Source organism: Dermacentor andersoni, chromosome 11 (genome assembly GCF_023375885.2).
Source record: "Dermacentor andersoni chromosome 11, qqDerAnde1_hic_scaffold, whole genome shotgun sequence".
NCBI classification, from domain to species: domain Eukaryota; kingdom Metazoa; phylum Arthropoda; class Arachnida; order Ixodida; family Ixodidae; genus Dermacentor; species Dermacentor andersoni.
Genome location: NC_092824.1, coordinates 110,097,493 through 111,184,296, shown reverse-complemented (window position 1 = coordinate 111,184,296; position 1,086,804 = coordinate 110,097,493). Strand labels below are relative to the sequence as shown.

Sequence of the window (1,086,804 nt, the reverse complement as noted above, 5' to 3'; positions counted from 1 at the left end):
TGAAAGAAAAAAACAAATAACGGAAAATTCTATTTTTACTACAGAAAATTTATTTGAGTGAAAACAAACACATTGTTTCATTTCAAAAAATTACCTTTCCTGCTTATTGCCAAACACAGCTTTTGATATTGTGATAAGCGAATATTGTGATAAGCAAGGCACATAGATAGGATTATCTTTTTTAAAAAAAAAAGCTCATCATAGCAACCGAAAAAAAGAAAAAGAAAACTCGCAGAAACAATGGACGACGATTGCGAATGCAAGCGAATGGCTGAACGCTTCAAGAAAGCTATTCGCTTTACGAAAGAAATGGTGTGCTTCAGCCACATACAAGGTGTTTGTCTGTTTCTTTATTTGAGCCAAATTTTTATAAATTGCCTGTGGCAAATTGCACAATTCTAAACCTTGAACTAAACTATTCGATTAGGCGGCCATTACTTCTACGGGAAATGAAAATGCTCAATTGAACAATTAACAGAGTTACGTTAATTACCCTTTTATTTAATTACTTTACGGCGCATGTTTCAATCTACGAATTCTAAGCGGCGAGTTCGCAAGGCAAATCCAATTGGAACGAATTCGAGATAGTTTCGAGATATCCACTTTCAGTGTCCGACGAAATGCATTGCGTTACAGTTGCTTTTGTGCTTCAATGCATAGAAGAGCTTTTTCTTAAAGAAAGTAAGTGGACCACTAATGCATTTTTACTGCAAATCTGACAGCGCGCATATCTCGGAACCTGTGCAATATAAAAACTCATCATAAATTAGAATTACGTCGCATTCGTGCAAAACACATAATATTGTTTTCACTTCAGTTCAGTTTATTGTCCTTAAAGAACCCCGGAGGGGGTATTACACAAAGAGGGGGTGAGGGTTACATAAGTTCCACGTTATGTATGCATCATTGGCTAGACGCAAAGTGATCAATCACACGCTCTTGAAACAAGGACGGGCAAGCGACGCCAACAATGTCAGCAGGAAGGCCGTTCCAGTCTTTAGCTGTTCGAGGAATGAACGGGGCGGAACAAGGAGCAGAGTTCGGGCACGCGGGCTGCGACTTTCTGCGGATGACTGGTGCGGTGAGAGATGCGTGCTGCGGTAACGATGTATGGCGCGTGATGAAGGGTGATTGTGCATTGGTTGATTGAATAGGAAAGATTGTGCGATTCGTTTGATTGTGCATTGATGACCAGGGTTGTTGAATTTAATGATCTCGGTGTGCTTTTTGGTAGTCCGCCAGAGCGCGTGACTTACACCGTCATAGAACTCGGAAACGGTCGCCGTGCCGGGTATCTATCGCACCTCGCTTCGCCTGAATCACAAGCGCTGCAGCATCTGACATCGACAACCCACTGGACAGCTGACACTTACACGTGCTCAGCTGGCATGGGTCAACGATTTTGGATCGCCGGCCAGTCAAAGCACTACACGAACAACTAGTAACTATAAAACTGAGCGTTCCATAAAGATCGGACGCAGTCCGGCGGAGCGCGTGAGCTAGACCTAATCGCCTTGTTCTTCGTGTTAGCTAAGAACAGTTGCCTTTGAATGTCGGTTTTTGTAGCCTATCTCCGCCGGCCTGACTGCCCTTAGTTTTGGTCGCTGTTCTTCTGAAGTTTTCCTCAATAACCATCTCTAAATTCTCTTTAGTATTTATTCGCTGTTGCGCTGAAGTCCTTACGGCGAAGCTGTATGTGGCTGGGTTCTGGAAAACACTGCGTGCGTCTATGAAACCGTGTAGGAAGAGAATTCCTTCCCATACGTGGACCGATCCCGAAGATAGTGCAATACCGGGCCGACCCGCGGCGGAGGTGAAGCAGGCATTTCCGCCAACTTTCAAAAATAAGTTTAATATCTTCGGTCCAAATACAAGCCGTATCAGATATTAAGCTGATCAGAACAGATACGACACTTTGACCTGCGTCGGCCATGTCTACGTTCGCGCCGACCTCTCTTTGTCGGCGTTCCAAGCCCTTCCGTATCTCCTTTCCTTTCCTTCCGCTCTCCCGTGGGGGCGGCCCCGTAAAAGGCTCACTCACTCTATAGGCTGACGCGACGCAGACTTCGGTCTGCCGACTGTCGGTGACAGCGATATTTTCCTTCGTGTCGGCTCCTCTGTCACACTGTACCGGGGCCGAGCTCTCCGCCGACCGGCAGATTGTCGGCATCGGTACAGAGGCGCCGACACGAAGGAAAAAACGCTTGGAACGTTTCAAAGGAGCGACGGCCAGGTTTCAGATCGAGTTTGTGGGGAACCAATTTTGTGCGGCCTTTGTTGTGTGCGACCTCCTGTGGTTTTCGAGGGGCCTCACAATCATTATTGCACTGCGGGACGTCGGCTATAACGCACAATCGCCTTGGCTACGATAAATCAGCGTGTGCCCTCGGAGTGCAGCGAGGTGCGTATCTGTTCCACGTGCCGGGATTCGTTAGTAAAAGGTGTCGTGCCGCGTTTTGCAACAATGCATGGGTATGTATACCCCCCAGTGCCTCATCATCTTCCGAGGCTCAAAATCGTGGAGGAGCGAATAGTCGCGCCTCGCCTTCCAAATATGTCCATACGGCGTTTGACGCACGGCAATTGACAGTTTGCCATTAAGGAGCCCCCATAAACAGCTTAGTCAACCAAGGGAGCAGGCTGGCTTCAGGAAATGTTACTCTACAATGGATCACATCCATGTCATTAATCAGGTTATGGAGAAACCCGCAGAGTACAATAAGCCTCTCTATATGGCTTTCATAGATTACGAAAAAGCATTTGATTCAGTAGAGATACCAACAGTCACAGAGGCATTGCGTAATAAAGGAGTACAGACCGCTTACGTAAATACCCTGGAAAATACCTACAGAGTTTCCACAGCCACCTTAATTCTACACAAGAAAAGTAGGAAGATACCTATAAAGAAAGGGGTCAGACAAGGAGACGCAATCTCTCCAATGCTATTCACTGCGTGATTGGAAGAAGTATTCAAGCTATTAAACTGGGAAGGTTTAGGAGTAGGGATCGACGGCGAATACCTCAGCAACCTTCGGTTTGCCGATGACATTGTTTTATTCAGCAATCCTGCGGACGAGTTGCAATAAATGATTGAAGACCTTAACAGGGAGAGTGTAAGAGTGGGACTGAAGACTAATATGCAGAAGACAAAGGTAATGATAAATAACCTGGCAAGGGAACAAGAGTTCAAGATCGCAAGTCAGCCTCTAGCTAGAATCTGTGGAGGAGTACGTTTACCTAGGTCAACTAATCACAGGGAACCCTGACCATGAGAAGGAAATTCACAGAAGAATAAAAATGGGGGATCGCATACGGCAGACATCGTGAGCTCCTAACTGGGAGTTTACCGTTATCATTGAAAAGGAAAGCATACAATCAGGGCATTTTACTGGTGCTGACATACGGCGCAGAGACTTGGAGACTGACAAAGAAGCAAAGATCGATGGAATGAAGAATGCTAGGCATAACTTTAAGAGACAGAAAGAGTTGTTTGGATCAGAGAACAAACGGGTGTAGACGATATTCTAATAGACATTAAGAGAAAAAATGGCGCTGGGCAGGTCATGTAATGCGCAGATTAGATAACCGTTGGATCATAGGGTGACAGAATGGGTTCCAAGAGAAGGGAAGCGCAGTAGAGGACGGCAGAAGACTAGGTGGAGCGATTAAATTCGGAAATTCGCGGGCGCTAGTTGGAATCGATTGGCGCAGAACAGGGCTAATTGGATATCGCAGGGAGAGGCCTTATATATGGTGCGACGAAACTAGGAAATTTGCAGGTGCTAGTTGGAATCGGTTGGCGCAGGACAGGGGGGTAATTGGAGATCGCAGGGAGAGGCCTTCGCCCGGCAGTGGACATAAATAGGCTGCTGCTGCTGATGATGATGATAAACAGCTTCGCCGGCCATCCACCTTCACAGATTGGAATGGTACTGAATTTTTTTTTTTTTTAATTCGTGTAAAGATGTCAAGTTCTCAAGAATGTCTTACTTCCATGAAGGTAATCTTGCCTGAGGGTCAGTGGCTTGTGTGCTCGAACTGTATCGGTCGATAACATTTTGGGAAATGCTCCGGTGTCACGAATGTCTTAAAAGCATGTCACATGATGATATAAACTCATGGTCATGCCAGACATGCATATGGTGAGAGTAGATCACGACTGACGCAGGATCACGTGGATATATATATATATATATATATATATATATATATATATATATACAGTGAACTTGAAGGGACCGAAAAAAATAGTTCACTTAACTGAAAGTTCACTAAACTTAATATTCACTAGACCAACATAAGACATGGCATACAGAGTCAAAACTTTGAAGTGCAATTCATGGAGTAAAAGACATGGCATCCATAGTGTTAAAAATGTGTGAAATGGAATTTGTACATATCAATGAAAAACACACCACGTGGGTCGTTTGTGTGCACACGCGGAACCGACGAGACTGGAAAGAAAGAGACGACGAATATGGCACGATTAGCCGGTCGGGAAAAAACGCACCATGTGGTTTGTGGTATGAGAGATCGCCGCTTTGCTTTGGCGGGGTTGTAAGCACCAGCGATGTTACTTTGTTCATGGCCTCCGAGATTGCATGCTTGCTCGTTTTGTGCCGGCGATCTTGGAGGCCATGTCTCGTTGTCGTTCGTTTTCCGCGCCGCCGCTTTGCCCCAGGGGCGCTGTAGCACCAGCGACGTTACATTGCCGCTGGAGCGGCGGTTTGATGAGGGCGGGCATCGGTTGCGCCTGCAGTGCAGTGCAAGCGTTGGTCCTCTGAGCGAGTTCGTTAAACTGAAATATTGACTGTTCCGAAATTCATTTAAGTGAAACATTTTTGCATAGAATCTGTAAGAAAACTGCCGGGGATTTTTAAAAAGTTCGTTATTCTGAAATATTCGATAACCCGACGTTCGTACAAGTGAGAGTTATATATATATATATATATATATATATATATATATATATATATATATATATATATATATATATATATATATATATATAGTAATAATTCCAACAGGAATTGTTACTATACAAACGGGACTCGACGCGAAAATGGAGATGCCCGCCAGTCTTTACTCATCGTTACTTCGAACTGCCGGGGCAAAATAACGTGGAACGGCGAGCTCTGACGTATTTATCCCTCTCGGCTAGAACGGCGTCGTCGTCCATAGCATCCACCAAGGCTATTGGACAAACATCACTTCAGAAAGGCCTGCGCCACAAGCGAACACGGCTACGCGGGTTGCGCGGCGATGCACCGCACGACTTCGAAGAGCGTTCACTTGGCGCGCCGTATAACAGCGCCTATTGTATCTTTCACGTCAATTAGCGGATAAGCAGAGATGAAATGTTCATTGCGCACTCGCGCCACACAAAGTAATATAGAGGGACTGTGCATAATTTAACGAAGGGAGGAAGCGCGATTGACGAAGCGTCCCGCTGATATCTTTTCTCAAAACCTGCGGAAATAAATCGACGCAGCAATATTATTTTGTCGACAACAGCAGCACGCAAGTTCGGACTGATATACTTCCTAAAGGGGTGTCTTTTTTTAATTCTTCGTCGGGGAACCGTAATCAAAGCGAGCGCCGCGCGTATACCGCGACCTCCTGTGCTAGAGATGCGCTCTTTTGCCTCTAGAAATATGGCCGCTGGCGGCTTCACTCGCTCCCGTAGGCGGCTACTGGGACTGCCACTCCAGAAGCTTTATATGACGTCCTTGATATCGCCCTCAGAAATTCGAACCAATTTCAAGGACAATGATTTTGCATTCGGCAGATTTCAGAAGTCGCATAGCATCATATTTTGAAAGTCCCGCCGCATGCAACCAGCAAAACATAGCCTTCAAGATCTGCATATGTTTTTCCACGCTGTTCAAATTCTGGATAGATGGATGGATGAATGGGTGGATGGATGTTATGAGCGTCCCCCTTAGAATAGGTTAGTGGGTTGCGCCACCACGCCCTTGTTATTTTATTGCCTAATGTCCTACCTATGTCTAAAACAAAAAACCAACGATGAATTCCCATAACAAAAGTTTCTAAGTCCGTATTGTGAACATTATTTTTGTACGACTTCACTTTTTGTCGTTTTTCTACTTCCGCCAATCTTCCAATCGCCTCTTGCTCATCTTTCTTGCGGAAATGTTTACTTTCCTCCTGCTCTCGCTCAATCCAAGAGTTTCAAGAAGTTCATTGGTGCCTAAATTGACTGCTGGACAGATATCCTGAACCCATAGAATGACGCCCTCTATATTTAAAACGCAGATCTTAAAGGCTATGCTTTTGCATGTTGAATGTGCCAGATGGGACTGTGGGAGCCAAAAACACGTCACGGACGTCAGGTTTTAGGCGTCCAAAACGTGACGTCTATGACTTATTTCGACTCTTGATGTCGCACTCGGCGCATTTGACAATAGAAAGTATAACCTTTAAGACCCGCACGGTAAATAAGAGGGCGCCCCCTTATGAGGCATGAAATTGAACGCCACCTAATTAGACACCACCGATAATTCTGTTACCATGTGACGAGTCATTCCCTGGCAATTTTTGCATGCGATAGCGCCACTAAAAAGACCCCATGCGGTTTGCACACTACTTACACATAACTTCCAAAATGCTTTCGACATTGACCTCGGAGGCTTTGCTAACTTGGGCCTCCGAGATTGCGCGCACTGGCACACGACACGTTGTGTTTATCAGACGGGAGAGAGCGCCACATGTCGCGCGCTGCGCCAGAACCTGAACGCGTGTCACGTGATTGGAAGGCGAGGGGGAAAAAGGGAAAAGAAAAAGATCAGTTGGTTGCAAGTTGCGAGCCGGCGGTGGTTTTCAGTTTTAGCGTCGGTTCCGTCGCGCTGCTGCGCTGAACCGACAGGCGGAAAAGCTCGCGCTGTGTTGTGTGCTTTCACGGGCTCCCGTTCGGTCCAAAGGCCGAAGCCGCGCAGACGACCATTGGGATGCTGCAGAGATGAGAGGACTTCTACGGCGCTGACCAAGGCTGTCGCCACGGGCTCGCTTCCACCGGCATAATGGGCGACGACACGAGCGTTCGGGTGGCCGTCCGGTAAGCTCTTCGCCTTCCGTTAGCACCTGACAGTTCGCTTCGGCGAATCTCGGGCGCAGCGTGTTTGATGGAAGCCCGCCGTCTCTTCTTGTCCGAACGTCGTCCGTTATGCAGAGCCGAATTTTAGCCACCGTTGCGGCGAAGCGAACCTCAGTTCATGACTTTAAAAGGGGAGAGACCGTCACCTTCATAGTACGTGCGTCAATTTGCGCGAGAGCCGTTTTCCGCGTAGGTTGGCGCTTGTAGGCTGGCTGGAATCGAAACCAACCCACGCCGCCGAAAGACTCAAGGACTAATAGCAGGAGCGGGTAGAGCCAGTGGCGTAGGGAGAAATTTTTTCGCGCACACACTTGACCGGGGACGAGCAGGTGAGGCGAGGGGGGGGGGGAGTGCAATATTTACTAACGTCAGTATTTAACTGCACTTGTGCCACTGCCTGGCTATGCCACTTGGTAACAGCTAGCGCAGCGGCCGAGTTCCAGCTTGATCTAAAGGAACTCTTCCATTTATATTTCGCCTTTAGTAACGTGATGCGTACCGCGGCTGTTTTGATACTCGGAACTCTGCTGCTCGCATTTGCATGGACGTGAAAGGGATACTGGTGCTTTGCTTAGTGCTGTTGGTGTTTTAGAGTAGCCGGACGCGACCTTTGCGCGTATAATTGTTGCGGCTAGCGTATTATATGCGACCACGAAACACGAGCTAGCTGGCAGCCCGCATCGCAAGCAGCTTTCAATTGTTGTCCGCTGGCGTCGAGGGGGCCTCTACACGCGCGGACAATAGCTTCCTTTTGTGAAACGTTGCGGGAGTTTCTTCTTGCTTGCCTAGATGCTCAAATGGCGTGTTATCCCTGGGGGCAATCTTGTGCCTTGCATTTTGCCTTGTAGCACGTCTGCGGCTCTCGTATTTGTCGTTTGTGTTTACTTGCCGCCTCCGAGGGTCACCTATTTGTTATCCGGCCTTTGCGAGCACGGCCCCGCCGGAGGTCGGCGGAGCGTGAATCTGGGTTTGGTGGGAAAGGTGCGGGCACCGGCCCGACCCGCCGTTATTACGCTGTCGGGTTTATCGCACTCTCGTACGACACACGGCGCAGCGCGGTGTCGGAAAAAGAGCAGACGACCTGCTCGCTCGACACACCTCACGGAGCGCGTTCGTCCTTTGTTTGCACTACCATTGCGCCACCGCTGCCGCTTTCGTTTTAGTTAGGTAAGGGGGAAAATGACGAAAAAAAAATCACAATTAGTTACGAGGGGAGCTACGAAACATGCTCGCGTTGTGTCCCCATTCCTTGTGCGGCCTCCCTTGTCTGTGTTTTTTCTAGTGCGGTAGTGTTGTGTACACTAGAGCGAGCGCATTTGTTTGCGCATCAATCGGCGTTGACGTTGATTTGTTATCAGAGACCGAAGGGGACCAGATAAAGCGCTCGCTTGGCGCTGAGAGTGGTTTCCACACCAATGCGCCAAACAAATTGGCTTCGTGCGATTTCTGTCGATAAGGCAGTAATCCCCTCGCGTGACGCACTTCGACGTATCGCGTATCTTTGATTGATAGGTGCTCATATCGTAGCGCAATTATACTGTCGGTCTCTAGAATGTGGAATACGACGAAATAAACTGCGCTGTAGCCAGGAGTTCATATAGCCGATTATCAAGCTTGTGGGTGGCCGAGAATGTATTACCGTAGGCGGGAAATGTGTGCAATAAAGTGACAATCCTGGAAGCGTCGGGAGGAAAATTGGCTGCTGAAATTTTTGTAGGATGATGAGTCGACAGCATGCAGCTTAGAGTAGTTTCGGAATTGCTCATGTTGGAATTTTATGCTGATAGTACGTACAAACCTGCTTCTCAGAATGTGGCATACCACGATAGCAAGCCGTTGAAGGGAGCCGCCCACGTGATCGCTCGTTTACAGTGTAGCTACACAAAAATGATGTCACATGTGTTAGTGAATTATCCTTCTACAGATCAATGAAGCGACTTCTACCATCAGAAGAGGCCTGGTAAGCCAGAAAAGCCGCAAAAACCAAAGACTGGTGGCGACGCCGCATTGAATTTCCCGCACTAAATCGCCCTGACGGCATGGATTCTTATGGTGCCCGTTGAGGCTTAGTTGTTTATCCTTAAATATGGGGCAGGGATGCTTTAGTGCCACGTTGTGTTGCTTGCGAAGATATGGTGTACGGGCGGATTTCTGTCGCGCCCTTTTGGCTATTCATATTCACATAACCGCAATAGCTTTATTTTCTTTCTTTTTTTTCTTCTTGGCTTTTTTTCCTCTGCTCCCGGGAATTCGCATGCGCCCTACAACAGCAGTTGCTTTTCATAACTGCGACGATCCTTTACGCACTGTGGTTTGTCTCTTCTCGGTTTGGTTCCTCGTAGAGGGGCACCTGCCCGCGTGTCTCCTGCGGTGAAACGGAAAGGATTGGACAAAAAAAAGAGAAAAGACGACTGCGTTCTTTGGTGGGAGCGGCGGCGACATACATTAACATTAGTTTTGCAGGAAAAAGGTGGGGGTGGGGAGGGTTTGAGCGTGGAGGAAAGCGAGATGCCGCTCGCTTTGCGCAAACGTGCAGGTACGATGCGAATGTGCCACGCATACACGCTCACCTGCTCGCCGGGCGGCGACATCAACGCCATCAACGGGACCAGCAATAGGCCTTCGCGATAACGGGGCCAACAGCGCGTAGCGCGATCCACCCGCAAGACGGACAGGAAGGAGCACGTATTCGTGTTTGTTTACATTTTTCTTTAGCTGCTTATGTCGAATTGCGTTTAGCTTACTACAAAAAACTGCTAGAGGGAACTCCGGCGCTGTATTCTCTACGGTGGAGGAATTGTGGTGGTTCAGTCGGCATGAATACAGGAAACTGTAGAATGCAAAAAAAAAAAAAAAAAACCTTAGAACTCTGGACTAAGTACAACCCTCCCCCCTCCCCAAATGTCGAGGATCGCAGCCAAGAAGACGAAGCTGCCGACTCGCGTTTTTTACTTTTTTTTGTGTGTGAAGGACAGTCTTTTCTTTCTCCTCCTTCTATAGCGTGCGAATGATATGTATTACATGAATTTACTGTCATTATTTGGCATGTCGCAAGAAAAGACTTCGTCCATCGTAGTTGTGTCTTGTTTGCGCGGGCACCTGAATTGCCCCGCCGCCGGGACAAGGGGAGGGAGGACAGCTTATAGTTAAGCATGGATTTGCCTAAACTTCGTTGTTCTGTCCTCAACGGCATTGCGAACTCAGGAAAATATTGGGTTATACGTGCGACGATTCGCTATCATTATGTGCGCAAATACCTGTTGCCTTGCTGTGCTTACGAAATTTTGTTTGCTCGGAAATTTTGAAAACTGACACCCGATGAAGATATTGCAGTCACTGGCCAAGCCACGGAAAAAAGCCCTGGAACTTCATCCTCGTCTTACCTGACCAGACGAAGTTTCGTCAAACCCCAATTAAAACATAAGTAAGATCGCAAGAACATCTGAAGCCATGAGCACGAAGATAACACGAAGCAATGTACTTCCACTTCATTCCCGTGGTGTAGCAGTAATTTTCGTAGGAAACAACAGAAATTTCAGATTGTCTCGGAACTCTCGATTGTATACTTGTTATTTGAAAGTCACGTTGAAAATGATTTGTATTGCATGAATTAATTCGTTCTTGCTTGTCGCTTCAGACGTTCTCGGTGTTGCTTATTACTGTTTCTTTCTAAATTTCAAAGCAACCGTATTTTTCCAAACACAGCAGGGCGAAAAATCTGCGCACATGCATACTCATTCCGCGTTGTTGTACTTAAGGCAATGTTTTGTCGAAAATGATCAATTTGCGAAGAAAGCCGTTTGTAGCGAGGTCAGTTTATGCAAATTCATATACTACCTCTTATTCCCATTTTAGCCACTAGCATATGATTCCCATGTTGACTGCAGTTGCAGCTCCCCTAGACACTACCGCAAGAGTTCCCTCTGTTTTTTTGTTTTGTTTTTCTTGTATATAGAAACTGATGTAGAATCATGGCCTACGAGATCAAGGGACGCGCCCTTGCGATGTCGGAGGCCTCTGTCGAATCGTCAAGAGTGTTGTGTGCCAATGTGATGGCCGGATAAGTTGAAATCAACGCTAACAGCATAGCGCACGTTGTGACAGTGACTGTCTTTGTGTAGCCATATACAGAAATTCGCAGCGCAAGATGACTTACCACGTATGCACCAACACGGTACAGATGCAAGTGTTTTATTCGATTACAACCAGTTGCACACACCGTCGTCTTTCTTCTTGCGCAAACGTCATGTATAGTTGCCGGGGCCCGGAAGCGTAGGACATATCAAGGGCTACATCGTTAAAGAAAGCACTAAAAAATTACAGCACGCGTCTGACGCAGGTGTTTCACTTATACTGATAGTCCATAATGCTATGTACGCCCCACACTCGACGAGGCGTTTTCGTCGGTTTCGCTGACCGCCGATAAGGTCTGTTACATTGCCCATTTCAGAGGCATCGCTAACGTTTATTCGAAGGCGTCGTAAATTATTTAAGAATGAGCTGGATGTCCGTATAGCGCGAGAACGTGGCCGATTGTTACGATTGGTACGTCGGTGTTTCGTGAGCTAGAATTTGGTTATAGGCGGCACACTGCGCGCTTAAATTCAGTTTTGTCGTCCCATTCTCGATGGTGCTGGAACAGGAGTAGAATTTTGAATTAAAGCGAAGAAAGCGTACAGAGACAATACACAGAACGTGAAAATACGCATTAAAAATCAATTTGAGCTGTATTGCTTTGTCAGTCCTTATAATACCTCAATGATAGCCCTCGACATTTCCATCCCCCCTCGCTCTCTAAAATAAATAAATACTTTAATCGTGTCAGCATGCTTTGTAAACCCAGAAAAACGCAAGAACAACACGAGAAGCGACGCCGGATTTAGCCCCTTCCGTGCCACGCTGTATCCACAATTCTGGCCAAAATTGGTCGAACTATTTTCAAAGATCCGAGTTTCGAACGTGTTTACTTCCTCGGAAAGGATAAATTTTCTGCTGCGCTGTCTCACGGACTCTGTGTTGCCATCTACGAGAAGCACCGGGCTAAGCGCTGAGGGGAAACTATAGGCTAGTCAATGGCTAGAAAATACCAAGTACCGTTGACGAGCTGAGCCCGTTCAATGGCCTTTCTTTTTATACCAGAGACGTGTCGATGAACCCAGCACGTCTGAGGCACGAAAGTTTACAAACTCTCCGTCACGTCATGGATTGTGACTGCGTCAGCTCAGGCCTCCTCCTTTGACTATACTGTTTTCTAAAGCAGTCAAAATCTGAACTTCGCAAGTTTCGTGACCTTTTACTGTGCCAGAACAGGTAAAATAACAATATTGATACGAGGCAGAAACATATTAAACAACGCGCGCAGCTTCGTGCGCCCCGCAAGAGGACAACGGCGTATTGGAGGAAGAAACGACGAAATAATGGCACGTGTTTTCGCCGCACGCACTCGCATCGTAGGTGGCCGTTGTCGGCGTCTACAAGAAGAGGTGAAGCGACGCTCGAGAGAGGTCATTCCTGATCTCCTGTTTAGAACGCGGCAGTCCCTTTTATTTACCCCCAGGGCACAAGTTAGCACACAATGAATAGTTGTCTGGACTCCCTTAGCTGTTCGTTACAATTCTGGCGGAGGTGTGCTGGGTAATGATTTCCAGCCCAATTCGAGTTGGAGAAAGCAGCCCGGAGCCACGCCATCTCAGATCCAACGAGCTCACGCCTGTCCACCAGCGCACGAGCCGTCGCCTACGTGTTGAGCCGCCTGAGTTTCCTCTTTTGCCAGAGCAAACTATAATAGCAGCAGCAGACAATACTGAAATGACGTCGCAGACAGCCTCAACCCGCATCGTTGTTGATCAGCCGCGGACGCCCGAGCCTTTTCACGGCGACACCTTCGAAGACGCCGAAGACTGGTTGGAAGGCTTCGAGCGCGTCGCGGACTACAATGGATAGGACGAAAACCGGAAGCTCCGCAATGTTTACTTCGCGTTGCAAGACTGTGCGCGAACGCAGTTTGAAAACTATGAAGCTGTCCTCCGGTCGTGGCATGACTTCCTACGAGAGCTGTTGGCCACGTATCCGAGCGCAGGCCGCCGGGAAAGAGCTGAAGCCGCTTTGCAAGCAAGAAGCCAACGAAACAACAAAAGCGTGGCAATGTATCTCGAAGATACGTCCCGCTTATTCCGCCGGGCTGATCCGCACATGAGCGAGGACAAGAAGCTTTGACACCTGATGCGCGGTGTGAAGCAGGAGCTTCTTGCCGGTTTGGTTCGCAGCCCTCCACGCACCGTCGCCGAATTCCGCTCCGAGGCTACAACTATGGAAAAGACAATTCAACAGCGAGCGAGACTCTACAACCGCGATATGAACGTCGCCTCTATGGATGCGATGTCGGCAATGTTCGGGAACAGCGTCGAGGTCTTACGAGAACTCGTAAGATCTGTGGTTCGAGAAGAGCTCCAGAGGCAGCGGCTGAACAACGGCCCCACAGCGGTCTCTTCGTTCGCAGAAGTGGTTCGCGAAGAAGTGAGACAAGCAGTCTGCGAACAGCACCCGCAAGCACAGCCCCAAGCGTCGTCACCGGTACGGCCGACGGTATCGTACGCCGAGGTATTCGAGGGTCCACAGGACGTACTTTCGTCAAGGCAGCTACGCCTGTACCCGAACCTCGGTTCTTGCCGTCTCCGCCGGAGACGAAATTCCGGAAAGCTGACATATGGCGCACTCCTGATAGAATCCCACTGTGCTGCCACTGCGGCGAAGCTGGTCATCTCTACAGGATGTGCAAAATGCGCAGAGCGGGACTTGGGGGGTTTTCCGTAAACTCTCCTTGCCCAAAAACGGTGAACGCCCTTTTGAAATCCAGGAGTATTTGTCAACGCGCCAAAGCCCGCAGACTTCACAGCAACATCAACCTCGGTCAACAGTTCCGCTGAGGTATCGATCACCGAGCCCGCGTCCATCCTCAAGCTCCCCAAGGCGATGCCCCTAAAGCCCACGTCGGGAAATCTAATACCGGCGACCTGTGGAGGTGAGGCTGCTGTCGACGCAAGAACAGAGCCTCCAGCGCTGAATCTGAAATATAACGACGGACGCGAGAGCAGTTGCGGAAAGAGTGACGTTGCTTCCGATTTGTGTGTTTATAGACGGCGGCGAAATTACTGCTTTAGTAGAGAGGCGTAGACCATTCCGTTATGTGTAAAGTACTTGCCAGAAGAGTGAAAAAAGTGCTGACTCCTTGGAGAGGACCGCAAATTCCAACCGCCGGAGGAAACCTTATCAACTCGATGGGCAGGTACACTTCTAGAATCGGAATACGCGGCTTCACATGCGTCGCCAGTTTCATTGTCCTGTCAGAATGCTCAAGGGATTTAATTATTGGAATGGTCTTTTTGCAGCCAAACGCTGCAGTAATCAACTTGCAGCAATCCTGTGTGTCGTTCTCAACGAAGCACGCCATCGTGACGTTCGAGTGTGAAGAACAATTTGATGCGCTTCAGATTATAGACGACGACGTCACGATACCCCCAAGATCCAACCTAGCTGTCGCCGTAAGAAGCACCGTATTCAGCGAATATGAAGGAATGGCAGACAGTAACACTGGGCTCTTACTCGAAAATGGGATCTGTATGGCAAGGGGTCTTGTTCGGCTGCGTGACGAGTGTTCGAATGTCTTCCTGACTAATTTTGGAAATGAAGTCCAGCATGTTGCGACGGGAACCGTCATTTCCCGCCTTAACGATTAAGAACAGATTACGGAATTGAGCCCTTACGATGCTGCACTACTGGATTCTGACAACGTAGACTCCATACTTGCATCCGTCAACATCGAAGCAGCACCATCACCGAGCCAGAAACAGCAAATAGAGAACTTTGTACGAGAATTCGCCTCGTGTTTCTCAACGACATCGAAAGTCCAGAGAACATCTACCGCCAAACACCGTATCATTGTCGACGAAGCTGTGACTCCTATTTGCCAGCATCCCTACCGAGTATCACCGAAGGACAGACAGACAGACACACAGACAGACAGACACACAGACAGACAGACACACAGACAGACAGACACACAGACAGACAGACACACAGACAGACAGACACACAGACAGACAGACACACGGACAGACAGACACACGGACAGACAGACACACGGACAGACAGACACACGGACAGACAGACACACGGACAGGGACAGACAGGGACAGACAGACAGGGACAGACAGACAGGGACAGACAGGGACAGACAGACAGGGACAGACAGACAGGGACAGACAGACAGGGACAGACAGACAGGGACAGACAGACAGGGACAGACAGACACGGACAGACAGACACGGACAGACAGACACGGACAGACAGACACGGACAGACAGACACGGACAGACAGACACGGACAGACAGACACGGACAGACAGACACGGACAGACAGACACGGACAGACAGACACGGACAGACAGACACGGACAGACAGACACGGACAGACAGACACGGACAGACAGACACGGACAGACAGACACGGACAGACAGACACGGACAGACAGACACAGACAGACAGACACAGACAGACAAAGAACTTTATTAATGGTCATGAGGAACCGGCGTTAGGGTACCTCCCTTTTTAGTGAGTTCCCGTAGCCGTCGCGGGCTGCACCCACGTCGGGGTCGGAAGATCGTGGTCCTCCGCCCTGTCGCAGGCCCTCTGGACAGCCCGTAGAGAGATCATCAGCAAACAAATCGAAGAAATGCTTAGAAACGACGTAATTAAACCATCGACTAGCCCGTGGGCTTCGCCTGTGGTGCTGGTAAAGAAAAAGGATCTGACCTTGCGCTTCTGCGTTAATTATCGAAAGCTAAATGTCGTCACAAAGCGGGATGTCTATCCACTTCCGAGGATCGATGACACCCTCGATAGACTACGGGATGCGAAATTCTTTTCCTCTCTCGTCCTCAAAAGCGGATACTGGCAAATAGAAGTGGATGAACGAGGTCCTGAGAAGACAGCATTCCTCACAACAGACGGACTATACGAATTCAAGGTACTTCCGTTCTGCCTCTGTTCCGCACCTACCACCTTTCAGCGGATGATGGACACTGTGCTCTCCGGGTTAAAGTGGCAGTCCTGTCTGGTTTATCTTGATGATGTCGTGATTTTTTCTACCACCTTTGCTCAGCATGTGGAACGACTAAGGACTGTGCTCAAAGCTATTAGTTCAGCAGGGCTGATGATAAAGCCGCAGAAATGTCACCTTGGCTTCCACGAGCTCCTTTTCCTCGGCCATGTGATTAGCTCCGAAGGCATCCGTCCTGACCCTGAGAAGACCGCAGCAGTAGAAAAGTTTCTTAGACCAACCGATAAAAAGGCCGTTTGGCGATTCCTAGGACTTTGTGCCTACTACAGGCGTTTCGTCAAAAATTTTTCGAAGATTGCCGACCCGTTAACGCGATTAACGAAAGAAGATATGCATTTCGTCTAAGTGAACAAGGTGCATTCAATGAGCTACGACGGCGACTTCAAAACCACCCGGACCTTGCGCACTTTGATTAGGAAGCGGAAATAGACATCCACACAGACGCCAGCAATTTAGGACTCGGTGCCGTCCTCGTTCAGTGGCAAAACGGAGAGGAAAGAGTGATTGCATACGCTAGCCGCACTCTTTCGAGGGCTGAAACCAACAATTCAGCCACAGAAAAATAATGCCGCGCAGTAATATGGGCCTTAGGAAAATTCCGACCATACTTATACGGTAGACCGTTCCGAGCAATCAACGACCATCACTCATTGTGCTGGCTTGCAAACCTGAAAGATCCTTCTGGACGACTTGCTAGATGGAGTCTGAGGCTGCAGGAATACGACGTAACGGTCGTGTACAAGTCAGGTCGCAAGTACAGTGACGCTGATTGTTTATCGCGTGCGCCGGTCGAATCTGCTCCTGTGAAAGATGGACACGATTTTCCGTTTCTTGGAGCCGTGACAACATCTGAGATGGCCAAACACCAACAGTCTAACGCCGAGTTTCTCCTACTCATCAGGCACCTCGAGGGACACTCCGTCTATATTCCGCGAGTTTTCTGCCGGGGCTTGTCATCGTATGTGATCAGAAATGGCGTTCTGTACAAAAGAAATTTCGCGCAAAGCACAGAGAAATTTGTACTCGTCGTTTCTTGAGCTTTGCGATCCGAAATTTTGGAAGCGATCCGAAATTTTGGAATTTTGTCCTGATGACCCATCAGCAGGACATCTCGGGGTGAGCAGAACGTTCGTCCGAATTCATGCTAAGTACTACTGGCCAAAGGTATTGAATTCAGTACAGCTTTATGTATGAAGATGTCGGGGTTGCCAAAGACGCAAAACGCCTCCATCAAAACCAGCACGCCTCCTTCAACCAATAGAACCCCCAGGAGCCCCGTTCGAACAAGTAGGAATGGACTTGCTCGGTCCCTTTCCGACATCGTCATCAGGGAAACGATGGATTGTAGTAGCGACGGATTACCTAACCCAATATGCCGAGACATCATCTCTAATCAGTGCAACGGCCGTTGAAGTGGCTGAATTCTTTGTCACCAGGATGGTATTACGACACAATGCCCCTGCAATTATCATGGACCGACAGCCGATTTGACGCAATCCATTATGAAACTGACTCATACCAGCCACAGGAAAACAGCTGCCTATCACCCTCACTCAAATGGGCTAACCGAGCGATTGGACAGGTCGCTGACCGATATGTTGTCAATTTATGTAGACTCATTGCACCGTACATGGGACAAGGTACTACCATATGCAACATTTGCCTACAATACCGCATTGCAAGAGACCACTCAAGTAAGGCCATTCCAGCTTGTTTTTGGTCGAACAGTTACCACACCCTTGGATGCAATGCTGCCTGTCAGCGACAGTACAGAACAGAACCCTTACATCAGTGACTTTACACAGAGGGCCGAAGAAGCACGTCAGCTGGCGCAACATCGCATTCAACAAAGGCAGCGCATCAACGCGGACCGATACAACCTGCGGCAAAGGGAAGTCGAGTATGCACCAGGCGACAGAGTATGGGTGTGGACTCCCGTTCGGACGCGCGGCCTGTCCGAAAAGCTTTTGCGCCGTTATTTCGGCCCTTACCGAGTGCTTCGCCGCATCAGTCCCCTGAACTACGAAGTTACGCCCGAAGGACAAATGAGCTCATCACGATGCCGGCGTCGCACAGAAACTGTACATGTGGTCAGACTGAAGCCATATTATGACAGGCAGTGAATATTCTACCAAACATCTATTCTGTGCCCTATACCACTTTAGTATGGACAACAGCTTGCGAACGATTTCGTCGCTTTACGCATCGGGATGATGCGTTTTGGAGGGGGGATAATGATACAAGGCAGAAACATATTTAAACAACGTGCGGAGGTTCATGCCCCCCCCCCTTCAAGAGGACAACGGCGTATTGGAGGAAAAAACGACGAAATAATGGCACGTGTTTTCGCCGCATCGCGCTCGCATCGCACACGCACACTCGCGTTTCGCCGCTAAAACGACTTTTCTTTCTTTTTTTGTCTTTGTGCATGCGCCGTTTTGAGGTTGTGCTCACCGTTAGCCGAGTGTCTGTTCAATGTGGGGTGTATGAAACATGTGCACGAGACGTTATTGGTTTCCGTGTTGTCTGCCCGCGCCATTGTGCCCCCTGTACAGTGGTCACGTGGGCTGCGAACGTGTGACGAATCTGCGTCGTCGCGACTACACCAGGCGCCATCCATCTTGTCATTGCCGAGACGCTTCAGCGGAGCAGTAGACACCTGCTGCGCGAGCAACCGGTTTCGAGTGCGTAGTGTAACACGCGTTTGCACGTGCAGCTTCCAGCACGAGCGAGTCACGCGTGCGCGGTTCGTCTGCTTGTGCGGGGCCGCTAGCCGATTCAGGTGTTAGTGAATTTCGTCGCTACAACAACAAGCAAGCTGCGGTAAGAGGAGCCTCAAGCCAGAACAAACTCCAACGCGAGACTGGTGGCGACGCCGTGGTGAAATCCAGTGCGCCGTGACGTCACTGCTTTTTGACGGCCCCTTCTGGGGCCTAGTCAATTTTTGCCTGTAAAGATTGACTTCTGTTGAATTGTTGAAAAGCAGGTAGGGTTGTTTGAAACCAGTTGTAACTAAACTTCTAACCAGTTACGCGCGCGTGGTCTCATTTCCCTCGGCGGTACGCTCGCTCAGCCCACGCGCTATAGCGGAGCAGTAGTTGTTCTGACATGTTGAAGCATAAGAATTAAACGGCGTAAACGTACGGTGTATTTCATCGTCTTTTGTTCGCATCGTTTAGCGATTCGACTCCAGCGATCCCCACACGTTTGCATGACCTCGACCAAGCTGAATTCCACAAGCCAGCTCTATCCACTTCTGTCGATGTCACGCAAAAATGGCTGAGACTAGGTGACGACGGCGAGGATGATGATCTCGTACCGGAAGATCAGATGCAGCACGGTATAAGCGTTGCTTGGTTAATCTGCAGGGGAAGTACTACGTAGTGTTTGAAATAGCTCTTGCAAAGTGGTCGAAAGCGGGTGACTTTGTTACGCATTTTAAGTGATACGAGAGTGCAGTTAAGAGGAAGCTTTAGCTCGGGCCCAACTCCGACGCGGCCTATTCAAATACATGTAAAAACGCAAAAACGTTTTTATGAGATAACCCCTGGACCAATTTTGATGAAATTTGTTGCATTTGAAAGAGAAAGTTAAATTCTAGTGACTGTTGGAAGCGGAATTTCGATTTAGGGCTTGAATTTTCTTAAAACGATTTTCAAATATTTGACCGTTTGAAAAAAATAGAAGCACGAAGTTTACAAATTCATAGCTCTGCATCAAGAACTGATATCGCGGTTCTGTAAACGGCATCCATTAGATCATTCAAAGCGGACAAATTCAATATGTCATTTTACATCTTACGTGAATTTGTTACGTTGGTTACAAGGGTTTTGCAAAAGTTGTGTTTCTCTATGATTAAATTTTTTATATTCATGTGTAACATATCAATTTTGTCCGCTTTAGATGTACTATTAGATGCAATTCACAGAATTGTATTATCATTTTTAGTGGTTGAGTTAGAGTTGTAAACTTGATAGTTTCGTTTTTTGAAAATTTTTAATTTTTGCCAATTTTAATAAAAAATTTACGACCCAACTCAAAAATTTGAAACCAACAGTCACTAGATTTTAAGTTTTTCTTTTAAATGCAGCAAACCCCGTCAAATTTGGTGCAGTGGTTGGCGAGAAAAACGAATTCTCCTTTTACATGTATTTAGATAGGAGCACCCGAGCTAAAGCTTCCTCTTAAAGGTAATCGCTGAAGTTCAGGTTATCACTGAATGCCACGCTTACCTTCTGCTACCAACCTGGGCCTCCAGCTTTAATGCCCTGTAAGCAAATGGGGATTTTTCACAGACAGACAGACAGACAGACAGACAGACAGACAGACAGACAGACAGACAGACGGACGGACGGACACACTGACGGACGGACGGACGGACGGACGGACACACTGACGGACACACTGACGGACGGACACACTGACGGACGGACATTTTGCTGGGATGCGGTTGTACGAGATCATCATGTATGTGCAGATGAGCACGCTTCGTAGAAACACCATATGTCTGGCGCCAGGACACCCGACAGTACGCGACACATTCGAGTATTCATTCTACGAGTTAATTTAACTATGCCCTGAGCTGGACGAGTTGCCCTGATTGGCGCAGTATAATCTTATTCAGAAAGACCAATGCATCCCGCATACAAGGCATTTCTGCTCACAAATGTAAATTGAGGATACTAAAGAGACGGGAAAAACTCATTTTGCTCACAGTATTGATGGCACATTTTTCACTTTACCATATAAAGATAAAATTTGTTAAAATTCAGAAAAATGTTATTGGCCGTAGGTCAAACTTAAAAAAAGTACTTTAAAGCTTTTCTTCCATTGAAATTTCTGTGGTGACGTCGTCTTCGGATTTTTTTTTTATTTTTCACATTTATTTTTTGCAATGTGTATTCTACTTTAAAGGAACCGAAGTCTGAAATCCTACAGTGGCCCAAATACGAGACAATACTCCGAAATCCATGACGTCGTGCTGACGTATACTGGCACCAGGGTTTCTGCGCGAAATTGAGAAAAGCGAAACGTGGGTCGTCATTTTCTTACAGCCAGCAACCTCTCACCGCGAAATCGGCGGACGCCATTTTGAAGGAGCGCTTCGTCAGTCTAAACTGATTCATCAGTCTCGAACCTCTTCGAACTATGTATGATCGCCTGAAACACCTCGCACGCGAACTGCCTCGTGACTTGAGCGCTTAATGCCCCGCAGCTCGTTCGCGGCGCTTGCTGCTGTGCTGACTTTCTCTTGATCCGGTGTCGCCAGGGGAGATAAAAAATATACGCCCGCGTGAAGCAGGCACTTCTGACATAAGGGTTCTTATTCTGGGCGCTCGGAAAGTCGTCGCACGTATACATCGGTTGTTGTTTTCCTCCTGTTTCCCTGCCCGACGCACTTTCCTCGGTTTCTCGAAAACACACACACAGTGCGCGCGCGCGTGCGTGTGTGTGTGTGTGCATGGAAAAGCAATTGCGTTGGAAGATTTCCCACTCAAAAACCACGCGTGTGTTTTCACGAGGGAGAATTCGTCGGCCTGCCTATCAATCGATCACCTCCTTAATCGAAATGCGCTCTAAGCGAGGTAGGTGCGCAGTAAGATTAGGCATGTTCGTAGTGATTGATCTTAGAACTTCAGCTCAGCGACCTCTCAATACAACTTTACCGGGCTGCCTTCGGACTGATTTACTCTTAGATTTGTCATTTGGTTTGTCAAATACACTAGGGGGGGGGGGGGGGGGGGGTGCGCAGACAAAAATTCTTAACAGGTCTGACTTTCGGTATAGTTACGGTTCACACATTTCCGAATTGGTATTGCCTGCATACCGTCTATAATACACTTCATACAGTCTTCTACTCGAGCTTATTAGCCTATAGTTTTTTAGTGTAGAGCTTTCTTCGTGGTAAGGGAAAGCATACGTCGAAGGCGAAAGGAATCTACGCACATGCAGCTGCTTCTCACAAAACCCAGACATGCATTCAGCCGCGTGACGTCCGCGATACAAATTCCTTTCGGCGACGAAAGGAGAGATGGCCGCGCACAGTTGTGCGCGCACGTTCACTATTGCCATAGGAAGCTCCCATCAGTCCGCGCGTCAGCTCCTGTGTCGGTAAACGAAATTGCGACACAACGCCACGCCGGTTACCACAGACCGCCGCGATTGTCAGGTGCGGGTACTTGGTCGGGCGAACGCGAGAGTGTTTCCTTTGGGCAGGTATTAATGCGCAGAGCCGTTTGTGGCCTGTGTAAACACAGCGACACGATAACACCGCACCGTCGCTGTGTTCGAGTGTGTGTGGGCGCGCGCGTGGCCTCTCAGAATTGCGCGTGCACTTGACCCGGGGGGGGGGGGGGGGGGAGAGGAGATAGGCAGTTATCGTGTTCAAGTAACCTGTCTATTGCCAGCACGGTTTCAAGCATGTTTCTTAAATTACAGTGAATAAATTCTAGGGTTTTACGTGCCAGAACCGCGATTTGATTGAGTGGCACGTGGTAGTGGGGGACTCCGCATTAATTTTGACCACCAGGGGATCATTAACGCGCCCCCAATGCATGGCCGGGACACGAATGTTCTGGCATTTCGCGCCCATCGAAATGCGGCCGGCCCGGCCTGGATTTGATTGTCACCATCGTTGTGAAGCAGTACGAGGGGCAGTCAAATCAAAACCCTCAATTCGTTGTACATTTCAAATTTTCATGCCACTGACGTGTAAGTTGTCAAACTTGTCGCCGGTATATAGTCCATAACATCGTCACCGTCTCGTTGTAAAGATAGCCGCCCCAATTAAGATATGCACTGTGCTGGCAATAAATCCTGGTATCAAACTTTTCACAAGCTTGCACGCGAAACCTATTGAAATTCATTAAAGGGGGAAAGATTAAGTGCGCTAATGCACGTTTACCAGCACAACAGGCGTATGGCGTCGAAAATTCGCAAGTGGCGTGACGTCTCTCCCGTCACTCGGGTCAGGCACATCGAGTTGCGACGCCAGAGCAGAATGCTCGTTCTCGTATCACTGCCCTTGTAACAGTTGCGGCCATTCACAATCTACGCATTGAGTGTCCACCACTTTCCGTATTCACAAGATGTCGTACCGAGTGACTGCCAAATGTTTTTTCCGCTCAGCGAGATACTGGCGAAAACAAGTTCGGTCAGATAAAGATCAACCGGTGGGTGCACGATTGCGCAGCCAAAAATATTTTCTGCCGCCGGGGACCTTCTCAATCGGCGTCGCCACCGCTGGAAGGCAACTCTCAAAATTTCGGAGCTGGAAGACCAGCTCTGGGCCGTCCGGCAAGCCGAAGATGTCGCCCGAGTCCAAGGACATGGAGCCGCCGCTTGAGGCCTCTATAACAAAAACTGCCGGACCATTCTTTTTAATAAAGTTTCCTCTTCTTCTCCACGGGAATTCAGATGCTTCGCATACGTTGGAAAATTGTATTGATCGCGGGGAAAATTGCGTGTAAAATGATGCTAAAGTGTTTCTCATTCGCTCAATAAATTATCTAAAAAATAACCGTTTTCGTTCGACTGACCATTGTATAAAAGTGACACTAATGGCCATGACAGGTCAGCGTGCGAAGGTAGACTTGTTTAGTTGCAGACAGGGGCTCGAAAGCCTTTTGTTATACGGATGCCCTATACCTGTATTCTATGAGAACTGGCACTGTTTATAGATCCTGGCGTAATCGTGAGAAATCCAATTGTAAATAGCAGTGCTTTCTAGATTTGTCGCATTCATGTCACCGTTGCTTGTTTATCTGCAACGAGCTACGTCATTAGCTATTATCAGTGGTTCCGCCATATGTAATGTCCCTACCGGGCCTTTTTGGAATAACCGACCATAAGCACGCACTCACGTCTCTCCCCCCCCCCCCCCCCCCCCGCCTCTCTCTCTCTCTCTCTCTCTCTCTCTACACATCGTAGTTTTGTAATGCGTGGCGTCAACACAGCGGTGACCTGCACGCACAAACGTGACGCGGAACGTGACATTTGTGTGTACACGACAGCAGCTCGACGCAAGCGGCGCCCCACACCGCTGTCGCGACCCATCCGTCACCGCGAGACGAAGGGGAGGGGAGGGGGGGAGTAGGCCAAGCGTGTCTGTCTGTAGTTAGGCTACTGAGACGGGACCACGGCTGCTTGTTAATGCCGCGGCGTGATCCAGACAGTGGTCGTCCGTCCCAGCTTGAATCGATGTAATATATACACTATAGTCGTCAGCGTGCGTTTCGTTGTCTCTCTCTAATTGGGCACGTGGTGCCAGTTATTTACATTATTTCGTTGATTTAACACTCGCTTTGCTAATCCGAGTTTATTTTCATAGCTGTACGAAGCGTCTGGAAGGAGACAATGCGTGGCTTGTCGCTAGCACTTCGGTGGTTCTGAACCGTGTTCTAGCTTGGCAATTACCTCAATGATATAGCCGACTTGATTAGTTTAATTGCAGTTATTGGCTCACTGGAAAGCGCTACTTACGACTGGCACGCGTAGCTGACTCCATTCGCGCATATATAGGGCGGTCTGGTGTACGTTTTCACTTGTTTTCTCATCTCCGTTACGTTTCCGTGAATCTGTCAAGCAGCCTGTTCTTATGCTGTTCTATGTGTATGGCTTGTCTCTCTTCGTGTTGACGGGCTGTCGCTCACAGGCAGTCCGATTTTGTTCCGATCCCTCGTAGTTATCGCCACAGCACTTGCACGTGCCGTAAGTACACATGTAGTTCAAGAAGGTATGCATATGCCGCTCTCGGAAGCAAGACCAAACTTTGTTGACAGGGAGAAATAGTCAAGGAGCAGTATACATGCTCTTGCGAGTGTAAAGCTGGCACTATAGTTAGTTTTGGTTACACCGTGTTTTCAGTTTGAACAAAATTTGGTATCCACAAATATGTGGCGTTAAAATTAGCAGCCCCGTGTATTGCCGCGGCTCTGGAATAACGTGGTAAGCCTATTGTTAGGGCTCTATGAAGGTTGAGAAGGCAGTTTTCAGTATTGCATGCAATATATATACCGCGCCCTGCGGCATATTCAGCAATTTAGTCGAGGGCTCTATTTGCTGTCCGAAACTCGCCTTTGCGTGAGCGTAGGTGCCGAGAGCGTATCGGATGCCAACCCGGAACCAGATTTGCTCGTTCAACGGAAAATTTCGTTATGCGGTTGCGATGATTCAAAGAGCCTGGTCATTTGCGCTCGTCAGAGTTAATGTAACGTACACTAGAACCGTTCTACTGTTAAAGCGCTCGATGTGCGGATCGCGGCAACAGCTGTTCTCCATATGCCGCGGTATACTTGTGTCGGTGTTTTGCCCTTTATGCAGCTAATGACCTTTCTCCTTTTTTTTTTAACTTTCCGTAGCGCCGGTGATGAATGACTGTTAGTTCGCTCCTGTTGACGCAGGCACAGCGTCGTCAAATGCGCGTTAAGCGCTTCTGTCTTGCGTGCTGAAATTGCGGCGGCTTCTTTGGGCTTTGCCGACGCACAAAGGTTTAACGAGCTGTATAGTTACGAGCACAGCAGCAGCCATTTGATAGCACTGACTGCGCAGTGAACAATGCCCGTTGTTTCGTCGTGGTGCTTGCATCCCGGACGCTGCCTGCAGCACGAGCTGTCTCGTGGGGGAGACTGCGCACCGGGTAAAGAAATCTGCAGACTTCGTAAAGGCCTCTTTTTCTTTGACCGTATCTGCATCAATGCACTTGGAGTTGGAATTAAGTTACGTTATGTTGGCATTAAGTTATGTAAAATAGATAACGGGGAACGTTAACGGTAAGTAGGCTTGATTGCTTCGCTAAGCAATGTAATCAAGTTTTATTAACGAGAACCACACAGGACGGGAGGCTTCGCCAGTGGGGCATGTACCAGATGTAATATAGGCCCAACGCGACGAGTACCAGGTACGCAAGAAAAATCGGGGAGATGTCATGATAAAGAAAATAGCGCCAAGGACGAGCCCAGGGAAAGTAAAACAAGACAGTGCGCAGTATTGTATAGCTTTTGCGTCATTGTGCTCGTCTATTGGCGCTGTTCACCACGCCGACTCGCCCAGCTGTCCCTAATTTCGCCGGAGGATGCGTTTCACGTCGCCCGTGCCTTCGAGGTTTGACGGCCCCTTTCACCCGAGGTGTGAGTCGGCCTGATGAGTGCACGGCCGGGTACTCGTGTTCACACTAGCGAGTGGCAGGTGACGAACCCACGACTTCCCGCAGCCGGGGCGGCCGCCATGCCGCAGGGGGAGATGCAGGACAAGGGGAATACGTACGCACAGGTACAAGTGATATGCAAGGCTTTCATGGAAGGAGTGCGCCTTCTTTCCACGGCAGACTTAACAGAGCGGCCGATCACGGATATTAAAGTCGACCAGAGAAGATTCAAAAGTGCACGTTGGTCTCGCGGTACGCCCTTGCTATACGTCGTCCACAAACGCATACTATACGTCTACCGTCGGCGTAACAGGTACTGCTGAAGTTTATACGTGCCTATTTTCATCTTGGTCATGCATATAGTGACGCTTGACTTGCGCATTACATTTTGGGGTGCAGCCGATAACGGCGAGGCTCTCTGCAAAGCATGCGTTGGCATCGATGGCAGTGCCACCGCCGATTGCCCGTTGCCTGTTCCTCGAGTTCTATTTCTGCTGACCAACAACTGGTCTGCCGGCCGGCTTTGTGTCCAGCTCCGTAAAAGGCGCGTCGTATACGCCGGCGGCAGGTGCGCGTGCACGCCTTGGCGCGCAGTATGGGCACGCAGCTGAGGACGCCGGAAGCTGCGCGTCTCTGATGACGCGCGGGTTCCCAGCGGAGAGGTAGACAGGGGGGTTATTCGGAGCCGCGTTCCGGTCGGCTACACTGCTTGAAGACGGGGGGTGGCCTCCGCTAAAGCAAAGCACGCTCTTTGTCACTCCTTTGCCCGTCTTGGCTCGACCGACGGGGTCGTCGCCCCTTTCAGCAGGCCTTCGGCTGTACGCGTACTTTGTCGTTTGTGCGGTAACTCTTGGACCGGTATAGTCTCGAGAGCTGGTGCCATACCAGTAGGAACGTGCAGGTATAACACGCTATAACGCGTTATAACAAGTATAACACGCTATAGTGAACAAATGAAGCCCGAGTAGGAAGTTAAAATGAGGTAAAGGGACAATATTAGCATGCTTGGTTAGAAATACGAAGTGTGACACGCAATTCCATGTAACAGGTGAACTAATCTCGGATGTTAAACAACGAAATTCACGCACTCCACGCCCACAGAAATATCCAGTGCCAGCCGGCAATGACTGGCAACACCATGGTTACCGGGTTGGTAAACATGAATGCGTATACTCACGCATGATGCAACATTATGAATACTTCAGATGCAGTATTAATAGTGCATCTGCATAGCGTTTGTGCAGAACTATGTCAGCGGTCTGACATTTCCTGCGCACCGGAGCACGCGTTCACTTCTCTCCCGCGTGTCTGATCTTTTTCTCACTACTACGCGATCAACGACCTCCAGTATCGATCCGGGCAGGCTTTGTACGAGCTGTGCAGAGCGCGAGCGTTTTGAATCTTGCCCTCCACCTCATCTTTCGGATCTTACTTTGACCGACCTGTTTCACTTCTCTTAACGAGGTTCAAGCGCGCTTGCCCTCATTCCTTTGTGTTCTTCCTTGAGTGTCTTATAGCGCGAGTGTCATATTGGGCCAAAGAAGTATCGGTGAAGCGGCCCCTGCAAATACATGTCGCCTGTGGCTGTTACATGCTTCCTGTGTATAATTCCACCGTATATAGTCGGGAACGGTGTCGCACGCCTGAAAGGTCAGGTTGCATGCACAGGCATGCTAAAAGCGTTGGCGTAAACGGCGGAGGTGAGTCGCACTGCCGTAGCTAATCTGGTGTAGCATTGCGCACAATTAAAAAAAAAAAATAAGAGGTTCTCCCCCAACCGACCCACGTCAACTGGGTTCACCTTATACATTAAACGTTACTTGCCCCTCTACTTGCACACTACACTTTTCATACCTCACTCGCCATCTGCCGCATGCAGCTACCTTTCTGTCCAGTTATCTACTGATAGACGGCCCGCTATCTCACTGTCCGGTATGAGATCGCCGTGTTTTTTTGTTTTTGTTTTCCTTCTCATTACTGTTCATTGCCTGTAGTTATTCCTACCTCCACACATATCCTTGCCAACATACTTGTCGCTTTCAACCTCTAAATTTTATTCGTTGCAGTTGTTTCAGTTACATTTTAGGTTCTCTCAACTCTTGTCTTAAGCCACGCTGCAGATCCTGTGGAAGTAATCGGCTGACTCTCAGCTCAAGCGTACGTAAATCCACAAGTTCGGTCAATCGATTAAAATGTTCCTATAATTCTGGTTAAAAACTTTTATCGCTGCCCGCATTTTCATTCCTTCGCGCGTATGTGGCGCGCTGCTGGCTCTTCACGCGAAGACCGGTGCATTTTACGCGAAAATTTTTTGTACCGGTGAATGCAAAGCCGGCAGACCCACGCTATATTCATAGTGCGCTAAGCTTTCACCAACCTATTGTGCAATTTGACCAACCTATTGTTCCTAATGTGCAACTGCAGCGCGATGTGTATAGCATGCTGTAAATAAATAGTGGAGGCGCTTTTGGGGACATCGCGATGCACTGAGCACACAGTGCTCAATTATGCATGGTGCTTGGCGGAACGGTCCCGGGCATTTTTATTCCCTTTTTATTTTTTCGAGAAAGAGCCTTGCATGAAGTAAATGTCCAAGGACGCCCAGCGACCACCGGCGTTGAGTCTGCGGGCCGTAAAACGTTCTCACATCTTGATTGCGCTCGTCATCGCCAAGAATTAATTCCCCTCCCCCCCCCCCCCCCCACCCTTCTGACGTTGGTCCACGTTGGGCCCGTGCAGCGGAAGACCAGGGGCTTGCATAGTCGCTTCTCGTATATGGCTGAGTAGGCGTATGTTTGCCGAAGGCTACATGACTGGTGCACGGCTGCCTTCGGCAGCGGCAGCCCGTCTCTCGTCTAGTACCGTGCAGCATTACGGAAACGTTGCCTGGCGCCAGCGAATGCGCGAAGCTGCGCCTCGCATGTGGAGGAGGTGTTTGATTGGACGATGCATAGGCCGCCCCGTTCCGTTGAAAGACGTAGCGCGGTCACACGAGACCGGAGTGAGAACGATATTGTTCGTTGTTTTGCTGTGTAGGCCCGCTTTAGTACGTCCATGCAAAAACGTTCTAGTGTACCGGAACAGTCTCGCGTTGCATTGATGTCTAAATATAGGCTAGCCAATTCCTGCGCGCAACAGAACGCCAAAGCTATCGCTGCGTTTTGTCTGCGTCTCGGGTGTCGCAGTAATACGGTATGTCGAAACGTATATGCCCCCGTCTAGAACTCTGTATTGTCCCTCTCGTGTATTATGGTTGGCGTACTTGTTTGCCTCTCGAAGCGGCGGGACTGTAGTGTCTCTAAGAAAAGAGTTCCGCCTCCATTCCAAACAGTGCGCAGTGAAGGTTTTGCCGACGTGAAACAAGCACAACCGACGTTGGACAAGTACCACCACCCAACCCCAAATGACCTTAAACGACGTCAGCACGTGTGCGGATGTGCAGCATACATCCTAATTTTCCTAGGCCCTCCGCCAAGCACAAGTGTACCCGCCGTGGTTGCTCAGTGGCTATGGTGTTGGACTGCTGAGCACGAGGTCGCGGGATCGAATCCCGGCCACGGCGGCCGCATTTCGATGGGGGCGAAATGCGAAAACACCCGTGTACTTAGATTTAGGTGCACGTTAAAGAACCCCAGGTGGTCGAAATTTCCGGAGTCCTCCACTACGGCGTGCCTCATAATCAGAAAGTGGTTTTGGCACGTTAAAACCCATAATTAAAAAAAAAAAGCACAAGTGCCTCATTGAAGTAAGTGAATATTTAAAAGTAAATTATGTCAGAAAATACGCAAAGTACGACTTACACACCAGCTGCAGACAGGAGAGTTTAGGATTGTAATACGAATATGTAAGAAAACGTAATTTTACGCGGAAACTGAGACAAAGCCCTTTTCCAGCTGCTGTTTGTGTCTGAGTGACCTCCGCTAGGTGGCGGTACTGTATTTTGGTCAGTGTTTGCCTTAATGCCGATTACGGCCGCAGCACAGGTTGTGCGACAAATCCAGTGTACACACGTTCGTCACGCGCGCGCGCATGTTGGCGCAAGTGCCGCATACATCCTCATACGTGTGGGGCCTCCGCCTATCGCAACTTCGTTATTTCATTAATTGAATTTCTCGGAAGTAAAATGCTTCAGACACAAGCTGCAGATATGATAGAATCGGATTGTAATTCGATTTTACAAGAAAACAGTTATATTATGCGGGAACTCAAAAAATAAATACAAAGCCGCTTTTCTAGCGGCCATTTGAAGTTCGAGTGGCCCCAGCCGCTAGGCGGCGGTACTGTTTTTTGGGTGAGCACGACACGAAAAATTCCGACCAACTAGAGGCTAACAGCTTCGCTGTTAAAAAAAAAAAAAAAAATTCCTTGCACGGTTTCATGCAAAGCATTTAGGAGGCGGGTTGAGGGATTAGAAAGTTACTTGACGCTGGCTCGGTAACGTCCGTGTGTTGCACGGTTTTCCAGGCGCAAAGCATCGGAGCGCGTCTGCGGAGGCCACACATGCGTGCAGAAGTGCCCCCGGACGTCCTTCGTGCACTCGTGGGTCCTTTATGGACGGCGCTTTTTTTTATGTCCCCGTTTTATTTTTCCTCTTTCCGGTCTGTCGCCGCGGGGACCGCCTTTTGTTCTCTTTCATGCCGCACCAGAAATAAGTGCCAACCGCTCTCGGGAGGTCCCCGTTATCTGGCGAATCTGTGGCTTCGCTGCCCGCGTCGCCGTTCAGTGCCGCGTTTATTGACGCGTGTTGAGGGATCCCAATCTTGGGGCACGCGCGCGCTCACTTATTATATATATATATATATATATATATTGAGTCGAACTGCTTTCGCTGTGCTGTTTCGATTCGACCCGAGTACGCGAGGAATGTAGGCGCGCTCCGTGCTCCGTAACTGGTATTTGTAATTTGCATGGTACCATTAACCGGTATGGTGGCGTGCACACGTGAATTCCCGCATATACTGCCAGCTGCTCGCTCAAGTGCGTACTCGTACGCCTAATCAAACTGCAAATGCTGCTCAAGTGTACCTGAGAACTGCTGAAAGTCGAGCAAGTCGGTATCCGGATTGGTGGTATGGGGAACCAGCGCTGGATAGGCGGCGCGTCGAAGAGTGCATTGCACGCCGCCCTGGCGACGAAACGCGGCATATTCCTGCCGCTCGACCAGACGACACGTCCGCGGCCGTTTCATAGTTCGCACATCTGGTTCGCATGTTTCCGTTTTCGCGCCGCTTCAAGTGGACAGTTTTTGTAAAGAAGCTATCGCCATGAAGTGAAGAAATGACGAAAGAAGCTTAAGCTTTGTTTTTCAGTGTGTCGCGGCGAGCACGTGCGTTTATTTAACTGTTGCGCCGTGTGCCGTTCCCATGCTTGTGTGGCAGCCTGCCTCGCAAATCTAGTAGCTACGGCGCCGGTCTTGCTGCGCTATGGTTACGGAAGTATTGGTTGGCCTGAAGACATTCCATACTTCTCTGGCTAGACATAAGAAATTCTGATGTTACTTCACCACAGCAGTCAACGGAGAAGAAAGCTTTGTCGCATCAGCTGACTCGGGCAAGCAAAGGTTTGAGTGCTCCGCTGCTTGATCCGTAACAACCCTGGCTACATTTACCGGATGCATCTCAGGGCCGAGTCCTCATCCGCATTTTAAAAAACACATAGGCGGCTTAGTCGCGCGTGCGCCGGCAGTATGAGTACACAACTCGTATTACAAGGCAGCTTCCCTGCCACATAATTCTTGGCAATGAATGGAAACTATTTACCTGTCGTATCGTTCGCTTGGTGTGGTGGCATTGGAAGGAGCTTGGCGGTGGTATTGTGAAGGAAAAATGGTTGGTACACATGCCGGATGGTGCATGCTATTGCTCATTTTGCTTCCGACGAAATGCCGACTGCAGATTCTGCTGTTTGGTACTGGCTGCCACGACTGTCCGTCTTCATTATCCAATAAACCAAGCACACACGCGAAATTCAATTTAGAAACCAGCCCGACACCGCTTGACAAGGCGACAAGACGAACTTACTCCGCTCGCCTGACTGCTTGGATCCAACGCCGCCTCCGTTCTCGTTCGTAGGGTTTAGATGGAAAGACGCAGGATACATCCTCCCTCATTCCGACGTAGTTGTGACACTTGTATACGCAACAGTACCGTCGGCGTCCTTTTGTTTTCCTTCGACTTTCAGCGCACGCAACGCCGCTACCAGCAGCAATTTTCGTCCGCGGGAGCGGCTGCATTGTGCGCGTTCTGACCGCCAGGGTGGCGCTGCAGGCGTTGTGAAAACTCCAGCGCTGGTTCCCCATACGGGAAGGCAGGCGTGCAAATACGGACAACCTGCCTTTCCATATCGAGTTTGCAGTTATCCGCAAATTTAAACGCGAACGGGAAATAACTTATCAGAACGCGTGTTGCAGGATGCAGTGCAACGAGTTATCGCTATGTAGCCGGTTTCTAAGCGTGGTGTGCTCCCAAGTGTGTACGTTTGGAATCTGAATCAGCGGGATCTGAATTATGCCACTGTTACGAATGCAGGTCAAACCGGAAGCAGAACACAATGCATTGGAGCATAGTTTCGAAATTGTTCGCGCTTGAATTTATGCTTATAGTACCTATCTTCTCATCTGACTTAAACTCTGTGCTAAGATATTAGTGTAATTGATAGGCGTTCGGGACCACGAAGGACTAAATTGAGGAGAGAGCGAAACAGTTGCGAGATAGACCGTTTGTGGTTACTCCCAGAAGACGCGGCGCGGCGCCTGTATACATGCAACTTAACGCCTACTTTTCAGCGTCGCACTAAAGTGAACGTTCAACCTAATGAAAAATTGTGTCGCTTTCGATACTGTCCCGTCCCAAGCGTGCCGCTGCGACTATAGATTATCACTCGCAATTCCATTTTTTAAAACTACATTTAGTTCTGTCCAACTTTCAGTAAAACACGCCTGTCGTAATTTTCGAGTGCGAAAGGTACTAAAGTGTTCCCGTCAGCGTCTCTCGTTATACCTGCGAACAACGGCGTGAAAAATAAATGGTGAACGCCAAGTAGACTCCCTAATGGCATTAGTTTCAGAGCTTCTGTCATAAGTGCAAATTTCATTTGACACGATGATGACGACAGCTGTCCTTTGAAAATAAATTAATGATAACTTAACAGTAGACCTGCATATGCGACCTGAAACTTCATTTACTAATATTTCATTGTAATGATCCCTGATCTACAGTTATTGTGGTCTGCCTGGGTTGTCATTCACAACAGATCATTTGAAGCCAAGAAAAAACGGCGCCGATCGTATAGAGCGGGTGACACAGGGTCGATCTGATGCTATTCGCGGAACAGCATGTTCTTATCCCTCCGCTCTAAGCATGGCGCGAACTCTCGCACCAACAGCAGTATGAAATGAAGTGCAATGTGCATGCAAGCTACGGCGTCGACAGTACGTATTGCCCGACCGAATGAGTTGGTGCGAACGTACTGGATAGCCGGTTATGTTAAGGCGAATGACATAAAGTTCGCCCCTCTTCTGCGCACCTCTTGAACGGCATTAAAATTAGAGGCGTAAGCTATTTACAGTGTAATTTTGTCTGTAGGGGGCCGAAGCAGTCATGGGATGAGGCTGCATGACAGCGTTACCATTTGAACTCGAAGCACTATACGTAGCGATACTTTTAACGACGCTTTATGTACCTTTCTTTGGCCAAACTTAACCTTAGCGCAAAAAAAAAAAAAAAAAGGAATGAGAAACTACAGATCGAATCATCTGTGTGGCACGGGGTGTACATTTTATTAGACTTGCTCTTTACCCTGGAGCAAGTTTGCCCACGGGTCAAAATAACTTCGTGGTAGTGGCACCCCAGGCCTTTCTGAAGGCCTTACTGGTAGATGCGCCTCCCCACGTTCGAAGACAGCGCCACCTTCCGTCTCGGTCCGCTCGGCCGAACCCGCGTGCGCGCAAGGAAAGCGCAGTGCGACGGCGATTTTCGTCGTTGCGCGGCCGGCGTGGCGGTGCCGGCGCGGCCACGTTAGCGTGACGCGACCCTTCTTCGGCGTGTGTGCGCGCGTCCGAGGCGAGAAGGAAAGAGTAGACGGGCGCCTCGTTCGGCCGCGCACCGCAGCGAAGCCGCGCGGTGTTTCTTTACCTTTCTCGGGCGTTTCTCTCAGCCGTGGTGAGAGAGAGCGTGTAACAAAAGGGGGCAGGCGCACCTGTCGGCCCATTTAGCGCGAAGAATGCCCGACGGCGAGCCTCTCTCTCTCTCTCGCGGCGAACAACGACCGCCGTTGGGTGGGTTCGTCGCCTCTTTGAAGCCTGCGGTGTGGCCTTGCCAAGGGCCGGACCTATACACGGCGGAGGAGGCCGACTCGGCATTGGCGGCTCGAAGTATTTTAGAAGACCTGTTAATCGGGTCGAAACGAGCGTACCCAGCAGTTTAGCGTGCCATGGATGCTCATCTGTCAAAGTTGACAAAGGCGACCGAAATGCGAGGCAGTGGCACCTCCTCCCTATTCCTAACGCACATTTTGTATACTGAATGTGGAATCATTTAAAATCGCAACGCTCCTATATCGGTCTGTATTTCGGCATTTATTTCTGAAAAAAAAAAAAATGAAAAAGAACGTGGTGGCAGTTTGACGTGTCAAATTTTCAGTTGTGGAACAGGTGCGCCCTTCTGCGCCAAAACGGCATTTTAGCGGAAAATTGCGTCGAGCCTGCGCCAAAACATGCACGAAAGGGAAACCCTTCTTCCGTCGATGCTTCGCAGCTAGCAAAACTGAAATCTAAACCAACAGCACGCTATCATAGAAGGAAGCAGAGGTCTGTCCATAGTTGCTCACTCTTCCGGTTGACGATCATTTGCGCATTGTTCTCACGGACGTACAATGTAGTACCGCTGTACCGTCTTGCTGGCACTTCATTTTGGTATTCATCGAACCCGCGTGGTACCGCGGAGCTTATAGCGGGGCTTTGCAACAGAGCCGCTGCGATCAGAATCGCACATGGTGCATAGTTAAGAATGGTATTAGCGAATGAGGTACACGGCGAGAGGCGCCACTTCGATGGGTGTCGCCATGTTCCTTGACTCAACTTTTGCGTCGAGTTTGTGTCACTGCGCTATTTCGCTGAAATAGCGTCGTTGACGCAAACGCAGAACCGTACTTGCGTCTCGCGCATGCGCAGTGGCACTGAAGCTGTTCTCTTCTTTAAACATGTGCGGCCCCTATTCGAAAGCTCGCTAATGTGCATGGCATAAGTAAATTGCATGCTGTCATGTTCAGTGCAGTTTCGCTTGCACGACTGGTCTTGCGGTGAGTCCTTGCTCACAAGCCGTGACTCGCACTGTGCTCCATCCTGGGTTAATAAACATGCGTTTGTTGATGATCTGTGGTGGCATCTCTGTGCGCTATCGACGAACCTGGCCGTAGCGCCCTTTGTGCGTCGCGGTGTGGAGGATCGTTACGTCCTTTCCTGACCGCGTTTGCAGGGTAAGCCTCGCGCAAACCCGTCTCCGCAACATATCGACTATGTCAGCTAACCTTTGCATGGCATATATAAGCACACGTGCGTTGAACCTTGCGCCAAAAGTGCTTGCTGCTGCTGCGCCAAATCGACTTTTTGCCGGCGCCATGACTTGCGCCGGAAAGTGAAATGGCTGTTCCGCCACTGAGCTTTGCAAGCGTTCTAGAAATCGTACCGCTGCTCACCGCAAGCTCTGAGCCCACAATTAGCTGCTAAAGTATTATACATTAAAATGGCAGTCCTGCACAAAGCCCTGCACGATGCAAACAGCGCTTAGAGCAAAATGTAATTGTTCCTTATAATTGGAAACTTGCTTTTCCGGGTCAGGAAAAAAAAAAAGAATATATTGAGCACTTCTAACGGACCTTAGTACACGTCGGCTGTATTTAAGGCATAATACACAAAATTAAGCTCACACGAAAACGTATTGAAAAAATTAGCTCCTAAGCTTGTACGCTAAAAAAAGAAAAAAAAATATCAGACAGATATGCATTGCCGCAGTACAGCCGTCGCTCAGCGGGATGTGCCCTCTCAGAGGGTCCCATTCACTTCAAAATTGCCGCTGGACTGGCAGCTCGAGGCACTGCGTGTATTCGCGGGCTTCTTTCGGGCTCGGAAAAAATTTTCATGTAGGACGTATCGAGCAACAAAGCTGTATCGGGAGTTTTTCGTGTCACTCTACAATTTCCTCGTCGAGTTTTCATCGAATTATAATATTTGAGAAGTTGATTAATTAAGACTAATTATCTGATTAGGCGGAATGAAAAAATAATTTGAGCATCTCCAAGCGACGGCAAACATCACCTTTGTTCTTTCTAGCTACGTGGCATATCACATATTTTAAAACTCTGACTAAAGTTATCTGGGACACCCTGGTAATGGATGCCCTTGGTTTGCTGTTTTCTGCTGGGCGCTCTGCGTCGCTTGCGATGACGCCAGGGGAATATTCCGGAGAGAGTCTCCACGAGACTTTCTTCCGCACCTTGGTTTGTTCGCTCTGAACTGAAGCAATATCCTTTTGTCGTACGGCGAATCGGTTGCTGTCGTCTTCCTACTGCTTTTCTTTTTTGTTCAACCTGCAGCCTCGCGCACATGGGTCATCGTCCATTGTTTCTTCGTTCCTGCCTATGTTACCTGCCCAGCTGCCCGCCTTCCTGGCGTCTTATTTCCCCTCGGTTCGCTTTCTCCAGCATCGTCCGCGTTATCGCTTTCTCAGGCCCGGCACTTTAGACGAACGCGCAGCACTTCCGTCCGATGACGATGATTTGTGTGACCTTCGAACTGCAGAAGCAGCGTTCTCGAAAACTCGTTTCCAATTTCGTTATGCATAAGAGCCGCGCGTTGCAAATACGTGTGACGTAAGAGAATCTATTTTCGGCGGGCAACTAAATCCACGGTAACCTTTTAGATGGCAACCGAAGGACTCGATTTAGCGAATTACCCTTTAGTCCTGAAACCAAAGAAAATTTTGGGCGTAAATTCGGTGGATTCATTCATTCAAAGAACATTAAAAGGAACGCAGTTAAGGAGAGAACGCACCACGACTGCAATATAAACTCGCAACCTGGGCATTACAGACGTCATAAGTACGTCACTCCACTTTCCGGAAGTTCTTTTTTCGAAACCTGGTGTTCAAACCTGTGCTGAAACCTGTGTTCAGAAAATAGTTCACCAGGAAAAGTATATTAAATGCGAGAGGCGGCGGTCGCGCGTCACCGCCCGTATTCTGGCTGTCTTCGTGTGCTTGCATCGCGACGCTGAAGACGTGCCCTTGGCCGCACAGGGCCGGTTCGCGTGGGACGTGTCAAGCAGTTCGATATACGCTGAAGCGTGAGCGTTTTACGGTGCTGCGATTTCGGCATTTTGCGCCGTCGCCTCGCGGTGGCACGTCGACGCGTCGCATGTCCCGTTTTGACGTTGCACACCGAGGGCATGCGCGGAGCTCCTTTCCGAACGATTAGCGTCGCTTTTGGACATCGCGGTTTTCAAGGCGTTTTACGAGACAAGCGTCGCGCAAGACAGGTGACGCGTCGTCGGCGGAACGCACGAGAAACGCTTGCGTAGCACCCTCGAAGGCGTGACGTACTCTTCTTTTTTTTTTTTTCCCACACCTGCGGTGAATCTCACTCGGGTATTTTTTTTTCTTCGAAGAAACGCGTTCGCGGCCGCGCGTGATAAAGCTCGCAACGCGGTCACGCGCCCTCCCTGATCTAACGCCACGGGCGTGTTGGATCGCAGCGCTGCTGGCGCGAGACAGCCGACTGTTGCGAATGTCGTGCGTTGCATGTGTGCACGGCGACCTCGGCGGAAGGGAGCAACCGCCGGAAGTTGAGGCTCCCGCGGCGTCGACCTTAGCGTAAAAGAAAATGCGGAAATGAAAACGAAAGGTACCTGTTTGGTGGAACGATGATATATATAATACATATGGCAGGGGGCCTTGTTTTGGTTCTGATGGAGCGCGCGAGGAGCGATACTCCCGCCTGAATGTTCTCTGCGTCATTACGTTTGAACAGACAATTCGAGTGCGATTCCTGAAAGAGGAACACGCATTAAACGTTATGTATTGCGTTTGTGGACAAAGCGCTTGTCACTTCGAAGCGTGTCATACGCTTTCCAAAATCGCATCAAGTGTGAAGTTTGTCACGCACCTTCTCAATATCTAAATTCCTTGCTTTTATTTCTTTTTCCTTTTGTAAGTGCAATCGAATGCACAGCGTCGCGTTTCCGCGGCATGCATCTCCTATCAAGCTACAGTACTTCGCAAGTAGCGAGAGCTGGGCGAGTTGGAAGATGTTAATAATCTGCATGTGAGCGCGATTAGACAATCTCGCAGTACTTCCTACAGTAACGATAATCTACACAGAAGTTGTCTGCAAGACGGTCTGCAAGATATATAGGTCATGGAAGTATACTGCCAATCTGCACCTTTTCGCACCTTGTTTTAGCGCTCGTCAGTCGTTGACTATGTCCCTGTCAATCTCGCTCTGCGTGTCATAGTTGCGTATGAGAAGAGGTTTATTGGCGGCTCCTAATGCAAAGGCACAGCGACCGGGAACGGCGAGGCAGCCCGAAGCACTGTCCAAAAAGGACGCCAGCAATCAACAGCGCGAGCCGAAACAGAGTCGCGCGTTGGCGATGCGGCTGTGATTCGTGATTGACCATTGGGATAAAGGCGGCCAATTGTGATTTTTTTTTTTTTTTTTCGGAAGGGGAGTAGGCGGTTATCGTGCGGACGACCAAGTTCCAATCAACTGCAATGCTTTGACGAAAAGCACTTGTCGAATCTCTGCTGCGTCTAAGCGTTTGCTGTCTGGTGAATGACGGTACCGGATAACCGGTGGACCATTAGATTTACAGAATGGGTGCGAAGGGAAGCGCTGTCGAGGCCGGCAAAAGACTATAGGTGAGATGATGAAATTAGGAAATTTGCGGGCGCAAGTTGGAATCAGTTGGTGCACGCAGCACAGGGGTAATTCGTCCTGCAAAAGACAAAAATAGGCTGCTGCTGCTGATGATGATAAACGACAGAAATAGCTCGACGGAACTTCGCATCGATGGCGGCAACGCAGGGTTTGCTAGCGTTGCACGCCGTCTGTGTTGTGGTTTCGGTTCAGGTTTTGTTTTTCCTCGGCGCGGCCCCTTCGCGCGCCCAGTTATGGCGCGTTGCCCTGAGGGGGTGAGGAGGCGAAGCTCCAACCCGTTTGTAGTGTTTGTATTCGGCGCTTCCTCCTCGCCGCGCAGTTTTCAGCGTTCGATAGAGTGCAGTGTCGTGGAAGTTGGAAGCACGCACTCTGCCTATATCGGGAGCGCAGCAAGCGTGGTTCCTCCGTGACACCTCCCCACCGTGATGACGCCGTCGTCTGTTTCGCAGTGGCGCAGAGACAGTGGAGAAACACCTAATCAGTTTCACCTGGTTAAGGATTAAACCTTTCGCTTAAGTCGATCTAACGCACAGGAAAGTCCTAGCGAGAAATTATACATTGTCATAGAAAGAACTCGTTTCATTCGAATGCGAAAGCGTGCCGTTCCGGTTAATTCAACACCCACCGGCGCCCCACGTGCGCGATTCAGTTACTATAAGCTTGAAAGCACAATAAATTCAGCAGACCGCTTTTTCTAGGCGTAAACCTTATTGTCTTTCAGTGCCTGAGGCTCCTTGCGCCTGTGAAGGGATCCGTTCCCGCTTGTGCAGTGTAATGTCACGCCCACGTAGCACGGCTGTCGCACGACCATTACACGGCAGTATCCATGTGGGGGTCAAATTCACCAGGATATAGTTTTTCTGATGTTGAAAAAAAAATTTAATTTCGTGCCATTTTGCCGCCGTTTGTTGACTCGACCTTTCGGATAACTCGACCAAGGCTCGCGGTCCCGCGAGGGTCGAATTAATGCGCGCCGCGAGTCAACGTGTAAGTAAAACATGGCGGGCGTTTCTTACGCGCCTATACTAAAAGCCCGCGTACGTGCTTTTGAAACTTCGCACTCTTTTCTTCGGCGCACTATTATTCTCCTCTGCCCCCTCCCCCGATCCTTCTCCCCGGTATGTCACGCAGCGCTGCACAGTATTTGACGAATCTGCCCGGGCTTTACGAGCTGCTGGCCGCACGTCCGGTCTGACGGGTTCTCGGCGCCACGCGAGTGTATACCGCGGTGCGATGCGATGCGCGCCAGCGGGGGCTCCAGTGTTTATAACACCGCGCCGAGCAGCGGCTCGCTTGCCCAACAGTCGAGCGAGCGAGCGGAGGAAGTGATTTGCATTTTGGTTTCCTTCTTGCTCCCGCGCCGCCGCGTTCTTCCCTGCCTTCCCCGCGGTCTGGGTCTTGCCACAGCCTTGCCCCGAGCTTATTCGATGCGTGTATTATAAACGCCAGTGCCTCGGATGCTTCCTGCCTGCGACGCGTGGTTGTTTGCATCGCAAAGCCGTGCCGGGCTTGCCGGCCACCCCTTCGTGTTTAGCGATTTCCCGCCCTACAGGTTCGCCGCTTTCCTATGGCGCCCTGTCGGTTACTGGAAACACGACTCGCGCTCGCTGAAGGTAGTGCTTGGTCTGGGGATGGGGCGGCTCCCCCTCCATTCTTAGAGCGATTTGCCCTCCCGCCCCCCACCCCCCCCTCGGCAGGTGAACTGTATAGTACTACGGCACCCATCCCATTCGACAAGAGATGGAGGTGATTTTGATACTAGTGATGTCTTCTGCGGCGCAGTTCCGATTCTCGATTAATGTTTTGAATCACCCCTAATCGGTTGATGTCGCATGAGCAAAAACAGAAAAGCAGGTAGGTATTCTCATACGGCTGCATGCATTTCCCCCGAGGCACTGCACATGACGGTCGCCACCACTGAGATTCTTGGCACATCGTATTGTTTTCTGAGCCACCTTGGTTTCACCTTCGTTTCTTTAGGTTACCAGTTAATTTTCATTCGTTTCGTTGTGCATTGTTGTGTTATACCAAAGATACATGCATTTCGTCCACTTTTGTGGTTAAGTAGGTGTGAAGCCATCAAATAGTGTATTTCAGCGAACACTTTCAAAAAATTTTTGGAAGTTGTCTGTGGCAGATAGCACAATTCTAGATAGTGATTCTAGATAGTTATGATTCTAGAAGAGGAGATTTTAGGTTATAGGTAGCACAGGCGGACGTTTGCACAAATATTGGTATGCATAATCGACTACTTAACATAAATGCACCAATGAATTTTTAACTTATTACCTTATGGCACATATCGTAATATAAGAATTCAGTGAGTGAGACTGCAAGGCACATCAACTTGGAAAAAAAATTGTGTGGATGACACCATTTACGAGACATGCGCAGTCAAACTAGCGGTAAAAATGCGCTGTCGTTCCACCTACTTTAACAAAATGTCGCTTTGTGCATTGAAGCACAAAAGTAACTGGAACGCCAATGAATTTCTCCGCAACGTTCGAGAATTAATATATCGAAACAGGTGTCATCCTGAGAACTCGTTCCAAGTGTATACGCCTTGCGAGCTCCCCGACTAGAATTTGTAAATTGCAATGTGTGCCGTAATTGCTAAATTTTTGATAATCAGTCGATTGTGCACTTAATTATTTTGTGCAAATGTCCGCCTCTCCGAGTAGACCAGCTCATGGACTAGAACTCTGCTAGCTGCCACTGACAATTTTCGAAAAAAACCTTGAGTGTTTGCTGAAACATCCGGTATATTGTTGTCGTGCCTCAGGTTGCGCCAATGAAACAAGGCATCTAATGTAGGGTGTTGCAGCTAGACTTGTTTTCTTTGAGTTCACATATCTTAACCTCTTACCTTCCGAATTACTTTTGAAAAAAACATTTCCAGAAGCCAATTTCCCAAGTGCTCGAAGAAGGACTTTACAATTTCTTAAATTTTAAATGAAATGATCCGAAATACAATGGTCCAAGCAGTTCGCAAACACATTTTTGCTTGGCGCGTGAATTACGTAGGGTGCCCTAGCCGGGGTGTCGGAACGAAATGTTTTTCGTTCTGCTTTTAGTTTCGTTCCACTGAAAAATGTTACATTCTGGTTCTGTTCCCGAACGAGAAAAAAAAATAAGCTAGCGGTTCATAACGGTTTTGGTTCACATATACAATTTTCGAAGCAATTGTAACAATAAAAATTGGAGGACGCTTAAGCTTCGCCTTCAAGAGTGGAACGCGGTAGCGTTATCGCACCCCGTTCGCACCGCCTACTCAAACGCGCTACGCCAGCCAAACGTCGCGATCGGCAGAGATAGCCGGGCCCCGACGCGCCATGAAGGCGGACGCGGTCATGGGGCGAGTGGCGCGCCACGTGTCAGGGCAGCGCCGTACATTGCGAGGAGGGGCTCTTCTGTGTTTGCCGCAAGATGGCTCTGCGTGTGCGCAGAGCGCAGAAGAAATTTAGCGGAAACGTACTTCGCTACTCGTGAAACTGCGACTTCTGTAAGTTACATGGTCATAATTACCGATATACACCGCAGTATACCTTTCTACGGCACGTTTCTAAGGCAACACCGCATTCACTAGAGGTTTTGTCCCGTTTTGAAGGAATGAACTTGTGGCTGAGTGGTAGCGTCTCCGTCTCGCACTCCGGACACCCTGGTTCGATTACCACCAGCCCATCTTGCCAGATGTTTTTTATTTATGAAGTGCCTTCTGGGATTTATCGCTCACGGCCAACGCCGCTGACGCCGACACCGACGCCGACGACACCGGCTTTTCTGCGACACGAGCTCCTTAACGCTGTCGCGTTAAAAACGCAGTATTTATATTTCTCAATGAGTGAATTATGACCTGCGATCATGCTCAGTGCCACGATTGAAGGCACTTACAAGATCTCGGAAGCAGTATGTCATCGTGTGTACTCGCCGAAATGCGAGACCGCCGTTCTGATAAAACGAACTTAAGTGAACGATCAAACTTCGGTAACAAAACGTTGTACCCGCAGAAAACGAAACTATAAGCTCTTCAGCGCGCAGGCCCCGGGTATTGCTATAATGCCGATCTGCCTGAGATAATGCCTGAGATACGCGCTAATGCGGAACCCTAAGATAAGAGATAAGGCTGGTGTTGCCTAACTTCGGTTGTTTCGGGTTCCCGTTGTTCCCTTAGAACCAACGACCAGTAAAAAATGTTTCACTCCGAAACAAAATAACGTGTCGTTTACGTTTTCGTACCGGCTGAAATTAACGTTTTTTGTTTGTTTGTTTTCCTGTGTTTTCGTTTTGGTTCCGTTCCGACACACTGGCCCCAGTTAACGTTAACTAAGCTGTGAAAGGCTGGAGACCCACACTGTAGGTGGTATTATAGTCAGATCTTGCACCGCGTTTTTATTATTTGACCTGTTTCAATGCGGAATACTATGTTTCAGCGCCTGAATATATACAGGGTGTCTCCCACGTAACTTCAGCCAAACATCAATATATGCAAATTCCACGTAGCTTGACAGAACCAAGGTAATGCTGTTTGCCTTCGCTGGAGATTCTCATATCTTTTTTTTTCATTCCGCCTAATTAAATAATCAGTCCCAAATAATTAATCAACTTCTCAAATATTGTAATTAGATTAAAATTGTCGATGAGATCATTGTAGAGCGACATGAAAAACTCCCGATAGAGCTGTCTGTTGCTCGATACATGTTACATAAGTGTTTTTCCGAGCGTGAAAGTAGCCCGCAAATGCACGCAAAATTGCCCCGCGACTGGCCGCTCGAGGCACTTTGCGTTTATTTGCGGGCTTCGTTCGTGCTCGGAAAACACGCCTTTGTGTAGCGCGTATCGAGCAACAGAAAGCTGTCTTGCGAGTTCTTTCATGTTGCTCTACAATTTTCTCATTGACACTTTTCATCTAATTACAATATTTAAGAAGTTGATTAAGGCTAATGCTATCATTAGGCCGAATGAAAAAAAATAACCGAGTATCTTCAAGCGACGGCAAACATTACCTTGGTGCTTTCCAGTTACGTGGCATCTGCATATTTTTAATGTTTGGTTCAAGTTACGTGGGATACACCCTATATATGAACTGTGTGCGAGTGGGCGCGCCATATTGGTCGATAGCCCTATGAGGGCCTCCCGTGAACTTCGCCTTGGCTGACTGCGAGCTTCGCATGCAGTCGACGTAGAGTGGGAAGTATTCACCGTCCGCGACGGTGAAACGGCGACATCTTAATTGTTGTGTTCGGCGTTTCTATGAGGCTGGAGATAGGGCAGGTGTTGGCGCATGCTATATTTGTCTGTACACATTTACACACGGAACGAGATGTGAACAACCAACCAGGCACATTGTAGTAAGCTTGGATAAGCCGAAAATCTGCACCAAGAAGCATCCGCGGGTCGGTCATTACGCAACGAGCCAGAGTTCGTGTGTACGACGTTCCGTTGTCGGGCGACGAGACTTACAAATTCGAGGTCGACCTCGTTGTAGTTCGATGTGGGTACCGTTATATACCGGGTGTTTCAGCGAACACTTTCAAACATTTTTTTTTTTTTTTGTTAGATTGCCTGTTGCAGATAGCGCAATTCTAGTCATGGGCTGGTCCACACGAAAAGGCGGGCATGCACAAAAATTTTCAAGTTGAAGGATTCGAAAAAGAAAATTGCAGCATGAGATTCATGAGACGTCCTTCAATAAACGAGAAGAACGGGAGTTAACCGAGGGACCCGCTTTTTATTAATCATATCATAAAAAGCCAACAATGACACCAAGGAAAACATAGTGGAAATTACATATACTTACTAATTCAATGAGAGAACAGATCAATTAATTAAAATGAAAGTGGATGAAAAAGAAAACTTGCCGCAGGTGGGGAACGATTCCACATCTTCGCATTACGCGTGCGATGCTCTACCAATTGAGCTACAGCGGCGCCTTTTCTCATCTACTTTCTTGGGTATTTGTTTTTTACTACCAGAACTAACCCTGGTAGTATTAGCCAGCGCCACCACTAACAAACATTGGCGGCAGATGTGGAACATCCTTTTCTGCCACCACCACTATATCTCCTTTTATAGTGAGACAATTCTCCGAATAGTTAGGAAAGTGTATCAGAGCTCCGTTAAATTGCGTAATCAAAAGAATACTGACGAGCGGCTCGGCAACGGAAAGTCCCGTCTCCAGCAGCACCGCTCGCAGAACGGAAAGCTGGAAGGAGCCAATTGGCCGGTTTAACGGCCGTCTTGTCCCTCTCGTTCGTGCATTGTTTTTCGTGTTTCGTCCAGTTTATATCTATTAAGGAATCAGTGGAAACGACGACGGAAGCGGTGTAACGTCACTGTGGTTGTCGTCCGGTCGCTGTGCCCTTTGTCGCGCTGATGTGTGACTTAGTGTGAGCCAACTGGCTTATATTAGCTCGGATTACACCAATCTAGCCCCGCCATAGACCTCGTCACACAACCGTGTTTCGTTCGTGGGAACCCGCACAGCCAAGCAGCGCCTACTGAAGCAGGGTGCCTTAAGTGCACAACTATAAAGAAAGTGTAATAAAAAAAACTAAAAGCAGGAACGTCGTTGATTCGTATGCAGTCTTCCTTCGTCGGCGGTTCCATTAAATCCGCGCCCTCTGAAGTAACATCCTTCCTGCTCTTGAGCGAGCCAGCTTTCGTGTAGTCCCCCGTAAAACTGTGCAGCATACGTGGAAGCCAGACGGAGCGTAACGCAATCGGACAATCCAGTACGCCAGTGCACTAAGCGTTCTTTTCTGCAGTGTTTTCAATGCGTATCGGCGGAAATATCGTATCGGCCATTGGAAATATTAACGCCACAAGCTGCTTGTGACGCTCACAAACTGCCTTGTTACAAGCATTCTGGTCAATCCTCGTATGATCGGGGTGGTCAGAATACATCGCAACTATGTACTAAAGCCCCTCCATACACGTGCAGGGGCTTTACTATGTACCAAGCTCTGTTCAATCTGCGCAATCAGGCCCCTGTCGCATGTTTCTGGTGCCTTCATAATCTCATGACCTTCGGTTTGAACGCAACTTTTTACCCTCACGGCAGTCACGCCTTTCACGATTTTTATGTAATAGTTCGCATAATTTCCAAAAATGCGTAGGAACCCTTGATGACGTTACGTTATTTGCGAGGAGAGATCGAGTGCTTCCCCCCTAGTTGTATTAGCCTTCTAGTTTACTTAAGTTGCTAGCAACCTAGCAAGATATTCGACGAACGCTTACTAAGCTGTTCAGCTTGTGCTTCCATAATAGTAAAAACGTATTAGATTTTTTATTATTTTGAGGACGCTGTAACTCGGTGCCCTCAAATTTAAATACATGCGAAATGCTGGCAACCACTGAACCAACCTGTACGTGTCATTCCGTGTCCGTTCAGGAGCATATGCTTATTCAGCAGTTTCAGCAAGTAATTTGACAATTTATAAATAAATAAATCATGAAAACGTGAAGCGCCATCTTCTAGCAAATCTGTAAATCAGCTCCCTGAACAGATATGGCATCTGTGAGAGCGTCTAGCTGACGTCGACAAATTGAGTGCATTCAGTTAAAAAAACTCGCCTGTGAGCGAAGTAATTATTCAGAGTTATCTTTACCATCCCAGTAAATGCAGTCGAAGTTGCAATACTTCTCTTTATTGTGGTATTAGAGGCGACAACGTAGTAACTTCGATTTGCCGATTTTTTTTTTTCGATTTACGAACAAACAGCATTGACCTTTAAAAAACTATGCTCTCTACAAAAAGTCACCAGAATTCTTTCTTAGGAGAAATTCGAATCTGTTCTGCGTTCTCCTCGGCGGTTCCTTAGGCGCGCTCTGCCCGCAGCTTCACGTGTGCTGCACGGTATTGCGGAGACAAACGAAGGCCCGCGTCGTGGATGTTACGCAGTCTAGTCGCGGCTGAATGCTGATGCGTTCTGCCCCGGGCACCTTTCTTTTTTGTTGCTTCCATTAATTCTTTCTGGCGCATATAATTTTGCGCGATTTATGTCCATTTCGCCGTAAAACCGCGTCCCTTCAGTTCCCAGCTCGGTGGATTCTACTCTTGGCGTCGCACCTCTGCTAGCTGTTCGCCGATGCGTACAGCTTTATTCCTAGCGTTGTGCCCCGAAAGCTTTCTGGAAATTAAACGCGAAAACGCCCCCAGAACAACCGGCTTGATTAGAGGCGTCGCAGTTGACTTAATTTGAAGCCCGCTCCGATTAGGCTTAGAGCCTTGACCTGAAAAGTCGTGTGCTGCATTTGCGTTTTATATAGAACTCTTGTCACCGCATTTATTTTATTATACAATCATCGTGACGCCCCTGACGGTTACAGAAAGTGCTATTGTGAAACCGTTACTCACGGCAAACCGTAACATTGGGTACCTTATAAACCGTAGAATGCAATTTATACATATCTAAGGTTGGAAGAATGTTTCTTTTTTTTTTTTTCATTAGCAGGGACGCTGTAAATAGGAATATAAAGCTAACCTAGATTCGTAATTACACTCTTGAAATACGAATAAATTAGTTTTACCATGCACGGATCTTTGGTAAGTGAGGAGATACGCAGGAACAAACTTTGCCGTTCCCGCGCTTAAATTCTCGTGACGTCACGGATTTTCACGGAGCCGTTAAAGTCCGTAGTTTTTTTCGAAGTACTAGTACGTATGCCAACCACGGCCGCTCGAATGAATGCGTTGTCAAGGGAGTTCAAGTTGGCGCCAAATTCAAGAAAGGAAACTGGCTTTTACTATTTCGGCAAGTAATCAACCTTCTCCCGCCTCATAAAGATGAAGCGGTCTTGTAGGAATACGTTATCTGGTTTAGCGTCGCCCTTTAGTGTACCTTTAAACGGCTTTCCGATCGCTTATGCATTCGCGAACCGTTGGGCGCGGCTAATCGTGCGCGTCATGATCGCACGCGAATCGAGTACTCGCGCGCGCGTACACTGGTGCGTACTTGCTTGTTTGAAGCTCGCATGCCCCCCCCCCCCTCCTTGCTCCTCGCGTCTAATTCTGATCGCTTGCCGATCTCTCCGCTCGCATCGGCAGCGTCGGGACCGCGAATCTTGCGATCGTGAGAAACCGCGCGCACGCTTCTGGCGCACGCATTTCGTTATATGCAAGCTCGTTCCGTGAAGTTCCTCGATCCGTGGCCACGCGGACCTCAAAGGCTCGGGTCAGGCACGTTCGGCGCCTAGCCTAGCCCGGCGCGCCCCACTCCCATGTCGGCTTCTTTTCTCGTCTTCATTTCTTCGATCGAGCTTGCTTGTTCTGCGAGCTGAGCGAGGGCGGGGTTCTGCGGCGCGTAATCCCCGCACCTGCGGCATCAGCCTTGTTTGCTCTTCGACTTTCCTGCTGGCTTCTTGCGGGGGAGGCGTCCACTTCGTGGCTTGAGATGGACGCGCTCCCAGCTGCTGTCCTGCTTTGCCTTGCACTTGACGTGGCAGTTGTCTTGACGCACGGGCGCGTCTGAAGGGGTTTCGAGAAACCGGGCGTCAGGAACGTTACGTAGAAGTACTCGTTGCAGAGAATGGGACTGGAGGATCCTTGCAGCCTTGTACTCTGGTGCTTGCAGATTTGAATTGCGTGTACTTCGCGAGCAGCATCTGTCAAATCGACATAGTGGGCTTACACAATCCATGGTTCACCTTAACCCGGTGATGCCCTAACAGTTCCACACCTAGGAAAATTGGAATGTGTTCGCCATTATTTCTGACCGTGGAGAAGACATTTGTACAAAAAAAACAAGGAAATGTTATTTGCATTAAGACTCGGTTACTATAATAAGTGGTGATTGGTTTGCTGAAATATACAAGTGAAATTCACTTGTATTTCTATGAAACTCTCATGAAATTCACTCAAAAGCACTCCTATATGCAATGTGTCATGTTCTCTAATCTTAAGTGAGTATTTCAAGTTGTCCAACTTGGCTTAGCAAAAATTATGTTGGACTTTAGAGGGTTAATGAACAATCACATGCACAAAGGGCATTGCAGTATGATTCACAAAGTATTGGGCTAACTCACATTACATGTCCAGTGGTGTAACCTCTAATCATTAGGTTGTCAACATGGGCACACCGGGAATCTTGCATAGAACATAATTCGTTCTGGCATGCTCATGTGCAAACTTGTGGTAGAGGTTTGTTGGGGATAAAGCCGAAATGAGCTGTTGTCCTGTCTTCACATCTTATGTTTAATATGTATAGCTAAAATCCTGTTGACTTAAGCGAGATCTACAGTAAGGTAACTGCGTGGATTCTCACAGAATCTGCTGCAAACAACTTTACAAACTCTTGGCTGGTTCAGCTTTTACAGCTTTTGTGGTTTCTTTCTTGCACCCAAGATCGTGTTGAGGCCACATATCATAAATGTTAGTTCCTGTGACAAAAGCAGTTCAGCTTTCACAGCAGTACTTGTTTCAACTCGCTGTAAAAACATCAATTTCTGCTGTTTGTTATGTAGCAATCCATTGTAAGACAAGGATGTTTTCTGATATGGCACCCTGTAGTGTGCTCTCAAATTTACGCCTGCATATGTTCAGAGATCTTTTGCTTGCCAGTTTCGTTGCGACTTTTGTAAAAGTTAGGGCTGATGAGTGCTTCCTCTTGTCTTTCCAGGGTGCGACCATTGATCTCCCGGGAAGTGATAGACATGTGTCATGCCTGCACCAGTGTCACCGCCGGCGAGCCTCAAATCTGGGTGGGCAAAGAAAAGGCGTTCACCTTTGACCACGTCTTTGACTGCCCCTCGGAGCAAGAGACAGTGTACAACTCTTGTGTCCGCCAACTTATTGATGGGTGAGATAGTTTCTAGTGCATCTTTTAGAGCACTGTAAGGGGCTTGCAATGTGTAAGCAAAGCTCTACACTTTTTATAATGGCTTTGTGATAGCTCCTGCTGCTTAAGATTATATAGTCTATGTCAAGGCCCCTGTTTTGCAGTGTACAAGCATTTCCATGCCTTGATAAACTGTATTTAGCAGTAGAAGTATTGCTATAGCGAGCATACCGTGCTCCTCCTTGCATGTGCCCAATAAGGTTGGGCACTACAGCTGAACCTGCTAGTATAATGGCTGATCGTTGAGTCCGTTTAGGAGTTACATTGCAATATGCACAAAAACTTTGAAAATTATGCAGCTACAGGTTTCATTTATTCCTAATATGTACCCCATTTTGGGCTGTTTAAGATGTTTCTCAATTTTGTGAGCATGTTCATGAAATGACCATTTTTACGTACTGCTATCTTATGCATATACAAATTAACTAGTAACTTGTATTCCTTGTTATGGTTACAAAGTTCTTGTGTTAATGGCTCGCAATTGCAGCACTTCACTTTTCTGTAAAAACTTTCCCAGTTGCAGTGAGTGACTGGTGCACTTAAATAATTAAACAAAGGCTATTTGCTTTCATGTGCTGATCAAGCAGTAGTACCTATGCATTTCACATACTGCTTATCCATGCTTTACCATGTCCATCTGTAGCTTTCAGTGTATGCCTATGTGATTTCCAATTCATCTTCACTGGCAGTAGAGGTACTAGTAGTGAATAGAGGTAGTAGGTTCAAACTTGCATAGGAGCCATGGGACAGTAAAATCCTGAAGCCAGTCATTAACAAAGTGGCAAGGAATCTTGAAGCTTGGGCAGACACGTTTACCTGCACCCAGTGGATTTAAACCACAGAGTTTTAGATGGCTCCACAAGTTAGTTCTCCTGCACGGGGTTAATGTGCGCTATCCTCACCCCATAATTACCCCTTCAATACAAATTACAAAAAGATGCATATCTATCAGTCATCATGGGGCATGCGAGTTTTTATGCTGGCACACATTGCACCAGTTGGTCTTTCGTGGCAGTCTTCAAGTAACTTTCTTGCTGTGACCTAAGAATTCTCAGGTAACAGCTAATCGGCACCATCCTGGTAGTCAATTTCTTTTTAATATAAAATATGGCAGAATTCAAGGAAGTTGTATTTTGTAAATGAATTCCATTAGTCAAATTGTGTTAAATATCAAATTGCATGCTGCATTGAAATTAGAGGTGTTTTTATTGGATTCAGTATAAATGGGTTTGGTTATAATAACATATTCATATTTATGTGGATTCAGCTGTGTGGTAATCATGTATTCACTTGAATTTGAAAATTAAAATTAAAATTTGGTTGACAGGTTTTGCAGATGTGGACCAAGCAATCAAGGTTTTGAATTATTTGCTACGAAGTGTGCCTTGTTAAGTTGTCCTGAATGATGTAACAAAACTTGCAAAGTGTTCCTTACCTCTGTGCTTCACGAGTCTTCTTTTACCCATTACCTTTCAGGTGCTTCGAAGGATACAATGCCACAGTACTTGCCTACGGCCAGGTAACCAATTCTGTTTCCCACGTCTTGTTTTTTTCCCTTTGCACCCTATTTTTCCAGTCTCACACATAATTTCACACATAATTTTTTTAGACCCATAACTTTGTGGCCTTTGCACTGAGACTGTGTACATGTGGCAGTGTAGCTGTTGGGAGAACTCAGCATCTGGAAATGTCAGCACCCTTCCACTCTGTGAAGGATGACCAGCGAAGCTGTGTATGTGGGCCCCTTGATGGCAAACTGCACCTCTGCTGTGGGTCGGCCCAGCATTGCATTATCTTTGGGATCGGCCCACATATGGGGAGTGCTTAACACCTGTGTAACCTCCGCTACAGGTCGGCCTGGCATTGCACTATCTTCGGGATTTCTTCCTACACACAGACATAAAGTGGGGAAGGTATCCCTTAACAGCTTTGCTGTAAAACTCCTAACTCAAAACTAAAACTGGCAAGAAAATTTTTTGTTGGCTGTAGGTGAAAAAGATGTTCCAAAAGCCAGGGGAACTTGTACTTCAACAATCATCACTGGCTTTACTCAACAAAAACATAGCATTTTGCCGCCTATGCGGGTGGGTCTATACAGAAATTGCAACAAATGGGTGAATATATCCTATTTATATACAATACTGCCATAAACATCCAGCAAGGGGGCACAATTTGAATTGCATGCATATCGATTGCAACAGATAAACTATGATTCCACAAATTCTCTTGGGCCCTGAGGTAAAGTTTCGTCAGTGGCAGGTGCAATTTGGGGCAACAGTATTGTGTAGCTCGTCATGTGGTCAAGCTTGGGCCATTGTGTTTAATGACAAAACTCGGAAGCATCATTTGAATGTCATATGCCTTTAAAAAATTAAGGGGAGTCCTAGAGTGTCATAGACAAAGAGCTTTCAGACATAACACCCCCTTTGGCCTCCATCAGTGCTGTCCTCTTTTATGTAATAGCATGAATGGTTGCTTTGCCACATCATGGACTGTCATTGCTGGATCTCCTTATGCAGACTGGATCTGGCAAGACTTACACAATGGGCACTGGTTATGACCTGCACGTAAATCCTCACGAGCAGGGAATTATACCACGAGCCGTGCAACACCTCTTCGATGGCATCACTGCTCGCCAGCAAGAAGCACGAGACCAAGGAAACCCTCCTCCAGACTTCAAGGTCAATGTGCAGTTTATGGAGGTGAGCATTTTTATTCATAACGGGCAGTTGCAGTAGAATACAGCCAACTAGCCCGTAGAAATTTGTGGCTGTTCGAACAGCAATAAGTGCACCCACCATGGTATCTCGGTTGCTGTGGCATCACACTGCTGAGTTCGAGGATGCGGTTTCGATCTTACCGGCGGCAGCCACATTTTGATGAGAATGAAATGCATAAGTGCTCCTGTACTTAGAGTTACGTGCACATTAAAAACCCTCAGGTATAGCATATGCTGCTGTGCATATCTCAGCCAAGTTTTACAATCGTGTGCAGCACATGGAGCTCACAAGCACAGCACAAAGTCTCCTTTATTTCATATGATCTCTTTTCAACAGAAGCCTGCTTTTCACTTTTCAATATAGCAGATCCCCATATCCAGCTGCCATTGGCCAATAGCCGACATCAATCAAGAAGAGCGTTTGGACCAGTGCGCTTCTTCCTACTGTTACTGTGTATATTTATTGACGAGGTTTCATAAACGGGCTGAAGTAAGCATAAATGTGCTTTCAAACTTTAGTAATAATTACGTACTTCCTGAAGAAGTTGACTATTGTCTGCTCACGCTCGGCAGTGGCTGCCCATGTTGGAATTAAACTTTGGCCACCTTGTTTATCGGTGGCGTAGCCATCGAGTCTCTGCAATTTTGACTAATTCTGAATGTTCAACTAGCCTCGAACCACGTGAAACTTAAGGTCTGACTACACGCATGCTTGCCTGTGCCGGACTGGAGCATAGGAGCATGAGCACGCACACAAGCCCTGTTGTGCACAAAGCAAACACTGTGCCAACACACTACAGTTACATGTACCTGTGGTCTGCTACATGGCATAGATACAGCAGCTGCCACGGGGTGCCGCAACGAGTCTGCGGGCTGAGCACACTGTGGCTCGCTGAGGACAACCGCATCCAGCTTAGGTTTGACACATTGTAGGCACCAAAATCTGAAGTATTAGTCAAATTTGAACTGCATGCTAATGTTCAGTAGGCAAAGCATTGTGGGCACGTCTTGCTCCGTTGTAGCCTTCCAAGTGCAAGGCATTATAGGAGTGGAAGCACCGTGAAGGGGTTGTTTGATTGCCAATAACTCTGCTTCTGCAGAGTTATTTTTGCGGCCCAGTATTCCTGAAATAGCCTATTTTAACTTCATATCCATTTCTTGACTTCAGTACAAGTGGTTCAGGGCCCCTTTAAAACCTCACAATTTAGTCTTTCTTGTCAGCTTTGTCATCATAGTTGCTGTCAAGCAGAAACGTGCTTCTTTTAATAGCTAGGCTGGCTTGCTTACTTATGAGCATGTTAAATCTGCATTGCTTTTTCTTGGGCATCTTTGTTTTTGTAGCTTTACAATGAGGAGATCTTTGACCTCTTGGGCCCTGGCAAAGGCACGCACGATCCGGTAAGTGACACTTTAGTGTAGTATCCATAAATTCAAGCACGTTGTGTTGAAGATCTAATTGTTTCACTTATTTATCATTACTGCTCCATCAGGGTAGGAATTCCGTAAAGATTCACGAAGACTCAAAGGGAGAGATCTACACAGTTGGTGTGACGGTGAAGGCTGTACAGAATGCAGAACAGGTGAGCAATTCTTGTTGTTCTCTACCTTGTGTCACTACTAGGTGTATGTTTGGTGTTTGCTGCTTTTGTGGCATTTCATTTCAAACATAGGATCTCGAAACATGTTTTCTAAAAGGGCACCAAAAGGAAAATATTAAGTCGAAGTGGATCGATAGATTATTAGTCCAGAAGTCCGTCATTGTTTTCTGTCTGCCAGTATACGATATTGTTGCATAGACAGCTTACACCTAAGGTCCCACTGCTGCTGCTAAATTTGAGCCACCTGCGCCGAAATGGGTGAATTGACATAATGTCCATGTGACCTCCCTCTGCCGCTCTTTGTGAATCAGCCAGTGCTGACATCACATAAGTACCATAGTCCACAACAGATGGCACCAAACTGATTTTTCATTCTTGCTGTTTTCTCTCTTGCAAAAGCTCTGCTCTTGCTGTGAATTGCAAATCCATAATTAAAGAATCCTAATCTTCTAACCTTGCTTTTTTCTTTAGATCCGCTGTGGTGGGAAAGAGAATTTGGTGTTGTGCTGTGAATCTCAAGGTCGCAGGATAAAAAAATCCAGGCCGCGGTGGCCGTATTTTGTTGTGGGCAAAATGTATACTCCTGTATACCGTGAATTGGGTGCTTGTTAAAGAACCCCAGGGTGGTCAAAATTAATCTAAGGTCCCCCTCTACAGTATGCCTCATAATATCGTGGTTTTGGCGCGTAAAACCCCAGAACCTTTAATATATTTGATTTAGTGTCCATTTATACTGTTGCACATATATAAAAGAAGCTTGCAATGAGTGCACTTCTGTCTAGCTTTAGTGAAATATAAAAATTGTTATGTTCACCAGTGACCTGGCCATGCGACAGCTTTGGGGCTCTAATGCCAGCTGCGTTGTTGTCTGTTCTTTGGCAATTCGATACTGACCACAGGGCCACACAGCTTGCTGCAAAAGGCCGTAGAGGCATGGCAGTGGCAACGTTTCATTGCCTGTGAAACTGCTCTCATACAAGACTGAAAGAACTGTTGCTGGAAAAGGATTGTGTGAAATGCCAGACACATTCCATACAATTCTTCAGAAGAATCAGGGCCCTTCTGAGTTGTTCATTCATCTGTAAAATGTGGCTATACAAATGCTTTGTTGTGTGCAGGTTATGAAGTGCCTTGAATCGGGGGCTCTCTCTCGGACAACAGCCAGCACCCAGATGAATGTACAGTCGTCTCGGTCACATGCCATCTTCACCCTGCACATAAAGCAGCAGAGGGTGGTTCAATTAAATGTGAGTGCATCTTGTTGATGGCTACCTGACAGTGTGCTTGTAATGCAGGCTCCCATAAAAGGACAGTTGTGGTTGGGTACATTGAGTACTGAATGTGAGAGGGAAAGAAGAGCATTGGTTCGCATTCACAGTATTTATGCTTGCATATTTAGGCGTATTGTCAAATGAGCTTATTGACTTTCGGCCTTATTTCATTTATTTTGTCTGTGCTTTCATTACTATTACCTCACTTTTCCTTTCAGGAAAAAATTCCTATTGTACCCTTGTATTTAGATACGCACCTTAACTTGAAGCCACGACTTGACTCCGTCAAGCCCAGTGCAATGAGCATGTTGGGCATGTTGATGTCAGGTGCAGTCTCTACCCATACTTGACAAGTCAAGCTGTGCCTTCAAGTAAAGGTGCATTTCTGAGTAAATGGGGTTAGTGTACTTGCAGTGTATGTATGTACTTCCATGTATGTTGCAGAACCATTTGAACTTTTCTGCTAATCTAAATAGACGTCTATTCTTCCACAGGTAGAAGATGGTGATGCAGAGGACGAGGAGGAGGACAATGCCCTTGCTAAGGTCAATGGGGAAGGTTCATCAATCAACGAATTCGAAACCCTCACAGCGAAATTCCACTTTGTAGATCTGGCTGGCTCAGAACGACTAAAACGTACCGGTGCCACTGGGGACAGGGCTAAGGAAGGGATCTCCATAAACTGTGGCCTTGTAAGTTGCATTGTCTGATCGGTCCATTTTCTTATGTCTTTGTGTCCTTTCTCTTGCTATAGAATAAAGCATCCATTCAGTTGCCTAATCCACTTTCTGAAAAAGTGTGCTGCTGATTAGAAATTATTGCTCATTCGGACACCGTTTGCTTTAGTAAGCAATTGTTATACAGAGAAGTGGATCTAACTTTAGTGCTAGTTATAATGCCTCGTTATAATGAAATCGCTTTACTCGAAATATCGCTTTATTCGAAATTTTTTCCTGTCCTGACCCAAACGCATGCATTTTAAGCTGCAGAAGAGTACGCATTTGGGCTGGTTGGTTCATGATTACGAGCAATAAAAAACGGCGCTAAACAGTGCTAAACAGACAACAGCGCTGATGTCTGTGTCCCTTCACTCGTCCTGTCATCTAGCGCTGTTTTTTATTGCTCGCAATCATTTTAAGCTGCATTACTTGAAGTGCACGAAAAGCTTGGTCCACTTGGAGCAAAGTGGCGAGCGGAGGCATCGCCGCCGTTGTGCATGCAATGTCAAATTAATACCGCCGACGAATTAGTCGCATGCAGGCACAGAACAGGCCACAAAAGTACCAAACCCACGACCGATGACCGCCTAGTAATGGGTACCAAGTGGGTGCCGAGTGCTCCCAGCTGTTTACTGCGAAGCGAACGGAAGCTGTCAAATTTCATGGTGCAGCGCGCCCAAACCGTTATTCTCGGTCGTAATCTCATTGCTGATTTCCCTTGTGATAGAATCCACACGGAAATAGTTTCCCTGACACTTTGCGATGCCAGAAAACAGTTCTCTTGGATGCAGAGAAGTGGCCAAAGGACCACGGGCTGACTTGCACCATAGCATTCCATAGTGTGCGCTTGATGAATAAAGTTTTACTGCTCTAAAGAGCACTTCTGGTGCTAAAACATGCTGAATCCCTCCACTTTTAAGTGCCATGTTCGACGCGGGGAGCTACGTTAACAAATCAGGAAGACGACTTTGGTTAAGCCAGTCTAGAAATTTGCTTGCCGCTTAGTATAATCGGCCTGCATTGCAATAAAACATCTCCTCTAGCTTCGTTGCACTTCTGACGGTGCAAATCAACATATAATTTGCCGAAAACACGAAAAATCCGAGCGTCGCTAGCAGCTAGTCAGGCTGTCAACCTGGTGGGTCAATGCAAGCAGGTGTTTCCCTGTGCGATTTTCTTGAGCTGGTCATGCTCAATTGGCGCCATCCGACTTCAGACAAACTGTCTAAATGTGTGGTAGGGTCATTGAATGTTTCCTAGACATTTGTCAATGGTGCGGATGTGATTGTGCATGGACAGACACTCGAACCATAGAATTAGCACAGTTTCGTCGACAATGGTGCACTGAAAAACTCATTTTGCAAACTTCACAGCTGCACACAGTGGTAAAAAATTGCACAGTGATCATGCAAAGCCCCTATTGCAACACCGTTCAGTTTTCACGTTCGCGTTGCGTACCCACAATGAGCAGCTAATCATTTTTTGAGCACAACAAACACAACCTATGACTCGAGCCACAGCACTTACGGCACTTTCCAGCGTGATCGTAGTCTTCTGTGACCTCCACACCCCTTCCCCTATAAAAGCAGCCATTGCCTTCCCCTCCTCATTCGCTCTCCAGTCTGCAAGCCATGTGGACGTCAGTCACTCCTCTCACTCGCCTTCATGTCAACTCCTCGCCTCCTCACTGCCAGTTTCAACGTCACTGCTCCTTCAAAGCTTCCCTCTACTGCTACTTGGTCTCCACAACTCTGATCGCCTTTCTTCCTCTTATGTGAAGTCGATGCTAAGCCCACAATTGTAACCGTCGCCATCACCAGCACGCACTGACGATGAAAGTGAGATGCCCTGACAACATTTTGAAGCTTCTGCCTTCTGCGTCACCTGTTGTGTTTAGTCACTTTAGTGCCGATAGTGTGTGCATTTGGATCTGTGCTGCAGGCCATGTGATTGTGTGTTATTCGGAGTGCTCCATTACGTGTGCCTCGTGTGTGCTTTTGTGGTCTACAGTGATAAATGACTCCATCAGTCTCCGGGCGCAAGTGTCTGACTTAGGAGCAGAAAGTTCTGCTGATAAGGAAAGTGGAAAAAGGCGACCAGCGAAAAACTGACATCGCGGAGGAATTTGGCATACTGCCGTCTACTTTATCAACTGGATTCAAAAACAAGGAAGCTTCTCGGCGAAGAGAAAGAGGAACCGCGATTTGAAATACCCTGAAGTGGAAGATGCACTTCTACAGTGGCTGAAGAATGCCAGGAGTGCAAATCTCGCCCATACATGAACTTGCACTTACTGCAAAAGCCAAAGCTCTCGCCTTCCAAATGGGCCTTAAGTATTTTAAGTGCAGCAATGGCTGACTTGAGCGGTTCCAGAAATGACATGGCGTGACCTTGTAGTTTATTGTTGATGAAAGCGCAGCTGTGAACTGCGACACTGTAGACGTATGGTGCCAACATTGGCTCCAAGCTCTATTTCATTTCATTTCATTTATTTCATTTATTGTACCCTCAGGGCCGAATCATTACAGAGGGGAGTGGCAAAAAAAAAAAAAAAAAAAAATTCTGTGAAAAGATACTTATACATGGAGTTATATAGTGTACCAATGCAAATACAAATACTCTAATTAACAAATCAAGTCAATACAAATCACCAAACTACAAAACAATGTAAAATGAGTAGATGATACAGGCAAGCACAAGCAAACAAGAGAAAAAACTAGAAATAACATGATGTAAAGAACTAATTAGTTACTGTTAAAGCATTTTTGAAATGTTGATGGTCTGTAATTTCTGCAGTAGTGGTAGGTAGGTGGTTCCACTCTTCACAAGTCCTGGGAAAAAATGAATACTGAAAAGTAGAAGTCCTGCAAAAAGGAACGGCTACTTTATGTCGGTGGTCAAAGCGTGGTGATACGTACTGGGGAGGAAAGATGAAATCATCGTGTAGAGAACGATGCTCAAATATGCGGTGAAAAAGACACAAGCGATAAAACTTACGGCGAGATGCTAGTGATGGTAGTTCAAGGCTCGATTTCATATTAGTCACACTTGCGGTTCGAGCATAATTAGACATAATAAAAGGTGCAGAGTTATTTTGAACCATTTCGAATGAGTAGATTAGATTGTCATGGAAAGGGTCCCAAACAGAGGCGGCGTATTCCACCTTCGAACGAATCAGTGTTTTATAAAGTAAAAGTTTAAGAGCCTGAGGAGCGCGTGAGAAATTCCGGCGAAGATATGCAAGTGTTTTGTTGGCGCTGGCGATTATGGATTCAATGTGATCATTCCAGGTTAGTTTTGAGGATATAGTGACGCCAAGATATCTATATGACGATACTACTTCTAAAGGAAAGTTATCAAGATGATATGAAACATTTGCATTAGTAGATCTAGTTACACGCATGACTTTGCATTTTTTAGTGTTTAATTCCATGCACTGTAGATCAGATCAGACTGTAGAATAGTAGTATCGTTAGGACTAGTTATTTCTCGAAATATTACACAGTCATCTGCAAACAAGTTGATATGGGAAGAGACGCAGGAAGGTAAGTCGTTAATGTAGATTAGAAAGAGGAGAGGGCCAAGCACCGATCCTTGTGGTACTCCTGAGGAAACGGGACTCTGAGGAGAGTCAGTGTTATTAGTAGAGACAAACTGGGAACGATTTAGTAAGAAACATTCGAGCCATGCAAGCAGTTTGGAATCCAAATTTAGTAACTGCAACTTATATAAAAGGAGATTATGGCATACTTTATCGAAGGCTTTTGAAAAATCTAAAAATATACAGTCAGCTAAAGAAGAACGATCGAGGATGGCATGAAGACGGTGAGTGAAACATACGAGTTGAGTATCACACGAGAATGTCTTGCGGAAACCATGTTGTGAAGGCGAAAAAAATGAATTCGATTCAAGAAAAGAAAGAAGATTTGAAAATAGAATATGCTCGAAAATTTTACACGGAATACTAGTTAGTGAAATGGGGCGATAATTTAGAGGCGAGCGTTTATTGCCAGACTTGTGAAGCGGAACCACCCTCCCTATCTTCCAGTCAGTGGGGAGGGAACTGTTCTCTAGAGACTGTTGAAAAATTTTTGTTAATATAATTGATGAATAACAGACTGTATTTATAAGAAACCTAGGATTAATAGAATCGTACCCAGGTGAGGAGGATGCTTTTAAATTTTTTATAGCTTCGACCACGCCATTGTAGTCAATTATAATGGGAGACATTACTATAAATCCTAAAGGCTTAACATGAGGTAGCATTGTTTGTGTTGTTGTAGAGAAGTTGCTGACAAAGACTTCATTTAACACACGGGCACATTGTGCATCAGGTATAGCATTCCCTGCAGAATCAACAAGGCTGATTGCGCTATCACTTTTGGGATGAAACACCCGCCAGAACTTTTTGGGATCGGATGCGAGCATTGACGGTAACGTGTCATTAAGAAAAGTATCTTTAGCATTCTTTATGGCTGCTATGTATACGGCGGAAGCTTGTTCGTAGGCTGCCCAGCGGTCGTCATCTGGGGATCATATTGCTGAACGGTATGTGCGTTTTTTCTTATTTGACAAACGTTTTATATGGCGGTTATACCATGGTGCATCAGCGTTTACAATTATTGTACCAGTAGGTATGTATTTATTTGTTAATTCTTGAACCTTAAATAAAAATAAATCCCAGTTTGATAGTACCGTTCGCTCTTCAAAACCATCGAAAAAACCGTCAAGAAAAGTGCAAAGTTCCTGGTTGATTAGTTCGAAATTCGCATTTTTATAATTTTTTTATAAAGGTATGAAGACGACATATACAACCTAGATGAGGCTGCATTTTTCTACAAGATGCTACTGAATCACACATTCACTACCGCTGGTGGATCCTCATCCGGAGGAAAACAGAGCAAGGAGCATGTCGCAGTGCTGTTTGGTGCCAGTGCAAGAGGCTGGTACAAGAGTCCCTTGTTGAAGGCAGAGTAGCGGCCTTGCTTGCGCAATGTTACTATTCCAAAAGGAATGCATCTACAGAAGTACCAAGCTAGCATGGATGACTGCTGCTCTTTTTGAAGACTATGTGCGCCTTCTGGATAGGTGGTTCAACACAAAGAATCGGCAGGTGCTTTTCGTAATTGACAATTGTCTGAGCCACGAGAAGATCGACAACCTCAAGGTGGTCGCTGTGAAATTTTTGCCTGCAAACACAATTGCAGTACTGCAACCGATGGATCAGGGCACCATTGTGACCACCCGGAAGCTGTACTGCAAGGCTCTTTAGCAGCACATGCTCAGTGTATGATGCCAGCAAGCGGTACAACATTGATTTGCTTGGTGTGATCCATTTGCTGAACTTTTCATGGAAAGACCTCGCACCTTCGAAGGTCGCCAAGTGCTTTGCACATGCCAGCTTTTCCCGCACCTCCCGCGACCCTGATAATGACCAGCCTGACAATGACCGGACTTGCAGCAATCTGTACGAGGCTGTTCATAAAAGTGCTGGCCAATAGGTAGAAGTCGACTTCGAGACATTCACATTGGCTGACGCTGCTGCTCCCGTGGTCGCCCCAGCCACAGATGCAGAGGTACTAATTGACACTGTTGGTCGCCCCGATGAGGACAAAGAGCCAGTGTATGAAGAGAGATGTGAAGTGCCAACTAGGGTGCCAGACGTGGGAGTAGCTACATCTGCTGTGAAATCAAGGTTGAATGCATGGGCAGCAACCACTGCCTCAGGCAATGCTCGGTCAAATTAGAGCAGGGGTTGCGTGTGCCCGGTAAGAACTTGAAACGGACAAAGCTCACTGCTTTTTTTGCACATGAATAAAGTTTTGCTTCACTGAATACATTGTATTTCGACTTCTTTGCAGTTGTGGTGCAATTAAAGCTCGACTGCTTTAGCTTTTCTTAAGTGGTCTCATATACTGGATTACTGCTCATAACAAATTTTGTCGCCGTCTCGTTGACTTCGTTATAATGAGGGACTACTGTATGTACAAAACAGATGCTCAAGTAGAAACATAGCATTTGGTAATTTGCAGCTCCATGATTAAAATTTGGGTGCTGTAATGTTGCTTACACTCGGCTAGTGTTGCACAGCCGAGGAAAGAAAACTCTGTTCAATTGAAGGTTAGCACTATTTCTTACGTTTGCTTATTGCAGAACGTGGCGGAACAGGCCTGCTGCGAAACACTGCTTTAATATTTTTCTATGTAGCCTTGCCACTTTTGTTTTTTCATGTTTGATGATGCCACATCTAACAGTAGTTATCTGAATGGCTATAAGCATGCTAACTCAGTGCAATATATACTCTGAAGAACATTTAATGTTTTGTTTGTATTGAGAGAAGACTACAACACTTCTGAACGGGACAGGATGACAGACATAAGCGCTGACTATTCAACCATAATGTTTATTTCTCATCTTGCACCATTCAAAAGGGCTGTATTCTTTGTCCAAGTAATAACCACCTGGCTCAAATTAGCATGCTCTTCTTAGCATTAACCAACCACTTCTAATGCCAAGATCTTGGTTGTGTCCTGAGCCAAATGTGCATGCAAAGAAAAATTGAAGTGAGCATGAATTTTTTATTTAGTCAGTTAATACACCTTGGGCTCTATCCGTTTAATTTGGCTGGGAACTAGCGTAGTAGCTGTTCAGTTTTGCAACAGATATGCTGTACAACCGCAGGCTCATCTTGCTTCTTTTCACTTGTCACATGCCTGCAGACCAATCCGTTGAATTCTGAGCTTGCAACTTGTGTAGCATTTGCAGAAGAGGTCAGTTGGCCTTCTGTGCAAGAATAACAGAACCCAACTCTAACCTTTATTTATATCGCATCACAAGAATGTTTGGGGGCATCAACAAAGATCTATGGAGGCTTCACTACAGGCCACGCTGACTCTACAAGCATGTACAGACACTTAGTCTTTGGTGCACACAATTATTTTAATCGCTGAGCTTCACTTGTCCTAGCTTTTTGCACCAGTATCGCCATACATGAGCTGTACTTGCCCATTCCATACATTTTTCTGCATCGCGACTGAGCCTAAGGATTGTGGCGAAAAAGAAAGCTCCTTATTTTCGGATAAATATGTTATGCTCGACCCTTTCACCTGTGCTGAGAGAGTCTCTTTGAGAGCAGATGTCTTAATATTTCGGGTGAACACAGAAGATAAATTGTACATGTAATATCTTCATCAAATGAGGATAGCATATGCAATAATTTGCTGTAATAAAACGGAAGTAAATTTTCTGCACCTTCTTGCAAAAAGAAACTTGGGATTTAAGTTGAAGGCCAACTGCAACAAAATGTTTTTGATACCTAAAAGGCCTAGTTTCAGATGCTGTTTATATAGAGCAGCCTCCATGCAAAATTTTCCATTTGAAATATGAGTGGACGCATCGTGAAAGACTTGCAACAGTAATTTTTATGTACCAAAAGTGAAAAAAAAAATGTTGCCATTACTGTTCTCTGGAAGTGATACATGACTCCTTGGCACGACCTTCATTATTAGCCACTGCCTGCAGCGCACTGAACAAAACTCTTAGGAGGCAACATGCTGCGACTTGCGTATTATCTACTAACCACTGGGTGGACGTGTGGTTTGCTTAGGCACTATTAAAAGGCTGCTGATGTGAAAATCGGAATTACCAGCCCTAAAGCTTTGCCAAGATTGCTTGAGTAGCGTATGCTACTCATTTATTAGTTAAATTTTGTTTCAGTTGGCCTTCGAGAGATGTCCAGAGGATAGTTGTCAACCAGACTACTTCCTTCCTTTAATGTGGCTCCTCTCTCGCAGCTTGCACTCGGCAATGTCATCTCTGCCTTGGGTGATGCATCGAGGAAAGTGCTGCACGTCCCCTACCGAGACTCCAAGCTTACGAGGTTATTACAGGATTCGCTAGGAGGAAACAGGTTTGTGCACAGTGTGTTAGTTTGTGCTTGTCATGCTCGCAACAGGCATGAAATGTCTTGTGCGGTTTTGGCACAGGAAGCCACAAAGGCACAAATTTGCCGAGCAGTGATGGTGCCACTGTATAAAAACTTAACCAAACACAAGGTGTGTTTGTTCCACTTATAGCAAACAATATCCAGTGGTACAAACTTTTTTGATGTCATATGTACCAAAACATTTGATAGAGGTGAACATGTGCTATAGGTGTCGTTTATCTGAGAAAAGACTTCCTTTGCAGCCTGTGCACACAACAAATTTACTGACTTGACATAAAGAGCATCCATACCAATGTACATACTACTGGTTTTGTGATTGCATCTATGTTTGTAGATTAAGCAAAAATTGCAACATTTTGATGCTAAAGTAACTTCTGTCAGCTAGGGGTAATGCTTCTGAAAAACAATTTTGTGCAGAATGAAATTTTTCGTAATTTCACATCCTTGTCTCGAGCTATTAGAGCCACGACAATGAAATGTGCTTGAAATATAGATGTGTCCCTTCTCTGACTGTTCACTTATACGAAGTCCCATCCATGTACAAGCTGTCGGGCAAAAAACGTAAAACTTTGAAAATCAAATAAAGAAGGCCATTTTTGATTTCCTTTGAACAAGCAGATTTTAAAGCCTTTGATATGTTCTACGAAAAAAAAAAAAAATTCGTTCCCGCATTTTGATGTTTTTTTCAATCTGAATGGCAACAAACGCTGCTAACGTTTTGTTTCTCAGGTGCGTACAGTTTGTTCGGCGATGTGCAACACATACCTAACAATATGTGGTTACGACTGTTGAACAAATTGAGATGTGTGCGCCCAAGAAAATCGAACCCTGTAAACTGATCTCAACTATTCTAAATGAAAGCAAGTGACTATGTGCCAATTTTCAGAATTTTTGGTTGAAATCTAAAGCTTTCTATAGGAATTGCTTTTTGAGCACACTTAATGATTGCTTCTGTATGCTACTGTATTTCATGTGCGCTTTGCGTTTTCATTCGACTGCAGTATTTTTCATTCCTGTTCCTGTTGCATGTTCATTCATGTGCAGTTCCCCTCGGGTAACATTCATGGCACAATTTCTTTTCAGTCGTACCCTAATGATCGCCTGTGTGTCGCCATGTGACCGGGACTTCATGGAGACATTGAACACCCTGAAGTATGCCAATCGAGCAAAGAACATCAAAAACAGGGTTACTGTGAATCAAGACAAGTCAAGCCAGACCATCACAGCCCTTAGACTGGAGATCCAAGAACTGAAGTTGGAGCTGATGGAATACAAGCAGGTGAGAGTTCTTTTCCAGTAGAGTTACTTGCTTACCTTTTAATCTGTAAAATCTCGATGAAACGGAGAAATGTTTTTATTAACAAGAGTTTCATTTACTGAGAAAGATGAGCAGGAGTACAGTACTATGTAATATACCTTCTTAACACTGTTGCCTGCAATTTTATGCATCAAGTGAACATAGCAGCTAGTTTTTACAAAAAGTGACCAGATGCTTTAGCACAGCATCTACAAAATTTATAGTCCATCAACTGCACATGCTATGCATTAAAAATGTATAAATTCATTCTTCAGACCTTGCTGCCACTTTTTGAGGATGGCTTCCTCCATAGAAAAGGCAGTGTTGCAATAAAAATCTGGGTTCAGGTGTTTCTGCCATTTCACTCACAAAACCAACCAATTCACAAGTGTTTCGTGTCAGTGGCAATTCTGTGTAAACGATTTTCTTTTACTGAAGATTTGCTGTAAGTAATGTGAGGCTTTCTGTTCATTAATGGCTGGTAAGACGTGCATGTAAATGGCAATTCTACTTTGTTCACTTTGAAGCCCACACTTTCCTAAGGTCATGCGTTACATGATGCCATCGTGCAAAAAATGATCTTCCACATCTACCCAACTTGGCTCTGAGTGGCGCTAGCCAACACTCCTGGGGCTAAATCTAGTAAAACATAAATACCCAAGTTGGTGGGCGGTTTGATAACCATTGCCAGTAGCATAACTGGCAATGCCCACCAGCTACACCCACCGGCTACACATTATCTTTTTGTCCACTTTCATTTCCCTTTATTTGTTTTCTACATTTCAATTTCAACCACAGCTAATATCCAAATGCTTTCCTTGGCTTCATTGTCTGTTGCCTTTGTATGACTTTGTTCACTTTGTATTTTAGCTCCAGTAGTATTGGAGATTGTTTCGTTACGGGCTGGTTTCAGAAATGTTCATCCTGTCAGCATTTGGGTGGATGTATTCAGTATTCATGTACAGTGCTCACGGATTGAAATAGGACACGGGGCATTTAGTACAACCCTACATATGTGCAAAGTACGCGAGAGCACAATGTCATGTCGCTAGGAATTTGGTCACCAAAGGTGACGAGGGCTCCGATGTAAGTGTAAGCGCCAGAATTACGTCGATGTGACACAAACTGCAGCCGGTTGAAGCGAAAGTATGCGCATTACTTAGCCCTAAATTGACGCGTTTCATTCCGTGAGCACTGTACATTATACTGTTACATTGCTACTTAACATTAAGTGCCACAGCACATAGTACAGTTGGACCTCACCATAGTGAATTTGGATTCTGTATGAAAATTCTTTTGTTATATCAGGTATTTTTTGTTAGCACATATTCATTACATGCTGGCAAGGAAAATTTTACTTTGTTATACAGTAGAATCTTTTTAATTTGAGCCCACCTAATGCAAACTTCATGTTTATTTGAACTGACGCTGTGGTCCTTTCAAAATTATGTGTATTTCAATGTATGAAAACACCTGGCAGTTGAAACGTTTGTGACGCTTAAGTCGAACATAGCGTGTGCTGCCTACCATGCTCTCAGTAGCGTGCTCACGCACAGGCAGCACCTAAGATCCGGCAGTGCACTGGCTGCTGCTCCCATCTTTAGTTGCAAATACTATTTTGTGGTGCAAATTTATCAGTGTGTATGTTATTTGCAAATTTTGCCTCGAGGTTTGGTTTCACGGCAGTATGCACCACGCTGCTGTGAAGCCACACTTCCGGAACTAGTCGCTCGTGTTACTTCAGTGCATGTGCACTGCCTAACGCTGCACTGCATGTAAGTTTGCCATTCAGTGAGCTTCCGTTGAGTTGAACTCCGTCATTGAGTTGAACTCCGTCATTGAGTTGAACTCCGTCATTGAGTTGAACTCAGTCATTGAGTTGAACTCAGTCATTGAGTTGAACTCAGTCATTGAGTTGAACTCCGTCATTGAGTTGCACTCCGTCATTGAGTTGCACTCCGTCATTGAGTTGCACTCCGTCGAGTTGCACTCAGTAGAGTTGCACTCTAAGCTATGGCTTAGATGTAGACCAGCTGCCTCAACTGTGGGAGGTTGTAGGTTCGATTTCTACCACTGCCAGGCACCCACTGGTTCTCAAATGGGCACACATCCACCCTGGCCTAGCCTTCGGCTTTCTTCAGGGTTGATATGCTTGGGAAAGGAGCCTGCATCCTAAATTCCCACCAAAACCTCCTCATAAGCACAAAAAAGACCATGTCAAGTTGAGCTCTGTCAAGTTGAGCTCCTCCAAGTTTAAGTTTCACTCCTTTAATTATCTATATTCGACTATCTGGTGGTTATCTGCAGTGCACACCCTGCTGGCCATTGATGATCACTTGTTACCTTGCAACCATTAAAAGAATTATACTGTACATGAATAAACCTTGTTGTTGCTTCCTTTCTTTGCAGGGCAAACGTTTGGTTGGAGAAGATGGCACAGAGCAGGTGAATGACATGTTCTATGAGAACACCATGCTCCAGACAGAGAACAACAATTTCCGCACACGTATCAAGGCCCTTCAAGAGACGATTGAGCGGCTCACTGTTAAAAATACTGAGCTTCTGGCTGAACAAGCGGCTGGGGCATTCGTTGGCCATGGGGATTCTGACAGTGACGACAGTGTCAAGAACCTTATCCAGGGATACTTGAAAGAGGTTGAAGAGCTCAGGTATGCTGTCTTCTTGCAGGCTGCTTAGCTATAAGATAACTCGGACAGTTTCCATTGAGCTGCTGCCAGAGAAAATCGGCTGATGTTAAGTGCAGCCAAAAGTTCACATACTGTGAAAGATGCGCTACACTGCTTTCAACATGGCTGTTTTTAGTTTTATGCTAGAAGGCTATGGTTATGGAGGATATAGTAGCGGTTCCAGCAGAACTTTCTGTTGGGCTAGTTGGTGCATGTTACTGAAGTACTAAAGCGCCAAAGAGACGACACAAGAAGAGACATGGACGAGCGCTTCGTCCGTGTCTCTTCTCGTGTCGTCTGTTTGGCGCTTTAGTACTTCATTAATATGGTAGAGGGTTTGGTCTGTGTTTGGTGTGTACCATGATCCAAAACAAAACAACTTCATTAACAGCCCATTGTCTTGCAAGATGACAAGCATAACGATCTTAGTTGGTGGATGCTGCCGCGTAAAAGTGCACATTTGCTGTTGCTCTTGTGTGCAGGACCAAGCTCATGGAGTCTGAAGAGGTGTGTGCCCAACAACGAAAGCAGCTTCAGCGCTACCAGGCTCGCCTCAGCATATCTGGCAACACAACAGTTGCTGTGAGCGGCATCTACGACATAGGCTGTACTGTCGAAGAGACCAGTGTAGAAGACGTGCTTGCAGAGGCAAAGCGTGATGTTGAGAACCTGAAGCGAAAGACGAAGAATTTGTCATCCAAAGCGAGCAAGTATGTGTACATGCTATTGGTACATGCCATTAGACGCAGAATTGAAACACCATAGATGAGGTTGGCCGATTCACGCCTCAGTTTTCCAAATGCCAGAATGCTGCCTTTGTTGTTTGCCGAAGTTAGTCTGTGTTCAGCAAGCTCACTGCTAAACTCCCTTTCCCATTTTTCTTTTTGCTCAACAGTAAGCCGTTGTCGAAACTGTTTCTGTGCCACAGTTTAAGCCACTTGATGTAAAGAATGTGAAATATTGCTTGGTGTTCGTGCTTCAACAAACGTTTCATATATACCAAGCATTAATCTTTCAGTTTCAAAGAACATAATGCCTTGTCAATTGTTCTTACTTAAATATCATGAGGCTAAAGTCATATAACACACTTTCGCGCTGTTTCCCTCACCCACTTTGTTTCAAATGCATCTGCGAGATTTCTGCATTTAGATTGTTGTATGTTATACTTGGAATATGTGTACTCATAGGACTGAGTAAGGGAAAATAGCAAAGGCCTATAGATGAAATTGAAACCATGTAATGTTCAGTCCTCAGCAGTGTAACACCTTGGCATTCTCATAATGTAAACTGTGTTTAGAATCGGCAAAATATTGACATGTGTGCATAGTTCAGCTTCATTTGTTGATTATTTTTCACCAGCTAATAACCGTTCCAAAATTACTACTTTGGACAAGAACCATCTACATGGAGCTAAAATTTCTTGGAATGTCGCTGATTCTATAGCTTTCTAATCATATTGTGCACACGGCATCAATATTGGTGTACCTTCTCGAGCGTACGCAAGCACCGGCGCTTATTCTGGAATGTTTGACGAATCGTGTATAAATAGCCGGCGCACTTGACCCATAGATCGGATTTCAATGATTGAGTGTGCTTGCCACTGTCATTGTGCTTTGGGTGTTGCTTGTTTACTGGGGACAAGTTCACCCAATAAAGTTTTGACTAGCACTTTTGGCAGTTCTTCACCGTCTATTTGTGACAGTATCGAATGATCCGCTTGACATGTTTGGTTTGTTTGCTTGTTTGTTTGTCTAGAGAGGAGGAGGACAGTGAGAAGAAGTCTGATGCTGATGAGGACACTGCAGAGATCAGTGGGAACAATGAGAGCTCAGACTCCGAAGCCGAGGAACTAGAGGAAGATGGTAAGGTTGGAAAGCGCCATGGACAACCATTCTGACACTGATGTTCAGTCCCTCCTAAGAGCACATCATGAACAAGGTGCTTTTTAGGAATACGAGTGCCTCGCAGTGAAAGGGTGGGGTAGCTGATATTTAGGGAGAACAAGGCAGTAACGATAACATTTAACTGCAGCTGTCATCTTTCTGAAGGTGCATTATATGTTGCCAGACAGACAGCTTACCATAACTGTTTTAAGCTAAGGAGAATAATAAATTTAGTTAATTGGTATTTTAGTTTTAGTGGTAGCTGATCATTCCTACAGTGTTAGTTGCCCTGAAGTCCTAAGCAAGTCCTCACCCGATCTTCTCTATAAAGGCATACATTTCTGACAGTGCTACTGATTCCATACACCCTGACGTAGTTGGGCAACTTGAGGTGAGAAACAAAGGGTGCTTCATTTTAAATCAACACCATATTTAAAGTCCTTGTTTGTTTCCTTTGCATTATGTATCCAGCACTTAAAGACACAATATGCAACGCAGAAATGATACTAGGTCCTCAGTTGCTCTGCTTTCCTGTGCATTCTTTCCTTCATTACAGTTGACCCTTGATACAGAAACATATGTTTAATTTGCTATATCCAATAATTTGTTAATCCAACATTGGTCTAGACTGTTAGCTTGTAACAAATATGTGCTTATAATGAATTTTGGATAAAAAGGGCATTTTCATCTTGTATGTGAGTGTTATGTTTGGCCATACTGTTTACACCCCATACCTCTTGCTTGGGTAATTGCAGCTGATATTCTTGAAAATGGACGAGATTTCTCGCATTAGTCGCAACTGTCGCTAGAGCCGACTCCCTCATCGACCGTCACAGGTGCACAAGCGAATATGCTCGAACTGCATCAAAAATGCACATGAATGTGTGTTTCTGAGTTTGTGTACCAACAAGGCCAGTTCCCCACCGTGGTTGCTCAGTGGCTATGGTGTTGGGCTGCTGAGCATGAGGTCGCGGGATCGAATCCCAGCCACAGCGGCAGCATTTCGATGGGTGCGAAATGTGAAAACACCCGTGTACTTAGGTTTGGGTGCACGTTAAAGAACCTCAGGTTGTCGAAATTTCCGGAGTGCTCCAATACGGCGTGCCTCATCAGAAAGTGGTTTTGGCACGTAAAACAAGGTTTTTAACAAGGTCTGTTCTCCGTGCTTCTGCGCAAGTGAACACTCGTGTGAGCCAACTATTTTTATGCTCAGTACATCACATTTCGTGTCTTGATCAACCGTGCTTTCTTTTTTGGGCATTCTGTGCTACGCAGAATCGATTGGCAAGGACCTGGCGACGCTTACCACCGAGATCTCATTCAAGCAGAAGCTCATCGACCAGCTGGAGCAGAGCCAGCGCAGGCTACAGACAATGCGCATGCACTACGAGGACAAGCTGATGCAGCTGCAGCAGAAAATACGCGAGACTGAGATAGAGAGAGATCGCATTCTCTCCAACATGAGTGAGTTTGCCACAAAATGGCATGTCTGGAGGCTTTCCATTTGTTTCCTTTTTGGAATGAGGGTTTGCAAACTTCTTAGCCACCATTACTTTGACTAAAATTTTAAAATGTGCAAAAAAAGGAAATACCAGTGTCGTCTTCTCCCACATACTGGTACATAAGTATTCATCACCATTGGCCTATTTATGTCCACTGCAGGACAAAGGCCTTTCCCAGTGGTCTCCAATTGCTTCTGTCTTGTGCCAGCTGACACCATCTTATACCTGCAAATCTTCTTATTTCATCGCACCACCTAGTGCTCTGCCACCTCCAGCTATGCTTTCCTTCTCTTTGCACCCATTGTATAACTCTTAATTCATGGCTGGTTATGAAAAAAAAAATGACAAAGAAGCACACATCGACAAGACGGGCGTGATTTTTCATTGCGCACACAAAAAAAAACGTAGCACAGAATGATTACCTTAACAGGATGGGCACAAAGCAATACCAGATAAAGTCGAACCCGTATAACGAACTCGATAGTTCCACCAAAAATGGTTGTTGTATCAGTAGTTCGTTATATGTGGACTTGCCCTTCAAAATGTGGAAAAATTGACACTATCGCTGATGACAGCAGTTGCGATTCGACACCACTTTGATATGAAGATTACTTTCATTTCTTTTCCTTCTTCCCAGTACTTTTCCACATCTAACTGCAAGTTTCCGTTAAAAACGTGATCTAAAGAACGAAATGTGGCGTTGTAGCTCCTTTGAAACTGCTCCTGGCCAGTTCCGATCGCTTGCCATTTTGCAATTATGAGCACATCCACCGCCATTTCTTCGAGAACTGTGATATACATTACTATTAGTGGGACGCGAGTGGATTCTGAATGGTAGGCAAGCATTCTAGGTGGCTTGAAGTGGAAACTACTGCAGCATGCCGGCATTTTTCAAAGGTCTTGCCATTATGGCTGCAGCAATGACATGTGCGCTTTGGTGTAGAAGTGCGAAGTTCAAAAAGTAGAATGCGATCTTGAACTGTTATCAGCAACAACGCAAATGAAGTGTTGACGAACCCTAACTGCCGACTCGGGTCGCATGAATATCGATAGCAATGTTTAGGTAACCGTTCGTTCAAATTGGTCCAGACTGTCCTAATAGCGTGCATGATGTTGTGCACGCATTGCCCTAAGGAGAACTGCACGAGAACTGTTATGTGCCCAGTTAGATTACGCTTCCTTGCTTCACGTGTGCCCTCCTTTTACAGCGACCGCGTTTCAAATGTTCATTGTAACAGTATGGCACTTTTGAAAATGTTTGTTATATCTGGACGCAGTTTCAATAGGCAGGACGGGAAAATCGTAAATGCCATGATATGTCATAACTGATAGATCGTTGTATCTGGGATCGTTATAAGTTAGTTCAACTCTGCTGGTACTATTAGACTAAACTGGTTGGCTAGACATACTGGCAATCAAAAGCTCTGTTCCCCTACATGGAGAGCAAGAAATTAGTGCATGAGAACATTTCACAGTACACGTTTATTCTGTGTATTGGGTGTTTGCTTAGATTTAAAAAAAAAAGAAAAGCTCGAATGTTTTTAACGGGGAGTAACATTAACAAGCTTTCTTTCTTTTCCAATTTCATCATCATCAGCCTGATTACTCCCACTGCAGGGCAAAGGCCTCTCCCATACTTCTCCAACTACTCAGTCATGTACTAATTGTGGCCATGTTGTCCCTGGAATCTTCTTAATCTCATCCACACACCTAACTTTCTACCGCCCCCTCCTACACTTCCCTTCCCTTGGAATCAGTTCGTAACCTTTAATGACCATCGGTTATCTTCCCTCCTCATTACATGTCCTGCCCATGCCGATTTCTTTTTTCCCAATTTATAGGGACACTAAAGGCAAATACTGAGTCGACGTGCACTATTTAAAAACCATTCCGGAAACCTCGCCACAGTTATGGTCTGAATACCATTTTAGAAATTCAAATCTCCCGCCACCCAACCAGGGGAGTGGTGACGTTGCATACACTATTACCACCCTTTGCTGCCATCGGTGAGTAAAACGGCACCTGTGAGACGGCGGTACCGAGTTGAGACAGAGCTGGTGGATTTGCCGCTGCAGCTGATTTTTGGTCAAGTGTCGTAGACCGTTTGGGCATCCCGCAACATCACATGGAAGTTGAATTCTCTGCTACTAGCAGTTCGTGAGAGCTTCTCAAGCCAGCAAAACCAGCGCAGCAGTACGCGATAATGAAACTACTGAAACGCAAAAGCATGGGCGGCGCAGAGTCGAGCGAAAATGAAACCTTTTGAATGCCCGCATCATTGTCTAGAGTAGTTTCAGCAAGTTTTCTAAAAATAAACTGGAACTGGACAAGTAGCATTTTATTTCATCTTGTAATGCAATACAAGCATGTTTTTTGCATCAAGTGGTTCGCTACTAGTGACAATTTAAACGAGTGCTTTTGTCATCGGGCAAGAAATTGAATGTCCCGGGGGAGTCTCTAACCATGTCCTGCATTTTCCTCAATTTCTGGATTATTAACTAACTGTATGAGAATACTGATGCCTTAGAGATTCTTGAGCACTAATCTGTCACTTTAGCTTGACTAAACATTTGCCTTTAGTGTCCCTTTAATCGATGGTCATTTCAGTATCACTGCTGCACATATTCTCACCTACTCCTCAGGTTATGCTACTCAGAATTGACATGGTAATATAATAACGGTCAACCTTCCAAATGAATTGTTTCAAGAACATTTTCCTATATATACTGTTGATTGGAATAAACTTACTAATGATAATGCAAGGTACTCATTGCTTGAAAGCCAAATCACTTGATCTTATTTTGTATGGATTCAAGATTTTTTTTCTGCCTCTCTGTTCTCCTTCACAACCCCTTTCTGCACCAACCCTGCTATGATGTTGTACTGGGTTGCAGTAGCCATAAACATTTACACAGTACAGAAAAATGGAAACCCGTACAGTACAATGAGCATGCATGAGGTCATCCTTATGCAGTGGATGATGTTGATTTGCCTTGTTCCCATTAAGTGTTTAGGCATGTGTGTTCAAGAATGCAGTTGGTCTCATCAGTGACTTCTCATATTCGTGTGCTGCATTCTGTTCAGGCTCGGCTGGCGCATCAAAGGACACCGACGAGAAAGTGCGCAAGATTAAGAACGACTTTGAGCGCAAGCTGAGCCATCTGCAAGGTGAGCTCAAGAAGATGCAGTCAGCCAAACGTGAACATGCCAAGCTCATGAAGAACCAGAGCGAGTATGAGCGGCAGGTTCGCAAGCTCAAGCAGGAAATGGCTGAGATGAAGAAAGCCAAGGTAAGCACCACCTGTGGTGTGCTCATATCACTCCTTTGTACCTGTGCCACACGTGCTATGTTAATCGACAAGGATGGCAATGTGGGCTTGTTGCTACAGCATGGCTAAAGGTGGTTGAGGGCAGAAAAACGCAAGGACAAAAGAAGGCACATTGGCTGCACAGGCACTACTAACAACAATGATGGTTAATTTCCTCGCCGGGCTGAACAAACCTGTCTTCAGTGGACAGCGTCACAGATCACGCGATTCATGTTGTCTCGTTCGCACAGTGCACGATTTTGCACGCAGTTCACAAGGAAACATGACTAGCAGTGTAATTCAATGCTACACGAATACTCAGGCAGAACAAGCGCATCGCAGAGCAAGATCAAGCGCTGGAACATGGTAGAAAATGGCATAGTTTCAGTAACTGCGCACGTGACCGCACGACCGTGGGAACAAGCAGACAAAATGGAAGTAAATCTCTCTTGCTTCGGTGCGAAGTAAAACAAAAAACAGACATACTGTTTGTGTTTTATTATTTCTCTAAACTTCAATTTGTCAATTCAAGCAACAGATTGCACACATAACAAGTGTTGTCTTGAATAATTCTCGAAGTCACGTGTCAATATGAGCGACGTCACACTGCGGACACAACTACATAGGTGCACGGGCACGACTATGTCATCGTTCGGCTTGGAGCATGGCAGCCGCAAGAAGGAAAAACGGCGATCAGTTTGAAATTTCAGATCTTTCTGCGGTGCGTAGCGATGTAATACTTTGCAGGCACAATTGTTATCGCGCAATGTATGCTCTGCGCTTGCCAGCTCAAAATGGCCAGACCTGGTGAGGGGCCCTTTAAATGGGACTTCAGAAATGTTTGGCTGTAACTGCCAACATTGACAGCAAGTGACCGCGGTGTTCGATGATCAAATTAGTTGTGAGAACGCACTACACCACAAGCGACATCAAATTTTGATGCCATTAAGTGTATCCGTCTGGCACCACATGAGTGGCATTATATGTTGATACAAACGAATTGATTCAAAAAGCGACATAAATGTCTATACCTTTCTCGTTAAAACCATTCAATTACTTGTTGAACCACTTTTCTTTAATGAATCTGTGTGGTCTTTAACACTCTTTAAGAAGAGTGTTAACACTCTTTGAGAAGAGACTGGCTAGAAGCCAGCCTCTTCTCAAAGCAGGTGGAACTGTAGTGCACACTCTTTGCAAATATGCCTTTCTTGCGAAGCGGTGCTCACCTTTCTGTGCCTTATTACCCTCAGGTCCCAATCTATGCATGAATAAATGTACATGGTGGCTTTTTCCCACCAGGGATCTTGGTGTTACTTGTGTAGAAGCGGCTTTGCTGTTCAATCACGAACTCGCCAACCTTTTCTTTGAGCTCTGGATGCCAGCCATGACGAGGTCCACGAAAGCCCTTCCAGTCAATTCGCATTTAAACAGTGCCTCCCTCTGGCCCCGCCATATGCGTATAGTTCCCTGCTTCATGTCAAGGTGCCGAGCGACGGTGCAGTTTCCTAGCTCCTCAGCCAACAAAATGGCTCGTCGTTTGAAGCGAGCATCATACTGAGCACGCTGCATCACCATAACTTCGCGAATGAACCCATGAAATAAAAAAAAGAATGCAGGTTGACTTTGCTTGGCTTGTCCATGGATTGAGTCGAAATGTATAGATACAGGTTGCCAATCTAAAACTAAAAACCGCGAAATTTGAAATAACATATATTTAGCAGTCAATTTTGGTGTTATTCAAATGTAATGAGAGTCAACTTCAAGCAACGAAAATCTTTTTAAAAAACTCGCGTTACAATCGAGTAAATATGGCAGTTCGTTTGTCTCCTCAGGTGGCCCTGGTGACCAAGATGAAGGAGGAGAGTCGGCGGCACCAGGAGGCTGAGAAGCGCCGCAACCGGCAGATAGCGCAGATGCTCAAGGAAAGCCGTCAGCAGGAGAACAGAATCCGCTCCCTCGAGGCCCAGAATCGCACCAAGGAGACGGTCCTGAAGCGGCGGCACGAGGAGATGGCCGCCCTGCGCCGCCAGGCACGGCCCATGTCACAGCGTGTTGCCGGGCGCGTTCCACTGCAGAACCAAGGTAGGGCAACCAACAGCACGTACACACTTCAGGTGGCTGAGGTGCGTAGTTTAAAAGGGCTACCCTAGCGATTGGTTTGTGATGTTGGGGAAGTGGTCGTTTCGGATTTCGCTGCACCTACTGTGGTGCCTTAGGTGGCCATGGTGTCGCACTACCAAGCACAAGGTTAGGGGTACCTGCATGACGCAGTGGCTTCATTACGGTGTGGGTGGAATACAAAAGTGCTCATGCACCATGCTTTGAGTGTATGTTAAAGGGACACTAAAGAGAAACACTGAATCAATTTAGATAAAGTATTCTTGAAGAACTCTGCTTTTTCTTATTGCAGTGTGGGGTGGAATATTAAAAGAAGAAATAAAGTTTGGTTTAGTTTAATTTTTGAAGTAAAACTCATTTGAAGTAAATGTCATTTACTGCCCGCCTTCCAACTGCGTGCATTTTGAATAACATGAATATTGAAGTTTTTACTGCATACATACCTTGGAATCAACTTTCAATCCTTGCTGAATTGTACTGTGTTTCTGATTGATGTGATTTTCTGATTGCTAGCGTCACTGATAAGTAGAGCTCAGTTAGAAAGCTTATCACATCGTCGCAAGATCGTGAGTCTCACTCTTTCACTAGCCACCACGGCAGGTGCAGAAGAATTGAATGATAGTAAATATCATTCAATTCTTCTGCACCTGCCGTGGTTGCTCAGTGGCTGTGGTGTTGGGCTGCTGAGCACGAGGTCGCGGGATCGAATCCCGGCCACGGCGGCTGCATTTCGATGGGAGCGAAATGCGAAAACACCTGTGTACTTCGATTTAGGTGCACGTTAAAGAACCCCAGGTGGTCAAAATTTCCGGAGTCCTCCACTATGGCGTGCGTCATAATCAGAAAGTGGTTTTGGCACGTAAAACCTCATAACTTAATTTTTTAATTCAATTCTTCACAATAATGTTTCCTGCAGCCATTTTTCTATGCCATAATCACCCGTGCAAATATCAGCGCCAAACATGCCACTCCCATCGTTTTGCAAGCTTATTCATACCATGCACTATTGTGGATTGTAATAATCTGCCATTGCACATCGCTACTGAAATTAACATAAGCAAATTACAGAAGCTACTGCACACCTATCACTGCACTATCATCTGTCTGTCTGTCTGTGTCTGTCTGTGTCTGTCTGTGTCTGTCTGTCTGTGTCTGTCTGTCTGTGTCTGTCTGTCTGTGTCTGTCTGTCTGTGTCTGTCTGTCTGTGTCTGTCTGTCTGTGTCTGTCTGTCTGTGTCTGTCTGTCTGTCTGTCTGTCTGTGTCTGTCTGTCTGTCTGTGTCTGTCTGTCTGTCTGTCTGTGTCTGTCTGTCTGTCTGTGTCTGTCTGTCTGTCTGTCTGTCTGTCTGTCTGTCTGTCTGTGTCTGTCTGTGTCTGTCTGTGTCTGTCTGTGTCTGTCTGTGTCTGTCTGTGTCTGTCTGTCTCTCTGTCTGTCTCTCTGTCTGTCTCTCTGTCTGTCTGTCTCTGTCTGTCTGTCTGTCTGTCTCTGTCTGTCTCTGTCTGTCTGTCTCTGTCTGTCTCTGTCTGTCTCTGTCTGTCTCTGTCTGTCTGTCTCTGTCTGTCTCTGTCTGTCTGTCTGTGTCACCATTTGTATTCACCGAAATTCATTTTTATCCTCTTTAGCGATAATTTAATGTTTCTGGCTATTCTTCTGGTTATTCAGAATAGTCTTGTGATCCTTGATTATATATATATGCTCTATACTAATTTTTGTACTTGTACCATAACTTCATTCAGTGCACATGTATCGGATAATGTTTTTTGCTAATTTTGTGTTATGCTTGAACCCCGCAGGGGCGTCTGCGCAAGCAGGCGTTTGGTGTGTTGCGACACCACGTACCCGAGCACACGAGGGTTGGACCCTCCCGCGTGTAGCCGTGCGCGGCTTAGCCGTGTCTGGGGAAAAGGGGATCCTGGGGGTTGAGCCGATGCTGGGTGTCTGGACCTTTAAGGCCCCCCGGCGGAGGCAACACACCCCTTTGGCCTCGGCTTCACATAGACGGCACCTCCAGGCTGACCCACCTGGAGGACATCGGCAGTCGCCTTTTCCTGTCTCTCTCTTCCTACAACCTTCGTCTTTCCCTTACTTTCCACCTTTCCTGTCTCCTCCTCTCTTCTATTTACTTCCTTCTTCTTGGCGGCAAGGGTTAACCCTGTGTGGCTATCCAACCTTGGGTACACCATATTCGGTTATAGTGACGGCGTACGACTGGCGTCGTGCAGACTTGGATGCAAGCTCTGCCGCGTTCCCTCGTTGGGCTCCGTGGTGGGTGGTCGGCGCTGTTGCCGAATTGTTATATATTTCATGGAAACTTCTTTCCCCAAACTCCCTGATCGCCCTCACAAACGAGGGCGCACCGAAGATCTCTTTCAGTTTTTCGGACGACAAGTCCTTAACTTTCCCCGATTCCACGTGATTCATTCAGAAAAACCGGACAAACTAGTGCGATCCATTTCACCGTTCCTTGTCTCCAAGACTCTGACCGAAGTTTTCGGTACAGGATATAAGGTGTCCAGAATGTCAAGTGGCGATCTCCTTTTGGAGCTCCAAGATCAGAAGCAGTATGAGAAGCTGCCGAAACTTGTGTCATTTGGAGAGACCCAATTAACAGTAACCCCGCACCGTACCATGAACACAAGCCGCGGTGTTGTCTCAGACGACGACTTGCTGGAGCTCACTGAGGATGAACTCTTGGAGGGCTTCAGTGACCAGAATGTGTAATCAATGTTAAAAGAATTAAGATCAGGCGTGACAGTAAAGAAATCAAGACCAAACACCTTATATTGACTTTCGGCTCAAGTATTCTGCCAGAGTCTGTAGAGGCCGGGTACACCAAGCTCCGTGTTAGGCCATATGTGCCAAATCCCCTTAGATGTTTCAAATGCCAACGCTTCGGCCACAGTTCGCAGAGCTGCCGAGGCCGTCAAACCTGTGCGAAGTGCAGTGCCCACGAACATAATTCTGAAGCTTGCAAAAACACTCTCCACTGTGTAAACTGTGAAGGCGAGCACGCCGCATACTCGCGTGCCTGCCCGTCCTGGAAAAGAGAAAAAGAGATTGTGACAATCAAAGTCAAAGAAAACATATCTTTCAAGGAGGCACGTAGGCGGGTGTCATACCTGTCTAAGAGTAGCTTTGCCGATGTGGCGCGTAAGGGGGCAGCGTCACAACGGCCTCCAGCGGCTGTCCGACCCACAGGCAGTGAGTCGGCAGTTACGCCATCTGCCCCCGCGGCGGTTGCAGCTAGCGCTGCTCCGTCTACCCAGCAGACGGGGCCATCGACCCCGAAGGTGGACGCAGCCGAGGCTGCCCCAGCCTCCGAGGCCCCTTCCAGCGCTGGCAACGGCCAGCGCAGCCAAATCCCTCTGGGAGCCCCATCGACCTCCGGGCTGGTGGGCGCAGGGGTCTTGCCCTCCAAGGCGGGACTCCCTCTGAAAACTTCCCGCTCGCAAGAGCACGTGTCCGGCACCTCACAAGAGGCAGTGGACACCACACCTATCCTCAAGGCGCACCAGGCGCCTAAGGAGCGTCGAGAATCACTCGAACGCTTCAAAAAGAACAAAACACCAATTACAGGGCCTCGAAAGGGCTCTGTAATCTAAGGCATCTTTCCGTTTCCGTACACACAGCACTAATTTACCTTAAATATGGATACACAAATCATACAATGGAACGTCAGAGGTCTCCTTAGAAACCTTGATGATGTACAAGAACTGATCCACCAACACAATCCAAAAGTGCTGTGTTTACAGGAAACACATTTAAAATCTAAACACACAAAGTTTCTCCGACAGTACATAACTTTTCGCAAAGATCGCGATGATGCTGTCGCATCATCGGGCGGTGTCGCCATTGTTATCCATAAGAACATTGCGTGTCAACTTTTACACCTACAAACTCCTCTCGAAGCAGTGGCGGTTCGAGCTGTTCTCCTAAACAAACTCATCACCATTAGCTCTCTTTATATACCCCCACATTACAAATTAACGAAACATGAATTCCAATCCTTTATAGATCAATTGCCAGAACCTTATGTTGTTCTTGGCGATTTCAATGCGCACAACTCCCTATGGGGCGACTCGTATCGATGCGCGAGGTCGTCTCGTTGAACAGCTCCTTCTTTCTTCCGGTGCGTGTCTGCTTAATAAGAAGGCACCCACATATTACTGTCTTGCCAACAAAACCTTTTCTTCAATTGATCTCAGCATAGTTTCTCCTTCTATTTTTCCTGAACTCGCATGGGAAGTTATAAACAATCCTTACGGAAGCGACCACTTCCCCATACTATTAAGAACACCTAAAGAAAACGAATATCCACCACAGGCTCCCAAGTGGAAGATTGATACAGCTGACTGGGAGAAATTCCGAACTCTCAGTAAAATTTCATGGGATGAGATGTCCTCGTTAGGAATTGATGCTGCCGTGGAATACTTTATAGCCTTCTTAATAGATGCCGCATTTAAATGTATATCACAAGTAAATGGCTTGGCATGCAAACGGCGTGTCCCGTGGTGGAACGAGGACTGTAGGATCGCTCGTAAGAAACAGAACAAAGCGTGGGGATTGCTACGCGCCTCTCCCACTGCGGAGAATCTGTTTAACTTTAAGAAAGTGAAATCGCAAGGCAGGCGAACACGCCGACAGGCTAGAAGAGAGAGTTGGCAGACGTTTTTATCCGGTATCAACTCGTATACAGATGAGGCCAAAGTCTGGAACCGGGTTAATAGGATAAAAGGGCGACAAACATATTCACTTCCTTTGGTAAACACACAAGGTGAAACACTACAAGATCAGGCAGATTCACTTGGGGAACACTTCGAGAGCGTGTAGAGTTCAAACCATTATTCGCAATCATTTTTGAAATACAAACAAATAGAAGAATGTAAGCCCATAATACGAAAATCCAGGCAGAATGAACCTTATAACCGGCCTTTCAATATTGCTGAGTTGAGAGCTGCCTTGACCACATGCAGGGGCTCTGCGCCTGGACCTGATAGGGTCATGTACGAAATGATCAGAAACTTACACGCTGACACCAAACTTGCACTACTCACGCTTTTCAACGCTATTTGGGCTGCGGGAAACCTCCCATCCACATGGAAAGAAGCGATTGTGGTCCCTGTTCTTAAACAGGGCAAGGACCCTTCCTTGGCGGCAAGTTACCGTCCGATAGCCCTTACAAATTGTCTTTGTAAGCTTTTTGAAAAAATGGTTAACCGCAGACTTGTACATTACCTTGAACTCAACAATATCCTCGATCCCTTTCAGTGTGGCTTCAGAGAAGGGCGGTCCACAACCGATCACCTTGTGCGCATTGAGGGAAACATTCGCGACGCCTTTCTACATAAACAATATTTCCTATCCGTATTCCTCGATATGGAGAAAGCGTACGACACTACGTGGCGCTATGGAATATTGAGAGACTTGTCGGGAATTGGCATCCGTGGCAATATGCTCGTCTTAATAGAAAGCTATTTGTCCAACCGTACATTTCGCGTGAAAGTCGGCAATGTATTGTCGCGACCTTTTATACAGGAAACTGGTGTACCTCAAGGAGGTGTACTTAGCTGCACGCTCTTCATCGTGAAAATGAACACCCTTCGTGCCTCGTTACCGCCAGCCATCTTTTATTCTGTTTACGTAGACGACATACAGATAGGATTCAAATCCTGCAACCTTACAGTATGTGAGAGGCAAGTTCAACAGGGCTTGAACAAAGTGTCCAAATGGGCAGAAGAAAACGGATTTAAAGTCAACCCCAACAAAAGTTCTTGTGTGCTTTTCACAAGAAAGAGAGGACTCATTGCAGAACCCAGTATCGAAATGTATGGTCAGCGAATTCCTGTGAACAAAGAGCACAAGTTCTTAGGCATCATACTTGATTCGAAATTTACTTTCATTCCACACATAAAGTACCTCAAGGTCAAATGCTTAAGAACAATGAACTTACTTAAAGTGTTATCCCACACAGCATGGGGCAGCGACAGGAAATGTTTAATGAATCTTTACAAGAGCCTCATCCGATCGCGGTTGGACTACGGTGCCGTGATCTATCATTCTGCAGCCCCGAGCGCGCTAAAGATGCTAGATCCGGTCCACCATCTAGGAATTCGACTGGCCACTGGAGCTTTCAGAACAAGTCCCATAGAAAGTTTATATGCTGAATCAAATGAGTGGTCACTACATCTGCAGAGAACATACATCAGCCAAAGATATTTCCTGAAAGTCCACTCTAATCCTCAACATCCATGTTTTAATACCATTAACGATATGACATATGCTACGCTCTTTCATAATCGTCCTTCCGTAAGACGGCCTTTTTCTATGCGTGTGAGGGAGCTTAGTGATGAAATGCATGTCCCACTCCTCGAGCTCCGCCTAATGCAGCCAGCCAAGCTGCTACCTCCTTGGGAGTGGCAGCACATAGAATGCGATATATCTTTCATGCAAGTTACAAAACACGCTCCAGAGATTGAAATACAAATGCATTTCCGGGAACTCCAATACAAACACTCCTGCACGGAGTTCTACACAGACGCATCGAAGTCACGCGAGGGGGTGTCCTATGCAGCCGTCGGCCCATCCTTCTCGGAATCCGATGTACTGCATCCGGAAACAAGCATCTTTACGGCTGAGGCCTACGCACTGTTGTCGGCTGTAAAGTATATAAAGAAATCAAAACTCGAGAAATCAGTTATATATACGGACTCACTAAGTGCTGTGAAGGCCCTAATGTCATTTTCTAAGCACAAAAACCCAGTAATCAATGAACTCTATTCCGTCCTATGTAAAACGTATATATGTAACCAGCATGTCACCATATGCTGGGTGCCGGGTCATAGGGGCATCGAAGGCAATGCTCTGGCGGACCAGATGGCCACATCAATAGCATCGTATTCTGTAAATCCTACCGCAGCAGTCCCTGTCACAGATCTGAGGCCCTACTTGCGCAGAAAACTGCGGAACTACTGGCAACGCTCGTGGGACATGGAAACAAATAATAAACTGCACGTAATAAAGCCACAATTAGGGTTCTGGCCTTCTGCAACAAAATCACGTCGGACAGATGTCCTACTCTGCCGGCTAAGAATAGGACACACTTTTGGCACACATAACTTTTTGCTCACGGGAAACGAGCCTCCAACCTGTGGTAGATGCGGGGAGAGGCTGACCGTCCTCCACGTCCTCCTGGAGTGTCGGGAAGCCGAACATGACAGAAAGAAACATTTTCCCTTAGCATACCGGCAGCATATCCCCCTTCATCCTGTTATGTTACTCGGAGCAGAACCGCTCTTTGACACTAACGCAGTCCTAGGTTTCCTGAAAGATGTTGTATTACATGTAATTAGCCCATACGTTCGTAGCGCCTCCTCTCTATAGAGGATAGCGCTGTGATAGTTTTTCCGTATAGCACATGCCTCTCGTCCCTTGCGTGTCAAGGGCTCTGGCGAGGCAGCAGTGCTACAAGTGATTTTACCAGCTTATATATTTTCTATTTTGCATCACTCGTTCACGATGGATTTTATTGCACATAGAACACGTCATTGTCATCGACATATTCTTATTACAGATAGATTTTACGCACTCTAGAGCGACTATTTTTAAGGCCCCTATACAGCCACTTTACATTAACCCCATCGATGTCATAACTACATTGCAAACTCATCACCACTGCCTTGGCGCTCTTTGGCCACACTTGGCCCTTGCGCCAGTAAACACTACATATCATCATCATCATCATGTTATGCTTGAAGTGTGCTTTTCTTTGTAAACCTTCTTAATTTCTGTTATTGATGGATCCACAAAGTGTTGCGATTCCACTATAATATGTTTACTAATTGTAATACTCATGTATTGTATTAGCGCCACCCCCTATGTACCCTCTCTAAGGCCCTTAAGATATTTTTCAAATAAAAGTGAACAGAGAGAGAGAGACAGAAGGAAATGGATGAAGCGCTTCGTTAGTTTCCTTCTATCCTGTCTCTTGCACTGTTAAGTTTCACTTCATGTACCAAATAGTCCAAGTTGGAATTCTGTTGCGGCTTATTTTTGAAGCCATTTTGTGCCGAAGCGTCGGCACTGCTACATCAGTGCGACGTCTCGGATTGCAAAGCATTTTTTTCACATTTCAATTGTTGTTCACTAAATATTCATCAGCAAAGCTCACAGTAGCGTTTTTAATATGCTTGAAAAAACTTGCAGATAACAGCACAGGAGTTTAATTACTAATTTGTTCTAATAATAATTTTACTGTTATATCATTTGGTGGTAGGTGTTTTGTTTTTTCCAAGGTACTCTCCTTGACCAAAAATAATGATGTGGAATGATGTTTGGCTGTTCTGGGATTAAAACCTTACAAAAATCTGACGTTTTCTATGAACCCATTTGGCCTGCTAAAGGCTGCGTTGATATATCGGCTAGTACAGTTATGCAATTTTTGGTGCTCCAACACTATCTCTTCATTGCAGCTGTACGAAAGGTCCTGTTCTCTCCGAAAGTCGCTAAGCAGAGGTGGCAGACGCTTGAGAAGAATGTAAGTCTTGAGGTAGCATTACGACAGAGACAAGGTGTGATTGTACTGATTTTTCATCCACAGATTGACAAGCTGGTCTTGACAAAGCAAAGTGTCTACACCTTGGAGAAGGACATGGAGCGATCACTCCTGGTGAGCTTTGAAAAAATAGTCTGTTGGCTGTTTTATTTAGTAAAATTACAAGCTTGTCACCTGGCCATTGAGCGCAGTTGTTGCACAATAGATCTACTGGCACATTTGACTGGGCACTTTCGAGTTCTCTAGAGTGCTCTTTCGTTTTGCTTTGAAAAAATGAGAAGGTATTTAGTCCAGGAATACAAGCATGGGCATTCTAGAAGTCTGGCACATGCAAAGGTCAGCGTGTAGTCGCTTTGTTAGAAAACTGATAGTGACTTCAGTACTCGGTATATTGCTGTGAAGTGTCATGCTATCTTGCATACGATGAACACCATGCGCCGATGCTGTAGAAAGTGCAGTTTCATTAACAGTATTTTTCTTTTAGTGGTAGGGTGAGTAACCAACGGCACTCCAGCATTTGAATTAAATCAGAACTGCATCAAATGTATTGTGATATAGTTTTGATACTTTCAACGCTGCAAACATGGCTGGAGCAATGTTTTGGCAGCGCTTTAGGTTTTTTAAGGCTTCTTGTGACTTGTATTTGTGCTGACTGAGCTGTTCTAGATTGAGCCCATTTGTCTTTTTTTAGGAACGAGAGAAACTAACTCGCTACCTGGAAAAAATGGTGCGGAAGCGAGACAGAGCACGTGAAGTCGGAAGAGTAAGCTACTCCTTTTATATTCTGTATAAATTTTTTTTTGCAATATTTTAAGAACGTGTTTGTGTTGCTGGAGCAACCCTTGACCTTATCTACTTCAGTACTGATAACGGTTATCAGCTAGTCCTGAAAACAGTGTATTAACAGCAAAAATCACAATGGAAAGCTGAACCTTCATTTTTCACTTAAATCACAACTGCAATGATCTCGTAATGTGTCATTACAGGCTGCTTCATATATTTAATAAATTTTATGTTCTGCTAGTTCCACTGTCTCATTCCTACAAATGGTTTATTCCTGCTCCTTCTGTCGGAAGAATTTGTACAGGTTGTCATACAGAATTATTTAATATCTGAACATGATTTCATTGTTAGAATAACCGACTTTAAACTAGCGTTTACCAATTGTTCCTCTAGTTGCTTAAATATTGGGGATTAAAATTATGAGGTCCCTAAACTATGTTTCGTGTGCAGTTTTTCAGTACGGAATAGCTGCAGAGCTTTAGCATTTTCTACTGAAGCACATGGGGTGCTTCAGTATAGGAAGTAGATGGCTATGCAAAACTGCGCAAGGAAAGAGCTGTTTATATGAACTGTAAAAAAGAAATTGATATAGTGTAACTCCAGAAAGCCTGAACATCATTCCACATCAAGAAAAATTAGAACTTGTTTGTTTTTATTTTGCGATTGCAAATACATTTGTTTGCCAAAAAAAAAAGTGAAGATTAGTTCAAATAAAAATTAGCATAATTAGTAAATGGCTTACTGAACTATCAATAACTGAAGTCAAGTGTATTTGAGAAGACAGCTACGGACTTTGCATATAGGTCATTGTGCTTAAATCTAAGTTTTGAGTTATCAAGCTCGGCGTATCAAGAATGTTGCGTTTGGCTTTGTGGGGTTAAGAAAAGAAAAAAAAAATGGAAGCCCTGTAGACTTTCCACCATTCGAGGCCATTTGTTCAGCCCATGTTGGCTATCGCACAACTTCCTGCAATCCTCAGGAGCAACCTAAATAGCTTGAGAACCCCTGCTATTTCTCTAATTCCGGGTGTTTTTGGTCTGCGCAAACACCTGCTGCAAAAGCCCAGTGGATGCGGCGTTGCACTGCTGAGCTGGACATCGCGGGTTCAATCCCGGGTTCAGCGGCCGCGTTTTAGTGGGAGAGAAATGCAAAAATGCTTGTGTGCTTCAATTTAGATGCACATTAAGCTCCAAGTGGTCAAAATTTAATCCAGAGTCTCCCACTACAACATGCCTCATGATCAGATCATAGTTTTAGCACACAGTATCGCAATTTTAATCTTAATGTCGACGTAAACCCGAGACTTCAGAGCTTCATTGAGTTCTGTGCATGTGAAATCAAGGCCCATTATTTCTTAGGGTTCCCAAAGTGCTTGGGTTTCCAATTTTAAACATAGCATTTCAATTTGTCCTTGCTTCATTTTCCAGCATAACAAAAGCATGGTTGCAGTAATGGTGGCCTTATTTGCTGCTTCAGCAAGTGTAATCTACCACCTTAGCTTGACTATCTTTTCCTTGATTGCTCTTGTGCCCAGTGATTTTATTTGAAGAGAGAACATTGGCTGTAAATCCTAATTTCCTTTCATTGTATACAGGACATCCAGGACTTAGATGACCAGATTGAGAGCATGAAGGCAAATCTGGATTACCTGAACGAGAACATCCGGGAGTGCCAGGCTAGCATCCTCCAAGTTGAGGAAACCAAAGATGACACCGAATGCCTGGAACTGGACACTGTTCTCAGTGGCATGGTGGACACACAATCTCGCTACATGGTTGAGAAGCTGCTGCACATGGCAATAAACCAGGTAAACAGCAATTTCCTCTGCACACAGCAAAGGCTGTTTTCCAAACATGGGGCTAATGTTTAAGTTCTAGCAGTAGGTATGGAGGCTGAGAAGTGAGAAAAAGCAACTACGTAATCAAATGTGTGGGACATGCGCTGTTGCAATGCCATGTACAGGTCGGTCCACTGTTAGAGGGAACACGCGAGCGTGTGGCTCATGCCCCGCACAGCACCATCTATGGGAAGCGGCGAAAATCAAGCGCATGCGCGAAACAGCTCGGGAGCAGTGCACGCCACGCATGGTCTGATGTCCCGCATCACTTCGCCTTCACTCAGTGTGAGGCATGGTGTGCGGCTGGGTGATCACTCATCTTGAGCTGCAATTGGGATGAATGCAATCTCGGGAGCAAAGTTGTGCTTCACTTTCCAGCCGTCTGGATGCTAAGAACATAGAAGTGATTGATCTTTCAGAACATTATAGGCGACATGAAGCACTGTCTTTCTGGAGGATGCTTTGTGTTCGGACGTTTTCGCACAACAGATTGAGACACATTCACTTTGTGGATGGAGCATGGCGATTGAATCAGTGAAATGAGCACGAGTGACACCGAAGTTCGTTTTCGACACCGTTGCGCATGGCATGTCTCAGTGATGTCTGTCTACAACGGGCATAGTCTGTCGAATTGCTGGAAGATGAAAAGCACCGTGTGAAGCTACCGTTGGCAAATCAAGAAATGTGAACATGTATGCAGTCATTCGAAGGTATCGCTGTTTTCTTCCAACATGATAGTGGAGTAATACTAACGTTCAAATACCATCCAAAAATACCATTCCCCAAAACATAGTTCTGCCGCTGCTTATTCGCATTCTACACCACTGCAGTAGAAGTGAGTGTCATTATGTGCTTTCTGCATCTCATGGGTCGCACTGCACGAAATAAAATGTTTCTCCTTAAAGCGGGAAACTTTTGACGTGCAATTGCATGGCAGGGCAGCCACACGCTTCGCAAAGCGAAGAGGCGATTTGCTAGCAGACGACTCACTGCGCCATATCGCGCTGCGCAGAGCATGAGCCACACGCTCGTGTGTTCCCTCTAACAGTGGACTGACCTGTACATTACCCATCAAATTGCAGTAAAGGACAGTCTTGTGATATTTATGTTTGACTGCTTTTAATGTTGTCTAGACTTCTGTCAACCAAAGGACCAGGCAGGATTCAGTAAAGGCTACTCAACAATAGACCATGTTCACACTATCAATCAGGTGATAGAAAAATGTGTGGAATATAACCAACCCCTATATATAGCTTTCATTGATTACGAAAAAGCATTTGATTCAGTCTAAACCTTAGCAGTCATGGAGGCATTATGGAATCGGGGTGTAGACGAGCCGTATGTAAAAATACTGAAAGATATCTATAGCGGCTCCACAGCCACCGTAGTCCTCCATAAAGAAAGCAACAAAATCACAATAAAGAAAGGTGTCAGGCAGGGAGATACGATCTCTCCAATGCTATTCACAGCGTATTTACAGGAGGTATTCAGAGACCTGGATTGGGAAGAATTGGGGATAAGAGTTAATGGAGAATGCCTTAGTAACTTGCGATTCGCTGATGATATTGCCTTGCTTAGTAACTCGGGGGACCAATTGCAATGCATGATCACTGACCTGGAGAGGCAAAGCAGAAGGGTGGGTCTAAAAGATAATCTGCAGAAAACTAAAGTAATGTTTAACAGTCTTGGAAGAGAACAGCAGTTTACGATAGGTAGCGAGGCACTGGAAGTGGTAAGGGAATACATCTACTTAGGGCAGGTAGTGACCACGGATCCGGATCATGAGACTGAAATAATCAGAAGAATAAGAATTCGCTGGGGTGCGTTTGGCAGGCATTCTGAGATTAACAGCAGGTTGCCATTATCCCTCAAGAGAAAAGTGTATAACAGCTGTGTCTTACCAGTACTCACGTACAGGGCAGAAACCTGGAGGCTTACGAAAAGGGTTCTACTTAAGTTGAGGATGACACAATGAGCTATGGAAAGAAGAATGATGGGTGTAACTTTAAGGGATAAGAAAAGAGCAGATTGGGTGAGGGAACAAACGCGAGTTAATGACATCTTAGTTGAAATCAAGAAAAAGAAATGGGCATGGGCAGGACATGTAATGAGGAAGGAAGATACCCGGTGGTCATTAAGGCTTACGGACTGGATTCCAAGGGAAGGGAAGCATAGCAGGGGGCGGCAGAAAGTTAGGTGGGCGGATGAGATTAAGAAGTTTGCAGGGACAACATGGCCACAATTAGTACATGACCGGGGTAGTTGGAGAGGTATGGGAGAGGCCTTTGCCCTGCAGTGGGCATAACCAGGCTGATGATGATGAATGTTGTCTAGAGCTGCTGTGATGACTGCACTATATAAAGTTACTCCTTTAAGCATAAGTAAACCATGGCATTAAATCTGTCAGCTGATGACTATACTGAGTCGTGTTGTCATAACCAAGCTGTCATCACTGGCACATGACAGTAGCTTGCACATTGTTGTAGGCAGGATGTGCTCTGTGCATCTACTTGTCCTATGATGTACATTTGCTTAAAAGTTTACTTATGTGATTTGAGTCTTCTCTTATGCTTCCCAGAGTCTTCAGGCAGCGCAGAGCAAGAGCAAGGTCCAGGAGTTGGAGGCCAGGCTGGAACAGCTGGAGGTTAGCGATGCCATTCACCAAGACCTGCTGCAGCACACTATGAACCGGATACAGCTAGAGACCTTGGCGCCACCAAGCTGGTCAGAGGAACCGGGTGAGTGGGTGTTATCAGATACAACCAGCCTGGATTTGTGACGAATGTCTCGGGCTCAATAAGGCTGCAGCTCTGTCTGCCTTAGAAGAGTTGTGCACCAATCCCTTGGAGATGCAAATTTGTAGACGATAATTAAATGAACAAAGGTGTACCTCTCATCCTAATCAGTTGTTCATTGTCTTTTGTGTCCGATCCTTGCAACAACCAAGGTGTGGTCTGAAGCCTCATTAGAAAGCTGTGTGTACCCAAGTGGGACCAGCAAGCAAATTCATCTGAATATAGTGTTCTTTACGTATGCTCTTCATATAAAGTGACAGGTGCATGATTATCAGTCGCAGTACCATATGCTTTGCATTATCAGTGTAACATCAGATGTGAACAAGGCCTTGTTTCTTGCATCCTTGTGTTTCTATGTTAGCCTGCAGTTGTAGTAGCAACCTGATTCAGGCTCCAAAACAAATTCTGGACTAGTCATACTCAGAAACTGACTGCTCAGTACTGGCATGTTGCACTCTGATGCAATTATGTGTAAAACATACACTGATCCTTCTTTTTCTGTTCATGTTTCAATTTATGCTCATGGCACATGCACTATATTGCTTATGCACTCCTCTGTACATTAGCATGAAGGCATGCATATCCTTGAGAGTTTTCAATTGTAGTGTACACTGCAGCTGTTTTGTCTTGATTGTAATGTATACAGCCTGCATTTACTGCATCATGTTGCCAGATAGCGTAGAGCTGCCAGGCTGGCTCATTTACATAAGCAGGGCTTGTTCAGCTTTTTGAGTAGCAACTTCAGAAAAATATTTACTGCGACACACAAATGTTGCTACAGGAATGCAAAATGTTCAGCACTGGTATCCTTCTCTGCCATCACAGCACCAGTTAAGCAATTGTCTAGTATAGTCCAACATATGGCAGGTACACAGTACGGGTCAAGTATGCAGTTTTATGCCATAGAACTTTGCATGTAGCAGGTTACATGGCTATGACTCTCAATGTATACATGCATCAAACCTCTATTTATTGAGCACAAATATAAATGATCAGGTATGATGAAGCAAATGTCATTTTTTGTGCAAATGTGTGTAAAGAATATATCAGCTTATAAGGAATATTTTGGCATTTTCAACTTCGTTATGACTTTCGTCTAAAGTAATGAGGCTGAAATGCTTGGTAGCCAGATTGAACGGCTTTTACGATTTGCAACTATTGTCCTTACGTGTTCGGCTATTCGAAATATTTAAATCTGCATAACCACGCTGTTAGCAGTGATATGCCTAAGTTGCAGCCTCTATTCAGCTTGGCCTTGACAACTAACGCTTGTCAGCGTATGTATAGTGTCATGTTGTAGTGACATTGCAGAATCAGTGTCAAAACTGAGTTGTGAATCTAATTCTTTATTGGGAAAGAGTAATCCTTATTGGAAATCATCGAATATAATTCCATAGAATGCAACATTCTGCAAACTTTTCTTATACTGTGGCGCATGAGGTTGCGGAACCAAATCCCGGCTGCGGCAGCTGTATTTGCAAAAATACGTCTCTGTGCTGAGCATTGGGTGCTGCATTGAAGATCCCCAGGTAGTCAAATTTAATCCAGAGTTCCCCACTGCAATGAGCCTTATACAGTCGATTCTCGATAATTCTAACTCAAAGGGATCCAAAAATTTGTTTCAGTTAAAAGAAGTTTGAATTAAAGGAGGACTTGTTTTTGAAGCACTTCTGCACCATAGCACAATGCACTCACGGTGTGAGTCGTGAAATATTGTGGCACGCAAGCAAACAGCGAGCAAGGACCATGAAACTGCCCATGCGAGCCAGCGCTCTCTTCCTGATAACGGCATAAAACGAAACTTCAGGGAGAGGGCTAAGCTTGCACCAGGCTGGCCCGGAGGCGGGCGTGCATGAAGACCACCGAAGGTGAGAAAGTTACGAGGGAGTTGAGAGGCAGGGCAAGGGGTGTGCAGTTGCGAGGAGGGGCAGGAGGGAAGCACGTTTGCTTTCCCTTCCAGCTTGCTGGATGACGCTAATCACCTCTGCTACCTACTGCCACCGAAGTAGCGAAGTTGCCGAAACCAGGATTAGGCCTCCGCTGCTGCTTCCCTCTGCATGCTCACCTGCTTTTTCCTTTGTCCGCTGACAGATCAGCACAGCGTTGATGTTCTTCATCCTGTGTTCTTAATGCGTCATGTCTTATGAAGATGACAGTCATTGCCTCTGATCATAATCATGTTGGGGTGCTCCCTTCTGTTGCAATGTTGCCGTGTGCAAAAGATACTGAGAATGAGGTACTGGGTGTCACCTGTGGTTCCTTGTATTCAGGGTCCGTCTTGTACAGAATCGGATGTGGTGCACCGTCTCCGACAGCCTTTCCATAGGGACATCTCGGTTTAGACTCATCAACGTAAATAAAAGTCACAGTTTTGCTCGAAAGGCGAAGCATTGGCAAAGCAAGAATAGTAGTTTTATCGGCAGTATAAACTTGTAAACATAGGCATGCTAACTAAATAAACAAGCATGGTATCAAGCATGCGCAAGCAAACATGAACACATCTTACTTGATCACCGCAGAAACTTGCTGTCAAAACGCGGCACAAGCAGCAAGTGAAGTGACATTCGTGCTGTCTATCACTGCAACAAAAAGTGAGCACCAAAGACACGCAGCATGCACAAAGCTGTGAGCCACCGACTTACTTATACTCTGCCCCCAACATAGATCGCTTTGAAGATACGACCACGCACAACCGCCACATGCGCAGTTGCAGCCGGAGTAGAATGCCACCCCCACTCCCTCCCCTGCCCCTGGTGCTTCGCAACATTGAGTTTCTCACGTCCCACGGAAAGCGGCACGCTTTGTCTTCACTTCCGTTCCTTTTGCGCGGGCGAGATTGAGCCACGATTGTCGGCTCTCTTTGCACGCTTTCACTTGCACACACAGCATAAGCGTAGGGCATGCAGCGACGGTGTTATCGCCCTTGGGCTTTATACAGAACCTCTCGCGTGCTGCGTTGAGGGTCTCTCTAAGCTTCTCCTCTATGGTGGGGTCAGAGCAGTGCTGGTCGGAGGCGCCGCCATGGGATTTGGCGCACTGCTGACAGCATTGTCGGAATGCAGTATGTTCGAATTAACTGTCGCAAGTGCTTATGCGTCCGAATTACCCTGCATTTTTACCTATTGGAATACACATAACTTTGACATTACTACAGCATCAGTTCAAATTGAGAGCGTTTGAATTAGCGAGATTCGACAGTAATCAGATTGTGGTTTTGGCACGCAGTATCACAGAAATTAATTACACATAGGCATATCTTGTGCCGTAACAGCATAGCCTTGTAACATTGGCTGGACAGCAAAATACCGTATGCGGAAAAAGATAAATGATGTACACGTAAATATTGAAGCACATGGTGTTAAGACAAGTGAAGTGACAAATTACTGATTTGCTTCCTAAGCTAATGATGACATATTTGTTGCATTTTGCAGAGAGTGCTCCCAGCACAAGGTCATCATCACCAACCGACATGTAAGTGCTCGTTCCCACTTTTCTGCAAGCCATAGACAAGTTCTTTGTAAGCGAAGAGGAGACCTGTTCACTAACCATCAAAAGATAATTTCTTGGAAGTTTGTGTTCCATATAATTACTTCATGTCGGCTTTCAAGTAACAAATGGAGTAGAACCTCAGTATCATGAATATGCATATAACAAATTACGAGATTTGACAATGTTAATTGCCTATACCAACATATAATGAAGGCATCTTCATGTCAGATTTGACTTCGTTTGACTGTACTTCTCTTGCTAAAATTTTAGATCGAGCTTAACCAGAGCCATTCCACACTCATATTAATAAACTCTTTAAATTTTACTCTTTAAAGTTCCTTAACTAGGCAAATAAGGACATTTATGTTAAATGAATTTTTCTCTGCACTTGGGGGCAACATAGCTTTGTAGCCTTTTACCTATTTTTGTCTTCTGTTTTGTTGCTTAAAGGGGCCCTGAATCACCTCTTGTGCTTCGTGATAGAAGTCCGTGGGTCACATATGCCGCAATGCCAAATTTCAGTCGTGCGCGATGCGTGGAGCTCGCAAGCAGAGCACAGTCACCATTTTCTCACCAATTTTGACTAGCTTTTAACACTTAACTAGCCTCGAGCCCTGCGAAACTTATGGTCAGACCACATGCATGCTTGCCAGTGTGTGCTCACTCCTGGCCACTCCTGGTTAGATGCCTTGGCAGACTTTGCTAATATCCGTACATCAAGCTGCCGCAGGACAAAGCCAGTCCACACCACATAGCACGGCCAGACTGGAGCAGATGACCACAAGCTTGCACTCAAGCCCCGTCATGAACAAAGCAAACGCTATGCACATGCTATACAGTTGCATGCAGCTGCAGTCTGCTACATAGCGTGGATACCGTGGACGCCACGGGATGAGTACTCTGGCTGTGTGCCCTGCGGCTTGCTAAGGACAACCACATTTGGCGCATCATACAGGACAGAATCAGAGGCAGTGGTGACGGCTTGAACATCCAAAATAAAATTTCAACTGCGCGCCAGTATGTGGAGCATTGTGGGGACACCCTGTTCCGCTCATATCCTCCTGTGATGAGATCAATAATTCTACTTCTGCTGAACCCATTGAAGTACTTTTTTGCAGCAAAGTATTCCTGAAATGTTTTAACTTGAAATTCATTTCTCGACTTCAATAAAAAGCCATTCAGGACCCCTTTAAGGCATGTCTACAGTTTTTTAGACACTTTTGAAACCTTGGGTTCTGTATCCACTCCTGCGGGAGCACTTTCTGGGCTGCAGTATTTTCGAATAAATAAAATTAAATAAATAAAATGAATAGGCAAAAAGATATAAATGGGTTAACTCTTGCTGTTATGTCTTTGCCCACAAACACCTGCGCGCATGTCACTCAGTGGGCAGTCTATTTCATCTACAGCAGTGATGATTCCAGGACCATTGCATCATTGAGATGTCCATACTGTTAAGTGAAACACATGTGCACCAGTATGTGCACCACTTTGCCGTAAGAACAGAGCTGCTCCAGAAACATCTAATCGTTTTGTCACCTTTCAGCAGCTAAAGAAAAGTAGTCGCACCATTGCAAAGTGGTTTTACTGAATGATGTGAACCATGCAGTGCAATTTTATTTCAGTGTGAATGAAAAAAAAAAAAATTCAGCAGTGAGCATTTTGTTTAATGTAGTTAAAAATAGGAACACGTTTCATAGTAGATTGTAACATCTGAAACATCGTCTTCAGCTGACAGTTGCATTTTATTTCTTGCATTGGAATACTGTCATTCTTGCGGTGTGCAAGAACTTTCATTACGAATGTAAGCTTTGGCCAAGGAGAAAAATATGGAGACTTTTTCCTGTTCTTGCAACAGGTCAACATCCGATGCTCTATCCCAGTGCACGACGGCAACATTTGCGAGGAGTAAGGCAAGTATTGTAAACCATTCTGCATGTTTATGCCGTTCATCAGATTGTTATCTACTGACTGCCTAGATTTCTCGCTGTTCCCTGCAGCCTCTGAACAAAATCTGATAGTATTGAGCATTGAGGATTTCTATGACAAATAAAATTTCACATGCTTGTTTTATTTGTTGGTGGCATATTAATAGGTATCAAATATATGAGAACTGTTGTGGGAAAAGTAATGAACATTGATTAAACGTGGTTACAAAAGCTAGTGGTGTTTACGGTCATTCATGCAGCACATTTGGCACCCAACTGCTTCAGGCAGAGCATGTTGCTCAATGTGACAGACAAGGTATTGTGGCTTTGTCATTGGCTTAGTATCAGTTGTAGCCTGTTTGGTTGACTTGCCGACGAGCATTCTTGAAACAAAGCTGCTATCAAGAGTTTTCTGTGTTGCAATCTTCTATCCTGCGACTGGTTATGCAGCTGTACCAGTTACACTAGATCTGCTAGTCAGATTGCATCATCAGGTTTAATATTCCTCTATATAAGACCAGGTGCAGTTACACCTCGATATAACTAACATCAATATAACAAAATTCTTGATATAATGAATTATTTCACTTTTTATATCTTGTCCTTAGAACACCATGCATCTAGAACCTCAATATAACAGTGTGTTTATATGCTACTTCAGCATAACAAAATTTCGTTGCTGCTGCAAAAGAATACTGAATAAATGGCAACTTCTACGGACACACATGGTCAAATCATTGAATTACAAGCGGCTGCTTGCAAACGCACCCCTCTATGTGTGCACTGAGCAGCGTCATGTTCAGTATAAAGTCCAAGTGTGACAAGATCCTATCGCACCCTGTGCCAGTGAAAGTGTGCGAGTGAAAGCCGGAAAGGATGGTGGCTTGAGTGCCCTCTTCCCATGCAAGCAAGGGGAAAGGAGCGGAGGGAAGCAAGCTTGCGATAAAGCAGCCTAATGAGTGGTGAGGCAGGTTGGTGCGAGTCTCCTCTTCTAGCGCTGCTGTGGCTGCACGTGACTGTCAGCATGACTGTCAGCGCGACTGTCAGCTTGTCCCGTTTTAGAGGTAATCTACCACAAGTGCAAAGAGTGGGCGTGCGAAAATGGCATGGCATCATGTGCTGTCTTCCAGTGTGTTTAGTACTGGAGGTTGCATAATCTAGAGCTTTGGAGATGCATTGAAGTGAGAGGAAAGTGAAGCACGCGCTCCCCGCTGTCAGCTCTTTTCATGATAGTGTCATCCTAGAGGGGCAGATTCGTGCCAAAGTGTCAATGGCTTTGCTTCATACCGCCAGTGTGAAGACATTGTCGACATGGCATGAAACCCTATTTAATTATTTTTTAAATTCAAATTTGCTTTTTTCGATTGCCACATAACTTGCAAAATCTTATGACCCCTCGCATGTAAAAAAAATCCATGGGTAACTGTAGTTATTTGCATAAAAGGTGGAATTTCAATGCAACAATATTTCGATATAAGGAAGCAAATTTCTCATTTAACCGGATTCGTTTAACCTTGCTCCCCTTGCAGGCACGTCGCAAGACGGCCACACCTCAAGAGCTCCTCTACTACCAATCCCCACCTGTCGACATGTCGCTTCAGTCTCTCTCAGCCACCACAGAGGGCACTGGTAGTGACATGACATCATCTCTCATGACTTCGTCTGCCATGACTTCATCAGTTTTTGGTGACATTCCGGACTCGATGATCATGTCTCATCCTGATGGCGGCTGCCTCAACCTTGGAGTTGATGGAAATCTCCAGCGGGTGCTCAGTGCCCCAGGATCTCTAAAGTGAGTAGAAACCATATTATAAGCACCCATTTTGCTCTTTCATTCTTGCGCTTAACTCCTGCTTCTGTGTGGCTTTGGGACTGTGCTGTGATGCTCCAAGATTGTTGTAGCTTAACTCCTGCTTTTGTGTGGCTTTGGGTCTGCACTGTGAGGCTCCAAGATTGCTATAGCTTCACTCCTTCATTGTGCCTTTGCCTCATACCTTGAGCTTATAATTTAACAATGCTTTGCACTCGCTCTTTCGTGTGCTTGGGCACTGGCTGAGATGAGTCTGGTTCATTTGAAATTCTCAACAATGCTGCTACCACATAGTCTCTTACTTGAGGTTTTCAAACTATGCACAGTATAAGGATTTAGGCCAGAGAACTTCTATAAGGCTTTGCACAAAGAATTCGGTATAACTGCAGCAGCCATACTTCTATCTTGAGGTACAGTAGAATATAAATGGCCTGATGATGCAGCTTGATGGCCTGATGGTACACAGCTTTTGCCAAGATGATGTCTTCCTGAATAAGCATAAATGTGCAATTGGAATATAAATGCTTATTTTATTGTATAATCACCTGAATTGTGCATATCCAAATTTCCCCTCTTGCAGCTATTTCACTGTGTTGTATTTAATTTATGCTGCATTACTCTGTATAAGGGTAAGCATAAGAAGTGAAGTGAATTAAACAGATTCAATAGCTCATGCGCACATAAATTGATGCCAGGTGTAACTTGCATGGCTAGATTGCAATGGCAGTATCGCAAAGGCACTGAGAGCCTTGAAATTGGTCTCAAACCAGTATGCTTCACGTGCCATGCAAACCGGAACCCTGACCATTGATTTTTGCAAGTCTAAAAGGTAATTGCAGATCTCCATCCAGTACAAGCAACAGAGAGCTTTGCAAAGCTTTGATTGGTCTATAGAGTGAGGGGAGTTCCGCACGTCACGTAACGCAGCTGTGTCGCTGCCTGTTTGAACGCAGAGAAGTGGGTGTTGACTCAATGCCGCCTCCACGAGGTGTGCCCGGACTTCACCGGACCAAGCCTCCCACCAGGCGCTTTCCCCCCGACCTCTCTCCTCTGCCTAGGAGGAAACTCATAAATGCAAACTCTAACCAACAGTTAAGAAAGTAGGTGCCGCTCTGCTCTACTGACCTATGTGCTGCACCAGTGCTTGCTTCATACTTTTAACAGTATAGCGTGAACGAGGAGCATGCAGTTGTACTTGCATGTCCAGAAACTAGTGATGTTCTCTGTAAACCTGAGCTAAAGGCAACGGCAGCTCAACGCCTTGCAATACCTCCGACATGCTTTGGTTTTCAGTGTACAAAAGTGCATGACATAGCAATTTATAAGCTAGCATTAGATCATGTTTGCTTTGTGAAAGACATAAAACTAAGGAACAACAAGGCTCGTGCTTTGCAGTTTAGTGTTGCTTTGAATTTACTTTTACGAGGTTATTGCTTCTATCGGACATTGGTGCATTTGTTTCTTTCGGGAGTGCATGTCACTACTGCGCAATGCCTGCCCTTTTCCTTTTATTTACCCCTGTTCTCGGTGCTTGTCCCTCAGCATTGCCTCCCGGCATTTTTCTTGAGCAATTGCACTTTGACTGCTGCTTGCAATCGATAGCCCCTTTTTGCTGTTTTGGGGCTGTCAAATCCTTCCTTAATATAATATAAATGTTTCTGTGATGCATATTTACGCATGTTTTATTTCTGAATTGAGCTACTTTTAGATTTTTAAATGGGTGTGCGAGTACTTTAAATTTCAAATACAAATCGAGTAGCCTCGGCTAATCGAGTCAAGAGTTACTTATTGGAAGCTGCCAAATAGTATGTATCCATTGCTGTTTGAATAGGAGGAATAAGACGGTTGCAAGTGGGGACTGTTTTAGCAAACCCACCCAGCAATTTGCTCCTGAATTGTTTCAGTCTCTAATTAGAATACCTTGCTTAACCAATTAATTTTTCATCTCTATTTAGGCAAAGCAAATTGTTTTACATTCTTGCCATGTTTGCATCACTTCAAACAGTGTGCAGTGCCATAATATACTACACAAATCTCCTTCAACAAACTCTATGTGCATCTGGTGAAGTTGCATTTCCTTGTTCCGTTACTGAATGTTATGGTACGCCATATATATGGAACATCGGTAGACGAGATGTCCAGTCGCACACTGCATTACATTCTAATGATATCTTGCTTACTGAACAGACTCCACTTAAACTTGTTGTTTCACTATATTTAGAAATTGGAAGATATTCTATTCGATTCTGAGATTTTTCAACATAGTAGCACTCCTCTGTGATGCTAGTCAGTTGCCAGTTGCTAGTTAGTGCATGGAGAGGTAGACAGATCTTGATTTCTAGCTTGGAATACCACACTAGTCAATACGTTAAGAAGCACTGCACTTGCATGAGAGAAATACAGTGGTATCTCATTGATACGATTTTTGCGAGAACCGAAAAATCATTATCCAATGCAATCTCCAAAAGTATGAAAATAGGCACACTCGGTGACAGACTCAATAGCAAAGGTGTGTGTGGCATCAGCTGATACTCCTCTGTATAACATGTTATGCATAGCAGCATCACTCGACGCCACACAAACCGCAGCCAATGCACTTTTATTTAGCAGCGTTGAAATAGCTCCTCAGCTTGCGCTGAACTTTTTCCTTTTCAATACCTGTGAAAAAATTCTGGAAGTTAAAAAAGAAGGTGCTGTTTCCACTGCCATTCGGTGTGGCCGCATTACTGCAACAGCGTTTTACCGTCGGCAGCGCGCCGCATGCATTTTCCCTCCATCGTGGCTAGGCCTCAACACATTGTTCGTGGGTCATTGGAATGTTATTTAAGCTAATACCCTGGAATATAAAGTTAGGAGTTAGAAATACATGTAGAAGCCCACTTCTGCAGTCGCATTATCCAATTTCAGATGAATATGCGGTCACAATAATCGTATAAAAATACATTGCTCCTATGGCATGTTGGCCAGGAAAAGAAAAAAAAAAAGCATCCCAAAAAATGTATCTTACAGAATCGTATCAAAGAGATTCCACTATACTTGACTGTATGGTTCATGCCATGTAATTTTTATGCTCCCAGAACATGTTTGCATTATAACATTTATTTGATTGTTGCCTTTCTTTTAAGTTCAGTCCCAGAATATAATTGTTTTAATGAGTTAAAGGGACCCTGAAACGATTTTGACGATTTTCTACAAACGTACCGAGTCGTTAGGGTAGATCCTTCTAATCATTAATTGACACATCTAAGTGCTCCGCATAAAGCGTCTAATTTATAAGGTTTTAAAAATGTACATCGCTGCCGATCGCAGCAGCCGCACCTACCCATATGACATAAATCACCCGTATTACATAAATCACCCAATTGACATCAGTAGGGCGAGCTATCCGATTGGCTGCCCAGGGCACGTCATCGATAGTTTTTCCACCTTTCTGGTGGACAAATCATGTTCGTAATAGTTGGAATGTTAGTTCATTTGTTTCTATAAAAAGAAAGTAACCGAAAGAGAATGCACAAGAACAATTTCTCACTACACTTAAGCACTTCTGGCACACAGCAAGCGTCGTCTGCTTGTGTTACGTGCTCAGTCTTGATGAGAGCTTCGCAGTCAGTGTTGGTCTTTCTTTTCGTGTGCACCATGAATCGACTTTGTTGCGTTGTGGGCTGCAAATGAAGCGACTGTCAATATGTCAAGCTGTGACATCGTGTCCCTCTATAAGGCAGCAGATGAGCAGAGTGGCTGCAGTGCATCTGACTGTCGCTATCCGATCGGCGCCAGAATTTGTGCATTTGCGGCCGTCCCTTTACACCGGAGGATTACTACCATGATAGCGTTTCGTGAGTCTGGTATTCCGGTAAATGCAAGCGAGGGGACAGGGCCTGGCCGCTTGACCTTGCCGTTTCACGGGATGAGTAGAAGCGCAAACGTGAATGATCTGCACGGTGCAGCCACCTGGTGGCACAGAGCTCCACCAAACCACAGTAGCAGTAACGAAATGTATTCTTTGCTGCTGGTGTAAATTTTTCGCAGGAGCGTAATTTTAACATGCTGTTTTTGTAAATGTCTAAAATGTTTTACACTTGGTTAGAGCAATATTAGCTTTGTTAGGCTGGTTAAGCTTTGCACAAACAGGTGGATGGAAACCGTGCAGACCGATCAGGCCACTCAAGTATGTCTACGCTAGAGTTGCTTCATCAGCTTGAGTTTATGCCTCCACCCATCCGTCAAAAGGCCCAGCCTGCCTGTGGTTACTAGAATACCAGACACGTTCGGCACTGCGACAGAATGCTCACAACGCACGCTGCTTGGATAGCTCTCGCTTGGCAAGCAGCTGCCGGAGAGGTTGGAGAGACTTTGCGCACTCACTCCTAGAGAACCGGAAGTAGACGACACGATGTGCCATCATGACACAGAGCCAGTGAAGGCAGAGCTTAGCCCCGATCACTCGACGAGCGAGTTGAGGAGAAAATGCGTGGCTATGGAGGAGGGTAACTTGTAATTGTCCGTAGCCTTCTTAGTGAGACGCTTCACACAAGTTGTGGTGCGAATGATTAACTTTAGCTGTACCCTATGCATCTGCAAAATTTGTCCAAACCGTTTCAGGAGCCCTTTAACTTGAAGCAACTTTTTTTGTTATGTCTTGTTTCTGATATTTTTGTTTGATTCAGGTATGTTTATGTTAGGAATAGTTTTAGTGTTCACATGTGTACAAAATAAAGATGTCAATGCTTTTAAGCCTGTTTTCGTTTCGCTTCTTATTAATGTTACTGTCTTCAGCGCCTTGCAGTTCGGCCATTGCTCTGCAAGGCAAGAGGCTCAGTCAGTTCCTTGTTTGGCAGTTTACAATGGACATAGCCTTAAAAGTGTTATGCAAGTGACTGTCTTTCTTGCTTGGCCGTGTATGTTTGTTTGAAAATGTCCCAGTCCCAAGCTAACCTTGTCTTACTTGTGTGTGGCGTAGTCTGCTTAAAGCATTGCTTCACTGACATCTTTTAAGCCACGGTAAACGTTAAGCTAACTTGAAATACTCTGAATTTAGCTGTTCAGCATTAAAACTGTGCTGCAATAGTAGTGCATTGCTTTCATTTTGGCTCACTGGCAAAATCTGCATGCTGTTTGTAATCCCCTGTATTGTAATTCAGTAAAAAAATTCTGGACAAAATAGCTGTACAAAAACAGTTGTGCAAAGCCCTATAACAACTCTCTTCTTGCTTTGTGCTTGTCGCTATGAAGTGTAGCTACACAGCAGTGGAGAATGCAGTGTCTGAGAACAAGAACCATAGTCCATTAGCCATGTGCTTGCAAGACTTGGCGAGCATTGTTGTAGCCGCCACTGATTCTTGTGCCATGGGCATAATAAGATTCGTGGCAGACTGTGGCTTCGCTTTGATTCAGTGCAAGCTGTGCGATGGTGGCAACAAACTTTGTGGAAGCCATTGGCCAATAACTGCAGCCTGCAGCTAGTGTCACCATTTGGGCATCATATTGAAATAAGTGTGGGTCAAACAAGATGAGGACAGGGAAGAAAATATGAATGCAGTGTCTGCAAGTTCATGTTCTCTTCGGTGTACAGTGGTTTATTCAGAGATGCAGCTTTCATGCTGCGTTAAATTTCGTGACCACATCGCAATGAACAGTTCATTGCCAGCCATCTCGCCATCTGTTTATTTGGAGAAACACGCATCTTCATTTAAAAGCACATATATAGATTCACTACTGAGAACTCCAACCAAAGTTAATTTTAAGAAATGATTTAGAGCCTGACCGGCAGTGGTTGTAGGCGTTTTTGGTGGTTCCCACATATCTGTCATCGAATAAACTTTGGTTGAAATTTTCTCAGTCTTGAGTCAGCTATTGCTCTCTGCTGCATGTTTTTTCAGGTGTGCTTCTCGCTGCTGTAAGCATCTACCGCTGCAGCTTCACTGCCAAGTAAAGGCACTTGTTACTATGGGTGCCTATCATTACACTGGAGGATGCATATTGCGGTTCTGTCATGCATCTCATTCAAAATAAACTTGGGTGATAGTTCGCAACCTATGGGCACATTGATGCAGCAATTTTTTTTCCCTTTTTTTGGTGCAATTGATAGTTTGATCATTGTTTCACAGCTCTTAAAATTCAACCTAAAATATTTACTGTTCTCTGTTATTATGAGACAGCTGTTATGTACCTCACAGACCTGTCTGTATAACCATGAAAGCTGTCTGTGAGCCATACAACAGGACGACAAGGTTGGACTGTGAAGGGACAACTGCTAGTCTGTCTCAACATTAGTGTCACATGCTTGCTTGCTATGCATAAATTTTTATTCAGAGATGCTGGCATCGATGCCACACCACCGCCGTCACCCCCTGTAAATCGGAAAGTGCGAGACAACAATGTCTTCTCCAGGCTCACCAGCACATCCACGAATCCATTAGTCAAGCCAGACAGGTATTTGTCCTACTGCTTTTCTCACTTTCGGTATTCGTAAGGCGGTGCTTGCAAAACATGTGGCTGCTATTGCAAAAAAAAAATTGTTTGTGCCGTTAGCCTCCTCAGTCCCTCTGTACCCATTGATTCTTTTTCGGAACTTGGAAGCAATTATGTAACATATTCATCCCAGATATAAAGTCAGATTCATGCATAACAGTATGGAAGTGGTTGAAAGGAAATCATTGCGATCAGCTTTTAAAAAGATTCTCCCTAATTTAGTCTAGACCACTGTGCCTTCACTGGTCTTTGGCTCTCTGGATGTCAAGTGGCAGTTAATGGAACATTTTGGCCTTGTGAAGCATGAGTAGTGGAAGGGTATGCGAAATTGCCATCACATCACAGACAGCAGGTGCAGATAGGTGAGAAAGTGCTGTTACTGTAATTTTGTACCCAAGCAGCCATCTGAGCAACAGCAATAGAAATTGACACTTCCTTTAATTGTGTGTTCTTTCAGCCATCTTTCATAGCTTGCAGCATTACTGGCACAAGCTGCAACCCCATGTCCACCAGGCTGTGAAGTGAGACTGGGATAGTAGTCAAACTTCGGCACAACGACTTATGGGATATAATGAATTGCTAAATATCATGAAGGAAATCTAGAGTGTTTGCCACCCATGTCAGCATATAACACTTAGACATCCCTGGTTATATTTAGCAGCAAAACATAAATACCCCAGCAAATAGGTGCAAATATTAGATCCAACAGATATTTGCATCTTGCATGCAACTTTGTTAAATGAGAATCGAGTGTGTTGTTCGGTAGTTTTCTAGTGCCTCTAAGAACACTAATTTTATTCCAGGAAGTAACTAAGAGGAAGCTAAGAAAATATGATGGTTTGATGTGTTTTTGAGAGAGAAGATAAAATGAAAGGGAATGAAAGGAGCTTTGGGAGAACAGCCATGCAAGAACTATGCCACAGGGCAAATTGCATATTGAGAGAATGGTGCGGAATTGTAGAATAACATTTGCGCTAGCTACCTCAACAGGTCAGCATAGCACGTCCTGTGGTTGCTTTACTGTTTGTCCTCGTTTACTGCAACACCAACTTGCTTGGCTCTTATTACTCTGGCTTGTCTCCATTCCCTTGCCATAATTTTCCAGAATTTTAGCTCTTAGGTAGCTGAGCACGGTGGCTGTACAGCCATTAAGCCTGCTGAAAGCGTTCCTGATTGTTCTCTGATGTGCGATGTCAGCATGGGTGCATGTGTTCTTTAAACCCAGAGGTGTGATCAGCGTGTTTGAGGGAAAGCCAGGCTACTCGCGGAGCTCTCCTCTGGTCTGCACGCACGTGGCAGAGGGCCACAGCAAGGCTGTTCTCTCCCTGGCTGTCACAGATGATGTCCTGTTCACTGCTTCAAAAGGTGAACTTCTAAATATGGCTAGCACTCTGCTTGCCACTTTACTGAGATCTACAATGTGCATACCACAATACTATTGTCTTTCATAAACACTTAAGATGCAATTTCAGACTACAGCAAGCCACACAGTTGCTGTAATACCTTGAGCATACTTAATCTTGTTTTCCTTGCAGCCACACTTGGCATTCATTTGCATTCAACAATGAGTGTCCTAGAGAATAAGAAAGGTGTTTAATTAATGGAATGGGGCAATATACGTTTTCTTTTGCAGTACATGAAAGGTATTTCAATCAGCAATCCGTTTGTTACATGTTCACCACTACTGATGTGACAAGCTATTACATTTCTTTTGAATAAAATCATTATAAGTTGCCTTTAATTACTTCACATGTGCTGCTGTTTAACCCGCCGTGGTTGCTCAGTGGCTATAGTGTTAGGCTGCTGAGCACGAGGTCGCGGGATCGAATCTTGGCCACAGCGGCCGCATTTCGATGGGGGCGAAATGCGAAAACACCCGTGTACTTAGATTTAGGTGCATGTTAAAAGAACCCCAGGTGGTCAAAATTTCCGGAGTCCTCCACTACGGCGTGCCTCATAATCAGAAAGTGGTTTTGGCACGTAAAACCCCATAATTTAATTTAATTTAATTTAATGTGCTGCTGTTTGTTAATTCAGCTGCAAAAAAAAGCTTCGAAGGCATATATTTTCATGCTCTTATACATTGCTCTTCACGGCATTATATCGGCTTGGTAAAAAAATTCCGTGCTCTCTATTAAGCTTTCAGTACACTATATTTGCATAATGCAGGAAGGTGGTTGAGGTTAATTCAAAATATTGCCACATTTTTGATGAACCATAGTTGTAGTGAGGTTCGACTGAGTGCATACACATTCTATTTGAGGGAAAGCCTGTGCCTTTAATTTCAGCCATGGTGACGGAATTTCGATGCAGGCAGATTGCAGATATTTCTACATTACTGATATTGACAGGAAGTTGCAATGTTGAAAGCTGTAACCTTCGTCACTGCCAAGGTGGGCCGTAAAGGCAGATCACTTTGTTTTCCCTCAGACCGCACAGTGAAGGTCTGGAACCTGCACACGGGCCAGGAGATTCACTGCCTGCGAGGCCACCCAGACAATGTCGTGGCCGTGCGCTACTGTGAATACCAGCGCCTTACCTATTCAGTTTCCACGGCCTTCATCAAAGTGTGGGACGTGCGAGAAAGCCCCGCCAAGTGCATCCGCACCCTCTTGTGAGTATGCAATGCTGCATGCCTTTCTTGCATCACTATCAACTTACAATAATTCGGCACTGGCAAATTTGGTGGCCTTCCTGATAGCCCAAGTTTTAGTTGAGCCATGGATTGTGCAGAAGTTTAATAAACCCATCATTGTTGTCATAGCGCCTGCCTTGTTGGATTTCTTGATGTAAAAAAATTAACTGTACGATGCTTATGGAATGAAATATGCCACTTTAAAGCTAACTAAGCTTTTGTTTATACCATCTGCAGACCGTGTGACATCGGAATAATTTTAGCTTATAAGTTAGGTCACAGTCCGCATGATGTGACATGGTACTCTCAAGTAATTGCACATATGGATTGTTCTTAGTTTCCCTGTGGCATTACATTCCATGAGAACTGTGTAAGGAACTGTGTGTGGATGAAATCATAGGCGTATCTACTGGGGCAGGGGGGAGGGAGAAGGGGGGCTTTTGCCCCTCCCCCCACACACACGCTTTTTAAAGCGGGCACTTTGGCTGCATGCTGGTGAGTCCAAAAAAAAAATACAGCTGAAGCTAGATTTTCTTTCTTAACAGAGAGCCCACGTAAGTAATTCTCTTCTTTACTATGTATCCCCTGCTTGGGCAGCAAGGATTGCCTTTTGTGCCTCCTCACGATGTGCTGTAGGGAGCGATGCGTGGCATGTGCCACATGCACTCTCATTGCAGATAAGGCCTGGCACTGCACTGTTCCCGCCCTAACAGGTGTCGACTTGAGCTATTTGCACAGTGCCCAGTTCCTTGGGACCGCCTAATTGTATTTGAAAATATAATCGGCTTGCTATATGTAACCTGCGTGCGAGGGGATGGAGAGGTCTGGATAAAGTATTATAGTCAGCCAAGCTCAACGATTGGTGTGCCTTCTATGGCATGAAATGGTTGGATTATCAAATGCTGCAACTACTGAATCTCTGTCCAGAGATAGTTTATACAGCATTGTCACCATCAAAAATATCACCATCAAAAATCTAATCAAACCATTTACAGGTCTGTCGAATTTCACTGTGTATTTTCATGAAAATGACCTTAGCCAAACTTGCAGAGCCATTTCAATACCAATAGGTCACTGAACCGAAGCTTTTCTAAAGGCATGTGTACTGATTTTGTCGGCTTCGTTTTCAGGCTGTTCCTAAATAAGAGCTACACTATTGCTCATTTCCCAGCAGGAGTAACAGCAGATATTTCATATTTCAAAGTAATGAAGGCCACTTTCACAGCATAAGCTTTTATGGACTCATTCCAATATTCGATTGTGTAGTAGTTTGTGAGCCTGTCTAACGAGAGGGGCAGAATTGAACCCGCCGCCCTGGCAGAACTATAAACGCCACTGAGACAAAATTTTGTGAAAATTGGTGGTACCCTATGAAAGCTCTCTGTGCAAAGTTACATGAGATTGGGTAAAGAAATCTCTCTCCAAGTGTTAGAGCATGCAATATGGCCACTTTAAGCGGTGCTTCCTAGTGTCCCGACACAGCTGTTCGTTAACCTTTTACATTTCGTGGAAAGTGTAGGGGGGTCATGGTAAGTACAATGTGATACACAATTTTTACGTTCCTGGTTTAGGTATAAGCGTTGCCAATAATTACTGAGTGGTCGTTTTTTTTTCCCTTTTTCATGGTTCATAAAGCATTTATAGTTGGTTTCAGTGATGTCCTCTGTAAACTAAACAAGACACATTGTTTATATTTGGAAAACTTAAAGGGCACAGTATGGCCACTATGTAAGTAAACTTAAGAGACAGGGGACTAACTATATTTGCAGTAAATTACACAAGCAAACTATCCAGAGCTTTGTGAAAGTGTTTTACAAACAAAGCAGAATTTATTCTGCCACCCTGGACTATATATATATATATATATATATATATATATATACATACATACATACATACAGGAGAGGGGAGTGGATTAGTATTGGGAGGAAGAAAGTACACCACAGTAAATGTTATGGCCAATTAAAATGTATGCTAATAAATTACTGGCTTTTTTTTTTTTTTAATTTCCAACAAGTGCTCCGAAGCATTATGTGTGGAGAAGGTTGCAAACAGAAGTCTTATAGGGGCAACTTTTTAAACTATGCAATATATTTACAGTAAACAAACATTTATTGAAACTGTTAGAAAGAAACAGCTTGGCTGGAAAATTAGTTGTAGTTCTCCAAGGTCGTACACATCTGCTGTATTTTCTTCTTGTGAACACTGCTAGTCATTTATGGTAATTGTACTTTGTTGTGTATAACCTTGACAATACTACCTTAACTAGCAATAAATTTGTGCTGTATAGACTTCAACATGCAGTACAATTCTGTTTAATTAGCAAAACTGTCGAACAAATGTGTATCTTTTATGTGCACTGCACTGCTACTACTGGGCAGGATCGGTGACCTCTGGGCACTTCCTGCCTTTTGTCCCTGTATCATATATAGAGGTTTTAGTCTCCAGAAATAAATGCAAATTCACATTTTTCAGGCTTTCATGGTTCACCATGTGTGATTGCAGGGTGTCTACCAATCGGGAAAACCGGGAATTCTTAGTGATCTTGAGTAGTCTGGAAAAACTCAGGGAAAACTCGGGGAATGTGTGTCTCTATCGGGGAAAATTAGCTGTAATTTTGTTGAAAGGGTCGAAAGTCGCGGTAATGCTGGCTCGAGTAACAGACAGGAATCGTAATGAATCGTCTTTGACACCCTGTCGTCGGCTAGAGGAGTTGCCAGTGTACAGTCAACGACCAACTTCCTGGACTCCCGATAATAAGGACGGCTTCGCGGCACCACCACGTACCCCGCCATAGAGTCAATGTATCAGAATGTCTGAAATTTCGGACGCAAGAACTCTTCGCCGTCCGATTTTCTGGACGTTTTGCCGTGACCGCAGGTCCAAAACGGCATTAATCAAAGCCACCACTGCTGCCATTATGATTACCTCACCGCCTCGAACCGGCGCTCTCGCATGCACATCTGCTGGCAGCTGTAGCCGCCACTGCGGCAATGCTAGGCCTAGCTGCTTCGACGTTCGCTGTGAAGCTTCTTGCTGTTAGGTGCCATGTTTTTTATTGAAAGAATTCGCTGCTGTCAGCAATGGCACGGACTCCGCCTTTGTGGTCTAGAAGCTTGGAAAGCACGGTGCGTTGCATAATTCCGGTTCCTGAAAGTCGGCTTCGCCTCTGTACAGAAATGTTACTTGGTGAAGCGTACGCAAAATTATTGTAGTGAAGCATAACAAGCGTGGGAAGGCGCTATTGCCATGGGACACAATATGTATTCCTTAATTATACACGCGTTCTTCCAGTATTTCCTGTATGAGCACCGATATGCCTAATACGTGTACCGACAGGCCTTTAGAGCGTTTTCGAATGTGACTGTGGCGGTTAGAGCCCTTAAGGGCAGTAAATGACAGGGATTAATTTTTTCAAATGACCGATTTTTCGGACGTTTTCACGGCCCCTAGGGAGTTCAAAAAATCGGATGTGGACTGTGCAACTGACCAAGAAGTTGCTTCAAATGGTCTGTGGGGGAACGAGTGGCGGAAGGACAAGAACAGAAAAGGACCTACGCATTGAGGAAAGAACGGGAAACGAAGCGTGCTGCCACTGCTTTGAAGGAGCTTGAGCTCAAAAAAGTGTTGGCTGATGCCGAGATGCAGGTGTACCTCATTCAAACCAAAATAAACTCCTTAAAGCAGTGAAACACAACCCTGAGGCATCATGCGCAGGCTGATGGTATGCCAGGACAGTTGAGGTTGACTTACAAGCTGTTGAGAGAGAATCTCAATTGTGACAAAGTTCGGGCCTCATACCACTGAGCTTGTGATCAGTTGATAGAAATAGCTCATATTCGAAAATATTTGCTTCTATATGCATCTCCTTTTTATTTCTATTTGAGAATATCCCACTCAATTTGCAACTTTTTTCGAAGACATTTTATTTGCTGTGCATTTTACTAATTCCTCCCTTCTATTCCCTTTTTTAATAACGTAAACACTACTCCTTAGTATTCAAATTGAATTAAGTTGTTCTTCTTTAATTTTTTTCATATGCTTAGTAGAGAGCGACAGCATCGGTCGATATGGTTTCAGCCTGTTTTGACATAAAACATAGTTCTGCATCATTCAGGGAATTTTGCAAAGGCACTCGGGGAGAACCTGGAAAATTTAGGGAATTTGTAAGTGTCAACTTGGTAGACACCCTGGATTGATAAATAGGTGGCTGTTAAATATAAAAATAACTGACAGATGCATTTCCGGGCTTTTCCTTGGCGTGTGTCACGATTTCTGATGCGTCTCTCGGCCGTGGCTATGCATGGCTGTAAGCACGGTTGAGTGCATAAGCAGCCACGCACCTTGCTTTAGAGGTAATGTGCCGCGTGTTCAGAGTGGGCATGCCGAGACAACGTGACGTCATGTAAGCTGTCTTCCTGCACATTTAGTATTGAAGGTTTCGCAATTCGGTGACCCGTTGGAGCAGATGGAGCATTCTCTCCCCGCCGCCGGCGCGTTTCATGATGGCATCGTCCAAGTACGGGTGACGCTATCAGCCACAGAAGCGGAGTGTACACGAAAGCATGCTTGGCTTCGCTTCATTCGTACCGCCAATGTGAAGATATCGTCGACCTAGCATGAAACCGTACCATTCGTTGCAGACTCCTAAATCCATCAAAACGAATTGTTTTGTCTATCAAATTTGCTTTTTTTGGTTACCCAATAATTGGGAAAATTCTGTGGCCCCTTTTCGTGTAGAAAAAATCAATCAAGGACTGTACTTATTTGCATAACGGGTCAAATTTCTACACAACAAACTTTCGATATAACGAAGCAAATTGCCAATTTTACCTACTTCATTATATCGAGGTTTAACTGTCTATAGTAAGTATTTCCTCGTGCAAATGCACTTTCCATTGCCAGAAATAATGATGGCGTATTGCTACATGTTTGGTACTGGTTGCAAGGGATGTGGGCTATAGTTCTCTCTACATAGCTTATGTGGTGTACACGAGCTTCGCAAAATTAATCCAAGTATGTTTCACTTTTCCACTTGATTTTGCTTGATTTTATCCGTTAGTTTTGACCTGTATTTTACCGAATTTGCCATGCCAAAAACCTTCGTTCCTTGATGTTTGTTCACTGGTACATTTAGCGAACAATTCTTTAAAGAAATAATGGAGTGTAGACATTAAGTGGTCTTTCGTTTTTATCTCTGCCAGCTCTTCAGGCCAGTGTAGCAGTGGGCCTGTTGTGGCAGAGTCAGCATCTCGCAGCCTTCAGATTCCACAAGGGGAGACGCGCATCAATACCATAGAGTTGAGCCCATATGGTACCCTGCTTTTCTCTGCTGCTTCAAATATTGTTCGCATCTGGGACATCCGGAGGTAAGCATTCCCTTGTCATTTTGAAATGTGTGCGATTCATGCGTTGATGAACGTTGCATTTGTCCATACAGCCGAACTAATGACTGTACGACAAGGAAACATTTTACGTTTACTTCTTTGTATGTGATAATTGACTGTATACGTGGAGCTTCAACTTCCAAATTATTTTATTGCAGTCTTTGAGCCTTTATTATAGTATGCCGTAAAGTTACTCAGTTATGGTCTGTCTAGGACTTTGTTTTGATTGGCTGTATACAATTGCATGGCAAAGTATTTCTTTTTTACAAAAGCTTGTCTATCAGTTACTTTTGACTGTTTCTGTCCAAACTCTTTTTAGTTGTTGACTGGGACTGGCATCTAAGAAATGTGGCGGTTTTGATTGGAGAATTGTTTTTGCAAATAGTGGCACATGGCTTTCCTTCACTTCTCTTAAAACCACCATCTATCAAGTACAGTAGAACTTCAGTATAGGCCTTTTAGGGGACCGCGGAAAGAATATATGATCGAGGCAAACAATTTTGGGCTTTAGGTACATATCCATGCTGATCGCATTGATTGCATGTACACACCATTTGGAGAGTGTTAGTCGTTTGTGGCTGTTTGCATTTTTTTCTATGTACCAGATGTAACACTGCCAATGAAACAGAAAGCTACTTTCACACAACCTTATTTGAAGTTTAATAGGAAACTATCAAGAATGTGCTTAGTAAAGCTAGAAAATGCTGCCTAGCAGTTTGATTAAATGTTACACACTTATTTAGAGCAGTCATAGCCTTGAATCATACTGAATATTTAGTGCAATTCACAGCTATGACCAGCAGGTTTGATGCCTTCAGGTAGTGTATGGGGGTTTATTGGCCAGCTGCCTGCTACTTGTGTGATGCCATCTGTCAAAAGGATGTTCTACGTCTGCTGCCATAGCCATGAGCAGTGCGGGCTAACACTCCCAGAGTTAGATCTTGTATGCATACATAAACACCCAAGAATGTGGGTGCAGGAACAGTTGCCTCTGTAGCTCAATTGGTAGATCAACTTGCATTTAATGCGGAGGGTGTACATTTGGTTCCCACTGGTAGCTAGTTGTTTTTTCATCCACTTTCATTTCCGTTTAGCTTATCATTTCTACGGTCACTTCAATTAAATACTACAAATTTCCCCTATGCTCTCCTTGGCTTCATTATCTGCTGGCTTTATATGGTTGTGACTAACAAAAGTTCTTCTCATTCTTTAAATGAATATTGAGGTTTCAATCTGGTGTCGAGTTTCACATACCAGCCCTTTTCCAAGCACCTTGCAGCATTTTTTTTTTCTTTTTCAGTTTCCACAGACTTCTATATAGCAGTAATTGTTCAAGGTTCCCGAGATGGTGTCCATGATTGTGGAGATGTGGAGTGAACTCCTGTGCCTTTGTCCATTTCCTCTTTGCATTCGTCCACTTCCTCTTGGCTTTTGAAATTGTGAGCAGTGCCGAGACTGGCGATAGTCTGAACACAGCGATGGCAAATCATCTGCTTCGTACAGCAGGTTCTGTGAAGTGACCGTTTTCAGTGATGACATGTGGCCATCAACACAAGGGCCGCTGATGGACGACGCTGTGTCGCTGGTGCATCGTACCAGTTTTTGATGTAACAATAGGGAAGAGAAACCTAACAAATTGGAAGCTAAAACACATGACCTTATGGAAACTAAAAAGGACCAGTGCTTCAGAGCAAAATATGGGAAAATATAACTACCAGGGATGTAAAGTGATTTTCTACAGTATATGAACATCTTTACTTTCCCAATAGTGCCAAAGCTTTGTTTTTGCCTTCTCAGGTTTGCCTGTGTTGGCAAGCTGGCAGGTGGACACCAGGCAGCAGTGATGTGCATGGCAGTAGACGAAGTGGATAACGACTCCAGTCTTGTGATCACAGGCTCCAAGGACCACTATATTAAGGTCAGCGACATGCTCTGCAGCCAGTTCTTTTTGATTCTCATGCAACAAAGTTGTTGCGTTGCACAGGTTTGGCAAAAATGGCAGGTGGGCTGGTTTCTTTCTTTTAATTGTGCTGTTTTCAATTCAGGAAACATACAGCTAATGGCCTTTTCAATATAGTTACATGCCTGAAAGCTAATTATGCCTACAGTGCAAGGCTTCACATGGGCAAAAGAAGACTAGGACACAGTCAGCGCTGTCAATGTCCTGGTCTCTTGCATCCACGTGAAGCCTTGCACTGTGTGGGGATGCGCGACTCTCGCGCGTCCCCTGATATGCTGTTTTCCCGCACGGCTCGCGTGGCCTGGCGCCCGCGGCGTGGTACAAGCGCGGTGCGAGAGATGGCGCGACTGTCGCGGCGGGGTTACTCGGGCGCCGAAAGGGAAGGCGCTTGGCCTCTTGGGTTCGAGACAGCAGGCCGCACGGACCTGCCGCGCGTGCAGCGCCCCTGTTTCCCGGCGGGTCGGCGCGCGGCGGAGGACGTCTCCCGCGAGCGCGCGGCGACCGATGCATCTGCGAGACCGCCTCGCGTGGCCGCCTTGGAACGCGCCACGATTCGCGTGACTATACACGCGAACGACCAGGCGTTGGGATCCAGCATGGAGCGAACATATTCGCTCGCGAGGACGCGGTGAGTCGGACTTCTAGATTTGTCGCGCGCCTATCGGCATGTTTTGGGGATATGAACTCGGCTAGCAGGCATTGATCTATGAAAGGTGCAATAAATGCCCTTGTGATTGTTTGCACTACTGTGTTGTCGTTCCTTTGTCCCAAGAGTACGGAGGAGGAGAACCCTGTATCTCCCACATCTGGCTGCCCAACGTGGACCTCTTGGGGCATCGGACGATAGTTAAACAGTTTTGCTTCGTTCGAGAGCTTTGTTTGAACCGAAGCGTAGGCCTAGCGTAGATTTTGATCGCTAGCGTCGGCGGCGTGCTTTCTTGAGAGAGGCGACGGTGGCTGTAGTGTGTTTGGACTTGTCAACATGCTAAGCCTTTTCGCAAGTGTTTTTTCTTAATGACATTCGTCTGTACGAAAGCCACGTGGTCTTCATCCTGGGAGAGCGAGGCTGAGTGCCCGCGGAGCAGTGGCAAGCCTGAAACGAGTGAGTACGGAAGCCTCGTGGGTGGTCCGAATTTCTTATGTAAATAGCTTCTTCTATCTCTTTGACTCGGATGAAGTCGCGGCTCTGGGAGCCGGGTGGCCGCGGGCCACGGGTGCCATGACGGGCTGACTGGTATTGCGGCCTGGCACCGGGCGCTCCGACACCGTCTGGGACGGTGGGCGCCGTCAACTCGGATGCTGTGTGCACCGAGCGGAGTAGGACCACCTCACAAAGCTAACGTCTCCTCGCGGCTGCCTGTTTTGCGCTCATTTTGAGTGTTGTTTTTGGATGCCGGTTGTTGTCAGAGTAGCGACGCTTTAGGCCTAAGGCTTTACGAAGCTGCCTGTCGCACGTGGAGGGACACAACCTGGTGGACCGTGGCGTTGAGGTGTTGCAAGTTGCTTCCCTCATTCTAGTTAGCCTCGCACGAATTGAAATTACTCGTTCGACTCAAGAAAGCGAGCTTCGTTCACGTGAACTTAGCATCTGAGTAGCTGCCCGATCTTTTGCTAGCCGAGCTGAACATCGTACCACGTGGGCGATGCGCATGCAGAATTCCTCTCCCTTGCACTACTGTAGTGTTTGCCGAGTGTGTTGAGTTTACGCAGCGTGATTGGAGTCACCCCTGGCTTGCTGTCACCTGCACATCGTCTGCGCTGCTGCCCCGGACTACGATCGAGTCACCCCGGGCGATGGTGATGCTGTGGCCAGTTCGGCGCAGCGACTTCGGCGGCCTCCTGCATCCAGCTCACAACCCTCGGCGGCGGACAAAGGAGCCAGCGGTCACCGACAGCTACGGCGGCTCTTGCCAGCAGGGCGCGTCGGCGCGAGCGACGCTTGCTCGTACCGACTACTGCGTCGTCGTCTCCGGAGTCCTGGCCTGGAATGATGCCGTCGAGTCTGCAAAGCTGCTGCTGTGACCGGCGGACGCCAGCGGTGTACCCCAAGGACAGTCGGCTCGCATGTTATGGACAGCGTGTGGACATTTCCCCGGCGCGGCCACTGTTGCATGTACCACCTTGTTCGCGAAGCACGTGTTGATGTTAGACCGTGTGACATGTTTCGCCGGAATAAGAAGTGATTTAAGGTTGGGGGGATGTGGGGATGCGCGACTCTCGCGCGTCCCCTGATATGCTGTTTTCCCGCACGGCTCGCGTGGCCTGGCGCCCGCGGCGTGGTACAAGCGCGGTGCGAGAGATGGCGCGACTGTCGCGGCGGGGTTACTCGGGCGCCGAAAGGGAAGGCGCTTGGCCTCTTGGGTTCGAGACAGCAGGCCGCACGGACCTGCCGCGCGTGCAGCGCCCCTGTTTCCCGGCGGGTCGGCGCGCGGCGGAGGACGTCTCCCGCGAGCGCGCGGCGACCGATGCATCTGCGAGACCGCCTCGCGTGGCCGCCTTGGAACGCGCCACGATTCGCGTGACTATACACGCGAACGACCAGGCGTTGGGATCCAGCATGGAGCGAACATATTCGCTCGCGAGGACGCGGTGAGTCGGACTTCTAGATTTGTCGCGCGCCTATCGGCATGTTTTGGGGATATGAACTCGGCTAGCAGGCATTGATCTATGAAAGGTGCAATAAATGCCCTTGTGATTGTTTGCACTACTGTGTTGTCGTTCCTTTGTCCCAAGAGTACGGAGGAGGAGAACCCTGTATCTCCCACAACTGTAAGCATAATTCAGGATAACCCACCAACTAGCCCAAACTTTTACATTCCTGAAAACTAATTTAGGACTTTGCATATATTGCAAAATTCTGCCTTGGCATGCATAAAGTATTGTGTAGTTCTATGCATGGTGCAACTATTTCTGTGCTCTAGAAACTAGGCATTTGGTAATGGCAGTGCATGCGATGTGGCGTGTACTCAGTAGGCACCAGATAGTACCTGGTACCGGTAAACTGTCACCACATCATCAATTATGTTTGAACTTGATGCATTTTTATACTGCAGGTTTGTACTTTGACAGCACAGGGTGGTTGTTAAAAGTTATCATAGACAGAAAAAGTAGGGTGGTCGTATTTTGTTGGTGTCGCTTGTCCAAGTACATTGTCACTTTGTGCTGCACAGGTGTTTGAAATCCCAGAGAGTGGGAGTGGGGTCTTGACCCCCAAGGTGAACCTGGAGCCACCCCACTATGACGGGATCCAGTGCCTTGCTGTCTACAATGACTACCTGTTCTCTGGCTCACGCGACATGTGCATCAAGAAGTGGGACCTTGCCAATCGGTGCCATGTTCTGGTATGTCCTGCCCATTACAAGATGCAATTCATGCCACTTGCATTGACTGCATCATTTGAAGAGAGTGGCGAATGCTAGTACACTCAAACCTCGTTATAACGAAATTGGATTTAAAAAAGTAAATGAAATTTCCCTTCAAATTCGCATAGAGATCCATGTATTTGAAACCTCGTTTTAGTGAAGCAAAATTTTCATGCCAATGGATGTAACAAGCTAGATTAACAAGCTAGATGTAACAAGCTAGGGTCACATGCAGCCACGTGTGGTGGTGCAAAAGAATAGTGCATTCGCTTCTCCCTCCCTACGAGATGATGCGCGGGCAGGTAGCTGGGCATGGTCTCCGAGATCACATTGCCTCCTCAACCACAGACATTGCTCGACATTGCTGCTCGACCACGGCGAGCCAATTGGAAAGCAGACGCGAAAGAGCATCACAATTGAACAGAAGGCAGCTATCTAAAGGCTGCCGCGTCAAGTGCTAAGTCATGTGTCAAACACTCCAAAGATTCTTGTGTTGTTTTATTCAAATTTTATTGCATGTGTGACCATGTAGCAGTTACGCTGCCACAAGGCCGTCTTTTTAGTACCATGTTTACAATTTGGCACCCCATTGGGCATATATTGCACTAAATGGCAATGACTGATATAACGAAGTAATTTAGGCTCCCCCTTCAACTTCGTTTTAACGAGGATCAAATGTACTTATTCCTCAACACAGCTAGTTGTGTAAGTTTGTTGAGCATTGTGAAATGGTACAAAATTTTAGTCATTAGCCAAACCATTAAATATTTGCACACGCCTATTCTCTAATTATCTTCCCAAGATTGCTCCAAGATGATTTATTCCCTGCTGCAATTTCTCTGTAGTCGCTGAACCAAGCCCACAAGGATTGGATCTGCGCTCTTAATTTCATGCACAATGGTACTGCCCCACCCGTGCTACTGAGTGGCTGTCGTGGAGGCACGCTGAAGATGTGGAACACCGAAAACTGCTCGCTTGTTGGCGAGCTTAAGGCACACGGTTCACAAATCAATGCCATTGCCACAAACTCGTCCTGCGTCTTTACAGCATCCAAGTAAGGGTTTCAGTCCTTTCTTAAGTTTGGCAGTTAAAAATCCTCCTGTTTGCTCTTAATGTGCGCTGTATGTTCTGTATTTGGGACACTTGTGTTCTCATGTTTTAATGTAACTGTATTGTTGCATGTTCGTTTCACTTGATTTTGCTCGGAAGCTATAGTATGGCAGCCAAAGTAGTTACCCATTGGCTGCCAAAACTGGCAAACTGCTGGGCATTAAAATGGGGGCCATAATGCCAAAGGTGGCGATTCGCTTTTTATGAATGATGCTACAGCCAATATGAGCTGTACTAGTTCAGAAATGTCAACAGATGGCACTATCTCCACCTCAGGGGTGTTTTGATCTTTTTTTAGTTATTTGTAAAATGTGTACACACATCCCATATTTCCCATGTCTTATCCCACCAGACCTTTCCAAACAAAATCAGTCATGGCAGAGCAAAGTTTGCAGTGCAAGAAGGGGAAGAAGACAGTAGCAGTTGAGATGGTGATAACTGCATTGTGCTATCTACATGCCTCAGTATTTGAAGCTTTTCCACATAAAAGTGAATCTGTCTGGTAGTTAGGGTGCTGAACTGAAAAAAGCTGCTTCATATTGTAAAAGCTTATTTGTTTGCATTTTTCTGTGTATATTAATGTAGATAATTATATAACGAAAGTGACAGTGGAAGTTAGTGCAGCGCATACCGGGAAAAATAATCAGAACCGAGGGCCTCTTGGCATGTATATTTGGCAGCCAATGGGTTAATTTGGCTGGTGCAATATAGACGCTGTTGAAGTAGTACTATATTAATATTAAGAGAACAAGGTATTTAGCGAGTGTGATTTGCAGATCTGTAGGTATGTTTTAAAAAGATGCGCACATGCCGCACAGAAAGCCAGGCAGAATTATCATTAGCACACGTACATTGAGAGTGCACTTCAACACCATAAAGCCGAACTTGTCATATTTGATATGCTGAGTTTGATACCTTGAAATGCTGATTTATGCACAGGAAACTTAATGCAAATACTGTAGTAGTGTTTTTAAGCTGGAGCAAAGTTTCACTTGCGTATAGTTCAGCGAACCAAGTATTAATTACAATAGTAACAACCAAAATAAATTTCATAATTTCAGGCCATGAAGAGAACATTCATACAAAAAACAAAGGTGATAAAATTCACAACATTGTGATGCAGAATGGTCCTCTCAGGGTAAAGCACATAAAATATGTCATAGCACACAGAGATAAGGGATGAACTGTCCAGTGAAATATGTGCCTTCCTTCAGGTTCTGCATATAATGCTACCTGAAAAGGTCATTAAGTTTTTCTTGCTTCTTGTGTGTTGCGTGTTCATATCAGTGGCGCTAAAATTTCTCGAGCCCAGATTCTCATGTGGCACTGTTCAATCTGGGTTCCACTCTGTGGCATGTGAACTTTGCAGCAACAGCGACATTAAGATATGGCGAACCCCGGGCTACTATCTTGAAGCAGAGGTGTGCACCGAAGATGCAGAGGGCAACAGCACCAAGTTTGGGCCTGGGACAGGCTAGGCCGCCTGCAGTCCGCTGCATGTCAAACAATAACGTCCGCATCCCGTCCCAGTTTACTTTTGCTTATGTGACACCTCGCACGAAATAGCCAACCTGCACTAGTTATATTTAATTTTTCTCATTTGTGGTTTAGCAGTCCTTGCTCTTGTTTGTATTTTACATTTATTTCATGCGTTATATGCATTAACTGCTCCATAAATGCAGCACATTAGCATTGTGCTTTACGAAATCTGATTTGGGACTAAGTGCTTTTATGCAATATGCTCCCTTTGCTGTGAAACTCCCCAACCCCACTTTTTCTTTTTTTCTGAGTAATGTATAATAGCGCATAAGAAAGTGCGTAGATTAACTATCTTTGTTACTTCATTATGGTTCCCAGGCTTTGCCATGACAGTTTAAAACTACCAACCATAACAGTCAAATTCCTTACAATGGTAGCTATGCTGTGATGACGGTGGAAAATGTGGATTATTCAAACATTCCCATAGCAACATTGCCAGCAACCTTTTTTTTTGTGTGTGCTAGTACTTCGAATTCTGCGCAGCGTAACAAGCTGCTTAAGCATTCATTTCACACGCCTTCATATTTACTTTCGACATCATTTGATCATTCCCCAACTCGGCTGTTATTTTAAATTTTTTTTAATTACGCAAGAAAATGCCCTCTCATCTTTCAGTTTGTCTTTTTAATTTTGCCATTACATCCTGCCTGCACGTTTAACCACAACAATCTGCTTCCTTTCCATCCCTGCCGTGCCCGCTCCCCCATCTCCCACGCCTGCCACACTCTTCAATTTGTGTCAATGTCACCACCAACCAGCGACAACACCGTGCGAGTTTGGCAAGTGCGGAACAGCCTCGAAATCTCTTCAGACCTCCCCGACTACTAGCGTCCAACGCCACGAGGATATGCCGGACGCTTAACCTACCTCCAAGGATGATGGCAACAACATGCACCAGAGCTGCGCTGTGATCGAAGTGGACTATTGTTGTAGCGACAAGGGTTGTCGTTGCAGCAGCGCCCCCTGTCATCCTTAAGTGTTTTTCATTTTCACACGAACCATTCCAAATCAAAAACGCTTGAGGCAGCCCCCTTTAACACCTTTCTTCCACTTCCGCAAGTGCATTTCGACTGCCCCTAGTCTTTCATTTATTTATAGTTTCCTATTTAAAGCGTCGTCCAGTTATAATAACTTTTAATGTTTTTAAGTTTATTAAGCTTTTAACGAGTTTGTTCCAATATTGACCAAAGCTGTTCTTGGCTGCCTCAGGATCTTAGTTTTTCCTTTTTTCAAAATGTTGCCGATTTGTAGGCATACATTTTTAAATCTGTGCAAGTTTGTGCTTTGGTTAAAAGCAAGAGCCTTTTATTTCTCTTGAAGGGGTCCTGAACCACCTATTATCAGTTGAGAAATGCATTTGAAGTTATATTTCAGAAATACATTAGACTTTTTCATAACTACTTTGCTGCAAAAAGTTCTTCAATGCGTTGAGCAGAAATGCAGTTATTGGCAATCAAACATAGCGTTTGCGATGCTTACACTCCTTAAATGATTTGCATTGCAAAGGCTACGGCGAAGGTTGGGTGGGCCCACAATGCTCTGCCTAATGAACGTCACCGTGGCGCGCAGTCCAAATTTGATTTCGCTCGTTCACGTAAATGTCACTACTTCCAATTTTGGCCCCTATGACGCGTCAAGCATTGTCCTCAGCGAGCTGCAGTGCACTCGGCCAGTGGGCTCATTGCAGCGCCCCGTGGCGGCCGCAGTATCTACGCCATGTAGCAGATCGCAGCAGCATGCAATGGCAGCGTTTGCTTTGTGCATTGCAGGGCTATATTGCACGCTCGCACTGATAGGTCCTGTCTGGCTGTGCTATGTGGTATGGAGCAGCTTTGCCCTGCACCAGCATGATCGACAGATAGTAGTCACTTCCAACTTGCACATTTTGAAGCTGATCATGAAACGAAGTCTGCCAAGGTGTCTAACCAGTAGTGGCCAGGAGTGAGTGCGCGCTGGCAAGCGTGTGTGTGTGTGTTCTGACATTTAAGTTTCGCATGGTTCGAGGCTAGTTGAGTGTTCAAAACAAGCCAAAATTAGCGAGACCTGACGGCTACGAGTTTAATTCCAACATAGGCGGCTGCTGCCGAGTGTGAGAAGACAATAGTAGGCTTCTTCCGGAAGTATGTAACTATTATTGAGATTTGAAAGCAGAGTTATGCTTACTTCAGCCTGTTTATAAAACTTCGTCAGTAAATATACACAGTAACAGTAGGAAGAAGTGCACTGATCCAAACACCCTTCTTGATTGATGTCAGCTACAGGCCAGTAGCAGCTGAATAGGGAATCCGCTATATTATGAAATAAAGCATCCAGAAAAGAGTGAGGAGCAGACTTCTGTTGAAGAGAGTTTGAGAGAAAGGCGACTTCGTGCTCCGCTTGCGAGATGTATGTGCCGCGCGCAACTGCGAAATGTTCACTGCTGAGATGTTCACAGCAGCATATGCTAGCCAGTGACTTTCTTTCACTAAGCCCGAGGTGTGGTTCAGGGCTCCTTTAAGATATTTCTAATCAAAACTTGTGAATTTCATTCTTTCAGCAACCTCACAATTATTTATATATACTTCAACTATCATTAATTTATTAATATGTCATAATGTGTTGTGCTTATTAGGCTGCGAGAAGAAATCTCATACTTAGCAAGGCTGCGCATGCTGTGTGTGAACCAGATGAATCTTATGTGCGAGTGGCTGCTTGAATGCTAGAGAAAGTAGGTTATTTTTAAAACTGCAAGGGAATGTCTTGATATAGGAAGACCTATGCCCACTAGCGAACGCCAGCATAGGGTAAAATTTCAGTGATACATTCCAGACGTGCATATTTTATTTTATTGGGTGAGCTATTTATTAAGCAATATATTTCATCATGTAGCCATTTACACTCTTTTACTCCGAATAAGTGTTCCCCTTTTATATTTACAAACCGCGACAAATTTTAGTGCCCTTGTAGTACCTGTCGATGTAACGTCTGTTTTCTTGAGGACTTCAAAGACGTGAAAAGTGTTCTGTCTTGGCCAACATTCCAGTGCTGAAAGTTCCCTACATGTACAAAGTGTAAGTAGTCGAATAAAGAAATGAGGACTGCCTGTGGGTCCACTTGCTGACTCTGCATACTGTATTGAATCCACTGGCAGCTACATGCAACATTTGTTATTGTCCTAACATGTGCTACAATAAAATTTAAATTGTCTTATTATCTGTCATGTACAAAGTACACTACAGAAGGGGTGGGAAACCTGTGTCTATTGCGCAGAACGTGTGCAAGCACAGTGTTTTCTTTCACTGCGTGAATTATGGGCTCGTTTCAGTAGCCATTTCGGTTACCTACGTAGTCCGCCGCCGTCGGTGTCGGTCACAGCTATCGCCAGGGTTGAGAATGCCCAGTTCCTTAGTTCTCGCCGGGATCGAACCTGGGTCCTCTGTGCGTGAGTTAGCTACTCTACCACTGCGCCATGCCAACGCTTGCTAACTGCTGTGGAAACATGGCATACACAGGCGTCCTAGCATGCGAGGATTCGCTCATTGCCTGTAAACTTTGCATTGCAGTTGCGTTGTATTCAACCAGATGTTGCGACATGTAGCAGTTGCATCGTATAATGCCATGCGTAAAGGGATGTAACATATGTGCCTTGTAGTCTCGGTACCTGTGTTTACTGGTACACGTTATGGCTTGGGTGTACACGCTTGGTGGACAGTTCAGTTCGTTCTCTTGAAAATGATGCGAAGAGCTGCTGTCAACGTGTGCTGTCGAAAATGCAGCACAACAGCTTCTCCAAGGGTATTGTGGTGGCCTCAGTGTGTCGCCAGATGCTCAACATAGGAAGATTGTGGACTTCTTGGCGCAGACCTTCGTTCCTGAACACGATGTGCCCCAAGTTTTTATGGGTGATCCTCTCAAAGCCTGGTTCATACAGTGTACAAGAAGACCTTGGCATATTTTTGTCCAATACACAGTGCAGCTATTTGTGCACTGGGTCTTGCTCGGACTTCATATCTATAAACAACAAAGTACCCGTAGTGCCCCGCTGCATGTCCTTCGCGACTTACTTATTGGATCATAAAGCATACCCGAGGGTGTTTCAATAAATGCATGCAAATTAAAATGCTGCTTTCTATATACTCAGTACTTGCAGTTACTCTTTCAAAGGTTTAAGACTGTCTCCTATGAGCCGCTCTACAGCTTGTGCTGTGACTGTGCTGCAAGTGCCATGCAGGCCTACGGCTTTTTTGACTCGCGCCGGCACCATGACAGTTGCTCTTGATCACGGTACTCAGTCCTATGATTGCAGCAATCGTGAATCCTGATCTCGCGTCATTCGCATTGCTTCAGTGTGATATCAGCAATCAAAAAGTGCGAACCGAGAGTGAGCGAGAGTGAGGGAAGGTGCGTGCAGCGAGGACTCTGGAAAGGAGAGGCCAAGACAGGAGGAATGTCATTCTCCTTAGCTTATTCAGCGAGCTTTCACCCAATCAACGTGAACTCCAGGTGTCTAGGTGCTTCTAGAGAGTGGCAAAGTAAGTCACATGTAGAATCTCTGTTTCAGCTAGTTAATGCTGTCACATTACCTCGAAATGTCTTTGAATAAGCCGTTGTGGTGTTCAATAACCCTAAACCCTAGCTTTTTCACAGCTTCTGTTGGAAAACACCTCCAGTCACTTAAACAGCTATTAATAAAAAAAAAGGTATGAAAAATGCCTTTTGGCTGCTCTTCAACACTTCTTTAATGTTGAAGAATGCAAGGTGTTGCAGCTGTTACTCCACTTAATTACAATAATGCTCTAATTTTAAGTTTGCATGCTCCAGACTGCTCCAAAAAATTGCTTCAGAATGACTCCCACCCTTGCTGCAGTTAACTGGCACAAATCTAGCACAAAATGTTGCTGCAGTATAAATTTCGATGAAGCAATTTAAGGACGACAGTCTTGAATTGTTGGATAGCATCGTCTAGTTGCAATGACAATATGCGATTTTTGTGGGTTGCAAGTGTAAAAAATTTTCTTTGGCATTTAAGAAGCACATTCAGGTCCACTCAGGTGAGAAAATGTCAATATTTTACCAGAACTCCATGGGCTTTGGGAAAAAATTGCTGGCTCTCGTAACCGAAAGTAGATGTAAGCATGAAATGGCTACTGGCAAAGCAGGTTGGTTGGAGGTGATACTAGCTACAATCTGAAGATGGGTGTAGTGCATGCTTGCAATGGCAGACCCCACCACACTGCACCATGCCGTAATGTGCACCATATTGTGCACTGGTCCATATGGATGTCGTTCTTTGCTGTCGCAGACAGCGACGGGAAATAAATGCCTTTATACGGCGGCTTCTGCTGCCTGTGGTGCCGCCACCTTCAACCGCTTTTCTTCTTCCAACAGTGCAGTGTGCTCGGCGTCTGTCGGTGCTTTTTCTTGTCGGCTGCAAATGTGCAGCCTTGGGTATGTGGCCGCAGTCCGTGGCAGTGTTGTCACCTTCGTGAACGGCTGCGTAATCCTGACATTGTCTGCCCAGTTGAGCAGTCTTCTGCTCTGACGTATAACTCGCTAAGTGATCAGCTTCTGGAAAAAAGCTCCCTACCTCTCCTTTCATTGTGCTGCATTGCTTGGCTTAAGAATTTGTGACAGCAACCTCATTGCAATGAAAAACTCTGCTAAAGCATATGCGGCCACCACGCAGGCCTGAAAGCTTACCCTCGCCAAAATTAGCCTGTTTTGAACTGAACCTCATTGCAAGTCTTGTCTCTGCCCAACAACTATGCGTGGCACCCCAGACACTGCCAGTGTGGCCATGCAGCATGGAGCCATCTCTCGAGGCGGTGCAAAGCCCGCGCCATGGAACTCTCAGACCGCTGGTATTTAAAAGAGCACAGGCAACCCTGGCTCAGCGCCAAAAGGTGGCAATCAAGTGTATGGTGCCTTGTATCTGCCTTTTGAATGTCACTATTGAAAAAGACAAATTAAACTTCAGTATACTAGAAGTTGCAGCTTGACTGATAGTGTGGGCAAACATTAGGAAGAAATCTGAAGCAATATTTTTGTAACTTGTTTGGGCAGTAACTAGCCTATCTAATGTGGTCCTGTACAAAGGGTTGGGGGCCAGAGACTGCGTTGTCTTGAGTTTGGCTGGTTGCCTGGATGATCTTTTTGTTCTTGACCGGATATTCTTGTTTCATTCTTGATCCATTCTTATCTTGAGTGCCCAGATAACTGCTTTGGCTTCTGGCTCAATTTCTCTTGGAGGTTGCCAACAATGCAAGCTAAAAGCATTTCATGCTTAAAATACTTCTCGCCACAGAACGGTGTCTTCAATTAACAGAAAATACCACATAGACTCGTGTAAGGGCCGCACTTTTTTTCACAATTCGGCAAGGTGTGGCCCTGACACGGGACCGAACCTTTTAGTCAAAATGGTGCCGGTGCGACCAGTGACTACTGCACACCCTGGATCCCCGAATGTACCAATTCCTTTTCCCAAATTTTGGGATGCCAAGTTAGGCGTGCGGCCGTTATAGGAGTCTATACAGTAAGGGTAATGGAAAAATCGCAGCAGAACCAACCGCGCGTTGATGTATTTGTGACTCGTGCATTAAGACAAGAGCAACTGCAGATTTCTGTGTCTCTGGGGCACCATGGTAGACCTTGCAGGGAGATACCTTTAGTCAGTATTAAAGGGGCCCTGAAAATGTTTTTACGTTTTTGAACGTAGTAAGAAAACGTTGCTGTGAACATGCAAGCCAAATATTACTGCACTGCATGTGATAGAAAATTTACAATCTTGTGTAAAAACTGTGAAAAATAGCGTGCTCTTGCTTCCACTATGACATGCAGCATTGTCGAGAACAGCTGGACCCACCAACTCTATTGGCCTCTAGCAAGAGCATTCTTGCAGATACATAATAGCTAATTTTGAGTTAAATAAATGAGAAATATGTATGCCTGCAATCTCTAAAAAGACAGAAAAATCATTTTATCTTTGCGCTGAACATATTGGAGCAGTGCATCATTTCTCAAGCTCGCCTAAATCACAATGTGGATTTCGAATATACGTACTAGTAAAATCAGTATAAATGATACTTGTAAATGCTGATGCTGTTACATTGTTTTCCAATATACTGGTTAGAGTTTGGTTCACTCTGCTGCTATTGCTGCTCATATTGCTGCTACCTTCAAGTTTATATAGCAGGCTTTATTTCAAAGCAACACTTAATTTTTTTTTTAAAGAGTGACTTGTGACAAGGTGTCTTCAGGTACATGGCCAAAGCTTGTGCTCATGTCAAAGAACTGTGTGCATATGGGCCTGTTATGCACGCACAGCTCTTGCAGCAAGTCTTGCTGCTCTACCAGAAGTTCTTTAACTTCATCGCGGGACATTTTTGGTGGCATTTTGCGAACCATTCTTGCTGCTTCCTCTCTGAGCAAAGCCACTGTCCTGGGCAGGCGGCAGGTAGCCACGGTCACAGATGGACATGACGAGGCCGTTTTCAGAATCTCCAACAGCTCCGACAGTGCCTGATCTTTGGGCAACTGCACGATTTCTGCTTTACTACCTGCATGTAAAGGGGCATGTAAAGGGCCCGCATGGCAGCCAGAGCTTTTTGCACCCATGAGCACTGTGTGATCATCAAGGGGCCAAATTCAGTCGCAAAGGGCCTCTCTTTCACCATGTACCAGAACGCATCAGCTCGGCGTCCCCAGCACCCCCACCGGTGGCACAGAGAGTGCTGGCTGCCATGCGGGCCAATTATCAAGTGAATCGCTGAGTGCTGTACAATGCCATGTCAGTCTGACGCAGCCACACAATTTATAACTTGTAAGGAGTTGCGCACACAGTGCTCAGACATGCAGGAAAAGAAAGGAACAGCAGGCTTGCAGCATGAAACAAAAATTAATCTACAGCCTGTAGGCGCGGGATCAAATCTTGGCTGTGGCCATTGCATTTTGATACTATTGAAATGCAGAAACACCCATGTACCGTGCACATTAAAGAAATTGTGGTTTTGGCACGTAAAACCCAAGAACTTAATTTTTTTTTAACTTAAAAGCAAATTTGTTTCTACGCAATTCTGTGGCTTTCCTTAGGCAAAGGTAATATTTTGGCTATCCTATCAGTCTGGAGGCCTGACAATGGTAGCATATCTGCTATGTTCTGACTATGTTGAAATCTGGGATGCACAGCAGTTCACTGCATGAGTGCCCAGATGACACTACTGACAACAGGATACACCTTCTGCGAAGCTATTATAGAAAGCCAGTCTATAAACGCATTAAAATTTTGACACCCTTTGTAGCTTATCTTGTCCCCAAGCTTTCTCTGCTTTTCCTTTCTTTAACACTGCATGCCCAGGTCACAAACAGCAAGTTTGTTGCTGGCGTGACAGCATTCCTGACAGGAAAGTTGTGAGCAAAGAGTTTTCAAAAGAGGAAACGCAAGCAAGACATGATGTTTATTACTTGGGGACAAGATGAACAAAAGTTTACACTCCTTGGGGCACTTGCAATATTGAGTGAACATTTACAATATTGGAGATCTAGGAATAATCATTTTGACACTACTATTGAAAGTCCCTCTACACACCTAGCAGAATTCTGATGTGGAAGCCATTGCTTGTGAGAAGTGGATCTGTCACATACAGGAATCCAGATGTGTCTCGGGCTTCATTCTTCATATTGAGCAGTGTGTTCCACAACAGGTCGCCACCTAGTATGCTGATTTAGAAAGAATATATTAGTTGGTTACTTTCTGCGAGCCACATGAAAGTCATTGAAGATTCTGAAATGCAGTTGTAAAAGCTAGGAATGTGAGGTAATGTTACCAATTTGATTATAGGAGCACCTATCTGCTCCTGTAATCAGAGCAGCAGTGGAACAAGTGACCCACGCTCAGTAAGGACTCATTATACATTAGCAGGAAAAGACTACTATAGAACTAATCTGAGACAGTCAACATAAATTACTCTGCTATCAGGCAGAGGCTTGTCTATGCAGCTCACTAGTGCTTTACGATACAGGTTTGTTTAGAGAGCTCGTTATTTATTAGTGTTGAAGATTGGGCAAGTTAAAATTGCATTCTAAAACTGGTGTGGCGCAACATGGAAAGGAAGAAACAAGCCGAGCTAGCCAGAAGAAGGAACAGAGCGCTGGTGCCACAGAAAATGGTTAGCAAGAAAAAAAGTACACAGATTGCATAATATAACTTCGGCATTTGATGATTAACATGCATTCATCTAGCACTATAGTACTTGTCCTGTGTACATCTTGCATGTCCATTCTTTTTATTGCATATTTATGCTTGGAGACTAGACTAAGGTTGCAAGCGAAGCGATGCTAAACATTCACAAAGCAGTGATACTTACGCGGGTGTTACAGTTATAGGGGGATCAGCCTCTTCTGCCGAAATGGGATATGAAGCCACAAGTCTCTTGAATGTAATTGCTTCTTGTAGGCGCGCTGTATTCAGTGTGCAAAGCCTTGCCTTGTGCCAGACGACCCAAGCATCACTGGGACATCCACGAAGCGGTCCAACGAGGGTAGTGTCCAGACTGAGTGGCTTTTGGCTGCAGAAACCAACATGGCCTTACAGTTGTACCATACACAGACTGGCTATTGATGTTTGTTGATCTGCTTAGTGGCTATAACATTCTGGGGCAGTATTCTCAAGCAATCACTTTCAGAGAATTTCATGTTGCTCTGCACTGAATGCGTTGGCATCTACACCTGACAGCATTCCAGGCACTGTGCCAGGCATGCTACTTTCACCCACAGATGTCGATGCGTGCTGTGCCAAGTCTCACAAAAGGTTTAAAAAGTGATTGCATGCCCGAAAGTGACCATTCGCCAACACTGCTGATGCTGCACAGCATGCATTTTGTCATTTCCTGGCTGTGGTTACTGCACCTCAATAGATGCAGAATGCAAAAACACTGTCGTGCTAACATTTTGGCGTGCGTTAAAGGACTGCATGCTGCCAGGATTAATCTAGACCTCTCTGCAGCAACATCAATAAAAGGAAACTATGCACTGACTAATAACTCTCACCATCGCCAGTATGCGGTCGTCTCTAAGTAACAAATGGCAAGTGGATGGGGTGACATGGCAGACACGTATCCAGCTGTGGTAGACACAGCTGGCCAAGTTCACATCACACGCAAAATAAAGCACCTAAGGTGGCAGTAATCCTCGAAGTGCTCCTTAATGGCCTGCATGGAAAACTGCAGCTCCACTCTTTTCCAGGTTGACATAGACTCCTTTGGTGGACCACTTTCTTTTGCCTGCTGTAGCATACCAGATGGCTTGTTGCTGAAAGCAGTTAGTGAAAAGACAAAAATTTTGCTTGGTGCACCTCAAAGCAGCATAACACATTTTATCATAAGGGACTATCATATCGCAAAATTTATGACATGTCATAATAAATGCACAGGTGAGCAATGCGAGACTCAACCCTCGAACAGTGTTTGTGCAGACTCTCTGCTGCAAGCTTAGACAGATGAAACTTGAAAGTATTGGAAGCAATGAACATGTGGCACCTGTTATTCATGAACATGTGGCACCTGTTATTCAGGGTATTAATATTCACTGAAATTTGTGCAAAAAACTTGACCATTATGGCAGGCACAAACAATGCTAGCTAGCATTGCACAGGTGCAAAGCTGGAGCATCATCATAACCTTTTGTTTCAAGCTTTATAAAGAACAGCATGAAATTAAGTAAATTTGGATAAGTCAATTTGTGATTTAGAATTTGGCTTCAGGAACCGTACAAGAGCATTGTATCCTTGCAATAAGTGGACAAAATTTTGCTTTACTGTTATGGATAGTAATTATGATGTTGAGTTTTTGCTAACAAAACACGACTGACTCCAATGTTAGGTTTACTTTATCGAGTCCAATAATTTACTTTGTCAACATTCTTCATGACAGATTCGATGGTACTTTCTTGAAAGCAGCACTTACCAGTCCATCTGAGCTTTTTCTGTCTGTTTTTCATACTGCTGCTTTTCGTCGGGCGTAAGTGAATTCCACCCTTCTTCAAGGAGCACACTGAGCTCCATCAATGGCATTTCTGGCACCTGTGACAGGACTGGAAAGAAACTGGGCAGTTAAGGAGAAAATGGAGAACTTCATTCCCCTAGTCGAAACATTGCCTCCAATGTCATTCCTTGTTCGACCACTGTTAATCACTTCATTCCCTTAAAGCACCACCAATGCCTGTCGCAGTGCCGCCAGTGAAGGGTCGATGGTAGTGGAGGAAGACGACTGTTAACCCCCTCCCCCTCTTTTCCTTTCCCAACCTCGCAGCCGCTACAGGAGCACACTTGCGCAAAAGTGGCAATACAACATGTTTTCAATAGATTGCATGCTTTCACAATTCTCTCCTTTGGTTGCATTACTGCATTATTATGGCGAAGAAGATAAACATGCAACACTCACTCTCTTTCTTCCTACGAGCGCAGTATGTTTCCTTGGCCGAGTACTTCTCAGTGCTCAGCATGTCTTTCAGCCAGCTGTGAACTCCCGAGGGCCTCGCTGGCATCCGCATTCTTTTGCTAGGTGTCCTGTCTTTCAGCGGACTGATCATGGGCCTCTTCTCTGCAATGCCTCCTCCCACTCTCGTAGGCTCCTGCCAGAGGTTTCCTTCAATGAGCTACAGTAGCTGTTACTCAACTGCAGAAGGTGATTAGCGAGAGAAGCCCAGAGCTGATGCTACAGTATTTGCTTTGATGATTACGTGCAAGTATACGGCAAGATACGTGTAGTGATGATATACCTTTATGTTCCAGGAAAGGCGAAGCATGCAGAAGAATCGGCGTTAATCCTTCAGTTGCCTCCTGTAGTAAGCATGTATAGTTGGACATGAAAGTTTAGATTGCGTGTTCACCAGATAATGTAGCAGCGAGGTGGTAATCTGTGAGAACTACAAACAGCAACACCTTCAAAAGTGTACATGTCTCTATGTTGTAACATGTCTGAACTTTGCTTTTGCAAATGCACTAGCATTTACACTCTCCTTCTTCTCTTAGCTTCCTGCACAAAAGACTGTCTGTGGAAGAGCCTTGTTTAAATCAGTGTAACATGGTGGAGAGGCAACAGTGCAGAGGGTGTGCAAGCACAGAGGGCACAAGTATAAATGGGCATAATGATCGTATGCAAAGTGATAAGTAAACCGTGTTAAATAAGCCAAAGAGAATGTCGGAGGAAGCCAGACAGGAAAGGGTGGAGACAGAATGATGGAGTGCACTGCATTCAGAAGGCAGTGAGAATGGTCCACAATTGAAGAATGTGTCACTGAGTCAAAAATAATGAGCAGGGATATGAAATTTTGATAGCTTGCATTGGCATGACCCTAGTGTATTGCATAATGGTTTCATTTCCACACAAATCGCAAAACTGCTTTGCAAGCAAGTGTGCACACATTCTATAGTAGGCAAGGCTAATCCAAAGGGATAATTAACAAGTAATGCAAATAAATAGCACCATGACTACCAAAGCTTATGCTTTGAGTACCAAATGAAAGCAGCTGGCTCATCCAGGTACATTGCATTGGTTATTTGCAGGTTATTGCATCCAGGTACTTAACCATAATCACCTACAATCAAATTTAAGCAAGGCTGAAGGTGCAAGATGTGACTGAAATAATGCAGTTGTGCTTCAGCTGTGTTAGTTGCATTTTTCTCTGCTGATGCCAGTGGACTTTCTCTTATTCTTTTAATCTTTCCGTTCCCTTTTCCCTTTCCCCAGTGTAGGGTAGCCAACCGGGCCCAATCCTGGTTAACCTCCCTACCTTTCATTTATCATTTGCTCTCTCTCTCTCTCTCTCTGCCGATGTAGATGTCACAAGTGCAATCGATGTTGTCACCACGCTATTCCTCTTTGGTGCTTCTGTTCATATGAGCCGGAAATTTAAGCTCGCTTTAATTTTAGTTACCCCTGCACTTTCATTTTTCACACTAACATAGTTGTTAAACCAGTTTTTCTGCACTGAAATAAACCACAGTTGCAGCACATCTTTTTAATCAGTAAATATTTACCAGCTAGTGTGTTTTATGCGGCAAAAGAGGTTTTTTTTTAAGGAATAGCCATGCACAGTTGACAGCTTCTCAATTATGACTTATAACTGCTGCCACCATTAGCTGGACAAAATTCCCAGGAGTAAATTTGCCAACTAGGAAAAAAGTTGCAGCCATAGGAAAATATCAGACTACAAAAGATCTGCTTACCGTCACTGTTTTCCCTTGGGTGTTCTGAAGGATACCGAGAGACCAAAGTGATGCTTGTCTTTCAGGCATACGTGGTGGTGTTGGGATGGTTTTTGAAGGTGTCAAAGTTTTCTGAGATGGTACTTCTGGGAGATTTTCACACGGAGCACTGGGTTTATCGGGAGGAACTGCTGCTTTTGCACCATGTTCTCCTTGCACCATGTTCTCCTTTTGCACCATGTTCTCCTTGTTCCCATCAGGAGTGGCAGGGAGATCTCGGTTTATCTGGCATTCCAAGTCTTCACAGACATCATCAGGCATCACAAAGTCTTCAAATAGGCCATCCAAATCATCCACTGCTTCTAGGTCCTTCTGATTCTGAGCTGCTGAATTGTCCGAAGAAAGCGGCACTGTCGTAACACTTTCTTCAACTGCATTGGCAATGACGTTCTTTGCAGATGCACTGCTGAATGCTTTTCTGACTAAATCTTCAAAAAGCTCGACCACTGCGTCCTGTTTGAGACAGACATGATCGCAACAGTCACTCCAAATTATACTCAGGGCCACCCCTTTGTGAGCACAACACATCAATAGAGCTACTGGGTTATTATAATGATTACATATGATGATTCCATGGTACACTGTTCAGTTGAATGAGAACCATCTTTCAACTGCATTTTTCAACTGGCTTCTGCCATGACATTGTCCTTGTATCAACTTGTTTTGGCAACAGTAGTACAAAACAGGCCTAATGCTTCCACAGACTAATATTCGTGCAGTCAATGCAGTGAAAGATCTATGTTTTCAGATAAATCTTATCAGATTATAGAACCCAGCTGTCGTCTAGCGAAAGCTCCTCCACGATTGAGTCCAAATGGCACACTTTTCAACTACTTTGTTGTAGTAAGTTGAACCTTGATATATCAAACATGGATATAACAAAATATCAGATACTACATTGAATTAAAGCTAGCGAAGCTAAACTGTATCTCGGCGATATCAGTGTGTAATAAATATAGGCTCATAATACTGAATATCACATATAAAGACTGTATTTTAAGTGTCAGATGCAACTTCGTTACAACAAGGTTTCACTGTATAGTATAGCAATTGCCTTAATGGAGCACAGTTTGAGGCAAAGTGAATTAGAGATACAATAACCTCTACTGCTTCTTTGAAGATGCTACTTTCCACAGTGCATGATAAATAAAGCCACTAGATAGCCACCCAATTACCATCCATAATTTTGTTTATTTTCAATCCTCTTTATAAATGCCAATAAAGATTGATTCAAGGAAGGCTGAAGTCTCTGATGCTCACCTTGTTACTGAATACAACAGCAGTCTTGTCTGGCTCCAAGTTCACGTCAAGCTCACTTGGTGGAACATCAAGTGAGATGACACAGATGGGATGTTTTGTTGAACTTCCATCTTGAATACCGAGTGCTGAAGAAAATTCCTTTTGGAGGAACTGCAATAAGTGGAGGTCACAAGACTCATTGCCTGCGTCATGGTTAATGTTAACTAGCACTAACATAACAGCTTTACTCCATTCAGAAAAATGGAAGCCTGTATGCCACCATGAATTGACGTGACGGAGAACTACACAACCGAAACCTTGAGGACAGAGGCATACGTGGCAACATTTATGCAAGCCTACCTACTCCAGGCTCTGAAACTTTTGCCAGGTGCATTTTTAGTACAGTTCATTACTTCAGAAAAAAAAATCTGCTTATTCTACAAACCAGAACCTTTCTTTTCTCATGTACCCACGATTGGAGCCAGTGCACTTAATGTCGACCTAAGTTGCCATCTGTCCGCATAGTCTGCATAGGGACTGCAGGTTCGATGATGCGGCAGCTGACAACAGAGCCATGATGAGCGAATACTGGCAGCAAGCATGTGAAAAGAACGGGCTAAACGCTATCTTGGCCATTCATTTTTGCAGTTCCTGCAGTCCCCAACAAAATATTGCTACCACGTAGAAGCACAGAAACTATAGTCTATATGCATGAATATGGTATCTAAGAAGACTTGCAAAATCTATAGCCATTTACAAAACAACATCCTGAATGTTACTCACATAGCTTATGCTTACAAATTGTTTTGTTAGCACTCTGACAGCTTCTATGATCCACGAGCACAACCCTTTGTCAGAAATTATTTTAAGAAGCACCGGGCTGACAGCCTTGTCGAACAATTTATTTTAATCTTTCTGATCGAGAACAGAATACCTGCGTCATCTCCTTGATGCTGACAGGTCTCCCATTTACCAAAATTATACTCCTATCTGGCTCAGAACTGCTGGGCAGTTTTTCCTTGTCCGTTGTTGACATGTCAGGAACAAAGAGCTTTATAGCCTGCAAAACAAATCAAGCAACAGTGAATGACAACAGCCTGCTGAAGAATGAAAACAGCACAACAGTAGTGAATGAAAGCTCATGTTGAAGGTAAACACACGGCGACGGAGCATTTAAGCTCTTGCAAGAACTGAACACAAGAACATACAGGACTACACCCCGGTTCTGTGCCTAACTAACGTTGACATTATGCCATACAGATTTAATATTTCTTGCAATGTTGGCACACACCCATTCTAATTTAATAGATTGAGGTGTAAGTGAGAGAGAACCGCAGACCGCAGCATTTGTATTGCTGAAGATCTCTATTATTCAATTTCTACACATGCTTAATGCAAAAGGTGTGGCTTTGTTTTCTAATAAATGCTTTTGTTTTTACATGGTACGACACCCTGGAAAAAAGAAAGAAGAATGCAAGAACCATGCAATGCATGTTTTCAAACATTTCCGATTAAGCTTCCTTAATAAAAGTTTTAGTTTCAGATAAATTATGAACAAGTTGTTTCAGTGAAGAGCATTTTTGCCACTCACAGTGCCTGAGTTGTCATCATGTGCTTCACTGTAATGCAACATCTGCAGTATGCCGATGCCGTACACCTGGCCAATGGCCTCCCGCATGGTTTTCACTGGCACTTTTGTCCAGATGACACTTTTGTTGTGATGGAGGCTGAGGCCGATACCTGTCATGAAAGGAGTGTTGCGAGAAACATGTAGCAACAACATCACTTCACTGACACAAATTTTGCAGAGAATCCAATGTATGGGTATTTACAGTTGCTAAAAAAATGAAGAGGTCAAGTTATGATGTGAAAAATGGCCTGGATAAAGAAATTGCACATAAATAACTGAACATATAATGTTTCAACAAGAGCCAAAGAATTACCTGTGTCTAAAATAATGTCAAACTACTCATGAACACTGGCATCATTACCATACAGCACTTTAGTAATGGTTTTCGAGAGCATGTCTAATATATATTGCACACGACAAGTTCCTTTTGAACCCAAGGGAATGCATTGGCTTAATTTTGCAGAGCCTTCTCTTATATCATACAATATTGTGGTCTTTTAACTGCATCTGGCAACACTAAGCATTAATAATCAGAGAAAGATATGTAACACCAAATTTTCCTCTCGGCAGAAGAATTGCGAAACATTGCAAAAAATATCCACAAACTGCAATAAGACCTCGTAATATAGGTTTTGCAGCACACTTACTAAGCATAAATGAACAATACTTTCACTTTTTAAATGAAATATTAATTTTAAAGTAATTTCCCAACTGAACGTTTTAGTCAACAAAGCAAATTCCAAATAGTGAAAAATGTCGAGCATTGTTCCAGCTGAACCAAAGCACAAAGAAATTGCTACAACAGCATTTGAAGCAAGCTATGTACAGAAATAAAATTCTGCACACAACCTTTGAATGCAGCTTCTCTTTTTTAACTCACCAGGACAAGCAATGGCCATGGCATGAAGAAAATGTTGAACTTTTTTAAGCTGTGCCGATTTTGCCTTTACTGTGTCCATGTGTTTCCTTCGCACTGGAATGTTCTTGAAAATGTCTTCTATGGTCACTCGTGTCCCTGAAACATATGTTGCGTGCACATGTGTTCAAGTGTTTTGTTTCAAGGTTGCAGCACTAGCAATGTTAATCTCAAACTAAGACATGCTAGTGTATTCATAGACAACATGCAACTACCACCTACATTTGCATATGTTCTTTAAAGAATACTCCATCTTTAATTTATAAATTTAAGCTGACTTCGGTTTCTATGTCACCTGTCACGGAAGCCACTGAGATTTTCAACTGCAGGAGTTACACATGTATTGCAGATGAGTTACACATTGTCAACATATAAACCTGAACATACTGTGATCAGTTACCTGAGTGCAGGAAAAAAATGGATGCTTGAAATAGAGGAAGAAGTTCTACACCCTTTACAGTACAATTTTTATAAGGAATGCACATCAACAAGCTCTGCCTTGTGACCTTCTGCTATAATCACACTATGGTTTATGAGCCAAGCAGCACAATTAGCAGTGTGTCACCTCCATTCCAAGGCAAAACCTTTCGTGACACAATGTTTCCTTGCGAGTCAAAGCACAACGCCAGCCCTTGTTCGCTGTCTTGGGGCCCACTGGCAATGGTGACTCTGGAAACAGCGGCAACAGCTGCAAGCGCCTGGCCACGAAAGCCATAGGTGGCAAGAGACAGGAGATCCTCCGAACTTCTTATCTTCGACGTGTAGCCAGGAAGTACGACCAGTGGCAAGTCGTCTTCTCCAACACCATAGCCATTGTCAATCACCTCAATTCTATCGAGTCCGTAATCAACCTGCAAAGAATGGGAAGCGAGGATGCATAATACAGCAGTGAATTAGCAACATGCACTTACAAAGCGCTCATATATCCCCTGAACAAAGCACAAGTAGCCAAGTGTGTGACATACAGGAGTCACTGCAAGCAGCCACTCCCCAGCAGTTGGGGATGTCTGCCACTGTGGATATTATCGTGTCGCTCAGTGAAGGTAGGCGACCACTGGCCCACCCCTCTTTTGCACGTCCAGCCAATAATCATTTCCGATGTCCCCAAGGGGAATAATCAGCACAGCTTGACGTCCATGCAAGCAGCTGTGTATGTGATGTGTTGCTCCAAGAAAAGGCATTATGTCAATCTGTGTAACAACACCCAAGAAGATTAACTGCTTCACCAACTTTTTCTCCTTCCTTTGTTTACTGTTCTCATTATTCTATATTTCATTCTTTTCACTCACAATTGTGGTGACCCTCTTGTTATGAGTGCAACGTTTGTCACAAAAGTCCCTATTAAGATTTGAATCGAAAATGCCAGCATCAAGTGTATGTTTGAAATATGTTGAAATCAGAAGAAAGTAGGCATATAGTCATTCAACTTAAAACCTGCTCATGATTTTATCAAGCTTACGTACTCCAGCTAAAATATGAAAGTAATAAAAGTAAATTTCTCGTTATTATGACTGTCACATCACGCCCTGCAGTCGCTAACGTACCGCTGGCGATCAGCCTTTAATGTCAAACGCAGAAATTGACAAAAATGCACAAGCTGAGCCGCGTTGAGGTGAATCCATTAATTTGAGTAGTCCACATGTTGCTGCGCTGATTGCTGTGATACTAACGTCGGCGATCGCCGCGTGATGGCATCAGTGTGAAGCGTGCAGAGAATAGAGGCACACTACTAGTTTGGCCAGTTTGGCTCTCAAGCCGAAGATGTCGTGTGTGATGTCATGGTCTGACAAACTCACCAGTTTGACGACGACGTTCGTGGCACCTGCATCGAGTGAGTTTTCCACGATTTCTTTCACAATGCTGCTAACTGAAGCAACTGACTGGCTGCTATGTAAAAGCCTCGCGGTGCGCGAGTCCAGCTTCTGAATACTTTTCATTATTTGGCTTCTAGGCGAGCGTTTCGGGCAGCCTTAATAAAAATCTCGCTAATTAACTAGTATAAAGTACTGCCTGTGTCTTTCATGTTCATTATTTCGTCAATACAACGGCAACTGCGATGCCGTAACAGCGCAGCCTGCGGAAGTCGGTCGTCTGCTAACAGCGGACTGCAGCTGTCGTACGTATCTGTGCATCACGTTACCATGTTACCTTATTTTCATTACGGGCGTGTGCTGTTATATTGCACATCGTTTACAGAACTCGCTTTTAGAGTTCTTCGTGAACCTTCGACGTGATTGTGAGTTTGCTCAAGTACCAAAAGTACTCCACCGCTACCGACTTTTGCCGCCTTTCTTACGTGATGATCGGATTGGATTGTCTCCGAAAGTGACTAGGTATTATGGGTAGTAGGCTAGTTCGCATGTATGTACCAGATTGAAGACCACCATTCACGAACCATACAATTTATTATGAACTCTTAAAACGTTCAGATGCAGTTAATATTGCATAATGTCACGCTGCATTGAACCAGTGCGTTGAACTGGCAGGATGAAACAGAACATGACAGAACTGCCACGTGTCCACAATATCGATCGAACCTTACGCGTGTGCTTCACCAGTCGCGCATGTTCTTCGGTGCAACAGGCACCGTTAATAGTCAAAACTATACTGTAGATACCTTAGAAATTGCGTTAACGTTTTGATATCAAGAAGTACATATAAAAGGGAAATGCTGATTTGCTCGGCTGGGTCGGTCAGCTAGGTCGGAAGAGGAAGAAGTCGGGGCTTGGTGGCACGTGCCACGTGGAACACGCGCAGTCCGGCCGTTGTTCGACAGAACGGAAAGAAGATGAAGAGGCACGGATCTGCTGACGTCCTGCACGCCGCCGGCGCCCCGACGCCGAGCGCCGAGGTCGCCTCGCGGACCACCATGGCCGCCGCACCTGCCACACATCTTCGGGTCTTCGCCGCCGCTGCCACCGCCGCAAGTGCGGTGTGACACACGCCAACTTCAACGCTCTTCAGTTGCATTGTGCGTCATCGGCCCCGACCTGACTTTGTTCGGCGCGACCGACGTGCGATCCCTTCGTAAACATGGCTCCAGCAGCGCCATCCAACCTGCACGACCGACCCGCCTCACGGGCACGTTCCCTCACGGGAGAGACTGGTGAAGTGGTGCAATATTCGCCGCCCGTCGAGCTTCGAGCCAATGTGCCTGTGATGGTGACTGATACTGGTGACTTCGAGGACCATGTTGTGGTGTCGCACAGGCAACAGCGGAGTCGAGCGCCAGGCGTGGCAACGCCCGCACCGACGCGCCGTAGCCGCCATGAGTGGGAGGAACAAGAAAGTGTAGAAACTGCCGGTGCTTCATTGCCTTCGCCTGAAAAGTTGTCGTCCGTGCCGGACCTCACCTGGCCAGAGGCACAATCGACGCTCCCGGCCAGGACCGAGCCGCCGGGATGCACTGCTGAGAGTGATAACTTGCCTGCTGTCCCGGAAACAAGTGCTTGGGAGGACGTGAATGGTTTTCCGCTGATACCACGGTCTGATGCCGCATCACCTTCGCGTGGTCACGCTTCCCCTGTCTACGACGCTGGCTGTACTTGTGTCGCTGTTACGCACTACAAGCGCAATGCAAAGAAGACCGGCGACGATTTGCGCGTATGGGAGCGCGATTCTCGAAGCGCAGAAAACAACGAAGAACACTCTTACTGTCGGCTTAACGCGAGTTGCAAAATTTCTACGGACGCAGGGCGCGGCAGGGAATATAGAGAGCGTCGTGACTCAAGGCCAGCCGACGACCGAATCAGCGAAGAAATTCTAAATTTTAAAAGAAATTGCGACTTCAGTAGTTGTCAAAGTGGTGGAGGAGTCCCCATGAGAGGCCAAGATCTGAGAAGAGACCGCCAGTCTAATAGAGGAGCTGATTGGAGAGATGTTTCGGAAGAGGATTTCGACCAATACAGTAGAAAAGGCGGTAGAAGACGACCGAAGGAGGACAGAAGGGCGGGGGACGTATATCACGATTACAGAAGGGTGCACTGGAGTTGTGACAACTATGACGACCGGAGAGCGTACAGGGACGAGAAATTCGGGACCGATTTCCACGAGCCCGTCCGTTTCCACCATCGGCTAGACCAGTGGAGAATGGAGAGAAGCCACGACAAAAGAAAGGAACATCGGTTCGTCCGCACTAGTGACCGTTACAACGAAAGACGTGACAACCGTCGACAACCGCCCGGAACGTTCCCGGAACCCTGCCTGAATGAACAGGACCGGCGAACCGAACGAACACACCTCAAACGTGAGCCCGACTATTCTTCTGGGGATCCACGAAAAGCATATCGTGTTAGCAGGTACCCAAAATTCCATGGCGATGACCTGTCCACTGGCGCTCTCCACGACCGGGGTTGCGTTAACGATACTACTCGCGATTACAAATACGGCGCCTACGGGAGAAAACGCGACGGCTGCAGTCATTACGAGTACGCACCACGTTTGGGCCACGAAAACATGTATTACGATGAGTTATACCGGACAAACCCAGTGTACAAGCAACAAGTCGATGCATACTATTCCCGTTTTGGCTACAGCTCTGCGCAGCAAATTGACTGGTGGAATGTGCGCGCTGGACCATTGTCCGCAGACGCGTACTTGCGCTGGAACCAAAATTTTGCCGACGGCCATGTCCACGACAATGCACCCCAGCTACAAGAAGTGCTGAAGTTCCCACGACCACACCCCATTGTCAGTTTCTGCGGCCTCAATGGCCTGGTCAAGCTGGTTCCCACTATCAGTGGAAGTAATCCGCCGCAGCTCATCGAGATTCACAGCCTCAAGCCCTTGTTCCAGAAGGAGCCATGTTTCCGCGAACTAGAGGAATTCCCGGGACCTCTGATTAGGTCCGAAACGCACAAGCACACCGTGATCCACTTTTGCAAGAAGAAGATCGCGTCATTTGCCAAAATCCCCGACTTGCCCGATCGGTCCTCGCACATTCTGCTCTGGGAGCTGCTTGTGCTCCTGCTCCGACAGAACGGGCTGGTCTCGGGTTCGGAAATTGCAGAGCTGTTGGTTAAGGACCATGAAATGTTGGAGCCGACACCGTCAATGCTATGTTCCCGGCCAATGTGCGATGGAGATGCGGATGTATCATCCAAAAGCTCTGGTGTGTGCACCGGCTCGTCGTTTGATGACATCGTGGTGTGCGACGGCAGCCAGCTCGGAACCGTTACCACTAGTCACGCGGTCGCGAAGTTCCGCGAGTTCCTACTCTTTGGACGCAAAAAGTGCGCTTTGGAGTGGGCAGAGAAGCACGGTCTCTGGGGTCACGCGCTGTCGCTGGCCTCAAGGATAGACAACAGAACGCATGTAGCCACGATGGCTCGCTTCACGAACGCTTTGTCCCTGAATGACCCTCTGCGTACGCTGTACCAGCACCTGTCTGGACGACAGCCCGCTGCTGTCACTCTCGTTGCCGCCGAGAAATGGGGCGAATGGAGAGCTCATTTGGCCATGATCCTCTCCAACCCATCGACATCTCCGGAAGCGGACGCCCGTAGCGTCACCATCCTTGGCGACGCTTTAGCCAGGCATGGCTGCTTATCGGCAGCGCATTTCTGCTACGTGGTTGCACATGCCGAGTTTGGGTCGTATTCTCGCAAGTGTAACAAGCTTGTGTTGCTCGGGGCCAGCCACCAGACGCTCCCGTTTCGCGAGTTTGCGTCCAACGAGGCCATTCACTGCACGGAGATCTACGAGTACGCCCGCTCTCTGTCCGACCCCGGCTACACGCTACCGCACTTGCAGGCGTACAAGTTTCTTCATGCCATGCGGCTCGCTGAGTACGGATTTCCGGAAGAGGCGCTTCTCTACTGTGAGATTCTGGCAGAGGCGATGGCGCAGCACTGCGTGTCGATGCGCATAGCAGCGCAGACATACGAGTTGGCCAACCGATTGAAGTACCACGTGCCACAGTTTATCCAAGAGCAAACGGAACGACACGAGATCGGCGAGGCTACTTGGCTGGATGCTCTTGCCCAAATGGTCTCTGAACATCGAGTCACTGAGAATAGCGCCGTGCCCCAGGCTGGAGATCACTGCACCGTTAGAAGCGATGGAGAGAGTGATGGAACGGGGTTCATGGCTGAAATATTGAGTGCGGACAGCGGTTTCCAGAGTCAGCCAAATGTTGCCAGCGCGGATTTTTCGGGGTGCGACATCGACGGATATGTTCTGCGGCAGCCAGAAAACTACTTCAGGTCTTACGTAGACACTTCTGTGTGCAAGAATATTTCACCGCCGCCAGAACACTGGAGCTCAGTGGCGGATACACATGCTGCAGTCTCAGCTGCGGCTGAGCAATGCAGCTCGATGGCGGAGGACGCCGCCCGTGAAAACTCTCAAATTCAAGCGTCGGCCGATCTTTCATTCCTTGCGACAGCTCCGCCAACTGTCGAAGACTGTCGTCAATCAACACAGCTTCACCTATCGACAGTGGCACAGCCTTCGAACGAGTGCAACTTAACGGGTGCAACGAGTTCAACCCAGTCGTGTGTAAGCAACAGGTCACCACAGACTGACACTTCGGTACCACCATGTCCGCCTGCCAGCACGGAGGCCGTGCGATTCGACTACTACAGTGCTTCAGTTAATCAGCAACATCCTGGAACTTTGACTTCGCAGGATTGCGGTAGCGGCGTCAGCAGCAGCACGGACGTTCGCGTCCGGCGAGACTACGTTGACGACACGACCGCGTCCTCTGTGCACAGACGTGTTCAACCAAAGCGCCCAACGTCTGGATCGGAACGTGCCAGACCGGCTACTGATAAGCCACGAGAGGCTGCCAGAAAGAGCTGGCTGGGGGCCATCTTTGAGAAAATAGCTCCGAGGCAACCCAACCAGATCATTCTTCCGGATGACAATGACCCCTGCATTGTGTGGGACGAGGATAAGAAGTGTTGGGTGGACAAAAATGCTGTGCCCGGTGAAGCGGACGGGCCGATGGCGGCGCCTCCAAAGGACTCCAGTTTTGGAGGCCAGAAATCGTTCAGCGGTAAGCCCGGACAGAGCCAGTTTCACCTGAGCAAGCAGCGCTCTCTGCGCAGACGCTACGTGGATGTGCTTAACGCAGACAGTAGTAAGGCATCTGGTGACTCTCCCTCAACGCCGACGCCGTTTTTAGAAGAACAACCGGTTTGCACGCAAGGCGCGCCCAAGCTTTTCGTTCCCCAACTTTCGACCCAACAGAGCGGCAGCTCTGGCTATGACTTTGTATCTTGTGCTCCCGTGCCAGACCAGACAGCTACTCCGGCCCTGCCGTTATCACCAGTGACATCGGTACACTACTGGTCATCACCTATGCCCACGCCAGCGCCAATGATGTTCAGCACGACATCTAGCACTGCAACCGGATAGACACCGGAGACATCAGCTTCAGAGTTCCTTTTCATTTTTTTTTTTGCAAATACAGATCATTAGTTGTGGCTCTCCTGCACACTGAGTGGTGCTATTTGTTTTCGTACTTTGTCTCTCCATCTATCCGATAATTAAACTTAAAACAAACGACGCGGAAGGATCGGTATATGGGTTGGCAGAATTTGGGCAGATAGCGCCATGAAGAAATCCTTAGAAATTATGCTTTGTTTAGCGTAGGAGTGTCGCTGAAGATGAGCAGTACAAAGTGCTTATCTATGAAATTCGGCCGAGCCTTAGCAGTAAATATATGAAAGGCAGCATCTGAAGTTCCCAAGCTTTTGTATAAAGAAAAGATGATACGGCCGGAATCGGATGCTACGAGAAACGCGGCTAGGCCGCTGGTCGCCGACCGGAATGGGCTACTGTGCTGTGTTCATTCAGGCCAGGTGTTAGTTTTGATCCGCTGCGAAAGCAGCTGAACATCGCTTCAAGGAGAGGACGGCAGCGGCAGCTCCAGTAAGCACTGTTTTTGGAATCTGTGTCAGAGTTTAGTACTATCGGTGCATATTAGTGCACGTACTCTCATTTTACTCCCATTTGAATCCACTTTTACACAACTGTCATCTTCAGTTTCGTGACCTGTGCAGCTGCAGCTCATTGTTCTGCCTATGGAGCTTTGGCATACGCTTCTAGCCATACGCTAGAAGCGCATGGCTGGAATACGCTCCTAGCCATTGTGAAGACAACTACTTAGAGAAAGTGTCGAAATTTTGAAGGCATTGCCACAAAGGACCCAGGGAAGTCTCAACAAATTGGGGCGGAGGGGGAGGAGAAAGTCAATTTTGTGAGCGCGCAAGCTGCCGGCATGCTTGGGAAAAGATGAGGGGATAGTGGCGTTGATAGGGCATATGAAACCACTTGTAGCGATGTCAGCAACACAAATGGAGCGTGCGGAAATCGATTCTTCGTAGATTTCCTATGGACGTTCCGAAGCGCGCACCTTCGCCGGTTGAAATCTGGCGCCACATTGATAGCATGCTACGACTTGCCGCCCGCAAAGGGGGCGCGTAATTTAAAATCAACATAAAGAACGAGTAAAAAATAAAATATATTCTGTTCAAAACCAGATCTATGCATTAAAGTTGTTTTAAAGCGCAAATATGTAAGCATGAGAAAAAATCAGGCAGTTTTATTCAAGCGCAGCGCCAGCACAGAAAGTGGCGCCACATACAACAATCCCGCCAATTTTGAAACTTTTGGCGGCTTGGCAAGTTGGTTCATTATTCTATGGCTCGGCGGCGGCTATGGGCGGCTGTGGCGGTTCGTTCGCGCTTTCGCTTGCTTAAAGTGATACGAGTTTTCGAGTGGAAAACTTCGAATCGTGTTTTCAAGAACGACAGCCACAACACCTCTTGATTTCGGTTTGGTAGTGTTGTGTGATTTTATATATGATTGAATGGTTCCTACTTTGCTGGAAATCATTTGCACGTTTCGTTCATGCAGTTGTTGACACAGCCTGTTTGAAATTGCAAGTTTTTAAAGGTTCGTTAGTAGCATTTCCTCCTCTTTTGCCTGTTTGCAACTTGAATATGATACTGGCTTTCAGGCTACGATGGGAGCTGTGTAATTCCGTTACTCGCTCGATGTGCGGTTGCGATACTATGCATTCATCACTGTGCACTCTAATGAAACATGATCGCGTAAGTAACACTCGCAGGCTGCGGCTACAGACGAAGAATAAGTGAAACCACAAGAAATATCGCATGAAATTCGCCTCAACACCGTTCGTTGACCTTCCAAAACGAAAAAAAAAAAAAAAAAACAACCCTGCTTAATGGTTGCGCATTTAGCTCGTAGAGTATCCGCTCCACCATTAGACATGAAGGAAATGCAGCTAACACCAACGGCAGGCAGCAAACAAGTGCGGTCACCAAAGATAACGGCCGCCTGCAGCTGATGTCCCTTTTGTACAATATGACAGTAAAGAGCAGAAGATTATGGTGCTGTTTCAATGGAAGCCACAAGGGAGCAAAACAAGATCATCAGCAGGTCATAAGCATACATGTGCAACATTTCATGAAAATTCAACATTTAAAGCGGTTCGAAAATCTGACGACACTGCATGCTATATTGAATGAAAGAATTGTCACTTTTACACATTAGCTAAATGAAACTTGTAATTTTAGTGTTCCTGTGTGTAATGTAAAAAGCCTATCCGCAAATTATAGTGAACTTTAAACTACTTTTGCATGTGTTGTTTTGGTTGAATTTGTATAATTTATTTCTTAAAAATTCTTTAAGCAGGATACCTTAACCGTTAGTTGGCCTTTATTCTGTTTTTGCTGAGTGGTTTCTGCACTGCACTATCACATGTGACTGTCAAGACAGCTGTGTCACTTGAAGTGCTGTCACAGAGTAGTGTGTAGTCAATATAGTCTGCATCTTTTTCCATTTTTGTTGTTCCGAACATATGATTTTTTTTCCGGAGCACCTGTCTTGATTTGGAGGTCGCATTCGAAGTGAAAATATGACATTCTATCTTTCTCACTGCAAGAGGAAAACCTTGAATGAAGCGATTCATAGCTGTCATGGAATGTGAGCTCGAAGTAATGTAGGGTTAATTTGGCTGCAGAGAGAAGGCAATACAATAAATTTGAGAAAAGAAACAAGGCTAAAACAAGATCCATTTTGTTGGTAAATAGTGCGCTATCACATTTAAACTGTTTCCTTGACATAAGCGATTGCATGCTGTTAATAATCTTGGAGGCCACGAGCCGGCCGAGCCAAGCTGGTGCGGCTACGTTCACTTGCTTCCTCGATCAAACAGCGAAGCGCTGCGTTGTGTGCCACATGCTGCTCGACCGCGACGAGTCATGTGGGATGCAGAAGCGAAATACCATCACAGTGGAACAGAAGGCAGCTATCTAAAAGCTGTCGCGTCAGATGCTAAGAAGTCGCTTGTTGTATGTGCTGGAGGTTCTTTTATTCAAATGTCATCGCATGCGCGGCCGTGTAGTGGTTACGCTGGCCGCAAGGCTGTCTTTTTATTGCCATGTTTACAAAGGATATAACACAGTAATTTCGGATCCTCCTTCTACTTCGTTACAATGAGGTTTGAGCCTAGCGTCGATAATCTGCTGTCCAGCGTCCAGAGGAACACAAAAAAGAAAAACCCCAAGCAAAAGAAAAACACTAAAAGAAAAAAACTTGCCTTTCTACAATACCGAAAAAGGCACTCTTACCATTGCATGAGGCTTCATAATCCAGAAAAGGCACAAGAATGAAAGATGGGTGGCCACGCTGCTGTGAAGTTCCTGCTACACCTCACCATGACGTCATGTATCTTGACGCGTCTGCTTGGGGCTAGTTAATTATAATTAAAAATTGACTACATTGTGCTCTCAAAAAGCCAGACTAAACTGGCACGTTTTGAGAACTTTTATTGTGCCAGAATGTCTCAAACATGCTGATTTTGTATTTCTCTGTAGTGCCTTTCTAAGCTATTTTCAATGCGGTGTTATATTTTGAATCAAGACTCGAGTGTGCAGTCAATGACTTGATTGCATGAGCGTGCTCTTGCACAGAAACCGTACGAGACCAGCGTCACACTTTCCGTTCTTGTGGCTGAGCAAAGTTTTGTGTTGATTGCGCTGTCTGGCATCCCATAATCTCATAGCCAATTCGTTTTCAACAGCTCTCACCAGCACGTTGTAATGAAGGTGACTTTGAAAAAGGCTTAACTGCTCAACACGTTTCCTAGAGAGAACGTTCGTGAGCTCATGACATGCAGAATGTGTCGTGGCACATTTGCAACAGACATTGCGACATCTACCGCAACCAAGAGGCATGGGTGAACGAAATCCTCTGCAGCATGAAGACCTTTCCCAGTGATCTCTAACTACCCTTTTCTTGCATCATATGACTTCATCCTATGTTTGCAAACTACTCAATTTCATCTTACCACCTAATCCTCCAAGTGAGTAGAACTTTATTGTTAGGGATTTTGCTTACTGACCTTCGCCTATCCTGGTGACTGCACCGCACTTTAATTTGGTTAGTGAACAGCTCATTTCCTCCATGGTTTGCATTAATGCATGTTTTCTCACTGATGCTCGTTAATGTTCACCTCAGTGTTCTGGAGCCTGTGAAGATGGATTGCAATCTTTGCCAGAAGGCAATCTGATGGAAGGCTATTGCTCGGGCTTCTGTCGTATGGTAGTTGCTAGTTTCAGTTACTTTCTTGCATCTCGGCCCTTCTTCTTGTATGAAAAAATCACAAGTGGCTACAGTATAGCCGACACTCATGTCTTGAGTAAATTTATTGAACCCTCACAAGGGACAACCCAATCTTATTTACAACCAGGTAATGCCACTTGTGCTTTATTGCGCCACAGTATCAAAGTTGCCTGAAGCAGTTGCAGAAGTGGAAGTGAAATGTTATATACTCTACTAGTACAGTTTTTGTACACGGCACATATTCAAAAATGGTCATGTACAACAAAACTAACAGGACCCATAAAAAAAAGGATGGTCTACCTTGCATAACATGATTCATGTCACGCTTGCCAGAACCACACGTAAGCACAATAAATACGGTAAATTCAAAGTACATTACATTGCACTACCAGATGCAAACTTCAAGAGCAGCCTCTCGCACCTTAATAGAACACTATATACGTGTGTTGCCTGCATTTACAAAATGAAAGTTCCACGTTAAGCACCTTCAATTTGTTTCCTGCACCTGCAACTGCAATTTTGAGGTCTGAGTATCAGACACACAATATCTTTAACCTTACTAAGACTACTTCACCCAAAGCCCGAACTTAAGCAACACACAAAATCAGTTCGCCTAGACACCGAATAGCCGCAACACAAAGGATCAAATGACTGACCGTTATCACAAGCAAAAGCAAGAAATGGCAAGTTTATCCCCCTAATTCTTTCAAACTGAGCTATATTAATTATAATAATAATCATAATGACAAACACCTCTGGTACAGCTATCTAATTCTGCACCAGAAGATTCATCACTGCATCCGTACACAAAGCATCTAGACATATGTACACACTTCACTGCGGAGGTGAAAACAGGCCACTTAGGTTCATCCAGAATTGTGGCAGTGTCAAAGATGAAAAGCACTGGTTCACGAAGCTTGAAGGAGATGCACTTTACAACTTGGCTCCCAAACGTTCATCATATCCGCCTCCGATGGATTCTGCACCATCACAGCGTTCTTTCAGTCACAAGGCTCACTCACCCACTCGAAACTTGAAACACTGTTTTGCACAAATGCCGAAAATATTTTCACTGCATCACACCACGTAACGTCCCCGCGTCTTCTCTTGTGAGGAGCCACAGTACTCGTTATAGATGAGCTTTGCCAGGAAAAGGTGAAAGACCACAATTAGAAAAGTGATGGACACCCAGAAGAGAGCTGGCAGACCACCTAGTTGATGACCGTGCCGATGTAATGCAATGACGTGGTGTTCGTGCGCCGGTGCTAGAAGAAACAGAAAAAGGAAAGGTCTTTATTTATAACTTAATTTTACACTTACATAGCTTCTGTTTGTTAATGCACAGCATTAAACTTTCAGACCAAATAATAAACTGCATATTTAAGCTTGTGATTTTGGTCTAGTGACTTTCCTTCTAATATGGTATAATATGTGCCTTTCAAATGGCTGTGCGCACAATTGTGCATGTCAAGATAATGCATTAAGAGCAACATCGCTGATGTATATAATGATATTTAAAATGTGTTGCATACACCTTGAAGTACTTATTAGACCTGTGCTGCAAGTTTGTATAATGTGCGCAAAGTACTTCAGTAAAATGAGTTGGAAGGTAGACACCAGGTTGTTTGCTCTCAGTGTCATTATGTTGTTGTGTAGCAGGTTCACTTCCTTCATAGTTTTTCATTATGTTTTACACCAGGCATATTTTTCAAGTGACTGGATAAGTGCTTGGCAAGTGTGAAATAGTTGATGTTCTCATATCTTACATTCGTGTAAAGGATTTTCGCATTCTGTTCACATTCACACAAGAGTTCACATTCTGTAAGCTTGACAAAAGGTGCTGAAGAATTTAAAATTTTTAACCTGTTCTACAACTGTACACTTCTCACAATTATTAAGATGCAAGAAATGTTGTGAAACAAAATTTTCACTGGACAGAATTGGCACTTTAAAGGACATGCGACATGCTTTTTCCTTTTCACAAACACTTCAAGGGGACAATCACGAGACTCTGATTCCTTTTCTTTCCATACATTGTGTTATGCAGCAAGTGATTATGAATCACAATGCTGAATCCAGCAATGCATTTATATTTATGCCACAGTTGCCAGTAATTTGGTGATTGAAAGTATTATTACTGTATTAAATATGCATTGGTACAAATGGCCGCATGCTCTCGCACACTTTCGACCGTCTCACATACCTTCGACCACCTCCTTGACATGTATGGTTTGACTGAGCTCCTTCATATGCTCTAGGTCCGAGGTAATGTACAGAACAGCTGTTACAGGCTCCGTCACTTTTACCGGGAATTGCTTTGCCTTGAAGCTGCACAAAAAATACGATGCACTTCAACAATGGGCAGACATGCTGATGCACAATTGTCTTGAACATTGCAAGTAAAAGTGCAAAGAGAGAGAAAGGCATGGTTCCTGCTTTACACAAGGTGATCCAAACACAGAGCATAATAACAAGTGGAAAATGTAACTCTGCTCAGAGGGTTTCCATGAAAGGCATTTCCTTCAACTCGGACATCAGAATGTTCGTGGTGCACATGGTCGTTGCGGTGCTAGAAAATAGTTTTATTGTGCCTCCTAAGGTAGATGCTAACAATTCATTAAAGTTCAAAAACGCCTTTTCTTATGCAAACTTCACTTGAATACTGCAACCGAACACGCTAAACTTATACTTTGGAAGAGAGAGAGAAAAAAATTATATTTCTGAATGCGCATTACCTCCCGTGACTCTTGGCTCCTACAGTGCTAAGTAGAACTGCTCATACGAAGTATACATACACTGCATTGGCACATTGCTACAGAAGTCAAATGTGTCATGAAGTGAGAGGCTGGTATGACTACCAACCACTTAGTGCGAGTGTACTAGGCATTCCCAAACCATGCTAAATACATTGCAAAACTAATGGTCATAGCCTGGCCTATGACATTTCACAAGTGGGCAAATCCAAGTGTAATACTTTCAATGAAAATTGTTCTGCTAGTACAGCTCTACTACCAGCCACTATGGTAGCATTGTGATGGGAGGAATGTATTGATACTCTGACATGCATTACAGAACTGAGCATAGTCAAAATTAATCAGTTGATCCATGGTGTGCTGCTGCAACACTGCCACCCCCATGGACAGAAATGTAAGACATACTCAAGTTTCACTGGCGGGTCCAGGCATCCACCATCGCATGCGTAGTAGTCACGGTCGCTTCGATCGAGCCAAACCCGCAGGAGAGCCTTGTTGTCATCACCCAGAACCACGCTCACATTGAGGTGCGTGGCATTGCCGTAGCTGATGCGACGGAAGAAGAGTTCTCGGTGCAGGTCCTTTGGCTGTATGTTGAGCTCTAGGTGGCTGTCCTTGAAGAGGAAGGCACCCAGACTCAAGACCACAGCCTGCAGCACGCCTTCCGCACCTATTGGTATTGGGAGTTGAAGCAGTCAAATCTCGTAAGAGCCTATGGCCACAGGTACTTATGAGACAAAGTAGTGAACCAAGGCATATTTGCCGTATGCTGTACAAAACAAATAATGATTTGGTCTTCATCAGTTTGTGCAAGCCCTCATTTGTAGTTTGCGGCAATGCCACAAGAATGTACTTCTTAATAGTGACATTGTTAGTCATGTAGTAATTCGCAGCATAAACTATGCCACACCACAGAAAAATAGGAGAGTCATAAACAACAAGATATCTTGCTTCTGCAGTCAGCAAACTTGGACGACATCAGTGGAGCTAAACTTACTAAAAAAAATTTAAATAATTTTTCATGTTATAGTACTAAAAGCTTGTAGATATATGTTAGTATAGACTTATAAAACTCCCAGAAAAACTTCAATGCTGACTCAGAAGAGCGTCTTTTTTTTTGTGTGTACGTGTGCGTGCGACGTTTCACAACTGATGCTTTAGGGTATACAGCACAATAAGGTTGGTCTTATTGTATTTCTTGAATCATGCGCTGATACCCTGTTTAGTGAAATCTGAGGAACTTATTCTTTAAGATTTTTTCAGACAACAAAGTAATGGAAACTTGCATAAAAATAGAACCAAATGAGCTAAACAAAAGTGAACTTCATATTCAAGATGAGTTTGTAAATTTACATATACTGCATCTACGAAGCTTTCAGTCCCATAACTTCAAGAAAACAAATTAAATTAATTTTTTTTGTGTGTGTAAGACTGAACTTTCCCTTTCAGTGAGAAATCCAGCCCAACTACCCACTTATGGAACATAATATTCAAACAAAAATTCTCTCCTTTTCTAATGTTAAGCATAAGAAACTGCCACATCAGAGTACCCTTGCCTGCAGCGAAGGAAAATGCCTTATACCTTACAGCCAGGATTTCGACTGAGGTTAGAGAAGAAAACAAAATTTTTATTTCACGATGAAAGCAATGCTGAGGAGTCGGCTACGAAGACTCACCAGTTTTAATAAGTTTCGAGCATCCCTGATTTTCCAGTGTCAACATCCACAAGTTAACAGCATTTGTAACTGAAGACAGGCTTGTCAGGTCAGCCCATAAGGTTGAGGCTTGCCTGCAAGTAAAGGGCAACAATTTAAGCTGTTCTGCCATGGGTTGCACAGTAACATTGAAGTGTATATATTGTAAGTGTGGAATTGAAGACAGCCAAAGCAGAAGGCACATGGTAAGTAGAAGGTCCTCAGATATGCACAGGCACTAAAGTCCTGAAAATATCAGAGCTCGTGCTCGAGGGCATTCCTAGCAAATGAATGCTAACATTTGCCGGCAACATTCCTACCTTCAATTCTTCGGTTACTATATGTTTTTAAAAGTCACTAAGCCAAAATTTATTTGATTTTTTTTTCTCTTTAGGTTGATAATTAATGCACATCAGGCACTTCCTGGCATCTATGGCTGCCAATAGTACTGCATTGCTTAAGAAACAAAGAAGATCCCTTTATCTTTACTGCAATGTGTTTGATAATTTCATCTGCATCAAAACACATGGATGGTATAATGGGCATGAAATGGGAGCTTTTCTAATGACTTTTTTATTCAGCACCTGAATCGCCAGTAAGGCCTGGCGTTAACAGCGCAAAATGTAAACGAGACACAAGACGAGAAGACGACACGACAAGTGCTGGAAAGACGATACCACAGTGCTTGTAGTGTCATCTTCTTGTCTCGTGTCTCGTCTACGTTTTGCGCTGTTAACACCAGGATGGAAAACCAACAAGCCCAAGCTGCTATTCTAGCCAGTAAGGCATTACAGCAGGAGAAGATTACATATGAAATACAAAAGTTTATAGAAGTGTATTCATACTCTCAAAGTGTACTAAAAAGTGTTATCAGATGTAATTTGTGTGACATCAGGCGGAAGAAGATTCCAGGCATGCACTGTCTGGACAAAGAAAGAATACCTCAGAATGTCACCTTTAAAAGCAAGTTCCTTGACTTTCAAAGGGTGATCATTTATTTGGGATATATATGAAGGTAGTTTCATGTATTTCTCTTGACTACTGCCAGCTTGGGAATGATATATGCTATAAAAGAATTTCAAGTGCAGGTTCCTTCTGCAAGCCTTTAGATCCAGCCACTGGAATATATGTTTAGCCTCTGTCATGCTGAGTTTTGTTTCCAATGACAAACCTGGCAGCCCTGTTGTATATTTTTCAAGTTTGTTAATTATTTTAAGGTGTAATGGTCTCAACATACACATGCATACTCGAGTGTTTATTGTACAATTGTTGTTTCAAACCAGTGGGTAGGGGGCTGAAATTTCGCCTCAAAAAGCCGAGAACCGATGCTGCTTTATTAGTAAGATGAGAAAAACACCTAAGTATTTGAATTCCTTAGCGACAACTAAACTAGCTTCACGATTTCGATACATGTGCTCTTGGTAGGAGCACTCCCTCGTAAAGGCGACGTGCATACATTTGCTCACATCCAACGACATCTTCCAACGTGCACACCTTGTAGTCACAATGTCCAAATAATTCTGCAAAGCTACGTAATCACTACGACCGTTAATGACTCTGTATAAGATACACTCATGATAAACATTAGTACCAATGAGGTGATGCCTGTAGTGTCATTAATAAACAGTAGAAATAAGAGTGGCCCCAGTACTGATCCCTGGAGTACCGCAGAAGTGACTAGGGCATTGACAAAAAAAAAAGAAACAACGTTCAGAGCAAGAGACTGCTGCTGGAAAGAGAGGTGTTCAGCAATTCATTTGAGCACATTTTCATCCAGATTATAAGCTATAAGTTTTGATATAAGCGAGCCATGTGCAATGACATCAAATGCCACGTGAAAATGCAAGACACAGTCAACAACTAGCTACCTGTCAATAGCCAGAGCCAAATCATGTGCGACTTCTACCAGCTATGTAGCATGAAAATCCATGCCGAAGTCCGTGCTGTCTGTCATTTAGAAGATATGCTTTTCGAGATGTGACATTATAGAACAATAAATTAAATGCTGCATTATTTTGCACGGGATACTTGTTAACGACACCAGTCTGTAGTACTGAACATTGTTGCGTGGCCCACTCTATTTAACAGTTAGAAGGAGAGGTACCCATGCGTGACCACTCACAGGGTGTGATGGCCACCGTAGCAGTGTTCTGGATAGGCAAGAAGTGCTTGCAGCTCCCGGTGTTCTGCCGGGCCAGTGTTCCACTCGGAGGCCAAGGCGCGCACGTGGGACAATATGTAGTAGATGGTGCCGTTAATGACATCCCCGTTTAGTGCACCGTATGCCTTGGACTGACTGATGCCAAAGCCAGTGCTCCACAACTGGGGGACACAAGAGGGAAGGTGGTGGCACTGTAAGACTTGCATTTCACATTACTGTACAGACTGATTAATGATGGTTCACCAGGCTTTTTCTAATGGATATCGTTGTCATCATCAGCTTGTCTAGGCCCACATAGAGGTGTGAGGGCTTGGAAAAAGAAAGAGCGTGAGTATTTGGAAGAAGGAAGAAACTGCACTTTCTTCCAGGGACATAAAAAGGGTAAAAAAATCAAATGGTCCAAATTTACCCACTAAAATGGAGTACATTGACATAAATTATGCAGAAATGATTAGTTTCACTTTCAGAGTATAACAAATCAGGCGACATGATATTTTATCCAGTTTGTGTAACATTTCTGATAGTGATGAGCAAAACGAGAACAAGGTAAAAGCAGGAGCCAACATTTTGATGGCTTCAGTTTTCACCCTGTTCTTGTTTTGCTCATAGTCTTGAATTTCCATCTCCCACTTTCCCCCTGTTCCCTGGATTCCTGACGGTGGTAGTGTGCTGCATCTCCATCGTTGGCTGCTCAGAGCAGGACAGAAGATTCAATGTTTTTCTCATTAAACACAACAGATGGGTAAATCGCTCATTCACAATGATCCATAAGAGAATGGCTCTGTAAGCTCCTGAGATTTTTACTAATTTCTGTGGTTTTATGTGTCAAAACTACAACATAATTTATAAGGCATGCTGTAGTGGGGTACTACGGATTAATTTTGACCACCTGGGGTTCTTTGACGTGCACCCAGTGTATGGTGATAGTTGATGACCACCACGTCCGCTTTCAGTGGTAAGAAGAGCCTCTTTTTCAGGTCCAAAGCCATGCTGCACTTGTTGTGCATTTTGACCTGGTTGCATAGGAGGTGCTGTAATTAATTATTTGTGGCAATATAGACTAATTGAAGCTTTGTACCATAATTTGACAACTATCTAAAAACCACTAACAGTGGAACACAAAAATTTAATGGCATCAGTACTTTGGCACACCTTTGACCTAGTGTAAAGTGCACATGGGCTGAGAGGGTAATTTTTACTTCCGAAATACACTTAAGAAAAAGGTTAAATTGAGCAGTATTAGCATATTATGCCTCCGAAATTATAGAAAGCAGAAGTAATTTTTACTTATTTAATTTGTTACCCACAGTGCCTGCATGGCACTACAGTGGGAAGAATACAAGTTACCAAATGTAGTAGCAGGTGTAAGTAGTGCAAGCAATATATGTTACACATAAGAATGTAGAATGGAATAAAGAACTAAGAACAAAAAGAAAAGTAACAGGAAGAAGTGGAAAGAAACACCATAAACGCAGCAACAAAACTCAAGGTTATCTTGGCAACCTTTTATTAAAAAACAAGTGAACAATGAAAACACATTTCAACACATGAATTGAAAGTCCATGTACTGAAAAAGAAAGATGTAAACATTGTTGCTAATTTCAATGTGACAGAGGACAATTGTTACAGGTGTACATCAACATAAAGGCATGTGGAATACTAGGCATCCCAGTATATTTTGTGTCAATACGTTGCCTGCACTCTATAGTCACAATAGTTGAAGCCAGTTGATTTCAGTGACAAATCGTTTTCGGAAATAAAGCTCTACTGAAGGCGGTAGTCCCACATTTATATTCCCTTATCTTATTGCAACGGTCAATGCGTGAGGCACAAGAAGATGAAGATTCACATGAAATACTGATGTGTGAGCAATATATTTCATGCAATAACTTTAAACAAAGTTCTGCCCTGCAGTTCTCTGGTATCTGCCAACCCAACACTACCCTCAAATTAATGGCAATGCAACTAATGCCCTTAGGAGGCACATGCAACATCCCTGTCACACAGGCAAACTTCACCGCTAGTGTCATTTGCAGACTTCGACATAGGAACGCTTAGTGACACTTACTGCAGAGCGCACTCATCCGCGAGTGTGTAACCTCGTTAGCAATGCGTCAAAAGTAAGAAAAGGAACATGGAAACCAGAGTCGGGGGTAATTTTGATAAATAATGGCCGTGCAGTTGTTTGGCAGGACACGCCGTTTGGAGTGGTACTGGTCAAGGCTTGTTGTCATGTCTTGACTCGTGATGATTAATCTCGTTACTGAGGTTGCAATGAATTACTTCACTTCCACTTAAGTTGATTGTAAGTGCTGTTTCTGGCAATAGCAAACTGTTTTTGTGCATGCATATTTAAGTCAACGAACATATGCTTTGCCTTCTGACTCCCTATTGCTTTCGCCACCAATTTGCAAGAACACTATCTCGTGCAGCAGCGCGCTGCCGAAATGCCCCTCAGTGCGCTGAAGTGCACTTTTGTTTGCCTGTGTGACAGGGGTCATTATCATCATCAGCCTATTTTATGTCCAATGCAGGACGAAGGCTTCTCCCTGCGATCCCCAATTACCTCTGTCTTGTGCCAACCGATTCCAACAAGTGCCCATGAATTTCATAATTTCATCGCTCCACCTAGTCTTCTGCTGTCCTCGACTGCGTTTCCCTTCTCTTGGTATCCATTCTGTAACCCTAATGGTCCAACGGTTGTCTAACCTGCGCATTACATGACCTGCCCCACTCAATTTTTTTCCCTGAATGTCAGTTAGAATATCGGCTATACCCGTTTGCTCTCTGATCCAAACCGCCCTCTTTCTGTCTCTCAATGTTACGCCTAATATGCCTAACATTCTTTGTTCCATCGCTCTTTGCGCGGTCCTTAATATGTTCTCAAGCTTTTTTTGTCAGTCTGTAGCGTAAGCGTCCTGTATAATGCATCTATGACTGCTGGTATCTCAACTGAATCAAATGCCTTTTCGTGATCTATGAAAGCCATATAGAGAGGCTGATTGTACTCTGCGGATTTCTCGATTACCTGACTGATGACATGGATGTGATCCATTGTAAAGTATCCCTTCGTGCAGCCAGCGACAGTGACAGGGGTATAAAACGCAAAATCCTGCCATGGGCTGCATTTGTCTACAGTCGTTAAAGGGTCTCGCATGGTAAAAGTGTAATCCAGCATCAATATTATGTTCAATTTATAGAAAAGTTCTCTTTAACTCTCAGGAAATGAGCGCATTTCGAAGTAGATAACCTAGGCATTTATATGCTTGACCAACAGTATAGTCGACGTGTCAATACCAGGATAAAAAGGCAGTATAATTAGACAGCCAATTACTTGTATTTCGAAACTTGTTCCATGGTAACGTCATTGAGGGTACAAGTAGGAAAGCCTGGTGATTTTCTTTTTTTTTTTTGTAAACCTCACACATACTGTTTTCTTAAAATTTAGTGTCATTTTTTATTTTTTACACTATGTTTGTATCATGTTCAGATCACGTTAAATTTCGCAACAGTCATTATCAGTATATATGTTATTAGTATACGATTGTCGGCGTGACTAGGAATCTTAAGTAGGAAGCTTGGTAAGGCATAAAAGAAGCAAAAACGAAACCCTGGTAGCAACGCTGCGTGCACTGGCTTGTTAAGACATCATGAATTTCGATAGCATCTGCACAGACCCATAGCAGAATGCTTTTCATTGAAGGACTACACCGCATGCTGAATGAACCAAAAGCTCAACCTAGGCAGTTACAAATAAAATATGCTTATTTGGCACCAAAACGACCTAAATACACAAAAAAAGAAATTTGCAATTCATGATGACACTGAGGTCTGAACAAAAAATTTTGGTGTGAAAGTTTTTGGTCTTCATTTCTTCAATTGTTTGCCAACATTCCTTTTTTTTTCATAGAATAAATAAAACCAGTTTTGAAAGACCCATTTATCATCTTTAACTGGTATCAAGCGGGTTGCAAAAGAACATCAATATACTTATGGATGCTCCTTTTCCATTGTTCCGTACATCTAAAAGCGGAAATGTTTGCCCTAGTTTTTGCCACTGCTGGTGATGTAATTGACCACATGGAAAATACGCTCCGTCCACAATCAGACAAACTTAATTTGCAGGTGCATGCAGACAATTCACACCAACCTCGCTTGCCCCAATACAGTAAAAGGGCGCGGCTTTCATGGTCGCTATACGGGAAATTCGGAAAACTACCAAGAATCTCCAAGCAAATAAAAAAGTTATTTGTTACAGCATGTCCATATCTTGCCAAAACATTGCATGCACCCTTGTCTGCTGTTATTTTTACTTCTATAGGCTAAGAAAGGTTAGTGGTATATTTTTTCCATTGTTTCCTAAATTTCCGGGAAAAAACTGTTTTCATGTCTTTTTTTATAACTTTAACATTCAGAAAATTTTATTTCACTGGGTCCACTACAGCATAGAATTTTCTACAATATGTGAGAGAGGGAACCCAGGTGCTGCGATTGTTCAGCTGCCATGGGAATAAAAAGCACACACCTTTGTGCTTATGGCTTCAGAAGTTCTTCTGGCATTATTTAGTACGCTCTATCTTTTTAACTTTCCAAGAAATCCCAGTTTTTCTAAAGGCATGAAGGCAATAAGCCTCTACGCACATGCATAATCCTTGCAAAGTGTTTCATTTATAACGCAACATATTGTTGAAATTGATGAATTTTTTAAGTCGCAAAGCAGTTTGAAGCCTGAAGGACAAAGTTTAGGCAAAGCCACATACTATTCCCATGCTGGCTGAACCGCCATACATGCAGCTCCTGTGGACACTAGCAATATACTTTCTCAAGCAATTTCTGTAGGAAACTGTGCTGTAAGGTGAAGGCCTCTCCCAGAAATTTCCTGTAATCCCAGTTGTCAGCTTATTCTATCCTGTGCCCAAAGATTTCACGTTCTCAACACTCCCTTTGCCACCCTCGGTCCTCAGCTGCGTTGCGCCACCGTTGGCACTCAGTCTGTTCTATGCATTACATGACTTACCTAACTTCACTTGTTCCTCTTAACTCGCAACTGTTTTAACATCAGCTACGCATGTCTGCTGTCTAATCCATACTGCCAAGAACAATGCTAGAGAGAACACTCAAGCAAATAGTAATCTAATCCATACAACACAGAGAATCACAGGAAGATGGAAGCTCGAAGTTATAGGCAGAGTCAATCAAGGAATGTCAATGCAGCTAATGTTTCGACAAGGGGGCCTTGTCTGTGTCAGGGCCCCTTGTCAAAATGTTGGCTCCAGAGCCATTCCTTGAACCACCACTGTTGATCATGCAAGTATGCGGTGATGCACCACGGCCACATGCTCTGTATGCATCAGTTAAACCAACACTACATCACAAGGAAACCTGATATTAATTACTTATTTACTGGTGTCAGATTCTGAATTACAATCCACGTTTAAGTGAAATCGCATGCACTACTCAAGAAAACGTGACTGGAATTTTGGTCTCTCTGCTCCCCCAAGCTTGTATAACTCTTTGTTTGCCATCCCACGAGGGCGTAAATGTCTCACCTGGCTCCATGCGTCAACGTGCATGTTGCGCAGAATATGGCTTTCAATGCTTACAACCCTCTGCATTTCCTGCAAGGTGAAACAACACAAACACAAAGATTACCTATGCACTGTAAGCTGAGGCTAGGAATACAATGCAGTCAAAACTTGATATAACAAACAGATGTAACGAATTATGGGAAATAACAATTTAAATCTAATTTTTGCAATCCCCCCCCCCCCCCTACATTAGTGTGTATGCTTACAATGAATATAGAATATAATGAAGCTATTTTCATGTTAGATGCTACTCTGTTATAACAAGGTTTGACTGGCTTGACTATATACAAGGGAAATGGAAATAAAGCGCGCATATCACAGTGAAACATGTACTCGCCTCTCTGAGAAAAGACTGAAGCTGCGAGACTGCAGATGGATAGTCCTTTGACTTCACAGGCAGAGAGTAATCCACCAGGGTTTGCACCTTGAGGACTGTGGAACTGAAATGAGCATGAGGCAAGAGTAGTACACATTAACCATTTCTCACAATACCTTTATTTATTCTACACCCTAAAGGCCCATGCCAAGCATCACATCGGGGGGTTACAGTAAAGGTAATGTGTGGTTGTTAACAGCAGGACTAATAATACATCTGTGATCTATTCCCTCAGGGTGTGGGGATGCGCGACCCTCGCGCCTCGCCTGATGTTTTCCTGCATGGCGCGTCCCCTGATGTGCCGTTTTCCCGCACGGCTCGCGTGGCCTGGCGCCCGCGGCGCTCGGAGTGGTGCAGGCGCGGTGCGAGAGGTGGCGCGACGGTCGCGCCGCGGCGGGGTTGCTCGGGCGCCGAGGGACGGGAGGCTCTCTCTTCCCCGGCGGGTCGGCGAACAGCGCCGGACGTTCCGCGCGCGCTGCGACCATGCTTTTGCGAGACCGCCTCGCGTGGCCGCCTTCGAACGCACGACCGTTGGCGTGACCGAACACGCGAACGACCAGGCGTTGGGATCCAGCATGGGGCGAACATATTCGCTCGCTCGCGGTGAGTCGGACTTCTAGATTTGTCGCGCGCCAATCGGCATGTTTTGTGGATAGCCACTCGGCTAGCAGCCATTGATCTATGAAAGGTGCAATAAATGCCCTTGTGATTGTTTGCACTACTGTGTTGTCGTTCCTTTGTCCCAAGAGTACGGAGGAGAGAACACCCGTATCTCCCACAAGGGTTAGTGTTGGTACTGTGGCTTGGGAAAGATATGTGTTCAATGCTCTCCTGTCTTTTAAGAGCTGCAACAGAACTCTATGGTGTGCTTTATCACCATAAGATGTACCTATTGGAGGCTGGGCTATAGGGCAGAAACAACAACAATGCTTTCTTCCTTTCTTTATCTGCTGATGCTTCCATGAAGTGCTGTGTACATTTTGTCTGTTACAGTGTCATGTTTTGGTGAATCCAGTTATTTAAGAATGCCTTGGCAAGCTATTCCTCTGATATAAGCCTACTATTGTTGTTATTATTTTTTTTTGTGTGTATATTTTCCAATGCTTAAGGCAAATATGACTGCTGTGAAAGCATGTAACTTTCTCATATTTTCCAAGGTATGAATTTTTCCAGTCTCTGCGATAACTAAAATGGTTGCTTGAAATAAGATTCACCTGTGAGAAAAAGCTATACAAACGACGGTTTTGACAAACTAATTTTCTTGTGGCCTACTCGCATGGCTCCAAATTAATGGTAGCAGTGCAGTGTTTGTACAGCAACAAAGTTCAGGTTTCATTTATCTATCCTATGCTGTGTGCATATTTTTGTTCACAGGCTTGCCTATTGCCAAGGCTGCACATGTAACATGCACACACAAATGAGAGGATGAAAAATAAATCAGCCATAGAGCTGTCTATACACCTTGGATATTACAAATGAAAATGGCTCACCTCTTTGGCTCAACTGTGACAGTGTTTGGAAGCTTCGGAGTAACGAGTGCAAAGGCAATGACGGTGTCCTTGCTTGTGCCTGTCGAGACCTTGCCATGCCAGATGATGTTTTCCTGGCCATAGCGATCCTTGATCCTTCAACGCAAGCGGAAAGCACATAACTCGATTTCAAAGCAAAGCACTAACACAAATACTGTACGTTTTTGCAGTTTGATGGTGAATTAGAACTAGCAAAGCGTAACTTTGTGCTTCAAGTTTCCGAGGGCATCGGACAACTTAGTTCACCACCGTGCATCATGTGCACGCTATGGTTGATAGTGATCATGTGCTGCGCCATTTACTATGTTGTGGTTAGCAGCAAGATGCTCCTCGATATACACGGGCAAATACAGTCCAGTCATTTCCTAGGGGCCTGGAACTAAAGTGGGGATGCTATCAGGGCCATGAGGGCCCTGCAGTTATAATTACGCCAGTCGGGACTTACATTCTTCGACCTTTTGTCATCTGGGCTTTATTTATTTTATCTTATTGTCCTTTTCGTCAATTCAAACACCTCATCTGAAGTAGCAAGCCCTGCAGGGTCAATGCCCACAGCTTTCATCAAATTGCATTATTTATCGTTCAAGTTTACAGGGCAACGCAAGGCAACAAATCTTGAATAGTGATTAACATTTAAATCAAATGATGTGCCTTTATGTACCCACTATAATTGAATTAGAACTATGTGAATCAAGTGATGTGCATTTAGGTACAGATTTTTTCAGGACAACTGCATTATAATTAGTAGTTTTGGTTGTGACATGTGCTAGTCCTTGTACATGAACAATTAATGATCAATAATTAACTAATTTACTCGTATGCACTGACTGCCACAAACTGCATGCAGTCTACCAAAAAGTGAACAAACCCAAGAGGCTTTGCTTGCAGATTCTCGGTAGTAGAACCCTTCTGCTCGATGCCAAATGCAATTGGATCCGACTGCAAGGTGAAAGAAAGCAAACTGAGTGGCTTTGCTAGATCATGCCAAAGGAAACGTGTAGTTTCGTTAAGTGGGAAGTCAAAGTGCAAGAAAAGCACGCTTTTGAACTCACCATAGGGTTGACAATCTTGATGGTTTGTACGAGTAGAGATGGTATTGTTCGATGGGCATAGTAGGTGTGACTGACACTGATTGTTTTTCTCCTCTGTAATGCAAGGTACAATGTCTAAGAAAACGTATGTCAAGGTAATAGAGTTTTGAATACTTTCTGAAAGAATTTTTAGCTTTTTTTGAGACACTCTTAAACTTACTCCAGCCAAACGTACTATTTCGCACAATAAGCTGAATGCGTGTTTGTAGGTGTATTATTTATATTACAACCTTTTAAAATTTGCAATGTTGCAATTTCATTTCCTCAACATTAGGTCTGTTATTAAGTTTACTTACTAGTTTACAAAACTGCAAACTCCATACAGGAGGTCAATGAAAAGTGGCAAGCCGAACAATTAAGCCAAGAACAGACCGCAACACTCTCAGCAACAATGTGCCCACACTCAACATTTGTCAGTGTTCTCATCCGCTGCCTAAAAGGCACAAAACAGGATGAAGAAAAATGCATACACGGCACTTCTATGAACTGCCATGCTAGTTTTCAGCCATGCAAGTGTTGAATATGTGTTCCCTTTGTTCTCTAAGCAGCACTTATCAACTATACACTTATGTCCCACTGACAATATGATACTAGGTAACTCTAGTGAATTTGGCAGCCCTTGAAAGTAGAGCGCTTACCTTGTTGAAACACTGGTACCTGAAAACAGTGCCTTTCACAAAGTGTACCACGTTGCCTTCTGAAAATGGCACAACAGAGAGGATCAGAGGGGTTCAGTCCAACTGCACAACAAAAGCCTAATCGTTGATTATCCCCACCTTGATGAGATGCCTGAGGGTACATGATCTCAACACCAGGATGAAATGGCAAGGCAAGGGACAGGGTTCGGTTGTTGAAAACAAACAGAGTGTTGTCGTCGTCAATGGAAAAGCCTATTTTGCCATTTCCTGTGGGAAAATAATAGATGAGGCACAATTTTTTTTTTCTGTTACAAAGCACCACCTAGATGACAGCGCAGAGCCAGCATTTCACCCAGCATCAAAATGTCGGAAAGTTCAGACATTCAGTTCTGCCTGTGGCTTAGTATCCACTGTGTATGACTGTGCAAGCACCCTCTAAACCAACAAAAATGTGGAATTAGTAAAAAGATCCCTGTAAAGCATGCTGCTAAGTTTTTCACTAGGTAGGTAGCAAAGGATGTGAAGTACTGCAGAGTTGAGAGATTTCAGGTGCTTGTTAAGCTATCCTTCTGCGTACAAGGATGATCTCTAACGCAGCATGCTATCAGGAGATTGTGCTATTAATGGTGTATGGAATCGGAACACTAGTACATCTGCATGGCACTAAGGTAACAATTCTGAATTGAGAAGTTATGACAAAGCAAAAGCACATCAAACTAAATGAACCGAGTCAGACTTAATTCACACTAGATTCCACTAGTCGATCACAAAACCATAATTCCTTCTTTTTAACTTCTATAAAGCTTGACAGCAGTGTTTCCACGACACCTAAAGAAAATAGATTTTTTTCATGAAAAATCAGTAGAAATCAGCAGATATTTTATTTCAGTTTTTTCACTCAGTTCTTGAACCCACGAATTCAACTCTTATGTTAGTGCTAAATTGTAGTATTATGGTGCCTTCTAAGAAATTGTACAAAAACGACCTCGAGACTTTTGGTGATGCTATTGAGAAGCCCGGGGTTTCCGAAACCCTTACTCAAGCACGAATTTAAAAACATTCAAGACCAGGGGATGGCCTATTCGAAGGTGTCAGATCGTACTTAGTACCTTTAGTGTTGGCGAGCTCTAAATGAAGTGCGCACGCTAAAGTTGTCCGGTTAATGCATGAACTGATGTGACACGCAGGGTGATGTTCCCTGTCACACGTGGCATGGGCAGCGCACGAGTAGCAACTGACAAGCTGACTGTGTTAATCAGACCTAGTAAGCGCGAGTGCCTATTCCCCTTAGGAAAAGGGTAGGTGCTCAAAGTGCCACAGGAAAAAGCGTCATTGGTTGTGTTTTCATACTTGTTGGATAGGGTAGTGCCCTCACTTCCACCGATTCGCCGTCTTGCCCTTTCCTCATCTTTGCTCAGAAGACATAGGTAGCGTGAGGTTTGAGAATCAACAAACACAAGAATGTGCTCATCTCTGAGCTAGCCCACTTTTTCTTTTTCCCCGTTCATGAGCTGGCACGGCATTAAAATAAACTTGGTACTGGAAAAGTAGCAGCTTTTGCTTCCGTTTCCAAAGAACAGACAAAAAATCAGTGGATTCAAACACCTTGTCACTGAATAAACAGAGTGTTAAATATCTGTAGATCTACTGATAAATCGGCAGCCGTGGCACCACTGCTTGACAGCCAATAACATCAAGTGCTCTTCCCTCCTGACTCACCGACGAATGAGAGAAGTCGCTTGTCAGTGGAGCTCTCATAGCTGCGATATAAGCTGGCATCAAACTCTCCTACATCTTGCAGGAATGGGTCAACGTTCAGCGCCACACATCCAATGCTCGGATCTGGAAGCAAGGCACGATGGCATCAAGATGAATGCAAATAACCAAGTGACATTGGACACTGCAATGCATTGCTGCTCACCAATCATAATGGGTGTCTTTCGCCTCACCCATCGAAACAGGGAAGGTCCGATGTACAGGACCAATGCAAGGACCATCATAACAAGCAACAACATTTTTCTCGATCTGTCAAGCGAAAATAACCAAAAGTCATCACATCACGAATTCGTCAGGCTTTCGGCTTAACACTTTACATGCAAATAATCACCCATTGAGTGTAAACAACTCAGAAGCTATTATAATGCCATTTTGAGTTATCCCAACTCAGCGGAATAAGATCGGTGCGGTTATCTTGCGAAAAGAGTGAACCGAGCGCGCAATAAAATCGGTTGTTTCAGGCTCATACAACGAAAGACAAGCGTTACTTTCCTCTACATAAGCACCAGTGCAGTGCAACAGAAGACAAGAAAAACGCATAAAGAAGCGAAAAGAAAACAAAGCACAGAACGCAGTAAGCATATTGTACCTCTTAAGCACGAGTTTCGGGTGGTAATGAGCATGCCTAAAAACAAAAAGACCAGCATGAACTTATTAGGAGAAAAGAAGGGCGCTACGGAGAAACGTGCAGCGACAGGCTGTGCAGTGGTTTCGACACTTTTTTTTTTCTTTGCTACTCACGACAGGTAGCCATCGCAAAGCCGTTTGACCCTCCGAAATTTCTCCCCGATATCCATGGCTCTGGTGTTCTACCTGCAATATATTACAGAGCGCATCACCGCCACGCTTCAGCAAGTACGTAATCACATCTTGTTTGCATGGCGCGTAAGTGAAAAAAGACTTGTCAACTTCACATATTTCACTTCATATAGCCGCTAACTTCACTTATTTCACGTGCTTACGCAGCACTGCTGCGTCTAGTTGACATTTGCTGCAGTGACGCACGTAAAACCTGCAGTACCGGCGGCACTAATGTTACGTGGTCAACCAATGCAATCAGTGTCACAGGAAGCGATCCAATCGCCACATTGCAATTCTTGTTCCTTAACTGCTGAGTGCACGGGGCAGCCGCTTAGCTATAAATTGTTATCGCTGCCCTACAAGCACTGGGCGTTCCCGAAATCTCGGTGTAAACGCGTGATCTCGGCACACACACACACAAACACACACGCAAACTTTGAAGAGTTTCCGAGGCGATCTTGGATACCGTACCCAAGCGAGCAATCATGTGGGCCTGCGTCGTCGGTGTTGGGGTCGGTGCACTTGGCTAGCGCTGCATATGTTCTTCGTCCATTCGGGATTTCGCGTTGTAATAACTTTTAAACTTTTGCCACCTCTGCACCATCACCAAACATCTGATCGGCAAACTACACGCAGTTGTTGACGTCTCGCAACACTGAGACCGTCATCTCGCGGTGAATGTTTGCGTGGCTGACAGTCAATAGATAAAATGTAAAAATTGGCAATACGCAATTTTTTGTTAGGTTAATTTGCATATTGATATCATTTTGTTTATTTGAAGTTTATTGTGTCTTTTTGACATTTTATGCGGAGCCGTAATGAGTGCTTTCGTTTATTACGTTGCTGTGCCTGGCTACGCTGCGTCAAGGGCTACCCCTTTAATGCCCCGGTTTTACAACACAACCGGATTTGTTTAGTGCTCGATTTCAATTAAAGAAGTATATTGGAATTATTAAAATAATTATGGTGACAAGCTCTTTGTAGTATTATTGCATTTTTAATATTGTGTCCATTAAGTGCTCTAGAATGTGGTCCTCAAGATTGCCATGAAATCGTTAGGAATCTCGGAGGCTAACTTTATATTTTATTTCTGCATCATTTTTGTCACAGCGTAGTGCAACAATTAAAAGCGCAGCACGCCAAAGAAACCGAAGGCACCCGAAGCCGCTATGGCGTCTGGCCAGCGCGCGTTTGTTCAGAAACTGAGCAAGTAAGGGCGTGCTTGACGATTTCCCGGATAATATGCCGTCGAGCTTGCTTATGTTTTATGGTGTGACGTACAAAACAATGCTTTTGGTCCTATCTGCTGACACAGAACCTGTGTTAATAGGGCTGGGCGTTGGGACATTGTGCTCTCTCCCGTGGCACTTTGCATTCGCTTTGGCGTGACACTTGTGCGTTATTTCCTTTGCAGACAAGCGAACGCGGATGTCAGACGCCAGATTGCGAGTACTGCAGCGGAGAGAGATTTCGCTCATGGATTTGGCGGAACACAAGGCAGTGTCTGTATCTGCATGTTGCCTCGTTCTTTCCAGTGACGATTGCAAAATTAAACTGCTGTCAATCCATTATACGTTCCTAACAAGGCGCACATTGTATTTTTGTAATTTTAATCACATCTTTCTCGCAATGTAGTGTTCAGTTTTGTATTCTCTTGGAGGGTACCGAGAACGGCGACAAATAGAAATAAAAATGACCATTTATATATTGCATGGGAAGTGGTGCAAATTTTACATTGCGTGTGTGTGTGTGTGTGTGTGTGTGTGTGTGTGTGTGTGTGTGTGTGTGCGTGTGTGTGTGTGTGTGTGTGGATATATGTAGGTATCCCCTTCAGGCACCGTGGGCACAATTGGGCAGGGCAATATAATGTATCAAAAGGGGAAAAATAAAACATGAAAATAATGATGTGTCAATCTGTCGCATAGAACACTTCTGATTGGACCTGTGCAGAATTTTGGACTACAATATAAGTTGTGAATAAAGGGAAAATCAGACATCCACCCGTTCGTAGCAATTGCTACAAAGGAAACCCATACGGGTTTCCTTTGTGGTTCGAACAATTTGTGTGGAGTGTTTCAGTAAAATAAGTTGGAAGGTAGACACCTGGGTTATTGCTTTTAATATCACTATGTTGTCATGCGTAGCAAGTTCACTTCTTTTGTTTTTCAGTGTTTTACATCAGGCATATCTTTTAAGGGGCTTATAGGTGCTTTGCATATTCAAGTATGTTAGACAGGAAATAGTTTACATTCTTATATCTGTCGTTCCACATGTAGTTCACATTGTGTAAATTTTGTAAACTATACAAAAGCCACTCAATAATTCAGAATTCTTAAACTGTTCAGCAGCTTTATGCCATTAACGCAAAGATGCAAGAAATGTGAAACTAAATTTTCAGTAAACAATTATTTCTTGACTTGCCAATGTTGTAAACTACATGATATCGACTAATTAATTGAATGCAAGAAGTTAACTGTATTCAAGCTCACTTCTACAAACACAATCACTACAACATTAGTGCACTGAGTTGTAGGGGCATATCTGCTTTAAGAAATGCTGTTTGGCCAATCTTGAACATATGCTTTAAACACAACTTTACAGGTTCCTCTCACTGATGTTGTTGAGCCGCTAGACTTTGAGGAGTTCCTTCAACAGCATCAGGATTTGTCTGATCGTGATGCCATCAGTGACTTGCTAGACTTTCCCCCTGATGATGTAGAAGTTGGTATCCTGCCGAGAAAATGTCGAACCATAGAGCCCATTGTGCCAGAGGAGAACCCGTAAGACCATTTCCCTCTGTTATTCTTGTTTCTTAAAAGACATTCATGATATTTTGAAATACAGTAAATGCAAACAAAAATAAACCCTTGCTTTTATATGTCCTGCATTATTTATGCAAAATTTGCTATAGTACATGTCTCCACATGGAGTACCTTCTGTGAAAATGTAGCCACTTGAAGCTTATACAAAATCCAGCCTGCTTGCCATTAGAACAAGCTTTTCAATCACAGTTTTTGTTGCTCGCCTTCCAGTGTCATCCGAGGCTATAGTATGGACATTTAAAAAAAAGCGAAATGCATGAAGTAGAATATTTTCCGTCTTCTAAGGATTTTCTTTTGCATGTAATCAGCTTCCCACTTTATTGGTCACTGTGGATGTGAAAGAAAAGTAACTATTGCTTAAAGAATCAACTAATTATGGTTATCCCGGCTGTAAATGTCACATAATAGCACACAGTAGTTATCAAGTAAAATGTGTGGCAGTCAACCTTATTGTAGTGTAGTAATCAGCCTTATATAAAAAAACATTGAAAGCACACAGTGGAGAAACCTTGAAGATGAAAGAAATGCATAGGGTATTTGGGATTCTTCATTGAGCTCTGTGGTTAGGTGTGCTATCTATTGTTGTTAGCTGAAAAAAACTTTTTTTAAAAGTAATTAAAGAAGAATGGAGATTTATGCTTTAGATGGGGCGAGATGGTTACCGCCAACACTGATGCAGGGAAGACCTGGACTTCCACATGAGGCAATGCCTGCACACCTACACCTCGGACTGGGTAGTGGTGAGTCGGTGCTACCAGGGCCACAGCTCCAGCGTCATCGTCAGGGAGGCTGCACTGGAGAGGGCAGCCGTTGTGCGCACCACACAGAAGCAGGAGTTTGAGGTGGACGTTTGTGACGAGTTATCTCGCCATTCACAGCAGCCGCCCCTTTCTCAGGGAGAAGACGTTCCGGTAAGACCATCATCCTCCCCTTCTTGCTTATGCTCCCAGAGCCAGCTGCAGAAAAAGGGAGACCTCTCCTAAAGCATTCCATTTACCCCTTTCCTGTGCTAGCTGCAGCCTCGCACTACCACAAAATGCCCTTATTTAATCATTGCTTCTGATCTGTTATCATCCCAGACTTAGTATACATTAACTGTTACTTCAACTGACCACTGTATATCTGTCTCAAACATCAGATGTTATGACCATGTTCACATTTTTCTCCCAAGCAATGATGTCATCAGCTCTCTGCCAGTCATTTCGCCCTTGTTCCAACTCTTAATTAAAACTAGGTTGGGAATCGCCCCGCATTCATTTAATCTGTCACGGGGGCTTACCACTTGTATGCAGGAGCTGAAAACATTTTGCTATGAGACTTGAAGTACCAAGCTGGGGCCCATGACAGTTTTTGTGATAACTAATGGTAGATGTGCAACCAAATTGCAAACATTGTATAGCTTTGCATCACTAATGAACTCTCATGTAGAAACTGGAAGTCAACTTTGAAAATATAACACTGCATGAGCAGCATACTGTCCCATCCATTATTCTATGAAGGTGTAGGTTGGCACATTCCTTCTTGTACAGATCATGTGTCTCCATGCCTCAGCCATATGTCCTCATTGTGACCCATTATCCTCTTCTTGCTCTTACTTCCCCTTTACCGCCTGGAACAGAGTAGCTCACTAGAGTATTCTGCTCTAGGCACACGCCTGAGCCTTTCGTTGTAAGCAAGTATTCTCCTGCACGCAGCCCTCACCAGCGGACAGCATTTCCTCTGTGGAGTTCCGGTGTGCCAGTGCAGCTGAGACTCCGCGTGGGAGTTGGGCCAGCAGCGTCTTCGACCTGCGCAATTCGGCGGCCGATCCACTGGTGCCATCCCTGCTTGAGCGCACGCCTCCTGAGGAATTGGATCACCGGAATGCAGCTCAGCGTCTCGAAAGGCGTCACGATGCCCTGTTTGAGCTGTACCCTCTCCAGGATGAGGTAAGCATTTGCCGCAGTTTCTTCTGTTACTGTGTCGGAACCCTCGAATTACTTGCAGATGTAGAATTAGATTTTGTTCTTAGCGATGTGGCTGTAACTGGCAAAATAAAAGGTCAGATTCTTTGCAGAAAAAGACACGATGAAGTTGAGTAACTGGTGATTGCTTATCTGTGGAAATCAGACGAGCAATCCTAAACAATGAATTAAAAAAAATCATGTTACATGGAGTATTCACAAATAAACAGTAAATTTAACAAAGACTTCAGTAGTATTTCAAATTTGCACTGTAAATCAGCGTCTTTCACTATGTGAAGGTCACTATTAAGTTTTGGAGTATTCCCCCATGTCTATTAATACAATAGCATTAAGGGCCCCGTGTTGCAGAAAACATGGTGTTGGCGTCAACGTCCAGCGCCAACGTCCCCATGAGCAAAAATTGCCATAGACATTTAGGTATATATATATGCCACGCCTTGTTATATGACATGCGGTATGTGCAGGTTATATTGCCACCCTGTTCTAGTTGCATTCTTGACAAAGTTATTCCTTGGAATTTTGAGAATGACAGCCTACAAGCAAATGTCATGAAACAAAACACCAACAGTGCATGACTTCTATGTTACATCTTCTCAGAATTAAATATTAAACATGCAAAACAATAACAAAAACCAGAAAATGATGTAATTTTATGGGCACGGCTGTGCACTATCTTCGGGATCGGCCTACGCTAGAGACCGCGTTTCTACCAGAAAGCTTGCCTTCGTACACAGCATTTGCCGCCAGCGTTTCCTCATAAACATTACAGTTACATAACCTGCAGTTGCCGTAAGCGTGAGAAGCAGTCAGGGATCTTTTAATGCTCTCTCATTCCAATCTTAAAGGCAAAGCTTCAGCGTCCTCCAAATTTTGGATTGAATGCTTACATCAAATCTATACTCCCTTCAGAAGCCAGCTAATCATGATTTAGCTGTAGTTTATTATGAACATGTACTGCATCCACTGCTGTCATAGACCGCGAACTGACGATTTTACATGAAAAGGTTTGAAAATGCCAACACCTAGCTTTATGGTTATCAGTCCACTAGACTAGCTGCTTAATTATACACTAGCTGAATTATTGTTTAACATCGGCAACTTCATATAAAAAGCATTCTCTACAGGTATTGTGTGTGCCCACATGCATGTTCCTGCATTGCCTCTATATTGCCTGCAGGTAAATTCCTAGTAATAATTTCTTGACTTGTAGGAGGAAATCATTGAAAGGCGGATGCCCGCTGAGCCACCACGTGAACACATGGCTCACCGAATTCTGGTTCGATGCCTGGCTCTCAAGTATGTTGTCTCTCACAGTTTTCTCTGCTAGTACTTTGCTGCTATGCCTTTTCAGTGCTGTAGTGTTGCTGCCTATATTTTCTGCTGGCTTTATCTTTTAGCTTTTATTCACATCTACGAATTTAAAGTTCTTTTCTTCCTCTTTTTAGTCTTTTTTTGTTTTTTTATATTTATGTAATGGTTGTGTAATGTGCAGTGTGCTTTTATTAACCCATTATAGACGAGTGTTGCCTACAGGCAACATATCAAAAAAAAATTTTTCTTGCCGTGTTTAAGTATTGAGTACAACGTTTCTGGTTAAATGTCTTGGACCACACTGAATGACACGCAGCAAGCACGACTCACTCTCTTTTCAAAGCAAGGTCAGAGGAGGCAGGCTGATGCAACGTATCCAGCTGCACTAGTATCACACGTGTGATGCAAAGCAAATGAAATGTACACCTACGGTTCCCATACGATGAGAGCTGTCTATATAACGTGAAAATGAAGCCTTAGGTGGCTTGGGGTGAATCGCACTTCCAGTTTCCTGCTTAGGGTTTTCCCCCTACTGCTGAAGAAGTTTTAGTAAAATTGTTGATTTTGCTTTTTCTTGATGTTTTGCATATTTATTAGACAAACAGTTTTGGAGGGTATTCATATATCTCATCATCAAAGGGTACAAAATGGGCAGACATTCAGGCATGACCTCATGGCGAATTAGAATTCATTCAGACCCCACCATTGAGGAAAAGCTTAGAAGCACTTCAACGCCACTACTAAGGAAAAAAAAAAAAAAAATGTGGCAGAAATTTTATTCTTTGTCAAATGGCAAGGTTGCTGTTTTTGCGTCGTGCCGTAATGCCCCAAAACCTCTAGCCGCAAAGGCTGCTCCGGCGGCAGTGTTCAGCGCCATCCATCAAGCTGGCAGGAAAGTAAATCTGCCTCCCTCTTGCCCTTCCTCGCACCCACGTTCCCCTCACCCTCCCCCTCAAATTCCTCGTAACTCCCTCACCTTTGACGGTCTCTGCTCACGCCTGCCTCTATGCCAGCGCCGCCGGCCCTGCGGCAGCTTGGCCCGCTTCCTGAAGTTTCGTTTTCTGCCGTTATTGGGGGGGGGGGGGGGGAGCGTGCATTGGTTGGTGTGGGCATTTTCGTGGTCCTCGCTTGCGTGCGTGCTTGTGCGCCGCATTTTCACGACTTGCACCGTTCGTGCATCATAGTATGGTACGCGAATACTCCGAGGATAAGTCCTTTTTGTTTATTCGAACAAATTTTCGGGCCCCCTTGAGTTCGAACGATCTACATTTGACTGTACCTTGTCTTACATGCTTGATAATGTTATTCCTCGGAATTTTGAGATTGACAGACCAGTAACAGATGTCATGAAACAAAATGCCAACAGAGCATGCCTTTTATGTTAAACCTTCTCAGACTGAAATATTAAAAGTGCAAAATAATGAAAAAAAAAAAAAAGATTGGCCCTTACAAGAGACCGCTTTTCTGTCAGAAAGCTCGCCTTCATGCATAGTGTTTGCTGCCAGCATTTTCCGGTAAACATTACGGTTACATAAGCTGCAGTTGCCAGGAAGTGTGAGAAGCAGTCAAGGATCTTTGACTGCTATCATGTTCCACTCTTAATTAAAGGCGAAGCTTAAGCGTCCTCCAAATTTTTGTCAAAACTACATTAGTTGAGACTGCTGTTCGATTTTGCTGTGATTGGATCTCTACACAGCACCTTGCTAAGGATGTGTGCATACCTGCCAACCCTCCCAAATTTTCTGTTTAGGATTTTCGGCTCATCTTATGGTTTTACAAATGTTCTGTCATGTGTTGGGAAAAAAAATTCTGTTTCGAAAAAAGTTTCGCTTGTCGATCTCCGAGCCTACTGCTCGCAGTTTTCTGATGATAAAAGCACGCCAGATGAGCACTTTCTTAGAGGAAGTTTATACAGACAAGTTCTTGAAGCAGGCAAAAATGAGCATTAGCACAGTTAGTGAAAATGTTACATACTAACTGTGATCTAAAAACAATCAATTGCCTGTCAGTCTCTGCTGATCCATGTTTGCTGCTGCTTATATGCTGCAACTAAAGGCCAGTCATTGTAATAAATTGCATACATGTCTCATAAAAATTGTCTCTACAGCAACCTCTTAAAAAAAATTGTGCTATCCCCTCCCTCTCTGCAGTGCTGTGTCTGCTGTTTTTTTTACAAATTGTTAAAATTCACAGGTTAGCAGGTATGGGTATGAATTCGGACGCATTGGTTTACATTACGGTTGACTTCCGTTAATTCGATCCTGCCAGGACTGACGAAACTGGTCAAATTATCAGTTGGGTTGGATTAAACAAAAGGCAGAAAAAAAAAAAACGCCGAAACGCTGTTAATTCATTTAGTAGTATTGCCTTTAAGGTTAGCTTTAGCATTCACGTGGTAGTATTGCCTTTAAGGTTAAAGAGCCATGTTGTGCGGTGAAGCATACCAAGCCGGTGAAGATGCTACTGTTACAGGACATAGCAAGTGTTCTTTAATCTGCACACGCACATGTGCTATCTCCGGTCACAGTATGAGCATCGAGATGCCTAATAGGTTTACTGGCAGCCCTTCAGATTTTTAGATAGACCCCCGCTCTTTTGTTAGTTTTAAACGTCTCCTTGACTTTCTGAGTTTTTACAGCCAAGCTGTCAGTCTCAAGTTGGTTGGGATTTTTCGCGGTGCATCCTCACAGAAAAAAAAATATCTTCAGCGATTAAAAAAAAGAAAGCATCAGTCATTGTAGTGAAAAGTGCATACACTCCTTGGTATTATGCATACAACATACAGCACAGCATTCGTTTCAATAAAGAACAAGCACAAAACAAGCATCCAAACCACATCATTGATGATAATAAGCTCGTGATAACAATGCGAAGTAATTAGCATTACCCACATGCATTTCCTGGTAAAGATTACTGTTGTGCGAGCTGCCGTGGTGAAGGCAGCTTGCAACTTGGGTGGGGGGGTGACATCAGTAGTCTTTCATATACCAAAGAACCAGCCTAGCAACTGATTTTACTGTTGTTGCAGCACTGCTATGGGTAGTCAACACATAGTTAAGACTCCTGAGGAGCAGCATGAATACGAGGGGTGGCAAAGGGAAAAGAAACGGCAATATGACCAGTGGCTGCATGCTGCCAAAATGACCATTACTCCCATTACTACCATTACTTTAAAGCAGTAAAGCATTGCATAACCCTCTCAGCACATGTAGTAGTAGTTTTCAACAGCTTCACTGGACATCCACTTTTGCAGGCTGGGGATGGCAAGTCAATTTTTTCATTTTACAGCCTCCCTTTTCGCTAGCTTTCCGAAAACACAGATGGTTTTTCTCCACTTTTTGGTGCATGGTGCATGCACGCGTATATAATCAAGGAACGCATATGAGGCCCCATTAACAGTCTCATATCATATACGAGACACACATGTTGGCCAAACAGATGTTCAATTCGCCATAGCAACGTCAGTAACAGCGTTGAATGGATGCCAGCATGCTTATTAGGTGTCTAAATGCATGTACTGTCACCGGAGCTGGTGCGTGCGCACCTGCATAATTAAGAAATGTGTACTATGTCTCGTGATAATGGCCCCTTTCCATTCTTCCTATGCATCAACGCATAACACGGCTGTGTTGCGGTGAAGCTGGCCAGTCAAGTTCGAATTGCATATCAGGCAAAGGCAAATTTTAAGTTAGAAATAATGGCAGTTAGGGCCAATAGAAATGCGTGGGTGCTGGCCTGGACCTTCGGTCGGGATTGAATTAACCAAAAAATTGAATTAATTCGAGTCGAATTAACAGAAATCTACTGTAGAGCCTAATGGGTCCCATATTTATTGCTGCTTGTTATATTCTGTGTGATGGTCATATGTATAGATACAGCTTTTCCAGCAATTTTATTGCTGTGCATGTTGTACTTACACTTCGATGCAGCCTGCCTGTGCCTTTTTGTCTCATTTTTGTCTTCATTGCTGAACATGTTTGTCGTTGTTCTTTAAAGACTTGAGCTGGAGGTTGAGCCAATCTTTGGAAGCATGGCCATTTATGATGCCAAAGAGAAAAAGAAGGTGAGCTGGAGCTGTGATTTTCGAACTCACACACTTCCTATGTGCTTTTCATTTCCCTCCCTTCAGGCTCTTTTGATCGTGTGTTGTTTCCATTCTCTTGTGCTGTAGGGTTTCTCAGAATGTCCGTCTCAGTAATGCCACTGCCGAGCAGTTGGGCCTGCTCTCCTAATATGGCTAAGGTATTTTGCCACGATGAAATTGAATGTACGGCAAAAGAAGAAAAAGCAAGAGAGAGAGAGAGGGGGAGAGAGAGAAATGCATCTGCATGCTGCATTAAGGTCAAGCCTCAAGATAACAAGGTTGTGTTCGACATGAAAATACTTTCATTGTAACTCGTAATGCAAGCATAGATTCATGACATGCTCAAATTGGTGAGAAAAATTTAAGATTTACTTCATTATACCCTATAATTTGCTATTTTGAAGTTTGTATAATTTTCGCAGAAGCCTGTCACAGTTTGCAAACATTTGATTATATTTGTAATCACATCAGTGGAGAAGAACTTGCTTTTCTTGCTGTTGCATCTCCACTCATTCTGAGTTCAGTTTTTGCAATGCACTATTGCTGTTGGTCGCAAGTTTGCAGCATCGCCAATGTCCGTACATCTTTAATTGAGGGTATGCACATATCTAATAACTGTGTTTAAATGTTTTTCGTGCATCTTCTGATAAATTGTGGTTATAGACACTCTTGACTGGTAAGCTTTCATTTGTGCAACGAAAATATGGGTCCCTTGTTTACGGCTAGCGACCTTAGCTACACACATAGACATTGTTGGTGCTCGTTAAGCCTTCATTTTTAAGTAGTTCATCTTGTACTAGTTTGCAGTGCTTGTTAAACTATAGTAGCTGAATATTTGGGGTGTGCGAATATCAAAATTTTTGCATGCAAAGAGAATATGAATACTTAGCATTGAATATCGAATTGAATATTAGATAATGATGTGCATGCGCATTTATTAGCAAGTTGCTTTATTTTAACATGTTGAAACATTGCAATTACATTGTCATTGGTAAAAGAATTAAACTAGTAAGCCATTATACTAAAAGATTGTGTATTTGGCTCATGTTAGCTTTGGAAAATTGAATAATTTCTGCTAGTTGTCTGTTCTTGGCAACCTGTGCCTTAATATACCGCATCAATTTCCCGTAGGCTCAGAGGCATTTGACCATGTGCCAGTTGTCACTCATCGCATTTGCTATAAAGCAATAAGCTCAGAATTGGGGGTGGAACCTGCAAGGGAGTGCACCCTTGCTACTGAGGGGCTGGCTTTTCTGCAAAGCTTAGATGTACAGCAGCTAAGCGTGTTTACAGGTGAAATTTCGGAGCAGCATGAAATCATAGCAAACTTCAGCACAAAATCAGACACAGTTTCTTAGGTTAGATAGAAATAAACGTTAAGAACCATGTTTGCTCCCGCACAGCCAGCAATATATTCGATTCGTGTAGAATATTCTTATCCAATCGTATATTCGAAAATTCTTAAATACGTAGTTTTCGAATTCAATACGAATATTAAAAATATAATATTCGATCATATTCAAAATTTGCTATTATTTGCACACCCCTACTGAATACGTAAAATTTCACGTTTGGTTTCTCTTGTCCTGCCTGCTCTCAGGTTTCGGAGAACTTTTACTTCGACATGAACTCTGAACCTATGAAGAGGATGCTCTCTGACCACATTCCTTACCATGACATCTCGACGCTTTGTCGATCTTGCATCTTCAACATCACATACCCATCACCTGACCTCTTTCTAGTCATCAAAGTAAGGAATAACCTTTTACAGTGGAGTATGAGCTGGGATGTGTTGTGTCTGAATCAATGGTTACTGATTATTATATTTGTTCGTTATAACACTAGGTTTTATTTTAATTTCAGCCTAATAGTCCAGGTCGCACTATGTTTAGAACTGCGCTACAGTAACAGTGCAAGGTTTTCTTTTGTCCTTTTTACTGCATTGGGCGTTGCTGCTATAGGTTGCTGAGCTATGGAAGAAAGACAGTTGAATATGTTATTCCATATTTTGCGGTCTCCTCAGACATCTAGAATGGAAAATGATGTAGCACAGTGCAATAACAGCTTATGGATGTGATTAGTAGGAGGGACCTGATTGGGTCTTAAGTTATGCTGCTCGAAGCAGTGAAAATAACTAACCATGTTAGCTAAGTTAGGCATATCATTGGCATCAGTGGCAGTTGTGAATTTTTTGTTCACTGTTATGAGTGACACATGTAATTTCTAGCCAACTGAGTTCTAACATTGGGAACTTTACAGGATACTAAAGGGGCCCTGAAATACTTTTCTAACTAATCATGGAATGACCTCACTGACCTCACTATTAAAGGACATTGCCTCACGAATCTCCTTCCACAAAATTTCTGAATACTTCAAATATAAGAAGTGTTAGAGGTAGTTATTGTGGTGTGCAAGTGCTCCGGTATCACCGAATTGAATCAAATAGTGAACATTCAAATAATTTGATTTCTGAATTGAATATTTATTATTCGATTTTTTGGATATTGGGTATCTTCAATGTGGAGACCTCTGCAGTGCCACGTGTCATGTGCACCTCAGAGCCCCTCATGCTCAATGCCACCCAGGTGAGCGTTTCACTCCATTTTCGGCATAAAAGGAGCACTGAGTGCACCACGGACGGGCTTCTCCAACTGACATGGTCACAGACTTTGGTCACTGCGAGCACTCCCCGACGTCGGCCCTATGCAGGATCGTACACGCAGTGCCTGAAGGCCACATTTCGTACAATGGCACCATGTCGGCCGGGCCGCCTCTGTCGATAGTGTTCGCCCGGGTAGACAGAACCGATTGAAATGATAATGCGACGCAGACAGAGGAAACGGCAGCAATAGCATTGTGTATATTGCAAAGTGCGAAAGCATGTGCGAAGGTCGGGCCGATTAGCCGCCAATAGACACGCAGATCGTGTTGTATACACGGCGACAAACTTCACAATGCTTCAACTGCCATCAATCTAACCCACATGCGTGATCTTGGGACCGAGCACTGATGAGCTACCCGTATGAACATATCATCGGCAAGCATTCCGCAACAGATTGCAACCCGTTATCACATTGGCCAGTGGTGAATTTGCAGCTAACACTGCCTGAGTTGTTAGGCCTAATCGGCACAGCTTCATCAGATGTTCGTGACTAAAGTTATGGGGGTGCTGAATCAATGCAGATCTATTCACAGCAGCTGCACGACACTCAGAAAGCTGACCAACTGCCTCGCAAACGAAAGTGAGGGTACAGGTTGGCATTGCATGGAAATTGTTCATGGCTGCCATCAATGCGACGCACTGTACCGCAGCCTCTCATTCCTGTTGCCATTCGTAGATGAACATTGGTGGCTTCTTGTAGCTTTGAGCAACCTGTCGCAAGATTAGCCTTAGTTTTAGTGTTATGGTAGTGAAAGTGTGATGACCCAGTTGCATGCATTTGCGTGGATGGTGGATGAACGAGGCAGGTGGGAGGCTGCTGCTAACGACATTGTGAAAGAGAGAACACGCGATTTTTGTTTATTTTTGGCATGTGATTGTAAATTTCTTGCTACATGCAGGGGAATAACATTTGGCTTACATGTTCACAGGAGCCTCGTTTACAGATCGCAACATTTTCTTATGTTCAAAAACCATTTCAAGGCCCCTTTAATGCTTGATTTAGTCGTGTTTCCGTTGTGCATGTTCACATCTTTATCTTTGTAAGGTTGGTTATGTTTTCTTGGTCATTGTGCCTACTTTTACATTGTGCCTGCTCTGCCCTCAGCCAGTGCCTAATAGGAAATAAGGTTGTTTCTTCTTTGCTTTCAGCTTGAGAAAGTTCTACAGGGAGACATCAATGAATGTGCAGAGCCTTACATGAAGGACGAAAAGGTAATTTCGAAAGTTCTTTTGAGTTTGAGCAGAATTCTTGTGCTATACTTATGCTGCATCAGTGCCTTGCTTTGATATTTGTTAGCATTGACTGGAAAACTATATGACACATGCAGAACAAGGACAAGGTTCGTGCCAATGCTCTGGCAACATGCAAGCGCCTGGGCAAGTACCGCATGCCCTTTGCGTGGACAGCAGTCTACCTGCTCAATGTGCTGACAGGGGTCAACAGCCTCGACAAGGACAGTGGCAGCGATCGAGATAGCATTGGCTCAAATAACACCCTAGGTGAGGACCTTGCAGATAACATGTAATGTTTAAATCACTGTGTAAATTCTGGACTTAGCTGTGTGGAATTTTTCCTCATGGTGTCAACAAATGCCTAGCAGTGGCCATTGCACACCATTTGTACAGCTTTGAAACAACCCTGTTTGTTGAAGAGCAAAAAGAGGTTTGGTGTGTTTTTGCTTGTAGCAAGTCTTCTAATATAGTACACATCTAGCTTGTTTAGTTTAGCATAGTTTCTAGTTTAGTAGAACACAGTCTTACTGGGGCCAAACTTGATGCTGGGTTAGTTGGTACATAACTGGTGTAAAATAGATATGCAACAACCACAGGAGGAAGACAACGAAAAAAGGGGGCATCTCTGTAGTAGAAAGACAGGTACAGAAGGCAAGACCTGCTATAGGAGAAATATAACTTAGTAAAACTTGCTGCTGGGCTAGTTCGTATATTATAACTGGTGTGAAACAGAACAGGTGCACAACAACCCATGGAAAGAAGACTCGAAAGTCTTCCTTCTGTGCAAGAAAGAGGTGAGGCGCGCAGACAGGACACAAGAGTAGAGAAGTGGACAACACGTCAACAACCACTTCTCTACTCTTGTGTCCTGTCTGCACGCCTCACCTCTTTTTTGCATAACGAATCCTTACCAACTAGCTCAGCTTTCTGTCGTTCCTTCTGTGGTTGTTGTGTATCTATTTCACACGAGTTTACTGTGCTATGTGTGAAGGGCACAACTGATGTAGTAAGCACAATTTGCTAATATTATGCACACTACTTTAATGTAGGATTAGTAATGGTTAAGATTGCTTTCAAGTATCATCTTATTCTGATGGTCTGTATTTTAGCAGTTTCAATCGAAACTACTTATATTTTATATTTTTTATTGAATTTGTGTTTTCCATCCTGCGTAGACAAGTTTGTTGCACTGTGATGCATCACGTTATATGCACTTTTGTTAATATACTCTTGGGTCTATTTGTCAAGCAAACCTTGGAATCGTTGTCGGTGAGTTCACCATTTGGATGGTATGGAGTGGTATGGCATATGCTTTAGTTTGATTGGTGGCATTTTGTTTTTATGTGTATGTACTTGCAACCGCTGAACTGTCACGCTTCCTGATAGTTTGCATAATCTTAATGTCTTTCTTTATGCATTGCATGCTTTTGAAATGTGTTGTGAGTTTTGTGAAACCGTGTTGTCATCATGCAACTGTGTTTGCATCATATCTAAGCCACAGTCTGGTTTCTGCCTGCTGTGTGCATGCTGGAAATTATCTACTGTTTTTGTCATGTACTGTTTGCATGCAACTGTAAATTGGTATACATTCGTCAAGAAATGGCTGTAGCATGGTTACAAGATGAGATTAGTCTTCAGCGGTTGATCCAAAATGCTCTCAGGTCGACGTGGCTCTCTGGAACGACGGGCTGGATCCGAGAAGCGTCGCAGCTGGTCTCCAGATGACTTTGCTAACAGCCTTGACACTTTTCGCCCAGTTACCCTCACTGTGTCAAGCTTCTTCAAGCAGGTGAGGCCCTCTACCCAACAGCTCCGAACAGAATGTATTTCACCAGCTTGTGCTGGATCTTTGAATCATTGAGTTAGGCTTGCTTTCTAGAATAAAGGTTCGCTGTTGAGTGAGAGTCGTAAGTTTATTTTTGCAGCTCGGGCCTAGCCTTGATTCTTCATTTTTGGATGTTCTCAAAAGAAGATACCTATCACACTCATTTTGTAGCCCTCACTTACAAAATAAAGTAGATTTCAGCACAACGCATAATTTTATGTAAAAGACCTGATAGGCAAATATTAATAAAGTAGGGTGGTAGAGCTAAAATTGCTCGTAATGCAGATTTCTTTTTCAGCTTTGCTGGATAGTAACAGTTTAACAAAGTTCCTCCTATGATCAGCTGCTTTCCCATTTACACATGACGTTGCTGTTTTTGATGTTCCTGTCACATTGTTTATTGATTTACTGATTTCATTTTTTAGTTCGAAAACTGAAACAAATATCAGAAGGACATCTCATTGTAGGCACTAGCCATAAGTACTCGTCTCCATTTTCGCTGTGGCTTTTTTTTTTTTTTTTCTATTGAAGATAACTCTGATATATATTTTTCTTCCTTTGCACAGCTGCAGACATTCACATTCTAAGCTGCTGGGAATATGCATAATTATTACGGCATTACACACTTTAATAAACAGTCTAAATACACTGCCTTACCAAAAAGCTAGTTATTTTTTTCATTTCTTTTATTGCTGTAATTATCAGTTGTTCACATCTTTTCTTTTTTTTTGCATCTCAGGAAAGTGACAGACTGAGAGATGAAGATCTGTACAAGTTCCTCGTGGACCTCAAGCGGTCAGGCTCAATGCTGAAAAGACTCAAGAGCATTCCAGGTATGCTGCCTAACTTTAGTTGCATCCTAGACTATTAGAAATCTTCAGCTTTGACAGGTGTCTCTGTCTGACAGCATTGTGCCTTTTCCTGGGCTTTGTTAGCTTTAGTTGCTTATGAGACTGAGTGTTTGTCACATGCTGGAACTTGCACAATACAACATGCCATCTGCAAGCTTGAGCATATAGTAGCAGCATCTTTCTGTCCTTCCATACTTCCCATGTCTGCCAAACGCACTGTGCTGAGCGAAGTCTTCGTGGCACAAATGTATTTCCTAAAGTATAATGGTATGCTATATTATAGTTGGGTTGACTAGCAGTCTCCTTATGGTTAGACCCGAATATTTAATGCATGGCACTAGACACATAGTTTCACTGGATGTCTGCTGATGCGAGTTGGATGAATTTGTTGAATTTAAGGGATATTTGCATTTAGAGTTTCTTTTAACACGCTATTGATTGTGGATGCTGAATTTGACTTTAAGCCTCTGCTTTCCTCAAACACAGTTGGAAATCACAGAATTCAGAAATGTTTTATACTACCGTAACGCTGCAGCTGTTCTGCAAACACACATTACAGTTTTGCAAGTTACTGGGATTGGTGTTAGTTTAACTTCTGTTTTATTAATTGCAGGACTTTGGTCTGTTACACATTGGTTAATCTGTTGTTTTGATTTATGTATGTTATATTTGAAAATTAAAGGGGAGGCAGAACTACACATTTTACGTAAGACTTGAAATTCTCTTCATAGGAAAGTCATGGACAATTGGGCACTTAGAATGGACTCTGTGTATAGACTGTGGCATTTACAAACAAACCACCTTCTCATCTTTCTGTAAGCTCCCTAGCCATATAGTTGTCATTGTATTTACTAAAGTTGCTGTCACCAAACAGAAAGGACAGCTGCAGTCAAAAATATCTTGATGCCATGGAGTGTGCGTAAATTTAAGCACAGAAATAATGCCCAGAAGAGTGCATGCAGAATACTGAAAGGTTTACATTAGGCTCCATTGATTCATGACACTTTAGTTTGATTAGCCAGTTACAAAGCATTAATTGATTACCTTAAAAGTGAGTATAGTATGATTACTCGATGATACGAATCTCACGGGGTCACAAAAAATATTCATATTAGCCGAAATTTGTATAATCTAAACACAATTAATTAAAGAGTCAGAGGTGAACTCACTCAGGCACACGTACGTAAAAAGCATTTATTTCTTGAAGAAAACATCTCTAATGTCCTTCTGCTTCTTTTTCTTTGTCAGGTCACTTAGCAGACTTCGTTCAAATCCATAAAAACGTGTGCACGTGTCGTCGCTGATTTCATCCACGGCCATAGCATGCCTCAGAATGTTGAGCGCGTGTAGTGTTTCAGCCGCCGGTGGTGGTCCTTCGCTGTTGCCCACGTCTATGTCGTCGCCATCATCGCTAGAATCAGCAGCCTCGCATGTGGCCTCTTCGACAATGTCTTCTACCGTGCGCACACCACAGGTGGCGAGATTGTCATCTGCAGTGCAAAAGTAATCAGCTATGCACACGACATTAAGCCGTTCCCAATCCTCAATTGTATCTTCCGGCTCTGGGGGCACCCCTTTCTGGACTCCCGAAGAAGCCGCATTTGCTGAAGCAGTTAGCTATGGTAGTCGGAGTTACCCGATCCCATGCCATAGCTATAAAATGGATGGCGTCCAAGAGGCTTATTCGCAGGTCGCCTTCGTCCTTTCGATCAATTTTACAAATGGGCAGCGCACAAGAAGGCTCTTGAAATGGTGTTTCGCTTTATTTATAAAATCTCAGCGTCAAGGGGTTGCAGGTGCGTTGTCGTGTTCGCGGGTAAAAAGACAAGTGTGACGTTTTGATGCATTACTTGCCTCGGGTGGGCGGCGCACTGGTCAAGAAACAGAACAAGCCGTCCTCCTGTCAAGGAGCAACAGAAACTCTTCGAACAGCACCGCCGTCATCCACGCCTTTTTGTTCGCGCAATAGACGCACGGCAAATGACTCTCGCACTTGAAGCACCGGTGCTTTTGAAACTTGCCAACTACTGTGTGCTTAAGTTTCTCCGATCCATCGGCGTTACAGCATAAGAAAACCGTAATGCGGTCTTTGCTCTTTTTGCCTCCTTTGCATGCTTTGCCTTTTAAACAGAGGCTCTTCTCTGGTTGCAGGTTAAAAAACAGACCTGCCTCATCAGCATTAAAAACATCACGAGGCTCATACTCTGCTATGAGTGACGGCAGCTTCGCTAGCCAGTCGCTGACCACTGCCTCATCAGCTTTTTTCGCTTTGCCGCAAACGCTTTTATAAATGAAACCGATCCTAGTTTTAAAACACTGAAGCCACCCACCTGAGGCCTGGAATCCATCGATGTGCAGAGCAAGTGCGAACTCGTCGGCTTTCTCCCACAAAACTTTACCGTCAATATTTACACCAGCTGCGGTTACTTCTTAAACCAAGTCAGGAGAGTCTCCTCAAGCTTCACATGCTGAGCGCTCTTCGCTTGCTTCGCGTCGACGTTGAACGAAAGCACGTTTTTCGTGATAGTCTCTCCCTGTGCAACAATTGTGCTCAGTGTTGATGTTACGAGGCTTAGCTTCTTAGCCAACTCCGTCCGCTTCCTCTTGTGATCCTCATCGACCTTTCGAAGAATGTTTAATTTCTCTTTAAAGGAGAGCGCTTTCCGCTTGCGAGACATAGCTCGCTGTGACTAGGCAAAATAGCACAAGCACAAAGCACGCAGCCTGAAGCACAGCAGCCACTCCGTCCGATGGCACGCGAAAAAGGAGGGAAAGCACAAAAGCAACAAAAGCACCACCGCTTCAAACACTTCCCGCCCAGTCACGGCCTTCGCGCTGTCCGGCGCCGCATCCACACCTCCGCACCAAAAGAGAAAGGGAGAAATCGCATGACTGCGCGCTGTTCTCTTTCATGGCCGTTGATGAGGCGGCGTTTATTTGTATCAACTTACACGGGTCGAAAATGGATTCGTAACAACCGTTCTCTAGCATGTTGCAAAGTAATGGGGCTCGGCCAGGACCACAGAAAAATTTGTATCATCCGGAAATTCGTATTAGCCGGGATCATATCATCGAGATTTCACTGTATAGCACAGTAACACAAAACGAACAGGAGTTAGACACATACAGTGTCTAATCATGAATCACCAGCAGGCCTGACTTTTCACTATTTTGGAATTGATAGAGTATTTTAGCATGGTATAACCATTGTACCATTATTATTACTGGTACTTACTGCTGCTGGACACACAATCATGTGGTTTACTACAGATTCACAGTTGGGGGAACTGGTACTGGTAACAGTAACAGCATAACGCGATTGCGGAGCTAAAATACTCTGATACAGTCGAACCTCAATATAAAGAACACACATATAGTGAGTTATCAGATCATCATCATCAGCCTAGTTACGCCCACTGCAGGGCAAAGGCCTCTCCCATACTTCTCCAACTGCCCCGGTCATGTACTAATTGTGGCCATGTTGTCCCTGCAAACGTCTTAATGTCATCTGCCCACCTAACTTTCTGCCGCCCCCTGCTACGCTTCCCTTCTCTTGGAATCCAGTCCGTAGCTCTTAGTGACCATCGGTTATCTTCCCTCCTCATTACATGTCCGGCCCATGCCCATTTCTTTTTCTTGATTTGAACTAAGATGTCGTTTACCCGCGTTTGTTGCCTCACCCAATCTGCTCTTTTCTTATCCCTTAACGTTACACCCATCATTCTTCTTTCCATAGCTCGTTGCGTCGTTCTCAATTTCAGCAGAACCCTTTTCGTAAGCCTCCAGGTTTCTGCCCCATATGTGAGTACTGGTAACACACAGCTGTTGTACACTTTCCTTTTGAGGGATAGTGGCAACCTACTGTTCATGATTTGAGAATGCCTGCCAAACGCACCCCAACCCATTCTTATTCTTCTGGTTATTTCAGTCTCATGATCCGGATCCGTGGTCACTACCTGCCCTAAGTAGATGTATTCCCTTACCACTTCCAGTGTTTCGCTACCTATCGTAAACTGCTGTTCTCTTCCGAGACTGTTAAACAGTACTTTAGTTTTCTGCAGATTAATTTTCAGACCCACCCTTCTGCTTTGCCTCTCCAGGTCAGTGAGCATGCATTGCAATTGGTCTCTTGAGTTACTAAGCAAGGCAATATCATCAGCGAATCGCAAGTTGCTAAGGTATTCTCCATCAACTTTTATCCCCAATTCTTCCCACTCCAGGCCTCTGAATACCTCCTGTAAACATGCTGTGAATAGCATTGGAGATATCGTATCTCCCTGTCTGACGCCTTTCTTTATAGGGATTTTGTTGCTTTCTTTGTTGAGGACTACGGTGGCTGTGGAGCCGCTATAGATATCTTCCAGTATTTTTACATATGGCTCATCTACACCCTGATTCCGTAATGCCTCCATGACTGCTGAGGTTTCGACTGAATCAAACGCTTTCTCGTAATCAATGAAAGCTATATATAAGGGTTGGTTATATTCTGCACATTTCTCTATCACTTGATTGATAGTGTGAATATGGTCTATTGTTGAGTAGCCTTTACGGAATCCTGCCTGGTCCTTTGGTTGACAGAAGTCTAAGGTGTTCCTGATTCTATTTGCGATTACCTTAGTAAATACTTTGTAGGCAACGGACAGTAAGCTGATCGGTCTATAATTTTTCAAGTCTTTGGCGTCCCCTTTCTTATGGATTAGGATTATGTTAGCGTTCTTCCAAGATTCCGGTACGCTCGAGGTTATGAGGCATTGCGTATACAGGGTGGCCAGTTTCTCTAGAACAATCTGACCACCATCCTTCAACAAATCTGCTGTTACCTGATCCTCCCCAGCTGCCTTCCCCCTTTGCATAGCTCCTAAGGCTTTCTTTACTTCTTCTGGCGTTACCTGTGGGATTTCGAATTCCTCTAGGCTATTCTCTCTTCCACTATCGTCGTGGGTGCCACTGGTACTGTATAAATCTCTATAGAACTCCTCAGCCACTTGAACTATCTCGTCCATATTAGTAACGATATTGCCGGCTTTGTCTCTTAACGCACACATCTGATTCTTGCCTATTCCTAGTTTCTTCTTCACTGTTTTTAGGCTTCCTCCTTTCCTGAGAGCCTGTTCAATTCTATCCATATTATAGTTCCTGATGTCCGCTGTCTTACGCTTGTTGATTAACTTAGAAAGTTCTGCCAGTTCTATCCTAGCTGTAGGATTAGAGGCTTTCATACATTGGCGTTTCTTGATCAGATCTTTCGTCTCCTGCGATAGCTTACTGGTTTCCTGTCTAACGGCGTTACCACCGACTTCTATTGCGCACTCCTTGATGATGCCCATGAGATTGTCGTTCATTGCTTCAACACTAAGGTCCTCTTCCTGAGTTAAAGCCGAATACCTGTTCTGTAGTTTGATCCGGAATTCCTCTAGTTTCCCTCTTACCGCTAACTCATTGATTGGCTTCTTGTGTACCAGTTTCTTTCGTTCCCTCCTCAAGTCTAGGCTAATTCGAGTTCTTACCATCCTGTGGTCACTGCAGCGTACCTTGCCGAGCACGTCTACATCTTGAATGATGCCAGGGTTCGCGCAGAGTATGAAGTCGATTTCATTTCTAGTCTCACCATTCGGGCTCCTCCACGTCCACTTTCGGCTAACCCGCTTGCGGAAAAAGGTATTCATTATACGCATATTATTCTGTTCTGCAAACTCTACTAATAATTCTCCTCTGCTATTCCTAGAGCCTATGCCATATTCCCCCACTGACTTGTCTCCAGCCTGCTTCTTGCCTACCCTGGCATTGAAGTCGCCCATCAGTATAGTGTATTTTGTTTTGACTTTACCCATCGCCGATTCTACGTCTTCATAAAAGCTTTCGACTTCCTGGTCATCATGACTAGATGTAGGAGCGTAGACCTGTACAACCTTCATTTTGTACCTCTTATTAAGTTTCACAACAAGACATGCCACCCTCTCGTTAATGCTATAGAATTCCTGTATGTTACCAGCTATTTCCTTATTAATCAGGAATCCGACTCCTAGTTCTCGTCTCTCCGCTAAGCCCCGGTAACACAGTACATGCCCGCTTTTTAGCACTGTATATGCTTCTTTTGTCCTCCTAACCTCACTGAGCCCTATTATATCCCATTTACTACCCTCTAATTCCTCCAATAACACTGCTAGACTCGCCTCACTAGATAGCGTTCTAACGTTAAACGTTGCCAGGTTCAGATTCCAATGGCGGCCTGTCCGGAGCCAGGTATTCTTAGCACCCTCTGCAGCGTCACAGATCTGACCGCCGCCGTGGTCAGTTGCTTCGCGGCTGCTGGGGACTGAGGGCCGGGGTTCGATTGTTGTATTCATATAGGAGGTTGTGGCCAAGTACTGCACCAGGGTGGCCAATCCTGCTCTGGTGAGAGAGTGCGTTACCGGTTCTGGTCACCGGGATCAGGCCGCACTCCAGGCCTGTTTGTGCAATTTTCTCAACACACGGTTTTGTTCTTTTGTATTTTCCGGTGGAGAATAGCGCGGCACCGGGATTTGAATCACGGTCCTCTTGCACTGGAGACGGATACTCTACCGTCCCCGTAGGAGTTAAATTAAAGATTAATTTATGGGGTTTTACGTGACAAAACCACTTTCTGATTATGCACGCCGTAGTGGAGGACTCCGAAAATTTCGACCACCTGGGGTTCTTTAACGTGCACTTAATTCTAAGTACACGGGTGTTTTCGCATTTCGCCCCCATCGAAATGCGGCCGCCGTGGTCGGGGTCCGATCCCGCTACTTCGTGCTCAGCAGTCTAACACCATAACCACTGAGCAACCACGGCAGGTCCCGCAGGAGTTGTACGCCTCATTTAACCTACAGTGGTGCCCTACTTGGTCAGTCAAGGTGGACCAATCTGAGCTCGGTTATACCGCATGGATGGCACTCGGCTAGAGAACCTGGTATTTATGACCTGCACATGTGAGTGTGAGGCCATACATATTTGAAGATATATATCTTTCTTTCTTTTTTTTTTTTTTTTAGGAGGGTTCCCGTACAGTGATAAAATAAAGGATAAGACATTAAAAGAAAGAAAAAAAAAAGAAAGAAAAAGGGGCGGAAAAAAAAAAAAAAAAAGGAACATAACAGGTGATTTGAACTCGTGACCCTTCGATGTTGCCCGGAACGATAGCTCAGTCGGTTGGTTCGTCAGGCCCCAGGCTACTTTCAAGCGCCACAGCTCCTCCTCCGAGCCTCACACTTACGTGGAAAGAGACTCATGTTGTCCGCGATAGTCGGTTTTTGCTGATTCCGAGTAGTTGGAAGGCATACTTTCTAGGAAAAATGGCCGCTCAAGGAGAAGAGCGAACTCGAGCGGCTTTAGAGGCTAGGAAAACTGCTTTAAAATATTTAGACTTGAGGGAAAGCTTCGTTAACAAACTATAACACGGCAATCAGCACTCGAATACGACGAGAGAAATTACTGAGACGTGGAAAATTCCCTTGAAAAAAAATCTGGTTTGCTAGACAAATGCTTGTATGTATTGAACCTCTTAAAAGATGAGGGGTGAAATATGCGCTCACCGAGAGGGCATCTTCAGCACGAGACATCCACAAGGCACCTTACAGAGATGTGGAGAGCTTCGCGGCCGGAACGAAGCATCCCTTCTCCGCCGGCCAAGAGGGGGAAACGCGCTTTCCGATCGCTCAAGGTTGCGCGGACAAAGCATAGCTCTAGCGTCTAGGAAAAGCTTAACCAGGTGCGATGGCGGCACGCATAGCGTGGGAAGCTAGCCGCCAGAATAACTATACCAAGGACTGCTGCTGATGAGGGCGAAGTACCTTCGTGTAATTATAATAACCCTAATAGGACTACTTTCGAAAAAAACAAAAAAGGAAACGGCCCAGAGGGCTATACTACGAGAGCTATGACTGATAGTTTTCTATATACATATATATATATATATATATATATATATATATATATATATATATATATATATATATATATATATTCATCTCATCTATGGGATCGCATTCGCGCGCTGTTTCTTTGTCTCTGCGTGTAGTACAGTTAAGAGAGCCAGTTTAAGGGCGGAGAAGAAGAAAGAAGAGAAAAGCAAAAACTGCAGCGCCGTGGTTTTAAAGCGCACCCGTGGTAGAGAAACGGAATGCGATATAAGCGTGCGTAGCCATGATACGCACACGACAAACTGCCTTAAAATATTTAGACTTGAGGGAAAGCTTCGTTAGCAAACGATAGCACGGCAATCAGCACTCGAATATAATTATAACCCTAATACTAATTGTAAATATTCATCTCATCTATGGGATCTAATGCGCGCGCTGTTGCTTTGTCTCTGCGTGTAGTAGTTGAGAGAGCCAGTTTAAGGGCAGAGTAGTTGGAAGGCATACTTTCTAGGAAAAATGGCCGCTCAAGGAGAAGAGCGAACTCGAGCGGCTTTAGAGGCTAGGAAAACTGCCTTAAAATATTTAGACTTGAGGGAAAGCTTCGTTAACAAACTATAACACGGCAATCAGCACTCGAATACGACGAGAGAAATTACTGAGACGTGGAAAATTCCCTTGAAAAAAAATCTGGTTTGCTAGACAAATGCTTGTATGTATTGAACCTCTTAAAAGATGAGGGGTGAAATATGCGCTCACCGAGAGGGCATCTTCAGCACGAGACATCCACAAGGCACCTTACAGAGATGTGGAGAGCTTCGCGGCCGGAACGAAGCATCCCTTCTCCGCCGGCCAAGAGGGGGAAACGCGCTTTCCGATCGCTCAAGGTTGCGCGGACAAAGCATAGCTCTAGCGTCTAGGAAAAGCTTAACCAGGTGCGATGGCGGCACGCATAGCGTGGGAAGCTAGCCGCCAGAATAACTATACCAAGGACTGCTGCTGATGAGGGCGAAGTACCTTCGTGTAATTATAATAACCCTAATAGGACTACTTTCGAAAAAAACAAAAAAGGAAACGGCCCAGAGGGCTATACTACGAGAGCTATGACTGATAGTTTTCTATATACATATATATATATATATATATATATATATATATATATATATATATATATATATATATATATATATATATATATTCATCTCATCTATGGGATCGCATTCGCGCGCTGTTTCTTTGTCTCTGCGTGTAGTACAGTTAAGAGAGCCAGTTTAAGGGCGGAGAAGAAGAAAGAAGAGAAAAGCAAAAACTGCAGCGCCGTGGTTTTAAAGCGCACCCGTGGTAGAGAAACGGAATGCGATATAAGCGTGCGTAGCCATGATACGCACACGACAAACTGCCTTAAAATATTTAGACTTGAGGGAAAGCTTCGTTAGCAAACGATAGCACGGCAATCAGCACTCGAATATAATTATAACCCTAATACTAATTGTAAATATTCATCTCATCTATGGGATCTAATGCGCGCGCTGTTGCTTTGTCTCTGCGTGTAGTAGTTGAGAGAGCCAGTTTAAGGGCAGAGTAGTTGGAAGGCATACTTTCTAGGAAAAATGGCCGCTCAAGGAGAAGAGCGAACTCGAGCGGCTTTAGAGGCTAGGAAAACTGCCTTAAAATATTTAGACTTGAGGGAAAACTTCGTTAACAAACTATAACACGGCAATCAGCACTCGAATACGACGAGAGAAATTACTGAGACGTGGAAAATTCCCTTGAAAAAAAATCTGGTTTGCTAGACAAATGCTTGTATGTATTGAACCTCTTAAAAGATGAGGGGTGAAATATGCGCTCACCGAGAGGGCATCTTCAGCACGAGACATCCACAAGGCACCTTACAGAGATGTGGAGAGCTTCGCGGCCGGAACGAAGCATCCCTTCTCCGCCGGCCAAGAGGGGGAAACGCGCTTTCCGATCGCTCAAGGTTGCGCGGACAAAGCATAGCTCTAGCGTCTAGGAAAAGCTTAACCAGGTGCGATGGCGGCACGCATAGCGTGGGAAGCTAGCCGCCAGAATAACTATACCAAGGACTGCTGCTGATGAGGGCGAAGTACCTTCGTGTAATTATAATAACCCTAATAGGACTACTTTCGAAAAAAACAAAAAAGGAAACGGCCCAGAGGGCTATACTACGAGAGCTATGACTGATAGTTTTCTATATATATATATATATATATATATATATATATATATATATATATATATTCATCTCATCTATGGGATCGCATTCGCGCGCTGTTTCTTTGTCTCTGCGTGTAGTACAGTTAAGAGAGCCAGTTTAAGGGCGGAGAAGAAGAAAGAAGAGAAAAGCAAAAACTGCAGCGCCGTGGTTTTAAAGCGCACCCGTGGTAGAGAAACGGAATGCGATATAAGCGTGCGTAGCCATGATACGCACACGACAAACTGCCTTAAAATATTTAGACTTGAGGGAAAGCTTCGTTAGCAAACGATAGCACGGCAATCAGCACTCGAATATAATTATAACCCTAATACTAATTGTAAATATTCATCTCATCTATGGGATCTAATGCGCGCGCTGTTGCTTTGTCTCTGCGTGTAGTAGTTGAGAGAGCCAGTTTAAGGGCAGAGTAGTTGGAAGGCATACTTTCTAGGAAAAATGGCCGCTCAAGGAGAAGAGCGAACTCGAGCGGCTTTAGAGGCTAGGAAAACTGCCTTAAAATATTTAGACTTGAGGGAAAGCTTCGTTAACAAACTATAACACGGCAATCAGCACTCGAATACGACGAGAGAAATTACTGAGACGTGGAAAATTCCCTTGAAAAAAAATCTGGTTTGCTAGACAAATGCTTGTATGTATTGAACCTCTTAAAAGATGAGGGGTGAAATATGCGCTCACCGAGAGGGCATCTTCAGCACGAGACATCCACAAGGCACCTTACAGAGATGTGGAGAGCTTCGCGGCCGGAACGAAGCATCCCTTCTCCGCCGGCCAAGAGGGGGAAACGCGCTTTCCGATCGCTCAAGGTTGCGCGGACAAAGCATAGCTCTAGCGTCTAGGAAAAGCTTAACCAGGTGCGATGGCGGCACGCATAGCGTGGGAAGCTAGCCGCCAGAATAACTATACCAAGGACTGCTGCTGATGAGGGCGAAGTACCTTCGTGTAATTATAATAACCCTAATAGGACTACTTTCGAAAAAAAAAAAAAGGAAACGGCCCAGAGGGCTATACTACGAGAGCTATGACTGATAGTTTTCTATATATATATATATATATATATTCATCTCATCTATGGGATCGCATTCGCGCGCTGTTTCTTTGTCTCTGCGTGTAGTACAGTTAAGAGAGCCAGTTTAAGGGCGGAGAAGAAGAAAGAAGAGAAAAGCAAAAACTGCAGCGCCGTGGTTTTAAAGCGCACCCGTGGTAGAGAAACGGAATGCGATATAAGCGTGCGTAGCCATGATACGCACACGACAAACTGCCTTAAAATATTTAGACTTGAGGGAAAGCTTCGTTAGCAAACGATAGCACGGCAATCGGCACTCGAATATAATTATAATTATATCTGATAATTATATAATTATCAGATATAACGAAGTAAATAGAATATATGTGTCTCCAATATTAACACATAACAATATAGTATGCTTATAATGAATATAGGATGTAACGAAGGTATTTTCATGTTGGATGTGATTTCGTTATAACGAGGTTGAACGGTAGATCAATCACCCACCCCTAACATGTGACAGCTACTAGATGCCACTTGTACATATTTTGCCAGGCACACTGCGCCTGGACATATCCCCGTGTGCGGAGGAAGTACGGTACTGCCTAAGCCCCGAGTTGGCGCGTCTTCATCCATACCCGGATGAGAAAGGCCGCCCAACGAAGGAGATGCTCGAGTTTCCCTTGCGTGATGTCCTCAGGCCAGAGTACATCTACCGGAACCTCCTCTACATCTACCCTCGCTCACTCAACTTTGCCGGCCGGCCAGGCTCAGCGCGCAACATTGCTTGCCGTGTGCAGCTCCTCTGTGGAGAGGACGAGGTTACCTGCGCTCTTCCTGTGAGTGTCTGTTTTATTTATGCTGAGAACAGAAACCATGTTGGGCCAACATAAGAGACAGACTGCACAGAAAGTGAGGTGCAGTCGCATTGGCTTTTAAGTAATTATGGATTTACAAATTTGTTTATGTTTGTGCCTTGGGACTACGCAAGTTTTTGCTCCTTCGCAACTTCATTAAAACCCCAGAGGAGATTTACCAATGTCCCAATTGGAAGGCGCACTTGATTGTGTCTTTGCGAAGGGTGTAGACATGGTAAATGTCAAGTGTTACATTTTCTACTTCACAGTACATGCACCAATATTTGAAATTCTACTTACACTGTGAGACGAACAGCTTCTTGGTGTTGAGAATGTGATGGAAGCCATTACGGGTGTGGAAATCAGTGGCGCAGTCATGGGGGCTACACCGGTTGCGTGCGAATGGAAGTGTGAATGGAAGTTATTTGCGAACGCAGGTGAGTGTTGGTAAGTATGAATGGGCATAAGCATTAACTTGAGTGAGTGCTGGAAAGTGGGAGTGAGCACATTACCTGCGAAAATATTGGTGAGTGAGTATCAGCTTATACAGTGCGTGGGATCCATTTAATCTTTTGTTTCTTTGCAGGTGCTCTTTGGTAAATCAAGCTGTCCTGAATTTGTCACCGAAGTCTATACCACGGTGACATACCACAACAAGTAAGGAGGCAGCAGCTGTTCCCCTTGCTCATTTCTTTATTTCTTTTTTGATTGAGAGGAATGAAGTACTTGTCTGCTCAGTACTGTGCTTTGTATGCAACCACAGTCGAAACTCGCTATAACAAAATCCCGCAACGACGAAATTCACGCGACAACAAAATATTTTCGTATCCTCGGCGAACGCCCATAGGATTCAATGCATTTCATACCTCTCGAAAACGAAGTGTCGCTGTACAACAATCCCGGATCAATGAAATTCGCCGGAACATAACCCCGCATATTACTTACTCGCGCAAGGGTAGCAGGCTCCAGAATGTCCTCAAATGTGATTGCTTTGCACTAAAATTGTGTAAAATACCACCACATGACAATTGGGGGCGCCATCATTTTTGTTTACAAAAACAACCAAGTGCTGGAAGCGATCACATGTGATGGAAATACATCATAGCCACCATCTTGTTTGTTGAACGCCCGTTTGAAGCGACACAGCATGTTGCTACCAACATGTGATGACAGTTTTTGCTCACCTAGTGCAGTGCATAATGTGCACCTTGGTGAAAAAAATGCAGCAAAAGCAAGGAAGTCCACTTCCCACTGACGTAGGATTGTTTATGGCACTTGAGATGGCGGTCGCAACATGGAATGCGATGCATCTGGCCGCGATTGAGCAGTCGTCTGGGAATATGTATCCCTTGCTTCAAGAACGCTGGTTTTGGTGCCACCCAACAGCCATCATGTGCAGTTTCAGTGCCGGATGTAGATTTGCGGGATAGGGCCGTAATCTCGATCGATTGCCTTCAGGTATACAGGATATGATCACTTCCGTGCTTGGCACCAGACGCGTGGTCACTTACAGGTGAATTACAGGCCAAAGTGAATTTTTTCATGTTTGCCGTCGATTTTGTTATTACGAGGTTCAACTTCTTTTTGATGACCTGTATTTGTGGGTACTTAGGCGCATACGCAAGGCAGCAAGCTTGTACAGCTGTCGCAAGTAAAGTGTGCATAAAGTATAGTACTTCTTTTGCTGAAAGAGGCGTTATCAGCTCTTCCCTTCATTTTAAGTGCTGGCTTTGGTGGTTCTCATCATTTTTGTTCACACTTAAATAAAATTTAGAAGCCCGTCCAGGATTTTCTTGGATTTGATCCTGGATGAGTCAAGTAGTGAAGTGAGTGAGCTACCACCTAACCATGGTAGTTGGGCACGTGGGCCTCTTGCTGCACTTGCTCGATGGCTACACGCTACATTAGTCTTGTGTCGCATTCATTGGTGGGTGGTCTTCTGTGCAAACAAAACGAAAAGTGCGTCATTCTTTGAACAAACATTTTTGATGACTTCTCTGCTTACGGTGGGAATCCTGGTTGAAGGAATGCAAAGCTACACTTGCCATCGTAGCAAGGAAACTACAAGTTTGTAATATGGAAAAGCACAAAAGTGTTAAAAGCTGCAGTTCACCTTTGTGGCTCAGAAAACAGTGAAGTGCATATGAGGGCAAGATGAAGAAATTTTGCCTTCATGACTCCAAGGTACTTAAAAGAGGCCCTATGAATTTGTAATTGTAAGGGCACCATAGGTTTTCTATAAGATGCACAACAACGCCAATGGGTCTTGAAAGGGGCAGCAGCTATTGCTTTGACAGTACTATGGATTTATAGAGGACAGAAAAGGTACTTTGGCCGCGCATGATGGACATAAAAGTTGTTAAAATAAAGGTAGCAAGCCACATATAGATGCAGTATCACTGACATGAGCATCTGCATGCAACACATCTGCTCCTTGGCTATGATGGCTGCTGTTCTCATGTTTTCAGGTCTCCTGACTTCCACGACGAGATCAAGGTGAAATTGCCGGCCAAGCTCACAGACAGACATCACCTGTTCTTCACATTCTACCACATAAGCTGTCAACGCAAAGTGGAGCAGACCACGCCAACTGAAACTCCTATTGGCTACACTGTGGGTTTGACTGAATGTGTGCACCTTGGAACTATTGGCCACATGCATGAGTGCGCATTGATGTGAAACAAATCTGTACAGCACATAGAAAAGCCCTTATTGAACTAAACATAATGTTACTATTGCATGTAATCGTTATTATAACTTGCTGATTTGACAGCATGGAGCTCACTGCAAGTGTCTGGCTATTACAATAATTGAACAGGCAACACATATAAAGATGCTGTAGCTTTGTATTTACTGCTCCCATTCCCGTCTACCTTTCATAATGCAGAATGCAGGCCTGCTTCCTTTTGTCTTTAAGTGTGTCTCTTTTTGCAGCAGAACATCTTGATTAAGATGTGTTATTAATACATTGCATAGTGAAGAGCCTGCGATGGTGCAATTGTTTCAAGTCGACCAATTTCCTGCAGTGGTTGCCGCTGTACCATGACGGGCAGCTGCAAACGGGAGACCAGTTGCTGCCAGTGATGCTGGAGCACCCTCCAGCAAGCTACTCCTTCCTTACACCTAGTGTCCAGATTCCCAACACCAAGTGGGTCGATGGCCACAAGGGGCTCTTTGACATTTCCTTACAACCAGTCTCCACTGTCCATCCTCAGGTACATAAGTAACATCATTCCTCTTTCACTTGAGTGCAATGTAATATACGGATTAAAATGGTGTGGCATGCTGCCTACTTTCCAGGAAATTCATAGTCGCAGTAGTGTGAACAAGCCAGCAAAGAAACAATTGGTCCCTATATCTGCAGCATTATCAACTAAGGACGCCTTAGTATGGGGAAGTGACCTTCTGTAGTGAGTAGTTGCTTCAGGATTACTTCAGTTAAACCATTAATATCCTTAATGCTTTGTGCACCATACCTTTTTAAAGTACAATTTCAGGCCTTCACATTAACAAAGTTTAAACCTACAGACCGTAAAAACAGTCAGAATGCAATAGCATTACAAAGAAATGGGCAAATTATAAAGAAAATTTCTTGCTGCATCATTAGGAAAATGTAATGGGCCATATTTCTGGTCATATGTTACTAGAAAGAAACTTAAACAAAAAGAAAAGTAATATTGGAAAGGCAGTGAAAATACAACCTCTGATTCACTGTTAACATATATTAGATTGTGTTAGGTGCAGCACAAGTATATTGTAGACAGTGAGTAGTCCAGGCATCTGCACAAGGCTTGCAGTGTACCCAGTCGGAGCACATAAATTGTTGCTTTTGTTGTTTTTTTGCCTTGTGCAGAGAGTCTTCTTCATCCTTTTAGTAAACCTAAAATAACGAACATATTTTAGATATCGTGGCCATCCACTTTTTCATAAACCAGTGCTGTTACTGCTAATGAATTGCGATGACAAGGTGATGTTTAACAAGTGAAATTCCCCCAAATGTCATGCTTGTTACCACGTGGTGAAAACAACTGCAGCAGAAGTGGAGCAACATGTGTAGCATACAGTGGTTACCTGTGAAAGGTATTTTAAGCCATAACCGGCTGGGCTTGTCACTGGTTTTGTTATTGCAACTCACAACAGAGTTGGTAATGAGATCATGCAGGAAACAGTGCAAAAATGAAATGAGAGAAACAGGCAGCATAGGTGTTGTGTCTAATCTAGTCCAATTTTTTAGCTGTTTGTCATGTTATGCCATCATACCAACATGCTTGGCAACCAACCATTTTGAAAGTTGGTGACGTTCTAATCTAATGTTCTGATCAATGAAAACAAAACTGAGTTTCCAGATGACCATCTTTGGATGTGAATTTGTTTTTGTCCTTTCCATCTGGAATTTTGGAAATCTTATTTTGACATTTCCAAATTAAGCAGCTGTAACTCAGCGCCTGTGTATGTCGAATGTGGGCCATTTGTTGTCCTGTCATACTTGCACGGGGATGCTGACTTTCATTAGGAAAAGATTAATAGCTCTCTGTGGCATACCCTGCATAACTCTTGCTCCTGTGGTAGTATCTGAAGATTGTTACTCTCTGGTCTGTCCCAGGATGAGCACCTAGACCGGTTCTTCCAGCTCTGCACTGCTGTTGAGTGCGGCCACGTGCCACAGCGTCTTCTCAATGGCGAGACGGCAGAGACCATGCTACGGGCTAGCCTTATGGAGCTCGTAAAATGCAAGCCGGGCCCGCTTGTCCGTTTCCTGCCAACCATTCTGGATGCACTCGTACGGCTTCTTGTGCAGCCGCCTCGGCTTGGGGGCCAGCCATTCAACCTTGGGCAGGCTGCGTTCCAAGCACTGGCTGCTGTGGCTGATTCAGTAGTGGTTAGTGCAGCAACTGTACCTTGCAGTTTCTTTCAAGGAAACAAGTTCTGCGGAAATCCTTGAGGTGGACAAAGTTTAATGAAAGGGAATATAGTGTACTGGGCAAGAGTGAATTAATATACAAACTTCGTAGCTTAGTGCCACGTTCGGGTGGATGACTGTTTTTCCTGTCATGAAACTTTCTTCATTTTACGGATTTCCTCCCAATATATTTGCTTTTCCAATGTTGTGATACTTCGAGTTCTTTATTAGTATGAGTTCATCAATATTTAAAAATATTATTTATTACCAACCCGTTCAGCTTACTTTTGTTTTAACTAATCTGCAGTTTGCTTGGAAGCTCAAATTTAATGTTAAATCATGAAATCTGTTTTGTTGGTAATGTAATAGTTCGTAATTCTGTATTATGGATATATTGAAGCTGGGTATATCAGATTACTCTCTATATCGAACAGTTGTACTATCCCCTTGGAAATCCCGTGCAAAAGTATAGCACTGTACTATGTGTGTATCCCTCCTGTTCACCACCACATCTAATATATAGAGCACTTCAGCGTGCCCCTGAACGTGGGCTCACTTATAATTTATCGTATTTTCGGAAATGTCCATGTTGACAAAACGACAATGTTTTGGCAGGTGCTGTCCAGGCATTGAATATGAAAGGCAGTGCATGCCATGGAGAAAAAATGAGCAAGGTGCGCGCCTCAAAATACAAAGGGCTCGTGCGGCAAGGGTCATATTCGCACTCCGTAATGTTGTGTTTGCTTTATTATCCTTCACCGTGTCATGTAATTCGGTGAAGCTTACTAAACATGGAAAGAATTAACCGCTGTGCGGTGAAGTGTACTACCTACAGCCAGATGTTATGGGAAACTAAGAGGACCGTCACCCTGTTTCAGGAATGGGAAGTTATCCCAGTCTGATATATGCGCTGCACAAGAAATTGATGGCACTCGATCTTTTCACGGAGTGGCTGCAGGCATGGGTTAGGTAAATTTCTGCTTTTGATGTCCTTGGGAGAGTGACCAAGTTATGCGGAGTTTTCAGATAAGCTTCAGATAGGCATATTTTATGTGTATTTCATATGATCAATATATCAAACTCTTTCACAACCCTCTTTGCCTTCGGTATATCCACATTCAGCTGTAATTGATCGAGTGTACTCGGTATATTACATGTAATGTGTTGGCATTCTTAGGGTACTTAACGCACTTTCTGGGGGCTAGCTATATATGTTTGTATATTTGTATGTTTGTATCTATCTGTTTGTGTCTGTCTAGGTATTTGTAAACGTTTTCCTTCCTACCTGGGTCACTGGATAGTCCGTGGTCGAATGGGTAGTGCATCAGGCTGCTCTGGTGAGGGAACAATGTTCTAAACCAACCGTCGAACCAACTTGTTTGGACGACCAAGTTGGTTTGACCGCCGCAACCAAATGCAGCTTGAGTCGCAGCAAATCACAGCAAAACTGATTTTCACCTGCCGCCATGGCAGCCTTGCAGCAACAGCATCCTAAAACTCAGCAAGACCGCAAGCCATTTTCTCCATCAGGCCCCACTTCTCTGTGAATGCCCTCATGATGGTCAATGCACTAGCCGCGCCAGATATAGAAGCATCATCCACATTGTCATCCATGACGACGACGTAGAAGCGCTAGAAACAATGGAATCAGGAAACACATCTGGGTACCATGTTTCAGCGTCACTATCGGTGTCGACTGCAGTCCGGGAAAGGTCCATGTACTGCAATTTCACTATGAATAGTTTCCGCGCATAACATCTCACCAATTCCATGCTTGTATGTGCTGAAAAATAAACTAAATACTACACACTAACTATTTGACTTGCGTTAAGTGACTATGACTTAATAGGTCAATCAATGCTTTAGGTTCAAAGGTGACAGAGTGGGAGGTTCATTTTTGGCGTTCCCTTTATTAAAAGCAGACCATACTGTACATCTTGATTACTAGGTACCTACGTTATTGATAGCTTGCTACATTCTTGTTATGCAATGCTAGGGGACTCCCGAGCATGTGCCCAAAATTTATAAGCATTAAATTTTCTGAAAAATGTTCTAATATTCGATTCAATGTTCGATTCAGAATCAACTATTCATTATTTAATCATCATCTTAATAATTTTAACTCTTTTGAAAACACCTCCTAATTTACCCTGTTCTCTTGGAAAAAGAAAGTGCATTCAGTTAACAGTAAATACAGTATTTATGCAGAAATAAATATTATATATACTAAGTTTGTCTGTCAAAACTGTTTACGTGCTTTGTTCTGATCTTGCTTTCTACTTCAACGTAATGATTTTCTGCACTGGAGGTGCAACAGTGTAAGTAGAGAACTTTTTAAGGCAATCGGGTGACATCTCTTTCTGTTCATTCTCTGCAGAAACTTTTGGATGATCGCAATGACATTCATGGACGGAATGCCCTGCTGGCCACCTACATCCAGTACCAGTGCACCTTGCCCCATCCCGAGCCATACCTGCCGTCACCTTCCAATGACGGACCTTCACCTCCATTTCCTGGATCTGCATGCAGCCCAGCTGGGCATCCAGCATGTTCTGTGCCTCTGTCGGTGAGCTCTCTTTTCTTACTGCCTGTTGGTTACCATGAAGATACCTGCCAACTCCAGGATTATTCATAAAGTTTATGAATTCAAGCTCGTTCTATGATTTTACGGATCCTTCGTCAAGTTTCACGAAAAGTAAATCCTGTTTGCGAAGCACGTTCGCTCGTCTGTCTACAACCGGTATGGTTGTATCTTCTGAATTCTAGATATCAGCGGGGCGTGAAAAAAGAACATCCACAACAGCCGTTGGCTGCAACTTGTGCCATGTGTCACTACAATGCACAGTTTATAATGTTTACTTGGTGAGAAAGTCGCACATGGTCAGTTTTCTGATATTGAAAAGAGGCAAGAGGCATGCTTTCATCAAGCAATTTTATGCTAACGAATTTCTGAAGCAGGTGAAGTCAGCAACAGGAAGGTCATTGAAAAAGCCACTGAGTTGTAAAAACAGTATGTTGCTTATCAGTTTGTACTGTTACAAGTTTGCTGCCGCTTGTGGGCTGTGCCTAATAATGTGTGTATATATTAATCAAACAGCATGTGCTCAGGACAAACTAAAAAGAGAAATGCGGGCTATCTCCCTCGTCTCGTCTCCCCTATGCACTTGTCATGTCTATAGCATTTTAAAAATTTTTTTAATTCTTGAAGTTCTCAGGTTAACAGGTATAAATCAGTTGCTAGATGAATGTCAGTGCTGTCATCGGTCTTGTGCATGTTTTGTTTTAATTTTTTTTCTTGCACTTTTGTGACTTGCTCAACAACACATCATTTAACTTTTCGTGTGCCACTTTTCTTGCACCTCAGTGACATAGTCACAAGAACTCCAAGTTTTCTGTTCCACTTTTTCCAGAAATCTCCCCATGGTCGCAGCAGCAGCAACCCAGACCTTGCAAGCTCGAGTGCTTCGAGCCTGGCACACATTGAGTCAGACTCGGACGTCAGCACAGTTGTGGCACGGCCCCTAGACCGCACTGCCAGCATGCGGCCCGCCAACGGGACGGCCTCATCACCCCTGAGGTCACCTCCACCACGGAAGTTGGTGCACGAGGAGCTCGTTCTTCAGTGGGTGGTATCCAGCGGAACTGCACGAGAACTGGCGCTCAACAACACGTGGTTCCTGTTGGAGCTTGTGATCAAGAGCATGACTCAGCACCTTGCTGCCACGGGCCGACTTCAGGCACCACGCAGGGCGAGATTTAGCAGTCGCTTTGTGGACGATGTCACGACCTTGGTGAGAATCCTTGCAAAACTTTTTCTGTGGTTGGTATAATGTAATAAGTGCTATTTTGTTTGAGTGCTGAATTTATGGAGTAGAAATGTGGTTGGACTACTTCCTAAACACTAGTAGTCTACTTTTATGGCCTGTATACAGTAGAATCTCGATGATACAAAACTCTTCGTCATCATCAGCCTGGTTACGCCCACAGCAGGGCAAAGGCCTCTCCCATACTTCTCCAACTACCCCGGTCATGTACTAATTGTGGCCATATCGTCCCTGCAAACTTCTTGATCTCATCCACCCACCTAACTTTCTGTCGCCCCCTTCTACACTTCCCTTCCCTTGGAATCCAGTCCGTAACCCTTAATGACCATCGGTTATCTTCCCTCCTCATTACATGTCCTGCCCATGCCCATTTCTTTTTCTTGATTTCAACTAAGGTGTCATTAACTCGCGTTTGTTCCCTCACCCAATCTGCTCTTTTCTTATCCTTTAACGTTACACCCATCATTCTTCTTTCCATAGCTTGTTGCGTCGTCCTCAATTTAAGTAGTACCCTTTCCTAAGCCTCCAGGTTTCTGCCCCGTACGTGAGTACTGGTAAGACACAGCTGTTAAACACTTTTCTCTTGAGGGATAATGGCAACCTGCTGTTCATGATCTGAGAATGCCTGCCAAACGCACGCCAACCCATTCTTATTCCTCTGATTATTTCAGTCTCATGATCCGGATCCGCAGTCACTACCTGCCCCAAGTAGATGTATTCTCTTACCACTTCCAGTGCCTCGCTACCTATCATAAATTGCTGTTCTCTTCCGATACTGTTAAACATTACTTTAGTTTTCTGCAGATTAATTTTTAGAGCCACCCTTCTGCTTTGCCTCTCCAGGTCATTGAGCATGCATTGCAGTTGGTCCCCTGAGTTACTAAGCAAAACTCTTGGGATGACATAAAAATTAGTATCACCAGAAATTCGCAAAGACCGAAAACGTAAAAAAACAAACAAACAAACAAAAAAGAAAATTATCAAATACGTAGCAGTGGAATGAACTTCTTGCTAAAAGAATTTTTTTCCCGCAATACTTTATCTCATGGCAAAATATTTATGAGAAATATGCAGCAGAATTTTAGCAACTTGCACTTTCTTAGTGAGCTGTCATTGAAATTGATGAGAAAATTCAGCATCTGAAGTTGCCAATCGCTGGAGTGTGGCTTTTCGTTGATGCAGTGCTGCCATCTTCGTGTAACTGTAAACACAAGAGATCGGATACTCAGATAGCCGGAGTGCTGTATTCATGTACAGTGAAATCTCATTAAACCGTAGTTGGCCGGAGCTAGGAAAAAAGTGTGTACTAAACGGTTGTACTGTTTAACCGAAATAGCATGATATCGACCACTTACCTGTCAAAAATGGGACTCAGAGAGAGTGCAATGAAAGGGGAAAAAGACATGCAGTATTTATTCACTTCACGCGGCAAAAGTGCTATTTTCGTTTGATGTCGCGGCAGCCTAGCAGTGACGACAGCGGCCTCAAGCTTACTGAAGCTGCGAGCCAGCTTTTCAGCCAGCCCCCTCTTCTCGACAAACACTTGCATGTCAGATTCCTTGTTGGCGTTAGGTATTCTCTGCGCACGCGCGCGGTAGCGCTGCAGAAGTTGTGGGGTGGCTTTTTCATTGCGGGTTGCTGTTCTCTTCGCGATGATTTCATTCACGAGGCTGACGTAACGCGCAGCTTCTGCCACTGTCAGGCCTGTATCGCCTGTGCTGTCGCTTTCTGTGTCGTCCTCATCATTGTCGCTAGCCGACACTGCAGCAACAACAGAGGCAACGATGGCGAAAAGTTCCTTCGCAGTCCCTTCGCAGTCGCAGCAGCGCTGCCAAGCAACTTCTTTGCATTCCAAATGCCACACACCGCAATCAACAGCAGATCCCTGTCGTGTGCCAGCGCCAACTTCTTCGTGTCACGTTCGATAGCATGAACGATGTCTAATTTTTCTTCTATGCTGAGCATCCGGCGTCTTTTTCTATCCGAGCTTCGGCATGACGCGAGTCCTTGCATGCACGACGCCACAACGATCTCTGGCACGCCACCGAAATGATGTTAATGTTGATGTGGCGTCACGCGCGAACGCACAGGGCGCTTGGAGTCCGTTGTTCCAATCTCTGAGGCTTGTTGTTCTGCCAGGCCGTCCGATGGAGACGACGCACCGCCGTGTTTGTGCGACGAAAAGTTGAAACACTACTTTTTAAACAATGTTTTGCGCACATTTTGGCAGCAGCAAGCTGCACACTTCATTTGTTCAAAGGTCGACATTTCAAGATCTGCCTGGTTATCTCGAGTTCCTTTCATTGCGGCATCCTACCTACTGCCCGATGGTGATAAGGACATAATTTGCGCAAGGGAAACTGGTTTAGTTTTCTTTGCAAGCGAAGCAGCTTTGTATTGTGCAATCAGACTGGTGCAAAGGTAGAAAAGTTTCGAATTGTCTTGGGGTGCCGAGGGCAACAGAAGGCATGAAATACAGAGAGAAGGCTTCCCATGGAAGCAAATGCAGCCGATCTTGCTGACGCAGGAGGACTTGGTCGTGTGTCATTGCTGACTCCTAATAAGGTTACAAGGTGTTTGAAAACAGCCGACAAGTTGCACGATACTGCACAAAGCAAAATGTCTTTTCTTGCCGCTTTTGTTGCGGTGGTTGGGGTTGGAGTCATGACAGGGTGACTTAGGTCACCCTAGCAACAGGAATGCGACTGGCGCATCGATGTGGCCACTCTGCTGGCCTGACAACGGTCAATATCTGGTGCTACCAGCGACTTCTCACTGTCTTCGCAGAGGAACACACAGTGGCTCAATTATTTGTATCATCCATCGCAGCATAGAATTTGTGCCTTGACTTTTTAAAAAATTGTGTCATCCCGAAGTTCGTACCAGGCATGATCATATCTCCAAGATTCTACTGTAGTGCAAATATGGCACTAGCAAGTGACAGAGAAAAAAGGCAAGTCCTTTAATCTATCTTGTGTTCTCCAGTTGCACTATGCGATGCGGAACAAGCTAGCCTCTTAGTAGTCTTTTGTTTTGTGCCATTGTTACAAATAGATGGTGAAAAAAAAAAAGGAAAGGTATACTCACTGGGGACTGGAAATGATTAATGATGCACTTTAATTATGGGTGCACATATCTCTTATGAATTTTTTTGGCATATACAGTCAAACCTCATTATTGCAATGTTGCAGCTGACACGTAAAGACTTTGAGTATATGAGATATTCGCTAAAAGCGTATGCGCTGATATTGCTGAAAAAAATTTCACAATTGTGTCTATGTGAAACGAACGCAAGCATGATGCCTCCAATGAGCCAGCAGAGGGTCCTCTGCAAATTTTATGGCCTGTTAATGGCTTGGCATGGCATGGCAGTACATGTCACGAGAAAAACAGTGCATGCTTTGCGCTATCGCAAATATGCAACCATGCAGTCAGTGCAATCACACGATTGCCAAATTGGCTTGTCGGCTGTGGTGCAATAAAGCCAATCTATGGGCCGAAACGAGCACACGCGTCCAGAATGGGCCATTTCAACGAGGAAAAAAACATGGCAGCAACTTTCTTTACAGCCGCCATTTTTGAAGCATCACCCATGCGGTTCATGTCTGAAAAATTAACAGAATGCTGTGCAACGTCCGAAATTGCGGTTGCTGTTGTACTTTGGTTCTAAGGCCAAGTGGTTGTGCCGCGGGGAAATTCACATAAGCACACAATTCCAAAAAATCGGGTATCTAAAAAATTTGTTGGTGACTGCATAGCTCATTTTTGCTACCAGAATACATGTTTTTAGTCATGTGCAAGCAACTTTGCTTCTATACTGGCACCTTGTCGGATTCCGCATTTTTGGTTTCGTTATGGCATGGCCAACTAAATGTTTTAGCTACTTTATTATATCCATGCTTGTCAAATCGAGGTTTGACTGTATAGCATGATATGCTTGACATTTGTCTCTGGCACCGTGGGAGTTTGCATGGTCTTCTTAAGTTACTTTCATTAATGTCATGAAAGGCGGATTAAGAAAGAGCCATCAGCTGAGGCTGCTGTGGCCTCTGATACAATCCCCCAATATAATAATGTGGCACAGGCACACAGGGTTTCTCACTGAGACATTGAGGCAACCTTATTGACTGGCCACACATTTACTTTATTTACTCGATTCTAACATGCATATTTTATCAGAAATATTTGTGAAAGACGTCAGGCATGTTAGAATATAGTACAATAAGATACTTCAATAATGACAAACTACTCTCATGATTAAGCCAACGTTTGCTTGGTTTCTAGTGCTCTTGCTAATGTAACTTTTCCCTAGAGTAACAGTAGTTGAGCACCAGGAGCTAAGCGAATAGGCATTATTGATTTTGCAAATTAAAGACCAGTAAGAATTAAATTGGGTGTTACTTTTGATTATTCTTTACAACTTGTGCTTAAGTGCTTTAAATAGATTATAGTAGTCCGAGTTTTATCAATGCACTTTACAGGAGCATCAGAAAGAGAATTTTTACTTCATTGCTTGACAGGCATTGCCGTGCCCAATGCTGTTCCTACATAGTTTTTGTCACTTGAAGAGGATACAGTACTGTGTGCATAATGATCCAGAAGTGCAAGGTTTTGTTTGTAATACATTTCAAATACTTATGATCGCAGTGAATATTACATGGCTGTTGATGGAGTCCACTTAATGCATGGGGTAAACATCACCAAATCTGTGGAGATGTCTTATATGTGAGAATATAATAGGTCAAGCTTAGCCTGTATATTTACAAGGCTTTCTTTTTCTTTTTCAAGCTCCTGTTGTTCGCAAAATGAAAACCACAACGATGATGGTGTGCACAGATGTGTTGTGCAGTGCTCTGGTGTAGAAACTAACGAGACACGATGAAACCAGAGAGCTACTCATTGTTCCAACTTTTTCTTCTCAGTGCTCGCCTCCTCACTTTTATTCCTCTTTTGTCTACACACTCCCGTCCCCCAGTAGCGCTGCCCAATTGGAGCTTGTACAATTTCTGTACTGGCCTTCTTATAAACTTTCCATCTTGAATTTTCATGCCGGAGGCTCAGGCTATTCCATCTTGAACAGGGAAGATGTCCATAACTCATCCCAGTAGTCAAATACCCCTAGACATGTTAGGCTCCTCGATGAGGACCACATCACCTACTTCTAGACTTCTATTAGGATGCGATGAGTAGAGGTGAAGTGCCCGCAGCTCGAAGAGCTACTCTTTCTTCCATCAGATCCACAGATGGCAGGCGAGCTTCTGGTGGTATCGCAACTTCTCGCTGAGGTCACACCGAGTAACCTGAGCACTTCAAGCTTTGTAGTCGCTGTTGGTTCTCTCTGGAGAGGCAAAAAATAAATGCCTGAGAAGGAAATGCGCAGGACATATTGGAAAGGGCTCTCTAGTGTCCACATATTGAAGTCAGCCACTAAGTCGAAGTTGCCCGCTTTGATCCAGGTAAGGGTGGAGATCGCACAGTTTGGAGTGTTTCTTGACAGCATCTCTAAGCCGAAGGGCTGCAATGTCAGTCACGAATACTTCGAGCTGAACACAACAAATGCAGAATATTTTAGCCTTGTTTAGCTACTCTGTCAAAATAGTGCCACAAAGCGACATTTGAGTATGATGCCATCTATCTGCAAATCGAAATACTCCAGTGGTGAGGTGCAGGAGCTTCTGCAGGTTGCTAAACTTCGATAAGTCAATCAGGGCGTCCACTTTTCTCAGTATTTGAAGAAGTACATATTGCATGTCACATACTGGCTCTTCATTGATCTGTGTGCTCACGTCTGACTTTGTAGGCCAGGTTGATGTTGGCTGGGATGACCATTCAGGTCCGCTCCACCAGCTGCGACGTGCACATGGAGTCTTTACCGGTACACCCCTACTCAATAAATCTGACGAGTTGTCTTCTCCTGGGCACTAGTGCCACAACAGTGGGTCAGCAACTGCAGTGATTTCAGTCACCCTAGACTTTACAAACTGACCCAACTTGTTATGGTCCCTCCTGATCCAGCTTGGTGTGCTCATTGAGTCTGTCCACATGGCACAGAGAAAATGCATTGAATCCCACGATGAGCGTAGTCCTTGTAGCAACTCTGGTTGAGGTTTAACCTGTGGTGACGAACGACCACGTAGACCGGTAAAGTCTCGGGCTCTCGCTATGAAACCTCAACTACAACGCCTGGCGTTTGCTACTACCACCGTAGTTTCGGAAATGACGCTCGTCACTGTCGGCGTCCCTGCGCTTGGCAGGGAAACAGGCCGGCTGACCTCTAACGGCGATGAGTGGTCCGGCTCAACACACAAGTCGCCTTTTCTACGTGACGGACTAAGTTACGGGACAACGATTCTTAGTCGACACAGGAGCTGACATCAGCATTCTCCCCGCCGAGCACTCCGACCGAAAAGTGACACCCGTGTCGTTTTTGCAAGCAGTCAACAGCACCAGGATTCCAGTTTTCACGTCACGCTTCATCATGCTAAACCTTAGCCTTCGACGAGCGTTCCGCTGGATTTTCCTGGTTGCAGACGTCCGTCATGCAGTCATTGGAGCAGACTTCTTGCATAACTACGGACTCCTTGTGGACATCCAACGACGGCGTCTAATCGACTCCGTGACCCAGCTATCCGTTCCCGGCGTCCGACCATCAGGCACATCGCCAATTGTGCCTATTTCTGCCATGTTTGACGAACCTTTCGCCGAACTCCTACACGAGTTTCCCACTTTGATGCGCCTGCCGGACTGGACGCAACCGGTGCAACATGACATGTGCCATCACATCGTCACCTCCGGCCCACCGGTCTATTTCCGACCCCGGTGTTTGTCCCCAGAGAAACTCAAGATCGCTCGCGCGGAGTTTGAACACATGCTGCAACTTGGCATCATCTGCCCTTCCTCCAGTAACTGGGCATCACCACTTCACATGGTGCCTAAGAAGACGGGAGACTGGCGCCCATGCGGTGATTACCGAGCACTAAACAACGCCACAGTTTAGTGACGCCCAGTTACTGGTGGAAGGGCGGATGATGCCAAGTTGCAGCATGTGTTCGAACTCCGCGCGAGCGATCTTGAGTTTCTCTGGGGACAAACGCCGTTTTCGCTTAGCAGAATTATGTTTTTTTGTATATTCAAATTGCAATTCGAGAGCTATCATGTCTGTAGGTTGTGTGTAAGTCGTAGTTTACGATTTTTTCGTGTATTTTAGCTTGAAAAATGCAATTAGTTCAGTGAATTTCTTGCATCACATGAACAGCCTGGGTATGTGTGGTTCTAAAATCCTTTTGCCGATGCGATGCCTGATGCCGGACACTGGACACTGACGCAGGACGTCGTCGCCAGATTTTCTACTACACAGGTTCCTTAATGCTATCGCGTTGAAATGACCATAACACCATATTTTCGCAGTGCAACCTATCTCACTGTGTTATCTGAGCATCAAACTACCACACTGGGAAATATACAATCTTCTCTGAATTATTATCAAGACTGAATGTTGGGAACTGCTAGTACTATAATTTCTGTTTGTACTGTTATGTGCACAAATATTCTGAGCTTAATGTTCTTGCTAGTTCTTTTTTTCTTGTATACTTTCTCTGTTGTGAATCTGCGAAATGCGGCTATAGTGATTTGCCCACCTTGTGCAAGTAAAAATATTATGGTCTTTGGATAAATTAAGCCTTCGAATACATGAAATAGTGCCTGTGACTGTTTAGTTTCCTGTGCTTGCCTTAACACAGTTTGTTGCAAGATTGCTATGATTTCGTTTGTTCACTCATATGTAATTATTTTGAAATTAGGTTTTCTGATTTAAATGCTGCAAAATGTTGCTTTGACTGTTTCACTATTGGGGTGCAGGAAATGGGTATACTATAGCCATTATTATCAAAATGGCCTCTCAAACATTTATGTCCTCATGCTCAAAGGACTTGGATGGTCATAAGAGAACACGAAGCTCCAATTTAATTGTTGCAGGTGACCTCACTGACATCTGATGTTATTAGCCGCTGCCACCGAGAGGTGCGGGATTTCCGGAACGTCCAGAACCTTAACAACAGCCTGGCCTTCTTCCTACATGACCTGCTGTCTGTCATGGACCGTGGATATGTCTTCAAGCTGATCAAGGTGCAGTTTGCAGGATGTTTCTTTGAACTTTCTTGTATTGCAGATTCTTCATTGCCAGTTTAGTGTGCCTAGTACTGATGGTTAATGCACCTGCCTGCAGTTTGTAAGATATGAGCTAGAGAAGTCTTTGTGGAACCAGTATAGTTGCAACCACGTTTCATCTTTTTATCATTAACGTTAGGTCAACATGCTTCTACTAAAAAGCAGGAGAATGAAAACTGGCCAACTGTCTTTTTTTTTTTTTAATTTCAAGATAAATTTATTTACAGAAAGGCGGAGAGGTCGGCCTGAGCTATAACTTGCTCTCGCCTGCTAGTTTCAAGCATTGGCTATGAGTACTGCCTTTCAGTTAGGCTCATTGTGTCATTCTTTTGCTGACCCAAACAGAGTGGTGGTAAAAACTGGCAGTTGATGATTGCTTTCGTGTTTGGTGCTTTTATATTGCTGTATTAATAATGAGCATCTCTGATTGTAATGTGTGTGGTGCAGGGCTACAGTGATGAAATGGGAAAATTGTCATCCACCTGAATTGTAGCATTAAGTACAAACGAGTCCCTTGTGGGCTTCTTGGAAAGAAAGCCTCACAGTTGGAAAAAAAAAAAAAAAATTGCCCTAGTCCTGGATTTTTTCCCTTTCAGTACTTTCCTCTACCTTGCAGGCCTCCACAGAACTGATTTACCAGTGTTACAGTGCATATGCAACAGTAAAACACCTCCACAAATCCATTTGACATTTCAAAAGTGCCACTGTGTGCTACAGCAAGCAAATGTTCATAGCAACAGCCCAGTACCTTCACAATTGCACTGCCAGTTACAGAAACTAATTGGACTAGTAGCCATGCCTTGTAGTCGCAGTTTTCACAGCACACCATACTTTTGGTAAGAGTGCAAAACGAAGAAAAGCACGATAAATAGCATGGTGCGTTTTTCTTCCTTTTGTCTATGTTGCTTTTGCGCTCTTACCAAAAGTACGATGAATTCAAACCAACTCGCCCACCTTGCCATCTTGCTTCACAGCACAGACTGTTGCTTCTTTGCTTACAGGCCTTCTGCAAGCAAGTCTCAGCCAAGATCCAGTCTCTGCCTGATGCAAGCAGCCTGGCATCATTGAAGCTGGACTTCTTGCGTGTGCTGTGCAGTCACGAGCACTTTGTGACCCTCAACCTGCCCTTTGCAACCCCGCTGACCCCTTCACCGGCGACGTCTCCTTGCCCAAGCATTGCATCATCCCAGGGCTCTGTGGTGTCCAGCTCTACTCTCACAGACCGAGGCAGCGCCTTCGCTGAGCTGTCACCCGAGTTTCGGCAGCAGCATTTTCTTGTGGGCCTGGTTCTGGCTGACCTTGCAACTACCTTGCAAACCAGGTTTGAACTGCCATTCATTATATGTTAAGCCTATTAAGAGGAGATGTGCCATTCAGATCCACTTTCGTTAATAATAAAGCTCACTGAATGAAGTTTATACACAATACAGGCTCCTATTTTCGAATATATGTTTTGTTTTTCAATATCTGATCTAGTTAAGTGTCTGTAACCCCTTAAAGGACCCCTCACCAAGCCCCATAGCAAATTTTGGTTATACGCAGGAAGTTGTTGCGTGTCCTCTAGGAAGTGTTCTGCCGCAAAAATTTTTTCAAATCGGCTCATTAATAGCCAAGATAGAAATATTTTGCTGCAAACCCATGATTTCAGGAAGTGAGCTCCATTGCCATGAGATACACTCTCTCCACTTGCCCCGTCTAGCCTTTTTAAACGAAATTCCTTCCCTGCAATATTCTATACCGGACCTCGAGGTTCGCGGGATGCGTACGTCACGGGCCCCACCTTCATTTTTTTTTCCTCCGCGCTTTTTTGCGGTGCGGCGCATTTATACTGACAGCGTCGCGTGCAAGCTGTTGTGATTGTCTCGCTTTGTGCAGCGCACGATTTTGCGCGCTAGTGGATACCTGACTAGCAGTATAATTCAATGCTACACGAATACTGTGGCAGATGCAAGCAGATCACAGAGTCTGATCACGTGCCAGAACACGGTAGAAAATGTCATAGTTTCAGTACCTGCGCCCGTGACTGCACAACCATGGGAACAAGCAGGCAAAGCAAAAGTACATCTCTCTTGCTTCACTGCGAAGTAAAACAAAAAACACGCAGACATTCTGTGCCGGGTGTTTTAATATTTCTCTAAAGTTCAATTTGTCAATTCAAGCAACAGATAAACAAATAATAGATGTTGCCTTGAATAATTCTCGAAGTCATGTGTCTCAATTATTGACGTCACACTGCGAACACAAGTACGCAGGCGCAGGGACACGTCTACGTCACCGTTCGGCTTGGTGTGCGATCGCCATGAGGGAAAGAGAAAAAGGCGTTCGGATTGAAATTTCAGACCTTTCCGCAGCGCGTGGCAATGCAAGACTTTGCAAACACGATGGTTAGTATGCATTGTATGCTCTGCACTTGTCAGCTCAAGATGTCCACATCTGGTGAGGGGCCCTTTAAAACACGATGGTTAGTGTGCATTGTATGCTCTGCACTTGTCAGCTCAAAATGTCCACACCTGGTGAGGGGCCCTCTAAAGTAGGAAATGTACGGTCTCTATTGTAAAGTTTCGGGCTCATACCAGGCATTGTAAAATAATATATATTGTTTCTTATGGACAACTAATACCAAATAAACTCAAAAATAATTTTCTTCTTGCTTTAATATTTAAAGAAAATAATTTTAATATGAACTGTTGTTATAGAGAACATTTATAAATGGTTTTTTAAGAAGCACATGATCGAAATTGTTGAAAATTACAATAAGATATAAATACTTCCATTCTACATATCCTTGTGCATGTGAATGCAAAATTTGGCTCAGATGATTTCACATTAAGTAAAAGAATTTTGGTGCACAAGCAGGGAACACCGAAGAAAAAAAATAGAAAAACGATGAAAAGTTCTAAATGGGCTTTTTTCTTTTGAAAATGGTCAACTTGCATGGAATTTGGCGAGAATGCAGGCCAGTCATTGCGGAAGTGTAGAACTTAAGAATTCTGCTGCTGCATAGGTAGTACCCTCATAACCCTTGTACGCTTCCACCTCCAGGCAGACTGTTTTTGCTGCACTGTGACGACAAGATTTAGCTTCAGCTGTCTGTGCAGCTGTCTATGACATTCTTCCGAAACAAACTAAATATCGAATACACACCAGTCATTTTAGCAAGAAAAGTGTAGCATGCCTCCATTTTTGACAATAAAACAAATACAAAAGCAAGTAACCTTACCTTTACAGAATGGAAATTTATTTACCTAATGACCATTGTCATCATTCTCAGGCAGCACTTTATTGCTGTGTGTGGAGAACCACGGCAGGTCTTCCTCCGTACGTTCCATAATGCGCTTGATAGTCTGCATTTATCAAACAACCATGCAAATAATTGCACATGTGGTATGGCTGCTTGCGCCTAGACTACCACTTCACTATTTCGTCCTACAATGCATGTGATTCTCCAGAACGCCAGGAACATGCGATGCAACTTGTTGTCGCTAGCCTAACATATGAAATAACTTATCATTTCAATGTTCTTTCTTAATCAGACTGAAAGTGTTGTGTCGTCGTCATTATGCTGTGCGGGAACTTATGTTGTCACTGTCCATGGTCACCATCTTGTGATGGTAATGGTGATGATGCTGGCTTAGATGGCTCTGATGGTAGGCTGTCACGAATGCCGCGAAGATGGTTTTGGTTTCGTATCAGTCTGCATCGCCCAAGTAATTTTCAGATGAAATTTACTGGGGGAAAAAAAGCAAGCGTTATAATCGAGCAAACACTGTAATAGTTCATTGTGAGCTACCGTTCTTGCTTTAAAATCTTCCTGGGGCAGGCCAAAAATGCCGTAGACGTTTTCAACAGAAGATAATGTGTGTTTGACGCATTCACTGTACCCTAAATTGCGCCAAGACAGATGGTGCGACTATTGTAGTCACCACTGTGGTCACCATTATGGTTTGTGTGATTACCATCCTAGGTCGTATTATCTGGCGAAGGCTAATTTTAGGATCAAAATAGAAAAAGTTTGGTCCCATAGAAATGTATGAGTGCCGGCCGGGACTTTCGGTCGGGATTGAATTAACTGGGGTGGAATCAGCGAAAGTCTGTTGTAAGTGCAGCTGAGCAAGTGTCATGAGCAAGTGTGAGACTGTGTTTCTACAAAAGCGCGACTCAGCACAACGAAAGAGAAAAATAGTGTGTTCTATATAACCATTTCCATTTCTAGTGGAACATAACAACGCAGCCAAGTTATTTGTCCCTTGTTTCTTTCGGAATTTGTTCTTTCTTGCAACCAATCCTGTGTTATTCCGGTTTATGGACACTGTGTTTTTTAGTAGTTCCTCACTAATGAATAAGTGTCAGAGTAAAGATTACACACTATTTTTTAGCTGTGAGGCTGCACTATGGTAGAACACTCTGGTGTTCTCATGCATTTACCAGCACTGCAGCTACTGTTAGGTGAAGCACAAATAATCAGGTTATTAATTGACTGTGTGGCATAGTTCAAGTGATGAAAGCTGCACTTATCATATCAGTGGTAAAGAAGAGGTAAATATTATCTGAATATAATACATCATCACTGAAAGCGATGTCACAATTGCACTACTGCCACAGTACAGATGAAGGGCTGTAGTGGCCCTTGCTGATGTGTTGAGAGTGGGGTTGTTAAATAAATTTAAAACAAATGTGAAAACAACTGCAGTTCAGGGATTTTTAACAGTATTGACTAGCTGGCATGCTGTTGGCCACATTTCAGCACTAGCTGTTTACGAGAGTGGGTGCCTTTCTTTTCCTTTTTCGTCCTCTCAGCAACTCACACCTACAGGCCAAGGCTGTCAACATGGCTAGAAACCTGCTGACAGTGCATGATTGGGACCCACGTTTTACCGACCTGGACGTTGTCCGACCAAGGGTCGCTGCCCTTTACTTGCCTCTAATTGCCGTGGTGGTGGATGCTCTACCATGTCTGTTTGAATGGCAACCTGAAGCAAGAGGTGAGCTCAGATAGGCTTGTAAAGAAGATTGCACTAATATAACTTTGCTAGTACTATCTGCTCTGGAAGGAACAAGAACAAGACTAAAGTGTAAACAAGAAAGTATCATGCTGTGCTATTAGCAGCGATCACATTAGCGTCTTGTATTAGCTGGACCTCAGCCGCAACAGCTCTCATGTATGTGGGCATTAGAATAGCAAAGTTATACTGTAGTGTGTTATTCTAAACACTGCATTCTTGTAAGAACGTTGAAAAGTATTTTGCTGTGTACTGTAGACAGCAGTGAGCTTAGTTTCAACGCAAATTATTAAGCTAATTTGTCTGATAACCTTGACAGTCCAAGGACGGTTACCTGGTTTTTGTGGATAGATGTATTTACTTTTAAGTGAACTTCTCATTAAGGTGAACAGCTTTCCAGGGCCCCTTCATGTTTATTGTAACGGCAGCCTATCATATACTCGCACACCAAAAGGAATGATATAGGCACTACTTGATTTATAAGCTCCTCCATTCATAAATTAATGGGAACTCTGCCAGCACTTGAAAGAGTTAGTTCTCTTTGTGCTAAATGATCACTAAGCTTCCTTCATAGAGCAATGAACACATTTTCTCTTTCCTTTCTTCTTAGTTCGTTTTGCAGAAAGTACAGAACCAAATTCCAAGTGTCGTCCGCCGTCCATTCATCAAGCAGTTGCCAATGCAATTGCTGGTTCATCTGTGCCTTGGCGGGATAGCCCTGAACATGGAAATGCCTATGCTCAGGTAGTTTTCTTTTTGTAGTTTGTATTTGTCTTTTTGTTTTTTATGCACTTGACCATTCTTGCAAAGTGTATGTAATTGCAGCTCCAACTGTAAACATTGCTAAATTAATGATGTCATTCGGGTCTTCTTTTTTTTTTAATTGGACTTATTTATTTCCATATTGAAAAAAAAAAAAGTAAGCGTACACTTGTTGGACCTGTAACCAAAGGCTAGTTGGAAGTCCTCTAAACAGCCAGTGCAAGCAGTTCCCCTCTTTCCATTTCTATCAACAAAGGAGGCTACAGGTTTGGAGCTAACAAGCTTTGTTCAGTGCAGGTTGCTGTAGTGTTCAGTTGCATGTCCTTTGCTGCTGCCACTTGTGACAGAAGTTTATTACGCATCCTGGTGTGGTATCCTCATGCTGTGCGCAACCTTCTCTCACAGTTTCTTTGAACGAGTTGTGCTTTTGGTGTAAATCTTGGTGAGAAAGGTGAAAAGGTTGCGTGGCCATTTGTTGTGGTCAGGGCCAGCAGAGCCAGCTGAAGGAAGAGGCCACCAGGCACCTGTTGGTCTGTTTCCTGTGGGTGCTCAAGAATGCCGACCAGCGCACGCTGCGCCAGTGGTGGGCCGACTGGCCTCTTCACCGCCTGCAGCGCCTGCTCGACGTCCTCTACATCTGCGTCTCCTGCTTTGAGTACAAGGTGCGGCCCTGAGTAGCTACTTGCCCATCTGTTATTGTTTGCATCCATTAACAGGAGTAAGCAGCAGCAGCCACGCTTAGTTTGTTCAGGCTGTGCTTGCAGAACAGCATCAACCCCTCTGTTCACTCACTCACTAATCAATGCAAAAGAGCATTCCTTGTGGTTGCAAATTTAAGCAGCAATTCCAAGGAGTCCCGTTTGGTCGTGAGTTTAGCACGGGTGCCACACACCATAATGTAATCATGCTGAGGTTGCTTTAAAAACACGCAAAACATTTTCTATGAGTGCCACTTTCTGTCTTTAGTGTAATGTGTTTCGTAAGATTAAATTTACCAGCAAGGTCACACATGCAGATTTCAAGGATTAAAAATGACAGAACGCAGACATCAGTACAGATTCTGTAACTCTAATGTATTGAGCAATAATTTGTCACAGGTAGCCACAAAACAAAAGGATATTACATTGGCCCAGAGGATAAACTATTAGATCAATAGTGATGACAGTGAGAAACGTCAGGCATGAAAAAGTGCGAAGATGCCCAAAATCCAAGACTTGCCTTATGTGCAGAATGACGAAACACTGACAGTGTATACAACCTTCAGGAGAGAATCCATAGAGGAACTTTTCATTGCTTGCAACATATTCATCTTGGCTATTATTGCACTTTTTTAAAACATTCTTGGGGAGAGTCACTACTGCTCAGAATCACCTATAAAGAAAAAAAAAACAAGTATGTTGGAATATGGTAGGCACTTCTATGCTGTAAAAAGAAAACTGAGCATGTATCGCAGTGTGGTTGTTGATGTTGTTCCATTTTTGTGCTCAGGGAAAGAAGACAATGCGCAAGTTTGCCCAGCAGACACTGAGGAAGACATCGGACATCAAATCCAAGCTAGAAGATGCCATCCTGGGCCACTCTAGTGCACGCAGTGAGATGATGATGCGACGCCGTGGAAACAATGCTGGTGTGGTTGGAGGAGGTAATGCCCTAGTGACACGACCAGAATTTTGCATTGTCTAGCAGGCCGCTCTCAGCCGGATCAAGGCTATTAGTGGAGAGAAATTTAAAGAAGGAAATTCTAGCCTATGGGGCAACTTTATGGACCAAGATTGATTCATTACTCCATGAAGAGTAAATAGTCATGCTGTATCAAAATGAAAAAGTGAGTGAAAAGAAAAATTGTTTGAAGTTTTTCTTCAGTCGTTTTTGCTAACAAAACAGCTCCTCATAATATGGAGTGTCCGTTCTTCAGCAAGAATTTTCACATTAATGATGAGTGGTATCATCTTTACCAGTTGACCGCCTGTTCTGTTTTTATTTTGTCTTTTGCTTCTTTCTTCATACTGTTGATCAAGTGATTGGAGCTGCGTTTTCTGCTTTCTAATGATTCTAGGGAATGATGTTAGACAGTGGCTTGCACTTAAAGGCCAGCTGCAACAAAATTTCGCTTTAGCTAAAGTTGTTATAAATGAGTATGGTATGTACCACTAACGCAATCTTGGCAATCACAGGGCTGGTAACTGCATAGTTTTCTTGTTAGAAGCCTTTAAACAGCGCCTAAGCAGGCTATGTGTATACCTGGTGGTTTTTTGCTGTCATGTAAGCCCAACACACCGCTTCCGAGATTTTTCAGTACGCCGCAGGCAGCTGTAGGCACTGCCTTATCTCCAAGGTCATGCCGAAGAGCTTTGTGCTCTAGGTCAAGTGTCACTTCCAGCAAGCGGTAATGGCAGCATTATTTTTTAAAATTTTAGTATCACCAAGCAACTATCTTTGCGAGCTTTCCATGATGCTCCCGCGCATATTTCAAACTTCAAATTTTCCATGGAGGCTCCTCTATATCTATGCTATCGTAAACTAGGCTTTTTACATGACCTAGTTGCAGTTGGACTTTAGTAAAATTGTTCTTCTCCTAACCTCCTATCCTTCAACTGACGGACTCACTGGCTTCTTTTTGTTGCCTCTTCAGAACGTAGTGGCACACCACAGACACCAGCACAGGGTGACCGGCTGAGGTGGCGCAAGGACCTAACACAGTGGCGTCACGGCTCAGAAAATTACGACAGGTGCAGCGCATCTTGCATACTCAGCGTCACTGAGGCTCATGCTGTAACACTGGGGCTAATGATGGCATTTATAAATCCATGCTTCATTTTAAAGGTGTTTCTAGCATGATGCTTATGCTCTGCTAACCCTATGCTAACCTTTACTTCTAGACCGAAGGTTGAAGTTGAAATGGAGGCCCACATTGAAGGGAACCTGTCCACTGAAGCGACAGCAACAATCCTTGATGTGCTTGAACTGATCATACAGGTGCAGTAAAACTAATTACCACTCTCGAGTGACATTGCTTTCTTCTTGCATGTTATGGTGGCTTTTTCATATAGTACTCCTGTTACCTACGGAAGTTCGAAACTACTTGTTATAAGCAGGAGCTCCGATACCTTTCTACATGATTTGACATTTCAAAAGTGACGCAAAAGCCTTGTAACTAATGGCTGTACAATATCACTGTGCACTTGTATGCCAGCACAAAGCTTTAAAGGCTTTTATTCATTGACCTACTTGAGTTCTGTCGTGATTGCAACACTTCCTGTGCATTCATGGCCACATTCAAGTGTTCATAAGCTGGCTCCTTTTATTTATTAGTACTATTTACATTGCTCGAGTGTGAAGAAAAGCACTCTGAGCTAAGAATGACCTTGCTGCTTCACAGGTGGTATCTCAGTCGGATGCACAACAAAGTGTGCTAGGCACCGTGCTGCGTGTCCTGTTGCATGCCCTGGACTGCAACCAGAGCACTCTGGTGCTTCAGAACCTGTTTGCTACACAACGATCACTTGTCTTCAAGGTGTGTGTGGCCTCTTTGATTGTTGCTAGCTGCCTTTCTTGCACATGTCAGTGCTCCAGTATAAAAAAAAAAAAAGAGCATATCTCTGCTTGGAAGCTCGGCCCTGCTATGCAGTTGTGATTATCACATATTAAAATTACAGCTTGGAATACTGGATATGGGCGTGTCTCAAAAAGCGAAGCTCCACAAGTAAAGGGTGACCCTGTATTGCATGCTGTTCTTTTCTGTTTTCCTTTGTATAGGAAAGGCAAGAAAAGAGAACCTGTTATTAAAGCACAATCATGCAGAATTGTGTGTGGAGCTTGCGCCCCTTCATCTCATTTCAGTCATGTCTCATGCTATGTGGGATTTGGTATCTTTAAGGAGGTACAGTGCGGTCCTCTGTTAATGAAAACACTCTTAATTGGTGGCTCTCACTTTGCTGTCACTGTAGCTGGCTAGTGGCATATGAAGCTGTGTCCATGCACTGCACAGTTGAGCAGAAAGGTGCCAGCGCCACGAACCATTAGTCACCATCCTGCATAGCTGGGCAATTGTATACGGCAGCTGTATACATTTGTCAGAGAGGAAAATTTACACGTGCTCTAAACTCATGCATTCCTTTTAACAGTGGACCACATTGTACATTCTAATAACATTAGGGGAAAGACTGAAAGGACAGGCATCATGAAATGTGATAGTGTCAGGTTTGGTGAAGCAGCGCACCAAGTGAGCCCCCATTTCTTTGCAGTTTCCTGAGCTTCTGTTTGAGGAAGAGACGGAGCAGTGTGCCGACCTATGCCTGCTTCTCCTGCGGCATTGCAGCTCCTGCATCAGCAGCGTGCGATCCCAGGCCTCCGCCTCACTCTACCTCCTGATGCGCCAGAACTTTGAGATTGGAAATGTTAGTAGCGCCGTCTTTTATCTCTGCTTCCCTCTGCAGGTTTTTGATTTGTTTCTTTGTGACAGAAAGTGAATGCATTTAACCTTTTCAGTGCTGAGAAAAAGGACCAGAAGGCTTTTGGGAAAAAAAAGTCTTGAATACTTTTATTTCTAGCGTCCCTAAATATATATATATATATATATATATATATATATATATATATATACATATATATATATATATATATATATATATATATATATATATATATATATATATATATATATATATATATATATATATATATATATATATATATATATATATATATATATATACAGTCGAACCCGACTATATTGAACCCGTTTACATCGAATTATTCTATATATCGAACAATTTCTGGTCACGGTATAGTTACAACGAGTATATATAGCAAAAATTACGCTTACATCGAACAAATATTGCAGTGACTCCCGATATATCGAACGTCAAGCGGCGGAAAAGTGCCCCCAGAAGTTGGCTTTCCCTCGCGGTAGCGGGGAAACCCGGCGGCGCGGCTCCATCCAACCGCTCTCCCTACCGTGACCGCACTGCCTCGGGCTGTTCGGGCGAGCCGTCGACACTCCCCCTGTCGCGCATAGTGGAGTCTATTAGGCCACATCCTCCCTCTTTCTCTATCATCTTTCACCTGCCACCCCCTCTCCCCTGAAGACGCTTCGCCGTGCTCCCTCACGGGTTGCAGAATCAAGCGTCCTTCCTTTCTTTAGATCACTATCTAGCGACACTCCCCAGCAAAAAATGATCCTGGCCCGCCTACAGCGCTTGCTCAGACAGCCAATCAGAGGCTCTTGTGCTCTCTTCGTGCAAGATGGCGAAAGTGCGAGTTCTCTGGCTGCTTCTCTGGTTTATCGTGTTTGCGCCTTGTGGGCCTTCTCCCGCAGTGTTGCCGTGATGATGCGGCAGAATTCGCCTTTTGTCGTGAAGCTCGAAATCATAAATCGCGTCGAACGCGATGAGAAGTTGGATGTCCCCGCAGCGTGCAAGATTCCGAGGAGCACTCTCGGCACGATTAGGGCTAAAGTGGCCAGACTCGCAACCCGGTTCCCATGGCGCCCGACGCGTACGCACGGCCGTGTACGAGGGGTTCTTCATACGTGCCGGTTTCCGCGTGCTCGGTGAGGACTGTAAATTCTGATTAATGCGACGAAGCCGTTGCCGGTGTTGCCGAAGTTTGGAGCGAGCTGTCAAAATTTTCGGGACATTCGAATCAACAGTGGACGAGTTTGTGAGTGCAGATGATGGTGTCGCGACCACGGTAGAGCCCGGAAACGAAGACTACATCGCCGACATCGTACCGAGCACAAATGAAAGTAGGCACATTGAGGAAAGCAACTACAATCCTTTGCCCACATCCTCCGAAGTGATTGGTGCACTCGCATTAGTCCGGCGCTTCTGCGCGAATGCGGAAGGTTGCGGCCTCAGCTGCTCAGACTCCTGTACAACGTGGGGAAGTGCGTGCGTCGCAGGCAGCGAAATTGCCCAAGCAGACGAAAATGCAGGACTAATTTATGCCAAACTAAACTAGTTTCGTTAATAAAGTGATTTTATAAATGACATGTGCTCAAATGGTGTCAAAATTAACAAATCTAAATTTTTTGTTTTGCTTATGATAGTCTGTAATGTCGTTACGCTTCTTTGTCTTGAAGTGTGACTCTACCAGCACATGGCAAATAGAACCGGTATGTTGAAATTCTGCCTCAGTGCGACATGACACGAAACAAGCGGCAACAGATTACTTAATGGACGAAAGTAGCATAGGCCACTAAACGATAAAAATAAAGCACTTTCGCACCTAGTGAAACAGTAGTGCTGTCTCCTGAATTTCTTGGTGTTTTCACACTTTAGTAACTGCTGTGCATGTGACGAGACTTCAGTGGGGGTCGAATTAACCAAGGCGGCATGCTTTTGCATTCAAACTAAATGAGTTTTCCTTCCATATTAATGTATGATTTCTCGCTGGTACTTTCCAGTGAGTTCGAATTAACCGTGGCTGAATTAACGGCAGTCAGCTGTAGTGAAAATTCTCCCACTAGAGCAGTTTGCTTGGCTACTGTCCATGGCTCTGTAAAAGCACACAGTGCAAGTTTCATCATGGTATACATTTTGTTGGTACATTCCTGGGCACAGCTTATTCGAAATAAAGCTCTACCACCTCAAAGGCAAGTCCATTCCTAACATGAAAAAAAAAAGGGTGTGTTTGGAGCTCTTGCACATTTATAATTTGCATTAAGTGCGATAGGCCTTTACCTACATGAGCATGGATGAAGTTCATGTTACCACGTCATGTCGTGTCATGTCATGCTCATCAAAAATTAAATGTACTTCATTCTAGCTGCCAGAAGAACTTCTGAAAGTGCTTGTTTTTTTCCTTAGTTTTTTTGAATGTAAGTGAATATAACAGTGCTGTCTGATGAGGGCACCATTCATTGCAGGATGGGGAGTGGCGCGAAGGGGTAGCTGGTGTAGCCATGGTTTATTTAGGCTGGCCAGCCATGATGCAGCAGGATCTCAGGAGCAGCCGAGGTTGAGTGTGCTAGCGTATTCTGCTCTCATGCTACCTGCATGTGAACCCATCTTCTTCGTTGCCTGCTTTGAAGGCGACAGTTGCGCCGCTACAGGGTCCCCCTCCTAGTGCGAAACGCGATTGAAATAAAGTTGAATGGTAAAATCCAGGTAGAGTGTGCAGATGGTGTCGTTGGTAGTGCCAGGTTCATGTAATCCGAGAAAGATGTACTAGGCAGCACCGGCAGCGTAGGTCGTGAGTGAGGTGCAGCCACAGTGATGCCGCAGTGCGAAATCGCGACCTGCCGCAGCTTCTTGTAGATGACCAGGCCTGCGCAAGTCGGAGCTCCAAAAGTAAACTGCCTGGCAGTTCGGGACTTGCGTGGAGATAGCGCAAGTGTTAATCGTTCACGATGTAGATGTACAAGTGATGCTCGAGCTGAAAAAAACAGATGTCAGAACTGCTTCTGTAAAACTTCAGTTGGCCATGTATCTGCAGAAGGTGTGAGCACAGAACGTGGGAAGGCTCGCCTGCTGCTGCTTACGCTGAAATCTCGAATGCCAATAGCATCAGGGTTGCGGTGGTGGCTGAATGAATCGTCAAGGTTGTGCTTGTGGCGTCGCAGTGCCTGCGAATGCGAAATTTGTGCCTAGTGGAGCCAGCGGGAGACCCTCTGAATTGATGATGAGTGAGGTGCCCCTGAATGGAAAGTGGACAGCTTGCGAGAACTTCCAAGGAAGGAGAGTGGCGGGCCATAAAAAGCACAGCTGCCTTTGAGCAGGGAAGGATGCTTGGACCGGCGCGTGTTGACGATTGGCACGGGTGGTCGCAGGCGATGTGGGACGGCAAGACGTGGAATGACACGATGGTTCAGATGGCAAGAGCTGTTGTGACGATGCACCAGCTGGAGGAGACAGCACTGGAGGTGATGTAGTGAGCAAGGACGGCTGCCTACAAGTCCTTGTAGAAGTCAGGACTTGGGGTTTGCCACTGGAGTCTGGAATGCAAGCGGAACCTGGAACCTTGTTGAGAAGGAAGTGGCTGTCCAGCTGGATGAACCAGATGTCTAGGATGTTAGTGTAGAATTCCAGAACACCCTACAACCGCAGGACGTCTGCTGAACTGCGTGAGGCCACGTCACTCGCTTTGGTAGAGTTGGTGCACTGACGCTGGCATGACTGGGCTCTGTCGTCCAGGTCACCAATTTGTGGGTTGACGCTGGCAAGGCTGGGCTCGGTCATCCGGGTCACCAATTGGTGGGTTGACGCTAGCATGGCTGGGATCGGTCGTCCGGGTCACCAATTTGTGCGTTGACGCTGGCATGGCTGGGCTTGGTCATCTGGGTCATCAATTTGTGCATTGACACTGGCATGGCTGGGCTCGGTCGTCCAGGCCACCAATTTGTCAGTTGACGCTGGCATGGATGGGCTCCGGTCGTTCGGGTCACCAATTTGTGGGTTGACGCTGGCATGGCTGGGCTTGGTCGTCCGGGTCACCAATTTATGGGAGGCGGTGCGAGGAGGTAGCCGCGGTAGCCACGATTTATTTAGGCCGGCCAGCCATGGTGGAGTGGGAATAAGTCTGTGTCATCAATTGGCCCGGTGTCGACTGCTCCAAGATCCCACTGCATCATGGCTGGCCGGCCTAAATAAACCGTAGCTACAGCGGCTACCTCTCTGCTCCACCCCCTACAAGGATGAGCGACTCTGTTTTCATGCAGCTAGAAACATGAAAATGTGATGCCTGCTGCTCAAGTTGTATTATGAAACATTTACACAAAGGTGGTGGTGCCGTGTAAAGACTACTGTAGGGCCTCCACTGTTGCTGATGATGGACCAATCTTGAGCTCCGTGGGACATGCGGAATTTCTTTGAATTGCCCAAGGGCTGGTAAAAGGCCCATTTGAAGTGCCCATCAGACTGCACCTTCTTTCATTTCACTTGAATTCCCATTCATAACTAGGTGCTGTGTATCGTCTATATTGCTAGTATAGTCAATTTTCATTATCTTGACATTTTTCCTGCCTTTTAATTTTACCACATTGAATAGTTCCTAAAGGCATCCTTGCTTTTTGAAGACTTCCAGATTAACTTTCGGATTATTTGAACCAAAATTAGTTTGCTGACACTGAATTCATGGAAATTAACAAATATTCATACCAATTTCTTAGTATTATCAATGCTGGCAAAGGATGATGCTGATGCTGCTATAGTATTAGCAGCAGTCAAAGCAATTCAGTAACGAGAAGCTAAACCTTTTGGCCTCGAGTTTGGATAGAGGGGACAGAGAGAAAGCAACGAGATGACACTGTTTGTGTGACAAGCCTTTGTGATTTGCTGTGTTGTTTGACACTTCACAAATCGCCCTGCATATGTCGTCAGAGCTTCACCCTCACATCGTAAGTTCCAGAAAAACTTACTGGCATGCAGTGCGGCGTTCAGAATGCAGTTGCCGTTATATGCTGGTCCTAGAGGCAAGTCGCAGTGCCACAGGGATGTCCACATAAGCAAGCAATTCCGAAAATGCAAGCATCTGAAAAATCTCTCAGCAACTGTGTTTGACATTTTTGCTATCGGATTACATATTTCAAGCCACATGCTCACAAATTTGCTTCTCAAAGCCAGCAGCATGTTGGTTTGCACATTTTCCGTTTCGTTATACAGTTGAACCTCACAATAACAAAATCGGCGGGTAACGCAAAAAAAAATTCGCTTTCGTGAGAATTTCGTTGTTGCAAAAAGATACAGCAGAGATAGGTAATGCATTGCAGAAGAAACCCTTACCGTCAAAGTTCGGTTAGCCTACTTTGCAAACTTTACTCGAGGATATAGAACCGCATTGCCGACAGTACAAAGTGCGCCGCATGTGTCGACCAGCAGTGGCAGCACTACCGTAGCGCAGTATTCTCGTTCAATAGCTTTTGAAGATGCGATCACTATTGCGAGATTTCGCGTCGCTCGGCACTAGGAGCAACAGCGCATGCAGCAGCATTTCTGCAGCGCATGCTGTTGCGTGTAGGCGCCGATGCGTCCGGTGCCGAGTGCAAAAGTGATCGCATCTCGTGTACCCGAAGGCAAACTATCGAGATAATGGCCTTTTCTCGCAAATCAACAGATGGCACTGAATCCGCACGCGATGCCTGTCGGGTGGCACCAAAACTAGCGTTTTTGAAGCAAGGGATGCGTATTTCTGGACGATCGTTCAATCAAAGCCTGATTCGTGACGCTCCATATGCTGCGACCACCATCTCAAGCGCCGCAAACGATTCCATGTAGGTGGGACGTGGATTTCCTTGTTTTTTCTGCATTTTTCTCACCGAGGTGCACATTACGCAGCGCACTGCCGCAATCGGCGATTGTTCTTTGAGACGCACATTCAGTTTGCGTTCAGTTATGCCTCACGCGATTGGCCTAGGCCTCGCCAAATCGTCCGCCGTGGGGAACGCAAACTGAATGCGCGTTTCTAACGTCAATCTACATCTTGCCTATAGTAGGTGTGCAAAAACCGTCGTCACATGTCGGTAGCAACATGCGTGCCGCTTCAAACGGGCGATCAACAAACAAGATGGCGGCCATGACGTGTTTCCAGTGCATTGACCGCTTCCAGTGCTTGGTTGTTTTTGTGAAAAAAAATAGCGGCACCCACACAAGTGTAATGTGGTGGTATTTTGCGCAATTTTAGTGCAAAACAATCACATTTGAGTACATTTCAGAGCCTTCTAGCCTTACGCGAGTAGATAATATGCGGAGTTGTGTTCAAGCAAATTTCGTTGATGCGGGATTACAGTACAGCGACATTTCGTTGCCGAGAGGTACGAAATGTATTGAATCCTATGGCCGTTCACCGGGGATATGAAAATGTTTCGTTGTCGCGAGAATTTCGTTCTTGCGAGATTTCGTTATCGCGGATTTGGACTGTAGTAGTTACTAAAATAAAAGCATGGCCGGCCATATTTTTTATTTACCTCATTATACTATTTGTGTTCGTTATATTTAAGTTCAGCTGTATGGCACGGCACCTGTGAAGCTTGTAACATGAAAGGGGGATTAAGAAAGAGCCATCGGCTGAGGCTGCTGTGGTCTCTGATACGATCCCCCGATATAATGATGTGGCACAGGCGGTCAGGGTTTCTCATTGAGACATTGAGGCAACTTTATTACCTGGCCACACATTTACTCCGTCTACTCGATTTTAATGCGCACTTCTTTTCACAAATATTTAGTACTATAAAGATGACATGCACATTAAGATATAGTATGATACCAAAACTGCAATAGTAACAAGCTACCATCATTGGCATTCAAAATTGCTGCAGTTCAGTCCAATTCGCACGTTGGCTGCAGCCATAGGAGCTGTGATAGCTGGTAAACAGTTTGTGCTCCTCCATAAGATTGTTTGGTTGTCATCGTGGGCTATCCATTCAACAAAAGCGGTATCTCAAATGTCATGAAGATAGAAAGCCATGAGCTGTTAATAATGATGAGTTTTTCAACAATAATTATGTCCACTGTGCCTCGGATGCAGTTAATTTTCTTTTTTTCAAGTGTGAAAAAATTACTGCTGTTTCTTGTTATGTATTCAGCAAAGATGATCTCGTGCAAGTAACCGCGTTTTCACCTTTCGTTTATTTATTTCTTATGTTATTTCTTTTCTTTGTGTGTGTGTGTGTGTGTGTTTCATAATGACCATTCTGTCATTTTGAATGGTACATTCAACAATTTTGCCAGTAACACAGCCTACCACAATAGCCGAACGTCGGTGGGATGAGGAAAGGCACAACTTGCCGCATTAAAAATGCGCGTAATGTGTGCGCCAGTGATTCAAATTTACGTCGGCCAATAGGAGCACTTCCTGTCTGCATGTGGCAGCTTTGACAAATTGTGATGCCATTTTGTTTTTCTTTTTGCCTGCCTTCTTTTGCTTGTAGTTTTACATGACAAAATACTCTTGTGGCAGTCTGAAGGTCCAGTCTCTCCCCTTTATGACATTACTAAGATGGAGATGTTGCATCAATGCAAAACTGCACAATTTGTTGTGCAATGTCACCTCTTAAGCTTTGTGTTATCAGTGCGGATAAAGGATGCTGCTGCTACGGTATGGGCAGCAGTCAAAGCGGTTGAATAACAAGACACTAGAACTCTGGCTTGGGGTTTGGATAGAGGTGATAGAGAAAAGCAACAAGGTGACACTGTTTGTGTGAGAAGCATTTGTCATTTGCTGATGCATTTGACACTTCACAAGTTTTCTTGCTCATATATCCAGAAACTCCACCCAAGTTTCGCGACAAGTTTCAATGGTTGGTCTAGCATGGCTAATGCACTTGTGTACTACCTGTCACCAATTCTTTCTTTTTATGCATGAATGAAATAAAATAAAATTTTATGTTTAAGCTCACGAACCTTCTTCGGAGTAATGATACCTCTTTACATAACTCACCTTCCTCAAGTTAGTAGGAGTTGACATCATTCACAGATGTTCAGTGTTATTTTCTAGCACATATGCAAAGTTGATTTCTCTTCTTCTGGCAAAAAAAGGGACAGCTGACATTTTTGGTAGGCATTTCTTTTAAGTTCGCTTGGGAAATCTTTAAGAAGAAAAACGTGCTGGCTATAGGTCTGTTCCTGTAGCGGATGTTAAAAAGTAACACATTGTTTGTAGTCTCACTATTGTCTCTAACGTACTGTGTTATGATGCTACTGTCACTATATTAAATAAAACAGGGACAAGAAAGTGCACAAAACCGGTGCTTTACCCATCTTATATGCGCTCATTTTTTGTTTACAAGCATGCACCAACTTGCACAGCAGAGCTTTTTGCCAAGACTAGAATTTTAAGGGCTACTGGAATTAGTGACTTTATGTACAACTGTTACGTAAATAACACTCTCTTATCACTGTGCCATGCAGAACTTTGCAAGAGTCAAGATGCAAGTGACAATGTCACTGAGCTCACTTGTTGGGACAAGCCAGACATTCAACGAGGAATTTCTGCGCAAGTCACTCAAGACTATCCTAGTCTATGCCGAAGAAGATGTGGAACTCCAGGAGACTACATTCCCAGAGCAGGTTGGTTGACTGTGCGAGAGCCTGGTGAAGGAGCTGTTCACCACTTCTCACGTCTTAGCGACCCTACACTGCTGCACATGAACGGCCACTGGATGTTGGCATCAGTGGACATCTGAAACTGTGGTGCCATTTAACATCCAATTGGTGAATGGCTGCCGTTGCCTCTAAGATTACAGTGCATACCTTTGCACCTTTTTCCGCTGTTGCTTGCACTCATATGACGTACAAGAGGCTTCACACAAGACAACAGGAACCAGCGCCAACACAAATTAAAACTTTGTATCGCAGTATAAGCCACAAGTAGCATATAAAGCAGTTGCAGTTGGAGCAGCTGGGAAACATAAAAGTATAATAAACCTGTTGTTGTCCTAGTGTAACCAGAGCACAGGACATGAGCTTTGATAATGAAGTACAGATTCACCAGAGCTAAGAGGATACATATTGACAGTCATCACTTATATATAGCAGTGTGGTAAGGAACAGGATCGAAAGCCAAAGACACAACATGGAGTGGTTTGTGCCATGTCTATATTCTTCTATCTTTGTATTAAGAATGAGGCAACACTGAGCAATGTCATGCCAACTTAATATGCAGAGATATTTCTATAGATGTGTGTCTGCTAGCTTAGGCTTTGACTAGAAACATTACTGGTGCAGTTTGCGGAGAACCAGCAGTCAAGTGATGAGTGCTCAATCATTCCTGTATGCTTCATCGCCTTAGTCTGGTGAAAAAAAAAAAATCAGCGGGTCCACTGTTATCAGTCACATCAGCTACATTTTATTGAAAAACTCAGGTTCGGGACCTGGTGTTCAATCTGCACATGATACTGTCGGACACGGTGAAGATGAAGGAGTTTCAGGAAGACCCCGAGATGCTGCTTGACCTTATGTACCGCATCGCGAAAGGCTACCAGAACTCGCCCGACCTCCGACTCACCTGGCTTGCAAACATGGCACAGAAGCACACTGAGGCATGTAGTTTGCTTTCTTTTCTTTTTATTTTAGCTAGCTATGAAAAGGTTTGTTCCTAAGGCACTAGGTACAGGTGAACCTTGTTATTGGCCGCGAGATAGAGCACTGTCACTGCCTGGCATACACTGGCTGAGTCATGCATAGTGTGGATGGCGTGCTGCATCGCCTGCTAGCTACTACGCATTTGCATGTGCGTGTATGGCGTGCGTATTCTCAAAATGCTGTTTCCTGTGGTTGTAGCGCCATCGTAAGTGCTGGTACACATTCTTTTGACGATGTGCAGTTACATTTGACCTTCCACTGCACTTTTCGTGCTGTGAAAAGATCAGTAACTGTACGTATTGAGCTTGCGATATGTGACCATTGCGCCCTCCTTTTGCCAAGATCATTTAAATTTTGTTGCTTTATTGTGTTTCGAGAACATCAGAAAAGGCATTTTGTATTGTTCCAAGCAAATGAATTGGTTGCAGCGAGGCATGAGTGCAGAAGTTTAGTGACGTTTTTCTGTGCTCTATTGGTGATTCTTCAATCTTTGTGATATCGCGAAACATGAAGTGACGTGAAGATCACTCAGCAATAGAAAAAAGTATATTAAAGTATCTTGCATACTCAAATTGTATCATGGGGTACACTTCATCTTAGGCTTATAATTGCGCGACTTTTGCTTAGTGGTTACATGAACAACCTTCTGTCGTCTGTCGGCAAACTTGAGGTTGGGAGCCCAATGATAACAAGAAAGACAATAGGACAAGTGGTTAGACAACAGAGCACTTATCCTGTCATCTTCCACGTCTCCATACTTATTTTTTTTTGTGCTGGATTTTTCTGTTCATGACTGTGACTAGTTCTTTCTGCTATATATACTGTCATGTTACTCATTGCTTGTTTTTATTTGTTGAAAATCACTGTGTTTATAAACAGTACACAGAAAACACTTTTGAGGCAGTGTTGTCTTCAAACACAAATGATGGTAACATGTGATTGTAAAGCTGCATTCAAATACAAGAATTTGTTGCAGTAAGCATTGTTAAATAGGATGAGTTGCTTACAGCAAGAAGTATATGAACATGTGGTAGTTGTAATATACTCTAAAATGCATGACATGTTAGTGAAAGAGTGTTACAGGGCTTCACACTAGCCTTAACCACAGAGTAGCGTTTAATCTCATCTTCATTTTTGTCCCACAGAGGGGTAACCACACTGAGGCAGCACACTGCCTCGTTCACTCAGCAGCTTTAGTAGCTGAGTACCTGCACATGCTGGAGTACAAGCCGCACCTGCCCATAGGATGTGTTTCCTTCGAGGTGCGTGGCAGCCTATTCTTCGCTCTTTCTTTGTCATGAATTGCCTTTCCTGCACACTTGCACTTTCATCACAGCTGCTCGTGGAAGAAAGGTCTTTGCCACGAGGTTCAGTGATTGGTTTTTAACCTCCCAAAGCTGCCGTAGCCTTCTATAAATACGCTGTAATAGAGGGCTTCAGTTTAGTTTCGGCCTCCAGGGCATTAACTTTATGTAATCAATGTAATAAAAAAGAAAGTTGATTTCAAAGCTTGATGGGACATGTTTGTGCTCCGAAGCACAGAATTTCATCACTGGTGACAAAACCCAGCTACAACAGTGCACTAAAAGGAACTCTGGAAAGGAAGGTTATGCGAGTGGAACTGATCAAGTATCATGGGTCTTGCATGTATTGATGCTCGTGCCATGACATGAGTGGCAAAGCAGCAGAATAATAGTTGCATGGACCAGAGGTGTTGCATGGTTCCTTCGGACAGTTTGCCAGTCATTGTGTGCATGCAACACATTATGCAACAGTTTTCGTAAGGAGTGGCTCATAAAGAGCTTAATGGGATGTGGGACAACTAGCTTCATTGAGGGTAACATTACCAGATTGATAAGATATGGAAGAAGAAGATGTATGAAGCTGCAAAGAGTGCTTGATACTTAAAACCTGCATAGCATATTGACCGCTAATAAAGACAAAGACAGGGGAAGATAACACAAAACAATGACACGAGCGGTAATATGATATGCACTAAACACCAACTAGGCCAAACTCAAGTTCTTCTGAAACATAATACCTCATTCCACTAATCATGCACTGTGAAATATAGACTCGGCCAGAAGTAAAATGCCATGTTAGTGAGAGGCACTCACTTGCATTGTCTGCTTGATTTCTGATCTTTCAGTGGCACAGCTGGTATTAATGAATGAATAAATGAATTAATAAAATTTTTATTTAGAGAGGGAATGGCTCTATAGCCTGAGTAGGGTATGGGGGTTGTTGGGTGAGGTTTATGAAGTAGTCTCGCTAAACTTGCTGAAGTCCAGTCAGGTCAGTCTGATAATGTTAGTCCTTGTGTCGAATTCCCATATTGACATCAGACAACGTTTCTGCATTTCCAGAAGGAGATTAGGCAGCGGGGAAATCCACTCTTCGTATCTGGTGTCCCACATATAAATAACCTGGTAGTTCGTGTAGTGTTGATCAATCACTTAGGGATGTCAACTACAGCAACTACAGTGATCGAGCCCCGTTTTAAGCTATAGTTCATCTCAAGTAATATTTTAGATAGAATCATTAACCTGACATTTACTTTGACCAGGAGCTGTTTTCCTGACTGTGAACATATGGCAGGGTGTCAGTTGACAATCTCCTGTCTTCATTTTCTGTTCTTTTGTTGTTTCCAGAATGTGTCTCAAAACATCCTGGAAGAGAGTGCAGTGTCTGACGACGTGTTGTCCCCAGACGAAGAAGGCATATGCACTGGGAAATACTTTACTGAGAATGGGCTTGTCGGTCTGCTGGAGCAGGCAGCCAACTCGTTTTCCTTGGTGAGTTTGCATAGTGTTCGTAGCGAGGGGAGCAATGTAAAAGGAAGTAGCGTGCTAAGGTAATGCCAGCTGTAGCATAGAAGTGAAGAATTAAAAAGGTAAGTTAAAAAGGTAAGTGCTGAAGGTACCTGAAGGCACCTTCTGCAGATCTGTGAACTATCAGAGTAGTGCAACAGTTCTAGTAATTGTTACTTTTACATTTTTACATATAATACAATGAGAGGTGTGCTGAGTCATCCACAGCATCTTGGTTGCAGAAAATTAATTGTATCGCCTCACAAGATTTTTGTCAGACATAATATATAGAGTTCGTTCTGTAGAGTGTCCTACAGCCTTCACAGTTACTGCTTTGTTTATTTCAGGCTGGTATGTACGAAGCAACAAACGAGGTGTACAAGATCCTGATACCCATTGCTGAGGCGCAACGAGACTACAAGAAGCTTGCCAACATTCATAACAAGCTTCATGAAGCTTTCACCAAAGTTGACCAGCAGGCAAGTGAAAAGCATGGTGACTGCTGTAGCTGTCATTGCTGCACAGCCTGCATTTCAACTACTTCCACTCTGAACGTGGGAAGTGTGTAACAGTGCATCATAGTAGAAACCCTACTTCAGTGTGTTGCGTGACTTCATGGCATTCCTATTTCATGCCTGATAAAATCAGTAGACAAAGGCAAATTGGCATTACTACAAATCCTACATTGCCTCTGTAAATATTTTTGCTAAATTTCTGGTACTTCGTTGATTGTTAAAGTTGGAGGGTTATCTTGTAGATAATGTTACGAGCTTAAGTGGTAATACTCATGAGTAAAATCTAATTTATTTTATGTGATCTGTTATTTGTTTTGTGTGGTATCTGTGATGTTTATGCGAGTTTTATGCATTGTTCTAGTGTACTGGTCGTAATCAAAAAGGACTCACCTGTCAAAAGCAGTTGAAAAGAATTTGGTAACCTTTTTGCTACATGAGATTCATGAGATGACATAGTTGAATAGTGAGGCCATTCTATGATTAGTTTGGAAGGTGTTTCACTGGCCCCTTTAAGATCAGCTTTTTTTAAAAGAAATCGAAGGTGGCCTTTATTTTAATATGATTTTCAAAGTTTTAATTTTTTGCCTGACTGCATGTATATGGGTGGGGCTGCACATTGGTGTGGATGCTCTTTACATTGAGTCAATATATTAGGAGTGCTCATAGGCTGCAAAGGGAGTCCATCTTTCTTTTTCTCAATTGAAGTGGCCCCTGTAGTGCATGTTGACAAATATTTTGGTACACATGACGTCAAAAAACCTGTACCACTAGATGTTGTTTGTTATAAGTGTATTCAACAAGCACACTTTGTGCGTGGCTAGATTTCTTACAGTGACACCATTACTGTTTGGCAAATTTGTGCCATTGTGGCTTCCTGTGCCAATACTTCACAAGGCAGTCGATGTCTGTTGCGAGCATGGCAAGCGGCACAAACTAATACACTGTGTACAAATCTGCTTCCTCCTAGTGAGTCCTGTGGTAGCCTTGTAAGCTTAGAGCCTTGGTAGGGTGCGTGAGCACTTTCCTTTATGCATCACCCAAGGCTGAAGTAGCATAGTCTACCGCAGCCACCACGGGGTGCCACAATGAGCCCTTTCGCCGCCGTAAGACTAAACTTTTGGCCGGGGTTTTCGCCCTCTTGGCTTCTCTGCTGTGTAGCTTCAAGCACTCTAGTGGAGGCAAAAGGAGAAAAAGCCGGGTATTGGTGCAATAAGTCCACTTTTAGTTGAAGGGTTTGAAGGATTTTTGCCACATGAGATTCATGAAACGACATCCTTAAGTAGTGAAGCCATTCTATGATTAGTTAAAGATGTGTTTCAGGGCCTCTTTAAACTAATTAACGTGAAAATAAATGGATGCCAACTAAAATGTATTGCATTGTCGTGTTTCTGGACCTATGGTACAAAGCATTTTGAAGCTGCTGGTATTGCGCAACTGTGATCCCTGTAATTGTGCCTATAAATCCAAAAGCTTAAGACTTCATGCATTTTTTCTCATCAGGCTGGCAAGAGAGTCTTTGGCACATATTTTCGTGTGGGGTTCTACGGTCCACGGTTTGGAGACTTGGATGGTGAGGAGTTCATCTACAAGGAACCCACTCTGACCAAACTGCCCGAAATTTCGCACAGACTAGAGGTAAATTTTGCAGTGGCCTCCGTTGTGACCTTGGTGCTTTTTTATGTGCATATTTCTTGTTCAATCATCTGATGATTTATGCCATGCTTTTGAAAAAATGGGAACAACAAAGGAAATGTGCAGGACAAGTACTTGTCCTGTGCACTTACTTTCCTGTTGACTTCATTTTTTTTTTTTTTTGTTAGGCACTGCACAAATCACAAGACGAATTTAATACATAGCAACTTTCTCAGTATTCAGTCCTGATAGTGTTTCTTAATGCTTATTACACTGATTCTCAATTATCTATCCCAGAACTTTTACTCGGAACGGTTTGGCTCCGACTATGTGGAGGTCATCAAGGATTCAAACATGGTGGATGTCTCAAGGCTTCATCCAGAAAAAGTATATATTCAGCTTCTTCTTTCATTTCTTTGCTTAGAGAAGTGGTCTGCTCATCATTTGCTGGTAATAATGACGTGTCACTGTGAACTGGGCTAAAGAGCTTCTAGGATGAGCACTTGGCAATGTTGCGTCTTTTTTACGTGCCTTCATTAGTTGATACTTGTGAACTTGGTAAGATTGTGGTGAATTCGTGCTTGATGCAAGGAGCCTATTTTTACTTTTACACAAAGATTACTCTGTCCTCTTTTTGTTCTTTACAGGCGTACATTCAGATAACCTATGTGGAGCCCTATTTTGACATGTATGAATTGCGAGAGCGGGTGACACACTTTGACAAGAACTACAACATCAGTAAGGGTTACTCTAGCACATTCCTGTGGCACTTCATGAAAGCTCTGGCGTTCTAACTTTTATGTGTGGCCTTGCGCTCCTCGTTTGGTTTTCTGTTTTCCAGGGCGCTTCGTCTATGCCACACCTTTCACAACTGACGGTCGAGCCCACGGTGACCTCCATGAGCAGTTCAAACGGAAAACTATTGTAACCACAGCAAATTCTTTTCCATATGTAAAAACGCGCATCCAGGTCATTGAGAGGACACAGGCAAGACTCTCAGCTTGTTCTTTCATGTTGTAGTATGTTGAAGCATTGCAGTATCTTAATTAAGGAAAGTTGATAAAGAAAAGTATGCATGTGTTGTTTTAATAATTGCATGTAGGTGCATGCCATAGTGCAGTGTTGTTAAAGATTTTACTTTCTGAGATAAAGTAGGAGATAGTGCACATCGTTATTACATTTCACATAGCATCTATTGTGGCAACCAGATTGCATTTGAAGTAGAATGTGGAACAAAACCCTTTCCTGAGTGGCCATCGTTACGTCCAATGCCTGCAGGCATTCTTGTCGCTGTATGCGGTATTGTTATGGGCTACGATTACATGTTGTAGTACATGTTACGATTACATGTTGTAGTACAAGCAAAAGGGGATGAAGGCAGAGTTCTAGAAGAAGCTAGATTAGAAGCAATGGGGCATGTAACTGCCTCTTGCTCCTGTATGAAGCACTTGCTGCATAATGTACCTCACTGCTGCATAAAGCATGAAGATTCTGGGTGCTTAGCTATTGAGTTATTTAAGTTGTCTAAGTTAACCAGGAACCCCCCACAAGATTATTGTGCATAGCCTGAGCTGTGAGTTGTTTGGAGTGCAGTCTCTCGCCCATGTCAAAGCTTTGTGAAGTTGGCACAGCTAACAGAAGCATTCCAAACCTGCCAACAAGAAACAAACAAGCATTTGCTGCCTAAGGATCACCATTCCACCATCACCATCAGCTTTGCTAGTCTTGTTATGTGGCACAGGGATCTCCCAACTGGGGTCAAGGTAGTTGGAAACTACCACACTGGGTGCGCGGCCTCTGGTCAACAACAGTGACGCAAGGCTTTGTGCACCTTCGTGTGCTGGGCTTATTAGTATCAGTGTCCGAAATATATTTCCCTAGGGTTGCTGTGCAAGGGATTCCATTAGGGAGCCCTTAAGATGATGATGGCTGTATTGTCGCACAGATTGTCCTTCGACCAATTGAAGTGGCCATTGAGGACATCCAGAAGAAGACGGCCGAACTATCGCGGGCGACGCGGCAGGAGCCAGCTGACCCCAAAATCCTGCAGATGGTGCTGCAGGGTTGCATGGGCACTACCGTCAACCAGGGGCCTCTCGAGGTGGCTCTTGTCTTCCTCGCTGACTTGCTCGACCCTTCACGTGTCCCCACACCACCACAGCACAAACTAAGACTCTGCTTCCGTGACTTCAGCCGCAAGTGGGTGGCCTTTTACTTTCTCCATTCATTACTCTCAGAGTGTCCTGATCAGTTACGGTATCAGATGAAGATGGGATGATGCAAAGGTTGGCCTGCTTTCCCTGAGCATCTTTTTCATGTAACATATTTTAACGTATTGGCACGTGGGACAGAAAGAACATTGTGGCCTCATGCAATTGATGTCTCTATTTATAGTAAAGTATTTTGCTGGGTTTCATGTCACATGAAAGTGCAAAGTACTGCCGAAATTAATCAGTTTAATATGTTCAGACTCTGGAAACAACTTTGAAAGGGAGCCTCGAAACATTTGCTTCCCCACTGAAAAAGGTGAAATTGTACCAGTATTACCTGTCATTTTCTCTGTACTGCCAGCGCCTTGCTAATTTAAATATAACAGTGAACCATGACATGAAATCCTAAAGCAGGGAAATTGCCATCACCATCTGAAAATAACTGCAACTTGAAACAAAGCACTGAATTTAACTTATCAGCAATATGCTGTGACATACATTATTGGTAATGGGGCAAAATTAGCGACGGGTGCACCTCGTCGTGACAAGTGTATCATTGCTGCAGTGCAGTAGAGGGAGAATAGATTTTCACATCTGCAGACATTATGGGTTGAAATGTCGGTTTTCTGTATCAATATTTTGCTTTATTGATCCATTCTTGGGCTGCCTCACTGATTCTTTTTTCCATGATTAATGGTCTTTCAAACACAATAGCACTTATTGAATTCATGGTGCATTTTCTGTTTTAAAACTAGAGGGAAGTTGCAAGAATTTTGTGAGGACATTGTGAATTTTGTTGATAACTCGGTGAGAATGCATCTGGCCTTGAGTCTGCTAGATAACTAGGTTAGAATAAGCCTTCAATCTTTATACTGGTGTCACAGCGCTGGAATAAGTTTACTGAGTCAGTGATTACCTCTAACATGATTTTTCCAGGAAACTGAGCATGGTGGAGTAATTATGCTTATTTGTACACTCTACATTTTTAGGTGCTTTGAGGCATTGCGTAAGAACAAGACCCTCATTGGACCTGACCAGCGGGACTACCAGAAGGAATTGGAGCGCAACTACAATCGTTTCAGCGAACGGCTGCAACCCATGATACGGAACAACAGTGCCTCTCCATTTTGGTATGCAAGATTCATTCTTTAGTCATCACTCTCCATCACTTTCACATCTTTCTTCCATGGTAGTTTAGTCTATGCTTGTAGTGAAGTATATGTATATATGCTAAGTACTGCAACGTTGTGATTGTACCATTAGCTTCATTTCAATAATATTAGTGGCTATGTTGACTTTACACTGATGTTTTAGTTTGTTCTATTTACACTGGCCCCTTCAAATCAGAACGTAATTACTTCCTTCTTTGTTGTTTTTTCGAGGGGTGTGCGGATATCAAAATTTTCTAATACAAATCGAATATGAATGCTTAGCATCTAATATTGAACTGAATATCGAATAATGATGTGCACATGCATTTATTAGTAAGTTTGGTTTATTGTAACATGGAACATTGCAGTTACATTGTCATTGGTAATAAAATTTAACTAGTAAGCCGTTATATTAAAAGATCGTGCATTCGGCTCATCTTAGCTTTGGAAAATTGAGTAATTTCCGCTAGTTGTCTGTTCTCGTCAACCTGTACCTTGTTACACCGCATCAATTTCCAGTAAGCTCAGAGGCATCTGACCCTGTACCAGTTGTCACTCATCGCATGTGCTGCCAAACAGTAAGCTCAGGATCGGGGATGGTCAGGATTTCGGGTGGAACCTGCAAAAGAGTGCACCCTCGCCGTTTGCAAACCCGTGCCCCTTGCTACTGAGGCTGGCTTTCCTGCAATGCTTGTATGTCCAGTGGCTAAGCGTGTTTTACAGACAAAAATTTCGAAAGAAAACGCAAAATTCAGCACAAAATCACACTTCTTTAGATTAGATAGAAATAAACACTAAGAACCATGTTTGCTCCCGCACAGCCAGCAATATATTCGATTTGTTTCAAATATTTGTATCCACTTGAATATTTGAAAATTGTCGAATACCTAGTTTTCGAGTCAAATACGAATAATAAAAATATAATATTCAATAATATTCGAAATTTTCAAATATTTGCGCACCTCTAACTTTTTCTTCTCACATGCCCATCTTTAAATGTATCTTTTTGTATTCCATGTGCACTTAAGCACGAAATATCTTTATAACTATTCCTTCTGTCTTTTTCATTTTTGTTCAAGCTTTATGTCTGTGCACACTTTGGCAATGACATGCATTTTTTTTTTCGGTGCTTATGGGGGAACATACAAAACTGCAGCATACTTGCTGAGTCTAGTTCTAGAAGCGTGAAATTTTTTTATGAACTGAACAATTTGTTGTTTTTCCAGGGCAAAAGGAAACTTACTGCGGCAACCATTGCAAGAGCCCTGATGTGCCGCAGGTGATGTTGTAAACAAGTAACATATAACAGTGATGTCGGCCTAGGTTTTAGTTTAGCCATTGAGAGCATTTTGCCAAAGCCATTCAGGAACCAATAGCGCAGCATTTTTTAAATAGCTCCAACCACAATCCATTTTCAAAGCAACTGATTGTGTGAAATTTGAGTGCTTCTCATGTGCCTACTTTGTTGAGCATGTAAGGATGTGCAGTGAGGTGTGTGCCTTGTGAAATGTTTCATTTGTGCATCTATGCAGTTCAAGTTTCATTACTACCATTGTGCAGTATTTCCTGTGATCTCTTAAGTAACCAAACAAAGTCGTATGGAATACATACGCTTTAATTTCAGTGAACATAAGTGCTCGCACAATGGTTCTTTCATTTGCATAGAGGCGATCATGCTGAGCCGTACGGTTTCGTTTGTTTACAAGTTTGCTTTAATGCTCATTTTTAGTTTATAGCAGTAATTGTCCTTAATTTTGCATTTCACATTCTTTAGCTTTGTTTGGGACCACTGGGTGTACTACTTAAAGAAATCAAGTGAGCACAAGTTCCAAGCACTGCCATAGCCAGTTTTGCATTGCTTCAGAAATACAAATGCTGTTAAAACACATCTGTATTCTGCATTGACTCCAGGTACTGTGCTTTGACTGTTCCATCTCCTGGTGCTAAGAGCCGGTCAAATGGCCAAGCCATTCTCAATATATTGTGTTATACTGCCATTCTTGACTCAAAGCAGTGGAAGCATGCATGAATGGATAGTCAATGCAATTTTACTGAGAAGCACACTGGAGAGCTCAGTATTGTGTAACACGCTTTAACGTTCACGCATTTATTTCTGCTTGGGTTGAAGTTGTTTAACTTTAGCACTTAGGAGAATAATGTGTTCATATTTAACTGACTCAGGCTTTCATTTTATCTTCAGACGTATTGTACACTTATAGTTCTGTTTTGAAAGCGTTCATTTCACTGTGTTAATGGATTTTATTGCAGTGTAATAAAGAAAGTAAAAGAAAATAATGTCTTTCGTGCTCTTCACCAATGAATAAGCTGAACACCTGGCAAAAGGAGGGAAAGGACTGTTGTAACTACTGGAAGACCTCCTTGTTGGCTCTGTATGGCATCTGGCCCCACAGAGTCACATAGTACCTCTCGTATTCAAGCCAGGTGCTGTTTTAGAGAGCACACTTTCATCTTGCTGATTTCGTCAGTAACTTAAAGCAACAACCATTGCACCTTTCAGTGCCGTCGGTGCACATTTCAATTTAATGTTCCAATTCAGTGGACATGCTGAAGATGGTGAGTTGTGCAGATTGCATCATCAAATGTACAGTTCGCATCAAATGTTTACAGATTGTGTGATCTGAGAACACATTAAATTTCGGAGCTGCTTGTAACCATGGCCAATAAGACTGTACAACACTATGTTGTTAGCTTAAACTAGTACAGGGTGGAAATATGAGTACCAGGCCGCCAAAATATTCAGCTGTTTCTCCGATTGTGTGGTTTGTACACTTTTAGCACCGACTGTACTAGGAGGGGTAAGATGCAACATAAATAACATTAACACAACAATATCAGTCGTTGCAGCATCTGCAAAGTGTTGTCTTCATCCATGTCACTGCTTCTTTGTTTGCTCAAATTGCTATTCAGCAAAGGAGCGAAGATACTCATACATGCGCTGCACTTACAACTAATGAGCTGGTATTTCTTATTGTTTAAGTCGTAAAATGTTCAGGCATTCTTGTTTCTTCATTGTGCAGGAGCCATTCTGAAATAACACGCTGAAGCGTACAGACGGCGGCTCTAATTTAATAGAATGCTTTGTCATATCTGGGGGAAAAAAAATCCCAAAGCCCCTCTCTGCAAAAGCTGATGACAGGCTACTGCCATCACTGGAAACAAACATTGCTGCAGTATATTGTAGCTGGGTAGGGCTGCGGTCGCATGTGGACTGTGTATGTCCTAGCCATGCGAGTTAACTATCTCCCATACCTGGCTCAATACTTAAGACCATGGATGTATTTGAGTTCATGGGAAGGTGGGACCGAGTGGTAAAATTAAGCAAGCAGCTAAGTGAGATCTGTGCAAAGCGTATCGAATGGAAGCCATATCGAATGGCTTAGAATTAATAAATTTGGTGCGGTGTTAGTAGTAGTAGTAGTAGTAGTAGTAGTAGTAGTAGTAGTAGTAGTAGTAGTAGTAGTAGTAGTAAAAGACTTTATTGGGGTCCTGAGGAGCTAAGCGGGGGCCTGCAGGTCCCTACCCAGCCTTTGGCTTGTCCCATGTCGCAACAGAGAGGCCATCCCTCTCCGCTCGTTCACGGGCCCTCTGGACAGCCAGGAGCTGGACGTCCTGTCTCGGGTCTGTGATGGCCTTCATCCAGTCTTCTTCTTTGTTAAAATCCTGTAACACAGGACACTGCCAGAGCGTGTTATTTAATGAGCTAAAATCAGTGCCACAATCTGGGCAGAGTGGGTCAATCTCCGGGTGGAGCATGTTCAGAAAGCCCCTGGAGGGGTAGGACCCCGTCTGGAGCATGCGGAGCGTGCTAGCTTGTGGCCTGTTGAGCTTATGATGGGGGAAAGGAAAACTCTGCCTATTCCCTCTGTAATGAGAGGTGATTTCATGAAAAATAACTAGTGGATCACTGTCGACGAGCTCTCCCGAACTCGCCCGAGACACCATCCCATTTTTGGTGTTAAGTATTGTGCGCTGTGTTAAGTATCATATCTTGTACTCTTTAAAGGTGAAATGTGTATGTGAGAGGTCTGGCTTCTTTAGGGAGAATATGCGAAGTCATTTTTTTTTTACTGTAACACTGAATGTAAAGGTAATGCAACATTGTTTGGAGTTCACAAAGCGCTACCAGGTTCACTAATGTGTTTGTATGTGTGAAGTGAGTACAGTGAACTCGAATTAAAGCTTGAGTATGTGTGTGTGACGACACCAGCAAGGACAATGATGATAGTAACAGTGATTGCGTGATTTCTACAAATGATTGAATTCATGTGAACGAGCGGCATGGAGGATCAAGATGGGTAAGAAATGCAGAAACTAAATTCTCACTGAGAGCAGCATGTAATATCACTTGGAGGACACAAACGGGTGACTTGACAGCGGTACTGCAGCACAACCTGAAGCTCGTGTCCTTTTATAGCCATTCGGACGAGTGGCATGGTCGGTCTCGTCACAAAGGCGGGAGTGTCGGGAGGCAAACAGGAAAATACCGGCATGAGTATCACTTCCAATGCCTGTGGAATTTTCAGTGTATTGCTATCCATTTTCCGCAGTTCTTTACATGCAGTGTGCGCATTTTCGAGTCTCGTGATTGCGTTTAATAACACGTAAGCATTTGATCGCCCCATACATTTATTGCATCTGTCTTACGACACTATGCAATGCTGTAGCAAATTTCACTGAGTATTCCACTGTTAGAAGAGAAAATGTTTGCTTAAGAAACGATTGTGTGTTGACGGTTCCTGTGTTGTCATCTGTGACGACAGATTTATGACGTGGCGATTCTAAACAAAGATAAACAAGCTCGAAACTTGGTACCAGGATGCATCACTGTTGTTGCAGTCCGCACCTTGGTACCGCTCTGTTCCGCCCCACTACAAGTACAAACGAGCAACCACAGATTTCACAAATAATTGTGAATTTAGTGATGAATTTAGGGCCAAAAGAACGATCACAGAGTGCAGAGGACATAAAGACAGGACGAGTGCTTACTTTCAACTTTTTATTTTTGCAGATAGAAGGACAGTAGGCATATAAAAAGTGAACTAACAAACACTTTCCAGATAACGCATTACTGAATCAAACAAGTTTACTGATGTGTCACAATTCTTGCTAGTCTTTTTGTTAGGACGCTTCCAAGTTTTCGCGAGCTACTTTGTTCCTAGAATCCATACCTATGCAAAGTAGTGCTCACATCCATGCACGCTGTCCTTATTCTTGACATTAAGTCCAAATTCCCTCCCCCTGTCTTTATGTCCTCCCTTCATTGTGATTGTGCTTTTGGAGCTAAATTCATTGTTATTTAGCATGCACCAACCAGCCCAGCAGCAAGTACTACGCACATTTCGAATTTCTTCGAGCAGATTTTCTGCCTATACAACCTTTACTTCGTGGCGAGCTGGACCGCTCTTCTGAAAGATTTACAAGACAGCAGTCGCATATATAAAAGCAACACACCAGATCAATTGGCGCAGGCAAATTTTGGGACGCTGCAACGCCACATCCCCTTGGGAAGACGACGACCAGTGGTGTGATGCGGATTTGAGTCGCTCGATAGTTTTCTCCCTGTTTCTTCCGCAATGTTGACGTGTCCAGAGAGGCACTTGTTCCAACTACCGCTCCTAAACTGGGCCAACCACAAACATGGCAATGTGTTTTATTAAGTGACAGAGCTAAGACAATGCATAACAAATAAGTTATAACGTGCGGGCGAAACAAGCGCCCTCTGACGAGGCTTGCGAACGGCAGCGAGCAGACATCTTCTGGAGGAGGCCACAGGGTGGCGGGCCGCACAGCAGCCCGGCGAGCGCGAAGTTTTCTAGAGTGCCACTGCAGGGTTCACCTGCAAAGGAAGCACGAAGCATACGTGAGCAGGTCGTTTAGAAAGCGGGCATTTCTCATGTATAATTCTCTCCCTAATCTGCGTATACATCTACCAGTCATTGCTTATTTATAGTGGAGCTGTATAATTGTGTAGATTTCATCTTATCCTCCACGTTTCTGAACTGATACATTTGTTACATTATTTGTACACAAATTTGTGCAAAAGCTCGAAAATTTGGCAAGAGCCATCGGAGGATGATTGTCTAAGCAATGGCTTGTGGTGTAAACATGTTAAGATGTCCATAGGTACCACAAAAACAACATACAGCAGAACTTCGTTGGGATCAAGAAAAATGTTCACTATATCGGTAAGTTCACTGTTGCCATAGTTCACCGTTGTACGTTTCTGTAATCACGATACACTTTTTCTGAGCACAGTATAGTTGATTCTGGTTCAGAAGAGCCCAAGTCTCCCGTTAACCTAAACACAGACTTTTAACGTATAGATGCTGCCACCGTTTCTCTGATAGGGAAGCATGACGCCCACACTAATAAGAACTCAAGGAGGCGGCCAGTGCATGCACCAGTTGTAGTTGCTGAAACGGTGTACTGAAGCCATGGTGTGTGTGGTCATTATTTACTGTATCGCCAACAGGATAAGTCGCAGTTTATCATTCATGTATATATGTTTTTTTGGCACAACCATTCAAGTCGTTTCGGAGATAGTAAACAAATGTAATATTTTGCTTTTCTGGATCCATTCACTTTAGCCATCTTCACTATGTCGGTAACACTGACGAGTACGATACTCCATAATGTGAAATATGAGCGCAGTTTAGGTGTTTTGAATTCGCGATATATCGAGGCAAAGAATTTGAATCTGAGCGGTAGGGTCTGTGGTGGCCGTGCTGAGCCTCTGCTCGTGCAGCTCGCGCACACTGTGGCGCCATCTTGTAGCGGGTCGCCGCCGTGAAGCACGTCTCGTTTGGTACTCTGCTTCCTCACCTTTTCGCCGTACTCATCCTTCGTTCCGACGCTCAACGCAGGAACAGGCACCTAAAAGCTGTGCTCTAATATAAATATAGATGCCTATGGAAGTGTAATCAGGACCAGTGTTTCTCGTCGCTAGAGCCGTTAGTTCACAACATAAAGGTACACTGTAACGAGCTTCTATTCCGCCGCGACCTCGGGCGTGGCCTTCTCTCGCACGCGCGCCTCCTCACTTTGGTGGAGCTTGACTTCAACCAGCTTTTCAACGCTTGCGTTAACTAATCCCGGCACTGTTATGCGCCCGGCTGTTTTCCACCGCCTGTTCTTTGTTTCCTCTCCGATAGAAATTGAGACAGGTCCAAGCGGTGGAAGCAGACATGGACATACTAAAATTCCCTGGTCTATCTCCCACCGCTCACTCGCACGTGCACTGTGTGCAGCTTCCTCGCAGCACGCCCTCAGCTCTGCCTATTCAGCTGCACTGTACCTCGTTCTCCCCTCGAGACGGCACCAACGGCACCACATGTGATGGATGCGATTATCAATGCGATTTAAAGTCCCTTGATAATTTGAAAGTAGCGACACTCTTTGAACTCTGCCACCGTCGCGGGAACTCCTCGCCCCTTGCGCGTTCCCCCGCGGCAACCAGTTTTGCCCCCGTTTTTTTTGCACGATGATTGGTCCCCCTGCCGTTGCCCTTGGAAACGCGCGGATCTTGAGTTTTGCTTGTGTTTTTCTTTTTCGTTCGCGCCATTTTCCTCCTGAGCACGGCTGGCTCAGCGCTATAGCTCAGCGTAGCGAACGTTGTGCGCTGTGTTTCCTGCTCTTTGTGCTAGAGCTATGCCAGGCTGTTGCGCATATAACTGCAGCGAGAAGCCTTAAGATGGTTATGCCGTTTTTATGATACCACAAGGAAAGCATGACGGCTTGCGCAGGAAGCAGGGGCTGCATGACATTGGCCGAAAGAACTTTGTTCCGACAAAGAACAGCGTTGTTTGCGAGCTGAGGCGTCTTTCTTATAGCTCGTAGCAAAGCATCCCGTAATGCTGCATTTTTTTTTTTTTCATTCTTCCGGCCTGCTCACCAGCGTTTTTGTTGCGGTTGTCCTCAGTATGCTCAATATTCTGGGGCGGCTCCATCACCTCGCACTTCGCTAACTGTTGTTATTCAGTCAGAAGTGCAGCATTATAGATTTTGCCTTGCAATTTTAGATTTGTGGCAAGTATACCCGTGGTATTGCAGGTGATGAGCGTTAGCTAGTCAACATTTAGTTTTTTTTTTTTTAAGTTTTAAGGCGAAAGCCTTTAGATCTCTATGTTTCAAGGTCGCGTTGTAAACTGGAAGTATCGCGTGACCCAAGGAAGGCCAGAGGTGACCCAAAGCATGTCCATCCCTGTATAATGATTACCCAAGTTAATTAATCATTAGTGATTGACATAAGGTGGATTAGAGAGGATTAAGGTTGATTATAGAGTGTTAAGGGAGATTAAGGTGGATTAGGGTGTATTAAGGATTAAGATGCATGAATAGAGATTAAGGTAGGTGGAGGAGGATTAAGGTGAAGAGTTGATGAAAGGGTATTAAGGCCAATAGGGTGCATGAACAAGGATTAAGGTAGATAAAGATTAAGGTCGATTAAGGTGAATTAGGGTTGATAAAGGAGGATTAAGACCAATTAGGGTAGATTAAGGTGGATTAGGGACCATGGAGCTGGATTAGGTTTGATAGAGGTGGATTAGGGTGTATTAAGGTAAATTGGGACTATTACGCAGGATTAAGTTGGATAAAGGGGCATGAATAAGGATTAAGGTGTATGAAGGAGGATTATGATGGATTAGGGTTGATAAAGGAGGAGTAAGACCGTATAGGGTAGGCTAAGATGCATTAGGGGCGATGTAGGTGGATTAGGTTGTATTAGGGTGGACTAAGGTGAATTAGGGTTCATTGAGTATTGAGACCGATTAGTCTACCATAATCCTCCTAATCCACATTCATCGACCTTAATCCTCCATTCACATTAATCCACCAAAGTCCTTAATGCTCCCTAATCGACCTTAATCTACTCTAACCCTCCTTAATGCACTTTAATCCTCCTTAATCAACCCTAATCCACTGTAATCGTCCTTAATTCACGTTAATCCACATTCATCTACCTTAGCCCACCCTAATCCTCCTCCATTCACTTTAATTCGCCCTAGCCCACCATAATCCTGCTTAATGCACCCTTATCCTTCGTGCACTTTAATCCACTATAATCGTCCTCAACGCACCTTCATCCACCCTAATTCACCTTCATCGACCTTAATCCAACCTAGTCCTCCTCTATGCACCTTAATCCACCTTCATCGACATTAATCCACCTTAATATACCGGAATTCATCTTAATCCAATCACTAATCAATCATTACTTTGCTAATCATAAATCATCTCTTATACGCGGCTGCGCATGCTTTGGTTCGTTTCCCGCCTTCCTTGGGTCACGTGATATTTGCTTAATAAGCCACACACAAAAGAATGTGTCACGAGCAATACTAGATCAGACGCACGAAGTAAAGCATCTGATCATGTGGCAGAGAAATTGTCTGGAGTATAGAACTCGCCTCAAAGCTCCCTTTACCCGCCGTGGTTCCTCAGTGGCTATGATGTTGGGCTGCTGAGCACGAGGTCGCGGGATCGAATCCCTGCCACGGCGGCCGCATTTCGATGGGGGCGAAATGCAAAAACACCCGCATACTTAGATTTAGGTGCACGTTAAAGAACCCCAGGTGGTCGAAATTTCCAGAGTCCTCCACTACGGCGTGCCTCATAATCAGAAAGTGGTTTTGGCACGTAAAACCCCATACTTTTTAATAAAGCTCCCTTTACATCGGTATACCCCGTTCATACGGCTTTAAGAAAAAGCCAACCTCCTCATAAACGTTGCCTCCGGCATTATCGATGATGTTATTAGCATTTCTCAAAATTTTCAACCCCACTGGGGCGCGCAACTGGCCCAAAATAACACGCCTCCATAGAATCCTGCGGCCCGTCCGCGGGAGCCCAGGAGGAAAAGCGCGCCGTGCGCAGCCGGCGGGCGAGGAGAATCGAGGAGGGAAGCGCCGTGAGGAGGAGAGTGTCGCTACTTTCAAATTATCAAGGGATTTTAATGCGATTCAGCTCGGAGCTCCCCCTATATAGCTCCACTACAGAGCAATTCGTGCACCTTCGTCTACGGGTCATGGAGTAAAAATGAATCGGTAAACAACATTAGAATGAAGGTTCAACGTCGATCGACGGCTGACGTCTGGTAGCGCGGAGTGCAATGTTTTACCGTTGCACCATTACAAGGCATGGTGAACAAACAGCGCCTGCACATGCCTTGCACACGTGTACGGTTTATCGAAATTCACCACTGAATGTTCTTTTTTGCTACGTTTGTTTCCGCTCGTACGGTATATATTTATCGATGCGTGCGAAAGTAAAATCTATAGTTGAAAGTGAAGCGCTGTGCCTGTGTATCTGTTTATTCCTACGTCCTCGTACCGTCGCGCTTATACACTCTACCATGGAAACAGCGCAAACACGTCCCGGGACAACTACTAAGAGTCGCAGCGCACAACTGCACAAACAATCTTGTCCACACCTGTACAGCAACGGACGTCTTGTGAACGTCACGAGAAGCCGGGCAGTAGCCGTGGTGACGAAGCGGCGATCGTTCGAGGCAGTGATGTGGCGCCTTCTGCCGGCGGTGGCGCGCACTTCCTGAGACGTGTTGGACGGGGCGGCGGGCAGCGGCCGTCGGGGACTAGCGAGAATAAAGATGATGGCGCCAGTGGCTCCACGCACACCACCAGGCGGCTCTGCAGGACGCCGCGCACGCAGGCACCCCATGGTTCCACGTGCCACCTGCGGGGTATTTCGATCTTGCAGTGCATGCCACAACGACCTTAGCGGTTTTATGCTTTGCGTAAGCGTAACCGGCAGCGCTGGCAAAGCTACGCAATTGGCGCTGTCGTTGAGCATATGTCGCTCTGCGTGTTCCGTCGTCGAAACACGCCATAGGCGATTCTGAAACCTTACGCGACTGTAATATCGCGATTGTTTCGTTTTGCAGTTCTGTTCTGTTTGAGGTTTCATAAGCGACATCATACATCGTGAAAATTTAGCCTTTTCTACGGTTAGCTTAACTTTCACGACGCTCTTGTTCAAGCTAAGGTATACCACGACTTCGACAAAGCGTTCCAGTCATATAAAGACAAGATGGCGACCGTCCTAGCTTATTTTCATCACAGCCTGTTCCGATCTCAGTTGCCCACAACAGCGCACGCGAGTGCGTTACTATAACCCCCTCACCCCTTCTTTTATGAACAATTTCTAGTTCTATGTTTTATTTCCTCAACTCCCTGCACATTATAATGAAAACCAATCTCCCTTCGAAAACGCGTGAAATGCTTCGAATATAAAAAAATGGTGTAGCTGATAATAGTTGACTTATGGCAGTGCGTTCATCTTGAGGCATGTATGTAGTCTACACACGTCGTCATAATGGCTGCTGCTTTCATATTTAACTGGTGTGTGTATTCCCAACTGGGGAGGCCGAATTCGGGAGCGGAATGCAAAAGCGCACGTGTACCCACCCCGGCGGTCAAAATCCGGAGAGCTCCATTATATGGCGCCTAGTCTTTGATACAGTCTAGGCGTTGCCTCGAGACGCTGAACCCCGTCAGCAAACCCCACCATGCCTTGCTTACTGCATGCCATCTCTGTTCGATATTACGCTTCTCACGTGCGCCTTGTCTTGAGGTGTGCTAAGTGTTTATCGCGCCTATGCGGATGTGATCAGAGTGCATTGAACTATACGGAACATCGAAGGCAGCATATGCGTGTGAATCGTAGTCGAGAAAAGCGGCTGTGATTCAACTAACCTTCCTGTGCAGGGCTCCGTGTTGCAAGCGAGCGGGCCCGTCTTGAGCGCGGGTCTCCGACCCTGGTCGCAGCGGCTGTCATTCGGGTGCGTTCTCGACGCACCGCACTGGATCGTCACGTTGTGTGTGCCTGCACAACGAAACAATGCGCACGGCGCCGTTACAAAGTAGTTCGGCTCGGGCACGTGTTAATACTCCTCCGAATGAAAGCATGATCCCGAGAATTATATTTGCGGGAAAATGTTTTCAATACACAGGAAACGAAATTCTGATGTCTCCCATTTACACCTTAGTTCCCTCATGGTTTCATTGGCTCAAATGACTGTCCGGTGGTTATATATTTGCATGGGCCATATATATGAGCATAACCGAAGAATTAAGGGGGAATATTTAAACGCGAAGTTTATCACTTCGCGACAATAAACCTAGAGAGAGACAAACCTTCATTGCGGTTTTAGGAGGTTATCAGAGACCCTCAGTCCTGGGACTCGCTTGCTGCGTTCGCCACAAAAACAGGTTTCGCGGGTGCATAAACTGCAACTTATGAAAGGTTTGGTCCGGAGAGAATAAACTCGTGTTAATATGTAGTGCCTAAAACTCTTATTGCGGTTACGTCATTAAAATATATTAATATAGTGGACTGTGCAGAGACATGCGTATATGATATGCCAGTACTGCCTGCTCTAGATGTAATTTACACCTGCTGTGTAGTTTACACAATTTTGATATCCGTCCATTGCGGACAGCCACAATTAAGTCAGATTACTCGCATGAGGCCTCGAAACATCGTGCTTGCTTGAATTTCACAGTTTGGTGAGCTCCAGCCGTTTCAATCACTGCAATGTATTCATTCTCTTCACCAAACGATAAAATCGGCCACTCTTCTGACCCTGACTACACGCATTCTTTTCGGGAACTTTCGTTAGCCTTTTGATAATACACCTGATACACGCAGCTTCTAAAAGTGAGCCGCTTCCATCGTGTACTCATACCTCCGCCACAGGGCAATGAGCAGTCGGACATGTGCACGTTCCACCAGTGCGAAACCTCCGAGGTCCGATTCGTGTCCGAAAGCGTTAGCGCCGCCTGGCGCTCGGCGCCCCACCGGACGTCGCCTTCCTCGACGGCTGCATTCCTTGCCTTGTTTCCTAGCGTGGGCGCGTGGCGCTTGATCCTGCGCCGTCGACGCTTCCTTTGCAGGGCACGGGGCGTCACACTCTCTGCGTGGTTAACAAGAGACGCTGATACGTCGCCGCACATATTGGTCTAAAAAACATTAAAGAAGCGCAGAAAAGAAAAACGCGCACTATATAGTCCGTCACTTGCTGTTCCCGTGTTTCGCTCTGTTGTGTCGTCTTCACCATAAAGTAATTTACACCCTTACAAGTGAAAAAAGGGTGTAAATGTGTCTATAACTCGCACCCTTATGGTGTGCTTTATGTAACAGACAGCCTAAAGGTGTGAGTTATAAACACATTTACACCCTTTTTCACTTTTAAGGATGTAAATTATTTTACAGTGTTGGGCACAGGAATCCGTGTCAAATAAGAAGCTATCGTGACTTCCCGCTGCGTGAATCACGCGCACGGACATTTCACCGAAAGGTGAAATGGCTATTCCGCCACTGCTAATGTTCCCTGACTGAAAAAAAAAAAAAAAAAAAAAAAAGACCTGCTCTGACTGATCTGGTGCTGCGTCCTCTATAGGTCACTTTCTGTGACGCTTTCACGTGACGTTGCCATGCCTCACTGAAGCGACGTCCACGCATTCTGTCCCCGGGCTGAGCCAATCAAACTGCACTGAGAATGATACCCCGAAAGGTGATTGAGCGAGAAAGAGGCGTGTGTGTATGTATGTGATATATATGTATATATATATGTATGTGTATATAATGTGTGTATATATGTGTGCATATGTATTTTACTTTCTTTCTTCTTAGGTATTTTTGTAGTTTCACCTTTCGTTGACTAAGTCGAAGCCTTGTTTTTGTTTAATACGTAGATATGCTGCTTTTCTGTTCATTTATGCCCTGTCTCCTTAAACCTTTATTCCTAAATTTTTCATGTTGCCATTGTTGTATGTATTATTAATTCTAGTCATCATGCACAGGAGGTCCCATTTCAGTTTCTAACTACGGGACCTCCTTCTGTATATACTTATGTTGTAATTATCCTCATTTTGTCATGAATAAAACTGATTCTGATTCTGAGGCAGTTCGCTGGGTCCGTGTAGCGGCTGATAGAAATCAACGATCTCACCTTCATCGAGGGGCGTTCCTTCTTCCGTAAATTTCTGGGACGAAGAGATAAAGAAGTGGAAAATCAGGTCACGTTGATGCGGGGGCACCGCGGGAACGGCATCCATTTGCATGCGTACTGCTACGTGCGTGCACATATCGAGCATGTACGTGTATACCTGGCATCGTCCAGAGACGCAGAAGGCCCTTCCCTGTCCACCGCTGCAGTCGGTGCCGAAAGGGAAGCGTCCTTCCTCGAACACGTCCATCTGGTAGTGAGTGTCCTTCCACACACGGTCCTGGCATGCCACCACACACGACACGTGCGGGTTGCCTGCAACCACGGGTCCGGATGCGCACCACTTTAGTATCCGTGTATGGGCGTCGCCATTTCGTGCACTTTCTTTCGGGGACAGCCGACCTCTCTGGCAGAACAGCCCACTTATAGTGAGCAGTTTGTTTGTTGATTGTTCTCGTACCAATCCTACGCGTAATACATGCCAAACTGCTTCCAGCTTAGGCCGAATATACATATACCATGTGTCTCTTACCGGTTTGCAGCGGCAGCTGCCTTCCTCGTCCGCTGAGTAGGCTGGAGTATTTCCGCCGGTACTTCTCGCACACCTTGGTCGCGTACTGGTCTGCTGTCACCATACCCCGACACTGCACGGATTAGGGCACAGAAGTCACGGATTAGATCTTCGCATAACACAGCCGAATTTTAACATATATACGTTTTAACCGGCCTCTTCGATTCTCCGACACAATATCATTAGTACAACTGCGAACATCGGTCGCGATTCGCAAGGCCATTTGTACATAAGAACGGTTCGTAACAACGAGAAGCAGCCTGTTGTGGCCGCAAGCGAGGTAGTGCGGAGAAGATGCTAGTTAACGAAATTAACATGCAGAATTTACGAATAGTTTTCTGTAACTGGCTTCTGAAACGCTCCAGCCCCACTGAACATGTCTCGACTGCAGCATCTGGGGCGTTTTCAGCGCCCACTGGCGAACATCGTTGCCTTGGTAACCTGGTGCTAAGGGTGCTTCGAGGCCTGCTCCTGGCTATTTAATGCCGAACCTTCTTTGCAGTGAAACTCAGCCTTTTGGGACGCTTTTGAGCTCGCGCCCTAGATGTAGCACTTTTTTGACAACAATCAACGGTAACTGCTAACGCCGAGTTCATGACCTCCTAGATCATTATATAGTGATCTCGGAGGTCGTGCCAGACCGCGTCGCCAAGCGCTATGGTCCCAATAATCTTGCAGAAGTTTGCCGCAGTGTTCTACACGCATTTAAGCACGTAATCGCGTCAGCGCTCGCTATGAGACTCACCTTCCGTGTGGAGTCGCAGAGCTTGTAGGTCTCTTTCTTTCCAGTGCACCGCGATCTGCAACAAGGCAGTGAAAACAACGTCAAGGCAGTGTCGACCAGCATCGCTGTAAAATACTTCTTATCCACAGCGAAGTAGCGAAAGTGTGTAAATCACTCCCTGTACTGACAGCTTTCAGTTTTTATTTTCTGCTCGTAGCATGCGTTTTTGTTTTGCGAATTTCCCTTTTCAACGTCTCAAGCATTTTGCGAAATTACTTGTGATTTCCTCATTGACGTTGGCTCATTTCGGCTTCGACATATAGCTTTCATTAATTTCCGCGGCGTTTTCCCATTCTTGTTCCCGTTGTCCTTGTCAATAGGCACCTTTACATTGTTGTTTGTGCCAATATTTAGTTTGCTATATCTAAGCCTACTGCAAAATTAATTAGGGCTCCGCCAACCACGAGAAACTTAGTGAGCATTAACATAATAATTGGATTGGCTCCAACCGCGGGCCGACTCGGTAGCCATACCGAGAGACCTGACGTCAGAGGTGTTATGTCAAGTCAAGTTCCGCCACATTGGCGTTTTGAGCCAATCAAAGAGGGCGTAGCTGCCTTGCTAGCCAATCAGAGCTGACGAGGGGTGCTACTCTGGACACTGTCTAGTTCCGTCATCTTGGCGTTTTGAGCCAATCGGGGAGGGCGTGACACCCCTGTTGGCCAATCAACGCTGACAAGATGGCGGAATTCTCCAGCGTTCAAAATAGCACCCCTGGGCTGACGCATGGAGAGCTGCTGCGCACAAGATAATGCGCGAATGGCGTCTGCTCACATGGCGTTGCACTCTCGAGCGACGAGCTGGAAGCCCGAGCCGGCAGCGAGGCAGGAGTGTCGGCACTCGCTGACCGCGTGCCATGGTCCCCAGCCGGAGGGTACAACACCGCGGGGGCTGGCCGACGCGGAGGCTGCCATCAGGGGCGACTGGCGGACGGGACACGTGGCCTCGGCCGAGTCGTTCTCCGTGCTGCGGCCGTAGCAGTCGAACGCCTGCGAACACGAGCCGCTCACCCGTGACCAACGTTTCCCGTGACACAAGGATCGCGTCACTGCGCATGCGCACAACGGGCTCCGTCATTTCATATTTAGATGCGGTGACGTTTGCTGCGTGAATAATTGCGCGAACCTCGTGTCTTCAACGTTTCCGCGAGGTGTCCGTGTTTCCGCAAGGTATTTCTTGAGAGAGGAAAATCTAATATGGCTTAATGCGCTGACGCGTCCTGGGTCGGTATAACGTAAGGATTCCTTTCGTTAGGTTCTATTCCTTATCATCCATTGTTCACGGCAGGACGATCTCGGTGGTAATGAGGTTCGAGCGCCGCTCGGACCTCTGAGACGAAGCGCGAAAAGGAATAAAGTAATATAACTGTTACGTTGCCCGGCCCTGGCTCTCATTCGACGCCATTGCATCGAATGCCCCACTGGGCGACAGTCAAGGAGTTATCCACTTGCTTGCTTCCGTGCTTATATTTGGAGACGAAAAATAAAGTCGCAATTTCGCCGCGAAGCATTGATAGCGATAGCAAAGTATTACACAATCTCCCGAATTAAGGCTGATAGGTTTATCAGCCGCATAAATTGCAGTAAACGTTCGGTTACTAATAAGGAAGCATGGTGTGACGCGCTCACAGGCAAGCTTAAAAAGATACCATTCGATGACCGCCAGCACTCGCTGTCACAATGACGGCGTGGTGAGCGCCGGACTCGGGAAGCGAATGCTTCGTGCGTGAGATTGCGCGAACTCCAACACTAAGCACGCGGGATGACCACGCGCATAAAAAGATTAGCTATCTCGGCTGGCCATACCATTAATCCGCCGCAGGTTACTTCCAAGATAGGCTGTGCTGACAGCCATGCGCATCCACGGGCCGGCTAAAGGAGGGGCCGCGCCGCTCACCTGACCTCCCCCCCCCCCCGCCCCAAAGCGCACGCTTTATCACGTGACCTCCATCCAACATTGGGCGCGCTGAAGGACGGCGCGCATCGGGCCACCATCCTTCTCGGTGCACATACGCCTTTCCTCGCATTCACAACGCGCGGGGCGCGAACTTCATCTACCCCACTTTTCCTTCCCAAACAACGAGAATTTCTCTCAATTTATCGCACTTGGACTTTATACGGAACCTCATGGTGACGACGACGGCGAAAATTCGACTTGAGTGTCCATATTATCGCTGTCGCAGTGGAAAGAGATAGAGAGAGACAATATCCTTTACTGTGATCGACGCAGAATCGAGGCGGACGACGCACCCGGTGCCTGTGTGCCGTAATGGTGGCCGTTGCAAGCGAAGCTCATTCCGGTGATCGCGAAAAGAGTTGTGTGGTCTAACCACAGATCTATTTGATTGATCCAGTACGTCAAGCATACCTGGCACTCCCCGTCGACGCAGTAGCGGTTGGTGTTCCTGGCCTGCCTCCTCTGGCTCAGGCTCCAGCAGGGTGTGCCGTCGGGGATACGCCAGCCGTGGGTCATGTAGCCGCCTCCGCGCTTGCGGCACCACACGTAGCATGAGTGCGTGTCTGCGAGTGAGCGCACGCAATGCACGACCGTGGTGATCATATTCAGTTGGGCGCACAAGGAGGGACTCTAAGGGAGGGCTCTAAATCCTATGCGCCTCCTGGGTAAAAGCGTACGAGCTGCCCTATAGCTTTCCATTCCGATCAACGGACAATAACTGCAACTGGTAGAGCATCGCCTCCAAGATCGGGAGAAGTGCAGAAGAAAGATGCGCGGTCGGTATAATGACCAAGGGTACAAACGGAACTGTAGAGCAAACGCTAGAAACTCGTGCCTTTTTTTTGTCTTTTTCTGAAATGAGTATGAAAGATAGAGATTTATAATTTAGTCACCTTATAACTGTGACGTCGACTCCTTGTCACATATTAGCAATAAAAAAAATTCTGTGGGATACGAAGAAACGTCACAGGCCAGCACATAGCCCTTGGCACACTGGAAGATGCAGAGACTAGAGGCTATAGGACAAGTTGCAGCACACATTATATTGAGTCCCGACATGTACGCATATGCCGAGTCCCGAAAAGACACAAACGGCGCAAGTGGGTCACGCTTACCTAGCCTTGCCCAGTGCGCGTGTTGTTTGCACAAGTGATAAGTTGCGAACCTGGCATAGCTGAAAATGGTCCTACTTGCATCAGGCGGGCACACAGGAGGAACGCAACATTGTTGGCAAAAAGCAAGATGAATCCCACTCTCCAAGTTTCTGTTCATCGCATCTCGCGCTTCCCTTCTCAGTACATCCGACACATTCATGTGACGTCGCAAACACGTGATTCTGAAGAGCGAAAAGAACGTGCACTCACAGTCTCTGCTGGGGAACTGCGTGCCATACGGCTCGATGCTCTTGTCTCGTGCCGATGCCTGGCGGCAGATGCTCAGCACGAACTCGTCCAGCAGGCGTTGGTTCTTGGACGTCGTGCACAGCTGTTCGAATCGGCGCAGAAATAGTCAGTTAGTTCAAATAGTCAAACCCGCGGTATAGTCAATCAGTGCTCCGTTAGTGATGACGGCGAGAGCATGTTGACGCCCTGATGAATTCATCCTTTAGGTAAAACTCTATCAAAAATAGCTTTTAGAAAGTAATGCACGCAAGAGGGGTGGGGGGGGGGGGGGGGACACACATACACAGAGAACGACAGGCAAGACGACCGTTCGTCTGTTTGTATCGTCTTTGTATATGTGTATTATTTTCCGTCCCTCTACTAGTAATTGTGTTTAACCAACTGGCACGACAAGAAGTACTTCCTGAAACCCATGGTGACATGGCCGCCCCTCCACATAGCCGGAATCCCAGGTAGGATAGGATCCCTGCATTCGATATCTTAGGATATCGAACGGAGGTCACCATCAGGGCCCTCATTCCTGCATCACCTACCACAGGCATCCCAGCCTGACGCCCCATTTCCCTGTCCCTCTCCGGGCATGGTTGAATAAACCAAAACGGAAGTATCTCCAAAAAGCATAATAAAGAAGTTTTTCAAATTAAAAATTAAATATACGGGGTTTTACGTGCCAAAACCACGATCTGATTATGGGGCACGCCGTAGATGGAGATTAATTTTGACCACCGTAGGGTTCTTTACGAGCATCTAAATCTAAGTACACGGGTGATTTTGTATTTCGCCTCCGTCTAAATGCAGCTGCCGTGGACGTTTTTCAAACAAACAGACTCGTCGCATGCGAAGAAGGCAGTCGAAGCAGCCTCCTTTCCGGCGCGTCTTCTGACGAAACGGATGGTTTTGACGAACATGCATTTCGCGATTGAGTACTCGTTTGTACAGCTTATACTCCGTTATGTTCCGCACATATGCACGGCCGCAGGCAGTAGGAGTCGGATAAACTTCATGTAAGACAAATTTAACTTTATTTCGCAAACCATATTTACACCCGTGAGAAAAAGTATACGAACCACAGGGTCTCCGAAAAAAAGAAAAGCAGACTTTCTACGTAATTACCACGCATAAACGGAAATTGACCAGTGAACTAGAAAATTCATAATTCAAATTCATAAGTTTAGACTGCAGTCTTTTAATTTCAAGTTGCATTCACGGACACAGGAGAAAATAAGTTTTATCGTGTAATACCTGGTCCGTATACTTTGCTCACGGGTGTGCAAAACTCGTCACGTTAGGATGGGTCCCCATACGACGACTTGACTAGGTCTATAACTGCCAAATTAATACTCTAACGATCCTATTAATCTCCGCCACCGTTAGGAATTCGCGCCATTGCGAACGATCTGATATTGTACGCTCAGCCGCGTATCCGCCGCTACGGCGGAAGATTGACGGGAACGTCGACTTGTATGTCTCGCAACGCATTTACCGCGTCGATTGCAACTGATGTCCCGTCGATGCCGGTGACGCCAAGCTTCGGGGGTGTTCTCGGCCCGTTCGCCCCTTCTCGTTTCGCCTTCGTAACGTGCTCTTATATAGCGATAACAGCCCTAGGTGGACCTTACTTAGCGCTAAATGCGTGGCCCGCCGTGTACAGATTGGGAAATGACTTGCGCTTGAGAACGAGCGGTGACAGTCGGCCAGTGCTGACGTCGCGAAGTCTGGCGGCGTTCGCGTGAGAAGTGCGTCATCGAATTGTCCCACGTCGTTGTGTGCAGCAGGAGAAAAAAGAAAAGTAAACGCGCGACAGGTTACGTATTTGGTGATCCGAAAGCATTGCACGAGGGGCCACGGACTCCGCGCACGCGCGGCTGTTGCTCAGGGTATATAGAGCTTATAGTTAGTCCTAATTTTAACGATACTCTCATGCGTTGCATGCACCATGGAACTCGAATATGCTTGAATCGGCAGGACGCGCCAGGCGTGACCCAGTGCAACACCACCTAGAGAACACGAGGCCTTTTCACTCCGATCCATGACGTCATGCTACCTGGCCCGACTGCCATAGAATCTAATGGGGACGCTCCCAACTAGGCAACAGTGATTTTGACGTCACCGCTTTCTCCGTCATGGATCGGAGTAGACAGGATTTGTGCTATCTAGGTCGTATTGCCCGGCGCCGTGAGACGCATGTTCTGTCCGCGCGGCCGACCATACCGGATTGACAGACGCATCACACGCCGGCTAGAGCATCTCAATGCGGCGCGCTGACAGCAGATAACAGAGCATGACGTAGCTGTTCCTGCTCTTCGGAAGCCAGCGCCGAGCTGTTAGCCAAGCCTTCATGAGAATTCGAGCCGGACCTTGAGGTTCGCGACACAGTCGCGCAGCTTCGCGTGCGCTGCATACCCCATGCAGCTCTTGACCAGGACGTGGTCGCGATGTCAGGGACACAAATATGGCGTCAACATTTACCGGACCACTCTTGCCTGAAAAGAAGAAAGTGACATGGACACCGTGGAGCTCCGGTAAGATAAGTTTTATTTTTTGATGTCGTTTCTGCAGGCTAGGTATCCAAAATTGAAGTCTGCGTTTTCGTTGACCGCACGATACGCCTTCCGCGTGATTACCGAGAATGAGATTTCGCGGAAACCTCGAGAAAACAAGACGTTGAGGCTAACTTCGCAACGCCGATTTCAATGAAACTGTTCCACGCGCATTCCCTGTTGGTGCCGATTCGAGCACACTTGATCGCAGAAGTTCCACGGACACGTGGAAGCTCTCGCGAACGTGCCGTTGCGCAGCCTACAATGCAAATGCGCAGTGCGTTGCTCACACGCAGGACTATACACTGCGCATTTCAGTTTTGTGACGTGTGCAAGTTGGCAGCGAGTAAATTTCGTTCTCATGGCTTCGCTGTTACGCTTTCTCAGTCAACAGCGCATACCTATGTTTACGTGACTGTGGTTATTTCTAACGCTGCGTTTCAAGCCAAAATTGGTTCATGGTGCTTAACGTTCGAAAACAGCACTGGGGCTAAGAGATGCGCCGGTACGGTAGGGGGCTTCGGATTGATTTCGACCAGCTGGGGTACTTGAACGTGCAGCCAATGTTCGATACACGATAAACTTTGCGCTCTGTCCCCACGGGAATGCGACCGTCAGGGCCATGAACCGAACCCACGACATTGTGCTGAACAGCAAAACTCCGTAGCCCGTAAGCAACCGCGATGGGCTCGTGCGAGTGATTGTACAAAGCATCGCTACCGGACCTTTTACACTGTGCGGACAGAATCGAAACAAAGCCTCACCTCTTTTCCGCAAGAAGCCCTTGCACCGTGTTCTTTTACAAAAACCACAATAATTTGCAAAAGTCGGCTCACCTGCGTTGCATCACAGATTTGCACTCTCTTGTCGGAGCCCTCGCAGAAACGGCCCCCGCTTTGTGGGCTGCAACCGAAGATATCGCGCGAATTGACGAGTGTCGGTGACAAAATTCATGGCGCTCTTTGTCTATACCTAGCCCTTGCGCCATAAGCACCCATGTGTCATAATAAGTTGAGCAACCGAAAGTAACAAGCAAGCACAAATAAGGGTCAGTGAGCGGAGGATATTGGATATATTGGGTATACACACAACATGCACAAGTAACAGGCACAAGCTGTAAAAAAAAAAGAAACATTTGAAAAAAACATGTATAGAGCGTTTGTTTCAGGCCAGTGTCCCATATGAAGACAAATAGCGCCTTCGTTGAGCGCAAATCACTAGCACCGCTGAAACAAGTGCACTGAACTGTGTATCAGGAAGCACCAGGCCTAGCTGTGACTAGCGGAGTACATTGATTCGAATCTGGAGTGGTGGCATCGCAAGCTCCAGATATAGAAGCTTGTTGCGTGCTTATTACGACCACCGTGCAAGCAGTATACCAGTCGGACAGACACGTTAAACAAAACAGCTGGCGGTCTGTACTTTTCTGTACATCTGGTGGTCCCCAGGTACAGAAACTACAATAGCCTATTAACGTGTGGTGTGCAATCCGCCACATGCATTCAGTGAAGTCAGCTGGTACAATCTTATTTTTAAATATGTGACAGTATACTCTGGTAGAGATCAACCGAAGTTATTTCTGAACAATTCACATCGAGCGTAAAAGAAAATATTATCGGCTGCATCGCACTGCCTTGGGATGGAGTAAACAGGCTGTAGCCAACAGCTTCTCCGCAGCAGAACTTTCCACTTCGACTGCCTTTAATGGATTCGTCCAAGTATTTGCCTTTTGGTTATTATAATTTTGGTTATTATTTGCCTTTTGGTTATTATTAATGGATTCGTCCAAGAATTTGCCTTTTGGTTACTGCCTTTTCATATGCATCCGTTACACCTTCACTTTTTTTTCTTTCTTTTTGTACGCTCAATTGTTGCACGGCTACTTCATTACTGAAACATTGCGCAATGCATCGATGTGCAGCATACGCGATGCGTGCCGCACGCTGCGCCATGTGACATTAAATCGGATCAAAATAACATTGCCTTTGACGTCCCTGGGCATCATACGAGCTACGAGGGTCGCTGTTAATTTCAACCACCTGGGGTTTATGAACGTGCAATAAATCGACACTGGCGCTGTTTTTTAACTTTTCTTTCCTTATTCTTGCATTTTACCCCTCTCTGAATGCGGCCTCCGCGATCAGAAATCGAACCCGCGGCCTTGTGCTCAACAGCAGAACGCCATAGCCGCTGAGACAACGCGGCGGGTCGACATTAAATCACTTTAGCACGTGCAGCTACTGGAGGCCCCGACGGCGCTGTAACCTGTTAAACCTAAGAAACTACGCAAGTGGGCTTCACCTCACATATACCTTTATTGCGAGAAAGCCAGCTGTCACGAATGGTTTTAGTGAACAACCCGCACATACGCCCGCGCACGGACAGCTGTATAGTTGCGTGACATATGTAATAGCGTCAAAAACAAGACTCACCATGGTAAGGTGACTACGTCTCTTTCTTTTATTTTCATTTCAATAAAAAAAAAGACTTAACGGCGCATAAGAGTGTTGCAGCCTCCCACGTTACAGAAAAAAAAGTAAATGATTACAATTACTTCATTTAATAATGTAATTAATTGCAGTTATCAGTTACTTGCGCATGAAAGTAGCTGAATAATTATTTAATAGTAATCGGTTACTTCTACGTTATTTTCCTCCAAATTTTTTTCCGTAGGTATAGTAAACAGAACGAGCTGGCCTGGCCCTTTCAGTGCATTCTCTGCAGCCCTTCATACATTGCTTATCTGAACTAACAAGGAATCTTAAAAAGTTTCCTTGGTCACCGTCTCTCGTTTTTGTTGTCAGCAGCGACACCGAAAACTTGCTCGAGGAGGAAAAAAAATAGGTTATGCTCAGCACTGGGTCCTAGCACAGCGCGCTTCATTGTTGCTAGAACTTAGAGAGAACGCTCCTGGTCGGGCAAATACACCCCCCCCCCCCACACACACACACACACACGCACCGAAAAAAAGTCGTCCATATATGAGTTCCTGTCATTATCGTTCTTCGCTATCGAGCCGTACTAGTACCTGCTCAATTCATCGGCCAACATCTGATGGCGCATACCGAGCCCTCGGGTGTTCCTGTCTGAACATGCGCATTCGCGCATGCGCGTGGAACGATTTCGGGCGTTCTATTGCGTTTGTCGCCAAATTCAGGTTCTCGAAGATGCACCGTTTGTTACAGCTTGTCTTGTCAATAAAGTAACTGTTACATGTAACACGTTATATGTTACAGAAGGTGTGTGGAGGAGTGTACTTGCAGGTTCCGAATTAAAAAAAAAAAAAAGGTAATTACGGTGAGCCTTACTGAGTAAACAAAGAGATCGTTAAATTTATAAATTACCAGAAGACGTAGTTGATTACAAGTGATTAATAACGTGTAAATCATTACGTACAAGTCTGGTCTGCAGTCTCCTTTCTCCACTCCTGCTGTGGCCATTTTTTTTCTTTCTTTCATTCCTTCAATAGCGCAAAAGCCAGCCCATATGGAAAGTTGTTGGCGTAAAAATAACGCGTCACGAAATGGTCGTTTTTCCAGAGTTTTAACCAGAGAGAGAGACAAGATTCGCTATGCATGGTCATATGGGAATAATCGCAGTGAGGCCACCAGTACACGACTCGTGTATTGATCGAAAGGAGCATAAATGTTGTTCGATAGAGGCTACGCACGATGTGAGAAAAATAAGCGTTCGCAAATCGGCGCAAGGAATTGCAGCTCTGGGAATAAATCCAGCTTTAGTTTAGGCCTGCGGGCGAGATCCTCGAACGATCCCCCCCCCCCCCCCCTTTCTTGTAGGTAATCTGTCGCGGTGGAGAAATCACGTGCGCGAACGGGCGATAACATACCTCGGCCTGTCGCATCGGCGTCGAGACACCTTGACGCCGACGTAGGCGTAGTCACCCCTTGCCACGCAGTCTGAGCGGCAGGTGCCGAATGCCGACCAGGGTCCCCAGCCGCCGTCGACGGGTGGGTCCCGCGACCGACGCCGCTCCAGCTCGTCCCGGCGAGCCACACAGTAGCCAGCCCGGCACCACTGAATAGGTAGAATAGACGGTGCAGTGGATAGTCTTGTTTTTTTTTTGTTCTTCTTAACATTTATTTACATAGGTTCTAAGGGGAGGACTGTGAGTGCTCAGTCAATGTGCGTATCATAAGGGACCGTGCACGATTTGCATTGCCGCGTAGAGGGGTTGGCAGGTTAGCAATGAATAGAAACAGTGAAAAAAAAAAAAGAAGGAAAGCAGCTTTGAAATGTCACAAATACCCATTTACATGTTCATACGTAACAGAAAATATAAGGCTCAGAAGAGGCTTCAAATCATGGACAAAACATCGTGGTGATAAATGGATACAGTGTCATTTATCGTGGAACATAATTCACGGCCTGAGGAGCTGTGGGATAGAATTCGCGGCACAAAATTTGTAAGGTTTGGAGCAATGAAGGTTCCGTAGGGGTACTATTATGCTGACCATTGACATGTCCAGTTACATGCACAGTTGCTTTGACACTTTTAGCGAAGATTGGAAAATAACTGAACGATGCGTTGCACTCGATCCTTTGAAGCTCTTGACTTCGGGACAGGCGCTCCCTTACCGATTGTGCCTTAAGGGCATGGATAACATGTTTCTTTGACGTAATAAGCAATAATGCTTACGTCTACATCCGGGCATAAAATGGACCGTTACCTTTCTCCCTTTCGCTTTCGTTTTTGCTTTTCAAGAGTGTACTGAATTCCACTGCAAACTTTTGTAGAGAAGATATATAGGACGACAAAGAAAGTACAAACGCGCACAGAACGAATGCGCCTTCGTAGTACTTATAAAGTGCTGCTATTGTGTATTCATTCATTTGAAGTTTCCTTTTTGTGCGGGAAATACTTCACGGGCTTACCTTCCGAGTTTTTCTTTTATTGCGATAAAGACTTGCCCTTTTTTTTGTTTTTTGTTTTTTAGTTTTTTGTTTTCCTAATTACTTCAATTGTATGATGCATTTGCTTACGCGACGTTGAACTTCACATTGTTGTGGTTGTTAAACTTTTGTGTTTTATATTTTATCTCATATCCATGCGGCTGCAGTGCCGACAAATTATTTTATGTGTCCACGGCTCTGCGAAGACGAAAGAGATAGCTTGGCAGATCAGGCTAGTTTTTCCATGACCAATCCCCAATTGTGGATATGCGTCAAATACATTCAGGACAACAGCAGCAGCATCTTTTACTGTGACATCCTCGGCTATTATGTCATGACAAAATAAAAATAATTGAATTGAATAGTACAGCTTTGTTGAGTGAAGGTAGTGCGTTACCATATTCTCAGCACACGGTGTTCCTTCAAGAGCAGGGTGCGCTGCGAACGAGACTGGCGTGATGCCACGGTTCATCTCGCACCGCAGCATTCGGCAGATGTCCTGCAAGGAGGATTATTATTAGTTCGGTGCACACGGCATTACTGTAGACGTGAGGTGGTCAATGTGGAACAAGCAGGCAGGGTTCCGCTGAACAGGCGCTAAGCGTCGCCGCCGAGTATGAGAAGAAGTGGTGGAAGGCGAAAAAAAAAAAAAACGAAAAAAAAAAATAAATAAAACGACGCGCACCAAACATAACAGTAACGTGAACCAAAGTCTGCGCGACACCAACTGCAGAAAAAAAGAGAACTTGCCACTCCGTTGTGGGCCGAAGGCGGTTTACACGGTTTAAAATACATGCAGCTTAGCTACTTAGCCGCACCATTAGCGCTAATGTAATAACTAAGGTCAATCAACAGTGTTCGAACGAGAGACGATTCTGCAGGAGGCCACGTTTCGACAAGAGGACTTGTCTTCGCCACACCCTTTGTCGGAATGTTGTCACCAGAAACATTTCTTGCGCGAACACCGTTAATCTCGTCGTCTCCATCTTGCTTTGAAGGTCTGTCCAGTTTCAACATTGATAACGTTAGAAAGTCGAAGGCCGAATTTTATGTCTGAAGATTTCGTAATCTGGCCGTGACGGCCTGTGGCACATGCGTTTTACGTTCGGTCATTTCAAGCCCGTCCGTAGGATCGTGACACGACAAGCAGACTCGCCTGAAGCGGTTGTTGGGCGGTGCGGCGGCTGGCGGAACCGAAGCGCAGCGCGCACTGCCGGTCGGCCGAGAAGATCTCGCCGGGCAGCAGGGGCCCCTTGCGCGCCGCGAGCAGGTTGGCGTCGACGTCGCGGGTGCCCCGCTGGAAGACGCAGGAGGCGGCCGGCAGCCGCAGGAACTTGGTCACGTACTGGCGCGAGCAGGACGACCAGCTCGTCTTGCCGGCTCCCAGGGTCGGCGACATCACGTAGTTGTCCACGTCGCACGGGTTCCCGTCCTGGGAGCCGTCGTGCTCCATGCCCAGGCTGCGGGCGCCATTTCGGTTTCGACACGGCTGCCACCGACGCTTTCGCGAAGGGTTAAAGGCTATGCTTGTAAGCCGCCGGCAGTATAGTCACGTTGCTTCGGGAGCGGGTGCTTTGAAGTCGGTGTAAAAGAAGGGAATAAGGAATAAAGCAGCGTCTGCATTCCCCAAGTGTAGGGTAACCAACCGGGCACGTCCTTGGCGCGTTCCCTCTTTGTTTCTCTCTCTCTCTCTCTCTGTGTGTGTGTGTGTGTGTGTGTGTGTGTGTGTGTGTGTGTGTGTGTGTGTGTGTGTGTGTGTGTGTGTGTGTGTGTGTGTGTGTGTGTGTGTGTGTGTGTGTGTGTGTGTGTGTGTGTGTGTGTGTGTGTGTGTGTGTGTGTGTGTGTGTGTGTGTGTGTGTGTGTGTGTGTGTGTGTGTGTGTGTGTGTGTGTGTGTGTGTGTGTGTGTGTGTGTGTGTGTGTGTGTGTGTGTGTGTGTGTGTGTGTGTGTGTGTGTGTGTGTGTGTGTGTGTGTGTGTGTGTGTGTGTGTGTGTGTGTGTGTGTGTGTGTGTGTGTGTGTGTGTGTGTGTGTGTGTGTGTGTGTGTGTGTGTGTGTGTGTGTGTGTGTGTGTGTGTGTGTGTGTGTGTGTGTGTGTGTGTGTGTGTGTGTGTGTGTGTGTGTGTGTGTGTGTGTGTGTGTGTGTGTGTGTGTGTGTGTGTGTGTGTGTGTGTGTGTGTGTGTGTGTGTGTGTGTGTGTGTGTGTGTGTGTGTGCATTACGCAGAGATCGCACTTGTGTCCTTTAATGAGTCTGCAAGGACGCTGATGTGGAAGTCAGCGGACAGATCTTGTCGGTGCAAAGGTTTTATATGCGTTTGCAGGTATAAGCTATGCCTCACCTATATTTTTTTAATAAATAGGAGAGTAACGCTTGAAGACGTCTTCATAGGCATTGGATGGAATGTTTGTAGGTACACGTAACTGCAGAACTGAGAGCGAATTCCTGCTGGAATTTTCAAACATCCTTTGTATAGCCGTGTGAGGTTACGTCCAGCCAAGCAAAACTGACAAAAGAAAGTTGATACCAAGGAAATATTAATTTAGAAGTACATACTTTTGGGCTAGTTGGTGTACTGATACTGGGACCACAGCGCTGAAGAGGCGACAAGAAAGACAAGGACGGTGCACCAACTTTAAGCTAACTTTCAGAGCTAAAGTTAGCGCGTCGTCTTTGTCTTGTTTGCGTCGCAAAAGTGTTGTGGTTTCAGCATTAGTTTAAGGAAAATGGGACTGTTAAGGCGTTCAGGTCTATCTAATGCATGAAGGGCACTCTACCTTCCGCATGGTTCTATATGACAAGGTATGTTAGCGCCTGCCCTCACGGCGGGACCGGGAAAAATCTGTGGCCTTACCTGTGTCCCATCTCGTGGCTGGCAACATATACGCTCTGGAAGCTGGTTCCCTCGCTGATGGTGCAGCTGTTAAGAGAGTTGCACATTCCGCTCACCGGGGCGAGTCCTGCACACACGCCCACACCGAGCAGGCAAATACTGTGTCAGACAGTCTGTCGAGACCTCACCATCACTGGTATTTTTTGGCACAGTTTACCAGGAACTTTGACACCCCTGCCCTTAAAACGGCAAAAGCAATCGCAATTCTGTAGTAAAACCACACTTGTATCTCTAGGTCACAAAAGAAAATTTTGTTCGAATGATTGCGCGGCATATATGACTGGTGTCAGCAGCGTTCTCCCGCAACGAGTATTATTCGATAGCGTTCTAAACAACGCAACGGTGAAAAATGCATATTATGCATATTGTCGAGTTGTAGTGGCGGTGAAGGACCAGTTAATGCCAAAACTGTGACTCACAAATCTAATCTAACTCTTTACTACGAAAACGGTCGCCGGAAAAAGATAGACGATGTATGTACGCGTGTAAATAATATAGGAAGTGAAAGGGGCCCACAATGGGCGAGTTTATTTCTTTCAACCTAGAGTTACTTTATATGCTCATTCAACCTGTCTATTTTCTGTCATCTCTCTTGCCCATGCTTTGCTAACATCCAGTAGGCAGCACCAGCTAAAACGCATGTTCGCTCCAGTCGGGTTAGTACCAAGGCCTCTGCAATTCTGAGCGCTGCTACAATGCCAACGATGCCCGTAGTTAAATTTTTCCACTCGAGTCTCAACGCATTATGTCTATTTTACGTCGCTTCTACACCATGACAACTAAAGGTCTCACCGACGACGTGTCTTTTTCGCAGTCCTTTCTCGTCCACGACGAACATGTTGATCCTGAAAACCAGCAAGAGACAAATTGATCAAAATGCTTGCAAATCAAAATGATTTATTACGATCACTGATCAAAATGCTTGCAAGGGATACGGGTGTGTCTCACGCGAGAGGACACGCTATTCGTGCGTCAAAGAAGTCCCCGAGAGTTCTGTTATACCTTATGCATCGCCAGCACGTACCCTGATAAGAGAAGCGCGTGGTCCCATTTTGGCGTGCCCTGGGCAGAGGCGGCCCTTCTTCTCTGGTGTTGCCACACGCAGAAGTTGGTCAGGTACGTGTCGATGTTCTCCGATGGGCTCAGGTCCTGCATCGTCAGCGACACCACGACCAAATGCCTGATTTGGAGACTGTTTAGACCAGAATCAAATGGATGAATGACGTTACTTGACACTATATACAGAGGCACACAAGATGGAGACGAAGTGATCGACGGTGGTTAAACAGGTTATGGGTGTACCGATTCTGGCCAGCATTGGAGATAGTTTACATTGACAGCTAAGAAGACGTACAGCTTCGAGCCCTAGGGGGAACGCACCTGGAACCGTCTGGAAGACGTTTCAGTGCCATGACACCACCTCGCGTCGACAAGATAGAATTAAAAAAGAAACACGTGTCACAGCTGCATTTTAACACTTCGCGTGTGCGAACCTATGGACATGCAACGTAGTTAACTCTAAGCGCATACGAATTCGTGAATACGTTTTCATTTGAGCAGCCGACCTTCACGTCGACTTTCCAAGCCTTCTTCTCAGTCATCTTGTTTGGACAGCAAATAGCGGGCATATTTTTTTTACTGCCGCGATGTTTTCTATAAGCTGTCTCTTTTGCCGGTTTCGTCAGAATAGGAATGAGACTTGAGATTACCGCTGTCCGCTTAGCTGTCTAGTTAGCCGTCTACGGCGAGTACTAGAACGCAGCCTATGTCTCTGGAGCTGACATTTCTACAAGGGGACTTGTCTGTGTTAAGGCAACTGCTTTCCTTTTTCAAGTGCTGCTGAGGACAGTGAGCTATCATATAAACGGTTGTCAAAGAAATTAGTTGTCGCCCGGACCATGACAAGTCCCCTTATCGGTACGTTGGCTCCGGAGACATGCATCCCTTGTTTGACTGGTGTTGTCCAAATAACAGCAAAAAAGAATTGACATTAACTTACCCTTGGTTGGAGTTTCAGTACTTCCAGCTCGACGACAGTCACGTCAATGTTCTTCCCTAACGATTCATGCTTGAAGAGCATTTGTACCTAGAAAGTGGAAACATAGATGCTTTAAGGCAGCAACATTTCTGAACCTTTCAGTGCAGTTTCGCGTACACAGCAAAAATAAGTCATTGAGACGAGAGACCAAACTGATTTTTTTTCTCGCGTCATTAACGACAATCTGTCAGGGTTATTTGGTTCATCGCGGAAGAATAGAACGCTGCGTCATCTATTCAGTGAAGAGCATCGTGGACTCGGTTCCTGTGTTTGAACGGCGAATGACATTCGAGGCAGCTGGTGCTCCCGCACTTCCTATTCAAATGAACGTGAAGCACATCACTAGGCAACCGCTTAACCAATTTAATTTAATATAAAGTCATTGCTTCTAAATTAAATATATCTCTCGGCAACTATAGATACCAAGGATATATATATATATATATATATATATATATATATATATATATATATATATATATATGTATGTATGTGCGTGTGCGCGCGCGCTCGTGTGTGTGTGTGTGTGTGTGTGCGCGCGCGTTTGGAAGGCGTTTGCAACATACGAAGTCATACTTGATGTGCGACGTATATAATTATTAATATAGACAACGGTCGGGTAGCGAGTGAGTAGACGTGGCGTACCGCGTTCATGATGGTCAGGACGTATGTGATCAGCTCCCGGTCGGTGTCCTCGCCCGGGAAGGCCCTGGCCATAGCCTGGTACAGCGCCTGGTCCACGAACACTGCGGTCTCGACCAGGGCCTCGCCTCCGTCCCGGTGGTTCCTCCGTCGGCCGCCACTGTTGGCCGACGGCGACGGTCCCCCCACCCGTCGCCTGGTCCTGGTCCTCCTCCGTCGGGACTTCCAGTCGTCGGCGGGAACCCTGGCCGAGCGCGTTCCGTTGTCCGGCCGAGAACCCCTCTCGCCTGCGTCGCAGAAAGTAAATGACGGATTCGTTTAACACGCGTTCAAAGTCCAGCTGTAGTGCGTTCGCAATACCATTACTGTAAACTCGTGAAGCACTGGCGTTTCAGGGGATGCTATGCGACCCGCCGCGGTAGCCCAGTGGATATGGCGTTGCGCTGTTGAGCTCGAAGGTCGCGGGTTCGATCCTTCTTGCTCCGGCGGTCGCATTTCGATGGGATGGAGGCGGATTGGAAAAACGCTCGTGTACTTGCATTTAGGCGCACGGTAAAGAGTTCCAGGTGCTCAAAATTAATCCGAAGGCCTCCAGTATGGTGCGCCTCGTTCGTGGTTTTGGGCACGTAAAACGAAATAACATAATTAATTAATTAATCAAATAATTAATTCACATGCTGTGTGCTTCATGTCTGCATACGCGCACGAATAAGAGCGCTTGAGCGGGAGTTGCTGTTGACTTTGTTAATATAGGGGTTCATCTTGGAAGAAATCTCACAAGAGAGAGAGAGAGAAAGAGAAAAGCAAAGGTAAGGCAGGGAGGTTAACCAGAGGAATCTCCGGTTGGCTACCCTGTACCTGGGAAGAGGGAAAGAGGAGGTGACACATTACACTAGCCAGCAGGGCATGCAACATGAACAACTTCGTTTACTGAAGTCAGTCTAAGACGTATATCCTTGTACTGTCGTCTAGTCCTATGTGTCAAGCTTTTTGTGCCGTTTCTCTCATGATGGATAAGGGCGCGGCCACGCAAGCTCGCACACACAAAAAAGCGTACAAACACACTGATTGTGGTGGTGGTGCAGCAGGCGGGATCAGCCTGGTATTCATAGCCGGCAACTGTTCCGCCTGAGCCTATGTGCGTCACCAGGTGTCGAAAAGCCCCGTGTCTCACATGAAGACAATCAGCAGTCGTTGCACTCTCTTCCTGATTGCCGCGGGGCCCTTTGGGGAAAACACACTGACTTATAGATGTCAGAATTCACTTTCTGCTACATTTTGCACATTAATCAGATAGAGTTCTATACTTCAAACTCCGGCATAAGCGCCATCTGAACCCATTGGTAGACTTGCCAGAGGATCTATGTACAGTAAGGCCTCAACAGAAGGCCGCACCAAACCGCCCAATGAGACGTTCGTTCGAGCATAGATGCGGTGTCCGTGTCTGAGCTTGCGTGCGTACTCACAGTGGCCGCAGCGTAGCGGTTTGTGCGTGTCCGCCCGGGCCAGGATGTGCGGCGACGAGGTGGCGTTGGTGGCGGCCCCTGCTCCGACGCCCGTCCGACGGCGGTCGCTGGCCAGAGGGTAGATGGGGTACACGAAGTACGTCGCACCCGGCAGCTGGATCAGGCCCCTCTGCGAGCGAGTTCCAATTTCCTCTCTTCTTTATTTATCGATATAAGGAGATGCTGACGCACAATTTATGACGCCTGCTACTCCTTAGTTCTTGGATGGGTCTAGCCTACAACATACGGGGTTCAATATTACATATCAAATAACCTTTTCATACAAGCACCAGGACCTGTCAAGCAACGTTTTCACAGTAACACTATGACGAAAGAAACATATGGTATACATACAATATACAAGTTAAATGACGCCGCAGGTCTGTAGAAAAAAAAGTCTCAAAAATACAGATGATACCTGTCGCCTAATAACACAGTCTCTAGTCAGCGGGTGGTACATACATCGTGTAAATTCATTATCGCATATAGTCACAACAGCGCACTCAACATAACATAATCCACAAACACATACATATATACAGCGACATTGAGGTGAAAGAAACAACAAAAGCGTTAATAACGGCCAACAATGCCGTTATCTTCTCAACTGTTGCGTGACAGCAGTCCACGAGAAATGATAACTGAGCATAAATATCATGTGCACGAGCCATTAAACTAGGACACTGCTATAGCTCAAAATCGGCTTCTATGAAAAAGACCACGGTACAAGTGTCCGAAGCAGCAGGAATCGGGATGCCGAGCTGCAAGTTTGCGGGGAAGAGGAGAGATGTAGAGGAAGTCAAATTTGGACTGGTCGGTAGCGATTCATTGCGATGTCGTCGGCGTCAATCAGAACATAAACTGAATAGGACAGACAATGGCTTCTTCGGTGTTCTACTTGGCGCCTAAGACATCGCGATGAAAACAATATGGAGTTCCGAATGGCTCATGTTCGAGCCATGTAGCAATAGTGTGAAGATCACCGCTATTGTCGCCGGAAGGCACTAGATTTTGGTGGTCGCCGACGTTTCTTAGCAGCGAACTTGAATCCCATTCTCGCTGCCGCAAGCGCCGCCACGTTCAGCACCAGCACAATGGAGTCGGTAAGCTTGGGCTGCGAAAAGAACTGTGGCCTTTCTACTTTTGCCAAAGACTGTATTCGCGAAATTGTACTCTAACAATCACTGTTCAAAACTCGAAACTCAAATGGTTTGACCATTTCATTCGAATAAACGAGAACAAGAACATGGAGCGACAGGGTAATAAATATTGGTGTTCAATCCATGGAGAAATAAGGATCGCCATATGTTTGGGTGGGGGGCACGCTGAAACGTTGGTGCTTCTAATGCTCATTTTCTCTCGAAAGACAAAATTAACAATCAGTGCCGAGTAAACTTTCCTGTCGAAAGTTATTTTTTAGAATTGCAGGCAGCATAGAGGCAAAACAGTATTCCGTTCCTGTCTGCCTTCCCCCCCCCCCTTTGTTCACTTAGGCGTTTCTCCAAAGTACATGTGGCAACGCCCCATTTGTTTGCGAACAGGCAGCTTGACCAAAGTGGGGCTCAGGCTACTGCTGTGTCATATTTTTGCAACTTAAGAAGCGGGATGGGAAGGGCGCAATTTGCAGCTCGGTGTTAGATCAAAAGAAACTGGATGTAGTGTGGTAAATGTATACTTGTGCGCTATACAAAAATACTCCGAAGTACACTGATTCAATTACACGAACGTCTATTCGTTCCTCGTCGGAATGACAACAGCACCGCATGCCATTCTTGAAGGTGGGACGAAATTATGTACAACACATTCTGTGCCACTCTCCGTCCTTCGACTGTCAATTATATGCTCCGCGTACGACAGTCTCAGCCGCTTAGACGACAGACTGTTCTCGGAAGTAAAGATCCTGGTACCGTGGCCGAATAACTTTAGCGTTTTCAGGGCCACCAAAGCGCTAGCGCTTCTCAAAGCCGATTGCCCTATACAAGCGCTTGTGACTATCGACCGCGAACACTCATCTGCCCGGATGTGGGCACACTGATTTATCCTTCCTCCTTCTTATCTCCCTCTTCCTCACATGTAGGGTAGCCAACCGGGTGAAACCCTTCTGTCTTTTCTTCTGGATCCTCTCTCTCTCTCTCTCTCTCTCTCTTCACAGTCCCGAAAACCTTCGCCGTCGTCCTTTGACGTCCTCGTTTAAAACAAAACGATGGGGTGCCAGCACATTATTTTTCTTCTTACAGTTGCTGCACTGTCTCTACGCTTGCAATTTTTGACGTCGCCAACACTGTTTTCGTTTTGTCTCCCACAGAACGCGATGATAAATAACAGAGGCGCTACTGTTGCGTCAGCAACACGTCAGAACTCGACTCTTAATTGGCACTTTTGCCGACGTCAAGCCGGTAGAAGCAAGTAACGCTGGCTGACAAGTCTAAATTGAAGAAGGTCGCTTCTCTGCAAGCCCTCGGCAGCCAACTGTAGGAAGTAACACAGGACACAATTCAGCAAGCAGCGAAGAAAAAAGAATCTCATAATCACGGCTAGCCGCGGTTGCTCTGTTCCGACGATCATGCTGCATCCAACAAAGTTTTAGATTTGATTCTGAGGACTAACAACTACCACTCTCGCACTTATATTCACGCTGTAGACGACCTATTAGAATCTTAACTAGTTTCGTTCATTAACGCTGTTCGTTCACGTGTTTATCGCCGATTTTTAGTGACAGCGAGAGCAGACGACTGCAGAAGGCTTTCGCCCCGTAGAGGAAGAGATGTCCTTCAACAAATTAAAGGTGGAGCGTTTTATATCCATAGGTGCTCGAAATGGGCACACGTTTAACTTCAGCTAACGTGCTGGGTCGCAGTATGACCTTACCAGACCCGAGCAGACTGACAACGCCGCCTTGCTTCGGGCGATCCCCCGCACGTGCCCCTGGTAGAAGCAAGAGGCGTCCGGTAGCTCCTCGCCGGAAGTGACGTCTCTGCGTCGGCGCCGCCTTGCGCTGCTATTCGAGGCGCCTTCTTCCACCACTTGGAATTGGCTCGAGATGAGCTCCTCAGTCTGCGTGGAGGACAGATGATGCTAATGGAGACCGGTGTGACATGATGTGCATATATTATAACTGCAATTTTCATGCTCGTATCTTCTTCCGCTTTTTGTTATTGAAGCGTATCTTATGTGCATGTTGCCGCTCAAATATTATGCTGCAACGTCTCGCAGAGTTCTGGGCTGTAACTAATCGTGAGTTACGAATGTAACTTACCGTGAGTACGTTTTATAGTCTTGCTGACTGGTTACAAGCATTATTCTGAACGCACACGTATAGAGTACAGCATAAGAATTTTTGCCCCTCACGCCGTAGGTACCGAACAGAAAGATGTATTGCCATGCGTGCACACAGTTGGACGTACTAGACTTCCTCGCTCTTGGCTTGTACTAAACGTAAGCTGGTGAGAGCTGATGTGAGGTCAGGCTACAGAATCGAGCCCAGTTATACAAAATAGAGCCTTTTTTATTTGGACCATTTTGCTGTTTCCCCGTATAAAGTAGTGTAACTGCTTGCAATGGCGACCCCATATAGATAGGCGTGGAATACTAAAACAACCGTTTGGTGAGACTTTGGTGTTTCGTAATGCAGGGGATCAACATTGTTTGGAACATTCGAACATAGTGTCAAAGCACTGGTCAGTGCAAAGACGTTATTATAATTAAATCATTCAATCAAATTGAGCAATCAGCGCTCTGCCTGCCAAGGACATCGTCCATGTGCGTGTAGGGTTCTTCGTAAGGTGGGCCAAGCTATCGTGCAGCGTCCCCCCCCCCCCCCCCCCCGCCACCCGCTCCCTGTGTTCCCATCTACTTTCTTTTTCACGAGCTATGGACCCTGTGACATCACGCGGACATTCAACAAGAAATGAACTGTCACCACAGAATATATTAGTTATTCCATAATCGCTCATCGCTCTCTACTTTGGAATGCGCTAGGATGTTGTGCAATGCGTATTTTGTTCGTAGCTTATTTTACGCTACCTGCAGCCATCCTCCATGCACTATAACACAAACTCATGCAAAGACACAACATTAGCGACTTTCTCTCTTTGTACAAGAAAATCCGTAAGGTGTTGATTTTCGCACAGCCATAAATGTGCTTCTTTTGAAAACTATCCTTAGCACAAAGACATTTATAAAGTGACATCCTACTTGAAATGAAAAAACAACTACCACATTGATTTCGCATTGCGCTTTTCAAGGCAACTGGTGTTAACAACGCAGGACGCTAACATGAATAGTATAGGTAAAAATTTTAGCGGTCCATGTCCTCACGTATTTAAAGCAAAAGCCTACATTATTTGTAGCAGTACTGAATGATAGAAGCACAGCAGGTAGACAGAGCAATGCTCTGCTTCAACAAAAGGCTAAATGCCCTCCATCCCCTCCCACTCCTATCTCTCAACAGGCCAAAGGAGGCCATGTTTCCCCGGCCCCACCCTGTGAGCGCGCCTAAGATATCGACATTACGAGAGAACTCCACCTGGATTTCTTGAGGAGCATGAGGCGTTTGATTTGATGCTATATACTCACCTCAGAAAAATTGTGTCGAAGGCTTCAAATTGGAAATTTTCAAGTTAAAAAAGAAAGCGTAACGCAGGCAGCCCCACGCACGACTCATCATCGGAAAGCGTCTCACCAAGAGCATTGCCAACGGCAAAGCATTTCATTAAACGAATGGCTGGCCACGGATACGCCAGTCTCAAGACTCCTGAAATGTGAAACACTTGTTGACCCGTGCGCGCGTGTACACAAAAAATACCTGTCCGAGGTCCAGCCTCAGCGTCTGCCCGAAGGCCGGCAGCTCGAGGCTCAAGTCGGCGGTGCCTCCACCGCTGCCTTCCTCTAGATGTCGCCGCCGCCGCCTTCTTTTCCGACGACGTTTGCGCGTCGCGGGCCGCAGGTCCATGTGCGGCTCGAACACCTCGTACTGCAGCGCCTCTGCAACGACGGTGGTTGGTTCGTTGTTCTTTCAGAAAGAAACGGCCGAACAGTGAACCAGTCGTCGAACTCTGTCTCATAGCGTTAGTATACCACCACGTGATGGGTGGTGTCACTAGGTATGGTGATTACGGTGGCGAATCCAGTGCCCCTGCTCTCCCCACCCCCGGCCCTCCTTCTCCTTGAGGTTGACGTAAATTATGCGTCCCTGAATTATGCGGCCCGAGTTAGAGTCAGCGCTCTTACTTTGCATGACTTGCCATGAAGCCACTGTACACACCTTCCATGTGCAGACATCGATGGACAATGAGAAAACTGCAGCGCTTCTTTGCCGCGTTCTTTTACTCTTGTCTATACAGTCTACCTGCTTGCATCCTTAGCATTAAATTCTGTACAGTGGCAGACACAATTAAAAGTACTCTTATTTTAAATCTGATTATATTTGGCGATTTCTCCCAGTGCTTTCTTTCAATTGCAGTCCCTTTTCATTGCATAATACGGGAAGTGACGTCCTGAAATTGTAGAGGGGCTTTGCACGGCACCCCTAACTCGCCCGGATGCAACTTCTCGTTTAGTAGGGACTACCAAATGTTGTGTACAAGTTAAGGCAGCGCAAGTATAAGATTTTTCTCACCTGTATTCCCCGACCCGACCATGAGCAGCTTCTCTACTTTGGCAACGACTTGGTTGATGAACTGGGCTTCCAGCTGTCGGAAATATGCAAAAAGAAAGACGTTGGTGTCAATTGATCTGAGCACACAAGTAAATGTGTACATATACATGTGCTTTGTAAGTGTGTTATTAGTGTATTACTTGTATGTCCTAATCAAACTACTAAAGTGTCTGCAAAATAATTTTTATGGCATATATAAGCTTTCTGGCTTTCAGACTTGCTTATAAGTGATAAACGGCTGGTGATACTTTATCGTTTTTATTGTGTGAGGCCTAGTAACCAACACCATTAACTGATGCCAACATTTAAAAAAATTAAATTATGGGGTTTTACGTGCTAAAACCACTTTCTGATTATGAGGCACGCCGTAGTGGGGGACTCCGGAAATTCAGACCACCAGGGGTTCTTTAACGTGCGCCTAAAGCTAAGTGCACGGATGTTTTCGCATTTCGCCCCCATCGAAATGCGGCCGCCGTGGCCGGGATTCGATTCCGCGACCTCGTGCTTAGCAGCCCAACACCATACGCCAACATTTATCTAAGCTTTTATTCAGTAAAAATAAAAGAAAATACAAAGGCAATAAGAGCATGCATGGAACTCCTGCTTTACAAGCAATGGAAAACTCCACGGCTGGCCCGATTCTCGGGCAGCTGACCGAGGAGCATTGAATCGGAGTTCACCGGGGCACTCAAAAATCGTGCGTCCTCTGTTTCAACAATGCCGAAGTAAAGAGATCAGAAAAGTGAGCGTATACGCGGGAATGCGACCGCAGCAAACAATGACACAAAGAAACCACGCGCGCGCCACATCACTGGCGCGGCAACCATCCACAAGCGACAACAGCGCACGAAGCAGCTGCTCTGCCTCGGCAAAGCGGTGCAGTGTTGGGAAAACTGTACACCGCACCGTCGCAAACATGCAGTGCTGGTGAGCAGCATCGGTAGTGGCGCCTACTACTGATGCGTACCGTTAACCGTTTAAACTGGCTGTGTCGGATAAAAGCCGTAGCGCTTGACGAGCGGCATTTTCACGTGCTCACCACGCTACCTAATGCCTCAAAGATGCAAGAAAGCAAGATTGAAAGGCGTACTTGTCTGATTGAAGAAACCCTGTTGGCAGCAAGTCGTTCCGGCAAGGAGCTTAAGAAAGGCCAGTGGAATGAATGACGCCAATGGCGCCAATGACAGTCGCGATGCTATATGTTCGGCCCATCTTGCCTACGTATTAATTAGCTAGTGACATCACAGATACCTTGAAAATCAAAAGATACGGCGTGGCAGTCCAAAGTGTCGCTCCGCAACGTTCCTGTTCTGCATGCAACTGAGGCAACCGACTCGCGAACTCCCGCAATAGAGACATAATGAAGGACTAACAGAGAGAGAGAGAGAGAGAGAGAGACAGAGAGAGAGAGAGACTGATAGACAGAGAGAATCTCTAGAAACTCAGCTGTAATTTCTGCGACGCACTATAGCGAACGGCTCAGCATGGCAGGTGTTGCGCTTCTTGAGGGCCTCATCATAGCACCCGTCATAAAGCAGTTCCCTATTTCTGCAGTTTCTTACGTCTCTTTATTGCTCGTTGTGAAAATCGGAAAGCGAGCAAACGAGGTACGTGACACCTACAGCCACGTAATGTTTGGCAACATAACTGAGAAGCTTCCTCCTTGTTGCACGGTTTTCTTGAGACACAGTATCCTAGGTTTCTCGTGGACTCAAAGACCGAAGGCGTGGCGACCTCGGCCCCGCCGTAACCATTATGCTTAGCGGGAGGGAGTTTTGCGGAAGAAGAGAGCTTTTGACGGCTGTATAGTGGGCGCACGATGCACGCCGCGGTCGTTAGTCAGTTTACGGCGGAATCGTCGCGAATGCTGTTACGTTTGCGGATCGCTGCGGTCCGAGTAGAGAGACATTGGGTCGCGAGCGCACGACTTCTGCGGAAGCCCATCGGTGTCGACGAAGGCGGCTTCCGGTCGGCCTAGAAGGAGCGTGACGTTGATTTCACGCTTTTAAGCCCAGAATCGCGCGGCAGCTTTCGCGTTTTCAATGAAAGGCGTGCTGTCGACTTCACGTTATGCGAATGCGAAAAACCAGACGCGTCGCCAACGGCCGAGATTCAGGCCGGTCAGGCCATGCATTGCGGACACCACCTGCTGCTCCACCCAAGAGGCCAGCAAGCAACTATGTGTGCAACAGGGACGCAGAACGTAATTAACGATTTGGAAAAGCCTCCTAAAGAGAGAGAGAGAGAGAGAGAGGAATACCTTTATTTGAACGACTCGCTCTGAGACGGAGTTTAAAGTGGGAGGGAAGGTTTCGTTATAAGTACTATACGGTGTGTTCTAGATACGACAGCGGTTGAGGTTGCAGACAGTTCAAATTTTATTGAGCTATAGTCAGAAGGTTTGGCGTCGTCATTAGCGGAGACGGGACTTAATCAGGAAGAAGTCGGCGAAAACGTCAGCGACTTGTTTTGTTTGATCAGCTATTTGTTTTGTTTGGAAAACCGTGCTGACGACAGTTAAAGGGATCTACCTGCTTTACCGACACGTATTACTTTCTAAAAGATAATAATAAACTTTCTTGACTTCTTAGGAACGGTGTTGCACTGGTGTCGCTTATGTTCTGCTGTGATTATTGTCGAAAAATCAGAAGCTTGTGAAGGAATCGATAAGAGGTCAGGGGGAAGAGGTGGAAGAGAGTGGTCAAAAACAGAAATCCTTTGCAAGAATTGCCTGCAGCTCTGGGAACATAAAGACGAACGACGAAGTGCTCTCACTTGCGAGTTTGACTCTACCAAGACAGTCGAAAACATAGCCTCGCCTGCTTCTACTCGATGCTTCCGGTAGCTTTTATATTTGAGTCAAGATGACCAACGCATCCTTTTGCTCTAGCAGTGCGCGTATCTCCCTACACATTAAGGACACCTTGGGTTGTTTAAGCAGTGAAGTAATCGGAGGTCGCTGGGAGGGGCATTCACCCTCCAGATGGACGCAAATACACCGACGATGAGCTTAAGCCGCGAGAGTGGTAACTGAAATTACTCGGAGCTTAAAAGTTACGACATCGCCCTGTAGGGTGTGTACCACTCTAGCAGATCATTAGTGCAGTACCGTAGACTATAGAATGCAACAATCGTTATAAGAAGTGGTTATGTGTTGTATCTTATCACTCGCGTTTTACTGCGCGACAAGAACTACAAGAAAATAATAATCGGTCCCTCGTTTTAAGCTTGCGTACATGTTGCGTCGGTCTTTTATTGACGGCGCACGCAGCAAACGTGACTTCTGTGTGAATGCCAGGTTAGCGTTTCGCTCAACCGCGCTCCCCGCGTTTCTTCCCACCCCTCAATGTGACGTGCAAAACGGCCGTTGTGTTATGCACGTTATATACATCACCCCTCGACTCGTTCCGCTGACCGCCTTTGTTGCCACCTCTTGCCCCGCTCGTTACACGAACGAAATGAAAGAAGGTGGCGAAAGGAAGGAGGCAGGGCGAATAACCGGAGCTGACGTGGTTGCCGGAAGATAATCGGCGCGTCACCCAGTTTCGCAAAACCGCACAACGCGGCGCGCTGCGGCACGTGCTCCGTTTAAACGGCGTCTCATTTTGCCGGGCCGGCTCGCACACGCTGCTTCGCACTCACTCCGGTGCGCAGGTTGATTGAAGACTATATAGGGCGTGCTGCGGCATCGCCCTGTGACGTCACGGGTGAGGGTGGCATCGGCGATGAGAATGACGGTGGTGACTGTGCCTTTCTTCTTGGTGATTATGGCGATATAGATATTTGCTAAGGGATCAGTTGGAGAGGCTGTAAGCTTGGGCTTCCTGCCCTTACAAGAGTTAGTACATAGAGTCTGTTGCGTTTCTGTTCATTTATTTTTTTTAATTGTTGTCCTCAGTAGACATTCTGTTGGGATGCAATTGAATGGTCTGTGTGATTTTTGTAATGAAGCTACCAGGATAGGCCTACCGCGACCGCTGTTCTCACTCACAAAGAAATTATCCTAATGCTCTAGAACTTGGGCAGGTGTGTCTTGGCATATACGTTGTGTTTTTAAAAAATTGTCTAAATCACAGGACACTTCTATAAAACGTAGAAGGTATATTCAAGGTTCGTTCGCATCTCTTTAAGTCTTACTTACAACATTATTTCAGTGTGTAACCATAGGGGAATGAAGGTCTCCTCTTGATAAAACAGCCACCGGTTTTCCGCGAGGTAGCACCATTTCAGGGCCACTCCTGTTCGTTTTATATATTGATCGCATTACATCAATCAATGTATGCCGACTTACGATACATATGCTGAAATCATATCGTCCATTCTTCACGAGCAGTATCATACGGAGCCTGACTGATTCCTGAAGTTGAAGCCAACGTCAACAATATATTGCAGCGGTTGGGTGCATGAAGCCAGTACATTTCATTAAGGATAAATTCCGCGAAATTAAGCGAAATCAGTTCTCTTCCATTCGCGTAAAAGTCAACTCGCAATAAATTGTAAACTATATCTTGACTGTTCCGCAATCGAGTTTGTAGATACAATAAGAAGTCCCGGTGTTCTCTTTCATAAAAACATGACTTGGGATTTTCGCATTGGTTATGTTCAGCCACAAGTGTCCAAATGTGTCGGCGCACTGGCTTAACTTTGTTACGCTCAATCAAGTTAATGATCTACAACACTATTCTTGTCTTATATAAGTTATTGCACTTTAGTTTTGGGCAACTCTACAGAGAAATACATTCGCAAGGTGTATCTGTTCCAGAAAGGTGTCGTTAGATTATTTGCAATCGTATGTTATCGTGCCCACACAGAAAAGCTGCTTGCATGTTTTGACATTATACCATCATTTAACCTAAAACGAGAGAGAGAGAGAGAGAGAGAGAGAGAGAGAGAGAGAGAGAAGAGAGAGAGAGAGAGAGGTTCACAGCACGGTGTGGTTCACAGTAACCTGGATGCTTCAAGTGATTAACAGTAGCATAGAACAAGACATGTAGCTGAGGCCAACGATTCTACAAGGGAGCAAGGTTTTCTTTATCATTATCATTTATTGTCCCTTAAGGGCCCCTTTCAGGGTATTACATAAGGGGGGGTGGCAAAAGTATCAATAACCACTATGGTCATTATTATACAATGGTTAACTAATTTGCACAACGGTAAACAAAACTTAGTATACATGCTAGTAGACGATGGGCAAGAAAAATTAAAAACAAAGCAAAGTAACGTACGAACCGGCACTAGAAATGGCAACACAACCGGCACTATAACAGAGCAGTAAAAAAAGTTAGGCGTAAGAGTAACAGAGTAGTAGTGGTAGGTTAAGGGTTTAAGAAACATGACAATAGGTGCCTAAATTTATCTGGATCACTTTCATCGATTATACTGTTGGGTAGCGCGTTCCAAAATTCAATAGCTGGTTCTTTATGTCCGCAGCTTTGGCTTCTATGACATTCCTTGTCCTTCCGCTGTCAATCACGATTTAACCTGTACTATTCGAACTTAATTGTCAAATACAGAAGGTTTGTCCATCAGAAACAACATACCTTGATAGACATTGCTTAGGTAAGCACTAACATAAGCAGTTACACTTTCAGGAACCTTGGTGTGTATCATATTGCCGGACGGAAATTTGAAGACAAATGATCTGCTATGATTTGCCGCGAATTTTGAACACATTAGGAAATGGCAATATTATTGTAGAGAAATGTAGCATGCGAGTGATCAAACGCCATTTTTATTTACTCTATAAATACATGTATAGCATTCGAAACTACTGTCACCAGTTATTTCTTTGTGTCTGATATGTTATATATTTTGAATTATTAATTAACTCTGTCCGATAAGCGTTGGAAAAGGGGTTTTTGTACACTTTGTTTTATGCTTACATTGTGCCGTACTCATTCGCTTTATAGGCACATTTGGTTGCTTACATACTGGCGTTCTTTTTCTCGTGTACAGTCGGGCGCAAAGGTCTACAGACCATGGCTTTGCGAAAATGTATGAACTTCTTTTAATACAGCCGTGAGGCACGTTGCATCACGTTGGTCGAACAAGCGTACATAGGCTGTACGACTTTATTTCAGCCTGCATGTCTAAGCTGCGAAGAAAAACGAGGTTTTTACGGCATCTTCGCCCTCCAGACTTTAACTCGTGACTCTACAAGCGGGACTCGCGTTTTCTTAAAGCGAACTTGGCGCTTTCTTGCCTGCCTAGTTCCACGTCTTGATGAGGTGAGCAACTTAATCAAGTCCTATCAAATCGAATGAAAGTTGTGCTCAGAAAGACACTAAAATTGCAACGATAGCAGCGAGCATGGTCGTCGAACTTGATCTCGCTGGTCAAGTATGTCCGTTATTTACACCTGACTCATCGTACATTCCAGAGTAGTCACTGGTGCTCGCGTACATCCGAGAATGTGCAACCCTACTTGCGTCTCCAGCGCAGCTTTATTGAGCAAGTATCTTTCGCTACAGAAGTGGCGACAACGTTTAAGAGATTTCGGATACTGTGGGCGCGTCTGGCGCCGAGCGACAACTTGATAACAATGATAATCAGGTGATAATGAACACTGGCACAAAGGAAAACTAAACAAAAGGAAAACAAAGGAAAACGACGTGTGTCAATCTTATTACTAATTCGTGGCTGATAACAGCGCGGTGAAGCCGAAGGCGAGCGACAGAGTTAACAAAAGCGCTATGTTCGCCGCAGACACATAGATATTTGCAATGGACTCCATTTGTTTACAGACGCATCAAGTCGGTTAATTTTTCGTTTGTGTGTCCAATCCCTCGGGTGTGTGCCATATTGAAGAGGGCCCAACATCAACTAGTGTTGCTTGCTGCAGCGCTTGTATTGTGCTGCTTGCGTTCGTCTTCACCGTTCTTATTATTATTGGCATAAACGAGCCCGCACTTTCCCTGTTCTCTATCATTAATATTGGAGGGAGTCGTCGATGGAACTCCTCGTATATGCTCGAATATACAAGAAAAAAAATACAAGAGCTGCAGTCGCTGCTTTCCTTGACACGGCTACAAGTGTGCCAGGTGGCCCGAATATTCGGCCTGTTTATTTCTTCTGCGCTTTCGCGTGCCTTCAGAATTGAACCCGGGCCAGCGAGTGCTTTAATTCCGAGCTCGCCTTTGAAGATTGCGCTCGGTACATGTCAAGCGGGCGCTATTTAAAATGCACCTCGAAACTTCGTAAGAAATAAACACGAAAGAAAGCGCCAGCTCAAGAGATCTTGGCTAACCGGGCAATCGGACTTCTTTTTGGCACCGAAAAGTTTTCATCGCGTCCGTAAACAAGCGCCTTCCTTGATCCCCCATTTAGATTTCTGTGAGGACGCTATCAAAAGGCAGGGCGGGGGCTCTCGCTTGTGTAAATCGTGTTGCGTTTTTACGTGCGTTTACGCTTGTCAGTGTGCCGGCATAGCTCCTTCGGGCGCCAATGGACCTCTCCCGGCCCATGTCACGCCGAGTCGGTCACAGGACTTAGCGGTACACGCGGGAGTGTTCGGTGGGTAAAAAGTCACGCTCAGTCACGTGAAAAGTCACGTAACTCAGTCACGTAAAAAGTCACGTGCGCTAGTATACGTGCTGACAGCTTCGTATATCGCGGGTGTTCTTCCTTTTTTCGTGCGTACGTTTTGCGCGCATCCGCCGAGCCGGTTGGTCATGCCGGCGGTTTGTCGCGTAATCCGCACGAAAAAGAAGGCAGTGGGATCGGCGTTCTCCGTTTCCCAGAAAGACGAGAAGCGGCGAATAAGCGGGTGCTGGCAATGCGCGCCGCGACGAATGGCATCCGTCAGACGGCGACGACTTAATCCGCGGAGCTAACTTCCTCGATCGAAACGGCTGTTGCCTTGGCAATGTCCTGCTGCCTTCATGCTGGATGATGTCAATTTGGAGAGCCAACACAGGAGGCAACAGCCGGGACAAATGCGGTCACGTTCGCACTTACGTGACGAAAATAGCATATGTGACATGGCTCCCTATTTGACGTATTTTATTAGATTAGTGTGAACTATAAGACAACAGCGCTTTGCTACTGTTGCAGACAGCATTTAATCCTCCTGCATCATTGACTTATGTTCCTGTCACGCGGCCACGTTAGATCGCGGTCGAGCCAGCTCCGGATTGAGGGCTGCTGCACGGGCGCTGCCGATCGCAATATTGCTCGCCCTGGAACCATTTAATCGTGATCGACCTTCTTAGTCGCGATCGTGCATGCCAAACGTCCGCACCCTGAATGCACAGTGAGCTTAACCATATGTCTGCACATGTCTCTCCTTGGCAAGACCGTATGCTTTTTCACCGAAAGGTGGTATTGCTCCCATGGTAACCAGGTGTTTTTATATAGCAGCAAAAAAAAAAAAAAAAAATAAGTTGCCTGTGACAGTTAACGCAATTCTAATCGTTGAGCTAAATTACTCAATGAGGCGGCCATTACTTCTACGAGAAATCAAAATGCTTATTTGAGTGAGTTGTAACATTACACTAATTAACTTTTTAAACAATTACTTTACGGCATATATTTCAGTTTACAAATTATAGCCGGTGATTCGAGATTTCGAGATTCGTTCCAAGTCGATACGCCTTGCAAACTCACTAGCTACAATTGGTAGAGTGAAATATAGATGGTAAAGTAATTGAAAAAATGTAACTATTCTTGTTGTGTTAATTATATAATTAAACATTTTGATTTCTCGTAGAACTAATGGCCACATCATCGGGTAATTAAGCTCGTATATGTCGCTGAATCGCACGTTCGGCCAACATTTCGGATTGTTTTCCAGCCGGCTTTGAGGCAATTGAGGATCAAGGTACTGATCGCCCTAGGTGATGAGGTTTTCAACGTAACCGCCGTATTCAGAAACGAGCGTCGAAGCTCATGCTTCACTTGCCCAAGATGACGCCTGTCGTGAACACGCTGAAGGAAAGGCAATGAGCATCTTGGGCACGTTGCCACCGGGAGTCATCTTGCCAATGTCAAGCATGGGCTTAAATTAAGTGGCATCTTTAAATGCGGGGATAAGGCTGAGAGGCAGCTTCTGGCGGCCAACTCACGCGTACTCTGACAAATCCATCGCAGCAGTTGCCAGGATAGCCTTGACGCGAGGGAAATGTTTTGCCCACCAACTCCTTGCACACGTTTCGCACTTCACCTTGTGCACGCACCGTGACGTCACGTTGTTTACGAAAGGGAGAGGTCCATTGTTTCTTTGAACTGAAAATTCAGTTTCACCAGATTTCTTGCATCTCTATATATAGAAACATGAAAAGCGAACAGCTGCACCGACGCATTATTAATCTTCAATCCCTCAGCGAGTTTTTTTTCAGGTTTACAGAACGCAAACTCCATGCGGGAAGTTCCTACAGGATCGTCAGATGTAAAAACAATTAACTGCTTCGTGTCGGGCATACTTGAAAAGCACCTCTCCAGCCACTTGAAAAATATGCCTGATGTAGAACACCGTGAAAAACAATAAAAGAAGTGAACCCGCTACGTTACAACTTATTGAATACGAGCGCAAACACGCAGCCGTCTTCCTTACAACTCGTTTTATTTGAAACACTGTACGCATGTTATTAAAATTTGCAGCACAGGTATAATCAGAAGTGCCTCAAGATGTCTTCGAGTTGTTACCAATACCTTCATAATCAGTGCTCTTGCTTTTGATGCGTATTCCTGACGTGCACATGCAGTTGTCCACACGTCACATGGTATAGCACAGTCCGCTAGATAAGGCACATGAGAACATTGTAAGATAAGCTTCATTGCTGAATTGAACTTCTGCAATACCAGAAACTGCACTCCTACCGTTAAAAAAAAATTATGGGGTTTTACGTGCCAAAACCACTTTCTGATTATGAGGCACGCCGTAGTGGAGGACTCCGGAAATTTCGACCGCCTGGGGTTCTTTAACGTGCACCTAAATCTAAGTACACGGGCGTTTTCGCATTTCGCCCCCATTGAAATGCGGCCGCCGTGGCCGGGATTCGATCCCGCGACCTCGTGCTCAGCAGCCCAACACCATAGCCACTGAGCAACCACGGCGGGTCCTCCTACCGTAAGCAACGTTTTGGTAAGCCCAGAAAAGTTACAAAAAACAAAACGCGTGCTTGACGTTCCCTCGCTAGGTGGCCGTAACGTCAGGAGATTTGGATACAATCTGATCGAAACTATAGTTGATAGTTTATCCATATACGAGGATTACATTGGCATCCTAGAAGAACCGACGACTCAGGCTAGTGAGTTCTTAGAGCTACTCCTGAACTAAAATTGTCCAAATATGCGCGAATACGTTGAAATTCGTGGCGTCGTACAAACGTGCCGACGCTATATGGTTTCCAAGCGTAATTTGAAAAGGGAATGTTTTGCCCTTAATCTTCTCTACGTCTTGTCTAGGAGGCTTAGAAAAATGCAGGAATGCAAGACGGTGTATCAGACCCCTCATGCCTTGTTCCACCACTCTTGATCACGCCATTCATTCATTCATTTTCGGACGACAACAATATAAAAATGGAATTTGGCTTGTCTAGAAGGCAGACAAAAAAGGCAGGAATGCGTGACAATTAAAGTATCAGACCCCTGTCCCATATACACGTTACCCAGTCAACAGATCTCCTTAACGTCTAACATCAATGAAAACACAATCAATGTACAAAATAAATTGCAGGAAAGATACACATGATTTTTATTTCGTTTTGTAATGTTTAAACGCGTAGCGTACATGCGAACGCATACATACGTGTTCGGTTCCCGTGGTGTAGTGGTTATCACACATACATACATGTGCATGCAAACAGTTTTGAGTACTCTAGGCTTGAATTTCACTATCATACATCTTCCCGTGAAATTCTGTCTTACATCGAGCTTCGCCCGCTTCTGGATCTTCTACGGTGCCTTCGCTGCTAAAAAAAGGACTGCCGGTATAACGCTTCCAGCGGACGCGCGATCAAGAGACACTGACGCGTCCGAGTGCCGTAGCCTTGCCGCGTGTGTCACAGCTGTCATCGATCAAAGGCCTTCCCAGAGTGACGCCACGCTGTCTGGTGGTTCGACGTCCGGCCCTTGCAAAACGTCATGTCACGCATCAACTAAGAGCGCTCTGGAAGCTATATTTATTTTCAATATTTTTTGCCCTAAATATCGCATGAGCATTACATAGGGTGGAGGGAGAGAACACACAAGCACAGAAAATGCAGCATTTATTATATAATAATGATGTGTCACAGTGTAAAAAGAATCCGAGATACTAAAATAAAAGTTGCGACTCCAAATGCGCAGAAGCAAATGCGCGTCGTAAATGCATTCAAACAAGTAAAACTATACGTATTAATTAGTGCCCAGCTTCAAAGAGCACACTTCAAGTGTGGTTAGTTTAATTATTATCGTCTTTGGAATCTCCAAGCTTGTACATGAACGCGTCGGGCGCAGCAATAATATATGCACAAGAAATTTTGGAAGGGGATTTCTCTATATGATGGGCAGGTTAAGAAAAGAAAAAACGTGCACAGTTCCGCGCGCGCATACAGTGGCTGAATCTTGAAGTTGTAATGAAGGCGCCGAGATATAAAGTGCGCTGCTTGAATTAATGCTGTTGTATGGATAGTTAGATTGTCGTAAAGTTTGTGCAAGAATGCTAGCCTGGAAGTTTCCCTTCCACTTTCCAATATTGGCAGGTCGAAACTATTCTTTATAGCTGAGGTGCTTGAACGCGTGAAGAAAACTGCATGTTTGTGATGAACTTATGCAGTTATTATTATTATTTTGCAAGGCTTACTATTTGTTTATAAACTACGATTTGTAAGGATGTTCATGTAAATGACGCTTATTCAACTTTTGATCGTATGATAATGGCACATGAAAGCAGGCTGGTGCGCTTTTTAGCACGGCGGAGTGTGCGATGAATATCGAGTCACGCTGAGACATTTCCAAGACTCCACAACAGCGATGGCGAACTCGTCATACGTGAAGACTTACGCCATTTGTCGTTCGCCCAGTCTTTGTGTGTTTGGCATTTTCTCCTATAGTGCTAAAAATCAACCTCGTAAGATGATCTCTGTGTTTGTAGACACGTCGATACATTTCTATAACAAAAGCTAATGTGGTCGTGAGCCTTTGTTCCCGAAATGCTTCGTGTCAAGATGCAGATATCATATTAGATAAGGTTGAATATTGAAGCCGCAAAAGACAGAAAAATAGAGAGAAATGAGATGGTAAAGGAAGCAAGGTTAACCGAAAAATCACGAAGAAGCATCGTTGATGAATATATATTGGTAATGGGATAGCATTTTAAGATAAGCGCTCACGATGGCGCGATGTTATGCTTATCGTCGTGGACACAGTTGGTGACTAGATTTTGCCACGTCTTGCTGTAGAATTATGTCGCCCTTTAGACGTTCTAGTGCTCGTGACAGTTAGTATAGGTGACCTTGTATAGTAAAGCATCAAAATAAAAGTACTATTAAGATACTGAAGTACCCAAATCTTCCCAATTTTGAATTTTATGTGCCTCTTCTGAATATGTAGCCTTTGTAACCCCCTTTCTGTAACGTTTTAAATCCACTTCCCTCTGTGTAATACCTTTGTGGTCTTGAGGATGCAATAAATTAAATTAAAAAATAAAATGGGATTGATTACACCCCAAGCACCGTACACGAACGTTTGTGCGTTATTACAACAAAGATACGCTTTCTTTGCCCCTATGGTGAGTGATCGACTATATAGAAAATGCTTTACGTTTCGCTTATACGAGATAAGCGGTAAACAGCGACTGATAACCTTTTTTATGTTGTTACAAAGCGTCTAAACTCAAGAACGTAGAAGCTACAAAAGGTATTTCAGCTCTTTCTGTAAAACCATTGGCACAATAATGCTATTGAATAAGAAGCAATGTTGTTTTTTTGTATAGTGTTTCTATACCTCTTATTATTGAGTGTTTATTTGTTTATTTAACGCGGTGCTTTCTTTCTGTCAGCGGCTATACTGTTTATTTTGCATATGCTTTGTGTTGGTTAACTTTGTCATTTGTGCCGACCAAGCACGTTTCCAGTACATTCGTCAAATGTATGTGCAATGGTAGTACCATTATTGTTTCAGTTGCTCTTCGCAACCTTTTACTCATATTTTCCCTGCTAATCTGCGAAATTTGGTATGTTAATTGCTCTTCGCGTTGATTGTTTGAAGGGTAAGGGCCTGTCATGCTGGTTCCAGTTTCTATTTTCCGACCTCCACCTTTATGTATGTATAGAAACTGAACGAACGATAGTAAACAGTCGAGTCAAAGGATGTTTGTAGATTTTTCAAAACATTGCCATCCTGACCGCTTTAAACAATCCCAAGTGGATTTCTCGGCAAGTATCAGTGCCGCCTACTCCAGTTTGTTGCCTTGCAGGCGCTTACGTCGCCATTGAGTTGGCTTTCTGTCCTTGGGCGTGCTCGTGACGCAAAAGAATGCAATAACTCATTCGCACCCGCCGACCTTTCTTGTTATTCTCGCAGCTCGTAAGACTGCAATAATCCGTTAGCGTGCACGCTTGTTGCTTCCCAAAACCTTTCACTTCTCACACGTTGTCAGGGAGCGGCACTTTCACGGCGTTCAGCCGACCGGAGGCCGGACGTCACATTCGTCAGAGTGAGACGAAGTACTGGAGCGAGCGACAAGGCGATGACCTTCCATTGTACAAACGAAAGGTCAGTGTGCGGCCGGTCGATTGACCGCCGGCCTTGGAGGTCACCGAACAACGCGCCCTGCGCGTTTCAGAGCCGCGTGGTTATTACGCCAGTTGTCTCGTGCGAACTTAAGGAGCTGGCTCGCATCTTGCACGTCCAATAGCGCGTATGCAAATGGACCCCCTGGTAACTTGTCACGAGTCATTGCTGTGCGCAAGGCTGCCGGAAGCATCGAAGATGCGTGGTCTCTGATTGTTCCAGTAAAAATACATAAATAACACTTACATGAAGTTACTATATATATAGCTGATGCAGTTGCTTGGATGAAATTTGTTGCATTGAAATTGTTCAGAATACTCAAGAAACGGAGTTTCGATTTTGGGCCCTTATAGTGTTGTTACTTTTTCAACGGCCTATCGTATTTAAAATGTTCCATCAGTGACAGGTCATTAACGATTTTCGACATTTTGCTTCGGAAGAACAGACGCACCGGCACACACAGTGTAAATACAGCAACGCGAACAAGATATCTTAATTGCGCAATCTGACGACGTTAGCGTTTAAAGCTGACAAGGAATTGATATGTCATAGAATACTCCCCGAGAGCAGTACTACTGTGTGAATGGTAATTCCGTAAAATTTACGTAAACAGAGTAACATATACGTGGATTTTGGTGCCTCGTTACGTGGTTTTCAAGCCTGGTGTTTCAATATTTCTTTAACATTCATCTATTTGCTGTACTTTTGACGGTCCTTTAAGGAGATGCGGCCGCAGCACACTCAAGTCGTCTTCACTGCAGTATAAGTAAGAAGTATACTGCCGACAGTTTCTACAATTCAAAACTTTCTCTTAAATCCAAGAAAACATTCGTGCGAATCGGTTCAGAGGTTCTCTGGTGCGTACGTAATTGTATATCTATGCCTTTCATGTTTCTTAATAAGCAAATCGAAGTCGGCCCCGAGCTCAGGCTACCACTTAAGTGTACACGCCTCTTTCATTTCTGCGTGAGTCATGGTCGCCCGTGTAGCCGCAGACGCGATGAAGGAACTATGCGGGCATGCCGTAACCGCGTCGACGCCTCTGAACTTTTCGGCGACGTGTTACATCTGTGGGCTTTATGTAGCTCAAGCAGACGACGCCGCGCGGGACACATAGAACCGTCGTCCGTCGTCGCTGCGTTCAACTTTGAAACAACTGCACTGCTAGTTGGGATGGCTTCCGCGTTGACGCGCACACACACGCACACGGACGTGTAAGATGTCGTCTAACGCGCGCATTACGAAGGTGACACATTAAACCCGCCCTCCTGCATACACTGCTTCTCAGACATCTCTGATGACCACCGGTCCAGAGTACCGGTGACGAAACTACACTGTGAAATTCGTCCATCTCCCGTGACGATAGCTTTAGAACTTTAGAACATACGTACAATCGGCCACAAAAGTTTTGCGTGACACCGGATTTGCGAAAAGAATGAATTCGAGCGCAGCCCGGGCACATAGCGACGATTTCAAATTTTCAGTGCGTAGCGGGCGTTTGTGTGTTCCTGTACGGTGATCTGTTAAATTAAAAGCGTTACGGTTCGCAAATAGAGCAGAAATTCACATTTGTCGCTTGGGTCCCGTAAACTTTTGTGGCCGATTATACCGGCGTTAAGCACCTTAATGTATCCTTACCGGCTTCCAGTGACGCCATGTGTTGACGACGTCTTTCCAGGGCTAGTTGGTTGTTTATCTACGAACAACCAATACATTGCATTAGAAACTAAACGACGACTCAGCTTGTCAACTTCTGGGACATACTTCTGAACGAAAAAGTGTACCAAAGTCCTGAAATCACCGCGCAATCCGTGGCGTCATGCCCGGCTGTCCGAACGAGTTAATAATAATAATAATAATAATAATAATAATAATAATAATAATAATAATAATAATAATAATAATAATAATAATAATAATAATAATAATAATAATAATGAAATGTCTCTATTTAATTTCGCCTATAATGGGAGCCTTCTTCAGCCTTGGAAATGCATGTTCTACTTGCGTATACTCATTTGGGGGGGGGGGGGGGGGGGGACTATCTATGACGTCTGCTTCAATATGTGTAGCTGCGAGCCAGTCAGAAAAGGAAAGCGAGGACGTCGAGTGTTGTCACGAACTAATTACTCGGTAGAAGACGACGTACTCTTTGATGCGAGCATGGTTTGCTAATCCTAATTAACCTAGGCGATGTTAATCTTCTATGCTCCTAAAATCGTTGCCGGTGTTTTTATGACACTAGCTGTTGTAGACCCGTGGACAACCGTCGGCGTAGAGTAAGTAAAGTCCTAGAATTTCTCCATAAAGCGAGGAACTAAAGCATAGCGCTCTAAAAAAAAAAAAAAAAGAAAGCGTAAGTTGCGACCTTGAATGGGCACTGTCCGTCGGCGCTCTGTTACTTGAAATACTCTTGGCAGTTAAACGTTGTCAGAGCACTGCGAACTGATTTACCGTGCCAAACACCGGCGCATGATGCCGAACTCGTTTGATCCAACACTTTGCTGTTTGCAACCCAGCCATAAATAAGCGCGTGTTGGCTGTTATTGCCGCAGTCGAGCAAGGTGGCCTCATCACCACCGGCAAAATAGTACGCGCGGTGCACCAACTAAGCAATCTTCCGACGAATTGATCGAATAACACCGTATAACCGGTTTGCTTAACTGGTTAATGAACTGGAGTCGCGTCAGCGAGTTAGGATGAAGCAAGCGTTCCCTCATTGAGTTCTTTATTGAGATGGAAACGGCTGAGATAGTCTGGATATATAGTTATCGCCGCCTAGTTAATTGGTTGCGTGAAGGCTGTTGCTTGTCCGGATATAGGTACCGTCCATTCATGTCGTCCGCCCTCTCTCGCGGCAGCATTTCGGGACCCGTTCGGTCGGGGGGTGTACTGTCGAAAAATGCGGGCCTCGTGTGATAGCCAGCAAAGGCATTTAGGTGACTGCATTGTTAAAGCCGCCTTTTCAGTAGTTTTGATATCGACTTGAAGATGATGAAGGTTGATATGACCTCAGCAAAGAGCTGTTTCGTGTAAAATGGGTCGTCTTTCTTCTTTTTTTTTTCGTCCGGATGCGGTGCAGGTGAACGAAGAAAAGTAATTAATTCATTTTCTAATTGATCAGAGGCTGCCTATTAATTGGGTGGAAATTAAAAAAAAATATTTATAGAGTGGTGCTTTCTTCCGCGCCGTACCTCAGCATTCCCGGTGTTGGCTCCGCATCGACGCATTTGTTCTGATTAGGCAGACACTGCACGCGCTGACGACAGTGTTCGCGTGGCCCATTAGGACGGTTACATCACTGACTGGGGCGTGTCGATTGAACGCGACCTTCTTCCGAGGCTTGCTTCAACGAAGCCTTGAAGAAGCCGACGCCGTTCGTCTCGTTTGCAGACGTCGCTCGAGCGCGAACGACCGGGTGCCGCTAAAAAGGCCGCGCAGACATGGTGCGGCGGCGATGGGCGGAGGAGGAGGAGGAGGAGGAGGAGGAAGGGGAGGCCGGATTACGTCACGACGACACCAGTCCGCGGATGTTGCGCGGCGCTGCCGGATTAGCCCGACTGATGGATGCCGGCTGAGGGCCGTTCCTGACAACGATGCTGCAAGGTCTGTGCACGCCGCAATGCAGACAAGGCACTCGCACTGCTCTGCATATGTGCGTGCGTGTGTACGGCCGCGTGCACTGGGCCTGGTCGCGTGTTGCGTGCTGGGGTTTCAGAATGAACGCCGCTAAAGCTAGCGTGCCTCGAAGGCCAGCCTGTCTGGTCTATAGTGGTAGCGTGCGAGGCTCTTATGCCTCGGTCACACATATGCGGCGACGTCGCTGTTTTCTGATCGCAGCCTCTCGACAGGTTTCTTGTGATGACTCATTGCGAAGCCCACTTTCTCAATTGAAAAATGCAAAGCTCTCGTTTGTTTCCTTCTATATTTATTTTTTTTCCCTCTCCGCGAGGATATCTACGGTGGATCGCTTTCGCATGCTGTACGTCCGAGAGAGAGAGAGAGATAGAGAGAGAGAGAGAGAGGAAGAATGAAATATTTAAAATATTTATGGTTAAGCGATGTTGCGAGGCTTATTTGGAGAATTGGACAATGAGGAAAGAGATCGGGCTAAGGTGTGATTCACAATGTGCTGTTGTGGTCGTGAAACTGAGAACGTTCGCCGCTTTCTTATCGAGTGCTCGAAATGCGCCGACGGAAGGAGTAACTTTAGCGAAAAAAAAAAAGGAAGTTTGGATACGCGCTTCGTTAAAATGCACAAGTTACTTGTATCGTAGTCACGAGAAGAAAGGGGATTAACCGAGGAGCCCGATTTTTATTAGTCATATCATAAGAAGCCAACAAACAGTGACACCAAGGACAACATATTCGCGTGCGATGCTCTACCATTGAGCTACCGCGGCGCCGTTTTCCCATCTACTTTCTTGGGTATTTATGTGTCCGAGTAGAACTCTGGGAGTGTTAGCCAGCGCCACCACTCAGAGACCTTGGCGGCGGACGTGGAACGTCCTTCTTGCCGCAGGCGTCACGAGAACGTGATCTATTTAGGGTGAAGGCAACTGGTCAATAAACCCATATATGCTACCTGAAGGCATCAATGTTAGATGAGCGTTTATGACAAGTGGTCCCGTTCAGTTACACACGACGTGACCTTGACGCGTTCATGCTCTGTAGCGCGGACGGAAGTTGAACGGAGAGAGAGAGAGAGATACAGAGGAAAGGGGAAAGGCAGGGAGGTTAACCAGAGCGTAAGTTGAACGGAGGTGTCTGTTTGGACCTACCATCCCTTTAGTACGCAGAAGACTCTTCCATCAATGCAGAAGTACTACAAAGAGTATGTAATATTTGGCTAGCGGCATAGACAAACGTCAAGTGAAATATCCGTGTCGATGTTGCTATCTTTGTGGTTGTCTCATTTTCCCTTAATTAACTACTATTTTTGTTAGTTTCATTGCTCTGTTTGTTCATTCGTTTTGATGTGAAAGCGTCAAATGGCCCATTGAGCAAATAATCCGGCGTCTGTCATCTGTAGGAGCGAAACAGCACCTAATTTCCTATTGGCTGCGAGGCCACGTCACAAGCGCGCCTCGACGGGGCACAGCGGGCGAAAGGGAACACTTGCTGTTGCGATAGCGCTCCAGGCGTTGCATGAGGGGAGATGGCATCGCCGCGACGCTACGTCACTCTATCTCTCTCTCCCGCCCTCTCTCTCTCTCTCTCTCTCTCTCGAAAGCTCGTGTTATCCGCGCGTTTCTTGTCCGCGCAAGAACTCGCCCGCGTTCTACCTGCGCGTCTCAACGCGCTCGCAAGCTCGCGAGGAGCGCATAACTCGAAGGAATCATTCATTCTTTATATTTCGCTGCATAACATAATGGAGTAAACGTGCTGTACTGTATACCTCAATCTCTTCTTAGCAACCCCTGTATAACAGAACAGAAAGAAAGCTTCTTAACTCTCCTTAGTTACGTCGGCCCATGGATAGACAGACTGAGTCTTCGAGCAACGCCACCTCTGTAGGTCGGTACTTTTCCAGCATGTGTGAAACATTGTGGTAACATTGGCGAATCAAAGTTCTAGCTCGTGGCGCAGGTGGGCGGTACAACATAGCCACGTAGTTAGGACAACACAACACACTATACCACACCCATTCTTGTGGCAGCGGAACGCATAGCGATTGACAAAGAACACGACAAAACTGTAAATAGCGCCAAGCAATGTATATCACCGGCTACCAGAATAGGTGTAACTCTCAGGCAATTTATTCACTCGAGAGTTGTAGTACATTGAACACCGTTACCTTTGTTGCCGGATGTAGCGACATTTCTGTTTTAGGAATTTACATTGTTTTTTCTTTACCCCGCAGAGCATGCACTTGCGTTATTTTTACCGCGTGTTATAAGAGCTGTTAATATCGGGCGCAACTGTTGATGAGCTTCTTCTCCCGTTTTTAGGCGGTAACGACGTGAGTGAAAAGCTGATACTTTTTTTTTTTTTTTGAGGGACGAAAACACCATTCTCGTACTGTTGAGGTTTGCATGCGAAGCCTCCATAGTGCGACGTACTCCCCCCCTTTCTTCCTCCCTCCCCACGTGGGCCAGACCCTTCTTATTAAGTTATTCTCCCTCTCTCTTTCTCTAGTTCTCTTTCTTTCTCTTTCTCTCTGTCTCTCTCTCTCTCTCTCTGATTGGTTCTCGAGGAACGTGTTTTGGCGAGCATCCTTTATTGCATCAGTACGGCAGGCATGAAAGAACTAAACTGCGGCGGGTTACGACCAAAATCAGGAAGCGAGTGGCAACGCAGAATTGAGATGTCGACGGGCACTATTCAGTTAGGTGGGCCGAACAAAAGGGCGCGCACTTTCATCCATCTTTATTTTTGGGGTCAGGCATCCGTCACATCAGCGATCACTTTCCGTGCAGCGCACTTCGGCGGCTCGCGTTTTCGCACTGCCACCGCTGTAACGCCCGCTTCTTCCGCGTTTCGGCCACTGCACCGACACGACCAGGTGAAAACGAGGCAAAAAAATATAGACGTAAAAAATTCTCGTTTGCTGTAGAGCCGCCTGTTCACGGCTGAGCAGCTGACCTGATTTGCGCAGTCATTTCTTTCTTTTTTTCTTCGCTCGAGGCTTGAACGGGCTTCGGTTGACCGTACCTGCTTTGCTTCATTTGATATTTTGTCCTGAGCGTGTCCGCCGAGCATTTGCGGGGAAAGTGATGGATCAGTGACGTGCCACTGCATATCGCCGGCTTTTCGGGAAAGCGATTACGTAGCACTACACGGGCGACGCTGTCCCAGTCTGTTGCTTTGTCGTGCTCGCTTATGGCCTGTCACTGTGCTGCATCCTGAAAGCCGAAATTTGTTTTCTCTTGTTGTCTTTATTTTTGCGCCTTGGTCAGCGTATACTGTAGACGCTGCGCCACAACCTAAATTACAAACGAATGAAAAAAAAAAAAGGTCGGAATAAGGACATCGCTTTATGAGGCGCAACAACAGAAGTGCTAGGTGGCATAGTTTCACCTCTCTTTACTTATTCGACCTTTAACGAGCAGAAACTTGATAGAAAAATTGAGGATGTGTCAAAGCCAGCGCTATGCGAGAGACATTACAGGGTTTCCCTTGGTTGCTGACACACGTGTACGTTGTAGGATGTCGCCTGCCTTGATACTTGCGCGTCGCGGAATCGACTGCTGAGTATATCCCTTAAGTGCCAATGGGTTTCTCTAGCTGGGACTCGGGCTTGTGCTATCACAGTACACTTCACTGTCAAAGGGAACACACGATCGCATGACTAGCACGTTGGCGGCGTTAGGCGGATACACTGCGCAAGCTCGCAGAGTGTAGTGCCACTGATCCAAATTCGTTCCGGTGAAGACTCGGACTCTTTGAGGATATATAGCTTCAGAGTTAAATCTGCTCAATTACGCCACGGTCCCGGGCTTGCCTTTTCACGTTATGATAAAGCTTTAGGCTAAAGCCTGACTCCGATTTCCTTAATCACATGCATGCGAAACGTAGCAATTATCTCCTTGGGAAGACCGCCGAACTGAATAGCACCTGTTGCATCTCGGAGACAGTGGAATTCTAGCGATTTCTTGCGAGCAGAACTTCGATTTATGGAATGAAGCATTACCCGCCGCGGTGGCATAGCGGTTGTGTATGATGTTTCGCTGCTAAGCGCATGCTCACGCGATCAAATCCTGGCCGCGGCGGCAGCATTTTCGATGAGGGTGAAATGCAAAAAAAAAAAAAAAAAAAAAGAAAGAAAACGCCAGTGTCCCTTGCATTGGGAGCACATTAAATATCCCCTTGTGGTAAAAATTGATACGGAGTCGCCCACTACGGCGTGCCTCATAATCAAATCGGGGTTTTGCCACGTAAAACTCCAGTATTCAATTGAAATGAAAGATTTTATTAAAAATCCTGAATATCGGTGAAATTCTATACCTTTGAAGGATCACGTGTACAACTCTAAACTACCGACCACGAAAAAATATATCTGTTCTGGAAACTGAACTATAAAGTGTATAAAGTGGAGAGACGATAATTGTAGATTACTTGATATATTTGCATGCCGCGCTGATTTGTGTGCTTTGCAAAAGAGCTGTCCGCGAATTGTTCGTAAATTTAGAGGCGCTACATAACGTAACAATTTTGACCGTTTTGAGCATCCTATAACTGATGCACTCTGCAAAATTGTGATATATCTTTACATTCCGCAGTAAGAATTCTATAGGCTTAAAGTTTCATGGTTTGGGGCGCTATAACGTAAAACTATACCAAACTTTTCTATTCCAATTCTGCAATCAGTCCACTGCGATTGGTCAAAAACGTTTTTGGACCACCCCCACTTCAACTGTTTGTCACGCGACGTCACGAAAACCGCGATAGCTCCCCATCTGACATTACGTGTACACACTGATTATGCGTAATTTGACTGAAGAAAACAAAAACAGTTATTTCTGATTCGACGCCTTTTTGCAATTAGCCCTCGGCTGTTAGTCAAAAGTTTTCGGGCTGCACCCACTTCACCTGCCTCTCACACGACGTCACAAAACCGCAAAAACTTACCGCGTCAAAGTGACGCGTACGAGTTAAAGATTCATTAATGTGCCGAACTAAACTGAATTTCCTTCTGAATAGCCGCAGGCTGCCCCGTTCCGAAAGGAATAAAAGATGGCTGTCGCCGATCGCTCCGGCACTAGCTCAGTGGCTATGGTGTTAGGCTGCTGAGCGCGAGGTCGCGGGATCGAATCCCGGCCACGGCGGCCGCATTTCGGTGGGGGCGAAATGCGAAAACACCCGTGTACTTAGATTTAGGTGCACGTTAAAGAACCCCAGGTGGTCGAAATTTCCGGTGTCCTCTACTACGGCTTGCCTCATAATCAGAAAGTGGTTTTGACACGTAAAACCCCATAATTTAATTTACTCGCCCCTGTTTGAGAGCATGGGTTTTTTTGCATGTGATAAAACTTTTTGCGTGGCCGTGTAACGTTTTCGAGAACTTTCGGCACATTTACGACCTCGTTCTGCCAACTCTTCTTTGCTGAGGATCCGTTTTAACGTCATTCTTAAGTTTACGTTGCATGCCGCCGAGATTGCCGATGAGTCACAGCAAGCTAACAGAAAGCGGACCAATCGCAGACGCTGCCACCACCCTCTTCATCCGGTTATCGATAGTCAGTGCAGTGGCTCGGCCCCATCGAATCCCTCTCCACTTGAGCACGCTCCTAGCCTCTTGTGAGCCAGTTAGGAAAGAGAAGCCGCTCAGTGCAGGCAATGTTATTCGTTTTTCAAGCAAACAAAAGTGACCTCCTATGAACGAGGGGAGCCTTTGATTGGTCTTTTTAGACAACCCTGCGGGTGACCGCCCGATGCTTGCGTCGGCGGTTACGCAAATTTGACGTTAGGAGATTGGAATAAAAACATATTGGAATAGATTTACGTTACACGGCCCTTGTTTTTAGAATGTCTTAAATTTCGATTTTTCTTTTTTTTTTAAAGTTAAGCTATCAAAGAAAAAAAAATGTGCTAGGGATCAGGTGGAGAGGTTGGAAATTACATTTCTCGAGTGATGAAAATTACTTTAAATAAATGCTCATTAGCATCTAATAAAATGAAAAATAAAGTTGGAAGACGATTTAATCTCTAGCATAAGTCAATCAAAGACAACGTGTTCCTGATTGAGGGCGGAAAGCTGAGAATGGGACGTTGTCACTGAGCCCGGCACTTCGTCGCTTCACTCCTCACGCGAAGGGAATACCAGGAGCGTCAGACTGCTTAATTTTTTTACTTCACTGCCTTCGGGATCGGCCCACATTCTTGAAGACAAGGTCTTCTTAGCTGACTTCACATGGCTTTGGCGTACTGCGATCTGGGTATCTTATAACCACTTCCAGAAAAAAAACCTCCCTTTTGGGCCTCCAGAGCGTCTTAACGAGTCGCAAGATGTATCAATATGTAGGTCCCAACGAGACAAAAAATGAGTATTAGTCGCAGGGTAGGTCAAATTAACTGTACGGGCGCAATTGACACCAATATAATCTCAATTTAACCACATTACTTTATACCCCTGTAAAGGGTGCACCGCTGTTGATATTGACACAATGAGGCAAAGCCGCCATGCTGCACACTTTCAGGAGATGGAGCCAGTTCACTTGGATTAAGCAGGGCTCGTGCGAGGCAATGGTGTCTGCAAGGCGACATCAGCGGTGCCCACAATAAGCGAGCATTAGTCCCAGAGTAAGTAAAATTAAATATACAAGATACGATACAAATAAGATACGAAATGAGAGAATAACGGAGATGGCAAAGGTATAATACAGAGGCACGCGTATAATAAACTTTTAATCATGGAATAATGTGAACCACCGTGTACGTCGGCGTTGTCTTCTGTAGTGCCTACACTTGGTATACCTTTTCTCATTAGACAGCACATACCCACGAGAACAGCCCACATATTTAGACTGCATTACCTCCAGGATCGGCCCACAATTCTAGACTGCGTTGTCTTCAGGATGAGCCAACAGCAACAAAAAAAAAAAGAAGAAGAAAGCTTGAATCCGAGACACCCGATACAGGAGAGCGACAGTAACGCGCTAAAGAAGACACTGTTTTCAAAACAAATAGAGGATAACGTAATGTCACAGTTAAGCTCGAGGTGGAACTAAAATAACCTCCCGAGAATCCGTAAAGCTCTCTCTTTAACATGCTACGCACCCCGTCAAAATTGGTTTAGTGGACGCTAAGCAATATGATTTCTCCGTTCGTATGCTTAGTAGGAGCTCCCAACGCAAAGCTTCCTCTTAACAGTAGGTAGCATTTTACAGTGATGTTTATCTTTATCGAAAATCTTTTAAAATGTTTCTCTTATAGGTTAAGGCGCTAAAACTGTCTGGCGGTGTTCACGGGGTGCTCATGCACGTGACGCTGTTGACGGCGGAGGATGGATACGAGATCCTTCATGAAATGTCGTGCAGTTCATGGTGCAGTAGAATTGTAACCTGGTTCACGAAACACCACGAAGATCCTGTCTCTATATACACTTTTCGTGTATACCGTTCGATTGTTGCATAAGAAAAATATCGCGGTATTCGCGCTAAAAGCGGTGCGCGTCTCCAGCGGTCGACCCCGTGGCTGTCACACCGTCCATTTGTCAGCGTTGGATGTCGCAGGTTCGGATCCCAGCTGGCATTCTGTCTTTCCTTGACAGAGACTTGACATAAGTGTCACTCTACAATTTCGATGAAACGGCGCTTCCATATTATGCTTCCCTTGGCTAATTGTTGACCTCTAGGAGAAGCATGCGTGGAGACGTGCAAGACATGATTAAAAAGTAGGCTTTCCCCAGTGCAGAGTAGCAGACTAGAGCGCACTAGCTCAGGTCGACCTCTCTGTCTTTCCTATCAATAAATTCTATTCAATTCAATATAGACTTGTTTACATCATTCCGAAGTTTGCGCCCCCGTTCTTAGTATGCACTGTCATCCACAGCTCTTGCCCTACACTTATTTTCCAACCGCACTTTTCATACGACGCCAATTTCTTTATCAGTAATAAAAAGTAAGTCCGTTACGTAATAGGAAAAGGATGACGTTACACATTATGCAGGTACTTTTGCTAGCATTTTTGGGTTGAGAGTTACTGTGTAATGACATTGTGTTCGTCAGCTGGTAGCCGAGGCCAAGGCAGCGAAGGCCCGGGAACAGCATGACGGTTTCGGTTAGACGGAAACACATCGCAGCGGCAGTGACAAGAAATAAATCTTCATGCGGAGGGTGTGCTTCGAGGGGACGAGGTAATGGTTGGCGAGGAGTTCGAGAGAAGTCCCCGAAATAACACTATGTAACCTAACCCAATTTAAACTAAGGCGTTACGTTGTAATGCCGTTATGTACGATTTATTTGCAATTAAAAGTTGTTTGCCTACACAAACTATACGCACTTGTGCAAAGAAGCAGGTGCGTACGACACTTCCTGATCATGAAACACGGCGCGGATGTAGCAGGTGCCGCATCCGCTCTCCGCGTTTTCACAGTTGCAGTGTACGGCTGTACACACGCACCGCGCATTAGTGGCTTTTATTGAACTCACTCGGAACTAACGAATGGGAAATAAAAGAACGGGAACGAAAAGAGACAACCGAAGCTGCACAGGAGGCGCGCTACCAATCTCTGGGAGTTACGCGAGCGGCCGTCGGTGCAGGAAGGACACGCGAAGCGGTAACGGTGTGTGTGTGTGCTCACCGCACAATGGAAACGGCTGCCGCCGACCAGCACCGGTGGCGCCGCTCCGGAAGTCAACACGGAAAGGCCGGGCGATGGGGTTGGCGCCCCTCGTTCACTGCACGCCTTCCATTCTGTTCTCCGGCTGCTGAAAAGACCGAGAGAGGCGTCCGAGCCTCCGCCCCTCCTCTATAATACCGTGCAGCGCTGTGCAGGTTACGAGACGTATCGAGACAACCGTTATGTGGGGCGCAGCGGGAAGAGAGCGCGAAGGTGTGGGAAAAGTTTACGCTCTAAGAAAAAACTTACACCATTTACGGCTTATCTTGTCCGCAAACAATAATCACGATCTATCTTTAGTGCATTTCTTTTCTTTACCGCGACGCACCCGATGCTTTTATAATGTTCACGAACAGGCATGCTCGTATCAGCGTGACATGGTCTTGTTTGGTGATAAAATAAACCACACTGGGTGTAAAAATGTATTTAGTGTAGGTCAATGGTTCCGTGAAATTGAAAACGCGCGAAGGTTTTGTCGTTGGGTCGCGTTATAATGCTGTGTACAACTCGTATGCGCCACGGCAATCACGAGTGTACGATTTCATTTTCCCCGATTTGAAGGTGCTGTGCGTTTCGCGGCAGATTTCTCAAACTGAGAGGCACACATGCCTATTGCACAAATGCCACTCGTGATGACTTAATGCTGAGTGCTTGAAGTTAAAGCTCCCCCAGGTGGCGGGAATTATTAAAAATAATATACTATAAACTTGAGCCTCAAATCCAATCAATCAATCAATACGACAACCGAAAGTAGTCTGCATAATCTTCATGCGTGTGTGTATCCGCCTGTGTAATGTTACAGCGCTCCCCGAGACCAGGACGCTTTCGTGTTCATATTGTGTAACATCACAGTTTGGGCTGTAGAGTTCTTAAAATTGTAAATTACAGCAAACTATCTTGTGATTCAGCCTCCGCAATACCGCGCAACGCCTGGGACCGCATTTTTCGGCCCATCATTACAAGCCAGTGCGTGCGATACCCGTCTCTCTGGGTGCTAGGTCACTTAAAAATGAAAGCATTCCCAAAAGTTCTCGCCCTGTCTGTTCCTGTTTCTCGGTGCCGCGTATTTCGCGCTGCTTTGTATCATGTGCAGCACATACAACTTTACCCAGTTTCCGCTTCTACGCTGCTGATTCACCAAGAATACTGCCCCGTGACAGATGCTTTAGCGGAGAAGCCGGGTTAATTTTGCCCGACTCTTAAAAATGCACGCTCCTGGCACGTGAATCCGAGTGAACAGGCGTTTTGCGCCTTCTATCCCCAGTCGGAATGTGGCAGGTGATCGAACACTCGACCTCGCGCTGAGCAGCGGAACAACGCCGTGGCGACCGCGCCCTCGCGGATAGTAAATGCCGCACGGTTTTAGTACAACACGAGTGAGAACGCGGAGGGGGGAGAGGCAGGAGGGAGGAAGAAAGAACAAAGACGGCGCGCATCGGACGCCGCCGCATTGTGGGCAACGCGTGACCGTCGTGGCCAGCGGAACTCGGCAGCGCCAACGGGCCGCCGGGTTCGCTAGGTCGCCGCGCAGCGCCGGGAAGCGCGTCGACCAGCCAAGTCGACCAGTGAAGCGATCGCGTTTACACTATAGGGGAGGCCAGCGGCCGCTTCCGAAAAGCTCTTCGTCGCCCTTTGCCCCCCACTTCAAACGGCTTTTAAACTTCTCAAGTTATTATGTGTTCCTTTTACCTCTGCGACGTTGTGGGAGATGTGACATAGTTCCCTGTTTCTCCTGTGAAAATGAGTAGTGCCGTCTCTTGCATTGTTTTTTTTTTAATCGCGCGGTTTGTCATACGGCATGTTATTGTTAAATAAATGCCCACAGCAGTCCTTATTCATGAAAGCTGCATAAGTGGTCCGTGGCACTTATCGTCCACAATTAACTTTGAGGCGGTCTGTCCGTATCACGGCACCTCTAAGCCCCTTTTTTTTAGTCTTCTGACCTTTGTCCCTTTAGATACAGCCACAGCAGAGGTCGAGAAACAGCTGCAGACGTGAGGTCGTAGTACTTCGGGCCCTTCACCGGGTCTTCAGGTGCTGGACCCCAGGCCCGGGTTGGGGAAGGGGTAAGGGCAGACAATATTTGCAAGTCGAAATAATCGGCCCGGCAACATGGCCTATTATTCGTATCTTGCTGGTGTTAACAGCGCAAAACGTAGTCGGGACACGAGACGAGAAGACGACACCACAAGCGCTGACTTTCAAGCGCGACACCGCAAGCGCTGTCTGTTATTCGTACTTCCGCTTTTGTCTCCCGGGAAAACAATTGCACCGTCAGCGGTGAAAAACAACAAACATAAACAAAGGGCGCCGACGGCACAGCCGCTCAAGGGCGCGCACTGCGGGAGCGCCTATTAACGGTGCGAGAAAAAACAATTGCACTGCATGCAAACAAACCGAGCGGGCAGGCGAGCCAGCGACGTGCGTGCGTGCGCGCGTTCCCGTTGTTGTCGCTGTGCGAGGCGGGTTCGCCGATCCCACGCTCTCGTTTCCGCCGGATCGCTCGTGCACCGCTTCTAAACGGGCGTCGCCGTCGGGTACGTGACGCGCACTTGCAAACAGTCCTCCGAGACCCGAGCGTGCAGCGCGCCGACTGGTCCCTCGTTGCGCGAGTGCGAAATGCGAACCGTCGAGCGATGTTACTATACTGTACCGCAAGATTATGGCGGGCGACTGCTTATACACGGCGGGATCAGTGCGGGATTACGAGGTCGGTACCGACGCCGAAGCGTGCGACGGTCTCCGCGCCGCTTATTTCGCGGCGATATATTCTGTTATAGGAACTTTCCAGTCGCAAAGGGCGAGGGAGGGGAGAGAGAGAAAGAGAGAGGCGAGATAACGAGCTAATAAAGAAAAGGTAGGGTAGGCCATGCGTAGGGCAGATAGCCGGTGGTACAATAGTTATACCAAATGGGTGCCAAGGGAAGAGAAGTGTATAGTCGAGGGCGGCAGAAAATCAGGTGGGGTGATGAAATTGGGAAATTCACAGGCATAAGATGGGATTAGCTAGTGCTAGACAGGTGTAATTGGATGGCATGCGATTGAGTGGACATAAAAATAGTGTGATGAGGATGATGGTAAAGGTAAAAGGTGCGCGGCGTCCGACTTGGCTACCTTAACAACGCACATTTATGGGCTAGTTGGTTCGCACTTTACCATTTGTGCACGAGGAAAAACACCACAGCAAAGAAGACAGGACAAGCGCGATCCTTTCGCGCTTGTCATGTCTTCTTCGCTGTGACCTTGTCCTCGTCAGATCGATACAAATTGTTACCTTTCACATGGGAAAAAGGGAAATAAGAAGTGAGCATCACGCAAGAAGATGCGCAGAACGACAACGCTGTTAGTCACTCGGGTCAGTGAACTTCAAGAGCCGTCCTTGCCAGTGCAGAGACCACAGGCGACGTTGTCACCAGTGGTCGTCGCTCGTCACGGCTGGATATACTATCTAACTACATGCCGCAACGGCAGAATCACTGCTGCGCTTCCCTGAACAGCCTCCTTTGTACCTGGCTAATTCCTGGTGTTCAGGAAAACGGTGATCACCGGCCATTCGCCAAAAGGGACTTTGCTGACCTGTTATGCTGACAGGCATACCGCACGTAACGCACCACAGATTCCTAGGAGGGATGATTGACCGAAACTTGTTCTGGTCCAAACAAGTGTCGATGCTGAAGTCCAAATTAAGCAGCTTCATACACATGCTTAAATATATAGCAGGCATGAAGTGGGGCACGTCAGCGAGAGCATTGCTCCAGCTATGTGAATCACTTTTCGTAGGCTACCTACGATACAGTTTACCGATTATTACAAACATTCGCCCATCCTACCTACGTACACTGGAGAGCTTACAATCTCAAGCACTGAGAACCTGTCTTGGTCTTCCACGCTGCACTTCAACAAAGGGCGTGATTGCAGAAGCACGTGTACCTCCTATATACGCTTATCTCTCATGCGAACCTTTAAGGGTATATCTTAGACTATTGACCCGCCATGAACGTCTCCCTTTATCGACGATTCGCATTCTACGTCCAGGCAGCAATTTCTCGAAATCTCTTTCACGTCATGAGAGCGTCCTTCCGCTTTACTACGGCAAAAACGAGCGGTCGTGCCAGCGTGGACTTTGTCAAAACCTGTGGTGAACCTATCCATTCCTGGAGTCAGGAAAAAATCCCGTGTACCCTCATGTGGACTTAAACAACTTACTTTAATCCATATATCTGAAGAGTATGCCGCTTCCATAGATATATTTACTGGCGTGTTGGTGTCAACAGCCACTTTAACCGCGGCATTCGTAATACCGAATACCGAATACCAAGCGCTTCCATCTCGACCATCAAACTACATCAACGGCCGCAGAGATTGTTGCCATTCAGGAGGCAATTCGTTATATATCGATGGAGCCGCATCAGACTTGCACTATATAGTTTGCGATTCCAAGCTGGCACATCAAGTGATCGATTCTGCACTTAGACGAGGACCTTACTATGTCCTTGCTCTAGAGGTGATCGAATCGCACGATGTCACCCTAAGAGCTGGCATAAGGTTTCAGCGGATTCCGGGACACTGCGGCTTACATGGAAATGAGCTCGCCGACATGGAAGCCAACATGGCCCACATTAATGCCACACCAGTGTCCATCCCATTTTCACGACCAGACACTAATGCCCTAGTGTAGAGACTTCTGTGCGATAATACCGCAGTATATTGGACCTTGCCAGGTCATCGTCATCGCCGCCTTCACGAACTCGACCCGTAGATGAAAATACGGATGCCACCCACCATGAAAAGGTGCAATGCAAGCTTGCTGCACAGATTACGATTAGGTGCGGTCTTCACCCGGCGCTACCTGCATCTCATCTGCCGGACAGACAGTCCAGATTGTGAGGAATGCGGTATCCCTGAGACTACAGAAGACCTCACGTGCGTCTGCCAGCGATTTGATGTACAGAAAAAATCGCTGACAGACATCACGTCAAAATTTGTCGTTGCACCATTAACTGAAAAGGTTATATTGGGGCGTTCGCCTGATCCTCGTCATCAGCCTGATATTCTAAAGGCTCTCAACACATTTTTTATAAGAGAGCGGACTGGTCAAGAGACTTCGAAGAGTCCTGAAGCGTGCAAGGTTTTCCCCACCATCTTCATCCTCGTGATCAACGTATTCCCTGTTCTTTCTTTCTACACCCATTCCCGTTCCCCCAACGCCGAGTAACAGGTCAGAACATTCATTCAGGCCAACCTCTCAGCTTTTCTCTTATAATAAATGCCTCTCTCTATATATACCTCGTACACAGTGCCTGATTTATAGATGTTCCAACTGCGCATATCTACTGCTCGCTCGCGCCTGTACTCACTCGTTCCCGTACGCCCCGCATAAATTGAAACGCAAACGCGAGACAATAGGTGGTAACGCCTTGTATAGTAATACGTCTGATTAGTTAGAAGCACGACGTGGCACCGCTGCTTAGCTGTTTGTCAAGACAGCGGGAAGCAAGGAAATGCATGGTGGTTAACCAGACGCACGTCCTGTTTGCTACCCTGCATAAAAAGGGGCGACAAGACAGAAAGGAGAGGAGAGAAAGAAGCGAAGTTGCGCGCGCGCACGTGACGGTGCGCGCATAGAGTGCATAAGTGGTCGTGGAGATTTGCCGACAACCGATTCGTTGTTCTGAGTGGCAGCGACGCACACGACCATGCTTGCGCTAATGATATTCGACTATTAAGAGAGTTTTGAATCGAGCCGGTTTAATGCTGTCCAGAAACAGAGACACTGGACGTCGTAACCGCAACAAAAGCACAGGGGGCGCTCGTCTCTTCGTACCGGCGCCGGTATCCAGTGGTGTGTCTCCCTCACGTAATATGCGTATATCATGAGAAGCCAACAAAGGCACCAAGGACAACATATGGGAAATTACCTGTACTTGCTAACTGAATTAAAGAAATGATAAAGTAATAGAAATGCAAACTGATGAAAAAAAGAAATACTGGCCGCAGGTGGGGAACGATCCCACGTCTTCGCGAAGACGTGCGCTCCCCCCTTTCTCCCCCCCCCCCTTCAAGAAAAACAAACAAACATGAAACACACGTGCGCTCAAGTCGAGCTCATTTCGAAGCGTCACAATCGCGACGAAGGTGTATCGCCGAACAGGCGCCTACGATCGTGCCGTCGCCGGTGCATCCTTTATTTCTTTAATTGTTCGACACGTGTTATCGTGCTGTCGATGCCATCGTCCGATGCGTCGTCGGAGCCGTGGCCGCCCGTTACATAAACGCGTTCCGCAGCAGCAGCAACAGGCCCGCTCTGTGCGGAGCCAATGAGCCTTGACATCGACGCCGCGCCGCCTACATTGTCATCGCGTGCGTTAATATGCCGTACGGCTGGCTGCGTCCACATGTGCCGCTGGCGTGGCAACGTTTCGGTTCGCCTCGCCCGCCGTCGGCCCATATGTGCACGCGCTTGTTTGCGCGTTCGGCCCACTTTTGCCGCTTCATCGTCCGTGCCGCGGAAGGTAGGGGGCACCACGGTGTACGGCGATTAATGGGGCGGCCATTTCTGGCTCTACATAATGCAAGGGCGCGTCGTATAGCCAACGGCTAAAATTCGAGAGGACAGTGGGCGACCGTAAGCTATAATTCCCATTGTTTTCGTTCTTTCACGCCGCTTAGTAGTTCCAGGCCTGGTTTTGCGCTTGCCTTATTGCCGTCTTCGCCCTTATCTAAGTGTACAGCCAAGAGTCATTGCAACCACGTTAGGGCCGCACACTCAGTCTGCGCACTGCCGCAGGCGAACGTTCGGTTTTCGTTGGTGCACCGGTTGTGTCAGGTTCCTTTCCGGGTCGATATCTCCATTCTGACCACCGACGTGAAATTACTGTGCCCTCCGGTTACAAACGTTACTCTGCGATTTCACTATAGTTGTCTGCAGTGACTGTCTTTCGTACCGAGTCACCTCCAGAAAACCATAGTCAAATTATTCGAGGAAATATTTGAAAACGAACACAGTCAGTATTCGGGCACTGGGACGAATGTAATAAATTTATTCTGTATGTTCCTTTCTTTTAGCTCGCTTAATAATTATTTAGTTTCTACTTATTCTCCTTGCGAACTTCGTAAAGTGTCATGGTACGAGTTCCGGATGAGCTGTAGCAATAATTTGGGAGTGATTAGCACTTCATGCGGGAAGCTATGTCCAAAAGGGTGGATAGCCCGAAAGGACGAGTAGGTGGGCTAATTGGTAATGCATGTTTAGAAAAAACTTTGAGCGCAATAAACACACAGGGCCCAGAAAAAGAACACATACCACACGCGCGTGTAATATGTGTTCCTTTTTCCAATAAATCTATGTTTTACAAATGAAGCTGTGTACTGTCCTTCCAGATGTACAGCGTCAACGCCAATTTCGCGAGCAAAGGCATGAATGTGCAGATAATGGCTTATGTTTCGCAAACCTACGAATCCAGCGAACCCGCAAGTGATATCAAAAACAGGTTATCGAAAAGATGTTATCGAGAACATGTATCCTGTTACCAGGACAGTGTCGGCAAAATTCCAGCAACCGGAGGCTCGAATAGTCAACATCCCGTTGTGTTCGCAGGAGCGCGTTCTTGCGGGAAACGGTTAGGCTTTCAGCGCACGCGTTACTTGCCTTTGTTGCGCGTCATTAGAGAGAAATCCCGCTTCATTCATATCGAAGACGCTGGCCATCGAGCGTCAGCGACATTTACTATGTTAGGCTTTACAAAACACGTCCTTTCAACGTTCGTTCACAAACCGTTGTCGACAGGTGGCTTCGCGAAACATGGATGGGTGTGCCGTGTTCCGCGCAGTCACTCACTGACGCTCCAGCGTTTCCTCCTCCGCCTGAGCGACTCGCTCGCGTCTTTTCGAGGCGTCCCCGTCATGCCCGTTGTTGTCGCGCTGCAGGTCAACGCAGGTCGGCATCTCGAAAGATCTTAATGAGCTCACGAGATGTTTCTCCTCGCGCGCTTTCGAAATGTTGTGAAGAAAGTTAGGCCGGATCCAGATGGCGGCCCGGAACGGTGGGTTTTGAAACTCCGAAAGAGGTCACTGCTTTCCCAAGCGCTTGTTCAGCTATGACAGACCTGCGTGTCGGAGGAAAACCTTAACAGCGCTTCGCTTCGACTGCTGCAAGCAAGACTGTGCTTGTTTGAGTGATCACGTTATTCGCGTATTGCTGTATCCGTAGCAGGTGCTTGCGTATCGCTAAACCTCAATCCGCAAGACCACGCGTACTTCCATCGCTTCACACTTAACTCAGCCTGCAATAACTTCAAATGCTTTACTTTAAGTGCAAAATTCAGTGGACCGGCTCGTCAATGTGTCTGAATGTAACGCTTTTGACGAATTACAACATGTGCTAGTTACCTAGGTGACTACTGCCGCCACTCGTCAGAGGCGTAATCTCTGAAGACCGCACTGCACTTGTAGCGTGACATTAACTTGGAGCTGCGGCACATTCTCGGTCCGTGGGGAAACAGCACATACATGTTGCGCCTTACGAAGGCGCTGCTGCTGTTTCTAAGCTCTGTATGCATTAAAAAAATTTGTGAGTAGCGTTATTGTGTGCCTGTGAGTCTATGTGCTGTCTGGTGTGATCACTGTGTAGACCATAAATAGCACCCAGCACCTGGAGTAGCATGGAAGGCGACCGGCCAGCCTATAATATCGAGCTTATCATTAAAGTCTGTATCTCTCTGAGTTTCCAGAAGCAAGTTGTTGCATTTTAATTCAATGTGTCATTTGCTATGGTCCTAAACATGAGCACAGTCGAAGTCGTCCGCTTTGCCCTTGTTACGAAGCAGTAAGCGTCGCAGCAGAACACACCGAATTCCGTCGTACATGTACGTCATTTGTACATTGATTGAATCGATATCTTCGCACACTCTTGCTATACTTTTCAAGCTCAGCGCAGTCAAACTTGTGTTTCGTCGTCAACACTCTGAGTGAGACAGTGAGTGAGTGAGTGAGTGAGTGAGTGAGTGAGTGAGTGAGTGAGTGAGTGAGTGAGTGAGTGAGTGAGTGAGTGAGTGAGTGAGTGAGTGAGTGAGTGAGTGAGTGAGTGAGTGAGTGAGTGAGTGAGTGAGTGAGTGAGTGAGTGAGTGAGTGAGTGAGTGAGTGAGTGAGTGAGTGAGTGAGTGAGTGAGTGAGTGAGTGAGTGAGTGAGTGAGTGAGTGAGTGAGTGAGTGAGTGAGTGAGTGAGTGAGTGAGTGAGTGAGCGAGCGAGCGATGGACGGACGGACGGACGGACGGATGGATGGATGGATGGATGGATGGATGGATGGATGGTAAGGCTGACTGGTAAACAAGAAAATCGTCCGGTTGACCACCCTGAGATCATTTAACGCGCACTTTAAATACACGAGCGCTTTTATATTTCGCCCTCATTGAAATGCGGCCGCCACCATCTGCAATCGAACCCGCGACCTCGAGCTCAGCAGCGGAACGCCACAGCCCCAGAGTTACCGCGGCGGGTCATCCATCATATACCACTGTGCAGTTTCGGGACGTTAGTCGTTTGTACTGCGCGCAAACTGCCTTTCATTCTGCCTCATGCTTAACTGTGACCTTCCGTGATTCGAAGAGCGGCCTTTCTTTTCTGCTGCTGCACTCCAAACGATCCTACTCGCAAACGTCATGCAATATGGAGAAGAGTAACGATGCTGTAATCCGCGAGGTGTCTACAACTACGTGAATGCGGTGAGAAACATTAAACGATCACGAATTGCTCGCAACGCAGCTCTCTGGACACGGCGAAGGCGTTGGAAGAACTCGAGCCGGGGGAAATCCACCGGTCCGTATTTGCATGCTCGCGGTCTTTTGTGTATAAGCGGAACACGCCGTGCTTGCTCCGGTTGTGCCAGCCTTGAGATTTGCATTGCGGCATGTCCGTTCCATTGAGCGCTAACGAAATGCAGCGCGCAGAATGCGACGCCGACTTAATCGACCAGGAGCCGGTCCAATCTTCTATAGCCACAAAGGGATCGTGCCCCTTATACCTGCCACGCGCATCTGCCGAAGGAGCCTGCGGCGCAGCGGCGAATATCATCTCTCCACTCTGCGAGACCAGAGTCTTCGGCGCTTGCAGATGGAAGCCATATTTTGCCGGGGTCTGCGGGAACAAGTAGAACGAACGGCCGCGATAGCACTGTCTGTCGTTTACGCATGCTTGCCTCCAGTATTCCCTTGCCGTAGCTTCGCTTCGAAAAAGGTGCTACATATGTGTTGGATCTGCACAACTTTCTATCGCGAAGCATTCTTTGCCTCATTCCTGGTACTCTGCGGTAGGTATAGGTAGGTTACTGGCTCGCCTTGCTTTAATAAAAATGATGTGTGACCGATGGTGCAGTTGAACCTCTGCCGTGGTGCATATCAGCTTGGTGCTCTAATCACAAGGCCACGATCGTTTTGTTTCTTCATTCTCTTTACTCAATTCACACGCAAATACACTGTACAATCATACCAGTCCAACAAGGGCTGAGGAGAAAAACAATGAACACTCTGGCATGTACAGTCGCGGACAGAATATTATGGACCATGAAATCTAAGAAAAAGCTGAATATCTCCGCAACCTCACAACGCAATCTGGCATTTGCATTTTGGATCTCGACTAGAATATGCTAACAACGTTGTCGTGGGCAGTTTTACTGGTTACTGCTACAGGCTGCTCGAGAATTGAACATTTTCGGAGATCCCGTGGTCCATTTTATTCTGTCCGCGACTGTACGTCATTCCTACAAACTTAGGAAGCCAGTCTGGCTCTGGTTATTGCAGTTTATACACTTGAACCATTCTGCTTACAGATTCGCGAAAGTAACTCCTTATTAGTCGTGCATCCAGATCTGCAAGGCCGATAGGCCATTCTTAACAACCAAATACTATGTAGGCCCAGAAACGTTTATCTTGTCAAGTGGCATGCCTTCGTTGTTATGAACCGGTAAAAATCTAATGCCATATAAATATCTATGGGTAAATCTTCTTTTAAAGTTCTGTGAAGGCTACTAAAAAAAGTGACCTCCCCAACAGTCTAGAAAAACGAGTTAAATTGTCTCAAAGTTCCTACGAATAGAACAGTGATTGCCCCAAGGTACGAATATCCATTTTTCGTCCATGTGTGTCTTTACGTCCAGCGAATTCGTATACAGTTTGAAGAAGAAATTTTGGACACCACCTCTGACAGGCATGATTTCTACCATCTTTAAAACGTCTTGACCTGGGCCGGCATTGTATTGGGTTCTATACAGGGGAATGTGAAGAAACACATCCCATGAGTCTCCATGCAATTTTTTGTAAGACACACCACAGCGAGAAATGAGCTTGTAAAATACGACACGAAAGGTCCACTTATCTCACATACCCAGAAATGATACCTGGAATACACTCCAACCACAGTGGTAGTAAAGTGAATTAAGGTGAAGTAAAGTGAATGAAGGTTGATTGAAATAAATTACGGTGTAGTAAGATCGGTACAAACTTGAGCAATGTGGATTAAAGTAAAGCTGTGAAGGACATGTCACAATGTATGAAGTCTCGTATGATGATCGTAACCAATTAGAGAAGTCAAAATGCTTCCGCATACAAATCTCCTAAGGATACTTGACTGTCAGTTTTGTTGTTGTTAGTAATAACTACACGTCTCCCCCCTCTCTCTCTCTCTCTCTCTCTCTCTCTCTCTCTCTCTCTATCTCTCTTTTTGTATACTTAGTATACTGCTATGTCTGTGGAATGTGTGTGCCTGTTCTTTCATAAAAGATACTCCGTTTATGTAGCGTACTCCTAAACGACAGCAGACGTAACAAACTGGACGTCACCGTTCTTTCTCGCTTTCTCTCTGGGAGCGAAACTGGCGATTCGGCGGGAAGTGCTGCCGTTGTTGCACGTGGTCGTCCGTCGCCTATTTCACTGGCGTGTGTTGTGGAGACGGCGGCCGGATATTTGGGTGAAGGACCGGCCGGAGCTGTGCTGCACGCTGTACGCACCGGAAGCGCTGCGGGAGGAACAAGGGCAGCCGTCGCACGACTAATCTTAGACTCGGCACCTTGGGTGGCAGCCACGGCTCCTCGTCTCGTCCTCGTCTCTGCTTAATTGTATGCAGTGCGGTGCCATGCTAAACTGTGCTAGCGCGAACTGGCGCCGTTTCCCTATTTATTACATTATGTGTAGGAGATGCTGGCGCCTTTGAGCGGCACCTGCTACTTCTTTTCACATAGAATGGATGAATACTAAAGATGAAATAACAAGCCGGCTGTGAGCAAAAAAAAAAAGAAGGATAACAATGACGAAAATGGCAGGTGACATAAATTCACTGAAGAAAAGCTCGCAGCAGAGATCGCATGAAACACACCGTGACATCATCTCGCGTAAATGCAGAAAAGAGAAATCACAAATGAGATCCCATAAAACACACTACAGCGTAGAGTGAGCTCACATAAGTGCGCTGTAGACAAGCGCTACTAGATTCCAGTGACGTTGCTACAGACAGCTCACCACTGAGGTCCCAAAAAACACACTGGAACCTCGGCGCCGTCATTAGTGCAATAAGAAGCGGTGCCAAGTTACGGTGCAAGTTTTAGTAACAGTCCGGCTTTGGATTTAGGAGCTTAGATTATACAAATCTTCCGACGGGCCTTGCGCTTTCTCAGGCTTCTTTTGCAAATCGTTTTCGCGGATGATGAGGAAACAGCCACTTGCCGGAAAATTGCGACATGATACACGAAACTCTTTTTCCCCTTTTTCTTTTCTTTTTTTTCTTTTTAGCGGTAGCCTAGTTCCAACTCATCTGTGGTGCTGCAAATGCTTGGACACGTGCCACCGTTAGATGACTGAGGAAGCTTTAGTTAAACGAAAATAAAATAAGGAGAAGAATGCTGGAGAATGAAGGTCTGGGTTATTATGCTGCGCGACAGATGTCCAAGCTAGTGTCATTAGTTTCGCCAGGCGTTTTTCTCTATACCCCGGAATGATCGCTGAACATGCTACAAAGACGATCGAGAAAAACAAAGGAAAGAATATTTTTCATGTATTACAACGTTTGTTGACTTCAAGCTCCGAAGTTCAGTTTCCACCGCCACTCCTGTATATCCGCTTTTTCCATCTAACACCTTTGGCAAATTAAAGAAAGATCCTTTAAAACTCCTTTACTTTAAAACTTTAGAACTGCTGTCCTGTGATTGTACCTCTCATTTCACTCTGATACATTATCACCGTTGGCATGGCATTCCGCGGCGACATCGGAACGCAAGAAACCGTACAGCTGTCGGCGCATGTTTAGGAACCCACGCAGACGAAAGCCGATCGGGAGACTTCGAGTGCAGCCTCTTCCGCAAATGCCTGCTCAAAGCCCGATCAATCAACAGTTTGCCTCAAAAGTGGCGAACGTTCCGGCCAACAAACTGTGATGCGCTGCTAACAAGGTGTAGCATCCGATGAGCTGTCATAAGCCGACCCGTCTGTCAACTGTCACGAGCCGCTCGCTCAACTCTCGTACGCCCCGACCACTAGCTGGCGTCAGAGCTCACCGCGACTCTCACAGGAGTGCGCGCAACATTAGTGCGTGCGTCCCGCGGAGTTTGTTGCCGGAGGCGCCAACCTTGGGAGGCCTGCGAAGCCGCCGTCTGCACTGCATGGGGCGGCGCCGGACGCTCGCGGCGCCAAGAGCTCGGCGTCAAACTCTCACAAAAAATAAAACCGGCGCCAAGGGCTTCCCTTGAGCACTTCGCGCTGGAACTGCTCGTCCCACTTCCCCTCCCCTCCACTACCAGCCCTTGCCGGTCCATAGCTGATGAGCGAGCAAGAACAGCAACCCCTTTTAAGCGGCGTCTGGCACACGCTGCACTTCTGGAGCGTTGAAGCAATGCGTTCGTCAGAAACAAGGGCCGGCAAATGTTTGTCAAGGCGCGGTGAAGAAAGAACTTGAGCGCTGAGACGGTATCAGTGAAACAAAAGCCAAGGCAATCCGCGAGATACTATTATAGGAGCCCGCACGTTTCCGGAGTCGTCGGAAGTAACGTTGCCACATTGCCTCGAAGGTTCTGGCACACGTTAATATCGCTTACCTTGCACTGTAAGACATTCGCGAGTACTTGGAAGCTGCCGGGTACGATATACACGCGTACGTATTGTTTAACCATGTTACACGTTTCGTACAGCCGTCAATCCACCGCGTCTCTCCTTCACTTCCAGAAAGCTTTACGTACTGATTTTGTTTCGCAATCTTGTTCTTTGTTCTTGGGCTAGCCTCCGGCGATTTGCCCCGACAACGGTGGCGCCGTTGTCCTGATGTCTGTTGTCCTGCGGTATCGCTAACGCAGTACAAGTTTCGCGCAAGTGTCGCTTTGTCCTTCGAGAACATCCTGTGCGCCCACTGCTGTTTCGCCCGTTTTCGTGGTTGGACTTTCACCGCCAATACTAAGGCGCCGATGCAAAGGGCACGTGCCGTTTGCCAAACGCCAAGAGTAAGTATATCTGATTAAACAACCTGCGATGCGATCGTAGTTCTCATAAACTTATAAGTTTGATATATGGAATTTCAACGGTAAAATAAATATTTCGTCAAATCATATAAAAACATCCAGGGTGTTGCGGAGGTTGTGAAAATAAGCAATAGGTGACAATGCAAGCGTTGATTTCGAATTCGCTGTAGACTTCTCTTGGTAGAATTGTGTCGTCATTGTGACTCAAAAGTGTTCGTATCATCTTTTGGTGAAAAGAACTTGGAGGACGACGCTTAAGCTTCGCCTGAAACGCGATAGCATTCAAAGATCCCTGATTGTCGCTCACGCTTCCCTGCAGCTGCAGCTTATGTAGCCGTAATGTTTACCGGGAAACGCTGGTGGCGAACGCTATGCACGAAGGCGAGCTTTCTTATAGAAACGCAGCCGTTTGCGTGGGCCGATACCGGAGGCTGCGCGCAGCCGCTCCAAAAAATTACATCATTTTTAGGTTTCTGTTTTTTCGCACTTTTAATATTTCAGTCTGAGAAGATTTCACATAAAAGGCGTCCGCTGTCAATGTCTTGTTTCATGAAGTTTGTTTGTGGGCTGTCATTCTCAAAATTGTGAGGAATAACTGTGTCAAGAATCTAACACAAGGCATGAGCACCTTCAGTGGTAGAATGGCGCGGCGATATAACCTGCATATACCGCATGTCATATACGAGAATTTTGATCACGAGGACGCCGACATCGACACCGCATCTTCTATGACACGGGGCCCTTAATGCTTTCGCGTTAATAAACTTTTTCTAAACACATGTAGTATCGTCTTCTGTTGGAATAAGCTTTGTGTAAGCATAATGCTGCGCGTGTAAGCGAATAGCCGGGCCTGCCGACACGCGTGATGTTGCGCGAGAGCTTTGGGAAGTCTTGAGGTTTAGTTGCTGTGGTACGCGCTATATCCGTACTGAGTGCAAAAGAACCGAAACCCAGTTAGGGCTCTTGGTATGCACAGTTCTTTTTAGTTTTGAGCACGCTGAGCTGTTTACTAGTTACAAGTCCCTGCTGTACCTGGATGCTCTGTTTTCTTTGTCCTCTCCTGTGAAACAGTTTTCAGCTTGACTGAAGTGAGTCAGATGCCGGTGAGGACCTAGCGCTTTCTTTCGTTTCTTTCTTTTTTTCTCTATCTGTGTCTGACTGCCCAGTAGGCCGCTAGCCAAGCCAAGTGCGGTGACACACATACACACCTATAGTAGGCATGGTTCGGGACAACTCACTGCGGGCTAATTGTAGCGCGTTGACTGTGCAGTACACCCGAAGTAAATCGGAAGGGTTACACGAAGGAACTCACCAGTGGTAGATTGTTTACACTTTGCACTCACCTTAACTCCCTTCCATGTCTTAATTCCCCCCCCCCCCCCCCCCCCCTTGAAAACAAACGCGCAAACAAACACGCGGCGCGCGCAAGAACATCCGTAGCACGCATATCGGAGGCTATTATAAGTTAAATAAGGCACACTAAGGTGAAATATACTTTATGCTGCTGCATACAATTCGAAGCTTAGTTGGCCAGAAAAAGCGCAAAAGGAGACACGAATGGCAAGTGGCGACGCTGCCTTCCGGCACGAGCTTGCCGTGACGTCATGGATTTGGACGGTGTCCGGAGTTAAACTTTTCTGGGCAAATAGAGATCCCAGTGTGTTCTTAGCAAGCGGAAGTAAGCAAATTTTAGCAACATTTACTGCCGTTGCCCAAATAGTGGAAAGATACGTTGATATCCGTGGCGTCCTGCCGACGTGCCAGCGCTGGGGTTTCGGCGCGAAGTTAAAAAAAGAAGAAGATGAAACTTTGACCGTCAATCAGTTCCCAAGTTCTATAGCAGTAATCAATGTCTTACCGCGAAATTAACGAAAATGGGACAACGAAACAACACGTTATCAGTCTAAACTGATCGACTGTGTCTCTTTAGGGTTCCTTGAAGCTAAGGGCCAAGACCCGACTTCGAGATATATGTATCTACTGGGGCTCGTGTTGTATTCGCAACGCTGCACCAGACTGAATAAATGCATTTACTTCTCGCTCACCGCAGCTTTGCCAGCAGTGACGACAGGGACTCTAGCGCACGTGCGACCTGCAGCAGCAATTCTGACAGCGGCCCGGGAACTTCTGGTCTCATGGTGGCTCTCTGGTCTCATGGGAACTTCAGGTGGCTCATGGCCACCTCTCTCTCTCTCTCTCTCTCCTTTCTTTTTTCTTTAACACCATATACGCTCCCTCCGTTCGGCTGACCTCATAGGATGGCTCGGCGGCTGTCGTCGGGGGGTGGCCGTGTGTCCGCGGATCGCCCGTGGTGCCGCATCCGGAAGCAGCTTCCGTTTCGGAAGTGCGCGGCCAAACCAGTCGCCGCCGACGTCGGTCGGGACACACAACGGACCGTGGCCGCCGCGACCGACATTCGAAAGCGGAGGCATTGAGCGCGCACTGCGGGGCGCAGCCGCGCTGGCTACGTAACACGGCGACGACCACCGATCGCCGTTGCCGCTGCTTATTATTGACCAGTGCGGTACAGACCGGCTAACAAAGGGAAACGTGCAGTGGGACGCGTAGGGGGGTCCCTTTTTCGACTAACCCAGTTTGATAAATACAACCACCTCGATGCACACTCGCACACGCGCGGCGAGTACTGTATACAAGAGGTGGAAACAGTTTGAAAGCGGTGTGCAGTAAAGTCATCCGGAGCCGAAAATACAAGGAGAACATTGATAGGACGCTGGTGATTGAATGTGACAGGAACTCCGCTTACAAGGTATACAGACGACCAGCGTGATGGCTTTTGAGTTACCATCCGACGTGGCCCATATAAGCTTAGGCAAGGAGGAGTGTCGGTGGAATGGTGAGTTCAAGTTTGTCTAAGTCAGCAGTTATACAGAAAATCGGGAAATCGTGAAGACTGACTCAGAGCGGGCTCGCATATCTGTGGCACTACGTGACAGATTCAAACGGATCCCAAGTATGCGAAGAAGTTATAGTTTATTCGCTATTCTTGGGAAGCGAGAGCCAATGGCCGATGCCGCCAGTTGGCGCTATGTCTCTGAGAACTTGTCCATGTACTTTACACGCTCAACACGAAAGTTTACTCCATCCTTATCGAAGTGGTCGATCGCACGCAACTCTTGCGGATGCAATGGGTCTGTATAGCAAGATTCTTTACGTGCTATTCTCGGCCGCTTGCAAGTGTATCTCGAACGAAAAGATCCCGAAGCTGTGACCGAGAAATTCGTGTACGCACAAGGTCACGGAGGCGTTACGACACTCCTTGAGTGCAGCAACAAACTCCATGACCACGTGGGAACGCCTATTAAACGTTAGCCGGCCTGTGTGCATAGGCTAACTTATCTTTCTTTTCCCATTACCCAAAGGAATTGGGGGCGACACTTTAGATTCCTTTTTCTCTCTAGATTTCTTTCTTTCTTTCTTTCTTTCTTTCTTTCTTTCTTTCTTTCTTTCTTTCTTTCTTTCTTTCTTCCTTTCTTCCTTTCTTTCTTTCTTGAAGTATGACACCTGCACACATCGGTGACGGCAGCACTGTGTGAAAAGATTAAATAGGTCGCAAAGTCATGCGTTACACGTTACGCAGTGTAGTTGGCAAAACCGAGAAAAACAAAGAACTGAAGAAATATCGATTGCTATTGCATGAAATTCATCTGCATGACGCAAATGGTCAGCGAAATACTGGTTGTTGCTGGCTCGTTGCAAACTATTGCGTGAAACGTTAGGCGATTCGATAAAAAAAGGAGAACAAGGATGGGTGGAAACTTTGCCTAACGCAGCTTAATAAATCATACTGCAACTTGAGCAAAACAGGATGACGAACGTGCTATACTAGAAGCCGGTACATGTCGAATAATGACTTCGAAAGGTTCGTTCAAAGGACTCCAGGAGAGAGAGAGCCGAAGAGACCAACTACACAGAACGGGCACTGACAATATCGAGCAATTCTGCTACACCCGTCAAATGGTCATCAAAATGAGGAGACGATTGTATCGTATAGACGTGCGCTTCAGCGTTTTCGTGGCAGGTTTACTCAGACGAAAGTTAAACGCGGAAAAAAGAAAGAATGATATGCCCCATTCAGAGCACCTTCTTTCAACACCGATGATGATCAAAGAAGACTGTGTTTACATTCGAATAAAATTTAAAAGGGAGGGAATACGACCTCCTGCGAGGTTTTTGTCGAGCAAAGAAAAAAAGAAAGCAGATCGAGGAGAGGAGGTTTGGAAAGCAGAAGAAAATGAAGTAGCAAAAACGGGGACAGCTAAAATAGCCTTTTGACTACAGTTATCAAATCTATGCGCTTGAGTCGCTGGAGCTGTAAACGGGCATCACAGCAGATTGCTCCAGTAATTGAGTCTTTATCTTTCAGAAAAATTAAGTGCGTCGGTTGAACAACGTCTGGGAGCACATAATCAGCGTAAATCAGTTTTATCCGTGTGTATTTTTTGAAGTTCACTCCCTCCTGTCGCCTCTTCGGAGCCGGAAGCCTTGCTACGTCACCTGCCTAGCTAACAATATGTCGGAGACGTGTGAACCATGACAGGAAAAAAAAGTTGGCCCCATTAACGCTGAAACGGTGAAAGCGGCTAGGCACGCATTCGTTCGTAAATCACCGTGTCGCACGAAATATAGCTGCCAGTGGGGTGTGTCTGGTAAATGTGGAGGAGTGTGGCTGCAGATGGTGGCCTGCTACAACTTGCCCTCATTACGTTCGGCGCTGTGTAATTTCATTTGATTTCATAGAAGCCAATTACGGAAGTCACACTTCTGGTTACGTTGCAAGTTTTGCTTGGCTACGTGCGCGCCAACGCCTCCTGAAGGCCGATAAGTTATCCTTATTTCCTGTTGCGTTCGACGTTGTGTACAGGTATATTCGTAAAACTTGGCGAACGGTAATGGAAGAGCGATAAACTTGATGGGCATGTGTTTGAATATAATTGCAATACTCAAAATGCGTGTTCATGTTCTCTCGTTTGTATCCGTGTCTTGCTTGCGCTACATTAGTATATTCCAAGATGTCGCACAAACGAGCGTGCATCGAAACTTTCGTTGTTCTTATAATGGATCATAAGTTTTTGTCATGGACTTGGGGAGCGTTTTTATTAGTATCTGTCGCTCACTTTGGAAGTCAGAACAAGCATATTTAACTTTGCTCAGTGGCGGTGCGGGGCATTTGATAATCAGTGTGTGTAAGTTGATAAAGTGGAACACGAAAAAGAAAAGTGGGCCATTAGGCAGGCAAAATTATATTATCGGTTGTTGCGTGCCGAGACGATGATCTGATTATGAGGAAAGCCGCAATGGGGGACTCCCAGTTTATTTCGACCACCTGAGGTTCTTTAACGTGCACCTAAATCTAACTACACGAGCGTTTTTTGCATTAAGCCTTCATCGAAATGCGGCCGCCGAGCCTGGGATCGAACCACCGACCTGGAGTTCAACAGTGCAGCGCCGTAGCCACTGCGATACTGCAGTGGGTCAGCAGACGGTATGGTAGAAAACACTATTTGTCTGTGAAAGACGTGTTGGGAACATAACCGGTAAATTTCAATTGCCGTCCTTTTTTTAATCATTAAAGTTCCAGAACGAAGACGATTATAGACCAGAAACGAACGAAGCTAGCTAGATGTTGTTTGCGTCACTTCCGTCTAGTCGTGTATCTTTGAAAGGAAAGTGTCCATTTGACTTGCGACACAGCTGTGAGTTGGTCGCGTGCCGCCTTGTGGCGCTCTGCCTTTCCTATGTAGCGTTATTTTATGACAAACTACCCCTGGGACAGTGACATCGATAATGTGATGTCGAAGGAAAACCTCGCCATATACTTCTCTGGATTCACCTCGCACGATTTCTTGCCGATCTCCCACAGTCGATATGTGCCACAGTTTATGTGCCACGATATATGGCCAGTGTTATAAACACGTCATATATCATCGACTCGCATTGATCTGAACATCAGCAACCCGGCGGAATTGTGTCCCCGCCGTCACAGAGACACAGAGACAGGCCCGGTTCGAGCCTGCATCAAGAGCTGTCCGAGAAACAACGTCGACCCCCATCGCAGTCGTCGTCTTCTCGCCGGGTAAGGCCGGCCCAGCAAGGGCACCGGCGCGAGGGAACCGATTCGTTTTGGACAACCGCACCCGACCCTGTCCCGCGACGCGCACGCATATTGAGGCTTGTAACACAAGTCCCACCCCCTTGTTCCTTCTTGCGTCTATCTTTCATCTACACGCGTAACCTTTTTCGTATGCAACCGGTCAGCTACGTGTTACGTGCTCGGCACGCTCGTCACGTTATCGGGGTCACTTTTTTTGGTTTGCGTTGGTTCGTCTCTTTGTCTTTTCTTCCGCGTCGTTCATGCGGCGTCGCCTTGAATACGGCGGCTGCCTTCTATGCGCGCTAAGGGAAGTCCGAGGCCTCGTGTCTTCTCCGCCATATCGCGATGGCGTTGATGACGCCTCGGCCCAGCGATATACGTACGCGTGGCAGCGACGCGGCATTATACACATCACCGCCGAGATCCGCTTCATTATTGCGCAGTTGTCCACCCGGAGGGTTCGGAAAGCAAGCAATCACCGACCGCTATGCAAGCAAATCCGTCTGCCTCTGTCAGCCCGAAAGTGGCACACGCGACGTAATTCGGCGGAGGTATCGTCGGAGCTCGCTGTTGGTTTTGTTTTGTTACTATTTTTTATTCTCGCCATTTTCTTTGGTATCTTTTTTATTATTATTAATATTGTTCGTGAAAACGCGCTGCGTGAGGCAAAAGCGGCACGAGCAGCGCCGCTTCTTTTTGATACGTCTTATGTTTTTCCTTGTCTCGCCGAGGCGTCATCAGTGACATGGGCGCACCGACGTGGTTGACAGCGGCTTTCGCTAATGTTGCAGGCAGGTGTTTTGGGGGTCGGGATGTGTGCTGGAGTTTGCAAGCGAGGCGGCGAGTGTTTTACGGTTCGGGATGCCACTCAAAAGCCCGTCAGAGCTCTTTCGGTGGCATCTCCAAAAGCGGCGAGGGGCATGCGACGGAGGAAAGACTAGTTGCGTTCGCTCAAGGCTCGGCGCATATCGCCACGTACGAGTGGAGTGTTGCGATCACCGTGTAGGTCCACGAGCTTTCAAAGTGCCACGCAGCGATACAGTACCTTGGCCGGCGACGATAATGGCGACATAACGTAGATGACGGCAGGACTTCATGCATGAAGCCTATCACTTCGAGGACCGAAGATCGAATCCTCGGGGGGTAGAGAGCTTTCTTTTCTGGAGACTTTCTGCTAAGCTAAAGTTCGACAAGTATAGCACCATTATAATACCTGGCACAGGCGCCACGAAATCTGGATCAACAGCGCTGCCACTGTATATAGAAATACGAGCTCTCTTGTCATGTTCTCACTACAAGGACACGTTTTTGTTGCGTTCAAACATTGAAAACAACGTCGTGTGGATGTGTGCCTCGAAATCGTTCTTGTGTCATGTACATTTTAACTTTGCCGCACAGGTATTTTTCCTTTTCTTTCCTTCTTTTTTGACGAAATCGTGAAAACCTGTAGCGGCGCTGCTGAAATATTGATTATTCTTTTTCCAGGCGCTTAGTTTTGCGTTCGGAGAGCGAATGAATTAATTGCAATGGGAGTGAGTACAATATGCGAATGACGTCGAAGCCCCGAATGCGGAACTCCGCCATGTACAATAATGATATTTTATTGCGATGGCAATTATATGGCACTCCAGGCGCATTTCTGCCGTCGCCTTGATGCTCCGTATAAGGTCGAACGGCGATAACACCGTCGTCGCGCGCCGTAAGCTGTATGTGCGAGTGAACGCATGCGAGCGGAGCTGACGATCGCGGCTCAATCTCAACCGCGCGAAAGGGAAGAAAGCGGGGACGAAGCGCGCCGTCTTCCATCGCGCGCGCGCGAGGCACCCAACGTTGCGAGGCAGTTAGGGGCTGTGTTCTACTCCGGCTGCAACTGCGCACGTGGCGGCGGCGGGCGGTCGCGCGGTTAGAGCGATCTGCGTCGACTGCTCGTAGCTTTGCGCATGCCGTGTGCTCTAAATTTAAATTGTGGGGTTTTATGTGCCAAAACCACGATATGATTATGTGGCACGCCGTAGCAGAGGACTCCGGAAATTTGGACCACCTGGGGTTCTTTAACGTGGGCCTAAATCTAAGTACACGGGTGTTTTCGCATTTCGCCCCCATTGAAGTGCGGCCGCCGTGGCCGGGATTCGATCCCGTGATCTCGTGCTTAGCAGCCCAACGCCATAGCCACCCGGTCTGTGTGTTCTTGGCGCTCAGTTTGCGTTGAAGCGATAGACAGCACGAATGTCACTTCATGCGCTGCTGCTACCGTGTTTCCTCGTGCCAGCGTTTCGACAGCGAGTGTCCGAAGTCATCGAGTGTGATGTGTTCCATGTTTGCTGTGCGCGCTAACACACTGCTTGTTAATTTAGTTATCAAGCGAATGTTTGCATATTGATACGGCCGATAAAAGTACTATCGTTACTTCGTATGGCTGTCTGCTAATTTGCTATCGCAATCGATGCTTCGCTTTTCAGGCGAAACTGCGGCTCTATATCTCTTTTCCGATTAAATCCAGTCTAGTCAGATTTTTTTTTTCAGAGGGGTGTTTCTCGGCGTTCGTCGCAGCTTCACTATTGACACCTTTGTCGTTAAGTGTACGAGGTGATCAATTTTAAATTTTCTGGAATTATTAAGGATCACCTGTGGCAGATAAATTAATTCTTGTCCTTGATCCGGCTTATTCGAAGAGCCGGACCATTACTAGCACGAGAAATCGAAGCACATATTCAACTAATTAACCAAAATTCGCTACTTCTTATTTTTTTAGGTTATGGCACATATTGCAATTTGAGAATTTTAGCCGGTGAGTCTGCAAGAGGTATCCACTTGAAATTAATCTCCAGGATGACACGGAAAACATAAAAATGATCACCCCGGATAATTCAAAGCTGCTTCCATTGTACTGACTAAACGATAATTAAGCAAATAGAAAAATGCAAATGGTGAAGACATATTGACACACGGTTGATTCTGCTCGCGCATAACCCTCTGTTATATTTTTTTATAGTGCAGATGATACTTTGAAGCGTGGATAACCTGATAAATAACGGGGTCTCTTTATTTCTTAGCTGGCTTGTGATTTTGATCGCGTGAATGTAATCGAAAGTATACATCTGAAATCATGCGAAAGGATAAGGTGGCCCCGTGACGGGGCTGGTTCTGCAGATGTGAATTAATGCTACTTTGTTTCCTCTTTATGAAATCATCTTCGGTTTGGAGTGTCAGGACTTGGCGCTCTGCGGTCCTTTGTGTTCGTGTAGCGCACTCGCTAGCGGCGGACGTAGAAACCAAAGAAGGTGGCCTATACCCAGCGCACCGTAAGATCCAACCACAACTTAAATGTAAACTTATAAGATGAACTAAATGTAGAGGCGTAGTCACGGCCGCGGCGGCCGCGTTGGGGGCGAAAGACGAAATACTCTTGTCTAGTTATATTTAACTATACCAAGGCAGTCAAAATTAACTCCACGTGGTCGAAATTCATCCGTAACTTTCCATGTGGAGTCCCCCATTCCACTGTGCCGTTTCGGAAGCATGTCCCGATGGCGGTCTCGGCCGCCTGCGCCGGTCTCGCGCCGTCGTTCACGCCTCGTTTGCCGAGAACGAAAAAAAAAAAGGGTTCATTGCCGAGAGTCGTGAGGCATGTCGGTCGTGAGGCGGTGACTTGCCGATTGCGTCGATACGCCTGCTCCCCTCACGACACGACCTGCGCGTGACATCCCCGATGCATGCCACTGTGTCGCGGCGTTTGTCGCAATATTCCACCGTGGCCGCAGGTTCCACGGGAAAACGGTCGGCGTCAGCGTATACGAAGCTGCAAGCCGCGAGCGTGTCGTGCCCAGTCGATCTCGTTTCCACTTAATGCGCGGAGCGTGCGGATTACGTTAGTTCTGTGTCACAAGCGACGCGACAACTTCTCAATTGTAATTACGCGGCGCTCGAGAGAGATGTTACGTCGTAGGTGTTTGTCGAGCGTGGCCGAACGGTTGTAATCTGTGGTGCAGTCCGTGGTGATTTTTCTTTCTCCTGTTCCTACCCACGCTCCCTTTTATGACGTTGTTTTACCGTAGTCTTTGTGATCTGTCCTCCTTGACTTTTTTTTTCATTTCTCTCGACTTCCCTTCTTCCTATCTTCGACTTCTATGGCAGTGGCCTGCGGCTACCTGGAATACGGAGGCCGCCCACCCAGGGCGCAGACTGCGCTTGCTCAGAATAAATGTTTATTCTCTCTCTCTCTTTCTCTCTCATTGCTGAAGAGGAGGCAGGTGCCGTGCTATTTTCTAAGGTATAATTGCCAGTTTTTTATTTAGGTTTATCACTAATTTTCCTCTGTTTATTTTATGCATGCTTTCAATAATAATAATAATAATAATAATAATAATAATAATAATAATAATAATAATAATAATAATAATAATAATAATAATAATAATTAATCTACATACAAATGCTCCTCATAGAAGCGTAGACAAAATAACAGTAACAAATAACAAAAATATTGCCTGCGATTCTTGCTGGATCGCCCTTAGACGAGACAGTCATTGAGGTCATCATTATGTTCGCTTGAGGAACTACGGCTTGACAGATTATGCTTTTCTGCAGCCTACAGAGCGCACGCTGAGAGCTACACAGAGGAGTGATGGAGAGAAAAGAAAGAAAGAAAGACGAGAGGGATGGACGAGCGGTCCTGTTTGGAAACGGCGCTATAGTGCTCTGGAGGTCCGAGCGAGCCTCTTTCCCTCCTTCGGCAGCTAGCCGCCAATTAGCGTAAGCACCCCAGAAATCGACGGTGCATTGTTTCGATATCTGAGGCTGCTCAGCGAGCCGTAATGGCTCCTCTTTTGCGGATGGAAGAACGCGCGGACCATAGATGAGGGGAGAGACCACCCACGGAAAGAACCGCCCATCGATCGGTTTCTGGTCGACCGCCTTCCAGTGCATACTGAGAAGAAAAGAGCAAAAAGAGAGAAATAACAAAGATAGAAGGAAGAGAAACACACACGAGGAAACAGAAAGTTCAAGTTCCAAGGGAAGCTACACGTCAAGGGCGCCGGAGAGTTGTATACGCACATCCGAGCACAGTGACTGCAAAGAAGTATCAGCTAGTGTTCTCCCTTTGACAGACAGTCTGGCAGACGGCCAACAGACGACAGAATCAAAAGCGGGAAGGCGTCACAGTTCGGTCCTGCGGTGGCCAAAGAAGCTAAAGACAGCGAAAGAACAGACAATATTGTTAAGAAAGATGAAGGAAAGGCGAAAGTGAAAGGAGTCAAGGCAGAAGCGCGGAAACAATGGCCTGGACAACCAGAAGACGAGAAACATACATCAAGGAGAGGGAAGCGACTCGATCGGGAAGTGCAACGACGCGTGTACGGTGTGGCCGCGTAGCTGTGGTCATTGTTGTCGTGTCCTAACTCGGCTACGAGCCGACCCGAGCATCGTTCGCATCCTTTCTTCTGGCACAGAAGGCGGGTAGCTGCAACCGAGAGCTTGTGTTTCTGTCTCTGCGTGTTTGTCCGTGGTCACTGGCGTATGCACAGCTTGCGCTGCGGAGGGCACACAATGCGGCCGTTGCGAATGAGTCTTCGCCCGAGACCGATTTAGAAAGCGTTCCTGTGAGAGCGACTCCGGTGGGCTGCGGCTGTCGATGTCGATGTCGCTGCTGCTGTGGCCTGGTTTGACCGGTATGCCGGGCAGAATGTGCCAGAAAACATGGGTTCCTACAAAAAATTACTGGAGGGAACTCTGGCGCGTCCTTAAGGGTGGCTTTCACTGGCGCCGCCAACCTTAGCGCCATGTCGATGAACCACATATCGAGCAGCTCCCTCGTCCGCTGGCGACTAGCGCAGTTCCAACACACTCCTAACACAGCCGGTAGCTGTAGGGCAGGGACACCTCCTAATTTTCCTTCCTCCAAGGAAGCAGGTTACCCGCGGCAGTGAATACGATGCACTGACGTCATCCTATAGGCGCTGTATTGGAGAACCGTCACAGTGAGAAGCTAGTTAGGTTCGTGTTGCCATGTGCAAGATATCTTAGTACGTGGCTTCGTCTGACATCCGTGCTCGTGGCTTCATACGTTCTTGTGGCTTTATTTACCACGCTCTACGTGCCTTTACTAGCCCTAATTTCAAAGCAATCGTGCATTTCTAAACGCAGAAGGGATTGAGACTCAGCGCGCAAGCATAATCGTCGTGAATTTTCGTATTTAAAACACGATTTTTCGTTGAAAATTATCAATATGCAGAGCCGCAAAGCTGTTTGAAACCAGAAGGAAGAAGTTAAAAAAAAATGTGTTCTATTCATGATCCCCATACCGGCTGAACTGTCATGCTTGCAGCTCCCGTAGCCAGAGGCGCCACAGTTCCATCTAGTAATTTTTCTAAGAAGCTGGTGTGCCATAATACTACAGGTGCTTTTTGTGACCACAGAAGATTGCAACAACGACAGCAGCGATATCGAAAATTTTCGCTATAAATGGCTGTGGTCCTTTGACACGAACGACGGAGCCGAAGGAAAGCGCAAGCTGAGTTTCGTATTTGTCTCTGTCGGAGAAACGATTTCGATCGAATATTTAGAGGTTATGTCAGCAGGTCAGAATGTCGAAAATGACATCACTTTGATAATTTCATTTTTTTTCTCTTCCTAAGGAGGAGAGAGGATGGGTGAAGAGGGAAAGGAATGCTACGGCAGTGTAACTTCACCCGAAAGCCATATCTCAGGCAACTCGCCTTAGAAGTCCACAGAGCCAGGACCATCACGGGGGTTCGAAATGATGCGTCTCACGCCGCTCCGTTGAAACGGCGAGTACGCGTAAACCTCTTCGGTGGTTTTCAGCTCTTCTTTTTTTCGCTCTGCGCGAATGTGTAGTTGCGCGTGTACTTCGGATGCTTGTCTATCACAGGTTCAGCGCACATACAGACGCATACGAAATGTTGAGTTACTCATTGTTTGGAAGGTTAGTACTTGCAGCCGTAGATGTTTGCTGTAGTGGCGCCGTTCCTTCGCTGAAATTAGCGGTAAGCCACCACGAGCATTGTATGCTGTCCTCAAACGCATTAGAATGCCAAACTGGATTTACCTGCAGGACCAATTGGTTGTATAGTGCTGAACGTTACCTACGTCACTGGTCAGCGAAATTATTGACTGTATTGAAGGGGAGGTGCACTTAAGACCTCTTCCATTACTAATCTTTTGGTATATGCCAGTTATTTCTTATATACGGACTTTGAGCCATTGGGTTTTGCTAACTGTAGGGTCTGTTCATAGTAAACACTGTTTTTCATGTCTTCAATCATATCCAAGTGCTTACAAGTGCAGTGTTTCGTGGCTGACCTCGTGAAATAGTCGGTTTTTGTCTCTTCTGTTGTGAACTATGTTCGTGGTGTACCTCTTATTCTTGTCTGTGCTGCTCCCTATATTGTATTTTGTCTCCTGTATATGCTAGAGCCCCTATATATGTTGAAAAGAAGTGCTTTGAGAGAATGTGCGACGATAAACTCTGAAACCTCAGGATTATGACTTGCCCCTACCAGAGATGAAGTACTTCGCACAGTCCGTATTTGGCGGCTGTGTCTTGTATACGCCTGTCTTGTTTTGCGGTCTCCCTTACGCATTGCTAGGTCTCTACAGCCCTTTCTTTGCTCGTCCTTCGGTCCAGCGGTTCAAAATTGGCGCTTGGGCAACCGAACTCTCTCGGTGGGTTCTCCTTTTCGTCTGTGTCCGTTCGCTGCCGGCTGCTCAACGGTGATTTATGTAACCTTTAGAAATTACAGACGGTCACAAGGTGAAATCGGCGTAACATGGGTGGGGATTCGCGCTTCCAGGTACAATACGGCATTGGAAACGTACTTTGGAAGTCCCGAGCACAAACGTACAGTGCTTCTCGTTCTTTCGTAGTCCAAGCGCGGCTGGCGTCGGCAGCACTTGTAGGGGAACCGAAACAGCGGCAATGTCATCTGGCCAGTGCGCGGTGCCCCCTCTCGTGCTTTGAAATAGACGCAACGAAACTGCTCCTGAGAACAATGCGCGAGCGCTGGCGGACGTGCAGGCACAGCCTGCGGCGTCGCCGTGGAAACTGGCGCCCGGATGAGACGCTCCTTGACCTTATTCGAACGGCGCGAGCTTGCGACGACCGCGAATCGAGATTGTGGCCACGCGGCCACGCAGATGCGCTCCAGACCTCGCAACACCACGCACGCCACCCTCTCTCTCTCTCTCTCTCTCTCTCTCTCTCTCTCTCTCTCAATTGTGGCGCGCACAGGTGGCGCAATCGTCGCTTTTGCGTCGCCATCTTGGCTTCGAAAGGTGATCGTTTTCGAGGAATCGGCACCTTCACCCCCCGAGCCCTCGAGTCGCAATGCTGTCCGCTTCTTCCGTTTTGTACATTTTGACACACGCCCCATTGCTGGGATGTTATTTTTTTTTTCTTGTTACTATTCTTGAAGCTAAAATGAAGAAAGGAGTCGTTGTCGCCGTTTGCTGGCGATGGCTGCTGCTTCTGATATTAAATGCGTATAAATTATAAAAGCATAAATCATCGCATTAAGTAAAACTTAAATAAAACAGAAGAAATTGTAGCGACACTCTGTAAGTTGGAGATGTCGGAAGTGCGGCGCATGCACACCAAACTGACCAGTGACAATGGACGATACGCAAAATTCGGTAAGCAGGTTTTACCACAATTCAAACTTTTCGGTAGCAGCGAAGAGAAAGCTACACAGGGAACGCGCGCGGAATTGAGAGCACTCCAGGAAAAAAAAAAGTACCGCATATCATCCGTGTTAGTTTATGTTTCGGAAAGGAAGATATAATATCATATTGTTTACAACAGCGAAATAAGGCAAGTGCACTAATGAGCGTAAAGTTAGGCGTATTTTCCGGCTTTTCTCTCCCGCGTTTGGGCAAATGCGAAACCGTCGCAAGTGCGATCTACGCCGATTCAGTATTTGTTTCGAGTAATCAAAAGCGCTGTCGGACTCTGCCGGACTACTTGGCGCGGTAATACGCGTGCAGAAGCTCTGCCCCTGTAGCTTTCCCTTCAGTGCCACCGAACGTTGTCCACTAGTATCACCAAGAAGGCCGCGTTCCCGCTTGTCGCACTGCTAAAGCTGAGACATGTATTTTGAAAACTTGGGCGGTGCGTGGAGAGGAGGTTCGGGAAGAATAATGTCATCAGTCCGCATGCTGACACCCTAATTAAAAGGCTATAGCCCGAGGTCAGCCCCCTTGCTTAAGTCAGAATGGGTGTGTGGTGAAGCGCACTTGCGGTTTTTGCATCAGATGTACCAGTGTCTTCAAAACAGCGTTTAAGATATCTCAATGTTCTTTGATGCACAGGTGTTGATGACCATGGGCCTTAACACCTTCGTAAGTGAAGAAGGCTGATGTTGGTCAGGTAAACGGAGTCCATATTTGAGTCCATGTCTGTGTGTAAGGTGCTCCGTACAGTCTAGCAGCAGGTGGTATACGTTCTCGTCATATTAGGTTAGATTAGACTAGTCGTTGAAGCAGTGCGCCGCATGCTGGACGCAAAGATTTTCGCGACTAACAACGTTCTTCGTGCCAAATTTCCGCGCTGCAGTCGTTAACGCATGTTGACCGTCTGCTGCGGAAAGCCACGCGTGCTCTTCGTCCTCCTCAGTGGTGCATGTCTTGAAGGCAGTGCGCCCATTTTATTCGGACTACTTTTTGGTGGAGGGCATTGCGCGTGCTGCGAGGACAGCTTGCGGTTGTGTTGCGTTGTCCGGGAAACTGTGCCTGCCTCGTGCCGAGAAACTGTGCCAATCTCAGGCGTTGCGGAACAAACTCGCCCAGTCGGTGAGCCTTCGTCTTTGTCCGAAATTTACCGCGGTGGATATTCTTCTGCAACGTTTCGGCAATTCGGTACCTTTTCGTTAAGCATGAAATGACATAAAATTACGTTTCGGCGTCCATCGCGGCACCTCTTTTTCACTTTTCACAGAGTTTCCCTCAAAAATTACTAGAGGTGGCGTTAGTATCTATAGCTGCACGCATCTCTGTTCAGCCAGCGTGGAAATGATGGATACCACGCGCATTTGTCTCAGCTTTGTACTTCTGGCTTCAGACGGCTTTCTCCTGCCATTCACCCAATCTATTGCCACTCACATCTAATAAACTAACATAGAGCAGCTTGCTAAAAACGTTTATTACACATCTACAGCTGAGCCTGCAGCTGCTTATGTAACGCATTTATTGGCCTTTTTCACAACACATGGTTGCTATGGTTTGGAGCTCAAAGACGTGAGCATCGAATATGCAACTGAACTAGATTGCAATAGTATACGCCACACGCTGCTTCGGTGGACATTCCACAGGAGCCCTCGCATCTGTCAATAGCTCTCGCTTAAAAATCGACATTTCAAAAAGTATATTTTAAAGCGCCTCTAGTATCAATGCAATATTACTTGTGTCAAATCTTCAGTCTTACAGGTGGCACAAACTTGTCATTGCAGATAAGGACGGCCAGAAATTCACTTTCACCCGGGAAAAAGAACAGAAAAGCCCTTGCAAATTTCCAGGATTGACGGACACCCGTCAAGGTTTGTGTATGTTTTTCTACGTCTTCTCTATTTTTTTTTTCTTGTGCATGAGTGCACATCAGACTTCCTTTTGTGTTATCTAAACCAGGATTGCCTAGGTAGCATTTTCAGCACCGTACTGAGACCGGCATTTCCAGTTCTCATTGACGTCCCTTAAGAATATAACGGATATTCTTGGGTTTCAAACCCACCTCTGCTAGTCATTGACTCCACTAAATAGCTGTGGTATTATGCGTGAAAACAAACTTTTCACATCGAACTCCTCTCTATTACACAAAATAAAGCTTTGTTTTTGTTAATGCTGTGTCTGTTCGCTGCCAGCTGCTTATTGGTAACTCACGTAGCCTTAAGAAAGCCGGGACGGTCACAAGGTGAAATCGGCGTACTAGGTGTGTGATTCGCGCTTCCATGTGTAATATGGCATTGTAAATGTATTTTGGAAGTCCTAAGCACAAACGTAGCGTCTCTTGTTCGCACAGATTGTTCATGTTCAAGCCAAATGCGCCCTTTTCTTTCTGCTGTTAGTGTTTTTCTTGTTTTTTTTATTAGGCTGAGGTTCTAACGGCCAACTTAGCGCACAATGAAGTCAAGCGTAGCATTTCAGTTTGCGCGCCCGATCGTCTGTGCATTTAGGTTCGTTTCCACAACGCATAATAGAGTTCAACGCCACTGAGCACCGGGATAAATGCCTCCGCTCCAACGGCTCAAATACGGTCCGGCGAACATTCGGGCTGCCAGTGCAGCTGCACACTTGGCATCGCGCGGCTGCTTCTTGGCGGCTAATGTCTTTGTAAGTAGCATTGCATCAGGACTCCTGCTTGAGCCCGCTGGCATGTGCAGACAAACAGGACGTAGCGGCAGCGAAAAGGGCAGAAAAGCCAGAGAGTTGCAGGAAACAGTCGCGAACGCCTTCTTGTCTTCTGCGCGCAGGCGCGCAACTTCGGCCGCACCCATTTCGTCCACTGCTGCTTGCGTCTTTTCGCCTCGCAAATGCTGCCGACGGGAAGCTAGCCCGCAGTTGTGAAAGTGCACCGGCGACGACATTCGGTAAACAAGTGAGCATGCACTTGGTGCGTGTGCGCTGACCACAGCCGAATGTATAGTACACGTCCTCTAAAAGCTTCCCGGAACAACCCCCCAGCCCAAGAAACGGAAACGGTTCTAGAGACCGACTTGTCTCCGCTGTCGCGTCGTCGACGAAGCGAGGGCGCCGCCCTTGATGCCGGCGAAGAACGCGCCGACGCAAAACCGCGCGTGGTCGCACACGCCGCTGATCTGCTTTGCAGCGGGGCCACCGCGTTTCCCGCGCGCGCGCATTGCGCCATTTTGTTGCTTTGTTGGCGCAGCTCGACCGGTCGTGCGTGGCGCCTGCATGAACGGCGAGGCTTCTTGCCTGCAGTCGGGTCTTTCGTGCTCGCTAAAACCGCGCAGCGTTGTGGAAGCTATATTAACAGGCACGAGCCGCCGAAGAGGCACGTCCGTTTAAGCGTCGTATGTGCTGTTGAGAGTTAGACGAGCAAACGACACTCTAAAAGCCCGCGGCGCGAGGTCAAATTGCTTTGTTTGTCATTGCCAGAGTTCGACCTGACATAAAACGAACAGACCCACTTACAAGGCCGATGTTTGCGTAGCTGAGATCTTAGAGGAAGCAAACAGAAGCCGCCAGCTTCGGAGGCTAACAGAGGAACTTGAAGAAAGCGAAGTACCGGAGCAACGAGCGACGGAAAGGATAATGACAGGCCTAACGTTAAATATACAGCAAGACAGCACTGTCGATTAGGGATCACGAGCGAGTTCATGACGTATAGGTTAACGTTAAGGGTAAGAGCCGGAGTTGCTCAAAGCATGTAATGCGTCGTAAATATAGCAGATTACATACAGTGACGAGGATATAGGGTTAGGTTGCAAGAATTGCAGGTATAACGCAGGTTCTGCTGACGTGGAGTCGGTGCAGTTGAAGGTGTCACTGTCTTGCGTCCGCCGTGCAGTCGACTAATGGGACTGGTGATTATATACGGGCGTGAAAGTGGCTATTCGACCGTCAATTGGCAGTATTTGGGCCTGGTTCACAGACAGACGGATTTCCGTACAAATGCGTTCAACTATATGGTCTAGAGTTACTAAGCCGCGCCCCAAGCGTCTTCAATATACCGGCACGCATGGACATAAGCTAAGGCACAGTTGACTCGTGACTCCAGAACCGGTGAGGTCGCGAGGGTATCAGGTTGCGGAATATCGCGCGAACGTTATCTATGACCGTGTGTCCGTGGCGATGACAACAAATATTTTTTGGTAATTATTAATAGTTATAACCCGCAGAATTATTTGTTGTTGCCAATGCACGCCTGAAAACATAATATTAAAGTGATATTCGTATTTTAATGCTTCTATTACTGTGTGTACTTAACAAAACATCCGCCCCCGTTATGCTGTTATTGGCACATGATAAGTAAGTAAATAAAGAGATAATGTGACTGTGCATAGAGACCCACATGGGAGCCGAAACGTCAGAATATGCTTTTGATATTTCTCACTCGCCACGTTGGTTGGCGCCGAAAGTCTGGACGTAGATAATATAATGGGCGTTGCCAACAAAGGTCGCCACCGTGGGATTAAAGCAGCCCCCTTCGTTCCCCTTCAGGTCAGAAAGTTTCTGGCTATACACCTTGCGTGGCACTACTTCCTGCGAAACAGAAACGTCCCCCAGATAGCAATTCACCTCAGGCACAGTGCTGTGCTGTATAATACGCGTATAGCCAGACAGATTAACATCGTGCTTGATATTGAAAGCGAACAGGTGAAGCCGATGCCGCAATCCTTGCAAACGTATAAAGAGGAGAGGGAGCGGGTAGTTGAGAAACACCGGTTTGTTGAGAAAGCGCTGTCACCGCTTTCTCGGAGGCCTTTCCCGCACTGCCGGAACCGCGATTGCTGCAGTTTCCGACGGCAACGCGTAACGATGCTGTGGCGTTGCGACCACGCGTTACCGTACACCACGTGACTTTTGCGGATGCTGAGAAGCTTATCTCTGCTTATTGCTCACATTCTGGCACATGCAGTCTGCTATAGACCACGGAACTTGCCGCATATTGAGCGCGGAAACGTTTTGTCGGATTGAGCGATCGAATAGCTCCGAGAGTTAGTACATAGTCAAACAAGCGGGGCGTGCAGACGCCAAGCAAACAGACGACGATTTGGTGAAAGCACACACGCACACATTTCGCGTAGCTCGCACACGACAGAGCTTACGCCATCTCAAAAGCTGTTGAGCCGTCTGCTGCTCGAGCGGGACCGAACGGAGCGGCAGAGCCTCCCCTTGTGATCGTCGGAGTTCGGATTTCCTCGCCGCGCCGTCTGAGCGGCGGCGTTTCCTCGAGAGATGCATCACGCACGGAGAGCGCGCTCGTCGTCGGCTTGCTGAAACTGAACTTTTCCGGGTTTCCCCGTCGGCGGCGGCCCTTTCGCGGATTCTCCCTGCTCCCGAAGCCGTCTGCTCGTCTCCTCCCCTCTCTTCACTCTTGCTTTCCTGCGCTGGCGAAAGTTGCTCTATGTGTAGTAAACGGCGCTTTCCTGCACCGCAGTGACGCCTCGTTCATTTACAGAGTGTCTCTGCGACAGCTCTCACCCCCCTCATCCCCCCCCCCTGCCCTCCACCCCAGCAGCTGTTTTCGTTGCCTTCCCTCTGCTCTCGACATTCCAGACGCTGTGGAACTTGCACAGTTCCGCTCGATGGAAACGTATACGTGACCGTGATCTTGCCCAGCGTGGCATGTCAAACAAACGTGCCGCTCGGCTAGACATTTGCAAAAGGCACTCGTTTCAGTGGCGCCGGTAGTATACGTTCGACGCCCGAGATCAGCACCTTTTCTTTATGCTTCTCTCAGGGTTGGGCGTCTTACGACGCCCGTGGCAACGCCGTTTTTATCTTATTATTTTTTCTATTGATCCTAGGAAGGGCGCGTAACAGCGTAGATAAGTTCCCCATATTTAGAAATGCCCGTACACTTTGGATCGCGCTGTTGACGGGTTTCACTTTCCCACGTAACTTTGCTGCGGCCTTGATTTTCTTTATACTACTGCATGTCTACCTCATCGCAATTCTCCACCAACCCTTCAACCTTTCTTGCACGGGTCTATACAGTTTTCATATTAATATATGTCTCCCTATGGCGGCTTTTAAATCTATATGTTTGCATATTCTATTTGGGGCTGAATTCAATTACAATTTATTAAAGGTACAATAAAAATAACAATTATTTGAGCCTCATTAGTAAACTACCGTCCTGCAATAAGAAAAAAACTGTTATCATGAGAAAAGGCTTGGTACACCAGGAAAGACGCAGGAACGAAATACAGGTAACGCCGCCGCACTCAAGTTCTCGCACCAGCTTGCCGTGACGTCATGAATTTTTACGTCGTCTACTCGGGCTTAGTTATTTTTTTTCATCGGCAAGGATGGGCTACATTGTATATAAAAGAACCGAAGACTGAAGTCAGGTAGTTTCGACAACTTTTACTAAGCCACGAAAGGCCCAAATATGAAAAAAAGAAAAGGTAGTTTGAAATACGTGACGTCAAATTGACGTAACGACGCTGAGGTTTCGGCGCGAAATTCGAGGAAGGGAGCTTCGAGTTTCATTTTAGCTTCTCGTAATAAACGCATTACATCGAAATTAATGAAAATATGCTTATGAAAAGTTATTCAGTCAGTCTAAGCTTATTAAGTATTTCTCGTTAGTGTCTCTAAAAATATGTTCCATTGTTTCCCTGGCTTGAATAACCAGAAGCGACAAATAGCATCTACCTTGTCAAATATTTGCCTGTAGCAATTAGTCATCACCCAGCGTCAGACACAGCCATCGCTGTAAAACAGGAGATTGACACGGAGCGGTAGGAACGCGGAACATATACGTGCAGTCGAAATCGAGGCAACAAGAGCGAAGAGCTGTGCAAACAAGCGCAAGACGCAAAAATTAAAAGCCTTGAGGATGGAACGAGAAGTGCGCAAGCTGGAAGACCCAGCACATCGGGAGACCGAGCAACTGTGACTAGCCGACAACGCGATGCGTGGTTTCGCGCGTGCACATATTTTTCAAAAGTAGCGCTACTAATGACCACACGCAATCGTCCAGCAGGCTCGGAACAATCCGAAATAAGTGAGCGAAAGAGGGTCTTTAATGAGTGCTGGAGCTGTTTGCCTCATACGCCTAGCATGCGCTACTCCAGACGACAAGGTTGACGCGCGAAATGACACACACGTGTATAAATAACGCATGCGTACGGCATGGAAAACGTTAGGCCTATTGTCGTGAAGACAAAAATAGCTGCGTCTACCGAGATGCCTGTCATCGCATGTGTGTGGCACCTCACTATGGTTCAGTGATTTTTCCGCAGTTGTGTGTGTCAACATTTCCCTCAGACTCCCAGTTTCTCCACGCGCAAGTCTCGTATGTTATATGTACTGCCACGATCCGCGTACGTATATACATGCACCGCATGTAGGACACCGCGTCGATCCATCTACTCGCGCGCACCCGACTGTGGTCGTTCCCTCTCACTCTCCGCGGACAATTTGAGCCAAAACAAACGGGTCGGACGAAGGGGAAGAGTCACGTCGGGCTGGGCACTCGGATGAGCAGCGCGATGATCCGCGGGTATACACACGCACGCTATGGAATTAAGCGCGGAGCGTCTCTGGCCCTGACCCGCCTGTGCACTGAACACATGACGCGGCGGACGTTGACTCCTTTTGTCCGAGCCAAGGTCGGCAGCCACCGAAACGGGGGTGACACGAAAGGAACACCGCGGTTGCGACAGTGAGCACGACACGTGGTGCGTGCACGCATGGACAAGCAGGCAGATGCACAACGCGAAACGCTACTGCAGCCTAGTCGCCGCGTTTCGTGGGGAAAATAAAATCAATCAATCAATCAATCAATCAATCAATCAATCAATCAATCAATCAATCAATCAATCAATCAATCAATCAATCAATCAATCAATTGCGCTCTAGTGGACATTGAACGAGATCGACGCGAGAACGCGGTATGAAGCCTTATTTACTAAACGGCAAGCGTGGTTGGCGCCACGCAATTTCTTACGATATTACCAATATAGAGCGAAATCCGTCGTCAGCGGCTATACGAGTTCCCTACAAAGAGCTCTGTGACGTTATAGGGATGCCGAGAAATGGATGGTTAAGGCTTGCATCGGACGATGCTTGGCCTAAATGTAGCGGCGCAAATACGTACAGCATTTTTTGGATGAAATCTTCATAAGAAGTATTTGTTCTGCCGTAATATATATTGTAATAATGTTCACTCACATAAGGTGTAACAAGTAAACGAAGAAAATGTGCGAATCAAACAGACGCTCAGTCAGCCGAGATGTTAAGAGTTCACACCAGCACGAGCGCTTACGTTTTAATAGAAATTGTCGTTATGTAGTAATACAGAAAAATTGCGCAGCAGACGAAACGGTCATGTCATTGAAAGGCAGCCCTGCTAACACGCTGACGAAAGTATGAGCAAAAAAAAAAAAACGTACAACACAGACACCATCATTTGGGTTACTATGCTTAGCGTGTCGGACTTAGCACGTCTGCCTTTAAGTGACATTAATCCCGATCAATATGCTCAAATTTCAATCGTCCTAACACGAAACGCTATTCGCCATACGCGTCTTATCGTGGCGTCTTGGCTCTCCAAGAAAGATGTCAATCCGAAGTCCCCCACTTCGCGGCATTCCCATGCATACAACTATAGGATTTACGTACAACAGCAACGCAGCGCAACTCCATATATGGCTGGCATGTGGCCTCCGACCTCGCACCGGCGCCCCTCCGATCTCTGAGGACACGGCTGGCGCGGGAGCTTGGCACTATCAAATGTCCGAACCGCGCTTTAACCTCTGCTTCTGTAGCTCACCCATTTGCGGTCTCCGTTGCGAAACGACGACCCACTGAGGAGGAGTGGGAAGGTGTAACAACAGCAAACGAGACACATATCGGAAGCTTAAGGGGAAAACAGACGGTGGACTGACGAAAACACTCTGCCTCCAGACGCTTGTTGATGGAAGCAACAGAAGTGCGCGCGAGCGTTGACGTAACACTTTTTCGACACCTATATACTCCCTCCTATATACTGCGCAAGCGAGCGCCTCCCAAAGGCAACATCTTCAAAGTCGCGAATGAAAACACTTTCTTGACGGGCTGCCAGCGAAGCGACATGCCCTGTTTGTTGACAGACGCCTTCGGCCATTGACTTCTTGCCCCCGACGAAGGCAATTTGCGACGAGACTTGCTTGCGAAAAGGGTGGCCCTTAGCGCTACATATTTTTATTTTGTAAAATAATTACTCACGAGAAGGCGCTTCTGTTTTTCTCGGGCTGAATGGTTCAGGCTCTAAGGTTAATTTGCTTATATGTTTGCTCTGCCTATTTGCAGACTGTCATACTTCACAAACTCCATCTGGCCACCAGGCCTGTAATGGCGATAAATGCGCAAAATATATACGTACCATCTAGGTTACCTAATGAATTAGCACGCTTAATCAACTGCCGTCTATGTGATGCGCGCAGATTAGGCATAGGCGAAATGAAATAGAATAAAGGAACTATTTTACGCAACGGATTCTATAAAGCGTCTTTGCGATGTCTACCCACATTTTACCGACACTACTCGTCTGCATTTGAAATGGTAGTCAGTTGAGCTGCTTTGAAAGATTTGACTATATCGGTCTCATCGGCTCTTGTTTGTGAGACGCTCCACTGTTTGAAACAAATATTTCTGACAGATAACTCCGCCTGTTTGCTTGCTCTGCCTATAGACTCGTGTACTGCTTCGTGAGCGCATTAAAAGAAATATGTATATATTATGTTTAATTAATTTGTGGAGTATTACTTGCCGAAATCGCAATTTCATTATGAGGCACGCCGTAGCAGGTGCCTACGGGTTAATTTTGACCGCCTGTGATTTTTTCAACGTGCACCCACTGCACGACACACGAGCATTTTTGCGTTCTGCCCCCAATTGGAATGCAGCTGCCTCAGCCGGGGATCGAACCCTCGACCTCAGGCTCAGCAGAGCAACTCTATAGCCACTGGACTACCGCGGCTTGTTATAGTGTGTTTCTCTTGACGCGTAAAATATAAATAAATAAATAAATAAATAAATAAATAAATAAAACAAAAGGCGCATTGTGCTTGTATCCTGTTTTCTTTTTTTTTTTTTTTTTTTTCGGGCGTAGTAGACGCACACTTCGCTGTGGTCTTGTAATTAGCAACGCACAGATAATACAAAAAGAACGAAAGAGGGGAAAATATGTAACGTGGACAAACGACGGTTCTGGCTGTAAATATGTACTACCAAAAAAAATAATTAAGAAAATGATAATGAGCCTTGACTTCGACCGTTGTGTTTGCGGTTAGCGCTCCTTCAAGCGCACTAGGAGGGCCTAGATTCGCTGCAGCTGCGCTTTGAGAAAGAGCCGCATTGGAACTGCGTAAACAGGCTGCCCCGGCAGAAGCGCCAACAGGGTGTAAAACAGGAGTACGCGCTGCCTCCTTTTTTTTTTTTTTTTAACGTATCCCTCAGTAAGTTCGTTCTTTATCTCTTAACATTGAGAAAAAACGTTCACGTTCTCTACCCCGCTTCATCGGCCCCCGTTACTGCAACGACTCATCCCCTGCCGCCCACCCAGCCGGACGCGTTCAAGACTTTCCTGCGGGGTAAGACAAAGCCCATTGCATAAACACAGTTGTGAGTAACGCTCGCCGTAAAGGAATATGTTGTCGAACATGCAACGTTGTCCGAAAGCTCTGCAAGCGTACGTAAAAAAAAAGCAAACGAAAAATTCAATACGATCTCTTTATTTCTTTGCACGCGTGAATGTAATGGCGACATGGCATTTCTGTTCTTGGCATCCTCGCACCTGCCGTATTAGGTGACATGATATCTTGTTAACAAGATATGATGATATCCTGAGAATTTGTTCCAAGTGGATCCGCCTTGCGAACTCCCTGGCCACAATTTGTAAATTGTCATATATGTGCCCCGAGATAATTAGTTAAAAACTTAATTAGTGCGTTTGTGTCAGTTAGGCGATCGTGCATTGCGGTTTCTCGTGCAAGTTGTGTCCGCCTCTTCGAGTAGGCCACCTCAAGGACTTTAATTATGCCATCAGCCACAAGCGATTTGTGAAAATTGCTTAAAGTGTTCACAGAAACGTAAATGGTAAATGAAAGTGGGCGAATAAATAACTTGCTGTGTGCGGAAGCCGAACTCATACATTCCGAATTACGCATGCGGCGCTTTTACCAATCTAACTCCGACAGCGGCCATCCGGCCGACTTCGTGGTTATTTGCGTATTTGTGCAAGGTTAGCCCTGGGAGCGCTAGCTTAGAGCCGTACACGGCCGAGGCTCGGGCCGACGTGGTACGTCTTTCTTGTGGTATCGAATGTCGGCCCGAGTGGGTCTTGGTTCGTTCTCTTTTAGCACTGTTTCGGAGAATGGGCCGAATTTAAACTGTAGTCCTTCACTACATAGACAGCATCTGTTACAACTCCAGTGTGACAGCCTGGGGACGCTAAACCCGCTGAATGTATCGGTTACTTTCTCACCGTGCGTACTGTTGCGTTTGTTTGGGCGTCGACCGAACAAAACCCAAACGTAAGACGAAGAGAAAAAGAAAGCCACTATGGTAAAAAGGTCGCGCAGTTGCTCGCAACTTTCACCCGCGAAGCCGAAGCTGCACTATTCACAAACGGGTGCGCACCAGTGTAAGCTCACTGCGTTTGTGAGCGCCTAGTCAGAGGAACAATTGAACCACACGGGGTCATCGGAATCGTGAATCACCGGCAGTCGCCGACGCACACGTAGCAGTGTCCACTCAATACAATGCAGTCTGCGCACTGTCCACAGCGAGCGACGCACAAAGGAAGCCTTTGGGCCATTCGCCTGTCGCCGCGTCGAACCGGTGCCGTATAGAATAGGCGCTACCGAAGCACCGTTCCGTATCTCTATAGAAACGGGCAACACAGTCCACAATGAGAGGTGTGCTGGCGCGGCTACTGAACTACCGCGACCCGCCGCGGTAGTTCAGTGGCACTGCTGATCTCGAGGTCGGGGATTCGATCCCGGCCGTGGCGGCCGCATTGCAACGGGGGCAAAAAAGAAAGAAAGAAAGAAAATTGAGGAATCATTCCACGCTGTGAAGGTGAAGGACCAGCGAAGCTTTAGAACATTGTACAGGGTTAGACGAGGGTACGTTCATGTATTTATTTTCATCATTTGGGAATGGTGTGTAGTGACGATAGCTTTGTGATTACTGTGATATATACACTGACTGGTTCGGTTACAACCTTAGACTGATTTTTGGCCAGAGTTAAATCTATACACGATCGTTGCTGAGATAGTTGAGTGACTTGGATTGGCGTGGCCCTTCAAACCAAACTCTTCTAGCGCAAACTGATGGAACCATATTTCTTGTATTTTTTTGAAGGGTCCACATTAAAGTCTCCAACGACGATCACAGGGACAGTGTCATCACGTCTAACCCATGCAGAGTGCGTAATCGTGGTCTTCTCGATATCACACTTGGGTGTGCCTGGGTATATATACATAGTGGATATCACAATTCCGTATTTTGTTTGAACGGCATAGACATCCCCATAGTCGGTGGCATTGTCCTCTTGCGAGTCAAGGGCGTATGGTTGTGCATACATTTTGTCCTTTGCGCATATGGCAAAGCCTCCTGCTCGTGAGTCGATGTGCCGTTCACAAACGATTCCAGTATACCCATCGCATACCCAACCAGTATACCCAAGCGCAACGGAAATGCGAAAGACAGAGGAAGGACAGGACAAGGCGCTTGCGACAGGATAAGAGCCTTGTCTTGTCGTGCTTCTGTCTTTCGCCCTTTCATAATGCCTTCGAAAGTTCTGAATATGAACGTCAGCCAACTACAGACCGCCTGTCCATCTTGTTGGGGATGTACCGTTCACATTGCATACAGCGCGCTCGTCCCTCCCGATTGGCTGGTGACCGTCATTTGCTACTGCCGCAACAATATTATACAGGGCTTTGATTTTGCGCCGTATCAATAACCTTAATTTTCCGACAAGCTTGTCATCGCCAGTAAACCATTTGAGCGCGACAAATGCACACTTAGAAAAAAAAAAGCGAGCAAGGAAGCGTGTAACTGCAAGCAACAATTTAGTAACTGCAGTAGTTCTACCTCTCACAGACAATTATGAACCTTTTACTAGCTATTTACTAATCCATACGGTCCTAGACATGCAATCGAAGTAAATTAGTAATGGGGGGCTATACTATCTTGCCCGCCGTGTATTCGGCTGGGTGATTGTGCAATATATTATGTTACGGTAGCTTCATTTATCTGAAAGCTGTGCCACGTTATGCGTCCATAATGGTTGCAAGGTTTTCGAGCCGTAGAGGCGATCCATTAGTAACAGTTACTACGTTTCCTAGCTAGCAACTGTTATTACGCTACCGTTACTAACAGAAGTTACTAAAACGTTAGTAACATGTGTTATAAACAGTTCGCAACCTACAGTTAGTAACTATACCGCAGCTTTCATCTTCTAAGAGTGCAGCTCTGGCGTTATATATCTTAATTACTGAGAAGGTTATTACTTTAATGGTATGGTGCCGTGCTCCGAGCACTGGCTGTACCGGTGTTTGCCTGCACAGCATTGGCCGCTGATCTGGTGTCTAGCGTCTCCACGTGTACCTCCGTACACGCGCATCGAGAGCTGCGGTTTAAAAGCGCACGGCCAGCGGGGAAGGAGGGTGTGCGAAGAAAGGAGGCTCGCCCTGTGCGCGCGACTGCTTTTGTGATGGAGATACAAACCCCGCGGTCGAGCGCTCGGCCCATTCACTGCTGCCGAATCTATCGTTGTGCATAGTGTGCTCAATGGACAGTCGTCCCTCCGCGACTAAATAGCCGGGCCGCGCGAGGCGCTGAATCCAACGCTGGGCGCACAATGCGTAACACGGGCCCACTTCCTCGGTCGAGGCGCGGTACGCGCTATGTTCCGTTAGAGAGCGAGAGGTCGCTGGATTGAATCGAGTGCGTACAGACAGACACACATACACACAGCGGATCTCGCCTTCATCCCTTTCGGCGCGCTGTGTATGTGCGAGGTGTTTTTCTATGCGCGCGCGCGAGTACGTCGGGAGCTGCTCGGGAATAATGCGACGAGCGACTGGCAGCGGCCAGGTTGCGAGGGCGAGTCGAAATTAAAAAAAAGTTTGCCGCTGAATGGGCTCGGTGCGTTATAGCGAACGACGCGCTATAGACGCGCGGTATGCACACACACGCGTGCGCGTGCGCGCGCTGAGGCACGCGAGGTCATCGTTGCTGGGACAAAGGGACGAGGGCAGAGCGCCGCCGTGTCGACGATAACGCTAAGGAAGAAAATTTGTAAAAAAAAAGGAGAGTGTATATAAACGAGGAGAAATGATATCAACGGTACGAGGGAGGAGACGAAGAACGAATAAGAAGAAAGCGGCGCGGTGACCTCAAGTCACGCTCACTTCGCTTCCGTCTGCGTATTATATATACAAACGAGCGTGACGATATGTGCTGTGTGCGCGCGTCGAAATTCTAGGTGCTTGGTGAGAGATCGCGACGCAGCTAGTGATTGACAAGGCGGAACGTTGGTCTCGTGCAACTGAATGGATTGCATCAAATGCGAGGACGTGGTTGCCCAATATACGCATGACACTCAACACAGGATATGCCAACTCATTTTGACTGCGCAGTAAAATGACCTCACCGTTTAGTGGACACTAAAGGGAAAGTTATCTCAGGTGAACTAATCAATGATGCTTCTACAGAGCAATTAATTAATTAATTAATTAATTGTTTGATTAATCTCTGTAAGGTGCCTTGTGGATGTCTCGTGCTGAAGATGCCCTCTCGGTGAGCGCATATTTCACCCCTCATCTTTTAAGAGGTTCAATACATACAAGCATTTGTCTAGCAAACCAGATTTTTTTTCAAGGGAATTTTCCACGTCTCAGTAATTTCTCTCGTCGTATTCGAGTGCTGATTGCCGTGTTATAGTTTGTTAACGAAGCTTTCCCTCAAGTCTAAATATTTTAAGGCAGTTTTCCTAGCCTCTAAAGCCGCTCGAGTTCGCTCTTCTCCTTGAGCGGCCATTTTTTCTAGAAAGTATGCCTTCCAACTACTCCGCCCTTAAACTGGCTCTCTCAACTACTACACGCAGAGACAAAGCAACAGCGCGCGCATTAGATCCCATAGATGAGATGAATATTTACAATTAGTATTAGGGTTATAATTATATTCGAGTGCTGATTGCCGTGCTATCGTTTGCTAACGAAGCTTTCCCACAAGTCTAAATATTTTAAGGCAGTTTGTCGTGTTCGTATTATGGCCACGCACGCTTATATCGCCTTCCGTTTCTCTACCACGGGATGTGCTTTAAAACCACGGCACTGTAATTTTGCTTCAGAGACTTTCCTTCCCTCCCTTCTTCTCCACCCTTAAACTGGCTCTCTTAACTACTACACACAGAACAAAGCAACAGCGCGCGCATTAGATCCCATAGATGAGATGAATATTTACAATTAGTATTAGGGTTATAATTATATTCGAGTGCTGATTGCTGTGCTATCGTTTGTTACCGAAGCTTTCCCTCAAGTCTAAATATTTTAAGGCAGTTTGTCGTGTGCGTATCATGGCTACGCACGCTTATATCGCATTCCGTTTCTCTACCACGGGTGCGCTTTAAAACCACGGCGCTGCAGTTTTTGCTTTTCTCTTCTTTCTTCTTCTTCTCCGCCCTTAAACTGGCTCTCTTAACTGTACTACACGCGGAGACAAAGAAACAGCGCGCGCATGCGATCCCATAGATGAGATGAATATATATATATAGAAAACTATCAGTCATAGCTCTCGTAGTATAGCCCTCTGGGCCGTTTCCTTTTTTTTTCGAAAGTAGTCCTATTAGGGTTATTATAATTACACGAAGGTATTTCGCCCTCATCAGCAGCAGTCCTTGGTATAGTTATTCTGGCGGCTAGCTTCCCACGCTATGCGTGCCGCCATCGCACCTGGTTAAGCTTTTCCTAGACGCTAGAGTTATGCTTTGTCCGCGCAACCTTGAGCGATCGGAAAGCGCGTTTCCCCCTCTTGGCCGGCGGAGAAGGGAGGCTTCGTTCCGGCCGCGAAGCTCTCCACATCTCTGTAAGGTGCCTTGTGGATGTCTCGTGCTGAAGATGCCCTCTCGGTGAGCGCATATTTCACCCCTCATCTTTTAAGAGGTTCAATACATACAAGCATTTGTCTAGCAAACCAGATTTTTTTTCAAGGGAATTTTCCACGTCTCAGTAATTTCTCTCGTCGTATTCGAGTGCTGATTGCCGTGTTATAGTTTGTTAACGAAGCTTTCCCTCAAGTCTAAATATTTTAAGGCAGTTTTCCTAGCCTCTAAAGCCGCTCGAGTTCGCTCTTCTCCTTGAGCGGCCATTTTTCCTAGGAAGTATGCCTTCCAACTACTCCGCCCTTAAACTGGCTCTCTCAACTACTACACGCAGAGACAAAGCAACAGCGCGCGCATTAGATCCCATAGATGAGATGAATATTTACAATTAGTATTAGGGTTATAATTATATTCGAGCGCTGATTGCCGTGCTATCGTTTGCTAACGAAGCTTTCCCTCAAGTCTAAATATTTTAAGGCAGTTTGTCGTGTGCGTATCGTGGCTACGCACGCTTATATCGCATTCCGTTTCTCTACCACGGGTGCGCTTTAAAACCACGGCGCTGCAGTTTTTGCTTTTCTCTTCTTTCTTCTTCTCCGCCCTTAAACTGGCTCTCTTAACTGTACTACACGCAGAGACAAAGAAACAGCGCGCGCATTAGATCCCATAGATGAGATGAATATTTACAATTATTATTAGAGTTATAATTATATTCGAGTGCTGATTGCCGTGCTATCGTTTGCTAACGAAGCACGGCAATCTTTCCTTTCTTCTTCTCCGCCCTTAAGCTGGCTCTCTCAACTACTACCGACTATCGCGGACAACATGAGTCTCTTTCCACGTAAGTGTGAGGCTCGGAGCAGGAGCTGTGGCGCTTGAAAGTAGCCTGGGGCCTGACGAACCAACCGACTGAGCTTTCTTTCCGGGCAACATCGAAGGGTCACGAGTTCAAATCACCTGTTATGTTCCTTTTTTTTTCCGCCCCTCTTTCTTTTTTTTTTCTTTCTTTTAATGTCTTTTCCTTTATTTTATCACTGTACGGGAACCCTCCTAAAAAAAAAAAAAGAAAGATATATCAAATATGTATGGCCTCACACTCACATGTGCAGGTCATAAATACCAGGTTCTCTAGCCGAGTGCCATCCATGCGGTATAACCGAGCTCAGATTGGTCCACCTTGACTGACCAAGTAGGGCACCACTGTAGGTTAAATGAGGCGTACAACTCCTGCGGGACCCGCCGTGGTTGCTCAGTGGTTATGGTGTTAGACTGCTGAGCACGAGGTCGCGGGATCGGACCCCGACCACGGCGGCCGCATTTCGATGGGGGCGAAATGCGAAAACACCCGTGTACTTAGAATTAGGTGCACGTTAAAGAACCTCAGGTGGTCGAAATTTTCGGAGTCCTCCACTACGGCGTGCATAATCAGAAAGTGGTTTTGTCACGTAAAACCCCATAAATTAATTTTTAATTTAACTCCTACGGGGACGGTAGAGTATCCGTCTCCAGTGCAAGAGGACCGTGATTCAAATCCCGGTGCCGCGCTATTCTCCACCGGAAAATACAAAAAAAAAACGTGTGTTGAGAAAATTGCACAAACAGGCCTGGAGTGCGGCCTGATCCCGGTGACCAGAACCGGTAACGCACTCTCTCACCAGAGCAGGATTGGCCACCCTGGTGCAGTACTTGGCCACAACCTCCTATATGAATACAACAATCGAACCCCGGCCCTCAGTCCCCAGCAGCCGCGAAGCAACTGACCACGGCGGCGGTCAGATCTGTGACGCTGCAGAGGGTGCTAAGAATACCTGGCTCCGGACAGGCCGCCATTGGAATCTGAACCTGGCAACGTTTAACGTTAGAACGCTATCTAGTGAGGCGAGTCTAGCAGTGTTATTGGAGGAATTAGAGGGTAGTAAATGGGATATAATAGGGCTCAGTGAGGTTAGGAGGACAAAAGAAGCATATACAGCGCTAAAAAGCGGGCATGTACTGTGTTACCGGGGCTTAGCGAAGAGACGAGAACTAGGAGTCGGATTCCTGATTAATAAGGAAATAGCTGGTAACATACAGGAATTCTATAGCATTAACGAGAGGGTGGCATGTCTTGTTGTGAAACTTAATAAGAGGTACAAAATGAAGGTTGTACAGGTCTACGCTCCTACATCTAGTCATGATGACCAGGAAGTCGAAAGCTTTTATGAAGACGTAGAATCGGCGATGGGTAAAGTCAAAACAAAATACACTATACTGATGGGCGACTTCAATGCCAGGGTAGGCAAGAAGCAGGCTGGAGACAAGTCAGTGGGGGAATATGGCATAGGCTCTAGGAATAGCAGAGGAGAATTATTAGTAGAGTTTGCAGAACAGAATAATATGCGTATAATGAATACCTTTTTCCGCAAGCGGGTTAGCCGAAAGTGGACGTGGAGGAGCCCGAATGGTGAGACTAGAAATGAAATCGACTTCATACTCTGCGCGAACCCTGGCATCATTCAAGATGTAGACGTGCTCGGCAAGGTACGCTGCAGTGACCACAGGATGGTAAGAACTCGAATTAGCCTAGACTTGAGGAGGGAACGAAAGAAACTGGTACACAAGAAGCCAATCAATGAGTTAGCGGTAAGAGGGAAACTAGAGGAATTCCGGATCAAACTACAGAACAGGTATTCGGCTTTAACTCAGGAAGAGGACCTTAGTGTTGAAGCAATGAACGACAATCTCATGGGCATCATAGAAGTCGGTGGTAACGCCGTTAGACAGGAAACCAGTAAGCTATCGCAGGAGACGAAAGATCTGATCAAGAAACGCCAATGTATGAAAGCCTCTAATCCTACAGCTAGAATAGAACTGGCAGAACTTTCTAAGTTAATCAACAAGCGTAAGACAGCGGACATCAGGAACTATAATATGGATAGAATTGAACAGGCTCTCAGGAACGGAGGAAGCCTAAAAACAGTGAAGAAGAAACTAGGAATAGGCAAGAATCAGACGTGTGCGTTAAGAGACAAAGCCGGCAATATCGTTACTAATATGGACGAGATAGTTCAAGTGGCTGAGGAGTTCTATAGAGATTTATACAGTACCAGTGGCACCCACGACGATAGTGGAAGAGAGAATAGCCTAGAGGAATTCGAAATCCCGCAGGTAACGCCAGAAGAAGTAAAGAAAGCCTTAGGAGCTATGCAAAGGGGGAAGGCAGCTGGGGAGGATCAGGTAACAGCAGATTTGTTGAAGGATGGTGGTCAGATTGTTCTAGAGAAACTGGCCACCCTGTATACGCAATGCCTCATAACCTCGAGCGTACCGGAATCTTGGAAGAACGCTAACATAATCCTAATCCATAAGAAAGGGGACGCCAAAGACTTGAAAAATTATAGACCGATCAGCTTACTGTCCGTTGCCTACAAAGTATTTACTAAGGTAATCGCAAATAGAATCAGGAACACCTTAGACTTCTGTCAACCAAAGGACCAGGCAGGATTCCGTAAAGGCTACTCAACGATAGACCATATTCACACTATCAATCAAGTGATAGAGAAATGTGCAGAATATAACCAACCCTTATATATAGCTTTCATTGATTACGAGAAAGCGTTTGATTCAGTCGAAACCTCAGCAGTCATGGAGGCATTACGGAATCAGGGTGTAGATGAGCCATATGTAAAAATACTGGAAGATATCTATAGCGGCTCCACAGCCACCGTAGTCCTCCACAAAGAAAGCAACAAAATCCCTATAAAGAAAGGCGTCAGACAGGGAGATACGATATCTCCAATGCTATTCACAGCATGTTTACAGGAGGTATTCAGAGGCCTGGAGTGGGAAGAATTGGGGATAAAAGTTGATGGAGAATACCTTAGCAACTTGCGATTCGCTGATGATATTGCCTTGCTTAGTAACTCAGGAGACCAATTGCAATGCATGCTCACTGACCTGGAGAGGCAAAGCAGAAGGGTGGGTCTGAAAATTAATCTGCAGAAAACTAAAGTACTGTTTAACAGTCTCGGAAGAGAACAGCAGTTTACGATAGGTAGCGAAACACTGGAAGTGGTAAGGGAATACATCTACTTAGGGCAGGTAGTGACCACGGATCCGGATCATGAGACTGAAATAACCAGAAGAATAAGAATGGGTTGGGGTGCGTTTGGCAGGCATTCTCAAATCATGAACAGTAGGTTGCCACTATCCCTCAAAAGGAAAGTGTACAACAGCTGTGTGTTACCAGTACTCACATATGGGGCAGAAACCTGGAGGCTTACGAAAAGGGTTCTGCTGAAATTGAGAACGACGCAACGAGCTATGGAAAGAAGAATGATGGGTGTAACGTTAAGGGATAAGAAAAGAGCAGATTGGGTGAGGCAACAAACGCGGGTAACCGACATCTTAGTTGAAATCAAGAAAAAGAAATGGGCATGGGCCGGACATGTAATGAGGAGGGAAGATAACCGATGGTCACTAAGAGCTACGGACTGGATTCCAAGAGAAGGGAAGCGTAGCAGGGGGCGGCAGAAAGTTAGGTGGGCAGATGACATTAAGACGTTTGCAGGGACAACATGGCCACAATTAGTACATGACCGGGGTAGCTGGAGAAGTATGGGAGAGGCCTTTGCCCTGCAGTGGGCGTAACTAGGCTGATGATGATGATGATGATTAATTAGTTAATTACTAATTAATTAATACAATCTTCGCTCTTATCAAAGGCTTGGCAAAACAGAAAATATGAGAAAGTCATGAGCCATTCCACCATGTGAAGGTGGATTACCGGCGAAGCTGTTTAGCATATGACACAGAGGTGCAACAAATTTTTGAACATAGATAAGGACTCGTTTATCGCGATTTCATATATATATTCGCGTGGACGATGCGACCGCCGCGCCTCGAGGAGAAGAAAGAAACTGGACGCTGGTGACGTTTCGACGGGACCGCCACCACGGGAGAGCGGAAGGAATGGAAAGGAGATACGCAAGCGCTTGGAACGCCGACAAAGAGTGCTAGGCGGTGTGAACATAGAGATCGCCTACGCGGGTCAAAGTGTGGTATCTCTTCTTATCAGCTTAATATTTGATGCGGGTTGTATTTGGACCCAATATGTTATTTTTGCAAGTTGGCGAAGTGCTTGAATCCTGCTTCACTTCAGCCGCGGGTCAGCCCGGTATTGCACTATCTTCGGGTTCGGCCCACCGCTTTTGGTCTACGGACGTCTGCGGACGAAGATCCTGCATCAGGTCGCCGTGACATCATGGATCTCGATCTAATCTGCTCGGGCCTAGTTCGTTTTTTTTTTTTTTTACCGGTCAAAATCTACCGCAGTTTATTGAAACAAAAACAAACACTGAACTTAGCAAGTTCTGAGAAATTTCACTGAGCCACAATGGCGCAAATCAGAAAAAAGAAATACCCTGAAATATGTGACGTCAAACTGACGTACCGACGCCTGAGTTTCGGCGCGAAATTTGAAACATGGGACTTTGGCTTTTAATCTATCTTGTAATAACCAACTCATTATCGTGAAATTAACAAGCATGGAGTTTTGAAACAAAATTTTATCGCGTCTACATTTATTTAGCTTTTATTCTTAGGTCCCTTTGCGGTTGACTAAATACGTACGTTTCCTCTCCTTCATATGACACGTCGAATAATTAATAATTCGTAGTTTCGTTACATTTTCGATTTGAAGCTGGCGTTTAATCGGGTGAAAAATACTTGTCTGCGCCGATGTCGACGCGGCGACAGTTCGCATTTTTGGATCGACACTTTGCTTCCACGCCCGGCGCCTGACGGGCAGAGGGGAATAATTCAACTCCGGCCTTCGGCGGTCTTTCTCCAATAAGAAACACGCAGTCCTATAACTACCAAATACGAAGCTCGCGGCCGCCGATCGTGGATTCAAGGTCGGCAGGGCCAAGTTTACCCTGTATGCGGCACGTGACCGAGCAACGAGCGAAGACGCCGTCGCGCGTGAAGGCACGAGACACGTGTTTCAAGGGGCGTAATAAACGGGGGTCAGTAAAACGCGCTCCCGCACGCCCCAGACAACCGTCTCTGAAGAGCTGCCAAGAGCGCTGCCCGCCATTCGCGCCTCCCATGAACAAGAATTCGCGCTCGCGGCTGGCGCGCCTCTAAAAAGGAAGCCGCCGCATGCAATGCGCATTCTCTTTCTCTCTCTCTCTCTCTCTCTCTCTCTCTCTGGCATTCCAGGCGCACTTATAAACTGCACGAAGAACAAGGCATCCGCTGAGGCGCGAAACGGGACTGCCACAACAAATGCGTTGTTCTTCCTGTCAACTGTACTACAAACGCGCCCACTCAAGAACGCGGGCAGAAACATTTCGAGAGTTTTATCGGCCCGCTATAGATGGTGCTGGTGGATAAGCGCCACAAGGACGTTCGATTCAGAAATAAGTCCCGCTGACTCAGCAGCCGCGGAAACGGTAATAAAACGAGACGAGCGTCCTTCCTTCACGCCGTCAACAGTTGCTATCTTTAACTGCTGTGTGTGAAGAAGACGATCGGAATCGTACAACTGCCGAAGGACATGCTTAAACATCCTTGGTTCTTTACTGTTCGGTGGTTGACGGCGTTTCTCTTAGCTTTCTTTGGTGACGTGGGGCCCTTCTGTGAATGCACACTACTTCGCAGTCGCTAATAACAGAATTATCAGAGGTGCAGCCGCAATTACAGCGAAAGCTGTATATGGCTAACATCCCGTAGTTTTTTTCGGCGTCCGGCAACAGAAACGGACTTAGCGATTTTTAACAAACACATAAGGGTGCTGTGCGGCGGAGCAGATTTCAACATGCGGAACAGATTAGAACGCTCGCCGTGAGCAATGGCGTGACGTCAAGGTTATCGCAGTATATAAGCAGGAGAGGTATCGAGGCTAAAAACAGCTGCGTTATCGATGGGGCGGACACGCATAGTTCGTACACCCGAAGAACAACATGTGTACGAGGAGCGCCGGAGGGAACAGCAACGAGAATGTAAACGGTGCCGGCGCGAAACGACCACCGACAAAGAACGATCCCGCGATTCTGAACGAAAAATGACAACCATTCCACTCTGTGAAGATGTAATTGCAGCGAAAGCACTTTGATTTTCATTTGAGAGCTTTGACTGCCGTCAGCTTTCGCTGCCATTCCATCTTCACAGAGTGGAATGGTTGTCATTTTTGGTTTGTTGGTCCTTCTTTATCGCACGACAGCACAGCGCATTTAGCACATTGACTCCGTGTCGATGTAGTCGCTGTGACAAGCATAGCGGTGATGTACGATCGCCGATGCACGTTGGAATAGCCAAAGAGGTATATGGGCGATGTATAGCGGTAGTATAGACACATCTCGTCACTTTGTGTTTAACAAAAGCCTGCCGAACATTTATTGCGATGGTCACTTGTGTTAAACCCATTTCCTCGCATAAGCGCGTCAGCGGCCGCGGTGAAGACTATTGCCCCGAAAAAAAGAAAAACGATCCCGTTGCGGGCGACGCACCACAGCTCCACATAAAGGCGCAAGTACCATACGTCATGACAGTTTTCATAAAAACGCGCTAAAGATGAGGACGAAAGGAAGACATACGACAGGACCTACGTCCTCGTCTTTAGCGCGTTTTTATGAAAACTGGCAAGATGAACCAATTCGCCCCAACCAAGGTACTCTTGTTTCTATACGTCGCGTTGCTCAGGGAGCGATCTATATATACCAGACAACTTCGAGGCGGACTTGGATAGTATTCCGGTGTAGGGTATACAGATAACCTATAAACGTATACGGCACGTTTCTGGTCGTCACACACATTGCTCACGTTGCACAGCGGCTACAGGGCTGCAGCTTCGGCTTTGATAAGTGTAGCAGCTTACACAAACGACATCAAGCACCATACAACGTATACAACCTCCGTCGTAATTAACTGAAACGCGCTCCTCGAGTGCCTTTTTGCTTCTCCTGAGGAGGTTGCTGGAGATTCTGCTTGATAGGCGTTGAATGGCGCTATATATCTTAGTGTGTATTATTTTCAACCCGTTACCCGTTCTCCCCCGCGCAGGGGTGCATACCGTACGTGCCTCTGATTAACCTCCCTGTTTTTCATTCCCGTTTCCCCCTCCCTTCTTTCTCTTTCCTTCCAAAGCATTCGATGCTTGTTCACGACATCCGGTCTTCATTTAAGGTCAAGCCGCTAGATATGTGTCTTCATTTTTCGCATTAAGTCTTAAGGCTACTGTTTAACGGGGACGCACGTGAAGAGAGTAGAACATGCGCCGGCCGACCGAGGGAAACAAATTATTAAAATATTGACGTTTCGGTCGAAACATCAAGTTTTTGATCATTTCTTCGCCTTGGTCAGCGAACGTTCCGTTTTCTTCGCGATTCTTCTCGAGCGGACGACATTTCGTCAGGCTCTCGACTTCATGCACGTACAGCCGTTTATCTTCAAGGCTCCACCACATATTGCGAGTACAGCAGCATTACAGTTCCTTCAAGTGGCACCTTGTGTTACACAATAATAGCGCTGGCACATCGAGGACGAGAGGGCTAACTCGCCGAGTAAAATGGATCCTCCCGCACTGAATCTGAGAGGCGGGGAATATCGTCTAAACTCTAAATCAAGGCGCGGTGAAGGGTCGCGCAGGGTGCGCTGAGCGATGTTCTGCGGCGGCACTGAGGCGGCGAGCATCTTCACCTGAACGGCTGCCAAAAGAACACCGACGGAGGAGCGCGTTTCTTTTCTTGGACGCCCCCCCCCCCTTACCTCCCCCTCCCCCCGCCTCATCACTTCCATGTTTTCGGGGAGATAGATCTCCCGCAGTGCTGCGCTGCTGCCCGCTGGAAGATGCGGGGGAAGAATGGCCTTCAAGGACGCGTCACCGGTGAAAGGCGCCACTTTGCGACGGCCACACGAGCCGACGCACAAATCAATGTATAACTGTGGAAACTCTGAGTTGCTGAAGAAGTTTGGTTCCATTGGTCAAGAATGAAAAAGAAAATAACAACGGTCACGCATTACAGTCGTCACTGTGATGCCAACGGGTCATCGACAGTGCACAGGAGGTGGAGTCGACATATGGAGTATTCTTCCTTTCTTTCTTTCCGAACTCTTCTACAGGCGTGCGGTTTAGTCTGAAAGTGGCGCCAGGCGGCGAAGGCGCTCCGTTTACTGCTGTATCCGGGCTACGAAGAAGAAAATGAACTTTATTAAAAAGAATGGTCCGGCAGTTTTGGTTCTGGTGGCCGCAAGTGGCGGCTCGAAGTCCTTGGACTCGGGCGGCATCTTCGGCTTGCCGGACGGCCCAGAGCTGGTCTGCCAAATCCGACCTTTTCAGAGCCGCCTCCCAGCGGCGGCGACGCCGACCGAGAAGGTCCCCGGCGGCCCGCGCAGCTGGGGTGGCGTCGGGAAGGAGTGAGCTCGAGGCTTCCTGTGCGCTGGTAACGGCCGCCGTTATGGACGTGTTACAATAAAATACTGTTTACCTGAACCCGTAAGCCATACGCAGACAAGTGTGCGCGAAATGTTAAGGCGTCACACACTTGACTGACGCCGCTTCGAGAGTTATACCGGTTAAGAAAATCAATCTTTATTACGGCAGTAACTGATTAAGTGGAGTTTTGCTCGACCGTGTCGACTAGCCGCCCGCGTGATAGCGCATAAAGTATAACCCGTTAAGTGATCAACCTGTATTACACGTCTCTAGGCATGCACTCGACTAACTCCATCGATTTTCAAACATTTACGTTGAATCGGAAATCTCCTGTCACTTTACCTCCCTACCTTTCTCCTTTCTTCTGTCTCTCTTTTCACTTTTCACAATCTCCACTTTGAATGTCGAGGCGTTTCGTCGACTCATTCTGTGCTCCTATTCCAGCTCGTTATAGGTATATATTGCTGAACTGTATTGTTCAGTATGGAACAGGTTCATATGTTCCAGTAGTCGTTTCAGAGGTGCTTGGCAGCTCGCTCTGCAGTGAGCCACCCTTTTAATTATGGGGTTTTACGTGCCAAAACCACTTTCTGATTATGAGGCACGCCGTAGTGGAGGACTCCGGAAATTTCGACCACCTGGGGTTCTTTAGCGTGCACCTAAATGTAAGTATACGGGTGTTTTCGCATTTCGCCCCCATCGAAATGCGACCGCCGTGGCCGGGATTCGATCCCGCGCCCTCGTGCTCAGCAGCCCAACACCATAGCCACTGAGCAACCACGGCGGGTCAGTGAGCCCCCCTTTCCTTGCAGCGCCGTCGAGGCGCAGGTTCAACCGGAAGTTTTGGAGCACGTTCCGTCATTCCCTTCAGCTGCGTGTGACAGCTTCTGCCGGGAAACGTCACGGAACATCATTTTCGATTTGGGCACATCTGGACTTGCGAACTCCCAGAGGGATCTGAGCGCGCGCTTTAGGAGTGAGGCAACGTCTCCAAAACACGAACGGAACTCGCCAGTAGATTTAGCAGAAGCGGCCCGCGGTGTGGTATGGTCATCACCCGGTGTGCTTCCCATTGGCAGATTTGAGTTTGCAAAGCGCCGAGCGCTTGCTTGCAGATTCAAGTGGCATGCTTCAGGTCTCTATAGCACGCAGTGCAATTCCCGACCTTGCGTTTTCCTCGTTATCGGCTGTCGATACACGAAGCCGTTCCTCTGTCTCCTTTCACTTGCCAGACATCGGGACGCCGTGACGGCTGCGAAGTTGACAGCTCGGTCGCCCGCGCGCGCCGCCGCCGCGCCCTCGGATTACTGCTTTCTCCGCGTACGTTAACCGCGCGCGTGGGAAGGTTCCGTGGGCGAGTCTCGCCAGGAGCAGCGTTCGACAGCACTCGGCTGGCGTCCTATCGCAAGGTTGGACCACGGCGTAATGGCCCGCGCTTATGACAGCGCAAACACCGCGCCGCCTCCGCTTCTGATATCTTTGCCGATTTACCTGTCGAGGCGACACGGACGCGAACGGCGGAAGCGCTGACAACTCGAGTGAAGTGAAATGTGCAGCAAAGCGTGGGCTATGCTCAACAAGAATGACTTGGACTGGCTCACAAGGGCAGCTCGCCTGCTACATGTGAGCTGCAAGCTATATAGCGCATGTGCAGCTTTAGGTTAGGGCTAACCATATTTAGACTCGCGGAGAGGTTGGAAGAAGTCACCGAGAGATCGCACCCCGGGCACAATAAGTGGTGTACAAATCGACGCCGCAGCGGCGACTTTTTCTGTGGCAAAGGAAACCGACCTGGAAGGCCGTGCTGTTGCTAACTACATGTGCCACAAACAATATTGCTGCGCCAGAAACACGTCAACCTATGGCGGATTCAGTTTTGTGTCGGCGAGCTGGGCATGTTGAAACGTCTAAACATCATCATGTCAAGACCTGGTAATGTACGATCTTTATCGTCTGCTGGGGACGTATTCTGCGACGAACACTTTCGGCGGTACCATCGCCTTCAGGCGCGCGCTGGTTGGCTGGTTGGGCAAAATCGGATGATCTGATTGGCTCATCGAGCACTACGTCCGCGAAGGCGATAGCATCGCCGAAGTGATCGTGGCAGAATAAGTCCCCAGAATTCCTGTCGTGTATTGCTGACCATTGATTTTGCTCTGTATATCGTTCCCATCCTTGCCATCTTTGCTCCCGGCAGGTTTTAATGGAGAGAAAGGAGGCGAGGTCCCCACTCGTGCAATAGCCCTTCGGGTGGTTGAATGTCGAAATAAATAAATAAATAAATAAATAAATAAATAAATCTGAAGAAATAAAATTTAGGATAGCGTTGACCTGCCGAGTCCACAGAAGCAGTCTGCAGCCCTTAGGTAATTCACACCCGCCAGGCAAAGCTCGGCTGCATTAGACGTAAGCTTCGCTGAATAAAGTGCTTCTGTTCAGTAACATTTCGTCAGGTCGACTGTCGACGTCACTCGAAGCGTCCGCTAGTCGCCCGAAGTTGGCATCGGGTGTTTAGTGACGCAACACTTCTCTGTTGCTTTTCGTATAGTGTACAGGGTGAAGCCGGAGAGATTTTCCCGGTTAAAAAAAAAAGTAAGGCTAATAGTTGATATGCCCACCATGCAGGAGACGCAAAGTGTATGGGACCATTGTCGTGACTTAGTGCTGATTGTGCGTGCTAACGTCTATAGCCTACTTTTCCGTGAAAATTATTGTCTTCTTTCTTTGCCATTTCACTCTACTTCCCTCTCATTGCATGCTCGCCCACTCCTCTCACTATGTATTCATTTTTTGTCCTTTCTTTTGCCTTGCACTGGGTGGCAGGCTTGCAGGCGCTCATGCCCAGGCGTTCTTGCCTATCTGTTTTGCCTAGCACGCCACCGTCTCGCTCTTGTGCAGAATAAATTATAATTACGATTTGTTCATGACAGCGTAGATCGCACCTTCGTCTGCTTATAACTCGTATTCCATGCAGTAAAGAGTGTAGCCGGCTTAGCTCTCTGGCGCTGGCACCTCTATCTCCATTACTGTCGAAAGAACACACTAATAAACAAGCAAACAAGAAAAAGAAAGGACGCAAATGACACTGTTCCCTGCCAAATAACGGGACTGTACACTTGCAGAACAGGTCAGTGGACTATCTTACGAGTGGCTTCCTAGACGGCGTTCAGCGCGCTCTTGAGTGTACACGGCCGTGTCCAACCAATATTCGCTGCCGTACACCCGTTCAACGCAGCCTGTAGCTCTGATAACGCTGCACGCTTTATGCGCGAACAGTCCCAGTGCGCACAGTCGCACAGTGCGCGAACGTGTCCCCAATCCTGCCTCGCCTTGTCGATAAACTTGCTTGCCGTGACTCCACCAGGCACTGTTGACACCACCAGTTTTTTTCACCGCGGGTTATGGCGTGCTGCTTTGTTCCGGCGGGGCTGACTCGGTCGTATGGTTAGTATAATATTCGAGAGCCACGTCTTCTGTGTTGTTTTCGCTTTGTACATCCCCGGCCTCGGTTGTGTGTTATTACGATCAGCGTCTCCAGCACGTTCGTTATAGCTGCTCGCCGACAAAGTTTTTTTACATGAACCGGTCGTTTTTGTTATCCAAGCACACACCCACACTTGCTATTTCAGTGACAGGAGTTCTCCTATTGCTGCTTGAAGAATGAATGGCGAGTCTCGACGACATGGCGCAGACAGCAATTTGCTTAAATTTTAATGCTGACCATGCAAACTGGGCCACGTCACTGAGTAAGAATTGACCTGATAAAGGCTATGCGATGAAGTTGTAGCAAGATAACAATGTAGTCTTCTGAAAACAAGAATAAGATGACGAAGATGAAGAAGTTCATGATGATGGAAATTTGCTTATGTTATGTGCACGATTTTGTTATACGTGCTATACACTGCAATCACGTAAAATATGTTGAGTTAGCCTCCACGTCTAGCGCTTCTGAAGCTGCCCGTACCGGAAAGACGAGCTAGGCAGGCTCATAGTTGTCTTTTTGTTATACTAATGTGAAATCTTATTGCCATATATTAAGTTATGTAGATTATATATTTTATTGTATGTTACGTGCTCTTTATGTATGTGCTGGAAAAGTTAGAGTAAACCAGTCATTTAGAAACCAGACTTCATTGCCGGAACGCTAATCGTATACCACATCATCTTATTATCCTTGATCATCGACCAACTAATTGTTTGCGAAGAAGCTGGTGCCAACATTTCAGCCACCTCACTTAGCCTCACTCTAGCCTCTCCGTTCCCGTGTTGCCTTCCCCCATTGTAGGTTAGCCTACCAGACATTTCTTGTTAGCATGTCCCCTTTCGTCTATATTTATTTTCCCTCCCTCTCTGCTACACAAGCTTCTGTTTGCGCATTGGCGAGCTTTGTCAGGGGACGCTTTGGGCTCGCAGTTGAAGGTCGAAGACACGGCCGCTATTGACTGGACGCCCGTGTTTATCTCATCGTCCGTCTCCTATTAATTGGCTTAAACGAGACTAATGACTCGCCGAGCGGAAAACGGAGGCAGCGCGCTGTGCCGCCAACGATCTCCGTGGCGAGTTGCCATACGTAGGAGTTAAAAAAGAAAGAAAAAAACACTTCACGTTCTTAGAGTGTGTCATCTATTATATATGACTGCCTTACACTGACATCCCGAACATTCGGTGAAGCTGACCTTGAACGTGCAGGAAAAGCATGTATATTTTCCTCAAGGCTCAATTGCTAGTGTCATCTACTCCACGTCAATTATCACGTGTTTTTTTAGTCCTCTAGCCATGAAACGAACAGTATAAGCTAACTACACGCAAAAAGGGGGTATAAAGAAAGAAATAAGAAAAACAGAAAAAAAAGTGATTGATGGTGGTGGTGGTAGTGGTGGTGGTGGTGAATTGTAGCAACAGGCGGGTTTAGCCTGACGATCAAGGCGGCAATTGCTCCACCCGAACGTCTCTTACAATACCGCTGAAGGGTTTCACCGTGTGTCTATCAAACCAGTCTCTCTTAAGAATTCGATAAGGTGACGTGAAGTTTCTTTGCGGGCTATAACTGATCCCCCAAAAATATAAGGTGGTGCAGGCACGCATGCGGAAGGTCCTTTTTTTGAAGATTCTTCAGGAGAGCGTCCCTTTCGAACTCTACATAACAATACCGTTCTTCGTCAAACGATCTCAGAGTTTCTTGCAAGTAGCCCATCATATTCCAAGTTTCTTTTTCTCTCTCTCTCTGTCTCTCTCTTTGTCAGATCCAACTTCGTTTGATTTTTCCTCGTTCGAATGATGCGAATTTTTTACAAGCAAATATCCTGGGAAACCTCCAAGTCATTCTCCTTCTAAAGCAGCCCACTTTAGAAGAACACGACAACTCAATTAAAAAAAGAAAGAATCAGGTGGGGCACGATAACTCAAACTTGAGTTGCGAGAAGCGTCTCTGGAATAACTGTAATGATTACTCGTGATTCGGCAAAACGGAAATAACGTAATGTGAACGCGGAATGACAACATGTGCGTTTGTGACGTAAAATATACTTCTAATGCAAACAAGTTAACACAGGCTCAGGTAAACCGCGGGGACTTGATTTTGGTTTCGCGACATTCAACCATCGCGATGTCATCCAATACCATTACCGGCGTCGTTGTCCGGCTATGTTAGCGCTCTTTTTGGTGACACTACACTGCACCGTAATTTTTTTGTACCATTATAGGTGCTGGTTTGTTCCGTTGCTAACCCCGTTACAACTACGTCTGTAAAGAAAGGTCAATGTGCATGACAGTGAACTCGATTTACAGCTGCGATGAGGGAAGCTGTAGTTGGAAACTGCGCAATAAGGCTGAACACCAGACCTGAATTAAGCGAAAGTTTTACAGTCATAGCTGTAGATGTTTATTTCAAGACTTTCGTGCCGTTTGTCTTCGTGTCGTCATGTTTACTTGCCGCAAAAAAGTCGCCAAGTAAGAAAGACATCATTTATTGACATGAAGATTCAATGTTACCCCTTATCGGGGGTAAAGGTGGAACAAACGAGCACCCTATAAGGTGCAATACTTTCTACTGCATAGAAGTTTTCTTGCGCGACAAACCCGCTACGATGGCTTGGCAATGACGTTGCGCGCGCGGCTGAGCGCTAGGTTGCGGGCTAGATAACGGCCGCGGCGGCCGCATTCCGATAGTGTGAACTTAAAAAAAAAAAAAAGAAGCGCTGCGTGTATTTAAATTTAGGTGCTCGTTTAAGAACTCCAGGTGGTAAAAAAATTAATCCGGTGTCCCTCCCGCCTCTTACTGCGTGCCATGGTCGGACTTGGCATAGAAAACGTTCGTTCGTTCGCTCATTCGTGCGTTCATTCGTTCGTTCGAGCTATTCGCTTACATTGACAATCGTCGTCGATAGCTTTTGCACACTTTCTTTTTTTTTTTCTTTTTCTCATGGGATAAGCTATTAGCAGGCCTTCTCTTCTCGAAAACTTTAGGTGCAGTAAAAAAAAAAAATTGGGCAGTGGCTTAGCTCGGCTATGCCAGGATATACGTAGCAAAAGCTAAGGCATAGCATGGTTAGCCTTGGTTAATCTTGATTGCAAGTCCAGGTTAGTCTGGTTGTCTAGCTATGTGGCGGCGTGTAGCCGGTCGTTCGGCGCGCAGTTCGTCTGTTTCCTGGGCGATTCGTTACCTCCATCTCGTTTCGATGTCGACTCCGGGCCTCCCCCTGCTTATCAGAATAGTCGCCGTTCATACTGCCGCCTCAACTGTGGTTGCGGCGCACGCAATCTCTCCTTATCAATACTCCGACATGTTTTCAGGCATGCGACGCAGCTGGCGAAGCGAGCGGAGGCGAGCGCAACGACGAGGAACTCGGTGTGACGTCATACCAAACGGCGGCGGAAGAAAGGCGCGGCGCTACGCAGCGGCGGAACACCTGTGGCTCAGTGCTACTAGTGGCGCATGCGCAGTAGTGACTAGGGAGCGAGAGAGAGAGAGAGAAATATCCGCGGCGAGGCGCGCGTTGTGACGTCATGTGCCTCCTCGGAGCACCGCCACGGCGCAATCGCAAGTTCGCGGCCAGTAAAACTTTCCCTTTAAAATTAACCACCATAGCTTCCAAGGCGTTCTCCAACTCAGGCATCGCACTCTTCTCGATATGCGCAATAAGTCAGCGACAGCGATATCTCGAGTGGCAGTGGCCGCGCGTACTTGTTACCCGGTCATCAGCCCGCGAGGCGTCGCCCCTGGGCAAGTGGTGCGTACGATACAGCGACGGACGCGAAACACGACACAGCGAAAGCTTCCGTTCCTGGATACGATCTGCGAAGGGCACAGAGATGACACAGAGGGGGTTTAAGTAAGCAAGTGGCGGAGGACCGGGCCAATGCCTCGAGGGTCATTTTTCAGGCGAGAAACACTCGTCGGCCGTCGCGGTCTTTACTCCTCGCCGCGTCTGACGCGTTGCTTGCTGCCCGTCGCCTGGCGTTCTATCAACCGCGCGGTCGCCGACACGCGCCTCGCGGGTGTGCGTTGCCTTCTCGGAACAAAATGAAATATGCGAGTGTCCGCGGGTTTTTTTGCGCCCACGAAGAAGACGAACGCTCTCTGCACTTGGCGTCGCTAATACGGTGCAGCGTGGTGGATAGAGGCTGGAGTCTATGTGCAGCCAGTCGGGGCAGCGTGCGTGCCCCGATGCACATTGTTTCCACGCAGTGCGTTTTCGTTCCGTGCACGCCATCTGCGGACAAATACAGAGACGGACGGTTCTTCACGCGCGAAACGTCATGCAGTGTACTGATGATCGCTTCATTACTGTGGGACGCGAACCTGACCGTACTACCCGTTGTTTCTCAACCACAACAATAACAACGACGACGACGACACAAAAGAGCGTTTTATATTAGTCAATTTTATTACTTTAGAGACCTTTCTTTCTTTTTCTAAAATACTCCTAACGGCCATCAGAGAGGGCGCAACATAGGGGGTGAGGCTAGGTCAACATAGAATTATTAGATTATTTACTATACATGGTGAAATCGTAACACTGATGCAAACAGGGTGAATTAATAATATAAAAAAATGAAATAAATAAATAAAACTCAGTGAAGGGTATTACAAAAAGATATAGATTTCTTGTATGCGAAAATTTGCAGGCACAAGCTTCGGCCTCGCACTATAGCAAACCTCCAGTTCTGCACGCCTCAGGCTTCCGAAACGGTGCACGCATTTTTAGGCAGACTGGCTGCATGCGAGCGCAGCCGTAGCCGGGTTCTCATTCACTCCTTAATCTCCGCGGACAGCCATCGCGACCTCGACAGTATATCGTGGGGTAATGAACCGATGCGTCGCCTGTTGGCGTACGTCCTCGAGGTCGCGTGCACGTCATCGGGCGTCTGCGGTGAGACCTCTCACGGCACGTGGGCCGCTGTGCCCTGCGGCGGGATTTTCATCTGATTCCCGAGGTTACCGTGCTAATGACGCGCGACGTGCAACGTGCATACCACGTACGAGAAACGAGAGGGCTCGAAGCTGAAGGTACAAGATAACAACCGCTGGGACGGTCCAGCGGTTAAGGCGTTCTTTGTAGCTAACGAGCAGAGACGTCGCGGTTCAGGAGTGGGTTCCTGGAACCGCCGGGTGCAACGGGTTTGGGTCGAATCGCGAAAACATCCGCTTGGGGAGGAACTTCGTGCCGGGACGGGAAACCTCCGCTAGACCTGGAGGAATCGCTGCCCGTGTGCGGCGTCTTTGTCTATAGACTGCTAATCCACAGGTCAACGTGTTGCACAAAAGGCTTCCTGACCGTGCTTTACGACGTCGAGCTGCGTTAAGAACACAGTGAACTTCAACAAAATATGAACGGAATCGGTATTAGAATTCCTGCAACTTTGCAAGCCGGGAATGAAACGACATAAAATTCATATGTTGAGCTCCTGCCTGTTGAAACCCCATTTCGGACCTTATAGTGGTGATATAATGGTCCAATAACAGTTTACCATGTTCCCGCAATGTAGGTGTAACGGAGATCTCATCGGCTGAATAATTACAGGCACTAGTGCTTGTGCCTGTAGTACTTTGATTTAACGACCTACAAAATGCTGAATTTCCATCACAAAACTCGATCAACTCGCCCAAATTGCTAAGGTCATTCAATCGTGATGACACATCCGGGGCGTATGATTCATCGACCTACGGTTTATCAACGTCGGGAATATCGCCCGCATCAAATGACGCATTGACACAATGAATACATTGTTGCGCTAACAGGAAAATAAAAACTTAGGAGGACAAGTAAGAAACGATAGATCGAGCGCTGAACCCCTATCGTTTCTTACTTACCCTCTTAAGTCTTTATTTTCCTGTTAGCGCAACAATGTATTCACAGATCTCAACCAACTCGCCCAGCAACAAGTTCTACTCAGAAGAGGACTTAGATTTTCCAATGCATACCGAATATCACACATCCGCCGTGAACATCAGCAGTGCGCACGATGTCGCTTATATAGCTGCGGCCTTGAAGGTCGGTTCGATCAGCCTTCGAGCGATTCTTCCGGCACAGGAGCCTTATCGGCAGCCACGACGAAGAGGTGCGCGTCAAGACCGCGCAAAGTCTCGTCCTGTGCTTTACTTAGCTCAACGTACTGCGCTTCCATTTAGATTTGCGACGACAACGCGCTCGACAAATGCAAGTACAAAGCTACACGCCAACGCTTCGATGTGTATCCATAGAGAACGAGGCACCCACCCGACTTGCACGTCCTTACAACCGCATTAAGGAAACGGCGCGAACTGTACGTCTCGTTCTGTCTCGCAGCGGCAGCAGCCACAACTTTCCGCGTAGATAAGCGCGCGGAGCAGAATTCGGCCGATAGCGGTATAGGTTTTGCGCACGCCCATAAAACGTCCACGATTGTTCGAAACAGCACCACCCCTATGGCGCGCGCGCAGCGCATAAGCAAACAGGCTGGCCCGCTCCAGATCGCGGGCGAGCAAGCGCGAGTTCGTATAATATACGCCCTACAACCAATGCTGTGCAGGCATCAAACGCACACGGGCCTTGCGCGGACTTTCTGTCTTCAAACACACTCTCTCCTCCCTGACACACACGCAGTCGCGAGGCGTGGTCACACAAGCCGGGTCCACACGGCGCGCACCTCGGCTCGAGAAGTGCGCAGTGGCGCGCGAGCTGATGATATATGCCGGCCAAAGCCCGCGCAGCGGGCGTTTGCGCACGCGCTAAAGGAGTGAATTAACGCAATGCACGCGACCGCCGCGGTCGAAAGAGCTGCTTTGCAGTGCGTCCGGCGCAGCAGCGGTCACGCTGCGCACCTTTCGTCGCCCCCGTGACGAGGAGGCACCGCACAGCGACCGCCTTGGTCCATAAACCTCGATTCTTCGTGCGGCAACATTCTTTTTGCTTTGCCTCTCGCCCCCTCCCGCGCTGATGCAGCTTTGGATGGTTTTATTTCGCGTTCGCGTGCCAGAGTTGCGCGTGCTGTCGTCGCGGTGGCAGGCGGTTCCGTTTGTCGCCGCTGCCGCCTCCGACACGTGCTGCATGCGCGCCGCTTTGTGTCGCGCAACACCGCGCGCGCTACGCTTGCTTGTCCGGTGCGCGTGTCCACTCCATTTCTATAGTCTTCCCCACGCGCTTAACCCAAACACGCTTGAAGACACGCTTGAAGGCAGAAAAAGCGCGTGACGGGACATAATGCAAACGGGAACGCACTTTGAGAGGAATCTGGATGTTACTTAACGCGTGTTTGGAGCGGCAGCGCCCTCGGAACGTGTTCGTGCTGAGGATGTGAGAGTTCGTATAGGCTGCTGTAGAGAGCGGTTAAGGGACGTTCAGAGGAAAGCTTGTGCTTGTTCGGGTAGTGCATGTGCGACACGACAATGCAGTCTTCTTCACACGTCACGTTTTCTCTCTCTGTCCCTTGCGTGCGTGCAGTGCATGGCCACAGTGCTCGCACGGTTTTTGGACGATAGCATTGCAGAGAACGGTGTTTACGGAAGAGGAAGGAAGCGTAAGGACAGGGTAGTGAAAGGAACGGTGAAGACCGCGACATGCTTATATGTTGTTGTTCGGTTATAGAGTATGGAATGCGAATATCGAACTGGTCATTGTACTGCCTCAAATCATTTTTAACGCCCGCTTTGCGACGAATGAACCAATAGATAGACAACGGCGATTTCGAGCTGGTGTTACATGAGACGGGCAGAGTAGTGTAAACGACATCACAGCAAGCTCTGTTTATGTGCTGTGTACAGTCGGCTTGAAACGTTTACGGGACCTTGGAAAATGTTGAAATTCCTGGCATTTTTTTATCCATAGCTAGTAAAACCACGCAACGTTAGGTTACTCGCATAGTCTACATAGTGCTGAATGGAAATCGGAATTCAAGTCTGCATGCATAGGCTGCAGAAATGTATAGCTTCTTTTTTTTTTCAGATCTTGCGGTCCGCAAGAGAGCTACATGTAGAGTGATCCGTTGAGTGAGTTCAACATCCCAAAGCCTCGGTTTGGCTCCGGAGGACACGAGGGTGGTGGAAATCAGGGTTAACTTTGATCGTCGCCTCAAGGTTCTTCGCTAGAGCACTGATATCTTAACAGGCACGCGATTTTGCATTGGAACCGTCTGAATGCGGCCACTGCGGTCGGGGAGTCGAACCCGCCACTTTGTTCTCGGCAGAAGGACGACATAGAGGCAATTACGGCAGTTGACATGCACGTCGGCGCAAGGATGCGTCTACACTCTGACCTTGGTTGCGCCGATTTTCCATGAGAACGAATAAATGTGCGAAGCGCGCAAGTAGCTTCGAAATGTATCGCAGTGTCGTAACTCCGTTTTTTATGGCCAAGTATTGATGGCGTGTACCACGACGATGGGCAATGAAAAAGCAGTTTTATGCTGGATGATCTCCTCGTCTGCAACGAGAAAACAATAGAAAAGGAACGACGCGCTCCACTGACCTCCTAGAGGGGGAAAAAGGCATCATTTACATATTTTTGTGAGCCTGCAGAAGGGGTGGAGGACGGTCTGCACATTCCGAGGATCGACTTTGCGTATCGGAAGAGTTATTCAATGCTCCAAAACAAACTGAACCTTCGCGAAGCCCTGCAAAACCTCCCTTTACTAGGGGCACACGGAGGAACGAATTACGGCCCCCGGCTTCCTTCCGCCGCTGTACATTCGCCGAACAATGTGGTTATGCGTGCAGTACGCATAAAAGAAGCACGCGCGCGCGCAGCGCGTCTGCTTCGACCTCACGCCCCAAACAGCCGCTCTACTTCGCAAGATCAAACGTCACGCGTGCAAAAGATAAAGCGACCGCGCATAATATAGACTCGCAAGAGTGCACGCCGCCGCCGAGCCGCATCTGATTCAGACAGTGCAACGCCAGCCTCGATTCCGTTGCGCTAAAACGGTGCAGTCATATCTAGAAGCTGCCCGGCTTGAAGTGCGCGCGTGCGCGTACTCGGCAACAGATGACGGCACGTCCACGGATTCGTAGGTATACTGTCGAGGACAGAGTAAAACGCGTGGCGTTGAGAGCACGTGGCGTAATGTCCGAGGGATCTGATTGGAATAGAGAAAAGAAGGTTACTTAGATCTGTCGTGGGAAGGTGACGCTTCCCATCTGCTATAAAGTTGGGCGTGTGCCTTAAGCATGGTTAACCCCCACAAAGCCCAAGCACCATTTCACGATAAGGCAAGTTATAGAACAGCTTGTTCGCCTCGCCTTTATTTTTTTTTTGGCCATAGGGAGTTATTCGTGCAAAAAAAAAAAAGAAAGAATGAGAAGGCAGTTTCGTTCAAAGGACAGAGCATTGCATGAATACTTTGTTTAGCGCAAAACCACAGACACAAGAAAGACGACAGGACAAGGCGCGGAAGTCAAGGCGCCTTGTCCTGTCGTCTTGTGTCTGTTGTTTTGCGCTAAACAAAGTATTCATGGGTTCGCACCAACTAGCCCGCCAACGCATTGTGCTGGACAGAACATTGACAGCGATTCCAAGCTTTAGCGCTGTGTTTGAACTCCTCGGACGGTGTTCTAACTATACGCGAGCGCGACGCTTCGGCGCGACACAGCATGCAAGACAACTTCTGCTGTGCAGAAGGAACAGCGCCCTGGCAGCTACCAGGAGTCCCACAACGCTGTCGCGATGAGGAGCGTCGCCAGGTGGCGTTGTAGGAGTCGCACTGCGATGTTTTTTTTTTTTTTTTTTTTTTTTAATATAATGTAAAGATATCTGCTCAGCGGTCGATTTAGGCACGAATGGACTCCTTGAAGCCCTCGGGTTCAGCAAGAGCAAGGGGAAAGTAAACGTGTCCGCAATAGAGATTAGTAAGAGGCGATTGGAAGATTGTTGGAAGAAAAGTATAGGGAAACAACCAAAAAACGGAGACGTACCAAAACAAAGTTCACAATAGGGGGTCAGAAAATTTGGTTATGGGAATTCATCGTGCGTTTTCTTTTTCTCTTTCTTTTTCTTTTTTTACCTAGATAGGACATTAGGCAGTATAATAGCGAGAGCTTGGTGTCGCAATCCATCGCCCCGTTCCAAAGGGGACGCTCATAACATCCATCCATCCATCCATCCATCCATCCTGCGATGGTGCACGAGGTGAGGCCGACGGGAAAGCGTTGGCGTTAGTCGGCGTCACGTGGTCAGCGCCCAGGGAAATATTATATGATGTCATCTTGACGTTTACGATCCGCTCTGCTCAGAGCAGTGCACGCACACAGCAGCTAAGCGGGAACAAACGTTTAGCTGATGTGTGCGCTGTGTGTGCTGTGTGACGAAGCGCAGTCGACGCGGTGTCGTCGTTTTCTGCAGCCAAATGCACTCCATGTCTCTGGAGATAAACATCCGCGCGCAAGCCGCGCATGCGCAGTCGAGAGCGATAGAGAGAGAAAAAAACTTTATTGCAGGAAACGTAGGTAAGAAGTTGGAGCCCTCAGTCTAGCGGGATAGCACGACAACGAAGGTGCGAACGGCGTTTTTGCGCCTCGAACGTCCGTATAATTGCAATAATATATATATATATATATATATATATATATATATATATATATATATATATATATATATATATATATATATTGTAAGCACTATTAACGTACTTCGTCGTTTTCATTTGTACATAGCCATCATCATCTTCACTGTTCTTCGACTTCTTCGCGCGTGAGCTGGGGGCGTTGCCTTTGGTGGAATAAACAGCGCTGGACAACTTGATCGGTCTCGGTATTATAAAGTGGTGGAGGTACGTCAAGATCCCGACGTCCTCTCGCGTTCCCGTCCTCCCTGGAGCTCCGTTCCGGTCGCCGCCTGCACCCAACTACCCCTACAACAATGGACACTTCCGACCCCGGCCCTTCCGGCGCCTCAAACCCTACCACACAGACGACCCCACCTGCGGCGCCCTCTTGGACTGTGACGAGCCCTCAGCGCGATCCCCCTGTCTTTGCGGGACTCCGCGGTGATGACGTAGACGATTGGATCGACCACTACGACCGCGTGAGTTCTTGTAACAAGTGGAACGACACCCAGAAATTGAGGCACGTCGCCTTCTACTTGACCGGTGTTGCAAAGACGTGGTATTTCAACCACGAATCCGACATCGCGGATTGGTCCACATTTACCTCGAAGCTGCGGCAAATCTTCGCTTCCTCGTCTGGCCGTGCAGAAGTCGCCAAACAGAAGCTGGGAACGCGCCGCCAACTTCCCCAAGAGTCTTACACCTCATACATAGAGGATGTCTTGGCTTTGTGCCGCCGTGCGAATCCTAGCATGACGGAAGCCGAACGCGTTCGCCACATCTTAAAAGGCATTGGGCCTGTCGCGTTCAACGCCTTAATCGTGCAAAATCCGGCTTCTGTCCAAGACATCACTTCAACGTGTCAACGCCTCGACGAGCTGCAGTCTATTCGTCTTCCACATGACAGCAGCGATCCTCAGGTTGCTCATTCTCCAGATCTACGTGCTCTTATCCGCACCATCATCCGAGAGGAGCTTCAACTACAAGACCTAAAGCGTCCCCCTGCTGCCTGCGCACCAACCCCCACCTTCGACTTGCGCGAGGTCGTAAAGCAGGAGTTGACAGCGATGACTACACCCACGACGCATCTTGCTCCGGTAGCGCGCTCCACCCCTACCTACGCGGATGTTGTTTCGCTACCCACCCCTACCGTGACTTCCGTGCCTACTGGCGTTTCCTATGACCATTTGGCTTCGATGGGAACCAGAGCACTTGCTGCGCCATCATACCCTCAGTGGCGTCCACCTCGTCCGGTTTGTTTTTACTGTGGCATACGCGGCCATATATCTCGCTTCTGCCGCCGGCGCCAGCAGGATGAAAGGCGAGGCTATGCTGAGCACGAAAGAGACCGCACTCGCCGATCAGACGACTACTATCCCGGACCGCACTCATTCCCTCAACAGCGTTCTCCGTCTCCACCAGCTGCTCCCAATCTGCCTCATAGTTCCCGTTCGGCCAGACGTCGTTCTCCATCCCCTTACCGGCGCTCTACATCATATATATATATATATATATATATATATATACATATATACATATACATATATACATATATGTATATATATACATATATGTATATATATATATATATATATATATATATATATATATATATATATATATATATATATACATATATATATATATATATATATATATATATACATATATATATATATATATATATATATATAGTGAGTAAAAATATAATTCGTTATTATTACAAATAAGTAATTAGTAGTTGGTTTCCTGAACTACCCATAACTGAATTGAGGGCTCAAGCATATGAAGAAAAAAAAAATATTACTATATACGGGCTTTTACGTTAACTTTGCCGAGCTTAAATCAGTGTTTGAGGTTGTTAAATTGAGGCTGTCGGAAATTATACACTGGGCCACGTATTGTTAAAGCACGACTTATTTTACTTTCCCGCTTCAATTTAGAAGTGAGGTTGCACGCGACACGAGTCTCAACACGGTGACTGTCGCTGAGTTGTTTGCAGGAATACGAAAAGTTGCAATGTGCAAGCGTTCGCTTTTCGTTCGTCTACGCAAAGGAGCTTGGTGGGTTTAGCGGTGATAGCTTTCAATGACGACTGAGAGAGGACGCGCGAAAGAGGTGGAAGTGACCTAGAATCATTGTGGAGCACGCGATTCATACTTTTTTCTTTTTTTTTCTTTCTTTTGCCGCGCGATGCAGTAACCACCTGAGCACGCGAACGTTGCTGACAAACGGTGTATACGCCTTTCTTGAGATGGACAGTTCCGAGAGAGAAAGAAACGGTGCTGCCGCCACGGAGTGAAAAGGCAAACAACAAAACATTTTAAAGAGAGGGCGAAGAAAGCAAAGGGGCAACCGCTTCCGAATTGAAAAGGACCAGGAAACGCGAAGAACTTGGAGCTCGCGCGAATTCAACGAGCGCAATCTCTTTTCCTAAGCGCCTTATAACCACCATCTCTGCCACTACTGCACGCTCCTAGCCATTCTCCCCACCCCAATTCGTGAGAAGGTCGGTCACGAAGAGAGAACGCCGTGAGGGCCCCCCACCGTTGACTTCTTTCACGAAAAAGCCGCGCCAAAGCACACATTTACTCGGATGGTACTGTGGCGTTTTCTATACACAATGCGCAGTCACTCGTACGGAAGCCGAGGTGGTCATAGTGTGATACTTTCTTTCTTTCTTTCTTGCTTTCTTTCTTTGTCCGATAAACTATCCACCCTCCAACTATTCCATCCCGCACGCTGTAGAGCACTGCTGTGGTGTTCGAATTCGTGAAACACACGTGGCTCGGCTCATACAGTTTATATTTTTTTTTTTTACACGCACGTTGAGTTCTTGCCAAGTGGCCACCTGGTTTCTGCATTTTGTCCTCTATACCGCAAGATCATTAACTTCATTACCATTATAGTATAGTGATGATACCCCATCGCACTCGCAGTATAAATTTAATTATGGGGTTTTTACGTGCCAAAACCACTTTCTGATTATGAGGCACGCCGTAGTGGAGGACTCCGGAAATTTCGGCCACCTGGGGTTCTTTAACGTGCACTCGCAGTATACGAGGGACGGACTTGGCCAAAACATGTAGCGCGCGGAATCTTCAATATGAAGGGAGAACAATATATTGAAGTGATGGCTCTAGGCAGATTTGGGGAATTGGTTATTCGATTTGCCTTTAAGGTCGAATGCTCAACTCCCCTCCCCTCTTATGGGGGGGAGGGTTGGGCCTACGGCAGTACATGTACAGACGCAATATATAAACGCACATGTATACACATACACATATATACATGTGGAAATGGCGGTCGGGCCAAGTGTGGCTCTAAGCTTCACATGTGAAGTTCCATAGTGAGTTAAGCGTCTCTTTGAAGCAGCTCGTAGTCGGACCCAGCCCCCGAGTGACGTCACCTCATTAAGCCAGTACTTTTCCCGGTATGCCTTTACAGTCCTTCGCGTTCCCACGCGGTGTGTTGAACACTCGGAATTAACCCCTTCCGCGTGCGTAGCCTTTCGCTTGTAGACGGCATTCCAAGATAAAGATTTGTTGGACTATGGCCCTTCGTGTCGAACGCTTACAAAGCATCGTAGGCGTTCCCATAGTTTATAGAATCGACTGGCCTCATAGACCGGTCATACTATATGCGTGATGGGCAGCTGCACGTGTTCGCGTCACTAATGCCTCTTCCTTTCTGCTTTCTGTCTTTTCACCCCTTGACCTTCTTGCCCCTGCGCAGGGTAGCAAACCGGACACGTGGCTAGTTGACCTCCCTACCTTTCTTAGCTCTGCTCTTCCTCCTCCTTCACTTGCGAAAGTGAATGCGGCCTTCAACAGGCTATACGAAAAGCGGCAAAAATGAGCAAATTCCGAGATAACGCTAAAGAGAGCTGAATGACGACAAAGGTTCCGATTATTTAAGGATAAGGCATTCAGTGGGGGAAAAAAAGAAAGAAAAGAAAGAAATAATAGGCTAGGTTGTACGAGGCAAGTACGGCTCGATATGCTGAAGCAGTTTATAGCTTTTATCTGGCGTCGCAGCCAGGGCTCCCGACGGTCCGTACAATTACCTAGGAATACTACTCCTCAGTCATAAAAAGGCAGTTTTGTAATAATTATCTTTATCTCGGCGCTGTCTCGGCTAGTTATATATTTTCTTTCCATCGGAGACGCATTTCACCGTGTTCATAACTGCAACCGCCAACTATATTCTCGCGTCGGGCCGAATCGATAGTTCGCCATTTCGTTGAATTTAAACCGCTGCGTCGAGGCCGACGCAGTTCTCCGAAGAAGCGATTTCCTATAGCGCTATTATTATTATTTTCGTTCTTTCGCCTTTAAAAAACCACCACGTCTTGTACCACGTCGCTGACTCACGGGTGGGTCTCTCGATCTCCGGCGCTTGACCATTTTCGTATCCCACTTGATGGCGTCACTTGAACACTCTCCGCCGCCCACTAACGCCCACTTGGGCGGTGTGCATCGATTCTTTCTCGCACGTACAGCCTGCCTTGCGCTCCGCGCCTCTTCAAACGTTTCCTGTCGTTACGCTTGTTTTTTACGGGCTACGTGTAGACGTACGCGCGTGCCGCACTAACCCGAACATTATTCCCCTCTCCCAAACTCACCCTTTCTCCTTCCGCCAGTAAGAATGAAAGAGAGCGCAAGACGTCTTCATTGCCCGCGTTGTTAATTTGTTGGTCGGCTCCAGGGCGCGATAAAAACGACAATCGCGCCGACAGTCAAACTGATAAGTGTGCTCATCCAAAATAAAGACCTTGGAGGTCATGCCTCGGGCGACTCGGTTCTGCATTATGACGACTAGCGCTTGACACTGCGTCCTTCATGTTCCTTTTTATTTATTTATTTATTTATTTATTTATTTATTTATTTATTTATTTATTTATTTATTTATTATAGCCCACAGAGAGAGAGAGAGAGAGAGAGAGAGAGAGAGATTTAATGATACAAAATGCAGAGAGGTCGGCCTGAGGTATATTCCTCTAGCCAGCTATTGGGGGAAGGGGAAGAGGGACAGAAAGAGTGAAGAAAGAGGCGCAGAAAGAGGTGACGATGACGGGAGAAGGCCCACAGGCTTTGGTTGTAACCTATAGGGTAAGGAGGGTACGCACGGAGGTAGGGATGCTAACAAAACCGCAAACTGTGAAACTGTACAAATGAGATAAACAGGGCAGCAACAACAATAGCTATAATTGCAAAAAAAAAGCAACTCGCAGAATGCACATCGATTTATGGAAGCGTGTAATGGAGGGAGGGGTGGTAGGCGTAGTGAGACCGCAGTCGCTCGCGGCATGTATCATGGTTGGACACGTCAGCAGTCACGCCGGAAAGACCATTCCACAGTCAGATGGCTCGTGGAAAATAAAGCAGGTAGGTTGAACGTTCGTGTCCTACGAAAAATACGCATGAGACTTGTGCTGATTACGGGGCGAGCTTGGCGGAATCTGTTCCCGTGCGTGTAAAGCAAAATGGTATGGTTATGTTCAATTCAATTGAACTCAATTTAGTTTATTTCTCTTATACAAGAAAGACGAGCAAGAGCTAAAGGACGTAAATATGTCTTGTCAGACTCTTCTTGCTCCCGTTGACGTTCAGCATACAGGTACATTTTAGCATTGATATATGTATGCTTGCATGCAATGTATGCACATTTCATGACGTACTTTCTTCATACACGTTGCACAATAAAAATAATTCACGTGAATTGTACATCTGGCAGATTTGAAAAGCAACACAAAGCGATACATATACAATAATCACTTTTTTTTTCTACCATGGTTATCGTACAGGGTGCATATTTGTGAAGCAAGACAAGGAGAGCTATCTTTCGACGGGAGTCCAATGGTTCGTTAGAAACCTTCGTGTCAGTATTACACGCTAGTTAGTGATATAACTTGCCATGTGTGTCGGTGTAGTCCATGACATAAAAAATCTGCATTAGTCCTTTAGACCTGTAGTGAACTTCTAATGTAGTTGCTCATTTTATTTGAATTAAGCTTTTATTTGTCCTGCCCGCGCGCATAAAGAAGCGGGAGCAGGGACTGATGGCTACGCAGTTTGACAAAAGGTAACCGCTTCTATTACAGTCTGGCATGCAAGCCGGTGAACACAATTCCAAAAACTACAGAATATTGCGCCTCTAAACATTCTAAAGAAGATACGCTACCTTTCACATAGCGAAAAAAAAAGACATAAATAGCAGTATGAACATTCACACAACTTTGTGAGCTAAAACGAGACATGGACTTGTAATACATAACGCCAAATAGAACAAAGCGTTTCTATCCCGCAATTGAACGTGGCACAGATATGTTTCGGAGTATAAAAAGATAAGCACAAAACATTTTACTAGTTGTACCAACTCCATATCATTTCGTATCGATCAGGATGGACTTGAATACGTCTCTAGTCTCTGTAAGATCCAATTATACGAGATCGTATAAGTGGTTCATAGTAATGGACGTACTTCGTATTTTATTCGTTCTTTACCATATTTTGACCTGTCCTCACAGATGCAGTCAACACTATATGTACACGACGGTGAACCAGCTGCAGTCCATTAAAGCGCTTATAGCATGTTCATGCAGGCCTTAATGAACTCTGCAACTCACTTTTGTGCTAGTGCATTCTGCGCGCGTGTATGCGTTTGTGTGTGTGTGTGTGTGTGTGTGTGTGTGTGTGTGTGTGTGTGTGTGTGTGTGTGTGTGTGTGTGTGTGTGCGCTTCGTTTTCCTCAATTCCTTTCTGTCATCTCTCACCATCTCACCTGGAGAGTAGTATACTAGGCCTCTCACTCGACAAGCTAACTTAACTTCTCCAGATATTATTCTCTCTCTCTCTCTCTCTAAGATTCAGTGATTTCCTTTTTTTCTCTCTTCTTAAATGTCTTCTTTAAAAGTCAGGTGATTCTTGCAGTCGCAGATCAACAATAACTGGACAAGCAATGTCGTTTGGAGCCAACGTTTCAACGAGGGAGCTTGTCTTCATCAGTCCTGCGACTGCTTTTCTTGGCAATGTTTTACGCACGCGCAGTTCGCTCTGCCCTGTCCGCAATGCGGTACAGACCACTGTCGATCACTTCAAACCTCCTTCTCCCCACGAACTTCTGTCTCCTTCGGATTAGTAATCTCATAGTGCTTCTATAGAAATCGCGTCGTACGCCATGTATCTGTGGCCGCCTTCGGCGAATAGCGTCCTTCTTTTTTTTTTTTTCCAGGATCGGTTCTGACGGTTCTGTCGAGAAAAATGACTTCTGTGGCAACGCGACACAAAAACCGCCGAGCAGACGACCGCAGGTGTAAAACCTCGGAGGTCAGGGTCTCGTATATACTAGTTATCTCCCGGCAGCAGCGAGCCGTGCAAACGCGCGGAGCCATTCTGCCGCAGAGAGCGTGTCCGCGCCATCTTCGCTCGACGTGGTCAGATCCTAATCGCCGCGGTGAACCCCGTTTTACTTTCGCTAATCGGCGATAACAGTCGAAGGACGAGCAGACGGCTTCGCATCCGAGTCGTCGTACGGGTGAGGGAGGAAGCCGCGCTCTAGGCTAGACGGCAAACCGCCCGACGGCGACGCTGAAGGTCTGCCTTAAGTAACCTCAATAAGCGGTTCTCCATACGCGCGGATAGACACAAAGAAAATGCACCAAGAGAAAGACATACATAAGCGACAAAAAAAAATACAGAAAGAGAGGAAAGACGCACATCACTGCATGCAAACGTCGTAAAGGTGCTATCGGGAAGGGTGCTACAAAAATAAACAATATATAAGAAGATGGAAAAGTACTGCAGACGCAACTAACAACGGATATAAAACACTTTCTTTGTAATGTTGGGTTGTTTATGATGTTATGCAGCAGAGTGCATATTGTGTACATATATAGCGCATATCTATTTTATGTGTCCTTAACAAGGCTTCACAACAAGGGACTAAAACATTGTATTAGGCAGTGGAACATTACGTCCCTATCATTGTTCATTATCTTACTCTGCCCTTCTTTTTTCCTATCTATGGGGCACGGTTCGTCCTTCCTACTAGCCTTCAGAGCTCTACGCGTAACGATATTTACAGTGTATGTTTCTCATGTAAGTACAGTATATACGTTTTATCTATATGTTACATATACACCAGAGTGTCTAGCACCCTTTGTGGGAGAAAAAGAAAAAAAAAACCAACTAAATCCTGTAAGAAACGAGTATTCGGCGCCGAATTCGGCGCCAAGAAATAACCTTTTATCGTGTTAATAAACAAAAGTAAATACAAGCTTCTTAAGCGTCACAGAACAGGTATCTGGTTTATCTATAGTTCGGATCGGCCAGATTCCACAGTAAGAAAAGATACTTATATTTGTCCGCCCTAATAAAATCGGGCTTTAGAGAGCGAGGGATGTGGCGCCGCGCTTGCCTTGCTAATGACAGTGATTAGTCCCCTCTGTAACGAAAGAAAGAAAGAAAGAAAGAAAGAAGGAAAAGCTGATAACGGAGGGACAGAAACAAAAATAATATAAGAGAACGTCGATTGAATAGAAGAAGGAAGATAAATTAAAGAAAACGATAAAGAAAGACAATACGCGTATATCATGAAGCCAAATGTGGAAACAGAAAAAGAAAAAAAAACTGAAAGAAACCGGCTTCGCATAAATTTTTCGGGGCAGAACGTGACTAGACAAAATCTGCATAAACGTCGCAGCCGCGCAATGGCGTGAAGTGACTTCCAGAATTCATAAAGCGCTACGTTGTGTCACATAAAGATTTTCTTAATTCATTTCGTGCCTCGGACGAGGAGAGAAAAAGAAACAACTAGATCCGTGAATATATATATAGGGAGCGAGAAAGCCGGCAACGGACGCAAGCATTCAAATTCCTACGGCGCTCGTAACTCAACGGCGACGAGGCTAAGCAGACGAAGGGTTGCGTAAGCGGTCAGCGCACGTGGGCCCCCTCGGTGTAAACCGAATGCATGGACGCTGGGCGCGAAGTCGGTCCGTTCCGGCTCACCTTCAACCAAGTCGACCGCCGCCGCCGCCGGTAATAAGGCGGGCATGCATACAATTACGCACAGACGAGGAGTGCTCGATAGCTTTCGCCGTTTCCGCGTCGCGAGCGATAAAGCGGGCGGCCAACGCCTATGGAGAAGAAGGAAGAGCTGTGGTTGGCCATTACTGGTCAATACCGTGCAGCGTTACAGAACGTAGAGCAGGCTTCCGTCTTCCAGGAGTGTACAAAACCTTGCTGCGTTCTCGAACGCTTGAGAGGGGAACCGTCGCTGCCTATATACGAGGCGCTATACTGCACTTTCAGCTTTCTCTGTATATAGTTTTGAGTGTAGTAGTAGCAATAAACTTTATCGAAAGAGCAGGCGACGTATTCACCCTATATGGGCGGGCGCCGTCCTCAGACCAGGACACCTTGGACGCTGACCGTCCGCCGCGTCCTGTCCACCAGGCTCGCCTGGTCCTAAGGTTCGGGGCTGGCCCCAGCCTAGCCTCCCACTTCTCGACAGTGTGCTCCTTGACGGGCTGTACGTCGGTGCCGTCACATCCCCATTGCACTCTGTTTAGGAACATAGGACGTGGAAAGGAGCTGGTCTTAAGTCTTCTGAACATGACTGGTCGTCACTGCTGAGCCTCTTGCAATATTGCAAGAGGCTCGTTCTCCCAAGAAACAGCGCGAAGCGGGTAATGACTTAACCAAGATAGTTGCGATTCCGTATATACATGGAGTGTCCCATCGCATCAAGAAAGCCGCAGGCCGGGCCGGTGTAAAGGTCGTGTTTACTGCGCCTGATAAGTTGGGAAGGATGTGCAAAAAAGTCAACGAAAGCCGGAGAACACCTGCACTGTGCAATAAGCAACATGTCGCCAAGCCTGTAGATTGCAGTACCAATGTAGTGTATTCCATTCCCACCTCTTGCGGCTGCACTTACATAGGGCAAACAGGACGTTGTGTCAATGAACGTTTGCGTGAGCATGCGCACTGTGTCAAGATTAAGACTGGCAGTAATCTGGCTATTCATTGTGCAAAGTGTGGCTGTTCACCACTCCTTGACGACACACGTGTGTTGAAAAGGTACAGCAATCAGATGGCCAGAGAAATCTTTGAGGTATTTTCAATGTGTCAGTTAGGAGCCACCTGTATTAGTTCCCCTTCCATAGCACTTTGGGATAAAGAACTTAAGTTCCTTAGAAGTTAATCAGTTTGGCCTGTGTCCACCATGTTATGGTCACTTTTATGTTGTTTAATGTTATTGACGCATGCGCAGCAGGAGTTGACCGACAATGACTCGCCTTCCCCTTCTTTTTTCACTCTCTTTATGCCCGTTGCGAATTGTATATATTTGGCAGGCTCCAATAAAGGTGTTGTTGGCAGTCAGCGCTCGTCCTGTGTCCTCCCTTGTCCGTGTTTTTTTGGCGCTGTTTTAAATATGAATGCATTAACGTCGCTAATCATCTCCTAAAGATGGATGCGCTGCCATTTTCTGTGCGTGCGTGCGTGCGTGCGTGTGTGTGTGTGTGTGTGTGTGTGTGTGTGTGTGCGCGCGTGCGTGTGTGTGTGCGTGTGCGTGTCCGTGTGTGTGTGTGCGTGTGTGTGTGTGTGTGTGTGTGTGTGTGTGTGTGTGTGTGTGTGTGTGTGTGTGTGTGTGTGTGTGTGTGTGTGTGTGTGTGTGTGTGTGTGTGTGTGTGTGTGTGTGTGTGTGTGTGTGTGTGTGTGTGTGTGTGCGCGTGCATGTGCGTGTGCGTGTGTGTGTGTGTTTCGAAACAGTTCGCCTAAAATCAGTCACGCACTTCCTATACCTTTCTCGCTGCTGCACAGTTTTTTCGCCAGACGACGTGGCTCCACTGAAACGACGCCAAGAGCGTCGTTCTCGGCTTCCTCCCGTTGCATGCATCGGGGAGGTCCTTCACGAAACCGAACGCTCGCTGGCCGACCGCAACCAGTTCTTTCTTCCTCTGCTGCCAGCGGCGGCGACCGAACGGTTGCAGGAAATGACCTGCGCTTTCTGTTACGGCTCATTAAACAAAACCATATCTCGCCTGCCCCGCCGCTCGCGTTGCCCTTGACTGAATTTCGCCTTGGCCGTATAAAGCGGGGGGGGGGGGGGTGAATGCAGAAATAACGGAACGCTTTGTTTCATAGCGTGCCTGTGGTTCTCGCCGTGGGGGTAGATGAACTCCGGATGCTTTAAGGTCAGAAAAGAAAAAGGGGGTGGAGGTTTAAACTTCATTCGGAAAGAGTTAACTTTTTCTCTTTTCTTTCCGATAATGTCAAAGAGCTTGCAACGTGATTCCCCTTTGTGGTTGCTTATTTCCTCCTTCCATCTGTCTTTAATTGACTCATTCGATTATTTGCTTGATCATTTGCATTCATAGTGCAAAAAAGAGGTGAGGCGTGCATACAGGACACAAGAGTAGAGAAGTGGACAACACGAACGCGGGGCGTCTCTACTCTTGTGTCCTGTCTGCACGCATCACCTCTTTTTTGCATTATGAATCCTTACCAACTAGCTCAGCTTTCTGTCGTTCTAAGCTTCATTTGCATTGTTTCCTTATAATTCCCTCCTTGGTATTGATCCATTGTTTTGCCCCACGCTTCCCACTTTTGAGGTTTTTCAAACTTCATTCATTCATTCATTCACTGACCCCACAAATGTTTTAGTCAGCAGATCTACATGGTAACATGGTTCACAGTTCCAGCAACCAACTGGTCCATCTTGCAGCATCAGTAAAAGGCGTGAGCGCCGTATATCAGCGTATATACTACAGCTATATATCAGCGTATATACTACAGTTCGTTCACACTTTTGTTACACTGTAATTTCTATATAACAGAATAAACGAATGAACGAACATTGATCTCACCCGCCGCAATAGATTAGTGACTATGGCGTTGTACGGCGATGCTCTAGGTCGCAGCGGCCGCATTTCGATGGGGACGAAATGCAAATACGCTCGTTTATTTAGACCCTGCAGGCGGTCTAAATTAATCCGGAATCCACCACTATTACGTGCCTCATAACCATATCGAGGTTTTGGACCGCAAAACCCAAGACTTTTTTTTTCTCGTTAACATTAATCTCGAAGTCGGCATTTCGCAGCAGTGTCCGTTTCCAATAGCAGTTACCGAATTCAGCATCTCATTGAGTTTCAAAACCATTCTCCGATGGCACCAGGAAATCACTGCCCGCCATCGTAACAAGCATAAGCTTCCTACAGCTGCATTTAGCCGCCGTTATCGCCGGGACATGCCGGATGGAAAGAAAAGTTGAATCTGCACATACGCTCAGATTGTTCGAATCAACTTCCGATCGTATAATTCCGATGCGAGCACATCTTGTGAGTACACACTTCAGGAAGTGCCGTGTGTACAATCTGCTGGCGTTTTTTTCCTCGGCACGACAGGCTAAGTCAGCCAATCAGCACGGACGAAAGACACGATAACGGTCATCAAGCGAAGAATGTTTCCATCTTCGTGCGTGTGTGGTCCACATAGCTCAGGAAAGAAGAGCTATCTGTACGCGAAAGATTCCCAAACGGAAAATGAAAGACACACAAGCACGCATCGGTGTTGTGCAACGCGAGAATTCTAAGAAGCTCAGCTGCAGAAAGTTCAAAAATGGGCTGGGGACGGCACAGAAAAGCGGGTTAACTGCCCGCCAAGGTGCGGCCGGTTGGCGCGTCTACGTCGCACGGTGTGTGGAATCCTTGATGAGTTTCTATACTCTTTCCCGGAAATGTGTCGTTCGGGAGTTTTCGCTTGCACCAGTTTTCGTTTTTTTTTTTTTCCCGCGACTTGTCTGACGCTCCTCAGTAGCACGTGTAGAGCGTGCTCGGAGGCTTATACGTTTCTTGCACGCGCGCAGGCCCTATATATATATATATATATATATATTATATGCACGTGAGTCGTTGGAATTGTCCGGAGGCAATTTCGTACTGAGGAGCACACGGACGACACGGCCAAGGTATTTAGGATGACAGATTATACCAAGAAAGCTGCACGAGTTAGTGTGAAGAGGGGTGCTTAGATGTTACGCTCGCCATATAAGACGCACGGAAAATGAAGGTGCGCTTTCTCTGTTGAGGCAACCGCTGAACTGAACGATAAAATTGTTCCATTTAAAAGCGAGAGTTAAGTTAGGTAACATCCGACTAACCTATCTGCCATTCATCTGTATCTCCTTAAGCTAATCGAACAAGATTTCGCATTAAGGCTCCTAATTTCTTTACAAAAATTGCCAGAGATAGAAAGGCCAAGAGACGTTAGGAAAGTTGAACCACGAACTTTACAAATCTGTAACAGTGAAATTAAAAGAGGCATAAGAATTTTTTTTAAACGTTCTCCTATAGCTCCAGTTATACTTTGAACAAAATTTATGTACTCTATGTCGCCCTCTAATGTGGCAACAATTTGCGAATAGTAATTTTCCAAGATTTCCATGTACTGGCTAATGATGTTACATAATCTGTAAACAAATATGATATTTATGTTCGCTTCAGACACTTTGATATGTCAATTTTCGAAATCGCGCCGTCTGTTTTTGGTGCGTAGTTGCAAAGTGCTTCATGTCACCGGAACGCGCGATCGGACTTTGTTCGCGGAATGCGTAGTGTTCAAAGAATGTAACGCGATAATGCGGCCATTTGACCTTCGCTGTGTTCTGCAAAGCACTGAAATCAACCCGCATTAGACGTAAAGCAAAAACGTGAAATTAATAAGCTGACAAACACCTGCTGTCGCTATAATCTGACCGAAGCTTTCCAGCCAAACGAACTCAAAGTGCGGAATGCTTCCAAGGCCGCGCGCTCGCGCTATCGCATTTAGCTAGTTGACTGCACATTGTATAGCATGTCTACCAGGTGTGTGTATATATATATTTAGAGAGAGAGAGAGAGAAGTCATAAGGGAAAGGCAGAGGGTTAACCGTGCTGAGCGGTAGGCTACCCTGCACAGCGTGAACGTGCTATGTCTATGCTTTCTCCGCACGCTAGGCTACCTGGTCTGCAATGCAGTAAGTATGGAAAGCTTGAGCTCACGGTGCCTATACACAGGTGGTTCCGACAACTAAAGAAACGTCCGGCTGGTATTCAATTCATAATTGCCGTTGAAGCCGATGGTTTGGAATGCGCCTTTCATACAACGAGCTTCTTCATTGCTCTCACTTTTTGTTTCCTGATCGATGACAGCCGCGCCCAGCCTTCGTTCAATCTCGGCTAAGCTCTCTCCGCCGCTGTTACGTATTTCGGCGGCAAAAGCAGCGCCTGGCTTGCCTGCCGCAGAACCTTGTCTGGAACGTGCGATGACCGCCGATGGAAAACATTTATTCTCAGTCAGGCGTGCACCATTGCCTGCGCACGCATGTGTACCGTGTTTTTCGGTCAGCAGTTGGCACGCAGTGTACATTTCGCACAATAGTGAGAGCTTTGGATCAAACTCTGTCCCCTAAGGAGTTAATATCTCTTGCAGAGATCATTCCGTTGGGTTAATTTGCACGCCAGAAAACTACAAAGTACGGGATGTCATTGTCTTTTTTGAAGTATCGAAGGCAGTGTTTCAGACCTTAGGCATATTTAGGTGAGAATAGCACTCCTGAAAACTTAAACCATCTATGTGGAGGCTGTCAGAACCGTATCGAATTGGGCCGGCTATGAAACCTGAAGTGAAGAGTACAAGAAAAAAAAATCAAAATAAAAGGAAAAGAAGTCATATGAAATTGAATAAACACAGCACCATTTGTCTGTGCCTCAAGTGGCCAAAATTAATCCGCAGCCTTCCACTGCGCCGTACTTCGTAACCCGGTGTGCAGTCCTGGAATTCCCTATTGAAAATCTAGGATATGTGCATATTCTCGTTCGCGTCATTAGAGAGCTTTAGTTTAGGGGACGCAAGCCGCTTGCGTCCCCTAAACTAAAACTTTCTAGCGTCTTCTGCTATGTTTCCTTCACGCCAAAGTCCGTGCTCACGCACGCTCAGATATATATATAGCGCGAACGAAACATATACACGAACTTCGAGCGTACACCGGAAACTGCGGCACCTCGGCTCGCGCCGTTCGCCTCGGGTCTCGTTCGAGCGGCGTGCGTGTGCGGTGTGCACCGCACCGGAGCGGGCGTGCTTTGGCGTGCGGCGAATTGCGCCCGTTCGTCTGTGACCCGCGACCGACGCCGCCGGAGGCGGGACCGGAGCGTTTCAAGAGCGGCGGCGTTGTTTAACAGCGTTCGTTGTGCGTGCGTTACGCAGGCCGCGCGCTAGTCGCACCCGCAATGCGCGTTCCGATATGTATCGCGTCGCGGCTCGCAAAAAAGCCGGCGCGCGCCCCGCGACCGCTTCGGAAAGCGCACGAGTGCGACTTCCAGTGCGCCGGACTATGTAAGCTGGCGACGAAAGGTCGTTCAGAGCGGCGACGCGACCGAACGACCGCAGCGTGGCCGCATAAAGGAGCTGCACGGCACTTTCCCATTTAAAACAGCGCCAAAAAACACGGGCAAGGGAGAACACAGGACAAGCGCTGTCTGCCAACAACACCTTTATTGAAGCCTGCGCAAATATATACAATTCGCAAAGGGCATAAAGAGAGTAAAAGAAGAAAGGGAAGGAGAGTCGTCGTCGGTCAACTCCTGCTGCTGCGCATGCCTCAATAACATTGACAAGACATTGACAAATGATAGCGCTCGTCCTGTGTCCTCCCTTGTCCGTGTTTTTCGGCGCTGTTTTAAATATGAATGATCCGTACCAACTAGCTCGCACCCAAACCCTTCTGAGACTGCACGCGTCACGTTGCTTCGTGGCTATAATAATCGGCAAGCAAGAGGTTCGGAGAAACAACGTGTGCATGAGCTCAGCGGTGTTAGAAAGTGTTTGAACATATTCGTTTCCCCTTACATCCAAGTCACATTCTATATTGGAGTGAACACTTTTACCTATAGCGCCTACCTTTAAGCCTATTGCTCGTCTTTCCAAGTGAAGTCTTGAAAATTTGATATAAACGCGCAGGAAGCCGTGCCCGAGTGTTATAATGCCGATGCGAGTAATTCACGAGGCAGCAATATGGCAGGTGCGGAAATAGGTACGAGAATTCGTGACACGTATTAAACTGCCAACGCAGAATCAAACTGGACACCACGAGGGGACACAGACGACCGCAAATTATCTATACCGAAACCGCGCAACCGACGAACCGCACAACAAACCCCATAATTATTGGCGAGGTAAACGCAAAATTATTGCCGCGCATGCGTGCCGCGGCAATACATAATGCTGTTTTGTGTAAGCCCTGCGTTAGGAAAATTTCGATTGTAGTCCAGCGTTTGTGATCCCGCTTAATTTAGCGCTGGTATCATGAATAAACAATCCAGTAGCCAACTAGCCCGCTTAACAGCATTGTATACTGGCAGACATAAGAATCAGTGAAGACAGGATATGTTATAATGTCCGCGAATAAAATGCACCACGTATACTTCAAAGCGTTGTGCTGTGAAGCAAACGAAGCGATTACTGGAGCAGAGGCTGTGTCTGAAAGTCCACTGCCGCTCAGAGGAGACGCAAGCAGCAAACTCTTCGATGCGTTACGTTGAATCCAGCTACGGCTCTCACGTGACTGTTTGTTTTGCAGCGCACAGCCGCAACACTATATCTACAGCCACAAGTCTGCAGACGTCTGTACATGTTATACAACTAGATTACGATAGCATGCATAGGACCGCATCTCTGCATCATGCATCGAAAGGTAAAGAAGATGAAACTAGAAGACAGGAATACAGCCTTGACAAAAATAAATATAAAAAATAAACAGCGTGTCGGATGATTAGTATTTCGTACAAAGTACAAAGGCATGATACTGTGACGGTCAGGTGATTTAGTGTAATGGATATGTCAGTCGTTATCGGCAGCTGTAAACACTATACTGCGACGGTGGAAAGTAAGTGCGAAAAACAGTGGCGGATGTTTGTCACACTTGAAACAAAGCTCATTCGGCTGGCATGTCCTAGCCTTTAGGATAAGCCTAAGCTTTCTTCGGGCCCGACACTAAGCCTGCTATCTAATCTTCGCAACAGAACAACATTCACTCATGGTCGTTGCAGGTGTTATTCCTAGTTGTAAACGTCAGTTGCCCTAAGGTCAAGATCATTATGCATCCAAACGCAGATAAAGTGCGATGACATCGCGCCACACGCGCAGTGTCCTCGGCTGAGATGCTGAACAAAACGACTCTAAAGCGGTCGATAAGGTTACGAACGAGGAAACGGAGTTCTCGTTTTGTTTTGCTTTCTTTGTTTCCAAGCACAGTAGGATTGCATTGTCGCCGCACTGGCACGAACATAAGATTAAACTATACGAACAGTGACACTGCGAAAGGAAACAAAGTATTAGTTTAGTATGTTAGTAGCGATGTAACGATAACGTGATTGTGTTACATGTTTGAAGCTTGCATTGCAACATCTGTAATTATTTGTTTCGAACGCACTTGTGTTCGAAGACACCGCCGTTTATTGGAGCTGTGCTCGTGCAACGTTCACAATTATCGCGCCTTGCGATGCTAGGATATGCGGGAATGTATCCTACGTATGTGTGTATGTGAAATGATATTATAGACGTAGCAGCGGCCATAAAGGCACCGCTTGGTTACTTAGAAGAGGCCGGATTGTGCAACAAATTTGGGTTATGTGACACCAAGCACTGTGTGTCCTTGAATGTTTCTATGTCTGACACTGAGTGTGACAACGCGGCGCGTTGACAGACTGTTTGACGGCGTACACGTTGACTTTTGTTTTCATACTTACCTTAAGGTAAGTATGAAAAATAGTAAATAATTATTTACTATTTTTCTCTCTCATATTTCGTACCTCTTTTCCCCTTCCTCAGTACAGTGTAGCCAACTGGACATATCCTCTGGTTACCCTCCCTACCTTTCTTTTGACTTTGCGTTCCGTGTATTTCCTTTCTTTTTGTTCTCGTTTACTGCACGATGAGGCGTAACTGACGTCACTGAAATCTGCTGGCATCTACTGTGAATTCGTGTAATTTTCAAAAGACGACTCAATGAAATACGAAGAGAGAGAAAGCGAGTTACAGCAGCTCACCTGCGGCGCCTGAGCGTTCGGCTTTCCCGCGCTGACGGAAGACGCCGGTCGCGCACCCAGCAGAGACGCGGCGAGGAACGTCAGGAGCACGTCAATCACACACGCGCACAACCTCATCGCGCAGTCTGGGCGACGTCGACGATCGGGCGCCGCCTGCAATCACACTCTCAGTCACACTTTCACGAACCAATCACACTCGAACAGCGAGCCATCAAATCCTTCTTTTCGTCTGCGAAAAAAAAAAAAATAATAAAAGAGTAAATTTCCGGTCCCCCGGCAGAAGTGAGGCGGAAGGTGCTACGCGGTGAAGCGAAACCACGGTCAGAGAGGATGCGGAGCCGAGTCCCGGCAGCCACTTCGAAGGTAATCGCCAACTTTTGCTTTCCGTCTGAGACGCGTCCTTTGGTTTCGTCGGGGCGACTTCTAGTCACTGTGCGCTGCCGTCGGCCAGCGAAACACGAACGCACGCGCGGCGACAAAACACGACGGGCAGTGACAGAGACCGCAGGATGCATCAGCGGTCATCGCGGTAACGTGTTGCCGCAACTAGATGACGCTGTCACGACCCATCAGTCGGTGATCAATCATGCATCGGCTTCGAGAGACGAGCGTGCGCGACCGTCGTCGAGGCGGCGGAAGAGTTAGGTTCACCAACGCGGCCGGTCGTGGTCGGCAAACTGTACCGGCGTGGTGTTTTGGCAGCGCGTCGTCGGCCCTAGCACGACTCGCCGGCTACACTCACGCCAGACCGACTGCGCCCGTTTCGTCGACGGCGCTGACACAAACGCCGAACCGACCAAACGGCGCGCACTCTTTCTTTAACCCTTGCGGCTGAGCGCGCGGTGTGGTCGAGGAGGAGAGAAAAAAACCTCTCCTCCTAACTCCCTTTTCCCGAGCGTCGCGCTGACAGAGCCCTCCTCTCTTACTCCCTCCCTCTGCTCTCACCGGAGTCAAAAGAAGGTCACAAGCCGCGAGAAAGACGCCGCTTCCTGGCGAGAGAAACGTCGGTGCGGTGAAGCCCGCTTTACGTTCACCGCCTGTGAACTCTTTTTGGCTGAACCGCTTTCACCGAAAAGCAAGATGTTTCGACGAGACCACTTTCTCATCAAGCTTCCGTAGATTTTTTTACGCAATGCGGGAACCATGGAAGGGCTCGAAAGCGCTCACTGGTGACGTGCATTTTATTTTTTATTTCAGATAGTTCAGAAATTCAATACCAAATGTTTGCACGCACTGTATGTCCCCATAGCCAATGGCTAATGGTAGGGCCATTTACAAAGGTGTAATTGGCGGTAATCTAAGTAAATAACGCATGATATGCGTATATGGTCAATTAGCAACAAAGATGCATTCAGGAATAGAAATACACGCGAACTTACATTATAACATTGATGGAGAGTAGTCAATCAGCAAGCGAAAGGTCGCTCTCAATTAGAGTGAAGAAGTTACAATACCAATTATTTGAAGGTGAACGCCTTAGATCTCAATCTTTCAAGGTCGCGTTGTGAGGTGCACAAAATCAGAGCGCTCGTGCTACTGCTCGCGCATTCGTCGTCGTCTTTCACATCGCTTCGTGCACATCGCGGCCACATCGATGCCACTAATTTTACCTAAAAAAGGCACAGTTAATCGGAGGGCTCGTGCCACTGCTCGCGCATTCGTCGTTTTCTTCTATAGCGATGCTGCTAACCACGCCAAAGAAGATAGTTAATCGGAGCGATCGTGCCACTGCTCGCGCATTCGTCGTCGTCTTCTTCCACATCGCTGCCACGATGCATGCCGCTTATCACGCCCAAAAAGAGGCACAGTTAATCGGAGCGGCTGTGCCACTGCTCGCACATTCGTCGTCGTCTTCTTTCACATCGCTTCTCCACATCGCTGCCACATAGATGCCGCTAATAACAACAGAAAGAGGCACAGTTTTTTAAAAGAGTTAATTAAGGCACTCGAACCCACGACCTTTGGTGGGAGCCGAACCCATGACATTTGGTGTTAATTAGGGCGAAATTTATTAAAGCAAGTTAATTAATATAGATTTAGTTAAGGGACTCGTACATACGACCTTTGGTGGCAATCGAACCCACGACCTTTGGTGTTGATTAAGGCGAAGTTGATTAAGCTACACTTTTTAAGGTAGCTTTAATTAAGGCACTTGAACCCACGACCTTTAGTGGGAGAAAACAAGTAATAACGGATTGAAATGAGAATGTCAAGTAATTTAATGGATGTCTCTTGAGCGCGCAGGCTTTCGCTTTCACCCTCTTTGGCGTATGCTAAAGTGACTGTAAATTTTTTATAACCGCGACAGGGAATTGACAGAGTTCGTGTTTTGAACGGAAGTTGAAGAGGTCGGCGTTGATACATCATCTAAATGCTGCGCCGCATAAGTAATTCGAGAAATACGCCGCGACACAGTCTGTGACAGACACTTTCGGGACGGGCATTCACCGCACGCGCACACTCAAACCCAATTGCAACGTCTGATTTGGACATAGGATCCTTTGGAGCGCCAGAAATAGCTTCGCCGCACGTATTGCACTCGCAGAGTTTGTCCGCAGAATTAACACATCTCGTAGTCGAAGGCATCGTAATGCACCGACTCTTCATTGAGGAGGATTTGTATTTATTTACAACTTTATATCAAGTTCATTGTATTTTTTGTGTGTATGTATAGCGTGTTTCTTTCATACCAAGTGATTTTGCAATGTTCTGATTATATTTATTTACCTATATTTCCACTGTCCTCTAGCGTAGCGTTTTGTTGCTGTTTTTTCTTTTTTTTTGCAATATTGCGATAGCAGGCTAGCCAAACACCCCATACTGTGGCAGTTAATAAAAAGACAAAGTAGCCGAGGCTCGCAACATTAGTTTAGAACAACGAACAGAAACTGTATACGACGCGATTAGCAGCTGGCAGGCACAAAACATGCTCCGGAACACAGGAACGTAGCACAAAGCGTAGTGAATTTTATGGCAAATAATTTCCGTTGTATACTACAGTAGACCCCGAAAAACTACTATACTACTCCTATAATATACAGACCCTGCGAAGACAGTTGCTAAATATAGAAAGGCCCATGAAATAATTTCCCGGAAGAAAGCCTTTGGAGGAGGAGAGCTTCGACAGAAACAGGATAACGTTTGAGTAGCACCAGCTCCAGCCGACCTGCTCGTCCCTTTCGTGTAAATAAATTCACATGCTCGCAACGGACCAGGAAAAAGTCGTTGGAAGGACTCTGTGGTGAAAGAAAAGAAAAGAAACATTTATGAAGCAAGAAAGCTTTAGCTGCAACTCAAAATTTTACTCCGATACAAACTAGAACGACCTACAGAACGCCGGTCAGACGTTTTGAGCGACACCAACTTTGAGAGCAAGCGATCATCCAACGAACACGGCAGCGTAATCCACTCACCAGAGAAAGCGAATTTGTTCGGAATCATTTAGGCTTCTCTTGAAGTGCGTCACACAATAGCAGTCAGCGTTCTAGAGAAACTGGATTGTTTCTCGGCATAGTCAATCTTGTTCCTTTTCTTTTCTGTCACAAACGAAACGTAAAGATTCCATAGAAGCGTATGGTCTAACGACACGACGTAGATAAAAGGGAGAGCGATTGGTACCTTTGAATCAGCGTTTTGGTCGTGTTCAGTTCGTAAAATTAAAAAGAAGACAGGAGACTGCAGCCATTCCTTCGTCTATGAGCTAATTTACTTCAGCGAAAGCATTCTCCCACAGTGATTTCCTGTACCTCATTTGTTTGTGTGTTTTTTTCTTATTTCTTCCTCAAATATTAGCGTTCATCAACTACGGGGAATTGGACAAGAACCCAGCGGCTATAGAGCGGTTTGTTAAAGGGGAGGGCGAAGTCATATGAAAACTTACAACTTAAAGTAAGAATTAAAAAAAGGAATGTTTCTTATAATATTTGAAACGTAGAACAGAAAGAACAGTGTGGGTTAGATACATTACTACCTTTTCTTCTTTGTGATGTGCGCAACTTCCTTTGTGGAATTCGAACTACGTGCATGGACAGACTGTAGCACTCTCGGACTGCCACTTTATGAATAGGCAAAATTTGTTTGCTTAAAATGAGTAGCTTTCTATAAACTTTGACTGTCTTTAGCACGTGAAAGAGCGGCAGAGGTTAACTAATGATCTTACCCGCCTCTACACCCAACCGTTTGTGAGAGTAACTAATATGGCGTGGCTGCAGATCTCGTTTGCAAGTTATTCAGGCCATACTTCTTTTTTTATAAAAGTACTGGCTTTCGTCTCTCGGCTTTGAGTAGACTTGCTTGTTATGCGTTTTGCATCTTCTTTCTGTCGTCATCGTCACTCATCCTGCTCCTCTTTCTTTACCTCTTCCTCCAAAGCAGAGCAGCTGGCTAGAGGAATGGATCTCAGGCTGACCTCTCTGCCTTTCTCATCGTTAAGCTTCTCCCTCTCTTATTGACTCCGAGAGCACATTGGTTTCTTTCCGCTATATTTTATTTTCAAAGCGCTTGGCGCCCAATTCTAACCGAGACGAACGGGCTAACACTAGCTCGTGGCTACGGCTACAGTCTTGCATGCGGTCACTGAACTAAACACAAGCCCATCGGATCTGACGTCGCGCTTGATGGGCTATATTGACAGGTGAACGCTTCTCGACATTTGCATTTGTTACACCATTCATTTAAAGCATGATTATGGAATAAGGCAGACCTGCTTTCATTCATTCATTGCAACCAGCCACAATATGGCAATAAATACAAGCGTAAGGCTAAGAGTTACGAAAAGAGCCATGTATAGGTAAGCCAAGTGCGAGTTGCTTGTACTGAGGGAAAGTCAGGAAAGGAGATAGAGTTTCATTCTGCAACTGTCATGGTATGCATAACGAAACTTTTGTATGCTATAGTATCTATGTTATATTATTTATATAGGAACTAGTTCCGACGAGGCCTCCTCCAAGGCCCTTATCTATATTGAAAGTAGACACTGCAGTGGGGGTTGTTATCAAGCCACTCTTTCCAGGGCAGATAAGAAGGCGAGGGAATTATTATACACGGGAGCTGCAGGCACTAGACATGTCACTGGACAAGTAATTCTGGTGCCAAAGAGTGTATATGCGTCCGTGCCGCGTTCCGTCCTATCAGCTATACTTCAATTTTGTTGCACACTGTCTTCCATGAGCTTCTGGCACTTTGTCCCGTAATTTAGTCCTCTTATTTATCAGACTAAACCTTTATTGAAACAGTGACTCGTCACTCGAGATGGGAGCGATACTCCAGGAACCCTCTGGCCTGGATTTCCGGCTCTAAAATATTTTTTTCTGCTGTGATCTCGCCACGTCCTCTCACCCCATCTCGTTTCCTCTTGTTTTCAAATTCCTTCCTGCCTACCTTGCTGCTTTTATACTAACTCCCATAAACTTACCACAGAAGGTGAACGGAATTTTAACCACGTTATCGCGACCATGAGGTTACCGTGATCACGTTATCACGGTCTACACCCACGTACAACTTGACAACGGGATTGAACAAGGTTAGTAAATAGCGTTTCAAACTAAAAATGTTGACTCGTTTCTGATTAGGCGATGTTGTGTTAGGTCTTCTTGTAGTGCGAACATGAGTACTACAGGCCGTTTTGCCAGAATCGCAACGGCTGTTGGCGTCGTATAGCCACGTTTGACGCTGGGCGCTCTTCCCTTTCTTTCGTACAATTGAGCGTATACGATGTGTGCTCATACTGTCTGGTTGATGAGAAAAAGAAAGTGCCGAGGGGAACCTTAGATGCTGTCAAAAACTGCGATAGCTGGCCAGGCGACAGCGGTGACAGAGAGCATGACATCTCTGTCTGAAGACGGCATTCATATATATATATATACGCGTAGCGTACCTGCCTTGCGCGTCAGGAGATATTGCTCAGTTCACGTCGAGTTTGCGCCGAGTTTGCAGGAGTGACAGAGATTTCTCGCGTAATCATAGTCCAGAGATTAAGACTGCAGTGCTAGCGTATATGCAACTAAAAATCAAATCAGCGCAAGTCGACAAAGCCTGTTAATTGCTCTAAGCGCAGTCGACAAACAAGCGGCTCCACCGTACAGGAGCAAGGAGCGAGCGACACGGCAGGCAGCAATTGTGGGGTTCCCTGACATGACAGCCAATCACGTCGATCGCGACGCAGTGACGACCGGCATTGTTCGGTGGCAATTCCGGTGCGTGAGCGCCTACATGCCTGGGAGAGAGGACACGATACAAGCGCGGCAAGGATATGTTATAAACGCGCGAAAACGCGCAACATTTAAGACTTCTAAGAAGCAGAAATCGTCCGTCAACCAAAGGCCCGTCGCTCATGCCGGACAATGCATGCTGTTATTCTTAGCCAGCACCGCAAGCATCAAATATTCTTTGGCGGGCTGTTCATAGCCTTATCGTAGACGCCACGACGGCCGCATTTCGATGGGGGCGAAATTGGAAGACCCCTGTGTACTTAGGTTTAAGTGCACGTTAAGGAACTCCAGGTGGTCAAAATTCAAACTATACGGCGTGCCTACGGCGTCAAACTACGGCGTGCCTCATAATCAAATCGTGATTTTGGCACGTAAGACCCCATATATATATATATATATATATATATATATATATATATATATATATATATATATATATATATTAGCGAAGACTAGCTTTCAATGGGAGTATCAAATGTACCCAGCGTTGCAAGCCAGGTTCTAGATACAAATACATTAGTGTTGATTAGATTTTACTTAGAATTGTGTAGTTTTCCATGGTTGGTTTCGGATCAGTGCGCTTACATGTAATGTCATTGGCTTTTAACCGAATCTTTACGAAAACCGTGCCAAAATGTATAGGCTGTTCTAATGAGTTCCCGGGGATGCTGCCATATTGAATGGTAATGTGAAAGTTTTGTAACTATAATGTCAACGAATGATACACGCGCTCCGGTCAGAAAATACATTTAGTTGCAATGCAGTGAAATGAGGTTAAAAAGAAATAACATAGCTCCCTCGTATCGGTCCCAGAAGTGTGTGATTGGCTTCATTACGTCTCTGCATACAACAACTTATCACTCACATGAGACATTTTGCGCCGAAAACGCAGAATCATTAAAAGATTCTTTCTGCAGTGTGCTTTACTAAATGTGTGCAGCGTTGTGGAAGCTATGGAAGCAGCGTCAGCCGTTCAAGGATTGAGACGTTCTCTAACTTGCGCAGACTAGCAATGATCCATGATACAATAATCCATGATACAGTGCTAGCGTCTCTTATTCTGGTTCTGTCTCAATCCTTGAATGAGCGATATTTACATCTGACTATTGATCACATGGCATTAAGTACACCGGCTTTCTGTAGCATACCGACATTAAGCGACATTTGGTAAAAGCTAGGTTAAGTTAAGAGGGTGATGGTTTGGGCTACTTGGTTTTTATAAGTTAAGCTCAATTAAGCATCACATAATCACCCAAACTACTCCTAGAATCACAAAAAAATCACTTTTCTCCGAACACTTTCCCTCCGCCTTAAATTATTCCAACTTCCTTCCTTAGCTATGCGACGTTCGCTAAACGTTTGTGGTTGGCCAACGTCTTGGGTCTATTGCTGGCTACCCTGGTTACTCTAAATATATAAAACATCCTAGTTAGGCTTCGCTAGGGCCGGCTATCTCAAGATATTAAATACGTTACTAAAGATAGAACAAATAAGGCGAAAGCAAGAGGAAAATATCAATGAGCACTACACACACGCACGAACAAGTCATATGCACACGTCAGGGCACCAGCGCCGAAAGCACAGTTCACTATCTGGGACGATCACTCATCACATCGAAGTGTAGGAGTCCGCGCAAGCTAGTCGGCGCATGTAAACGCAGGTGTAATATACAATGTACACATTTACACAACTAGCTAATCGCGGGAAGGACAACACGGACGCAATATAAATGCGTTAAAAAATAAGCGCAATGTAGAGCAAACAAAAGATTAGCGTCACTTATAGGCAGTCGATCAAATTAAGTGTCCACGCGATTCTTTACTGGCCGCCGTCACTAGCCAACGTACTGGCTACCGACCATTAAAGGCCCTTTCTTTAATGAGCTGTGAGGAAGATTGCCAACCCAGTCCACGAAAACAGGACACCAACTGCAACTCGCCGCGTTAGCCCATGTAGCTATATGGCGTTACGCTGCTGAGCTCGAGGTCACGGGTTCGAACCCGGCCGTGGCGGCCGCATTCTTTATGTGAGTGGAATACAATAACGCTCGTGTGCCGCACGTGGGGTGCACGTTACTAAAGAACCCCAGGTGGCAAAAACAAAAAAAAATTAATCCGGAGCCCGCTCGCTACGGCGTGCCTCAAAGTGAAATTGTGATTTTGCCACGCGGGAAACCCCAGAATTTTCTAAATAATTTTAACTGCGGGACACTAACCGTAGCTCCCGCAACGGTGCACCGTTTTAGTTAAAGGAAACGCGTGGCTTTACGAACGTAACCGGGCGCGCATAGTCATCGATGAAATTTACAGCCAGCAGTTATCTGTCCCAGGTCAATACGAGGGACAATAGGTGCGGTGTAAAATGTGCCATCGACGCTTTCGTTGCGATTTTATTGGAGCGCTCGTAGTGCTGGCCAATAGTGTCTGTCACGTGTGCGTCGATGGCTGCTAAGCGCTGCTCAGCGACTCTTTTGAGGTCGACGTTTCTCTCGGCGCTCTCCCCGTGCAAACTGCGTGTCGGTGTGCACCGAGAGACGTGGATTCGTTCGTATACTCGTAAATCACGCGTGCTATAAGTTTCCGTTCTCGCTTTTTGTTTTATTGGATCCGTTTCTTGCCGGTTTGTGAGGGAAGTACACACCCGCTATCACCGAAGAAAGAAAGAAAGAAAGAAACAAACAAGAAACAAAGAAAGAAAGAAAGAAAGAAAGAAAGAAGCGACAAAGAAATGTACGCTTTTTGAAGCTATTCACCGAACAATGCTGTTCCAAATACAGTCTGTCAATGTACTTACATTCTAAACAAGACCCCTTTTCCCAGTTTCTACCAACATGGTACAAAGAGAAAATAAAATACAACGTGCACCTCCCCCCTAAACAAATACCTTCCAAGTGGTAGCAAAAATACAAAGAAGCTCGAAAAGAAAGAATGTTGCGTTGTGAGAAAAATAGTGTTTTACGAGCGATAGCCTGCTTCAGGAGCTTCATTCAAGGTAATCGTGGTTTCCGTAAACCCTGCAGAATCATGTATAATAAGTAAACGTTGTGGATCGAAAGCCCACGTCTTGACCACTCGGAAACGCGAACTTTTTTTTTCTTTATTTATACCCGTTCTTCCTCCCCCCTCTCTCTCCTTCTTTCTTTCTTTCTTTCTTTGTCGATTAAGCATTCCACTGTTTTGCAGTGCGAAAGAACCAAAATACGCATGTGCTTACATCAGAAATTTGATCAATTCGCCGGATTAGGTTGCATAAAAACCCAGCTCGTCATTTAAGCGGGAGGGATGGGTAGGAGGTCACGCAAACATCAGTGTTTCACATACTCGTTGGGATCCCGTGGACCACATGCACCTAAAGTCATCATCATATCATTGAGCCTATTGTGTTAGGCGTCACTCGGCAACGGCTGGTGGATTTAGCACAGCCGCAGTAATCATTGCTGGGAATTTTTGTGGTTGACGTCGTCGTTGTTGTTCTCATTGTTGTTGGCGCACACATACGGCGCCGGCTGCTTGTTTCCTCAGGAAAAGATGGCACAGTTAAATGTATAGTTTTGCTGGTTGACTTAGTTTATGATACTGTAAATGTTTCCGGCTTCTATCATATAGTATCGTCCAGGAGGAGTAGAAGAACTGGGTATCGACGTCCCCAAGGCTGGATTGAGCGCTGTATAGCTAGGAGGGACGTCGCATACTGCAGAGTTCCGGGTCAGTACAGAGGCTTTAGTCTAGTCGCCGGCGAGAAAGTTTTAGACATACATACTTCTCAACACACGAAGTCTTCAGAACGGCGGTTCTCGCCGCTGTGTTTTCAGCACCCCGCAAGCCGAGAAGTGCGCTTTCGAAAAGGGCGTAGCTGAAGTCTCTCTTGCGGCGTTTCCTTTTTCTTTCTTTCTTTTTTTCGCCGGCGTCCGCAACACGCGACCACGGAGTCAGCGCGGCGACCTTGCTCCACAACACACGTGCGACCGGTTTTCTGGCTTTGTCTATCTGCTGTCTCACTACTCGGGGACAGAGGCTAAGCAGGACGTGTTACCGAGCACAACGCGCGCGGTGGTTATAACGGTCGTGGTTGCGTGGAATCGAGATCCGAAGACATTTCCTGCACCCGAGGACAGTGGGAATATGTAATTCAAAAAGAACAAAAACGAAAACAAAAAAAGCGGGTCGGGTTTTCGGTGCAGGCGTCAGGGCGCTCCAGGGGCGACTGCCATCGAATCCATATGTATTCACAGCGAGCCTCCTCCGTGATCTGGCCGAAATCTCACCGACGGAGCTGATCACTTGAGGACGTTGCTCGCGTAGGGCACGGTATACCCTCGTGGAACGTGACCTTTCTAAACAAGGAACGCGAAAATAACCTCGACATCGTGTTAAGCGGGAGAACGCCATATATCTACGGAGCCACCGAAAATAGAGCTACAGCTCACGCCTTCGTATTTCTCATAAAAGAACCTGCGTTCCCTCTGTAGCGCTTGAGGCTGCCTATTATGTCGTGGCACAAACGGAAGGCATGATTAAACCTGAAGCTTGCGCGGCGCAACATTCTAGAGGACAGGCCGCGGGCCGCCGAACGCCGCGTTTTTATTCATTGGCTTCTTTTGTACTCGGAACAAAATAATGCAACATCGTCTTGCATGTTACGGATATCCGATTAGAGTAGATAATTCTAGGAAAATGGGAGAGAAATCGGAGATGATCGTCATTTTTTCTTTTTTAATTCGCGCGCGATAACTTATATTTTCGATGTTTTGTGATTTTTCAAATATTGCCGACAAAACGAAAAAAATAACTATACGTAAAGGGTCTAAATACAATTTGCTGCGAATTTAGAATGTATGAAAGTGTGCACAGAAAATGTTCAAAAGAAACTCATGAAGACAAAAAAAGAAATTACCAAGAAAGGCCCAAGGAACGTTTGCTAATTCGTGTGTGGGCTTGCGCAGTTCCCATTAACAAATTTGTGTGACGTAGTTACTAAAAGTGGGGAAATAGAAAACCTTTTTATCTTTTTTAGTCTCGAATTCGGAACATCGCGCAAGCTGCGCAAGCCGCATTTTCCGCTTTGTCTCGGTTAAGATTTTTTTCATGTTGAAACTAGGGTATGCGCTGAGACAAACGCTCGGCTCCGATATGTGGAGGGATTTCGCTATCTGAAAAAAAAAAATGTATACTGGGTCCCCCTTCAGGCTGTCCTTCCTGAAAACACAGACGGACACCGTTTTCGGGGCAGAGCGCATACGCCAAACAAAACATTCGAGTGAAAAAAAAAAAAAAGAAACAGCAACGTCAAAATGAACAGCCGACCTGCTTATCTCTCCTCATTTGTGTCACTAACATTGCAGCCATTAGGCAAAATAAATGTGTACACACGTGCGCGGTCTCTATTTGTTTGTTTGTTTGTTTGCTTTCCCCTTCTTCATTGGCCTTTGTACCAACTGAGCAGGAGCGGGTTACCTCGAAATGCTGATGATACTTCGCCGAAAGCGCGCTTGTCTAGTCGCCCGCGTGACGCACCACTGCTCGCGAAAAGGCCCTAATCGTCCTTGTGCAACTTTTCGCGGAGCGGTCGCCGTGGCGCGCGGTCATCCCTTGATTGCCGTCAGAGAGACGAGCGCTCACGTGCGAGCGACTCGGCGCAATCCTCCTTCAGTGTGTCAGTGTTGCCTGTCACTGCACCATTGATGCGTGCGTGTGTGCGTGTCCGTGTTCTTTAACTGCACAGGTGGTGAGCGTTTGTGTGACTGCCTGTGCTTGCTTGCCTGCCGTGCTATCTTTCTTTTTTCTCTTTCTTTTCTTTTTTTCGTAACGTTTTTATTTGCACAAGAAAGTGATTCAAGTACCTTAAACGCTAGAAACACCTACGCAAAGCCCCGACGGGATTGCTGTACCTCGGCGTGTAAGTTCGCGAGCGCTGCTGCTTTGTTCGTGTGCGTGTGTGTGTGCGTGCGCGTTGCCAACACCAGCGCGGCGTCTCTCTGAGCAATGTGTCGCCGGCCGTTTGATGGCACGCACAATAAACGGCCGCGCCGCCGTGAAGTTAAGGACCCGTAAAACACTCCGCGGTGTCGCTGTCGACGTGAAAACTGTCCCGCATCAGTTGCAGTTGCGACCGGTATGTGTTGTAAGCGCGAGCAATCAGCGCGCAGTCGTTGGCAACCGGGCGATGTGGACACCGTGTGCGTGTGACGGCTTCTCTTCACCGGCGAAGCGCAGTTGACGCGAACGCTCAGCGCGGACGCCTGCACTCGTGTTATAAACGTCGATACTCGTAGTTTTACTTTTTCTTTTCTCCGATGCTTTTCTTGTTTTCGGTTGGCGATGCTGGAAAGGAGAAGCTTTTATTCTTATTTGTATTTCTTTTTTTTTTTTCTAATCTGGAGGTACTCTGCGGACTGAACTATACTACTCGTGATGAATTGGCGTCTTATTAATTGACGCAGCCTTCAGGCGGAAATTGTTCTTAATAAGTGGCTTCAATAGTCCGAGCCCAAGAAAGCGCTCTGCCGCTATAAACAGTGTTCCTCGATGAATATTGATGTATGTACACCAGGGTGTCTCTTTAGAGATATGCAGTCGCTTCGCTATTATTTGAAAACGCGGCAGCCGTTATATTACTATTAGTTACATGCGTCGTTCATACAGGTGTGCAATGTTTTTTTTACGTCAAGCACTGACTGAATATGCACGCGAATGGTATAGTTATATTAGCTTTGGTGTGGAAGCATAAAAGATAAATAGGGAAGCGGTTTGAAGGTAGACTCATTAATTGTGCTCATGGTCGCATGCATGCCTGTCAACTCTCCCGAATTTCCCGCGAAGTTTACGAATTTGGGTTCTTTTTACTATTTTAGCAAATCTGCGTCATCTATTACGAAAAATAAATCCTGTTCGCGAAAACAGCTTACCACGTCGGTCTCCGAACCTTCCTTTGGAAGCCTTCTGTTGATGTATCGACGCAATACGGGTAATTGCTTCGGGACAGTTTACACAGACAAGTTGCTGAGGCAGTAGAAACTTCCGCAACAGAAGAATCACTGAAGAAGTCACTGCGATGCGAAAACAATGTGTTGCTTCTCAGTCTTTGGTATTCCAAGTTTACTGCTGTTTATAACGAGTTACATCCTCGTTAAAAGAGTGCGTATGTATTCCTAAAAAAAGAAGGCCTCGTATCGGTGCAAGCTTTAGAGAAAAATACGTGCTATCACCGGCATATGTGGTGGTGCGATACCGGCCACCGGCGCGGGATGGAAAGCAGGGGAGAAAGGGAGAGGAAGCTTCGCTTTAAAACGGACCTCATATTCGCAATAAGCACATGAGATTACATACATGCACAAGCTTACCGCGTTATTTCTCGAAGAATAAAGATTTCTTTAATTGTTTGGTCTAAGACTCGCATCATCCCCCTTAAGGAAATACAATAACGTAAACGATAAAGAGACTGGTAGTAGAACAGCTTGCCAGCATATGCAGAAGGAGCTGTCGAAGACCTGAGGCTGCGCGCCATGTGACCGTACGAACAAAAGTTCGTTCCCGAATTATGGCTAGAGCATAGGAAAAACAAGTGGACCAGCGTCTTCGTTCTCTTAGGTCTGCAGCACGCGGAAGAGAATGTGTAGGGACCCGCCCGAAGACATTACCGTGTCTCATCGCCCAGACATATAACCGACTTCCAACCAGGCTATGCGTTCCAGTCATTACGTGCCGAGGCGTACGCAATGGCGAACCGTATGTAGTCTGCAATCTGTTCTTTAATCAGCCGTATACTGTTCCGCTTGTTGCCCGTAGAGTCCCGCACAATAGGCGCATCTTGGATGTGAACGGCCTAATGGCACCGATCGAAGAATCCACCGCGCCACACTTCGATCACGGTGGCCGATACGAATCGGGGCAATGAAGGGGAACGCCTCGCGAACGATTCTTCAACGGAGAAGAGTCTCGTGGCTACGCCTTCCGACAGCTATGCGCTCCAGTCAAAATCTGTGACGGTACATTACGTCATCGCTGGCAGACATGTGTCAGTCGTCGTGGTGGTACCGTTGATTGCACTGTAAGTTGAGATTGTCCCGATATTGATCATCCAGCGCGCAGTTTCTGTTTTGACGTGCTTCGATTCCGAAATCGAAAATCACTACTCTTTTAAACCGTCTACCTCCACTGATGACGTAGAAATTCCAAAACGAACGCTCTCTCTCTCTCTCTCTCTCTCTCTCTCTCTCTCTCTCTCTCTCTCTCTCTCTCTCTCTGACTCTCTCTCTCTCTCTCTCTCTCTCTCTCTCTCTCTCTCTCTCTCTGTGTGTGTGTGTGTGTGTCTGTGTCTTAGCGTTATTTTTATCTTTCTTTTTTTTCCTTTTTTCTTTTTACCTTCTTTTAGCTTTTGTTTGTTTTAGAGTGCGTCGCTAAAATTTCGTTAACAATAACGCGTACAACCTTGCGGCGAGAGTGAAGGAAAAGATGCATTGTGATCACATACTCGAGGTCAAGAAGCGAACCTACGGCCACCAAACAGCACGAACGTGGTGAACTCTGGATGCCTGATTTGGTTGCTCCAGGTGATCACTTTCCATTTCACATGATTAACTCTTCTGTGCATTTAGCACGTCTGCGGGCGTAACTGAAACTGTAATTTCTATATTGAAGCGCTTTTATTTGTGAAACCCTAGAGTTTGTTGACGCCACTAAGCGCTCGAAGTCAGTGCGCAGCACCAGGTGCCAGTTTGTCAATTGATGCTATAGTAGCCGTACGTACTTTTCTGCAAAAGGATGGACACGACGAGCGTTTGCGAGACTAGGGATTCCCTGTAGCCTGTAACGCACCTTTACCGGTCCTACGCTGTGCAGTTCAAGAACTAAAGCTCTGCTCACCACAGCATTACGGACAGACGGATTCACTTGGATACCCACTACAAGTCATAGCCAGCCAGTTTCTGACGAAGACTGCGTCGGACAAGGAATAATTGATATTTTAGGCGCAGTTCTGGTTGCCTTGCGGTGGCTTGTGAAAAGGCGAATAAGTTACACGACGGTGTGACAGCCAGAGGTGTGGAATGGTAACTCCGGAGTTGGCATGATTCTGGAATAATTTGTCATTTCGAACATTCAGAGTGGAATGGGAATGGGAACCCGAGATTCCGGAATGGAGGTCTAATGGAGTGAACACATAGTCCTGAGTGCTAAATGTTAATTTCATGCGAGACTGGAATACCGGTAAGTTTGCCAGTAAGGCTATGTAGATAATACTTCGCCAATTTAGTACAAGGAAGGAAGGAAAAAAGTGGAAAAGGAAGGCAGGGAGGTTAACCAGTTTAGCCTAACCGGTTTGCTACCCTACACATGAGAGCGGGAGTAAAGTAAAGAGAAAAGCAGGAACAAGGATACACTGCAGGCACACTATTAATTCAAGGAAGAGAAAAGAAAGCTCCCGAAAAAGAATAGTGGTCCCAGTTCTTTTCCCTTACTGCATGAACCGTGTGAGTGCGAAAACATTGAAAAAAGAAACACGTGACGAACGGGAAGCCAAGTCAGTTGCTTCTGTGAAAGAGAGGACGACGAGATGAGCTCGTTAGAACAGCCGCTTACCTAAAAGAAGAAACTGGGAAGACTGTAACGACGTGTCATAAGCAGTCGCTTCCACGCCACCCTGGAGCTCGCACCTACCAAGGTCGTTCACACCAGTGAACGACTGTAAAAGGGCCGGACCTACTGCGGTAACCCGACTACAGACATCCGTGTCGAACTTCGTCATTGTGTGCGCAGTTGCAGGGACGTTTCCGAAGCTTACAGGAATAAAACGGATACAGATTTGCACATCCCGGTGTACACACCCGTCGACTGGCGCAAGTGTAAACGTACACTGACGGTATTGCTCTGGGCGCGCCAACTTTTACAGCAGCTGTCCAGTCGTTCCAGCCGCGCAGTCTTGTTTTCAGAAAAGGTCCCGCGGAAATCCGGTATTACGTTGTCAGTGACGCTGCGGTGCGTCGTATTGCCTTTTATCTATCTGCGAATATGGTGGTGTGGCGTGTCGTCATCGCCTAGAGTTCATCTATACACACTTTGCACCTGCCAGAGGGCGTCACGACGCTCTCGTTTATCACCTCAGCGTCACCGACACCAGCCGTTTAGGGATGTGCACAAAATGAGGCGGCCTTCCGAACAACAAAGACGCTCATTTCATCGTTCGTCTGAGTGTTATGCACCTTATTGCGGCTCGAGGTGGCGTTAGGGCAAGGAATGCGCCAAGCCCATCGACGAATACGTCCAGTAGTAGGAATGAAGGAAAAAGGGTTTATTCGACATTATACGGCTCCATGGAGTTACGGAAGCGCACTCCATGCGGGAGCAAGTTAAACGTCCGAGTTCACATCAGGACACGTCGACCCCTCTGCACAAAAAAGAATCCGCTTTTAATACCGTCGTCTTCCCTAGGCGACTCGACTATGGAATCTAATGACTATATCGCAGCCGATCACAATCGTCGAATCGGTTGTGATACCACGCCCATGCTATCGCAACGCTCCGCAGTATCCCCGTCACCGAGGCATCCCCCCTCCCATTCCCCCCTCCGATAGCATGGGATATGTGGAAGGATAGCACCCTGGTAATCCAAGGTCGGTGCCGTTCTTCAGTAGCATTTGACGTCGGCCCTTCTCATCATTAGTTCAAGCTGTCAAGTAGTGTGTGTGTGTGGGGGGGGGTCTTTTGTGGACCCGTCGGCAGTCGGTGTCAACGCTGCGTTGACTTCTTGGTAGGCGCTGATGGATCGGTGGAGGTTGCCTCGTTGCAAACGTCTAATGAACGCCTTGGGCCGTGTTCAGACGTAACAACCTATAGCTTTGCAGAGCTGAAGTTCGTTAATTTTCTCTTTTATTATTTCGATCGCAAGAATACCGAGTCGTGCGGAAGTTGTGCACTTGGACATATTCAGCTCACCAGCCCTCTTGAGTAATAAGTGAGTGGAGATGTCACGGCGATCGTTTATAGCTTCCCTCCCATTTTGTTTCCACCGCTCGGTAGGCTCGCGGTTGACATCGAAAAAAAGGCGAAGTCTTCTTGGGCACATTAGTATGCAATGCAGTTTGTTGTTTAGACTGCACTACCCTCGGGATCGGCACACATTTATATTGTGCACCGTCTGCGGGATTGGCCCAAATATTTCGTTGAGTAAAGCCACACTTCCGGTTCCGGTTTCAGGCTCGCGGAGTTTGAACGAGCGCATCTGGGCTTCAGTTCGGCTTTTTCGCGCTAATTACGCGTTGTTGCTGCTCCATGCATAGCCTTACGCTAACTTGGTGCACCTTTTTCATTACGAGCTGTATTTCGATGCCTTTTCGGCTGTCCTCCTTTCACTACAGCAGGCCTCACATCGCCTTATTTTGGCTAAAGTGGTCACAAAGTGGCAACCAGATACTCAGATTCCACGAACCCCAAATAGATATGAAGCCGCCACAGAAGACGTTGTCTTCCAAAAACGTTTGCGCAATGGCTGCCGTCGACTTGGCAGCGACCACAGTTGGTTGGCTATAGCAATTACGAAACTACTCACAGGGGAACATTTTCGTGCGGCTAGTTGCTTCATACTTGAACGCTTTAGACTATTGAGCAAGAGCACCAATACAGGAGTTCCGCACTTCGTCCTGTAGTGTTGCGTGTCTCTTAGTCATCGTGATTTTGCAAAGCAGCTTTGCCCACAGCATTGTAGCGACGTTTGTGGAGCGTTTGTTGAACGTGGACGTAATGTGAAAAAGAGATGCGTCGGGCAAGACTGGGAAGCTGTTTGAATGTTATATTAAGGAGGCACTGCAATATCGGCAAAACTGCTATATTGGATAATCTTGCACTTCACTGCTGCATGCGAGTGTGGTTGCGCATCTTCCTTTCATGAACATACGCTGGTGAAGAAGCATCCGGATGAGCTAACCAGAGAGACATAAGAAGATATTAAAATAGAACGGTGCAAAGACTGAATGTGTCAGTAAACCTTCAAAGTTCCGCTCTGGAAAAGAAACCTTTACAGAGCATTGTTAATTGTAGATCGCGATAATGAAGCCTCGTAATCGTTATATAAATAGGCCGATCTTCGAATAAAGATTTAGTTGAAAGTCAGCGCTGAATGTACTTACAGTGCGTTTGTGTGTCACCTTGTCCCGTTGTCGCGTGCTGCATGTTATTCGCCGACTTTCAAGATTTCTCAAACTGGTACGATGACTGGTCTAAATTAGGAACGTTGGAAATTCTAACCTCTACAACAAGAAAGCCAGGAAAATACGCACTGCCAGCTGTCGGTGGCGATATCATGTGTTTCATATCGATACCTATGGCCGAGCTACAGCGCTGTACTATTCTGTATACTTATTGCCCTTCGGGGCAGGCGGCCTCGTTGTAGGATCCCAAAAGCTGCATGCTTCACATGAAATATCATTGCTTAAAAGCGATGCTTTGCAAGGAAACGTGTTCGCTTCGGCCATTTGGTCGGGATCCATAACATAAATTTCAATAGATTAAGCGCCAAAAGTGACGGCACACAAGAAGAAATACAAGACAAGGCGCTACTTGCAACTGTATGGTTGCAACTTGCAACCATAACATAAACTTCTGACACGAATTTTCAAGCCGACGTCATCTCGCGAACCACTTTACAAGTATTTGTTCAAGCCTTCCACGAGCGTATCAGAATTGTATATATGCTAAAGCATGATTTTATTTTTGTATGTTAAATATTTTGCAGCCTTTAAAAGTTTAAAAGCTGCACGTCAGTGTGATGGCTTACGGAAAGGTGAAAAACAGCATGACGTTGCGCATGTTTCTGCAACGCATATTTTACGTGCCAGCGTCACAAGCGACCAGCGTTGCGCTGTGCCGCCGCGGGCCTTGTACTAGAGGTCACATGACTGAAAGCTTCGGGTCACCCCTGTCACCCCGCGCTTAACTACGTCGCGATGCATTGAATGCACTGTAGCGCATGTGAGTATTCTATTTCCTCACCGTGCAAGTGGTGTGTAGCTGCAATTTCGTGTTCTAAAAGGTGTAGCGGAAGATTGGGCTTGTCGTTATTATACACTGCTGTGACTAAAGTGGAAACATAACGTACCGGACCGGATTACAGGGCGCTGGATGGGTGATGTTCGATACTGGTTTATTTATTTGTTAATTAAAGTGCCATGTATGCATGTACGCATGCGTTCGCGTATTTGTATGTATGTATGTATGTATGTATGTATGTATGTATGTATGTATGTATGTATGTATGTATGTGTGTATGTATGTATGTGTGTCTGTGTGTATGTGTGTGTGTATGTATGTATGTATGTATGTATGTATGTATGTATGTATGTATGTATGTATGTATGTATGTATGTATGTATGTATGTATGTATGTATGTATATTACGCGTCTGTGTGTTTTATTTAGTCACAATACACTCACAACAGCTTCCAAAATGAAGGATAAGTAAAACGGGCTTCTCCTTACAAAGCCTGTTATTGTGGAGAAGCCAGATTTGACGAAGCTATGCAGGCACGTACAAAGGCAGCTTTTGAGGCGTCCGGCGAGCGCTATGTACAATCATATGCAAAGGAAAGGATAACACATAGAATACCAGGATTCTGTCAAAATGGTAGCAAGCACTTTGCTGTCGTTTACAGGAGCACGCGTTTTAGTAACTGCTTTAGGAGCTGTCAGTACATGTTGGGCGCGGTTATGGTACGCATTACGAAACGACCATCGCGTTCTCATTGTCATTATTAGGCTTCAGTAGCACTTAAGTTCGAGACAGCTTTTCGATTAAGTACAAGGCTACTCTCGGACGGACTACAAAGTACTACTAATAATAAATTATGGGCTTTTCTTTCTTGCCAAAACCACGATAAGATTATGAGACACGCCGTAGTGGGGGACTTGAGAATAATTGTGACCACCTGGCGTTCATTGCACGGTATACAGGCGTTCTTGCATTTCGCCCCCATCGATATGCGGCCGCCGCGGCCGGGATTTGATCCCGCGACCTTGGGCGTAGCAGCGCAACGACGAAGGCACTGCGCCACCACTATGGGTAGCGCCAAAGTACGTGAGACCGCGTTTCCTACAGTTGCCGTATAAAGAGGCGCAAATTAACATATATGTTAATTCATATAATCTTATAGCGATAGCGTATTTATCTACATAGAGCTAGAGGAAGCGTTCGGTAGAAAAGAGGTTGAAATCATCAAACCTTATCCTCTGCGTGCACTGCAGCGTTGTGCGTGACATGGCTGTCGGTCACGCAGCCGTGATAGAGCGTCAATAGGGAGTTTTAGGTTTTGCTTACTCCAACGGGGTTCGGGCACACAAAAGTTAAATTTTTAACACAAATTAAACACAAAGGGACCTTAACACAAAGGGACCTTTGCGTGCGCAAAGCGCCACGGCCGCCTTGCGCTATTTGGTACTCCTTTGGGATTCTTTTGCATACTTCCTTGCGATCTTTTCTGAGACCGAAGGTTTGCGACAGAAACATTGCGTAGGTAATATCTAAACCTCCCTAATGACGTGCGCAACGTAAACGTTGTCGACGGCCTCGAATGTACGATGTACGCCGGCGAAATTACAATTTGTATTTTGCCCTTATAGGCAGCCACGATAAAGCAGCCCAACAAGATCGGCGTCACTGACACGCTCTTTAGGTCCGCATGGGCTACAATCCTGGCCTGCATATCGACTGTCGTAGCTATAACATGCTATCTATACTTCGAGGAATACCATCGTTGCAAGATCGCACTATATTCTCATCTCACTTATCATTGAGGATGTCTTGCCTTTTATACTTTTGTCTCACTTCACACAGAGAGCGCAGGGCTTACAGAATGAAGCACGACAGGCAATCCTAAACTATAGAACACACAATAAGCGCTACTACTAAAAAGTGCGACGTCACGCCGCTGCGCGTAACATCGCTAAAGTGGCCTGAACTCTGATCGAAGCACAACCAAAAATACGCTCATGTAACACGAAACTGGAGACAGCAAAAACAAAAGTGCGCGTATTACTTAGGCCCAAACTGACGCGCATCATTCCGTGCAACAAGAACGCCCCTTTGAAAAAGGAACTCTGGTGCTTTAGTGATATGCTCGAATATCATTCGATTAACCTGTTTTCATTCTTCACCCGCGTGGTAGATGTAGACTGGAACAATATATATTGTTATAAATTTACTGATACTAATAAATAACGCTATTAATAAATTGACCAACGGTACTAGTAAATGAAATTACACCTGAAGTTCTCGAGGCTGTCGAGAGTTCCCCTGCCCGATTCGCCGAGATCTGTGGCGCTAGAGGTGCAGCATTCGTTGGCGAGCAAGTTTTTGTCAAACTGCCGCTTGCACTCGACAAGCTTACTACAAAAGTTGCTCGTTTGCCTTGCCTTCTTCATAACGGCCCAGGCTGCTGAACTAAATAATGAAAAGAAAGGAAAGGGGCCGCTGCCCACGTGAGCACACAAACTGGCCAGGAGCACGCAATGACGGCATTTGACGGACAAATGCGGTATACGCGCGGCGGAGGCGGAAGCCGGTCACTTCCCATAGCCGGGGTTTCAATGCATGGAGGGCGAGGTAGCCGCTTTTAGTACACGCCTCGGCTGCTACGATCGGAGCGCGAGATAGCATAGACGCCGGCGCGGACATCGCTCCTGCGCACAAAGGCCCTCTCTCGCGCACAATGCGTGGCCGAGTCGTTGCCGTTTTGGGAGTAAGGCACGCTGCTCGGTATACGAGGCCCCCGCTCCGCTGTCGTGGGGCGCGCCGCAGTCCAACGCGCACCCGAAGATGGCGTTTGGACGCTATCGCCCGCTCGGCGAAAGACACCCTTCCGACATCTATACGAAGGCGCCGCGCCCAGAGGCCGCGGCTAACTTTCCAGGAGGGTTTCTCCGCGCCACTTTTCTGTGTTTTTGCCGTGCTTTCTGCATTGCAGCTATCGATCGGGGCGTTGCCGTGCGGTTAGGTGCACTAGGTGTTCGGAGTTGCCACACGGAATAAGCGATACTTTTGGGTATTTCTATCTTGACAATTTTTTAAATGCGTAAGAGTATCTGTGCCTACCGAACGAAGAAACAGGCCCGTCCGTCCGTCACGTAAGACGATCGCTTTCAAAATAGGTCCCGTAGCGGCGAGCGATTTTACCCTTCGTGCTGCGTCTCGCTTCAGCGCTAACTCAGCGGACACCGCGCACACGAAGCTATCAGCATTTGGCGGGCTTCGTCCCCATCGCAGATCGCTTTCAATATAGGGCCTGCGCGGCAGCGCCATTCGCAGCCGCCGCCGAAGTGCGGTTGATAGTGGTTGTACGCGGATGGATAATTCGCCAAAGAGCGAAACGCCTTATAATAATCGGTGTGTCATCAGCGCACCTGGAGCTGCCGCCTGCAGTATTTTACTTGCGTCATCAATTCACCTTGCGCCGCCATCCGCAGCAGTTCGTGTCGCCGCAGCGCCGTCGTTTATACTGGTCGGATCAAGTTCCATAACATTGATAATGACACCGGGCTGCGTGGAGATGAGCTAGTGGCACAATACTCACGCATACTTACGCTGGGTGTTCACGAGCCGTATATAAAAATACTGAAAGATATCTGTAGTGGCTCCACAGCCACCGTAGTCCTCCATAAAGAAAGCAACAAAATCCCACTAAAGAAGGGCGTCAGGCAGGGAGATACGATCTCTCCAATGCTGTTCACAGCGTGTTTACAGGAGGTAATCTGAGACCTGGATTGGGGAGAATTGGGGATAAGAGTTAATGAAGAATGCCTTAGTAACTTGCGATTCGCTGACGATATTGCCTTGTTTAGTAACTCAGGGAACCAATTGCAATGCATGCTCACTGACCTGCACAGGCAAAGCATAAGGGTGGGTCTAAAAATTAATCTGCAGAAAACTAAAATAATGTTTAACAGTCTCAGAAGAGAACAGCAGTTTACGATAGGTAGCGAGGCACTGAAAGTGGTAAGGGAATAGATCTACTTAGGGCAGGTAGTGACCACGGATACGGATCATGAGACTGAAATAATCAGAAGAACAAGATTGAGCTGGGGTGCGTTTGGCAGGCATTCTCAGGTCATGAACAGCAGGTTGCCATTATCCCTCAAGAGAAAAGTGTATAACAGCTGTGTCTTACCACTACTCACCTACGGGGCAGAAACCTGGAGGCTTACGAAAAGGGTTCTACTTAAATTGAGGACGACGCAACGAGCTATGGAAAGAAGAATGATGGGTGTAACGTTAAGGGATAAGAAGAGAGCAGATTGGGTGAGGGAACAAACGCGAGTTAATGACATCTCAGTTGAAATAACGAAAAAGAAATGGGCATGGGCAGGGCATGTAATGAGGAGGGAAGATAACCGATGGTCATTAAGGGTTGCGGACTGGATTCCAAGAGAAGGGAAGCGTAGCAGGGGTCGGAAGAAAGTTAGGGGGACGGATGAGATTAAGAAGTTTGCAGGGACAACATGGCCACAATTAGCACATGACCTGGGTAGTTGGAGAAGTATGGAAGAGGACTTTGCCCTGCAGTGGGCGTAGTCAGGCTGATGATGATGATGACTTAGACAATTCCCAGAGGAGTTTCTACGTGATTTCTTTTTCTGAAGGGTAGGGTATATCTACTAGCAGTTTCCTTTTCATTCTTTCCTCGTAAAAAAAAAAAAATGGGGGGGGGGGGGGGAGGAAGCGAACAAGAACTAGCAGGACATTAACAAGCTGTAATTTTTACTGCGATAGCTAGACAGGTTAGTGGTCGTCTTCGAGGCCTCGGATAAAATACACATGAGCAAAGCACTCTAGCCCCCTTATCCCTAATCTTTTTCTTTCCATTTTAGTTCCTATATAAATATTCATTTTATGACGGGTATATAAGCGTCGCAGGCATTGCCACTGAATATATTGCAGCGTCCATATACTACGGAGACAGCTGTCATTTTCACGCCGCTGTCCGGGCTGTCGGCGCGCTGATCAGGGAAGCACTCGCGAAAGCCACGTTGTGTTTTTATTTCTTTTATTTTTTATTTTTTTGCGATAGCAATCATACGGACGCTCGGGGCATATTCACGCCGTCGGCGGCGCATGCGCAGCTAGCGCGCGTACGGTTAGAAGGGTCTCCAGAGCCTGGAGAGCGTTTAGCTGCAAAAACGACGAAGCGAAGCGGACGCGCGCCGTCTGCTATGCTACGCTCAATCGCCTCGGTGGCGGAGCAAGTGTACCGTTCTGCCTTCCGCTGCTGTCATGAACGTCGTGCGGATGCATACCATAAGCACACTGGCGTTCTCGCTAAGCCGATGCGCGTATGCTCTAGTCTGTGCCCAGGAAACCTCAAGTATAACATCTGATATTTCACTGAACGTAGACTAAGAGCAATGGTCTCATCTCGCGCACCACCGAGGTGCGATTTCTGCAACGTCACCTGACGGCACTCCTCAACGCGACGGCGTTTCGAGACGCCTGCTAGCTGCCCAGGCACTGTTCCTTCTGCAGAGCAGGAATTGCCTTAATTGCATGCTGTGTCGCGCCAACATGTCGAGCAGTTATATGGTATAGTCAGTACACCGTCCGAGCAGTTCAAGTGCAACGCTAGTAGACCTTGCTATCGCCGTCAGTGCTTCGCCCTTCAGGTGAAACTGCCAATTTTTCACATCGTTGATTGAACGAAGTTACGACGCCACGAAACAAGTCTTTGTGCACGCAAATGAGAGATAAATAGGACGCGGACAGTTCATAATGCAGTTTACCTACAAGTACAGAGACAAGTTGACGCAACAGAGAGGGATAAAAGGAAACGCAATGTTACAGATAATATGCACAATATTATAATACGGACAATGCGAGTGAAATAAATATTTTCTGAAAACAGAAATGGTTATGAGTGAAAAAAAAAACAATTTTCTCGCCTATACAGTCCACACCAAGCAAAAAAATTCCTTTTGCGGTTTGCCGATTATCGCGAACGCAACGGTGAGATAGGCTAAGCCACTGTGAACACATCTAACGGTAAAAAACAAAAACAAAACAAAGAAGTGGCGATAATGACTGGAGTTATCGCAGAGTTTGCGAATGTCGCCTCGCTACGGGTCACTGTGTACAGTGCGTAAATTCCACAACTGCAGTATACGATTGCAGAATCCAGAAGAGCTTAACGTTGGCAGGAAACCGCAACACAGCTTAAGCCTCAAGTCATTTAGCACACCCTGCCACAGCACCGTTACTGCGATTTGTCCCCACAAGTTTCCAACAACACACATGTGCAAAAGCTCGAGTTTGGTAATGGCATTCCAGCTTCGTACACGTTGAAAGAAGTCTAACACGGCGTCACTCAGTTATCCCCGTTGAACTTAAAACGTCAGGCGACACATGACCTCTGCGTCGCTGCGACAAGAAAAGCAACTAAGCGCTTCGCTGTATTTGAAAGGCCCCCGATGAACATACCTGGTCACGCTTTTTCCAGGCATGATTCACTTCGCTACAAGACAGGTCTGTCTTCGTAAGCTTGCACTTATCTGTTTGCCAACTTCAAGGTTAGAGTATTTTGCCATTTATGAACAATTTTATTGCCGTAAGATTACCTTTAGGCTCGGTGAATAATTTCCCGCAATATCCAGCAGAAGGACGGCGAAAGCAATGTGCTGTCAATCGCGCAGGAGGAGTCGTTACATTAGATTTCTCTAGACTACCGCGATCAGCTCTCCGCATTGACAGCTGAAATGTGCCTGCGGCACTCTGCCCTCTTCGATTCACCAGCAATGCAGGCACCGCTCATGGATGATAGTATCGCCCGCGCTCTTGGCAAGGATGGTAACTAAGCATATTACACGGCGTGGACATGCACCACATCGTAAAACTGAAGCGGCGCCACTTTATCAGCGATTAAAGCAGCACGGCGCAAGTTTGCTTAACGTCATTGCTGTGTACTGAGCAGGACACACGGGTGGCATGGAGTGTCCGATTCATCATACAGTGCATACGGACGAATGGGTCATGGAGACTGATGGCGGAGACAGTGAGATGAGCCCGCCTGAAAAAAGAAACGAAAGAAAGGCAGGCGAAGTTCACATTGTACACTGTGCGCACAGGGGTAAGGCAACGTGCTTTACAGTCTTACTGAGGCCTTTTCAGTCAAAACAGGTCCGTGATGTTTCCGCGTGTGCGGACTGCCGGTACATTGGAAGGGTCATGGCGGTGCTTTCCCATCGTAAGCAGCCCTTCCGAGCGTAAGGAAAGGCAACAAAAGTTAGTTCTGCCACCGGCACACGAATACCGCGACAGAAAGCGCGCAACGAACAACAGCGTTTTCACAGGTTCCTTCTGGTCCATACGGTGTCGCCAGCCAGTTTTTCGTCACGCCGCTGCCAGGAAACGCACCCCGCAGATCCACAACAGCAACCATCGGATTACGTCAGCGGTCCTGCCGCTACAGGACGTCTTCTGGAGGTCCAGAGCGGATGACAATCGGATCGGCGTGGCAGCTATAATGCTGCTACGGAATGTCTGGCGGATGTCCATCAAAGGAGCTTGATAGCGACAATACTGGTCCCGGACATGATATGTCTGTATACGGTGGCACATTGCTGAATGTCTGGAACCGCAAATGATCGTGGCACCACAACTATACATTGCCGTCAGAAGTCAAGAACAGCCGACACCAGGAACGCAGGGAAGTCGCGCGTTCTTTCGAAAGCGCAACGTCCGCTGGAGTTCTACAGACAGCGGGGCAACCGGAAAACAGAGACGACATCTCTGCAAGAGGGTCGGCGGTCAAATCGGGACGGCGCGCGTCCATTCACGGCACGGCCACGGGCGCCTGGTGCGATCGCTGCGAGAAGGCGAAGTTTACACCGGAGTCCCAGCACTGTCGCAGCACGTGGTCCTCGGACTGCTTGCGCGCCCAGCAGTGGTGCCACTGCGACAGGTCGCTCGCCAGGTCGGCGTCCTCCGGAGGGGCCCGCGCCTCGATGCCGTTCACGCAGCGCCGGCACGACAGGGATTCGTGGGTCGAGCTGCGAACCTCCTCGGCGTCTAGCCTGCGCCCGAGGAGAGACAGAGCAGGGGTTAACGGGTCAGATTAAGCGGGCCAGTCGTTGCTGGCCTTCTGAGACCACAATAGCTGAGTCACGCCGGTGTGCCTGGACAATTGAAAAATGCCCCAAGAGTCAACGTGGCGGCAAAAACTTAAACGCGTCAAAGGGCCGCGAGCCTCAGCGACCGTTTCATAGCGGAGTGGACATTGTTAGAGTTTAACGACATCCGCGGCTGGTGTCAGATCCTGGCATGTCTGTCAGTCGCTCAGGTCGGTTAGGTCTCCCATAGGCTGCGGGGCAGGCGGCTTTTGTGTTTCCAAAAAGCGCGCTCGGCGAAGTTCATGCAGCTGCAACGTTATAGCTCGCAACCGCGGCGTCAGGCTGTCTAAGTTTCCGCAACAAAGCGATTTGACTATTTGACGGTCTTTCGCCTACAAATGAACTACAAATCAGTAAAAGCATCTTTTCGAGTTCGCACTAAATAAATTCTCGATAGCAACAACGCTAGTGGTAGGTTACTCAAGATAACTTGTCCTCGGGCTAGTTGGTTAATACTTGGTGAAGCCACCGTTGCGCAAATAAGACAGACAGAAGACAGACAAGACCTGGCACTACGGTAGCCAACACCAGAGACACCACGTGGTATCCAGTCTTGTCTTTATATACTGCGTCCGTTTTATCTGCGCTAGGACGATTTCACCAGCGTTAGAGTTTGCGACGCTCCGTTGCGCACTCATCAGACGCGAAAACGCGAGACCATGTGCTATATACATATAGTTGAGTTCTCTGTAGGATCACGCTACAGCCGCAGTCTGGTGAATTACGAATTCCCACTTGATATATATATATACGCAAGGCCATGGCCACACTATACCTGAAGAGGTCCCTCAGGTCGGCGGCGCTGAAGTGTCGTGCCACGTCTTCCTCGGAGTCTACGACGCAGCTGGAGAGCGCCTTCTTGTGCGTCTGCCGCTGCAGGATCTTCTCCTCGATGCTGCCCGAGCAGACGAGCCGGTAGACGAAGCACGGCTTGCGCTGGCCGTCCCGCCACACGCGGGCCATGGCCTGCGCGTCGTTCGCCGGGTTCCAGTCCGGGTCGAACATCACCAACCTGCGGCGGCGGCGACGACACCACGATGAGCAGGCGACAACCTCTTTGAGGGAACGTGCTACGCGCCATCACAGTGAGTCTGTACGTGTGTGTGTATTTGAGATAAACGGACAGACAGATAGATGGATGGTTAGGGAAAAGGCACAGATGTCAACCAGGGTGAGCCCAGTTGGATATATACATACTGGGGAAGGGAAACGAAAGACGAGCGTGCGCGCCGTTAAAAGAAAGTGTTGGCTTCCTTTGTACTCTTGCGCTTTTGTCAGGTGGATGCCAACCTTCACTTCTGATGATAGTTCCTCTATCTGGCGGATTTCCGCAGCACCGATCAGCTTACTTAGTGTCCCTGCGCAAGGAGCTGTCGATGAATTTTTCGCTTTATTCTGGTTCGCCGTTTGGCCGCACCTCTCAAGTTCATTCCGAACAGCCTAGGACACGTGTGCGACGCGCGTCACAACTCGTGGTTGCAGGAGGCCCAAGTAAACTGAAGTCAGATTGTGACGTCCGTAACCATTGCGTTTAATATAGCCCTCAAATCCCGATCGGTATTTCCATTTCGTATATTTCGCCACTGTACGCGTTAGATGACCGACCATCCACTCACCAACCAGCCTATTTATTTATTTATTTATTTATTTATTTATTTATTTATTTATTTATTTATTTATTTATTTATTTATTTATTTATTTATTTATTTGGATTAATTCAAGAGCCTCATAGCGGCTATGGGAGGCGCCGTGGAGAGCTCCGGAATAATTTTTGACCACCTGGTTCGTGTCAACCTGCAGCTGAATCTCAGTGCACGAGCGTTTTCGTAATCTGCCCGTCGGAATGCAGCTACAGGAGAGAGAGAATCAAACCCGCGACCTCGAACTCGGCACTGCAGATAGCCAGACACTGCTAAACCGCGGCGGGTGCATCACTTGATCCAGAAGTACAACAGTGGTACACCGTGCACATCCTCCTCTATGGCCATGAGCGGCGTTGGCTAACACTCCTATGCAGGGTCACATCCATGGTGGTCAGATCCCGTAGTACACACACGCAAATACCCTATTGGACGGGAGGATAGCGGTCGCCGTAGGTCAACTGGTATAGCGCATCGCAAACGCAATGCGGTACGACATGCGGGTTCGGTTACGGCGGCCAGGTGTTTCTTCGTCCAAGTTTTAATTTCCTTATCATTTTTATTCCCGCATGCTGTTCCAGTTTTCAGTCTCTTTTGACTTCGTGTGGCTGTGTCCAACAAAGCAAAATAATAATAATAATAATAATCGAGCTCCACGGTCCTTTGTCTTAACGAGGACGGCGACGACGGCGGCCGCCGGTCTGTACGCGCGCGATTCCGACAGTCTCGCGCCGTCGCCAAGGCGCACGGGTCGCGTCGGGCGCGTTCGTGTCGTCACTGCCTCGTGAAAAGAACGTCGTGCGTCCGCTTTTGTCTCTGTCCTCATGCGTCACTCACTGCCGCGTTTGCGTTTCGTCCCGCCGCGCGCTCTCCATCGCGCGACACGCGCATCGGTGGGGGGAGCCTCCGTCCTTCCTTCCCTGCTGCAGTGAAGAAGCGAGCGCATCGTAAGGAGCGTGTAACGGGCCACGCTGACAACGGCCCGTCCGCGCACGTAACACCGCCGCCGGGGTCGGAAGAGGAGAAAGCACGGCTCTTTCCAAGGGCGAGGTGAGGAAGAAGAGAAAAAAACGTTGCGCCACGGGGAGACGGAGGAAGGGGGAACAAGGAGCTCCGTGCCAGCGGGTGAAGGGGCGTATATGCAAACAGTGAGCCACGTGGGCGCGGCGCGTACAAACAGAGCTCACGCGCGCATTTACGCCGGTGAGCTGAAGTATATGCAAAGCGCAGGTAGCGTGCAGCAAAGGAAGCAATAAAGAACTGTTTCGTCTTTCAATACCGCGGCGCAATTATAAAACTTCGGGCCTCCGCCGTATACTCCGACGACGAAGTTGCGCGTTCCTGCGACACACGTATAGTTCGCGTGCTTCAGCTCGGTGGTGTATACGTCGCACAAGTTCGTGGAAACTACAAACGCTTGAAAAATGCAATTGTGGCCCACTTCTGGTGCAACGCATCCAATTAAACGTGCTGGACGAGGAGGCCTGAGCCTACAAAAAAAGAAAAAAGAAACCGGGCCCGGGTCCTCAGTTCCTTAAAGAACTGATAAGTTTTATTTCCTCCTCCTACAACTCGCGTCAGCTAGCAAACGGGGAACGTCTACGCTAACATGTAGCTGAGCTGCACTGAAGGTATGAATGACGCCGCATACAAATACCGTGCGCTGTGCCTCACAACCAGGTGGTGGCTTTCGGCACGTAAAGCACCAGAACGTAACAATACAGTGCTCCAGAATGTCGGTAGATCATTTTCGGCGAAATCTCTCAGTCAGCGGACAAAGAGACGAAGCAAGAAGGACGGAGGTTAATCAAGGCCGCACCAGGTTGTCTGCCATAAACTTACGTCAAGAAAAAAGAAAATAAAAGAAAAATATTAAACAGCCAGTCAGAGTGAACACACCTGCAGAGGAATGTTCACGAACACTCACAAGACTTCGTACAGACCAGTAACCTTCATGAAGCACAAGAGCTTTTGTGGCTGTGTACATGCGAAATTGTGTAAAGCCATGGAGGTGCAGGATTTTTTTTCCCTCTATAAGTAAACTTCAAGAAATGCAAGAGCCTTTATGGCCGTGTGCACGCAAAGCTGCTTCAAGCCATGGAGGTCCCAGGATTTTGTCCTCTCTCAAGCCCAAGCTGCATGAGACTATAGTTTTCCTGTACATATACATAGGCAACAGCTGAGACTAGCTCGCAGAGCACAACGTTAAGCGTCGAAGCATGGGCATGTGGCACAAAAGGTGCTCTATCTTCTAGTCAGGCACGTAAAAACTACATGCGGAGCTGTTGGCCATTCCGATGCGGAATGAATAAGCATTCGTAAATGCGACGCCCAACCACATGCGACACAGAAAAGTCGTTTCGCGAAGGGACAAAACGGGGGTGCTATTCTGGACATAGGCAAATTCCACCATAGTGCTGAAATCGACATCTTGTCAGCTGTGATTGGCCCAGAGGGCTGCTACGGCCTCTCTAATTGGCTCTTAAAATGATGTCATTACAGAATCTGACAATTTAGCGGAATTCGACAATGTCAAGAGCAGTAAGTACCCCGAGTGGCAGGCGAAGTCGCAAGAGTATATTGAATACAAGCGACAGTTCGTGAAACACAGTGAATTCCACTGCCGAACGTGTGATGTGGCGAGCACGCGCATGACTGAAGTTACCGCGCAGCATAGTTGATGGGCCGAGCGCGCGGCTCCATCGGCGCTGTCGTTGCGCCGACAATTCCGCAGTGGCTCGGCAGCTACTAAAGCAGAATGTCGTGTCGGTTCTGGGGCACTTCGTGGTCAGCTGGCCTTTTTTTTTTTTTTTCATACACTATAGGTGATCGTGGGAACCAGTGGTCGGGAAGTCTATCGCTCCAATGAGACGACACGCGAAAGCGCAATTAACTCGAAAGGTGGTCAACCTAGATTCCAGGTTACAGATCAGGATTACGAATCACAGAAGAGTGAAAATGGGTTTAAGCGTATACGGCACGCATTGCCAAGTCATGATCGGAAGCTTCGGAAAAAAATCGGAAAAGAAAAGTTAAGAAAGAAAGTGAATAAATAAATACTGAAGTATTACAAGCCAAAATCACAATCTGATTGTGATGCACGCTGTAGTAGGATACTCCTAATTAATTCTGACCACCTGGAGTTATTTAACGCGCTCCGAAATCTTGGTGCACCAGCGTTTATTTCATTTCGGCCGTCGCAGCCGGGTTCGAACCCGCGACCTCGAGCTCAGCAGAGCAACGCCATACCCACTGGGCTAATCATTGCAATCTTCCAATACTAACAGATGAGGCACAAACTTGGAGGTTACCAAAGAAGCTTGAAAAGAAGCTAAGGGCAGTGCGACGAGCAATGGCATGAAAATTGATAGGCGTAAAGTTAAGAGATAGGAAGACAGCAACGTGAATTAAAGAGCATGTCGCCGACATTCTAGCTGACAGTAAGAGGAACGAATGGGGTCGCGTGCAGCAGACATCTCACTGCCGAAAGCGAGTGGTACTGTTCTCTTAGTTTTGCGTCTGCAGTTCCTGATTTTAAGGTCAAAAGACAAATGGGGACGAATGTGATTACTTTCACTTACATATGATTAAAGTAATAATTACGGGGCTACGAATTCAAAAAGTAAGTAACAAGGAACTACTCTAGAGCTCCGACGGCTTTCTTAAACTGCAACAATGAGCGTTCGGTCGCCTGTTTGCCAAGCTATTTTGTATGTATGTGCGCACGATCGCGCGTATGCGCAACCACGCTTGAAAAGACATAGGGGCGAAGGCCGTACGTCATTGGTTAGTGGTAGAGCGGATTCTGGTGTACTCTGGTTAGTACTAAGGCTAGTTTACGCCGAACTCAAGCTCTCCGGTGTACTGTCGACGTTGCTTGTAAAAATTAAAGTAGGCGTCTTTTGGTAGTGGCTGTACCCGCACCGAGCTCGTTAAGTCAAATTCCGAGTTCAATATAGGTTATAATTCGCTCATCATCATCATCAGCCTGGTTACGCCCACTGCAGGGCAAAGGCCTCTCCCATACTTCTCCAACAACCCCGGTCATGTACTAATTGCGGCCATGCTGTCCCTGCAAACTTCTTAATCTCATCCGCCCACCTAACTTTCTGCCGCCCCCTGCTACGCTTCCCTTCCCTTGGGATCCAGTCCGTAACCCTTAATGACCATCGGTTATCATCCCTCCTCATTACATGTCCTGCCCATGCCCATTTCTTTTTCTTGATTTCAACTAAGATGTCATTAACTCGCGTTTGTTCCCTCACCCAATCTGCTCTTTTCTTATCCCTTAACGTTACACCTATCATTCTTCTTTCCATAGCTCGTTGCGTCGTCCTCAATTTGAGTAGAACCCTTTTCGTAAGCCTCCAGGTTTCTGCCCCGCACGTGAGTACTGGTAAGACACAGCTACTATACACTTTTCTCTTGAGGGATAATGGCAACCTGCTGTTCATGATCTGAGAATGCCTGCCAAACGCACCCCAGCCCATTCTTATTCTTCTGATTATTTCCGTCTCATGATCCGGATCCGCCGTCACTACCTGCCCTAAGTAGATGTATTCGCTTACGACTTCCAGTGCCTCGCTGCCTATTGTAAATTGCTGTTCTCTTCCGAGACTGTTAAACATTACTTTAGTTTTCCGCAGATTAATTTTTAGACCCACTCTTCTGCTTTGCCTCTCCAGGTCAGTGAGCATGCATTGCAATTGGTCCCCTGAGTTACTAAGCAAGGCAATATCATCAGCGAATCGCAAGTTACTAAGGTATTCTCCGTTAATTTTTATCCCCAATTCTTCCCAATCCAGGTCTCTGAATACCTCCTGTAAGCACGCTGTGAATAGCATTGGAGAGATCGTATCTCCCTGCCTGACGCCTTTCTTTATTGGGATTTTGTTGCTTTCTTTATGGAGGACTACGGTGGCTGTGGAGCCGCTATAGATATCTTTCAGTATTTTTACATACGGCTCGTCTACACCCTGATTCCGTAATGCCTCCATGACTGCTGAGGTTTCGACAGAATCAAACGCTTTCTCGTAATCAATGAAAGCTATATATAAGGGTTGGTTATATTCCGCACATTTCTCTATCACCTGATTGATAGTGTGAATATGATCTATTGTTGAGTAGCCTTTACGGAATCCTGCCTGGTCCTTTGCTTGACAGAAGTCTAAGGTGTTCCTGATTCTATTTGCGATTACCTTAGTAAATATTTTGTAGGCAACGGACAGTAAGCTGATCGGTCTATAATTTTTCAAGTCTTTGGCGTCCCCTTTCTTATGGATTAGGATTATGTTAGCGTTCTTTCAAGATACCGGTACGCTCGACGTCACGAGGCATTGCGTATACAGAGTGGCCAGTTTCTCTAGAACAATCTGCCCACCATCCTTCAACAAATCTGCTGTTACCTGATCCTCCCCAGCTGCCTTCCCCCTTTGCATATCTCCCAAGGCTTTCTTTACTTCTTCCGGCGTTACCTTTGGGACTTCGAATTCCTCTAGACTATTTTCTCTTCAATTATCGTCGTGGGTGCCACTGGTACTGTATAAATCTCTATAGAACTCCTCAGCCACTTGAACTATCTCATCCATATTAGTAATGATATTGCCGGCTTTGTCTCTTAACGCATACATCTGATTCTTGCCAATTCCTAGTTTCTTCTTCACTGTTTTTAGGCTTCCGCCGTTCCTGAGAACATATTCAATTCTATCCATATTATACTTCCTTATGTCAGCTGTCTTACGCTTGTTGATTAACTTCGAAAGTTCTGCCAGTTCTATTCTAGCTGTAGGGTTAGAGGCTTTCATACATTGGCGTTTCTTGATCAGATCTTTCGTCTCCTGCGATAGTTTACTGGTATCTTGCCTAACCGAGTTACCACCGACTTCCATTGCACACTTCTTAATGATGCCCACAAGATTGTCGTTCATTGCTTCAACACTAAGGTCCTCTTCCTGAGTTAAAGCCGAATACCTGTTCTGTAGCTTGATCTGGAATTCCTCTATTTTCCCTCTTAGCGCTAACTCATTGATCGGCTTCTTATGCAGCAGTTTCTTCCGTTCCCTCCTCAGGTCTAGGCTAATTCGAGTTCTTACCATCCTTTGGTCACTGCAGCGCACCTTGCTGAGCACGTCCACATCTTGTATGATGCCAGGGTTAGCGCAGAGTATGAAGTCTATTTCATTTCTAGTCTCGCCGTTCGGGCTCCTCCACGTCCACTTTCGGCTATCCCGCTTGCGGAAGAAAGTATTCATTATCCTCATATTATTCTGTTCCGCAAACTCTACTAATAACTCCCCCCTGCTATTCCTAGTGCCTATGCCATATTCCCCCACTGCCTTGTCTCCAGCCTGCTTCTTGCCGACCTTGGCATTAAAGTCGCCCATTAGTATAGTGTATTTAGGTTTCACTCTACCCATCGCCGATTCCACGTCTTCATAGAAGCTTTCGACTTCCTGGTCATCATGACTGGATGTAGCGGCGTAGACCTGTACAATCTTCATTTTGTACCTCTTATTAAGTTTAACAACAAGACCTGCCACCCTCTCGTTAATGCTATAGAATTCCTGTATGTTACCAGCTATGTTCTTATTAATCAGGAATCCGACTCCTAGTTCTCTTCTTTCCGCTAAGCCCCGGTAGCACAGGACGTGCCCGCTTTTTAGCACTGTATATGCTTCTTTTGGCCTCCTAACTTCACTGAGCCCTATTATATCCCATTTAGTGCCCTCCAATTCCTCCAATAGCACTGCTAGACTCGCCTCACTAGATAACGTTCTAGCGTTAAACGTTGCCAGGTTCATATTTTCATAGTTCATAGTTTTTTTCTGTTCACGTATTTCATATCACTGTCAGAATTCAGACTGCGCGGTGCGCTTCATGGGGATGGATAAGGCTGAACCTTTTAAATTGGGCGGCGACACACGCTACCTAACCGTGACTAGTAACATATTTTGTACTTAGTGGACGGTGAAGTTTCACTCTTGCCTTGATTTTAGTTACCAATCAGATAACCTCCGTTTCGTTATTTCTACCTGCTTGAAGTCTATTTTTCCTCCACAGTCCCTAAACACCAATGCTTTGAACTGTAGGGCGAAACCCTTTACAGAAAAAGTGTCAGTCGTTCGGCCGTTTCCTCCACTTCTCCAAACGCACCGAATATCGTGTCTGACCCTTGGTAGTTGACTCGGTGAGTCCTATGCGATACTCCCGTCCTGGCTTCAAACAGACCTTCCCCTGTAATTATCGTAGATTTTCTTTGGCAATTTCCTGATCGAAAGTTCTGTATGTTCCCGCTGCTGATTTAGTCTGAATCCCTACTTTCCACACACCCCCCTCTGTTTCTTGGATATCTTTCTTAACCAATAATTCTCGGTTGCACCCCTCCCCCCTCCTCCTCTTGCCAAATATTTGCTTCCAAATATTTGCTTGACAATTTTCTGTTTCGCTTCCTCCATTTCGTGTCGACATCCCTCATGTACAAGTAACTGAAAACTTTAGCCCACCGCTTTCCAACCATTTATCTCAATCGCTCCTCAAATTCTACTTTGCTGCTAGCTTCCCTACCCTTGAATGATGTCCATCCCATGTCACCCGGTACCCCCCACTTAGTGTACTGCTGTGTGCTCCCAAAGCAAGCCTATCTGCCCCACGTTTAATTTCCAACCTTGCTCGAACCTCTGACCTTATGCACAACACCACCGCCCTTTTCCAAATTCATCCTACTTAGTACCTATAGAAGAATAAAAATGGGTTGGATCGCATACGGCAGACATTGTCAGCTCCTGACTGGAAGCTTACCATTGTCATTGAAAAGGAAGGAGTACAATCAGTGCATTTTACCGGTGCTAACATATGGGGCAGAGACTTGGAGACTGACAAAGAAGCTTGAGAACAAGTTAAGGACCGCGCAAAGAGCGATGGAACGAGGAATGCTAGGCATAACGTTAAGAGATAGAAAGAGAGCGGTTTGGATCAGAGAGCAAGCGGTTATAACCGATATTCTATTTGACATTAAGAGAAAAAAAATGGAGCTGGCCATGTAATGTAATGCGCAGGTTAGATAACCATTGGACCATTAGGATTACAAAATGGGTACCAAGAGAAGAGAAGCGCAGTCGAGGACGGCAGAAGACTAGCTGGGGCAATGACATTAGAAAATTTGCGGGCGCTAGTTGGAATCGGTTGGCGCAGGACAAGGGTAATTGGAGATCGCAGGGAGAGGCTTTCGTCCTGCTAGAGTGTACTAGACTCTAGTCCTTCAGTGGACATAAGATAGGCTCATGATGATGATGAATTAGTAGCTATTGTAATTCCAGTGCCGTTGACGTTTATGTGGCTTCGCCCCTTTTGAACGGGCGGGCTTGGTTCTTTATTCTATGGGGCGGGCGCTAGCGGTGCGCCCTAGCGGTGATACCACTTATTATTCTCTGGATCTGGCGGCGCGTGCCCCTACAGTTCCTGTGGCGCCGCCCATCGGCGACTTTCGCTTTCACCAGGCAGCAACGCATGGCTGGCGGATTGGATCGCCCTGGCTTTGGTAAAATCCAGGCGACTGGAGTACAGTTACGGTGGCTAGAAGCCACCATAGTACAGTCACAGAGTACAGTGAACCCAAGAGTGAACCGGACCAACTAGACGGCCTCAAAGACTGTCACTGTGACGAAACTTACTTCTGTGACGAAACTCTCCTTACTTTTTTTCCTTTCTTGCTTTCTACATCTCCTGTGGCGTTGACAAACGCCTGCCCTGAGTCAATAGGGATCAGGACCACTCACTCAGACTTATCAAGCTGCTGCTGTTATAACCTCCAAGATCTGGCGGCATGTGCCGATATCGGAGACCATTAGCTCCCTACGACGATGATGCACGCAGCTCCGTCAACGGGTGCCAAAGAGGGCAATTTTGTCGAGGCATGACGGCCAACGGCATCCTCGTCCGCGCGACATAAGAAAAAAGCCGCTTATTATGAACACGATGTGCTTTCTGAAGGTTCTGGCGCATGTGCGTCAAACTTTGGTAGGGCGTTCGGCCAGGCCCCGCACACTCTCAAGTTCAACAAATGGCCACAGAGGGCGAAAAATCAATCGAGGCGCGTTTCAGCGTAAGCGCGCAAGTGGAGCTACTGTAATTTGGTCGAATACTTTAATTTGTGCTTTCTCTGCTAGGGGCGCTAAACATGCTGAATTTTTTAATTCACACAAACCATTGACATGAACAATCGAGGTAAGGATGCCTTTTTACTTCAGGCAAATAGGCAGTTGATTTTTTAAAAATTTCATTGTTGAAGCTGCTTTTTAGTCATAGCGTCAAGGTTTTTGTGCTCGCTTAACCACCGTCAGCCGACAGCCTATTGGTATCGATGTGTTTCCTAGCCGTTGGCGTTCGAATACTACGGCGGTAAAACATTTTCGAAAGCATGCTGGTTTCATCTGCGAGTCATTACATAGACTTGCTGTAAAAAGGTCTACTCTTGGCAAAGAATAGTGCCTCATTTTGTTTAGGCGTTGATTATCATAATGAATGCGGCGGAGGTTGAGGGAGTACGCTTGAAGGTGCGTTTTTATGCCGTTGATCTCCATAACACCGCAAGTACGCAAACCGATGTCACAGAACACCCGATGCATCATTGTGTGTTCTCCGTCATCGCTTGTTTGCTCTATGCCTACTAATTCTTCATTTCTTCAAGTGTTGTATCCTCCTTTTGTCCTTGCTCTCTTGTGCTTCACTTACAGTATGTCGTTCCGTCAGCTGTATATGCGCATTTGCAAAACCAATACGTTTGATAAGACGCAGTGGTTATCATAATTTCACTACACGTGTATTAAGCTGGCACATATGGTTCAGATACAGACACCTGTATGCGAACTTGCACGACGTTGATGCGGAGATTAGGATAATTATGGCACCCGTAAGGAATAGGCAGCTGACGGCCGTATAAGCTGTTGCGTTCTTTCCGCCAAACTACCCGGCCTGGTAGTGCTGTAAAGATGCTGTATAAAAGTGACACGCGGTGACAGGGAAATTATTATACTTAGCAGCCGACCGTACGTTTTGTAGCTTAGGTCTTCTTTCTTGTGCGTTTGTGCTACCCTTATTAATGAGCCATTTCTTGACTATGTTCTTGACTATGTAACCGCGTTTGTGTGGATGCGTAGACGTGTGCTTTTTGTTGTACTTGTAAAATGCAAATAAAATATTTTCAGGCTTACTCAATCTTTGGTGTCGTGTGCGTTTATTGCAGTCGAGGCCATCGTGCCACCTGGAAACGGCATTCTGTCAGTAGCCCTACACGAAATGCAACAGCTGGAGCGCGGCGGCACAATTTAACTCAGGGTAACGGCGGCGTAATAAACGAAAAACAGCTCGGGATGCCCTTAAAAGTCAGTTCAGAGTGTGCCTTAACTCGATATGACTCAGCGCTACATGTATTCTGCTGCGCCTCGATCGTGCTCCCGCCAGTTTGGTTGCTGTGTGGCAAACGTAGCGCCTACATAAATATGTAGGCGCTACGTTTTACACAGCAACTACACTGGCGGGAGCACGATCGAGGCGCAGCAGCCAGAAACCCAGTAAAGCCACAGAACACCTGGTAAAGCGTGTGCAAAACCCCGTTTCCGTTTCCTGTTGTACAGCGCCACCTGTGGTCGCATACTTTAGTTCACGACGCCACCGCTATGCTTATTTCCGTAGCACTGTGGAAGGTACAGTTTCCCTTCTCTAAGTTTGTATAGGTGTTCTGTGGTTCGGCATCTTCAATTTTGATTTGCTCTGTTTCTCTTCCAAAGTGTCGTGTTCTTGTCGGTCTTTATTGGAAAGAAAATGTTCAATTATATCAGTGAATCAAGGCAAGATTTATTTATATTAGAATATTGATTTACACATTAGTCAATATTTTTTTCATTTCAATATTTTTCATGTATCTTCAATATGTATCAAGACTTCAAAATCGTATGGCTTTCGTGTATGATAGATTTTGCAATATTTAATGACTATAAAAACTACATGGTCGAAACAAAGACAATTGCAAACTTGGGCTTACAGCGACAGTTCAGTGGTTTGCAGAAAAATAAAAGAAGCCTGATAAAACAAAATAACTGTCATTGAGGACTTGCACCAACTTCTGGGATTAAGAAGAGACCACCCAAACGTGATATAGCATGAGCTACAATCTTGAACTTCTGATCTGTCCATTTCTGACCGACTAATTTATTGCTGTTCTGAAGCTTGAAAGGTTGCAAAATGGTGGGCTCTGAAGCACCTGAGCTTATTTAACTTTCACAACAAGCAGCACAGCAGGGAATCAAACCCTTGACTAGATACTGAGCAGCAGAATGTTGTAGCCATAAAGCAGACATGCCAAGTCAGCAACACAAGCCTCCTGACATTTGGAGACTTAGCAACACCCACCTGTTCGCTCCAATAAGATTGAGTCCGCAGCCTCCCGCCTTGCTGCTGAGCATGAAGGCAAACTCCGGGCTAGACGGCGTGTTGAAGGCTGCCACAATCTTTGCCCTCTTCTTGATGGTCATGCTCCCATCTAGTCGGAAAAATCCATAGCCGCGCTCACGGCACAGTTTTTCGAATACGTCCAGCGTTTGTGTGTAGTTGGAGATGAGTACCACTTTGTCATCAGTTGTGCTTCGGATCATGGCCAGCAGACAGTCAAGGAGGCGCAGTTTGCCTGAGAGCTCGGGTTGCACTGAAGGTCCACGAAATAGTTTCTCACTCTCTGGGAAGCACTCACGCACAAGCGATGGGTGGTTGCATAGCTTTTTAAGCAGCGTTATGCTAGCCAGTGGAGTGGTGCCCTTCATGCAGGCTAGCTGCTCATACCTGCACAACAGTGGGAATAAGAAACTAAGTGTGAAATCGCAAGCAAAAAACTGGCTCTAGACAGCGTAAGAAGGCGTGAAATGATGTAAAGCACCAGAGAAAGTTAACAAAATAATGACTGATTTTCAAACCTAGTAGCACATTGCACAAAGCATCAGTGTGAGGCACTGTTTAAAAACATGGCGATCTTAGGCAGACAGTGACATGAACAAAAGGATAATCCTAGAGACTTATCACATTAGCAAAAACAGCACGAAGTACACCAGCCAGGCATCTATCTCTTTAAATGGTAAAGAGACTGAATTCTTCAAAAACATGCACAAGCAGTAAAAAGATTGCGTTGCTTTTCGTGTTTCCTTCTTTTTGTTGTTTTTTGGTTTCTGTTCCGCATGCATGTTGGCATTTATGTGATGTGCAATAAATATTCAGTTGAGAGCAGTGCTGTCCGTGTGTGCTTCTCTGTCATCCGTGCTGTACAGGTGAATTCAAAGATGAATCAAACAAACACATAGTGTGACATTTTGAATGGTCATGTAGTCCTACAGTTCCCTAATCTTTCTGAGAAATAATACTTAACCTTGTTTGCACTCTTGTTTAAGTGCCATTTTCAGCTCTTATCAAGTTTTAATACCTGCATTAGCAGTGATTGTGCTGCCCCTCTACTGCTGTATGCACTGCAGCAGCATCTAACAGAAAGCAGCAGTTCAATACATATGCAAGTGATGCAAGGTGCTCTATGTTCACAGGAACTAAGAAATTAATAACAATGCTTTGCATTCCCGCTATGTAGGTAACCAAGTGTATGTAGGCAGTAAGAAAATAGGAAAAGGAATAAATGCATCAGAACACAATGACAACATTCATACCATGTACGCTGCATTGACGTCATGGCACAGCAAACAATATACTCTGTCTTGACAGGCAGGTAGCGTGATAGGAGGGCATTAGTCCGACGGATCAGGCACCGATTCACAATTCCTATGAGCTCATCTAGTCTTTCCTGACCACGCGCACGGTCAGCATCTGTTGAACAAGAGTCCCTGCTTTTCAATATCGGCAGTTCAAATTTCTTCTTGAATTCCTGTGCTGTACCTAGGATGCCTTGGTTCACAAAGTGAATGAGGCTGAAGTACTCGAGCAGATCATTCTGGATGGGCGTCCCTGACAGCAGCACACGCCTCCGTGTCCGCAGCCCATTCAGGGCATGGTATGTCTGGTTCTCACAGTTCTTGAGCCGGTGACCTTCATCACAAATGACAAGCCCCACTTCACCACTCTGCAGTGCTTGAGCATGCAGACGGAATGTTTCGTATGACAGGATCAGCACAGGTGTGCAGACACGCCTGCCGACAGCTGTCATGAAGCTGCGGATCTGAAATACAGCAAAGCAAGAAGCATTATATGTGGGGTTTGGTTAACTACTAAACAAATATATCGTGTTTCAGACGCTGCATCCAGTACACTTGTAGTAGTGTGTGCGAATACCATATGCATTTTCTTTCGTGAACCCGATGTAATGTCTGCATTTAAACATACCAATAAAAGCAGCTGCTCTATGCATGCTTGTGCAATTTTCTGTTCGGCGCATGAGAGCAGTGCGCAATTGCTAAATTGCCAAAGAATAACTGAGGAAGGGTTTCCTGCTACTGAAAACAGGGAGATAGCTAAAAATAAAAAAGAAGGAAACATAATCTCTCCTGCGTTTCTGCTACAATGGTCACATCCAAACGTACTAATTGAGTTGCTCACACACAAATGTGCCTTTTTTTTTCCCGCATCCCCAACATCATTAGGTTAGCAATCACAGGTTCTGCAGACCTCAGAGTCGATTTCGGCCTTGCTGCCGCTTTCGATGGCAACGGAGCGGACTCGATCGCCCAGCCACTTGGACAACTCGTTGTGCCAGTTCTTTACAAGACTGCTGGGCGTCACGATTATCGCTTTGGTGATGGTCGGGGTCGCGAACTCAGAACTTTGTCGCAGCAGCGTCCACAGCAGGGTGATGCACTGCAGCGTCTTGCCAAGGCCCATCTCGTCGGCCATGATGCAGCCGTAGCTGCCTTCGATGCGGCAGCCCGTCACGCAGTCCCACATGAACTTGACGCCTTCACGTTGGTGAGGCCGCAGCACCTTGGTGAGCACAGGGTCGACCACCACATGCACGAGCCGGCTGTTTGCTGTCATCTGTTCGTGGTTCGTCAGAGAAGGAGGTGCATACAATACTAGCGCGCCTTCTTCGTCGGGATCATGGAGGGGACGCGGCCCCGACGTTCGTTTGAGGCCCAGCGACCGGCTTAGCAGGCCCGGCACGTAGTTTGGAATGGGTACCTTGTACGGCTTGCTGAGCAGCGATCGTATGAACGCTTCGTGCTTGCTGATGACACGCTCGCCGTTCTCGATGACGTCGTCATTAGTGTACATTTCCTTCACCCTACGTACCGACACGCCGTTTTCGTCGTCCTGAACACAACGCCGCTTGGCCAGTTGACTCGGAGCGAAACATCGCCGCATGTCTGCGCCGGTCGTAGTGCTAGCGCAAGCGGCCTACCGACTCAAACAGCTTCACGGATGAGAAACAAAGGACAAGACTGATATTCATAGGATAGCGTGTCAGACGTCTCCATGTGTATTTTGCATCAAGAAGCAACACGTTCTTCTTACATTCGTGTGCTATCCGAAAAAGGCGGGTAGCAGCTGATCATGACCAGCCTGATCACGACGGTGTCGCCTTGACAGGTGTATGCGGCAGACTGAGAAACTATGAAAATAATAATATGTTGTTGTTTTTTGCGTTATAAGTCCCAATAATTTTGAGAACAAATTGTATTGAATTTTAAAACCATATTTTGTTACTTTGAAAGGTTAAATTAGGGAGATCTTACAGAAATATTTTGTTCATTTTAGTTGTGAATTTTGGACGCCAGAGGTTCAAAGAAATCAAAGCAGTCTCCGCAACGAAAGTGACATTTACGGTGCGGTCGGTGCGGTACTGGCGGTACCTTGCGCGTTTCCGTACCACCGCGAAAAAAATTGGTGGTCGACAATGCGTTAGGGGAGATAAAAACCAACGTGCTTCAGATGCTACGTGAGTGTTTGAGACATGGATAACGAGGCCAACGAAGCCGACGACGCCTTGAGACTGGAACGACGTGCCATCAAGCGCATCATCGATGCCAAGCTCAAGGCGAGGCCAGGTGCGATGGTCACTCGGACTGTAAAGATCTCGATCGCGTTCTAGAACTCGCGGGAATTCACGTCTAACGGTGATCAATGCAAACAACGGCAACGCACCTTTTGTGCCCGCGCTGTGGTATTTTTTTCGCAAGTACCGCATCCGCCGTGTAAGCGGCGCAAGCGTGGCTTGCATGGCGCGACAACGGTTTCTTGCTTTCAGCGTCGTCATTCATCACCAGTACTTTGCATCGATCACTATTTATTCTTTAAAACGGTAACGAAAACAGCCCCTTGTAAACGTGATATGCTTTTAAAATGCTTACGAGCACTTTCCTTGTATTGCGAGCGTGAAGGGCACGACTACATTGCCCTCGCATGGGCGCAAGATACGATTCAGAAGTGAAAATGGTGCGCTGCTTTCTTTTTAGGCGGTTCACAAGAATTCGGTATTTATAAGGAAGATCACCGTCGCAAAAAGTGGTGCTTAGTGGCGATGTATGTGAGTTCGTGGCGCATGTGTTCTACTCACGTCGGCTGCACGGAATATGCGGGCTTCCACAGAAAAAAAATTTACCTCACTTACGAATCAATGGGCGAAAATGGTTTTGCCGTTGTTATTGCCACGGTCCAACTTGTTGCGTTGTTTACATTTGCAATACACGAAGGTGGCAGCGTTCCTAATGCACCGTTTTCTTTTCTTTTTTCTTTTCATGTATCTAACGGTACCTCATCCCGATTGATAGTTCGCTGTGTTCGCAACTAAAAATATTAAAGAGAAACCTATTGTGCGTCGAGGCCGTTCACATCTTATTTAGCCTCGCAGGATGCTGCTAGACGCGTATGTCTTAAGCATTTTCGCTAAAATGGCAAAAGCTGCTGCAGCATTTTTCTCGGCGTATCTTGACCTTTGCACGCTTTCTCTCGTCTTGGCTTTACGCAGGCCGTACTTTGTGGTTCAAATGCGGTCCAAACAATGGTAGGTACATCCCACCGCTTGTCAGGTGGAGGAATTGCATCCATCACGAAATGAGCAGCACGAGATGGGAATATCGGGCAAAAGATGATACTTTATCATTAACCCTCGAAATATGTGTTAATATTCATTCATGTAGTAGATACTCTTTGATGATGGACAAGTAATTAAGGCGTACTGAAAGGGACCCTATTTAAAAGCCCCACCAGTAAGCAACTGTGTCCGACATCCTTACGATGAACTGCCCTTTATAATGCGCTCGTATATGCTTTCAAGCCAAGCTGTTGATGGTGCTGTAAACTGTATGGGAACCGGCAGCTGTTTCCTGTTGCATTGTTTTATATGTGTGGCAGAGTCCAAGAATGCTGTGGATGTTCTATTCCTTGCCAGAACAGTTATATAGTATAGAAGGTGGACACAACTGGAACTGTTAACAATTAACATTAATTAATTGCTTAATAATAAGCACTTTAATTCTTAATTGTTTTTGAATGGTAAATAGGTACAAATCAGTACATTCATGTTCTAATTTCTTCGTATTCGGGCAGATATTCTGTGCAGCTGATCTTGCTTCTGAATATGTCTTTACTGTGCAGAGGAATGTTCTAAATTATATTCTCTTTGCTCACAAAGTAATAATAATGGTTGTTTTAAAAAGAGAAACAGCAAAAAGGTGTAATGATATAAAAAAAAATTAGAAAAGTGTGGATTTGGGACAGACACACTGGTAAATCATGACTGCATTTTTATTAATAAAGGGAAAATCAGACATCCACCCGTTTGTAGCAATTGCTACATTACGTTCTAACGAACGTAGCAATTGCTACGTTCGTAGCAATTGCTCCTACTACGTCAAACTGCATTTTTATGTGCAAAGAAAAATTATATAACTGATATTTAGAACGTTCCTCTTTATAGCGTTTTCTGTATCAGCTTTTCCACTTCATTATGATACAATATGCCCTTTAATGTGCGCTATGCAATTCCTTTACATGCACATTGAAAGTTAGTTCTACTACAGTGAAGTGAAAAAGCTAATAAATTAAATATATATAAAATGGACTATATGCATCACTAAGCTTGAAACTGTCTATGAACATTTACATTTTTTTTTATTAAAATGAGAATAATTAGTCACCTATAACAGGGACGGCTACTTATTTTCACGTAATAATAAAAATAATGAGAAAACTATTATAAAATAAAAAATAAGTCTTGACAGATGTCGCTACTTTTGCCAGTTTCACATTCCAAGTTATAGGCTACAGGACAGAACATATTGTAAAAGCAGTGAAGCTTGCTCGTGTGTGATTTTAATGGCTACTGCTTATGATTTTATTTGTTTAGAAAAGTTTAAATACAGGTAAGTAATTTAAGTACTTACCTTTATATGAGATATAAATATGATACTTAATGTGGAATTTATTCTTTTATAGGAATGTTCACATTTCCTTTGTTCACATTTGCTGTCTGTCCTGAACATCAACAACCGAATGTCTATATAACAATGTGTTTGGGGCATGCAAAATCATTCATTGTAAAGTTCGCGCACTGCATAGCCCATATTTGCTTGAGGGAAATTTGGAGAAAGCAACCACATACTGTGTGTCGCACAAATATGATTGCCATATATACGTGGCTCTTCCAGCTGAACCACTGGTTTGTCATGCTGAAATTTCACACAGGTATAGCATTTCGCAGCGGCTGCACTTAATACCATGTTTGCTGCAATGGAATGGTGATGCCATCTACCACGGCTATAGTAGAAGATACATTTCACCGTAGTGCTAATAGATGCAGCCACCATACTGTTGCAGCAAAATTGATATTTTCTCGTTGGTGTAGCTGCAAATGACGTGCATTTTGAATTGTGGATTAATTATCCCAGCATTTCCTTATTATTATTGTGCAAGAATGAAAAATTCATCTCTTTGGAATGGTACTATTGTTGATGCTATAGAAGAGTTAAAGTAGGGGTTATCTTTCCAAACATCATTTGAGTGTGCCACAGTTATTAGTTGGCGTGTTTGCACTGCCCCTGTAATGGTGCTACCATTACCACTCAATGCATCCTTCCATTACAGAGCTGTTTGAGCAGGAGGGTGATGGCTGGAGCAAGCTGGGCTATGCAAGCAGCTTCAACATGGAGCCAAACTCATTGCCTGATAATGTCGAGCGCATTCATGTTGGCTGCGTGTCACCCAATGAGTTCATTGAGAAGTATGAGAAGCTCTACAAGCCTGTTGTCATTCAGGGAGCCACCGATAACTGGAAGGCCCAGTACAAGTGGACCCTGCCAGTGAGTTTCTTGCACGCTGTTGGCATCACAACCTGCTGGAACAATTTAAAACATTGTTGAAGGCCATTTCACCTGCAGTCAAGATCTTCTTTGAACCTGGTTCCTCTTTGAATGTTTCCTAGCATTTCCTTACAGCAAGGCTTCTCCACACAATGTGGCTTAGTAGTAATTGAAGTGGTACACCTCCCGTACATCGGGTGACAATAGATGTGTTCGAAACGACGAGCTGTTTGTATTGCCTGTGGTCAGAGGGCAGAGAAGTCTCTGTTTCTTGTCACGTTTTCCACATTTATGGTCATGTGGGCATGGCACTTTCCTCATTGTTCATGTGAAAGGCCATAGATCAAACCAGTGAAGTAGAACTGACCTCCTTAAATGCATACGTTCATAGAAGAGTCATCTTGGGGCCATACCCAGGAATTCCATTTGGGAGGGGTTTTGCAAGGACAGCATTTTTGCCCGAGAATCAAGCTCATTTCTGACATATAATGATGTATTAGATACAGCCGAATCTCGATAATTCGAACTCAAAGGGGCCCGGAAATTTTTGTACGACTGAAAAGGAGTTCAAATTAAACGAAGCTAATTAATGGAGGACCTACCTGCAGTGGCGCTTGTGCACTGGGTTAGCAGATGAGTGGGAAGCTCCAGAAGATTTATTCACGCGCATTTACAGATTACAGTCAACGTCCGATTTTTCGGACTCCATAGGGGCCGTGAAAATATCAGAAAAATCGGGTCGTTCGAAAAAATGAATGAATGCTTTTTACTACCCCGAGGGCTCAAATGGCCACAAGCACGTCCAAAATAGCTCTAAAAGCCTGCCAGTACACTTATTAGGCATATTGGTGCTTGTACTGTGATTAAAGACGGCAGGTGCACGCATGTATAATTAAAGAAAACATGCCACGTCCCGTGACAATTGCCCCTTCTAACTTTTGGTATGCTTCATAGCGTAACATTGCTATATTGGGGCAAAGCTGACTTTCGAGAACTGGCTTTACGCAATGCTTCATACCTTACGCGCTCCGAAGCCATTGGCGAGGATTACAAAGATGGAGTCAATGCCATTGCTAACAGCGGTGAATTGTTCTAATGAAAAACATGGCACCGAACAGCACAAAGGTTAACAATGAATGTCGAAGTAGCTAGGCCTAGCGTTGCCGCGGTGTGGCTACAGCTGCCATTGGATCTGCAGGTTGGAGGCACCGCCGTGTGATTTGGTGTGCTGCTGAGAGCATTGTCGGAGTACAGTATGTTTGAATTAACCGTCGCAAATGCTTGCGCATTTGAATTACCAGGCATTTTTGCCCATTGGAATACGGGACCACAGCGTCAGTTCGAGTAAACTGAAAGTTCGAACTAAGCATGTTCGAATTAACGAGATTCGACTGTCTTACATAATTTAACATAAGCATGTATTTGACATGTATATCTAAGTTGTGCTAAACAAGATATCCGTGCAGTGATAATTTTGGATGGTGTCAGAGCCCCCTAGCGCTCCTGCTGGTTACAGCCCTCGGTCAGCCTGAGCATCTGAATATGGGCTGTTCATTTGTTGTTTGTTCCTTGCGGGATTCTGCTAGATGAAACGATAATCATTCACCTGTTATTCATTGCTTTGTGGGACCTGTTCAGCATACTTGAGCTTGAGGACCGGTTAGCGAGGCACCAAGTCCTTATATGAATGTACTGCTTCTCTTTACATGTGTTGCAGTGAAGTCAGCACTGCAGTATGCTTCTCTTACTCGATAGTTTATGTATTTATTCCTTCATTGACTATTCGCCTAACAACATGAATGTCCAACAACACTTTTTGCTGCTCAAGTAACATACTAAGGCCAGGGTTACATAGAAGGGAACATTGATGTTGAAAGAGGTAGTGTGATCGCGGAGTTGCATTAATTTGCCTTTTATATGTCATTGCTTGCACATGCTCATGTGCACACCTGTGTTTCTTGGTTTTCCTCTTGACAGAGGTTGGCAAGGAAGTACCGCAATCAGAAGTTCAAGTGTGGTGAAGACAATGATGGTTACAGCGTCAAGCTCAAGATGAAGTACTTTGTCTACTACATGGAGAACAACAGAGATGACAGCCCCTTGTACATTTTTGACAGCAGCTTTGGCGAAGTGAGTGATTTGACATTGTTGCTTTTGCACTTCACACAACTGTAGTACCGAAGCCTTTGCCTAAACAGAATTCAGAGTTGTAGCCGTTCAGAGGTCTACGGAAGCAGAAACATTTGAAATAGGAAAGGATAGAGGAGGGGCTTCGGGTGTTTTGTGGAACAGCAGTAGTCAAGCGAAAGCTGCCTCAGGGTTTCCTTGTTGAAACACTGGCTTCAGCCTGACACATACATTGCTAGGCTACTGTTGAACAGGCCTCCATCCTGCTGTGACCCTTTTGTCTTGTTTTGTTAAGTAATAGTCACACTTGAATATAGTTATGCTGTCGCATGATGCTTCTTCACTGCTACAAAGGGCATTTTCTCACAAGTGCAACTTGACTGCCAAGGCACTTAATAAGACTGAGAAGCATAAATATATTGCTGATGGCAAGCATGCCAGGTGACAAATTTGTCATCTCTGCCATGGCTAATTTAACCATATGGTGTTTGCTGAGAGTCATGTTCTTAAAATACATGCCACTGGCCCCTGTACTGAACCGTGGAGTGTCTAGCAAGACAACGACTAATGGGAATTACTATGTGCCATAGCAAAGCCCATTGTAATAGATGCTTACCATTTTTCCTAATTTATCAAAACAACACACACAGTGTCATTGAAACATAGAGTTTTGCATTAGGAGACAGGGAAGCCGCCAGAAGCTAAGTAGCGATTTCCTCGTGGAAAGTGTGTTTAGCGCCTTGACTGATGGCAGTGTTACCGCTTTTGCAGAAGACCGTGGCATCTTCTTTCTGCTTGCCTTTTGGCTGCATAGCTTCATTTATTACTTTAATCCAAAGCATGTTTTTTTCTAATGCATAGCTGCTATTATTCCTACATGTGTCAGAACCATTCTTTTTTTAGCATTTATGTAAGGAGAAAGATGTGTACCTTTGTGGTGTTTTGGCCTATAAAAATTGAGCAGAAATGTGTTTCGTCTAGTATTGATGCATTGTAGTCCAGTTTTATGCCAAGACTAAAGATGCTTTAGATGTGCATTTTCTGTGTCTAAGTGAAGGCCGATGTAGGTCTTGACGACTATCTAATTTAGCTTTTTTTTAATAGTCAATGAATGATACACTGGCAAATTCGGGTGTAAACGGTCTGTTGCCCGTTTAGTGGTGTCTGTACATATATTCCAGTAAAACTGGGATGACTTCCTTATCTTTTGCAATATTTTTTTAGCTCAAATGGAGTTATGGATGCACGTAATGCTATAATTGTGCTTTCACTTGCAGGGTGTAAGAAAACGGAACAAGATCCCGGTAGGCATGTGCAAAGTATCAGTCATACTAAAACATAGTGTGAAATGCAGACGCCATAAGTGCAATATAAGTGATATGGACTATTTTCCTGAGCTTTTTAATAATATCCTGCATTCTTGTGCAGTATGCCTGCATGCAAAACACAGTAAGTATACTGGTGACACAACGCAGTAAGCTCTATTGTAATAAAAATACTCTCATAGAAAATAGATTAGAACCCCATTGATCATTGGCTGCATTTCGGTTTGGGTAAATACAGGTATGCTCATGTAATAAGTTTTGGCGAGATCCCAAGTGGTCATAATTCGGAGGCTTCCAACTAGCACAGTGTCACACAATCTCATAATTAGATTTTGGCTTAAAACACTTCATTTGTAAGAACCCTATTGATATGCGTTTCAATATAGTACTGTGGAAATGAGACCTAGGAGCTGGAAAGATAGTATTCTGCGCACTATAAAATGCAAACGCAATATAGAGCGTCCAATAAGATGCAGCAGCCGGAAATGTATCAGTGGCGTTGTACTTCAACTGTAGGCTATTGAACTACTATTGCAGAACTTGGCACATAAATCTCTTCTTTATTCTTGGCCTGCATTCAGAACCGATATAGTAAAACACAAATTCTTCACGAATGGTCTCTCCCACTGCAAGCAAGCAATATACACATATCCTCTAAAGCAGCAAGAATGATATGCTATTTAAAGTACAACACAAATAAATTGTAAAATAATTGTCATGACACTAGGACTACCACAAGTCATCTGATATACAAGATGCGACAATGGATTTTTTTTTTTTTTCTTGTAATGGAGCATATGCTTAACAGGCAATAGTGTGAAACTACGCAAATACTAGGGCAGGCGTAGAAGTCTTGCTTTGCAGTATAGTTGTTTTTAACCCGCGACACTTTCTAAGGAATAACTTCGACTTCTTATATACATACAAGTACAACTTGAAGCCAGAAAGGTTATATTAGATTGCATATTATTTGTGCACTTTTGTGCTTCCAGTGTGCATTGCACTACATTTTCGTTGCAACTGCAAACTACCATGAAACTATGGTCGTTTGTTGTAGAAACTGGGTACTCCGTTCCTTCTACGGTAGATATATTCAGTTCTATGACACCTTCCATGCAGTAATCATGTCACATTTTGGGACGTTAAAGTATGAGACTTGTGATTACATCAAATTACATGACTTATGCCTATGTCTTTCTTTCATATGTGGCACACTCTTCTTTTTTTTTTTATTGTGAATGCAAGCAGTGAGTGAATCTCTAGCCTTTGTACCATTACCTGCAATATATGAGACAGTATAACAAGCTTGAGATACTGAGTCCTAAACTTCATTGCGCGAAACATTGCTTTGAAACCATAGTTTGTTTCTTCTGTTTAGAGCAAGATTGCAAATTAAGTTGCTTCAGCAGCATATATGTACTAGGCTTGAATCTAACTTCAAGGGAACAGTGCTCAGTGCATTGTCACTAATCTGGACTGTGCCGTATTGGGACACCATGTCAACATTGTAGCTCATGCCTCTGCTGTCATCTGGAACTATGCAGTCACCTCTATACTTGCATTTCTATGGGGATCAAATGCCAACAACTGTGTTATTGTAGTAACTAGCATTGTCTTACATCGTTCTTTGTTATTTTTGTTCTTTCTTTCTTTCTTTGTGTTGAAAAGGATTATTGAAAATGTAAATGTCTACCATTACAACTTTGTTTAAAACTTTTGTGCAGTTGTCAGCTTTTACTAACACTCTAGAAGTGTAACCGCTTGATTTGTATGTTTTGTTTTGCAGTACTTTTGCAAATTGTGCACGTGTTTGCTTGGAGCTTCTTTCTGTTTTATTTCAACCAATTGAGTGTCTTTGTGAGTTCTTCCTTTTCCTGTTCTTGTGTTTTGCATATTGACTGTCCTGCCATGTAGCATTCCTTTGTGTTTGTATTTGTGTATATCTAATGACTTTAAAAACTGTGTGGATAGAGAAATATGTGTGTACCTATCTATATTTACATAAACAAGAATTTCCACTGCACTTCAACACTTCTGGTTGTGCTTCTATGTGTTAGTCATGGAGATCCAAAACTGCAGTGTAAAAGAAAATGTACTGAAACCTAAACCTGCATCTTGCGCCTTTGCTTGGGAATGTGCAGGTTGCTTGCAAATATGCGTCTGAAAGCTTTCAGTAAAAAGCAACTTTGCTTGTCAACTGTCATGCAGAAGATTGCCGTTGTCACTGTGAAGCAGACGTGCTGCAGAGGGAACTAACGTGTATCTGCGCTGCGCTGCAGCACTCGCGGCGTGCCAAGCTGCTGGAGGACTATCAAGTGCCTGCCTACTTCACCGATGACCTGTTCCAGTACGCCGGTGAAGAGAAGCGGCCTCCGTATCGCTGGTTTGTCATGGGCTCTGCCCGTTCAGGCACTGGTATCCACATTGATCCCTTGGGAACCAGCGCCTGGAATGCCTTGGTGCATGGCCACAAAAGGTCAGTGTTCATCTTTATCTATTCTTATATGGTTGGTTGAGAGCTTAGGTAACTGATTGGTTGATTAGCCAATGAATTCATTTATCAATCGATTACTCAACAGCTGAACTGCACCTACTCTGTTCCTTTTGAACCCAAACTGTTCAGTGATACATCATTGTGGGATATTCCAAATTCAGCAGAACACCTTTAATGCGGGTGTGATGTGACAGTGGGTGAGAAAACATGGTGAATGATGCAAGGGTGATTAGATTTTGTTTGTAGCGCTTTAAACTCAAAAGATATCTTATTGCATGCTGTTTGGCTTCATGCGCCTGGTATGTCATTGTACCCCTTACGACTTTGAAAATGGGGAGAGCTGCTTGGGTGGGCTGCTTGATGACTTTTTTGTTACTATATTGTCAGGTGGTGCCTGTTCCCAACACACACGCCAAAGGAGATGCTGAAGCTGCGGCCTGAAGATGGAGGCAAACAGGGTGATGAAGCCATCACGTGGTTCCGTCTGGTCTACCCGAGGACGCAGCAGCCATCCTGGCCTACAGAATGCAAGCCAGTGAGCTCCGTTTGTAACTCAGTCCTTTGCTTAAAAAGGAAGATATTTGTTGCGTGAAAACAATTATGCTTGTGTTGCAGCATGTGTAAGTCACCAGTATGCACATGCCACTGCTTTCTAGCGACTTTTTTGCCCACACAGTTTTGCACATACTCAGTGCTGATTGTGTGCTAAGTGCTGGTGAACGGTGGCGAACATTCGACTTACAACTTCAAGATGAAGAGATGTTGAGTGGAATACGGAGCTCCCTGAATATAATCTTTTCTTTAATTAGGCAGCTGTCAGAAGCACATCAAGTACGGCAAGCATAGAAACTGTAGCACCATGGAGGCTGAGCTGCCTTTGCTGCACGAAGCTTTTGTGAGAAGTGGGCCTCTGAGCTGGCCCAATAGGAGCTTCGATCATGCATGCCCTTAATTGAGAGAGATGTTAAAAAGCTCCTCAACACATGCCAAACACGCCACCATGTGTGTGGTGAAGTGCAATGCCATTATAATACATAGTGGTTCTGTCTACCTCTTGCTGCACTCATTCTGCATGCACTGCATGTTTTCAGGTGCAGAAATTAAAGGTAGTGAAAACAGGACGGAAGACATGAACCTTGACACACAGTACCAGAGTCATGCCCTCGCTTGTCCATGTCTTTTGCAATTTGCTGTGGATCTTAACCAACTAGCGGAAGTCGACACCTTACAGAAATGAAGCAAAAGGCTTTGTCTCTGGTTAGAGTTATTCTATCTCTAGACTGCTAATTTCTTGTATCTGAAGTTTTCTTGGCACTGATGGCAGCGCTTGGCATGTTGTGATGTCTGGTCACATGTGTTAGCTCTCATTCAGAAGCAGCAGTCATGCTGTAACCCATGATAACAACATTGTTTTAAATGCTGAATTTCCTTGCTTCAGGTGCCCTACACCTCTCGCACACATTTCTCTTAATGTCACAATGTTGTTGCTCTTCTCTTTTGTAGCTGGAGCTTGTGCAGAAGCCCGGCGAGGTGGTGTTTGTGCCGGGCGGCTGGTGGCATGTGGTGCTCAACCTTGACCACACCATCGCGGTGACGCAGAACTTCTGTAGCCGCACTAACTTCCCCATAGTGTGGCACAAGACGGTGCGAGGAAGGCCAAAACTCTCGCGCAAGTGGTACGAGGCACTCAAGGTGAGTGGTGCAGGCATGTCCCACATTAGTCAGTTGGGTGACTGCACTGTACAGTATCTGGTTTTGCCTTATCCCAGTTCCTGTGCGATTTACTACTGTCGAACAGAACATTGCTATAGTTTGTGCAATTCATGCTGGCATGACAAGCTACAAGGGAAACAATTCAATTCTCATCTAGGTTGGCTAAGCCTTGTTTGCAAGAGCTTTCTGTGGCCAAACTTCCTGTTCCTTTCTGTGGAAGGTATGGACCAAAGAAATGAACAAATTTGCACTGGCATGAGTAACACTTATGAATTATGGCCCAATAAACTGTTAATCTGCTTTTTGAGCAGTTTTGCATGTTAGAAAAGTGACTTTTCTTACTTTATATTTCCCATTATAGTGGATGCTTACTTTGTCTTGAATTCTTTACTGTAATGGGGCTGTACAGTGAGAGAAATGAGGGCTCTTTGCTAAGTGGAATAAGGCAGGGTGTCCTACGTAACTTGTGCCAAAATTTAAAAATGTGCGAGTGCCTCATGGCTGTACAGAACCAAGGTAACATTGTTTGTCATTTCTAGGACCAAGTCGGACTATTTTTCTATTTTGCCTAGTTACACAATTAGTTATTAATTAATTAATTAACTTCTCAAATATTATAGTCAGAGCGAAAGTGTCAGTCAGAAAATTGTAGGTCATAATAAAAAGTTCTTGATCTACCTTTCCATTGCTCTGTACATGTTATGGAATATCTTTTTGACAAGCCTGAAAAAAAGCTGGAAACACAAAAAACTGCTGCACAATTAATGGCACAGTACTTTTATTTAACTGGCTTCGCCGGAAAATTTTGGTATAGCATATATTGAGCAGCAAAAAGCTGTATCAGGAATTTTTCAGGAAGGTCTACGATTTTGTCGTTGACACTTCTGCTCTGAATGTAATATTTAATGAAGTTGATTAATTAATTACTAATTATGTGATTAGTCGATATACAAAGAATAGTCTGACTTGCATATTTAACTTTCATTTCACTTGCATATTTTAAATCAAAGCTATCTTTGCCTCTTCCTTCGAATTTTGCACTGCTGCTGTGTTCTTGCACGCCACATCGGAGGGTAGTTCAGAACATGTATACACGTGACAGGAGTGTGGCAGAGAAGAAAGTCAATGTGACAAACTCATTTACACCTTTCCATCGCGTCGCATGTGCACAATGCCCTCTGAAGCCCCATAGGTGTCACCACTTACAGTCTTGACAGCTGTAATTATTCGTGACCCCCCCACAATAGCATTGCAGAAACTGCGGTGTTTACCTTTGTACAGATGTGTGCAAATTTTCGAAAAGTTTGAATATTATCCAAGATTATATTTTTGTTATTTGTATTCGATTTGAAAAATAGATACTTGAACACGTCCGAATATTCGGTTGGATACAAATATTCAAGTCAAATCGAATATATTACTGGCTGTACAGGAGCAAACATGATTCTTAGCATTTATTTCTATCTAATATAAGAATATTGGGGCGATATTGTGCTGAATTTGCGATGATGTCGTGCTGCCATCAAAATTTTGCCTGTAAATCATACTTAGGCACTAAACGTCTAAACTGTGCGGTAAAACCAGCTTCTCAGTAGCAAGGGGCGTGGTGTTGCACACAAGGGTGCACTCTTTTTTCTTTCTTTCTTTTTCAGCGCCACCTTCAATTCTGAGCTTATTGCTTGACAGCAAGTGCAAGGAGGGATGATTGGAACAGGGTCAAATGCCTCTGATTTGATGGGCATTTCATGTGGTATAATAAGGCACAGGCTGGCGAGGATAGCTAGCAGGAATTACTAAATTTACTAAGTAAATATGAGCCAAATACACGATGCTTTATTATAACGGCTTACTACTTTGTTTTCTTTAATATTGACAATGTAATTGCAATGTTCCACGATAAGAAATTAGCCCAACTTGCTAATAAATGCATGTGCACATCATTATTCAATATTCGATTCAATATTTGCACATCCGCACCTTTCTACTAACATGCAAGTCCAGAGGGGATGTGCATAAAACTAGAAAGAAGGAGGAGAGTAGGCCAAGATTGGGCAGAACTGGCCCTATTGCGAAACGAGTAAATAACAGACTTGTCACTTTAGCAGTTCCCATATAGGGGGAGAGGGTGCAAGAGGGAAAATATGACGTGAGAAAACAAGGAAACAGCGGTTGCGGGCAAACTGAAGGTACGGTATGGTACGCTTCTGCTATTTCTGAAAAATAAACACCATGCAAATTTATCAAGCGGGCAACTGATACAGGGCATGCAGATGCAAAGCCACATTAAAACATCATGGGGTCTATACAACACTACGAAAGTGGTTGCGTGGCCCGCCGTTGTAGCTTGACGGCCATGGCATTGCATGAGATCATGTGTTCAATCCCAACCATCGCATCCGCATTTCGACAGGAGTGAAATACAAAAACGTTAGTGCACTTAGATTTAGGTGCATGCTAAAGAACACCAGGGTGGCAAAATTAATACGGAGTCCACCACTATGGCATGTCTCATAAGTAAATAGTGGTTTTGGCACTCTTCTGCCACGATGCAATGCGCCATGTGAGGCAGTGATAATGCTGAGCCCTCTCAGAGATTACGAACGGCGCGCAACAATGCCTCAAGCAAATACGTCTCCCTGTGTGTTCTGGGTACCACACAGCCAAAAAGCAGTAGTGCACGTAAGGTAACGTTTAACGCTTACCTGTATGTGGGAACATAGGCAGTTTATGGGTAGTCTAGTAAACAATTCTTTTGCTGCTACAGCAAATGCTTGCTGTTAGAATGTATGGTATCACTTTGTACAAGAAGAAGTGTGCTTTCTAATGGTATTATTTTGAAGCAAACGTTTTGAAAAGTTATTTGAAAAAAATTATTTAATAGAAAATTTTGTAACGAGAACGAGATAACTCATTAAAAACATTGATGCTGCTTTGCACCAAGAGAACAAAGAAAAATTTCGAAATATACCTTTTGAACAAAAAGGCTATATAGAACATTCCTGCAAATATGAGCTTTCTATCTACTGAAGTTCTTTATGTACAAAGGAAAATGTAAGGCGGTTCATAAGAGCACTGCAGCAGCGTTTGTAAACCGCCGGGGGCCAATGCAGAGCACAAGGCCAAGGTCCGCTCCCAGCTGTCTTCTTGTGCAAAACTCTACTTTTTGCACCACCGCGGGGAAGTGGTCCTGCCCAAACAACATTGGCACTCTGCAGATAAGAACTGTGAACTGTGACGGATATCTTTTGATCTGAGCGTGGCAGCGACGAAACGGTTCAGAGTAGAAAACGAAACTTGCCGTCGGATAAGTGTTGACGTTCCAGGGCTATTTTACGCACTTTTGCCGTCTGTGCTGATGTCCGATGAAATAAAATCATCTTCCGAGTCTGTGCTGCTACCACCATCAGAAAAGTATGATGCAGACTCATCGAACTGCGTTGAAATTTGCCATTTCCGAAGGGCAGCTACATGTGACATCGATGCCATGTCAGAAGCTACAAGCGCTCATCACGCCCGTCTAAAAGGTGCTTTAAAAATGCCCCCCCCCCCCCCCTCCCTTGATAGGAAAAAGAAACAGGAAAGCAAAACTAGAAAAAGTTTCTCTTTTAAGCGCTGGATAGCGCTAGCTGTCTGAAAGCGCTTCAAGCATGGCAAAATTTCAAGTTGAAATCATCGATAGTGGGTTAACGTTGGGTATAGGCACAGACAGAAAAGCGCTAACATCAACTCGCCACTCTCATATTGGACTGAATGCTGAAGAAATTACACATTCGCTGTCAATATCACGGCTGGTTATTATCAATCAAAGCAAACAGCATAGAAAGCTTCACTTACATTGATTCCCACAGTGCGTGGGATCTGCACATCTTTTAATATTATGACTCAAGTTACATGGGAAACCCTGTCCAATGTCTCTTTCACTGATTGCAAAGTGAGAACGGATTTGTTTAACTGCTTTTGATGTACAACGTAATGAAATTAGCGTTAATAATTTGACTAAGATAAAAGCAGGTTTTTGAACTCTCACTGTTTCATTCTGGTTTTGTGTTCTCTTGACCAGGAGCATAGGCCAGAGCTAGCTGCTGTTGCTGACAAGGTGGATGTGTCTCGGGACTCTGGTGTCGCCTCGGACAGTTCGTCGGGATCCAGTTCATCATCATCAGATTCTTCCTGCTGTTCGAGCTCTGACGAAGACTCTGGCAAAGGGAGCCTAAATGGCTACAAACGCAAGAGGTGCTTTTTGCAGTTTCCTGCGAGTTGATGTTGCTTCACCATTGAGCTCTGTGCTCTCTTGGCCTTCTTGGCCAAGTTCTAGTCGATCACTTGTTCCTCATGCATGCGCTTGTTGTTCACACATGCTCGTCTTCCATTTGGACTGGCAGTTTTATTATAGATGGCCATGGTCGACAGAAGGCCATCTATCTGTGCCAAATGGGCACTTATAGAGAGGAAATTTGTGGTACAGTCGACTAAATGCTTCAAGCCCTTTAGAGTGCCCTCACAGCATGCCTTCATGCGGCTGGTCCAATCTGATCACCCAGAACATGTTCACCTGGTCCATTCGGAGTGCTGCACTCCAGCTTGGAGCACTTGGAAGAGCTGTCACCTTCAAGCTCAGAGTGCGACAGATCTAATGGAATTCCAGTCATGTAGCGCCTCTAATTGCTTTGGAAGAAGCTGAAACCAAAATTTTGCTTCTGCATCACTAGAATCTAACTTGATCTGTCGAATGCAACAAATTTAATTCAAATTGACCCAGAACTTGTCCCACAAAAGCAGTTGTTAATTTTAGATGTAAGCGTAGACCACTTATAATGTAAGTCGCCAGAGTCATGAATTTGTGCACCATAAGCAATACCACACTATGTATGACCAAAAAAATGTTTCTCAAAGGCTGTGCATGTGCAAAACATGTAGACCAACCATGTAGACCAAGGGCAACACCAAGCAGAAAACTGGAAGTAGGCTTCCCTTCAAGCCACTTGTGGCTTTGTTTGGAATATGTACAGACAGCTCTCGTCATTTGCGAACCATAGTTGGAGATTGCATTTGCTTTATATCACCTATGTGATGCCACTGCAGCCAGAGATCTTGAATCAGCCTGTTGCCTCTGAACGTGCTTTCAAAGAAAGGAAGTCGGGCACCAAAATTCTTCTTCCTTGTCCTGCACTTCTGTTCTAAACCAACTAATGATGCTTGCTGCCAAACATTCAGCTGGGGCTAAAGACATTTAGCCAGAAACTCCGTACTCAATACCAAAACTATGCAAGAAAAAAAAAATGTTCTGGTTTGTTGCCCGTAGGCAACACTTATCCATAACGGGTTAATCGCCGCTCGCAGCCAACAGTCCCATTGCTTACGCTCGCCCATCTCCTCCACTCTCTCTCTCCTGCTCTGCGCTCTGTTCTGGCCCAGCCTACCACCGGTGGTTGCCCGCTGGCACTGGTCGTTCTTTGGGCTCATCTGCAAGTGCCTTCATATCTATTGGAATCTTGTGTTTGTAATTCCATGGCAAACCTATGACAAAAGGTACGCAGTGCTTGTGATAGCTAAAGTACCCGTGCTTGCAGGCACGTGTTCATCATAGCCACACCGCACAGCCATTGCTTTTCGTTAGGCTGGTGAGGATTGGAATCGTTATTGCTGGCTTTCAGGTGCTTTAATGCAAGATGCCGATACAGTCGAACCCACTTATAACGATACTGGTTTGAACAGAATATCGGTAATAACAATGAGAAGCTGCTGCACCGCCAACTCTTGCATGTTTTCCCATAGTGAAATAACCCGCTTACTACAATGCCCCAATGCCGCATTATCGGTTGTAACGATGTAGTCTGGCTGCTGGGTGTCCGAGCTGAAAGGTAGGGAAATGCGAAATACTTGAAAGTAAAAAAGAAAACGAGAAATTCAAGCTGCTGCACAATGGGCCACTGCTCGAACAGCCGCTGCACGCCTCTCTCCCGTCGCCCTTTCATCCCTGCGAACAAGAATGGGCTGCGCCCATAGCTCTGCGCTGCGCCACTCTCCAAAACACAAATGGACCATGCCAACTGCGCGGCTCCCAGATTGCTCGCTGGCTCCTTATCATTCAGCGCAGTTCTGCAAACAGCTTAAGTCGCTCGCGTACATCTTTGTTGGTTGCATCGAAATCGTTCCTGGCCAAGCAGTTTCTCAGCCTCGTTTGACTTGCCGCCGGAACGGAAGATAGCTGATCCGTCCGCTGATGATCGGCAATGCACGGCATTGCTGGTGAAAAGCACACAGCTATAGATTTGGAAACTAAGTGCTTCTAAACGATGAGGCGATTGTCGCGAATGTGCTTGCATCAGATAGCGGCGGCGACGACAGCAGGAATGACAGGGTAGGGCAGGCTGCCTCAACGTTGTCCTCACCGGAGGTCTGGCAGATGATTCAGTGCCTCTGGTGCTTCGTTTTCATGAGGATCTTTCCGCTGCACTAGGTGGAGCACCTGGATGCCTTGTACAAGGATCTCGGCAAGCTTCGTGTAAAGCATGCAAGGCTGACGGACATAATGTTTTCTTGTGCAAGCCAGTCACAAGTACATTGCGAGATGCTTGTGGCGATCTTGCCTCAGCGTTTCTTCTGGCTTTCTGAAGCTGACAGGCTGCCATGCAGCCTTCTCGCAATTTTTAAAAGGCCCCTTTTGGGGCCTCTAAAGCGATGCCTCGGCGGTGCTCGCATATCACCTGTGACCCCTCTTTGTAGTTGTTATAGCAGTGCCATTCTTTAATGCCGACAGCTACAGCTTGTTACACGCGATTGGAGCATCCAAGGAAGCACTTAAATATTGGAACGCTATCAGCAGCCGGATGGAGGAATGTGGTGGGGATGGGCACTAGGCCTCCCCACCATTTTAATTTTCTCACATCACCTTTGCCATTCCCCATTTTGATTTTTTCATGCAACCCGGTTATAACAATTATCAGTTATAACAATGGAATTTTCGTGGCACTTGAATATTGTTATAAGTGTGTTCGACTGTATACCAAGTAAATGTCAATTCACATTGTTGCTGGCAGTGCCAGCAATTCGAGTTTGTTACCTTTGTAAGGATTGCTTATGTGCCAGTTTCCTGAGCCCCTATGAAGCAGCTTAAAACCGGTGTTGTTGAGTTTTGGGTTTTGTCATTTTGCTGATAGCCTTAAAAGTGAACAGAATTCTCACTGCCCAGTGTTGTGGCTCTGCTATTGTTTCTTATGCTCTTTTTTCATTATTGTATGTTCTTTTGTGTGCAACTCCAACTGAATTAAGCACATGGTGGGCTGTAGCATTTATGTAATACATAAACACTATTAAAATATTCTTGCAAGAATTGGCATGCTTCATGTAAATTGCTTCGGAAGAGAACATAGTGAGGTTGCTAAGCCCTTACAGGTTCCTTGGTCACAGTAATGTGAAAAGGTCCTGCTAGTGTACTTAAACTGTTAATTATTTGTGAGCCCACTGTGAACTAGGGGCCTGTAAGGGGCCGAAACTGTCAATTCACATGCACACACATGCATTCTTACTTAATCATTGGCTGCAGTCCTTCTTTCATTGTGCCTGAACATATAACGAAAGCAAAGGCCACATCGAAATTTCCGAATACCTTTCTTAGCTATTTCTGATGTATGGCGTAGATTATGAAGCGCTACTAGTTGACTTGTTAGGCATGTCATGATGTACAGGATGTAATATCTTCTGCATTGGGTGCTGCGTACCCTGGAAGCTCTTTGGACGGCTTCCATTTTGGAGCTCAGAGATGCAGTTTGCACTTTTGTTTTGTTTTGATGCACTTTTGGTACTCTCAGTACCAGGCTACATGGCCAAGTAATGACGGAACTTTAAAAGAACACTTGAGACAAACATCAAGTCAACTTTTAGATATTAAATGTTGAATGCATCATTTTTACAAGGAACAAATCCTTTATAGATTAGAGAAAAATGGGCAGCATTGGCACTACCACATAAAGATACAAAGGCATGTTTCAGTGATACATTATTTCCTGCATAGTGGTCACACACTCGTAATAAAGCCATAATTGTTTTGCAGTTGAACTTGTAAGACAGTTTATGTAGTTTGGTCTGTTTTACTGGACTTTCCTACAGCACTCCTCTTCACGTGTCAGCTGTATATTTGTGGGCACGGGGCTCCTCCTCTGTGCAACCCCCAGCAGTGCATGATCTCCAAAATGGCCAGCATAAAGTGGGGCTCCTTCTTGACACCAATGTATGCAGAATGTAACCCTGCTTTTTTCTTTTACAACTATCTTGATTCTAAGAGACAACCTGTCTCAGAATTTTTTTAGTGACCACATCATCTCTCATCATATAACAAATGCTGACAGACCCTCTAGACCATAATCTACCACTCCAGCTAGACTCAACATTTGTCATAGTGTCCCTTTAAAGACCAAGAAAATGCTAATTCAAGCCAAATGGGCTGGTTCCACTCAACAAATGTCTACTAGAGGCCTTCTTTAGCAAAATTATGGTGAGATTAGATGTGAGTAAATAAGTTGTAGCACTGTTCCCATCACTAGACCCATCCAGTCCTTTCCTTGAGAAATGCTCTAAGGCCGTTTCATGAAGAGGTCGGACTCAACTCATCAAGCACTTACTTGCAGCAAATACAAAAGACGAGCACAGCTTGCTCAGAGTAGTCAATCAATCAATTAACCAGTTTATTTCCAGTTTGTTGAAAACTGAGGGTGGCAAGAGAAAAGTAGTGTGACTGCACTGCTTGGCAGGCCTCGCCACCTCTGAAGGTACAGTCATAATGACAGCGCTAGCTCATCAATTGCTTTGTTGTTGTCAGAAACCACATCAGGGCTGGTATAATGTAACAATTGTATTTCAATGCTATTCTTTTTCACTCTTCATCAATGGTCTGAACGGCGCTCTGCCTACATTATCAGATCAGCCAGCCGTGAACAACAAATTATCCACATGATGCAAGGAAACTAAAGAAGTAACAAATTGAATGGGAGCTTTCTCTCTACATTTAAATGCAGGAGCATTTCCTTGGCTACCCTACTTCACTTTCGTCTGTGTACGTGGCCTCGATACGATAACCACATAAAAAGAGTTAAGAAAATCTAGCCCCTATGAGGAATTGAACCTGGGTTTGCAGCATTGTAAGCGAATGCTTATTTTCGGTGCCATGGCAACAGTTGAGAGAGGCGTGGATACATGCAACAGTAGAGTGAAAACACTGTCATGCTATCACAGTATCGAAGTGCATGCATGACACCCGCATGGAGGGATAGAAAGTCTTCACAGATGCAGAGGGTGTTTTGCCACAAAAGCAATGAAGCCAAATGGATTCACCACCATGCTTCACTGAATGGACTGTAATCGAAGTTGAATAGAGTATGTGGGCTGTGTAGGTGGGGTCTCTCATCACAGATGGGTTCTGCTGGACACATATTTTTTTTTATCCCTTTTTTACATTTCTGTAACACAAGTGCTTCAAAGTGATGGCCTTGGTAGAATAAGTCAATGGGTTGTGGAATGTTCTGCAAAAGTAAATAAGCAAACACATCAATTCAGAAAAACCGGAGTGTGATCTGAAAATGGATGTGCCGTAATCACACTTTGGCTGTGGCATGGCGAATACTATGATGTGTACAATACTACATGTGTGCAGTGTGTGTTTATGCAGTGAAGCTGATCTTTTGTTACTTTGTAAAAAATTAGTGCTATAGCATTAATAAACTATACCTTTTTTATTCACATTTTCCATGTGACTTTGTTCCTTACATGAACTAGTTCTACATTACTAAAAATTGTACATTGCAAATATCAATTCCTTCCCATCTTTATGGGCTCAGCGAATGTAAAATATTGTTTCGGGGAGAAGAGAGGTTTAAATATATATACAGGGTATTTACAAAGCATTTACTGGCATACAAGATAGAAGACCGTACACGCGACATCAGCGAGCATCGTCGTCTTGTGTACTGTCTTCAGCTCCGTCCCTGGCTGTGCTTGGTAACATGACCCCCGGCAGTGAAGGCGGTGTACCTGTGCTCACTAGATCGTCTGAGTGGTATCGCCTAAGGCAGGTGACGTGGACAGCATCTGTCTTAGAAGGCTGAGACATGGTGAAATTCAGATGTGGGAGTTCATATGTGACGTCGATCACTTGGCGCAAGACACGGTATGGGCCAGAGCAAGGCGAAATGAACTTTTCGCAAAGGCCCACTAGCCGTGACGGTGTCGAAAGAAGGACTATATCAGCGGGCTTGAAGTGGGCATCGCAGGTGTGGGCTACATAGAAACGTCGTCGTTTTTTGTGCGAAGTGGTAAGGCGCAGGTGGGCAATCTGGTGTGCCTCTGCAGCTCTGAAGAGGGTGCCACGGGCGTATTTTGACGACATGTCAAGAATGGCCGGAAGGAGCGTGTCAAATGGCAGCATGGGGTTTCTTCCGTACAAGAGATAAAACAGAGAAATACCTGCAGAGTCATGTTGGGAGGCACCATAAGCAAATGTTACCAAAGGCAGAGCGACGTCCCAATCACGGTGGTCAGCAGAAACATACATAGCAAGCATGTCTTTGATAGTTATATTAAGACACTCTGTGAGGCCGTTGGTCTGAGGGTGGTATGCCGTTCTCAACTTGTGCTCCGTAGTGCAGGAGTGCAAGAGTTCCTGGACAACTCTTTCTTTGAAATAGCGGCCCCAGTCTGTGAGGAGCTGTCAAGGAGCGCTGTGGTGAAGTATGTCTTCGAGGAGGTAGTTGGCGACGTTGGTTGCACAGCTGGTTGGAAGAGCCTGAGTGATCGTGTACCAGGTCATGTAGTCAGTAGCGACTGTCATCCACTTATTTCCGCAGGCAGATAGCAGGGAAGGGCTTCGAAGGTCAAGACGAATCCTAAAGAATGGTTCCGATGGTACATCAAGGGGTTGAAGGCGGCCAGCTGAAAGTACTGCTGGATTCTGGTCTTGCTGGTATATTTCATAGGAAGCAACGAAACGGCAGACGGAACAATATATACCAGGCTAAAAGAAGAGACGCCAAACACGGTGTAGCTGTAGCTGTAGCTCATCGTGTAGCTGTGAGGGGTCAGTTTGACGCATAAATGTGGGTATAACCAAGAGCAGTTCAGGGCCGTCGGGGTGCATGTTTTAACGGTTACAGGGAGAAGAGAGGTTTGAATATATTTACAAAAGTATTTACAAAGCATTCACTGGCATAGAAGATGAATGAAGACAGTCAATGCGACATCAGCGAGCATTGTCGTCTTCTCAGCTTCGTCTCTGTCTTTGCTTAGTAACAATATTATTGAGGAATACATGGCTATGTGACATTTGACAGCCGCATAACAATAACCTAATTCTGATCGGTATCTTGGAAGCATTCATGAAATTGTAAATATCTCGCATTTTCCTTAATCATGTGTTCACAGAGTCCAGGAAATTATGCAAAACGTGAGAGATGGGTCATCATGCATGTTGAAATTTCCAAGCACTTCTCTCTCTCTGTGACATCATGGATGATGGTAACAATGAGCTGAATCTAGATAAATGTTCACATTTAAAAATTGCACTGCAGTGAAAAATCGAAAAATAAATTACCATTTGGGAACTTTCTCAGATTTCTGTAACAGGAAGCTTGAGTAAACCCCTGGAAATATGGCAGATTCTTCTGACAGTACACAACCACATTATTTAGTACCGCAATTTGAGCACAAGATAAATTGGGAGGGCGAGTTTTATCTCCAGTCAGCAGCAAATTCCTTCAATAGTGAGTCATCATATTCCATCCAACATACACTGTGGGTGTGGCAAAAGGGCGACATATTATTCTTGCTTGGCTTCACATTGGTCTTTATAAACACTGTTTCTTCGCTAACATGACCCTAAAAATTACTTGCTCAAGGGTGTATTAAGTGGATGCATCAGCTGTGTTGTGCAAATACCATTCTGACGAGAGCTGTAATTTCAGGTTTCGAGTACAAAGTGCCACTTGTATGTACAAGTTGTACAAAGGCTTGTTACATGCTAAGTTTTTTGCAAGCTTGTTTTAATGTTCCATTCGTTATGTTACATTTACATTAAAAAGGTGTTTAACAGATATATTTGCTTTTTTTACTTGCAGGAAACGCTCCTCAAGCAGAGAAGACCGCAGGGATCACAAGCGGGGCTGCAGCAGGTGTTGAGAAAGTGTTTCCATAGACTGGGTGCAAGTGTGTGCATAATGCGAAAAAGGGGAGAGAGTGAATAGTCTAGTGTCACCGCCTGTGCCAGTGTGCCGGTAGCCAGGCGGCAGTGGACATTGGCGCCTAGAGGCATCTGTTCTTGAGACTGAAAGCACCAAAATCTACATCTCGCCTGTTACTTCGCTTTCCCTCCTTTTTTTTTTTTTAAAACTTGTCAGAAGAATGTGGCACTGCTCGCTCACGTGCCAGTAGAACTCCAGTCACGAGCGCTGCTGTCCAATTTTATTTTTTTCTCCCGCTGATCGGTGTCGCCACTTGGACAGAGCCTCGATTCTGCATTATGATTACATTTTAAGTGATGTATCACTCTTCCATTCAACTCTCATTATTTATGGCACTTAGTGGCCATTCACGTTCCTTCTGTGCTCATGCTGCCATTCGTAAAAGATTTTTTCGTACATCATTATTCACACGTAATAAAAGAGGTTAAGATTATTTAACAGTGTGTCAAGCTTTGTGAATGCATGCAGGGAGCTGTTCATGGAGCACCTGCTCACTCTGCATGTAGGTAGACCCCTGTCATAAACTGTTAAGTTAGCTTTACCACAAGGTGATTTCCTTACCACAAGGTGATTTGTTAATGTCGTGGTGGCAGAGGCAATATTTAAATCGGCAGATACATCTCCAGCTGGTGTGTTTCGGCATGTGAATATGCCTATGTGTCTTGCATTATGACACAAGGCCTGTCTGAAAAGTATCCGACTTACTTTATTTTAGGGAAAAATGCAGGGTTCAAGTTCCAAAATCAATAAGGGGGTGCTGACAGATGGAGTAGCACACATGGTATAAAGGTTATAAACAGGGATAAGGTGTCTGGTTCAAGTTACAGTTTTTGGCGATTCGCTAAAAGCTGTAATTTGAGCCAGGCACTCTCATGTCATTAACAAAGACACAAAACACGTTATGCCACCAGCTAACCTCAATTCTCAATCTCACCTATTCCGCCATTTCCATTTCTTCCCTGCCTACCTCCTAACACTCAATTTATTATTCTCTTCCACGCTTTTACGCATATATGAACCATATGAGCCATTTCCCCATGTCACCCTCCTATTTGTTCTTCCGTTTTTCTCCTTTTTTTGCTTTTCTTACTTTATGTTCCAACTTCTTTTTTTTTTTCTTTGAAAGACCCACACCAACACATTCCAAGGCCCCAGATACCAGGATACCTTTTTCAGCGCCTCGACCACAGAGGGTCGTGCCACTTCTGTATGCCACTGTGACGACGCCTACGCCGAACTACTGAGGCTAACGTCCGTTGTAAGACCAAGCCGCTGCCTTCCATCTGCCCTATCCATTGCCCCCAGACTCCATGTCGCCATCTTAACACCTTCAAAATTACCTGATGCATTGCTGTTACGCTACTCAAGTCATTCTTTCAACACGTCTTTGTTACTTGCACACTGATCAGCTCTTCTAAAACCACAAGCACATGCCACCTATGACACCTCTGAAGGCTCCCTAACCTCTCGCTTCCCCACCAACACATCGTCCTATGTCCTTCTCTTTCTGTAATTTTTTCTTTTCCTTTTCTTTTTCTGCTGCCTTCCCACTCTCCCACTTTTGTCCCCTTGTCTAAGAAAGCACGCCTAGAGCCTTCAAATGGCATCGCTTATTTGCTTTTGAGTCTCTGCCTTTACAACCAGCTGCCACCAACAATGACCGTTCGTGATGTCACTCTACTAAAACTAACCTACTGAGGATGACGGGCCGCCTTTGACGAAAATAGGTCCTTCTATCAAAACGTTGGCCAGCCTTTCTGAGGCATCTTATCCCTGTTTATAACCTTTATACCAATGGTTCAAGTTAGCCACACTGCGTGTTGTGGAAGGCATGTGATGTGTTTAGCCTGCAGGTGGCATGACCATAACATCCATATACCGCTGTGCAGGAACAGTTATGTTGAGTACTGTTGTCTGATCTCGGCGTGATTCAAAGTAAGTAAAAATTAGGAGTGAATCAAACTAAGACACCACATAAAGTAATGTGTGAAGCTTGAGGACAGTCAAGCAGAAGCACTATAGAAGATCCGAACAGCATTTGCAGATGACACTAAAGGCATAAAGCAGATAAAGATGTAAAAACGCTTTAAGAAAAGTCGCACATCTGTGGAGAAAGAGCCACGCTTTGTGGGACCTTCATTAAATCGTAATGCCATTGGTGATGAAGTGCAAACGTTGATAATGAAAGATTGTTAACTGTGAGAGAAATTGCTTGAATAATGGATAGCAACAGATATGCTGCAAATGTAACTTTAAAGACTATATTTGGGTACACATCGGGTGCCTGCAAAATTTGCGTCCATAATTTTGACAGGAATTTGAAGACCTGGCCACTGCACCAGCAGCTCGTGCGATTCAGTCTTTTTTCAGCATGCAAAAAATATTTCAGTGTGTTCTCGAGTTCCTTACTCTCCAAAAATGGCCCCATGCAACTTTTGGCTGTTCCTGAAAATGTGAAACCACTTGAAAGGAATGCGCTTTCAAACCTGAGAGGCCATCAAGTGCAATGCTGTGGTTGCCCTAACAGCACTTCCTAAAGGGGAAGTTCCAGGACAGTTTCCAAGAAGCGGCAGGACTCTATGTGTGGAAGCAGGAGGTAAGTACTTCAAAGGGGATGTGGACGACAAATACACCCTCTCAAGTTTTTTTCTGGGAGCATGGTCGGATACTTTTCAGACACACTTTGCATAACATGAAACTGCGAAAAGCAGCCTGTGCATTTCAAAGTTCTTGCTTGGGCAAAGATGCCATGCAACACAACAAACAATTTGAAAAAGGGTCTATCCACCAGCGTCATCATTCACAAGTGAAGATTCACTGCCATCAAGAGATCTGTGGAACATGGGCCATGGGTATACACTCGCTAGCACTGGAGTATAGAAAGGGGGGGGGGGGGGGGCTAGGCGCTCTCCAAGTCATGTGACAGCATTGAGCGTGTAGCGAGCAGCGCCCCTCACCCCTCCTCCATTTGCTGTATGCTTTGGCTAAACCAGCAGGAGCGTTGCGCGCACACACATCAGCATTCCTGCTATGCAGTTGTGTACATGCACTGGTCTGAGCTCAACAGATAGTAAATGTCAAGATAAATCCATCTATCCCTTCTATTGGGCAGTGACAAACGCCGAGCTTTCTTTTTTTCTTTCTTGTCGGTCTCATCTAGCGTGTCCGTCTAATCGATATTGTAGTAATACAAACTCTATGCTGATATTAGACAATCCTTTCCAGAGTGAGGGAGTGAAATAACTTTAATAGGTCCAGAGAAGACGCAGGGGAGACCCCGCGCCACCCGTCTGGTCCCACGTAGGGACCGCCAAGCCGAGCTTGACAGCCCGATCGCGCGCCCTCTGGACGGTCAGGGTTTGGTCGAGTTCGGGGCTGCCCAAGAGCGCAGCCCACCTATCCTCGCTGAAGGTGGCGCCGATGGCTTCGCACTCCCACAACACTTGGTCCAATGTTGCCGTTAGTCCACAGACAGGGCAGTCCGCACTGGGTTACCTTTCAGGGTATATTGCATGAAGAACCGCAAGGTTAGGATACGCACGGGCTTGTAAAAGTCGAAGGGTCACCGCCTGCGCCCTGCATAAGGCGGGGTGCGGGAAGGGGAATGCCTGTCTTGACAGGTGGTAGTGTGAGGTAACCTCATGGAACGTGAGCAAGGGTTCCTCGCGGGGCAGGGGGACTGCGGAGGCGGCGCGGTCAGTGACTCCTCGCGCGGCCTCGTGCGCACCCTCGTTAGGGTTAGAAGGAGAGCCATCAGTCGACCCCAAGTGAGCGGGAAACCATAAGTGATAGAATGCGGAGATATACTTTTGGCGCTTTGGAGAATGCGGAGGGCCTGAGGGGAGACCATCCCGATTTGGTAGGCCTTAATGGCTGCCTTTGAATCGCTATATATTGCCTCTCTGCGATCATCGAGCAGAGCCAGCGCGATTGCAACCTGTTCGGCTACCACGGGCCTCGAAGTGCGTACCGTAGCGCAGCAAGTGAGCCTGCAGAATTGGAGTCGACGATGGAGACGGCGAATGCCTCTTGAAGGACATATGCCGCGGCATCCACGAAGCTTGCCTCAATGTGGTCGTTGCGGACATGCTCGAGTAGAGCTGTACCCCTGGCCCGACGTCAGCCGATCGACATTGTTTGCAGGGCGCACATTGCGGGGAATGGGCACGATGTACAGTTGAGACCTGATGTCGCTGGAAATCCGCATGGCGTCGGGGCACTGGTCGACAGGGTTGAGGCCCATCTCGTCGAGTATCTTGCGGCCCGCCGGGGTGCTAGATAGCCTGAGCAGCTGTGAGCGCTCTTGTGCCTCGATTATTTCTTCGAGCGTGTTGTGTACTCCGAGCTTGAGCAGGTTTTCGGTATGGGTGCTAACAGGTAAGCCGAGGGCAAGCTTAAAGACCTTTCTGATGAGAGAATTCAGCTTGTTCCTCTCTGCAACATGCCGATTATGCATGACCACACGAACCGCCCTGGATAATGAGGTGGCCTCGAGTCTGCACCTTGCCAGTCTATTTCCAACCGGCCAAATTTCCCCACCTTTATATTTAAAGAGCATTAATTTACTCATATTATCTTGGTATTAGCGCGCTACTGTATAGCGATACTCCGAATAAAAAGAACGACGTTTGTTTCGGAATAGCGCAAGACGACCACTGTTAGAAATTCAAAATTGGCGCCATTACACAAGTTTCTCGTTTTGTTGAGGCCAGTTCAGGCACAAGTTAAGGTTTCTGGAGTTATAAAAGCTTTCGCATTCTCCGATGCAAGAACCGACTTGAGGTAACTGCTTTAGATATTAGGGCGTTGACCTAATTGTAGAGGGCGTAGGGACTGGCGAAACGACTTCCTGTGAGGCGTGCGTGATGTTTTTCCGGTTAATTCCGTCATGGCTGCCGTCGTGTTGCGCACGGAGGAGCTGCGAAGGTGAAGTTGGGTAAGGTGACAGTGCACAGCCGAGGAAGCTACTGAATTACCGCAGAGAAAGAGGTTCAAATATGCGTGATCGGCCGGTCAGCTGAAGGAGTGGACACGGACACTCGAAGGCCTCACCGGTGAGAACATTTATTTCAAGTTTAAGTGACATTTTTCTGGGACGTCTCTGCAGCTTGCTGCAACTTTCACACGGAGAGTCAATCCGTTCGTCCGGGTATCTACCCCGAATTTCTGCGATTCTCCGTTCTCGTATCAAGAAGCACGCGAAATTAGGAGGCAGAACATCTCTGGAGTCTCTGTTTTTTTTTGTTAGCTTTTTGTAATTTTCCGTAAAAGAAAATATATCTCTAAAGGCCCCAAGCAGCGCCGAAGTTCTTCGCGCCGCACGTACTAGAACAGATCCACTTGCCGAGCTAATTATACAAAAAGAAAGAGCGAGGATGACGTTTCGTCTCACCTTTTGCTTTTATTTTCTTTCTCCCCCTTCTCTGCCACTTTAGAGTTTACCCCCCTCCCCGAGCTCGAAATGAGGTAATTTCAAGCTCCTATATTTGGGGCGCCGCTCATAAGCGCCCTTCAAAACTGAACGCGGCGAAGAGGGATCATATGAGAAGGAGCACTGCTTTTCGTAAATTTTTTGTTTGTTTATTTCGTTCTCTCTGCTTCGACGATATAGTATCCAGCCAGCAGTGTCGCAGTCTCTTTCGCTTAGCGCGCGCGCGCGCGCGCTGTTTGTGAGCTTCTCATTTTCGCGGTCACCCGTCTTTTGCTGTTTCTTCGCTCGGTTTCTACTGCGGCGGGGCCGTTTGGCACATCTTCTGCTCAGTTCATGTATATTTAACTTCTCTCTACGGGAGGCAGCTATCCAAAGTGGCGCCGCAGCCAGTCTTCCAAGTCTTCCTAGCTGGCAAGCGCAGATTCAGCGGAGGCGGCTTCCAGCATCTCGGGTGTCCGGCGCCGTCAATCGAGACGTGTTGTCATTTGTCGCGCGCTGCCGCTTGGCGCATCTGGCGCGGTATCGGGTTCGACGGTGAGCGAATTCCCGAGCCGGGGTTTTCCGCTCGGCGCGTCTGGATGCCGCATCTTTTTTACTGCCAACTGGTACGCGTCCCAACCAGTCACTTTGGAAGTTCTTGCTGTGTGCCAAAGAGCTTACTGGGACTCTGCAGGCAGGCGTTTTGCTTTCGTATTACGCGCAGCGTAAAATGGGAAACGTTCGCGGAGAGAGGCCAGTAGGTAAGAAGTGTGAACTCGCGGCTGCAGCTTAGATGAGCGGTGATGAATTGCGCGCCTTGAGAACGCCTTGGCTGCGACACTAATGAATCCTTAGGTTGCAGCTTCTGCTGAGCAGTGTGACAGACAACGTAGGCCTCCATTAAAACATATAGGAGTAACTTATGGGACAACATAGAACGCGCCAACTTTCGATAGTGCATGTAGGAGGCTACAGTTCTCCGAACAGAAGACCCCATGGCCATAGATAGATGTACTTTTGTGTAGATTCATTGGTCGCATAAAGTAGAGAATGAAGAAAGTTGAATGCCGTTGTTTAATACCATGGCGTCGGGTAGTGACCGTCAGTCCATGCGAAAATTGTGCCCCAACACTTTAAGTCAGGTATTGCACATACCCTTTTACGCTGAATGTTGCGTAAATTAGAGCGCCAGATATTCATCTTCCGGCTAAACTTAGCACTCTCGTTCGCGCTCAAATTTCGCACAAAGTCAGCTTGGGTTTCTTCAAACTTGACTGGGAAATACGCTTACCAACTCATCTTTTCAACTTAATTGTATTTACTCTCATTAGCATAGCATTTGCCGCATGTTAGCAGTTCAGCTCAGCAGCGTATTGTGCTGTACACATTTGATAGCAGTTCAGTCTTCTGGTGGCCAGCAGTCGCTGTTTCTTGCAGTTAATCGGTACTTTCTGCATCCACCATTTAATGGCACACATTGCCTTCTGAATTATTTCGACTACAAGAATTTCGTTGCTGCTCAGAAAATATGGCAGTTACCTTTTATTTCCGTTTTATTGCGCTTGCTTGAATGAAGAAATTCGACGCGGTTTATCTGCCTCGCTTACCTCAATAGCGGACGTGCATTTCACTTCCCCTGGGTTCGTTTTAGACCCTATTGTTGCTACAGTTGCTTTTATTCCGTCCTCTCTGTTCTGGATAGAAAGCTTCAATTTAATTTGAACGCATTGTCATGACTGCATAGCTGCGAACCCGTTGGCAATGTCCAGAGTGTTTATTATCAGGGGAAGCCTGCAAAACAGGGAATTTTCAGGTAATATGTCAGTTCTCAAGTGCTATTCTGGGACATCGTAAAATTCCGCCATATATTGTCAAATTCTATAATGGTGGCATTTTGAGCTAATCAGAGAGGCCTACCAGCCCTATGAGCCAATCAGAGCTGACTATATGGCGAATTGGACTATATGGCGAAATATGACACTGTCCAGCCGGAATAGCACTCCTGGCAAATCCCGGCAAAACAGAACATTCTCGGCCCGGTTGCTTTGAATCAGAGAAATTGGTACGTAGAGTGGTGATGGCGAAGTTATACTGGTATGCCAGAATAAAGCGAATTTTCTAACTGACTTTACGCAGTCCGCAAGTAGTGTCGACTTCCGCTGGTGTTGTGAGTACGCGTGTGCTTGGCCGGGCGATTGGCGCATCATGAAACACGGGATTCAATCCGATATTAAGTGTACTAATTCCAACTGACCTACAGCTTACTGGAATTAGTCGTTGAAAATTATAATTTGGCAGTTACTTGCCAAGCTATAAATCTTATTTTCTTCTACGGCGATGCTGTATACCTCTACCGTCCAATGAAATTTTCGTGTCGTTGTGGTAAGCAAAAAACACCCCGTACGTGGGCCGATGCCGAAGATAGTGCAATGCCGGGCCAACCCGCGGCGGAGGTGAAGCAGGCGTTCAGCACTCCCCATACGTGGGCCGATCCCGAAGATAGCGCAGTGCCGGGCCGATCCGTGGCGGAGGTGTATGGACGGATGGAATAACTTTATTGAAAGGTCCTGCGAGCTACGGGGCGCAAGGCCCCATAGAGCGGGCTACTCCCACGTTGGGACCGGGAGTTGTAACTCCCTGGCGGCATCGTGGGCTCGCTGGACGGCCCAGAGCTGCTGCGCCAGGTCTGTGCTGCGTAATGCTTCTTGTAGCCTGGCGGAGTCTTGAGCCTTGTTTGCGTGGGTCCGACCACACGGCCAGAGCAAGTGATATACATCTAGTGTGCTATGGCAATTTTCGCAATATGATGTGTATAGGTCAGGCATGTAGTGATGTAGTCGGTTCTGCGTGGGGTACGTGTTTGAAGCATTCTGAACGTGAAGGCTTGAGGCCTGGTGAGCTTATTGTGCGGCGGAGGTGAAGCAAGTTTTATGACTGCCAGGGAAATTTAATTTTAAGTACAAACTCGGAGAAAAACTGGAAAAATACGAAACTTTGAAAATGTTGATGTAGCAGGCACCTTACATAGCCATATTTTAGGTCCACTGTAGAACGAATGCCTCTGCGGAAAATCTTTAATGATACCTAAGGGCTTTACATATCAGTTGGCTGTGCATGACGATGATGGTGATAATAGGAGCATCGCTTTTGAAACGGTGACGCTTGCAATAGATCTTATTAGGGATGGGCGAATATTCGGATTTTCGAATACGAATGGAGTGCTACGTTTTAACTATTCGCATAGGTACTTGAACTATTCGTTGTTTTCGAATATCGAAACTAACCTGATATTTCGCAACGACCGACTCCTTAAGTCGTGTCATACTGTTCTCGATGAGCTGAACAATGCATCTCAAGTTATCAGAAGTGAAACAATTACATAAGTTTTCGAAGCAATGCAAGGAAAAAAAATATTTCAAGGTTTGTTTACGGCTTCGCTGGTGAAACCCTACATGACAACCTGTGATTGCAGCTTGTAGTCTGTAATTCAGTGTTTCGTGCAGTCCAGTCATGTAGGATTTTTATCTTTTTAGCTAGAGCCAGTGATGTTTTCCTTGCAACGGGCCCTTTTCCACGTGTCTGCATCCCACAAGTCCTTCAGCAGATTTCTTTTTTTTTTTTCCTTGTTCCGCAACTTCTGATCGTTCTTTAACAACCATTTATTTAGCGTTTTCGGAAAGCTAGTCACACAGCAGCCATCGATTCTTAGAAAGGTTGTTTGCAACAAGCTCCAAATATGTTGTGGGGCTATTCGGGCAGCTATTTTAATTACAATGAGTAGTTTGTGTTTAAAACTGATCCTGATTGTCCTTAATATTGCTGCGGCACAATATGCGCGATCACGAAAGGCCAGCAGTGTGAAGACGACGACGACGATTAGAAGCTAGCGCGGGCTGTTGCCTCTTGGCCAAGCGCAGCGTATTTTCCTTGTAAATATATTTGTACATAGCTTTTCGTCTGCGTCTTCCTACGTAACATATCTGGTGGAGGTGGACGTTCCCTGTACCTCGTCACGGAGCTTCGCAGTGGACGGTACGTCGAGCCTTCCTTCATGGCTCCCGGCGACGACAACCCGACTCCGCCGGCTCCGACACCTGCTGCCACTTCGACGACCTACATCACTCTCCCCGCTCCCCGTGATCCTGGCGTATTCTCGGGCCAAGATGGGGAAGACGTCGATGACTGGATCAGCCTGTATGAACACGTCAGCCGCAATAACCGGTGGGACCCTACTATTATGCTCGCCAACGTAGTCTTTTACCTCGGTGGCACACCTCGAGTTTGGTATCGCACGCACGAAGATGAGCTCACCAGTTGGGATTCACTTAAGACACAGCTTCGAGACTTGTTCGGCAACCCCTACGGTCAACAACTTGCCGCGCAGAAGGCGCTTTCCGGCCGTGTGCAGACGTCAACAGAGCCCTATGTCACGTACATTCAGGACGTCTTGGCTCTGTGCCGCAAAGTTGACACCCACATGACTGAGTCAGACAAGGTTTCCCACATCCTCAAAGGCATTGCCGATGACGCCTTCAACTTGCTCGTTTGCAACAACGTAGCCACGGTGGATGCTGTTATAAGAGAGTGCCGCCGCCTGGAACTCGCCAAAAGCCGACGTATTGACCAGCAGTTTGCCCGTCTGCCCAACACCCCAGCGACATCTTCCTGTGCCGACGCTCCTCGTCCCAACAACACTGCCGATGTTACCAGGATCGTCCGGCGTGAGATCGAGGCCGCCTATCCGGCTGCCTTCGACTCCAGTCCCACCAACACATCTGCAGTCACGGTCTCACTGATCCAGGCAGTTGTCCGCCAGGAGTTTGAAAACATGGGTCTTCACACCATCTGCTCGGCCCATCGCCCTAATACCCGCCCGGCTTCTTCGATTTCGCCCCGTCCCGCATCTTCTTACCCACCACGTTTCCGCAACCCATCTGAATGGCGCACTGCTGACGACAAGCCTATTTGTTTCCACTGCCATCGAATCGGGCACATTTCTCGGCACTGTCGTAGTCGCTGGAGTTCCCCGAGCCGGCCTACTTATACTGCCTACTCTCGCCCCTCAGGTGGCCCTTCTCGTCCCTATGCCGCACGCTCCGATAATGCCGCCACTGATTCTCCTGCAACGAACCGCCCCTATTCTCGTTCGCCTTCGCCCCAACGACGACAATCTCGCTCTCCCCAGCCCCGTCGCTCCTATTCGCCGACTCCCTTCGGACGCCGCTCCCAGCCGGAAAACTAGACGATGCAGCGCCTCGAAGTGACGCTGCATTGCTCCCTACGCCGCCAAATCCTCTACTGACTTTGCCCACTCATCTGAACCTTCTTGACGTGCAAGTCGACGGTGTTTCTGTGTCTGCTCTCATAGACACTGGGGCGCATTTGTCCGTAATGAGCGCTGACCTTCGTAACCGGCTCAAGAAAATTATCACGCCCGCCACGACGCCTGTTGTCCGTGTCGCCGATGGCGGCACAGCCCCCGTAATTGGTATGTGTACCGCCCGCGTCTCCTTCGCCGATCGCTCAACAATCGTGCTATTCACAGTCATCGCCCACTGTCCCCACGACATCATCCTCGGCTTAGACTTCCTTTCCGCACATTCTGCTCTCATCGATTGTTCCGCCAGTACTCTCCGCCTTGACCTGCCTGTTCTGGATCCTGCTGAACCACACCCCAGTCGCCTCAGTTCCGCCGACTTCGTTCGCTTGCCACCTTCGGCACTGACCTACGTTGACCTAGTGTCATCCCCACCAGTCCCCGACGGTCACTACATCGCGGCTCCTATGCAAGACGTCCTCCTTACACATGGGATCACAGTACCCCATACAGTTTTATCTATTACGGCGAATTGCGTCTGCCTGCCAGTGGTCAACTTTGGCTTGACGACACAAGTGCTGCCACGTGGGATGTCTTTGGCCCAGCTTTGTTCATTCGAGGATCACTCAGTAGCATCCATTGCAGTAGACGACACTTCATCCGATACTCCTCTACCATCGCAGTCGGCAAATTGTACCATCGCTGACTTACGGAAAATGATTGCCCCCGACTTGCCCTCCGAGCACGCTCGTGAACTCTACCGCGTTCTGTTTTCCTACCACGATATTTTTGACTTTAACGATCGTCCTTTAGCCCAAACTACAGCTGTCAAACATCGCATTAATACCGGCGATGCCCCTCCTATTCATCGCCGCCCGTATCGAGTGTCACCAGCTGAGCGTCAAGTTATTCACGCAGAAGTTCGCAAAATGCTTGCCAAGAACATTATTGAACCATCATATAGTCCATGGGCGTCACCTGTAGTACTGGTCAAAAAGAAGGATGGCTCATGGCGCTTTTGCGTGGATTATCGGCACCTTAACAGGGTTACCAAAAAGGACGTGTATCCCCTACCTCGGATTGATGACGCCCTTGACTGCCTCCACGGTGCTCGCTATTTCTCTTCTATTGACCTTCGCTCCGGCTACTGGCAGATTGCCGTGGACGATCTCGACCGCGAGAAGACTGCTTTTGTCACACCCGACGGTCTTTATCAATTCAAAGTGATGCCGTTCGGTCTATGTAACGCCCCTGCCACTTTTGAACGCATGATGGACTCCCTTCTTCACGGTTTCAAATGGTCCACGTGCCTGTGCTACTTGGACGACGTTATCGTATTCTCCCCAACGTTCGCTACGCACCTCGAGCGCCTCTCAGCAGTCCTGGACGTTTTTCGGCGAGCCGGTCTGCAACTCAACGCATCGAAGTGCCAATTCGGCCGTCGCCAGATTACCGTCCTTGGACATCTCGTTGACGCGAACGGAGTGCAACCGGACCCAGGCAAGATCCATGCTGTTACGCACTTCCCTGTTCCGAAGTGTGTCAAGGATGTGCGCAGCTTCATCGGCCTTTGTTCGTACTTCCGCCGTTTCGTGAGAAATTTCGCCGCCATAGCACGACCACTAACCGACCTTTTGAAAAAAGACGCTCCTTTCCAGTGGGGCGATAACGAGGCCTCTGCATTCTCTCATCTAATCGACATTCTCACAACGCCTCCCGTTTTGGCCCATTTCGATCCTTCTGCGCCTACCGAAGTCCGTACTGATGCCAGCGGTCACGGAATTGGAGCAGTACTGGCACAACGCCAGCGTGGCCACGACCGTGTTATCGCTTACGCCAGTAGGCTCCTCTCACCCGCGGAGCGCAACTATTCCATCACTGAGCGTGAGTGTCTGGCCCTAGTTTGGGCGGTTGCGAAATTCCGCCCATACTTATATGGCCGATCCTTTTCCGTTGTCACAGACCATCACGCGCTTTGCTGGTTATGCTCACTGAAAGATCCTACAGGAAGACTTGGTCGCTGGGCCTTACGCCTCCAAGAATATTCGTATACTGTCACCTATAAATCTGGCCGACTACACAAGGACGCTGACTGCCTGTCTCGCTACCCGGTCGACGAGCCTGACGACGCCGACAGTAGTAGCGCCAACGGCATTTTCTCTGTCTCTGCCTTCGGTAACATCGCCGATGCGCAGTACCGAGACCTATCGCTGCGAGCACTTATCGAGCGTCTGCGCTCTACACCTACCGACGCATCCGTTCGCCGATATGTCCTCCAGGGTGGCATTCTGTATCGAAGGAACTTCCTCCCTGACGGCTCTGACCTTCTTCTTGTCGTGCCAAAACAGCTACGACAGACTGTGCTCTTTGAGATGCATGACGCACCCACTTCAGGACATCTTGGGGTAACCCGCACGTACGACCGCGTCCGCCGCCGCTTCTATTGGCCTGGTCTCGCTCGCTCCGTTCGACGCTATGTTGCTGCCTGTGATCCCTGCCAGCGTCGGAAGACACCTCAGGTGCTACCTGCCGGTCATCTCCAGCCGATCACCGTCCCTGTGGAACCGTTCTTTCGTGTTGGATTAGACCTGCTCGGTCCCTTTCCCACGTCATCTTCTGGGAACAAATGGGTAGCCGTCGCGACTGATTACGCCACCCGATACGCTATCACTCGGGCTCTCTACCAGCTGCGCCACTGACGTCGCGGACTTTCTCTTGCGTGACATTATCTTGCTTCATGGCGCCCCGCGACAGCTGCTTACTGACCGTGGTCGAAACTTCCTCTCGAAAGTTATCGCTGACATTGTGCGTTCCTGCTCCATTCAACACAAACTGACTACTTCATACCATCCTCAAACCAATGGCCTGACAGAGCGGTTAAACCGTACTCTTACCGATATGCTGGCCAAGTACGTTTCCAAGGACCACCACGACTGGGACATTGCCCTTCCTTACGTAACATTTGCGTACAATTCTTCCCGGCACGACACCGCCGGATTTTCTCCCTTTTATCTACTGTACGGTCGCGAACCTACCTTGCCCCTAGACACGGCACTTCCTCCTGCTGCGGTCTCAACAAGCGAGTATGCGCGCGACGCCATCGCCCTCGCTGACCATGCACGCCAGCTTGCCCGTGCTCGACTGACGGCCTCACAGACCACTCAGCAGTGTCAGTACAACGCCCGCCATCGTGACGTACAGTTTTCACCTGGTGCGCTCGTGCTCCTGTGGTCGCCCTCTCGTCACGTCGGACTTTCAGAGAAGCTCCTTTCGCGATACACAGGGCCCTACCGCGTGCTGCGCCAGGTGACGCCTGTGACTTACGAAATTGCTCCTGTGGCCTCAACCTCGTCCTCTCCTGTGGCATCTAGTGATGTCGTACACGTCAGTAGGCTCAAGGCCTACTACACTGCTTCCGAGTCCGATCTTTAGTCGCTCCGGGACGGCGCTTTTGCAGCCGGGGGTAGTGCTACGGCACAATATGCGCGATCACGAAAGGCCAGCAGTGTGAAGACGACGACGACGATTAGAAGCTAGCGCGGGCTGTTGCCTCTTGGCCAAGCGCAGCGTATTTTCCTTGTAAATATATTTGTACATAGCTTTTCGTCTGCGTCTTCCTACGTAACAATATTAAGATTTTTTTTTTCACTAGTCAGTACAAGCGTGGTACGTTATTATACCGAAATAAATATTCCTGTTGTAAATATATGCGTCTGCTTTTCGATATTCGATACTTAACATTCGTATTCAGTCCGTACGTATTCGAAAATTTGGTATTCGCCCAAATTTTGGTATTTGGTTTCTTTTTTCTTCTTTCTTTAAAATAAATTATCACGCCTTTCAATAGAGATATCATTTGAGAGTTCGAGCTCGCGCCGTCCGCGCCTTCTCATCTTGTCCACTTGTTTATTGCACTAGCCCTAGTATGAGTCTGCATAAAACTAGCCCATGCAGCTTTCCAGCTTTTAGTTCTTCCGCATGTCATCAAGATCGTTGTTTAAAACGTTTTGTTGCATTTAATGCTGTTGAATATATTTCTACTCTCAGCTACATTGCCCTCTGTAGAAAGTTCGCTTTATCGTGTGTTATCTCTTCCTTTGCGCCGTCTTTTACTTTTTACTTTTTAATTTTCCAACCGCGTTTTATAGTAACTACAGCAGTTTCATTTATGTTTCCCCTTTGTTTCCGCGTTCATTGCTAGATGCATTCTTTAACATTCCAGCAGGACATGGTTAATTGTTTCGGGTAGTTTTATTTTCCCATTACAGGGATTCTAGATGGTTAATGTTCCTGTATATAGACATGGACACCAGGTGGTTTTAGCGCTGCAAGGAGAGCTTACACAGCAACTCTATGTGATTTTAGAGTTACTGTATATGCCAGCATATACAGTAACTCTAGGTTTTATGGATGGATGGATGCTGTGAGCGCCAAGGGGGTTTTAAAGGCGCGTGTCCTCTGGTGCACCGAATGTGAAACACGTGAATCGAGAAAAAGAAGGCACCGAGTCGCCGTTTGCTGCCATGTTCGTTGTTGCGAAGCAGCGTTGTAATCCTATCTGCCGTAAGAAAGAAGCCTTACCGCGCAGAGCGGAAATACGTTTGTTAATGCATCCGCGCAGTCCAGAACTTGGGAGCGCTGAGGATGTGGTTGGAGTAAAGCCCCACTATACGCAGCTTGGACTTAGCAGAGGTCACACGCGCTGTTGGCCCCCATAACATATAAAAAAGTATCGGTATTTATTACATTTTCCTTGCGCGCAGTCTGAGGCAAAGACGGCGCTCGATAGACAGCGGAGAGAGTCCCCACCGAGTCTTATTTCGCATGTCTGGTTTTCTGTCCTTGCGCTGTTACGAAAGTTTTCTGCTGAGAGAGGGTTGCAAAAAACATGTGACACAGAGGTCGTGCTTACAATAAACCCTTTTGGCAACCCTTCCGTCTCTAGTAGAACCCTTTGCAACGCATCTTTAGACGTGATACAATGCTAAGCGACTGAAACGCGATGCTCGGAGCGCACGGCTGCCTTAGGGTGCCGACACTTTCTGCCCCACCGGTGGGCGCTGGGGACACCCGAGCTGATGCACTGTTGTATGCGATGAAAGGGAAGAAACCTTTGTGTTGTATTGTGACTGCATTTGGCCATTTGTGACGTCACGGCTAGCTGGTGCGGAAGCCTCTAGACAGCGTCGTCATCCGGTTTTCTATTTTTTGCTTCTTTTCTCGCTTCAGAGCGCCTCCTCGCGGTATGATCGAGTGGATGTGTTGGTACTACAGAAGGATAATTTGCTAATATACCTCAATATAGCTTTTTCTCTTTACTGGTCCTTTCAATTCATTTTATTTACTAGTAAATGCACTGAATGATCTCCTAGGCAAAAAGTTGTAATAGCTGCTTGACAAAGGCCAATTATGCGCACTTGTACGGAGCACCAACCCATGCTGGGGGGGAGGGGGGAATGTTGATGGTACCACTGCATGACTTTTACTGTTGTTTGTAACGCTACCAGATCCGGAAGGCAGTGCAACGTCACAACACGCACACACGCCTCATAGCATTATTCAATAGAGCTACATCCAATAAGTGTCCACAGCAGCACATCTCAGCAGGTCTTCGGGGAAGCTATATCCAGAGACCCTCAATGCTTTGGACTCTGCCATATCTCAAGTAGTTCTTACCCAGTTTATTGTCTCCTTCGTGCTTTTCCCTGGCACTTCTAGTCGGCACTTGATTAGGAGAAGCAGCCGTCGCCCTGCATTTCGCAGCTTTCGGACGCTGCACCGTTTTAGTGAGAGTGCAGGAGCACTTGACTCCTACCGAGAACAGCGCAACACCCGCTCGAAGAAGAGAGGAAGGGACGAAGCAGGACAGCACGAGCAAGGAGACGACACAGGTCGAGCGTGACCGCGTCGTTTGTAGCGTCGTCGTCGTCTCGCTCTCGGGTATTTCTCCCCCTCCCCCTCCCCCCCTCCCGGTTCATCCGGGCGCCGGGGAGGAGGCTGCCGCAGGTAGTACGTTTCACGTTCCCCCGGCACGCGTATGCTGCAGCGCGAAAAACGAGATCCGCACACCGAATGCGATTTGCACGCCGTGGTCGTATGGAGTCGTTGGACTGGAGAGCCTGACTGTTAATGCAGGTCACCCGGCGCCTCTGATGTCGGCGTTAAGTACGTGCCGCTTAATAACAGTGGTAGAGCAAGTAATGTCGCTGAAGCCGACGTTTCGACAAGTTCGCAGCGCGCGCGCGTGTGTGTGTGTGTGTGTGTGTGTGTGTGTGTGTGTGTGTGTGTGTGTGTGTGTGTGTGTGTGTGTGTGTGTGTGTGTGTGTGTGTGTGTGTGTGTGTGTGTGTGTGTGTGTGTGAACGAGAAGAAAGGAAACCTAGGGGCCCGACCTTTATTTGTCATAATAGAAGCCAACAAACAAGGACACTGGTGTTGGGCTGCTGAGCACAAGGCCGCGGGATCGAATCCCGGCCATGGCGGCCGCATTTCGATGGGGGCGAAATGCGAAAACACCCGTGTGCTTAGATTTAGGTGCACGTTAAAGAACCCCAGGTGGTCAAAATTTCCGGAGTCCCCCACTACGGCGTGCCTCATAATCAGAAAGTGGTTTTGGCACGTAAAACCCCATAATTTTTTTTTAAACAAAGACACCACGTACAGCTAGCATAGGGGAAATGACGTACTTACTAATTAAATTAAAAAGTGATAAATTAATGAACATGAAAGTGGATGAAAACGTGTTGGATGGACGCACGCAGCTATCGTGACGTCACAACTAAGTGTGCTATCGCGTATACTTAGAGAGTTAGCAGCGCTAAGGTCTCGCTTAGTTGTCTTTTTTTTTTTTTCATGCGACACAGCATGAAAATAATGGCGCCAACATTCTTGTCATCGTCGTCATCCATCCCTGTTTCGTTTCCCAGCTCGGACCGACCTCTCTGCATTTCTATAAATAAATTCTACTGCTAATTTTGGCCATTCATTATTCCTGGAGTCTTTTCACCAATCGTCTGCGCCAGCGTTTCGCCATCCCGCGAAGCCAAAATAAGTCAGAATTTGCCTTGTTAAGTGGCTTCAAAATCAAATGCAACGAAATTCTAGCTGCCTAACCGAAATCTTGATTTCTTGTTCGAATTAACCGGAAGTTTGAATTATGCGAGTTTCGAGTTGCCACGCGGCTTTTATCTGGTAAACTTTGTATAAGCCAGAATGCAAGCAACAGCGGAATACAGGTGTCGACGCCGCGTTGAAATTTTCTAGCAGTTCACAGGTTTTGACAACGACCATGCTATGCTGCTCGGTGTTGCTGTAGGTGTGTGCTGCGTTAAACAAAAAAAAAGAAAAAAAGTGATGACGTACGTTGTATTCGGAAATACAAAAAAAATGCAGCCTGGCGACTTCTATAGGTCCTTATGGGAAAAAAAAAATATGCAGTAGCATGGAGTGAGAGAAAGTTTAATGATACCTGGAGAGATTAGCCTAGCCAAGAAGTCATAAAATATTATATAAATATGTGTGCAAAAGGATCGTGGCATCTGAAACATCATGTAAATGGCGCCACCGCCGGCGGACGCGGTTTGTACACGAGGTACCTCATTTTCTCGAATCCAAGCATGATCTTTCCTCTCTTCTCAAAACTTAACATGAAAGTGTAGGAGGCGGATAAATGGTGTAGGCTAATGTAAGAACTTTCTTTGTGAACGTGGGCTCTCCTCGTTTGAGCTATGTCTATACGGCTATATATGGCCCTATAGGACACAGAAGGAGGTTTATATGGGATGATGACGAGAGCAATGGGAACAGCGGCGAGAGCTCCAGTATATAGGAAGCACTCCACGTCGGTACTCCACCCCATGGTGCAACGAGACATCACCTGTCAAAAAAGGGCGACGACGTCTCTTCAAGGTTGCGACGCCGACTCAGAGATCCCTTGTGTGCAGTTTTCTCACAACCCTTGGGGCGCGCTTAGAAAGAAAGAGAGGGGGACTGTCTTGACTTGCGTGAGTGCTCCCTGTATATATATTATGGCCGCGGCCCTGAGGTTCCGGCCACGGACGCGCAGCACCCCAGCCAGTCGAAGCCCGGGCTTGCATACAGTATACGTCACTGGTGGCGTCACCCGCCGCCCGAGTGACGCACTCGTCGGTGTACAAGACGCAACGCATGCAAAAAAGTCGCGGCGGCAGAACGAACAAAGAAGAGCCAACGCCGCTGAAAGAAAATACAGCTCTTGACGGTGCGCGCGTATATGCCGTTCTATCGCGCGTATAAGCCGCCCGAACAAAACCTGTTTCACTCAGTGGCAATATAGTTCCGATCTAGCCTAACATCTGTTTGCCATCAGGAACGGGAACTGTATACCGCGCAGACTCGTGTGCCCTTGCGTCCGGTTTTGGTAATTAACGACCGATAGTCGGCCTCAATGTCGTCTCAACCTTCGTCTGTATATTGTATCTTTCCAATGCATTGTACTTAAAGAATAATAAACTGAAACTGAAAACTGAATGTGGACACCGAGAGTGTCACACACAGAACAAAGTTTCTTTGTGTATTGAATAGCCTAGTTCACTCTTGTACAAACGTCCTGACGAGCACGCGTCTAGTGTTTCATTGGGGATATATGCAAACGAACGTCGTTGTTGTGAGACCAATATAACGGAACATGTCCGATGCAAGCGGTTGCTCAATATTGTTACGGGGAGATGTAAAAAGAAAGTTTATGTACGATATTTACACAGTGACAGGCACCACAACAACAAAGATGACGGGCCGGGGCACAGCTCGTCCTCTTTCTCGTCTGCTATGCAACGTCTTCGGCCGTAGGATGGGTGGCCCATAACAATATATTTCGAAGTACCGTAATACGGAACATATATACGGAACATGGTACGATACATACATGGGAGCACGGTTAGCTTATACATCCGCACAATACTCAGTGAAGTGAATCTGCTCCTCAGTGGTGCAGCGAATTGAAGATACAATAGGACTAAGAAAAGACGTACGCACTGGATATTCTGTGCCTTTTCTATTGTGTTGCGTCTTGTCCCACCAATACACAGCACAAGCTCTTTGATCAAGAAACCAGCCAGCCCCTACATTAACATTTATTTCGTACAACACTCGCACAGTATTTTTTTGTTATAGTATATGCCCCTAATAGAGACTTCTGTGGTAAAATAAAGCAATACCAAAACAATATTCGCGTTCATAAGCCACGTCAGCATATCCGTAAAATAATGTTAAAATGTGTATGAAAATAGTCGGCCTCATGGTCACAACCCCGTATAACCTGTATATCCCGCAACTACACTACCATTCTTTATTAGTCAGTTGCTTCGCTTTTGTCCTGTAAGTTACCGGTTTCTTCCTCAGATTCTTGAATTTAGTTGATGCCGTCTTGCCACCTCTTAGGCTGACTTCGTTTCCCCTTGTCACCAGAATCGCTCTTCGTTGCCTTCTTGGCAACGTGTATAGTGCTGTCGCATTTCGCTACAGGGCCAGAACTTCTTACGCAGTCTTCCTTCCTGAGACTTGGCTGTCTCCCAGAGCGTGGCCCATTAGAACTCTCTTGTCTTCGCTCACCTCTCGATACATCCGTACCAGCGACCTCTTTCCAACTACACTGAACGCTCGAATGTTCGCTCTCAAAACAGGATGCACTTCGGTCATTCGGTGCGACTTCGCTGGCCTTATATACTGTGCTTATATATATTCCTGGCTCTTCAATATTTGCTGGCACATTTATCGCACAGGACTCTCGAGGCGTCCATAAGTGGCGTGCAGAAGACAAGGGGTGGGAAGGGTGGTTTGGCGTGTGGAAGTTGAGGTCTCGGGGTTCAAACCCCCTACAGAGATTCTCAGTCTGCCGTGGGCAATGTACGTTGTAAGAGCTAATCGCTTCCGACGCCTTCGATCTTTGCTGCGGCTAACACGCGCAGAGATGCGGTAGCACGCCCACTCCCAGAGCCCTAGTGCCGAAGTCGGGTGATTCGGCCGAGTTCTCTCGCGACGCGACCGGTGGTTTCCACCCCTGAAGAAGAAGAGAAAGTGGCGCTCTATATTGGGACAGCGGCGCCTTAAAATAAAAGCGCCTCCCCGACGAAAAATAAAGCGAGCTAGCCAAAGAGAGCCGCTGCTTGCGCGGAGACCCTCGGCCGGTGTGCCTCGCACTAGGTGGCCCTTGTTTTTGTTCTCCACGGAAAGCAGACGCGTCCAAAGACATAGACGGACGGCTTCTGCTACGCCGTTGTGGCAGCCTGTGTTCGCGGCTTGATTTCTCTCAACGCGACGTCTTTGTTGTTGGCTAAGCTGTGAAGCAGTATACCGACGCGTAATTTCGAGGCAGGTTTGATTGCCGTGCTGCGAATTTTGTGTCGCCAACAGCACATGGTCTATCGAAAGAAAAGAAACGCAGCAATCAAGAAAAATAAAGGAAGAGTAACAAAGACAAAAAAGATATGAGAGAAAGCCTGACGCGTCTCATGGTGCCAGTGCTTACTTTCTCGAAACTGTCCTTATCTTCTGCCAGCCACACTTTACACCGCCCTTCTCTTTCTCTTTTCTTGAATAGCTTTCTTCTCGAACACACAGATTGTCTCTCCAGTGTGTTTTTCTTCTAGGGGGTAAGCAGTGGCGTCATCGAGATCGACATAATGTTGTGCAGTCAACACAGCAAAAAAGTTGCGCCTTATCCCTGTGCACTTACAATTTTTTCACGTGCCACAAATCCTTCTTCTCCTTCCAACCTTCACGATTCACTTTTCACGTACGTGTTGATGCCTCTCACCACAATCGGAATCGGATAATTGAAGGTGCCTGCACCATCGTCATCAGCCAATTTAGCCCCATTGCATACTATATGAAGCCTAGCTCCCAGCGACCTTCGCTTGCACCTGCCCTGTTTCAACCCACTCCATCTCTTTCAACGAGAGCCTTATGCACTCTAAGAAAAGTTTACACCCTTTGAGTCGCATCTTGCCACACAACAATAATCATCTTTCTTGCCCGCATTTCCTTTCTTTAACACTTCGAGCCCGGTACTTCCAAGTCACGAACGGCATGCGCGTTATCAGCATGTCAGAGTATTCTCGACAGGAAGGTAACGAGCGCAGCGTTTTCAAGAAAGGAAATGCGGGCAAGACAGATGACGATTATCGTTGTGTGGCAAATATACACCTCAAAGGGTGTAAGCTTTTCTCAGAGTGTGGGCGACGCCGCTCTGGACGAGAGGACTGGGAGGCGGCCCCGTTCGGCTGCTCAGACCTTCAGGCCCAGCAGGCCTTGGTCCAGAGAGCCAGGGCGGTGGCTTCAACCAATGGGGTCCCGGAATAGGGACTCCACCTAGTATTTAGGGTCCTCTAGTGAGATTCCGCACTTCCCCTCTTGTCAATGAATGCTTCTCACCACCACCACCTCTGGATGACGGCAGCACGTAGGCTTTTTATATATCCACGCACATCCAGAGAGGGCCTGTTCTCGCGCCCCGATGAAAAGGTGCAGATTTCCAAATATCGCCACTTCTTATATAGTAGCTCGGTGTAGCACCTCCCGAAGTGTGTTTATTAGTTTCTTCTTTATTGTTCGGAGCTTAAATATACATGGTTGAATGCTGTCTGCCAGACTCACTCAGTCAAGCCCAATGTATCTTTCGCTGGCTGGCCTGCATCTTGTATTTTCGTCGGGTAAGGAATTATTATTATTATTATTATTATTATTATTATTATTATTATTATTATTATTATTATTATTATCTTCATAATTATTATACAGTCGACTCGTTCATTCGATCTCGTTTAATTCGACTTTCTGCTTAATTCGAACGCACTGGAAGGCCCTGGCGACATCGCTCTGGAGGGAGAACTCGTTTAGTTGAAACGCGAAAGCATGTCGCGTCTGTTAATTCGACCTCATGAGCGCAGCGGTTACCAAAAGCTTGAAAACACAAGAAATTCAGCAGACGGCGCTAATTCTTTCTTATTCTTTTTTATAATTCTTTCTTATAATTATACATGCCTTTTTTTTTATCGTTTACTGGCCTACGCTCCCTTCGCCCGTGAAGCCAACCGTTTCCGCTTGTTTCGTGTCGCATCGCGGCAAGGTTTAAACATGTCAGCGCTCTTCGCAGCATGCTGGTTGAGTCGCGCTTTAAGAACAAAAAGCCAAACATGCATTACGCACTATTTCAAGCAATAAAAAAATAAATACTCGAATTCATTAATTCTGTTGAGCTTTGTTAATTCGACTTTTCGGATAATTCGACGAAATCTTGCGCTCCCGCAAGGGTCGAACCACAACCGGCTTTATTGCGGTCGTGGGTCGAACCAACGGCAGTCGACTGTAATCTTCTGCCGCCCCCCCCCGCCTCACCCCCCCCCCCCCCCCCCCCCAACGATGTGCGTTTCCCTTCCGTCAAGCGACATCCGTTCTATCTCTAATGGACGGCCGATTATCTGGGCCGGTATATTGTGTACGGATTTCTTTCACTCGATTCTGTTCCTTATCATCCACCGTTCACGGCCGGCCGATCCTGGTGATAACGTGGGCGGAGCACCACTTAAACCGCTGAAGAAACGAGAAAAGGAATAGCACATTGGAATATACATCATACCGACGCTGATCTACGTATAATAAAAAAAAACGAAGAAAAAAAAGGCAATTTCACCCGAAGAGCGAAGCACTGACGTTGCACCTGAATTTGTCGGCCATTGTTCTTACTGTACGCGTATGCGATATACGCGGTGCGTCAAAATTTCTGGCATCCTTAAAAGTCTGACCACGCCGTATAGCACCTAGTAACGACACCGCACAGGCTCCACTACGCTGTCGGTAAAGAACCGCGCCAGTAAAATTACATCACTTTCAGTTGTGAACTCTGATATTGTTTTGCACTTTTAATATGTTAACAGTCTGAAAAGAATTAATTTAAAAGGCATGCACTTTGAGAGTTATGTTTCACAACATTTGTTTGTCGGCTGCCATTGTCAAAATTCTGAAGAATAATTTAGTCAGTAATGTAAAACCTGGCATGGGCAACGTTAGTGACAGAATAGTGTAGCAATATATATAACCCGCAAATGCATTATATTATTATATATCATGTTATGGCGTGTGCCATAGTTATGACACCACCAGAGAAGTTCGAGCGCAACGCTAAACGTTGCTATCGCTTTCATTGCTACGCCCCGCGGGCGAAAACTGCCACAATTTCTTGCGCTTTTGTTGACATTTCGAAATCAAACAGCGCGAAGCTTTCGTTGAAAAAAAAAAAAAAAAAGAACACTGTATCTGGTTTCCATTCTGGAAGCTTGCCATTATCATTGAAAATGAAGGTATACAATCAGTGAATTTTACCGGTGCTAAGATATGGGGCAGAGGCTTGGAGATTGACAAAGAAGCTTGAGACCAAGTTAAGGAGCGCGCAACGAGCGATGAAACGAAGAATACCAGGTATAACGTTAAGAGAAAGAAAGAGAGCGGTTTTTATCAGAGAGCAGACAGGTATAGCCGACAGGTATAAGAGAAAAAAAAATGGAGCTGGGCAGGTCATGTAATGCGCAGGTTAGATGACCGTTGGACCAGTACCGAGAGAAGGGAAACGCAGTCGAGGACGGCGGAAGACTATAGGTGGAACGTTGAAATTAGGAAATTCGCGGGCGCTAGTTGGAATCGGTTGGCGCAGGACGGGGGTAATTGGAGCTGTAAATTCTGTTGTAAATTATATGGTAAAAAAAAATTAATTCGCGGAGCATACCATTCTACAACATATCCTTATAGCCCAAGTGTAACCCGGGGCAGTTATATAGCCCATGCATCAACTTTCATAAACGGTGCCTCCCCCGTTAAAATGAATGAATGAATGAATGAATGAATGAATGAATGAATGAATGAATGAATGAATGAATGAATGGTACAAGCGCTCTCTTCGTCCGTGCCGCCATGTTTGAGGCGCGACAGAACGTGAATTCCTTACCATATACTCGTAAGGCGATGCGGAACCAGTAAGAGAGAACCGCGTCACCGGTAATTGAATCGTTGGCACGTAGCGCGACTTCCAGGCGGCGCGGCGAGTTTGCGCGTCTTGTCTTGCGCATTCGCGCGCGCAGCTGATTCGGCGCCTGTCGCGGCGGGGGACTCGCTCCGGCGCTAATTATCTTCGCCGGGGATCTCGGGGACGCTCCCAGAAGAGATGCCACCATCCGCGCCTGATTTCCTGCTGCCGCTCGGCCATTGGCGAGTAATTAATCGCCGCGCGCGCGTTGAGTGGCCGCCGGATCTGGGGCGCGTCATCTATTACGTGGTTACGTGGCAAGACTCCACAACTGTTGGCGGTGTCGTACTTCCGTCACTTGGGAAGATAAGTTTCGACTGTTTCGTGCGAGAGAGTTTTGATTTCGGCGGAGAGATACAAAGCCCCGTGTTGCTTTCTTGGAGAGGGGTTCCGGCTAGATGAAAGAAACCGGAAGGATGCTCAGGGCGTTACAAGTTGATGCGATTGATAGAGCTGTGTAAAAAAAACGGTTCCCACGAGATATGCTAACGTTGATAAGTTTCCAGTATAGCTGAAATGAGGGCACTTGAAATGGATACGTGACGTGCTGAGAAAAGATGCGAGTCCGGAATGACCACACGTGCGGTATCACCAAGGTTGTGGACATTTCAGCCAAGACCTGGGACCGTTTGAATCGGAAAGGTTAATAGAAAAAAAAATGTGGAGGTACAAACGCACATGTTGGAATCGTGCACGTACCCAGGTGGGGGGGGGGATTCCCCTTTCCCCCGAAACCCCCTTTCTTCTCGTTTATATATATATATATGAATCCGCCGAGATACCAACCGACCCAGCAGCAGCCACACCAAACCTAGGTGCATAGACAAAGAAAGTTTCGCTTAAACAAGCCTTCTATTGTGTCCCGCGCATAGAGTTTCATACAATAATTACTAGAGGGAACTCTCTGGCGCTGCAGTCGTTGTTCCACCGTGGGAATGATGGGAAGTATACATGGATTTGTCTGATCTTCGTGCCTGTGGATTCAGAGGTTCTTGTGGTTTTGTATATTACGCTATATAAAGCTTATTGTCGTAAATTTCAGCGCAATCTGTACTCTTCGAAGCGCAGAAGACACCGCGAACACGCACAATTGCTATTAATTGCAAATATTTAGCTTGTCCAGGTGGCCAAATCGAAACGCGCCAAGCGTCTTTATCGCATGCCCGCGATAAATTCATGAGGGCGTTTCATTTGCTTGTCGATACATGCGTCCGTGCCTTAATGGTTTCAATATCAGGCTTCAGTACCAGAGTTCCTGTGTTCGAATCCGTCCCGAGAACAGCGGACGAACCGGCGCGACGCCTGAGCGTCGAGTTTGATAATGATGGTGATGATGATCCTCTTTTCTGGCGCGTACCCGCGAAGGGGGACGGGCCAATAATCGGGCGGCTAATAATGGAGAATTCTTATTTGAATAGGAGAATTCCAATTGAAAGGAAATACAAAAGGAAGTACCACAAAAACTAGAATAGCACGCGAGCAAGCAGTCAGACTAACTGAAGGAAAATTGACAATGTAATGTTAATAAAGAATTTTGAGAAATAATTTCGGTAAATTATTCATGATCTGATAGGTAGAACAAAGCTACAAAAATTAGAAGGGTAACCGTCTTGTTCCAGTTAAAAAAAAAAATCAAACACTGCGCAACAAACATCCATGTGACTGTAGCCTAGTGTCGAGACCCCATATGGTAATATTACAGGAATAAAGTTCCTTACAATTAATGCCACAGAGGAGATATCAACCGACCAGCTCTATGTAAAAAGAAATTCAATTGTGGGATACGACAGCGTAATCGGGTGTATGTAACTTCCCTTGCCGAGAAAGACACCACTGTTTATTCCAGCAAAAACGGGGATGTTGAAAGTCAGGAGATGTTACCAGCGACAGTTTGCTTAAATTATTTTGTGGGCAAACTTTTCTCTATCTTGATGCAGTGATGTAAGCTGTATCTGGTAAAACAGATATCAAAGATACAATTAGAGGCATTCTGGCTAATAAGTCTGCCGTTTCGTTTAATTATAACCCGCGGTGGCCTGACACCCATAGTAAATGGAGGCGAATGAGCAGAAGGTTATTCTCCTCCTCTTTCCTCAAGGATATAATTCTAAAAGAAAAATGTACTCAGAGTAACCTTTCTTTGCTTATTGGCCCGATTCTCGATGCACTTGATATTTTATCTCTCGGTGCGAGCAGCCTGGGCCTCGTCGTGCCTCGTGCCCGAAACGATGTCTGTAAGTTCGTGCACGGACTATGTCGTTGCCAACGTTGGTCGTTGCTACATGGAGACTGGCTGACATGTTAAACACTTCTTTTGTCATTGTAAGCATGCATTATCTTTTTTATTCTTTTAAATTATTTTCTTATGGTTCCATCAAGAATAGGCATGTTCACTTTTCAATTATTTTTTAAAATATTCATAATGCTTATGAAATTTAGTAAGTACATTTTGTTTCTATTGCAAACCTTGAATAATTCCCCTCTTGGATACGTGCCATATGCAGAGAGCTATTACTGCACTTACTTAGAGTTATTACTTAGAGTTATTACTTAGTCTAGCAACTAAGCAAGTTGACCTAAACCGTTAAATAAAGGTCGCAGGAACCCCTTAAATTGTAGCAAAAAAAGACAGAGCTACCTTCTGATTGAATACATTCTTTTTTTGCGATGTTGTTAATAATAATACGGCTATATCCTCCTTGTCTGAGTGTTATTACAACAGCTGTTGGTGAAATGACTTCTTAAAACTGCTGGTACAGGTTACTTTTTCTTGCTTGAACACATTATAAAGCTCATTTTATTGTTTTGTGTTGTGCCCTACAGCGCACATGTTACAGAAATCCCTGATTTAGCAAGCTTCATTCTGCTTAGTAGTTTTTTTTTTTTTTCATTCCCACATAGAACTTTCTAATAAAGCGGTATATTGATTTTCTCCATTTAGCAAAGTAATATTGCCCTGCAGTTTCGGTTTAACAAACTGTGTGCGTGCCTGTGTGTACAGATTGACGTATGTACCTGTCAGTATGTCAGTATACGAACTTTCTACAGAGTGTGCAAGTTGTTAACACATTTTTATGCTGCTCTTGTTTCTTTTCTTACAGTTCATTCTGGAACATCACTGTTGAGGCGCTTGCAAATGTAAGTTTCAATATCTTCACTGCAACTATTTCACCGAATCTGTTCCAGTTGCTGGGGTGGCTCAGTGGTTATGACAGTATTCTGCTAAGCATCAGGTCTTGAGTGTAATATGTTGCCGAGGTTATATGATTTCAAGGAGGTTATGTGTGCTGAAAATTTTGTGTCAATTGCAAGGTTAAAATTAGTCTGCATTGCTCATTGCATAGGCACCACTGTTAAATGCAACACTCCACCAACCAATTTCATTTTTGAAGCAGCATTGCTAGTGTTCCGATTAATCACTATAAATCGTGAAAAAGGGTACTGTGCTTGCAGGCTTGATTATTCAACAACTGGTAATTAAAAATATTTTTGAGTGGCTGCATCTTGTACGGTGTTTGAGAGAACAAAACGAGGCTGGAAATAAAGCACTGGTGCCGTTCAAATGTGCGCCGGGTCAGTGCTGCCAACACTAGGCAAATTTTGATATATCCAGACATTTTATACATTGTTTCGGGAAATGGGGAAATTTCGCGCTAGGACATTGAAACAGTGAAACTACTGCCGTGACGGCGTGTTTTGATTTCACTCACTTGCAAATTGCCTTTGCGTTAGGAAGCGAACTACGACTTTCGACCACACAGCAGCACAGCTGTACGCACCTCACCCAGTAAAGAATCAGTTTTATTCAAGACAAAAATGGGGATAATTGCATTATAAGCATATACAGAAGGAGGTCCCGTAGTGTGCGGATTCTCTGAGCCGTTTAACGAAGTACTGCGTCTGCAATTTTACCGCTTGTACCTCTAGCTGGCCTGTCAATGTTTCTGCACTCTGAAAAAAAAAAAGTCGCAGTTTCGCCAGAAATGCGAAGCATCGATTGCGATAGCACATTAGTAGACAGCTATAAGAAATAAGGATAGTAGTTTTATCGGTCGAATAAACTTGTAAACATAGCCATTCTAACTAAACTAACAAACATGGTGTCACGCGCGCACGAACAAATATGAGCGCATCTCATTGATGACCGCTGGGCGTGGCACTTGCGTAGACGACGGACGTTTGCGCGCATGCGCGAGTAAAAGCAGGTGCGAGAGAGGAAATGTGGGGACTTTTGCTCCTTGAATATATGACTCTGCCTAGGCACTACGGAGGAGCTTCTTAGCGCGTGTTGTATGCGCTTGTCCCTAGGCGCGCCGGCAGAAGTCTCGGGGCGTTCTAGTGCTGAACCTAGCATCGCAAGTTGGCGGCTCGACGCAATTATATTTATTCAATCGTGTTGTTTGCTAATTAAAACAATGTGTCACTATTTCGCATTATTGGCGGCGCCTCCAGTACACCAAAACGGCAACGGGGACATAAAAGCTAGAAGCCAGACTGGTCCGTGGGTTGGGGCTCGCAGAGGCCTGCGCGTGCCAGGGGAGTATAAGATCGGCTGTCCACGATAGCGGACAGCCAATTTTTTATTCGAACACCCCGTGGCACGCTTCAGCCTCCGCGGCCCCAACCCACGGGCCGCCCTGCTTCCAGCTTTGATCCCCCCGCTACCGCTTGGGTGCCCCGGAGATCCTGCGCCGCCTGCTTTAATATAACCTCAGGTGCTCTCCTGAGGCCTCGGTTTGCCGGTTACATGTGCCCTCCTGGAACAGTGCTTGTAAAAAATGCAATCTATCGTCGCGACTAACAAAGTGACCCGCGTCTTATACAACACCAGTCAGAACCTTGCCCCTTCAGAGACAGTGATCACCAAATGGGGCGTCCGTGCCCACTGCCTCACCGCGCGGGCAGTCAGTGGCGGAGCGTAAACAAACTCGACCCCCTTCCGCCATGCCGGCACGCCTAAGGACAAACGCACTCTACACGCGCAAAGAAACTTCTCCACCGTAGTGCGTAGGCAAAGTCACATATTCAAGGAGCAAAGGCCCCCAGAATTTCTCTCGCACCCGCTCTTACTCGCGCCTGCGCAGAAACGTCGTGCGCTGTCAAAAGCGCCACGCCCCGCTGTACCTACTAGTAACTGTAAAAACGCCGCCCGGTCAATGCCCCCCCCCTCCCTCCGGAGCCTTGCGCGCGACGGAAGACGGCGCGCTTCCTTCCCCGCTTCTCTCCCGTGCGTGCGCAACATTGACCGCGATCGACGCGTGCGATTGCGCCGATTTTCGTCGTTCCAGTCGCAGCATGTGAAACAGCCTTTACCCTCACAGATACAGCATATGGCGCGCGGCGACGATTTTATCGCCCTTGGACTTTATATGGAACCTCACGGCAACGCCGACGGCAGAAATGCACCTCTAGTGTGCATATAACTGATAATATTTATGTGTAACCGGCAAAACATACGCATGCTGGGACACAAAACAAAGCAGCACCGGCAAATCAGGGCGTAAGTGGACACACATATCTAGCGCCGAGCACGACAATGAGCTTGTAGCACTAAACAGCAGAACAAAAATTACAGGCTACCGCCCATAGGCAGAGCAATGTTGTATAGAGTCCCAGTGACCATTGTAAGAGTTGTAGGACGATCCCAGCGCTGACATCCTGTTGTGAGGATTGGGGGCGCAATCCCACCGTTGGTAACCAGTTGTCAAGATTGGAGTCGGGCATGAATTAGATGGTAGCTGGCCCATATGCCGTCGTCCAACTTATCCACGCTGAGGACGTTGTTGAAGGGAAGAACTGCTTCGCATCGAGAACGAGGAACGTGGGTTTATTTACAGTATCTACATCAGGACGTTGCAGTTCATCAGTCTAGCATGACTGCGAGAGAAAGTACACTGAGCAGCCGTATAACAGCGGTTTATAAACACTCGGTCCTCCCTCGATCCCAAGGTGAGGAAAACGTTCGACCAGTCATCGTAAACGAGTCGCCTCTCTGCGGGCGGGACACACACACACTCACACACACACTTCCACACAGGTTCACAGCCCCCACCGACGTCAGATGGTCTTCGCAGATCTCGGGGCTAACGTCAGGAAAGGCACCTTTTATTCCCCGAGCTGACCCCTGCAGCGCGGCGGCCGGTTGTCCATTGTCTTGCGTCTTGAACGGCGCGTGGGAAGGGGGCTCCAAGTATGTTCCCTCGGGCACTCCCCCGCTTGCGGCAGACCAGGTCGGCGGTGGCGTGTTCAGTCATAAAGCCCGTTTCGTCGAACTCATCTCGCACGGAGAGGCGAGGATGCGGCATTGTCCGCCGCACACAGTAGATTTAGTGATGCTGTTTGGCTAGAGCGTAACGGTGACTTTCCAAGAAAAGTTGACGCCGCTGTCGCAACTGGCTGGCAAAACTTGCACCTCAGCGGGCCGTTCTTAACACCATGTGCTTGGGCGAGTTTTGCTTTGGAGGAAAGACAAACAGTTGCCACATATCTTCGTGGTTCGCTGCAAACTACACGTAAGCTCGTGTAATTGTGGCAGTGCTGCGTCAGTACACGGCACTCGGAAAAATTATTTCCATATTTTACATTGATCTCGTGAAGTGGTGTGCTGTTTCCATACTGTTGCATTCTGTAAGAGAGGTCCCGTGCCCATTTCACTTAAAATTTGAACAAGGTTCCGTGTAATCTTGGCACTTCTGGGCTAAAATGCGAAAAATAGAGATGAGGTGTCCTGTCTGCACGCCTCACCTTTTTTGCATAATGAATCCTTACCAACTAGCTCAGCCTTCTGTCGTTCTAAACTTCTGGTCTATGTGCAAAACAGCTTTGAACAACAAGAAAGTTCTTCTGTGAGTTTGGCTTCAAGCAGGAAGCTGTGTCATTAGCATAACAAGTTGCTGTGCGTCATCATTTCAGTTCGAGTCCAGTGACTTCATTATTTGAATATAAAACTAGAAATAAATTTATCTGCAAAATTTGCTGCCTATTCGTATAACAAAAAAATTATCTGTGTAGAAATTATGTTGGCCAAATTGAGCAACCACATCTTGTAAGTATCTAGAGAGATCTGGGGAATTTTTTTATTCGAGTTGGGGTACAACTGACTTTGGAGGTTGGGCAGCACTGCACCAGGTACACATTAGATCTAATGCTTCTACTTAAACATCAAAGTCATACTTATCTATGGAAACCTTACAGTGACAGATTCGACCAAACATGAGAAAAGGTTTTCTGTTTACTCTGGCCATTCTCATTAAAGTCATGCTGTTAAATGTTAATAGGCAAAAGCTATATTTAGCTTATCTGGTCTACAGCACTAAAAAGTCACTTTAGCAGTCAGGTGCTTTCTTTCCTTGCTGGACATTACTGGCTCCTCCTGCATGAAACCTGCTTCATGTCCTCTACCAAGTAAGTTCAGAAAACAAAGTAAACTTCCGTTAATTTGACTCTCGAGTACTTTTGAGTTTTCAGATAATTTATCCCGACCGAAAGTCCCGCCCGGCACCTATGCATTTCTATGGGCTCAAAATTTTGTTATTTAGATTCCTAAAACTAATCTTCGTCGGATAATTCGAACTTAACCAGTCAGCATGTACGTGCCTGACCCCTAGGTGACCCCAATGCGTTTAACACAAGTCACCTCTCGAACACGACCATTTTCAGCCTGCCTTTGGAAAATTTTCAAGAAATAATGGTAGCTCACTATGGATTATTAATGTATTTTCTCGATTCTAACGCGCGCCTTCTTTTTCCCACCAGTAAAATTGGGCCGAAAACGGCGTCTGCAGCGTTTGTATGCTTTGCCGCACACACAGCTGTATTGCGAAAAAGCTGACTTTAGAAAACCGGTTGGCCATTGTGCAACACATATCAAACCCTTGCCCATTTTTTCTTTCTAAATAATCTAGTGCTTTCTTCTTTGGACTCAAAGAACGCTGTCGCGCGTTTGGTTCGGGGGCGTGTTAGCATCGGGCAAATACTGCCAAATGAATCGGCGGTGTGTTTTGACGCTTTTTCTGCATCTTGTTTGGATAGCTGGACAGCTGGATAGTTCGATGAATTTCGACAGTCTCATCATGATCAAAGTAACAGGAGTGGACTGTACTTTGAACTAGGCTGACATGATGCCTGCATTTGTTTGAAGCAGCAGAACTGCTCAGCCACTACGTGCTGGTTGCCAAATATTTGTTCTCTCCAAATATGATGAATAGTTTTGGCTTGTCACCTATGCACAGGCAGCATAATTAACACCGATTCACTCGCACTTCATGAATTACTGCATACTCGTTAGTTTTCTTCCTTATCTTTGACACTCGTGATTGTGAGCAGATCACCCTTTGGCTGCAAATGAATGATCTGCAGCAAGTGAAAGGACAAATTTTTCTTCAACTACGAGGCTTTTCTTTCAAGGAACCCATATGGGTTTCCTTTGAAGCAATTGCTATTAACGGTGGATGTCTGATTTTCTCTTTAATTAATACTTCTCTCCACCTTGTGGGTTTTCGCAGAACTATTACGTCAAGTTCTTGCCTTTGCTTTGAGTTGACAAATTCAACTTCGCCCTGCCATCTGCTAGCCGCCTGGTTAGCTCAGATAGTAGAGTGGCTGCCCCGGAAAGGCAGTGGTCTCGGGTTCGAGTCCCGGACCTGGACGAATTTTTCTTCAACTGCGAGGCTTTTCTTTCGTGAGGAACCCGTATGGGTTTCCTTTGTAGCAATTCTGCAAATGAGTGGATGTCTGATTTTCCCTTTATTAACATGGAGAAGTAGATGCAGCACAAGGCACGAGCCAATCACAGGCATCCCCTTCCTCCGGAAGAGAGAAAGGATGTGATCACATGTTCGCTTGCCTTGCGCCCGCCGTTTCCTGCTAGTTCAGGCCCAGCAATCAGATGGGGAGGCCGCGTTCGGTTCATTCTGCCAAAGAGCAGGCTGCGATGAAGGAACGGCAGCGGGAGCAGGCCATGCGTTATGTATTCGGCCAAAGAACAAGCGGCGTTTGATTAATGCTGCGGGGAACTCACTCGAGAAAGGGCTCATCGTCGACGTGACAACGTCGCTGTGATGGAGCGCAAAGCTAAGGTGTCATGACAACGAAGAGCCGCAGATCCCAAGCTTTGCCTGCACCCCTCTTCACAGTAGCAGAAAGGCGGTCAATTTTTTAATTTTTTCTTCTCTGGCTTATTATGCCCCTTCTCACAGTAAGGGCAGCTCTTTCAATATTGCAGAAGAGCAATTTATCAACACAGTTCCCAACACTTTTCCTTTACTGTTCCTTTAAAAATAATGTGTGCTATCCTACCACATTGTTGTGTACGCTGGACTTTTTTGAGTTTTAATGTTCACATTTTGGCAGCTATATAGTTTATACAGCGTATTGCTTATTTGCAAACCCAATGGTCACTAGAAGTTGAAATGAGCCATGCTGCTTGTCCAGGGGGATGGGCCCAGTGTTCCGGCACTGCCCCTGTCTGCGGCCTGCCCGGGAGGAAGTCCGGGTCCTGGACTACGCCCACCATGGCCTAGAGGACGTGCCCTCGGAGGTGTTCAACTACGAGCGCACTCTCGAGGAACTATATCTTAATGCCAACCAGATCAAAGACCTACCCAGGGTTAGCTGTTAACCTGTTAATGCTTCTCACTCATTATTTTCAGTTGCATGAACATTTTGGGGGGGGGGGGGCTTCATTGCTTAATGTGCCCTGAAGACATGTTCTCATCTTCAGGCAGTTTCGGTATACTAAATCGGCAAAAGTAAATGGGAAAAAAACATTTCTCTAATGCAAGTGCGCGGCCATCTGTTCCAGAGCTTTATGGTAATTAGGAAGCTGTATTTGTGATAAACTGTGAGATTGATGTGAACATGGATGGACGCAGCACGCATTTTCAGTTGCATAGAGCTGAGCGACAGTGCACAGCACATTTTAGCTCGGACCATTCTGCTAAGTTTCGCTGCACATTGTACTGCTGTTTGACCTCTGGGAATTGCCCTGTCACCTGATGTTCACCGGTTTTATGCTTCTTCATCACATCTTTCAATAGTTAAGGATTTAATGTTCACATACCATGGGGAATAGCACCAAACTTGGGAGCTCGATTTTTTCATTATGAAAAATATGCAGTAGTAGCTATGGCAGAAAGCTGGTTTAGTTGGAACTGAGGTAGTTGAGACATTTCCTGTGCTTAGAGGACAGAAAGAACTTGAAAAATTGTAGATGCCTGTTCTATCCTGTTATTTCTATCTTCAGTTAAGAATTTTAACGCTATAGCGTTAAGGAGCCCATGTCGCAGAAAATCTGGCATCGGTGTCGGCATCCCGCATCGGCGTTGGACGTTACTTCGACAAAAAGAATTTAGAACGAGATTCCAAACTATGCATACCCAACCACTTCTCTACCACCAGTGTTGCTCATGCCTTGTCTTTCATTCTTTATGAAGTTATTCCTCAGAATTTTGAGAACGGCAGTCCATAAACAAATGTAATGGAAAAAAACACCGACAGTGCATGTCCTTTATGTTAGCTCTACTCAGACTGAAATATTAAAAATGTGAAACTATAACAGGAGATCGACCCACGCAAGAGGCCAAATTTCTACCAGAAAGCTCACCTTCGTGCATAGCATTCGCAGCCAGCGTTTCCCGGCAAACGTTGTGGTTACATATGCTGCACTTGCCAGGAAGCATGAAAAGCAGTAAGGGGTCCTTGAACACTCTCCCGTTCCACTCTTAAATGCGAAGCTTAAAGAGTTTTCCAAATCTTATCCCCCCTTCCCTCCCTAAGCTTTAAAATTATCTGAATAACCAAAATAACCAGCTATGTGACTTCAGGCGTGACTCGCAGCTTATTTTTATTCTATTTATTTATGGAGGAACAGTGATGCAAGCAAGTGACAGGTATCAAGCAGTGCACAGCATTTTGGCAGAGTGAAGAAGTAGTACATCTTGAACTGTCATTTAATGACATAGAACTTGTAGCTGGGGTAGATGGCAATTCAGCTTAAAAAGTTTCTTAAGAGGGCAAAAGAGCACACTCACATGTACACACACACTCATGCACAGTGCTCAGCAATTGAAACGAGATACTCGGAGCACTTGGCTGCTTGGCACTTCCTGTGCCACTGGTGGGCCACAGGGGATACCAAACTGATGCACTGTTGTATCACATGAAAACGAGAGTGTTTGTGATGCATTGTAACATGCATTCGGCGCCTCAGCAATCACCCAGCGCTCACTGGCAACGCAAAAAGTACTGGCTTCCATGCGGTCCGAGTACCGTGCTTCAGTCACTGAGCACTCTACATACATGTCAGTTCATTTTTTTGTGCTCTGAAGCAAGTTACCAAGATTGAATTACGCACCTGTTTATAGAATGGTGTTTCTAGCTCTTGTGGCAGTCATGTCATAGCACATTTCTGTCTAAAATACTTGTTTATCTTTTTAAATGTTGTATTCTGAGTTCGCTGCTCTGCAAATTTGACTTGTTGCTAACACGAAATATGCTGGTTCCTCTTCTAGCCGCTATTTCACTGCCATGGACTAAGAAAATTGAATCTAAGTGATAACGACATTCAAACTCTACCTCCAGCTATATCTTCGCTTGTCAGCCTAGAAGAACTAGACATTAGCAAAAACAGTAAGTAGCTTTGTGCACGTGGCAGTGTCCCTGCATGTTATGTAATTATTCTATTAGGAAATATTGAGTTACCTCTTCTCTGCTTTAGATGTGATAGAAATTCCCGACAACATCAAAGGTTGCAAATGCCTGGCCATAGTAGAAGCAAGTGTGAACCCAGTGGGAAAGTGAGTATGCCTGTATGAGTACTAAATATTGCTCTTGTGATTAACCTTACTGCATTTGGTAGCTCATTAAAAACGCAAATTTACTCTGTATTGCAATCGTAATGATTTTTTGTGCCAATATAGTTGAACCTTAATATACGATGAACATGGATATCACATATTTTAATGTTTAAGCATTCTAAGGCTACTTCCCTTGGAAATATGTCTGTCTATCTGTCCATCTATCTGTAATGCATCACATGATGTGCAGCATAGGTATTCACAGGGTCCTATGGGGTATATATAAGAATATCTTATGACTACGTATGACTACATATGACTACTGTGATTAGGATTATAGCTATATATAGTGAGTACTGAAAAGGTATTAAGAGTAATTAAAGTCAGTAAAATACTAATCAGATTAACTACAGTGAAATTAAGCATAAATAGTACTCTAGTGAGGGGTAAGGTAATAGTGATTGAATAATAATTACATTAATTTATTGTTCAATTAATTAGTCAACTAAATGATAATTAATGTTAAATTAGGCAGATATAACTTAAATTGATTAATATCAAACTAAATAATGTCAATACTGATTAAATAATGATAATTAAGATACATTAAACTGAATTAATATGGATTACGATTAAAATACTTAAACCCAATCAATAGTAATAAGGGTAATGGAAATTAACTGATTTTACATTACTTAACCCTAATTCAGATTAACTACAGTACATAAATTTTGCCCAGTAATATTAATTCCAACTAATCAAGTTCACCTATTAGGTAATTGCATCAGGCCATTGCAATACTTGCAGCACATTGAGCTGTAGTGTACACACACACTGCAGCCACTCAATCTTCTCAGCTCAGCCACTCAGTCATACCGCCACCCACTCATACGCTGCATGAGTGCAAGATGACCAAGCGTAAATAATGCTTATGCATTATCTGACAAGTCCTACTAGAAATTATCTGCAGTAATTTTTCTTTTTGGATATAACATAGTGCATATATAAAATTTGGTTGGACTCTGCTTTCTTTCAGTGAGTATTCTACTGCAATAACTAAACCGACAATACGATATCTAAGAAAATATCAGTTATAGGGAAGCAAAGATTTGTTCGCTTGGCATGTCAAAGTATGTATCCTTGTTGCAAGAATGTGAAATGCTTAGCAACAGCTACTCGAACGCGTGCACGTTTTGGACTTTGGCTTGGCTTGATTGGCATGCATCCGGCAAGCCAACATGCTGATCCCATGTGACCGCAGCAATCGCATGGTTGCATAATAATAGTGGTGCAAAGTATGTTTGTAATTTAGCATTGTTCAGGGCAAAGTCTCGGCACACAAGCCATCAAGAGCCATCAAACTTTTCTGGTCATTCGGAGGCATCATGTACGCTGTGTTTCTTTCACGTAGACCTGATAACTTCTATTTTTTTTCATGTCAACACGCATGCTTACAGCAAGCATCCAATATAATGAACATATTTTCATGTTAGATGTGACTCCATTGTGATCAGCTTCGACTGTTTTAACGGCCCAGCAGAGGGCTATAGCTGTCATGAAACCCAGTTTTGGCTTCTGCATTTTGGCGAAGATTACCATAGTGATTGCCTTTATATTGCAGACTTCCTGAAGGCTTTACGCAGCTCATAAATATAGAACAACTTTACCTTAATGACACGTTCCTGGAATATCTTCCTGCAAATTTCGGGAGGTATGTACACCAATATGTATATTTTAATTTTTCTTAGTTTGGCACACCTGTTTATACTATTACTTCAGGGGCCTTGTGCTGGTCCCACATTTTGTTCATTTTGCTCCAGAAGCAAAAGAAAAAGCACAAGATGGTGTTTCTTGTGAGTAACATATATCTGTTAAATTACAGGTTGTCAAAGTTAAAAATTTTGGAGCTGAGGGAAAACCATCTGAAGGTTCTTCCCAAATCCATGGCTCGCTTAACGGAGCTGTCCCGCCTCGACATTGGCCAGAACGACTTTACAGAGTTGGTACGTGCCTGAAGTCTCAGTCCCAAACTATTAAAGTTTGAAGCATCAAAATGTGAAAGCATGACTTCTTTGTTTTTTCTATTTTCTCCTAATTGCTTAACAGGATTGAGCTACCAGGTGCAATTGTGAAATAACGACTAATGTGTTGCATGTCTGTTGTACTTGAATATTTTTTTTAAGTATATCACCTTGCTGGCATTTTCGTGCTCCAATAAGAGTTCTGCTAGGTATGCACCTTATATTATTAGCGGAATTACTAGGATTGCTAACTCTTAAGTGTGCTTTAATCCTCTAGTGAGCTGCATAGTTGAGGAAATGTAATCAGTCAAATTTTATCCCTTAAGCATTTTATTATTTTGACCAGAAATCACCTTATTTTGCTTACTTCCATAGAAAACGCTTCTAAAGCTTATTCAACCAATTTGCTTCATGTTTTAAGCGTGAAAACGCCACACCACTGTTTGGCCAAGTCAATGTCGCCTTCGCTTTCTGAATCATCACTTTTGTTAGAAGAAGCGATGACAAGACTATCATCATCCTCTTTGCTTGAAGAACAAAACCGTAGTGCATCACTTTCACTCTCACTTTCACTGTCAGAGTAGAGCAGGGGCTTTCTTTTGCACGCGTGACTCACATGTGAGCTGTCAGTGGCAGATGTCATCGTTCCAAATCTGCCAAGAAGCACAAAAAGCATATGTTTCCAAACACGCAATCTTTGGGCACTCACAAAGTGCTACCACCTATGTAGTAAAACAAAAACAAAAGAGCGGAATAAGCATGAAATTCAAAAGTTGACACTGCAGCCATCTATGTATGTATTATACGAAAAACTAGGTGGATGTGCTGAGTTTGTCCAAATCACTTTGAAAATGGAATTATTGCTGTTTATGAGCTGAGCTCATCCAAAACACTTTATGAGTTAACCCGTTAGTTCCCATTGTGCCTCTGTATTAGCCTACGCAATCTCTTCTATACACTAAGACTTGCAAGTAGTGGTTATCTGCTTGTCTGAGATTTGGTGGTGACGCTGTTTCTTCCTTTCTTTCACAGCCTGAAGTCATCGGTAGCCTCCCCAGCCTGACTGAGCTCTGGTGTGACAGTAACAGGCTGACGTCTTTACCTTCAGTGAGTCCTTCTTTTTTTTCTGCGGACTTCCAGAATGTGTTTGAGCATACACTGCACGCATGCAATAAGCAATGCTTGGAATAGGCTGTGGCTGCAAATCTTATGAAATGTACACTCGTGACATTCTTTCCAGTGGCAGAAAATAGGCAAAACAGGAAACAGGACACACCACCGATGTTCCATATTAAAAGAAAAAACTTACAGCGAACCACACCAGCTCTTCCAGCAAAAATTTTCTTTGCGACAAGTGATAGTGCAGCTTGTCACTCTCAGTCTGCTTTATCACTTTGTATTTTCTAGCAGGCTCATATCATTCTTTTAAAGGCCATCAATTGTTCCCATTCACATTACTTGTTTAATGCAATGCCTTTTTTTATATCAGGAGCTCATTAGTGGAGGTCTACCTGCGGGGGCACCTGAGGTGCATTCTCTCATCTCCGAACACTTCATAATATTTATTGCTAAATGTGCTTTTTATGAGCTGCCAAGAAAAGCACACATGTTAGCTGTTAGTTAAGTCAACCTACTTTTATTTGAGTGTGTGCGTGTGTGCATGTTTTGTGAAAGTGACCTAATTCTTGTTCAGCTTACATACTGCAAATGCTGGTGATTTCTCTTTTCCTGATGGTGCATTGTTCTTTTTTTTTCCCCCTTTTTTTGCACATCTGTATTAGAACATGGGGAATCTAGTTAAGCTCACCTACCTGGATGCCAGCCGGAATCGCATCTCTTTTATTGCTGATGAAATTGAGAACATGACAATGCTCTCTGATCTCACACTCACCACAAATAAGCTGCAAAAGATTCCAGAGACACTTGGTAAGCATTGCATACTTGCACTCGTGTGTCCTTCTTAATCTATTGGTGCTTTTCTTGTTGCTAACCATTAATAAGTATATGCACATTGTTTTCATGTTTGTTGCTGAAGTTTTTGCAGGCTTTGTGGGTGTGTATTCACCATACTCCATTTCTACTTCACTTCTTCTCCTGTCACTGCTTACTACTGTTGCGGCTTTCAGTCACGAAAGAAACAAAACCAACACTAACAAAGGTGGAGAAATTATGAAGAAGCTTGTGAACCAGGCTTCCTTGTGGTGACCAAAACATATAAAGTTTTATATAATTTCTTCATGTTGGTTGGTGTCTGTTTTGTTTTCATCGTGATTATTCCCTATCAGGCAAAATTTCATTGCACTCTCGATGTCATCAACACTTTAAATTATATTTTTATATAGCATTGATTGCGATCCTTCAACAGCTGAAATCTCTGAAGTGTGTAAATCACCTTGGTTTCACAGGGTTTGCAGGAACAGTGTGCATGAAATTTCTGCTTGTAAATCTTGGATTTCTACAAAAGTCAGTGGAAGCACGCATGTCTTGTACAACTGCATTTGTATTAAGTGAATTTGGACAGATTACCCTAAACTGATGAATAATGTGCTTTACATTACAGGCTTTTTGCAGAATCTCGCAACATTGCGCCTTGATGACAATCACTTAGCAACATTGCCTGATAGCATTGGACAGTGAGTATCCGAATAAATTTTATTGGAGTATATCTTGATATCTTGCTTAGCTATCTCTGGAGATTGTATAGGCTGTGTTGTTGTTCATTTACAGCGCAATAAGGCCAAAGATGCGTCAAGCTAAAATATGCTCATGGCTGCTCAATCCTTTTTGTGAGAGTCTCGATGGTGTTTGACAATGCTCTGGTGACATTACAGCCAGTTGAATTGACAGCTCTTAATTGGAAGCTCTCAGTGCATCTGTTGGTACTCAAAGTTGTGGCATATAGTGTAGCACAGAAATGGCAATTTAGTGTTTCAAGATCTTGAATATGTTTGTATGGCGTCAGTACAATGAATAGTACTCAGAAATTATTAACTAACTTAAAGTTTTTTGTTACAAGAGAATAATAAATTTGTCACAAAATAACTTAAAGTTTTTTGTTACAAGAGAATAATAAATTTGTCACAAAATGATCACTGAGTAAATGGAAAGTTGTGTCGCAGTCAATATTTACACATGTGAATTTCTGCTCTGTAATTCCTCTAGGTTGTCCAAACTCGAAGAGCTCATCATTAACAGCAACGAGATAGACTCACTGCCTTCGACGATCGGACTTCTTCGAAACCTGTCAATACTCATGGCTGATGATAACCTGCTGGAGGACCTTCCACCAGAAGTAAGTCAACTACAGTGAATGTGTGCACCAAGGAATCATTCAGTGCCATGTAATGAATCTGCAACTTTCATGGCTTTCCGAGGCACTCATTACTTAACTGTGAAGTTTCTGGGAAACCCTCATTAAAATGTAAAATAAATGGAGGATCTGGAAGCCAATACTATTGACTTCGAATTTCTATTCACACATGAAATGACAATATGGAGTTCAATGTAGGCTAGCTACTGCTCATCGCTAACATTACTGCCAGCTTTGTGTGTCTGGCCATACATGAATATTGCACAATTTAGCTAATGCACAAAACTGGCAGGTGACTGTGGCAGTAATGGTAGGGGCAAGTGGTGGCATTATACTAAAGCTTTCAAATAATGAAGTCTGAATAACTTGATTTTTATAGAACATCAGTGCATCCTGCTGCTGCTCTTTAATACCAAGTGGATAAATTATTTAAGAAAAATGCATCATTTTTTATGATGCAAATGTATCTAGGTATGTGTGCCTTTATTTAGCTTTTACACACAGACTTAAAGAAAAAGACGCATCTATCAGACTGATGCCTTTATAGGTTCTGATAAAATCTTACTTGATCAAGTATAAGGATCACTGGTCTGAGAAATCAGATGTATTATACAGTCGAACCCACTTATAACAATATTCAAGTGCCACGAAAATTCCATTGTTATAACCGGGTTGCATGACAAAATCAAAATAGGGGGTGGCAGAGCTGATGTGAGAAAACTATAATGGCAAGGAGGCCAGTGCCCCTCCCCACCACCTTCCTCTATCCAGCTGCTGATTGTGTTCACTCGTTTAACTGCTTCCTGGGCGCTTTGTTCAGATTGGGAGCTGCTCCAAACTCCGTGTCCTGTCTCTGCGAGACAACCGGCTGTGTAATGTGCCGGATGAGCTGGGTCATCTGTCCAGCCTGCGGGTTGTGAACCTGAGCGGGAACCAGCTGAGACACCTGCCAGTCAGCCTTGCCAAGCTTGGAGGGCTCCATGCGCTTTGGCTATCCCAGAACCAGGTAACACCGCAGCTGTAGTGTGCACAGTGGCTCCATTGTGTGGCTTTGTCAGTGGCTTATGGACTCATCTAGCAAAAAAATTATATTAACACAAGACAGCGTGACATCCCTGCAAGAGTAGTAGGTGGGCCTCTCCCAAGATCATTGCAGGCCACTCTTTAATGTAGTGCACCAATTTGCCCGACACAAGTCACATAAGAACCAAACATTGCGAAAAGTGTGAGTTGAAAATCTAAATCTTTATTAAGCATACTTTTGTCCAGAAAGATAAGCAACATTCAACTCAAATTACACTAATAAGGGTGCGCACACTTGTCTGTCGTCGAATCTAATCTAGCAAGTCAAGTTCGTCTGTTATTTATAGGCATTTCACCATGTGTTCCACATAAATCACGGGTGCTCGTGTACATTCGAGAATGTACAACAGTATCTGCATTGCGCATGTAATCTGATTAGACAAATCTGTTTCATTATAGAATCTGCTACAATGTCCAAAGTATTTTAGATGCTGTAGGCATGTCTTACAAGTGACAACTCAATAACAGTGATAATCTGGTGAAAATGAACACCGGCAAAAAGCAAAAAAGCACATGGCAACAATGACAACCTTCATGCTGCTACTAAAGTCCATGTGACTTATTGTTGCCAGTAATTATGTTATATATTTGTAAAAAGTTTGACTCTTGAGTCAGTTCCTGTCACCACATGCTTCCGTATCTGTGTTATTGATGGATGAGTAACTACATTGCATACACTTCCTGTCTCCAGACAAAGCCTTTGGTGCTGCTGCAGTCAGACATGGACCGTGAAACAGGGCAGCGTGTACTGACCTGCTTTCTTCTGCCACAAGAATCATCAGCTGCCCACCCAGATAAGCCTAGTATGTTTCACTGGCTTTACATGCTATACTTGAGAAAGAAAAAGAACACGACAAAAAAAAATTGCACTTGAGTGATGGCTTTCTAACTGTACAGTGCTGTGGTGTGTTGATTTTGACAAGTTTAGAAGAATACTTCTGAGTTTACAATCAGCTTGTCAGTTCCTATACTTCACATGAAAATCGCATTTTGGAGTCCTTTTTCTCTAATGACACATTTGGAATTAGTGTGGTTCACCTGATTAATTCCTTGGTTAATCTGATGGTGCAAGAACTGTTTGCATCTAACGTCTCATAGAACCATAATGTGGCTGTCCCCTGCAAGCCTGACACTCAGTAAGCAGTCTGTTAAAGAACAGTAAATTGCAGTCACCATCTGTTCATGATGCGTGTTTGTTGCTGTCATTGTTCCTTCTTCTTCTTCTTCTTCTTCATTTTTTCATAGCACAAAAGTAACAAAAATGTCAGCATCAATGTATCTCTGCTTTGAGCTGTCAAAATTCACCTTTTGAGGGCCATATTTGTAGATGGCATGAGTTTTCATTCCCAGCTGATGGCTCTGGAATATATTGATACCAAATATGCTGTACAATATATACTGCGAAATGTGACATTCACTGTAAAGCTTGAACTCTGATAACACAGTGACAAACTCAGAAAGATATTTTAGTGAGAATGTGCAAGTCACAGTGTATATTTATACTTTCTTGTGTGCTTTATGATCATTATTTTTTCCTCTGATTTTATTTTCTATTTGTTTCTGATTCTACTTCAATGTGTTCATTCCTGTGAATGTGCTTGAGTTTGATCACAACGATATAAATCACTTTAAAGGGTAAAGAGAAAGTCCTGCAGTATGTTGCGTCAAAGATAATAATAAAAGAACTTCTTGTACTTCTTACCCTTTTTCATGGTTAGTATTTGTCTGATTTGTGGGAGGCTGTATTGTGTTTACCCATTTCAGATGCCGTTGTGAATGAAAGCGATGCTGTGCCCAGTGAACGGAGAGGCACCATCACTTTTGCCTTTGACACTGATGTGGATCGACCGGTACGTGGGCAACCAGTCATAACCATACCATGTGTTCCAGCAAACGTTAGCTGGGACCCTCTATATGCTGTGATGAATGAGGCCCAAGCCGTTGAAACCAATGAGATTTGGTTTTGTGACTTAATAGCAACATATTTGGTGAATGTCATAAAGTGTCTCACCCAAGAACAGAACATGTTTCCCATTGCCATCAAATGCCACAGTTATCTTTTCTCTCTCTGCCTCTCTCTCTCTCTCTAATTGTGATTTCTTCTGCTGCTAAGCTGGGGGTCACAGGTTCATTTCCAGGCTGTGGCAACCGCATTTCAATGGAAGTGAAATACAAGAAATGCTCATGTGCCAAGATTTAGGTGCACTTTAAAGAACCCATTGTGGTCGGAATTATTTAAGAACCCTACAGTCCAGCATCTCTCATAACCAGTCTGGCTTTAACAAATTAAACTGTCCATGGTTCGGGGCGGCGCAAGTGACAAAGACAAAGAAAGCAAAACATGAAACATGAATATTAACCAACAAATCATTAATCTTAATCAGCTTGCCCAATTCTTTACTCTTTGAAATGTTAAACTGTATCAGTGAGTTAATCAGTCAAATTGTATTTTTCAGTTTCAGTCAAAAAGAAACTGTTCACTATATGCATTCCTGAATGTTTTTCTTTAGGGTTCCTTTGAATGGTGGCAGTGTAATGCACTCCCAGAAGGAGATGTTATACGAGTTGTACATTGAGGCAGATTGTCTTTTTAATTCTTCAGGTGTTTGTGATTGACTGAATAAATGCTCGCTCTCGTGTTTGTCCATTCAGGGTCGTCTTGTCCGTTCACCAACTCCTTACCCCAAAGAACTGAAGGCACGCGCGCGGCATGTGAGAAATCTTCGTAGGCAGATGAATGGTGATGTGGTTAGTGCTGGACATGTCGTCGTGTCACAGGTGAGTGTCGTGTTTTCTCCTGGTGAAAGTGAATTTTCTGATTCTTATGCTCCTAGGAATTATAGCGCATTTGCTTGATTCTAAGGCATCCTCGGTTGTAACGCGTACTCAGTTTTTCACAGCCAGAAATGAAAAATGCAGTGCGCTCTATTTGAACACACAGCCTGATTTACATTAAGTAATGTTAAATGTGGTACCCTTGATTGTGTGTTCTTTCACCAGGTTTTCGTGCTAAGAGAAAGAAACAGCTATTTGTTCTTACTTGCAAAAAAATTTTAACTCTGAAGCTGTTGGAGATGCAATTTGGACACCAGCAGCTGTTGGAGATGCAATTTGTCCACCAGGGGGCGGAGTCGCCCCCTGGTGGACACTGGCCGAACCACACATAGCGTAGATGGCGCTTTGCACCTGTTGCCCCCACATGTTTACATATGCACGTACAGTGGGCACATTCTCTAAAAACTGTTTGTTCCGTGATTGCAGCACTCTTATCATGCATTTTTGGCAATATATAAAACCGTTTAGCCTTGAGGTTTAGTCTTTCTGTTGTAATAAGTCCAGTGATGGCGCATGTCTGGCGCACAATGAGTGATAGTTGCATCCTCTGTTTTCCACAATCATTTAAGTTTTGTTGCCGCTTTGTAATTCAAACATATTCCAAAAAGCATTTGATATTGTTTTAAATAAATAAGGCCATTGCAGCAAGACAAGAATGCAGCGCTTTAGCAACTCACTGTCATGATGTGTTTGTCATGCCGTAATCTTTGTAATAACACGAACGTAATTGCGTGAAGTTCACTCAGCAATATAGAAAAGGGAAAAGATAATTGAGCATTCATATTATACCATGAGATATACTTTATTGTGTCGTTGCATCACATTCGTGTAGTGGTAACGCGACCAGTTTTAGTTGTTCCTGAGGTGTCTTTTCATTATGTTGTTCCAATCTCACTGCAGAGGAATAATTTTGCTTCCCAAGCGAATATGGCACTTTGGTACTTTGATTCTGTGCAACAAAAGGAAAGGTGGAAATAGAGAATTGCGTGAAAAATATGTGAGATACGATAATTGACGCAAGGCATTGTAATGTTGAGTTGGCGGCATCTATTACTATTCACCCTTTAGTTTTGTGTTATTAGCTTCACCTAAGGTAGTGTCCATTATCTGCTTAAATAAAGTAAACGGCATGATAATTTTGGTCCTTAGAAAGGTTGAAGCCTTTTCCCATCACTGTCATGCACGTAACTGTGCAATGACAGCCTTGTACTTAAATGCTACGTTCTTGTTGTTAATGCAAAAAAATAACAACTTGTGAAGCAACATGGCAATCCTGCTAATACTCGGTCACGCACAGTGACGTAACTTGTTTAATGGGCAGAACGCAAGCCAAACATGCACAGAAAGCACTAAGCAAGGGTTGAAATATAGACTATGTGACTGAGTGCCAGTCCCTGCTGATAGACAGTTTGTCCTTGTTTCATATGCAGTAGGAACATTCTTTGCATTTCATGCGAGAGCTTGTGGCGCGGGATGGCAGTATATTATTTGTCCACTTTAGTCAGTTCATTTCATTAGCAGATAATTAGCCCAAATCACTAGCAGCAAAAGTTTTGAGGACGCTTAAGCTTTGCCTTTAAGAGTCGAATGCGATAGCATTCAAAGATTTCTGGCTGCTTCTCATGTTTCCCAGCAACTGCAGCTTATGTAACCATAATGTTTTCTTCGAAACACTGGCGGCGAACACTATGCACGGAGAGGAGCTTTCTGGCTCTTTTCTTCTTTTTTTTCCCTCCACAGCGGGCGCTGCCTCTGCTGTGGATGCTCGGAGGCAAGCGCCATCAGGATAGTGTTTCCTATGTTTCCGTGTTGCAAAAAAACTGGGTGGGACACGCCACTCCTACTAAGACAGACCTCAAACGGCAGCTGGAAAAGGGGTTTGTGTTTGAGTTTCCGCGTAACAGAATTATGTTTTCTCATATATTCAAATTACAATCCTTCGCTATCATGTCTGTAGGTTGTCTGTAAGCTGTACTTTACGAATTTTCTGAAGCATTTTACTTTGAGAAGTTCAATTACTTCAGTAATGCCTGTGCGCCATGCGGAGGGCCCGCGTTGATCGGGATGTGTGGTTTGGGATGATTTTTCTAATATGGACATCGCCGCCCGCATTAACACCGGATTTTCTGTGACACAGGGCCATTGACGCTGTTGCATTAAAACGCCACCATGTGCATTTCGATGTTTACCGCCAACTGCCTATCCAACCTAACACAGCGGCAGTGCTGCTGCCTATAGCTAGATCTCACGTCCAATAGGTAGTGGCTTCCAGCGACTGCAGTACATAAAAGCACAGCCTTCAAGATTTGAAGTGGAGATCCTAGATCACACTGTTGGATTTGGTCACCACATGTTGCAGTTTTGGCTTTGTGCTCAATTCTAATGTGCATGTCATATTTTAGTGAATTTTTCTGGGAAAAGTGTGTGTTAATTGAGTAAACATTCAATCAATCAATCAGTCTTTATTCATCCATAAAATCTGGATAAATTCGGATAAATCTGGATTGCATATATTTACAACATTCTGTATATATCGTATTTACTTGATTCTAACATGCCCTTGATTGTAACGCGCACCCGTTTTCCATGACCAAAAAGAAAAGAGTACAATACCGCGCACCTCGTGCTTTCATATAGAAATACTATTTTCTCTCATTAGGAAAGGACAGATTTATTCCCAATACACTAAAGTTGCGATGAATAAAAACACAAATGGAAGCGACGCACCTTGCCGCCAAGATTTTCACTGCACCAGTACGTGTCGCATAGGGCAATAGATATTACTCGTCGTCACTATCAGACAACTCCTTATCGCTATCAACAGACCAAAGCATTTCATCCTTGGTGCCGTCCATGGCATACGAAATCCCACATATGTTAAAGACCTTGTTGACCATGGCAGACAGGATCGTGCACCATGCACCTTTCACCCATCCAGCGAAGTCCTGCAGCGAGGCACGCTTCATTTTATTGGCGGGCGTGAATTCGTTGCAGCAACTGACAAGCCATTCGGTGTAGGGCGCCCGAATTCTATCTTTCACTGGCTTGTTCAAACAAACATAGAGCGGCTGGAGCTGCGATGTCATACTGCCGAGCATCACGACAAGGTCGGTGTTGCATGCAGTCAGCTTGTCCTTGATGCGCTCAAGGCAGCACCTGAACGCGTCGAGCACAAGCATCCCACGCAGACTCAAACTGCCACCAGGTCTCTTCCGCCAAATGTTATCAGTCCAGTCAGCAACCAAGTCCGTGGTCATCCAACCTTTTTCATTTGCACGCACAATCAAGCCACTAGGAAACACGATCCCTTTCGGGAGCGTCTTCCGTCTGAAGATAAGATACGGGGGCAGCTTGTGCCCATCCGCAGTGCAACAAAGAATTGCGGTGATTCTAGTTTTTTTTCGTGGCTGGAAAACAAAACGCGCACTTGCTTCGCCCCCTTCTTTCCAACGGTTGTGGTGGCAGGCATGCAAAGTAAAGCGGCGTCGGATTGGCATTTCCAATTTGTCCGAAGTAGTAGCCATTTCAATGGTGCAACTTCAAAGCGTACCGCTGAAAACTGTGCAATTTCTCTTTGTATCCTTCTGGCAATTTTTGGCATATCCCTGTCCGCCTTCGAAGAGAAAAGCCTTTACTTTTCATAAAATTTGATAGCCAGAACCTGCTTGCTTTGAAGTCACTGAAACCCTTCCTTGTTGCTTTGCTGGCGAAAATATTCCCCTTTTGTTTGCGCCAGTCCCGCACCAAGTTTTGGGAACTCTGAACGCCCGTGATGCGGCCCGATTTCCGTCCGTCTCCGCATGATGACTTTCCTTTTAAATGTGGCATCATGGTAGACTCGGCGTGTCTTCGCAGTCTTCACTTCCATGCTGATTAAATAAGCGCAGAAAACTGGAAGACAGGTGGTAGGCTAGGTTACACCAGTGCCTGGTTACACATACAACATGGAGGTATGCACATTGAGGAAGCTATGGCAGCTAGGCTAGAAGCACGTATGAGGCGGCCATTTTTCGAATGCCGATGGCGATATGGTAACGCCGATTTAGGGTGGTACTCGATTCTTACGTGCATGCAATTTTTGGACCCGTTCTATCGGAAAAAATGTGTGCGTTAGATTTGAGTAAATACGGTATACAGGGCTTTAATTAGTTTGACATCAGTTAGCCTGGCCTTTAGCTTAATTCGCCTGTGTTTACATGTCTCAATGGGCACTCTCATATTTACGCAGGAAAAGGGACTTTAATTTGACCTTCGGATGTAAATTGTCGTGTTATATAAGAGAGTGTATAGCATTCTTGCACATCAGCTGATCAAGCATGCCGGCTGTCAGTGCTCCTTTTGAAACCTGCAATACAAAATTTCCGTAATGATGTGTGGTGTGTGTTTGAACAAGCCACTGGTTATGGGATATAACTTGTTTCAGATTAGAAAGTACATGAAACGTCTGTGTACAACTCTACATGTTGAGCAAGTGAATTGTGCTTCCAAATACATGTTTTCATATTGCAGCCGACGTCTCGCTTGGAGGGTTTCGGCAGGGGAGAAGCACCGGGTGCCGAAAAGCCGCCACCAGAAGTGGTGGTTCGTGAGGCTAAAATTGTACAGCCCATGTCACCATCAGGGAACCCTGATTTGGCTCAGGTGCATGCCGACAGGCCTGTGAGTTGACTCGTCTTTCGACATGCTATAATTGGTGCCATGTTACCTTGATCACAAGCCTTAATCACAAGTCTTTATGCTCAACTACATGTTTTTAATGTACAGCTACATTTCCTTGGTTAACACTTTTAATTACATAAGAGCTCCTGTCCTGCATTACAAAGTTTGTGGTTATCTTCGTGATTACGTCTGCTTCTTTAAAGAGTGTTCAAGTGCTAGCAGCTGACATTTATTTTTAGCACAGTCTTTAAGTATAGAGTACTGGAAAAGCAATGTGCCTATAACAATCGCTGTGGCTTTCTTCCTTTAACCTGCGTACATCAGCATAAATTCAAATAAAAACAAGCCACAAATGACTTCAAAGCATTGATCTATATCCAGGGTCACTTCTATTCATAACAGTGACCTAATTCAGACTCTAAAATGTACCCTTCAGGCTAACTACTACATGCTTAGAAACCAGCGAAAAGGCAATTACATATTGCACTTCCATGTAATTATCCCAACAGGTGTTCTTGTTAGTTACTTCCTGTTTGCATTTCAATTTATGCTGGTGCGCAAGTTTAATTTGCTAGAATTAAACATATAACTGTGTTGATTAAATCTGCCCCCACCGTTTTATGAAGCAGGACGATAGTGTCGGGTATAAGGGTGCAGGATGCACGGCCGGATGGATGTTATTTATAATCCATGACTTGCCCATGTCTGATCAAAGCTTATGACAAATCTCTTTCATTCCGGTACCCAGCTTGCAGAAGTGGCCGAAGTCTTAATAGTCTGGAGTCTTCATAGTTTGGAGCATTTAGAGCATTGTAGCAGCCAAATGCTCAAGGCATGCAATTGCTGGCATGCATGCATGGTGTGGGAGGGGAAGCTTTGGATTGATAGCTCCTAAGTACAGGGGAAGGGAAAAATCATTTTTCTCAGAAACCGCTGCACCAATTTTGGTGAATGGCTTTTGTTGCACATTTAAAAAAAAGTATTAAATTCTACTAATCTTGGAAGGTAATTATTTCTTCTGTCAATGTTTAAAGAAAAATTCCTGCAAATGGCAGGATTTTCAAAAAAAGATCATCTGTCAGGTTTACAAATCTGTATCTTAGCAATGAAAAACGATATCACAGTTGTGTAAACTGCACCTAATAATACATATAAAGCAGACAAAATTGATGTATAGTACACCACTCTGAAATATAAAACTAATGTGTGAGTAGGACTTTTATACATCTCTCACATACATTGTAACAATTTCATGGAATTGTAAGTTTATATGTGAAGCTTGTCCACTTTATATGCTCTAACAGATGCAGTTTACAGAATTGCGATACGTATCTGTTTTTAGTGCAGAGTTAAACTTCATGCTTCTTCTTCTTCTTCTTCTTCTCCTTCTTCTTCCTTTAATTTTTTTAGACACCAATTTTTACTTACATTAAAATTTTCTTTCTTAAAGTTACTCAGATTCAATTTTCTCTCTCAAGTGAAATAAATTTCAATTCAGTCCAGCGGTTGCCTCAAAAGCATTTCTGCATTTTAAATGTATTTGAATGGGCAGCATAGTAGTTGGTCTCGAGCTACAGCTTCCTCTTAACAACAGAGGTTTAGCTTGTATCAGCACAGAAGTGCAGTTCAGTCGCTAGAGGCATGGCCTGCAAGCATTCGCTGCAGGCGTCAGTCATGTTGTAACCACAGAAGTGTATTTTGTTTCAGGACGCCATTGTTATTATGCCTTGCTCTCTGACCTTGAGTGTGTGCTTTTCTAGATTTCAGCAGAAAACTTACGTGCATACGTACGAAAAACATGGCAGGTGTGCTTGTTTTATCATTTTGTGTATATGTTGCGCATGTTGAAATGCAGAAATATGTGATTAAAATAGTATCTTTGTTCAAAAAACTATCTTGTGACACTGTAATGAGAAAGAGCACTGCATATGTGTTTATTGTCACGCACTGTGCACCTTCGTTCATGTTTAACAGAGTTGCACCTCGTAAATTGGTGTCCCATAGGCCTGGCTTCCACTGATTAATGCGATGTGAGAAAAGTTATGGAGCTGCTTTTCTTCTTCCTTTCACTCCCAGCTCCCTCTTGTTAAAGATATTGCAATGAGTAGCCTTAGTCATACTTGTCTCATGTTTGGATACTACGCCCAGCTTTTTATCAGGAGAGCAGGAAGAATAGATGCAAGTCTCTCTGTGGATGTTAGCTTTATGGTTGATTGATAGAGTCTAAATACAGCTTTCTAGAGCAGAGATAGAGACAGGAAATGGAATGATAAATAAATTGAATCTCCTGCTGTCATTACTGTTTTATTGGCAGCAAAATTATTTGGACCTGGGGCAGCCTGGTGCTGTGACATGGTGTGCTGCTAAACTGTGTTGCTGATAGTATTATTCAAGCTTTCTACTAAATTAGAGAAAGACTTTTCAAGATGTGCAGTCAAACCTTGTGTGAAAAAAAGTCATTTATGACAGGAAAATACCTCTGTTATATCCAACATTGTTTTTAAGCATACATTCATTGTGCGCTAATATCGACAAAAAAAAAAAAAAAGAAGGAAGAAAGGAATATTTACGTTGTTATAATCAATATCTTGTTATATCCGTGTTTGCTATATGAAGGTTTGACTGTATAAAATTTATGTAATGATTCTGTGTGGCATAAGCTTGTGCAGTCAGTAGATCCTATCAGTATTATCACAACATCAAGTAGTTATAGAAATGTTACTTCAATCTTAGTGAGCGGTACTTACAATTACATTTTTAAATATTTTAGTTTTACTGATAAAGGATATAATTTCACATTTTGGTTAATCAGGAAGGTAGTCGCAGTATCAGAATAGCATGAGGCACAGAAATTGAGGTTATTCATTATCTTTAGTATGGAAGACCTTCAAGCTTTGTATGAAAATGTGACAAGTATGATTATGGCAACACATATGTGAAAACGATGACAAGAGGTCAACTTCAACTCAGAGGTGCACTTTGCTACCCTGTGTGTTTGAGTGTGCTAATTTTCTATATTATTCCATTTGTTCTTTTCTTTATATGTGTATATATAGCACGAGCCTTGCTTATTAAGGCACCAGCAGGACATTAACATCGTGCCCGCTGAAAGCTTTGCCTGTCACCAACCCACTCAAAGCTCGTTTGCAACAAACAACAACATCTCAATGTGCACTGACCTAGGTAAACTATGCAACAGAGCCACTGATATTTTATTTCTGCTTTCTTGTTTACGCTTAGTTTTATATTAAATAGTACTGCATGCATATTATTGCTTTAAGCTGTCCTGGACTTGTATTCTGGAGCAATCATTTCCATGGATGGCGTTTGATAACCAGAGCACATGCAGACATGCAGATAATACATAAATGAGGGCTTCTTGCTGCAATTGTCAAAATGTGATTAGTAAATGCCTTCTTTTTCCCCCCCAAGTATTGAGCAGTATGCACCGTCCGGGCATGTTCAACTGCGCTCATCTTTCTTAGCTGTAGCTGTACTGCTGACAGGAAATTTTCAGTGGCACCTCCTGTTGGTGAAATCTCATACCAGCTATGCACAGATGGTACGTGATGCTCTGTAACGTCTCCTGTTAATCAGGTGCCTCACTAACAGCACTGTCCTGCTGTCACGTAATGCTTCTCTGTAGCAGTTCCCCTTGGTGCTATTTCACAGGCAGTTGTGCGCCTATTTCGCTAGCACTAGATGCCACAGCTCCTGTGTGAGCACAGCATAAAAACAACTGGCTCTCCCTGGCGAAAAGATGAGAAAGAAATCTGGACAAGCACATTTCTTGCAAATGTTTTGCTTTCAAGATCAACTCCATTAACAGTAATCAAACAGAGCACCTTTCTATTAGTTTCCGAAAACAGTCACAATTCAGCCTTTCTATGGCGTTTGAGAATGCTGGCCACAAATTTGTCCCACTGACACGCACAGTGCTCTGACGCTAGCACAGGTGATGCAGTGCATCTGTAGAACTGTTCCGACACCTTCGTTTAAAGCAGACATTAACTACAGTGACATCTTGTTGCTATGAACCTCACATTAACAAAATTTTCAGATTAACAAACATTTGAGAAATCCTCCGCTGACTTCTTATAGATTCAATGTAAAAATATTCAGAGCCTATGAGAAATAGCAACAGTGTGGGCTGAAAGCCAACAGCAATATTTTCGTGGATAGCTCTTATGGTGACAGCTTATGAACTGATGGGTTGGTGGATGGAATGGTTAATTTTGGGGCTTTCACTATTTATTTATTTATTTATTTATTTATTTATTTATTTATTTATTTATTTATTTATTTGCAATTTTCAGGGCCCAAAGATACTACAGAAAGTAGTGGAGAAAAAAATGGCAAGGCGTGCAGCAAACCAACAAAAAAATATATATTACAAGGCGTCTTGTAAAGCGATCTTGAACTTGTGGTCATCAGTTATGCTGGTGATTGTGGTTCCATGCGACTGTTGTTCTAGGAACAAAAGCGTCATTACACAATTTTGTGCGACAAGAAGGTAGACCCACCTTGAAGCGATGATCGGTCGTTGAAGATATATAATGAGGTGGATGAAACAGAACGTCCTTCAACTCGTTATTATAATAATAGATTTTATGAAAAAGGTTAACGCAAGATAACTTTCGACGCAACGAAAGGTCAGGCAAGTTTAGGGTTTTCTTCATAGATGTGACTCTGGAATCACTTGAATTATTCTATAAGATGAAACATGCTCCACGATTCTGAATGGCTTCAAGAGTTTGAATGAGTGTAGTCTGAGTAGGATCCCATGTGGCGCATGCATACTCTAATTTAGAACGTACCAATGTTTTGTACAGTGTTAACTTCAGAGACGATGGGGCTTCAAAAAAGTTTCAACGCAGACAACTGAGCATGCGATTAGCGTTATTCGTTGCATCTTCGACATGCGTATTCCCTGAAAGATTAGAAGAAATGTGAACACCAAGGTATTTATAGCTTTCAACAGATGGTAATGGAATATTATTGATGCAGTAAGTACGCGGACAATGATTAGTGCTGTGGCAAGAAACTTGCATACTTTTACATTTAGTTGTATTAAGTGTCATGAGCCATTGACTGCACCATTCAAATACCCTATCTAGATCATGTTGCAGGTTGACATAATCAGCATAATAAGTAATTTTCTGGTAAACCACGCAGCCATCTGCAAACAGTCGGACAGTTGAGGAAGAAAGGCAAGTAGGAAGACCATTAATATAAATCAAGAAGAGCAGAGGGCCCAAAACAGACCCTTGCAGGACACCAGATGTTATGGCAGAATTAGGTGAAGAGAAGTCGTTAGCCGTCACATACTGACCACGATTAGAGATAAATTCCTTAATCCATGCAAGTACATTGGGGTCTATGTTAAGTTCATTTAGCTTGAAGATAAGTAGATAGTGTGAGACGGAGTCAAATGCTTTAGCAAAATCTAAATATATGCAATCAGTATCAAAGTCATGATCCGTGTTAATAAACAAGTCGTTAGTAAAACATGGCAATTGCGTTTCGCACGAAACTGCTTTATGGAATCAATGCTGATAAATGCTGAAGAAGGAATTGGACTCAAGGAATTCAATGAGGTGCGAGTATATTATGTGCTCTAGAATTTTTACTGGGATGGATGTTAATGATATGGGATGGTAATTATTGGGGGAATGTACGTCACCAGATTTATGCACCGGGACCACCTTCCCTATCTTCCAATCAGAGGGCAGTGGCCTCATCTGTATTGACTGCTGAAAAAGCTTTGACAATATCAGTGAAGAATAAACTTGTGTAAACTTCAGCATTTTTGATGGGATACAATCTGAACCGGCCGATAACGACTTTTCAGAATAACAAACCATTTACTGCAGTCCCCTGAAGCTTATTCTATTGAGATTTCACTGTATCGGTGCCCTGAAACGAGTGTAAGTGGCCTGCGCTCAATTGAGCATTGCAGCAGAAGCACAACAACAAATGCCCTTTGGTACACTGGTGCAGACCCCAAATTGCTGTCCGTCCATACAGATATGTAAGCATTGCGGAAATTAATTGCTCCAGAATACAGCCCCTTTTGTGAATAATATTTTTACAGAAGAGCCAATGACTGGCCTCTTAAATGTTTTCTTATATACAGCAATAAAAGCCAACTTACTGCAGTGAAAGCTTCACCAACACTACCATTATTCGCAAAATTAGTCAACATTGCATGCCTGTTTTGTCTAGTGTGTCCTACTTATCTGTTAACCTGACAGCACTAAAGTACGTCCTTGCTTGCTGCATGCCGTAGTGTGTTGTAGCTAAGCAATCTCACCTGCTTGTAAAAATTTCTGTTAAGAACATGCTGTTATTTCACAGCTCACCTATATTATGGGTTAAAGGCAACTTTAGATGTGAACTTTGAAACCTGCCACATTCAGCACGTAGTGGTTTATCACCACCACACACATGCATATAGTGCAAGTTATGAGGTTGACAGGTTTTCTGAAAAACTCAACAGCTGAGTAAGATCCTTGCTGAAGATAACCAGCTGTTCACATAAGCATAAATAAGATTATATGGTTCCCTCATAGCATCTTAGTCTGTCAGTATGTGTATTAATGTTTGTGCTATGTACATCTCCTTGAGATGCACTTGTAAAATTTGGCTTCTCTGCAATGAGAGTCATTGCGAGGGGAAGCTTGCTTCTGTGATTCCCATCATTTTGCAAGTGGTAGCTTGTATGTTGATAGTACTGCACACACTTTCATTCATGTATGTGTAACTGAGGAATTGCTCTAGCTGCACTTGAACTGAAATTTCATTGGTTCTGAGACCAACGCCCGATTGATTGCACCATTAGGCCATCAGGTATATGCACATCCTATGAGGGCCTAATGCCTCTTGATGCAGTGAGCATGCCAAATTCTGAATGCAAATTATGACTGTGTCATCCGGTCGTGGAGTATTCGATTGGCAAGTTCAGTGCTGTGGCAGGGATTACAGAGACCTCACACTAAATTATACATGGTTACTATGTGTAGCACTTTGCATGTAGGATTTATGGCAGTGGACATTGGAATTTTTCTCCTCCTTCCTCATGAGCAGAGGGACTTGGCTATTGGTGAGGTTGGATAGCTACAGTAGTCACTCTAATTGTAGTCTTCCTGTGCAGATGGTAGGCTATGTTTCTGTCTGCTTTAGCAGTGGTTTTTCCACTTGTATTTTTCTTATGTTGCTCATACAAGTTGTCTTCATTCACTTCCGATGCAGAAACCGTCGGGGCTGTAGCGAGCCCATCACCCAGCCCGGTACCACACATTAGCACCCACAACCTTGCCACGCCTTCCGAGCTTTATGTGAATCAGCAAACCCCAGCCGGGCTGCATGTAGCCAGTGCAGAGCACGTCTACCTCCATCATCAACATCACCCAGCTTCACCGCATCTTTCTTCAGCAGCAGTAACAGCAGCAGCTCAAGTGTCACAGGGATCAGTACCACCTGTTGCCACTATGCACAGCTTGTCAGCACCGCAGTACAGCAACACACTACATCCACATCATGCAAACATGCCACCACCACCTCGCAGCCCTGTGGCTTCTTGGGATCACGTACGGCACCAGCAGCAACAGCAGTACAGTGGGGACATAGCAGAGTTGCCACCAGGTCACACAATAGCGTCATCACCCCACCGCATTCCACGGCGCCAGTTTGAGAAGTACCCCCCTTCATCAAGAGCCAGCCTTGCAGAGAAGTTCCAACACCGGCTCGTCTCAGAAGACTCACAAGAACAGTTGGGCTATAAGAGTGATCAGGAAACCTATGTTCAGCCGACACGGCCTCTTTCAGCTGCTTATCACGATGGCTACTCCAGCGATTGGGACACAGTGACCTTGCCCAGAGGCCACTCCATATCCCACCCCCCCGACAGCAGTGTTCAGTACTTTCGTGGGGTACCCTGCTCTCCAGTAAGAACACTTCCACGTCGAGGTTCGAGTCCTGTGTCACCCAGAGTCATGTCGAGGTCACCACGCAAAGTTGTGGGTTCACCAGTTCAGACCTACACAGTTCAAGCACCACACCCTTTGAAGCCTGTAACTGGGATGACCGATGTACCTGCCTTGTACCTCTTGCCCGAGTACTATGGGGATGTAAGGACTTCAAAGGAAGGCTACAGCTTGCCAGTGCGTCGCAGTCCACAACCTGAATGGGGACGTAAGTTTTCAAGGTGTTCTGCCAACTTCTCTGTGGACATTTGCCAGCATGGAAGAGGTTTTGAATGCTTACCACTAAGCGTGCAGGAGCGCAAAAGCAGGCAAAATAGCTGGACAGCTTTACATTTCATGAATTCATGTAACAAGCCAGCCTTTCTTCTTTTCTTTGAGTTGCTTCTGTACATTGTATGCACCAATAACAGTAATAACCATAATAATAACTAATTCAGTTAAGCTAATGGTACTATGAAATACTGTCATACCAGTGTAGAGTGTTGATGATTCAGTTTCTTCAACTGTCTTGTAAGTTGTTGACAGACTTGTAATTACAAGATGGTACTTGTAATTACAACATGGTACTGTGCACAGATTCTTTAAGTACTGCTGGTAGGTAAGTTTGTAAAGAAATTCAAACCAAACTGTTAAACAGGATCAATGTCCCTCTTGACATTGCGTATCCTCCCTATTAAAATCCAGCTATTTTAGGCCAGGCTTTATATTCTGCATCTATTTATTCGAATCTCCATAGTTTAAAGTTCTTTTGTCACCTTTTTGCTTACCCTTGCATTCTGCCTGATTGTTGGCACAAACTGGATTGCTTCCCCACAGCAGCCTCCGAGAGGTTAGCACCGCATGCTGAAAGCGAAGACCTTCCGCCATCCCAGTCAAGCTCCTCACTTTCATCATCCCTATGTCTGCCGAGCGAGGACCCGTCTAGCCTGACCTCAGAGGGTGTCACTCCAGAAGGTGGCCCTGCCCCCGGCGCTCCCTGCTTCAGGGTAGCCCCGGAGCAATGCGAGCAGCCAGCGCCGCCTTTGCCCCCAAGGCCCCGAGCACATTCGGGTGAAGCCAGTGCGACAGCCCCAACTCCACCACCGAAACCGGAGTTCTTGCTCCAGCGAAGTGTCTCCAATCGCTCAGCGCATTCGCAGGAGCACCAGGTTTGTATCCAAGTCGCAGGCTAGGATAAATATTTCTTATCAGATATCAGTTTATATAAACACGCTATGTAATCACGGAATGAAACATGTCCATTTAGGACTGACTAATGTGCAGATTTTTGTTTTCACCGTCTCCAGGTCACATGGGAGTAATTTTTTATTGTACACTTATATCCCTGTCACATCGAAAAATTAATGTCACTTACAACGAATGACATTCGCTCATAATGCTATTTGTTTGCTGTCCCACGGTAAAACACAATGACATTAATTGAAAACAACGTTTCCAAGTGATTTAGTTGCGAAACTTATTTGCATTCATTTTGGAACTGAATGTGTATCCTCGACACCAGGAGCCTACCGGTCAGCTTTGCAAACAGTAGATGCTTTCTTTTGGTGTTTAACAAAAATTAACTATTGTTCTGTTGACTTTATTACCTTATTAGTACTTTACATTTAAATGCATTACAGTACATAATTACAGAAAGCTACTCTTGATCCAATGACTAGACGGTGTAAGGATTGGAGTCGGGCATGAATTAGATGATAGCTGGCCCATGCCATCGTCCAATTCATCCACCCTTAGGACGTTGTTGAAGTGAGAGACTTGTTCTCATCGAGAATGAGGAATATGGGTTTATTTACAGTATCTACATAAGCACGTTGCAGTTCATCAGTCTAGCATGACTGTGAGAAAAAGCACACTGAGGAGCCACGCAACAGCTCCTTAAATACACTCTGTCCTCCCTAGATTCCTAGGTGAGGGAAAACATTCGACCAGAGTCATTGTAGCCGAGCCGCCTTTGAGGGGGAGGGCTTACACACCAACTTCCGCACAGGTTTCACTGCCCCCACTGAGGCGAGACGGTCTTGGCAGAACTGGGTCTTGCCCTAAGGAGGCGCCTCTTAATCCCCGAGCTGACCCCCCCCAGAGTGGCCGCCGTGGTTCTCCATTGTCTTGCGTCTTGAAAGGCGCGTGAGACGGTGCCGCCAAATACATTCCTTCAGGAGCTCCCCCGCTCCCAACAGGCCAGGTCGGTGATGGCGAGTGCACCAACAAAGCCTGGTTCACCGACCTCGCCTCGGCATTTCGGCGACGAAGTTGCTGACTCGGCGTATTGTCCTCCTCACAAAGTCAGTCGCCGCAGGAGACATCGCGACGCCAAGAGGCTGTGGAATGACGCCTTGTCGTCCTTTCAAAGCAAGTCTCCACAGTAGACCTAGTGGCGCCGTTCGGCTGGAGTCTGACGGTTGCTTCCTAGAAAACGCCAACCCCGCTGCTGCAGCTGGCTGGGAAAACTTTCCATGTCGGCACCTCTGCAGGCCATTCCTAACAACGGCTATCTTTGGCTTTGGCTGTGGCAGTCATGTTTGTTCGCACTGAAGCATCCACCGTAGCCACTTCGGTTGACCTGAAGTAAATGCATGCATGTGTTTTGCTGGGGCACATGCTGATGGTGTAGTTATTAGAAGCTTGCATGCACAACGTAGCGGTGATGACACACAACTGCCATTCTCATTTCTCTTCAGCAGAGGCAGCGGACGCACCCGTTGTGCTTTCTACCGTGTTGCTCGCTGATCTTCGGCTTTGCTTGACTCAACTTGGTTGGCAGTGTCGGCATGTTAGCGATCCAAAAGCGCAGTGTGAAAGTGAGGATCACATATTCCAATGGAATTTAACACATTGGAAAATAATTATTGGACAAAAGTGAGTTTGACGCTTTTTTTTTCTGTTGTCATTTTCATTTTCAAATGACATATGACAGCACGTGGTGATAATGACATTGACCTCAACAAATGTAATTCGTTGGAAATGATATTAGATTTGCCGTGTGACAGGGATATTAGATCAGAGTCCACATTACACTTAGTGACCAGATTCATAGTGGCGTGACATTACACTAAAGAAATTACACATATAGGGTGTTGTCACGTCTTATTCTGTGAGTATAGTACTTAGCATGAGCTGTTTCTTGATCCAGGTTTCTAGATGAGTATTATGTAACTGTATAGATTAGTTCTTTTACTTGCTGGTTAGACTGAGTGCCTTTTCACATCAATTTCTGATTTTAGAATGAGATCGTCCTGGACAAAGGGTCAGATGCAGATTTCGTTCTGGAAAACAGGCCAACATCTCCGGTATGATACCTTTTCATTGTGCCCTACCTTGACATTTTTTGAAGCTGCTATTTTTTTTCACCTCATTTGTCTTTGTTTTTTTGCAGGGTGTATTTGTAACGGAAGTCAACCCGCAAGGATCAGCAGCAGGAAAGCTACAGGTTGGGGACAAAATACTGAAGGTTGGTTGCCACCTAAGTTCACCACTCTGAAATAGGTTTTTGAACACTGCAGTCAAGAGGGCACGTATTATAGAATACATGCCTTGCTAGTGTCATTGCTTTACATCAGACCTCAAAGTTATGTGAGAATACTTAAAAAGCCATTGAAAAGATCCGTGTTGTTTGATTTCAGACGAGACAAAACTTAATAGACCAGTTTTGAGAACAACAAGGTGTCTTTTTCACTATTTCTCATTGCCTGAAACATGGCACATTTACGCGCTGTAAGTGATGCCTGTGTACAGGGTTTGTGCAGTGTTCTGTGTACATTGGTTGTCTGGTGCTCAATATTATTTTGCATGTGGTTGCCAACACCAAAACACATAACATAATTAGTGTAACAATATGTATGCTGTCTGTGATAAGCATTAATGCTCACTTTTACAACTTATGTCGCAGCCTGTTTCAGCCAATGCACTTACGGTACTGTACTTCTGTCTGTTGTAATCTTGCTTTTCAGATCATTGGTGATCATTGGATTATTACCCTGTGACGTGGCTGTTTGAAGCAGAGATAAACGTCAATGTAAAAATTCTTTGGTTGCCTTTCATAGCTTTTTTTTTTTTCTGCGCCTTACTACATTACCTATAAGCATTTATTGGTCAGTACTGCTCCTTTATACTTTGTCTAGCATATTTCTGTTTGTGTCATAGATGTCTCTTTCTTACGATTATATATATATATATATATATATATATATATATATATATATATATATAAATTTTTTTTTTCTGGATTTACTGCCTGTGGCACTTGTGGGGATGCTAGGCTCTCACACGTCCCCTGATATTGTTTTCTTTGCAGAGCTCTCGCGTCTCCTGTAATCCGGCTTCTGCCTGTAGCTAAGCGCTGGTGGCGGTCGGTGTGGTTGTAGCATATTATGAGAGATGGCGTGAGTGTTGCGCTGCTAACGCCACCTAATGGCAATGGCAGGGTTACTCGGGCACGACGAGGAGTAGGCACTTCCTCTTTAGCTTGGGGTTGGCGAGCAACACGGACCTATCGCATGTGCGCAGACCCTCTTTGTGGGGCTGCACTGTGAAAGGCTTAGAAGCAGGACACTAGAATGGACAAACGTTATCATTCGAACATGCCACCGTTCATGTGACCATATAAGCAAACAACTAGGCGTTGGTGTCCAGCATGAGGGCGAACATATTCGCTCACAATATGTGGTCGCGGTGAGTCAGACTTCCTTGATTGTAGCACGCCCATCAACGTGCTCTATGAGTTGTGATTTTCCCAGCAGGCATTAGTGTATGAAAGGTGCAATAAATGCCCTTGTGATTGTCTGTGCTGCAGTTTTTGTTGTTGCTTTGTCCCAAGAGCATGTGCGAGACCTCGCACACTTCAGTAAAACCTTTTGAAGATGTTCTTCCAAAAGCAGGTACTCTGCACTCAGTAGCTAAGGACTAAACGTTAAGATGCAGAACTGCAATATGATTTAGGCTTGTAACTGATTTCTCCTAAGGGCTTACTTAAAGTGTGCAAGACACTTCTGCATTACCTTTCTGTGTTTTAATAATTTGTCAATGCCTGTCACATTCTTATTGGCATAAGCCAGTAGAAGGTTCAGCGAATAGCTGTATAAACTGAAGACATTGTAACTTTGTTTTGCAGGTGGATGACCTAGATGTGTCTAACGCCGAGGTTAATTATGCCCTGGGAGCACTTGTCAGTGCTGGTTCCAAAGTCAGGCTTACCCTGCTGCGACAGCAATGACAGTAGAACCGCTTATGTAAGTACTGTGTGCTCTCTTATCGGCCATGTAGACCCACTGGACAACAGCCTAATAATTAGAATGAGAACATACCAGTGTGCATTTGTTAGATATTCCAAAGTGATTAACACCAGCGCCGGGATAACGTAAAACTATTCCAATCTGTTTTTATAACAAATCTGCCATCAGCCCTCCGTGATAGGTCAAAATGACTCAGGTGGCACTTATATAGGTGGCATAAAACCAGATTGGAATAGTTTTATATTATCCCAGCCCAGCTTCACTAAAATCACTGGAAAAAAACGATGTATCATCAGTCGACTTTGCCAGTACAGTTGAACCTGCTTATAACTATATTAAAGTGCCACAAAAATTTCATTGTTATATCCAGTGATTGTTATAACTGGGTTGCATGGAAAAAAAAATCAAAATGGGGAATGGCGTAGCTGTTCTGAGAAAACTATAATGGCGGGGAGGCCAGGGGAGAGTCCACCTAGTGGAGTGTCCATTTCGGCCATTCCTGATTGGCTAGGGCCGCTCCTATATTTCTCGCTCCTACAGCTCCATCCAATCAGCAGCGCTCGAAATGGATAGTCCACTGGGTGGACTCTTACAGAATTACCCCCTCACCCAGTTCTCCTCCCCACCACCTTTCTTCATCTGGCTTTGGATTGGGTTGACTCGTTTACCTGTTTAATTCTGCTTCCTGCGTGCTCCAATCGCATTTTGTTAACAAGTCACGGCTGTCGGCGTCCAAGAATGGCACTGCTATAACAACTGCAAAGAGGGGTCACGGGTGGCAAGTGACATACGAGCTGGAAGAGAGTAATGTTTGTCTTGATAGTCCTTTTACTTTGTCCATCCATCCACACTTAGTACACTGACAGTCTGCTGTGGCTAACAATTTCAAATTCACTGAAGCTACTAGTACCGCGCCAAGGAATCTCACAGTCAAACTGCCTGACTGTAGCATATAGAGGAAACTGAGACAACCACACAATAAGAAAAATAGTGCCCATCCTTTTCTTGCTTTCTGTGTTGATTTCTTAGTTTGTGCTACAATTAAACTTCCCATGTAATGAATCATTAGATATAACAAAGTTATTATAAGAGCTTTCTCCACAATATCAGTGTGTGGCGAATATATGCTTATAACGAATATAGGATCTAAGGTTGGTATTTTTGCATCTGCTACAACTTCATTTATAACAAGGTTCAACTGTATTATGCCTCCCTTCCTTTTTGGCCTGTCCTCAAAACATGTCTGCATAATCAGGTGATCATTCTGCAGGTACTTAAAAAAGTGTTCCCTGAAGCATTTCTCATTACGAACATTGTGAGTCTTTCTTTCCCATTGTCAGCATTCGCGAATGCTGACAATGTTCAATAACATTGAACATTCATTAATGATATATATATATATATATATATATATATATATATATATATATATATATATATATATATATTTCTGGTATGCACAATATGTTTTACATGTATGTGTTTGATGCACCTTGTCACACAGGAATGCCCCCATGCAATGGTCATCACTTTGACTCTTCATCAGAACATTCTGGAATCACTACTGAACAGTGGCAACATTTGTACATGAAAACCTGCTGGCACAAGCTCAACAATGAACAAATGCAACTTTTGCCCCCCTTTTTTTCCCTCACCATCTCACGTGGATTCTACTTCTATTTCAAACATTCAAGAACGTTTGCAAAAGCTGCTGGCATCTGCTGCGCGTTCATGGAAAGTGGCATACTGTTGTGAGGTGGTGCACAGCGTGACGTGCCATGTGCCGTCATGGTGGAGGTGCTTTCTTTGACGTTTGTCCACGACGTACCTGACCGGCGTTCGTACAGTTTGGAAAATGCATTTTGTGCAAGACTGCTGCATTCCGGGACTGGGTTGTTGAGCACTATTTATCTAAAGGACCCTTAAAACAAACTCACGAGAGGGAGACAAAGATTGTAGTGTTGTCGCATGAACTTTAAATGTATGAGAGCTTGATTGTGCTGACGTGGCATATCTCTGGACATGGCCTGTTCTTGGAGAGGAGCAAGGTTGCTGCTCACAAACATGCTTTACTACCTTTTCCTTCTTTCTTTTCTTTTCTCTCTTAACATGATGTTTAAGGGTTTCTTTAAATTCATGTTGCCTCTAGTTAGCTTGTGTGTTGAACACTGCTTGTAAAAGTTTGGGTACACATTCTTCTCTGGGGCAGTTATCTTTTCCTTGTTACAGAAGTGCATCAGACTTAAGATACAGCTGAATGGCGCAGGATGGTCACTGGGGACTTCTGTTTTAAAGCCATGCCTACCTCTCTGAATCTCGTCACACAACGGCATAGAGCAGGGTGACCAGTTCAGTTTATTACAAGCAAATCTGGGCCGGTTGTCTTGTTTTTGTTGCATCTTTTTGGGCTTTTCAGCAGGCAAGCTCTTGTACACCCAAAATTGGTCTATTTAACGTATAGTTTTGCTTTCGCTAGGAAACTGAATCTACAACTCTCATCAGGAAAGTACAGCCCAAAACTATAGTCTAAGATAGAGTTGTGATCAGTGATGATACTAGATAGTTTCTTGCCATTCTTCCTTACAGTTTGTAACAAAGTAATCCTTTTCCCAGACCATGTAATAAAACATGAGTTAAAAGCTTTATATTTCTAATTGAAACAAGGTGCGGTTTAAATAGATTCCCTCACTAAAATATTCCACATGGTCTAGGCTGCTTTTGAACAAGCCATGCCACTTATTTAGGCTTGTTTTGAAAGGTCTATCCACTTGTTAGCCCTAGGAGAGAGAAAGAAATTATGCATAGAAAGGCAAGGAGGTGAACCAGAGGTAGTTCCGATTAGCCCTAATTTGTCTGGTCACCCTGGTATATACCGCCAAGAAATCCATGCAATTTGTGCTTACATATTGATGCAATGCATGTTCATTACTAGAGCAACACAGTAAATGGTGTGCTCTCCCGTTTTCATTGTTACCAAAACTCATATTCTGATGCAATAGATCACTTGTGCAGTAAGCTGCAGTGTATGCTCACAGGAAACTTGAACGCTCTGTCTGTAGCCATTGTGCAATTGTTCTGTCTAGATAGCTTTGGATATCAAGTGGGAGTCATTTTTTGCAAGTCTCCCAGTCACACACCCAAGTTTCCTGCTGATTTGGGAAGTTTTTGGCATTTACTTCCTTGTACTCTTTGATGGCATTAGCAACATTTGTTAGCACTCTTGTCGTCATGCAACCTGTACATAAGACGGTATAGCATATTTGCATTATGTAATAATTTGACCTGTGTTATGCTACATCATTTTACACTACTTCGTGTTTTTGTTCAATGCCAAGCAAAATGGAAGGTTTCAAAGCCAGGTGAAATTTATTTTCATTTGCACTTGGTACTCAACAGTCTTCATTTATCAGCATCCCGGTAATGCTTTATTTTGTTTGTTTGTTTGTTTGTGCTAAATTGAGAAACAGCTTCTTTCTTTTCTGATTTCCTTTTGAATGTGTATTATTTATATATTATTTATTTCAACCTTTAAAATACTCATGGCTACAGTGAACACAAGGAGTGAGCACTTATCACGGCAATTCAACAAGAGCAAGCTGTAATTAAGCCTGCGGCTTGTAACATGCTCAAGTGTGCACGAGATAATCTAAAAGGTCGAGTTATTTATCTGCTTTTGTCTTGTTTTTCCTATTTTGCTGTTAACTATGTTTTAGTGGTCAGTTTAAGCTTCTGATTAGCGTTTTTTGCATAGGAGGGGATGGTCACTTGTCATGGGGGAGGGTCGTTATTGGTCCGACTGTACTAAAGAAAATTTAAAAAGATGGTGGTTTATACTCTGGCGAAATTATAATAATGTTTCACAAATGCAGCAAAATATATGCATTAGCGCTGCTGCTGCATATATAGAACAATTTGCTGGCATGTTTAGAGTCTGTTAAAGCTATAGGCCAAACGAAACCTACTCATTGCTGGAGTTGCACTCATATGTTTGCTGTACATGTGTATTGTTAGAAACTTGCATTATAGGAACATTTCGCAAAGCTTTTTGCTCATCGGAATGTGTTGTTGCATGTTGCAGTGGTGTAATGTTTCTGTTACACATACATCTGATGCAGTCAAAGCATCAGCCGTTGATGAACCCTTCTTCAGGACGTTGCAATGTTCCAGTTGCTGCGCATTACTATGACCTCACAGCTCAACTTCAACGACACTCATAGCTTTAGCTCAGTGTGTGTGGTTGGCACCCTGACATGCAAACGTCAGTGAACATATCATACGGAAGGCCTGTCATGCAAGTGTTTGTGATACAAAATACCACTGGAGAGGTCTCCGCCTTGAATTTGCTCAGTCGTTTACGGGTGAATGAAAGTCCGGGTGAGAGAGAAACTCGAGGGGAAATGCTTGTGTGACATTGCCTTATTCGCCAGGCATGACTCACTAGAGGAGTGCATAGACACGCCTTGATTTCTGGTGTGCAACTAAATTGTCGTGTTGCTTGAAGAGCTTAGATTAAAAGCACAGTATCAAAGAGCTTAGAGAGCATATATTAGACATGCATTTATCGAAAGTGTTATTTGATAAGGAATGTAACACCCGAGCTGCTTGCTTACGTTTTCGTTTCACCTTTTCTAGTTGCAAGGCAAGTAAGCAAAGCTCCGCATATTCATACGAACTAGCAGAGGTTGTGTCATCACTTGGCTGTTTACGACAGTGCTGCCTTAAGCTTTACTTAAGGTCAACTGAGTGCTGGCAGCTTTCCAAAGAATTAAGATCTTTGGAGCCAAGGCTGCGTGTTATGCGAACAAAATGTTTGTACAGGTTTCACTTCCTGTCACATGAAGTAGAAGCGTATTTTTAATAATTAGGTGTTTCTATAGCTGCAGTGAACAAAACGAGCTCCGGTGTGTGCCTCGATCCGTGTACACTACAGTAGATGTTGCCAGGTTAGTTGGGCAGTGTTCTAACTTGCTGTGTGCTGTTCTTTGTTCTGCCAGCATCACAGCTGTATGAACGTTGACCCTGGTTGAATTCAGGCTTTTGAAGTTCAAACACCGTGTTCATGTTCATAGTGTTTCTTATACACACTTCGTTGAATGACTTAGGTAGGATGCGCGTTTATTATGGTGTCACTCTCACACTAACTTCAATGGAATCCCATATTGGAATCACTTGTTTGTAATTATAATGCTTGTACATAGTGCATTAGTGCACGCACAAATGCTTACACTCACTCAAGATTGTGTTGATGCTCACTTTGTTGTTTTTTTGCCCCCTTGTTGACTTTGTTTATTTGTTATTCTCTATCTGGTGTGTGATTTAATTACCACTGGCACTTGTATATTTTGACCTGATTGTACATGCTGCAATGTGTACTCTCTCAATAACGAGTTACAACAGCAAATAAATTGGTGATTTGTGATCTGGTGCTTGAAGTACTTTTGTCTCAGCTTCTGAAATGGAATCATGACAAAATTTGGTGCTTCACAGACTGTCGTAAATTCCCTTTACTTACATCACCTATGAGGGCAATCCCAAAAATATCTGGTCTTAACCAGAAGTAATCGACTCCTGCAACTAAATATTTGTTACATTTCAACGTAGTCCCATCGAATGTCCATGCTCTTGACCAAACTATTCTCTTTCATCCCTGCAGGAAAAACAAAATCGGAAAGTTATTCTTCCTGAAAGCAAATCGTAGCATCAATTATGTGGCCCTTAGAGAGTTTCTTTTTCATCTTTGGGAAACGGTGAAAGTCCCATGGTGGGGGCAGGATGTGGTCAGTACTGTAGGCCCTGAAGCATCAAAAAAGATGCGAGATTGAATGGCACCCATTGCTACAGTATCACTGTGTGACGATGTGTTATCCTGAGACAGTATTTTCAAGTGATCAATTTTTGGAGATATGATCACTTTCACAAGATTTCGCACGACACAGATGCATCGGCCGATGCATCCAGTGCTGAGCAATACACATTATAGCAATACATATGTATGTGCATACAGACATGCATTATGTGCATATCTGCATAGCAGCACATGTATGTGTGGCAGCCCCACCTCGAGCAAAGGGAGACTAAGCACTGTTTGGAGGGACATTAAAGTGAGCAATCTTAGAACACAAATTGTGGAGACCTTGTGCGTATTAAGTTCTTTGGTCGGGATTAGCTGAATTATGGTTTTCGGTATAGGCATTCTGTGCTGCCTATGCAGCGCTGAAAAAAACGCTGATCGACCATGTCCATGCCGCGTTTATCAGTTTTGGGTAATAGAAAACGCTAGCCCCTCCTTATGATCGGGTGCATGAAGTCGTGGTATCTGTATGTTTGAGTTGTGTTGCGGCGGAAATTTTGGAGAATTTTGTGCATCAGTAGCTCTATCACGTGCACTGTTGCACATACATTGTGAAGACCAACGTGTCTAAGATGTGCAGTAAAAAGTGAATGACATTAGTTTGATCTCTTCCATGATATGCTGATCATTCCTGCAGAAGTTGGTCTACCTGCAATACTATACAAATAAGAAATAAAACTAATATGAAAAATCAGTGCCAACTCTGATTACACGATTTATGTAGACTTAGCATCATAAATTTTACCTGAAATTTCGCAAATGGGGGGTCCACATGTTTTGGTATGCCGAGACTGCCTTCATGTTGGAACCTAAAGCATGTAAGTCTACTTGCATATGCCTTAGCTGGCGTATGGAAGTTCTTTTTCTTTACCTTTCTCTTTTGAAGTGAAAAATTAAATTATGGGGTTTTAAGTGCCAAAACCACAATCTGGTTATGAGGCATGCCGTAGTGGGGGACTCCAGAAATTTGGACCACCTGGGATTGTTTAATGTGCACTTAAATCTAAGTACACGGATGTTTTCGGCCCCATCGAAATGCGGCCGCCGTGGCCGGGATTCGATCCCGCGACCTCGTGTTTAGCAGTCCAACACCATAGCCACTAAGCAACCGCGGCGGGTCGTGGAGAGAAAATGAAAAAAAAAAAAGGTATAGGGTCCCTTTAATGGTGATGGCTACTCATTTTTGCATAGCAGAAACAGTGTGTGTGTGTGTGTGTGTGTGTGTGTGTGTGTGTGTGTGTGTGTGTGTGTGTGTGTGTGATGTGAGAGTGAATCAGTGCCAATTGATTGTGTGAATCACACAACTGATTGTGCGAAGTGAGAGTCTGCCGGGATCCAGTAGTTGAACAGGCACTTGTAGGTTTATTTATTTATTTATTTATTTATTCATTCATTTATTTATTTATTTCAGTACTCTCAGGGCCAGAAGCATTACAGAGAGGAGGGGCATTCAAAATCGGCGGCAGTTTTCTTACATTTGATTGGTTTAGGTTGAGGATACACGTACGAAGGAAATAAAGCATCTGTTTTCTTTTTTTTCGTACATGCGTCCTAAACCTACAAGTGTGTGTGTGTGTGTGTGTGTGTGTGTACCGTAAGAAAAGGAAAACAAAGGTCCTAGGGCCAAAAGTCCACAGCATGCATCTTCGAATAATTTGCAGCCATTATTCCCACACAGGTGTGAATTTGGAAGAGTAACGCAAGCTGCTGCCAATGTACTGAGTTCGCGACAGAGGGTTTCGATATACTGTAAAAAACTGCACTCAAAACCTTCCATATCTTTTAATTTCTGGTATCTTTCGTACGCACAGAGTTACAAAACTTGCTTCCAGAGCAATATAGGAGAGACGTCAAACCCGTAAGCTGGCTTCGTCGCATCAAACGAGTGCTAGCGGGGAAGCCGATCCGCTTTGACGGATGGATCACGGGAGACAGTGGTGTTGAGATAAAGTCATAAGAATAAGAGCTGGCATCGCATTTAATTGTGAGAAGAACCTTCCACCATATCCCAGCTACTGTGTGGCGCGCCCCTGAGCTCAAGCTGTGGGTGTCCGGTCGCGAGGGCGCAGCATTTGGCTTAATTGGAGCCTTTAGAATAAGGAGTGGATGGTCATAATTATTTCGGAGACCTCTGGTCCTCTACTGATCCGGATACAGATTAGTGACGTTAATTTATTCGATATGGAAGCAACCTTGAGTTGAAAATGCAGGCGTTCACCCGCAGTTTGCAGCTGCAGTCCTTCAGTCCGGATGGCGCTCTTTGGCCATGGCCATACCCATGGCCCTTGCGCCAATAAAAACCACACATTCATTCAGTCCGGATGAGAACGTGCGTATATAATGCCGACCCTAGGCTGCGCGCTATGCAGTTCGAGATGGATGTAAAGCTTTTGCCACACGGGACTATCGATCGAGAGTCCGTGTGCTATATATCAATTCTCGCTTCGGTCACCAGGGGAAAGGTGCGTGGAAGAGGAAACAACAACCGTTCATATTGGACATGTGACCTGGTGCGATCAACGAACGATGAAGGCATAACAACCTGTCCATGTGCACACTACGGAATTTTGTTAATGTTGTGCTCTATTTCATTTCTTTGTTTCGTTCGGTAGGCGATGCTGTGTCGCATGCTTTGCCTGTTATGTTGAATCGGGCGCAGCAGCGGCAGTTCTTATATATCTTGCAGATAGATGTGGAAAAGACCGCAATGCTTTTTATTAAAAGAAACCGCTTTGTGCAGTACAGCAGGTAATTGTTTTCTACGGGTACGCAGATGGACAGAGTTTGGTTTAGTAACGGTACGAATAGGTGGTACTAGTCGTACCGGTACTTCCTGTGAGGTGGATCGAATTAGCTACCTCGTGGATGGAATAACCTTGAATCCTTACCTGTAAAATGCAGATCAAAACGCAAGAAGCAGTAGCAGCAAAACACTGCAAATATCAGAGGCTTGAAATTCTGGTTTCTGTATTGAGTCCAATCGGATTTATTCCGACACAATCCAGAGGCAATCCATATCAATCCGAAAGCTGAAATAATCGCTGGAAGTAATGCTAAAGCAACGCTAAAGCATTGCTAAAGTAAAGTTGGTTCTTTATTCTCTGGTAATGCTTATTGGAGAGCGTGTGAGCACGCGTATTTATGCCATGATTTTACAGAAATTTGAGCGCTAAAAGCGAAGTTCTCAACAGTTAGCGAGTGGTCACTCTAGTGATACTGTGCTTTACCCAAAGCAGTCTGTCTTCGGCACTTTGCCTAGTGCAAGGATCGCGCGCACTGAAGCCCGATTGACGCCACTGTCGTCCTGCAAAATATTGAATGAGAAGAAATGCGATCAGACTCATCTGTTTGCTTGGATGTGGTGCCGTCCTCCTTGCTGTTCAGTCTGTTGTCCTTCAGTATATTTTTAAGCAGGTAACCGTTTCTGACTATAATTACAACTTTGCATTGTCGCTTGATGAACTGAACTGCGTTAGTTAACTTGGATTAGCGAGAACACGTATTAGTGAACGGCGTTAGTAGAATGAGTTTTTAATCTTTTTCACATGCAAACCTTCATACGTAAGTGCAATATTATCGAAACTGACGCTCATGTGCTTGCTTATTTTCGCTCCGTTCTGAAGCAGTTTAAGGCGTTAAATAAGCACTTAATCTAATATTTATCCTAGAACCAGCAGTTATAACCTGTATACTATGCGATGTTATCGAGGTAGTGTTTCAAAGCAAATTTTATAGGAATCATTTCATTTAATTCAATTCTATTTCTTGTACCCTTGTTTACATTCTATAAACAATGAAAATATTTGTTTAATTAGCAAAAAGCAGTACATGTTAACCAGGATTTATGCTAACCAATGCAGAACATAGATACAATTTATAGTTTGAAGAGTTTATTCCTGCTTGCATTTTTAAGCATCTACTCGCGCCCGTTAGTGACACTATAGCGATGTATACGAAGACCTTGCAGGAGTTTACTGGTGTCAGCCGTATTGTTTTCCTGGTACTATATTATTCAAATTCGATTGGTCAGCAAATTGTTAGCATGCTTTGTTTATTTGCAGTGTTTTTTTTTTCCTCGCGTGCTTTTCAAGCTTTTTTTAGTAAAACATGCGATTTTTATTTTGCAGGAAAAAGACTCTGTTCAGCATTTTAGCCCAACATGGGTAAGCCACTGCAGTGTCGTACCTTAACATTGTTAACAACCGGCACGGCATGTCACAATGATACAGAGTTTTCAAATGTTCAATGTTTATTAGCGATGTTATTGATGTAATATTCTACAATTTATATCTTATCACTAATAATTCATGTTTGCAACAGGATGTTTTTCCAGTGTTGTATTAGTTATAATACTTATGTACTTAATTGTTCTTGTTGTAAACTGATGATAAGCCTGTGGAAGTGTTGCCTTACTTGTGATACCTGTGTTTCTTTCTATTGTTTTTGAAAACTGCAACCTCTGCTGCTCCACCGAGGCAGAGGCAGTAGTCAGGAGTATTATGCCTTCCTTTTGCCTCTTTGTGTTTTTTCCCCTGAATAAACATGCCATCATCAGTTAATGCGCACTACATCACCAATCGGTAGCATACATCTCCTTTTCTTTTTTAGTCGCTGTGAAATGGGAACAGTTAATGAGTTCAGTTAAGCAAGCTAGACCACTATGAGTGACAGTATGTGTATGCACTGTTCTTGCTCCCTTGTTATAAGTATTGGTGCTTGCTTCATACAAGCTCATACAAAAGTCATACAATATTTGCTGTTTTCTAGCACACCTGTGAAAACATGCCTAACAGCTTCTGAGGCGTCTTTTTCAGAGCCTGATCAGAGATGTGGCAGATGCAGCAGCTCAGACCAACTTCCCACTTTTTATCTTGGATGCCAGCATTCTGCAATGTCTCGCAGACAAGACAATCCCGGTTGAACGGCCCTCTTGCTTTGATCTTCCCCGAGGCCATGCCTTTGTACAGTTTGGCTCACTGGGACAGTTTGCTGCTCAAAAGGTTAGCCATGTTTTACCCCTGCCTTAGAATAGCGTGAGCCTTAGATGGTGCACTAGTTGCTGAAATATCTGAAGTCTCTAAACATCTGTGAACCTTTTCAGTACAACACTTTCATAAGAAAATTGCCCCTGCCATCGTTTTCCTTGTCCAGAGTTAGAGCGAATGACTTACAGGTTTGATGGAGTTTGTATTCCTAGTCATTGGTATGCAAGCTCAGCAGATGGGAATGTGCTACTAGAATACCGTCCTCATCAGTGTAGCCAATTACCCACCCAAGGCAGCTCGCCATTATTCTGGGTTACACTTATACTCCATGTTTTCATCCGATTTTGCACAAATACAATGAGATATTTTGCACAAATACAATACTGCATTGAGATTCTTTTCTTTTGTATGTGTGTGTGTACACATGTATATGCATGTGTAAATAATCAACAGTTCATTTAACGCTCTTAATGATGACTTGCATATTAGATATCACTTTTCTGGGTAGATTTTATTATGTTTTCTGGTGTTCTTTTTTTTTTACGTGGACTCTTTTTTTGAAAGAGCACAACAGAATTTTTCGACTACTCATTTCTTGCCTTAAATGAACGTCCTAGACCTCTTAACCCTTAGAAAAATAGTGACATGCCTTGAGAACTGTTATTAATTTAATATAACAGCTTTTCTACAGCCAGTTTTGGTTTCGTTTCCAGGAGGATACTGTGTTAGGACATCGTGACACAATATGTGGGAGCAGGGCATTGCGACATTTTGACACTTGCTCCGGCTTGCTCGGTCGCCTCATATGCTGCTTCTCATTGTGAATGAAGGCCGATGTAGCAGCGTAGCGGATGGCCGAGCGAGCCGGAGTGAGGTTGAAATATTACAATGTCCTTCTACCACTTGATCACATACTGTGTCATGATGTGACAACACAATATCCTCCTGAGAAATGAAACTGGCTGTAGAAAAGCTATTAAATTATTCACAGTGCTGTGAGGCTTGTCACCATACTTTCTAGGGTTTAGAGCTCAAGGATCTTCATTTAACACAGAAGAATTAATAGTCGAAAATATCATGTCTGTACCCGTTTAATACCAAAAAGCCCACATATGAAGATTTTGTAGTCCTAATATACTTCAGAGATGGATCCAGAGTAGCCTTGCGGAGGGGGAGGCTCTCATCAAAGCAAACAAAGAATCAAGGGTGGAGGAGGCAAGTTGTTAGGATCCACTAGTGCGCTATACCTTTATCTGTTCTTTATTTATTTAGTAATGCATCCAAGCTCTTCATTATTATTATAAAGTTTATATTATGTCCATTGTGTTTTTATATAATGCAGTACTGTCAAACAGCTCTTTAACACATAAAGTGATAATAGACACTCATTAGATCATGCTGTCACAAACATCTGAGCCAAATGTAACATCTCTGCACAAGCAAGTAATCTGCTAAAGAGGCAGCCTGCTCTTTTTTTGCAGTAATCTGACATTCCTGTGATCCTTTAGGTGACAAATCATTGCAGCTGTGGTAGAAATGGCTCTCAGCTGACCTCATCCAAATGTTTCAAACAGTTAGTGCTAGCTCATAAATTACAGCAACTGAAGGGAGCAGACTGGTGGGAAAAGCAAGCACCTAAGTAGTACAGAGTGATGAAAAAAAAGATGAATTGATTGAGCTACAAGAGTTGCTCAGCAAAAAGTAAAGTGTATAGTGAAAAATTGGCTGTAGAATATTTGGCTGTGATGTGCACACTGCAGCCAAAACTGGCTGAAGCCAGCTTTGACATCAAGAAAAATATATGTGGTGCAGCCCATGGATACAGAGTTGTAGCTACCAGTTTACTTGGCAAGACAGCGGTAGAGGAAATACCCTTAATTTGGTGAAGGACAACCTTTGGCTCTCCTATTAAAAAAAAATTAGGAAGTGATGATTTTTCAAATGTAAATCATCCAGCAAGTTTGTTAAAGGATGTTTTCTCAAGTTCATTAGTTACCTATAGAACTTGCTTCATAAGATGATTAACTAGAATGGTCAAACAATGATGATGATCTCCTTTTTGCAAAATTTCAGATGACGTTTGCCTGTTTTGTGTGTGCATGTACCCATGCATGTGCTTTCATCTGTATGCATGAATCCAACATTTTAGATGTTTGTGAAATGTTCCAAACTCACTGTGATGATTGTTAGCTGGGAAAGTTGGTACATTGTAATTAAAAACAAAACCAATATCGATCATAATACATTGAAAAGTAGCGGATAAAAAAAGAACACACACATGCACACTAAAGCATACTGCTATTTGTGTGTGTTTTCTATAACAAACTTTACTTTTTATACAATGCTTTTTCTGTCGACTCCTTCAATGTATGCTCGTGCTATGAATTGCAATTTTTAATACATTTGAAATCAAAGCAAATAATGATTGCACCAAATCAAACATGAATCAGATAGTTCTTGAATCGTTACACATGGTAGTTTCTGGCAGACTATCACTTGAAGGAGCTGCCAGCAAAACTACATCTGGGAGCATCTACTGCCACTAGCAACCATCTCAAGTGAAACATGATGATGTTTCTCTTTTCTGTGCCTGACCCATTTCCTGACAGGAACATGACTTCCTGTCCTTCCTGTCTCATGCCGGTTACCAGACGTCCAAGCTGAGTGTTCCCAATCCGAAAGTTCTTGCCCATGGCCTGGAAGTGCTCATCCCAACTCACTACCTCATCTCCCAGAAGCAGAACACCGCACTTCACGTCGTCGTCTTTCATGAGCGGCCAGGCAACTTTTGGTGGCACGCCGCTGCCGTGGCAGAGGAAGATGATACCAACAAGACTGAAATTTCTTTTAACAGGCTGATCACATCAGCAAGCAGCCCTCAATTTATCAAAAGTGATGGTGCATATGACAAGTGAGCATCTTGAACATACTTATGACTAAAAGGTTTTGAGTTCATGCTACCTCCTCGTATAGCAGTAGGCTTGGTTTGAAACAGTAATGCAACAAAAAAAAAATAATGTAGACAAAAGGTAAGAGAGAAAGACAAGCACTACAAGTGTCCTTTTGTCTGCCCTCCTGTCTACGTTCTTTTCCATGTTGATTTTTTTACTCCAGCTGCGGATACATACCAACTTTCTGTGCTTTTGTAGTAATAAGTAAATCTGCTAAGAAAAAAGGGCCCATTTGCTGGAATGCACTCACCTTTGAATAACTTTATGCAGTTGTAAATTGGGAGACAAAATCTGAGAAGAAACAGTAGCACTAGATTGTCCCTAGGTTCTTATTGTAAATGCCAGGTGCTTTGCTCAGTGCATAGCTCGTTCTACCTGATACAGTGGTGAGGTGATACCGTTCACCAAGATGTCTAGAACATAAACTGGCCAGCTGGTGCAATTGATTTCGCTTGGTGCATAAGCGTTGTTACGGTGCAGGTGTTCTTTATGCAACTTCACTGACCTGCTCGAGAGCTGCAATAATAAGCATTAGTATGCCCAGCACCATTTTGAACGGTAAAGCCTTCGTAGCTAAAACAATATCAGGAATGCAGCTGCTCTTCACATTGGCTTACGAGCAGATTTACGCATATGCATTGTGGAAGAAATACTTGCACTCCTGACACTGCTTTTGCTTCAAATTATAAAACCAGCTGTGTCATTTGCACACATTGTAATGCGACAAGCATCTTGGCGAGTCATTCTGCTGCATTCAGTTCTGATCTCAAGGAGTGATTTTGCTTTTGTTTCAAGGCTCTGGCCGTCTCTCGAATGAAAAATAAAAATGATTTTTCTATGGGGATAGCACGAGCTAAGTGCTGAGCGTGTGGACTTGGCGCTGCCAACAGGTGCCAACATGGTGCTATTGTTGACCGTGTTTCTTCTCTAATTTACACAGCTGTTATTTGCACAGCCCAAAGTGCAACAGTGCAGAAAAAGCAGTCGATGCTGCACATATCTCTTCGAAATGCACTGCCACCAAAGACATCTGAAGAAGTCATCTCACTTGAGGCCTCATCTCATCTGAATGAGATGTCCTTCAAGCATGTGTTCATGTTCCTCGTTTTAGTTCACTCCTCTCCTAAATCTTGGACTCTGGCCTGGATTCTCTGATGTAGGAGATGGGGACCAACCTAGGCCTGGAGGCCAATCTTTCAATGCTAAACGAATTTGTTTACACCACCGCCACTCGGAGTAAACCATTCCAGCAAATGATTGTGTCACTAGTAGTGATTTGGGTGTCAGTGTCTTGCCAGTAGCGATTTCACCCACAGAATAGAGCGTGAACTAAATAATACTTGCATTGAATTAAATGTGAATAATATAGTTTTGTATAACTTTTTGTATAATTTTTTTTGTATACTTCTTGTATAATTTTTTGTATAATTTAAGTTTTTGTATGACTACCAGTGGGACGTGCTGTCATGGAAACTAGTACATCTTGAAACTACATATTAAACATAGTGAAAGTGACAGTAAACAAGCTGGTGGTCCAATGCAAATATATTTTAACCATATAACTGCTTGCTGGCCACATATCTGGGCAAAGTTTCTCTGTTTTGAGCCTCATCACTATGCCTGATATATTATCATATTTGCATAAAGTGAAGGTTCTTTACAGAACCTTTATCTGTGGAACTATGTATCGGTAGCTGCCATCTTTGGTGTTATATTTGTTGTTCACTACATAGAATGCTTTCTTGGTCTCCTATACTATTTGAAGACTGACACAGCAAACTTTTATTTCTTTAGAGCGGAAGTCCTCCCGTGCGATTTAGGTGGAGGCTTGCACTCATTTGCTCCCACGCAATTTGACACATTTGTTGGCGAGCAGCCATTCATTGAGTGCAACACTACACGTGCCCGACTCTTTCATGCCATCCACGGACGGGATGAGACTCCCGAAGCTGAACTTTTCCGTCTCAAAGTCCATCGCCTTCTTGTCAAAGTGAAGCAGCTGCTGGGTGAGCTCAATGTGCCCTTCTGGATCAGCAGCGGAACCTGCCTTGGTACGTCCACATGCAGGGCCATGGTGTGTCTTTTGTGCTTGCAGCTCATATTACAGGTGTCTATTATTACTTTTTTGACGCATCACATTGGCCGTGGCACAAATAGCACTATTCCTCCTCTTTAGCTGGATTACTTACCAGAGTTGGATGTTGTGACGTTGCCGTGTGGGAGACGATGCCAGCATTCTGACTTGATCAGCTAAACTTAGTTAGGCTGTAGCTATCAATGCAGCAATGGGTAAAAAAGCAAGATGGCGAGAAAAAGTAGCTTGTTGATCATTATGTTTTTTTTAACCTAATTGTTCCTGCCTGTGTGTGTGCATGTGTGTCGTATATCACACATACTAAATATGCAAACTCCTCGCCTATACCCATCATGTGATATAGGCACATGATGTTGGCAGGCAGGTGTTTAGCGCCTCCTACCTGAGAAGGTATGAGCTTCATGACACAACAGACATTATTGGTATTTTACTTGTATTCGAACATTACCTATTTGTATATTCATGAAAATTCCTCCACCTTACGGATTTAGTATGTGTAACTGATTTTATATCTTCAGTGTTCCTGCAGATCGAGCTGTTGATTCATTAGGCCTCACCCTGTGGCCTACTAACATCCTGATTTGCATTGATGGTAGAGTGACTGCCTGGGAATAGTGTTGGTCCCAGGTTCGATTCCTAAACCAGCACAAATTTTTCAACTCCAAAGCTTTCTTTCTGAGAAACTTGTGCAGGTTTCCTTTTAGTTTCATGCCTCCTTTGATGGATGGCAATTCTTCCTTTTCGCAAACCACAATGAGCAATTGGCTAACTAACCAAAATTCAATAAATAAGCTTTTGTACTTTAGGGCGCATGTTGCAATTGTAGAAATGAAGCCGGTCAGTGCTCAATACACTAAGCAGAATCCTGGCATCACTCTTATGAGGCAAACAGTCATACAGACTTCATTCACTAATTCGATCCTTTCAGGCTTCTTCAGGCAGTGTGATGTGATTCCTTACACAACTGACGTCGACATTGGAGTCTTCATCAAAGACTACAAGCCTGAGATCATTTCTGCGTTCTCAACCCATGACATCCCTCTCACACACTTGTTTGGAAAGGTACAGCTGACCCGAATCAGATTTTTTACCACTGCAAATATGTGGCACTGCCCTAACACTGTCTTCCGCACATCTAGGTTGAAGACAGCTATGAGTTGTCGTTCAGAGATCGTGATGTGAAACTTGACATATTCTTCTTCTATGAAGAGGACGACCACATCTGGAATGGAGGCACACAAGCGAGGACAGGAAAAAAGTTCAAGTGAGTTGCTTGGTTGCACATATCTCTCTCGTGCTCAAACTAAAATCTTTCATACTGTGCACTGTGTTGTGCCCTTAGGACCAGAATATTCCACATATCTGAAACAAGCTGGTTATTTTTTTGGTAACAGCGACGTGACTTCCATTTGCTCTGAGCAAATTGGTAGCCAATATCTAATTTAACTCTGTAGCTGATTTACTTTCCAGGCAGCTTTGCATCTTCAGATGCTCCTTTTGTATGTACATATAACATATGTTGTCGTCATGATGTTATTAAGACCATAAATGGAACTGAGCAAGATCATTGTTGTTCTTATTGAAACACTTGCAATTATGTTAGTGCATGCAACACATAAATTTAAACTTCCTTTGAATGTATATGTAAATGTTTTATCCATGCATATGTTTGCCTCGATCTGAATTATTTTGATATTTTTCTAGGTATACATTCCCAAAGTTCAAGCTTTGCTGGACTGAATTTTTGGACATCAAGTTACGAATTCCGTGCGAGACACAGAAGTACATTGAAGCCAACTATGGCCTGAACTGGTTCCAGCCCATAAAGAGATGGGATTGGAAAGCAAGCCCCCCTAACGTTGAAGAAAATGGTGTTTGGCCTGTTGAAGAGTGGCCACATGTCATCAAGTTGTTCCCATTGCCAGAGTCGTGATCTGGTATTGGTCACAGGCGGCATTGTGTTCATAGATGCAAGGAATGCAATAAAGGGCGTGAATAAATCTACCAACAGCATAATACAAGAACACTGGATGTCCTCTGTTGTTCTATCTTTTTACTTAATCATGATGCAAGTTTATCAACTGGCCATCATGCATCTTTGTATCACTGTGCATTCATCTGTATATGATTCTTCTTCCAGTAGTGCCATTGTCTGTGTTGTTCTTTTGCCTTACCCTTGTGCATATGGCTTTATTGTTGGATTACTGGTTTGTGCACTTGCTTGCTGTAGCTGTCACACTGAGCAAAGTAAATTACATTTTGGATAAAAGGACCAGCTAAATGGCGTATGGTTTGAAGGAATACATAAAAACTGGTGTGACAAGAATGATATGGAGGTTGATCTGCCATGGCTTTGACAGATGTTTTTGAAATCAACTGTTATCTCTATGGAACTTTCTTCACGGGCAACTAATTTGTGTAAAATACCCTTTTAACAAGTTTGAAGGAGCACTAAAAAGAAATACCATACCTGGTATTCCAAATTCTGTTCTGTTTAATTTCAAAACAATAGTTTGATTATCAGAAGAAACAATGAAGGTAAAAGTTAAATTTTTGCTTATATTACATGCTGAAACCTTAATGCTGATGTAGGTTGGTGTGACATCATCGATTTATGTTTTCATATATGGGCTGACGTGGCTCAGTGATAGTTTTTGTCGAATACAACAGTCCATACTGACTGATAAAAAAAAAGTTGCCACCGTATAATACAATCTCTCTCGTGTGGCATGTTGCAGACTGAGCAAAGTGTGGCACGACTGCCTCGCTAAACGGGAGATTGCGAGAGGCAGCGCAAGGGTGATGTGTGGGTGCAACTCGCAGCACCCGCTGCAGACTGACCTCCACTCATGCAGCACTTTGTTTCCATACAGACAATTAATGGATGGATAAGGCTGAACCCTTTAAATCGGGCAGCGGCACACACCACCTAGCCGTGACTAATAATATATTTTGTACTTAAAGGAGGGTAAAATTTCACTCTTGCCTCGATTTTAGCCACCAATCAGATAACCTCCGTTTGGTTATTTCTACCTGCCTAAAGTCCAGTTTTCCTCCACTGTCCCTAAACCCCAATGCTTTGAAAAAGTCTGCCCCATTGTTTTGAACTGTAGGGTGAAGCCCTTTGCAGAAAAGTATCAGGTGTGCAGCCGTTTCCTCCGAAATGACGCTACGCTGGCGCCATCTCGTAGCCATCATCGCCGCAAAGCCTGTCTTGCCTGGCACTACGCTTCTCACGCTTTCTCCATGCCCTCCTCCTCCGCTTTCCGTCTCATGGTTCCGATGCACCCTCTTCTGCTTGCCTCCTCGTTAACAATTTCTGAAGGTCTTCCAGTAGGTTCTTATCTTTGCACGTATAAAAATTCAATCGTTTGCTCGTTCCGTGCGACAATAGGAAATACTTGAGTTATGTACATCCAGTTCCGGCTTCGCGCTATTGGCTAGTCGCTCATAGCACCTCCGGTCGACGAGCGACGAATTCTAGATTTGCAGAACCGAGCGATCGCGCGACGAGACCGAGCGATCTGTTCACGCGACGGCCCGATCCGTCGCTCGAAGCCGTCGCTCGTCGCTGTCGCGCACAAAATCGCGCTCATGGGGTTTAGCCTTAAAGCTGCGCTCTAAAAAATAAATGGGCTTGATTGAGCAGACGCCTTCGACATCCATGACGTCATAGTGGACTGGTGCGGCAACTTCAATGTGGCGTCGCCACCCGTCTTTTCGTTTTCGCATCTTCTCTGGCTTACCAAGCCACATCTCACGGTAAGAGCGGGCTGTTTTATTTATTATAGAAGGGTAACTTATTTTTCACAATAATGTCCGTTTAAAGGAAATATGAGCATGTTCACTCAAGTTTGCAAGAACGAGAGGGGAACGCAGAATTACGATCTCGAATCAAACCTCTACATCAATTGCAGCAATATATTACTGCCACATGGGTATATCGCCTCGTATCAAATTTGTTTCTGCTAGTAATTTCCCACCTACTGGATGTAGGTACGTGCGAATGTTAGGTGCGGGTCACAAAAGGAACCATATGTATGTAATGGCCTGTGATGTATACACTGGCCACGTGATTGGTGAAAAATGCGCACATTTTAACCAAATTGCTAAAACTGGTTCATTTATTACTGTTGCTGCAGCAACTACGGTCTTCGCGCTAAATTAGTCCCGCAAACGGACGCCGGCCGGCAACCCTGTGAAGCAGGCAATCGCGGAAAGCGAGCGAGCAGTTGTATCGCACTCTCTCCGCTACGGAGGCGTCGGCGATTTCCTCGGCGTCGCTGCTATGGCTGCCCTCCCCACACTTGCACAGGTCAGTTCGTCGCGAGCTGGGGTACGAGGCGCAGTGGGGACGCAGACACTTCCTTGGTCCCGAGCCGCTAACAAGCTGTTTTCTTGCGAAGGGGGCGGAGTAGTTGCTGCCTGCGAAGCTACCCCACGGAGGAGGCTCGCTCGATTAGGGTTAATTGTCGTTGTTAAATGAGTTTTCGCCTCGATTTCTGCTCACAAATCATGTTATAAGTGTGCTTCGAGTGCGGAGCACCGACGGGTGCGTTCGCCGGTAGCATCTGCAGCGCCTGCAGCCGTGCACTTGACGGGTGAGCTTCGGAGAAGGTTGGATGGGTTTGGCCGAGCCGACTTTCGGCTATAGGATGTGTCAACATCGGAAATACTCTAGCGCGACGCTTCAACGTTGGTGAGCGGACGCGCATGCATAGCGGTCGTGGTGTTTCCACGAGTGTGCAGTTATGCGTAGTTTCTTCACGCATGGGCGAGCCGCACGTCGGTTTACAGGAGAGGCTTTTTGGCTATGCGCGACGCACACCGCATACTCTTGCGCGCTGCTGCGGATGTTTACTACTATTCGTCGCTCGCCGTTTCTGCGATATTCTTGCCTGGGGGACAGACAGTGAGAGCAGCGGTAATTGAAGTAGCCTGGCAAGCGAGCTCACTTTTAACGAACTACCGTTAATTGGCCGTTGTCAAATTGACTTGCACGTTCAGCTGCTTGCGAGTCGAAAACAACGTACTACAGTTTGGTTATAGGTGTTGTGTGGTACTACCCTACTCGGGCGCAGTTTAATTTTAATACTTTTGCGTGCAGGAACATCGTCGGATCTTTTACCGCATAAAAACATGCTTCGGCCGTCAATTACTCTGATAAGGTACGCTCGACATTCGCGCTGCGACGACAGGAGATAACAGGCGTGTTTCAATTCACCGGCATCGAAACGTAGATTAGATGCATACGGCGGTGACAATGCTTTAACAGACGCAGAAGCCGCGCTTGTTCGGGTTTTGTTGAACTGCATTCCGCTATGCGCTCAGCGTGCACGCCAGTTTCGCTTTCTCTTTAAGTCTACGTGTTGATCTTCTATAGGAACGTCGACATAACTGGGTCCTTATCCATTCTTATAACTGGTCGCGTCTCTTGCTATATATTGCAGATTGCCGGAAATCACACCACAATATACGAGGCTTTCTATCAACAGGTATGGTTTCTCAATCCTTCAGAGCATGACTGCGCGATCACAGTACCGATAACCGTTTTTGTATGCGAATTTTTTCTGGAAGAACACGTCCATCTCACATATACCTAGCATGAGCTTTAACACTGTCTTAAATGTAGATTGTTGAATTAATCCTCGATAACCACATGCCATAGTACTATTAATCAATATATATATGCCGAATTTTTCATTTGTCAGCTCTGAAATATGCATAAATATGTCTACCAAATGTTGGTGTATATTCCAAAGCAAGATATCTTTAATGGCAATGAGTATAGGAAGTGGAAGAGTAAGTAGTACTCAGTAGGCCTCTGTGACCGAGACATTTGGTATTCAATGCAGACTGCCCAACCCAGGAAGCCTCAAGTGTTTCTTCTTGTCCTTGTTTCCACACTTTAAATTTTCATTGTGGATCACCAACTAGTCAATTCCCGCATGTTGCCGCAGCCTAGCTGGCTACTAAATGAAGTGTTCAGTGCACCCCATAAAGAGAGATATGTACAACAGACGTTTATGACTGTGTTTGTTTCAACAGGTGGATCCTGCTGGCATCAATCATGTCGGGGCACTTGAGGCCGCAGCATTCTTAAAGCGCTCTGGGCTTGCCGACGCCATTCTGAGCAAGGTATGCCAGTAGTGCTCTTACTTTTATGAAAGTAGGACAAAGAGTTGCATGTGGTTGAAGTTTGAAGCGCACTGATTCCTTCTGTTAATCAGCATAATTTTTGTTCAAAGAAGCATAGATACAGAACACTGTAAGAGAGCATAAAAAATTGGAGAACTACCAGTATACTACCTTTGGCAGCATTGATCCTGTTATACAGAAGATACATCATACATGCATGGTGTAGTTGTATCTAAAAGTAGTTTGTTGATGAACTCAAGATTTAGTTGAATTCCTGGTCACAGTAACATTTTGAAATATGACTGAATACAAGAATGCCTGTAATTGTAAGTTTTAGTGCATCAGCATTCTTGGGGTACTTCAGGAGCTTTCTGTGGGCTATGTTTTTATGTATGTTTGGATGTATCTAACCATTTTCCCACCTACCTGGGTCACTGGGTAGTCCATGGTTGAATGGGTAGTGCATCAGCCTGCTGTGCTGAGGGAACGGGGTTTGAAACCAACAGTCCAACCAACTTGGGTGGCTGAGTATGTGGCAATGTGTACATATCTGCCGCTCCTCGATGAATCTTTTTCACGTTGACGTGGGTCACTGTAGATGCGCGACTGGGTAGGTACTGCTCTTCATTGAAACTCTTTGACACTGACTTGGAGCACCCAGTATGTGCCAGTCAGTCTGTGCTGGTCTTAAATGAACATCTTTGATGCCAACTTGGGTCACTGAGTATGTGCCGTTAGATGTGCAGCAAGCGAGGGTACAATTCTCCGCATTTGCAGGCATCGGTGGGCCACGCGTTGAGTTTTGGCAGCGCCACTAGATGGCGCAGCATGTACAGAAGTGCCCAGAAGTGGAAAAGTAAACATGTCCGCAATAGTGATTAGTGAGAGGCCATTGGAGGACTGGTGGAATAAAAGTAGGGAAATGACAAAAAACGGAGACGTACAAAAGCACAGTTCGCAATAGGGGATCAGAAAATTTGGTTGTGGGAGTTCATAGTGTTTTTTTCTTTCTTTTTTTTATTGTTTAACTTAGATAAGACATTAGGCAGTATAATAGCAAGAGCTTGGTGGTGCAACCCGCCGCCCCGTTCCAAAGGGGGCACTCATAACATCCATCCATCCATGCGAGAAAGGAGCCCAGTTTCACGTGTTTCTAAGTGTTCGCACGCACCGGTACGCCATGCATTTTGGAGGCTATGCGCAGGCTTCGCAGTGACGGTGGCACTGGATGGCGTCGTGTTCTTAGGGAAGTGCAAAAGAGGAGTCCGGCTGCAGTACATGCCTCATACATAACTAATCTTGATGGAGGCAATATGTTGCGTCACTATATTGATTCAATGCTTAACGCATTACCGTTCACAGTCATCGTGAGATGGGAGTACAAAGCTCCAGGTGGTAAAAAATTATGCTGAACAATCTGGAAGGATTTTGAAGATTGCTATGAGTGTTGTTTGCCATGCAAAGAAAATTTTGCTTGCTGCTTTGAACATGTATATGCCTGGTACTTTGCATGTACACACATACTTGCAGATGTACACAAATGCACATGCAATTTATTTGAAAAAAATGAAAAGTATTTATGCCAGTTAGGACTCCTACATTTCTTTTTTAAGCTGATATATTGACATATTATACAATTTTTGCATTGTGCTACCTAAAGAGCCAGCACAAATTGATATGGTACTGCCGAAGTGTTGTGCCTGACACATACTCATTGAATGATTGGGTTCCCACAGACCTGAGTGATAACACGTAGCACTAAAATTTCATCCTGTTCATTCCCATATCATTGCAGCCAAGTTGTGCATGAAGGGCTGCAAAAGAGACTCAACTTTAAGTTAGCGTCTTGTTTCATTTTATGTGGACCTGCTCATATCTTTTATCACCATCCTGCCAAAGCTGGCGGTGAAGTCTTGATAATGGTGACTCAGCTGATTGTGATCATTACAGATTTGGGACCTTTCTGATGCTGGTGGCAAAGGGTTCCTCGACAAGCGGGGTTTCTTTGTTGCACTGAAGCTGGTGGCACTTGTGCAAAACGGCAAACAGCCATTACTGGCAAATGTGACATTGCCTGCACCACCGCCAAACATGGTATGATCCTCCTTGTGTTCTTGTTCTAGTATTTTTGCTTTTAGAGTGGCATTATAGAAACGCTGCGTCAGTTTGGACTGGTACGCAGTTCTTGCAAAACTTGCAGTTTTTCCTGTAGAAAGGGCTGATTATTAACACTTTCGTTGCTGGGCATATCAGATGTTCCTGCCCGCTGTGTGCCAGAGGTTTTTCCAAAGTGCAACAGATTAAATTTTTGTACCAATAATGCTATTTATCGGTGATATAATGCGGAACATCTTACGTGTTTAATCTGAAAATTAAAACAATACAGTAGAACCTTGTTCATATGTTTTGGAAAAAACCGCTAGAGAAAATGTACTAATTGGGAAAACATACGATCCGAAGTAACTAAGAAAATTTGACAGACTCGACTATTGTTAGCATCTACGTAATGCGCAGATCTTTGCTGCACGAGGCGCCGACGCATGTCGAGCTGGGGTTGCTCTGGCAGCCTGAGATGCGTGTTGTTGTTTTCCTCTTGCGAGGCCGATGGGAAACCAAGACGAAATCGAGCTGGTAGGCAACACCGCATACCACCGAAGCAAAACGGGATGCCCACATTGCACCACCTGCAGCATGGAATGGCGGCGCGTTTCGATAATTGCCTACTAAAAGTGTGCCATACACTACCGATGGCACTATGCACCACGTGCTGTAAAACAGATAGGTGAACGAGCTTGTCGCAATAGGTTTGGCGGCAACACCTGCGAATGTGGCGTGCGATGACCCATGTGGAAATTTGCAGGCACTGGAATAAGAAACTGTTTGCGCTGTCGTTTTTACGTGAGACGGGCGGCTATATAATGTTCTGGATCGCGCACTATGCACCTTTTCTTGTTCACATGGAATCTAGTGGCCGGAAAATGTATACGATCGCAGTCTGCAGCAAGGAACGACACGTTTCAGTTATTGCTTATGAAAAGCGTTCACTATGCTTCCGACGGCACCACGCACTTTAGAAGAAATAGGCAAAGATGCTTATCGCAATAGGATTGGTGTTGATATCTGTGAATGCCGCGTGCGACGACCCGGAGAAGATTTGCTGGTACCGAAATGAGAAACTGAGTGCGCACCGGCGTTTTCGCGTGAGACGGACGGGCGAGTATTTATTGCGGTGATGCTGTCGCAGCGGTCAGCTATATACCGTTCTCGATCGCGCGTGCCTCGTGAATTTTCTTGTTTACATGTGATGTAGTGGCCGGAAAACATATTATACAGTCACAGTTTGGCGACATTCTGAGCGTTAGTGCTGAAAAATTGTGTTTTCCAGGAACGTATGAACAGGTAAAAATTAACGTAACTCTATTGGGCCATTTTTTTGTTCTCGACTGCGAATGTTGACGCTGGGATAACCTACGTAACGGGAATGTATCAGCGAGGTTCTACTGTATAGCTGTGCTAATTAATGATTTTAGAAAAATGTTTCACATACAACATGGCCTCTTCGTCGCTGTCGCTACCACTTGAACACATCTGATGATCAACATAAACATCCTCCATTCAGAGTTCATAAGAAGTTCTTAATTTCTGCATTGTTCAAAAGACATGCAGGTTTTTCAAGCCAGTCTGCCATTTCGGAAAACTAGATGCCACTTTACTCAAGCATATCACTTAAGGTTAATGAAGGCAATAAATAACAAATTTCCCTTTCTTCAACTCTGTTTGTGTTGACCTTAATATAAATTTTTTATTCAATCATTCATTCACACTCATTCACAAGTGTATAACCCACTGAAGCAATATTCAGAAAGTTGTGCCTTGCCAAGCTGCACCACATACTTAGTTCTAAAATGATATTGTGAAATATCTTTTCTTCTCACAGGCAGAGCAGATTCGAAGCACCAACATAGATTGGTCAGTTAAGGTAAGCAGTTCAGTCTGGTAACGTTTTGCAGGAAGCTAAATGTTCTTGAATATTTATGAGCAAAACAAGCAATTAAGTACGTTAATGTGTTCATTTGTTTTACTTCATTTCTCCAAGCCCTTGGAGCAGACAAAATATGTAGAGATGTTCAACTCCCTGGGGCCTGTAGCTGGGAAGCTTCCCGGAACCAAAGTGAAACCGGTAAAGTCTGGTTGTGGTTGTTGTTACGCAGATGACTTACATCCTGCACCAAATGTGTAATGTTACTTGGCTTTTACAGGTGATGCTGAACTCGAAGCTTCCTGTGGATGTGCTTGGAAAGGTAGGTTTTTTGTTCTTGCTTGCACTGGAAATGTCATTAGCCAAAAGGGCTAGACTGTAGAAAGAGCAAGCAAGTACTACATTTATGCTGATTTCGGCATGTTTTCGTGGTTACTACATGGAATGTCAATTTAGTTGTTCTTAAAGTTGGATTGTTAAAGGTTGGTTCAGTAAGGCTATTTTAGAACTTGATTAGCCTACCTGTTTGTTAGTTTTGGAATGGTGTTAGGCTGCTGAGCACGAGGTCGCGGGGTCGAATCCCGGCCACGGCGGCCGCATTTCGATGGGGGCGAAATGCGAAAACACCCGTGTACTGAGATTTAGGTGCACGTTAAAGAACCCCAGGTGGTCGAAATTTCCGGAGTCCTCCACTATGTCGTGCCTCATAATCAGAAAGTGGTTTTGGCACGTAAAACCCCACAACTTAACTGTTAGTTTTGGAAGGTCACTGTGTCAAGTATGTGTTTTTTAATACACTGGAACTTTCTTAACCCCCCCTTGGGGTCTGTTCGATTCACCTGCACCACTGTGAACCAGTTCACAGCGGTTCACGAGATGTTCAGAAATTGTGCAGCTCAATTCCTGAAGTGCAGGCCCAGCTAAACAGTCAAAACGAATGCAAAGATGCAGACGTGGTGCAGGCGTTATGTTTTGTCAGACTAATGTGCATGGAGTGCGGAGTTTGAGAGGTCCTGAACTGCAGGTATGATCGGCTTCTGGACTGTAAACACACACCACACTTGCGTAGACACATCAGACGTGCGTAAGCGGGGTTTTAACGGTGCTCTCGCCTGTGTGCTGCATCGTCTGCTGTACCGCTGCTTCGCATCTGTATGCCTGCACTAAGCCGGCACCGAGAGTGGAGTGGGTGCAGCGAAATCATGAACCAGCCCTGCACCTTTCGAAACGAACGTCGTGGTTCTGCGGGTGCCATTGCTGCACCGCTGAAACTAATGGCACGGTGCAGCACCTCGTGAACTGATTCAAGTGGCGCAGGCGAATCAAACGTACCCTTGAAGTCGCATTCTGCACAAAAGACCTTTGATATATTTGTTCATTATAAGCATATATTGTATACATGCTGATATTAGCAATAATTTGTCTATTTACTTCATTATAGTTGTGTTGTATCGGTCCGAGTATATTATGCCAGTAATTTTTGCAGTAAATACAGTGGCAGTTCCAAGTGAATTTTCTTTCATGTTAAAGCCCCATCCTCATTTGTTCAGCTGAAAGCGTTCCAATGAGGAGTTACACACAAACTTTCAAAATTCCTTTCACTGATAACATTGAGCTGCATCACAGATTTGGTGATGGTTTCACAAATTTCTGTTGTGCAGAGTAGGTATGTCCAGTAAATTTGCCATGTTCGGTGGCCTTGATTTTTTAAACCTGGCGTAACATCTTATTTTTCATAAACATTTAACTCACATTGGCCAGATGTCTACTTCAGTGAGTTCTTTTAGGTATTCAAATGTTGCATCGTCACCTGTCTGTCACTTTTGTCATCTTGTGGCATAAAAGACAGTTCTCAGTGGACAATTACTTATTTTCTATTCTAGTGATGTAATAATTTTATCTAGCTTAGGTTAATATTGTGATGATCTGCAGTGAGGAAACCACAGCCACATTTATTCCCAAATGTCCCTGTGAGGCAACAGCAGCTGACAGAAATATCAGCTTAGCTACAATATCTTCCATTACTGTACCATAATGTCTTGGCTATTTTGTTAGATCAACAAATTTAACTGTTTGACTGTACTAAAAAATATTCAAGTGGCTAAATAGCAAGTTTAGGTTTGCAAACTTGCAACAACACCTTGGTATAGACTAACGAGGCTTGTTTAAAACAGTGACTGTTGAAATGGAGCAGAGGAGTCCGCAAGAAACCTTGTCAACTGTAACTTTGTACTTTAGCATTCAGATGCCTGCAGACCACACAGAAGTAGTTAAATATTGGGCTGCAAATGATAGCTTTTCACACGGAGCTCCGTCTTGTGCCTCTTCTAGATTTGGGACCTCAGCGATGTCGACCAAGATGGTGCCTTGAGTGAAGAGGAGTTTATTGTGGTAAGTGCAAGTTGTGTTCGAAGGGCAAAATATCTCCTGATAGACCATGTTAGTAGTGATTATGACTTGCAAAATGTCATTTGTAACAGCACCTTAGCTTCAAACAGCACACAATTATTTTTGTTCAGGTTCATTAGGAAAATACGACACAGTGTGTTAGAGCTGTGCTTGATGTTTATTGCGTGAGGATGCCTTGTGTTGCATATATGTGCTAAGGAGTAGAAATGGTCCTTGAAATTGCATGGAGGCAGTTAATATGAGAGCCAAGTTGTGAACTGACAGAAATGCTTGGAGCCGATGTTCTCTGTTTATTGGAAACATGCAGGCGATGCACCTAGTTTACAAGGCCCTAGACAACTGTCCCATACCGAGTGTTCTGCCCCCCGTGCTGATGCCACGGTCTAAGCAGAGTCCACTGCCAACAGCCATCCCAGCAGACTTCTCTCCAATGGGCATGTCCGGAGTGCGCCGAAGGCCTAGCACCCCATCGTCTGTCGGTGCGCCCGACATCGCCTTGCACAATGTAAGCATCTTGTACAACTTTTCAATGACTCTCCTCTCTGGTTGCACACTTTCTCTGCGCACATCATTGTACTTCTGCCTGATAGATTGTGTGATATATGCTGGGCATGTCTCTTGACCAGTGGGGGGCTAGCTGGCCCTGGTTGCTGTGGTTTTGGAATAAGGTTAAACAGGTTGTACTGAGTCGTGCTAAAAATACTTCTACATATCAAGAATTCGATATATTGTAACCTGGGTATAACCAACTTTGTGATGCTTTTATTATACATGGATTGAACAAAACTGTGTGACAGTGCTGAAATACCCTGCGGTGAGCTGACTTTTGCAGCAGCATGTGTAAGTAACGCAGGAAACCAATAAGATCTAGCTCTTCATTGGTTTATGTGTCATATTGCAGCACACCCAATCACCTGTGGACACGCTGTCAAGATGCTCAGCTGCATGATAAAAAAAGAAAGAAAACATGCTCAGGAAAGCACACATGAAAAAAAAAAGAAATAAAGCTGCTGTAGGTGGTTCGGTGTGGATTGTTGGTGCTTGGAGTTCTAAATATCTCATGTCCAATTCATTTTAAGGAATTTATTTTCCATGAATATTGCTAAAATGTTTTGCATGTTCGATGTAGTATTGCATTATTTGCTGTACCTTGGTCTATCATAATCAGGCTTGACTGTATCATACTTGGGCAACACACATCAGTATACCTTCTTGCATACCTTGGTATCTCCATGTGTCTGTGAACATACCTGGAAAATACAATCGAAGTTGGCAGTAAGAAATTTTCAGACATAGGATGGAGTCAATATAAGAAAAGGTAACTGAAATGCTGAAAAGGCCTTTGCCTTGCAGTGGATATAAGTAGTCTGATGATAACCACGGCATGCAACGTTTTTCACACACAATCGCTGCAGATAGTCTGCATGTATTGGGCACATTTAATGTCCAAAGAAGTTTTCATAATTAAGAATGGGTCAATAAAAACCCACTTCGTTGCTTTCATGTTTTTTTGCACCTTGAATGATTGAGGAATCTAAGAGCAAGTGCTGAATCTACCTATAGTTATATATATATATAAACCTGCCAAAAAACAAAGTAGTAGTAAACTAAGTTTTCTTTCAGAACAAAATGTTTTGTTTTCCTTAAAATGTTGTACAATGTTTCATAAAATTGTACATACTTCTGTTTTCGCCTATGTACCTGTTACATTTGTTAGCTCTTCAGCGTGTAGAACATGAAGAGCTGATCCTTTGTATGTTGTTCCCTTTAGATCTTACTTGGATAGCTTCAAATTTTCTTTCTTAGCCTGTACCATTGAAATGTGGAATAACCTGTCTAGGTACTTGTCTCTGGCAATTGCCACGTGAGCGTTTTGTAAAGGAACTTTCTTTACACGTGATATGTTGATTCTGTGTTGTATTACTGCGCTTACCCTCTTCTGCTATGTCTGATACATGAGAGAGCAGTATTTGTAAATAAAGTATAAAAAATATTAGTCACTGCCGCGGCAGCTCACTGGCTATGGTGTTGCGTTGCTGAGCACAAGGACGCAGGTTCAACCTCCACCGCAGAGGCCACGTTTTGACGGAGATGGAATGCAGAAATGCTCGTGTGCTTACATTTAGGGGCACATAAAAACCCAGATGGTCAGAATTAAGCCAGAGTCCCCCTTTACAGTGTACCTCGTAATCATACATATGTTTTTTTAACCCAAAGCCCCAGAATTCAGTCTTATCTTTCTCCCCCTCTGTAGTCACCATCGAATGTGGCCCAACTTCACCCAGTGAATTATCAGCTTTTTACACCCTGTTAGTAGAAATAGAAAGGTAGCTTTCACCAAGGGCTTCAAAATACCCATAATGGTATCGATGACATGTTCAATTGATTAAATTTCCTTCCAATAACCAGTTCAAGTCGAGCTATGGTGAATATGTGTTGAACACTGGCGATGCGTCACCTTTCAGTGAAATCTTGTCTGGATGTTTCAAATGCTAGACTTATCAGCTGTGACATTAGTAAACACGTTCTAGCGCCATCTGGTAACTAGCCTACTTAGCTAACAGCATGGCTGTGTTCTCCCTTTATAAGACCCTCCACAAGCCACCGCTTCCATGGGTGGTCAGCGCCGCAGAGATGGCTAAGTTCAGCCAGCTCTTCACGAGCCTAGACACCGACATGGATGGGCTGGTTAGCGGAGCCGATGTCAAAGGGACCTTTCTTAAGACTGGTCTCCCTCAGGCCGACCTGGCCCAGATCTGGTGAGTAGTAAGCTGCTTGTTGCAAGTATATTGTGGTGTTGATGGAACGTGCTGGCTTCCAAATTGCATTCATCATGCTTAGCATTTGGATCAGTGTCAACACTGCTGCCTGTTCTGCTTCAGATCTGCTGTTTAGTTTGAGATGAGCTGGAGCTGTTTGCTTCTTCGCATCCCTTCAGTTACAGTTGAGCCTCAGTGTACCGAACACTGATATATAATGAATGATTGAATATAATAAGGTAAATCTGAAATGTTTCTCGATGATATCAGTGTTGTAAAGAATACATGCTATTAAAAAATAGTGAATGTAATGCAAGTATTCTCATCTTGATTATGACTTTCATTATAAAAAGTTTTGACTGTAAGATTAGCATTTGGGATGTTTCTAATTAAAAATTGGTGTGAAGATAACTTGTCCTTTTTTTTTTAATGATCATTTCTGTATGCATCTCATATTGCCACGAAGGAATAAAGTTAAAAGTGGAATTTGCTAGCAGACATGTTTTTGGAAGAATACAAGGCTAAACCCCATGAGCGCGATATTGTGCACGACAGCGACGGCTTCGAGCGACGGATCGGGCCGTCGCGTGAACAAATCGCTCGGTCTTGTTGCGTGATTGCTTGGTTCTGCAAATCTAGAATTCTAGAATTCGTCGCTCGTCGCCCGGAAGTGCTATGAGCGACTAGCCAATAGCGCGAAGCCGGAACTGGATGTACATAACTCAAGTACTTCCAGTTGTCGCATGGAACGAGCAAACGATTGAATTTTTATATGTGCAAGGATAAGAACCTACTGCAAGACTTTCAGAAATACTTTATGCTGCTTTTTACAGTAAAACACTTCAACTTAAGTTAATAAAGCACGCGTCACGCTAGTTTTGGCGCCTATATTGCTGCCCTCATACCAGCAACACTGGGGAGACGTCACTTGAAGTCGTCGCTCGCATGGGGTACAACTTGTAGGCGACGAGCGAACGCGTCAGCCATCTCCATCGCATCGCGTGCAAGATCGCTTACATGGGGTTTATACTACATAGTTTTCCAAGCAATGTGGCACCTGTGCCTTTTTCATGTCCCCTCTTCCATTTTTTTTTCTTCTCTAGAAATCGTCATTCAACTTGACTGCATTGAACAGACTCGCAGACCCTGCTTGACTGCTTTGTCAAGCAGGGCTCACACACCTCCTCAAAATCCTTGAAAACCTTTGATCTTGGAAAAAGAGATTCAAGGGCCCTTAGAACTTCCTGAAAATAAATGTACTCCTTGAATTCCGTAAAAGCTGGAGTTGGATTGAACATTCAAAGCAACAAACTTCGTATAGGAGCTATGTCATAGACACCATCTACCATGAAACAATCAGATATATCTGTTTTTAAAGAGTGTTGCTAAACAATTGCAATGTGACATGTCCACAGCCACCAATGACAGGATTATTTAAATCATCATTGCCATCATGGAGCTGGACAAAGCCAGATCAAGCAGCCAAGCAGTGCCACCATTTTGTTGTTTTGCTAGTGCGGTGGTCTGAAAATGCATGGCAGAAAGTAACTTTCAGTCATTTGGCATTAACATGACAAGAATGTTTTGGTGAAGTCGGACACTACTAACCATCTGCCACAAGGTGATTGACATTATAACGGTGCTGCTGTCACCTGCACATCTGGTGAAGAAGAATGTTTATGTGCATGTAATGCGAGAATACAACACGCTGGCGCACTCGACTTGAGCAGCTGCGGTATCGGCCGCTCCTGAAATCTTGCGGTACCATGGCTGGCCGGCCTATGTAAACAGTGGCCATGGTGGCTACCTCTCCGTGCCACCTCCTACAACATCATTACAATAGGAACATTATTTTAGAAAAATGGCCTAAGAGCTTGAACCGTTTGTCCAACTCAGCAGCTGCTTAGCTGCAAGAAAGTGAAATTGATTTCATTACTTTTCAGTGTATTCATGGGTATGCGTACGAATAAAGTTGGTTTTCCCTTCCTGAATTTTTGCCTTTGGCATTCATGAAATCCTTGAATTGTTCCTCAGTTTTGAGTCAAATGTTTTATGCGAACCATGGTGAGGCTTGTGCAGTTGTACCCCGTGACATTTTAGCGGCTCTGTTTCCCACAGGAACTTGTGCGACACGAAGCAAAATGGGAGCCTGAACGCTGAGCAATTTGCGCTGGCTATGCACCTGGCAGCGGAGAGGACGAAAGGTGTCCTGCTACCCACCACTCTGACACCTGACATGGTACCACCTTCATTGAGGCCAAAGCTCCAGGCATCGGCAGTTGGTTCGCTGGTAAGCATTGGTAAAGTTATTCTCCAGGAAACAATTGGATTGGCATGTAAAACTAAATGCATTGCCCTTTGTTGTGCTGTGGTGGACACACAATCATGCGCACCATATGGAGTCATTGAATGGAAGCGTTAATTCAAGCCATATCGCACTTCTGAAATTGCAGAGAGATCAGTTTTTGCCTAGAACAGAGGTTAGACAAGGCATGAGCGAAAAATAGGTAGCAGCTTCAGTTTTGAATGCTTAAATCATACCCATGATTGATTGCAGCAGCATGAAAGTAGTTGCGGTTTATTACAATATGTTTTACTTGAAATAAAAGCCGAGTTTGAAAGGAGTGATGTACCAGACCAACATGATTTCATCTTTGCCTTCATTGCATCCTTGCCAGTACATGTCTCTAAACTCGGTGCATTGGTAACATCTGATCCTATTAAAAATGGTGCTGGTATTGTTGTTTCATTTCTTTTGCCATGATTCTCAAAAACTTCTAAATGCACCTGCCGTGGGTGCTCAGTAACTATGGTGTTGGGCTGCTAAGCATGAGGTTGTGGGATCGAATCTCAGCCACGGCGGCCGCATTTTGATGGAGGTGAAATGTGAAACACCCGTGTACTTAGATTTATGTGCACGTTAAAGAACCCCAGATGGTCAAAATTTCCGGAGTCCTCCACTACGGCATGCCTCATAATCAGAAAGTGGTTTCGGCACGTAAAACCCCATAATTTTTTTACTTCTAAATGCACTTTGGCTTCCATGTGGTAGGGTAGACACTGTTGGCAAGGTTATGTTTTTTTTATTGCAATTATCTTGGGATATGTGTAGTACCTTAAGCATATGGTAGAAGCACCTGAAAAGGATTTGATTGGTGACACTTCTGGTACTTGGCATCACAGGAGTTAGAAAAGCTTTAAATAAGATTAGGCCTCCATCACAGCTTTTTATGTGCGGGAGCTTTGGATACGTTTAGTGACATTTAATGTGTTGCCAGAATAAGAAGCAACTTGACATCTCGTGTAACCTTAAGGCAATTACTCCAGTGATGTTTTGTTGAGAAGCACTAGTTTTGAATTTTCACAAATATCTAGATGCAATATCCCAGGTTTTACTGCATGGTATGTAGCATTGCGTGTGTGAAGCAACATTTATAGCGGTGGTTCTGATGGCTGGGGTTTTTTATCTGCAGGATGGAGGTGGTCCCCTCGTTGGCCTAGAAGGGCTGACCAGTTCTACACCACCACCCCTCAGTGCTCCAACTTCAGGAAACAAAGAGCTTGACATGATCACTGATGAGATGAAGACATTGCAGATGCAAGTTGTTTATTTTTGTTTCTACCTCAGCACTCTTTATAAGGGTTTACTTGTGCTCTTTGTTAGAAAGGACGACCATTGTAACTGCATACAGAAAAATGTTCTGTCGTCCAAGCACTGGCACATGCAAGCATAGAACTGTTTTACTCCCAGAGCACTCTGCTATTTATCCAATACTGCTAAATGTTGTCAAGGATAAAATCTCTGTTGATGAATCTCAGTGATGAGCCTGAGTTGGAATGCCCCTGTATCATGCAGAAGTAGCCCACGAATGGGCTAGCCAGAAGAAATTTGAAGTGATGCATCATGCCCTCCTCTGCCTAGAAAGTCCGAGAGGTTTCCTTTCAGGCAGCAGACTACAATATTATTAATCACTCTTTTGAACATTGGATGCTGATCTGAACACTATTCGCTTGGTTCACTGATTTTGTCACAATTGCCGCGCGCTATATGCTTGTTGATGAGTTACGCTGCCTCTTGGAAATTTAATGGGTTCAAACGGTGCAATAATATTGTGAGAAGACAGATGTGTGTGGTGTGAAAATTTTGTGGCATTGAAGAACTTCTGTGACATCGTAAGGTGCTCAGTGGGGATTTGGATTTTCAAAATGTGTAAAGGAGGTTTAGATTCCTTGTGCATCATGTTTGCGCACCCAACTTCTTTGGTCGTGCTAAGTTGATTTAACTCAACTGGTCGTGGTAAAATTACTGCTTCCCAATTTAAAACCTTCGGGCACTCCATATTAACCAGCCATTGCCCCGCTTCGCATTGTTTGTGGGTGCAGAGACAAGTCGACACTGGAGCAGGAAATAATCCAGGCAGAGACCGATCTGAAGACCAAGAGCGTAGAGCTACGGAACCTCGAGACGGAGATCGAGACAGTGTCAGCCATGCTCAAGCAGCTCGACTCGCAGAAGAGGGAGGCCCAGAAGCGGCTCGCCGAACTCGGTGCTCAGGTGAACTACATGGCAGATGTTGGCAGATGTGCCAGGCATGTATGGTGATTGTGTGTGCTGTTGGCTTACCCGATGGTCCATAAAATACCAGAATACTCTCTCCCTTAGATTTTATCACAGATCAGTATTTTGAAAGGTACACTGAAGCAAATAAATTAAGTCACTTTGCACAGGTAAAGTATTCTTTCACTCATATGTATTTGTTGATTTTGCTGTTGGAGGTTGATTACTGGAAGAGAAATGGAAGGCCAAACTTTCATTCTTAAAATTCTCACGCCAACACCGTAGAGCAGTAAATCAGTATTGTGTTACAGATTTCAAAGTATTTTTTTATACTTGGGTATTGTGCCACATTTTTTTAGCATCCCTTTAAACTGGTATTTGCACACTTAACATTACTGCAATATTGTGATGCTAAGGCAAGTTTTTGTGACAAGACAAAGCACGCAGCAGATGTGACAGGCACAAGTAGCTTTATTGTCATTATACTGCTGACAAAACCACCAGCAGATAAGTATAACACAGTTGCAAAAGCTCTGCACACTTCATTTGAAGTTTGCATGACAATAGTGTGGTATTGGTAACACGCCTGCCTCGAGCTAAAAATGTCCAACAAACACTGATTTTGAATTAATGCCTCATTTTTCTGTGCAGGTTTCAGCTTGCCATAAGGAAACCTGCATGGCTCAAATTAATTCAGAAGCCTTTCGTAATGGCCTTCCTTGCACCTTTGTTGTACTTTGGGGTCATGTAATAATGGTTAACGACTTTCTTACACTGGTGGATGTGTTTACACCTTTTCCCTCTCCTTCTCTTGTTGCCTCTACTTAAAGCCTGAATAGCATGTCAAACAGTTCGAAAAGCATTTAAAAAATGATACATTTGGTGCTGTGAAGTTAAATAATTCCTTTTAGTAATTGGAAGCGGCCATTATACAAGGGCAAATCTTAGTCTTTGCCCCTATTTTTTATTAGCCCAAATAAGGTACAGATAGGTAATTACAAATGTACATACTATTCTACGTACCTTGCTCTTTTTCCACATAGTCCCCACACCGGTTCAGACATTTGTCCCATCGCAATGCTGAATTTGAGATGCCCCTGTGGTAGAATTCGTCCTGCTGACTGTAAAGCCACCGTAGCACTGCTGTCTTGCTTCATAATTGCACGTGAATCGCAACACCACCACCTCGCACTTCTCAAAGCGAGACAGCTTTCCCCATGCGTAGGCTGATTTTCCCTGTGGATTTTGATGACCGTTCGTCCCTTGCTCCATAAAAAATGAATCGCACTTCATTGCTCGTATGCCGTGGACGTCTGAAGCACAACTGCCATCTTCAACAGCTGACAACAGCGCTGTGCCGCGGAGCTACTGGCAGTCCAAGAAAGGTCCACTGCTGGGAATGGATATACATGTTGACCTTGCATTTACAACCGTAACTTGGCTTTAAAAAAAGGGGGGGGAGGGGCAAAGGCTTTCTGATTCACCCTCGTATATGTGTGTAGTATAGCGCAGTTAATATTGTCCTGCCTGTGGATTATCTTATAGCCCCCTTAGTTGCTCTGGGCACAGCTTTTGAAGTAGCATATGCCAACTGCATCTTTCATGCTAAAATTTTCCCAGGCTCACAGCACAAAAGAAAAAAAGAAACGAATCTTTTTTAAATTTAAGAGTATTGTTTTATTAGCAGTGACTTTGCATAACAATGTAGTCTACAAAAGTACCATATCGCATGTTTTTCAAAGAAAGTTCGGGCAGTGTTGCTGTGTGATCTTATAACATTACACAATATAATGTCGTTGTGCCAACTTGTATTTAGTTCTGCTTCGTGTTCTTGGTACCTTAGAGGAGCAGAAGAAAATAGCAAAAGAATGTTGTGCATGTGGATGGCACCTAAATACTGCCCATCTAAACCTGTTGACTTTATGTAGTGTTACGTAGTGTAACTCGAAAATGACAATGCAGGCCATAGCAGCAATGTTCTATGTCTCCACTTCCCTATGTGTTACCATAGAATTACCTATCAACTAGCTGCTAGCAGATCAGTCCACAGTTATGTTCCTGTAAGGTCAGTAGAGAGTGGTACTCAACTGATTTGCCAGCTTATCGGCCATATGCAAGTTGGAAATGAGTATGAAGGAAGGCATTCGGTGCAGTAAAATTGTCAAAGCCACTGTTGCACTAGAGCATAGTGTAGTGCACTGTGGGGGTCGGGGCTTGCACTTGCACACTTTGAAGAGTTGCATGATCATGTTTTACTGGCATTCTTGTTCCATGCATTGTGCGCAGTTAGCATCTGGTATCTGTGGCAGTGTGTACATAGTGGAATCAAGCTGAACCCTTCATTCCCTCGAGTGCTGCATTTGCATGTCTGAGCATAGAAGACCCCAAACCTTGCCTTTTGTATTGTGCGCCTTGCACTGCTGCCACCTTTTGTTCGCCATTAGCCATGATTTGTCGCAGCATGCCAAGCAGTACTGCATATTTCCTAGAACCTACGATGCATCCTTGTCAGTCGAAAAGCAGTGCTGTGTACACTAGTTCTACAATGGGCAGGGCAACAACGATACAGGCATTCACAAATGCTTCTAGCAACATGTTTATTCCCTATGAAAATGTAGGAAGGAAGAACTTGACTATGGACGTCTGCAGAAAGTACTGTGTGCATGAAACAAAATTGAATCTAAAGATGGCAGATCACATTCTTGTGATCTTATCACCTCAGATATCCTTTTGACATACCTCTTGCTCAAGGATGCCGCAGTAAATATGCAATGTGGCCTAGGAAGGAACACAGTGCTGCTTCTCAACTAGAACGTGTTCCCAGATAGCCTGGCACAAGACAGTTTTGCCTGCATCTTTTTATTCTTAATTATTTTAAATGTTGCACTTTACAGCATAACCCATTTAGCACAGCATCTTGCATTGCCCTATTTTCTGCAAGTAGCAGAAGCAATTTGAAGTTATGTCCTTCAGGTGATTCAAGCTCTTTTAATCTATAGGAAGGATGACATCTTTAAGAAAGTAGTTTACAAAATTGGGTGGTGAGGTCTCGAGGCCTATTGGCATTGTGTATAATCATGCGCCAACAATTAAGCTTCAGATCACTGAGCACTAGCTTAGTTTAAAGCATGTAGCTTCTTACGTGCAAAATTTACAAATGGCACTGAAACGTGCATTAAATGGGTTCTGCCAGGAGCACTTTGTTGCTTTTGTGATTTCATTGTGTTTGTAGACCACATGCCCGAGTAAAGTGTGATGGTCATGAATAGACATGCATGTCTTTTTTTTTCTTCTTGCTTTTTTTAGAAAGCAGCATTAGATAGAAACTTAACAGAAGTTAGAGAGGAGATTGAAGAAGAGAGAGCGAAGGTACATACCACTATTACTTTGTCTTCTTATTTTCTTTACTCTTCAATTAAACTTGGCAACTCGTGCTCAAGGTGCTATATGCATAAATTTTCCCTCGCTGCTTTCTGCCAGCATGATGTACCTGCTTTTCTGGTTTGCGTGAATTTTGCATGACCCCTTTTTCTTGCCTGCATGAGCAACTTTTATTGTGCAATGGCAGTTATGGTAATTGTCCTAAAATGAGGCATCTCAAGATTCAAGTCTGAGGTGTTGAAAAGCATTGTATCATGCCTAATTGATCATTGAATCACAAAACTCTAAAGGAGTTCTTGCAACTATAGAACTGTGGTTACATCTTGACGCAGTTGTGGGTATTCATGTATCTGCACTTCAAAAAAGGCAGTCATTTATATGCCTTCTTGTTCATGAGACTTGTTCAGCAGGTTTATTCTCAGTCGGTTTGACTGAGCGACTTCCTGTGTACATCTTTAGCTGCGTTTAGTAGATCAATTAATAATATATTGTCACTTTGGGTGAAAGTGTCAGCTTTGTCAGTTAGTCTCAAGTCAGAACCCACTTCTTGCATGCTTACCTGTCTTTTGCATGCCTGTCTCTTTTCTCTGTATCATGCTGAAATAAAATTTCCATCTGCAGCAGCACCTTTTGGTGCTTTTACCCAAGGGAGATGAAATGGCCTTCTGGCCAGCTTATGTGCCATCCTATTGTGCCCATGTTTATGTATAGGTGTCAGCACTGAAGAAGCAGCTTGAAGAGCAGTCGAAACTTTTAGAGGTGAGTCTGTCTTGCCTTTTTTTCTATATTACAGTACTTTATTTCATCATGGTGCTCACAGATCTTACTGCAAGAGTCACTTTGGCTTTTGTTGTCTTCTGCTTTTTATACAACTTTGATGCATCTTTGTTTAGGCTTTTGGGTTATACAGCAGTTCTTTTTATATACATGACTATTCTGACAGTAATAAATCGGAACATAGCTGGCATTCTTTTTGGGACTGCTGTTTGTGAAGAGTTTCTTCCACTCTGTCATTCACTGATTCATTGTTTAACATCTTGACCTTAAGATCCTTCATGATGGTTAAGCTTATCCTACTTCATCACAATTTAAATTTTATCTTTCATTGCTTTTTTGTCAGTATAGTTATTGTCTTTTCTAATACCTGACCAGACTGTTGTGATGGATTACGTTAAAACAGACATTTGCAGAAATGCTTGTAGTAGGGAACTTTCATCTCCAGCAGCCTTATAAAAGGTGTTGAAACATGCCAAGCACAGCTCCAATAACAAAGCACAAGATTAATTTTTCAAGTTTCAATCATTCCACACTTTAGAGTTAATGGAAAATTTCCAACTAGGACTGCATCTTTGTGGATGCACGACTTTGACACTATTCCTGTATGTGGCCTTATGCTTTTCAAGTCTAGGCAGTAGTTGGGGCTCATGCTCTGCCACCTGTTTCTTAATACCATATTCGGGAGTGCCATACTGAGAAGTGTCACTGCAACATTGCTATTGATTGGCCCAGCTATCGCAGCTGAACCAACAGAAGTAAATGTAATAAACTTTTGGATGGGTGTTGTTCTTGTTGATAGCATTTGTACGTCAAGTATGGGAAATGCAAACATTGTAATGTCTAACAATTCCTATAGGTAGACTTAAACATCACACTGAATGGTAATGTTGCGCAAAAGTGACCTTAAAAGTTATTGTTTTACAATGTGGTCCTAGCGCATTGTTTCAGAGTGTTTGCTCAACATTCGCAGCTCCCATATTCCTGTGTTGGTTTTGCAGTAGAGGAATACTAAGCCTGACATGTTGTCATGTCTGCTTCCAGGAGCAAGAGCGAGACCTGGAGCAGAAGCGGGCCGAGCTCATGGGCCTCTGCCAAGAGGAGTCTTCGCTGCAGGCCGAGATTGACAACAAGAAGGCACAGGTCCAAGCACTCAGCCAGACGCAGCAGGACACGCAGCTGCAGATCAGCCAGGTGTGTGCATGTGTGTGTTTGTCGGCAGTCACGTTGATGTGCAGGGCTGAAGTGGGTAATTGGAATGCCTACTACGATGGCTCAGGGGATATTGCATTGTGGTGCTGAGCATGAGGTCGTAGGTTCGATACCTGGCCACATTCTGATGGACGCTGAATGGAAAAGAACACTTGTTTACGGCACTTTGGATGCATGTTAAAGGAACCCAGATATGGTCAAAATTAATCTAGAGTCCTCCACTGTGGTGTCGCTCACAAACCAGTGTGTAATTTCGGGACATGCAGTGTTTATAGACAAGCACCAAGGCAGGGCAGAATTATTTCCAAGAGACGCTGTGTTGTTTCATTGTTGTGATCACCAATTGGCATCTTAGAAGTTCCATTGATGGACGCTTTCTATTGTAGGTATTGGATGCAGTATGCTGTAAACTTGTGTGGCTTTTCAGGTGAAGGCAAAGCATGTGGCACTGGAGGAGCAGCACTTGCAGCTGAAGACATGGGTATCGCAAGTTGAGCGTGCACTCCAAGCTGGTGACCCGGGCCTGGTGCCAGAGTCCCTACTGCGAGAGGACCAGCTCTCGACAGGGTTGGCCGAACCGGAGTATCAACAGCTCTCCAACACGGTCAGCCACCACCCTCTCGGTGCAGTCAAGCAAATAGTTTGAAACAAATCAAGAAACACATATCTGTGCCAAAGGCCCTTAGGGCCGCTGAATCACTTCTTATTGAGAAGGAGAAATGCATTTGAAGTAAAAGTAGGCTATTTCAGAAATACTTTGCCGCTAAAAGTACTTCAATGCATTCAGCAGAAGCGGAGTTATAGGCACTCAAACACGGCCTTCATGGTGCTTCCATTCCTTCAGTGATTTGCACTGCGGAGGCTATGGCAGTGGTGCACAGTTCAGATTTGCTTTTGGATGTTTGCACAGACGCCACTACTTAAGATTTTGGTGCCTGCAATGTGCCAAACTTAAGCCAAACACGCTTATCCTCAGCAAGCTGCAGTGCCCTTAGTTGGTGGATTCTCCACGGCACCCTGAGGTGGCCGCAGCAGACTGCAGCTGCATGCAACTGTAGTGCTTATGTGCAGTGCTTGCCTTGTGCACAACGAGGTTCGTGTGTGCTCACGCTCATAAGCTACAGTCTGACCATGCTACATGGTTCAGCTTTGTGTTTTACCAGCTTGACTGACGGATTGTAGCCACATCCAACGTGCGCATTTCTGAAGCACTATAATTTAGTCTGCCTGGTGTCTAAACAGGAGCAGGCAGGAGTGAGCACGTACTGGCAAGCGTGCGTGTGGTCTGACCTCGGGTTTCACATGGTGTGAGACTAGTTGAGCATTCAAAACTAGTCGAAATTAGCCAGGCCTACCAGCTACGACATCGATAAGCAGGGTGGCCAAAGTTTCATTTCTGCGCGGGCTGCCGTGGCCGAGTGTGAGCAGACGATAGTCTACTTCTTCCGGAAGTACGTAATTATCGAAATTTGAAAGCACATCTTTGCTTACTTCAACATATTTTTTGGACTTCATCTATAAATATACACAGTAACAGTAGGGAGAAGCACACTGATCCAAATTGATTGATGCCAGCTATTGGCCAATAGCAGCCGCGTATGGGAATATGCTTTATTACAACATGTAGCGTCCAGAAGAGAATGAGGAGCAGACTTCTGTTGAAAAGAGAGCGTTTGAGAGAAAGGTGACTTCATGCTTTGCTTGCAAGCTCCACGCACTGCATACGACAGCAAAACTTGGATGAGATGTTCACAGCAGCATATGCTATTCGTGAGCTGTGCTTTTCACCAAGCCTGAGGGGTGGTTCAGGACCCCTTTAATAATGCCACATCGCAGCTATGCATGCATCCACATAATGCTCAGTGCAAAGGTTTGAGCAGCTGTGCACTCAGCTATCTGTTTTGCAGTTTATAATGAAGTAATGCCATCTACGTATTGCTTCCAAGACTATCCCATTGCTTTTGTGGGCTCTTTAAAAGTTAAGAGTGACTTCAAGGCTCTATACAGAGCTACCATCAGGCTCAACTTAAACATCCCTCTAGCATTCGTTCATTTCTTTTGTAGTGAGTAATTTAATTGTTTGGTAATAGTGTCTTGCAACTGCTATGCCAAACCTCCTTTTTTCCAAAGGTGACTGTGTAGTAGAGTGCTTTTTAAGACAGACTTTGTTAAAACTAATTCTCCTATAAGCTGAACAGGCTGGTGACTTTTGTTTACTGTCTGATACTTTCTGTGCATTTATGTTAGGCCAACATTGTGGCAAGACATGCTGTTAGGCCTCTACATTTTTGATTTAAAGACGGTCTACTGCACTTTGGCTTTATAAAGTTTGTGTCTGTTGAATAATTTAATTATAACAGCCCTAGTTGTGTGTGAAGTTGTACGATGGATGGACACACCAGTGTTGTAGTGACTGTACGGCAAGGAATGAGAGGCGTGCTTGTCCGTTTGCTTTTCCTGCAAGTATCACTTAAGTGCTTTCAGCAGGTTTGCATTCGCTCTTTTTCTTTTAGTTTGGCATTTGCTTGCTCATGGGAGGCAAACAAGTGCCTTCCATGCTTGCTTATGACTGTTTTCCCTTTTGTTGTGACTGCACCACTTCTTGCGCTCCCGAGTTCTCAGTTTGTTTTGCTTGGTTTTTCATTTGCTCCCACAGGAAGGCAGCAGCCCTACTAGCTTTGTCAGTGCAGCTGATGAAGAGAGCAAGGTAACATCGTGTTGATCGCAGAGATCGCACCACTAAGAATACTTAGGGGGGGTCCCTTTGAGCAAATTGGCACATCTTGAGTCAGTGAGTGCAATAGGCAGCATCACACCTATAGTCGCATCAAATGCATGCTTTCAGGTGTCATTCAAAGTCGCGAAGGATAGAGGAAAAAAAACAAGGAGAGAGCATGATGTCAGGCAGTCAGCCTTCACAGGGCAACCTACTCCTGTGTCGATGTTGTTCTCTCCCTGCTTTCATTTGGGGAATCATGGGAAATAAACACATCTTCCATTGAATGAGAGAACAATGTTCTACAAAGTTTTGTTCGTGGTAGGTTTGAGCGTCGCTTGCTGCTGCAGTTGCCGCTACTTGCTTTCTGGTCGTTGCATTTAATGTCTTTAGTTCTCTGCTTTGATACCTAGGACCATTGTTGCTGCTGCAATGGCAACACAATGTCTGGAGTGTGTTTTAACCTCCAAGCGGCGCGGCACACAAGTAGATGATGAACCCAGTGTAACTGTTTGGGGTGACTAGAAACAGCCGCTTGCCATCGTGTGCTTGGGCAATTTTCCCATGATTCCTCCTTTATATCTTTTTCACTATGGTTTGAGATTATCACGTGATGCTCCATCATAGTTGTTTTCTTTCCCATGTGGGGAAAGCTATCACCATCATACTCTGAGGTACTGCAGATGATTGAGCCTCAACAGGCTCGGTAACAGTGAAACTTGACATGCCGGGGGGTGTTGTATTTACATGATTCTAATGCATTCCCGAACTTACCCCCGCAACCAACCTTGTGGTTTGAAAGTTGGAAAATAAAAGTGCACCTGAATGTAAGGTACACCTGAAGGTAACATGCACCCGATTTATAAAAGATAAATATAATGTGTCTCAAGTTCGCAATCGTAAAAGGAGTCGTGCAGAATTTACCTTTACATAGGGGAAACATTTTTTTAATGAAGTTTCATAACGAAAGCAGCGAGTTGCCGCCATTTGCAACTCATTGGCCACAGATACCAAGCACACAAGGCAGTGTTTATCACTTTTAGAGATACAATTTCAGAGATTTTATATGCAGCAGGCTCGTTGAAATATGCAGCTGAGGGTGTTCCTGGAACTCTGCGCAAATGGCAAGCTTTGCACAGCACCGGAAACGCTGGTGGTTGTACATGCCATGCATTCGGTGCCGAGTTGCACGAAATCTCTTGAAAGTGGTAGTATCTCCAAAAGTGATCGTACTCGAGCAAAAAATAAACAAATAAACCCACAGCAACATACAAGAAAACTTGCGTTGCTGCCATTTTGTCATGGTGATGGAGCTGTGAACAGTAGGCTGTTGGCAATGCCACAAACACAGTTTTGGTTGCGTGTCCAGTTATAATGTGCAGGAAATTTTTAGACCCATATTTTTTTTCGGAAAGAAAGGTGTGCATTAGGTTTGTGCAAATACGGTATTTGTTGTGATCATTTGCCAAATATTATAGCTGCACGCATCATGGAGAACTTGGGAAATTCGAACTTAAAAGTACATTTGCTCCCAGGTGTTGCTGAAAACCTGCTTTCTTGTAGAGAGAAATAGAAAAAACTGCCAGCATGTTACACTGCCTCTCATGAGAAACTCAGCATTTATTTATATTTGTTATTCATATTTATTATTCATATTCATATATATTATTCATATTTATTATATTTATTCATATTTATTTATTAATTTATTTTATTTATTTATTTATTTACAATACAGCCAGTCTCATATCGAGACCATAGCAGGTGGGCATATGATTACACATACAATGCATGTTTTATATACCGAATGGTAAAAACATCCATACATGTAAATGGAAATACATCAGATAGGTTTAGTGCGCAATTTTACAACAATAATATTATGTATAAAAAGAGCAAGTCACATAAATAGTATACTTCAGGTTACATGTACATTGAGATTATTACAATGTTACAGAAACAATGAAAGAAACAAAGGAGGTAAATGTTTAGCTATAGTTCAGAAAAATGGGAGTTCTGACGATTATATGTGCACAAGAACTATTTTTTCCTAACTACCTATTTCATCTTCCAATAACTGAACAAAATCAGACTGTGATACTGTGTTATAGATGCATCTAGGTTATTCCACTTGCGAACAATACGGTGGGAAAAAGGAAAACTGAAAAGTATTGTTATTGCAAAGGAACTCGTTTAGTGTATACGGATGATTATGATGAAGTATGCGGGATTTAGAAAAGGTAACTTATGCAGAAGCATCTATATTTAGTCTGTTGTGTAGTATGTGATGCAGAAATTTTAGACGTTTTGCTCGAACAGCCAAAGTTGCAAGCCCTGACTCTGTTAGGTATTTTCGATGGATAAACCTAATTGCCTTTCTGTGGATGCTTTCCAGTTTAGATATGTTAGTTTTAGTGTACGGGAACCATACAACATTAGCTTACTCAAGGACAGGTCTCGCAAATGTAATGTAAGTTAAAAGTTTGACATTAGTTGGTGCCAACCACAGGCACCTTTCGAAAAAAAGATTTTTCGTAATGCACAAGAAATAATGTTGTTAATATGTGATGTCCAGTTGAGGTCGGACGTTATTGTTAAGCCAAGGTGCTTGTGCTGTTGAACTCTAGTTACTAGGATGCCGTTGAGTGTGTAGTGGAAACAGATACCATGCAGATACAATGTGCAAATTTATTGTATGTAGGAATATCAATAGCAAAAACACAAAAGGTCACACAGGCTTGAATCTACTAAAAGGTGCAGCTCAGTTGCTTTATTGATCATTTTAAGGCATTCATCATTTATCCACGGCTTTCGTGCTTTGAGTATTTTTGAAAACCATATATACGAAGCACTTAGCCTACACTGAAACAAACATAGTGATGAAAGTGTTGTAAACTTCCTGTGAATCACTTTTGTTACTGACTGCATTCCAATAAATTTCTGCCAGTGCAGCATGAAAAGGATTCATTGTCTTTGCAGTTTTGGAAACGCTAGCCACAATGTTGGCTTAGGCGTGAGTGACAAAAAGTGGACATACAGCTGTACACTTGCCTCAAACATCCGTGTGCATTTTCAAAGACTGCTAGCATGTTAACATTCCTTGGACATTGTCATAAAACCATAAGCGGAAATCAAAATTCTGCAGCCTATATTCTGGGACATTTTAGCAAGAATAACTTATGCAGTCCTGTCTGCATTGCTTTCTTTCAGGACGATCCCTTCAAAAGCAAAGACTCATTCAATGACATGAACGGCTTCCTTGGAGATCCATTTGGTGGGGAAGACCCCTTCAAATCGGGTAAGGGTACTAAATTGGTTATTTATCTAAACTAGCTTAAATCTACATTTAAGATAGAAGGTTAAAGTTGGTCACATTGGGCATAATTTTGAGCAGTCAGCAGCAGAAGCAATTAATATGTGTTAAATTTTTTTCTGCAACTAGGCTGCTGAACATGTCATACAGTCTCCTCGGTTTGACTGAAATCAGAATATATATTTTTTTTTTGCCTTTTAGTAACTGTTTTGATCAAAAACCACATTAGTGTCTCTTTGGCAAATAAAAAGTGTAGGAAGGGGCAGTAACTCATGGTTATGCATGACACCCCTAAATGCCTTGATCAGTGCACATGCATTGTCAGGCCTGATTAAGAATTGTTTGCAACTATAAATGAATCTCGTCTCGACACTGGGAGGAATGCAAAAATACAGCTGTGTTGGCAAGAGGCATTGCTGAACCTTTTGATTGCTGGGTGAATGGCATAGCTACTTATTCCTTTCTTATACAGGGGGGAGGGGGTAAGGCATCTTCCTGCACTCTCTGGTCACAGCAGGCTTTTTATACTGATCTTTGCTTTCTTCCCACTACACTTTTTCTAGTTATGCGACTTTATTTCACATTCCATCATTCTGTGCAGTTGATCCATTCAAAGGTGGTGTCTCAGAGGACCCATTTGCTGGCGATCCTTTCAAGAGCACATTTAGCTCGGACACAAAGGCACGTATCATGTCATTCTACAGTATATATAGATAGTAGTAATGTAATTAAGATGAATTTCCTGGATGTTGTTGCCGAGCCTGTTGAACACATCCTATGTCTTTTACAATCTGTTCACCCCAAAATTTGTTGATTCAGAGTGGGTCAGTGGCAGTTGTATTTCATTTATGATGTAGTATCACCGTATTTCACCAACAGCTTGTTACTTTTCTTTAATGGTGAACTTTCTTTTTAGCTTGCAAATTTCTAGGCCCTAAATATGTACGAGCAGTATTGATGTACTGAAAGAGGTGAAAAGTATTGTAACCCACAAGTTTATTGCAGTTGTGTTTTCTAATGGCAACCACTACAGTGGTGTCTCCATGCCGCTAAGATTCTGCCAATTCGTGTGATACTTTTTGTTTCTCGTTTGCAAAAGCATAACTCTAAGACACATTACCTTGCTTTAGTACTGCTTGTAACTTGTACATTCTTTCTCAGGAGGAAGACTACTTTGCTACCAGCTTTCAAGATGCCCCTGAAATTCCTGCTGTTGGTAAGATGGAAATAAGAATGCAGCGCTTGAGCACAATAGAGAATAATGAGCGGGAAAGATAGTATCTTTTGCTGGTGTTAGGAAGAGACACTAGTGAACTGAAAGGGTTCCTGCAACAGCTTTTCTTCAAACCTGAAAACAGACTGAAGTGAATATGAATTTCAGTGAACATATTTCCAAATAAATTTTTGAAAGGATTTGTCATGGCGCATGTGTATGGGAACAGAACATTCCCTGTTACCCCTCAAGATGTTTCAGCTGAGGCAGGGGGCTTGTAGCAATGACCTGTCTGGTGTTCCATTCCTATAGTGGCAAAAGGCACCAGAGAACACGGTGGACAAGAACGAAGATGGGGATGACCAGAAGGCACTTGTGATCGTCGCCATCTCCTTTTTGTGTCTGTTGTGTTCTCTACCACCGTTTGCCACTATAATAAATGAACTAGCCCAACAATACATTTTGACCAGTTTCGTTCTTACTTTTTCTTCTGTCCACAGTGCACTTATGCTAACCCTTCTAGGTTGGCATCTGACAAAAGTACCAAAGAGCAATGAAGGAGCAGTGACAGAATGGGCAGGGTGCAATAACATTACTTTTATCTTATTTCTTTATTATTATTTTTTGCTTTAAATGAGGATTCCAGACCTCCAAACCTCGGAAAAAATTACTGGCAAGTCTCAGAGTGCCCTAAATAATGTAATATACCGTATTTACTCGAATCTAGGCCGACCCCGATTCTAAGCCGACCCCCTAAACTCTGAAGCCACCAAAAAATATATATATTACCTCAACTGTAGGCCGAACAAAAAAAAGCGAGCACAGCGTTCACAAAATGCAAACAGCATTTATTGAATCTGAACGTGCAGAGCTCATTCAACGTCTTCATCGCTGCTAGACTCGTCGCTGTGTTCCTTATCACTGTCGCCTTCAAACAGTGCACTATCTTCGGTACTGTCAAGCGCATTAGATATGCTGCACTTCTTAAAGGCGCACACGATCAAAGTACCTGGGATGTTCCACGCTGCAGCTACCCAGCCCGCCAGCTGCGATAGCGATGCACGTTTGATGCGGCCCGTTGCCGTTAGCATGTGGTCTTCGTCAGTCAACCAGTCCGTGTAATATTTCTGCAGACGATCCTTGAAAGGTTTGTTGATGCAGACATCAAGTGGCTGCAACTGGCCCGTCATACCGCCCGGTATGACAGCGAGGTCCGTGTTCACTTGGGCGAGCGCAGCCTTCACGTCGGTCAAGTGCCCACAGTAAGAGTCGACAGCAAGGAGCGAGTTCTTCGTCAAAAGGGCTCCTGGACGCCGTCGCCACACAATCTTAACCCACTCTTCCACCATCGCACCTGCAATCCACCCGTTCTCATTTGTCCGCACAATGACATTTCTTGGGAAAGTTTCTCGAGCAGGCAGTGTTCCTTTTAAATGTCATATAAGGAGGGAGTGTCCATCAGCTGTGCAGCACAGCATCACAGTTGTGCGCTGCTTCTAGTAGCCCGCAGAGCGCACCTTCACCTCCTTGGCACCCTTATCATTCACGGTGTTGTTGCATCTGGGTCGCAAGCCCCAAGGGTAGCGTTGGCCTGGCGGCCTGGGGCACAACTGGAAGCATCCGAAGGTCCTGGCAAAGGATGAATCGATTGCTAACAGAACAACTTGTTTATTATAGCATCGCAAAAGAGCGGCCGGTCAGGTCGACCGAAGTGGAGAGACGGGAGGGCACGTTACTCGACGGAAGAAATCGGAGCCTCTCTCGGCATCCGTGGGCTGCTGCTCTTATACTCTCGGAGTCGAGGGCAAGAAGGAACGGCTCGGGATGAGGCGCACGTGACGGCGCCGCGCGGACACATTGAGACTAGAAGGTGACGCGTCCGCCGGGCCGGCGCCGGTCAGACCTCCTCGCTTCACAGTTGGGGAGCTCCTCTCCCCGGCTGTCGCGCTTTGACAAGCCTGGGCACCAACATGCACACACACACACACGCACACACGAAGACACGTGGCATTGAAACATGCCTGGGCGCGCATGGCAGGAGGCGTTGCGGCAGCGCTGAACGGGCCAAAATGTCCACCGCTTTGAACGAAGCCCCGGCGTCCGTTGCATCCGCGCCGGCTATACCGTGCGTCGTAGGCAAAACGTAACAGTGTACGCCACTGGCATATCAAAATACACAGCCGTCTGGTCGGCGTCGCCGATTTGCCCAAGGTTGTAGCCTGCCGCTTCTCTTTCGCAGCACGTAGCGCTGAAAAGCTATCAGCTTTTCTTTGAAATCGCTTGGCAGCTTCTGGGTGATTAAGTGCGACGTCGGAGGCTGAAGCTGAAGCGCTTCATAAATTTCTGAAGCCAGCTCCAGCTGGCATTGAAATCCTTCGGCATTAGGCCTCACTCCTTCGAAAGTTACCTAGCTTTCGCTTGGAGCACTTCTGTTGTCACTGGAAGGGCAGCTGCTCTCTGCGTCCGAACAAAGGCGTTCAAAACTGTCTCCACTTCGTGGTGATGGCCTTTCTTTGGTCCGCTAAATGCCGTCCTCATTGCGGCGCACGCAAAAAGCTGCTGTTGTCGTCCCCTTCAACGACGGATGTTTTTCTCGCCGACGCCGAAGTCCCTCCCGGCTTGAAGGTTCAACGATGCCTCTGCGGCTATCACAACTTTTCGCTTGAAAGTGGCACTGTAGTGGCATCTCCTGCCTGGTGCCATCACAATAACACCACGCCGCACACCGATACGGCCGACACGACACAGGTCAAAATGGCAACCTCACTTGTGTACGGTTGGCTACTGGCACAGCTTGTAGCGGCTGCGATACTGACTTTTCTAGATGGCGCTAGCTATGCACCATATTTAGCAGTTTCAATGAAAAACTGGTGCGTTCTTAAAATCCTCGAATCTAAGCTGACCCTAGAGCTTGTAATTGCTTTTTTTTTCAAATAATCATATCGGTCTAGATTTGAATAAATACGGTATATTTTCTAATGCCAATTTTGGTCTTTCTTTTCTAGGAGGTTACTGTGTCGGGACGTCATGATACAAAAGGTGGTCACTTGGGAGCAGGACAATGTTTTGACAGTCGCTCCAGCTCGCTCGGTTGCCTCCTATGCTGCTACTCATTGGAGGACCGGTGTGGCAGCATAGCAGACAACTGAGTAAGCCGGAGCGAGTGTTGAAACACTGCAATATCCTGCTCCCATGTGACCACCTTTTACATCGCGAAACAGTAGCAAAAAAGCTGAACCTGCCTGTAGGAAAGCTAATAATTGAACTGATTAGGGTGCTGTGAGACTGTCAAATATATTTTCTAGGGTTTAGAGGTCCCGGAGCTTCCTTTAAAGTAAAAAATAATTAATCAAGAATATTATGTTAATAAATATTTTAACTGTCACATCCCCATTTGCAAGAAGATTGGAGGGTTGTGCTTGCATGATTGAGCTTTCACTTGGTAGTAGCTCATGGTCATGAACATTTGCCGCATTGTCTATGACATCACGAACTGCAGCCAAGCAGAGGGGCACTTGAAAGCTCAGGGAGAGAGCAAGCAATCTTTTATTCGAGATTGCAGTCTCCCAGCTACATGCAGTGGAATAATGTTTGGCTCGCATGTTCACAGCTGCACCAACTACCGATTGTGAACATTTACATTACCGTGTTCACAAAGTGATGCAGTGCCCCTTTAACTTGACCTGCCATGGTGGCTTAGCGGCTATGGCGTTGTGCTGCTAAGCACAAGGTCACGAGATGAAATCTTGATCGTGGCAGCTGTATTTCGATGGGGGCAAAATGCAAAAAAGCCCATGACTAATGCATTGAGCCATGTTAAAGATCTCCTGGGGGTATCAATCCGGAGTCCCCTACTATGGCCTGCCTCATAATCAAGTCGCGGTTTTGGCACGTAAAACCCCAGAACTCAATTCCCCTTTAACTTGTAATATGCCCTGCTGTGCAGTGTTGTGGGCTGTACTAAGGCCAGTAAACTGTCTATTGAAATAGTTCGATAACTGAAAAAGCAAGTTTAACAAATCTGTAGGCTTCCTATTTATTATGATCTATGCGTCAAGTGCACTTTGTTTGCATGTGAGAGATGAATAACCATTTCTAATTTTTTTTTTAATATTACAGCCGACACAAAAGACCCCTTCGACCCGTTCGGGACAGGGAAAGGAGCTTTTGGTGCAACAAATCCTGGGCCTAGTGAAGTGAGTCAAAGATGTCATCCCCCCCCCCCACACACACACACATACACATGCACACTTTTAGTGCTCTGTTGGAAATAACTTTAGACATACAGTTATTAACGGAGCTCCGGGATTCTGCAGGAGCGTGGAAAATATGGCTAGACCTGCATAGAAGGTGTACGGAAGGAATGGGTCATAGTAAAATTAATAATCATGATGTATAGTGTTCCCTCAGTTTTGCTGTCTGCAACACAAAGAAGGGTTTCCGGTCTAATTACATGGTTCTTGTGTGTGCACAAATTGCATGCATGTGTGTGCGTGTGTGTGTGTTTCTGTGTGGAAAGCAAACTGTGGTTTGTAATGGTACATTCGGCTGGTCCATACCGCACTCTGATTTGGATGCCACTGATGCGGAGTGCGCTATTGATTAGAGCCAGAGAAAGTGTGACCAAGCTGAACGTGCAGCCACTCGCCAGAGCACTTCGAGGCCGGAAGAGGAAACAGGTGAGCGCTTTTGTTCTAAACAAGCAAGGTGTGGAGCCACCAGTCCTCTGCCAGTACAGATGCGACGCCAACGGAAGCTGCAGGGGCAACGTGACCGGAAGTCTGCCAGATCGTGGTTGCACTCTGAAAGAACCAGCTGAGTGGGTTGCGAGCGAGCGATTTCGATCAGCTGAATGTAATGCGCGTTATCAGAGCTCTCTGGAGTACTCGAAAACTACCAGCCGAGTGTACAATAAGCAACTTTGCTGCTGTGCTAGGGTAACATGTTCAGCATTGTCAAGGTTGCCTCAAGGCAGCATTTCCCGCTGACTAGCGCAATGTTCCAGGTTGCAGCCGCCGCTGATCCTTTCGGAACGGACCCATTTGCGCCCATGCAACATGCTGCACGTGCTGAGAGTCCAACGCCTGCATTGCCACCGAAAAAGGGCAAACAGCCACCACCACGACCGGCACCTCCTAAGCACCTCGCGAGTTCACGGGGAGGGTCGTCGTCTGCAAGTGGCCCCACACGTGCGGCCCCTGCCCCGCCCTTGCCAGACGAGGACCCCTTTGCCAGCACAGCCGGGGGATCTGCCACCGAGTCTTTTGCGAACTTTGCAGACTTCGGGAACTGCTGAGAGACGGCAATGTGGAGCAGATGATGCCACATGTCTTTTTGTCTTTGTTATGCCATTCTTTCTCTCCCACAACCATCTGTCTCCTGCACTGTTGCAGTATTTATGTGTTGCCATTTCATCTTTCAACATGGGCTATAGCTGGGACGATGAGGGTGGAAGGCTTAGTTTTCAGGAGATCATGTATTGCCCACAGCACTGTGTTCAGATGACAGACTGATTTGCATCTAAACTTCTGTGCGCACCTTCATAATGTTTCTGCATGTGTGCTATGAAAGCGTTGAAGAGGAATGTTGGCCTGTGCATGCATTCTTTGTTGACTGCAACTTGAATGGTTACATCAGTAGCTGCTCTTACTTGACGGCCCCAGTTGTGGCAGATATTTCTTGTTGATGGTTTGGCAGGTGATTAAAATGAAATGCTAATTCAAAGACTGTTTACCTAAACGGAAGTCTGAAGATGTCCGAGACATGGTATCACTAACACCTAATTGTTTGTTGCCCGCCTCAACTGAAATGCAAGCGCTTTTATTTTATATAAAACTGGACCTTCTGCTTCCTATAAATTGCCACATCTGTGCATGGTACGGTTTGGACATAGTGGCCAAAATGGACTGGTTTGACTCTGTTTTCCTTTGCCTTTATTACAAACACCAGGGGTTCAAAGATGTGGTACTATGACTGGAAAGCTTTAAGACTGGGGTTAGTGGACTGCTGTTGAAGAACAAGTGCACATTGTAGTTTTAACATCGGTGACAATTTGTGCCGCTTATGAGATGCTGCTGCCTATATCACGTTAACTTGTGGTAATCTGTCATTAATATGGCAGTGTCTTTTCCTTTTTGTGGGCCAATTTGATCACAGTGGCTGCCAGGCTTTTGTTTTCAGGCAGGAATGCCAAAGGAAGTATTATTGTTTTTTAGTATAAACTGAATTTTCATTATCTTCAAGACTCTGTACCAAGGTTGGGCTTGACCTTTAAGGCTAAAAAGACTACTAAAGCTGTATCTTAGATGAATTGTGAAATTTTGTGCCCCCGCTGTGAGCAGCTAGGCACATTCAACAAAATCATTGCGCCTTCAACTGTCTGCCACAAAGTGTGGATTAGTTCACCACATTGCGCGTTTCGAATCTCCATGGCTTCTGTGGTGAAAAATTTGAACAAATGCTTTTTTTCAGGGAATGTTTTGCCACAGGTGCCATGTTTATTTTAAAAACCTGCAGAGAAGTTTTTCTTGCATGTAGAATGGACATTGTTCAGGTGGCTGAGCAATACAGTGTAGTTGATGCCCAGTTTCATGTTCTTGTGTGCCATACCTACCATTCTTTTGTGTGTCTTTGTATACTTCTGTGCTGCATCTGTGCTTATGTGATTATATTGTGGAGGAACTTTAGAGTAGTACAGTGGTTGCGTGATTATATTAACTGATCTTCTGAGACTGTTATAAGAGAGCACTTTCTTTTTGTACAGTTTGTTGATAACAGTATTGTTGCTAGCAAATTGGTTCCAACTTCTCACTCTTTACAGGAGTGTTTTGTTATGCTCGTGAAATAGATCACTAGTGCTTGAACTAGCTTCCGAATTGTAGTGATTCTTGTTTTTCAGTAGTGGACACAACTGTTAATGGTGAACATTGATTTTTAAGAGCAGATCTGTTACTTGCCTGCCTTGACATTCCAACATTCGTGCTTGTAGCGACAGTGCAACAATGTGCATGTTAGCCCAAGGCAGCATGGCCCTGCCCAGGACTTTCTTCTCTAGCTTGCATTGTTTGTGTAAGGCTGCTGCTCGATGTACTTGCCAGTAGGAGCTTTATCGCAGTCATGTCAGCTAACCTCAAAGCAACAACATTTGATTGTCCCAGGATACTGGGGGCAGCAAAGGACACCGTGCTGCACAGCCCTTATGTGAAGGGTCAGCCATGTATATTATTCATTCTTTTCTTGGGTGTGGTACTACATTGTTAGAGAGTTTAACTAGTCTGTACAATTTCAGCAAGTCTTGGTTAAAGTGCATAACAGTCAGTCAGTCAGGTGTATATAAAAGCACGTGTTTGGAGCTCACTTTATTGTTATTTTAATTTCGTCATTACTTCGTGAGTGTTAAATTGAGAATGCGCTCCAGTATGCCTCATGCTCTTGTGTACATAACTACTGCACAACTTTCAGCTTACTGCTGTTACACATCAAGACGTCTTCCCAGGTAACAAGTGCGGATCATGTTTTTTGCCTAGTCTACTTAGCTTAGCTTGTTTTTCTGGGAATGTAAACACCACGGGCCTTTGATTAATGCTTAATACAGCTGGCCAAGAGCTGTCGCATCTGCAAGTGGTACATGTCAAGAACACACGTGTACCTGCATTGCTCCGCACTGTTGTGAAGTGCATCTTGCGTTTCCATGTGTTGCAAGTGACATTGCACAGCCACATATGTGATCAAGTGCATGGGTGGTTACTGCCTTCACAATACTTGCAAAACTGCCTGTGAACAATAGTGCGTAGTAATAAACATGCATGTGTTTGTGCACCTTGTAGAAGTGAGTGGATCCAGTGTCTTGAAGGCAAGTCGTGGTATAGGTCTATGAGCACGTACATGTTTGAACTACAGAATAATAAGAAAAGGTAGTAAGAGCACTTCAGTCACTTTGGAGCCGAGTTGTGAGCATGTTTCCTCAAGCATCTAGCACTTGTCTTGAATGTCAAAGCCTTAACTCTTTCTAGAGCGAGATAGTTGCCTACAATGGCATGTTTCTGAAGAGCAAGTACGTTCTTAGTGTATGTGGAGATTGGCCTGGTGCTATGTTATATCTCTTCTTGTTCCCAGTGCCATTCAAGAAGTGGGACAGTTGCGTTCTGTGTTGAAGTTGATTATTTTAACATTCCCTTGCATTTTATGTAGATATGTATGCCTTTTAAATAAAAGCCATATGCATGTTTATGCTAAGTGTGACCTAAAAACAGGCTACTACATTATGCTAATGCTTTTCCTGAACATTGGAGCAATGTTTTGGTAAATATTTGTTTCATAGATGTCCATGGAACATAATGTTCTTAATATTGCACACATCTACAGGGTGCCCAGCTAATGTTAGCCAATCTCTTAAAAACAAAATTTACGAGAATGCAACCAGTGGTATTTGGTCAACAGTGACGTACCGCACAAGGAGGATACTTTCATTATTATACTATCAATAATTAGATTAACTTTTTAAATACTGACTGAGGGTGCAAATTTTTATAGAAAAGTAATGTGTTTTAAAACAACCAATTCAGTTGTTTTCCGTCTGCTATGCCTCGCGTTATAAAGAAAATGTGCATACATGATAATAACTGCACGATTATGCGTCCACGTGCTGTGACACCAACGGTCCCAGGCGTTACTTGTAAGAATTGACCATGTATAGTGCATCTTTCTAGACGACGCTATTGAGCTCGCAGGACTGCCCGGCATATCAGGGCCTTTTGCATAGTGTTTGCTATAATGAATATGCACACGAAGTGCCACATACTCATTCTTCTAGGTCTGGCAAAAAAGGCATATTTAATGTTTTAAGTCATCATCACAATCAGCCTATTTTATGTCCTCTGCAGGACAAAGGCCTCTCCCTGCGATCTCCCGTCTTGCCCTGTCCCTGTTCTGTGCCAACTGATTCCTACTAGCGCCTGCCAATTTGTTAATTTAATCACCCCACCTAGTCTTCTGCGCTTCCCTTCTCATGGCACACATTCTGTAACACTAATGGACCACTGGTTATCTAACCTATGCATTACATACCCTGCCCAGCTCCATTTCTTTCTCTTAATTATAACATTGGCGATCCTTGTTTGCTCTCTGATCCACACCGCTCCCTTCCTGCCCCTTAACATCGCGCCTAACATTCTTTGTTCCATGGCTCTTTACGAGGTCCTTAACCTGTATTTGAGCTTCTTCGTCAGTCTCCAAGTTTCTGCCCCATATGTTAGCATGGGTAGAATGCACTGGAAGCTTACCATTATCATTAACAACAAAGGTGTACAATCAGTGCATTCTACCGATGCTAACATATGGGGATCTGACTATGTCTGCCGAATGCACTTCAACCCATTTTTATTCTTCTGTTAATTTCCTTCCCATGATCATGGTCCCCTGTAAGTAATTGACCTAGGCAAACATACTCCTTCACAGACTCTAGAGGCTGACTGGCGATACTTAACTCTTGTTCCCTTGCCCTGCTATTGATCATTATCTTTGTCTTCTGCATATTAATCTTCAACCCCACTCTTGTACTCTCTCTTTTAAGGTCTTCAATCATTTGTTGTAATTCGTGCCCAGTGTTGCTGAACAGGACAATGTCATCTGCAAATTGAAGGTTGCCGAGATATTCACCATTGATCCTTACTCCTAAGCCTTCCTAGTTTAAAATACTTCTTCCAGGCATGCAGTGAATATAATTGGAGAGATTGTGTCTCCTTGTCTGACCCCTTTATCACCATCATCAGCCTATTTTATGTCCACTGCAGGACGAATGCCTCTCCCTGCGATTTCCAATTACCCCTGTTCTTCGCCAACCGATTCCAACTAGCGCCAGCAAATTTCCTAATTTCATCGCTCCACCTAGTCTTTTGTCGTCCTTGATTGCGCTTTCCTTCTCTTGGTACCCATTCTGTAACCCTAATGGTCCAATGATTATCTAACCGGCACATTACATGACCTGCCCAGCTCCATTTTTTCCTCTTGATGTCAATTAGAATGCCATCTATACCTGTTTGCTCTCTGATCCAAACTGCTCTCTTTCTGTCTCGTAACGTTATGCCTAGCAATCTTTGTTCCATCGCTCTTTGCGCAGTCCTTAACTTGTTCTGAAGCTTCTTTGTCAGTCTCCAAGTTTCTGCCCCATATGTCAGCACTGGTAAAATGCACTGATGTACCCCTTCCTTTTCAATGATAATGGTAAGCTTCCAGTCGGGAGCTGGCAATGTCTGCCGTATGTGATCCAACCCATTTTTATTCTTTTATTTTCCTACTTGTTCAGAATTAAGGTAACTGTGGAATCTCTATAGATACTCTCCAAGATATTTACGTAAGCGTCCTGTACTCCTTGATTGCGTAATGCCTGTATGACTGCTGGTATCTTTACTGAATGACATGCCTTTTCATAATCTATGAAAGCCATATAGAGAGGCTGATTGTACTCTGCGGGTTTTTCGATTACCTGATTGATGACATGGATGTGATCAATGGTAGAGTATCCCTTCCTGAAACCAGCCTGTTCCCTTGGTTGACTGAATTCCAGTGTTGCCCTTATTCTATTGGAGATTATCTTGGTGAATATTTTATATAATACTGCAAGTAATCTAATGGGCCTATATTTTTCAATTCTTTAATGTCTCCCTTCCCTTTTTATGGAATAGTATAATGTTTTCATTCTTCCAGTTCTCTGGCACCCTTGAAGTCAATAGACAGTTCGTATAAAGGGCCGCCAGTTTTTCAAGCATTATGTCTCCACCGTCTTTGATTAAATCAACTGGTATTCCCTCTTCTCCTGCCGCTTTTCCCCATTTCATGTCTTGCAAGGCCCTTCTAACTTCATCGATAAGGAGAGTCTATGACCTGTTCATTACTACTTCCAATGGAGGTATCATGGCTGCTTTGGGTACTGTACAGGTCAGTATAGAATTCTTCCGCTGATTTTACTATATCTTCGAGACTGCTGATATTACCCTGTCAACGATCAGTCAACTTTTTGCAATTTAGTCTCATCATCGCTTTTGGCTATAAGGACAGTGTGTCCTTCATACATTGTGGCGGTTAGGCACCCTACTTCAAAGGCCTCTCGGTACACCTGAAGTAATAATGGCGATAAGAAGGAACGAAAACACTGATAAAATTCGGCGGTAAGGCCATACGGGCCGGGCATCTTGCCCTTTGCTAACGAATCGATGCATGCAGTTACCTCATTAATATCAATGTTTTCATTTGTATAATCGTAATCATCCTGATTTAACTGGGGCAGCAACGATAGTTTTCTTGGCAGCATCTGTATCCAATGGCTTAGGGTCTCGAAATATTTTTTGATAATGTTCAAAAAATGCTTTAGTTAATAGAGTAGGCTCATTAACAATGATTCCACCGTACTCTATATCTAGTATTTGTTTAGACAGTGAGTGTCTGCGCTCATCACCAAGGGCCCCACTGCAAGCAGTGTTGCCACGACACATTAAAAAATAGTAATTTTTTCGCGGAAAATGAGTAGAACAGTAGATTTTTAATTTCAGTTTTTGCACTCGGTTTATGAGCCCACAAATTGAGCGCTTATATTAGTACTCTGTTGAAGTATTGTAGCTTCCAGGAAATAGTACAAAAATTAACCCCAAGATTCTTAGCGATACTTTTGAAAAACCCGGGGATCCAGAGAGCCATACACCCACCGTGGTTGCTCAGTGGCTATGGTGTTGGGCTGCTGAGCACGAGGTCGCGGGATCGAATCCCGGCCACGGCGGCAGCATTTCGATGGGGGCGAAATGCGAAAACACCCGTGTACTTAGATTTAGGTGCACGTTAAAGAACCCCAGGTAGTCGAAATTTCCGGAGTCCTCCACTACGGCGTGCCTCATAATCAGAAAGTGGTTTTGGCACGTAAAACCCAATAATTTAATTTTTAGAGAGCCATTGTCAAGTACGAATTTAAAAACAGTGAAGCCCTCCGATGGCCTCTTCAAAGGCGTCAGATGGTAGTTAGTACTTGAAAGCTTTAGAGTATAGTATCTTCCAGACAGGGGTAATTGGAGATCGCTGGGAGAGGCCTCCATATAGGCCTCCGTGCTGCAGTGCACATAAAAATAGGTTGGTCATGATGATGATAATGGTGGTTTCATAGTTGTGGGGTTCGGTAGTGCACCCACTTTCACAAATTCACCGCCTCACCTTTTCCCATAGAGCATAGAAACTATGCCTTTTCCCCACTTTGCTCAAAGACAGGTAGCGCCAGGTTTGAGAGCCTGGAAACGCAAGAATGTATGTAAACCTCGGAGCCAACCACGTTTTTTTTTTTTCTCGCTAGGTGGTATCACATTAATATAACCTCTGTAACCTCTATAACCATCCATCCATCCATCCTCTGTAATGAAAAAGTTGCAGATTTCGCTTTCGTTTCAGTAGAAAATCAGTAGATTCAAGCGCTTTATCACTGAATCAGCAGAAAATTTTTAAAATCAGTACATCTACTGATAAATCAGCAGCCGTGGCATCACTGACTGCAAGGCTGTTCTTTCAGGAAACGCTGCTCTCGCGCACGCACTAGTGCACCTCTGTATTTTTCAGCATTCAAAGTTTGTAACTGTGCCTTGACCTTATATCATCAGTATATTGACCCGGATGTAGGCATTCAAGCTCATGCAATTCACTCGGAAGTCTATACAATGCTTTGTAATTATTTTTTTTCAAAGGCCAATATTGATTCTTCTATAGCTATCATTTTGGCTTCCTGTTTGAATAATTCCCACACGGCAAAGAGTGGCAAGTCCTTGCGGCATGACACATGAGCTATAAGCTCAGTAACACGATTTAAGAAACACTCACGCGAAAGTAATTGGTTATTAAACTTCCACACATACGCCGACTTTGGTACCGACGGCTGCCAAATGATGCTGAGACTAGACAATGGTCACTAAAGAATATAGGGTGCACAGTGTAACCATAAATAAGAGGTAGCGCGCTAAGTGAAACATAAATTTGATCAAGCCTTGCATGCGAGGTACCCTGGAAGTGCGTATATTGACATCCCGCCTTTTCATTTTCCTCAATGTCCACAAGCTGATAATCACATATCAGGTATTGCAACGCATCACTACTTCGATCATGTCTCAGCTTCAGTGACGTACAATCTTGCACGTTACATACACAATTACAGTCTCCAAAGAGGACCAATGCACGATCAATACAGAAATGATGTTCTAGAGATAAGAAGAAAACACACACAAATCTAAAGCTCGTACCACTGATATCAATATCACAACAGATTAGGCACCCTTCCCTATCTGTAAACAAATGTAGCAAATCACATGGCAAATGTTTTCTAACAAATAACACAACCTGCGGAAACGCCTACTGCATGGCTGACACAAACATTATAGTCAGATAGAAATGGAGATAGAGCTACTTCTGTGTTTTCATCGGATTCAATCTTTGTTTCTTGGATAGCAGCAATATCTAATTTTCTATTGCGTAACAAATGAAGCTGTACTTGCCGTCGCTTACTTTATAAGCCACGGACATTTAAAGTACCAAAATAACAAAATGAAAGGGATGAGCGCCCGCCATGATTACCTATGTAGGTGCAGCGTTTAAACGCTGCTCCAGAGGTGCACCACTCCCTTCTTGATGAGGTGATGCACTATGGACCTTCTGGTGCACGTTAACACAAGGGACATCTGCAGGGCTAGGTGTTCCCCGGAGCAGTTTTGACACTTCGGGAACGTGAGCCTCTTTTCCCAAGGGCGATGGATTGTCAGATGGTGCTGGACGCTTTTAGTGGCCTCGCACATCAATCCAGATTTCACTGACGGTGGGCGACCTTGAACTGGTGGCGATTCTGCCCATGACACAGTTGGTTCATCGTCAGGCGCCTTAGTCTCATCCTCGCTCGCAGGCTTCTGGCTAAGGCTATTGTCAGCCGATGATGGCTTAATCTGTTCTTGACGATAAGTCTCGGGGAGTGTTTCACCAGTTGCATCCACAACTTCGCTCACGTCCATTAGATGATCGGTGATGGTATCATCCTCAGCTGGTCTATTTCCACGAAGCTTGTCAGCGTAGGTTCCGATGCATGCATCTGCACGGTGACCATAGCGGTGACAGTTACTGCAGCGCAGTGTTCTACATTGTCGCCGGATATGCCCAACTCTGTTGCACTGGAGGCATAGTGGTGGTCGACCAGGAACCAAGATAAGGCACTGGTGGCCGTATATGCTCAGTAGATGTGGCAGATTACTGGCAGAAACTCCATCTTTCAATGTGAACACTACGTCTCGATTAGTCATTTGCCAGCCTTCCATGCCGTCACACCGCCACATTTCTCTCGTGATGGACTGCACTGTGCCATATGGCTCTAGCGCTTCAACAATCCGTCTCTGTTTGAGGTGTGGGGGAAGCCAAAGAAGCTCCATCTTGATGTTTTTGCATTCCGGGTCTATGACAAGGCACTTGAGGCCCTTCACCAACAACTCGCATTTGCCGACAAGTTTCTGTTTCGCGATGCTGTTAACACATGTGACTAACCACAGATGGCTCATCTGGTATTGTCCAGCGCCGAGGATATCAGTTGCATTTAGCACTGAAAGGAGTGCATCATGAAAGTCCGTGGCCCGATACGGCCGCCCTGCCAGGTCCGCATGCAGGAAAACTGAATTTAGGATGGTGTTGCCAGACTGTAGACGAGGGAGAACAACTTTATAATTACCGCAATCAGTAGTTGATGGCGGGTGTGATCCTTGGCCGAGGGCCGACGCGCTGTTTCCAGTGGACCTCATCGCAAATGTGGCCGTTCGAACAATCCTACTTCTGTTTATATGAAAACTGAAAAATGATGCCTCTGAGAGGACTATTCGTGTGTCGACGAAAAAGTGTGTCGAGTTGTTACTACATCCATTATGGGTAATGTGATGAAGCCAATAGGCAGTCTCTTCGTTAAGCCAAAGCATGCAAAACGGAAGTGTGTAACATCAGCACATGTCTGTCTTTTGCACATTTGTGGTTTAGTGGGAAAGAACCTTATGGAGGTAGTTAGTACAACTATAGCCCACTGCAGTGCTGATTAGTGCACCGAGTAAGGAAACAAGAGAAACCTTTATTTGTTAGCAATTTATGTGAGCGTAGCTGCACCAATTGCTTCAGTTCCCATTAGTAAAATGCAGAAGAGCTACTTCCACTTTACGTGCACTGTCTGGAGATGTTGGGTGTCGAGATACTAAGGCTGAGCTGTAGGCTGAGTGAAACCGTAGTGGAGGGCAGAAATTGTGGACACTCTAGGTTTTTGAACGCGCGCCCGAGTCATTAAGTACTGAACGTACTTGCATTATATCGTCTATCGAAATGCAGCTGTTGCAGGTGGGACTCAATCCCACGACCTCGTGCTCTGCTGCAGAATCGCGGAGCAGCAGCGATGGGTAGCGTACGGAACGTTTGGTAAGGCACAGTATGACGTTTTAGGCAGACGTCAATTTAAAGTAACACCTAACACTTCTTCCATGCGTGTAATGTTCTTGGGCATGTGGTCTCTAACGATGAATCCTTCGTCACGCGTAGAGACAATCTCGTCGACGAAGCCGAACCAGTAGATGACTAGGCCGCGCCCGAAGCGGTTCCAGTAGCTTTGGTACTGGTCGCGCACATATATTCTGTGACCGTCGGGGTCGCCGAACTGCGCCTTGCTTTCCACCCACGTGACGACCATGCCATCGACTACAATGGGTAACTCGAGCTTGATGTCCGGGGTCTTGTCATAGCCGCGTTCTCTAAGCACGTTCTCGTCCACGAAAGCCAGCCCCAAGTCGGCAAGCTCCGTCTTGAGATGAACTTCGTACTCCAAGCCGATGGCATTTTTCATGCCGTCAGCCAAGGGCCCGTAAATCTTGTCGTTAATTACGCATATAAATACTTCTGTCGCCAAAGCACCATCTTTGATGGTGGCACTGTCTTTTAGCATTTGGCTGATATCTTGCCTCGAAGGAGGTTCCGCCGTCTTCTCGTAGTGTTTCTCGATGATGACGCGCGCCATGAGGGCCGGAGTGACACTCTGCTGGTCGGCGTAGCGGAGGAGGAAGCCCGGCTTCTCGGATGCTGCAATGCACGTGCTGTAATATTTGTAATGTTCACTTGCAACTTCGGGTGACACGAGCGTGTGGTATGTTCGCTTGATCTTTCGCTGCACTTCGGCCGAAATGATGCTACGAAGAGTGACCAAGCTAACATCGGGAAAACATGATCGCAGCTCGCCCAGACAATCGCGACGATCGAGCGAATGCAGCTTTTCTATTATCGCTTCGTAAGTCGCAAGCTTCATTGTAACACTACAGTTTAAGCACTACCTTAATTTATTATTGGCACATTAAGCAGCCATCAAGTACAAGTTTTGAACAAAGCGCGCTCTCAAGCGATCTGCAAACAAACCCAAGCACATACACACGAATGAACGCCCGAAGCACGTCATCACATACGATACGAGACTGCTGCTCTGCTTGTTTCCCTCTGTTTTTTAATGCCTGTCCAATAAGGCCAATACCAGAAAGCGGTTAGAGAAGGCAACTTTCTTTAAAAAAACAATAATGTTTGTGGGGTTTGTGGTACAATTTAGGGCAGTCAATTTTCTTTCGTCGCAAGTCACAAGGTAAAAAAAAAATGTATCCATGCTGTAATGAGAACAATATGTAAACAGCATTTGGGACGGGGCGCCATAGAATAAAGAACAACTTGGGGCGCCGTCGCAGAGGTTCGGAGGGTGACTGGTTCTTCCGCATTTCTAGACTGGACAAGCATTAGAAAAATACAGGCTGCCAGTTTTACCAGCCAAGTTCGAAACTGCCAAGCCAAGCGGCCAAGTCGCCTAGCCAATGGCTGAAGGAGCGAGCGAGCGAGCGAGCTCTGCAGCTTTCTGCTTGCTTTCTGTTATAGTTTCTGTTTTTGTATCGAAGCGCCAACTTTTATCAGTACATATTCTGTGGGTGGATGCCTTCGCCGACGTTAAGATGTCAGTCTTGCTTACGTAGCAATTTGGCGCTACTTCTAAAACCGCACAAGAAAGCCTGACAGGCGCAACAGCGCGTGATGGCTGCGGTGCCTATGTCAGCATCCGTATCAGCAGAGCCTCTCAAAACGAGAAGCAGGACTGTGAGAGCCACAGTACCCTTTTCACCCGATGTTAAATTATCGTCGAGAAGGAAAAAGAAAAAGCCAGCCAACAAAGAGCCGAACTGTTGCAACAAGTGTGGTATTGTTGTGAGGCGAGTTATTTTTCCAAACTTTCATACGTCGTGCTCCATCCCCGGTAATACATACTTTTGTTTTGCAGGGGTTCGACAAGAGTTATTTGTGCTGCATGCGAACAGTCATCCTTGGACGTTAGACATAAGGAAGCAGTGAGTTCTTATCGCATTATTCTTAAAAGTTATCGCAAGCCTTATTTCACATCACCTAGGGGCTGCACAAATAGCCGAAGAAATGTGGAGAACTTTTATTCGGCGAAGAGAGAGAGAGAGAGAGGAGTGAGGTAACTTTCTAGAGGACTTTGTGTGACATAAGACATCAGGAGTTTATATGTCATTTACACTGGTGTGCATTTAAGAGATGGTCCCACTCCCCTGTGAGAAGGCTGCAAACTTGGAAACATAGTTATTTTACAAAACTTGTAGCTATACAATATATGTAGTCATATCATAATAAGCCAACAAACAAAGACACCCAAGGACAGCATAAGGGAAGTTACTTGTACTTATTAATTGAAAAAAAGAAATAATGGAAATGAAAATGAATGAAACCCACGCACACAGACAGGACATAACATCTGCTCAATCTGTGTATCTGCTGATCAAATTCCTGCAGCTTCACATCAGCATGTTTTTATGTGTTTCTCATGCAGCAAAACAACCAGACATTTGAGGAAGAGAAGAAGAAATATTTGGATGAGGCGAAGTTATTTGCAGTGAACCTTGCCAAAAAATTCGATGACGTTAATGCAGAGCGTCTTTTTTGCCCGGTGTTCAAGCCACCTCGGGGATCCTGTGCGTGTATCCAGAAGTATCTCAGTGGTGAGAATTTATGTGTTTCTTGAAGCTGGTCAGCACAGCTAGTTGGGTGAGTTCAGCATTGTAAGTGTGTAAACAGTCCTCAGAGACAAGAACAAAAGTAATGTGTGTGCTATGTGTGTCATAACTTGTACTTTTCGTCCTTGGCTCAAAGCATTTACATGCTTTCTTGAAGCATTTAATTAGAGAATTTTATTGTTACAGGGATGAAGTGTGGCAATTTCAAAGCACAGGATGTGTGTCAACTACAAGCTGTTAACTAGAAAAAGCACTTGCTTTTAAGCGCAGCCAACCGTGTGCCTCACAGTGAAAGTTCACAGTAACCAAATGTTCAGCGATAAGGCACTAAATGAGTTTCACGAGACAGGTAAGAAAAAGTGGGTCCAAGAATTATGTAAGAACAACAGGTATGTCTCTTTGGCTGCAAGTCCTTCTCCTAAAATAGCTTTTGTTAATCACCCTACTTATTAAGCATAAAATGTTTAGCAGCATGAGCTTAATTTCAGCGAAGCTCTAGCAGAAACTCATTGATTTCGCTGATTGTTTGAAGTCTCACAAAACACTAATCTTGGGTAATGAGGCAGAAATTCTGCAGCACTTGTAAACCCTGGGCTGGATTTTGGGCCTCACTATCCAGAGATGAATGAATTAAGTTGTGGGCTTGCCAGTGCCAGTGTGTATTTAGTAATTTTACTACTGATTGCAAGACACCTGGTATGTAGTATGAGGATTAAGTTGTGACAGTGAGTAGGAAGTGTGAGACAATGATCAATTTTTGATTGAACACAGGCACTGCAAGAAAAGTGGTGATGTTGACTGAATGAGAAGGAAATGGCTTAAAAGGAAAAGATAACGATGTACAAGCATAAATTCTGTTGTAGTCACTGATACAGCAGTGATAACAATGAGCATCATAACATACATGATGTAATAAGCACCTTGAGACTTGCACCTTTTTGATATAAGGTAGAAGTTAAATTTTTATATGGTGTTGCATACTTTGTTATAATGGGGCATTGGTTGCACTTTAATATGGTTTCATCTGACTAGACATTGATTGCTTATTGATGAACATTCTGCGGTTTGTGTTCCTGTCCTCACGTCATGTTGTACGCTCAGTGGCTTTTGCAATTAATGACTAACTGTCCCAGACCAAGATTTCCACATTGCTAACTACTGTGCAGGTGATGGCTCGGACCAGAGAGTTCGCAGTCTTCTACAGCTTCTGCAGGAAGCCAAGAAATTGTCACAACAAAAGTGCTACAATTGGGAAGAAGTGAGTGTTTAGCATCTCATTTTTGTTTGTTTTTTCTTTCCTTTTTTGCAGTTACTAGAAGTCTTGAACGTCACGGGCAGATTTGATCTTCGCACAGTTCTTTTATTCAAAAGCCTGCCATTATGAAGATGCACTCTGGCACCCTTTTCCACACTTGTGCACCCTATGCCACCCTGACCCCCAAAATCACAGACAAGCCTAAACCTAAATCTCTCTCTCTGAAATTCATTGATTGGAGCACAGTGCTAGCTGCCTTACACTTGAAGGAGACACCGCACTTGAAGAATGCTCCATCGGGATTCATACATCGAGGTATTGCTTAAGTAACACACCTTTGCTATAATGCATTTGAGTAACGAATGAGAGCAACTGTTTACAAAATTTTTGCTCAGTAATCGATATGGAGTGTCATTGAATCACGGGTGACCCGATTTTTCAGTCAAGGGGTGGCACTGCTGCCAACTTTCTTGAGTTTAACTGGAGTGTTGAGTAGAACATTGTAGAATATGGTGTTTCATGCTGATCACTCAGTTGTTTAAGCACTCTCATTTCAGTCCAACGATCCACTCTGATTTTGCATGTTGGCCGAGAGATGACACGCTGAGTACGAGCCATTCTCACATGTGGACATTCTCATGATTGAGGCTGCTGACTATCTTGCACTAGCAGTATCTGCCAAGAAGGAGTGTAGACTAAGGATGAGCACTTGAACTATGCCTGCTTGCTTTCACTACCTGTTGGCTCTTCTGCTGTAGTTTACTGCTGTATAACATGAAATTGTTAGTATGGTTTTCAATGTGGAGGCTGCATTTCAGTTGAGGTTAAGTGGAAAAATACCTGCGCGCTGAGACTTCAGACTATGTTAGTGAACCACATGTGGTGATCATTAACCAACAGCCTTCTGCTAAAGTATCCCTAGTATTCCAGGTGTAGCTTGTAGATTCTGAACAGTTTATTTGTTGTATAACATGAATAATATTCATTCTTTCACAAGCTGCAAATTCCTGTTGTAGGTGAAGTTACTTGCTGTTGAATCAGTGCTTGAATTCAGTTTTCTTTCTTTTGTTTTTTTCCTGATATCGGGTGCTCAAAAGACAGTGGTTGCTTTCTCTGTTTGCTTCAATAAGTGATACCCAACACATGGTGACCATGATGTGTTTCCAGCTCCTGCAGTACACAAAATTGTAGCCTTCAAGATCAGTCTTTGTTACTCTGAGTGAACCATTTCTGGGGGGTGCACTTTAGACACCAACTGTGTGGTGTGCTCATTTATGCCACTTCTGGTAGGACCTGATAATTGAAAGTGTGTGTTCTTGCATATTCTCAGGTCAAGCGCGTTGGCAAAAGCCATGCAGTGGGCATGGGCAATGGTCAGAAGCACAGCGAGTCCTTCCAACAGTTTGTGAATGAGCATCGCCCTCAGTTACGTGAGGTAAAGCTATGTGAGCGAGCAACACAGAGGGTGCTCTTCTATTCCAACAACTTTCTTCACCGGTACCTCAAGACAGAGCCAAGTGTAAGGCTTTATTTCGTTATTTCTTAACAAGAAAGTTCAAAGCGTTGCTACTTGGTTTTCATTCATTATAGCATACAGCACTAATAACAGGTCAAAGGAGATACAAGAGAGTGTGTCTTACCTGTTTGTGTCCTTCTTGCCTGAGGAAAGTACTTCTACATTTCCCTTGTATTTGAACAGGTAAAAGCTGAAGTGCCCATTATAACATGTCAAACAGCACAGATAATGGGACATGGGAGTTACGAGAATGTATCTCTCTTGAGAAATAAGTGAATGCATCTGACCTGTTTGTATCCATCTTGTCCCTTTGTCGACGCTGTTTGCTGTGTTTTTAAGATGAAACTGCAGCTGTTATTCTACCTGTTCATATGCAAGTGAAACACTGAATTGTATTGAATTAAATTTAGGGCACTTAAAGGAACAGTTCAAGTTCGAGCGATTGCATGAAGCATTTTATTCAAGCGCTCAAGATATTTTTCTTCAAAAATTGAGCAGTATGACAAAAGTTCAGGAAAATTGAGGCATGATGTTTATGGCACCTTCGCCCTATGTAATATGCTGACATTGTGACTCTTCAAACTGCATCCATTGTGGCATATACGGTGAACGAAATTGGTGTATTACATGTAACTCACTTGTACCGCATTGTTTTCACAGTACATATGGGTTCGTCTTTTCCAATAAGCATTAGTTGTAAGTCAAAGAAAAAATGTAGCGCTTTGTGTTTTACATTCATTTTGTGTCTTTTCTTTTTCACTACAGCACATCATGTTGAGAAATCACACTAATTTCATTCCAGTTCTGCTCCTTTTATTTGTTGTCATTAGCTGGCCAGCAAGACGTACAAATCGGCTCATCTAAGCACATTATTAGCTTGCTTCTCACCTCTTTAATTCGACTGCTAGGATTGCTCACTCATAGCAACCAATGCTAGGACCACCTTGCCATTTTAGCAGGGATAGGCCATTCAAAGTGACAAATAATAAGAAATTAATAAAATCTAAGGCTAATAATCTTTATATTGTTACGGAGACGTTCGGAGTATAGAAAGGGTGTATTTACAATATAAATATATACAAAATGAGTCAGGGTAGTTAAGATCGCTGACCACCAACAACGCGCAGCAGCCAGCATCCTGCGATCTTCTTCCTCTCTCTTTTTTCATCCTTCCGTATCGGGACTCCCGGGTGGTGAAGCGCCGTCTCAGCGCATGGTAGGCAGAGAATTGCGGGCGAAGTACGGCTTCAGTTGCGAGACAAGCTAAACGTCAACAGGCGTTGGACTTGAGGATGCATCAAACTGTAGCGGCGAAATCTCATAATTTGCATCATTAACTTGACATAAGACTTAATAAGGCCCTGTGTAGCGAGAGAGAAGCTTCTGGGAGAGGCCAACCCGACGACATGGTGATCAAAGGAGCACCCAAGCACTAGGCGCGAACTTAACATCACGATGGAACAGCTCTTTCATAACGCGAGGCTAATAAACGAGATCGGTCGACTTGACGTGCCATGTGAGCGCGATCGACGACTTTACGAGCGTGTGACCATACAAAAGATTTGTCCAACTTCAGGCTTAATTTGTATACTGACCACTACCGCACCATTTTCATCGTTTCACTTACTACTTCAGCACTGGTAACTGATTTGTGTGGTGAGGCTCTCCAAAGCTCTTTAACAGCATGGATGGAACTTAGTTGACATTGCCTATTAAATGTGTTTAAAATTTTGCAGAAAGGCCGACGAATTCAACGGACCAAGGGCAAAGCGGTGCTTGGAAAGCTCAAGAGCCTAGAAGAACTGGCCAAGGAAAAGTGCTGTCAGCAGAGATGCGCAGGACTTGCTCAGCGATATGCAACGCTGGTCAGCCAGTGGCGAGAGCGGTCGCAAATGGGCCAGACTGAGAATCGCCGCGTCCTCGCCGAGATGCTGACTCCCAGTGGACCAAACTCGACAAACTGCTACAAGTTTATCTCCTGGGTAGGTTCATAGATATTGATTAAAAATTCCCTAGTAGACACCATACTGCTAGCATTATTATCAAAAGAAAAATGAGATGACTGCATAACAGTACAAAGTTACAGAAGCAGCTTAAGATATAATGGAAACAATGTCAGGCAAAGACAGAAAATAAAATTGCTAAAGTAAGGGCAGAAATGGACAGCACGACATGTAAGAACCAGAAAAAGTGAAATTGTTGCATGCTGAAGTGATTCTGTGGCACAGCATGCATGATTACTCCAATGATGTCTTGTTTATGAAACAGTTACATGACTGCATGCCTTTATTTCAAGTACCATCGGACCTCTTTATAGCAATGTTGTATCCGGCATGAAACTATCTTCGTGATATTCATAATTCATTATAAGTGTAATGCCGATATTATGTAGCGGGGAAACAAATTGTGATCGGGTCTATGCCAAATACAAGTTGTGTGATGCCTCCGATGGAGTTGCAAAGGCTGTTCAATCAATTTTGATGGCCTGTTGGCTGCTTGCCATGCCAACACTTGGCACGTGAACAGCACCAGATTACAAATGTGCTTTGCACTGTCGTTAATATGCAACCATATGGTTGGTCTGGTGGCACTAGACCGGCATGTTGACTTGCCAGCTGCGGGTCAGCGAAGTCCAGCCGTTGGCTGAAATCTGCACGCATGTCTAGAATGTGCTATTTCAAGTTGCTGAGTATTTGACGTTATTGCTACCAGAAGACATACTTTGAGTATGTCTTTGAGTATGTCAATTGAACAAATATTCACTTCACTATAAGTGACATTACGTCAGTCTCGTGCGTTTTGCTCCTCATAGTGGCCGCGTCGTGGTAAAAGCTTGTCCTCCCTGCTTGGAGGGAGCCTAACCGACTCTGCAGGCATTTTCAATAAAGTTGTTCTCTCTCTCTCTCTCTCTAAGTGACATTGTCTTAAATTTTGCATTTTGAGTGCCCTTGTAGCAGCAGAACAGTTAAAATACGTTGGCGGGCTAGTTGATTTGAATTAATGATAGAGTGTTATAAATATGAATATGATAAATGATATGACAAGGGAGATTGTGGAGGCCTATGAAATTGCAAAATTAGAGGAAAGGTGCGTGAGCAAGCCATCAGTGTCGCTATCTGAAAAGGAGATATGATTCCTCAGTTTATCTTTGTAACCGTTGCGGTATACGTTTTCACCATGCCTTGCACACGTGTACGGTTCACCAACATCCACCACTGAATGTTCTTTTTTGCTGTCACATTTGTTTCCACTCGTACGGTATGTATTTATCGATGCGTGCGAAAATAAAATCTATAGTTGAAAGTAGCGCTGTCTATGTGTATCCGTTTCTTTTTACGTCCTCGTTCAGTCGTACTTATGCACTCTATCATGGAGCAGAAGTCATTGAAATAAAGCATGGCCAACCAAAACTTAGGTTTACCTCATTATCTCTGGTAATTTCTTATATCTATATTCATTATATTGTGGTTCGACTCTGCATGATTGGTCCCCAGGTAGAAAAAGAAAGAAGACAAGTAGACTGATAAAATGGCTTCGGTTGCGAATGAAAATCATTTTTTAAGAGCATGTTAACAACTGTATGTAATGGCCATTTTAAGAGCTCCCATTATATTTGTCAGTTGGTTATAACCATAGCCCCTCATGATTTGCTGATGCTCGTAATGGATGCATAAGCAAAAAAGCATTTAGGCACATAGAAATGTGTTTAAAGATGTGTAGAATGGTCCATGAAACATCCACACGTTTCTGCAACATATTGTTGGGCTAGTTGGCAAAATGTCTTTACTGACAAGAACCACCATGCAAATAAACAGTAGAAGATCTGCACCCATACTGTTCGCATTTTTTCATGCTGTTTATTTGTTCAGTGGTTAGAGTTGGTTAGTGTTGGGTATCTTTGTGTAAGAAACTATTTGAATTTGTTTATCCTGTGTGAATCTTCATCTGTCAGTGCCAGTAAATCACGGAGCAAGAAATATTTAGGAGTGGAAACTCCGCTGTTTGCGGCGACCAGTAAAGGTCACAAGCCCGCGGATACGTTTTCATGCTGGCGGCACCTGGCGGCATGGGAAGAAATTACCGCCGTTTTGGTTGCCAGGGCAACCGGTTGAGCGTGTTGCTCCCGTTCGGCCGCGCGCGCCTGACTTCTACCACGGAGTGGCCGGAGCTGCCGGAACCGCCGAGCCGCCTGCCGGGCGCTGCTTTTTTTTTTTTTTCCGCTGCGGCTTCTACGACGCGCCGCATGGTGCCGCCACTGTATACGGTAGCGTCGGCGCATGCAACGATTGTGACTTTATCTGATCGCCCGCGCCCGCTCGCGCTGATGGGAGTTTCACCTCCTATATGTCTTACTCCGTGCAGTAAATCCACACTGAGTATGACTTGATAATTATGTTGATTAAATCTAATTGATCACATTTACAGCTTGCTTTTACAGTGGCCATGCACCATGTACTAGCATAGTTGGTGCAAGGGCTGCTGTATTGTAGCACAGATAGCTGCTGATTTACTTCAACTTATGCTCCCCAACTGCAGGTTACAGGCTGCAGCTTCACGACAATAGCCAAAGTCAGCAAGCAGATGTTAGCCACTGGAGGGGATCGTGAACCTCCACCGCACAAGCTGAAGAAGTTCTGGGACGCTAAAAACAGCTCGCAAGAAGAGAGTGTCTAGGACAATGTATTATGAAGTGCCATGTTGCTTTCATTCTCCATGTTTATCTCTCGTTTGTCAGATATCGCTGTTTCACTTGCTGTTCAGCACTCATGTGCAGTTTTCAAGATACGAGATGCACGATACACCTTTTGTATCTTGGCAATCATTATATGACATGGCATTATAATCATCAGTATGAATGGCATGTTATGTGAGGGTGAAACCAAATAACTGCTGTCTACTGTTTCCCGGTGTAAAAAAGGCACTTGTTTAGTAAGGAGTTGTTGGGGATTGATTTATAAGTTAAGTGAAATCAGTGAAAAAAATGGGGATGACTTGAAACCAGGGTGTCATGGCAGTCTGGCATCATGTGCTTGTTGTATGTTTTGCTGTTCTTATATATTACTTGTGCTCCCTTTTTATTCTACAAACATGACCAATGATAGTTAGTTGTGCACTTTATTATCTTTTAAGTTCATAAAGGGAAAACAATATTAGATCTTCATTACACTGTGTGTTTCTCATCATCTCTGTATAGTGAAGCCCCATTGCAATAATAATGCATATACACTTATTCGCCTATTTCACAAGAGGTCATGCCCCAAATTGTGGTGGAAGACAGCGCTTCATCAATTCATCAGAATAGTAGAGCATCTTTCATGCTCATGGCATCCAGCGAGGAGCAATGATCTTTTGCTAGGTGGGGCAAGAAATGCTGATGCAGGCACATGCTAAATATGTGAAGACAATAGACAGTTATAGTATAGCGTACACAACTACAGTGTATGCTAAGCAGCGCATGTTTGTTACAGTTTTAGTTGCCCTGTGAGATCTTCGGATCTCAGAGGCCGTATGCCGTCATTGTGGCTATCTCCAAACTCTAGCGATAGGTGGCGCTGACATCTCGAATGTTTCTTTCGTTAGGCTTCGACTCGTTCGAAACGAGAAGCGATCTCGAAAACAACACAAGGTTATCCATAATACTCTGTCATTGAAGCAGCCTGAGACTAAGCGAAAGCCGTTTACACGGTCATTTGTTATGAACGAAGTGAATTTTACAAAAGCAACGCCAAATTCAATTCAAAGCGGGCAGCTGGGACCGCCGCCATGTTTCACGCAAACTTTACAAACAATGCAAAGATGCTAACGCTAAATCTGAGAAATAGCGTGCGTATGCTATACGCTATGGGCCATTTAGCGGTCTGCACATGCGCAGTGACGACCCACTATTTTCTGTTCATTTCGGCTGCCACTAATTGGCTGCAGCTGAACCAGTGAGAAGCAAGCTGGTTTGGAGTGCCCGTTTCTCTCTCGCTGGTACTCCAGCCCAGCCAATCTGCACTTCAGCAGCAGCTGAAATGTACATGTCCACTAGCTGGACATTTACAAAATTCCTCCCCACCCCCCAACTTCACATTCTAATGCCCTGGTCATATGGCCAGTAGGTGCTCCGATGTAGGCCGAGTTAGTGGCTGTTCTCTGGCTGATGTCCTATACTGACCATGCCACTGGCCAATATCACCATTGCCATGGGAAATCATTGTGGAACAGCTTCGCCTGTAAAAGGACATTTGGCATTTAACACCCTAAGGTTGCACTGGACCAAAAGAAGCGTCGTGTTTGAGTGTTCCAGGTTATTGTTTAGGCCCTGGTTTTTTTTACCAAGCTCTCAAATTTAACCGCATGAGCATTTTTTTCCCCTCGGATTCCAGGAATCATTTCAAGGATTAGAACCAGTGGCCTTAAAATTAAATTAAAAATTGTTATTTTTTATGTGCCAAAACTACAATCTGATGAGACATGCTGTAGTGAGGGACTCCAGATTAATTTTGACCACCTGGGGACCTTTAGTGTGCTCCCACTGCACGGAACACAGGCATTTTTGCATTTCACTCCCATCGACACGTGGCTGCCACGGCCAAGATTTGATTTCGTGACCTAGTACTTAGCAACGCAACACCATAGCTGCTTAGCCACCACGGCGGGTGAACCAGTGGTCTTGTCATGGCGCAAAAATGCGTAAGTACTGAGCCGGCGCAATGGGTCTCTTTACAGGAACGCTGTGTATCTTTTGCAATGATGCTTGCAGACGAATTTCTGTGGTAATTAAAGGAAAACCTTAGGGGTGGAGCTTCTGTACATGCGTTACTTCAGCTACTATGCTGGAAGTGTTCGATTGCACGTTTCATTTCTTGTTACAGATACTAGTGCAGCTTCCTTGTGCAATAGTTCCACAGTTGTGCAAATGCAGAAAAGGAAAACAAAGATATCAAGGCATATTAACACTTGGTGGTGTATTCTGTTTTGTTTTACAGCGAAGCTGTTAGCCTCTCGGTGGCCAGCATTTTTCATTTCCGACTGAGCAGCAATTATCAGCAATGGCTCACCTGAGCATACCAAATGCAATGGCCTACCCCCTTCGTAATGCAGAGGCTACAAGCACTCTGCAAAATGAAGCAAACATTGCATACATTCATTGGAATCACTCGTGCAACACAGAGCACCATATGTTTAAATTAAGAACTCGCTCAAAACTATCATCATCAGCAATAGCTCGTACTCCTGCCACCCATAAGCAAGAAAAAATGCAATGGCTCATACCCATGTAAGGCAGAGGCTACAAGGGCTCAGCTTAATGAAGCAAACATTGCATACATTCATTAAAATCACCCATACAACACGGTACAGCCTTTCAATAAAGAACACGCTCAAAACAAGAATCCGAACCATCAATAAAGCATTGCCTTATCCCCCTCAGCAATTGTAGTGGTAGTTTAGAAATAGCTTCGCTGGACATCCACTTTTGCAGGGCCGGGATGGCGAGCCAACTTTTTTCCTGTTGTAAGGTCTTTATGTTGACTCTTCCCCAGCTTAAACTAATGCGGATGCAAATGGGAGATTTTTTTCCTGTGTGCTCTTGCATGCACTTTGCATAAAAGGTTTTCCACGAGTATAGAACTTTTGCCTGAACACCAGAGTGAGTGTGCGAGATTGCAAGTGTCAGATATGAGTGCTGGTGAACGTGGCTACAGCTTATGGTCGTTGAAAAGGTACACTCAAGTGGTTGCAGTTCCGATGTAGTTTTACCAAGCGCAGTATTCTTGAGAAGAAAGTGTATAGTCATTGTATATTTACTTTTTGCCAACACTGATCTATGGGACCAGGAGTTGGAGGCTAACAAAGGAGCTGTTGTGCAAATAAAAAGATTGGAAGACATGTTACTCAGTGTCAGCTTTTGTTGTTCGAACACTCCCTTATATCTTATATTTTTTATAAGCATACACACTTATACTGACGAAAAAAAAAATGCAATTGAATGTATGAAACACAAACTTGAGTGTGATGCTTCCGTTGGGGCAGCTAAGGGTTTTCTGTAGCTCTTGACGGCCTGGTAGCGGCATGCTGTACCAATGCATGGCACATGAACCTTGCTAAATTGCAAACACACTTTACACCATTATTAATACACAACCATGCAATTTGTGTGATCATATGAAATCTGCACATTGGCTTGCCTGCGGCGACTCGGCCAAGGTGCTGGTCAAAGAGCACATGTGAATTCTGAATGTGCTGTTTCAAGTTGCTCTTGCTAAGTGTTTGACTTTTTACTACCAGAGTGCATATTTAGAGTCACCAATATTGTCTTGAATCTTGCATTTTTCAGTTTCATTATAGCGGTAAAACACTCGTCCAAATAAAACCTGGCCAACCGAATTTATGATTCAGTTTGTTATATCCAATATTTCCTGACATTCGTTTTATATCAAGGTTCAACTGCATTGGAGAGTGACGAGAGAGTTGCACACATTGTGGGGCACTGAATTCACCTTTAGAAAAGACTTTTCATTTACAATCGAACCTCGTTTTATTGAAGTCGTATTGTACACGAAAGTACCTTTTTAATATTTAATTTCATTATAAGCATATGTTACATACTGTTACTAAAACTATTGATTTACATAATTATATCTGTGTTCATTCAATGCCTTTGGTTCGTTGTATTGAGGTTTGTCTGTATTTTATCTGTTTATTATTGCTGCTGTCTCACTGTGAGACTTCACAGAAGTGGGTACAGGAAAATGTAGAGAAACAAGAAATGAAAATTAGCATAATTAGAGTAGCATGACATAGTGACTATTCACATACATACGAAGTGAAAGAAATCACAGAGCATGTAGAATAACTAAACTAGCAGATTACGTTTTCAAGTAAATCCTTTTGTTGCTTGCTTTCTTTATTTTTGTGCCAGGCTGTGGCTTTTCAAGTTAGCATTGAATGTTACAAATGCAGCTTATTTTCTTTTCACCACATTCCGTAGTAGTCTGAGGTGTTACTTGAATATGCTGGTGCTGGTTTGTGTAAATTTACTAACCGATGCTTCTTGGATATAATTTTTTTTTTCCACAGTGAGCGCAGTCTATAGTTTTCACTTCCTCTGTTCTGCACTTGACTACACCTGCAAAATGCTTCCCCATTTGTTAAAATTATTAAGCTCCAAATGTAACATAATTGCACAAGCAAAGGAGCGTTCATACTTTCCAAATATTTTAACTGTAATTACTTGAAATTCCTTTGTACCCCTTACCAGGACCCCCCCCCCCCCCCTTTTTTTTTTCTTTCTTATTTTCTCTCTCGGTAGAACTTTGTTTATACATTCAGCAGGAAGCAAGACAACAAAAGATACAATCCTGAAAAATTTATCCAAATTAGATATTTTTAATGTGCTATGCTTTGCAAGTATATAAGCCGTGAGGTTATATGAACTGAGATTGTACCAAGGTACGTTCTGCTGTGTTTCATGGATACAGTCCACCGGAAAATTGCTTTTATGTTTACTGGGAAGCAGTTTGTTCATTTGAAGATTTTCAAATGACGAAATTGTTTTCTGTGTGTGAATTGGCAGCAGCATCATAATAGACATGTCTGGCTGGATGACAAAATTGTTTACCCGACATATGAAGTTCTCTTTAGTAAAGGACATTCTATTGGTACTCTTCGCAGACGAATGGTTTATGTAGGAAAGGGCTGTAAATAAAATCAATGTCTCAGAAATAAGATATCAAGGTGATAACTGCAAATGTATTCTGCATGTGCAGTTCATTTAGCCATAAGCACAGAGTTTATCGCTATAAACTAAGCAACGTGCTTTCTGGCGCACTGTGTTTATTCATTTTTTGAAATTAAGCACTTTGGCGCATTCTTTATTATTCACTGGCGCAGTTTCAGCTTTGTTGTCTTTCTTGTCGAATTTATATAGTTTTTCTGATATTTAGTGTGGTGTTTGCTAAGTATAATTTATACCGGCAGTATCATAGAGTTTCTCACTATATAATGTAGTGAGAAACTGTATGGGCAGTATTGTCGAAAGACAGCTGCAAATCGCGGCAAGCCGCGGCAACCATGAAATATTTCTAGTACGGTGAAAATCCGCCAGGTGATCGAGCGCAGCAGGTAAGCGAAGCAAGCAGACGCCGCGAAGAGGTGAGTAATGCTTTCGTGATATTTCCAACATTTAATTAAAAGCCAACGGTTCGGCCAGGCGTCGTGTCGTCGAGTGATAGCTTTAGCGGTTTATGTGAGTAAAATCCCTTTGCGCTTTAACGCTAAGGTCGCGTTAGGTAAGAACCTGTACGCGGCCACTCGAGGTGCGAGGTGTTGTGAAGCCTTATCGCTTCCTTGGCGGACGAAAACGAAATGCAATAAGAGACATATGGCTGGTGTACCGTACCAGCGCTCGTAGCACCGTGATTAAGCGGAAGTTCCTCGCTTTCGATCGCGTTCGCGCCTACTTTCGGAGCCGCGTCGCCTCGAAGCAGAGGAAACGCATTGGTCTCGCTCCAGCGCTGTCAGATTCGCGATAGCGCGACCTTCACCGCCGCGTCGTGCTGCGATGCACTGCCGTGCTCGCACGGTACAGGTGCGCTGCGCTTTCTGTCGTTGCTTCTGGACTCGTCAAATTGCACATCGCCGCTGTGGACGCGGCAACAACGGCAACAAAAATTCGCGTCGAGACGCGACAGCGGAAATCGCAATCGTACGCGGCAGCATGCGCGTCGCGCGCGGTAGCAACGTGCCGTCGATCCGCTCTTTTATCAGCGCGCCGACTACACCTCGAGAGCACTCTTGGTCACCGGGTTTTCTCTCTTTTGATTATCGGTTGGTGCCCTCTTAATGTTTTTCTCGCGTTCCGACAATGAGTTCGGCCTGGCAAACACGTAACTCTGACTGCGCAGTCGGGTCAAATCGCGCACACCTACGTAGGCGTGCTGTCGAGGCTGACGACCAGGTGTTCTCGTGTCGGTTTTTAACGCTCGCTCAAATTGACGTTTCGTTACATCCGTGTGACAGGCACCAACAGAACAGTTTTCTTAACCGTGCACAACTCTCGCATTTTATAGTGCTGTTTTTTTTTTTTTTTTCTGTACGCCCCGTACGCGAACGTTGTCGTTTACGCAGGCGGCTGCGGTGGCCAGAACACTAACCGGGGCGAAATGGCAAGCAAGCAAGGAAACAAGCAACCCTTAAGCGGTAACTATACCACTAATATGAGTTAATTCTTTAACCTAGTAAGTGCTATGTATGTGGTGTTTGAAGACTTGCTTTTTAATAGCATTTAATATTGGCACCAATGAACGAATGGTGAGTAAGCGGGCTGTGCGTAGCGCGCTAAGTGCATGATTTTCTCCATTTCTTTTCTATTTCTTGAACCATGATTAACACCGTCATCAAAAGGTGCATCTTACTTTGCACTTCTGATATTCTTGTACGTGGAAAGAACAAGGGTATTTGACGTATGTGTATAAGTTGACATTCATTGCTTATCAGGATTTATTCGTTATGTTTAAAACAAGCTGTACTTATGTTTTGACATCAGTGTCCTGTCAGTTGCGATGTGCACCAAGATAGCAGTTAATATAGCATTGAAATCTTTCATCCAAGGTAACGTTGGAAGAATGTAGACCAGCTAGCTGTACACTGCACATATTCAACTTTTAGTGATGTCACAGTAATTGACCTTAAGACACCTCACAGGCATATTGAATTCATATTTTGCTTGCCCATCTCTATCCAAGAACTATGACTAAAAGAAAATGGTCATTTCATGTTTGCGTTATTGTTTCTGCTTGTACTGAAATGTCCTGAGTGCTAGCTAGGAGTAGAGCAGTGTCTGTTTCGTGTAACAAGGGAATAAATATTAGTGATACTTTCCCCCTGTATGACTAGTTTTCATGCGACTAGTCTAATAAAGAAGTAATCCTTCAAGCTTACACTTCAGAAGTATAATGTTTTTTTATTAATTGGAGGCATAGTACATTTTTCGAACAATGCATTGAAGTGGCATTTACAGAAGCCTGTGTAAATGGACACAGAAAACAATTATTATGTCTGCCTGGAGTGATTCATTGCAGTCTTGGAAATCTGTCTGCATTTGTTCTGTCACAAGAGCCAACGTAGGTACTGAGGTAATTGCTGTTGAAGAAAGAATGTCTCTTCGCTATTAAATCGGGTAAGAAAGTTGTGGATGGTATGCCATCTACATGTCAGCACAGTTCAAAATTCCTGGGGATGGTGATGGTAGCCATACCCTTTGTATTTGGTCGCCACAGCCTGAGTGGCCATACTAAACATGCCAGAAAATATACTACGAACAAGTAAAAATGGTAAAACCCATTAGTGGTAGTGATGTCGATGGCCATTCAGTATTTGCTGGGTGCTGCTGAACAGAGCGTGCGCTGCTGTTGCAAATAGTGCAGACTGAGATGACGAATAAGGTTGTTCTCTAAAGGGAAGCCCGGTATTATTTGGCAAACTGAATTTTTCGAAAATTTGGGGGCAGTGTAATTATTTTATTTGGTTCACTACTAATACCAGTTTTCAACACGGCATAGAAGACATTATTCGGAGCTGATTTCATTTTTTCAATGTGGTGTCTTCTATGACCTCCCATTTTGCATGATTTACACATTTGCATAAAAATCGCTAGTCTCACTAAAAGTGATGCTTTGGACAATTTGGAGAACCATTCTATCGGTTCTTAAACTTTACTTGACATTTGCCTTTAATGTGTCCTTGAGATAGGTAACGTCAGTCAAGTCTGTTATGTTAGGCTGTGAAAAAGGCCAGTTGGAAGGGGGTGCTATTGGTATAGCGTCTTCTGATTTTTAACATGAAACATGTCGTGTGTGCATTGTCCCTGCGTCTTAATTTGCCTTTCATGTTAAAAGGTAATACATATACCAAATGAGTAACTAGCAATCTTGATTACCTAGATGCTTCTTGCACCTGAGTAATATTTACACAGTACAGGCTAATCACTCAGTACAGGCACAGTACAGTACAGGTCTGTAATCTTGATGTTTTCATTTGCCCTTACCTGGAAGAAAGTTGAACAATGAGCAATTAACTAGCATGAACTCTGGTATTGAATCCACCCACTGGCACAAATACTCGTGATCAGTTGGCTGCTTCCTTTGGCAGTTGGAAGCCTTGTTCAACCATTGCTCATTGGTAGGGCTTTCATCCATTTATGCTGCAGCCAATGTTTAATCATATATGGCAAACAAAGCAGTTTCTATAGCATTGTGCAGTTAGACGCTACGGAAAAGTATAGATCAGTAGTATGCACCTTTGGAGTAGCAATGTCTTACAATAGTTAGGCAGCTTGAAATGCCTGCAAATTTTCATATCACATCATGGCTTTTAGTGACCGTCTAGCCAAGACCACTCAAACATTTATTAATGAAAGGTAATTAATACACTGCAATTTAAAATGAACAAGAACGCGATGTTGCAACGTTTAGATAGATAGATTTTATTTCTCTCAAGACAATGTACAGAAATGAGAGAGGACAGAAGGGAAAAAGCTGCCGAATGCAGCTTGAGGACCCCCCACACCCCACAGAGCAGCAGTGTAGTGAAAAACAAAGGCAATGCGACAGTTTGCAAAGTATACACAGAAACAGAATTCAAAATCACAATACCCGTAATATATTGCATAATTGTAATTTTACACGTAATCTATTACATTGTCATGATTTTACACAATTAGCGCAATTACACAATTTTTTTGCCAATTCCCATTACACAATTCTAACGACAACATAGACAAAACTACAGATAAATAGAATTCCTTCAAGTCCCCTACAATGCATTGTCAAACAGTTACACAGGTGAGCTATTTGGTAGAAAGCATGAAAGGATTTATCAATTCCATGAAGGTTTGTGCAGAAAGCAACCTAAGAGAATGTAATATCATCAGCGTAAGCTACGAGATGAACCGGAAAGGGGGTATGAAAAATGTCATTTATATACACTAAAAACAACAAAGGCCCTAAAATGCTTCCCTGTGGTACACCAGATAAGATTGGCTCAACATCTGATGAGGTTTCATTTAAACACACCATTTGTTTACGGTACTTTAGGTAAGACTGTATTACAGCAAGACTGATGCTCCTAATGCCATAGTGACTGAGTTTCTGAGGTAATAGAAAGTGGTCAATTAGATCAAATGCTTTCGATAAGTCTATATATATCCCGAGAGCAAGAAGCTTTTCTTCAAAGGCGGAAATTATAATTTCTTTTTGTTTAGTCAATGCCATCTCAGTCGATCTCTGTTTTCTAAATCCAAGCTGGTAGTCAGAAACAACAGAATGCTTACTTAGAAAGTTAGTCAACCAGCAATGAATAATTTTTTCTAATGCTTTAGACAGTACTGGAAGAATCGATATTGGTCTTTAATTGGAAAAGTCAAAAACAGAACCACTTTTATGTATGGCAACAACCTTTGCGATTTGCATTTGTTTTGGGAAGACGCTGGTACTTAAACAAATGTTGTAAGTATATACTAGTGTCGGGGCTAATAAGACTATTACAAATTTAAATGGTTGGTTTTGAAAACCATCTTTATTCTTGGATTTACTCGACCGGAGGTTGGAAAACACTAATATTATTTCTGATTCAGTAGTTGGAAACATAAATAAGGTTTCGTGAACACTTGGTGTCACACAGGCATAACCGACAGGGACATCTGGTGCGACACACAGCGATTTTGTAATATTAATGAAAAACCTATTAAACTGGTTGGAAAGTTCCTTTCCGCACAGAACTTCGCCTTCTTTTTCAATGGAAGCAATCGGACGGCGTGACCGGAAGTTAAGCAAGTGATTTAGTTGGTCCCATTGGTCTCGGGCACTGTTTCTCGAAGCGGGGTCGAAAAGATTGCTGAAGTATTCCAATTTCGCCCTCTTCAGTTTTCGGTTTAACTGGTTACGGTATTTTTATATGCGTCTAATTTTGCAGGGTCTCGAGATTTAGTGAACTGCGTAAATAACTTGTCTTTTAATTTGACGAATTACTTCTGCCGTTATCCATGGTATTCTATTTTTGCATTTTCTTGCGTGCCTCAGAGGAAAAGAAGTGTTGTAAATAGCTTTCAGTTTGGATAGAAAAGCATCGTAAGCTGTGTCAGGGTCATTTATTGATAGGACGTATTCCCAGTCAGTGGCAGAAATCGCGTTCCGAGAGTTGCTCAAGGTGTTCAGATCAATGCGGCGATACTTGAAATCATGCGGTCTACGAGCGCTATCTGGTCTAGCGTTGTTAACAAAAGCGAAGATTGTGAGGTGATCACTGATGTCACAGGCGACGGTCCCTGCATCTATGTTAGATTTACCTGCATTTGTGATGCTAACGTCAATACACATTGCCGTGGAGCACGTTATGCGCGTCGGGGCTTCGATAACGTTGCAAAACCCATAGGCATCGATTAAGGCCACAAGTTACTTTCCTTGCTCCGATACACATTTCATATCTATATTCACATCACCCGACAGATAAAACAATCTTCCATTAGAATCTTATCTTCCATTTGCGAACCTTTCCTGCCCAACAAGAACTCAAATACATAAATACACAGTATAATGTGTGGGTTCATAGACCCCATGGTTTAGGTGCGCAATTCAAGAAGTTTGATCATGTGGGGCCTTAAAATAACAAAGAACACGGCATGCTGTGGTGCAAACACACAAAATGGGATATAATTTTCATTGGTGCATTTGCTTTTGGTGCAATTTCTTAATGGGCACATTTGTGCAGACAGCACCTCAAAGAGCTATTAGAGGGCCACAAGGGAGAAATATTAAATCTAGAAAGACCAGTAGACTGCTTTTTTGAAACTGCCTCTGCATTCTTTCAGCAAATACAAACTGCCAATTAGCTCTGAAAATGGTAGCTGTTGGGACACTTGGCTCTCTCACATCCCCCTGACATTCGTGTTCCCCACATGACTCTCGCACCTCCTGATGTTCAGCTTCCCCACAGATGGCGAGAGTCAGTGTCATAGTTAGGCAACTGGTGCTCTTGTACAGAAGGACCAATGTAAAATGTATTTCATAAATCTCGAAATGCTTTTAATTGGACATGTGCTTGAAATTTGGATAATGTGTGTAAATTCTTTTAGTATAACTAGTTGGAAGGTAGACAAGTGGGCCTTTTCTCTCTGTATTAGTATGTAATTATGTAGCGGGTCCACTTCTTCCATTTTTTTTCACACTGCTTCACATCAGCCGTATTGTTCACGTAGTAGCTGGATGGGTGCTTTCAAATTATGCTCGACCTGAAATAGTTGGTGTTCTTATATGAGGTTGCTGCGGAGAGTTTTCATATGGAGTCCTCATTCTGTAAGCTTGATAGAACTTGAAAAATTTTCATAATTCATTCATTGCGCAACTGTATGCTTTTGATGATTCTGAAGGTGAAAGTAACACGGTTAAACAATACTTTCACTAGTCAAAATTAATTGGCTTCTGAAGGAGATATTTCCAGGTATTGCTGTGCCTTTGTGCAGAATTGCAGAGTAAATTAACTTGCCAGCCTGTTGTGACATTGGGCTCCTTGGGAGCAGTGTTGGGCAGTAGTGCATTTAAAGTTTATTCTTTTTTATTGCTTTTGTTTAAGCTACACTGCGCTTATATACACCTTGCTTATCCATTTCAGCGCTCGAGAAGAAAATGATGGAATGTTCGAACCTGTTTGAGCAAAGCCGGGGCTCCAGCTTCGCCAAGCCCCGACTCAGTGCTTCTGGCACCATCAAGCACAGCTATGCTCCCGGCTTCAACATGCCACGGCCACCACAACTTGGACTTGCTCCACGTGAGTTTTAATTATACTTTAAGCGATGTGAAAGGTCATGCAGCCAGTTGGCATTAGCCCTTTCTGTACTGCAGGAAATGACAAAAATTACATCAAATTTTCCACTAACAACTTCCCAGAAATGTGGTGTGCAGGCAGCCATGTTTCCAGTTCAAGCGCTCAAGCAGTCAATAACACTAATAAAAGCTATGTACACTGCCACTAACGTTAACAAGTCTCGCCATCTAGGGGTGAACAGTGCAACTAGAAGTTAGCTGGTGGATACACTAGTCATTAGTTCAGACTGCAAGGCATGTTTTCTTACGATGACTACCCTCGTCATCAGCTGTGCAGTCTAACCTCGTTATAAATAATTATCGGATATAGCAAAGCTAGGCAAATGTTCCTCATTGATATCTTCATGTAATGAATATATGCTCATAATGAATACTGTATATAACGAAAGTATTTTTGTTTTAGATACGACTTTGTTATAATAAGGTTCAACTGTATTGGTGCAAACTCCTGTGACAACTACACTCATCAGCTGTCGGGAAAGAGTTATTTAAAGGGAAGCTGAAAGGTTTTCCAGAAAAAATGAGTGAACATCTGTACATAATGGTTTTCAACCCTCCGAATTCGAATATCCTATCGAAATTCAGCGAAAGAAAGCGCAAATATATTTTATTTCGACGGAAAGTGCAGCAGCGGACACGCCCAGCTCGCGCATCTCGTTTCCGCCTGTGATTGGTCAGTGCGCCTTATGACGTCAACTCTGCCGCTGCCGACCGCTGCCGATACACATGAAGCGCGGTGCCAGGTAGTTTGGTGCTGTTTTTCTGAGACGGTAATGGAAAATTTAGAGAGACTGCGTTTTTCTGAGGAGTTCGGCGTTACTCCCTACATGTACGAGCCGATTGCGAAGATCCAGCCTCTCGAAGAAGCAAACGATGCTGGTGCGAGCAGTGCTTTCGACGCGAACGAAAGCGAAGTCTTGGGATCTCCTCGTGTTGGAAATGCTCTTTGGTGAGTATGTTTTTTGCAAAGCGATCTAGGGATCTCGCTGATCTTTCGCCGATCAAATGAGCTAGTTTCCGGTCAAACAACTGTAGTGTTGTGTTCCTGCATGCCTCCTCGTGGAACGTAAGCGGGGATGCGATCGTCGGCATTTGTGCGCTATCCAAAGCTGTCGGCAAACTACAAAGACGGTTTAAACGCGTGAAAAGCTTCCCGGTTCATGCAGTACGTGTAGTGACCTTCATCTGTTGACTCCCACTCACGTTGACTACCACTCACGTTGACTACCACGCACGTTGACTACCACTCTACATACACGCAGACGCACCAACAAAGGAATGCAGGGTCGATCGAAGCAGATTACGATGGCACGCATGCAGAAACAAGCGCGGTCAGGCACGGTCGCGGACGCTGCGAAGGAACGAAGCAGAGTTGACGTCACAACACCGCGCTTACCGGTCGCCGCTCCGCTCGCTCACTCAAAGGGGGGCGGAGCTACAGCGCAATTTCAACCGACGATTACGTCGCTCCTAATTGAAAAAAAAACCCCCCAAATTTTACCTACATGGTTTATAAGGTTCCCGCATCCGTATATGAGCGTCTTATTGAATTCGACAGACTCTTCAGCTTCCCTTTAAAACACCTCATTATAACAGGTTATTGTTTGAGCAATGATAAGTTTGAGTTATCCAAACTTGACTGTAATGTGATTCAACGTAAGAACTTGTGCATGCAAACATGCATAACGAAAGTATTTTTGTTTTAGATACGACTTTGTTATAATAAAGTTCAACTGTATTGGTGCAAACTGCAGTGACAACTATACTCATCAGCTGTCGGGAAAGAGTTATTTAAAACACCTAATTATAACAGGTTATTGTTTGAGCAATGATAAGTTTGAGTTATCCAAACTTGACTGTAATGTGATTCAACGAAACAACTTGTGCATGCAAACATACATGCAATATATATATATATATATATATATATATATATATATATATATATATATATATATATGTGTGTGTGTGTGTGTGTGTGTGTGTGTGTGTGTGTGTGTGTGTGTGTGTGTGTGTGTGTGTTTGTGTTTGTTGGATGGCAGGTTCCAAATTCTTGTGGGTATGACCTATACCAAAATTTCATGAAATTTAGTAACAAACAGTAGTGCAGCTTTCATGTGAATTTCGCCTTCTGATGTGGCTTCATGGCAATCTGTTTGCGCATTACTGTGAACACGCAACACAGATTTGATAATCATAACCTTACAAAGCCAACAGATAATGAAGTCAAGGAAAGATGGGGAAAGTTATTTGTAGTTTATAATTGACGTGTAGAAATTATAAGCTAAATGAAAGTGAACAAAAGGACAACTTGCCACCGGTGGTATCTGAACCCAAAACCTCTGCATTACGGACGTTGTGGGGCAGAGCACTAAGGCAGTTGTGCCTTTCATGGAGCTGTGGAGACCTGATTAGTTAATCACTTCATCTCTGCCCGTGCCCTCATACATTTTATCCTTTAAGTGCATAAGGAATAAACGCAAGATGCACACTATATACAAAATATACAAGCACTTGAATCTCTGTCTTACATAATCATAGTGTATTGCATCATCCATGTCCAGTGTTTTGTTTTTTCTATGTGTGTATGTGTTGTACTAGAGCATAAGAAATTAAGTATGAACTAGTCCAAAATGGCACTTTGTTAAGGTCCTCTTGTACTATGCTGTTCAACCTTATTGGGAAAAATTTTCACTTTTTCAGATGTAATGTAAAAGAAAACTGTTTTTGGAGCATTGCTTTGTGCCAACAAATGTGCCGGGTTACGTTCATAAATAATGAACAGTGGGGGTGACACAAAAGAGCTCTGGTTTTCTGCAAGCGAAAATTAACTACACTATTTTGCCTCTGTGCAACTTACATCTTCCTGTTCTTGTGCTCCAACTGTCTCTCTCGTATTTGACTCCTGCACTATAGTAAGCACTACAGCAGGCAAGATTAGTGTGGCGTTATCGTACCACGTGTTACTGTAATAGGTGTCTTTTCATGTCATGTGCACTCCGATGATGCCCAGTGTATGTGTGACATACATGGTGCGTATATATATTTGTCAGGCTGCAATAAAAGGGGTGGAAGAATACAAATGGGTTGGATCGCATACGGCAGACATTGTGAGCTCCTGACTGGGAGCTTACTGTTATCATTGAAAAGGAAAGTATACAATCAGTGCATTTTACCAGTGCTGACATACGGCGCAGCGACTTGGAGGCTGACAAAGAAGCTTGAGAACAAGTTAAGGACCACGCAAAGAGTGATGGAACGAAGAATGCTAGGCATAACTTTAAGAGACAGAAAGGGAGCGGTTTGGATCAGAGAGCAAACGAGTATAGACAATATTCTAATAGACATTAAGAGGAAAAAATGGCACTGGGCAGATTATGTAATGCACAGACTAGATAACTGTTGGACCATTAGGGTGACAGAATGGGTACCAAGAGAAGGGAAGCGCAGTAGAGGACAGCAGAAGACTGGATGGTGCGACGAAATTAGGAAATTTGTAGGTGCTAGTTGGAATCCGTCAGTGCAGGACAGGGGTAATTGGAGATTGCAGGGAGAGGCCTTCATCCTGCAGTGGACATGAATAGGCTTATGATGATGGTGATGACGATGGTGATGATGAATAAAAGGGGTTGTTTTCTGTTGTCTTTTGCTGACACACAGTTGTGTTCAATGTGGGGTTACTCTTCAGGAAATGCTTCAATTAGCACACATAATGCTTTAGTCCAAGTTAAAGGAAGAAAGGCCATACTGTGTCTTGAAAAAGTAGTAAACAGTGCAGCAGTAATTGAATGCCTGGCCAAAAGGAAACTTTTTGTTAAAGACAACTGTGCAAGTTCTTTAATGCCCTCTTTTCAGACAATCTGTTTTTTGTAATTTAGTCCGTTTAGCAGTTCTGAACGTTAGGTAGAGTGTTTGTAGTCTGCATTACACCTACATGTTCTAACGCTGCAGCCATCAATATTATATGATATATGTGGTATCCTTTTCCCATTAGTTTGCTGCTCATTGCAGGCAAGAGCTGCTTTTTATCTTGTAACTCTTGTGCGTTGCAAAAAAAGGGACCTTTGTCCTTTTGTTCTTATCTGCTGTAGAAAACATGTGATGTCGGTCTTTTCACTTTTGTACATTCTGAAAAGGAGGGTCATTGTCTTTTCACTTATACATACTGGGAAAAGTAGATATCTTATCTATTCGGCTTGCTATACATTTTTAAAGAGTAAAGTTGGTTGTTATGCAGGCTCTTGCATTGCTGGTTATTCAAAGCTAAAGAAACGTGCTTGTTTCTCAATAGTTATTGAACAACAAACAATGTTAAACAGGACACAAGGCAATCTGGGCAATATGTGTTTTTGAACCCTGTTAATAATACTCAAGCATTCATTATAAATTAATCTTGTGATGATCAGCTCATTGTGAACAAGGAATCTATACAGATTCCGAAGCACAAAAGTTTTTTTTTTGTCATTGGTCAATGACCTGTTCTACTAATAACGCAGAGGCTGCATCGACCACCTATTTCCCTATCTGGTGCCAGCGTGGGGATGTGCCCGCTGTGTACCGGGACCTGGAACGACAGCTGTCGGGTCCCGGCGGCATCAACAGCTCCCTGGTCTGCTCACTGCTGCTGTCATCGGGGCTGTCCCGATCTGCTCTGGGTCGGATCTGGGACATTTGTAGCCGCACTGTGCCCGGGTCATTCACACAGCCTGAGCTATACGCGGCTCTCGCCTTGGTTGCACTTGCTCAGGTGAGTGATGGTCATGTTAATGCACCTAGTGGTCCTGAATCTTGGCATTGATGATGATGATGGTGGAATAAAAGTTATCTCTAGGACCACATGTATAGCCGACTTTGAGCATTGTAGACATCAGGAAAATTCTGATTTCATGAAAGTTTAATGCCAAACATGCCACATTCCTGATGCATTTCTATGAACATGGGATGCATCTTTTGTTGGGGCATTCCTTCACTGACCGAAATGCCACCGATCTCTGAGGGCTCGTGCGCTTCGCATCACGCAACACACACAGATAGGTAGCCAATGAGTTGATAAGGATGAGAAGGAGTGATGAGGGGTTAAATGGGTCTCGTCACAGTTGATAATGGTTCAACGCAGATGGATAAGGTGCTGAAGAGCAATAAGGGTTTATAATGGTTGGAGCAATTCTGATAAGGAAGCACTGATAAAGGTTGATAAAGATAGGATCAAGTCTAATAAGGGTGATAGGGACCTATAAGGGTTGGATCATGTCCTATAAGGTTGATAAGATCCATCATTAACAAAGAACCACCACGAAAAAGACGTGGACAAGTAAAGAAACTGCAAACGGAAGTACTGACTCCCAACTAACATTTTATTTGTAACAAAACAGGATAAGTCGAAAACTGCAAAGAAAGGAGAACAGAAATCCTCTGACGTGTGCATAGAAACACGTGGCAACCCTGTGGCTGGCTAATCAAGAACTGATTCACAGACACTCCTGTAGGTATGATGCTTCTGCCTGTGACAGAGCTATCGAAGATTGACTGATACATCTTCCACCTTCCAAAGGCATGTAAAAAGCTTCCATTATTTCTCTTGTTTTTTGAGCATGTTGTCTGTGCAAATCTCAGTTCCATAAAAAACGGGTTTACAACAGGTTTGTACAATGGACACCTGTTCGTACTTCAGGCTTGTGTGAGAAGTTCCTCTCACTCTTTTTAGGACCCTACATCATTACAGAACAAGCGGCGCCTGTGAACTACCATGTCACTCCTGTTGAAGTTTCTTCTGACCGTCGTTCCGAGATTGTTCATGTCTCATGTCTCAAGCTGTTTGTTCAGCGCTCCTTGCAAGTAAAAGTTGCAGCTGGGCTGCCCGCTTCAGTGTGTGGGGGAAATTAGTGTGAGCGCTGCATCTGAATTTCATGTTGCTCATCTGTACATACTCATCATCACCACTCAGGGCCATAGTAGTGGGTGGCTTGCTCACTGAAATTAAAGAGAAGACCTGCGGTCTAACCATTGTCTCTCAATATTGATGCAAATAGGACTGCGACAAAGCTTTGTTATCCCAGCAGTTATGAAAACTTGCAAGTTCGATCTTTTTTTACATTTGTCACTTATTGTAACATTAGCATTTCTTGCTTTTCCTTAGTTTCTACATGTTTTAAATTTATTATATTAATTATCACTAAATTCTTGGCAGCAAGTATTAGTTGTTTGCAACAGTGATTTCCTTTTACAGTGATATGACTGCCTTGTTGCTTTCTGTAACATTATTTTGAGCCAGTCTGTGCCATAATAATACCACCAACAGAGTAAAATTTGTTGTGTGCGTGTGTCAAATAATCAGGAAGTTCTCCTTCACTCCATCTCAGCACCTATTTCATGAATTTCTATATATGAGGGTGAATCAGAAAAGATTTGCCCCTATTTTCTTTAGCCAAGTTATGGCTGTAAATGCAAAGTCAACATATCCATTCCCAGCGGTGGACCTTTCTTGGACCAGCCCAGCCTTATCTGCCGGTAGCTTTACGGCATGGCACTGCTGTCAGTTGTTGAAGATGGTGGTTGTGCTTCACACGTTCACAATATACGAGCAACGAAGTGTGATATGTTTTCTATGGAGCAAGGGACGAACGCCCATCGAAATCCACAGGGAAATGCAGCCTACATATGGGAAAAGGTGTATTGTATTAAGAAAAACCAGCTAAAGAAGGACGCGCGCGGCAAATATACAAGAATAGAGGAAAGAAGCTGGATGGTCTTCTTGTATGTTTCCTGTGTGCGTCTCCTTCTGGCTGTTTTTTTTTCTTCTTAATACAATGCACCAGCTAGCCCAAAACATGCTTTACAAGGAAAGGTGTGTCGCTTTGAGAAGTGTGAAGTGGTGGTGGTGTAAGTTCGCAAAAGGACGTGAAGACTTTCATGACAATGAGCATTCAGGGAGGCTGCGTGCGTCACTGACTGACGACATTTCCCGCATGGCTGCAGTGGTGAAAGAAGATCGGCATATGCACCTCAAGGACATTTCCCAGGAGCTTTCAGAGGTTCGATAATGAGCAACACATGCACAGTGGCACACACCCAGTGACCTAATTTGGTGTCAAAGGGGATCATTGAATAGTGGCACATACCCATCCGTACATACCAGAGACCCAAGTTGGTCTGACAGTTGGTTTGGAACCCGGTTCCCCCAGCAAAGCAGCTCAGTGCTCTGCCTATTTGACCATGAACTAGCTAGTTACCCAACTTGGCGAGAAAGAGGTTACACGCAAACATACACAGAGATTTAGAGACCTATCGCAAACTGGATGCTTTGGCGGTAAACGGGCACCATACTTCCAAAGAATGCTGCTAGCATTAATACATGTGAAAGTTCATTTACTTCTGTGCAATATATTGGCCAGGCCAGAGCTTCACCTTTACTTTGCAGCAATGCCCTGATGCATTCTTTATCTTTCTCTCCACTTGCAGAAAGGCTACCCACCTGAGCTAGAGCTGCTTTTCCGGTTGCCACAGCCCCCAGTACCCATGTTTGCCCAGTCCGTGAACAATGTCTGTGCCACTTCGGGTGGAACACTCCCTCAGGCATGGCCAAGCCAGTCTTCGCCATCACCTTCCCCACCAGTGCCACAGCAGCCCCCAGTAACTTGCTGCCCAACATTCCAGGCCTCAGGTAGCCTCTTCCCGTTGTCCACTGCGAGTCCTTTGCCACCAGCACCAGTGTCATCTGCACCCACCACAATGTATATGTCATCGCCTGCTGTGAAACCTCTACCGGCAGCACAATCTGTTCCTGCTACAACATTCATGAGCTCTGTCCCCACTACGCTTGTGCCGTCCATTCCTGCAACGTTCGTGTCGTCTGTTCCCGCAACATTCGTGTCATCTGTACCTCCGGTGAAAGCACTTGCATCATCTACACCTGTAGTAACACTTGCATCGTCAACATGTCCAGCGCCAGTCACATCGGCTGTACCGAGGTTGATGGGGCCCCCTGTATCTACAGCGCCACTAGCTCTGTCATCACATTCGTCGGTGACGTTTGTTTCGGCTGCACCACCTGTGCCCAAGGGGTCGTCTGCTGCCTGCAGTTTTGTCGGGGCATCCGGCGAATGCAGTGGTGCTCTGGGAAATGGTGCTGTGTTTGTTGGCTCTGTGCCATTGCTGGTGAACCATGGCTGCCCGCTGCCTACGGAACAAGTTTCTCGGCACTCCACACAGCCCACTGGTTCAGGTAGGATGAGTGAATGCTGAACGAAATCCTTGCTGCTCAGTTCGTGCCTAACAATTAGGTTCCATTGCACCAGTCTTTTCAGTACGGAGCATTCTTCTATTAAAGGATGCAAGATCCCCTGCACTTTATTTGTCAAATGGGACCTTTATTGTAAATTTATGTAATGAAGAAAAAAGTGCAAAAATAGTTTCCTTTTCTTTTTCTAAAGCCTTTTTGCTGAGAGAAAAATTACCTGAATGTTACTACAAGCTTGCTTTGCCGTAGCGCTTTTGTAGACACTCTCATGTTTCATGAACAATGAGGACGTGTTATCTGTGCCATTGTGTGCTTGATAAATAGGCGGTCCAAAAGCATAGCATGGGTGGGTCTAGCACGGACAGGCCCAGGTCGTTTTGGGGCAACCTGAGCCACTCCTTATGCTTACTGTTGAAGAGTAGATTGTTGGTCACCATGGGCCGAAAAGTGTGCCATAGAGAAAATGGAAGTCGTATTAAGGTGATTATTTTGAACATGTGCTGGCCTTGTGGCCTGCACATGTTGATGCATAGCTTCAATTTTCGGTCAGGCTAATACCTACTGCATCACAATTGTGTGTTGAATGACACTTCACTTCTGGGCTTGACAGCATCTATAGAACTTATTTTGACTGAAATGTATAGCTCATTTAGAGTGAGCACCGTACATCAAACCAGCCATAACAGCAGTAAGCTCGATGCTCATTGAGACTGATACTTTTGAATGCCAGTGGTGCTGAGAACACGCTTACCCTCAACTATTTAAGTCCTTCTCAGGCTCGTGAATTTTAGCTGATAGACATGCCTTGCCAGGTTTGCTATGTTCTGCTTGCTAGCGTCATAAACGCAGTTCCTTGAAGTTCTTTAATTTGCTGTTAACTTTCGTATACTGGGTTCCATTTAATGTAATGTAACCAGTGTCAGTTCTGCTTAGTGTAATTCGCCTTTGTGTGGACAGATGGACTTGACGGGTTGGAACACCTGTGTTGATCTGTAATGTCTCCATAGTTGCCTATGTTGGCCACATATTGTGCACTGCTTTTGTGGAAATATGACCTCGTAGTAAAACATTCTTAGCTGTCTTTTGCGAAGTTAATTGGTTTGGCAGTTAGCCGTATCAGGAGTTTCCTTCTCAGTGCGAGTACCTACCATGTCCGCTGTTGATAACACCTGCACTCTGCTATGTATTGCATCTTGCATTCATTTTTTTTACCCCAACTGCCTTCTTACGAAAATGGGCAGTTCTAGTGAGGTGGGTTCATGGGATAACTCACTTTCTGGAGTAGTGGGTTCAAAAATGTGGGGCAGGGCCCATTTAACATAACAGCATAATAGCACCTAGAGCACCTGCTTCAGACCAACTTCACTGCAGCATTCCTTTTTTGCATCTCATTCATGAAGAATCAGATGGCCCTGTCTACTTTTGCTTATTTTCATCTCCCATTGACGACTAAGTATCAGCAATAATTTTTTGCTGATATTATGATCTTGGCCTCGACACTGTCTGGGGTAACAAACAATGCAACCATTGCTATGAATCTTAGTTCTTGGCTATTGCATGGTACCATCACCTTCAAATTCAGTGATGCAGAACGCTCTATTAAACTGCTAAGGGCTCCTCTGAGGAGGATACATCTAGTGTGCAGCAAACACTTTGAATGCCTGCTATGTAGATAACAGGAATGCTATACTAAAACTGTACTGTAATGGTGATAACCAGCTTGTCTGATGGTGTACTCTGTTTCTTTGCATTAGGAGACTTCGACGACGACTTTGATGACTTCAAATCAGCACCGGAACGGGGTCATTCGCAACAGCTGCCGCCACCTCTTGTAGATGACATGCCAAGACTGTCTGCTGATGAGCCATCGCTCATTCAACCTGTCTTGCCCAACAATGCTGAAAAAGTAAATTCGCTTCCAGACTCTCCGCGGTTAGAACCTCCAAAGGTTACAACTGCGAATATGCACAATTTGCAGCTATCTAAGCAGCGAAACAACATTTGTGAAAGCCCTAAGACGTTTAACTTTGGCCTCAAAATCAACTTGAACGCTCTTATGGCTTCAAAACCCCTGGATTCTCATCCTGCTCCCGCACGACCTCCTGTTTCTGCTCCGTCAACTAACAATAAAACGGTGCCAGAACAAGTACCGGCGTTGGATGATGATTTCGCCGATTTCCAGACAGCATTTCCTGAAAGTTCCAAGCCATCTGTGCCCTCTGAGGATCGGTACAGTGTGTTCAAAGAACTGTGTGATGATGGACCGTCATTGTGGAATGTGATGGATGATCCTGCAAGTAATGCAAAGGACACAAATACAAGTACGGACACCATGGACTTGGGTAAGGCTTAGTGCCTCTTGATATCCCATCATGGGCACACTACCCATTTTATGAGAATGGAATGGTGCAAAATGGGAGCCAAACAACTCTCATGTGCCTAAACCTACCAAAGAATAACTCACATGTGTTTGATGTTTCCTTGTGGCATCAACCATGCACATGAGAGCTTCAGTGAGTGAAAACATTTGATCTGAGCTCAGCGTCATACGTAGACTGTGTTACATTGTCAGTTCCTGTATCACAAAGCTGACTTCAGAAGAAAAGCAATAGTAAGTTTGCTCAGTAATAAATTTACCAATATGATATGCCAGGGTATATTAACTACCGCTTTTAACTACACTCTGTACTTAAGCTTCTGAATTGCCGATACCTCATATTTTTCTCTCTCTCCATTCCCAAAGTATAAAGTTGAAAAGATAATGAAGGCAAGAATTAATTAATAAAGCTGTGCTGTGCAGGCAGTTAACAAAAAAATCAAATTGCCATACCCTGGCCATATCTGTTCATTGACGTTGCAGTGTCTTCATGGTAATAGGATGACTTTGCAAGTGAAAAATTAAAATAGGCTTCAAGTGTATCAGTATACTTGAAATACTCTATGGTCAGTTCAGAGTGTCCACTTGCCATTCGATACTTTGTAAACGCAATGTACATTCTTGTGGGCAGTGGCTTTCATTGTTTCAAAAGCTAAACAAGTCATAACCTAAAGTATTCTGGAATAGCATAAAAATACATTTCAGCTATACCATATGACACATTCAATCATTTCATTGCCAATGGTTATTTAGAAGATCAATGCATTGTGTGAGGTGCAGTGCTGTAACATTACCGATGACAAAAAATAATGTATATATAGTACATTTCAAATGTCACCAGGTTTCTCAGCAATCCGGTCTCAAAAGTGACGACAGCATATCGGAATGTGATGTTAAATGTGTGTATATGTGGTTAGGCAAACAAAAGATGCATTTACCTGAACAAATTAGAGAAATGGACTCTTTGTCCACATGCATACAGGTATATCGCAAGAGACATTAAGAAGAAGAAATGGAGTCGGGGCAGGACATGTAATGCGTATGGCAAATAACCAGTGGTCTATTTGAGTCACAGAATGGGTGCCAAGAGAAAGGAAGCAGTGTCTGGGCAGCAGTGAACAAGGTGGTGTGATGTAGTTAGGAAATTTGCAGGCCTAAGATGGTGTCAGCTGGCACAAGATAGGGGTAATTGGAGATTGCCGGGAGAAGTCTTCCTTCTGCAGTGGACATAAATAGGCTGATGATGATGATCATAATGATAATAGAAGTGCTGATGTGAGCATGTACCCAGGTTATTTGAACAAAGTAGTAGTTTTTCACATTCGTGAGAGTCCCATGGACAATAATAAGACTTTAAAATGCATTGCATCACCAAGATATTATTTTTGGCATATATTTAGCAGCCACTTGATCATTGAGGTGGTCTTAGTAAAAGTATCCCAAGTAGCGCATCTGATGGCACTTTGTATTGTTGAGAAAGTTTCATCAAATTACTTTGTTTTAAGTGAGGAAAAAATTTTTTGAAGTTGTCTCCCACTGGTTTCAAAATTTGCAACATGTTTTCTCTTTGTTGCAAAGCCTCTTGATGGCATATGTAAAATTCATGGATACCAAAGTTCCTGTGCTGATAGAAGGTTGTATATAGGGAGCTTGCACTGCTTTTAAGTAGTTTTTACTTACCCCTGCGTGAAAAAAAATGTTTTCTTCACCGCTACGGCAACCTCATGCAGTCAAGCAGAACGATACCACCCTGTGTCTTTTGTTTATCGACCTGCTTGGTGTCTTCACATGGCACTTAGAAATGCATCAACACTGATGTCTTTACTACATGACTTCATCAATACTTCTTTTTGGGCGAGTTGGTTCATCTTGACTACCTAACGTTGTGAAAAGTGCAAAAATAAAAGAAAAATATTCATTACATTAAGATAAGTAACTATAAGTAATTCTATGAGTCCACACAATCCTGGTAATAACACTTCAGTGCTGCACCTGTAGTGAGGCGAGGTGTTTCCATTCTTTAAAAGGAATCTCTATGTCTTGACTTCTTTACTCAAACATGCATGGGTGATGCAGAAATGCCCACATTAGGCAAACACTGAATCAGCCTTAATGAAGCATCTTGTATTTAAAAAAAAAAAAAAGACTCTAGTGTCTGGTCAAGGCATTTTTCTCATTAAGGGCCTAACACATGTAAAAAAAACTGACAATCTTGAAAAACTTTTCTATAAGTTTACAAGTTCCTGCACTTTTGTTAACAGATCCTGTTAGCACTTCTGAACATAGACAAAATTGATGTACTCTTGCATGCGACTCTAAAAAGTATCATTGTCTTGTAATAAGACTATTTCGCAACTTCTGTAAACAGCTTGGAAGATATGTAAGCTGTAACGAAATATGACGTGTTAGTTCATATTAAAATTCTGTATCACTTGTCGTTTACAGAACTACAGTATCAGTTTTTGTTGCAGAGGTAGTTTCAAACACGATGTTCCCCTATTATTTAGTGTGTGTTTATTGAAGCTAGCAAGCAAGAAATTTAACGCTGTACATTAAAAAGCCTGTTTCCAACTGTCACCAAAGTTTGACTTTTTCTTTCAGATACAACAGATTTAATAAAAACCAGTTTAGCAGCTCAGTAAGGAGAGTTTTTCTGCATTTCACATGTCTTTGAATAAGAAGGATAAGAAGAAGCTTCCTTTTAAGCATACTTTATTGTTGCCATGTGTGCAACTTCCATATTGTGGCATCATTCTGAATGCCTGCACTGACTAAACTAATTGATCCTGTGTAACAGAGAGAAGATTGAACATAAGAAAACAATCATGCGGAATGTGTTCAAAAACTCAACATTGGGCTTTGTATTTAACTTCACATTCCTGCCATGATGTCGATGTGTATCTACCTTCATCATTGAGCCACAATCTTTCCATAGTATCTGTACTCCGTTTCATACCTAGCAGGAAATTCCACAGAAGCTATCTTTAAATTTAAATTTAGGTGTACAGACATAAAAGGACAGAAACAGACAGCACAAACACCATTTATGCAAATTTTCCATACAAAATATGGAAGCTATGCAAGTAGTTTGGGAATAGGTGTCTCGTGGCACATTTTGTAGTGCACTTGCTCCTGACCTGTAATGCATTCTATGGAATAACTACTTAATTTATTTCAACTACAGCTTGTGGATACAGGGTTATGTCAAAACATGTATTATTGGTGCACCTTTGTGCTGCCAATTTGCGATGTGGTATAATACGTTTGTGGACACATGCGGTGTGCTGTGGCCACTGGTCACGGAAGCATGTCATTCTTCACATTCACCGATAAATAGGTTTCCATCTGCAATGCCTTCCATGCTGTAATTATGTAATATTTTGTGACTAAAGTATGTGGCAATGTTATATGGAATGACATGATGCATACCTATGTTTTTATTGCACATGTGCCGTGATGTGTTTTGGACATGGATGCAGCTGATGAGAGCAGACTTTCCAGCATTCGTAGCATTGCTTGTTATGTATCAAACACAGTAAATAGCCTCAAAAGAAATTTGTCTGAACAGCTGAAAAATGCCACTGTTTTCAGGTTGTCACAGTACCGAGACGTGGCACAACCCGCTACCAGATGATGATAAGGAGGACGAGGAAGACTTTGGCGACTTCTGCCACGTCCAAGTGGTCCCTCCACCAGCGCCTACATCTCCAGAAAAACGCGCACACATGTTGGGTGATCTCCTGTACAATCCTGGACCCTTTTCATCACAGTCCAATGACACCATCTCTCTAGGTTAGTTTTGCCTGCCTTAATGGTGCCCTAACAGCACGAGGAGATAGACACACATAAAGATGAAATGGGACACATTAGCCGACACATTTGTTTGCTTGTTCATTTGTTTATTTACTTAATTATTTATTTATTCACTGCACCTTATATGCTCCTCAGTGGCAAGGGGGTGACAGGACTAATTCGAGTACATCTTATTTATTTACTTCAATACTGCTGGCCTGAGTTTCAGGCCTTGGGTAGTAGTGGGCTACTGTACACAAGGAAACAGTGTACTCAACAAAAGCACAAAAATTGTTCTGTGAAAAATATAAAGTGTCCCCTGTTAAACAGGCGTTACAAATACAGGATAGGGTCACTCGGCATCTTATGCCATGGAGAGCCTGCATGAAAGAGTTTTCTGTTCGGCATTCAACAACATTGATGGCAAGGTACTCTGATTGCTTATAGTTTGTGAGAGAAGAAGAGTTGCAAATGCACACAAAATAAGAAATAAATATATTCGTGGATAAACATACCACCGGATTATTTTGTCTTTTAGAAGATTGTATTTATGATGCTTGTGAATCAAACTTCAATGTGAGTGGTGAAAAATAAAGAGAAAGTGAACTAAAGTATAACATGAAAGATTAAAATTTAATTCAACAGTTTGGGCTTGTTGGTATTTCATTTCTGACCTATTAGTGCACAAAATATGTGGGAAAAGTAAAAAAGACGCATACACTTTGTCTGCATCTTTTGTACTGTTCCGTTCTCTTTTGTATGTCAAGGCTAAAAAGGTAGAATTGAAAAATGTAGTATATCTGTTTGTTTGTTTGTTTGTTTGCTTATTTATATTTAGGGACTGGATATATTGCCGAATGCAGAGGGTGTCAACAATATATATATATATTAGTTTGGTTACAAAATTATATTGAGTAATACTTTCTTGGAAGGTTGCAATGTCCAGGTTGGTAGTGATGGAAGCAGAAATTTGGTTCCAGCCCAGAGTTGTTTGATCTGAATTAAAGAGTCATAAAATAAGTTTGTTCTGCAAGAGATACAGCAACATTTAGGTTATGGTCAAAATGAAGTGAAATATAGCTGGGAGTCAGGAGCTGGTCTCCGAGAGCGTGATTAAAATTATGACTATTGTGATGAAGGCATAACCCAGCACATTTATGGCTAGGCGACAGGTCGGGAGGACTTAATGCATGTTTCATGGACATGACACTAGAAAATTTGAGAATAGTTAGGCAAAATAAAATGATTTTGAATATTCTGGATGGCATGGACTTGGTGCTGTGAAATGGGTGAAGCTACGTGTTACAATTAAAAAAAAGAAAAGAAAAAGAAACATGGATGGGTAACTTGGACTGCATTAACTAATGTTCACTGACACATTTAATGGAAGATGCTTGCACGAACTACTATCACTACAGCAACACAAACTATCAAACAGACACTACAAGCAAAGTGCAACAATGGGAAGCCAAGGGCATTAAGTAATCAGTTTGTTTTTGCTTGTTTTATCCTTTTAGTTGTTTGTGGTGTTGTAGCAATATTGGAGTGGTTTATTCAATTATATCCTAAGTTTTTTGTTTGAATAAACTTCAGTTGAGTGTCAGAACTATTGTCTTGCTTCTTCCCTTGCATGTCTATGTCTCTGCACCTTTAAACTGCCCCCATGAATGCATGCAAACTGGCCTACCCTCCTGTTCAGTTTGCCTTAAATTTGAGTGCAACATGAAATTTCATTTTAAAGTGTGGTGTATTTGGGAATAGTGTTGGAGGGACAAGAAAGGGGGTAAAGCATGGTGGCTTAGCATTTGTAATCATAGACAAGTATGTAGACTAAAGAGGACACACAGATTAAAAGTGTAGGCAAGAGCAAACAAGTTTTGGCTAGGAATAATTGGTAAATTGTGGAGCGATGTTCCTTAATGCTCACATTGAAAAAGGAATAGGTAAATGATGGCCTATTTGGAGGAGTGAGAATAACATTAAAAAAATTTCCTGCCACAGAAATGGGACACAGATGGCAAAGAATAAATTATGGTTGACTACGAAACTGACTGAATTCACTGTTTCTGTGATAGGATTGCAGCAGGAACTGCACAAACACATCCCTATGGATTAATATGGCATAGACCTGACAAGCCCAGTCTGTGTCGCACTTGTCTTCAGACATTGCTTGACACACCTACTAGTATTAAAAACCAATTTAATCGAAAATGGTGTTATGTATTTATTTCGTTTACATTAATAGCAAATTAGTTTTTTACAACTTCAAGAAACATTTGCCTGCCGTGCTGCATGCACTTTTAAAGAAGAAGTGAGTGCTGCATTCATTTTTCAGTGGGCTTTTTGCTTCAGGTTTGAGTGCACAAGGCTTGAGTTGTGTTGTTCATTTAGAAGCTAACAAAATATTGCATTTGACTTTCCACTACACTAACTGTACTTGTTTCCTCTCTTGTGTTTTCATTGTTTTTCTAACCGCCTTTCCTGTAAACATATTAATATATACACCCATGTACATCTGCAGGTGATGCACTCTCCGTAAACAGCCTTGAATTTGGTGCACGTGATAGTTCACTGTCCAGCCGGCATGGATCAGTGTTAAGCCTTGATTTCCGGCTAGGCAACAGCGACGATGAGGAGTCTGCTTCAGCGAGGACAGGGTGTTCAGATGAAGTCCGTGCAGCCGCCACAGCTGACAGTCAAGAAGAGGCATCTCCATCTGCCAATTCATCTGGTAAGGCCTTTCAAGTCCATTGGCATTTATTCGTATAGCTTGCATTTGTTTAGTTCACAGCGCATACATAAAAAGAAATGTCTTCATACAAATAGTATAGATTGCTTAATTCATTGTTCCTGGAAGTGATGCTACAACTGACACCATCATGGCGCATGTTTTTTTCACTTAAGGTTGGTTGTTAATAGACATGTTCCGAATATAGGCGTATGCTAGTATTATCCATACTTAAGATTCTATTTGTGTGAAGGCTACATAGCGAGAGTGAATGTTAACATGATTATGCGATCAAATTGCCCCTAAGTTATCATATTAGTCCTTTACTATGGACCAATGTCACTAGCAGTAACGTAATAATGTTCCTAATATAGACATATGCTAGTATCATCCATACTGAAGATTCTATTTGTGTAAATGCTACATAATGAGAATGAATGTTAACATGATTATGAGATCAAATTGCCCCTAAGGGTTTATATTAGTCCTTAACTATGGACTAATATTTTGACTAAAACTATGGACTAAAACTATTTACTAAACTATGGACTAAAATTACAACTGGAACGAAAGTATAACGCAAATTAAAAACAATCTCTCAATTCCTTTTTTGAACACTCGTCGTGATGTAGCACTTATATTGCTGTTTCACAAGTACGTTCACGGACCGAGGCCATCGCCAATAGCTCTGCAAGTTTCTCCATTCACCTCACGAAGATTTCATGTGCATCTACGTCAAAACAAACGCTTTTAACTCATCTGTGCTTCCACGTGTCATTCACTTGTGGAACGACCTTCCCGATATCCTGGTAGCTGACGCTAACAAAGAAAAATTTCGTCACGACATAAACATTAATTTCTTAATTAAAAAAAAACTTCTTGTCTGCGTTGCTTTTTGTGTGCTTTTTTTCTTTTTATATTATTATTAACAAGGCATTGTATAATTGTATAATTTTGTATAATTGTTTGCTCTTTATACTGTGTAAAATTTTTCTTTCCCTTACCCAATGCCCATTCTTTGGGCCTGTAAGGTATTTTGAATAAATAAATAAATAATGTCACTAGCAGTAACCTTCTGAAAGAAGAACTTTGAGTTGAACTGTTAGTGCGTTTCATTTGCATTGTTATAACCTTGGCAGCTCTCTTGATAGCTTTGGTCAATTGCATGTGATTAATTTATGAGCTCATGATACTGCATTTGGAGAACAGTATCAAGGCCTGTGCATTGATATATACTTTGTACCAAAATACTCTGTAAAGACATATTCTTCTCTGAAGCGAATAGCTTTTCTTGGCTCTTTCATCCGCTTTTGTTTTAGTCTGTGGTTATTGGCAGTGGTTGGACTTTCCCCACCGATAAAAAGGCGCCGATAAAAAGGGCATGTGCTCTTGTGCAACTGTGTTGCGAGGTTTGTTTATTTCTGAACGCCATACATTGTAGGTCTTCCAGATGCACACGCTGTCACATGATAGCTTTGGGGGGTGTCAAGGTTTAATGCTGTGGTGCAGCATTCGGGTAGCACAGCTATCCTCTTCTCCCACTGCTCTCTCTCCTCGTTGAGATGGCAGGAGAAGAGAATGGCAGTTGCGTTCTGTGTCTGCGCTGTTGGAAACAACACATATGTGACAAATCGGCTCGTATGTATGTCCGCCTATGCTACCATCACAGATGTGCTGGTTCTGCTCTCTACGGAATTGGGCAATGCAACAACAAATGCTGCCCAAGTATTCTCACTGTAACAGATAATGCCTTCAGATATATCATTCCTTTAATGAAGAGAATAGCTTTCTAGAGGCGTTTGGCTATATGTTTAAATTGACAATCATTGTTAACACTTTCTGCACTTTTTTTTTTTTGTATCTGTTGTGTGTGCACGTGTGTCTGTGTCCATGTACGTGTGTATTTTGCATTTCTGCGCAAGTACAACTTTCCCTGCTTTAATGTATTTTTTCTTTCTTGCTCTCTCTCTCTCTTTCCAGAATACTGATTAATCTCATAATTTGTACTGTGTACAAGAACATACCTCCCATGCCACAGTACAGCCTTTCTCAGCTTTGTGTCTGGAATTCTCACTCAGCAAAACAAATGCATTTTGTTTTAGCAAATAACTACAACTGTTTCGAAAGGTCCAGCAGTTACAGTTTGGAATCAAGTGACCTAACAAATACTTGCAGTTTTTGCCAAGGGAGGAGAAAGTACCTGCTGTTGAAAGAAGTTGTTGAAGGTAGACAGTGTTTACACACTGCAGCAATGAACCTGTCTTTTATTTTCTCTCTCTAGACACGACATCAGACACACAGCCTGAAGGCACAGCTTCCATGGCAGAGCAACCGGTGCTACTTTTGGACAAGTACAGCGTGATTCGAGGCATGAACCAGGTAAAGTATCTGTACCAGTACTTCACATCACCAAGCTCATGCTGTGCAGACAAATCTGCGGTGTAGGCAGAGAATCATCAAGAAAAAGAAATGGGCATGGGCAGGACATGTAATGAGGAGGGAAGATAACCGATGGTCATTAAGGGTTACGGACTGGATTCCAAGGGAAGGGAAGCGTAGCAGAGGGTGGCAGAAAGTTAGGTGGGCGGATGAGATTAAGAAGTTTGCAGGGACAAAATGGCCACAATTAGTACATGACCGGGGTAGTTGGAGAAGTATGGGAGAGGCCTTTGCGCTGCAGTGGGCGTAACCAGGCTGATGATGATGATGATGAGGCAGAGACACCAGGAAGTGCCCAAAGGAATGTGACTCATGTCAATTCAATCTCTTAGGGGGTACATTTCTTTGTTAACCTCATTAGAAGCTTGAATTATCTGAAATGTGGAATAAATTGTAGTTCAAAATGGAATTATGAGTTACATGAACAAATGCCGTACAGCACTCACGTGGTTGAGTTTTGAACAGATATGTGAGCAGAACAGGTATACAAATGCTTTAGCAAACAGCGCGAATAATGGGACACAGAAAAGAGGCACGTGACACAGGCGCTGACTTCCAACTAGTATGTTTAATGCGCGAGTGCAGAATATATAGGCAGAGAAATGATAGTAAAAACATAAACGGCATGAAAACACGAAAAGAATGACTTGAGATTGCAGGTGGGCAGAGATTGGTTAAATTTGCAGATACGCAATTTCCTTGTCTAATAACTGGATGGATGGTGAACTGACGCATGAAGGACCACATTGGGTGGTGGCAAATGCTTCGATAATCTCGGGCGTGTGCTGGTCAACGTGCTTTTGGATGACAGTGACTTTTCTAAAATAGGGGATGCATTTACACGACTTGCAATGCACAGCAAGATTGCTGCTCTAATCTTGTTTTATGTTGTTGCCGTGCTTCCGGAGGTGATCATTGAGGCAGCGTCCCATTTGTCCTTCGTACTAGCGCCTGCACTTCAAAGGTATTTCATAAACAACTCCTGTGATGCAGCTGGTGAGGGGCTCCTGATACTTCTTGTCGCAACCTTTTTTGTGGGGGTTGTCTTGGTTGACCCTTCTGCATAAAGCATTCAGCTTTCCTAGGGCTGAAAAAACAACCGAAACACCCACCCTTCCCGCGGAATCTTTCAATCTGTGGGACCTTCTGAAGGTATGCAAGCGTGTACAACTGTCACCATAAAAGCATTGTTGGTTTTGACAGTTAAATCCTGTGATGCTGCTAATGAATATCCAAAGCAGCCTGAATATCGATCATGCACATTTTGCCTATTACAAAAAAGGTCTCTGCATCAGCTATCGTTAACTGTGTTATCTTGCTGCTGAGAAACCAAAAGGCTTAATTTAATGAAAAGCCTCTTCTGAATTAGGTGGCTACAGAATGGATCGGAAACAATGGGCTTGAATTTTTACGAGCTGACTTCTGTGATGCCACAGTGATCCGACCTTGCAACTGCCACTTTCACTGCTCGCGCACTGTCAGCATGCTGAGTGTGTCATCGGATCACTGCGATCACTACAAGATTGGCTGGAAAGCCTAGCAACTTGTGTAATGACAGTGGAGTGACTAGGTTCCCGCCTAGGCTTCAGCCAAGATCTGTTAGACAATTGCCTAAATGCAGCACGAAAGTTATAGACACCAGGCTTTACAAGTTGCCTTAGTTTGTCATTGCATAAACAGTTGCCTGTGGGAGTGCATTTTTGCATTTTTTATGTTACTGCATTTGTTCTTTGCTAATACATACGCACATGTGCTGTAGATGCTGTAGAGAGGGAAACAAACTTGTAATTGCAGCCCCTAGTGAGAACCTGACCCGTTGTGGGCTGGTAAGTTTATTAGTCACGTGGAGCCTTCTGGATGAGAACCCAGACGGTCTTGGTGTGGTCCACAAGGGGCTGAAGTACCTTTTAGGCGATGCCATTCACATTGCCCAATGTTGGGTATTTAAAATGTGCTTGTAAAGGATGGGCACAATCAGGGACTTTTAAAATAGCCGTAAGTATCCTCACTTTCTGATGACCTAGCAGTGTACTAGACAGTGACATGCATAGCCCCAGCAAGCACTGGAAGTGCCGTCTGCTTCACTGTTTCCAGGACGCTCCAGTTGGGGAGGCAGCCTGCCTGGACAGCTGGACACGCTGCTTGGAGAGTGTGCGTGAGCTCATCAGCGAGGCTGAGTCCGTCTTCAACCGGGAGGCCAGCAGTCAGGTGTGCAGGGAGGCACTGGACACTGCAGAGGGCACTGCATACATGCAAAGTGAGCCACTTATATCTTGTGTTTTATTTGTGCGATAAGCTTCAGCCCATGTGATGTGAACAGGAGTGGTAACACCAGGCATCGCATCAATCGAGCCACATGCTGTTCTCAAAGCGCCAGCTTGATACAGTGTTTGGAAGCAGCACCCGCAGGATAATTCAATGAGTTTTATCAGCCCGTCAGGGTCGAATTAATGGAAGTTCACTGTATATCATATTTGTCCGCTTTAGATACTTTAACGGATGCAGTTTACTGAACTGCAATATGTGCTTTTAGTGCAGAATTAAGGATTTGTAAACTATGTGCGACTATTTTTATTTTATTTTTTCAAATTTAGCAATTTTCAAAATATCTCGTGAACAATATCCTGCCCTAAATCAAAATTCCACTTCCAACAGACACTAGAATTTAACTTTCTCATGAATGCAACAGATTTCTTTAAAATCAGTCCTGGGGTTATCTCAGAAAAGCATTTCAGCATTTTACATGTATTTGAATAGGCGTCGTCAAAGTTGCATCCAAGCTGAAGCTTCCCCTTACTACAGGGTAGTATGTTGCAGTTGAAACAAATGTTATGGGTACTTTAGGCAGTAAGATGGACAATTCACTTAGCCTACGAACTTGGCTAAAAATGTAATTGGGGCTTGTGCTAGCTCATTTCCCAACTCTAAAGTCTCAGTTCAACATTCACATGTATAAATGGCTATTGTTTTGCCTAGGTGTGTCACTGCAGTGAGTAAATTAACTTTCATGCTGCAAACAATTTATTCTGTACAAAGTTGAGAGCTGAGTTGAGTGTAATCGTCCAATTAAAATAGTAATTGTCATATAAGGAATTTGTGGTTACGTTTAACCTAAGGAAGGTTACTGTAAAAAGCTGCAATGATGGTGCGAACCAACCCTATCAGAATATCTGTATTAGTTATTATTGCCATGTTGGTCAAAGCACCATAGTATATATATATATATATATATATATGCTTTCCCTACAGACACTTGTCAACTAGCTTCCCTCTAGCAGTCTTGGTAATAAACTTGACCCATCTGGTGACTTGGTTTCACTGCCTTTTCCTGCTAACACGCAGACCTGGCAGAAATCTACAAAGTGTGTCAGCGCATCGCCCTTTCATCACGCCTGACGGGCCTGCAGTGTGAGAGCCTGGACAAGCTCTGCTGTGAGGTGCAGGACACCTGGGAGCGACTGGCCTCGTATCTTGAGAACTCCTGCCTCTTTGTAAGCCACACCTGCTTTGCTTGCTATGAGTTAACTTACACGCTGACCAGAACGAAGGAACCGCGAGCTGGCTTGTTCAGAAAGTATGTTTGTCTGCTGGCTGGGGTGGCACTGTAACCTTTTTGTGAGCTCAACAAGTTCATTCGATCAAGCTTAGGAAAATTAGTGGGACTCCTTCAATTATTCATTTTCTTCCGAAAGTTGGTTATCAGCCTAGAATACATAAATAGGTGTTTTTTACTAAAGGTCACAGCCTGTTCCTTTCTTTAACCCTTTGAGGGTCGATTTTTTTCGCCATATGCGACCGCCCAGTGTCAATATTTTTTATTGCAGATTCCGATTCTTCTTAGGTACTTATTTCGAAAAAAATTTACCGTGATTTTTTTAGGGTGACCGTAAAGTGAGAAAAAAATATTTTGCGTTGGTATATATGCACTCTTCATTCATGAATAACAACAATAAAAAAGGAAATAAACTTATCAGAATTAAGAATTTTATGCATTTTTATGCGCATAGTTCAAGGCTTTGAAAATCCACACACAAGAATATTTCGCAAGCCTCAAATGTTTCTGCTTTTACACTAATACGTACGTCCATAGCGTAATCGAATTGCGTAGGTGCGCGCACTCAAGAAAACTGTTTGGTTGTGTGCCCATCAAAAAAAGCAAGACGTGTATCAAACTTCTGCTAATCTTCATCTTATCGCCAGCCAGCTAGAGCAATTAGTCTTCGCCAGTCTTTAAAAAAAAAAGAAAAGAAACGGAAACGCATGCACGGCGGCACCGTTCCTATATGCACCCCTGTGAGCACTAAATGAGCGAAAAACAAGCGGTCGCCCTTTAAGCGATTAGGTACGAGATAGCCATCAGTTTCGAAAGCACAAAAAGCCGAAACCGCCTGCAAAACAAAATCCAAACGGCCGCCCGCCCACCCGTGCGCCAATGCGCGAGCGGTAGTATATAGACGCGCGGGAACAAAGTAGCGCTAAAACAAACCATGCAACGAAAACCGAGAGAGGTAGGCGCGCGAAAAGAATTCTCTGTATTTCCACATAGTGGCAGCACCTGACAGAAAAGAAAAAGTTAGGAAATTGGCGCGCTTTTTAAACGTACAGACGGCGCCGTAAATATACGGCATCGACCATTTTCGCACTTGTTCGCGGCGCCGTATATTTACGTCATTGACCGTCAAAGGGTTAACCTCATTTGAATACGCTTGTTCAACGATTGTGGCAGCACGATGCCTGGGGTGTAATGGTGCTAAATGCAATGTTCCAGGTTTGGTTCTTGGCCATGAAGTTGTGCTTTGGCAAAGGAAGAGTGCAAAAATTCCTATATACTGAGAGTTCAGTCCATAACCTAACCTAACAGCCAGATAGCAGAACGTCTTTAGTGTGCCTTTGTCCCTGTCGCAGTATAGTCATCGTAGATGTCAGAGTCACTTTGTGTTAAACTGAATTTGTGAACCCAGTGCACCTGCTCTTCCTGCGCACTGCCTTCAAGTTCTTGGATGTTTTACTGCATGCAGACTTTGAAGGTACCTCCTGCCGAAGATTCCAGGTGGCTGCCGAGCACCGAGGAATCGGCGAAGTCGTGTGGTGTGTGTCTTCTAAACGTTGACAATCCTGACATTGCATCTTCGAAACTTTCCTACAGCGGCCGCGAGTACCACTCTCCATGTGCCAACCTGTGGGTAAACTGTGTCAACTCACTACTCCCTGCAGTGAGTCCGGTGCAACTGCTCTAACGAGGAAGACGGTGCACTCTTTGTCATGCATACTTGCGTCATTCCCTCCTGCCCCACTCCAATTCTTTTTGCCCAGACCCAAGAGTCAAGACCATGTATTTGCCTGGTGCATTGTCAATCAATGAGTCATCTAATGACAGCGACAGAACCTTGATTTGTGGTGTTGCTCTACCGAGAGAGAAAAAAATATGGTTGCATGTTGGGATATCTGTTGGCTTCGTTCTCACACAGATGTCATGACTATTTTGAAAAACTGAGCCAACATTGTTGTGAATGGTGTAGATAATGTCTTGTGCGGTGTCCTTGCAGTAGCAGATTGTGTTGTCATCAAATGTTTCGAAGCCGCTCCATGAGTGACAGCATCTGTTGCAAGGCCCTGTTGTGGGATTCCTGTAACAAGCCTGATGCTTTGAAGTTCTGGAGATTATGGAGCACTGCCCTTCTTTATCTCTGAGGCTTTCGAGCAAGAAAAGTTCTGATTGCTGACTGACGTAGGTCGTGTTGTTGGCATCATGAAAGTGGAATGCAAAATAGCGAACCTGCCCCGGGGCCCACATTACTTGTGCTGGATGGTTTGAAACTTTTCACAAAGACTGTGTAATGTTGCAAATTGAGTGCAGTGTTTACAAAGCAGATTAATTGCTCCGAGAGCATGCCTGCAGGGATAGTTGAAGCAGCAGGAACATAGTAAGAATGGGGGGTCAGCAAGGGCTCGCATCGAAGCGGTGTAGATAACCTGCTAGCTTGCACTGACCGCAACTTGTTGTGCATGCTGTCGCGTGTTTAGGCGAAAGCAAAAAAGCCATTGGAATGTTGTCGGGAACTCCTTGATTCTCGATTTGAAGGTCTTGTCAGAGACATCAATTGGATGTTTCAGCTAAGCCAAGGCGAAACACACTTTTATTTTGAGAACATGCAAGTTGTGAAACTATCAGGGAACAAACTTTGTTTTCAACATTACACCCATGATTTGTGCTTGTGCATTTGGCTTGCATTTAGAGCGACCCTGTTGCGTTAGGCCAATGCAAACTTCTGGCAAACGTGCCTAGCTTTGCTCATTGTGCCAGAATGTCGTGAGAACCGGTGTTCATAAAGAATTGAGGTGGCCTGCTCTCTTTATTATTCTTTAACTGTGGCATAGCATTAAAAAGATTGCAGCATGTTGCCTTAGTGCATTTATTTTTACACTTAACACTTTTAGCATAGCTGATATTATAGTTAATAGCATATTTATTTTATCCTTTTTGCTAACCTTGCCACTTGGGGAGGCAGCATTTGGAACTGTTGTTTTATAATATTATGTTCTCTTTTGTAATATGTTGACTATGTTGACATGACCCTTTATGTGGCTCATTTGAGACACTCCAGCCATATTAAGTGACTGAATAGGCTTTTTGTTAATGTGCACAGACACTTAAGGATTTATCCTTAGTAGGTGTTTATGAATGCTAGTGAGGCATGCATTACAGCTTCCTAATTGTGCACTGTGTAGGCAGTTGTGTAGAGTCAAATGGCTATGAAATGTGATCTGTTAATACTGTGTACATAAATAAACCTTTTCAAGTGCATATGATTGCTGTTCTGTGACATCTGTGCTTCACATAAAGCTAGATATATACATATATTAGCATCACACTTCCTCAGGTGCTGTTTCGCTTGGTATGATTGAAGAGTAGTATGGTTGAAGAATTCTGCTTGATACAGAAGGGTAAGATTATGATCAGTGCTTACTCCAGCAGCTTGAAGTGGATAAAAAGTTCCACACAATATTGTGCGCAGTTGGTCCTGGTTGCTGTAGTACAAAACTAAGAGCTCTCTCATGCTACATAATCATAAAATACGGGGTGTTCTTTTTTTTTTTTACATGATACATAATTTTTCAAAATCGCTGGTGGCAGGTAGTGTAACTGTAGTCCTTGAGCTGGATCACTGGAAACAGTGGACATTAATTGCACAAGAAGTCAGAATGCATGATCAACTAAGTAACAAAATTTCAATAATTACCTTTTGAATTAATTACTTTATGGCACATATTGCAAGTTACAAATCGTAGTCGGGGCGTTTGCAAAGTGAAGCCACTTGGAGCAAATGCCGAGAAAGGCACTGGTTTCGAGATATGATTTGTCAAACTAGCGGTAAAAATGCACTGTTGTTCCACTTATTAAAGAAATTATCGTTTTACACATTGAAGAACAAAAGTATTTGGGACACCCATGTATTTTGTTGCCAACTTTGGGGATTAACATCTAAAAACTGGTGTCATCCTGAAAATTCGTTCCAAGTGGATGGGCCTTGTGAGCTCGCCGGTTACAACTCTTAAATTGCAATATGGTCCTATAAAGTAATTAAGAAACGTAATTAGTAAATTTAGTTAAGTTGATTATGCATTTCAATTTCTCATGCAAGTACTGTCTGCCTCCGAGTAAGCCAGCTCAATGTCTAGAGTTATGCTATCTTCCACGGTTTACTTTTTAATATTCTTTAAAATCTAAACAAAAAAAATACACCCGGTATGTCACTGTCATATCCACTTGTTTTTGTAGGTTCCTCGTATACCCCTGGCATACAATGTAGAGCCATGGGGGAGTTCCACTGGTTTGTAAATTTATGCAAAATTTTGTGGCCTTTTATTGGCCAGATTGTTCTTGCAGCATCTGTAGCAGAAGCTTCTTGCCATTAGTCAAATAAATCTGCTAGTGATATTATACTGGCTGTGACTAGATATGTGTAACGGTCGCATATGTAAATGTACAAGGAATTGCTTTTCAGGTGAAGTAATAAGTAGAGAAAAAAAATACCAGCTGTGACTTAATTAGTAATACATACACGTCAGGAACAGCAGTATGCTTTAAGGGACACTAAAGGTAAAAGCTACTGCATTTGTAAATTACACCTCGATGATACCAAAAAGAAAGCCACTGTTACTTTGAGAGGAGGCTTGATAGGCCAGAAAGGACTTTAAAACAACAAATTCACTGATTACGGTACTCCCTAATGCGAAATTTGAGCAGAGCTCTATACGTGAGAGAAGTATGCTTGCCAATATTTTGTAGTATGATTATATAGGTATGCAGTTTATATTAGGCAGACAATGCTGTGAGTAGCTTGGCTGGTGTGGACACACTGTCTCATGTGGCGCATTGCAAACGGTGTGAAGTGGGGTGCGACTGCCTCACTAATCTAGAGGTCGTGAGAGGCAGCGCATGGGTGGCTTGTGGGTGCAATCTACAGCAGCCGCCGCAGACAGACCTCTACTCATGCAACGCTTTGTTTTCATATATGGTAACGGTGGACGTGCTCGCCGCATGCCTTATCTATCGATGTTGTCATTGGTGAACAGGCGGTGTGTCACGTTGGCGTCATCTCGTAGCGGTCGTCGCTGCAGAGCCCTTCTTGAGCGGCACTAAGCTTTTCTTCTCACGCTTTCGCCATACCCTCCTCCTCCGCGTTCCGCCTCATGGTTCTGCTTCACCCTCCTCTGCTTTCCTCCTCACGCTCTCTTTGCTATCGCTGTCTTTCATCCCTAGCTGTGCTCCGCATTTGCTCTTTCATTCTTCACTGTGCTCGTTTGCTTGGTTATGCCGAGGGACATTCAATGCAGGAATGGGTGCCAGAGAGCTGCACCCTAAGACGTCTGGTGATGCTGCCTTGAAGTTCCTGCACTAGTTCGCCATAATGTCACGGATTTTGACGGCATATGCTAGAGCTTAGTTAGATTTTTATGAGTAAAGTTGGACTTAATTGAATTCTAAAGGAGCGAAACAATATACTGGACCACAGTGGCCCAAATGTAGAAGAATGCTTTGAAATTAATGATGTTAGACTGATGTAGAAATGCGGGAGTTGTGGTGCCAAATTCAGAAAATGAAAGTCTGGCATTCAGTTTCTATTTTAGTAGCTAACGTCTTACTGTGAAATAACGGGAATTAAGTTTTGAAATAATACTTATCAATAGACACTAATTCAGTGTTTTTCTTTGGTGTTACTTTAAGGCGAACTCCTCAAAGCCCACAGGCATCTCCGAACGTAATCTTTATTTGATGCTATAATCTACACTAACTAAAGTCTGCAGAAGTTAGAGTGAAAGTTGTTGGAAGCTTTGAGGAGGGCGGGTCTCGGCACCTACTGCTGCACTGTCTGTTGTGGCAGCCCATTCAAACAGGGGCTCTACAACTGGGGGGTGCAGTGGGGACACCTTCACAGGTTCATGACAGGGGGGTACTGCTCTCACCGCCATACCCTGGGGGCCGGCTCTCGTCCATACAGTAAATTACACACCGATTTAACAATAACGAGAAAAATGTATATATATAAGCTCCAGCTACTGCCCTAACACTCAAGATGCACTTCCAGAGCTCCTGCATTTAGTTAACGTTAATCGCGCAACTTTAATGATTACGAACTTTAGGGTTTCATGACACATACTTGCTCGGGTCCTGCTCTTTCCATCTACACGCGTCTTCCCGTGGCTATTGTTTGCAAAGGGTCCGCTGCCTATAAGTCTGACCATGGCCTCTGAGATTCAAACCTGCGCCAGTGATCTCTGCGGACACAATCTAGGGCCTCCGAGTAGCCAATGCGGACAGGAGGCGCTTCGCTGTCAGCAGCTGGCTGTGAAATATTTGGCCGTGACGCGCGAGACGGGGAAGTATTCTGACTGAGGACTTGCGCCGAGACAAGGGAGAACTGGGAGCACTAAGCATGCAGCAAGGTCCCCCTCCCCCATGTGGAGGCGGCGCCGGATATGTCCTTGGTTAGGAGGGGTGCGAAAGTTGAAACGCCGCAACTTGAATTCGGAGACCTACGCCGCAGCAGCCACATTCCGATGGGGTCGGAATGCGAAAGCAGTCCTGTGCCGTGCGTTGGGTGCCCGACAAAGAACCCCAGGTGGTCTAAACCATGGTCCCTCTAATGGCGTACCCAATAACCCCACTTCGCAGTTTGTGGACGTTAAGGGCGGGAATGTGCGCGAATGGCTATTCGTCCATAGCGATCGAAAGAGGGCAGGATGACGCACTTGTCCATGTTTATCCATTCAAGCGCACGCGAGCGCACTGCTGGAGAGAGAGAGAGGTTACTACGTCTGATAAAAGATGCGACGAAATCGGATCGTTGTGGTGACTTCCTGGTGCTTGGCGATGTCGCACAGAGCAAGTGGTGAAGTCTGCGAGCGAAAACGGATCACTCGAGTTTTTACCTGAAACATATATGTTTCAGCTACAAGCTATATATATATAGCTTGTAGCCGTCCTGACGACGGAAATGCCAGTATTGACGATTGATATCCCGTCGACGATAAATAACAGACGGCGCAACGGCTCGTACGTCGGGTAACAGCCGGGAGACCCCTCTGTCGGAGAGGCAGTCGAATGTCATTTACAACGAACGACGTTCGTACATAATGTCATTTGTTCTCTGTCGCACGGGAAAAGGTTATGACTCTTTCAAAACATCTTTAAGGAATTAAGGAACGTGGTGGGCATGCTTATAAGACTACTCGATACTTACGACAGACGCCACTATAGTTGTCACTGTCGTTGTTAAAGGAAATACGAACTATCGGCGCGGGAGAAATACTGCGCAAACCTCACTGTGGTCGCAGTGTAGTATGTCTTTGCTGACTACAGGTATATACGCACGCATATCGGTCAGAGCTCGCTCACACCATGCCGGCATTCTGCGCTCTGCGGCATTCAGCATTCAGCTAGTGGGACAGCATATATTTCGCAAATACAAGTGGGAAACTAAATTGACTCAATGCATTTACTCAGTCCCGTGGGTTATCTGATTCGGCAACGGTTTCGTCCATATGAAACGCTGGTTTCGGCGACACGACGCAGTCATAGAATAAAACGCAGTGACATAACTCGTTTGATTGGGCGACGAGTGGCGGACCTATTGGCTGCAAAGTTCAAAATAATGTAGTAAAATAGATCTACGTGCAGCGTTTAACGGCACCGCTTCGGACCGATTTACTTCACTTTAGAGCTAAAACCTGGAAATGAATGAAGTTTGTTGCATTCCTGATCAATACGGCCTTCCGTAAAATTCAAAAAGCGCGCGGTGGCCTATATTTGCATGCGGCGTGTGCGATAGCGACTGGTGGCGCTCGTAGCCAATCTGTGGTGGCGGCAGGCGTTATGCTTACAGTTCTTAATTTCTTAGATAAATATTTGACGGAGATAATCAACTCAGTTTATATATCTTATTTTTTTTGTCTTTTCAACATTGCGCAATATGTCCGCTTAGCGTGTTAGGGAGAAAAAAAAAACAATTATGAGCTATTTACAGCAATGCCTAGAGCACCCTAGTGTCAAAACGTTGCATTTGCCGCCAGGACTGGCACGGTTTTACGCGTGACAGGCATAGACAGGCTTGGATGTTGTAGCGGCGGCCTACTGCGGCCCACTCGCCCGCTTCGCGCTCGTTTTCCATCGCAAGTTGCGAACACTCCTCTAAAGAAAAACAAGCAAGTCTAGTGGGTTGCGGATCACAAGTGTTGCTCGAGGAGTGCGTGTATGTGTATGTGTGTTCTGCTTACGCCCGTGTAACATCGCATCCAGGCCGTACTTATGTGTGCTGTCCGTTTTGCGTCGTGACAACTGGAATATACGCCGCCTCCTCCCGCCGCCTTCAGCGTTTTCCTCCCGAAAGGATTCGCAGGTGGTCGCCGATGACAATTCGTCTTTTAAGGTAAGGCGAAGGCACTTGGGATCCCACACCTTCTCCGCCGTCTCAGCGCTCGCGCCGCCGTCAACCCTTCGTTGCCGGTTTTTCCTTTCGTATTTGGCGGCACGCGTTGATGTGCGTCGTAAGCGCACGACCTGCTCCGCGGAAGATAACGTTCAAGGCGAGCCCATATGCGACAACTGTGTGCAGGTGCTCGCAAACAATGCTCTCGTTCTTGCTCCGTCGCCAGCGTTGCGCAGAGCGGTCAGCGGTGGCCTTGTAAAGCTCGACGGCGCGTTAACGCGCCTGTCTCCGTTTCTGAAAAGTTCTGAATAGGCAGGCCCGTGCACGACAAAGGTTTCACAGACGGTGCGCTCCCTCGCATCAGCGCCTTGATGCTGCGAACGGGAAGCCGATCGTGGTCGCTCCTCCAAGAACATAGTTCGAGCTCGCCTCAGCAGCCGAGCATCTTCAGTGCAGCAGCGACGAGCCAGAAAAGCGCTTACGCCCCTGGCCTACCTGTTGATTCTCTTGGTCGTAAAAGGAGGGAAAAAAAAAAAAAAAGAGCCGTTGCCGTGCGACTCGCGGAGGTGAAGGTGCGCGTATAGGTGGCCGCCAAACTTGGAGCGGCCTTCACGGCGGATTGTCGTGTTCGGGGCCGCGGTGAAAAGAACGAGCTCGCTCGTTTCGAAGCTTATGTAAGTGACACCTTCGCCGAACTTGATTTTGACTTATATTAACAGCGTTTGCTGCAAGAGTGTGATGATAGCTGCCACATTTTAATTATCCGCGAATAAGCGTAGTCGAATCATTGAAACCTGGGCGTGAGCTTCGCAAGCTGCCTGCCGCGAAGTTTCTGCGTTCGTGATCGATCGATGAAGGAATAATTTTGCTTTGATGACTCTCCTGATCGAGAGAGTAATTTAAAGGTTCGGTAGACTGGGGCACCAACAAGAAAATGGTGTTGGCTTTTCCACATACGTTGAACGTCTGTGGGGAAAGTGGCGGGAATAATTTCGGAAGGTATTTTATATTTTTTTGTAAACTTTGCTGCCGATAGAAAACGACCGGTGAAGCGCCGGTGTCTTGGAGTAGTACATATATAATGTGCGCTCCTGCTGAAACACAGGCGAACAATACGTACCCCTGCGTGCGGTAGGGAACACCCAAATTTGCATTGAATGGGCTATATATATATATATATATATATATATATATATATATATATATATATATATATATATATATATATATATATATATGTTAGTCAGCATCTGCGGCGAGCGTTGTTTCACGAACGTACGTGGCCAGTCGGAAAGCTACACATGGTGCATATTTATGTGCCAGCATCATATTCACACGTTTGATGTCATCGTAATTGCGTGCAGACAAATTCGGTGTCCTGCTATATCAGGTCGCCCGCATATGCTTTTCTCTACTGGGGCAGTACTGGAACATGCATTCCTTGCATTAGGCTCGTACATGTACTTGCGCCGCTTTGTACCGAGATTCGCTGGTATTGTGCATCTAGTGACGCGTCTGTTGCAAAAAGATGTAACCTTCAACTGAACACCAGAGTCGTCGTTCTGTCAACTGAAGTTCATACTTATGTCGGACTCAATCCTACCTCACTTCGATCCTTCTTCACCCAACGAAATCCGCACTGACGCCAGTGGGATAGGCATCGGAGCAGTGCGCGTACAAGGATATTCGAAGTGACGTGCTGCGACGTGCCATGCATGATGACCTGACACCCGGTCATCTGGGAGTCTCCCGCACGCTACAGTGTGTCCAGGAGTGCTTTTATGTGTCACACAACAAAGCAATACGTGGTCAGCTGCGATCAATGCCAACGCTACAAGCGACTGTCAAGCGCTCCGCCAGGCCTCCAACCACTGATTCCTCCAGATATTCCCTTTGAACGAGTTGGTATCGACCTCCTGGGCCTCTTTCCTCGGTCATCGAACAACAACCGATGGCTCATCGTCTGTGTTTGCCATCTTACACTTGTACGCAGAAACAGCACCAGTGCCCTTATCCACCGCTGCTTTCGTCACAGCTTTCGCGTGATCATAAATGACCGCAGTAGACAGCTCGTCGACGATGCTGTAGAAGAGCTGCTTCGTCTGTGCGGTGTACATTTCCGACACCCAACGCCGTATCGTCCCCAGACCAGCGTTCTTGCTGAACGGACAAACCGAACGCTGACGAACATGCTGGCCGTGTACGCGTCCTCTTACCAAAAGAACTGGAATGACGTCACGTATGCGTATAACACAGCGAAGCATGAAAGAACTTACTACAGCACTTTCTGCATTCCTTATGCCCGATCGCCGCGCACTTTCCTTGACACCGTCCTACCGTTTTCTCTATGTACAGAAAAAGCCCCGGCGACGGATGGACAACGCGTCTTCGCATGATGGCATCGCAAAACCGCTCAAAGCAGCTGTGCGACAACACTCATCAGTCAAAAAAAACGATTTTATGTGGCTTTGGAACCCACAGCGCAGGGGCAACTTGTGCCGCAAGTTTCTGTCGCACCATGTTGTCGCGTTCGCCGTTTTAGATCGTTTGAGTGGCCTAACTTACGTGGTCACACGCCTCTTGTCTTGGTCGGCAGTCTAGCAAAACCCAACTTGCACCACACGTCTTAAGCGTTATTATCCCATCACTGAAATGACTCTCCCAATGGGCTTCGTCTGCGGAACGTGGATTGTAACGCGGCGGGAAAAAGAGGTTGAAGAGGGCGACGACAGCCCCTGTGGCGAGCAGCAGCAATTACAAAATTCTATTTAAGCATTCATCCCTTTCAACCTTCTGCCGCCTGATTCGTGGCCGATCCTCCGTTGTGGGTTGAGCCATATCTGTGGGCACCAGACCAAACCAAAGAAGCATTTCAACGGCTGTCTTCCCGATCGATCATCTCTGCCAGCCTTCATCCGTAAATAAACACACAATCATCCGTAACAATATTAACAACGTGAGCAGAATTCAAGTACAAAAGTAAACGATAGGACGAGCGTTTACTTCCAGCTTTTCTTTTCCGGACAATGGCGAATATAGTTACAAAAGAAGCGTGAAAAACCTGATGCAGGAATCGCACGTAGTCGTACAAGCAAAACCAACTAACAAACAAAATTATGCATTTGTTTGTCTGTGCATGTTACGTGGCTTCCACGTGTTGATAAGGAAACCAAGGGTGACGCGTAAAGTGTCGTGACGCTCCATTTCAGCTGCTGCTTGATCTCTCTCGTAAACTGCTCCCGCTCCTACCAACAATAGGGCAGCCACATTCCTGTTAATATTTTACCTAACCCAACTAGCCAAAAAAAACAGTACGCTTCTGTAACGTAAGAAATCTGTTCCACGTCACTGTTTCTGCGTCTAAATTGAACCACCTGCTCTGTATACGGAAGACGTAAATCACGCTGTCTTTAGCGCGATGGGCTCTGGCCATGCGCTCTCTGACGCATGGCCACGCGTTCATGCGGAAATCCCCGTCATAATTACACGGTCGCATGAACACTCAGGAGGAAGCTGGGGGTTGTGTGGGGTAATTGCCGAGGCCGCGCTGTCATTGGTTTCAGATTAAAAGAAAAACACGCACACAAAAAAATGGGTCGCACGCCTGAGTGCAAACAGGTGTGTGCGCGCTGTATAGGGAACCATAATTAATTCACCTCACTTAGCACTGTAGAGGATGCTGTAAGTCTCGGTTTCGCGCTACTGATTTCTCGTGTTCTGCTCACATGTAAGCTGAAGCGGCCAGTAATGTGCGCTGCTTAAAGGGAAATAGATTTTCTATTGCTAATTCGTTATATAGGGAGCATCGTTATAAGGAATCTATAAACTCCGGTAGGTGTTCTGCGCTGTTTATTCGAATCTAAGCATTCTGCTTTTGTATTTCTTTGTTTTCTTTTCATGCCCATGATTACTGATAGTGGAGACGGATGTTGACGTTCGAAGGAAAAATTACGCGTTTAAAAAAAAAGGTCAGCGCGCGTATATACGGGGTGTTCCAGCTAACTTTAACCAGTTTTCAAATCTGCAAATGCCACGTAGCTGGACAGAACAAACGTAATGTTCTTTGATGTCCCTTGGAGATACTCAAAAATTTTTTCAGCCTACCTAATTAGATAATTAGTCTTAATTAATTAATAAACTCAAATGATGTAATTAGATGAGAAGTGTAAATGAGAAAATTGTAGAGCGACATAAAGTACTCCCGATACAGCTTTCTGTTTGCTCAACACGTGCTGCATAAAAGTGTTTTTACGACCGTGAAAGAAGCCCGCGAACACACGCAAAGTGCCTCGAGCGGCCTGTCGCGCGGTAATTTTGCGTGCATTTGTGGGCTCCTTTCACGCTCGGAAAAACACTTTTATGCAGCACGTGTTGAGCAAACAGAAAGCTGTATCGGGAGTACTTTATGCCGCTCTACAATTTTCTCATTGACACTTTTCATCTAATTATAATATTCGAGAAGTCGATTAATTACGACTAACTTTCTAATTAGGCGGAATTTTAAAAAAATATAGTTTGAGTATCTCCAAGCGACGGCAAACAACATTACCTTTCTTCTGTCTGGCTAAAGTTAGCTGAGACAACCCTGTATACTACATTCGCGTGCGAAATTTTTGGGCTCCCTTCCATCCTGAAAACAGAAGGGGAGACGGGACAGGAGGTGAGGTTAATTTTTTTTTTTTAACATGCGGTTTGTTGAATAAATTCATTTCGGTATGATGGCTTGTTGGTTGCATTTCAAGGCTAATTCATTTTCATCTTGCCCGGTCGCTTTGTTCGCTACTGTTCTTCGCATGATCATAATTTGTGTTCCAGCCCGGCCAGGAATGAAGCTCGCCTTCACACATGCGTGCTCTTTTTTTTTAGCTCGGGGGAAACATCTTTTCGAATAAGCGCGTTTAGTACAGGTGGTTTGTCGTGTGTGTGTCCTCTCGCTAAGTACTGTATCCGTATTGATTTCTATAGTCTTGCACTAGAAATAATAGCCCATCCTGTACACTGTACGTATTGAACTTCTGGTGCCACGAAGCACATTTGCGAGCGAAAGTTTTGAGGAACGGGAACGCAACTTCCGAAGTCGTCGCCCACTGTTTTTTTTTTTGTTTTTTTTTATGTCACTTTGCGAGTGACCTTATCGGTCGCCTATGTCTCCGGGCACACTGTAAAATAAGTTACACCCTTAAATGTTAAAAAGGGTGTAAGTGTGTCTATAACTTCCACCCTTAGGGTGTTATTTAATATAACGGACACCCTAAGGGTGGGAGTTGTAGACAGATTTACACCCTTTCTCACTTTTAAGGGTGTAAAATAATTTACAGTGCATTGCCACTGCATGTAGCACTAACATGGTATTTTGCCCGGCAAATCGACAGGTTCGGTCAGCACAACGTTACACAGCGGCGGCGGAAGCGGTGTTCTCCTTTTTTTCTGTCGTTCCTGTCTAACGTTATGTTGGCGAAAAGTTGCGCGCGGCGCTTTTCGCGTGCTTTTGCCGGCTTCTTGGGAAAACCTTTTATCGTTTTTACCTTTTTCAATTTCGCTCTTATTATAATATTTGAGAAGTTAATGAATAATAAGTAATTATATCAGGCGAAATGCAAAAAAAAAAGTCTGGCTTGCTCCAAACGACGACAAATTACCTTTCTTCTGTGCAGCTACATCGCACTAGCGTATCTTTTTTTTTTTTTAATTTTGGCACAAGTCAGTGGGACAACCTGCAATACACAAACCAGGGATTCCGCGATAAAGCCAATTTTCTTCTCCGCCTACGAATTTAGCTTGAAATTGGGAACTGCAATCGAAACTTCGCATGGCGAACTGTCGCTGTGCACTCGTCGATTTCAGTTTGTGTTTATGAATTGCGATATTTTTTTTTATGTTTCTATTTCTCCGCGAGCCTGTGGTCCACGTCTTCCGGGTGTCAACAGCGAAATCGTGTCTTCGCTTTTGCGCGACAATTCTATAATAAAGATTTTTTTTTCGAAACAGCGACAACACTCGGGTCCTGCATGCGCGGACTTGCGCTGCCTTATTGTTTTCCCGCATGAATGCGCGTTCTTTCAGCTGTCTCCGTAGGCGGCTGCGGAGGCCGCCCCCGTGCAGTATTTTTATAGCGTTCTTCGTACATAGGCGACCGGCTACCAACGTCAGCGCCGTTCCGCCTCGGTGACGTCGTCGCTCTGTGAAGGTGGTTCGTGCACCGCCAACACGCGAAGACTCGCTTGGCGCTGCTCTATGGCGCGTCAGCTTGGCACGCCCACTCGGCAGTCGTAAAACAGCCTATTCGAATGGCGCCGCCCGGGTGTCGAACCTTGACACTCCGCTTCACGTCGCCTTCTTGCGAGGGGGAGGGAAGGTCCACAGAGAAAATGGGGGAAAAAAAGAGAGGTCCGCGTTGCTCATACAGAGGGCACCAATGCAAGATGCCTTCGACAACTCAAACAAACAAACAAACAAACAAAGTAATTTTCGCTGGCGGATTAGTTGATGTAGCAGTGTTACGGCACGTATAAACTTAGGACAAACCAACAAGAGTCAGGACAGAGGAGGAGTGTTGCTTTGCACAGGCGGACCCATAGCCTTGCAAAGGTTGCCTGCATCGATGGATGGATGGATACTATGAGCGTCCCCATGGAAACGGGGCGGGGTTACGCCACCGCCCCATGTTTTCCCGCGTCAAACTTTCTGAACCATTATTGGGAAATTGCTCCGCCCGAGTGCCACTCGTCGAACGCGGTACGGTGTACGAGACGCGAACGTCACAGTCCGCCTGGTAACAGCAGCGCCCCCGGTAACACAGGGTATACTTTACACGGAGTGCAACAGGTTGTCCGTCATCCAATCCCCGTCGACCCACACGGCTCCACCACCGTAAACCCATATCACGGGGTGGACTTTATAGGAGGACTCCAAGTACCTATCTAAAATGTTTCACGTCTTCGCGGAAACAAAATGACACTTGAGTGTGCAGCCATCTTGCACTTCAGTCTATCTTACTAATGTTTTATTTACGTTCTGCGTCAAATGCAGGACACTCAGTAAGTAATGGTGCAGTACAGAGCGTCAACTAACCTATTTGAAAGTTAGCGCTCTTCCCTGTCCCTTCTTGGCTTTTCCTACGCTTATGTGTGCTGTTCCACTGCTACGAAGAAAACAAACAAAACCCCCGCAACGACGTACGGTTCGGTCGCTCTGACGTTCCGCTGTTGATTGTGAGGTTGCGGGTTCGGTACGTGGCCGCGGCGGTCGCATTCCGATCGGGGTTGAATGCGAAAAAAACGTTCTTGCATCACCTGTACCTGTGCGCGCGCTAAATAGCTCCTGGTGGTCGAAGTTTAATGCGGCGCCTTCTGCTACGTACGGCGTCCTTCATATAAGTCCGTTGCGCGGCGATCCGGGCGCAGACAGGAAGTGTCTGGTCGGAGGCTTCGGGGCCGGGGCGGCCCTGACAATATCCGTGTACCTTGGCCTGGGAATCCACAAAAGACTACTAAGGTATAGATAGCATCGTCGTGCCAAGTGCCTGCAGCTCGTGTGGGCTGTCTACGGCAGACGCTCGACACACACACACACACACACACACACGCACACGCACACACACACACACACACACACACACACACACACACACACACACACACACACACACACACACACACACCGCACCAGCCTTTATTACAGGCTGTAGCAGCAAATTGGACAGTATACAACCATACAGTTTCACGAGAAATGCACACAGTTTGAATTCGCAGGCAACAAAGTTTGCTAAATTACTACGAAATAAAGTGAGAACTTCCAACTTGTTTCGTATGCATATATGTGTATGTATGCTATATGTTTAGCTCTGCCGATATATGTGCAAGGTAGCTGCTACATACTATTCAACCGCTAAAGTTGCTCAGACAGGTTTGATCTTCTTGACTGAATTATTCCTCAGAATTTTTAAGAATTACAGCGGGCGAACAAAAGTTGTTAAACCGTTTTATTCACAGTGCACGCATTATATCTTAAGTCGTCGCAGGCTATTAAATATAGATTGTAGAGGTGGGTGAATATAAACTTTTTCGAATACGAATAGTAGTAAGTATCGAATATCGAATTGAATTTTGAATAGTAAAGCGCAGGCGCATATATTTACAGCAGAAAGAGTTATTTCGGCATCATTAGGTACCGTGCTTGTACTAACTAGTGGGAAAAAAAAAAAACAGCCAACTATCACGTACAATTAGATCGGTCTTATAGGCAATATCGCTAATTGTCATTAAAATAACTGCACGAAAAGCCTCCCAACATCTTTAGAGCCTGGTTTCAAACAAGCGTTCCAAGAATGAATGATTGCTGCGTGACTATGTCGACTAGGTTTCCAAAAACGCTAAATAAATGTTTGTTGAGAAAACGTTATAAGTTATTGAAAAATAAACGAAAAAGCTGCTGAAGGACTTGTGGGCATGTAGAAACATGTAAAAGAGCCCGTTGCTAGGAATACATCACTGGTTGTAGCGTAGAAGGTATACTACTACACAACCAGACTGCAAGGAGTGATTAATTACAGACTACAAGCAAAAATCAGATTGTCATGTAGGCGTCCGCCACGAAACCGAAAACAGAGCTCGCATTGCCAATTTTGTTTCTGCATTGCTTTGAAAACTTGTGTCGTTGTTTCACTTCTGTTAATTTGCGATACTTTGGTTGGCAGACGGAGAACTGCAACTGGACATTAACAGCCGGTTGCAGCGAAATATTCTCGATATTCGAAAAAAAAAAAAAGAAACGATCGAATAGTTCATTTTCGCGTGTGAATAGTTAGTGTGTTGTATTCGTATTCTATTCGCCCATCTCTAAATAAAGTTCCTGCTTCTGGTTTTCATTTTGTTTGGCGCTTTCATTTCGCAACAACGCCCGTGCGCGCGACAGCTGCGGCGAGCCCGATTTGGCCGTGACGCGCATTATCGCGCATGCGCACTGCCTACTACCTGTTGTTTGTAAACACGCTTTTTTTGAGTTCCTTCTTTCCTATTCCCTCCCTGTCCCGTTTCCGGGTAGGTACCAGGATGGGCTGGGAGGCTATACAGCGGAGGCCATATCGTGCGACTAAATTTCCTGCGTACGGAAGAGAGAGAGAGAGCAAAAAAAAAAAAATATAAATATCATGTAGTAAAAAAAAAAAGCAACCGGTTCTGCCGTCGTCTCGGTTACGTGACTGGAGTAATAGCTCGTATTCCTGACTGGGACTCGACGAAAACTAAAACTAGTGGCACGCCCTCTACGTCGTGTTGCGCCTTCTAACCACCACGCGCTGCGTCGGAAGAATCTTGGGAGATCCCGAACATCCCACGCAGTCGAAATTTCGTGTCGGTTTCTCGCTCAATATCTCTTGCTGCTTTTGAATTGTCTTTCATTTTTTTTAAATTTCACAGTAACCCTAAAGGCCCTCTAGGGAGGGTATTACATAGGGTAAAGGTTACATCGGGGAGGCAAACGGTGCGTAAATGTAAATACAATAGAAAAACAAAACTGGGACAAAATAATTACAGTGCATCAACGTATAAACACACAAAAAACAAAAAAAAAATAAAAAAAAAGTTATCAGTACAGCCACTCTAAATGATTTGTACAAACTATGACAACGTCGTGGAGGTTTTGGTTATCGGCGCATTAAAAAAAAAAATCAGTTTACAAATCAGAGAGTGAAACGTGATTGCATGGTACTGCGTAGAGCGTCTGTAAATTTCGACGCACTCGTTTCCGTGACAACGTGCGATGGCAGATTATTCCACTCTTTCGCTGTGCGAGGTATAAATTACTGACCAAATGCGAGGGAATGACACATTATGCGTTTGACTTTGAAAGATTGATCCCGACGTGGAAAAATGGCTGATTGTTCACACATGAACTCGTTATTAAGAGATACGTGATAATAAAGCTTATGTAATAGTGTTAAACGAGATATATTACGGCGAAGGGACAAGGCTTCAAGCTCGGCGCGATTTTTTAATGCTGTTACACTGGTTTCTCGTGAATAATCTGAAAAGATGAAGCATACAACACGGTTCTGCAGGGCTTCTAAGTCAGTTATTAGGTATGCCTGATGGGGATCCCACATGGCTGACGCGTACTCTATTTTAGGGCGTATTGGTGTTGTGTATGCCAATTTGCGTAAGTGTACGGGAGCATGTTTGAGGTTATATTTAAGGAAACCAAGCGAACGGTTAGCAGAAGCGAGGATATGGTTAATGTGATTATTCCACGTCAAGTTAGGGGTTAGGTGTACGCCAATATATTTGTAGCTGGAAACTTGTTCAACAAGGCTGTCGTTTAAGATGTAAGATGTTGATGTTCGGGGTGCCTGATTAGTAAAAGACATGAATTTAGTTTTAGCAAGATTTAGAGGCACTAGCCAAGTTGAGCACCATACGTTTATTGCATTTAGGTGAGATTGAAGAATGTCATGATCACAGTTAGTGAATATTACGATATATGACGCAATCATCGGCAAATAGTCTGATATTGGATTTGATGCCGTCTGGTAGATCATTAATATAAATTAGTATAAATAATTAGTGTAATAATTAATATAAATAAATAATTTATTAGTTATTCTTGTTTTTTTATAATAGTAACTGAGGGCTCTGCTATTTGATCATGCCCCCCCCCCCCCTCCCTTCTGTAATAACCGATCGGGGCCCTTAAGCGTAAAATAAATGGTGATGATGCAGAAGAAGAGTTGGTTGTATGGACAGTGTGCCGGTTGGGGGAGGGGGGGAGGTCTTATTATTCTCCGGCTTTCTCAGATATAATTATTACCGCGTTTATGACATGCGTAACGTTAAGAACAATGATATACCGTTGATATAAGGTGATATAGCCGACACTATAGTTAAGATTAAGAAATGGATTTGAGCAGAACGTGTAATGCGGAGGACAGATAACCGGCAGTCTGTGGGAGTTGCAGAATAGGCGCCTGGAAGAGGGAGGTGCAGACGTGATGAAATGAGGAAATTCGCAGGCCTAAGATGGGGTCAGCTGTTGCAAGACAGGGGACCGTTACGGGGTCGTTCTGTGAACAGGGGAAAGTGGAGATTGCTACATTTTTCTTTTTACTTTCCCCCACCCCTTCTCTTGTAGGCACGAAAAAAAGGCGCTTAAAACCGAGTAACATGCTATCACGGAACTTGGCGACGTGATAAGGCCTTTATCTAGCCACTCTCTCTCTCTCTCTCTCTCTCTCTCTCTATATATATATATATATATATATATATATATATATATATATATATATATATATATATATATATATATATATATATATATATATATATATATATCGCCACCTTTTCTTTTGTCACTTGTGCGACGGGGGATAGCAGAGTCGGCTCTGAGCTTGCAAGACGCCACGGACTGTGAGTTTAGGAGACTGAAGGAATCACCGCTCAATGATGGTGCAACGTGGAGCAAGCTTATGCTACAACTGGCCACAACGTGTCTGCTAAGACGTGGCTAGCAGAAAGAGGAAAAACTTGTGCTAATAAATGGCGGAGCAGACGTTCTCAAGACACAGCATAAGTGATGTATTGCAGCGACTAATCCGAGCAGAGGAGTCACAACGATGCCCGTTATTTTTGTAACAGGCCGCTGTTCTTGCAGCAGGAATTTGTGCATATTATTGCGCGGCGGTGTGTCTGTTTGTCGTCACCGAGGAGGCGACGGGTGAATGTCAAGGGTCATTAGCAGCAGACGACCTCCTCCTCCTCTTTCTCCGTCTTTAGAGACGTAGGCGTTAGCTCCAACTGGAAGACGTCAACGGGTGGAGGGGGGGGGGGGGGTGAGCAGGCTCCTTGCTTTGTCGTCGTCGTCCCACCCCTTTTCCATTGACGGGAGCGAGCGAGCGGCGCTTCTGTGACAAAGGGTCGTCGTGCACGTCCTCGGATGAGGACGCGGCGCAAATGGAAGCGTCGTACGTGCTCTTGTCGCCGCCTGCTGCGGAGAGCTCGTTGACACCGGAGGCCTGGTGGTTGACACGAGATGATTGCGCGACGACGCGACCTTGATGGAGAAGCGCTCCTCCCAGCCAGCGACTCTCGGGGACCGCCGCGCAGACGTCTGGGGCGCGCAGACCTCGCCTGCGCTGCTCTCGGTTATGCGCCCCAACGATCACGGCGGGGGAGCTGGCAAACATTGCCGGCGAACAACGTGTCGTCGGCGCTCGTATGTCACGCCGAATCAGCGGCACTTGTTATGTGGGATACGTTCCGTAGAGGTGTCAGAAACCGCGCTTCGTGGACGTGTGTGTCGAATGCGGAGCATAATGCACGCGCTGCGAGCCTCATTCGCTTCTTTTTGTCACACACACACACACGCACGCACGCACACACGCACACACACACACACGCACGCACACGCGCACACACACACACACACGCACACACACACACACAATCGGCTATACCCGTTTGCTCTCTGATCCAAGCCGCTCTCTTTCTGTCTTTCAAAGTTATGCCTGGCATTATTCGTTCCATCGCTCTTTGCGCGGCCCTTAGCTTGTTCTCAAGCTTCTTTGTCAGCCTCCAAGTCTCTGCCCCATTGTCAGCACCCGTAAAATGCACTGATTGTATACTTTCCTTTTCATGATAACGGTAAGCTTCCAGTCAGGAGCTGACAATGTCTGCCGTATGCGATCCAACCATCTTTATTCTTCTGTAAGTTTCCTTCTCATGATCAGGGTTCCCTGTGATTGACCTAGGTAAACGTACTCCTTCACAGAGTCTAGAGGCTGACTGGCGATCCTGAACTCCTCTTCCCTCTCCCGGTTATTCATCATTATCTTTGTCTTCTGCATATTAATCTTCCCCCCAACCCCACTCTTACACTCTCTCTGTTAAGGTCCTCAACCATTTGCTGTAACTCGTCCCCAGTGTTGCAATGTCATCTGAAAACCAAATGTTGTTGAGATATTCGCCGTTGATCCTCAACCGTAAGCCTTCCCAGTGTAATAGCTTGAATACTTCTTCCAAGCACGCAGTGAATAGCATTGGAGAGATTGTGTCTCCTTGTCCGACCCCTTTCTTTATAGTTATCCTGGTGAATAGTTTATATGATACTGGGAGTAAGCTAATTGGCCTATAATTTTTCAATGCTTTTCTCAATTCTTTAACGTCTCTCTCTCTCTCTCTCTACAATGTAATGAACGTGGTTTTAATCATGGATCCGGGACCTCAGAGAGGTGCGAGTAATGTTAACGCATTTCACTAGTATTTCAGCGCTCAGTCGCCACTGATTTCTTTTTCTTCGAAAATACGACGCCAATCGTAGTGAGGAACGGAGGATGATTACCCGGCCATCGGTGCAGTCCCTTTTTTCGTTACTCTGTATGTGAACATCGTGGCCGGGATTGAATACGAGTGTAGTTATGCCGTTGGGTGACAATTATTTTCGCGACAACGCTGTTCTTTATGTGAAGTCCTGCTCTGTAGGGCAGGACTTCAGTGACGACGGCAGAAATTTGTCTCACTGTGCTTCGACGACGAGGCTTTGTGTAGCACGTGCAACAGCAATTGCTCATCGATTCCCTCTGAGGTTATTCTAAGGGCGAGCTTAGAGTGATGAATATTGCTAATATATATATATATATATATATATATATATATATATATATATATATATATATATATAGGTATGTCTTCAGTCGCGGAGTATAGTGCACTGTCAATAAATGTGCCGAACTCAAAATATTTTGTTCCAAGGTGTTGCCCACACCACCGAAAGGAGGTCAAAGTGGGTAGGATGATCTTTTGCACATTTGCTACCGAGTCCCCGTGTAGTTAGAGTAAATGAAATTCGAATTTGTATAGAAGCGGTCGTGTCACTTTTATTTTAATAATAATTAATACGAAAAGATTTGAATCGCCGACTCAAACCACCCGTATCAGCTAGTTATTGGCTGCAGGCAGTATGCGCGGAAGGAGAGGAAAAAAAAAAAAAAACTACTCCACAGTATTGCTGATGGTCCAACAGGGGGGTACTTCCATCAAACTAAGCGTGATCGTTACTCGGCACATTCAGGTGAAATGGTTCCCTATAGTAAACTTGCGGATGCGGCGTTATGCGGCGGATGCGGCGGATGCGGCGTTTAGCCACAACAAACACGGCACTGCGCCTGTTGCTTTGGCTGTACGTCCCGCGTTTAGTTAACCACGAATTTCCAACTCGCTCGAGCCCTCACTCCGTCACACATTGAGCATCATCGAGTACGCGGATTGTTCAGCTTCCCCGAAGCTTTAAGTTCCCGTGATATATATGTATATTTGCCTGTCATTATACTTGACAGAACTGACAAATTTGGATACACTAATCTGTTCTATTCATCCCGAGTGAAGGGGATGTGTGAGCGGGTCGAATCTGCTGAATCCAGTCCACCCCTTCCAACCTCTTCCAAAGAGAGAGAGAGAGAGAGAGAGAAAAAAAAAAGAGTAAAGTGACAGCAGGAGCAGGATGTCTGGCAAGACACCGCCCATATCGACGCCAGGGATCCCATTTTTATGCATGCAGGACACGACCCGTTTAAGCGAGGTCGAGCAGAACGCATTTCGCACGCCGGGGTAAAAAAAAATAATAAACTTGTCCCCTGTTGCGCTCCTCTCGCGCCCGACCGCTTCTGCAGGACGAGGCCTTTGTCTCGCGCGAGTGCTGCAGCGGACGTGCCTTCGCACGTACGGCTCCCGATCTGTACAAATACTGGAGATAAACTGCCGCGCTTGGGGTAGAATACGTAATTGCTCGGCGACATGGAACTGCGCCGTTATCCACTTTCGCAGGGTCGGGATGGCGAATCATTTTTTTTCTTCTGATTTTCCTAACCTTGTAGGTCGGCTTATAGAATCGAGGCCGGCTTTGATTCGAGCAAATGCGGTATATATCGTCATTAGAACGATATCAGCCTTGCCTCTCTCTCTCTCTCTCTCTCTCTATTCAAAGAGCGCAAGCGCGAATCCCCTTGCCCGAGACACGGCCGGCCTCAAGTATAGATAGGAACCCTAAACAAGTAACATAATCTTGTTGAAGGTTAGTTAGGTGATCTTCATTGTGAGCTGAAACAGCGCAAGTACGTGTGTATCAACGACTAAAAAGCAAAGACGGATCGTAGGAATAGTGCTGCTGGGGGTGGTGTACGTGTTCTAACTGATGAAAAAAAAAAAAAAATAACACATGACTCAACGGACGTGGCACATTGACCCCTTATTATGACATTCGCCTGCACATTATTATTGTTGTTTGTAGTAGTAGTAGTAGTAAAGGAGTTTCCGTTTAAAGGAGGCTATTTTCTAGATGAAAGTATCTGCTCGTCGTCCACTAAAACATGGTCCGTCCTGGTCCGTGCTGTCTCCTTACTATTTGTCCCAGTTCTCAATGGGATTGATGATTTTGACAAGTTACTTCTTCGATCCCGTCATAGGCGCTTTATATGCCCAGTTACACCGTTCGCGCTGGCAAGCGTTAAAAAGAATCCTGCAGATCCCACGTATTTTGTCACTCGGTCCGAGGGCAGCTGTGGTGAGCCGAGAAGCTACGAAACGGCGCTTGGCCTCCGAGATCGTATTGACGCACCTTAGATGCGACTTTGCCATCTCGGAGGCCACGGACTGTGCATCTCAACAAGAGGCGCGCAGCGGGCTTCGGCGACGAACGCGCTCCGCAACCGTCAGTGAAAGCGGCCTCTTCAGTCTTCACAACGATTCAGTGAAAAAAAAAAAAAAGAAACTTGGCAGAGCGCATGGCTTCCGAGAGTAGGTGGCACGCGCCACCCGATCTCGGAGGCCATGTGCAGCGCCAACACCGACTACCACAGCACCCATACATAGGGGCGCCCCATAGCTCTTGCGCAACGGAAGACGTGCGTCAACTGAGCGCGCGATTGTGGCCAAATACTCATCCGGCTATATAGAGGTGTGCAGATATTTAAATACAGTCTAACGCCTCTATAACGAACGCATGTACGACGAACGCCTGTACAACGAAGTGACCTGTATAACGAATAAATAATCCTGTCCCATTTCTATTGAGTGGTGCCGTACGCGACATTTACAGCGAAGTGACCTGTATAACGAATGATTTTGTAGGCCGGCTAGCACTTCGTTATAACGGCGTTCGACTGTATTTCGAATAACGAATGTAATATTGCCCTATTCAGTTTGGTCCGCACTATTCGAAGATTCGGTTATTTTTCGAATTTTTTTCACGTCGTTGACTGTGCACGATCAGACATGAAATTGAAGCAAAAATGCGATAATATTCACCTCATCCGCAGTGGACAGCACGCTGCGTCACTCAGACAGCCATGACTGTTCCGGCCTAACACTTTCTCTTGCAATAGAATGTTGTTTAGACAATATATTCGGCAATGGATATTGTGTGGTACTATTTATAAATGCAGCACATGTGTCATTCTGTCGGATTAAATAGTAATAGGTTTCCTTGCAGCATATCTTATACAATAGTGGCATCATCAGGCTCGACCATTCCAACTAGAGAAAATGCGCTTTATTTTTTTTTCTCGCTCTGCCATCGCCAACTGCATGCCAACTGGAGGAATTTGCGATTTGGTCGCATAGGTATACAGATAGATTGATTTGTCAATGAGGCTGTTTTTCTAAACATTAAATGATAATGCATGACCACGTGTGACTCCGAAGAGCCCTGAGTTTCCCAACAAATTGCCCATATTTTATTATGTGCAGTGTAAAGTTCAGAAGCTTTCTAATGTTGTGAACACGATGATGTGAAAATTGTTTGTCATTAATGGTGAGAAGGCTGCACATTATTCGCAAACTATTCTAAAAATTTGCGTTAGTCGATTCGATTCGCTTCTGGTATTATTCGATTCGTATTCGATTCAGTCTCAGAAACCTTTATTCGCACACGTACCCCTCCCTCCGACTACGAAAATGGGAGAAAGAGCCAAAGAAAACCGCTCGCTTTAATAAAAATGTAGTGCACGAATATTCGTAACTTTCGAATAACGAAACGAGGTGTCCTATCCGACCCGGTTTTCGTATCGAACAGTCGCTGTTCGTAAACACGAATATTTTTCGAATAGTTTCCGAATGTTAACTTGAAATCAACTGTGCGCGATAAAACGTAAAATTGAATAGAAAGTTCAATAAATTTGATCCTGGCGCAGCCATAGTAAACATAAACAGACAAGAAGTGACTTAATGCAGCTCACTATGTCGCTCGGGCAGCCAGACTATTCCGGCTAAAAGCTGCGATCACCCGCACTCGCCGAAGAGTCCCGAGTATGGGAAGGAACTGTTTATTTGTTCCAAATGCTGTATTTCTTTATTGCGGTATAGCCATTACATGGACACTCCTGGCGAATTTTCGCCGTCGCCGTGATGTTCCGTATGAAGTCCCAATGCGATGACATCGCGGCCGCCTGCCGTATGCTGTAGGTGCGGTCGAAAGCTTGCGAGGGTGAGCTGAGAAAGATGCAGCGATGTCTTCTCGCGCTTGCATGGGAGGAAGGCGGGGATACTGTGCCCGCGCTACGATTGCGCTAGGGGGGGGGGGAGCAGGTTAGTACGCATCTCCTCTTCTACTCCAGCTGCGGCGGCCGCGCGCCCCCTATCTCGGAGGCGATCTGCGCTAGGTTGGAAGGCTAGCCAACCGGAGATAGCTGGTGACTTTCCTGTGCGCTGTGTTCTCGCGCGCCTATTGGCCTCGAGCTCCACCACTGGAAAAGCTGGCGCCACCGTCGGCGTGACGTGCTAGGAGGGATAACGTGGACATAGCGGCCGCGTCGGCTGCTTCGGGAGCGCCGAAGCGAGCTGAAAACGAGTTTAAATTCCCTGGTACGCTGCGGTCCTCATTTAGTGGCGAAATTTTCCCGCTTCGAGTGTCTCCTTTACAACACTTGAAAGCACAACAATAGGTAGTGGCTGCCTTTGAAAGCGCGCAACATGGTAGGCTACTGTTCGGTGCCGCAGGGCCGGACGCCCGTAACGGAGGCCGGTGTCAGCCTTAGTCACACGTAGCCGCAGGACAAGAAGCTGCGTGAAGCTTGGCTCGCGAAACATAAAACCGGCAAACAATCATCGGCTACAACTCGGGTATGCAGCAAGCACAGACGCGAGGAAGATTTCTGCTACGGCGCCACGTCTGCGATGTTCTGAAAACGCGCACTAGACGCTCGCCCGAGTCCGCTGTCCGACTAATGTCATGATGGTTTGGTCTATGAACTTGTCGATGCTATAGATACTGGCAAGTTCAGTGGAGTGGAAAGGCAGCGGTAAGAAGCACATTTAAACAAAGCATGGCATATGGTCATGTTTGTGTTATGAATTTATGCACTGGATTGCAAAAAAGGAGCAGCGGGAAATTGCACGCTGAGAACACCCATAAACATACAGTGCGACGCAACTCGAGAAATAATATTGAAAGGTCCAAGAATTTAGAAGAAAAAAAAAAGATTGAATCGTCGCGACGGCACATCACAGTCCCCGTAGGCGCCGAAGTCTCTACAATGAAATTATTTTTGAACAGCTCTGATAGCGCCCACGCAACAATGGTTGCTTGTATACTGTCAAATGCTCATATTCTGCAGCCTAAAGCTCATGGCACGGTGCGAAAACGCGCGCGCGGAGAAATCGAAACAGTGCGCGGACAAGCATGCAGACGCGCAGTCGGTCGCTGCGAATCTGCGCGATCGCTGCATTGAGGCTTCATTCTGTTACGCTCCATTTAGTAATACAAACACTATAAGAACATATTTCACATAGTTCGCTCTCAGCGTTTACCTACCTTTCACGCAAGAATCCGGTTCGGGAGACTCCATCGCGGCGACCGCACGCAGTGGCGTTCACTGTACGTATTCGGTAAGGAGATAGCGTCTGTAAACGATTGTGTGCTTTCAGTTTGCCCAAGATTATTATTTAGACAGTAAAAGACTTCTCTCGTTTCGAAAGTACTTACAGAAATGTCCGGGAGAGCTCGCGTCTGGCGTTTTCAGTGAGCGCTGACAGCAAAACCTATGAGGAGCGCGCCACGTGATCCCTCATACTACGCCAGCGAGCCGCTTCCGATAGATGGCGACTCCGTAACTCCTCGCGGCCAATAGTTCGCGTTTAATCGAGAGGCAGCGCGAATGGGAACTCGCTCGCCGCTGCTGCCGCTCTTCATACCAGCGTTCTACACGCGATTGTCCGCGGTCATCGAATGAGATGTGTTCATGTCTGCTTGTGCGCGCGCGGCATTGTGCTTGTTAATTTGGTTGGTAAGCGAATTATTACAGCAGTTTATGCAGCTGATAAAACGACTAACCCTACTTCGCATAGCTGTGTAACAATATGCTATCGCAATCAATGCTTCGCCTGCCGGGTGAAACTGACTTTTTTTTTTTTTTTAGTAAACAACCCTTCATGACGTACAATGTTATGACAGAAACTTGCCAGCATTGTGAACAGTAGGATGTGAACATCGTATTACAATACTGGCGAAAAGGGCTGTTGAATACTAGAAAAGTATTCGATATTCGATTCGCGTTTCGCGCTATTTGATTCACATTCGATTCGTTCTCAAATATTCGTTCCGTTGTTCCGGTTAGGATATGTTAAGTAGCGTCTGTTGATTCATCGCCTAATTCCGTCTAGAGCGGAATTATATATATCCAAGTCTGGGATGCTTCGCGAAGAAAGCTGCGCTTTGAAAAAAGAAAAAGTCGCGAATTGACTTGTCTGAAATCGTGAGAACAGTTCTGTCACCGTCCACGTGCGCGACACTTCGTCGTGCTTGCCTGCGCGCGCTCGCGGTTGGCGGCCGCGACCCGCTTTAATTCGGCCGCGGGCACGGCGATATGCGTGCGCTTGGTAGCCTGCTGGTAGCAGCGCCCGTGGCGAGCGCAGCTGCCGCCGGTGAGGAATCCTCGACGCCGTGGTTCGTGGAATCAAAATCGCACGCGCTGCGCCCACGCGTCGACGACGCCGCCGCCGTGCCCGATCCGGGCTGTTTGCTTTTCGTTGCTCCCGTCGCACGGCTTGGCGCCGCCGCGAGCTGCTGGAGCGGCGCCAAGGGATTGCGCGTTCCGAGTGCTCGTTTATTTCGCGTCGCGTTCTATCCGCTGTGCGCGTGCGTGTGTGTGCGAGCGAGCGAGCGCTTGCGTCTAGCGCAACGCCGCGCTTGAATGGAAGTAGCACATTCTTGGCCGCGAGTGCGTACGAACCCCCGTGTCTCGCGAAAAGCGTGCAGCACTGGCGTATATACGAAGTACGCCTTCCATATAGCGCCGGTACTTTTCGTTCTACTGCAGCACCGTGGCATGCATTGTAGTGTATATAATTTTTTACGTGGTGGAGCCCATATATCACCTTCTGTCTAAAGCGCCTTCACTTTCGCGGGGTGGGTCTCCTTGCTAAACAAGTTGACACGTTCTTTCGTTTCTGCTTTCGCCAGTTCCTGGAATGTTGACATGGTTTCGGCTTGCAGTACGCTTAGTGCGAGCCTTAGCTGTGCCAATTTTCGCGACCAACTAACCCGCGCTTTCAGAAATGCGTCTTAACTTGGAAGCCCATATGCTTGACTTTGCTGCCATTGTATAAGTCTGTTGCACAGGTAACATCAGTTGTATGCTATGTCCGCGTGCCCGCACCTTTTCCCCAAGGCATGCGAAACTACTTTTAGTACGCCACACCATTTCCCACGATGCGTTTAAGGCTCTTTACGCATTTTTGGATAAAAGACGAGGTTGTAGGTTCGGATGCCTCGTTCCTCGCGGAGAGGCGCAAATGGCACGATTCACTGCAATGCGACTCAAGGGTATAGGGACTTCCAGCAGGTGCTGCAGCGTATAGTATAGTATATACTGCCGAGTAGGTATGCGGCAGCTGTATAGCAGGCTGTGTGCTTCTAAACAAATAGTCACAGTGCAACAAAAAAAAAATAAGAAGAGCTTGCAGCTGCTCTGAGACCTCTTCGCAGTTCGGCGCTCTGAACAACAATCGCTGTTAGGCAACATATTAAAACTTGGAGTACTAACCTTGCCTTCCGAGAAAATGTTTGCCCATAGTGGTTTCTTCTTTTGCGACGGCACGATTCTCCTCTCGTTTCTCGAGGATGCCAGACGTCTCAGCCAGTGGTAGAACTTTGTTGGCTTTGTTTTCGCTAGTGCCGCATTTACACTCTGCGTCTTGATGGGAGAGATGCTAGGGTAGTGATGTGCTTGAACATACCGTGTGTCCCAGCTAACGTTAACCGATCTGTTCAAGGATTTAAAAAAAAAAAAAAAAGAAACACGGTGCAAGACGCAATCATAAAACGTGCAGTGCTCTGTTTTCAGAGTTCTGAAGACCGAACACCGTAGATCTTAAGACCGTATTATTCAGCGTGTTCTTTTTAATATAATTACTTTCGTTGAAAAGCTAGGACACACTATATATATATACATATATACATGTGTGTCTCTCCTTCTCTGTTTCTCTCTCTTCGCAGTGCCGTGTTAGATACATTTGTAAGTTTGTTCCATCTTTGTTACATAGCTAGTGCGGAACAAATGATGGCGCGCGCACTGCTGGGACTAACACCGCCTGTGACGTGATGCAGTGCAGTCCGCCATCGGAGGGAACACTGATGTATATATAGGGCACGTGCGCATCATTCCCCTGTGGCAAGTGTATAGTACAATCTCCCGGATTTTCAGCACGGCGACTTGTGCATGGTCGGTGGCGCTGGCACCTTTCCGCACAACTGCGGTGCAGCGCATATGCATTGGCATGGCTTCAGCTGGCAGCAGCAACTTCAGAGCGCCACCAAAGTGATATATCCGCACATTCAGGTTGTTACCCCGAGCAGTGGATCGCACTTCACTGCACCATCACCTGCAGCGCTGGTCGCTCTCCTAAACTTTTTTTTATTTTATTATCATTTTTTTTTACGGTGGTTCCCGCACGCTGCACGGCTTTACCGTGACTCGGAGTACGTGTACGTTGCGTAAGAGGCTCGCGTCGCCTGCCCACGCGATCTTTTAAGCGGCGTGGAATTTTCGTCTCGCCGTGGTACGCGGCGCGGTCTGCGATGTTGATAATGAAGCTACGATGGCGACGTGATTACCGCCGCTGTTGCGCGCGAAGCGGGCCGAGGCTGTAGCTGTGCCGAGGCGCATGGTCTTGAGGGCCTGCTGGTGTATACGCGGCGAGCTGCCTTTGCGAAATATCCCCGAGGAGGACTTGCGGCTGCCTGCCCCCCTCTCTGTGTCCAGGCGCGCTTGGAGAAAGGAGGTCGATGCTCGCAGACGCGGCGCGTGCCTTAACAAGAATTGTTGCTGGGTGAGAGGCGGCGTTGATCTTCACGAGGCATCATGGAGCGACACGCGCTGAACTAGAAACAACGCTCTTTCGTGTTCGTCGGAGTGGCGCGATTTTTATGCTTTTTTGAAAGAGTGCTGAGTGACGGAATTTGTCCAGAAAGGGATCTGCACTAGGCTGCTTTTCTGCTGGGGGAGGTTGTGAAAAAAGAGAGAACGGTCGACTTTCTCCCTCAGAATAGGGAAAGGAAACTGCTCTGGATTGGTAACTTTCCGCTCTGTCCTGCAAAAGTTTCGTGGAGGGCGATCGTAAAGATAAAAAAAAAAAGTGTGCAAGTATGTGTGAGAGTATATATGTTTATAGTTGGCACAGCGTTCATCTTAAGGCCGTGCGCGCCCAGCACAGAGCACCTTCTTATGTATACTGTAACTTACGCGGATTTCAAAGATCAAATTGTGGAATTTAGCATCACGAAGCTACACGATCGAGGGCTCCGCAAGGAGTCCCATGATGTTCAAGCACCATGGAGTTCTTAAAGATAGCGTGCACCCAAAGCACGGTATACACGAGCGTTTTTTTAAATTCCGCCCGCCATCGGAATTCGGCCGCTGCGTGCGGGATTCGAACGCGCGACCTCGTGATCAACAGCAGAAAGCCGTAGCCATTGAGCCTCATTGAATTCTGTAAACTGCATGTAGCCTTCACGTACCGCACGTGTGTTGTTCGGTCGAGCGAAGAAAAATAGAGGAAGAAAGACGTGCTTCGAGGGGGAGTCCTTGACCCCGCCATATATAGTTGCGAAGGTCGCTAAGAGATGTCCTCGGATGGATGCCAATTGTCGCTTTCCCGAAAGTCGTGCCACATTTGTACAGCTTCTATGATGGCGATGAAAACGTCCTTTTGATTGAGTCGACAGCCTCGAGGATGGAAGCGAACAAAAAAAGCGTGATACCTCCCTCCCCCTCCCCCCTTATGAGACCCCTCCTTTCCCACAAGACGTCTTTACTGGCGACTTAGAGCAATCTCGGCCGCCTTTGGTGAACCGGTGTGCAGGCAGTGGCGAGGTAATTCCGGAGTGTGGTGACGTTACACAGTATTTAAGTTGCGTGACTATTATAGTTTCAACCATTCCACGCGCACGGAGTACTGGAAAGTGGTGCCATGCTAAAGCAAAGAATGCGCAAAAACACAGAAACGGAGTTGTTGTATATGCGTCTGTGTTTTTCCATGCTCTTGCTTTTAGTAATACAATACCGCCAATCCGGGCCATTCACTCACTCTTGCAATCACCTTCCATGTATTAAAGTGGAAAGTTGGGCGAGTTGGTATACATTTATAATGGGAACAGCGCGAACAAGGCGACGACGGAGTGAAAGGAAACAGGACGAGCGCTGACTCACAACTTCCATCAACATCTGCCATGTACGTGCTCCTTTTGCCGGCCGGAGAGCTTTAGCGTATACGGTGAGGCGATTTTCCGTACGCTAATGCGAAATGATTCGTACTATCGCATTAACATTTCCTCGTCGCTGTGAACCCTACAGTGCTTTGTCAGTGCTTTGTCGGGGGACAGAGAGAGAGAGAAGATATATTGTAGAGAAGAGGCGGAGAAAAGCGAAAACGAAGACAGAGAGAGAAGTCAGTTCCAGCAAGAAGCAGCAGCTCTGTAACTACAACATTTATGCAGACTTGGAGTTGGGAGATCATTGGTCTTTCACGAAATTTTTCAAGTGTTCACACGTTGCTGCGCGGCGAGGTCAGGCCTCTGTTGCAACTCTGGGGCTGCCACCTGTAGGCATTTCACATATGTTAAGGTCGCATGCGAGTAGCCATGGAGGGATTCGTTGCTTTTGCGGCACAAACTTAAGACTGCAGGTATGCTTCCTTCACTATGTGTGCGGAATGCGGGACAGAGGGATATGTATATGCAATCGCCAGATTTATTTTTCTCGTGATTTTCATTTTGTTTTTCGTTTGCATGCACAAAGCACAACTTTGTAGCTTCGAAACCGAAATTCGGCCTCCAAGCTGGCTGCGCTGCCGATCCAACGTTCCTGCGCCGTGTAGGAAAAGAGAGCAGCGCAATGGTTAGGCGAACTCCGGTGGCGGTGAGAGGCTGCAAGTGCGTTGCCGTGCAAGGATATATATATATATATATATATAGTGTGTTTGTGTTTGTGTGTGTGATACGCGAGCAAGAAAAAGGAAATAGAAGTGAACGGAAATATTGTTCGGCGAAGTTGGCTTTCCCGCAGTAAGAGGTATTGTGGGGTGAAACCCGCTTCCGAAATTAACCTCGTTGTGCTGGTGTTGTGCGTTGTGCACATAACAACTATACATCGCAACGATAAGCGTCGCGATGTATAGTTCTGGGGGTTTAGCATAGCGCTACCGTCCCGGCCATCTGCCAGCGTTCGCGTGGGCACTTGGCGCGGGTAAACTATGTAGTAAATAAAGGCTACATAGTTTACCGTTATTGGCCCAGCCAATAACGGTAACGAAAGCTCTCTATTAAGTGAGAAACCGTACAAAAATGCAGGATGTAACACCGTTCACCTTGGTTTTGATTCTTCCATGCCCAACCGTCTGAACCATCGCGGCATTGAGTACTTCCTAGCGCGTTTGTGCTATAGCAGTGCAATGCAACGTATAACACAGCGGGCTGTGCGTACGTGATGAGCTAACCGCTTATCATGATGATTGCAACGTTCATTGGCCATCTGCAACGTCCACTTGCAAAAGCTAAAGTGCATGTACGTACATGCACATTTGTGTAACAATTTTTTTTTCGAGTTATGCCCGGGGGAGCACGGAAAGAAAAAAACAGATATAGCTATACCATATCAGTAGTATAGTATGCTATGTACTATATAGCTATACTATATATATTAAACCACAGCTATAGGGTAAATAGAATCTATTTTGCTTATCATATGTGGCTCCACTTCACTTGCTACATTACTACTACTTTGCTAAACGCATTACGGTATTTGACGAGATGTTCGACGGTTCGCGTTCCGTTATCCATTGTGAATGAATAGATTTCCTTTCTCCTAATAGCTGTAGCGAATAATTAACGTGTGCACGTGCTTTCACTGGAGGATTTAATTTTATGGCGGGAAGAAATGCAGCGTGGCTCACTGCAGTCGTGTAATCATTGCTCGAAATTGTTATAATGCCTACGAGGGTTCTTGCAAGAGTATCACCCACAAATTAGTGATATGCTTCAGGCAGGCGTATAATACATCAATTTTGTCCGCTTTGTTAGGCTAGTTGGTCTGACATATTGACGGGAAAAGTATAAGCGTGAATAAATTACGCAAGGACGCGTGGAACAGGCCACGTGCCGTGTCATTGTGTAATTTATTTACGCTTAGTTTTCCAGACATGAATAGGTCCAGCTTCCAGAATTGTGGTATTAATTTCTTTTTTTTTTTTTTTGCAACGAAGTTGTAAGCTTAATTCTTCGTTTTTGTTGTTATTATTATTTTGCGAGTTCAGATAAATTTTCTAAAAAAAAACAATTATGGCTTAAATGAGAAGAAACATACATGGTACCATGTTCAGTAAATTCGAACTTTTGAAATGCAACAAACTTGATCGAAATGTTCGCCGAGAGGAACGATTTCTCCGCTACTATGCATTCAGACAGGAGTTTCCGATGTAAGGATTCGTCTTAACATCGGCGTAAGTTCACGATTGCGGTGCTTCTCGCATGCGGCGCCCCTTCTACGTCGCTTCCAAGTTTCTGACGTTGGTTGATCCCCGGAAAGCGGAGGTGGGGGGGCATCGTGGTCACGGACAGCTTCCCCGTCCTGATGTGTTTCCTAGGTGGGCCTGCGTATGGCTTGTGCTGCGATCTGCGGCTCCGCTCCCCTCATCGTCTTCTCGTGACGAATGGCACCGCGCACGTCGCTCACAAGAAGCAGCAGCAGCACTCGGGCGGGGGGAGGACCACCTGGGCAGGTCTGTTCTGTGCGTGAGCGGTTCGAGGGTGAGTGCGTGCTCGTGGGGCGTGCCTCGGGAACCCGTCGGACTATCGCGTACGCACTCGTCCGCAACGCGTCTCCGCCTGGAGAGCCGTGCCACGTTTCCGTATGGGCCGCACTGTTGTAACCGAGGGGCATAAACCCTGCATGCCGACTCTCCCCAATTCTTCCTTCTTTTTTTGGGGGGGAGGGGGTTACGAATTTGAGCTTGTTTTGCTATATTAAGAATGCTGCGTCGAGGTTTACAGAACAATAGATTCAGTTCGCACAAATGTTTTGAACATGTCGAGGGGTTTGGGCGGTGCAGTATCACAGAAAAAAAAAAAGAAAGAAAGCATGCAAGAAAGAGATTGTGATAGTACCTGCGTCGCCTTTTTGTGGCAGCACTGGTCGAAGCTTATTCAGAGCAGCTCCTGAAGCAGGCGAAATCGGAAACACCAAAATCGATGTGTTCTAAGAAGTCGCTGTGATGTAAAAATTATGCGCCGCTAGCCTGAAGGTAAATCATCTTTAATAAAGTGCGTATATGTATCCCATAAAAGGTATGCACTCGGGACAAACTGTATCATAGTGATTACTTTGCTTACCAGAGTCACTAGAATATCGGAATCAGAACACACTAGTTGGGGGCCCCCAGGTCCCGTCAAGCTGTCTCTCTCTTTCTCTTAAATACAATCATTTGCATTCAGATCGATCCAGCAGTTGTCCCATATAGGCATTTCTGCGTTTTACATATATTTGTATAAGGAAATCGGAGTTGGCCTCGTGCTAAAGCTTATTTGAAGTGTAGAAGTATTACGTTTCAACGAAATGTGAAGCAGCTGTAGAACTATTCTCCAGGGTAAAATGTCTAAACAACTCGTAAATGTACAACGTAACTTGTTATTTTTCTAGCTATCTCTTACCATTTTCTCGATATACCCATTTCGAAGCTCATTTCGAGATACTCCTTTGTAAAATAATAATAATAATAATAATAATAATAATAATAATTTCGAGGTGGTGCTTACTTCCAGACGCTGACTTTGAGGAGCAGCTGTTCCTGCAAGTTCGTAAATCTTTTTGAGGGCAGCTGACATTGTTTTGCTTTAATATTGTAACACATATGTTTTCCGAGTAACGAATTACTTTTCTGATTGGCTGCCTGTTGATCTACTGAGTTACATTCCTGAGGTGTTATTTTTTTTTCTTTCCTTGTTTCTTTATTTTTACGCGGGCACTAAAGAGAAAGGCTAAATGAGCTGATTCATTAAGTATTATTTCAACGCTCTAGTATTGCTAATTTCTCGGTTCGCGCCCAAAGCCCAGCGCTGTACATCATTGTGACGCCACTGATTTCAAAGTATCTTTTCCTTATTTGGGCCGTTGTACCTCAATGAAAGTAATCGTAACTTGCTAAGTCCACTCTTTGGCTCTTTTTGAACGCAGCGCACTCCATCTTTATAGGTAAAAAAAAATAACTATGCCTGAGCAGACGCCTTCGAAGTTAATGACGTCACGGCTAGCTGTTGCGGGAACTTCAAGGCGGAGTCGCCACCTGTCTTTCGTGTCTGCGTCTTTTCCGGCTCGCCGGGCGTCTTTTCACGATGAGAGCGAGCTCTTTTTTTGTATTGTAGTATGGTGACTTTACTAATACAGCTAAAACAAGAATCCGGTCAGAACCAATCTCGCGATTACTGTCGACCTTGATACGATTAGCATTGAAGCAACGTGGCGACGCACCATATCGCCAGCGACGAAATTCGTCATGCATGAGGCGTGCGTGCAGCATGGGCTCCATCGCTTTTCGATGAAGATTATAATGATGTTTATGTCATGACATTCCTGTTTGGCATAACACGACGGCATCACGACAGAGTATGTGACATACGTCATATCGCGCACGCTTTCTTTCTTTCTTCACCCCCCCCCCCTTTAAAGATGAAGGGGGTTACTTTGCATAATGCCTATAGCTTCGCTGTTTTCAACGATTGTTGACGGCGCGAGGTACGGTTTGGCTGCCGCGTCTTCGATGCCTTCAAATTTGTAAATTGCGATATGTGCCATAAGGTAATTAGTTAGAAACTTAATTAGTGATTGTTTGTTAATGAGTCGATTATGCATTTCATTTTTTATGCAAGTAATGTCAGCCTCTTCAAGTAGACCGGCTCATGGACTAGAATTGTGCTATCTGCCTTCGAAAGTGTTCCCCGAAACAACCGGTATATATACTATACCACAGCTACTGTGGTATAGTAATATGCTACTGTGCTACTACTGCTACTCTACTACTAGTACTGAAATTATTAAACAACCTAACTACTGTACAGCAGTCAAGTACTATTAGCAAACTATACAATGTTGTCGCGTCTTCAGTCTGAACTGTAGTCTATGTAAGTCGAGTTCGACACTCCGCGCACCATCTACGCAGGTAGAGTGTGTGTGTGGCGGGGGGGGAGGTGGGGGGGGGGCAGCGCTCCATTTAGAATGTGTACCCAGCGTGGGAAGTGTGGGGGTTGCTTCAGCGCGGCCCGTGTAACAAACGCGGCCGGACGGTCGGTCGTGCCGTGGGCGTTGCTCAAGATCCGTTCGCCGGAGCGGTTCCCTTCTTTCGTCGTCGTCGTCTCCTTTTATTTTTCTTCTCTTACATTCGACGTCCCATTCTTCGGCCCGCGACGTCGTTCGCAGCGGCGGGCGGTCAGCGTCCGGTCCCATGGTGCGTCGCCCTTTTATTCTTCTCGCTTTCGACTCGGCGCTGGATGTCCCACGCAATGCGCGGCGCTCAATGGCGAGCGGCCGACGTCGTTATCGTTACGGCAAGAGAAAAACAACAAAAGAACGGCGGCAAACAGAAACGGCGACTATCCCCGAGAGCGCTGGAGGGAAGGCGGCTGTACGAAGACTGCTCCGGCGAAACTGTGAATCGCCGAGAGCAGTGCTCTCCGAACCTAACAGGTCTACGAGCTCTTAACATTTTAGGATCGGTTTTGTTAACCCAGTAACGCCCAATTAATATAACACGCGCCACACTGAGTTTCACTCCTCGAAAATCAGATTAAAGCACAGGAAACTCAAAGCATAGCCTATGTAATAGCGTTTTTGATATAATTAAATAGCGAGCTTTCGTTTGCGAATAGTTTAGCAAGCCAATTACTAATTGATGAGTTACAACAATTAAATTTCAGCTCAAATAACATTTAATTGTGTTTTTTTTTCATATACAAACGTACGCTTCGTGGCCAGATGTGCAGGTAAACAAGTCGCTCTAGTTTTCCTCGATCTGGAACTGTCTTTGGGCATTATAAGGTCTGCGACACTTTTAGTCGACTTAGCGCTCATCCGCTTAACTCGTTCAGGAACAGCTGTTGACAGCACACCTGTTTTGAACGCGCGGGCTGAGAGACAATGCTTGCGCTCAAGTAAAAGCCATGTGGACATCCAAACTATTCAAACACGAGCCTTGGGCCGAAGGGGCCGCGGTCAAGTATTGTTTCTACGCAACGAGAAGGAAAAGAACTATCGTGGCCCACAGATTGCGCGCAGAGTGCCCAATGAGTGCGGGCAACCACACACATGTTCTAGCTTATTTACGAAGGTGTATGTACTCAGTGTTGGATATATAGGTTTTCTTTATATTGTCTGCAACGCATACTGTTAAGTTGATTATACTACTGTGCATACGAAGCTCTCGTAGTTATATTGTTTGGTAGGCACACATTTTTAAGAGTAATTTGTGAATATACCATTTTTCTTTTTGTTATATAAAAGAGAATTGCCACATACTGTGAACTTTTTTACTATTTATGTATTATGTTTATGTATAACCGGTGCCTCCTTTACTAGCCCGCCGCGTTGCTCGCTTTCCCATTGTAGCGGAGGTTCCCTTAGTTGAAGTTAGTTCAACATAAATTCCGTGAGGCGGCGCTCGTTGCCTTTTCAACTTCAGGCGGATGTGGCAGCGGCGGCTGAATGCATCCGCCGGCGCGTTATATGCGCGGGCATAGAGTTTCTCACTATAACACCTAGAGAGTAATCTGACGCCACCGTCTATGGGAGTTTCTTAAGGGGGCACCGTGCCGTCATGGGAATGTAGGCTCGTGTTGGCTGGTGTTGTAAGAGGCTTCGTCTAAAACGTGGATATGGCTACGCAAATAACGCGTTTTCAAAGTAAAATCTTCATAAAATGTTTCCATTCACGCATATTACATCTTTACTCACCCACGATGCATGACCAAGCGAAGAAAATCAAGAACAGACGACCAACTGTTTCAAAGCGAGCGCGAACCTTGTCGTCTGTCCTCCAACTTTAGCGGCCCGCTGATACTTTTTACGTAACATGTAGTCGTACACACAATAACAAGTTCTCATAGTTAAACAAAACATGTTTTCGCGTAATAATAAAGCTAAAACAGCTTTTCACGTGCTGTTCTAGTAGAAAATGAATGATTGTGACAGACGGAACGGTACTTGCCAAGCGCGTCTTCAAGGTGTCCTGTCTCTACGAGAACGATGCCAGTCCGAATCCACAATATACCGGCATTCCCATGCATACCACTATAGTGTACTAGAATAATGTCCATTATTCTAGTACACTATACATACCACAGCGCAGCAGCGCCAGATTTCCCTCTAGGTAATGTAGTGAGAAACTCTATGTGCGCGGGCGTCCGAGACGGTGACAGATGCCATGTTAATCTCAGAGGCTGCAGCACGTGATCTAAGTTGCAGGCGTTCGCCATGAGAGGCGCTCGTTGCCTTTTCGCGGAGGAGAGAAAAGGGAGAGAGCCCGGAACCGAGATTACCGGACAACGCGGCAGGCATCTAGTAAAGGAGCCTTTGACCATACCTTTAGCTTCTGTACCTTTCTTGAATAAAAAAGAAATTCAAGACAAATAAAGCATCTGACATCTGAGACAGACGTGAATTACTATATCGGCTAAACCGCTCGCTGAACTTTCGCACAGAGATGACGTGTGACGGGCTTATTGAACACTGCAGTTTTGATAGGGTCCCTAGAAATACTTGCCCCTAGTTTTGACGCTGCCTTTCTCCACTGCGTCCAAAACTAACCGCGCGCCGCCTGCGCGCGTCATGAGGTGGGGCCATCTTTCGCTACGAGGGCTAAACCAACGTTATAGATACTGGCCAAACGGCCGCCGTAGAGGCAGATGGCGCCACTAGTTGATCAAAGGACCGGCTGTTGTGGGCCGACATTTTCGGCTCATCTTGATTGAAAAGCCGAAGATACCGTTCCTTAGGGTGGCATTCAATTAAGCCTACCGAAGTGCCTCTCCGTGAGAAATTCGCGCTCCAAGTGGAGAAACCCAGACTTCAGGAATGCCAAATCAATCTGATTTCGGCAAAGAAGACACTGTTAAAAAATAAAATAAATTAAAGCCGGGCTAAACCGCTAACCACGTGCTGTGCAGTGAAGGCGAAACAAAGAGATGCTCCGCGCAACCTTGTTATTGTGCAGTTCAAAATTATTTTTCTCGCTTAAAACTGAATTTACTTTTACAAACCTTTCTAGATAAATTGGCAGCAAAGCATACTACATAATGCTTATTAGGCAATATTTTTACTTGGACTGCGACGTTGTGAAAACGAAGTCACAAAGTGAGTCAGAACATCGTTATTATTTTATTTTTGTCGCTTTAACAGAAAGCTAAGGTATTATTTCTTCTCGGATTATTTTTATTATCTAGTATACACTCATACCAAGCCCGCATGGTGAATATATTCCTCATGAAACAATCAGTTTCTTTTCTAAAATATATAAGTACGCAATAATGTAAATTAAAATGAAAAGTAATCTCATGAAAGGGCGCCGTCTGCAGATTATAGAATAAAGAATTCGCAGTAATAAGTGGAAGCAATAATTTTGTAGAAATTTTCTGCCCGACATAGTTTCACTTATGTACGTACCTTCGAAGCGCCTTCACGGCATCAGAAAATTTTCCTGAAAGAAATCGCTTGAATAATTACTTCCCACATTGAGGTAGAATAGCACGATATTTTTCAGCAGAATTGAAGATATTCGCAATAACACCTGATTGATCGAGGTGGGGTGTTTAATGGCGTAAGGGCCAATTGTGGCCCAATAGCTCCAGAACAATGTTGCAGTAACACCTAGTACACTTGAGATGGAATGATCAATGTAGCATATATGAAATATCTCGGGTACAAGATAAGCCTCAAAAATCGCAAATTTAGAATGTATTACAGTTATAGAAATTCCGCGCCAGCAGCCCTGAAGTGTGCAACTTAGTTCCCGCCTAAAACAGCCTCGCAACGAAAAACACGCCCCTCCCCTTCTTGGCGGCTCGGGTGTCGTCACTCGCCAGTGTCACGTGGGCGCCCTTGAACATCGCTCGTGCCGCGGCTCGTGGGACGCATCGTCGCAACCCTCGCGGAAGCCGTCGCCCGACGGCTTGAATGAATATCGTCGGGTCGTATGCAGGGGGCGGTCATTTTAATAGTCTCGTCCCGTGGGCGCGGGGAATGCGCCTGCGCATATGTAGGAAGCCAGATCCCCGCCCATGTTTCGTCGAACGGCGCCGGTACTTAGTTGGGGCGGTCGTATGCGTACACGAGTACGGCGACGGCGCAATGGATCGACGCTCCGGGTTCGATGCGTCTAAATTTTACGTTAGCGTAGGTGAACGACCGTAGAGCTTCAGATCTGTTAGTGAGATCGAGCTAACAGGCTGCAACAGCTTTGTGAACTGCAGAGAATTGGAAAGCTTTACTATGTGCTTGCCAGACAGGACTTTGTCTAAATGACATTGTTGAAAGGGGGCTTGATTATTGGCTGGCCTTGCATTTCAGTAGGTGTGGTTGTGAGCCGTTCGAGAAGTGCCTTGTTGGGTCAGTACACATCCTCTAGCATTAATAGCGATAGCAAACCGAAGCAAGGTTCGTGGTCTTATCGGCTGTGTAAATTGCAGTAAACGTTCGCTTGCTGATTAAATTAACAAGCATGGTGTCATGCGTGCATAGGCAAACACGAACAGATATATTTCACTCGCTCTGCACAAACGCTCGGTGTTGCAACGCTGGCGTGATGAAGAGCGCCGGCAGCGGGGATGGAACGCTTCCTGCTGCCTCTCATTTTACCACGTCTCAGAAACTTGACATTACAAGACCTCCAAAACACTAGGCACACGGAAACACAGTGCACATAAAGCCAGCCATCAACCTTAATTTGCATGCACATCCCAGATTAACTACAAGACACGGCATGCAGGCCGCGTATGCACTTAGCCAAGCGGTAGCCATGCGTGGGCACGGCTGGGCTGGGGACGCGCTCTCCTTCCCTTGGGTCGTGATTTTGCCTGTAGCAATGCCTGTTGTAATGCCATTTCTTTTCGCACTTTGCATGCTTTTTCAGTGGTCACAGCGACTTACGGCGACTGCAGCTTACAATGCGTGGGCCGCTCCTTATCGCACTTGGACTTTATACAGAACATCACGGCGACGCCGGCAATTCGATAGGGCCGTGATTTTGTAGCGATGCCTTCCACACAATTCTATGCGACTCTTATCATCCATTGTTCACGGCTGCTGATCCCAGTGATAACGCGGGAGGGGGAGTTACGTGCCAAAATCATGATCTGGTTATGAGGCACGCCGTAGTGGTGCACTCCAGAATAATTCGGACTATCTGGGGTTCTTTAACGTGTATCTAAATCGAAGTACACAGGTGTTTTTGCATTTCGCCCCTGTCACTGTGACCACTGACGAATCGTGTGAAAAGCAATAGCATTGAAAAAGCCATCGCTACAAGAACACAACCCAAGTATGCCTATAAATTGCTGTTGCAATAAAAAGATGTCGTATATCTTAGCCATTATTGGAACATAAAAATGCTTTAGTGATTAGACTATGCCTTTGACGTGGTGACAAGAGCTTATTCTTATGCTTAAACCTTATGTGGTTCTCACCATGCCTTCTTTCTTTTCTTCGTTATCCTTCATGTTTTTATAGTGTTTTAATAACCCGACATCATGTGGCACACCATGGCTAGTTCTGGAATTTATTGTGTGATGCAATAAACAAAGACGGCTAGTTGTTAGTCAGTGCTCGTGTGGTGTCTTTCTTGTCTCTATCCATGTTTTTTGTGCTCTTCCTACACCTTCTAAGTGAACTAACTAGTCCATCAGTGCACTCGTTTGCAAGACATGGAATGCATGCTAGGTTGATAATTAAAGCAGCAAAAATACCAACTTTGGGTACTTCGTGTGTAAGCTCGTCATATTTAGTCCTATCTGAAAAAGAGTCTTTGTTTTTTAATGACATTTAGTGCACGCTGGGCATCTTGTTTTCCTCAAGTGTTGATGTAAGCACTCGTGTGTGTGTCCACCTGCATCACCTGCGTCTTCTGATGCATACTCTTCAAAGGTAAAAATCACTTGTGAAATACCAGATAGGTCATAGGGAGCCAACATATCTTCACTTCACTTTATTCACCTTAAAGACCCCCTGAGGGGTATTACATAAAGGGTGGGTTAATATATTCAAGAAATAAATACAAGTCACTGCCTTCTAATATAAGCGGTTAAAACATTTGTGTATGACACGTAATTGTGGCGACATCAGCGGGGAGGGCATTCCAGTCCATAACAGTGTGGGGAAAAGGGAACCTGAAAAAGTCACAGTTCGAGAAAGAAGCCGGGCAATCTGAAACAGATGTGCAGTGCGGTGAGATATGCAGGTCGGATGAGTAATGTAAGGCGTTTGATTTAGAGTGCTATGATTAAACTTGTGGAGCAACCAAAGGCTGGCCATTAAAAACGAATTTAAAACGGCCAGTTGAAGTAATAGGCATTGGTGTGGTACCTTGTCAAATGCTTTTGCGAAATCTAAAAACAATGCATCAGTCTGCAGGTTACGGTCAAGGTTAGAATGTTGGTCAAAGATGAAGATTGCCAATTGTGTTTCGCAGGTGGACTTGTCTTTTTCCGAAAAAGACAAGTCCACTTGTCGAAACGTTGGCTCCCGTTTTTACCTTGTTCTCATTTTGCTCATGGTCTTGAATTTCCATCTCCCGCCTTCCCCAAGTTTTCACTGAATACGTAATGTTTTCACCGGATAGGTCACTTATGCAGTGGGCTGAAGACTTTTAAGTCAGGAAGGATTCAAGGACAGAAGACGAATCGCGATACCTCTTCGAAATTCCTGCAGCAGCATCTTGCGGCATCATAGGTTGGGACAGGACTCGCTTGGCATCAATTTGCTCTTTGTCAGTTGAGAAGGATCACATTGCATTCTAAATTATGCAAAGGCTGAGCCCCATAATCCCTGAAAGTTAGCTGTACACGAAAACGGGCACATACACAAAAATATATAGTGAAATATATAGTGAATATATATATATATATATATATATATATATATATATATATATATATATAATGTTGCTCTAATGTCATCAACACTATCGTCTCTGTGCAAATTTGAGAATAGGAGATTCATTTTGGCCTTCATGTTGTTTACCACTTATCAACCTTTTCTTTCCAAAGACATGAAAATTATGTTTTTGTTTTGCGAGAATATTCTACCAGTTTTAATGTGTTTCTCTTCAGTGTCCCTTTATGGCTTGGTTAATGCTTTTTCTCTGTGCTAAAGACCATGTACATTTAGTGGCACTGATTAAGCCAGTGTTGTGAAGTACTTACCTAAATGACCTATCGTGTTTGCACTGAATGTGCTGACGTGTCAGTAGCGATACTTGGTTTTTAAATAATTGTAGTTTGTTAATGGGCTTTTATCTCCCACTCATACCAATGCTCTTACTGGTGTCATTGAATTAACATGACTAGAGTTCTTGTTTCTGATGTTTGCAGTTTATAATTCTAGGAATTATTTGTCCATTTGCAAGTAACAGCTGTGCTGTGTTTCTTAAATCTCCCTGCAGTACACGATGTTTCATTCTAAAATGTTGTGTAAAATTAGACAAAATGTGCCCCGCAGACAGTGAACCGAAGCCAAAGCTGGGCTGCAAAGTGCTGTTATAAGTGACACAGTGATGACATAGCAGATGTTGCTGGCAGAGCTTTCAAATGCACAGGTAATGAGGCCTAGTGCATACTGTTATTTGGGTAATATTTGCGACAGTAAAGAATGAGGATGCACCTATGCACTCTTCTACAAGCGTGACAGTGTCTGTCCACTCAGTGGAATGGAATGGATGGAGGATGCCGAACTAGATGCTGAATTTGTAAAATAATAAAGTTAGGTGTTGTTTTATACGACTATATCAAATTCCTTGACAAGCTTCTAGCCAAAAATTCTTATGAGACATGGTAATAGTGAAGAAATGTTGTTTCCTCAGTCTGTGCATTTGTGCTGAAGTTGAAATGTGCCATGTGCTCTAACAAAATATGTAGCTGCTTTAGTGGACTCAAGTAGCTGCGCTGTCACTGTTAAAGTAATGACACTTACCTTTTTCTCTCCCACGCAGGATCTAAGCTGCATGTCTCCAGTACAGAATCACCACGTCCACCATGTATGGTAAGCTTCCTTGCTCTTTGCCAATCTATTTTGTAGTTTGCTGCTAAAATGGTCCCATTATATTCACTGTCTGAGGAGTGCCAGGTTACATTAACACAGTGTGCCCGCATTCTTATCTCATGTCATAGAGTACAAGTCGCATATGTACAAGTCACATCTGTTAGTTGGCACAAGCTAGTTGTCAAGGAAGCATCAAACAGTATGAGGCATATTATGTGTCATGCTGAATGCAAGTGACAACTCCCTTTGTTTTACTTAAGAAATTAAGAGTGCAAAAAGGAAAATAGAGAGAGAGAGAGAGACATGGACAAAACGGAGAATAAGCATTACTGTTATCTGTCCTGCCCTTGCCTATTTTCTTGCACTCTTTTCATTTCTTAAGTATAATGAATCAACTCGTCCGACAACATATCTTGTTAATTCCACCTCTTGATGAATGTGCATGTGCCTGCCATGCTCTTACGCATAATGCCGAGACGTGGGATCATTCCCCACCTGCTGCAAGTTGTTCTTTCATCCACTTTAATTGCCAATAATTTATCATTTCTTTAATTCAATTAGTAAGTACAAGTAATTTCCCCTATGTTGTCCTTAGTGTCTTTGTTGGCTTGTCATGATATGATTAATAAAAGTCGGGTCCCTTGGTTAACCCCCTTCCTCTTTATATGTGAGTGAGTGAGTCAGCAAATGAATGGCTTTTTGACTTGATGGGATTTAGATTATCTGTCATCACACAGCTCCTACCCAGTCCGAGCTCCGAGAACGGCTCGAGAGTCTGCGGTCATCCAGCTCCACTCCGACCGACTGGGAACTTAGGACGCCTCCACGCAACACCAGCAGAAGTCAGAGGCCCAGGCGCTCCAAGGTCAAAATGGGTGCGTATTTCTTCGCTTGCTGCAGTACTCCAAAACATTCGTATTACAGTGTTTTGTGTGCAGTACTATTTGGAAACACCATCAGTAATCATCATCAGACTACCATTGAGTCTACTGCAAAACTAAGGCTTCTCCCAGCAAACTCCAATTAGCCCTGTCTTGCAATTAATTACTAATTCTTGCAGTGCATAATTGTGGTTTGATTGGCCACTAAATGCACTCCATATATGAAGCTAAGGGCCTTTGAATTGCCCCACTGATGCCACACACATGAGCAAATATGAAGTGGGAAAATGTTTTCTAGTTGGTTTTTATGCCTGCAAAATTTGCCCATACGGTACTATCATCAAACAATCTACTTTAACCCGATAAGTCTGTGCTCGTATAATGCACTCATTATATACTGAATAGCTGCAGCACTAGTTTCTAACTGCGGTTAGAAGCATTATGGACCTGTTTCCTTGCCATTAAGTAGTTAACTGGATGGCGGAGGCAAAGGCCACTTGCACTGTGACACTACATGAAAGAAGTGATGAAATTAAAGTGGGAGACCATGGTTGATATATCTGATAGCAGGCCAGTATAAACTGTCTTCATGTAAGAGGTATTTACACCTCAAGAAGTGAACCTGGGAAGGACACATAAAACATAGAACAGATAAGGCAGAGAATCACATTCAGTGATGATGTGAAGCAGCTCACATTGGTGCAGCCATCACACAGAAGTATTTGTAGGGCACTAGAACAAATTGTTTTCCTGCAGCAGACCTAATTAGGCTGGAAGTGATGGTGATAAGTAAAAATGTGAAAAAATAAAAGCACAGGGATTTGTCATTTGTCATATTGATCCAGGTGTTGTACCGTGCTGCAGAGTTAAAATTAAAGTGTGCATATAGGATTTGATTTCCTCACATGTAACGGTTTGTACCTGTTGCTGTGAAGTATCCCAATTAATTCTATAGCGTGGCCATTGACTGTTGGTCTTTTTTCACCGAAGGGCATGTTCAGGTGATCCTGTATTAGATGCCAAATTACCTGTTTTTGATTGTTTGTCTCATTACTGTGTGTTATTGAAATGGGCAAGCAATGCTGTGTCCTTTGTTTCAGGCTACCACACATGGACGCCTGGCATGCTGCATGACCAGCTTATGGCTGAGCTCAAGACACGCGAGGGCTCACGCTGCAACTGCTGCCCTTATGGCTACCACATACACCTCGACTTCGTGCAATTCTGTGATTCTCTGAAGGTATACATCAACCCTCTATGTTATCTATGATTTGGCCACCAACACATAAACGCATAAACTCAGTGTTTCTTTTATAAATCGTAACTATAGTGTTAAATAATTGCTTGGGGTAGGTAGCATGATCCTACTCCTTTATCTGGATTACTTGAAGGGGCTGGTATTAATTTCGTGAGAAATTAAGATGTAGGACTGACTAACTAAAAAAAATTCCATTGAACATTTAGCTGATTACTTCAGGGCATATGTACGAATTGGAGTCACATCTCAAGGTAAGTCCCGCCTGTAGCAAATTTTGAAACTAGTAGCAATTTTGAGATAAGTGGTATCAAACATGCTGCAAAATGCACTGTTGTTCCACTTGATTTATCGACAAAATGCCTTCTCAAACAGTGCAAGATAACTAGAAAACCAATGCCTTCTGCTGCACGACTTGTGGAAGCATGTCTCAAGATTGATGTCAATGTCAGAATTCCTATTTAGTGGATATGCTTTGTCAACTCACCGGCTATATAAATTGTAATATCTGGCTTAAAGCAATTAGCTAGAAGTCACTTAGAAAAATATATGTTAATTAGTCTAATAACGCATTCTGATATTTCATGCAGGTAATGTCTGCCTCTTTGAGTGATCCAGCTCAAGGAACAGAATTTCGCTATCTGGTATAGGCCAACATGCTAAAATTCTATTACGGTTTAAAGATCCTGGTTTACCACAGAGCATGGTTTCAAACACAGTGTCCTTGGACATTAGTCAGGAGCACAAGTTACTGTATCACTACTGCACAGTAGAAATTATCTGCAATGATATTATGTACTGCGTGCACATTGCAAAGCAGAATGTAGATAATTAGGATAGCTGCTGTAGGGAGCCTCAAACTTCTTTCCACATATAAATGGTGCACTATTGAAATACGAAGTAAGTACAGTGCTATTGCAAAGGGCAATAACGCATTTTGGTTACAATGAACAGTGGGTGACAATAGCGTCACTGAAATTAAATAAAGTTAAAGACTCTGCAAGTTATCCTGACTTCCAAGGAAGTTTTACAGTAATTGATATTTACCAAGAGAGTAATAGGCAAATTGAAGTACTGTTGTAGTAGATGAACATAAATTGTTTAATTAATGAGTTTCCGGTGAGATTGGAAATGAGATGAAATAAAATAAAATCAAGACCAGCATACCACAAAAGGGGTCAGAGCAACAACTGCCATGTGTATTGGAATCTTTGAGTTTCATAACTTGGTTTAACAAATTCAAATAAAGGGAATGGTGTCAGGGACAGGAAAAACAATGAGTGCCATTTCTTTTTTGTTTGTCTTAATATGTTTACAGTGCCTGTGTTGTGTCCTTCTCATTTTTTGTCCTGTTAATTTTCGAGTTTTCTTCACCTCCGAGATTTGCATACTATAAGCACTGCTCCACAAATGGAGTAACATCAGTGGCTGTCCTGCCTTGCACATACATGTACATGTGTATACTGTAAGTGTAGCCTGGCTTGGGCTAAGTATACCGACTGTTCCAGTTGACACTTATTAGCTCTGCTGATGCGATGCTAATAAGTGTTAACTAGAACACCAATGCAATTTTTTTCAGATATTGAGGATACATTTCACTCGGGTAGATTCAGGTAGCAAATAGGCATGGCTAGCTTGAGTTATGGCATGATTAGCTTGAGTTATGCAATTATAGTGTGCCCCACTAACTTTAAGTTAACTTAGGTGTTATTTAGTGAATTTTAGTTAATTAGTTGAATTCCTAATCAACACATATATCCTAATGTCTGCTACAACGAACGAAATGGGAAAAAGAAAGTATCGCAATCTCTGTTACTCTGCATTTTTCTAGTAACGTAAAGTGTTAGCTTTGATGCCCAGTACAGTCGAACATTGTTATAATGAAATCATTTCGGACTCAAAAATACTTTCATTATAAGTACATATAATTTGCACGCTGATATCGACAAAAAAACATTTTATATTTATATTTCGTTACACCACCTAATTTGTAATGTCCATGTTTGTTAAATAATGGTTTGGCTTTATAATGATAAACACTTCAAGAGCTGTGGTGATGAGTGTATGGTGGATTTACTCGCAGGCGCAAGCAGCAAGAAGTAACATGGACCAGATTCGGCAACAGTGTCGGGAGAGGCGGCGGCAGCGGAAGTCGCTGCAGTCATACCTTGGTATGCTTGACAATGAGGTGGCCAAGCAGGATGCCATCATTGCTGCTCCTCCAAAAATACTAGAACTTCGCTCAAAGGTGGGTTGAATGTTTGTGCGCATTACAGTTGCCATCATGTTCAACCAGAACACACTTTATTAGCCCAATGGCTGTCAAAGTTAGTGAAGCGATCGGAATAAGAAAGGAGGCCATATTGCTGGAGCTTCTGATTTGCTGGGCGGGAGGTAATGTTAGTTCAGAAAGCTATTCAGGGATGCCGCGGTAGCCAATATATGCTGGACAAGTTTAGAAATGTCACTGAAGATGGCATTATATGTCCACCTCAGCGATGCTTCGGCTTATTTTTTGGGGTAGAAGGGAGTTGATATTTGTAGAAGTTGGTGCATGGGTCTCGATACCTATGTACCTTGAAACATTGCAGTGGATGAATTTCCCACATTGGATTCCACCATACGCTCGCAAACAAAATTCATCACCTCACTGTAAAATGTGCAGTGCAAAAAGGAAAGAACTGACCATGGGTGCTAGTGGAAAGAGTGCAGTGCTGCTCTCTACCTGTCTGAGTGTTTCAAGCTTTTCCACCTAAAAATGAATATGTGGCAGGCAGTTAGGGTTCTGAACTCAAAAGATCTGCTTCATATTGTTGATGAAACTTATTTATAGTATTTTTGTTTGTTTTTATTACTGCAGGACATTATATTTATTTATTTATTTATTTATTTATTTTAATGTACCTTACAGGGCTCAATGGGGCATTGAATAAGGTGGGCTTAGTGGAAGTTATATAAACAGTAGGTGGCAAAATTCCATAAAAGCATACAAAAAACATGGTAAAAAAGCAAAGCATGCGACAACTGAGCAGCAGGAACACTATGGAAAATACAATAAATGTGTGTGTTGGGGTGGGGTGGAGCACTAAATAAATATGTCAGTAACATATAACACAAGAAAGATAACATTGAAAATGTACATATAAATGAAAATTTGGATCGTGAGAACAAACTGATGAGTTAAAACTGTATGCTTTTATTTTCCTTATTTACTGCGGGAACACCGTCTGCACATGTGTAGCTGCGCAGACAACCGAACAATCCCAGAGCACAATTCACTACACATAATGATTTAGAAGGATTAAGGGTTAGCTGGTGATATGTTGAAATTTCACAGGGTTAGCTTCAGCAACTATGCTATCGGAAAGGCTGTTCCATAGCCGTATGGCATGTGGAAGTGCTGATGTGTTAAATGCGTCAGTATTACCGTAAGTGCACGTGAAGCTTAGGTTATCGTGTAGCCTACGTGACGTGTACGGTGACGTTTCAATGCCTAAATGATTTTGGTTAAACTGTTACACATATTTATGAAATAAGCACAAGAGGGCTTTGTCACGGTGATTACTTCACTGTGGTAGAGAGTTTAATTTGTGTTATGCTTGAGCGGTGATTATAATTTTGAGAAATTAAGCAAGCAGCTCTATTTTGTATAGCTTCTAACATGGTAGTTAAACAGCTTTGATAGGGGGACCAGATCAAAGAGGAAAATTCGAATTGTGGGTAGATCAACATTTGGAAAGCAAGCTTACGAATGAGAGAAGGTGAGTTTCGAAGGTTCCGAAACTAAACACGACAGTGGAACTTTGCATAGCACACATATGGAGCAAAAAATAATCAAAACTGAGGGTCACGTGGCTTGTGTGTATCGGTAGCCAATATGCTAAGCCATTTTATTGCTTCTCCTGCAGAGGGTGTTCGACATTTCTGGGGTTGGGGTGCCTTGAATGTGCTAGCTTAATTAAAATGTCTTCCTTCCAAAGCATTGAATATCTGCTCCTTACAGCCAATGTTTGTTAAAGTTAACTGCTGTAGATGTGTCTTCATTCTTTGGCCTAAGTCTGATGGCAGCTGTACATTTCACGTTCGAAATTGCCAAACAATCATCGTTATGCTAGCAATCTGGCTTTGTTAATTCCACTGGTGCCTTGTGTGTAGTGTGTACAGGCAAAAGGAGTACTTTCTTTGTTTATGCATAGGTGGATTTAGCTTTAGTTCAACATAGTGCATTTACAGTCAGTCTGCTGCATATGGTGTAGTTTACTAACGTACAGCTTAGAGTAAGTACACACAGTGAATTTTTATTCCTAAAATTGAACATGGGTGTGTAATACAACAAATGGTACCACAAAAGCCAGAAAAATGGTTCCCTACTGCACATATATCAACCGAGCCCAGAAGCGCCAGTTGTTGGCATCTGTCTGGAGGCTCTTCCTGTAGGTGATTCATCCTGTTATCAGACAGTGTTGTTAGACAAATACCTGTGCGCCAGTGCTTTTATCTTCATTATCTCTGAGGTTGACTAATGATAGCCTTTTTTATAGAACATTGCAGGCGTACAACTGTACTATCAAATGATATGATTGTATAGGCAACAAGATAAGATGGTCTTTGTTATTAGACAAAGCATTTTTTGGGGATGTGTTTTACACACTCTCGACTCCATAGCAGTGTTGCTCGTGGAAACATGTTGAAAGTGTGCTATTGAGTGAGTCCTGTATTAAATCCAACACATGTCGCAAAGGCAGAGAAAAAGCAAGTATATCCTCTGTCGTTGCTTTGGAATACGCCATGACAGTGATCCTGAGGTTAGTTGCAGTCAATTTTTTTGTTTTTTTAATTCTGATGTATAATGGTTTTTGGTTTGATCGGGCTCCATTCTGTCTTCTAGCAGACATGTCCTGTCGCCTTTGTGCCATTCTTTGGACTGTGCATTGTTAGGCAATATACCTATCTTTTTCTCAATAAAAAAAAAAATTTGCTAGCTATGCTCATTTGCATGTGCACCTTGCTAGCACTATTGTTAAATATTCCATCAAGCATCTATATTTGTGATTTCCTAGCACAATTCTGAGATAAATGGAGCAAGCAGCTTGAATCTTGTTATTTATCTTCAGGAAAGCTTTTTCCTTTTGTCCACATTAGAAATTTTTTCTGTATACTGTAAGGTTACTTCGTCAATTGTAGCTCAATTTATGACCTTATTCTGCATCTAGATATCTTTTTTTTTTCACAAGTTGGGCATTCTTCTGAGTGCTGCAAGTTTGATAAACAACAAACATAGTGAATAGTTCTTGCAGCAGTATAAGCATAGCTAATCATCCATCTTTTCTTTTTTCCCCTGCAGTAAATTTACTATATCAATAATTATTGCTCTGTCAAGTGTTAGAACCATTTGATGCTTCCCTCTCATGTCATTACCTTTGGCTACATAGTTAGTAGCATAATGTTCCAAAAGGACTTCTTCTTGGGCAAGTTGGTGCTTAGATTTCCTAGGTATACTTTGTGGCGCAAAATACATACTGTCTCCCTTTCTTCTGTCCCTTTTCCAGAAATGTATTTTGCGCCACAAAGTATACCTAGGAAATTAGTAGCATAAGTACTAGCTGTGAACAGCAACTTATCTTTTAATGTGTATAACTGTGTAAATTAACTGAATTGGTTTCACACTGAATGTTTCTTTTTCTTCCACTGTCAGGCATGTCCGATTTCTACAGAAAGTTGCCACTTTTTATGAGTTTCCTGCATTTGACTCCATCAATCGCCCACTTCTTCCTGAATTTTCTGGTGCTCAACTCTTCCTTGACTTTGTCTTGTCATCTCCCTTAGCCTGACCTTACTTCCTTCTGTCACAGGAATCGGTCACTATTGTTTTTGTTTTCTCATTTAATCACTAATCAGCAATACTCAATAATGAATAAACTGTAGGAACTATTGGTACTTTTTGGAAGCGAATTTATTAAACATTGTCTATCAGCTCTTGCATTTGTCTAGGTACCTCACAGATTAGTGGCAAATAGTCAGCAAGTATTTGGTTGAATATGGTGCATGGTTTTTCCTCACATTTCACAGGCACTACCAAGCGCACCCCCACCTGACTTGCTTGCATCGAACGACGACACTTTGAACGAAGTTTTTCGCAACTTTGAAGATGTCCTCAGCAGCCACGAAAGGGGCTTGGGAAACGGCCACATCGATGATGGACGGGAGATTGAAAACGAGCTGCAAAAAGTCGACCTCCTACGAAATGCACCCAAGTATGCAGATTCTGCAGTGGTGTCTCCAGGTGCCGGTAAGGGACAAATTTTGATGAGCAGCTTTTCATACGTGCCATTATGTATTGAGCAGGAGATTCTAACATTTGAAATGTTTACTGTGTGGCAGAAAAGATTGTTTTGTGGAATATCATGTTGATGCCGAAGGGTACGCTGCGGACATGGATTTTCGTGTTGGTGGTAGTGGTGCATTCCCACATGCTAACCTGGAGTATGTGATGAAATGATTACAGGTGGTTTCTGTGCATGTGTGTGTGTGTGTGTGTGTGTGTGTGTGTGTGTGTGTGTGTGTGTGTGTGTGTGTGTGTGTGTGTGTGTGTGTGTGTGTGTTTGGGGGGGGGGAGTGATAATAGGGCAGTGCTGACAACCTTTATTTGGACAAACTCACCAAGTCGAGGGCCAAAACAATTCATATTTAACAAAAAGTTGCTAAGTGATGATGATGACTTGCTTGAAATTTTGTTCTTTTTAATGTTTTGATTGTTCGTAGATGTCTTTCCTACATTTTTTGATCTACCACTTTCAATTAGTCAGTGATAGGAACATGCAAAAAAATTCTAAAGTGATGTGAGATCTCAAGATTGGCTCAATAATAAGCTCTTTGGTATACCTTGACATGTAGCGACAGATCGAGGCGCTTTTGAAATAAAATAGGGTTGGGGCAGTGAACCTTAAGAAATTTTGCCAGGGCAATTTACTTGCTTTTTACATCACTAAAAAAGACTAAAGGAGTCCCTAAGACTCCAAAAAGGTAAAGTTGTCATTAAGGTGACTAAAAACATGTTATACCTGGCAACTTTCTCACTCAGTTACCAACACTGGAATAAGGTATGAATGGCATGCAGAAAGTTTTTCTTACACAAGTTTTCAATTTTTCATCGCTCCTATTGATCTGTGCTGAGGGAACAAAGTTTCGCAAACACCGCAAAAGAAAATGTTTGTGCTTGAAGTCTCATTGCTACCAGACATTTGTCTATGCTAAGTATAAGCATGTTCATTTAGTATGTCCTTCTCATTACTTGGAGACAAGGTGATGTATTATTGATGATTATGCAAATGATCATGAGAATGAAGCTGTGTGCTTCAAGTTGGGACTTAACGTGATGTATTCCTCCAAAACCATTGTTTGTATGATAGTTACTACATGACCAAGAACACAGATATGTTTGTCTTGCTAAGCCCTCAGGCCTTGTATATTGACAGTTGTTATACTAGCTAAATATATTAACTGGCTTGGGCATTGTGGATGATAACTGTTCTTCAGGACAGAAACTGCTATATGCTTTGTCATATCTTTGCAGCTGCAGTAGCTGTAGTGGTAGACTTCCTTGCAAGTGATTTTCTTGGTGTAAAAGTCATTCTGTAAACACAATGTTCACCTGGCAAATCAGTTCTGCTGAATCCTGCAAGGTGGAGAAAGGCTCATGAAGGGAAAAATTATCATCCACCTGACTGTAGCATGAGGCTACATAGGAAATCTATACAGGCTTTTTGGAAAGAAAGCTTAGCACTTCAAGAAAAATTAGTTCTGGTCTAGCAATCTAACCTGGGACCAACACCTTTCCTGGGTGGTCGTTCTACCGACTGAGCTAACCAGGAGACTAATTCACCCTCGCCCACAGTGCGAGGGCGAATTAATTGACAACTCAACGCACAGGCACACTGAATGTGGCATATTAGTTCTGCGTAATCCTGTAAGGTGGAGAAAGGTTCAAGAAAGCTTCATGCTGTAGTCGGGTGGATGACAGTTTTCCCTTTCGCAAAGTTTACCTGATACTGGTTCGCTATTCCTCTGCTGATCAGTACTTCTTGTAGTTGTGTCAGTGCTTTCAACTGATTGTGTGGCACTGTCTCTCTCCTTAGAACCAATGCGGAGCTCAGTGCTTCCCTCCCATTGGCGAGAGGCTGATCAACGAAAAGCAAGCGAAATACTGGACATGGTCTTCGGTCCAGCTCGTTCTAGGAGTGGCTCTGCTAGCTCCATATCATCTTTATCAACAAACTCATCCACTGCTGTTGCTGATGTAAGTGCACTTACAGCACCTGAATTTATTGTTGCAGCTAGCAAACTTTGATGTGTTATATGCCAAGCTACAAAATGCAGTATTCTCCATTGAGTGATTTTTGCAGGTTTTGTGCAGCTTATACATGACTTCTGTCATTTGGGAAATGCCTCGCATTAACTGAATAATTGTAGTACACTATGTTAATCAACATCTAGCAGTTATTAAATAAAGAATGTTTATCGGTCTGGAGCAGTTCATTTTTATTAGTTGAACACTTATTGGGGTCTTCTCCTTTTGTTAAAGACCACACTACCTGTTCATTCAAAATTTTATTTCCTTAATTAAGTCTCAGCAGGCTTACATTTGGAATGTTGCAGGTGGATTGTTGTTGAATAAAATAATATGCGTATAAATGAGTAACAACATTTGCAGCTGCTTTAGCTTCCATCTTCAGCTACTGATGTTGCTCTCTGCCATATGTGCATGTAGCATTGTTACTAAAGTCATACTTCACCTGATGTAATTTCACCAATTAACAGCTTCATAACATTTCACGAAATGAGCTTCTTCCTTTCTGCTGTGAGCTGCATCAGTGCTGGCATGACCCTGCAAGTTTGAACTTAGCTCTTATTTGTTTAAAGTTTTATTTTATATGATATGGCAGCACAGTGCTGACGTTTAAATAAGCATCCTTTTGTGTTTTTAAAAACTTGCAGTTCCTTTCCTTCCCAGTTGTAGGCATTGTGCCTATGCTCACACCAGCAGTCACCCGTAGATCGCTGTTGCAAATGACGTGTCCCAGATTTTCCTAGTAGTAACAGCATCAGCATTACCATGTTTGCAGTTATCAAATGAATGAATAAAGTATGGATTTCCAGCCAGTGCCTTTTCGCCCAGTTCCGGCTGATTACAGCTGATGCTAAAAGCAAGTGAATCAAAGAATTCATGCATACAGCCATAGGGACAGAAACTAGAATGTCTTAATTTAGTTTTTTTATTCTACTAATAATCACAACTTAGCATTATGGAAGCCACTGATATATTAAATTAATAGTTAAAGTAACATTTTCAAGTGATTTTCATCTTTTCGTTCAGGCTTTACATTACACTTGGGAGGGTTTAGGAGGCTTAGTTGGAAGCAGTGTGAGGTTATCTGGTATGTACTTCCTATTGGAAAGAAACTTCGGCAAGAATAAAACATACTTATCATCACATCACTGTGATGCCGATTATGACTTGTAAAAAGCTAGGAACAAAACTGTGCACACATTCCATGGGACTTTTTTAAGAGAATGTTTCGAGTGATAATGTTTTACAGAATGTATTTGTGTAGGCAATTACTGAACAGACCAATCGACACTATGCTATGATATAGAGACAGCACGTGTGAATGTAGTCTCCTGAGGCTCACAAGACCACATTTGTAGTCCTCTTTTGTTTCATGCCCTTCTCAACTGAGAGTGCATTCCTGGCCACTCCTTCTTGTGCGAATGTACCATTCACGGTAGGGTATACAAGGAAGGAGAAAACAAATGAAAGTCTATGTAGGTTAAGTGGAAAGGAATTTGTACCTTTATGGGAGTAGTGAAAATGTAGAGCGGTTAATTCTTGATGACGAAAAAGAACAATCGCGACATAAGCAATATCCCCACTGATATATATAGAAAGCCGTCTGCTTCTTGGTGAATCCTCTGTAGCGGGTAAGAGCCATTGTTTGGAAATAACCGAAATATGTGTTTAAAAAGGGACTTGAACAGCGCAAAAGATGTGCCACAGTAAAAATGACAGATGCAGCACTATGTCTGCCAATTTGCTTTAATGTTACCCGCTTTATTTTTCACTATACCTATTACTTCAATTATTGTTATTCTTAGTAGCTCTTTCTCGATTTTTTGCCATTCATAATTTGGCCAATCCTCTGTAGTGGGTAAGTGCCTGGAAGCAGCAACAATCGTGATATTCGCCAAGAGCCCAACAACAGTCCCTGCACCCCGGCCGTGAGCAGTGTAAGCTTGAGGCAACTCTCCATCGCTGTTGCTGCGCGCACGACATCAAGAGACGCTCATGTATCTCGTGCTGGCAACGAGTGTCCTGCTCACGGCTCTGGTGGTGTGGCTTCTCGTGCTGTCCGGGCGCCTGGCCGCCATTTTGGACCTGTGGCCACTGCTCGAAGAGCACCGCGCCCTGTACTTGCAGTTTCCGGGGCTTCGGGCAGCATTGATGGCTCCGCGCCCCCACCACGCGGGCATCAGCCGGACTGCGGTGGGGCACAGGGAGCAGGCTGCGACGAGTCCTAGCGGTGGTGGAGGCGGAAACTCGCCAAGTATAAACCGTGCGGCCCTAGCCAACGTGCGGGAGCTGATGGCCACGAGTCTCGGAAGAATCAGGCATCTTGAAGACGAGGTCAAGGCCATACCGTTCCTGCAGGTACATGATTGGCACTTGCATGGCCAGTGTAGCGCAGCCCCAACTGTAGAACTTGTTTTGAGTTCCCAGGTCAAATTTTGAGGCTTGTTGCACATTGCATTATTGGGTTTGTGAACATGGCCAATCCCGATTATATATAGAACCCGGGTATTCTTAATTATCGCACATATTAAATTCACAGCTGAACTGGCTTCTCTACTGCCTTCGCCGCTCCAAAGACCCAATGAATTAATATGCACAAGTGCCCTGTGTCTAAATCGAACTCTGTTCCATTGGCACATTCTTCGTAATGGATGGGATGCTCTGCGCTGCTCTTTCCCTGACCATTTCAGTCGCCACATTGACCTTCTGCCCTCAGAGGCTCGCCTCAAACAAATTCCGCACCCTGCTATGTGCTATGTGTCAGTTACCCTGCAGACCATTCCCTTAGGATGGAATGGCCTGATACGAGACAGTGATAACTGGATATCACTGGAATAGACATTCATACTTCAGCGAACATCAATAGGCTGACGGTGATGATTTATACAAGATTAAAGTCAGTGTTTTCAGTTGCAGCAGCATAATTGTGATGTTTGCTGCACAGAATAACTAACTACGCAGTCATTCAGATACACTCCTTGACCAGGTGTTATTGACAGTAGTCGCAAATTAAAGGTACACACTTCAGAGGTGAGTGGTGTACTCCAGAAACAAAGTTGAATCCGGGAGGGCGCTGTGTGCATTACATGTAGGTGTACTATCATGCGACCATCAGCCTTGTTAGCATACCAGTGCGTCACACATGCCGAGCGCTGGCACACACTACAGAAGGTATGGAAACCGCAGTTGCATGGATCAGTTATGGCATTATGTTAAACGTACACTGATAAGGGAGGTCAGGCTGGAATGTTAGAATAACTTTGTGTGATAACAGATGAAATTAACGCAGAAGTCAATGTGGACGGAGACACAGTCATCAAATGCGTGCAGCATCTCACAGATCTCAACATCGCGCAACTGGAACAATTTTGTGCTAAGTGACTGCTAAATGAATTAATGTATCTTGCTGCTGTTTTCCTATTTCTTAGGCATGTCGAGTTGTAGTACAATCAAACTCGAAAGGCTTTGTACCATATCGAAATATTTATGTGTAGGGCCACTTATGCACCACAGGGTGGGACAGTTTTGTCCTATATTTTCAACAAAAACTTTGTGGTAAGCAAACTTACCAGGATACTCCCATCATAGTTGTTTGTCTTAAAGGTGCTATATATTATTTCACTTGATAGAGGGACTCAAAGTATGATCTGTGTCCTTCATTCCAATATGCTGAGTATTTCCCAATATTTCACTTTTTTTCTTCTCATGTTTGTTGCATAGTCTTGACGACAGTTATCGCCTCTAATACATTCTTTAAAAAATAAATAATAGGGCTTGGTTACCGTGCATGCCCACTCTGTCTGCAGGTGTCTCACTTTTAATCGAAGTGCATTTATGCTAATTATAATGTGGCTGTTCACACTTGATTTGCTTTAAGCTTAGAGGGCGGTGCTGGAATAACCTGCAACACTAATGGCAGTGTCATTAACAGTACAAATGTTACAAAGCTGTGCGATTCTTTGCAAAAACTTAATACATATCATATTTTTGCTTGTGTAAAACATTGAAGTGATTCTTTCCTTTCTTTCTTTCTTTTTTTTTTCAAATGCAAGCCGGTTTCATCAGCATTGGTAAAACAAGGGGTTTTGGTTGCTGGAGCCAATTTTCCAACTAGTCTCTTGTTGAATAACATTCCTTGTCAGACCAGCATTGATTACTTTCTTCAAGTGTTCTGTTGCCGGCTTTATGCCTGAAATGGAAATAAAGGCAGTCATTGCAGTTAAGAAACACTGTGTGTCGTTGAAATATTTAGTGCCCATTTTGAGTAGTCAGAATGTTTGCAATCTGACCTTGCTTGCCTTTTTTTTGTGCTCTGTTTTTCTTTTTTCTTGCAATAAGGAGAAGTTATCTCTTCTGGAAGAAGAAAAGAGGCTGCTCATGCTGCAGCTGAAAACAAAATCAAACCAACTGGGCCAACGTTCCGTTGGTGTCGGCGACAACCACATCCTGGGTCCAACAAAGAGAGGCGCTGCCGGTGATGCCCTCGACGAGTACATCCGAAAGTTGGAAAGCCAAAGCCTAGCAGCTTTTCCAAAGACAAGCCGCTCAGATGCCAAAGTGCAAGCTAGCGTCCCAACAACTTCTACACATTCCATGACAGTAAGCGCGAAAGAAGATGAGCCGTCTTCCGAGTCTCTGCCTTTGCGCCCAAGTCGAAGTTTAGACCGTGCAAAGCCAGCCGCCGTTCGAGTCCAGAAGACAATAGGTGTTGGGTGCTGTGTCGTAACGAGGTCTATTGCAGTTGGTGACAGTGGAGAGCTGCTTCTAAACTCACCAGTACAAGCCTTAGAACATGAAGGCAGCCAGGAAAAGCTTTCGACAGGGGAAGTGGATGCAGATTGGAAGCTCATTCCACGAGCCAAACTACATGTCTGCAAGCAATGCACTGAGAGGGTAAAGAAGCAGTTTGAGAGCAAAGAGACAGCCACCGATCCTGAAGCAGGTAAAGATGTGCGAAAGAAACTTGAACAGCTGACTTTCGACGTCTGTGAGCCAACATCTGTTAAGCCGGAGCCACGACCGTGCCTGCATTGTGAAGAACGTTCTAAGCGAGTATTCGGCCACAGTTCCACAAACACGGAAGCCGTGCTCACATCTAATGTTGGTGTATCTGTCTTGACGTTGCAGCCATTTGAGATTCCTCCGCCTGAAAGCCCGCAGCGGCCACGGAGGTCACGAAGTCAAGGAGCACAAACGCAGCGAGTCTTGAGAGGAAATGTTGGCGTTCAGATTTCTCCTGTGCCCGTGCGGAAGCGTGACGTTATGCTGCAAGCTGACGTCACTGAGAGGAGACATGTTGGACTGCAAGTTACGACAGTCGAAGCGAAGCCACTCACTGTTTCCACGGGAACCGGCATCACAGATGTGAGAAGGGTCATCTGTGACCGTTGTGCAAACCTTCGTCAGCGATCTGTTGCAGTTGGGAACCATGTCAGTCGGAGAGACGTGGCAGTTTCCATTTCATTGCAAGCAGAGACGGTCTCACAGGGTTGTGGGGATTGTGCTATCACAGACACCCTTTGTGAAAAGTGCCAGCTGAAACAGACCGAGACTATTGGTGTGGGTGACTTTGATGTCAACTGTGTCGTCTGCGATGCATGTATGGAGAAGTCGACATCTGAGGAAAAGCCACCTTCGACGCAGTCGGTTGGCACAGTGATGACATCTTCGGTGGAAGAGCCAGGATCTCTGGATAGTAGCAGGGGTGTGCGCCTGTGTGACAAGTGCAACTGCCAGATAACTAGTGTCGCAAAGGACTTTATAGACAAAAATGTACTTGACCCTGTCCTTCCAACCTTGTCGTCTCGCATTCCAAAGCTCTCAGGCCGAAGTCTTAGAAAACCGGCAGCTCCTCGTGCCTCCTCAGTTCCACCATCCTCTGAAAACAGGAATGTCCTGCTAGGAAGCCTTGGGGACCAGAAGGTGGCAGCATTAAGTCAGCAGCAGCTGAGGGAGCCCCCAGCTAGGATGACAGAGAGAGCAGAAAAGTAAGCATATCAGCTTTTGCTTCCTTTCTCCCCCCCCTTTTTTTTTTTAAATAGGAGGATTCACCACAAGGCATTCATAGTTCAAAACAGACAAGAGGGGCATCATATAAGCACATGCAGCCTTGTGTGATGCCAGTACTGCAGCATTGAGTTAGCATTTTTGTTGTCTTTTATCCTGTGGGTATTATTCTTTAGAACATTAGGCTTCAGTCTGGCCTCCCTGAACATTTTGTGCCAAATATCCTGAGTGCCAGAGCACAGCCACAGAAGGTGATGAATGTCTACTGTGGACTCAATAGGATGATTAGTTTGATTTGCTTTTTATTTGTTGCATTTTGGAACAGTTGGTATGGCCGTGACACATTTATTTTTAAAAATCTTTGCATAGCTATGTAGAGACACTATGGTCTAGAAACTATTGCACCTGTTGTTAAAAGAACAGCACGAGTTAAAACACAAACGTAATATGGCACTTTTTTGCTAAAATTAATTCTCCTGAGTAAGCCTGTGATGGGACATGTGGTTTTTGAGCAGGTTAGCTGGTGGCCTGTCATGGTAATGCAGTGGATGCCAATAGTTAGGTGACATAGTTATGGGTGGCAGCTTGAAAAATTAAAGTTTATAGTCAAGGTTAAATAATTATTTAGATTATGGTGTCGGTGGTTGGTGCAAGGCAGCGGTAATCGTTGAGCATTTACAAAAACCTCTGTGCTTACCACATTTGATTTGCAGTGGTTTAATGTAGCTTCCTTCTTCAAGTAGAAGGCCCCAGTATCAGAGAGCTGATGTTGGCTGGACTATTGGCTCGCACTTGTACATCCTTGACTTTGTCTCTTTCTTCTTCTTTTTATTTTACATATAAAGAAAAATAAAAAGAATGGAGAAAAGGTCGGTAAATATGTGTCAGCAGTGTGTTAGGCCCATAATGTGGTGACTTGAACCTCATAGCTGTAGAGTGTTTTTCTTTTCTTTTTTTTGTCAGAATAATGAACAATTATAATTGTCTACACATTCTAAAAATTCAGCTTCTTTCCTTGCATAGTTCATGGCTGAAATTCTTTACCTGAATTTGTTCATTACCTCGAGGTCAGTTTCTTGATACCCGAGCAAATTATGTGTGTGTGTGTGTGTGTGTGTGTGTGTGTGCGTGTGCGCGTGCGCGCGTGCACATGCATGGGCAAGCATGCTTGACTCAACTTGAACTTGACTTTGTGAAATTAGAAACAATCACTTGCATTTACAGCTGTGGTATTTTAAGTATGGATGACTTGTAAAATGGCCTATTGTTGGCCTTTGCTGTGTTCCATGTTACACCAATTGCTTATACTCTTTCTTAGTTGATAAACATGCCACAATGATCATAGCTGTGTTTTCTGAGGCGTATAGTTTTGTCTGTTTTGCTTTGAAGGCATGAGCCAAGCAAGGAGGTGAAAGCAGCTTGCAAAGTCCTCAACGACTACCTCATGAAACCAGAGAGAGGGGACCCAAACAAACTTGTAAGTTGGCTGTTCTTTGCTCCAATGCTCACTAGTCCCAGAAAGGCATCAGATCATTGTATATGCTGTGCTAACAATAGTTACTGCCTGCAAACATTTTTTTTTTCATTGAGCTGAGGCATTCTATGATAAAGTTATAGATTTATAACTTAATTTTCTGAAGTGCCTTCGAGCAGAACTGCTCACTTCTGATTAGCTGAGGCAAATTGTAATAGCTTCCACAGTATTGTATTCTGCTGGGCCAGCGTGCTTGTATGTGAACCTTTATGTGATGCCTTCATTTTAGCTTTTATTTGTTTTTGTTATCTTATTATACCTATGACCCTGTAATGCGTGCTCATGTGACTTCGTATGCGGAAGTAAAGTGGCCCAATAATATGTACGGGTGTTCTCATACCGGCCTCATTGTGCATCTCTCAATGATACAAACATTATAGTTTGATTAGGAACAGTACTTGTTTATATCACATGCTTAACTTAGACCTATTAGACACCTTATAATATTTGCACTTGCCTCTATTTTCACTGTCACCAATCATGCTCTTCTTCTCTCAGCCAGGAGTAGCTAGATAGAGAAATGCATGCTAAGCCAACCACGGCTATTTTTTATAACTAAACATTCTTTCTGTTAATTAAAAGCCCACAGCAACTAGTAAATCCCACATCTTAAGCTTGACTTAGCATACTTCATTATCATGTTTTAGATGTGTCAGCTTTCCCCCAGCATTAATGTGTGATCACATTTTATCGGAGGCCTCAAGTTCAGCCTGTGCACCTCCTTGAATTATAATCCTGCATATTATAAATTTATGAATTTTTTGTCATCTAGTGCTGTTCATGTTCCTAAAAAGCCACGGTACAACTTAAAGGATGTTATGTGCCTGTACGTGACCATATAGCTCACTTGAATTAGAGACTCCTGTATCCTATTCATGCAATTATGGTATGTTAAATAAAAAATGTTCTGCTATCTATGACACAATTCCTTTTGCTTGCAGAAAACGGCTGTGTCATTGATACAGCAAGAGTGGTTCCAGATTTCGAGTCCTGCTGACGCAGATGCAAACATGCTTGAAGACTACATGGACACCTTTGAGGAGTTTTCCCGTCACCTACTTCATCGCATTGTGAACATGGCTGATGTGAATGTATGTGTGCTCGTGTCTATGCTTACGCCATTGTTCCTGCAACAAGACTCTGCCTCATTTTGCAGGGCAACACAGCCATCCACTATGCTGTGTCTCATGGCAACTTCGATGCCGTGAGCATTCTCCTCGACTCCAAAGTGTGTGACGTGAGCAAGCAGAACAAGGTTTGTTGGCTCACCATGAACTGTGCAGCCTATATCTCTCAAGTGTACTACATGACATAACGATGATGATGATGATGATGTGGAGTGGCATGATTATCTGATTAGTTAAAATTAACTAGTGTCAGACTGCACTAAAAGCCATGAACACTGTTCCTATATGGCAACCATGGTGTCACAAACAACCCTTTGCATATTATATCTCATATTTGCTGTCATACTTTTTCTTCATTGTGGTATCTTGGGTAACCAGATGCCAAACAGCCTATAGGAATGTTCGAACTTTGACAGTTGTGCTCAGATTGCAGGTGAGTTTCCTGGGAGTACTGTATAAACCTAAGATGCATAATATTGTTTCTGACTGCCTATATATTAAATTGGTTCAGGCGCAAAGGCTGAAATTTATTTTGACTGTCAGACAGAACTATGGGAGCAGCCATGCTAGGATCCTTTACATTAGAGCTGTCTTGCATAGAACATAAATACGGAATGTTACCTTCTTGCATTTATGTAGTGTTTTAAAGGAGCCCAGAAGCTCTTCATAGACATAGTAAAAAATCTTTGACAATCTGTTAGTGAGGCTCCTGTGAACATGTGGACCAAATATTGCACTGCATGCAGCAGGGAATTTACAATCTCGTGTCAAAAGCAGTGAAAGATAGTTTTCTCTAGCTTCCGCAATGTCATCAGGCAGCATCATCACAAGCAGCTGGGCCCACAACCGCTGTTGGCTGATTTTGTGATCGCGAGAGCATTCTCAGTAATACAATTATTGCTCATTCTAGTTAAATAAATTAAGTATATGTCTCTGCATTCTCAGAAAGATAGAAGGAACATTTCATCTTTGCACTGCTGGTCTAAACTCAACAGTTGCATGTTGCTGCATCTGCTGCGCCTGGTCTTAGAGATAAAAAGCATAGCGTAGATACTGCAGCCACCACCGGGTGCCGCCACAAGCTGTCTCGTGTTCAACCTTTGGACAGCGCCAGCTCCTTTTTGACCCCTTGCCATCTCCCCTGTGTAACTTCCAGCGTGCTGGTAGAAATGAAAGGAGACAGAAAACCATTCATTGGCTCAATAACTACATCTGAATTCACTTGTGCCTGAATAATTAGAAAAATTCTTGCTGCAGAACATTTGTGAGGCAACGTAATTTAGTAGTGATGCAATTCTATGATTAATTGGAAAATTGTTTCAGGATCCCTTTAATGTAAGAAGTTAGGGGAGAGAAACCTAGCTTGCACATTTTTCTATTTTTCATTGCTGCATTTGAATCTGTCCTCATTATTCTTAAGCTATAATGTGCAGCGATGCTGCAGACAGCTAAGTTGTGTACTTGAATGTGTGCAGTACCTACATGTAGCTTGTATAAGAGAGATATGATTTAATGAAAAATCATTAAATGGCTCATGAGGTGGAAAATCCAGGGTTGTCAGTGTCGGCGTGACCATACTATGGTCCGAAAAAGCTATGAAACCTCAACCTTTGGTGGGCTTCAAACCCACGACCTTTGGTGTTAATTAAGGCTACAAACCCTCAGCCTTTGGCAAGAGTTAAACCCACGACCTTTGGTGTTATTTAATGTAAAGTTAATTATGGCACAATTAATTGATATAGAGTAAATTAAAGTACTTGAACCCATGACCTTTGGTGTTAAAGTGAAGTTGATTAAGGCTTAATTAATTAAGACATAGCTAATTAAGGCACTTGCACCCACAAACTTTGGTGGGAGTCGACCCCACGAGCTTGGGTTGTGGCATAATGTCTAAGCATCGCATGGTGGTCACAATGCTTTCGCATTCATCCACGTAGGGATAACTAAGTACCCCTTGAATTTTTCTTAATGTCACCCAATGAGCTTGTTGGTATGTTTTGGCCAGTATCAGGTGTGTGGTGCTTGCTGTCTTCACACACTTCCGTATTTGCTGTTCTCCAGGCAGGGTACACTTGTATCATGCTGGTCTCTCTGGCCGAAATCAAGAACGACACACATCGGCTTGTAGTCCAGCGGTTGTTTCAACTAGGGGATGTGAATGCTAAGGCTATGCAGGTGAGCCTAACTTTGTGTACTCTTGTGAACTCATTCTTACAATGTCAGAGTATATTTTTCAATTTAGTTCCTTTATTTGATGCCACTACATCTGGAGACAGCGGTGTCTCTCTGTGCATGTGTATGTAAAACATGAGTGCTAATAGCAAAAGTCTGTCAGAGGTGTTGCTGTCAAAGCTCTTGTTGATTTTGGTTGCATATGAGCTGTATGTCACATTGATTAGCTTATCAATAAAATAGTTAAGCTGACAGACAAGGACTCCATTCGTGCTTGTATATTGCAGTACTTTATGGCACCAAATGTTTGACTGTGGTGATTTGTAGAAAGTGCTTCTGTAACTATTGTTTCAGCAAAGGAGTGAAGTAGTGATCTCACTCTGCAGTCTCTTAACTCAACATATTGGGTATAGTACTTCATTAAGTTTAAAAGACAAGATAAAATCTACTGACTGATGGAAGTCAGTTTCTACTTACCCTCTAATTTCCCATATGAAGTACTGACGAAATTAAACACTTGTGTTGCTTCTGAAATAAACATCTCATAATATTATGTTTCGTTAGAATCTGAGGTAGGGTTTAGAGGGAACAGTAACATTAGCTTTATAGTCTGAAGCAACAAATTACATGTTGTGATAGTAAACAGAAAACCAACGTTACTCTTGTAGCAGTATTTTCTGTACTACCTTTCAATGATTTCAATGTCTTTCCCTCTCTTCGAGTAGCTTTACTTTCAACCATTCCGTCATTGTACCCAGTTGCATATATTCAAAATTCTACAATCAACCTTCACCACAGCGCATGATGCCATAGATTAGGCATCGTGTTGCTGACTTCCAATATTTGCCTTTTTCTAGTTCTTGCAACACTCACCGGGCATAGGAGAATGATTGTCCTTTCTTTGGTTTTCTGTTTAGTGTTACAGCGCTTTTAAACGAATGTCACCAACTTGTCCCAGGAGGTGGCACAGTATTTTTTCTGCTGCATTACGCACTACAGAAGATCATGATTATGGAGAAGTCTCATCATGGTCAACAGTGGTTTGATGAGGGATATTGCTGGAGTCATCATATGGGCCAAGAGCCTTTTCTTTGCCAGGGAGTAGTTGTTGCCTTGACAAAGACGGGTTCCTTTGTCAAAATGTTGGCTCTAATAACATTTCTTGTTCAATCTGTATTAACCCTTTCAGTGCCAACTTTCTTCCTTTATTTTTATTTTCCAGAAGATCACCAGTATTTCTTGAATTTTTCATTACCGATTAATTGTGAACAGCATTCATTATTGCAATAGCAGCAGTTCATTTATTATTTTCTGTTGTCTCTTACCATAAGTTATTGCAGATAGGCAAGCCACAAAGCAATCTATATGAAGCATCATATTTCTTATAACAAAAGTCAACCTGACTTTTGTTATCCTTTATGTGATGCATCATTGCTGGTGCAGGAAGGAAATGAAATTTGCAGAGATGCCTGCAGTAAAGTGTCACAAAGCAATTTATATGAAGCATGATATTTCTTATTACAAAAGTCAACCTGACTTTTGTTATTCTTCATGCGATGCATTATTGCTGGCGCAGGAAGGAAATGAAATTGCAGAGATTCCTATGGTAAAGCATTGTTGTTGAGCCGTGTCCATGCAAGAGAGGCTACAAAAATCTCTAAATCTTCCTCACCATCGTCAGTACAAAGTTGAAGGTTCGAACACGACTCACTAGAGCTTTCCAAGCCGAATAGTTTACTTTAGGTGAGGAAACGTTTAAAAACGCCACGATCCCGCCATTGGAAAAGGCGTTCATCATCGCTGCAGCCACTTCTTTATGCACCGCCATCTCCAAAATCTAGGGGAGCCAGACTTACTCCTTGTTCCCACCAAGTCAGCCCTCAAAAAATCAGTTTTCTGGGAAGCTGGTGCCATTTAATACCACGGCATTCACACCAAAAGAATGACATGGCTCTCGCTCAGTAGATAGAAGAAAATTGCTGGACGAATGAGACTCGTCACTGGCATATTTTAGAAGAAATGCATGGATGAGTGATACTCGTGCTTGGCATGGAAAGGGCTAGTCACTCCACTTCTCACTCTTCCAATGATCCTCTGTCATGTCTAGCCTAATCATGAGGCATTTTGATTACAGAATGGCCAGACGGCCCTCATGCTGGCTGCTAGTCATGGACGGCTAGAAATGATCAAGCTGCTCCTTGATGCTGGTGCTGAGCCAAATGTGCAGGACAATGACGGGTCGACGGCGCTCATGTGCGCTGCGGAGCACGGGTACATTGAAATCGTGCGCATTTTACTTGCCCACCCCGATACCGAAGTCTGTCTTGCAGATAATGTGAGTACCATCACATGCATTCAATTCCTGATCACAGCAGCCGCATTCCCTTGGAAGCAGAATGCAAAAATGCTCATTTACTTAGAATTAGGTGCATGTCTTAGGAACCCTGGGAGGTTGAAATTAATCCAGAGCCCCATGCTATTGTGCCACTTATAACCCATTTTGCAATCTTAGGATGTCAAGCTATATATATATATATATATATAAAAGACGTTTTTGCTGAGGAGAACAGTATAGGCTGATATAGACAGCTTCTTCACATCTCTTTGTGTTTGTCATAGTTTGCTTTGGGCTGCCTTCCCCATTCAAATGTACAGGTTAGGATAGGATAAGAAAAACTTTAGTAAAGTGCTGGCAACCAACGGTTTAATGCGTCGTGATGCTGGCCAAGCGTCGACCCGGGGTTATACCTTACTCTGCACTACCCCAGTTGGGCCCATTTGTATTGGGTCATGAGGCTTGTGCTTTTCGAGCGCACCCCGGGCCTGCTGGACGGCCCATAGTTGTGTGTCCTTGTCTGCAGACTGCACAATTAAATGCAGAAATACTATCACATGGTTACTGCTGAATTAACTTGGATAAGGTGAATTGCATATAAAAGAAAAAGTCCAATTGTTGTAAGAGATGATCACACTACAGTATAGTGTCAATTTAGGCTGCAGTAAATTCAAGATATCCCAAACAGACGAGATATAAAAAAAAGGAAACAATGTAATTACAAGTTCGTAATTCTGTCCCAAAACAGACGGCAATTTTGTGGAAGGATAGCGATATAAAGTGTGAAACTAATGACACTGACACCTTTTGTTTACAGTTGCCAAGCATTTATTGCCATGGTTACCCTTGTTAATACCATAAAATAAAAGAAAAAACTAGCTGTTGTAGTAAAAGACATAGATAGCATGTGCTCTATTAAATACAATATACACAGTTGTGATATCTGGTTTTCCTACAAAGTTCAGTAGTCATAACCACCACATTTTAATTTTCTTATTGCTTTGTATTGTTTGTCAAATTTTGTTAACATTTAAACACCTATTCAAAATTCTTTACCCATCAATCACAAGCATTAGGTTTTCTTTTGCAGCAAATTCCATTAAGAATGGCCCAGTAGTTTCTAATTAAGAGCACTTCTTTGTACCACATGCATTCGAATAGGAAGGACCTGACCTGAAGCCTACCCTTTAAACAAAATCTACCGTACATGTCAGTGGGCTGCTTCTGTGTTTGAATCCATAAGATCATTAGTCCAGGAGTTGTTTAAGAGTTTCATTATCATTGCAATCTAGCTGAGTAGAAAATCTGCCATGTCTGTTTATATGTACGTGTTTGAGTTCATACGATTAACTGTACAGAGTTTCACATACCTTTACTGCAATGTGAACCCGGTGTGGTGGCATTGTGCTACTAAGGCTGAGAGCGTGGGATCAAATCCTGGTCTCAGTGGCTGCATTTTGATGGGGGTGAAATGCAAAAATGCCTGTGTGTCGTCCATTAGGCGCACATTAAAAAACCCCAGGTGGCCAAAATTAATCCGGAGCATGCCTCATAATCATGTTGTGGTTTTGGCTCATGAAACCCCAGAATTTTTTATTGCATGGTGGATAAATACTGCAGCCATTTTACTCTTTTTCTTTGTGGGTAAAGTGTGGTGTGCACACTGACCAGAATGCAGTTTAGCTTAGATATAACAAACAAGGATGTAACGAATTATTGGGTATAACAAAGTAAGTTCTAATCTTTTCCAATACCGGCCCATAACAAACATAAGCTTATAAGGAATTAGATACTATAAACAATTATTGGATATAACAAAGTAAATATAAAACCATTTTTTTCAATATCAGATTACAGCAAACATATGCTTATAACGAATATCAAATATAATAAGGGTACTTACGTGTTGGGTGAAACTTCTTTATGAGGTTTTACTGTATAAAATTTTTGCCTTCTCTTAGCCGAGTTTTACAGAACCCATTAGTTGCATAAAAGGCGTAGTTTAAGGTCAGCCATTATTTGAATCATAACTATTGAAGTCTCTGCGAGATTATTTTGTTTTAGTATCATCTCAGTGATTACGTTTTTCTTTTCATCATCCGTTTCTTCAACCCTACAAGGTTACGCTTTGCTCTTTCCCAGTTTGCTAGTTGTTTTGTTAATTTTCCGGCTGGACACTTTCAAGATGCACAGTATCCTTGCATTTTCAATTTGGTTTCCTGTTGACAGGATGGAAGCACGGCATTGACGATAGCTATGGAAGCGGGTCACAAGGATACAGCTCTGCTCATCTATGCCAACAGCAACTTCTCACGAGGCAGCTCTCCAGTGAGTTTTTGCAAGCAGATTGGGATAATGTCAAGTCCGTGATTTGTAGTAATTGCACAAGTCCACTCGTTTAAACTCACTTATACTCTGTTTCATCCATACCAGGCAATGCTATGGAAGATAGAAAGTCTTCTGTTGGCATTCGCATTCATGAACAAAAGATAGTGTGTCACATACAAAAAAAAAAAGATGGATGTATGCATCATGTAATTGGGTGTAGCATAAGGTCTCATACTTTTATGCTGCAATATTACATTATTACTGCAATATTACCTGATTATTACATGATAGGCGTCACAGATGTGGACCTATTTACCGCTGAACCAACAGAATGGCACATTCTACAACTAGCACCCGTAAAGCACCACTCGCACTTGCTACCAAAACATAGTATGTTGTGTACTGGAAGCGTGAAGGTGCAAGAATAATATGTGCTTTGACATAACTTTGTGTCCACAAGTTGTAGTTGTAATATATGAAGTAGTTCAGTAAAAAGCATTGCAGATGAAAAACTGCACTACTAAACATGCAGAGTGAAATTTCTATTGCTGCACTACTTGCATAGCCTCTGTAACATTGCCTGCTAAGTTTGAAACATACTATAGACAACTGAAATGCGAATGACACAGTATGAGTGTAGCACCAATCGTTTAGAAATATTGTGTCTGACAGAGCTTAAATAATAGCTTAAGTAATATTAAATTCCCATGTGCAACGAGTCCACTGTGCAAGTGAAAACTAACCATGGTATTGTTTGGCCTGCCTCATTCATAATCCTATTTTTCAGTTGAGTGCATATCAGTGGGCCTCTTCGATTTGTCGTCCCAGACAGTCCACCCGAGATGGTGAATATGCAGTGCTCATTGACTGAAAGCACTGTCCTGGGCAGTCTGGGACTGTCAGGCACGCATAACCGAAGAGCCAGTGTTTCTTCCAGTATTTGATGGATTTGTGCTAGAATAGCACCACTGGTCATAGCCACAGCATGTGTAGCCATTGTTTAAAGTTGCAAGTATAGACAATGTTTAACTGAATCCAGAGTGCACTGTGATGTTTACATCTGGGAAACTGCTGAGACTTTGTGTGCTTATATAGCATTTCTTTTTTTTTTTTTTTGTACCTGCATGCCTGCCACTTATTTAACATGTTTCATTTAACATAGATATACAGGGTGTTTCAGCTAACTTTAGCCAGAGTTTAAAGATATGCCGATGTATTCTAAGACGACACGACCAAATGCATGTTGCTCACTTTTGTATGTAGTGTGTCATGTTATTTTTTTAAAAACATGCTTAAATAGATAATTAGTCAAGATTAATTAACCAACTTCTGGAGCAATGAAGTTAGGCAAAAAATTCCTGTTAGAAACTTGTAGAGCACTTGGCAAAACGTCCGATTAGGCAGTTTCTAACTTTATATCTATTAAGTATTAGTGTTTTTCAGCTTACTGTGGATGCCCATGAAATAAAAAAAAAATGACACATGACATTACCTCTTGTGCGCCGTGATTGCAGCACTCCCAAACTGTCTGCGTTCAAATAAACATGGCATTTAGCAGGGCGTTTTGCCGCTTAAAAGGCGAGAGGGCAGTGACGAAGGCATTGGCTGTGCAATTAAGGCCAGCGATGTGTTTCCCTAACGGCGGTTCATGATAGTGATAAGCAGACGCAGCGGCAGTGCACCTGGCTAAATGCTATGTTCGTTAGTGTGCGGAATGCTTGGGAGCAGTGCAATCACGACGCGCAAACGGGCATGTCACGTGGTGCTTTTTTTTGTATTTCACGGGCATCTGCAGTAAGCTTAAAGACACTGATACTTAATAGATAGAAAGACAGAAACTGTTTATTCGGAAATATTGCAAACCACTCTGCAACTTTCTAATTTGAACTTTTTTCCTAGCTTCGTTGCTTCAGAAGCTGGTTAATTAATCTTGAATAATTATCTAATTAGGCAATATACAAAAGAAAGCATGACACCACATACTAAAGTGATCAACATGCATTTGGTCGTGTCGTATTATAGTGCTCCGGCCTATTTTGAAACTCTGGCTAAAGTTAGCCGAAACACCTGTATATGTTCTGTGTTTTATTTTAACACTTCATTTTTCATAACTACGCATTTCTTTTGTCAATTCTTCCAATTTTTTGTAGACATTCAAGGTAAATGCCAGATATTTATAATTCCTACAGTAGTTCTTTTATGGCATTTAGGATGTAGCTGAAACTTTTTTCTTTTTCTATTCACATTATAGCCTGGACACTAAGTAATATATAGTAATGCAAGCAGACTTTCTATAGCTTACTCATCAAGATTTAATTGTTTGGACTTAAATACTGCTATTTATTACTCTATATAATAACCAAGGTTCTAACCTTGTTTATGTGTACCTTTTACAGTACAGTGTGTTCCACGTAAGTAAGACTATATTTTGGAACATTATGGCATGTTTTACACAATCTAATTCACACATTTGTCAGGCTTCTTCAAAACACTATACAGTTGAGCCTATATATAACAAATGATCAGATATAACAAAGTGAATCTAAAATGTTTTTTTGCTGGTGTCAGCAGGCAACAAATACCTATGCTTACAACAAACATTAGATATCATGAAGATATTTTCGTGTCGTACGCAACATTACTATGATGAGATTCGATTGCGAAGCATTCTCGTTTACCTCTTCGTAAACACTCAGATAGCTGAAGTCAGCTGCTGTAGCCTGCTACTAATTAGCGGCTGGTTGTGGAAGCGTCCCATAAATGTGCATGGTTTCTGTTAGTTCAGTTTCAATTAAATAAATATTTTAGGCAAACTCAATTGTATTGTTTTTAATTACCATGAAAATAGTTAAGAATGTGCTTTAGTTTATAAGCTTGAATACTGTGCTGAAAGATGTGATGTCACAGTTGAATATAGTGACGTTACACTGCCTATTGCACTGAAATTGTATGCATACAGTTTAAGATGAAACCTTATCCTGAACCCAACTTCGATTTTTTCATCTAAATACATAAGGAACACGAAAGTAATACATAGGTACTGCACTAAACAACTGCTGCACTTATTTGAATTGGTCACTTCATGATATACGACGGAGCTTGTATTATGCTCCTACTTTATTAGTAAATATGTATGAAAATAATGAAGTTAGGTATATTGATTGACCAAGCATGCAATGCTGTATCTATGCAATGAAAAATGTATGTTGACATAATAAAATGTACAGACTGTGTTTAAAATGGATGCATTAACTTGTGCGCTGTTATAAAATTGTGTTATCTGCTTCTCCTGAAGGGGCATAAAGTTGTCACAAACATAGTGTTTCACAATGTTAAATTTCTGCAATTTCCAGGAATTCATATAAAAAGACTAAATTCATGTAGCCTAATTAAAATTTTTACCTGTGTGAGGCATTACAATGTATTCATTTCTCAACTTTCTAAATTTCATCCAAGTGTTTGTAGCGGCTGCCAAACAGCACTTGCATGTTTTTCATACATGTGGACTGGAAAATAATTTCTGTCTCAGGCAAAGACACGTCCCAAATTAACTTTTTTAGTTAAATATGCTGCAAAAGCCACGTCAACTTGCCCTGTGATTTCGTTATGTTCACTGTCTTTTAGCTCCATGTGGTTTTGTCTGTACTTAGGTTGTCACTTATCTTTAGTCATATCTGCTGTATACTTCAAATGTTGCGAGTGGGCGTGGTGGCTGCCGCAAGCAATGCAGTCTCGAGGTTGCAATTTAGAGCAAAACCTGGCCACCTACTCTTGGTGATGGTGTCGCTTTGTCTACAAAATAGGGTTATACGCTTATGTCTTCAGAAGGGCATCGTGTTGCTAGCATGGTGTTAACTGCTGCTGATGCTCTGACCCGATTTTCTTCTCAGTACTCTTCTCTGAGAATGCGCAAACGCCCTTCACCAAGGTCAACGCCTCCTCCCAGCCGCCCATCCAGGACACCCCCTCCTCCTAGGTAAGCAATACTTGCAGGCATAACAGCAGCGCCAAAAAACACACACAAAAGAAAGGAAAACTCACAGGCGCAGACAATCGCTGCACTCACAGCTGATTTTATTCCATGAAAAGAAGTTGAATATAAAGGCTGCCTCACGCATGCACATTTGGAGATGGAGTGCGTGCCACCACAACACCCTACAAAGTACATCTTATCTTCTTGCTGAGAAAAGGTCACATTCCGAACTATATAACACAATTGACGTATCACTGATGCAATCACTGTTACTTCTCTTTATAGGGAACGCTTCCAGTAGCTCTCGTGCGGTCTGGTCTTTGCTCCTACCTAATATCTTCGCACTCTCAAAATGCGGCGAACACTACTTTCAGGAACTGCAGTGCTGTACTAAGCGCACGTCTTCGCTGCTCTCTAAATTTCGTTGCTGCTCCCTCAGCCGATCGTCCAGGCATCTGCCAGTTTGGCCTACATAGGCTTTTCCACAGGACAGCGATATCTTGTACACCACTCCTGATTGGCACCGCACATGTGGCCTGGCATGCTTTTTTCTACATCCATCTTTTGGAATTCCTTGCCGGAAATACAATGGCTAGCTTGGATAGTTTTCCGGAGGGGAAAAACGAGTGATAACCCAAACCTGCCTGCAACCTTCCTCACATTGTGCGAAATTTTGTGCCGGTAGGGTACCACTTCCGGTGGCAAGCTTCTTTCTTCTTCCCTCATCTTCAGGCTCGTTGTGCGTTTCTTTACTTTTTTCAGGAAAGTCTCAGCAACAGCCATCACGACCTATTTAGGGTAACCAGAAGCTAAAAATATTTCCCATTGACTAATAAAGCTGGTCTGCATTTCATGTACCCATGATTTCGCCAGTGCTGATACCAGGCATAGGTTCACAATACTTCGTTTTACGACCTTTGAATGGGTGGAATCATAAGGCAAGGACTGCCTTTGTACATGTGGAACATAGGCCCAACACTCATGTTCCTCGCCAATCTTGACACGTATGTCTCAAAACTGAAGGGCATTCTGCTTCAATGACTCGCAAGTGAACGTCAGTCTCTTTCCATGCTTTTTAAAAGCATCTAAAATTTTATTAACAGTAACACAGTAGTGTAAAGGGCTCTTCTTGTCCAACATGATAGAAAAATCAACGTATCGGTACACTTTCGTGACTTCATCCGGATTAAAAACAGAGGATCAAATCTGGTCAACGCTGGCTAAAAAATATCAGTTAAAATGGGTGAAACGCATGATCCGGTGCAAATGCCTTTGGTCTGCAAATAGTGGTCGTTATTAAAAGTGATAAAAGTACTTTCTTGTTACATAGCACTCGCCGTGGTTGCTCAGTGGCTATGGTGTTGAGCTTCTAAGCATGAGGCCGCAGGATCGAATCCTGGCCACGGCAGCCGCATTTCGATGGGGGCGAAATGCGAAAACACCCATTTACTTAGATTTAGGTGCACGTTAAAGAATTCCAGGTGGTCGGAATTTCCAGAGTCCTCCACTGCGGTGTGCCTCATAATCAGAAAGTGGTTTTGGCACGTAAAACCCCATAACTTAAGCTTGTTACATAGCATGTCGATTCCAACAAACAAAAAGTTGCCAGCTTCTGCAGGGATGTTGGAATCGGCATAAGATTATCAACTGTAAAGGCAATGCGTTGGAAGTGTTTTTTAGTGCCAAGATGCACACACCTGATGTTCCTTTCCGCACTATAGTCATGAAAGGAGGACTTGGCAGTTGCTTGTTAGCCAGTTTCTTCAAAAATCGTTAAAAGCATTGACCATCACTGACCCTTTCCTTATAAAAAATTCTAAAGAAATCATCAATTTTCTGAAGTCTAAATAGAGGATTGGCTATGTGTTTTCTGTACATATAGAAGATTTATATTATTCAATACCTCACCAAGAGCTCTTCACAGCACTGAAGCAGTGCATTGACAAGAGTGGCGTCACTCCTTTCCAGAATTCGGTTGGCATGTCTGTTGGCAATTTTTTTACCCTTTCAGATTTTTATCTCCAACGTACTTTTATTGCTTTTAATAACAAGCACTATTTGCAGACCAAAAGCATTTGCATCGGATCATGCGTTGCACCTATTTTAGGTGATTTTTCTTTAGCCAGCATTGACCAGATTTTATCCTCTGTTTTTACTCTGGAATCATCAACGTATCGGTTCACCAAAGTGTACCTATACAATTTTTTGATCATATTGGACAAGAGCCCTTAACTCTACTGCGCTACTGTTACTAAAATTTTAGATGCTTTCAAAAATCATGGAAAGGGGCTTGCGAGTCAGCGAAGCATGTGTGTTGGGCCTATGCTCCGCGTGTACAAAAGCAGCTCTTGCCTTGCGAGTCTGCCCATTCGAAGGTCGTAAAACGAAGCATTGGGAACGTATGCCTGGTATAAGCACTGCAGAAATCATGCGAGCATGAAATGCACACCAGCTTTAATAGTCAATTTGAAAGTTTTTTAGCTTATGGTTACGCTCAGTCAGTCGTGACGGCTGTTGCCGAGACCCTCCTGAAAAAAGTGAAGAAGCGCATGACGAGCCTGAAGACGAGGGAAGAGGAAAGAAGCTTGCGGCTGGAAGTGGTACCTTACCTACACAAAATTTGATGCAACCTGAAGTATTTTGCTGGCAGGTTTGGGGTACCACTCCTTTTTCCACTCCAGAAAAGCTATCCAAGCTATGCCCTTGTATCTCCGGCAAGAAATCCGCAAAAGGTAGATGTGGAAAAAAAAGCATGCCAGGCCATATGTGCGGTGTCAATCAGGAGTGGTGTACAAGATACCGCTGTCCTGTAGAAAAGCCCAAGTAGGCCAAACTGGCAGATGCCTGGATGATCGGCTGAAGGTGCACCAATGAAATTTAGAGAACAGCGAAGACGTGCGCTTAGTACAGCACTGCTGCTCCTGCAAGTAGTGTTCACCACATTTTGAGAGTGCGAAGATATTAGGTAGGAGAAAAGACCAGACCGCACAAGAGCTACTGAAAGCCTTTCATATAAAGAGAAAGGGCAGTGATTGCGTTAGTGATACGTAAATTGTGTGATATAGTTCGGAATGTGACCTTTTCTCAGCAAGATTAAATGTACTTTGTGTGTTGTTGTAGCGGCATGCATTCTTTGTCTCCGAACGCGCATGCACGAAGCAGCCTTTATATTCAACTTCTTTTCATGGAATAAAATCAGTTGTAAGTGCAGCGATTGTCCGTGTCTGTCAGTGTTCCTTTCTTTTGTGTGTGTTTTTTGGTGCTGCTGTTATGCCTGCAATAAGTGACCAACTCGCCCAAGAACTCGTTTTACTGAAGCAATACTTCTTGTGCTCTCAGTATGTTTAGCATTGTGTGAGGCATTATTGTTGATAGCCATCGAGATCTGTTACCACTGGTGCTTGTAAACGTAAATTCTGGCAGCCAAAACACCCACCAGATAGGTGGCTAAAGTTTACAAGTGTAAAAGCTAGTTAATTCTTTACTATGAAAAGCAAGTCATGCTGTACAGCTTAAAAAATAATACAGGCATCAAGCAGTCCATGTGTGTGGTTCTATTTCCCAGCATTCTTTCTTGTTAAAGCTAAACAGCACAACTTGCTTTTTGTCAAGGTATAGTGCAGTTACACCTGCTTCCACTTCACTCAAACTTCTGTGTTAATTGACAGCTTGATTATTCCGCAGTAGGCCTGCGGCACCCATTGGTACCCGACACTGTGTCTCAAGAAAAAGCCACCTACTCCAGTCATCAAATTCAGTATCATAAACTTGCAGTAACACTTAGTCACAAATCAGTGCAACTCCGAAATGAAACGTATATGACCGTAGACATAATTTCACTAGTAGTTTGTAGGAGCAAAGTCGCATAGATTCGCTGGCACCTGTTACAGAACTTCATTCCACGTTCTTAGAATTTCATGCTTCAAATGACCTAAGTGTTTCAAGGCTGCACTGTGTTCTGTACTTAATGTGATTGTTCTAATTAGTAAACCTATTCCTTCCTTTTTTTCCTTTTTCCATGAAGCCCTGCACGGTCAAGACGAACGTCTACCTCTACTGTTAACTGATACCAAGATTGCAAGTCCTCGATCGTACCCTTGTGTCTTTGACTTTGGATATAGTGTGCACAATACAGCGCACAATGTCATCAATGCTGCCAACAGAACCACAACATGAATCTCACCTTGAACATGGCCTGAGATTCCATTGCACAGAGACCTTGGGTCTTTTGTGGCTAATATTTTGCATGTATTAGGTGGTCCTTTTTCTTTGCCCCCTGTAATTTGAAGGCACACTTACATCTACCTTAACACTTTCGTTTGCTCATTTGATATACGCTGTAGTCATCTCACCTGGTTTCGTAAGTACCCAGGTGCTAATTGAGATGCTGGGAAGAAATTTCTTGGCTAAAACTCAGAATGTCACTTGAAAGCCATCCAATGCTCTTTACATGAGAATTAAAGAAACGCATATATTGAAATTAATTTTGGGCGTGCTGTTTTCATAGTGCACATTGTAGCAAGTTGATGATGTGATTTTGCACGGAATTACTTGCTTTAATATATACATTCCAGCCTGCAGCCAGGCAACAGGAATGGCCTGTTAGATGTGTCAGTTCCCTTGTGGCAGCTTGTTTCTGGCGTGTAAGTAAACATCCTATGTACGTGATTGGCTGTTTACCAGGTTGTGATAAAACTGTGTGCCTTAACAAACCAAGAGCCAGATTTCAAGGTCATATATTTTCGCTAGCAAAATTTTCGAAAATATTTGTAAGGCTAAGCAGATTTTAATATCTAAATCTTATACTACTCTTGTACTTGCCATTTTCCTAATGTGATGTGTTCAAAGCTGTTTAAAGGCATCTTACACAAAATTTTATGCTTGCAGTCTTCAGCACTGAATAGACTTTGATAGTGTTTGGCTTTTGAGCTTGTCACGAGCATCGTTTTTGTATCCCGTTGATTGAGTGGCTGTTGTGCGGGTTTTATGTCTCCAGAACCATCATTGTTACTGTGCAGCTTTCCTGCATTTGATGTTTGCGTGTTGACACACGAGCTCTGTGAAAACATGTACATTAAATGGGGTGTCATGTGATCTTAAAGAAGTACTGACTCGATATTTCTGGCTTGTTATGATTGTTATTTCTTTATTTCTTTTACTTAAAAGAAAGTTCAAACCCTCTAAAGCCTATAAAAACATACTGCCAAGCAACAGAATGCCCTGAATAATATCATAATACTTGTTTCTACAAGCCAGTTTCACTTTCAATACTGAGGAGATGTTTGTGTCAGGACATTATGATTCATTGGCTTGCTCCATTCCTGCAATAGCTGCGGCTACCACATGAAAGTGCTGCCAGAACAAATGTGCGCAGTGTTCCAGTTCATCATTTACAGGCAACGTTGTCATACCTAGCCTTATTGCTATAGGACGTCAGCAAATTTCGCTCAGTCATCATGTTGCGATGATCTTGCTGCCACCAGGTACGGCATTTCAATACCAATTTTAGTATCAAATTAAAATATAAGTGTTTTCCAACTGTCTAGCTAAATGTCAAACCTTTGCTAGCAAGAAGCACTTGATAGGATTTCTATAACTTGAAACACATGTCAGTACTCCTTTAAGAAAGAAAAAGAAATAGATTTAACATAGGTGATTTTTTATCAACCTAGAGTCGCCAAGTTAACAGGGTGTAGAAGTGTTGTTTGTTGCGCGATTCATGATTAATGTTAATGCCTCACAAATTTTAAGAAAGCCAGTGTGTGATTGGTGCGAGTAATGTCATAGGTGTTTCTCGTCCACAATGCGCAGAATGATCCACCTATGACATCATAATGTGTTAGCTGAGCATAGCGGTGTTGAAGTTCTGTGTCCAAGAAAGAAAAAGGAAGCATGTTGAGATGATCCGGTCACGCAATGACATTTGTAGCTTCAGGTGAATACAACATACTTGAAATGTATTAATGTTTGTGGTAAGGCCGGTTGATTGCTTCAAGTAGCAGTTGAGCTTGAATGTCAACAATGCAGCTTAAAGTTTAAAAACTGAGATAGCAGAAGATAAATGGATTGTGATAACAAATTATCTGTTTAGCAGCTGGCAAGCGTCACCTTTCTCGCACTCATGTTCTAATCATTAGTGAGCTCTAATCAAAATGCGGTAAGCAAATAGAGCAGTCTGTGTGTGGCATTTACTTTCTTTCTGCGTGTTCATTGTGATTTCCTGTAAGAAAGAAAGGTGAAAGTTGGTACACTACAGATGTCTACGCTAGTGAAATGTTTTTAAATCTCAATTTATCTACCATGGATGAGTAATATATTCATAATACACATTGTTATCTGTGTGGAATTTAGATGAAGCTATCGACCCACACTGATTTAAGCTCTTTTGCATTCCATTACTACACGAATGCACACAAGAGTTTTGTTTTGAGGCGGGTGCTCTGCAGAACCGCAGCTTTTGCGACATGTGTAGTCGCTTGCTTGTTCTTTCCGTGTAATTTTCTTTCTTTCTATGTGGTTCTAGCTATTCAAGCGTGTGTTCAAGATGCTGTAGAAAGCTCATCTGTCTTTATAATTGTGTGATCCGCATTAATGCTTACAAGCTATATTTATCATACACTACTATATGTACATGCATTGAATTCTTGATTTGTTCAATTGATGCACTGCAAAAGTTACAACGGGTTGCTTTTGCTATTTTTGTGCAAGTTGCTAGTTGTTTTAGTCTGTTTACAATGCCACCAAGCGATTGTCTTTTATGGCCTTTGTAGCTTTTTATTGGTAATATTGTGGGTGTGTATGTTGTTGCTGCTGGCCTTATAGGCATGCCTGCATGTTGTAGTTTGAGGAAAGCATTTTAGTTAGCTCATTTTTGGTGCGCTAGAGGCTTTTTCCGTGCCAGATTTGCCACTATTGGGCATCTGTTTTCATACGTCACTGGTTGCATTGATTAGCTCGTTTTTATTTGTTTCATTTTTAACTCTTTGAACAAGGACACAAAAAACACAACTGTTCTGCATTTCGTCACCTTATATTTTGAAATAAATGAGCTTTAACTTTTCTATTCATGGCTTGATGATTTTGTATGTGTGCATATGTGTAACCCGTAGTAGCACTGACTTTTGGCCAGCTGAATGGAGGATTAATAAGAACTGATAGGCTGTTCACAAACAGCCCTCATTATGGATCAGCTACTTATCAGTTTCATACAACCCTATAGTCATAGAACATCCAAGGTCGATCCAAATAGGTCGCGAAGCTTCGTGCAAAAGGCAATTCAATACAAATTGTCACCAACATCAGCAAGAGTGGTTATGGAAGCAGCGATTGAAGCGTGGCTATGTTTGGAGGGAACAAACATTGGGAAAGAAAAAAACTATTTTTAATTCAAGCGAGACACCAGTTAGATTCATTCAACGAAAATAAAATTTCTGGTCAATTTTATGTATTTGTGACAAGTTAAGAAAATGCAAGTTCATTAAATTTTATTATTATAATAAATACATTTCTTCTCAGCGCCCATCGTTACAGGGGGCGTTGACACCACTATCACTCGCAGTGCAATGCAGCTGTGGAAATGTGCAAGAAAGGTGCGTTTGTAAAGTTAACGTGTTGAAATACGCCCCTCTCACATTGTGCTGTTTTGCTTGTCGACGTTTGTCTGAATTTGGCGACGCAGGTAGCTTCATCACTTCTTAACCTGTTCAGTCAAAAGTAGTGAGTTATATGACCGCCAGATAATCGTTTAGTTTTTGTGCGACTGCGCTGGATGACGGGCTTGGCGTCCGACTATAGGACAAGCACTCTACACCTAAAGCTTTCGTTGGCCTCCAACGAAAGTATGTTCTGTGCAGGGGTGCGATTTCGACAACCTTACGGCCGGCCTTTTCCTGCATCACTTTCAGCGCTGAAAGCTCAAAACGCCCATTAAGTCGAATGGCGGGGCATTTGAATATGTGGCTTTAAAGGTAGGCAAAAGAAACAAATTTCGCACCTTCGAAAACGAAATGACATCGCTTGTGTTTTTAACGGATATAGCGTCACATTATTTTTTCTGCCGCCGGAAGTAATCCCTCCACATTCAGATGGCACTAAGCCCCATGAACCGCCGATGAACTGCCATGTTTTGAATGTATGGGCTTCTATGGAAGCTTCGCTACCAGGTATATTTACCTTGGAACATCAAGCACATCTTCTGTTGCAAGATTTTGGTACTTTCAGAAATGGTAGGTTAACCTCATTAAGCTGCTTGATGGGGATGTTCACTAGGCAAAACTTCAGTGTAAATCCAGTTAAACAGCTACTCTTGTTGCCAGCAGTAAGCCAGAATCCACTTTTCCTGATAAGGAGTCCTGATTGTAGTTATTGGGATGCTGTGTGCCACACTATTCATGGTGTGTGCAAATCTCACTACTGCAAGTGCTACTGCTTTCATGTTCTTTCATGTACAAATCAAGCGCCCACTCCGGTATCTAAACTGAAAGAAAACTTGGTGCATGTGGTGCACTCTTAAAGAAGTTACAGCCTTTGGGGCTTATCTTGTACCGGGCTCGCAGTGTTAAAGAAAGGAAACGCATCAAGGCAGATGGCGATTATCGTTGTGTGGCAGATATACGTACACCCCAAAGGGTGTAAATTTTTTAAAAAGTAAGAGTGCACTCGTACACTTTTAAAACGGTTGCACCCTTTGGGGTGTATATTTGTCCCACAACAATAATCGTCATCTGCCTTGCTTGCGTCTCCTTTCCTGAAAACTCGGCGCTCGCTACTTTCCTGTCTAGAAGGCTGCGTCACACGGATAACGCGCATACCGTTCATGAGTGGAAAGTGCCGGGCTCGCAGCGTTAAAGAAAGGAAACGCGGGCAACACGGATGACGATTACACTCTTAGAAAAATTTACACCCTTTGGGGCGTATCTTGTCCCACAACAATAATCGTCATCCGTGCTGCCCGCGTTTCCTTTCTTTAACGCTGCGAGCCCGGTACTTTCCAGTCACGAACGGCATGCGCCTTATCAGTGTGACGCAGCGTTCTCGACAGGAAAGTAGCGAGCGCCGAGTTTTCAGGAAAGGAAACGCAAGCAAGGCAGATGACGATTATGGTTGTGGGACAAATATACACCCCAAAGGGTGCAACCGTTTTAAGAGTGTGTACACTTTTAGAAAAATTTACACCCTTTGGGGCGTATCTTGTCCCACAACGATAATCGTCATCCGTGCTGCCCGCGTTTCCTTCCTTTAACGCTGCGAGCCCGGTACTTTCCAGTCACGAACGGCATGCGCCTTATCAGTGTGACGCAGCATTCTCGACAGGAAAGTAGCGAGCGCCGAGTTTTCAGGAAAGGAAACGCAAGCAAGGCAGATGACGATTATTGTTGTGGGACAAATATACACCCCAAAGGGTGCAACCGTTTTAAGAGTGTATAGGCAAAGTTACACCCAAATAGGCAAAGTTACACCCTTTGGGGTGTATCTCTGCCACACAACGATAATTCAATTCAATTCACTTTATTTTCAACACCACAATGTTGAGGACCGCGAACAAAAAGCCATTTATGGCTTGACAACGTCCGAAGTCCTTTAACAAGCAGTGACAGAGCATAGGGTTAGGTATTACATATTAAGCTAGAATCATCTGCATCTGTCATCTGCATCTGCCTTGCTTGCGTTTCTTGCCGCGCCCGCTACATGTAGCTGGGCCAAGCAAGAGCCAACGATCAGATGCTTCTTAATTTTCTCAATCCAGTCGAACAAGCGCACACCTATTAGTTTTTTTTTTTTTTTCGCGTTTATCCTTACAGTTTCAGTGGGCGCTTGTTCAGTAAATTACCGTACGTATGCTGGCGCAATCTGGCGACACTGCTCAGGTAGACAAAGATGGCTACGTGCAGCCAGTGGCGGGAGCACGGAGGAAGGAAACTTCCTTCCTCCGTGGGCGGGAGCGTGGGCGGGAGTTTCGCTTGGCGGAGCACGAAGCGAAACTATCCCGCCACTGCCCGCGTGTTCATAGTTACGGCGCCGTTTCGAGAACGTCGAAGCCGAAAGTGTTATAGCGGACGCGAGTCGCGATGCCACGAAAGTCGCGCCCGCCATGGAACCACAGAGGTTGCTGCGGTTGCTGCACCAGACGTTGCTGAACGGCATCTCCAACCAATCCGAGGTGGAAGAAAGTGAGTGCACGTTAGTTGCGGGCGTTAAAAAAAACAGAACAACATGCAAGCACCTTTGCACAGCGCCGATTCATCACTAAAGGTAATTTGCTTTAGTGCTTTTGGCCTAATGGACTGATGGGCAGCCTTCTTCGCCCGTCTAGTACAGCAGTGTTGCGTTTTGCTGTTGAAGTTTGCAGCCGGGTGGTAAAATAGCAATAAATCATAACACGGGATTAATCGAACTGGCTACGCAAGTTGCAGACCCAGCAGTAGCGAATGACGGCTGTAGAGATCGGACGATTCTCTTGTGGCTGGTTTGTGTCCTAGCACTGTACCACAGAGTATATTCCACATAATTTGAACAATTCAGTCATATTGCTCAAAGTCACTTTGTTGAGAAATGTAAGAGTACGATTTAAACGTACCTAACGAAAAGACTTCGTGAATGTCGCTCATAGCCGCACGGCCACACCACGCTAAAGCAAGACGAAGAGCAGTTGTACAGCCGCGACCACGTCTGTGTAGAGCGCGCGAGTAGCCGGCCTTGCTCTGTGGGGCCACGCCTTGCGGCAGTTGCGGGGTCTGACGAGGTGTACCAAGGAGCATGCGTGGCCTAATAGACGTGCAGATCGGCGCACGCTGCTTTAAATCAGAAATTATGTTGGTAAGCGCACGTGTTTTGCCGGTTGTGCACATTACCCGAGGACGCCGTCTTACTACGCTCGATGACAAAGGAACTGCGCACGTGAGTGATAACGCGTGTGATTCTGTCACGGCACTTGTTATGAAAAACTATGTCTTCACCAATCCCAGATAATGTTATCGGTGAATGAAATGACATCGCAGGCGTGCTGCCCATATTAGACACAGAAGTCAAACCTTTTCGCATAATCTATTTGCAATGGCGCCCCGACTCACAGCGGATGAGCGACGCGCACTTGCTATTATGGGGCGCACAATGACCCAAAGAGCGATATGCACAGCTTCCCGGTGCCCTATACACACAGTTAACAGGGTCCTTCAGGCTGCTTATTATGAATGACAAATTAATGATGCTCCCTGTGCAAGCCGACAGCGGGTGACATCCGAAGATGAGAACCGCTTAATCGTGGCAGCAGCTGTGACCGATCCTTACCTCAGCACCAGAGAAATAAGGGACGAAGTTGGACTCTGAAATATCAGCCTTACGACAACCAAGAGACGGCTTCACGAAGCGAGTATAAGGAGCAGAGTATCAGCGCAAAAAGTGATGCTGGATGAAAGACACTGCAATGAGCGACTTGAGTTTGCGTCTGCGGTGGAGTTTTAGTGCCCGAACAACCGGCTCGCGGTTGTGTTCACAGATAAGGCCTCGTTCTGCACCTGTTGGGACCAGCAGAGGAGGGTGTGGCATCCGCGCAGTTGCCGGTATGTCACATATTCCTACCGTTGTTACTGGCTGCGAGCGCTGGGTAGTTCCCTACTTCCTTTAGGAACAGCATTGCTTGAAAATGAAAGTGCCTTTTGTGTAATGTCAAGCTTCGAAGCAGTTACGACATGTAATACGATAATGTTTAACTTCAGCACTGCAACTAATACATTTTTTTCTTCCTGCATGGTCTCGGAGTTCGCCTTACTCAGCGAAGTATTAAATGACATCAAGCACTTCCATTTCTTTTTTTTGTAACATGGTCCATGCTGATTTATCAAAAAATGTCAACGCAATAGCTATTAGTTTAATGCATATGTCGATGACACATCTCCTGCAGCTACGAATACTGCTATGTCTTAGGTACTCGGCCAGAAAGTGCGCATAGTTTATTGTGAGAGTTGGGCGCGTGTTATCAGCTGCAACGCGTAATCTTTTGGCATGGAGATGCCGAGAGCGCCCTGAGGAAGCGTACATATTCAGTTAAACAATCGCCCTTTTCAACGTTTCCACTCGTGCAATGCAGGTCTGCATGTATATTAGGCCGCGCATGCCCCTGGGCACAGTGCGTCAGATCTGGCAACTGCTGCACGGTGTCGCCCCGCAGAGCAAGGCTGTCTGCTCATGCGCTCTACACAGACGTGGACACGGCTGTACACTATCGACACACGATGGGTGGTGTGCCGAATAAACAGCGAATGCCAGGAGGAGGAGGAGGAAATAGCTTTATTGCGTGCCCTGTGAGTTGGTGGGGAGGGCCAAAGGCCCTGCCTAGGTGACGGCCAGTAGTTCGTGGGTCCTGGCGGCGTCCTTGGCCCGCTGGACGGCCCATAGTTGATCCTTGAGGGTGGAGCTGAGCAGTGCAGTTTCCTAGCACGTGCGGAGGCTGTTGCTAGAGGCCGCGTTCTCATTATTGTTATATATCCCTCGGCATTCCCATAATATATGCTCCAGAGTGGCTCTGGATTCACATGTGTTGCATTTGTCCTTTGGATATATATCCAGATATATGATGTGTGAGAGCGCAGGATTCGGATACATCCTAGTTTAAAACTGCCGCCATGCGAGACTGCTTTTTTGTCAGTTTTATATGAGGTTGCGGTAATATGCCCCTCTGTAACCTATAGTGTTTCGTGATGTCATATGTGGTCATTCTCTCCTCCAACTCCCACTCATTTACCGCACCGTCACGTCCAGAGGGTGCTGGGGTGTCACTTGCAACTGTGGCTCAGTCCGCAAGCCCTTGAGCCGCGTCGTGTGCCGCCTCGTTGTTGCCATCCTCCGCGAAGGTGTGAACAGGTGTCCATGTGATGTATAGCTTTCTTTTGCAATTTTGGCCTCCTGCAAGAAGAATGCGTAGTGCCTCCAGGGAGATTCGGCCGTTGGCAAAGTTTCTTATTGCCATCTGAGAGCCGCTGACTATGACGGTTGCGTGCATTAGTCTGAGCTACTGCGAGCACTATGGCTACTTCTTCTGCTGTCTCGTTACTTGTGGTGTGTATTGTCGCGCACGTCTTGCACTGTTTCTTGCTATCGATTATGGCTGCTGTAAACCCCTGTCTGCGACTGTATTGAGCTGCGTCTATGAAGACTGCGTCCTTGTCGCTCCCGAATTTCTTCTGTATCTGCTTCGCTCTGTTCTCTCGTCTGTCCTTATTTATTGTGTTCTGGGTGCATGTTCTTTGGTATGGGGGGTATTACCATTGTTTCCTTCATTTCTCTCGGGATGTCCACCTTGACACCGTGCTGTGTGTGGTAACCTATGTCTAGTCTCTCTAGGATGTGTCTGTCTGCTCTAGTCTTAGAGACGCGTTCATATTGTGGCATACATTGCGCTTCAATGAGCTCGTCTATCGTGTTGTGTAGGCCTAATTGTAGCAACTTGTCCGTGCTGGTTCTGATCGGTAGCCCTATGGCTAGGTTGTATATTTTCCGAATGAGGCATTCTAGTTTGATCTTTTCCGCAACCTGCCATTTCAAGTACGGCGCTACGTATACTATTTTACTTATTACAAAGGCCTGTATTAACCTGATTGTGTTTTCCTCTCTCATTCCGCTACGTTTGTTTGCTATCCTTCTGATTAGTCTCATGATTTGCGCTACAGTTCCCTCCAGTCTTCTGAGTGTCTCTCCGTTGTTGCCCTTGGCTTCGATGAGGAGCCCCAGTACCCTGATCCTGTCGACCTTGAGTATGGGTTTCCCATCGACCATCTTTAACTGTATCTCCTCTCTGTGGGTGAGACCTTCCCTGTAGTTGCCTGGTTTGCGACCTCTGCAAGTCGGTCTGTACAGCAACAGCTCCGATTTCTCTGCCAAGCAGGTTAGCCCTGTCCCCTCTAGGTATTGTTCGATTGTTTTGACCACTGTTTGAAGCATCAGGGTAAAAGTTAATTTCTTGAGGAGCAAACAGAGCAGAATGAATCTGTAATTGGTTCGTAGTGGTGCGCCTCTTGATACAATTTAGTGGAGAGCGCAATAGTGTGCTTATTTAGACCTTGTTTACAGAGCTTAAACAGTCTAACGGGATGCAAACTCGCAATACGGAGCAAATTGAGCGCAGCTGCAAACATGTCAAAACAAACAAAATAAAAAGGCAACACAAGAAAGCAAGCTAGCGGAGCTGCTGTAGCTTATAAACTTAAACAACTGAGCGACATCACAGCATGTGATGTCTGCTTCATATTGTGTGCTATTTTCTGCTTTTGTAGGTTCCGGTCATTCAGTGTGCAAACAAGATTACACAGCTAAGGTATGAAAGCATATTGCATAGCAATTCACACTTCATTGTGTATCAGTGTGAAGTAGCCTATAGTCGGACACAACTTAAGTCTGCAGTGAAGCCCCGCCCACGCCTTCATAACCGCCAGCCACTGTTCCTCCGCGAGGCTGCAAATAGTTCGTACTTCAAACTTTCCTTGTTACCTAAATAAGACGGTCACCAAAATACATAATACAAGTGCGTGATTTTATATGTTTTCACTCGTCTATTACAGTGGAACTTCGGTGAAAGCCTAAGTTCTTTATTGAACTGGTATAAAATGCTTGCTTCGCTGCAAGTATTTATTGTCAAGTTTCACTTCAGCTAGCAGTGAAGTTTCATGAGTAAAACGAGCTCAGCAGTGAAATGAGCTGTGTTTGAAGAGTGAAATGCTCAAACTCTTCCTCTTCGTCATACACTTCATCCATGTCTGCTGCACACCTCATCGCTTCCACTGATGAAAAGACCTTCAAAAACAACAGACGCTCCAAATGTATCAAGTACGATGCCTTTTTAAAACGGTCACACGATTTTGTTTGCTTCTGTGATTGGCTGGTGGAGTAGCACAACCCTGTGTGGTCCATGTGCCTTGGTTGCCAACTGCTTTTTTTTCTTAAGTTGTATCCTACTATAGTTAAGAATTGTATTTGTTTCATACATAGCAGGCAAAGCCAAAACTGCTAGAGAGACTGCTCCCATTGCTCGCATTCAGGACTAAAAATAGTGCTCCACATTTGAAAGGAAGATGTACTAGATATGCATCACATAATTTGATGTAACATCATCTCATACTATTATGCCACAAAATGTGACCTAATTATTAGATGGAAAGCGTTATAGATTTCATTTCTTTTTTTACTAGTGAATGAGCGGAGTGACATGTTTCTGCAACCAACAGCCACAGCCCGCCGCTTGCGATCAAAACCTTCACCGTAACAATATTATTTGCATACTGGAAGCAAGGAGGTGCGCAAACAATACATCATGTCTCTTTTCACTCTCCAAGCATGCAGCAACTATGGGGAAAAAATATTTTCATTTTGCTGCTGTTACAATATGGAATAGCGCATTGGCTCATGCAAAAAATTCATGAAACAAAAAGTAGTCAAAGGCAGCAGGACATTGCAGTGCCATGGCACTCCCTCCAGATAGCACATTTGCCTGCTATGCTACTACTGTTTTTTTCTTTTTCCTTTATTCATGATGTGAGGATTTGCTGCAACGCATGAAAATAAGAGAGTTAAATAAAAGCTTCCAACTTTGCGCCATGCAAGAATTGCAGCAGTGTCTTTGCAAACTTGTCCATCGCTAAAGAATAGTTTTCAGGTAGGTCTGGCTTCACTCCATCCTGTCTTAAATTCTTAAGTCTGATCGCCCGCGTTCCAGGACACATTCAAAGCAGGTGTCGAGCATCTTACATTAGCCGAGCATTGGGGGCACGTTCCCTGGTCATCTTTTGTCGATCCCCAAGCACAGACTACCTACTACTCATATTGCAACCCAATGTAGTTGCATGATGGACAACATAGCAAGTTGAGCAACAAGTGCCAAAACGTCGCCATGTTCTGCTCTCATGTGACCACTTCTGTGTCACGATGTCATGACACACACAGCTCCTGGGAAATGAAACTGGTCCATAGAAAGCTATTATAGTAAATTATTTAGGGCATTTCAAGCCTTGCCATTATATTTTCTAGGGTTTAGAAGTCCAGGACATTCGCTGAACATATGCACAAAAAATAAATAGTTGATTGCTTTGATGGCCTGTAGTGTGCACATGTAACAAGCTTATTTGAAGTGGAATTCCTTTGCAGTTGGCCTTTGACACGCATGCTGTGTGCTCTTACAATCCAACATTCTTATGTGCTTCCTTTGTCAATAGTACATCCATCCAACAGTACAACAGTGCAAGAGGCACTGGTCAATGCAGATGCAAGGAAAGTACTTAAAAGGTAACCTGGGACTCGACATGGAAATGCACTTTGCAGTTGAGGCCATGCCATTCCTGTAGCACAGAACATGGCATTTATCCTAAAATTCTATATTACTGACATTTCATCAGTGCCGCCATGATAATGCCTGATAGTAGCCTGTAAAATAGTAAAAATGAGCAACACAGTAGAAGGGGAGTAAAATTTTTTACAGCAACTCTAACTTATGTTTATGCCATGCAGATAAAGGGTCACCCATAACTCTTTTGTTACCACTTCTATTCAAATTTATCACCGATGATTTGGTTCCCCATTTCAACATGTGGCATAGTTGCTCACATGCATAGCGCTACCCTGTAGGTAGCCCGGGATATCAGTTTTGCATATGTTTAAAAATTCTTTATTAGCGATTCTGTTTTTGCAACTTACGCATCTAGAAACATCAGTTAGTTTTCTACAATTTGTAGTGCTGCATTATGTGCTAAAGCTTTGTTTATAGTGAGAAAAGCTTTTTTTTCTTAGACCCCTGAAAATGGTCGATTTTTCATGGTAAAAAGAGTAAACTTGAATGGTTGGTTGGTGCTGCAGTAAAATTCTTGGAAATCAGTTCCAAAACAACAATGAAACCACAGCACAAGTGTGTAAACACGTACATCTATTCAAAAGGCGCATCAATTTTTACGTACAGTGCTTGTTTCAATGAAAACCAAAAAGGCACCATAAATCCTTCTTGCTAAAAGTGCATTAAAAGGCAATTGATACTATACATATGAGATTCATTCGGCATGAGAAACACAAAAGCATGAAAAGGCATGCGATTAAAAAAGTAAAAAACTTGGCAAAGTTACAACAGATACAATATACACCGGATACAATATACATCATGACATAGACTTGGTTGCAGATCTGTACTCACTCTCTGCACAAACACTGGTATTAACACAGCTCCTCTACATCAGTAAGGCACTTCATAGAGCTCCATGGCCACGGGTAAAAATATTTGCACTGTAGAAAAGAGCTAAAACAGCTGCCCAGGGCATCCATATGATTATGACTGAACAATCAAAAAGTTCACTATAAAAATCATTTCCGTTAGTGTGACCAAATAATGGCACATGTCACATTGACTTTGTTCATGATATTATCACTCTGACAACTATAGTAAAAGATAAACTAATATCTAAAATTTTAGATTCTGACTCAATGCTGAGGCTGTATGGAGTCACCAGGATGGGTCTGCTGATGTAACAGATGGCTTTGCATTCTTAAACATGATGGAGAACTCAAAAGCAAGAAAATGACGGCAGTACACAGGAAGAACCACCGAAGTGGTTGAACAAATGATATCTCTGGAACCAAAGTTTCAACAAGGGAACTTGTTGGTATTTGTGACTTGAGAGTATGCACACAAGGGAATATACAGTTTTCTGCGAAAGCAAACAAGCCCACCAGGTTGACAATGCCAGTTTACATGCGAAGATTATTTCTGTTGTTCACCTCTACTCCTTGGAAGAATCAGTGCCCCCCCCCCCCCCCCCCTTATATACATATACTTTTTTATTGTGAGAGCGTCACATGGCCCATTTTCTTGTATTGTAATTATTTGTAATTTTTCTAAGCAAATCGCGATTGAGAAAATCGTTCCTGATAGAGCTCGACCACAATCTAAAGTGCCCTGTGTCACCGGAATGTTACTTATGTCACCCTACTTGATGCTACCGTTTATGCTCCTTCCCCATTGAGGGTTGGGGAGAGCGAGTTACGCAACCATTGTGAAAGGAAAGGAGTTTTTGCCGTGATGATGACATATCCCCTTGTTAAAGGTTTGGGTCCAGACGCACCCTTTTAAACCACTGTTGATGAATTCAGAAAGAAATAAAGCAGCTGAACAATTCACCCAGGCCAAGAAAGGCAAGGGTGAATTCACGGGCATGACAGGAAAGTAATGTCTCATGACATGCCTGTGTCAAGTTGTACAACCATGAGTGCAGAATGCGAGACACTGCAGTGACTAATAAACTGCCATCTTGGTTGAGCTTGAAGCTGCCGCTGTGGCATTAAGTTGAAGCTCTGTCTTGAGCCTAACTTTGGTTTTCCTGTCTGAACACATGGAGAATGTAGGACTTTTCCCCTTGCACAGCTGGCTTTACATAAAAATTTTGAAAAACTTGGCATTTTACTTTTATCATTCTCTAAAGTTCATTTGCAACTAGATTTTTTAGAAATTAGCATGATATTTACCTAATGAGAGGCTCTTTTTGCTTTTTATATGTATTAGCATGAATTGGCAAAACATCCTACATCCTTGCTTTTTCTTACAAATTGTGCACTCTACTAGTGTTCTGTTCTGATGATTACTTCTTTCTCACAAACTTGCATTCTCACATGCATGTAGCACTCAAATTAGCACATATGAAAATGGAATTAAGGACTAAGCTTACTGTCATAACTGAGATACCATAAGAGGAGTGTGTATTTAAAAAAGTTTGAGAAAAGCTTGATGTCTTGTCACTGCCTCAAGTCTCTAGCTGCACCAGGGCTATCAAATTCATTATCACAGAAAGCCTGACTGCAAATTCTATGACTCAGATAACATCGCAATAAGTTTCGAGCTTCTCTGTCACAAAGCCTGATTGGATGAAGGGCAGACTTCCTGACAGTGCTTTTAGACACCATTTTTGAAGCGCTACCCTAATGATAAGTTGCAGTGAGCAAAGTGACAAAGCAAAACATTCTCTGCTTCTTAAAGGCCAACTGCAACAAAATGTTTGACTGCATAAGAAGCCTCGTTTGGGACAGTGTTGCTTTAAAGCAGACTCCGTGCAAAATTTGATATACAAGTGGGTGCATCACAAGAAAGCTGGTGAAGGTACTTTTTTGATGCCGAAAGTAAAAAGAATGTCACCGATTCTGAATGTTGAGAATCAGCATGGCTCATTGGCATGACCTCCATGATTGTGTGGCATTTGTGGTATGCTGAACATCCTTGAGGCTATGGTCTTGGATTTGTGTCATATCTGCTAATCACCAGATGCACATGTCTGCTTAGGTGCTGTTTTATGGTTGTTAATAAGGAAATTAGACAGCTGCCAGTCCTTCAGCTTTACCAAAATTGCTTTATATAGTGCTCACTTATTTATGAATTTAGCCAAAGTAAAATTTCATCGCAGTTGACCTTTAAATAAAAAGCCTGGGCATCGACCAAGTCAAATTATAACTCAGGTGTTTCAGAATTCTCATGCAACCTTTGTTCACGATCTTGCTAATCTGGGTACAATACTGAAACTGAAACAACAAAAGCACAAAATGGCTCTTTCTGCTGTTTCAGGTTCTGTGCAGAACTTTTGCTTGCTATCTTGTGAACAAGGGTTTTCTATGGAAGTGGGAAATGCACTGGTGGAACCGCTGCACCTGTTACGTCAAGAGCGGTAATTTGGGCCTTCCTTCTCCAAAACGCCATTTTAACAGAAAATTGCACCAAGTGAAGCATAAGAATGAGAGTCCCCTTCCCTTGATGCTGCCTTGGCAGTAAAACTGAAACCAAAACGTAAAGCATGCCATCGTCGGCCATCATTATCATCTGGAGGTCAGTGGAGCGGCCAACGCCGTCGGTTCTCCACTCGCAGTTTTCTTGCTTTTGTTCGAATGTACTGGTGCTGTGCGGTCTTTTTGTATATGTTGCACATTGGTATTCCTCCTACCAGCATGGCATGTTCCATGGCACAGCTATACTTGGTGTGTCAGCTAACGTTAGCCAAGCTGTTACAAGAGAGAGAGAGATAGAAGGAGCACGGTGCAAGATACGATCGTAACACCATAGGTCTTATAAGCGTATCTTCCACCATACTTTTTTGTTCTTTTAGTTAACACCTTGGCTAATGTTAGCTGGGACACCCCATAGATATATGCTAAGAACCTGTAGAAGTCTTCACTGTAACTTTGGTTTGGTTGCATGTGTACTTGGGCATCATCTTGAAGCGTGCTGAATATGCAACACCTTATGCAAGTCTAAATCGTAGAAGCAGGGTTACAATGCAATAGACGCACATGGGAAGCCATTCTATTGAAAATATTGAAACTGCTTCAGCAATTTTCAGTCCGAATGCCTCTGCGATGCGCCTAAAGTTGGCTCCGCTATATCTATTGACTATTTTGGTAAAAATTGAGATGATATCTGGTATATAGGTGCATTTTGAACACTCTACCAAGATGATTATCGTTGCTCAACATCAGATTTTTGCATGCACCAAGACCTGTGCCAGAAAGTAAAATGGCTTTCCCACCACTAGAAGCGTCGATAGTATAATTTGACTTGGTTAGTGCCCAGCTTTTTGTCAAATTCTTAATTACACCACTTCTGAATTGCAGAAGTTAGGCTAACCAGTAACTTTCAATGGCATCACCTTGTGCCCTCTTTTCCAACATGAACAAGAAACTTTGTTCTCAGACCTTCCTTTGTTTCCCGCACTTTACTCATAAACTTGCTCTCCAGCTTCCACAACATCTTGTCCTTCACAGTAAAACGGAAATAGTCATCCTTACAGAGGACTTCCATTTCAAATGGGCACTTAGCCCTGTAGTGGTTTAACTGAACATCCTTCTTGTTCAAGAGGACAGTTCGCTGGAGCTTCCCATAGAGTGGGACCAGGGTGTAGTGATTAAACACGGCCAGGGAAGAGTTTGTGGTGAAGAAACTCTTCACCGCAAACCCTGGTCGTGTGAAGTTGGCTGACCTTGTAACACGGCTCAGGAACCAAGACCAGCTCTTTTCACGCTCGAAGTGGTCAAAAAAGTAGACATTGGGCACTGCCAAGGAGGCGTATGTTGCCAGCATGTTGGGTGATGCAGAGACGATGTCGTCAAGCAACTGCTGCCACGTTGTGTGTCGGCGTGGCAGGACAACTTCATCGATGTCAACAAGCAGGACAAACTCGTGGGTTGGGATGTGCCGGTAATAGCAGTCGTTGTAAGGGACCAGTTCATGCCGGCGCTTCTGCCACGTGTTGTTGGCAAGGTAGTGCCTCCGCTTGGCTGGAATATGTGGCTCATCCAAACCTGGCAGCTGGATTCTTTCGAATTGGACCCGACGAAACCGGCGGTAGTAGCGTAAGATAAGGTCAACCTTAGGATGGACCTGCAAGTTAAAGTCCCAATTTAGCTCCTACCTTCTAAATGCTTAGGTGCATGAAAATTTTGATTTTGACTTATTTGTGTATATCACAAGGCAGCTGTAGGAATCTTATAAAATACTAAACACTGATTGCTATATTATTTCATAAATAATTAGTCAATCATCACAACATTCTGTGCTTTTGAAATAGCAATGCAGCAGCCTTCGAATTCCGTTATGAGAATATAATACAAGTCTTGTACCCACACCTTTTGGAGCACTCAGAACAACAACACCCCCCACCCTCCCCTCTTCACTTACACTCTATGTGAAATTGCCATGGTGAAAATTATGAACTTTGAAAAGGTTGTATTCTTGAACTAGCATTGAATCAATTATGGACTAAAACAGGAGATTTTATTTCTGCCATTTCATGTACTCAATAGCTGTCATTTATAAAATGTTTAGTTGTAAATGTGGCTTTTTGCATACTTAAACTGTTCTGTTCTTTAACGTTTTTGTACAAGGTATTGCAAATAGAAATAAAAGCTTGACTTCGTCAATTGCTATAATTTTGTTTTCTTATAGGTGCTATAAATTCAATTCTAAACTTGTTCAGTGATTATCCAATGATAGCACTTCTGTATTACCTAAGTATTTGAAAAAAGATATTGTAAGATAAGGTATAAAACCTTGTGCAAAACTCGTAAAAATGTATGAGGTCTATTTGAACACACAGCATAAGCCATTTGTGTGAAGCAACATATGAAGCTAAAAAGGTTCTGTGTTAAGTAGAAAGCTCACTTTCTTTAAAGAATGTTTCTGAAGCAAAGTGAGAAAAAAAAGGTAGCCTTATTATTGTGGTATTACCCATATGTTACATACTTTCAAGATTTACAAGGAACAGGATTTCTGAAAAGGCTGAATTTATCAAAACCTTGGCATGTAGCCCAGAATGCAAAGTTGCAGCCAGCAGCGGTACGTGTGACAAAATGTTGGATTCCATTAATTTTGATGCAACATGCCCAAACCAAGCATAATATGCACTTCTGTAAATTTTAAAGACTGTGGATTTTACCTGAAAGATGTAGAAGAACACAGTGTCAGCACCTAGGAGGAACTGGAGCTCGAGCCATTCTACCAGTCTGGCAGAGATGTCTTCTGGAAAGTCCAGTCCCTTAACACACACTGCAATGCCACGTTTTGGGTCCTTTTCGGGAGTTTTTGGAAGAGCCAAAGAATTGGGTGGGCAGGCACACGGCTCGGCAACAAGTGACACATTGGCCGGACCGCTGCCGAGAGGACTAGAGACATTGAATGGCACGGGACAGGAGAAGATGAAAGGCCGGTAGTAGCGGCCAGGTGATGTGTGCCCATCCCATGCTGGAACCCATATCTCAGTGCGATCGGACTCAACCACGATAGGATGTGGGAGCTCCTGGTACCTGCATGAAGGTCACAAGCGTAGAAACAGCATTCACTTTAATGCACCACCATTGCTGCAAGGCAAATCTCTCCATGTTCATAATATGATGCTTTCAACCACTGGTTAAGTTGTTGCTAGGGGCCGGTACCCAAGAAAGTTGAAGGCTACAGTAGTTTAAAGGGGCCCCGAACCACCCCTTGGGCTTGGTGAAAAAAGGCAGTCCGCGGATAGCGTACAGTGCTGTGAACATCTCAGCCAAATTTTGCAGTCGTGCACGGCATGTGGAGCTCATAAGCAAAGCGTGAAGTCACATATTTCTCAAACACTCTTGTCAACAGAAGCCTTCTCGTCACTCTTTTCTGGTTGCTATATTTCGTCATACAGCAAATTCCCATATGCAGCCGCTATTGGCCCATAACTGACATCAATAAGGAAGGGTGTTTGGATTAATCCACTTTTTCTTACTTCTTGCTGTGTATATTTATTGACTCAGTTTAATAAACATGCTCAAGTAAGAAAAAAATGTGCATTTGAAAATTTTACAAGGATTACGTGCTTCCAGAAAAAGCCGACTATCGTCTGCTCACGTTCGACCATGGCTGCACAAGCATGAATTAAACTTGGGCCACTCTGCTTATCGACATGTGATGTATGCTTGACCCGAACTATAATCACATGTTGTCACCTTGTCATATTTTGTCGTCACCATAGGCAATCTTTGATTACCAATAACTGTGCTTCTGCTCAACGTACTGAAGTAGTTATTGCAGCAAAGTATAACTTGAACAATCTATTTTAACTTTGAATGCATTTCTTGACTTCAATAAAAAGTGATTCAGGGCCCCTTTAATAGTAAAGCACTGCATGCATGATGTGGAATATCTGTGTTTGGCTTTCACTTGTGGCTTTCACTTGTGGTAAGCTGTCCTGCAGTTTGCTTCCAATTCCATTTCTCTTATTAGTTGTGCATTTTAATTCAATGTAATGGTTCATTTCCTCTATGCTTTCTCTGGCTTCATTTTCTAAATTGCATCATATAAGCACGAAAACAGCCTTGACAGTTACACTGCCACCAAGCATGAAGTAGAGGGCAACTGCACAAAATATCAAGTGACAAACAGCTGTTAGGCATCTAGTGTAGAGGCTGGTATTGTGTTGCTATTTCGAATAAAATGTAAACTACATCTTGGAGCTAGGGGTCAACATTGCTTGTTGCACAAACACAAAATGGCAGCAAAAGTGCTCACCACATCTGGCAGAAGAAGCGAAGAGAGTCTGCGTCCTCTGATTTGATGACACCAAGGAGCCTGACATAGTGCCGATTCTTCCCGCCATGCACCCACACCCGGGTGTCGTAGTGTGCCGAAAGCAGGTGCAGGTCGGGCACGCCTGGGATTCCTCCCTGCCATCCAGAAGCTGGCGTGAAATCGATGCGTGGGCACTGCGTCGTGTGCGTGTCGCAGAAAAATGTATGCACTTCAGCTTCGCCTTCGTAGGCTAGCAGCACTGGAATTCTTCGGCGTGGTGATCGAACCAAGCGTTCCTCAAACGATCGTGGCAGATAGATGAACAGCACCAGCGCAAAGCCAACCAGTACCAGGAAGAGGGTGAGGATGCGCGGTGTCGGCACGACCCTCCGCCAGCTGCCACTGGAAGACATTATCAAGACACTGCCTATGTGATCAAGCCTATATGAGCTACTTACATGTTACCATATTGTATTGCAGCACCTTGCCTGTCTCTGCTTTACCTTGTAAATTTTTATCCTGCCCCCACCTCTTCCCCAATTTCTTTTCTACTGATACCCTAGACATATTTCAATCACTGATTCGGTAACGGCCCCATCATCTTTGAACTTCAGAGCATCTGGAAGGTGGATGTTCCCTACAGTTCTTTTATTAATTAATTAATTAATTTATTTATTTATTTACTTATTTATAGATACTGCAGCCTCAATGGGTCTTTTGCAGGAGTGGGATGAACAACAAACATACAACATTTATAAACAAGCTTGCATGAATTGTTTCAGTGGTAGTGATCGGATATTGCCAAGTAATGAATTCCAGACTTCAATTGTTAATGGAAAAAAAATTTTGTTTAAAGGAATCAGTGCGGGCAAAAACAGTGGAAATGTTTAGAGCATGGTGACTCCTCGTACATGAGGGTTTGGAAAAGGTCAAGTAGTTATCTAGAGAGGAGAGGAGAGAATTGATTAACGTGAAGGAATTTTAGGCATTGAAGTTTGCAACACTGCAAGAGGAGTAAGACCAAGTAGGGGAAAAGAGTTAGACGGCGAAATTTTCCTTGTCATATCCCCTACAAACAAAAGGCACTGCCTTTTTTTGCACTGATTCTAGTTTTTTGATGTCACAGTGTTTGTATGGGTCCCATACAACGCATCCATATTCTAGGATGTGGCCAATGTGGGTTTTATGTGTAAGTTTAGTTTCTTGAGGAGCAAGACACAGCGTACGATGTAAGTAACCTAATCTTTTAAGGGCCTTGTTACAGGTGGCATCAAGGTGTTTCGACCATGACAAATCGTGTGTTAGTAGGATACCTAAATACTTGAATTCGAAGACCCTATTTTAAAGTTATATTGTTAAAGGCATAGGCAAAGAAGGAAGGGGATGAGCATCGTGTAAAAGACATGGAGACAGTTTTGGAAAAGTTGATATTCATTTGCCATGCTTTGGACCAGTTACAGAAGTCGGCAAAATAATTGTTAGGGACAATATGATCAGTAGGAGATTTAATTGTATGCTCTGAAATGCAATCATCTGCAAAAAGGCGTATTTTAACTGAGATGTGTAGGGGGAGATCATTAATATAAAGCAGGAATAAAAGAGGACCCAGTACTGAGCCTTGGGGAACCCTTGATGTAAGAGGCATCTAGGGTGAGTTAGTAGAGTTGAAACATACATGGTTGCGAATGCTGGGAAAGAACGTCCGGTATCCAGCCAACCAAAGATGCATTTTTTAGTATAGCGAACAACTTGTGCATAAGTTTAGGGTGTGAGACAGTGTCAAAGGCCTTTGAACAGTCTGTAAAAACAGCATCAATCTGGTCACCTATGTCTAAAGAGCTGCTGATGTCATGAACGAATTCTGTCAGTTGTGTTATAGTGCTAAGGCCACGTCTAAAACCATGCTGGAAAGTGCATAAAATTTTGTTAGCTTCAAGAAATTCTATAATGTGTTCGAGTAGTTTACATTAGTGTGCGATTAAGGAGATTGGCCTATAGTTAGACAACAAATGAACATTACCCGACTGAAATTGAAGCAAGTTTCCATGAGGGAGGAATGGTGGCGGTTGAGAGAGATTTTCTAAAGATAATTGTTAGATATCTGTTGCACCAAAGAGCGTATCGAATGAGAAAAACAGTCAGGATACCATTGAGACCACCCGACTTCTTAGTGTCTAAGTTTAGGATTAAGTTAAGTGCACCCTCAGTAGACAGTGATATATCGTCGATTGGAGGGTATGGTTCGGAATCAAAAACAGGGGTTACAGAGTTATCAGTCGTAAAGACAGAGTGGAAGTAGGTGTTAAAAGAAGAAGCTGTTGTTTGCGAATCAAAAATTGCAACATTGTTCATTAATAATGTGTTCGAGATGACCCAGGTGGCTGGATAGCTTTCCAAAATTTTGGGGGATTAGCCAGCATTAATTTCGGCAAGGTTACCTTGTAATAAAATTCTTTTGCAGCAACCATCTTATATCAGAGTTCCTTTTTAGTGCTATGGAATTGCACGAGTTTTGTTGAGTCACCAGAGCGTTTCGATCTACGTAATCTGGCCACACGACGTGATAAATGCAAGAGGTCCCTAGTCATCCAAGGAACGTCAGTGTTTGTTTTCTTTGTTTTTAAAGGAATAAAAAGGTTGATGCACTTACTGACAAGATTTTCGAAGAAACTTGTCAAGGTATTAGTATCACTACTGGTACTTATTAGTTCAAACTCATCAAAAGAATCGCATAGGGCATCTGTTATTGCCATATCATCAGCGAGGTTGAAGTCAGGAAATGTCGGTAGATACAGCGGCATTTAGGGACGATGCCAGGAACTGAAATTAACACAGCATTATGGTCAGATATTCCATCAATAACATCGCATTCGGAACTAGCATTAAAAAGAGATGTAGTAAGAAAGACAAGATCAAGGACGGAGGTTTGCCGAGTGAAATCCTGAACGATCTGGTGCAGGCCACAGGAATGTGGACCGACTCCCACCCGACAGCTACTTCATGTCCACTTACTTTCATAGAAGACCAGTCAACAGCAGGAGCATTAATATTGCCTATGCAGGTAACGTTGGATGAAGAAGTATTATGACTACGCAAAAATCACTTAGTGAAAATTAGCATTCCATTAGAATTTGTTATGTCAGTACTGTAGAATCCTGCACACTTCCCACCACCCCCTCCCCGTTTTTTTTTTCATGCACATTTCACTAAAGGTGCTGTGCTTACATCATGACAGGAATGCAAAGTATGGCCAGAGGTCACAGGTGCAGATAAATGTTTGAAATTTATTTGTTAAAAATAAGACTGCACTACTACCTGTAGTTTTCTTTGTGAACCAGAGCGCAGTCTTTTATTTTTCATTGTAAAACAAACGCAGATTTTTTTTTTTTTTTTTTTTTTTTTTTTTTTTTTTTTTGCTCAGGCAGCTCACCTTCTCTAGAGCTTTTCGTGCATGCAGTCTGTGTTGCCTACATTTGCAGCTCAACAGTACTATTTAATTTGTAAGCGCACAGGGGACTTGTTGCCACTTTAGAAGCGGCAGCACATTTATTGCGGCTTTCACTCTGGTTCATCAGGAGGCAGGTATCATGAGTGTTTGAAATGTCCTAGCTAGGCGGCCGCATTTTATCACATTCGGTACATAAGCTTAAGTGTAGTAGGAATGATGTATTGTTTCATAAGTGTGCTTCTGGAATGTGTTTTTACACTGTAGCTGCAAGGAGAGTTCTGCAATGGTTTTTGTGGGGCATCATGGCCGATATCAAATGTAAATTCAACGCAATGTGTGCTGGATGGAGCCCTGAATTTGCTTTGAAACGTAATGATCTATGATTATTAAAAAAGGGTACCTTGTATATGTTGCACTTGGATATACAACTCGTATGCAGATTTTTTTAAATAAGCAATCTATAACTTTTGTTTCTCACGTTGCGTTATACCAGCTTTACGTATGAGGTCAGCCAGGAGTTTGTACGGTTCCGAAAGTGGAAGGCAGACAATGTGTTGCTGCAATGCCGCCTGTGTGGGAGCCATCACTCAGAACAGCCAGCCACAACAGCACTCAAACGCAGCAGTGAGTCAGCCAACTGACTCCTCATACTTCAGAAGGGTGTGAGAACTCGCTTATAGAGCTATGCTGTCTTTATCAGTTGCCAGATGGGCACACATCTGCGAAGGAATTTTTTTTATTATTTTAATTTTATAATTATTATTTATTTTTTTTGTAACTACTTGCCGTTTGCGGTACAGATTCTGAACAGCGCGCGTTTCTTTGTTCAGTCTTTTCGTGCCAACCTGGTGCGCTGTCGGGTTTTTGTACAAAAATAAATGTATGCTGTTTTCCTGCCATTCACCCTATGGAATTCAAACGAACAGAAGCGCGTTCGAGGCGGTATGAACCGTTATTTTTACGCTCCGAAGAACTGAAACGAAAGCCGTAACAACAACAACAACAAAAATTCGGTTCAGCACTCTGATCATGAGCAGCAGGCGCTCGAAATCAAGGTAATGAGAAAACGCTTGTACGTTGACAAGTTTCGTGGACACGGACTGTCAGGCAATTTCACGAGGAGCATGCGCTCGAATTCACTCTCGAGGCGTAATCGCACTAGCGTAATATTAACACATAGCATTTGATCAAGTCGGCACGTATGGGTGTTGGGATATTTAAATTCGGCCACACTTTTTTACGAAGAGTACCCTATAGCGTCAGCTTACTAAAACTTTGTCATGTCCGAAACATCTCTTTACCACGCATTTTGCGCTCCCCTCCTTGTTCGAGCGAGTGACTTTGCTTGTTGCTATAAGTCATCCACAAGTAAATGCGTGATCATTGGCGTGATTTGCAGCGCAAGTGCGAACGCTGCTAGACTCCCTACGACTAGAGCTAAAGTGCGGCCCCGCGGTACCCCGCAGGCCGTTTCGAGAATAAATCGAGAGAGATCTGTAGTTCGTACTAACCTCATCTCGGTTCCATTAAGTTCCGTTTACAATATTTCACGCCGCTGCGACTCGTTGGCATTCACATCACGCCTGACACCGCCTGGTGCAAGGCTAGCAAGGCCATGAAGCGATGTAGACAAGAATTTTTGACTTAGAGCGCGGCCATGACGGTTACCCCGGTTGCCTGAACAAATTTTATATCACGCTAGCGAAAGGTTCTCACACACCACCAGTATTTCTGCGTCAGAAGTAACAACGGAACTACCCTAACTACAGTTAAAAGCAACTTATGTGCACTTTTCTCGTCTGCTTTTTTTTAATGTTGTATTATTGAGCAAATTAGTTTACCAGCCGCGGAATCGACGGCGCATTACTGGACGCGCATTTTTTTTTTTTTTTTCCCCGTCTTGTCGTTTCTTCTTGCGTTAATTGAAGCTCCGAACCGTCTAAGGAGTAGCAACAATACCGGCAAGCATCAGGTGGACCCAAAGATAGTACTATAATGCTTGTTTTTACGAATCAACTTCGGTTTGTGTCGTCTAGGAGGTGGACGCGTCGCTGTGTTCCTGCGGTCGTTGCGGCTGCTACTTCTCATGCTGAAAACGCTTATGGCGTTTTTCACTGGTCGATTCGGAGCAGGATTTTTTGCTCCGCGGCAACGAATCCGAATTTCACTGGTCGATCTGGAGCGGGTTCGCGCGTTCCACTGGTCGTTTCGGATCAACTCGCTCCGCGCCGGATCGCTCTCACTTGCTCCGCCGCCGAGACGCGGATTCGGGCGGAAATAGAACGCGTCACATGGCGTCACTTCCGTCTTCAAGCGAAATCGGTACCCGGTCAGTACGCACAACATTGTGTTGGGCATAGTTTGCGGAACCGGTTTGTGTCACGTGCACGCAGACTTCCTGTGTGATCTCCCGCGGAGCGTTCGTGCGCTCCACTGGCAGACTCGGATTGGTGAAAGCCGAGCGCTCGCTCGAGGATTCAGGCGGCTGCTCCAGATCGACCAGTGAAAAACGCCATTAGAAAACTCGTGTTTATCATTCTTTTAAATATAAACAATGTCATACTTCGTTATAGCTATACAACTAGCAAATTTTGCTGTTGTGACGATATCTTTGCCAACCTTCAAGCTTGCCGACTGTCATCTGAGGTGCGAGAAGCGTGTGGTAGTACCTACATCTTCAAAAAATATGTGTCAGCACTCCTTTAAAAAGGTTGTAGGTGCCCTGTGGCTAAAAACATGCGGTTAAAATGTGTTCTTCGCGGATGCTTCCGAGTCATTTGTGTTATTTTGGGCAAAAGAAAGTATAGTAGTAATGTTTGATAAGATTTGCAGTACATGTGCTCAACATGCCATAAAGAGCAACCATGTTTTAAATTTTTCTCTTTAACACTACTTGAATATAACCAACCCTTATATATAGCCTTCATTGATTACGAAAAAGCATTTGATTCAGTCGAAACCTCAGCAGTCATGAAGGCACTACGGAATCAGGGTGTAGATGAGCCATATGTAAAGATACTGGAAGCTATCTATAGCGGTTCCACAGCCACCGTAATCCTCCACAAAGAAAGCAACAAAATCCCAATAAAGAAAGGCGTCAGACAGGGAGATACGATATCTCCAATGCTATTCACAGCATGTTTACAGGAGGTATTCAGAGACCTGGAGTGGGAAGAATTGGGGATAAAAGTTGATGGAGAATACCTTAGCAACTTGCGATTCCAGATGATATTGCCTTGCTTAGTAACTCAGGAGACCAATTGCAATGCATGCTCACTGACCTGGAGAGGCAAAGCAGAAGGGTGGGTCTGAAAATTAATCTACAGAAAACTAAAGTAATGTTTAATAGTCTCGGAAGAGAACAGCAGTTTACGATAGGTAGCGAGGCACTGGTAGTGGTAATGGAATACATCGACTTAGGGCAGCCAGGTGGCCGCGGATCCGGATCATGAGACTGAAATAACCAGAAGAATAAGAATGGGCTGGGGTGCGTTTGGCAGGCATTCTCAAATCATGAACAGCAGGTTGCCACTATCCCTCAAGAGGAAAGTGTATAACAGCTGTGTCTTACCAGTACTCACCTACGGGGCAGAAACCTGGAGGATTACGAAAAGGGTTCTGCTGAAATTGAGGACGATGCAACGAGCTATGGAAAGAAGAATGATAGGTGTAACGTTAAGGGATAAGAAAAGAGCAGATTGGGTGAGGGAACAAACGCGGGTAAATGACATCTTAGTTGAAATCAAGAAAAAGAAATGGGCATGGGCCGGACATGTAATGAGGAGGGAAGATAACCGATGGTCATTAAGGGTTACGGACTGGATTCCAAGGGAAGGGAAGCGTAGTAGGGGGCGGCAGAAAGTTAGGTGGGCGGATGACATTAAGACGTTTGCAGGGACAACATGGCCACAATTAGTACATGACCGGGGTAGTTGGAGAAGTATGGGAGAGGCCTTTGTCCTGCAGTGGGCGTAACTAGGCTGATGATGATGATGATGAACGGCTCACACAAATATCTTTCAGCACAGCTTTTAATTACATGTGCAGAGGGATGAAAGCATGCTTCTTCCCAATAAGCGAGATACACATGAATTTTTCGCTAATCATTCAACTTTTCAGACTACAAAGCATCCTAATTATTAGTGGAGACACTGCAGATTTATACGAAGCTGACAACGTTTGAATTTTATTCAGTGCGTCCAAAGACGGCATATTGGTGCTTTGGAGTTGATATGCACATTCTGTGGAGTGTACTTGTCAGCAAGCATTTGTGCAGTTTAATTAGTTGTAGGCTTGACATATTGAACATACAGGACCTACGGAAGACAACATGGGCGCTGTGTGTGGGTGCAGGAAAGGAAAGAACAGCGGCCCTGTTGCCGTCTTCCTTAAGTTCCACTTGTCTGCGCTGTTTGTCCAATATGACGATGTTCGATCAAATAGCCCAAATTAGCACTCTTGTAGACATGAGTTTGCTTCTGGATGCAACTATTAAAAAGTAGAGTGAAAGTAGCAGCAACAGCAAATGACCTTTCCACCTTCTTGATTTTTTTTTTTTTTGTACGAAGGTATTGGACCTCCATATTGAATATGTAATCGCAAGCATCAGAGTTCCATACATACTTTGCTAAGTACTACTATTACTAATCTAGTGCTGTTATACCGCTGCATCTGGGCTATGCAGTGAGTAGCAACATAGACTACTGTGCGAGCAGGAGTGAGTGTCAAAACATTGCAGCGTCCTGCTCCCACAAGTCCACCTCCTGCATCATGACACATAAACCTTATAAGGAACGAAATCAAAACTGGTTCGTTGAATAGTTGGAGCAGATCACTTAGGATGCTCCAAGAAATGCAAGTATTTTTTCTAGGGTCTCGGGTGTCCTTGGCCTTCATTTCATGTAAATAATGAAAAGCTTAAAATGTCATTTTTAGTACTCCTTTAAGGGCCATGCAAGTGTTTCAGAAAACCAGCCAATTCTTGACAAGAAACGTAACAACTCAAAATATTTTATTATTCTACATTGACAAGCAGCAGTGCTCACACAGTTTTTTGAGAGCTGACCTCGGATACTGAGCACTGGATCTTTTGGAGTGCAGCTCCTTTACTATGCCATTTGAAAGCCTTGCAGCCACATTTGATTGAAATGTCCACACACACAGCTCACGATGCATGCACTTCTCCTGCCAGTGGGCTGAGCTCGGTGTGCTTTAAGCCTAACAGCGAACACACAGAGCGTTTGTATTTGTCCCACGACTGCAGGCTTTCTCCTCCGTTGTGAATCTCACACACAGCCTCCGCGTAGTCCTTCACTTGAGTGACACCCTTTACGTCGTCATCTGTGCATTCCGGTGGCAGGTGCTGCACATGGGGGTGGGTAATTTCCTCCTGTAAAAGAGAAACACTGTTCTGCTGCAAGTCTGAAACATTCACGAGGAAGGTTTAGCTCGCAGCCAACTCCAATTTCCCCATTCGAATTGTATGTGTAAGAATGCAGAAATGCTTTTATAAGACAGCTACGTAACTGATTTGATGAAACTTGTTACATTTGAGAAAGTTAAGTTATAGTTAGTGTAGGAAGCAGACTTTTTATTCAGGGCATAGAATTTTGCAATAAGGATTAATGTAATTGAAGCACGAAGTTAATAAATCCATGACCCAGCACCGACACAGATACTGCAGTTCTGTAAATGCATCTGTTAGAGCACCTAACGGTGGCAAATTTGATACATGAATTTACAGCTTGCCTGAAATTGTTATACTGTTTATGAGGGTTTTGCAAAAGTCCTACTCACAAATTAGTGGTATATATATCGGAGCAGAGTATAGCACATCAATTTTGTCTGCTTTAGATGTATTATTAGGTGCAGTTGGCAAAATAGCTATATAGTTTTTGATTGCCGAGGTACGGAGTTCTAAACTTGACACCAGAGTTCTTTTTTTTTTCTCCCAATTTTGCAATATTCAACTTTTTTTTTTGACAGTCTAAATAAAAACTTCGCTTTTTACAGTCCCTATATTTTAACATTTAAAAAAATATAATAAGCCTAATCAAATTTGGTGCAGTTGCTGCTGCGTAAAATAAATTTCTCCTTTTCCATGCATTTAGATGGGAGCGCCCAAGCTAAAGCTTCCCGTTGATGGGGAAATCTTTCTTCAGCAAGACATGGGATATTATACTGTGTATGCCAGTAAGCTAAGGCCCCTCATCAAAGTGCACACTAAAGAGTAGTAGTGGCACAAATTCTTTAAAGTTGCAAAAATGCTACCACACGCTTTTTGCACATACAAGGACAACATTTAGCAAAGGGATAGAAAAAGAGTTTTGTCTGTAAAGGACGCAAGAATCACAAAGTTGTTTTATTTTAGAAGTGTTAAGCGTATAGTTTCACTGCTTTGTGGTGGGGGATAGTACAGCTTCCTTCACTCAAGGCATTTGTTCAACTGTCACCATCACGATGCACCAAGGAAGGCAGAAAATTGGCAACATGAACGCCGCAAAGCAGCTACTAACAGCATGACAGTGCAACTGGCCGGTGGATTGGATTTTTTTTACTATTTGGCATAACCAATTGACATGTTTGTAGAACTACTTCTGTTCATATGAGGTACAGCGGCTGATAAGGAAGGTGCATTGTCGGTTTCAGTTTCATTTAACGGAGTTCAAAAAAAGAAGCATTCCATTTAATAAGTTTCTTAGCATTGTTTTTATGGGTAGTGAACCAAAGTGGTACCCCTATCCTGCTTATCCAGCATTTCTGTTTAAGTGAGCTTAATTTATTCAGAGTCCACTGTAACTTAACTTGACATTAAAGTTTTATGTTTCAAAATTACAACACCGACATTGTTGTGGCATCATGTAGTAATTAGGCTAGGTATGATGACGGTGTCCATAAAATACAGCAAGAGTGCTGGATGCGTCTTCCCACTGTTGTTGTGTGTTGCACATCTTGCATTAAATGCTGTACAGTTAAGGGCAGTACAACCTGTGATGCATGAACTGTTGTTTTAGAAGGATGAATAAGCTTGGTATCAGGAACCTAATCTTGCGCTTGTAGTTGCACCTCAATATAATGAATTATTGGATATAGCAAAACAAATTTGAGATGTTTCTTGCTGATATTAACATGTGTAATGAATATATGCTCATAATGCATATCGTATATAATGAAGGCATTTTCGTGTTGGATGTAACTTCATTAAACCCGGTTCTACTGTATTAGCAATAGAAAAATAAGTTCCCACTGTTTTGCTGCTGCACATGACAAGTGACTTGCTATGGTTGCATGTTCTGGCTAATGATGACAAGAGCCTTACCTGGCCAGCCAGTGACTGCTGCATACGTCTGACAAAACCAACTGCATTAGTTTCTGACCGGCTCTTCTCCCAAAAGAAGCACTCCATGTCAGACTCGGCCTTGTCTGCTTCCCAAGGCTCTGTGTTCTGGGTTTGAAAGAGGAGGGGGCTTTGAGTTGATCATGCGAGCAAGTAACATAGCCTCTGGTGTAAGCATCAAAGTCCTTGTTAGGCGTTTCACATTTCATAGGCTCTGAATGGTTCCACATTACTTGAACAACTTCAGAGATAAGCCTTTGCATTTGCGTTACATTTGTGTCATGTTTCTTCCTCTCGGTATGAAAATGCATACAAATGTGAATGACTTCTTCAAGGAACAATTTTGCACTAAACAGTATTAGGAGTGCATCAATGCAGTTATGTCCTACACTGATGCCACTACTATATTTCTACCAATATTAAAACAACACCATGCTTCTACTGTGGCATTTATACAATTTAGAAGTTTAAGTAAGACATATATTGGCATTACTTGGGCGAGTTGAAACATGATCTAATAAAGGATTTGCACATGCACACCTGCTTCAGTCAGGCACAAAAAGTTTATTCCTTTTAGGGCTGTAGTGGTCGTGCTGCCAGTAGGCACAGTGCTTTCTCGCAAACAGTGGTGCTGATGTGCTCCATAGCTTGGTCTACCATGTGTGATGAACTAGTTTAAAATACCGGAGATTTAGCTTGTCCCTAAACATATTACCATTTCAGGAATATCAGGTTATCGGAGAAGTTTTTGGCAGGAACATATTGTGATGCACAGTTTTAATCAGAGAGCACACAAAGCTAATACTGCACTGAGCTATCATACTCTGATGTAAAGGGTCAGTAGAGACGTAATCATTAACACGCAGCCCTTTCATGATTTTCCTTCAATAGTAACACTCAAACAACACAAAAATGTTTCGAATACATTGCAGTTGGACAAAGTGTCACAAGTTATCACTGCCAGCATTGCTAATGCCATTCATGGCTCCAGTAACCTGGCAATCTATAAACAGTAATAAGCTCACAAACAAGCTAAAACTATATTTTAAAAATGATGGACATGACAAATCACAAGATTATATACACTCACCCAAGATTCGTGGTACACAGCAGTAAGAAGGTAATGGGCATAGTCATAGTTCTGTTTCTTCAGTGGACACCTAAGGCACAGCAAAAAGGATGGTAAAAAAAACAAACAAAAGAAATGCACGAAATGGAAACAGCTATGTTGGCACATAATATAGTATAAGCGCGGTCAAAAATGGCTTTGCGAAATACAGATATCACAATTTTTCATGCAGTGATAATTTTGGCTGCAGTTAGAAGCAGAGCACATCTGCAAGACTCCTGCAGATTTGCTTTCCTCTTACGCAGACGTCTGCTGCATGTCTGCAGTTGTAGACACATAAGTGCCACATGCTGGCAATGCATTAAAACTCGGACAGCCAATTTCTGTGTGTGTTCATCCCCAGTACGAGGATGTCAGTGTGAAACTGTGGGTGCCTTCCTGTACACAATCAACAATGGCTTAAATGACTGCAAAGTAAAGTGTAGCTTATGGCATATTTGGCTAGCTGTTTGACTACTTTGCTAGTGCCAGTCAGGCCATACAAGACTGCTTTAGGAATGTATTGAAGGAATAAGCGGGTCAAATAGTGTTAGTCATGCTTCATTATTGCCATTTCAGCCCACTTGTGTTCACAGTGAAGCTTAGCTGCTGTTTTACATGCTCCTTGAAACACTGCCAGAGCGCTCTGCGACTGCCAGCTAAATGTGCCTTTAGTAAACTGAAACAGCTTGTCACTGTAATGACAGCAGATGGAAAATTAGTAATGTTGCTGTTGACACATCCAGAAATGTGTACCACGTAAGAAATCAAGCAGTTTCAAGCCTATGTGACTTGCCTGTCGGTGACAATAGTGAGGACATCAGTAGCAGGGTCATAGCGGTCACCAGCCAACCGAAGGAGCTTATCTCTTGCATGATAGTCAAGCTCCAAGTTTGACAGTTTTACCTGAAGAGGCACAATATATGTAAAGAAGGTGCACAATGGATGTCCAGAAGTATGTCATGAACGCATTGAGATATGGTACATTGCAATGCCTATAACAAAGCCGAATTTCATATGCGCCTTTTGTTACTAAGATGTTTGTAGCACAAGTACATGGGGAAGAAAAAGGAATAGTCAAGACAGAGTGCTACCTTCCAACAGAATTTTATTCATAGGAATAGCTATTTAGATATATATTTCCACAACCACATGTCACATGCATGCTTGCATGGCCTTCTAAGGAATTCAAACTCTTTATCACAAAAAACACAGTCTGACCGAAGTCTTAAAATCAAATCAGCTTCAATCATTTTGCGTGTCAGCCTGCTGTGGTCCTTGCTTACAAAGATACATGCATTACATGACTGCTTATAATCACAGCTGTTGCAATTATGCACGAGCCAGCCATCACGTGCATTCTTAATGTGATCTCCATGTTATCTGAGGTTGTCATTGATACAGTGACCTGTGTGACCTATGTACTGCTTCCCACATGGTAGAGATATACAGAGTGTTACAGAAACAGCCAAGGAACTGCACATCTTAATAATGGCATACGAAGAGGCCCAAATTGTAACAATGGTCATCTTTCATTAGCAACCAAAAACTCCTCTCATTGGAAAGGTAACATGAATTGTCATGCTTTTGCTTATGCCATTTTATGTGCTAAAAGATATGTGCTTGTGTTTGAGATGGCCATTATAGCAGCATACTTAGCAAAATCTGCTGTTTTTGCTGTATATGCTCTGAAATTGCAGTGGTTGGTTTTTTTATTAGTGTCCAGCATGACGTGTACTAGATGGTAATGCATCAAATGTCTTTTTTTTTTCTTTCTCTTTATTTTGTCAGCTTACACAAGAAACATCATAATTCCCATTCTTTGAATCAAAAGCGCAGCAACTTTCCTCTATCGTTGAAGATTTTCATGCAAAATGCACAACAGCACATTAAGGACCAAAATCTGAACATGTCAGAAAGAGGGAGGGGTGAACAGGACTCCAGGAGTCTAAGTGAGTGAAAATGCAAAAAGGCATGATAGATAAATGCATGCTGTGTCATACCCTCAGCGTAACAATCCTGGACCTGGGGTCTCTGATCGACGGGCTAGCATGGCAGTAGTCACTGTCAATCACTTCCACTGGGAAATGTTCTTCACACTTTTCATCAGTCTCCAGACCAGCTGGCCATGGGGTGCAAAATTCTGTGCGAAGATAATTTACGATAACTAAAAAGGATGCCAACCACAGGAAAAAAATTAAAAAATGAAGGAAACATATTTTGGCTCTTTTGATGGGGAATGCTCTCAATGAAATCGAGAGCACAATAAACAAAGCTATATGGGTTTCAAGACATGACATAAACAATGAGCATGTATGTGAGGAAAAGTTCTATCATTTCGATAAAGCATGCATTCTGTAGTTTGAATGATCAGTGATTCCAGGTGATGTCTAGAAGCCAAGTTTATTTCCCTTTTCAGCACATCTGCATTATCTCAGTCAATTGGGCTCCTCTTATCTTCCGTATGTTTTACTAGAATGTTCGATCTGATTCTTTTCTTTCTTAGATCATTAATATACTGCTTTATGCTCGAAATTTTCTGTTTCGCTAGTATACAGGGTGTCTACAGGGTGTTTCCTTTGAAACTTGGCACAGAAATCAACAGGCTTGAAGTGCTTTAGAACAGCTTGTTGGGCCTTATCTTCAAACATGCCTTCCAGCATGACAATAAAGCTGCCTTCCTTATCTGCTTCCATAATGGACAGCCCACCTTCCCTTAAAAAAATGCGCCACTCGGCTTGTTTGGTGGTGGACAGGTTAAAATCTGCAACATCTTTCATGTAATAAATACATCATATTTTGCAACATAGAAGTATGAGACATTGTTACATGACTATATTTTCCTTCAGTGTGTGATGGACATTTTTTTGGTCATGAATGCAAGCAGTTGGAGAAGCCTTTCTTTAGCCTTCATAGTGTTGCCTGCTACATGTGAAACATGACTTTGAGAAGGTTTGGAATTGTCAGGTGAGGCATACTCACGCCGGAGGACCTTGGCATGCTTGGAGAGATGAGCGGGTGTCAGGTGAAGGAAGTTTGGCACTTTCATGAGCTCCAAGTTGGCATACTTGCCCGGTGGTGCCCCCTTCTGACGGTAACCCTGACGCAGCGGCAGCGGCACCACTGAAGGGCGAAAGGACTGTGCTGTGGGCCACACGCTCGGCCAGTCTTGGTCCACGGGCATGCGCTCGCTACGTGGTTGCGGAACCTGTTCAGAGAGAGCGTTCCAATGAACTGAACACACAAGCAGCAGGAGCCACGTGTGTGTACGTGCAATATTTCTAGCTACAATTGGAGGCCTATAGCGAATCGCAGTGGTACACATCTATGCTGCTGTTTGGCATTGTTGTGTTGCAAACACCTAACCATGTCGGCAACTTGATAGAAATCATAATTGTAAGGCACATGGTGAAACTAATCATGAGCATTGGCATTCTATTTGTTAACGTCAATATCAGACGGGATTACTCCACGTAGTACAAATACTATATTTCTGCAGAGTCGCATGTTTCTGCACTTTGTAATTCAGTGCAATTAACTTGCACACTTCAGTTATGCTTTCACACACAGTAAACGAAGGAAAGAATTGACTGGTGCAAGTAATTTTTACATTAAACTTTCATGAATCACACAATGTTTATTATACTAAGCAACATTTGTTCTTTATGTGACAATGATTTGACTTTTGCCTGTTCCAGTTCCTTCATTTGTGATTAGTAGATTAAGTATATGTGAAGTCACTAAGAGGTACGGCAAATCGTTAGGAAAATGAGTCTACAATTTCCTTACAAAAACCAGATGCACAGTTTCAAATTTGTAGTCCAATACATTTCCATATGAATGTTGAGCATGACTAGTTTGGCAAAGCTCATGAACCAACGCAAAGAGGAACTGCAGAGTGTAACATCACAAAGATGTGCAGTGCTGCTGTTACATTTGATGTAAGCAAAACAATAATAAGCAGTATCTGTGATTTTTGTTTATGAACACGCAATTAATTATGCTTAACTTGTCAATTATTGATGAAGTAAAAATGAGCTCACATCAAACTTGATTTCCGGCCGTTTTTGTTTCGGCGGTTCTTTTTGCTTGTAGAGATCCAGCTTTCGAAACTTCCGATCTGCAAAGAACAGCATAAAAATAAATGTGCACAGTACTGATTCACGTCACACGAGTTCCTCTGCAATGCCGATAATGTAACTTGCACTGTACTTGTCCTACAGCTGCCGGTAATTCAGGCTGCTGGGCATGTATGAATCTGCCAGACAAAGTGTTGTGTGGCAGTTTTATGGCAAAGTGCGTTGTTGGTAGATTTTGTACATGTTGTACACAGAATAACAAGTAGGACAGGTTGCTCAATTACCAATGATATTTAGGGGGGGGGGGGGGGGGGCTAACGCGTCACGTGACAATGCACACAGGTACACAGTATGTGAGCACAATAAAGGCGAACTATAAACCAAATTTTACTAATGAAGCATATCGATCACATCGATATGTTTCACTTTGACGTATTACGATCAATATTCTTTATTGATTACACTCGGTGAACGTTGGCCATTACTTTGCGCATGCTGAGAGTCTGAAGCGTGCACATATATTGAAGTGATGTTTTCCAACAAAGATCAGTTGAGTAATTGAGGGCTTGTTCTGTGTCCTTCCGCGTCTCTTATTTTGTGGTCGTTCGGTATAACGAAGATTAAGCTCCTGCCTAGGCGTTTGTATGTTACGAAAGTACCATGGTATAAGGCGTTCAACACGAAGTGGGCTGTAACTTAGTGTAAAGCAAACGTTAAAGCTGTATTGTGTGAGGAATCCAACGAAATTAAAACCAAGAATGCAAAGATAACCAAACAGATATTTTTATACCCGATAGGCGTGACCGGTTCCCTCGGAGCAAGCATCGTTCGCTTTACCAAGGCGAGCGGAAGCAACGACTCCGGCTATGTATTCCACCTTGATTTACTTTGTAAAGGAATGAAAAGTTTTCTCAGGCAGCAGCCTTGTGGAACTCAACGCCGGTCATATTGGCGATCGAAGGCGGCGGCCAGCAGAAAGCATATCAGACAGTCTGCTCACCTTCTTCTAGGTTCGTCGCGTCCGATTTGTCTTCAGCAGACACGAAGGACGACATCCTTCGGCATAGTGCCTTGTTTGATGTGGACGGAAGTATTCTAACGCAGTTATGCACATCGCGAAGCACTGCGATGCTACGTGCCGGCGGCATATCGACTGCAAAAGTATAGTGTACTAGTACACTGCAGCAAAAGCAAACCACAAGAGAAAGTTGCGCACACGCGCGAAGCACGCCGAAACTACAAATCCCGCTATGACGTAAGAATTGCCCAGCGAGAAGGCTCCAATACGGCTGTCACACCGCTACTGTAAAGCGGCGCTAGTTGTCTGCTACAATAAAATTGTCGGTGAAGGGGCGCTGGCGTCTGTAGCGATATAGTAAGAGTGATTGATGGAAGAAAAGTAGAGAAAGAACGGAGACGTACAATAGCAAAGTTCACAATAGGGGATCAGGAAATTTGGTTGTGGAAGCTCAGCGTGGTTTTTTTCTTTCTTTTTTTTAACCTAGGTAGAACATTAGGCGGTATAATTGCAACGGCTTGGTGGCGCGACCCACCGCCCCGTTCCAAAGGGGACGTTCATAACATCCATCCATATGGCTGGGGTGTTGGCGCCGTTATTGTCTGCTACAGTTCAGTGCGGTGATCGTAGAGTCTAGTACACTCTAGGTGATCGCGTCTTGTTGGGTGATTTGCTTTCATTTCAATGCGGAATATATAGCAGGTTAGCATCAAACGCAATAACTCCAAAACATTCATAATTTTCATTATCCGCGTTCTTTACATCAGAAGGGGAACGGCAACAACAAAGGAGAAGCTATTTTCAAGAGTTTATATCACCTAAAGCTAAGAAATGAACGTCTGGAGCCCGATTCTGGGAATAAAAAAAATTCAAATATTCTTTGTTAGCATCACATACCGATGCAGCACTCCAAAAGTAGTTTCCTTCGACAGTCGTTGGGCAGCCCTCACTCTAAGTGTCCCTTCTGCCACACAACGGTAATCGTCATCTGCCTTGATGCGTTTCCTTTCTTTAACGCTGCGATCCTAGTACTTTCCAGTAACGAACGGCACGCGCGTTATCAGCATGACAGCATAATCGTCATCTGCCTTGATGCGTTTCCTTTCTTTAACGCTGCGAGCCCGGTACTTTCCAGTAACGAACAGCACGCGCGTTATCAGCATGACAATGATGTCATGCTGATTTTGTCATGCTGATAACGCGCGTGCCGTTCGTTACTGGAAAGTACCAGGCTCGCAGCGTTAAAGAAAGGAAACGCATCAAGGCAGATGACGATTATTGTTGTGTGGCAGGAGGGGCACTTACAGTGCTCATTGAAACAGCTAGCCGGTGGCAGCGTCAGGGCGGCGGGTGCACTTGCTGCCACTCCGCTACGCCTCTCCGCTCGCGACGGCAACACGCTTGCAGCAGCACGAAGCAATCGCACTACATAACACCTGACCGAGCGAACTTCCAGAAATGTCCGCGTTGAGGAAAGAATTTTGCTATCGACAACGTAAACCGCTTAACCCCTTGTCCGGTTTCGTGCTGTACCACGCAGTGTAATCTATGTCGGCTAGGAGTTTCTTCGGCTTCTTGGCGTTGAGGTGTCATATCCCACCGCCTCGCATGCCGACTTGAATCGTTGGTGTCAATTTTCGTTAAATTCCTGGCAATTTAACTTTCCGTCTGTCATCATTACGTAGGCAAGCCATCCCTCTTGAATCTTTCCCGTGATGTCTGCAGTTTTCACACACACTGCCCTTAGAGGCAGGCGGAATTGTTTTATCTCTGACTCTTCTGTCTTATGTATTATCTATTTGAATAATAATAATAATAATAATAATAATAAGAAGAAGAATTCCAAAGCTCTATCTTGAAATTTCACTGCACAAAACCACCTCAGCACAGCCCTTAATTTCAGCCACCTAGATCATCTGCATGATTGTTAGATATTTTCGGCTCCATTATAGGTATAAATGGTCGTACTGTAGCCGTACTAGCACGATACTTGGCTGTAAATATTCGTCCCGACGTCCCACAATATGTTGATCCGGTCATCACTCCGCGCCGTCCGGGATTTTTCCAACCGTTTTTCGTTCTCTTCGCTGATGTGGCTTTGACTGTCACTCACTGTAATCGAGCTTACTGTTGTCAAGGTAACATTCTAACACAGTCATGCACGTATTCGTGCGCACATTTAAAGTGCAGTGGCAGCCAATCGTGATAGCAGAGAAACAAGCGTACTTGAAGAAGTTGGCTTCTCCCCAGGGACCCTGTTATTGTGGAGAAGCCAGCCTTAAGTGCGGCAGCTACAGAAGTGCAGACGTACTTAATAGTGCAGTTTCAGATTATATACTTGTCATTGGGGGTTCGTTTTTTTTTTTTTCGGTATAAAATACATAGGGACAATGTGAGGAGCTCTCACTGTTAGTTTTCATGTGCTAAATTTATCGTGAGGGGCATACGGCGCGAGAAAAAAAGTTCCTTCAGTCCTCGCCAATACTGTGCTTAAGTTGTTTCGATAACACTCAAGTTCATTGGCAAGGATCAATGCAACCCTAGCGAGAGACCGTTTCAGCAGTCGGCGCGCACACCACCTGGTTGTGGCTTTGACGATATTGTTTCACGGCATAAGCAAATATCTTGTTATTGTTCCTCCTTCCAGGGAAGTAAACCTCTTCAATGCGTAGAATGAAACTTACGTTGCTCGTCATGAGGTTTCACGATTAGACGGTGTAGTGATAAGAACCCGAAAATTTAATTCCTCCCGTATTTCATTATTCTATCTGCGCAAACGTTCGTTTACGTATGTATTCCATGCCTGCCCGTTTTTGCCCATTTGAGAGACGGCTGCCTCACCAAGCTGCTCGTGGTAGCAGCTTTATGTGGCCGCGCCAGCATTTGTATTCAAAGCAAAGCAAAAAAAAAAAAAGGTTGGTTGATTGATTTTGTAATTTCTTTATTGAGTAGACAGTGAAATGTCACATAAGTTGCGCAAATCTTGTTACAAAACTTCATTTGATTCCAGTCTGTGATTTATTTGTTTTACATACCCTGTTGTAATTACCTAATAGAAAATACGAAAATAACAGTACTTTGAATGCGTTTCCTCTTCTAGTTCTGTATTACAGGGTATCCCAACTATCGTACACCAAGATTTAAAAATGCGCAAAAATCACGTAGCTGGACAGAACCAAGGCAGCGTTTGCCGTCGCTTGGAGATAACTCAACTTATCTGTTTTTGTTTTTTCATTCCACATAATTATATAATTAGTCTTAATTAACTTCTCAAATATAATTTGATGGAAAGTTTCAATGAGAAAATCGTAGAGCAACACAAAAAACTCCCGATACAGCTTTCTGTTGCTAAATGTGTTCTACATAAAAGTGTTTTTCCGAGCGTGAAGAAACCCGCAAATACACGCGAAGTGCCTCGAGCCATTGCTCGAGCGGCCAGTCGCGCGGCAATTTTGTATGTATTCGCGGGCATCTTTCACGCCCGGAAAAACACTTTTATGTAGAACACATTTTTCGTGCTGCTCTACAGTTTCGTCATTGGTACTTTTCACGCAATTATGATCTTTCAGAAGTTGGTTAATTAATCAAGAATAATTATGTAATTAGGCGGAATGCAAAAAAAAAATTATAATAATAATCTGAGTATCTCCAAGCGACGGCAAACAACGTCACCTTATTGGTTCTGTCCAGCTACGTGGCATCTGCGCATTTAAAAAAAAATCTAGGTGCATGATAGTTGGGACACCCTCCATTTGGCGGCTTTATTGTGAGGATTCCCTTCGCTCTATTCTATTCCTCTCTTATACCGTCACCCGCCGTGGTTGCTCAGTGGCTATGGTGTTGGGCTGCTGAGCACGAGGTCGCGGGATCGAATCCCGGCCACGGCGGCCGCATTTCGATGGGGGCGAAATGCGAAAACACCCGTGTGCTTAGATTTAGGTGCACGTTAAAGAACCCCAGGTGGTCAAAATTTCCGGAGTCCTCCACTACGGCGTGCCTCATAATCAGAAAGTGGTTTTGGCACGTAAAACCCCAAATATTATTATTATTATCTTATACCGTCCACCGCTGCCGGCCGATCCTATAGTGGTAACGTGTATATGCGCAGCGCCGCGCGGACAACCGACAAAAAACGCGAAGAGGAATTGGAATGGAATGATCGTTACTTCAGCCCGGTCCTATAGGTTTCTCGTTATTTGTTCGGCCGCCCCATTCTTTGTCAAAGCCGGTAGTGTCGCAAGTGGGAGGGCGCGGCGGTGCGCAAGCGAAGCGGCACAATTTACGGCGAGCGCGGTGCGACCTTGTCTGCGGTGACGCCGGTTTTGCGTTGGAAACGTGACCCACATTTACCCGCTGCCCGCCGTCGATAAGCGTTCGGGATTGTGCGTCTTCCTCGTGATGATAGCGGCGGCGCGCGCCCGGTCTACACTTGCCAGATAAAACGCTGTCTGTACAGCAGGTGTGGTCCCTGTTCGGCCTGTGTGAACCGCCGACTCGGTACACACGATAACGGACTCGACGAGGATGCAGTGGAAAATAAAGGGCACGTTTTGTGTACAGTCAGCTGCACAAAAGTTTGTGGGACACGTATGGCTTACGTGTCAGTTGTTGTGAATTTGTGCTCCGTTAATTAATGCCTAACCCTTCTAATTTAATGGGTCACTGTGTAGGCCGGAAGGACTATACACTAGACAATAAAGCTGTGGCCAATCACGCGGCCTTCGAGAGTGCCGCTGATCTCCGAGGCCATGGGTAAAGGAAATGATCCGCAAAGCAGAGGAAGTTTCACGAAGCAAAAAATTGTGATTCGCCCAACAGTGCCTTCTTCATGGGTTTCACGGATTTCAGGGCGGTCGCTCCACCAATTCTCTTCTATCGTATTGTTATACCTGTTCGTGACCCCGAAACTTTAGATTCGAAGCTAAGCATGTGCCAACCACTGCCAAGGATTCACGTCAAGGCGCGCAGACACGGACACAACAGAAGAGAACCAGGCAATACAAGCGCCATTTCTACTGTCTGGTTTTCTCTTCTCTTGTGTCCGTGTCCGCACGCCTTACCTTCTTTCACAACGAATCCTTACCAACCAGTTCAACTTTCTGTAGTTCTAATTCTGGTACTTTTCTTTCGGTCACTCGACCCTCGATTATAACAAGGCACCTCGTCGCCCCCCACCCGGGCTCGCCAGTACGTTTAACCAACGGGCCATCTACAATACTGGATTCCGTTTGAGACAAATTGGATTCCATCTTTCTTGTTTATTCATTTTTTTCTTTTTATTGTTGACTATGATCGTGAAACAATACCCGAAAATCCATGCCCTAGCTAACTTTTGCCATTACAGTTACTAACGTTTGACAAAGTAACAATTAACCGCCGCGGTGGCTTAGCGGCTGTGGTGTTGCGCATGCTAAGCACGAGGTCGCAAGTTCAAATCGCCGCATTTCGATGGGATTGTGAAATGCAAAAAAGTCCGTGTACCGTGCGTTGGGGGTACGTGAAAGATCCTAAGCTTGGTATGGTATGGTGTGGCAAAACTTTATTGAAGTCCTGCATATCGTGAGTCTTCACGAAGCGGGCCGCTCCCACGTCCGAGCCTCTCGGCCGCATCGTGGGCCTGCTGGACAGCCCAGAGTTGGTCAGCCATAAGAGGGCTGCGGAGAACCGCCTGCCATCTGGCCGAGCTGTTATTGATGATAGAGCGTGACCGGGCACACCGCCAGAACATGTGGTCTAACGTGGCTATTTCTCCACAATCGCGGCAGGTAGCATTGGTGTAAGTATCCGGACAGATTTTATGTAAGAGCGACGGATTGGGATACGTATTCGTTTGTAGTAGACGGAGCGTTGATGCTTGAGCTCTATTGAGCCGCGGATGAGGAACAAAGTAGGTTCTACGGCTGAGATAGTAGTGTTTAGTAATCTCGTTGTAGGTGGAGAGCGTGTCCCTGTTCTCTGGGGAGTCGGCTTGGTGGTCAAAATTAATTCGGAGTCCCCCACTACAGCGTGCCTCACAATCAAATCGTGCTTATATGGCACTTAAAACCCCAGAATTAAGTCGGTTCATTAAAAGTAACCTTCAAAAATTTTTAATGTGACACACCTTAAATTTAGTTCCACAGTGGAGAGGATCAATAACTTGACTTTGCCTGGGGCTGCAAAATGCCTCGAAAATATAGCTTGTTCTTGGACTATTTTGTTGATATCCGATGAAGCCATTACATCGCAAATAAAATGAACATTAATATTACAAGACCGGACACCACGGGAGCACGAACTTTCAGTTAGGAATAAAGGCAGTGAGCATCTGCCTGCGCATTTCATGACTTGCAAGCAAGTATGAACTTCGGTATTCTGGGAGTAAAGTAAAACTACTGGACGCGAACTTTTGGAAGCCTTTTCAAATCAGGAAAAGAGGCGCGGATTGCGTCAGCAATACATCTTTGCGTCTATTTGGAAGCGAGACGTATTTTTAATGTTAGTTTTCTTTGCCGTGGTGATCCCTATGCGCATGCGCATTTTATTGTACGCTTATTTCTTTTGGTCTTCTAGGTGACTAATAAATCAGGTGTGAGGTAGCTAGCGGCCATGGTGACGGGCCTTGTGGTCTTTGTGTTCGTTTTATTTGCGCTATATAATGGCTTCACCAAGTGCCATGAAAAGCTTCCGCTTGCAAAGTAGACAACCAGACGGCCGTATGGTTAAAATGACACTAAGGAAAAACAGTAATTCAGTTTACTATGATAAAGCATTATTTCAGAACCCTGTTTTAGATAATTTCAATACTGCAGGTCGTACATGTGTAATCTTGGCCTTTTGCATTGGCGCGAATCCTGCAGATAGCCGCTGAAACGTTGCTATGATCCATGTATGGTCTTCCCTCTGTTCTGCCAACCACTTCTCCTCCCAAGTTGGTTCGTGCTTCTACGGTTGAATCGACACAGATTGCCTTCAATATGCTCTTTAGTGGCCTAAATCACATGTTTCGCATAAAAGTGTTCAACGAGACTAAATGTTCTACAGGAAAGCTATTTGTTACGCATTAAGATGCCAGATTAAAATTCACACATCAGGTTTAATCGTTGCGTGAAAATAATAAGAGTTCGATGTTCCCTCATATATTGTTCCCGACTGTACTTGCGGCGTTTAACGCTGCCCTCTTAATTGATTGTTGCGTCAGCGAATCAGAGGCCGTCGGATACGTTAATTCCTGCGTTGCAGGCCATTCACTCCTCTTTGCGTGCTGCTGCCGATCTTTCAGCAAGTCTGCCGGCACAGCTTTCACAAAGAAATCATATCCGAGACCGGCGCAATATATAAATTGCAAGATTCGAATAACTAAATTCATTCGCTGTATTCGATGTCAACGTTGATGGATGAGGATGTTTACAAGTTTTTGCTCTTCGCCTTGCTGTCTTGCGCACCTGTTCTCTGTATACCACCTGTTCTTTTTTATCGGATTGAAGAAATCGCCTGTGACAGATTGCGTTGTTCCGCTTTTCCAGTTGCACTTGTGGAAGAGGCGGACGTCACGTGCGCGTCAGATCACTATGCCCAGGTAGCTAATTAAAAGGAGTAACTAATCATTCGTCATCCATTTTTAGTACGCACGTTGCAATTGCGAAATGGAGGCCGTACGGTAGTAAAGTCATGTTTTCTTTAGCAGAAATCTTAAGCCTATAGCACCACTTTTCAAGTGTTCTACATGCATGTGCGTTTCAGTTCAGTTTCCAAAAACTGCGCGTCAAGCAGATAAAGACGATATTATTCCTAGAACGCTAATCTATTTTCTTTTCTTAGTATTTGAGGACGGATATATATACCGAAAGTGGCAAAAAAAGAAAAAAGTATTGGGATTTCTGCTAAGCGCAACACGACTTCACTGCTGCTGTTCGACTTCAATTTCTCAATCGGAGCATGCATACGTGGTTAAAGTGAATAATTATACGGTTAAGTTAATCTATTTAATTAGCGACCTGGGCATTGTGATTTGCGGACTAAGTAACGTCGTCCTCTTCTGACATTCCGCCTAAACAGACGGAAATGCGCGATATGCTCCACACGATAAACCTACCCCGGTAGCTTAGTGGCTATATACGGTGTTGCACCGCCGAGCTCGAGGTTGCGGGTTCGATCCTGCCCGCTGCGGCCGCATCATGGGCCGCATTCAGATGGGGGCGGGAAAAAATCAGAAAACTGCTCGTGTATTTTAAGTGCTCGTTAAATAACTTTATGGGGTGAAAATTCATCCAGAGTGCCCTACTACGGCGTGCCTCGTTATCAGATAAGCCGCCATGGTTGCTTAGTGGCTATGGTGTTGAGCTGCTGAGCACGAGGTCGCGGGATCGAATCCCGGCCACGGTGGCAGCATTTCGATGGGGTCGAAATGCGAAAACACCCGTGTACTTAGATTTAGATGCACTTTAAAGAACCATTTATCACATTGCAGATGGAGCGGAAAGAACGAAGAGGCCTGGCGTTTATCAAACGTTATTCTATACGCAAAACGCCTCTCCCGCCCCCCAATTCTTCACTCACTTTCGTTGTCAACCCTAGGACTTCCTGCGTCGAAATCTACGCGGCCAGAGCAGCTGCGCGCGATAGTTAGCACTAATAGGTCCACGGACTATACGTCACGGAGGTGACATGCAACGGAGAAACGAGACCGGCTTGCGCTTTGCGGCTTCGCATTTCTCGCACCTGTTTATCTAGGGAGCCATATGCATATTTAGTGCGCCGAGCACTTGCGTCCGAGACCGCTTTCCCCTCACGGGGCAGCAGTAGGCGGCAGACGTCTGGAGCAGGGAGGCGGCGGATCGGGCGCCGCTTCGACGTGAGTCATGTGTACGGAGAAACACGAACAGCGAACCCGCCCGGAACGAACGGACCAAAGCGAAACAATAAAAAATATGATGGGAAGCAAGTGAGAGAAGGAAAGGTTGCTATCACAACGCGCAAGTTCGTCAGGCCGGTCGTTTCACTCGTTGCCCGCTGCTGCCAACTTCACAAGTTGGCAGCAGCAGCCAGCTCTCGCCACCGTTCCTCCTCCATTCGCCCGTAAAAGAAAAGCTGCTGCGTACGCTTGCCGCGTAGTCTCGCAAAACGCTGCCAACAGCGTCGTCCGCTCGCTCCTCCTCTCAGCTACGCTGTAAAAGAAAAGATACGCAGATGCGCCGCAGAGCGGCGTAGTTGTAGGTCGTTCTGTCGGTTCAGTTCCGAGCAGAGATTCGCCTCTGCTTTCTCTTCTGGGTCGTCTGCGTACCGCATCAAACATGTCCGGTTGCCGTCTGCTCCCGCCCTCTCATGTGTGCCGTCGTCTGCTGTTGGGTGTCCAAGCTGGGTCCAACGCGAGGTCCTTGGACCCTACCTCCAAGACCGGCGCCAGGCGGGGTCTCAAGTCCATGTACGGCGGCCGGTACCTGGTCACCATGCTACCGGGTCACGGGATCGGGCCCGAGATGATGTCGCACGTGGAGAGCGTCTTCACGCGGGCCAGCGTCCCGGTCGACTTCGAGCGCGTCGAGGTCGACGACACGCCGGAGTCCCTGGAGAGCGCGCTTCTCTCCATACGACGCAACGGCGTTGCCCTCAAGGGCAACGTGGAGACGGAGAACCCGCTGAACGTGGAGCCGCGCAACCTGGCGCTCCGGAACGGACTGCAGCTGGACGTGAACGTTGTGCACTGTCGCAACCACCCGGGAATCCGCACCAGGCATACGGACATTGACATTGTGGTCATTCGGCAGAACACCGAAGGTGCGTCCGTGCGGTGCTTTTTTTTTTAATATATATTCTTACGGGTTCTGTGGCTTATTCGTTTAATTGTTTTAAATTATTCGTACCTTACTGCTACCTCCGAGCTGTTATGAAAGGGGAGCTATAGCAATGCGACGAAGTGGAGGCATGCTGTACAATTTCGGCCGTGAGCTCGCGGGTTTTTAGCAGCCATCACAGTGAAATCCAAGAACCGAACCTTCGACATCGTGTTCAGCCGTGAAATCGCAAAAAAAAAAGAACAGAAGAAGAAAAAAAGGTCTCAATGCTGCCAATGCCGGCCACTACGTTGTCAGTAATCTATAAACGTATGTTGCTTTATATATTACGTTCATCCATGGAAATGCTGCGCCGCGTCATGCACGTATATATGTATGTATACATAAGAAAGAAAAAAAAATGTCATGCGACGTATTACAGCAAATAGAATGAAATTAAGGCTGCATGCCGTCATGTAAGAAATTGTAGCAGTGACTTGTGGAACTGTAGTGTACTCTGATACAACTTACAAGCCAAGGTTTATAACACGATTTCATCAGGTTGACAGCTATTAGAACATTTTCTTGCGTATCGTTCTGGTCCATCACCTGTAATACAGGTTAGTTCTTTCCGTATGATTGTGCAGAACGCCCTGTCACCGATAAAACAAAGATCGTCAACGAAATGACAGCCACCGACGCAACTGGATGATTTTGAAGCCAACTTCAGTCACTTCAACTAAGATTGACGTCTGAACAATGGCGCGCGTTTCTAAATTTGGCCTTTAACGGCTGCTGCGTTGTTTGTTCCGAGACACGTGTATGGGTTTTACTCGAGGCCAGCTCAAAACCTTATATGTGCTAAAGTAAAAGAAGGCCATATAGCTGCAACAAAAGTTTTCAGAATTATGAAACCGCGAATAACTCCCGACTTACAAGCTGCGATTTTCAAGTGAGATGCGCTCAAGTGAAGGACACGCGCTTCGCTGTTAAGCATCAAATCATCCCGCGTTTTATCGCAGTTTCCGAATGCCTAAACATTTCAAGGGCGCGAGTGTACATTTACAGGTCGAATTTTGTTGCGTCAGACTGTTTCATGAACGCAAACATTTCGCGCCAATACACTGTGCACTAGAGCAGCTCAGATATGTTAAGCGGTGATACGTAATGCAGAGAATAATACTTCGGTCATTGCCTGGGTCTGACCCTTTCGAGTAATCCTCGCGCTTATCTTTAGCCGGGATATGTTTTCTTGACACACATATGAAAAGGTCGATGCAACCGGACACTTCCAGCGTGGTCGCGTTATGTAGAATCGCGATATCTGTATGATCCCTTCCAAAGTGTGAGTGGAAATTAAATATCCCAGTAACTTTTTCTCAAGATGGAAATCAATAGAATCACAACTATTTTTTTTATGTGGAATGGTCGGCCACGATGTGGATGGCCGCACATTACTTCGTCGAAGCAGGGTGTGTGCTGGCGATTTTGTCACCCTCACTGCAGGCATTATAACTTAACGTTTTGTCTGCCTGTGCAGCCTTACGTCACTGCATTTCGCTACGGCAAGGATGCGGTGCGACGTATAGTGTAGAAAGGTGTCTAACTATGTGCTGATGCTGCGAGAGTATAAACTACTTATCAGCCCATATCGTCGGGCTGTAGATCATTCAACTGGGTCTCCGCTATGTGTACTTCGCTGTCCAGCGTTTCGAACGATTATCTACGGCAACAGCTAACCGCCGCGGTATCGTAGTAGGGGCTACCCTGTGCCTCATTATCTGATCGTGGCTTTGGCGTGGCTGGAATAATATATATATATATATATATATATATATATATATATATATATATATATATATATATATATATATATATATATACACGGCAAGAATTTGAACTGTTTACGTTTAATGAGAAAAACATGACTCGTTTTAGCCAGTGCAATAGGGAATCATTCCATCAGCAGGGTTATCTCGATTGATGTTCTGAGCGGTTGTCTGTCCCTTTAACTGAACAATACTCACGCCAGCAAAGTTTGTCGTAAATTCGCTAGTTGGGAGTACCGATCTTTTGGGTGCACGTGTTTCGGATGGGCTATCAGGCATCGACATTACGTCGTATACTCACGCAGTCACTTGTACTGTACCACTACTACGATCTATTCCATTTCTGACCTTCCTCGAACCGTTCCTTGGGCCTCTTCTATAGTACTTCTGCTTTAAGCAGATTAATTGCTTCCTCCTGAGAGAGAGGACATTAAATTTGCCTAAAGGCCACATGTTTTCAAAACCTGAAGCGTTCCGTATTTTCCTGTGACATGTCACAGCGTCGGGCCCAGCGCACAGCTTTAGGGCAAATTTTCGTCCGTGCACCGGACTCTGTAGCACCAAGGTATACAATGGAGTATCTCGTACGGGTTTATCGGAAAGGAAGCTTCCGCAAAACTGACTTGTCATATTTTAGACCGGGCGTGCGCACCGCTGGAAGTTGGAGAAAGGGATGCCTTTCATGCATCTGTTGTGTTTCGGCGGCCATGCTTGAGCAGTCGCGTAAGCACAGGCATTGTTTCTGACAGCCAACGGCTTACCCAGCCAGGCCTGCGTTCTCTGGTTACGCAGACGGAGGCACACGTATACCCTGAACTTAATTGACAGCTGCATAGGGTCAGACGTCGCGTTCTTTGCTCCGCGAGACAATGCGCCCTGCGCGTATTGTCCTCGAGACAGCCACTTCTCGAGTGACGAAGACGTGTGCGTCGCCGGTTAACTTGGCACTACCGAATTTCGGGACAGCGAGGAGCGTCATTTGTGTCAACGTCCGTAACCTTGGAGCAACGAGGGTTTTTATGCAGACCTCGAGTATTTGGCGGCCGACGGAAGGACAAAAGTGCAGTGGCTTTGCAATTTTTCACAAGAACTGTGCATAACGTGGGTGAAGTAACAAATGCAGCGTCCGTTTTAGTGACGCATATACACGGTATGGCTACACCGCTAGTCTTAAAAAAGTGATCAAAATTATGTAGTGTTTCTATACAGGTTTGTTTAAATGCAATTGAATGTCCCGCATCGTTTTTACAAGCGATAACTCGTATCTCGTATCCAACTCAGGGATATGGATTCAGGTGTATTTCGGATGTGTTCGGAGGGGCAGGAGGAAATTTTGGGGGTCTATAGATATTTTCGGTGTACTCCGTGACGTTACTTTACCTTGGATTAGAGCGCAGGACCATCTTCCATGCATAGTAAAATGATTTACATCTCTATACATTTCTTCGCGTAACCGTATGTATGTGCTTTTCTTTTTACCTTTATGCGCTTGGTATAGCTTATCGGTCACACCCTGCCATTCGCTGTGCAATACTTTGAGATAAGTTATTGCATAGAGCCTCTCCGCTGCTCCGGAAGTGCGATGATAATGAGGGTTGGCGAAGGTGGGAGTCAGTGACAAAGCGATTTAATGAGTTGGATTCGAATGGAATTGTTACATCATTCCGATAGTGATCAACATATTGTCAAAGCACTGCAAGAATATGGGATATACTCCACGTGCAATATATATGGTTTGCATCGACGTCAACGTGGCCGCCATCTTGGGGTGCACGCCGAGAAGCTGCGTAAACACGAAACGTGACAGTACGATAGGCGTGTTTGGCGCCTAGTGACAAATCGGATAACTGATAATCAGGTGAAAAGCGGTCACCGTCGAAAAAAACAATACAATGTACGCGAGTGATAATATGGTGCCCTGACGTCGTCGTGGCCGCCACATTAGGGCGCTATCACGGTGAGAAACTGCGTCTGTGACGTCAAGCGAAAACTCTAATGATGCGACTACGAAACACAAGTATAGGAGAATCCGCCGACGCCCGGAAATTATCGTGTGACGCTTGTACGGCGCAATTTCTATTAGTTTCTCTTAACGGCGCCAGGACGTCACGGTCTTGTTCCGCAAACGTCATTACGCTTTCGGAAGGTGTCAGTGACATGCGTAGCATGAAGGCAAAGGCCAGTGCCCCTTCAGTGGCGCGAAGCGTGGAATCTTGGAGCCGTGACGTCACGCTCGGGGCTGAAGACCCTTACAGCTGACTTTTTTTTCTATTGTCACCTGACAAGAGCGAAAAGTTTAAAGCTATATCACATCGCTCCTCAGGCAAATATGACGTCATTGTGCAATATAAATATGCGAAATTTGTCTCGATTCACTTTGCGCCAGGTTTCTTTGCTTATATATAGCGCACGTGCTGCAATGAGGTTCTTAAAAAAATACGCGGCTTAAGCTTGCCAAAAAGAAAACAAATCATAACTGTTTTCAGTGTATCGGGAAAGCGTGAACTCGTGGTTTCCCATTTACTTGCCCTGTCCTATTACATTCCATGATTTTTAGATGCCTCGCGACGTTTTCTAACCGCACAGAGTGGCATATTGGTGCTCTGAACTGTAATTTTTAACAAGCTGTCAATCGCGGCCATCTCCGGGGCAGTTATTTTCGCAGTGCTCTGCCGACCTCGCATACATCACCGTAAACACTTCAGCTTTCTCGTGTGTGTGTACGATTTTCGCGCTGCCCTCGAACGCAAGTGCTGGCGCGTTCAAGCGAGGCGACGTTCTGAAGTCGCGTGCCATGTTGCCCGCTGTCGGTATATACTTCACGAAAGATTTATTTATTTATTTACCCACCGCGCCTAGTGGCATTCTGGTTGAATGCCTAACAGCTATCGCCGTGGAAAATATTGTGCCCCTAAAAACGCACTGTAATGTTCCGTTCTAGTCAATAGTCGGCGAACAACGGGACAAATGCCTTCGTGGAGACAATCCGGCCGCCAACTATCATCGCTTCGGCGGGTCTTTATGTTAGTGCGATTTCTTTGTTTTGTTCAGTTCCTTTCTCGCTCAAGCGCTGTAATAATCTCTCACGCAGATAATTTAGCGAATGCGCTGACTCGAAAGTTCAACGTGAAGAACGGGGACAGGAAAACGCAAGTATGCGGGACAAATCCCGACTAACAATCTGCCTATTTTTCCACGTTCTCTCATACTATGTAATGTGGTAAAAAATGATTGAAAGAAATAGATACTGTCATGTCTTCACTATACGATAAATTCAGAAAACCATTACATTTACGCGTTAATAAAAACCGTGATATTTTAGAGGCAGGCACTTACAAGTAAGTACCTTGGCACACGTTAGACAGCAAACTTTCTTGGTCTACACACATTTCTCGAATATGTTCATCAGCTCTAAAAAAAGATATGGTTTCTCTGGAGAAAACTTAACAATGCACCATCTCATGTTGCAGTTTTCGCATATAACGCTTGTGTTAGAGCAAAGCTTGAATACGCCGCGATTGTATGGGACCCGCACAAAAAAGGCGACATTGCACAGCCCGAGCATGTTCAGAGGAGCGCAGTGCGATTTATTTTCAATATGTCGCGAAGACATGACTTGCCCACTTTGTCAATGCGGCAGCACTGTATTCCTACTCTGGAGTCCCACAGAAAAGTTAGAGCCGCCTTGCGTTTTTACACAACTGTCTTTCCGGAACTACTAAACTTATCACACCAAGTAAAGCCTCGATCTACAAGGAAAACTCGACGTACTCGTGATAGGGCACTGACGCCGATTTTCGCTAGGACTAACGCGTTTAAGAATAGCTTCTTTCGTAAAGCTGTCTCGGAGTGGAACAAATTACGTGCAAGTGTCCCTGGTTCTAGAGATTTTTTGCGTGAACTGGAGTGTCATTTTTTGCGGCTGGTAATTTACCGTATCCTATGTGTGTGACATTTACATTGTGCACTTATGTTTCTTTCTTTTGGGTGGGGGGAGGGAGGGTGTTGTCGGTTGCACTTATGTCATCACGATTGACTGCCCCTCCTGCTCAGACCGCATGCAGTAGTGGTTCCCAGTATGTACAAATAAATAAATGAATAAATAAATAAATAAATAAAGCGTGTGCTTGCGCCATCGCTGGCGTCTGTCTCTTTCCATACTTCTCACGGATGTATAATTATGAACAACGCATGGAAACATCTGCTAGTCGCGCTTTGTCCCGTATACCGTGTGCAACTGATGTTATCTGTACCTCTCACTCGTCTTTGTGCTTCCGAGTGAGCGCGCTTTCAAAATGATCGCGCACTGTCGCCGATCCAGCCCGCACGTTCTAATCGTGCCCGCCTCGCGCTCCCCCCCGCAGGCGAGTACAGCCGCCTGGAGCACGCCAGCGCGCCCGGCGTCGTCGAGAGCCTCAAGATCATCACGCGCCAGAAGTCGACCGAGATCGCCCGCTACGCCTTCAACTACGCGCGCATGCACAAGCGCAAGAAGGTCACCGTGGTGCACAAGGCGAACATCATGAAGCTCTCGGACGGCCTCTTCCTGCGGACCTGCCTGGACGTGGCGAGCGAGTACCCGGACGTCGCCGTCGAGGACATGATCATCGACAACTGCTGCATGCAGCTGGTCCGGCGACCCTCCCAGGTATGTGTGTTTACCACACAGGCGTCCTCTGCACTGCATATACGCTAACGAAGCAATGGCTGTGACTGCCCGGTTTCGGTTTATAAGTGAACGCAACGATACGAGGACTGGCACATTCGGCATGGTATGACCGATAGTTATGTTGAGCTTGGTAAAGGTTATTAGAACTGGCAGAGGTTATTAGAACGTTGTGCAAAAAAGAAGAAAATAACGGTTCAAATGAGCGCTCTGCCGACTTTATTAGATGTGTATTCGTATATACCTATAGGTACGCCTTAATACAGCCTGTTTCGGGAAAGCGGATAAGGGAAAATAGGTCGCGGTCACAAAGCTACAGAGTCACTAAACAAGACCGCTTTCCATGGCGATCGCCAGGGAGGAAGGAAGCACCACGACGGTGGTGCGCCGCCGGTCGGTTCCATCGCTCGTAAGATGCGAGCTTGTTTTTTTTCTCGATGCTATGCCTGTAGCGAACACTGGCCGTACATGTTTGTGCTGCCCCGATACTTCGCAGTTCGACGTCATGCTCGTGCCCAACCTGTACGGCAACATCCTGGTCAACATGGCGTGCGGCCTCACCGGCGGACCCGGCATCACGTCCGGCCGGAACTACGGCCGCGAGTACGCGGTCTTCGAGACGGCCACCAGGAACACCGGCAGTTACCTGGTGGGCAAGAACCTGGCCAACCCCGCCGCCAGCTTCTTCGCCGCGGTGGATATGCTGAAGCACCTCGGACTGCGTGACCACGCCTACCTGATCAAGGACGCCGTCGAGAAGACGCTCAACGAGGACCGCATTCACACCCAGGACCTCGGAGGCATTGCGACCACGAGGGACGTGGTGGACAACGTGCTGCGCGAAGTTTCGCGCCACACGACCGTGCCGCTGGACAACAGGCCGCACTTGGAGGAGGCGCGGCGCTCGCACGCCTGACCCCGGATGTAGAATTAAAAAAGACTTCGATTTGTTCCGAGACGTGAGTGCGTGTGTGTCAGTGCGAGCGACCGTTGTGACATTGCAAGTGCGCACAGCACGAGCAGATGAGGGCAGAGACGACAACGAGACGGGACGCAGGCGATGACCAACAACCGTAACTGTACTGCGTTGCCTTCCTGCCCTATAGACAAAAAAAAAAAAAAAAAAATGAGAGAGAGAGAGAGAGAAAACTAGGGGTTTGCGAATATTCGAAACTTTAGAATGACGAATTGAATATTGTCGTGTTCTATTCGGTCTTCGAAACGAATATTCGTCAATATCATCATCAGTCTGTTTTGAAGTCCTCTGCAGGACGAAGGCCTCTCCGCAGTTATCTCCAGTTGTTCCTGTCTTTCCCCAGCAGATTCCAACTTGCGCCTGCGAAATCCCTAATTTTGTCACCTCAGCTAATTTACTGCGGTGTTCGGTTGCGCTTCCCGTCCGCTGGCACCCATTCTGTAAATTTGGCCGACCACCGTTTATCTGCCCTACGCATTACATTGCCTGCATCCTAACATCCTATCACGCCCTGCGTGATAGGATGTTATCGCACCTGGAACAATAGTGCAACAATAAGTCAGTTTAGACTAATAAAGCATTGTTTGAGAACTCTGCAGGCACTCATTTCAAAATAATAGTTTGGTTATTAGATGAGAAAATGAAGGTTGAAGTATCAGTATTTGAACTCCGCGACGAAACCCCGACGCTGGTACGTCAGTGTGACGTCAGTGATTCCAAGGTGTGTTTTCGCTTTTGGGCCGCGTTGGCTGAGTAAAGGCACCCGAAACTTGCCACGTTTAATATTTAGTTCCTTTAGAACAGAATGTAGTCAATCTGCACCGATATACACTTGAGTAGGCCCTAGAAGATGCCATCAAAATCCATGACGTCACAGCGACCAGGTCCGGAAATTCAAGGAGGCGTCGCCACCAGTCTTTTGTTCTTGCGCTTTTCCTGGCTTACCAAGCGTCTTATTGTGGTAAGAGTGGTCTTTTTGGTGTCGTAGAAAGGTAATCCACTGACGCAGAAGAATTATTTTTTTCTCTTTAGTGTCCCTTTAAGGAACCTCACGGCGACGGCGAAAATTTACCTGGAGTGTCCATATAATGTCTTTCGCAATAAAGAAATGCGACAGAGCAGGGGAAACACATAAGCAGCGGCGGGTGACGTCAGAAACCGCCGTACGTCAACTTCGTGGTAAGCTACTTAACTGATAATGAATCACGGGGTTCATGTAATTGCGAGACTGCACAACGGAAGGCATGCCACTAAACGGCACACCCTTTTACTAGAAATGTTGCTGCTATTGCAGCGGTCCCGAAAGTCTGCGCCGAAGTACGATGTCGTTCCACGTTTTCAATAAATGCATTCAGCGAGCACCTGGAGGCATTGCTATGTGCAAAATGATATTGCTTGGTATGACATAGTACGGTTATCTCGAAGTAGCTTACCACGTTTGGAGAGCCTGGAGCGATGGCGAATAGACGTTCCTTGAATAGGCTCACTTGAATTTCGGCGACTTACCATGTGCGACGTCTACAGCTACATAATTTCGAAGTTAATTTGTCAATCTAGGTAATTAATGCGACTGATAGTGGTATAATCCAGTTTCACGCATGCCGCCGCTAATTCGTTGCGAAAAGGCCATCTTTCGTTTTAACGAGTTGCCTTGAGAAGGTGTTGATCAGTAGGTGGCTATTATTGGAAATTTGAGTACATGTAAACAAAATGGTGTGTCGATTGCTGACCGCTAGGTCGAAGGGGGCGCGGCCCCCTCCTCCCCTCGTGTATTTTCGTGGGAGGGCCCGGTCCTCATGAGCTCCCCCTCCCATCCCCCGCCTTCTGACTTCAGGCCCTAGGGAGGTTGGACCTCTGCATCGCCCCAGCGAACTTGGAGCCCTTATCTTTATTCTATGCCCTTATGACCACTTGATTTTTAAGTGATTAAGGCACATACCCATACAGGTGGATTCACCCCACAACGAAAAATAAAATGAAGTCGGTACAAACAAACGTCGGTTACAAACAAGCTTCACATTAAAAAGATTTGTTAAGGAGCCGCAAGTAAAATAAGCAATAAATGCAAGATGACATTCCACTGATAGCTTTCTTCATTTTTCTACTTCACGTTTTGGCGCTCCCGAAAGATATAAACCAAAACTGTTGTTCTCGCCACACTGCAACTCGGACCTAGGCCGCCGTAGTGGCCGCGTAACTACGCTCCATATGTTTTGGGTAGGTTGTCCTCTTGGTTATGCTGTGCGCATTTCTTACTCTCAGACAGCACGCCACTGAATTAGCCATTATACGCTTATACGAAATTAGAATTGGGGTTATAGGTGAAATTTGCGCCAACTTCATTCATTTTAAACAGCGCCAAAAGAACACGGACAAGGGACAGCACGGGAGCCCTTCCTTGTCCGTTTTTTTTTTTTTTTTTTCTGGCGCTGCTTAATATATATGAACCACACCAACTAGCTCGCGACCAAACACTTCTGAACCAACTTACTGCTTTAACTATCGCGGATATAGGTCACGTGAAGATAATAGCGCTTCTCGGCGAAATCGCAGATTACCGAAGGCCAGGAAACGTCGCCCGAGCAGTTGCCGCTGCTCTGCTGGAAGAGGGTGTTCCAAACCAAGGATACAGTGAACTAGAAAGCCTTCTAGTTCACTATACACCAAGGAGTACCAAGGAGGCTTAGTTATCTGAAACTCTATGCAAGGAGGTTATAAACGGAAACTTCTGGAGTGGCAGCCGCTGCGGCCGCGTACGGGAGGGAGTGAAGCATGGAGTGAAGTCACCGGCGACCATATTTGCGGGGGCAAAAGAGGGCGTGCCCAGCATGTAGGCGGTCGCGGAACACGTGCGGAATTTGAGTGAGTTTTCGGTTCCCTGATCAAAAATAGCACAAAAAGTATGTTTATTTTACATAAATATTTTACTTGCGATGAGGCAGTTTAGTTGCGGTAATATATGATACTACATTTATTGTGTGCATGAAAGCATTTTAATGATTAACTTCTTTTTGTGCTTAAGCATTCTTTGGCGTGTACCCCAGCTCCGTCACGCGAAAAGTGTAATGCCTTGTATCTCCAGAAAAATGAGTAATTTGCGAAGCTAAGACATATAATTGTTACAATAGTGTAAATGTAGATTGCTCGTAGCTTTATAAGTGATTAGGGACAATTTAAACTAATAATAAATGTATCATAAAGAATACTTTACGGATACATATAGTGTTCCATAGAAAACACATGGGGAAGCCTATAGTAGGGGTGGGTCAACTGAAATTTTTGGGGGTGGGCCAGCTTTAAATTGCAAGCTGACCCATCCCCACAATTCAGTTAACCCCCCTCCAAATTTCAAGTTGGGCCCTATGTATCCCTATGGGTAATCTCTTAGATCAGTTTTCTTATTGGTTTAAATCGTTTCTAATAACTGATTAGGCTGCCAGCCATATACATTTACACTGTTATAGCGATTATAGATATCTTCCAAAATTACACATTTCTTGTGCAGATAAAAGGCATTACACGTGTCGCGTTAGGGAGCTGGGTTACTCGCCAAAGCATGCTTGCGCATTAATGAACTCGAAATTTAAAGCGTATCCACAGCTTCTTACTAGTACCCACTAGTACCTAATGCTCGGTACATAAGCGCCCTTATGCTGAAGTGCTATTACAAGCAGACACATTGCGGTACGTACAGCCAGACGGCACGCGTATTTGAGCACAACTCGATCGTGCTGCAAGCTAGCGGTGAAATCCTAGCCCAACCACACGAAGCGACGCGCCAATGAGTATTTAAGCCGTAAATTTAACATCGAGACACCTGTTGTAGTACGTCATGTTCGTGCACCTTCCTAATGGTTCTCAAGTGAAGAAAACGTACACCATACAGGCGGCCGTAAGCAAACTAATAGAAATGTGTACTTATAGGTGAAATGTTATTCCCGGCGTTTCTTAAGCTGATTTGTACAGCTGAAAGTAGCGCATGATTTCACCATGGCCTACTGAGGTGCTGCAATGCTCTAGAAAAGCATGCTACAATCATTAATTACCATTACAACAGCAATGCGGCAGCACACTCGATTAATCCCGACAGCGCGGACTTTTTGCCCCGAGCAAGATGGCGGCCACCAGCTTCGCTTTCGGTGAGCCACCTCCACTCCAGAAGTTTTAGTACATAACCTTGTTAGTTTCTCACTACCATCATCATCATCCTGTTTCAAACGTGTGAGCGGCGCGACATATGTTTATCTGCCGCTTTTCGTCGCTATCAGATTAACCGGAGCGTATTATGCGCTTAGGCTGCCTTTTCAGGTGGAATCGATCTCTCCTGACTGCTCTCAACAGCACAGCGAGTGGAAGACTGCATACAACTAGGTAGGAACAGGAGTATCGCCGCTTGCTGCACGGGGATGTCGGCGATTGACATACGTGATCTTACTTTCGGACTCATTGAAACGCAGGTGTGTCTCTACCGGTCTGCCCTCGAAGATGCCGCTGAAGTTCGCTGCGAACATCTCGACCATGTTCACGCATGCTCCGCTGCTGACGCGCTACCGTATGGCCCAGTCGCTCGGGTTCAAAGCCGTCGAATGCCAATTTCCCTACGACGTCGGCGTCGACAACATCCGTAATGAAAAAGAGACCTGCGATCTGGAGCATGTGCTCATTAACTCATATCCAGGTACTCTGCGCAGCGTAACTACTTTCGCTTGTTCGCGAGTTATTGAGTAATTGAAATCTATGAGCCTGGTAATCGCCTACGAGGCAAGCAGTTGTCATCTATGCCCAAAGGGAATGACTTCAAAGCTAGGCTTCCTAATTGCTTCTTATCTCCACTTTTGCTGTCTTGTCGAGTAGACAACAACTTGCACCGCCGGTTGTGCAACACTGTGTATATGCCCCCGAATAGACTGGGTACGAGTCCTTTCTTCGCCGCCCCATAGAATTGGTACATGGCATTGTGACACGGAGTATAGGAACCTTAAATGAATTTAGATATACGTGTGTACTTCTCTGTGCCATATACTTATCTCATCAACATTATTCCCTGAATAAGCATCTTGCACTTCGTCCTCATGACACAGACAGCCAACAGATACAGACAACAGGGCCATGTTTATGCGACCCCCTACTGCTACTACCTCACAAGCTTTGCGTGATCAAGTTCCAACAGTAACACATAAAAAAAAAGAAACACTTGCGATCGTCTGTTAGGACTTTCTTTAGCGAGAAACTTCTCCAAGAACTTGTTCCGAGGTATGTTACAACCCCCCCTCCCCCCCTTTTTTTAGACAACACTGGGGTTTGTCATAGTCATGCAAATTGCAACAAGTTTGTGCATTTCTGTCGCAAAATGCAAACCTACACAGAAGCTTTTAGTGGTGTTGTTGCAGTTTTCTTGCGACCATGCTCTACATCTTGTCGATAGGAATTATGATTATGCCCTATATTTTGTCTAGTGTAGGTTCGATTTGATAAGTTTGTTGTACAAGAACATGCTGTAACCCTCCAATACCGTGTGACTTCCAGGTGACCTGACTAAAGGTGAAATGGGTTTCGCTGCAAGGCCAGGTTGTGAATCTGAATTCCTCAGCAGCTTGGAGACTACGATAAAATATGCCAAGGCCTTGAACTGCAAGAAGTATGCTTTTCACGTGCATGGCTCTTACTGCATATCAAGTGGCTCGATCACCTCAGGCATTTGTGGTGTGGATTATCAATTGGGATATTCGTAAACAACAGCACAGCTTCAAGCTGATATGAAACAGCATGATTGGTCAGACTGAATGGCACACTAAAAATTTATGCTTACCTGCCCCTGTGGTCTATTATGCTCTTCATTGTCGTGTGTTCTGTGGTCTCATGTAAAATATTATGCAGCATCAAGGGATACTTAATTCTTATTAACTAGTTTCCACTGCTGTCTTTAGGGGCTCTGGAAGTTTGTTTTGAGTGCAAGAACCGGGGCTAATTTTGCCAACACTCTGTATTTACTAATTTACTGGCTGGAGGGGAGATGACTGCAATTGATCCTGTGGTGGCTCCAGAGCCTCTGCCTTTACATCGGTGATCTGTCCATGACCACTTGCATCTTTATTTTTTTTTTTTGAAGGATTCATATCATGGCAGGCATCACAGGCACAGACCATAGCAGTGTTATAGAAGAAACATACCTCACAAACTTGATGAAAGCAGCTGAATTACTTGAAAAGGTAACATATTCATTTGATGGTGTTAATCTGCTCTCACTCGTAAATCTGTATTTTCAGGAAGGAATTGTAGGTGTCATAGAACCTCTGTGCAAGGCGGTTAAACCAGGATATTTTCTCAGTAACTATGAACAAGGTATATGTGCTGAACATTGCATACATGCTTCGTACACTGCACCTGAGAGAAACTGCATGTTTTTTTTTTTTCAGCTGCACGTTATGTCGCACAGATAAACCACAAGAACTTGCGGCTACTCTTGGTAAATGCATTGTTTATATGCCATTGGTGGTATCAGCACGTGGTGTGCTAAATGAATGGACTTTCTTTTCAGGACATATTTCACCTTCAGATGAGCTCGGGCAATTTGACCAACACAGTCACAAGTGTGTACCCGCTTGTAGGTATGTGAAGTGAAATGCATGTGGCTTCTTTAAACTTCAGTCTCGGTGGGCATAACAAAGTTCTGTTTTTGGTGCAGGTCACATACAAGTTTCTCAGGCTCCACGTAGGGATGAGCTTAATGCACCTGGTGAAATAAATTATAAATATGTCCTACGCCTATTTGAAGAGCTTGGCTACACTGACTGGATAGGCCTTGAGTACACGCCATCTGGTGAGGAATTGGTGTTCTTACCGATGCTCTGGTGTCTCTTAGAACTCTGGCAAGAAGTTCTGTTGTCTATGACTTAAGTTGCCTCTTTTATGTTTTTCAGGACAAGGCGGTGATGGAGTTTCATGGATAAAAGAATATGGCTACTGCCTTTGAGGAATGGCAGACATGTTGTAGTTAAGGAAACAATATATTCTGCAATTAAATGTACGTACACCTCTATTAAAGCAAAGGTGATGCAATATGCTTCATGTAGACGTCAAAGACTTCCTCAGAATAAGCTTTAAACTGCCACCTGTATGATTGCAATTTGGTAAACACATTAGAATGGTACCCGAGCCAAAACAGTGGGAAGTGTTCATTATCATGTTTTTTATATGCAGTGGTACAGGCATGAGGCTTTAAAGTGATCCTTTGCTTAGTTTTTTTTGTTTGCCAGCGTAACAAGAACTAGATGTTTCTCTTCTTGCTGGCTACAAATAAAGTGACAATTCTGCAGCAGCAGTGCTGCCTGTTTGTACAGTTAAACAATGCTACTGGTCACGAGAGCGAGGTGGTTTGTGTTACCAGTAGCATCGCTTAGCTGCACAAGCTGGCAGTATTTTCTCTTCTTGCTTGGTTAATCCTTTGGTTACTGTTCTTCCTTAGTATTCACCATATGGTTGAACAAGTAAGGTGGTGGGGTGTAAGGATTAGGGGTCCTATAGATTGTCAGCTAAGGTGTGCTGACAGGCATATTGAAGCACACGCTTGAAGAACGGTTCTTGGATGTCTGGGCCAGGTGGAGGCTAGCTCCATAGGTCTGAGTTGCTAGTAGTATATGGAGGGCTTTGTGTCAGTTCTGTTGTAAACCAGAGGACAGGTCCAGAGGGCAAGGTCCCTACTGGTGTTGTAGAAGTCGCTCAGCAATTTTTTCATTGCTGGGCATATGTCGGACAGACTTTCTTGCACCTGCAGCACTCATGCTCAGTCGGTCATGCCGGATTATACCTTTCTCACACCTTCCGGCGCTCTACCTTCAAAATAGCATCACTGATTTTCCAGGAGGAGCAGGGGCTCCAGCCCCTGCTCTCCTGGAGCAGTATCTTTGCTCGTGCCAGGATTTTCTTATGCTGCTCTCCTTGGCTTTTCAAAAGCATTCAAGTGCTCCCCTTTGAGTAATATACATGTCCTTCTGCAAAAACATGTGTAAGAATAGGTAAGCGGGAGCCGCAGAGCTAGTGAAATGAAAGCAAAGCAGGTACATATGTCCGCGTACGTTTAGACGCAGCATTATTGTAATCTCAGATGGTCTCCTGAGGCTTCCGTTTGCCGGTTACTTGTGCCCCCCTGGAACAGTACTTGTAAAAAGTCCAGTCTATCGTTGCGACAAAAAAAGCACCCAGCAACTAAAAAAGTGCTTCACGCCTTCTACAACACCAGTCAGAACCTTGCCGGCCCAGAGTAGGTGGATTTGTGAGACCATGTGCTGTTGCTCTCTGCAGTGGTGCTGCCAGGGGGTGGCACACATGGCGTGTGCACTCCCCCCCCCCCCCCCCCCCACCAAAGGCTGCATACTAGCTGTGTTAGTATGCGGCCTTTGCAGTCCCACTCCCCCTCCCCTTCGAAAAAAAAATTCTGGCTATGCCATTGGCTTTTGTGTGTACTTGCCATAGTCATCCCTCCCTTGCACTAATGTTAGGTAGCTATATGTAAGAAATTTTTATGCATTAAGCTGACTTTCTGGCTTTCATAGCGCAGCAAGTATGGTAAGGCACGCTGCTTGTGATCGTGCATTGGCAAGGTATTGTCTACTTGTAAATAGCATGGTCATCTCTAGCGATCGCCTTTGAAGGAGGTCAGATGAAAGCCATTGTTCCTCGTGTTTCGATTGACTCTGGAATTGCAACTGCCAAGCTGATCGTCACCGCCTTTCCATTATAATAGTAACTCTTTGTGGTGTCGTGGATTACTTTCATTTCTCTTGAATTATATGCTTTGCTCATGACATCTCAGCGCCCACTTCCTTTACAGGAAGAAAAAAGCAGCTGCACTGCTGGAGAGCATATCACGGGGTACGCTCCTGTCTGAAAGTGGCTTCGCGTTTGTCACGTTTAATCATTTGCTCTGAGGCAGTCAGTGTAGGCGTATCGACAATGGTTACACTGGAATGTTTTTTTCGGCCAAGTTCGCTAGGTGTCAATGCGCCAGCGCAACACAAGACAAAATGTACATATTCTGATAACATCTGCAGCTGGCTTCTGCGCGGTTACTAGCACGGTGATGTAGATCTGCTTTGCGTTTGCTAGCAGACATTTTTCCGCGGAATCCTTTGTCATCTGTAGGGAGCAATGCAAAACGCTTATTAAAACTAACAAAATTTAAACATGGCAGGCATGACTTTTTTCCCTTCTTTTTAGTGGCAGCAAATGCCGACGTGTATGACGCGTTTTCGGCTTTCAAAATCGCATTCGGCGCTTTAACCTGAATAAGCATAACGAGCATAACCTTTATGATCTGCATGGATGAATGGGTGGATCGATGCTATGAGCGTCCCCTTTGGAACAGGGCAGTGGGATGCGCCACCAACCTCTTATCATATACCTGATCTCCTACCTATGTTAAAGGAAGAAAGAAAAAACGAAAATAAAAAGAAATCCCACAATGAATTCATGCACAATTAACTTTCTGAACCCCTATTGTGAACTTTGTTTTTTCACGAATCCGTTGTTTGTCGTTTTCCTACTTCCACCAGTCTTGCGGACACGTTTACTTTCCCTCTGCTCTCGCTGAACCTGAAGGCTTCAAGGAGGCCAGCTATGCCCAAATTGACCGCTGGGCAGATAGATACCTTCACTACAGTGGCTAGTACCTTCACATCCTAATAAAACATGCTCCATCTTTTCCCTAGCTCTACCCAACGTTGCTTTACCGCAGCAAACGCATGCTTCTTTCTTGTATATCGCTTTATAAGTGCGTGTTCTAAAGCATCCTCATCTCGATTCGAAACGTAATGAGCTTCCCTTTGAGTTATCATAAATTATTCCTTTCCTGATTTCGTTTTTTTCCTCTTCAGTAGTTACTCATAAAATTTTAAATTCAGAGGGCGCCACCCTATAGACTGAGAGTCACTGGAACCATAGTTTCATACAGTAGGAAACTCTGAGAACCACCATCTCCTCTGAGATTAACATCCGTTACTGTCAGGAAGCCACCGCAGCAGAATAAGATTTATATCAAAGTTTAAAATCATAACTTGGCTAAAAAAACTACCATTAGCCTCAGTGTATTTAATTAGGGGACGACACACTTTGCAAACAAGTATCTTTAGTTGTGGCTTCTGAGATTCAGGCAAGCCGCAAGCCCAGATGGAGCCAGTTCGGCATGATCGCATGATTTTAAATCTCCGGCGGGCAAGCCTTCGCCGCTCGCTCTTGCCCCTATGCTTGCCCGTCGACCACCCGTCTCACTGGTCTGGCAGTCTTGTGCGTTTTCTTCACTGGTGTGCGCAGGCAGTGGAACATTCGTGCCTTCAAATCCCGACCATCGCGATAACAGGTACAACAGGTACCGTGACAGTCGAGCACCGACATAACAACGGCGCACCGGCTCGCAACGCATCAGAACGCCGAGGCAGCTCTCTACAGAGACGAGTTTCGGGAAATTTTACTCAGGGCGCGCTTGGGACCGCGATCAGTGGTGTATTCCATGCAGAATGCCGTTGTACACAAGGAGTTCTTGCGGGAAGGGAAGATATCGGTCGCGGTAAAGGATGAAAAGGTGCACCTTTATTTCTTGAACTGCGCACCTAGCAACCTTTGCCCGTTCGTCAAGTTTCTGAACTCGAAGAAAGCGACGCAAGGACCCACCGCTACTGTTCGCGAACGGTTGCAGTCGAGCAAGCAGAGAGTGATTGAGGAGATAAATCCGTTGAATGCTGCGCGACGCCAACGCAATCTTGTCCCGGGATGTGAAGAGGCCTCTCTCTAAGGACGATCAAACTACAACGATGGGAAAGAAGAGCAGACCGGTGGCGCCTGACGATGTGAAGGTAGCGCATAAAGATGTGGTTTTCGATTTCAATGGCGCGTTTACATTTTGCGACCTTTGTTTTTGATAGTGCATGTATTCAAAATGAAAAAAAAAGAAAGTGTTGCAGCCAAGAAGACGTTTAAAACAAAACACAAATAGAAAATTCCCGTGCGTAATGTAAGCTTTACCACATGCTTTGTATTGTGTTTTCTCAGAATTCCTTTCTGCCACTATAACAATTTTATGATTTTTTTCTTTTGATGACTAAATCAGTCAAATTAATAATCCCAAGTGAGATATGCAGGCCACTGTTTCAGCAAATGGATGTATAACATTATGAGTGACAACCACGTTCTGCTCCTGATATTGCTTGCAGCCTGAGAGGAACCTGTACAGTTAACCTTGAAGCAAAAGACTCTTCTTAGTGCTGTCTTGGCTGGCTGCAGTGTGTTCTTCACCAGTGGTGCAGGCGCATCTTGTCATCACTACCCCAACAAGATGCATTTCCCATGGCGACGAGTGGCATCGTGGCTGCTCGGATTGATAGCACTACGCTGGATTCATTTGCCGGTAACTGTTGTTTCATCTTCTGAATGTAATTCCGTGTTTATGAAATTGCATGTAATATGTACGCGCAATGATGTAACAGATGTCTTGTAGAATGCTATTTGATCATTTGAGCAGCACACGTTTTATGTGTGTGTTAGCCTGTGAAAATTGGTTAGCAATGTGTACTAATTTGCTTAGGCACAGTCGATAGTGAAGTATTCTGGGATAGCTATTATTTTCTTGGATTGCACTTAAACATCATCATTGCAATGAGCAGATGTCTCTGCTATGTTATGAGTGTAATCTAAAGCTTCTTTGGCCTCACAGAATACTTGGCCACTGAGTTGGATGGCAACAACCTAGACAATATTGAAGCTAGAACATTTTATTGTGATCTTGCCAATGTTATCAATATTAAAAAATAAATGTTGGACTATACATGCTTTGTATAGTTCATAAAGAAACTACTCACTACGTCACTGGGTTTGTCTAAACAGTTGCCACAGGCACCTGCAAAAAAATTGACTCTTGCACAAGTTTTTTAGCACTTAGCATTGAGTGAAACCAAGCAATTATGCTGCGCCAAGTTTGTCTTGGCATTATATTCACATTGTGTTGTGCACATATTACTTGCTAAACAAACATGGTCATTCTCGACTCAACACTGCCAAGGGTCTTCAACTATGGAGCTTGTTTTGCAATCTTCCTCTGCCTGTAAGTGAAAGTGGCAGATGCTAACTTCACCCCTAGAAGGCATTGGCAGCAAGGAACACCTAAATGCGCTTTTTCTTTGCCGTTGCCATGTATATTTGGCAGGAAGGATAATGAGGGCTGTGCTAGATGTTTTGCACTGCACTGCATGGCATCTGTGGCTTTTAAAAGAGGTACTGTGCTGCAAATGTGTGGCATCTCCTTGTGTCCTCGACATCATTTTCTGCCCATTTTCCTTTCTATGCAGAGTAGCACTGTGGCTCATGCTGACATCATCATCATTTGTTGTCTCTTAAAGCACTCCTTTCAGGGTATTACAAAAGGGGAAGTGGGGGAGCAAATACATCATTAAACACTATGGTCATTATTATACAATGATTAAGTTATTTCTACAACAGTAAAAAAAACTTAGTATACATGCTAGAAGACGATGGGCGAGAAAAAAAAAAAAGGTACAAACTGTCAGTAGAAATGGCGCACAACCGCAGCAGAAAAAAAAATTGTTAGAGTAACAGAGCAGTAGTGGCAGGTTAAGGGTTTAAAAAACATAATAGGTGCCTAAATTTGTCTGAATCACTTTCATTTACTATACTGGCGGGTAGCGCATTACACAGTTCAATAGCAGTAGGTAAGAAAAATTTGTTGAAGGCATTAGAGGTACCATGCAGATGTTGTAAACTCAGAATAGACTGTGAGAAGTGCGGTTGGGTGGAAGTAAAATGGTGTTCCTGAGTTTGTGCCAGGCCAGTTCAGGCCCGGCAGTCAAATGGGGAGGCCGCATTTGGTTTGTTCTGCCAAAGAGCAGGCTGCGTTAAAGGAACGGCAGCGGGAGTGGGCAGTGCATCGTGTGTTCACTCGAAGAACAGGTGGCGTTTGATGAACACTGCTGGGAACTCGCTCGAGAAGCAGCTCGTCATTGACATGCCTACCTCACCATGAGGGAGTGCAAAGCCGAGGCGTTATGACAATGAAGAGGCATAGATCCCGAGCTCTGCTTGCACCCCTTTCCACAGTGGTGGAAGGGCAGCCAATTTGTTAATGATACAACTGTCTTGACAGGACTAAGTCGCTTCATGTTGCAGACCTCATCATACTTACATAAGCTGCTTATTAATCTATTGTCATGTGTTGACGCAGTATAAATATTATTCATCATCATCAGCCTGGTTACGCCCACTGCAGGGCAAAGGCCTCTCCCATACTTCTCCAACTACCCCGGTCATGTACTAATTGTGGCTAAATATTATTATCAATATGCAAAGTAGGTTAGATCTGCCTTTCTTCACGTTCTCCTTGAGGATTCTGGCTTTTCAGGTGCATTTGCAGGTGCAGTGGCCGTTTGGAACGTGCAGCGCTTGACGGCTAAGATACTTAGGGAAGGTTGAGTAAATTATTCTGTGGCAACGACCAGTAAGAGAGGGCATGAGGATCATCGGCATAAATGTAGAGGAATGCTGAATCAAGGGAATGTTAGTTTTTCTTTAGGGCAATCGGTTAATATTCCAGGCTCTGTTTACACGTATCACAGACCTCTAGAGACTTGGATAAATGCAGTTGAAAGGCTGACGTAATGACCTTGGTAGCACTACATTTCATAGTGAATGCTCATAAAGGCATTCATTCTATTGTCACTTAGACAGTATTGCCACACTTTGCACAACCATAGCCTCTTGTATTTCTTTAATGCCAGCCCAGTGACACCCATATCGGTAGGTCACTGAAAGGGCACCACTTTCCCAGTTGTTGGTCACAGTTTATGGGGCATGGTTAGAGTCGCATCAACAATCCTTCGTCGCACATCCTGCAGAAGCTGAGTAGCGTACACAGAGTAGCAGCAGTGCCTAGCTTAAATTGTTTGTGCTCTAGCAACAATGGGCATAAAATGACTGAGAATGTGGAGCCATCGCAGTGGACCACCGGCTCTTGTGCATTACGGAGCTAGTGGGTCGGCATTGGAAAATACAGGAGCCTACGGCACAATTTAGACATCCATTTCCTTGATTTCTTGTTCCCCGCACCACAGTGGTGTATTCTTCTCCTGACAGGCATTGGCATTGGCACGGCCCTAGTGGAAGTGATGATTTAACGTGCAATGCGACCACTGTGGGTGAACCAGCTGTGCCGTTGCAAGGTGCTGGTGGTGAACGAGGTGTCCACGCTGCACGGATGCTTCTGCCACAAGCTCGAGCCGGTGGCCCGGCTGGTGTGCTGTAGTGACCGTCCCATTAATGGCATCCAACTAGTCCTCTGTGGTGGCTTCCTGCAGCTCCCACCAGTCTCTCGGAAGGAGGAGCCGGCACTGGTCTTTTGTTTTCAGGTATTGCATTGCACTGTTGCACGACCGTGGCTAGGAGTTGTGCGTATTGATACTGATAAGGCACGCTGATGCATGGTCATATCTTGATTTAAGGAAATTTGGTTTTACAAAATTCTCAGATCAGTGAAATACTTTTGATTCTGAAACATGTATTCATACTGAAATGCATTGAAACCTTGAAGCAATGAAGTAAACTCAATGCCTCACCTGATTTAAAGGGGTCTTGAACCACCCCTCAGGCTTGGTGAATAAACACATTCAACGGATAGCATACGCTGCGGTGAACATCTCAGCCAAATTACGAGCTTCATATAATAAGTTCCACAGCTTTGGCCACTTGCTTCTACAGTGATGCAACCAGCTTGTGAGGTGGAGCATAGGCGCCAGAAATATGTAAATAGTTGCCTTCCCTTACTATATATCCTATCCTTTCTCCCTATCATTTTTCTCCCCTATTCCTATCAGTTCGTTGGGCTACTTGCCAAAGAAGGCTTATGGATTAAAGTCACTCAAAATGTGCTTCCAATGCGCGCTCGTGGGTTGCAAGTCAGGCTCGCAGCCACAGCCCATTGCGATCATGAAGGCAGCCATGAAAACGTGATTGTTCTATTCGTGGGTTATATATCAATATTATGACAGTGACAGCGCTAACGCCAATGTTCCACTAGAAGCTTCTAGAACATTCAGTGTTTGGCACCTATATGATGATAGTGATGATGGTGACCATGGGGAATCGGCCAAGAATTGGGGGGGTTTGGAGAAAACTCATTTAAAAAAAGTTTTGGAGAAAGAAAAAAAGAAAATAGGGGAATATGTATTCTGCTTGGTGTTCTGTGTTCTATTTCAGTGTTGTACTGACTGGTTTAGGAAGGCAGCCAATTGGAATCAAGGATGAAGTTTTTCATAGCAGTGCAAGCATACTGGTGGCTGTACCCCAATGTGGAAGCTCCAAATGAAAGCAAGATGGGGACGTTCGTGCTGAGGCCAAGCCTGTTTATAGGGTCCTCGAGCGCCCTTTTTCTTACTGAGGGGAATTGTCGGCATGCAAGGAGAAAGTGATCAACTGTTTCTGGTTCCCCGAACTGTATACACATTGGAGATGCCACCAAACCAGCCCTGTGTGCATGGAAATTTGGTGTCAGGATGTGACAGCGTAGTCTTGTTAATGTAATCTCTAATTTGCATGCTGGGCAGAATTTGACTCTAGGGGAATAGTAGGTGGTGGTAGTCAGAACATGGAGCCACACTATATTTATATAGCTCATTCATCTATGTAAATCTCCTAAACCTAGAAGCAGTGATATAGGCGGTTGGGGAGAAGGCAGATACTAAAGGGCCACCCAGGGAAGCCTTTCCTAATGAGTCTGCACACCCATTCAAAGGCGAACCTTTGTGCCCACAAGTGAGGCGGTGCCAAGAGATATAATGCTTGGCAGATTTTTTAGTCACACTACATGTTGTAAGGGATGAACACAGAGAGAGTGAGTCGGTGATAACAGCAACTGATGAATGAGAGGGGTTCAATTTACGCAGTGCTAAAACTACAGCTAGGTATTCTGCTGTGTAGATATGAGAAAATAAGGAAGTCTAATCGAATAGGACCAATCTAGCGAATGAGCACATGCTGTTTGGTGCAGAGGCTCGTGAAAAAGTATGGTGCGCCAGTTTTGCGAAACAAATACAGCTATTTCTAAAGTTGTAGACGTGTAATATTTGCGGTACGGCAATAATGTGTGCTCTCTCAACCTCTGTACTGTACCATGCTATTTGGGTACCATGCTATTGTGGCCATCTTGAAGGCTGGTGTGTTTTGCCAATTCAGCTAAGTGCGCTGAGAGCCAAGGTCGGCCACAGGGGCCTACAGGACTGTCCACTCTTTACGTTTACTATATTACTCTTTGCTATTCTGCGTACACATGCTCAAATACCCAAGAAAGTGGATGGGAGCTGATTGGCAATTGGTAAAAGCAATGCACGAGTAGTGCGTGGGATGTGAACGTGGCTTCTGCCTGCAGCATGGTATCTTTTTGTTCATTTGCTCATTCCCTTTACCTTGTTACTTCAGTTCACCTGAGCATATTTACTCTCCCCTGTGCTTCCTTGTGCTTCATTGTTTCTTTGCGTGGTTGTGACTAACAAATCATTGAGCCCTTCGGATAGGCTCATTCTTCTTGCTCTTAGACCGGTAACGTGCTGCTTTCATGCTTGCTTAACATGTTTGGTTATCTCTTCGGATGTGATCGTCTCTTGCATTCTGATGAAAGGGCAATGGGGATGATTTGCAAGGATTAGGGTATTTAAAACATTTATTTTTTAGCGATTGTGAGCTAAGCTGCTCATGCGTACATACAGAAGCATGCTCTCAAACAATGTTTCTTGGATTGACTGGTCCAGATGGGCGGTGTAGCCTATGCCGACCTAAGTTGCTTATTCTGAACCTGCAGTCTCGGACTACAAACATAGCCGACGCAAAGCCCTGAGTATGCCACAGGTGAAACTCAAAGGCACGGAACTGCGCGAATACACACGGACGAGGACAACTTGAGGATAACAGAGAATTAAGGGTGCTCGCTCTGCGTTCTAGCATCTTCCTGTGTTTTACCTAAGATAGTTATATTTCGTTAACACTTTGCTTATAGAGTTCAAGGTATTCTTTCAAGGTTGATTATTATTTATCAGCATCTGTTGTCATTCATTTGCTTGAAAACGATGGATTTTTACATGAGAAGAATGAAGGTTAAGCTTGCTGTTTCTTTCTTTTTCTTTTTTTGTGCAGAAAGCCTCAACACCTGTAATTTATTATAATAAAATATAGGACATAGAAAAAACACACCACACGCACACCACACAGGCTTAGTTGCATTTAATTCATTTTGCACAGAAGGGCACAGGCTACATCATTAGGTGATAGAAAATTCAGGGAGAAACATGTTAATCGCTTTGTCGATTGTGTCTCAACAGTATTGTACAAAATTTCCCTAAGCTGTGGTCATATGTACATTGGTCAAACAAGCAGATGTGCCAGCGTACCCCTCAGAGAGCACAGAAATTCATTAAACGGCGCGCCGTTGTCTCATCTCGCCTTACATTGTAAATCATGTCCTTATAAAACCATCTTCGAAAACAGTCATTTTGCTCCGTCACCCTAACCAAACCACACGAGAAATCTCTGAAGCCTATCATATTACTAAGAATTCCGCACTGTGTGTAAGCCAACCATCCTTATTACTACACAATAAAGAATTCAATTTTATTAATCAATGTTCACATGTGCCTTTGATGTATGCTGTTTTTTTGTACCCCATCTTGACATGCGTGATGCATCCATTTTCAATATATGTATTTTTCCATGCATGCATTACACACCAGCTGTTAGTAAGAAAAGAGCATGTATGGTGTGTTTCTTTTTCTACATCCTGTGTGTTTTTAGCGCTCTAAGTTTTTATTATAATGCATTACCAACTAGCCCTCCTATCCATCCGCCTGTAATGTAATGATTTCAATACGGATAATGCAGATTTCAATGAATATGCTTGTACCTGGGCCATTTTTGGCACAAGAAAAGCTTTTGAAACTTGTTCTGAGGTGGAGTGTTTGGTTCATTTAGAATGCAGTCCGATAATCAACCAGCTAGGCACGAGCTGCCGAAAATGATGGTGTCGCAGTGAGCTGACACGGGAACTTCAACGCGGCGTCATCGGAACGTCTTTTGTCTCGCATTTTGTTTGCCTTGCGGAGTCTCCTGTGAGAGTGAAAATGGAGGTTTTGTTTTTAGAAGAGCACGACTTAGTTGCGCAGCCAGCTTAGCTTAATATTTCTCCCTGCTGCCCCATTAGGTGCTGCTGAAATTGTCAGTAGCTGGCCCGATGACATCTGCGACGTGTCGGCTCGCCCATTGCAGAAACGAGATGGAAGCGTAAGTGGAAACATCGCTTGTTCTTTATTTTCTGTTTTGTGTATTTCTCCTGGCAGTAAAACGTGGTGATGGCACCTGCAGCAGATGCCACCATATCTAGATGTCATACCCTTAAGAGCTACTACAAAAAAAAAAAAAGATAAATAAAAAGGAATGCTTATAGAAACAGTTGAGGGGGGGAGATATTTATTATTTTAGAGCTTTCTTAAAGCATTCTGGGTTGATTTCTTTCTATTTCCATCTTTTTTCCTCAGGATATTATTATCTGTAACCAATAAATCTCGAATCACTAGTTCACAGTCTCTTTTCCATTCATTTTAACTATCTTATGCAGGGCCAGCTGCCCACTGTGGCTATGCACCAAAGACATAGCTTAGCAAGTCTCCAGGCACAGTAAACAGTGAACTTTTCGGTGTCCCTGAAGTGCGATTAATGAGGGAAACTAAATGACGTCCAACAAGGCCACTTATCAAATGACTCTAGCATGGCCCATGCCTGGTTATAGTAGGTGCAAGAAGGATGTATAGCTGAGCTAGCTGGCTAACAGCGACTGACCTCATGAAATAAACAGGCAAAATGCCAGGAGGAATTCACAGTGCCTGTTTCACACAGATGGTGCTCTGCCAACGAGAGTAGCTGGCATTTGCATTGCCAACGCTACCTTTACTGCGGTATTGACATGTTGTGACCTTTACAGCAGCACAGCATTTCTTGTTTAAATTTAGACTCATACACAGACTAGATTTTAGCTGACAGAGTATTTTTTTTTTTACGGGTAGCATTTCCAAGGTCGGCCTCGGTGATTTAGCCACGTCCTCACGTTCCCCCTCGATAGAGCCTCGGTGCCAGACAAAGACCTTCAGATAACAGGACTGCTCGATTGCGAACTGTGACGTCATGAAAGAAGGCCGGCAGATCCATACGTTCCGATAATAGTCATGGGAGACATCCAGGGTTGCCATTTTTGTCACAAAGCACTGTATATTGGTGGTGTACTGTCGATTACTGTGAGAATAATCATGACAGTTAGTGAGTGCACATGCGTAAGTGCACCTTCTATAGACAAGACACGCACTCAACTTCTGGTCCCTTTTCTCGCTTCCTTAATGAAAGCTGGCCAACCGAGCTCAGCCTGGTTAACATTACTGAATTTTCCTTATCATTTCTCTTGTCTCCTTTCGCAACAGGCGAAGCTAGGACACCCCCTTTTCTCCGTGTTATACGTCATTCGTCTCATATATGTGACAAGCGATGCATCCAACCAGCTTCCACGTGACCTGCTTGACGTTTGGGTGCTCAAGCTGTGCATGGCCAACGTCGCAGACGTGCCCCCGCAAGCTTCACAATGCCGGCATCCGTTCGCATTGTGATGCAAAGACGGCATCCCTTGACGACATCTGCCAAACTGGAAGCTCAAGCTTCCACAAGGTAGGCGATATATCCTCAGGAAGTTGCAAGCTTGGCAACATTGAAGAAATTTTCCCCTTTCTAAGTGGCTTACGTATGGACTAGAAAAGTAGGCACATTTAAAAAAAAAATCAGCCTCTCTTCCCTAAAGTTTACCACCAGCAGTGATTCTCAGGCTTATCTCTCTTGGAACCACAAACAAGCAAATAGTGGACTTTTCAAACTGATTTAAAATGTTTATCAGTAGACTATTCAGCCTCAGAAGAACTTCAGTTTGGCCTAGTTGGTGTTTACTGTACATAATATTGACTGCAAATAAAGAAGGGGACAGCGGAAGAAAACACATAAACAACACCGCCCGTGTTGTTATTGTGTTCTCTTCCCCTGTTCCCGTCTTTATTTGTGGTCAATATGTTATTCAGCCTGTTCAACAAGCAGCCTCCAAGCACAGTTAGAGATGTATGACCATGCTTGCCAAGCTGCGTCATGAGGCATTTCGTCGTCCCAGTCAGAGAAACTTATTGTTCAAAGTGCCTGTCTTTAAGCGCGTAGAGTTATAAAAGTTACAATGAATTCTTGGTTCATACATCTAATCCGACCCAGTTCACTTCGTAAAACATTAATTTTTTTTCTTTATGAAAGCATTTATTAACCGCTTTGTGGAAGGTGTAAATGCCACACCATTGAAATTCGGAAGTCTTGGAGGAGTCTTTCTAGCATTCGTAGTTCGATTGTCACTGTAATTGATACTATAGGTATAGTTACTTTTTAAAAAATGTGTTCACTATATTATATGCCATTTCTCGTTAATATTTTTCTGGTTAGCAAATGCTCACATACATTTAGTGGATTCTAGTTGATATTTAGCATTGGTAAGCAAAATGTTTGCAAAGAAAAGTTAGTTACACTGGGTTACACTCGCACACGTGCTCTGGGAGTGTAGAAACGCTCCACCCAAATCTACCTCTGACAAGTGGGAGAAGACCCTATGAAGCCTGCTCCTACAAGACCAGCAATGGGTTATCCAGCACGCTCTCGCAGCGGCTGCCAGGTACTCCCTGTCGGTCCCTGCGTGAAAGACGCCGACTGCGCGTTGACGTGCGTCCTGCAGGACCTCTAGTAAAGTTTGTCCAATCCAATCCAACTGGGTTGAATTGTCTTCTATCAAAAGCTTAACTACCCGCTGTGGTAGCTTAGTGGCTATGGCATTGCTCTTCAGAGGTCGCGGGTTGGATCCCGGAAGTGGCTGCCGCACATGAATGAAGCAATGTGCAAGAATGCTTGTGTACTTAGGTTTCGGTGCTCATTAAACAATCCCAGGTGGCCCAAATGATTCTGGAGTTCCCCTGCTACAGCGAACCTAATAATCAGCTCATTAATCCACCTGACTGTAAAACTCCTGAATTTATAATTTTTTTTTTCAAACCTGAGCTATTAGTGAAGGCATACACAAACCGTAAAGGGGGCCACCAGTTTCCAAGAGGTAATTTTGTAATGCGCGCTGATAGAACCCATTTAGAAGATGACAGTTTTTGCATAGGTAGGCCAGTAAAGAAGAAAGTATATACGAGACAGAGCATTAATGTCTGCTAGAACGAGAATGATTAGAGCATCCGAGAGCTCAGTGTTTTGTTAGTCACAACCGTACGATGTAACAGACAGTGCAGCCAGATAAAGCACAGGGGAAGGTAATTAATTTGTCTGTTTGAAATGCACAAGTAATAAGATAAAGGGAAGTGAAAGTGGACGAAAAGGTAACTCGCTGCAGGTGGGAGTTGATCCCACGTGTTTTGCGTTACGCATGCGGTACTTTATAGATTGAGAAACCGCAGCTGCTATCCTCTTGTCGACCTTCTTGGGTATTTGTGCGCATGTACAAGGTTCGGCACCGGGAGTGTTAGCTAGCACCTCTCACGGCCAAGGTGGCAGGTGGCACTTCCGTGAGCATATTTATTCCGAGAGTACAGCGATTTACACACTTCAGCAGCAGCCCTTGATGTGCATGCTTCTGTCACTTTCAGAGACCTAATATTCATTCTCACATAGTCGGAACTTAGCCTAGAAATGTGTACAACTTCACGCAACAATTTATGTTTCTTACTGACAATAGCACATGCAGTGCAGACATGTTCACAAGATTTGCCCAAGTGCTCACCAATGTGCATTGAGCTCAATGCTACTTATTGCTGGCTTTGTGTGTGCGTGTTTGTGGTTTCATTTGACACTGCCTCATGCGTACAACACAGGTCCGAGGAGGCCCAGCATTCCGCCAGTCGAGCTCAATCATGCTGCCTCCTTCAAGCAACAAAAGAAGGGGTGTTGTCAACACGTTCGAGGCTTCAGTGTTCCTCCAGCCACGTAAGTATAAGACCCTTTGCCTCGTACATATTTACTAAACTGTGTTGCGTACACAACAAGAAAAATTACCTATAGCAGAATCAGCTTCTTCCTGGCTTGAAATGCCGCTGAAGACATCATTGGTGTCTGCTTCCAGCGGCACATAGTGGCCCCTGTATGCAATGGGCTCTTGAATGCCAAGATCCTCCCTGGGAAAACAGTTAACTGCAGGTCTGTTTAATTAGGCCATTTTCGCCGCCCTCAGATTCATGAATCCAGAGCCGCACCTGGGTATAATAAATACTATATGCAGTAGGTTCCCGTTAAAACTAACTCGAAAGAGTTGTGAATATCTGCTCGCAGCATGAAAAGTTCGCCTTAAGAAAAGGGATCTGAATGACAGAATGCGTTATTCCTGGCAAACCACACAAACCAACAAATGAAACTGGACCAAAATCAAAAGGCAGATGTAAATAGTTGCGGGTTAGATTTTTGTGATGCAAGACGTTGCTTTAAGAACTCTTAAGCTCTCGAGTAACTGTTGCCTGCCGGCATTTCGCAAACCTGTGCGCTGTTACGAAAGCTGGAATTTCACTTAGTTTACGAAAAGTTTCTTCATTCTCCTCATGCTGCTGAAAAAATAAAAATAGACCAAAGGATCCAGGCCATTATCAGCTAGATAATGTGTGAGCACCGCTGGATGATGTCCTCACTATAACTATATAGACTTTAGGAGCACATCGCGGACTTCCTTAATCACCCTTTTCGGCATCAGCCTTGTGGGTTTTCACATCCTCGTCGACATGTGTGTAGCTGTTTGTGTCTACAGAATCACCATTTGGTTCTTAGGTAGCTAGCATCACTTTCTCAAAGTTTGCCGATCAGGACATCTCGCTAGACTGAGTAGCAGGTGTCAGGAACGACTGTGGAAGTTCGATTTAACTGAATTAGCGTTTCGTTTTAAGCGGATTGCTTTTGCGTTGAACCTGTCTGAAACCAACCAAATGTACAGTGTTCTGCATACCCCCAAATTCACCTTAACCGGGATCGTCTTAACAGCAGCTTACTGTAAGAGAAAATGGTAAGGGTTGGCATGCGGATAGAAGCAGAAAACGCCAAGTATGTCTAAAAAATAATGACGTTGCCACATGGCGTGGACGCGCTCGAGATCTTCGTGGCATCGGGTCACACCTCAGTGCCACTTCTGCATGCACGCTTGTACTACATCTACCGCTACTCCTCTTTAATATCATAGTTAATTGTCGTAAAACATAAGTTATGCCTGCCCACCGGAATGCGTGATAGTTGATCGTGACTCACGCCCCCCTCTCTCTTTTCCCCGTGTATTGTGCAAATGGGAGAACTGCCTTTAGTAGTATACCGAATGAATGAATGAATGCAACAAAATACCTCACTTTATTGGTGAGACAATCTAGAGAAGCCCCAACTTAAGTGGATTTCGTTTCTTCGCATCTGTATGCTTGCAGCTCATCTAGACGCTGGTGACCACTTCACGGACACCACAAAGCAGCAGTGCTCACAGAGGCCCAGATCTACACCGAAGGCTACAGCTGAGGTCCTGTACCAAGTCACCACGGCCGAGGAACGTGGGGAAATCTGTGGAAAGCGCTCAGGGAGGAGACAGAAGGCAGGCAGCATACAAGGCGTCAGTCGCCTCATTGACATGTGGTGACAGAATCTTGATTTTAAAGAAACAAATAAACAGAAAACACCCACACAAATTGTACTGGTACAGAGGGTCCTTCAATCAATGTGATTTCATCTAAAAGTAAAAATAAAGAGAAACACAGAGGAAAATTGTACTGGTAGAGTGTTTTCCCTAAATAATTCATTTATTTAGGGGTTGAAGGAGCATTATTAGAGCAGAGAACCTGAAGGCCAAGCTTCCTTTTTTTAATCCAGCCTTGAAAACTTGACAAAGTTCACCATTTTTCTGTCTTTGGGTCCTTTTTTTTTTCTTGTCCAGACGTCTACGAACGTTGTCAGTACAAGTCTCTGGCTGCACTTGGAGAAATGTAATCCAATTGTTTTTCGATAAACAAATACCCTTAGCAGGCACTCTCAAAATCCATGAAGCAACCTGGAGCTGCTACGTAATCTCCAGGGAAGCATTTCCAACAGTATTAACTGTTGCACCTTTCCTTGCATAGGAACCTGCACTCACTTTTAGACTAATGTTTAAGGAATTCCATAAAATAACAATAGCGAGAAAATGTTCACTTCGCAACTCTCCAGCGCTTGCACGAAATTGCAAGGGAAAATAGGAAGTCGCTATAGGGAGTCATTATAGCACTGAATCGCAATTGTATACAGTGGTCGAGCGGCCGCCTAGCATGCGAACTGATCATGCGTGGCTTCGTTGCGGCGTTGGCCTGTGCGTTTTTTTTTTGTAGACGACAGTCAAATAGACCGATTGACCACTCTAGACAAGTGCGGCTCCAAGTGTACGTCAATATCGTCCCTGAGACTTACGAACCCATGTCCTTACTAACAAAAAATCATCATTCGAACAAAAGCGGTCATTTCAAGGCAAGACAAGAAAAAGGTAAGTACAAGATCATCCAAAAACAGCGACGGACACTCGAGCAGGCGCAATGCAGATTGCAACCTCCATACAATGGTAAGTCAAATTTGACGAGGTTCCACAATCTTTCAGAAAAGGCCGAATCGTGGAAAAAGGTAAAAAAAAAAAAAAACACCTACGGCGTCTCTATATGGCGAACATTCGTGACATCTTATGGTTGAGCCTTGATACTCAGGATGTCATGTATAAGAAGCTCAAGGAGGTCAGCTCATATGTTCCAGAGAATTTTAACTGTTGGATAATGAACAGCGAAACGGCACCTCTGCCATGACGTCACTTAAATGAGCGAACATAATTGGTCGGTGCATGTATGCAAGTCGGGCAGTAGTGTCCTTACCAGAACAGTCTCAGTATGCCACTTTGTGATAGAGTGTCACCAAACAATTTCGAAGGCTGGTCGTGAACAATGTAAAGGAATGGATTTGGAAAAAGAAGAAAGTGCCACAAGATAGGTACGCATTTCAGAGAGAGTGGACAACGTGACAGGCGTCTCTATAAGAGTTACCATGAACCATGAAGTTTGCTACAAAGCTCGGTATAAAGGAATCTAGAGCTGGTGTCGCTGGTGCATCGAAGATTGACTTGCGGAAATTAGCTGCCTGACGTCATACTCTCCCTTCTCCCTCTCCTTTTTTGGTTTTAGTAAAGGAGGAGCGTCAGAGGTAATACTCCTTTGTTTATCCCCGCATCCGGAATGAGCCGCACAGTTCTTCACGAATAAAAATTTGTTCCAAATTAGCTTGAGAAGTGTGAAGTAACGAGGGTTTAGGAAAAGGGGGCGTGAGTATTTAGAAGCATTCTAAGCAAAGAAAATAATTACTTTTGAGCGAGCTACAGCGCCGATTGTAATGTTGCAAGGTCTTCACGCAATTTGAATGGGTCCGCTTTCCGCTCGCTGCAACAGCTACTCGCAGAACGATAGCGTGCGCAAAAAATGTCTTGGTAGCGTGCTCGCTAAATCAAACGCAAGATTAACCATGTGAGCCTGTTTCTGAGCGGAAGTACCCGATCAGGTCGTGGACAAGTGGTTTCGACGAACGTTGATCATGCTCTCAGATAAGATGAGGGCGAGGTCACGGGCTCGATTCCGGCGCCTTGCATTTTTCATTCCTACTTTTTTTTAAAATGTAGTTCCGTTCATATTTAATTAGTGGCTACACAGGGCAGTAGATGCACCATCAGTTCCGGGTCAATTATTGCGCAAGGAAGCTCCAAGGTCGTACAACGCTTCGCCATTTCATACCACTACTCAAATGCTAACGAAAGTAAAGCTCACAATTGTCTTCTCCGTGAACGCACTCTAATGGCGTTGAATAAATGTTCTCACTAATTCTGCCTCCATGCGGACAAATACATACACCCAGTGGTGGTTCGGGTTATCGCTTAAAATATCAAGGCCTCAGGTTTAAAAACGTATATTCCCGTTACAATTAATGCTGATCAGAGTATACCGACTGACGTCACAAAGATTCCAACGATGTGTGAGAACATGCGTCGGCCTCACCGCAATATCTATCCTAAAGGCTGCGGGAAAAATACGCTTCAGTACGTCGGCTGCACCGCAATAGAAAGCGCCACAAGTGGGTTTCATCGCAGCACAGACCGTGGGAAACTTTTTTACGCCGTTTCAGGCCGATCTGAAGCCCCTCAGTGGTACGCAGTTCCATCATTTTAAACTTGGCGCCAAAGTACCTCTTCCTTATTCATGTACCTCCACACGTGCTTCTATTTCGCTTCTTCCTATTGGACTACACCTATCACGTGATGTAGCACCCTTTACGCATGCTTTTACGCCACGGAGGAAGTGTTTTACGCCCTTGTGACCGGCAAAGCCCGTCGCAAGGACCTGCAATACGATGAATAAAGCAGCGCCCTCTACCGGAGATGCGGTTAAAAAAAAAGAAAGAAGTGGCGACACGTGATGTAAAGTCCAATAGGAAGAAGGCGAGCGGGAGGGTGAGGCCTGAGGAAAGGAGAAAGACGGGGAAACAGTTAAGTGGGGCGAAACTTTCAATGGTTATCCTTACTTACGCAGTGCGAAGCTTATCTTTCGCAAAATCAAGCCAAAAATTTTTTCCCACGGTCTGCCTTGTAGTGAAGCCGACTACTTACAACGTCTTGTCTTACAGTGAAGCCAATGCATGGTAAAGGTAAGCAGCGCCCTCTACCGGAGAGGCGATTAAAAAAAAAAGATAGGAGTGGCGTCACGTGATGTAAAGTGGAATAGGAAGAAGGCGAGCGGGAGGGTGACCCCCGAGGAAAGGAGAAAGACGGGGAAACAGTTTAGTGGCGCGAAACTTTAAACGGTGGCCTTACTTACACAGTGCGAAGCTTATCTTTCGCAAAATCAAGCCAAAATTTTTTTCCCACGGTCTGTCTTGTAGTGAAGCCGACTACTTACAACGTCTTGTCTTACAGTGAAGCCAATCCTAGGTAATAGGGTGCCTCGATGCGCGCGCCCCCGCTACTAGGTAAAGTTAAGCAGCGCCCTCTACCGGAGAGGCGATCTTAAAAAAAGTTAGGAGTGGCGTCACGTGACGTATAGTCGAACAGGAAGAAGGCGAGCGGGAGGGTGAGGCCCGAGGAAAGGAGAAAGACGGGGAAACAGTTTAGTGGCGCGAAACTTTGAACGGTCGCCTTACTTACGCAGTGCGAAGCTTATCTTTCGCAAAATCAAGCCAAAAATTTTTTCCCACGGTCTGTCTTGTAGTGAAGCCGACTACTTACAACGTCTTGTCTTACAGTGAAGCCAATCCTAGGTAAAGTTAAGCAGCGCCCTCTACCGGAGAGACGATTAAAAACAAAGAAAGGAGCAGCGTCACGTGATGTAAAGTGGAATAGGAAGAAGGCGAGCGGGAGGGTGACCCCCGAGGAAAGGAGAAAGACGGGGAAACGGTTTAGTGGCGCGAAACGTTAAACGGTGGCCTTACTTACGCAGTGCGAAGCTTATCTTTCTCAAAATCAAGCCAAAATTTTTTTCCCACGGTCTGTCTTGTAGTGAAGCCGACTACTTACAACGTCTTGTCTTACAGTGAAGCCAATCCTAGGTAAAGTTAAGCAGCGCCCTCTACCGGAGAGGCGATATTAAAAAAAGTTAGGAGTGGCGTCACGTGACGTATAGTCGAGTAGGAAGAAGGCGAGTGGGAGGGTGAGGCCCGAGGAAAGGAGAAAGACGGGGAAACAGTTTAGTGGCGCGAAACTTTAAACGGTCGCCTTACTTACGCAGTGCGAAGCTTATCTTTCGCAAAATCAAGCCAAAAATTTTTTCCCACGGTCTGTCTTGTAGTGAAGCCGACTACTTACAACGTCTTGTCTTACAGTGAAGCCAATCCTAGGTAAAGTTAAGCAGCGCCCTCTACCGGAGAGGCGATTTTAAAAAAAGTTAGGAGTGGCGTCACGTGACGTATAGTCGAACAGGAAGAAGGCGAGCGGGAGGGTGAGGCCCGAGGAAAGGAGAAAGACGGGGAAACAGTTTAGTGGCGCGAAACTTTAAACGGTCGCCTTACTTACGCAGTGCGAAGCTTATCTTTCGCAAAATCAAGCCAAAAATTTTTTCCCACGGTCTGTCTTGTAGTGAAGCCGACTACTTACAACGTCTTGTCTTACAGTGAAGCCAATCCTAGGTAAAGTTAAGCAGCGCCCTCTACCGGAGAGACGATTAAAAACAAAGAAAGGAGCAGCGTCACGTGATGTAAAGTGGAATAGGAAGAAGGCGAGCGGGAGGGTGACCCCCGAGGAAAGGAGAAAGACGGGGAAACGGTTTAGTGGCGCGAAACGTTAAACGGTGGCCTTACTTACGCAGTGCGAAGCTTATCTTTCGCAAAATCAAGCCAAAATTTTTTTCCCACAGTCTGTGCTGTAGTGAAGCCGACTACTTACAGCTACTTGTCTTGCAGTGAAGCCAATGTGTAGTATAATATGTACGTACTTGTATTGTCTATTGGAATATAAAAATAATATGAAAGATAGGGAGAGAGGGAAATTACTGTAGACCACGCTGTAATCATCTAACGCGAGGCTGCTGACCCCGGAAAGACTGTCAACAAAGTGGGAGGTAGAGGAGTGAAAGGACGGATATTTGTAATAGCTAGAGAGGACATATTTATTCATTGCGAGGCTTAGCTTTTGACCAAACTGGCCTACCTGTTTTCCCCATGGTGTGTGCTGCTGCCCACTACTTCCAGTGTCTTGTCTTGCAGTGCAGTCGATCCGCAGTCCCGGTGAGTAGCACTACCCTGTGATTCGCGTTGGCGATTTTCGCGCCTTCACTTCCACTTAAGCTGCGTGTTCGCCTGTCCTTGCCGCCAGTTTTTGTTCTCACGCCGTCAGCGACACCCAGGCAGGTAATGGAAGTGGCTAATATTCAAAATTTAGCAGAAGTGTGTGAGCACTGCTTTCCTATTGCTATCCATAACGGAACTAGCTTTCCTGACACACACACACACACACACACACACACACACACACACACACACACACACACACACACACACACACACACACACACGCGCGCGCACACACACACGCACGCAAGCACACACGCACGCACGCACGCACGCACACACACACACACACACACACACACACACACACACACACACACACACACACACACACACACACACACACACACTTTATTCAACGTCCATGACATCTTTGCTCACTTTATCTGTTGAGCCCAACACAGCTGCCACGGGGCATTGCACACCGAAACCAATTCACGTACGTACAATTCTGTTGTCCATGTTGTCAAGTGACCACGCGTGTCACCGACAAGAAAATATCTCTTGAATGTCGCCATTTTGGAGTGGGCGCGATGATATCATCCATTAACTGTCACCTTTGTGATCACTGCGTTTAACGTTTGCGACAAAATACTTACCCGTGTGCGTGTTAAGCAAGCCCAGTAATGAGCACGTCGAGGAGCACCGACCAGCTGCCTCGCACCGACGTTCTCGCGAACAGCGAAGACATGCTGCTCACCATCCGACGCCATCTCCAACAGCACCACCCAGACCCGCGTATCGAGCACGGAGAGAAGCGGCCCGCGATCACCGCATGGAATAATTTGCGGCAACAACGGGTGGTGTTGCTGCAGTTCGCGTGTTGGGTGAGTGTGGGCTCCAGGTGAACTTCTGTCTTTGATGCATATGTAAATGTATTTCGCGCAAGGACACACGTCTTCATTATTCAGTAAATGAATATAAGGAAGCCGGCTTTTGAACGAACTACTCTGCCGATAGGAATGTTGAAGGGATATTGCGAACTTTATTGAATTCGCTTTCACCTCGCTGGAGCAGCTAGTCAAGAAACGACGATAAAGTACTGATTGCTTTATTGTGCATAACTTTATTTGAGAAAGTGTACAACATATGCGTGATCACATAGCCGAAGTCTAGTACGGGTACAAAAATACATTTAAAGAACTATCAGTACAGTAATACAGCGAATACGTAAATTTGAGTTAATTACGAGGAGATACAGAAACACGTCGCACAATAGAGAGCAAAAGAAAAAAAGGAGAAAGCAGATAGGTTAGAGAGAGAGAGAAATGTTTCTTTATGAAGAAGGGAATGGTTGGCACTGCCTTCGGCTGCCCTTGAGGGAGCACGGTTCAGCACAGACGTCGCGTTGAGGCTCTTCGGCTGATAAATATAATGGAATAGCAGTATAAAACACTTGACAATAAGCGCAAGAACAGCGTAAAAAAGAACTACACAGGAATTGACAAAATCAAAACGCAGCAACCCATCACATCAGGAAGCAGAAAATATTAGCTAAATATAATAATTTTTCAGTTCTCTTAACGAATTCTGCGAGGTCCTAATTTTACGTAGTACGCTATTCTATAGTTTAATTCCAATAAACACTAGCAGACGTTTGCCATATATACATTTTACTGGTGGGATATTTACATTATCAAAAGTTTGTTTCCTAATCAGATAATTTGGAGTGTAGAGTATTAAAGCATGAAATGACTCGCTGTGTGTTATAACGTTATTAACACAAGTGGTTCATCTCAACTGCCTTAAAGAATCGAAAGTTCAAATTTAACTTGGAAAATAGGGGCTTGCTTGGTGCATACCATGGCGAGAAAAAGTTAGAATGCGTATTGCGCGTCCGGAGGATTTAACGGGATGCGCAGAACGATACGCAGTACGAAAGAAAGGACTTCGGCATGGTGACTGCGAAGCTAGAGACGAGCATAAAAGAAAGAAAAAACGATTAGAAAGAAAAAACGACCATCGTTCCATCAACTGAACCCGCATTTCGCGTGAGCGTGCTTTCATTTCTTACTAAGCGCCGATGCAGGACTGATTACGCGCCTTTCGGTAGCCAGCCAGACGCATTTCTGGTCAGCATCCCGGCCTTCTCTTTTTATTTCCTCCTCCGAGCGGCGAGTTATGTCGGGCGCTGAAGCCAGCTGCTCTGAGCGGCGCTACCTGTGCGAGTTGGCTCCGCGCCAGCAGTGCCAATGACGTCATCAACAGTGCCGCTCGCCTTTTCTTACATAGGTCATCGATCATCGACCGTGACAGCTGCGCCACTGACCTCGTTCTCGACGCTGTGCCAACTTTTATCGCCGAGCTTCGCACACCCACATCGTGAATCTTCAAAGTGGTGGATATACGCTTAGGCGTAAAAAGAGGGAGGAGAGAGAAGCTTCGCGACAACTCGCGCTATCGCTGCTGTACGCCACCAATGGTGGACAGCAGCCGTTTGCCTTCGCACGACTGCTGTGCGCAGTAATTGAGTTGATGGAATCAAAAAGTCAGCTACGTCTGCCGGTATGCGTGGGTGAGTTCTTTTTTTTTTTTTAAGATTGCTTTCAAACACGCACGCTTATCACCGCAGGCGATAGGCTGCGCAGACTATAATGCGCACGTGTACCACATCGTTCTAAAGAGAAACAAAAAATGACCTGCCCACCGTTCGTGGGCATGTATGTGCACAGCGTAGCAACAGAGCAAGATGCCGTATTTCCTTTAACGTTGTATGTTTTCACAAAATTCCTTTCGCCATTATCCTGAAAGTGACTCTCGAATGTTGGCGGTCAGTGGACAGCAGCTAAGCCGCACAGGCTACACATAGCCGGGAAAAAAGTGAGTGCGTATTAAATCACTCGGTTACTATCTTGGGCACAACTCGTTGAAGACGGCACTTCGTGAGGTGGCCAGGACCGCAGGTTCCACGCCGAAAAATAACTCCTCCAGCTCAGGATAGCCTTTACGAGTAAACATTTTTGTTAATCGAGCGGCTGCTGCTCCGCACGAGGTCGCCCGTTCGATTCCCAACTGCGCGGGCCGCATTCCGTTTGGGGGCTTGGCGAGAAAACGCACGTATCCGTGTTTTGGGTCGACCTCATGAAGGTGGTCTAAAGTAACTGATATCGTTGTTTGAGAGTTTCCTATGTGATAGCGTTGTTCGCATTATTGCCCTAAGGGTGTCTTTGTAACGTCGTGGTGCTATTTGGACTTGTATGTGATAAGGCAACTTTTTTTGGAACTGCATGTTAATTTTTATGTGCTGTACGTTGCAAGTGCATGTTGTATTCAAGAGCGAAGAAGTCGCCTGCACCATGCTTGTGCGCCAACATCTCCGTGTATCACGTCAATAAAAGAATACCAAAAATCGAGAGCCTCCCTCCCCATTACTCCCTGCGGCGTGGCAGCGTCTAAGCCAACCGTAAACTGTCACCAAATGGCCTAAATGAGCACGGCTTCTTTCATGCGGCTCGGTAGTGCAGCGGCTACGCCGTTTCATCGCTGACCGGAAGGTCCCGGGTTCGATTCAGGACCACATCGCACTGGGTTCAGAATGCAAGAGAAGTGTACCTGACATTGCAAGAATGTTAAAGAGCAATGGAAAAAATGTTGCGAAAATCTATCCCTTGCGAAACCTTTCAAAGCCAGATTGTGGCTGTGCTTGGGGATTATATTTTTTATTTGAACAAAAAAGAAAGCGCTAAAGGCTTCACCGGCGTTCGCTTTCATGGCACCGTGGGCACATTTCTCGATAGTAGTTCGATGGACTTTGGTTGGTTCAACTCCCTGCAAAACTTACGCGCTTGTCCCTTCTCTTTTTCTTCTAATTTCACAGGGTACATGTAATTAAAAATGTTATTTTATTCAGAGCCCATTTTCAGTACATAGCGGCAAGGCCCTAGATATTTAGTGATAATGTTTGTCTGACGTACAGTAACCAACCATTTTTAAATGGACGCTACAGGCTAGTGCTAAATAAGTCTAAACAAACAAAGCATTTACAAAAACTATATTTTATTTACTTTCACGGTGTTAGCTCGATCTCTTGAAGGGAATATGAAGTTCTAAGTTCGTTTATTATCTTTTTTAATAAAATTGCGCGTCACTGGGCCGTAGATCATTGTGACGTCATGGATTCTCAAATATTGTTTTGCTATTTGGGCCGTTCTGGCTCATCAAAAACTCCTAAATCTTGCTGAGTTCACTCTTTGGCTCTTTTGGAATGCGATATATTCCATACTTAGCGATGGAATATTAATCAAGCCTGAGCGGACGCCATTACATGGTCATGACATCACAGCGACCTTGCGCGTGCATCACAAACTTTATTTGTCTTCGCGTCTTTTCTGGCTTAGCAGGCTACCTCTCCCACAGACAGTGTTGCTTTCTTATTTACTGTAGAAAGGCAATTTACTAACAAAGCTCGAATAGCTGGAGCGGGATATGGCGCTATACATACGGTATTGGGGCACGTTTCCGAGCATTTGTGTGCGCTTTGTTTGCTTGTGTGCCATAACGATAGTAATTAATACGCTTATAACTTAATCACCCCAACAGAAAGGTCTTCAGAAATGCTATACCCATCAAACAAAAGGCGAGGCGGGGGCGCAGTTTCTAATCTTGGAACTCACTCTGGTATATACGTCTGCACCTTCTGCAATTCGACAAAATGGGACACAGATTGGCGAAAATATTCGCGAACTGGTGCAGCGTCGATACCCGCATTGTGTACAGCAGTCCGAGTTCGCCATATGCTGTGCAGGCCCAGAAGCATAACCAGATCTAAAGGCACAGCATCGTCGTTTTAGAGCGTGAGATAACGGATTCCATGCGGACTAAATGGCAACTCTTTTTTCAAGGTTCTCTGAAAGATTTCCCGGAAAAACACTCCACCCCAGCATTCTAAAAGAAAACATGCTCAATTGTCTCTGCTTTTTTGCATAAGAAACAATGAGTACCCCACGGAACAAATAAACCTTTTTCTTCTAACCATGTTTTAACGGGTAAAGATTGGAAATGTTGTTGCACATGCCGAAATACTGATGACTTGTAGTCAGCAAACAGCTGAAGGTTCTCGGTACTATGATCTTGTTATTCTGTTGTTCTGAGCTCGTAAACTCTGTGACAAGCGAGGCAATAAAAAAAAAAAAAAAGAAAAGAGGCGGTGGTGCAGTGGTTAAGGCGCTACGCTGCTGTGCGGGAGGTCACGGGTTCGATTCCCGCTGCGATTCCGTTGGGTGCGGGATGCGAGAGCATTGCACGCACGTCGATTCTGCAAAAGCTCGGCCACGACGTGCATCATAACCAGATAGCGTTTTGGCGCGTAAAATACGCGAATTTATTCTTTTATTTTGAGTAATACTACCGGAAGAAGTGGTTTGCTTGACAACATCCGCCCCTCAGTTTGCAAATGGCGTTCGAACAGCGGAGGGCGTCGCTTCGTTGCCTTGCCTTCAGGAATGTGAGAACCTTTTTCTTTGTCTGTGTTTTAGCGGTGTTTTACCAGAAGACAAACCGGCAGCAAAAGCGGAAGAGAAACTAGCATTAGAAAAGCTGCGGATTCTAGCCGGCGTTTGCGTAAGGGGCCGAGCACTACCGGCCATGGGCGGGAACCAGAAGTCGACGGCGAGTGTCACTCCAATTTTTTCCCCTTTAATTTTGTCGTGTCTCAATTCTTATAATGCAGTTGCTAAGCTTTGCCAGTTGTTATTCTACTCGACGCAGGAATATGAGTCCTAAGCATTCGGCACCTCTCAGTTTTGGCGTGTTCTGTGGAGGCAAACACTCGTAAACTCGAGGAATTTACTGTGTACGTCTGCTTTGATTTGAGGACTACTCAAACGAGTGTGGCGTGAAATGAATGCGAGAGGGACAGTGCGTTAGTTAAAAAAAATTGAAGCGATGTTATGTATGCCTCCTTTGGCTGTGTCCTCCGGCGGTGTGACGTATGCTGTGGCAGCGTAGCGGACTGCTCCGATGGGGAGACTGCGGACGCGGCAGTATTTTTCGGCGTTAGACATGATTGGCGTGCTAACAACAATGACGTTATTATCCGTGCATGAGCGGTAAATGTCGTCCTCTGCTTCTTTGGTTGTAATGACCGTGATCTGTAGGATTGAGTCGCGTATCTGGGCGTCTCCTAGTTTGGACACGTTGAAACCGTCCCTTGGGCGAATGACGATCTTGATATCGTTCTTTGGAAGTCGTGGTTGCCGTGGTGCGCGTGGGCGTAGTGCCGGACTGCTGGGTACTCTCGGTGCGTGCGCTTGCTGTTACACGGAGGGATCCGTGTATGAGTAGGGATAATGCCTGCGTAGTCTGTCGTTGCTTACGGTGGCTGACAAGCCACCCTGCTTCAACGGTAACTTCTTCGGGGGCTATTTCCGTGCCTTCAACCTCTACTACCTCCATGACGAGTGGAGGGGCTGCGCTTACTTGATCTCACGGGGATGCGAGTCGTTGGGCGAAGTCCTCGGGAGCCGGGATGGCGACAGCTAACGCCGCGCACCTTCGTAGCTGCGGCGCACCTGTTTCTCGGCCAGACGGAGCAGCTGAACATCTCGTTAGGGTTAGCAATCGTGTGGTCGTAGAAACCCTTGTCCTGGGTCCCTGGCGTCGGGACTGGTCTTGATCGGTAGCTGACCACTTCTGGAAACTGGCTCCGACGTTAGTTTGGGTTCAGCGGTGGTTGTTTGGCCACAAGAGTTTGAAATATACGGATCCTATACGAGGCGCGTGCACTCCGTCAGCGTCGTCGTCTTTCGAGGTATGAAGCGTCATTGCTTCAGCTTACGCAGCAATAAACATGTTCTTTTTTAATCAATCAATCGGTATTTTCACTCGCATGGCCCATAAGAACGATTTAACTTGTCAAAACTGCTCTCCCAAAAAGGCGCCAAAATTACCTGCACGAGGAATGGCAATGTTGAAGCAGTTAAAATATTCACGTAGTAGATGCTTTTTAATTATTCAACTTTAGGAAAAAAGTTGCGAAAGCGGAATTGAAGCCCGCTCATAGTGAAATCGCATCTTGCTTTGCAGAAGTCGGAAGACAAGCCCCATTTTTTGGCATATCCTTCTCGGAAATCTGTTAAAATGCATTGGCGCTCAAGTTGTAACAGCTTGCTTAATCTCTTCTGGTCCGAATTTCTTTTTTCAGTGAAATTATAACGTTCTATGACGTGGAGTCGAGCGACAGCAGAAAGATAAACTAAATGAAAAGAATTCTGCAAGAGTTTTTCGAAGTGAAGCTAAGCTTCTCGGAGCTCCACCATGACCGAGCCCTCCCGACAGGGAACGTCTGGGTGTGGTTTTGCAGAATCAAATATTTTTTTTCTCTTTCTCTCTCACGAAACCACAAAAACTCAAGGTGTTCTGAACAGCATGTCTTTCTTCAGGCTTCCTAATTCACCATCATAATGATGTAAACTGTGGCCACAGAAATTATCAAAGTAACTTTAGCGGCCACGCGAAGCAGGTTATATACTTTAGGCAGCGTGCTCCAAGGATATAGCACAGAGGCCTAACCTCCTCGCGACATGGGTACTGGAAATGTGTGCAGGGAGGTCCATATTTATCGCTTGCAGAAGGTTCACAAGATATGTAAATTTGGGTTGCTGACACCCAGATTTCTGATAATTTTTTTTTTCGATTACGTGAAACATGACTATTCCTACGAAATCAAATAGACCAGTAAGGCTTAAAAAGTCCTTGTACCAGTTAGGCACGATATTACCTATAAAGCCCATGTATGCTCGTAGAAGATATTGATGACGGCTATTTCGAAAGTGGGGTTCGTTATAAATTTCTACCAACAACAATTTACTACTTCTCGGCATAAATATCGCGATTTGAACATTTGTTTTAAACGGAGTAAAACGAAACAAACTTATCGGACTTATTAACTATCCGAACACTGTTTCTTATTGTGCAGGTAATTTCGGCTTCTCCTACAAATCCACCTGGATGGATGGATGGATGGATGGATGGACGAAGGGATGGATGGTTTGGTGGGTGGGTGGATTGGTGGGTAGGTGGATGTTAGGATCATCCCCTTTGGAACGGGGTTGTGGGTTGTGCCACCAAGCCTTTGTTACTTTATTGCCTAGTGTCCTACCAATGTAAAATAAAAAAAAGAAAAGGAAAAAAACCCAAGATAAATTCTCATAACCAAACTTACTGAACCCCTATTGTGAACTTTGTTTTTGTACGCCTCCGCTGTTTGTCGTTTCCCTACTTTTCTTCCACCAATCTTCCAATCGCCTCTTACTAATCTCTATTGCGGACATGTTTACTTTCCCCCTGCTCTCGCTGAACGCAAGGGCTTCAAGGACGACAGTGATTCAAGGAGGCTGCTGTCTCGCCTGTGATGGTGAGACAGCGCCCCCTTTCAGGAGTAATTTCTTTAGTTAGTTCGAATTAGGAAAAAAAAAAAGACATGTGACGTGGCAGGTTTCGGTGGCGTTCACAGCACATACACATCAAGGAAAAAGAACAGGCAGAAGGCAAGAGCGCTGGCTTCCAACTCAACAACAGTGCCTGCGTGACAAAGACTACGTACTTCTATGCGGTTCAACGTACTAAAAGAAAACAATGCGAAAAAACCGTACGTACATTTTTCTAGCATTGAAAAAAACCGCATTTCTGCCACATCCAAGCACACTCAAAAACAGGACGTAAAAGGACTCCGCGGGTGATGGTAGTTTCTTAGCCGAGCTCACACCCGAACGCGCTCAACTTCGTGGGTCACATCAAGCCTAACATCAAGGACATGCAGCGTTTGCGCTGAATGAATAAAGTATGGATGCCTGACAAACGCGTGATCATTTTTTGTCGTTAGCAGTGGTTCCTATTTACTATAAAAGGATGTCAATATTACTGGTTTATGAGACGTTACGTTGGCCTACCTGATATTACAATTCAGCAAAATGGTGCGCTGAGCAGCACAATCCGAGAAGATGCAAAACTGAGTACGCGTGACTGATCGTCATCCAAGTCATGACGGCACTCTTAAGCAGCCGCTCCTTAAATGTTTAGGACAGAACAAATCCTAGACAATTACGCGATACGTATAGAAGATGCGAAATCCAACAGTCTTGAAATGCATAAGCAAGAGGAGAACGTTTCGAGCCAACGTCACAGTAAAGAAAGGTCTGCGATTTTCGTAGGCGTCCCGCCTCGCGCAGCTGGCTGTTTGGTCCCGCCTTTCTGCTTGGCAATATTCGCAGGCAGCACTGAACAAAATGCATCCCGGCTGTGATCGGCCTCTGGAAAGCAAGGTAATTGCTGCGGTTCCTTTGTTGGTGCGATGAATATCCAGAAAATATTCGTGACCGGTAGTAACGATAACGTGCCTTCGAACCAGAATATATATATATAGTAATTCTACGTTGTAATCCGATATAGGAAACCTGCATTTGATGAGTTGTAAGAAACGCACACATACCTGCAACAACAGCCATTTAAATCAATGTTTAGACCGGGGACCGGCGTTTATCTAGAGTTAGTTTTAAACCACAGAGACTTCCGTTTATATATTTTCTTTTCAGTATATTTTCAGTACAATTTTCGACCTCAAGGTAGCGCCCTCAAGAGGAAATGGATAAATTTGAAAATCTGTTCTTTTGAACCCACAAGGCCCGCCGACAGGTCTAGTTCAATGTTCATTCTTTTTTCCACGTGCCTGTTGTGTGCGTCTGTGTTTTTGGCTTTTGGCAAGTCGCGGTCAAGCTTCTCTTGAACGCGACTTGTAGCTCTTGTCCTGTGCTTCCGTGTTTATCTACTGTCCCGTCTTGGAATTGCGCTTACCAGTATTCAGTTGTTAAGCATGAAAATACTAGCCCAGCAACAAATTTTGTTTACGTTCATTCTGTAAAGCCAGCAGGGTTTGTGACAGACATTGCCCTCTTCGACGGAAGTTTGCAGTTTAATCGGTTGTGCGTATTTTATAAGATTTACTCCAATAATCCTGTGTTTAAAGACGAGTTCTTCTTTGTCCATCTTACATCTTATCTCGCATATCTCACAAAATGAAGGGCGTGGTTACGTCAGGCAACACGAAGTCTCTCTCACTTGCTCATACCACGGACCACCGACGACTGGACTGCAGAACCAACTTTCCGCCTCCGTCGCGGCCATCCGTGGCCCTAGAAATTTCAAGGTTGTCAAGTACTTCAGCTGTACCCACCACTCTTTTCATCGTCGCCTCCGGCTACTTAGATTAGCAAAGCTGTATTCACACAACAGATCAAATCATAATGCGAGAATACCTTGATTTGGGCGAGTTGGTTAATCTTGACAGTTTTCATAAAAAAAACGCGCTAAAGACGAAGAACGAAGAAGAAGTAACACATGCGCCAGTCCTGTCGTTGTTGTTGTCCTGAGTGGCCGTGGCATATACCCAGAGTGGGGGATTGGCCAAGAATCGGGTGGTTCAATTAGGTGCAAAAAAATAATGATAACAAGGGAATTAACAATTTGAGCGTTGGAGTTTAAAAGTAAACGTCCTGTCGTATGCGTTCCTCCGTCTTCGTCTTTCGCGCGTTTTTATGAAAACTGACAATAATGCGATTTGCGCAATGAATATCGCGAGGTCATCTGCCACCCGTTCCTGCTACGTTCACTAGGTCCGCGTGAAGCTATTCACTATGCGGAAAAAAAAGAAAGGTCAAACGACCGTTGCAATTTTCGGCGAGAGTTGTACTGATGGTTAAATATCCGGAAGCGACCATTTTCAATCCAGGCGAAGTCGCTCTATAAATTTCAACGAATGCAACAGACGCACTGTTGGCTCGGTAACCACGATTTAATGCGCGTACAGTGTTCTGACATTCTTGTGCTGTCGTCCATATATTTAATTAAGCTATGTTAGGGTTATATTCATATTAACTGCACAACGAATACGGCGACTAAGAAAGAACAGACGACAAAAACCGTCTGTTCTTTCTTAGCCCTAGTGTTTGCTGCGCAGTTCATATGAATCAGTACCAACTTGCCCAGCTGTCAATACTTCTGCTACATTAAGGTTAGGCTGCACGCGTTGCCGTCTGCTTTTCTCGGCTGTCGCCTGGATATTGACTGCCAAGTCATCCGGCGCCCATCGTTGGGCGATTGATTAATCCGCAATCGTGTCCACCGCGCGCATGCATCACAAATCTCACAAAGCTCATAAATTGAAGCATATATTTGCATTAGACCGCCCGCCTAACATGAGGGGAATATTTCTTGTTTGACATTATCTTCAAAACAAAAGTTTATTTGCTTACCATTATGATGGTTGGTTGCTGGTCAGTCGTTCGTCTCTCGCCTCGTGTACACGTGAGCCCGGTTCCACTAAACTGCCTAATTATTTCACTGAATGCGCGCCGACAAAGTAGTGCCAGTAAGCGCACTACTGCCGTGCATTATGAAACAACAAATCATTAAAACAGTACGGTTATACACGCGAAGCCAACAGACAACGGACGAAGGGTCAAAGAAAGCCATCGCTTTGAAACGAACACTGAGACTATAACACACGCAGTAAAGGATGAACGGGGGGGAGGGGGGGACGAGTATTGTTAAATTTCCCTATTACATAAAACGAGATATACTCATACTTCTCCTTTCATGTGGAATCCATAGTGGTATATACGAGGAAATCCCCTCGCTTTCCTCGTACACCAATCACCGCAAAAAGAAAGAAAGAAAAGAAAAGAAAGAAAGAGAGAAAGAGGAAGAAACGCTGGCAGCCGTTTGCTCTCCGAGTACAAGTTTTGGCTCGCTAAGCACTATTCCTTTAAAATCGCATGACACCAGTCGATACTGGATTTGCGGGAGCTACAAGGGTTGCACCTGAACCTGTAGGTACGCTACCGTTTTTGGCGCTCTAAACCTTGCGTAATGCGGCCACCGAAGAAGCAGAGATGCCAAACCCGCGACCACCGCTAGTCATGAAAACCAGAACACGCACAGGTCAGTGCCCAAGGGGGCAGAATCGACGTAGCGCTGGCTACCAGCGTAGCCAGCGAACCACCTCAAAAGGTAGAGGAACGAGGGGCAGGAAACAGCGCAAACGGCAGCGCCTACTTGACGGCTAAAGCATGCAGCAACTGAGCCATACATTCGAGGTCACTGCATCCTGCCGACATTTGGCGATTGTTTCATCGGGCTGGCAACAAATTAATCGGGGCAAGCAAAGGACGAGCACAGAGAAAACGAGAGAAGAAGGGTTCTTTTCTGTGTCCCCGTCGTCTGCTCGCACTCTTTGTTCATTTTATTGTGAACACTCTCAAGGCCCATAACACATTAGAGAGAGGAGCGGTGTGACATATGCTTTTGGCACACCTAAAGTTAGTACTGTCGGTGATAGCAGCGATGGAGATAAAGGGGTGGTTCCATTCTGTACATGGTGCGCGGGATGAAGGAAGTGAAGCGCTCGGGTGCGAAAGGCGATGAGTTAACTGTTGATTTGTTGTCATGACTGACCAACAAGTCCAGAGATCAATTTGATTTATTCGACGCACATGCTGTTGCCGATTCGTATTGGACCCTAGGAAAAGTGTAGTTTCACATGAAGCGAGCCGTCGGTGGTCCCTGCTTTGTATGGTGGAGATCCGGCCTCGATTGAGCGTTCTCAAATCACGTGGTCATTGGCCCTCCACTCAAGCTCCGAGTGGTTAGCCCCACGGGTTGTAATAGGAGCACTTGCGATTCTGACAGACCCTTCTATGACAGGATTCCTCGGTTTCGAAGCACTGCCAAGACAAAGAAAAAACAAGAAAGAAACGTTAATTGACCAAGCACAGGCGAACATCGTTTTTCGCAGGACACGCAAAGTCACGTTTACATGTAGTTTCCCGCGGAAGTGCCGTTAACACGGAGACACAAATTAACGCTATAGTGCATAATTGGAAAGTAGTCACTGGCACCTCGCATTCAGTTCGAGATCATATGCGCATTACGTTTTCCACTCACAAGCTCGAGGAAGTTTAGAAACTGTCCCTATTTGGTGTGCAAGTTCTGCCATGTGGTGTCGTCGTCGTCATCATCATCATCATCATCATCATCATCATCATCATCATCATCATCATCATCATCATCATCATCATCATCATCCTGGTTACGCCCACTGCAGGGCAAAGGCCTCTCCCATACTGTTGTCCCTGCAAACTTCTTAATCTCATCCGCCCACCTAACTTTCTGCCGGCCCCTGTTACGCTTCCATTCTCTTGGAATCCAGTCTGTAACCCTTAATGTCCATCGGTTATCTTCCCTCCTCATCACATGTCCTGCCCATGCCCCATTTCTTTTTCTTGATTTCAACTGAGATGTCATTAACTCGCGTTTGTTCCCTCACCAAATCTACTCTTTTCTTATCACTTAACGTTACATCCATCATTCTTCTTTCCATAGCTCGTTGCGTCGTCCTCAATTCAAGTAGAACCCTTTTCGCAAGCCTCCAGGTTTCTGCCCCGTAGGTGAGTACTGGTAAGACACAGCTGTTATACAGTTTTCTTTTGAGGGATAACGGCAACCTGCTGTTCATGATCTGAGAATGCCTGCCAAACGCACCCCAGCCCATTCTTATTCTTCTGATTATTTCAGTTTCATTATCCGGATCCGCAGTCACTACCTGCCCTAAGTAGATGTATTCCCTTACCACTTCCAGTGCCTCACTACCTATCGTAAACTGCTGTTCTCTTCCGAGACTGCTAAACATTACTTTAGTTTTCTGCTGATTAATTTTTTGACCCACCCTTCTGCTTTGCCGCTCTAGGTCAGTGAGCATGTATTGAAATTGGTTACTGAGTTACTAAGCAAAGCAATATCATCAGCAAATCGCAAGTTACCAAAGTATTCCCCATTAACTGTTATCCCCAATTCTTCCCAATCCAGGTGTCCGAGTACCTCCTGTAAACACGCTGCGAACAGCATTGGAGAGATCGTATCTCCCTGCCTGACACCCTTCTTTATTGTGATTTTGTTGCTTTCTTTATGGAGGACTACGGTGGCTGTAGAACCGCTATAGATAAGTTGCAGTATATTTACATACGGCTCATCTACACCCTGATTCCGTAATGCCTGCATGACTGTTGAGGTTTCGACTGAATCAAACGCTTTCTCGTAATCAATGAAAGCTATATATAAGGTTAAAACACGTTGGCGGGCTAGTTGGTTAGAATACATGGTAGAGTGTATAAGTGCGACTGAACGAGGACGTAGAAAGAAACATACATAGATAAACAGATTGTAGAGGCCTACGAGATTGCAAAATTAGAGCAAAAGTGCGTAAGCAAGCCTTCGATGTCACTATCGGAAAAGGAGATACGATTCCTCGGTTTATCTTTGTGACCATTGCAGTACATGTTTTCCCTTGCCTTGCACACGTGTTCGGTTCATCGAAATGCCCCACTCAATGTTCATTTTTGCTGTTACGTTTGTTTCCGCTCGCACGGTATATATTTATCGATGAGTGCGAAAATAAAATCTATAGTTGAAAGTGAAGCGCTGGTGTCTGTGTATCTATTTCTTTCTACGTCCTCGTTCAGTCGCACTTATACACTCTACCATGTATATATAAGGGTTGGTTATATGCCGCACATTTCCGTATCACCTGATTGATAGTGTGAATATGGTCTATTGTTGAATAGCCATTACGAAATACTACCTTGTACTTTGGTTGACAGAAGTCTAAGGTGTTCCTGATTATATTTGTGATTACCTTAGTAAATACCTTCCAGGCAACGGACAGTAAGCTTATCGGTCTATAATTTGTCAAGTCATTGGCGTCCCCTTTCATATGCATTAAGATTATGTTGGCGTACGTTCTTCCAAGATTCCGGTACGCTCACTACCCTCTTTCACTCTCATCACTACTCTATTTTAGGTCCACTGCAGGACGAAGGCCTCTCCCTGCAGCGTCCAATTACCTCCGGTCTGCGTCAACTGATTCCAACTTGTGCCTGCGAATTTCCTTTCATCACCCCACCTAGTCTTCTGTCATCCTCGGCGGCACTTCCCTTCTCTTGGCAGCCATTCTGTAACCCTAATGGTCCACTGGTTACCTAACCTTCGCATTACATGGCCTGCCCAGCTCCATTTTCTTCTCTTAATCCCCGTTTGCTCTCTGACCCACACCGCTATCTTCCTGTCTCTTAACGTTACACCTATCAATCTTCCTTCCATCGCTCTTTGCGCGGTCTTTGTTCTGGAGCTTCTTTGTTAATCTCCAAGTTTCTCCTCCATATGCTAGCACCGGTAAAACGCATTCTTTGCACACCTTTCTATTCAATGATAGTGGTAAGCTTTAGGATCTGACAATGTCTGCCGCATGCATTCCAACCCATTTTTTTTTCTGTAAATTTCCTTCTCATGGTCGGGGTCCCATGTGAGTAATTGACCTAAGTAAATGTACTCCTTCACAGATTCTAGAGGCTGACTGCCGATATTGAACTCTAGTTCCCCTGTCAGGCCATTGATCATTGTCTTTGTCTTCTGCATATTAATCCTCGACCGTATCGTTATGCTCTCTCGGTTAAGGTCCTCAATCATTTGTTGTAACTCGTCCCCAGTGTTGCTGAACAGGACAATGTCATCTGCAAACCGAATGTTGCTGACATATTCGCCATTGATCCTCACTCCTAGGCCGTCCCAATTTAATAGCTTGAATACATCTTCCAAGCATGCAGTGAATAGCATTGGAGAGATTGTGCCACCTTGCCCGACTCCTTTCTCAATAGGTATCTTTCTACTGATATGGAGAATCAAGATAGCTGTGCAATATTTGCAGATATTTTCCAAGATATTTACGTAAGCCTCCTGTACTTCTTGTTTATGGAATTCCTCGGTGACTGCTGGTATCTCTAGTGAATCAAATGCGTTTACGTAATCAATGAAAGCCATATAGAGAGGCTGATTGTACAGTGCTCCTAATTTAACTAACTGAGAACTTGTGCGTGAGCGCGTTCATAGATTTATTTTGTTATTCTCTTCGTTTAGTTTGTTCTTGAGGTCATGTTTCTTTATATACACTGCTTAACTAAACAATAAGGCATAGTCGGTTTCACAGTGATGCCTAATTGTAATAACGGCAAGAATAACAGGAGTAACACTGTAGTATGCAGGAAATGCGACTCGTAAGCACAGTCTCGTTATTGCCTAATGTGCTTCTGTCTGTGCCTTTCCTTTTCAGTGGTTTCATTTGCTAAACACCTTTAGGTGATTGTCATGGCGAACACTGGAAATCCGCCAGGCTGTGACGGAAACGCCCCTTCCGAGAATATGCGTAAGTACAGGGGGGTTTCGATCAAATGCGGTAGCGTTTGATGTAGGGAATTCATGGAAATTCAGCAAAATAATTTCAGTTTCGACTGAGTTGACACGGGCAATATGTATTGAACACATTTGTCAGACTGTGATTGGGCCCAACAAGATTGTGTTCCTTGATGCGCCATTCTGTGCAAAGCTTCAGGCAAGACAAGGCAAACATTGACAAGGCAACGCGAGCGATGACACACTCTTGAATTCATTGTTTTTTTCGTCCGTGTCTCTAGCACAGAGCTTTCCGTTGCCAGAGCAAATATCGGATGAACGAAAGGCAGATTGCTAGATAGATGTAATGTAGTTTTGGTAATGAGACTTGGTATCTATTTGCTTATCAGCAGGTAATCAGGTACATTAAATCAGTACTTTTTGTTGTAGCGGGTGACAGAGTGACGGAGACGATCCAAGAGCGCGTACCACACTGCTTTATTTCAGAGACAGCAAACTATATATATAGGCTGCTTGCCTAGGACGTAACAAAAACGAACGAATCATGTTTGACACGTGTGGCACAGCACTTCATATCACTTCTCCCTTTCTTTTAAAACTGCAGTCTTTGCACGGGTCTTCGCTGTCGGGTAGACCTCTGTAAGACCGGCGGAGTTGGGGGACACAGAGCCTGTTCGGCTGGGAGGGACGTTGGAGGTGTTGTCAAAGGAACAGGCACGGCGCCAGTTGGTTCTGGAGTGGCCAGGCTGCACCGGCCTTCTGGCGTTGACGTGGGCCGATTTTCGCTGTCCGGGCTGGGTTGAAGCGAGTCGGGAGCCTCCGCTTTCGGGGTCACGGGTGACACAGGAACGCGACGGAAAATTTGGTCGAGGTGACGCCTGGCTAGGCCATCTGGAGTGTCGACCTTTACCAGCCGTGAACCCTCTGTGCTCTTGACGATGCCTGGACGCCAACGCTTCCCTTGGCCAAAGTTGCGCACCCACACATGGTCGCCGGACTGGAATCTGGGAGGCTGCGAGTAACTTCGAGGTAGAGAAGGGACGCAAGTATCCAAGCGCGAACGAATTTGGTAGTTCAGCATCTCTGAAGGAGACTTGCCGCACGGCAGTGGGGTACGTCGATAGCCTAGTAGCACCTGCGCTAGTTTTGTTTCGCGATCGTTCACCATCGAGTGCTTAAGAAGGCCATCCTTTATTGAGCGGACCGCGTGCTCTGCCAGACCATTAGATTGTGGGTGGTACGGCGCACTACGTAGATGAGTTATGTTGTTGACAGTCATGAACTGGGAAAACTGCGGACTTGCAAACTGAGGCCCGTTATCTGATACAACTGTTTCCGGCAAGCCAAAACGAGCAAACAATTCTCGAAGCCGCGTGCAAGTCGACGACTATCAACAGCATGCGTCCCTCTATTGGTCCGGCGTAATCAATGTGAAGCCTTGACCATTTGGTTCCCGTTTCTGGCCAACAGATAGGAACCTGTCGATGAGGCATTGGATGAGCTTGTACACATGAGATGCACGAACGTGCAAGGCTTTCGATCTCACCATCCAACCGAGGCCACCAGAACAGCGTCCGAGCCAGTCTTTTCATCGCAGATGCACCCTGGTGTGATCGATGTAGCTCAGCGAGCATGGAGACTCGCGCTTTGCGGGGTACGACGATGCGGTGACCCCAGTAGAGCAGGCCTTCTACGCTTGACAGCTGCAGTCTTCTGCAAAAATAAGGTTGAAGGTGATTGTGACACGGTGACAAGCGTTTAGGCCATCCATTCAGTACAAAGTGCTGCACAACGCCATGGTTTTCATCTCCGTTCGTCAGCGCCCGTATGGCATCCGCTGGCACGAACGAGCTGTCAAGGGTCTCTGAAGACAGCACGTATTCTGGTAAGGTGCCCGATCGACAAACATCTGTTATCGGCACGGGCAAGCGGCTGAGTGCGTCCGCGTTGGCGTTTTCCTTGCCGGCCTTGTACGCTATGCGGTAGCTATATTGGCTTAGAAACAGAGCCCATCTCTGAATACGTGCCGACGCCATTGGGGGCACAGGTCGATCTTCTCGTAGAAGTCCCACCAGTGGTCGGTGGTCCGTGACCAATACAAACACGCGGCCCAGCAGGTAGTCTCGAAACTTTGTTACTCCGAATACCAGTGCGAGCGCTTCCTTCTCGAGCTGAGAATAATTCTTTTCGGCGTGTGTTAACGTGCGTGAACGGAAGGCAATCGGCTTATCCAATTTCCCAATTTGGTGCGAGATTACGGCACCTAAACGCAAAGGTGACGCATTGAATTCCAAGCGCACTGGTTGGTTGGGATCGAAATACATCAGAACAGGCGAACTCAGAAGTGTTTGTTTAGCCTTGAGATATGAATTTTCCTGCTCCGTTCCCCAGTGCCATTTATGCTCTTTTTCAAGCAGAAGATACAACGGGGCCAGCATCGTTGACCTGCGTGGCAAGAACCGGTGATAATAAGTCAACAGACCCAAAAACGAGCGCAGTTCGCTCACATTCGTAGACCGTGGCGAGTCGCGTATTGCTGCTAGGTTCTTCTCAAGCGGATACAAGCCGTCTTTGTCAATGCGATGGCCCAGGTAGACGATTGAGCCTTTGCAAAAATGGCATTTTTCGGCCTTCAGCTTGATACCATTTTCTTGAAGCCTGCGCAAAACTTCCCGAAGCACGGAGCCATTACCGTCTCGACGTTCCGCTATCAATACATCGTCCAAGTACACCTGCACGGCTGGAAGACCGGTCAGGACCGTTTCCATGCGCCGCTGAAAAATCGTGGGAGCCGAGGCAACTCCAAACGGAAGACGGTTATAGCAGAACCCCTTGTGAGTTTTTATCACGGCCAATTTCCTCGCCTCATCCAAAGGGAGTTGGTTATATGCATCCTTAAGGTCCAGTGTTGTGGAAAATGATCCCCCACGTAGCGACGCGAATATGTCTTAAATGTTTGGTAAAGGGTACTGCTCAGTTATGCAGGCAGCATTGATTTGTGGTTTTAAAATCGCCGCAGATGCGAAGGGACCAGTCTTTCTTCAGTACTGGTACGATTGGCGCCTCCCACTCAGAATGTGCTATGGGCCATAATATGCCTTGCTCTACTAAACGGTACAGCTCAGTTTCCACTTTTTCACAAAGAGCATAAGGGATTGACCGCGCCTTGTCGAACTTCGGTTGGGCGCCTTCTCGAATGTGGAATTTCACAAGTGGCCCCTGAATGTATCGAAGTCCTGGCTCAAAAAGGGCAGAAAACTCGGTCCCTAGGCTGTCGGGATCTGCTGACGTCGATTGAACCGCAGCGATAAACCCGGACGGCAAAAGCGAGAACGCTTGGATTAAGTCCCTTCCGCAAAGGCTGGGACCCGAACAGCCTGTAATTATCAGTGTGGCAGGTACAGCCTTCCCCGCAAAATGGGCTTCAAGGTGCAGTTCACCGACAACGGGTAGCTTGCCCAAGTAACAGCTGAGCGTGTGTTTGCATTTCAATAAGCGTGGCCAACTCAGACGGTGCTTTAGATACACCTCCTGCGGAATGATAGAAAACGGTGATCCCGTGTCAATAATCATGTTCAAGGGCACGCCAGCCCAGTGGATAACTCTGCGGAACGCCTGGAGCAAAGATTTCTTTTTCCATGTTTCCTGCAATGCGAAGACTGATGAAATATCGCCTTCCTCCGTTTCGTATACAGGGATCTCATAATGAACTGCGTTAGCGACGCCATCGCGCCTACCACCAGCCCGGAGCCTCGACTGGGAGCGGCATTTTCTTGCGAAATGACTAGTCTTCCGACAGCGATAACACTGCTCCTTCTTGTGCGGACAGTCGCTTGCTTCGCGATCGTAGTTTCCGCAGCGTGCGCGCTCAGTATGGCTTTGCTTATCTTTGCCGAAGGTCTGATATCGGCGTGATTTACTCGCTACAGTGCACACCGCTGCCTCATTATCAGGTGTAGTCATGGCGCTTACTTCCAGTGCGGCTGTCTCTGCCGCTATGGCGATCGTTTCAGCTTGGGCAAGTGCGAGCTCAGTTTTTTCAAGCAGCGTCTGCTGCACCGCCCGATTTCGGATGCCACAAACAATGCGGTCCCGTAACATACGGTCCAAACTGGTGCCGAAGTGACAATTATACGCAAGCTTGCGCAGCTCAAAAACATAGTGCCGGACAGATTCGTTTGCATCCTGGTCCCTTGTAAAGAACTTGCAACTTGTGGCAACCTCTGTAGTCTTCGGCGCATAGTGGGTATTTAGGATGGTAAGTGCGTCCTTGTAACTCAGGCCATTTACTTTCTGGGGGGCGCAGTGTCCAGCAAGAACGCCTACCGTCTTCGTTGACAGTGTCGAAACCAAGAGCGCCCTTTTCTTATCATCTATCTTAATATCATTTGCTTCAAAAAATGCCTCCAGTCGAGTCGAGTAAATATCCCACTTATCTTGATTTTCGTCAAAACTTGGGGTACCGAGGTTCGTAGCCAGGGCCATCACCGCCGATGCTCCGTAGACTCGATTACTTCCAGTACCCAGCAGGACTCCCAGCGCTACCGAGACGCCACTGTTCGTGGCGGGGGCTCCGCGGGATGGTCACCCTCGTCGCCACTGTTGTAGCGGTGGACAGAGTGACGGAGACGATCCAAGAGCGTGTGCCACACTGCTTTATTTCAGTGACAGCAAACTATATATATAGGCTGCTTGCCTATGACGTAACAAAAACGAACGAATCATGTTTCACACGTGTGGCACAGCACTTCATATCACTTTTGGTATTCCACAATATGTGACGAGGAAACCTCCCCCCACCTCCCCAAACGAAAAAACAACGGGCGGTCTCCAAAAAACAAAACAAAAAACGCTTTTATGTACGACGAAATATATAGTCCGCTTCAAGTTAATCTCTGACGAAGTTAATACAACTGTCCACTCTTTTCTCCAACCTTTCGAGGCAACTCTGGAGATCCTCATGATGCTGTTGAGGGCCCCTTGCGATGTCGTCTTCACCTCGTGCGCAGTGATAAATCATCTTCATTTGTTTGAAATTGCTTTGAAAATAAACTACAATCCACAGGGAGCTCGGTTTGATGAATAGCGTGCGTGGGGAACGCGGCCCATCCTTGAGAGGCTAAATACCACGGAACAACCAAAGCAGCTGGAGTTGGAGCGCCGTCGAGATGGAGAAACCAGTCCCACCACGTTGCATAATTTTGCGCGTTCTTTCGCACACTGTTTCTTAATCGCCTTCATAATTCCAAGTAAAATTGGTGATTAACAGTCTGTTCAGTACGAGCACACTCTCGCTGCACAATTCCGCAAACACCCTAGAAGAACGAAAAATAAACGATGATCATCTTCCCACACGTGCACTTGTGTCACTGTCTTGTACGTATACAGGTTGTCCCACATCAGCCAAAGTTTTAAAAATGAAAGGCACTCCGGACGCGAGTTGAAGCGAATGCATAATGTTGGCACTGGCCGAGAGTTACTGAGGCAATTTTTTTGTTTTCCCCTTAACTAAAGGATTAGTTATGTTTAATTATTCAACTTTTTATGTATTGGCTGCAGACCCCAAGTGTGATACGCAAAGTTGTAGAACACCTTGAGAAACCTCTCAATAAATTGTTTCCAACACGATCTCACTTGGTCCTTTTTTCCAGGTTCCAAAGAAAGCCCGCCAAATATGAAAAAATACCGCTGCTCTCAAGCGTGCGATGGATGAATGAGCAAGGTCGGCTGCAGCGACTGGCCCGCGATAGGGCGTTATGCCCGGTGTAGGTATCTGGGCATGCGTCTCTTATCGCATGACGGTGTAAATGCATGCTACTGGCCGAGCGTTAAGCATATGCCTACATGTCAACTGTCAATCCGGGCCGAGGACGAGCCAGAGCTACCGCACCCCGTGACAAATTACAAAGACATCACCCAAATCCACAGAAGCGGCAGATGTAGGCTTTCCCCTCCGCATCAGCAACTCAGCGGAAGGCAGCAAACGCTCGTGCAACGCACGCAAGCGGTGTACAGTCGAGCGCGATTTGAAGGTTATCGCGCGAGCGTCAACCAGCCCAGCACTCCAGGCACCTGGCGGCCGGTTTCGGGTGAGGAAAAATCATGATTTCGCACTCTTCTCTCCCTCGTTCGCTGTTACATACAACAACCATCACCCCGCGACAAACTCACCGCCCTTTCTCTCTATTCTAAGCTTTCCATTTGTTGCGATAAAGTGTGGAATTGGTTACCTCGTATCTTCGCGGGCTTAAGCTAATGTTCTTGCTCACCCATTCTTCCTGGCTCAGCAGCAATGACGTTACATAGGCTAGATACAGCTTCGTAACGTTCAATTTCAGATAATACCGAAGAATACGTCGTGCCCACTGCGATCACAGCCTGTTCGCAGAACCAAAAAAAAAAGAAAAAAAAGAAACTTATAGCCCAGCAGGGAGTGACGGCTGCTGAAGGAACAGCAAAAAGAGTGAGGGAAGCAGGCCTGATAATTCCCTCGCCTCAGCAGAGAATTCTGGGCCATGGCGCTGTACTCGTTCCCGGTCGACGCTCGCGCGATAACCTTCAAATCGCGCTCGACTGTACATAGCTAGCGCATCCCGTGCTCTTGCACAAGATGTTCCCAACAGAGCATGACACTTCATGCCCGTTTTGCAGACGATCAGAAGGCACTCTAGCACACATCCTTGCAGAGTGCACTAAGCTCAAGAATCCCCCCCCGAGCGATGGGAGACTTTGTTGTCCAGCCCCGACCTACCGACCCAGCTCGCGTTGGCGGTTAGAAGCCAGGAACTGCTGATGCATATGGGACCTGAGGAAAAGGTTCTACCCCGTCTGGCGCCAGCGCGCGCCAACCTTTACTAAGGGCTCAATAAAAGTTGATTCTCTCTCACATGCGCGCTTTCCTCACAACGGTGGGGATTGCCAACCTCCGGAGCAAGACATTTTACCTACCTAACAGGGGTACGCCACAAGGTTTGGTAGTCTCGCCACTCCTCTTCAACGTGGCCCTCTTCAAACTTCCCCGCCTCCAAGACACCGTCCCAGGTATATTCATTGCTCTATATGCAGATGATATCACACTGTGGACGAGAGGCGCGAGCACGGGAGAACAGGAGGCCCGTCTTCAGGAGGCGGTCAACATCATCGAACGGAACCTCAACCCCTGCGGCCTCCCCTGTGCCCCGGCTAAATGCGAGCTGTTAGTACTAGGTCTTTCCCATTAACGGCGCAAAGTGACTCTAATCATGAAGAACCTGGTTAACACTCACTCGTTACAGTCCTGAGCACAAATAATGATTCCTGCTAGAGCGTGCCTGGGTAGAGCAGCTTTAGTGCGCATGCGCGAGGCCGTCTCCTCTTTCCTACGTGTAGGGTTATCTTCAAGTTGTATCCACTCCTCTTGAAGTATGGTCCGGCGGTGGCAAAGCGTTATGTCATTGCTGGCACGCTGTTAGCTCTCGCAACAGATACGCAGCAATCTGAGTTGCCAGCTGATAAGAAAACAGTGACGACACACCGCACGGCCACCGATTGGATGTACTCGGCACGGTGTGGTGGTTCCCGGAGAACATGCGCAAAGTTTAGTCGATGCGTCGGCAAGAGCGAACCACCATGCGCATGCGCACTGGTGCGGGTTTCGACGCCAGGCGAGCCGAAGCCCTGGGCGGAACGGCTGTGTAATTCGGCGAAATTCGCACAAGTGCGCTGAACAAGCCCTACTGTTGCACTCGTTTGCAGTGGTTCGTCAACTTGTGCTCACGACGGCACTTTCTGTTTTCTTGGACTCATGGAAGCTAACTGGCCTTGAGCCCGCACAGTTCAATGCCGCAGAAGCTTTCCAGTGAAAAAAGGCAGGTTAGGCGGTATCGTCTTACGCAATTGGAATGGTGAACAAATTAAATTACCGCTCGTTTGCGAAGGAATGTATCTGAAAATACGTGAATATCTTGATAAATATCAACATACTCCACAGCTACTTCGATTTTTTACAAGTGAAAAAAAGAACACCTATCAAGAAAAGGGTCAGGCAAGTAGACACAATCTCTGCGATGCTATTCACTTTCTTTTCCTTTATATAACACTGCCCTCCACATACTTCTAGGCCACGAAATTTACCGGCTTTCCAGACTCGCCTAAAATGAACATTTACCACTGCAGGATTATGTGCCGCTTCCATTCCAACTCCATACCGGAATCTCGGGCTCTTATTCCATTCCCGATCCCATCTGCCCGACTGATACTGGAATCATTCAAACTACAAAGCTACCCTCCGCAACTCTGCTTACCACATGGATTTGTCTTTATTTTGTGCTTGTGGATTCAAACGTTCTTGCGGCTTTATTTATTCCGCTTTATCTGCCTAAGTGACAGAGCAGTCCTTCATTTCTGAGTGCAAAAGACAATAATACCTTTCGCACATGTAGAAGCAACGCAAATTGTTGTTTTAACAACACAAAATTTTGTTGTAAGTGATGTATTTGCAAAGTCACCAAGTCATTTAAAGGAAGTAGGACGAAGTTTAGTCGAGTCTATCTATACTTTGCATAATTCCCATGCTGACTGAAGCCCCATGCATGCATTTGCCATAGACACTACTGCAAGAATTTCCTCAAGTAATTGTTTTCTTATGTACATAATCATTTGCCTTGAACGCCCAGTCATCCCCACTATGTGCCACTTTTCGTGACAGGCCACGAGAAAGTAACAATATTCCTATGAAATAATGACCCAGGTTTAAGCAACCGGGTTATGCGTAGCTTCACAACTTGAAGGCTGTGAATTGATTGTATTTAATTTATTTGACGATATCAAAAATGTCGGCAACCTTCGTCGCCGACCTCTCCGCAACATTTTATTGTCTAATGAATATGAATAAATGGCATAAAGCGAAGAGCAGATAACAACACACGCACATACAGGCACACAATGACGAGCACTTTCCTTCAGCGCGGTTGACTCGATGCCAAATGTAGTGACACGACATTATGTACGATGCACACATAAGTGTTCAGGAAACGAAATCAATCAGTTGAAGAAAACAATGGAGTACACGAAGAAATGATCAATCTCGCATGTAGCACAATTAATACAGCCTTTGCGCTGGCTTCAAGCCACTTCCTCCATTGCTAGAATATGCGACGCAGTGTTCCCGCTCCGTGGCCTTGAAACTTAGCCCGTTCAATTCGAGCTGACTTTCAACCCGAATTTAACCTTTCGTCTGGCAACTTCAGTCACTGACGCCATCCGTCACGTGACCTGATAACCCAGTCTCATCCCTGGTCACGGTGCGGCAGGTTCCTGGGGCACGACGCTGAAGTCCCTCATCACTTTTTCGACTATCCAGGTTAGTTACGTTGACTATTCTTGTGAATATAGTAATGGAAACTGCTTCTTTGCCACGATGCTATGCCCTTATGATTCGGGATGGTGCGGCGCCGTTGAAATCAACCGAAACGCGATTGCTTATGAAATGATCTTTAGTTTGTTAGTTGTCACAGGCATGTGCGTCTAAACCATCCAGTGTTTGGCAAGACACCTTGCCAAGCGTGGACTGTAAGAACCGGTTGGAAACCCGGCAGTAGTTCGTCGGTAATTGGTTGAACGCTTTGTTCTTCAGAGTGGTCGTACTATAGAACGGGTTGTTTACACGCACACATGTGTCGTGCGTCAGAACCTTCTGATCCACCGCAAATGATCCCTGGTGCGCCTGTCCAAAAACTCTCGCAATTGTGCTCGAAACATTTAATATGTGGTTGTTCTTGACCATGTTATGACGTACGGGATGGTGTTTACAGGCACGTTAATTAGGAAATACCTGTAAGAACCAATCGATCTGCCGCTCGATGCCCACTGGAAAGATGGACGCTTCGACTACTATGGGAACTTGTTATAATTTACAAGCGACCCTTTCGGTGTGGTACAGGGGATAGTTGTTACGAAAAGTACGATTGCTTCTGCGTACTTTTATTGCGCTTTGCTTGTTGTTATTCTTGGGCAGCGTTATTCCCAATTCTGTCCTAGCTTTTCCAGAAATCACAGCTGTCTTAATATATCTAAACGGACTAAAAGACAGGCCACGGGGTCATGATCTGGTGGTGGTTACAGGTAGATTTAGCCCACGGTGCGATCCGCTCGAGACAAGGCGAATTAAAATCCACACATGACATTGTTAGATGGGACTGTCTGCATTGAGTAACCATCTAGTCATGCTCGACCGGCTTTCCAGACTCACCTAAAATGAACATTTACCACTGCAGGATTATGTGCCGACAATGCGCAACCGGTGCGGAATATTGTCCCGACGCTAAATGAGAGGTCGATTACAGACGCGATGTTGCTTTACGGCGATCGTCGACGCAAATATGTAAACGCTCAGGAACACCCGAGCATTTGTTCAGCACGATAACTCGAAGGGGGAAACGTTTAGCGTTTATGATTCGCGACGTGTGCTATGTGTAAGATTAGCACAGTTACTTGGGTTGTTTGGTTGATCTTCAAACAACGTAATAGTAGCAGAAAAAAAGACTCAAGGAAGACTTTGTATGCAACTAGGCATGCACAGATTTTCAACAGGGCATGTTATTGTTAATGCCCCCCCCCCCCCCCCCCCCCCCCCCCCCCCCCCCCCCACCCTCGCCTTGGCCGTATCTATGGGCTAAAATTCTAGCGGAAAGTCAGCTCTGGTTTAGCGCATGTGTTCTTTGAGTTATTGTGCACTGTTATCTGTTACTTGCTCCAATAGAAATTCAGCTTAATGAGAACATGCTGGTTAGTGCGGAAATTTTTAAACTGGGAAGGAAATGAACAGTTATTATGGAGCTCAGCTCGGAACGTGGAAGGCCTGATAGCGTGCTTTCGGAAACGGGCAAGACGCTCATCGCAATCGCATATTATTTCACGCCTGCGATATTGATGAATAAACCTGCTGCAGTTTATCTGGCGCCAGAAGTGCCCTTTGCAGCTTGCAACCGTGATCGCCTATCTTTATCCCGCAAATTTTAGCAAGGACCATTTCAATGCGGCTGGAAACGTGGCCAGAAACGCCTGATTGTCTTTGATTTCTAGTACCAGAGGGAAAGGATGACGTAATGTCTGCTGTAGAAGTGCGCTTTCGTGCTTCCACTTGATAAACTCGTTTGTCGGTTACAGCGCGTAATCTTATCTTGCAACCGCGCTCAGCGGGAAAAACATAGCTGCGATCAAAATGAACAGGCCGTTGCTCGCGAACTCGTGCTGGACTGTATCGTCAAATTTGTTAAAGGCGCTCGAGAAAACACATGTGGTCTTATTTGCCTTTTACAGGGCCCTCAAAATTTGCATCTAGCTATGTGGTCTCATCTAGACATGGGGTCTCATAGCTAGATATGCAAATGTTGCTAATACGGGTGGCTTATGCGCACTGGTGGTCATAATGTGCGCGTTCAAGGAGAGTCAGCAAGCATCTAAAAAATGCAAATGCTTGTTTTTTTTTATTTCGTGATTGTCATATACGTTTATGTTGGAAGTTAGAGACAGTCGCATATGATAATTCCATTTTTACTTCACACTTTAACGTGTTTGTATTCCGAGATATTCAGGATCATATTGGACGCTCAGAATGCTTATTTCGCATTCCGAGGTTGTAGTCTCGATTCAGAGGTGGACCTCCCGTGTACACAGCCGACTGCGGGGGGGGGGGGGGGGGGGGGGGGGGGGGCAGGGAGTTAAGCCTATCTTATTTTAAAGCGCAGCTCCTAGGCGCCCGTTCTTTGCGGCATGCGTCGGCGCCGCCCCTCGTAACTGAGCGAAAGAGCACAGCGAAGCATGAAAGCGAACGTGGAGTGCAGCGGGCGATGAAAGACGGCGATTGCGAAGAGAGCGTGAGGAGGAAAGCGGACGAGGAGGGGGCAGCGGAACCACGAGGCGGAAAGCGAAGGAGGATAGTATGGCGAAAGCGTGAGAAGAAAATCGTAGTGCCATGCAAGGTGGGGCTTTAGGCCGGCAATGGCTACGATATGGCGTCAGAGTAGCGGGCGTGGCCTGTATGGAAACAAAGCGTTGCATGAGCGGAGGTCTGTCTGCGGCGGCTGCTGTGAATCGCGCCCGCGCGTCACCCACGCACTGCCTCTCGCGATCTCCCGATTAGCGAGGCAGTCATGCCACACTTCGCTCCGTTTGCAACGTGCCGCAGGAGACAAATTGTTCAACTATTCGATCAGCGTCGATCAGCTGTACAAGTCGCCTTCTTAATATTCGAAGAAACTACAGGGCAGGTGCTGGGTAATGTGTACGCAAGCTTGAAGTTGGCGGGTGCAGGGGGGCGGGGAGAATTACAGCCTTTCCAACAAAGTACCAGCGCAAGCGTGCCGTAGCTTCATACCAGCACGCAAAGATTTGTGAACTGCGCTGGCAGCTACAAATGCCGATAAAACCGAGTTGAGCGCCTTTAGCGAGAACGCCATGACGAATTTGTGCGCCGAGATAAACGTGTGTTCATCAATTCCTGCTTTTCGAAGAAATTCCTTTAGCAACAAGTGCTGAAAATTGTCGCGCAGCGGCTTTCAGCTGTACATATTCCTATCTGTCTGTGCAGAGGTGTGCGTTAGAAAATGTCACAAGTTAAAAAAAAATTACGGCCGAAATTTTGTTGAGCGTAATTGTCGTGTTACGGAGCATTATGTCTTGGCTATTTACTTGTGGCTTTGCTAGCCCAGCGTTCCTGCTTCTCATATTCCGTATGAGTGGAATAACGCTGCCTAACCCTGACTGTTCTGGCTCGTGACGTAACAAGCAGCCCTCACCTTTTTCGGTTGAGGCATGTTTGCAGTTCTCGCGAAGGGAGGAGTACCTGTAGAAAATGGCGAGCGGCACGCGGTGTCCGATCATTGCACCAATCAGGGCGCGCCTCCGCGACGGGTGCTAGCCGATTGAGCGTGTAGGGGGCGGAGCTTCGCACTTTGTTGCGTGTTATGTCGTTTTCTCGCTCAGATTACCCCGACTCTGCCAAATTATCGTATGACCACGTGCTTCACTTTAAGTGAACCCTTGCCACGTAGATATTACAGATTGGCTATTTTAAAACTCCCGATATAAATTATCCCTTCACACTCCTCACAAAAGCAAAAAATGAAGTTTGTTTAAAGCTTCATTATTGAAATACTGCATATATCCTCATAATTATCAACAGCATAGAGGTTATTAGGTATAGCTTAAGATTGTGGCATCATATTGCCGGATATTTAAGCAGGAAAAGCAATATTAAAAATCACCTTGCGTAACTTTGCTCACACCTGATGTATGCTTCCCAATAAAATGCGGTGCATGTCGACCGCAATGCGTCCCAAAATTTGGCGTTCCTCGTAAGTAGGAGCGTTACGAATAAGTGAACCTTAATGTTTCCGGGATTCCCATGCGTGATAGGGTGTTCGCCTGCCATGCTCGGTGAAATAAACGAGTTAGCTTCTTTGTTTGGTGATAGTGAAGGCCAGATAATGGGTGATGTGTGTGGAAAGAGTAAAGTGGCTGGGTAAATGGATCTCTTGGCAATTAATCACGCATGCAATGGCTCTTGAGCGTTACGTAGGGGTTGAATGGGAGGGGCGAAATGTAACCTCTCGCTCTGGCAGACTTACAAACGCCACAGAGGGTAGAATTTAGCGATAAATGGTGGAAAGCTTTGGTGAATCTCCGTAGGAAGTAACATCATTGTGGATGAAATACGAATTATATATATAGTTTGACGAAGGCCGTGTCAGGGCCGAAACGTTAAAAAAAACAGTAAAGGTGCAATTTCCGTAAGTGTGCACCTTCGTTTCTTCAACTAGCTATGCACCGGACCTACATAACTTTCCATGAAAAAAAAATATATATATATAGGATCTTATTGGGGATCTTACTGGAGTGTAAGAAAATCGACAGATTTTACGGTTGCATCCGCACAATAGGGAGAATTGGCCGGAATACCCTCCAATCCTATCGGTCCTCCTCGCACCCTGCACTATACCGAGAAGGGGAATCGCGACTTCGCGTGCTGTGCAGGCGTTGTCTTTGAGTAAAGCAAGGATTGTGTATCTGAGGTTAAGTATTATATTTAAAGGTTAGTTACTCAGATTTGAAAAAAAAAAGTGTTTAGCTTCGACACGACTGCGTTACAACCAATTATCCACCCGCGATTTCCAAGAGGCTATGGTGTTGCGCTGCTTAGCAGGAGGTCGCGGGTGCGATCCCCGCTGCTGCGGCCGCATTGCGACGAAGAAGGGTGAAATGAAAAAAAAAAACGCACTCGTGTGCCCAAATTTAGCTGCATGTTGATGCACTGGGCGGTAAAAATTATTTCAGAGTCCCCCATAATTACATAATGGTAATGGCACACAAAATGTCAGAAATATATTTTTTTAACTAACGACTATGGTTGATGGCCCGTACGTACGTGCAACCACAGTGTACTGCGCATCCGGTCAATACGATGAAACAAGAACGTTTGCTTGGCTATCTAAATACGTTTTCCTCAATTTGTGGTGGGAAGTAAAGCTTTTTCTTTAAAAATTTGTTTCAATGACAATTTTATTTAGAGCACGTAACTAATGTGTAAAGAATATACTGAATGCAGTTACGTTCAAGTACAAAAAACGACGACACTTTCAAGGCACAGTGGTGAATACAGGCAACATTTTTCTTTATCCTAATGACTAATGTTTCATGGCCCATAAGCCTATATAACAATAGCAGTGACTTAGTATAGACATTGATGTATTTATAGCTCTGACTTTTCAGGCTGCTTGTACATATTCTGGCATTATTAGTATGCGGCATGTTGAGAGGAGCCGATTGTCGCAAGAGGCACTGAAAAGAACAGGCAGAAACTTTAACTCCACTTAAAACAATATTATAGAGAGGCTACTCGCACATAACAGTTTTTACCTGTCTCCGCAATGCTGGGCTCCAGCTTAACTTAAAAAAGTGCCTATTTGCAGCTCGAAAATTAACTATATTAGGCCATGTTGTCTCCAAAGAAGGCATTCTTCCTGATCCTGCTAAACTTCGCGCCGTATCCGAATTCCCGAAGCCCACTAACTTAAAAGCACTACGCAGCTTCATTGGCCTATGCTCCTATTTTCGACGTTTTGTTCCAATTTCGCTACTGTGATCGCACCACTAAATCAACTCCTACAAGGCGACAATGAACTTTCTGCTTGGTCGGAAGCCTCCGATGATGCCTTTACGACTCTTCGTCGCCTACTCACGTCTCCGCCGATCTTGCGCCATTTTGATCCAAGCGCACCTACAGAACTTCACCCTGACGCCAGTGGTGTCGGCCTTGGTGCCGTGCTCGCACAGCGTCAGAACCCTAATGCCGAATACGTGGTCGCTTATGCCAGTCGTAAACTCACAAAAACAGAAAAAGAGAGCTCCTGCATTGCCTGCCAACGCCGCAAATATGTTCCGCATTTCTCCACCGCACCTCTCCAGCCGCTTCCCTGCCCAGCTCAGCCATTCGACCGTGTCGGCATTGATTTATACGGGCCTCTTCCATCTTCTGGCTCCGGCAACCGATGGATTGTTGTCGCCGTAGATCATTTTACAAGATATGCTGAAACCGCCGCCTTGCCTGCCGCATCAGCAAAAGACGTCGCCTCATTCATTCTGAACAACTTTGTTCTCCGCCATGGCGCACCCCGTGAACTGCTGAGCGATCGGGGTCGCGTATTCCTCTCGGACGTCCTGCAGTCACTCCTATCCGAATGCCAAATTATTCACCGCACTACTACTGCTTATCATCCACAAACCAATGGCTTAACAGAACGATTCAACAGAACTCTTGGTGACATGCTATCAATGTACGTTGCGTCTGACCACTCCAACTGGGATCTTGTACTTCCATTCGTCACATACGCCTATAACACTGCCTCTCAAGCCACTACCGGATTCTCACCATTCTTTCTGCTTTACGGTCGCCATCCCTCCAGCACCATTGATACGGTTCTCCCGTACCGGCCGGACCCTGCTGAGTGCTCACCTGTTTCTACGGTCGCTCAGTACGCCGAGAAATGCCGACAACTGGCCCGTTCTTTGACGTCTGCTCAACAGTGCCGCCAAAAAGAGCGCCATGACTTAAGCCCACCCCCCCAGCCCTTCCCTATAGACTCACTCGTGTGGCTTTGGGTACCGCCTGTTGCTGCCCCTGGCCTTTCGTCCAAGCTCCTCCCGAAGTACCACGGGCCCTACCGCGTGGTTGCGCAACCATCACCTGTTAATTACGTGGTCGAGCCCGTGTCACCACCACCCGATGTCCGTCGTCGGGGACGAGAGACTGTCCACATTGACCGGCTGAAGCCATATTACGATCCTCTCACCTCTTCCTAGATCGCCAGGATGGCTACTCTTCAATTCCGGGGGTGATTGTGACGAAGAAGATCGGCAGGCTAAAACGCCCCGTTGCCATCGCGTGGCTCATACCCAGTTCGTTCACTGGCTGCGCCCTAGCTGCTGCTGTCGCGTTGGTCGCTGCTTCTCTAGGACCCGAATAAACCTCCTTTACACAATTAATAATTTATCCCTAGTACATTCTTGTTTTGGACTTGCCTTACTCATAGCGTTGCCGCCATTACGAACTATTATTCCTTGCGAGGTGTTGCCATGTACGTATTTTGTTTTGTAGCTAGCTACAAGATTGTTCTATTTCCATCTTTGTTGTTATGTTGTCAAATGCTTTTTCTTTCTACTAATTGTGGTGTAGTTTCGTTGTATTTATTAGTATTATTAACTCTTCCCTTTCAGCAACGTCTTGTAGGCCTCGATAGTAAATTCATAAAATCACTTTTGAACTTTCTAAGTGAGACTGGCTTAAACGATCGCCTCTAGAACCTGTGAGACGTGCAGTAAGTGCGAAATGTGTTTGCGCTATAACTGTTTGTGACAAGATTAATTTTTGTGTGGGCAAGATTACCCTTTAGTGTATTGCGTCTACAGTGCGCATCTGCATATTGGACAACGTGTACACAGTAGCTCATTGTACCATATTATGGTCACCTGCCACTTACCTTTCCCTGTATTTTCCACTTTCCCTTTACCCACTGAGAAGTAGCAGGCTAGAGACACGCTCTCCAGGCCGACCTCTCCTCCTTTCTCTTCATTAAGATCTCCTCCTCCTCCTCCTCCTCCTCCTCCTCCTCCTCCTCCTCCTCCTCCTCCTCCTCCTCCTCCTAATAGCTAGTGAAGTTAGAATCCTGGAATAACAGCAGTCAGTGCAGGGATGTTAGAAGTACGGCGCAAACAGCAAGGAATCTACCAACCAATTTATTTCAGGAATAATTGTTAATCAAATAAGTGAATAATTCAGTAATCGTATGTTATAATTCAACTAATTCTTCTGTTGACGTGTCATCTGGTGTACCCCAAGGGTCGGTTCTTGGTCCTTTACTATTTCTACTGTACAATAATGACTTACCTCGAAACGTCCCTTCACACATACGCCTTTATGCGGACGACTGTGTTTTGTATCGCGTGATTAACACACCAGAAGATCATCTTTAGCTAAATTCCTCATTTGTCAGGTCTGTACCTGGTGAAACACTTGGCAAACGAAAATAAATTTTACTAAAACTGTGATAATGTCATTTTCTAATAGTGCCTCTCCTTCATTAATCAATTACAATTTCAACGACTTATCCTTGCACAGGGTCTCGGAATACAAGTATCTTGGCGTCATATTTAACACTAAGACGTCCTGGTCAAAACACATTAATTTCATTTGCACTAAAGGAATCAGTAAGCTCGTGTATTTAAGGCGCAATTTCAACAATTCTCCAAAGGAAACTAAGTTACTTATGTATAAAACTTTAATTCGCCCAATCCTAGATTATGCTTCGCCTGTCTGGAACCCTCATAAGCAGTGCGACATTAACTCCATTGAGAACATACAACGAAAATCTATTAGGTTCACATATCGTCAATATGATCACTCTTTTCACCCTCTCGTGCCTTATCTTCTCTTAGCCTAACCCCTTTATCCATACGCCGTCACACTGAGTCATTGAAGTTTCTGCATGGCATCGTCAATTTTTTCTTATCGTGTCTCACATCCCATATATATTCCTTCAAATATTTCTCGGTCTATAGATATTCCTCGGAGTTCTATAGAGATTTATACAGTACCAGTAGCACCCACGACGATAATGTGAGAGAGAATAGTCTAGAGGAATTTGAAATCCCACAAGTAACGCCGAAAGAAGTAAAGAACGCCTTGGGAGTTATGCAAAGGGGGAAGGCAGCTGGGGAGGATCAGGTAAAAGCAGATTTGTTGAAGGATGGTGGGAACATTGTTCTAGAAAGACTGGTCACCTTATATACACAATGCCTCATGACCTCGAGCGTACCGGAATTAATCCATAAGAAAGGGGACGCCAAAGACTTGAAAAATTATAGACCGATCAGCTTACTGTCCGTTGCCTACAATATATTTGCTAAGGTAATCGCAAATAGAATCAGGAACACCTTAGACTTCTGTCAACCAAAGGACCAGGCAGGATTCCGTAAAGGCTACTAAACAATAGACCATGTTCACACTATCAATCAGCTGATAGAGAAATGTGCGGAATATAACCAACCCTTATATGTAGCTTTCATTGATTACGAAAAAGCGTTTGATTCAGTCGAAACCTCAGCAGTCACGGAGGCATTAAGGAATCAGGGTGTAGATGAGCCATATGTAAAAATACTGAAAGATATCTATAGCGGCTCCACAGCCACCGTAGTCCTCCATAAAGAAAGCAACAAAATCCCAATAAAGGAAGACGTCAGACAGGGAGATACGATCTCTTTAATGCTATTCACAGCGTGTTTACAGGAGGTATTCAGAGACCTGGAGTGGGAAGAATTGGGGATAAGAGTTAATGGAGAATAGCTTAGCAACTTGCGATTCGCTGATGATATTGCCTTGCTTAGCAAATCAGGAGACCAATTGCAATGCATGCTCACTGACTTGGAGAGGCAAATAAGAAGGGTTGGTCTGAAAATTATTCAGCAGAAAACTAAAGTAATGTTTAGCAGTCTCGGAAGAGAAGTAGCGAGGCACTGGAAGTGGTAAGGGAATACATCTACTTAGGGCAGGTAGTGACGGCGGATCCGGATCATGAGGCTGAAATAATCAGAATAATAAGAATGGACTGGCGTGCGTTTGGCAGGTATTCTCAGATAATGAACAGCAGGTTGCCATTATCCCTCAAGAGAAAAGTTTATAACAGCTGTGTCTTACCAGTACTCACGTACGGGGTAGAAACCTGGAGGCTTACGAAAAGGGTTCTACTTAAATTGAGGACGACGCAACGAGCTATGGAAAGAAGAATGATGGGTGTAACGTTAAGGCATAAGAAAAGAGCAGATTGGGATGGGGAACAAACGCGAGTTAGTGACATCTTAGTTGAAATCAAGAAAAATAAATGGGCGAGGGCAGGACATGTAATGAGCAGGGAAGATAACCGATGGTCATTAAGGGTTACGGACTGGATTCCAAGGGAAGGGAAGCGTAGCAGGGGGTGGCAGAAAGTTAGGTGGGCGGATGACATTAAGAAGTTTGCAGGGACAACATGGCCACAATTAGTACATGACCGGGGTAGTTGGAGAAGTATAGGAGAGGCCTTTGCCCTGCAGTGGGCGTAACCAGGCTGATGATGATGATTCCTCGGTCAAGTGGGAGTCACCATAGCCTTAATATTAGGCCTTACTTTGCTCGATGTAATAAATTTAAATACATCTTTTCGCCACGTACTATTGAATTCCGGAACCTAATTCCCGAAACAATTAGGTCACTGCCATTAAACGATTTCCTGTTAAAAGTTAACTACACCTGATTTTATGTATTTTCTTGTTGTTACAGTGTATTGATTCATTCTCGTTTTTGTACTGACTCTCAGTGTTGCTGTTATTTTCAGTTTTATTTGTGTCATCTGCCTTATTTCTCGCGAATTTTCATACGTTATTGTTTCCTTGTTTTTTGTATGACTTTGTCTAACCCACTCCTGCAATAGCCACATAAAGGGGCTGCAGTATGTGTAAATAAATAAATAAATAAATAAATAAATAAATAAATAAATAAATAATGCACACATTTACTGGGCACGCGAACCTCACATTTTACGTTGGCGGTAACCCCGGCTTCTCTCTCACGCAGGCGCATTCCTGTTGGCGTCATCAATGGACAGAACACTTCGACTTGGAATGCGTCTCCTCGCATAGTGCTGACACAATCCGCCCCTGCATCGCTGTGAACGTTTGTTTTTGTGCCGTGGTGTCACCAGAAAAGCTGGTCTTCGGTGATCCAGCAACATCGATGGTTGCATCGTCCTGCCAGGCACATCGAAAGAGCTTCCCTGCGCGCCCTTTACCTTCCCTGGGTACGAGAACAGCACTTTCGACATGGCCCCTTCTCCTGGCTCCCGTTTCGATGCAGGTGTGTGCTCAAATTCTGTTACACGCTATAAAACAGCGATCACTATTTTCTATTGCCGTTCCCATGCCCGCGGGTGTTTCATTAGAATATTTGACTTTTATGAATATTTAACCTCTTCACTGGCTCTATTGTTCGGGAGTTGTTGAGACAAACCATAGGCCCGACAGTAGATACGATTAACTTACATCTATCGAAACACTACCTGAAGGTCCTGCAAGGTAATTGAAGATTACGTTTCGCTTTATCAAAGAAATGCAAATCCTCCTATTGCAGTCTTCGAAAACGTCAGTTGAACAATTCACCGATATTAAAGTCAAGCCTAAAATCAAAACTCGCAGGTTTGAGAAAACGGAGGGGCAATATGGAAGAAAGATGTAATCGTTACGAGACATGGGGCAAAGACATGGCTAACATAATTATAGCAATACCCGGGTGATGATAGACAGACGCGCTTTTTTTTTGCCGTCTCGCGACAGCAAACTCGAAGATAAATATCCACGCAACAACCCATTCGTTCGCAACATTTCAGATCCTAAATAAAAATGGGAGCAAACTCAGACAAATCTTATACCAGCCCTGAAAACTATTGTTCGATATTTTTCAGCCGTTTACATTGAATGCGCTTACTCCTTTCTCCTTTTTTCATATCCTTAAATTCTCAAGCTTTAAAGTAAAAGAAAAAAGTTATTTCAATGAGCAATCAGCTCATGTCAGGCCATATTACTCATAGTGAACATTCTTCTTCCGCAAGCCGTCTCGCTCGTTCGAAAAAGCCTGCCTGGTGCATCTTCCTTAAAATAATTTTTAGTAATTTTGAATGAAATTTTGTAGACAAATGTTACTATGACTTGCCAACCGTTTACTTAATAGCTTCATGCCATTTTCAAACTTCTGAAAACTTCGTACCGATTCCTGTCGAATTGACCAGCAGTATTGAATAAAAATTTATTTACAAACTTTCTTTAAACGATGAGTGAACGCGCTTCAAACATTAAAAGCAGGATTTACTAACCATCTTAAGACTTCTCAGAAACCTTATAGTAACATTCTACGAACTTTTATTCCTCGACATAGAAACGTCCTGGAAACGTTTTTGCAACTTTCTGTCTCGCATTCTGGAAACATCCTTGCATAAGTTGCAAGCATGTTTTGCAAGGATGATAAAAAGGTATAAGGCAACGTGCATGTAAGTCGAATATGCTTATATGAAGTCGTACATGCTCTGCAACCTTTACATCACTTCTGATTCGACAACATCATAAGGCAATAATCTTTACATTATACAAACAATAATCTTACATCCTCTGACATCTGAAGAAATGCAGGAATAAATGTTAATGTTTCTAATTTCCAAATGTTTCATTAAGTGCTTGTTTGAATATAATAGTCGGTTATTTCGGCTATATTACTTGGGAGATCATTCCATTCTGAAATGACTAAGTGCAGTCATGAAAACTGCAATAGTTTAATACGTGCAAATGGTTGTTTGACCTTAAATTCGTGATCAATTCGTGGGAATTCCTCTTTGGCTGGTAAGATGTGTGCCTGAGAGAAGATATTTGGGTGATGAAAAAGCTGATGGAAGAAAGTTAACCGAGATATCTTTCTTCTAGTGTACAATGGGATGAGTCCTAGGTCATGTTTTATTTTTGGTGATGCTTGAATGTTGTGAATAGTTACCTGTAATAAATCGCGATGCCTTGTTCTGAAAAGATTCTAATTTGTTATTAAGATGCGTTTGGTGCGGGTTCCATATAAATGAAGCATACTCAAGCTTTGAACAAAGTACGGTGGTATATGCAAGAAGCTTGGTATCACTATTAGCCTGACGAAGCGTTTGACGAGTGAAGCCAAGAGATTTGCATGCAGCGGAAACAATACAACCCACATGATTATTCCAGCAGAACTTTTTGTTGGGCTAGTTGGTGCATGTTACTGAAGTACTAAAGCGCCAAACAGACGACACAAGAAGAGACACGGACGAGCGCTTCGTCCGTGTCTCTTCTTGTGTCGTCTGTTTGGCGCTTTAGTACTTCAGCCACATGATTATGCCAAGACAATGTCGGAGAAAGATGAACACCTAGATAATTAAATGATTCTTCAGTTTCTAGAACCTCACCATTAAAGAAGTACGTGTTTCGTAATTTCAGTGCAAGTAGGAAATCTGATAAGTTTAGTTTTTTAGGTATTTACGCTCATTTGCCAGTCTGAGCACCATTTTTCAATCCTGTTCAGGTCATTTTGTAATTTATCACAGTCAGCCTTACATTTTAACGGCCGATACAGAACGCAGTCGTCGGCATATAACCGGATTTCCGAGTCTATACCCTTATGTATATCACTTATATAAAGAATAGAGTGGGTCCCAAAACGGAACCTTGAGGCACGCCGGACTGAACAGGTTGAAATGACGAATGGACATTATTAATTGCGACAGCTTGTCGTCTGTTACTTAAGTATTCTTTAACCCAGTTTATTACTTTTTCGTCAACTTTAATCAGCTTCATTTTATATATGAGGCGGTTATGAGCCACACGGTCAAAGGCTTTAGCAAAATCTATAAATATGGGGTAAACTTGTGTAAGTTCATGAAGGTTAAGGTGAATGTCTGTAGTTAGTTCAAGAAGCTGGGATTCACATGACCAGCCTCGTTGAAAACCATGTTGGTTTGCAAATAGAATTTGTTAGCCATGTACTGCACGATTTGAGAATATAGCACGTGTTCAAGTAGTTTGCATACAACAGACGTAAAGGATATAGCCCTATAGTTTGTTAGCTTGTTTTTGTCGCAGGTTTTATATATTGGTATCACATATGCAAATTTCCTGTCGTCTGGAATTTCGGCGTTGTCGAGAGACTGTTGAAACATTAGTGTAAGTATAGAAGCAGAATTCTGCTTTATCATTTTTAGTAGCTTAGTACAAATACCATCAGGACCAGTACTAGAAAACGATGGCAAACGCTCAATAGCTTTCACAATGCCATCACTTGTCACAGCAATACATTCCATAAATGGAGAACTATCAGAAAAGTGTGTTGACATATTTAGGGGCTTTTCATCATTAAATACACTACAAAAGAATAAATTGAAGCGATCAGCAACATCCATGACATCAACTGCAGCACCAGACTCAGTGTAAAAAACAGGTAACTCTTTTGTATGTGCGGAAGAAATAACCTTACAAATTTTTTTGGGGTGTGTTTGTAGAAATTGCGAAATATCCTGGTTGAAAAACTTATATTCGGCAGCCGTAATATGTAATGCAAATTTTTTAGAAAACGATAAATATTGGGACTTAGCTTCAGCAGATTTTGCGCCTCTTGCTTTTCAAAACAAACGTTTCTGTTTATTCAAATATCGCTTAATCTCTCGAGGAAACCATGGCTTGTCTGCTGTTTCATAGATCCATATTTTGGAATGTATCTCTCCCACAGCCTTAACAACTCGTCACGAAAACGAATCCAGTTATCTACGTTTCATACGTTTACATGAATAGTCATAAGCATTCCTTTTTTGACACGGTTTCTTCATGGTTTGCGTTTTAAAGGTACAATGTATGACACGACGGTCACTGATATACCCTAGTACATCCATGGTAGCACGTTCGGGGTGTGTTGTTAGAAAGAGATCAAGAATAGCATTGTGCCACGTAGGAATTTCGATAAGTTGAGACAACTGAAAATATTCTAAAAGGTCAACAAAATCTGTACAATCGCGTGTCTGGCGCGTGCAAGGTGATTTTAAAGCAGAACACTCTATACCCGGAAAGTTAAAATCGCCTGCCAAAATTACGGGAGAGTTCTTATATTCGGATTGGACGGAGCCTAATACAGACTGCAGTTCCTCAGAACAATCTTGCAGAAAGTCAGGTGGCTATAGGATGAATGTAACCTTGAACATGAATGAGATATAAATGTATCTGGTAGAAAAACACAATGTTTTCAAGCACTTATATGTATTTTGCAGCCCTTTCAAACTTGTCCTATGAAGCCATAGGCAAGCAGCGACGTACACTGCATTCTTAATGTCGCTGTGGTCAACTTAAGATGCCATGCTGTGAGCCTAAGGGAGGAAAACTTAGCAAAAATTCTTATAGTAGCCTGAGGCAGGCATTGTCGATGAATGTGGACGAGACAGCATGCATCAGTAATTCACAAGGATTTACTTTAAATGATTTGCCATAAAGTAGAATATTCGAATTGACCTCTTTGCCCCACATGCTTAGGAAGGCGTTCACACATCTGGAGCCCAAAGCCTCTTTTTGGCCGAGGTCCTTGTTGGCGTTGAAATACCGCCCAAGAAGTGAATGAAGCGGTCCTACTGGACAGAATATGTGCCTGTTAAATGTACGAATCATACAGTTGTGTGAAGTAGCCATAAATCAGTTGCAGCGAGGATATTCGAAGCTCTTAGAACGGCTTTAGCCAGACATAGCTAACTGTCAAAAAATGACGTCACCTATGCAGCCTACAAATTTACACACAAACTTGAAGAGTCCTTCAAACGGTCTTTGTTACTACAATTTTCTGTTATTTACCAGCAACAAACTCATCAATGCTAAACGCGGCTGCCGGGACTGCTACACTCTACATCCATAAAAATATTGTCTTGCAAGGAGTACTCTACCTTATATTTGGCGGATTACATGTGAACAAGTATTTAGAACCATTGCTCCATATTGAATAGAGTTATGGACCAATTTCAAAAGCAGTAATTGCAAAACTTTGTATCCTCTGGCATGTACACAGAAGAACTTAAATGCACGGAATGGACCACAAAACAAATATGTACTTTTACAGCAGTGGTCCACAATTACTTGCCCTATAGTCAGAAGTGCAATGTGCATGCAGTTTTGTAGTTTCCTCAGCTAGAGTGAGCTATAGCAGACAGGCAGCTAAAGAAACCACCTTGCTTGAAACAAATGGCAACACTTAAAGACCAATCAACTCTTAAGAGACAAGACTCGTCAAAAGTAATGGTGGTTACATCGTGCAGCTGCTATGCGATATAGCGTAGAAGCGCTCCTGATTAATTTTGACCCGCTGGTATTGTTTAACGCACTACGATGTATGGACATGGGCCTCTCTGCATTGTGCCGCTATCTAAAAGGAGTCGCCGTAGCCGCGCTTCTTGCGAGTGCAAGGAAGAAAAGTTCCTTCTTTATCAAGGGAACGAAATGTACATACATTTAATATTGCCCAGTGATAAGATGATGTATATATATAAGAAGCCTTCATATTGTGATGTCGGCCTATACCAGGCCCTGCAATATAGAAGACAAATAGGCGAAGACACTGAAGAATATAAACAATACATACAGACAAGTTCTCGTGATGCGGGTCTTCAGACTGAACTGTACACGTAAAAAAACCTTCATACAAGCTGATAGCTGCTCAAGCGTGAAACATGGGGATCGTGTGTCATAAGAAAAATTGTACTAAGCATCAGTGCTCACTGCATCATCTACATCATGTGTGCTAAATCTGCCTACTACGCTACCTGCCCTTGTATTTCCGTTTATTATCTCCCTGGTCGAAGTTACCACTCTATGCTTCATTTCACCAGTGGATCAAGCATGAGCGCAGTCACGTTAAGCATATAAGAAGTTGTCGACCTGCCGAATTCGATGATGATACTTGTAAGGAGTTTGTTTTCTTGCATGAAATCTTCCAGCGTTTCTCAGAGTGGTCTATTAAGCACCTGCCTTGTTTTGAACCACCCATCAAGAGTTACGGTATCTTTCGTTCTACTGAAATTATAAAGTTTCTTTTACGTTGGGATAACTACCACTCAATGACTGCATACTATAAAAAAGCGCTGACATCACCAGACGGAACATTGTTTAATAATACCCTCCGTTTTATGTTTAATACCAATCCGAGGCAGTTTCGGAAGGCTATAATTAAGGATGTACTCACGACGTGGCACTGAAGACATCGGATAGAACATTTATCCTTAGCGAAGAAAATGCTACTGTCGTAAATACTGCGTTTTTTGTGATTTGGTAACGACGCCAGTTGTTGTAATCCAATTGTGCTACATTTCTGTTTCTCCCAACGCAATGGATTTGTTTTAAAATATTTGAACAATTTTAACATAGCCTCGTCACATGGTGTGAAAAACATGAGTTCTAAGTTTGAAATTAATACTAAAGTATTCGGGTGCATCACCCTGTCTCTTGAAACCGGCGGTATTCCTCATGATGAGAATGTGGTGAAAGCTATTTCATTTTTCAAGTTCGTGACAAGCAACCTCGTGATAATTATCGACCCGTATCAATTATCAATGTACCATCTGAAACCAGGAAACACTAATTTCCTGTCATACAACTAACTTTCTAGAATTTAATTATTTTTTTCAAGATGATCGACACGGTCTCAAAAAAAAAAAATGCGTGTGAAACAAAACCTTTGAATTTCGTTCACGACTGGCAACCATCTTTGACAAGGAGTCCTTTATAAACTGCATATTTTAGATTCCTCAAAGAGCATCAAGAACGCATAGTCTATATTATACAGAGAAGTTACTCTCTTAATTACGCACCCACAATCTGGATAGTAAAGTTCTTGTTTGGTTGCGAGCGCTTCTGTCTTGTCCATCATGAAAATAACGTCTTGCATCAGTCTCTCTGCGGACGATTCGGCAAGTTGAAGGCAAATTAACAGTGTTCTATATGTACCTAACCTGCAGTTCGATGTTAATCAGATTTACGAATGATGTCAGTTATGGGGCTTACAATTAAACATTAACGAAAGCAAATTTATGGGCATTTGTTTCGGCAATATAGTAGTCATCCTACCTGTCACATTAATAGCATTGACTTCTAATGTGTCTACCCGCCGTGGTTGCTTAGTGGCTGTGGCGTTGGGCTGCTAAGCACGATGTCGGGGGATCGTATCCCGGCCAGGGCAGCCGCATTTCGTTGGAGGCGAAATGCGAAAACACCCGTGTACTAAGATTTAGGCACACGATAACGAACCCCAGGTAGCCCGAATTTCCTGAGTTTCCTACTACGGCGTGCCTCATAAATGATGTCGTGGATTCGGCACGTAAAACGCCCTAATTTTTTTGACGTGTCGGCTCTGTATAAATAGCTTGTTTAACTTCGAAGGAGAATAGAGTTTTATTACGTAGCTAGTATTGACAGTCGTATGTTATCCTACCTCCCATGGATTTCATTTTACGCTTCTGTATTGGTCAAATTACTGCTGTATAAAACATTGGCGCGAGCTAAACTAAAATATGCAGTACCTGTATGGGATACAGGCCTCGAACTCGAATCTCTTATAGGAAGCTCAGAGGCGGTGCAATACCGTGCATCACGCTTTATTATTTACAACCATTATTGCAGCGCCACCTTTGCAGCATTGAAAGATGTCCTTTCTTTACCTTGTCCTTAACAACGTATAGTATTATGCTTTATTTGTTTGTTTGTTAGAATTTATTATAACAATTGATTGCTTAAGAATAGGCTTCTAACAAAACCATCCGACATTTCCATACTGTTATAAAGTATGTTGTTCCATTCTCGAACATTATTTATCGCCATAACAAAGTTATCCCTAGTACATATTTGTGTTGGAGTTGCCTTCCCCCATAGTGTTGTCGCCGTTACAGACAATTATTCCTTTAGAGGTGCTGCCATGTGCCTTCTTTTTTTTTGTATATAGCGAAATGATTTTTGCATCTGCGTTGTTATGTGTGTACTGAACTTTCGTTACACGCTAAAAACAGTGATGACTAGTTCCTATCGCCTTTCCCATGCGCGCGGGTGTTTTGTGAGGATGTCTGACAATTATGAATATTTAGCTTTGTCACTGGCCTTATTGTTCGGGGGTTGTTGAGATAAACCCATGGGCACAATACTATGTCTGTAACTTGCAGATATCGGAACACTACCTGAGGATCCTGCGCGGCAATTAAAGATCACGTATTACGTTTCTAAAGAAATGCATGTCTGCCTATTGCAATCCTCGAAAACTTCAGCTGAACAATCCATGGATAATAAAGCCGTCAGAAATAGCTAAAAAAACTATCGAATCAAAATTCACAGGTTTGAGCAAACGGATGGACAATATAGAAGAAAGATGTGAACATCATGAGACGAAGGGCAATGACGTGGCTATTAAAAATATAGAACTATCCGTGCAATGATAGGCAAAAACGCTTCTTTTGTGGTCATGCGTCAGCGAACTCGAATATATATGTCGACGCAACAATCAAATCAATCGCTACACTTCAGATGGTAAAAAAAACACGGTGAGCGCAAACTAAGACCAAGATTATGGCTGCCATGAAAACCATTGTTCAATGTGTTTCAGCCGATTGGATTGAACGCGCTTACTACTTTGCCTTTGTTTTATCTGGGTAAAATTTTCAAGCTTTAAAGCGAAAGAAAAAATTATTTTACTGTGCAATCTGCTCAAGTCAGGCCCTATTATTCATAGTCAATAATCTTTGCCAGAAGCCGTATCGCTCGTTGGAAAATGTTAGTTGGTGCGCCTGCCTTACGAAAAATTTCTGGTTAGCTTGAAATTTTTTTAGATAAATGTTACTAGAACCTACTAAACATTTATTGAAAATTTCCATACCGTTTTTGAACTCCGTAAAAGCTTCATAGCCGGATGTACTAACTATCTTAATACTTCTTAGAAACATTCGACCAACTATTTTATTCGTCGACCTAGAAACCTCCTTGCAGATTTCTTCCTAAAATACATAAAGTTCTGGTCGAAGAAATATTTACAGCAGAAATCCCAGGTCGGCCTATTGTGTCTAATAACACACCTACTGAGTCACTATCTAAATTCTTAAATCACCACCTGTCAAACATACCCACCACCCTCCCATCTTTCAAGACACGCCGCACTTCCTTCGAATTATTGATGGCATTAACGCCAACCAAATTCTTTCCGACCGCGCTATTCTAGTCACTTTGGATGTTTCTGCCCTTTACACCAACATTCCCATGAGTGAAGGAGTTGAAGCCTTTTCTAGATCCCTCGCAATCAATCCCCAAGCGCACGCTCCTGAAGTTTACTTATCGCTCCTTAGGTTAGTTCTCAGGCTCAGCTATTTCGAATTCGATTCTATACACTACCTGCAAATTTTCGGCACTAGCATGGGTACGCCATTCGCTCCCCCGTATGCGAACATTTTCATGGGACAGGTTGAAGCAGACCTGCTGAAACCCTACCCTTTAAAACCACACACCTATATTCGTTACATCGACGACATATTTATAATATGGGGACACGGCACAAGCGCCTTAACCGACTTAATTAGCCATTTCAATCGCTTTCACCCGAGCATTAAATTTACTGCTCACCACTCTCCTAGTCAGATCAACTTCCTGGACACGACGGTCTACATAGAAAACGGAAAAGTGAGAACGACACTTTACCGGAAGCCTACAGATAGCCAGCAATATTTAGACTACAACAGTCATCACCCGCGACATTGCAAGCAAGGAATTTTTGTCGGACAAGCGAAACGTATGAGAAGAATCTGCAGGGAAGACCACGATTATATTCACCACCTAAATGGCCTAAAAACAACGCTAGCAGAAAGGAACTATCCCCAAGTTGCTCTCGATAGAGCTTATGATGCCGCGTCAAGATTGGCGATACAGTCGGAATTGACGAAGAGACAGCCCACACTCTGACAGACCGCCGACCGACTCTGACATCTGACAGACCGCCGGCCTTTATAACAAAGTATTCTAATGCACTCCCAAACATAAACAACGTCCTAAGAAAATACCACTCAATATTATCAAGTAACGAGCGTCTGCGAAAAGTGTTCCCGGATGTACCTAGGGTTACCTATCGTCGAAACAGGAACTTTAAAGACATGTTAATGCACGCAAAAGTCAGCCAACAGCATTCCCCCGTAATAAAAGCATGTGTCGCCCTAGGTGCAGAACCTGCAGGCACCTTCAAAGTGACATTAAAATTAAAAGCACCGCAAATAGTTATACACATGAAGTCAAATCTAGCTTCACTTGTACAAGTTCGGATGTGATTTATATGCTTGAATGTTCCTTCTGCAAGAAACAATATATCGGTGAAACAGGACAATCAATGAACGTCAGATTAAACGGACATCGCGCGGACACAGCTAAAAAGCTTCCCAAAGCCGTCGCCGAGCATTTCAACCAACCAGGTCATAACTTTGATAAACTTAAACTCTACATCTTACAGTCAAATTTCAGCTCTGAACGAGAAAGAAAATACAGGGAATCATACCTTATGAATAAGTTCAAGACATTGCAACCAATAGGCATAAACATTTCAAAGGGAGCTTTAGAATCTATTCACTATGCTAAACTTCAAGCTATAGGCAACAACACTTAGTTTGATTTCTTGGCGTACCCTTCTTTTTTTTTGTTCAGCCGGCGTGTCAGACGCGCTTGACACGCCGGCTAACACGCGTGCCTTGACAGACCGGGGTGGGGGGGGGGGGGTGGCCCCAGGCTTTGACCTTGTGCACAGCGTTCCTTTACTCTCAATTCGACACGCGAACACACCTTCCCTCGTTTCCCCACCCTCCCACCTCACACCCTCTCCTCTTTAGAAGAACCCCACCTATACATACTGTGGCGAGGAAAGCCTACGTCGGCTTGAAGAAGACAAGTAAGTCCACTTGTCGAAACGTTGGCTGCTCCATTCGTCTTGTTCACGTTTTGCTCATCGTCTTGAATTTCGATCTCCCGCATTCCTCGTATTTCGCAGATTTCTTGTATGTTTCAGGAAGAGCCTGGTGACATTTCACGCTATCTCCAGAATTTTTCGTAATATTCTGGTACTGTTCTGATGTAACCGTGAACATGAGTAGCGTATATATGTATCTATTAGCAAAACACAACAATATCTTAAACACTGATATTTACATTGCAACTCTTTTAGACATGTCTTTGGAGGCCAAAAGCAAGCAGCGACGATAATGCATTCTTCATATTATCGTGGTCAATGTAAGATCCCTTGCTGTGAGCCTAAGACAGGAAAAAAAAAAGAAAAAAAAAATGTTATAATAGCCTAATAGCATTGTGTCAGTGTATGTGGACGAGACAGCATGCAGCAGTCCTGCACAGAAATTTAACTTCAAATGAGGGAAAGCGAATATTTCAAGTGACTGCCTTGCCACATATGCTTAGAATAGCGTTCACACATCTGGGGCCCAAAGCCTCTTTTTGGGCGATGTTCTTGTGGACGTTGGAACAGAGCCCAGAAAGCGAATGAAGCGCTACTTCTGACAGAATATGCGCTTGTTACATGTCAAAATCGTATAGTTGCGTGAAGTAGCCATAACTCAGTTGCAGCAAGTATATTCAAAGTTCTTCGAATGGCTTCAGCCAGACATGGCTAACTGTCAAAAAATGCAAGTCTACAACTTTACAAACAAACTAAAAAGGTCCTTTAAACAGTCCTGGTTACCGGAGTTTCCTTGTATTTTGCAACACTAAACTGATGAGTACTAAACGCAGCTGCTGGGACTGCTACACTGCAGAACATCTATAATAATATTCTCTTACAAGGAGTATCTTACATTGTATTTGGCAGATTACATGTGTACTAGTATTTAGAAGCATTGCTCCATATTGAATAGAGTTGTGAATGAATTTCAAAAACAGCAATTGCCGAATTTTATATCTTCTGGCATGTACATCGAAGAGTAGAAATGCTCAGAATACAACACAAGAAATATCTATGTGCGCATTTACAGCAATGTTCCACAAATACTTACGCTACAGTCAAAAGTGGAATGCGCATGCATTCTTGTATTTGGCTCAACTAGCTTGAACTATGGCCAACAGGCAGGTGAAAAGCACCTTGCAAATGGCAACACGTCGCAACCAACGAACTCTCACGTGACAATACTCGTGTAAACTAATGATGGTAAACATCCTGCAGCTGCTATACGGCATGCCGTAGGAGGGCACCTGATTAATTTTAACCAGTTCTTTAACGCACATTACGTTGTATGTACGCAGTACTTTCTGCATTATGCCTCTTTCCAAAAGCAGTCGCCACAGCTGCGTTCCTGATGACGATTATGATGAAGCGTCAAATAATGGCAGAATCTCGCTGTGGGGTGTGGACCACGAACCGGTTGGTAGTATGATTGAGAAATGAAAGGAATAAGTTAACAAATAATTTATCGATAAAAATGGAAAATAAATGAATAATCAAAGATGAGAAGTAAACCGATGATAAATGAAATAAGGTATTGTGTAATAAGGTAGTCAGCCTTGCCTAGAAAGGAATAGTAAAACGAACCTATTAGTAATATACATAAAATATAGGCGTAAAATTGAACAAGCAGTCGCTTGGTTAAGTAGGGTCCTTCGTTACATGTAAGGGCACCAACCCGAAACCATGCGTAAGTCTTGTAAAATATTGTCATATTTTGGCTACCGCGACTGTTCATCAGCTGCATCACTACTGCCAACATGCAGACCATGCAATTCCAGCAGCACTTGCTCAACAAGAGTACAAGAGCGGCAAATTGGGCAAGCTGGTTCATTAGGAAAACAAGAAGCTATCGCAAGGAAAAATAAAAGCTATAGAATTTTGATTTGAAAATTGTACTAATAGTAATAATAATAATAATAATAATAATAATAATAATAATAATATAACTGTGAATTTGTGTTTTTGCATTGAATTTTCGTAAACTTATAATTGATTGAAAGAAAAGTAGATCAGTCATGGAAAAACGGGAATTATTAATAAGGCGATCTTCTTGCGTCACAGAGGAAATTATAAATGGCTCTGCGAACGCTCTTGTGGCTGTATTGTAGTAGTGTTGCTCCAAGGGAGAGTATAACTGTACAACATAAAGACAGTCCTAGATTTCCCAGTGGAATTGCTAAACATCGTTTTCGGTGACTTGAAAACCACCGACACGATAATAAAGAAGCGATCGATGGATACCGGCTCATTCAACAGGAAAACATAAAGAGGATACTGCCAGACCACACTTATGCAAGTAAAGATTAAGTGATTGACTACGTCAACGGGGGCAGCCTTGTAAATGATACTTTGAATTTCTGATTATGACGTCATTGTCGGTTCTAAGAATAATTAAGGTGCATAAAGTACGTAGACTTTACTAATGGCAGGCTTTTTTTGTCTTCGGTCAAAGAAAACTGCCTATACCTGGATGCAGTGATATGCACAGTTGCTGGCAGCACAGGTATGAGCGGACTTTTTAAGGAAGCACGCACTAAAGTATCGGCTATTTCCTTAAGGATAATGTCTTGCCGACATGGTAGCAATACTAAATGAACTAAACTTAAGTGGAGCTGAACTAACGTATAAAACGTCTTCAGAGCGGTCGAATTTGTAGACACGTTAAGCGCGCTGCATGCAGAACGAGAATCAGGGACAATAACAACTTTTGTAGCATGACGGGGTAGCTTTCGCAAAGCAAGAACTCTGTTAGGCCTGAAAAATTGATGTGTAATCTGGCAGGTGTAGTGAGAAAGACCAGTCGAGGGATGGTAAGTAGATTCCCACCCCTACCTTCTCTTCACATGAGAAGGCATCAGTCGCTACTACATTTATTGGGACCCGCAGGGGCGTCTGCGTCAGCAGGCGTTCGGTGTGTTGCCACACCAGGTACCCGAGCACACGAGGGTTGGACCCTCCCGCGTTTACCCGTGCGTGGCTTAGCCGTGTCCGGGGAAAAGAGGATCCTGGGGGTGGAGCCGATGCCGGGTGTACGGACCTTTAGGCTCCCCGGCGGAGGCAACACCACTCTTTGGCCTCTGCTTCACGTAGACGGCACCCCCGGACTGACCCACCCGGGGGAAATCGGTAGTTGCCTTTTCCTGTCTCTCTCTCCCTACTACCTTCGTCTTTCCCTTACTTTCCACCTTTCCTGTCTCCTTCTCATTTCTTTATTACTTCTCAGCTTCCTGGCAGCAAGGGTTAACCTTGTGTGAGTAGCCAACCTTGGTTATGTCACATTTGGTTATAGTGGCAACGTACAGCTGGCGTTTGCAGGCCCTGTTTTTAAGGCCCTGCAGCGTCCCCTTGTTGGACTCCATGGTGGGTGGCTAGCGTTGCTGCCGAAAACTACACGTCTACACATGGCTACTTCCTTCCCTCTACTACCTGATCGCCCTCAGAAAAGAGGGCGCACCGAAGATGTTTTCCAATTTTTCGGGCGCCAAGACCACACCTTCCCCCGTTTTCATGTAGTACACTCTGAAAACCCAGGCAAACTAGTGCGAACCGTCTCGCCATTTCTTGTTTCGAAGTCATTAACTGAAATTTTTGGTCCAGGATATAAGGCGTCGAAGATGGCAAGCGGTGTTCTCCTCTTGGAGCTCCGCGATCAGAAGCAGTATGAGAAATTGCCAAAACTAGTGTCATTTGGGGAAACCCAAGTAATCGTAACCCCCCACCGTACTATGAATACCACCCGTGGCGTAGTCTCAGATGATGATCTTTTGGAGTTAACTGAAGCGGAACTCCTGGAGGGCTTCAGTGAACAGAATGTGATCAATGTTAAAAGAATTAAGATGAGGCGAGATGGCAAAGAAATCCAAACGAAGCACTTGATAATTACCTTCGGTTCAAATATCCTGCCCGAGTCAATCGAGGCAGGGTATATTAAGCTCCGCGTTAGGCCATATGTGCCAAACCCCCTGAGATGTTTCAAATGCCAACGTTTCGCCCACAGCTCGCAGAGCTGGCGAGGCCGCCAAACCTGTGCGAAATGCAGTGCCCACGAACACACCTCTGAAGCTTGTGAGAACTCTCTCCGCTGCGTGAACTGTGATGGGGAACACGCCGCGTACTCGCGGTTCTGTCCATCATGGAAAAAAGAAAAAGAAATCAAATCAAAGTTAAGGAAAGGATATCGTTCAAAGAGGCACGCAGGCGGGTAGCATACCTGCCAAAGAAAAGCTTTGCCGAAGTGGCGCGTCAGGGCGCAGCGTCACAACGGCCTCCGGCGGCTGTCCGACCCACAAGCAGTGAGTCGGCAGTTACGCCGTCTGCCCCCACGGTGGTTGCAGCTAGCGCTGCTCCGCCAACCGAGCAGAAGGGACCATCGACCCCGAACGTGGGCGCAGCCGAGGCTGCCCCAACCTCCCCGGCCCCTTCCAGCGCTGGCAACAGCCGGCGCAGCCAAATCCCCCAGGGAGCCCCATCGACCTCCGGGCTGGTGGGCGCAGGGGTCTTGCCCTGCAAGGTGGGACTCTCTCTGAAAACTTCTCGCGCGCAAGAGCACATGTCTGGAGCCTCACTAGAGGCAATGGACACTACACCTGTCCTCAAGGCGTACCAAGCGCCTAAGGAGCGGCGAGGCTCCCTCGAACGCTCCAGAAAGGGCAAAACCCCGGTTACAGGGCCTCGAAAGAGCTCTGTAATCTAAGGCATCACTTCCGTTTCCGTACACACAGCAGCAATTTACTTTTAAAATGGATACACAAATTATTCAATGGAATGTCAGAGGTCTTCTTAGGAACCTCGATGATGTGCAAGAACTCATCCACAAACACAATCCAAAAGTGCTGTGTCTACAGGAAACGCACCTAAAATCACAACACACAGACTTTCTTCGACAGTATGATACTTTTCTCAAAGATCGCGATGATGCAATCATCATCGGGCGGTGTTGCAATTGTAATTCAAAAGAACATAGCGTGTCAACATTTACAGCTACGAACGGCCCTTGAAGCAGTGGCGGTTCGAGTTGTTTTGCTAAACAATCTAACCACTATTTGCTCGCTTTATATACCCCCCCCCCCTTACAAACTTAGCAAACATGAATTTCAGTCCTTTATAGATGAATTGCCAGAACCTTATATTGTTCTTGGCGATTTCAATGCGCACAACTACCTGTGGGGCGACCCTCGTATACAGGCGCGAGGACGACTTGTTTAACAATTCCTTTTCTCTTCTGGTGCGTGCCTTCTCAATAAGAAGGAACCCACATATTACTGTCTTGCCAACAAAACGTTTTCTTCAATTGATCTCAGCATAGTTTCTCCTTCTATTCTGCCTGAACTCGAATGGGAAGTTACAAAGAATCCTTACGGAAGCGACCACTTCTCCATACTGCTACAAACACCTAAAGAAAACGAATATCCACCACAGGCTCCTAAGTGGAAGATTGATACAGCTGACTGGGAGAAATTCCGAACTGTTAGTAGTATTTCATGGGATGACATGTCCTCGTTAGGAACTGATGCTGCTGTGGAGTATCTTATAGCTTTCATAATAGAGGCCGCATCTAAATGTATATCACAAGTAAATGGCTTGGCATGCAAATGGCGTGTCCCGTGGTGGAACGACGACTGTAGGATCACTCGTAAGAAACAGAACAAAGCGGGGGGGCTGTTGCTACGCGCCTCTCCCACTGCGGAGAATCTGTTTAATATTAAGAAAGTGAAATCGCAAGGCAGGCGAACACGCCAACAGGCTAGAAAAGAGAGTTGGTAGAAGTTTTTATCCGGTATCAACTCGTATACAGATGAGGCCAAAGTCTGGAACAGGGTTAATAGGATAAAAGGGCGACAAACATGTTCACTTCCTTTGGCAAACACACAAGGTGAAACACTGAAAGATCAGGCAGCCTCACTTGGGGAACACTTTGAGAGCGTGTCGAGTTCAATCCATTATTCGCAATTCTTTTTGAAATACAAACAAATAGAATAATGTAAGCCAATAATACGAAAATCCTGACAGAATGAACCTTATAACCGGCCTTTCAGTATTGCTGAGTTGAGAGCTGCCTTGAACACACGCAAAAGCACTGCACCGGGACCTGACAGAGTCATGTATGACATGATCAGAAACTTACATACTGACACACAACTTACACTACTCCCACTTTTCAACGCTATTTGGGGTAGGGGATACCTCCCATCCACATGGAAAGAAGCGACTGTGGTCCCTGTTCTCAAGCAGGTTAAGGACCCTTCCTTGGCGGCTAGTTACCGTCCGATAGCTCTTACAAATTGTCTTTGTAAGCTTTTTGAAAAAAAAAAATGGTTAACCGCAGACTTATACATTTCCTTAAACTCAACAATATGCTCGATCCCTATCAGTGTGGCTTCAGAGAGGGACGATCGACAACCGATCATCTTGTGCGCATTGAAGGAAATATCCGTGATGCATTTGTTCATAAACAGTTTTCCTATCAATATTCCTCGAAATGGAGAAGGCGTATGACACGGCATGGCGTTGCGGGATCTTGCGAGACTTGTCGGGAATGGGCATCCGTGGAAATATGCCGAACACTATTGAAAGCTATTTGTCAAATCGTACCTTCCGTGTAAAAGTCGGTAATGCACTGTCACGTCCTTTCACGCAGGAAACTGGTGTACCCCAGGGAGGCGTGCTCAGCTGCACTCTTTATCGTTAAGATGAACTCACTAAGTGCTTCACTACCACCTGCCATTTTTTATTCCGTATACGTAGACGATATACAAATAGGCTTCAAATCCTGCAACCTCCCAGTATGCGAAAGACAGGTACAGCAGGGCTTAAACAAGGTGTCCAAATGGGCAGACCGAAATGGATTTAAAGACAACCCCCACAAAAGTTCTTGTGTTCTCTTCACAAGAAAGAGAGGCCTGGTCCCAGATCCTTGCGTAGAACTGGGGGGACAACAAATTCCTGTAAACAAAGATCACAAATTTCTTGGTGTTATACTTGACTCCAGGCTTACTTTCATTCCTCCCATAAAACATCTTAAAGAAAAATGTCTTAGAACAATGAACTTACTTAAAATCCTATCCCACACAATGTGGGGTAGCGACAGACAGCGTTTATTGAATATTTACAGGAGCCTAGTTCGATCACGGTTAGATTATGGTGCCATAGTATATCACTCTGCCACACCGAGCGCGCTTAAGATGTTAGACCCCGTTCACCATCTGGGTATCCGTCTGGCCACTGGCGCATTTAAGACAAGCCCTGTTGAAAGTTTATATGTAGAGTCAGGTGAGTGGCCACTCCACCTTCAGAGAACAAACATCAGCTTAACGTATTTTATCAAGGTTCGCTCTAATAAGGAACATCCGTGTTTCACAACCGTTAACGACTTGACGTGTGAAACACTTTTTCATGATAGACCCTCTATGAGAGTTCCTTTCTCACTGCGTGCAAGAGAACTTAGCACGGAAATGGACGTCCCAGTTCTCGAACATCACTTAATGCCTCCAGCTAAGCTAGTACCGCCCTGGGAGTGGCAGGTGATAGACTGTGATATATCCTTTGCGGAGGTCACAAAGCATGCTCCTGACCTCGAAATTGCTATGCATTTCCGTGAACTTCAATCGAAGTACTGCTGTTCCGAATTCTACACAGATGCATCAAAATCACATTCTGCTGTATCTTATGCAGCTGTTGGTCCCTCTTTTTCTAAATCTGATGTATTGAACTGTTTAACGAGTGTCTTCAGTGCAGAAACCTATGCCGTACTGTCTGCAGTAAAACATATAAATAAATTAAAACTCGACAGAGCAATAGTATTTAGAGACTCGTTATAAGCCGTCTCTTATGCAGCATTTATTTATCCTATAGACATGTAATAATATGTTGGGTACCTGGTCATAGAGGCATCGAGGGTAATGTACTAGCTGACAAAATGGCCACATCACTCACACCACTAACCACTTTTTCTACGGCTGCTGTCCCTGTCACAGATCTGAAGCCTTTCTTAAGAAAGAAACTGCGACAACACTGGCAACGCATGTTGGACGCAGAGATAAATAACAAATTGCATGTGGTAAAGCCACAGTTAGGTTCTTGGCCCTCCGCGACAAAATCACGGCAAACAGGTGTCCTATTCTGTCGTCTCAGAATAGGACACACATTTGGTACCCAACATTTTCTACTCACTGAAAATGAACCTCCAACCTGTGGCAGGTGTGGTGAGAGGCTGAGCGTGCTTCATGTCCTCTTGGAGCGGGAGGCCTAAGCTGAAAGAAAGAAATATTTTCCTCAGGCATACCGCTATTACACCCTCTACACCCGGCAATGTTTCTTGGACAGGAACCGCTATTTAACACGAAAGCAGTCCTCGGTTTCTTAATGATGTTATCTTACATGTTACAAGTCCATTCAATTCGTAGAGCATCCTCGTTCTAGAGGATGCCCCTGCGATAACTGTTTTGCATAGAACATGCCTCCAGGCCCTTGTGTTCAAGGGCTCTAAGGAGGCAGTAGTGCTCTAGCAAATTTTAGAACAAGATATATTTTATACATCGTATAATTATTTCCAAATGCATCCTAATCTTCATAGTACACGTCACATGTCACGGCCATAATCTTATTATACAGATTTTACGTAATTTAGAGCAACTATTTTAAGGCCCCTTTACAGCCTCGTCACACCAATTTCATAGAACTCATAACTACACTGCGAACCCATTACAAACGGCATGGCGCTCTTTGGCCATACATGGCCCTTGCGCCATTAAACACCAAACATTCATACATATACTGGGAAATCGGTCACATAGCCTTGCAAAGGGGTATTCAAATATGTTGGGTGCAGCAATTTTGCATTGAGGGGAAAATGTCTGCAAATTCTATTTTGAGTGACAATGCTGAACTATCTAAAGAAATGATTTCCTTTAGGCGAACATTTAAAGGTGCTGATTGTACTGCCCAAATGCAATTTGTGGGGTATGCAACCGTGGCTACGTGGTCTCAATAAATGAACTTATTTGACTGATAAATGCATGTTGTGTACGTCGTAGAGGCGATTGATTAATTCTTAAGTAGGTTAGAACCGTAAGCAGGCGGAATATCATGTGAAGAGAAGGCAGACCCGCTTCTTTTTGTAACACGTTATTAGCTACGAATTTAGGAAGACCTAAACATAGTCGAAGAGCTTCCATCTCTAAAACACCAAGTGGTCTTATTTTATATTTTGCACTTCTAGAGTACAAAACACAGCCAAACTCTAGAATCGCACATATATACGGTAAATCATAATTATTGTGTTACTTCGCTTACCACAACGCCGGTTACTGATTCTGAGTAGTTAACCTACACTTCATGTCCATTTCGTTGCAATATTTTCTAGGTGATAACACCAGTTAAGTTTTCCGTGATATGGAATACCCAAATACTTAAGCGACTCTACCTGTGGAATGTTTCTCCGATCATATCCTAAGGATAACTGTATCTGCCCGGAAAGCGGAAAGACAAGACTGCACTCTTGTTTACATTTAGTGACAGATGGAGATTGTGAAGCCATGTCTATTGGTGCAGAGGCATGTTTGGAAAGACAGGTAAAGGAAATCGATGTCTGTTGCTGTTGTGAAAAATGAAGTTTTTTTTTTTATGCCGAGCAAGTTGGATACGGCTTTCCAAGTCTACATGCGCGCATCAAATGGAGAGACCAGGCCGGAAACCTGTTTGACTTGGGCTCAGTTGCAAATTTTGAGATATATTATCCATGATGCGCACATATAAAACTTTTTCAATAAGGTTTACCATATTTGGCGTAAGAGAAATAGCTCTAATATTGTCAAGATTATAGTCAGCTCCTTGTTTTTTACGTAGCGGAATTATTTTGGCTGCACTCCATTCTGAAGGAATCCGAGTATTTTTTTAGAGAATAATTCACCGTGTTCAGACGGTCTTCAGGAGACATAGCAAAAAAAATTTTTTAGCATGGCATTGGAAATTCCGTCTGTAGCTGTGGCTGAGGCAGGCATAGATCGAACGATATTTGAAAACTCTGACACTGTGACTTCCACAAAGTCATCTACGATGGGAGACCTTTATGACCCATTCTGCAAACGGTATGTTAAGCGTTACGCTAAGCCCTTTTCTATAAATTCTAAAGAACCATATATCTCGCGTGTTGAAAGAATTATCGACGCGATATTCGCTGGTGTCGGTATGAACTTTGTATATCGAAGCAATCTCAACAGAGCTTTTTGATTGGTGGTCTTAGAGAGTAAGTCGCGATGTTTTTCATCATACTCGTCTTTGGCATTGACACTGTTCTCTTGAATGCAGCAGCTGCGAACTTATATATTCCAGTTACTTGGACACTGATGGTAAAGTAGATTATTCTAAGTGACTTTTCGTCGTCTGGTATCCCGCGTGCACTCCGAATTGCACAAAGGAGAGGTAGTACTTTTACCTAAGTTGACAATATACTGAGACTTTTTAAAGGAACTATTTAATACGGAGCAAAGCCTCATGGCTTTTATGTCAACCGGCACCGTTATCTCAGAGCTGACCGTTTTCAAGACACTCTGTAATTTCTGGTAAATGACAGAAGGGCCCGCCGGATACTTTAAAGAAATAAGGGGGCATACAGTACGAGAAGGCCTTTGATTCAGTCGAAACCTCAGCAGTCATGCAGGTATTGCGGAATCAGGGTGTAGAGGAGCCGTATGTAAAAGTACTGAAAGATATCTATAGCGGTTCCACAGCCACCGTAGTCCTCCATAAAGAAAGCAACAGAATCCCAATAAAGAAGGGTGTCAGGCAGGGAGATACGACCTCTCCAATGCTATTCACAGCGTGTTTACAGGAGGTATTCAGAGACCTGACTTTGGAAGAATTGGGGATAAGAGTTAATGGAGAATACCTTAGTAACTTGCGATTCGCTGACGATATTGCCTTGCTTAGTAACTCAGGGGACGAATTGCAATGCATGCTCACTGACCTAGAGAGGCAAAGCATAAGGGTGGATCAAAAAATTAATCTGCAGAAAACTAAAGTAATGTTTAACAGTTTCGGGAGAGAACAGCAGTTTACGATAGGTAGCGAGGCACTGGAAGTGGTAAGGGAATACATCTACTTAGGGCAGGTAGTGACCGCTGATCCGGATCATGAGACTGAAATAATCAGAAGAATAAGAATGGGCTGGGGTGCGTTTGGCAGGCATTCTCTGATCATGAACAGCACGTTACCATTATCCCTCAAGAGAAAAGCGTATAACAGCTGTGTCTTACCAGTACTCACGTACGGGGCAGAAACCTGGAGGCTTATGAAAAGGGTTCTACTTAAGTTGAGGACGACGCAACGAGCTATGAAAGAAGAATGATGGGTGTAACGTTAAGGGATAAGAAAAGAGCAGATTGGGTTAGGGAACAAACGCGAGTTAATGACATCTTAGTTGAAATCAAGAAAAAGAAATGGGCATGGGCAGGACATATAATCAGGAGGGAAGATAACCGATGGCCATTAAGGGTTACGGAACGAAGTCCAAGAGAAGGGACGCGTAGCACGGGGCGGCAGAAAGCTAGGTGGGCGGATGAGATAAAGAAATTTGCAGGGACAACATGGCCACAATTAGCACATTACCAGGGTAGTTGGAGAAGTATGGGAGAGGCCTTTGCCCTGCTGTGGGCGTAGCCAGGCTGCCTATTATGACAATATCAAACCTAGTAGGTAGATGATCACTGTTTGAGGGAGAGTCAACAGTAGACCCGGAAGTGACGGAAATATCCGAACTGGCGAATGTTAGATCCAATGCTGATTTAGAAGTACCTTCAATAAACGTAACTACTCTTGCGTTTAAGGAACAAACATTTTGATTAAGTGCTCAGTCCGACAATCGCTTTCCACATCAGTGTATTTTGAAACCCCAGGACATATGATGCGACATAATGGCTCCGACTATCCCAATTTTTTTTCCTTGAAGATTTGACGACGGTATCAAATTAACGAATTTTCAGAACACCTGTGATCAAATTTGCAATAACTAAGGGAAGTGAGGAACAACCAGGAAGAGTTACATCTACTGCTATTACCTCACATTCCGTAGATATATACTGATAGGACATTCATGCTTTGTGGCATATTTTAGTAGTTACCAAGAAAGCAAGTCTTGCGCCTCTCGATGGATGGTCTAATAAAAATAAACGATAATTCCTTATCTAAACATCTTGGCCATTGAGGAGCAAGTTTCCTGCAAAAGAATAATGATGTGAAAATTTTGAACAAACATGTATTAAATCTGTAGGTACAAAAATAATGGAACGGGAGTTCCAGTGTAATACCTTGAAATAACCTATGATGAATTAATACTTAATTTAGAAATCGCCTTCTTTAACGTACTCTTTTAAAAACTCTGTCTTCGAAACATTGTGTTTACTGTATTTTGTGGGTTTTCATTGAGGGACAGAGCTGCAAGAATTAGGATTAGCATCTGCCTTAGAAACATTGTCTTTAACAAACTTTCTTGATGTTTGAGTATGGGACCGAGATCGATGAATTATCATTAGGTAAACTCGCGCGTTTCAGCGTCGGGAGATGCAATTATATTTCTTGGTTGTTTTGGGACACTGACCCAGAGAGGCATCCGTTGTCGGCCCACTCAGTTGAAGTTGATGGCCTTGTATTTTCAGAGTTTTCTACAGTAAGTGGCAAAGTATCGATCAAGGGCGCGATCGGAGATGGTTGTTCGGCGCGTTCGTTCGGTTACCGGCGCGCGAGAATGGCCTACTCCGCGACGACGTCGCCAGCCGCGGGGCGCGGCCACGTTTTTGGTGACGTCAAAAGGACGACATGCTTCTGTCGATCATCCTCCCACAGAGCATGTCGTCTGCTAGGCGCCGAACGCGACGGGAGTTGAGAAGTTTGGAGCGACCATCACTCGTTACAAGACTGGCTTCGCATGGCGCGTCTGGTGCATTGGATTGGATCCAAACGGCGACTTCGGCAGTTGATTAACAGGTTCGGATCCAATCCGTAGTTTAATTCGAGAAAAATGGCGCTTGCGTTAGGAACTTGGGTTGTTGCGCTGGCGTTGCTTGAGGAAGGAGAGCGGGTGGAGGTGCGAAATGCGTCTGAAAAAATTGCAGAGCGCGAATTTCGGTGTCGCTTTCGTGTCTCGAAACAAATAGTGCAGTGGCTGTACGGAGAAATCAAACCCATAATCGGGTGCCAGCGAGCCGCTGGAATGCTGTTGCTGCCTCTTGAAAATTGCGCCAATGTTCCCATCGCTTCTTTTTTCTTTTTTTTTTCACGCTGTGCGCGACACCACCTAGGGACGACGCGGAGAGACTAACACTTATAAATTGTAGTAGTCACACGTATTACTATTCGAAAATGTGTTTAAGCTTGAGAAGAAAGAAAATACATGTTTTTGATAAAGATTTCATTCATTGGAAGACGAGAAACATTTCGTTTTGTAATTTACTGTCTGCAAGCAGACGACAAAGGAGGGAAGTAAACTTCCGGGGAGTTCACTGCTTGCTGACTGGCTGCTCTTTCCGCCCCGTTCGCAGAAATTTTGCATACTGCCACTGTGTGACGTTGCAGCAACCGAATAGAACGCGTATCGAACAACGATCTCCGATCGCGCCCCAGCTGCTCAGCGTTCGGTATAGGGGGTTTAATAGGAACCTGCGAGGTAGCATTAGAACTCGCTGCAAAACTGAAAAGCTGAATCAGTTGGGATGTCAACACTTGAGCGAGAGTCTCCGACAGACTTGATGTTAGTCGTTCCAGAGATTTTGGTAACACCTTACCGACCACTATCGCAATAGCATAGAAAAGCGTTGAGTCAGCAACCATTTCCTGACTGGCAACAGCCTCGCGACGTGGGCAACTTCTGCTTTCAATTACTTCTATAATTTGAAGTTCTTGGGTTCTTGCGGGACAGTTCGACTAATTGGCGGAGTGACCACTACCCCAGAGACAGCATTTATCTTCATTCAATGAACAATCACTAAAATTGTCACTGTCGCGGCAAGCATGGCAGCGGAATGCAGATCTACAGCCCCTGACGCTGTGACTGAAATGCCAACATTTATTACATTGTAGAATGCGTGGAGCCATAGCTTCAACCTTGTAAATTAGGGGCGAGATATCAATTTCTGTCGGACGCGTCGTCCCAGCGCGTGTAACTATGACTGACCCAGTTGGAGTCCTCTCATTCTCAATAACTCGGCTGCACTGTTAAAAGAGATTGCAATAGCCACCAAAGACATGTCTAAAATCTTTTCAGTGGTTAAGCTGGTGCCAACACCTAGGGCAATGCCTCTAGATTTAGCATGATCTGGTGGGATGAAACAGGTCACCGGATGGGAAGCGAATGTCGAACAATTGAGTAGTTCCTTGACACAGTTGTGGTGTGACGAGCAACATAATATGCCTCCTTTGACAAAATGGAAAACCTCGGTGATCTGTGGGAAGTGAGCTAAAGCCGTCTGCGATTCCACCTAAATTGTCTTTGGGTTTTCAATATTGATCACACCTCTGTCGCTAGGCACCATGGCAACGGGACCATGGCCACGGGACGGGGCAGTTGGCAGGTCCACTGGGAGGAAAAAAAACTCAAGCAGTAACTTCTGAGGAGCTCCCGAGGCTGTCTACGGGGAAGCCCTGAAGCCATGGGCTGATACAGACACCAAGCAACGCTGACTAACTCAAGAACACATAATAATTGTTGAATAAAAAAATGGAAAAAACATAAAGAAAAATAAAACCAACAGGAACGTAAACTAACAAGGCGAGCAAAGAAAATACTACCCGTTACTTTACCTATGCCCCCAAAGCAGTAGTTGCCAATGCAGCTATCGATCTCACAGAGGGCGGTTGTCTTGTCTTGTGTCCCAAGCACTGGCACGTACCGACTGTGCGGAATTAGCCATGAAGCAGGCGGTTTCCCGCATGTTTAGAATTAAAGCAAAACTAGATTTGAATAGTAGAGCGTGGGAGTGATGTGATTTAGAATGTTATTGAAAATACTGTTAGGAATTCTTATAAAATAAGTTAACATAAAGAAATGAAATAATAGAAATAATTGATTGTTTTAGAAATTTGCCAAGCATTCCTGTGGCTGGATCCCAGTGAAGTCGCCCCAAAAGAAAGAATAGTTGGCGAGGTTAGCGATAGCCCAAGTTTTCTAAATGACTTTTCTAAGACTGTTTTTTGTCTAGAAAATCGACGGCGCGAGAGATTGTAAGGTTAGATAGATTCAGGTGCAGTTCAAAAATAATATTGAGGGCATATATCGTGATCACACCTATGTAAGCAAAGATTTGGAGGTGGTATACGACATCTCTATTTTTCAAAGGAAACTCCAATTTCCTTGAGAGACACCAATTATTATTCCATCGGAAGCCAAGATGGTGGAATTCAGAAGGGGGTGTTAGCATGGATATTACAGAGTTTTCCAATATAGAGAAATTTCTGTACCTAGCCTCGGTGACATAAGCTGATGTCGGCAAAACAGATATGATAGGGCCATAGAGTGATGCTTGGGTGAATGGATCAACCATTTCGTTCAAGTGCAACCCACGATGTCCCGGTACCTAAAGCAAGCATGCTTTCCGTAAATACGGAGGTACCATCGAACAAAATTTTCTTTGAATTCATGAAATTGAAGATGGAGTAAGTGCGGTGCATATTGATAGCGAATCTGTGACAATAACAGCTAATGGGTCATTTCGGGGAAGCTTTCGTAATGCTAATGTACTAGGTAATAATTCTACTTGAAATATGGGTGTGAAGTCGGGAATGCGAAGAGAGTAAAACCATTGAAGAGGTTCATAGAAGATCCGCATTTCTGGATTCTCATTGCACACAGAAGTGTCAGTAACGTTTATGTTGTCAGTGGATTGCTGGTGCAGGTGGTCGTGTCTGCTTAAATAGTTTAGTACAATTTGGAAACATGTCCTCGAACTCAATTTTGAGGTCTAGTAAGGCATCGTTTGAATGGGAGACCTGGCGTATGGAGACATCCAATTTTTGTACCTCCGCTTGCACAACTATAACCTGAGGACTGTGGAATCTCGACCACGATACTTAAGGAACTCAGACGGTTCAGTGATAAATACATATTGCGTGCTTCTTTTTAAAAAGTCCTAAAATTTTAAAAATGTTTTAACCGTAAGCATGAGGAATCTGCAATCTTGGGTGGGTATATGAGCTTCCTGATATAAAACAGTGTTGGCAACGAATCTAGGTAGCCCGAGGCATAGTCATAGAGCTTCCCTTTCTAAAAGTACGAGTGGTTTAATTTCGTAGGCTGGTCTACCAGAAAGTATTACGCAGCCGAATTCTAATATAGACCGAACATGCATCTTATATATCAGTAAGGTGCCCCTGCGTAGTCCAGAGCGATGGTGGTTGAGCCGGTGAGTATAGCTACGACACGTTCTGCCTTTGTTTTAATACGTTCAATGTGACTGCGTCAGCTGAGCTTGCCATCGCAAATAACACCAAGGTACTTGACTGCATCAACCTGAGGACAGATTTCCTTTCGGTATTGTAAAAATATATGCACCTGTGCAGTTAACGGAAAGACTAATACCATACACTTGCTATTATTTAACGAAATAAATCTACCTTATATATACCCTCCAGCATTCCTAAGTAATTGTGCAAAGACTGGTGTAGTGAATGTACAATATTGGTGGTTATAAAAAATGCGATATCGTCCGCATAAATATAACCATACACTTCTGGAGGCAAAGCAATTGTACTTTGCAAAATGTTAAATAATATATGGGAAAGAATGGTACCCTTTGGTACACCTCTTGTCTCTTGTGTGTAGACGTCGAAGACGCCGTGTTGATACCAATAAAACTCTGTATCCCTCATAAATTCATAGATCCAAGCGATTATACACTTCGGGAAATTCGTTGACTGAATCTTATCGAGTAGAATACAACGTTCTACAGAGTCGTATGCTTTTGATACATGTAGCCTCACCAAACCTGCGCTCTCTCGTTTGCGGCGAGCAAGTTTAATGTGGCTCTTTAAATCTACATGGGCGCAGCATATGGAGTGGCCGGGACTAACTCCAATGTGAATAGGACTAAGAAGTGTGTATCATCTTGCATAAAATTTGTTTTACTACCCGGGGGGGGGGGGGGGGGGGGGGGTGAACAACCCTTTCTATCAATTTGACGACATTGGATGTAAGATAAATTGGCGTTATGTTGTGTAACTCAAGTACAGCTGCTTTTTTTCTTCAACAGTGGAATAATTTTAACTGCTCCCCACAATCATGAAATCCGTGAATTTTTTTTGGGAGAAATTTATTATATTTAACAGGCCCTGAGGCACATACACAAACAAAACGTTTAGCATTCCTGTTGTAATGCCATCAGCACCTGGGTCGGTAATGATGTAATAATGCCCTCAAGCTCTGTCGCTGTTACTTGTCCACAGTCGTTTCCCGTGGGAGGTTCCGTTAGTACTATCGTTAATTTATGCGTGAAACGCTGCGAGAGTCATTCAGCAATTTTATCAAGTGACTCTGATAACTATTTTGTTGATACAACAAGAGACCCGATATTATCTGGCGCCGATAGAACTTTAAAGAATAAAAGAAATTTAAACAGGGCTTTCTGTATTGCTAGACTTCGAAAGATATGTTTAGTGCTTGAAATCATATTCCTCCTTAGCTTTTGAGATTGTTCGTTTAGGTGTATCAGCTATATATGCATAATCAACCCAATTACATGGGCGTTGGTTATAGAAAAGTCTTTTTCCACGCAGCTTTTCCACGTCTAAAATCTCGCTCGCATCCAGAATTCCACCAGGAACCATGTGATTCACCCCTTATAAATTGTAGAACGAATTGAGCTTTTTTGATGATTGTTTCCTAATTGAACACCGGTTCATTACTTTATTATCCCTCTCCATGCCCTCCTGAGCGTTGAAAGCTGATTTTAGCTGATTTTTAGTGCGCACATGACTATCTAAACTAGTTAACGGGGTAAGCAGTTCAAAAATTTTAGGCGGTTGGCCACTGTTCCGGAATTAAGTCTTCCAGGAAGTTACAGAAATGCTCGAGGTGGCGAACGTAAGATCTGGAGGAAATCGCGACTGACCCCGAACAAAAGTATGTGCTGTCAAATTTAAGCAAGAGAAATTTTTTGATAAAACAAAATTTCACAAATGTTTGCTACAAGTGTCCGTTCGGAAACTCCACAATACATGACGAGAATTGGTCACCCACTAGTATGAGGTTCTTCTGACTGCAAGCAATAAAGGTATCGATATAACGGTTATCTTGCACTCTATCGAGGAAGCACGTTTTAATAATAGAAAAAGGCGCGTAACCATGAAGTATTATACCCAGTGCTAGTACTTCACAATCTGGTGACATTCTCTGGTATGCTATAGTAGCTTTATAGCAGATGTTTGATGATACAAAAAAAAAAGCTAAACCACTGCCCCGAGAAAAGCGATCTAATCGAAAACATCGGAAAATTTTTAGATGAAAAGTCTAACCGGCAGCAAGCCAAGCTTCCTGTAATAGAATAATTCTGAAGAATATTTAGAAGCAAGATATAATAAATCGGTTGCAGCGGAAAGTATAAAAAGATAGTTCCACTGAATTACTGTTAAACTTTCTATGGTGAATAAATCGAAGCAGCCGAGACTGCTTGGTGTAAAACGCTCTCTTTTAAGAAGGCCTTCTTAGACGGAATCTCTCTGACGCACTTTTTCGCCTTGGAATTGGTAGGAGAGCTAGACGTTTTCTCTATAGATGACCTTCTTGGTTTAGAGATCGGGGGTTCATATATATAACTTGATTTGGCCTTCCATCTATATCGGAGAGACAGCTGTGGTAAAGTTTCTGAGAAGTTGATGGCTTTGATGAATTGTGATTAGTCAGTGGCTGTGCTGTCGATACTTCAGTACGTGGATTTCTCGGTAGACCCGACATCTGATTCTCAATGTTGGCTTTATTAGTTAGTTGAAACCAGGGAGCTAGTTGTGGAGACGTCACTTGAACAGGGTTGAGAGTTGTCACAATGCGCTCCATTGCTTTTTCCAACGCCTTTTCTACGGAAGCTGCCACAGCCTGGGACATTTGAGTTTTTCATGCGCAATGTTTGACGGGCCGTTATACGAGCACACTACTGAGTCCTGCTCTGAATTTTTTCAATGGCCTCGCAACGAGAGCATCGACGTCAATCAATTACTTCGAGCATTAGCAATTCTTTTGACGTTGCAATTCAGTTACGCTCATCTGCGGGTGAATACCACTGCAAAGGCAGAATGACTCGTTTTTGGAAGAACAGGCATTTGAGTTATGGCCTTCTCTACAAATCCGGCGTCATGTGTTGGACCAGCAACGTTTTATGGAGTGCCCAAACCACCAGCATTTTAGACACTGAAGGACGCGAGTTGATAGAGGCTCAACTCAGTATATAACTGACCATGCCTTGATATACGGTGGGCGGCTCATTACAGCAAATGTAGCAATGACTGGTTCAGTCGGCATGCGCCTAATATCAACGAAACGGCTGCAACGATGCACAGAAATCGCGCCTGCCGCCGAAAAGATTTCCAAAATTTCGGCGGGACACAGACTTATGTCGACACCACTGACTAGGCCTTGGTCCAAGCAAGGTGATGAGGAATGAAACAGCTCACCGGATGTGTCGCAAAAAACATCGCTCGTCAGTAAATCTTGAACACAAGCCTGCTCTGACGAACAGCAAAGAATACCCCCTCGGCCAAGCTGTCGAACCTCGATGATTTGTTTAAGACCGGCCGAGGTCATCCGGAGTTCGGTTTGATTTCCCTTGGGATTAATCATACGTATCACACCGCCATCACTCGGGACCAGAGCCACAGGTACGCTGCTCGTCCCACTGCGTAAGAGAAGCTCCACCGGCAAATCACAGGGATGACCAGAATATGACCAGCAGGAAGTCTCTTGGCCTGGCGATGAGCGAGACGTGGCAGAGAAATACGTAATTACTTTGGCAAGTTGACAGATATTAGAACAAAAGGTCAAATACAATTAGGTAAAAGACAAACAGCAAAAGAAAACCACCAGCTATTTAACCAGAAACAGCGTTGATTGGTGGAGTCCTTGGGTTGCCTCACAACCCGCCACGAACCCAGCACCTTGTTGGATTGGACTGGTTATTCTCCTTCGATTGCGCGTACCCACTGCGTGGGATTGGCCAAGATTTTGATGGTACTAGGAAGAAGTTGGTATTACAAAAACTGGTAAAAGTGTCATGTGTAAAAGGAGAAAAAGAATTTTTGAAGAACTGAAGCAAAACATCTTGAAACAACTATGAATTAATCCATGGCTGAGCAGACATCCCTGTGGTAGTTTCCAAGAGACGAGGCTCCTAGACAAAGGATATCTAACATGGAGAAATTTGAACCAAGTTGCGTGAACCTTGGTTCTAAAATGTTTTTTTTTTAAAGCGGAAAAGCGATGGCAGAATAAGAAAAAAATTATCGATGGTTTCATCTACTGCGCAGAATAGGCACAGAGAGAAGGGTTAGAGATCAGCCTTGTGACGATAAAAGTTTAATAATGGTGTTCGACAGCGTAACCGCGTAAATATTACTTCACTTTCACTGGTGTGAAAGGGATTTTTATGCCAAGGCGATAGGAGGTGTAGATATTCTGAAAAATTTGCTGTCTCTGGATTGAAAAAGTTTAGAGCGATTGCACATCTTCTGAATCTAGTAGTAGGTAGGTAAGCTGATGCCGGAAGTAATGATAGTACAGGGCCATTGGGGCCTCTCTCGGGAGGTGGTTAGCCATATCGTTCATGTGTAATCCCCTATGACCAGGCATCCAAAGTAATGTAATTACATTTATGTGGCCAGGAAATAGAAAATAAAGTGTACGTAAAAGGCTAGCACCACTATTAGTTGTGAGCGATGTGCATAAAGATGAATCTGTTATGACTACCGTCGATATTGATGAATTTAGCTTACGTAAGGCTAACACTACAGCTAAAAATTCAGGCAGAAATACGGATAAGCAGTGCGGGATCTTAATCGAGAATGACCAGTCTAGAACAGGAGCAAGAATGCCGAGTCCAGATTTTTCTCCACACTGTGAGGCGTTTGATGCGATGACCGCATTTATACCTAAACTCAAGAAATTATCTTGCAATAGTCCATTTAATATATTTTGAGAGAGGAATTTTGCAGTGTTAGGGTAGATGTCATTATAGATTATTTGTAGACTCACTCGCACATCACAAATAAGTGGCATTCCCCAAATTTGTTTCCTGTGAGACACAGCTCCTATCTTTCACTAATGATTTATTTCGCGTTATGCATGCTAACGTTATTGTGGATTGCATTTTTTTAGACTTTGCTAAGGCGTTTGACACTGTTTCTCATAATCTGTTATTAAACTCGGTGCTCTTAATATTAGCGATGAGGTATTAGGCTGGATTAAATGTTTTCTTTCCTACCGTAGTCAATATGTCTCAGTGAATGACTATAACTCGCCTCTTGTTTCCGCAACTTCTGGAGTACCTCAAGGTTATGTGTTAGGTCCGCTACTGTTTTTAATTTACATTAATGATGTTCCTGATAACGTTATCTCCTATATAAATTATTTCGCAGATGACTGTGTGCTTTATCGTTCATTTGCTAATCCCTCTGATGAAGCATGTTTGCAATCGGACTTGAACGCAATTTCCTCATAGTGCAGCGAATGGCTCATGACACTTAACACCACTAAGTGCAAATACCTGCGTATCTCCAGCCGTCCTCCTGAATACACCCCTCGCTATCTTCTTAATAACACTCCGTTATCATCTGTCTCATCGTACAAATACCTGGGTATTCACTTAACACACAATCTGTCCTGGAAAATGCATTCTGGCCTGGAAATGCAATCTGTCCTGGAAAATGCATTATCTAACCAGCCTAACCGCACGCTCGGATTCTTCGGCGCCATTTCGTAGATTCTAACAGCACCGTTAAGATTCATCTATATAGGACGTTAATCAGACCTAAACTAGAATATGCTTGCTTCATTTGGGATCCTAACCAGATAACCTTAATTAACGCTTTAGAGTCTGTTCAAACCGCGCCGCCCGTTTTATTGTTTCAAATTATTCCCGAAGAGCGAGCGTATCTGCAATGCAATCTGCACTTCGTCTTCCCGTTCTTTCTCTGCGCCAAAATATTTTCGCTTATGTCTTTTTCACAGAATTTATTATAGCAACCCTATTCTCAAAGATAAGTTACTCCTCTCTCCATCTTATATATCTTCACGCGCTGACCACAACTTCAAGGTAGGAATAACGCAATGTCGAACTAGCCTTTGTATAAGTTCATTTATTCCTCGAACTGGAAATGACTGGAACCACCTCCCTGCCTTCATGGCTGCCATCACCGACGTCAACAAATTTAAGAAAACTGCCGCCGATTTTGTATGCCCCTCCTCTATGTAATGCCTCTGGCCCTGAGAGTACTGAAATAAATACGTACATTTAAGAGGTTAATCAATGTTGGTACAAAAACTACCTGTGGTGTATGAAACCGGGGCCAGTGTACTCGGAAAAATAATGCAGGCTGGGAAATGAATATGTTTTCCAATCTTCTAATAGGAGATTCGTACATATTTGAGAATGTTTGCACCGTCAACAACCTAAATCTTCACAGTATTGAGAGCAACACGGCTTCTTTATGTAAGACATTATGTGCCACAAATTTCGGTAATCCGCAGCACAATCGCAGGGCATCCTGCTCAATTAGAACAAGAGGACGTAATTTGTAAGGTGGCGCCCCAGAAAAGAGCACACATCCAAATTCTAAAATGGGCCCCACGTACATTTTATAAATCATTAGGTAGCGGGTCTCTCCGCATACCCAACCGACTGTGGCATAGCTTACGTAGCATGCCAACTGCTCTCACTGCTTTTTAACTATATAGCACTATATAAATATAGAACTAACTATATATATAAACTATATGTAAATATAGCACTATATCCGGGCAGTGATAGTAAAAAGCGTTTTTTTTTACGGTCATACTTCGCCAAACTGGAAGATAGATATCGATGCAACAATCAATTCATTCGCTACACTTCAGATGTTAAAGCAACATGGTGAGCGCAAACTAAGACCAAGGTTATAGCTGCCGTGAAAACCATTGTTCCATATGTTTCAGCCGATTCGCCTGAACGCGGCTACTACTTTGGTACTTTTTTATCGGGGTGAAATTTTCAAGCTTTAAAGCGAAAGAAAAAAAAAATTATTTCACTGAGCAATCTGCTGAAGTCAGGCCATAATACTCATAGTGAATAATCTTCTTCGAGAAGCCGTATCGGTCGTTGGAAAATGTCAGCTGGTGCACCTCCCTTACCAAAAATTTCTATTTCCTTCAAAGAAATTTTTCTAGATAAATGTTACTAGAACCTACCAACAGCTTATGGAACATTTTCATACAATTTTTAAACTTCGTAAAAGCTTCATACCAGGATGTACTAACCCTCCTAATACTTCTTAGAAATCTTATATCCAACTTTCTACCAACTATTTTATCCGTCGACTTAGAAACATCGCTGCAAATTTCTAATACGGTTCAGAAACATCCTGGTGACATTTTCCGCTATCTCCAGAATTTTTCGAAATATTCTGGTTCTGTTCTGATGTAACCGTGAACATGAGTAAGGTATAAATGTATCTATTAGTAAAACACAACAATCTTTTAAACACTGATATTTATTTTGCAACCCTTTTATACATGTCCTTAGAGGCCAAAGGGAAGCAGCGACGATAATGTATTCTTCATATCACCGTGGTGAAAGTAAGATCCCTTGCTGTGAGCCTAAGGCAGGAAAGAAATGGAAAAATGGTTATAATAGCCTGATGCATTGTGTCAGTGTATGTGGACGAGACAGCATGCAGCAGTCCTGCACAGAAATTTAACTTCAAATGAGCTACTGTGAGAGCGAATATTTAATGTGACTGCCTTGACACATACGCTTACAATAGCGTTCACACATCTGGGGCCCAAAGCATCTTTTTGGGCGAGGTCCTTGTGGGTGTTTCAGCACAGCCCAGAAAGCGAATGAAGCGGTACTTCTGACATAATATGCGCCTGTTACATGTGGGAATCGTACAGTTGTGTGAAGTAGTGATAACTCAGTTGCACCAAGGATATTCAAAGTTCTTCGAAAGGCTTCAGCCAGAGATGGCTAACTGTCAAAAAATGCAAGTCTACAACTTTACAGACAAACTAAAAAGGTCCTTCAAACAGTCCTGGTTACCACAATTTCCTTGTATATAGCAACACGAAACTGATGAGTACTAGCGACCTCTCCATCGCCACTGCCTCAACTCTCACCTAGATGATGCCACCCTCCTTTTAGCAAGAAAGGAGCACCTCCGGGGCCGCTCACGTGCTCTCATACCTCCGTGTGCGGTAAACCTCCCCCGCGGTCTTACCCGTGCAGAGGAGGTTGCGTTTCGGAGGATCCGGGTCGGGGTTGCCCTCACTCCTGCCGTGACTAGGAAATGGCCGTACTTTCGCCCGTTATATCCTTGTCCTGAGTGTCCGCTCTGCAAATCGCGAAATGCTGAAGCCGACATCCACCACCTGCTGTGGGTTTGCCCTGCACTGAAACCGACGAGGCTCCGGCACCTCGCAGCAGCGGGACTCTCGCCGCATAATCTAAGCGATTACACTGGTTGGACGCAGGGACCACATTATCGATCCCTCTCTGACTAAATTAGATCAGCAAATCTTTTTTCATTCATTTAATCATCCTTATTCACCAGCATCGCATGCCCCTGTATGCCCTGAGGCATTTACACTCGCATTAAAAAAATAAAAAAAAACCTGATGAGTACTAAACGCAGCTGCCGGGACTCCTACACTGCAGAACATCTATAATAATATTATCTTACACTGAGTATTCTACATTGCACTTGGCAGACCACATGGGAACTAGTATTCAGAAGCATTGCTCCACATTGAATAGAGTTGTGAATGTATTTCAAAAACAGCAATTGCCGAATTTCATATCTTCTGGCATGTACATCCAAGAACAGAAATGCACAGAATACAACACAAGAAATATCTATGTGCACCTTTACAGCAATGTTCCACAAATACTTGCCCTACAGTCAAAAGTGCAATGTGCATGCAGTCTTGTATTTGGCTCAACTAGCTTGAACTATGGCCAACAGGCAGCTGAGAAGCACTTTGCAAATGGCAACTCGTCGCAACTAAGAAATTCTAATGTGAAAATACTCGTGTAAACTAATGATGGTAAACATCCTACAGCTGCTATGCGGCATGCCGTTGGAGGCCTCCTGATAAATTTTGACCAGTTCGTTAAGGCACACTACGTTGTATGTACGCAGGACTTCCTGCATTATGCCTCTTTCCAAAAGCGGTCACCACAGCTGCGTTCCTGATGACGATTATGATGAAGCGTCAATTAATGGCAGAATCTCGCTGTGGGGTGTGGTCCATGAACCGGTTGGTAGTATGATTGACAAATAAAACAAATTGGTTAACAAATAATTATTCCATAAAAACGGAAAGTAAGTTAATAATGAAATAGGAGAAGTAAACCGATGATAAATGAAATAAAGTATTGTGTAATAAGGTAGTCAGCCTTGCTTAGAAAGGAATAGTAGCACGAACTTATTAGTAAAATACATAAAATATAGACGTAAAATTGAACAAGTTAGATTTTGAATAATAATAATAATATTAATATAACTGTGAATATGTGTTTTTACTTTGAATTTTCTATATTTACAATTTATTGAAGGAAAAATAGATCAATCATGGAAAAACGGGAATTATTAATAAGGCAATGTTCTTGCGTCACAGAGGAAATTATAAATCGCTCTGCGAGCGCTCTTGTGGCTGTATTGTAGTAGTGTTGCTCCAAGGGAGAGTATAACTGTACTACGTAAAGACAGTCCTAGATTTCCAAGTGGAGTTGCTAAACCTCGTTTTCGGTGACTAGAAAACCATCGACACGATAATAAAAAAGCGATCGATGGATTCCGGCTCATTGAACAGGAAAGCATAAAGGCGGTAGTGCCAGACCACACTTATGCAAGTAAAGATTAAGTGATTCACTAGGTCAACGGGGGCAGCCTTGTAAATGATACTTTGAATTTCTGATTATGACGTCATTGGCGGTTCTAAGAATAACTAAGGTGCATAAAGTACGTAGAATTTACTAATAGGAGGCTTTTTTTGTTTTCGGTCAAAGAAAACTGCCTATTTCCGAATGAAGTGATATGCACAGTTGCCGGCAGCATAGATATGACCGGACCTTTTAAGGAAGCTCGTGCTAAGGCATCGGCTATTTCATTAAGGATAATGTCTTGCCGGCCTGGTAGCAATACTAAAGGAACTAAACTTAAGTGGAGCTGAAATAACGTATGATTGGGTGAGGGAACAGATTGGGTGAGGGAACAAACGCGAGTTAATGACATCTTAGTTGAAATCAAGAAAAAGAAATGGGCATGGGCAGGACATGTAATGAGGAGGGAAGATAACCGATGGTCATTAAGGGTTACGGACTGGATTCCAAGGGAAGGGAAGCGTAGCAGGGGGCGGCAGAAAGTTAGGTGGGCGGATGAGATTAAGAAGTTTGCAGGGACGGCATGGCCACAATTAGTACATGACCGGGGTTGTTGGAGAAATATGGGACAGGCGTTTGCCCTGCCGTTGGCGTAACCAGGCTGATTATGATGATGAAATAACGTATAAAACGTGTTCAAAGCTGTCGAATTTGTAGACACGTTAAGCGCGCTGCATACAGAACGAGAATCTGTGACAATAAAATCTTTTGTAGCATGATGGGGTAGCTTTCGCAAAGTATGAACTCTGTTTGGCCTGAAAAATTGATGTGTAATCTGGCAGGTGTAGTGAGAAAGGCCAGTCGAGGAATCGTAAGTAGATTCCCATCCCTACCTTCTCTTCACATCAAGAAGCATCAGTCGCTACTACATTTATTGGCAAATCGGCCAAATAGTCTTGCAAAGGGATGTTCAAATACGTTTGGTGTAGCAATTTTGCGTTGAGGGGAAAAATGTCTGCAAATTCAATTTTGAGTGACAATGCTGAACTATCCAACGAAACGATTTCCTTTAGGCGAACATATAAAGGTGCTGATTGTACTGCCCAAATACAACCTGTGGGTTTTGTAACCGTGGCCACGTGGTCTCAATAAATGAACTTATTTGACTAATAAATGCATGTTGTGTACTTCGTGGAGGCGATTGATTAATTTTTGAGTAGGTTAGAACCGTAAGTAGGTGGAATATCATGTGAAGAGAAGGTAGACGCGCTTCCTGGTGTAACACGTTATTAGAAACGAATTTAGGAAGACCTAAACGTAGTCGAAGAGCTTCTATCTCTAAAACATCAGGTGGTCTTATTTTATATTGTGCACATCCAGAGTACAAAACACAGCCAAATTCTAGAATCGCACATAGATACGGTAAAGCGTAATTAGTGTGTCACTTCGCATACCACAACGCCGGTTACTGATTCTTAGTAGTAAACCTACGCTTCGTGTCCTTTTCGTTGCAATATTTTCTAGACTCAGAACACCAGTTCAGTTTTCCGTGATATGGAATGCCCAAATACTTAAGCGACTCCACCTGTGGAATGTTTCTCCGATAATATATTAAGGATAACTGTATCTGCCCGGAAAGCGGAAAGGCAAGAGTGCACTCTTGTTTAAATTTAGTGACCGATGGAGATTGTGAAGCCATGTCTATGGGTACAGAAGCATGTTTGAAAAGACAGGTAAAGGAAATCGATGTCTGTTGCTGTTGTCAAAAATGAAAAGTTCTTTTTTTTATGCCGAGAAAGTTGCATACGGCTTTCCAAGTTTACATCATCATCAGCCTCGTTACGCCCACTGCAGGGCAAAGGCCTCTCCCATACTTCTCCAACCACCCGGTCATGTACTAATTGTGGCCATGTTGTTCCTGCAAACTTCTTAATCTCATCCGCCCACCTAACTTTCTGCCGCCCTCTGCTACGCTTCTCTTCGCTTCCCTTGGAATCAATTCCGTAACTCTTAATGACCATCGGTTATCTTCCCTCCTCATGACGTGTCCTGCCCATGCCCATTTCTTTTTGTTGATTTCAACTAAGATATCATTAACTCGAATTTGTTCCCTCACCCAATCTGCTCTTTTATTATCCCTTACCGTTACACCTATCATTCTTCTTTCCTTAGTTCGACCCAAGTCTGCATGCGCGCACCAAATGGAGAGACCAGGCAGGAAACTTGTTTGACTTGGGCTCAGTTGCGAATTTTGAGATATATGATCGGTCATGCGCACATATAGAACTTTTTCTATAAGTTTTACCATATTTGACGTAAGAGAAATAGCTCTAATATTGTCAAGATTATAGTCAGCTCTTTATTTTTTACGTAGCGGAATTATTTTGGCTGCACTCCATTCTGAAGGAATCCGAGCATTTTCTTAGAGAATAGTTCACCGTGTTCAGACGGTCTTCAGGAGACATTGCAAACAAAATTTTTAGCATGGCATTGGAAATTGCGTCTGTAGCTGTGGCTGAGGCAGGCAGAGATGTAACGATATTTGAAAAGTCGGGCACTGCGACCGCCACAAAGTCATCTGCGACGGGAGGCTTTTATGACCCACTCTGCAAACGGGATATTAAGCGCTACGCTAAGCTCTTTTTTATTAATTCTAAAGAAGCAGATATCTTGCTTGTTGAAAGAATTGTCGACGCAATATTGGCTGGTGTCGGTATGAACGTTCTATATTGAAGGAATCTCAACAAAGCTTCTTGGTTGGTGGTCTTAGAGAGTAAGTCACGATATTTTTCATCATACTCGTCTTTGGCATTCGACACTGTTCTCTTGCATGCAGCAGCTGCGAACTTATATACTCCACTTACTTGGACGCTGATGGCAAAGTAGATTATTCCAAGCGATTTTTCGTCGTCTAGTACCCCGCGTGCACTCCGAGTTGCACCAAGGAGAGGTAGTACTTTTACATAATTTTTACCTAAGTTAACAATATACTGAGACTTTTTAAAGGAACTCTTTAATACGGAGCAAAGCCTCATGGCTTTCATGTCATCCGGCACCGTTATCTCAGAGTTGAATGTTTTCAAGAGACTCTACAATTTCTGGTAATTGACAAAAGTGCGCGCCGGAGACTTTAAAGAAATAAGGAGGCATACAGTACGAGTAAGCGTTTGATTCAGTCGAAACCTCAACAGTCATGCAGGTATTACGGAGTCAGGGTGTAGAGGAGCCGTATATAAATATACTGAAAGATATCTATAGCGGTTCCACAGCCATCGTAGTCCTCCATAAAGAAAGCAACGAAATCCCAATAAAGAAGGGCGTCAGGCAGGGAGATACGATCTCTCTAATGCTATTCACAGCGTGTTTAAAGGAGGTATTCAGAGACCTGGCTTGGTTAGAATTGGGGATAAGAGTTAATGGAGAATACCTTAGTAACTTGCGATTCGCTGATGATATTGTCTTGCTTTGTAACTCAGGGGACCAATTGCAATGGATGCTCACTGACCTAGAGACGCAAAGCAGAAGGGTGGGTCAAAAAATTAATCTGCAGAAAACTAAAGTAATGTTTAACAGTCTCGGAAGAGAACAGCAGTCTACGATAGGTAGCGAGGCACTGGAAGTGGTAAGGGAATACATCTAGTTAGGGCAAGTAGTGACCGCTGATCCGTTTCATGAGACTGAAATGGTCAGAAGAATAAGAATGGGCTGGGGTGCGTTTGGCAAGCATTCTCAGATCATGAACCGCAGGTTGCCATTATCGCTCAAAAGAAAAGTGTATAACAGCTGTGGGTTACCAGTACTCACCTACGGGGCAGAAACATGGAGGCTCACGAAAAGGGTTCTACTTAAATTGAGGACGACGCAACGAATTATGGAAAGAAGAATGATGGGTGTAACGTTAAAAGATAAGAAAACAGCATATTGGGGGAAGGAACAAACGCGAGTTAATCGCATCTTCGTTGAAATCAAGAAAAAGAAATGGGCATGCGCAGGACATGTAATGAGGAGGAATAATAACCGATGGTCATTAAGGGTTACGGACTGGATTCCAGGAGAAGGGACGCGTAGCAGAGGGCGGCAGAAAGTTAGGTGGGCGGATGAGATTAAGAAGTTTGCATGGGACAACATGGCCAAAATTAGCACATGACCGGGGTAGTTGGAGAAGTATGAGAGAGGCCTTTGCCCTGCAGTGGTCGTACTCAGGCTGATGATGATGACAATATCAAACCTAATAGGCAGATGGTCACTGTTTGAGGGAGAGTCAACAGTATACCTGGAAGTGATTGAAATATCCGAACTGGCGAATGTTAGATCCAATGCTGATTTAGAAGGACCTTCAATAAACGTATCTACTTTCGCGTTTAAGGAACAAACATTTTGATTAATTGCCCACTCCGGAAATCGCTTTCCACAGGAGTTCCTTTTGAAACCCCAGGACACATCATGCGACATAATGGCTCCAACTATCCCAATTTCTTTCCTTGAAAATTTGACGGCGGTATCAAGTTAACGAATTTTCAGAACATCTCTGGACAAATATGCATTAATTAAGGAAAGTGGGGAACAACCAGGAAGAGTTACATCTACTGTTATTATCTCAAATTTTGTAGACATATACTGATAGGATATAGGATATTCATGCCTTGTGGCATACTTTAGTAGTTACCAAGAAAGCAAGTCTTGAGGCTCTCGATGGACGGTCTAATAAAGATAAAGGATAATTCCTATCTAAAAATCTTGGCCATTTGTAAGGCAAGTTTCCTGCAAAAGAATTACGATGTGAGAAAATATTGAACAAACATGTAATGAATCTGTAGCTACAGAAACAATGGAACGCGAGTTGCAGTGTAATACCTTGAAATAACTTACGATGAATTAAAGCTTACTTTAGAAACCGCACCTCTAAAGTACTCTCTTTTAAAAAAAAATTTACCGTATTTTGTGGGCTTTTCTTGAGGGACAGAGCTGGAAGAACTAGGATTAGCATCGGCCTGAGAAAGATTATCTTTAACAAACTTTCTTGATTTTTCAGTACAGTACCGAGATAGATGACTTATCATTAGGTAGATTTGTGCGTTTAAGCGTCGGGAGACGCATTTCTATATCCTGGTTGTTTTGGGACACTGACCCAGAGAAGCATCTGTTGTCGGCACACTGAGTTGAAGTTGTATTTTCAGAGTTTTCTACAGTAAGAAGCAAATGATCGATCAGCTGCTCAGCGTTCGGTGTAGGGGGTTTAATAGGAACCTGCGAGGTAGCATTAGAACTCGCTGCAGAACTGAAAAGCTGAATCATTTGGGATGTCAACACTTGAGTCAGTGTGTCCGACAGACTTGATGTTAGTCGTTCCAGAGATTTTGGTAACACCTTACCGACCACTATCGCAATAGCATAGAAAAGCGTTGAGTCAGCAACCATTACCTGACTGGCAACAGCCTCGCGACGTGGGCAACTTCTGCTTTCAATTACGTCTATAATTTGAAGTTCTTGGGTTCTTGCGGGACAATTCGAGTAATTCGCGGGGTGACCACTACCCCAGAGACAGCATTTCTCTTCATTGGGCGAACAATCACTAAAATTGTCGCTGTCGCCGCAAGCATGGAAGCGGAATGCAGATCTACAGCCCCTGACGCTGTGACTGAAATGCCAACATTTATTACATTGTAGAATGCGTGGAGCCATAGCTTCAACCTTGTGAATTAGGGGCCAGATATCAATTTCTGTCGGACGCGTCGTCCCAGTGCGTGTAACTATGGCTGACCCAGTAGGAGCCCTCTCATTCTGAATAACTCGGCTACATCGTTAAAGGAGATTGCAATAGCCACCAAAAACATGTCTAAAATCTTTTCAGTGGTTAAGCTGACGTCAACACCTAGGGCAATGCCTCTATAGTTAGCATGATCTGGTGGGACGAAACAGGTCACCGAATGGGAAGCGAATGTCGAACACTTGAATAGTTCCTTGACACAATTGTGGTATGGCGAGCAACATAATATGCCTCCTTTGACAAAATGGAGAACCTCAGTGGTCTGTCGGAAGTGAGCTAAAGCCTTCTGCGATTCCACCTGAATCGTCTTTGGGTTTTCATTACTGATCACAACCCTGTCGCTAGGCACTATGGCCACGGGACCATGGCCACGGGAATGGACAATTGGCAGGTCCACTGCGAGGAAAAAAACTCAAGCAGTAACGTCTGAGGAGCTCCCGAGGCTGTCCACGGGGAAACCCTGAAGCCATGGGCTCATACAGACATCAAGCAACGCTCAGTAACTCAAGAACACATAATAATTGTTGAATAAAAATTGAAAAAGCATAAAGAAAAATAAAACCAACAGGAACGTAAACTAACAAGGCGAGCAAAGAAAATACTACCCGTTACTTTACATATGTCCCCAAAGCAGTAGTTGTCAATGCAGCTACCGATCTCACAGAGGGCGATTGTCTTGTCTTGTGTCCCAAGCACTGGCACATACCGCCTTTGCGGAATTGGCCATGAAGCAGGCGGTTTCCCGCATGTTTAGAAGTAAAGCAAAACTAGGTTTGAATAGTAGAACGTGGGCGTATTGTGATTTAGAATGTTATTGAATATACTGTTAAGAATTCTGATAAAATAAGTTAACATAAAGAAATAAAATAATTGAAATAATTGATGATTTTAGAAATTTGCCAAGCATTCCTGTGGCTGGATCCCAGTGAAGTCGCCCCAAAAGAAAGAATGGTTGGCGAGGTTAGCGATAGCCCAAATTTTCTGAAAGACTTTTCTAAGAATGTTCTTTGTCTAGAAAATTGACGGCGCGAGAGATAGTAACGTTAGATAGATTCAGGTACAGTTCAAAAATAATATTGAGGGCATATATCGTGATCACACCTGTGTAAGCAAAGATTTAGAGGTGGTATACGACATCTTTATTTTTCAAAGGAAACTCCAATTTCAGAATCGGAATCAGAATCCACTTCATTTCCAACACAGCAGTTGGGGGCCCCCAGGCAAAAAGCTGTCGCAGACAGCTTGACGGGACCTAGGGGCCTCCAGAGAGCAGCAGGCAGTGGATTTAACAAATTCGAACAATTGTAAATACGTACAGACATAGTGAGAAGAAATGAACTTGTTTCATACAGATGCAGCATACAAGGTGGACACTATCACAGAATGCAAAAACAGTCGCTCCAGTTTGTTATAGTTGGTGGTTGTTGTAGTGCCCCAAACTAAAGTGCAACATGAAAGACGTGAGTAAAAATTGGCATAATATGTTGTATTCTTTAGTCTAATTGTAATTAATTCCCTCAGTCTGTAGAGGCAACCAACTGCTTTGCCTAATTCAATCGTGAGCTTGGTAACGTGCATGTTCCAAGACATTGTTTCTTCGAACCAAAACCCCAAAAACTTTTCAGATGCAACGCGTTGCAGGGCCATTTCTTGAAAGTTTAGGGTGAGTTCGAAATCGCTATGTTTGTTGAGAGGTTTAAAAATAATATATTTAGTTTTTTAATATTTAAGGATAATCTGTTAGAGTTCAACCACTGTTCAAGATTAATTAGGTAATTGTTTATTGTTGTGTTTAGGTGGGCTAAAGTTGGTGCGGAAAAGAAAATATTAGTATCATCAGCATACATGACCAGTTTGGGAGAATTAGGCACATCACATAAGTCATTGCTATAAAGTATAAACAATAAGGGCCCTAGAATCGACCCCTGAGGCACTCCATGTTATGCCACAGTAGTCGGAGATGACAAGCCACCGACTGTCACACACTGTTTTCTATTGTAAAGATAGCTCTTTATGAGATCATGGGCGACGCCACGTATGCCGTAGTCATGCAGTTTTGACAGCAGAATATTATGACTTACACAATCAAATGCTTTTCCTAAATCAATGAACAATCCCACAGTAAAAAGTCTGTTCCTTGAGGGACAGACTTTTTACTGTGGGATTGTTTCCTGTGGATTATTTCCTGTGGACTGTGGATTATTTCCTTGAGGGACACCAATTATTATTACATCGGAAGCCAAGATGGTGTAATTCAGAAGAGGGTGTTAGCATGGATATTACAGAGTTTTCCAATATAGAGAAATTTCTGTACCTAGCCTCGGTGACATAAGCTGATGTCGGCAAAACAGATGATAGGGCCATTCAGTGATGCTCGGGTGAGTGGATCAACCATTTCGTTCAAGTGCAACCCACGATGTCCCGGTACCTAAAGCAAGCATGCTTTCCGTAAATACGGAGGTACCATCGAACAAAATTTTCGTTGAATTCATGAAATTGAAGATGGAGTAAGTGCGGTGCATATTGATAGCGAATCTGTGACAATAACAACTAATGGGTCATTTCGGGGAAGCTTTCGTAATGCTAATGTACTAGGTAATAATTCTGCTTGAAATATGGGTGTGAAGTCGGGAATGCGAATAGAGTAAAATCATTGAAGAGATTCATAGAAGATCCTCATTTCTGCATTCTCATTGCACACAGAAGTGTGAGTAACATTTATGTTGTCAGTGGAATGCTGGTGCAGGTGGTCGTGTCTGCTTAGTAATAGTTTAGTACAATTTGGTTACATCTTGAGGTCTAGTAAGGCATCGTTTGAATGGGAGCCCTGGCGTATGGACACATCTAATTTTTGTAACTCTGCTTGCACAAATATAATCTGAGGACTGTGGAAGCTCGACCACGATACTTAAAGAACTTAGACGGTTCAGTGATAAATACATATTGCGTGCGTCTTTTTAAAAAGTCCTAAAATTGTAAAAATGTTTTAACCATAAGCATGAGGAATCTGCAATCTTGGGTGGGTATATGAGCTTCCTGATATAAAACAGTGTTGGCAACGAATCTAGGTAGCCCGAGGCATAGTCATAGAGCTTCCCTTTCTAAAAGTATGAGTGGTTTAATTTCGTAGGCGGGTCTACCAGAAAGTATTACGCAGCCGAATTCTAATATAGACCGAACATACATCTCATATATCAGTAAGGTGCCCCTGCGTAGTCCAGAGCGATGGTGGTTGAGCCGGTGAGTATAGCTACGACCCGTTTTGCCTTTGTTTTAATACGCTCAATGTGACTGCGTCGGCTGAGCTTGCCATCGCAAATAACACCAAGGTACTTGACTGCATCAACCTGAGGACAGATTTCCTTTCGGTATTGTAAAAATATATGCACCTGTGCAGCTAACGGAAAGACTAATACCGTACACTTGCTATTATTTAACGAAATAAATCTACCTTATATATACCCTCCAGCATTCCTAAGTAATTGTGCAAAGACTGGTGTAGTGAATGTACATTATTGGTGGTTATAAAAAATGCGATATCGTCCGCATAAATATAACCATACACTTCTGGAGGCAAAGCAATTGTACTTTGCAAAATGTTAAATAATACATGGGAAAGAATGGTACCCTTTGGTACACCTCTTGTCTCTTGCGTGTAGACGTCGAAGACGCCCTGTTGATACCAATAAAACTCTGTATCCCTCATAAATTCATAGATCCAAGCGATTATACACTTCGGTAAATTCGTTGACTGAATCTTATCGAGTAGAATACAATGTTCTACAGAGTCGTATGCTTTTGATACATGTAGCCTCACCAAACCTGCGCACTCTCGTTTGCGGCGAGCAAGTTTAATGTGGCTCTTTAAATCTACATAGGCGCAGCATATGGAGTGGCCGGGACTAACTCCAATGTGAATAGGACTAAGAAGTGTGTATCATCTTGCATAAAATTTGTTTTACGACCCGGGGGAGGGGGGGGGGGGTGAACAACCCTTTCTATCAATTTGACGACATTGGAAGTAAGATAAATTGGCCTTATGTTGTGTAACTTAAGTACAGCTGCTTTTTTTCTTGCAACAGTTTAATAATTTTGGCTGCTCCCCACTCTCATGGAACCCGTGAATTTTTTTGGGGAGAAATTTATTATATTTAGCAAGTCCTGAGGCACATACACAAACAAAATTTTAGCATTCTTGTTGTAATGCCATCAGCACCTGGGCCGGTAATGATCTAATAATGCCCTCAAGCTCTGTCGCTGTTACTTGTCCACAGTCGTTTCCCGTGGGAGGTTCCGTTAGTACTATCGTTAATTTATGCGTGAAACGTTGCGAGAGTCATTCAGCAATTTATCAGGTGACTCTGATAACTATTTTGCTGATACAACGAGAGACCTGATATTATCTGGCGCCGGTAGAACTTTAAAGAATAAAAGAAAGTTAAACAGGGCTTTCTTTATTGCTAAACTTCGAAAGATATGTTTATTGTTTGAAATCATATTCCTCCTTAGCTTTTGAGACTGTTCGTTTAAGCGTATTAGCTATATATGTATAATCAGCCCAATTAGCAGGGCGTTGGTTATAGAAAAGTATTTTTCCACGCAGATTTTCCACGTCTAAAATCTTGCTCGCATTCAGAATTCCACCACGAACCATGTGATTCACCCTTATAAATTGTACAACAAATTGAGCTTTTTTGATTATTGTTTCCTAATTGAACACCGGTTCATTACTTTATTATCCCTCTCCATGCCCTCCTGAGCGTTGAAAGCTGATTTTAGCTGATTTTTAGTGCGCACATGACTATCTAAACTAGTTAACGGGGGAAGCAGTTCAAAACTTTTAGGCAGGTGGTCACTGTTTGTTCCGGAATTAACAGTCTTCCAGGAAGTTACAGAAATGCTCGAGGTGGCAAACGTAAGATCTAGAGGAAATCGTGACTGACCCCGAACAAAAGTATGTGCTGTCGAATTTAGGCAAGAGAAATTTTTCGATAAAACAAAATTTCACAAATGTTTGCTACAAGTGTCCGTTCGGAAACTCCACAATACATGATGAGAATTAAAGTCACCTACTAGTATGAGGTTCTTCTGACTGCAACCAATAAAGGTATCGATATAACGGTTATCTTGCACTCTATCGAGGAAGCTCGTGTTAATAATAGAAAAAGGCGCGTAACCATGAAGCATTATATCCAGTGCTAGTACTTCACAGTCTGGTGATATTCTCAGGTATGCTATAGTAGCTTTATAGCAGATGTTCGATGATCGAAAAAAAAAAAAGCTAAACCACTGCCCCGGGAAAATCGATCCAATCGAAAACATCGAAAAAGTTTTAGATGAAAAGTCTGACCGGCAGCAAGCCAAGCTTCCTGTAAAAAAATAATTCTGAAGAATATGTAGAAGCAAGATATAATAAATCGGTTGCAGCGGAAAGTATAAAAAGAAAGTTCCACTGAATTACTGTTAAACTTTCTATGGTGAATACATCCGAGCAGCCGAGAGTGCTTGGTGTAAAACGCTCTCTTTTAAGAATTCCTTCTTAGTCGGAATCTCTCTGACGCACTTTTACGCCTTGGAGTTGGTGGGAGACCTAGACGTTTTCTCTATCGATGACCTTGTTGGTTTAGAGATCGGGGGTTCATATCTATAACTTGATTTTGCCTTCCATCTATATCGGAGAGACAGCTGTGGTAAACTTTCTGAGAAGTTGATGGCTTTGATAAATTGTGATTAGTCAGTGGCTGTGCTGTCGATACTTCAGTAGGTGGATTTCTCGGTAGACCCGACACCTGATTCTCAATGTTGGCTTTATTAGTTAGTCGAAACCAGGGAGCTAGTTGCGGAGACGTCACCTGAACAGGGGTGAGAGTTGTCACAATGCGCTCCATTGCTTTTTCCAACGCCTTTTCTACGGAAGCTGCCACAGCCTGGGAGATTTGAGTTTTTCATGCGCAATGTTTGACGGGCCGTTATACGCGCACACTATTGAGTCCTGCTCTGAATTTTTTCAATGGCCTCGCAACGAGAGCATCGACGTCAATCAATTACTTCGAGCATTAGCAATTCTTTTGACGTTGCAAGGCAGTTACGCTCATCTGCGGGTGAATACCACTGAAAAGGCAGCAGGACTCGTTTCTGGAAGAACAGGCATTTGAGTTATGGCCTTCTCTACAAATCCGGCGTCATGTGTTGGACCAGCAACCTTTTATGGAGTGCCCAAACCACCAGCATTTTTGACACTGAAGGACGCTAGTTGATAGAGGCTCAACTCGGTATATAAGTTATATACGATATAGTTGATATACGATGGGCGTATCATTACAGGAAATGTAGCAATGACTGGTTCAGTCGGCATGCGCTTAATATTGTCACAGTTGGTAATGTGGGAAAAGGAAGACGATGATGGTGGCCTTGGAGACGACGAAGAAGAGTGTAGCGTTATCGTTGCTCTACGCTTGCTGGCTCAGCCATTAAAAGCCATCTGTAAATAGATGCACGTTTCTTCCTTCCCGTAACATCTTTGGTGGAGGTGCGGGGTAATCACTTGCGCAAGACGGAGCTCCGCAGCTGATGTAACCTGGCCGCCACGTCATACGAAGGAGAGAGTTCAACCATGGCCCCGTCGTCGCCACCGACGGTCATCCTGGCCCAGCCTCGCGACCCTGGCATGTTTTCCGGGATCGAAAACGTTGACATCAATGACTGGTTGCAGAATTACGAACGGGTCAGCGCACACAACAGGTGGGATAACACGCTTATGCTGGCCAATATAATGTTCTACCTCAAGAAAACGGCACGGGTCTGGTTCGAAACACACGAAGAAGAAATTACGAGTTGGGACAAGTGCAAGCAGAAGCTTAGAGATTTGTTCGGCAAGCCCGTCGGCCGCCAACGTGCTGCGAAGAAGGACCTTGGCACCCGCGTACAGACGTCCACTGAATTTTACGTGGCGTGTATACAGGACGTCCTCGCCCTTTGCCGCAAAGTGGATAACAATATGGCAGAGGCAGACAAGGTCAGCCACGTTTTAAAAGGCATCGCGGACGACGCGTTTAACCTGATTGTTTACAAGAACGTAACAACGGTCAATGAAATCATTAACGAATGTCGCCACGTTGAAGACGCGCAGAGTCGCCGCATAGTTCAACAGTTTACGCGCCTACCTAATACCGCAGCTTCATCGACGTGCGAAGACGTTTGTTCGCCGCGTGAGCCCACCTCCTGCGAGAACTTCCTACGTATCGTTCGGCGAGAAATCGAAGCAGCGTCTCCTGCCACGCCAGTGACGCAGTGCTTTGACGATTCCCGGTCGCTTGTGTCTCTCATTCAGTCGGTAATTCACCAAGAACTTGCCAATGTGGGCCTTCCGTCCATCTTCTCCGCCAGCCGTCCTGATTTTGCTTCGTCTGCTGCCTCTGCCCCTGTTCACCGGAGCGAGGTTGACAAGATGCTTGCCAAAGGGATTATTGAACACTCTCTACAGCCCGTGGGCGGCCCCGGTTGTTCTCGTCAAAAAGAAGGATAGCAGCTGGCGATTCTGCGTTGACTATTGTCATCTAAACACGACCAACTTGTGCCAAAGATGTTCGCAGCTTTATTGGCCTTTACTCGTACTTCCGCAGGTTTGTGGAAAATTTCGCCCATGTCGCCCGTCCCTTGACTGACCTCCTGAAGGAAGACGTTCCTTTCTGTTGGGGCTCTGAACAGGCATCTGCTTTCTCGCCGCTCATCACGCTGCTCACCACGCCTCCTGTTCTCGCCCATTTTGACGCCTCCACTCCTACAGAAATCCGCACTGACGCTATTGGCTACGGCATCGGCGCAGTTTTAGCTCAACGCCAATGTGGGCACGACCGCGTCATCGCCTACGCCAGCCGCCTCTTCTCTCCCGCAGAGTGCAATTACTCGATTACTGAGCGCGAGTGTCTCGCCCTCATTTGGGCGGTGGGCAAGTTCCGACCCTACATATATGGTCGACCATTTACGGTTACAACCGACCACCACGCCCTTTGTTGGCTTTCCTCCCTCAAGGATCCCACCGGACGCCTCGGTCGCTGGGCCCTACGGCTACAGAAATACACTTACACTGTGGTCTACAAGTCGGGTCGTCTACATCAGGACGCCGACTGCCTGTCTCGTCATCCCGTCGATGTACCGGACGGTTTAGTGGATGTCGCACCGATCTGCGTTCTTTCGCCCTCTGCCTTGCAAGACATTGGCGCTGAACAACGACGCGATGAGTCCTTACGCCCCATTATCGAACGCCTGCTCTCTGATCCGTCTGACCCATCCCTTCACATGTTCGTACTACAAAATGGCATCCTGTATCGCCGCAACATGCATCCCGACGGGCCCGAGCTCCTAACCGTCATTCCGTCTCATCTGCGACAGATTGTACTGCAGCAACTGCACGATGTTCCCACCGCTGGACGCCTTGGCGTCACGCGGACCTATGACCGAATTCGGCGACGGTTTTTCTGGCCCCGTCTAAACCGCCCCATCCGGCGCTATGTTGCCGTGTGTGAGTCGTGTCAACGCCGGAAAAGACCAGCTGTGCCTCCCGCCGGATTGCTGCAGCCTTTGGATATACCGGCCGACCCTTTTTTTTGCGTTGGCGTTGATCTGCTCGGACTATTCCCTATATCAAATGACGGAAATAGGTGCATTGCCGTGGCTACGGACTATGCAACTCGCTATGTCGTTACTAGAGCCCTACCGACCAGCTGTGCCACAGACGTCGCTGATTTCTCGCTTCACGACGTTATCTTGCATCACGGTGCACCTCGTCAACTTCTCACCGATCGTGGCAGATACTTTCTTGCCAAAGTCATAGACGACCTACTTCGATCATGTGCTACTAAACACAAACTTACTACCGCTTAACATCCTCAAACTAACGGTCTTACCGAACGCCTTAACCGCACATTAACTGACATGTTAGCAATGTATGTTTCCTCCGATCATCGCGACTGGGACATTGCTCTACCATTTGTCACGTTCGCCTACAATTTCTCGCGCCACGACACAGCTGGATATTCACCCTTCTATCTCCTCTTCGGCCGTGAGTCGACTTTGCCTTTCGAGACTCTCCTTTCGACCACACTCGACTCGCCGACAGAGTACACTCGGGATGTCATAGCCACAGCGACCCAAGCACGCCAGATTGCCCGCATTCGTCTTTCTGCTTCACAGACACGCCAGAAGTGCCGTTACGACCAGCGCCATCACGACGTGCACTACGAACCAGGTGCTCTTGTGCTAGTTTGGTATCCAACTCGGCGTGTTGGTCTTTCGGAGAAATTCCTCTCGCGGTACTATGGCCCTTACCGCATCCTTCGCCAGGTGACCCCTGTCACATAAGTGTCTCCGCTGGATGCCACGGTGCCTTCACCTCTCTCCCACAACATCGACGTCAGCCGCCTCAAACCCTACCTTTCTCAGACCGAAGAGCCACACCAATAAGGTGCTTTTTCCGACGGGGGTGATGTCACAGTCGGTAATGTGGGAAAAGGAGGATGATGATGGTGGCCTTGGAGACGACGAAGAAGAGGGTAGCATTATCGCTGCTCTACGCTTGTTGGCTCAGCCATTAAAAGCGATCTGTAAATAGACGCACGCTTCTTCCTTCCCGTAACAATCTCAACGAAACGGCTGCAGCGATGCACAGAAGTCACGCCTGCCGCCGAAAGGATTTCCAAAATTTACTCGGGACATAGACTTATGTCGACCCCGCTGACTAGGCCTTGGTCCAAGCAAGGTGATGAGGAATGAAACAGCTCACCGGATGTGTCGCAAAGCACATCACACTTCAGTAAATCTTGAACACAATCCTGGCCTGACGAACAGCAAAGAATACCCCCTCGGCCAAGCTGTCGAACCTCGATGATTTGTTTAAGATCGGCCGAGGCCATACGGAGTTCGGTTTCATTTCCTTTGGGATTTCTCATACGTATCACACCGCCATCACTCGGGCCAAAGCCACAGGTACGCTGCTCGTCCCACTGCGTAAGAAAAGCTCCACCGGCAAATCAGAGGGATGACCAGAATATGACCAGCAGGAAGTCTCTTGGCCTGGCGATGAGCGAGACGTTGCAGAGAAATACGAAATTACTTTGGGAAGGTAACAGATATCAGAACAAAAGGTCAAAAACAATTAGGTAAAAGAAAAACAGGAAAAGAAAACCACTAGCTTTTTGACCGGAAACAGCGTTGATTGGTGGAGTCCTTGGGTTGCCTCAGAACCCGCCAAGAACGCAGCACCTTGTTGAATTGGACTGGTTATTCTCCTTCGATTGCGCGTACCCACTGCGTGGGATTGGCCAAGATTTTGATGGTATTAGGAAGAAGTTGGTATTACAAAAACTGGTAAAAGTGTCATGTGTAAAAGGAGAAAAAGAATTTTTGAAGAACTTAAGCAAAACATCTTGCAACAACTATGAATTAATCCATGGCTGAGCAGACATCCCTGTGGTAGTTGCCAAGAGACGAGGCTCCTAGACAAAGGATATCTAACATGGAGAAATTTAAACCAAGTTGCGTGAACGTTTGTTCCAAAATGTTTTTCTTTAAAGCGGAAAAACGATGGCAGAATAAGAAAAAAATTATCGATGGTTTCATTTACTGCGCAGAATAGGCACAGAGCGAAGGGTGAGAGATCAGCCTTGTGACGATAAAAGTTTAATAATGGTGTTTGACAGCGTAACCGCGTAAATACTACTTCACTTTCTCTGGTGTGAAAGGGATTTTTATGCCAAGGCGATAGGAGGTGTCGATATTCTGAAAAATTTGCTGTCTCAGGATTGAAAAAGTCTAGAGCAATTGCACATCTCCTGAATCTAGTAGTAGGTAGGTAAGCTGATGCCGGAAGTAATGATAGTACAGGGCTATTGGGGCCTCTCTCGCGAGGTGGTTAGCCATCTCGTTCATGTGTAATCCCCTATGACCAGGCATCCAAAGTAATGTAATTAAATTTATGTGGTCAGGAAGTAGAAAATAAAGTGTACGTAAAAGGCTAGCACCGCTATTAGTTGTGAGCGATGTGCATAAAATGAATCTGTTATGACTACCGTCGATATTGATGAATTTAGCTTACGTAAGGCTAACACTACAGCTAAAAATTCAGGCAGAAATACGGATAAACAGTCCGGGATCTTAATCGAGAATGACCAGTCTAGAACAGGAGCAAGACTGCCGAGTCCAGATTTTTCTCCACACTGTGAGGCGTTTGATGCAATGACCGCATTTATACCTAAACTCAATAAATTATCTTGCAATTGTCCATTTAATATATCTTGAGAGAAGAATTTTGCAGTGTTAGGGTAGATGTCATTATAAATTATTTGTAGGCTCACTCGCACATCACAAATAAGTGGCATCCCCCAAATTATTTTTCGTGTGAGACACAGCACCTATCTTTCACTAATAATTTATTTCGCGCTATGGATGCTAACGTTACTGTGGATTGCGTTTTTTTAGACTTTGCTAAGGCGTTTGACACTGTTTCTCATGATCTGTTATTAAACTCGGTGCGATTAGGTATTAGGCTGGATTAAATGTTTTCTTTCCAACCGTAGTCAATATGTCTCAGTGAATGAATATAACTCGCCTCTTGTTTCCGCAACTTCTGGAGTACCTCAAGGTTCTGTGTTAGGTCCTCTACTGTTTTTAATTTACATTAATGATCTTCCTGATAACGTTATCTCCCATATATATCTTTTCGCAGATGACTGTGTGCTTTATCGTTCAATTACTAATCCCTCTGATGAAGCATTTTTGCAATCGGACTTGAACGCAATTTCTTCATAGTGCAGCGAATGGCTCATGACACTTAACACCACTAAGTGCAAATACCTGCGTATCTCCAGCCGTCCTTCTGAATACACCCCTCGCTATCTTCTTAATAACACTCCGTTATCATCTGTCTCATCGTACAAATGCCTGTACGTACAAACGCACAATCTGTCCTGGAAAATGCACGTCAACTACATATCTAACCAGCCTAACCGCGCGCTCGGATTCTTACGGCGCCATTTCGTAGCTTCTAACAGCACCGTTAAGATTCATCTATATAGGACGTTAATCAGACCTAAACTAGAATATGCTTGCTTCATTTGGGATCCTAACCAGATAACCTTTATTAACGCTTTAGAGTCTGTTCAAACCGCACCACCCGTTTTATTGTTTCAAATTATTCCCGAAGAGCGAGCGTATCTGCAATGCAATCTGCACTTGGTCTTCCCGTTCTTTCTCTGCGCCAAAAATATTTTCGCTTATGTTTTTTTCACAGAATTTATTATACCAACCCTATTGTCAAAGATAAGTTACTCCTCTCTCCATCTTATATATCTTCACGCACTGATCACAACTTCAAGGTAGGAATAACGCAATGCCGAACTAGCCTTTGTATAAATTCATTTATCCCTCGAACTGGAAATGACTGGAACCACCTCCCTGCCTTCGTGGCTGCCATCACCGACGTCAACAAATTTAAGGAAACTGCCGCCGATTTTGTATGCCCCTCCTCTCTGTAATGCCTCTGGCCCTGAGAGTACTGAAATAAATAAATACGTACATTTAAGAGGTTAATCAATGTTTGTACTAAAACTACCTGTGGTGTATGAAACCGGGGCCAGTATACTCCGAAAAATAATGCAGGCTGGGAAATGAATATGTTTTCCAATCTTCTAATAGGAGATTCGTACATATTTAAGAATGTTTGCACCGCCAACAACCTAAATCTTCACAGTATTGAGAGCAACACGACTTCTTGATGTAAGACATTGGCCACAAATTTCGGTAATCCGCAGCACAATCGCAGGGCATCCTGCTCAATCAAAACAAGAGGACGTAATTTATAAGGTGGCGCACCAGAAAAGAGCACACATCCAAATTCGAAAGTGGGCCCCACGTACATTTTATAAATCATTAGTAGTGGGTCTCTCCGCATCCCCGACCAACTGTTGTATAGCTTACGTAGCATGCCAACTGCTCTCACTGCTTTTTAAGTATATATATAGCACTATATAAATATAGAATTAACCATATATATATATATATATATATAGCACTATATCCGGGCAGTGATAGTAAAAAGCGCTTTTTTTACGGTCATACGTCGCCAAAGTGGAAGATAGATATCGACGCAACAATCAATTCATTCGCTACACTTCAGATGTTAAAGGAACATGGTGAGCGCAAACTAAGACCAAGGTTATAGCTGCCGTGAAAACCATTGTTCCATATGTTTCAGCCGATTCGTCTGAACGCGGCTACTACTTTGGTACTTTTTTATCGGGGTGAAATTTTCAAGCTTTAAAGCGAAAGAAAAAAAAATTATTTCACTGAGCAATCTGCTGAAGTCAGGCCATAATACTCATAGTGAATAATCTTCTTCGAGAAGCCGTATCGCTCGTTGGAAAATGTCAGCTGGTGCACCTCCCTTACCAAAAATTTCTAGTTCCTTCAAAGAAATTTTTCTAGATAAATGTTACTAGAACCTACCAACAGCTTATGGAACATTTTCATACAGTTTTTAAACTTCGTATAAGCTTCATACCAGGATGTGCTAACCCTCCTAATACTTCTTAGAAATATATATCCAACTTTCTACCAACTATTTTATTCGTCGACTTAGAAACATCCCTGCAAATTTCTAATACGGTTCAGAAACATCCTGCTGACATTTCCCGCTATCTCCAGAATTTTTTTAAATATTCTGGTTCTGTTCTGATGTAACCGTGAACATGAGTAAGGTATAAATGTATCTATTAGCAAAACACAACAATCTTTTAAACACTGATATTTATTTTGCAACTCTTTTATACATGTCCTTAGAGGCCAAAGGCAAGCAGCGACGATAATGCATTCTTCATATCGCCGTGGTGAAAGTAAGATCCCTTGCTGTGAGCCTAAGGCAGGAAAGAAATGGAAAAATTGTTATAATAGCCAGATGCATTGTGTCAGTGTATCTGGACGAGACAGCATGCAGCAGTCCTGCACAGAAATTTAACTTCAAATGAGCTACTGTGAGAGCGAATATTTAATGTGACTGCCTTGACACATACGCTTACAATAGCGTTCATACATCTGGGGCCCAAAGCATCTTTTTGGGCGATGTCCTTGTGGGCGTTTCAGCACAGCCCAGAAAGCGAATGAAGCGGTACTTCTGACATAATATGCGCCTGTAACCTGTGGGAATCGTACAGTTGTGTGAAGTAGTCATAACTCACTTGCACCAAGCATATTCAAAGTTCTTCGAAAGGCTTCAGTCAGAGATGTCTAACTGTCAAAAAATGCAAGTCTACAACTTTAGAGACAACCCAAAAAGGTCCTTCAAACAGTCCTGGTTACCACAGTTTCCTTGTATTTAGCAACACTAAACTGATGAGTACTAAACGCAGCTGCAGGGACTGCTACACTGCAGAACATCTATAATAATATTCTCTTACAAGGAGTATTCTACATTGTATTTGCCAGATCACAAGTGAACTAGTATTTAGAAGCATGGCTCCATATTTAATAGAGTTGTGAATGAATTTCAAGAACAGCAATTGCCGAATTTCATATCTTCTGGCATGTACATCCAAGAACAGAAATGCACAGAATACAACACAAAAAATATCTATGTGCACCTTTACAGCAATGTTCCACAAATACTTGCCCTACAGTCAAAAGTGCCATGTGCATGCAGTCTTGTATTTGGCTAAACTAGCTTAAACAATGGCCAACAGGCAGGTGGAAAGCACCTTGCAAATGGCAACTCGTCGCAACCAACGAACTCTCATGTGACAATACTCGTGTAGATTAATGATGGTAAACATCCTGCAGCTGCTATGCGGCATGCTGTTGGAGGCCTCCTGATAAATTTTGACCAGTTCGTTAAGGCACACTACGTTGTATGTACGCAGGACTTCCTGCATTATGCCTCTTTCCAAAAGCAGTCACCACAGCTGCGTTCCTGATGACGATTATGATGAAGCGTCAATTAATGGCAGAATCTCGCTGTGGGGTGTGGTCCATGAACCGGTTGGTAGTTCGATTGAGAAATGAAAGGAATTAGTTAACATATAATGTATCGATAAAAATGGAAAATAAATGAATAATCAAAGATGATAAATGAAACAAAGTATTGTGTAATGAGGTAGTTAGCCTTGCTTAGAAAGGAATAGTAACACGAAATTATTAGTAAAATACACGAAATATGGGCGTAAAATTGAACAAGTTAAATTTTTAACAACAACAACAACAACAACAACAACAACAACAACAACAACAACAACAACAACAACAACAACAACAACAACAACAACAACAACAACAACAACAACAACAACAACAACAACAACAACAACAACAACAACAACAACAACAACAACAACAACAACAACAACAACAACAACAATAACAATAACAATAATAATAATAATAATAATAATAATACAATAAAAATGAGTTTGTGTTTCTGCATTGAATTTTCTAAATCTATAATTTATTGAAAGAAAAGTAGATCAGTCATGGAAAAACGGGAATTATTAACAATGCGATCTTCTTGCGTCACAGAGGAAATTATAAATGGCTCTGCGAACGCTCTTGTGGCTGTATTCAAGTAGTGTTGCTCCAAGGGAGAGTATAACTGTACAACATATAGACAGTCCTAGATTTCCCAGTGGAATTGCTAAACATCGTTTTCGGTGGCTGGAAAACCACCGACACGATAATAAAGAAGCGATGGATGGATACCGGCTCATTCAACAGGAAAACATACAGGGGATACTGCCAGACCACACTTATGCAAGTAAAGATTAAGTGATTGACTACGTCAACGGGGGCAGCCTTGTAAATGATACTTTGAATTTCTGATTATGACGTCATTGTCGGTTCTAAGAATAATTAAGGTGCATAAAGTACGTAGACTTTACTAATGGCAGGCTTTTTTTGTCTTCGGTCAAAGAAAACTGCCTATACCTGTATGCAGTGATATGCACAGTTGCTGGCAGCACAGGTATGACCGGACCTTTTAAGGAAGCACGCACTAAAGCATCGGCTATTTCATTAAGGATAATGTCTTGCCGACATGGTAGCAATACTAAATGAACTAAACACAAGTGGAGCTGAACTAACGTATAAAACGTGTTCAGAGCGGTCGAATTTGTAGACACGTTAAGCGCGCTGCATACAGAACGAGAATCAGTGACAATAAAAACTATTGTAGCATGATGGGGTAGCTTTCGCAAAGGAAGAACTCTGTTTGACCTGAAAAAGTGATATGTAATCTGGCAGGTGTAGTGAGAAAGACCACTTGAGGGATGGTGAGTAGATTTCCACGCCTACCTTCTCTTCACATCAAGAAGCATCAGTCGCTACTGCATTTATTGGGAAATGGGCCAAATAGTCTTGCAGAATGGCATTCAAATATGTTCGGCGCAGCAATTTTGCGTTGAGGGGAATAATGTCTGCAAATTCAATTTTTAGTGACAATGTTGAACTATCTAACGGAACGATTTCCTTTAGGCGAAAATATAAAGGTGCTGATTGTACTGCCCAAATACAACTTGTGGGGTATGTAACCGTGGCCACGTGGTCTCAATAAATGAACTTATTTGACTAATAAATGCATGTTGTGTACGTCGTAGAGGCGATTGATTAATTATTGAGTAGGTTAGAACCTTAAGTAGGTGGAATATCATGTGAAGAGAAGGTAGACGCGCTTCCTGGTGTAACACGTTATTAGAAACGAATTTAGGAAGACCTAAACGTAGTCGAAGAGCTTCTATCTCTAAAACATCAGGTGGTCTTATTTAATATTGTGCACTTCCAGAGTACAAAACACAGCCAAATTCTAGAATCGCACATAGATACGGTAAAGCGTAATTAGTGTGTCACTTCGCAAACCACAAGGCAGGTTACTGATTCTTAGTAGTAAACCTACGCTTCGTGTCCTTTTCGTTGCAATATTTTCTAGACGAGAACACCAGTTAAGCTTTCCGTGATATGGAATGTCCAAATACTTAAGCGACTCCACCTGTGGAATGTTTCTCCGATAATATATTAAGGATAACTGTATCTGCCCGGAAAGCGGAAAGACAAGACTGCACTCTTGTGTAAATTTAGTGACCGATGGAGATTGTGAAGCCATGTCTATGGGTACAGAAGCATGTTTGGAAAGACAGGTAAAGTAAATCGATGTCTGTTGCTGTTGTGAAAAATGAAAAGTTCTTTTTATGCCGAGCAAGTTGCATAGGGCTTTGGAAGTCTACATCATCGTCAGCCTGGTTACAACCAATGCAGGGCAAAGGCCTCTCCCATAGTTCTCCAACCACCCGGTCATGTACTAATTGGGGGCATGTTGTTCCTGCAAACTTCTTAGTCTCATCCACCCACCTACCTTTCTGCCGCCCTCTGCTACGCTTCCCTTCGCTTCCCTTGGAATCAATTCCGTAACTCTTAATGACGATCGGTTATCTTCCCTCCTCATGACGTGTCCTGCCCATGCCCATTTCTTTTTCTTGATTTCAACTAAGATATCATTAACTCGAATTTGTTCCCTCACCCAATCTGCTTTTTTATTATCCCTTACCGTTACACCTATCATTCTTCTTTCCTTAGTTCGACCCAAGTCTACATGCGCGCACCAAATGGAGAGACCAGGCAGAAAACTTGTTTGACTTGGGCTCAGTTGCGAATTTTGAGATATATGATCGGTCATGCGCACATATAGAACTTTTTCTATAAGTTTTACCATATTTGACGTAAGAGAAATAGCTCTAATATTGTCAAGATTATAGTCAGCTCTTTATTTTTTACGTAGCGGAATTATTTTGGCTGCACTCCATTCTGAAGGAATCCGAGCATTTTCTTAGAGAATAGTTCACCGTGTTCAGACGGTCTTCAGGAGACATTGCAAACAAAATTTTTAGCATGGCATTGGAAATTGCGTCTGTAGCTGTGGCTGAGGCAGGCAGAGATGTAACGACATTTGAAAACTGTGGCACTGTGACTGCCACAAAGTCATCTGCGACGGGAGGCCTTTATGACCCACTCTGCAAACAGGATATTAAGCGCTACGCTAAGCTCTTTTTTATGAATTCTAAAGAAGCAGATATCTCGCGTGTTGAAAGAATTGTCGACGCAATATTGGCTGGTGTCGGTATGAACGTTCTATGTTGAAGGAATCTCAACAAAGCTTCTTGGTTGGTGGTCTCAGAGACTAAGTCGCGATATTTTTCATTATACTCGTCTTTGGCATTCGACACTGTTCTCTTGCATGCAGCAGCTGCGGACTTATATACTCCACATGCTTGGACACTGATGGCAAAGTAGATTATTCCAAGCGACTTTTCGTCGTCTAGTACCCCGCGTGCACTCCGAATTGCACCAAGGAGAGGTAGTACTTTTACCTAACTTTTACCGAAGTTAAAAATATACTGAGACTTTTTAAAGGAACTCTTTTATACGGAGCAAAGGCTCATGGCTTTCATGTCATCCGGCACCGTTATCTCAGAGTTGAATGTTTTCAAGAGGCTCTACAATTTCTGGTAATCGACAAAAGTGCGCGCCGGAGACTTTAAAGAAATAAGGGGGCATACAGTACGAGTAAGCGTTTGGTTCAGTCGAAACCTCAACAGTCATGCAGGTATTACGGAATCAGGGTGTAGAGGAGCCGTATGTAAATATACTGAAAGATATCTATAGCGGTACCACAGCCATCGTAGTCCTCCATAAAGAAAGCAACGAAATCCCATAAAAAAAGGTTGTCAGGCAGGGAGATACGATCGCTCCAATGCTATTCACAGCGTGTTTAAAGGAGGTATTCAGAGACCTGGCTCGGGAAGAATTGGAGATAAGAGTTAATATAGAATACCTTAGTAACTTGCGATTCGCTGTTGATATTGTCTTGCTTTGTAACTCAGGGGACCAATAGCAATGCATGCTCACTGACCTAGAGACGCAAAGCAGAAGGGTGGGTCAAAAAATTAATCTGCAGAGAACTAAAGTAATGTTTAACAGTCTCGGAAGAGAGCAGCAGTCTACGATAGGTAGCGAGGCAGTGGAAGTGGTAAGGGAATACATCTACTTAGGGCAGGTAGTGACCGCTGATCCGTTTCATGAGACTGAAATGGTCAGAAGAATAAGAATGGGCTGGGGTACGTTTGGCAAGCATTCTGAGGTTGCCATTATCCTCAGCAAGCATTCTGAGGTTGCAGGTTGCAATTATCCCTCAAAAGAAAAGTGTATTGCAGCTGTGGGTTACCAGTACTCACCTACGGGGCAGAAACATGGAGGCTTACGAAAAGGGTTCTACTTAAATTGCGGACGACGCAACGAGCTATGGAAAGAAGAATCATGGGTGTAACTTTAAAAGATAAGAAAACTGCATATTGGGGGAAGGAAGAAACTCGAGTTAATGGCATCTTCGTTGAAATCAAGTAAAAGAAATGGGCATGGGCAGGACATCTAATGAGGAGGGAAGATAACCGATGGTCATTAAGGGTTACGGACTGGATTCCAAGGGAAGGGAAGCGTAGCAGGGGGCGGCAGAAAGTTAGGTGGGCGGATGAGATTAAGAAGTTTGCAGGGACAACATGGCCACAATTAGCCCTTACTGGGGTAGTTGTAGAAGTATGAGAGAGGCCTTTGCCCTGCATTCGATGTACCCAGGCTGATGATGATGACAATATCAAACCTAATAGGCAGACGGTCACTGTTTGAGGGAGAGTCAACAGTATACCAGGAAGTGACGGAAATATAAGAACTGGCGAATGTTAGATTCAATGCTGATTTAGAAGGACCTTCAATAAACGTAACTACTTTCGCGTTTAAGGAACAAACATTTTGATTAATTGCTCACTCCGAAAATCGCTTTCCACATGAGTTCCTTTTGAAATCCCAGGACACATGATGCGACATAATGGCTCCGACTATCCCAGTTTCTTTCCTTGAAGATTTGACGACGGTATCGAGTTAACGAATTTTCAGAACATCTCTGGGCAAATATGCATTAATTAAGGAAAGTGGGGAACAACCAGGAAGAGTTACATCTACTGCTATTATCTCACATTTTGTAGACATATATTGATAGGATATTTATGCTTTGTGGCATATTTTAGTAGTTACCAAGAAAGCAAGTCTTGCGCCTCTCGATAGACGGTCTAATAAAGATAAAGGATAATTCCTATCAAAAAATCTTGGCCATTTGTAAGGCAAGTTTCCTGCAAAAGAATTACGACGTGAGAAAATATTGAACAAACATGTATTAAATCTGTAGCTACAGAAATAATGGAACGGGAGTTCCAGTGTAATACCTTGAAATAACCTACGATGAATTAATGCTTACTTTAGAAACCGCACCTCTACAGTACTCTCTTTTAAAAAAAAATTACCGTATTTTGTGGGTTTTTCTTGAGGGACTGAGCTGGAAGAATTAGGATTAGCATCGGCCTTAGAAAGATTATCTTTAACAAACTTTCTTGATTTTTCAGTACAGTACCGAGATAGATGACTTATCATTAGGTAGATTTGTGCGTTTAAGCGTCGGGAGACGCATTTCTATATCCTGGTTGTTTTGGGACACTGACCCAGAGAAGCATCTGTTGTCGGCACACTGAGTTGAAGTTGATAGTTTTGTATTTTCAGAGTTTTCTACAGTAAGAAGCAAATGATCGATCAGCTGCTCAGCGTTCGGTGTAGGGGGTTTAATAGGAACCTGCGAGGTAGCATTAGAACTCGCTGCAGAACTGAAAAGCTGAATCAGTTGGGATGTCAACACTTGAGCGAGAGTCTCCGACAGACTTGATGTTAGCCGTTCCAGAGATTTTGATAACACCTTACCAACCACTATCGAAATAGCATAGAAAAGCATTGAATCAGCAACCATTACCTGACTGGCAATAGCCTCGCGACGTGGGCAACTTCTGCTTTCAATTACGTCTATAATTTGAAGTTCTCGGGTTCTTGCGGGACAATTCGAGTAGTTCGCGGGGTGACCACTACCCCAGAGACTGCATTTCTTTTCATTGGGCGACCAATCACTAAAATTGTCGCTGTCGCCGCAAGCATGGAAGCGGAATGCAGATCTACAGCCCCTGATGCTGTGACTGAAATGCCAACATTTATTACATTGTAGAATGCGTGGAGCCATAGCTTCGACCTTGTAAATTAGGGGCCAGATATGAATTTCTGTCGGACGCGTCGTCCCAGCCCGTGTAACTATGGCTGACCCAGTAGGAGTCCTGTCGTTGTCAACAACTAGGCTACACCTTTAAAGGAGATTGCAATAGCCACCAAAACATGTCTAAAATATTTTCAGTGGTTAAGCTGACGTCAACACCTAGGGCAATGCCTCTAGAGTTAGCATGATCTGGTGGGACGAAACAGGTCACCGGATGGGAAGCGAATGTCGAACAATTGAGTAGTTCCTTGACACAGTTGTGGTTTGGCGAGCAACATAATATGCCTCCTTTGACAAAATGCAGAACCTCAGTGATCGGTCGGATGTGACCTAAAGCCGTCTGCGATTCCACCTGAATGGTCTTTGGGTTTTGAATACTGATCACACCCCTGTCGCTAGGCACCATGGCCACGGGACCACGGCCACGGGACGCGACAGTTGGCAGGTCCACTGCGAAGAAAAAAACTCAAGCAGTAACTTCGGAGGAGCTCCCGAGGCTGTCCACGGGGAAGCTCTGAAGCCATGGGCTGATACAGACATCAAGCAACGCTAACTCAAGAACACATTATAATTGTTGAAAAAAAAAAATGGAAAAAGCATCAAGAAAAATAAAACCAACAGGAACGTAAACTAACAAGGCGAGCAAAGAAAATACAACCCGTTACTTTACCTATGCCCCCAAAGCAGTAGTTGTCAGTGCAGCTATCGATCTCGCAGAGGGCGATTGTCTTGTCTTGTGTCCCAAGCACTGGCACATACCGACTGTGCGGAATTGGCCATGAAGCAGGTGGTTTCCCGCATGTTTAGAATTAAAGCAAAACTAGATTTGAATGGTAGAGCGTGGGAGTAATGCGATTTAGAATTTTATTGAAAATACTGTTAAGAATTCTGATAAAATAAGCTAACACAAAGAAATAAAATATTAGAAATAATTGATGATTTCAGAAATTTCCCTAGCATTCCTGTGGCTGGATCCCAGTGAAGTCGCCCCAAAAGAAAGAATAGTTGGCGAGATTAGCGATAGCCCAAGTTTTCTAAATGACTTTTCTAAGAGTGTTCTTTGTCTAGAAAATCGACGGCGCGAGAGATAGTAACGTTAGATAGATTCAGGTGCAGTTCAAAAATAATATTGAGGGCACATATCGTGATCACCCTTGTGTAAGCAAAGATTTAGAGGTGGTATACATCTCTATATTTCAAAGAAACTCCAATTACCTTGAGGGACACCAATTATTATTCCGTCGGAAGCCAAGATGGTGGAATTCAGAAGAGGGTGTTAGCATGGATATTACAGCGTTTTCCAATATAGAGAAATTTCTGTACCTAGCCTCGGTGACATAAGCTGATGTCGGCAAAACAGATATGATAGGGCCATTGAGTGATGCTCGGGTGAGTGGATCAACCATTTCGTTCAAGTGTAACCCACGATGTCCCGGTACCTAAAGCAAACATGCTTTCCGTAAATACGGAGGTACCATCGAACAAATTTTTTGTTGAATTCATGAAATTGAAGATGCAGTAAGTGCGGTGCATATTGATAGCGAATCTGTCACAATAACAGCTAATGGGTCATTTCGGGGAAGCTTTTGTAATGCTAATATACTAGCTAATAATTCTGCTTGAAATATGGGTGTGAAGTCGGGAATGCGAAGACAGCAAACCATTGAAGAGATTCATAGAAGATCCGCACTTCTGCATTCTCACTGCACACAGAAGTGTCAGTAACTTTTATGTTGTCAGTGGATTGCTGGTGCAGGTGATCGTGTCTGCTTGGTAATAGTTTAGTACAATTTGGAAACAAGTCCTCGAACTCAATTTTGAGGTCTAGTAAAGCATCGTTTGAATGGGAGACCTGGCGTATGGACACATCCAATTTTTGTAACTCTGCTTGCACAAATATAATCTGAGGACAATGGAATCTCGACTACGATACTTAAAAAGCTCAGACGGTTCAGTGATAAATACATATTGCGGGCGTCTTTTTAAAAAGTCTTAAAATTTTAAAAATGTTTTAACCGTAAGCATGCGGAATCTGCAATCTTGGTTGGGTATATGAGCTTACTGATAAAGAACAGTGTTGGTAACGAATCTAGGTAGCCCGAGGCATAGTCGTAGAGCTTCCTTTTCTAAAAGTATGCGAGGTTTAATTTTGTAGGTGGGGCCACCAGAAAGTATTACGCAGCCGAATTCTAATATAGGCCGAACATACATATTATATATCAGTAAGGTGTCCCTGCGTAGTCCAGAGCGATAGTGGCTGGGCTGGTGGAGCATAACTACGGCACGTTCCGTCTTTGTTTTAATATGTTCAATGTGACTGCGTCAGCTGAGCTTGCCATCGCAAATAACACGAAGGTACTTGACTGCGTCAAACTGAGGAATGATTTCCTTTCGTTATTGTAAAGATATATGCACCTGTGCAGTTAACGGAAAGACTAATACCGTACATTTGCTAATATTTAACGAAATAAATCTACCTTATATATACCCTCCAGCATTCCTAAATAATTGTGCAAAGACTGGTGTAGTGAATGTACATTATTGGTGGTTATAAAAAATGCGATATCGTCGGCATAAATATAATAATACACTTCTGGAGGCAAAGCAATTGTACTTTGCCAAATGTTAAATAATATATGGGAAAGAATGGTACCCTTTGGTACACCTATTGTCTCTTGTGTGTATACGTCGAAGACGCCGTGTTGATACCAATAAAACTCTGTATCCCTCATAAATTCATAGATCCAAGCGATTATACACTTCGGGAAATTCGTTGACTGAATCTTATCGAGTATAATACAATGTTCTACAGAGTCGTATGCTTTTGATACATGTAGCCTCACCAAACCTGCGCACTCTCGTTTGCGGCGAGCAAGTTTAATGTGGCTCTTTAAATCTACTTAGGCGCAGCATATGGAGTGGCCGGGACTAACTCCAATCTGAATAGGACTAAGAAGTGTGTATCATCTTGCATAAAATTTGTTTTACGACCCGGGGGAGGGGGGGGGGGGGGTGAACAACCCATTCTATCAAGATGACGACATTGGAAGTAAGATAAATTGGCCTTATATTGTCTAACTCAAGTACAGCTGCTTTTTTTCTTCAACAGTGGAATAACGTTAGCTGTTATCCACTCATGGAACCGGTGAATTCTTTTGGGGAGAAATTTATTATATTTAGCAGGTCTTGAGGCACATACTGAAACAAAACTTTTAGCATTCCTGTTGCAATGCCATCAGCACCTGGGTCGGTAATGATCTAATAATGCCCTCAAGCTCTGTCGCTGTTACTTCTCCACAGTCGTTTCCCGAGGGAGGTTCCGTTAGTACTATCGTCAACTTATGCGTGAAACGTTGCGCAAGTCATTCAGCAATTCTATCTAGTGACTCTGATAACTATTTTGTTGATACAACGAGAGAGCCGATATGTTCTGGCGCCGCTAGAACTTTTAAGAACAAAAGAAATTTAAACAGGGCTTTCTTTATTGCTAGACTTCGAAAGATAAGTTTAGTGCTTCAAATCATATTCCTCCTTAGCTTTTGAGACTGTTCGTTTAAGTGTAGTAGCTACATATGTACAATCAGCCCAATTAGCAGGGCGTTGGTTATAGAAAAGTCTTTTTCCACGCAGATTTTCCACGTCTAAAATCTTGCTCGCATTCAGAATTCCACCACGAACCATGTGATTCACCCTTATAAATTGTACAACAAATTGAGCTTTTTTGATTATTGTTTCCTAATTGAACACTGGTTCATTACTCTATTATCCCTCTCCATGCCCTCCTGAGCGTTTAAAGCTGATATTAACGCATATATAAATTTTGCATAATTAACAAAAGTGCGCTCATGACTATCTAAACTGGTTATCGGGGTAAGCAGTTCAAAACTTTTAGGCAGGTGGTCACAACGCGAGTTGATAGAGGCTCAACTCAGTATATAACTGACCATGCCTTGATATACGGTGGGCGGCTCATTACAGCAAATGTAGCAATGACTGGTTCAGTGGGCATGCGCATAATATCAACGACACGGCTGCAACGATGCACAGAAATCGCGCTTGCCGCCGAAAGGATTTCCAAAATTTCAGCGGGCTAGGCGGGCTAGACCACCGCTGACTAGGCCTTGGTCCAAGCAAGGTGATGAGGAATGAAACAGCTCATCGGATGTGTCGCAAAAAGCATCGCACTTCAGTAAATCTTGAACACAAGCCTGGTCTGACGAACAGCAAAGAATACCCCCTCGGCCAAGCTATCGAACCTCGATAATTTGTTTAAGATCGGCTGAGGCCATCCGGAGTTTGGTTTCATTTCCCTTGGGATTTCTCATACGTATCACACCGCCATCACTCGGGCGAAAGCCAGAGGTACGCTGCTCGTCCCACTGCGTCAGAATAGCTCCACCGGCAAATCAGAGGGAGGAACAGAAGCCGACCAGCAGGAAGTCTCCTGGTCTGGCAATGAGCGAGACGTTGCAGAGAAATACGAAATTACTGTGGCAAGTTAACAGATATCAGAACAAAAGGTCAAAAAGAATTAGGTAAAAGACAAACAGCAAAAGAAAACCACTAGCTATTTGACCAGAAACAGCGTTGATTGGTGGAGTCCTTGGGTTGCCTCAGAACCCGCCAAGAACACAGCACCTTGTTGAATTGGACTGGTTATTCTCCTTCGATTGCGCGTACCCACTGCGTGGGATTGGCCAAGATTTTGATGGTACTAGGAAGAAGTTGGTATTACAAAAACTGGTAAAAGTGTCATGTGTAAAAGGAGAAAAAGAATTTTTGAAGAACTTAAGCAAAACATCTTGCAACAACTATGAATTAATCCATGGCTGAGCAGACATCCCTGTGGTAGTTGCCAAGAGACGAGGCTCCTAGACAAAGGATATCTAACATGGAGAAATTTAAACCAAGTTGCGTGAACGTTGGTTTTAAAGTGTTTTTCTTTAAAGCGGGAAAACGGTGGCAGAATAAGAAAATAGATCGATGGTTTCATCTACTGAGCAGAAGGGGCACAGAAGGGAGGGTACGAGATCAGCTTTGTGACGAAAAAAGTTTAATAATGGTGTTCGACAGCGTAACCGCGTAAAAATTGCTTCACTTTCTCTAGTGTGAAAGGGATTTTGTGCCAAGGCAATAGGAGGTGTCGATATTCTGAAAAATTTGCTATCGCTGGATTCAAAAAGTCTAAAGCAACTGCTCATCTACTGAATCTAGCAGTAGGTAGGTAAACTGATGCCGGAAGTAATGATAGTACAGGGCCATTGAGGGCCTGTCTCGCGAGGCGGTTAGCCATCTCGTTCATGTATAATCTCCTATGACCAGGCATCAAAAATAATGTAAATAAATTTATGTGGTCAGGAACTAGAAAATGAAGTGTACGTAAAAGGCTAGTACCACTATTAGTTGTGAGCGATGTACATAAGGATAAAGTATCCGTTATGATGACTACCATCGGTATTGATGAATTTAGCTTACGTAAGGCTAACACTACAGCTAAAAATTCAGGCAGAAATACGGATAAGCATACCGGAATCGTAATTGAGAATGACCAGTCTAGAACAGGAGCAAGAATGCCGAGTCCAGATTTTTCTCCACACTGTGAGGCGTCTGATGCGATGACCGCATTTATACCTAAAATCAATAAATGATCTTGCAATAGTCCATTTAATATATTTTGAGAGAGGAATTTTGCAGTGTTAGGGTAGATGTCATCATAGATCATTTGTAGACTCACTCGCACATCACAAGTAGGTAGCACCTCCCGAATACGTACATTTAAGAGGTTAATCACTGTATGTACAAAAACTACCTGTGGTGTATGAAACCGGGGCCAGTGTACTCCGAAAAAATAATGCAGGCTGGGAAATGAATAACTTTCCATTCTTCTAATAGGAGATTCGTACATATTTAAGAATGTTTGCACCGTCAACAACCGAAATCTTCACAGTATTGAGAGCACCACGACTTCTTGATGTAAGACATTATTGGCCACAAATTTCGGTAATCCGCAGCACAATCGCAGGGCATCCCGCTCAATCAGAACCAGAGGGCGTAATTTATGTGGCGCACCAGAAAAGAGCACACATCCAAATTTTAAAATGGGCCCCACGTACATCTTATACATCATTAGTAGTGGGTATCTCCGCATCTCCGACCGACTGTTGCATAGCTTACGTAGCATGCCAACTGCTCTCACTGCTTTTTAACTATATGGTCAACATGGCCAATCCAACTGGGGGAGCTGTCATAGACTACACCTAAGTACTTCACCGACTCCACTTGAGGTATAGTGTCGAGATGGCAGGATAGCGATATAATAACGGTATTGTTAAGGGGGCAAACCAATAACGAGCAGTTTCTCAGGTCAAGTGAAAGGCGAATCTTGTTTAACCAGCATTCTATGGCGTAGAGGTAGTTATGTAGTCGATAATATAGAGAGTCAGTGTCTGATGCATGGAGAGCAATATATTCTGTGTATATATATATTTGTATATCTGGATGCCGAGGAATGTAACACATCAGCACGTTAAATAATAATGGAGAAGTGACAGCTCCTTGAGGAACACCTCGTGATCTATTATGTGTTCTCGACGAGAAGCCTCTTAAAGAGCAGTAGAATTTTCTACCGTTTAAAAATTTTCATATCCAGTTTGCAAGGTAATTTGGAATGTCTAGATTTCGTAATATATCCAATAAAATCCCGTATTCTACATTGTCGTAGGCTTTGGGGATGTCTAGAGTCACAATAGCACCTATTTGCCTTTGTCGCCGTGCTTATTTTATTCTTTCTAAGTCTATGTAAGCATGCTAGATTGAATATGATGGTCGGAATCCAGTTTGACAGGAAATAAGGAAGTCTTTGGTCTCTACAAATTTAAGCATACGGGCATGTAGTATTCTTTCAATTAATTTCACCAAATTTGAGGTTAGCGCGATTGGTCTAAATTTATCTATTGTACATCCTTCCCTATAATATTTGAGAACTGGAATTATTTTAGCAATTTTCCATGCAGACGGAACCCATGAATATCTAATTGAGTGATTTTCACCATGGCAGTCGTAATCTGTACCGGAAGCCGAATCTGGCAGTCGCTCCACAACTTCAGCCAATTCTAACATTGTAATTTGCATAAGATCATCTTATGCCCTTCGTAAGCTAGAGCAATGTGGCAACACTGAGGGAAATCTAATTTCTAATCCCTTCGCTATTTCTGCTGTTGTCTGTTTCATTGCATTACTGTTTAAGACTATGGAGTCTATATTAATTGGACGCGGAAGAACTTTCCTACTGCGGAGAAAACTGAACAAAACGCGTTTATTTTTATTGATAGATAGGAAGTCAAAATGCTTGCAGTCGTATTCATCTTTGGCTTTTGAAACTGTATATTTAAAGATGGCTCGAAAAAATTTATTATCTCTCCAATTTTTGGGACTCTGGTGACCTAATAATTTCTACCAAACGACTTCTCTTTTCCAATAATCACGAGCGTATTCTTCATTCCACCAAGGGCTGTATGAATTTCTGTTATTTAGACGAATCTCAAATTCAAATTTTTGCGAGAACCTTCTAAAGCCGAACAGATATTCGTAGTTTTTTGCTCAGTGCACGCGTCAGACAGAGAAGAAACAGCATTTGGTAAGCATTTCCTAAAAATATTGCAATTATTGAAAGTTCCCACCTGATTACTCATAAATGGCACAGGGCGTGCTACTTAATATATTACTGGAAGGTGATCACTGCTTGTCGCATATTCGACAGTCGACTAAGAAGATACATACATTGGGGCCTCTGAATGTAAGATCTATTGCAGAGTAAGATCTACCCCGCATAAACCTAATAGAGCTTGAGTTTACACACGTTAAACCATTGTACATAGCCCAGTTCCATAATCTGGTGCCGCACATATCTGTTTTAATCATTATAATATACAGTGAGAGTTGAATACACCTGACAGTAGGATGTCCCGTCCACAAGAAAAAAGAACCCTATCCAGTGTGCGTGTGTCCTGTACGCTAAAAGGAAAATATGCATTTACTGTGGTAAAGGGGCTACATCGAGGGAGTTCAGCTGTATCACAGGGATTTCAAACTCGGGAGTTGAAAGTTCAAATGAAATTTTGGCCTTATGGCAAATGTGAGACGAAATAAATGTAATTAATCCGCCACCTCTAGCAGGATGGTCTCGACGAAATGACCTGTAAAATTTTATCTGAAAAATTTTCGCAGAATTTAGCCAACTTTCTTTTAAAATAATTAAATCAGGGTTGCGTAATTAGACAAGTTCAATCTATTTAGGCAGAATATAAAGAGCGACAGTTCCACTGAAGCACTTTCGGCGACCCTGTGGTTTAGATAGTGCCGCAGCCGAAACTGCCTTCTGTAGAATGCTTTCTTTTCGTATAGCACTGTGCTGACTTTTCTAAGCTTTTGAGTGAGGACCGGAGGAAGAATCATTGATTGATGACATTATTCTTTTATACGCTCGAGCGTTTTGTTCCCAGTCTGTCATTCCCAAATCTGTGCTAACCAGTTTACCATTAGCAGGAACGTTCAACACCGTCATTAGAAGGATGGGTACCTGAGCTCTCATCACTAGTTTGTGGCTTGGGATCAATTGTTTGGGTCATTGTAGGACTAAGATAGGTGGCTTGCATCGAATGAGATAAGTGACTAGAGATGACCTGCGGTATACATTCCCCAAGGCTCACTGCCAGCCGTTCCACAGCTTTTGTAACTGCCTTTTCCAAAGCAGCCTCTATAGTGGCTGTTAGCGGTACGTCCGAGATATGAGTTTGTCTCGCAGTAACACCCGAAGGCATAACCAAGCGCCACTTCTTTCTCGATAGTTACCGCCTCCTTCCTAGAGCAACGTCGTCGGTCAATTATTTCTACCACCTGCAATTCCTGAGTCCTAGCAGAGCAGTTAGAATAGTTGGCTAGATGACATCCACCACAGAGGCAGCGTCGCTCATGTTGGGCACTACAATCACTTTGATCGTGCTCTTCCCCACATTTGCAACAACGCTGACTTGACTTGCATCCTGCACTATTATGGCCGTATCGCCAGCAATTACGGCATTGTAACAGACACGGCGCCAGAGGTTAAACTCTGAACACAAAGGCCACACCTTGAGGTCTGATGGGCCGGAACTTTCTGCGAATGTTGCAATCACCGATTCTGTTGGGACCCTCTTATTGTCTACCACTCGATTGCAGCGACAAACGGCAATTACTCCGGTCTCAGACAATCTCTGTAATGTTTCTGAGGGAGATAGATCAGCATCGACACTTCTGACTATTCCCTTAGTGCATGCGAGGTGAGCAGCGATGAAGGCACTCACCGGCAGTGACACGAATGATGAACCAGTTAAGCAAAACCACGGCGCAGTTCTGGCCTGGTGATCTGCACACGATACCTACGCGACCGAACTGTCTCAATTCTGTGATGGTCTGGTATGCAGAGGTGGCAGCGCGGAGAGATTTCTGGATAGCCTGGGGGTTGGTCAGCCGTGTAGAGCCACCATTGGAAGTAACCAGAGCCATAGAGATGCTGCTCACGCCCTTGCGGGTAAACGAATCCAGGGGTAATTCGTCTGTCAGAATAGATGCTGTCCAAGGGCAAAAACCCCTGCCGGGCGAGTTTATAGACATCAGCCTAAGATGAAGCGGGCGCAAGAATTATTCGAAGACCAACCAATAAGCCTAGAAAAGCCTAATACCACCCAAAACCTGGCCAAGCAAGAGCATCCGCAGACAGGTCTGAGGAGTGTTCGAAGAGCATCAGCGAAAGATGTTGTTGTTGTTGTTGTTCTGAGTGGCCGTGGCACATACCCACAGTGGGGGATTGGCCAAGAATCGGGCGGTTTAATTAGGTGCCTAAAAATAATAATGATAACAAGGGAGTTAACAATTTGGGCGTGTGAGTTTTAAAGTAAACGTTTTGTGTTTGGAGAAAGATGATGATGATGAAGCCTCAGGTAATGGCACAAACCCACTGAGGGGGATAGGCCACGAATCGGGTGGTAATATGACTCAATACATAAAATAAAATAAATTGGTTAATAAATAAATAGCTCGAAAAAAGAAAGGAAAACAAATAATCCAAGATATAAAATGAACTATGAATACATGAGATGAAGTATTGATCAATACTATGGTAAGCCTTGCGTTGATAGGAATGTTAAAAAAAAAAAAAAAAAAAAAAAAAAAAAGGATATACTTAAACTTGAGTAAGTTAAATTATGAATAGTAATAGTAAGATTTGAACTTTGAATTTGTGCTTTTACTTTTTGAATTTTCTAAACTGCAGTAGAAATAAATCAATTCTTCAAACTAAAAACTATTAACAAGGCATTCTTTTTGTGCCACATAGGAAATTAAAAATGGCTAGGCAAACGTTCCTGTGGCTATATCCCAAAACTGTTGCTCCAAGGGAGAGTATAACAGTGCTGCTTAAAGGTAATCCTAAATTTTGAAGTGGAATTTCTAGACATAGTTTTCGATGATTTGAAAACCGCCGGCATGATAATAAAAAATGATCTATAGTTTCTGGTTCATTACAGAGGTAGCATAGAGGGGATACCGCCAGACCACATCTGTGCAAGTAAAAATTAAGTGTTGGAATACGGCAACGCAGCCTAGTTAATGAAACTTCAAATTTCCGGTTAGGACACCATTGCCGGTTCCAAGAATAATTTAAGTGTAAGAAATCTGAAGATTTTGCTATTGACAGAGCTTTTTTGTCCTCGCTCAAAGAAAATTTCCGATATCTGGCTGCAGTAATGTGCGCAGTTGTCGGCAGCACAAATAGCACAGGACCTGCTAAAGAAGCTCTTGCTAAGGAATCGGCTTTTTCATTAATATGAATGTCTCGGTGGCCAGGGACCCATACTATATGCACTAAACTTAAGTGTATGCACGGTGTCTTTTTTTAAGCTGCACCAATTTTTTTCATGATTGCCTATAGCGGACAGCACAATTCTAACCATTGATCTAAATTACTCGTTCAGGCGGCCATTACTTCTACAAGAAATAAAAATGTTCAATTGAATGTTTTACGTAATTACGGTAATTAACTTTTAAATAAATACTTTACGCCACATATTTCAATCTACGAATAATAGCTGCTTAATTCGCATGACGTATCAACTCGGAACGAATTGTCTAGACAGCACCGCTTCCGAGACATTAATTTTCAAAGTGTTCGTCAAAATGCATTGGTGTTCCAGTTACTCTTCTGCTTCATTGCACAAAACAGCGGTATCTTAAAAAAATTAACTGGAACGCAATGCATTTTGTCTGCATTGCATTGCATTCCATTGCAATTCATTCATCTCAGTGGCTATAATTCGTAGATTGAAATATGTCGCCTAGAGTAACTAATCAAAAGGGTATTTAGCGTAATTACGGTAATTATTTAGTTCAACATTTTGATTTCTAATGCAAGTAATAGCCGCTCCAACGACTAATTTAGATCAAGGGCTAGAATTGTGCTGTCTGCCGTTAGGCAATCTTTAAAAAATGTCATGCAGTTAAAAAAAAATACCCTGTGTATTTCTCATTGCCCAATGAATGCATGCAGTCACCAAGTTACGACAGTGAAAGGTTTATTAAAAAGTTAAAATACAAATGTAAGTAGCTGCTCCTTATAAATGAAAAAGAAGGGTCTGAGCAATGTCCTATATCACATTAAAATATTATTGTAGGACAAAACAATAGAAAACAGCAGATAGTTTAATGCATGCTCTGCCTGACTGAAAGTTTTTTTATTGCCGTTTTCACTTTTGATATATCCGACTCTCCACTCGTCCATTACCCCCACCAAAGTCAGAAAAGAGAAATCACATTAGCTTCTTACTTTTGGTGCTGAAATGACTGCGACAAGCTAGGAATCAGCACGAACTTAAGTATTTTCACCATCCTCGCGGATTTTAAAAAAAAAGAAGAAGATAAGATGATAAGAAAACATGTCTTCATTGAAGGTGCACAGGTTCGCTAGGTTATGCCAGCCAATCGTTAATACGATCCATTTGTTGGATAGCAATAGCGATGCGGTTCTTAGTAACGACTGCTGCATTTTCTTCAATATTCTTTCGTTTTAGTTTTCTGGCACAATACCCCTTTCTGCCTCAACAATTTCCAACTCTGGCTTTTATCTAATTGACTCAATCTCTGCTGACGCGTACGGTTTGTACCATTTAATAGAAAACTTGAAATTGTCCAGCTCTGGAGGTAATAAAAATATAAACTGAAAAACTCTTGAACGATACGAAATATTTCTCCTCCGTTATGTTTTCCGAACTCTTTTCGCAGTATTCAGAGTCATTGCCAGATGATTTGAAGGTGGTTGTGGTGCACAAATCCGGTAACATCCACTTTTCCCTCAACTACAGGCCAGTATCTCTTGTAGTTGCTAATAAGCCCAACGACATGATTGCAAGGAGATTATGCAGATTCGTATCGCAAGCAGCACGACGAAAAAAGGACGTTTGGCACGTCAACATTTGTAGCAACTTGCGTGCACGGTAAACATGCTCTTTTTAAACTTTTTTCCTCTAGGCAGAAATGAGGGTCGAGCATTTTATTAACACATATATGTGTCGATGCATATGTGTTAGGTCTGTTATAAGCCTTTTTGTCTCGTACACGCCAGGTGTGTTTGCAACATCTCACTGCGCACAAAACCAATCAATAAGAACCCGGCAAGAAGCTAAACAAACGACAGAGCACTCCCAGTGACAAACCATGCTAAACCAACGAGACAACTATCCCAGTAACAAACTGTGTCAAAAAATTTAGTGACACGAATTTGGAGCTTTTAAACACAACGTGTGTATACGACACTATCTACATCCAAGAGACGGGCAACTTAAAACAGCAGATACGCCAAAATCAGAACGATATACTTAAGAAAAGAGTGGCGTCAAATGCTTTGGCATAGCACGCAGCAACGACTAAATACAATAGTGACTGGATGAACTGTAGTATAAGCGATCAGGAAAGAAACTGGAAGCCACGTCTGTAACAGGAACCCCTAGAGATAAATCAACAGGACACGCGCTAATATGACACGAAGGAGCCCTTCCCCCGTCATATTGCGCGGTGCTTGCATCACTTGCTGAAACCTACTTAATTTGGCACATCTACTTTGTTGCCGAATTCTGAAGAAGGCTTCCCTATGGAAGCCGAAATGTCTTGCTTTTAAAGCTTTATTTCGTTGGTCCATGTCTTTAATTGTCATGTTTCGTCCCTACCAGACAGACTTGCGTGAAACTCTCAATGACGCAACTTTTGTGCGAAATCATTTTCTTAAGGCACTTTTTGCCTGAACAATGTCTTTAGGTGGTAGAGCACGTTTCTTCTAGACGCTTTAGAGCGCGTTATTCACAGTACGAAACTTCAATTCGCTAACAGTGCAAAAACCTACGCTCTATTAAGGAGTGAATGTTTAAAAAATAAGTGCAGGGAGGCTTGAGCTTGAAGCAAGCTTAGTGGATATGCTATTGGGCTGCTAAGCAGGAGGTCGCGAGATTGTATCCCGGCCACGGAGGGCGCATTTCGACGGGGACGAAATGCGAAAACGGCCTCGTACTTAGGCTTAGGTCCACGTTAGCGAACCCCAGGTGGCTGAACTTTCCAGAGTCCCCCACTACGCCGTGCCTCATAATCGGTTCATTATTTTGACGCGTGAAACGCCATAATTTATTTCTTTTGGAATGTGCATGCTTGTATAAAGAGCTTGTTTAACATTCGGTGAAGTATGCAGATTCATTATGTCGCTGGCAATGACAGTCGTATGTTAGCCTACCTTCCCAGAACATTTATTTACGATTGTGTGTAGCTCAAATTACTGCTATATAAAACAGTGGTCCGAGCTCAACTAAAATATGCAGTACTTGTACGGCATACTGGTCTCGAACTCGAATCACTTATAGCAGGATTATAGGTTGTGCAATACCATGCATTGCGTTTCATTATTTACATCCATTACTGCGCCGGCACCATTAAAGCTATTGAAGACGTCCTTTCTTTACATAGTTTTTCTGAACGTAAAGTATGACGTCTTTCTTTGTTTCGTAAGATTAATCATACCTTATTATACCTATTATTGCCTAAAGATAGGCTCCCAACAAAACCGTCTTACATTTCCAGATGCATTGATAACTGTCATGCGGTATGTATTCCATTCTCAAACGTTAAGTGTTGTCATGACTAATTTATCCCAAGTACATATTTTTGATGGGATTGCCTTCCCCATAGCGTTGCCGCCATTACAAATTATTATTCTTTTGAGGGTGCTGCCATGCACATATTTCTTTTTTGTAACTAGTGACATAATTGTTTAATTTCCATTTTGTTGTTACGTCGTCAAATTTTTTTTTCTCATAATGGTGCTGCAGTTTCGTTATATTTATTAGCATTATTAACTCTCCCCTCTCTGAAATGCCTTAAGAGCCTTGACGGTGAATAAGCAACGATAGTGAGGTTAGAAGCATGGAATAGAATCAATCAGAGCAAGGATGTTAGAAGTGCGGCGCAAACGGCGAGGAATGTACCATGTATTTTATTTCAGGAACAATGCGCACCTTTACTTCGCACGGGAACATCACATATTACTTGGCCCGTAACCCCCGCTTCCGTGCCACGCAGGCGCATTCCTGTTGGCGTTATCAATGGACAGAACTCTTCGACCTGGAACGCGTCTCCGATCACAGTGCTGACACAATCCGTGCCTGGATCGTAGTCAACGTGCGTGTTCCTGCCGTAGTGTCACCAGCAAAGCTCTTCTTCGGTGATCCAGAGACATCGACGGTTGCATCATCCAGCCTTGCACATTGAAAGAGCTCCTCCACGCGCTCTTCACATTCCGCGGGTACGAGAACAGGATATGGCCCGTTTTCCTGGCCTCTGCTGCCATGCAGGTGTGTACTGAAATTTCGTTACATGCTAGAAAACAGTGATAGCTAGACGTATTGCCGTTCCCGTGCCCACTGGTGTTTTGCGAGAATATTTGACTATTATGAATATTTACCATCTTCCCCGGCCTTAATGTTCTGGGGTTGATGAGACGAACCCATAGGCGGAACGATAAATAGGATTGAATTCCAGATATCAAAACACTACCTGAGGATCCTGCAGGGCAATGGAAGTCCACGTTTTGCTTTATCCAAGAAATACACATCCGCCTCTTGCAATCTTCGAAAACTTTAGTTAAACAATCCACCTATAGTAAAGCCATTAGAAATAGTTAAAAAGTACGCAATCAAAATTCACAGGTTTAAGCAAACAGATGGACAATACAGAAGAAAGATGAAAATATTATGACACAAAGGGTTAGGACCGGGTTAATATAAATATAGAACTATATCCGGGCAATGATACACAAAAGCGCTTTTTTGCAGTGTTGCTTCAGCGAACCCGAAGATAGATATCGGCGCAACAACCTATTAATTCGCAACATTTTAGATGCTAAAGGAACATGAAAGCAAACTGAGACCAAGGTTATACCTGCCCTGAAAACCATATTTTGAGCCCGTTCAATTGAACGCGCATCTTGCTGTGGCATTCTTTTTTCATCGGGAAAATCCGACATAAATTGTAAAATACTGAAGCTTTAAAGGGACACAAAAAGTTATTTCTCTGAGCAATCAGCTCAAGTCGGGCCATATTACTCATAGTGAATATTCTTCTTCGAAAAGCCGTATCACTCGTTGGAAAATGCCAGCTTGGTGCATCTCCCTCACAAAATCTGCCAGGAACCTTGAATAAAAATTTTCAAGACAAATGTTACTGGAACCTAGCAACGTTTTATTTAATGTTTTCATACTTTTTTTAACTTCCCAAATACTTCATACATATATCCTGTCGATTATTGGCGACCGACGGCGAATGAAAAATTTAATTGCACTCTATCCTTAAACCATGAATGAACATGTTGCAAACATTAAAAGCAGCATTTACTAACCATCTTAATACTTCTTAGAAACCTTGTAGTAACATTCTACCAACTTTTTTTCCTGGACATAGAAATATTCTAGCAACGTTTTTCCAACATTCTTTTGCTCATCCTAGAAACATCCCTGCAACTTTCTAGTACCTTTCAGAAACATTCTGGAAACATTTCGGAAACATTTCCCGCTTTCTCCAGAATTTTTCGAACCATTCTAGTACTGTTTTAATTGCCGTTGAACACCCCGCACGGGCGTCTGCGTTTGCAGGCGCTTGGTGCTTTGCGACACCACGTACCCGAGCACACGAGGGTTGGACCCTCCTGCGTGTAGCCGTGCGCGGCTTAGCCGTGTCCGGGGAAAGGGGGATCCTGGGGGTTGAGTCGATGCTGGGTGTTTGGACCTTTAAGCCCCCCCCCCCCCCCCCCCCCCGGCGAAGGCAACACTCCTCTTTGGCCTCTGCTTCACGCAGACGGCACTCCCGGACTGACCCACCCGGGGAAAATCAGCAGTTGCCTTTTCCTGTCTCTTTCTCCTCGAATCATCGTCTTTCTCTCTCACTTTCTGACCTTTCCTATCTTCTTCTCTCTTCTGTTTACTTCCTTTGTTCTTTGCGGCAAGGGTTAACCTTGTGTGGCTATCCTACCTTGGGTACACCATATTTGGTTATAGTGATGGCGTATGACTGGCGTCGGGCAGGTTTGTATACAAGCTCTGCCACGTCCCCTCGTTGGGTTCCGTTGTGGGCGGTCGGCGCTGTTGCCGAACATACACATTTTCCTATGGCAGCGCAAGTTTCTGTAGTCTACGATCGGCGTCTGAAAAGATGCCGCGACCGAAGTACCGTTCCAATTCTCCTTTCGGAGCAACGCTCCGTTATTCCCCAAGTACTATTTAGTCCACAGTGAAATCAACATGCCTGTTAGAAAGCTCTCTCCATTCCTGGTAGCCAAATGCCTGAAAGATAAAATAGGACCTACATACAAAGCCTCCCAAATGTCTAGCGGGGACCTCCTCCAAGAACTGAATGATAAAGATCAAGCAGATAAGCTCTCTGAACTTACCAGTATTGGCGACGCGACAGTGACTGTTTCAGCCCACAGAACACTTAATACAAGCAGGAGAGTAATATCTGAAGAAGACTTTATTGGCTTAAGTGATGAGGAACTGCTGGAAGGTTTCCAGGAACAAAATGTTACTAAAGTACAAAAAATAGTAATCCGCAGAAACGACCAAGAAATCCCCACCGAACATGTTATACTCACCTTCGGAACAAGCGTAATGCCTACTTCGCTCGATGCAGATTATGTTAAAGTAAATGTGAGACCATATATCCCAAACCCCAGACGATGTTTCAAGTGCCAAAGGTTTGGACATGCTTGACATGCATGCCGAGGACGAACAACTTGTGCTAAATGCAGCTCCAACGAACACCAATCTGAGAATTGCACCTCTTCCCGACATTGTGTTAACTGCAAAGGAGGTCATGCCGCTTACTCCCGGTCTTGCCCTTGCTGGAAAAAAGAAAAAGAAGTAACTGCGCTAACCGTGAAAGAAAGAATCTCGTTCTTTGAAGCCAGAAAGGGACTGTCATGACTTTGGCGACGTAGTTATGCCGATATGACGAAGGGGGGGGGGCATCGTCACAGAGGCCTGAGGAGTACTGCGAGCCCCACGCACAGTGGTCCCGTAGTGACGCCTCCCGCCCCCATGGTGCAAGCAGCCAGTGCTGCTCCATCATCTTCAAAGGCCCTGCAGACACCTGTCCCGCAGGGCCCTAAGATCAAACGAACCGCAAGGCCCGAGACACGAGTTTCGGCGCCCAACTCTCGGTCCTCCAGCACTTCAGAGAGAGCGATGGAGGTCGACCCAAGAGCCCCGGTGTCATCGACGCCGAAGGACAAGCGCTCCCTCGAGCGCGGAAGGAGGGACAATATCCCAAACACCACCTTAACTAAGAAGGTGATAACCTAAAGGTTATCTCTCCTTTGTATCAGACTTCTTTAGATCTATGTAACCTAACATCTTTCTTACCTCCTATTCACTCGCTAATGCCATTTCTTTACCTTTCAGTTTCACAATGCCTTTTATTATACAGTGAAATTGTAGAGGTAAAGGTCTTGGGTGACATCAAATACATATTAATAACTTCTCTCCTGTGGCACTGTGCTTACAGGAAACAAACCTAGGCGAAAAACACAAAACACATTTTAAAAGGTTTCACTGTTGCACGGCGCGACCATACTCAGGCGAACCGGCTGTCTGATGGTGTAGCCATTGTTCTGCCAGGTGGTATAGCAGCCAGAGATGTTCCCATTGCCACTCACATAGAAGCCGTTGCTGTCACCGTTTTAGCTCACAAAACCGTCACCATTTGTTCAGTATACATTCCGCCACATTCACATCTTACCGTAAGAGATCTAGAGTTAATTTTAAACCAGCTACATGAACCATTTTTAATAGGCGGTGATTTTATTTCACATAACACCTCATGGGGTGGTAAAAGTACTGACACCAGGAGTCAAACGCTTGAAGATTTTATCCTGACAAATGACATATGCCTTTTGAACACCGGTGCGGCAACTTACTACTCCCCAAGCATAGGGGCTATGAGTTGCCTAGATCTTGCACTGTGCTCTCCATCTCTCTTTGGCGATTTTCAATGGAGTGTTATTGACGACCCCAATGGTAGCGACCATATGCCTGCTATTATTAAAAGAACATCTCCTTTTCCTACCATACCATTAAGACCACCCCGTTGGAAACTCTATCTAGCAGACTGGCCTCTCTTTACTGAAAAAGCCACTCTGGCTAACATAATAGAAGAGTTAACCATAGACGAAATGAATGACAAGATTACCGCCTGCATACTCGCTGCAGCAGAACAGACAATCCCACAATCCTCTGGGTTCTTAAGAAAAAACCTGAAACCCTGTTGAACGAAGGAATGTACACAAACAAAAAACTACAAAACAAAGCGTGACGTATCTTTCGGCGATACCCAACACAAGAAAATCTACTCTCTTTCGAAAAATCAAAAGCGGGAGCCAGGTACATACGCAGACAAGCCAAAAGACAGTCCTGGGAAAGTTATGTCTCGTCCATAAATAGCTCAATAACATCCAAACGAATGTGGGATCAGGTTCGTAAGTGTAGAGGCGACTACGCTTCTTACACTATCCCCATACTCTCACCTCCAGGCACACAAACAAATATAGAAGAACAAGCAGACATATTAGGGCACCATTACCATGATATATCAAGCTCAGAGAACTACTCTGCTGCATTTCTAAAACATAAGCAATTAGCAAAAAAACTAAAGCTTCTGACTACAGGAAGTTCAGAAAGACTGTATAATGCCACTTTAACACTTCCAGAAATCAACAGAGTACTTACTACTGGCAAAAAAAAACAGCACCCGGTCCGGACAGGGTACATTAAGCAATGCTAGCTCACCTGTCCCCTAAAGCAATTGAGACCTTGCTTCATTTCTTCAACATAATCTGGGAAACGGGAAAAATGCCCAAAGAGTGGAAGAAAGCCATCATAATCCCTTTCTTGAAAGCTGGAAAACCTCCCACAACAGCAACCAGTTATAGACCCATAGCACTCACAAGTTGTCTCGCAAAGTCCTATGAAGCCATCATCAGCATAAGATTGACATATGTCCTTGAAACAGAGAACCTGTTATATAACCATCAGTGTGGGTACAAGAAAGGTTTCTCTACAACAAATCACCTAGTTAGGCTATAACACGAGATACGTACGCCCTTCTACACACAATATTGTCTCACTGTTTTTTTTTAGTTAGAAAAGGCGTACGACACAACATGGAGGTTTGATATTTTAAGGGACTTAGCGGATTTAGGGATCCACGGTAGAATGCTTAAATGTCTAGCCGATTTCATGTCCGACCGAACATTCCAAGTGCGTTTAGGAACGGTGCTGTCCCGCGTACTCATTCAGGAAAACGGTGTGCCTCAGGGATGAATATTAGGCACAACATTGTTTGTGGTGAAAATGAACTCGGTCAATAATGTAATTCCATCCTCTGTGATGCATTCATTATATGTGGATGATCTACAAATTGCGTGTCGTGCATTGAACATGGCAACCTGCCAACAGCCAATTCAAATTTTCGCTTTTCAACTGAAAAGACGTGTTGTCTTTTCACAAGAAAGAGGCCTACAACCAGATCCCATGCTTAAGATGCAAGAATCCACTCTACCGGCAAAACAAGAACACAAGTTTCTGGGTGTTCTGCTTGATAAAAAGTTAAATTTCCTGGCACACATAAATAGCCTTAAAATTAAAGCGAACAATGTTCTTAACATCCTCAAAGTCCTGTCCCGGAAGCGCTGGGGCTCTGGCCGTAAATGCCTGCTACGCATCTACCGCACTTTGGTGCGTAGCATATTAGACTACGGTAGCATCATATATGGCTCAGCCAGATTATCTCACGTCCGATGATTTGACCCAGTTCATAACCTTCGACTACAACTGGCAAGTGGTGCTTACAGAACATCGCCTGTCCAGAGCTTATATGTTGACTGTAATGGACCTCCTTTACAGCAGCGCAGAGTGCTACTAACTTTTTCTTATGTACTCAATATTCAGTCTTCAACACAACACATATGTTTCAAAATTGTCACACAGTGCAACTCACGCTTAAACTATACAAACAAACCGAACATTATTAAGCCGCTTGTCCTGCGATATAAGGAATATGTTCGGGATTATGACATTCCTCGCGAAGTCCTCCAGGTTGCCAGAAAGCCACAGTGTTTGGCCCCATGGTACGATCTTGAACCGTTACGTGACTGGACATTGACACATTTAAAGAAGAAAGACATCCCACACGAACACATTATACAAGAATTCCGGGCTCTTCAGGACAAATACCAAAATTACATGGAATTTTACACCGATGGCTCTAAGCAAGAAATCACGTCGGTGTGGGGGCCGTAACGGAACATTGGGAAATAAGTATTCGATTACCACTACATGCCTCTGTCTACACAGCCGAAGTCTACGCAATATGGACTGTAGTTAAAAAGAGCATCGCTGACAAACACGAAAACACAGCGATATACACTGATTCATTAAGCACACCGAAGGCGCTACATGCGAAATCCGAATGTGAACCCCTTATAGGGGATATTTTAAACAGGTAACAATAAACAAATACGGCTAGTCACTTAGGTTTTGATGGATACCAAGCCATGTTGGTATACCGGGTAATGAAGCAGCGGATAGGTGTGCATCAATGGCAGCGCGCAAATACATAACAAACACGGCGCTTCCATATCGGGATAGTATTACGGCGATAAGGAAGGCCTTGACGTCAAAATGGCAACTGGAATGGGAGCATTGCATAAGCAGCAAGCTACATCTTACTAAACCCGTAATTGGTGAGTGGAAGTCGTGCACTCACCAGCAACGGTTCTGTGAGGTGATCCTGTGTCAACTTCGGATTGGACACACACATTTAACACACAACTTTCTCCTCCGAAAAGAAAACCCGCCGACTTGCGAAAAATGTAATCAACCTCTTACAGTAATGCATATCCTTATAACATGTCCACAGTTTGAAACACAGTGACGGAAGCTGAATCATGCATGAATTCACCAAGTTACAACAGTCAAAGCTTTAGCAAAAAGTTAAAATACAAAATTCAGCAGCTGCTCCATGCAGGCTTCGACTTATAAATGAAAAACAAGGTTTTGAGCCATGTCTTATGTCACATTGAAATATTCTGGTAGGACAAAACAATAGAAGACAGCAGGTAGTTAAATACATGTTGTGCCTGACTAAGAAAAAGTTTTTTGCTTGCCCTTTAAATTTTTGCTACATCGTATTCTACACATGTATGAAGACCAAAAGTCTGTGAAGGGAAATCACATTAGCGTCTTATTTTGGTCTTGAAACAACTATGAGAGGTTAGGAATCTGCCTTAGCTTGAGTAGCTTGAGCATCCTTGCGGATTCTGAAAAAAAAAAGAAGAAAGACCAACTAAGAACACGTGGGACATGCTTTTATTGAAGGTGGACATGTTGGTCATGTTATGCCAGCCAATAATTAATGCAATTAATTTCTTGGATAGCAGTGGCTACTGCGGTTCTTATTATTGACTGCTGCAATGTGCAAAATAATTTTTTTGTTTCTGAGTTTTCTGGCACAACACTCTTTCTATCTCAACAATCTCTGACTGGCTTTTTTCTCATCTACTTAATCTAGATAGGTTGTGCCGTTTAACAGGAAATGTGAAGTTGTACAGCTGTGAAGGTAGTGATATTATAAACAGGAATAGTTTTGAAAAAGAAATACAAACGATTTCTGCTCCATTATTCTTTCCAAACCCTTTTCGCAGTCTTTACATACGATGCCAGAAGATTTTATGTTGATTGTGCTACACAAATCCGATAAAATCCATCCTTCCCTCAATTACAAGAGAATATCTCTTGTAGTTGCTGATAAGGACAATGAAAATGATTGGTAGGAGACAATGCAGCTTCGTATTGTCGGCAACATGACGAAAAACGACATTTGATATGTCAACATTTGCATCAACTTGGGTGCATATGGTGAACATGCTTTTAGTAAACAATTTTTTTCTCTAGGCGGAAATGAGGCTTCAGGATTTTATTGACACACATAGGGGCTCATGCATACGCGTTATATTTGTCGTAAATCGTTTTCGCCGTATACGACGTATGTTTGCGCCATCTCACTGTGCACAAAATCAAATCAATAGGAACCCGGTAAAAAACTAAGCCAATGAGAGATCAATCCCGGTGACAAGCCATGCTAAACCATCGAGACAACTGTCCCAGTAACAAACCGCGTCAGAAATTTTCACATAAATTTTCAGGTTTGAGAGATGTGTGTATACTACACTATCTGCGTCCATAAACAGGGAAATTTTAACAGCAGCTACGCCAACGTCACAACAATGTGCATAAGAAAACAGTGACATCAAATGCTCTGGTAGAGCACGCAGCAACGACTAAGTACAATAGTGACTGGATGAACTCTAGTATGATCGAGCAGGAAATAAACTAGAAGCCGCGCCTGCACCCGGAGCGCCTAGAGATAGAAAAAACAGCAGACACGCTCATATGAATCAAAGAACACCCCCACCCCCCTCCGTCTTAGGCGTGGTACTGGTCACACGATAAAACCTTCTTAGATGGTCACTCCTACTTTTTTGCCCCATTGAGAAGAAGGCTTTGGTGTCGAAGCCGAAACGTCTAGCTTTCAGTGTTTTATTAAGTTGGTCTATGTGCTTTTCATGCTTCATCCCGATTTCCTTTAAACTCTCGATGATGCAACTTTTGCGCGAAAGCAATGGTTAAGGCAGTTTTTGCTTAACCCATGCCTCTAGGTGGTAGTACGCATTTTTTAGACGCTCTAGAGCGCATTATTAACAGTACGAAACCTCAATTCGCTTAGAGGACCGCAAATTTCTCTATACTAAAAAGTGAATATTTCAGAAATTAATTGCAGGGAAGCTTGAGGTTGAAGTAAACCTCCGTATCACATCTAGGCGAATCCGAGGTGGTGAGCGTGTGGTACCACAAAACCCGGACGCGCACGTCTGTTCTGGGCAGCGCTTAGCACTGTTACCACGTCAACGAAAGCTTGTGTATTAGGGAGCTGACAACAAGAGAAAGTAAAACAGATTAGCATTTAAGATAAGTGACAGCAAAGAACAAATTTTATCCCATGTCAACTTGAAAAGGGCGGAGAAATGAAGAAAAAACATGGCAATCAAACAGTGTGTGCCCCGCGTTCAGCTGCGATGTCATGGTGTGGCTTGCAACTACTGCACTGGGATGACTGTTATATGAATTCAGCAGTTTCTTATACGACATTACCACAGCATTACCACAGCAATGTATAAAGGATACCAGCTTCCAGCCTGAAGCGAACCTGTACTTGGAATACATAGCGAGCGTGTCACATTAAAGGTTTCATCGTTTGTTATAAGCTGGAGGAGTTGAACTCTCATACTTTTGACTATGGATTGAGCAGCTAGCTAATAAATTAATATATTTTATTGTTTTATGCAAATGTTTTGAGGAGATAAGTATGATATGCACAATGTACGTGTGAGCGATTGGAAGGAAGCATGTATGCGCCCAAACAAAAGAGTGAGAAGGGAACTCCACGAGACTGCATAATAGAAAGGCAGAAACGACACAGGCCTGGACACCTGCTGCATCTCAATGAGGTTCTTAATAAGGTAATTTGGCTAGACTAATATGGATGATGTTTAGAGCATATGGTGCATAGTTACTCAATGTCTTGATTATATTGAACTCAGAGTAGGCTGGCTTAGGTAAGTTGACTAAACTGATGATTAAACTAAAAATTGCGGGGTCTTACGTGCCAAAAGCACTATCTGATTACGAGGAATGTCGTAGTGGCGGAGTCCAGAAATTTGGGGGGTTCTTTAACGTGGGGTTCTTTAACGTGAGCCTACATCTAAGCACGCAGGTATCTTCACGTTTCGTCCCCATCGAAATGCTAGCCCTGTGGCCGGGATTCGATCCGGCGATCCTCGCGCTTAGCAGCCCAACACCATATAGCCATTAAGCAACGACGGTGGTTAAAAACGGAGGGCACTACAGATCACCAAAAATTAAATTCAAGTGATCTGCCACGAGAAATCCTGGAAATGGCAGATACTGTAGAATGATTGCATATTACACAAACGTGTCCTACAACTCGCAAGGCAGCGACCGTTTGGCACACAACATTGTGAAAGTAAGAAAAGTTTAATTTATTGCTCTGTGAATCGGGAAATTTGTGATTCGCCAGTGTCATGAATAATTACAAAGAGAGCCTGACACAGACTGCTACATCAATCGGCGCCAGGTTGCACAAATATCTCTTCGTTATGTGTCAAGAGGGTACACTACTATGTTCTAAGAAGTAAAATTTCAGGCAGGAATGGAATGAGTAGCAAACATTAGTCTACCAGGACGATCATCGCCAAAACTCAAATATGTATTAAAACACAGAGCATTGGATTAAGAAAATAATTACTGAGCAAATCAAGAGCATTTTGAAACCTACGGTGCAATTCCGTAGCGGTGATATTCCTTTTCGCTCTTTATTAGTGGTCTGGAAGACGCCCCTGCCGTATTTTGAACTGGAATAGCCAGCCGCTAACGGTGGGCAATAAGGTTGACATAGAGCGGTAAGTACCGCTACAAAATTGCAGTCGATACTTTATTACGTAGTGCTGCAACGCAGTGACCTAACCGATGATTGCGAGATTGACATTCTGTTTTTATATATATATATATATTGACATTCTGTTTTTATATATATATATATATATATATATATATATATATATATATATGCATAAGAAAGGCCAGCGTCGGATTTATATGTCTCGACTTAAAAGAAACCTTCTCTATACGCTCTGGAATATAGAATACAAACGCGCGAAGACAACCAGGAACAGGAATAACACAGACAGGTTCTCGCGACACGGGACTTTAAACTGAACTGTATACATAAAAAAAGTCTTCATACAAGCTGATATCTGCTCAAGCGTCAAACATAGCAATCGTGTATCATAAGGATAACTTGTTTGTACTAAGCTTCAGCGCACGTTCCATCATCTACTTTCTGTGTGTTAAATCTGCTTACTACGGCTCCTGCACTCTGTGGTTCCATTTTTAATCTCCCTGGTCTGAGTGACCACTCTATGCTTCACGTCACGGTAAATGTACAAGTTGATCAAGCATCAGCACAGTCACGCTAAACATATAATAAATTGTCGAGCTTCTGAATTTGAATATGTTAATCGTAAGCAATGTGTTTTCATGAATGTAACCTTGCAACGTTTCTCAGAGCGCTAAGTGGAAACTATTTAAAACGCGCCAAATTGGAAACGTCTAATAAGCACCGGCCTTGGTTTAATCAGCCATCATGAGTAAATGAATGTTTCGTTCTGCTGGAGTTATCAACTCTCCATCACCTTCGGATAACTACCACTAATCAATTGTAAATTATAAGAATGTGCTGATCGAGATTACTAGAGGGACATGGTTTAATGATACCCTCCGTTTCACGCTGACTAACAATCCGAGACAGTTTCAGAAGGATACTAATAAAAGATTTACAACGTTACACTTAAGACATCGGACAGAACATCTATCTTTAGCGAAGAAAATTAGTGTCGTAAACGCTACGTTTTCTTTTTAGGCATTCTCGAACAACGCCAGTTTTGGTAATCCTGAGTATGCTACACTTTTATTTCTCCCGGTGCATTCGATCTCGTTTAAATAATTGAACAACCATAACATATCCTCGTCACGTGGTGTGACCAACATGAGTTCTGAGTTTCAAGTTATTACTAAAGTATGCGGCTGCGTCATCCTCCCGCTTGAAACTGGCGGCATTCCTCATGACCGGAATGTGCGGACAGCTATTAAAATTTTCAAGTTCGGTGACAAGCAGCCTCGTGATAATTACTGACCCGTATTTATTACCAATACACCATCCAATAATCAAGGAACAGTAATTTGCTGTCATATAATTACCTTCCAGAAGATAATTCATTTCTTTAGAGTGCTCAAAATAGTTTGCGAGAAAAATATCATACGAAACGAAATTCTTAAGTTTCATGCACGACTAGCATATCTTCCTTGACAGGGTTGCTTATACACTACATACTTTAGATGCTCCAATGGGTATATAAAATGTACAGTCTATAATTTATACGCAAGTGACCCTTTCTTAATTAGGTACTCACGATCTGGGTTGTGAAGTTCTTGCTTTGTTGCGAGCTCTTTTCGCAAACATTTACCAGCTTGCATCAGCTAACGCATTGGCTCCCCTCCTTTTCCACTTGGCCCAGATCTCCATAACAGTGCCTCCGCTCTTTCTCATTTTCATAAATGACTTGCCCTTCACGAAAATTACGTCTTGCATCAGTCTCTTTGCGGATGATTGGGTGATTTGAAGACAAACGAACAGTGAGCTAGATGTACCTTACCTGGAGTTGGATGTCAATCGGATTTACGAATGATGTCAGTTATGGAACCTAAAATAAACCATTAACGAACGCGAATTTGTGCGTGTCTGTCATGGCAATGTGTTAGTCATCCTGCCTGTCACATTAATAAAATTGATTTGGAATGTGGCTCCCCGTCGCAGTTGCACAGTGTCTATGGTGTTAGGCTGCTAAGCACGAGGTTGCGGCATCGCATCCCGACCACGGCGACCGTATTTCTATGGCGGCGAAATGCGAAAACGCCCGTGTGCTTAGATTCAAGTGCATGTTAAACAACCCAAGGTGTCCCTAACTTTCGGAGCCCCACTACGGCGTGCCTCAAAATCAGAGTGTGGTTTTGACGCGCAAACCAGCATAATTAAATATTTTTTGGAATGTGTCTGTACTAGGACTTGCTGTGGAACAGGAAGAAGACGAAGAGAAAGGGCCCATTGTACTAGAAATGAAATGAACCAGGGTGGTTGCTTGGGCTAGTTGGTAATTCACGATAAAAAAATGACGTACAGCGCGAAGGACAAGAACTGCGAGAGACTACACTGCGCAGTGTATGTCGTCTCTCACAGTCCTTGTGCTTCGCGCTGTACGTCATTTTTTTCGTATATATAACTCGTGTAATTTCGGTGGTGAACACAGATTCATTGCGTAGCTGGCGATGTCAGTCGTATGTTAGCCTACCTCCCAAGAAATTCTTTTTTACGGTTTTGTATCGCTCAAGTTGCTGCTGTAAAAAGCGTTGGTCCGAGCTCAACTAAAGTATGCAGTACCTGTATGGGGTAGTGGTCTCGAACTCGAATCACTTATTGCGGGCATAGAAGGGGTGTAACGCCGAGCATGATATTTCATTATTTACAGTTATTATTGCGCCGATGCCGTTACAGCTATGAAAGGCGCCCTTTCTTTACCCACTCTTTCTCATTGTAAATCGTGACGCTCTTATTTGTCCCTTAAGATTTATTATAACAATTGATCGCTTAAGAATTGACTCCTAACAAAACATCCTATATTTCTTGGCGCATTGATCACTGCCATAAAGTATTCATTCCATTCCCAAACAATCAGTGCTGTCATGTGTAATTTATCCCTAGTACATATTTGTGTTGGAAGAGCCTTCCCCATAGCGTAGCCGCCATTATATTATTATTCCTTTAGAGGTGCTGCCATGTCCCCTTTTTTGGCCTGCAACCCCCGCTTCTGTGCCACGCAGACCAAATCCTGTTGGCGTTATCAGCGGACACAGCTCTTCGACTTGGAATGCGCCTCCGCTCATATTGCTGGCACAGTCCACGCCTGCGTCGTTGTCAACATGCGTGTTCCTGCCGTGGTGTCACCAGCAAAGCTCGTCTTCGGAACATTGAAAGAGCTTCCCCATGCGCTTTTCACCTTCCGTGGGCACGAGAACAGCACTTCCGACATGGTCCCTTCTCCTGGCTTCCGCTTCCATGCAGGTGTGTACTAAAATTTTGTCACACACTAGAAAACTGTGATGACTAGTTCCTGTTGCCGCTCCCATGCCCGCGGGTGCTTTGCGAGAATATTTGACTATGTTGAATATTTAACTTATTCCCCGGCATTACTGTTCTTGGGGTTCTTGAGACGAACGATAGGCCCAAAAATAGATGGAACTAACTTTTAAACATCAAAATATTACCCGAAGATCCTGCAGGGCTATAGAAGATCACGTTTCACGTTATCAAAGAAATGCACATCCGCGTATTGCAATCCTCCAAAACTTCAGTTGAACAAACCACCGATATCAAAGCCATCAGAAATAGCCAAAAAAGTGTGGAATCGAAATTCACAGGTTTGAGCAAACCGATGGACGATACGAAAGAAAGATGTAGACAATATGAGACAAAAGGCGAAGACCTGGCTAATATAGATATAGCACTATATCAGGGATGTGATAGACAAAAGCATTTTTTTTGCGCTCTTGCGTCAGCATACTCCAAGAAAAAGACCGACGCAACAACCTATTCATTCGCATACTAAAGAAATGTGGGGTCAAACTGAGACCAAGGTTGTACTAGCCCTTAAATCCATCGTTCCCTATTTTTCAGCCGATTCGATTGAACACGCTTACTGCTTTGGCCTTCTTTCCCATCGGGAAAATGCGGACATTTTGTAGGGAAACGAAACGATAGAGGCATATTCTAAAACTGGGCGAATTATTGTTTTATGTAATATCAGTTTAGTACCGCTGGGCGTCTTGGCTAAAGTGCTGCGCAAATAACGTAAGTTTTTAAGGCTTTACCGTTTACATATTCGATGTGTTTAGACCAAGCAAGATGCTATGTTAGAACGACTCCTAGTTATTTATATTGACACACTTTTTTTAAGTTGGATGCCATCCAGAGAATAACTGAATGAGAGGGAGCTCTGTCTAATGGTAAATGACACCACGACTGTTTTACTACAGTCGATGTTCGTTCGCCACGTTTTTCACCCAGCACAGGAATATATAAGGGATTGGGCAAGATGATGATGGTCAATAATGGAATTAATAGTTTCGTATAATAAACAGTCGTCTGCATAAAGCCCTATTTTAGCTGACATGCTCTGAGGTAAATCATTGATATATATTAGAAATAATAAAGGGCCTAATGGACATCGCTGAGGAACGCCTGAAGTGACTTCGACTGGAGTTGATTCCACTGAGTTAAAAGAAACAAATTGTGAACGACAAGGCAGGAAACTGGGTATCCAAGAAACAAGACAGGGATCATTGAATGGGATGTTTAATGTTACCAATAGTTTAGAATGAATCACAGAGTCGATAGCTTTAGAGAAGTCAATAAAGATGGCTTCCACTTAGTTACCTATGTCTAGGTTAGAAGCGATATCATGAACAAAATCGACTAATTGCGTTACAGTGCTATAACTACGATAGAAACCATGCTGGGAAGATGTTAGAACGTCATTAGAGTTACGGAATTCGATTATATGTTTGTTAATAATGCGCTCTAACATATTGCATGACTGGGGTGTGAGAGATGAGAGCCTGTAGTGAGAGAGAAGTTGTTCATCACCTAATTTATGCTAAGTTAGGACTTTTGCTGTTTTCAGTTTAGTTGGTACTTCACCAGAGCCTAAGATTTCTGTAAGATTACAGTAAGGGAGTATCTTACAAAGAAATAATTCGCGATACCATCTGAACCGGTACACTTTTTAGTGTCGAGATTCAAGGTTAGGTTTAGGATACCATCAGAACTTATTACCTTCTGCATCGCAACTGAACTTTAGAACTACATGGTCACCGTAGGTGAAAACAGATTGGAAGTACGAGTTAAAAGCATTCGAAACTACTATGGGGTCATTATTAATAGCTTCGTTAATCTTGAAAGAGGTACTGCACGTTGCACTTGTTAAAACTGATGTCCAGAACCTGCGAGGATTTGATTTAAGTTTAAGATTTAAGTTTAAGATTCCTTCTTGGCTTTTTCAAAAGGAACGCGAATCGCAATATTAGAATGCTTTGATTTACGCAGTCTGCCCTGACGGCGTGACATGTTCAAGATATCCCGGTTAATCCAAGGAAGCTTATTATTTATCTTTTTTGTTTTTAATGGGACGTAGTTATTGATGAAAGATTTCACTAACGACTCAAAACAATCCACAAGACTGTCAACATGACATTCGGTACTGAGCGACAAAAATTGGTCAAAGTTATCCGACAGAGTATCAGTGATAGACGTGTCGTCAGCCTTGTTAGAATCGTGAAATGTGGAATAACTAAAGCGTTCACGTGGGATAGGACAGTTAATGTGTACAAGAACTGTGTCATGGTCCGAGATTCCTTCCAAGATATCATAGTTAAAACCTAAGTTAAACACTAAGTCAAGTATGGAGTTTTGCCACGTATTCTTATCAAGTAATTGTATCAGGTTATGGGTCAAAGAAAGCGTAATTAAGTCCCTACAAATAGAGGCATATTCCGCTAGTGGCGGAATATGTAAGAGAAGGCCAGTGTATGGCGGGGCGTTAACGTCATCAAGAACGATTAGGTTAGAACTGTCGAGGCTATGGTCATGTATAAAATGCGAAATATTATCGAACAAGTCACTATACGGCTATCAGGGATGCGATAAAAACCACAAATTGTTAAATTCTGCTTATGCACTAGTAACTTGCTCCAAACCGATTCTACATGAGGAGGGCCTGGTAGAGCCTTAACCTTAAAGTGTGAACGTGAAAGCAGAGCAACGCCACCGCCTTTCTTATTCTGATGGTCATATCGGACAGCAATGTAACCAGGAGTCGTGAAGTTGGAGCCTTGAAAATCTTGATGAAGCCATGTTTCTGTGATGCATATAACATGAGGAGAACATTGAGACACTTGTCGCCTTAACATAACTTTCGACTAATGCTAAGGCTTTCGAAATCATCGAAGATGCCCATCGCTTCGCAGCTTACAGACAGGATCGGGCTGTGCGTCGAGGAGTCGGCGTTCTTCTCACCATTTCTAACGACGATCATTTTTCTATAATTTCCGTTACTGCTGACCTCGAAATCGTCTTAGCTTTAGTTACCACTAATCACCAGAAGGTAATTATAGACGTCTGATACAGCCCTATTTCTCCCTCATCCGCATTCATTAGTGAATTGCGCACGGCGAGTAATACGTATTCTTACATTTTCCATGATTACCGCTTTATTTGCCAGGCAACTTAAACCTTACAAACATTAAACGGAACACTGGACCTCTTACAATACTGCCGTTAACGTTAGGGTATATATTCCATTTTTTTTCTCCCACATGTGCTAACGTAACCTACTATAGATATAAGCAGTCTCGATTTTGTACATACTACTAAACGCAACCTCCCTTCACGCATTCCCTTTCTTCCGCCTTTGAAAGAAAGCTGAATAGGTTTTAAAATCGGAAGATTTAAGTTGCTGTCGAAGCCCTACGTAGCGGTCAATGACCGGGGTAACGTGAGCGCTCTATTGCCACGTACGTCAAAAGATTGGCATGAGCTTCCTTCTGACATTGTTTCCATTAATAACAATGAATAATTTTCGAAAAGCACTAGCTATCACTATATAATAGCAAACATTTGTACGAACTACTGTTGGCGTTTTTCTGTTTTTTTGTTTAATAATGCTTTTATATATCATGTTGTATTACTGTATTTATTGTACTTTCATCTAAGATTGTATAATTAGCAAATATTGTGTATAGGTTCGTAATTTATTTCCTTCTTATTTGTTGAATAACCCACTCCCCTCTATAATGCTGAAAGGCCCTGAGGGTGAATAAATAAAAAAATTACGCACCTGGCCGATACCGAGGATGACGCCACGGTCGTATTAGCCATCAGAGCCCATTAACCGACATGCGGCGTTTCCTGCAGACGTGGTTGCTCGTTTAACAGCGAAGCTATTTCTGCGCTTAAATGCACTGAAAAACGTTAGATGCAATTATTTACGACTTTCGAAAATAATATTTATCTCATAAAGTTTATATTTTAGGAAAATTTGCAGTCTATTAGCAGCACTAAAAAGCAAGCCGACTTTAAAGCGTGTCTATAAATTAGGGGCTAAATTCTTATTCTCGGCCCGTTTAGAAGGAGTATATGAATTGCATAAAAAGTTACGCCACTTTCCATGGGTGACCAAGAGCGACAGAGATGTCATAATTATAGGGCATTGGGGGCCACTCTGCGGGTGATCGGTACTGAGAGTTTCAAGCGTCTACATTTGGTATGTGTCTTGATAATAATTTCTTAATATCGTTTATTCGAAATTTTAGACGTAATACGATCACTGTAGTTGCTTTATTCCGCTTTCATCGGTGAGAGGTTTGATCTGTATAGGTTAACTACAGCTTTTGTAGAAAGTTACTTATTCAAGCGTTCTAGGTGTCACTGCCTTTTTTTTTTCACACTGTATATTACAGTCCAAAATTAAGTGTACGAGACAGCAAATTGAAATTAGATAGAAATAGGCGACATGTTATTTATAGTTAGCGGCGAAACTTTCTCGTTTGTAGGTTAAATAGAAACTCAACAAACAATTACTGTAGCCTTGACCTTCTGTCTAGTTTCATACGTCAGAAGGGTTTCCTAGTTGGTACGTTTGCTGTTTTGGAAGAACAAAACATGCACCGTGTTCACATTTCGCAATAGTAAGGACCGCGTTATGGGTAATGAGTAGGCATAGTTCAGATTGTGTAGAATAAATGTGGCCTTTTGCAGCAAACTACGTATGCAAGTACACGGGTACCTGAGGAGGGTGTTTTACGAGTAGCACGATATTTAGCCGCTGCCCTGGTTTAACTGCACGCGCCATCGAGATCACATTTACCGTACGCGCGGGGAACGTTACGACAAATTTATGTCTTAACTTAAATTCACGTGAATAAAATACAGCCGTTGTGAAACAGGTATTTAGAGAGAGCAAGAGAAAGGATGCATAGGAAGGATGGGAGGTTAACCAGAGGTATTTCCGGTTGGTTACCCTGTAAGGACGGGGGCGAAGGGACGAGTAAAAACGAACGGCGCACACAATAGAGTGGTAGGGGGCGGCGTTCTTAAAGTCTGTCGTGCAGAGCCGTAGATCGCACGAACCTTATTAGCGTGAACAAAGCCTTCTGCGCGGAGGTTCTTGGGGAGCACTGGCCTAGAGCTTCTACGGCAAAGCTGTTAGCATCTCGGTGGTCGGCACTTTTCGTCTCCGCGTCCGCTAGCAGAAATGATCATGATCTGCAATGGCGCTCATATCCCTGAAAGCAAGCGAAAAAAAATGCAATCGCTCATACCCCCGTAGGGCAGAGGCTACAAGCACTCAGGAAGCTGCAGCTGCAACGGCAGCTTGCAAAATTACCGCTACTACTAGAATTACCATTACTACCATTACTCTAAAGGAATAAAACATTGCATATCCTCTCAGCTGTTGCATGGTGATGGTTTGCAACAGCTTCGCTGTTGAAAGGACCAATCGGGAAATAAAATCTGTAATACCAACCGGAGAAAAAATCACATAATACGGAGTAAATCATTACACAAAGACAGTACGCTTTACCAAACAGGCAATGACCACGAATAAAATGTAACTATGCCGTTTGCTATGATACGTTATTTCATGTAGATTAGTGCGTTATTAAAATGAGTGGGGTCACTGATGTTTATTAATGACGCAGGTAGATTATTCCAATCGATCGAAGTCGTAGGAAAGAATGCTTGCGAGGACCCTACAGTGTTATGACGGGGAACGTTAACTTTTTGTGCGGGATCACGACGAACTGAATAATAAGGCGCTGGGTGGATCCAGAGCGAGCGAAGAGATGCGTTGTGTTAATAGATTTTATAAAACATGGAAAAGCGGGATTGCTTTCTGCGAAGAGATAATAATGGGATTTGAAGGGTACCCTTCATTAATGTAGCCCAAGCAGCACGATGCTAGTTGGCTAGAATAAAACGAACAGAGCGATTTTGTACTGATTCGAATTTGTTAATTAATGTGACATGTTGAGGATCCCAGACGTAAGAGGCGTATTCCCATTGGGCGCGGACGTAGGTTGTATACAACAGTCGTTTTAATGAAACAGGCGCGAGCGAAAAAAAATTGTCTTCAAGTATCCTAAGCAGTGGTTAGCTTTAGATATTAGATATTGTACATGCTCCTTCCAATAAAGATCGTTAGATATATCAACGCCAAGATAATCATAGCATGCAACTGATTGAAGGGAGGCAGTCATTGAGCGCGCACATAGGGCAATTGGCGTTAGAAAGAGAAATCTGCATAGATTTGCATTTATTAATGTTGAGTTCCACCCGCCAAGTGAGGCACCACTCGTGTATGTTATTTAAATCAAATTGAAGGTTTGGTATATCTGAAGCATAAGTTATTTTACGATATGGAACGCAGTCGTGAGCGAATAAACAAATTATGAGGAGATGTTATCAGGCATATCGTTTACGTATATTAAAAATAAAAGAGCACCAAGTACAGACCTCCGAGGAACATCGGATTCAGCTGGGGCCGTGTTAGATGTAGAGCCATTAGCCCCAACAAATTGAAAACGAGACAATTTTATGGCAATCTTACGTTACGTTTCTCAGTGTCCCGAGGGAACTGTACGTTATATAAAGTTGGCATTTCGAGAAAATAAGTGAAATTCAAAGTTGTCGGGATCATTACGGCGTGTACAATAAATTGCGCATTGAGACGCTTTTAGGCGTGTGTAGTATAGCTTTTTTTTTAAGCGGTGCAATAATGTAGCAGGCCACCGTGGCATCACTGCAAATGTAACCAAGATCAAATTTAAGAAGAAAGAGGGGCGGGGGACAATTATGACCAATCAATCTCTGTAGGAACTTACATGTTTGTAGATGAAACATACTGTCTGTGCAAAAGACTTGATACTCAAGTGTGTGAAAGTGTCATACTGCCGTTATCCTTTGTTTCCCCGAATACTGAAAGAACTGTGTAAAACATCAACTAGGAATTCAACAATCACATGGGAAACTTAATGCTTCATCTCTGGCGAAGCTAGCTTTCAAGTTCCTGACCTAATTCGAACATTTCAAGTAATTACTGAGCCGTCGTTTTTTTTTCCAATTTCCATGCGTCATAAGAGGTTCGCTGTTTTGTTATCATCGGCGAACTAAACACAAGGCAAAAGAACAAAATAAACGGTCCTCAGTGAACTACACTATACACCTTGTTTAAATTCCGCCGACGTAAAGGTGGCATTATGACTGAATTGTAGACAGAGTTCTAAGCATGCGAGTCAATTGGGGCAATCGAAATAAACTACGTATGCAAGGGCTCCAGAGCCCATAAGTGTGTTTTAAGGGGAGCGCAAAATAGAGCACGCCACCCTGGCATACGCCACAACTACAAACGCCACAAAGATAAAATTTAGCAAAATGGAGCGTCTAATATGGGGAATATATATCCCTGAAGATAAATGCGTGTGAGTCAAATACAGCTTTCTCGAATAATTCCTCAAACAAGTGTTACAGTGTCACGTGGCCGTTTTTAACTATATGTTTCACAGTTTACCGAGAGTCTCACAGTTTAACAATCTTTAGATTCTGTAGAAATCGGGCCATCTTAAGTGCAATGCGTCGCGAAATTAGAGCGTTTTCGGTTTAATTAGGAACGTTACAACTAATCATTCAAATATCGTTTTCTTTTTCATTTCTTTTTTTTGTGTCCTCGGTGAACTAAGCGAGGCAACTTGTGTATCTTCTGGGAATGCAAAACCCAATTTATGTGTGATGTGCAGGCAAAGGTCAAAGTATATGGGTTATTGCTGCATTTGCAAGAAATTCCGCAAGCAAGCGCTACCGAACGTTATGAGCGAGCCTTACGAGTGTCCCTCGCAAAACTACAAACGCCGCCGAAATCAAACTTAGCGAAAAAATTGGGGGAGCGCTACGGCAAATCTCTGAACGATGTTAAATGCATGTGGGTAAACTGCAGCCTTCACAATCTTAATTTTATCCAATATTCAAAAAAGGGATCAAGCCGCCGCTTTTCAGAGCTCTATGTTTGGCAATGGCACCGAGATATGTTAGACCAAGTTTATATTTTGAGGAAATGGAAGTCTTGTTAAGTGCTTTGCGTGACAAAACTTTAGCGTTACTGGCTTTCATTAGTCGGCGCTCCATCTCGTATGTTTCAGTTTAGTCCCATTCTTAGCGCTGTTTGCTTTCAAAGTCGTGTGTCAACTAGCTGACCAAAGCGTGTTATTGCGACTAATTACTGTTGTCTCGTTTTTTCCCCTCTCTTTTCATACGTTATAGAAGACATCATACGATGTTCGAAGCAGGTTTCTAATGAGCTCAGTGGCAGCTTTTCGTACATTTGTTTCAAATTGGGAGCAGGTGATGCATGATGTGTAAGGGAAGTTCAAATTGTGGGGCCTAATAAAGTGGTTGTAGTAAATTTCACATGTAAGAGGTACGGAGCCTTGTATATGCGTTCTAAAAAAAAATGCAGCATCTATCCCATTGTTCTGGGAGAACTATGAACGCAACCGAGACCAAATATAGCGATGATGGGGGAGGAGCCTACAGCCAATGTTCTGGCGAAAAGAAATATGCTGGGATGAATTACTGCATTTGTAAAAAAAATCTTAACAAATGCTAGATAGCGTTATATGCGGCCAATGTTTCAATAAGCCTGCCCATTTATACAACAGATATTCTTATCGCAACACTCAAAAGAAACACCTTCACTCGATTCTGTCGCATAAGTCCGCTGCTTTCTTTTTCATTTTTTTTTGTAAAGTTGAAGCTACTCGCTGTGAATAGCAACGTTTAAAATGTGATTTTCGTATCGTGGGGATGAGAAACTATAATATTTCGCTAAAAACTCACTTTATTACACTGACACCGCTAACGCCACAGAAAAAAGAAAAGTTGCATGCCAGTTCTCACGGTGTTTTGAAAAAGTAAATCACTCACGAAGTCTATAAATGTATGAAATGTGGTGATCTTTAAACGTAATAGGATGGCAACTTTTGAAATATCTGTGTCACTTATTCGTTTTTCAGATATCGGTAAAACCTCGTTTGCGCTTGTTTGGAAGCGTTATATGAGCAGCCTGAAAACTTTCCCTTTTCTGTTGGAGAACCATAAATGCCAGAGATATCATATTAAGAGTAAGTGGGGAACCATTTTTGGGGGGGGGGGGGGGGGGGTGAAGTGCACCAAAGGTTTGAAGCGTCTGGGGGCAAGCGTCTGAAGCGTCTGGGGGCTTTGAAAATTACCGAATACTTGTCTCTTTAGTGAAGTGTGCAAGGCATGCTTGGTGTTTATATTTCATCGAAGTACGAAGCATGTGGTGCGACGAGCGATAAATGTGCCAACTAATTTTTCAGCCTATTTAATGCTTTCGTATAACGTTAAGTTATTTGAGATTTGGAGAGTGTCATACTGGCGTTATTCACTTATTTTCCCCTAAGGTTCCGAAACATCAGCACCGAACACCAACTTCGAAGTCGCTTGAAACGGTGGGAATGTGAAGTGCGATATGTGTCAAGAAACTTTCGCGTTTGCTGTTGAAATGGACGCGTTGCAATGAGTCGCTGAATCCTCGTTTCTTCCTGCATGATTATCTTTTTTGCGCCGTATACCAGGTTTGAGGTTGGTTTCTCCGGTGACAGTGCACCTTGTTTATATTTCACGAGCATAAAGGAAATGTTATGGCTAACACGTACGCAAAGCTGAAAATATGTGGGTTAATTGTGGCATTTTCAATAAGATAAATATGGAAGTGCTTGGCAGCGTTATGAATGCGTTTTAGGAGCGGCGCAAAATTTAGACCGCTGCCATGACATAACTACATCAGCAACTAAGATGAAACTTAGCAACAATGGGGGAGACTCATAAGGGAAATCTGCGCGTGAAGTTAAAGGAGTGCATCAAATAGAGCTTTTGCAAAAAGAAATTTCTTAAACAAGTGATCGTGGTGCTAAACAAGTTAACTTGAGTGTTGGCAACCGCCACGTTGCCGTTAACACCTGCGTTTCCCAATGTCCCGGCAATACGCAAATTTATGTTCAGTAGAAATGGAAGAGGGGGGTGGGGAGGAATCTTAAGCGCATTGTGTCGGGAAATTTTAATGTTTCTATCTTTTAAAATAATTCTCGAACCCACCTTCTGTTTCGCTATTTGCAGGCGCTATACAACGTTTGGCTGGTCTTCTCGGTGGGCTAGATAAAGCACCACGTTCGCGCTTGATGAAATTAAGAGCCAGTCAATGGCTTAATGGGCGTGTGCGTGAAATGCGGGCCTTGCAATAAATTACGTATGCAAGTGCTATGCTGCATTATGAATGCGTTTTACGAAAAGCGCAAAATTTAGCCCGCTGCCTTGACATCACTAAAGGCTCCGCCAAGACCGACTTTAAGAAAGATGTGGGGCAATCTATGAGAAATTAGTGTGCGAAATGTCCATGGCTAAATCAAACTTTTGTAAAAAAAAAGTTCATAAATATGTGCTCGAAAGCACTATGTGAACGTTTAATGCTATGTTTCCTAGCGTGTGAAGGTAACTGTGCGATTCGCAAACTCTACGTTTTGGTAAATATGACGTCAGCATCATCAGTCATGTGCAGGCAAAATTGAATAGTGGCCTCTGCAGCAAAGTGAGCGATCGAGCGCTTTAGACAATATATGATTGACCATTTGCGAGAGATACAAGATTTTGCATTCAGCTGTTGCAAAACTACGAATGCCACGAAAATGAAACTTAACAACAATGGCCGCAGCTCTGCGGCAAATCTCTGCGTGTAGCTATATGCCCGTGGATTACGTACAACTCTTACAAAAAATTTAATAAGCAAGTGTCACACTGGCGTTATCAGCTACGTATTCCAATGTCACGGAGGAGCTCAGCGTTACGCAGTGTTTATATTTTGTAGAAATCGTGGGCATCTTTAAGTGCAATGCGTCTCGAAATTTTGACCCTTAGTGGCATAGTTAGGAACGTTACAAAAATTCCTTGAACTCATGTGTTTCTTTTTGTGTGTGTTTTCACGCATTCTATGAAGTTTGCCCTGTGTCCTCGGTGAACTAAATGAGGTATCTTGTTTCTGTTGGGTAAAAGGAAGCGACAGGCAATTGGTGATGTGCGGGAAATGTTCAAAAGTGGGTGGATGTATTGCTTCTTTTACAATAAATTACGCACGCAAGCACACCGCGGCGTTACGAGTGATCTACGCAGAATAGGGGCCGCGTTCTCTGCCAGAACAATAATGCCACCGAGATAAAGTTTAACGAGAAATGGGGGGAAGGAACTGTCATACTGCTGTTGTCAGCCATGTTTTCCAATAATGTTTCCCGTGCGCCTCGAATGGTGCCTTGAAGAATAGAAGGATTACCCGACTTCACGGAGGAATTTCTACGAGGCCGCTCATCGATAGGGCAGGAAGCATTTGGGAACGACTATACGTGGCGCTCTTTCTTGACGTGAAGAGCGCCTACGACCCCATTTGCTGTCAAGCCATTATAGACGCGTTGTTAAATACGAGGGTCGCCCGCTTTTAGGATGAAACACTTGTTACTATTCAAGAGCCCACAGGAGATTATGTTTCGCAAAAAATTCAGAAAACTATTCTTTCATCTGTCAACATCGTGATTGTGCGTCGTATCAGGCACATTTCCCTTTCGAATTAGAAGAAACGCTGAAGTTATGCCGGCTACATACCGATTACATGTGTCCGCCTACAACTAGATGACCGACTGATGGTCCGACTACCAACCACTACGCGTGCCGAGCGTAGCCCTATGCTTTTCATCCTCGCGCTTCTTGAGTTTGCCAAGTCCCTGCCGGGTACGGTAAGTGTCTCGATCCGCGCCTAGACCTCAGTCGTGACATCACCTGCAGGTTCGTGCAAGGCTACATCACAGACATCTGGCTATCTTCGCGCACAGGGCCTAACCATATGGACAGGAACGTGCCCGTAAGTCGGTTGTACGCGAAACGCAATGACTGATTATGCAGTATGCATAAGTGGCCGGCCTATCTCCTACAAGAGAAATCATCAGTCTCTAGGTGTCAGGTTTGACTGGGACCTCGTGCTTCCCTCAGCTTCAATTTCGGCACCAGAAAAGACGTGGGCATCATACGTCGGTTCCATACTGCACCTGCACCGAGCAAGACTATCCGCAATCACGACTTATTTTACAGCCGACGCACTGAGGGCGCACAGTTGCGACATTTTACGAATGCGATCGAACCATCTCGCTTGCATTCCAGTTGGAGGGCCACATGCGTAATTCTCCAAAGTGGTAAACACTCATCACGCCTCCTTATCATTGGGCTACATACCCTGGCCACGTTCACCGACAGCCTTGTGTTGCTTACGAGTACCTCTGATGAGGAAGTACGGCTTTCCATCTCAAGAAAAAATGAAGAAGACTGGCCTGCATACCTTGGCCTTGAATCAAGCGACTATAGATAGTTTGCATATACAGGCATCCTTCTTCCACGCGTAGCAGCTCCCAAGGGCGTAGTGGATATCCTGTCACGAACAATCAGCATTAGCTACAAGGTTTTTCATTTCATCAACAGCTTGGTGCCCTCCGAGGCACCGTTCATTATATTAACCACCAAGTGGCTAATCGGTAGACAATAGCCTCTTTTCCTAGCGAGTAATGTTAACAACTCGTGTGGGAGACACTAGACGCGCACCACGAAGTGATCACAAAAGGAAGTAACGTCGTGCTTCCGTATCTCTGGTTTCTATACCTTTGTCTAGGGCTGACGCTAAACGCGTTTTACAAGTGCAATGCAATGTCCTAGGAGGGGCGTAACCAGCACATAGATCAATATGTTTTCTTCTTTGTTGGGTGGGGGGTAGCGTTATTGCTCATGTAGAGGTATTCGAAGTAGTTACATGCGTCTTTTTTTGTTTAAAACTACCTGCGGACCCCTACAATGGAATGGGGGAAGAACGGGGAGAGTGTACAGCAAATGCAGAAGCCCTACTCCCACTGTACGAAATAAAAATTACCATTCTTACACATAAAAAAACAGCAATGAAAGGCCAGTCGCACGAAATACACGTAAGTGGTCACCACAAAAATGTGCTTCAAATGTTACCGAGAAACGAAATTAAGAAAGTAGAAATATAGTAACAGCGTGCAATACACATACGCATGAATCATAGCCCTTGTGAAAATGTTCGCTATCGAGAACTCGAAATCGTTACTCGGCTTTTAGTCGCCATGTGAAGTGTAATGGGTGGGAAAATTTCTCATTAAATTGTGCTCTTCGAACAGATTTACTCAACCTTCGTTTTCCCGCTATTTCTGTGCGTTCCACGAGGCACGTAATGTTTATACCAATTTCCACATTGAGCTAAAGGACGCACCTCACGTAATTTTTCGGCAAAAGAATAAGGAGCAGATTATCAGTGATGTGTAGACAAACTTCAAAGTGCTCGCTAGAAATTCGGATGTCCTATCCTTTTATATACATTTCAGAAGTAGGCGAGCTGGTGCAAACAGATCTGTCAACAAAACGAGGGACACTCGTGGAGCGTGCTTGTATAATTCGATAGCGTCGAACTGCTGATGTATTAGGGTGTCAAAACTATACGTGAAGTAAATGTGTAAATTCACGCAATAGTCACAAAAACAGAAGAAATGGAAACTTTTCTCGTGAAGCACGTAAAAGTACAGCCATTTGCCATTACAATATAAGAGTGTGGAAAAAACATGCCTGCTGTTCCTTATTTTTTTATATGTCGGACGTGATTCCATTTTCTCGGCATCGCATGTCGCAGTACTCGTTGTTTCAACCCAGACGCCCGGCATGAGACAGTGTACAGCAGGATGTTGCACTTGCACCCAGAGCGGGTGCAAGGGAAACACGTGTGAAACATGTGTTGCCGCATGCTGCTTCCGGCATCGCGGGAACTGTCCTTTTACCGCCTGAACTCCTGCAGGTGTGCATGGCGCTGGGTCCTCCTGCTGTGTTCGTGCCCTTCCCGGCTCTCCTATAGCCCGTCCAGGTTTGTGTAGCCTTGTTCGTCCCAGTGCATAAGCGTCTTGCACGCTCAACAAATAGCGTCAGGCAGAGAAGTCAGACATATTTATTCCTATATTATCAGGTACCATGGCGAGACTGACTGATACAAAGAGGACTGCTAACTAAACCAGGTACAAATGATGAATGATAAACACAAAATTGCTGATTCCTCATTTGAAAAACTGCCTAAAAGCTCTCGCAGAAGGAATGTCTACTGTACGACTAGCTTTGCAAGAACGACAAATAAAAAATCATTGGTTGTCGTGTCAAGTATAAAACTACTGCATGACTAGACTACCAAAAAACACTAAATGACAGAATACAAGCAAAATATAATAGCTTGTCATGTGAGCTTCAACAGCAAAACCTAAAGCGAGGCTTGAATAACCACTTTCTTTCACTCTTCATAACTTGCGATGCTTTAACAAGCATCGCATGTTAATTAGCATTTAACAATTGCTCATTATTTCAAAATTCAACGAACATTTAGTGTAAAATATTCGTCCGCCTTTCATAAAACAACTCTCTTATTCAAAAGGAAATGAGCAGGCAGTAGCTGGAACCGTGTTCCATGTCAGCGCCACCAGATGTGTGGAGCCTCTTGCGTCACAGTTCCCTTCGCGTTAGCCATGAAGATGGCTAACTGTGCGGTAGTTGAACGTACCCAGCGTAGCGAATGAGAGTCGTCCCGATCGACAAAAGAAAAACATGCTGTATGTCGCTGCCGCTGTATGTATTTGCAGGAAACGGGCCAGCATGCTTATATTTAGTAATATAAGCACAATTTCTTGCTGAAGTTATGCCGCGTGACAACGCAGGCGAATTCAAAAAGGAAAACGCAAAGCAGGCGTTTTCGGCTCCGAAGGGTGAGCGATTTGGGAGTGCACCCTTTGTATGCCATTCTCATCTTTCTTTAAACACAAGCGAAAGTAAGTCTGCCTGCTGCAAAGAAAAGTTCGGGTTTATCGTAGCTGCGTCATAACATAATGCCCAGACACTTGATGTAGTGTATGTGAATACGAGCCTTCCATGATACAGAACTCCTACAAATTGTTGTTATAAACCGGCAAGAAATGTCGAAGTAACCCAGCGAGTACAGCATAGCATAAGTAATATTACTTCGGTGAACACTGGCAACTGGCACGTCGAGAACACAATCAGCGGGTATTTAACTGACACCCTGATTGACCCACAGACCTGTACAACACTTTCAATTTCAACAGGTGCAGGAGTGCTGTGAAGTTCGGTTCTCGAGCCGTCTTCCGTGCGACTTCTGGCGCCACCAGAAGAAGGTGAGTGCAGACGTTCTCCACGTTTCACAGGCGGCTTGCGCAGTTCGTGTACCGTCAGTCAAAAAGCATCGCGCTAGTTAAGATGAACCACCGCACATTGATTCATGAAGATGTCCAGTAGTTGAATGCGAAGGCTTATTTGTTATGATTCATGGTGAACCAACACCTTTGCGCTAGTGACATACAACTCCTTCGTAATGAACGGAAAACAGCGCGGAAAGACAAGGCCTGTGTTTCTCCCCTTCTAGTCCTTGTCTTTTCGCGCTGTTTTTCGTTCATTACGAAGGAGTTGTATGGCGCTAGCGCAAAGGTCCGAGCCGCCACCATCCGTGACCAAAAATAATACAGAAAAAAGAAGTACGGGCACCCGCCCACTCAGGTACCCGTAGGGACGCGAGAGGAGACTTTGTGCGAAAAGCACAAAGAATCCCCTGTCCCCCGCTCCGTCTGAGTGGTGGACCACGCCGAACCCCATGGGCGCTGCGGCAGGCTCATTGTTGCCGGCTCCCAGGATTTGAAGTGGGTCAGATCCCATGGGCGCTGCGGCTCGTCCTGCCGGCTCCCAGGATTCGAACGTGGGCCCTTGCGAGTGCGAGCTCGAAACACTACCACTCGGCCGACGTCGCGGCACGGTAATCGCCTTGCGAAAAGCGACCGGCAGCGTGTTGCGCAGGCTGCTTATCGCCCCAGGGGAGGGGTGGAAAGGTGCGTGCTATATCAAGGCATGCGCACGACTGGCGTTCGTCTGTCGTAGATCGGAGCACTCCCGCGATATATGCGCGAAACGATGGAGGCAGATTAAATCCGCACATGCGCTTTAACGGCTATGCATGTAAGAAGAGCGGCCGAGCAAGAGTTCATGAATTATGAAAGAGCTGCAACCCGCACAGTAGACGTTTGTAAATTTCTGCGGCCCTACAGATGCTTGTCTTTCGTGAGACACACCTGCACTACACTATGCGCAGCGACACGCAGCTACTGTTTTGCATAAACAATAGCAGTGTCGCAGATGGGGTGGCAAGCATGATCGAACGCAACCTCTGAGAATGCATTTATTTGAGTTGTGTGTCGGTTGTTAAGAATGTGCTACAACGTAACTGCGCAGGATTCCTGCCCGATAGGATAGCGGCGTTGCTCCAGAGCCTGCTGAATACTTCAGGACGGAACCAGGGTCCACGGCACTCGTGCAGATGCACCTCAGCAGTCTCTTTGACTGCCACTATGACAGTGTAGTGACGGTAAGTGAATTCTCTTTGACTGCCACTGTGACAGCGTAGTGAGGGTAGATGGTGTCTCATTAATTGCCACTGTAGTGACAGTCTCTCTTTAACTGCCACTGTGGCAATTTAGTGTCTCTTTAGTCTCTCTCTTTAACTGCCACTGTGGCAATTTAGTGTCTCTTTAGTATCCCTCTTGAACTGCCACTGTGGCAATTTAGTGTAGTGACTGTTTAACTGCCACTGTGGCAGTTTAGTGTCTCTTCAACTGCCACTGTGGCAGTTTAGTGTCTCTTCAACTGCCACTGTGGCAATTTAGTGTAGTGACGGTTTAACTGCCACTGTGGCAGTTTAGTGTCTCTTCAACTGCCACTGTGGCAATTTAGTGTAGTGACGGTTTAACTGCCACTGTGGCAATTTAGTGTCTCTTTAGTCTCTCTCTTTAACTGCCACTGTGGCAGTTTAGTGTCTCTTCAACTGCCACTGTGGCAATTTAGTGTAGTGACGGTTTAACTGCCACTGTGGCAGTTTAGTGTCTCTTCAACTGCCACTGTGGCAATTTAGTGTAGTGACGGTTTAACTGCCACTGTGGCAATTTAGTGTCTCTTTAGTCTCTCTCTTTAACTGCCACTGTGGCAGTTTAGTGTCTCTTCAACTGCCACTGTGGCAATTTAGTGTAGTGACGGTTTAACTGCCACTGTGGCAGTTTAGTGTCTCTTCAACTGCCACTGTGGCAATTTAGTGTCTCTTTAGTATCCATCTTTAACTGCCACTGTGGCAATTTAGTGTCTCTTTAGTCTCTCTCTTTAACTGCCACTGTGGCAGTTTAGTGTCTCTTTAGTCTCTTTCTTTAACTGCCACTGTAGCAATTTAGTGTCTCTTTAGTCTCTTTCTTTAACTGCCACTGTGGCAGTTTAGTGACTGTTTAACTGCCACTGTGGCAATTTAGTGTCTCTCTTTAACTGCCACTGTGGCAATTTAGTGTAGTGACTGTTTAACTGCCACTGTGGCAGTGTCTCTTCAACTGCCACTGTGGCAATTTAGTGTCTCTTTAGTATCCATCTTTAACTGCCACTGTGGCAATTTAGTGTCTCTTTAGTATCCATCTTTAACTGCCACTGTGGCAATTTAGTGTAGTGACTGTTTAACTGCCACTGTGGCAGTTTAGTGTCTCTTCAACTGCCACTGTGGCAATTTAGTGTCTCTTTAGTCTCTTTCTTTAACTGCCACTGTGGCAATTTAGTGTCTCTTTAGTATCCATCTTTAACTGCCACTGTGGCAATTTAGTGTAGTGACTGTTTAACTGCCACTGTGGCAGTTTAGTGTCTCTTCAACTGCCACTGTGGCAATTTAGTGTCTCTTTAGTCTCTTTCTTTAACTGCCACTGTGGCAATTTAGTGTCTCTTTAGTATCCATCTTTAACTGCCACTGTGGCAATTTAGTGTAGTGACTGTTTAACTGCCACTGTGGCAGTTTAGTGTCTCTTCAACTGCCACTGTGGCAATTTAGTGTCTCTTTAGTATCCATCTTTAACTGCCACTGTGGCAATTTAGTGTCTCTTTAGTATCCATCTTTAACTGCCACTGTGGCAATTTAGTGTAGTGACTGTTTAACTGCCACTGTGGCAGTTTAGTGTCTCTTCAACTGCCACTGTGGCAATTTAGTGTCTCTTTAGTCTCTTTCTTTAACTGCCACTGTGGCAATTTAGTGTCTCTTTAGTATCCATCTTTAACTGCCACTGTGGCAATTTAGTGTAGTGACTGTTTAACTGCCACTGTGGCAGTTTAGTGTCTCTTCAACTGCCACTGTGGCAATTTAGTGTCTCTTTAGTATCCCTCTTTAACTGCCACTGTGGCAATTTAGTGTCTCTTTAGTATCCATCTTTAACTGCCACTGTGGCAATTTAGTGTAGTGACTGTTTAACTGCCACTGTGGCAGTTTAGTGTCTCTTCAACTGCCACTGTGGCAATTTAGTGTCTCTTTAGTATCCCTCTTGAACTGCCACTGTGGCAATTTAGTGTAGTGACTGTTTAACTGCCACTGTGGCAGTTTAGTGTCTCTTCAACTGCCACTGTGGCAGTTTAGTGTCTCTTCAACTGCCACTGTGGCAATTTAGTGTAGTGACGGTTTAACTGCCACTGTGGCAGTTTAGTGTCTCTTCAACTGCCACTGTGGCAATTTAGTGTAGTGACGGTTTAACTGCCACTGTGGCAGTTTAGTGTCTCTTCAACTGCCACTGTGGCAATTTAGTGTAGTGACGGTTTAACTGCCACTGTGGCAATTTAGTGTCTCTTTAGTCTCTCTCTTTAACTGCCACTGTGGCAGTTTAGTGTGTCTTCAACTGCCACTGTGGCAATTTAGTGTAGTGACGGTTTAACTGCCACTGTGGCAGTTTAGTGTCTCTTCAACTGCCACTGTGGCAATTTAGTGTCTCTTTAGTATCCATCTTTAACTGCCACTGTGGCAATTTAGTGTCTCTTTAGTCTCTCTCTTTAACTGCCACTGTGGCAGTTTAGTGTCTCTTTAGTCTCTTTCTTTAACTGCCACTGTAGCAATTTAGTGTCTCTTTAGTCTCTTTCTTTAACTGCCACTGTGGCAGTTTAGTGACTGTTTAACTGCCACTGTGGCAATTTAGTGTCTCTCTTTAACTGCCACTGTGGCAATTTAGTGTAGTGACTGTTTAACTGCCACTGTGGCAGTGTCTCTTCAACTGCCACTGTGGCAATTTAGTGTCTCTTTAGTCTCTTTCTTTAACTGCCACTGTGGCAATTTAGTGTCTCTTTAGTATCCATCTTTAACTGCCACTGTGGCAATTTAGTGTAGTGACTGTTTAACTGCCACTGTGGCAGTTTAGTGTCTCTTCAACTGCCACTGTGGCAATTTAGTGTCTCTTTAGTATCCCTCTTTAACTGCCACTGTGGCAATTTAGTGTCTCTTTAGTATCCATCTTTAACTGCCACTGTGGCAATTTAGTGTAGTGACTGTTTAACTGCCACTGTGGCAGTTTAGTGTCTCTTCAACTGCCACTGTGGCAATTTAGTGTCTCTTTAGTATCCCTCTTGAACTGCCACTGTGGCAATTTAGTGTAGTGACTGTTTAACTGCCACTGTGGCAGTTTAGTGTCTCTTCAACTGCCACTGTGGCAGTTTAGTGTCTCTTCAACTGCCACTGTGGCAATTTAGTGTAGTGACGGTTTAACTGCCACTGTGGCAGTTTAGTGTCTCTTCAACTGCCACTGTGGCAATTTAGTGTAGTGACGGTTTAACTGCCACTGTGGCAGTTTAGTGTCTCTTCAACTGCCACTGTGGCAATTTAGTGTAGTGACGGTTTAACTGCCACTGTGGCAATTTAGTGTCTCTTTAGTCTCTCTCTTTAACTGCCACTGTGGCAGTTTAGTGTGTCTTCAACTGCCACTGTGGCAATTTAGTGTAGTGACGGTTTAACTGCCACTGTGGCAGTTTAGTGTCTCTTCAACTGCCACTGTGGCAATTTAGTGTCTCTTTAGTATCCATCTTTAACTGCCACTGTGGCAATTTAGTGTCTCTTTAGTCTCTCTCTTTAACTGCCACTGTGGCAGTTTAGTGTCTCTTTAGTCTCTTTCTTTAACTGCCACTGTAGCAATTTAGTGTCTCTTTAGTCTCTTTCTTTAACTGCCACTGTGGCAGTTTAGTGACTGTTTAACTGCCACTGTGGCAATTTAGTGTCTCTCTTTAACTGCCACTGTGGCAATTTAGTGTAGTGACTGTTTAACTGCCACTGTGGCAGTGTCTCTTCAACTGCCACTGTGGCAATTTAGTGTCTCTTTAGTATCCATCTTTAACTGCCACTGTGGCAATTTAGTGTCTCTTTAGTATCCATCTTTAACTGCCACTGTGGCAATTTAGTGTAGTGACTGTTTAACTGCCACTGTGGCAGTTTAGTGTCTCTTCAACTGCCACTGTGGCAATTTAGTGTCTCTTTAGTCTCTTTCTTTAACTGCCACTGTGGCAATTTAGTGTCTCTTTAGTATCCATCTTTAACTGCCACTGTGGCAATTTAGTGTAGTGACTGTTTAACTGCCACTGTGGCAGTTTAGTGTCTCTTCAACTGCCACTGTGGCAATTTAGTGTCTCTTTAGTCTCTTTCTTTAACTGCCACTGTGGCAATTTAGTGTCTCTTTAGTATCCATCTTTAACTGCCACTGTGGCAATTTAGTGTAGTGACTGTTTAACTGCCACTGTGGCAGTTTAGTGTCTCTTCAACTGCCACTGTGGCAATTTAGTGTCTCTTTAGTATCCATCTTTAACTGCCACTGTGGCAATTTAGTGTAGTGACTGTTTAACTGCCACTGTGGCAGTTTAGTGTCTCTTCAACTGCCACTGTGGCAATTTAGTGTCTCTTTAGTCTCTTTCTTTAACTGCCACTGTGGCAATTTAGTGTCTCTTTAGTATCCATCTTTAACTGCCACTGTGGCAATTTAGTGTAGTGACTGTTTAACTGCCACTGTGGCAGTTTAGTGTCTCTTCAACTGCCACTGTGGCAATTTAGTGTCTCTTTAGTATCCCTCTTTAACTGCCACTGTGGCAATTTAGTGTCTCTTTAGTATCCATCTTTAACTGCCACTGTGGCAATTTAGTGTAGTGACTGTTTAACTGCCACTGTGGCAGTTTAGTGTCTCTTCAACTGCCACTGTGGCAATTTAGTGTCTCTTTAGTATCCCTCTTTAACTGCCACTGTGGCAATTTAGTGTAGTGACTGTTTAACTGCCACTGTGGCAGTTTAGTGTCTCTTCAACTGCCACTGTGGCAATTTAGTGTAGTGACGGTTTAACTGCCACTGTGGCAATTTAGTGTCTCTTTAGTCTCTCTCTTTAACTGCCACTGTGGCAGTTTAGTGTCTCTTCAACTGCCACTGTGGCAATTTAGTGTAGTGACGGTTTAACTGCCACTGTGGCAGTTTAGTGTCTCTTCAACTGCCACTGTGGCAATTTAGTGTAGTGACGGTTTAACTGCCACTGTGGCAATTTAGTGTCTCTTTAGTCTCTCTCTTTAACTGCCACTGTGGCAGTTTAGTGTCTCTTCAACTGCCACTGTGGCAATTTAGTGTAGTGACGGTTTAACTGCCACTGTGGCAGTTTAGTGTCTCTTCAACTGCCACTGTGGCAATTTAGTGTCTCTTTAGTATCCATCTTTAACTGCCACTGTGGCAATTTAGTGTCTCTTTAGTCTCTCTCTTTAACTGCCACTGTGGCAGTTTAGTGTCTCTTTAGTCTCTTTCTTTAACTGCCACTGTAGCAATTTAGTGTCTCTTTAGTCTCTTTCTTTAACTGCCACTGTGGCAGTTTAGTGACTGTTTAACTGCCACTGTGGCAATTTAGTGTCTCTCTTTAACTGCCACTGTGGCAATTTAGTGTAGTGACTGTTTAACTGCCACTGTGGCAGTGTCTCTTCAACTGCCACTGTGGCAATTTAGTGTCTCTTTAGTATCCATCTTTAACTGCCACTGTGGCAATTTAGTGTCTCTTTAGTATCCATCTTTAACTGCCACTGTGGCAATTTAGTGTAGTGACTGTTTAACTGCCACTGTGGCAGTTTAGTGTCTCTTCAACTGCCACTGTGGCAATTTAGTGTCTCTTTAGTCTCTTTCTTTAACTGCCACTGTGGCAATTTAGTGTCTCTTTAGTATCCATCTTTAACTGCCACTGTGGCAATTTAGTGTAGTGACTGTTTAACTGCCACTGTGGCAGTTTAGTGTCTCTTCAACTGCCACTGTGGCAATTTAGTGTCTCTTTAGTCTCTTTCTTTAACTGCCACTGTGGCAATTTAGTGTCTCTTTAGTATCCATCTTTAACTGCCACTGTGGCAATTTAGTGTAGTGACTGTTTAACTGCCACTGTGGCAGTTTAGTGTCTCTTCAACTGCCACTGTGGCAATTTAGTGTAGTGACTGTTTAACTGCCACTGTGGCAGTTTAGTGTCTCTTCAACTGCCACTGTGGCAATTTAGTGTCTCTTTAGTCTCTTTCTTTAACTGCCACTGTGGCAATTTAGTGTCTCTTTAGTATCCATCTTTAACTGCCACTGTGGCAATTTAGTGTAGTGACTGTTTAACTGCCACTGTGGCAGTTTAGTGTCTCTTCAACTGCCACTGTGGCAATTTAGTGTCTCTTTAGTATCCATCTTTAACTGCCACTGTGGCAATTTAGTGTAGTGACTGTTTAACTGCCACTGTGGCAGTTTAGTGTCTCTTCAACTGCCACTGTGGCAATTTAGTGTCTCTTTAGTCTCTTTCTTTAACTGCCACTGTGGCAATTTAGTGTCTCTTTAGTATCCATCTTTAACTGCCACTGTGGCAATTTAGTGTAGTGACTGTTTAACTGCCACTGTGGCAGTTTAGTGTCTCTTCAACTGCCACTGTGGCAATTTAGTGTCTCTTTAGTATCCCTCTTTAACTGCCACTGTGGCAATTTAGTGTCTCTTTAGTATCCATCTTTAACTGCCACTGTGGCAATTTAGTGTAGTGACTGTTTAACTGCCACTGTGGCAGTTTAGTGTCTCTTCAACTGCCACTGTGGCAATTTAGTGTCTCTTTAGTATCCCTCTTTAACTGCCACTGTGGCAATTTAGTGTCTCTTTAGTATCTCTCTTCAACTGCCACTGTGGCAATTTAGTGTCTCTTTAGTATCCCTCTTTAACTGCCACTGTGGCAATTTAGTGTCTCTTTAGTATCTCTCTTTAACTGCCACTGTGGCAGTTTAGTGTCTCTTTAACTGCCACTGTGGCAATTTAGTGTAGTGACTGTTTAACTGCCACTGTGGCAATTTAGTGTAGTGACTGTTTAACTGCCACTGTGGCAATTTAGTGTCTCTTTAGTATCCCTCTTCAACTGCCACTGTGGCAATTTAGTGTCTCTTTAGTCTCTTTCTTTAACTGCCACTGTGGCAGTTTAGTGTCTCTTCAACTGCCACTGTGGCAATTTAGTGTCTCTTTAGTCTCTTTCTTTAACTGCCACTGTAGCAATTTAGTGTCTCTTTAGTCTCTTTCTTTAACTGCCACTGTGGCAATTTAGTGTAGTGAATGTTTAACTGCCACTGTGGCAGTTTAGTATCCCTCTTCAACTGCCACTGTGGCAATTTAGTGTCTCTTTAGTATCCATCTTTAACTGCCACTGTGGCAGTTTAGTGTCTCTTCAACTGCCACTGTGGCAATTTAGTGTCTCTTTAGTCTCTTTCTTTAACTGCCACTGTAGCAATTTAGTGTCTCTTTAGTCTCTTTCTTTAACTGCCACTGTGGCAATTTAGTGTAGTGAATGTTTAACTGCCACTGTGGCAGTTTAGTATCCCTCTTCAACTGCCACTGTGGCAATTTAGTGTCTCTTTAGTATCCATCTTTAACTGCCACTGTGGCAATTTAGTGTAGTGAAGGTTTAACTGCCACTGTAGCAATTTAGTGTCTCTTTAGTCTCTTTCTTTAACTGCCACTGTGGCAGTTTAGTGTCTCTTCAACTGCCACTGTGGCAATTTAGTGTCTCTTTAGTATCTCTCTTTAACTGCCACTGTGGCAGTTTAGTGTCTCTTTAACTGCCACTGTGGCAATTTAGTGTAGTGACTGTTTAACTGCCACTGTGGCAGTTTAGTGTCTCTTTAACTGCCACTGTGGCAGTTTAGTGTAGTGACTGTTTAACTGCCACTGTGGCAGTTTAGTGTCTCTTCAACTGCCACTGTGGCAATTTAGTGTCTCTTTAGTATCCATCTTTAACTGCCACTGTGGCAATTTAGTGTAGTGACGGTTTAACTGCCACTGTGGCAGTTTAGTGTCTCTTCAACTGCCACTGTGGCAATTTAGTGTCTCTTTAGTATCCATCTTTAACTGCCACTGTGGCAATTTAGTGTAGTGACGGTTTAACTGCCACTGTGGCAATTTAGTGTCTCTTTAGTATCCATCTTTAACTGCCACTGTGGCAATTTAGTGTAGTGACTGTTTAACTGCCACTGTGGCAGTTTAGTGTCTCTTTAACTGCCACTGTGGCAGTTTAGTGTAGTGACTGTTTAACTGCCACTGTGGCAGTTTAGTGTCTCTTTAACTGCCACTGTGGCAGTTTAGTGTCTCTTTAGTATCCATCTTTAACTGCCACTGTGGCAATTTAGTGTAGTGACTGTTTAACTGCCACTGTGGCAGTTTAGTGTCTCTTCAACTGCCACTGTGGCAGTTTAGTGTCTCTTCAACTGCCACTGTGGCAATTTAGTGTCTCTTTAGTCTCTTTCTTTAACTGCCACTGTAGCAATTTAGTGTCTCTTTAGTCTCTTTCTTTAACTGCCACTGTAGCAATTTAGTGTCTCTTTAGTCTCTTTCTTTAACTGCCACTGTAGCAATTTAGTGTCTCTTTAGTCTCTTTCTTTAACTGCCACTGTGGCAATTTAGTGTCTCCCTCTTTAACTGCCACTGTGGCAATTTAGTGTTGTGACTGTGTCTTTTGAACTGCCACTGTGGCAATTTAGTGTAGTGACTGTGTCTCTCTCTTTAACTGCCACTGTGGCAATTTAGTGTTGTGACTGTGTCTTTTGAACTGCCACTGTGGCAATTTAGTGTCCCTCTTTAACTGCCACTGTGGCAATTTAGTGTAGTGACAGTGTCTCTTTAACTGCCACTGTAGTGACAGTGTCTCTTTAACTGCCACTGTTGCAGTGTAGTGAAGGTAGATGTTGTCTCTTTGACTGACACTATGACAGTGTAGTGAGGATAGATGGTGTCTCTTTGACTGCCACTATGACGGTGTAGTGAGGGTAGATGGTGTCTCTTTGAGCAGCAGTACGGGAGAGACCTTTGTCCTGCAGTGGGCCTAACCAGGCTGATCGTGATGACAGTGTAGTGCAGTGACAGTAGGTGGCGTTCCTCTCTGTGGCACTGTAGTGTACTGACAGTAACAGTTCCGTAATTGCGTGCGCCAAGGCTTGTCGGCGCCGCATGGAACACTCTTTCATCCGTTTAATATCGTGGGTGGGTATATCCGGGATAACTTCGGCGGTTCTGAGCACCGGAGACTACATCATGACGAAATGTTGCAAGTTCTCCCTGCGGCAGGACCAGGTTTCACGATGGAGTCCAATCACATCGAGGCAGCCCTGTTGTTGGTGCCTAGGTGTTGCTCGGCCTTGCCAGCGCCTCTGGTATACCAGTGTCACGTCTGCAAAGACACATATACATCAATAAAGAATGTACGTCATGCGAGGCAGTGCATGGCTTGTCAGCACTGTGTGCAATCTGCAGCTCTACCATTGCACTGAATAAGTGTGCGCAGTGGAATATATAAACGCTAAGTCTGGTTCGATGAGATGGTTGCAGACATTCGAGTGTTAATGCAGACATTCGAGTGTCTGGTACATTCTCACTGCGAACGCAGGGACTTTCAATCGCAGCTGCTGCATAAGATCGAATGATGTGGTAAGCATGGATACAACCGACTGCACGTAATTTCGGTTTGTTGCTATACGAAGACTTTAGCGTTGGTATCGTCAGGCCGTGCTTGCACGCGTCTACACGGTGAGGGCACCGAGGTGTGTAATTGTGCAGCATCGTACACAAGTGCCTCTATAGACGAACCTTACAACTATAATTACAGGGCAAAGCGCAGGCTGCGCCACAGACAGTGCGATTCTCGCCACATTTGACTGCCAGTTTCATACAGTCATTGAACTACACCCTACTGAATTACCGGCCGCTCCACAAAAGAAACTACTGTGCGTATGGAACTACAGCCACGCTGTTCTTCGTTCATTACAGGCCGTCGCAGACGATATTCTACTACGACACGCCTGCGATTGCGTAATGGTGGCAGTACGGTACGTCCCGCGACACTGAACTACTGCACATTTCTCAGTGTGCGGCAGTTCATTTTTCCTAGCGCTCTTTCACCGCGGGCACAACGCATCGCGCAAGCTGCCTGTGAATCGTTACGACAAAGGCTACACGTACACCTCGGTTAGCGGGTAGGAGCACGTCTGGTGGCGCCGGGAATGACACGGCAGACCAGCTCGAGGATCGAACTCCACGCACAAGTTGAGCAAGTTGCAATTGCCATTGTGTATGGTACTCCGGAAAGCGACTCGTGCACAACGCAAGCCACATACCCTATAGCGGTTACAAGTAGTCCTGCTTCCTGTTCTGCGGGAGCGTGTTTTCTTGCATTTGTGGCTGCTTGTCTGCGACGTTTATTTTGTTCTTCTTACTGATTGCCAATATGGCCAGCAAGCTTGGAGTCCTGCAGGGAATGAAGATCTCACGAATATCACGCGACCGCCTGCAATAGCTTAGGGAGATTGTTCCGGTTTCAAACCACAAGTGAATGAAAATTGTCCGTGATTAAGCCACGTTTCCACTGCATCCCAGCTTAACCTCGTAATACAGCTGTCTTGTTGCACGTTTGTCCTTGTATCGATGAGTTGCATGTTCCTTTACCAGAGTTTTTAGCTACGGTGGCTAGACCGGCGATTAAGGTAAAACCCAGTTTAAATAGCAGACGAAGGAGAGACCCGTCTTCTTTTAGCTTCGTTCTAGTTAAGAACGCAGCAATATCGCACGCCTCTACGGAGAGCATAGGCACTCGGTATGCGCATTCCTCTGATGGCAAAATAGTTCTTGTACTGTTACTCGGGAATCTCACAAAATTTTGGTACGTACGGCTAAGGTGCACCTATGACAGTAATACTACTTATCGCAACAGCACAACGCAATCTTTGTGCTTTGCAAACGTGATGTATTCTTTTATCCTTTTATCCTATCGAACACAACCACAGTGCAACAACATCCTGCGGTTCGCTTTGTGTGCTGCGATGGCACGTCTTAGTCATCGTAGCACTGCCGCCGATTCCACTTACTGTCAGGCATACACCCACATCTCAAGCGGCGAAACCTGAATTCTTCGGAGGGAAGACGTATTGCGTTAGCACCTTCAAGGCGCCCCCAATCGCAATCTGTCACAGTGGCAGTCAAAGAGACTTCACCTACCGTCACTACACTGTCATAGTGGCAGTCAAAGAGACTGCTGAGGTGCATCTGCACGAGTGCCGTGGACCCTGGTTCCGTCCTGAAGTCTTCAGCAGGCTCTGGAGCAACGCCGCTATCCTATCGGGCAGGAATCCTGCGCAGTTACGTTGTAGCACATTCTTAACAACCAACACACAACTCAAATAAATGCATTCTCAGAGGTTGCGTTCGATCATGCTTGCCACCCCATCTGCGACACTGCTATTGTTTATGCAAAACAGTAGCTGCGTGTCGCTGCGCATAGTGTAGTGCAGGTGTGTCTCACGAAAGACAAGCATCTGTAGGGCCGCAGAAATTTACAAACGTCTACTGTGCGGGTTGCAGCTCTTTCATAATTCATGAACTCTTGCTCGGCCGCTCTTCTTACATGCATAGCCGTTAAAGCGCATGTGCGGATTTAATCTGCCTCCATCGTTTCGCGCATATATCGCGGGAGTGCTCCGATCTACGACAGACGAACGCCAGTCGTGCGCATGCCTTGATATAGCACGCACCTTTCCACCCCTCCCCTGGGGCGATAAGCAGCCTGCGCAACACGCTGCCGGTCGCTTTTCGCAAGGCGATTACCGTGCCGCGACGTCGGCCGAGTGGTAGTGTTTCGAGCTCGCACTCGCAAGGGCCCACGTTCGAATCCTGGGAGCCGGCAGGACGAGCCGCAGCGCCCATGGGATCTGACCCACTTCAAATCCTGGGAGCCGGCAACAATGAGCCTGCCGCAGCGCCCATGGGGTTCGGCGTGGTCCGCCACTCAGACGGAGCGGGGGACAGGGGATTCTTTGTGCTTTTCGCACAAAGTCTCCTCTCGCGTCCCTACGGGTACCTGAGTGGGCGGGTGCCCGTACTTCTTTTTTCTGTATTATTTTTGGTCACGGATGGTGGCGGCTCGGGCCTTTGCGCTAGCGCCATACAACTCCTTCGTAATGAACGAAAAACAGCGCGAAAAGACAAGGACTAGAAGGGGAGAAACACAGGCCTTGTCTTTCCGCGCTGTTTTTCGTTCATTACGAAGGAGTTGTATGTCACTAGCGCAAAGGTGTTGGTTCACTATGAATCATATCAAATAAGCCTTCGCATTCAACTACTGGACATCTTCATGAATTAATGTGCGGTGGTTCATTTTAACTAGCGCGACGCTCTTTGACTGACGGTACACGAACTGCGCAAGACGCCTGTGAAACGTGGAGAACGTCTGCACTCACTTGCTTCTGCTGGCTAGGAGGACGTCTGGTGGCGGCAGGAGACGCACGGAAGACGGCTCGAGAACGCAACTCCACGCACTCCTGCAGCGGTTGAAATTCAAAGTTTTGTACAGGGCCGGGTTTTAGTTAAACACCCGCCTCTTTCCTGATTGGCAGCGTTCACCAATGTAACTTTCTTTTTGGCTCTATCTGGTGCTCGTTGGCTTTTCTTCCCGGTTCACAACAATTCACATGAGTTCTGTATTGTGGACGCATGTAGTATGCGTATGGTGCAGCTAATATAGAGCAGCACTGTTCTGTACAGAAAACATATTTTGGCTTCAAAAAATGAGGGTAGCATACAAAGGGTGCGCATTTATCCCCGTACAATTACGAAGAAACAGTTCGAGAAGAACACTTTCCCAAATCGCTCGTCCTTCGGAACCACCACAAATCATCATTAACATCAGCCTATCTTATGTTCACTGCAGGACAAAGGCCTGCGATCGCCAATTAGCGCATGCAAATTCCATCGCCCCCCACCTAGTCATCTACCACCCTCAACTGCGCTTCCCTTCTCTTACCACCCATTCTGTAATCCTAATGGTCCAACAGTTATCAAACCGGTGCATTACATAATCTGCCCAGCTCCATTTTGTTTTCTCTTGATGTCAATTCTTAATGTGATGCCCACCATTCTTCGTTCCGTCCCTATGCCGTTAGAAAACCGCGATATCGATTCTTGTCCGCCGGCTGTTAATTAGTAAACTTGGTGCATACATATTGTTTTTTCGAACTGTTTTTATTAATATGCGTTACCAGCTAGCCCACCTATCCATCATTTTCCTTTTCAAAATTCTTTCAACAATATTTAGGCCCTAAATAGAAATTCAGCTTCAAACCGTCACTATAATTTAACCTTCTCTCTCAAATGCAACAAATTTCATTAAGAATTGTCCTGCGGTTATCTCAGGCATTTAATAGGCCGCGTCGGATTTGGGCACGTGCTAAAGCTTGCTCTTGAGCCTCATGTGCTAGTTCCACACTTCTGTTCCCTGAATTCATGCCGTACAAGACATTCTCCTAGCTTGCCGCCGTGTTCGCCTTCTGCGGGATTTCATATTCTAAAATTCTCTGCAGTTTCGGGATAGGCGACGTACGCAGCACGCTTTTTCTTTTTTCCGCGTCTCCTTGCACTCATCATTCCACCGCGAAACGCGCCCTTCCACAACGATGTTACCGCTTGGTTGTGGGATGAATTTCTTTCCTGCCTCGATCATAAAAGTAGTAAAATGGGCTATACTGCGTCGTGAATACTACACTCGGTGACAAAATGTCGTCATACGTAAGTCGATTCCCCAAAATTATCCCAGTTGGCGGAGGCTAGTTACTAGAGAGGGACACGTGGAGCACATTCTTGTTGCTCAATGACCTTTAAAATAACAGCGAAGTGTGGTCATTTCCGTAAGGATTCTTTATAACGGTCAAGTCTAAGTAAAGGAGAAGAGCTGCCAAACCTGCAGCTTACTAGGAAGTTATCCACAAATCGACTTTTTTCGTCGCATTATAATCTCCCCACATAATGGGGCGAGCATTGAAATCTCCCACGAGTATGTGAGCTCGGGAAGCTTATAAACGAGTTATAGAAATCGCTTTTTCTGAGGTCACAGCTTTGAGGTATAGAAAATACGGTTAATAACTTATTAAACAGAATAGCCGGAACTGACACTGCCTGAAGGGGCGTTTCAAGGGCGACGTGTCGACAAGCTATTTGTTGTTTTCAGGTGTGTCTCTTGAACACGCAACTTCGGATTCTATTTGTATAAGAATTGTCTAACGTCGTCGAGGTTACGAAGAAGCACTCTGACGTTCTATTGTGGTATTTGTGCCTTAATAATAAGCAAAGTAATTGTGCTGTGTGTTTAAGAGGCGAAGATAAGCTTTTCGGGGCTCTTCGCAGACGCCGTGAGATCAGATTTCTTTTTTTTTTTTGAGTGGTCGAGAGAATCCCGCCGCTCCTTAGGCGCTGTCTGCGGCGACTGACTGGGTGTTATGTCTATCGCGTCTTCTGGACACGCGCTGTGTTTGATGCGAAGGCCTCTGCACGTCGGACGAGACCTTTGAGGCTACCAGCCCTGAGCTGTATGGCCCCTTCTGCTGGGGCGACGGAGCTGCGCTAGCTGTATCCACCAAGTAGGCAGACGGCGTTGCCGCCGGCTCACTTATGCGTCAGCCGGTCAGCCACTGGAAGGCGTCCTGACGCTGCCGCCTCACGCTCCTCTTTTGCGAATAAGGTACCAGCCCCCTTGCTTCCTTGAGTGAGAGGTTCTCTTTTACCTTAATTGCTACGATTTGTTTCTACCTTTTCCAGGAGGGCCGGACAGCGAGTGTGCGGCGTGCAGTTTACACAGTGTAGAGGGTATTTGCAGTAATGAGCTAGGTGTCCGTGTGCACAGGTCAGTCGGCCTCGGCAGTTCTGGGAACTGCGGCCGAATCTCTGGCATTTGAATGAACGGAGAGGGTTGGGGCCGTACTCGGATTTGGAGGTTGCCTGCCTCGATGATTTCTGGCAGCTCACTGCAACCCAATGTGAGAATTAGGTGCTTAGGGTAAATTATTATTTTTTTTGTGACACCTTATTTTGATTCGTAATACGTTGACAACATATCGTTCTTTCCATTCTTCAAGAAGTTCAGTTTCAGTCAGCTCCATCGAATCATCATCGGAAATCATACCGTGGATGGTATTCATGGTTGCGGTATGGGGTCACTGAAACCGACATGTTCCCGAAAGTTTTTAATATTGCTTTTCGTCGCGAACTTCCAAGAGGAGGTCGCCACTTGGAACTGTTGATACGTTATAACTTGGATCGTTATAGCCTGGGCCAATAGTCTGACTCAGACATTTTCAAACGAGGCAATGCGTGATCAGTCTCGACGTCTTTCCTGGTTTCTCAGAGTGAATTGCTTGGTAGCGGGGGAAGTTCCCTGTGTTTCGGTCAAAAAATTTAAGTAATTCTTCGGTGCGCCCTTGTTTCTGAGAGTAATCGGCGAGTTTTCGAAAGAAAATACCCCTTGGAAATGTTCAGGTTTCGGCATTAACGCCAGCCGCCAAGCGTGGAACCCAACAATGGGACGCTGCAGGTCTTATAAAAAAAAAAAAAAAACTCCCGCGGGCACCAACTGTGCGTTTCCGCTACAAACAAATATGTGCAAACACGCCTTGTTTTTCGATACAAGGTTAACCCTTGCTGCTGAATGAATGAATGAATGTTTGATTTTTAATGGCGCAAGGGCCAAGTATGGCCAAAGAGCGCCATGTCCATGGTAATGGGTGCGCAATATACTTGATGAGTTCTATGAAGTTGGGGCGATGTGGCTGTAAAGGGGCCTTAAAAAGTAGGCGCTCTAAAGTACGTAAAATCTGTATAATAAGATTATGGCGATGGCGTATGACGTGTGCTATGAACATTAAGATGCATTTAAAAGAATAATACGATGTGTAAAAATATATAGGGTTATAAGATTGGCTAGAGCACTACTGCCTCCATAGAGCCCTTGAAACGCAAGGGTCTGGAGGCATGTGCTATGCAACACAATTGTCGCAGCGGCATCCTCTGGAGCGAGGATGCTCTACGAATGTAATGGGCTTATAACATGTAGGACATCATCATTTAAGAAATTGAGGACGGCCTTGATATTAAAAAGAGGTTCTCTGCCAAGAAACATAGCCGGGTGAAGAGGAATGTAGTATCGGTATGCAAGAGGAAAATGTTTCTTTCTCTCCGCTTCGGCTTTCCGGCACTCCAGGAGGACGTGGAGGATGGTAAGCCTCTCCCCGCAGCTACCACAGGTTGGAGGGTCACTTCCTGTGAGTAGAAAAGTATGGGTGCCAAACGTGTGTCCTATTCTGAGACGACAGAATAGGACATCTGTTCGGCGTGATTTTGCTACAGAAGGCCAGAATCCTAACTGTGGTTTTATCACGTGGAGCTTATTTGTTTCCCCGTACCACATGCGTTGCCAGTGGTTCCGTAGTTTTCTTCGTAAGAGAGGCTTCAGATCACTAGCAGGGACCGCAGCGGTAAGAGTAGCTTGCGATGTAATTGATCTGGCCATTTGGTCTGCTAGAACATTTCCCTCAATACCTCTATGGCCAGGTACCCAGCATATAATGATATGCTGGTTAGATATGTATGCTCTGCAGAGAACGGAGTAGAGCTCAACAAGTATAGGATTCTTGTGTTTAGAGAGTGAATTCAGGGCTTTTACGACGCTTAGAGAGTCTGTATATATGACTGTTTTTCGAAGTTTTGATTTCATTATATGATTCACTGTCGACAATAGTGCATGGGCTTCTGCCGTAAATATACTAGTTTCCGGGTGCAGCGCGCCGGATTCTGAAAAAGATGGGCCAGTGGCTGCGTAAGAAACCCCTGCATCCGACTTGGAAGCGTCCGTGTAAAACTCAGTGCAAGAGTACTTATACTGGAGTTCTAAAAAATGCATTTTAATACGTGCCTCTGGCGCATGTTTCCCGACATCTACAAATGACAAATCACAGTCTATGATCTGCCACTGCCAAGGCGGTAACAGTTTCGCTTGAGTCATAGGACAATGTTCAAGGAGGGGAACACCCATTTCCTCAATTAGGTTCCTCACACGCAAAGCAGACGGCTTCCTCATTGCAGGCCGGTTATGGAAGAGCGTAGCAGCGGCGATATCGTTTGCGGTTGGATAACAAGGATGTTCAATGTTCGCTTGTACTCTCAGGAAATATGTGAAACTGCTATATGACCGTTGTAGATCAAGTGACCACTGATTTGACTACGTAGAGGCTCTGGATTGGACTTGTTTTGAAAGCGCCCGTCGCAAGACGGATACCCAAATAGCGGACGGGGTCTAGGATTTTTAATGCACTTGGTGTTGCAGAATTATAAATTAGTGCTCCGTAATCAAGGCGGGAGCGGACAAGACTGTTATATAAGTTCAAAAGACACTTTCGATCACTACCCCATGTAGTTTGAGAAGCTTGAGAAGGTTCATTGTTTTCAAACATTTTATTTTCAGATTTTGAATATGGGGAATAAACGTGAGCTTTGAATCTAAAGTGATTCCCAGGAATTTATGTTGGCTGCTCACAGAGAGGAGGTCTCCCTTGATCGTAATACTAGGCAGTGGTGCTACCCCCCCTTTTGTTTGAGAAGAGTACGCAGGTACTTTTTTGGGTGTTTATTTTGAAGCTGTTCTCATCCGCCCAATTAGACAATTTGTTTATCCCAAGCTGCACTTGCCGTTCGCAGACAGCAATATTGCAAGATTTGAAACTTACTTGTGCATCGTCAACATAAACGGAATAAAACATTGCCCGTGGAACGACTGTATGTAGGCTGTTCATTTTAACAATAAACAGTGTGCAACTAAGTACGCCCCCTTGCGGAACACCAGTTTCTTGGGTGAATGATTTAGATAAGACAAACATTACCAACCTTTACCCGAAAAGTACGGTTAGACAGATAGCTTTCGATTGTGTTTAACATGTTCCCACAGACGCCCAACGCGGAAAGATCGCGGAGGATCCCATATCGCCACGTCGTGTCGTACGCTTTCTCTAAGTCGAGAAACACTGAAAGTAAAAACTGTTTATGAATGAAGGCATCTCTAATGTTTGCCTCAATGCGGACAAGGTGGTCTATTGTCGACCTTCCCTCTCGGAAACCGCATTGAAGGGGGTCTAGTTTGTTGCTGCTCTCTAGGAAGCTGATTAATCGCCGGTTTACCATTTTTCCAAAAGCTTTGCACAGACAGCTTGTTACCCTTGCTGCTGAGAAGATTGGAAGTAAAAAGGAAGTGAACACAGGAAAGACGGCAAGTGAGAGAGAAAGTCAAAAGTTGGAGAGAGAGTTCCGAAAAGGGTAAACATTTTCAATTTAATCGCATATGTAGGTATGCCATGGCAGCAGACTCAGTTTCGTGTTGCCCGTAAAACAACTAATACTCATGACCCTACTCAGCCCTTCCATTCGTACTTTATTTCAAATACCGCAATTAACCCACATATTTTCAAATTTGCGTACGTATTACCCACAACATTTACTTAATTTACACGAAATATAAACAATTAAGGTGTCCCGAATGGTTCACCAACGACACCGGAAAAACTAACTACAAGCCTGCATCAAAATCAGGAATAACCAAGGGTTCAGCAATTCTTCGCAATGCGTCCATTTAAACTAGATACCTTAAAGACTACACAGACATTACACGTCACATTCCCACCGTCTTCGTCGAACTTCAAGATTTTGTCTTATGCAGTTGTTTTAGGACTTTGGGAAAATATGTGAATAACGGAGGCACGATACTCTGAAACACTTGAATCAGTGAACTCTCTAATAAGACTTTAATTAGGCTAAACATTAGTTCACATGTTTCTGACTCGTTGCACGACGTGCTTCGCACGTCAATGAACCCTAAACACCGTGCCTCGTGTGATTCGACGAGTATTCAGTAATTTTCAAAGCACAGTGTTGCTCCAGGCACTTCTACCTTTCTGTACACGTCACTCATACGATGGTTCCGCATTCCTAGGCGTATCTACCGAGGGGAAAAGGGGGGCACCTGCCCCCCCCCCCCCCCCCCCCAACTCTCCAAGGTGGGCACTATCGGCTGCAGGCTGGAAAGTCAAACTAATATAATTGTGGGGTTTAACGTGCCAAAACCACTTTATGATTATGAGGCACGCCGTAGTGGAGGACTCCGGAAATTTTGACCACCTGGGGTTCTTTAACGTGCACCTAAATCTAAGTACACGGGTGTTTTCGCATTTCGCCCCCATCGAAATGCGGCCGCCGTGGCCGGGATTCGATCCCGCGACCTTGTGCTCAGCAGCCCAACACCATAGCCACTGAGCAACCACGGCGGGTGAAAGTCAAACTAAACTACAGCTGAAGCTAACTTTTCTTTCTTCGGAAGAGCAATCGCATAGTAATGCTTTTCTTTAATACGCATCCCCTGCTTGGACAGCGAAGATTACGTCTTTCGTGCCTTCTCGGGACGCACTGTAGACACACTCACGTTGCGGAGAGCGCCTGACGCCGATCAGTTACCGTCCTAACAAACGTCAGCTTGCGTAACTTGCATCATGCCCAGGTTTTTGGGAACCCTATTGCCGTGTTAGAAAACACAATCAGCTTGGTGCATTTAACCTGCGTGCGAGGGGGAAGCCTGGAGAAAAGTATTACAATCAGCCGCGCCCAACGACTGGCGTGCCTTACGGCATGAGATCGTTGGTTTATCAAATGTCGGAACCATTTATTCTCTGTTTATAGAGATAGCCTCCGTATATTTGCAGTTTCAGCTTATTAACGCCATCAACAATCTATTCACACCTTTTAAAGGTATAACTTTCCAATTTCATTGTGCAATCACGGTTCATCGTAAACATGCTAGTGAAAATGACCTTGGTCGAACGTTCTGAGCCATATCAATACCAATAGAACAATAAGGAATTTTTTCTGAAAGAATGTGTCATCTCTGACTTTGACGACTTCATTTTAGGGCTGCTTTTACATAACAGCTACACTATTACTTATTTTGCGACAGGAGAAATAAACAGCACATATTCCGTATTTTGAAAAACGAGGCCCACTTTTTCGTGACGTGTACCGAAAGTTCGCACTGTGTAGGTTGCTTATGTTCACTGAAAACAGTTATCCATGGTCGCTTTCTCGCAATTCCTATGCGTTATACACGGCATTTAGTTGTTTCCCTCCGGTATCCTCTTTAACACATGCGGGGCACGGTGCTCATTTTTATTGGAAGTGCGAAACATTGTACTGAGTGACGAGCGATACATGTTTATCCGGTGTTCATTGCACCCTTTGAAGAAAGTTATTCATTGAAGCATTCCAGAGTGTTCATGGTAAGGTTTGTAACAGCGCACCCAAGATAAGGACAACAGAAGGAATAAAACGACCATGAATCCCAACTTGCCATTCCAGAGTGTCATGCTGCCGCTAATCTAAATGTGTCACAGACTCCTAAAATAACAGCACAAGAGACGGTCAACCATCTCCTGTGTTGTTGTTTTAGGAATTCCGTGAAAATAGAGAATTTTAAGCGCAATGCGTTGCGAAACTTTCATTTTCCTGCTTTAAATGCAATTGTTGCAGATAATTACTGAAACCCCATTTTCCCATGCGTTTTCGTGCATCATACGAGATTGGTAGTTTGTTTCTCCGGTGTCCACAGTGAGCTAAACAACGTACCTTCTTTATACATGGGGAAAATTAGGGCTTGGTTTGAGAATATGTAGGCAATGTTCAGAACAGGTGGGTTAAATGCGCATTTTCCAGTATAATATATATGCAGGTGGTCCATAACGTTATTAGTCTTTTTTACGAGCGGTGTTAAACTTAGACGGCCCCACTGACATAATTACAACTGCAACGGAGGTCAAATTTTGCGGACATAAGTGGAACAATACGCCAAGTTTATGTGCGATGGTAAATGCATGTTGATCAAATACAGTGTTAAAAGAATTATAAGCAAGTGTTCAAAAGCATCAAGCTGCTGCTATTAGGTTTCGCAATGTCCAAAGAGAACTCTGGGTTTCGTATATTTTATACTTTGAAGTAATAGGCAGCGTTTTAAGTGTTAGTATTTCTAGCTTATTTAGAAGCGGTAAGAATAATTATTGAACCCTCTTTTCTTTTCTTCAATTTTTCATACGCGGTATATTAGTTTCACCTGATGTCCTCACTAAATTAAAGGAAACAGATTCGTACTGTTTGGTGACTGTTTACGCAATAAATTGCATGTACAAGCACTATAGAGTGCTATGAGCGTGCTTAACAAGTGGAAGAGAACTCTGACCGCTGCCCACCAAGACCAGATTTAGAGAAAAATGGTGGTACGCTATGAAAACTCTCGGTGCGAGGTAAGGCTGGATCAAACACAGCCACTGTGAAAAAAATTCTTATACAAGCTTTAGGGCCTGTGATATGGCTGCTATCAGCTATGCTTCGACATACCTATACTTTACAACAGGTTTATATTTTGTGGAAAGCGGGTAGGGGACATGGTAATTGCAATCTGCAAAAATTTTTTTTTACGTTCCTGCTCCAGTTAGAAGACCTGCAAATAATTACTGTAGGAAATTACTAATAGGAACAAATAGGAAATTTCTTTCCCTATATTCAGGCGTCATAACATCTACCGACTTTGTTTCAGCGATGTACTCGGTAACCTAAACAAGGCATTTTGTTAATAATTGGCGAAAATGAAGGGCGCATTATAGGCAGTATGTAGGTAAACTTCAAAGACAGGGGACTAATTAAGGCATTTACAGTAAATTACGCATACAAGCGTATTTTACCGTAACCTGGAGTTTTATGAACGTGTTTTGCGAACAGAGAATTTATCCCGCTGCCCAGGAAAACTGTGAACTCAACTGATATCAAATCTAGTGGAAAATGTGATTGGGGGGGGGGGGGAGGGGACGGGGCAGAAAAGAAGGTAGGTAGGGTGAATGTTATGGTGAAGTAAGATGTGCGTTGATGAATTACTGGCTTTTTAGAAATTCCCAGCAAGAAGTGCTCAACAGTTTTCAACAGAGTTTTCAAACAGAACAGTCAAATTTACAAAGGCAACTTTTTAAAGCACCAGATATAGTCAATAGAAACAAACTTTTTTTGCAACTGTTCGAAAGCAACAGCTTCGCTGGAAATAGAGTTGTAATACTTCGAAGGTCACACACATCTGCTGCCTTTTTTTTTTAATACTGCATGCAATTTATGTTGACCGTACTTTGTTGCGTATAACTTCGACAATACTATTACGGAAACCAGCGATACGTTTATGCTGTAGACTTAAACATGAAGTGCAAAGATTTGCTTAATTATTAAAATAGTTTGCAGAAAATGCGCATTTCTTATGTGCGAGGTACTGCTTCTACTGGGCGCACCCTCGACCACTGTGGGCCATTCATTGCCTTTTGTCCCTGCATCATCTTGAGATTTTACATAGTTGCATGAAATAAATGCAAATTCAAATAAATTTACGGGCCCCCATGGTTCAACACGTGTGATTCATAAATAGGTCTAGGTCTCTTAAGTATTACTGACAGACGCATTCCCAGGCTCTTCAAGTTATTACATATATATATATATATATATATATATATATATATATATATATATATATATATATATATATATATATATATATATATATATATATATATATATATATATATACCATCAGCCTGGTTATGCCCACTGGAGTGCAAAGGCCTCTCCCATACTTCTCCAACTGCCCCGGTCATGTGTACTAATTGTGGCCATGTTGTCCCTGCAAACTTCTTAATCTCATCCACCCACCCAACTTTCTGCCGCCCTCTGCTACACTTCCCTTCCCTTGGAATCCATTCCGTAACTCTTAATGACCATCGGTTATCTTCCCTCCTCATTACGTGTCCTGCCCATGCCCATTTCTTTTTCTTGATTTCAACTAAGATATCATTAACTCGCGTTTGTTCCCTCACCCAATCTGCTCTTTCCTTATCCCTTAACGTTACACCTATCATTCTTCTTTCCATAGCTCATTGCGTCGTCCTCAATTTAAGTAGAACCCTTTTCGTAAGCCTCCAGGTTTCTGCCCCGTACGTGAGTACTGGTAAGACACAGCTGTTATAAACTTTTCTCTTCAGGGATAATGGCAACCTGCTGTTCATGATCTGAGAACGCCTGCCAAACGCACCCCAGCCCATTCTTCTTCTTCTGATTATTTCAGTCTCATGATCCGGATCCGCAGTCACTACCTGTCCTACGTAGATGTATTCCCTTACCACTTCCAGTGCCTCACTACCTATTGTAAACTGCTGTTCTCTTCCGAGACTGTTAAGCATTACTTTAGTTTTCTGCAGATTAATTTTTAGACCCACTCTTCGGCTTTGCCTCTCCAGGTCAGTGAGCATGCATTGCAATTGGTCCCCAAATTACTAAGCAAGGCAATATCATCAGCGAATCGCAAGTTACTAAGGTATTCTCCATTAACTCTTATCCCCAATTCTTCCCAATCCAGGTCTCTGAATACCTCCTGTAAACACGCTGTGAATAGCATTGGAGAGATTGTATCTCCCTGTCTGACGCCTTTTTTTATTGGGATTTTGTTGCTTTCTTTATGGAGGACTACGGTGGCTGTGGAGCCGCTATAGATATCTTTCAGTATTTTTACATACGGCTCGTCTACACCCTGATTCCGCAATGCCTCCATGACTGCTGAGGTTTCGACTGAATCAAACGCTTTCTCGTAATCAATGAAAGCTATATATAAAGTTTGGTTATATTCCGCACATTTCTCTGTCACCTGATTGATAGTGTGAATATGGTCTATTGTTGAGTAGCCTTTACGGAATCCTGCCTGGTCCTTTGGTTGACAGAAGTCTAAGGTGTTCCTGATTCTATTTGCGATTATCTTAGTAAATACTTCGTAGGCAACTGACAGTAAGCTGATCGGTCTATAATTTTTCAAGTCTTTGGCGTCCCCTTTCCTATGGTTTAGGATTATGTTAGCGTTCTTCCAAGATTCCGGTACGCTCGAGGTCATGAGGCATTGTGTATACAGGGTGGCGAATTTCTCTAGAACAATCTGCCCAACAAATCTGCTGTTACCTGATCCTCCCCAGCTGCCTTCCCCCTTTGCATAGCTCCCAAGGCTTTCTTTACTCCTTCCAGCGTTACCTGTGGGATATCGAATTCCTCTAGACTATTCTCTCTTCCATTATCGTCGTGGGTGCCACTGGTACTGCACAAATCTCTATAGAACTCTTCAGCTACTTGAACTATCTCATCCATATTAATAATGATATTGCCAGCTTTGTCTCTTAACGCATAAATCTGATTCTTGCCAATTCCTAGTTTCTTCTTCACTGCTTTTAGGCTTCCTCCGTTCCTGAGAGCATGTTCAATTCTATCCATATTATAATTCCTTATGTCAGCTGTCTTACGCTTGTCCATTAACTTCGAAAGTTCTGCCAGTTCTATTCTAGCTGTAGGGTTAGAGGCTTTCATACATTGGCGTTTCTTGATCAGATCTTTCGTCTCCTGCGATAGCTTATTGGTATCCTGTCTAACGGACTTACCGCCGACTTCTATTGCACCCTCCTTAATGATGCCCACAAGATTGTCGTTCATTGCTTCAACACTAAGGTCCTGTTCCTGAGTTAAAGCCGAATACCTGTTCTGTAGCTTGATCTGGAATTCCTGTATTTTCCCTTTTACCGCTAGCTCATTGATCGACTTCTTATGTACCAGTTTCCGTTCCCTCCTCAGGTCTAGGCTAATTCGAGTTCTTACCTTCCTATGGTCACTGCAGCGCACCTTGCTGAGCACGTTCAGATCTTCTATGATGCCAGGGTTAGCGCACAGTATGAATTCTATTTCATTTCTAGTCTCGCCGTTCGGGCTCCTCCACGTCCATTTTAGGCTATCTCGCTTGCAGTAGAAGGTATTCATTATCCGCATATTATTCTGTTCCGCAAACTCTACTAATAACTCTCCCCTGCTATTCCTAGAGCCTATGCCATATTCCCCCACTGCTTTGTCTCCAGCCTGCTTCATGCCTACCTTGGCGTTGAAGTCGCCCATCAGTATAGTGTATTTTGTTTTCACTCTACCCATCGCCGATTCCACGTCTTCATAGAAGCTTTCGACTTCCTGGTCATCTTGACTGGATGTAGGGGCGTAGACCTGTGCAACCTTCATTTTGTACCTCTTATTAAGTTTCACAACAAGACCTGCCACCCTCTCGTTAAGGCTATAGAATTTCTGTATATTAGCAGCTATGTTCTTATTATTACCTGCCTCTTATTATTACCTGTTCTTATTACCTGCCTCTACATTATCTAAAAGCAGCCCCGCTAGTGACTTCTTAAACACGTGTATTACATTCGGTTTAACGCAGCTCGTCACTGACTCAACACGCGTCACTGCTGACTCGTCCAACGTTTTAGATCGTGTATTAACAACTCACCCTGATAACTTTACCCCTGTCACCTTATTGCGCGGTCTGAGCGACCACCTGACAGTACATATTTCGTTTCGTTGCAACGTACTAAAGAAACAAAAAAAATCGGAAAACACTTACACTCTATGATAAAGGGGACTATGTCAGCATGAACCGAGAATTATCTGAGTACTTCGATACGTTCGTCGCTAACTTTCAACTAAATTCTCTCGAGTCGAACTGGCTGCTTTTCAACGCAGAGATGCATCGCCTTATACGTCTTTACATCCCCACCATTACAATAACAGAAAGAACAACATCACCATGGTTTAATGTATCCCTCAAACGAGTAAATAATAAGAAAGAACGGTTGTTTCGATTAGCCAAACGATCTAATTCTTCTTGCTCATGGCAGAAGTATTACGCAGCCGAGAAAGAATATGACAAGTTAACCTCTCAAACTAAACACAAGTTTCTTTCTACCACTTTACCAGCTATGCTACAAACTAACCCGAAGCGATTTTGGAAAACTATTAATCCTAATCAGCGGAATGAGATATCACTTCTGAATAGCTCCGGACTTCCGATCACTGAGACTGAGGCTGCGGATCTTCATAACAGAACATTTAGTTCAGTTTTTACTAATGAATTACTTGATGGCTTGCCCGATCCACCATACTTCGCATATCCGCTCATGCAAAATATCACATTCGATCCCATCGGCATTGTCAAAGTAATTGAATCATTGAAGAACTCGTCACCCACAGCAGTAGACGGTATCAATGCCAAAGTTCTAAAATATACTAAACATGTGTGTAGCCTGTTTTTATCACTCATATTCCAGGAATCGCTTAACAGCGCTTCAATTCCACATGACTGGCAGGTGGGCAAGTTCATCCCAGTCCTCAAGAAAGGAAGCCGATCATCACCGAGTAACTACCGCCCTATTTCCATAACAAGCGTGTCTTGTAAAATAATGGAACATATTTTATACTCGCAAATTGCTAACTTCCTAACATCCGTCAATTTTTTTCACCCAAGTCAACACGGTTTCCGCAATAATTGTTCCTGTGACACTCAACTTGCTCTTTTCTTGCACGACTTACATTTAAACCTAGATCGTAACATCCCGACTGACACTTCTTTTTAGATTTCGAAAAAGCATTCGATAAGGTCCCTCATGGTCGTCTCTTAATAAAGTTATCGCGTCTTAACATTCATCCTTGTGTTCTAAGCTGGATTCGAGGGTTTTTAACCAACCGTGAGCAATTCGTATACGCTAACTCACACTCTTCATCCTTAACACCCGTGCTTTCAGGCGTACCTCAAGGTACCGTACTTGGTCCCCTCCTTTTCTTAATATACATCAATGACCTACCTTGTAATATTTCTTCTCATATCCGACTCTTCGCTGATGATTGTGTGGTTTACCGAGCAGTTACTAACCCCAGCGACCATTTGGCGTTACAAAATGACCTATCGCGCATACAATACTGGTGTACCGCTTGGCTCATGTCATTAAATGTAGCTAAAACCGTGTTAATGTCTATTCATCGTCGTCGTAATTACGATATCCCTAATTATAGCATCAGTAACACGCAGATTGCAACAACGGATTCATTCAAATATCTTGGTGTGTACATCTCGCGTGACTTAACTTCGACCTGTCATGTTAAACACATAATAAACTCTGCTAATCGTACTCTAGGTTATCTACGCCGTAACCTTTTCCTCGCTCCTCCCTCTATTAAACAACTTGCTTTTCTAACCTTTGTGCGGCCCAAGCTTGAGTATGCCAAAGCTATTTTTGACCCCCACCACAATATCCTTATTAAAGCCCTCGAGTCGGTTCAGAACCGCGCGACACGATTTATCCTGTCAACTTATTCATACAATTCAAGCATCTCGGCACTAAAAGCCCAAATAAACCTACCCTCTCTAGCCTCACGCCGTAGAATAGCCCGTCTTAACCTTTTTCATAACTTCTTTCATTCCTTGCCTTTTGACAACCCGTACATAAAAAGAGCACATTGCATTGCCCGCACCAGTCACTCTAATACAGTATATCCCCCACAAGCCCATACCGTTACTTTTCAGCAATCATTTTTTCTGCGCACAACACGAGACTGGAATGGCCTGCCCGCCGAAGTTGCCACTATCATCGACCCACTTGCATTCAAGCGACTCATGGGAAATATCCCTTTGTAATTTGTAGTATCTATCTTTGTCACTAACTCCCCACTCCCTCATGTTATGTCTCAACAGAGACCTTTGAGGAAATGAATGAATGAATAAATAAATAAATAAATAAAATGAGGAATCCGACTCCTAGTTCTCGTCTCTCCGCTAAGCCCCGGTAGCAGAGGACGTGCCCGCTTTTTAGCACTGTATATGCTTCTTTTGGCCTCCTAACTTCACTGAGCCCTATTATATCCCATTTACTGCCCTCTAATTCCTCCAATAGCATTGCTAGACTCGCCTCACTAGATAACGTTCTAGCGTTAAACGTTGCCAGGTTCATATATATATATATATATATATATATAGGAAAATAGAGATGTCAGATCTCTCGCGGTTGCCCCCCCCCCCCCCCCCCCCCTCTAGAAATAGTTGGTACGTCACCGTCTGCATTCACTGTAAATATAAAGTGTCTGCTATTTATGGTCCTTCTACAGAGGAGGAAAAGTTTTTTAGGCGGTTCATGTAACACTCTAAAGAAGCCGGAAACGAGGTTTTACCAATATTTAACCACTAATTTACACAGCCATTTCAAGATGTTGCCTTCCTATTACTTTTAAGAATTGCCACAATTCAAAACATTATAGACTTTGTGAGTCATATACTTTTTTCATAAAACCGTGCAAACTAGCATCTAACTTTTTTCTTTTTTTTCTGCCACCTTAGCAGCGTCGCTGTGATAAAGTGAACTTTTAGCCAGATATAGTTTCTCAGTCCTGGGATAGGAAAATTGTTGTTGAAACCGCATAAGTCACCGCAAGTCGCTTTAACTTAGCAAAACAAAACAAAAAAAACTATGCAGCCGACTTATCCGACAGAATCTAGTGAAGGTCTTTCTTTGGGGTGTTACAATACGAATATCTATTGCCTGTAATTAAACCACATGCCTTGAATTGTTGGATCTATATATAACTTATTAATTCCCTGGTTCGGTTGAAACATTAGACGCATATAATGATATCTACCGCTCGTTCAGGAATTATAACAAAATATATTCATCCACGGACATTTCGATTGCTTTGCGTGGCACGAGCTTCAGCGCAAGCGGCAGGCTGAATCCAATGATCCAGTGGATAAAGGTAGACGGCAGGCTGTGAAATCTCAAACAAAGGCAAAGTTGCCTGCAGAAACACCGGAGCAAAGGGAGGCTATAGGCTAGCACGTTACAGAGAAGCTAACCAAGCGTGGAAGCGTGCCAAGATCGAAGCTACTGCAACCGCCGCCGTCGTTCACCCGCCCGAACAACAACAATGGGAAAGAGACGAAGCCGTGGACCTAAGCAACGGCACCAACGACGAAGGTTTGACGAACCACGCCCTTCGGCTGGCGGCAAGCTCAAGTGCGGAGGGAGGTTTCACCGCGACTTCGCGGGCAACCCGTTTGCCAGCGTGTGTAACGCATGTGAAAGACTGTGGCCTAACTTTAATGAAAGGCTGTGGGCATAATCTTTGCAAAACTACGCGAAACACACCTTCCGTTCACGATTGCTGGGATTACAAGAGGTAATAGCAAGCTTTAGCTCGAGCTCAACTCCGACGCGGCCTATTCAAATACATGTAAAACGCTAACACGTTTTTCTGAGATAATCCCTTGACCAATTTCAATGAAATTTGCTGACTTTCAGAGAAAAAGAAATTCTCGTGACTGTTAGAAGCGAAATTTCGATTAAGGCCCTAAATTTTGTTACAATAATTTTCGAAATTCAACAGTAAAAAAATAGAAAGCACGATAATAACAAATTAATAGCGCTGCGTCTAAAACAGAGATCGCGTCTCTGTAAAAGGCACCCCTTAAATCATTGATGATGATGTATATTGTGTAACCAAAGAGCGCCAGGCCAATGGTAATGAGTTCAAAGTGGAACAATAAAATACGAACAATGGATGTGACAGGGCTGTAAATGTGCCTAAAATACGGTCGCTGTAAATGCGCAAGAGCTACCTGTAATAAAACTAGATGACTATGAAGCGTGCCAAGGAGACGAAAGATACATTGTCCCAGGCTAAAATTGGTCGTAGGCTAAAAATACCCAAAAGCACTACTGCCTTAACAGAGCCCTTGAAGCGCAAGAACATGAATGCGTCTGCTATACAAGGACTACTATCACAGCTGAATTTTCAGGAGAGAGGATGCGCTACGAAACTATTGGGCTATTAACATGCACGACCACATCGTTCAAGAAAGCTAGGACAGCTTTGGTGGCAAAAAGGCGTTCTTTATCAAGAAATATAGCGGGATGGAGAGGGACACGATAGTGGTATGCTAGAGGAAAATGTTTCCTTCTCTGCCTTTCGGCTTCCCGACACTCCGCGAGGACGTGGAGCACGGTGAGCCTCTCACATCTACCACAGGTTGGAGGTTGGTTGCCAGTCACTAGAAAGTTGTGAGTACCATATGTGTGTCCTATTTTGAGTCGACAGAACATCAGTTCTTCGAGGGCCAGAAACCGAAGTTTGGCTTAACCAAGTGGAGCTGATTATTGGTTTCAATGTCTTACAAGCGCTGCCAGTGGCTTACCCTCGATGCATCTATGGCCAGGAACCCTGCAAATTGTCACATGTCCACGAGATGAATAATTATTCCACAAGTAAGAGTAAAGCTCTATGAAAACAGAATTGTTATGCTTTTGTGAAGAAATTAACGTTTTACTAGACCTAACGAGTCTGAATATTATTGATTTCAAGTTTTAATTTATTTGAATGTTTTACCGCAGGCAGTACTGCATAGGCTTCTGCAGGGAAGGCACTTAGTAGGGGGTTTAATACGTGACATTTAGAAAAAGAGGAACGAACAGCAGCGTAAGACACGCCAGCATGCGACTTTGACGCGTCTGTGTAGAATTCGGAGCAATAGTATTTCGATTGAAGTTCACGGAAATGCACAGCGATTTCGTGCTCAGAAGCCTGCTTTGTGACGGCTACAAAGTATACGTTGCATTCTATCACCTGCCACTCCCATGGTGGTATTACCTTACCTGGGGGCATTAGGCGATGTTCGTGAATTGGGACATCCATTTCTTCGCTAAGTTCTCTCACACGCAGTGAGAAAGGTAGTGTCATAGAAGGACTTTTAGGAAAAATTGTAGAACGCGTCAAGTCGTTAAGAGGAAGCTTTAGCTCGGGTGCTCCTGTCTAAATGCATGTAAAAGGAGAATTCGTTTTTCTCAGCAACCACTGCACCAAACTTGGCGAGGTTTGTTGCATTTAAAAGAAAAGCTTAAAATCTAGTGACTGCTGCTTTCGAATTTTTTATCTAGGGCGTCAATTTTTTATTAGAAATTGGCGAAAATTGGGAATTTTCAGGAAACAAAACTATCAACTTTACAACACTAACTCAGCAAAGAAAAATGATATCACAATTCTGTTATTTGCATATGATAGTACATCAAAAGCGGACAAACTTAGCGTGCTACACGTGAATCTAGCAATATTCAGTAATATGGAAATACAGCTTTCGCAGAACCTCTGTAAACAACGTAACAAATTCACGTAAGATGCAAATTGACATATCGAATTTGTCCGCTTTGAATGATCTAATGAATGCCGTTTACAGAACCGCGGTATCTGTTCTCAATGCAGACTTATTAAGCTGCAAACTTCATGCTTCTATATTTTTCAGAGCTTTGTATTTTTGAAAATCTTTTAAAAAAATTTCGGGCCCTAAATCGAAATTCCGCTTCCAGCAGTCACTAGAATTTGAACTTTTCACTCAAATCCAGCAGATTTCATCAACATCGGTCCAGGGGTTGGCTCATAAAGAACGTTTTTGCGTTTTACATGTATTTGAATAGGCCGTGTCGGAGTTGGGCCCGAGCTAAAGCTTCCTCTTCACGGTTGGGAGACACGGATGCTCCTTATTACAGTGCACTTTCAGGAAATAGGTGAAGCCGATGTATGTACTCTGAAAATGGAGTGACCACTCATCTGACTCTGCGTATAGACTTTCCACAGGGCTTATTATAAATGCGTCAGTGGCCAGGCGGATACCCTGATGGTGGACAGAGTCTAACGTCTTTCGCGCGCTCTGGGCAGCACAGTTACATACCATGGCACCATAGTCCAATCGTGATCGAATTAGGCTCCTGTAAAGATTCAATAAACACTTCCTGTCGCTACTCTATGTTGTATGGGATAGGATTTAGAGTTCATTGTTTTTGGACATTGTGCTTTAAGACTTTTTATGAGCGGAATGAAAGCAAGCCTGCAGTCAAGTATAACACCTAGAAATTTGTGCTGTTTGTTGACAGGCATTTGTTTTCGGCGCAGTTCTGCAAAAGTATCTGGAACCAGGCCTCTCTTTCTTGTATTTGGCCTCTCTTCCTTCCAATTAGCCTCGGCTAGTTTCCAGCGAGGGACATGCGGAGAGGAGTGATTTCGTGTTACTAGGTTTAGAGTTACTGGAAAGTGATCACTTCCAAATGGATTTTTAATTACACACCCTTCTAAATAAATCGGGGAAGATAGAAGCAGAACCGATCGACAAGTTTATTGAAGAGTATGAATTATGATGTTGATTATAATAAGTCGGTTCTTTCTTATTGAAGGGACCCGCACCGGAAGTTAAAAGGAAATTTTCAATGAGTGGACCTCTGGCGTCGCATCGTGGGTCTCCCCACATCGTGTCACGGCGGTTATGGGCGTTAAAATCCCCCAAGAGCATGTAAGGTTCGGCAAGCTGATCAATAAGGTTATAAAAGTGTTTTTTTTTCGAGATTATGGTTCGGAGGTATATAAATGGAACGTACAGTGGACCAACTTATAAAAAGAATGGCCCGAACTGACACTACCTCGAGGGGCATCTGAAGGGCGACGGCAAGCTACAGACTTGTCGGCTACTATGGCTACACCACCGCAGGCGTTATCCTCGTTCCGGTCTTTTCAGAAAATGCTGTAATTAAGAGGAAAATTTGTGTTCGTAGGTATGAGATGAGTCTCTGAACCCACAGGAACTTTGTATTGTGTTTACGTAATAGTTCTATAATGTCGTCGCGGTTATGAAGTCCTATAACATTCAATTATAGTATTTGTGCTTCTATTAGGATAAATGCCTATAAAAATGCCTATAATTATGATAAATCCCTATAAAGAAAGGCGTCAGGCAGGGAGATACGATCTCTCCAATGCTATTCACAGCATGTTTACAGGACGTATTCAGAGATCTGGATTGGGAAGAATTGGGGATAAGAGTGAATGGAAAATACCTTAGTAACTTGCGCTTCGCTGATGATATTGCCTTGCTTAGTAACTCAGGGGACCAGCTGCAATGCATGCTCACTGACCTGGAGAGGCAGAGCAGAAGGGTGGGACTAAAAATTAATCTGCAGAAAACTAAAGTAATGTTTAACAGTCTCGGAAGGGAACAGGAGTTTACGATAGGTAGCGAGGCACTGGAAGTGGTAAGGGAATACATCTACTTAGGACAGGTAGTGACTGCTGATCCGGATATGAGAGTGAAATAGTCAGAAGAATAAGAATGGGCTGGGGTGCGTTTGGCAGGCATTCGTAGATCATGAACAGCAGGTTGCCATTATCCCTCAAGAGAAAAGTTTATAACAGCTGTGTGTTACCAGTACTCACGTACGGGGCAGAAACCCGGAGGCTTACGAAAAGGGTTCTACTTAAATTGAGGACGACGCAACGAGCTATGGAAAGAAGAATGATAGGTGTAACATTAAGGGATAAGAAAAGAGCGGATTGGGTGAGGGAACAAACGCGCGTTAATGACATCTTAGTTGAAATCAAGAAAAAGAAATGGGCATGGGCAGGACATGTAATGAGGAGGGAAGATAACCGATGGTCATTAAGGGTTACGGACTGGTTTCCGAGGGAGGGGAAGCGTAGCAGGGGGCGACAGAAAGTTAGGTAGGCAGATGAGATTAGGAAGTTTGGAGGGTCAACATGGCCACAATTAGTACATGACCGGGGCAGTTGGAGAAGTATGGGAGAGGCCTTTGCCCTGCAGTGGGCGTAACCAGGCTGATGATGATGATGATGATGATGATGATGATAAATGTGTTTGGTACTGTGTGTTTAATAAGAAACTGAGATTAGCTCACGCGCCCTTTCTAGGCGAAGCTAGGTTTGTCTTTTATTGGAGCGATCGCGAGAACTTCACCGCTCCTTAGGCACTAGTGGCGCCGTCTGGCTCGTTGTTGTGTCCATCGCCTCTTGCGAAGCGTTCGACACGCGCTGTGTTTGACGTTAAGGCCTCGTGTCGGTAGACGAGACCTTTGAGGCCACCTGCTCGGAGGACGATGGCCCCTTCTGCTGGGGTGGTGGAGCAGCGCTAGCTGCAACCGCCGGGGGGAGGGGGCAGATGGTGTCGCTACCGACACACTGCGTGTGGGCCGGACAGCCACCCGAAGCCGTTGTGTCACTGTCCTTTGACGCGTCACAACGCCAAAGGTGTTCTTTGGCAGGATGGATACGCGCCTGCGTGCCTCCTTGAACTTTGTGCTCTTTTACTTTAATTGTTGCAATTTCCTTTTCTTCTTTCTAGGATGGGCACGACCGCGAGTATGCAGCATGCTCCCCATCACAGTTTACACAGCGGAGAGAGCTTTCACAAGATTCAGGTGTGTGCTCGTGAGCACTGCATTTCGCACAGGTTTGGCGGCCTCGGCAGCTCTGTGAACTATGACCGAAAAGCTGACATTTGAAGCATTTCAGGGGATTCGGAACGTATGGCCGAACACGAAGCCGGCATCGATGGCCTCGGGCAGAACACTTGTGCCAAAAGTATCAGGTGTTTGGTCTGGATTTCCTTATTGTCACGCCTCATCGAAATTCGTTTAACATTGATGACGTTCTGCTCACTGAAGCCCTCCAAGAGTTCAACTTCAGTCAGCTCCAAGAGATTATCTGGGACTACGCCATGGGTGGTATTCACAGTGCCGTACGGAGTTACTGTTATTTGGGCGTCCCCAAATGACACTAGATTTGGTAGCTTTTCATATTGTATCTGGTGGCGGAGCTCCAAGAGGAGGTTCCCGCTTGCTATTCTGGATGCTATATAAACTGTACCAAAACTTCGATGAGAGACTTAGAAACGAGGAATGGTGAAATTGTTCGCACTGGTTTATCTCGTTGTTCGGAATGAATAACATGGAAACGGGGGAAAGATTCTTTTTGCCGACCAAAAAAGTAGAATACTTCATCGGTGCGCCCTCTTTTCTGAAGGCGATCAGGGAGTGGGGCGAAAGAACTAGCCATAGAGGAATGTGTACTTTTCGGCAATAACGCCAGCCACCCACCGTGGAGCCCTACAAGAGGACGTTACAGGAACTGCAAGAACAGGTCGTGCAAACGCCAGCTGTATGTTATCACTATAACCAAATATGAAATGACCTAGGTTGGCTATTCCCTCAATGTTTACCCTTGCTGCATGGAAAAATTGTAAGGGAAGCCAGGAGAAGACAGGAAAGATGGAAAGTGAGAGAAGGACGAAGGTTGGAGGGAGAGAAAGACAGGAAAAGGCAGCTACCGATTTTCCCCGGGTTGGTCAGTTCGGGAGTGCCGTCTACGTGAAGCAGAAGACAGAGAGGTGCGTTGCCTCCGCCGGGGGACCTTAACGGTCCGAACACCTGGCATCGGGCTCAACCCCCAGGATACCCCTTTCCCCGGATACGGCTAAGCCGCGCATGGCTACACGCGGGAGGGTCCAACCCTCTTGTGCTCGGGTACGTGATGTCGCAACACACCAAACGCCTGCTGACGTAGACGCCCTTTCGAGGCCGCTAGATCATTGAAAGGGGAGAAATTCCATTCATGCGCCTGCATAAGACCTAAATTCACGTTCTACAAAACTAAAGACACTATTCTTTCTAATACCCGTAAACTAAAGAACACATCTTATATCATCGGTGAAGACTTCTCTCGTCCTGTACAATCCACGCGCAGTCATCCTGTAGCATTCGTCAAATCGAAAGGTGTTAAATTTTCACTCCACTATAAGACGCTACACAACGGAACAAAATGCTTCGTGTATACGATGACTCATCGCGGACGGTTAGGCAAACGTCATAGCGGTCACCTTTCGCAAAATTAGCAGATACCCGTCCCGATACCTTAGCCAGCAACCCTCTTTCGTGCTCTGTAGCCTTGCCTATTCGCAGTTTTATGCCGAAACGAGAACTACTGTCAAGCATAGTCACGTCATCTAAAAGAAATATGCTGGTACTAACCAAAACCTGGCTTACTAACGATATCGCTGACGCTGAAGTTGTTGCCGACTTGCCAAATTTATCCGTTTATCGAAACGATCGCACATGTTCACGAGGGGGCTACTGGACCATAATTATCATGTCCACCCATCCGACTTAGAGATATTGTGGCTTCTGTGCCGTATTTCGCCACACTCCGTTATAATCGGCCGATGTTGTAGGCCTTCGCATGCTAACCCAAAATTTTACCATGACCTTAGCTACATGCTAAACCAACTTATGACATCATTTCCGAACGCACATATTCTTCTCTGCGGTCATTTTAACTACCCAGGAATAGATTGGCTTAACCAATCTCACTCACAACTAATCAGCGTAGAATCGAGAGATTTTCTCTATGTTTCTTAGAACTTTGACTTAATCAACTAGTAACCAGCAGAACACGCATCGTAGGCAATTCCAGCAACATTTTAGACTTAATACTGAGGCAGGGTGTGAGACCAGGCTAGTTGGTATTCCATGCTGAAGTGAATGAGCACTCATCCTGAGTGTTTATCATCCATTACGTACTTAGAGCCCGTTAGCGACCGTAAAGTTATTCAAGCACATTTTTCCTTCCGCGCCGATCGCCATGAAACACGAAAAGAAAGCAATCACTTTGCATGACAAAGGTAATTACGACGCCATTATTTCCGAATTGAGCAAGGTTTTCCCACTCTTCGAAGCCAGTTTTAACTAGAGATCGTTTAACGACAACTGGTTGATATTTAAGAACAAACTACAGGACCTAAGACAAAGATTTATCGTTATTTATCGTAAGCCAAAGAAAATCGTTCTGAATCTTGGTTTTTCAAGACACTAAAAAAAACTCGAAAACAAAGGAAAGCGGCTTTATCGCGTTGATAAACTAAAACGAAACCTCGAGGCATCAGAAAAATACTACTCAGCCTAAAAAGAATACTTGACTGCGATCACCGACGAAAAACAGTCTTTAATACCGACCTGCTGCGCATGCTATGCGATAACCCAAAGAAATTTTGGCGCATTATCAACCCTGCACCAACGCCCTCAATTGCTTTCGCTAATGGATCGGATGAACCATTCTCCGACATAGACTGTGCTAACATCTTCAATACCGCATTTTCAGCAGTTTTCATGCAAGAGCACAACCTGCCTTCAGTGCCGTACGGAGTTACTGTTATTTGGGCGTCCCCAAATGACACTAGATTTGGTAGCTTCATGGATAGCACCTACTAATACCACGTCACCGATGGATGCGATAACCCTTTCTTCAAGCGGCACCTCATTCTTAATCGAGAAAATGAAACTTTCCTTCTCAGCCGGCACCGTTAAAATCAGCTCAAAACTACTAAAAAATACGAAGTGCAATACTGCAGTGTATTTGAAATTGTTATTTTCACAGTCACTAGGCACTTTCCACAGGTCTCATTCCTAAAGACTGGCAAACGGGAAAGATCGTCCCGCTTTACAAATCAGGTGATAAAAATTGTCCTCTTAAATACAGTCCCATACCTCTAACTAGCATCCCTTGCAATATCATGGAACATGTCATACACTCTCACATTATGCACTTCTTTGACGCTAACAATTTCTTCCATCCAACCCAGCACGGGTTCCGCAAGGGGTATTCATGCGAAACACAACTAGCCATGTTTCTCAATGATTTACATGCTGACTTGGACCCTAACCTTCATATTGACGCTATTATTCTGGATTATGCTAAGGCATTTGATAAAGTTTCACATCAACGGTTAATACAACAACTCTCTCGGGTAAACCTACATTCTAACCTACTAAGTGGATCAAACCGTTGTTAAGTAATCACTCTCAATCTGTCATCATAAATAACCAGTCCTCCAATCTTCTTCCTGTAACATCAAGTATCCCACAAGGCTTCGTTCTCGTCCCTATTTTGTTTCTTATGTGTATCAACAAGCTCCCGCTGCACGTATCTTGCAAAATTCGAATGTTTGCTGGTGACTGCATTCTATGCCGCCGAGTAACTAAGACTATAGATCAAGAAGCCCTCCAGCAGGATCTTAACCATAGCGAACAATAGTGTGAAGATTGGCTCATGACCCTTAACACTAACAAATGCAAGCTCCTTTCCATTACCCGTCGACACAAGATTCATGCTTTTCAATACACAATCGCTAACGAGTCCGTAGAATCCGTATCGTCTTTCAAATACTTAAGCATCACATTATCAGTTGATCTAACATGGAATGAACGTATCACTAACGCTCGACCATCAGCCAACAAAACAGTGGGATTTCTTAAACGTCATTTTCGCCTCGCCCCACATCACGTGACATTGCTTGCTCACAAATCACTCGTTCGACCTAAACTAGAATACGTATGCATTCGCCATATGGAACCCGCATCATGTTAACCTCATAAATGATCTAGAAGCAGTCCAAAATCGTGCTACAAGGTTCATCCATTCTTCTTATTCGTATGACGTCAATGTTACAGCTCTGAAAACTAAATCTGCCTTATCGCCTCTCTCATTTCGCCGTCCCATAGCCAGCCTATTACTTTACCACAAGTTCTATTACTCGTCACTCAATCGTGCACTATACATCATGCCAGCATCGTATATTTCTCACCGCACCAACCACAACCTTCAAGTTTTTCGTCCACGTGCCCGAACTGTTACTTTTGCAGCTTCATTCTTTCCACGTGCAGCTAAAGATTGCAACGGACTTCCCCAACATATCGTTGATATCACCTGTGCATCATAATTTGTTGAAAATTTAAATAGCCTTTTTTGTATATAAACACATGCGGCATTGTTATTCATGTTTTTTTAGCTGATTCCACCCCTTATGTAATACCCCCTCGTGGGCTCTTTAAGGAAATAAAATGAAATATGTCATTTTATATCTTACGTGAATTTGTTACGTCGTATAACGAGGATTCTGCAAAAGCTGTATTTTCATATTTCTAATTCTTTTTTAATATTCCCGTGTAACATATCAATTTTGACCACTTTAGATGTAGATGCGATTCACAGAATTGTGGTATCATTTTTCATTGCTTAGTTAAGAGTTGTATCGTTTTATGAAAATTTTCAATTTTTGACAAATGTTAATAAGAATTGACGACCTAAATAAAAAATTACATATCAACAGTCAGTAGATTTTAAGTTTTTCTTTTAAATGCAACTAACGTCGCCAAATTTGATGCAGTGGTTGCCTAGAAAAACGGATTCTCCTTTTACATGTATTCAGATAGGAGCACCCGAGCTGAAGCTGCCTCTTAAACCTCAGCCAATTGTTTTCGTACAAGGCGGCTTTTAAAGACTATAAAAGGAGGAATGGAGAGAAGCCATTTAGTCAAGAAACAAAACTGAAAACCACTCAGTGGGTTGAATAGCAGAATTTAACAGCGATACGACAGAGTTAGCTCTCCGTTGTTCATCACAAGTGGCCATTGCGGATAAACCTGATTTTATAGCAGTTCTTTAAGTTTTGTAATTAATGAACTGTCTTTTCCCATACAATAGGAGCCTGATGTAAAAACATAACTTCAAAAGTAATGGGTAAGTGATCGCCACTTGTTCCATTGTCGAAGGTGTCCCAAGATGAAATAGTCATATGAGCAGACGAGATTGTCAGGTCTAACGCAGAAGAGAATCACCAACGTAGAAAACAAATTCGAGCTGAATTCTGACATTGCAAATTGTTGTCATGCATCCGATTCCGCAACCTTTTCCCACAAACATCCGTTGTTAGTCCCCAAATAAAAATGATGATAATTGAAATCTCCTGCGAGGAGCCTTGCATCTGAATATTTTCGGCACAGCGAGTACAGGTAATCAGACCTCTTGACACCGTTTGGGAAATACACAATACCATTGTAAAGGAAGTGCAACCAGGCAGCAAAAAATCTAATTCTAAAATGTCGCAGCCTGAACACACATGTTCAAAAGTGACAGTTACGTTACGATACATTTTTTTAAGAGAATAATGCTAGCAGCCCACCGCCCCTACCTGGGCAATCTAAACGACACGTTCGAAAATTACTAAATGCTAGTCTTTGATGTGGGGAAGGCCATAATTATTTAAATAAAGTAACATCTGGAATTATTTAGTGTACTACATGAAGAAGCTCAACATAACCAAACGTTATAGGGTGGCAATTCCATTGAACTGTTACTGATGCTATGGCGGTCCTAAAATAGATGACTCCACAGCATAACTCAACGCATCCTGCTCATCCTGATGACAGTTATCTTTCGGATTTTATTTATGAGAATCAGTGGAAGAAATTGCTCATGATGCAACTGGGGATTCTAGGGATGTGAACAGACCGGATGCAGTGGCTGCGTAACCGACTTCACGCTCTTTAATCGCTGCTATCGCTTCCGCGCGGGAACAGTGATGTTTTTCCGTGATCTAAATCACCTGCATCACGGCCTCGCGTGCGGCAGGTATTATCTGCAGCACTACGAGTATCCTCGTATAAGCAACATCCGGATGCATCTACGTCTCAGGCTGATGTGGAGTGAGAGCGCTCACAATTATAGCATCTCATTGAAGATCGTAGACATTAGCATTGTGCCCAGGTCTCCCGCAATTTCGGCACTGCAGTGGTCTAGGAGTCAGGCTCTGTAGGCGAAACAAATACGGCCAAGCCTTCACTCCAGACGGGCGCGTTAAATCGGCGAACGAGACGATAACGCTCTCACTTGGAACTCGATTATCACCCACTGCCCTAATACATCTCTAAACAGAAGCGACACCAACCGGAGGGAGCAGCCTCAAGAGTGCCTCAGGAGGGATATCGGCGGGTACCCCATGAACAATGTCCTTCACGCATGGGAGATGGGGAGGCATGAAAGCACGAACCGCAATGCTAGCGAATCTGGTCCAGTTAAGCAAATCATTGATGCAATGAACATTAGATGACTTACACAGAATGCCTGTCTTGCCGAAACGCCTTGCCTCCGAGATGTCAATGGAGTGCTCGGTTATACCGCTCAGCTCCTCCTGGAAAACTTCTGATTCGGCCAGCCCAGTGGATCCACCGTCTGTGGGAACGATCGCCACGGGCAAGGTGTTGACTCCATTGCGAAGAAAACACTCCAGGGGCCCCGACTCAGTGGGACGACTAGCCGACTAGGGCGAGCCCTGGTCGGCAACTGAAAACCGGCATTCCCGGCCCCTGAAAAAAAAAAACACTATATAAGAAACCAAGCACTACGAGCAGTTAAAGTGAAGCCAATACTCATTCGGGTACGAGACAAGAGGGTCGCTTCGAAGCCTTGTTCTTATTTTTGTTATCTAGTCAAATGGCTCAACCCACTCTGGGGGATCGGCCATGAATCAGGTGGCGAAGAAACTGTTATAAATTTTATTTTAATAAATTAGGGTCAAATGAAATAAGTATCTTGCAAATGGAATTGAAAGTGTTACAGATGTCAATAATCAATTATCTGAGCATTACTTAAAAAGAATTTTGTGAGCATATGCATTACGAAGAATTATAGCATGCATTTTTATGTCTCACGCAGAAAGATACAGAGGGCTACACTAACGTTCCTGTGGCTGCAACTGAGTACGTTATCGTCAAAGGAAATATTTACAGGAAGAGTCAAATTCAAGCCAAGCTTTTGGAAGCGTTCTTCTAAAGATCTCTTCCTTTGGATAATAAAACGGCGGCATGTCAAAAAGAAGTGTTCTAGATCTTCACTCCCATTGAATAAAAGGCCCAGGGGTGATATAGCGAGACCAAACCTGAGGAAGTAAAAGTTAAGTGGGGGGACTCGACACCGCAGTCTCGTAATCGTTACTTCAGTTTTTCTAGTGGAGCACCATTTGTTGTTCCAATGAAAATTGAGATGCGAGAAATCAGATGTTGACAACGATAATTGCGCGAAGTTGTTTGCAGTAGTATATTCTCTGAATCGCGCCGTAGCCATGAAAGTTGACGAAGGTAAAATGGGGATTAAAGAGACATCGTGGGATGCTACTGCGAGAGCATCTGTATATTCGTTCAATGCTAGACCTTTGTGGCTTGGCGGGGTATCCCCACTAAACGAACGAGATACAAGTGTGTAGGAAAAGAGAATAGAAAGTTTTCAATGAATCTGACAATTTCGATGTGGTCAGTGAACAACAGACCGACTGGCAATCACTTAAGATTACGGCTGATGACAGAGATGGTAGTTTGCGTAAAGCTAAAACAATTGCCAATAATTTTGCCTGAAACATGGTCGCAAAGTCAGGTAGTCGAATGGAAAAAGACTAATTTATATTTGCTGATACAATGCCCACACCTGCCTTTTCTTCGCAGACGGAACGATCAGTTGCCATAACGGTTTTTGTATCCAAGTGGCCAAGGTGGTCTTCCAAATTACTATTCAGATGTTGATAGAGAAAATGTTTAACAACTGTTCGGGAAAATATCATCAAATGCAATTTTAGCGACTGAAACAATAATTTAGTAAGACCACCTCCCATAGTTGAACATTTAATGCATGCAATAGTTTTTGTAGGAAAACAACTGATGGCAACGTGAGAGATGCAACTGATAATAAAATAATAAAAAATAAAAAATAATAAATAATAAAAAATGAGGCCGATTTATTAATGAAAGCATATTGTGATCCCCTCTGTGGTGATGCATGTTTTTAGAAAAGTTTGTACTGTTAGATTTGAAATCGAATTATAGAAGGAAGGCGTGCCTGCTGATATAATGTATCATCAGGGACAAATTCAGGAAGCCCAAGACATAAGCGTTCTCATACATCTCATTCTCATAGAACCAGAGGCCGAATTTTTTATGCAGGTCCACCAGAAAACAAAACGCAGCCGAGCTCCCTCATCGGGTGAACATACATGCAATAGATCACAATGAGAGGATACCGACGCAAACCTGATTGATTGCTGCTGAGTTTACGCAGCATTCTTACAGCGCGTGCTCCCTTTGAGGTAATATGCTCTATATGCGGACTCCAATTAAGTTTTTCGGTGTAAATTACTCCCAGATATTTAAGTGAATTCACCTCTGGGATCCTTTTTTATCGATGAAGAACCAAAATTTGCCCAGGAATGCATTGAGGGAAAATTAGGACGGCGCTTTTCCTGATGTTAAGCGATATTAATGCCATCAAGCCACAATTCTAGGCGGCTCATATAGGACTGTAGAGTTTGGTACAAAGCATATTAATCTACCGATGCTGTCAGAAATTCTATGTCGTCGGCGTATACGTACAAATGGAGATCCTGTTGTAAAGGTACAGTACTCAGTGAAACAACAAACAGCAATAGCGATAGGGCTGATCCTTGTGGTAGACCTCTTGACTGTTGATACGTTAATGAACACAATCCGCGTAAGAGCAATGAAATTCCATGCCGCTTAAACATTTATGATCGCACGCTACAAAATTATTTGGCAGACTTGCATTCCTAATCGCGTTTATTAGGCTTAGAGTTATACGCTGTCTTAGCCTTAGTGATGTCCAAAGTGACTAAAGCTGCGTGTTTTTTCTGACATCGATCTAGTTGAATACGACTTTCTAGGTCGACATGGGCACACCAAATCAAGCACCCACGTCTGAGGCCAATTTGGCATGGGCTGAAAATTATATTCTCTATCAGCCAATTATCTATGCGGTCGTGAAAGATTCTTTCGACGAGTTTTACTAGGTTAAATGTAACAGCTGGATAACGGCGTACTGTTGTCGAATACATAACCGGCATGTAATTTTTTAGAGTGGGATTACGTTTGCACGTCTCCATTCTGGAGGAATTGACGAGTTTTTAATAAAATGTTTTACCGTGGTAAGTAATGTGCGCGATGATATCTTAAGTAAAGTTTTCAATATTGCTGTAGTAACGGAATCGGGGCCTTGCGCTGAATTAGGCAGCTCGCTTAACACATTTTTCAACTCCGAAACTAGCTTGTTCGAAGTCATCACCATGTGTAGGCGTCGTAGTATGATAGGGCAAAATCGACTCAAAGCGACATTGTAACATTGTAAATTTACACCCTTTTCTTTTTGGTTATCCAATTACTGATTTGATATAGCCATGTGTAAACCTTTTTGAATGTGCTGAAATTAACAAAAGCATTTGAATGCATAGTAATTCAAGTCATGGGTATACGAGCTCGAAAGGAATAGGAAGGTGGTCACTACATGTGCCCGAGTTTATAGCAGACCAAGTGGGGATAGACAAATTAGTAGTAGCGAAGGTGAGATCTATTGTGGAAAGTGACTTACTACAAATAAATGTGGGTATGCGTGCGTTAATGCATGATAAAGTATTGTTAGCAGCCCACTCCCACAAACGTTCACCACTCGAATCGGTCTTGTACTCTCCCGAAGTATGGTGGAAGTTAATGTTTCCGGTTCTGTACCTGTTCTGAATAAAGGGAAAATCAGACATCCACCCGTTCGCAGCAATTGCTACAAAGGAAACCCATACGGGTTCCTCGAAAGAAAAGCCTCATAGTTGTAGAAAAATTCGTCCTGGTCCGACAACACGAAGCAAAGGCAAGAGTTTGACATAGTAGTTCTGCGGAAACCCGCAAGGTGGAGAGAAGTAATGAATAAAGGGAAAATCAGACATCCACCCGTTCGCAGCAATTGCTACAATGGAAACCTTCTGCATGATACACGGGAGATGTCTCGTTAGGTCGAATTTAAAAAGCTGCGTGGATTCGATGTTTCGGCATCATTTGCATCTGAAGCATTTAAAATGTAGAGGCCATGGTTGGGCGGGCGAGTACTAAAGGAGTTGTCATTTATGTGGTAACCATTTGTGCTAATGACTCCGATAGGCTCACAACTAGATTTTCCATTGCCTTCTGAATTGCTCTCTATACTGTCGAAGCTCTGACATCAGAAAGCGAGGAGATCGCCTACATGACTACATGAGATCGCCTATTTGCTGCACCGGCACACCTGCGAGATCGCTCTGCAACGATATAACGGACTTCCCGTCTTGAGCATCTGTTTTGCTCAATTATTTCTAAAATTTGTAATTCCTGCGCTCTCGCAGAACAGTTAGTATGCTCAACTGAGTGAGAACTACTGCGGAGGCAACGCTGTTCTTCCTGTGATGAACAATGTTTTTATTCATGTTTTTTTTCACATTTACGACAGCGAGGAATCAATCGGCATCCCTTAATGCTATGTCCGTAGCACCAACACTTAATACACTGAAGGGGGCGAGGAGATAGCGGTTCAACCCGGTAAATGAGTGGTCACGCTTTGATCTCTGTCAGACGAGCTGTTCCAGCAAGGGTAACAGTGAATGATTCTGTGGGTATCTTGTTCTCAAATAAGCGAGAGCAACGAGACACATTCCGCTCCGGTGACAGAAAACATGGACAAAATTTCTGAAGGGAAAAGGTTCGAGTCGACCCCACGAACCAGTCCTTTTACAAAATATAAGTGAGAAAGAATAAAGGAGCTCACCGGACGTAAGGCGAACGCAGTACATTTGAGAAGGTCAGTGACACAGGCCTGGTCTGGCGAACAGCAGAGAACGCCACCGCGACCGAACTGCCATACTTCGGTGATCAGCTGGTAGCGGGGTGTCGCCATCTCAAGTTCTTCCAGATTTAACCTGGGTTCTTTCGTTGAAATTGACTCTCCATAGGACGGTACCAGGGCCACAGGAACCTTGGTCAGTCCGCTGCGCAAGAGAAGTTCAATGGGATAATCATGAGGTGCAAGAGAAGCCAGCCAACCAGGCAGTGTTTGCCTGGCCGGGAGAAGAAAGAGACATCAATCTGGTGTGGCTAGGCCAATCGCCGCCCGATATCAGGCCGTCCCCCGAGAGGGTACACCAAGACACCAGGAAGGAGCCTGTCCAGTAAAAGGGTTCGCACTGTCGCACGGCGAGGATCCGTCGAAGAACCCGGTAGGGCCAGCGACCGAGCAGCGCTTCATTGCTTGCAAACGGCTCTGCGCGTGACCCGCAGAAGCCTTGCCTTCTCCTCACTTGGAGCGCTTACCCACTGCGGGGGGCTGGCGTTTAAAGGGAACCGGAAGGAGAAACACCTAAACGGAAAAGTAAATCAGGGTGAAGTATAACGTTCATGATAATTAGCAAATAGAAATTTCCTGGTGGACGCAGAAATTAAGATATGCGTCATTAGATAGAAGCGGCAAATTTTATGTGTGCGTGCGTGTGTGTGCACGTGTGCATGTGTGTGTGTTTGTGTGTATGTGATTTAATGCGCGATTGTTATAACGATCTGTCCAATTACTGATTTTGAGAATTAACATGGTAGCCTTCTTGTGTCAGAGGTATTCACAAACGGCTTCGCAGATGTGTTTCTTTGGCTAATACACAATGAAGCCCCGAAGGAGTGGATATTTTGTGTAGTTAAATACCGAATTTTCGGAAGCAAAATTCGTATTTCTTCCTTATTTCTAAATCGGCGTCATGCTTGTAAAAAGTGATAAATGTTCTCGGGTTCCTGGCAGGTACGACACAGAGGGGCGATGCCAGACCAGACATGTATAGGTAAACATTTTGTAAAGATTTCTAATTTACGTATGGCGCACCATTCCTTGTTTCATGAAAAGGACAAGTAATTAAATTCCGACGTTTGGATTTTAAATGTTGTAGAATATTAAAAAAGATAAAATTTTGCATACCTAGCCGCAGTGACATAAGCCGAAGTAGGCATAACGGACATAAGGTGGTTCCGGAGGCTCTGAGTATTTCATCTACTAGTTGCGAGAGGAATGCCTTTCCACTGTCGCTCAGGAGGACGCGAGGAGCACCGTGACGAAGTATTAAGGCTTGAAGTATGAATGCAGCCACTTCAGAGACTGAGGATGAACTCCCACAAGCTGTTTCGGCGTAGCGTGTCAAGTGGTCAACGGCTGTCACAATCCATCGTTTACCGGTGAGAGTCACAGGACGAGGAACATACAGGTCAATGCCAACGACTTCAAATGGTTGCGAGGGACACGGAACCGGTTAGAGTTGTCCGCTTGGAGCTGATGTAGGGAGCTTTCGACGCTGACATAGGGCGCAGGAGGCGACATACCTCGCTACACTAGCGGACAAGCCAGGCCAGTAGAAGCGACCTTTGATGCGGTCGTAGGTTAGCCAGAAACCAGGGTGACCAACAGTCATGTCCAGGGGCGTAGCCAGGGGGGGGGGGGGCTTATGGGGCTTCAGCCCCCCCCCCCCCCCCGAAATTTTTTCGTGATGTCCATGCACCGTCGACCAAAGCGACCCCCAGTGCCAGAAGTCATTCTGAATTTTGTCTAGAACGTCTTTTTCACGCTCGAAAAGGCATCTCACCGCGAACATTGCGAACTCGGGCTGGATTTCGCGGCAACGCCCATGCACCGGGAGTCACATAACGCAAGCAGCCCAATCCGGGGACAAAGTTTCAAGTGCGTTTTGGTGGCGAACAAGCTCGCCGCGGAATCTACGGAGCGCATAGATTTCAATTCCAAAACCTTATGGGTACAAACATCATAAACATAAACTTTTGATGTGAAAGGTGCAATGACATTTCCGAAGTTGTGCTTCAGAGATTCAATTGCGGAAGTTTGTGGGTTTAATGTTGTTATAACATTTGACGCCAAAGGTGCATTGACTTTTCTAAAGTCTTAGATCGGAACATACAACGAGACAAGCCAAATCAACACACTATCAGACAAGTTGACAAAACACGCAGTGATATCCGATGAGGCGAGGCGTTGTGATGGTTAATTTGTGCCGTCATGTCGCGTAAAAAAATATCAACATTTTTTTTCACCTACGCCAAAGCATCCATGTCAAGACACTAAAGCCACCCAGGGCAACTACGTTCTTATTTATTTCTTCTACTTTGACTTTTATTCGTGAGGACACATTAAGCCTCTTAAGTTTTTTATTCTCGCTACCCTACCAGCGGGCTGCCAGAGCCAGCCAGAGCGCATGCGTTTTTCTCGTGTTGTCCCGACCACCACGCGGTGCACTTCGGTGCGCGTTTGGTTTTCTCTGGCCGAGTGGATTTTCACCTGGCAGAGTTTTGGACGCCTTCTGGCTAGCAGATGAGAAAAAGAAACAATGGTCGCCCACCGCCATCACTTTGAATACTCGACGGATTGCACCGCGTTCGCTTGAGCGCAACCTCTCTGGAAAGTCTTCGTCTCGCCGGTGTAGGATACCGAGCAACATATGCGTATGGTTCTCGGTGGACCAAACGTCTCACGTTTTCTTCGATATTCATTCGGTAGCTACATTAAGTGGCCAGAGTAGGCATTGGATTGTGGCCAACATACTCTACTTTGCGTTACTTCTTTCTTCATTTCGGTGCCCTCCCCCTCCGCCCCCCCCCCCCCAAAATACATTGTTGCGGCGCAGCGAATTGTCGCATGGTGACAGCTTGTTACTTCTTTTGCGGAAAGTAATCAACCACGGCACGCTTCGGTTGCCGGATACTATTATTATATTATTGCGATAGCAATTATATGAACACTCCAGGCGCATTCCTGCTGTCGGCGTCGCCCTCATCTTTCGTATGAAGTCTGAGGTCGATAACGTCGTGACCGCGCGCCGCATGCTGTATGTGCGAGTGAAAGAGTAGGGGGGGGGGGGGCAGGGATGGGTGAGCCGACGATGGTGGCTCAGTCTTGTGTGCGCAAAGGAGAAAAGCGGGGAGCAAGTGCGCCGCCTTCCGTCGCGCGCGATACATCGAGGGGAGTGGATGGAATGGGGGCAGGATCTAGGATTTTGTGAACCTGTGATTGGGCAACATGTTTATTTGCCTTGTTTGACGCATTATATACAGTGACTTTTTCTTAGATACGTAGATTTATTGGAGACCTATACGTATACTTAAATATCTTGTTGCGAGGTTTTGTGTGTACGTGCAGTGAACTGTCTTTCCAGTGACTTTTTTGCCCTTTATCAAGCATTTGTATATTCCATTGTATCTTCGCATTTCTAATGAACGAGGGCGAGTCAAATGAAAATGAGCCTACCCACCCCGCGCAATAATGGTTCAGTTCGTTATCTGCGAGGCATGCGCGTAACACACAGGCATCTTTCATTTACAAAAGTGACACGCAGGTGTGAGGGTAAATGTTCCTTAATGCTTTCATACACTGGGTTCAACATGGTTGCGTGACGTAATGGAAGCTTCAGAAGTTGAGCAGCGTGGTGCCGTGAGGTTTTTGACAACTGAAGGTGTTTCCCAAAAAGGAATTAGTCGCCGTATGACTGCCGTGTACGTTGAACATTGCATTTCATTGGCCACTGTGACGCGTTGGAGCAAACGGTTGAAGGAAGGACGTGAAAGTTGCAAAGACAATCCAAGACCGGGCCAAAGCCATCGTGCAACCACCCCCAACAAAATTGCAAAGGTTGATGAGCTGATGAGACAAGAACGGAGGATAAGCATCGAGGAACTGGCAGAGCGTGTGAATATTAGTCATGGTTCGGTTCACACCATAATTCATGAGCATCTCGGTTATCGGTTCTTGTATGCGCAATGGATGCCCAATATTTTGAACCACCGCCAGAAGATGGAGAAGTTCGGCACTGCCTTGACTCATCTGATCCGGTATCACAATGAAGGTGGCAACTTCTTGTCTGCAATTGTGATCGGGGACGAACCATGGTGCCACTACTACGAGCCTGAAACACGATGGCAAAGCTTACAGTGCAAACATTCGAATTCACCACCCCAAAAGAAAGCAAAGACCGTCATTTCCGCCGGAAAGGTATTGTTGCCTTTTTTTCGATCGTCAGGGGCCATTACTGATAGAATTTGCTAAAGCCCGAGAGACTATCAATCGATTCCGATATTGTGAAACGCCGAATCGGCTGCATGTCGCAATCAAAAACAAACGACGTGGAAAATTGACGAATGTGGTCATCTTGATCCACGACCTGGCTATGGTGTTGGGCTGCTGAGTACGAGGTCGCGGAATCGAATCCCGGCCACGGCGGCCGCATTTCGATGGGGCGAAAACACCTGTGTTCTTAGATTTAGGTGCACGTTAAGGAACCCCAGGTGGTCCAAATTTCCGGAGTCCACCATTACGGCGTTCCTCATAATTTGAAGATTATTTTGGTGCGTAAAATCCCTTAATTTAATTTTTAATTGTTCCACGACAATGCTCGTCCCCATGTGGCTGATGTGGTTAATACAAAACTGGCAAAGTTCAAGTGGCAAACGCTGCAACATCTTCCATACAGCTGAGACCTGTCGCCTTGCGACTTCCACATTTTGCGACATGAAAAAACAGCTCAAGGGAAACAGATTCGTGTCGGACGGTGATGGGAAAGAGTCAGTTGCAGATTTTTTGAAGCAACAACCCAAGGAGTTTTATGAGACGGGAATCACCCGACTCGTTCGTCAATGGGACAAATGTCTAAATGCTGATGGAGACTACTTTTAAATAAAGTACTCCGTTTGTCATATATTCGCATTGGCTCACTTTCATTTGATTTGCCCTGATATATTTTGCAGAACGGCTTCATATACGTTCTCTCTGTTGGGACAATAATTTCGGTGCAATTACTCACGATACACGACCGGGGACAGCTGCTCCTGCGTAATACATTAGAAAAAATGACAGCGTCATTGCAATTTTTCACTGGTTGTTACATATGTACAAAAATGTAAACAAGGTTCTTGAATGGCAAAGTTTCATTAACATATTTGTTCTAGAATTGTTCATTTCATGCCGATTTTTAAGGACCTAGTTTTTTATGGCGCAACACAATGCGCACCCCCGGTAGTGTTTACATCTGCAGCGGTTACTTCCAAACCCTCATGGATATTTAATAACCCGAATTTTTCGATCTGAAAATTTTTCATATCAGTGGCATGCACTGCTTTGCTGGTTTCGAAATAATATAGTTCTAAAGATCGTGTGATATTTTCTTTACTTATTAAATAGACAAACATCTGGAATCATCGATATCAGTTATTTTGGCCACAATTTTAGGCACATACGACTATATGTTTTTATGAAAAAATACACATAAAGCTTGTTTCATAGTGAGTAGCGATCAAGAATTCATTTGCAGCATCTTTGGCGATGACAATGCAGTTATTATTCATGTATTTGAATCCTCGACAAATTATTTAAGAGGAAGCTTTAGCTCGGGCCCGACGTCGACGCGGCCTATTCAAATACATGTAAAACGCCAGAAAGGCTTTTCTGAGATAACCCCTGGATCGCTTTTAATGAAATTTGTTGCATTTAAGAGAGAAAGTTAAATTCTAGTATATGCTTGAAGTGGAATTTCGATTAAGGGCCTGAATTTTGCTTAAAATATTTTGAAAAATTCGACAGGACAAAGAAAATAGAAGTACCACGTTTACAAACTAATAGCTCTACATCAAGAACAGATATCGCGGTTCTTCAAATGGCATCTATTATAAGAGTCAAAGCGGACAACTTTAGTATGTCAATTCGTATCTTACGTGAATTGGTTACGTGGTATACAAGGGTCCTGCAAAAGCTGTATTTCGATAATACAAAATTTTTTGAGATTCACTTGTAACATATCAATTTTGTCCTCTGTAGATGTGCTATTAGATGCGATTCACAGAATTGTGATATTGTTCTTCATTGTTGAGTTACAGAGTTTTAAACGTGATAGTCTAGATTTCTGAAGATTTGCGATTTTTGCCAATTTTTAGTAAAGTATTGATAAACTAAATGAAAAATTCAAAACCAGAATAAGTAGAATTTACGTTTTTGTTTTAAATGCAACAAACCTCGTCAAATTTGGTGCAGTGGTTGCCGAGAAAAACGAATTCGCCTTCTACATGTATTTAGATAGGAGCACCCGAGCTAAAGCTTCCTCTTAAGGAGGAGGCCCATCTGCAACGTGAGCCCCCCCCCCCCCCCCCCCCCCCCCCCGAACGAAATTTCTGGCTACGCCACTGCATGCCGCTGATATGATAAATGTAAAGGCCGTGAAATGAACAGGTTGAGGACAAATATGGTAATGATACTGTGTTATTTGAAAGCCTTGTTTACATTTTTGTACATATGCAACGAACAGGGAAAAATCTCAGTGACGCTGTCCTTCGTTCCAATGTACTGTGCAGGAGCAGCTGTCACCAGTTGCGTATTGTAATTGCACCGAAATCGTAGTCGCAACAGAGGTCACATATATAAAATGCAGCAGTTCTGCAAAATATATATTAGAAATGCGAAGTACAATGGAATACACCAACGCGAAGATTGATAAAAAGCAAGAAAGGTGCCTTTGGAAACAAATTTCACTGCATGTATCCACAAAATCTCGCAACAAGATATTTAAATATACGTATAAGTAACCAATAAATCTACGTATCTAAGCAAAATTCACTTTATGCAGGGTGTTTCGGCTAATTTTAGCCAGAATTTAAAGATACGCCGATGCACTCTAAGACGACGCGACCAAGTGCATGTTGCTCACTTTTGTACGTAGTGTGTCACGCTATATTTTGTGTTTTGCTTAATTAGATTTTTAGTCAAGATTGATAAACCAACTTCTGAAGTAACAAAGTTAGCAAAAAAATTCCATTTAGAAAATTGCAGAGCGGTTTGCGAAACGTCCGAATAAACAGTTTCTGTCTTTCTATATATATATTAGGTATTAGCGTATTTCCGCTTACTGATGATACCCGCGAACTACAATACTACTGACATGTCCGCTTGCGCGTCGTGATTGCACTGCTCCCCAACGTTCCGCGCACAAACAGCCATAGGTGCGCTACCACTTAAAGGCGACAGGGCAACCACGTAGGCGTCGGCTGTGCCGTTTACGCCAGAGATGTGCTGCCTTCGCGAAAGTTCGTTATGGCGATAAGCAGACGCAGCGGTTATCGCTTGTGCTGCCGGAAGCAACAGCTCCGTCATTTCGCGATAGGTGTAAGCAAATTGAACATCCCTAAATAAAAAAAAACTGAGTTTTCAGAAGGCTGAAAATGGTGGAATAAGAGTATCATGAATGACAAGACGCAGTCTCTCACTCAATTTACGTTTATTTTTCATGCGCCTTCACAGCAAGCGATCGAAGAGGTCAACTTCTACAGCGATACAACACTGGGACCTTCTGAGAACGCTTGCTGTCGCTGCCTTGAGCACCGTCGGTGAAAAACTGTGGCAAACTTCAATTATCGTCTCCTGTAAGGCTTCTGGAGTCGTGCTTTCCGTCGTGTATACGTGATCCTTAATATAGCCCCAGAAGAAAAAGTCAAGAGTGTTGAGGTCGGGTGACATTGCCGGCCACAGCACAGGCCCGTTTCTTTCTATCCATTGCCCTGGAAAGGTAACATCAAGGCTTGCTCGTGCTTGGCTGCAGCTGTGGGCTGGGGCCCCGTCGTGCTGACACCACATTGCGTCAAGCTGGGCTAGTGGCATGTTGCAGCAGACGTCTTCAACCTGCCCTTTGAGGAACTGACATACCTCTTGCAGGTCAGAGTGTTGTTAAAAACACTGGGCCAATGACTGTGCTGTCCTATATTCCGCACCAAACGGTAAAAGACCACTGATATTGGTGGCGAGATTTTCCTAGCCAGTGGGGATTTCGGTCTCTTCTATAGTGGGCATTGTGGATATTTACTTGGCGATTTCAGGAAAAGTTCATCTCGTCAGTCCGGATACCTTGGTGAGAAAGACAGAAATCTGCTCCTCCTCAATCAAAATCCAATTCTTAAAGTCGAGTCTCCTTTGAAGATCCCTTGACTCCAGGCATTGATGCAACTGCAGGTGATAAGGGTGCGGTCCAGCTGTTTTCAAAATCATCCAGGCAGTTGAGTTGGACAAACCGAGCTGTGCGCTCACGCTGCGCGTGCTAGCGTGTGGATTAGCCGCCATGAAAGACAAAACGTTGGAGCGAACCTCATTATTTATGACTGAAGCTCCCTGCCTCCTTCTTGGGAAGCTGCCGGTTTGCTTCAGCGACTCGTAGGTGTTGAATATTGTCATCGGGCTCAGTCGCGTATTCGCGTGCCAGCTTCGAAATATTCTTGCAGCCTGCCGTCTCTGTCTTCCTGCAGCTACTAGGGCAAGGATCATGTTTGCTTTTTCCTCGTTGGAAGAAGGCAGCACGAAATTGCTCGCGCTTTAGCAGTCGATGCACGATAGTCTGTTTATCGCTGTCTGGAATTACCACCTACCATTACAACCACGTCCGTCAGTCGCTTTACACAGCGCAGGAGATAACGGTTGCAAGCTTAAATTGAACAGCCAACGCTTGCGTCGCTGCTCTGTCGCTTTCTAAGTGGCAGCTAGTGCACCTATGGCTGTTTGTGTGCGGGAAGCTTAGGAGCAGTGCAATCACGACACGCAAGCGGGCATGTCACGTTGTGTGTTTTGTATTTCGCGGGAATCCGCAGTGAGCTGAAAAACACTTATACTGAATAGATAGAAAGACAGAAACTGTTTACTCGGACGTTTCGCAAACCGCTCTGAAACTTTCTAATTGGAATCTTTTTTCCTAGCTTCGTTGCTTCAGAAGTTGGTTAACTAATCTTGACTAATTTTCTAATCAAACAAAATACAAAAATAGCTACACAATGCATACAAAAGTGAGCAAAATGCATTTGATCACGTTCTGTTAGAGTGCATCGGCATTTTTTTAAACTCTGGCTAGAGTTAGCCGAAATACCGTGTATAATGTATCAAACAAGGCAAATAAACATGTTGCGTAATCACAGATTCAGAGATCAATTCAAGTAAATGCAGTTTTGGCATCAAATGTTAATAAGCACATTAAACCCACAAAGATCCGGAATTGAAAATGTAAAGCACGACTTTGGAAATGTCAACGCACCTTTCGCATAAAAACTTTATGTGATCTTTATTCCTCTAAAGTTCCTTAATTCAAATCAACGCGCTCCGTAGATTCTGCGGCCTCTGCGAGATGCCGCGACGATCCCGCTCGTCATCAAAGCGTCCTTGAAACTCTGTGCTCGGATGGGGATCTTTGCGTTATGTGACTCCTGGTGCAAGGGCGCTGCCACGAAATCCAGCCCGAGTTTACAATCTTCGCGCCGAAATGTCTTTTCGAGCGCGAAAAATACTTTCTAGAGAAAATCCAGAATGATTTCCGGGGCCGTGGGTTGCTTTGGTTGGCGGTGCATCACAGCAGGAAAAAATTTCGGGGGGGGGGGGGGGCTGAAGCCATATAAGCCCCCCCCCCCCCCCTGGCTACGCCCCTGGCCATATGGTATACATCCTTCTGCTGTCGACAATCGTCGCCTAAGCCTTCCCCTTCCAGAATATCCCAAAAATGCTACGGTCTACGTGGACATACGCTCCTTTAATATCTAAAAAGGCCACATATAAAGGTCTGCCTTCTACTCTTGATATTTCAATACACTGAGTAAGAACAAATAAGTTATCATCCAAACGCCTATCTATTCTGAAGCCATTCCGAAGTTCTCCTAAAATGCCATTATTCTCTGCCCATGCTTGAAGCTTTAATTTGATTGCTTGCATTGCTAACCTGTATATTAGCGATGTAATGGTCAACGCTCTATACGAGTGAATTCTATCTTTCTCCCCTTTACCTTTGTAAATTAAATTCATTCTACTTTGTCGCCAACTGTCTGGTATTCTGTCTTTTAAAGTTTTTTCCACTGCTTTCACCAGAGCCTCCTTACTTTTTGGTCCTAATTCATTAGTCAGCCTAACGGGAACCTCGTCTAGCCCTGTGGCTGTGCGCTTAGGAATTTTCTCTCCAGCTTTCTTCCAGTTGAATTATGTCAGCTCGAGCTACTTTTCCATTTGGCTCTCTTTCATTCTCTTTTTTTCTTCAAATACAACCTCGTCATTGCCTTGGGAAGGTTCGGCTGGTATTTTTAGGGTGTAATTTAATGCCGCTTCCCCTTCCAATTTGTTTCCATCTTCGTCTAGGATATGTTGTATTGTTGACTTCCTGCCTAATAATTTTTTGCGGTTCCAAAATATTCTAAGTGCGGCCTTCTTTTTCTCATGTATTTCTGACAACCAACGTTCACTTTCACCTTTTATCTTTGCTTGCACCAATATTTGAACCATATACTTTTTCTCCCGGTATATTTCCCATTTACTGTCCCCTTCACCTTGCGGCAACTGCACCTTCTTTGCCTGCCTGTGCTCTCGGGATGCTTTCTGTCGTTCGGCGATCGCTTCTCGTATCTCTCTGTTCCAACAGATTTTCGGTTTCATTTTTCTTTTCCAACGAACACGTTGTTTCGCTTTCCGTATTTTTATCGCTACTACACTTAGAATCTCCCTATATTCTCACTCTTGGCCATTTGCCAAGTTCTTCCTTGACTCTTGTGACTATATTTGGTATTTTTTCAGTGTTCATATTTGGACTGTCATTTCGCAGTCTTTGCGCTTTGCCGACTACATATCGCATTTTCTAAATGATGCGTGTATGGTCACTCCCTATGCTGCTACACCCTTACTCGTCAATGAGAATTTCTCTCAACTTATCATGAATTGCTTCTGTCATCAAAATTAATCAATGGTCACTTGCAGGTTTCCCACTTCACACGTGATCTGCCCTTCACACTTAGGCCCTGTATTCACGGTAACGAGGTTATGTTGCTCACGAAAATCTAGCAGTGACTTAACGTTGTAGTCGGTATAGTGATCTAGATCCTGCATGTCGGCATTTATGTCCCCTAATAGGATAATTTCGACATCATTCACGAAATACTTATCAGCACTTATGCATTCCAATAACTCTTGATTCTTCTCAGTGCAATTTTTCCGGTCAACAAATACGTTACGCCCAGCCAAGTTTTTTTTCCCACTCATTGTACCTGATAACCAAAGATGCTCTTGACATTTTGAATTTACTCTTTTCCATTTGGTTCCCTGATGGATGAGCATTCCGACTGCTCCTCCCTTTCTCTCCGACTTAGTTCTGTTGCCCCCTTCACAAACATAATCCTCAATCACTGGCGGCTCTTCCGAGTCTCTAAGGTGCATTTCTGTAACCGCATACACCCCTATTTGTTCTCTCTTTAACTGCTCCTCAATGTCTGGCCACTTTTTCTTTCTTCTGCCGCCCTGCATGTTGATGTTGCATATTGCATGGCAAGCTCTCTTTCTTTTCCTCCTTTTTCTGTTATTGACGGCGATGCTATTCTGAGGTTCCCCTAGGGTACCTTCTTCATTACTACCTACTCTAGCCTCCTGAGCGCCCGTGGGCCCCCTAACAAAGCAACAGCGCGGCCAACAAGTCGCCAGCTCACTTCTCGTCCAAGCCTGTAATTGAAGTGGATCCCGTCTCGTTCAAAACCACCACACCTCACTTCCCTGTTTACTTCGACAACCTCGAAACCTTTCTCTCGACTCATTTTCCACATCGCTTCATTAGCGGCCACTACGGCTCTTTGTACGTGACTGTCACGTACAGGCACCCCCGGCACCGTGCACACCACGATCTGCACCTGAGGGGACAGCTCGCACAAGTCGTCTACCCCCTTCGCCAAGCGCTGGGCTAGTCCTGTCCCTTCCCTATTTAGGACCTCATTTAGCACCCCTGCTACTATGACAAGGTTGCGCACGTAGTCATTTTCCGCAAGCTTTGCCTTTGTTCGCTCCATGACAGAACCCAGTGCCTGTCCTGGAAATTTCCTTACCGCCACCCTTTTATCGAAGCAAGGTCTGACTACGGGCTAGTTGGAATTCCATGGTATAACTCGTCAATTACAGCGCAAACATAGACGGAGGACAAAAAGGACGACGTAGACAAGCGCTGCCTACGTCGTCCTTTTTGTCCTCCGTCTATGTTTGCGCTGTAATTGACGAGTTATACCCTTTTATCGCCTTTCACCCTCTATAGAATTGCTTCTGAGCCTCTAGCCATGTTTGGTGATTATTATTATTATTATTATTATTATTATTATTATTATTATTATTATTATTATTATTATTATTATTATTATCATTATTATTATTATTACTTGGTGTTTTATGGCGCAAGGGCCAGTCATGGCTAAAGAGCACCAATCAATGTTTTAATGCAGTCAATGATGCAATATATATCCATTAAAATTGTCACAATTACTTTTCAGATGTGCTATAAGTCTAAAAGATAAGCTCTGATGGAATGAGCTAATAACATATATAAATGCCAATAGCACTATTGCCTGAATAAGGCCCTTGGATGCAAGGGCCTGTAGGCACATGCTCTACAATATGTTACCATCGCAGCAGGAGCCTCTGGTAAGATGCTATGCTACGAATCTCTTCGGCCTATAACTTGCCATGAACTAACATCTTGCAGAAAGTTAAAAACTGATTTTCTATCAAAAAGAAAAACCGGTTAGCACCAAGCAACATTGCTGAATGAAAAGGACTGTTCTGTCGGTAGGCTAGAGAAAAGTGTTTCTTTTTCCTTTCAGCTTCCATTTCTCTACACTCCGGCAACACATGGAGTACGGTTAGTATCTCACCACATCTATAGCATATTGGAGGTTCACTACCGGTCAACAGATAGGAGTGCGTGCCATACGTATGACCTATCCTAAGGCGGCAGAAAAAGACCTCGATTCGCCATGTTTTTGTTCTTGATGGCAAATTTACTAATTGTGGCTTGATCAAATGAAGTTTACTGGAGATTTCGGTGTCCCGCTTCTGTTGCAAATGCTTTCCAAGTTTTCTGCGCAAAAAATGGCTTTAGTTCCTCGACTGGGTACCTACGGAAGAGTTACCAGCTTTCGTTGGAATGAATGTGGCAGTTCCATCTGCAAGCATGTTGCCCTTGATGCCTCTGTGCCCAGGTACCCAGCATACTATGACGTGCTGATTAGAGATGTATATGCTGTGCACAGGAGCGAATATAGATGACTGAGTACAGGCTTGTTGTGTTTCTGAAGTGACATTAGATGTTTTACTACACTAAGAGGGTCTGTGAACATAATAGCCTTTCGCAATTTTGTTTTCCTGATATGTTTAACAAATTTCAGTACAGCATATGCCTCAGCAGTGAATATGGTTGTTTCCGGGTGTAGGACGTTAGATTCTGAAAATGATGGGCCGACGGCTGCATACAAAACGCCGGCATGCGACTTCAAGGCATCTGTGCAAAATTATTGGCAAGAGTACTTCGACTGACGTTCAAGAAAGTCCATTTCAATGCGTACCTGGGGAGCGTTCTTTGTTATTGCAACGAACGAAGTATCGCACTCAACGAGATGCCATTGCCACGGCGGACATAGCTGGACAGGAGCCATTAGAGGATTTTCAAAAAGTGGAACATCGATTTCTTTATTAAGTTTCCATACAAACAATGTGAAGGGTTCTCTAACTGCCGGTCGATTATTAAATAAAGTTGCAGCTGTCATGCTGTTTACACTTGGGTAAGAGGGATGTTCGCGGTTTGCGTTTACTTTCAGGAAATACCTCTGAAGACGAAGCGCCCACTCATTAGCTTGAACGTAAAGACTCTCCACAAGACTTGCCCTGAAGGCACCGGTCGCCAGGCGGATACCTTGGTGATGCACAGGATCCAGCATCTCCAATGCACTATGAGTAGCGGCTTGATAAACTATGGCCCCTTAATCTAAGCGTGTTCGAATAAGGCTCTTGTAAAGGTTCATGATGCACTTATTATCAGTGCTTCAGGTTGCGTGTGACAGAATTTTAAGAATGTTCGTGGTTTTTAGGCATTTGTTTCTAAGGCACTTCAGCTGTGAAACAAAGGTTAATTTCGTGTTTAAAATTACGCCTAAATATTTGTGTTCTGTGCTCACAGGTATGTGCTGCCCCTGAAGTTCTTCATCAGGATTTGCTATTACACCTCTTTTTTTTGGGGTGAAAAGAAGACAGGTGCTCTTTGCTAGCATTGAGCTTAAACCCATTTTCATCGACCCACTTAGACACCTTCTCTAGACAAAGCAGTACTTGTCGCTCACAGATAGCGAGATTACATGACAAATCCCATCTGAACGTCATCAACATATACCGAATAAAATATCCGGTATTGATGAGCGCAAGGAATTCATATTTATGATAGAAAGTGTGCAGTTAAGCACGCCGCCCTGCGGCACCCCAGTTTCCCGTTGAAATGGTCTCGAGAGAACATTACCGATTCTAACACGGAAAGAGCGATTTGATAAATAGCTTTCAATTACATTAAGCATTTTTCCGCGGATGCCCATTTCCGATAAGTCACGTAGAATTCCTTACCGCCACGTGGTATCGTAAGCCTTTTCTATGTCTAAAACACGGAAAGAAAGAACTGTTTGTGTATAAAAGCGTCACGAATATATGCTTGAGTGCGAACGACGTGGTCTTTCGTCGATCGACCTTCCCTACAAATACATTGTTATCGGTCAAGAAGCGTGTTTAATTCAAGGAAGTGTAAAAGCCTACGATTTATCATTTTTTTAAAGAGTTTACATAAACAACTGGTGAGTGCTATAGGCCGGTAGCTTGCCACAGAGGACGGATCTTTACCTTGATTTAAGACAGGGACAACAATCACCTCTTTCCAGGCTGATGGAATGTCTCCTGTTTCCCAGATAATGTTGAAAATACTATGGTGTTAGGCTGCTGAGCACGAGGTCGCGGGATCGAATCCCAGCCACGGCGGCCGCATTTCGATGGGGGCGAAATGCGAAAACACCCGTGTACTTAGATTTAGGTGCACGTTAAAGAACCCCAGGTGGTCAAAATTTCCGGAGTCCTCCACTACGGCGTGCCTCATAATCAGAAAGTGGTTTTGGCACGTAAACCCCCCCCCCCCCCCAAAAAAAAAAAAAAAAAATGTTGAAAATAGACAACAGAGACATCTGCGTGTCAGGGTGAAGATGATTTAGGATTATGTACATGACTCTGTGAGCTCCTGGTGCCGATTTTGTCCAGCCGTTCAGGGAAGCTCTGAACTCGGCAATGCTAAAAGGATGGTTGTACGGTTCCGTTCCGCTACATTTAGGGTTCAGTAGCTTACTTTCTGCTATCTGTTTAGCTTTATTGAATGACTGTGAGTAGTTCGCAGAGCGTTCTCCCAGAATTTTCGCCTTGTCTTGAAGGCTGTAGCCTTGATCATCGACCGAAAGCATATTGTAGGTTTGTCGACTAATTAATTATCTTAGCCTGTTCACAATACTCTTGCTTTTTGCGTATAGGAATTTATGCTTGTGACTTATTTTTTCCAGCTTTCTCATTTAGCGATACGACGCGTTCGTCTGCCTTTGGATTTCACGTGCTTAAAGTTGATGAGGTTTTCTGCCGCTGGAGACTGACGTAGTAAACTCCAGGCTTTGTTTTGCTCCTTACGCGAATTCTTGCATTGATCATTCCACCACGGCACGTGCCTCTTTTTTGTAGTCCCCTTCGTTTGCGGAATGCACTCTATTGCAGGGTCATTTATAAAAGCGATAAAATAAGCAATAGCATCGTTCACACTAAAATCTTTAAAATCGTTTATCTGCATCTGGGTGATTACCGCAAATTTTTTCCAATCTGCAGATGCAACTTTCCATCGAAGGCGGTGGGGGAGGAATTCATTTTGTTCTAAAGTTCTGATGCAGATGGGAAAATTATCACTCCTATATGGGTTTTTAGGTACCTCTCATTCTAGGCATGGTACAAGTGTGGCAGAGCAGATAGATAAATCTATCGCTGTGCTATAGAACGTCGGCTCCTTTTTATTTAATAAGCATGCGCCAGAATAAATAGAAAATCTTCTATTAAGCGGTCTTTGAGATCGCATCGAGAGTCTCCCAAGAGAGTATGGTGGCGTTGAAATCCCCAACGAGTACGTAAGGCTGAGGCAGCTCATCAATTAGACTAAGAAATTCTGTTCTTTGGAGTAGATAGTGGGGTAGTATGTACACAGGAGATATTGCAACAAATTTTTCTAACAGTATGGCTCGAACCGCAACTGCCTCAGGAGGCGTTCGGAGTTCCAAGGCCTGACATGCTGCATGCTTAACTATAATTGCGACACCACCGGACACCACCGGCGTTGTAGCGCGTAGTTTCGCGTTACTGTGTGAATTTTCTTTTTTTTCCATTTTTTTTCTCTTCTTCTTCTTTCTCCTTTTATTCCCTTTACCCCTTTCCCCAGCACAGGGTAGCCAGCCGGTACTTACACTGGCTAACCTCCCTGTCTTTCCTCTCCTTTGTCTCCTCCTCCTCCTCCACCGGACGAAGCGACAGTATCGTCACGGTCTTTGCGGAAAAAAGTTGTATTGTGGTAGAAAGGCCGTCTGTGTAAGTTTTAAATGGGTCTCTTGGACACGGAGCACCTTTGGATTATATTTACGCAGGAGTACCTTGGCATCATCGAGGTTATGTAGAGGAGGAGGAGGAGGAAAAAAGTTTATTGAGCTCTAGAAAAATTTGATGAATTTCGCGGAGTCAGATTGTGTCTTCCATCTTCTTAGCAACGGCCGTCTGCCCCTAGTTGCCGTTGCCAGCTGGGCCCGTCGGATCAGGCCTAATTGGACGTCCTGACGGTCGCTGGAGAGCATTTGTTCCCATTGCTCCGCACTCGGGTTTGGTATTATTGGGGCCGCATTTGTTTTCTGGCAGGCCCACGTTATATGGTAGAGCTTGGGTGTTTCCTGGCACCATGGTCATTTGTCAGTGTACTGTGTGGGTTGTATTTTACTGAGTCTGTTTAAGTTCAGATATGCACCCGTCTGTAGCAGCCTCCAAGCTACGGAGTCCTCTCTAGTGAGAGAGCTATGCGGCGGGGGGTACCGCTTCCTGCTGCCCTTATAGTGGTTTAGGATAGCGGAGTATTCTCTCGGGACTGGCTCGGTTTTCTCGAGGTCATTGGTGGAGGGTGCTCGGTATGTAGTGTATCCCCGAGCTACCCTGTCGACCTCACGGTTGCCTTCCACGTCCGTGTGACCCGGCGTCCACACTATCGTGCGTCTAATTGGTTGTTCTTTTTCTGGGTTTTGTGTGTGGTGATCTTCAGAGCGGAGTATGCGGAGCGCTTTGTGACCTGTTCTGCCTAACATGTAGTTTCAGCATGTTGTTTGGGAGTCGGTTAGTATTGTTAAGAACCACCTAGTCCGATAGCCCTCCGCTGCCGCCAGAGCGACGGCCGCTTCTTTAGCCTCGACTAGCGTGCAGCCCCGTAGAGATGCGCTGACGATTTCTCGCATGTCCGAGTTTATCACCACCGCTGCTGCGTTGGGGTTGGTCTGTCTCGCCCTTCTGGTGTGTGTGGCTGCGTCCACATATACCGTTGTTACCTGGGAAGCTAGTGACTGTTGAATGTATTCGGCTCTCGCCTTCTTGCGTTCTTCATTTAGGTTGGGGTCCATGTTCTTGGGAATGGGGGACACCTTGATTGTGTTTCATATTTTGTCCGGGATAGTCGCGGTTATTTGGGTTTCTTGCGTCTGTTCGCTGTATCCCAACTTCTGCAGAAGCGCCCTGCCAGACAGAGTCTGTTGTAGTCTGCGCAGCTGAGCAACCATGTTGTGCCTCCCTGAGTTCTTCGAAAGTGTTATGAAGTCCTAGGGCCAAGAGGTTCTCCGTGGATGTGCATTGTGGTAGGTGGAGCGCGGTTTTGTATGCCTTGCGTATGATCGCGTCTATCTGCTGAACCTCGCTCTTGAATGGGTTGTAGTACGGGAGACTGTAGGTAACCCGGCTGATCACCAGACTCCTAACCAGCTTTAGCGCGTCTTCCTCTCGCATGCCTGAGCGTCTGTGGGAGTTGCGCGTTATCATGCGAGCGACTTGTAGAGTTGATGTGTGAGCAGCGTCGAGTAGAGCGAGGATGTGTGAGCAGCGTCGATTTGACTGTATCCACATGCCCAAAATTCTTATGAGCGTTTTCTCCGGTATTAGTTTTCCCTCGAGGTAGACGCCAAGCTTGAGCTCGTCGCTAGTTCAGTTGTAATATTTGTGTCTCCATACTAAGGAAAGTGCGCATGCTGTGTGTTCAGAGAGGAAAGTTGACTTAGATTACAGAGCCCTTCCAGGGCGCCGTACTGCGTAGTTTTTCTTTCTTGCCGCAGTCCTGAGACTGGCGGCGGCCCTGCGGCGCTTGCTGCGCCATCTGGCTTGGAGTAGTGTCCATTGCCTCTTGAGAGGCACTGGACGTCCGCTCTTGTGAGTGACGAGTTTGCCGTGAAGACCTCAACTGAATAGATGAAGCCTTCGTGCCAACCAACCATGAGGTCGATGGGCCCGCTTTCAGTGATGGCGAAGCAGCGCTGGCTGTTATCACTGAGGGGGATGGTGGCACAATGGCGGCCACACCCTTTGTGGGCCGGGAAGATGCCGGAGTCATGCTGCGGCGTTGCCCCCTTACGTCACGCTCCATCATAGCTTGCGCTATGAATGAATGAAACACGTTTCCGCGCTTCTTGAAATGATGTGTTTTCTTTAACTTACAGTGTGATAATATCCTAGAACTGGTACAGCGCAACATACAAAAGAAGAAACAAGCCGAGCCGGCCAGATAAAGGAACAGAGCGCTCTGTTCCTTTATCTGGCCGGCTCGGCTTGTTTCTTCTTTTGTATGTTGCGCTGTACCAGTTCTAGAACGCAATACCAACTCGCCCAATCCTCAACCCTAGTAATAATATCGTTTTTTTTTTCACATTGGACATGATCGGCAATTTGTGGCATGATCACCATCGCAGTTCACACAGTGTGGCGTGCCAGTGCAGTTGTCGGAAGCGTGCTCTTACCCACATTTTGCGCAAGTGAGGCGGCCTCGGTAGCTTTGTGAGCCATGGCCAAATATTTGACGTTTGAAACATATACGTGGATTTGGAATGTATGGTCTCACTCGTGTTCTTGTGCATGATGTATCGAGAGATTCTGGCAGTATACTTGTATCAAAGGTGAGAATGAGATGTTTTGTAGGAATTTCTTTGTTGTCGCACTTGATCGTCATTCTTTGTACTTTGACAACATCCTGTTCCTTTCATCCTTCGAGGAGGAGTTCTTCGCATAGATTCAAAATATTAGCATCTGATCCTCGCCTGCTAATGTGTTCATAGAGCGATGTGGGGTCCCTGTGATTTCGACATCACCATAATCATCATCACCATCTTCATCATCAGCCTGTTTTATGTCCACTGCAGGACGAAGGCCTCTCCCTGCGATCTCCAATTATCCTTGTCCTGCGCCAACTGATTCCAACTTGGGCCTGCGAATTTCCTAATTTCATCGCTCCACCTAGTCTTCTGCCTTCTTCCACTGCGTTTTCCTTCTCTTGGTACCCATTCTGTAACCCTAATGGTCCAACGGTTATCTAATCGGCGCATTAGATGACCTGCCCAGCTCCATTTCTTTCTCTTTATGTCAATAAGAATATCGTCTATACTCGTTTGCTCTCTGATCCAAACCGCTCTCTTTCTGTCTCTTAACGTTATGCCTAGCAATCTTCCTGCCATCGCTCTTTGCGCGCTCCTTAGCTTGTTCTCCAGCTTCTTTGCCAGTCTCCAAGTCTCTGCCCCATATGTAAGCACTGTTGAAATGCACTGACTGCACACCTTCCTCTTCAATGATAATGGTAAGCTTCCGGTCAGCAGCTGACAATGTCTGCCGTATGCGATCCGACCCATTTTTATTCTACGAATTTCCTTCTATGAAATGCCTCTGTTTTGTCCTCCTGCTACAACCGATACAGTGGCCGTCGCTTGCAAGACAGTGCTTCACAAGCGCACCACGTTTTCTGCACGATGATAAGATGCTATCACCGCTCGCCTATCGACTCAAAAGGAGCACTGAGTGTGCCGCTAATAAATGTGAACGTTGCCGCGTCGCCATCACGGCCGAGCCATCACCGGCTAAAGCACGTTGGTCGAAGCTGCATACTCGCTCGGGCAACCAAATGTACTCAGAGCGTCCTTTTTCGACCAGCCGAACAAGGGGACAACACTATGAGCACTCCGAAACGACCACCCGAATAAACCGTAAGAACGTGAGGATCCAGGGGGATGTTCCGGATCTAGAAGCATTTTAGTGGCACCTTCATCATACATATGGTGTTGGCGCCCATATTGAATTTTCCGGGCCTAAAAACGCCCTCTCGCGTGTTTTGTGCCACCTTACTTTTGTTTATAATGATATAACCCGCTGGGGTACTTGGCTGAAGAAAGCCGGTTATTGCCACAAACAGCTTGCCAGTGTAAATGTGTTATTAACAGCATTGCAGCAAACTAGATCACCGCTGTGAGAAGGGCTCAGACTGCTCTACGCGACGATACACTTGAAGGTAACATCATCGAGAAACTTTAATGCTCGGATGCAACCCTGCACCCGGAATGTGGGGATTATTTTGGATGTTCAGGAAAGTTTCGTCACCATTCCCATCGGATATGCCACACGCCCAAGTGAATGAATTTGGGCGGGTGCGGGGGGGGGGGGGGCGGCAAGGGTTGGAGACACACACAGATATGTAGATAGATGGACACCCGGAAAGTGTTTAAAGTATCCGAATAATGCTAACCTTATTTTTAAAAATTGTGGGTTTTGCGTACCAACATCGCGATCTGACCATGAACTACGCCGTAGTGCAGGACTCTGAATTAGTTTTTGACCCCTCGCGGCTTTCTAACTTGCACCGGATGCGTGGTTCACGAGCTTTCCTGTATTTTTATGTATTATGAGTGTAAAAGTGAAAAAAAAGGTGAAGTGTTGGAAGCCTGTCACGTAGTATATATATATATATTATAATACCGAGACCGATCAAGTTGTCCAGCGCTGTTTATTCCAAAAAAGGCAACGCCCGCAGCTCACGCGCGAAGAAGAGGGAAGATGATGATGGCTATGTACAAATGAAAACGACGAAGTACGTTAATAGTGCTTACTCTAACTTCCCCCCGTCATGGAAGCGGCCAGCCTGGCCGCAGATTAGAGATTATCTAAACGGGGAGTGAAGGGCTTCATCCGCGACACGTGAACAATTTCGGCATTCCGGCGGCGCCGGTCAGTGACGGAGTGTACTGGGCGGACGAGATAGTTCACTGCAGATGTTTGCTGCACAACGGTGTATGGACCAATGTAGCGTGGAAGGAACTTCTCACAGAGGCCTGGGGTGCGGACTGGAGTCCAAAGCAGGACTTGGTCTCCTGGGTGAAAACGTAGGTCACGGCGTTTGTTGTCGCAGTAACGCTTGCGCTCAGCTTGGGTAGCTTCTGTGCTTTGCCGGGCGATTTGACGGCAATGTGCAACTCGGGCAGCAAAATCTTCTGGAAGCGACGCGTCAGGCGAAGAAGGTGCGAAAAATAGTTCTCTGTCGAATATGGTGGAAGGAGATCGTCCATACACAAGGAAGAAAGGGCTGTAGCCGGTAGTCCGTTGAATAGCAGTATTATATGCGAATGTCACAAAAGGAAGAATTTTATCCCAGTCAGTGTGGTCAGGACGGATGTACATGGCAATCATGTCAGACAGCGTACGGTGGAAGCGCTCAGTAAGGCCATTGGTTTGCGGATGATAAGTAGAAGTAGATTTGTGGACGGTATTAGTGGCTCGAAGAACTTCCTCGAGAACTTGTGAAATGAACGCCTTGCCACGGTCACTGAGAAGAACGCGAGGAGCCCCGTGGCGCAAGACGATGGCGCGCAAGAAAAAGTCGGCGTCCTCAGAAGCGGTGCCGGATCGCAGAGGGGCAGTCTCGGCATATCTTGTTAAATGGTCGACCGAAGTGACGATCCAACGGTGACCGGAGGGTGTCGACGGCAAGGGTCCATATAAATTAATGCCAACAAATTCAAAAGGTGCGTCCGGGCAAGGGAGAGGTTGTAGTAAACCGGCAGGAGGGGATGTCGAGCGTTTGCGGTGCTGACATGACGCACAAGAGGCAATGTATTTGGCCACCGTTGTGGATAGGCCAGGCCAGAAGCAGCGGGTCTTTATGCGGTCGTAAGTCTTGTGGAAGCCTAAGTGGCCAGCCGATACGTCGTCGTGAAGTGCCTCTAATACCCGCAAGCGAAGGCAGCGAGGTAGAACTGGGACCCACCGGTGACCTGTTGGGTGGTAAACGTAGCGGTGTAGCACGCCACCTTGAAGGCGGAATTGAAGTTGGCGTCGCAAGCGGCTGTTGGGTGGTTCGGTGAACCCACTAAGGCGATCCATGAGAGCTCGACAGTAGGAGTCGGCCCGCTGAAGCGAGACGAAATCAGAGCGTGATGAAAGCGTAACTTGGTCCAGGGGCGTTATCGAGAGCTGGTGGGAGGCAAGCGTAGCATCGGAACGACGTGGTTGGGAAGACGACGGCGCGTTACCGGGAGAGAGTGAGAGTGGGCAGCGAGACAATGCGTCTGCATCATGATGGCGTTTTCCAGACTTGTATGTTATAGTGAAGTCATATTCCTGCAATCGCAGTATCCAGCGTCCTAAGCGTCCTGACATGTTTTTCATTGATGACAGCCAACACAGAGCATGATGGTCGGTGACGATGGTGAAGTGGCGGCCGTAAAGGTATGGGCGAAATTTCTGAATCGACCAAACGATAGCCAGGCACTCTTGCTCTGTAATGGTGTAGTTCCGCTCAGCTGGAGAAAGTGTTCGGCTGGCATATGCTATGACTTGCTCTTTAGATTCTGTATTACGTTGCAGAAGTACTGCGCCAATACCTTGTGCGCTTGCGTCAGTATGGAGTATGGTGGGGGCACGATTATCGAAGTGGCGAAGCACTGGTCCAGAAGTAAGATGCCGCTTAAGAGCTTGAAAAGCCGACTCGCAGTCGCTAGTCCACGTGAAAGAGGCACCGGTAACCAGTAGCTTGTGTAGAGGAGATGCTATTGCTGCGAAGTTGCGTATAAATCTACGAAAATATGACGCCAAGCCGAGGAAACTACGTAGATCTTTCTGTTGCTGGGGGCGAGGAAACTGAAGAACGGCACTAATCTTTTCGGGGTCAGGCTGGATGCCAGCTTTTGAGACGACGTGACCCAATACTTTTATTGTTTTGCTTGCAAATTTGCATTTTTTTGTATTGATTTGGAGACCAGCATTCGCAAGGCACTTGAGAACTTCGTCTAATCGATGAAGATGTTGGCTGAAGTCAGACGAAAAGATGACAATATCGTCCAGATAACAGAGGCATGTCTTCCATTTTAGACCACGAAGGACGTTGTCTATCATGCGCTCAAATGTGGCAGGAGCATTACAAAGGCCAAAAGGCATCACGTTAAATTCATAAAGGCCATCCGGCGTAGCGAATGCGGTCTTTTCTTTGTCAGTCTCGTTCATCGGAATTTGCCAATATCCTGACCGAAGATCAAGGCTGGAGAAATACTCCGCCCCTTGTAGTGTGTCCAAAGCGTCGTCAATTCGAGGTATTGGATATACGTCCTTGCGTGTGATCTTATTGAGCGCTCGATAATCCACGCAAAAGCGAACTGAGCCATCTTTTTTCTTTACCAGGACCACGGGAGACGCCCATGGGCTAGATGAAGGTCGTATTATCTTCCGCGCAAGCATGTCAGCAACCTGTTGTTCAATGACCTTTCGTTCGGACGGCGATACACGATAGGGGCGTCGTCGTATAATAGCGGAACCATCGGTTTCGATGCGGTGTGTAGCCGCAGGAGTTTGGCTCAACACAGGGGAACAGCTATCGAAACAGGCTTTGTGTTTTGCCAAGACCACCATTAGGGCTTCGGACTGCGCGGCTGTTAGGTCAGAACCAAGAACGGCTGGAGGAGGGAAAGAATCATCCAAACCTGAGGTTGGGGCTGGCGATGAAGAAGGGCAAAGCGCGACTAGAGAGATAGGTTGAGTGTCGGCGAGGGTTGCCACAGTCATCCCTTTGGGCAGCATCACAGGATCTGGGGTCGTGTTGCAAGCAGACAGAAGGGCGCGGCCGCGTGAAAACCGGACGAGACAGGTGGCAATGAGAATTCCGCGAGAAGTACAGCGGGAAGAAGGGGCGACTAGGGCGTCTCCGTCGGCGATCTGACTGGATGTTACGGCTATAACGTCTTCGTGACCAGGACGCAGGACGTAGTCGGCAGCGATGGTCAAGTTCACGCATGAAAGTGAAGAGTCCGCAACAGGTTCAAGCTCTGTATCCGTGATGTGGACAACTTCCTCTCTACATGAAATGACGGCTGAAGCAGAATGTAGGAAGTCCCAACCCAGTATAAGTTCATGGATACACGTTGGAAGGATGATAAACTCGATGTGGTGGCGTATGCCGTCGATGAGAACACGAGCAGTACACTGTCCGTCAGGGTGAATGAATGCATTATTAGCACCAACCAAAATAGGTCCAAGATAAGGCGTTTTTACTTTACGGAGCCGCGAACACAGATCACTCCGAAGAACAGAAACGGCGGCACCGGTATCGATGAGAGCTGACGCGGGAACACCTTTGACAGTCACAGAAAGCATGTTGGCCGGGCGAACAGGAGGAATTTTTGAAGACCGATAAGAAGCAGTTTCCCCTCCAAAAACTGCAACAGTTAGTTTTCCGAGTGCTGGTCGACAAAATGGGAAGTGGGGCGAAGCGGTGATGTAGAGCGCCGGTAAGGGGATGGGGAACGACGTCTGGCCGAACGGGAACTATGAGGCAGATTGGGAGCAGCTGGTGGAGACGGAGAACGCTGTTGCGGGGACGAGTACGGTCCGGGATAGTAGTCGTCTGATCGGCGAGTGCAGTCTCTTTCGTGCTCAGCATAGCCTCGCCTTTCATCCTGCTGGCGCCGGCGACAGAAGCGAGATATATGGCCGCGTATACCGCAGTAAAAACAAACTGGACGAGGGGGACGCCACTGAGGGTACGATGGCGCAGCAAGTGCTCTGGTTCCCATCGAAGCCAAATGGTCATAGGAAGCGCCAGTAGGCACGGAAGGCACGGTAGGGGTGGGTAGCGAAACAACATCCGCGTAGGTAGGTGTGGAGCGCGCTACCGGAGCAAGATGCGTCATGGGTGTAGTCATCGCTGTCAACTCCTGCTTTACGACCTCGCGCAAGTCGAAAGCGGGGGTTGGGGCGCAGGCAGCAGGTGGACGCCTGAGGTCTTGTAGTTGAAGCTCTTCGCGGATGATGGTGCGGATAAGAGCACGTAGATCTGGAGAATGGGGAACCTGAGGATCGCTGCAGTCATGTGGAAGACGAATAGACTGCAGCTCGTCGAGGCGTTGACACGTTGAAGTGATGTCTTGGACAGAAGCCGGATTTTGCACGATTAAGGCGTTGAATGCGACAGGCCCAATGCCTTTTAAGATGTGGCGAACGCGTTCGGCTTCCGTCATGCTAGGATTCGCACGGCGGCACAGAGCCAAGACATCCTCTATGTATGAGGTGTAAGACTCTTGGGGAAGTTGGCGCCGCGTTCCCAGCTTCTGTTTGGCGACTTCTGCACGGCCAGACGAGGAAGCGAAGATTTGCCGCAGCTTCGAGGTAAACGTGGACCAATCCGCGATGTCGGATTCGTGGTTGAAATACCACGTCTTTGCAACACCGGTCAAGTAGAAGGCGACGTGCCTCAATTTCTGGGTGTCGTTCCACTTGTTGCAAGAACTCACGCGGTCGTAGTGGTCGATCCAATCGTCTACGTCATCACCGCGGAGTCCCGCGAAGACAGGGGGATCGCGCTGAGGGCTCGTCACAGTCCAAGAGGGCGCCGCAGGCGGGGTCGTCGGTGTGGTAGGGTTAGAGGCGCCGGAAGGGCCGGGGTTGGAAGTGTCCATTGTTGTAGGGGTAGCTGGGTGCAGGCGGCGACCGGAACGGAGCTCCAGGGAGGACGGGAACGCGAGAGGACGTCGGGATCTTGACGTACCTCCACCACTTTATAATACCGAGACCGATCAAGTTGTCCAGCGCTGTTTATTCCAAAAAAGGCAACGCCCGCAGCTCACGCGCGAAGAAGTCGAAGAAGAGGGAAGATGATGATGGCTATGTACAAATGAAAACGACGAAGTACGTTAATAGTGCTTACAATATATATATATATATATATATATATATATATATATATATATATATATATATATATAGAGAGAGAGAGAGAGAGAGAGAGAGAGAGATCGTGGATCCAGGACCTCAAAGAAGCACGGCATAATGCCAGCGCACTTTCGTCACACTTATCGCTAAATCGCCCACCAATTTTCTTTTTTATTTCGCCTACATAGAAACGTGGCCGCAGTGGCCGAGATCGTACCGACAACCTCGTTCTAGCATGAAGGCAAAAATTAAATTATGGGGTTACACGTGCCAAAACTACTTTCTGATTATGAGGTACGCCGTAGTGGGGGACTCCAGAAATTTGGACCACCTGGAGTTCTTTAACATGCACCTAAATCTAAGTGCATGGGTGTTTTCGCATTTCGCCCCCATCGAAATGCGGCCGCCGTGGTCAGGTGAAGGCAAGCGTCGCATTATAATCTTGCGACGACTTTCGAAGAATACATGTATGCTGTTATTGCACGCTAACGAGGCAACACCGTCGGCTAGAAAAGTGTGTGTATGTGTACGATGGCAAGGAAATGAGCGTTTACCAAGATCAGCAGCGAAATGTTTTCTTTCTTTCCACCGTCGTCTACTTACTCTTGTGATAACCTAAACACTGTGACCATGCCCGCGAACACAATGTTCAGCTTATTAGTACAAAAAATATCAGTGCCGCGTACCGCACTTGCAGCCAGATCGTCTGCAGCCTGTTCCAGACGGCGTTCTGACACTCTTGCATAGCACTGAGCATGCGCAGACGTCGGCTAGGCGACTGAGCATAGTTAACATGCATAGAATACACCTCGTCATCGTTTATTTTTCCTCCAGCGCGACCACCATTTCTGCTATCGTTATAGTATATCATATACGCCGCACTACACACAACTTATCGACATTTTCACGATATCAGCAATATTGATACTTCGCATCAAGACAGTGTTCGAACTCGCTATCATACAATGAATATCTGCTGGCTTCATTCGCTGCGCTCTGTTGCCCTCAATGGGCCATTTGTCTTGCCTTGGCGACAGAAAAAACAAACAAACAACATTTAGCTTTGGTTAAATTTAATCCTCAGCGTACTCAATATGACACTTTCATTTCAGAGTGCTTAGTACTGGTTCAATCACTATAGTCTTGCTACGCACGACCACATTGGTGAATGCACATATATATGTCATGTTTGATTGGATGTTCGACGTGCGGTGTTCTGTAGGTCATGGCGTAATAATAGTTTCTTCAAGCTAAGTTTATGTGCCCGTGGCATCGAAGCATTGAACGCGATTGCTTTTCTGTTACCTCATTTTTTTTTAAATTTTGGGCTGTCAAGTTCGGGGTGTGGCCCTTACACGACTTTGTACCGTAGACCTTATTTGTGACTCCAAATGAAGGTCAAAGTTTCTGTCAACGTTTTCTGTGTGCTCTTATATCACTTTGCTGAGTTGAAAATTGACGCTGGCAATTGAAGCAGTCCCAGTCCCGCAGCTGCTCCTTGATTTGAAGCAACCGTGCAAAACGAACGAGCTGACGTAATTATCATGTGACCTGGCCCTATGCCGCTCTCTGTGAATTAGCGTATGCTGACGTCACATGAGAGGTACCATAGACCGCAATAGGTGGTACGCCTCCAATTTCCCATTTTGGTCATTCTCTACATTATAAAGGCTCCCTAGTCGCTACAACCCATGAATTGGTTATTACCGAAGCCCAACCTTTCAGTCGTACTGAAAGCTTGACTTAATACTTTCCTTTAGTGTTCTGTCGAGACAGACTACTGGGAAACTCCGCGGAAGAAATAGCGATAGCTATCACACTATCAATTGCGTTCCTCGGTCATGGGCGAATACAGCGGAGCGCCATAAAAACATATGTAGCAATAATAGGGGGAGGGGGGAAAGGGGGGCTACGTGTGGCCTACTGCCACAATCGCAAGTGCGACCCTATGCGGTCTGTCTTTAAGAATTTTCACTCACGTGAAATTTCGTTGCACTTTTCCTTCCCCAATCGCTTGCAATGAACCCCAAGTTCGCCACCAGTGGCGTTGGTACTCAACTTCATGCTGTGACGCCTGTGCTCTTCGAGTTGATCCAGGAAACCTCCTCTCTGCTCCAGTTGCTGCAAAACAGAAAATTCGTCACTAGGGCTCGGCGAATAATGAAATTCTAGAATCCTACACACATAATCGAAGGTAAATTACAACGAAAACAGATTTGGATAGTGAATATTGCGTAATTAACAATATTTGCACTCGTTTCATATTACATTGATACTGTAAGCAAAAGTTAGCGTTTCTTTTTCTCGTTATTGCTATATGAAAGGAAACTATTGCAGAAGAAAATTGTGAATCATCTGTGCTCTGGAATTCGCTTTAACCAAACCTTTCACAGGCGCTTGCGAAAACGGCTGTTCTAGTTTAACGACCATTTGCGAGTGTAGAACAAACATCGAACTTGGAAAGATTTTCACAGGAAAACGCCTAGATCACGTGGATCCCTCGGGTAACGGAGGGCCGAAACAAAGAAATGACAACGCTGGCATAACGCCAATCAAATGGCGAAGCTAAAACAATGGTGAAAAGGGCATCACGATGGCGATATGTCCACAAATGCGTGACGTCGACGCAATGACCATGATATGAAGGCGACCAGATTGAGACTGCGGGACGACGACGCTAAGACGACGAATGCATGAAGACGACATCTGCATGATGGTTACGATGAAATGACTATAATACTTACGAAAAGGGTTCTATTTAAATTCAGGATGACGCAACGAGCTATGGAAAGAAGAATGATAGGTGTAACGTTAAGTGATAAGAAGAGAACAGGTTGGGCGAGGGAACGAACGCGAGTTAATGACATCTTAGTCGAAGTCAAGAAAAAGAAATGGGCATGGGCAGGACATGTAATGAGGAGGGAAGAAGATAACCGATGGTCGTTAAGGGTTACGGAGTGGATTCCAAGAGAACGGATGGGTAGCAGGGGGCGGCGGAAAGTTAGGTGCGCGGATGAGATTAAGACGTTTGCAGGTACAACATGGCCACAATTAGCACATGACCGGGGTAGTTGGAGAAGTATAGGAGAGGCCTTTACCCTGGGTGTAGCCAGGCTGATGATGATTATAATGATAAAAAGAGAAAAAGAAAGGACCACGAGTGAATAAAGATGGCAGAACAATCACGATGGCGTGACACGAAGTAACGATCACATCGGGACGAACAACTATAAAAGGACAACGATGGCGTGTTTATCTTTGGTCTCACGTACGCGCCTACCTGTTTACTGTGCAATAGCCATATCCAAAGATCGCATAAAAAATGCAACGACCATGTGTGAGGAAGAAATTTTCGTAAAACGGGGGAGTGCGTCGTAGAGGTTGGGCTGCACAAGACGGAACGAGAAAAATTATTTCCATTCTCTTGCTGCTTGTAAAGGTTGAATCACGCTTCTTTATAGTGGTCGAAAGCCCGATTTAGTCGCCATCTTTCACAAGAAAAAAAAATACTTTAGGCGAACCCAACGCACGAACCGAACTAGGAGGCAACTGTTTTCCATTGATTAGCCGCTTAAATATCATGTCACCGTATTATGGTGTGCGACGTCATTACTTCCACGTTATACTTCCGGGTTTCCCGGAATTTCGCCAATTACGTGCTCACGTGGCGGCGGGTCTCTAAAATCTACGATTCTGTGCTTTGATGTGCGGTAATCCGTGATTTCTAAATCATTCTATCTATTCCAGACCCTTAGGTAACTCAATTTGTAACTAAACTTATGCTCTGATATCGTATCTATAACGAAACCCACCAATTTTGTACTGTACAATTTTCTAAAATTTTCTTCTGATTTATTTTGAATTTCGTGCCCGGTCGTCTCAGTGATTTCTAATAAATTCTAATTATTCAAGTCACTTCATTAGCTCAAGTTGTAACTAAACTTATGCTCTGATAGCGTCTATATAACGAAACCCATGGATCTTGTACTATACTTTTTCTTATTTGGAATTTCCACCCCGGTCGTCTCAGGAGGTGAACCGGAAGTGCTGCGCAAGGAACAAGAGTCACTCAATTCTCGTGCCACTAAAAAAGAAAAGCGTTGGCTAACGCCGCGATAGCACCATGGATTCCTATACCGCATGCGCTATTAAGAAGAAACACATCAATAACCGAGCAGCTACCACTGCTTCGGACGCTCGCGCAATACGTAGGCGGCCGGTCGACCAATCGAAAAGTTATATTCACACTGCACGGCATGCCGCTATATTACCAACCAAAGCTTTTTTTTTTTTTTTTTTTTTACTCGTGGGTCGAAACCGCGTTCAACAAATGAGGTGGCCGCGCAATGTAGCTCTAGATAAGGATTCGAACGCTTGGTAAAACAACAGCAGAGCGTATTCATTAGCAGAACGCTGCCCACGTTGTTACGATCGTCGCGTACGTTTCTTAACTGTACTCATTGCTTCTAAACCACAGCTTAGAATTGCAGGCAGAATGTTGCATTTGGGGGACACTCGTAAAAATAATTTTGAGATATACACAGCTCATCCATGAAGCTGATTGTGGGCTTAAACACGCACGCGCACGTTGTGCTGGGTGCTCCGTCCGCTGCTACGGCGGCAGAAACACCAGCCATGTCAAATTGCTTGGTGACTGGCCCCTCAAGGCACGTTACGTGTATCCGCGGGCTTCTTTCATGTTCGGAAATACACTGTTATGTAGCACGTATTGAGCAATAGAAGGCTGTATCGGGAGTTTCTTATGTTGCTCTACAATTCCCTCACTGACACTTATCTATAATACTACAGACAAATAATTAATTAGCAATAATTATTTCTTTAGGTGGAATGCAAGGAAGTAAATAATCTGAGTATCTCCAAGCGACGGCAAACAACGTTAACTTGTTTCTCTCCAGGTATACGTGGCATTCGCACATATTTTTAAATCTTGGTGCATGATAGTTGGGACACCTTGTGTAAGGGATACTAGTGTTACATGTTTCCGTTACATTCTCTCTTAGCAAGCGACCACTAATTACTGACCGACATCAAATACGCTTCAGTCAAAATCATCAGCTAGCCTTCACACCTCAACAACCAGAGATTCATAGAGGGTGTTCCCGTCATTCATGCGCGCGATGAAAGTCACTGAGTACCGGTGCCAAGCAGGTTAGATCACTCGTTCCAGGAAGCAAGTGTGGACTTTAAGAAGACACATAATGAAACACAGAGCATCGTGTCACCTGCGTGTATTTCTTTGTCTCCGTCTTCCCGTTTGTCGTACAAAGGGTCGCGAAATTTTCGAGCACAATATCTGTGTAGCCCTCACCCAACAATATATCTGGACACATCATGCAAAATCCCCAAGTTATGCTTGGGACTTGAATGTATTATCTGCGACTATACGTGGTCACGGCTGTCCGAGTGTCCTACGGACTGTGCAGTTCACAGTATAATTCTTTCGTTGCCTGTATTGTATGTATAAAATGGCCGATTGCACTGTCCTGCATATCTTTGAATGCATAGGTCTTGTTCCTGTCAGCAGCCCAAGCTCTACATTTCTATATTACAATTTCGACTGTTACACTAACTTTCCTCTCGTTGAATGATTTTAGCAGTTCAGCGAACTTGACGTTATCTGTGAGCTGCAAAGCGTTCACGTTCTGTCTGGTCCTTGCTAGCTTGGGACCATTTTCTCGTTTCCCGTCTTTGTGCTAGAGGCTCAACTACACCTTCAAGCTATTGCCTATTAAATTATATTAATTGATTGCCTCTATGTCAGCTTGAAAGTCCTGTACTAAACCTTTGTGTGTGTCTCGTAGTAATTGTCCTAATTTCTTCTTTCTTTTAGCCAGATCATCATCTATTAAATTTGTCCTCATTTTCCGTGAGAGCGTACTTATTTCTCTTCTGATGTCATTGGATCTCACTGGATACACCTAATACATCAACTTTGTTACAATGTTCACTCCGATTCTTGTTTCCCTTTCGGGCCTATTCATACGAGCATTATTCATTACTAGTAAGTGATTTCCTTTCATGAGCAGCAGCAGCATATGCCTTCTTTACTTTTTAGACTCGACGCTAGAATAGCCAGATGCCTGTTCCTTAGCCCGCTTTTTCATTGTCTTAGCTTCCCTCAGCTGAGCACATCAGTATTTCTACAAAAATTCTACCTGGGGCTGACTTACATGCAATTCCACAAATAAAATTCATATATTTTTCTATTTCTGCAAGAAAGCCAGCATTTATTATTCATCTGCATCATGAAATCTGCTTGTTTCATCGCAATTTTCAATGTATAGCACTTGGGTCATGAGCATGTTGCTAGGCTTTAGCTGGTGCCAGTGATTTCAACGACTGAGGCGGACGGGTTTACGGCAGCGACGCTCAGAAATACATTCCCCTTGAAGTCCTTTCGAGCTGTGTTGACACGGAAAACGGTTTTAAACTTGACTTACCACTTCGCCGTAAGCCTCGCCTTCCACGATGGGAACGGAATCTGCCGCCTCGTGTTCCTCGCTTGGGCGCCAAATTCCGTGCGTTTGTCGCCAACAGTCCTGCTTCACACACTTTCTGTTTCGTTGATATTAAGTCTGCGTCTCGCGTAAATATCCCAGCAATTAAAACGGCAATAATAAACAGCCAAACGGTGGGTTGCATTCGCAGCCGGACGCCCACAAAAGGCGCCAATTTCGACGGGTATTTTGTCGGTAACCGTCAAAATTGCCCAGGCGCATTCGTCACCCCCCCTCCCCCCATTTTCAGTTATTTTTTTATTTGCCTCGTTTTCCTTGGGCATGGGCTGAACGTCAACAAAGTGAAATGCTACTGCGCCGATAAGCTCAGTGGCAGTGTTATCGCGGCCCATTTTGATAATGCAAGGCCATTGGCGAAATGTTGTGAAGAATGTGTTCCGCAAGTTGTAGCGTATGCACTTCTTTTTTTTCGTTCTTGCATTAAAACCTGCTCCTCTGTATTTACTAGCACCCCTCCTTAATTCAGGTCAGGCTTGCCAGAATTAAAATTAAATTCAGGGATTTTACGCTTTAGCACCCACTATCTGTTTACGAGGCACGCTGTAGTGGGCGGCTCCGAATTAAATTTGAGCACACGGATTACTTTGGCGTCCCTCATTGGTGTTCTTGTTTTATGGTGGCAGTAAAGATAGCGAGTGCCAATCAGTTCTGTTTGGTATTTTGAGGATGCTGGGCGCAATAACAAACACAGGAGCTGGGAAAGACGCTGTCCACTGGAGATCTCACTATAAATTTCGTCCACAAGTTTGAGCAGGATAGCAGTGCCGTGACTGCTACGGCACACACATTTTGATCTTACCGCCAAAACAGCATAACGGAGCAATCGTGTGACCATGCAAGCCAGAACAGAAGCTCTTTTACTATATGTCTATGTTTCTAACAAATTTTTCCTGGCCAGTAACATGTAATTAACGTGAACTTGCTTTAGTGGCACACTTTACTATTTTTGAATTTTCTTTATACAAAGGTCAATCCAATGAGAGATGAAATTCAATCCATACTAAGCCCACTTTCATCACAGACAGCTCACAGCGTCGATCTCGGTCTTTTTATAGACGCCGCAAAATTAGGCGCGTTATACGCGACTGCGGCACCCTCATTTCTTTCTCTCCCTGAAACCTGGGGGTTAACATCCCCCGAGCAGCGTCGATTGGATTCGGACGTGGGCACTAGAATTTTTTTATTGAAGAGGAAGTTCCAGCACGGGGACAACTCCTAGCTCCCTATTCAAGCACGCCTAAAAAGCAGAGATGCATCAATATCGCCACAAATGACCGTCAGGGCTGCTGAGCACGAGGTCGCGGGATCGAGTCCCGGCCACGGCGGTCGCATTTCGATGGGGCCGAAATGCGAAAACACCGGTGTGCTTAGATTTAGGTGCACGTTAAAGAACCCCAGGTGGTCGGAATTTCCGGAGTCCTCCACTACGGCGTGCCTCATAATCATAAAGTGGTTTTGGCACGTAAAACCCCACAATGTAAATGACCGTCAATTTACGCAAGCTGTAACGAAAGCTTCTCTTACACCAATTCCCGCATGCATGCGCGGTATGCGCGTATTTTTTTTTTTTTTCATTCGTTGGCCTTTTCATTTTTATTGGTTGCTGGGCTTCTGCGTCATCAGTTTCTTTCCGTGGCCGTGGTGTTGGCTAGACAAGTTTTCGTGAAGGCGCGGGCCGTACGCGCCTGCAGGTCGCTTGCCGCGGGCTGCAGGCCTGGCGCTTCTAGCTTCCGTTCACAGATGCTGACTCGGTGCAATAGGCACACTGACACACATGAGCGCAACACGTGCCGGCACAATCTGGGAGGCCACCATTCGCTGCTGCAAACGACACTGGGAGGCTGCGTCCTGGTGCCCGCAGCTTTGACCGCTATCTGTTCGCTACCAATGCGGCGGTTCTCACCGCCATAAACGTTTTTACATCGCGGAATGCGGTGATACGCGCCTGACCCAAATCACGGCGCTATCGCCAAAAAAAATAACGCGTAATTAAGACAAGTAGTTGCTCTCGAAACAGACTTCACATTGCGCGAACATGAGATAGTAAGCCAAGAAATCGCATGACCAAGTGAGCCGAGGATTGCCCTTTCTTCGAAATGGAGCCGCAGTGCGCGTGCACTGAAAACTGTTAGGTGACTAAAGAGAAGAACGGTAGTAGCAAGGGGCAAATTTCATATGATAACTAAAGTGATTTGAGCGTCCCGGTTGAAATGTGAGATTAATTGTCAAGATGAACTGAGACTGTGTTCGACGCAGTCGCTATCGGTCACTACCCGTAGTGGCCGCTTAAGACTGTTTGAGGCTTGCATTTAAAAGTATTTAACACTTGAGGCAGCCGAGCTGCAATACTACTATAATTCTCGAGCAATTCTACAGCGGAGGGAGCCCTGTTGGTGTCGTCGTAGCCAAACAGTATGCATGAGAACATGTGTGTCGGAAACATTACTGGCTCCCTAAGACCAAGTAAGTGTGCTGCAGTGATATGTGCCGAGTTCCTAGGATTAACTTGTTAGGCGGGTGTAACGCATATAGCTCTTTTTTCGGAATACATTGCATTTCTTTCGCTCATTGCTGCAATGGCTGGTAGAAAGCTAAGCCTGTGTTGTTGTTTGGATACGTTACACTTTGGCCAGCAAGTAAGCCACTTAATCTTTAATGCCCCTGCTAACTAACGCAGTTCGCCTAGGATTCACACCATCAATAACTGGTACTAAGTATTCGGACGCCGTTCTCTGAATACTGTCTTCACATCCTGTCTTGTTTTGCTTACTGTACTTCAGCGCGCATAAGGAAGCAAGCTAAGGGCCATAGTTCCATAAACGCCGCTTTTGTGCTTTACTGCCTGTGCCTAAATTTCGGGGTAATATCTTAAAGGTGCTTACCCTACTGCCATGGCGGGTCGCCATTATGCATGCGTCGTGTAAAGATATAACTGCAGTTCACTGACGCAAGGCGTCGCCTTCGCACGTCGGTAATGGCAAGAGATCATGCCCCCGGTGATCGAGACTGTCAACTAAGGCGACTGAATCCCGTCTGGCTGGTTGCATCACGAAGCGAGGCTTTCGTGATTCCGGCACTTCCTCAGGCACCAGGCAGAAGCAGAGTCCCATGAAAAAGGTTAGGTTCCGGCTATGAAATGAAAAAAAAAAAACTTGCTTGTTTATGCTCGTCGCCGTAGCACTGCCAGACTGAGGAACTGTAGTGCAGAGAGGTCGCCCTAAATGAAGTGCCTCTGGCCTTCTACTCCACCATGCGGAGTTTTCTGTTTCTGTGCTGCTCATACGTGCACGCTTCATAGTATGTATTTTCGCGGGCAGGAACCGAGGCTAATGCTGCGTAGCTTTGTGAAGTTTTGTTCTCAAGCAATAGTGAATTGGTGAGGTCAGTTTGAATAGGGTATAGCAGCGGTCTCGTATACACTCCCCCAATAGTTAAAGGGCTATAAGCAAAAGATTACCAGCTCTGTTGCTAGGAAATGTAGTAAGGCCAACAGTCAGATATTAATCTGTCCAAACCCTACTCCCAATATTATTTAAGTATAATTCTGGGCAAAACCACATCAATCAGCAATTCCAGCTAACAGCTATTAGGCGAGGCAGCGTTGCGACATGTTATTTTAAAAACATCTGAACCTTCCAGTTTTACCGCATGTAGCGTGTTCACAAACTGTAGGGAGAACAACACTACGCGGTGCTACATTGTGTGACGTTCTGCATTTCTCGTCGCGGCTGATGCAGTACGTCCTATGCAGCAGCGTCCAGATGCATGGTACGCCTACCGATGCTAGATGCTTGCCGAGGTTTTGAGCTAACTCAAGCGATATTTGAAGTGAAGCGCATGGTACCGCTTGAACAAACGTGCAAAAAAACAACGGACCACACCAGCGCCATTCTGCATGACATAAAAGCTGCCCATGGGCGCACGCGGGTCCACTAATGCTTGTGGCACAAGCACTTATCTGTAAAGTCACGAATTAATATATTTTAATACAGAAGAAAAGCCCACATTGAAGTATACAGTATGTCAAATTGCCTACAAGGGAACTGTTTTGTTTGGCAATAGTTAAAATAATGATTTTCAATTTTTTTTTGTGAACTTTCTTGCTTGACAAGGCGCGATGAATGCCTCCACTTGGGCTACTAACTACGAGATTTCAAATGCCGTTCGACAGGAATGTTGTGCCTGTATCGAGCGGCAGGCACTTCAGCGATTCCGTCCACAAATTATGCGGCTGTGCTTTTGGCGAGGTTCGCTGTGCGTGCAGGATGGCGGTGGCAGTTCCTCGTGTTTCTTTTTTTTCGATGCAGGCCGTCCCGCAAGCAACAAGGTGACGGCGAGGCGCTCTAGCCGCAGGCAATGTTGCTGTCATCCAGGGGCACCGACACCCGGCAGCTCGGCTGAACATCAGAGCGCGATTAGTGGTAGTCCGGCTTCTTTTTTTCCTTGCGCACCGAGCCGTGCCTCGTGACGAGGTTGGGTCCCGGCTCCAGACATATCTAGATGGCGCGAAGACGGCTTTCGCCGCGAAAGCCAGCATCAGTGACGGTTACCGTTTTGGGGATTCCTCGCCACAGCCGCCGCTCGCAGGGGGACCTGTCCCGGCAGAGTCAAGCGCTGGCGAACCTGACTGCATCAGTGACGCAGAAAGCGAGCACGAGGACGACCTGGTTGTGCCGGCCACCGACGCCTGAGGACGTGGTGGCCCTCCTATGGAGGTTCACCCTCTGCAGTTATTCTCAAGTGCGCTCGACGAGGTGGCGAAGACAGCTTCAGCATCGGCACGGAATGTAGCATCGACCTGCATCGCGATGAGCGATCGTGGCCAGCATCCAGAGGCGGTTCTGCTGGATTCGCGCCGCGGACCGCTAGGACACGTCACACGTATTACACAAAGGAGCTTATTAGCACATTGAAATAATTCTCATGTGGACACTATGGATTTCTATAACATTTGCCGCCCCACTCTCCATCCCCTCTCGTCGTTTCAAATTGGATGCCAATAAATCATCATCGTTGAGGTGGAGGGCTGAGGGGAGGAACGTTCTAGAATACGTGGGTAAGTGTAGTTAGAGCTTGGCCTTATACCTCATCATCCAGAAGTACACGTTGCTGGGCTAGTTGGTTCATATTGCTTAGTAGACCACAAATATGATCGCTTGGCGCAAACAAGGACGTAAGGGAACAAGGGAGAGCGCCAACTTTCGACTGTTTATGCTCTATTGCATAACATGAAATATATACACGCAAGCGAATGCGCAGCACACAGAACAGCTTCAATCGCGCAACACCCTAATCACAGCCGGCTGTAAAAAACTTTCTGCGATTGAAGCTGTTCTGTATGTTGTGCATTCGCCTGCGTGTATGTGTTGGCTATTATGCAATAGAGAATAAACAGTCGAAAGTTGTCGCTCCCCCTTGTTCGCTTCCGTCGTTCCTTGTTTGCGCCAAGCGATAATATTGTTCGAGTAGACCGATCAACGGTCTACTCAGCAGTTAGACCTCATCAGTCGGGAAGGCCTCACGATAGCGTCTGGAGTACCGAGAGACAGCAGACATGGGTGTCCGACTGTAGCCAATGGGCACTTTTCAAGTGCACCTGAATAACGTGAACTCCTGTCCTCTGCTTCACTCCCCCATCCGACTCCCCAGAGAGAGAGCGTAGCGAACGGGTCATTTATCTGGATTTTCTTATTTACTCAATCGTACGTAATTTGCAGAGCGGGAATTAAAATGGCACGTTTGGGAATATAGTAAGAAAGACGCACGAAATGGTATTGCATAGTAATTCAAAGACATCCTTTGCGGAATAAGCACACTTTCCGCTTAAATTGAGTAGAGGCAAATGTAGTGCTGCGATCGTTCAGCTGCCATGGTGATTTTGGCTAAATTAGGGGGTTTTAAGTGCCAATACCATTTTCTGTCTTCTCCGCCCTTAAACTTCTTCTCCGCCCTTAAACTGGCTCTCTTAACTGTACTACACGCAGAGACAAAGAAACAGCGCGCGAATGCGATCCCATAGATGAGATGAATATATATATATATATATATATATATATATATATATATATATATATATATATAGAAAACTATCAGTCATAGCTCTCGTAGTATAGCCCTCTGGGCCGTTTCCTTTTTTTTTTTTTCGAAAGTAGTCCTATTAGGGTTATTATAATTACACGAAGGTACTTCGCCCTCATCAGCAGCAGTCCTTGGTATAGTTATTCTGGCGGCTAGCTTCCCACGCTATGCGTGCCGCCATCGCACCTGGTTAAGCTTTTCCTAGACGCTAGAGCTATGCGTTGTCCGCGCAACCTTGAGCGATCGCAAAGCACGTTTCCCCCTCTTGGCCGGCGGAGAAGGGATGCTTCGTTCCGGCCGCGAAGCTCTCCACATCTCTGTAAGGTGCCTTGTGGATGTCTCGTGCTGAAGATGCCCTCTCGGTGAGCGCATATTTCACCCCTCATCTTTTAAGAGGTTCAATACATACGAGCATTTGTCTAGCAAACCAGATTTTTTTTCAAGGGAATTTTCCACGTCTCAGTAATTTCTCTCGTCGTATTCGAGTGCTGATTGCCGTGTTATAGTTTGTTAACAAAGCTTTCCCTCAAGTCTAAATATTTTAAAGCAGTTTTCCTAGCCTCTAAAGCCGCTCGAGTTCGCTCTTCTCCTTGAGCGGCCATTTTTCCTAGAAAGTATGCCTTCCAACTCAAAAACCGACTATCGCGGACAACATGAGTCTCTTTCCACGTAAGTGTGAGGCTCGGAGGAGGAGCTGTGGCGCTTGAAAGTAGCCTGGGGCCTGACGAACCAACCGACTGAGCTATCTTTCCGGGCAACATCGAAGGGTCACGAGTTCAAATCACCTGTTATGTTCCTTTTTTTTTTTTCCGCCCCTTTTACTTTCTTTTTTTTTCTTTCTTTTAATGTCTTTTCCTTTATTTTATCACTGTACGGGAACCCCCCTAAAAAAAAAAAAGAAAAAGAAAAGAAACATATATATCTTCAAATATGTATGGCCTCACTCACATGTGCAGGTCATAAATACCAGGATCTCTAGCCGAGTGCCATCCATGCGATATAACCGAGCTCAGATTGGTCCACCTTGACTGACCAAGTAGGGCACCCCTGTAGGTTAAATGAGGCGTACAACTCCTGCGGGACCCGCCGTGGTTGCTCAGTAGTTATGGTGTTAGACTGCTGAGCACGAGGTCGCGGGATCGGACCCCGACCACGGCGGCCGCATTTCGATGGGGGCGAAATGCGAAAACACCCGTGTACTTAGAATTAAGTGCACGTTAAAGAACCCCAGGTGGTCGAAATTTTCGGAGTCCTCCACTACGGCGTGCATAATCAGAAAGTGGTTTTGTCACGTAAAACCCCATAAATTAATTTTTAATTTAACTCCTACGGGGACGGTAGAGTATCCGTCTCCAGTGCAAGAGGACCGTGATTCAAATCCCGGTGCCGCGCTATTCTCCACCGGAAAATACAAAAAAAAAAAACCGTGTGTTGAGAAAATTGCACAAACAGGCCTGGAGTGCGGCCTGATCCCGGTGACCAGAACCGGTAACGCACTCTCTCACCAGAGCAGGATTGGCCACCCTGGTGCAGTACTTGGCCACAACCTCCTATATGAATACAACAATCGAACCCCGGCCCTCAGTCCCCAGCAGCCGCGAAGCAACTGACCACGGCGGCGGTCAGATCTGTGACGCTGCAGAGGGTGCTAAGAATACCTGGCTCCGGACAGGCCGCCATTGGAATCTGAACCTGGCAACGTTTAACGTTAGAACGCTATCTAGTGAGGCGAGTCTAGCAGTGTTATTGGAGGAATTAGAGGGTAGTAAATGGGATATAATAGGGCTCAGTGAGGTTAGGAGGACAAAAGAAGCATATACAGTGCTAAAAAGCGGGCATGTACTGTGTTACCGGGGCTTAGCGGAGAGACGAGAACTAGGAGTCGGATTCCTGATTAATAAGGAAATAGCTGGTAACATACAGGAATTCTATAGCATTAACGAGAGGGTGGCATGTCTTGTTGTGAAACTTAATAAGAGATGCAAAATGAAGGTTGTACAGGTCTACGCTCCTACATCTAGTCATGATGACCAGGAAGTCGAAAGCTTTTATGAAGACGTAGAATCGGCGATGGGTAAAGTCAAAACAAAATACACTATACTGATGGGCGACTTCAATGCCAGGGTAGGCAAGAAGCAGGCTGGAGACAAGTCAGTGGGGGAATATGGCATAGGCTCTAGGAATAGCAGAGGAGAATTATTAGTAGAGTTTGCAGAACAGAATAATATGCGTATAATGAATACCTTTTTCCGCAAGCGGGTTAGCCGAAAGTGGACGTGGAGGAGCCCGAATGGTGAGACTAGAAATGAAATCGACTTCATACTCTGCGCGAACCCTGGCATCATTCAAGATGTAGACGTGCTCGGCAAGGTACGCTGCAGTGACCACAGGATGGTAAGAACTCGAATTAGCCTAGACTTGAGGAGGGAACGAAAGAAACTGGTACACAAGAAGCCAATCAATGAGTTAGCGGTAAGAGGGAAACTAGAGGAATTCCGGATCAAACTACAGAACAGGTATTCGGCTTTAACTCAGGAAGAGGACCTTAGTGTTGAAGCAATGAACGACAATCTCATGGGCATCATCAAGGAGTGCGCAATAGAAGTCGGTGGTAACGCCGTTAGACAGGAAACCAGTAAGCTATCGCAGGAGACGAAAGATCTGATCAAGAAACGCCAATGTATGAAAGCCTCTAATCCTACAGCTAGAATAGAACTGGCAGAACTTTCTAAGTTAATCAACAAGCGTAAAACAGCGGACATCAGGAACTATAATATGGATAGAATTGAACAGGCTCTCAGGAAAGGAGGAAGCCTAAAAACAGTGAAGAAGAAACTAGGAATAGGCAAGAATCAGATGTGTGCGTTAAGAGACAAAGCCGGCAATATCGTTACTAATATGGACGAGATAGTTCAAGTGGCTGAGGAGTTCTATAGAGATTTATACAGTACCAGTGGCACCCACGACGATAGTGGAAGAGAGAATAGCCTAGAGGAATTCGAAATCCCACAGGTAACGCCAGAAGAAGTAAAGAAAGCCTTAGGAGCTATGCAAAGGGGGAAGGCAGCTGGGGAGGATCAGGTAACAGCAGATTTGTTGAAGGATGGTGGTCAGATTGTTCTAGAGAAACTGGCCACCCTGTATACGCAATGCCTCATAACCTCGAGCGTGCCGGAATCTTGGAAGAACGCTAACATAATCCTAATCCATAAGAAAGGGGACGCCAAAGACTTGAAAAATTATAGACCGATCAGCTTACTGTCCGTTGCCTACAAAGTATTTACTAAGGTAATCGCAAATAGAATCAGGAACACCTTAGACTTCTGTCAACCAAAGGACCAGGCAGGATTCCGTAAAGGCTACTCAACAATAGACCATATTCACACTATCAATCAAGTGATAGAGAAATGTGCAGAATATAACCAACCCTTATATATAGCTTTCATTGATTACGAGAAAGCGTTTGATTCAGTCGAAACCTCAGCAGTCATGGAGGCATTACGGAATCAGGGTGTAGATGAGCCATATGTAAAAATACTGGAAGATATCTATAGCGGCTCCACAGCCACCGTAGTCCTCCACAAAGAAAGCAACAAAATCCCTATAAAGAAAGGCGTCAGACAGGGAGATACGATATCTCCAATGCTATTCACAGCATGTTTACAGGAGGTATTCAGAGGCCTGGAGTGGGAAGAATTGGGGATAAAAGTTGATGGAGAATACCTTAGCAACTTGCGATTCGCTGATGATATTGCCTTGCTTAGTAACTCAGGAGACCAATTGCAATGCATGCTCACTGACCTGGAGAGACAAAGCAGAAGGGTGGGTCTGAAAATTAATCTGCAGAAAACTAAAGTACTGTTTAACAGTCTCGGAAGAGAACAGCAGTTTACGATAGGTAGCGAAACACTGGAAGTGGTAAGGGAATACGTCTACTTAGGGCAGGTAGTGACCACGGATCCGGATCATGAGACTGAAATAACCAGAAGAATAAGAATGGGTTGGGGTGCGTTTGGCAGGCATTCTCAAATCATGAACAGTAGGTTGCCACTATCCCTCAAAAGGAAAGTGTACAACAGCTGTGTGTTACCAGTACTCACATATGGGGCAGAAACCTGGAGGCTTACGAAAAGGGTTCTGCTGAAATTGAGAACGACGCAACGAGCTATGGAAAGAAGAATGATAGGTGTAACGTTAAGGGATAAGAAAAGAGCAGATTGGGTGAGGCAACAAACGCGGGTAAACGACATCTTAGTTGAAATCAAGAAAAAGAAATGGGCATGGGCCGGACATGTAATGAGGAGGGAAGATAACCGATGGTCACTAAGAGCTACGGACTGGATTCCAAGAGAAGGGAAGCGTAGCAGGGGGCGGCAGAAAGTTAGGTGGGCAGATGACATTAAGACGTTTGCAGGGACAACATGGCCACAATTAGTACATGACCGGGGCAGTTGGAGAAGTATGGGAGAGGCCTTTGCCCTGCAGTGGGCGTAACTAGGCTGATGATGATGATGATGATGACCATTTTCTGATTATGAGGCACCTAAAATGTAAGTAGACGGGGGTTTTCTCAATTCGCCCCCATCGAAATGCGGCCACCGTGGCCGGGATTCGATCTCGCGACCTCGTGCTCAGATCCAACACCATAGCCACTGAGCAACCACGGTGGGTGGTGATGTTAGCTAATACATGGACTTGTGTAATCTTGGTGCTTGAGAGTTAAGACATTCTTACTTGTTATGATTTATTCTCCATTTACACGCAACTTTTTGGATTCTAAACACACGAAGGAAATATGTCCCCTGCGCGCGTGCATAATCATTACGAATTATTGCAGTTATCACCAATATTTCTTTGAAAATTGTGAATTTGCGATATCAACGCCATGTGAAGGCACAAGTCAAAGCATACTTATGCAATAACTACAGTTCTCACGTTCAGTGAACCGCAACGCTTGGCCCTCCCGTGCACGCCTTATATCCTTCCAGCATGTAACTCAGCGCCTGTCTGGTTACACTACGTACTCACGCAATACGTTGTCACCAATTTGGATATGCAGGTGGTGCGAGAAGTCTCTTGTAAATTGCATGGTGTCTATATTTGAGCTTTGCGGCACACGTTGACAAGCAAGCACTTGCAGGTGATACACTGCGACAGTTCTTTCAGAATTGTGGACGAGACTGGTTGAGGCATTAGTCGGGCAGTTAAAGCGAGTTTATTTAGCGAGTTCTTTTTTAAGCCCCGGAGTACACTTCACCATAACGTGTACGTTTCTCTAGAGTATCATCGTCGACTTTGCTGGATAGTTGAATACGTTGGAGAATTCCGCCAAGTTCTTCATGGGCATATCAATTCTGAAAAAGAAAGGAATATCAGTTATGTTCCTTTAAACGCACTGAACAACTAAAGAAGGGGATGCGTTACCCACAAGCCCACATTACAACCCTCGTAAAGAAGAGGAACACGTTAAACTCCATCAGTAAAATAACACTTCTCCAACTGGCAAGACGAAATTGGCGGATACTTCATCATCCAGAAAAAGAGCATGGAACAATTGACTCATGGCGCCGCCTTCATGATTCCGCACCAGCCTGCGAAATGAGCGAGAAATACTATGAAATTCATGACGTCATCACGCTGTAGTGTGGGCGCGAAATTAAAAGAGTGAAAGTTTCGCCTTTTCTTCGCTGCCTTCGACAACGCTTTCCCGCCACATAAACAAACGAAAATCAAATCCAATGACAGGGTTTACGTCTCAGAGCAACACACGGCCCACGAGAAACGCCATAGCGGGGATTATTTTCGTCCACTGTGGCCGAAACTTGAGACGGCTACCTCACGCCTCGAACCACCTCCCTCGAACTAGCTACCTCGAACCAGAAGGCCATATTTACAAAGCTACCAGGATGAATGTGTAGATAGAAAGAACAGTCTTGAATACATAATACTTCAGTTATCTAAACTGATGTAATGTTGCTATTCAGCTCTACTTTTAAGCGAGACGTAAACAGAAAGATTGGTTGAGCAGTTAGTAGATTACCCTTCTAAGAACCATAAGTCTCTGCTACGATGAGACATAGGCGTAATCAGGAGAAGGTGGGGGGCAACTATACGCATGACCCACCCCGTCAAGTACATTTTCTCGTGTCCAGCAAACGTGCTGCAGGATAGCTTAGTGGCTACTGCGTTGCGCTGCCCAGCTCGAGGTTGCGGGTTCGATTAATGCCGAGACGGCTGTGTTTGGATGCACGTTAACGGACCTCAGGGGATCAAACTCCCCGCTACGGTTTCCCCATCGTCATATTGTGGTTTTGTCCACGTAACGTCTCGGAACGTTATTTTTTCTGTTGTTGAACAGACACACGCCCGTACTGACCGGTGATGCGTCCGACGAGCCGTCTCATGAGCTGCTTGTTGTCCTTTACAAAGAAGCTTCCCCGTCTGGGCTACCTGACTGTGCCCGGTGTAGTGGATTTGCTAAGGCCCCACTGCACCGGTGTGCGAAGGTGGTATGATGACAATGTCTTGACGAGTGTGGAATGATAATTTTTAAGTGATGGCATTGACACAATGACGGCAGCCCGATGACGACGGCGTGGGACGGTCGACAAGCGTGGACACAGAATGGAGGAAGAGGTCAAGAAAGTTGGCAACCAAGTACGGGGTAATTGAAAGCGTAACGAGACAACCAGGAGTCATCAAAAAAGGAAGTGAGAGAAAGCGGCAGTGAATCGGATGCAAGGAATGGAAACAGAAAAGATCACGGAAGATTTACAAGGATGGGAAGAAAGAAATCGGAAGGGAAAATCTGTGCAATAACACACAGCGAAGTGCCTTGCTATTTGAGGCTCGAGCTGGTTGCCTAAAGAAAAGAACACACCGGAGCAAATATTCGAAACTGGATGACGCATGTGTATGCTGCAGCAAAAAATCCGGAGACCACTCAGCACATCCCATAACAGAACGCGAAACGATTCACACAGTGGCACCCGTAGGTAACGTACACCTTCCAGAATCGCTTGGATTTAAATTGCATGGAAGCATCAACCGGTGAGCAGTCGAGATAATTATGAGACGTTTAGAGTATTGGGGGAGAAAAAGCCGGGAAGAAAGTGGTACGATCGGATCGTTACAGGAATAGGTTGCGGTATAAGGTACATAGTCAAGTAGGCAAAGATGATTAAGGAGATGTATGCAAAAAGGTAACAATGAAATGCATGTGTAGCACATCTGATTAACTCAAGCAGGCTAGGTGACTATTTGACAGCGCCCCGTTTCAATGGCGAGGCCAAGAAATCATCATCATCAACCCGGCCGTAGGCACTAGGTAGAAGTACACCCTTGGTCAACCACGCAAGCGTTGAAGCTTAGAAGAACGACAAATCTGCATCGTACTTGTATAAGACATCAAGAAAATATTTAAGGCTGTACGGCATATTTTCTGCATTGCAAATTTATATTGGCAAGATTGACAAAATTTGTAATTTTATATTGTTCTTGTACGTGAGGCGCGCAGTTGGAACATAGTAATTATTCAAAGGTTATCGCATGGAAGAATTAAAAGCCGTAGTTTTCCATATGTAACGTTAGCAAACTAGAACGCATCCAACGGAAAGCAGTAAGGTTTATTTTACTATAAACTTACCTGATTCTTAACCACAAGTTGGCGCTCGACGCCTCGGTATATTTAACCCATCCACTTTCAAAGTATACACGACATCACAGGACCCACTCGCTAACACCTTATTTTACACAAACTGATGATTGTGAATCTTCTTTCTTTACTTGCGCAATAGTTTAGTCGCATCACGCCAGAGAACCTTGTTCAACACGCACCTAGTAGTCTCTTTTTATATTTTTTGTGTATTTATTTGCGTATTTTGTGTATTATTGTGTATAGATTAGGATTCTTGGCAGAAGTAGAAATCAAACACCACGTGAGTTAATGGAAGCTTACTATATAAAAAAGAAAGGTACAAATTGCATTAGCGATACATCTATCGTGCTCTACAAATCGGAAACAAGATTGTTTGACCGCTGGGTAACGTAGATTTGTGAACAGCCTGCGCATGCGTGTATGTGTATATAGTTATGGGTCACAGCCCAAATTAAACCAGTCGGAAGTGCCGCCCGTGTTGTCTTTGTGTGCCTTCCTTTTGTGTGTGTTTTAACTTGCGGCAAAAAACATGTCTTTTAGCAAGCACCAACTAGGCCAACAAGCAGTTCTGTTGCAACATGTGTCTACATAATTAAAGAGTTCTTACTTGCGAACTCTGCAAGGTACATTTCATTTGCAGAACACTGCGCGGCGTCTTCGATACTCGCCGTCCTAAAAATGATAAAAGACAAAAAAGCCGGCGGATACCACGTCTTGTGGGAACCGGTGGTATGCGAAGGGAGCCTACGAAGTTAACTAAACGACCATGAAAGCACGAAGACATGGGCGACTGTTTCATAAGCTACATGACACGCATATCACGACGTTCATAAGAATCCAGACATGCATGTCACGACCCATCATTTATGTTCGTGATACACTCCTGTCATACTGTGCCAATTTCGGTACATACCAAGTTAACGAAATGACAATGAGAGTACCAAGACATAGGCGGCCATTTCATGACCTACATGACACACATGTCATGATATTCATGTCATTATCGACGATTTAAGTACGTCATACACTCCTGTCATACTATGCCAATTTTGATACATACCAAGTTAACGAAACGACCATGAGAGCACCAAGACGTAGGTGGCTAGATAGATACTGTCAAAGCGGTAAATGTTCGGCAACAAATGCTTCGCATTTAGAACCTCAGTCAGCAAAATTATGAATAATAACTCACGTGCAACCCGTTGCATGCGCCTCTGCGCGATGACAGCGAGTGGCAGGGCAGGTGTTAAGGTATCTAGACAGAAGTTTTTCTTTATATATCTAGGGGCCTTAATAAGGGTTGATGGGCAGCGCTGCCGGAGAGCGGCGGTCGCAAGAGTGGCGAACACTCTTTTTGCGAAGCCCGTAATGGGGGCAACGCGCAGAGAGTGCACTCCGGCAGTGGGCAGGGACGCGCAGGGGTAACACCGCGGAGGTCAACGATAAAACTTGAATGAAGCACAGCGTCCACAGGCCGTGCCCGTCTGGTTCGTTAACAGTAACGTTGTGCCATGTAACGCATTGCACAGATTAGCCTCTTGTCTCCCCGCCAGATCAACTGGCGTCTCCAAGTACATGAACGCTGCACACAGCCCGCCCTGGGCAGGAGATGCATCACACAACGCACGTGTGTCGGGGCAGGCAAAAGCGAGAAAGACAACGTCAAGCGGCGTTCATTGCCCGCTGGCATGCACGTGGCAGCCGCTGCTACCGCAACGACGACGACGAAGCAGGCGCGGAGACGGGTGCAGCTGCCGCCAGGGGTTGTCGAAGAGAAACGTTCGAAACAACCAGCCGAGGCCTGCGGTGAGTGCGCGCAGGAGGAACCCTGACCGAAGCAGCAGCAGCGGCACGGCTTTGAGCACCGTGGCGCAGGCCATCAGCATAAAGGAGCGTCCATCGTAACCATGAGCAGCTCGACCACGACCGGCGGCTACGTCCTATCGGGACGCATCTTCGTGGGCGGCCTCGACAGCGCCATGGCGCGCGAAGACCTGGAGCGCGAGTTCGGCAAGTACGGACGCCTCAAGGAAGTTTGGATGGCGCAGAACCCGCCGGGCTTCGCGTTCGTCGAGTTCGAGGACATGTCGTGCGTCGACGAGGCGGTGCGCGAGATGAACGGTGCCATCGTCAACGGTGCGCTGCTGCGGGTCGAGAGGGCTCGAGACAAGGCGAGGACGACGCGCGGCGCTGGAGCCAGCGGGGTCGGACCCTTCAGGCCGCGGTCGCGCCGAGGTGGTGGAGCAGGGGCCGCGGCGGGCTCGTACCAGCAGGCCGGCCTCGAACGCAAGATGATGCGCCGCGCTCCGACGCCCACCGTCGGTGCGGCGTCCAGTCCCCCGGAGTCGGCGCCGCCGATGCCCACTGGTTTCGCTCTCGGTGCGACACCGGGTGTCGCCGGCTACGGCTACGACTACGCCGCTGCCGCAGCCGTCTCCAATCCGTACGCCGCGACCGCAGCCTACGCGCCGGCCCTGCCGGCACCCACGGGCTGGGAGGCACCGTACGGGGCCACGTACTACGCGGCGCCTGCGCCGGGGTACGCTCCCTACTACGGCGAGTACTACGGGATGCCGGCGAACATGGCGGCGGCTCCGATGCCCGTTGCAGACCCGACGGCGGCGCTCTACCAGCCACACGACTACGGCCAGATGTAGGGGTCCAGAACCACTAACCCCGCCACGGTGTAGGAACAGTGTGTGTGTTGTGTGTGTGTGTGTTGACATAAAAAGAAAGGGCCTCTTTTGCTTGCACTTGCTTCCTGCTGTACTTTGTCCACGCCTTTCTACTCGTTCGAACACGTCGTGTGACAGAAAGCGTGGGCTCGACAATCAGCCTATTTTTTTTCCTTCGTAGCCCGGTACAGTACACACTGCTGTTCGATAGTAACGCCACACAGCCTTGTACAGTACGCCTGGCTATACGCCAAGGTAACGTCATTTCGTCTTGGTAGACGTGACGTTATCATTGCTACCAAGACGAACCTGCCCCACGAAGGCGAACAAGAAGTCCTGCTCTAACGTCGTTTAGTGGAGTCAGTATTGCTCGGTGTTCGACTGCAGACACTAAGGGCCGGTTTACACTCGAGTCACACGCCGCCCTGTCCGTCTGACGCACGCGTGTGGTCGTGCGGCTCAAGCGTAAATCGACCTTAACGAATCGCAACCCTCAACAGTGGCTCTCTCTGCCGCCGAGCACGACGTTTTCGAGGACAGCACAGCGGTGCTACTTGTTCGAGACTAACGCTCGTTCGCGCCGTGCAGAATGACAATCTGTAACGCTTTTGTTGCCAGCATAGCACGCCTTGCTATTTGAGGGTAACGCTTCTAGCTGTACCGCAATACGGCTTGGTTCCCGAAGGTAACGTCTGTTGTACCGCTGCACTATGCACCGTAGCTGTTTTCGAGGGTAATGCGTTGTTGAAAATCCATGGTGCGCCTTGATGCATCCAAAAGTAACGTCGTCTGAGAGCACTGCACAGTCCGTTTTTGCTATTCATGAGCAACGATACGCATTGCTGTGTAGAAAACTAACGTGCCCTGGCCTGACAGCATGCGTGGAACTTTGAGAGTAACGGCTTCAGGCTTCGCATAGCCCGTCTGCTGTTGAGAGTAACGCCGCCAAGGCAGCTGGACAGTGCGGCTAGTTGCTTGGGAGTAGCGTCCTCGAGTCCGGCAGACTGGACGTTTTTCTGTTGCCTCCACCGGGATCCGCACTGTACTTACTGCAGTTACTGGTAGTAACGCACGCTATTTCCATACGAAAATTTTCAACTCGCTAGATCGAAACGTCTTCGAGCTCACTTGCGCAGTACATCTTTCTTTCAGCATCTCCGAGTCAGTGCACGGTGCACATTTTTGCTTGCGAGCAACGTCGCCTCCAACAGCGTATCACAGCTGCGCGTGAGAAACGGAGCACTGGACAACGGCAAAGGTCAACGCAAGTGTTGCGCCTAACTAAAAGTGCAAGCTTGTGCTTTGTGGGCGGCAGCGAAGACACCTCTACGGTAAGCGTATGCTCGCGCTACTGCATATCTCCTGCATATCTCTACGGCTAATGCTTCGACGTACCAATAGATACCATAAACCGATCACGAATCTTTTACCTTGACGTGATACGCGATATGCTTGGCAAATGCGCATGCAGTATACTGTGGACTCTACCGTCGGCTACCATGACTGTGTAACAAGGCAGCGCCCAGACCAAGGAGCTTTCAGAGAATTTTTTGGAGTGGAAGGTTTCGCAGCTTGTTGCCAGCACAGGTGAAACCGGCGTTGCCTCTACTGGAACCCGCTCACTGAGCAAATGCTTTTTGCTCTGTGAGCGTAAATGCTGGCTAATTATAAAACAAGAGCTGGTTGTTCACAACGAAGCTATTAACTGAGTTTAGCTGGCGTCATGTGAAACAATTTCCAAGCAAGATCAGGCTTGTTCCTAAAAATCTGTAACGCAAATATGCGCGTCAGCCAGTACCTGTACGGCAAAAGTAAGTCACCATATTGCGCGTTTTTTAGGTAAGCTCGTTTCTTCCTTCCTTCACAAAAGGATGTTTTATCGACCCTTTATAATATGGCGGTGGTCCGGCTTCAGTATCAGGGCATGTTTTCCACTCTCCGAAAATTATTTGTTAACCTGTATGGCCCAGGCTGCCCAGGTTGGCCGCTCCGATATGAATTCACATTTTCTAATAGCTCTCCGTCATGACGGCATGAAATAAATTCAGCCATCGCTTAGTCTCGTCTCGCGCTGAGGGCAGATTATTAATGACATTTTGTATTTATTGATATGAGCTGTTTGTTTTGACGTTTGAAGACCGCGCCGAGCCGTGAACAGGGTTAGATTTTCACTTAAGCACTCATTACGGTGAAGGGTCCCGTCATGTTAGTCTCTGAACTATTATGACGGGCCACCATCACTGGTTGCTAAAGTGTGAGGGCCGCATTTTATTCCGTCGCACGTCGGTTCCACAGAGTTGCACTAGTCAGTGGTTGGGGGCCGGTCTCACTTGGGCGCACAGTAACACAGTAACAACGTCTCACTATTCATTGGTTTGCGGCCGCTAAAACGGAATTTACCTAAGGTCAACCCCTTCCTCCTGGGCTAAAAAAGTTTAAATTATGGGGATTTACGTGCCGAAACCACTTACACAAAAGTATAGAAGTCAGCGGACCCTACGTACTAGCGTGACTCCATCTTTTAAGGGCGGTGTCACACTTTTACGAAGACCTTGCCGCTTGATGATGATCATGCCTGTGGTCACATCCCTTTTAATCGGAAGATCGACGGGCAGTGCCGGATCGGAACCAGAAGTAAATGGTGAAAAAGAACAATAAAACAAGCTTTACAAATTATTCTAATGTGCCATTGACGGCACATCTTCCCGCCGCTCAGTTGCCATTCCATGGTGGCGACGCCATTGTGGTTTCCAGTAGGGGAGCACAGCCCCAGCAATGTATAGAGCGTACAGTCTAAACGGCGGGAGGTCAACCGTGCCCGCAACCTTTGGGGACGTGCCAGAATTCGTATTTCTTCAATAAACTTTGCCCACCACCACACACACACACAAAAAAAAGGAAACACCAGCATAGCACATGTAGGCTATGCTTCCGACACGTTTACTGTATGCAGTATAGAGTATAAGTATACAGTATGCTTGTATTACACTAGCAAGCACGTTCCTTGTTAGCGAACAAGGCTGAATGCGTTTCACATTCATGACGTGAGATGGCGCTTCCATGCGGGCGCCAATGATGCTTGGTGGCCGTTTTTGCAGTCATTAGCTGGAGCTAATTGGCTGCATTGGCTGGAGCTGTACGTGTATGCAGGTTCTAGAAAACTGCGCTCTCGCGCGGGCAAGCGAAGGCTTTGCAGGCTGCACACATAATCGAAACTGGTGCAGCAGATCCAACTCCACTCGTGCTAATTGCATCCGTGAGACTGCCATAATTCAAGCGATGCTGCATCATTAGATGCAACATGCGTTCGAGTCTTGGAAACCACTCAATAATTAGCTTCTGCAAATCATTACTTGTTTCAGGGTGTAAAAGCCACGATTCTTCTTAACACGTCGTAATAGCAGTCGAAAAGCTTTAATTAGTTGCAAACATCATTCGGCATCTTTGTACGTGCACTGTTCGGGTTTTAATAAACGCAACGCGAATTTCCTTCGATCTAGACATATACAGATATATGTATAAGTACCACAAGGCATTCTTCATTTCCTTTCCAGTATATTGGGACACTTGCTTAGACTAACTTTCGCACATTGAAATTCACATGGAAGTGAAATTGGCTCAAGTAGGACGATAAAAGTAAATTATGCTCAAGCGTAACGCTTTAAAATGCAGTATAATTTGAGGCTGAGACGCTGAGCCAACGGAATTCAATGAGCGCGGTATTTCTGAAGTCCCGTCACCAGAGCTCAGCGTGAATGGCTCAAGCAAATAATTAGTGTCGCGGCCGGGCTAAGGTGGCATTCACCTCGGCGACTGACAGAGGTCGCGCGACCGACTGCGACTGGCTGACAAGGAGCGATCAGCGGCAATCGATGTTCACAACGGCGAGTGCGACCGGATCATCACCACACGGAAGCGTCTCGCAATAGCTGCTGTTCGTGTCTGCTTGCACGACCCTGCTCACGTAAGATAACCATGATAGTATTCCGAATTCCTGCACTAGCTGTTTCTGCGCCGGCGATTGGCTCAGCAGCTTTGCGACTCGCTTTTGGAGGAAAGCGACCACTTGCGCAAGTGGTGACTTGCGATTCACAGTGGCGACATGTGCAAGTCGCCACTGTGAACGGCACCGAATACCGCTCTCGACAATTACTGGAACGCGCACAAATCTCCCGAGTCAAAACAAAGGCAACAAAAGTACTTCCAGTGTTATGCGCAAACAGAACACGCCTTCTAAAGCAGGCACAGTGGTACTCACCTTGGGGTTGCTGATCGCTTCGGAATCCTGGCAAGAAATTGTGAAAAACCACTTCTTTCAACGCCCTTTTTTTCAAACGAAAACTATGGACCTTCACGCGTAACTTTCGCGACATTCCTTCACCGATCGGTTTTCGCACGCCGTCTCTGTGGATCGGATAAACCAGCAATGAATGCTATAAAGCAGTACGACGCGCATCACGTGACAGCTCGAGTCGCCAAGGCTTTTTACACCTTGCTTTTTACTTTATCCAAAATTTGTTGATGCTAAGAAAACGGACACAGCCCGATGACGCAGCACTTGCGCGCTGTTCGCGCCGACTGCCGCATCTACGAATGCCAGTGGTTAGGAATCGCTGCCACCTCTCGCGAGAACCACGAACCGTGTCCTGATGGACGCGGTCCTGAATAGGGCTTGACTGTGTGATATCCCCACTCATTGCCAATTAGTTGTTAGATAAGGGGGCGCTCTCGTAAAATGAGCCCCCGGTACGTTTTTGACAACGAGGGGTATTTTAACGGGTATTTTGCATTCTGCCGCTGTCTGAACGCTGCCACTGCTCTAGCGAATCAAATTCATGACCTAGTAATAGATGGCTAGAAGACCTAACTGCGCGCTAAGGGTGCGATATAAAACTCAGTAATGTGAACTTTCTACAAAGAACAAATAAGCTTACAGTGTAAAGGCATTTAAAGATTTAGATCCCCAGAAATATTTAAAAGAGCGAGCTTGGTGGCATATCCAACGACTTGTTTCAAAGTCATTTGCGTTTCACGAGATAGCGCTAACGGGACTGGTCGGTCGCTGCCCGAGGGTAGAAAACGCGAGCGTTGGCGCCGATATACGACGACTCATTCCGTTTCTCGGAGACGCGCATCCTGGCGAATGAAGCAGACGACGGATGCGATCGAGAGATGTCTTCGACGGAATAATAGTGCGCTTTGAGCTAGTTGCCTTACTTTTGCTAGGGAGGAAAACTGTTTTGCTGTATCAACAACGTTAGGTCCACAGCCTCCCTTACAATTTCCTAGGCGAAGCGTCAAGTTTGTGGCTCGTCACGAATGCAAATCGGGTCTATGAGCGCCATTTTTCTTGCGCGTCGCGCCGACGTCACGCCTCGAAGAAAATGGTGGCATGTCCATGACGCAGCAACTTGTTTGGCATTGATGAAGCCCCATATACCGGCCGCTGCTTAGGGATGGGTCCATTGTACTGCCGGCGGGGGGGGAGCATCAGCTAATGCTACATATACGCGTCCTTCAGTTTTCGCACAAGTATAACCACGGTTAGTGGACCGTGCACCTTTCTATATGCCCTTAGTACTCACCAGCCTAGAGTTACTAGATGTGTACATGAGTCAATAGAAAGGTGTCTTTGAGGCAATGCGCGGAATTTACGACGCATGCGGAGAGTAATCACTAAGCTCCTATAACGTAACCAATTGGTCCAGTCCGTACAATTACCAACACCAAAAATATAACACTACGATGAAATATATTTTTTTGCTATTTGTTGTGCATGACTATGTGTGCACTAGCACTTGCTAGACATTCAAGATTTTTTTGTGTGTGTGAGGTTCACTTTCCCCGTCTTGACCACGCAGTGCCACTGAAGGTTCGTGGCTTTAATTAGCAGCGTGAACTCATTAAATATAAAGAAAGAAAAATGGAAAATCAACCAAAAGAGACAAGCACAATCACTGAATGCCAAATGACGGTTTATTAAACAAATAACGTATCTAGTGAAGCAGGCATCGTGAGGCCATGTTCAAACACTGGATTTAATGTGTAAATATTTCGCATCCCCATCTACATTTCCTCCCTTGTGCTTAGTGGTGTTGCGCCTCCTTTTTAACTTAGAGTTTAAATCAGCCTGCCCAAGTCATTTGAAGACCACTTCAGTGATATTTCCGAAATCGATCGGAAATATAGTCGCGGATTCGACTCTTGTGTCACAAAGAGGCAAGAACATTATGTTTATTGGTTCGCAGTGAGAATCGCGCGAACTCGCACACGGCGTCGTGTTCGTCTGCACCCCCATTTGAAAAAAGTACTTCCTTCTGCTACCGTCGATTGCTGCTGCATGCCCTCTTGCTGAATCGCACCAACATGAGGTGAGCGGAAAATGCCGAGTATACTGGCTAGTGCTGCATTCAAAAAGAAAAGAAAAGGTAGGCGATGCACTTCAATGCGACAGCGGAGCGAAGTTCGTGCTTTGCAGCATCTAGCAAGACAGAAGGTGGCATGCAGGTCCAGTAAAGGCTAAAGGTCGTCGACAGCGATGCGCGCTCGAGCTCTGGGCACTTTCTTCGGGTCCAACACTGCAAATTCCTTGCCGGGCACATATTCCAGGTACTTCTCGACCAGTCGGCGACCCTCGGTGTCCGGCGCCCAGTCCGAGTCTTCCACGTCGAGGACCTGGGACGAGGCAGAGGTTGTTCAAACAGACTCGCCTTGTTCCGCCACGACCACGCTTGAATACGATAAGGATCGCGATTACGCGCTTACATCGCCTTCGACCGAGGTTGTTGTATGCTATGCTAGGTTCCGCATGGTGAATACTAGTGGGAAATGTGGTGCTAGTGAAAGGAGGATGAACCGTACTGGCGGGCCGGTCTGAGTCACCAGACTCTAGGCCCCTACGCCACGCTGGGGAATGGGGTTTAGGGATAGGACAGATACAGCGTAAATAAGACGAAATAGGGTGGTATGGTGAAGAAGGTGACAGTTGTACGGTCTATTGGTTTCTGTGGAATTCAACCTTCACGCCTTGATAGCATACACAGGGTGTCCCAACTTTCATGCACCAAGATTTGAAATATATGCAAATGTCACATAGCTGGACAGAACCAAGGTAATGTCTGCCGTCACTTGAAGATACTCAGATTATGTTTTGCATTCCGCCTAATTGCATAGTCTTAATTAATTAATCAAATTCTCAAATATTATAATTCGATGAAAAGTGTCAATTAAAGGAATTGTAAAGCGACACGAAAAATGCCCGGTACAGATTTCTGCTGCACAATACGCGTGCTACATAAAAGTATTTTTTCAGAGTGTGAAAGAAGCCCGCGAATACACGAAAAGTGCTTCGAGCAGCCTAGTCGCGCGGCAATTTTGCCATATCGCTACCCTGCGTCATTCCAGAGTAGCAAGCCGGGCAACGCCATCTGCTTAACGTTCTTGACTTTCCTCCTATTCCTTTCTTTCAGTCTCATTAAACACTACCAGCGTTTGACTTATAACCAGCACTACCGTCTTTCTAGCGTTTAACGTCATGCTTACGTTTTTTTTTTTCCATCCATATCTGCCTGCGAGCTGCTTAGTGCCCTTTAGTTTCTCTGATAGCCTTTGAGTTTCATTGCATACTTAGTAATGTGTGCTTTGGAGGTGCTTAGCATGCCCGCAGGAATCGGTATGTGCGCGATGGTGCAAGAAGTGTGATAAAGAAAAAAAGCAACGACACCTGTCCGGCCACGTTGTCCTGAATGCCGGCGAGGCTCCTGAGGAGCGTGACGCACTGCCCCTGCTGGCAGTAGTAGGCGGCCCCCTTGGACTTGTCGAAGTGGCAGCGGGTGCCGTCCGGCAGCACGCCCGTCTCGTTGGTCTGCTCGTTGAGGAAGAACTTGGCCGCGATGTAGGCGTCACCCTTGTAGCCGCAGTGGATTGCGCATGCGCGCCACGACTGGGCTGCGTGTGACCGGGACGTCGATACCAGAAGCGTGAATTCCAGCGCGCTGGAGTATAGTGCGTTTTGGCACTTTTTTTTCTCCATGCTGTATATGTATTTTTTAATTCGTTGTTTTGTTACTGCTCGTAGTTTGGAATGTCTTGCGTGATGCTACGTACTACGATGCGACTCGCTAAGTTTGGAATGGTCGCTAGTTCACGAACACGCCGTACAAGCTATACGGTGGTGCGGGAACGTCAGACGTGCAAAGGAGTAGAACAAAGAATACAACAACGACAGTGGTGCATCGCCTCAGAGATTAGGTGGCGTACGCGGGCTCATCGCCCGATCTCGGGTGCCACGCATCGCCGGTGTTTGCACCTGCCTTTCCGTACTATGAATACTTACCAGCATGCTCAGCTCTTTATAGACATATATATGCTTTGCAGCAGTTTTGTGTAGCAGTTCCCGTATTATTGACAAGGGGTGTTGAAAAAACAATTAATTATTATTGGCACCCTTGCGCTCACGTGTTTTCGTGACCGCGGTTAGACAGGGGCTCTCAGACGTCTGATAGACTATAAAGTCCGCCTTTGGTGTCTTGTGCACCTTGAGCAGACAGCCTTACTTTAGCTTCAAATTTCTCGCTTACAAAGCAGTCTAGGGATGACTCCGCTATGTTTTGCTCTATACGCATGTTGCGTGATAGGCTGATGACCACGTTTGTCACGGCCGTTTGCTCAACCGTTGACTGTTAGATCTTGAAAATCAAAATACATTAACCCGTTAGCATATAAATACTGGATATGTTGCAAAATGCATTCGCCTTTTTTCTTTGGCTATACAGGTTTTTTTAAAGAGAAAATTAAGGATCAATGGAAGGCAGGGAGGTTAACCAGCGCTGAGCCCGGCTGTCTACCCTGCACTGCGGTAAGGAGGGAAAATTAAGAGAAGGAGAGAAGGTCCAGTGAATGATGTCGCCGATGTGCAGTGCAAGTTCTCTGCTCGGTATCAGAGACGGTCGCTCAGTCAGGCAGCCTTCTAAAATCGCACCAGCGCCTTCTACCTTGTCTTTCCTGAAGTAAAGAAACAGTAATGTGTCGCTTACACCTGGACGTTGCATTCCCCAATGCATACTCATTCTTGACTGGAATGACCGACACCGCCGAATGCAATGCATGTGGTGGCTGACAAAAAAAGAAAAAAAAGACTACTGAAGACATTCTGTGCTACTGCCCGTCCTATGGAAATGAAAGGCTTGATCTCCGAACAACTCTTCTCTGGGACCATGGTCTCGCATATCAAAGCTGCAGAAGCTATGTTAAGAAGTCGTTTGTGGTAAATAGCGCAATTCTGCGATTCTTCGGCTGCCGTGCCTGAAGTTGATGACATTACTTGCACGATAAGTGTGTCGGTGTCGACGTTAAGAATGCTATACTGCGAACACGACCACACTACCGTTTGAGAAGAACCGTCCAGTTGGTGCAACTTACCTGCGCTGTACGGCACCAGAGTGCCCTTCGGCTTCAGTTCAGGCTTGGAGCGGGCGAAGAGGGCGCATTTTTCGTCTATGTACTGCTGGTTGGTTTTGGGTTGCGTGCATTTCGGGGCCTGTAACGTGAAACGCTCGCATTAGAAGACTTGCTGGACTTCACTAACTCACAAATGTAGTCACGTGACAGCAGAGGTTCTATTTGCTTCGAAGGGTGGGAGAGGGTGGGGGGGAGGCGAGGGAGCGAAGAGGAAAGCATCGAAAAAGGCGCGAGCACGAGGGAAGAAGTCGATAGGACGAGAGCCGGACCAACGATGCGTGAGCGTGCCATCATTGTTTTTAACAGCAAAACAATGTAATTAACTTCGACAACGGTTCGGTATGATACAGTTTTGTTATGTTATAAAATGTGTTGCGGATGCGCAGCATGTTTCGTCTTTTGTCAGTGTGGAAGTTTTTCCAAGAATACGCGTAGTTGTAAGTACAGGGCTGATTCAGTTTACTTCTTCCCTTTCGTGCCCGTACTTTTTCGCTAATTTGCTGTTTATTCAATAATTAAAATTAAATTATGGGGTTTTACGTGCCAAAACCACTTTCTGATTATGAGGCACGCCGTAGTGGAGGGTCCGGAAATTTCGACCACCTGGGGTTCTTTAACGTGCACCTAAATCTAAGTACACGGATGTTTTCGCATTTCGCCCCCATCGAAATGCGGCCGCCATGGCCGGGATTCGATCCCGCGACCTCGTGCTCAGGAGCGTAACACCATAGCCACTGAGCAACCACGGCGGGTGTTTATTCAGTAATGACATCAACCTGCAGTTGCAGATGTTTGCAGGTGCTTCATGCGTAATGGCTGCGCGCAGAGTCTAGTACAGCCAACACGAGACGTCAGAGCTTCGCATGAGTGCCTTGATGTTCTATACACTATGGCGCGCTTCACGGTATAAAAAGGCAGGCGTGCAAAACAAGAACACAGGATATATGACGAAGATGGCGCGAACTCACTTTGTGTATCTGGCATTTCTGTTGTCCTTGACGCTGCTTTTGAGCGCGTACGTGTTTTGTGCGACTACCTTTTTTGAAATTATAAATCCTTTGTCAACTTGGTGAGGCTTCTGTCCTTCTAGGTTATGTTTATTTTGCAAGTTTTCCTCTATTTATTCCTTCTAGAACTTACCCTCACGGCAGAATAGGATACCGGGCGAGTTGGTACAGGCGTTTATGTTTGGTAACGCGAAAGGAAACACTGGCACACAAAAGAAAGAAGACGACGCATGCGCTTCGAACCAGTGGCCGAGCTTCAAACTTCGAAAATGTGTTTTAGTGAATTCCTTTAAAGGACAATTGCAGCGAAATTTCTGCTTGGCTAAATTGGATATAAGTAGTATAAACTACTGAAACAGTCTTGGCAAAGCCGCCGGCTAGTAATTGTATAATTTTCTCATAAACAGGCTCTAAACAGCACCTGAGCGGACGACGTGCGCACGTATTGGTTAGCGCCTATGACACAGGTCGAGGCGCGTAGCTTCAGAGATTTTTTTCAGCGCACTGCGGGGCAGCCGCGGGCGCCTCCTGATCTCGGAGGTCACGTTCAGGAGCCGCGTGTTATACGTCCTGGCTGCCTTCCGCCGAGCGGTAATGGTGGCATTCTTTGCAGTTTCGGTATCAAAAAAAGAAAAAGAAAATAGCTTATTTTGCAAGATTTCCGTTACGCTTCCAGTGGTATTTAAAGGGCAATATTCTGCACCGAAGTTCTTATTTATCGACGTTATCTTAAAGGAGACCTTTTACGCGGTCCAAAATTTTGTTTCAGTTGGCATTTAAGGCTAGGCTAGTGGTGAAACGAGGAAGATATTGCAATAAAAAGGAGAAGTTTCTCTCACGTTCTTGTTGTCGTTGATGTCGCAGGGCCTTAGCTTAACGCTGTCGCCCTCGCAGCCTTCCAGTGTGTTCTGCCGCCTGCGAAAAAGCGTAAATAAAGCTGAAGCAATCGAATTCGTCCATGCTTTATCGTGCGCGCTTTCCTTCTACGCTACATTCTTTCGCCCATATAGCACAAAAAAGGAACAAACAACAAATGCCGCACACTGTGAAACGTAATCATTTGGATTATCTCTTGACATTTTCTCGCAGAAATGACTGGGAGATTATGCAGCAGAAGGTCACTTCGGCTACAGTGACCGGGAGTTCTCTCAAGCCAAGCGCGTTTGGACTACTGACCAGGGTCACAAAAAAGCAGAGTACCCTGGCTCTTTCACGGGTCTTGCGTTGACAGAACGCTACTTCGGGTTCTTTTTTTTTTAACATGCGCCAAACTATCGATACAGTTGTGATCTTGCACTCCCCTCTCCATAAGAAATGCGACGGGCGCAGCAGGCAATCGAACCTGTTACCTTGCGCTCAGCCGTCGAACGTTATATAGCAACTGAGGCACGCAGGCAGCAACTGAGGTCTTCCACTGACATGCTGCTTGGCAAAGCTAACTCACAAACCGATCAATAAAAATAAAATAAAAAAAAGATAAACTGTGACTTAACGTCCCGAAGCCTCGAAGTGCACGATGATGGAAGGCCTAATGGAAGGCTCCGGGTTAACCTTGACCATCTATAGGATTTTTTTTCATGTGAATTCAGAGGGCGCTACACAAGCGTTTTAGCGCTCTGGCGGCGTCCATCGGAATGCTGTCACCGCATCAGGGAGTCGAACCCCTTACCTTGTGCCAAGAGGCAAGATGCCATAACCACTCAGCGCCCTGTTACGGTTCACTTTGTGCGGCAATGACTGGAACAGACGCCAAACAACTGGCACACGGCGTGCCTAATCCTCACGCCCGTCACAATGAAAAGACTTGTTCGTCGGGTGTATGCGATCGGATTATGCACAGAATGTGCAAATCTTACTCCCCTCTGTCCTACGTTCAACCAGTCTATGCGAAGGATTGGTTTCCATTCCATGATCATCTGTGTAGGTTGACCAGACGTGTCCTGACAAGACCCTCTACCAGGGAGCAAGGGTGAATGAGGTTGCCCGGATGGTGGAGGGTATGAGAAAGCCAGCGAGCCTCCACGTGTAGACACATCTTCTCTGCCCTTGCGTGCAGGTGTACACACGCTGTACGCTTCTGTATTTTGTTTTGTCTTGGAGTGCACCGCTCACATCACCTGGCTTTTACATCACCTGGCTTTTCCTCCCGAACCCACTCTGATGGTAAACCTGGTTCGAGCTCCAAGCAGGCGCTGTTGAACGTCACAAAACCCCTTCCCGTTAACACCCCTCAGATGGTTGTAAGCCGATAACTACTTGGTTCCGGGGCAACTGCACTGCTTCTGTGATCGTCTGAATGTCTGCCGGCAGAAGTGCACGTGGAGGACTGAACGCTGCCACTTAAAAAAAAATGTATTCAAACAAAAACAGAGGAATAGTCGCTGTTTCCGAGCAACGGCTAGCCCCTTTCGCTTGGTTAATGACATAGGAATAAAAAAAATATTAACCCTTGCACTAAGCGATACTTAAATAAAACTGAAGATCATTAAAAGTAAAGGTCTCTCCCGATAAGTTCTCGTTACTAACAAAGTCCGCGAATGTCTGGGTTGCACAATTCTCGGAGGAACGAATGAGGCACACACGTTGCAGTAGACTCGACATTTGTCGCAAATGCCAGTGTATTCAAAAAAGCGTTGAAGTGACTTCGCGGCTTTGTGGTACGGTGCCTTTTGATGGCAATGGGCCCTACTTTTTGGCAAGCGAGACACTTCGATATGAATCAAGTAAACCTGAGTTCTTGTTCATGGCGTTTCCCACGTGTAACGTTCGCGGGACAGTCGAGGGGTACGTGCACCCTCTCGTCACACTCACCGCGGATCGCTGCACGTCCTCTTCATGCGCATCAGCGCCACGCTGTGCTGGATGCACGGCTTGCTGCACTCGCTCACCGTCTCCCAGTCGCTCCAGCCGCCGGGCACCACGGGCGCGGACTTCGGGAACGGCACGCACTTGGTGCCCTGACACCACTGCACCGCCGCGAAGGAAGCGATCGGTGACAAAGCCAGAAGGTCCGCCGGTGATCGCGGAGGTCACGTATTCACAGTCAAGAGGCACACGTTTCGTAAACAAAGCGGTGCCGCGACGCGAGTTGTGGCAAATGTGCCTGTCCATTGCTGCAGTGACTGCATCACGAGGCTACAGGCATTTATTTTAAGTCCGTTTTGCTTATTTTCTTTTTGGACTTTGCTTGGCGAGGAATCCCTCAGGTTAAAAAAAAAATATGCGTACGTCGTTATTGGTCTATAGGAGTGCGCCAATGCAGACGTCATCACGGAGGTTATGGTTAGGTACAGCGAGGGTATTACCCGCGGGACCTAGGTTCACGCCTGTTTTAGTGCCACTTCAAGTGCTATACTCGACAAAGCAAGCTCATTACGCACGTGCGAGCCTTTATCTAGCGCACTAAATTTATTTACCGTGTTTATCATTTCATAGCGCAGGTTATAAGGCCGGGGCCGCTGTCTTGTACGCGTTCGAAAAGCCAACGTTCGGTTTCGCCTCACGCGTTTGTCCGGGCCGCGCCGATTTGCGGCCCAGGTCAATCTAGGCCAATGGCGTGAGGCGAAACCGAACGTCGGCTTTTAGAATGCGTAGAAGACAGTGACCCGGGCCTCCGAACGGATTATTAAAGCGAATATAATCTACCGGAACTGCAAACCGATTCTTTTAGCCTTTTCGTAGCCTCTCTTATTTGCCAGGAAAGAAAACAAGTCTCACATTGTTATCTCCACAGTAGGTTCCCTCCAATGCGTGTCCGGCTCCGAAGAGGCCAATTCTTTCCGGGCTTTTGCACTGTAAGGCACGGCATACAGCCTAGAAAGACAAAAGCAAGAGTGCAATAAAACATGAGAAATATAGTATATAAAGAAGACTGCATACACAACTGCTGCATAGACTGAACATGATGAGAAAGAAAGTGTATAAAGAAAGATAGCAGACACAACTGCTGCATAGAATCAATCAATCAATCAATCAATCAATAGATCAATCAATCAATCAATCAATCAATCAATCAATCAATCAATCAATCAATCAATCAATCAATCAATCAATCAATCAATCAATCAATCAATCAATCAATCACTGATCGCGGGATCGAATCCCGGCCACGGCGGCCGCATTTCGATGGGGGCAAATGCGAAAACACCCGTGTGCTTAGATTTAGGTGCACGTTAAAGAACCCCAGGTGGTCGAAATTTGCGGAGTCGTCCACTACGGCGTGCCTCATAATCAGAAAGTGGTTTTGGCACGTAAAACCCCATAATTTGTTTCAATCAATCAATCAATCAATCAATCAATCAATCAATCAATCAATCAATCAATCAATCAATCAATCAATCAATCAATCAATCAATCAATCAATCAATCAATCAGTTTGGTAAGGAGTCTTATTTTCCGCAGTACCTTGGGTACGTGCTCACTTGTAGCGCCGGTAAATTATCTATCGCAGTCCTCGTAAGCAACCACCCAATATGTCTTGTTTCAAGCGCGGACTCACGCTCATATTCTCAGGCTTGATGCTGCACCTTGCCCCGTCGCTCTTGAGGAAGACCCGGCACTGCGCGTCAGCGTCCCACTGCTGACCAGGCGGAAGCGAGCTGCGCCACGAGTTCCAGCGCAGGACTTCTCGCAGCCTGCACACAGACCACGGCAGCGGCAGTCCCAAAAAAGGAAAAGAAGCAAAAACAATTAGGTTCCAGGCATACCTCAGGAAAGCATGACTGATATAAGGATTCTGTTGGACCGATTCTGTTACTTTATTATCAGCCATCGTTCACGACCGGCCGATTACTATGATAACGTAGGCGAAACACCTCTCGGACTGCTGATGAAGCGCGAAAAGGAATGGCACTGGTATAGAATACTCACATTGCTTCGCCCCTTGTCCATGAAAAATTATTTGTTTTATGCCCTAACCTCATGGAACTTGCTTCAAAGCTTGCATCAATCTCCGCACATGAATTTCTGAATAATTCGTCTACTCGTCTAAAAGTGAGACCCTCGCTAGGACACGACATTACCACGCATCTTCGTGTAGTGGCGACCACATAAGACATTTTCGAGGTATACTTCACTAGACCAGGTGCCCACGAACACCGCTGAATAGACACTGGCCACCAAGCCATTAGAATGGGAAGGACTGGCTGTTAGACTAGTTAGCATTTCATACTAACTACGGCAACCCAACGCAATGTGCTGGACAGACACAAAGACAATTGCGTAACTCACCTCATCAAATGGACGAGCGGTGAGTTAGGCAAGAAAGTGCGTTGGCGTCGCGTCGGTGGGGAACGGCGTTAAAACATTCAGTGCTTGCTTGTTGTGTGAGCTAGCGGAAGCGCATGTGACGCAAAGATATCGTGGAGTGGGCGCTTACATTTTCGGTCAGCGTTTTGTGGATGTCACGTCCTAAATGATGGGGGTATATACCAGTATCTATATATTTTTTTTTCCTACTCTGGCACCCGCGTTTAGAGCAAGCATACATAATTTCGACCCCAGTCACTATCTGTTAGCACAGCCTGCATTGATGGCGGGCGGACGTTGGCGGCAAGATTGCCATGAGAACGAACTAAGAGCAATCGAAGTCGTTCGTTCTGCCTGATCTGTGACTAAAGGTGGCTGACACCTACAGGTGCAAATAATTCTGGTCTACAGCAGCGGCAGTGAAGCCTTAGCGGCCTTTAGGCATATTGCACTGCGTTGTACGGTAACATACAGAAAGCGGCACGCAGTAGTATACAGGAAGATTTCGTTCACACTTAGGCGAAATGTCATGAGTATTCGAGCGACTATAGAGCTTATACTAGACATGAAATACTGGACATCAAAATTTCCTTTTGCGAGATCGTTGTTTGACGTCGTAATGGTAAATGTTTAGAACGACAGAAAGCTGAGCTAGTTGGTAAGGATTCATTATGCAAAAAAGAGGTGAGGCGTGCAGACAGGACACAAGAGTAGAGAAGTGGACAACACGAACAAAACGGCGTTCGTGTTGTCCACTTCTCTACTCTTGTGTCCTGCCCGCATGCCTCCCCTCTTTTTTTGCATAATGGTAAATGTTTCTCCTGTAAAGTAAATGTTGAAGTTGCATTGAAATGAATACTATTTATTTGTTTTCGATCAGTGCACTGGACCCTGCAAACGTAGGCACATATTTTGGTGGGGTGGCGTGAGAAAAAATACGATGACACGTATGCGCATGCGTAAATAGCTTATTTTGTATTTATCACTTGTCTTTAGGCCCATCATCATGTTCATCATCATCATCATCACCACCACCACCACCACCACCATCATTACCATTATCCTCATCATTTTAATTTCATGTCCACTGAAGATCGGAAGCCTCTACCAGTGATCTCCACATAACCCTGTCTTGCGCTAGCTGATTCCATGTTATGCATGCAAGTTTCATAATTTCATCGCACAACCTATTTTTCTGTCGTCCTAGAATTCACTTCCCTTTCTATGACATCCATTCTGTAACTCGAATAGAGCACCGGTTATCTGTCCTACGCATCACACGGCCTGCTGAGACAATTTTTTACTTCTTAATTAAATGCCGGCTACCCCCGTTTTCTCTCTAATCCACACAGCTGTCTTCCTGTCTCTTAACGTTACGCATAAGATCTTTCGTTCCATCACTAGTTGCGCGGCAGTTAACTTCTTCTCAAGCTTCTTTGTTAACTTCCTCGTTTCTGCCCCATATATTAGTAGCGGTAGAATGCAATGATTGTACACTTTTCAAGGATAGCAGTAGGTTACTGGTAATGATTTAGTATTCCCTGCCATCCCCGCTCCAATCCCTTTTTATTCTTCTGCAATTTTTCTTCTCATGATCAGAGCTACCTCTTGGTAACCGACCTAGATAAACGTACTATTGCGCAGGTTCTAGGGACTGACTTCCAATCATGAGCCCTTGTTGTCTTGCAAGTACATACACTTTGCCTTTTCTGGAAGTAAACCGCTAATTCATAGTCTCGCGGTTGTTCTGTCATTTATCTCATGAACAGGGTTACCTGTCGCTGACCGACCTAGATAGACGCCCTCTTGCGCAGATTCTAGTGGCTGACTTCCAATTATGAGTTCTTCCGCTAACAGAACATATCCTTTCAACTCGAACCAACTAGCCCGTCCCGTTGCCCTCATGCTGTGACAGAAACGCTGTATTTGCTTAACAGCCCCGTTTCCCTCAAGCGAGACTTTGCCGAACCGTTATGCTTTGGCAGCGGTGTGTCGTGTATTTTCTGCATGCTCTGCTGCGAATGTCAGTGTCTGTTGCCGAAAACCTTATGCCTTTTTTGTTTTTGCTATCTGCATGGCGTCCAACGAGCTCAGGGAAAGACCATCCTCGTATGCAGGAAGGCGAGCGAAATGACAGGGTACACAGCGGGCAGCAGACACGCAATCACATTATGAAGGGGTCTCGTTATACAGCACTGTAGCTTCGAGCCGTTACTCGGTATAACGTTAAGTGTGTTTGTGCGCAGGAGTAAGTGCAAAGCTTACCTTTTAACAGAGGGTACCTCCTTGAGGCAGGCCATCTTGGCGTTCTCGTGCAGCTTGGTGAGCACCTGGAGACTACACGGGGACCACCAGGTGGTCGTGTTGGAGGTGCGCCACGGACCCATGAGGTAGCGGTCCAGCGCGCAGTCGTCGTTTTCCGGCGGACCATCGTGGTTGACGCCCAGGCTGCGACGCGTCCATAAATATGGTGAAACACGTGACGGAAGCACTTGGCGATGTTCGCGGCAGCGTTTACAGGAAGAGCAGTGCGCCTCTGGAGCTAAGCTCAAGGTAGCATCAGCACAAATTCAAACGCGAACAATTCCGAAACTACTCCAGTGCGTCGTTATATTTCCAGCTTCACCTGAATTTGTAACGGTGGCTTTTTCTGACTCCAAAACGCACACTTATTACTTCGCTTAAAAACCGGCTGCTGAGCAACTGCACGCTGTACGCCCATGAAATTGCGCGTAACAGGTGTTCTTAATCATTTTTTTTGTTCGCATTTCAATTTATGTGCACTGCGGATGAAAACGAAAAGACAGATTTCGTAGGCATCCACATAGTCTATGTTTTTTTTTTTTGTGCTTGTATTTCAGAGAGAGAGAGAGAGAGAGAGAGCTAACAGCTGTACCGAACCTTAAAAGACGGTTTTTGATTGATCTTGAACTTGTTGGGAGTCAAAGCAAAGTCTTATAATGGACGAGTTTGTTCACATTTCACAGGCACACGCACACATAAATGCTCTGGCGTGAAGAAACCAGGAGAAAGAGACACAGGAACACAAAACAGCTAAGTCAAAGCTCAGACAAGACCTAAGCCCTCCTGAAAACGACAGTCAGCACAAAATATACACAAGGCCACGTGATTACATTCTTTTGTTTCCTTCGATCCCAACTCTACTAAGCACTCCACACCAGGGGTGACTCTACTTTCAACTAGATGCCTATTTTCTTTTTCTGTTTTACACAAACGCTTCGGCGATCTCTTGCCTGTGTGCCAGTTCGTGAGCGGCCACATCGCTTGTCTGCAGGCCGAACGTGGTCATCGGTCTTCGTCTCGGATTGGTCGATCCAAACTCCACAACGACGTTGCCATAATCCCGGGTGCAGACACCACCTAAGTAAGCCTTTCCTGCGCAAAGGACAGAGAGGATCCCCAGCTTGAAATAAATACTTATATTCTGAAGAGTGTCTCGTGGCCGGAACTTTGTTTACTAAACACTTGTTGTAGAGATACATGGATGAAGTTCATTAACAGGAATTCGGAATGTTCGGTTTCAGCCAGCGTGCTCTTACTAATTATTTTTATTCGGAATGTCAGCCATTGAAGGAGGCGCTTTATGAAATATAGTCTTGGGTACTTTGTAAGTACGCCAAGGAGACAGGTAAGGCTTGTACTACGCTGAGTTTCTTTCCAGCAAAACATACTTTTTGGCAAAAGTGGAACAGAAGCGGCAAAAAAAAAAAAAGAACGCACAGCTGTGTGGTAAAATAAACGATTGCAAGTTGGCCGTCCGTACGCCGACATTGCTCCGATGAGTGCACAAGATGAATATTTTAAGAAATATTAATGCCAACAACATTGAAAAGGAATATGTAAGCGACGGTTTTCAACAAGCCTCACCTAACACGCTTTTATCTTTCTTCCCATCTTTCGCTGCGTGCATGTCCTTCCTGAAAGAAAAGTGCATTTGTGGGTTTTAGTGGTCAACTTTCTCATGTTCATGCGTCACTTCATTTGTAGCGTTTCTCGGAAATGAACCTCGGCGATGTTGCAGCTGCTAAAATTAGTAGAGAAATTGCGAATGGGGAAGTGCGGCTTCTTTTTGTACAGACACGAGAACTGGCGTAAACGCACAAAAACCATCCAGCCAACTCCAAGTCGTTGTCCTTCAGAGCTGGAAAATTGAGACAGCAAAGTCGTGAACGAGATACAAGTCTTTGTCAAGCCTTGATGCGGCTTTCTTGCTACGACCTTGCAATGTCACTGCTGTTGCCATTGTTTGAAATGTCTCGTAGGAGAAATGACAATATATTTGGAAAGCTGCACTTACAATGATGCGAGGCTATCAAGAAATATTATATAATCGAGTTAACTTCGGCGTTCTAAACATTGCTTTAATTTAAATTCTTTGACCCACGGTGGGAAATAGGGGACAAGCGAATTTCATCAATCAGAGTTCATCTCGTAATGAAGTTGCCCCGCACAAGTTGGTCGACGCCACGCAAGCGTCACTGTGCAAAGGTTGGAGAGGGAAGAATGATGAGTGAATTGCGGCAGAAGTGATGACACCAGACAGTGCGTACAGGCTGTTTGCTCTTATACAAGCGCAAGGTCCACCATCCCGCGTTGGTCAAACACAATATATGTCGAACTGGGTGGCTTGCTTGTGTTGTGGTTCTGGCCATTTTGTGTTCTATTCAATGAGTGGATGACCAAAGGCGTCTGACAAGCTCATATCTTTTGCAAACTTGACTTACAGTGAGCACATAGACAAAAGGACCGAAAGAACGACGAAGACAAGCGCTGAATTCGAACTGAATGTTTATTTCGCATAACAAGCATGCATTACCAAGACACCGAGACAAGAACGCCCCCTCCAATGCATGAAGCCAGAAAAAGTACACATTCAAAATTCAAACGAACCATAACCGCCTCCTTAAGGCGAATGAAAGCGCATGTGCGATCTCAAGATCTCACTTTGGCGTACGTTCCGGTCAATGGAACGCGGTCATAAGCAACCTGACCCTGCAGCGAGCGTTAGGTTAGCAATGCAGAGTTCGCCACATCAATTTGCAGAACACGCTGCTAGAGCGTTTTTCCCGAAATACGATCAAGCGTCACCTATAAACTGCCCCGATATTGATGAGTCTGCCACAACCTCTAAATCCCAAATATCCAGCCCTTTCAACATGGCCGAACTAATAGCGGCGATTGAAACTTCGAAGCAACGAACAACACCTGGTCCCGATGGTATTCCTTATGAGGTTTTCAAGAACATGGAAGGAGCAGCTCTCGACGCACTTCTTCAGGCTATTAATAAAGTATGGGAGACTGGAAACGTTCCACCTGATTGGAAGCATTCAATTGTTGTCGCGATTCCGAAACCAGGAAAGTCTCCAAATAGCCTGCAGTCTTTACGCCCAATTTCACTAACCTCAACTGTCTGCAAACTCGCTGAAAAGATGCTGGCCACACGAGTTTCCTGGTGGCTTGAACGCCACGATAAATATCATCCTGCTCAAATTGGATTCCGTTCTTACTTGGGAACTGAAGACGGCCTTTCTATGTTATCAGACGATGTTTTACAGGTTTCTCCACACAGTCATGCTGTGCGCACGGTAGTAGCAACAGACATAACGAAAGCTTATGACAATATCGACCATGAAATCATTATATCTAACCTCATCGACCTGGGACTTCCACCGCGGGTGATAAGATTCATCTACTCATTCCTTCAGAATCGCACATTTGCGATTAGAGTAGATGGAAGGCAAGAAGGATACTTCACATCGAACAGAGGAGTCCCACAAGGTTCGGTTCTGGCTCCTCTTCTCTTCAACGTTGCTTTAATACCTCTGGCCTGGCAACTACATCGGATTCCGGATGTGAGGTTCTTAATCTATGCGGATGACGTCACTTTGTGGTCCGTGCATAAAGATTTATCTAGACAAACTCAACAGCTTCAAGAAGCCCTTGATGTGCTGAACAACTACGCTCGGAAAGCAGGATTGGACATTTCCGCCCAAAAATCAAGCTATGTTGTGGTGGCCAACAAGAAAGGACGCACAAGAATCACGCAGCACCCCTTCACATTTAGACTCGGCGCAGTGACAATCCCTGAGGCTTCTGAGATCCGCATACTGGGTCTCGATATTCACCAATCCGGCAGTGGTGCACACTGGCTCCGTAAAACCAGACAGAGTTCGACAAAAACACTTCACCTTATTCGTCGCATTGCAGCAAAAGCAGCTGGAGCTCGTACTGACGTAGCTCGACGGTTGGTGCGTGCAGTCTTGCAGCCACGAATTTTATATCAAGCACAATTTCAACGGCTGACTTTGGCACAGCTGGCACAGTTGGAGACGATTAATCGCGATGCTATGCGCACAATCACAGCACTGCCCCGCATCACTCCGATACCAACCTTACAGGAACATGCCCAGCTCAACACAATTGCAGAGCTAATTTTGCAACGTGAAAAAGCACGTGAAATAAAAAAGCAACTTATTCCGGCTGTCGCTGCGTTGCATGCTCATTTTCACCGCGGCTCTCGGATTGACAATCAGCCCTATCCAATGCCTCCCTGGGAATTCACCAGCATCACAACTAATAAGCCAACGAAGTTACGACGCAGCGATACAACATTTATTATTGACGAACACAACAAAGTCGATGCATCATGCGTTAACACCTGCAAAGTCTATACGGATGCTGCCATTCTCCCAGACGGCGGAAGGACATCATTCCTGAGTACTACGCATAATTTCATCACCGGCCACCACCGCTATTTATCTACGGAAGCCAGCGCTCTAGTAATGGAACTTCAAGCCATTCACGACGCTGTGCAAGATGCGACATCTAAGCTGCCTACCATCAAGCAACTAGATATCTTCACTGATTCTTTAGCGGCTATTCAGGAACTCAAGAAGGTTCATAAGGCGATGGAAATCTGCGAGAGAATACACACTATGAATAGTAAGACAGCTACTTGCGTCAAGGTACACTGGATTCAAGGCCATTCAGCAAACCCTCACAACATTGCTGCTGACCAGCAGGCACACTGTCCTCCTAATCCTGATCCTCCACCTATTCCCCTCCCACCCCAACCCCGTAACTCGCTGCGAGCCCGTAAAAATGTTCTCCGGCAGGACACACGCGCTCTTATCCCACCGTGTGTCTGCTCCCTCCCCCTTCATCTTACTAGGGCGGAGGAAGTTGTGCTTAGGAGGCTTCGGGCCGGGGTGGCCCTTACACCGGCTGTTGTCTCAAGGTGGAACTGGTCGCATTTACCACTGGGTGCTACGTGTCCATACTGCTCCATTCCTGTGGTGGAATCAGATGCATACCACCTAATATGGACATGTACGGGTTTACAATCGGAACGCTCGCGTCTCCTACTGCAAGCCGGCCTCCGCTACAGTGTGACAACCAGCTATGACCGCTGGATACATGACAACAGATTCCACAAAACACTGCTTCAATTCATACACAACACAGGCCTCACAGCACACATATAATACATATATACGCTCCAAGAATTATGCCTTAAGGGCAAGCCTTTATCGCAATAAAAAAAAAAAAAAAAAAAAAGATCTCAAGAAAGCAAATCCGTTATCTGTTAATGCAATTGACGGTTTACTAACCGAGTCACCCTCAGCGATCACTGCTGCTTCAATGATAATTCTAATCTGTTCATTAGGACGCCTAATTTCCATAAGGGCAGACAGGAATGTTTCTAAACGTTAGACTGCAAGAACATAGCAATAAAGTGCGCACAGGGTGGGAAGGGTTTCTATGTGTCCATTGTGCACAATGCGGCTGCATTCAGTTCATTGAAAAGACCGGTGTCTTAGCTAGGTATACCAATGAAAACACTAGACTTATCATTGAAGCAGCAGCGATCGCCGAGGGTGACTTCGTTAGTAAGCTGTCAATTGCATTAATAGATAAAGAACTTGCATTCTTGAGATCTCACATGCGCTCTCGTTCGTATTAGAGAGGCGGTTATGGTTCGTTTCAATTTTGAATGCATACTCATGCTGGCTTTGTGTATTGGAGGGGGCGTTTTCATCTTGGTGTCTTGGTTACATATGATTGTTATGCGAAATAAAAAATTCAGTTGGCAATCAGCGCTTGTCTTTGTCGTTCTTTCGATCCTTTTGTCTATGTACGCGTTGTAAGTCAAGTTTGCAATGGAATACCAACTAGCCAGTGCCCAAACGCTGCTTCATAGCCTTTAGCTTTTGCTTCGCTTTTTTCCGCAGTCAGACCTTGTCCGTAACATAAAATGAACCGAAGTGAAACTGAAATGAAATAAAATGAAAAGCACCCTTTCAGAATTTCGCACATGTTTCAGCTTGCAAAACTAGTTTAGCAGGCACATTCGGCGACAGGGCAAACTGTGACGCCCCTTCAGCGAGCAGCAAACTCAAAGCAAGATGTAGAAAAAGGTGCAATGCCGCAAAATATACCGATTACTTGCAAGGGACAAACGAAAATGACATAAATACAAGGTTGACGTAAAAAAAAAAAAGAAAGAACTTACCCCGTGAGCAGCAGTGCCACGTCCCAGTGTCCCGGCTCGTCATCGTGCGCGTTCGCTTTTGCAGTGAAGTTGCTAAAACCCTTGAGCAACTTGTCTGCCTCCTCCGACTGCAGTTGCTGGTTCTGCACGCATTTTTTTGTTTACGCCGACATCAGAAGCGTTAATCATAGCGTAGGAGCTGTCACTGTCTCCTAAGCTGCTTTCTGTCATCTAAAAGTAAGAACCTTAGGACGTCTGTCTGCGAGTCAGTGGTTCTAAACCGACAATTAACGTGATCATCTACAGACTTAAATTCTCTTCAAGACAAATTAATTTCGTATAGCTCTCCAAGTTGACGTATATCTTGCGTCTGTTCAACCCCTCATGCCGGCAGATATAATCCTCCCTCCTCAACCGCATCTATTACTTTGCTACCATGAACTGCGTTTCCTTCTCCTAGTACTCCTTTTATTACTGCAAAAACTGTTCTGCTCTTACAGACGATTACATTAATACGTCATATACTCTACGCATTGAGTGAACTACAAAACTCCACTTCTTTCTCTTAATCTTAACCAGACTGTCATTGTCACAAACTCGTGCGTGCTTCATCTTTACAATGCTCCCTCCAGGATCAAAGGTAATGAAAAACATATGAATAACGGGGTAGATTTACACGAGCAAGCACACGTGTAATAGCAGATCATAATAAAAGTGATAAATGGAACAAACAAAAACACAACATGCATAAACAAACTCTGATGAATGCAAGGCGAAAGTTCAAAAACAGCAGCACGTTTGCATATAGAGATGTTTCAGCGCTTTGCAGGGCAATGTACATACTTTGTGAGATGGGCTCAGATGCAAGCGGAGATAGCCGACGCCGGTGTAACGCCGAACTCGGCGCACAAAGGCAATGGTTGGACGCCCTTTCGGCGTTTGACCCTCGGCGCTTGGGCACGGCGTTGGAGACGCTATGTCAGCACGGATTGGACGCCCTTACGCTGTTGGACAACTGCAGTCTACAGGGATGTGAGGCCTGAACCCAGGTGGGAGCCTGGAAGTGACCTTGGACCAGGAATCTCGGCTGGCCGCTGCTACCACGCCTTGGACACCAACTTCTCCGTCCACACGCCTCTGCCACTCTTGCCGTCTCCCTCTGAGCCATTGCTCGCGCACGCGGCGTCTCGCGCACTGCTTCGCCGCATAGCACGAGGTTCGTGCTCTTTTCTTCGCTCTCGTCTTTTTTTTTCTCATTTACCCGATGCACTAAAACACAGACCGGCGTTTAAAACTGACGCACGCGACCATCATCCGACTCAGATTGATCTTTGATCCGCACGGCCATCTCCGAATCATGACAAGTTGCGCACATCGTTCTTCGGCTCATCGCTAGTTACGTGTTGCTTAGCACAGTTTCCCATCTTACCCACCACGGTGGCTTAGTGGCTATGGTGTTGCGCTGCTAAGCATGAGGTCACGCGGTTGAATTCCGGCCGCAGTGACCACGTACCTATGAGGGTGAATTGGTAAACGCCCCTGTCCCGTGTATTGGGGGCATAATAATGATGGTCATAATTAATCCAGAGACCCCCACTACGCCGTGCCTCATAATCAAATTGGGGTTTTGGCACGTAAGACCTCGGAGTTCATTCTTCAATTTTTTTCTGATCCTCCAACATTCGGCCTCACATAGTATTCTGCTCGTACCGTAATTATGTATGCTTCTCAGCGCACAAACTTCTACTTATGTAAGTTTGCAGTACTCTTATATAGCGCTTTTAAGTCGTTCGTTGCTTTGAAAGAATAATTCAGTATGCTCACGACCGGACAAGGACATTAAAGGACACCGACGAAGATACACGCACGCACGCACAATTAGGGCAGATCAGTTCTGCGGAAATTCACAATGAGGAGGCAGTTTCACGATAGCCAGACGGCAGTTCTGGCTAAGCAGCGATCGCAATATTGTGTCGGTGATGCCGAGGGCAGCTGGACGAGGCCATAAATATTTATTTCAATAAAGAACCAATTACAGTTAGAAAATGAAACTTCGCAGCTTTTATAGAATTCATCCACCAGAAAATAACTCAAGCATCGGAGGAAGGATACGAAACATCCCTGTCACTGTACAAAGGCATCGTCGGCGCTAGTGCAATAGCACAAGGAAAACAGAGAAGACGATGTGGGACATTTCTCGCTGAGTACGTATGTGTTCTTATTACATCGTGCAAACGCTCAGAAAAAAAATGCAGATATAAGCGTATATGTTGTAACCTATGTGGAGTGAAGCTTTCACGACGCGGTTAACACAAAAATGCTGTAAATTTACCCGCTTCGTTCCTGCATTTTTGGCGTAAAGCAAACTGGCACACACATGTGCTCTCGCGCACACCGTGCTATGCGATGCGACAAATCTTACACTACCGGCTGCTTCTTGGCCGATAACCCGCCCAGCGCGGGTGTGTGCTATAGTACTGAAGTTATCATCATCATCATTAACCCGCGGCGATCATTTCAAAGCCTTAGTTCGCGATGGCGCGATGTGTACCACTCACTTCCCGGCCAGTCGCCCGTGTGGCCATGATATGGGAACCACGATCATAATTATCGAAACGCGGACCCACTTCATGGCCCATCGCCTGTTGTGGGCATTTACCACAGTATATGTAAATCATCATCACAACCAACGCGCGGAAACGCTTCTTGGACAAATCCAATTGTTGAGGTTATGTGTCATAGTATGAAAGTCATCATCATCATCAAACGCGGATACGCTCGTTGTCGCGGAACATATCACAAGACCCCAACATAGTATCGAAACCGTCATCCTGATCAACCCGTGCTGACCATGTGAAAAGGCTACTCGTTGTTGGCACGATCAAAGATATACGTGCTTTCGTGGCCTAATAAGTAATTGTCATTACTCAGAATTACATGCAGTAAAGAAGTTAAAATAAAGCATTCGTGGCATTTGTTTTTGTCACGACAAACTTTGCTCAAGAAGTGCCGTTATGGGGCTTCCTAAAGGAACTTGTCGACACAATTTCATTCCTATAAACCAGATTCACTCTAGAAAATTTGTTTACCGTTGATCGCACGTCGCTAAATGTAGCACATATACGTAACATTCTCCCTGAACCTATGTACTGAAAGCCATATCTGTCGCTATTTGGTCAAGAAGTTCTTTGCCGTGTCCGCAGAATGTGCAGTACGTCAGCAGCAAAAACATTTTTCTTTAAGCTGCGCACCTCCACACGCTGCCAGTTAAAACGTGGCTTTCGGAAAAAGTACTCTGGAATACAAATTGCAGACTTTGTAATCAATACGAGACAACAGAACATTTCTTTATACTTTGTCGTGACGCATTTCATTTTTTGGACATTTTACAAAGAACCATCAAGAAAGACTTTCCTCACACATCTTATGGTATCCAGTTCCTTCCTTTCAAAAAGATAGCCAGTAATACACCATATGATTTGTTCATGTTATTAGGACTTCATTCATTATAGAAGCCGAATGATCGACGGACATACCGAGCCACCTCGCTCGAAAAGGTCTGTCTTTCGAGAAGAGGCCACTCAAGTGCGTAGTGTGGTTGCTACCTTTGATCCCGTACCTGAATGGATTTCGCCTCTGGACGCTTGTGTTTGTTGGCCCGAATTTTGAACTTTCATTAGACTGCGTACGATGCGTGAATTTGTTTCTCATGTATGTTCAAATGTAATGTAACAATTTTGGATTAACACTATTCATAATTCCACGCAATAAAGAAAAAAAAAAGCATTCGTGGCCTAATGGTTGAAGCATTGGGCTGCTGTGCTGTCGGGCCGAGGTTCGAGTCCCGTCACCGGACGTGCTTCTTTATTTCTTTTTTTTTAAGTGAGGTTGAATCTACTCCGCAACAACCCGAGCAGCGACCGACCGACCGACCAACCCGGGCGAACCGTTGGCAGAGAAAACTTCGCTTTAAAATGCGAAAGAGCAAGCAAAAAGCAAATAGGCGGAGTGGACGTCCCTCAATGCACGTTAACAACGTTTCACGCTATCTCAATACGAAACATAACTGTGTCTGTGCGCCAGAAGGCATCCAGTACTTGTAATCGTCATTGCGAAGTACAGTGAACTTACAGCTTCTTCATCGAGCAACCTAAGTTGAGTGATGATGATGTGTAGCGGAGTTTTCAGCCATGGTGACTTGTAGAAGACCTGCACCTAAAGAAGGTAATTAAAAGAGAGAACATCGAAGTAAGCGATTATAAGGACAATCATGTTTGTGCTGATAACAGTACACGCTTTAACGCTAATATTCGGCACCTATAACACTCGATGCGCGGTTATATAATTGAATTTGTACTTAGTCCTGATATAATTAATGTGCAACTAATCAGTCTGCGCGCGCAACGCGAATAGTTATTAGCCTTCTGAATGTACGTGAACACCAGTAATTAAAGCAATACATTTACACATACTGGACGGACACGATGCACAGACATATTGTTGTGTTTCTGTTGACTTTGTGTTGCTTTTAATCGAATGTACGTATGCTGAGGTTCAATTCGGCTTGCGACGACTGTGCTCACCTATACCGTAGAGATTGTGAGTATTGCCTGTAATTCTGAGCACATTCGCTTAATAAACAGTGAAACAATTAACTCGCACTTCCAGCAGTGTAATTCTTCACTGTCACTACTTCGTTACAATATACTGGTATGAATTTTCATCGGTGGTCTTCCGCCCCCCCCCCCCCCCCCCCCCTTAGCTATGAAATATAAAGGCAATCTATTTGCAATTTGAGTCTCTATAATACGCTGTGATGCTGCTGCTGGCATCATAACGAACTCCTTAAAACTTCGATATATAGCAATTGAATGCTTGTAGAAATCCTCACCTGTGAAATGATGGTCTTAATGGCATCCTCAAAGCCGTTCGAGGAGCCGAGTGCTTCTATGAAAGAGTTTTTGCTGTCAACGTCGTAGAAGACTGCCATTTCCATGATCAATCCAGGAGGGTTGAAGTTGAATGCTGCAGGGTTGACGGAATGTGGAAGAAAGGAAACGCTATCGATCAATGGGGGTCTAAAGGCAACACAATTGTGCACCTCATAGAAAAAAACCTTAAATTAAGGAGGTACCTTGGACCATTGGGGAATCTCAAGAGAACTCGTTTTCGTCGATGAAAAAGAAGAAACGAAACGCTAGCGATCGACGGGGTTGGAGAGGCAACGAAATATTGAACCTCAGAAAAAGATAATGAAAATTAAGGAGGCGTCTTTGTGCACTGAGAAATGACAAAGCAACTCGCTTTCGTCGATGAAATAGTGGCCGTTCCAGGGAGGGATACCATGCCATACATTGCAGGATGTATCGACGCTTGAATTGACATCTGCGCGCTCCTTTGGTGCCGGAGCTATAGCCCTCGTTCAATTCCTGCGCTGTGTTTTACCTAGCCAGAAATATCACCAACAATTACAATAAGCCACAATGCGAAATTTGAGTGCAGCTCTTTAGGTGTTTCGAATTCGCGATATATTGAGGCAGCAGCGACTCTGAGCCTCTGCTCAGGCAGCTCGTTTAGCAGCAACGGCAAACGAAGCACTTCCACCGATTGCGTCGGTGATTGTTCAGAAAGAATGCGTGAACACGGGAACGCGTGGCTGGCGCAGAGCGCATTCTCTAGCAGCGGCGGCAGAAGCGAAGCAGCGCATGCGCCGCGGGTCCGAAGCTCACGCTAGCGCTTTCCATGTATGGTATCGGAGTACGTGGTTGACGCGTGCCTTAGTAATGATGTCATTGGCGACTGGGTGACGGCGCACGCTACTATGCCGCCATCTCGTAGCGGGTTACCACCTTGGTGCACGTCTCGTGCGCCACTCTGCTTCTCCCCTCGTCCGTTCCCCGTATCTTTCTCCTCCGCTTTTCTCCTCATACTTCCTCTGTACCCTCCCCTTCAACATTTTCTCCTCGCGCTCTCTTCGCTATTGCCTTCTTTTACCTTACCCTGGGCTCCACGTTCGCTCTCTTCTTTCCTCCTTCGGTGGCGCCTTCGTTCTGCTGGTTACGCCGACGCTGAATGCAGGAATGGGCGCCTAAGAGCGGCGCTCCAGAAGACGTTTGTGGGATAATGTATACAATAATCACCTCACATATTGGTGCGTCTACAGGCTCGTCGCCTTTCATCGCTCTTTTTTGTCTCCGTTCCTTCATCGCCTGTGCAGAGTAGCAGGCCAGAATATTCTAGCTCGGACCAACATCTCTGCATTTTTTCCAAATATATTCTATTTTTTTTTGTATGCGAATGGAAAACCCTGTTTATATATGTGTATTGAGGCGTTCAAGCCGATGCAGTAGTTCATGTAGTGTGCTATAAAGTACATTTGCTAAAGATTGTAGCTGAATCAATGTCACGGATCCCATCCTGCGTGGACGACAGGTCTGAGTTTTCTGCTGTACGTTGGTTACAATTGTGACCGCTTCGCCCTTCACTGTACGACTGAGAACTATTTCCTTTATATATGACATGTATCTATAAGCTTCATGCCATAATTCATTCCCACTATAGTCCAGGAATACCAGTGTGTAATTTTTTTTCTGTATATGGTACGGTCCTGTGAATGCCTGCCTTTCATTGCGTAAGTCATCCTCCGCCTTGCGGGTTTCTACACAGCTCATTTTGCCATATTTGAATCGTTAATGTCCAAGGTGGCCTGAAAACTATCTAGCATTTGGCCTTCTCTCTGCTAGATTGATTTTGTTACAGAGTTGTGCTTCTGTCTTGCATTTTTCAGTGGGTGACCAATGGAAGGTTTCCACCAGGAGCCAATGTTGCAACAAAGAAAGTTATCTAAGTCAGTACAGACCCTTGCCAACCAAAAGTTTCCATGTTGAAACCTTGGGACCTGACAGCTTTCCTTGTTCGTCGACTGTTGATAACTTCATCTCCATATTTCTGTGTACTCAATAAGTTTATTTAGTTTTTCTTTGCCTTGTCCAATATAAGTTTATGGAAGGTCAGAGAATCTCACCTTTCATTACTTCGGTGTCGGACATTTCCTTCTCAGGGCGCGGGCCGGAAGTGGTGACGGGAGGCGGATAATCATGATGATTCTTTTTTGTCGTCTTGGGTGCAGATGTTTTTTCTTTCTTAGCAGGAGCGTGCGCGTGTTCTCCCGGCACAGAATGAGGTAGCGTGGTTTCCTTACGTTCAGGCTTCGAGCCCGTCGTCTCTTCGGAGGGTGGTCCGGGAAACTTGAAGGTGCTGATAATCGAGCCCGAGGAGACAGGTAGAACGTTGGCGTTCTCGGGTTGCCCTGACCCGACCGACGTAACGGAACCATCTGATGGTTCGCCGTCGCCCGCCTGGTCCGTAGCGATTCCTACAGGGTTCTCGTGTGGCTCCGAGACGGGCCCCGCCGGTGGGTTGACTTCAAGCTCCACAGTCGTCTCTGTCGCGGGCTTATTTAGCGGCCACTCGAAGGGAACGTCCAGAGTCCATTCTGTGGGGTTTTCAATGGGGTTTTCCGTAGCATGCGCGGTGGTTGTTTCCGCAAGCTTGGGTTCGGGCTTCTCTTCAGGCTCGGCTTCGGGCCTACGCGTCGACTTTGCTAAAGGCTTGGGTTTGAGCTTCACAATCTTCTTTTTATGTATGACGACCGGCCTGTCGACGTGGCCCGGGCCGGAACTAGGGTGAGAGTTCCACAGGTTGGTCAGTACTGGCGTCCAGTGCAGCCGGCTGAAGTGTGGCAAGGGCCATTCGAAGCTACTGGACATCGGGTGAACCCTGTTCGGATCTGCGTAAGTTAAATTTCAGGTTATCGTGGTTTAAGAATCGCGTCGTTTCGATGCATTACTGCAGTTATTCGATTCTAAGCTGTAGCAAGGCTGAATATAGCATCGCGTCTAATAGCGCGAGAGCTCCCGCGTGCGAAACGCGTACTAGCCGCGTCTCGAATATTCTGGCAAGAAAGTGATGCGTTGTGAGGAGCGCCCCATTGTTCAAGAATTCAGCGACATTGACAGGAAAGACAATTGCGTGACAAAAAAAAAAAAGGAAACAAAAAGCAGGGAAGAGGCAATGCATGAGGAGGTACCCTACATATTGTCAAAATTAGCACTTTTCTTGCATTTATTAGCCGTGTAAAACCACCTTATGCCTACCTCTTTCCTACGTGGAAACTGGAAACCGTTGTTCGCGAGACTGCGTTCTCGAAACTATAAAGGCTCCGAAAATCAATGCGTGTATGGCAAGACTGATAACTACATCTAAACTTTCATTCCGTGCGTTAGGAGCCGCTATGTTCGCGTTTGTCTTGCTACATAAGTGAATGGTAGGAAGACGCCTCTCCTCTCTCACGACTTCAGCAACGTTATACCATTATATCAAGTAAGATTCTCCCGCCACTCGTGCTTATTCACATGCTTGAGTCCTCAGTGCTCAGGCAAGCAACCAGCTACATGTGAACACAACCACGCATAGGGTCTTTCATTGAAGAGGTAGCAATGTCGGGCCTTCGTCTGAACGAAACACCCAGGCTTACTGCTTCTGTCAGCCGAATGTCTTATTCGACCACTAAAATTACCGAATGATTTCAGAGGGAGCAACTCTTTCCTCCCCTCCTTCCTATCTTCCATTTCTGTGTTGCTGTCACCTCCCTTCAGAAGAGTAGGCAGGCGTTGTGCCCCTTCCGGTGGTAGTTGCCAGCCTGCTCCTCGCTTTCCCTTTCCTGTTAACTGTGTATATGTGTTCAAAACAAATAATAATAATAATAATAATAATAACTAGAAGTTTCCGGGGAGTTACATATTGAAAACCAAGGCGGTGTATAATAACTAGGCGAATGAATCGCAAACGGGACAACATACGTGCCTGGCCACAACGAAGGCACGTGGGAATTGATTGCGTCAGGCTCATCATTCAGGTCATCGCCGTCGTGCAGTCCACTCAGTGCGCCCACGCCCTGCTGAGGCGGAAAGCCACGGCTCAGAGGTCCCGGTTGCCTCCAGGGGGCGCGGGCGCGGTTGTGCCCTCCTATAAGAGGAATGTAGGGCAGGATCACCGCGCCCCTGTGATGTGGTGGTCTCCACAGAGGCGGTGGAAGTGTCGGCGCGGGCCTCATGAAGAGTGCTGCATTTGGTTAAAAAAAAAGGATGAGTAAGCGAAGATGTACAGTTGGCACCTACATAAAAGGGAACACATAAGCTACACTCAAGGAACAAGTTAGCAAGCCTAATACTTAACAATTTTTTTAGGCATTTACTTCAACCGGCAATATCCGCTTGAATAATGTATGTTTGTACCTAGTAATAAATCTCCCCATGACAGTATCTAAGAATTTTCCTAATGACTCGATCACTAACCGCCACCGAACCGCAGTGACTCCGGGCTTTTAATGGCGCGCTCGAGATTGTGATTTCGACTTGCGGCACATAGCAGCCTAATTTCTTTGGGATCGTCATGCAGAAGCGTTCGTGCGCTTAAGTTTATACCATTCATCCTTAAGTTTATCCCATTCATCCCATTCAAACGTCATCCTATTCTCTAGCCTATCGCAATTTGTCTCTCATTGAAGGCGGCAATGGACACAGTCGATCAGGAAGGCAGGGAGTGCTCTTGCAAGGCGTCTTATATATGAATAAATAAATAAGTAAACTTAGCAGAAAAGAAAGAAGGAAAGGAAGAAATAAATAAATAAACTATGACAGTAAGAATAAGGGCTTGTAAGATGTACAAGAGGTGAAAGTAAAATGTATGTTTATTTCTTAAGCGATGCGACCATAGAGAAACAGCGCTTCTGTCTTCATTGTCTTGTGCTGCGCCACAGTGCAGTCTGTGTTCGTGAAGAAGTTCACTTAAAAGATCACGTGTAAGCTCAAAAGTCTGCTCTACGCATAGCTTATGCCTGACACAAGAAAACAAATTTGTTTTATGTTGTATCCCAACGCCAAATATCGCACGCAACTCCCTGTAAAATTCAACGCCATAAAAAAAAAAAAAAAAAACATTATCGGGCTATCCGCACAAACTAGGACATTATATCGTCGCTTTCCCTCCCATAGGTTGCAGTATTTGCGCGGTAACTTCCAGCCAACACATGACCGCCAATTCGTCGTCAAAGAATGGCCCAGAGCGCACGCGCGTGCACTCGTTCACCCATTCAAACAAACAAACAAACAAACAAACAAACAAACAAACAAACAAACAAACAAACAAACAAACAAACAAACAAACAAACAAACAAACAACAAATACGCACACACGGCACAGGCCTGTGTTGCTATTGTGTTCTGCGTCCTCTGGGCTACTCCTAAGCCCTCTAGTAAAACGTTTGAACATGCGTTCTCTGTTCAAACAAGCCCTACGGAAAAAAAACCCTAGTCTTTAGCTTTTGTTGCCAATTTGTATCACACTTTGGAACGGCACAACTTCAACCTTAATAAAAAGGAAATGAGGCCTCCACTCAATCGTAGCAATTGCTACAAAGGAAACCCGTACGGGTTCCTCGAACTACGATTCCTACGACTGGGTGGATGTCTCATTTTCCCTTTATTAATCACTTCTCTCCACCTTGCGGGTTTGTCTTGTGTGTGTGTGTGTTTGTGTTTGCGTGTGTCTGCGTGGCGACGAAAGCTTTGGCGTAACTCACGTCCTAGCTCACTATAGAATGTCAAAAGGAGCGCTATAACTCCCTGCAACAATTTAACAACGGACTCGAATGCGGTATCGTTTCGCGTCGCAAGCATCGAACACGCTCACACTCGTAAAACACGACCCACGAGGCGCTTTCGGATGCTTACCTGCGCAGGTGGTCCGAAATACACGAACCGCGTTCTGCTAGCTACATCGGTCCGCAGATGTTTGCGGAGCGTCGTCGCCTGGACTGTTTATACCGCAACGCCGTCGCGAGACGTTGTGACAGAAGCAAAAACTGTTCGGCTTGGCTTGCGTACCGTCCAGTCGCCTCAAAACGAAGGGGATCGAATCGTTCCCAATGTTAGAACGCGCGCAGTTATCACTGGGCGAACGCCCCGTGTATACAACTAGGTTATCGTTTAGCCAATCACTGCGTTGGCTTTGTAATGGCGAGCTTATTGTTAGGTTCTTGTTATCACGCCTTTCGTTTCGTCAACTCGATCCTGAAGCAATGTGCTGTCGTGTGTCCTTTGTGAAGCTTCCGCACAATCGTGGCGGTTAACAGATAACATCTTGAATACGTATGTAAAATGCGCATTTACCGTTATTTAAGCGCATACGGCAGAATCGAAACATTCTAGCTCTTTGTCAGATTGTGAACGCACCCGCTTGCTGATCTATTTCCTGTAACGACACGCCCGCATAGGTGGAGTTTTCCTTGTGCACGTTAAAGAACCCCGCGCTGGCAAAATAATTTCGGAGCCCTTTACTCCGACACGCGTCTTTACCGTTAACCGCTGTGAATCGATCTAAGTACCAAACATGTAAAACTCGACTGGCGACGTTGCCTCATTAGAAAGCGACGTGGATAGGCGACGCGGATGGAGGTTAACAGACAGATAAACGGAAAAACGCCGGCCTTCTCATATGTTTCCATAGCTGGGAACAAGTTAGAAAAGACATTTGAAATCGTGCAGAGAAATAATATGGCTGAACGCAAGAAAATGAAGACTTGCCCAATGATACGCAATACCTAGTAGCAAGCTTTTAGGATGCCATATCGGAGTAGTTGATCAAATTCCTTTTTATTCGCAATCGCTTTTTACGTAGAGCCAACAGGTTTTTACCCCAATCAGAGATTGAGTGAGCGAAAACGATAATTGACCGACAGAGCGCTAACTTTTCATTGTACCATCTCAAATGCACTTATACTGCCAAATTTGAGTATATATCTATTTTGCTTATTTAGAACTTACTGCAGTCTATAGACCAAGCAGGGGTGACATAATAGAAAGAAAACTAACAAATACATTCTAACAAAATACAATGAAATTCAATTAAGGGACAGCAATCAAAAAGCGCGCCTTATGATCGAGGGGGGCCGGATGAGTAGTTGCGGTAACATGCGTACGCAGACTTCGGCGTTGCTTCACAAAGCACTATCAGGCCTGAACCGACACATTTAGAGAGTCGACACGTGCTCCCTACAATTGTCGGGTCGGCGCTGCCTTCGCCATAGCATGCATTGCACCTTTCTGCGTTTCCCTTCCTTTCAGTGACAGAGCGACCTTTGTTGACAGTCGTGGTTTGCGTTGTCCTAGTCGTTTCTCGCGTGTACAAGTTTTCTTTGCGCCTTCTTCTTCGGGTTAAGAATCTACACTAACGCTTACTGCTTTCTGTGGTTCTACCTGCCTTCGCCAGGGTGCGGTAAGAAAGCAGGGCGCTAGGTAATTGTTACACAGTGGACAAAATTGCTCGGACGAACTTACTGTGGATGAAGTGCTGCCTGTCTTTGCCGGATTTTCCCGCTCGCTTGATGGTTTCATAGAAAGAATGCTTGCCTGCGAAAGTAACAAATATAGCGGGGTGTAAATCGACAGGAGTGAAAATTATATCAAACCACGGGCGCCACGAAGCGGCACCGATAAAAATTATACTTTTGAAACAGGAACCCAGCAAACTTGCTGTGATTGATGCAAAATCGCCATCAATACATTTCTAGCTGTAAATAGGAAAACACTGGGAAGGCGGGAGACGGAAATTCAAGACGATGATCAAAACGAGAACAAGGTAAAAGCAAAAGCCAACGTTTCGACAAGTGGACTTTTCTTCACGGCGGCCTTGAAGACCTTGAAGAAGACAAGTCTGCTTGTCGAAACGTTGGCTCCTGTTTTCACCTTGTTCTCGTTTTGCTCATCGTAGATGTAAATAGGGGATATGCGAAAACCAGCAAGTGCGTTTTCATACACAGGAGGATTGTCCTCGTCAGGCATTTTGCCTTTTGCTGGTCTCCTAAAGTGTACTGCACAACTGCTATGCTTTGAATAAAGTTCACTTAATTTCCTGTGATCCACTCAAGATGGCGGATTTTAAAACAAGAAATAGGTTCACAGGAAAGACGGCGACAATCCTTGTTCTTGCACTGCTAAAGGCTCCAAGATGGCGGACGTTGCTATAGAAGTGGAAATGAAACTGTATCGCAACAGCCAGTGCCGTCAGCTCTGCCGCCATCTCCGCCTTGGTGGCTGTTTGTAAGCAACCCTTGATAATGCCGTGAGCGGGAGGTCGGCCATATTGTGCTGGGCAAGCTAATAGTGCGGAGAAGCCTACTTCCAGTATTTCGCAAACCCCCGATTGATCCCACTAATGTGTTACATTTCCCATAGGTTACCAGATTGCCTAAGCCTTGATGTGATCGTAAGCTGACGTGGAAACCTATACCCCATCCTACGAGTAAGGCAGCAAAGCGGAGGCTTGTCTAGTCAAGCTCTTTCGTTTCCCTTGAGTCCTTTGTTGAGAAGAAGAAAAAAGTTGCGGCAGCGTTAACTCACTGGGATCAAACTGCTGGTTCCCTCTTCCCGAATTTACCGTCGGCTGGATGGTTTCATAGTACAGAGCTTCGTCTGCGAAAGTGGCAAAAAAAAAAATCGCTGTGCGTCAAACGACCGGGTCGGATACTATTCGAAACCGCAAGTAATGAAAACAGCGTGCACAAATGACAACAGTCAAACATGTATTCAGGAAGCCCTTATGCCATTACTGGAGAGGTCGAAGGTGTTTGCAACCAGTGTGTACATATGCGCAGAGCGCAGTACAGCTCTACAATCATGATATAGATGTTACTACACAGTCCCGTTATGTTGGCGTGACCGATCACCAACTTGAACTGGGTTTCGTGTTTTCCTGCTTCGAATGCTGGCGAAGTCGATCTCTGTACTCGACAACTGATAAAGCAGAATGAAAAATGCGAGTGTACATGCTGTAATTAAAAATTAAATTATGGGGTTTTACGTGCCAAAACCACTTTCTGATTATGAGGCACGCCGTAGTGGAGGACTCCGGAAATTTCGACCACCTGGGGTTCTTTAACGTGCACCTAAATCTAAGTACACGGGTGTTTTCGCATTTCGCCCCCATCGAAATGCGGCCGCCGTGGCCGGGATTCGATCCCGCGACCTCGTGCTCAGCAGCCCAACACCATAGCCACTGAGCAACCACGGCGGGTTATGCTGTAATGATGAGTAAATTAATATCCCTAGAAATATAGCTTAGGCGCATCATCTCTTCAGCCCACACGAACAGTTGAAGCCCACTACATAAAGAAAACAAGTGTATGGTTGACTTGAAAAGACCACCATCGTGTAGCTACGCTCCCGGTGTTTAAAAATCATTGTGCGTGGGTACCAAAGCTACAACCTCGCTTTAGTTATCCATGCATTGCTACATAGCAAAAGGTATTCACTCTAAATGCTCTCTTCAAAGTATTTGCGTACATTGAACCGGCATTGTGCCTACCTGGGATGCTTTTGTCATCGAATAGTCCGTCTGCCACCTTGCGTTGCTGTAAGGTCGGAAGATAGAAGCGACATAATTATATTGGTTAGGCTGTACTACCAAGGAGAAAACCAGGTTTTCATAGTCACGAAACTGAAACATCATGTACACGTGTCATATCACATTTTTATATCGAGCGTGAACAGGCTTCTACGAATGAAAGAGAACGCACGCACTGGCGTATAAGCAAGTTTACCTGGTAGCCAAGCATCAATAGAAGCCCATACGTTCAAGACATCGCGGTTCAACGGCGGTTCGAGGGGTTTAGCGCCATTCGTGTGATGAGGGAACACTCCGGTGGAAGAAAAAATAAAGTGACGTCATATCCATTAAAAACAGAAGTGACGTCATTTTGTTCTCAAAGGCGCGAAATATGTTTCGGTGGTCTGCCATTCGAGCTGTATTTTCAGATGCCCGCCATTCGACTTGACGGGCGTTTTGATCTTTCAGCGCGGAAAGCGCTGCAGCAAAAGGTCAGCCGTGCGGGTGTCGCAATTGCACCCCTGCACCGAACATAGTTTCGTTGGAGGCCGAAGAAAGCTTTGGGTGTAGTGTGCAGGTCCCATAATCGGACGCCAAGCTCGTCGGCTATCGCAGCCGCACGAAAACAGCTGAAGTAAACAATTATCTGGCGGTCGTAACTCGCTACTTTTAGCTACACGGGTAAAGAAACGATGAGACTACCCGTGCCACCAAATTCAGACGCATATCTACAAGCAAAAGAACACAACGTGTGATGGGGGGGGGGGGGGGCGGCGTTTCGTACCAGGTGAACTTTACGAGCGCGTCTTTCTGCTTCCTCTTAGAGAGGGCGCTGAAAAAAAGTAATTTGTTGATAGTGATCAAATGAAATAGAGTTGTCTTTTCTTTACTCGCCACGCGTGCATAATATTTGTTAATTACATTTTCGTTGAATGGTTCACCTCGCGTTAGTCATAAAAAAAAACGTGTTTTCTTTGCCAGTGTTTGTTCCCTCCTCACATAGGCGAGCTTGAATCGCTGCTCCCATAACCATTCTTGTTATGACTATTTGTTATGTAGCGCTGTTCGCCCGAAGTTTCGCGACGTATTTGGGTGGGCCTTGTATTTATTATGAACGTCGGTTCGCAACCGTTACCGTCTTGAAAAGAATTTTCCTGTCGAGAGAGAAAAAAACAACCAAAATTTAGAGGTTCGATAATGGTTATTTCATACAGCACTATTTACTGTTGAATTTCAAGTATACTAGTGCGAAAGTACAAAGAAAAGTTGGAATGTTTTCGGGGCACTGATTCAAGAATTTCTTAAGAATGTGAAAATATTTTTATACTTTCATTGCCTCCTTAGGTGTCCACTTACAAAACTGTGCTTAAACGACACAACTGATCTTGGGCATGTGGTAATAACTACTATGTGTGGGAAGTTTTGCGAGGATGGCAACAGTATGTGTGTAAACAGCCTCTGGACTTACAGCATTGTACTTTCGTCGAGTGATATTAACAGATTAAAAATAAAGAAACGTAGGCTATTAGAAGCCGACAGAATGCAATTAGATATAAGGAATTTGATATCTTAAAGTTATCTGTCTACGAGCAGTCTGTACACTTTACTTGGCCAAGAAGGTCAAGTCTACAAATACGCCGAGCTGTGCAATCAATAGACTGCTATGTTTTTTTTTTCCACGAAGCAGGCAAAATGCAACAGTACTCATAAAGACCTGCGTCCCATATGTGTAATTTGTTGTGCGTTTTCTGCGACGTGCTATAGAAAGACAGTACTGGGTCATGCATTATTAAGTTAAGCGCATATTGAATATTCACTTCCACAAAATTTGAACATTTATTCCCCTTTCTTGGAACGAAGTAGCCAATACGATGTCTCATGGACGATTTCACGAATAAAAGATCAACTAGGAGACTGTCATTCGTAATCTAAACTGCTATAGCATTGGTGAGGTGTTTTCATCGACCCCAACTTAACAGCAACACGTTCTTAGCCGTTAATTGTTTAAGTTCGCTGTTGTACCAGAAATTTATGCGAGAGCCGTACTATTCTTTCAGTGCTTCTCAAGAACGAGGAATAGCCAGCTTGCTTGGAAAGCGCACACACTCACCGAAGCTGGGAAAATAAATCCCGCTGACGCTCTTGGCACGCAAGACGCTGCAAAAAGCGCCGCCACCATCCAGATTCCTTCCATATCCAACGATCCTTCACTGCGTCGTCTTTATCCACGCTTGGAAGCCTTCGCTGCCTCTCGCGAGTCACACTCAAAACAATCACGTCGTCCACGGCATCACGACGAAAGCGCGCACAAGCGCTCAGCGCCTATGCCGACGTCACAAGCTTGCGAAATGACGCGAGCACGGAGATTGTCCCGGATCGTGAGCACAGTATCACTTATCGTCACGAATTTCACGTCACACTCACGTTCGAGGCGTCATGCAGCCTACGCTTCACACGTCACAACCTATTTGTGCCATAATTCGGGAACGTGACGTAGGCCTCGGTCTCACGGGGGTTGCCGTGAAGATGCTGAGAGCAGGTTGCGATGTCTTCGAAACCAGGTTCGGCACCCAGTCGAGCCACGTAATCGACGAAATAACACTTCACCAGCAAATCTAGCAGCGCCTGTGGTATCTAAACGACAAACAATACACAGTCCTGGAGGGACCTCAAGACAAGGCCCGCGATTGAAGGTCGTGATGACAGCAGTGAAGGTAAAAGCTGCGCGTACTTCTGTCGAAGTTACTGGCACGGCGAATAATAAAGCTGTGAAAAGTGAAGAGGCGGCAGTTCCCCGAAGCAAGCACTCGAGACGCGCACGTACCTTGACGCCGCTTATTGCCACGCAGCAAAGCCCGCAGAAGTCGAATTAACGGGAGCCCGCGGAAGACAGACCATCGGCACTTGGGTCAGCACGGCACGCTGTCGCACACGGTATAAACAAGTGCCCGTTGAAGCACGTTGGATGAGAAATACGAGAAGAAACGTAACGTGGCAGTGATGTCTTCGAAGTCACAGCCACGGTAATCGCGCCAGGAGTGGGCGAGGTCGGCGGTTCGGGGACTGCATGACTATGCAGGTTCGAGAAACCGCGCGCGCAGAGCCTCCGCGGCCCATTGGCGGCTGAGTGACGGATTCGGCGACGTGCCGCGTTCTGCGGGACGGTTTTCTGCTCCCAGTCGCGAAGGGGGGGGGGGGGGGGGGCACCGAGTGGCGGCGCTGCGTTCGGCCGCCATTCGCCGATCACTCCCCAGGTGTTGCCGAGTGGTCACGTGATATCGGGGGGTGTTCTCTAGCCCGAGCTGTGCCCGTCTCCGACCGCGTGTCCAACGCGGACTTGCGCAGCAGGTAAACGCTACATTTATTAATCCCGGACGCGAAGAACGAAAGATATGACGAAGAAGGAAATAAAGATGTGATGGAAAAAGATGCCAGCAGAGCATGACCAAAAGATGAGCGACTGGAAAGCAAATAATAATTGAGAAGCAAGGAAAAGCAGCTTCAAGTAATGGGGCCAAGAATGAATGAAAAACGAAAGTAGGAAAGGGAGGGACTAAGTTAGAAAAACTGAATGCTAGAAAAAAATGGAGTAGAAGGCAAAGGAGAAGGGAATAATAGAAGGCAAGGATGATATCGTATGAAATTTGTTAGTATATGTTGTTCTATGTCGTTTCGTTGTTTCCTTACTTGTACAGATTGCACGACTGATCTCCATCTCATGGCTTGGATTATGCGCGCGATCTTTTATTACAAAGCGAATAGCTTACTTTGCCTCTTTCGTCCACTTTCATGGTTGGGGGTCGGCAGTTGGTGGTCGGTCTTGCGTTAAGGCGCCGGTGTGGAAGGCGCGTGCTTTCGCAGCACGGAGTGGCGGGACGCGTTGGCAAAGCTGAACGCCAACTAGCGTGCCATTGCGTGTAAGCTTTGATGTGTCTGAAGGTTTAGATGCGGTAGTCGAGCGCTCGGCAAGGAAAACATTCGTTCGGGATATTCGCTTATACTGATAATCATCGTCGATGCTTTGTGCACAACATATTTTTTTTCAGTCTATTTCGCTGTTAGCGTTCTGTGTCACCCCCTATACTGCCTAAAACCTAGTATGCGGACTGGAAGTACCAAAGCAATAAGGATAGAAGACAAATAATAATGAAAGGCGTGGTGCTTGGTTGATTCGTTTTTTTTCGCTGATTTTCACCCACAGATGTTCTCATGCACAGTCATCTCATGCAATGTCGCGTCGCAGATCCAAGAAACACGAAATACAAGTCATTAGTGTAAACAGCTTGACAGGCAACAGGTGCAAGGAGTTGCAACTCATTACATGCCTTTTTGAGTCGAGCTGCAATTTGCCGAACGTGATACTCGAGATCAGAAAAAAAAAAAAGACCGTGTTTTACGGAAACGACAAGGCATCGTGTATACATACGTATGAGCGTATCGCAAACGATGGACTCAATGTGGAAGTTATTATATCTGAGTCTTCTTTATTATTCTCATTACTTCGTAAACGCTATTCCATCAGTGGAATAACGATTGCCAAGCGTAGTGCTTCCATCATTATTCGATGGAAGCAGTGCGTTGTACACTAAGACAATATTGATTGTTTTAATTTGTTTGAGTTTGTTTTAACTTCATCATACGAATAAGAGTTTCTTGCGTACTTTGCGTGTGCCTTGAGTAATCAGGGTTAAAAGATCTGTCGGTGTATAAGTGCAGTTCGCGTAGTACTTCTACGGCAACGATGAAAAAAGAAGTGGCTGCCGAAGTATGAAAGAAGGACGCACTAATTCGCGTCACCAAATAGCATGACGGAGCGTAGAACAGCGTAGCATTTCGCTAAAGACAAGGTCAGATCACGACAGTATCGGATCCCCAAAACCATATCGGCTTGCTACGAAAGGCAGCAAGGTAGAGAAAAAACTAATGCTAATGTAGTCTTGAAAACATCTGTGAAATGTTGGTGAAAGAGAGCTTCCGTTTTAACGCGACGGCGTTGAGGACTCCATGTCGCAGAAAATCGGGCGACGGCGTCCCCGTGCACAAAAGTTATCGTATATATATTTGGGTATATGTATATGCCTTGCTATGTGACATGCGGTATATGCGGGTTATACTGCCACGCCATTCTACCACTAAAGTTGCTCACACCTTGTCTTTCATTCTTGACAAAGTTATTGCTTGGAATTTGGAGAATAACAGCCCACAAACAAATGCCATGAAACAAAACACCGACAGCGCGTGCCTTTTATGTTGAATCTTCTCAGACTAAAACATTAAATGTGTGAAACATTAAATGAAACTTGAAAATGATGTACTAATTTTTTTGGCGTGGCTGTGCATTCCGGTATCGGCCGGGATCGGCACTCCGGGATTGGCCCATGCAAGAGGCCACGTTTCTACCAGAAAGCCCACTTTTGTGCACAGCGTTCGCGGCCAGCCTTCCTAGGCAAACATTACGGTTAGATACGTTCCAGTTGCCGGGAAGCGTGAGATACAGTCAGGGATCTTTAAATGCTATCGCGTTCCACTCTTGAAGGCGAAGCTCCAGGACTTACCCGCCCGAGCTGCAAGATGCGCTGCAGTCCGCAGACAAGGACACACAACTATGGGCCGTCCAGCAGGCCCGGGGTGCGCTCAAAAAGCACGAGCCTCATGGCCCACTACAAACGGGCCCAACTGGGGTAGTGCAGAGTAGGGTATAACCCCGGGTCGACGCTTGGACAGCGTCACGACGCGTTAAACCGTCGGTTGCCGGCACTTTCTTAAAGTTATTCCTGTCCTATCCTAAGGCGAAGCTTAAGCATGGATAAATTTAGAGTGCGAACTACTAGGACACAGGCTAAGGCACACGAAAAGACAAGACATGACGCCAGCCTGTCCTCTGAATTTAGCCATGCTTCATCATCAACACGACAATTTTTCCCTGTTGACGCTTAAGCGTCCTCCAATTTTCTGTTAGGCCAGGATACTTATCGGGGACCAAATTCTACAGCAGATATTGAAATACGCACATGTTCAAGCATCACCGCGTCAATTTCTTGTATTTATGGTGTAGCCGTTCATGCTAATTTCGGAGAACGATATAAAATTAAACGCACCTCGCAACTCTCGTTTCTTAAAACTGCAGCTGCGGGAAAGTATCGCGACATTGTGAATGCACGCTTAAGAGATCTATATCATTCGGGCATATGACCTGCTGCTCCTATGAGATGCAAAGCAAGACACCTAAATATTAAAAGTGTTTAAAGAAGGCTAATTTTTACATTGAGTTTGTCATTTGGGATAACATCCATGGTTAAAGGCAAAGCAACATGACTGTGCATTTGTGTGGTTAGGAAGTATGAAACCCCTTCTAAATCGCAATCAGTATACCCTTAGTGTATACAGCATACTGCTTCCATGGAATACAAAGCCCGTAATCACAATAATAATAATAAAAAAGGTTCAGATATACTAATTTCTCTATTGAGTCTATCTTTTGCGATACGTTATAGATAACGGCGACGCAATGTCATCGGGCAGTATAAAAATAGCGTTTGCAACCAAACGTAAACTCATTACGTACGTAAAGAAATGGCGTAGTCCTCACTGCGCATGGTCCGAACGGTACTGGGTTTTTGTGGTTTACGTGCGCTATGATAAGGAACGTCATTTAGCGAGTTTAACGTCCGTAATGTTTATTAAAAAATAGCGTTGTCGAACATGGCGGTACTGTGGCTCCCGCTTCAGCGTGAATTCTCGTGATGGCTACGCTATCACTCTCGTTGATCGCCAGCAACTGTTGGAATGAGCTTTCACGTTCTTTTAACTCCGTTTAAATGCTAGTTATGAGCGCAAAGTGCGTTCAATTTTCGAGATCGTTCGGTGATTCCGGTGCCCTCAGGCCTAACGAGATGTGTTCGCATAGCAGTGGTGGCCAATGGATTGTCTTGCCTTGGATACGTTTGCCGCGAGGAACTCGACGGCGCCCTGTTTTATAACGTCTTCCTTACGTTTGCGTTCCCGTCCGGCAGACTAAAAGTCTTGAAAGGACGAGCACCATAACGTCCCGCAAAGGCTTACGTTTAACGTACGTGAGGCAACAAACGCTAAACTGTCTGTAGTGATCGTGCACGTGTGCGCTGACAAATTATTGGCCCAATCTGCGTGCAGTTGGTAGAATTCCCGTGGGAGGCGGGACTTACAAACAACCAAGTATCGTGATTAGGCGTGCGTTAGAAACTGACAGGTGGTCAAGGAGCAGGAGTAAAGAGAAAAGTAGAAGGCAGGGAGGTTAACCAGAATAACGTCCGGTTGGCTACCCTACACCGGGGGAATGGGAAAGGGGAAAACAAAGATCACGGGAGAGAGAGGAGGGAAGGAAAGAAGGAAATTGCGGCGAGTTCGCTGACGCGTGTGGTCTTACAGAAATTGCATTAATAGTCACAGATGGTCGCACAAACCCGTCGTCCTTAAGAAACACAAAAGCGCCTTCACCGTTTTATGGGCCGACGGGCGATGGGGGCGGTGTTCCAGCAGCACAGGTGGTCAAAATTATAGCACAGCCTTCGAGACCAATCCCCCTCCACCCTTCATAAATAACGTCTACCACACTCCGGGGGTGGCTTTGGCATACTCCCCTGACTAATGTATTCGCCCTTCCTCAGTGCAGCGTAGCAAACTGGTCTATGCTTGGTTAATCTCCCTGCTATTTTCTTATGATTTCTCTCTCTCTCTCTTGCCTCATCGATGGAAAGGCATACTTCGCATTTGCTGTATTCGCTGTAATGCGACTGCAACTACATTTGTCCCCCCTTCGGTATCATTGGCGCAAAATTAGAGGCCGTTCTTTCGTTCCCTTGTTTCACTCGCGAACCTTCGTTCGTCGCTGCTCTCATAAACAAAGCGCCTACATGCTTGTCTCGTGTCCCCTTCTTCATGTGTTGTTGTATTCGGCGCCGTCTTTGTAATCAAGCTTAACCAACTAGCCCACCAACACATGCTCAGCGTTCCCTTTAACAAAGGACACAAATGAAGGGCATTTGGTTAGTGGGAGACCAGTCAAATCTTTGTCACTGTGGACGTCGCGCTCAAATTGACAAAGCCAACCCCCCTCTCTGTCTCTCTCTCTCTCTCACACACACACACACACACACACACACACACACACACACACGCACGCACACGCACACGCACACGCACACACACACACACACACACACACACACACACACACATACACACACACACACACACACACACACACACGCACGCACGCACGCACGCACAGCCCAATGTGATCAGTAAAAACTCGTTCTGATTCCAGCTGCACAATGCACGCGCACACACTCTGCACAAATGTAATCGTTAGAAAACTCAAAACATTCAGTCAAGAAAGCGCGCAGTCGTTGGTTCAAATTTTCCTTTGCAGAAATCGCGCATAGTTCCATCCGACATTTCTCCTCGCAAAATGAGCATCGCAGTCCAATCTCGCTCGGTACACAAACAAACGATTTGGCTCTTTCTTCGCCTTTCCAGGAATCGCCACGTTTGTCCCTAATGCCCGCATTTGTCCCCGGCGGTGTGCGACCCACTTGCGGCCTTTTGTGGCCGAACGCGGTTCGTTACCTCATTGTGCCGCGCTCTATACTCGGATCGGGAACCGCGAGCCCCCCCCCCCCCCCCCCCCTTTTCTGAAGACACGGAGCCAATGCCGCATGGCGGTTGTGGGGCTGGCGGCGAGACCACCGACGGCGGATTATCGCACGTGTATAGCACGCGACTCGGCGGATGTTGCGTTCCTTTGGCGGCGATCTGGCGGTCAGCTCGCGCAGCGAGGACGTCGTGCTGGCCAGTTGGTCGAGGTCGTGTGCGAATACGACAGGAAACGAGAGAAAGGCTGCGAGAGTCGGCGCACAACGCGGTCGGTGGGCGGAGCGGTTGTCGAGAGCGCGCCTTTCAACCTTTTCTCGCCCGCTGCTTCCTGCAGGGACCGCGGTGCTTACATTACGTCGACATGAAGGGAAAACTCGGCGACTCCAGTGATAGCCACTGGTTTTTGGAGTTATGAACAGCGATATGCAACAAGGGAATGTCGCGGGAGCCCGACGTTTCGAGAAGGGGAGCTGTCTTCGCCAGGTCGCCTTGTCGTAACGTTGCGGTCATACATCCTTTGATGTATCCCTGCTTGATAACTCCATGCCTTCTTCTTCTTCGTCTTCCTATGAAGCTCTGCCTTCTTTGGATTCCGGCCCTTGTAGTCGTTTACTGCCTCAGCACGTAGATACAAAGCCTACACGATACTGTGAAATGTTGTGCCTATTACTTTCAACGTTCATACTTTGAAATTTCTAAAACTGCAGCGCAAATTTTGTTGAAAACACAACGAAGCTTTGCGCCAATGTGCTCTAATGCTTCTGAGACTCCTTTCAAATATTTTGCAAAACTTGTTTAGTTACCCTACTCTGCATCGGCTTTTTACCACCCGTTACTTTTCCGGAAGTTGAAGAGCTTTCGACCTCTCTGTCCGCATTTTGTATAGCTGTTCGAGGAAAGCTTCCTACACCAGGGACATGTAAGGAATGCTTTTTTTTTATTTTAAACTAAGGCTTCACGCGACACACGACCAACGATCTGGTCCGGGCCGCCCAGTTCTTATGCACTCGAGAGACCACGCAACGCATCTCGCCATCGCAAAGTCAGTGTCATCAGCTCTATATGTCTACTTAGATATGACAGGGGAAACTGTCAACCAGCCGACTCTATCACGAAGCTACACAGTAAACAGAGCAGAGATTCTCAGAATCTTTCCCTTTATTGCCTTTGAGAAATCCGCCCCTTCAATGTAACTCGTTCCACCTTGAAGGCTTCCGCTCAACTGATTTGCCGATACCTATATATAATAATGATCTCGACAAAGCGGTACAAAAAATAATTTTTTTTCTTTCTGTGGCCTTTAAAGCTTCTCATCATAGAAAGAAAAATATTAATGAAAAAAAGGTTTCGCGGTCGGCGAGATTTCTCGGTGCTCTCGCCCGAATAAATCTCGCAGTTATTTCTTTCGCAGGAATTATCCAAAACGACCTTTATTCAACCGCACGAGCAAATGGAAAACCAAGCCGCGCACAACAATCAGTGTGGAGTAACAGGAAAGGAGTTGTGCGTTGCTCATTTCAATAAAGGGCGCACTTTTTTTTTTTTTCATGAGAAGTTGCGTAGTGAAAGAGATGTATTTCAGCGTCATGAATTGGAGGGTTATCAATGAGGGTAGGAATTTGGCAGCCTTTCCTGTGAGTACCATTTACAGCATCGTGCTGTAAAGTCATATGCAAGGTCAATCAGGTGGACGATATTTGATAAATATCCAGCATGGCCACTTTGAAATATTGCTCCTGCATCTTGCGACAATAATAGAGCAGTACCACGAATGAGAAATTCGAAGGATGGTAGTATGTTAATAATTTGTGTCACAGTGCTTGCCAATATAAACGGGACCATTTTGTTGGTATAAGTGGTACAAGTGACGGCGCCGCATACGATGATAGCACCCTCCAAGCACGTTCTTTTTGCCTAATTATTAGCCCTATTTACCTTACTCCACGTAAATAACATTGACGTGCGCAAGTCGAAAGGGTTTCCCATGAGATTGCCAAAGATAGACCGGGGGTGCGCGTGGCTTTGGGAGAATAGACGATAAAACGAACTGCCTATTCCTGTAAGCTTGTATATCTTGTTACTGAAACTTGCAGCTGCGATATGAATGTGCACCTGTACCGCCATCAAAGACGGCCGACCGGCAGGAAGAATCAAGACTCACGACTCCTCGGAAACCAAACATTTGAATGCGGCAGTCAAAGGCATGCATATCCTCAACGGGTTGCTATTCATGTTCTCTTTCACACACGTATGTCCGATCTGCTGAATGACTCGCATTTAAGGCACACGTGCGTTTGTAAATCAAGGGGAACTACTTTTTCCGGCCCCTCAGCCGGACTTGGTATCGTGCTTGTTGAGGCTAGCTATTTCGCACGCCTTGGCTATTTCGGTGAGGAATGAAACGCGAATGAGCGAAACGATATAGCGAGTAAGTTTACGCATGTACTACTCCAACCTGCCAAATGCTGATCGTGCTTTATGTTTGACAGCAGTTAGTGCCAAAGCGCGAGACAGGACACCCGTTCCCGAAAGCGAAGGTAGAAACATTATGGAAGAGCGCGCACGTATTGCGAGTCATGTAGGGTTTTCTATCACTACATGAAAACATACCTGGCAATTGCTGGAAAGATTGTATTTTGGCATCATCGCAAAAGTACGGATATACTTGCGATGCTTCTCCAGTAGTCGTCGTCATCATCATCATTATCATCATTATAATCAGCCTATTTTTAGGTCTGATGGTTCTACATCTGGTGATGGTTTGCGGTGGCGGAAACAAGCATTCGCCGTTATACTTTCTCGGAGGAAGAGCCCCAAAAGCGACACTTTCATGTCCAACATGTTTGCCACTTGCGTTTGTTCGCACGAAGTGGCCGGAAATCAGTGTCCCAAAAGTTGCAATTTGGCTTCAAAGGTGGACATTCGTTACGGTAAACTGATAAAGTGCGTCCCGCGTCTCAAGCGGGTCTTGGATCCCTTGAAAGCGCAACACTAATACTTCTGACTTTATAAGGATCATTCGGTGAAGCTGGTGACCATAGTTCAATGTTCGACGAAACATCGTCAGGCGAGCGTGGTACGTGTCCAAAATAAGACAAGCAATTGATAAGGTATAGAGAAAAAAAAATCACTGGTGCGACTTTTTTCAAGCCCCTGTCAATCCACTGCGCACAGTTTCCTGCAGGGCGTACCACAGCACATTCTTAAAAAAGTAAGGAACATTAGAACACAAATGGGTGGCAAGTCAAATGTTGGATTGTTAATCCGATCGAGTCTTGCCTGTGGGAAATACGCTTGAAGATAGTTGCATGAAAGATGCGCATAAAATGGGCCAAAGCTCTCAGAGTTGTATTCTGATTTTACGGGACGGTAGTTTACTTGAATTTAACTGAAAGACAAGTTAGTAAGTGAGTGAATGAATGAATGAATGAATGAATGAATGAATGAATGAATGAATGAATGAATGAAGGAAGGAAGGAAGGAAGGAAGGGAGGAGGAAAGGAAAACTCCTTTTATTGCCATGTTGAAGGCGTAAGTTTTTTTCGGAGGCAGTCACAAAGACAACTCAAGCGATCATTCGATTCTGTGGTAGCAGAAGAGACATAGCAATCGTCATTCTATAATCAAATATTTTACCGGCCTAGCGGATCAAGCTAATCTTCAGCGAAGTGTGGCACGTTGTATTATACAAGATAAATTGAAACGCCCATTTAAGATAAGCGTATGCAATTCTGGTTACCTCTTGTTTACTGTGGAATCTAAACAGAATGCCATGGAAAGTTACTAAGATTAAAACTGTTTTGAAATTTGGTATTTCGAATACACGCCGATGCTTATAAACACTCAGCTCACCCACAACAATAAAAGCGTTTGCATGTCCTTCCTGTTAAGGGCAAGAATACGGTTGCACTCTCATGCATTCAGGAAAACAAACTGCATATGGCATTTCATTTTTTTTTACGGCAGTTCGTATGAAACCCAAGTGGAACTACTAAAAGCTGCTTTCTTTTCTTTCCACTGCCAGCCATTATTTCATATAGTATGCACAGTTACACACATGGTGGAATATTCTGTTTCACTATGGAAAAATTTGATCGCGGCCCATGATT

The 1,086,804-nt window shown here is 44.9% G+C and overlaps 24 protein-coding genes, 1 long non-coding RNA gene and 2 pseudogenes across 45 annotated transcripts; 16 read left to right on the top strand and 11 right to left on the bottom strand.

The window, feature by feature from the left end:
- Nucleotides 1–1,759: 1,759 nt before the first annotated feature.
- Nucleotides 1,760–1,933, bottom strand: LOC126539662 (U2 spliceosomal RNA; annotated as a pseudogene).
- Nucleotides 1,934–6,797: 4,864 nt separating this feature from the next.
- On the top strand, nt 6,798–123,945 carry Klp31E (kinesin-like protein 31E). Of its 3 annotated transcripts, none has more exons than XM_050186344.3 (33): nt 6,799–7,075; nt 49,924–50,103; nt 51,619–51,661; nt 52,662–52,844; nt 54,203–54,259; nt 54,352–54,441; nt 55,578–55,706; nt 56,225–56,422; nt 64,243–64,358; nt 65,478–65,673; nt 68,101–68,360; nt 68,861–69,088; nt 70,134–70,240; nt 71,537–71,725; nt 74,848–75,053; nt 76,904–77,153; nt 85,657–85,721; nt 85,785–85,853; nt 86,431–86,502; nt 88,117–88,329; nt 90,938–91,097; nt 94,586–94,625; nt 96,502–96,556; nt 98,101–98,363; nt 99,335–99,481; nt 104,694–104,813; nt 106,078–106,217; nt 107,283–107,466; nt 112,692–112,856; nt 114,672–114,792; nt 118,005–118,175; nt 119,042–119,250; nt 121,604–123,945. In XM_050186344.3, exons 1-33 carry the CDS (start codon nt 7,041–7,043, stop codon nt 121,671–121,673), a joined length of 4,731 nt encoding a protein of 1,576 aa, XP_050042301.1. In that variant the 5' UTR covers nt 6,799–7,040; the 3' UTR covers nt 121,674–123,945. The 3 variants fall into 3 exon arrangements, with proteins under 3 accessions (XP_050042302.1, XP_050042301.1, XP_050042300.1); XM_050186343.3 differs by having other exon boundaries at nt 120,676–123,945; XM_050186345.3 differs by lacking the exon at nt 99,335–99,481 and having other exon boundaries at nt 6,798–7,075; nt 120,676–123,945.
- A 4,053-nt stretch (nt 123,946–127,998) lies between these two features.
- Nucleotides 127,999–140,170, bottom strand: LOC126539616 (PMS1 protein homolog 1-like). The gene is made up of 13 exons (XM_050186503.2): nt 139,667–140,170; nt 138,436–138,721; nt 137,835–137,969; nt 136,916–137,064; nt 136,259–136,384; nt 135,346–135,495; nt 134,047–134,538; nt 132,260–132,449; nt 131,783–131,909; nt 130,992–131,129; nt 130,187–130,387; nt 129,409–129,539; nt 127,999–128,380 (listed from the first exon to the last, which is right to left on the bottom strand). Exons 1-13 carry the CDS (start codon nt 139,805–139,807, stop codon nt 128,049–128,051), a joined length of 2,598 nt encoding a protein of 865 aa, XP_050042460.1. The 5' UTR covers nt 139,808–140,170; the 3' UTR covers nt 127,999–128,048.
- A 142-nt stretch (nt 140,171–140,312) lies between these two features.
- LOC126539482 (uncharacterized) lies at nt 140,313–145,314 on the top strand. The gene has a single exon (XM_050186342.3). It carries the CDS (start codon nt 140,904–140,906, stop codon nt 145,227–145,229), a length of 4,326 nt encoding a protein of 1,441 aa, XP_050042299.1. The 5' UTR covers nt 140,313–140,903; the 3' UTR covers nt 145,230–145,314.
- Nucleotides 145,315–149,520: 4,206 nt separating this feature from the next.
- Nucleotides 149,521–168,526, bottom strand: LOC126539480 (uncharacterized protein KIAA2013 homolog). Of its 2 annotated transcripts, XM_050186340.2 has the most exons (17): nt 168,344–168,526; nt 167,813–167,884; nt 167,661–167,696; nt 167,217–167,320; nt 167,015–167,137; nt 165,434–165,562; nt 165,296–165,354; nt 164,619–164,711; nt 164,435–164,505; nt 163,528–163,662; nt 161,999–162,101; nt 161,623–161,691; nt 156,035–156,234; nt 153,895–154,007; nt 152,624–152,888; nt 151,669–151,793; nt 149,521–150,730 (listed from the first exon to the last, which is right to left on the bottom strand). In XM_050186340.2, exons 2-17 carry the CDS (start codon nt 167,866–167,868, stop codon nt 150,543–150,545), a joined length of 1,869 nt encoding a protein of 622 aa, XP_050042297.1. In that variant the 5' UTR covers nt 167,869–167,884; nt 168,344–168,526; the 3' UTR covers nt 149,521–150,542. The 2 variants fall into 2 exon arrangements, with proteins under 2 accessions (XP_050042297.1, XP_050042298.1); XM_050186341.2 differs by lacking the exon at nt 167,661–167,696.
- A 474-nt stretch (nt 168,527–169,000) lies between these two features.
- Zir (dedicator of cytokinesis) lies at nt 169,001–243,886 on the top strand. 2 transcript variants are annotated; one of them, XM_050186338.2, is made up of 42 exons: nt 169,001–169,082; nt 169,287–169,374; nt 170,474–170,652; nt 171,374–171,605; nt 172,389–172,622; nt 173,869–173,954; nt 177,966–178,032; nt 179,654–179,803; nt 181,865–181,927; nt 182,044–182,215; nt 183,197–183,217; nt 183,610–183,737; nt 184,513–184,606; nt 196,302–196,585; nt 197,190–197,260; nt 199,072–199,216; nt 199,630–199,818; nt 201,207–201,482; nt 203,881–204,069; nt 204,914–205,294; nt 213,302–213,451; nt 214,495–214,814; nt 218,291–218,475; nt 219,104–219,237; nt 219,741–219,917; nt 220,744–220,897; nt 221,888–221,984; nt 222,135–222,231; nt 222,635–222,769; nt 223,500–223,652; nt 232,101–232,259; nt 233,054–233,230; nt 234,419–234,535; nt 235,925–236,068; nt 236,431–236,562; nt 238,099–238,233; nt 238,528–238,617; nt 238,878–238,968; nt 239,072–239,217; nt 240,176–240,429; nt 241,430–241,570; nt 242,818–243,886. In XM_050186338.2, the coding sequence occupies exons 1-42, from the start codon at nt 169,042–169,044 to the stop codon at nt 242,858–242,860; spliced, it is 6,321 nt and encodes a 2,106-aa protein (XP_050042295.1). In that variant the 5' UTR covers nt 169,001–169,041; the 3' UTR covers nt 242,861–243,886. The 2 variants fall into 2 exon arrangements, with proteins under 2 accessions (XP_050042295.1, XP_050042296.1); XM_050186339.2 differs by lacking the exon at nt 183,197–183,217.
- Nucleotides 243,887–246,594: 2,708 nt separating this feature from the next.
- Nucleotides 246,595–394,173, bottom strand: LOC126539478 (A disintegrin and metalloproteinase with thrombospondin motifs 18-like). The gene is made up of 25 exons (XM_050186337.3): nt 393,391–394,173; nt 280,435–280,507; nt 279,622–279,800; nt 277,686–277,871; nt 274,779–274,947; nt 273,316–273,599; nt 272,632–272,718; nt 271,657–271,781; nt 271,425–271,477; nt 270,594–270,699; nt 268,900–269,203; nt 268,141–268,242; nt 266,680–266,867; nt 263,669–263,735; nt 260,254–260,374; nt 259,301–259,452; nt 257,708–257,922; nt 256,895–256,949; nt 256,111–256,222; nt 255,739–255,893; nt 255,582–255,615; nt 254,316–254,543; nt 253,324–253,453; nt 252,042–252,304; nt 246,595–247,448 (listed from the first exon to the last, which is right to left on the bottom strand). The coding sequence occupies exons 1-24, from the start codon at nt 393,505–393,507 to the stop codon at nt 252,070–252,072; spliced, it is 3,477 nt and encodes a 1,158-aa protein (XP_050042294.1). The 5' UTR covers nt 393,508–394,173; the 3' UTR covers nt 246,595–247,448; nt 252,042–252,069.
- Nucleotides 262,715–460,976, top strand: JMJD6 (Bifunctional arginine demethylase and lysyl-hydroxylase PSR). Of its 2 annotated transcripts, XM_050186335.2 has the most exons (9): nt 262,715–262,814; nt 337,534–337,620; nt 440,438–440,652; nt 442,630–442,782; nt 446,384–446,580; nt 446,986–447,133; nt 448,102–448,290; nt 452,372–452,544; nt 460,416–460,976. In XM_050186335.2, the coding sequence occupies exons 1-9, from the start codon at nt 262,745–262,747 to the stop codon at nt 460,474–460,476; spliced, it is 1,293 nt and encodes a 430-aa protein (XP_050042292.1). In that variant the 5' UTR covers nt 262,715–262,744; the 3' UTR covers nt 460,477–460,976. The 2 variants fall into 2 exon arrangements, with proteins under 2 accessions (XP_050042292.1, XP_050042293.1); XM_050186336.2 differs by lacking the exons at nt 262,715–262,814; nt 337,534–337,620 and adding an exon at nt 437,154–437,400.
- LOC126539651 (U2 spliceosomal RNA) lies at nt 356,885–357,058 on the top strand (annotated as a pseudogene).
- On the bottom strand, nt 418,330–436,910 carry okr (DNA repair and recombination protein RAD54-like okr). The gene is made up of 5 exons (XM_050186334.2): nt 436,025–436,910; nt 435,073–435,578; nt 433,781–434,206; nt 421,509–421,745; nt 418,330–420,637 (listed from the first exon to the last, which is right to left on the bottom strand). Exons 1-5 carry the CDS (start codon nt 436,715–436,717, stop codon nt 420,397–420,399), a joined length of 2,103 nt encoding a protein of 700 aa, XP_050042291.1. The 5' UTR covers nt 436,718–436,910; the 3' UTR covers nt 418,330–420,396.
- Nucleotides 460,977–465,433: 4,457 nt separating the features above from the next.
- Lap1 (leucine rich repeat containing protein 7 lap1) lies at nt 465,434–529,651 on the top strand. Of its 3 annotated transcripts, none has more exons than XM_050186331.2 (23): nt 465,434–465,592; nt 488,418–488,454; nt 494,749–494,923; nt 496,827–496,944; nt 497,033–497,111; nt 498,733–498,822; nt 498,994–499,114; nt 500,165–500,239; nt 500,914–501,058; nt 501,693–501,765; nt 502,295–502,424; nt 503,263–503,448; nt 504,217–504,328; nt 505,290–505,375; nt 506,178–506,303; nt 510,870–511,019; nt 514,076–514,202; nt 518,271–519,212; nt 519,824–520,152; nt 522,226–522,291; nt 522,378–522,452; nt 524,112–524,229; nt 525,737–529,651. In XM_050186331.2, coding segments are annotated over exons 2-22 (3,309 nt in total). In that variant the 5' UTR covers nt 465,434–465,592; nt 488,418–488,452; the 3' UTR covers nt 524,214–524,229; nt 525,737–529,651. The 3 variants fall into 3 exon arrangements, with proteins under 3 accessions (XP_050042288.1, XP_050042287.1, XP_054931388.1); XM_050186330.2 differs by having other exon boundaries at nt 519,821–520,152; XM_055075413.2 differs by lacking the exon at nt 465,434–465,592 and having other exon boundaries at nt 487,923–488,454; nt 519,821–520,152.
- Nucleotides 529,652–533,092: 3,441 nt separating this feature from the next.
- On the top strand, nt 533,093–542,140 carry LOC126539473 (ribitol-5-phosphate transferase FKTN-like). 2 transcript variants are annotated; one of them, XM_055075412.2, is made up of 8 exons: nt 533,093–533,497; nt 534,211–534,246; nt 534,966–535,083; nt 537,678–537,979; nt 539,814–540,070; nt 541,043–541,176; nt 541,254–541,378; nt 541,819–542,140. In XM_055075412.2, exons 1-8 carry the CDS (start codon nt 533,412–533,414, stop codon nt 542,045–542,047), a joined length of 1,287 nt encoding a protein of 428 aa, XP_054931387.1. In that variant the 5' UTR covers nt 533,093–533,411; the 3' UTR covers nt 542,048–542,140. The 2 variants fall into 2 exon arrangements, with proteins under 2 accessions (XP_054931387.1, XP_050042285.1); XM_050186328.3 differs by having other exon boundaries at nt 534,898–535,083.
- Nucleotides 542,141–544,318: 2,178 nt separating this feature from the next.
- Nucleotides 544,319–580,795, top strand: LOC126539615 (uncharacterized). 3 transcript variants are annotated; one of them, XM_055075409.2, is made up of 23 exons: nt 544,319–544,429; nt 545,565–545,609; nt 546,163–546,252; nt 548,203–548,346; nt 550,190–550,231; nt 550,349–550,432; nt 550,512–550,553; nt 552,563–552,622; nt 552,948–553,145; nt 555,230–555,399; nt 557,518–557,689; nt 558,873–558,997; nt 559,783–559,954; nt 563,264–563,326; nt 564,050–564,097; nt 565,157–565,306; nt 565,752–565,928; nt 567,981–568,031; nt 571,251–571,338; nt 571,955–572,034; nt 572,515–572,569; nt 576,686–576,762; nt 577,572–580,795. In XM_055075409.2, the coding sequence occupies exons 1-23, from the start codon at nt 544,403–544,405 to the stop codon at nt 577,860–577,862; spliced, it is 2,451 nt and encodes an 816-aa protein (XP_054931384.1). In that variant the 5' UTR covers nt 544,319–544,402; the 3' UTR covers nt 577,863–580,795. The 3 variants fall into 3 exon arrangements, with proteins under 3 accessions (XP_054931384.1, XP_054931386.1, XP_054931385.1); XM_055075411.2 differs by lacking the exon at nt 563,264–563,326; XM_055075410.2 differs by lacking the exon at nt 567,981–568,031.
- Nucleotides 580,796–585,769: 4,974 nt separating this feature from the next.
- On the bottom strand, nt 585,770–587,558 carry LOC126539391 (uncharacterized). The gene has a single exon (XM_050186214.3). The coding sequence runs from the start codon at nt 587,533–587,535 to the stop codon at nt 586,180–586,182; it is 1,356 nt and encodes a 451-aa protein (XP_050042171.2). The 5' UTR covers nt 587,536–587,558; the 3' UTR covers nt 585,770–586,179.
- A 103-nt stretch (nt 587,559–587,661) lies between these two features.
- On the bottom strand, nt 587,662–589,065 carry LOC126539472 (CDAN1-interacting nuclease 1). Its single transcript, XM_050186327.2, has one exon. The coding sequence runs from the start codon at nt 588,894–588,896 to the stop codon at nt 588,051–588,053; it is 846 nt and encodes a 281-aa protein (XP_050042284.1). The 5' UTR covers nt 588,897–589,065; the 3' UTR covers nt 587,662–588,050.
- Nucleotides 589,066–589,344: 279 nt separating this feature from the next.
- LOC126539471 (uncharacterized) lies at nt 589,345–601,793 on the top strand. Of its 2 annotated transcripts, XM_050186326.3 has the most exons (7): nt 589,347–589,833; nt 589,902–589,968; nt 590,469–590,637; nt 591,819–591,910; nt 593,238–593,426; nt 595,160–595,405; nt 597,960–601,793. In XM_050186326.3, exons 1-7 carry the CDS (start codon nt 589,658–589,660, stop codon nt 598,095–598,097), a joined length of 1,077 nt encoding a protein of 358 aa, XP_050042283.1. In that variant the 5' UTR covers nt 589,347–589,657; the 3' UTR covers nt 598,098–601,793. The 2 variants fall into 2 exon arrangements, with proteins under 2 accessions (XP_054931383.1, XP_050042283.1); XM_055075408.2 differs by lacking the exon at nt 593,238–593,426 and having other exon boundaries at nt 589,345–589,833.
- A 1,690-nt stretch (nt 601,794–603,483) lies between these two features.
- LOC126539470 (uncharacterized) lies at nt 603,484–636,662 on the top strand. Its single transcript, XM_050186325.2, has 12 exons — nt 603,484–603,560; nt 604,536–604,607; nt 610,074–610,229; nt 614,782–615,032; nt 617,744–618,506; nt 620,276–620,863; nt 624,490–624,690; nt 627,212–627,421; nt 629,700–629,797; nt 631,952–632,114; nt 633,200–633,348; nt 634,876–636,662. Exons 2-12 carry the CDS (start codon nt 604,571–604,573, stop codon nt 635,092–635,094), a joined length of 2,835 nt encoding a protein of 944 aa, XP_050042282.1. The 5' UTR covers nt 603,484–603,560; nt 604,536–604,570; the 3' UTR covers nt 635,095–636,662.
- A 4,799-nt stretch (nt 636,663–641,461) lies between these two features.
- On the top strand, nt 641,462–715,574 carry Kank (KN motif and ankyrin repeat domain-containing protein 2 kank). Of its 2 annotated transcripts, none has more exons than XM_055075407.2 (17): nt 641,462–641,787; nt 678,504–678,553; nt 679,291–679,428; nt 680,535–680,674; nt 682,773–682,937; nt 686,759–686,978; nt 688,825–688,985; nt 691,164–691,394; nt 693,378–695,023; nt 696,432–696,519; nt 697,518–697,667; nt 697,733–697,831; nt 699,765–699,878; nt 702,010–702,210; nt 704,440–704,538; nt 708,429–708,514; nt 712,536–715,574. In XM_055075407.2, exons 2-17 carry the CDS (start codon nt 678,547–678,549, stop codon nt 712,576–712,578), a joined length of 3,588 nt encoding a protein of 1,195 aa, XP_054931382.1. In that variant the 5' UTR covers nt 641,462–641,787; nt 678,504–678,546; the 3' UTR covers nt 712,579–715,574. The 2 variants fall into 2 exon arrangements, with proteins under 2 accessions (XP_054931382.1, XP_050042278.1); XM_050186321.3 differs by having other exon boundaries at nt 693,375–695,023.
- Nucleotides 715,575–725,397: 9,823 nt separating this feature from the next.
- On the bottom strand, nt 725,398–738,086 carry LOC126539460 (uncharacterized). The gene is made up of 4 exons (XM_050186310.3): nt 737,502–738,086; nt 732,543–732,944; nt 730,948–731,314; nt 725,398–729,893 (listed from the first exon to the last, which is right to left on the bottom strand). Exons 1-4 carry the CDS (start codon nt 737,504–737,506, stop codon nt 729,159–729,161), a joined length of 1,509 nt encoding a protein of 502 aa, XP_050042267.1. The 5' UTR covers nt 737,507–738,086; the 3' UTR covers nt 725,398–729,158.
- A 2,898-nt stretch (nt 738,087–740,984) lies between these two features.
- On the bottom strand, nt 740,985–749,783 carry mRpS35 (mitochondrial ribosomal protein S35). The gene is made up of 8 exons (XM_050186312.3): nt 749,514–749,783; nt 748,478–748,554; nt 747,417–747,642; nt 746,438–746,577; nt 745,231–745,340; nt 744,417–744,486; nt 743,309–743,434; nt 740,985–741,379 (listed from the first exon to the last, which is right to left on the bottom strand). The coding sequence occupies exons 1-8, from the start codon at nt 749,659–749,661 to the stop codon at nt 741,155–741,157; spliced, it is 1,122 nt and encodes a 373-aa protein (XP_050042269.1). The 5' UTR covers nt 749,662–749,783; the 3' UTR covers nt 740,985–741,154.
- An 8,512-nt stretch (nt 749,784–758,295) lies between these two features.
- On the top strand, nt 758,296–766,736 carry LOC126539461 (isocitrate dehydrogenase [NAD] subunit gamma, mitochondrial-like). The gene is made up of 3 exons (XM_050186311.3): nt 758,296–759,287; nt 765,477–765,760; nt 766,275–766,736. The coding sequence occupies exons 1-3, from the start codon at nt 758,804–758,806 to the stop codon at nt 766,692–766,694; spliced, it is 1,188 nt and encodes a 395-aa protein (XP_050042268.1). The 5' UTR covers nt 758,296–758,803; the 3' UTR covers nt 766,695–766,736.
- Nucleotides 766,737–770,949: 4,213 nt separating this feature from the next.
- Gip (hydroxypyruvate isomerase-like protein Gip) lies at nt 770,950–778,075 on the top strand. 5 transcript variants are annotated; one of them, XR_008614260.2, is made up of 10 exons: nt 770,950–771,125; nt 771,212–771,432; nt 772,281–772,392; nt 772,864–772,963; nt 773,021–773,096; nt 773,171–773,220; nt 773,293–773,362; nt 773,440–773,574; nt 773,675–773,778; nt 777,959–778,075. XR_008614260.2 is itself a non-coding variant. In XM_050186315.3 (9 exons), exons 1-9 carry the CDS (start codon nt 771,040–771,042, stop codon nt 773,725–773,727), a joined length of 903 nt encoding a protein of 300 aa, XP_050042272.1. In that variant the 5' UTR covers nt 770,950–771,039; the 3' UTR covers nt 773,728–773,817. The 5 variants fall into 5 exon arrangements, 3 of the variants coding, with proteins under 3 accessions (XP_050042272.1, XP_072141558.1, XP_072141559.1); XR_008614261.2 differs by lacking the exon at nt 777,959–778,075 and adding an exon at nt 775,585–775,953; XM_050186315.3 differs by lacking the exon at nt 777,959–778,075 and having other exon boundaries at nt 773,675–773,817.
- On the top strand, nt 776,653–790,640 carry LOC126539468 (uncharacterized). 3 transcript variants are annotated; one of them, XM_055075405.2, is made up of 7 exons: nt 776,653–777,601; nt 778,029–778,152; nt 780,974–781,159; nt 784,996–785,075; nt 786,341–786,503; nt 788,729–788,840; nt 790,307–790,640. In XM_055075405.2, exons 2-7 carry the CDS (start codon nt 778,081–778,083, stop codon nt 790,510–790,512), a joined length of 819 nt encoding a protein of 272 aa, XP_054931380.1. In that variant the 5' UTR covers nt 776,653–777,601; nt 778,029–778,080; the 3' UTR covers nt 790,513–790,640. The 3 variants fall into 3 exon arrangements, with proteins under 3 accessions (XP_054931380.1, XP_054931381.1, XP_050042274.2); XM_055075406.2 differs by having other exon boundaries at nt 776,657–777,601; nt 780,888–781,159; XM_050186317.3 differs by having other exon boundaries at nt 776,657–777,601; nt 780,866–781,159.
- Nucleotides 790,641–924,228: 133,588 nt separating this feature from the next.
- Nucleotides 924,229–1,023,955, top strand: LOC126539614 (uncharacterized). Of its 2 annotated transcripts, none has more exons than XR_011891027.1 (3): nt 924,229–924,460; nt 938,421–938,486; nt 1,023,289–1,023,955. It is a non-coding gene; the product is annotated as an uncharacterized lncRNA (long non-coding RNA). The 2 variants fall into 2 exon arrangements; XR_011891026.1 differs by lacking the exon at nt 1,023,289–1,023,955 and adding an exon at nt 939,727–939,796.
- On the bottom strand, nt 949,944–1,019,179 carry LOC129386932 (uncharacterized). Of its 2 annotated transcripts, XR_008614259.2 has the most exons (7): nt 1,018,904–1,019,179; nt 1,014,422–1,014,563; nt 986,064–986,283; nt 981,552–981,802; nt 953,231–953,311; nt 951,993–952,125; nt 949,944–950,172 (listed from the first exon to the last, which is right to left on the bottom strand). XR_008614259.2 is itself a non-coding variant. In XM_055075402.2 (6 exons), the coding sequence occupies exons 1-5, from the start codon at nt 1,019,103–1,019,105 to the stop codon at nt 952,105–952,107; spliced, it is 666 nt and encodes a 221-aa protein (XP_054931377.1). In that variant the 5' UTR covers nt 1,019,106–1,019,179; the 3' UTR covers nt 949,944–950,172; nt 951,993–952,104. The 2 variants fall into 2 exon arrangements, 1 of the variants encoding a protein (XP_054931377.1); XM_055075402.2 differs by lacking the exon at nt 981,552–981,802.
- Nucleotides 1,023,956–1,033,964: 10,009 nt separating the features above from the next.
- LOC126539467 (uncharacterized) lies at nt 1,033,965–1,035,469 on the top strand. The gene has a single exon (XM_050186316.3). It carries the CDS (start codon nt 1,034,624–1,034,626, stop codon nt 1,035,371–1,035,373), a length of 750 nt encoding a protein of 249 aa, XP_050042273.1. The 5' UTR covers nt 1,033,965–1,034,623; the 3' UTR covers nt 1,035,374–1,035,469.
- Nucleotides 1,035,470–1,041,349: 5,880 nt separating this feature from the next.
- On the bottom strand, nt 1,041,350–1,077,225 carry LOC126539464 (uncharacterized). The gene is made up of 19 exons (XM_050186313.3): nt 1,076,172–1,077,225; nt 1,074,041–1,074,086; nt 1,073,077–1,073,148; nt 1,072,015–1,072,086; nt 1,068,482–1,068,739; nt 1,066,641–1,067,405; nt 1,064,508–1,064,641; nt 1,063,748–1,063,831; nt 1,059,638–1,059,759; nt 1,054,993–1,055,042; nt 1,054,359–1,054,500; nt 1,053,370–1,053,552; nt 1,050,356–1,050,491; nt 1,049,575–1,049,670; nt 1,048,669–1,048,823; nt 1,046,697–1,046,772; nt 1,044,812–1,044,929; nt 1,043,115–1,043,338; nt 1,041,350–1,042,066 (listed from the first exon to the last, which is right to left on the bottom strand). The coding sequence occupies exons 1-19, from the start codon at nt 1,076,253–1,076,255 to the stop codon at nt 1,041,911–1,041,913; spliced, it is 2,973 nt and encodes a 990-aa protein (XP_050042270.2). The 5' UTR covers nt 1,076,256–1,077,225; the 3' UTR covers nt 1,041,350–1,041,910.
- Nucleotides 1,077,226–1,086,804: the final 9,579 nt, after the last annotated feature.

Coding starts and splice junctions, on each gene's coding strand:
- Zir (XM_050186338.2), top strand. CDS start 169,042: ATGGCGTCTGGCCAGCGCGCGTTTGTTCAGAAACTGAGCAA. Junction 170,653..171,373: donor ATTGTGCCAGAGGAGAACCC/GTAAGACCATTT, acceptor ACACTGATGCAG/GGAAGACCTGGACTTCCACA. Junction 197,261..199,071: donor ACGGTGACATACCACAACAA/GTAAGGAGGCAG, acceptor TCATGTTTTCAG/GTCTCCTGACTTCCACGACG.
- LOC126539391 (XM_050186214.3), bottom strand. CDS start 587,535: ATGCTTTGGCTTAACGAAGAGACTGCCTATTGGCTTCATCACATTACC.
- LOC126539480 (XM_050186340.2), bottom strand. CDS start 167,868: ATGGATATCGGGGAGAAATTTCGGAGGGTCAAACGGCTTTGCGATGGC. Junction 167,697..167,812: donor CTTTGCGATGGCTACCTGTC/GTGAGTAGCAAA, acceptor TTTTGTTTTTAG/GCATGCTCATTACCACCCGA. Junction 154,008..156,034: donor TACGGTGGCCATCACACCCT/GTGAGTGGTCAC, acceptor CTTTACTTGCAG/GCAAGCCTCAACCTTATGGG.
- LOC126539482 (XM_050186342.3), top strand. CDS start 140,904: ATGGCTCCAGCAGCGCCATCCAACCTGCACGACCGACCCGCCTCACGG.
- Kank (XM_050186321.3), top strand. Junction 697,668..697,732: donor TGAACATGGCTGATGTGAAT/GTATGTGTGCTC, acceptor CTCATTTTGCAG/GGCAACACAGCCATCCACTA. Junction 699,879..702,009: donor TGAATGCTAAGGCTATGCAG/GTGAGCCTAACT, acceptor TTTTGATTACAG/AATGGCCAGACGGCCCTCAT.
- mRpS35 (XM_050186312.3), bottom strand. CDS start 749,661: ATGCCGCCGGCACGTAGCATCGCAGTGCTTCGCGATGTGCATAACTGC. Junction 745,341..746,437: donor CCAGGATTGTTACGCTGAGG/GTATGACACAGC, acceptor GTGCCTCTTCAG/GTAAAACTGTCAAACTTGGA. Junction 744,487..745,230: donor CTCACTATTGTCACCGACAG/GCAAGTCACATA, acceptor GCTGTGCCTTAG/GTGTCCACTGAAGAAACAGA.
- LOC126539615 (XM_055075409.2), top strand. CDS start 544,403: ATGGCTGCCCTCCCCACACTTGCACAG. Junction 555,400..557,517: donor GCCGACCTGGCCCAGATCTG/GTGAGTAGTAAG, acceptor TGTTTCCCACAG/GAACTTGTGCGACACGAAGC. Junction 565,307..565,751: donor CGCAGCTGCAGATCAGCCAG/GTGTGTGCATGT, acceptor GTGGCTTTTCAG/GTGAAGGCAAAGCATGTGGC.
- LOC126539464 (XM_050186313.3), bottom strand. CDS start 1,076,255: ATGGAAGGAATCTGGATGGTGGCGGCGCTTTTTGCAGCGTCTTGCGTG. Junction 1,063,832..1,064,507: donor TTAAGACCATCATTTCACAG/GTGAGGATTTCT, acceptor TACCTTCTTTAG/GTGCAGGTCTTCTACAAGTC. Junction 1,042,067..1,043,114: donor AGGACAACGTGGCCGGACAG/GTGTCGTTGCTT, acceptor GCCTCGTCCCAG/GTCCTCGACGTGGAAGACTC.
- Klp31E (XM_050186343.3), top strand. CDS start 7,041: ATGGGCGACGACACGAGCGTTCGGGTGGCCGTCCG. Junction 91,098..94,585: donor AAGCTGGTCAGAGGAACCGG/GTGAGTGGGTGT, acceptor TGCATTTTGCAG/AGAGTGCTCCCAGCACAAGG. Junction 96,557..98,100: donor CAACATTTGCGAGGAGTAAG/GCAAGTATTGTA, acceptor CTCCCCTTGCAG/GCACGTCGCAAGACGGCCAC.
- LOC126539471 (XM_050186326.3), top strand. CDS start 589,658: ATGGCTGCGGTGCCTATGTCAGCATCCGTATCAGCAGAGCCTCTCAAA. Junction 590,638..591,818: donor TATCCAGAAGTATCTCAGTG/GTGAGAATTTAT, acceptor ACTACTGTGCAG/GTGATGGCTCGGACCAGAGA. Junction 595,406..597,959: donor GCTACAAGTTTATCTCCTGG/GTAGGTTCATAG, acceptor CCCCAACTGCAG/GTTACAGGCTGCAGCTTCAC.
- LOC126539461 (XM_050186311.3), top strand. CDS start 758,804: ATGTCCGGTTGCCGTCTGCTCCCGCCCTCTCATGTGTGCCGTCGTCTG. Junction 759,288..765,476: donor CATTCGGCAGAACACCGAAG/GTGCGTCCGTGC, acceptor TCCCCCCCGCAG/GCGAGTACAGCCGCCTGGAG. Junction 765,761..766,274: donor TGGTCCGGCGACCCTCCCAG/GTATGTGTGTTT, acceptor GATACTTCGCAG/TTCGACGTCATGCTCGTGCC.
- LOC129386932 (XM_055075402.2), bottom strand. CDS start 1,019,105: ATGCAACCCACCGTTTGGCTGTTTATTATTGCCGTTTTAATTGCTGGG. Junction 986,284..1,014,421: donor AAAGTGCAACGAAATTTCAC/GTGAGTGAAAAT, acceptor TCTCTTGCGCAG/CGGACTGACCAAGGTTCCTG. Junction 952,126..953,230: donor CTCCTAGCCAGCAGAAGCAA/GTGAGTGCAGAC, acceptor GTAACTGCGCAG/GATTCCTGCCCGATAGGATA.
- JMJD6 (XM_050186335.2), top strand. CDS start 262,745: ATGGCGTCAACATTTACCGGACCACTCTTGCCTGAAAAGAAGAAAGTG. Junction 440,653..442,629: donor AGTACAAGTGGACCCTGCCA/GTGAGTTTCTTG, acceptor TCCTCTTGACAG/AGGTTGGCAAGGAAGTACCG. Junction 448,291..452,371: donor AGTGGTACGAGGCACTCAAG/GTGAGTGGTGCA, acceptor TCTCTTGACCAG/GAGCATAGGCCAGAGCTAGC.
- LOC126539616 (XM_050186503.2), bottom strand. CDS start 139,807: ATGAAAAGTATTCAGAAGCTGGACTCGCGCACCGCGAGGCTTTTACAT. Junction 135,496..136,258: donor GCATCAAGGAGATGACGCAG/GTATTCTGTTCT, acceptor CACTTATTGCAG/TTCCTCCAAAAGGAATTTTC. Junction 129,540..130,186: donor CCTATAACTGTAACACCCGC/GTAAGTATCACT, acceptor TTTCTAAATCAG/CATACTAGGTGGCGACCTGT.
- Gip (XM_050186315.3), top strand. CDS start 771,040: ATGCGCTTAGGCTGCCTTTTCAGGTGGAATCGATCTCTCCTGACTGCT. Junction 773,221..773,292: donor AGAACTTGCGGCTACTCTTG/GTAAATGCATTG, acceptor CTTTCTTTTCAG/GACATATTTCACCTTCAGAT. Junction 773,363..773,439: donor AAGTGTGTACCCGCTTGTAG/GTATGTGAAGTG, acceptor TTTTTGGTGCAG/GTCACATACAAGTTTCTCAG.
- LOC126539472 (XM_050186327.2), bottom strand. CDS start 588,896: ATGAAGCTTGCGACTTACGAAGCGATAATAGAAAAGCTGCATTCGCTC.
- okr (XM_050186334.2), bottom strand. CDS start 436,717: ATGCGGCGATGTTTCGCTCCGAGTCAACTGGCCAAGCGGCGTTGTGTT. Junction 434,207..435,072: donor ACGTCAATGCAGCGTACATG/GTATGAATGTTG, acceptor ACTGTTGTGCAG/GTATGAGCAGCTAGCCTGCA. Junction 420,638..421,508: donor GACCTGAGGGACCTCTTCAG/GTATAGTGTGGC, acceptor CCTCGGGCGCAG/GCTAGACGCCGAGGAGGTTC.
- LOC126539468 (XM_055075405.2), top strand. CDS start 778,081: ATGCATTTCCCATGGCGACGAGTGGCATCGTGGCTGCTCGGATTGATA. Junction 781,160..784,995: donor CACTGGTCTTTTGTTTTCAG/GTATTGCATTGC, acceptor CTGCCCCATTAG/GTGCTGCTGAAATTGTCAGT. Junction 786,504..788,728: donor GAAGCTCAAGCTTCCACAAG/GTAGGCGATATA, acceptor CGTACAACACAG/GTCCGAGGAGGCCCAGCATT.
- LOC126539460 (XM_050186310.3), bottom strand. Junction 731,315..732,542: donor CGCTTCTTCTGCCAGATGTG/GTGAGCACTTTT, acceptor ACCTTCATGCAG/GTACCAGGAGCTCCCACATC. Junction 729,894..730,947: donor TGTTCTTCTACATCTTTCAG/GTAAAATCCACA, acceptor TTTAACTTGCAG/GTCCATCCTAAGGTTGACCT.
- LOC126539467 (XM_050186316.3), top strand. CDS start 1,034,624: ATGAGCAGCTCGACCACGACCGGCGGCTACGTCCTATCGGGACGCATC.
- LOC126539478 (XM_050186337.3), bottom strand. CDS start 393,507: ATGAGGTTGTGCGCGTGTGTGATTGACGTGCTCCTGACGTTCCTCGCC. Junction 277,872..279,621: donor TGAGGCTGGACCTCGGACAG/GTATTTTTTGTG, acceptor TCCTCCACGCAG/ACTGAGGAGCTCATCTCGAG. Junction 252,305..253,323: donor ACGGAGCCCTGCACAGGAAG/GTTAGTTGAATC, acceptor AATACCCCGCAG/GTGGCACGTGGAACCATGGG.
- LOC126539470 (XM_050186325.2), top strand. CDS start 604,571: ATGGCAAGCAAGCAAGGAAACAAGCAACCCTTAAGCG. Junction 618,507..620,275: donor CACACAGCCCACTGGTTCAG/GTAGGATGAGTG, acceptor TCTTTGCATTAG/GAGACTTCGACGACGACTTT. Junction 620,864..624,489: donor TACGGACACCATGGACTTGG/GTAAGGCTTAGT, acceptor CACTGTTTTCAG/GTTGTCACAGTACCGAGACG.
- Lap1 (XM_050186330.2), top strand. Junction 498,823..498,993: donor CTTCCTGCAAATTTCGGGAG/GTATGTACACCA, acceptor GTTAAATTACAG/GTTGTCAAAGTTAAAAATTT. Junction 514,203..518,270: donor CTCAATGTGCACTGACCTAG/GTAAACTATGCA, acceptor CTTCCGATGCAG/AAACCGTCGGGGCTGTAGCG.
- LOC126539473 (XM_050186328.3), top strand. CDS start 533,402: ATGAGAAGAAATGCGATCAGACTCATCTGTTTGCTTGGATGTGGTGCC. Junction 533,498..534,210: donor TTCAGTATATTTTTAAGCAG/GTAACCGTTTCT, acceptor TTTATTTTGCAG/GAAAAAGACTCTGTTCAGCA. Junction 537,980..539,813: donor AGTGATGGTGCATATGACAA/GTGAGCATCTTG, acceptor TTATTTCTTTAG/AGCGGAAGTCCTCCCGTGCG.